Raw genomic sequence first — 1153433 nt, forward strand, 5'->3', positions numbered from 1 at the left:
TGGCTAGTGAACACAGATATTCCTGATATGGAGCTGTGATGGACAAGGACAGCCCAGCTCCTTTCTTTATGAATTGTGTGTGTTGGCATTGTGATTTGATTCTAGGAACTGTTTCATGACAACATTCATGTTTATGTTTTTTCCCCTTTCAGCTTCAAGATCAAGGTGGAGAAAGGAATAGCTATTCTTCCAAATTCATCTGCTTCAGCTGTTATTCTTACTGGGAATGGACAATGGAATGTTCTCTAGCTTTATCATGATCAAAAACCTCCTTCTCTTTTGTATTTCCATGAACTTAGCCAGTCACTTTGGGTAAGTTATCATCTATGCTTTGATTTTACAATTTTCAGGGCGCATGTACCTTTTAGAAACTTTGCTGAGCAGTATATCAGCAAACCCTCATTGGCCACCTTTGCAGTCCCACAGACTTATCAGAGTCCTTGCCTTCCCCTACGCTTAATTCCGAGCAAGGCTGCTCCAAGTGTAAGGTCTCTGAAGTCAGTCAAAGAAAAGAGGCAGATTATGTTTTCAGAAGTGGAAGCCGAAGATGGTTTCAGAGTAAGCTGTGTTCCCTCCCACTCAAGTTAAAGCAGGACTCAAAAGCTGACCTGCATGAAGGACATTTATTGCTTGTTGGACAAAGCAGTGAGCAACATTCTTTGTCGTCTTTAGTTCCAAGCAAACTAAGGATTGTCGTCCTTAGTTCTGACAAGGACTTGCCATGGTCCTGACTTGAGCCAAAGGCCTGGAACTGTGGCCATCGGAATGCAAACGCAGATACCAGAAACTGCAGGTGTCTGATGATCTGCAGGACCCCAGGGCGTTTGGTGTTACCAGTGCCTTTAAGCTCTTTCATCTTGGCCTTTAGTATCAGTGTACTGATTCTAATAGTTTTTCATCAAACTAGTGATAACCCAGGGTCCTGACAAACTTCTTATGAGGTGCTGACTCTGTCCTCTTCTTCCCAAAATTGCTCTGGCTAATCCCAAGGACTGTAACTTGAAGTTGGTGGTGTGTTTATTCGCTAAGTCATATCCGACTCTTTGCAACCCCTTGGACTATAGCCCGTGAGGCTCCTCTGTCCATGGGATTCTCCAGGCAAGAATACTGGAGTGGGTTGCAATTTCCTTCTCCAGTGGATCTTTCCCACCCAGGGATTGAACCTGTGTCTCCTGTCTTGGCAGGCGGGCTTGTTACCCCTGAGCCAGCAGGGAGACCCCAACTTAAAGTTGGTGGAGTGTAATTAAGAAGTTAAATTTTAGGACAAAAGTCGCCAAACACCCCTTATGTGAAAATCGGTGGTGACGGTTGCCCTTGTGTGAATCATGGAGGCATCTACAGGGCACAGTGGCTCTGCAGTACATCCCCACGAGTCAGCAGGAAGGAGGCCCCTCCAAAGTCCATGACCCTCTCTCTTTGTTCTCAGGACATTTTCTGTACTTCTGACATTCCCAGGTCTGTACAGACGAGAAAGCAGAGAGAGAGAGGTCTGTGACCATCCTCAGGTGTGTGGCTGGTACATGACGGCATGGGGCTGTGTTCCAGCTCCATCAGAGACTTGGTCTGGCCCTCAGCACCGTGAAGGGGACAGAGTGTGCGTGCAACCCATGCCCTAGCCTCCTAGCCAGTCAGGGCGTTCCCTTGGGACAGAGTGTCGGTTGTTATTCTTACCTTGCTGCTTGTCTTGAAGGGGTACTTCCCTACTTGTGCCTTTGGTTTCCTCATCTGTTCAGTGAATATCTTCCCTTCCAAGGGCTCTCCCTGCTGTTAAATCTTCTAGGATTTAACCACAGTGTTCCCACATACATCCTGCATACATCCTGCATACATCCCTCCTGCATGAGAAGTGTGTTTAGAAGTGAAATCAGACACAATATTTTAAATTTCCAAGTTAATACATTAGGTAAGTAGTTTGCTTACTGATATATTGCATACATTTATCAATAGTTCAGATGTAAGAAGGAAACATGTATTTTTTCCCTAAGATTTTAGTCGAATATAATTCTGTGAATCTGCATATTCTATAGTCAAGAAGGTATTATGCTTACCTGGTGGATGAAAGTCTGAAGTATGAAAAAATTTGTATATGGAGTTTGGCCATTAGAAGCAACTGTACTTGATTTCTTACTCAATTTGATGACTTTCTGAGGTCATCTTCAAAATAGAGAGAGAACTGTTAGTTTCTAGAAGCTAATACAGAACAAGTAGTGGAATACTCCTTAATCTCCTTAGACAGTTAGTTTGTTGGAGAAGTTTTGATCCTGTCAGATATAAGTTTAATAGTCCATCCTAAAATGACACCTACTAACTGCAGAAATTAATGAGACCCAGAATAGTATGTGAAAAAGAAAAATATCCTTAATTCCACCACACAGATACAATCATCCTTCCCATTCTGGTGTGTTTCTTCCCCTTGCTTCTATGCCTAGCTTTATACAGTTGGGATCATACTGTGTTTTCAGTTCTGTAATTTTTGTGCTTTCTTCACACCAATACTTTGTTACCACAAAGTCTTAAAATGTATGATGTAAAATGGGCAAGTGTATTGCAGTGCATAAATGCTTTGTCATGGGCTACTTCCCTAATTAGGGGCGTTTGCATTGTTTCAGATTGTGTTGTTTTCCTACATATCTGTGAACATATCCGTCCTACAGTTGCTTTAAGTATTTGAGTTCATTTCTATTAGAAGATGTGTCTGTAAGTGGAATTTTACTCAGCTCCCCTGAGTGCTTTTAGCTCTTGGTTTTGGGCATCCAGTTGCTTCTGGGGACTAAGATCTGTAGCAAAGTGGGAAGTCAAGTAGGGTATGGTTTTCAGCAGAAGGCATCTTGACGTCTAGGGGCACAAGGCCCTATCGATTTCCCTTTCTATACAAGGCTCTTCTCACTTGGTTATTACTGTAAATGAGCTTAATAATTTTGTCAGATTGCAAAGAAAGTTTCAGAACACTTATTTGATTTAAAATCTTGACAAAATAATATCTATTGCAATATGAAGTGACTATTGTTACGTTGTCTGTTTTAGAGGACACTTAGGAGCTGAACATCGTTAGCCCTGGCTTACAGTCAGGGAGATGGGAGGAAAAGATGGCTACTGGTGGGTTTACCATGCTGATTGTGCTGGGGTTCTATCCTCAGCCCTCCTCAGAGGGAACCTGCTGGGTGGTCCTGGGGTTCTCGTCTTGACTTCACATGGTTTGCATGGAAGGTCATAGTCAGACTGACCTATAGAGGAAGGGGACATAATTTTGAAAGGAATTCTCTGCATCAGGGTAGAGAGAATTTTCCGTTCTGAGATTACAGAAAAAAAGAGCTTGGTAAGCTCTGTTATCTTCCTCCAAAGGAAGAGTTTATGTGATTTTGTTCTAAAGAAAGGTGAACAGGGAAGCATGAAAGGCTGTAATTTGCACATTGTGGGACAGAAGAAATGTGGATACCTGTAAATACATAAAGAAAATCAGACAATTGGTGAAGGGTAAAGAGAGTGATAGGAAACTGCTTTCAGTCAGAGAGCAGAGGAAAGAGGCAGGACGCTTGTGCTTCTGTGCAATACAAAATCATACACTGTTTGCAAAAAACATGTGGATCTGGCAATCAGGAAATTTATATGTGATGAGTAAAATGTATTTGGTGATTACATAAGATGGGGTGAAATTGCTTTGAAAATATGAGTCTCATGTCTTCTCCCTTTTATTTTCTAAATTTGATCAGAGCCACCAGTAGCTCATTTTCAGTAGCCTTTGTAATTCTTCTGTTAGTTTTAAGTTATATAACAGAGCATGAGTCAAGTGTATAACAGAGCAGAGACATATCTGACTGTCGGCCTTGTGTGATGTCACATTCAGAGGCATGGCATAATTGGAGGCGTTATAGTTATTTTAACCAGTAATCACACATACATGGTATAAAGACGCCAGCACAGAAACGATGTTTGCATCAATGTAAGGTCAAAACATAATTTAATCTGAAGTTACTTTATCATCATCTGAAAAATCATACTTTTCAGACTTGATCAGATCAGTGATAATTGCAAGATAAATTTGAGGATTATCAACTCAATAATATGGTTAAATCTGATTCCATTCATTTAGTAATATTAAACACTGTTTAGAGGTTTATCTATTAGAAAGTAAAAAATGCATTAGAATTTTATCACATGGGAGCTATAATTCAAATAGCCTTTGGAAAACACTGTTCTATAATTGGCAATTATAGGCAGGTTCTTGTAGAAGTAGCTTAAGAAAAGGAACAGATAAGGTTCTTTATCTGTCTACACAAGCATGCTAACTGGGACTGTTGGTTTCATGAAGAGCGCCTGTTCATACACGTTCTCAAGGACAGTTCTCTTCTCTTAACTAGAGCAGAGAGTGCACTCTCTCTGAGTCACTCACGTACTCACAATGTCTTTTTAAATGGCAAGAGGGAAATTCCCATATGGAAAGTTCTTCCTGCTTGTTACTGTAGAGTCACAAGACCAGGACTGATGGTCATCATGACAATTATAAAACCACAGAGAAGTGCTGTGAAGCAGATAGGACACTCACAGGTGAGGAGGCACTTATGTGGAGGCTGCAGGGATAGCCAGAGACCTTGCATATAGTAAACCTTTCGGGTGACTAAGACCCTGTGCTGTGCTATGCTTAGTCACTCAGTTGTGTCCAGCTCTTTGCGACCGCATGGACTGTAACCCACCAGGCTCCTCTGTCCATAGGGATTTTCCAAGCAAGAATATTGGAGTGGGTGGCCATTTCCTCCTCCAGGGGATCTTCCCTTCGACCCAGGGGTCAAACCCAAGTGTCCCGCATTGCAGGTGGATTCTTTACCATCTGAGCCACCAGGGAAGCCCAAGAATAGTGGAAAGGGTAGCCTATCCCTTCTCCAGCGGATCTTCCTGACCCAGAATTGAACTGGGGTCTTCTACCAGTCAGAGTCCATTCCAGGAAAGCCTGACTAAGACCCTGCTACAGAGTAAGGCCAACATTTTCTTAAGGCACCAAAACAAAATACTTCCAGATTACCTGCTTAGAAACTTTAAACTGCTAAGCAAAGCTTAGATGGACAGTCAGCCAAAGTCGACCCAGCCAGCCCTGCTCTGGCCATCAGCTCCAAGATGAGTAACTGGCTTGGTTCAAGGGGCGAAGGAGAATGTAGGTGTTTGGATTTTTTTTTTTTTTTTCACAAAGGTTCAATTGCATAACATGCATATTTTAATTGGTGTGAAATTTCAAAGGAAAATATTAGAATCAAAAGTAGAATTCTAGTGGCAGCAACAATGCTTATAAGTGCTTACATGAGTACATCTTCATTTCCAGAATGCATTTTCAAGAGAAATGTACTGTTTAATTTTCACAGAATCCTCTCTCTGTAGGTGAAAAGAGTGAAGGTGATAGAATATAGAGAAACATGTCTAAGTTTCATCATTGAAAAGTGGGAAAGTCAGAGTCCATCTCCAGGGCCTGAGCCTGCACCATCAATGCAGGACCTTCTCCAGAATGTCTGGATATTTAAGCTGCAACAAAAAGGGATAGAATGGGGGAAAATCTGTACATTGGAATCTTCTAACCTAGAACTCAAATAGCACTGCTCTAAAGATAGTCTTTCATAGCCTGAATAAAATCAAATGCAAAATATATACTATGAAATATGATGTAATAGAGAGGGAACCATGTTATAGGAAAATTAAGATATACAATGAAACAGACTTTAGCAGTTCATTGAAAATTCTGTTTTATTTGTATTTATTTAACAATTTATCTCAAGATCAAAAGGCAAACCTAAAAATAAATGAAACCCAGGAGCAGTTCATTTTCACTTTTAACCACAGGAAGAAATTGGGCCATCACTCCATAATCAATTTAGTTCCTACTTCAGGGATGTAGGTATCATTTTGACAGAGGACAGTGAAGCTGTTCTTTGTGGCAGCAGTTACTAAGCCTGCCTGCAACTCAAGTTTCCTAATCTCCAAGTGAAAGTAATAACAGATCCTATGCCACAGGGTTGATGTGAAGGGTAAATGCATGTGTGCTAAATGCTGAAACACGGCCAGGTAAGAAGGGAGTGCTAAGTCCAGGCTAGCACTGTCTTTCTGGGTATTGTGACCAAGAAGCGCCAAGGTTTGCTAGACTCATGGGCTGGGCACAGCAAAGTCCACAAGCTTAGTCCCACTGGCAGAGTCTCCCTTCTGTATAAGGGTGCACATTCACAGTTATAGGTTCTGGATCGGGGTTTGGGCATTCTGCAGGATGGTGCCCTGCAGCTACGTCAGGGTCTCTTGAGTCCTTCCTACATGCCAGGCACTGTCCTAGGTGCTGAGATCCTGTGATGGGCAGAGCAAAGCCTACCTTCCAGGAGGGCTCCTTCTGGTGCAGTTAGTAAACATGTACTTATCAGTTGGGTCACAAGGATTGCAGTGAAGAGTAATTCAGAGTAGGAGGTAGTCAGTGTGCTGGGAGATGAACTCACGCAGATGTCTGAAGAATGAGCCTGTCTTTGTAGCAATGATCGGACAGTTGAGAGGAGCAGCAGAGGCAGGGTGACTGAAGAGGCCAGCTTGAGGACGGAGAAGGTTGGTGGGAGGCAGGGCCAGAGGCAGCGTGGGTGGGGGATAGTCAGATCGTCTGTAGGCCATGCGGGGTAGCATTGGGATAAGCAGTTGGCCGTTGAAGAGTGAAATCTGATCCCACTGAGACTTGACAGTAGAATGACAAACAGTAAAGCTGACTCTGGCTGTAAGTGGAGAGTAAACTCAGAGTCTGGGTGGGGAGGCTTAGTAAAGGAGGGGCCAGGAAAGGCAGTCAAGAGGCAAAGGCAGTGCCCCAGGGGAGGGGTGTTTTGGGCAGCGGGATCGGTTGATGGGCTGCCATGGACATGAACGAACACCTGAAAAGGTGGTGGGTTCAATAGGCTGTTGTTGAGCTGGAAGAGACAGAGGGGAGGAGGCCGCTGAGAATTATCAGTGCAGTTCTGGACCTGTGCGAGCTTTGTTAGATATCCAAGTGGCCAGGCAGGCCATTGGGCATACAGGTCTGGACTCAGAGAGAGAGAGAGAGTTTGGGACTGGAGACATGAACTTGAGAGAGATTTAAAGCCATTAGATTGAATGGGATCAATTAGAGATTGAATTTAGACTGAAGGAGTGTCTCTAGACAGCCCTGGGAAATGCCAGGTTTAAGGAGAAGAGGCGGGGGAAGATAAGAAGCAGCTGTGTCTTGCACTGTAAGAAGGGGATGGGCTCAGCTGAGGGCTGAGACTGGACCCACAGTTTTGGCACTGGGAGGAGCAGCCGCAGAGGATTTCACTGGGATCCTGGGTGAGGCGGGGGCAAGAGCAGGGCAGAGTGACAGCAGAGGCCTTTGAGGAGATAGATCTTCAGTGAAAGGGCCTCTCTTCAGACGAGAGGCTGAGGATGGAGCAATACCTGAAATGGAATATAGGGTGAGTGAGAGACTTTTCAAAGACCTGATGTAATTACTGATAGGAATGGTTAGGGAGGAAGGGAGACCCATGTGTAATAAGCACTGGGATGATTCATGTGCTTTATAACCACATTTGTGGAGCAGCCAGTGTGGCTGGGGGAAAGGAAGGGGATGAGACTCCGGAAGTCTGGGGTCAGATGACGGGGGTGTTGCCTGTAAGGCAGGCACCTGGGTCCTACCTTGCAGGTTGTAGGATTCTGAACCAGGCTGCAGTCGTGGGGACAAGAGTGGAACATCTACATGAAGGTGGTGTCCAAGGGTGGGGTGGACTTGAGCTCTGTCTAGAGAGGTGATGGGCAGGACCAGGGGCACTTTTGACATGGAAGCCACCTAAGAGTTCTGGCATAAAGCTTTATGGGCACAACTTTATCCACATAAAGCACACGTGCCTATCAGTCCATATTTTCCATCATAAGAGGAAACAATTTAATTGGAAACTCGAGTTTTATTTTCATGTCTGGTTATATCCACCATGATATTTTAAAAATTTTACATATTTTAGCATGGTTAACTAAAGTGATGTGTAATGGAAATTTGAGGAAAACATCATAAAACAGTGCCATTTAGAGGTACTTATTTAGTGAGCTTAAAGTAATGAACGAATAAACTGAAGATACTTTTCTCAGAAGTAACTATATACTGGAGAAAGAATGCAGAAAGAAATGCAGTTCAAGAAGACAGATAAGTTGCTGCTTAAAAGCAATTCTGTTCAAGTCCCAAAGTAAGTTCACATTAAAGCTGGTCTGCAGATGCAATTATCTATACCATTTTATGGCAATCGAAAATGACTGTCAGCATAAGCAGAGATCACAAGAAATGCATCACATATTGCCATCAATAGCACCATTTGTGGTACGAGACTCAAAAGATTTTTCTTCCCCAGAAGTGATGACGTAACTGTTCACCTTGAACCATTTAAAATCCTGAAATAAGGAGGCATCATCAAGCATCACTTGGTAAAGTGAAACACCTTTAAAGATGGACTCTACTGCGTAGTGTTATTATTACTGGTAGAGACATTCATACTGACAGAAAAGTTACGTTGGAGTAAAGTTTCCTCAGAAACAAAAAGACTCTTAGATTTGACGACTAATACAACTCTCCTCTTTCAGAGTAATGCATGGATTCTACTGCAGGTTTCACCCACCCTGATACCTAGTTTTGGAGAAAGCTTTCTTGGGATCCTTGTCCTGTTGCATTCAGATTGCTCCCTCCGCATTCCTCCCCAGCTCGCGTCAGAAACCCTGCTAATGGCCTGTCCATCCCGCCTGTACAGCCCTGCGTGGCCTGGGCACTGGCCCTCTCCACCTCCAGTCTTACCTCTGATAAGCTCATCATCCCCCAGGTGCCTGGGGCCACACGGAAAGACAATGAGCCTGTTGAGGTGCTTTGCCTTTCCCACCACTTTCAGACCAGATCCTGCAGGTGGAGCTTGTCACATGAATATGAACCCCCATACAGGGCTCTTCTCACTAGGGTTCTTACATGCCCACTGCAAATGTCAATATTTTTCTTTTTTTTAAAATTTTTATTGGAGTATAGTCGATTGGTGTCAGACTTTATTTTTTGGGGCTCCAAAATCCCTGCAGATGGTGACTGCAGCCATGAAATTAAAAGACGCTTACTCCTTGGAAGAAAAGTTATGACCAACCTAGATAGCATATTCAAAAGCAGAGACATTACTTTGCCGACTAAGGTCCATCTAGTCAAGGCTATGGTTTTTCCTGTGATCATGTATGGATGTGAGAGTTGGACTGTGAAGAAGGCTGAGTGCCGAAGAATTGATGCTTTTGAACTGTGGTGTTGGAGAAGACTCTTGAGAGTCCCTTGGACTGCAAGGAGATCCAACCAGTCCATTCTGAAGGAGATCAGCCCTGGGGTTTCTTTGGAAGGAATGATGCTAAAGCTGAAACTCCAGTCCTTTGGCCACCGCATGCGAAGAGTTGACTCATTGGAAAAGACTCTGATGCTGGGAGGGATTGGGGGCAGGAGGAGAAGGGGATGACAGAGGATGAGATGGCTGGATGGCATCACGGACTCGATGGACGTGAGTCTGAGTGAACTCCGGGAGTTGGTGATGGACAGGGAAGCCTGGCGTGCTGCGATTCATGGGGTCGCCAAGAGTCGGACACGACTGAGCGACTGAACTGCACTGAACTGAGCTAAACTGGTAGCCGACTTACAATCTTGTGTCAGTTTCTGCTGTACAGCAAAGTGAGTCAATCCTACATATATCTGCTCTTTTATAGATTTCTTCTCTCATATGGGTCATCACAGAATATCGAACAGCGTTTCCCTTGCTTTACAGTCGGTCCTTATTAGTTATCTGTTTTATACATAATAATGTGTATACATCAATCCCAATCTACCAGCGTTTTTTCTTAGTGCCTCTACTCGCAGACCCCTTCCTTTGGCTTGAGGCCTGATCTTCATGCTCGAAGGCTCAGGTCTGCTCTCCTTTCTTCTGGCCTCATACATAGCTTGATCCCTCTACTTCCAGGTCCTAGGACACCCTGCATTTAAGACTCCTGAAGCAGTCATGTTCTTCAGGAATCCTCTGGGAGCATGGCCCATTCTTTTAGATCCAAAGGTTAGGGGTGCCACCTTTGTCATCATCACAGTTCCCACCACAATGCCAGGCACATGGCAGACACCCACAGTGCCTTTGCTGGGCTGAGCTGCTGGGATAGTGAACGTCTGTGAAGACGTGATGAGAGAGCTGCTCTCTGGGGTCATTTGGAGTCACTCTGGCAGCTGGTTCACAAAGCAGCCTGTTTCCGACTTAGCTCTCTAGTCTTAAAACAGTCCCTCGCCCCTCTGACTTCACATGAAGATCACTTGGGGACCTTAAAAAATACCAGTGCCCATTCCTCCTAAGGCCGAGTCTCTAGGGTCTAGAAATCAGAAGAAGCTAATGCAAAAGTCACAGATTCAAATGCCCTGAAGACACCAGAGGTAAGACCACAGGGACAGGTGGGAAATTTGCACAGTTACTAGAGTTGAGGCTTTCTAAAGTCATGCATATTTTTTGTTCTGAGAACTCTGTGTGAAATAAACCCATTAGTGCACCACATTTTATGGCTGCCTATTCCCTACTCCACCTCGTCAGAAGTCCCTGAAAGACCCAGACCTTTAGACCTGGCGGGGGCCATTCACGGCATCTGAGGAAGTCCTTCCACCACCTGAGCATCGAGTCCCATTTGTGTCCCTGCCCATGTCCCAGCCATCACCTTCCCTCCTCAGCCTGGAACATGGGGCTCAGTGTCCAAGCTTAGGGATCGAGTCCTTGTGCCTTTTGTATAGAAGATGTAAAAAATGAGGATGTTTTAACATGAGTGGTTGGATCTATATTTCCTTTATTGTCCCTTTTCTGGAACATCAGTAATATGAATATGTTGCAGCTGTTTCATGGACATTATTTATAGAAAACATGTACTAACTATAAGAAAATGGTTCAAATTTTCAGACAACCTAGTTTATTAATCCTGATACTGAAGGGAAAATTGCCACATTTTTCAAGGATTTCTATTTTATATAAAATTGTTCTCAAAAATAATGCATCTAGTCTTGGTTCACAGAATCTGTTCCCCTCAAGAACAGAGCCTTCAGCTTGCCTTAGAAGTGGCCGTGTACTCACAGCTGACCTGAGAGCCGGCAGAGCTCTTTGGTTTTACTCAGAAGACGCAAGCTGAAGCCTGCTCCTTGTACCCCAGAGGGCTGAGGGTATCTTGTGTTTCCACCTGGAGGCCTTGTGGATTTGCTTACTGCATGGAATTGCTCACTGAAGGCACAGCTCGTATTTGTGTGTTGTTTTGTTTTCCTAGCCCAAATGGAACAAAGCAAGCTGAAGTCACTCTGTATGTTAGAAGCAGTCTGTAAAAGTTATACAACTTGATATGCATAAGAAAGTTCACCAGGCCATGCTGAGAATCTCCTGTAAACTGGCACACCATTTGCTTTCAGTAGTAAGGAGAGGCCTTCCTCTCCATAGCTGTGAAGACAGTGCATTTTGTAACCACCACTTACAAAGGAATGGTTTCTGAGAAGGATCTATGGACTGAGGAGGACTTTCCAGTTGTTCACGAGAGGAACCTCACCTGCCCTGACAGGCATTTTTCAGGACTTCTAAAGAAACTATTTGCGATGCCCTAGGGCCTACCTTCAGTAAATACAGAGAAGAAATCATGGCAAATCCCCAGCCTGGCATCTATTTTTTTTTTAAGACCACAGATAAATGCAAGAAACAGTTATAGCAAAAGAGGACAAATGCTGAAATTCCTGCAAGGGTGTCTAGGAGGCAGTACTCCCGGAGACATGATGGGACTAAGTGGTCTGTGAACATCTCCATGGTCTCTATCTCCTGACAGTCAAGGCTATTCAGAGCAAATATAAGTTAAGAATATTTTCACAACAGATAATGTAATAGTTTTTAAAATGTACTTGAAACATTAAGGTATGCTTTTTCTTTTCTTTTTTCTTTTTGATTGTGACTTTTATATTTTTTATTAAGATAGAATTAATATGTAACATTGTGTAAATTTGGGGTATGTAGAATGTTGATTTGATACATTTATATATTGCAATGTGATTACCACCTTAGCATTAGCTGACACCTCTGTCATGTCACCTAATTATTAAGTCATTTCGCTTTTGTGATGGAAACAAGATCTTGCCTGTTATTAACTTTGAAGTTTATAACATAGTATTGTTAACTAGAATTACTTCATTGTGCATCAGATTCCCCCAAATTATTTTTTTTCTAGTTATAGGTTTGTAACCTTAAACAACATCTCCCAAATTCCATCACCCCAGCCCCTGGATGCTCTCTGTTTCTATCAGTTGGCTATTTTAGATTTCACATACAGGTGATGGCTTTTTTCTCCTAGTTTGCCTGCTCTCATCTCTCTTCTGTTAAAGAGCCAACCGGGACCTTCCAAAAATTGGACACTTGGACAAAACCTAGAATTGAGTAACCAAAGTGGTGATCATTGTGAGCTTCACGTGAAGTGGATGTTGAGGCCAGACTTAGTCTGAGCAATAGTTGCTCTGTTGTTGCTCAGCTGGGCCCGTGCACAGACTTTCTTTCATAAATTTGGAGGACAGTGTTAAGGCCCTTCATCCTGACATTAGGTTTTCAAGGCTGAATGCTTTGTCTTCCTGTGTGAAACTACAATGGATGTCAGAGAAAAGGGAATTCAGTATTTTTAAATACTAAGTCACAGAGTAAAGAAAAAAAAAAAGTGTCTGTGGGCTCCAAAGGTACATAATTCAGTCTTTAACAGGACTGAATTTTAGGTTGTTAGAGCTTCAACTATATGCATTTTAATGGTGATGAGAAAATTAGATCCAAAGAACATTATAGTCGTTCATTCAAAAGGGAGACACTTTAGGCCATTAGAGGATTGATCTGTTTAGATGCAGTTGGTGAAAATGACCAATTTTCAAGAAGCGGGTAGGGCAGGCATACATCTGTGCTGCCCCGAGAACTGCCTGCTGATGGCAAGGTTCAGTTTTCACTCCAGCTACTCTGTGAGCAGAGCGGGGCCCACAGTGACACTTCAGAGGAGCTCCAGGAGCCCCCTTTCTCCTCCCAAGTACCAGGGGTGCTGACTTGTTGGGACCACAGCCAACTCTCAGCTGGATGAGTTCCCCTTGAAGCCGAGCCAGATGGCAGGTCAGGTTCTTGGTAATAACACACATCTTGCTATTTGCACGTCTGAACAGGTAGCAATGGATGGACATCTGAGGTGGAGCCCATGATGTTCAGCTGTGTCAGTCATCTAGACTGTGGCTTTCTTTCCCTGCTGATAACTTCAGCTTTTCCCAGATCTGCTCAGGGCCGATTCTCATTTCCACCCACTCCATTGGCATGCACTTTTTTTTGACATAGACTTTTGAGGCCTCAGTTTGTTGCTGGATTGTACAAATTAGACCATTCTTCCTGTGAACCTCCTGCAAGGGTCCACCTGCTCTACTCAGCGCTTTATTGTAAGTTGACATGTTGGTCACAGAACACTCTGTTCCCCGAGTCTCTGCTCTGGGGCAGCACATAAAGTTGAGGTTTTCAGTCTGGGCTTCACAACTCCTGCTCAGCCGGCCTGTGCTCTGACTGAGGGGAGCGTGCCGGCAGAGCTGACGGTGCGGAAGCCCACTGCCATCCCTCACCAGCGATCCGTCCTGGCATAATGCTCACAGCACAAGTGCTCCCAGTCAAGAATGCAGGAAAATGTGGGCACACCAATCTTACTTTCAAATTAGATAGAAGCTCTAATGTCCCCTGGGACCCCAGAGTCCATTGCAGTGGAGTAACTAACGAAATGAAGGCTCAGTCTCCGTATTTGAACCAAACTGCTGAAATGCCCCACAAGTGGGTGAGGCTCTGCCAGTCCATGTGCAGTGACTAACATGTCTTAAAAATGGCTACACTATCAACACAAATAGTTCTTCAGAGTCCGGGAGACATGGAGTTTGATTTGATGGGTGACCAGCCCAGAGCCAGCATTCTCAGACTGGCTGTTCAAGAATTAGGGCTATTTAAATATTCAAGAATAAGGATTATGTAAGCAAAACAGCTTGGATAGTACAGGAGATCATTCTTAGATATCCTGCCTCTAAGACAAGTCAACATATCATTCCCTGTTTCTATACTTTGAGAAAAAAATAGTAAGAAACAATTAAGAAAGTCTGAACTCCTTCTTTTGTTTCTCTGTTAAAAAGCTTTTCACAAATGCCAACCAGCTCTGTAAAAGCTGAGACCGATGACAACATCACGATATTCACCAGGATTCTGGATGGGCTGCTGGATGGTTACGACAACAGACTGAGGCCCGGGCTCGGAGGTGGGTGTGGGCCCCGGCTCAGGCCCTCGGGCCCAAGGCACGTTTCTGCTTACACCCAGTCTCGAGCTCACGTTTGCTGTGATTCAAACAGTTCCTCAAAGGGCTTCCCTGCTAGGAGTGTGACTTGGTGGTGTTGCAAGGCTGCTGCATGTTGTCATTGTCCAGATGCAAGAAGCCAGGGGAAGTGATCTCCCTGAAAACTCCTTTTTCTCTCCAGATAATGGTAACATCCATTCTGGTCCACTTAAGGAGAAACCGCTTCTTAGGTGATACTGAAGCTGAAGTTACCTTGTGTTAGGAAATACTTTATCATCAACCTCATACCCTCCTGTCTCTGCAAGTCCTTTTCAGAAATCCGCTATTTAGTGCAAGTGTTCTTTACACGTTGCCTATTACAGGTTTAACTTTTCACTAGAGCCATAATTAGTTTTTACTTTGACCCTATAAAGCTGATGAAACTAAATGAGTAGTAAAATATGCTTTCAGGGTACAGCTGGCTTGATTTTGTGCTGGGAGTCCCCTGCGTTTCAGGCATGTGGGGGGCCCTTGGCTCCGCCAGGTTTGCATGTGTACATTTGAATCTGCTCCGTTAGGTGAGGAGGGACCCCCTAGCAAATCCATCCCCAGAGGAAAATGTTTAGTCCTTCATTATTTGCATTTTTTATCAGGGGTATTTGCTTAAACCATGGGTTGACCCTCTCTGCCTCTTTGACAAGAACAGTCCGCGTAGGCTCCCTGACCCCGTTTTACTGTGCCCTCCCTGAGTTATGTCCCTCTGAACTGTGAGCAGAGGCCCTGGCGAGGAACCTGTGTCTGTGTTTCAGAGCGTATCACGCAGGTGAGAACGGACATCTACGTCACCAGCTTCGGCCCCGTGTCCGACACGGAGATGGTGAGTGTGCTTGCGGCCCCGCCCGGACCACTCTAAGCCCTGACGGCACCGGCCCAGGGCTGCCCTGCCGAGCCGTCACTTGGTTGCCTCCGTTTTGTGTTAGGAATACACCATCGACGTGTTTTTCCGACAAAGCTGGAAAGACGAAAGGCTTCGATTTAAAGGGCCCATGCAGCGCCTTCCTCTCAACAATCTCCTCGCCAGCAAAATCTGGACTCCAGATACATTCTTCCACAACGGGAAGAAGTCCATCGCCCACAACATGACCACGCCCAACAAGCTGCTGCGTCTGGAGGACGACGGCACGCTGCTCTACACCATGCGGTGGGTGCCGCCGGCTGGCGCTGCCGTGCCGAAGCTGGCTAGTTTGCGGGGTTGTCATATCTGTGTGTGTGTGTGTGTGTGTGTGTGTGTGTGTGTGTGTGTGTGTGTCTGTGTCTGTGTGTCTGTGTGTGTGTGTGTGTGTGTCTGTGTGTGTGTGTCTGTGTGTGTGTCTGTGTGTGTCTGTGTGAGATGGGTGCTTTTCACCTTCTGACTTGCGGGGTTGTCATATCTGTGTGTGTGTGTGTGTGTGTCTGTGTGTCTGTGTCTGTGTGTCTGTGTGTGTGTGTCTGTGTGAGATGGGTGCTTTTCCCCTTCTGACTTGCCCATACTGATGTCCATGTAGATTATTTCTTTGGGCTACTATGAGTTCATAGTATTTATCTATACTTGTTTATTTGATTCAAGATCAAGGGCATCTTTAGAAGAGTGGTAGTGTAAGCTAGGGAAAATTTAACAGATTTTATTTTAAAAAGTCTAAGCAGACTCCTTTTTTGTTGCGATTGTGCAGTATTTTGAAGTTTTAAAAGTCTGTTTGTTGTGTGGTTTGATAACATTTCCAGCACTGAGGTTAAATTTTAGCACTTGTCATTTAAAATGATCATTAGTCATTTTTTGAAGATTCTGAATTATGCATTGCATCTGAGTAAATCAATACACTGACCAGTGAGAAAGACTTCTTTATAGCTTTTCAGCTTCCATGGTGGGTCTAAGTAGACTTTAGAAGATATTTTTAAATTAATGAAAAAGAGAAAAGGAAAGAAAAAAGCACGAAAGCCAAGTTGTTTAAAAGGTACATTATTTAGGTAGCTGTTATAGATATTTTCTATCTTAGTTATAATTATTCACAATAAACTTTATATTTAAAAGGGTAATTGTAGTGGAAAATAATGTGAATACAGTCATCTTCAAAGACTGCATGTCCTAATGTAATTCTGAGGAATGCGTTGGCCTATTGTGTCCCAAACCTGCTTGACAGCTGGCCATGATTTGTCTTATACCAGCCCAGTAAGGATTCTGATCAGTGATCTGCACACACACCTTGATGTTTTGTTCCAGTCTTTACTCTTCCTTTTCCCTACATTGATCTGGAAGGTGTTTCACCCGTAGATGGAGATAGGAGTTGTGAGCATCACATCAATGCCTTACCCATGCAGAACGCATGTGGAAAGCTGAGGAATATCTCGAGGGCTGACGTTTGGTCCTCTGTCATCGTGCTGTGGGAAGGAAGGCTGGGGAATATCTCGAGGGCTGACGTTCGGCCCTCGGTCGTCATGCTGTGGGAAGGAAAGCTGAGGAATATCTCGAGGGCTGACGTTCAGTCTTCGGTCATCGTGCTGTGGGAAGGAAGGCTGGGCAGTGAGACAGGGCACTGCGCTCAGCCTGTGAGCAGGGAGTAGTGTGGAGACGAGCCCCGCATCCTGGCCGGTGCTGGGGTCCTCTGTCATCGTGCTGTGGGAAGGAAGGCTGGGCAGTGAGACAGGGCACTGCGCTCAGCCTGTGAGCAGGAAGTAGTGTGGAGACGAGCCCTGCATCCTGGCCAGTGCTGGGGTCCCCTGCAGAGGAGGCCCTGGGTAGGCCTGCTGTGCACCTGTGCTCTGTTCCCAGTCTGCATAGATTCTTGTCCTTGATTCACACCTGGCTCCCGTCCTGCAGGGGTCAGTTTGGTCCATTGCCTAATACGATGGGATGCCTTTGTCCTGGGCAGAGTTGCATGGACAGGATATAAGATAAGCCTCTTGTCCAGAAGGGGAGGAGGCAGCAGAGGGGCCTCTTACCAAGTGTCTGTATATCAAAAAAGTCCCCAATACACACAGCCCTTCAGCCCTCAGACCGCCCAGCCAGGGGACAGCATTTCCACTAACCAACAAATAGGCAGAGGCCAGAAATGTTTGGTAATCAGCCCAAGGTCACAACTATGAAGGGGGTGGTGGCAGCAGGAATCTGAGTTCTGGTATGAGCAATTTCCTTGTTTAATCTACCACATTTGGAAATTGGAGGGATGCAGCATTATTAGACATGCAATGGCCTTCTTACCTTTGGGAAAATGTCATGCCCAGAAGGAAGTGGTGAGAAACCAGAGAAACTTAGCAGGGATTTGTCCTTATTTGTGCAGAGGAAGCCTGCTGCTAATGAGTTGCAAAGTTGATAACCAGTTTTCTTTTCCAGTCTTATTCAACATGTGGAAAGGAGAACTAGCTACAGTTGAAAGCATTAGGAATTATAGTATGATTGGACCTATAGCTATAATTTGATAGCATTTTAGTCTACAGATTTAGCAGAGATGGTGAGATGGCAATCATAATTAACTGGACAGGGCACAGAGCCCCATCCAGGCCTCACCCTGTCACTGGGCCTTTAGAAGTACAGCCTTTCTATCTAGCTCTTTGGTCACTCCCACCAAATCTTATAAAAGCAGTGATATACTTTGACCCAGTAATTTCTATGTAATGTCTGTCTTAAGGAAATAACTAGGAGTAAGGACTAAGCTTTATGCACAAAGGTTTCTACTATCATGTTACTTATGACAGCAAACAAAGGGAAAAATATAAAAATTCTGCACATTTTTTCAACTAAAATTGTATTTAAAAATTTTTATTCAGACTTTGGATCTAATACAAAAGATGAAACATGAAGAAGAAATTAGGGTTCACATCCTACACTTTTAATCTGAGATACATACTGAGAAATATTTGAAAAGTACTGTTACCAACTTCTGAAAAGTAACTCTATGGGAGGGATTCATTTATATAACATCCCCACCATGCTCCAGAAATCATTTAAGGTAATACTAAAAGACACACACAATTCAGATGGATGAAATTCCTTAGGTGATTTCAAAGAAGCTAAGGGAACATAAGCTATTGATGCCATTTGCTCCCAAAATGTCTTCTAAAAAGCCTTTGGTGCTTGCCTAGAGCTGATCTACAATTTCAGTTCCGAAGAACTTTCTACCACCTGTGCATAATCTATTTATAGAATCTGATGATAAAAAGGTAAGTCCAAAGAGAGCCATAGACATTTCCTGTTAGACCATCAAAGAGAGGACCCTTAAAATGCTCTGCAGTTACCTTCAGAACGACCTTGTAGCAAATAAAAGTGATAAGTTTTACAGAGCCATACCCAGAGGTGTACTGTGGACACCAGACCAGTGGCCCGGCATCTTTAAGGGGAGCCCCAGCGCAGCAGTTTCCCTGGGTTGTCGTTGCCAGAGCTGGGGAGAGAAGAGGCACAGAATCCAGAGCACGACTTCTGTCCACCCAAGGACTGAATTACTGCCCTTCTGGCTGGCCTCACTAATTGCCTGAGGTTTTTCCCTGGGTGGAGCTTTAGGTCATCATTGAATAGTAGTGAGTTTTTATTTCCCTCCCCTGCAAGCTCAGACATGACCACCGGAGGGCATGTGCCAAACCTCATGACACATGTTCTTTGTAACAGGTGAGCTGGGAGATAGTGACCACCAGCTCTTACCTCTGTTTCCTGCATGCCTTCTGAAGGTGCAGACTTGTGAGGACCACACAGGGCTTAGTGTCCTGGTCTTTGGGTCCCTGACGGAAGAGCCAGTCTCTCTAGTCTGTGGTGTAGGAAACTGCAACAAGCAAGAAAGTGCTGACAGGGAAGCGGGCTCTGGTAGTATCACATGGTGTCAGAGAACCTGGCTGCTGCTGCACCTCGGGTCACTGTGTCCAGCCCGTGGGCAGGTATCCGAGAGTGCCAGTGACTGCCGTCCTGGTCATGGAATGCCCTGCACTGGGGAAAAGAGCCCTGGGCAGACCGGAATCACTCTGGCACACTATGTATTTCTCTGTGCTATTTTTATTTTGAGAAAGGCATATTTTTATGATTGTTTACACCCCGTTTGGATTTTCATTATTAGTAGACATCACTGCTTTGAAAGGAGCATGGATTTTGGAGTTAGGCTCACTTAAGTTCAGATCTTGACCTTATCATTTAGTGGTCATGAATACTTGGCCGTTTTACTTTAATCTCTTAGAACCATTGTTTGTTATTGTTTATTTCTTTCTTTCAGTATGGTGTACCTGCAGGCTCTGAGAATGTCAGTTTGAGAACATATACAGCTATTCCTTAAATGGCCACTGGGAGGCAACACAGTCACATTTTTGCATAGTGATTGGCAGCCACCATTTAGTCTAAGCAACTTACTTGAAGGAGATTATATACACGTTACATATGTTTGATTTGTGGGTAATACATTTGAAGGAGATCATACATATATAATTATAGGTTTGTAACTAAGCACTGGTGTGTGTTTAAGAGTGTCTACATCCCTACATGTAAACCAGTGTCCTTCATGACACCAGTAGATGTATTGGCCAGATCTTGACATTTTTAAGCTAATATTGATTTTAACGATTAGAATCAATGTATTATTTAAATATTTGTGAAACAAGGAAAATCACCAAATATGGAATACAGTTATGACGCCGAGACCAAAGACAATCAGTGTTAACGGTTTGGTCTGTATGGCATATACGTGTCTGCCTGTGTGGGCGCACGTGTGTATATGTGCGTGTGTCCACACATCCTCTCCTATAGATTTCGAGTGGTCTCATTCTCTGAAAATTGTTTGGTAAATAGCTTTATGATCTAAAGTATATTGAGCACCTTTTCCCCTCATTAAACATTGTTCTCAAGTTTGTGATCCATTACATCCATCAGGTCAGTATCCTGTCATATTTCTCTAAAGAAATGCATGTCATTTTAATTTTTTTTTTTTACTTTATGATAAACATTGTAATCAGTTCAGTTCAGTTCAGTGGCTCAGTTGTGTCCGACTCTTTGTGACCTCATGAACTACAGCACGCCAGGCCTCCTTGTCCATCACCAACTCCCGGAGTCCACCCAAACCCATGTCCATTGAGTAGGTGATGCCATCCAACCATCTCATCCTCTGTCATCCCCTTCTCTTCCTGCCTTCAATCTTTCCTAGCATCAGGGTCTTTTCAAATGAGTCAGCTCTTCGCATCAGGTGGCCAAAGTATTGGACTTTCAGCTTCAACTCCAGTCCTTCCAATGAACACCCAGAACTGATCTCCTTTAGGATGGACTGGTTGGATCTCCTTGCTGCAAGCACATAATTCTATCCATTGCATAAATTCCAGGTATTGGTCAAAAGATAAGCCTTTCAGTACATATTTCCATTTTACTCTAAAAACTCTACCAAACTCCCTCCCTCCAGCAGGGGAGGAGGGGTGGTCCCTGTTACTTCCTCGCTGACATTTTACCCGTGGAACTGAAAACAGAGCAGCAGCCCATTGTGCTACCTGAGATGCAACCAGCAATAGAAAGGTCCATGTGTCCCGGTGAGTCTGAGATTTATACTCACACCAGCCTTCTTTCCCTTTGGGAAACGCGTCTCGCAGAGCAGCTTGTGAACTGACTTGACCGAAGATGGCCTTTCCCCCTGAATGAGGGCCTGGGCACCTGGCTGTACAGTTCCATGCCCACCTCCATCTTCCTGTCAGTGTGCACCTTCAACCTCCCTTGTTTTCCTCCAGCACTGGGCCCCAGACTTCCCCAGATGACACCCCGGAGCCTCCTACTCTCCAGCTCACTGGCCTCGGCTTTCTCAGAGTCCCCCGCTCACAGCCCCTGAGTAATCTTGCCTGGAGCATTTGCCACCTGCATCTGACATCCCTGCTGAACTTCAGAGCATCTTTGGGGAAGGGCCTATGTCTTGATCATGCATGATTCTCTGTGATTTCTTACAGTCTAGAAGCCTGGCTCCTGGCCCTCAAGAGGAGTTTATGTTTGTGAAGAGTAAACCATAATGACTGGAGAAGGAAATGGCAACCCACTCCAGTATTTTTCCCTGGAGAATCCCATAGACAGAGGAGCCTGATGGGCCACAGTCCATGAGATCACAAAGAATCGGACACGACTGAGTGACTGACACACACACACACAAACCATAATGAACAAAACACCTTCCTTAATCTCGCCTACACCACTGCTCAGCCCTTAGTTTGACAGATTTAGAAGGGAGACCTAGAAAATTTCCACAGACGTGCTCAGTGCTTGGGTGTCTGCCAGTTTTATACAGATTCAAGTTTATGTTTGGCTAACAAATTGTACTTTGGGGCCACATGAGGCCATCTTACTACAGGTTCCTTGGCTACTTGGTTTGAAAATGTGTCTGGAATTATCCTGGGTCAGTTCACTGCAGTTAGTGTCGATTTTTAAACCATTAGATTGGATTACTTCATCCTTTGCAGATGGACAACTCCAGCACATTTTTGTCTTCTTAGGTTCTGAACCAACAAAGGCTGTCAGACACTCACTTCTAGGCTCCTTCCACTGTGGTCTTGTGGGCTGGAGTCTCGAGCTTCCCTGTCCAGGCAGGGTCTTTAAGCTCAGGGCCGCAGCTCCCACAGTCTTGAGGAATCTCTATGGCCTCTCTTTGGAGGCAGTGGGTGGGAGGCGGTGTGCGGCAAGTCCCAGGCAGCTGCTGGTTAGTGACTTGGTCCTAGACCCCATCCCCAGCCTCACAAAGGTAAGGCCCAGGCCCTAAGTAATGTTGAATGGAGAACACCTCTTGACCTGGGCTGCTAATTGCTTTTCAAAAAAAGTATGTAGCCTTTTTTATGTGCCAGATACTTTAGAAATATAAATTCATCTAATCCTCAAATCACCCTAACAGCTTGGTACCATCATTATCCCTGTTCATAGATGAGGCAAATGAAGCAGATGAAAATGAATACACAGGAAATAGTCAAGGCTGTATATTGTCACCCTGCTTATTTAACTTATATGCAGAGTACATCATGAGAAACGCTGGCCTGGAAGAAACACAAGCTGGAATCAAGATTGCCAGGAGAAACATCAAAATCCCCAGATACACAGATGACACCACCCTTATGGCAGAAAGTGAAGAGCAACTAAAGAGCCTCTTGATGAAAGTGAAAGAGGAGAGTGAAAAAGTTGGCCTAAAGCTCAACATTCAGAAAACGAAGATCATGGCATCCAGTCCCATCACTTCATGGGAAATAGATGGGGAAACAGTGTCCGACTTTATTTTTTTGGGCTCCAGAATCACTGCAGATGGTGATTGCAGCCATGAAATTAAAAGACACTTACTCCTTGGAAGAAAAGTTATGACCAACCTAGATAGCATATTCAAAAGCAGAGACATTACTTTGCCGACTAAGGTCCATCTAGTCAAGGCTATGGTTTTTCCAGTGGTCATGTATGGATGTGAGAGTTGGACTGTGAAGAAGGCTGAGTGCCGAAGAATTGATGCTTTTGAACTGTGGTGTTGGAGAAGACTCTTGAGAGTCCCTTGGACTGCAAGGAGATCCAACCAGTCCATTCTGAAGGAGATCAGCCCTGGGATTTCTTTGGAAGGACTGATGCTAAAGCTGAAACGCCAGTACTTTGGCCACCTCATGCAAAGAGTCGACTCATTGGAAAAGACTTTGATGCTGGGAGGGATTGGGGGCAGGAGGAGAAGGGGACGACTGAGGATGAGATGGCTGGATGGCATCACGGACTCGATGGACATGAGTTTGAGTGAACTCCGGGAGTTGGTGATGGACAGGGAGGCCTGGCGTGCTGTGATTCATGGGGTCGCGAAGAGTCAGACACGACTGAGCGACTGAACTGAACTGAACTGATAGAGTCCAAATGCCCAACTCACCTACCTATACCTACTTTAACACGGTGTCTAAGAAACACACAGCAGTAGGGTATGCACGCTATTCTGCCAACCTGCATGAAAAGTCTCCACCAGGTGGCGCCCTATCCACTTGCATTTCAGGGGAATGGGCTCAGGAGTGCCTTGTGTGAGACCCAAGGGAAGCTCTGGTCTCCCTGAAACTCATTCAGGGAGAGTAAACTGCTGCATCTCTGAGCAGTGTTGCTGTGAGAGGCGCTTGGTGTGTCTGCGACTGGCCTGAGGTTTCTCAGAGTCAGGAAGCCCGTCCTAGCACCACACCCTCACTGGCACACAACTGGCCTGTACCTCCTGCCATGCCATTGGGACGCCAGGGTGCTGACTCTAGAGCTGAAGGGCTCCTGAAAAAGTGCTTCCGTCTCCTCACCTGGGGAAACATGAAGGGTCCTTCTAGGACGCTGAAATTGGTGGTCTCATCTCAGACGTAACCTGTGCATAATCTCATCTCACGCATAACCTGTCAGATGGCAAAGAATCCGCCTGCAATGCAGGAGACCAGGGTTGGATCCCTGGGTCGAGAAGATCCCCTGGAGAAGGAAATGGCAACTCACTCTGGTATTCTTACCTGGAGAATCCCATGGACAGAGGAGCCTGGCGGGCTACAGTCCATGGGGTCACAGAGTCAGACACAACCTAGCGACTAACACTGCCACTTTTCACTTCATAAATGTCAGACAAGTACCTTGTGAATCACATAAATCAGAGAGGTCTTTTAGGTATGCTGATAATGCCCTGAGGGTTTCTGTGTTAACCCTGAAAAAGATTATGCACGTGTCTGATGTTTATGGAGGAAAATGAAGATGTGGAGTCCTCGCTGCTGAAAATGTTTCCCAAGGGGCGTGGGATCATGAGTTTTGGGTTTTGTTTTTCCTGTAATTGTACTTTCTCATACAGTAGCCACTGCATCTTGTTGTTAATTTTAAGGTTAAATAAAATGGAAAATTCAGCTTCTACGTCGTACTGACCATATTTTAAGTGGTCAATAGCTAGCGTGAAAGAGGGCTTCAGTATCAGACAGCACAAATATAGGCCATTCATATCATCACAGAAAGTTCAGGTGGAAACCCAGCCTAATCCAACAGAGCTGAAATGTTTCCCAGGGGTTGTATTTTGCCATTGGCCCTGACAATTGCACACAGCACTGTGGCCAGCAGTAGCCAACTTTCTGCTATAACACATACAAAGAAGGGATGACAGAGGACGCCGAGAATCCTCGGACTTAAGTAAAAATTTAGAATAGCTTTGAAAAAGTTTAAGCATTTATGATACAATATTTTTATAACTGTGTTTTTATATAGACAAATATATATATATTTTCTAGTTTTAACAGAATAATTGACATATAATGCTGTGTAAGGTTAAGGCATACAGCATGTTGACTTGATGCCTTGTGCATTGCAACATGATGACTACCACCATGTTAGTAACACCTCTGTTGTATCACATAATTACCATATCTTTTTTTTGTGGTGAGAACATTTTAGGTCTGCTCTCCTGGCAACTTTCAAATATGTCATGCAGTATTACAACTATGGAGAAGGAAATGGCAACCCACTCCAGTATTCTTGCCTGGAGAATCCCATGGATGGAGGAGCTTGGTGGGCTACAGTGCATGGGTTGCAAAGAGTCGGACATGACTGAGTGACTTCACTTTCATTACAACTATAATAACCATCCTTCCACTCTGGATACCTAGAACTGATTCACTCTTAACTAGAAGTTTGTACCGTTATACAAGTATCTCCCCAATTCATCCACCCTCCAGCCCTGGTCACCACCAGTCTACTCTCATTTCTGGACGTTTGGAGTTTTAAATTTATACAACATTTGCCTTTTTCTGTCTGACATAATGCCTTCAAGGTTCATCCAAGTTGTTGCAAATAGGAGAATTGTCTTCCTTCTCATGACTGAATAATATTCTCTTGGATGTGCAAATATGAGTATATATCACCTTCTCTCATCCAGAGATGAATACTTAGGTTGTTTTTATAACTTATCTTTTTTTTAATAACAGGATTTGTGAAAAATCCTGCAATAAGGATTACAGGTAGTGCAAGTATCTCTTGTAGTTAGTTTCCATTGGAAATATTCCCCAAAGTTAGATTGCTGGATCATATGGTAGTTCAATTTTTAATTTTCTGAGGAACTTATATTCTTTTTCTGTAGTGGCTACACCACGTTACATACCTGCTATCAGTATAGGAGGACTCCCTTTTTTCCATGCCTTCTCCAAACTTTTTATCTCTTATCTTTTTCATGATATCCATTTTGACAGATGTAAGGTGGTGTCTCGTTGTTTTGATTTGCGTTTCTGTGGCAACTAGTTGTTGAGCGTCTTTTCCTGTACCTGTTGCCATCTGTTTGTCTTCTTTGGGAGAATGTCTTTTCAGTTCCTCTGCTCATTTTAAAAGTTGGATTTTTTTTTTTTTTTTTTTTTGGCTATTGAGTTGTATGAGTTCTTTATGTTTTTTGGAAAGTAAACTCTTACCAGATATATGATTTGCAAATATGTTCTCCCATTTTGTAGGCTGTGCTTTCACTTTGATGATTATTTCTTTGAATGTGCAGAAGCATTTTAATTTGTTTGTCTGTTTCTTTGTTTGCTTTTGTTGTTATATCCAAAAAATGGTTGCCAAGGCCAATGTCAAGGCATTTTTCCCCTACGCTTTTTTCTAGCAGTTTTTTCTTTTCAAGTTTTGTGTTCAAGTCATTGATCTGTTTTGAGTTAATTTTTGCTTGTGATTTTTGTGTCTTGCAACTTTATTGAATTCATTGATTAGTTCCAATAAGTTTTTGATGGGAGTTTTTAAGTCTCTATATATAAGATCATATCATCTGCACACAAACACAATTTTCATTCTTTCCAATGTGGTGCCTTTTATTTCTTTTTCTTGCCAGATTGTTCTGTATAGGATGTGCAGTAACTATGTCAAATTACAGTGGTGAGAGAGAGTACTCTTGTCTTATCTCTAATATTAGAGGAAAAGCCTTTTAGTCTCTCTCTGTTGAGTATGAGGCTAGCAGTGGTCTTGTCACATATGTGTGCTAAGTCACTTCAGTTGTGTCTGATTCTTTGCAACCCTATGGTCCTCTGTCTATGGGATTCTCCAGGCAAGGATACTGGAGTGGGCTGCCATGCCCTCATCCGGGGGATCTTTCTGACCCAGGGATCAAACCCACGCCTCTTATGTCTCAAGTGCTGGCAAGCAGGTTCTTTACCATTAGCGCCATCTGCCAAGCCCCAGTCTTGTCATATATTCCCTTTATTACATTGAGATGTACTGTATACTGAAATTGTTAAATGTTTTTATTGTGGTAGAATCTTATTTTTATCATGAAAGGATGAATTCATTTTCAGTGAATCCTTCTATTGAGTTAATTGCAAGATCCTTATCTTTTATTCTGTTTATGTGATTGTTGTTGTTGTTCAGTCACTCAGTCATGTCCAACTCTTTGCAACCCTGTGGATTTCAGCACACCAGGCTTCCTTGTCCTTCAGTATCTCCCAGAGTTTCTCAAACTCATGTCCATTGAATCAGTGATGCCATCCAACTGTCTCATCCTCTGTCATCCTCTTCTCCTCCTCCTGCCCTCAGTCTTTCCCAGAATCAGTGTCTTTTCCAATGAGTTGGCTCTTTGCATCAGGTGGTTAAAGTGTTTATGTGATGTATCGTATTTATTAATTCCTTGCATCTCTGGAGTAAATCCCACTTGATTATAATGTATGCTCCTTTTAATATGCTGTTGAATTTGGTTTGCTAATATTTTGTTATGAATTTTTGCATCTAGATTAATCCAGGACATTGTCTGTAGTTTTCACAATAGTATCCTTGTCTGGCTTTGGTATCAAGGTGATGCTGACCTTGTGAAATGAATTTGGGAGTGTTCTTTCCTCTTCAATTTTGGAAGACTTTGAGAAAGATTGTTTTCATTGTTCTTTTACTGTTTGGTAGCATCCATCAGTGAAACCGTCTGGTCTTAACACTTTTCTTTGTTGGAAGATTTTCGATAATGATTAAATTTTCTTGCTAATTTTTCATCTGTTCATACTTTTTTCTTTTCCTATAACAGTCTAGGAGGGTTGTATGTTTCTGAGAATTTATACAGCTCTTCTAAGTTATTCAAATTTTGGCATATATTTGTTTATAGTAGTTTTATGCTTCTTTGTATTTTGTGATATTAGTTGTAAAATTTTCTCTTTCATCTCTGGTTTTATTTATTTGAGTCTTTTCTATTTTATTCTTAGACTAGCTGAAGTTTTGTCAATTTTGCTCCCATTTAAAAATAAAACCCATTAGGTTTGTTAATCTTTGTTATTTCCTGGTCTGTCTTTTTAATATTTTTGCTCTGATCTTTGTTATTTCATTCTTCTGCAAACTTTGGGCCTAGTTTGTTCTTTATCTAGTTCCTTGAGGTATAGAGTTAGAGTATTTATTTGAGATCTTTCTTTCTTTTTTCTAGTTGAGGCATTTGTATGCTTTCCTCTTCGCATTGCTTTTGCAGCATCCCAGAGGATTTTTAAAAATTTATTTTTAATTGGAGGATAACTGCTTTACAAAATTGTGTTGGTCTCTGCCATGCTAAGTCACTTCAGTTGGGTCCGACTCTGTGACCCCATAGACGGCAGCCTACCAGGCTTCCCCGTCCCTGAGATTCTCCAGGCAAGAACACTGGAGTGGGTTGTCATTTCCTTCTCCAATGCATGTAAGTGAAAAGTGAAAGTGAAGTAGCTCATTCGTATCCTACTGTTAGTGACCCCATGGACTGCAGCGTACCAGGCTCCTCCATCCATGGGATTTTCCAGGCAAGAGTACTGGAGTGGGGTGCCATTGCCTTCTCCGATGATGGTCTCTGCCATACATCAGCATGAATCAGTGATAGATATACATATGTGCCTCTCCTCTTGAACCTCCCTTCCACCTCCCGCCCCACCCCACCTCTCAGTCATCACAGAGCAGCAGCTTGAGCTCTCTGTGTCATATAGCAAAGCTTGTGGACCGTCTTTTTTCCCTATGGAAGTAGGAAAAGGAGTACGTCAAGGCTGTATATTGTCACCCTGCTTATTTAACTTATATGCAGAGTACATCATGAGAAACGCTGGACTGGAAGAAACACAAGCTGGAATCAAAATTGCCGGGAGAAATATCAGTCACCTCAGATATGCAGATGACACCTCCCTTATGGCAGAAAGTGAAGAGGAACTAAAAAGCCTCTTGATGAAAGTGAAAGTGGAGAGTGAAAAAGTTGGCCTAAAGCTCAACATGCAGAAAATGAAGATCATGGCATCCAGTCCCATCACTTCATGGGAAATAGATGGGGAAACAGTGGAAAACAGTGTCAGACTTTATTTTTCCGGGCTCCAAAATCACTGCAGATGGTGACTGCAGCCATGAAATTAAAAGATGCTTACTCCTTGGAAGAAAAGTTATGACCAACCTAGATAGTATATTCAAAAGCAGAAACATTACTTTGCCAACTAAGGTCCGTCTAGTCAAGGCTCTGGTTTTTCCAGTAGTCATGTATGGATGTGAGAGTTGGACTGTGAAGAAGGCTGACCGCCGAAGAATTGATGCATTTGAACTGTGATGTTGGAGAAGACTCTTGAGAGTCCCTTGGACTGCAAGGAGATCCAACCAGTCCATTCTGAAGGAGATCAGCCCTGGGATTTCTTTGGAAGGAATGATGCCAAAGCTGAAACTCCAGTCCTTTGGCCACCTCATGTGAAGAGTTGTCTCATTGGAAAAGACTCTGATGCTGGGAGGGATTGGGGGCAGGAGGAGAAGGGGACGACAGAGGATGCGATGGCTGGATGGCATCACTAACTCGATGGACGTGAGTCTGAGTGAACTCTGGGAGTTGATGATGGACAGGGAGGCCTGGCGTGCTGTGATTCATGGGGTCGCAAAGAGTTGGACACGACTGAGCGACTGAACTGAACTGAACTGAATGTGTGTGTTTCAGCGCTACTCTCTGTCGGTCCCGCCCTCTCCTTCCCCTGCTGTGTGCACAGGTCTGCTCTATGCCTGTGTCTCCTCTGCTGCTCTGCACACAGGCTCATCCGTACCATCTTTATAGATTCCGTATAGATTATACATAGATTAGATATAGATTCCATGTGTGTGTGTGTGTGTGTGTGTATATATATATATATATGCATAGATTATATAGATTCCATATATATATATGCATTAACGTATGGTACGTGTTTCTTTCTGGCTTACTTCACTCTGTAAAATAGGATCTAGGTTTATCCGCTTCATTAGAACTGAGTCAAATGTGTTCCTTTTTATAGCTCAGTAATAATCCATTGTATGCAGGCAATCCACACCTTCTTTATCCATTCATATGTCAGTGGATATCTAGGTTGCTTCCATGTCCTAGCTATTATAAATAGTGCCGTGATGAACATTGGGGTATATGTGTCTTTTTCAGTTATGGTTTCCTCAAGGCATATGCTCATTCATGAGATTTTTGGGTCGTCTGGTAGTTTTATTCCTAGTTTTCTAAGAAATCTCCTTACTGTTCTCTCCAGTCAGTGGCAGTATCAGTTTATATTACCACCAGTAGTATGAGAGTTCCCTTTTCTCCAAACCCTCTCCAGCATTTATTATTTGTGGATTTTTTGATGGTGGCCATTCTGACCAGTGTGAGGTATGATACCTCATTGTACTTTTGGTTTGCATTTCTCTAATAATTAGCAATATTGAACATCTTTTCATGTGTTTATTAGTGATCTGCATGTCTTCTTTGGAGAAATGTCTGTTTAGGTCTTCTGCCCACGTTTTGATTGTTGTTGCCTTTTTTTTTTTCCTGGTGTTGAGTTGCATTTGCTGCTTACATATTTTGGAGATTAATCCTTTGTCAGTTGTTCCATTTGCTATTATTTTCTCCCATTCCAAGGGTTGTCTTTTTCACCCTGTTTATAATTTGCTTCACTGTGCAAAAGCTTTTAAGTTTAATTAGGTCCCATTTGTTTATTTTTTGTTTTATTTCTGTTACTCTAGGAGGTGGGTCAGAGATCATCTGTGCTTTATTTCAAAGGGTGTTTTGACTATATTTTCCTCTAAGAGTTTTATAGTTTTAATATAAATATAGTTTAATATAGTTTTATAGGTCTTTAATCCATTTTGAGTTTATTTTTATATATGGTATTAGGAAGTGTTCTAATTTCAGTCCTTTACAAGTAGCTGTCCAGTTTTCCCAGTACCACTTATTGAAGAGACTGTCTTTTGGCCATTGTATAGTCTTGCCTCGTTTGTCAAATATCATTTGCCTATAGGTGCATGGGTTTATCTCTGAGCTTTTCCATATAGTAAGGTCTTAGGATTTGATAGTAATACACAGAAGTCCATTGCATTCTTATACACTAACACTAAAAAATCAGGAAGGAAGAGAAGTTCCAGAAACAATCCCATTCACCATTGCAACAAAAAGATTAAAGTACCTAGGAGGAGCTGGTAAAGAATCTGCATGAAATACAGGAGACCTGGGTTTGATCCTTGGCTTGAGAAGATCCCCTGGAGAAGGGAATGGCTACTGACTCCAGTATTCTTGCTTGGAGAATCCCATGGATAGAGGAAACTGGCATACTCAGTCCATGGGGGTCACAAAGAATCAGACACGAATGAGCAACTAACACTTTCACTTTAAAACCTATTTAAAGAGACAAAAGACCTGTATGCAAAAAAAAAAAAAAAATACTATAAAATACTGATGAAAGAAATCAAAGACAACACACACAGATGGAGAGATATAACATGTTCTTGTGTTGAAAAAATCAATATTGTGAAAATGACTCTACTACCTAAAGGAGTGTATAAATTCAATGCAATACCTGTCAAACTACTAAGGGTATTTTTCACAGAACTAGAACAAACGATTTCGCAACTTGTGTGGAAACACAAAAGACCCCTAACATCCAAAGCAATTTTGTAAAAGAAGAATGGAGGTGGATGTATCAGCTTTCCTGCCTTCAGACTATACTACAAAGCTATAGTCATCCAGACAGTATGGTACTGGCACAAAAACAGAAATACAAACCAATGAAACCAGTTAGAAAGCCTATAGGATTTTGTGTGTTATATTTCCATTTTCATTTGCTTCAAGGTATTTTTGACCCTCCTTTTGATATCTTTTTTGACCTTTTGGTCATTGAAGAGAATGTTATTTAATTTCTATATACTCATGAGTCTCCCAGTTTTCTTCCTGTTGTTGATCTCTAGTTTCATACCATCATGATCAGAAAGACACTGGGCATGATTTCAGTCTTCTCAAGTGTGCTAAGACTTTCCGTGTCCTGTCCTGGAGAGTGTTCCATGTGCATCATGGAGAGAGTGTGTCCTGCTGCTCTTGGGCACTATGTTCTGTATGTGGCTGTCAGGTCCCTTGGTCTAAAGTATATTCTAGTCCAGCTTTCGTTATTCATTTCCCGTCTGGATAGCGAAAGTTGAAGCAATGGGGTTGTTCCAAGTGGGGTATTGAAGTTCCTTACTATTATTGTACTGTCTGTTTCTCCCTTCAGATCTATGAGTATTTGGTCAGTATATTTAGGTATTCTGATATTGGGTGCATATATTTTCAGGATTGGTATATCATGTTGATGGATTGAACTGTTATCGTTATATAATGACCTTGTTTGTTTCTTCTTACAGTTTTGGTTTAAAGTCTGTTTTTTCTCGTATAAGTACAGTTATCTCTGCTTCCTTTCAGCTTCCATTTTCATGGAATATCTTTTTCTGTGCCTTCACGTTGAGCCAGTTTGTGTCCTTAAAGTTAATGTCTCTTATAGGCCACTTATCAATGGGTCACGTTTCTCTGTCCATCCACGTATTTTGTACCTTTTGATTGGAAAATTCAATCTGTTTACATTTACATCAAGTGATTGTTGTTGGATAAGGACTTAACAGTTATGGTGGTTGCCAGAGCTGGTGGTATGCACACACTCACCTGCAGGGGCCAGCTGCAGACACGTATGTAATGATGGAGGGGCAAGGCCAACCACGGGGGTCCTGAATGTCCGTGTGCACTAGTGATTGCTGGATCATGCCATGGGTGTGGCATGATGGTGGCACACAGCGGGAAAGAAGGGGCCAGCTGCAGGGGAGTGCAGTGGCATAGGTCAGCGGCAGAAGACAGGACCCACTCTGGGCCCACCAGCTGTGGTGGGGCCCCTGGCTCTGGTGTGCTCCCCTGTGCCCTCCCTGTAGTGGAGGCTCACAGCGTTTATAGGCCTGCTGGGTGTGCTGGCCTCAGTGTGCACATGGTGGTGGCCTTCAGTGGCGATGTCTCGGCGGGAACTCATGCAGACGCAGAGGCCTGGGCTGGCTGCTGGTGTGGTGCCCAGGCTCTGGCGGGGACACAGGAGAGGGACTGGGGAAAGACTCAGATGGCTGGTGTCAGTGAGATGCCTCTGAGGTGAAAGCTGGAGAGGTCTGCAGGGTTTTGACGGTGGCTGCGCTGCCTTTGCTTTCCTCACTGGCGACTGCCGATTTTGTCTACAGAGTGGGTCACTGTGAGACACGGTCATTCTGCTATGTGGCTGCTCCTAGTAGCCCCTGCTTTTCTTCCTGTTTCTAGCCATGTCGTACATCGGTTTGGCCAGTCTTCGTTGTGTGTAAGTGAAATAGGACCTTTGCAAAGTGTTGAAAATACCTGTAGAACCTGATCGCTCACCCAGATCTTCATCTCCTAAGAAGTGGAGAGTGGGCTCCAGATCTCTCAGAGCTGTTTTTGTTCATGAAGAGCAATGCAGTTTTTGACCATTGGGAGGGAAAGGGACTGGGCCTTCAATGTGATGATGTCACTCCTCTTTTAATAAACTAACTTTATTTTTATTTATTTTTTTTTTTACAGAGAAGATCAAGGTTTTTTTTGTTGTTCTTTTTCTTTTCTCTTTTATTTTTTTTACTTTACAATACTGTATTGGTTTTGCCATACATTGACATGAATCCACTAACTAACTTTAAAAAAGCATTTAAACATATGAAAAATCAAATAGATTCTAAATATTTTTAAAGGCATCCAACAAAAAATAATAAACATTGCAAATCTGGTTTTTATTTTTGAACCTATTTTTTTCAGCTGAATCCAATTTCTTCCCCACAGTGCTTCAGACAGTACTAATAAGGTCAGTAATGTGTATATGCTTAGTTGTGTCTGACTCTTTGTGACCCCATGGACTGTAGCCTGCCAGGTTGCCCTGTCCATGGGATTCTCCAGGCAAGAATACTGGAATGGATTGCCATGCCCTCCTCCAGGGCATCTTCCCAGACCAAGGGACTTGACCCGTGTGTCCTGTGTCTCCTGCAACGCAGGTGGATTCTTGACCACTGAGCCACCCAGGAAGCTCACACCTTTAAATATAAACCTAGAAAATGTTATTTTCTGTCAGTATTAAAACAGAGAAGAAAAAGAACATGGGAGAGAATAACAGGAAAGGCCCTTTATATCGGGGGTGGGCCCAGGAAAGGCTTCTCTAAGTCACTTTGCAATTGTGGCCAGAAGGACAAGGTGGCACTGTCTTGGTGTCCTGAACCAGCATTTTAAGGAGCGGAGGAAAGGCTGAGGCAGGGAGTGAAGTGCAGAGGTTTAAGCTTAGGTATCTGCTGTCTTGCAAACACAACAGGGCTTGGAGGAATCAGACTTCCGAGTGGAATCACACAGTGCTCTTAGGGGGTTTGCCACATCAGGCATGAGATGAGGACAGATCTTTGGGAGACAAAACCAAAGAAATGAGGTGAAACAGTCATTTTAGAGGAGAACTGACAGGACTTGCTGGTGGAATTGAAACGGAGAGATATGTGCATGACAAGTGTCGACAATGATTCCCAGATTTGTCTTGCAAAGCAGCACTGTTCCAAGCTCACAGTTTGAAGGAATGTGTGCATGAGGACAGCTGAAGGGCACCAGGATTTCCTGAAAAGGTCAGAGGAAGGCTGACTTCCATTTTCATTACACTCAGACCATGTGGCTCTGAGGCTGCACACAAAGATGCTATCGCTCGACATTTTGGTTTGACTTTCAACAGGTTGTTAAACCCTTTCCCTGGGCGCTGATCAGCAGAGGCCACGCCCTGAGCAGCAGGTCTGAAGGGCCAGCAGACGACAGAGCTGTCCCAGCGGGGTTCTGCTAGCCTCCCCACCCCTGCAAGTAGAGTGATCCCTCCCTGCCAAGCGCACAAGCTGTACTCACACCCCGGCTGGAAAATGGACAGTTGTACAGACATCTGGAGGTCATTCCCCTTCTCCTCCCCTGCTCTCTGTTTTCCTGGTGTGAGCCTGAGCTTGTGGAAGGACGTTATAGAGGCTGTCAGTGCCAGAGTCAGAGCAGCGTGTGAGCTTGTGTGGGTGTGTGGAAGGCGGCGAGGGGATGAGCCTTAATCTTCCAGCTGAAAGTGTATTATTAAACTATTAAACAGGAGGAGGAGGCGAGATGAAGGTCGGTTTCACTCATCTCCCTGTGTATTAATTTAAATAAGCAGCGATCACTGGAGCTGACCTGTACGCCAGTCTGTCTCCTGCCCTTCACCCTGTGAGCTCTTCACTGAACCATCCTTTTCTCCTCTTTTTCTCTTAGCTGATGAAGGGATGGAGCAAGAGGAGAAAAAAAGATGGTTCAGAGAAGAGCTCACAGGGTGGAGGTCAGGAGACAGACTAACAGACAGGCCAGCTCCAGTTTAGATGGTGCATAAATACCATCCGTAGACCCTGGATGTCATGGAGATGGAGGCAGGCATATTTGGGAACAGGTCCATGGGGACCTGCTTTGGGCTGGTGGGCAGGAGGCAGGGTTAACAGAGGGAGTGATGGAAGACTGAGCTGAGTTGTGGGGGCACATGGCTGTGTGGGTTGAGGGGGAGATTTGCAAGTGTGCTCTAGACATAGGGACAAAAAAATGTGCGAAAATATGGAACTAGGAGTCAAAGTGAAATAGTATTAAAAATGCGTGATGATATCTCAGAAGAATAAAAGGCAGACAAGGACTGGTTGGATCTCCTTGCAGGCCAAGGGGCTCTCAAGAGTCTGCTCCAACACCACAGTTCAAAAGCATCAATTCTTTGGTGCTCAGCTTTCTTCACAGACCAACTCTCACATCCATACATGACTACAGGAAAAACCATAGCCTTGACTAGATGGACCTTTGTTGGCAAAGTAATGTCTCTGCTTTTCAATACGCTATCTAGGTTGGTCATAACTTTCCTTCCAAGGAGTAAGCGTCTTTTAATTTCATGGCTGCAGTCACCATCTGCAGTGATTTTGGAGCCCCCAAAAATAAAGTCTGACACTGTTTCCACTGTTTCCCCATCTATTTCCCATGAAGTGATGGGGCTGGATGCTGTGATCTTCGTTTTCTGAGTGTTGAGCTTTAAGCCAACTTTTTCACTCTCCTCTTTCACTTTCATCAAGAGGCTCTTTAGTTCTTCTTCACTTTCTGCCATAAGGGTGGTGTCATCTGCGTATCTGAGGTGATTGAGATTTCTCCCGGCAATCTTGATTCCAGCTTGTGCTTCTTCCAGCCCAGTGTTTCTCATGATGTACTCTGCATATAAGTTAAATAAGCAGAGCGACAATATACAGCCTTAACGTACTCCTTTTCCTGTTTGGAACCAGTCTGTCGTTCCATGTCCAGTTCTAACTGTTGCTTCCTGACCTGCATATGGACTGGATCCAACTGGTCCATTCTAAAGGAGATCAGCCCTGAGTGTTCTTTGGAAGGAATGATGCTAAAGCTGAAACTCCAGTACTTTGGCCACCTCATGCGAAGAGTTGACTCATTGGAAAAGACTCTGATGCTGGGAGGGATTGAGGGCAGGAGGAAAAGGGGACAACAGAGGATGAGATGGCTGGATGGCATCACCGACTTGATGGATGTGAGTTTGAGTGAACTCTGGGAGTTGGTGATGGACAGGGAGGCCTGCTGTGCTGCGATTCACGGGGTCGCAAAGAATCGGACGTGACTGAGCAACTGAACTGAACTGAACTGAAGGACCGATTCTCTGTATACAAGGCAGGTTCCTTCTGCTCTGGGCCCCCGGGAATTCTGGGGCAAGGAGCAGAACTCTCCTGGCCCCTCGACTGGCCAGCCTTCTCCTCCCTTCTCAGATGCCTTAGAGTAGGGACCGCTGCTCTCTGCAGCAGATCAGCAGCATGCCAAGAGCGCGGCTCTAGGCTGTTGCCCTCTGTCTGTCACGTGTTTATAAAAGCCGGTCCCTGATTATTGAGGATGAACCCAGTGAGACCTGCTTCCCCTCATTGGCCTTCATCTTAATCCCTTGCCCTCTGGACGCTGGGGTGTGATCCCCTCTGCAGGCATTCACTATCATACCCTGTATAAACCTGTGCTTCCCTGGGCTCTGTGCTCACCAGACTCTTCCTTTCCTCCCACACTTAGAAGATGCTAATACCTGTTATTTTAGCCATTCGAGGTACGTATGCTCTCCTTTAGAGATGTTAGGTGTATATTCTCCCCTTTTCTGTAGAGCTCAACTGAGACTTGGTACCTTTTAAAGCCACACAGACCCAGAGACAGCCTGGCCAGCAGAGCATCAGGCCCTTGGGTACTTCGTCTTCTTATTCCCAGGTTTCCTTGCTGAAAATTCTTCTGTTTCCATGGCCCAGCCTGTCTGTTTGCTGATGTTCTGTAAAACGCAAGCATTGATTTCATCTTGTGTGGTCCCACGTTGACCACACAATGATGATCTGTAGGACACCCCCTCAGGCTCATCTGTCAAGGTCTGAAATGTGGCCTAGAATTCTTCGCTAATAGCAAGTGCCTCCCTAGTGTTTTTTTGGGTTTTTTTTTCAGCCCTGGCTACCAGGGCCTGCCTATTCTTCCTGCCCTGCCCTGCCTGCTCGGCCACGTGGGCCTGTCACCTCCACTGGAAAGCTGCCTTGGCACTTGGTTGGCTCCTGGCTCTCAGGGAGTCCTTCTGAATACAGAAGCCAAGACAATTTGAAGCACTGAGTGTCTCTTGTTAGGGATACAGAGCTTGTTAACTAACTTGCAAATTCCTGACCTGACGCCAACTTGTGTGCAGACTCTGGAACTATTCCACTTGGGTTGGAATCCTAACTGTGCCACTAATTGTGCGACATGGGAGAGATTTTGTAACTTTTTCATTTGTAAGATGGGTATAAAAATAGTACCCGTGTTCTAGGGTTTTTGTAAACACAAGTGAAAAAAGCTTTTTCACAGCATTTCAAAAGCTTTTTTTTTACTGGCCAGAGGAGAAACTCATTTAGTTGTCAGCCAGGCTGGTCAGGGTCTCCGTGAAAGCCAAGCAAACCCTGCTCAGGCATTCCTATGAAGGGATGGAGGGGCCCCCAACCACCTCCCTTTCATTACACGTTTTTCCTCCAGAGTTATCCATTTACATCCTTCCCACCCTTGGCCATTCCTCAATCTTGAATTTGCTCAGAACCCAGCACTTCTGGGGTCTCCTTCCCTTGAGTCACACAAGAGTAGAAAGGCTATTTGGAATAGATTGCCTTTATATATATATATATATATATATATATATATATAAGGGCTCTGAGGTGTCTCTGGGTATGTGCATTAATGTTGGCCCCAAATGAACCAAAAATTTCTTGGTGTCTCTGCAAAGCAGCCGTAAAACAACTGTTCAGAAGATCTCATAAAAGGCATGTGAAATGAAACATAATGTCTCACAAGTTCCAAATCTTCACCCCCTTTGTAAAGTCACTTTTCAACTATCCAAATTCACAGATTCAGGTAGATTTCCTTATTGTTTTAGTCTGTATGCCATAATTTTTGTTAAGTCAGAAAGGTGGGGGAGAGTGTTGCAGGTAAGAAGCAAGTGATTTCATTATTGTTGTGGGACAAATTGTGTCCTTCCCACCAAGTTTATGTGTTAAAGCCGTAAGCCCCGATTCGTCAGAATGTGGTTGGGTTTGGAGATAAGTCCTTTAAAGAGGTAACTAAGTTAAACAGAGGTCTTTGGAATGGATCCTGGCCCACTGTGACTGGTGTCTTTATAAGACGAGACGGGGACACAGGTAGGCGCAGAGGCTGTGAGGACACGGGGGAAGAAGGCATCTGTGAGCCGAGGAGAGACCTCAGTAGACACCAGGCCAGCTTTGGTCTCACACTTCCAGCCTCCAGATCTATGAGAAAATTTATTACTGTGGTTTTTGCCCTTGAATCTGTGACACTTTGCTTTGGCTCTCTTAGCAAACACACCCAGACATCAATGAAAAGCTACAGCGCCATACAAACCATCCCAACCCACTGTGCACGGCTTCCTCACCACATTCTCAATTCCTTACAGACCTAGAAAAGTGCAAGTTCCTCACTGGTAAAATCTAGAGTTTCAGAATGCATACATCTTTTATGATAAGTCTGCTAATGATAGGCAGAACCTCTTGTCACTTTTCCTATTTTATGCTCAGCTTTTGTGCTACAAGTATCTCATTCTCTGCTTTACAAACTTGCATCATGAAGACCAGTCAGCATTACTTATAGGCTATTCGCTGTGTGCTAGGGATAAAAGCTAATCCAGAAAGGGACTTTCTGGGCACATTTTATCACACTGTTTTCTAAAAGTAATGCACTTTCCCTAAGGTAGGCTTGAGCTCAGAAATTTAAATGATAGAAAAACCTGAAACTCTTCCTGATTCACAGAAACTCCACGCAGTTTCAAAATATTTGTCTGGCCACTTACTGGAAATGATAGAGTGTCACAAAATGAGTTGCCAGAATAGACAGTAGAGCATTCTGAAATGTGAAGTGAAAAGAAGAGCGTGATGGCCAAACCACAGTCATGGAAATTGAGAGGAATGATACTGATGGGCAGTCCTGATAGGCAGGAAGTTAGCAGAGAGCAAGGAGAGGCGGCCCCTTCAGCTAACCGTCCGTCGCCGCCTAATCCCACCAAGTAATTTACCAGCCCCACCCCCAATGCAGTACTCCAAAGATAGTCAAGGGGCTGGAAGAATCCCTGTGGCCAACTGGCAGGACTTTTCCTACTCTAGCACATGTGCAGGCCTCACACTGTCCTGACTAAAGTAACCTTTGGCAGCCGTTGGAGTTATTAACTGCTCATAAATATGCCATGAATAAATGCATCTAATTATAACAGACTGAATTATTGGAAGTGCATGTACAGGAGAGCATCCTGTTGTATAACATGCAGCTGTCAATCAGGGACCCCCGTGGACTATGCAAATAACCCTGCGTTAACAGCTCTGCACCCCAGCTCTGCAGGGCCATTTGCCCCCCTTGGCCTGGCGCAGTTCACTCTTGAGGTGTTTTCCCTCTTCTTTCTCTGTGTGTGCTTAGTCACTCAGTTGTGTTGGACTCTGTGACCTGCTCTTTCTTTCCTTTTTGTTAATAAGCTTTCCTGCATCAGGTAAAGGCCTTAGATTCTTCTTTGTGTTCTAAGCGAAAAACAAAGTCCCCAGGAAGAAGGGTCTCCAGAGTCTCTTTCCATGAACAATCTAGGAAGAAAATCACTGAGTCTCTAAGTCTGGACAAAGAAATCCCCACTGTTCAGTGAGGCAAACAGAAAATCTAACCCAATCCTCACTTTAAGGAGGCTGCAGCCACCACTCAGATGGCACTCAGCTGTCAAGCACCTCCTGGTTTAGCACATGTCTCTCCTTACCCACGTGCTCCAACACCACCCTTTCTGTCAGCTCCCCAAAGAAGGATGTGGTCATCATCTGAAAGATTCTGGGTTGTTAAAATATGTTAGATAACATAATAAATCCTGCTCTAATGTCCATTATTCACAGAATTTAGAATTCTGGAAGAAGAGATTCAGGCATGGAAAACTACAGCATCTGTGGTGGGGAAGACTGGCGCTGTGGGCCTGAGTCAACTGCGCAGAGCACCCTTTGGCTTCTCTGTGAGAAAAGCTGAGACTTTTGTATTTTCTATTTCACTTAGCCAGTTTTTATTATTTCCTTTCTTCAGTTAGCTTTGGGTCTAGTTAGGTCTTCTTTTTCTAGTTCTTTAATATGTAAAATCGGGTTATTGATTTGAAATCTTTCTCTTTTTTAAATGCAGACTATTTGCAGATCTGAATTTCACTCTGAGCACTCTTTTTAATGCATCCCATAAGTTTTCAAGTGCTGTGTTTTTGTTTCCATTCATCTCAAAGTTTTATCTCATTTCTCTTGTGATTTGTTCTTTGATCCATTTGTCATTTAGGACTGTATTATTTAATTTTCACATGTTTGAGAAATTTTCCATTTTTCTTCAGTTACTGATTCCTAGTTTCATTCCATTGCTGTCAGGGGAAAGGCTCTGTATGATTTCAGTAGTTTGGAATTTTTTGAGACTTGTTTTGTGGCTGTTCGTGTGGTCTATGTGCCTTTGAAAAGATGGCTATTGTGGATGAAGTTCTCTGTATACATTTGGTAGGTCTGCTAGGGTTATAGTATAGTTTAAACCTTCTACTTCTGTCATCATTCTCTCTGTTTTTTCTAACATTACTGAAAGTGGGATATTGAGATCTCCAAGTATTATTGTAAAACTGTCTATTTTTCCTGAATTTTGTCAATTTGTGCCTTATGTATTTTTGAGATTCATTTTTGCTTATAATTTCTATATATTCTTAACTGATTGAGTTTTTTTTTGTCATTATATAGGGTCCTTCTTTGTCTCTTGTAAAAATTTTTATGTTGAGCTCTCTTTTGGCTGTTTTTTTTTCCCCCCCATCCATTCACTTTTAACTAGTGTTAACATTTTGGGAACTAAAGTGAATCCCTTGTGGACAGTATATAGTTAGTTCATATTTCTTTATTGATTCTACTCATCTCTTGCTTTTAATTGAAGTGTTTGTTTCCATTTAGATTTAATATAATTACTGACAAGGAAGGACTCAAAGTAATGTAGTAAGGGATGTTGTCACAGGCTGAACTGTGTCCTTCCAAATTCATATGTTGAAATCCTAAATCTTCAGTACCTCAGCATGTGACTGTATTTGGAGATAGGGTCTTTAAAGAAGTGATTAAGTTTATTTGCTTTCTTTATGCCTTAATTTTTGTTTAGTTCCTCAGCTCTTCCATTATTGCTTCCTTTGGTATTTAGTTATTTTTCTATAATGCACTATTTCAATTCTATCTCACTTCTCTTACTGTTTATTTTTTAGTTATTTTCTTAAAGTTTACTCTGGGGATTTACATTAGCTTCTACATCTATCACAATCTAGTTCAAATTGATACTGACTTAGTTTCAACAGTATATAAAAGTTTGATCCTATAGTTCTGTCCTCCTCTTATGTTGTTATCATCACAAGTTGCATCTTTAAATAGAGAGTACCCAGTAACATGGATCTATAATTACCATTTTATGCATTGCCTTTAAAATCATAAAACAGGGAGGTCTATGAAGCAAAAATAAAAATAATCCTGGCTTTTATGTTTTGTTTACCTGTGTCTGTATTAGCACTGGTGTCCCTCATTTCTTCACGTGACTCACAGTTTCTCCTAGTGCTTTTGTTGTCACTTGAAGGACTACCTTTAGTGTTTACAATAGAACAGATCTATCAACAATGAATGCCCTCAACTTCTGTTTATCTGGGATATCTTAATATCTCCTTCAGTTTTGAAGGAAACTTAGTTTCTTACAGCACTTTGAACATGCCCCTTCACTGCCTCTGACTTCCATAGTTTCTGATGGAAATCAATTTTTAACCTTATTTAGGATATCCGGAGCAAGATGAGTTACTTCGACTTTGCTGCTTTCAAAATTCTCTCTTCACCTTTGGCTTTCAGCAGTTAGATTATAAGGTGTCTTAGTGTGGATCTCTTTAAGTTTATCCTATATGGAGTTTTTTTAACTTTGATGTTGATATTTCTGATTAAATGAAGACATTTTTGGCCATTATTTCTTCAGATACTCTTTCTGCCCCTTTCTCATTTTGCACTTGTTCTGGGACTCTTATTGTGTACCCTTTGGTATTCTTTTTAAAAATGTAATCAGTTTATTTGTTTGAGTGCCAAGTCTTGGTCGTGTTAGTGGGGTCTTTGATCTCCACTGTGGTATACAGGACCTTAGCTGCAGCGTGAGGACTCTTAGTTGTGGTGTGTGCGGTTTAATTCTCAGACCAGGGATTGCACCCAGACCTCCTGCACTGGGAGTGCAGAGACCTAGCCTCTGGACCAGCAGGGAAGTCCCCATTTTGATATTTTTGATGGTTTCTCAGAGGTCTCTTGGGCTTTATCATTTTCATTCAATCTTTTTCTCTCTTTTCTTGAACTGGATAATTTTACTTGACTTATCTTCGAATTTGCCGATTCTTCCATCTCAGATCTGCTATTGAAACCCTCTTGTGAATTTTTCCTTTCAATTATTGATATTTTTTGACCTGAAGAATTTCTGTTTGATTCTTATTATATCTTCTCTGTATATATTGATATTTTCTCTTTGTTGAGCTGTTGTTCTCTAGGTTTGCTTAATTTCTCTGTCCATTATTTTCTTTAGCTCCTTGACATTTAAGGCAATTGATTTAAAGGGATTTTTGGTAAATACAGTATCTTTGCTTCCTCAGGGACTGCATCTGTTCTTTTCTTCTTTCCCTTGTGAATGGGATATCAATTTTTGTGGGATCTGTTTTTATGCCTCTTAATTTTTTGTTGAAATTGGGTGTTTTGATTATCTTAATATAGTGACTCAGGAAATCAGATCCTGCTCCATCAATAGAGTTTCCTGTTTTGCTTTCTGTGGTATTGTTTAGTGAGTTTTCTCAATAACTTTTAAAGTCTGTATTCTTTGTCATGTGTGGTAACTCATTAGATTAATGGCCAGCAAGTGGTTTGATAGATTCCTTAATAACCTGGAGCAAAAAACAGAAAAACTCAGTCTTTGTGGATCGCCTCATGTGTATGTTGGAGTGCTTTTTCACACTTAGCCTTTTAAAACTTTGCCTTAGTTTTCACTTCCTGCATGTTCAGAGCCTGAGGGTCAGCTGGAGATGAGAACTCAGGGTCTTCTTGGGTCTCTTCTGAGCGTGTATTCACTCCTGAGCATGCACATGGCCTTCTAGATTCTCTGGAATATGTGGGCACTTTTCACCCCCTCTTTCCCCAAGTATCTCCTTCCTCAGCTTCTCCTTCCTAGGCTTTCAGTCTGTTTCTTGCTTGCCCCATCTATATCCATTGCCCTTTGACCATGCTGAATACATTTACCTGCAGATGTTTTCAACCCAAATACCCTAGGAAGACATCTCTGAGTCAGTTGAAACAAATGCAAGCCTTTGAGCCAGTCCTTCAGGACCCACAAGACAGATCAAAACAAGCAACTAACATTCTGTGAGAATAAGGTCCATATCATTCCAGCAACCTGCACCAGGAATATGAGTTCCTATTTTCAAGACCACTGCAAAGCTGGAGAGTGGGGGCTGGTACCAGGGTAAATTAAAATGCTACAGAACTTGCTTACTGGTTTTCAGGCTTTGTTTTTTTTTCTTTACAAAATATTCTCTGGCTATTTTTTATTTTATAAATGCCAGAGTTCCGTAAAAAGTTGATCCTGACCATTTTTGCAGCTTATTCACTGTGTTTGTTCCCTAGTCCCTCACTTCTACTGATGTTACCTTTACTTCTCCAGAATTTTCAAAGCATTTACTGTGTGTCAGGCTTTGTACAACACATCTGTATTGGTATTTGGTATGTTGGGACTTAACACTATACGATAAGCTTTATATCAATATAATCCCCTTTATAGGGAAATGGTACATGGAGACTGAGCTGAGCTGAGCTTTGGAGTTGGGTCTGTTTCATTTTACTATCTACTCTCTCCCCCATGACACTGTTGATTGCATTATGCCGCATGATTAGAGATGTACTTGAATTTCACTTTGAGAAAGGAATGTCTTTGCATATTTGTGCTGTTTCTTTTTTGCAGCATTCTTTTTATTGCTCAGGCTTGTGTTTATTTTCCTACATTTGATTTATTAAGATGGTTTATTGCTGGGTGTGTGGATACACATACAAAATTAACCAAAATTTTCCATTCTCACATCAGTCATAGTGTCTTCCTGAGAAACACAAGCATTAAAAAAGAAAGAGCTGTGTTAATCAAAATAGATCAATAAAGCTTATATCCCTTTTTGCTAAGCAGTATGACTATTTGTAAAATTGTCACTTATCTACTAGTTTTCCCAAAAGATAGAAGAATTTCTGGCATCTTCCTTCCAACAGCTGAAGGGGAATCATAGTCCTAATAACAGTGCAAGTTCAGAGAGGATTTTTAGCAGAATAATTTTGATGGTTGGTCCCTTGTACATTCCTATTACATTGAAGAGTACGAAATGAATCAGTTAGCTTTAGGATGACATGAAATGTGTAACTCAAACTGGAAGTAAGTTGTAGAATTTGATTTCATTGCTAAAAGGAAGAGTTTCATTATGTTATTTCAATAACAGGTATTTTTGAAGTGTGGAACATTACAGTTGTAGGAAAAAAAACACGGATCATTTTAGTATAGTATTATTGGAACTTTCAGATAATGCCCTGAGTTTTGCTTTCTACAAGGCTGTCCTTCACTGAATTTAAATTCTATTACCTTTAAACAAGCCATTGCACCCTTTGTTCACTGACCGCTCCCCACCTCTTCCTGGACTGTATCTGCTAAACTTGGTATCTCTTCTCATCTTTATCACAGACCAAACCCCTTCTTTAGATTTGGTTAGGCCAGGGTAAGTGCTAAGGCCAAGATTCCTCAAGAGGGCAACTAACCAGGACAGGCAGCATGGCCAGACTCTGAATAAAACTAGGCTTGCACTTCTGATTTGGATCAAACACAATTTCAGTAGGTCTACAACGGTCACCGAAGGGACCAGTTTGCACAGGTTAGTTAGTAAAAGGACAGGGTGGGGACGGCTGCACCTGGCAGTGACCTTTGGGTTCCAACATACATTGCTCCCAATGTGTCAGTGTTTAGATTTTAAAAGTTCTGTTTTTATAGAACTGAGCTTCTGTTATATATATATGAGCTTCAGAGTGTGTTTTCCTCAAAACATTATTATGAATCATAGTTAGTTTTTGGGAAAACCAGCAATGCCTAAGTGACAGATAGGGAAAATGGTATATCACTATTTATCACGACACACACTATTTATCACCTAGAACAGTGATTGTTTATCAGAAGAGAAATGCATTCATGTATTCTTTTATTTACTGAAGAAGCTTGCAGTTCTTCTAAGCATAGGAGTATAAGGGAGAAAGCTCCAATAAATAAGATTTTGACTTTAAGCAGGGTTCATGGGGAAATTTCTGAAGGAGAAGTAGGGCTATCTGTACCTAGCACCAGTGACTTAATAAATACATAACGTGTGGACATGTAAATAAGCACATATTATACTAATAAAAAGATGAACTGTTTATAATACCTGAGTAAACCTCTGTTATTTGCCAATCTAGAGGTAAGTCAAATATAAGGAAAAGAAGCATATAATCCTCAGAGCTAGGCTTCTTTCAGAAACCTCCCCCGTCTCTGCCCAGCACAAAATGTGTCCCTCATGCAGATATGAATCTGCAGCTTTCTGTCTGAGGATGAGAATGAGGTGCAGAGCACGGAAGAGTCTCCGGAGTGTTGAAGGGGCCCTGCACAGCCCCACCAAGACAGGAATAACCAGAGCAGCACAGGGAGGCCATGGAACAATGATGGTGCTGCATGCAGTAAAGCCAGTTGGCAGTGCCAGACCTCCGCCACCTCCAGACCCAGCAGTGCTTCAGATGGGTGCAGCCACAGTCCATAGAAAGTTGTGTACATTAAGCATTTCTGTCTTCCTTCCAAGGGGCTTCTCAGTTGGCACTAGTGGTAAAGAGTCCGCCTGCTAGTACAGAGATGGGGATTTGATCCCTGGGTTGGGAAGATCCCCTGGAGGAGGGCATGGCAGCCCACTCCAGTATTTTTGCCTGGAGTATCTTATGGACTGAGGAGCCTGGTGGGCTAAAGTCCATGGGGTCGCAGAGTTGAACAGAAATGAAGTGACTTAACACACACATGTATGTCCCTTCCGAAAGCTCACTTGGAAACCTATCACAGGCAGATTAAGCCTCGCCTCTTCCCCATAATGCCAATCAGTAAGTACTGTGTGAGTACTGAATTTCAAGAGTCCTCAAATAAATCCCATATATTGCCTGAGAGTCACTGCAGCCTCGTGATAGGCTTAGTGACCAGTGGAGGCATATTACTCACCTGTAAAAAAGAATTAAATAATATTATTTGCAGGAACACGGATGGACCTAGAGATTGTCATACCGAGTGAAGTAAGTCAGAGAAAGACAGATACATACGACACCACTTAAGTGTGAAATCTAAAATATGGCACAAATTATATCTAATGAACAAAATACACTTAGTGATTTAGAGACCAGACTTGTGGCTGCCAAGGAGGAGGAGGAGGGAAGGGGTAAAAATGGTGGAGGTGCAGCCTGGAGCTTAGTCACGGATCAAGCCAGGGTACTTTGCATGAGGCATCCAGTCCATTTCATTAGCCGGGCTGTGATTTTCTTGGTAGTGAACACTTTGTGCCAAGGGAACATTTCATGCAAAGATGGGCTCATTAAAGGACAGAAACGGTATGGACTTAACAGAAGCAGAAGATATTAAGTAGTGGTAGCAAGAGTATAGAGAAGAACTATACAAAATAGATATTCATGACCCAGATAACCACAATGGTGTGACCACTCACCTAGAGCCAGATATCCTGGAGTGTGAAGTCAAGCGGGCCTTAGGAAACATCGCTATTAACAAAGCTAGTGGAAGTGATGAAATTCCACCTGAGGTATTTCAAATCCTAAAAGATGATGCTATGAAAGTACTACACTCAATATGCCAACAAATTTGGAAAACTCAGCAGTGGCCACAGGACTGGAAAATGTCATTTTCATTCCAAACCTAAAGAATGTTCAAACTACCACACAATTATACTCATCTCACACGCTAGCAAAGTAATGCTCAAAATTCTCCAAGCTAGGCTTCAAAAGAGCATGGACCAAGAACTTGTGGATGTTCAAGCTGGATTTAGAAAAGGCAGAGGAACCAGAGATCAAATTGCCTACATCTGTTGGGTCATAAAAAAGCAAGAGAATTCCAGAAAAACATCTCCTTCTGCTTCTTTGACTACACTAAAGCCTTTGACTATGTGGATCACAACAAACTGTGGAAAATTCTTAAAGGGATGGGAATTCTAGACTACCTTACTTGCCTCCAGAGAAATCTGTATGCAAGTCAAGAAATACAGTTAGAACCTGACATGGAGAAGGGACTGGTTCCAAACTGGGAAAGGAGTATGTCAAGGCTGTATATTGTCACTCTGCTTACTTAACTTATATGCAGAGTATATCATGCAAAATTCTGGGCTGGATGAAGCACAAGCTGGAATCAAGATTGCCAGGAGAAATATCAATAACCTCAGATATGCAGATGACACCACCTTTATGGCAGAAAGCGAAGAGGAACTGAAGAGCCTCTTGATGAAAGTCAAAGAAGAGAGTGAAAAAGCGGGCTTAAAACTCAACATTTAGAAAACTAAGATCATGGCATCCAATCTCATCACTCAGGACAAATAGATGGGGAAACAGTGCGAGATTTATTTTCTTCTGTTCCAAAATCACTGCAGATGATGACTGCAGCCATGAAATTAAAAGATGCTTGCTTCCTGGAAGAACAGCTATGACCAACCTAGATAGCATTAAAAAGCAGAGACGTTACTTTGCAACAAAGGTCCATCTAGTCAAAGCAATGGTTTTTTCAGTAGTCGTGTCTGAATGTGAGAGTTGGGCCATAAAGAAAGCTGACTGACGAACAGTTGATGCTTTTGAATTGTGGTGCTGGAGAAGACTATTGAGAGTCCCTTGGATGCAAGGAGATCAAACCAGTCCATCCTAAAGGAAATCAGTCCTGAATAGTCATTGGAATGACTGATGCTGAAGCTGAATCTCTGATACTTGGACCACATGATGCGAAGAAATGACTTATTGGAAAAGACCCTGATGCTGGGTAAGATTGATGGTAGGAGGAGAAAGGGGTCAACAGAGGGTGAGATGGTCCGATGGTATCACCGACTCGATGGACATGAGTGTGAGCGAGCTCTGGGAGTTGGTGATGGACGGGGAAGCCTGGTGTGTTGCAGTCCATGGGGTCACACAGAGTCAGACACGACTGAGTGACTGAACTGAACTGAACACTTTGTGAACTATTTATAAGCTGACAAAATCAAATTTCTTGTTCAACTTTGTGAAGATTCTTTGACGACTGGTTATTGGATTAGTAATATTATTATTATTTTATTTTATTAAAACTAATCTGTTAGTTTCCTGTTGCTGTTGTAACAAATTACCACAAACTTAGTGGCTTAAAACTGTACAAATTTATTATCTCACTGTTTTGGAGACCAGAAGTCTGAAACATGTCTCACATTGGGAGGTTTGTGTCTCTTCCAGATTCTCTAGAGGAAAGTTATTTCCTTACCTTCCCCAACTTCTGGAGGCTGCCTGCATCCCTTGATTCATGGTCCTTCATCACTCCTTCCACCATCAGTGCTTCCAGCATCACATTTCCCCCTCCAACCCAGACACTCCTGTCTCCTTATAAGTAGCTTTTGTGCCTACATTGGGCCCACCCAGATAATCAGGGTAATCTCCCCACCCCCAAATCGTTAATTTAATCTCATCTGAAAAGTCCCTTTGGCCATGGTAGGTTTTATGTTCATAAGTAGGAAGAGGAAGGATTAGGACATGAACATCTTTGGCAAAATCATTGTTTTGCCTACCTCAGTCTATGTTCTGCACCCAAATTCATGTCTGTCACACATGGAAAAAATATTAATCTCCTTCCAGTATCCCCCAAAGTCTTAAATTATTACAGAAGCAAATTAAAGTCCATAATCTCAACTAAATCTTATCAGCTCCAAAGTTCCAAGTCTGAATCATCTAAATCAGCTATATAATCTTCCCCGAGGCACAGTTCTTCTTATCTGTGAATTTATGGAGCTCAGGAAACAAATGTGTTGTTGTTCATTGTCCTCAGTTGCTAAATCATGTCTGATTCTTTGTGACCACATGGGCTGCAGTACGCCAGGCTCCCCTGTCCTTCATTATCTCCCAGAGTTTGCTCAGGTTCATGTCCACTGAGTTGGTGATGCTATCTAATATCTAACCATCTCATGCTCTGTCACCCCCTTCTCCTGCCTTCAACCGTTCCGAGCATCAGGGTCTTTTCCAATGAGTTGACTCTACCGCATCAGGTGGACAAAGTATTGGAGCTTCAGCTTCAGCCCGCAAGTATTACCGACAGAATACAATGGTGGGACAAGCATAGGATAACAGTTAAAGATATTGCCATTTGAAAGCAAAGAAACTAATAGGACAAAAGGAAGCAGTGTTCCACCCAAATTTCTAAATCCAGTTAGGCAAACAGCAGTAGATTTCAAGGCCTGGGCCTAATCACCCGTGACTAAAGCTCTACCCGTGGTGTCATCCTTTCTTTTTCATGAAGGATATCGCATGTTTCCAGTTGAGTAGTTTTTTTCCTACCTATTTCCTGCATGTAGAATGTTGGGGTTCTGACAACCTTCTTTCATTTTGGCTTCTGTCTGTCCTTTTCAGTCTAAACTGTGTTTTGAAGAATCACGTAGGTCTCCTGCATATGTCTCAAGAATTTACACCACTAGACCTCCTCCATACGTCTTTCATGAATAATTCATTCCTTATTCCTGGCTTTTGGTAACACGGCTGAGACAATCCATGAATCACACACCTAATTTCCTCAAAGAGTCTGAAGCAGTAGCAGAAGGTTGTCCAACCACACCCTTGGCTTCCTCTTAAGCATTTGTTTTCCTCACAATGAATCGCCCAAGTATAGCGTCTTTTGTAACCTGGATAAACTGACAGTTTTCCCAAATCAAGTCCTGGTCCCTTTTTCATTGACAGTTCTTACCTTAATCTATTTCTTCTCGCATTTTGCTATAAGCAATAAGAAGAGGCCACAACTTTAACACTTTGCTTGCACTCTCCTCATATAAGGGTCTAATTTCATTATTGTATCAGTTTCTTATAGCTACTATAAAAAAATTTACCACACACTTGACGACTTAACACACATTTATTCTGTTAGATTTCTGGAGACCATGAGTCTGAAATCTGTGGCACTGGGACAAAGTCAAGGTTTTAGCAGGGCCCCAGATGCTCTAGGCCAGAGTCTGTTTACTTGCCTTTTCCAGTCTCCAGAGCTGCATACCTGCATTCCTTGCCTCAGGACACCTTCCTGCATCTTCAAAGCCAGCAGCACAGCATCTTCAAATAGCCATGCTTTCATCCCATCACATTTCTTTTGTCTACGTATGGTCTCCTTTGCCTTTCCCTTATAAGTGTCTCTATGATGCATTTAGTGCCCGTCTTGTCAGGCTCCCCATCTCAAGACCCTTACCTTAATCACATCTGCAAAGACCCTTTTCCCATATAAGGTAATGTTTGCAACTTCCCAGAATTAGGACCTGATATCTTTAAGGGGCATTGTTTAGCTTGCTATAACCTTTTATAAGTTCTGCTTCCCACATAAGCCTTCTGTCACTGTACAGCAAGAGTCTCCTGTCCTCCAGGTTCCAGTTTCCTAATTTCTTTCTGAGCCCTCATCATTAGCCTTTAATGTCCATATTGCTAGGAAACAGTGTGTTTATTAATGTAGGTCTTAGCTACCTTGCTTCTCACTACAAGTTCTCATTACACAATCATCAACATTCATATTTCAAGTACTAGTCTGTTCAGTGTAGCCTAGGTGTTTTCTGTGATGACGCTCAGAATGCTTACAGCTTCTTCCCATTGTCCGGTTCCAAATCGTTTCCACATTTTTTAGGTATTTGTTACAGTAGCATCCCACTTCCAGGTAGCAGATTTTGTATTATTTTCCTATTGATGTTGTAACAAATTATCACAAATTTATTGGCTAAAACACAATTTATCTTACAGTTCTTTCGATCAAAAGTCCAAAAAGAGGCTAAAAAAGGTCTTATGAGGCTGAAATCAAGTTGCAGGCAGCAAGACTGTGTTCCTTCTGGATTCTCTAGGGGAGAAGCCTTTCCTTGCCTCTTCCAGCTTCAAGAAACCACCTGCATCCCTAGGGTTCCTGACGGCAGTCCCATTAAATTCTGCTTTTGTCATTCATCACTGCTTTTGGAGGGGAGCAAGTTTCGAGTTGTTTGTTAGGAATTAACCTTTGAAGAAAGCGAGGAGCAGGTTTGAGCACAAGAAGTCAAACTGCAACGTGGGCCTGATAGGGAGTCAGCCAGCCTCATGAACATTCAGAGTGGCCCACGTTAAGCCCAGATGGCCTGGCCTCTCTCTGTCCACTCCGCTGCTTCGTCACAGACACAGACTTCCTTGGGAAGAGTATGGCCTTGAGGAAGTTGGCTCCCTGCAGCTCAAGGGCGTCCTCCAAGAGCTGACAGCGGGGGCTGTCTGCTGACTGTACCCCTGCAGTGGGGCAGAAGGCCTTCCTTGAGAGGGATCTGGACAACACAGATCTGCACACACCACACAGTCTCTGAGTTCATACTATACAGTCATCATCTACTGTTTTGTTTTGTTTTTTTCTACTTCAAAAAATAAAAGTTCTGTGTACAGAGCTGAGCCTGACCTAGCAGAAATCAAAAGCCAGTGTTTGTGAGCAGAGGGAAACTAGCTGGGCTTAGTCGAGTAGGCCTGGATTCTGATGAGTCTTGGAGTAGAAGGAAAGTTTGGATTGGTTATCTGGTGCAATACTTTTCTTTTGCTGTAATATAATAACAAATGACCACGCGCTTAGTGGCCTCAAACAGCACAACTTTACTGTCTCATGGTTCTGTAGGTCAGACATCTAGTTCCTCTGTTTTGGGTCTCCCAGAGCTGAAATCAAGATGCTTGATGATCGGGCCTGTTAGCCAGAGACTGTGGGGGAGGATCTGTTCCCAGACTCACTTGGGTTTGTGGGGAGAGAGCAAATTGGCCAGGATGCCGTGTTCAGCTTTCTCACACCACGTTTTGTAAATGATGACTAGTTAACAGTGAGATCATTTGTAGCACCACGCATGCACGTCACGAGGTACTCTCTTGCTCACGAGCTACTTTTTGCGGTTGGCACATGTGAGCTCCACCTAGAAAACAGCGGCATTACTGCTGCAACACGCCGTGTCTGTGGCATCAGTCACGAGAAGAACGACTATAGCGTGTCTACTGCTGTGGCTGCTGCGCCAGCCAGGTGAGAATAAATGCCTCTGCAGTTCCTATGGCTCCTCGAGTTTCCTTCCAGCCTCTTAGATGGCGCCTTGTCTACCTGCCTTCAGCGAACAGTGTAAACAGCAAGACAGTGGGCATCACGAACAGGATCAGCAGTGTGAGGTTGTTGGCAGAATTCAGCTTCTTGTGGTCGCAGTGCTCAGGATGTGTTCTTGCTGTCAGCTGGATTCCTCTCTTAGCTCCTTCAGGTCACTTACATTCCTCATCGTGTTTCCCTTTATCTTTGAACCAGCAATGATGACGTTGTCTTATGTTTCGAATCGCTCTGACTTTCCCTTCTGCTACTGTTTTCTTCTTAAAACAAAAAAAAAATCTTTTTATTTTGTATTGGAGTGTAACAGATTAACGATGTTGTTACAGTTTCAGATGAACACCAAAGGGATTCAACCATCCATATAAATGTGTCCATTCTCCCCCAAATTCCTCACCCTTCCAGGATGCCACATAACATTGAACAGAGTACAGTAAGTACACTCTGCTGTACAGTAAGTAGGTCCTTGTTGATTATTCATTTTAAATGCAGCAGAGTGTACCTGTGCATCCAAACTCCCCAACTTTCCCTTCCCCCCAGCCTTTCTCCCTGGCAACCATAAGTTCGTTCTCTAAATGTGTGAGTCTGTTTTATAAATAAGTTAATTTCTATCATGTCTTTTTAGATTCCACATCCAAGGGATGTCATATGATGTTTCTCCTTTGTCTTCTTTCACCAAGTATGCAATCTCTGCGTCCATCCATGTTGCTGCAAATGACATTATTTCATTCTTTTCTGATGGCTGAGTAATGTTAAGTAATATTACATTGTATATATGTATCATGTCTTCTTTATCCGTTCCTCTGATGATGGATGTTTAGGTCCCTTTTAGGTCTTGGCTATTGTAAACAGTGCTGCAGTAAATACTGTGGTGCATGTATCCTTTCAGACCAGTGTTTTTCCTCTGGATATATGCCCAAGAGTGAGACTTCAGGGTCATATGATAGCTCTACTTTTAGTTTTTTAAAGAACTTCCATATTCTCCATAGTGTCTGTACCAGCTTGCATTCCCACTAACAATGTAGGAGGGTTCCCTTCCCTCCACACCCTCTCCAGCATTTATTGGCTGTGGATTTTTTGATGATAGCCCTTTTGACTGGTGTGAGTTGATATCTCATTGTAGTTTTGATTTGCATTTCTCTAATTGTTAGTAATGTTGAACACTTTTTCATGTGCCTCTTGGCCATCTGTATGTCTTCTTTGGAAAAAGATCTTTTTAGATCTTCTGACCATTTTTTGATTGGCTTGCTTCATGAGCTGTTTGTAGATTTTGGAGACTAATCCCTTGTCAGTCACATTATCTGTAAATCTTTTTACTCAGTCTGTGGTTGTCTTTTTGTTTTGGTTGTTGTTTTCTTTGTTGTGCAAAAGCTTTTGAGGTTAAGTCGGTCCCATTTATGTTTGTTTTAATTTCTGTTATTATGGGAGACATTTATAAAGATATTGCTGTGATTTCTTCCTATGTTTCCCTCTAGGAGTTTTAGAGTGTCTGGTTTTACATTTAGGTCTTTTCGGTCTTTAAACATTTTGAGCTTACTTTTGTGTGTGGTTTTAGAGAAGGATATGATTTTGTGTTTTACAGACAGCTGTCCAGTTTTCACAGCACCATTTGATGAAGAGACAGTCATTCCAACATTGTGTAGTCTTGCCTCCTTTTCAGAGATTAATTGACCATAATGCATGGCTTTATTTCTGGGCTTTCCACCCTGTTCTCTTGATGTATATTTCTATTTCTGCACCAGTACTATACTGTTTGGATAACTGTATCTTTGTGGTATAATCTGAAGTCAGAGAGCCATTCTGATTCTGCCACTTCTGTTTTTCTTTTTCAAGATTGCTTTGGATACTCAGGTCTATTGTCTCTCCATACAATTTTCTTTTTTTTCTAATTCTGTTGAAAAAAATTGCCATTGGTAATTTGATAAGGATTGCATTGAATATGTAGATTGCTTAGGGTAGTATAGTCATTTTGACAATATTGATTCTTCCATTCCAAGTACACAGTATATCTTTCCATCCGTTTGAGTCTTCCTCAATTTCTTACAGTTTTCAGAGGACAGGTCTTTTGTCTCCTTAGGTAGGTTTATTCCTACTATTTTATTCTTTCCTATGTGATGGTAAATGTAATTGTTTCTTGAATTTCTCTTTCTGGTCTTTTCTTGTTAGTGTGTAGAAATGCAACAGATTTCTGTGTGTTAATTCTGTAACTTGGAATTTACCATATGCATTGATGAGCTCTGGTAGTTTTCTCAGAGCATCTTTAGGATCTTCTGTGTATGGTGTCATGTGTGCTATGTTGCTCCTGTCATGTCTTTTTGAGACCCCATGGACTATAGCCTGCCAGGCTCCTCTGTCCATAGGATTCTCTAGGCAAGAATACTGGAGTGGGTTGCCATTTCCTCCTGCCAATGCAGGGATTGAACCCATGTCTCATTATGTTTTCTGCATTGGCAGGTGGGTTCTTTACCACTGGCGCCACCTGGGAAGCTTGTATAGTATCATATCATCTGCAGACAATGACAGTTTAACTTCTTTTCCAATTTGGACTCCCTTTACTTCTTTTTCTTCTCTGATTCCGGTGCTAGGACTTCCAAAACTATGTTGAATAAAAGTGGCGAGAATGGACTTCCTTGTCTTGTTCCTAATCTTAGAGGGAATGCTTTCAGCTTTTCACCAGTGAGTATGATGTTAGCTGTAGGTTTGTATGGCCTTTGTGTGTTGAGGTATGTTCCCTTTATGTTCTTTTAATGTATTGTTAGATTTGTATTGCTAGTATTTTATTGACGATTTTTGCATCTATGTTCATCAGTGATATTGGCCTATAATGTTTTAGGTGTCTTTGTTTTTGGTGGGAATGAGTTTGGGAATATTCCTTCCTCTGCAGTTTTTTAATATTTTTATCTTTGTCTTTAATTTTTGTCAGTTTGGTTATTGTGTGTCTCAGCATGTCCCCCCTGGGTTTATCCTGCCTGGGATTCTGTACTTCCTGGACCTGGCTGGCTGTTGCCTTTTCCATTTTAAACAAGGTTTCAGCTATTATCTCATCAAATATTTTATCATGTCCTTTTTCTCTTCTCCTTCTGGGACTCCCTGTAATGCAAATGTTGGTTTATTTCATATTCTTCCAGAGGCCTGTTAGGCTGTCTTCATTTCTTTTCATTCTTCTTTGTTCATTCTCTTCTGTGGCAGTGATTTCCACCACTCTGTCTTCCCGGTCACCTATCCATTCTTCTGCCTCAGTTATTCTGCTTTTGATTCCTTCTTGTGCGTTTTTCATTTCAGGTATTATATTGTATTTTTCATCTCTGTTTATTCCTTAGTTCTTCCAGGTCTTTGGTAAACATTTCTTGCATCTTTTTGATCTTTGCCTCCATTGCCTCCATTCTTTTTCTGAGATCCTGGATTATTTGCACTATTCTTATTCTGAATTCTTTTTCTGGAAAGTTGCCTACCTCTGCTTCATTTAGTTCATTTAGTTGAAGTGTTCTCTTGTTCCTTCATCTGGGCCATAATCCTCTGCCTTGTCATTTTGATTAACTTTCTGTGATTGTGGTTTTCATTCTGGAGGTTCTAGTAATTTGGCCTTGATTCTGCTGTCTGCCCTCTGGTGAATGAAGCTCTTGATGGGACAGACTGACCATGGATAGCACTGGTTCTAGTTCTGGGGGGCAGGACTTTGCTTAGTAAAATTTATTTTAGTTGTTTGCTGATGGATGGGTTTGAATTGATCTGAGGCAACCCAGCGCTGGACTCAACAGGCTTTACTGTAGGGGCAATGGCAACAACTTCCACGAGGGCTCATGCCTACAGGTACATCTGGACCTGCTGCTGCCAGTGCCCTTGTCCCTTAGGGGGGCTCTGCCAACTGTGCCTCTTCAAGGGATGCTCCAGCACTAGCAGGCAGGTTTGGTTCCATCTCCTGTGGGCTCACTGCTCCTATCCCCTGGGTCCTGGTACACACAAGGTTTTGTGTGTGTCCTCCAAGAGTGGAATATGTTTCCCCCAGCCCTGTGGAAATCTGCAAGCAAATCCTGCTGGCCTTTAAAGTCAGATTCCCTGGGGATTCCTAATCCTTTTGCCAGATCCCCAAGCTGGGAGTCAGACCTGAGGCTCAGTACCTTCACAACAGGGGGAGAACCTCTGTGGTATAATTGTCCTCCAGTCTGTGGGCCGCCCACCCAGCGATTATGGAATTGGATTTTGTTATGGTTACGCACCTCCTACTCTCTTGTTGCGGCTTTGTCTTTGGACATGGGGTATCTCTTTCGGCGGGTTCCAGCACCCCCTATCAATGAGTGTTCAGTGGTTAGTGGTGATTTCAGTGCTCTCACGGGAGGAGGTGAGCACGCACCCTTCTCCTCTGCTGGCTTGAACCAGTCTCCCGCCGCATGGCTTCTGACTGACACTCCTGCCTGTGTGATTCTGCTGGGCCCATCTGGATAATCCAAGATAATCTCCCATCTCCCAGAGGCCTTCACTTAATCACATTCTCAAAGCCCTTCTGCTATTTAAGGTAACATGTTTACAAGTCATGAGGTTTGCGAGATTAGCACGTGGACATTTTTGGAGGACCATTATTCTGTCTGCCATTACACCTATTGTATCCATGTAGTATTTTCATGTAAATGAAGGCTTGGCTCTGAAGAGCATATTGGGTAGAAATCTCTATGCACGCCTATTAACTTTTCTTTTTTTTCCCCAGAGAATAAAGCAGCTGTTACTATTTTCTTTTCCATTTGGATAAGCTGGATCAGAGAGGTTAGGCAGTTTACAAAGGTCTCACAGTTCCTCAATGGCAAAGCTACTCTAGAGTTTGGCTGTTTTAACATCTTAAAGCATGCTGCACTGTGGACTGCCCCTGCGCAAACAAAGGGCTCTCTAGGAAGTTTACATCCAAGTTGAAGCAAACAGCTTAAGTCACAAAATGCCCTTTTCCCAGCTCTAAAATTAAGATATTAAAAATGGACCTTATGTTCCAATAAGTTAATGCTTGACTGTCTTTAGAAATTGGAAGTAAAACAGAAATATAACCTTTGGGGAAGAAAACCGTATGCTTGGATCTACCAGTAATTCACTGAAGTTTTTCCATAAACACATTCATTAGCCTTTTGAGAAAAGTGTTTCTATGAGGTGCCCTGGCTGGCTCCTTTGCTATGACAGTCTATATTCCATGGAGTGCTTTGATCTCAATTTTGTGTGAAGGAGGTTGATTATACGTTAAGGGACACTACATTTTAAGGATCCTGTGAATGGAACGGTCTCTCTTATCTACAGACATTGTTTGAATAATATAAAAGCCTTTAAAAAAAATGTTCAAAGGCATCAAAACTTTAAATGTTCTCTTACTAAGGTTGAAGGTTGAAACATTTGCTATTGGGAAATTTATCTGAATAATACATTGATTCCTTAGAGGAGAGATGCTACCATAAATGAAGTATATTTTTTTGATGTTTGGAATTCTAATTCTAAGGAAGTCTATTAAATTGGGGAAACAATCTATGAGGCACTAATGTACAAAAAAAAAATCTTCACGACCAAGATAATCACGATGGTGTGATTACTCATCTAGAGCCAGACATCGTGGAATGTGAAGTCAAGTGGGCCTTAGAAAGCATCACTATGAACAAAGCTAGTGGAGGTGATGGAATTCCACTTGAGCTATTCAAATCCTCAAAGATGATGCTGTGAAAGTGCTGCACTCAATATGCCAGCTAATTTGGAGAACTCAGCAGTGGCCACAGGACTGGAAAAGGTCAGTTTTCATTCCAATCCCAAAGAAAGGCAATGCCAAAGAACGCTCAAACAACCGCACAATTGCACTCATCTCAGACACTAGTAAAGTAATGCTCAAAATTCTCCAAGCCAGGCTTCAGCAATACGTGAACTGTGAACATCCAGATGTTCAAGCTGGTTTTAGAAAAGGCAGAGGAACCAGAGATCAAATTGCCAACATCCACTGGATCATCGAAAAAGCAAAAGAGTTCCAATAAAACATCTCTTTCTGCTTTATTGACTATGCCAAAGCCTTTGACTGTGTGGATCACAATAAACTGCAGAAAATTGTGAAAGAGATGGGAATACCAGACCACCTGACCTGCCTCTTGAGAAACCTATATGCAGGTCAGGAAGCAACAGTTACAACTGGACATGGAACAACAGACTGGTTCCAAATAGGAAAAGGAGTACGTCAAGGCTGTATATTGTCACCCTGCTTATTTAACTTCTATGCAGAGTACATCATGAGAAACACTGGGCTGGAAGAAGCACGAGCTGGAATCAAGATTGCCGGGAGAAATCTCAATCACCTCAGATATGCAGATGACACCACCCTTATGGCAGAAAGTGAAGAAGAACTAAAGAGCCTCTTGATGAAAGTGAAAGAGGAGAGTGAAAAATTTGGCTTAAAACTCAACATTCAGAAAACGAAGATCACGGCATCCGGTCCCATCACTTCATGGGAAATAGATGGGGAAACAGTGGAAACAGTGTAAGAGTTTATTTTGGGGGGCTCCAAAATCACTGCAGATGGTGACTGCAGCCATGAAATTAAAAGACGCTTACTCCTTGGAAGAAAAGCTATCAGCAACCTAGATAGTATATTCAAAAGCAGAGACATTACTTTGCCAACTAAGGTCCATCTAGTCAAGGCTATGGCTTTTCCAGTGGTCATGTATGGATGTGAGAGTTGGACTGTGAAGAAAGCTGAGCGCAAAGAAATTGATGCTTTTGAACTGTGGTGTTGGAGAAGACTCTTGAGAGCCCCTTGGACTGCAAGGAGATCCAATCAGTCCATTCTGAAGGAGATCAGCCCTGGGATTTCTTTGGAGGAATGATGCTAAAGCTGAAACTCCAATACTTTGGGCACCTCATGTGAAGAGTTGACTCATTGGAAAAGACTCTGATGCTGGGAGGGATTGGGGGCAGTAGGAGAAGAGGACGACAGAGGGTGAGATGGCTGGATGGCATCACTGACTCGATGGACGTGAGTCTGAGTGAACTCCGGGAGTTGGTGATGGACAGGAAGGCCTGGCGTCCTGCAATTCATGGGGTCGCAGAGAGTCGGACACGAGTGAGCGACTGAACTGAACTGAACTGAATGATAGCGTTCATCAAGATGGTAATTGTAGAATCTTTTTTATGCTTTTACTTTTTTTTAATGTTTTACTATGTTTTATGTTTTTTCTTCAAATGAGTTTTCTTTTTAGGTCCACTTAAATTCTTTCTACCTGTCTCTACCCAGCCTCTCTCCTGCTGTATGCTAAAAGCAGACTCCTTGGCATACATTCCTTGCCATTGTAAAATGTCAGTGCAGTAGCCTTGGCCTAGATCTCAGGGCCAAACGGCCAGGATAAAGCAAGACATGTGATGCTAAGCCCACAGTTACAGAAAGGATGGCTCCTCACCTCTCTTATAGACACACAGTGTTAGCCAAGAAAAAGGAGTATGTGAAGAAATGGAGAAAAATTCAGGAGTGGGCAGAGTGACAAAGGTGGGAGGCCAAGTCTCCCTGCGGGGGTCTTCTCTGACAAATAAGGGCAAACAGCAGGAATGTAGGTGCCCCCTGTGGCCATGGATACTGAAGCAGAGAACCAGCTCCAAGCAAGGGGCAGAGGAGTTAACCATGACTCACCACATTGTCAAGAAACCGGCCAACAGATCTGGCTCCAGGGCAGCCTCCAGACCCAGTGGGCCAAGGGGTGTTTTCCAAGGGACAGAAGCCCAGTTGTGTGAGCTCCAGCCATGCCTGTGTCTCAAGAGGAGATTCCGCCATGGAAGGACCCTCTCTATATTACTCTGTGGTAGGAGTGCAGCCAGTAGTTGTTGAGCTGGGTGGGGGCAACTTGACGTCTGCAGCACTGGGTTTGCTGGTTGGGGTCTGTGTGCCCTGCAGGCAGAGCTAGGCCAGTCGATTCCACCTGAAGCACCCCTCTCACTGCCCCGCAGCATTTGCACGGGCTGAGCCCAGCATCTTCCTTACACCAGGGCCATCAGCTGTTGGAGTGGAGGCTGCATGTGAGACAGACTTTCCTAATCATTAGCATTCTCTGTGCTTCCATATCACCATTCCTTCATGTGCTTATTTTCAGTTATTGCTTTGCACATGGCACTGTAGCTTTGTATATGCTTTCTATTTCCCTACTGTAAATTTATTTCTCAAGAAAATTCTAGATTTACTGGGTCATTGTGATTTTATTCTCTAGAACATATTTGACATACTTAAGTTTTCCTGTCCCACTATAGCTTTTAACAAATGGCTAAAGTTTACTAACAACCGAATAGAGTAACACTATTTTCTTTTATGTTGGCTGAGTGTCTTCCTCAGGCCGTGGTTTTTAAGTCCTGTTTTCTTAGTTATACTAAATAAATATTCCTTTACCTTACTTATTTCATAGTCTCTAATAATAATCTGTTTTATATAGTTTATGCTTGAAGATGTCCACACATGTACAGATATATCCATATCCTACACATGCTTACATATTTGCATGCTACGATTAAATATTGCACCTTTAAAAGTTAGGATTCTGTAGAGATTTTAATGATTTGGGGAATACCTCTACTCTAATGTTGGGTAACCAAAAGACTGAATTTTAGAAACCAAGAAGAATGAAATGAGAACGTGTGTATCTGTGAAAAAATCTGGACAAAATGTATGAGGTGAAATTATAAGTGAAATGATATATATTTGTAACTTTCTTACTTATAATTTATCTGTATTGTCCATATTTTTCTATGAACATAGGTGGCATATAATTTTAAATATCATCTCCCTGCCTGAATGTGAAACTTTTAGTATATTCTCATCCACGTGCACTCACATCCTTAGAACTGACCCCATTTTGGGGAGAGTGGTCCCCCCAGACCACCGGAAAATTTCTTCTCTGTGATGGACACACACCTTCCTTCCACTGACACATGTTTTAGCTCCATTCAGAGAATACATGCATTGACCACTCCATCTGGAATTGTCAAACATGAATTATGTGCCCAATTAAAGAGCAAAAGGTTAATCTCTTGAAAGAAGGAAGCAGTAAAGACAAAAATGATTGTATATTTTGATTCTCATCCCAGGCACATAGGCAAGATCCAGACTTAATATAACAGAATTGTAACATCCATTTTAAAGTTGAAAATTGTGTAACTTGATTTCATTTTATATGATTATTTTTCATTTTAAATAATAGAATTAAACATTGAGAAACAGAAGATTAACTCCTAAAGAAATTTAGATTTACTACCTAATTAGCAGCTCTATAAAGAAATAAAAGCACCACAGATCACTTTTCTAACACCATACACAAAAATAAACTCAAAATGGATTAAAGATCTAAACATAAGACCAGAAACTATAAAATTCCTAGAGGAGAACATAGGCAAATCACTCTCTGACATAAATCACAGCAGGATCCTCTATGACCCACCTCCCAGAATACTGTAAATAAAAGCAAAAATAAACAAATGGGACCTAATTAAAATTAAAAGCTTCTGCACAACAAAGGAAACTATAAGCAAGGTGAAAAGACAGCCTTTGGAATGGGAGAAAATAATAGAAAATGAAGCAACCTACAAACAACTAATCTCAAAAATATACAAGCAATTCCTGCAGCTCAATTCCAGAAAAATAAACAACCCAATCAAAAAATGGACCAAAGAACTAAATAGACATTTCTCTAAAGAAGACACATGGATGGCTAACAAACACATGAAAAGATGCTCAACCTCACTCATTATCAGAGAAATGCAAATCAAAACCACAGTGAGGTTCCATTTCATGCCAGTCAGAATGGCTGCGATCCAAAAGTCTACAAGCAGTAAATGCTGGAGAGGGTGTGGAGAAAAGGGAACCCTCTTACACTGTTGGCGGGAATGCAAACTAGTACAGCCACTATGGAGAACAGTGTGGAGATTCCTTAAAAAACTGGAACTAGAACTGCCTTATGACCCAGCAGTCCCACTGCTGGGCATACACACCAAGGAAACCAGAATTGAAAGAGACACGTGTATCCCAGTGTTCATTGCAGCACTGTTTATAATAGCCAGGACATGGAAGCAACCTAGATGTCCATCAGCAAAAGAATGGATAAGAAAGCTGTGGTACATATACATGATGGAGTATTACTCAGCCATCAAAAAGAATACATTTGAATCAGTTCTAATGAGGTGGATGAAACTGGAGCCGATTATACAGAGTGAAGTAAGCCAGAAAGAAAAACACCAATACAGTATACTAACGCATATATATGGAATTTAGAAAGATGGTAATGATAACCCTCTATGTGAGACAGCAAAAGAGACACAGAGGTGTAGAACAGTCTTTTGGACTCTGGGAGAGGGCAAGGGTGGGATGATTTGGGAGAATGGCATTGAAACATGTATAATATCATATAAGAAATGAATCGCCATCTAGGTTCGATGCAGGGTGCAGGATACTTGGGGCCAGTGCACTGGGATGACCTGGAGGGATGGTGTGGGAGGGGGGTTCAGGGCTGGGAACACGTGTACACCCATGGTGGATTCATGTTAATGTATGGCAAAACCAATACAATATTGTAAAGTAAAAAAATCCATAAAAAAACAAAAACAAACAACAAAAAAAATGAGAGTCCTCATCACACACCCACACGCACACGCACACGCACACACACACACACATGCACACGCACCACAGGGACAGCTCTGCAAATACAGCCAGCCTCAGGTCACAGAGCCTGTGGGAGGACTTGTCGTTAAGTCTGTGCGTTCTTGTCTGGATCCCTTAATATCTGTGTCTGACTTTCTTACCTTGAGACTGGGATGAAAACAGCAATAAATCATGCTGTTCTAATTAGATGTGTTAATATAGGTGAAGCACTTAACACAGTGCCTGGCACAGACCAGCAGCTCTTATGACCAGTGCTGTTTTAGTCATTAGTGACAGTGGTAGTGCATGGTATTATTATCTGGAAGACCGGACTTGGATTAAAAACAGTAAGAAAGTTGCTGTTTCACTTACTCTGAAGTTTCATGGTAGCAGCCCTGTACCTGATAATCATAGCCAGCTTCTGGTTACAGCAGGTTGCTGTTGTTCAGTCACTCAGTGGGTCCGACTCTTTGCAACCCCATGGACTGCAGCACGCTAGACTTCCCTGTCTCACTATTTCTTGAAGTTTGCTCAAACTCATATTCATTGAGTCGATGATGCCATCCAACCATCTCATCCTCTGCCACCTGCTCCTCCTCATGCACTCAATCTTTCCCAGCATCAGAGTTTTTTCCAATGAGTTGACTCTTCTCATCAGGTGGCCAAAGTATTGGAGCTTCAGCTTCAGCATCAATCCTTCCAATGAATATTCAGGGGTCAAAATATGGACTGTGCATTTATTCCACATTTATATTTTTGAGCTTATAAATTATTTCAGAAAAAAAAATATTTTCAGCCTGGTCAAGGGAAGTTTTTTAGATTACTCTTGGTAAGTGATATGAGAAATAAAAGAATAAATTATTTTTAAAGGCATCTCAAATTGCTTTACAAGTGGTAATGTATGTACAGACACATCAAGCCACAGAACTCCTGAGTAGATTTGATTTAAACCTTATTTCTAAATGATATTCACCTACAATGTAATCCTATGTAATTTAATGCAACATTTTAGAAAATTTCATAGAAGACTTTAATTAAAATAATGAGTGGAGTACTTAATATGCCTTTCTGGAACATGGTGTCCAATAAATGGGGCTGACGAGTCATTGAAAGGTCCCCATCTCTTGTTTTTCAGCTTGACCATCTCTGCAGAGTGCCCAATGCAACTTGAAGACTTTCCAATGGATGCCCATGCCTGCCCTCTGAAATTTGGCAGCTGTAAGTTATTTTCACAAGTAAGAACCATGGATATACTTTGGGGTTATTTCCACATTCATTTAGAAGCATTTAGATACTATATGTAAATAAACTCAAGATGAGCTTCAGTCTGCTTGGGAAAGCTGGAGAGTCAGTAAGGCACACACACTGGTCCTCTCAGAATGATTTCCCTGCCTGTAACTGAGAGAATGCAAGTGGAGGCTTTTGCCCTGTAGGATATGCTCCTGGGGAAACAATTCCTTACCCCAGACCTGCTTGGAGAAGGCAATGGCACCCCACTCCAGTACTCTTGCCTGGAAAATCCCATCGATGGAAGAGCCTGGTGTGCTGCAGTCCATGGGGTCGCTAAGAGTCGAACACAACTGAGCGACTTCACTTTCACTTTTCACTTTCATGCATTGGAGAAGGAAATGGCAAGCCACTCCAGTGTTCTTGCCTGGAGAATCCCAGGGATGGGGGAGCCTGGTGGGCTGCCGTCTATGGGGTCGCACAGAGTCGGACACAACTGAAGCGACTTAGCAGCCGCAGACCTGAACTGCCCTGCAGACCTGCACCAGGCAGTTCTTTCTTGTTTTCACTTCTCAGATTCCAGGTCACCTTCTCCAGGGGCCCTTAATGACCCAATTTCCATTACCCACCTCAGAACTCCTTATTGCATGTTAGTCATTGCTATGTTGAGTCACTTCTTCTCAGATGTTCCATATGAACATTTTATTATTTATATGTGGTTATTTAATTTTCAAACAGTTTGGGATTTTCCTGTTATCGTTCTGCTATTGATTTCTAATTTAACTCCATTATAATCAGAGGATACCTTCTACATGATTTCACCTTTCTTACATTTATGGGAGTTTATTTCATGACCCAGAGGATTCATCTTGATATTTGTTCTTTGAACACTTGAAAATCATATATATTTTGCAGTTACTTGGAATGCTCTACAAATATTAATTAGATCCTGTTGACTATGCTGTTTTGAGTTCTATACTGTTTGCTGATTTTCTGTCTACATCAGTTGTTGAGCAAGAGGTGTTGAAGTCTCCAACTAACTGTGCAGTTAACTATTCCTGCTTTCAATTCAGTACTTTTTTGTTCCATGTATTTCTCACTTTTTCTTTGGTGCACACACATTCAGGATTATAGTTTCTTCTGGGTGAATCAGCCCTTTGTGATTGCATAATATTCCTCCCTGTCTGTGGTAATTTTCTTTGTTTTAAAGTCTACTTTACCTGAAATCTATATGGCCGCTCCTTCTTTCTTTTGATTATATTTGAATTATATATATATATATATATATATATATTTCCATTTGCTTAATCATCACGTTAAAATGAATTTCTTTTAACATGATGATTAAGTCGGTGTATGTTTGGGTCATAGTTTTAAATTCACTTTGCCAGTCTTTATCTTTTAATTGGTGTATTCTCATAATTTACACTTTCTGGAAGGCTTGTCTGCCACTTTATTTGATTTTTTTGGTTTTCTGGTCTCTGTGTTTTCTGTTTCTTTATTTTCCTTTTCCTAACTCCACGTGGGTTAGCTAAACATTTATTATGGTTCTGTTTTTTTTTTTTTATACTGTTTAGTTTCTATCTTCTTATACGCCTTTTTAGTTATTGCTGTAGATATTACTTTATACATACATGACTTATTACAGTTTACTGTTGTTCTTATTTTACCAGTTCATATGAAAGCTATGTTCCTTTATCCTAAGATGGTGAAAATATAGTTCTCTTAAACATTTTGTCTGTATTCATCTAGAATCACGTCAGAGAGTATTGTGGTGTTTATTTGAACCATCAAACTTAATTTTGAAATCTCAAGATAAAAAGGATATTTTTTTCTCTATTTTTACTTATGGTGTTCTTTTATTGTACTCCCAGTGTCCCAAGATTTCTTCTTTTATAATTAAAAATTATTTTACCATAAAAATAAAACATTTTGAAATAAATGTTATATTAAAACTGGGCTTCCCTGGTGGCTCAGATGGTTAAGAATCTGCCTTTGATGCGGGAGACCTGAGTTCTATCCCTGGGTTGGGAAGATCCCCTGGAGGCGGGCTTAGCAACCCACTCCATTGTTTTTGCCTGGAGAATCCCCGTGGACAGAGCAGCCTGGAGGGCTGCGGCCTCCTTTATAACTGCTTAGCATACTTCCTTTAACCATTCTTTAGGATAGACTTCTGGCAATAAATTCTCTTAGTTTTTCTTCATCTGAAAATGTCTTGATTCCTCTCTTCACACCTGAAGAACATTTGTAATGAATATAAGATTCTGTTCGGACCGTTCTGTGGCATTTGAAAAAGGCTACTTTATTCTTGCCTCCATGGTTTCTGATGAGAAATCTGCTGTAATTCAAATCATATTTTCCACATAGGTGAGATATCTTTTCTCTTTGTTGCTTTCAAGCTTCTTTTTTTTGTCTTTAGAGAAGTTTGACTGTGATGTGTTTTAGTGTGGATTTCTTTGGGTTTATCTGATTTGAGATTTGCTCTACTTCTTGAATCTATAGGCTTTGGTCGAATTTAGGAAGTTTGAGCAGTTATTACTTTGAATACTTTTTCTGCCCCATCCTCTTTCTCTTCTTTCCTGATTCCAATGACGTGAATATTAAATCTTTTGTTGTATTCCCCCAGGTTCTGAGGCTCTTTGCGTTTTTTCCTATTGCATCTGTGTATGGTCAGGCTCCTCAAGATGGCTGTTCTCTTGTTCTCTGTATATCCCCTGCCTGACCAGTGGATATACACCTACACCCTACTCACACGACTGACTTAGATACATGTCCCAGGCCCCAGCTAACGACTGTTCTAGCTTTAGGTCAGAACTTAACTCTCCTCTCCTCTTATCAAACGGTTGGTGAGGACTGGTGGTCTCCCTAGAAACTGATGAGCCAACTTGGTACCATTTCCCCGTGTAACTGGCAATCTCCCCTTCCCTCTGAGCAAAGGGGGTTACCATGTCCTGCCAGCCACCCAGTACACATGGTGGTGTGCTGCCCCAGGACCTTGCTTCAGACGTGTGAGCTCCCTCATCCTTTAAACCACTGACACCTCTGTCACTGCCTGTTTCTTCAGTCCAGAGGATGGCCTCCTAGGCCTAAGAGGTGCAGTCCAATGCTCTATTTTTCAGATAAACTTAATTTTTATTGTTGTATATTTAATTTTACTGATACTTTCTTTTGTTCCCTCCATCTTGCTGATAAACCCATTTAGTGAGCTTCTTATTATGGTTATTAGTTATTATTTTCTTTAATTTTATGTGTCCATTTGACTGGGCCGCTGGATGCCTAGATACTTATTAAACATTATTCTGGGTGTGCATGTGAGGATATTTTTTAATAAGATTAACATTTAGATTGGTTGACTGAATAAAGCAGATTGCCCTCCCTAATGTGGGTAGACCTTGTTCAATCAGTTGAAGACCTGAAATAGAACAGAAGGGCTGACTTTCCCATGGGTAAGAAACCCCTCCTACCTGACTGCCCTGTGCAGAAATGTTGGTCTTCTCCTGCCTTTGGATGAAAACTGAAACAGCTCTTTTTAGGTCTCCAGCCTGACAGTTCTCAAACTGGAACTGCACCATCAGCTCTCCTGGGTCTTCAGCTTACTGACTGCAGATCTTGGGACTTCAAGCTACTATTACTTCATGAGGCAACACCTTATAATAAATCATATACATAAATGTGTGTATCTTATAATTAGTCATATATATGTATGTATATATATGTCTATATAGAGATGATATACACATACATATCCTATTGTTTCTCTGGAGAACCCTGACTAATACAGATTTTGGTTATGAGAAGTAGGTGCTACTCTGGCAAATGCCTGAAAATGTCAATGTGGCTTTAGAACTGGGTAAAGGATAGAGGCTGGAGAGTTTTGTAGTGAATGTTTAAAAAAGCTGAGGTTGCTATGAAAGGACTGTTGTTGGCTGAAATGAGGATGTTGAAGATACTTTTTTTCCAAAAGGAAAAAAAAAAGCACTAGAGAGAAAATTTTCATATTCTTAGAGAATACCCAAATAATCATGGTAGAATGCTGCTTGAAACTTGGATGTTAAAGGTTTTCTGGTGAGGTCTCAGAAAGAAATGTGAAACATGTTTTTGGAAAATGGTGGAAAGATGCTCCTTGTTATGAATCAGCAAAGCACTTGACTGACTTGTATTCTAGTGGTTTGTAGAAGGTAAACCTTGTGAGTAATGAAATTGGGTATTTAGTTGAGGAAATTTCTAAAGTGCTGGAGGAGTTGTTTGGTTCCTCTTGAGAGGCAACAGATGAATTACAGAAGGAATTGTTGAGCCAAAACAAAGAAATGAAAACAAATTCCAGAACTTAAAGATTTGGGAAATTCTTATACTCATATTGCAAAAATGAGGAAGTTTGTTGATGATGGAACACCAAAAAAACAAAAAAGTTTACCATGGTGTTATAAGCCATCTCAGCTGAAGCAGGAAGAATGAGCCCCACAGTGATTCAGAGGTGCCAGTCCTGGCCAAGGTGCAGCATGCACGGGCCAGGGGGTGAGGCCGCCTCTCCTCTGCCACCAGCAGAACCCTGAGTGATGCTCCCTGCAAGGCAGTGGGTGTGAGGCTGCTCCCTGAACGCTGAACCAGAGAGGGTTATGTTCGAGCTTTAAGATCTAGTGAAACTTGCCTTGCTAGGTTTTGGACTTGTTTGAGACTTATCAGCCCTTCTTCTCCTTTTGAAAGGGGAATGTCTATCCTATACCCATCCCACCATTATATTTTAGAACAGAATAACTTGTTTCACAAGTTCACAGCTAGAGACAAATTTTGCCTCCGGATGAATTGAATCTAACCGATATCTAATTTAGATACTGTTTAGATGAGACTTTGGACTTCAGACATTAGAATTGATGCTTGGAAAGATTTAAGACTTTGGGGCTTACTAGGATGGAATGAATATAGTTTGCATGTGAGAAGGACATGAATTGTGTTGGGTCCTGTGGTAGAATGATATGAACTGAATTATGCCTCCCAAATTCATATTTTGAAACCCTAATCCTCAGTGTTACTACATTTGAGCATAGAGCCTTTGTAACTAAAGTTAATGGAGGTCATAAACGTACAACCCTCATCTGATAGGATCAGTGCCTTTATAAGCAAAGGAAGAGAGAGATCTCTCTGTCTCCACATGCATGCAACAAGGAGAGGGCATGTGAGTACACAGGGAGAAGGCAGCCCTCTGTAAATCAGGACAAGTCCTCACCAGAATCTGCTAACACTTTCATCTTGGATTTGCCAGCCTCCAGAACTGTGAGAAAATAAATTTTGATTAAGTCAACCAGTCTATAGTACTTTGTTATGGTAGCCCAAGCAGACAAACACAAATACTAAAACTTACGCTTGAGTTTTGTTTCTCTCTTTTATTTCGTTGCTGAGACTTTCTTTTTTTTTATTTGTTTTAAGCATGTTTGTAATTGATCATTGTGGCATTTTACAGTGGCTGCTTAAAAAACTTTGTCAAGTAATTCTAACATCTCTGTCATATCTTCCTTGACATCTATTGATTTTTCAAAAGATCCAGTTTGATCTTCCTGGTTATGATCAGGACACATGTGTTTTTATTGGAACCTGGACATTTCATGTATTATATTATAACACTAGATTTACTGAAAGTTTCTGTTTTAGCTAGACTTAAAATCACTGCTCTGCAGGGAAAGGTGTAGCACAGCCTTCTTACTGCCGGGTAGGCTTCCCCTCTGATGCTGGGAAAGACTGAAGGCAGGAGGAGAAGGGGACGACAGAGGATGAGATGGCTGGATGGCATCACCAACTCGATGGACAGGAGTCTGAGTAGACTCCAGGAGTTGGTGATGGACAGGGAGGCCTGGCGTGCTGTGGTTCATGGAGTCACGAGGAGTTGGACACGACTGAGTGACTAAACTGAACTGAGGCTTCCCCCCAGCTTCCGTTGACAGAGGGGGGCCTGGGTTCTGGCTGCTGCTGGTAGATACAGGACCTCGAGCTCCATACCAGTGTCCCCTGACACCGTGTGGGTCGGCTAGCCTCGGGGTGGTAGGAGTCTGAGCTTCCACTGGGCCTCCTGTGACACAGCCCCAGCAAATGTCAGGAGGACTACTCCTGCTCGTCAGTGGGGGTCCAGGCTCCCCTCGCCCTCTCACCCCTGCAGAGAGTGGGTGTCAGTGCTGCCCACCGACAGAAGGCCCTGCCCTCAGGCTAGACCTCTCCTCATAGCTGCTGAGGGGAAGGCCTAGCTCCGCACTCTCTTTGTGGGCCTTGGCTGGGACAAGGGAGCATCTTTTCTGTGGTATGTGACTGGAGTCAAGTGATTATTTTCTGTCTTTTTCTTTATCTCTTTTAAAGAGAAGCCACTCCCTGCATCCAAGTGCCAGCTCCTCTCTGGGGCCCACCTGCCCTTGTTCACTCTCCATTTCCTTCAAGGAGTTATTTTTCATATGGTGTCCAAAGTTAATAGTTATTACCTACTAATAGCCACTCTGCCATTACTGGCAGGGAACTTCCTTAATTCTGAGGGTTTCCTTTAAAATTAATTTCCTTCTTTAATTCCAAAGGGATTTGGGGGATTAGAAGTATGTGTGATGAACCAAAATTAAGTTAATTTATGGGAATAAATAAATTTTTTTCAAATTATGATCTTCAAATGCCATGTAGAGATAACACATACATTTACTTGGGGAAAGTAGTATAATAGAAAGGGACTCTCACTAAAATTTATTTAAACTCCTACTGCCGTTGGTGGCTGAGCACATCAGTAGTTGGGACAAACCCTTCAAAAGGTCCCTGGGGCACCTCATTTACGAAACTCTGAGTCATTATGGCACTTAAAATTATGCCACTCTTTGCACCTGATAACTATGCTCTTCATTTGATCAAAGGTAGGACACTAAAAGTCAAAGATTGTTATTTTTCATCATTATCTAAATAAATTCAAGTCAATGTGATGTTCAGATTTAATGGCAGTGGTGTGCAGGGCAGGCAGCACAAAGCGATTTTGGGGGAAATAAAGTATGTGAGCTTTTAAACATTCTTTATATCATCTCATATTCAGTGACGCCCCAACTATGGTTATATAATTTATAATATTCAAAGCTAAAATATGTATCTAATAGGACCTCTTCATTTCTACATTCAACCAAACAACATCAATTTATATATATATATAATATAAAAATTTGTGTATACACAAATGTACGCATTTCTTGAACTTCCTAGAGAGACAAAACCAATATAAACATTTCTTAACTCATACCAAATTTATTTTTATCTGCCTGATATTTTAAGATTGGTTTGAAATTGATGTGATCACTTATTTATATTTGCTGTTACTATCATTATTATGATATGCAAGGCAGCTTAGAAGATTTTCCTCATATATCATGTTTGAATTGACCAAAAGCTAGAAAACTTCATAGACTTCACTTTTCCTCAACTCCTATGGTTTCAACTCAGAACTAAATAGCTTTAGGAGGAGAAATACTATTCAGTGAAGTGTTTTTCTTACTTGTGTTTTATCTTTTGGATTTACTAAAAATAGCTGCTTGGTCAAATAGCTCACTTCTACCCTTGGCATCCAAGGCTACAGAGGCTAAATGTGATAATATGATGAGTTTCAAATTACCCAGTCCAACAACTCTCTGTTGCTAGGAGACAAAGCAATGCAGATTGTCGTCATTATTCTGATGAGCCACGTGCTCTGGCTTCTCTAACGCAGAACTGAATTAACATACATTTCTCTTACTGTTATATCTACTCTCAAGAATTCAAACAGTTATTGAAATTAGCCCTGGCTTCTAGAGCTGTGTTTTCCAGTCTGTAAGGAAATTCCTTAAAAATAATTCAGTTCAGTTCAGTCACTCAGTCATGTCCGACTCTTTGCAACCCCATGGACTGCAGCATGCCAGGCCTCCCTGTCCATCACCAACTCCCGGAATTTACTCAAACTCATGTTCATTGAGTCGGTGATACCATCCAGCCATCTCATCTTCTGTCATCCCCTGCTCCTCCTGCCTTCAGTCTTTCCCAGCATCAGGGTCTAATGGCATGGCTTAAATTTGGAAGTGAGTGCTTAAACAAATCAAGACTATTTAGAGAAGGAAATAGTCCTTTTCTTGTTGTTCATTTTATTTGTGAAGTTATGCCTTAAGTAGTAGACCAAGTTTCATGAGAAATCATCTGAATTGATGAGAACATACTCTAAATTCGACGTGGACACTATTTTGGTGGCTCTCCAGTAGACACAGTTTCAGGCCATAAGTGTCATGTGGTTGAGCTGTTAGAGTGTTCAAACATGTGAGAAAACAGCTCTGCCACTGCTTTGGTCATGCCAGTATGGAGCAACTCTGCTGGTCTATGGGTGTCTAGAGTGCAGGTTTCAGAGAGCCTGGTGTGAGGTCGTGGAGACACGCTGGAGCTTTATCTGTGTTGTGCGTTGGTTGACCTTGATTACTGTCTGGCAGCTGTGTCAGGGGTGCTCTGCTCTTAGCACCCTGCGAGGTATAGTGGGAAACAGGCATGGCCAGGGTTCCAGGAGCGAATGCTGAGCAGATGAAATAATTCAGTGAAAACCCTTGTGAAACTGAGGGCTGTTTGGGGAAGCTCATGGGGGTCATATTCTGAACTGAGCCTGGAGGATTTGGATGGAAGAAGGCATAATGGATAAAGGATAAAATACATTTGGCAGGTGATGAGTTTGTGGAGGCACTGACTTCCCCCTTTGGGGAAGAGAAGGGCAGTGTCACAATTCAGATGTTGGTATTGTTCAGTCGCTCAGTCATGTCTCCCTGTGACCTCGTGCTGCTGCTGTTGTTGTTATATGTTGCTGTTGTTTAGTCACTAAGTCAGTCTCCATGGACTGCAGCACGCTAGGCTCCTTTGTCCTCCACTGTGGCCCAGGGTTTGCTGAAATTCGTGTTCATTGAGTCAGTGATGCTATCTAACATCTAATTCTCTGCTCCCAGATAGGAAGGGCCTTAAATTCCAAAATGTAGAGACAGACAGAAAAGTGATGTGGAATAAGGGGAGGGTGTGCTGAAGTCATTGTTTTGGAAGTGAAAACAAGTGCTTGGAATGTCACGAAGCAGTGGAGGTGATGAGAGCTGAGAGCAGGGTGGTGGCCAGTGTGACAAGTAGATTATGAGATGGGCTCTGGGCCCATGTATGAGTCAAAGACGGCATCGTGATTTAAGACCAGGTGACTTGCAAAATGCTATTGTCTATGAGAAATTGGGAAGTGATTGGAAGGAGCTACTGGTGTGAATGTGTAAAAAGCTAATTGGATTATGAAAGGGACAGGAAAGTATATGGAGGGGTTTGATCCTCCTATTCCTGGCCTTTGACTTGCTTCTCATTCTTCTTCACAAAGGAAGCAGCCCTTCTACTGGGAGGGTGACAGTTGTTTGTCTTCTTCCCTGATTTCATTCCACTTAAGTCTGTAGACACAGAGAGCATGGTCTCTCAACTCTGCCTCAGACCAGCGGGTAGTCAGTGACCCCATGTAATTTTACAGAGACCCAACTGTGGGGGTGGTGATGGGCCATCTGACTAGCAAATCTCAGTCTTCTACTATTGCTTTCTCGGTAACAGAGCAGCAATGTTATCTGTTCATCTCCATCTGCAGAGAGCTGCACTCACTTCTCAGCTGATTCTGGACAGGCAAAGCCCCAGTGATCTCATTGGTACCTGCTTGATTGAAAGCAGGGATGTGGAGTGTAGACATTTATATTTTACAAAGTTTCTAGTTTAGATTATGGAATTGATGGGTCGGGTGTTGACTTGGTTTTCAGTTCAGGAGACTGACGGGGCAGTTGAAGGCAGGTGGGTCACACAGGTGATGGTTGGTGAGGTCACCTGGGACAGGTACTCTGCCGATTCCTACCTCAGTTTTAGAAGAAGGAGGAAGACTGAGGACATGGGCATCAGAGAACTAAAATCCTATACAGTTTGCCAATCATCAGAATTCTGATCACCTCCTAACCTGCATTGCTTCTAACATAGGCAGTGAATGCACAGAGTAGAAGAGGCTTCCTCGCTGTCGTAAGACGGTGGTTCCCACACACTCGGTTTGCTTTTGACAATTAGAAAATGAGTTCATGTACAAAGATCTTCTCATGAGACTGGATTTGACACCAAACAAAACTTCTGTCCAGCCTATGGCTGTTCCTCGGTCGCTGTTTACTGTGGGTCTACTGCGTATCAGGCACATGGTGAATACTTGGTTGTCATGGGTTCATGTTGCCCTGAGCACCTCCAGGCTGTTCCCCTCAATCTGCAGATGACAAAGCGGAGCTTAGAGCAGAACAGTGACGGTCGGGATCATGCCAAAATCTTTCATCGTTAGACAAAAACTCGCAGCTTCTAAAAGGCCTTGTAAACAAGGGGTTGATGTGCCATTGTGGCCATTCATTCAGGATTTGCAGTGCCAGAAGAGGACAGATAGGAAGTGTCAACCCGGGGACAGAGCTGCTCGGAAAGCAGTGATGAATTGCCAAGTTGGCTGTGGGTGAAAATGTTTCGAACCTTCTTGCCTAGCTCCACTGATGTATAGTTGGAGGAAGGCAAGCGTTATGTTTTTGGAGCTCTAAATCATGACAGAGGACGGTGGCATGGCAAACTTAATGGCCTCATTTATGGTTGTCCCAGCTAAGAGATTGTTTGCCACGCATCTCACACAGAGCAGAATTTAGTGCTGCTAAATGTCATTGATATCAATAGGCCATTTAATACTAGCAATTTGAAAAACAAGACGATATGAGTTATTAGTGTGCATTGTAGTTGACATTCATACATTTCTCTGTGATTTCAATTAATTTTTATCTAGTTACAATTCTGATTTTCTGAGGTCCTTATTGTTGGATTATGGTGGTCCATAATCTACCCCACCCCATCCCCATCAGCAGTGGAGAAAGAGGCTTGGGGGCCGGTGAGCCTGCAGGTAACAGAGGCAGCCTCTCCTCAGCCTCTGATCCTTGAAGCACAGACAGGCTTTCCTGGTCTGCATGCCCCTTGGCCACAAAGCTCAAGGAAAGCCACACCCAGTCCCATAGAAAGAGTCAGGACCACATGCCCAGCCACACCCAGTCCCATAGGGAGAGTCAGGACCACGTGCCCAGCCACACCCAGTCCCATAGAGAGAGTCAGGACCATGTACCCAGCCATACCCAGTCCCGCGGGGAGAGTCAGGACCACGTGCCCAGCCACACCCAGTCCCACGGGAAGAGTCAGGACCACGTGCCCAGCCACACCCAGTCCCATAGAGAGAGTCAGGACCATGTACCCAGCCATACCCAGTCCCGCGGGGAGAGTCAGGACCACATGCCCAGCCATACCCAGTCCCACGGGAAGAGTCAGGACCACGTGCCCAGCCACACCCAGTCCCACGGGGAGAGTCAGGACCACGTGCCCAGCCACACCCAGTCCCACGGGGAGAGTCAGGACCACATGCTCAGCCACACACAGACCCATGGGGAGAGTCAGGACCGTGTGCCCAGCGGTCCAGTCTATACCCTGCCACGTCTGCACCCCCACCACCCCAGAGCTCCCACCTGCATGCCCACGTCCTGGATGGCTTCTCTCCAGGCCACCTAGGCGGGCTCCCACGCCCTCCTGAAAGCTTCATTTGTCCCAAAGGCCCCCCTCTTCCCTGGGTCCCCTGCTCTTCGCCCTCTTCCCATCTTCCTTGAGGACACTGGCATTGAGTGGGTCGCTCCGCAGTTGGGGGAGGAGGGAAGGTGCTCTCTGCTCTCCCGCATGTCTCTGCACCCAGTCATCCTTGGCTCTCAGAACCGCCTGGGGCACTGAGACCTATTGCCCCAAGGTTTGTGCTCCTTTCTAAGCTTTGCGATTCACAGTTCTTGGCCGGCTCACATCTTCCAGGGGTTGTGGGGGCTTCCGTACTTCTTTGGGGCAGGGGACAGACTCACAGCCCAGAGTGTGTGGATTGGGACAGGAATGAGGGGGTGCTGGTGGGACGTGGGCAGCCCTTGTCCCTGTGAACATGGCCGGGCTGGGGCCAGCCTCACAGAGCAGCAGCCTGGCCTGCCCTGGGGCACAGCAGCTGGGGAAAGGACAGGGGCACAATAGAGCAGGAAGCGAGATGCCTGCGCCAGTCTGGGGACAGCGGGGAGCCTCATCACCGTCCACCACCCACTCCACACTCAGCCCTGGCCAGAACCCAGCGTGCTACTCTGCTCCAGTCCATGTCTCAGCACCACGGCCCTGCAGCCTTCAGGATGCTGTGCCGTGTGAATGATAGAAAGAAGGAAATCTCACCTTGTTTATGGGGAACTCAGGGAGCTGTCAGCACAAGCCTGACTGTGTCTGTGACCAGACACTTGGAAAGCAGCTTGCCAGTCGAGCGCGTCGTCAGCCCCCCACGCCACCCCGGCCACGTCTCCCACAACAGAGAAGGGAACTTACGGCAGAACGCACTTGCGCTGGAGGGCTCCAATGCAGCCCATGTGAAAAGACGCTTCTGCATTACCTGAGACTTGGAAGGTCATGCTAATTTAAAAACACATGACAAGAACACTCAGCCTCCACTTGTGGTGTAATTCAAGTGTAGCATCCATAGTATCCCATTAACTGGTGAGCACGTCTGCTCTATTTACATCATTCTGTTTGATATCTTACTCATACACAGATGGCACTGGAATCGTGTCACTAATTCTCAGGGTTCTAATGACCCCCTCACCAAGGAGCCTCCTGAGAAGTAGGGTTCCCAACTCTGGGAGCTGTGGCTTTGCTCAGAGACAGGACGCACTGAGGGGGGAACACCCAGTGAAAGAGGAAAGTGATACAACCTCACTGAGAGATGTGTCCACCTAGAGCACTGTGTTGCCCTCAGGTCATCATTAGCCGTCAGACACACACTGACTAGGAATGCTTGGGGTGCCCACCGGGGCCCATATGAGCCATGGCAGCCCGCTCACATTCTCTGACGGGAGCCAGTGCTGAGGCTGGGCGGGCCTCTGTGGTTCCTGTTAGGACCTCGTGACATACTCAGCAGCAACCGCCCGGAAAAGGGAGCTTTGAAAAAACCAGGTTTATCACTCAGAGATCTCAGCGGGCACACAGCACACCCAGGGCCACGCAGCACAGTCATGGGTGAGGGAAAGAGGAAGAACATAGATGTGGGGCCCTGCCTTCATTGGGGTCCAGGGTGGGGTGCGTTGGGTTTCACCAGTCAATTTTTATTGGCAAATTCAAAACATAAGAACGGAAATTAGGTGTTCTACCTAGCGAGAATTATCAGTTATCTAGGTCACCTTGGGTTTTCTTGAAGAAGAACTGCGTGGGTGGGTTGGTCCTTTATCTAGTGGAGTCTCTGGGAACATGCTCATATGAGGTGAATGCCTTTTAAACAGGTGCCTTGGCAATCAGCAATTGAAAGCTTGATGCCAGGCACTTAACACTACAATTTTAAAAAGTTTATTATCAGTCACTTGCACTCCAGAGACCTACATTCACATCATGTCCCTGGTAAAAAGATTCGATACCTAAGATGTAATGTCACCCAATCTAAATCTGTAGATCGGATTCAGGTCCAAGATAAATCTCATCAGAGTATTTCGGGGAAAGCCTGATTCTAACATGTGTGTGGGTGAAGATGAAAAGGGGACACCTTGTTCTTCCAGCTGCTGGTGTCTAGAGTTCTGCACTCTGTGTGGTTAAGACAAGGGGCTTGAAATCGCAATAGAAAAAGGAAGCAGAACAGACAATTCCACAGAGAGAGCCTGTGGCCGAAGGAGACCTTACTTGTCAGAACAGGCCCTGCAAGGATGTGGGAGGGAGGAACGGCTTAATGATTCCGGTGGCAGCACAGAAAATCTCATGGAGAGGGTGCAGTTGGATACTTATATAGGAAAATATGTACAGAAGTCAGCGTTGTCAAGGCCCTAATGCTTAAAGATGGAGCATTCCAGCTTTGATCAGGAGGGCCTCCGAAATAAGAGGCAGAGATTCAAAGGTTGATAAATTTAACTCACTTAGGCTACCATTTATAAAAAAATATTTTCTAAGTGAGCAAAGTGATATAGGCACAACTTGAAGAAGATGTTTACAACACATGGATCAAAAAAATTATGTATATCAGAATATATAAAGAAAACATGATTCAAATGGGTAAAAAACACAATCAGATTTTATGAAGAAAACATAGCAAAAAATAAATAAAACCTTTGTTTAGTGATGTCTGTAAAACTACAGAGCAAACGATGCAGTGATTATGTGATTATTGTCAAGTTTGGAATAGAACCTGTTGGGGGGAAAGTGAGTTCACAGAGGGCCTGGAAGTTTCCTCTGTGTTAACTCAGTGTTTGCTCCATACTTGTTTGTTTTATTATTTTTCAAATATTAGGAATGCTCTTTTGCACGTAAATTAAGAATAAGGGTAGTGATGTGCGCTAGCAGAGAAACTCACACACTTATTAGGAAGGAGTACTCATCACTGGCATGACCCTTCTCCTGGCTCCTTCTGTGGAGGCCTGTGGCCACACATGCACTCCTGCCCATCTGCCCAAAAGTGGCTGCACCGGGCCCATGAGCCGTGCACCAGGCCCTGCCTGGTGGAGTCCCGGAACCTGCCACCCTGCCCAGGGACGCCTTCCCTGCCAGCCCGCCTGTCTCCTGAGACACCTGCAGAGGCCTCCCTGTGAGGGCACACAGCTCTTTGCATTGGGGGTTGATGTCAGGCGGGGAGCCCAGCGTACAAGCTTGTGCAGAAGGCGCTGGGGTCTGGGTGTGGCAGCCGTGCAGATGCTCTAGGTGTGTGGGTTCACTGTCGGGGGCCTTGAGAGACACGAGGAGCGCTCGAGCATGCGGGTTCCTTCACTCCAGCCGCTCCCTGGAGCCACTCTTGCAGAGGCGACCCCAGCTGTCCCCCCAAGCCTGTGACCCAGGCCCCCGGAAGTGTGCTCCTCGCCCTCCCAGTGCAGCGGCCGCTGCGCCAGTGCCTCTGCTGCCTCCTCAGCTCTCAGCATCTGGGCCCTGCAGGCCCCTCCCCTCCACCGACACACACCCCAGCCGCTGCTTCCCATGACGTCTGTGTGCTGACGCCCCGCAATCTCACCTCCCCAGACTACTCCACTGAAAGCTGCACGTCTCCCCTCGGCAGAGCGTGTGTCTCCCTGTAGCACTCAACTACCACCTCACATATAACATGTTCATGTATATTTGTCTCCCTCCCCTGGGAGACGGTCTTCTGTTTATTTTCCATCCACCTGTTCTAGTGTTCTGCTGCCATGACATGTTATCACAAACTTGGCAATTTAATTGAAACAATGTATTTATTAAGTAGCCTTATTGTAGTCATCATTTTATAATACCAGTTCAGTTCAGTTCAGTCGCTCAGTCGTGTCCGACTCTTTCCGACCCCATGAATCACAGCACGCCAGGCCTCCCTGTCCATCACCAACTCCCAGAGTTCACTCAGATTCATGTCCATTGAGTCAGTGATGCCATCCAGCCATCTCATCCTCTGTCGTCCCCTTCTCCTCCTGCCCCCAATCCCTCCCAGCATCAGAGTCTTTTCCAATGAGTCAACTCTTCACATATATACATATATAAAATCATGACATTGTACACCTTAAACTTATACAATGATATGTGTCCATTGTATCTCAATAGTTAAAACATTAAAAAATAGAACAACACTTGTATTATCTTCTAGTTCTACAGGTCAGACAGTGAATTTGCCTGGTGTCCCAGCTCTGGGTTTCCCATGGCCAGAATCGTGGTGTCAGCAGGGCTGCCCTCCCTTCTGGAAGCTCTGGGGGCGAGTCCACATCCAGCCCCTCAGGCTGCGGGCAGGATTCAATTCCACGATCTGCAGGTTGAAGTCTCTGTTTCTTGCTGGCTGTCACCAGGAGTCATTCTTGCCCATAGAAGGGCTGACTCCATACCTTGGGTCATGGCCCCTTCCTACACCTCTAAAACCAGCAATGGAAGTTGAGTCCTTTCTTTCTGCTTCGATTCTGTCTGAGCTGGGTCTCTCTGACTGGCCTCAGCTCGAGGAAGTTCTCTGTTTTTAAGGACTAACGTGGTTATATTGGGTCCACTGGGATCATCTAGGAAATCCCCTGATTTTAAGGCCCATAGCTTTCATTCCATTTGCACGGTGCCTTTTGCCGTGTAAGGTAACAGTCACAGACGTGACGCTGGGGTTAAAGTTCCTGCTGCCTGCATCACCTGCCTGCCAGGACAGTGCAGACAACCGGACAAGTGCCTTCTGCAAAGCGAAACCTTTATAGGAGCTGATGTAGTCAGATGCTGCTGCAAGTTGTTAGAATCACAAAGAAATGGAGACCAGACATGAAAACTCACTGAGCAGACAACCAGGTTCGTCCTACAAATGAAGCTTAATTTAGCTTATTTTCTAAGGCTAACTTGACCTGGGTCATTTGCCTCTAAGAATTAGAAATAAAACTTAAACTGTTTCCCGGGGTTGATATGAGGTAACTACTGACCAATTCCGTATCACTTAAGAAAATTCTAATATTGTAACCAACCACTTTGAATAATAAACCATCAACTCTTTCCTGCTATACAAGCTGCCTTATAACAGTGTACCCCTGAGCCTCAATCCGTGCTTTGGTTTGAGAGCTCTCGGTTTGCAAACTCTCTTTTTGGTGTGTGCACAGTGAACTTACTCATTGCTTCTTGAGTGATTCATTGTGTTTACTTTGACTCTTAATGAACCGTTGACACCCTGATGGAGCTCTCATCAGCTCCATTGTAACAGTGGCCGGCAGACATTGTCACAGTCCCATTCTCAGATAGAAGCACTGAGCACAGAACAGGAGCCTTGCCCCAGAGCATGGAGCTGGCAGAGCCCCAGGCCTTGTGGTCTTAGCCCGTGCAACGGTGCACCCAGAAGAGAAGACAGTCCGTGGGAAGCACTGGGCCTGACTTCTGAGCGCTCTGCCCTGTGGAAATGAGAAGGGCTTCGACTGTGGAGCTATCTGCCCTGGTCTGACTGCCTGTGCTTTCTATAGGTCGTTTGACTCTTCAGTCATCCCTCTCACTACTCTTATAAACATGTGTGGTGGTACCAGGCTGCAAACGGTCCCAGGCTTACACTGCTTTCTGTCCCTTGCCATGCAGACGCATATCCTAATTCTGAAGTTGTCTATGTCTGGACCAACGGCACCGCCAAGTCAGTGGTGGTGGCAGAAGATGGCTCCAGGCTGAACCAGTACCACCTCATGGGGCAGACCGTGGGCACGGAGAACATCAGCACCAGCACAGGTAGCCCTCCTCTCCCACACCCACCACGGGCACACACCCGGGGGGAGCCCCAGCTCTCCTGAGCCACAAGAAGCTGCCACGTCCAGCCCCACCTCCGGCCGCGTACGGAGGTGCAGCTGTGGCGTCCCGGCATTAAGGGTCACGAGGGACGTTAATCCGAGGTGCGTTTGCCCCCATGTGAGCATCAGTGACCACGGGCCCTGCTTATGTAACAGTCCTGCCAAACACCGAGATGCCAGCAGCAGCCTCTGCAGCAAAGGCAGAGAGCTTCCTGCACATTTTCCCATTTACCTGCTCTGCTGTTTCCGTTTTACCATTTCAGGGATTCCCCTGCGGTTGAATTTTGGCAAGCACAGCGAGCCACGTAGAAATCGCCACAGCCTTCGAGGGTGCAGTTAACTCTGTCAGGCACAGGGCTGGCTTGAGCCCTCTGGCAGCACAGGCCTGGCGTCACCTGATGCCAAGTGAGCAAGGTCTCCAAAGGAACACAGTGCATTCCTGGCCTACAGCAACACGGGCTGTTCTCAGACCCCAGCCCCAGTGGTCATGATCACCAGCTTGGCTGTGAGCAGGGGAGGGTCCTCCAGGGCACCAGATGGCAGGAGAAATGTGGGAGAAGGGTGGAGTGAGTCCTGCTCGCAGCATGAGTTCTAAGCCCCAGATGGTCCCCCGGTCAGCATCACCACCCCTGGGAACTGGCCAGAAGCAAGGAACGCACATTGCAGCCTTCCACTCAGTGCCCGTCCACTGGAGAGGGCTGGTGTCCTCGGAAAGAGCCTGGCAGGCCTGGGAAGAGGCTGCTGCAACATACTGTTGCTGCATTCAAGGGGAAGGAAGAGGCAGCAGGCCGGGTTTTATGGGACGTGGGAAGGTGGCATGGCAGATACTTGGGGTTAAGGAGTGCAACGCTAATGAAGAGTGCTACTGCTTCATGTCATTCTGTAAACATTTTAAAATGAGATTCTGCCCCTATTTGCATTTAAAAAATGACCTTTTTTGATTGTTATCTTATACTGCTATCCTCGACTCAAAAATAAAACAGAATGAAAAGAACCGTAACAGCAAAAGAATTTATAAGTTGGAAAGTAACTTCAAATCTGAATGCAAAGAAACAGAATGGCGTTTTCCCTCTTCTCAAGCATTGAGAGGCAAAATCAGATCATGGCAAAGCATACCTCCCCCCTTCTCTGTGTCCCTGTCTCCTTCTGTGGGACGGAGCCCAGTCCCTCCTCTCTCCTGCCTGGGGCTGTGGGGAGGGTGTGGTGGCTCTCGGCCCTGCGGGAATTCTGGTCTCCTCTGTAGGGAGCAGGTTTTGCCACACGCGATCTTAATTCATGCTGTGAGGAAAGGCACCTAGGGACACATCCACAGCTGACCTTACTGAGCGCTGGGCTTTGATTCCAACAGCAAGCGTCCACACTTCAACCAGTCTCAAACGCCTCAACACTGAGCCCATGCTGCAGTCTGACCACCCTCAAACAGATGGCCCCATCTGGGGTCCGCCTCAGCAGAGGCCCCCCGACCCTCCACCTGCATCCACAGTTCTGCCAGACTCACTGGCCACACCGTCTGATTCTCCAATCAGTCAATGGACTCTTGTCCTCAGATCAACTCAGCTCTGCCTTCACATCTGGAGGCATCCTTCCCGTCTCCGCAGGGAGAGGCAGACTCACGCAGCAAAGGAGCCCGTCTCACCCCGCTCCCCTGTAGCCGCCTTGGCTGCTTACCAGTTCACCGTCAGTGCAGCGTCATTCTCCGCAATGAGGGGGAGGTCGGCGCTCACCTCCCACACCACCAGCCAGATCCAGAGAAGGCACTGGGGCATCGCCAAGGAGATGCCCCCGCTGTCCCTGGGAGGCACGGTCAGAACCCGCCACCTCCTGGGTCTGCTGCTTCTCACCCCCCTAGCGAGGGGCGGGGCACTGAGCCTGTGGGGCCCTGGAAGCCCACCACCCCTGCCAGCCCTCTGTGGCTGGGAAATGAGGAAAAACCCTCCACCCGCGACAGCGCTCTGTGATGTCCTGAGTTATATGTAGAGAGGCTAAATCCTGAAATCCTGAGGGCAGTAGCAGTGAGGGGGGCAGGTGGAGGGTGGCACAGATTGTAACCAGGGATTAGGAAAACACACAAATCTGATTTTCCCCAGAAAAGCATCCCCTCGCAGAGGCTCTTCAGAGGCCGGGGGTCAGGAGACTTACAAAACAACCAGCCTCTCCTTCACCCAAACAAGACGATTTGTGCAGAGGGAAGGTGGGGAGAAGGGAGCTCCCGAGGAGACTGTGACCAGGGGCAGGAAGCACAGGGCGGGACTGCAGGGCTTCCTTTAGGTGGCTGACTGCACTGATTTGCTTATTTGCAGGTGAATACACAATCATGACAGCTCATTTCCATCTGAAGAGGAAGATTGGCTACTTTGTCATCCAGACCTACCTCCCCTGCATCATGACCGTGATCTTGTCACAAGTGTCCTTTTGGCTGAACCGAGAATCAGTTCCCGCCAGGACAGTGTTTGGTGAGTGTGCCTAACCCAGGCCTGCAGGCTGTGTTCTGCCTAGTCTAACATCCCAGAAAACAACAGCCTAGAGCTGCCTGTCTATTCTGTGACCTTGAAAACAAATTCAGTCTTAAAAGACTAGATTTAGGGCTGCTTTCTGAACCAGGGTTCAGAGCAATTTGATCATCCTTTCCCTCCTGAAAAGCCTTTCACCAGTAGCCTGGTTGTTTTTTTCTGTTTTTTTTTTTTTGAGGCAGGGTTGGCGGCGGGGGCAGGACAGTGTGTTTCAAATCTCCAGCAATCTGTCTTAGATGAGATTTTGCTACAGTATTTTCACAAGTCTCATGAAGTACTATTTTCTATGTTATCAGGCAGTTTTCTTTGAAATGTGCATGCCACTTCAAAATTAACTCCCAAGCTGCACTCAATATGTTGCATGTGATATGATAGTAATAGGTTATATATATAAAATAGAATATGATAGTAATAGATCATATATATATATAATATAATACATATTACCGTGTGTTTGTGTTAGTTGATCAGTCGTGTCCAACTCTTTGCGACCAGGGGACCTTCCCGAACCAGGTTCTTTACCGCTAAACCACCAGAGAAACGCTACATATTACCATATATATATGTATAAATATGAGCTTCCCAGGTGGTGCTAGTAATGAAGAATCCATCTGCCAATGCAGGAAATGTAAGAAATGTGGGTTCGATCCCTGGGTCCTGAAGATCCCCTGGAGAATGAAGTGACAACCCACTCCAGTATTCTTGCCTGGAAAATTCAATGGACAAAAGAGCCTGGCAGGCTAAAGTCCATGGGACCACGGAAATTCGGAAACAACTGAGCAACTGAACAAGAATAACAAATGTATAAATAAACACATATATGAGATATATGCATGTATGATATGTGTATATATGTATACATAAGTATAAGAATCTAGAATAAATAAATATTTTAAACCTTAAAAAAAAAAAAGAATCTAGAATATTATCTGACATCCCTGAGACATAAATCAAATTTAGCCACGTCTAGCTAGCTAGCACCTTGACACAGCAGACGTGATCCAATGTTTAGCTCTTACTTGGGAGCTCATTTCATCAAATTCAACATTAAAAGTAATTTTATGGGTCAGCTGTAATGGATATTTATATCTTTCTAAACTGTAAAGTACTGTTCCCACCTCAGCTCTTCCTATTTTACTTTTTCTTCCAAAGAAGCAAAGGTGCCCTGCATTTCCTGCCAAAACTCCTGTAGGTGGAAGAAGCCGGAGATCCTGGAGATTTCCAGGAAGGGCTCAGGACTGCTTCTGTGCAACCAGCTCTCTGCCTCCAAGCACGTGCTTCATCTGCCCCCTCTGATTTAGCATCAGGAAGGTGTGGGGGTTGGCTTGTGGCTAGACAGTGTTCCCCCTGCTCTTTAGGAGAACATTAGTAGATGGGCAAGGAAAAAATTTTAGTTTGGAGGATGCCTTATGTTCCAGTCTGCTTCCTCATAGAGATTTTCAACTAGTGTTAGGATGTTAAAAGACTCAAGGAGACACAAGAAGCCTGTTTAAGGTCACACACAGAGCACTGCTATCTGGCACAATGATGAGCTGGATTTCTAAGAAAAATCAAAGGTGACCACTGATTTCTCATTAAGCGTCAATTCCATGCACAGTGCTGTGTTCGCTGAGGGTATGTAAATATCTCTGAAGGATGACACTGAATGAACACTAAGCTGCTATGACCACCAGCAACATTACACTCTTTTGATGCTGTTTTCTGGGGCTGCCCTAGTGCAGTTCCTCCCACTGAGGGCTTAGGCAATAGAAGTTAACTGCCTGGAGTTAACTGTTCTGGAAGCTACAAGTCCCAAATCAGCAGAGTTGGTTTTCTCTGAATGAAGGCTCTGTGTCTGGCCTCTCTCCTAGTTTCTGGTAGTTTCTTGGCATGTGGCAGCATAATTCTGGGTTTCACATGGGGTTTTCCCTGTGTGTGTGTGTGTGTGTGTGTGAGAGAGAGAGAGAGAGAGAGAGAGAGAAAGATACCAGTCATATTGGATTAAGGCCTACCCTAATAACCTCATTGTAACTTCATTACTTCTGTAAACACCATGTTTCTAAGTAAGAGCTGGAAAGTAATTCTGAGTTCCAGAGACTAGGACTCCAGCCTCTGCATTTGGGGAGGATGGCGCACGGTTCCACTGGAACAGCTGCACTGCACTCACACCCCGTGCATAGACGTGTACGCTTATGCAGGGAAACCTGGGCTACAAGGAAAGAGAGCTTGTGGAAACTACACGGGCTGTAAGTGTTCCGCAGACCTGGGTCTAGTATTGGCTCTCATTGGCCCGCTGGTGAATTTGAGTGCATTACTATTTTTAACTCTTTCAGCTCTTCACCTGCCAAATGTGAATATTGACACCCATCCAGAATGTAGCTTAGATCAGGGGCTGGCCCCTAGCAGACGCCCAGTAGAGGCTCAACAGCTCCCTCTGAGGATCTAGACTTTCTGTATGCTCACTGCAGATTTCCCTAGAAGACAAGCAGATGGCTACAGGCATGTTACACAGCAGCCTCAAGGTGACCCAGTTCTTTCTTAAAGGGAGTGCCAAGACCCAGATTCAGATGTGGTACTTCTGTTGCACTTGGGTCCTCGGAGTCTGCAGGCTCCAGTAGGTCCATGTGAAAGCGAGTCTGCTTTACGAGTTTTCTGGATCCCACAGTTTGTCAGGAGCACAGTGAGTCTTTGTGAAGCGCTTCCCCAGAGCCGTGGGGACATCCCTGCCCATCTCAGCTCTACTTTTCTGAGGAACACAAAGATGCCCCGGTCTTCTAACTTATCCGTGTTGGGCATCCGCTCTCTGCAGGGCTCAGGTCAGGACAACAGGGACGCAGTTAGGGTGTGTGTACAAATCAGACCCAATCCCTGCCCGCCTCGATCCATGTTCCGGCAAAGGAGACAACGGACGAGATAAGGACACTGGCAGTGTTTAAAGGAGCGTGTTGTGCTATGAGACTCGTAGAGAGACCTGGGCTGAGACAGGTTCTTTCTGTCTGTGTCTCATGCAGGGGTGTTATGCTGGGGTCCGGTGCTAGAGCTGACCCTTGTTCCACTGTCCTCCCCTTATCTTGACCAGGGGTGACCACGGTGCTGACCATGACGACCCTCAGCATCAGCGCCCGGAACTCGCTGCCCAAAGTGGCCTACGCAACAGCCATGGACTGGTTCATAGCCGTGTGTTACGCTTTTGTGTTCTCTGCGCTGATCGAGTTTGCCACCGTCAACTATTTCACAAAGAGAGGCTGGGCCTGGGATGGGAAAAAAGCCTTGGAAGCAGCCAAGATCAAGGTACTGACTTCATTTCCCTCCTTACTCCAGAGGAAACAGGCCTGATTTTATGTCCAACTCTAAGGCCAAGTGTTTCTCTTCCCTACGCCCCTCCCCCTGAAAAATGATTCTTTCCCTTATATTCACGGGCCTTACAAAGTCTTATAACAGATCCTGTTTTAACTTTATTTTCAATCACCAGCTTCATTCAAGGGAAAGATCTGATTTCATGGTGATGGTTTGGGCTTGTTTATCCTCAGGCCTATTACTTTTGATGAAGTACCTTCTGTCTGTTCAGGGACTACTTACCCAGTTTTGAATTGTACAGTCAATGGTTCTGCTCATTCTTTTGCTACTTCACCATGCAGTGTCTTCTGCAAGGTGGCTGAAGGTCATGAAGGGAGCATTTGAATTGTTGAAAGCAACACAACAGCAAACACACCTGATTCTACTCATGAGATGATCTGGCTTGCTTAAACGAGGCAAGAGTTATCATGGGAAGCATTTTTCTGTACAGAGCAATTAAGTGCTGAGTATATAGAAAGAGATTGGTGCCTGAGTCTAAAAAATATTTGAAGAAAAAGGTTGTGCAACATTCCAACTTGAACCAGGTCCTTGGGGAAAAGAAAATAACATACATGGAAGAGAAAAGAAATAGCACATGGTAAAGTGCTCATTATACCATACATAAAACAAACGAGCAAGTGAGAGATGAGAGATGAGCAGGCCAGAGTTGCCAGAACAGGCTTGAACGTGAAACTCCACCTGTCCTTTGGAAATCATCACAAGAGCAGTCCTGGGGCCTTCCTGGAGACTGGACCCCAGACCCACGATGGCGCCTGGATACTCTGCTGCTGCTGAGGGCACTCAGGGGTGCACACCCACAGCTGCACAGCTGTTTTTTCATTCAACTTTTCTTACGAAAAGTCCAAAGTTCTGACTTGACCTGGCCCATCAGATTCTTCCTACTTCCAAGCACTGTGAGTCCACTCCCACACTGAGGTTTTAGTCATGCAAGAAAGACCTGCTTCCAGGCCCAGTTCACCTGTATGGAGATGGAGGAAGGCCTAGTGGGGCCATATCAGGCCCCTGAGGGCAGGAGGGGTGAGGAGAGGTGCCGGGGTGTCGGGGCGGGGGGGGCTTGACAGGCATGACTCTCCCAGACAGGTGTGTCTGGGGGAGGTGACGGGGGCAGGAGCCAGCTGAGCAGAGGAGGTGGTTGGCAGAGAGCTGGGAGAACACTGCAGAGGCAGAGGACTGTCGGACTGGGGGCTCTTGACTGAAGGGTCCCAACAGGCAGAGCCACAGGGGTGTTTGTACCCCAACAAACATGAAGTCTGGGGAGAGGGGCTTCCCAGCACCGTGTTGCAGGGAAGTAAACATTTGCTATGGGGCTGGTGACGGTGGACTGGAGGTGGCCCTCTTGAGTGGGGCAGCCAGCTGGGAGGTGCGGCAGGAACTGAGGCCGTCAGGCTTGTGTCTGTGAGCCTAGGAGGAAGGCGCAATGGCCCTGAATGTTAACCGAGTGAGCCATCATCATCGTCAGCCACCTCATTTTCCTGCACGCGGCCTCCCTGTCCTTCCCACTCATCACAGGTCTGAACACAGACCAGAAGGGAGAGGAGGGCTTGCAGGTAAAGTAGCTTGTCTCACTCCAGACTAGCACTGATCTCCTGGAAGACCGCGTGTTGCCCCCAAAGGTTGTGGAGTGGGGGGCCTCATGCCCTCGGCCAGTGGAGGCATCAGGGTATCTGCAGGCATCCCTGCCAGCAAGCCCTGCTTTAGACATGGCGGTGAGCACGAATAAGGAAGTGTATCGTTACTCTTTTTGCGTGAACTGGCTTTTACGTACAGGCGGAGAAAACTTGAACACCAAACTGCTTACCATCATTACCTGTTGGGATGTTCAGAGTTGGGGGTGCCAGGCAGTTTTTAGGGGTGAACACCTGTGAAAGGGTAGAGGAAAAAGTTCAGGTTGACCGTGAAGGGAGCGGTCTGCTGGCCTCTGCGCCCTGCGCTGGGCAGCAAGTCTTCCCGGAAGGAGCACCAGGGCCCCTCTCCGACCGCCGTGGTGGTCCTCAGGCTTGTGCGCCACCTCCCTCGAGCAGGACACCCGCGTCTGAGACCACTCTGCTGTCCTCCAGTGTGTGCCCTGCCCTGCTTACCCCAGGACGTGAAGGCTGCACAAGACGCTGACGGAGCTGGTGTGTCAGGCTGGAGGCAGCCCCGCACGGGTGCGCGCCGAGCCACAGGGTCTGCAGAGAGCCCTCCTGCACAGTTGCTCACAGGCCTGCTCTGCTCTGAGGCTCACAGTCGTCCTCGCCACGGGCCCGGGTTCTCATGCTCCCTGGGTCTGTGCGCACATGTACTCAACCTCGCTTTCCACCGCTGCTTCCTGCTCCCTCTCCATGCCCTTCCTCTCTGCTTTTTACCTTTCACATATGTTTAATAGTTAATATATTTTCTTTTCTTTTTTAAAACTATAGTCACCAGGCTGTGCACTACATTTCCCAATCTTATTTATTTTAAAACTGGAAGTTTGCACCTTTTGACCACCTTCATCCACTTTGCTCCCCACCCCACCCTGACCTCTGCTGACCCCTAATCTGCTCTCTGTATCTATGAGTTCAGCTTTTTGTTTATTTGGGTCCTACATATAAGTGAAGTCATATGGTATTTGTCTTTGTCTGATTTATTTCACTTAGCACAGTGCTTTCAAGGTCCATCCCTGCTGTAAATGACAGGATTTTCTTCATTTGGCTGAATAGTATTTTCCATTGTGTGTGTGTATATGTGTATAGTATATAGTATGAGGCTTCCCTGGTGGCTCAGCAGTAAAGAATCCACCTACAATGCAGGAGACACAGGATCGATCCCTTGGTTGGGAAGATCCCCTGGAGGAGGAAATGGCAACCCACTCCAGTATTCCTGCCTGGGAAATCCCATGGACAGGGGAGCCTGGTGGGCTACAGTCCATGGGGCCGCAAAAGAGTGGGACACAACTTAGCAACCAAACAGCATTCATATATATATAAATATGTATGTATATTCATGGTCAGTCGCTTCAGCTGTGTGTATATGCATATATATATACATATATGTGCATTTTGTTTAACTGTTCATCTATTGATGAATACTTGTTGTTACCAGTCTTTGCTATTGTGAGTAATACTGTCTTGGATGTGAAATTCTAGAACAGGCAAAATCGTTTATGGCATAAAAACTGAGAATAGTGGTTCCTTTTGCTGGGATGAGGATGGAAATGGGCTGGGAAGGGGCATGGTGATCTTCTGGAGTGCTGATGGTGTTCTGTCTTGGTCACCGAGATGGTGATATATTATCTTTAACGTATTCCTGTGTTTTTCTAAACTTAATTCAATGAGTCTATGTTAACTTGGTAAAAGAACAGAATTTTCCCCAACATTCTATCATGCGAATTTGCAAACATGTGGAAATGTTGAAAAATTACACAATGAAAACCTGTACTGTTAACGTTTTACTATGCTTCTGTCATCGCCACCTATCTGTCATTTATGTAACCTAGCATCTATCTATCCATTCACCCATCCAGCCATCCTCAATCCATCAATGCTTCTTAACTCTTGATGGATTCAAAGTAAATAATGCATTTCCCACTAAATAATTCAGCAAGCATATCACTAATTAGAGTTCAATATTCATTTACTGTTTGATTCTTTTGAAGCAAAAACTTATAGTATGACGTGCACAAACACTAAGTGTACTCTTGAGAAGGTTTGACGAACATGGTCAACTGTATAACCCAAATCCCTATGATGACAGAGCATGTTGTCACACTCCAGAAGGCCACTGTCCCCCTTCCCAGTCCATTCCTGTCCTCGCCGAACCAAAGGGAACCATTTCCTAACTTTTCTACCGTAAACTATTCTGCCTGTTCTAGAATTTCACGTTCAAGACTGGCCACACGGGGTTCTAAGCCTAGAAGTCTGTGGAAGGCTGTCCTCCGCCAGAGATAAGCTGATCCCCCTGTCTGTCTCTATCTCTTTTGAGAATTGATGCTGCTAAGTCACTTCAGTCGTGTCCAACTCTGTGCGACCCCAGAGACGGCAGCCTACCAGGTCCCCCGTCCCTGGGATTCTCCAGGCAAGAACGTTAGAGTGGGTTGCCATTTCTTTCTCCAGTGCATGACGGTGAAAAGTGAAAGTGAAGTCGCTCAGTCGTGTCCAACTCTTAGCGACCCCATGGACTAGAGCCTACCAGGCTCCTCCGTCCATGGGATTTTCCAGGCAAGAGTACTGGAGTGGGGTGCCATTGCCTTCTCCGTGAGAACTGATAGTTGCTTGCAAACATCATGCCCTTACATTCTTCTTGTATTTTGCAGAAAAAGGAGCGAGAGCTTACAATAAATAAGTCAACTAATGCTTATACTACTGGGAAGATGACCCACCCCCCAAACATCCCAAAGGAGCAGACCCCCGCAGGGACCACAAATGCCTCTTCAGCCTCAGCAAAACCTGAAGATAAGACTTCTGAAAACAAAAAGACTTACAACAGCATCAGCAAGATTGACAAAATGTCCCGAATTATATTCCCACTTCTGTTTGGCACTTTCAACCTAGTCTACTGGGCAACATATTTGAATAGGGAGCCAGTGATTAAAGGGGCTACCTCTCCAAAATGACCTTTTGTGCTCCCAAACTGCAAGAGAGCCATATGTCAGTGATGGGCACCAAGGAGAGGTTGAACTTGGGGGGCCTTCCTTATTTGGGCACTATCTTTCAGGAAATTTTTGCATGTTTAATTATATGTACAAATAATATTGCCTTGATGTTTCTAAATATAATGTCAGATGTTTCAGAGATGACACATTGATAAATAAATCAAGCCACTTTCTAGAAAAACAGGAGACATGGCACTGACACTCAGATGCTCAGCACCTTACACTGATAGTTTACAAACAAGCATATTTTTAACTGTTCCAAGTGTTACCTAACACTGTTTTTTATACTTCAGATGTCATTTCATACAAATTTTCCCAGCAAATAAATATTTTAGGAAATGCTCCATGATTATTACTTGACCAACTCTCACAAGAAACAGATATCACAAAGAGCACATTTTGCATTGAAAATTCAACTATGGGCATTTATGTACAAAACTAATTGCCTTTGATAATTCTTTGAAATTAAAGAATTTAATTGCTCTGAAATTAAAACTACTGCATGATCTTATGTTAAATAAAATAAATACTTATGCAGACATTTAATAATAGAAGTATATAGTATGTTAGATTAACAGATAACATATTTCCCCAAGGAAAAATTTAACTGCTTAAAAAATTTTTTTTGGTGGAGTGGGAGTGAAACTTACTTCTATCCCTCTGACCACCTACCCCCCTACCGACTAACTGAACAATGACCAAGAAAGAAAAGATCTTAAAACAAAAAGTAGTGTGATGACAGTCTTGGCATCTGACCTGAGCATACACTGTCTGAAACACTGACCACAATTCACTGCAGCCACAGTATAGTGCTTCAGTGGTGAGAAATTGTAAATGAGTTATTTTCCGTTTTATTTCCCTGTATGTTATTTCATGATTGACTTATTGCTCTGTTAGCTTTTGTATATGAACCCTAAATGTTCATTAAAAAATAAAAAGGAGACTGATCTTGTGGAAAATATGTCATTTTCTGAAAATATTTCAAATTTTGGTGGGTGTACTGATTCATTTTCTAAAGATGATATAAAGGAAACCCATCATGAAGGTGCTTGGGGAAAAAGCCTCTTACTTAGCTGTTCATCTCTGTTCCAGTCTGATTCTTCTGGGTAGCATGTAAAGAGAAAGCTGACTTCAACCACAATGGGGTGAATAGGTAGAACCAGAAGTTCTTTCCATCACATACATATCCATGATACAGTTCTCCACCGGTCTCTGCTCAATAGAGTCCTCCCTGAAGGTAAGCTTACTGTTCAGTCGCCACACCTTTCCTTTTGCTGTTTGTGAAGAGTGATAAAAAGAACTGCATGCAGACCATCTACTTACTGTTAGAGGGATAACATGTATGAAAGGAACAGTTTCTTTTTCCTCTCATAAAAGGGATTTTATGACTATTAGCAAATGGTATCAAAGTTCAGTTCAGTTGTGTCCAACTCTTTGCGACCCCATGGACTGCAGCACACCAGGTATCCTTGTCCATCACCAACTCCCAGAGTTTGCCCAAACTCATGTCCATTGAGTCAGTGATGCCATCCAACCATCTCATCCTCTGTTGTCTCCTTCTCCCCCTGCCCTCAATCTTTCCCAGCATCAGGGTCTTTTCAATTGAGTCAGCTCTTTGCATCAGGTGGTCAAAGTATTGGGGTTTCAGCTTCAACATCCTTCCAATGAACACCCAGGACTGATCTCCTTTAGGATGGACTGGTTGGATCTCCTTGCAGTCCAAGGGACTCTCAAGAGTCTTCTCCAGCACCACAGTTCAAAAGCATCAATTCTTTGGCACTCAGCTTTCTTTCTAGTCCAACTCTCACATCCATACATGACTACTGAAAAAACCATAGCCTAGACCAGACGGACATTTGTTTACAAAGTTATGTCTCTGCTTTTTAATATGCTGTCTAGGTTGGTCTTAACTTTCCTTCCAAGGAGTAAGCGTCTTTTAATTTCATGGCTGCAATCACCATTTGCAGTGATTTTGGAGCCCGAAAAAATAGTCAGCCACTGTTTCCATTGTTTCCCCATCAATCTGCCATGAAGTGGTGGGATTGGGATGCCATGATCTTCGTTTTCTGAATGTTGAGCTTTAAGCCAACTTTTTCACTCTCCTCTTGCACTTTCTTCAAGAAGCTCTTTAGTTCTTCTTCACTTTCTGCCATAAGGGTGATGTCATCTGCATGTCTGAGGTTATTGATATTTCTTCTGGCAATCTTGATTACAGCTTGTGCTTCTTCCAGCCCAGCATTTCTCATATTGTACTCTGCATAGAAATTAAATAAGCAGGGTGACAATATACAGCCTTGACGTACTCTTTTTCCTATTTGGAACCAGTCTGTTGTTCCACGTCCAGTTCTAACTGTTGCTTCCTGACCTGCATACAGGTTTCTCAAGAAGTAGGTCAGGTGATCTGGTATTCCCATCTCTTTCAGAATTTTCCACAGTTTATTGTGATCCACACAGTCAAAGGCTTTGGCATAGTCAAAAAAGCAGAAATAGATGTTTTTCTGGAACTCTTGCTTTTTTGATGATCCAGCGGATGTTGGCAATTTGATCTCTGGTTCCTCTGCATTTTCTGAAACCAGCTTGAACATCTAGAATTTCACGGTTCACATATCAAAGTTATCCCCGCCTAAACTGACTACTTCATGGAACTTAATTCTTAAAAACTCATATACCTCAGCATGTTTGATGGACACAGATATGGTCATGGCCATGGACACACGTATAAGCACATATTCAGAAGTCTTTTATCTTGAATAACTATATAAATGCCTATAGCATCTACTCACTGAAAACTCCCAAGTACTTATTCTGAGAAATCTTTCCACAGGATTCAATATCAAGTATTATATTTTCCTGTATAGATGTGAAAGTTGGACCATAAAGCTGAGCACCGAAGAATTGATTCTTTTGAACTGTGGTGTTGGAGAAGACTCTTGAGAGTCCCTTGGACTGCAAGGAGATAAAACCAGTCCATCCTAAAGAAGATCAGTCCTGAACATCCATTGGAGGGACTGATGCTAAAGCTGAAACTCCAGCTTTGGCCACCTGATGCAAAGAACTGACTCATTGGAAAAGACCCTGATGCTGGGAAAGATTCAAGGCAGGAAGAGACGGGGACAACAGAGGATAAGATGGTTGAATGGCATCACCGACTCAATGGACATGAGTTTGAGCAAGCTCTGGGTGTTGGTGATGGACATGGAGGCCTGGCATGCTGCAGTTCATGGGGTCGCAAAGAGTCAGACATGACTGAGAGACTGAACTGAACTGATTATATTTTATCACAGTAGTGTGAGAGATGCACAGAACTACTACATTCTTCAAAAAGACTGGTGCCCATTTATGGCATCCCTGGTTCATTAAATATATAGAGGTTCCATTGCCCCTTCTCTGCCTTGTTTCAGGATATCATAATAGAAAAGTAAAGGTCAACAAAAAGGATGCTCTTAAAACTTCACGCAAGAAGCAGTTCTGTTTTGCAAATGGTGGTATATTTGTAGAATTATGTGTGCTTTCCTTTATACCCTGATAGCTCAGTTGCTAAAGAATCCGCCTGCAATGCAGAAGACCTGGTTCGATTCCTGGGTTGAGAAGATCCACTGGAGAAGGGACAGTCTACCCACTGCAGTATCCTTGGGCTTCCCTTGGGGCTCAGCTAATAAAGAATCTGAGTGCAGTGCAGGAGACCGGGGTTTGATCTCTGGGTTGGGAAGATCTCCTGGAGAAGGGAAAGGCTACCCCCTTCAGTATTCTGGCCTAGAGAATTCCATGGACTATATAGTCCATGGGGTCACAAAGAATCAGACACGACTGAGAGACTTTCATTTTCACTTTCCATTATACCACAGCATAACATCAGCCAAAACCAAAGGCAAATCTGATGCCGACTGTGCAGCTTCTGTTTTTATTTACTGTTTGTTTATATTTGTTTATGTAGTCTTCACATTTTAGCTTTGCCTTGTAGTTTGGAGAAACATATAGGTTGGATCTAAAAGGCTACACACACTCACTCACTTTAAACATCTCAATCCTAATGGGAAATGTTATCTTCCATACGAGGTTGCATAATTTTCTTGACAAATTCGAGCCTTTGTTACAGGAAACCCTCAGAGCCCTGCTAGTGGAATTCCAGTTTGGGGATACTGCTGCATTTATATGCTGCTCAGCCTTAAATCTGAGCAAAATTTAGTGAAAACGATCACATTAGTCTTCTGTTAATTTTGTATTATAGATATTTCAGTGTTTGTTATTTTTAATGAGGATATAATGAAGAATAACCTTGGGAAAAATGATAAGGTAGGGGATAAAAATTTTGAAAATAATTATAAATTTCACTGCCCTACTTTTAGAACCAGAGTATTTAACATATCTCTTTTGACATCACCACAAATAGGAAGAATAGCCTAATAAGTCAGCAATCAGTATTACTTCCGGAGAAGGCAATGGCAACCCACTCCAGTACTCTTGCCTGGAAAACCCCATGGACGGACAGAGGAGCCTGGTAGGCTGCAGTCCATGGGGTCGCTAAGAGTCAGACACGACTGAGCGACTTTACTTTCACTTTTCATTTTCATGAATTGGAGAAGGAAATGGCAACCCACTCTAGTATTCTTGCCTGGAGAATCCCAGGTACCGGCGAGCCTGGTGGGCTGCCGTCTATGGGGTCGCACAGAGTCGGATACGACTGAAGTGATTTAGCAGCAGCAGCAGCAGTATTCTCTGTTTCTCAGGAAGAGATGGGTCCATTTAGGGCAGGCTGTGGTGAAAGTTGACCTAAATGCTTATATACAACAATTTGGTTCAGATATTTCTAGAGTAACTATCCAAATTAAAGTGGTACAGCAACACCTTGCATTGAATATTGGCAAGGATTATGTAAATCTAATATATTTGTTATGTTGATGCTTTAGGAATAAGGCTCTGTGTCTCCTTTGGGATAAGTTAGGGGAAATAGGTAAGGTAAACGAGAAATCTCTATTTTACAAATAAGGATCAGTTCAGTTAAGTCTCTCAGCCATGTCCGACTCTTTGCAACCCCGTGAACTGCAGCACTCCAGGCTTCCCTGTCCATCACCAACTCCTGAAGCTTGCTCAAACTCATGTCCATCAAGTCACTAAGGATATTGGAACCCAAAGAGGCTAATCCACTGGCTCAAATCTTATCACATATTAGGAGAAAATGTATTTCAATTCTCATAGTTTCTAAATTTGACTTCACAACACCATGCAATTGCTTCCAGATGGAAGCTGATTTAGAACAAAAATGTAACCTAAATTGGAAAATCTTGCTTTAAGCACTGGTTGAATGATTATCTGATTATCTATTAAGAATGCTCTGGAGAATATTTTTTTATGCTGAAAATGTGACCTTTACGTCTGTTCCTTCTTATATAAGATTTCTGTGCTTCTGTGATCTTAGAAACTCCTCTTGACAGAATAGGCCTGTAGCACTCTCCTCACCTGACAGAGAGAGAGAGGAAGGAGCAAGGCTGCAGGGAGCAAAGAGAGAAGCACTGACTGACTAGAACCCAGTGTCTGGATGTGATTGCTCCTTGCTGAGCACCCGTGCAAATGATTAAGGTGACTGGAGTAGGGGGCAGGGTCTACTCAAGGAGAAAGCAGAACTATGATGACACACAGCCTCCAGGCAATACAGCTCTGCTGTAAGAACTAGCTTCAAATCACAAAAGAACTTTATTTTTTTTAATTGGAAATGCTATAGGTCTCTCAGTGAAAACAGTATTTTAAATATTAAAAAATTATTCCTAATGTCTCTTCTACAATACTAGCACATCTGGGACTATCAACACTATAAACAAACATGGTGAATTTGAATATGAATTACTCTGATCATTGCAATTACTTGCCAGGTTTGCAGTGATGTAAGGTAATGCTTTTGAAGTATGCAAAAAGGTTCATTTCATCAAAGATTTACATGATTATCTGTTGATGCCATTTTCAATAGATATCTCAACTCCAATCTCAGTGGCTCTGTAGCTTATTTAAAATGAGTGTGGGTTCTTTATGGAAACTCATGATTGAAAAATATTTACTGCTTAGAATTTCCCTAATATAAAAGTCTGAAGAAATGGTTTTCCTTAATTTTTCTGAAGTCAAGTTGAAAGACAAGTGAAGGAGAAAGAGATGGTTGGATGGCATCACTGACTCAATGGACATGAGTCTGAGCAAGCTCTGGGAGATGGTGAAGGTCAGAGAAGACTGGCATGCTGCAGTCCGTGGGGTCACAGAGTTGGACATGACTAAGCTTCTGCACAACAACAAAAAGCCAAATATCAGATACCACATTTTACAGTGAACAGCCTTAAAAGGAAAATCTGTGCTCTGTGACAACCTAGATGGGATGGGAAGGAAGATGGGAAGGAGGTTCAGGAGGGAGGGGACACATGTATAGCTATGGCTGATTCATGTTGATGTATGGCAGAAACCATCACAATATTGTAAAGCAGTTATCCTCCAATTGAAAATAAAATTTTTAAAAAAGGAAAATTTGAAATTAGTTTTAATTGACTCAATATAGTAATTTAAGTCTAATTTATTCTATATTCTTTGTGTTGTCTCCCTAGCAGTGAACACTATTCCAGGCCAGTGACAGGTGCTCAGTGACAGTAAATTGATGAAAGGAGAGAATACTGGAAAGTGGGTGGACTGGATGTGATGAAACCTCTTTGGGTAAGGGTTTTGTATCCCACCTAAGGAAAATATGTCTGTAAGAGTTTATAAAATAAGACTTTTGAGATTTTTGCTGCTGCTGCTGCCGCTGCTGCTGCTAAGTCACGTCAGTCGTGTCCGACTCTGTGCGACCCCATAGATGGCAGCCCAACAGGCTCCCCTGTCCCTGGGATTCTCCAGGCAAGAACACTGGAGTGGGTTGCCATTTCCTTCTCCAATGCATGAAAGTGAAAAGTGAAAGTGAAGTCGCACAGTCGTGTCCGACTCTTAGCGACCCCATGGACTATAGCCTACCAGGCTCCTCCGTCCATAACCTATTCATATTCCACATAACAACACTGGGAACACCACCCCCCAACCCCTCCACCCCCGCCCCAAACAGCAACAATTGGCTTGGCCTGAGTAGCAGGAAGACCATTTAGGTAAATAACCATATAATTTACTATGCAGAGGTGAAACTTCCAGATGGTGAAGCAAGCACCTCAGTAAATCATCTCTCCTCAAAACGCAGTGACAACCCTGGCAAGATTATTAAAGCAACCATTTCAGAACTCTGGATATTTAGCTAAAGGCACACAACAAATTAAAAGTGTTTGTTGAAGAAACCTACTGACCCTCAATGAGAGCAGTGGAGTCTATGACACTTCAACTCGGGGATACTCCCCTCTCCTTGCCAGCTACTTGTGTGGTCCTGTGGAGACCAGCAGCCAATTTTGACCTGACTTGCAGCTCCACAGAGAAGCTTTATTCCCAGGGTGGTGCTGACAACAATAAAAATCAGTAGCAGTTAGGGAAAGTAAATTGTGCACGTTCCAAGGGCTGTGATGTAAGCTGGGGCTAAAAAGAATCCAGCCAAAAATTTAAAAAGATAATGTAGGGATTCACATGTCCATCAGTTCAGTTCAGTCGCTCAGTCGTGTCTGACTCTTTGCTACCCCATGAATTGCAGCACGCCAGGCCTCCCTGTCCATCACCAACTCCCAGAGTTTACTCAGACTCATGTCCATCGACTCAGTGATGCCATCCAGCCATCTCATCCTCTGTCATCCCTTTCTCCTCCCGCCCCCAGTCCCTCCCAGCTTCAGAGTCTTTTCCAATGACTGAAAACCTCTTACATATTGCTAGATCTGGAAATCCAAGTGCATGTTCAGGGCTGTGTGAACAGTAAAGAAAGAGCACAGAGAGCTATGCTTATCCAGGAATGACACCTACAAAGCCAAAACTAAAAATTAAACAAAATTAAAGTTCATATTACAGGAACTACAAACACTGGTCAAGGAAAATTACTACACAAGAGCAAAAAAAAAAAAAATCTAATTTTCAATAATAAAAAATACAACAACAACCAGCAGAGCAGAAGGGAGGGATGACTGGATTTCAAAGTTACTAAAATAATTTAGTATGCCCAGTTTTCAGCAAATACTATGAGATATACAAAGAAGCAGGGAAGTATAGCCTATGTATAGGAAACAAAACAATCTAAAGAAACTAACCTTGGGATACTCAGATGTTCAGCATAGTAGGCAGCCTTTAAATCAGCTTTTATATGTATGTTCAAAGAACTAAAGGACACCAAGGTCATGTATGCACTGTTACACTTAAAAATGGAAAACCAACAAAAACCTATTGTATAGCACATGGAACTCTGCTCAATGTTATGTGCCAGCCTGGATGGGAGCAGGGTTTGGGGAAGAATGGATACATGAATATGTATGGCTGAGTCCCTTCACTGTTAACCTGAAACTATCACAACATTGTTAATTGGCTATATCCCAACACAAAATGTTTTTGGTGTTAAAATTAAAAATAAAATAAAATAAAAACTCTAAAGAAAAGTAGGACAACAACGTCTCACAAAATAGATAACAGCAATAAAGAGAAATAACTTTTAAAAAGAACCAACTAGAAACTCTGTAGTTTAAAAGTACAGTAACTGAAATATTCAGTGTTTTGGTTTAGCTGCTAAGTCGTGTAAAACTCTTTGCAACCCCATGGACCGTAGCCCACCAGGCTCCTCTGTCCATGGGATTCCCCAGGCAAGAATACTGAAGAGGGCTGCCATTTCCTTCTCCAGGGGATCTTCCCGACCCAGGGATCAAACCCACATCTCTTGTGTCTCCTGCATTGGCAGGCAGATTCTTTACCACTGTGCACCTGGGGATTTGCAAGATATGTGTAAAACATTATCAAATAGATCAATGTGTGTGAAATATTAATGAGTCCTAGAAGGAGAAAGGAGAAGGCACTGGCACCCCACTCCAGTATTGTTGCCTGGAAAATCCCATGGACCGAGGAGCCTGTGGGCTGCAGTCCATGGGGTCGCAAAGAGTCAGACACGACTGAGCGACTTCACTTTCACTTTCACTTTCATGCATTGGAGATGGAAACGGCAACCCCACTCCAGTGTTCTTGCCTGGAGAATCCCAGGGACAGAGGAGCCTGGTAGGCTACTGTCTATGGGGTCACACAGAGTCGAACACGACTGAAGTGACTTAGCGGCAGCAGCAGCAGGAGAAAAGAGATGAAGAAAAATACTGAAGAATAATAGCCAAAGCTTCTAGCGACTTCCCCGGTGGTCCAGTGAGTAAGAAACAAGCAGGGGACACAGGTTCCATCCCTGATGGGAACAAAGATCCCACATGCCATAGAGCAACTAAGCCCGTTCCCTGCAGCTACTGAGCCCGCACACCACAACTCGAGAGCCTTCCACGACTGCCTGCATGCAGCAACTACAGGGCCCACGTGCTCTGGAGTTTGAATGCCAAGGAAGAGCCCTCACACCACAACTAAGGCCTGACACAGTCAAAAATAAACAAATATTTAAAAATGTCTATATCAAGCAAAATTATCCTTCCAAAAGGCAACTGAAGTAAAGGCATTCCTGGGTAAATAAAAATGGAGTAATTAATCTACAACAGACCTACTCAACAAGAAATATGACAGGAAGTATTTCAGGAGGAAAATAAATGATCGATGGTACTTGAATCTATACAAAGAAAGAAAACCAGTAAAAGTAATTACATAAGAAAATATAATAGAAAATATGAATATATTTCTAAATAGTTCTTCTCAGCTCATTTTAAAAGGTAGTTATTTGAAATAATAATTATAAAACTGTATTGTTGAGCTTATAAGCAAAAATTTGTAAGGTAATAATATCATGATGGGTGAAGGACAGAGCCCTATATTGGAACAAAATTTATGTATACTTTTGAAACTAAATTAATAATAATCTGAACTATGTTGTTTTTAGGTAGGATGCATGTTTAATTCCCATGCTATAAGAAAACAAGTAAAATCAAAAAAAGAGTAAAGAATCCAACAAAGAAATTTAAGTGGTGCCCTAGAAGATAGCAGAAAAGGAATAACACAGGAACAAAGAAGACATAAGAAAACAAAAAGCAAAACAGGAGATGTAATTCAATCATATCAATGACTATGTTAAAATTGCAGTTGGTAGTCCAATCAAAAGGTAGAGAGAGTCAGACTAAATTTTACAAAATGATTCCCCTATAGGCTGTCAATAAGAGACAGATTTCAGATTTAAAGGCACAAATAGGTTGAAAGTAAAAAGATGAAAAAGATACACCATGCATGCATACAGAAACCAAGACTGCTGGAATGATTATACTGATATCAAAAAACACACAACTTTAATATAAGTGACTAGAGACAAAAAGGACATTTTATAGCAATAAAACCATCAGTTCATCAGGAACATCTAAAAATTCAAAGCAGATCCACACCTAAGGACACAGTCCCAAAATATATGAAGCAAAAAATGACAGAACTGAAAGGAGAAATAGGCATTTCAACAATAATAGTTGAAAACATTAATGCTCCTCCACTCTCAATAACTGATAGGGCAATTGGACAGAAATTCAGCATGGAGCCAGGAGACAAGAAGAGTACTACTGACCAATCTGACTTCCCTGCTATTAATAGAACATTCCACCCAGCAACAGCAGAACATACACACCTTCTTTACAAGTGCGCCTGTGCTATTCTCCAGGATAGAGCACTTTTTGAGCCATGAAAGAAATCTAAATACACTTTAAAAGATTAAAATCATATCAAGTACATTCTCAAAACATAACGAGAGTAAATTAGGAATTCATTGTTCAAACTAGGACACTTATAAGAGGACTCAAAACTGATAATTACACTATGAAAACAGGCATAAATCACAACTGACCGAAGCAAATTCGACTTGTGTTCATTCTCCCTTGGGCTGGGAATCCACTATTGAGTTCCTACAGTTCCCAATTCCTCTGCTAACCCTAACCCTACAGACTTTGTCTGCAGCACCTTTTTTAGACGAGTTTGAACTGGGGCATTTCAGAAAACATGCACCTTACTTTCAAATGAGTTAATTTTAAATTCCACTATGCCCCATTGCTATTTTAAGCCATTTAAAAAACCTAGTTTGAATCAGAATTTTTTATTTTTTTTCTTGACTCCACATGACAGAAGGTGAGAGGGTGGGCTATGGGAACTCTTTAAGAAAAGCTTGGCTATTTTCTTTTGTTGCATATAGCTACTGACCGTGTCTTGGCCTTGAGAATACCTCACATTTAAAATGGTTAATTTCTAATTTTAATTTCTTCCTGGAAGTTCCATGCTTTACTAGAAACTATACCAAATCTTCAACATCCTAAAATTTTCACATGGTAAAAAAAGAGAAGGGAAAGGAAATAGTTCCCACTTTTCCCACCTGTTGTTTTTGCTTACAGGAGTGAGTCAGTAGATCCTGATTGTATGGAGGGGTTTTCTTAGCAAAGTATTCTAACTGAAGTATCTGGGCATGAAAGAGGCAAAGGTAAGGCGAATTCTGGTCATTGGAAACCACTCTTCTGAACTCCTGAGCACCGTCTGTTAGAGGAAGTAGTTTGAATATTTTTGTGACCCCTTTGACAGGATTTTATATTCTTCAGCAATAAACTAGAGGAGAAAAACTATAAGAGATACAGACATAGATTTATAAATATATAGATATATGTGACTGACATACATCAGTATTGCTCACACACTGCAGGACCTGGCTAGGCAAGTTCAAAGTCTGCAGAGCAGGCCGTTAGGAAGCGACCGTCAGGAGCAGGCTGGGACTCCAGGGAGGATGTTGCCCACAGGTGGGAATCTTTTCTCTTTCTCGGTTTCTCTCTCTCTCTCCAGAAAGTCTTAATCCAGTTTTCAAGGCTTTACACCTGATTAGGTGTAAGGCCCACTGAGGAAAATGTCCTTAACTTGAAGTCAGTTGATTAGGGATTTTAATTATACCTACAAATTCCTTTACAACAGCACCTTGATTTATGCCTGTCTGATTAAATAATCGGGGGCAGTAGCCTAACCAAGCTGACAAATCAAAATGCCACTTACAGTCTTCCCCTCATCAACTTGGCACCCATGTACATCTCTTATACCATATTTAATCTCCAAATAAAGACAGTAACAAAGTTGTATTTCTGCCTAAAATGATGCAACTAACCTACCTACATTTTAGTAACTTTGTTACTGTCTTTATTTGGAGATTAAGTAAGTATGGTTTAAAGAGATGTGTATGATACAACTAACCTACCTACAGAGGCTTCCCAGGTGGCACAGGAGTAAAGCATCCACCTGCAATGCAAGAGGCTCAGGTTCGGTCCCTGCATCAGGAAGATCCCCTGGAGGAGGAAAGGACAACCCACTCTGGAATTCTTGCCTAGAGAATCTCATGAACAGAGGAGCCTGGCAGGCTTCAGTCCATGGGGTCACAAAGAGACAGACACGACTGAGGACACACGTATGTAACATACCTACAACCCAAAACATGCTAACACTTTCTCCAGAAGAGAACATGAAGTCTTTTGAGTACTGTTCACTTATCCTTTGGTATCTTATAACCTAAATAATGAGACATAAAATTAACTATTATTGACATTGTTTATATTAGATAAGGGGGTAATAGAGGGAAGAAAACAACAATATTTTTTATATACACAGAAGCATATTTATACCAAAATAAAGAAGAAATATTCATAACTGTTAGGCCAATTTTTTTAAACTGGTCACATTATAACTAGTATTTACAAATGCCACCTTCCACTAATCATTTCATATTCACTTTACCCTCAGCAAACATTTCCGTTGGTGATGGTGTTTTGCCTGACAGGCTGACCCAGATGCATTCTGGTGAGTTTCTGCTGAATTGTTGAAGTTCTTTATCACAGAACATGAAAATACTAAAAGCCTCCTTAAGAGATCTCCTACATTGCAGACATACTCTTCCTAACCTCTGTTGTGGAGCAGCACTCCAATTTCCCTGTGGTTGTCAGGGTTAATCACCAAGCCAGCAGAGTCGATTTCTTGTTTGGCCTGTAGATTCAGAGGCCTGAGCTCCAAATGGATGGCCAGTCTTATTCTGTTTTCAGTGGAATCCTTGTCATGCCCCCAGGTGGAAGCACTCCCCTCTTTGGAACTGAGACCTCTAGACCAGCAGAGTATAAGATCAAGGAGATAGGAACCAGAATTTTTCTAGGCATTGCCCCTTGGCTGGTGTCATAGTTGAGTTTTCAAACGATGCTGTAACTAATTACCATAGAGTGGGTGGTTGAAACAACAAACATTCCTTTCACAAAATTCTGGAGGATGGCAGGTCCAAGGTCAAGGTAGACCCCGTGTCTGACAAGGGCCCGGTTTCCAGTCTTCAAATGGTGGTCTTCCTGTTTTATCCTCACACGGGAGAGAGCAGAGACAGAGAAAGCAAGCTCTCAGGAGTCTCTTCCTGAGGGCACTAACCCTATCGTGAGGGCTCCACACTCATGACTCATTTCACATTCATGTGTCACACTCATGGCACAAAAGCCCGGTTTCCCAATACCATCACAGGGGGACCTTGGCATGTCAACATATACCTTTGGGAGAAACACAGATATTCAGCTGAGAACACTAGTCCTCTGTTCTATCAAGAAGCCAGCTGCAGGATAAGGGAAAACATAGTAAGACCAATGAAGTCCATGAGTTGGGCCCATTGTCACACTTTATTTGTTATAAAATGAGTTCCTTGATCAGAGCAGTGGTGTGTGGTGTATGGAATAACACTGGGGTGGAAAAGAAATTCTCTAAGTCCATAGGAAGTGGTTTTGGCAAAAGAGTAACTGCATATCCAGAGTAAGCATCTCTTCCAGTAAGAGTGAAGTCGCACCCCTTTCGTGATGGAAGCACTCAAGTTTAACCGTCTGCCCACCAGGTAGCTGGCTGCTCACCATGAGGAACCATGCCATTCTGGGGCCTCAGCACTGCTCTCTGCAGCTGGCAGACTGGGCCCTCAGCAGGGGCCGTAGCCAGGCCAGCCAACCTTAGGGAAGTCAGCATTGCTAGGCCGAGGCAAAAACTCAGTCCCTGCTCCAATGGCACTTTGCTCATGAGGCCCACTGGGCTATGACAGGGTGGATAAAGAGGCTGACTAGCATGGGCCAAACTGTCTAGTTAACTATTAAACCTCCTCTCTGCTGAAGTCATTTGTTGGGGAGCATTCATAAAGGACACATCTTCCTTCTGTGCACACAGAAAGGCCTCTCCACATATTCCTTCCTCAGGCTGCCCTTTCACCATCATTCCAACTGTGCTCTCTTCAAACCTTTGACCATCCAGCCACACCACTGGCCAAAGCCCATGACAAAGAATAGACTCATACTTCTAGACCTCTTTCCTTCTAGGCGAAATGGACGAGACATATTGTTTGAAGTTCTGTCGAGTCAAAGGATGCCCCTTCTCCTTGTGCTTCACGGGTGTCCCAGAGAGTGGTTATAGTGCTTCTCTCTGCTTTCAGGTGCTGCCTGCATAGTGTGCAGAATCACCTGGAAACCAGGCTGGGGTCATTTTCCTTCACCCAACAGTTTGCAGGAATCGCCCAGGAGGCCACAGCTGTGGCAGAGAGGCAAAATGTAAGAGCAGACCCATGGCATTTGAGTCACCCCCTCTTCTGGAAGGGAAAGGTGATCAAGGTTTCTGCGGTGTAAATCATGACACAAGACTGAAGAGTGGATATCCCAGGGCGGGGGGGAGGGGCGGGGGGGTGGTGGGAGCACGTGGGTGTGGCTATAAAAGGGCAACATGACAGACCTTAGTGGTGATAGAACTGTACAGTGTCTTGATATATCAGTGCCAATATCTTGCTTATGATATTGTACCACAGTTTTTTAAGTTGTTACTTTTGGAGGAAATTTAGGAAAAGTTATGTGGGATTTTTCTGCATCATTTTTACAAGTTCGTGTTGAATCTACAATTCTTTAATTTTTAAAAAAAGTTTAATTAAAAGTTACAGTGATTTTCAAAGAAATGCAGAGGGAAGAAAGACCAAAATAAAGTTAAACTGATACCTTCTCCATAGCATATGAAAGACCAGAGAACAATGACAGCTAAGAGAAAATAACTTTCAAATTGAATTTTATACCCAGAATAACTATATTTTAAGAAGGAAAACACAGTGGTGACCTTTTTAGGTTTAAAAAATCTGAGGATGCCAAATGATCCTCATTAAAAGAAATTCTAGGCAGTGGAAGGAGATCCTAGAAAGAATCTTTGATACAAAAGAAAGAAATGTGAGCAAAAATGTTGCAAACATGCTGATAAACCCAAACTCACACTGAACACACAAAGCAATTAAAAATCGCCTAGTGTGCATGAAGAAAATAAAAGATAAACATGAATTCCTGCATATACCAGAAAGCAGCTGCCTGATTAGAGTTAACATATTCTTGTGTGTTATGTTATACATGTAATATAAAATCGTATGTTATATAATACTTATTTTTGATGGAGTAAAGCATTTGTAACTTAATCCTGGCAAGCCTCTGGGAACCTTTAATGTTTAATTGTGCATCCAAAATGAAAAGGCCGGAACGAGGACAGAAGTATAGGGCACAATCTTGAATGCTGTGACGGAGCACAAAGAATTATGCTGGTGAGCAGAGGAAGGAGAAAATGAAGGGAAAGGGGAAAATAGGGAAGAAGTGGAGAAAGGGGGAAATGAAGCTAGTCCATTGACTGCTGTAGAGACAGCAGGTAAAAGTCAGCGTAGGGCATTCAAAACAGACAAACTGCTGAAAGGTTAGACAAGAAAAAGGATTACAAGCACCAGAACAAAACCACAAAACTTGCTGTGTTCCCAAACTGAAATCCAAAAACAGCAAAGAAGATATATAGAGAAAGATGAGACCTGGTACCAAATGAAGTTTTATCATAAAAGTGAAGAACTTATTCTTCTATCGAAAGGAAAATATTTTTAAATAGGTTCATAAAGCAGAACTCAACTCTGCGATACAGAAAAACACACACAGAACCCAGTGATCAAAAAAGGCTAAAGAGACTATCATCAGCAAAGATATACCGGCCAAATGAAAACTAGAAGAAAGCAGAGCTTGAAATCCTAACATCAGACATGGTGACATTCAGTTATAAAGAGATTTAACACAACAAAACACATTTAAAAGCAAAGATACAACAGTTAGAACACCTAGAAATACACCAAAAAGTATGGCCATCGCCCATACAAAGTAGAAATAATAGAAGATGAAAGGAGACCAATATATATACATACATATATACAATATATATACATGCATATATATGTATAAAGACTTTAATATTAGGATAAAATAAGGCAAGAGAAGAAAAAGTAAGTAAAGATACAAAAAAATTAAACAACATAATGATACCAGCCTTATGATTATTTTGACATTACATCTCATAATTAAGAATAGACTTCCTTTTCAAATTCACAAGGACCAGTCACAAAATTAATCTCATATTAGTTTATTTAGTAATATTAACAAATATCAGTATATTTATAAAGTAGATATTTCATAAATAAATATTTGATGATAACTCTCTGATGATAAAACTAGAAAATAAAAATAAAATTTTAAAAATCTCTTCCAACAGGAAATTAAAAATTTTTTCTATTAAATAACACAAGGTTGAAGGGAGATGCAAAAATTGTCAAAATTTCTAAAACTCAAAATTAATATGTAAAATTACACAGAAAAATCTATGGTGTACATTTAAGGTACACCAAAAGAAAATTCATATTCTTAAACATTTCTATCAATACAAATGAAAATTTAAAAAGAATTAAATTCCCGCTCACAAATCTAGAAGTAGAACAATGAAACAAACCAAAAGAAAATGCAAGGTAAGTAAAATAAAGATAAAAGGCTAAATTTAATTGTATAGCACATATAAAAACAGTGGAAACAACTAATGAATCAAAAGTCTGGGGATTAACAAAATGAAATTTATAAGCCACTGAAGAAAAAAGGGGGTGACACACACAATATAAGAAACAAATCACATAAAACCGAGAAAAGCAAGCAGCTGTCATAAAAGACTACTTAGCACACCTTTGTTCAGTAACGTCGAAACACAGATGAAATGGACAGTTTCTTGGAGGAAATACAGTTTACTGAAATTGACCCCATCACAGATATAAAGTTAAGGAGGTCAAATTGCCATGGAAGAAAAAAAGAGAACTTTATCAAAGGAACTTCACACACACACACACACACACACACACACACGTACACACAAAGGGCCCAGATGTCTTCATAGGGGAATTTCACTAACCTTTTGGAGACCTTTGAACTTCAATTTAAATAAATTGTTTAAGAACATGGAAAATGAAGAACAACTTCTCAGTTTATTTTCAATTGTGGAAGAATTATTCAATATTAGGAAATTTAACAATTTAATTCCATTATTAATCATCTATGGGAAACATCATTTGATTAACTCCACTGATGCTACATATATGACAAATTTCAATATTAATTTCTGATTTGTTTAAAAAAACACTCAATAATAATTATTTACAGGCATGTCTTCTTTCTCCTTCTATCTGTTTGTCTCTCTCTCTGTCTTATTAAGAGACCGTAGAGACTTTTTCACTGTGATTTGAAATAAGAAATTTCATCCACTACTTCCTCTATTCTTTATCATCAAACTTAAATTATTAGCTCCTGGAATTAGACAAAAATGAAATACTGAAAGCATAAAATTGGATGACATTGAAGTAAATCTACATCTATTTGTAGATACTGTGATAAAAAACTGGAGAACACTAGAGAATCAGTGATCAATTAACTCAGACATCAGGAGAATTCAGAGGCAAGTAGGCTATAAAAGTAATATAAAATAACAGAAACATTTATATGCATGAATAATAACTAATTTCTATAATATATATAGACAGTTAGTATATGATGAAGTATTTAAAAATAGTAGGGTGAAGTTGAAATTTTGACTTCCCAGGTGGCTCAGTGGTAAAGAATCCATCTGCCAATGCAGGATATGCAGGAGACTTGAGGTCAGTCCCTGGGTCAGGAAGATCCCCTGGAGGAGGAAATGGCAACCCACTCCAGTATTCTTGCCCAGGAAATTCCACGGACAATCGAGCCTGGCGGGCTAGAGTCCATCGGGTTGCTAAGAGTGGGGCATGACTGAGCAACTGAGCACAAAGTTAAACTTTTGAATAAGTAGTGTGTGGAGATCTGGATAACCAGCTGGAAAATGTCAAAATAGCAACACACCTCACATAATACATCAGAATGTGCTCCAAATGGATTGGAGATATAACTATATAAGTGATCAGAGTAAATCATGAGTGAATGTTTTTATAACTTGAGTGTGTGGGGAAGGTTTCCATCTATTATTTATTTATGTATTTAAATAGAGATGCAATAAAATACTGATAAATTTGACTACAGGAGAATATTTTAAAATTGCAGGATGAGAAAAATACAAACAAATCAAATGAAAAACGACAAATGGGAAGAAATTACTTTCAACATGTACTACAGAAATCAGAAAAGCTCAAAATTTGAGGACAACATATGAAGAAATCTTACACAAAAAAGTGCAAGGGCATGAAAAGATAATTTCCTAAAATGGAAATTAGCCACAAATATTTTAAAATGTTCAAAACTACTCATAACAAGAAAAATGAAAATTAGAACTATGTTGAGCTATTTCTCACCTCTAAGTTCAAAACAATGATATTTTAAAACAATTAGATCTTGTTTTCTTCTTGTTTTCTAAATATTGTTGTTGTTGTTGTTCAGTTGTTAAGTCTTGTCCAACTCTTTTTGTGATCTTATGTACTGCAGCATTCCAGCTTCCCTGTCCTCCACTATCTCCTGTAGTTTGCTGAAGTTCATGTCTATTGAGTCAATGATGCTATCTAACCATCTTATCCACTGCCACACTCTTCTTTTGCCTAAAATTTTATAAATATTGTTTTTAATTAAAAGAAACCAGGGAGAAAGTGTGACTTAAGGGCTGAGAAAAGGAAATTATGAGTCAGCCTGGAAAAACCCCTTGTACAAGAAAGTAAGGATATGCTCAAAAATAGATACCATCAGAAAATTACTGGAGCTAATCAGTGAATTTAGCAAAATTTCAGGATACAAAATCAATGAATAGAAATCACTTGCATTCCTATATACTATCAATGAAAAATCAAAAAAGAGAATAAAGGAAGCAATCCTATTCACAATTGTAAAAAAAATAAAGTATAAAATATCTAGGAATAAACCTACCTAAGGAAACAAATTCTTCAAGAGATGGGAATACCACACCACCTTACCTGCCTCCTGAAAAATCTGTATGCAGGTCAAGAAGCAACAGTTAGAAAAGGACATGGAACAACAGACTGGTTCCATCATGGGAAAGGAGTATGTCAAGGCTGTATATAGTCATTCTGCTTATTTATCTTATATGTAAAGTACATCATGCAAAATGCTGGGCTGGATGAAGCATAAGCTGGAATCAAGATTGCCAGGAGAAATATCAATAACCTCAGATATGCAAATGACACCACCCTTCTGGCAGAAAGAGAAGAGGAACTAAAGAGTCTCTTGATGAAGGCAAAAGAGGAGAGTGAAAAAGCTGGCTTAAAACTCAACATTCAAAAAACTAACATCATGGCATCTGGTCCCATCAGTTCAATACAAATAGATGGGGAAACAATGGAAACAGTGACAGACTTTGTTTTCTTTGGCTCCAAAATCACTGCAGATGGTGACTGCAGCTGTGAAATTAAAAGATGCTTGCTCCCTGGAAGAAAAGCTATGACCAACCTAGACAGCATATTAAAAAGCAGAGACATTACTTTGCCAACAAAGGTCCGTCTAGTCAAAGCTATGATTTTTCCAGTAGTCATGTATGGATGTGAGAGTTGGACTATAAAGGAAGCTAAGGGCTGAAGAATTGATGCTTTTGAACTGTGGTGTTGGAGAAGACTCTTGAGAGTCCCTTGGATTGCAACGAGATCCAGACAGTCCCTCCTAAAGGAAATCAGTCCTGAATATTCATTGGAAGGACTGATGCTGAAGCTGAAGCTCCAATAGTTTGGCCACCTAATGTGAAGAACTGACTCATTGGAAAAGACCCTGATGCTGGGAAAGACTGAAGGCAGGAGGAGAAGGGGGTGACAGAGGATGAGATGGTTGGATGACAACACTGACTCTGTGGACATGAGTTTGAGCAAGCTCTGGGAGTTGCTGATGGACAGGGAGGACTGGTGTGCTGTAGTCCATGGGGTCGCAAAGAATCAGACATGACTGAGCAACTGATTTGAACTGAAGGAGACAAAAGAACCATATACAGAAAATTATAAGACACTGATGAAAGAAACCAAAGACAATATAAACAGATGGAGAGATATTTCATGTTCCTGGGTAGGAAAAATCAATATTAAGAAAATGATTATTCTACCAAATGCAATCTATAGATTCAATGTGATCCCTATCAAATTACCAATGGCATTTTTCACAGAACTAGAACAAAAATTTTCACAATTCATATGGAAACACAAAAGGTCCTGAATAGCCAAAGCGATCTTGAGAAGGAGGAATGGAGCTAGAGAAATCAACCATCCTGACTTCAGACTATACTACAAAGTTGCAGTCATCAAGACAGTATGGTACTGGCACAAAAACTGAAACATAGACCAATGGAATAAATGAGAAAGCCCAGAGATAAACCCACACACTTAAGAGGAACTTGAAGGCAAGAACATACAATGGAGAAAAGACAGACTAATCAATAAGAGGTGCTGGGAAAACTGAAGAGTCACATATGAAAGAATGAAATGAAAACACTTCCTAACGCCATACACCATCCCCAAGACAAAGAAATACAAAAAGGCAAAATGGCTGTCTGACAAGGCCTTACAAATAGCTGAGAAAAGAAGACAAGCTAAAGGCAAAGAGAAAAGAAAAGATGTACCCATTTGAATGCAGAGTTCTAAAGAATAGCAAGGAGAAATAAGAAAGCCTTCTTCAGTGAACAATGAAAAGAAATGGAGGAAAACAACAGAATGGGAAAGATTAGAGATCTCTTCAAGAAAATCAGAGATACCAAGGGAATATTTCATGCAAAGATGAGCACAATAAAGGACAGAAATGGTATGGACCTAACAAGCACAAGATATTAAAAAAAAAAGGTGGCCATAATACACAGAGGAACTGTATGACAAAGATCTTCACGACCCAGATAATCATGATGGTGTGATCACTCATCCAGAGCCAGACATCCTGGAATGCAAAGTCAAGTGGGCCTTAGGAAGCATCACTACAAACAAAGCTAGTGGAAGTGATGGGAATTCCAGTTGAGCTATTTCAAATACTAAAAGATGATGCTGTCAAAGTGCTGCACTCAACATGCCAGCAAATTTGGAAAACCCAGCAGTGGCCACAGGACTGGAAAAGGTCAGTTTTTATGAAATTTTAAAAAAGACTCTGGATCCTTGGGAAAAAGGCTATGACCAACCTAGAAAGCATTTTAAAAAGAGACATTACGTTACCTAGACAAAGGTCCGTCTAGTTAAAGCTATGGTTTTTCCAGTAGTCATGTATGTGAGAGTTGGACTATAAAGAAAGCTGAGCCCTGAAGGATTGATGCTTTTGAACTGTGGTGTTGGAGAAGACTCTTGAGGGTCCCTTGGACTGCAAGAATACCCAACCAGTCCATCCTAAAGGAAATGAATCCTTAATATTCATTGGAAGGACTGATGCTGAAGCTGAAACTCCAAAACTTTGGCCACCTGATGCAAAAGAACTGACTCACTGGAAAAAACCCTGATGCTGGGAAAGATTGAAGGCAGGAGGAGAACGGGATGACAGAGAATGAGATGTTTGGATGGCATCACTGACACAGCAGATATGAGTTTGCGAAGGCTGTGGGAGTGGGTGATGGACCTGGAAGGCTGGTGTGTTGCAGTCCATAAGGTCACAAAGAGTCAGACATGACTGAGCAACTGAACTGATAACACCATACACAATGATAAACTCAAAATGGATTAAAGACCTGAACGTAAGATCAGGAACTATAAAACTCTTAGAAGAAAACATAGGCAGAACACTCGATGACATAAATCAAAGGAAGATCCTCTATGACCCATGTTCTAGAATAATGGAAATAAAAACAAAAATAAACAAATGAGACCTAATTAAACTTGAAAGCTTTTGCACAGCAAAGATACTATAAACAAGGTGAAAAGACAACCCTCACAATGGGAGAAAATAAAAACAAATGAAACAACTGATAATGGATTAATTTCCAAAATATACAAGGAGCTCATATAACTCAATACCAGAAAAACAATCAACACAATAAAAAACTGGGGAAAAGTCCTAAACAGACATTTCTTCAAAGAAGACATACAGATGACCAATAAGCACATGAAAAAGTGCTCGATGTCACTCATTATTAAAGAAATGCTGATCAAAACTATGATGAAACATCACCTTACACCAGTCAGAATGGCCATCTTCAAAAAGTCTACAAATGATAAATGCTGGAGAGGTTGTGGTTAAAAGGGAACCATCTTGCAGTATTGGTGGGAATGTAAATTGATACAGCCTTATAGAGAACAGTATGGAGAGTCCTTTAATTAACTAGGAATAAAACCACCCACCATATGACCCTCTGCTGCTGCTGCTGCTAAGTCACTTCAGTCGTGTCCGACTCTGTGTGACCCCATAGACGGCAGCCCACCAGGCTCCCCCGTCTCTGGGATTCTCCAGGCAAGAACACTGGAGTGGGTTGCCATTTTCTTCTCCAATGCATGAAAGTGAAAAGTGAAAGGGAAGTCGCTCAATCGTGTCCGACCCTCAGCGACCCCATGGACTGCAGCCTTCCAGGCTCCTCTGTCCATGGGATTTTCCAGGCAGGAGTACTGGAGTGGGGTGCCATTGCCTTCTAGGAAACCAAAATTGAAAAAGACACATGTATCCCATTAGAGCACTATTTACAGTAGTTAGAACTTGAAAGTAACCAGCATAGAGTCCATTGACAGATAAATGGATAAAGAAGCTGTGGTACATATATACAATGGAATATTACTCAGTCATGCAAAGGAACACATTTGAGTCAGTTCCAATGAGGTGGATGAGCCTAGAGTGAAGTAAGTTAGAAAGAGAAAGATAAGTATCGTATACTAATGCATGTATATGGAATCTAGAAGGGTAGTACTGATGAAATTTTCTGCAAGGCAGCAATGCAGTCACAGACATAGAGAACAAACTTATGGATGTTGCGAAAGGAGTTGGTAAGCTGTATGGAGAGAGTAACATGGAAACTTACATTACCATGTGTAAAATAGATAGTGAATGGGAATTTTCTATATGACTCAGGGAACTCAAACAGGAAGTCTGTAACAACCTAGAATGGTGGGATGGGAAGGGAGATGGGAGGGAGTTCAAGGGGGAGGGGACATATGTATACCTATGACTGATTCGTGCTGATGTTTGGCAGAAACCAACAAAATTCTGGAAAGCAATTATCTTCAACTAAAAAATAAATAAATTAAAACAAATACGCTGGAGACATGCTAAAAGCAGCCAGGTGTCAGGTTAAAGAGGCCCCTGCTTTTTCAACCTTGGATACCTTGAGAATAACAATAAATAAAAACAGTGACAGAGTAAAATGCATTGAGTAACACAAGTCATGAGCTCATATCAAAACTAGTAATAGAGGAAGCAGGGAAGTGCTTCCTCACCACAAAATACCAATTCATAAATGCAGAAGAAACAATTGAGTTAGTAGTTCTCCATTTTACAGCTAGCAGATAAGAATCATCAATGAAAGCTAAAACTAAAATGCTTAAATATTTTTAAAGAATCCCTTCCAAAGAATATTTAACAATATAAGAAGGAAAAAGCAACTTCACAGAGGAGAAGGCTGGCAGATACTAATTTAACCAAGGGATTAACATGACCCGCAGTAGGACAAACCAGCGTTACTTGCCCATGTTATGGTGCTCTGAGAAAAGCAACATTACTTATATCGTATCTCTGCCCAAAATACATAACCTGAATCTGATCATGAGGAAACAGCAGACAGACTCAAACTGAGATGCATTCTATAAAATCACTTGTCTCTATGGAAACTGTCATGATGCTACAAAAGGCCAAGCAATTGCCCTAGATTAAAAGCAGACTAAAAGGCATGATAACTGACAATAATTATGTTATCCTGTATAGGATTTTGGACCAGTTGGGGGAAAATGATATTGAAGATATAACTGGAACAATTAACAAAATTAGACTGTGGACTGTAGATTATAATATATGGAAATTTTCATATGATTCTTACACATTTCTTTTTAAACTTGTGAATATTTCATATTAAGTAGTCTTTTAAGATTTTGGGAAACTTTACAAGCTGACATTCAGAAATGCAGAACCAAGAAGAGCCAAAAGGATAAATTCGAGTACTAAAAAGTAGATATTAAGATCAATTTTTAAAGTTATACTCATGTATACTATCATGTAAGAATTGAATCGCTAGTCTATGTCTGACGCAGGATACAGCATGCTTGGGGCTGTTGCATGGGGATGACCCACAGAGATGTTATGGGGAGGGAGGTGGGAGGGGGGTTCATGTTTGGGAACACATGTAAGAATTAAAGATTTTAAAATTAAAAAAATAAAAAACTATTAAAAAAATAAAGTTATACTAATAAAAAAGTGGCAGTGATGCACGTATAGACAAATAGATCAAGAGAACAGCTCATAAAAATACATTCATGTATGGTCACATGATTTATACAAACTGAGTGGTAAAAAGATAGCATTTTAAATAAGTCACGTTAAATCAATTGGTTATCAGTATGGAAGTAAATAAAATATTGACTCATAAATTAAACCATATATTAAAATTGATTTGAAATGAAGCCTAGACCTAAAAGGAACTTTCTTCTAAAGCTTCTAGAAGAAAACACAGCAGACTATCTTTATAACCTCTGGATAGGCAATGATTTGCTAACCAGCATGCAAGGCAATACGGTTATTAAAAGACTCTATTTGCAGAGAGTAAAGGCAAACCATCAACCGAGAGAAGATATTCATCACACACATTAAAAGACTCATATCAAAAATGCCAGAATCTTCTACAAACAAAAAGAAGACAAACAGCCTAGCTTAAAAATGGGGAAGAGACTTGGATGATACTTTCTAAAAGAAGATATTAAAGAATCCACCTGCAATTCAGGAGACCCTGGTTTGATTCCTGGGTCAGGAAGGTCCATTGCAGAAGGGATAGGCTACACATTCCAGGGTTCTTGGGCTTCCCTCGTGGCTCAGCTGGTAAAGAATCCGCCTGCAATGTGGGAGACCTGGGTTCGATCCCTAGGTTGGGAAGATCCCCTGGAGAACGGAAAGGCTATCCACTCCAGTATTCTGGCCTGGAGAATTCCATGGACTGTATAGTCCATGGGATCACAAAGAGTCGGACACAACTGAGCAACTTTCACGACTTTGAAAGGAGCTCAATGAAATTAAAACCAGAATGAAATATCAGAATGGCTATAACCAAACAAAACTGATCTCAGAGAGACAGCAGTGAGCATTCCTGAAGGGAGGCCTTAGTTTCCTGCCCAGGAATTGAACCTGGGTAACCTGGATAAAAACCAGGTATTTTAGCCACAAGACCACCAGCAGTCAGAAGGTAGAAGCAAATTTCCCTGGCTCTTTCCTCCATCTGAAAGCAAGAATGTCTCAAGGGGGTAAAAATATAAAAACAGGTACAAAGTTTATGATTAGAGGCACAGTGCAATGTATGGGAGAGTACACAGAGAAACTATTTAAGACACAAGCAAGGCAGAAATACACACCCACTGAGGAATGCAGGCATCCTGAATGGGGAGGAAGATAACCAGAGAGGAGTGTGGGTGTCCTCAATGAGGAAGGCACTAAAAACTCGATTTAAATAACTCATATTGGACAGTCCTTCTGGGTCTTGTTTACCTTTGGCCGATTATCTTGTTTTTTTCTTCACATCTCACTAGTCCTAGGACCCTCCCCAAGATGCTTGCACAACTTTTTTCTAAGATGGATTTCAATGTAGAGACCTGTGGGTACATGTACACACTTATTACAGGGTGGGCCCTCTCCCTTTTTGACCCTCAAGAAGCTTTCCTGCACATGTGCAGATAGGGAAGTCTTCCTGGACCTCAGGAGTCGGCACCTTATCTCTTTACTTTAGCAGGACTCAACTTTTGCCACTAGCTTTGTCCTTGAAGTGCCTGGGTGAGAACAAAGGCTCGGTTTTACTCCACTCGAACAAACACCAGGTGCCCAGCTCAGGCGCACATCTATCTCCTACCTCAGAATGAGGAGGTCACATTTTACAGCTACATACAAAGCTCATTGATGCTTTTCAACTGTGGTATTTGAATTGATGTTTCAGTTGATGCTTTTGAACTATGGTGTTGGAGAAGACTCTTGAGAGTCCCTTGGACAGCAAGGAGATCCAACCAGTCCACCCTAAAGGAGATCAGTCCTGAGTGTTATTGGAAGGAATGATGCTGAAGCTGAAACTCCAATACTTTGGCCCCCTGATGCAAAGAGCTTGATGCTGGGAAGGATTGAAGGCTGGAGGAGAAGGGGATGACAGAAGATGAGATGGTTGAATGGCATCACCGTCTCAATGGACATGAGTTTAAGTAAACTCTGGGAGTTGGTGATGGACAGGGAGTCCTGGCGTGCTGCAGTTCATGGGGTTGCAAAGAGTTGGACATGACTGAGCGACTGAACTGATCTGATCTGATGGAGCTCATACACAGACAATGGGTGGTAATGGATACCACTACTTTGGAAATCTCTAGTAATGTTTATTATGACTAAACAAGAACGCCCTCCCTATGATCTAAAAAGTCCATTTTCAGTCAGATAGCCAAGAGAAATCAGCACATATGCCAAACCAAAAGACAGGCACGAGTATGTTCATGTCAGCTAAATACTGTGTGCCATACTGAATACCACAGTGAAATACCACATGCAGAATAAGAAGTAATGGGTGCTTGCTACCTGTGACGTTGTGGATACATCTAGAACACATTATGTTGGACGAGAAAGCCAGAGGTAATTTAGGACACACTACACAATTCCATGTGAGATTCAAGAGCAGGCAAAACCAGTCCATTGCGATGGAACATGGAATAGTGATTGCCAGAGTTGGTGTTGGCCCCAAAGCTAGCTCAGCACCCAGGAGAGGGCTTTGGGAAAATGTTTTTTATCTTAATCTGGGTGATAAACACATGCTATTCTTATACATATGGTATATACATGTGTAAAAATACATTGACTCATACATTTAAGGTGAGTGCATTTTGTTGTATGTGAATTGTTGCTGTTTTTCATTCACTCAATCATGTACGACTCCTTGAGACCTCACGGACTGCAGCATGCCAGTCTTCCCTGTCCTTCACTATCTCCCAGAATTTGCTCAAATTCATGAGTCAGTGATGCTACCCAACTGTCTCATCCTGGTTGCCCTCTTCAATAAAACCAACCTAGAGGGGTGGGGTGGGGAGGGAGGTGGGAGGTAGGGGACATAGGTATTCCTATGGCTGATTCAGGCCGATGTTTGGCAGAAACCAACACACTACTGTAAAGCAATTATCCTTCAATTAAAAATAAATTAACAAAATTATTTAAAAGTTGAGCAAGAAAGTTGTTTTTTTTTTTTTTTAAACCATGAAACATCGTAATACAATTCAGAAGTATACTTCGGAGAGTGCGAGAGATTTTATTCAAAGAGAAAACCCAGAAGCATAAAGAATAAGACCAGCTGAGGCAGCAGTTCAATTATATTCCGCACCATAGCTGGCCACCTTCTTCGCACTTGTAGGAGGGATTCTGAAGTATTTGTTGGAGAAGCTACAAGAGGGTCTCAAGTACAGGTAATCCAGTTTCGCCGCCATCTAGGGCTCTTCTTTCCAGGCTCCAGCCAGACGCAGCGGCCAGCCCAGGTCTTCCGCAGAAGCCTTGAATCTGGATCAGATGCCAACACTTGAAACAAACTGCACGCATCACTGGAGAGTGTTCCATACTCTCAGAAGTGCAGGTGCTCCAATCCTCACCTCTCAGGTTACTTTTCATTTCCCCTTTCCTGCTAACTAGGGGAATGGAATGCAAATGCCGCTCGCCCAAGTGGAACCGAATGATCAGCTTCTTTAGAGCTGAGGACGGAGAGGGCTGAGGCAATAAAATCTCCACAAAAAACCGGAGAGTGAGCACTGCGCATGCTCCGTAAAGCATCTTCGCCTCCCCCACCACCCCGCGCCCCCGCCCCCCCACACCTTCCTCCTTCTCTCACTATCTGCCCCTCCCTTCCCCGCCTGCCCCGCCACACCGTCCCCCGTCTCCACGCTGGTTAAGCTGGGCAAAGCAGGAAAATCAAAGCCAGAAAGATTTTCCTTTGAAGGGTGTAGACGCTTGACCTTGAATTTTGCTTTCACACTTCTGCCCAGGAAGCTTGCTTTGAATTTGCCTTTCTTCAACTCATTTAGCTTAAAAAAAAAAAATCTTTTTTTCAGACAGCACCACGGAAGGGAGTGTTTTCTATGGTAAAATATTCAAACCTGACAAGCTGACCGGCTAAGTGTAATAAATGGAGTCAAGAGCTGGAAGAGATTATGATAACAGATTGAAAATATGCAGAAAGGAAAAGAATAAACAATAAAGAGATCACATTTTCTTTTCCACTGTTTGTATTGTAAAAACTTCCCTGGACACTTGCCATTATACTGAAATTTTGCAAATACATTCAAGTATCCGTCTGTTTCTATTACAAACAACTTGAAAGCATCTGTAGTCATGTTCAAATTATAAAGAATACAGCAAGGAGTCTGAAACATTGGTCGAAGAACCAAGCAACAAATGTTTACTGAGCTCCTATTCATCTGAGAAGCAGTATGGCATAGTGATTAAGAAATGTTGGCACCTGCTGCCGGGGTGTTAACTCCCAGTCCTCAACTTCTTAGCTGTGGAATGGCAATTTCTCTGTGTGTTTCATCCTTCTTTGAATGGGTATAGTGTTGTGAGAGTTAAAATTAGTTCATTTATCAATGTCTGATAGTTATTTTACTCAAGTTCCTATCACTGTGTTTAAAACTGAGGCATAGATGAACTGTTTCTTTTTGCATGCAGTTTTCTCATAGCACACATAAGTATTTGGAGACAACATATTTCAAAAGCAATTAACAAATAGATGATCATCTAACTGATTTCTGAAACACTCAACTTCATTGTTGGATAGAGAAAATGAAATATTAGAGCTGCTGCTGCTGCTGCTAAGTCACTTCAGTCATATCTGACTCTGCGCGACCCCATATAGGGCAGCCCACCAGGGTCCCCCATCCCTGGGATTCTCCAGGCAAGAACACTGGAGTGGGTTGCCATTTCCTTCTCCAATGCATAAAAGTGAAAAGTGAAAGTGAAGTCGCTCAGTTGTGTCCGACTCCTAGCAACCCCATAGACTGTAGCCCACCACGCTCCTCCCTCCATGGGGTTTTCCAGGCAAGAGTACTGGAGTGGGCTGCCATTGCCTTCTCTATAAATATTAGAGTACAGTATGATAAATGTTCATATTCCCTTGAACCTGGAAGAAGTGTTGACGCTGTTGAAAGTGGCAGAATGTAGGAAGATTGGGAGTCTTCTTAGCGTCATGACCTGAGTGAGAAAGATGTGGAAGGCAGTGGGGAATGTCGTAAGGACCCCAGGAAAGGATGAGCTGGAGCAAGCTCAAGGCACAGAGACAGAGACAGAGATAGGAAGATGACAAAGCAAAGAAGGCCAAGGGCTTGACTGGTAAAGTGTATCTGTATACACACTTTATGCCCAGGGAGTGAACGGTCTCTTGCATCTCCTTCATTGGCAGGTGGGTTCTTTACCACTGCTGCTGCTAAGTCGCTTCAGTCGTGTCCGACTCTATGCGACCCCATAGACGGCAGGCCACCAGGCTCGCCCGTCCCTGGGATTCTAGCTCCACTTGAGAAACCCCCTATATATACATACATCTATCTGTCTGTCTATCTATCTATGTGTGTGTGGTAAGTTGCTTCAGTCATGTCCAGCTCTTTGCTACCCCATGGACTGTAGCCCACTAGGCTCCTCTGTCCAGATTCTCCAGGCAAAAATCCTGGAGTGGGTTGCCATGCCCTCTTCCAGGGGATCTTCCTGACCCAGGAATTGAACCTGGGAATTGAATTGAATTGAATGTTAGGTTTCCTGCACTGGTAGGTGGGTTCTTTATTACTATCACCACCCAGGAAGTCCCTATCTATTTATTATATATCTATATATCCTTATCATCAACAACTTTACTCTGTAACCACGTTCATGCTGGTGAACCCAGAAATAAAGAGGAAAAAAACAGACAATTTCCTACTTACCCTTGCATATATCCTGAGAACACAGCTGTTTGACAATATACTAAAGAAACATCACATCCTTATAATTCTATGAACAGTAGTTCAGAATTAAAAAAAAAAAATACTTTCTAAGACCTATTTTTTCCCCCAATATAAAAGCCCACTTCTTACTGAATGTAGTCTAAGGTATGCTGATTTGTAATGATTATAAGCGAAAGAATAACATTCTGAATGGTTATTACTAATGAAAACAAATGTAATTTTCAGTCTGAGTCTGAAAATGTGTTCACTGAGCTGCGTGTCATACTTCAACCACATGTCTTTTGCTTTTACCTAGGTAGAGGTCTTGGTCTCCAACCTTCAACATTCTCTTTCACTACTGCTGCCCATTGGTATGTATTAGTCTTTCTCTGTGTGAAAGGTACACTCCGGGGTTGCTTTTTTCAAAGTACTGCCCAGCAAGCCACTTTTGCATGCACAATCTCAGCAGTGCCCTGAAGGGGTTCAGTCGATTTAGCACGACGTGTGCGAAGGACTGGCTGCTCAGCAGACCATCTCGCGCCTTCGCCAGGGCGCCTAGGTGGGGACGTTCTCGGAGGTCTGGGAGCGCAGAGAACCACAATGCGGTGTTGAAAGCCTGGAAGAGCGCATCCTTTCGGGACTTCTAAACCAAGGGGTCTTTCTAGACCAAGGGGTGCCAATTCTACGACCCTCTCTTAGGCTCCCGGCGGGAACCCAGAGCCTCCCCGCCCCTTTCCCGGCCTCACGCTCCGGGTCCATTGAAACCTCTCTTGGCCTCGCGCATTGTCGACCGTGTAATTGGGGGAACTCCTCCCCTCCCAGGCCGCCTCGGAGGCGCTGCCCGCCGGAGGAGCGGCCGCCTCCCCGCCCCACCCCCGGGCGCGGCGGCCGCGCGGCGGGCGTAGAGCCCACCGCCCGGCATCTGCGCGCGGCGCGGCTCTCGCTTCTGGCGCGGTGGGCGGCGCGGGGCCGCGGGTATCCGGGCCGCGAACCGCCCGCACCCGCCAGCCCGCTGCGCAGACCCGGCGCCGGGGCGCGGGCGGGGCCGGCGTCCCGCGTGGGCCCCGCGGAGGCGCGCGCAGACCCGCCGGCCGTCGGGGGCGCGGCCGCTGCCCGAGTCCGCACTTGTCCCGCCGCAGAGGCCCGGCGCCGTCGGAGGCAGCGAGGGCCAGGAGAAGCCGCGGAGCGGAGGCCCGCGCCCCGCAGGGAGCGTCGCTCGGCCTGGGGCCGCCGACCCCGCGCCCCCTTCCGCGGCGGCATGGCCCCGAAGCTGCTGCTGCTCCTCTGCGTGCTCTCCGGCTTGCACGCGCGGTGAGTGGCGCCCGGGGTGCGGAGCCTGGCGGGCGGGCGGCGGCGCGCTCTCCGTCGGTCCCCAGTGCCAGGCGCGCCCGGGCATCGTCGTCTGGGCTGCGGCGTCTCCCGCCGGGGCCGAGCGCGCAGGAGACGGGGAGTCGCAGGCGCTTTACCTGTCCCGTCTCCCTCGGCCACGGCCGTCTGCCTCTCCGGGCTAGGCGACCGCAGCCTTCTCTGCAGCCTGAAGCGCGGGGACTCCGAGACTAACGGGCTCTCCTCCTGAACCTTGTAAGGTCTGGTGGGTTTAAGGGATTTCGAGGCCCAGCATCGCTGGGGGAAGCCGGTGTACCTCTTCATCTCGCTCCTCCCCCTCCCCCAAGTGTTTCAGGGTTCCGCGCGCGCCCCCGGGCGCGCGAATACACACACACAGATACATGCCAACATTTTGTATGTCACACACACACACACATCAACGTTCTGTATCGTTTCCCTGCTTGAAATCTCCCGGGACCCTGGCGTCAGGTTTCCGAGCGGCCCAGTTTAAACCGGTGTTTATGAGGAGTAGCAGGGCTGGAGACAGACGGAGGAGGATGGGGCATGCTGGGCAGCCAGGAGCTCTGCTTCTCGGAAAGGATTCCCCTCCCAGGTTCTGTGAACACATGCACGCTACACGTAAGCACCCCTTCCGTATGAGCCGTTTTCACATGCATCAGCATGCATAAACCTCCCCGTGTGAAGCAAGCATACTGAAGTTGATAATGAGGTTTCTACCTAATACCTGTGGGAAATTACCTTACCATAGACACCCTTACCCTTCCTCCCAGCACACCAAGCAGCTGATGGGAGCTTAAAAGTAATTCAGGAGGAGATGAAGATGGCTCATGAGGATGTAAGGACAATGGGACCAGAAGGGTTAAACCCTGTTGCTGTAAATATAAATGGATATTCTGGGTTTGGTTCCTTTAATTCTGTCTCGGATTTGATCTCTGGTTAAGAGCCTAGAGACTGCCCTGTGCTTTAAAAATTAGAGCAGCTCCCTTCCTTCTGCTCCCCTCAGGACCCCAAGAATCTCCAAGCACCTTGACTCCCCAAACACTTGATACCCTCTTCGTTTCCTAGGTCGGGGAGCTTGAGAGCCTTCCGGTGGGTCATAAGCTCTGCAGGTGTCAGCGTGCAGTGCTGGGAGGTCTTGCGTGTTCATTCAAATTGGTGGAGTACTGAGGAACTTGTTCAGTCGTGCCTGACTTTTATGACTCCATGGACTGTAGCCCACTGGGCTCTGTCTGTCCATGGGGTTTCCTAGGCAGGTATATTAAAGTGGGTTGCCATTTCCTTCTCCACGGGATCTCCCAGAACCAAGGATTGAACCTGCATCTCTTTCATTGGCAGGCGGGTTCGTCACCACTGAGCCACTGAGGGAAGCCCCCTGAGGAACTAGGAAGGCACATTAACAAATCCTACAAGATGTGAATTTGGAAGGGTCATAGTTCTCCCTTCCTCCCTTTGACAGACTGTGAGGAAGAGAGTCCTGTTCCTGCCTGCCACAAACCGCTGGTCTTTGCAAAGAGTTGAAAGTAAGAAAGGTGGATTGTATGTGCTGGGGAAGGCAGACTCACTGGAAACTCCCCCAGCCAGGCAGCACACTCCTTGGTCCTTCAACTGAAGTTGCTTCCTGTCTAAGGAATGAGCTGGGAAGGAAATGGAAGTGTGCTCTCTGAGGCTGACCCTGCTTGGATGTATCTCTGTTTAGAAATAAACAACACCAGGCATAATGTAGATGTCCCAGGTCATATCTCAGTCTGAGGTTATGTCTAATTGAATTTCCTACTGCTACTGACTGGATGAAGTGACCTGCAGTTGAGGGTTAGAAAATCAACTGTTTGGATCTATAGATAGTTAACATGTTAGAAGGAAATCTGCTTATTGTTCTCATTACCTTATGTGCTTAGTAGGACGGTACCTGGGTGTATGACATGAAGCACTCAGGTGTCTAGGGGTTCCTAAAGACACATACAGTCTCTGGGTATTCTCATTCTTCCATTTTGCCAAAGCAGATGTGACAACTTTAATATATTCTTTGTCTGGGTTGATTCCATGGCCTTGGTAATAGAAGTTGCATATCAGTTGAAAATACTCCAAGTTTTAAACTAATGTTATTGCTATATGCCTCTTCTTTGAAAGTATCTTTGCTCTTTGAATGGGTTACAGACATGTGAAGTAATCCAGTGATCAGCATCACCTTTCAAGTGTTAGTCACTCAGTCGTGTCTGACTCTTTGTGACCCCTTGGACTGAAGCCCACCAGGCTCCTCTTCTCTATGGAATTCTCTAGGCAAGAATACTGGAGTGGGTTGCCATTCCCTTCTCCAGGGGATCTCTCTGACCCACAGATCGAACATGTGTCTCCCGCATTGCAGGCAGATTCTTTACCATCTGAGCCACCAGGGAAGTCCTCACTGTTCAAAACTGTTATTAATTCTGAGAGTTCTCATTTGTGCTCTGGCCTGCCTTCCTGGTGTTTAAAAGCCCCAGAGAAGGTTCTGATAGTTGTGCTGTGTGGTGATAGGTTGGCAGCTCTGTGGAGAGCAATGCACCCCATTCTGACACCCTTAGGAGAGCTTATTCTACATTAAAAACACTAAGTCACACCTGGGGCTTAGTGACACCTTAAGTGAATCCCTAAGTGTATGAAGTTTAGGAGCTCCTTTTTATGTTTACGGATACATCCAGCTTTGTCTCTGCCCTTGCAGTTGAAGAGAAGGTGTAAGACATGAAAATACCATCTGAGGGCTGATCTGTAAGTTTATCGCCAATTTGTTTTTAAGAAAAAGCTAATGATGGCATTTAGGATCCAACAATCCTGATAACAGAACATTCATTAATATTATATATAACTGACTTGGAATTTAGAAAAACAGAACATTTTTGTTTTATTCATATTCTGATGAGTCCTTGAGATGAGACTGGGTTCTCTACAAAGGGAAGCTTTTCTGTAGGGCTGGTGGTCTGGCCCTAGTGCTGAGAATCTTTGATTTCCTTTTCTGAAGTCCTGCACAAACTGCTGAGGCTTCAGGGTTGGGAGGAGTCCAGTGATGGCCCAGAGCATCTCAGCCTGTGCCTACCTGCTCTCCCCACAACCCAGCCACAGAACTGCAGGTGCCCCATTCCACCTTCTGAAGGGGAAGGTGCTGAAGAAGATGTTGCTGTTGTCCTTTTCTTTGTCTTCCCCTTCACCTACCCTGAACCAGAAATCTTACGCAATTTCAGGAAAACACCCATCACCACTTCACCGCTAGAGGGAGAATTAGTCACATTATAATACCTGTTATTGAAGTAGCTCAAAGTATTTTTCAGAAACTAATGCTGTGTATACAGAGAACTGATGAAGAGTTAGTGTGCTTCTGTGTACATATGAGTGTTGGGGCAAGAGAAGGTACAGAGCATGGAAAGCATGGTCCGGTCTGTACTAGTAAGCTGTCTCTGAGGGAGGGCAGGAGGGGAAAGACAGAGAGACTCCAGAGGGGCAGAGGGCTGCACTGTGGGTGAGTTGGAAGGAGTCCTGAGGGTGCTGCACGTGATCCTGCCCAGGTGAGCCGTCTCTCTGCCCACAGTGTCCCGAGTGCCTTTGCTGTGGACTGAGCTGCCGGGCCTGTGGGCGGTGGTTGGCTCCCAGCAATCCATGTCCTTCTTCAACCCACTTCTTTTAAAGATGATAAAATTAATATTCTTGATAAATAAAATATTATTCTGTAACATTTTAGATTTGATAATGTTATTTGTAAAAGTAAAAAGTCTTACCAGTAATTAAATGAAGCATATCACTTCTTGAATATCAGTCCCAAGTTTTTTAAGTTCCTATTGCTGGTGAATATTCAGGGCAAAAAATCCATGGCAATTTATAGTTCCTGTGGAATATATATATATTCTAAGCTTTCTGTCAAGGAATAGGATTATAGTTTAATATTGTTGTTAGCATTTAGTCACTGAGTTGTGTCCAACTCTTTGTGACCACATGAACTTTAACCTACCAGGCTCCTCTGTGGGATTTTTCCAGGCAACAGTACTGGCATGGGTTGTCATTTCCTTCTCCAGGGGATCTTAGCCAAGGGAAAAGTTAAATGAATTCAATCTTCAAGATACATGCCATGTACTATTATCAAAACTTCATGTATGTGTATATATTCATACAGAACTAGGCTGATATTGTTCTGATCTATGTTAAAGCTAGTTAACACTCATTAAAAGACTCATGTACATACCATATGACATATACATAAGATTTTACAGATGTTATATATTATAGTTCTGTTATAATATTATGTTATGTTGTTGTTGTTTAGTTGCTAAGTTGTGTCCAACTTGGGCTTCCCTCGTGGCTCAGAGGTTAAAGCATCTGCCTCCAATGCGGGAGACCCGGGTTCAGTCCCTGGGTCGGGAAGATCCCCTGGAGAAGGAAATGGCAATCCACTCCAGTATTCTTGCCTGGAGAATCCCATGAATGGAGAAGCCTAGTAGGTTACAGTCCATGGTGTCGCAAAGAGTCGGACACGACTGAGCGACTTCACCTTACCTTACCTTACCTTTTGCAACCCCATGGACTGTAGTCCGCCAGGCTGTTCTGTGCATGGGATTCCCCAGGCAAGAATACTGGAATGAGTTGCCATTTCCATCTCCAGGGGATCTTCTCAACCCAGGGATCCAACCCGTGTCTTCTGCATTAGAAGGAAGGTTCTTTACCACTAAGCTACCAGGGAAACCTACAGATAATTTAGACTATACTAAAAATTTACATCCAGACATCCTGGAATGTAAAGTCAAGAGGGCCTTAGGAAACATTACTATGAACAAAGCTAGTGGAGGTGATGGAATTCCAGCTAAACTATTTCAAATCCTAAAAGGTGATACTGTTAAAGTGCTGCTCAATATGCCAACAAATTTGGAAAACTTAACAGTGGCCACAGGACTGGAAAAGGTCAGTTTTCATTCCAATCCCAAAGAAGGGCAATACCAAATGATGTTCAAACTACTGCGCAATTGTCCTCATTTCACATGCTAGTAAGGTAATGTTCAAAATCCTTCAAGCTAGGCTTCAACAGTACAAGAACCAAGAACAGATACACAAGCTGAATTTAGAAAAGGCAGAGGAAGCAGAGATCACATTGTGAACATCTGTTGGATCATAAAAAAAGCAAGAGAATTCCAGAAAAACATCTGCTTCATTGACTATGCTAAAGCCTTCTGACTGTGGATCACAACAAACTATGGAAAATTCTTAAAGTGATGGGAATACCATACCACCTTACTTGTCCCCTGAGAAACCTGTATGCAGGTCAAGAAGCAATAGTCAGAACCGGATATGGAAAAACAGACTGGTCAAAACTGGGAACGGAGTACACTCAAGGCTGTACATTGTCACCCTGCTTATTTAACTTATATACAGAGTGTGTGTGTTAGTTGCTCAGTCGTGTCCGACTCTTTGTGACCCCTTGGACTGCAGCCCATCAGGCTCCTCTGCCCATAGAATTCTCCAGGCAAGAATACTGGAGTGCGTTGCCATTTCCTCCTCCAATAAGCAGATTTCATCATGTGAAATGCCAAGCTGGATGAATCTCAAGCTGGTATCAAGATTGCTGGGAGAAATATCAGTAAATTCAGATATGTAGATGATACCACCCAAATGGCAGAAAGTGAAAAGGAACTAAAGAGCCTTTTGATGAAGGTGAAAGCAGAGAATGTAAAACCTGGCTTAAAAATCAATGTGCAAAAAACAAGGATCATGGAATCCAGTCCCATCACTTCATGGCAGATAGATGGGGAGAAAAGGAAACAATGACAAATTTTATTTTCTTGGGCTTCAGAATCACTGCAGACAGTGACTGCAGCCATGAAATTAAAAGATGCTTGCTTCTTGGAATAAAAGCTATGAACAACCTATACAGCATATTAAAAACCAGAGATGTCACTTTACTGATGAAGGTTTGTATAGTCAAAAATATGGTTTCTCAAGTAGTCATGTATGGATTGGAGAGCTGAACTATAAAGAAGGCTGAGAGCTGAAGAATTGATGCTTTTGAATTGTGGTGGATAAGACTGTTGAGAGTCCCATGGCCAGCAAGGAGCTCAAACCAGTCAATCCTAAAGGAAATCAACCCCGAATGTTCATTGGAGACTTTGGCCATCTGATGAGAAGAGCCAATTCTTTGGAGAAGACCCCAATGTTGGGAAAGATTGTGGGCAGGAGAAGGGGGCAACAGTGGATGAGGTAGTTGGATGGAATCATCAACTCAATGGACATGAGCTTGAACAAACTCCAGGAGACAGTGAAGGACAGGGAAGCCTGGTATGGTGTAGTCCATGGGATCACAGAGAGTTGGACACGACTGAGTGAGTGAACAATGACAAAAATTAACATAAAAATATATGTCCCAGAAGACAACTGCCTTGTGAGGTTGTTGCCTTTTTGGGTCCCATCTGGAAAGCTAAACAGAAACGAGCTTATACTTAATCAGGACAAATAAACCTCAATGCAATTTTCTGTTTTCTATTTTGTTATCTTTTATGAAGGAAGATATGTCATTATGGTGCACATACTGACAAGCCATGAAGGAAGAAGTTTGCTTGTTTTTTTTTTGTGTGTGTGACAGGCTTTTTTGCATTGGTAAATGGCAGGCCTCCTGGAAGTGCTGCTTTGCAGAGGAGACTCTCCTCTTTTCAGGCCCAAATTGCTGTGCTGCTGAGATGGCCTCATTCACTAAAGAAACTACCTTGTCATTTTGAAGCCTTTCCATTCAAGTACACCCGGGAGAGGTGGCTGTCAGGCTCAGCCCTTCTTGGGACAGATTCTGATGCTCAGCATTCATTTGGATTCATATATTAAAGGGCCAAATGCTAAAGACATGTTAGAAAGATTTTAATTTTTGTAATACCAGACCACCTTACCTGCCTTCTGAGAAACCTGTATGTAGGTCAAGAAGCAACAGTAAGAAAAGGGCATGGAACTCTGGACTGGTTGAAAATTGAGAAAGGAATACATCAAGGCTGTATATTGTCAACCTACTTATTTAATTTCTATGCAGAGTACATCATGAGAAACGCTGGGCTGGATGAAGCATAATCTGGAATCAAGATTGCCAGGAGAAATATCAATAGCCTCAGATGTGCAGATGACACCATCCTTATGGCAGAAAGAGAAAAGGAACTAAAGAGCTCTTGATGAAGACTAAAGAGGAGAGTGAAAAAGCTGGCTTAAAACTCAACATTCAAAAAGACGAAGATCATGGCATCACTCCATGGCAAATAGATGAGGAGAGAATGGAAACAGTGAGAGACTTTATTTTCCTGGGCCCTGAAGTCACCGCAGGTGATGACTGCAGCCATGAAATTGAAAGAGACTTGCTCCTTGGAAGAAAAGCTGTGACCAACCTAGACAGCATATTAAAAAGCAGAGACATTACTTTGCCAACAAAGGTCCGTATAGTCAAAGCCATGGTTTTCCCAGTAGTCATGTATAGGTGTGAGAATTGGACCATGAAGAAGGCTGAGTGCCAATGAATTGATGCTTTTGAACTGTAGTGTTAGAGAAGACTCTTGAGATTCCTTTGGACTGCAAGGAGATCCAACCAATCCATCCTAAAGGAAATCAATCCTGAATATGATGCTGAAGTTGAAGCTCCAGTACTTTGGCCACCTGATGTGAAGAGCTGACTCATTAGAAAAGACCCTGATGCTGGGAAAGATTGAAGGCAGGAGGAGAAGAGGATGACAGAGGATGAGATGGTTGGATGGCATGAGTTTCAGTAAGCTTTGGGAGATGGTGAAGGACAGGGAAGCCTGGTGGGCTGCAGTCCACAGGGTCGCAAAGAGTCAGACACAACTGCGTGACTAAACAGTAACAACAAGCCTACTCTGTACGAGGTGAATCAGTTTGTGTGGTAGGAGGTATGTGAAATCACCAGAGAGTATTTACCAACCAATATCTCTTCCTTGGCACCCCACATGGGTGCTGGCTGAGGATATCACCTCCTTATGTCCCTGTGTCTGCCTAGACCAAAGGTGCTCCATGAGAAGCACAGAGTCAGACTCAATGAGTGCATTCTGCAGAAGCTGTTCACCTTAAGCTAAAATGAGGTCTTGGCAATGAGAAGTGGAAGCTGCCAGTTGTTTTTGCCTTGACCTTCAGAAGATCTCAGGGTTGATATAAGGAAGGCTGACTCTCTGCTTGTTGGCCTTCATGTATTGGATTACTTATTATGATGTCTATGATTTAACATGGACTTGGAATTTTTTATGACATTTAATGAAAGGATCATGTTATGTTAATAGCACTGGCATTCTTCTTATTGGATTCCTTTTTGTGTGTTTTGTTTTACTTTTAAGATTTTAGAGGTAATTTTTTGAATGGACTGAATGTACTGGGGATTTTCTACCTATTTCAGTGGTGCTTGGGTGGGCCACAGCTTAAGACAATTACTGGAATCATTGCTACAACTTACATGTCACACTTTGTGCTGAAATTACAGGACCAGGAAGGTGGAAGAAGATGAATATGAAGATTCATCATCAAACCAAAAGTGGGTCTTGGCTCCGAAATCCCAAGACACAGATGTGACTCTTATTCTCAACAAGTTGCTAAGAGAATATGATAAGAAGCTGAGGCCAGATATTGGAAGTGAGTGATGTTTGCTATTTTAGTAGGAAACATAGTGTGATATATTTTTAAAGTTTTAATTTTAAATAATTATGAATTTTCAGGGAGTTGCAAAGGTAGTACAGAGTCACGCAATTCAGGGGTGTTGAACTAAGAGTTGACATTGGCAGAGTGTGTGTACATGGCTCCACATTGTCTTGTCACATGTGGGTCTGTGTAATGATACTATAATTGAGATGCAGAACGGTTTCATCACCATGAAGTTTCCCTTCCTGCTATTGCTTTAGAGTCTCATCTGTTTCGCTCCTCCAAAATTTCCAACCTGTTAACCAGTAATTTAGTCTTATTTCTATGATTTTGTCATTTTGAGAACGGAGCCTATGTGCAGTCATTTAGTACATGACTTTTTGAGGTTGGCTTTTCTTTCCTCAGCAAAGTGATTTTGGGATCCATTCAAGTTGTTGCATGTATCAATAGTTTGTTTTACTTATTGCTAAGTAATCTTCCATGCTATGGATGGACCATAGTTTGTTTAATGTTTATTGAGGAACATATTGGTTAGTCCCAGTTTTTGTCTATTACAAATAAAATGACTGTGTGCATTAGTAAGCATACAGGTTTTTTTATCCCAATCTATATATTACTTTTTCACTTCTAATGTATATTTTGAAGTATAAACTCTATAAATTTTAATATAGTTGAACATAATGATCATTTCTTTAAAATATTATCTGTACTGATAACATGAAAATATTTTCTTATGATTCAGAAGCTTTACTGTTTATTTTTTATTTATTTTATTTGGAGGCTAATTACTTTACAATATTGTAGTGGTTTTGCCATACATTACACTAATCAGCCATGAGTGTACATGTGTTCCTCATCCTGAACCCCCCTCCCACCTCCCTCCCCATCCAATCCCTCAGGGTCATCCCAGTGCACCAGCCCTGAGCACCCTGTCTCATGCATTGAAACTGGACTGGTGATCTATTTCACATATGATAATATGCATGTTTCAATGCTATTCTCTCAAATCATCCCACCCTCACCTTCTCCCACAGAGTCCAAAAGACTGTGCTATACATCTGTGTCTCTTTTACTGTCTCGCATACAGGGTTATCGTTACCATCTTTCTAAATTCCATATATATGCGTTAGTATACTGTATTGGTGTTTTTCTTTCTGACTTACTTCGCTCTGTATAATAGTCTCCAGTTTCATCCACCTCATTAGAACTGATCCAAATGCATTCTTTTTAATAGCTGAGTAATATTCCATTGTGTATATGTACCACAGCTTTCTTATCCGCTCTTCTGCTGATGGACATCTAGGTTGCTTCCATGTCCTGGCTATTATAAACAGTGCTGCGATGAACATTGGGGTACATGTGTCTCTTTCGATTCTGGTTTCCTCGGTGTGTATGCCCAGCAGTGGGATTGCTGGGTCATAAGGCAGTTCTAGTTCCAGTTTTTTAAGGAATCTCCACACTGTTCTCCATAGTGGCTGTACTAGTAGTTTGCATTCCCACCAACAGTGTAAGAGGGTTCCCTTTTCTCCACACCCTCTCCAGCATTTACTGCTTGTAGACTTTTGGATCGCAGCCATTCTGACTGGCGTGAAATGATACCTAATTGTGGTTGTGATTTGCATTTCTCTGATAATGAGTGCTGTTGAGCATCTTTTCATGTGTTTGTTAGCCATCTGTATGTCTTCTTTGGAGAAATGTCTGTTTAGTTCTTTGGCCCATTTTTTGATTGGGTTGTTTATTTTTCTGGAATTGAGCTGCAGGAGTTGCTTGTATATTTTGAGATTAATTCTTTGTCAGTTGCTTCATTTGCTATTATTTTCTTCCATTCTGAAGGCAGTCTTTTCACCTTGCTTATAATTTCCTTTGTTGTGCAAAAGCTTTTAAGTTTAATTACGTACCATTTGTTTATGTTTGCTTTTATTTCCATTACTCTGGGAGGTAGGTCACACATCCTGCTGTGATTTATGTCACAGAGTGATTTGCCTATGTTTTCCTCTAGGAGTTTAATAGTTTCTGGTCTTACGTTTAGATGTTTAATCCATTTTGAGTTTCTATTTCTGCTTTATTGACTATGCCAAAGCCTTTGACTGTGTGGATCACAATAAACTGTGGAAAATTCTTCAAGAAATGGGAATACCAGACCACCAGACCTGCCTCTTGAGAAATTTGTATGCAGGTCAGGAAGCAACAGTTAGAACTGGACATGGAACAACAGACTGGTTCCAAATAGGAAAAGGAATACATCAAGGCTGTATATTGTTACCCTACTTATTTAACTTCTATGCAGAGTACATCATGAGAAACACTGGGCTGGAGGAAGCACAAGCTGGAATCAAGATTGCTGGGAGAAATATCAATAACCACAGATATGCAGATGATACCACTCTTATGGCAGAAAGTGAAGAAGAACTAAAGAACTTCTTGATGAAAGTGAAAGAGGAGAGTGAAAAAGTAGGCTTAAAGCTCAACATTCAGAAAACAAAGATCATGACATCTGGTCCCATCACTTCATGGCAAATAGATGGGGAAACAGTAGAAACAGTGTCAGACTTTATTTTTCTGGGCTCCCAAATCACTGTAGATGGTGATTGCAGCCATGAAATTAAAAGACGTTACTCCTTGCAAGGAAAGTTATGATCAACCTAGATACCATATTCAAAAGCAGAGACATTACTATGCCGACTAAGGCCCGTCTAGTCAAGGCTATGGTTTTTCCTGTAGTCATGTATGGATGTGAGAGTTGGGACTGTGAAGAAAGCTGAGCACCAAAGAATTGATGCTTTTGAACTGTGGTGTTGGAGAAGACTCTTGAGAGTCCCTTGGACTGCAAGGAGATCCAACCAGTTCATCCTAAAGGAGATCAGTCCTGGGTGTTCATTGGTAGGACTGATGTTAAAGCTGAAACTCCAATACTGTGGCCACCTGATGTGAAGATGTGACTCATTTGAAAAGACCCTCATGCTGGGAAAGATTGAGGGCAGGAGGAGAAGGGGACAACAGAGGATGAGATGGTCGATGGCATCACCTACTGAATGGACATGAGTCTGGGTAGACTCCAGGAGTTTGTGATAGACAGGGAGGCCTGCCGTGCTGCAGTTAATAGGGTCGTAAAGAGTCGGACATGACTGAGTGACTGAACTGAACTGAACTGATGGTGTTAGAAAGTGTTCTCATTTCATTCTTTTACAAGTCATTGACCAATTTTCCCAGTACCAGTTGTTAAAGAGATTGTCTTTTCTCCATTGTATATTCTTGCCTCCTTTGTCAAAGATAAGGTGTCCATAAGTGTGTGGAATTATCTCTGGGCTTTCTATTTTGTTCTATTGATATATATATCTGTCTTTCTCCCAGTACCATACTGTCTTGATGACTGTAGCTTTGTAGTATAGCCTGAAGTCAGGCAGGTTGATTCCTCCAGTTCCATTCTTTTTTCTCAAGATTGCTTTGGCTATTCTAGTTTTTTTGTATTTCCATACAAATTGTGAAATTATTTGTTCTAGTTCAGTAAAAAATACCATTGGTAGGTTGATAGGGATTGCATTGAATCTATAGATTGCTCTGGGTAGTATACTCATTTTCACTGTATTGATTTTTTCCAATCTCTGAACATGATGTATTTCTCCATCTATTTGTATCCTCTCTGATTTCTTTCATCAGTATTTTATAGTTTTCTATATATAGGTCTTTTATTTCTCTAGGTAGATATATTCCTAAGTATTTTATTCTTTTCATTGCAATGGTGAATGGAATTGTTTCCTTAATTTCTCTTTCTGTTTTCTCATTGTTAGTGTATAGGAATGCAAGGGATTTCTGTGCGTTAAGTTTATATCCTGCAACTTTACTATATTCATTGATTAGCTCTAGTAATTTTCTGGTGGAGTGTTTAGGATTTTGTATGTAGAGGATCTAGTCATCTGCAAACAGAGTTTTATTTCTTCTTTTCCAATCTGGACTCCTTTTACTTCTTTTTCTGCTCTGATTGCTGTTTCCAAGACTTCCAAAACTATGTTGAATAGTAGTGGTGAGAGTGGGCACTCTTGTCTTGTTCCTGACTTTAGGGGAAATACTTTCAGTTTTTCACCATTGAGGATATTTGCTGTGGATTTGTCACGTATAGCTTTTATTATGTTGAGGTATGTTGCTTCTATTCCTGGTATCTGTGTGGATGTAAGGTTTTATTCTCTGGGATAAATGCCCAGGAATGTGATTGCCAGGTCGTGTGATAAATATTGGTTTATTTTTTAAGTGAGTGAGTAAATGAGTGAAGTCGCTCAGTCGTGTCCGACTCTATGCAACCCCATGGACTGTAGCCTGTCAGGCTTCTCTGTCCATGGGATTTTGCAGGCAAGATTACTGGAGTGGATTGCCATTTCCTTCTCCAGGGGATCTTCCTGACTCAGGAATTGAACCCGGGTCTCCCGCACTGCAGGCAGACTCTACCATCTGAGCCACCAGGGAGAAGCTGTCAAACTCTTTTCCAAAGTTTATGTACCATTTTCTATCCCACTGTCAAGGTGTAAGAGATCTAGTTTCTCTATATCTTCACCAGCAGGTGATACTGTCACAGGTTTTTCTTTTAGCTACTGTACTGTGTGTATGTTCAATAGTTTGATACTGCCTTGTTGTCTTGATTTACATTTTCCTGATTGTTAGTGCTATTGAATTCTCTTTATGCACTTATTTACCAATAGTATATCTTCTTCATCAAAATGTTTCCTCATATTAGTTGCTGCATTAAAAGTTGGAGTATTTTGCTGTATTTATTTTTTTCTCCTGCCTTGTTAAGTGTTCTTCCTATAGTCTAGATATGATTCCTTTGCCAGATGAAGTGTTCAGATTTTTTTCCCTCTTTGTATGGCTTTTTTCCCCCCATCCTTTTAGTAGGGTCTTTCAAAGAAGAAAAGTTTTTAATATTGAGGAAGTCCAATTTATTGATTTTCTTTTTACTTTTTATGGAATATACTTTTTTGTGTGTGTGGCAAGCATTTTTTGGTTTACTTTTAATTGGAGGGTAATTGCTTTACCATATTGTGTTGGTCTCTGCCGTACATCAGCATGAATCAGCCATAGGTGTACATATGTGCTCTCCCCCTTGAAGCCTCCTCCCACCACCCACCCCATCCCATACTCTAGGCTGTCACAAATAGTGCTGCAATGAACATGGGGATATATATATCTTTTTCAGTTATGGGTTTCTCAGGGTACATACCATGTAGTGGGATTTTGGGTCATATGGTAATTTTAATCCTAGTTTTTGAAAGAATTTCCATACTGTTCTCCATAGTAGCTACATCAGTTTACATTCCTGCCAACAGTGGGAATGTATACTTTTAGAGTAATGTCTAAGAGCTCTTCATAAATCCCTAGCTCCTAAAGATTTTTTCCTATTTTCTTCTAAAAGTTTTAATATGTGTTTTACATTTAATTCATTTTCAGCTTTGAATTAATTGTTATAGAAAATCAATGTGTGAGGTTTATAGCTAAGTTTGTTTCTTTTCCTTTTGCTTATGAATCTTTAGTTACTTTATTATCACTTGTTGAAAAAGTGATAATATCCTATCCTTCCTCTTTGACTTATGTTTGCACATTTATCAGAAGTCAGTTGGCTCAACTTCTGTGGGCTGTTTCTGATTTCTCTAATTTCTTCCATTTATCTGTGTGTCTATCATTGTGTCAACCTGCAGTCTTGATTATTGCAGCTATGTATGATAAGTCTTGGAATTGGGTGGAATTAATTCAGTCACTTTATTTTTAAAAATTATTTTAGTACATATTTTCTATATTAATTTTAGAGCTATCTTATCTATAAGTGCAAAAAAAAATATCTCATGTTAAGCCTTTATATCAGTTTGGGAAGAATTGACATCTTTATTGTGTTGAGTATTTTAATCCATAAACATGGTATATCTTTCCGTTTATTTAGATCTTGTTTATTTTCTTACATTCAATGTTTTGCAGTTTTTAGTTTACAAATTCTAAAAATATTTTGTTAGATTTTCACCTAGCTGTTTCACAGTGTTGGAGTGCTTGTAAATAATACTATATTTTAATATTTATTTTTCCCTGTGTTCATTGCTAGTATACAGAAATATGGTTACCTTATATAAGTTAATGTTGTGTCCTCTGACTTGCCGAACTCACTTACTAATGTTAGGAAATTTTTTTTGATAGGTTCCTTCAGAATTTCTGTGTACATCATCATATCATCTGCAAATGAGACCTATTTCTTGCTTTCCAATCTGCATGCCTCTTATTACTGGTCTTCTTGCCTTATTTCACTGGCTAGCACTTCCAATACTACAGGAATAGTGATAGTGTAAGTGGACATCTTGCTTTGTTCCAGATATTAGAGGAAAAGTATTCAGTCTTCACTATTAAGTGTGATGTTAGCTAGATATATTTTATGTATATTCTTCACTAAGTTGAGAAAGTTCCTTCTATTTCTAATTTTCTGAAATAATTTTTTTTTAATCAGGAATGGGTGTTGAACTTTGCCAAATACATTTTCTGCATTAATTGATATTCAGTGTGCTTTTTTTTTTTTAAGGCAGCTAATACAGCAAGTCCCGTACCTATGAACAAGTTTCATTCTGAGAGTGTGTTCGTAAGCCCAGTTTGTTCATAAGTACAGCAGTGTTAGTCTAGGTTCCCAACTAACACAATTGGCTATATAGTGCTGTACTGCAATAGATTTATAATACTTTTCACACAAATAATACATAAAAAACAAACACACACACAAATAAAACAATTTTAATCTTACAGTACAGTACCTTGAAAAGCACAATAGTTCAGTACAACAGGTGGCATACAGGGTGTGACATTGAGTGAACAGGCAAGAAAACATTACTGACTGGAGGAGTGTGAGAAGTGGGGAGACCGTAGAACTGAAAGATCGTAGCAACAGAAGACAGAGGGCAAGCTGCAACTTCACATATGCCTAATGTTGATGGAACACACACTTGCATTTTTGAAAGTTTGCAATTTGAAGGTTTATATGTAGGAGACCTGCTGTATGGTGAATTACATTGGTTGGTTTTCACATATTGAACCAGCCTTGCATCCCTAGGATAAACCCCACCTAGTTATCATGTTTAAGAATAAATATTTTTAAAAAACTCTTTTTATATGTTGCTGTGTTCTATTTGCTAGTCCTTTATAATCCTTTTAATATCAGTGGGGCCAACAATAATGTTCCTTGCTTCATTCCTGGTACTGGTAATTTGTGTTGTCAGTTTTTTCTTTGTCATCTTGCTGGAGGTTGGTTCCACTGACCTTTTTGAAGAACCAACTTTTGTTTCATTATTTTTCTATTTTCAGTTTTATTACATTTTGCTTTTACTCTTTATTATTTTTACTTTCTTCTTCTTTCTTGGATTTATTTTGCTCTTCTTTGAGGTAGCATTTAGAGTCTCAACTTGAGACTTCTGATGTAAGCATTTAGTGCTCTAAGTTGCCTGCTCTGTACTATTTTAGCTGTATCTCACAGATTTTGATGTTTGTGTTTTCATTTTCATTCAGTTCAATGTATTTTTGACTACCCCTGAGATTTTTTTCCCCTTTAGTTCATGTACTATTTAGAAGTATATTTTTTATTTCCAAATGTCTAGAAGTTTTTCTGTTATCTATCACTAATTTTTAGCTTAATTCCATTGTGGTTACAGAACATGCTCTTTATAAGTTCAAAAATTTTTACAGTTTGTTGCTATTTAATTTATGACCTGGGATATGTTTTTTTTTTTTTTTGTGACTGTTCCATGGGTGCTTGTAAAGAATTTGTATTCTTCTGTTACTGGAGGAATTGAATCTTGTTGTTTAATGGTTTTGTTGAGTTTTATATCTTTGCCAATTTTCTGTCTAGTTTTTCTATCATTTTTTTTTTTGATTTAACAATTGATAGATTAAAAAAGACCAAGACAAGAACAGTGTTCTTGGCCAGGAGAGAGATGCATGCCTGTTAATGGTGATGGTCAGAACGCTGAGGTTGTTGTGAACACGTTTTTCGTAGAGTGCAGCTGGACTATGGCCTGTTTCCCTCTTCTCCTTGGAGCTCAGTTTTACTTAGAGCCCTGCAGCTTGCCAGCCCTCATACTACCCTAGCTGCTGTCCCTGTGTTTTTCCAGATTTGAGGCTTCCTCTCCAGTTTATCTGTATCAGGACGTAGAATTATACCAGTCCCACTCAGTAAGCATAGAATTTCAAAATCCTGATGTTGTAATGTGCAGGGGTCTTGGAGATGCATGTCCTGTGCAGTCCGGGAGCTGTGATACTACCTTCCTGTGTCTCAGTTGCCTTTTCCATATGATGAAGCAGGGGAACGAAATTCTCTTAAACTTGCTTCTTGTTTTAAGGTATTTATTTAGTGAGCAGTACATCAGATTACTATTGCATGGGTTCATAAATTCAGTTGTGACCACAATTTTCCCATCATAATTACATAAAAGGCCTACCCAGTATGGAAAGTGTGCAGCAATTATGCATTTATATGGAAAGGGAAGACTGAGAAAATGTTACTCATTTCCTCATTAATTTTCAAACTGTGCTTGACCTTAGCACAAAGATAAATAAGACTCACCATTTGCCCTTCCGGGTCAGTTTAGTCCAATTGGTCCTTTGCTTATCTTGTGCTAGAACTTAGCAAAGGGCCTTCCATACATGGTGTTATTCATTACCACATTCATCATCTGAGAGGGAAAGTTGGACACGGGTAGAAAGTGGGTGAGTTTGGCATCCAACCCAGATCTCTCTGACTGTAGTTATATCACTGCTGTATTTATAGAAAATGCAAGGCAAGCCCATTCAAAATTGGATTCCCCATTACACACTCATATGACAATACTTTGAAGGGAATATACTAAGACTCTGTCATGTGCAGCAAGCAAGCAGAAATCTCAATTAAAAGATTTCATTTTTCCTTTATTACATAAGGAATCATGAATTTTCCAAATGAAACAGCATAATGAAAAGAACGGATATTTCTTTTTTAGAAGGCAGCTCTTCTAAAGCCTCATGTCACTTGGTCCTTGGAAGTCATCTTCATATATGGGAAGAGCTCTGTGGTTTTTGCATGAAAAAGGTTTAAAAAACAACTAAATATAAAACTATGTAGCAGATGCTCTTCTTTGGTTTCATGGCTTGGAAGTTCACCATGCACGCTGTCATGGCCCTGGGGCAGCAGAGTGACCTGAGGATCTCTGGGTTCCTTAGGACTCCTCTTCCTGTCTCACGTAAATAAATGCTAGATAACCTCTGAATGGCAGAATCCAGCAACTTGCTGATACTCAGTAACTGCCCAGGGACACAATTCCCCTGTAACTCTTCAGTATCTAAAAGAAACCAAATTAGACACCATTTTAATTCATGGTTTAGAAGGGCTTTAAGGGATAATTTACTGCAAATATATGAATTTCTTTTCTTTTCATATGATTTTTATTCACATGTAGAATATTTTATTTGTTGTAGCCATTGTGTCTCCTTATCAAGGTGTAGTCAGTTTAATCTGTGCAGTTTTGTGCATGGATTTATCAGTTGTTTGTTGTAATTACCAGTTTATTTGCTCCCCTTCCTTATCAGTCCTGTCGCCCTCAGCCAGCCAGCCTACATTTTCTGGGCATCCACTCTGCACATAGCCCTGGCTTGTGGACAGCTGGGGAACTGCCCTGACACTGCCTTCACTCAGGTTCTTCTGAGTGGGAGGGGGAGAAGACGGGTTCTCAGGTAGCATCTAGGATTGGTAATGTTGTTCCCACTTTGGAGTAAAGCAGGCCTGTTAAGGCTCTCCCTGGCTTAAGCTCCTTGAAAACACCACTTGTTTGTAGAATAAAGTCTAAGCACCTTCAGATGACAGAGGTAAGCCTCTCTCTGGCCCTTGCCTCCACTTTGATGTGTCATACCTAGCCTCCCGTCTTCTTCATCTGCGTTCTCGCTCCAGCCTGTGATCCCCTTACCTGCTCTCCTGTTTCCTGTGTGGGGCACATTCCCGCCTCCCTTCCAGCCTTCATGTTTTCATCCATGGCCTGCACCCCCTCACCTCCCTGCCAGGCTGGACCAAGTGTTTCTCCTTTGATTTCTTTTAGCATCAATTTTTCATCTTTTACATGGATTATTAAATTTTGAAGGACTGTCCTGAGAATGGCATAATGTGGTATAACTGTGAAACACTTTCTGTAACATTTTTGTGTGCTTTTCACAAGTCTGCAGCTGAGAACTGTTCCCTAGGACACAGTTCCTAATTCCTAACTTTAGATGCGTTGGTTTATCTTGCCATCTCCCATCATACATAGTCCAACTGCATCAGCAAAGATATAACATCAGGAAAAATAAATGGCTCAACAGTAAATAGAATCACAGAGGCTCATTTATGTTACATCGAAGTAACATGTCCATGTTACTGTAATTAGTTTTCATAATGCAAATACAATAGTTTTCATAATACAAATTGTGATCCTTGTGTTTTAAAAATACTGTTTTCCCAACTATTGTCTTTCCTCACTTCTTTAAATTATGGATGTATCTGTTTTAGTTCCACATCTTTAACTATCCATCACTCTAAGTAATACTTCAGCTGTGTCCTTTGCTAGTTCAGGGCTATGCAGGGTGTCATTTATCTTGGCAACAAATCTTGTCGTGTGGGCTCAATAAGGCTGGAGGAAGATAAACCTTTTAATAAGACAGTTGTGAAAAAGAAGGTTTAACGATCTGAGTAAAACTTTCCCCCTTCAGGGTTTCAAGAAATTTGAGGCACTCTCCTGAAAATAGATTATTATAGTGTCTTGCTGCTCACACTGGTCGCTGAACCCAGGGTGGATAAGGTGCAACCGAGGAAGCTGGAAGAAGACTCAAGGAGCTGTAGGGACTGCAGACATGTTCATTCTCTCTGGGCAGCAGCAGCCAGGAGTCTCCAAAGACTACTTAAATAATAAGGTGGACGAAAGTGGCCCATGGCCAAGTGGGCACACAGGCACAGTGCTACTAAGGTCAGCAGTGTCATTGTTTACAAGACGTAAGGTATGAGGGCGTGACAGAGTGGGGCAGGAGAGCCTGACTGAGGCAGTGTTGTCAGTTAATTTCTCCACATATAGAATACAAATTCCCTCCCTGTCCATAATCTGTCAGTCTATGCAAAATGCAGTCAGTGTTGGGAAAAATAGAATTGCCTTTGAAAGGTGAATGAACACAATGAAGGCTCATTTCATTCAGGCAGAACATTTGAAAATTCTCCTCTTAGCTGTGTCTATAGCCAGAGGGATTTATTTTTGTCCCTCTTCTTCAGGTGTTTGCACATCTGGATTTCTTTTTCAGGCTTTCCTAAAGCTTATTTTCTGAGTTTAATGAGAACTTCTTCTAAATGTGGATTGAGGAGCATCTAGTGTGAGAGGAAGCTGATGACATGGGTGAGGACATGCCTCCCTGGGGGAAGACAGGCCCCCAGCTGCTCCTGGTCAGGGGTGCCCATGAGCCCCAGTGGAGTCAGAGCCAGAGAGCAGATACCACTGGCCTTTCTTTCCTTCAGGCTTGTGGAGTGGGTGTGGCAGCCTGGCACTGACTCAGGCACTGCCATGACCCAGGCAGACTGCGTGGAGCCCTGTACGAGGAGCTGCTACCCTCGCTGGGGTCATGTACTCAGTAATGTAGGAAGAAGGGAAATTACTAAATGATGGGGATATGATCCCCCATGGGACAGCTGTTGGTTCTATTGCAGAGTATCTGTGTTAAAAAACAAAAATAAATCATAAGTGGACTTTAAAGTATAATTTTTAAAGCAAACCTTATAATGGTGTTCTTTAATCATCTTTCAGTGAAAAATTATGAGCATAACTGTGTTACCGTAGAAATATGAATTGAATACTTAGAGACCATTGGTCACACACGTGTGTGATATCTCTGAGACAGGCCTGGCTCAGCCCACGGAAAGCCAGAGGAAGTTCCCATCTCTTCCTCCCCTGGTTCCTGGGTTGTATAAATGCGACAACTCCTGCCAAGCCCTGCCAAGGATTTGAGATTGATCACTGAATTTCAGAGAATTTTTAAATGTGTGAGTTCGGTTCAGTTGCTCAGTTGTGTCCGACTGTTTGCGACCCCATGGACTGCAGCACGCCAGGCCTCCCTGTCCATCACCAACTCCTGGAGTCTGCCCAAACCCATGCCCATTGTGTCAGTGATGCCATTCAACCATCTCATCCTCTGTCATCCCCTTCTGCTCCTGCCCTCAATCCTTCCCAGCATTAGGGTCTTTTCCAATGAGTCAGCTCTTCGCATCAGGTGGCCAAAGTATTGGAATTTCAGCTTCAACATCAGTCCTTCCAATGAATATTCAGGACTGATTTCCTTTAGGATGCACTGGTTGGATCTCCTTGCAATCCAAGGGACCCTCAAGAGTCTTCTCCAGCACCACCACAGTTCAAAAGCATCAATTCTTCGGCACTCAGCTTTCTTTACAGGCCAACTCTCACATCCATACCTGACCACTGGAAAAACCATAGCCTTGACTAGACAGACCTTTGTCGGCAAAATAATGTCTCTTGCTTTTTATTATGGTGTCTAGATTGGTCATAACTTTCCTTCCAAGGAGTAAGTGTCTTTTAATTTCATGGCTGCAATCACCATCTGCAATGATTTTGGAGCCCCCCAAAATAAAGTCTGACACTGTTTCCACTGCTTCCCCATCTGTTTCCCATGAAGTGATAAATTCAGCCACTGTTTCTGCTGTTTCCCCTTTGCCCATCTATTTGCCATGAAGTAATGGTCCCATCACTTCATGGGAAATAGATGGGGAAACAGTGGAAACAGTGTCAGACTTTATTTTTTTGGACTCCAAAATCACCGCAGATGGTGGTTGCAGCCATGAAATTAAAAGACGCTTACTCCTTGGAAGAAAAGTTATGATCAACCTAGATAGCATATTGAAAAGCAGAGACATTGCTTTGCCAACAAAGGTCCATCTAGTCAAGGCTATGGCTTTTCAAGCGGTCATGTATGGATGTGAGAGTTGGACTATGAAGAAAGCTGAGCGCCGAAGAATTGATGCTTTTGAACTGTGGTGTTGGAGAAGACTCTTGAGAGTCCCTTGGACTGCAAGGAGATCCAACCAGTCTATTCTGAAGGAGATCAACCCTGGGATTTCTTTGGAAGGAATAATGCTAAAGCTGAAACTCCAGTACTTTTGCCACCTCATGCGAAGAGTTGACTCATTGGAAAAGACTCTGATGCTGGGAGGGATTGGGGGCAGGAGGAGAAGGGGACGACAGAGGATGAGATGGCTGGATGGCATCACTGACTCAATGGACGTGAGTCTGAGTGAACTCCAGGAGTTGGTGATGGACAGGGAGGCCTGGCGTGCTGCGATTCATGGGGGTCACATAGAGTCAGACATGACTGAGCGACTGAACTGAACTGAACTGAATGAGACCAGATGCCATGATCTTCGTTTTCTGAATGTTGAGCTTTAAGCCAACTTTTTCACTCTCCTCTTTCACTTTCATCAAGAGGCTCTTTAGTTCTTCTTCACTTTCTGCCATAAGGGTGGTGTCATCTGCATATCTGAGGTTACTGATATTTTTCCGGGCAATCTTGATTCCAGCTTGTGCTTCTTCCAGTCCAGCATTTCTCATGATGTATTCTGCATATAAGTTAAATAAGTAGGGTGACAATATACAGCCTTGACGTACTCCTTTTCCTATTTGGAACCAGTCTGTTGTTCCATGTCCAGTTCTAAGTATTGCTTCCTGACCTGCATACAGATTTCTCAAGAGGCAGGTCTGGTGGTCTGGTATTCCCGGCTCTTGAAGAATTTTCCACAGTTTATTGTGATCCACACAGTCAAAGGCTTTGACATAGTCAAATGTGTGAAGAAAATGTGTGAAGGGCCATACAAAATTAAATATTTAGCAGTTATGATTTATATTGTTTCTATAGAATTGTCCCTCATCCTGATGGGTTTTATATTTTAAGAAATTCAGAGGAATGAAGTATGAAGGTTGATGGGCAGGTGCTTGTAGAGGCAGAGGGAGTTGGAGGTGGGGTGGGGAATACTTTGAGGTCCCTGAAGCGTAGCACACTGGTAGGTCACTGTCTAACTGCCTCGCCAGGGCACTGATTTTTGGATGACTGCTCTGACTAACTCAAGCCAAACTGTCTTTTTCCTTTCTTGCGGCACAGCAGATGACTGTCTCAACTGAACGTTTAGGTTAGCCTGGGTATTCCTCACCTAAAAAAGCACAGCATACTCTACAGACTGGCGAGTTGTCATTTCCGAGCAATTACTGTATATCCAGAAAATAATTCGAGTGTATTCACTTCCCTCTCAGCACAGATGTGGGAGGAGAGGAAGCAGGCACTCTTAATTGCTGTGCTTGAAGCAAGAGCTATTACTGTAGCCTTAGCCAACTCTCGCTCACAGAGTTAATTCAAATGCACAAGGGAGGTGGAGAACAAGGTTTCTGGAGAAATTATACCTGTCATCACCTTGAGAGACTGTTTAGGCATCAGGAGGATGCTGAGTGAAGGGCCATTACCTCAGCCCAATGCATTCTGGTAGGCGACCCTTCCCTGTGTATTCCCCCGCCTTCACACGCATAACTCACCCCCGTGGCACGGTTACCTAAGGCTTCATTCTATGTAAGACAAGACTGTATGCATGCCGTTTGGTAAAAATGCTTTAACTAGGCTGTTTTTTTTTTTTCTTATAGAGAACATATAATGAGGTTTCAATGTATAAGTATTTCATTTTTTCTCATGTGTAATTTGGTAAATAACTCAGGTCACGTGTCCCTAGGAATAATCTAGTGATTGCACTTGATTTGAATATGCAGTTCAGCTTATAGACTAACAAATTATTTATTTCTTATGTTTATTCGTTACTACTGCAGGAGTTGAGCAGATTAGCTTCCGGTAGATTAGAGAGTATTTGAGTGAGAAAAAATCTGAATTCAATGGGTTCTTCTACCAGTTACCAGCAGCTTCCCTAACCTCACTGATAGAGCTTTCCATCTCTAAATGGAATAATTAAAATGACATCCGAGTCCTGTTGTAAGAGTTGTAGCCTGTAAGTCCTGGCCAGTAGAGAGAATAGAAAGTAACTGGTGCCTTGTGTCCCTAAACCCACATGCTGTCACGACTGCAGTTTCAGCTTGGTTTGTGAGCTCCACTGTCGTGACAGTCTATCTTAGACTGAGACTTCTGTTGAGTATCAGCATTGCCTCATTCTGTAACTAGTATCCCGATCCCAAAGATTTCACAGACACGCTTATAATGTATTATTGAGCAATGCCAATGAGGTCATTAACCTACTAATTCACATTTGAGAGCAGATGCAGGTGTAGTAGTCACAGTTTTCAGGTTGATCCCCTTTGCCCATCTCACTCTCTGCTTGCCCTGCCCCTTTCACTCTGGCAACCACTGCTCTGTTCTCTGTCTCCATGTGTGTGTATTTGTGTTGTTTTGTCTGAGAATTTATTTTTTCTTTTTTATTATGGTTTATTACTGGATGTTGAATATAGTTCCCTATTCTATACAGTAGGAGCTTCTTGTTTATTTTATATACAGTACTATTTATCTGCGAATCTCGAACTCCAGGTTTACTCCTCTTCCACCCCCTTTTGCCTTTGGTGACAGTAAGTTTTGTTTTCTGTGTCTGTGAGTCTGTTCATGTTTTATCAATAAGTTCGTTTGTGTTGTATTTTAGATTGCATGTGTATGTGGTATCCTGTGACAGTTGCCTTTCTGTCTGACTTGCTTCACTTGGTATGATAACATCCAGGCCCATCGGTGTTGTTGCAGATGGCATCATTGCATGATTTTTGTGGTTGAGTAATATTCTTTAGTGTATGTGTGCCACATATTTGTCCATTCATCTGGCAGTGGACATTTAGGTTGTTTCAGTGCCTTGGCTGTTTGTAAATAGTGCTGCTGTGAGCACTAGGCTGCATGTGTCTTTTTGAATTAGAGTTTTCTTCAGATATATGCCCAGAGTTAGGATTTCTGGATTTTATAGCAACTCTAGTTTTTTAAGGTATCTGCATATTGTTTTTCATAGTGGTTGCACCAATTTACATTCTAACCAATGGTGTAAGAGGATTCTCTTTTCTCCACACTCTCCAGGATTTATTATTTGTAGACTTTATGTTGATGGCCATTCTGATAGATATAAGGGGATACCTCATTCTAATTTTGATTTGGATTTCTCTAATAAGTAGCCATGTTGAGCATCTTTTCATGGGCCTGTTGGTCATCTTTGTATCTTCTTTGGAGAAATATCTATTTAGGTGTTCTGCCCATTTTTTCATTGTTTTTTTTTTTATGTTATTTATTGTGTGAACTGTTTGTATATTTTAGAAATTAATCCTTTGTTGGTCACAGTGTTTGCAAATATTTTTTTCCCATTCTGGTTACCTAATTTTTTTTTTTTTATAGTTTCCTTTGCTGTGCAAAAGATTAAAAGTTTTATCAGATCTCATTTGCTTATTTTTGCTTTTTTTAAAATTGCCTGAGAAGCTGATCTAAGAAAGCATTGCTGCAACTTAGAGAATGTTCTGTGTGTGTTCTCTTCTAGAAGTTTAATGATGTCAAATCTTATATTTATATAAACTTTTGAGCCATTTTGAGTTTATTTTTGCATATGTATGAAGTGTTCTAACTTCGCTGATTTATATGTGGCTTTCAAGCTTTCCTGACACCACTTACTGAAGAGACTGTCTTTTCTCCATTGTATATTCTTGCCTTCTTTGTTGAAGATTGACTGTAGGTGTGAATTTATTTCTGGCGTTTGTTTTAAAAATTACAATAATGAGTGAAATCATACAGCATTTGTCTTTCTGTCTGACTTATTTCACTATGCAGAATACCCTCAAGGCCCATCCATGGTATCACACATGGAAAGATTTCATCTGTTATTTTGGCTATACCCTGCAGCTTGTGGGATTTCAGTTATCTGACCAGGGATTGAACTTGGGTCTGCAGCAGTGAGAGCTCATTGTCCTAACCACTGGGCTGCCAGAGAATTCCCAGGTTTCATCATTTTTTAAGGCTGAATAGTACTCCATTGTGTATATGTATATATGTATGTATCCACCTGTAGGCACATGCTATATCTTCTTTATCCACCTGTCTGTTGATGAACACTTGTTTCCATATCTTGTCTACTGTAAATAATGCTGCAGTGAACATAGTACATACATTTTTGAATGAGTGCTTTTTCTATTCTTTGGATACATACTTAAGAATGGGATATCTTGATCATATGGTAGTTCTATTTTTAGATTTTTTGAGGAATTTCCATACTGTTTTCCATAGTGGCTACACCAGTTTACATCCCCACCACTTTTCTCCATATCCTTGCAAACATTTGTTATTTCTTGCCTAATGATAATGGTCAGTCTAACCATCTAACCTGCATGAGGTGATGTCTTCTTGTGGTTTTGATTTGTATTTCCCTATTAATTCATGATGTTGAAAATCATGTTGGCCACCTGTATGTCTTCTTTGGAGAAAATGTTTTTTCAGTTCCTCTGCTCATATTTTAATCAAGCTGTTTTTGAATTGTACGAGTTCTTTATATATTTTAGATATTAACACCTTATTCGATATATGATTTGGAAATATCTTCCTATTCCCTTGTCTTTTTGTTTTGTTGATTATTCCCTGTGCTGTGCTTGTTTAGTTTGATGTAGTTCCATTTGTTTATTTTTGCTTTTGTTTCCCTTGCCTGAGGAGGGATATCTTGAAATATATTACTGAGAATGATGTCAAAGAACATACTGCCTGTGCTTTCTTCTAGTTTTATTATTTCAGGTCTTCCTTTCAATTCTTTAATTCATTTTGAGTTGATCTCTGTGTGTGGTGTGAGATAGTGGTCTCAGTCCTTTTTTTTTTTTTTTTTTTGCATGTAGCGCTCTAGTTTTCCCAACACTATTTATTGAAGAGATTATCTTTTTCCATTGTATGTTGTTTGCTACTTTGTTGTAAATTAGTTATCCCTATATGCCTGGGTTATTTCTGGGCTCTCAGTTCTGTCCTATAGATTGTTTATCTGTTTTCCTGCCAATACCATGCTATTTAGATTATGATAACTTTGTAATATAGTTGGAAAGCAGGGAGTGTGATAGCTCCAGCTATATTCTTTTTTCTCAGAATTTCTTTGTTTCTTCAGAATTTCTTGTATTTCCATGCAATTTTAGAATTATTTATTCTAACTTTGTGAAAAATGCCATTGATATTTTGATAGGACTTGCATTAGGTCTGCAGATTACTTTAGACGTATAGACATTTTAGTTATGTTAATTCTTCAAATCCATGGGCATGAAAAATCTCTCCATTTATTTGTGATGTTTCAGTTTCATTAAACAGTGTCTTAGTTTTCAGTGTGTAGGTCTTTCCATTTTTTTTGTTAAATTTCTTTGTATTTTATTCTGTCATGATTGTAAATGGTATTGTTTTCTTAATTTCTCCTTCTCATTGTTAGCATATAGAAATAAGACAGATTTTTATATATTGATCTTGTGCCCTGCAACTTTACTGTATTTGTTATCTCAGTTTTTTTGGTGGAGTCTTTGAGATTTCCTATACATAAAATCATGTCATCTACAAATAGTGAGTTTTGCTCTTCCTTTAGAATTTGGATGCCTTTTTTTCTTTTTCTTGCCTAATTTCTCTGACTGAGTTACTACATTACATTGAGTAAGAGTGGCAAGAGTGGACATCCTTGTCCTTTTTCTGATTTTAAAGGGATAGCTCTCAGTTTTTCACCATTGAGGGTGATGTTAGCTGTGGTTTGTCATTGTATGGCTTTTACTATCTTGAAGCTCATTCATTTTATACCCATGTTATTGAGGATTTTTATCATAAATGGATGTTGAATTTTGCCAGACACTTTTCCTGTATCTACTGAGATGATCATCACGTTTTTAGCCTTCATTTTTTTTCGTATAGTGTATCACACTAGTATATGGATATTGAACCATCTTTGCATTCCTGAGTAAATTTCACCTCATTATAGTGTATGATGATTTTACTGCATTGTTGTATTTTATCTGTTAATATTCTATTGAGGATTTTTGCATCTGTGTTCATCAGAGATACTGGCTTGTAATTTCCTTTTTTAGTTGTTGTCTGTGTCTGGTTTTGGTATCAGGGTAATATTGGCTTTGTAAAATGAGTTAGCATGTATTCCCTGTTCTTCAATTTTGGGGAAGAATTGGAGAACCATAGGTATCTAATCTTCCTTGATATCCTGGTGGCTCAGAGGTTAAAGCATCTGCCTGCAATGCGGGAGACCTGGGTTCGATCTTTGGGTTGGGAAGATCCCCTGGAGAAGGAAATGGCAACCCACTCCAGTATCCTTGCCTGGAGAATCCCATGGGTGGAGAAGCCTGGAAAGTGCTGCACTCAATATGCCAGCAGGTTTGGAAAACTCAGCAGTGGCCACAGGACTGGAAAAGGTCAGTTTTCATTCCAATTCCAAAGAAAGGCAATGCAAAACAATGCTCAAACTACCACACAATTGCACTCATCTCACATGCTAGTAAAGTAATGCTCAAAATTCTCCAAGCCAGGCTTCAGCAATACGTGAACCATGAACTTCCTGATGTTCAAGCTGGTTTTAGAAAAGGCAGAGGAACCAGAGATCAAATTGCCAACATCCTCTGGATCATGGAAAAAGCAAGAGAGTTCCAGAAAAACATCTATTTCTGCTTTTTTGACTCTGCCAAAGCCTTTGACTGTGTGGATCACAATAAACAGTGGAAAATTCTTCAAGAGATGGGAATACCAGACCACCTGACCTGCCTCTTGAGAAATCTGTATGCAGGTCAGGAAGCAACAGTTAGAACTGGACATGGAACAATAGACTGGTTCCAAATAGGAAAAGGAGTATGTCAAGGCTGTATATTGTCACCCTGCTTATTTAACTTCTATGCAGAGTACATCATGAGAAACGCTGGACTGGAAGAAGCACAAGCTGGAATGAAGATTGCCGGGAGAAATATCAATAACCTCATATATGCAGATGACACCACCCTTATGGCAGAAAGTGAAGAGGAGCTAAAAAGCCTCTTGATGAAAGTGAAAGAGGAGAGTGAAAAAGTTGGCTTAAAGCTCAACATTCAGAAAACAAAGATCATGGCATCTGGTCCCATCACTTCATGGGAAATAGATGGGGAAACAGTGGAAACAGTGTCAGATTTCATTTTGGGGGGCTCCATCACTGCAGATGGTGACTGCAGCCATGAAATTAAAAGACGCTTACTCCTTGGAAGAAAAGTTATGACCAACCTAGATAGCATATTCAAAAGCAGAGATATTACTTTGCCAACTAAGGTCCGTCTAGTCAAGGCTATGGTTTTTCCTGTGGTCATGTGTGGATGTGAGCGTTGGACTGTGAAGAAGGCTCAGCGCCGAAGAATTGATGCTTTTGAACTGTGGTGTTGGAGAAGACTCATGAGAGTCCCTTGGACTGCAAGGAGATCCAACCAGTCCATTCTGAAGGAGATCAACCCTGGGATTTCTTTGGAGGGAATGATGCTAAAGCTGAAACTCCAGTACTTTGGCCACCTCACGAAGAGTTGACTCATTGGAAAAGACTCTGATGCTGGGAGGCATTAGGGGCAGAAGGAGAAGGGGACGACCGAGGATGAGATGACTGGATGGCATCAGTGACTCGATGGATGTGAGTCTGAGTGAACTCCGGGAGATGGTGATGGACAGGGAGGCCTGGCGTCCTGCAATTCATGGGGTCACAAAGAGTCAGACACGACTGAGCAACTGAACTGAACTGAATCTTCCTTGAATGTTTTTCAGAATTCACCTGTGGATCTTATGGTCCTGAACTTTTGTTTTTGGAGGAGGTTTTTGATAACTATTTCAGAGTCTTTGCTAGTGATCAGACTATTCAGATTTTCTATTTCTTCATGATTCTGTCTTAGAAGGTTGTGCCATTCTAAGAATTTGTCCATTTCTCCTAGGTTGTTTAATTTATTGGCATATAGCTGTTCATAATATTCTTTTATATTTTTCTGTATTTCTGTGATATCTATTGTTTCTTTTCTTTCATTTCTGGTTTTATTAGAGCCTTGCCTCCTTTTTTGTCACTGAGTCTAGCTAAAGGTTTGTCAGTTTTGTTTACCATTTCATAGAATTAACTAGCTTTTAGTTTCATAGATCTTGTCTGTTGTCTTTTTAGATTGTGTTTCATTTATTTCTGCTCTGATCTTTATTAATTTTCTTCCTTCTGCTCACTCTGGGCTTCCATTCATTCTTATTTTTCTTGCTCCTTTAGGTGAAAGGGTAAATTGTTTATTTGAGGTTTTTCTTGCTACTTGAGATAGGTCTGACTGCTATAAACCTGATTCTTAACACTCTTTTGTTGCATCAAGTGTTGCATCATTTGTCTTCAAGTATTTTAAATTTCTCCTTTGATTTTTTCATTGATCCAGTAGTTGTTCAGTAGTATGTTGTTCATTCTCCACATATTTGTGACTTTTCCAGCTTTCTTCTTATATTTGATTTCTAGTTTTATACCATTGCAATTAGAAAGATGTATGAAATGATTTTATTCTCCTTACATTTATTGAGACTTGTTTGATGTCTTAACATATCTATTTTTGAGGAAGTTCCATGTGAACTTGAGAAGAATGTGTACTCTTTTGCTTTTGGATGGAATGTTTTGTGCAAATCTGTCAAATTCATCTGGCCTAATGTTTCTTGTCAGGCCACTGCTTCCTTGTTGATTTTCTGTCTGGATGATCTACCCATTGGTGGGGGTGTTAAAGTTGTGTTGCAGTCAGCTTTCCCCCTTTGTGTCTGTTAGTAAGTGCTTTATATATTTTGGTGCTCTTATGTTAGTTGCATTTATATTAATAGGTATTAAGTCTTCTTGATGAATTGTCCTCTTTATAATTATATACCGTACATCTTTGTCTCTTGTTAGCTTTTTTTGGCTTAAAGTCTATTTTGTCTAATTTGAGTATGGCTGCCCTGCTTGCTTTTGGCTGCAATTTACTTGGAGTATCATTTTTACATGCCTTTATTTTTAACCTGCTGGATAAGGGGTCTCCTAAGTCACAGGCTTGTTGGGGTGGGAGATGGGGGATGGGAGGAGCTGGGTCTAGCTTGCCTCTGCCATGTCTGGTGTTGTCAGGTTTATGGGTGCCCCCATTGCACTGGTGTGGCCTGGTGTGTTTGCAGAAGTACCTTTATTGAATTGTGAGTGTCTTTCTGGTTGTAGATTGAAGAAGAGAGACAAAGAGGACATCTCATTACATATACCATGATGCTGATGTAACTCCCAATTTGCTCTATCTTTAGTTTCTTCAAACAGAAGTTGACATCATTGCTTTAATATCCTCTTTCCAAATTTTAGTGTTTAGTGCTATAAATTTCCTCCTAATTACTACTATAGCAGCATCTCAGGGATTTCAGTATTTTTATTTCATTTGTAAAAAAAAAACAACCTATTAATTCCCATTTGATTTTTCCTGTGGAAAATGGTGAAGAAAAGGAAGCCTGGCATGCTGCAGTCCATGGCGTTGCAAAGAGTTGGACATGACTGAGTGACTGAACAACAACAACGTTTTCCTTTGACCCATATGTGGTGTTCATTTAGATGTGTGGTATTCATTTTTCAAACACTTTAGATTATTCCAGATACCTTTAAGATATTGATTTATAATTTATTATCACTGTGGTCACTGAACATATTTTGTATAACTTGAATTCATTTATATTTGAGACTTGTTTTACAGCTCAGAGTATGATCTATATTGATGTACACTTGGAAAGAATGTATATTCTGCTGTTGTCAGATGGAGTGTTCTTTAATTCAGTTAAGTGAATGAAGTTGGTTGAGACTTTTGTAAAATCCTGCTTGCTGATTTTTCAAAACTATTTTTATCAATACTGAGAGTAGGTGATCAAAGTCTCTGGAAGTACTGTGGATTTGTTGATTTTGTTTTTTAGTCTGGAAGTGTCTGAATCATTCATTTTGAAATACTGGTATTAGGGGGTAAGAGCATTTAGGATATTTATGTCTTCTTGATAAAATAACAATTTATCTTAAAAAATTTTTTAAATTTATTTATTAAATTGGGGTGTAATTACTATATGATTTTGAAGATGAATAATCTTATACTTAGCAATATTGTTTGCTGTGAAATCTACTTTGATGTTAAAGTAGACATTCAGCTTTCTTTTGAGCAGTGTTAGCATGGCATATGTCTTTCTGTCATTTTACTTTTAACCTATATTTGTCTTTGGGTTAAAAGTGTGCTTCTTGTAGGCACCATGTAGGTGGGTCTTGCTTTTTTAATCCAATCTAATAATATTTCCTTTTTATTAAACTTCTAATTTGACATTGGAGTATAACAGAAAGTGAAGAGGAACTAAAAAGCCTCTTGGTGAAAGTGAAAAAGGAGAGTGAAAATTTTGACTTAAAGCTCAACATTCAGAGAACGAAGATCATGGCATCTGGTCCCATCACTTCTTGGAAATAGATGGGGAAACACTGTCAGACTTTATTTTTTTGGACTCCAAAATCACTGCAGATGATAATTGCAGCCATGAAATTAAAAGACACTTACTCCTTGGAAGGGAAAGTTATGACCAACCTAGATAGCACATTGAAAAGCAGAGACATTACTTTGCCAACAAAGGTCAGTCTAGTCAAGGCTATGGTTTTTCCTGTGGTCATCTATGGATGTGAGAGTTGGGACTGTGAAGAAAGCTGAGCACTGAAGAATTGATGCTATGGTGTTGGAGAAGGACTCTTGAGAGTCCCTCGGACTGCAAGGAGATCCAACCAGTCCATTCTGAAGGAGATCAGCCTGGGATTTCTTTGAGGGAATGATGCTGAAGCTGAACTCCAGTACTTTGGCCACCTCATGAGAAGAGTTGACACATTGGAAAAGACTCTGATGCTGGGAGGGATTGGGGGCAGGAGGAGAAGGGGATAACAGAGGATGAGATGGCTGAATGGCATCACTGACTTGATGGCGTTAGTCTGAGTGAACTCTGGGAGTAAATGGACAGGGAGGCCTGGTGTGCTGCGATTCATAGGGTCGCAGAGAGTCGGACACTAGTGAGCGACTGAACTGAACTGAACTGATAGCTGATTAGGGCTGATTAACAATGCTGTGATAATTTCAGAGCCACTCAGCCACCGTTTAAATGTATCCTTTCTCCTCCAAACTCCCCTGACATCCAGTGTCACATAACAATGAGCACAGTTGCCTGTGCTATGCAGTAGGCCCTTGTTGATAATCTGTTTTAAATAGAGTAATGTATACATGTCAATTGCAAACTCCGTATCTATCTCTTCTCCCTTGGTAACCAAAAGTTCATGCTCTATGTTTATTTCTGTTTTGTAAATAAGTTCATTTGTATTATTTCCTTTTGAAAGTGAAAATGAAAGTCTCTCAGTTGTGTCCAACTCTTTGCGACCCCATGGACTTTATAGCCCATGAAATTTTCCAGGCCAGAATACTGGGTAGTCTTTCCCTTCTCCAGGAGATCTTCCAAACTCAGGGATTGAACCCAGGTCTCCTGCATTGCAGGTGGATTCTTTACCAGCTGAGCCATCAGGGAAGCCCAAGAATACTGGAGTGGGTAGCCTATTCCTTCTCCAGTGGATCTTCCTGACGCAGGAATTGAACTGGGGTTTCCTGCATTGCTGGTGGATTCTTTACCAACTGAGCTATGAGGGAAGCGCTATTTCATTTTAGATTCCCCATGTAAGGAATATCATATGATATTTTTCTTTCTCTGACTTCACTCAGTACGACAATCTCTGCTGCTGCTGCTAAGTCGTTTCAGTTGTGTCTGACTCTGTGCGACCCCATGGATGGCAGTCCACCAGGCTCCTCCGTCCATGCGGTTTTCCAGGCAAGAGTACTGGAGTGGGGTGCCATTGCCTTCTCTGATGACAATCTCTAGGTCCATCCATGTTGCTGCAAATGGCATTATTTCATTCTTTTATGACTGAGTAATATTCCATTATATGTGTGTACCATATCTTCTTTATCCATTCTTCTGTCAATGGACATTTACCTTACTTCCATGTTTTGGCTATTGTAAACAGTGTTACAGTGAACACTGGGGTGCATGTATTCTTTCAGACCACCATATTTTTCTCTGTATACATGCCCAGGAGTGGGATTGCAGGATCAAATGGTAGCTCTCTTTTTAATTTTTTAAAGAACTTCCAGAATATTGGAAATAAAAGCAAAAATAAACAAATGGGACCTAATTAAACTTAAAAGCTTCTGCACAACAAAGGAAACTATAAGCAAGGTGAAAAGACAGCCTTCAGAACGGGAGAAAATAATAGCAAATGAAGCAACTGACAAACAACTAATCTCAAAAATATACAAGCAACTCCTGCAGCTCAATTCCAGAAAAATAAACGACCCAATCAAAAAATGGGCCAAAGAACTAAACAGACACTTCTCCAAAGAAGACATACGGATGGCTAACAAACACATGAAAAGATGCTCAACAACACTCATTATCAGAGAAATGCAAATCACAACCACAATTAGGTACCATTTCACGCCAGTCAGAATGGCTGCAATCCAAAAGTCTACAAGCAATAAATGCTGGAGAGGGTGTGGAGAAAAGGGAACCCTCTTACACTGTTGGTGGGAATGCAAACTACTAGTACAGCCACTATGGAGAACAGTGTGGAGATTCCTTAAAAAACTGGAACTAGAACTGCCTTATGACCCAGCAATCCCACTGCTGGGCATACACACCGAGGAAACCAGAATTGAAAGAGACACATGTATCCCAATGTTCATTGCAGCACTGTTTGTAATAGCCAGGACATGGAAGCAGCCTAGATGTCCATCAGCAGACGAATGGATAAGAAAGCTGTGGTACATATACATGATGGAGTATTACTCAGCCATTAAAAAGAATACATTTGAATCAGTTCTAATGAGGTGGATGAAACTGGAGCCTATTATACAGAGTGAAGTAAGCCAGAAAGAAAAACACCAATACAGTATACTAACACATATATATGGAATTTAGAAAGACGGTAACAATAACCCTGTATGTGAGACAGCAAAAGAGACACAGATGTATAGAACAGTCTTTTGGATTCTGTGGGAGAGGGAGAGGGTGGGATGATTTGGGAGAACGGCATTGAAACATGTATAATACCTTATATGAAACGAATTGCCAGTCTAGGTTTGATGCATGATACTGGATGCTTGGGGCTGGTGCACTGGGACGACCCAGAGGGATGGTACGGGGAGGGAGGAGGGAGGAGGTCCAGGATGGGGAACACGTGTATACCTGTGGCAGATTCATGTTGATGTATGGCAATATCAATAACCTGAGATATGCAGATGACACCACCCTCATGGCAAAAAGTGAAGAGGAACTAAAAAGCCTCTTGATGAAAGCATGGAGAGTGAAAAAGTTGGCTTAAAGCTCAACATTCAGAAAACTAAGATCATGGCATCTGGTCCCATCACTTCATGGCAAGTAGATGAGGAAACAGTGGAAACAGTGTCAGATTTCATTTTTGGGGGCTCGAAAATCACGGCAAATGGTGATTGCAGCCATGAAATTAAAAGACACTTACTCCTTGGAAGAAAAGTTATGACCAACCTAGACAGTATATTGAAAAGCAGAGATATTACTTTGCCGACTAAGGTCCGTCTAGTCAAGGCTATGGTTTTTCCTGTGGTCATGTATGGATGTGAGAGTTGGACTGTGAAGAAGGCTCAGCGCCGAAGAATTGATGCTTTTGAACTGTGGTGTTGGAGAAGACTCTTGAGAGTCCCTTGGACTGCAAGGAGATCGAACCAGTCCATTCTGAAGGAGATCAACCCTGGGATTTCTTTGGAGGGAATGATGCTGAAGCTGAAACTCCAGTACTTTGGCCACCTCACGAAGAGTTGACTCATTGGAAAAGACTCTGATGCTGGGAGGCATTAGGGGCAGAAGGAGAAGGGGATGACCGAGGATGAGATAACTGGATGGCATCAGTGACTCGATGGATGTGAGTCTGAGTGAACTCCGGGAGATGGTGATGGACAGGGAGGCCTGGTGTCCTGCAATTCATGGGGTCGCAAAGAGTCAGACACGACTGAGCAACTGAACTGAACTGAACGTGGATTTATTTCTGTGCTTTCTAACCTGTTCCATTGATCTGTATTTCCGTGTTTGTGCCAGGGCTATCTTATTTTGATGATTGTACTTTGTAGTATAGTCTGGATTCACAGAACCTGATTCCTCCAGCTCCATGTTTCTTTCTCAAGATTACTCTGGCTATTTGAGTCTTTGGTGTCTCCATAAAAATTTTGGAGTCTCCATAAAAATTTTAAGTGTTTTCGCTCTAGTTCTGTGAAAAATGCCATTGGTAATTTGAAAAGGATTGAAATGAATTATAGTTTATTATTTAGCCTGCATGGGTTTGTGTTTTCATATAGGTTTTTTTTTCCTTGTAGTTTATTCCTAATCTTATAGCATTGTGATTAGAAAATGGGCTTGATATGATTTCAGCTTTCTTAAATTTACCAAGGCTCATTCTGATGCCCAGAATGTTGACAATTCTGAAGAATGTTCTGTGTGCACTTTAGAAGAATGTGTATGTTGCTGCTTTTGGATGGAATGTTCTATAATGTCAAGTCCATCTGGTCTAATGGGTCATTTAAAGCCTGTTTCCTTATTGATTTTTTCTCCCTGGATGATCTGTCCATTGATGAATCAGGGCATTAAAGTCCCTCACTGTTATTGTGTAGTAACACAAGCTGATTCCTCCTTCCTTTATGGCTTTTAATATTTGTTTATATATTGAGGTGCTTCTGTGTTAGTTGCATATGTAATTACAGTTGTTATATCTTCTTGGATTGATCCCTTGAGCGTTATGTACTGTTCTTTTTTGTCTCTCGTAAAAGTCTGTTTTAAAGTCTATTTTTTTTTCCTGACATGAGTATTTCTACTTCGGCTTTCCTTTTATTTCCATTTATGTGGAATACCTTCTTCCATCCCTTCACTTTAAGTCTGTTCGTGTCCATTAAGTCGAAGATGGGTTTCTTAAAGACAGCATGTATATGCATCTTCTTTTTGTATCCACTCAACCAGTCTTTTTTGGTTGGCCTGTTTAATCCATTTACATTTAAGGTATTTATCAATATATCCCAATATGTGTATTCCCTTTGCTATTTAAAAAATTGATTTGGGTTTGTTTTTGTATGTCTTTTATTCCTCTTACTCTTTTGTTCTTCTCTCTTGTGTTTTGATGACCGTCTTTAGTGTGTCTTTGGTTTCCCTTTTCTTTTGTGTGTGTATGTATTGTAGTTTTGAGGTTTGCTATTTTCATGAGGTTTTGATATAGTAGTCTATATATATTAAAGATATTTTTAAAGTTACTAGTCTCTTTCCAGCCTAGAGGAGTTCTTTAGCATTTCTTGCAAAGCTGGTCTGGTGTTGCTGAATTCTCTTAATCTTTGCTTGTCTATAAGGTTTTCTCTGTAAAATCTGAATGAGAGCCTTGCTGGGTAGAATATTTTTGGTTGTATGTCCTTACGACTGAGTGACTGAACTGAACTGAACCTTTCATCACTTTAAATATATTGTGCCACTCCTTTGTGAATGTGGCTCAGCTGGTAATCCCCCTGCAATGTGGGAGACCTGGGTTTGATCCTGGGGTTGGGAAGATCCCCTGGAGAAGGGAAAAGCTACCCACTCCAATATCCTGGTCTGGAAAATTCCATGGACTACAGAATTCCATGGATCTCTGCAAGGAGATCCAACTAGTCCATCCTAAAGGAAATCAGTCCTGAATGTTCATTGGAAGGACTGATGTTGAAGCTGAAACTCCAATATTTTGGCCATCTGATGCAAAGAACTGACTCACTAGAAAAGACTCTGATGCTGGGAAAGATTAAAAGTGGGAGGAGAAGGGGACGTCAGAGGATGAAATGGTTGGGTGGCATCACCGACTCAATGGACATGAGTTTGAGTAAACCCTGGGAGTTGGTGAGGGACAGGGAGGCGTGGTGTGCTGCAGTCACTGGGATTGCAAAGAGTTGGACATGACTGAGCAAGTGAACTGAACTGACAGTCCATGGGTGGCAAAGAGTTGGACACGACTGAGTGACTTTCACTTTCACTTTCTTTGTGAATTTTCTGCTGAGAGATTTGCTCATAAGCTTATGGCAGTTCCCTTGTATGTTATTTGTCATTTTCTCCTTGTTGCTTTTAATGTTTTTAAATTTTTGTCTAGTTAATAACTATGTATCTAGGTATGTTCCTCCTTGGGTTTATCCTGCCTGAAACACTCTGTGCTTCCTGAATTTGATTGACTGTTTCCTGTGTTAGGGAAGTTTTCAGTTATTATTTCTTAAATTATTTTCTCAGGTTCTCTCTTCTTTTTCTGGCACCGTGATATTGTGAATGTTGATGCATTTAGTGTTGTCCCAGAGGTCTCTTAGGCTGTTTACATTTCTCTTTTCTTCTTTATTCTGTTCCATGTTAGTGATTTCCACCATTCTGCCTTCTAGGTCACTTATTTGTTCTTCTGGCTTAGTTATTCTGCCATTGATTTCTTCTTTTGTATTTTTCATTTCAGTTATTTTATTGTTCATTTCTGTTTGCTCGTTCTTTAGTTCTTCTCAGTTCAGTTCAGTCGCTCAGTCATGTCTGACTCTTTGTGACCCCATGGATTGCAGCACGCCAGGCTTCCCTGTCCATTGCCAACTCCCGAAGTTTACTCAAACTCATTTCCATCGAGTTGGTGATGCCATCCAACCATCTCATCCTCTCTTGTCCCCTTCTCCTCGTGCCTTCAATCTTTCACAGCATCAGGGTCTTTTCCAATGAGTTGGTTCTTCACATCAGGTGACCAGAATATTGGTGTTTCAGCTTCAACATCAGTCCTTCCAATGAATATTCACAGCTGATTTCCTTTAGGATGGACTGGTTGGATCTCCTTGCAGTCCAAGGGACTCTCAAGAGTCTTCTCCAACACCACAGTTCAAAAGCATCAGTTCTTCAGTGCTCAGCTTTCTTTATGGTCCAACTCTCATATCCATACGTGACTACTGGAAAAACCAGAGCTTTGACTAGATGGACCTTTGTCGCCAATACCTCTGCTTTTTAATATGCTAAGTTGGTCATAGCTTTTCTTCCAAGGAGCAAGTGTCTTTTAATTTCATGGCTGCAATCACCATCTGCAATGATTTTGAAGCTCAAAAAAATAAAGTCTGTTATTATTTCTAGTGTTTCCCCATCTATTTGCCATGAAGTGATGGGACCAGATGCCATGCATGATCTTAGTTTTTTGAAGGTCTTTGTTAAACATTTCTTGCATCTTCTCAATCTTTACCTCCATTTTCCCACCACCCAAAATCCTGGATTATCTTCTCTATCATTATTCTGAATTATTTTTCTGGAAGGTTGCCAGTATCCACTTCGTTTAGTTGTTTTACTCAGATTTTATCTTGTTCATTTATCTGGAACATAATCCTCGGCCTATTCATTTTGTCTCACTTTCTGTGATTATGCTTTTCATTCTGCAGACTACAGGACTGTAGTTCTTCTTGATTCTGCTCTCTGCCTCTGGTGCATGAGGCTAAGAGGGTTGTGCAAGCTTTCTGATGGGAGGGACTTGTGGTGGGTGGAACTGGACCTCACTCTGGTGACTAGGGCTGTGTTTAGTAAAAGTTTAATCCACTTTTCTGCTGATCATTAGAGCTGTGTTCCCTCCTTGTTCACTGTTTTGCCTGAGGTGAGCCAGGACTGGAGTATACAGGCTGTATGGTGGGGCTAATAGAGGCCTCTGAGAGGACTCACACCAATTAATGTTTCCCAGAACTGTTTCTGCCTTAACCCTTGTCCTCTGGATGAACCACAGCAGCCCCCGTCCCCTGCAGGACACCCTACAGTGGTCTAGCAGACAGGTGTGGTTCAGGTTCCTGTGGCATCACTACTGCTGGCGAGCACAAGATTTTGTGCGTAGCCTCCAAGAGTGGAGTCTTTGTTTTCCCCAGTTCTGTGAAAGTCCTGTGATCAAAGCCACTGGCCTTCAAAGTCAGGTTCTCTGGGGATTCCTGCTTCCATTGCTGGATCCTTAGGATGGGAAGCCTGACATGGGTCTCAGAAACTTTGCTCCAGTGGGAGAACTTCTGTGGTATAATTATTCTCCATTTTTGTGGTTTGTCCACCTGGCAGTTACAGGATTTGATTTTATTATGATTGTGTCCCTTTTACTGTCTCATTGTGGATTCTTCTTATTCTCTGGATGTGGGGATTCATTTTCGGTGCATTACAGAGTCTTCCTGTAGTTCAGCAATTAGCTGTGATTTCAGCGCTCTTCACAAGAAAAGGTGAACGCATGTCCTTCTATTTTGCCATCTTGAACCAATCCATTCCAATATTTGCATTTTAATTGGAGTCTTTAGACCATTTGCATTTAATGTGATTATTGATGTGGTTAGATTTGTCTGTCATATTTTTATTGATTTGCTGTAGATCCTGTCCCTTGTTGCTTTTCCCCTCTTTTTATGTTTCCATCTTATTTGCTTTGTTATTAGCTATAAACTTTTATTTTACTTTTTTAGTGCTTGTGTTAAAGATTTCTAGTATACATCTTTAACTTAATCATAGTCTACCTTCAGGTAATATTAAACTATTTCACACATAGTATAAAAATATTACAGTTATATATTTCTGTCTCTTTCCTAATAGACTTTATGGAGTTGTGGTCATTATTTCACTTATATGTAATGAATGCTACAATATATTGTTGTTATTTTTACATAAACAGACATTTATCTCTTAATTAGATTAAGTGAGTGAGTGATAGTTGCTCAATTGTGTCTGACTCTGAGACCCTATGGACTGTAGCTTGCCAGGCTCCTCTGTCCATGGAATTCTCCAAGCAAGAATCCTGGCATAGGTTGCCATTTCCTTCTCCAATAAATAGATTCAATTATATATTAATTACACACTCATATCATACTTATTTTTAGTGCTTTCCTTTTTGTGTGTAAATAAATATTTTTGTCTTTTATAATTTTCCTTCTACTTAAGGGACTTTCTTTAGCTATTCTGTCAATATGAATGTGGTAATGATTTCTTTCGGTATTTGTTTGTCTGAAAATGTTTTAGTCTTTGTTCTTACTGGTATATAATCCTTACAGCACAAAATCCATCCAATTAAAGTGTATATATAATTCACTGGTTTTTAGATGTTCACAGAGATATGTAGCCATGATTTTTTTAGAACATTGTAATCACCCCTAAAGGGAAACAAGTACCTATCAGCAGTCACTCCCCATTGTTCCCACCTCCCCTTCTTGAGCCTGGGCAACCATCAGCCTGTATATCTGTATGGATTATATCTGTTTGGATTTGTCCTTTCTGGAACTTGCATGAAACTCATAAAATATGTGGACTTTTGTTTCTGACTTCTCTTACTTAGCATGATAAAAAACTTATGCTAAAATCTATTTATGATAGACTATATCAGCATTTCATTTTGTATTGCTGAGTAATATTCTATTGTATGGCTATGCTATATTTTGTTCATCCCTTCATTAATTTATAATAATAAAGTTTAGTAAAGAATTTTGATTATTTTCACTTTTGGCTAGTCTGAATAATGTTGATATGAATATTTGTGTATTTTGTGTGGACAAATATTTTGATTTCTCACAAATGTACATACAGGATTGGAATTGCCATTGTTTATTTAGTAGTGAATATTTATCAAGATTTTTTTGTTATTTCTGATCTCTTTCCATTATGATTGGAGCGAGCATCCTTGAATAACTTCAGTTCTTCTACATTTGTCAAGGTTTGTTTTATGGTCTAGCTCATACACTATCATTTAGAATGCTCTTTATGCACTTAAAAATATGTATTCTGCTGCTGTTCTACAGAAGTCTGCTACATCTTGTGACTTTATAGTGTTATTCAAGTGTTCTGTTTCCCTATAGATCTTCTGTGTAGTACTCTTGTTGAATGAAGAGACTTGAAGTCCTCGAGTATATGTTGAATTCTCTGTAACTTCTTTCATTTCCTTCTCTTTCTCTTTTAAATTATCTTTAATTTGATAGTAACATTGATATTTGTGGTTTCAGCCATCATCCCTATGTATTAACATTTCTTTTCCAAAACCTATTACTTTGACCCAGACCACTACTTAGATATATATTTGCAGTTTCAGTTCAGTTCAGTTCAGTTCAGTCGCTCAGTCGTGTCTGACTCTTTGCGACCCCATGAATCGCAGCACGCCAGGCCTCCCTGTCCATCATCAACTCCCAGAGTTCACTCAGAGTCACGTCCATCGAGTCAGTGATGCCATCCAGCCATCTCATCCTCTGTCGTCCCCTTTTCCTCCTGCCCCCAATCCCTCCCAGCATCAAAGTCTTCTCCAATGAGTCAACTCTTCACATGAGGTGGCCAAAGTACTGGAGTTTCAGCTTTAGCATCATTCCTTCCAAAGAAATCCCAGGGTTGATCTCCTTTAAATATACAGAGTGAAGTAAGCCAGAAAGAAAAACACCAATACAGTATACTAACACATATATATGGAATTTAGAAAGATGGCAATGATGACCCTGTATGCAAGACAGCAAAAAAGACACAGATGTGTGTAGCGGACTTTTGGACTCAGAGGGAGAGGGAAAGGGTGGGATAATTTGGGAGAATGGCATTGAAACATGTATACTATCATGTAAGAATTGAATCGCCAGTGTATGTCCGATGCAGGATATAGCATGCTTGGGGCTGGTGCATGGGGATGACCCAGAGGGATGTTGTGGGGAGGGAGGTGGGAGGGGGGTTCATGTTTGGGATCGCAGGTACACCTGTGGTGGATTCATGTCAGTGTATGGCAAAACCAATACAGTATTGTAAAGTAAAATAAAGTAAAAATAAAAATTAAAAAAAAAATAACCTGGGGTAAACCATAATGGAAAGGATACAAAAAATAAAAAAAAATAAAAAATAAAAAGGACTGGTTGGATCTCCTTGCAGTCCAAGGGACTCTCAAGAGTCTTCTCCAACACCGCAGTTCAAAAGCATCAATTCTTCGGCACTCAGCCTTCTTCACGGTCCAACTCTCACATCCATACGTGACTACTGGAAAAACCATAGCCTTGACTAGATGGACCTTAGTCGGCAAAGTAATGTCTCTGCTTTTGAATAATACTATCTAGGTTGGTCATAACTTTTCTTCCAAGGAGTAAGCGTCTTTTAATTTCATGGCTGCAGTCACCATCTGCAGTAATTTTGGAGCCCCCCAAAATAAAGTCTGACACTGTTTCCACTATTTCCCCATCTATATTTGAGGTGCTCCACTGTCAGACTCTAAGTTCACATGGACAGCTTTTAAAATCAGTTCCAACTGGCCTGCTAATTACATATCTGACCCTTATAGCATTTCCATTATAGCCAGAACCATCTGGAGAAAATCCATAGTGATGCAGAGCCTTTCCTTGTTTCCTTTGTTAAAAATTCTTAAACGTGAAAGTTTAACTTCTTATTCAGAGAAACATTTATAATAATTTTTATAGTAAACCTTTCTTCCAACATATTTGCCCTTCTTTCTTTCATGTGTGTAATATTCTACCAGTTAAGGATAAGGACCATGCTAATGGCCCCACTACGTATTTAGTGATTTCTCTACCGCTGTTCCTGCTATTTGTCTGCCTGGGATACTTGTTTCTGTTAGTGCAGCCTCACTTCAAAAGATCATGCTGTACATTGAGCTTTCTCTGCAGACCACAGTATAAATCTACAATACACATGTAATGTTAATAGAATATATTACTTTCAACTTTGTTCTCTTCTCAGACCTATATATCTTATTTTCTTTACTTCATTGTAAGAGTTTCAAAGGCACTTCATCTAACTTGTCCTTATGCTCCCCCTCCCCCTGATATAACATTTTGTCATAGTCAGACCATAGTAGGTTTGGATTGAACTAAATTGTCTAGTAATGACTTTACCAGTTTTGTTCTGGTGTCCCTCATTCCTTCTTTCTGATGTTAAAATTTAATTAATTTTATGAGGAATTTCTTCTAATTTTTTTATAGTGCAGATCTACAGTGAATAAATTATCCCAGGTTTTGTCTGGCTGAAGATATATTTCAGTTGAGTTTGGTTCAGTTACTCAGTTGTGTCCCACTCTTTGCGACCCCATGGACTGCAACATGCCAGCTTCCCTGTCCATCACCCAACTCCCAGAGTTTGTTCACAGTCATGTCCATCGAATCTGTGATGCCATCCAACCATCTCATGCTCTGTCATCCCCTTCTCTTCCTGCCTTCAATCTTTCCCAACATCAGTGTCTTTTCTAATGAGTCGGTTCTTCACATCAGGTGGCCAAAGTATTGGAGCTTCAGCTTCAGCGTCTATCTTCCAATGAATATTCAGTACTGACTTCCTTTAGGATTGTTGGTTTGATCTTCTTGCAGTCCAAGGGACTCAGGAGTCTTCTCCAGCACCATAGTTCAAAAGCACCAATTCTTTGGCACTCAACTTTCTTTATGGTCCAACTTTCACACCCATACATGACTGTTGGAAAAACCATACCTTTGACTAGATGCACCATTGTTGGTAAAGTACTGTCTCTGCTTTTTAATATGCTGTCTGGGTTTGTCATAGCTTTTCTTCTAAGGAGCAAGTGCCTTTTAATTTCATGGCTGCAGTCACCATCTGCAGTGATTTTGGAGTCCAAGAAAATAAATGTCTGCCACTATTTCCATTTTTACCATCTATTTGCCACAAAGTGATTGGGACCAGATGCCATGATCTTCATTTTTTGAGTGCTGAGTTTTAAGCCAGGTTTTTCACTCTCCTCTTTCACTTTCATCAAGAGGCTCTTCAGTTCTTCTTCGCTTACTACCATAAGAGTGGTGTCTCTGCATATCTGAGGTTATTGATATTTCTCCCGGCAATCTTGCTTCCAGCTTGTAGTTCTTCCAGCCTGCGTTCTTGCAGCCTGGAGTTCTTCCAGCGTTTGCATGATGTACTCTGCGTATAAGTTTAATAAGCAGGGTGACGGTATACAGTCTGGACGTAATCCTGTCCCAGTTTGGAACCAGTCCATTGTTCCATGTCCGATTCTAGCTGTTGCTTCTTGACCTGCATACAGATTTCTCAGGAGGCCGGTAAGGTGGTGTTGTATTCTCATCTCTTTAAGAAGTTTCCACAGTTTACTGTGATCCACACAGTCAAAGGCTTTGGCATAGTCAATATACAGAAGTAGATGTTTTTCTGAAATTCTCTTGCTTTTTCTATGATCCAATGGATGTTGACAGTTTGAAACATCCTCTGAGCAAAAGTCTGTTGGACTCTGACCCTGGCTTTGTCCTCAGCTTCTGCTACAGCTGCTTTGGGCATCTACAGAAGCTCCTCAGACACACACTGGGTTGATGTGGCCTCTTCTAGGCACATAAAAGAATCCCAGTTATACAGCTTGGGTATTGATAGCAGTCCATAAAGAACAATCCATCAGTATTGAAATTGAGTGGGTTGGTCTTTGGAATCTAGTTACTTTTCTTCTCAGTTTTGTCCTGTGAAATACCAAGCTGGTTGTGAAAATTAGAAGGTGCTAATCCTACCACCATATTTGAGTTTTATTGAGTAATATAGTTAGATGAAAGGACTATTAGGTGCCAGTAAATAAGTACATACATACACACATCTGATACTTTAGTTCCCCTTTATTTTGGAAGAACATTTTTTGTATATAGAATTATAGGTTAACATTTTTTTTCTTTTAATGCTTTAAAAATCGTATACCATTGTTTTCTGTCCTCCATTATTTCTTAAGATGTAACAGCCATACTTTTCCTTCTGTATATAATTTACCTTTCATTGGCTGCTCTTAAGGTTTTTTTTTTTTTCTTTAATGCCTACTCAGCAGTTTGCTACTGACATGTTTAGGTAATAGTTTTCTTTATATTTAAGATTCCTGGGTTTTGATGAATTACTTAAATCTATGCTATGAAGTCTTTCTTCAGTTTTGGAAATTTTGTGACTAAAATATCTTCCCAGTCTCTCTTTCTGGAACTCTAAATGTTTATAACTCATTGGATGTAATTGGGTTGTATGCTTATCTGAAACCAATTCCAGCCAAGGGTGTGTGGCCCTGTGTAGGGTGTAGTGAATCTGGGGGAGTGAGCCACTGCAACTAAGGTGGGCTTATCCCTAGGATAGTGTGTATATGGCAATACTGCTTTCTCAATTTAGCCCACCCTCACCTTCAGCTGCTGTGCTCACAAGTCTGTTCTCTACTAGGTTTATCAGTACCATTTTTCTAAATTCCATATATATGTGTTAATATATGATACTTGTTTTTCTCCTTCTGACTTATTTCACTTTCTATAAGAGGCTCTAGGTTCACCTACCTCACTACAGCTGACTGAAATTCGTTCCTTTTATGGCTGAGTTAATGTTTGTATGAGTGTACCACAGCTTCTTTATCCATTCATCTGTAGATGGACATCTACACACTTCCATGTGTGTTTGTGTTTGTGTGCGTGCGGTCAGTCGTGTCTGACTCTTTGCTCCTCTGTCCATGGAATTTTCCAGGTAAAAATACTGGAGGGGGTTGTCATTTCCTACTCTAGAGGATCTTCCCAACCCAGGGATCAAACCCTTCTCTCTTGCATCTCCTGCATTGCAGGCAGATTCCTTACTGTGCCACCTGTTCCTGTTGTAAATATTGCTACAATGAACACTGGGGTACATGTGTCTTTTTTAGAGTTTGGTTTTCTCGAGGTATATGCCCAGTAGTCGGATTGCTGGGTCATATGGTAGATTTAGTCCTAATTTTTAAAGGAATCTCCATACTGTCTTCCATAATGGCTCTGTCAGTTTTTATTCCCACCAACAGTGCAGGAGGGTTCCATTTTACCACATCTTCTCCAGCATTTATTGTTTGTAGATTTTAACAATGGCCATTCTGACTGGTGTGAGGAGACATGTCATTGTAGTTGTGATTTGCATTTCTCTAATAATGAGCAATGTTGAGCATCTTTTAATGTGTTTATTAGCCATCTGTGTATCTTCTTTGGAGAATGTCTGTTTAAGTTTTCTGTCCATTTTTATAAGTGAGTTCTTATATCAGTTTTTCTGATATTTAGTTGCATGAGCTGCTTATATATTTTGAAGATTAACCCTTTGTCAGTTGCTTCATTTGCAGTTATTTTCTCCTGTTCTGAGGCTTGTATTTTCATCTTGTTTATAGTTTCCTTTGCTGTACAAAAGCTTTAAAGTTTTATTAGGTCCTGTTTATTTATTTTTGTTTTCATTTTCATTAATTTAAGAGGTGGGTCAGAGATTATCTTGCCTGCAATTTATGTCAAAGAATGTACTTCTCTGTTTTCCTCTAAGAGTTTTATAGTTTCTGGCCTTACATGTAAGGCTTTAATCCATTTTGGGTTTATTTCGGTGTATGGTGTTAGGAAGTGTTCCAGTTTCGTCCATGTACATGTAGCTGTCCAGTTCTCCCAGCACCATTTATTGGAGAGGCTGGTGGTCTTTTCTGCATTGTATATTCTTGCCTCCTTTCTCAAAGATAAGGTGCTCATAGGTGTGGGGGTTTATCTCTGGGTTTTACATCTGTTTCTATTAGTCTATATTTCTGTTTTTGTGCCAGTCCCATACTTCCTTCATGACTGTAGCTTCATGGTAAAATTTGAAGTTAGGGAGGTTGATTCCTCCAGCTCCGTTTTTCTTTATTTTTTCTCTCTCAGTAATACTTTGGCTATTCAGGGTCTTTTGTGTTCCATACAAACTGAAATTTTTTGTTCTAGTTCTGTGAAAAATGCCATTGGTAATTTGATACAGATTGCATTGAATCTTTAGATTGTTTTGGATAGTATAGTCATTTCAACAATATTGATTTTTCCAATCCAAGGACAGGGTATATCTCCCCATCTGTTTGCGCCATCTGTGATTTCTCTCTTTAGTGTCTTATAGTTTTCTGCACATAGATCTTTTGTCTCCTTAGGTAGGCTTATTCCTAGATATTTTGTTCTTTTTGTTGCAGTGGTGAATGAGGTTGTTTCTTTCATTTCTTTCTGATGTTTTCATTGTCAGTGTATAGGAATACAAGAGATTTCTGTGCATTAATTTTATATCCTACAACATTACTACTCATTAATTAGTTCTAGTAGTTGTTGGTAGCTTCTTTTAGGGTTTTCTATGTGTGGGCTTCCCTGGTGGCTCAGCTGGTAAAGAATCTGCCTGCAATGTGGGAGACCTGGGTTTGATCCCTGGGTTGGGAAGATCCCTGGAGAAGGAAAGGGCTACCCACTCCAGTATTCTGGCCTGGAGAATCCCACGGACAGAGAAGCCTGGTGGACTACAGTCCATGGGGTCACAGAAAGTTGGACACGACTGAGTTTCTTCCTAATTTTTTCATTGTCAGTGTATAGGAATACAAGAGATTTCTGTGCATTAATTTTATATCCTACAACTTTACTACATTCATTAATTAGCTCTAGTAGTTGTTGGTAGCTTCTTTTAGGGTTTTCTATGTGTAGTATCATGTCATCTGCAAACAGTGAGAGTTTTACTGTTTGCAGTAAAGGAACAAGGCACCCTTGTCTTGTTCCTAATCTTAGAGGAAATGCTTTCAGTTCTTCACCACTGAGAATAATGTTTGCTATGGGCTTGTTGTATATGGCCCTTATTATGTTGAGGTTGGTTGCTTCTGTGCCAATTTTCTGGAGAGGTTTTTATCATAAATGGGCATTGAATTTTGTTGAAAGCCTTCTCTGCATCTATTGAGATGATCACATGGTTTTTGTCATTCAATTTGTTAATGTACTGTAGCACATTGATTGTAGTATCTTTGTCTCTTTTTGGTATCAGGGTGATGATGGCCTCATAAAATGAGTTTGGGAGTACTCCCTCCTCTGCAGTTTTTTTTTAACAGTTTGAGCAGGATAGCTATTAGCTCTTCTCTGAACTTTTGATAGACTTTGCACATGAAGCCATCTGACCATGGGCTTTTGTTTGTTAGAAGGTTTTTTTAATCACAGTTTCAATTTTTAGTGCTTGTCGCTGTTCTGTTCTTGTTTTCTACTTCTTCCTGGTTCAGTGTTGGAAGAGTGTACCTTTCTAAGAGTTTGTCCGTTTCTTCCAGGTTGTTCCTTTTTTTTGGCATACAGTTGCTCATAGTAGTCTCTTATGATCCTTTGTATATCTACATTGTCTGTTGTAACTTCTTTTTCATTTCTAATTTTATTGATTTGAATATTCTTTTTTTCTTGATAAGTCTGGCTAATGGCTTGTCAATTTTGTATATCATGTCAAAGAACCAGCTTTTAGTTTTATTGATCTTTGCTATTATATCCTTCATTTCTTTTTTATCTTTTTGTGCTCTGAGCTTTGTGATTTCTTTCTCCTAACTTGGGATTTTTTTTGTTATTGTTTTTCTAGTTGGGTGTAATGTTAGGTTATTTGATGTTTCTCTTGTTTCTGCAAGAGGTAGGCTTGCATTGCTGTAAACTTCCCTCTTAGCACTGCCTTACTCCATCACATAGGTTTTGAGTTGTGTGTCTGGCTCATTTCATTTAACATAATGTCATCAAGGTTCATCCATGCTATAGCATATGACAAAATTTCCTTCTCTTCTAAGACTGAAAAATACTCCATTGTTTGTATATACCATACTTACTTTATTCAGTCTTGGTACGTAAATAAAGATCTAATGCATATCTAATGTCAATAAGTTGATGGATGTTTAGGTAACTTGATTATTGTGGTTTTTTTTTTTTTTAAGTTTGATGTAATCCCATTTATCTATCTTTGTTGCTATCTCATCCAAGAAATTATTGCCAAATCCAGTGTCATGAATCTTTTCCCACATTGTTTTAAATCTAGCCATCTTAAAGTTTTGTCTTTCATTAAGATGACCCAGAGGGATGGTACGGGGAGGGAGGAGGGAGGGGGGTTCAGGATGGGGAGCATGTGTATACCTGTGGCGGATTCATGTTGATGTATGGCAAAACCAATATAATATTGTAAAGTAATTAACCTCCAATTAAAAAAATATATTAAAAAAAGATCTTTGATGCATTTTGAGTTAATTTCTCTAAATGAGGTTAGGTAAGAGTCTACCTTCATTCTTTTGCATGTAGATATCTATTTTTCCTCAAATTATTTGTTGAAGAGACTGTCCTTCCCCATTGGAATGATACTGATGGTAGTCTTGACACTGTTGTCAAAAATTATCTAGCCATGTACACCAGGGCTTATTTCTGAGTTCTTTATTCTGTTCCATTGTTTTAATATCTATCTTTATGCTGGTACCATGCTGTCTTGGTTATTGTTGCTTTGTAGTTGTTTCAAGTTGAGAAGTGTGAGACAGCTACCTCTTTTTTTTTTTTTTCCAGAAAATATAATTACTCCTCAGAGTTCCTCAAGTTGCCATATAAACTTCAGGAGGGGTTTTAATGTTTCTACCAAAAATGTCATTAGTATTTTGATAGAGATTAGATTGAATCTTAGAACACTTTGGGTAATAATGACATCTTTAAAATATTAGGTCTTTCCCTCCATCAACCCAAGATGTCTTTTCATTTATTGGTGTCTTCTTTAATTTCAGTCAGCAATAGTTTGTAGTATTTTCAGCCTGCAAGTCATTTGCCCCCCCTTAGCTGAATAATTCAATAAGTATCTTATTTTTTCTCTGCTCTCATAAATGAAACTTTTTATTTAATTTCTTTTGCAAATTGTTCATTGTTAATATATGGAGACACAGCAAATTTTTATTGATTCTACACCCCACTCCAGTACTCTTGCCTGGAAAATCCCATGGATGGAGGAGCCTGGTAGGCTGCAGTCCATGGGGTTGCTAAGAGTCGGACATGACTGAGCGACTTCCCTTTCACTTTTCACTTTCATGCATTGGAGAAGGAAATGGCAACCCACTCCAGTGTTCTTGCCTGGAGAATCTCAGGGATGGGGGAGCTTGGTGGTCTGCCATCTATGGGGTCGCACAGAGTCAGACACAACTGAAGTGACTTAGCACATATCCCAAAATTTTGACAAATTTTAAAACTAGTGATATAACACTGTGTGTGTGTGTATGTGTGTGTGTGTGTGTGTGTGTAGAATCTTTAGAATTTTCAGTTTATAAGATAATGTTTCTGTAAATAATGCATTTTCCTGTAAACTGATAATTTACAATATAGATGCTTTTTATTTCTTTTCAGGTTAGCTATGAGCTCTTCTTTTATGGACTTTAATATAATGAGGTAGTTTCCCTCTGTTGCTGGTTTGTTGAATGTTTTTCCTTATGAAATTGAAATTCTATCATGTTTCTTTTTTGAATCAATTGAGATAATCATGGCTTTTTCTTAATTCTGTTACTGTTATTATTGTATTAATTGTTTTTAATATATAGAACCATCTTGCTTTTTCAAGAGTAAATCCTTTTTGGTCATGATGTATAATACTTTTAATTTGCTGTTGAATTCTGTTTACTTCCATTTTGTTGAGGATTTTTCATGAGAATTCATCAGAGATATTGGGTCTGTACTTTGCTTGTCATGTTTTTGCCTAGTGTTAGTATGAGAATCATGATGCTCACCTTATAGAATGAGTTTAGAAATTTTAAAAAATTTATTTACTTTTTAATTGAAGAATAATTGCTTTACAGAATTTTGTTGTTTTTGATATCAGTTTTAATATCCCTGTTTCATTTACAATATTTTTGAATCTTATATATTTTTCTCCAGTACAACTAGGAGAAATTTTTTTTCAACAAAATTTCAATTTTGTTGAAAATATTAAAGAATCAACTCTTGTTTTTTTTTTTAATTGAAGTACAGTTGATTAACAATGTTGTGATATTTTCAGGTGCATAGTGAAGGGATTCAGCCATACACATTCATGCATTCTCCCTCTGTCTGTCGTAGTTCACTCAGTTTGAAAGTCTCTTGATCCATCCATGTAGCTGTAAATGGCATTATTTCATTCTTTTTAATGGCTGAGTAATGTTCCATTGTATGTATGTACCACAGCTTCTTTATCCATTCATCTGTCAGTGGACATCTAGGATGCTTCCATGTACTAGCTATTGTAAATAATGCTCCAATGAACTTTGGGGTACATGTGTCTTTTTCAATTTTGGTGTCCTCACAGTACATGACTAGGAGGGTAATATGGTAGTTTTATTCCTAGCTTTTTAAGGATTCTCCATAACTTTTCCATAGTGGCTGTATCACTTTACATTTCCACCAGCAATGCAAGAGGGTTCCCTTTACTCCACACCCTCTCCAGCATTTATTGTTTGTAGACTTTTTGATGATGGCCATTTGGACTGGAGTGAGGTAGTATCTCACTGTAGTTTTGATTTGCATTTCTCTAATAATGGATGGAGGAAAACAATAGAATGGGAAAGACTAGAAATCTCTTCAAGAAAATTAGAGATACCAAGGGAACATTTCATGCAAAGATGGGCTCAATAAAGGACAGAAATGATATGGACCTAACAGAAGCAGAAGATATTAAGAAGAGGTGGCAAGAATACACTGAAGAACTGTACAAAAAAGATCTTCATGACCCAGTTAATCATGATGGTGTGATCACTCATCTACAGCTAGACATCCTGGAAAGTGAAGTCAAGTGGGCCTTAGGAAGCATCACTACAAATAAAGCTAGTGGAGGTGATGGCATTCCAGTGGAGCTATTTCAAATCCTAAAAGGTGATTCTGTGAAAGTGCTGCACTCTATATGTCAGCAAATTTGGAGAACTCAGCAGTGGCCACAGAACTGGAAATGGTCAGTTTTCATTCCAGTCCCAAAGAAAGGCAATGCCAAAGAATGATCAAACTACCACACAGTTGCTCTCATCTCAGACACTAGTAAAGTAATGCTCAAGATTTTCCAAGCCAGGCTTCAGCAATATGTGAACCATGAACTTCCAGATGTTCAAGCTGGTTTTAGAAAAGGCAGAGGAACCAGAGATCAAATTGCTAACATCTGCTGGATCATGGAAAAAGCAAGAGAATTCCAGAAAAACATCTATTTCTGCTTTATTGACTATACCAAAGCCTTTGACTGTGTGGATCACAATAAACTGTGGAAAATTCTTCAAGAGATGGGAATACCAGACCACCTGACCTGCCTCTTGAGAAACCTATATGCAGGTCAGGAAGCAACAATTAGAACTGGACATGGAACAACAGACTGGTTCCAAATAGGAAAAGGAGTACATCAAGGCTGTATATTGTCATCCTGCTTATTTAACTTCTATGCAGAGTACATCATGAGAAACACTGGACTGGAAGAAACACAAGCTGTAATCAAGATTGCCGGGAGAAATCTCAATAACCTCAGATATGCAGGTGACACCACCCTTATGGCAGAAAGTGAAGAAGAACTAAAGAGCCTCTTGATGAAAGTGAAAGAGGAGAGTGAAAAAGTTGGCTTAAAGCTCAACATTCATAGAACGAAGATCATGGCATCCAGTCCCATCACTTCATGGGAAATAGATGGGGAAACAGTGGAAACAGTGTCAGACTTTATTTTTCTGGGCTCCAGAATCACTGCAGATGGTGACTGAAGACATGAAATTAAAAGATGCTTGCTCCTTGGAAGGAAAGTTATGACCAACCTAGAGAGCATATTCAAAAGCAGAGACATTACTTTGCAACTAAGGTCCATCTAGTCAAGGCTATGGTTTTTCCAGCGGTCATGTATGGATGTGAGAGTTGGACTATAAAGAAAGCTGAGCACCAAAGAATTGGTACTTTTGAACTGTTGTGTTGGAGAAGACTCTTGAGAGTCCTTGGACTTCAAGGAGATCCAACCAATCCATCCTAAAGGAGATCAGTCCTGCGTGTTCATTGGAAGGACTGATGTTGAAGCTGAAACTCCAATACTTTGGCCACCTGATGCAAAGAGCTGACTCATTTGAAAAGACCCTGATACTGGAAAAGATTGAGGGCAGGAGGAGAAGGGGATGACAGAGGATGAGACGGTTGGATGGCTTCACCGACTCAATGGACATGAGTTTGGGTAAGCTCCGGGAGTTGGTGTTGTACAGCTCATGGGGTCGCAAATAGTTGGACACAACTGAGCGACTGAACTGAACTGAATAATGGATGGTGTTGAGCATCTTTTCATGTGCTTGTTGGCCATATGTATATATTCTTTGGAGAAATATCTCTTCTGGTCCCTTTCCCACTTTTTGATTGGGTTGTTTGCTTTTCTGGTATTGAGTTGTATGAGCTGCTTGTATATGTTGGAAATTAATTCTTTCTCAGTTGTTTCCTTTGCTTTTATATTCTCCCATTCTGAGGGTTGGTTGTCTTTTCACAGCGTTTGTAGCTTCCTTTGCTATACAAAAGCTTTTAAGGTTAATTAGGTCCCGCTTATTTGTTTTTGTTTTTATTTCCATTGCTGTAGGAGGTGGGTTGTAGAAGATCTTGCTTTGATTTATGTCATTGAGTGTTGTACCTATGAGTTCCTCTAAGAGTTTTATAGTTTCTGGTCTTACATTTACGTCTTTAATCCATTTTGAGTTTATCTTTGTGTGTGGTATTAGGTAGTGTTCTAATTTCATTCTTTTGCATTTAGCTTTCCAGTTTTCCCAGCGCTACTAACTGAAGAGGCTGTCTTTGCCCCATTGTATATTCTTACCTCCTTTGTCAAAAATAAGGTATCCGTAGGTGTGTGGGTTTATCTCTGATTCTCTATCTTTTCCCATTGGTCTATATTTCTGTTTTTGTGCCAGTACCATACTGTCTTGATGACTGTAGGTTTGTAGTATAGTTTTAAGTCACGAAGGTTGATTTCTCCAGCTCCATTCTTCTTTCTCAAGACTGCTTTGGCTATTTGGGGTCATTTGTGTTTCCATGTGAATTGTGAAATTTTTTTTAGTCCTGTGAAAAATGCCATTGGTAATTTGATAGGGATCGCATTGAATCTGTAGATTGCATTTGGTAGTATAGTCATTTTCACAATGTTGATTTTTCCTACCCACAAACATGGAATATCTCCCCATGTTTATGTTGTCTTTTATTTCTTTCATCAGTGTTTTATACTTTTCCATGTATAAGTTTCTTTGTCTCCTTAGGTAGGATTATTCCTAGATATTTTATTCTTTTTGTTGCAGTGGTATATAGGATTGATTCCTTAATTTCTCTTTCTGACTTTTCATTGTTTTTATATAGGTATGCAAGCGATTTCTGTGTACTGACCTTGTATGCCACAGCTTTGCTGAATTCACTGTTAAGTTCTAGAAATTTTCTGATAGTTTCTTTCGGGTTTTCTATGTATAGTATTATGTCATCTGCAAACAGTGAGAGTTTTGCTTCTTCCTTGCCAATCTGGATTACTTTTATTTTTCATCTCTGATTGCTGTAGCTAGGACTTCCAAAACTTTGTTGAATAATAGGGTGAGAGTGTACACCCTTGTCCTGATTTTAGAGGGAATTCTTTTAGTTTTTGACCATTGAGAATAATGTTTGGTGTGGGCTTTGCATATATGGCCTTAACTATGTTGAGGTAGGTTCCCTCTATGCCCACTTTTTGAAGCTTTTTTTTTTTTTAAATCATAAATGGAAGCTGAATTTAGTCAAAAGCTTTGTCTGCATCTATTGAGATGATCATATGTTTTTTATCTTTCAATTTGTAAGTATGGTGTATCACATTGATTGATTTGCATATATTGATGAATGCTTGCATGTCCTGGGTAAATCCAACTTGTTCATGGCATATGAGCTTTTTCATGTGTTGTTGAATTCTGTTTGCTAGAATTTTGTTGAGGATTTTTGCATCTATGTTTATCAGTGATATTGGCCTGCAATTTTCTTTTTTCATGTTGTCTTTGCTTGGCTTCGGTATCAGGGTGATTGTGGCCTTGTAAAATGAGTTTGGAAGCATCCCTTCCTCTGCAGTTTTTGGGAAGGTTTTCAGAAAAATAGGCATTAGCTCTTCCGTAAATGTTTAATAGAATTCCCCTGTGAAGCCATGTGGACCTGCATTTTCATTTTTGGGGATTTTTGATCACTGATTTCAGTGTTTGTAATTGGGTTGTTCATAATTTCTATTTCTTCCTGGTTCAGTCTTGGGAGGTGGACCTTTCCTAAGAATCTGTCCATTTCCTCTAGGCTGTCCATTTTTTTAGCATATAGTTGCTCACAATATTCTGTTATAATCCTTTGTATTTCTGTTTTGTCTGTTGTAAACTCTCCTTTTTCATTTCTAATTTTGTTGATTTCATTTTTTCTCCCTATTTGTTGATGAGTCTGGCTAGTGGTTTGTCAATTTTGTTTATCTTCTCAAAGTACTAGCTTTTCATTTTATTAATCTTTGCTGTTGTTTCCTTCAGGCTTCCCTTGTGGCTCAGCTGGTAAAGAATCCACCTGCAATGCGGGAGCCCTAGGTTTGATCTCTGTGTTGGGAAGATCCCCTGGAGAAGGAAAAGGCTGCCCACTCCAGCATTCTGGCCTGGAGAATTCCTCGGACTGTATAGTCCATGGGGTCGCAAGAAGTAGGACACGACTGAGCAACCTGCACTTTCATAGTGTCTCCTTCATTTCTTTTTCATTTATTTCTGCTCTGATCTTTATGATTTCTTTCCTTCTGCTGACTTTGGGGATTTTTGGTTCTTTTTCCAGCTGATTTAGATGTAGAGTTAGGTTGTCTATTCGATGCTTTTCTTATTTCTTGAGATATGATTGTATTGCTATAATCTTCCCCCTTAGAGCTGCTTTTGCTGAATCTTATAGGTTTGGGGTCATTGTGTTTTCATTGTCATTTGTTTCTAGGAATCTTTTGATTTCCTTTCTTATTTATTTAGTAACCTCTTCATTATTTAGTACTGCACTGTTTAATCTCCATGAATTTGCTTTATTTGCAGTTTTTTTCCCCCTTTATTTGATATCTAGTCTCATAGCATTGTGGTCAGAAAAGATACTTGATACATTTATGCAAGTTCAATTTTCTTAAATTTACTGAGGTTTGGTTTGTGGCCCAAAATGTGTTCTATCCTGGAGAATGGTCCATGTGCACTTGGGAGGAAAATATATTCTGCATTTGGATGGAAAGTCCTGAAGATATCAATTAGGTTCATTTGGTCTATTGTTTCATCTAAGGTTTGTGTTTCCTTATTGATTCTCTCTTTTGATTACCTGCCCATTGGTGTAAGTGGGGTGTTAAAGTCCCTTACTATTACTGTGTTTCTATTACCCCTCTTACGCCTGTTAGTATTTGCTTTATGTATTGAGGTGCTAATATGTTGGCTCCATAAATATTGGCAATTTTTATGTCTTCTTCTTCAATTAATCCATTGATCATTATGTAGTGTCCTTCTTTGTCTCTTAGAATATTCTTTATTTTAAAGTCTATTTTGTCTGAAATAAGGATTGCCACTCTGGCTTTATTTTTTAGTTTCCATTCACATGGAATATCTTTTCCCATCCTTTTGCTTTCAGTCTGCATGTGTTTCTAGGTCTGAAGTGGGTCTCCTGTAGGCAGCATATATATGGGTCTTGGTTTTGTATCCATTCAGTCAGTCTGTATCTTTTGGTTGGTGCATTTAATCTGTTTACATTTAAGGTAATTATTGATACATAATTGTTCAATACATACTTAATGCCAATTGTTCCTATTGGCATTCTCTTGATTGTTTTGGGTTTGCTTTTGTGGGTCTTTGCTTTCTCTTGTGTTTACTGGCTATGTAAGCCCCTTCAGTATTTGTTGCAAGGCTGGTTTGGTGGTGCCGAATTCTCTCAACTTCTGCTTGTCTGTAAAGCATTTGATTTTCCATAAATTGAATGAGATCTTTGCCAGATATAGTAATCTTGGTTGTAGATTTTTGTCTTTGAGTACTTTAAAGATATCCTGCCATTCCCTTCTGGCCTGCAGTTTCTGTTGGAAGATCTGCTGGTAATTGTATGGGTTTTCCCTTGTATGTTACTTTTTGCTTTTCCCTTGCTGCTTTTAATATTCTTCATTTATAGTTAATCTGTTAGCTTAATTAATATATGTCCCTATGTGTTTCTCCTTGGGTTTATCCTGTAAGGGACTCTCTGTGCTTCTTGGACTTGACTGACTCTTTCCTTCCCCATGTTGAGGAAGTTTGCAACTATAATTGCTTCAGAAATTTTCTCAGTGCCTTTCTTATTTTTTTTTTTTTTCACCTGGGACCCCCTATAACATGAATGTTGGTGCATTCAATATTGTCCCAAAGGTCTCTGAGCATATCCTCAATTCTTTTCATTCCTTTTCCCTTATTTTGCTCTTCAGTAGTTATTTCCACCATTCTATCTGCCAGTTCACTTATCTGTTCCTCTCCTCAGTTATTCTGGTTTTGGTTCCTTCTAGAGTATTTCTAATTTCAGTAATTATGTTATTCATCTGTTTACTTATTTTTTATTTCTGCTATATCCTTGGTAATTGTATTAACTGTGTTAAATGTTTCTTGGATTTTCTCCATTCTGATTTCAAGTCTTTGGAGCAATGATAGTCTTTACTATCATTATTCTGAACTATTTTGCAGGAAGATTGTTTATTTCCTCTTTATTTCATCCTGAGAGTTTTCATCATTTTTTCTCTAACTTTCTCCACTTGAGGTCTCATTTTCCCAGGCTTTAGGGTTGTGTTCCTTCTTCCTTTTGGTTTTTTACTTTGGGAGGAAATTTGGTTGGATGATTTGTGTTGATTTCTTGCTGGAGGGTGACTTGTGCCTGTGTTCTAATGGGAGGAGATCAAGCAGATCAGGCAGGTAATTGCAGAGATAATGGGACATATACACACACTTCCACACATACAATTATAACCAAAGTGTTACAAAGAAAAGAGTACAGGAGATTGACTTGGTGAAGATGGTAAACCAAAAGTGATCTTCAACCAAGAGCTAACTAAAGCTCAATCTGGAAAACAGCAGAGGGCCAACTGGGGAACATAGTAAAGAGAGCCCAGCAGTTCAGCTTCCTTAGGGAATAAAAGAAAGAGTGAAGGGGAAAAGGGAGAAGGAAAAAGAGATAGGAAAAGAGGAGAGGGTTAAAAAAGAGAGAACAGTAAAACTAGAAAAGCAAAGATGAATAGATATATATGGAAAAGATTTACATATATTCAGGGATAGCCACAGCTGGTAAAGAACTATAGGAAAACCAGTGGAATATATAAAAAAACAAACAAAACTCATTTTTAAAAAGGGTACAAAAGAGAAAAAAGAAAAAACATCTTAAAATGAATTTTTTTTTTTGACAAGAAACACAAGGTGGAAAACTCACAGTATCACAAAAGGTTAATGTGACTGTAGAAATACGTAGGGGCAATGGACAGTGTGATTTATAAGAAAAAAAGAAAAAAAATCTTAAAATGAATTTAAAAAAAAATCAGTTAAGTCCAAGAGGAAAACTCCACAGCACTGAAAAGGGCTAATGTGAAGGTGGAAATATGTAGGAGGAATAAACATTGTGATTTATAAGAAAAAAAGAAAAAAAATGGTTCTCAAGGTCATATTTCTTCTTGATTGTGGGGTCTGGCCCCATGCCTGGGGTTCGGTTAGTGTCCTGTGATGTATCCTGGTTGGGGGAGCTCGTGCCTGTGTTCTGGTCGATGGAGCTGAATCTCGTCTCTCTGAAGGGCAGTGCAGTGTCCAGTAGTAAGTTTTTGAATGTCCATGGGTTCAGTATGCCATCTGGCTTTGGCAGTGTTAAACACGTCTATCTCTGCAGCCGCCTCAAAGTGGCCCTCTCCTCCTATCTTCACTGCCGCCAGCCCCCGACTTGTGCCTGGGATCCTGGCCCGTGCTTCTCCGCCCTGCGCCGCTGGCTGAAGCTTGCTGGGTGGGGGCGTGTGTGGATCTCTTCCTGCCCTCTGCATGGCGGAGACTTGTGTCGGCTCCCCTCCACCCCTGAGCTCCTCTCTGTGTCACGGGGCTTCTGGGGCCTGCCCTCTGCGTCTTGGGGCTTGTGTGCACTTGTTTCAGCTCCCCAGGCCTGGCCTCTGTGTCCTGCGTCTAGGGTGGACTTGTTTGGGCTCCCTCTGCCCGCCCTCTGCATCGTGAGGTTTGTGTGCATTTGTTTCCTCTCACCGCCTGCCCTCTTTTCTTGTGGAGCTTATGTGTTCCACACTTCTTTCAGCTGTGCTGCAAGGGTTGTGTGCGCTGGCTAGGTTCGTATGCCTCCTCACTCTCAGTTACCCCAGCCTACCGTCTGATTGGGCCCACAGTCCATGAGCTCTTAACAGGCTGAGGAGTGTAGCTTTCTCTGTTTTCTGCCAAGTCTCTGCTTTGCCTGGTTTTCTGAGATTTTACAGCTCCCCCTTGGGCCTGCCTGTGAGGGAGCTTCCCTGTGCTTGGGATCTCCTGTTTTTTCAGAACCCCCTCCCTCCCTTGGGGTACAAGCTCCTGCCCAGTTCTCTTTTCTCTTTTTATGTCTCCATACTCTCTCCTACCTCATTTCATGGAGCTTAGCCTGTCCTCTTGGAGGCCTGGGGACTGCTGCTGTAGCCTAGAGGTTGGTCTGTAGGAGTTGTTCCATATCTTGATAAGTTTTTAATGTATATGTGGGGAGGCTGGCAATCTCCCCATCTTACTCGAATCTCCCTAGGCTTTTATATATATATATATATATATATATATATATATATATATATATATATATATACACACATACATATACATACACATATATTATAATATATATATTTAATTGAAGGATGGTTGCTTTACAATATTTGTTTGATTTCCACTATACATCAACATGAATTAGCCATAGGTATACATATGTCCCCTCCCTTTTGAACCTCTCTCCCACTCTTACCCACCCCTGCAGGTTGTTACAAAGCCCAAGTTTGAGTTCCCTCAATCATACAGCAAGTTTTTGTTGCTTATCTATTTTACATATTGTAGTGTATATGCTTCCATGGTACTCTCTCCATTCATCTCACCCTCTCCTTCCTCCTGCCCCCTGCCCTGTCCATAAGTCTGTTATCTATGTCTCCATCTCCATTGCTGCCTTGCAAATAGGTTCATCAGACCATCTTTCCAGATTGCATATATATCTGTTAATATGTGATACTGTTTTTCTGACTTCACTCTGTATAATAGGCTCTAGGTTCATCTACCTCATTAGAACTGACTTAAATATGTTCCTCTCTGTGGCTGAGTAGTATGCCATTGTATATATGTACCACAGCTTCTTTATCCATTCATCTGTTGATGGAAATCTAGGTTGCTTCCATGTTTTAGCTATTGTACATGGTGTTGCCATGAACATTGAAGTACATGTATCTTTTCCACTTCTGGTTTCCTCAGGGCATATGCTTAGAAATGGTATTGCTGGGTCGTATGGTGGTTTTATTTCTAGTTTTTAAGGAGTCTATGTATACTGTCTTCCATAGTGTTGTATCAGTTTACATTCCCACCAGAAGTGCAAGAGGGTTCTTTTCTCCCCATCCTCTGCAGCACTTGTTGTTTGTGGATTTTTTTGATGATGGCCATTCTTACTGGTGTGATGTCTCATTGTGGTTTTGATTTGCATTTCTCTAATAATGAGTGATGTTGTTTCTTAGCCATTTGCATTTTCTTAGCCATTTGCATTTCTCTAATAATGAGTGATGTGTTTCTTAGCCATTTCTATGTCTTCTTTGGGCTTTCCTGGTGGCTTAGAGGGTAAAGCATCTGCCCGCAATGTGGGAGACCTGGGTTTCATCCCCAGGTTGGGAAGATCCCCTGGAGAAGGAAATAGCAACCCACTCCAGTACTCTTGCCTGGAAGATTCCATGGACAGAGGAGCCTGGTAGACTTACAATTCATGGGATCACAAGGAGTCGCATACGACCGAGCATCCTCACTTCTTGTGAGTCATGAGATATGTCTGTTTAGGTCTTTGGCCACTTTTTGATTGGGTTGTTTGTTTTTCTTGTATTGAATTGTATGAGCTGCTTGTATATTTTGGAGATAATCCTTTGTCAGTTGTTTATTTTGCTATTATTTTCTCCCATTCTGAGGGTTGTCTTTTCACCTTGTTTATAGTTTCCTTTGCTGTGAAAAAACTTTTAAGCTTAATTAGGTCCCACTTGTTTATTTTATTTCCATTATTCTAGGAGGTGGGTTATAGAGGATCTTGCTGAAATTTATGTCGTACAGTGTTCTGCCTATGTTTTCTTCTAAGAGTTTTATAGTTTCGGGTCTTATGTTTAGATCTTTTATCAATTTTGAGTTTATTTTTGTGTATGGTGTTAGGAAGTGTTCTAATTTCATTCTTTTACATGTAGTTGTCCAGATTTTCCAGCAGCAATTATTGAAGAGACTATCTTTTTCCCATTGTATATTCTTGCCTCCTTTGTCAAAAATAAAGTCATTATAGGTACATGGGTTTATCTCTGGGCTTTCTTTCTTGTTCCATTGGTCTTTATTACTGTTTTATGTCAGTCCCAAACTTCCTTGATGACTGTATGTAGTTCTGTAATATAGTCTTAAATTAGGTAAGTTGATTCCTCCAACTCCATTCTTCTTTCTCATGATTGCTTTGGTTATTTTGGGTCTTTTGTGTTTCCATATGAATCGTGAAATTTCTTGTTTTAGTTGTCTAAAGAATGGCATTGAAAATGGAAAGATTGTTAGAAAAGTTCAACCTTCCAAGACTGAAACTCTTCCAAAAAATTGCAGAGAAAGGAACCCTTCCAAACTCATTCTGTGAGGCCACCATCACCCTGATACTAAAACCAAAGGCATCACAAAAAAAGAAAATTATAGGTCAATATCACTGATGAGCAAAGATCCAAAAATCCTCAACAAAATTTTAGCAAACAGTATTCAACAACACATTAAAAAGATCATATACCATGATCAACGTGGTTTTATCCCAGAGATGCAAGTATTCTTCAATATATGCAAATCAATCAATGTGCTACATCATATTATGAAACTGAAAGATAAAAAACATGATAATTTCAATAGATGCAGAAAAAGCTTTTGACAAGATTCTGTGCACAATGGGCATAGAAGGAACCTACCTTAACATAACAGAGGCCATATACAGCAAACCAACAGCAAACATTAGTCTCAGTGGTGAGAACCTGAAATCATTCCCTCTATGATCAGGAACAAGACAAGAGTGCCTGCTCTCACCAAAGTGCCTACTCTCTCAAAGATAGTGGCTGTGTGCCCCAGAAACTGCCCAAACCTGCAAAACCAATAGGAGCCTCAGTGGTGGAATTAGACTCGACTGTAGTTTACTATCCAGAGAGGTAAGCATAAGCCACTAGCCACTGCCAAAGCCGAGGAGAGTGCCTGAGGTAGCAGACAAAATGCCACCACTGTGGTCCTGACCCCAGAGGTGGCAGTTGCCACCAGGCTGTGAACAGGTACAGGTTACCGCCCACGCCTTGATGGAAGCCTAACCAGCTTGGTCTTCCTAGAGATGCACGACCTGGGGCCATTTCCTCTGGAAGAGTGCACGACTTGCCGCAGTCTGTAACAACATCTGTGAAGCCTCTACTGCCATGAGCATGCCCTGGTACACCCCACCTGTGGATGCCATGCCCCTGTCTCCCCCACCTGAGTGTGCACATGAGCTCTAATAAGCCTTGGTGTTTGCCCCTCATGTCTGGGAAGGTAACAGAAATCCAAGGCTGGCCTATAGGAAGAGGCAGGCTCTAAACCAAAGGAGCTGTGTGATGGAAGAAGAGAAGGAGAATTAGCTCCTGAAGCTGCAGGTGCAGCAGATTTAACTCCCACAGTTAGCCTGAGACTGTGGACTTTGGGGACAGCTGTGGACTTTGGGAGTGCACCTAATACTCCAAGTACTGGGTGGAGTAAGGCCAGATCTGAGATTGAGCTGACTCCACACTGCCCACAACAGGCTCAGAGAACTTTCCAGAAATATCAGAGGACTTTGGTGTGAGTTTCTTTGAGTGTTCTGGGATGTTGAGCATTGTTTTCACCAATTGTCTTAGGGTTTTGTCTTCTGTGCTTTGTGACCTGTGAAGTTTTGGTGCTACAGTAAGGGATCAGGCCTGAACCCATGAGATGGGAAACCTGATCCAGGACATTGAACCACCAGAGAAATCCCAACCCCATGGATCATTAGTTGATGGGAGCTCTCCCAAAGGCCTCCATCTCAACACTAAGACCAAACCCCACTGAAAGGGCAGCAAGTTCCAGTGATGGGTTCCACACACCCATCTTTCAGCAAAATAGGAGCACAGCTCTGAACATTAGAAGACAGCTTGCCTAAAGACATGCCAAACCCATAGACACCCCCAAACACACCAGGGGATATAGGACTGCCCCTCAGAGACACAAAATCCAGTTCTATCCACCAGAACACAGGCACAAGTCCCCCCAGCCAGGAAACCTTCACAAGGCACTGGTCCAGCCCGCCCATGGCGGGCAGATTCCACAATTAGGAGGAACTGTGGCCCTCCAGACTGCAGAAAGGAGACTCCAAACACAGTGAATTAAATAAAGGAAAAGACAGAGAAATATGCAGCAGATGAAGGAACTTGGTAAAAACCCACAAGATTAAACAAATGAAGAGGAAATAGACAGTCTACCTGAAAAATGATTCAGAGATAGTAAAGGTGATCCAAAATCTTGAAAACAAAATGGAGGCACAGATAAATAGACTGGAGGTGCAGATTAAATAGACTGGAGGCATGGATCAAGATATATAAGAAATCTTTAACAAGGACCTAGAAGAACTAAAGAATAGGCAATCTGCAATGAACAACACAATAATTGAGATTAAAAATACACTAGAGGGAACCACTAGCAGAATAACTGAGGCAGAAGAGCAGGCAAGTGAGCTGGAATATAGAATGGTGGAAATAAATGAAGCAGAGCAGAAAAAAAAGAATCAAAAGAAATGAGAACAGTCTCAGAGACCTCTGGGACAACATTAAATACAGCATTTGAATCATAGGGGTCTGAGAAGAAGAAGACAAAAGCAAAGGGTATGAGAAGATATTTGAAGAGATTATAGTCAAAAACTTCCCTAAAATGGGAAAGGAATTGGCCACCCAGTTCAAGAAAACCAAGAGAGTCTCATACAGGATAAACCTGGGGAGAAACATGCCAAGACATATATTAATCTAACTAACAACAACTAAATACAAAGAACAAATTTTAAAAGCAGCAAGTTTCATACAAGTGGATCTCATAAGTCTGATAGCTTAGACTTCAACAGAAATTCTTCAGGCCAAAAGGGAGTGGCAGGATATACCTAAAGTTATGAAAGGGGCGGGCGGGGGGGGGAACCCTACAACCAAAATTATTCTATCCAGAAAGGATCTCATTCAGATTCAAAGGAGAAATCAAAAGCTTTACTGAGAAGCAAAAGTTAAGAGACTCCATTGAAACATCTATACTATCATGTAAGAAACGAAGTGCCAGTCTATGTTTGATACAGGATACAGGATGCTTGGGGCTGGTGCATGGGGATGATCCAGAGTGATGATATGGGGTGGGAGGTGGGAGGGGGATTCAGGATTGGGAGCTGGTATACACCCATGGTGGATTCATGTCAATGTATGGCAAAACCAATACAGTATTGTAAAGTAAAATAAAGTAAAAAAGAAAAAAAAAAAAAGAGAGACTCCAGGACCACCAAACCAGCTTTAAAACAAATGCTAAAGGAACTTCTCTAGACGGGAAACAAAATAGAGAGAAAAGGTCTATGAAAACAAACCCAGAACAATTAAGTTAATGGTAATAGGATCATACATGTCAATAGTTACCTTAAATGTAAATGGACTAAATGCTCTAGCCGAAAGACACGTATTGGCTGATGTACTCCTTGTATATGCTGTCTGCATGAGACCCACCTCAGACCTAAGGCCACATACAGACTGAAAATGAGAGGCTGGAAAAAGATATTCTATGCAAGCTGAAATCAAGAGAAAGCAGGAGTAACTATTCCCACGTCAGATAAAATAGACTTTAAAAGTAAGACCGTTATAGTAGACAAGGAAGGACACTACATAATGATCAAGGGATCAATCCAAGAAGAAGATACAAGAGTTATAAATATAGTGCACCCAACATAGGAACATCTCAATACATTAGACAAATACAAATACAAAGGGGATATCCATGGTAACACAGTATTAGTGGGAGACTTTAACTCCCCACTCAAAATAATAGATCATCCAAACAGAAAATTAATAAGGAAATACAAGCTTTAAATGATTTGTTGGACCAATTGGACCTAATTAATATCTACAGGATATTTCATCCAAAAATAGTAGGTTTGCCTTTTTTCTCAAGTGCACGTGGAACATTCTCCAGGATAGACCACATCTTGAAAGAGACACACGTACCTCAGTGTTCATTGCAGCATGACTTACAATAGCTAGGACACAGAAGCAACTTAGATGTTCATCAACAGATGAATGGATAAAAAATTGTGTTACATATATACAATAGAATATTGCTCAGCTATAAAAGGGAATGCATTTGAATCAGTTCTAATGAGGTAGATGAACCTAGAGCCTGTTATACAGTGTGAAATAAGTCAGAAATGGAAAAACAAATATTGTATATTAACATGTGTATGGGAATCTAGAAAGATGATACTGATGAATGTATTTGCAGGATAGCATTGGAGATGCAGACATAGAGAACAGACTTGTGGACCCAATGGTGGAAGGAGAGGGAAGGACGTATTGAAAGAGTAACATTGAAAGATATGTATTACCATATGGAAAATAAACAGCCAGTGGGAACTTGTGGTATGATACAGGGAGCTCAAACCTGGTGCCTGTGATGACCTAGAGGAATGAGATGTGGTGGGAGGTGGGAGGGAGAGGACATACGTATACCCATGATTGATTCATGTTGATGTATAGCAGAAACTAGCACAGTACTGTAAAGCAATTATCCTCCAATTAAAAATAAAAAATAAAATGACATCAAAAAAGATAAAATACCTGTGTATAAACCTAACCAAGGAGATTAAAGACTTATATGATAAACTGTCGTTGTTCAGTCGCCCAGTCAACTCCATGGACTGCAGCATGCCAGGCCTCCCTGTCCCCCACCATCTCCTGGCATTTGCCCAAGTTCATGTCCATTGTATCAGTGATAACATCCAGCCATCTCATCCTCTGATGCCATCTTCTCCTTCTGCCCTCAGTCTTTCCCAGCATCAGGGTCTTTTCCAATGAGTTGGCTGTTTGCATCAGATGACCAAAATATTGGAGCTTCAGCTTCAGTATTAGTCATTCCAATGAGTATTCAAGGTTGATTTCCTCTAAGATTGACTGGTTCGATTTCTTTACTGTCCAAGAAACTCTCAAGAGTCTTCTCTAGCACCACAGTTTGAAGGCTTTGATTCTTTGGCTGTCTGCCTTCTTTATGGTCCAGCTCTCACAACCCCATGTGACCTCTGGAAAGACCATAGCCTTGACTATATGGACGTTTGTCCACAAAGTGATATCTCTGATTTTTAACACACTGTCCAGGTTTGTCATAGCTTTCCTTCCAAGAAGCAATCACCTTCTGATTTCATGCCTGCAGTCAACATCAAAGTGATTTTAGAGCCCGAGAAGAGGAGAGGAATACTGTCACTGCTTCCACCTTTTCCCCTTCTACTTGTCATGAAGGGCGGATGCCATCATCTTAGTTTTTTAAATATTTAGTTATAAGCTGGCTTTTTCACTCTCCTCCTTCACCCTAATCAAGAGGCTCTTTAGTTCCTCTTTGGTTTCTGCCATTAGAATTGTATCATCCACATATCTGAGGTTGTTGATGTTTCTCCCACCAATCTAGATTCCAGTTTGTAACTCATCCAGCCCGGCATTTCTCGTGATGTGCTCAGTATATGAGTAAAATAAACAGGGTAACAACAAACAGCCTTGTTGTACTCCTTTCCCAATCCTGATCTGTGAGTTGTTCCATACAAGATTCTAATTGTTGCTTCTTGACCCACATACAGATTTCTCAGGAGACAGGTAGATGATCTGGTATTCCCATCTCTTTAAGAGTTTTCCACAGTTTGTTATGATCGACACTCGAATGCTGAAATCAGGTTGATCATATTTTTGCAGCCAAAGATGGAGAAGCTCTATACAGTCAGCAAAAACAAGACCAGGAGCTGACTGTGGCTCAGATCATGAACTCCTTATCACCAAGTTCAGACTTAAATAGAAGAAAGTAGAGAAAACCACTAGACCATTCAGCTATGACCTGAATAAAATCCTTTACAATTACACAGTGGAAGGGACCAATAGATTCAAGGGATTAGATATGATAGAGTGCCTGAAGAACTATGGATGGAGGTTCATGACATTGTGCAGGAGGCAATGATCAAGACTGTCTTCAAGAAAAAGAAATACAGAAAGGCAAAATGGTTGTCTGAGGAGGCCTTAAAAATATCAGAAAAGAAGAGAAGCTAAAGACAAGGGAGAAAAGGAAAGATGTACCCATCTGAATGCAGAGCTCCAAAGAATAGCAAGGAGAGGTAAGAAAGCCTTCCTCAGTGACCAATGCAAAGAAATAGAGGAAAACAATAGAATGGGAAAGACCAGAGATCTCTTCAAGAAAATTAGAGATACCAAGGGAACATGCAGAGATGGGCACAATAAAGGACAGAAATGGTATGGACCTAACAGAAGCAGAAGATATACAGAAGAGGTGGCAAGAATACACAAAGAACTATACAAAATAGATCTTCATGACCTAGATAGCCAGGATGGTGTGATCACTCACCTAGAGCCGGACATCCTGGAACGCAGAGTCAAGTGGGCCTTAGGAAGCATCACTACAAACAAAGCTAGTGGAGGAGATGGAATTCCAGTTAAGCTATTTCAAATCCTAAAAATGATGCTTTGAAAGTGCTACACTCAATATGCCAGCAAATTTGGAAAACTCAGCAGTAACCACAGGACTGGAAAAGGTCAGTTTTCATTCCAAACCCAAAGGCAATGCCAAAGAATGTTAAAAGTACCACACAATTGCACTCATCTCACATGCTAGCAAAGTAATGGTCAAAATCCTCCAAGCCAGGCTTCAACAGTATGTGAACCATGAACTTCCAGGTGTTCAAGTTGGACTTAGAAAAGACAGAGAAGCACAGATCAAGTTGCCAACTTCCACTGAATCATCAAAAAAGGAAGAGAATTCTAGAAAAACATCTATTTCTGCTTTATTGACTATGCCAAAGTCTTTGACTGTGTGGATCAAAATAAACTGTTGAAAATTCTTGAAGACATGGGAATACCAGACCACCTTACCTGCCTCCTGAGAAACCTATATACCGGTCAGGAAGCAACAGTTAGAACTGGATGTGGAACAATACACTGGTTCCAAATGGGGAAAGTGTACATCAAGGCTGTATATTATCACTCTGCTTATTTAACCTATATGCAGTGTACATCATGGGGAATGCCAGGCTGGATGAAGCACAAGCTGGAATCATGCTTGCCAGGAGAAATATCAGTAACCTCAGATATGCAGATGACAACACCCTTATGGCATAAAGTGAAGAGGAACTGAAGAGCCTCTTGATAAAAGTGAAAAAGGAGAGTGAAAAATCTGGCTTAAAACTCAACATTCAAAAATCTAAGGCATCTGGTTCCATCACTCCATGGGAAATAGATGGGGAAACAATGGAAACAGTGAGAGACTTTATTTTTTTGGGCTTCAAAATCACTGCAGATGGTGGCTGCAGCCATGAAATGAAAAGACACTTGCTGCTTGGAAGAAAAGTATGACACACATAGACAGTATATTAAAAAGCAGAGACATTACTTTACTGACAACGGTCCATCTAGTCAAAGATGTGGTTTTTCTAGTAGTCATGTATGGTTGTGAGAGCTGGAGTATAAAGAAAGGTGAGTGCTGAAGAATCGATGCTTTTGAACTGTGGTGTTGGAGAAGACTCTTGAGAGTCTCTTAGACTGCAAGGAGATCCAACCATTCAATCCTAAAGCAGATCAGTCCCTGAATATTCATTGGAAGGACTGATGCTGAAGCTGAAACTGCAATACTTTGGCAACCTGATGTGAAGAACTGACTCACTGGAAAAGACCCTGTTGCTGGGAAAGATTGAAGGCAGAAGTAGAAGGGGATGACAGAGGATAAGATGGCTGGATGACATCACTGACTTGATGAACTTGAATTTGAGTAAGCCCCAGGAGTTGGCGATGGACAGCGAAGCCTGGTTTGCTGTAGTCCACAGGGTCACAAAGAGTTGGACATGACTGAGCGACTAAACTGAAACTGAACTGAACACAGTCAAAGGTGTTAATGCAGTCAATGAAGCAGAGGTAGATGTTTTTCTGGAATTTTCCTGCTTTCTCTATGATGCGACGAATGTTGACAATTTGATCTCTGGCTCCTCTGCCTTTTCTAAAGCCAGTTTCACATGGCAAGCATGTGGGGTTGGTTTGCCACTCTCCCTCCTGTGGACCATGTTTTGCAGAAGTCTCTACTAGGACCCATCCATCTTAGACGACCGTGGATGGCATGGCTTATGGCTTCATTCAGTTATGCAAGCTCCTTTTCCATGATGAGGCAGTGATCCATGAAGGGGTTGGTGAGCTATAGAACGTTGATGAAATCTGCGTCAAGGAAATGGAAAGATATTTCATTATCTTGGGATAGAAGACTTAGTGTGATGATTGAGCTTAAGCTGATGATATGAGCCACAGTCAGCTCCAGTTTTTTTTTTTTTTTTTTTTTTTTTTTGCTGACTGTGTAGAGCTATTCCATCTTTGCCTGCAAAGAATATGCTCAGTCTGATTTTGATATTGATCATCTGTTAATGTCCATGTGTAGAGTTGTTTCTTGTGTTGCTGGAGAAGGGTGTTTGCTATCACCAATGCATTTTCTTGGGAAAATTTCTGTTAGCCTTTGTGTACTCTGAGGCCAAACTTGCCTGTTACTCCAGGTATCTCCTGACTTCCTACTTTTGCATTCCAGTCCCCTGTGATGAAAAGGACATCTTTTTTAGTGTTAGTCTAGAAAGTTTTCATAGAACCATTCAACTTCATCTTCTTTGGCATCAGTGCTTTGGGAATATACGTGGATTACTGTGATGTTGAATGTTTTGCCTTGGAAACAAACAGATCATTCTGTTGTTTTTGAGACTGCATCTAAGTACTGTATTTGAACTCTTGTTAACTATGAGGGCTACTGCATTTCTTTTAAGGGATTCTTGCCCACAGTAGTAGATATAATGGTCATCTGAGTTAAATTCATCCATTCCTGTCCATTTTAGTTCACTGACTCATATCATGTCAATATGTCAGGAAATTTGGAAAACTCTGCAGTGGCCACAGGACTGGAAATGGTCAGTTTTCATTCCAATCCCGAAGAAAGGCAGGGTCAAAGAATGTTTGAAATACCAGACAATTGTACTCATTTTACATGCTTGTAAGATTATGTTCAAAATCCTTCAAGGTAGGCTTCAACAGTACGTGAACCAAGAACTTCAGGTATAGAAACTGGATTTAGAAAAGGCAGAGGAACCAGAGATCAAATTGCCAACTTTCTCTGAATCATACTGAAAACAAGGGACTTCCACAAAAGCATCTACTTCTGCTTCATTGACTAGGCAAAAGTCTTTGACTGTGGATCACAACAAACTGTGGAAAACTTTTTTAAAGAGACGGGAATACTAGACCACCTTACCTGTCTCCTGAGAAACTTGTATGAAGGTTAAGAAGCAACAGTTAGAACCTTACATAGAACAACTGACTGGTTCCAAATTGGGAAAGGAGTACAACAAGCCTGTATATTGTCAACCTGTTTATTTAACTTATATGCAGTCTGCAGTCCATGGGGTTGCCAAGAGTTGGACACAGCTGAGCGACTTCACTTTCACTTCATTTTCATGCATTAGAGAAGGAAATGGCAACCCACTCCAGTGTTCTTGCCTAGAGAATCCCAGACAGGCGGAGCCTGATGGGCTGCCATCTGTGGGGTTGAACAGAGTCAGACACGACTGAAGTGATTTACCAGCAGCAGCAACAGCAGCGTACATCATATGAAATGCTGGGTTGGGTGAAGCACAAGCTGGAATCAAGATTCCTGGGGAAATATCAGTAATCTCAGATATGCAGATGATACCACTCTAATGGCAGAAAGTGAAAAGGAACTGAAGAGCCTCTTGATGAAGGTGAAAGAGAAGCGTGAAAAAGGTGGCTTAAAACTAAACATTCAATAAACAAATATCATAGCATCTGGTCCCATTGTTTCATGGCAAATAGAAATGGAAAAATTGGAAGTAGTGACAGATTTTGTTTTCTTGGGCTCCAAAGTCACTGCAGGTGGTGACTGCAGCCATGAAATTAAGACGCTTGCTCCTTGGAAGGAAAGCTATATAAAACAAACCTAGACAGCAGAGGCATCACTTTGCAGACAAAAGTTCTTTTTCTGTTAGCTATGGTTTTTCTTTTAGCCATGTACTGATGTGAGAGTTGAGCACTGAAGAATTGATGCTTTTGAATGTGGTGCTCTAGTCTTGAATGTGAAGACTCTTGAGAGTCCCTTGGACAGCAAGGAAATCCAACCAGTCAATCCTAAAGATATCAACCCTGAATATTTACTGGAAAGACTGATGCTGAAGTTGAAGCTCCAGTACTTTGGCCACCTGGTGCAAAGAGCTAACTCAGTGACAAGAACCTGATGCTGGGAAAGATTGAAGGCAAAAGGAGAAGGGAGTGGCAGAGGACGAGATGATTAGATATTATCACCAACTCGATGGACATGAATTTGAGCAAACTCCAGAAGATAGGCAAGGACTAGGGAGCCTGGCATGCTGCAGTCTGTGGTATCACAAAGAATTGGAAACAACTTTGCAGTTGAACAACGCTATGTTATATGTGGTTTTGATTGCGTAGCCCCAAAAAGATTGACATCAAGATTTTTTTCACTAAAATATAATGTCAATAATGTTTTTCATTAAAATATAATTTATTGACATTTTAGCATGATGAGTTTGTGTGTGTGTGTGTGTGTGTGTGTGTGTGTGTGTCCGCAATAAGTAAGACAAAGAGTCTGTTCGCCTCCAGGCTCTAAGTGGCAATCTGGAGAAAGAGGTCAGTCTTGTGTCTCTGGACTCGTCAGCAGACAGTCCTGCCACTGTGACAAGGGGCACTGTGACAGAAGCCATTTCCTGTCTTGGTGTCTGGGTCATTTTCTCAGCTCATGATTGATAATTTTAGGATGAGAAGGTTCAGGATGGGGCAAAGAACAGCAACCAAACAAAAATTTGCTTTGGTATTGTGTCAGAGGCAAGTAGAAAGTATAGTCCATGTAATTCCTCTTTGGGTGCCGTCAGTCTTTTGAGGAAACAAATGTGGTTGACTCTTAGTAAAACTTACCCAGGCAGCTTTGCAGTGTTCATTTATATTGCACAGTTTATGAATATGATTCTTCTCAAATATACCAATTCTGAATCTTTAGGAAATGGTGATTTCCAAATAGAATTGCTTGATAGAATTTCCAAATAGATTTCCAAGATAGAATGAAATGAAAACTTGGAAGTGAATTCCTTTTTGAACTAAATGCAGAGGACTCAATTCCATCAGTCCTATTTTATGCTCTTCTTCAATAAAATCTGTTCTTTTTCACTCAGAAAATTGCCATCCCTTCTCCCCTCATTCCTGACTTTCTTGCATCTGTGTAACCCTTCATCCTTCTCCCAACTACCCAGAGCTTAATCCTTTTTAAAAATTTCTGGTAAAATTCACATAACATAAAACTTGCTATTTTAACCACTTTCAAGTATGCAGCTCAGTGGTATTTAGTACATTCAGATTATTGTGCAACCATGACCACCATCCATCCCCAGAGCTCTTCATTTTGTGTAACTGAACCTGTAGCCTTTAAGCACTAACTTTGCATTGTCTCTGCCTTCTGCCTCTTAGCAGCCACCGTTCTACGTTCTATCTCTGCAAGTTTGACTACTCTGGGTGCTTCATATAAGTGGAAGCACAGTGTGTCTGTGATTGTCTAATTTCGCTCAGTGTAATGTGCCCAAGCTTCATCCATGTTGTAACATGTGTCAATGTATTGTATATACATACATATACATATATATATTTAAATCTTTCTGTGTATTATTATGTTTTGATATCTTAAAAATGCTTCCTGATTGGGCAGCTACTGCCCCTTCCAGGGTTAGCCAGTTCTTCGTGATGGCAAGGGGCCAGCTTGGAGCAGGTCTTTGAGCATACAGTCTGTCCAATCCAGAGTCATATCTCCTCTATGTGATGGCTTTTACATCACAGGAGACAATACTCTGGTGTTTTAATTATCCCAAGACCTGGTACCAGGCCGCTGGAGACCACGTGTATAGCTGCAAGCCCACAGGAGTTATTCAAGCTAGCCAAACTAGCTGATCTGAGTTGTTTATCCTGCCTTTCCCCCCCAGAGACCTCTTTTCAGATCATGACCTCAGCATCCCCTCCTTTGCCCTGTCTTCTGCCTCCCGACCACCCTTATGTCTTTCCCATGTAGTCCTGCAAAGCATGCCGTACCACCCATCTCTAGGACCTGGGAGTGAATTAACTTTGTTTTCCTGAGCCTGTCCTGAGGTGTACCTGACTGACCATCATGTGAACAAGCACAGAAAGGCTAAGTGATATTCCAAGTGTGTATGCTGCATTTGGTTTACCCATTTATCCCTCTGAGGACAAATGACTTGATCCCACCTTTTGGCTGCTGTGAACATAGATGTGCTCATATGTTTGAGTCTCTGATTTTAATTCCTTTGGGTATATAACCAGAAGTGGAATTGCTGGGTCACAGGGTAGTTCTGTTTTTAGTATTTTTGAGGAGCCACCATACTGTTTTCCATAGTGCCTGCATCATTTTGTATTCCCACCAGCAGTGCACAAGGTTTTCGTTTTCTCCATGTTGTTGCCAGCATTTGTTTATGCTTTTTTTAAAATTTAAATAGCAGTCGTCATAATGGATATGAAGCTGTTTTCATTTGCCTTTCCCTAGTGACTAATAATGTTAAGTATCTTTTCATGTGCCTATTGGTCATTGTTTGTCTCTTTTGCCTTAAGTCCTTTACCCATTTTTAAATCAGGTTCTTTTGCATATTTGTTGTTGAGTTTTTGGAGTTCTTTTTATTTTTTTGATATCAAACTTACAACATACATGATTTGCAGATGTTTTCTCCCATTATACGGGTTGCCTATCCACCGTGTTGGGCTTCCTAGGTGGCTCAGTGGTAAAGAATCTGCCTGCCAATGCAGGAAATGAGGTTTTGATCCCTGGGTCGGGAAGGTCTCCTGGAGAGGGAAATGGCAAACCACTCTAGTATTCTTGCCTGGGAAATCTCGTGAATAAAGGAGCTTGGCAGACTATAATCCATGGATCATAGAACAGTCAGACATGACTTAGCAACCAAACAACAACAACAACAACAACAACAACAACAACAATCCACTATGTTAATTGTGTCCTTTGATGCAACAAAAATATAAACTGGACTTTTTAATCTTGATGTAGTCCAGTTTATTTTTTTCTTTTATTGCCTGTGCTTTTGGTGTCATATATAAGAAATCATTACCAAATTCAATGTCATTAAGCTTTTCTCCTGTGTTTTCTTCAAAGAGTTTTGTAGTTTCAAACCGTCCTTTTGGTTTCTCATCCATTTTGAGTTAATTTTTCTATATTGTGTAAAGGTTCAACTTCATTTTTTTGCTTGTGGATATCCAGTTTACATAACACCATTTGTTGTAAATACTTTTCCCCCACTGAATGGTCTTGACATGCTGTTGAAAATCATTTGTTATGGCTTAATCTCTGGTCCTTGAGTTGTAAATCTTGAGCCTCCTGTGGCCACACTGTTTCCTGAGTACCACTGTCAGGGCCACTTTCCTAAAGATTCTTTTTACTTTAGCATGACACTGCTTAAAGGAGAAGTTGCTTAAAACAGCTTCTCTCCCAGGTTGTGTGTGTGTGTGTGTGTGTGTGTGTGTGTTTTCCAAACTCTTCTCTTAAAACCTTTATTATACTATTGCACTTAATACTTATTTGATACTTCCCGCTTCAAGTTGTTAAGGCTTTACATCTGTAGATCCTTTTTAGTTAATAAGATTAAAAGCTCTAGACACCTAAAGTCTGGTAAATACCATGAAACAACCAGAAAAAAATCTCTTGCAAAAAGTGGGTCCTCAACTGACTGACTTAACATAGCCTTTGTATAACATTAATAAGGTTATGCAGCATTTGGAGACAGACTATTTGCTGAATCCAGTTAAGTTGAAGAAAGATGCTACTTGCTGTTCAAAGTATTTAGCAAAGCTCAGTTTAAAATGCTGAATAGTTCTTTAATAAAATTTAAACACTATGTACATAGTTCATGGAATCATATTGGGGTGTTTTCCAAAATGCCAACAGCTCTGAAGCTAACATGACTAGGTTGTGCTGACAGAATAGTTAACTCAAGGTCATTATCATCATTTTTATTTTCATGAAGATCTGGACAACATGGCTGCAGACTGCTGGGTATGCAATTGAACAACAGACTTGAGCTTACAGGTGCCACTCATCAATGATTACTTATTTAGCAAAACTGGAGGAAGCTTGTTGTAATAATTGCTGATACAAAAACTCTTGTTTCCATAGAAATACCTTGTTTATATGCAGAGGTTCAGGAGTCTTATTTATGTTCCTCCAGGCCAGAAATGGAGAAGGCAATGGCAACCCACTCCAGTACTCTTGCCTGGAAAATCCCATGGACGGAGGAGCCTGGTAGGCTGCAGTCCATGGAGTTGTGAAGAGTCAGACATGACTGAGCGTCTTCACTTTCACTTTTCACTTTCGTGCATTGGAGAAGGAAATGGCAACCCACTCCAGTGTTCTTGCCTGGAGAATCCCAGGGATGGGGGAGCCTGGTGGTCTGCCATCTCTGGGGTCGCACAGAGTCGGACCCAACTGAAGCGACTTCATAGCAGCAGCAGCAACAGGGCAGAAATACTCTGAAACTGCTGTTCTTCTCCCCTGTACCAATCAGTTGCTGAGTGCCGGGGAAAGGAAGCCACCTCCTTTCCAGTGGCACAGACGCCTGACTTGGAGTTTGTTTTGGGAATCTCATTATTGGTCTTTCAAGTTCCATTTCTGCCAAGGAGAGGGTAACTGATTTTCTTTAAGGTTAAATGAGCTAATTTTACCTCTGATGCACAGTTAGATATTATAGTTTTTTGTTGTATGAATTTTACTCCCTCATAGTTGGAAGTCAGTCCTTAACTGACTGAAGTGTTATTCTTTTCTGAGTTGCAGAATTTGAAATCTGTGATATGCGTGTGTGTCTTTACATAATAATGATAACAATGAATGTTTCTTAATCTCCTTTGGTATATGTATTGTCCAGATCTTTGCTTTGAGTTGCACCAAAGTAATGGGTAAATAACTTGAATTATCCCTGATATTACTCATCGGGTGGGTGTGTGTTAGTCGCTCAGTCGTGTCTGACTCTTTGTGACTCCATGGACTGTAGCCCACCAGGCTTCTCTGTCCATGGAATTCTCCAGGCAAGAATATTGGAGTCAGTTCCCATTTCCTCCTCCAATATTACTCATTACTTAGGTTTGATTTCATAGCATAACTTTGATATTTCTTATGTGATGTCTTATATTTAACCTTTTTATGTTTTCTCTGTCATATAATCAGCTAAACAAAGACTAAAGAGTATCACAGTCATCTATCACTGGCAACTTGCAGTGTATAAATATCCTGTTTTTTTACAATTAAATTTACTAACTATAAGAATCCTTCATCATTTAAGAATTGTAACTGCCATGCAGGTCCCAGAGAAAAATCCACCACTTTTCCGTATGCTGTTGAGCTGTCAATGTGTGACTCAGAGGAAGTTGAGGAGCGCTTTCTGGCACATTGTATTAACTAATATACATGTGTTTTCTCCACAGTAAAACCCACTGTAATTGATGTTGACATCTATGTTAACAGCATTGGTCCTGTGTCATCAATAAACATGGTAAGAAGCTTCTTTTCTGATCTGATGGTCTTTGTATCAGTTCTTGCTTACCTTCTTATTGTGGATTTCTGTTCAAGATTTATCATGCAAGTTTAAGCTCACAATTAGCTTCTTAAATATGTAGCATTTATTGAAAGTTTAAACACTGAAAGTGGTAAAACTCAAGGAATAGAGATGGTGATTAAAAAGTATCTCATCCCATGTTTTTCTCTGGATATATGCCCAGGAATGGAACTGCAGGGTCTTATGATAGCTCTATGTTTAGTTTTTTAAGGAACTTCAATACTGTTCTCCATAACGGCTGTACCAGTTTACACTCTCATCAACAGTGGAGGACGAGTCTCTTCTCTCCACACCCTCTCCAGCATTTACTGTTTGTGGATTTTCTAATGATGGCCATTCTGGCTGGTATGAGGTCATACCTCATTGTGGTTTTGATTTGCATTTCTCTAATAATTAATGATGTTGAACATCTTTTCATGTGCCTGTTGGCCATCTGTATGTCTTCTCTGGAGAAATGTCTATTTAGATCTTCTGCCCATTTTTTGAGTGGGTTGTTTGTTTTGATGCTGTTAAGTGTCATGAGCTGTTTGTAAATTTTGGAAACTGATCCCTTATTAGTAACATCATTCGCAAATATTTTCTCCCAATTTGTGGGTTGTCTTTTGGTTTTGTTTATTGTTTCCTTTGCTGTGCAAATCTTTTGAGTTTAAGTAGGTCCCATTTAAAATTTCTGTTTGTATTTCCATTATTCTGGGAGATGGATCAAAAAAATATGTTGCTGTGATTTATGTCACGGAGTGTTCTGCCTGTGTTCTCCTCTAACAGTTGTATGGAGTCCAGTCTCACATTTGGGTCTTTAATCCACTGGAGCTTATTTTTGTGTATGGAGTTAAAAAATGATCTATTTTCATTTTTTTTCACGTGTGGCTGTCCAGTTTTCCCAGCACCATTTGTTAAAGAGACTGTCTTTTCACCATTGTGTAGTCTTGCCTCCTTTGTCATAGGTTAATTGACTGTTAGTGCATGGTGTTAGTTTAGGGTTTTCTATCCTATTCCATTGATATGTGTTTCCATTTTTGTACTAGAACCGTAGTGTCCATCCCCATCTTGTCCATGCGTTGTTTACTGTATGTAGATTTCCATGTGACGTTATGTGCAGTTGTGTAGTCATTGGCTGTGTCTGACCTCATTAAAACTAGGGATGAATATAAATGACGTTTTTTAAATTTTAGTTCATTTTTTCAAGGTCCAAAAGGCCTGCCTTTCAGTGTTTCTCAGGAAAGAATCTGAGAATACTCAGCTTATGCTTCTGTTTTCCTGGGGGTAAATATACTACTGCCTGGTTTTAAAAGAAAATATGGGGTCAAGTACGTGTGTGATTTCTCTGAATAAAAACTTAGTATATTTTCACATACTTAGAAGCAAAAAGTCTCCAGAAGTAGCTGTTTCCAGTGTAGATGTCCTTTCCTGTATGAGCGCTTGGCTCTTAGGAAGGTGCTGGGATGTTGGAATCCACTAGTGTCAGGGTCCCCTCATAGGCACTGTAGGCCAGAGTGGGCCTCCCTGACCAGAGTGTGCAGATTCTAGGAGCAGGCCCTTGCCTGTGGGCCAGGGACCTAACACTGGGCTCGTCCTTGTGCTTCCCTGCTGCACAGTGGCTCCTGGATTCAGCAGATGCATGAGGCTGAAGGGGGATTGCACAATGCCAGCTTAAGAAGCCTTCCTTTCATTGCAGAGTTCTGTGGATGGAAATAATCCTTCCAAAAGTAATAGCAAAATTATTTCTTTTCATTGCCTGGTATTAAAAGTGCTCATCTTTTCTCTGATGATAGAAAGGTTCCATGTGGGGCTGAAATTCTATTTATGGGTCACTCACTTTAAAAAAAATCCCGTGTCATCCATGCAGTGGAGATGGACCACTAGCAAAGAGGGGTCATGAATAAAAGAAGATTCGCTCTACACAGACTATTGGCTGCAGATCGTGAAAGGCAAACTGTGACTGTAAACTGTGCTTTTCTCTGATTCAGTAATCAGTTTCTCAGTGTTTCCTGTTCTGGAATTTTATTTACTTGTATTAGTTCTGTAATGCTTTATTCGGACACTGCTTTATGTGTAACACGAAAACAGAAGTGCCTCCAAAGATACATAGTCATAAAACTGTTTTAGGAACAGTTGCTTGTATTTGCATATCTAGGGATGTTCATGAACTCCTGTGACCTTGAGATCTACTTTGTGCCCAGAATCAGTCTTTGCTACTGGAATTGATAGACTTTTCTGTGTGAAAATCATAGGCTGCAGAGGAGGCTAAAAATAAGCGACAATCCCCACAGGGTGATAAGGGCTCTGCTAACAGCCAGCACCCCCTTGGAAGGCCCACGGCAGTTAGGATAGATTTCTCTGATGAGGTCTTTTCAGCCTGAGGTGAGGCTGCTAGGCAGGGCTCGGACAGGTGGGACAAGTGGGAAGTCGGCAGGAAAAAGCAGGACGACAGATACGTGACACAACTGGGGACCAACTGACTTGATGTTTGAAGCCATGGGGTGCGTGGCCTGGGGAACTGGGGGGACTGAGACTCGGAGGCCGCATGTGCTGAGAGTTTGGCTTTCCCTCAGCTCTGCCCTGGACAGACCCTGCACTGGGGAGCGTGTGGACACTCCCGTCTGAGTAAGTGCAAGTCTGACTTCACGAGAGATTAGCTCAAATCCAGATTCGTGAACAAGCCATCCTAATGCTGAGGGGGTCAGAGCAAAGACAGATTCACTTTCCTGAAGGAGGGAATGTGCAAAACCCCTGAGGGAGGTTTCAGAGGCCTCGGGAGGCAAGGGCTTCCTTTTTTTTAAATTTAAATTTTTAGTTGTGAAAAAACATTTTTAGGTTCACATCAAAGTTGAGAAGAAGGTGCAGAGATTCCCTATATTCCTCCCTGCCTCCACTCATGCATGGCCTCCCCAACTGTGAAAACATTTGTTACAATCAGTAAACCCATGCTGACAGGTCATCATCACCCAGAGCCCATGGTTTACATTAGGAGTCCCTCCTGATGTTGTACATCTGTGAGTTTGGACCAATCTGTAACGACATGTTTCAACCATCATAGTATCATGCAGAGTAGTCCCACTGCCCTAAACATTCTCTCTGCATCTGCTTCCTGAAGGATGAGTACTTCCAGTCTTTGTGTTCCTAGCTGTTTGCTTAGAAGTCAGAATGATAGAGGGCTTCTTCTCACATTGCCAGGTACATTACATTTACCCACTGTATCCATGAAAGCAAATGATACACTTTCAAAAAGTATTGTAAAGTGCTTTAATGTGGACCTCATGAAAAAGGAAAGCAATTTAAAAGTAGAGAACTGACTATTGAAGTGGGAATTGGGGAGTCAGCAATAATAATATAAAAAAGAATATGAGAGAGACCAAAACAAATTAAAAAACACATTGTGGGAGAAAGGCATAATTTAGAGATGTGTACAGGATTTAATGATGTAAATTTTAATTGCAGTTTTGACCGTAGCTAAAGCCTGATAAATTTATGACTTCCTCTAACTATTCATTTAACAAGGAAAGAGAGAAAACGATGTCTTCCTCTTCTTCCTCTTTTCCTTCCTGCTTTTCTGCTTCTATTATTGATATTATTCATACTGGAGTTTCAGTCTCAGACATTTTCCTCCCTGCTAAATAAAATGAAGTTGCATTCAGTTACTTCCTTAACAGAGTGTTTTCCATTGTCTTGTCTCTCCTGGAGTTGTTTATGCTTTTTCTAGTTACAGAGAGATTAGAAACGATTCAGATGGGTTGAAGAGAACCTTTTTCTATTTTTCTGTAAGCTTCAATCACATCCTCTGTCTTTGTCATTGTGGGAGTTTTAACATATCTAAATGTGCACAGTTCCTCATAGAATTACCCATAATTTGTTTTAAGCCTTGTATGGAAGCAGCATATAAGGGAGCTTGAGAGTTTTTTTGAGAATATTTACCATAAGAGACCTTACTGGAATGGAACAATGTAAACTGATGTTTTGATGCCTCCTCCGTACTATCAGCCTGTCTTGTATGATCTTCTATGAGTTCACGGTAGAGAAGATACTGCCTTTCACACGTATTTGTGAGGAGGAGCTGGATGGAGCTGATCGGATGGAGACCCTGGAGCAGTGTTTCTGTCTCCAGCCCGCTGTGTCTGTGGTTATCAGAACGTGCAGCAGCAACACCTATAGAGCTACAGCTCGGGCTTGAAACTTGAGATGGAAAGGGCTCGAGGGCGAGTCTGATGTTGGGATAATTTTCCTGTTATTAAAAATACTAATAGATTTGTTTATAGAGCAGTTTAAAATTTTTCCCAACTCATTGAGATATAGTTGATGTATAACATTATATAAGTTTAAGGTGATTGTATATATATATATGTATTGCATTATATAAGTTTAAGGTGATTATGTATATATATATATGTATTGCATTATATAAGTTTAAGGTGATTGTATGTATATATATGTATTGCATTATATAAGTTTAAGGTGATTGTATATATATATATGTATTGCAGAATAATTTAAACAGTAACATTAGTTCGTACTTTCCGTGCCACACATGATCATTGTTTTTGGTGTGGGTGATAAAAATTTTAAGATCTACTCATTTAGACACTATCAAGTATATAATAACCATATTGTTAACTGTAGTCACTGTGCTATATATTCTATCCCTGGGACTTACTTATCTTAATACTGGAAATTTGTACACTTCAACCAACATTTACCCACAAGTACCCTCTGCCATCCCTGGAAACAATGGATCTGCTCTGTTCTTATGATTTCTGGTTTATAAGATTCTACATATAAGTATGATCATAGAGTATTTGTCTTACTCTGACTTATTTCATGTAGCATAATTTTAAATGAGATGGTTGGATGACATCACCAACTCAAGGGACATGGGTTTGGGTGGACTCTGGGAGTTGGTGATGGACAGGGAGGCCTGGCGTGCTGCGGTTCGTGGGGTCACAGAGTCGGACACGGCTGAGCTACTGAACTGAACTGAACTGAATTTTAAATTTACTAAACACCTAGTGGGAATCACAGAGAGTTTGCATATACTTCTACATGCACACACACACTGTTCCTCATATTATTAACATCTTGCCATTATTGTGGTGCATTTTGTTATGAGTGATGAATGGATGCTGTCACATTATTAGGTGAAGCTCATAGTTTACATGAGGGTTCACCTTTGGTGGTGTTCCTTCTATGGAGTTTCACAAATGTATGATGAGATGTGTAATGTACTCACCATAACTGAATACAATAGTGTAGAGTATTTTCACTGCCCTGAAAATCCTCTGTTCATCACTACTCTCCATTTCTTTAAATATTGCTTCAGTAACCTTCTATTTCTCTCTTTTCATGTTCTAGGCCTCCAGTCCTATGACTATTAAGGATTTCTCCCAAGTCCCATTTGTCCCTTATGCTTATGGTTTTATTTCCATCCCTTTGATCTCCATGTTTCAATCAATGGACACCTTTCAATCTACCTTCAGTTCACGTCAGTCTCAGTCATGTCCAACTCTTTGTAACCCCATGAACTGCAGCACGCCAGCCTTCCCTATCCATCACCAACTCCTGGAGCTTACTCAAACTCATGTTAATAGAGTCGGTGATGCCATCCAACCATCTCATCCTCTGTCGTCCCCTTCTCCTCCTGCTGACTTCAGTCTTTCCCAGCATCAGGGTCTTTTCAAATGAGTCAGTCTTCGCATCAGGTGGCCAAAGTATTGGAGTTTCAGCTTCAACATCAGTCCTTCCAATGAACATGCAGGAATGATCTCCTTTAGGATGGACTGGTTGGATCTCCTTGCTGTCCAAGGGACTCTCAAGAGTCTTTTCTAACACCACAGTTCAAAAGCATCAGTTCTTTGGTGCTTAGCTTTCTTTGTACTCCAAATCTCACATCCATACACGAATACTGGAAAAACCGTAGCTTTGACATGATGGACCTTTGTTGACAAAGTAATGTCTCTGCTTTTTAATATGCTGTCCAGCTTGGTCATAGCTTTTCTTACAAGGAGCAAGTGTCTTTTAATTTCATAGCTGCAGTCATCATCTGCAGTGATTTTGGAGCCCCCCAAAATAAAGTCTCTGTTTCCATTATTTCCCCATCTATTTGCCATGGAGTGATGGGACCAGATGCCATGATCTTCGTTTTCTGAATGTTGAGTTTTAAGCCAACTTTTTCATTCTCCTCTTTCACTTTCATCAAGAGGCTATTTAGTTCTTCTTGCTTCCTGCCATAAAGGTGGTGTCATCTGCATATCTGAGGTTATTGATATTTCTCCTGGCAATCTTGATTCCAACTTGTGTTTCTTCCAGCCCAGCGTTTCTCATGATATACCCTGCATGTAAGTTAAATAAGCAGGGTGACAATATACAGCCTTGTCGTACTCCTTTCCCAATTTGGAACCAGTCTGTTGTTCCATGTCCAGTTCTAACTGTTGCTTCTTGACCTGCATACAGATTTCTCAGGAGGCAGGTAAGGTGGTCTGGTATTCCCATCTCTTGAAGAATTTTTCACAGTTTATTGTGATCCACACAGTCAAAGGCTTTGGTGTAGTCAATAAAGCAGAAGTAGATGTTTTTCTGGAACTCACTTGCTTTTTTGATGATCCAATGGATGTTAGCAATTTGATCTCTGGTTCTAATTTGACCAGAGATCAAAAGGAACCAGAAGAACCAGAAGAGATCAATCTACCTTGCAGCTTCGTAAGTCACTCCTTATGTGTCCCTTATCTGTTCAAGACATCTATTGAGTTTTTTATGTCTTAAAATTTTATTTTATAAATTAATATAGAGTTATTTAATTTTTTTCAGTATATAGTTTTATGTCTTTTAAAATATGTATAAATTTATGTACCTGCAATAGTCAAGATAGAGAACATTTCAACTACCCCAAAAGCTCCCTCACACTTTCTGTTAACAGTCACAACTGACCCTCACCCAAATACTTGGGAACCACTGATTTGTTTTCTAACAGTTCAGTTTTGTTTTTGAGAATTCTATGTAAATAGAATCACATAATTAGTGATATTGGTTCCTTTGAAACTGGTTCCTTTCACTCAGCATAGTGGATTTAAGATTCATCCTCTCTTAATGCTTTTAGCAGTATTTTTTATATTATTACTGAGATACTGAGTACTTATGTAATTATATTAGTCAGGGTTCTCCAGAGAAATAAAATCAATAGGATATATACATATATATATATGCACACATATATAATCATATCACGTCATATTCTAATCCCTCAAGGGAAAGGCAACATGTTTTACTGAGTCCACCAACCCAAATGTTAATATTTTATCTGAAAACAGTTTCACAGATTCACCTAAGAATAATGTTTAGCTAAATATCTGGGTATCTGATGACACAGTCAGGTTGACACATAAAATTGACCACCAAAGTATTTTTCGTTTCTGAAGTTTTAGTCTGACAATTTCTTGTAGGTGTGTGGTCTCTGGTGAATTTCTTCATCTTACAGTCTTTTTTTGGGACAGGCTAATCATTAAATTCACAGCTGATGGCTGCAGTATCTGGCCATCTGCGGTGCCATTTCTGTTGTCTCTTTGGTTGCTTGGCCCCGTGTTTTTGTTTCTCCTTGATTATGTGCAAAAGTTGTAGAGACTTCAGTCAGCGTTCCCTCTGTGTCTGGAGGTCACTACTGTTGTGGGGGCTATTTTGCTGTCCAGCTGAGGCTCAGCTGGGCTCTGGTTCCAGTCTACCCTGCCCCCAGTCTTGGGGATAGCTCTGTAGGAGTCCCAACTGACGGCTTGGGTTGCCTCCCAAGGCAGCTCCAAAGTGCTCCAAAATTCTGATTTTTATATTTCTGACAGCATAAAATGGCTGAAAATTCTGCTTTTCTTTTTAAGCCATTTTATAACTGCTTTATCATCTCTTACCGTGTAGCTTAGTCTGTGAGCATGTTGAGGGAAACCCCAGGCCGTTGGGCCCATTTCTTTGCCAACCCCCCTTTCTGAAGGCTTGCCCCTCCTGGTCGGGCTGCTTGAGTGCCCCAGACTCGGCTTTTGCCCCAGCTCTGCCAGGTCCCGCACTCCTCGCTGCCATTCCACTGGCTCCTGCTGCCGATAGGAGGCAAGTTCTAGCGAGAGGGGCTAAGTGCTGGCCCTGCTGCCCCTGCCGTCTTGGTGTTGGACCTCTTCAGATCAGTTTATAAATCTGTATTTTATCCAGCTTTTCTGTTTTTGCTTTGTGGGAGTATTGGTCTAGAACAAGCTTTCCCATCATAGCCACACACCTTTGATTTAAAATTTTCTTTAGGTGGAATAAGGTTTGATTTCTAGTAGTTGGAAAGGAAATAATTTGGAGCCATGAGTTAAGCCCTAAGAAAGTTTTCATTTTCATGAAGAATTTCATTGAACTACATATTCCCCGTTTTGTTCCACTACCTTCTGCCATTTTCAGGCAACTTCATGATTCCATCTTCTCAAAACTTTTAATCTTCTTGAGTGAAGAACTGTTCCACGTACCTTTTACAGTCTTCCAGGGGATTGGAAATTTTTTCATTAAGATAATTTGTAAAGACTGAAATAAATGGAAATCTGAAGATGTGATGTCTGGTGAATATGGTGGGTGAATCAGAACTTCCCAGCCAAGCTGAAACAGTTGTTGCCTGGTCATCAGAGAAACATGCAGTCTTGCATTATTCCTATGAACGTCTGTGTTTTCTGTTGACTAATTCTGGGCGTCTTTCATCAAGTGCTGCTTAAAGTTGGTCTACTTGCGTGCAGTGCTTGTTGGAATGAACCATTTGATTTTCCAGAAGGAACTCGTAACAGAGGACTCTCTTCCAGTCTTACCATATACCTTCTTTGGATGATGACTGGCCTTTGGTGTAGTTGGTGGTAGTTCATTTCGCTTGCCCCACAGTCTTCCATTCCACATTATTGTACAGTATCCTCTTTTCATTGCCTGTCACAATTTGTTTTAAAAACAGAACATTTTTCTTACACTTAAGTAGAGAGTTGCATGCAGAAATACAATCAAGATTTTTTTCACTTAACATATGTGGAACCCAAACATCAAAGCAATTATAGACTCTGCTACTGCTACTGCTAAGTCACTTCAGTCGTGTCCGACTCTGTGTGACCCCATAGATGGCAGCCCACCAGGCTCCCCCGTCTCTGGTATTCCCCAGGCAAGAACACTGGAGTGGGTTGCCATTTCCTTCTCCAATGCATGAAAGTGAAATTGAAAGAGAAGTCGCTCAGTCGTATCCGACTCTTAGTGACCTCACGGACTGCAGCTTACCAGGCTCCTTCGTTCATAGGATTTTCCAGGCAAGAGTACTGGAGTGGGGTGTCATTGCCTTCTCCATAGACTCAAGCAGGTACAAATGAATTTCAGCAGTTGATTTGGATATTCTGAGTTGTGTCAGCTATCTGCTGCATGGTATAATGTTAACTGTTCTCAATTAATATCTAGATTTGATCGCTGTCAATTTCAATGGGTCTACCAGGTTGTGGAGCATTGTCCAACAAGAAATCTCTAGCACGAAACTTTGCAAACCACTTCTGTCAGTCAGTCAACAGCACCTTTTCTATACACTGCACAAATCTATTTTTTGCATTTCAGTTCCATTTTTCCCTTTCTTGAAATAATAAAGCATAATATACCAAAAATGTTTCCTTTTTCTTCCCTGTTCAGTATTAAAATGGCTACATAAAAATTCACTAATTTTGATAAGTTTTTTAAGTGCATGCTGATAAGACAGCTGTCACAATAGTCTAACAAAATTGTTTCAAATGAAGTTAAACACAACTAAGCACTATAGAGCCATCTTATGGGAAAACCAAGCTAACTTTTTGACTAACCCCAAATTTATATATATTTATAAAGTGTGTGATTTTGAGATTTGGTTCATCACTAGATGTAAAGCCCTTTTCCAGTGCAACAGCAGTAGAAATAATAGTGTGTATCTAAAATATACACATTATTAAATAAACCAATAGAATATGTTGAGAGAGCCACACAGTGTAAGTGGGAAAGATTTCTGAAACTTAAAAAAATTTTTCAAGAATGAGAAGGAAGATGGTATTTAAAGGCTTTAAAAACTAGTAAAGGCTTTTTTAAACCAGCGATCTTGTGAACCCCAGTCTGTAGCAGGTTCCTATTTTACTGTGAGCCCTTGAAGGCCAACACCTACAGCTCTTTTTGGCCCCCTGGGACTCAGTTGAAAGGCCCTGATGAGTGTCTGTCAAATGAATGAATGAATAAAAATCATCTTCCCTTCTGCCTGTCTACATATGTACCCACTGTGCATCCTTGAGTGTTAGTGTGCACATCCTGCATACCCATATGCTTCCCATGTCTTAGGTTACATTTTCATTAATGAATAGGTCTTGCTATAATCATATTAGTTAACAGGTTTTCAGTGCTTCCACTGCTGCAAGAGTTTACTCCTGACAATAAACCTGTGGAGGCTGTTGATATCATCAGCCAAGTTTATGGCTAATAGACCTTAAGGTGTAGGACCCTTAGGTCCTATCTCAAAGACTGTGTATCTGGAAAGATGATAGAACAGACACCCATACTTAAAAGGAAATCAGTGGGAGCTATGCTAATGGGCATGTGCACATGAGAGAGAGTGTGTGTGCTCAGTCATGTACCAGTCTTTGGAACCTCATGGACTGAAGCCCACCAGGCTCCTCTGTCCAGGAAGTTTTCCAGGCAAGAATACTGAAGTGGGTTGTCGCTTCCTAGTCCAGGGGATCTTCCTGACACAGGAATCAAACTTGCATGTCTTGTATCTCCTGCATTAGTAGGTGGATTCTTGACCATGGGCCACCTGGGAAGCCCATGCTAATGGGCTTGTCCGTGTAAAACCAATGCATTTTAAACAGGCTGTTTTTCCTCTTTTGTTTATCCTCCCGTGTCTTGGAACTTTTCACTGCTTTATACAAAATGTCTTAAAATGCCTTGTTGTGTGGAGCAGTCATGCCCCTTTGTGATGTCTCAACAACTGTCATATATAAGTTACAGCAATGTTAGTTATATTAATCATGTTGTACATTACATCTCAAATATTTACTTAGCTTATAACTGGAGGTTTGCAATTTTGATCCAATTCCCTTTTCCGCACCCACCCCATCTCTGGTAACCAGAGATCTGATCTTTTCTGAGTTTATTTCTGAAGTGTATTTGACCTACAATACTATGTTAGTTTCTGCTATGCAACCTAGTGAGCTGATATTTCTATACACTACCAAATAATCACCACAATAAGTCTAATTCGTGTCATCATATGTAAATATTAAATTAGTACTGGGTGTATTCGCTACTCTCTACGTTTCATCCCTGTGGTTCGCTTATCTTGTAATTGGAAATTTGTGCCTCTTAATCTCCCTCACCTATTTCCCTCATCCCCAAGCCCCCTGCTCTCTGGTAACAACCTTTTTGATTTCTGTCTATAACTCTGTTTTTGTTTTGTTATGTTTGTTCGTTTCTTTCACTTTTTGAACTCCACATATAAGTGAAATCATACTTGTCTTTCTCTCTTTGACTTATTGCATTTAGCATAATACCATATAGGTCCATGTTTTGTGGGCTGGTATATGATCTATTCTGTAGAATGTTCCATGTATGCTTGAAAAGAATGTATATTTTTCTATTTTGGATAAAATGCTCTATTTATAGCTATTAAATCTATCTGTATAGTTTAAGGCCAATGTTTCCATATTGGTTTTTTTTTGTCTGGGTGATCTGCCTATTAATGTTCAGTTCAGTTCAGTTCAGTTGCTCAGTCGTGTCCGACTCTTTGTGACCCCATGAATTGCAGCATGCCAGGCCTCCCTGTCCATCACCAACTCCCGGAGTTCACTCAGACTCACGTCCATTGAGTCAGTGATGCCATCCAGCCATATCATCCTCTGTCGTCCCCTTCTCCTCCTGCCCCCAATCCCTCCCAGCATCAGAGTCTTTTCCAATAATCAACTCTTCGCATAAGGTGGCCAAAGCACTGGAGTTTCAGCTTTAGCATCATTCCTTCCAAAGAACACCCAGGACTGATTATTGGAGTGTTAAATTCCTCTACTACTGTGTTACTGTGAATTTCTTCCTTTGTGTCTGTTAAGATTTGCCTTTTGTATTTAGGTGTTCCTATGTTGGGTGTGTATGTGTGTGTATACACACACACATATGTATACACAGTTTTTATATCTTCTTGTTGGATCAATCAATCCTTTTTTTCATTATGTAATGACTTTCCTTGTCTCTTGTGATGGTCTCTATTTTAAGGTCTATTTGGTCTGATATGTCTGGTTTAAAGTCTATGTGGTCTGATATAGCCAGCCCAGCATTATTTTCATTTCCGTTTGCATGGAATAATTTTTTCTATCTTTTCACTGTCAGCCTATGTGAGTCTTTACATCTGAGGTGAGTCTCTTATTGGCAGCATATATATGGGTCTTGTATTTTTCATCAGTTCAGCCTGTCTGTGATTTTATTTGGAAGAGTTAGTCCATTAACATTTCAACTGATTTTTAATAAATATTTACTTATTGCCATTTTGTGAAATTTTTTCAAGTTGTTTGTATTTCTTTTTTGTTTCTTTTGATCTTTTCCCTGTGATTTGATGGCTATCTTTAGTGTTATATTTAGATTCCCTTTTCTTTTGTATCTGTAAGTATCTATTATAAATTTTTGGTTTGTGGTTAGCATGAAGTTCATATATGACAATTATATATATATTCTCATTTCAACCTGATGATCCCTTACACTCAAATGCATTCTAACAGGCCTGCATTTTTACTGCCCCTCACACATTTAGTGTATTTTACATCATATTTTTACATCTTTTTGTTTTGTGTAACCCCTACCTACTTATTGTAGATATATATGATTTTACTACGAGTGTTTCTTATCCTTCCTAGTAGCTATGTAAGTGGTTGATTTACTACCTTTACTGTATATTTGTCTTTACCAATAGATTTTTCCTTCGTAAGTTTAATATTTCTGGTGTTTCCTCTTTTTTTTCCACTTAGAGAATTCCCTTTAAATTTTCTTATAAAGTTGGTTTGGTGATGCTGCAATCTGTTAACTGTTGCTTGTCTGTAAAATTCTTTACCTCTCCTTCAGATATGAATGATAGTTTTACCAGATAGAGTATTTTTGGTTGTAGGTTTTTTCCCCTTTCATCACTTTACACATACTGTGGCACTATCTTCTGGCCTGTAGAATTTCTGCTGAAAAGTCAGCTATAGTCTTATGGGAGTTCTCTGTTGCTTCTCCCTTGCTGCTTTTCGTTTTTTCTCCTTAATTTTTGCTGTTTTAATTTCTGTGTGTCTTGGTGTGTTCCTCTTTGGGTTAATCCTGTATGGGACTCTGCACTTCCTGGACTTGGGTGACTTTCCTTTCCCATATTAGGGAAGTTTTCAGCTATTTTGTCTTCAAATATGTTCTCTTCCTCTTTCTCCCTCTTCTCCTATAATGTAGTGTTAGTGCAGTTGATGTTGTCCCAGAGGTTTCTTAAATTGTCCTCAGTTTATAAATCTGTTTTTCTTTGTTCAGCATTAGTGATTTCTGCTCCTCTGTCTTCTAGCTAGTCGATCTGTTCCTCTGTGTCATCCAAGGTATTCTTGATTCCTTCTGGTGTATTTTTATTTCAGTTACTGTATTCTTCCACTCTGTTTGTTTCTTTTTCTATTTTTCTAACTCTTTGTTATAGTGTCTCACTCCGTTTATCCATTCTTCTCCTGAATTTATTGATGATCTTTATGAGTATTACCTTGAAGTCTTTGTCAGGTGGATTGCTTATCTCTACTTCAATTAGTTCTGGGGTTTTATCTTGTTCCTTTGTTTTGAACATACTCCTTTGTTGCCTCATTTTGCCTAAGTCTCTGTGTGCATTAGGTATGTCGGTTACACTTACCAATCTGGTACTAGTGGCCTCATGGAGGAGATGTCCTACAGGGCCCAGCAGCACACTCTCCTCTGGTCTCCAGAGCTGTGTTACCTAGGGATGCCCTCTGGGGCTGTGCGGACCCTCCTCTGTGGCAGGGCCGACTTCTGGGGCTGTGTGGACCCTCCTCTGTGGCAGGGCCGACCACTGTGGCTGTGGCTGTGCCATGGCTGCTGAGCTGGTTGGCTGCTAGGCCCTGCCGTCTGTGCAGTCTAACAGCCACTGACCAGGCTGGGTGTCGGCATTGCTGGCTGTGGGGCCTTGGGCTCCAGGGGTGGGTGTCAGCCTGCTGGGGGTTGGGGCTGGGTCCTGAGGATCTGCTGCTGGACGGGTTCAGATCCCATCAGTCCCTGGGTGGGCGGCCCTTGGTCCCTGTACAGCTGACTGCTTGACTTGTGGGGGGGGGGGGGGTGTCTCAGGACTGGTGCCAACCTGCTGTTGGGAGGGTAAGGACTCCAAAGTGGTATTTGCCAGCACCAGTGTCCTCATGGTAGAAAGAGCACCCCCAAGTGGCTGTGCCCGCGTCTGTGCTCAGGGTGAGCTCCAGCTGCCTCCTGCCACTCCAGGAGATTCTCCAAGATCAGCAGGTGAGTCTGACCCAGGCTCCTTGGAAATGACTGCTTCTGCCCTTGGGTCCTGGAGCATGTGAGACTTTGCATGTGTGCTGTAAGAGTGAGTCTTTATTTCCCACAGCCCTTCCGAAATTAAGCCCTGTGGGTTTTCAAAGCCAAACATTCTAGAGGTTCGTCTTCCTGGTACAGGATCCTTGGGCTGGGGAGCTTAATGTGGGTCTTGGGCCCCTGGCTCACTGGAGAAAACTCTGCCATGTAATTATTTCCCTGTGTGTGGTTGCCCACCCAGGGTGTGGATCTTGACTGTACCATGTCTCTGCCTCTCCTAGCTGTCTTATTGTGGTTCCTTCTTTACATCTTTACTTCTGGAAAATCTTTTCTGCTAGTCTTCAGGTCATTCTCACAGATAGTTGCTCTGTAAATAGTTGTAGTTTGGTGTGCCTGTGGGAGGGATGTGAGCCCAGGGTCCCACCTACTCCTCTATCCAGACTACTCCAGTCTGTGCTAGCTCTTTTTAACCGGGTAGATGTACGTGTGCTTTGCCTCACTGAACAAGTTAGAAGGGGTAAATCAACAGCATGCATAATATGGAAGAGGATGAAAAGAAATGTATTAATCTGTAGTTCTGTCCAGATGCTGTTTAGTCAGTACGTACTGCAGGAGTGGTTTGGGTTTTTGGAAAAGATATAGCAATTGGGCTTCCCTGGTAGCTCAGCTGGTAAAGAATCCACCTGCAATGCAGGAGACCCCAAGCTGGGGTCTCCTGGGTTGGGGAGATCCAGTTTGGGGGTCTCCTGGGTTGGGAAAATCCCCTGGAGAAGGGAAAGGCTACCCCAGTGTTCTGGTCTGGAGAGTTCCATGGACTGTATAGTCCATGGGGTCACAAACAGTTGGACATGACGGAGCGAGTTTCACAGCAATTCAAAAGTGAAATCATGTTCCTGACACCTGTTTTAAAGTAATTATCAGACCTCGCGGGCATGAAGGATTGCTGACCTTCACACATCTCTCGGGCCACCGCTGATGACGTGTGGTGGTCCAGTGATGCTGCTGCCAAGGCTCAGGCCAGCCCTGAAGTCCTCTCTTGCGGTTCCCTTGCACTTCTTACTTAGCCACGTACCCACAAGATTCTGCTTCTTGTCTTACACCCCTGGGACATCCGTCCTCACTGGACATTTCCCTCCCTGCTTTTCTGCATCCTCACTTTGTTCAGCTTGGTTCTCCTTTGCTTGTGTCCCGCCCTCGCCCTGGCCTTGATGGGCCAGCTGCCCCATTCACGTCCCTGTGCCTATGTTGTCCCATTGTTTACAACAGCTCAGCAGGGGTGGGTGTGTGTCCTGATGGGTTTAGAGTCCCGCTGCTCTGCAGCGGTCTGCTGAGTGCACTCCTCAGGCTGCTCCGCATCCAGGCTGGGAGGATCCTGAGACACGCTCGAGTCTGCACAAAGCATGCTGCCTGCTGCTTTGTCCCCTGAAGAGCGTGTGAAGTTCTGTAAGGGGACAGAACTGGAATAAAACAAATGGCCGGGCCTTGCAGGCAGGCAAGTTTTACCTTTCCCGTAGTGCAAAGCCACCTGTTCCCAGGTTATGGAGCTGCCCCGTGGACACCGAGCTGCTGGGCACATGGATATTCTTGTACACTGGGTCCTCTCTGGTCTCTTTCAGACCAAATGTCCTATGATTTTAGGACACAGCAGGGAAATTTGATTTTATAAAACTGAAGAAACTTGAAAATTTAATTTCCAATAAAAAATTACTTTTGCCAATGATTTTCAAGATTTGCAATCACTCCCCTTTTGTTTCTAGACTCTCTAATCTGCCCATCCTTCTCTTCCATAATACTGAAGTCTAAAAATACTTGTCCTTGAGCTATGCAAAGAATAAAAATGAGCTGGAGTTATGGAAGAAAGCCGTAAAATAGTGTTTTCCTTTATTTTTTTGGCTTCAGAGTTATGTTAGATATTTCGAGAAAGACATTTAAATTAAAAAAAGAAGCAATTAAGTTTTAGGCATCTGAAAGGAATTTACATGAGATAAAAAAATCTGATGCTGTGAATTCAGTTCTCTTTTCTTCTCAAATTGTTCAGCCTTCTTTGAGGCACTCTGTTCTGTTGAGATTGACCAGTCAAGACCTCTTCTCTGTGAGGAGCTGGCCTTTCTGTAAGGTGCCCTGGTGTGTGAAAGCTCTTCCAGTATGCAGCATTCAAGCAGCATTTGTAGACTATTTACTGAAAATCTCTCTCTCTCCCTTGCCCTCAGCAGGGTTGGACAGGCTAAACACCACTGAAGAGAGAACTTTAGATGTTTATAAGCACGATACATCATGTTCCTTTTTTGAAAATTTTATAATTGGAGTCTCTTCTGTTTTTTTTTTTTTTTTTAACCCTAAGCTGCAGACATGATTTCTGATGTCTTTCTAGATCTTGTGTAGGCTATCCAGTTACTATTCCTCAGTCAACTAATTCCTAACTGAACATTCTATCTTGGCCATCCAACTTCCCCTTCTTGGTTGTCATAAAGTTAGCAGCATATTCACTGATGAGTCATCCAATCAAAAACAACCCTGCAGAGAGTCGGAATCATCTTAGATCTGTGTCTTTTGCTTTCTCAGTCTGTCTTGTGCCGAGGCGCGCCCAGTGACTCTAGCATAGCAGGGTAGTGGAGTTTGAACCAGCACCTGCAGAGGGACATGGCAGCAGGCGCAATGCTGCTTGTCTCAGGACTTGCCCTGCGCAGTCCCCCGGGTAGACTGTCCTGCATCCCGACCTAGTATAGGAGCTCTTCCTGTAGGTCTTCATATCCATGCAGGAAGGATGGCCCACGAGGCAGGTCTCCCGTTGTGGGTCTAAATTGGTGGTGTTTGATTTCTTTAGAGAAAACTGAGGTAGAGCAGCATCGGTGACCTCAGTGAGTGCGGGTCCCAAAGACCAGATCTGTTTATGGAGACACAACATCCTGATGGCCTCACTTGATGCAAAAGACAGCTCTTCTGGGTCTCCTCTGTAGCCACACTCTCATCTGTTAATGGAAGAGCTCCTCCTTCACTGATTTTCTCACCTGGGTAAAGTGAGTCAGCCTATCTTCTGGCTGGAAAAAAAATGTTTCCGTCTGAATTTATTTCTGTTTTGAAAATAAATTCATTTGTGTGTGTGTTTTTTTTTTAGATTACACATATAAGTGATGTCATATAATATTTTTCTTTCTCTGTCTGACTTAACTTAGTGTGATAGTCTATAGGTCCAGGCATGCTGCTGCAAATGACATTATTTCATTCTTTTTATGACTGAAAGAAGATATATATATTCTTCTTTATCCATTCCTCCTGTTGAAGTTTATTCCATGCTTGGCTATTGTAAATAGTACTGGTGTGAACACTGAGGTACATTTATCTTTTCAAATTACTTTTCTCTTTTTCAGATATATGCCTAGGAGTGGGATTGCTGGATCATATGGTAGCTGTATTTTTAGTTTTTAAGATTCCTCCATACTGTTTTCAATAGTGACTGTACCAATTTACATTCCCACCAGCAGTGTAGGAGGGTTCCCTTTCCTCCACACCCTCTTCACCATTTATTATTTGTAGACTTTTTGATGATTAGCATTCTGAGTCGTGTGAGGTGATACCTCATTGTAGTTTTGATTTGCATTTCTTCTGATAATTAGTGATGTTCATATTTTCTTTGTTTTCCTGATTTAGTCTTGGGAACATTGTACATTTCTGGAAATTTACCCATTTTTTACTAAGTTGACCATTCTATTGGCATGTAATTGTAGTAATTTTTTGTGATCCTTTGTATTTCTAATGGTGTACATTGTAACTTCTCCTTTTTTATTCCCAATTTTGTTGATTTGGATCCTCATTTTTTTCTTTATGAGTCTAGCTAAAGGCTTATCAGTTTTGTTTATCTTTTAAAAATCAACTCTTAATTTCATTGGTCTTTATTATTGTTTTTAAATCTCTATTTCACTTATTTCTACTTTGATCATTGTGATTTCTTGCCTTTTATTAACTTTGGGGTTTCTTTGTTTTTCTTTTTTCTAGTTCCTTTGGGTATAAGTGATACCTCATTGTAGGTTTGATTTGCATTTCTCTGATAATTAGTGATGTTGAACATCTTTTCACTTGCTTTTGGGCATCTATAAGGTAGCACAAGTGGTCAGGAATCCACCTGCCAATGCAGGAGATATGGGAGCCTTGGGTTTTATCCTTGGGTTGGGAAAGATCCCCTGGAGAAGGAAACTGCAATCTACTCCAGTATTCTTGCCTGGGAAATCCCATGGACAGAGGAGCCTGATGGACTATAGGCCATGAATGGGATTGCAAAGAGTTGTGCACACACACACACACACACACACACACACACACACACATCTTCTTTGGAGAAATATTTCTTAGGTCTTCTGCCCATTTCTTGATGGGGAGATATGTGAGCTGTTTGTATGTTTTGGAGATTAATTGCATTGTTTGTAAATTATTTTCTCCCAGTTCATGGGTTATATTTTTCTTTATGGTTTCTTTTTGTGTGTGTGTTAAAACCTTTCAAGCTTACTTAGGTCTCATTTGCTTATTTTTGCTTTTGTTTCTGTTACTCTAGGAAATGAATCCCAAAATTATTTTTGCAATTTATATGAAAGTATCCTGTCTGTATATTCAATATATGGTCTTGCATTTAGGTTTTTAATCCACTTTGAGTTTATATTTATATATGGTCTTAGAGAATGTTCTTAACTTCAATTGTTTTACATATTTACATCTTTTACATGCCCAGTTTTCTCAAGAGACTGTTTTTGTTTTTCTTTCCATTTTATATTCTTGCTGCTTTTGTTGTAGATTAATTAACCACAGGTGTTGGCCTTTGTATCCTGTCCCGTTGATCTGTAAGACTGTCTTTGTCTCAGTACCATACTGTTTTGATTACTGTAGCTCTATAGTATTGTCTAAAGTCAGGGAGTGTGATTTCTCCAGCTCCATTCCTTTTCTCAAGATTCACGATCTTTTATATTTCCATACAAATTAATTTTTTTTTGTTTCAGTTCTATGAAAAATGCCTTGGTAATTTGATAGAAACTTCATTGAATGTGTAGGTTACCTTGGGTAGTATGGTCACTTTACTAATATTGATTCTTCCAATCCAAGAACATGATATATATTTCCATCTGTTTCTGTTGTCTTCTATTTCTTTTATCAGCATTTTACAGCTTTTGGAGTATAGGTCTTTTGCCTCCCTAGCGTTAGGTTTGTTACTAGGTATTTTTATTCTGTTCAGTTCAGTTCAGTTCAGTCGCTCAGTCACGTCTGACTCTTTGCAACCCCATGAATCGCAGCACGCCAGGCCTCCCTGTCCATCACCATCTCCCGGAGTTCACTCAGACTCACGTCCATTGAGTCTGTGATGCCATCCAGCCATCTCATCCTCGGTTGTCCCTTTCTCCTCCTGCCCCCAATCCCTCCCAACACCAGAGTCTTTTCCAATGAGTCAACTCTTCGCATGAGGTGGCCAAAGTACTGGAGCTTCAGCTTTAGCATCATTCCTTCCAAAGAAATCCCAGGGCTGATCTCCTTCAGAATGGACTGGTTGGATCTCCTTGCAGTCCAAGGGACTCTCAAGAGTCTTCTCCAACACACAGTTCAAAAGCATCAATGCTTCGGTGGCTCAGCCTTCTTCACAGTCCAACTCTCACATCCATACATGACCACTGGAAAAAACCATAGCCTTGACTAGACGGACATTTTATTCTGTTATGTGATGGTAAATAGGACTGCTTGCTTAATTTCACTTTCTGAAATCTCATTGTTAGTGTATGGAAATGCAACAGATTTCTGTTGTGTGAATTTTGATCCTAAGACTTTCCCAAATTCATTGATGAGCTCTAGTAGTTTTCTGGGTATCTTTAGGATTTTCTTAGTATCATGTTATTTGCAAACAGTGATGGTTTTACTTCTTCCATCCCAACTTGGATTCCTTTTGTTTTCCTTCTTTGCTTTCTGTGGCTAGAACTTCAAAACTATGCTGAATAAGAGTGGTGAGATTGGGCATCCTTGTCTTGTTCCTGACCTTAAAGGGAATGCTTTCAGCTTTTCAACATTGAGTATGGTGTTAGCTGTGAGTTTGTTATATATGGCTTTTTTTAATGTTCCCTCTATGCCTATTTTCTGTAGCTTTTTTTTTTTTCATAAATGGATGTTGAATTTTGTCAGAAGTGTTTTCTTCATCTCTTTAGATGATTACAGGAATAACAACCTTATTCTTCAGTTTGTTGATGTATCATATTGATTGATTTGTGAATATTAAAGTCTTTATATTCCTGGAATAAATCCCACTTGATTATGATGTATAATGCTTTTAATGTGTTGCATTCAGTTTGCTAGAATTTTGTTGAGGATTTTGGGGTCTATTTTCCTCTCAGATATTGGCCTGTAATTTTCTTTGTGGTGTCTTTGTCTGGTTTGGTATCAGGATGATGGTGGCCTCGTGGAATGAATTTGGAAGTATTTCTTCCTTTCATTATGGAATACTTTTGGAAGAATAGGTTTTGAACATCTTTTGAGGATGATTCTTTGCCCCCTTCATGTGGCTGTGTGATTGTGGCAGCTCCCCTTCCTTGTCATTGTCCCTGCCCCTCCCTCCCCTTCCTCCAGGCCCAGTGCATCATCACGTAACACTGGCATGGTGCTTTGGGAGGTTCCTTGGCCTGGTTGCTCCTTGCGCCTCCTCCTGGTCACCTGTTCACATCCCCTCAACATTTCTTACAGTTTCTGTGCTCAAATCCAGGTTTCTTGCCATGGACGTCAAGCTGTCCACAAGGTATTTGGGACTTTGTCCCTTGGGTCGTGCCATTGACTCTGAAGGGAATGCTCAGCTCCTTTTGTCCATGTAACTTTTACTATTTCCACTATTTTATACATAGTTGTGTGTGTCTGTTAATCCCTGGGACGTTTCCTGCCCTTACTCCAGACTTGGCAGAGGCCGTTTCCTGCTGTGTTAGACACTTATCAGACGCCATTGCTGATTTTCTCTCTGTGCGTCTGCGTGTGGGTTTCGCTCACAGCCTCCAGGGTGGGGTCCTGATTTGTGCCTAGCCGTAGCACATGCTCAGTAACTGTCTTGTGCTCCATGCATATCTGACTAGCTTCCGCATGTGAGCCCACCCTAAGGGTGGATTTTCTGTCTGTGTGTCTGTGTGTGGGTCTCGCTCACAGCCGTCCAGGGTGGGGTCCTGATTTGTGCCTGACCCGTAGCACATGCTTAGTAACTGTCTCGTGCTCCATCCATATTTGACTAGCTTCTGCATGCGAGCCCAACACTAAGGGTGGATATTCTGTCTTTCCACCCCAACCTTCACATCTACTGGCTTTTCAGTAAATCTTTCTGTAACAAACCCAGGAAGAATTGTTGACTGAACTGAATTTGGTGAATTTCTTTTTCTGCAACTCAAAAAAAAAAAAAAAAACAAAAAAAAAACCACCCCATCTTTTTTCCTGTTGCTTGGATGTAAATATGTGTTTCTCCCTTTGGTCCCAACTATGCAGTGAAGTTATTTGTTATCCCAGCACTCAAGGGCTTAAAGTGACAGATTTTTTTAAAATATGTGGACCAACAAGGAAGTCCCCTCATTTTCTTTTTAAACAAATTTCGCTGTATTTTTAACCATTAAAAATTGATGTATAGTCAATTTACAATGTAGTGTTAGTTTCAGGTATACAGCACCGCGATTCAGTTATGCCTATACATATATTATATATATATTTGTTTATATATTTATGCATAGTCTTTTCCAGATTCTTTTCCATTATAGGTTATTACAGAATATTGAATAGTTCCCTGTACTATCCAGTAAATTCTTGTTTTTTATTTTATACACAGTAGTGTGTCTCTGTTAATCCCAAACTCCTAGTTAACCATTCCTCCTACTCATTTCCCCTTTAGTAAGCATAAGATTGCTTTCTATGTCTGTGAGTCTATTTCTGTTTTGTAAATAAGTTCGTTTTTATCATTTTTTAGATTCTGCTTACAAGTGCACAGTAATGCATTTCTTATTCACAGTTCACCTGGTTATATGGGTGTGACTGACCTGGCACCCCTGCTCCAGTGCCTCTCACAGGCTGCAGATGAGGCTGGGGCTGCAGTCATCTCACAGCTTCACTAGGGGAGAGTCCGCTTCCAGGATCCTCAGGTGGCATCTGCAGGACTCAGTTCCTCGCTGGTTGTTGGGCTGGATATCTCAGTTCTTTGATGGCCTTTGTCTGGCGCTTCCTAGATTCTGCTACACAGGTGTCTCCAGAGGGCAGCTGGTTGTATTAGAGAGAGACTAGAGACAGCCAGCCAGCCAGAGGGAGAGGGGAGAAGAGGGAGAGGAGGGGAGGCCTCATGGGCAAGTTTTTATAGTCTAATCTAGAAGGAGTGGCCGGCCTGTCACTTCTGTGTTCTCCTCATCAGGAGCACATCGCTGGTTCCAACCCACAGAAAGCATCTCCTCAAGGGCTGGTGTGTCGGGCAGGGGAGATATTTGGGAACCATTTTAGACGTTGACAACCACGTGCTTTTTTATGCCAAACTAGATGTAGTTTCTGAGATCAAAATGATTAGCTTGGAAGATCAAATTGTCATTAATTCATATAACCACTAAAATATATTACTACACAAGTTGAGATAAATTATTTGAAGAAATGGAATGAGCAGCTTTGGAGTGATGTCATGATGGAGTTTGGCCTGGATCAGAGATCATAGGAGGATTTCTTGGGGGACTTGTGAAGCGAAGGGGATGAGTTGAGTCTAACCCAGCAGCAGGTGGCAGAAGACTGATGTGTGGCATTGGGGCATCCTGAATAAGAGGGAAAAATAGGTGCAAAGACCTTGTGCTGAGTGCTACTACGTAGCACATCCCATATATGCAGAAGAGGGCAAATACCCCACCAGCTCCAGCCAGAAAATAAACTTTAGAAGGTCAGTGCCTTATTCTCCATCCTGTTTGATTAGCACACAGGCTCTTCTGTTTCTTTCTGGATGTACCTAATGCAGGATAAACTATCTAGAATGAATGAAATGATACATGATTTGACAGCAATCAATTTAAGCAGATTTTAGCTACAGCATAAAACCACAAATCTACCAGAATTGCTGGGTATCAAGGAACATTAGCAATGGTACTGCTTTGCTCTATCAAAAGGATATGTGCATTCAGTGAAGGAGAAAGAAAGAGGAATTAGCTTCTGCTGAGTTCCCAGGACTTACCAAAGAATTTATGCGCATTATCTCATATAGTCCTTACAGAACAGTATGAAGTCAGTATTCTCAGTGTGTTTACAGAGAACTAAGTGCAATTAGATGTGGCCTGAAGCACCTTGTGCTCTACAGGTGGGGTCGTCTTCACTTTGTAGCAAAACCAAATTCCTACCAACTGGCCAATTAGTTCCAGTTGCACAGAGAAATCCTGGCTGACTTTGGAGCAGAGTTTTAGTCTCTCCATCTGCAAATGGTGGTGCTAATTATGTGTGCTGTGTCAGAGCAGGTGGCAGATGTCAACTTGACTTGAGAACTGCAGAGAGTTCCCAGATCAGAGTAATGAGAAGGAGCATTCATGCTCTTACATGCGTCTTAAAATCATTTCTTCTTCCTCCGTGGCTCTCTGGTGCATTCCGGTGTTCTCCAGCAGCATGAAAATCACTGTGTTTTGGATCGCCGCAGACTGTGCTCCTACATCCTTATGCATGCCCTGGTTCCCTTTCAGTCTTTGATTTGCAGCTCTGTGTTACAGGAGGAACTGGTTCTTTATACTTCTTTTGCTCTTTAAAATCATCATGTAAGAATTGAATCGCTAGTCTATGTCTGACACAGGATACAGCATGCTTGGGGCTGGTGCATGGGGATGACCCACAGAGATGTTATGGGGAGGGAGGTGGGAGGGGGGTTCATGTTTGGGAACACATGTAAGAATTAAAGATTTTAAAATTAAAAAAAATAAAAAAAATAATTAAATAAAAAAAAAAACAACAAAAAAAAAACAAAACAAAAAACAAAAAAAAAAAAATAAATAAAATCATAATAGGAAGTTCTTTGAACTCCAGTTTCGAAGTTACCTCATGTTCATGTTTCATTGCTCTTGCATATGGGAGGCGTGTGTTTTGGAGGTCTTAAACCAGGCACATGCTTTTAAAATATTAAAGAGTGGAAGAGAACACTCAATACAGTTTTGCCTTACAGCTTTTGTCATTTTGGATTTAGAATATAATCTGGCACATCTGCAACTCACAGACACTTAGCATAATTTGACATCTTGGGGCAAAACTGTGGCCAAATGCAACTGCTATCGTGGCTACATCAAAAGGTCTTGTCTTTCTTGTTTTACATATGTTGCTATTTATTTTAAATGTCCTGTTAGTATCTCTTCCCTTTGATACTCTGTGGTGGTGAGAGATGACGTAAGATATGTCTGCAGTGGGACATATGGTGTCAGTTGCTTACTCAGCTAGTTGTTGCACAGTTCTTCATGCTTGCTTCCTTTCCAGAGATAAATCACCATATGTTCCTTTAAAATCCAACAAGTTGGGCATCGTTAGGTGGTTGTGTTATGAAGGAACACTCTGTCAAGTTGTCTTGTCCTCAGCGGTACCTTCCAGTCTTGTGGTTCTTACATCACTGGCATTACTGAGGAGTAAAAAGCCCAGGAGTGCACGTTATCCTGAGTTGGGTAAGGGATCCATACCTCTCATGGGTCATTAGTTTTATAAGAGACTCACTGAAGAACTGTGGGACCCAGTACCTCTGACTCTGTAAGACTTAGGCACAACTATCACACCTATTGCCTGGCCTAGAGGGAGCCCTAAAAAGACAATCATGATTAACTATACAAACCAGATGTTGTTACTGAGCCACATTAGAGTCTTCTCACCTGTGTACAGTAAAGCCAGTCTACTGAGACCAGGTTTGTGGTGAAGCAAAGCACAGCTTTTAGTGTAGGGCTCCCAAGACCCAGATGCCGCCGTGGCTTTCAGAGAAGGGGTTTTAAAGGCAATGTGAGTGAGGGGAGTTGTGGAGTGTGTGATCAGTTTGTGCTCAGTTGTTGAATGGCTGGCATCAGGGTGAAGTTTTAATCGTCATCAACCTGGTTTCTACCGGTCTGGGATCTCTGTGCTTGCAGTCAGCAGTTTTCATCTGGTGGGGGTCTTCTTCCTGTAAAAACAATTTAGGAATGTGTATTAGGCCTTCATCTGTATCTTTCAGGAACTGGGAGTTGAGTGATTCTGCTAGGTGTGATCTGAATTGTTACCAGATTCCAGTCCAACAGCTATTCTTTGTTTCTGAATCTGCACATTTCCTTATCATTAACTCTTGAACCAGTCTTCACAGGGGCTGGTATGCATTTCAAAATGTGTTCATGATTCTCAGTTCTCATATACCTGTTGCATATGAAAAAAGTTTAGCTAAAAGACAAGGTTAGTTCCATTTGTATAGATGTTCCATTTACTGAATAAGGAAAAGGGAATTTTCAGTACTTGAAATGCATTTGGCAATGAAAGTGTTAGTCACTCCGTTGTGTCCGACTCTTGTGACCTTGTGGACTGTAGCCCTCCAGGCTCCTCTGTCTGTGGACTTTTCCTGGCAAGAATACTGGAGTGGGTAGCCATTCCCTTCTCCAGTGGATCTTCCCGACCCAGGGGTCAAACCTGGGTCTACTGCATTGCAGGCAGATTCTTCACCATCTGAACCACCAAAGAAGCTCAATATTTGGCAATGGACTCTTAAATTTTTTTATTTTGCAGGCATCCTTATTCTTAGCTTCTGAGAATCATGGTCAGACTCTGTTTTAAAAGAAACAAATTGGAAATAATATTATATGTGCTATCAAGCTGCTATCAACTTTGGTGGTCCAGGAGAGGCAGCATGAATTTGTTTGGGGGCTACAAATGGAGGCAAGATGGATGGACTTAATCTAGGAGATGATGTTTGTATACTTTATCTTTATTTGGGTCTCCTAGGTTTTAGGTTTTTATCTTTCTTTAGGCTTCCCTGGTGGCTCAGACGGTAAAGAATCTGCCTGCAATGCAGGAAACCTGGGTTAGTTCCCTGGGTTGGGAAGACCCCCTGGAGAAGGGAATGGCAACACACTCCAGTATTCTTGCCTGGAGAATTCCATGGACAGAGGAGAGTGGTGGGCTACAGTCCATGGGGTTGCAAAGAAAGAGTCAGACATGACTGAGTTACTGACACTTATACTTTTCACTAGGTTTTAATCAAGGTCATTTTGCTAAATGTTTTGAACACAAATAATTTAATTTGTGAAACAACTGAATTACAGAAAAAAGGAGAATCAGATGAACAGAAGTTTAAGCAAAGGGATTGAGAATAGCTTATTTGCGAAGTTGACAAGTTGACACCTTGGAAGGGCCTCTGTGCCTTGGGGAGGGGATGGACAGAGGTCTGCATCTGGGAACAAGGGTCTTCTTCCAGCCTGGGAGGAGGCTCTGGCAAGGGGCATGTGGGTCATGGGACAGAAGGGCCCACTCCCCCTTCTCATGTGCTCATTGCTCTGCTGAAGGCCTGGAGGCTCAGTTTCCTCTCTGTTCCTATGGAAGGCCATCAGCACTGTTTCTGGGCCAGCCCACTCTCTGATCCAGAGCTTTTGGACATAGACCAGGTAAGTGTCAAAATCTCCAGGGAAACTCATATAAATTCCAGGTGCCAAGCCTATAGCTGATATTGTAAGCAGTCACTAGACAGAGGGGTGTTTAGAAAAACCACAGGGAGTTGATCTGGCCCTTGGCATCTGGGCCCTGGGAATGTGCGCAAGAGAGTGAAGAGTGTAGCCCCTCTGCGGGGCATAGCAGGCAGGGTGACGGGGCCCTGCTTATGTCTGCCCCTGTGCCCTATCACAGTGGGAGTAACACCTGGATTTTTGATGGTTGAGAAAAACATGCAGATTTTTGTCCTGGGATTGCCATTTATGCTATCAATGTAAAATCATAGCCTCAGTCAGTTCCCTGAGAACTGGCATCATAATTCTCCTTTAAAAACAAAGATGCCTTCCTCTTAAACAACTGCTTGAAAAATTACCTTTGGAAAGCTTTCCCTGGAGATGTGTGAGGGATTAAATACTGTCACTGTGATATGGCTTATGTGTTCAGCCACTTGTGGTTCCTCTGGGCTCAGAGACCTCCAGCCAGGCAGCCAGGCTTAGGATCAGCCCAGGTTGATCAGCCAGGCTTAGGATCAGCCCAGAGTGCTGCTTCTGCCCCCCAGTGCCTGTCTTCACTGAGTGTAACATCCTCCCACCAGCACCTCTGCTCTACCACAGCCAGACACCTCAAGACTGGCTCCCGTCCTTTGCCTGAATTGCACAGTGCTTCTGTCATAACCTTCTGAAGATGTTTGCTGAAGTGGCCCCTTATTGAGGACTTCCCTGACCTTCATCTCTGTCTCTGTTGTGCTCTGAGACACTTGAGTTGGTTAGAGTGCAGTCAGTCCCTGACCCTCCTACAGGAGCGCCTGGGCTGCCTGTCCCCACTCTATACCACTGCCTGGGCTCCTCAGAACACATGACCTGGCGGAGGAAGTCTACACGCAGACACCAGAGAAAGGGAGCAGCTCTGAGGTCAGAGACTGATGAGGAAATTCCCAGCCAGCTTCAGCAGGGTGGCTGCAAAGGCAGGTGTTCAGGCAGTGATGTGGGGGTCTGCAATCCCAAGACTCCCACCCCCATGGGTTTAAAGCTCTGGTGGTGGTGTTTTGTTTTTTCATTCTTAACTTGTTTCAGAAAATCTAGCAGTATGTAGACAGGCTTTGGTGAATCTAGGGAGTCTTTGTTATTGTTGTCTAGTTGCAAAGTCATGTCCGACTCTTTGCAACCCCATGTACTGCAGCATGCCAGGCATTCCTGTCCTTAACTATCTCCTGGAATTTGGTCAAACTCATGTCCATTGAGTCAATGATGACATCCAACCATCTCATTATCTGTTGCTCCCTTCTCCTCCTACCCTCAATCCCTCCCAGAATCAGAGTCTTTTCCAGTGAGTTGCTCTTCACATCAGGTGGCCAAAGTATTGGAGCTTCAGCTTCAGCATCAGTCCTCCCAATGAAGATTCAGGGTTGATTTCCTTGATATCCTCAGTTTTCTTGAAGAGATCTCTAGTCTTTCCCATTCTATTGTTTTCTTCTATTTCTTTGCATTGTTCACTTAAGAAGACTTTCTTATCTCTCCTTACTGTTCTCTGGAACTCTGCATTTAGTTGGTTATATATTTCCTTTTCTCCTTCGCCTTTCACTTCTCTTCTCAGCTATTTGTAAGGTCTCCTCAGACAATCACTTTGCCTGCCTGAATTTCTTTTAGGGATGGTTTTGGTCACCACCTCCTGTACAGTTACAAACCTCCATCCATAGTTCTTCAGGCACCCTGTGAACCAGATCTAATCCCTAGAATCTATTTGTCACTTCCACAGTATATTCATAAGCAATTTAATTTAGGTTGTATCTGAATGACCTAGTGGTTTTCTGTGCTTTGTTCAACTTAGGCCTGAATATGGCAATAAGGAACTGATGATCTGAGCTCCAGGTTTTGTTTTTGCTTACTGTATAGAGCTTCTCCATCTTTAACCACAAAGAATATACTCAGTCTGATTTCCATATTGACCATCTGGTGACGTCCATGTGTAGAGTCATCTCTTGTGTTGTTGAAAGAGGGTGTTTGCTGTGACCAATGTGATAAATTGGTAATTAATGAGCTCAAAAAGTCACATTTTATGATTCTATACTCCAGAAGAACATGATGAAGAAATATTTATAAATGTTTAAGAATGTGTATTTTAAACAGTTTGCTTTTACTGTGTTCTTCAAAGGATGTTAAGATGTGGTATTTTTATTGACATACAATTGATGTAATATCAGTTTCAGACAAACAACATGAGTTGATGTTTCTATATATTTTGAAATGCTCACTCCAGTTACATCTAGTTAACATTCATCTTCATACAGAGTTAAAATTTTTATGATTAAAGCTTTCAAGACCTATTCTCTTAGCAACTTTCAAATTTGCAATACACTATTACTAACTATAGCCATAAATCTATGCATTACATCCCCAGGACATTTATCTTATATCTAGAAGTTGCACCTTTTAACTACCTTTACTCATTTCTACTGGGGTCCGTGGCTTGATTTTTTTTTTTTTTTTTTTGCATTTCCTTCTAGTGTCTCCATATTGGGTAATCCAAAAAGTTTGTTCAGTTTTAATAGCAAAAACACAGTTTTCATTTTCACCAAGAACTTTATTGAACAATGTATTCACTAACTGAATGAACTTTTTGGTCCATCCAATATTTTATTTTTAATTGAAGTATAATCAACCTATAACACTACATTGGTTCCAAGTGCACAACATGGTGATTTGATATTTCTGCACATTCCAAAGTGATCAACATGATGTGTCTCATTAGCATCTGTCACCATACAAAGACACTGCAGTATAAATAACTGTATTCCACATGCTGCGCGTTTCATCCCCGACTCGTTTACTTTGTAACTGGAAGCCTGTACCTCTCAATCTCTCTTACCTATCATGCTAATTTCCTTGTTCCCTGACCCTCTGACAACCACTGATTTATTCTCCGTATCCATGAGTCTGTTTCCATTTTGTTACATTTGTTCATTTATTTTTTAGATTCCGTATGTGAGTGAAATTACATGGTGTTGTCTTTCTCTTGTTTGACTTATCTCACTTGGCCAAATACCCTCCATGTACATCCTTGTCACAAATGGCAAGAATGAATGCCTGAGTAATGCCTGTATAACTGTGTACATATCTGCTTTACGCATTCATCTGTTGATGAACGCTTGTTGCTTCCAGATGTTGCCTGTTGTAAATAGTGCTGCAGTGACTATAAGTTCATGTAAGTGCTCACTATTTCTGGGCATTTCTTCTGTTCCTGAGATCTATGCATCTGTCTGTGTGCTAGTACCATACTCTTTTGATGACTGCAGCTTTGTGTATAGAAATTTGACAGATTTTTGTATATTAACTTGCGTATTGCAACTTTATTGAATTCATTGATGAGTTCTAATAGTATTTTGGTAATGTGTTTAGAAATTTTCTATATATAGTATCATCCATAAATAGGGACAGTTCGAATTCTTTCTTTCCTATTTGGATTCCTTTTTTTCTTGTCTAATTGCTGTGGCTAGGACTTCCAGCGCTATGTTGAGTAAAAGTGGCAAGAGTGGACATCCTTGTTTTCTTCCTGATCTTAGAGGAAACACTTTCACTGTTGAGTATGATATGAGCTGTGGGATTGTCATATATAACCTTTATTAAATTGAGATATGTATTCCCTCCCAACCAACTTTGATGAGAGCTTTTTTTTATCATGAATAGATGTTGAATTTTGTCTAATACTTTTCCTTCATTTATTGAGATAACTATATGATTTTTATTCTTCAGTTTGTTAATGTAGTTTATCACATTGATTGATTTGCAGATACTGAATCATCCTTGCAATCAGTTCAGTTCAGTTCAGTCACTCAGTTGTGTCTGACTCTTTGTGAACCCATGAACCATAGCACGCCAGGCCTCCCTGTCCATCACCAACTCCTGAAGTTCATTCAAACTCATGTCCATCGAGTCAGTGATGCCATCCAGCCATCTCCTGTCGTCCCCTTCTCCTCCTGCCCCCAATCCCTTCCAGCATCAAGGTCTTTTCCAATGAGTCAACTCTTCACATGATGTGGCCAAAGTATTGGAGTTTCAGCTTTAGCATCAGTCCTTCCAATGAACACTCAGGACTGATCTCCTTTGGAATGGACTGGTTGGATCTCCTTGTAGTCCAAGGGACTCTCAAGAGTCTTCTCCAACACCACAGTTCAAAAGCATCAGTTCTTCAGTGCTCAGCTTTCTTCACAGTCCAACTCTCACATCCATACATGACCACTGGAAAAACCATAGCCTTGACTAGACGGACATTTGTTGGCAAAATAATATCTCTGATTTTCAATATACTATCTAGGTTGGTCATAACTTTACTTCCAAGGAGTAAGCATCTTTTAATTGCATGGCTGCGATCACCATCTGCAGTGATTTTGGAGCCCCCAAAAATAAAGTCTGACACTGTTTCCACTTTTTCCCCATCTATTTCCCATGACGTGATGGGACCAGATGCCATGATCTTCATTTTCTGAATGTTGAGCTTTAAGCCAATTTCTTTTTTAAAAAATATAAATTTATTTATTTTAATTGGAGGCTAATTATTTTACATTATTGTAGTGGTTTTGCCATACATCAACATGAATCTGCCACGGGTGTACATGTGTTCCCCATCCTGAACCCCCCTTCCACTTCCCTCATCATACTATCCTTCTGGGTTATCCCAGTACACCAGCCTCGAGCATCTCTTTGACTTTCATCAAGAGGCTTTTTAGTTCTTCTTCACTTTCTGCCATAAGGGTGGTGTCATCTGCATATCTGAGGTTATTGATATTTCTCCCGGCAATCTTAATTCCAGCTCTTGCTTCTTCCAGCCCAGTGTTTCTCATGATGTACTCTGCATATAAGTTAAATAAGCAGGGTGATAATATACAGCCTTGACATACTCCTTTTCCTATTTGGAACCAGTCTGTTGTTCCATGTCCAGGTCTAACTGTTGCTTCCTTGCAATACTGGGATAAATTCCACTGGATCATGGTGTTGTTCATTGTTGTTCAGTTGCTCAGTTGTGTCCAAATCTTTGCAACCCATGGACTGCAGCATGCTAGGCTTCCTTGTCCTTCAATATCTCCTGGTGTTTGTTCCAACTCACATCCATTGAATCAATGATGTCATTTAACTATCTCATCCTCTGTCATCCCCTTCTCCTCCTGCCTTCAATCTTTCCCAGCATCGAGGTTTTTTCCAGTGAGTTGGATCTTCACATCAGGTGGCTAAAGTATTGGAGGTTCAGTTTTAGTATCAGTCCTCCCAATGACGATTCAGGGTTGATTTCACTTAGGAATGACTGGTTTGATCTCCTTGCTGTCCAAGGGACTCTCAAGAGTCTTCTCCAACACCACAGTTCAAAAGTATCAATTCTTCAATGCTCAGCCTTCTTTATGGTCCAACTCTCACATCTATACATGAGTAATGTGAAAACCATAGCTATGACTATACAGACCTTTATCCGCAAAGTGATGTCTCTGCTGTTTAATACATTGTTTAGGTTTGTCATAGCTTTTCTTCCAAGGAACAAGCAACTGTCTTACTTCCATGGCTGCAGTCACTATCCACAGTGATTTTGAAGCCCAAGAATATAAAGTCTGTCACTGTTTCCATTGTTTCCTCATTTATTTGCCATGAAGTGATTGGATTCGATGCCATGATCTTAGTGTTTTGAGTGTTGAGTTTTAAACCATCTTTGTCAACATCCTCTTTCACCTTCAGCAAAAGACTTTTTATTTCCTCTTCACTTTCTGCCATTAGGATGGTGTCATATGCACATCTGAGATTATTGATATTTCTCCTGGCAATTTTGATTCCAGTTTGTGCTTCATCCAGCCCAGCATTTCGCATAATGTACTCTGCACATAAGTTAAATAAGCAGGGTGACAATATACAGCCTTGATGTACTCCTTTCCTAATTTTGAACCAGTTCATTATTCCATGTCCAGTTCTAGCTGTTGCTTCTTGATCTGCATACAGGTTTCTCAGGAGGCAAGTAAGGTGGTCTTTAAGAATTTTCCACAGCTTCTTGCGATCCACACAGTCAAAGGCTTTAGCATAGTCAATGAAGGAGAAGTAGATGTTTTTCTGGAATTCTCTTGCTTTTTCTGTAATCTGACAGATGTTGGAAATTTGATCTCTGATTCCTCTGCCTTTTCTAAATCTGGCTTGTACATTTGGAAGTTCTCAGTTCACATTATGTTGAAGCATTGCTTGAAGGATTTTAAGCACGACCTTGCTAGCATGTGGAATGAGTGTTATTGTGCTGTAGTTTGAACATTCTTTGGCATTTCCTTCTTAGGGATTAGAATGAAAACTGACCTTTTCCAGTCCTGTGGCCACTGCTGAGTTTTCCAAATTTGCTGGCATATTGAGTGCAGGACTTTAACATCACAATATTTCAAGTTTTGAAATAGCTCAGCTAGAATTCCATCACCTCCAGTAACTTTGTTTGTAGAAATGCTTCCTAAGGCCCACTTGACTTCACACTCCAGGATATCTGGCTCTAGGTGAGTGATCACACAATCGTAGTTGTCTAGGTTATTAAGACCTGTTTTGCATAGTTCTCTGTATTCCTCCCACCTTTTAAAAATACCTTCTGGTTCTATTAGGTCCATAATGTTTGTGTCCTTTATTGTGCCAATCTTTGCATGAAATGTTCCTTTGCTATCTCTACTTTTCTTGAAGAGATCTCTAGTCTTTCCTATTTTACTGTTTTGCTCTATGTCGTTGCCTTGTTCACGTAGAAAGCTTTCTTATGTTTCCTTGCTCTTCTTTGAAACTCTTTATTCAGATGGGTATATCTTACCTCTTCTCCTTTGCCTTTTACTTCTCTTCTTTTCTCAGCTATATGTAAGGCCTCCTCAGACAATTGTTTTGCCTTTTTGCATTTCCTTTTCTTGAGGATGGATTTGATCATGCCCTCCTGAACACTGTTACAAACCTCTGTCCATAGTTCTTTGGCCCTCTGTCTATCAGATCTAATCCCTTGAATCTATTTGTCATTTCCACTGTATGGAACTTCCACTGTAAGGAATTTGTTTTAGGCCATACCTGAATTGTCTAGTGGTTTTCTCTACTTTCTTCAATATAAGTCTGAATTTTGCAATAAGGAGTTCATGATCTGAGCCACAGTCAGCTCCTGGTCTCATTTTTGCTCAGTGTATAGAGCTTCTCCATATTAAACTGCAAACTGGTCAGTTTCATTACTGACTGCTGGAGTCCAGCTCCAGTAGCCAGGGAATCAGCCTGAAGAGATGAGTGTTGTCGGTGGAGAATGATGCAGCCTCTGGCTCAAGGTGTGGGACTGCATGTTTATTTCAAGCTTCAGGTTTTCTTTTACACTTTGACAAAAGCTTCAGGTCAGAGGTTTGACATTTTTAGTTCCCCCTCACCCAGATTTATCGTCTCCAGAAATCATTGTTGCCTTTCATACAGAGTTCCTGCTTCAGCGATTCTCTCAGAATCAGGTTTACTATCTATTACCTACTTTCTCTTATGTGTTTTATACTTAACTTGTGATTACATTGTAACTCATGCTTATGTCTGGGCTGCATACCACATTCCTCAGTTTATTTCTTATCTTTCTAAATCCTGTTTGCCCCTAGTATCTTAAGCTCACTATCTCCTAAAAAGGCTTCTAGCTATTAATATGTCTAAAATTCCTCATCTCTATAAGCTATAGGAAAATATGCAAACATTACAGCATTCTTTAAATTTTTAGCTTCTAACTATTCTTAATTATTCCTAAACCCTAAATTCAGCAAACTTCTTTTGCCATAAACATTTCCCTCACAAACAGGTCTCAGATAACAATCCTTCCCGTGGCCTCAAGCTGTGGCCTATGTGCTCATCCTGGAACATGCTTTGTAAAGGTCCGTGAACAAATGTCAATGGTTAACTTTATGGATTATTCTCTGGGCACAACTGCAGAAGGCTTTGTGCCTTCTCATGCTCCTCTCAAGAACAATAAGCACCTTAACATTCTTTCCAGCCAACTCAACCGAAGAAAGGAAAAAACAAGTCAGAATCACAAGACCTAACTCCTTCATCCCGGGACCATGCCTGTGGGATGAGGAGAGGGGGTTGGGGCCATGCCTTCATTTTGTCAGTAGTGCCTAACACAGCTCCAGACAACTGACAATTAGTCTGTTCCTGTTTTCTATTTCTTCCTGATTCAGTCTTGGGAGGTTGTACATTTCTAGTTCATCTGTCTCTTCTAGGTTTCTTCTCCCATCTTATTGGTGTATAATAGTTTATGGTAATGTCTTAATGATCCATTGTATTTTCGTGGACATTCTTAATTTTTTTTGGTCAGGCGTCCTGTACTTCTATTCTTATGTAGGACCCAACAAATTACATAGGCAGCCTGGCTTCTGGTGAATCTGAACCTTCCAACTGTACATTGTTTTCACTTGGTGTGTTTATACAGGCTATAATCCCACAAATGAGAGTGTCACTCATACAAACTATAACACATTTCAAGACACTTTCATAGTGCTTTTGATTTACATTTCCCTCATGATTAATGATGTTGAGCATCTTTTCATGTGTCTGTTGGCCATCTGTATGTCTTTTGAAACGTTTACTCAGGATCTCTGCCTGTGCTTTTTAATCAGATGGTATGTTTTTGATGTAGAGTTGTGTGCGTCCTTCATATATTTTGGGTATCAACCCCTCAGAGACATTATTTGTAAGTGTCTTTTCTCATTCAGTAAGTGACCTGTTTTGTTTTGTTGATAATTTTTTTCACCATACAGAAGATTTTTAACTTGATTTAGTCCCATTTTGTATATTTTTGCTGTTGTTTCCCTTCCCTGGGGAAACATAACCAAAAAAATAATGCTGAGACCAATGTAAAAGTTTATCCTGCCTATGTTTTCTTCTAGGAGTTTTATGGCTTCTGGTGCTAAACTTAAGTCTTTAATCTGTTTTTAGTTTGTTACATGGTGTGAAGGGGTTTCCCTGGTGGCTCAGTGGTAAAGAAGCTGCCTGCAATGCAGGAGACCCGAGTTTCATCCCTGGGTCCAGAATATCCCCTGAAGGAGGGCATGGCAACCCAGTCCAGTACTCTTGCCTAGAGAATCCCATGGACAGAGGAGCTTGGCGGGTTGCAGTCCAAAGGAATGCACAGAGTCGGACAGGACTGAAGTAACTGAGCAGCAGCAACAGCAGCAAGCAGCATGGTGTGAAGAGTCGTCCAGTTAGATTCTTTTGTATCTTATGTTACTATACCTGGCAGCTTGTACACCTTCATCTCCTACCCCTATTTTGTTCCTACCCCTCCATCTCCCTGCTGATAACCACTGATTTGTTCTCTGTATCTGGGAGTCTGTTTCTGTTTTGTTATATATGTTTGTTTAATTTTTTATATTCCACATATAAGTGGAAACATACAGTATCTTTCTTTGACTCATTTCACAGAGTAGAGTACCCTCTAAGTTCATCTGTATTGTTGCAAATGGCAGTATTTCATTCTGTTTTATGGCTGAGTAGTATTCCACTGTGTATGTATACACACCACATGTTCTTTATCCATTCAACTGTTAATGGACACTTATGTTGCTTCACTATTTTGGCTATTGTAAACAGTGCTGGCGTGAGCATTGGGGTGCATGTATCCTCTGAAATCAATGCTTTGCTTGCTTCAGATGATATATATATATATATCATCTGAATATATATGATATATATATATATATCCAGGAGTGGAATTGCTGGATCATATGATACTTCTTCCTTTAGTTTTTTGAAGAGCCTCCATATTGTTTTCAATAGTGGCTGCACAAGGTTAAATTTCCATCAAAAGTGCATGAGTGTCCCTTTCTCCAAATCCTCAGCAATGTTTGTCTTTTATGCTCTTTTTGATGGTAGCCTTTCTGACAAGTATCTCTTTGTAGTTTTGATAATTAGCCATGTTGAGTATCTTTTCATGTGTCTGTTTACCATCTGCATGTCCTCTTTGGAAAAAAATGTATTTTTAGGTCTTCTGCCCATTTTTTGATTGAGTTCAATATTTTTTGATATTGAAGTATATGAACTATTTATAACTCCTTATATGTCATATCATTTACAAATATTTCCTCCAACTCCATAGTAATAGAACTGTCTTTTCATTTTGTGATAGGTTCCCTTTGCTGTGCAAAACTTTTGTTTAATTAGACCCTATTTTTTTTATTTTTGCTTTTATTTCTTTTACCTTAGGGAATAGATCCAGAAACATATTTCCAAGATTTATGTCAAAGAGTGTTTTGTGTTTTCTTCTTGAAGTTTTATGGTTTCTATTCTTACATGTAGGTTATTAATACACTTAAAGTTCATTTTGTAGATATTGTGAGGTGTTTTATTATTTTACATCTAGCTGTCCAGGTTTCCAAGTGCCACTTATTGAAGAGACTGTTTTTTTTCTCCATTGTGTATTCTTGTCTCTTTGTTGTAAGCTGATTGACTATAAGTGCCTGGGCTTATTTTGGGGGAGAGCCCATTGAGCTCAGTGTCTGTTTTTGTGACAATAGCATACTGTTTTGATTTCTGTAGCTTTGCAGTGTGGTTTGAAGTCTGAGAATATGATACCTTTAGCTCTGTTCTCTTTTCTCAAGGTTGCTTTTTCTATTCAGGGTCATTTGGTTTGATATAAATTTTAGGTTTGTTTATTCTAGTTCTGTGAAAAATGTCATTGGCATTTTGATAGGGATCACATTAAGTCTAAATTGCTTTGGGCAGTATTAACAATATTCATTCTTCTAATTCATGAATGCAGGATATCGTTCTATTTCTTTGTGTCATCTTCAGTTTCCTTCACCAGTGTTTTATCATTTTTAGGACATAGGTCTTTCACCACCTTGGCTGTTTATTCCTGATACATTATTCTTTGAATGCAATTTCAAATGGGATTGTTTTACTTGCTTTCTCTTTTTGATAGTTCATTGTTCATATGTAGAAATGCCACCAATTTCTGTGTATTATTCTTATATCTTACAACTTTACTAAATTCATTTATCAGTTCTGCTTTTATTTTGGTGGAAACTTTACTGTTCTCTCTATATGCTGCTGCTGCTGCTACTAAGTCACTTCAGTTGTGTCCGACTCTGTGCAACCCCATAGATGGAACCCATCAGATTCCCCTGTCCCTGGGATTCTCCAGGCAAGAACACTGGAGTGGGTTGCCATTTCCTTCTCCAATGCATGAAAGTGAAAAGTGAAAGTGAAGTCGCTCAGTCGTGTCTGACTCTTCGAGACCCCATGGACTGCAGCCTACCAGGCTCTGCCGTCCATGGAATTTTCCAGGCAAGAGTAGTGGAGTGGGGTGCCATTGCCTTCTCCATCTCTCTATATAATGTTATGTTATTTGCCAATAGTGAGTTCCTTTACGATATGAATGACCTGTATTTCTTTTTCTTGGCATATTGTTGTGAATAGGACTTCTAGTACTGTATTAAATACATGTGTACAGAGTGAGTAACTCTTTTTCATGATTTTAGAGGATACGTTTTCTACTTTTATGCACTGAATATGTTAGCTATCAGTTTTCATAAATGGCCTTTATCATGTAAGGATTTGTTTCTTCTTACCAGTTTTGATGGGCTTACCAATTTTGGGGCTTCCCAGGTGGCACTAGTGGTGAAGACCCTGTCTGCCAATGCAGGAGACATAATTCTGAGATGCAGTTTCGATCCCTGGGTCCGGAAGATCCACTGGAGGAGGAAATGACAACCTACTTCAGTATTTTTGCCTGGAGAATCACATGCACAGAGGAGCCTAACTGTAGTCCATAGGGTCACGAATAGTTGGACAAACTGAAGCAATTTAGCACCAGTTTTGATGAGACTTTTTTTTTAAATCATAATCATTGTTCAATTTTGACAAATGCTTTTTATGCATATATTGAGCTGAAAATGTGGTTTTTATAGTTCCTTTTGTTACTGTCATATATCCCACTGATTGATTTGCATCCCTTGTATAAGTCCCACTTGATGTATGATCTTTTTAATATATTTTTGGATTCATTTTGCTAATATTTTGGTGCCAGTTTTTGAATATATATTCATCATAGTTATTTGCCTGTAATTTTGTTTTTTAAATGTCTTTATCTAGTTTTACTATCAGGGTAATGGTGGTTGTAAAATGAATCTGGGAATGTTTCCTCTTCCTCAGTGTTTTGGAATAGTTTGAGAAGGATAGGTATTAGCTCTTACTTATGTATTTGTTAGAATACCTCTGTGAAGTTATCTGTTCATGGACTTTGATTTACTAGGATTTTTTTTGTTTGTTTGTTTTTACGAATTCAATTTCCATGATACTGATTAGTCTATTCAGATTGTTTATTTCTTCCTAATCCAGTGGAAAATGGATTATATATTTCTGGAAATTTATCCATTTCTTTTAAGTTGTCCAGTTTGTTGTTCATTGTCTTATGACTTTTTGTATTTCTGTTGTATCTATTGCTATTGCTCCTCTTTCATTTCTTATTTTGTTTATTTGGGTCCTCTCCCTTTTCTTGTTGGTAAGCTTGGTTACAAGCTTATCAATTTTGTTTGTTTATTTTTCCAAAAGCGAGCTCTTAGCTTCATTGATCTTTTCTGTTTGTTTGTTTGTTTGTCTTTTTCTGGGGGGTCAATTTTATTTTTCTCTGTGATATTTATGATTTTCTCCTACTGACTTTAAGCTTTGTTTTTCCTTTTATATTTTGCTTAAATGATAGGTTGGGTTGGTTATTTGAGATTTTCGTTTGTTTATTTGTTTCTTAAACTAATCATGTATCAATATAATCCTTCCTCTTAGAACTGCTTCTGCTGCATCCAAGGAATTTAGAAAGTTGTGTTTTTATTTTCATTTGTCTTGAGATATTTTCTGAATTCATTTTTGATGTCTTCAATGACACATTTTTGTTTTTTAGTACTGTGTTGTTTAGTTTCCATGTGTTTTGGGTTTTTAAAAATTTGTTAATTTTTAATTGAAGGATAATTGCTTTACAGAATTTTGTTGGTTTCTGCCAAATATCAACATCAATCAGCCATAGATATACATGTGTCCCCTCCCTCTTGAACTTCCATCCCATATTCCTCCACATTTACCCTTCTAGGTTGTTACAGAGCCCCTGTTTGTGTTTGCTGAGTGATATAGTAAATTACCATTAGCTATCTATTTTACATATGGTAATAAGTTTCCATGTTACTCTCTCCATATATCTTACATCTCATTCTTCCCCCCACCCCATGGCTATAAGTCTGTACTCTATGTCTGTGTCTCCATTGCTTCCCTGCAAATAATTTCATCAGTACTATCTTTCAGGATTCCATATATATGCATTCAGTCAGTTCAGTCGCTCAGTGGTGTCTGACTCTTTGCAACCCCATGAATCGCAGCACGCCAGGTCTCCTTGTCCATCACCAACTCCCGGAGTTTACTCAAACTCATGTCCATCAAGTCAGTGATGCCATCTAGCCATCTCATCCTCTGTTGTCCCCTTCTCCTCCTGCCCCTAATCCCTCCTAGCATCAAGGTCTTTTCCAATGAGTCAGCTCTTCTCATGAGGTGGCCAAAGTATTGGAGTTTCAGTTTTAGCATCAGTCCTTCCAATGAACACCCAGGACTCATCTTTAGAATGGACTGGTTGGATCTCCTTGCAGTCCGAGGGACTCTCAAGAGTCTTCTCCAACACCATAGTTCAAAAGCATCAATTCTTTGGCACTCAGCTTTCTTCACAGTCCAACTCTCACATCCATACATGACCGCTGGAAAAACCATAGCCTTGACTAGATGGACCTTTGTTGGCAAAGTAATGTCTCTGCTTTTGAATATACTATCTAGGTTGGTCATAACTTTCCTTCCAAGGAGTAAGCGTCTTTTAATTTCATGGCTGCAGTCACTATCTGCAGTGATTTTGGAGCCCCCCAAAATAAAGTCTGACACTGTTTCCACTGTTTTCCCATCTATTTGCCATGAAGTGATTAGTATATGATATTTGTCCTTCTCTTTCTGACTTACTTCACTCTGTATAATAGGCCCTAGGTTCATCCACTTCATTTGAACTGACTCAAATGTGTTCCTTTTTTATGGCTGAGTAATATTCCATTCTGTATGTATAACACAGCTTCTTTATCCATTCATTTGTTGATGGACATTTAGGCTATTTCCATGTCTGAGGTACTGTAAATAATGCTGCAGTGAACACTGGGGTACATGTGTCTTTTTCAGTTTTGATTTCCTCAGAGTATATGCCTAGTAGTGGGATTGTTGGACTTTATTCGTAGTTTTTTAAGGAATCACCACACTGTTCTCCATAGTGGCTGTATCAATTTACATTCCCACCAACAGTGCAAGAGGGTTCCCTTTTCTCCACACCCTCTCCAGCATTTATTGTAGATTTTTTGATTATGGCCATTCTGACTGGTATGTGGTGATATCTCATTGCAGTTTTGATTTGCATTTCTCTTGGAAGGAAAATTATGACCAACCTAGACAGCATATTAAAAAGCAGAAACATTACTTTGCCAACAAAGTTCCGTCTAGTCAAGGCTATGGTTTTTTCAGTAGTCATGTATGAATGTGAGAGTTGGACTGTAAAGAAAGCTGAGCGCTGAAGAATTGATGCTTTTGAACTGTGGTGTTGAAGACTCTTGAGAGTCCCTTGGACTGCAAGGAGATCCAACCAGTCCATCCTAAAGGAAATCAGTCCTGGGTGTTCATTGGAAGGACTGATGTTGAAACTGAAACTCCAATACTTTGGCCACCTGATGCAAAGAGCTGGCTCATTGGAAAAGACCCTGATGCTGGGAAAGATTGAGGACAGGAGGAGAAGGGGACACCAGAAGATGAGATGTTTGGATGGCATCACTGACTCAATGGACATGAGTTTGGGTAAACTCCAGGATTTGATGATGGACAGGGAGCCCTAGAATGCTGCAGTCCATGGGGTTGTGGAGTCGGACTGAGCAACTGGACTGAACTGAACTGAATAATGAGTGATGTTGAGCATCTTTTCATGTGTTTGTTAGTCATGTGTATGTCTTCTCTGGCAAAATGTCTGTTTAGGTCTTTTCCCCACTTTTTGATTGGAGAAGGCAATCGCATTCCACTCTAGTACTCTTGCCTGGAAAATCCCACGGATGGAGGAGCCTGGTGGGCTGCCATCTATGGGGTCGCACAGAGTTGGACATGACTGAAGCGACTTAGCAGCAGCAGCAGCCACTTTTTGATAGAGATGTTTGTTTTTCTAGTATTGAGTTGTATGAGCTGCTTGTATATTTTGGAAGTTAATCCTTTGCCTGTTGTTTCACTTTCTATTATTTTCTCCCATCTGAGGATTGTGTTTTCACCTTGTTTATAGTTTCTTTTGCTGTACAAAAGGTTTTAAGATTAATTAGGTCCCACTTGTATATTTTTGTTTTTATCTCCATTACTCTAATGGAGCAGTCATAGAGGATCTTGCTTTGATTTATGTCATTGAGTGTTCTGCCTGTGTTTTCCTCTAAGAGTTTAATGGTTTTTACATTTAGGCCTTTATCCATTTTGAGTTTAATCTTTGTGTATGGTGTTAGGAAGTGTTCTAATTTTGTTCTTTTACACATAGCTGTCCATTTTTCCCAGCACCACTTACTGAAGAGGCTATCTATGCCCCATTTTATATTCTTGCCTCCTTTGTCAAAAATAAGGTCCCCATAAGTGTGTGGATATATCTCTGGGCTTTCTATACTGTTCCATTGCTCTATATTTCGATTTTTGTGCCAGTACCACACTGTCTTGTAGTATAACTTTGTAGTATAGTTTGAAGTCACAAAGGTTGATTCCTCCTGCTCCATTCTTCTTTCTCATGGTTGCTTTGATTATTCAGAGTCTTTTGTGTTTCCATATGAAATGTGAAACTTTTGGTTCTAGTTCTGTAAAAAGTGCCATTGGTATCTGATAGGGATTGCATCGAATCTGTAGATTACATTTGATAGTATGGTCATTTTCACAATATTGATTCTTCCAACCCAGGAACATGGAATATCTCTCTATCTGTTCATGTCACCTTTGATTTCTCACAATTTTCTATATACAGTTCTTTTGTCTCCTTTGGTAGGTTTATTCCTAGATATTTTATTCTTTTGTTGCAATGGTGAATGGGACTGATTCCTTAATTTCCTTTTCTGAATTTTCATTGTTAGTATATAGGGATACAAGTGATTTCTGTGTACTGATTTTGTATCCTGTGTTTTTTAAAAATTTCTCTTTTTGTGATTGATTTCTAATTTCATATCATTTTTGGTGGGGGGGCAGGGGGTGGAAATGAGATATAATTTTTATCCTCTTAAATTTTTTGAGACTTTTTTGTGGCCTAAGGTGATCTACATGGAGGGCATTCCACATGCACTTGAATAGGATGCTATTTTATTTGGGTACAGTGTCCTGTAGTTATGTAATTCCAGCTGTCCAGTTGTATCATTTAAGATCACTGTTTTCTTACTGACTTTCTGTCTGGAGAATCTATCTATTGATTTAAGTTCAGGTATCAAAGTCCCCTATGGTGGTCATATTGTCAGTTTCTCACTTCATATCTACCAATGCTTGTATATACAGTTCAGTGGCATTCTGAAAGATGAACATTTTTATTCTCCTCCCTCACATTTTGTGTTTCAGGAGTCATACTTTATATCCTTATGTTTATCCCTTCATCATTTGTCATAGCTAAAATTGATTTTACAGTTGTTATCTTTTAATTTTCGTAATAGCTTATTTGAGTGATTGATCCTCCTTTACTACCAGAATTTTCCTTTCCTATACTTTCCATTTTCTTATGGTAGCTCTTTCTTTTCCACCTAAAGAGGACTGTTTATCATTTCTTTTAGTGTCCATTTAGTATTGATGAACCCTTTCAGTTTGCTTACCTGAGAAGCTCTTTATCTGTCCTTCAATTCTAAATGACAGTCTTGCTGTGTATTCTCGGTTGTAGGTTTTCCCCTTTCACAGCTTTACATAAACCATGCCACTTTCTTCAGATCTGCAAAGTTTCTGCACAAATATCAGCTGATAGACTTATGGGAGAGTTTCCTTGTATGTGACTCTTTGCTTTTCTCTCTTTGCTTTTATAGTTATCTCTGTTTCTTTAATTTTTGCTGTTTTAATTATGGTTTGGCTTGGCATGTGTCTTATTTAGTTCATTTTTGTTTGGAATCCTGTGTGTATCATGGTCTGAATATCTGTTTTGTTCTTTAGGTTTGGGACGTTTTCAGCCATAAGTTTATCAAATACATTTTCAGCTGTTTTCTCTTTGACTTCTCCTTGTGGAACCTCTGTAATGCAAATGCTAGTACACTTTGTATTGTCCAAAAAATCCCTTAAACTGTTCTCATTGTTAAAATTTTGTTTTCCTTTTTGTGTTTCTCATTGTGTGGTTTCCATTATTCTATCTTCCGGGTCACTTATGTGTTCTTCCATTTGACTGCTATTAATTCCTTCCAGTGTGTTGTTCATCTCAGTTATTATATATTTTTTTACTCTGACTGGACTTCTTATATTTTTTAGTTCCTTGTTAAACTTCTCACTGTGTTCATCTATTTCTTTCTCAAGTTCAGTTAGTGTTCTTATTGCTAATGCCTTGAACTCCTTTTTGTGTTTTCGTACTGTTCATGGGGTTCTCATGGAAGAACCCTGCTTGCTCCTTGGAAGAAAAGCTATGACAAACATAGACAGCATATTAAAAAGCAGAAATATTACTTTGCTGACAAAGGTCCATTTTGTCAAAGCTATGGTTTTCCTAGTAGTTGTGTATGGATGTGAGAGTTGAACTGTGAAGAAAGCTGAACACTGAAGAAATGATGCTTTTGAACTGTGGTGTTGGAGAAGACTCTTTAGAGTCCCTTGGACTGCAAGGAGATCCAACCAGTCCATCCTAAAGGAGATCAGTCCTGGGTGTTCATTGGAAGGACCGATGTTGAAGTTGAAACTCCAATACTTTGGCCACCTGATGCAAAGAGCTGGCTCATTAGAAAAGACCCTGATGCTGGGAAAGATTGAGGACAGGAGAAGAAGGGGACAACAGAAGATGAGATGGTTGGATGGCATCACTGACTCGATGAACATGAGTTTGAGTGAACTCCGGGAGTTGGTGACAGACAGGGAGGACTGGTGTGGTGCAGACCTTGGGATTGCAGAGTCGGACACGACTGAGTGACTGAACTGACTGACTGACTGAACTCTATGTTGTAAATTATCTCTGTTTCCTTTGTTGTTTTCTTTTTCAGGTTTCTTTCCTCCTTGTTTTTTCATTTGTAACTAATTCCTCTGTCTTATTTTGATTAGCTTTCTCTATGAAATTAGGTGAAATGGTCACCCGCTTTGGTCTTGAGGGAGTGTCTTTCTGTGGGAATAGCCCTGTGCAGTTTGTGTGTGTCCATTGGCTTTTGTGGGAGAGCTGGATCTGACAGGACCATGGGGTGATACCTTCCCTGAGTATGCTAGCAGCTATCATCTTGGTGAGAAGTGGGGCTGGAAGTGGAGGGGCCAGGGCCAAGTATGAGCTTAGCTTTTCATTTGCTCAGTGGCTGTCACTGCTCCCTGAGGGGTCGTTCACGTCCCACGATGCTGGAGCAGAAGCACTGAGTGTTGGGTCTGAGCTTACTCCATTCCTTATGTGTGCTCCATCCTCTCCCAGCAATGGTGCATAAACCCAGAGAGGAAGAGCACTGGGAGTAAGAGAGTCTGGACTGTGTACTTGGTATGGGCCAGAGTGCACACTGCATGGTCCTGGCACCAGTCAGAACTCAATTCAGTTGCTCAGTCATGTCCGACTCTTTGCGACCCCATGAACCGCAGCACACCAGGCCTCCCTGTCCATCGGCAACTCCCAGAGTTTACTCAGACTTATGTCCATCGAGTCGGTGATGCCATCCAACCATCTCAAACTCCGTCGTCCCCTTCTCCTCCCACCTTCAATCTTTCTCAGCATCAGAGTCTTTTCCAATGAGTCAGTTCTTCGCATCAGGTGACCAAAGTATTGGAGTTTCAGCTTCAGCATCAGTCCTTCCAATGAATATTCAGGACTGATTTCCTTTAGGATTGACTGGCTGGGTCTCCTTGCAGTCCAAGGAACTCTCAGGAGTCTTCAACACCACAGTTCAAAAGCATCAAGTCTTTGATGCTCAGCTTTCTTTAGGTCTCTATAAATACCAGTGATAACTGCCCTCACCCCATTCAGATGCAGTGCTGGGCCCCATCCCAGTCCTTCCCTCCAGCCGTTCACCTTCCTTGGCAGTGGCAGCCTCTATCCTAGTGTGGAGCCAGGTGCACAGCCTGGGCCAGGGTGTACTGGGGGTGGTCACAGGAAACTGGAGAGAGTCCCAGACAGTTTCAGTCTACTTCCTCTGCCTTGTTTTGAGAGTAAGAAATCATCTGTGCACTCCCCACGAGTGGAGTCTAGGTTTTTATAACCTTCCTGTTAGTTCCACTGGTTTTCAAACCAACACCTGGGCATGAAACTAATCGAAGTTCAGTAATTTACAGCTCAGGGGCCAGATGGGGCCAAGACTAATTTTTTAAAATTGCTAGTTAGCTAAGAAAAATCTGTATGTTTTAAAAAATATTGTAAAAGAGACAGCAGCAACAGCAAATTTCAAGAAACAAAACAGTAATATGTGAGTCTCTATTCCATAAAGCCTGAAATATTTTCTCCCCAGCTCTCTATAGAAAAAAGTTTGCCAAGACCCTAGCTTTTTGTCTTTACAGGCACACCACAGAGGTACTGAATGTTCAATTTCAGACCACCAAAATAAAACAGATATCACAATAAAATAAGCCACATTTTTGTTCTGTGTATGGATAGTTATTTTTACATTATACAGCAGTCTCTGATGTGTGCAGTTGCACTGTGTCTGGAAAAACAATATGTTTACCTTACTTAAGAAATAATTTATTGCTATAAAATACTCATCGTCATTGAGACTTCAGTGAGTTGCAGTGACAACATAAAAGATCACTGATCACAGATCACTTTAACAAATGTAAGAATGATGAAAAAGTATGAAGTACCATGAAAGTTGCCAAAATGTGACACAGAGATGCAAAGAGAGCAGATTCTGTTGGAAAAATGATACCAATAGACTTGCTCAATGCAGGGTTGCCACAAACCTTCAGTGTGCAAAGCACAGGAAAGCAAAGTGCAGTAAAACAATATAGCCATGGACAGGTTTTTGAATAAGATCAACCAGTACTAAGAGTCCCATTGACACGATGTGGCATAACTTGGAGCTATTAGCTCTAAAATTGTTTGCTAATGCTATGATTATATATTTAGAAGACTGAAAAGAGATGAAACATTAGAACATGATAGAGATTCCTAAAGGTTTGAGAGTAAAGATAAAACTATTCTCAAAAATGAATAAGAAAAAAATCCATCATTATCCCAGAAGTACTGGAAAATATATTTTTGTAAAATGCACAACACAAAAATTAAAAAAAAAAAAATTCTTCATTTAAAATGAAGAATCACAAATACAAAATAATGATACAGGGACTTACCTGGTGGTCCAGTGGTTAAGACTCCATGCTTCCACTGCAGGAGTCATGGGTTTGTTCCCCAGACAGAGAATTAAGTTCCCATATGCTGTGTGTCACGGCCAAAAAAAAAAAGAGAGAGAGAAGAGAAAATAATTTAAAAAGGAAAATAATGATACAAAACAATTTTTGAATCAGTAATCAAAGAAAGTCACTCATTTAATAAATATCCACGAGCTTCTTCTCTGGGTCTGGCATTGTTTTAGGTTCTGAAATAAAATTTAACACCAAAAATTCACTCTGGGAATTGGCAGAGACCTTCTGACAGTGCTGGAAAGGCTGTGGGAAGAGGTCAGAGCATCGTCCAGTGTTGGTGAGAGAATGAACCTGGGGTTTGTAGAGAGCAGCTTTGAGAAGGCCTGTCTAGAAGCCTGTCATGTCATGTTTACTAAGTCCGCCTCACATAACTGGATGGGAACCCTGAGGCCCCACCACAGTGGCATCCACTGCAAACAAAACCAGCACATGTGCCAGATGGCAAATGAGGTGTTTTTAATTATATTTGTCATATTTATTCTATAATAAATGAAACTCAGTTTTCAAGGATTCTTGCACATTCCTCTCCATTCCTGCACTGATTCTTCTCAAGACTCAAGACTTTGATCAGGAAAAAACTGCAAATTAGCTGGTGTACAAATGCTGGAACCTTCATCGAAGAAGCACATCATAAAATCACTGTTTATTTCTCCCTTTTACTAGACTCTGTACTCTTTCTTATTTCAAAGGATTGAGGATCCAAAGACAGAGTCTGGAGTACACAGTTCTTCTGTATCCATTGTCCAGATGGTGGCCAGGAGACCATAACCCTGGCCCTGCTTTGAAACATTAAGTACTTGAACCCCAGTTTTCTGGCCTCCAGATTTTGAGCTTCTGATAATCCCAGGGACACTTTCTCCTCCTTCTGTGAGAGCACATGGATGTGAGCTGTTATGCAACATACCCTTCAGCTTTCCATACCCCAAAGTAACTGAGAACTTCAATAAAGACATTTTCTAATTGGATTCTTTGCACAAGCTGGATCAGGACAAGTCATCAGATACACAGTTTTTATGGGATTAAACCATTTTTGCTTTTGTAGTTCCAGTAGAGAATGTTTTTTGAATCTAATTAAGCAACTTGGATTTAACATCTATGGTCATTTATACTTTTGGTTTTTAGGAGGCTTTAACATCTATGGTCATTTATACTTTTGGTTTTTAGGAGGCTTTAACGTCTATGGTCATTTATGCTTTTGGTTTTTAGGAGAAAATGGCAAGTGACAAATAACTAGAGTGTCTGAGATTTATCAAAACCAAAGGATTCCAGAGGATGTATCTTATTGGGCTATTGAGTTTTGTCTGGGCCTTACCCATCCGTGGCACTGCACAGTCCTGGAGGATGCCTCTATGCTGCCTGGACAGATCGGGCGGTAGAGGGCGCTGGTCACGGGGAAAGTCTTAATCACTTAGGGCTCCCACTGCATGCCCTGCATGAGTGCCATGTGTAAAATGTGACGTTGTTTTAAAGGGATTATCCTATGTATTTATTCTTTGGAAAATTACCATCCTGATTGGTAAGGTGTAAAACAACATAGTTTAAAATGTTTTCCATTTAGTCTAAAAACAGACCAAACTTGCCTAAATGAAGTCCGGGGGACAAGTAAATAAAAAAGGAGTGACTGTGTCCATCCGGAGAGTTTCTACATATATCCAGATAGAAGATTATTACCTCCAGCTTCCGTTGCAGTACCAGGAGGGCCTTTGCCCTGCGCTGTGCAACCAGACTTGCTGCATGACATGAGAGTGTGTGGGTTCAACTGGAAGATGCTTGTTCACTCATGTCATGGTGAACCTTTGGAAGATTTACATGCAGAGTTTTACAAACAGTTGCATGGAGAGGCTATGGACTTTCACTGAAGTATGATAATCTGCTCTATCTGCAAAGACAGCCTTTGAATATAAAGTCCTACCTTACTGAATTCCCATGGTGACCCACAATGATAAGACATCAGAGCACACAGGTCTTAAATATGCCAGAATAAAATGAGAGAACTGTTGACTTCCCCCAGAAGTCCAGGGGTTCATGTTTACTGTGCATCTGAGAATGGAGCAGTTGGAGATAACAGTTTATCTAGCTCCCTCAAGATAGTTGTCCTCAGTTTGGTATAATTAATAAGTGGCAGATAAGGGTAACAATTTTTTATACTTTTCATTTTAAGATTTTTTAAAACTTTTTTCATTGGGGTCTAGCCAATTAACAATGTCATGATAGTTTCAAGTGAACAGCAAACTGGCTCAGCCATACATATACATGTATCCATTTTCCCCTAGACTCTACTCCCATAACATTGACAGAGTTTCCGGGGCTATACAGTGGACCTTTCTGGTTATCCATTTTAAATAGAGCAGTATATACATAGCCATCCCAAACTCCCTTACTGTTTCCTCTACCACTGGCACCCATACAGTGGCAACCCACCACTGCCAACCAGCTCCAACTCTCTGAGCCTCTTTCTGTTTTGTAAGTTCATCTGTATCATTTCTTTTAGATTCTGCATATAAGGGTGTCATATGATATTTATTCTTCTCTGTCTGACTGACTTCACTCACGATCACAATCTTTAGGCTCATCCATGGTGCTACAAATAGCATTATTTCATTCTTTTTAATGTAATATTCCACTGTATATATGTACGACATTTTCTTTATCCATTCCTCTGTCCATGGACATTTAGGTGGCTTCTACGTGATGGCTCTTGTAAACAGTGCTGCAGTGAACACTGGAGTGCATATATTCTTTCAGATCATGTTTTTCTTTAGATACATGCTCAAGAGTGGGATTGCACAGTCATATGGTAGCTCTATTTTTGGTTTTCTAAGGAACTTCCATACTGTTCTCCATAGTTGCTGTACCAATTTACATTCCTATCAACAGTGTAGGAGACTTCTCTCCACACCCTCTCTGGCATTGTTTGTGGATGTTTTGGCGATAGCCATTCTGGCTGGTGTGAGGTCGTATCTCATTGTAGTTTTGATTTGCATTTCTCTAATGATTAGTAATGCTGAACATCTTTTCATGTGCCTCTTGGCCATCTGAATGTCTTCTTTGGAGAAATGTCTAGGTCTTCTCCCATTTGTTGAGTGGGTTGCTTCTTTTGATGCTGTTAAGCATCATGAGCTGTTTGTAAATTGTGGAGACTAATCCCTTGTCAGTCTCATAATTTACAAATATTTTCTCTCAGTTTCTGGGTTGCCTTTTCATTTTATTTATTGTTTCCTTTGTTGTGCAAAAGCTTATGAGTTTAAGGAGGTCCCATTTGTTTATTTTTGTTTCCATTATTCTGGGAGACAGATTGAAAAAATGTTGCTATGATTTATGTCAGAGAGTGTTCTGCCTATGTTTTCCTCTGGAAGTTTTGTAGTGTCTAGTCTCATATTTAGGTGTTTAATCCATTTTGGACTTGTTTTTGTGTATGGTGTTAAAGAATGAGCAAATTTCACTTTTTTTACATGTAGTTATCCAGTTTTCCCAGTACCATTTGGTGAAGAGACTGTCTTTCCAGCATTGTGTAGTCTTGGCTCCTTTGTGATAGATTAATTGACCATAGGTGCATGAACGTATTTCTGGGTTTTCTATCTGGTTGCATTGATCTATATTTCTATTTTTGTGCCAGTACCATACTGTTTTGATGACTGTAGTTTGTAGTATAGCCAAAAGTCAGGAAGCCTGATTCCTTTAGCTCTGTTTTTCTTTCTCAAGATTACTTTAGCTATTTGGGATCTTCTTTGTCTCCATACAAATTCTGGGACTTTTTTTCTTCTAGTTCTGTGAAAAATGCCTTGGGTAGTTTGATACAGATTGCATTGAATCTATAGATTGCCTTGGGCAGTATAGTCATTTCAACAACGTTGATTCTTCCAGTCCATGAACACGGCATATCCTTTCCATCTGTTTGTGTCTTCTTCAGTTTCTTTCATCAGCATCTTATAGTTTGGGGGTTCTGGTTTTTGTCTCTTTAGGTAGGGTTATCATCAGGCACTTAATTCTTTTTGATGTGATGGTAAATGGAGTTATTTCTTGAATTTCTCTTTCTAATCTTTTGTTGTTACCTTATAGAAATACAACAGATTTCTGTGTGTTAATTTTGTAACCTACAACTTTACCAAATTTATTGATGAGTTCTAATAGCTTTCTGGTAGCATCTGGGGTGTTCTATGCATAGTGTGATGTCATCTGAAAACAGTGACAGTTTAACTTCTTCATTTCCAATTTGAATTTCCTTGACTTCTTCTGCTTCACCGATAACTGTAACTAGGACTTCTAAAACTATGTTGAATAACAGTGGTGAGTGTGGACATCCTTCTCTTGTTTCTGATCTTAGAGGAAGTGCTTTCAGCTTTTCACAATAGTGTATGATGTTAGTTGTAGGTTTGTCTTATATAGTCTTTATTTTGTTGAGGTAAGTTCCCTCTCTGCCCACTTTCTGGGAGTTTTTATCATAAATGGATGCTGAATTTTCAAAAGCTATTTTAAAATCTATTGAGATGATCATGTGGTTTTATTCTTCAATTTGTTGATCCAATGTATCACGTTTATTGATTTGTGGATATTGGAGAATCCTTGCATCCCTGGGATAAATCCCACTTGATCATGGTGTATGATCTTTTTAATACAGATTTTGTTGAGGATTTTTGCATCTATGTTCATCAATGATATTGGCCTGTAATTTTCTTTTTTTCTAGTATCATTGTCTGGTTTTGGTATGGGGTGCTTGTGGCCTCATAGAATGAGTTGGAAAGTTTTCCTTTCTCTGCAATTTTTGGGAAGAGTTTCAGAAGGATACATGTTAACTATTTTCTAAATGTTTGATAGAATTAACCTGTGAAGCCATCAGGTCCTGGACTTTTGTTTGTTGGGAGTTTTCAAATTATAATTTCAATTTCAGTGCTTGAGATTGGTCTGTTCATATTTTCTATTTCTTCCTGGTTCAATCTTGGGAGACTATAACTTTCTAAAAACTTGTCCATTTCTTCCCAGTTGTCTGTTTTATTAGCATCCAGTTGCTCATAGTAGTCTCTTATGATCCTTTGTATTTGTGTGGCGTCAGTTGTAACATTTCCTTTTTCATTTCTAATTTTATTGATTTGAGTCCTCTCTTTTTTTTTTTTCTTGGTGAGTCTGGCTGAAGGTTTATCAGTGTTAACTGTCAGCAAGGTCTGAATCATTTGACTTCTCAATTTGACTAAGTTTTGAGAAACTTACTAAACAGTAAGTTTTATGTGATGCTTACCCAAAAGTCACAGTATCCTTAAATTTGGAAATTAACATATGTATTTTAAACTTTGTGGCTACACATCTAGTTTCTAGGTTATTGTTTTTGATCTGTTGCTATTTGTCAAAGTACTTAAAAATCAAATTGCTATAATGGAAACTAAGAGCTACCATTTCATAAATAATCAGAGTAACTGTACAGATGACTGTCTGAATGCATCCTTGTATCCTTGTGGTGCTAAAGCCTAATTTATTTAGCCCATTAGATTTCAGTAAATTCCTTGAATTGTTCAGAATTGATAAGTACTAAGTCTGAAACTATGCCATAAAATTGCTGTTAACTGCTGTTGTATTGCAAGAAAGTATGTATTTTCTTTGCTTTTCCAGCTTTATTGAGATATAATTGACAAAACCATGTTCAATTTAAGGTTTTTGGTGGGTTGGTCTGATACATTTATAAACTGCAAAATGGTTCCAATACATCACACAGATACCATTAAAATTTTTTTTTAAAGCTCTTAGGCTAAATGCAGTCATTGTCACTAATAAAAAGCACTGGTGAAGTCTACACACAAATGAATTTTGGATCCCATAGACACTGTTAAAATAATTTCAGACCTCCATTTGTTGGTTGGGAACACCAAACTGCTGTAAGAAGAAACTCAAGTAAGTCAATGATTTGAAGAGTATAGACATTTCTTACCAGGGATTCTGAAATGAACATTTTGTGCTGGTAGGCTCCTCTGCCCCTGGGGCATTCAGGGAGGCAGGCTGACAATGAGTGCTCTGCCGTTTCCAGCATGTGACTGCAAAGCCTGGAGGTACGTCTTACTGTTCACATGTCCCTTTGCGAGCTCCACTCTGCCAAGCTCGTTGGTTGCTTTGTGCATTTGGAGCCCCAGAGCTTCCTCCTCTCTGTGAAGGGATTGTGATCTTAGGTCTGATGCTTCTATTTCTCTCTTTACAGACTTGAAGTTCTGACTCTAGTTCCATTCGCTTCATCTGTGTAGTCCTGGTAGGACTTTCGTTTCTAAAGAAGGTGCTGCTGCTGCTGTTCAGTTGCTCACTCATGCCCAACTTTGTGACCTCACTGCTCATGGGATTTCCCAGACAAGAATACTGGAGTACCTTGCTATTTTCTTCTCCAGGGGATCTTCCTGACGCAGGAATCGAACCTGCATCTCCTGCATTGGTAGTCAGATTCTTAACCACTGAGCCACTTGGGAAGCCCATGGAAGGCACTGCTGCTGCTGCTGCTGCTAAGTCGCTTCAGTCGTGTCCGACTCTGTGCGACCCCATAGATGGCAGCCCACCAGGCTCTGTCATCCCTGGAAGGCTCTAAATGCTGTTAAATATTCTGTAGTTTATACTCAGCAGCAATGCCTCGATACAGTTCAAAAGATTGAAGCCATAGATAAAACATTTTGAGTTTAATAGAGGGGAAGGTCATGATGCAAAGTAGGAATATTATTAGCAATGAGGTAACTTGCTGTTGTTCTGGTGGGTTTAGTGTTTTGTTTTTTTTTTTTTCCCATTAAAGGTAAATAACTTACAGACAAGTATGTCCATGCTGGCAGGAAATGAAAGGCTACATTATGGAGATGTTATTTTGTACTTTTAATGATGGTGGGAGCTTTCACCAAACGTATGTTCTTATATTTCTGGTGCAGTAAACTCCCTAATTTCATTGGTCCCTCAAGGAAGCCCGTGTGTGGCAACATCACACACTCTGGTCTCATACCCTATACTGTGCTGGGTGGATTCTAAAGAGTCATTATGCAGCTGAAAGTTTTTTATGCGATGTTTTCCAGTTAAATGATAAAATCTGATTAATTTTAACAACAGCAACTCTTTAGATATAATCTCATCTCTCCCAAGTTTAAATGATGTGCTTATTAGTTATATCCTTATGTGCCAGTCGGATGCAGCTAAAGATTTAACGTCAGTTCCAAAGAAAATGTTAGGCTTGATTTATGGAGCCAGACTTCCCATCTTCTATTTGTCTGCCTTCACCTCCACACCAAAAAATGAAAAAAAAAAAAAAAAAAAAAGGAAAAGATAGCTGTTTCTCCTTGAAACTAAAACTCCAGCTCTGACCTCAGGTTAGCTGATAACTTCAAGTAACTTGGTTCCCAACAGCAAGCCCATCTTAAGAAGGTAACTGGAACTTGGTGGGAGTGGGGAATCAATTCTCCCTGGGCACAGAATATCAGAGGACCCACCTACTGCCTGCTTTTGCATTTTCACTGGAAGACACTTAGATTTTTGAACAATCCTAATTATGGAAAAGTTCCTCTCATGCAACTATGATATGCCTCTTTTACTTCTGTCCTCTAATTCTGTATTTGCTTTCTGGAGTCTTACAGAACAAGTCTGACCCATCACGCACGGCTGCTTTTCAGACAGTTAAGTCAGTCGCTGTGCTCATCTGCCCTGCCCCCGCCCCCAAGTGCTGGGGTTTCCCTGCCCCTGAGCACACACCTATTGTCTCTGAACGTCTGTGCACTTGTCTTCACAGGGGTGCGGGGGTGGTGTGCATCATTGAACCTGGCTGTTTTTAAAATACTGGGAATATTTCAGTCTTTAGCTTGAGACTGGGAATACATATTTTTGACTGGATTTGGATAAATAGTTTAATTAGGTATTTTATACTTGGTAGGCCCCATAAGGACCAAATATGTTGGTAATATTTACTAATGTTTAATTAATGTTTACTGAACTCAAAAAGGACCTTTTAAAGAAACAATAAACACTAAAAGATAAATTTAACAATTAGTCTCTCATTTGTACATTTAAGTGGGTTCTCCTGAAGTATAGCTACAATCTCTTTAAACTCTAATATTGCTGATGATTTACCTATAAAAGGAACTGATATATTACAGTTTGGTCTCATGAGGAGTTGTATTTTGCACTGCATAATGTAAACAGCAGGTGGGGTGTTACTTTTCTCCCCCATGTGGGACAGACTCAAGGGGTGTAGTCTATACTGTGCTGTAATTACTGACTTGCCCACGCCTGGCTAAACTGTTGCAAGGCAAAGGCAAAGTTGGAATCATGGCAAAATGAGAACTTAAAACAAGTTTCATATTTAGATGTTGTTGATGTTTCTATCACAGCAATGATAGGATGTTAATATGCTAGGAATTGAACTCATTGAAAACTTGCTTTTAGACATATATTTGTACTTCTAAGAGTTTGAAATGATATCAAGGTGTTTCACTACAGTAGGAAGATATTGGAGGGACAGTGTCAGGAATATACAAGTTTTCCTCTGGTGGGTCAGTGGTGTTTATTAGTGGTAAAAACACAGGGCCAACTTCCCTCTTTCCTGTAGATCCCCTGAAAGATCCTCTGTGGAACAGGTGGATCTCTGTTCCTCTTATTTGTGATGTCCCATGGGTTTGGATCAGCAGGTTAATGTGGATTTGAGAATCAAATCACCTTTTGGTGCTCTTTGTTGCTTTGATGTGTAGTAGAAGATCTTTTCTAGGGAAGTAATGAGAGAAGAAAAGAGGACAAAACAGAACTTAGCTGTCTGCTGAGTAATGATCAGGCTATTGCTGAGGCCAAAATACAGCATGATAGATCTCAGCAGTTAATGTGGTTTTTTTGAGAAACAGTAGAAAAGGAACCTGAGTGTATTTGAAGCTTTTATCTCCACTGCAATCCTCTGTGGGGAATTTAACTAGACAGCTACAGTATCGTTTGGACTTCTCCTTTCACACAAATGAAATCCTGGTCAATTTAGGCAAGTCAGCTTGGATTTAGACTTTTAAAGGGGAAAGCATTCTCTTTGGGAAGGTGGCTTTTCCTTGCTACATATTAATACTTTCCAAAGTATTAAAAATACTTTGTATTAGTATTAGAAAATAACTAATTTTGCATGATCACATTTCTATGATGTTTCTCCATAATAGCTGAAATAAATGAACTAAAGTGATATGGCTGTTTGCAATAACTAAAGATTACTTTTCTAGAAAAATCCTTTGGATTTTTAGATTTTAGATTTCCATAATGCCTGATAGAGCTAGCAGTTCTTACTGTAATATACATGTGTTCACAGGAATCTTGCTTAATACTAACCATGTATCTTTTGAACATCAAATATATAATCTGTTTCATTTATTCCATCCTTTTCTAAATATTCCTGAAATCATGGTGCTGCCCTTTTATTCTGTATCTCTGGTTTTTGGACATATAGTGGTGCTTAAACCTTGCTGCTAAGTGCTCTGGAAGACCATGGGCTCAAACTTTAGGCAAGAAAAAGCATCTCACTAACCTTTTGAAACAATTGGGACTGCTTTTAATGAAATGCTGATGTGTGTTTTCAGCTATGGTTCAAATATTCCTGGCAGAAAAAGGATGCCACCAGAATGGACGCTTTTTAAAACTGGAATCAGGCCACTTGAAGGACTTTCAGGAAGGACTAGTGCTGTCCACCCTTGCAAGGAAAGCTTCAATTTCTTGGAAAATCTTAAAATAGTTTTCAGTCTGAAGATCACTCAACTTGAAACTCTTTAAGTCTCCCTTAAATAGCCCTTGTTAATAACTATGCCATGTGTTTCCCCAAAACAATCTAAAGAAAAAAGTTTATGATTTTTCATTAGTTGAAAGGATATCTTTTCCTTTCCTGCTAGTCTCTTTTTCCTACCAGAATTCACTAATCTTGAATGTCTGTAAAATTGAATTTCAAATGCAGAGTACTTATTTAAATTTTGTTACTGATTTAATTATAGATTGTTTTTGTAAAGACTTTTTTTCCCCATCAAAAAAAGTCTTATTTCTATCTGTGTGGAAAACACAGTAAAACAAATCCTTGTTGGGAAACAAAAGACCCTTTAACCTCGGAGCAGGTATAGAAGGTGTCAGAGATGGAGGCGCAGCTGCAGCTGCAGGGGCAGGGAGAAGGAGGGCCAGCTCATGACTCAGGAGGCTGCACCTGGGTCACTTTTTCTGGACTCCCATTCCCCTTCATCTTGGGAAATAGCACCATTTTCATGCGTGTGCTTTGAAAATAATCCCTTTTCTGATTTTATCTTGTTAATTCTACTCTGATTTTATCCTGTTAATTCTGTACTTCGAGTGAAGAGACTGGTAACATTTATTTAAAATACTGCATAGCTAAACTCAGAGTACATGTTGAAATGTTGCGAAGCAGCATGTCAAGGGCAAGTGAGACAAATGGAATCAGAAACAAACAATGAAGAAACACACAGACCTCTTCCATGTGAGTATGACTTTGGGGAGGATAGGAACTATTTAACTACTAGCATCTTCCAAGCAAAATGAAGCAATTGACATATACATGAATATTGCTAGATTTAAAAATTTCCCAAACACATCAAACATCTTACAAGCCCCATGGCCTTCCTCTCTTCTGCACTTCTTTCCCAGTGAAGGAGGCATATGATTTGCTCTGCTGCAGTCCTCCCAAGCCAGGGGGTCTGCAGCTTAGTGAGACAGGACATGTTTTGGAATCACATGGAATTGGGAGGATTCATTCAGATGAAAGCAGCAAACAAGGCTTGGAAGTGCTTCAGCTGTTTGCATTTTCCTGCTGTCTCACTCCTATGTTTCATCTTAAAGCTGCTGTGGCAAGATTGTTGTGAAGTCTGTCCCCATTCAGAAGGTAATTCCCTGTGTCTGTTTGAGGCTGCCATTTCTTTCCTTACTTCTCTTATGATGTCTTGGAAGATGCTGCTGTTGTGTTGCCAACTTAGCAGCTTTCCAGAGAACATCCCTTGGCTGAATGGAGCCACCCTGCCTGGAGGACGGCTTGCCAGTGACAGGTAGTGCAAGAGCCTGGCCCTTTTGCCTAGTGGAATAATTCTGTCGTTGTGTTTGGGCTCCAGAGTGCCCCCATGGGGTCAGTCTGCCTCCAGCTAAGACCCTGTTTGGCTCTCCCTCCTGCCCTCCCTTGCTTCCCTGCCTCTCCTACTCCTGGGCATGTCCTACATTTGTTGCTTGCCCGCAGCATCTTCCAGGTTCAGCTTTAGGGAGGCTGACCCCGTCAGGCCCTTCTCATCAGCTTTGGCTCCTAGAACCCTCTATCTGCCAAGGTCTATCTCCTTCCCAAGCCTGGCCTCCACCCCTTCTCTTCATTCTGTGAACTGCTGCACATCCTGCACTGAATCCTCTACTGTTCTCAGTTGAGTCAGTATATACTGTCTGCAGCCACAGAACTTTGACAGCTTGATGCCTGCGTCTGTCAGGTCAGCTCAGGAGAAAGAAGCTACAGGGTAGTTTGAGGGGGAAAGTGTATGTGCTGGAAGCTTTATTTAACTTTTGTTTCAGATTCAAAGGATTTCTTAACAAAAGAAACCATTCATTATACACAAATAAATAATTTTAATATTTAATAGGGAATGATCTATCATACTTGCAATAAGCAATCATTAAAGGAAAGAGAAAGAGAATAGTAAAGGATAATAACAGTACATGTATCATCAGATTGGGTTTTGACTGACATCCAAGCAGCATCCCAGACTCAGACAGCAAACAGCAATCTGGAGTCCCATTCGGGAAAAGGTCCCAGGCAGCGCCTCGGCTCCACTATTGAGACTTCAAAATTGCACTTTGGGGGTTCCTGCTTATAATCCCAGGCTGCAAACAAATTGCAGCTCTGGTTTTATGTTAGTTTTTTTTTCTTTTTGAACAATGTTATTTGTTTTGTCTTGCAAATCTTGAAAAGTTGTTAAGTCCCAGGGCGGCTGGCCAGATCCCGTGTAGGGGATCACCAATCCCAGCCCACTCCCTCTCTCATCTGCGGGGCTGCTTATTTTGCACTCACGGCAGACACATTTTCAGGTGTGCCTGGTCAGGCAGGTCAGAAGCGAGGTCAGAGGCCTGCTCTGCTTTCTTGTCTCTGAAGCCTGAACAGGATGACTTCCATGTGATTTTCTAACAGTGTAGTATAAAGAATTGCTCTAACTATAACAGAGCTGATGTAAAGGGGATGGGCTAGTAAGAAGTACAGACAACACTCATAAATGAAGTCATAGCATGTAAAAGGAGGATAGCTACCTCAGGAAGGGACCCTGGACTGAGATGCAGACATTGTCAAAGGGTCTGTGCCCATGGCTCGCTGGACAACAAAGGAGTCACTGTGGTCCTGTACCAGTGGAACTTGCCAGAAATCCACCTTCCAATTTGCTGGGGAAATCCATTTACCCAAGGGGTCTGTCTAGTACAAAACCACCCAGGAAGGGTGCTGTAAAGCTGCTGGCCACTGGGTGCCACTGAATACTGTACACTGTGGAGCTAGGTGCTGCAGGAGCTGGGCACAGGGGGCGGGGGCTGTTCCTCTGGAGTCTGGAGCTTGAAGAGCCCATGCACCGAAGCAGCTGGGCCCTGGAGATGTGGCTGTGCTGTAGCAGCCAGCTCAGGGAGCATTCCGGAGCCCAGAAGCAGAACCTCCTCAGTGTCTCTCCAGCATCCCCGATGACAAAACTTACTGTCAGTTGGCCAAGGAATCATTCATAGGACCCAGATCCACTTTCATGGATTAGGCAATGGAGAAATTCAGCGCTGAGAGGCAGTATGTGGATAACTGGCACAGTGCCGTATTTCCTCATCTGATGCATTAGCAGAAGCTTAATTGGTCACAGATAGGATAGGGCATATGTGATATGCACTTATGATAAATATGCAGTGGAACTGCAAAATGGCAGGACTCTGAACAGGCTGATTTTAATGCTTTCAAAAAGGAAAGTGAAAAACATTTCCTCAGAGCTGTAGTGAAGACTTCAATCTAATCAGTTCATTCAATTGCTCAGTTGTGTCCAACTCTGCAACCCCATGAACCGCAGCACGCCAGGCCTCCCTGTTCATCACCAACTTCCAGAGTCCACCCAAACCCATGTCCATTGAGTCGGCAATGCCATCCAGCCATCTCACCCTCTGTCGTCCCCTTCTCCTCCTGCCCTCAATCTTTCCCAGCATCAGGGTCTTTTCAAATGAGTCAGTTCTTTGTTATCAGGTGGCCAAAGTATTGGAGTTTCAGCTTCAAGATCAATCCTTCCAGTGAACACCCAGGACTGATCTCCTTTAGGATGGACTAGTTGAATCTCCTTGCGGTCCAAGGGACTCTCTAGAGGCTTCTCCAACACCACAGTTCAAATCTAATCAGGGCCCCTAATCTCTCACTCTTCCAGACTTTCTGAATCTTCTGAAGTGTCCAGCACTTGGGGGTTTGCCTGCCATGTTGTTACTGAGTCCAACCTTGTACTGCTAACACTGTGACAGGCCAGTAATCAAGAGCCAAGTTGTTGAGGCAAGGAATAACTTTATTTGGAAGACCAGCAAACTGAGAAGACGGTGGGCTCATGCCCCATAGGACCATCTTATCAGAGTTAGAATTCAGGCTCTTCTTACACTAAAAGGGGAGGGAATAAAGTGAGACACTTGCTGGTTCCCATCGGCCTCTGGAGGGGAGGTGATAATTTCTTCCTCCCTGTAGCCATTCCACAGGTGGGCCTGGTCACGATGTCTTCTGTGAGCTGAACGGTGTTTTAGCTTAAGGCTTATAACCTGCAAAACAGAGTTCCCAGAGATGGGCCATTGTGTGAAATTTAAGCCTATAGGCAATATCCTTTAAGTAATTAGCTTATAATAGATTACAAAATGTTCTTCTCTACAACTCCCTACTATCAACATCCATTCCACCATCTTGTAGGGAAAGAAAGGAAGACCATTCTGTTGAATGGGGATCATGAATATTCCTTAGGACCTTTAGTCAATCCTTTGTGTTTCATAACTATTTGAACCCAGTGGGACGGCTTAGCATTTTATTTATTCAATTTAATTGAACTTAGAGTTTTGGTTCCAGTTCCCCAAAGGTATTCTAAATTCCTGTGCTATTTATTTGGACAAAATTAAAGAACTATGGATAGAGGTTTGTGACATTGTACCGGAGGCAGTGATCAAGGCCATCCCAAAGAAAAAGAAATGCAAAAAGGCAAGTAATATTTGCCTGAGGAGGCCTTATAAATAGAGGAGAAAAAAAGAGAAGCTAAAGGTAAAGGAGAAAAAGTAAGATATACTCATTTGAATGCAGAGTTCCAAACAATAGCAAGGAGAGATAAGAAAGCCTTCCTCAGTGATCAATGCAAAGAAATCGAGGAAAAAAATAGAATGGGAAAGACTAGAGATCTCTTCAAGAAAATTAGAAATACCAAGGGAACATTTCATGCAAAGATGGTCTCAACAAAGGACAGAAATGATATGGACCTAACAGAAGCAGAAGATATTAAGAAGAGGTGGCAAGAATACACAGAAGAACTATACGAAAAAGCTCTTCATGACCCAGATAACCAGGATGGTGTGATTACTCACCTAGAGCCAGACATCCTGGAATGCAAAGTCAGGTGGGCCTTAGGAAGCATCACTACAAACAAAGCTAGTGGAGAAGATGGAATTCCACTGGAGCTATTTCAAATCCTAAAAGATGATGCTGTGAAAGTGCTGTACTCAATATGCCAGCAAACTTGGAAAACTCAGCAGTGGCCACAGGACTGAAAAAGGTCAGTTTTCATTCCAATCCCAAAGAAAGGCAATACCAAAGAATGTTCAAACTATCTCACAATTGAACGCATCTCACATGCTAGCAAACTAATGCTCAAAATCCTCAAAGCCAGGTATCAACAGTATGTGAACTGTGACTTTCCGGATGTTCAAGCTGGATTTAGAAAAGGCAGAGAAAACAGAGATCAAATTGCCAACATCTGTTGGATCATAGAAAAGGCAAGACAGTTCCAGAAAAACATCTGCTTCTGCTTTATTGACTATGCAAAAGCCTTTGACTGTATGGATTACAACAAACTGTGGAAAATTCTTCAAGAGGTGGGAATACCAGACCACCTGACCTGCCTCTTAAGAAATCTGTATGCAGGTCAATAAGCAACAGTTAAACCTGGACTTGGAACAACAGACTGGTTCCAAATAGGGAAAGGAGTATGTCAAGGCTGTATACTGTCACCTTGCTTATTTAAATTATAGGCAGAGTACATCATGAGAAACGCTGGGTTGGATGAAGCAAGGCAGAGTACATCATGAGAAACGCTGGGTTGGATGAAGCACAAGTTGGAATCAAGATTGCCAGGAGAAATATAAATAACCTCAGATATGCAGATAACACTACCCTTACGGTAGAAAGCGAAGGACTAAAGAGCCTCTTGATGAAAGTGAAAGAAGAGAGTCACAAAGTTGGCTTAAAATTCAACATTCAGGAAACTAAGATCATGGCATCTGGTCCCATCACTTCATGGGAAATAGATGGGGAAACAGTAGAAACAGTGTCAGACTTTATTTTTGGGGGCTCCAAAATCACTGCAGATGGTGACTGCAGCCATGAAATTAAAAGATGCTTGCTCCTTGGAAGAAAAGCTATGACCAACCTAGACATTACTTAGCCAACTGCGTTCCATCTAGTCAAAGCTATGTTTTTTTCCAGTAGTCATGTATGGATGTGAGAGTTGGACCATAAAGAAAGCTGAGCGCTGAAGTATTGATGCTTTTAAACTGGTGTTGGAGAAGACTCTTGAGAGTCCCTTGGACTGCAAGGATATCCAAGCAGTCCATCCTAAAGGAGATCAGTCCTGAATATTCATTGGAAGGACTGATGTTGAAGCTGAAGCTCCAATCTTTGGCCACCTGATGCAAAGAACTAACTCATTTGAAACGACTTTGCTGGTGGGAAAGATTTAAGGCGAGAGGAGAAGGGGATGACAGAGGATGAGGTGGTTGGATGACATCACCGACTCAATGGACATGAGTTTGAGTAAGCTCTGGGAGTTGGTGATGGACTGGGGAGCCTGGCGTGCTGCAGTCCATGGAGTCTCAAATAGTTGGACATGACTGAGTGACTGAACTGAACTGAAACAAATTGGTTACCATTTCTCCGGTTGTAATGGAATTATCTACTTCAGTTGGATGACAGACCTGTTGGAGGCAAACTCATGAATAGTATAGTGCCCAAAAGTTTTAATATAACTGGCAACCTCTAGGTCTTTTAGCATTGATTCTTCTATATGGGTAAAAAATGGAAACATTGACAGCCTTTATTTTTTGGGGCTCCAAAATCACTGCAGGTGGTGACTGCAGCTGTGAAATTAAAGGACACTTGCTCCTTGGAAGAAAAGCTCTGACAAACCTAGACAGCATATTAAAAAGCAGAGACATTACTTTGCCAACAAAGGTCCATGTAGTCAAAGCTATGGTCTTTCCAGTAGTCATGTATGGATGTGTGAGTTGGACTATAAAGTAGGCTGAGCACCAAAGAATTGAACTGTGGTGCTTAAGAAGACTCTTGAGAGTCCCTTGGACTACAGAAGATCACACCAGTCAGTCCTAACGGAAATTAGCCCTGAATATTCATTGAAAGGACTGATGCTGAAGCCCCAATATTTTGGCCACTTGATGCAAAGAGCCAACTTATTGGAAAAGACCCTGATGCTTGGAAAGATTGAAGGCAGGAGGAGAAGGGGACAACAGAGGATGAGATGGTTGGATGGCATCATCAATTCAATGGACATGAATTTGAACAAACTCCAGGAGAAAGTGAAGGGCAGGGAAGCCAAGCGTGCTACAGTCCATGGGTCACAAAGACTTGAACACGATAGAGCAACTGAACAAGTACCTGGGCAGATACCCAGAATATAGTATTTTACAGGGGCTTAATTTAAGCCCGCTTCTGATCTGTAGTGGGCAGTTGGCAAGGTCTTATCCCAAGTTAAATGATTCTTGACATTTTAGTGACATTTCTTTTTAATATATGATTCATATTCTTGGCTTTTAATATATGATTCATTTTCTCGGCTTTTAATATATGATTTGTCTTCCTGTTGATTGTGGTCTGTAGGATGAATGTTGTGTTAATACCTCAATCCAAAGCTGGATAATTTCTCTAAGTGGAACCACTTCAGAGATTTTACATCCATGTGGTTCATGCTTCCATCCATCCTGAAAATGTGTCCACACAAACACTAGCAGGTTAACTACAATTTTTGCAGTTTGGGCATTTCAGTTAAGTCTATATTTCAGTCCTTTGGTGGACTCTGATTCAAAGTTTTCTGGTGAATAACTTCAGGGTGAGGTCTATCAGAAAAGTAATCAGCCCATTCCCCAATGTCAGTTTTACCTGAGGCTTCTGTGGGGAATTAGGTCCCTCAGATCCGAGGGAGCCCCCTGGCCTCTTCATTCAGAGTGTTCCTCTCTCTGCCATACATGAGGTTCATTCATTGTTCTTCTGCTTTAGTCTAGGGAATCTGTTTTCCAGTGTCCCTCCTCCTTATATTAGACACATTGTTCTGTCACCAGTAGAACATTACTTCAAGTTACTTGCCTTTTGGGAATCCAATTCCACTGCCAAAAAAAGTGATGTTTGGTCTCGCATCTTCTTTCTTCTATTGCTATCCTCTGTTGAATACTTTAATAACAACATCTACTGGTTGAGAAGGGTTCATTCCAAATGTACCATCTAAGTTTTGCAACTTTCTCCTGAGGCATTTTGCCTTCAAAGATCAAATCTACCATTCTAATATTTTTAGGGGCCTCAGGACCTGATGTCTGTAGGTCTCATAAAATGCTTTCCAAAAATTCAGAGAGGTCTTCATTTGGTTTGCTGAATTTCTTGAATTTTGTTGAACCACTTTTGCTTGGTTTTCCTTTTCAAGGCCTTGCCACCACGGAAGCCCAACTGCTAAAAGAATGTCTTTTTGTTTTGGCATCAACCAAGTGGGATTGCACTGCATGTCAACAGAAATTTGACTACTGCTGTGACAATAGGCTTCCCTTGTGGCTCAGCTGGGAAGCATCCACCTGCAATGCAGGAGACCCTGATTCGATTCCTGGGTCAGGAAGATCTGCTGGAGAAGAGATAGGCTACCCACCCCAGTATTCTTGGGCTTCCCTTGTGGCTCAGCTGGTAAAGAATCCGCCTGCAACGTGGGAGACCTGGGTTTGATCCCCTGGAGAAGGGAAAGGCTACCCACTTTGGTAATCGGGCCTGAAGAGTTCCATGGACTATCCATGGGGTTGCAAAGAGTCTGACACGACTGAGCGACTTTTACTTCACTGTAAATTATGACTGATCATTTACCAGAATATACCAGAATTTTAGGAATCCCATACAATTTCTAGAATATGTATATTCAGTTCAGTTCAGTTCAGTTCAGCTCGGTTGCTCAGTCGTGTCCGACTCTTTGCGACCCCGTAAATCGCAGCACACCAGGCCTCCCTGTCCATCACCAACTCCCAGGATTCACTCAGACTCATGTCCATTGAGTCAGTGATGCCATCCAGCCATCTCATCCTCGGTCATCCCCTTCTCCTCCTGCCCACAATCCCTCCCAGCATCAGAGTCTTTTCCAATGAGTCAACTCTTCGCATGAGGTGGCCAAAATACTGGAGCTTCAGCTTTAGCATCTTTCCTTCCAGGGAAATCCCAGGGTAGATCTCCTTCAGAATGGACTGGTTGGATCTCCTTGCAGTCCAAGGGACTCTCAAGAGTCTTCTCCAACACCACAGTTCAAAAGCATCAGTTCTTCGGTGCTCAGCCTTCTTCACAGTCCATCTCTCACATCCATACATGACTATAGGAAAAACCATAGCCTTGACTAGAAGGACCTTAGTCTGCAAAGTAATGTCTCTGCTTTTGAATATACTATCTAGGTTGGTCATAACTTTTCTTCCAAGGAGTAAGTGTCTTTTAATTTCATGGCTGCAGTCACCATCTGCAGTGATTTTGGAGCCGAAAAAAATAAAGTCTGACACTGTTTCCCAATCTATTTCCCATGAAGTGATGGGACCGGATGCCATGATCTTCGTTTTCTGAATGTTGAGCTTTAAGCCAACTTTTTTGCTCTCCTCTTTCACTTTCATCGAGAGGCTTTTTAGTTCCTCTTCACTTTCTGCCATAAGGGTGGTGTCATCTGCATATCTGAGATTATTGATATTTCTCCCGGCAATCTTGATTCCAACTTGTGTTTCTTCCAGCCCAGCGTTTCTCATGATGTACTCTGCATAGAAGTTAAATAAGGAGGGTGACAATATACATCCTTGACGTACTCCTTTTCGTATTTGGAACCAGTCTTTGACAGCATCATCTTTCAGGATTTGAAACAGCTCAACTGGAATTCCATCACCTCCACTAGCTTTGTTCGTAGTGATGCTTTCTAAGGCCCACTTGACTTCACATTCCAAGATGTCTGGCTCTAGATTAGTGATCACATCATCATGATTATTTGGGTCGTGAAGATCTTTTTTGTACAGTTCTTCCGTGTATTCTTGCCTCCTCTTCTTAATATCTTCTGCTTCTGTTAGGTCCATGCCATTTCTGTCCTTTATTGAGCCCATCTTTGCATGAAATGTTCCCTTGGTATCTCTAATTTTCTTGAAGAGATCTCTAGTCTTTCCCATTCTGTTCTTTTCCTCTATTTCTTTGCACTGATTGCTGAAGAAGGCTTTCTTATCTCTTCTTGCTATTCTTTGGAACTCTGCATTCAGATGCTTATATCTTTGCTTTTCTCCTTTGCTTTTCACCTCTCTTCTTTTCACAGCTATTTGTAAGGCCTCCCCAGACAGCCATGTTGCTTTTTTGCATTTCTTTTCCATGGGGATGGTCTTGATTCCTGTCTCCTGTACAGTGTCACGAACCTCATTCCGTAGTTCATCAGGCACTCTGTCTATCAGATCTAGACTCTTAAATCTATTTCTCACTTCCACTGTATAATCATAAGGGATTTGATTTAGGTCATACCTGAATGGTCTAGTGGTTTTCCCTACTTTCTTCAATTTGAGTCGGAATTTGGCAATAAGGAGTTCATGATCTAAGCCACAGTTAGCTCCTGGTCTTGGTTTTGTTGACTGTGTAGAGCTTCTCTATCTTTGGCTGCAAAGAATATAATCAATCTGATTTTGGTGTTGACCATCTGGTGATGTCCATGTGTAGAGTCTTCTCTTGTGTTGTTGGAAGTAGGTGTTTGGTATGACCAGTGCATTTTCTTGGCAAAACTCTATTAGTCTTTGCCCTGCTTCATTCTGCATTCCTAGGCCAAATTTGCCCGTTACTCCAGGTGTTTCTTGACTTCCTACTTTTGCATTTCAGTCCCCTATAATGAAAAGGACATCTTTTTTGGGTGCTAGTTCTAAAAGATCTTGTAGGTCTTCATAAAACTGTTCAACTTCAGTTTCTTCAGCGTTACTGGTTGGGGCATAGACTTGGATAACTGTGGTATTGAATGGTTTGCCTTGGAGATGAACAGAGATCATTCTGTCATTTTTGAGATTGCATCCAAGTACTGCATTTCGAACTCTTTTTTTGATCATGATGGCTACTCCATTTCTTCTGAGGCATTCTTGCCCGCAGTAGTACATGTAATGGTCATCTGAGTTAAATTCACCCATTCTAGTCCATTTTAGTTCACTGATTCCTAAAATGTTGACGTTCACCCTCGACATCTCCTGTTTGACTGCTTCCAATTTGCCTTGATTCATGGACCTGACATTCCAGGTTCCTATGCAATATTGCTCTTTACAGCATTGGATCTTGCTTCTATCACCAGTTACATCCACAGCTGGGTATTGTTTTTGCTTTGGCTCCATCCCTTCATTCCTTCTGGAGTTATTTCTCCACTGATCTCCAGTAGCATATTGGGTACCTCATGACCTGGGAGTTCCTCTTTTGGTATCCTATCATTTTGCCTTTTCCTACTGTTCCTGGGGTTCTCAAGGCAAGAATACTGAAGTGGTTTGCCATTCTCTTCTCCAGTGGACCACATTCTGTCAGGCCTCTCCACCATGACCTGCCTGTCTTAGGTTGCCCTGTAGGCATGGCTTGGGTTCATTGAGTTAGACAAGGCTGTGGTCCTAGTGTGATTAGATTGACTAGTTTTCTGTGAGTATGGTTTCAGTGTGTCTGCCCTCTGATGCCCTCTTGCAACACTTACCATCTTACTTGGGTTTCTCTTACGTTAGCGTGGGGTATCTCTTCACAGCTGCTCCAGCAAAGCATAGCCGCTGCTCCTTACCTTGGATGAGGGGTATCTCCTTACCACCACCGTTCCTGACCTTCAATGTGGAATAGCTCCTCTAGGCCCTCCTGTGCCGTGCAGCCACCACTCCTTAGGTTGCTCCTCCGGGCCGCCAGCCCTGGCCTCGGGCGTGGGTGGCTCCACAAGGTCACTGCCCCTGGCCTCCGGTGCGAGGTGGCTTCTCCTGGCTGCCCCTGATCTTGGATGCGGGGTGTCTCCTCCTGGCCGCCACTGACCTCGGATGTGGGGTAGCTCTTCTGGGCCGCTGCCCCTGACCTCGGACTTGGGGTGTCTCCTTCCGGCCCCCGCCCCTAACCTTGGACGCGGGGTAGCTCCTCCCAGCCGCCGCCACTGACCTCCACTGACGCCACTGATGCTCCTCTCGCCTGCCGCCCCTATAATACATATATTAATAATGTTTACCCATATAATACAGTCTAACAAAGTTTTATCACTCATTTGATGATACCTCCCATGCAATTCAACACACCAAACAAGCTCAATTAGTTTAATGTTCCTGAGATGGAAAGAAAACAAATAATTTCAGGTATTGTAAGGGCATTCTGGAAAACCTCAAAGTTAGCCAGAGGTCAAATGAACCCCATTTAGAACTGGATAAATTTGTCAAAAATATCAAAAAAATTTAACCAGGGATAATAAAAGATCTCAATGGTCACTACAGATCACTTAAACAAACTCATAATCTATTACCAAAAGCAGTTCAATATTTTAAGAAAACTTTGTCCTCTTAGAGAACCAAATTCAGGTTTTATTATCACTATATCTTTAAGATTTATTTTCTTAATTAATTTCGATCTTATTTTAGAACTTAGTTTAGCTTCAAGTTTTGAAAATCTGGAGAGGCTGTTCTAGATAATCATTCCCAAAGTATTATCCCTATAGAGTTTACCCCAAAACTCTTTGCTTCATTCATCTTTATTTTACTTACTTAAAAACTTTCTCACATGGTTATTTTCCTGTGGACACACTTTGTATCAGGAATAGGGTATTATTTGGTTTCTAGTAAATGTAGATACATTGGAAGTATTATACTTAATGTTGATGACTCTAAAGACATCTATATCAAACTGACCAGCTTCAGCTATCTTTAGCAACAGATATTAATTCAATATTGAGTATTTTGTAGATCATGTGGACCTGAAACTCATTCTGGCCAGTTTCCTTTATATTTGTGTATTTATAAAAGCAATTTTCTTTAAGCCAATTAAATAGAGCTCTTTTACAAATTAATTTTGGCAGTGCCACACATCTGTAACACATATACACACAAACACAGGGAACTCATAGTTGCCATTCCAAAAGTTAGCTGTCAATTATGTACAACAATATAAAACCTATCAGTTATAAAACACATTGGATTCACACTGGGCTTTGGGTAATGGCATGAATCAAGGTCATCTGTCTGCATAGCTAAATCCTTATACTTGTATTTATGGAAAAGACACTTCTGTTTCTACTTGTATGTTTTGGTGATTTTAGGAATGAAGTGGAACCTCTTTCTCTTGTTCCTTGGACTGTCCCACTTCTGGGCAAGAACAGACTTTTTTTTTTTCCTATTACCTTCCTCCATCTGATGTCATTAAAAGTTTGAAGTATCACAGAACTGATTTGGCTGTGAATGGAGAAATAATACCACATGAAATGAAAAAAAAAAAAAAAGCCAAAGAACAAATAGAAAATTCTAAATAAACCCTCAGGTTTGGTCTTGGGGATTTAAATATACCAATAGAACAGGAGACCGTGAATGGTGTAATTAACACAGCAAGAACAGCAGCTCGTGGTGCATGGGGTCCCAAGATAACCCTTCCTGAACCCCTGTGGGGATCTTCACAGGCACTGTGGCCACATATTGTTATGGTAAGGTATCCTCTTCCTCTCACCTGTGAGTTCAGAGCTATAATCAGGTCCCTTATCCAAAATGTGCCACAGAGGACTTTCTTTAGGTGATAGTTGAAGCATTCCACCGCTTCAAGACAAAACATGAACATATGCTAGCTTCCAAAGAAACAAGGTCAACAGAATGGGTACAAGTCCAGCAACTCTTTCCTCTCTCCAACGGGCTACCCCACTCAAAAACAAAACAAATTGGCTTTTTTTTTCCATAGAAAAAGCAATAAATGAAGAGGAAATAGAGTTCCTGGCTGTACACACCAGAGTGACTTACCCTACGGTAAGGAGCCCATTGGCTCCCAAATGATGATTCCTTGTTCTAGCTGCCAAGCGCTGGAACAGCCAATGCTGTGTTAGGGAATTTTGGAGGGCAGATCCTCAGGAAAAGTGGTCCTGGTAGCTGCTAGGACCTTACCTGAAAATTTTCCAACTGGGGCAGGCTGGCCACAAGCAGCAAGGCTCCTGGCTAGCTCCCCCAAATTTGTTACTGAGTCTAAATTCATACTGCTTGCTGCAAGACAGGGCAATAACCAAGAGATGAGTTGTTGGGGCAAGGAATAATGACTTTATTCAGAAAGTCAGCCAACTGAGAAGATGGTAGGCTTATACCCCTAAAAACTAAATTGCCTGAGTTAAATGGGAGGGAGTAAAGTCAAACACTTCCTGGTTCCCTTCAGCCTCAGGAGGGCAGGTGTTAATATTTTCCTCTCTGCAGTCATTCACAGGTGGGCTTGTCAGGATGTTTCCCTTGAGCTGAACAAAGGTATTTCTTTTGTGTGTGTGTGTGGTTTTTCTTTTTTGCTTAATGCTCTTTACCTAGAAGGGAGGGTTCCCAGAGATGGGCCATTATGTATAATTTAAGCTTATGGGAAATGTCCCTTTAGTGATTAACTTGTAATGGATTACAAAAGGTTTTTCCCTATTACAATATCCTACTCTTAAAGCAAGGACACAATTCAGGCATCTTTCAGAAGCTCCCCACTTTTAAAAATAGGTTGTTTTTCCCCTGGCAAATGGGATTCCCAATCCCAAGGGAAAGTGGTGTCTGAGAGGAGGCCTGGATCAAATTACTTAGCAAGCTTGCAGTCCTGTATCTTTGCTGTCACAGAAACAGCTGGATGGATACAGTGTTCCTTTGAGCCTTGGGTCTGCTCATAGAACCCCTAAGCAGCTCCAGGCTTTTTAGCAGTGTGTCATACTGGTGGATTTTTGTTTGTGATATTCCCAAGGTCTAGTGTCAAGTTGCAAGGAGACACTTCTCCTTAACTTTCAGGGCCCAGTGGAGAGATCATTGCGCTCAGAGGCAGACTGCTTCCCTCCAGGGGTAGCTGGGTCATTGTGAAAATCCTCTCCCAAGCACCTGTCTCAATTGTTGCATCCATCCAATGAATGAGTTACCTCAAAAAGTTCTTAATACCATGTAGTCTATAGTTCTTCTGTGTATCAAAGATGTGTATTCAGAGAATACACAGACTGTGTACACATCTATGCCTTCCCTTTCACTTCTCTCTGTGCATATATGTGTGTCTGAGTATATTATATGTAAATAGTGAGGGAAAGACTGACACGGTATAGACTAAAAGGTTCACTATAGTTATCCCAGGATTATGGGTGATTTAAATTTCCTTCAGGATGCTTTACCAAGGCCTCATTCAAAATGTTGCACAGTCGGAATGCATCACACTTATAATTGGAAGAAATAAATCTTATTAGAAGTAATACTCACCTCATCATTTTGTAGATTACATATACCAGTGTTACACACGTGCAAAAATGGAGTGCCTCTGCAGGGCACACTCCCTGAAGAAATGAGCACACAGAGCTTGCATTCTGTGGGTCTGTGCTTTCTTGCAATGCTCTTCTGTCTGCTGGACAGAAGCCTGTTTTCAAACATCCTCAATGGTCTCTGAGCATGGTGATTATTCTCTTACTCAAAGATGATTCAAGCTGCCATTTCCAGAAAAAGAAGAGCAGGTTAGAAGAGGAAGAGTTTTCCAAGTGTGTTGGGGAAGCAAGAAGGCCAGGAGGCAGAGGTTGGAAATGCAGACCCCTGGGCGGAAATCATCCCCATTTGAGGAGGGGGCATCCTGTTTACACTTATGCCACCTTCTCTGCAAAACAAAAGTTTCCAACATCCTGAGTGCAGTTTAAATCTTGCTTTGTGTCTTTAGTGCCAATATAAAAAGAGGCAAAAAATCAATTTGGGGTATTGCTTCCCGTTGGTAACTCATCACTGCCTTTGATGTGGCACAGGGGTATTCTGGGACAGTATCGAGTAGCTATGGCCATCTGTCGAATAGTCAATATCTATTTTTCATTATTGAGAGTGACTGTGGCCCCATGACACCTGTTACTATGTCATCATTTCCTTTTCTGTTCCGTTAGACTGCATCCTTCTTAATGAGTAAAGTCGATTTTAAAAGAAAAGTCTTGAAAATGTAAGTTTCACATCCACAAAATGTCCTGTATCTTTGGGAATGGAATTGTGCTTACCAACAGTCTGAAAATTTGTGGTCAGTTCACATCCTTGTTTTTTCTTGTCTTAGAGATTGAGATTTGATGAAGTTTTAAGGCTCATGATAGTTGGTATAAAGGAAGAAGATGAAACCTGTTCCTGGTTGGCCCTAAACCATCTGGCCCTAAAGTCACCCTCGGAAGCCAGCAATGAAGTGAGCTGGTAGCATATATTTATTTAGTATTAATAAATAGAAAATTTTGAATTAAGAAAGTGAAGTAAATGTCTCAGAGATAAGTGGTTATATTTTATGCTGAGTTTAGAAAAAGAGAACTACCCAATTAATGTTTGTGTTCAGATAGTTGCTCAATCTCCTACTGTCTGGCTGAAACTGCTTTACTTTGCAAATGCAAATGAATTATGCAAGGCCCTTTCCCACCTCAGGAAGTCCTGAAGTACTGGAGAATCCCCTTGGATATTGCATTCTAATTTTTCTCCACCTGACTAATTTGAAAGGTGTCTGATCTTGATTCAGTGTCGGTGTTGTTTTTCTAAATCCAGGCTCCCTTGCATCCTAGGCAAGCATTTACAGCACAGGTAATCCAAAGTGGGAGGCTACTTGTGTGTTCCTGTCATAATCCCTACTCCAGACTAGTAACAATGACTTTGGTATTGGCGTTTTGACTCTTTAGATCAGAGCTGGTGATAGCCAGTGGCATTTGGTGGTGCTGCATCGCGCATACAGGCCAAGGAAGGAACACATCTATCCTTTCACCACCTGCAGCTTTCCTGCCCTCTTTTCTCTTAGTTCCGTCTGCTCAGGTGGTTTTGTGCAGAAGCAAGGAACAAGGAGGGATAGTGCTGATTATACAGTTACTAATACACAGCCCGGTCGCTGCTTTCTGTCCTTACTGCTGCATGCACTGATGACTGCAAACTTGAGTGTTCTTAGTTAGGGAAAGCCTGTTTATCAGTCATGACTTGGTGCTGTAGCTTGATACATCTCTGACTTTTAACCCCATGTCCAGAAAAACAGTCTCTGTCCATTTACTGGGCAATGTGCAAACTGTGGGAATGCCAAGACAAACATATTACATGGCACTGGAGTCTCTCCCTTCTGGGGATAGTGTGGCAGGAATGGGTTCTTCCTCTCAGCAGTCAGGCAGCACCCGCTCTAAATATGCTGAAGACTTGTTTCCTGGAAATGCGGAAATTATGTCTACAGTCAAATATGGATAGTTACTCTGAATTTTGGTTTTAAGGTGTAACTGGCTTAATGTCTACCTTAGACCTGAACAGTCTTTTCAGGAGCTCTAGAATAAGTTTTCTGATGAATAACAATTACTTTTCTCCTTCACAGTTGTGGGAATACAGAAAAATGATCTTGACACTTCCTCTCAGGCTGTACCAATTCATGTAAATAAAAAGTCACAGAGTTTTCTCTGCCTGTTGGCCAGCCTCAGGGCACAGACAAGAAATCAGGGTCACAGCTAATAAATCAGGACAATAGCTAAGCCATGTGCAAAGCTGGATCTCAGTTAATACTACCTTGCTTTTCTCATCCTACCCTTAGAGATGAGAGCCTCCTGTTACAGCACCTCATCCCCAGTGTTGCTGTTTGTGATGTCAGTCTCTTCTTGTCTATGTCCCTGAAGGCTAGATACTTTCCTTGAAAGCCTTTTTATGATCTGAAGAATCTTATCGGTAAGAAAAGAAATTATTTGCTTTAAATTTTATAAATGAGATTCCTGTCCCCAATCTATTTTCTAATACTGTGAAATAGATTAAGTTTGTCTCAGCATCTTACCACCTTATCTTAAAGCACCCTTCTTATTCTAGAAAACTCATTCATAGCCAGCCAGGAATTCATCTTATTTTAGGATTCTACAAGGCAGTCAAAATAGAGTGCTCATCAATCCCAGGGACATTTTTACTCTGTGGAGTGGAAACTGTGGACTTCTGGTGGATGGTTAACTATTTCTGCAACAATCCACACCTCTCGTCACCAGACGATTTTTGAAATGTAGAACAAGCACATCACTGCTGTCCTAAGCAAGCAACTATATCCCTGTCAAGCACTGCTTCTGGCTTAATGTGCAAAGTGTTTGGCTCGTTTGGCTAGTCTGAGGCGACTCCTTGGATCCAGAGATTTATGAGCCCTGCAGTGTCTGTGCACAAAGACGTTCATACATGGTGGAGAAGCAGAGCCAGAACCATTGCATAGAAACCTGCTTCAGGAGAAGAGAAGAAAGGGTGCACACAACCCCTAGAACCTACCCTCAAGAGGTCGCACTGGCAGAGGAAGCATCTCTGCCCTGAAGAGGAGGAGCTGTGGCATCTGTTCTGCCTCTGGAGGTTCCGCCTTGTCCGCGGTCCACCAAGGCCTCATGCCAGGTGGGTATCAGCAGGGTGCCTTCCTTGAGCGCAGCGTGTGCTCCTGCTACATGGTGGCTACACTGACCACGTGAAACAAACCTTGGTTGTTAAGCTTGTTTTAAAGACAGCAGTGTCACCTGATCATCTATGAAGTCCTGAGTCCCCGTGTTTGAGAATTATTCTTATTATTTTTAAAAGGAAAAAGGAGTGAAAAGATTTTATTTATTCATTGAATTTTTTTCTTCTAATTTTATTGAGATGTAATTGACATACTTTCCTGGTGGCTCAGCAGGAAAGAATCTGCGTGCAGTGCAGGTGATGTGGAAAGATCCCCTGGAGAAGGAAATGGCAACTCACTCCAGTGTTCTTACCTGGAAAATCCCATGGACAGAGGGTTCTGGTGAAATACAGTCTATGGGGTCTCAAAAGGTTTGACATGATTCAGCAACTAAACAATAACAACAGCAAATTGAAATACGGTACTTCTTAAGTTTAAAGTGTACAGCATAATGATTTGACTTACATATGTCATGAATGATTATCACAGTAGGGTTAGCGAACATCCATCATCTCATTGAGATCCAAAATAAGCAGAAAAAACTTTTTCCTTGTGTTGAGAACTCTCTTAGAAAGCTTCGTATATAAACATACAGCAGTGCTAGTTTTATTTGTTATGTTGCTTACTACATCACTAGCACTTAATTTATCTCATAACTGGAAGTTTATATCTTTTGAGCACCTTCATCCAGTTCCCCACGCCACACCCTGCATCTGGTAACTGCTAGTCTGATTTTTTTCCAATGAGTTTGTTTGTTTGCTTCTTTGTTTCTTTGGAATATAATTGACCTGCACTATTATGTTAGTCTCTGTTACACAACATAGTCATTTGATATTTCTGTGCATTTAATAATGCTCATCATGATGTCTAGTTATGTGTCACCATACAAAGATATTACATAGTTGTTGATTATATTCCCCACACTATACATAGCAATCTATGTATATGTGATTATTTTAAGTTGCCGGTCGGTGTATTCCAATGCATTTGAACAAATGTACATTTTTACTCCCTTCCTATGTTTACTCTTTTGTTATCATATTTTGTATCTTCTGTGTTTCCCTTAACTGCTTATTGTAGACACAGATGATTTTGCTGCTTTTCTCTTTTAACCTTCCTGCTGCTGCTGCTAAGTCGCTTCAGTCGTGTCCGTCCGATTCTGTGCGACCCCATAGATGGCAGCCCATCAGGCTCCCCCGTCCCTGGGATTCTCCAGGCAAGAACACTGGAGTGGGTTCCCATTTCCTTCTCCAATGCATGAAAGTGAAAAGTGAAAGGGAAGTCACTCAGTCGTGTCCGACTCTTCACGACCCCATGGACTGCAGCCCACCAGGCTCCTCCGTCCGTGGGATTTGCCAGGCCAGAGTACTGGAGTGGGGTGCCATTGCCTTCTCCTTAGCCTTCCTACTAGCTTTATATATTGCAGATTTACTACCTTTACTGTTTATTTGCTTTTAGCAATGAGCTTCTTACTTCTGTAGTTTTCATATTTCTTGTTACAGCCTTTTCTTTTTTACATAGAGAAGTCTTTTCTCATAAAGCTGGTTAGGTGGTGCTGAACTCTTTAAGCTTTTGTTTGTCTGTAAAACTCTTTTGATTTCTCCATCAAATCTGAATGAAAGCCTTGCCAGGTAGAGTATTCTTGGGTGTAGGTATTTCCCTTTCATCACTTTAAATATAGCATGCCACTGAAAGGTTGTTGATGAATTACGACGCCGGGATTCTTGGCCCCCGGAGGAGAAGAATTCAGTCCGGGGCCAGAGACGAGGCTTGATCGCTCAGAGCTTTTGTGTAACAAAGTTTTATCAAAGTATAAAGGAGATAGAAAAGCTTCTGACATAGGCATCAGAAGGGGGCAGAAAGAGTACCCCCCTGCTAGTCTTTAGCTGGATGTTATATAGTCACTAGCAGTCTGTTAATGAAAGAAAGGAATGTCTCAAAACTTAGAATGGCACCAGGCCTCTCACCCATAAGATGTATTTTGGGATAATTTTGGCTCCAAATGGTTCATCTTGGGCCATAAAAGGATTAACTTGAATCTTGAAGAAGGGCAGAGCACCATACAAATAGTTTCATTTACATAGAATAAAGGAACAATATCTGAGTATAACATACTGGTTTATCAAGTAGGTTCTGAGCCCAAAAGGCAGAACCGACTTGAAGATAGAGTTTGGGGTAAACGCATAGTACATTAGCATAGCTTAAGATAAACATTTCCATAAGAAAAAGGCATTGGTTAACTTCAGGTGAAACCAGGTGCCATGGCAACACAGAATTTTAAGAGAAACCTTCTTTTAAATTTGTATAGAGAAGGAAAAAAATATCGATAGTTTGTTTCTTCCTGCCGCTTAAGGGAGATTAAAATGTCTGACACTTGCAGGCTATTTCCTCCATTTGGAGACCCCTGGCCTTCCTGCCTGTTACCCACCACCCCCTTCTGGTCAGCATTTCTGCTGAAAAATCAGTTTATACCCTTATGGGAGTTCCCTTGTATATAATTTCCCTTGTTGCTTTTAATATTCTCTCTTTATCTTTAATTTCTGTCATTTTATTTCACTGTATGTCTTGATGTGGTCCTCTTTGGGTTGCTCCTGTTTGTGACTCTCAGTTTTTGTGACATTTCAGAAAACCTAGATGGCTGTTTCCTTTACCAGTGGAGGAAAGAGTTCAGCAGTTATATCTTCGAACGCTTTATGCCCCTTTGCCGCCCTCTCTTCCTCTTCTGAGACCCCTATAATGTGAATGATAGCACACTTGATGTTGTTCTGGGGGCTTCATATAGTGTCCTCCTTTGTTTGTATTCCCTTCTCCTCTTTATGTTCTGCTTGAGTGATTTTCACTTCTCTTATATTCCAGCTCACTGATTCATTCCTTTGTATTATTTAGTCTATTATTGATTTATTCTAGTATATTTCTCATTTTAGTTATTGTATTTTTCACCTCTGTTTAGTTCTTCTTTATATTTTCTGCTGCTGCTGCTGCTGCTGCTGCTGCTGCTAAGTCGCTTCAGTCGTGTCTGACTCTGTGCGACCCCATAGACGGCAGCCCACCAGGCTCCTCTGTGACTCTTCACCCTGTTCATCCATTCTTCTCCCAAGTTCTTAGATCCTGTTTATAGCCATTACATTGAACCCTTTCTTGGATAGATCTCCACTTCACTTGGTTTTTCTGCTTTTTTTTTCTTTTCTTCTCTTTTCTTATTTCTTTATTTAAAGAACATCCCTAGTCTGCTGCTGGGTGCTACTGAATCCCAGTGTGGTGACTGAGAGGCCTGTGGAGTCTTAGAGCTCGTGTTGGCCTGCTGTTGGGTGGGGCCAGGGCCCAGCACCCAGGAGGTCCCAGGGCTGGTGCTGGCTTCCTGTTGTGTAAGACTAGTCCTGGGGCTTGTGCTGAAGCCCTAGTGTGCAGGGCCAGGTCCTGAGGGAGCTCGTGGGCTCAGGGGGTCTTAGGGCGGCAGGCCTGCTAATGGATAGGGCTGTGTCTGCCCTGCTGATTTCTTGGTTGAGGCATCCCAGTACTTGTGCTCACAGGCTGGCCGGCGGTGCTGGCTACTGGGACTAATAAACTAGAGGGAAGGTTCCAAAATGGCACTTGCAAACACCAGTGTCGATGTGGTAGAAAGAGCTCCCCAAATAGCTGCCACCAGTGTCTGTGCCCCCAGGATAAGCTCCAGTTTCCGCCTTCCTCTCTAGGAGGTTCTCCAGGATGAGCAGGTGGGTCTGACCCAGGCTCCTTTCAAATCACTGCTCTACCCGAGGTCCTAGAGCAGGTGGGACTTGGTGTGCATCCTTTAAGAGTGAATCTTTATTTCCCACAGTCTTCTGGCTCTTCTGAAATTAAGTCCCTCTGGTCTTCAAAGCATGACTTAGCTGGGCTATCTGCAGGGCTGAGATCAAGGTGTCAGCCAGCGTTGTGTTCTCATCTTGTGGCTTAACTGAGGAAGGCTCAGCTCCCAAGATTTTGTGGTTATTGTTCATATGCAGTTAAACTGAGGGCCTCAGTTTGTTACTGTGGCCAGAGACTGCCGTCACCTTTGCTGTAAGGAAGGACCCATCCTGTGTAGCTGTTTGCTCTGTCAGAGCCAGCCAAGGGAAGAGTCCTAGCAAGATGAAGACATTACAGGAGTAGCATCTGGTCACTTTTCTGTATGTTCTTTGTTAGAAGCAAGTCACTGCTCATGCCTACACTCTGGGAAATTCGATTATATAAGGGCTTGGGGACTAGGAGGTGAGAAAAATTCAAGCTGTCATAGAGCCTTTATTGAGGATCTTCTGTATGTGAATGTGGCACTTACTGTGTACAACAAAGTTCAATGCATCTGTTGAGGTTTAGATCAGTTAGTAGCCTGATACTACATGGTACAGCAAGAGATCATATTTAGTATGTAGTGTAGCACCGTGTGTGTGTGTGTGTGTGTGTGTGTATGTGTGTGTGTGTGTGTGTTGTGTGTGTGTGTCTTTGGGGGGTGGTTGGGCAGGTAAATGCAAGGAACAGGTAGAAAGTGGAAGAGACTAGAAGGTGGAGCTTGAAAGACAGGCTGGGGATAGTTTGTAAAGGAAATGAATGTCACACTGAGGCTTCATCCTGAAGTTCCAGGAGTAACCATTGGGTTCAAAAGGCTGAGACACTATTTACACCCTTTAAGTAGTTTTCCGAGAAGGCAATGGCAACCCACTCCAGTACTCTTGCCTGGAAAACCCCATGGGCAGAGGAGCCTGGTAGGCTGCAGTTCATGGGGTCGCGAAGAGTCGGACACGACTGAGCGACTTCATTTTCACTTTTCACTTTCCTGCATTGGAGAAGGAAATGGCAACCCACTCCAGTGTTCTTGCCTGGAGAATCCCAGGGACAGGGGAGCCTGGTGGGCTGCCATCTATGTGGTCGCACAGAGTTGGACACGACTGAAGCGGCTTAGCAGCAGCAGCAGTGAGTAGTTTTCAGTAATCATCATAGTCATGCTGCTGCTGCTGCTGCTAAGTCGCTTCAGTCGTGTCCGACTCTGTGCGACCCCATAGATGGCAGCCCACCAGGCTCCCCCCTCCCTGGGATTCTCCAGGCAAGAACACTGGAGTGGGTTGCCATTTCCTTCTCTAATGCATGAAAGTGAAAAGTGAAAGATTGTGCTCAATGTTGACATTTGGAAAAGATGTCTTTGCTATATCAGTGTGTGAATCTTAAATGATCAACTTCAAGTTAAATCAAGCATAATTTTTATTAATAAAATAATTTTTAAAACCTAGGTTGGCTATTTTGATTATCATTTCTTCTCATTTGTTTAGAGTAATAACACTTGCTACTAATAGCACTTGAGGTTATGTGAAAAATTATTTACCAGAAAGACTGCCTTCTTTTGCTGAGCAAAATATCTTAGAATTATTTAGTAGGATAAATTTATGTTACTTTTAAGGTATATTCAACTTTATTTTTTTTTATTTTTACTTTATTTTACTTTACAATACTGTTCAAGGCAGAACCTATTGACTTCAAAGTTGAAAACGCCTGTATGCGAGACAGCAAAAGGCGTATTCAACTTTGAAGTCAATAGGTTCTGCCTTGACTGAGCTGCATCATGGATTCCTGAGGAAAGAAACCGAATCGTGCTTGCTTTGGCAGCCCAGCCACGAGCATTGTGCCAACTAGAGAGTGGGAGCTCAGTGTGGATCTTTAGAAAAAGTGAGTTATATAATTCATTCTCAACCAAGTGCATAAATGAAGGCAGCTCCCAGAAGATGACACCTTTAGGCAGCCAGTGGAGAGTTTTTACTATGGTGTTTGTACAAGAAATCCCTCTACCCTCTGAATAATTCACTGAAGATGAAAGTCAAACCTTTTAAAACATGCAAGATGAACTGCAAGCAATGTTCAAAGTTACTTAGTTAGAATAATTTTTAGAAGTCACAGGACAGGAAAGTGTGATCTTTGCTGTCCAAGGAATTTACAAATCATTTTGTTGAGCTTAATTTTCTATGAGAAAGACAGGTTGGCTTCCTGATGGAGGTGATGTTTGTGCTGAAAAAAGTCCCTTGTCTGTCAGACGATTCCAGTCTAGAGAAATCATAATGTGAAGGTCTGGATGCAGGTGATTGCTGCCAGATACATGTCTGTATTGTCTGCCATCTACCAGTCCCTCCAAGAATGCAATGAAACTCGGAGCTTCAGCATTGAATTCTGTGGGCATTTTATTTTCAAGTGCTTCTTCCCAGTCCTCATCTTGCTGGTCTTAGACCTTGGGTGTCCTTCTTGCCAGCCCTGCACGCGTTCCTTTCTGTCTTGGTTTCACAAGGATGTTGGGACCACAGTGCTTGTATTTACTGGTTCAAAGTGTGAGCATTGGCTATGTCTTATAGATGATCTCACCTTGCACTTCTGTGGAAGAATGAAGAATAGCTCAATAAGAGATATCCATGTTCAGTCCCTGGGTTTTGTGAACGATGCCTTATTTGTAAAAGGACTTGTGACTACGGGATTAATTTATCAATCCTGAGATGATGTCATCTTGGATTATCTGGGGATCTTCTAAATCCAGTGAGAAGCAGGGAGGTTTGAGACAGACAGAGGGAGGAAGAAAGCAGAGACTAGAGTGTAGTGCCACAAGCCATGGAATGAGACAGCTACCCAAAGCTGGAAGAAGCAAAGAAGGTCGTTCCTAGAGCCTCTGGGGAGAGTGAGTCCCTGCCAAAGTCCGAATTTCAGACTTCCGATCTCTAGAACTGTGAGAGGAAAAAATTCTGTCGATTTAAGCCACCAAATTTGTGATACTCTGTTAAGTCAGCCCAGGAAGCTTCCATTGATATATGACAGGATTGATTTGGGAGTATCTAGATGGTCTGCCCTCCACAGGCCTCCCTCTGGGTAGCTCTTTGAGTTTAGATGCTGAAATTCCACCAGGTTTTATACTTGAGGTACTTGTCTTCCTCTGCCACTTTCCAGAACAGACCATCCCGTGAGCCTGGGCACTGGGCAGTCTTAGCCAGATGGTGGCTGGATGTTGGCAAAGCAGCCTCACTGGAGGGATGTGGCTTCTCAAATGTGCTCTGCACTCCCCGCCTCCCTGGACAGTCACTGTGTTGCTGCTGTGTTTGCGGTGTACGTTTTATCAGCCATACGGTTCCAGTCGTGTGAGCATTGTGCTGTTTCTAACAGGAATTAGGACGAAAAGACCCACATGTCCCCAAGGGCTCATACAGCCACATGCCAGCTCATTAGGCTGCTTCAAGCCCCCCTGCATTTTCCAGGGCAGCTGCTCACTCATTCTCTCATTTCTCCTCTATTCTGTTCTATTCTGGGGCGCACTAATTTTAGAAATACCAAGACAAATAGGGACTTATTTGCATATGCCCCGCTTGACTTAATGGGTTGTCTCCTGGGCTGACCCTCATGGGCAGGGGCACCCGGAGGACCATGAGCATAGTCCTTGCCATCTCTGCGAGCCCTCCTCCCCGTTGCCCTATCAGCTTCCTGAGTGTTTTTAGGATACTGGGTAAAGATGAAAGAAATGGCTCCCTGAGACGGCCGGTGATTTTTCAGGCTCTGTTGTGATCAGCTAATCTTTTCTTTTACTGAGCTGAAGGTAGCTCTGAAAACCAAAGGTTTTCTACATTTGTTTCTCTCTAGTCCTACACAGTGTTTAGGACTGAGGCCCGTGGGTCAGAGGGAGGGCAAGTTTTAAGGTTGTACCTTCTCTGTAGTGCAACTTTGATCACCACCAGAGCCCAGCACACACTTGTGTTGTGCCCTGGCTCACAAAGCAGGGGTTTCCGGTTGGGTCACATCAAGGGCTTAAACATAATCCATGTTATTATTTACCCAGGCTTTCAGAGATGCTGAGCACATAGAATGTGGGTTTCCTTTGGTGGCGGTTTAGTTGCTAAGTCATGTCCGACTTTTGCAACCTCATGGACTGTAGCCCTCCAGGCTCCTCTGTCCATACGATTTTCCAGCCAAGAATACTGGAGTGGGTTGCCATTTTATTCTCCAGGGGATCTTCCCAACCCAGGGATTGAACCTGGGTCTCCTGCACTATAGGCAGATCCTTTACTGACTGAGTTTGGGTGATGGTTAATTTTATGTATCAGCTTGAGTGAGCCAGAGAGTGCACAGACATTTGGTAAAACTTTATTCTAGATGTGTCTGTGAGGGTGTTTTTGGATGAGATTAACATTTAAATGAGTGGACAAAGTAAAAGTAGACTGTCCTTCCTAATGTGGGTGACCTTCATCCAATCACTTGAAGGCCTGAGTCAAGCAAAAAGGCTGACCTTCTCTGAGTCAGAGAGACTGTCGTACCTGGTCACCTTCAAACTGGAACATTGAGTTTTTTCTTTTTTATTCAAACTGAAACACAAAATCTCGATGCCTTGAGTTTGCAGCCTTCAAATAAGAATGCCATCATTGATTCTCTTTACTGTAGCCTCTGAGACATGGACTGGAGCTGCCTACCAGCCCTCCTGGGTCTCCACCTTGTCCATTCATTGGTTCTCTTTACACTTGGGCCCTGAGACATGGACTGGAGCTGCCCACCGGCCCTCCTGGGTCTGCTCGTTGCCCATTCATCTTCCAGATCTTGTGACTTGCTCATTATTCTATGAGCCAATTCCTTTTAACAAATCTCACTGTATATGTCCTATTGGTTTTCTTTCTTTGAAGAACTCCAACTAATACACCTTGTTTCATCTTATCATTTGATATTTTGACCATTTACTCAGTTCTTCTCACAGTATTTCTACGTTTGGAAAACCAAGTTCTTAGCTCTTGTCTGTGCCATGGGAAAAAAAAAAAAAAAAAACAACCCATATTTAGAAAAGGAAAAATAAGCTCTGATTATAACACATTATGAAATCTGTAGAAGTAAAATAAAACTACCGTAGTGAAAGTGGAACACATGCCACGTGTGGAATACTGAAGCGACAAAAGGAAGAATACTCCTTCTAGAGGATGTGACTTAGCACCAGCATCACTGGGTCATTGTCCAGGTTCTCCTCATTTGGAGCTAAGAATAATCTCCAGATCAGGTGAAATGTGAGGCAGTGTGTCACATTTCAAAGGAGTCACATCTGTTTGGAAGAAAGTAATCTCTCTAGGAAAGACATGTCTTCTTTGAGTCATCCCAGGCCCTCAAAAGCTGCTGGGCTCCTTCTTAATACAGAGATGGTCCAGGGGTAGTCATAGTCTCTCCCTGCGACTGCTTTTGTCAGGATGAAATGTCTTTTTGCATGATGACCTTACTATCAGTTCAATGAATAACAGCTGATCTAATAAACAGGCCTTTATTGTTGAATAGTGTCTCCCCAAAATGTCTCCTTCCTAGAACCTCACAATGTGACCTTATTTTGAAATAGTATTGTTGTAGCTAGTTAAGATAGGGTCATAGTGTAGTTGATATGCTAATGACACCATCCTTATGGCAGAAAGCAAAGAGGAACTAAAAACCTCTTGATCAAAGTGAAAGAGGAGAGTGAAAAATCTGGCTTAAAACTCAACATTCAAAAAGCTAAGATCATGGCATATAGTCCCATCACTTCATGGCAAATAGATGGAGAAACAATGGAAACCATGACAGACTGTATTTTCTTGGCTCCAGAATCATTGCAGGCGGTGACTATAGCCATGAAATTAAGGACACTTGCTCCTTGGAAGAGAAGTTATGACGAACCTAGAGAGCATATTAAAAACCAGAGACATTACTTTGCCAACAAAGTTGCATCTAGTCAAAGTTATGGTTTTTCCAGTAGTCATGTATGGATGTGAGAGTTGGACCACAAAGAAACCTGAGCACCGAAAAATTGATGCTTTTGAACTGTGGTGTTGGAGAAGACTCTCGAGAGTCCCTTGGACTGCAAGGAGATCCAGCCTGTCAACCACAAAGGAAATCATTCCTGAATATTCTTTGGAAGGACTGATGCTGAAGCTGAAGCTCCAATCTTTGGCCACCTGATGTGAAGAGCTGACTCATTTGAAAAGACCCTGATGCTGGGAAAGATTGAAGGCAGGAAAAGAAGGGGACGACAGAGGATGAGATGGTTGGATGGCATCACTGACTGGATGGACACGAGTTTGAGCAAGCTGTGGGAGTTGGTGATAGACAGGGAAGCCTAAGATGCTGTAGTAGGTGGGATTACAAAGAGACATGGCTGAGCAACTGAACTGAACTGATGGTGTAGTAGAGTGGGTCCTACTTCAATATGACTGTCATAGCAAGAGGAGAGACAGGCGTATAGAGGCATAAAGGCAGAGGGCCCAGCGGTGATGGAGGCAGAGGTTGGAGTGATGAGTGTATAAGATAAGGAACACCAAAGGTTGTTGGCAACACCAGAAGCTGGGAAAGTCATGGATAGATTCTCCTCTAGGGTTCTGAGAAAGAGCATAGGCCAACCAGAACCTTGATCTTGGGCCATTGGCAAGATCAGGCATGAATATAACCATAGCACCTTTGAGAATGGTGTGGTGAACAGTGAAGACAGTCGTTAATATTTCCAAAGCACTGGCAATTGCTGAAAGAAAATGCAAAGGCAAAGGGTAGAGAGGCAACAGAAGAGTACTAAAATAGGCACATAGAAAACCCTGTTCCTTTACAGGATGAAGAACTATTAGGAATTACAATGATACTTTAAAAAATTAAGTTCTATTTAAAGTTGAATGGGAGCAGGGGAGATGTTTAGAGAAACAGGTCTTCATGATGATTTAAGTAAAAAAGCTAGAAATAAATTCAGAAAATAGGGTACCTATATTGCGAATGGGTAAAATTTCACTGGAAGCTGAATTTAAATCTTGGCAAGGGCTAACAGTCTGTGGAGTGGCTGGAATAAAAGGGGACAAAATGGTAGTACGGCAGTCTCATGAAAGAGGCCTTGTGGGAGTTGGTCAGCAAACTTGTTTTCTTAGCCTGTGGTACCTGTCCCAGGCATAAACATTATTTTAAAAATAACAAACACTTCCATAACCTTGCTTGAAAGTAAGGTAAATTGAACATATAGCCTCCAACACAATCCCTGAACAGCTCTGAGAACTGGTTCATGCCGGCCCCAGACATGGCATCATCTGGACCTTTAATGGCAAAGGATAGGTTGGTGGAGAATTAAATAAAAAAAGACTCTCACTTTCTCAGACCTACTTTTCTTTTGGTTATATTCCTAGCAGAATCGTGTCCTCCTCAAATAATTCCCAGTTCACGTTTTGCATGCAGAAGTTGATATTTTAGGGGCTGGCTTTTAGTGACGATAATCTCTAGGTAACCCACTGGGGAACAAGTGATACATGATACTGTTTTAAAGTTCAGTGGACATCTTGAATGCTTGCCTACAAGCAGTGGTTCTAGTTACGCCCCTCTCTGTGTCCACATCCCTCTGCATCTGCAGTGTGACATTTTAATCTGTGCCATTCAGAGGAGTCTCTTTCTCTATCCTTTGTATCAGGCTTAGACTCACTTTGTTTTTTTGTTTTGTTTTTTTTTTTTTTTAGATTTAAACATTTTTTATGTTTATTTGAAATTCAAAGTCATTGGGGGTTTCCATATTTTATTTATCAACCGGACTTGATAAATACACCATGGAGACTCATAGAGCTGCTTTTGTTTTGTTAGTTTAACATTTTATCTTCATCCACATTACACACCCACAAAGTGCAGGAAGTCAAACAGTTCGCTGTGACTTGCTATAAAAACATGGTTCTTTTACTCTTCTCTTTCTTCATTTCTTGCAGATCCAGAAACAACTATTTTCAGTTCCTCTACCTGATTTTTTTCTGGCAAGTGAGGTATAGCTTCATTTCTCTAACCTCCATGCTGTACTGCTATATCTTGATTTCTCAGTTTCAGACATTATCTATTGACTTCCTTCTAAGGAAGAAGAGAATTTAAGCTTTCACCACCTTCTCCAAGCCAACTGTCCTTCTTCACAATCTCCCAGTGTAGTTATATGGTCATTTTGATCCAATCAATAGTCAGGATTTACATTATTATGACCAGGTAAACCCTATTCACAGCTGAGCCTTTGTGGCATAAATTTTGGAATCTATTTTTGGTGGTGGTAGTGGGTTAATAATAGTCTCTGCTGAGTTTTTTTTTTTTTTAAATCTTTAATTCTTACATGTGTTCCCAAACATGAACCCCCCTCCCACCTCCCTCTAGACTCACTTTGAACAATAGAAAGAGATAGAAGTTACCTCTCATTTCCAAGCCTGGGAGGCAAGAGGCCTTGTTGTTCTCACTTATTTGCTTGAGACCCTTCCCATCCACCAGGGAAACCAGGTGTGTTGGCCAGGGATGCCAGGTTGCATGGAGTAGGGATGGGCCATTCCAGCTGATGCTGTCCCAGGTGAGACATCTCCTCATGGCACCCACCAGTGAGCTCAGCCTGAACGAGTCAAGCTTGACCCAGCTAACCAGGACCACCCAGTTGACATACAGACTCACGAGAAATAATTAACGATTGTTGTTTTAAGCCACTAAGTGTCGGCTATGGTGAAAGCTAACACTTATAGGCACTAACCTTGACAAACATTTAGTTTGCAAATTAGAAAACTGAGGTCCTGGGGGGCGGTCCTAAGATGGCGGAGGAATAGGACGTGAAGACCACTTTCTCCCTCACAAATTCCTCAAAAGAACATTTCAACACTGAGCAAACTCCACAAAACAACTTCTGTAGGCTGGCAGAGGACATCAGGCAACCAGAAAAACAGACCATTGTCTTCAAAAACAGTGAACTTCTCTGGGTGTCCCTCAATGTGGAGAAACTTTTCATCTTTAACCTAGATGTTTTATCATCGGTGCTATATAGATGGAGAAGTCTAGAGGCTACTGTAAAAATAAAACTGAAAACCAGAAGCAGGAGGCTTAAGTCCAAAGCCTGAAAACATCAGAGAACTCCTGAATTCAGGGAACATTAAGCAATAGGAGCTCATCAAATGCCTCCATACCTACAGTGAAACCAAGCTCCACCCAAGGACCAAGAAAATCCCACTGCTGGGCATACACACCGAGGAAACCAGAATTGAAAGAGACACATGTACCCCAATGTTCATCGCAGCACTGTTTATAATAGCCAGGACATGGAAACAACCTAGATGTCCATCAGCAGATGAATGGATAAGAAAGCTGTGGTACATATACACAATGGAGTATTACTCAGCTGTTAAAACGAATACGTTTGAATCAGTTCTAATGAGATGGATGAAACTGGAGCCGATTATACAGAGTGAAGTAAGCCAGAAAGAAAAACACCAATACAGTATACTAACACATATATATGGAATTTAGAAAGATGGCAATGACGACCCTGTATGCAAGACAGCAAAAAAGACATAGCTGTGTATAATGGACTTTTGGACTCAGAGGGAGAGGGAGAGGGTGGGATGATTTGGGAGAATGGCATTGAAACATGTATACTATCATGTAAGAATCGAATCGCCAGTCTATGTCTCACGCAGGACACAGCATGCTTGGGGCTGGTGCACGGTGATGACCCAGAGAGATGTTATGGGGAGGGAGGTGGGTGGGGGGTTCATGTTTGGGAACGCATGTACACCCATGGTTGATTCATGTCAATGTATGGCAAAACCAATACAATATTGTAAATTAAAAAAAAAGAAGAAAGAAAGAAAGAAAGAAAACTTAGGTCCTGAAGAGTGATGGATTCACAGTGACAGAACCAGGGTCTGCTTATTCTGATGTTAGGTTGAGGGCTTTTCCTATTTCATCAGGCTGTTTGGGTTGGGAAATTTTGGACTTGATCTGAATTGTAACAAACATTCTGGTGCAGTTGTTGTTGTTGTTTTTAACTACTGCCCTTTTCTAAAAAAAATTCATGTAAAATTAATTAAATATTCACTGATTTACTGATTCTAAATTAAAGATAAAAGTATAATCAATAATCAAGAAATGTACTTACTAGCATTCTTCACCTCCACAGTCATGCCTTGTGTGTGTGGAACAGAGGGGGCTAGGCCCCAGACAGGGGTTGGAATACATTGTGTGCAGTGTTCCTTGGCTCTGTGAGCAGGGAGGGAAGGGACAGGCTGTGAACGCTGAGTGGCTGGGCAGAACTGAAGCCCTCCCATCCTGTTAAGCTACGAGTAGCTCATCTTCTCACAGTCAGAGTCTAATAGCCTGTAAGTGAGCCTATCTGCTTATGGCTGACCCCACTCACTGGGGGTGACATACTTTGAATGTTCATGGCTTGACCATATGAGTATCAAATAGATTTTTAATATTAAAAAAAAGGCTTTGGGAGCTGTACTGGCGGTATGGCAGATCCCTCCAGTGGCTATTTACTGGGCACTTTTGCTTGAATTGAGTTTTAATCCTCAGTGAGACTTCTCTTTGGAACCCAGAATTTGCATAAGTTATAGCCTTTATCTGAACACATTCTGGTAAATTTTTAGTTTTGAGGCAAGGCAAATAGTCATACAAAATTACAGATAAAATACCTAGCTGTCATCATGAGAAGCATTTTTTTCCCTCTCATTATGAGGGTTCTCTGTATGGCTGAATCTGGATATGATCCTAATACCTGCTGCCATATTGTTTGCCAGAATGACAGAAGCAATCTACTCCGTTTCTATGGTGGGTGGTATCAGGCATGAGAAGACTTCTGAAAAGTAAGTTATGGGACATTTGGCTTCTGATCTGGCAGCCTGCACAGTTCTCTGAAGAGGTCTAAGCCACTATTCTGGTTTAGACAAAGGAAATAAAGACACAGGCATAGGGAAGAATGAATTCAGACACCTTCAATGTATAATCTTTTATTTATTTGGTGAAATACATGAGCTTACATGACACTCATCAGATTCTTAATTGAATTTTCAAAATATTAGAACAGAAAACTGTCGGTAGGGTTTCAGATCAGAAATGTTTTTGGAGGAATCCAGATGATTAGGTGCACTGCATTTGGTGTAACCTGATTCAGAACCACTAACGCAAGGGCTGGGCCTGCTTCTCATTCCTGTAACTGAGGAAGGATGTCACAGAGAATTTAAGATGGCAGGAAACCCATGGCATCATTAGATGGTTGGAAGAACATGTGACTTGTGTGGAAAGGATCAAGAAAGCTTATTTAGCTTGCTACCAGAAGGATGAGAGATGACTCTCAGAAACTATGAGATGCCTTTTAACGTTCTCTGCAGTAAGGCTGCTGTAGACCCCTGGCTTGGTGAATGAAGACCCTTAGGGACTGTGGTGAGCTAGGGAGAGCCTGCCCCAGCAGCACCGGCTCACAGCACACCCTGCCTCGTCAGCCAAAGTCCCAGCCAGTGCCCTGACCTCTGTGCATCCTGCAGGGTTCTCAGTGCTGCAGGTTTTCCCCAAAAACCCTTTTCTGTGTTTAAGAAAGCCTTTGTGTGAATCTATAGTGTAATTTCGGAGAAGGCAATGGCACCCCACTCCAGTACTCTTGCCTGGAAAATCCCATGGACGGAGGAGCCTGGAAAGCTGCAGTCCATGGAGTCCCTGAGGGTCGGGCATGACTGAGCGACTTCACTATCACGCACTGGAGAAGGAAATGGCAACCCACTCCAGTGTTCTTGCCTGGAGAATCCCAGGGACGGGGGAGCCTGGTGGGCTGCCATATATGGGGTTGCAGAGTTGGACATGACTGAAGTGACTTAGCAGCAGCAGCATAGTGTAATTTAGTTTTCATCATGATATTTTATAAGGAAGTGGTCAAATGAATTTAAATTATATAAGGTATATCTTTCATGGCTTTTTAAATTAATTTTTTTATTGAAGGATAATTGGTTTACAGAATTTTGTTGTTTTCTGTTAAACCTCAACATGAATCAGCCATGGGTATACATATATCCCCTCCCTTTGAACCTCCCTCCCGTCTCTCTCCCCATCCCACCCCTCTAGGTTGGTACAGGGCCCCTGTTTGATTTTCCTGAGCCATACAGCAAATTCCCGTTGGCTGTCTATTTTACACATGGTAATGTAAGTTTCCATGTTACTCTCTCCATGAATCTCACCCTCTCCTCCCCTCTCCCCATGTCCATAAGTTTATTGTCTCTCTGTTTCTCCACTGTTGCCCTGTAAATAAATTTTTCAGTACCATTTTTCTAGATTCCGTATATAAGTGTTAGAATATGGTATTTATCTTTCCCTTTCTGACTCACTTCACTCTATATAATAGGTTTTAGGTTCATCCACCTCATTAGAACTGACTCAAATTTGTTCCTTTTTATGGCTGAGTAATCTTTCATGTTTTTAATGGGAACTTACAAGCTTGCTTAGCATAACATAAATGAGGCAGGGAAAAATAAAAGACAGTTTTCATTACTAAAATAGCACTTGTAGGCAAGCAAGCTAACCCCCATCAACAAAGGCCAAGATCATTTTTTTTTTTTACTTTTATTCACAACAGAAGCTACGTAAAAATTTTAGTCATCTGAGCTGATTGATGGCAAAATTTGATTACTGAAGAAAAGACCTATTGATTATTTTTGAAAGAAAGTTTTGACACTTCCAAATGCTTTCAGTTAAATGCAAAAGGAGACAAGCATGGCCTCAGCAAGGGTGAGTCTCCCCAAAACACATATCAGAGTCTAGCTACGGATGCTTTCCAAATGGCATCACAAGTCTCAGGCTCTGCGTGCAGTGTCATTTCACTGTGTATGTGGAACAAGGGTGCTTTAAAGCTCTGAAAATGTTTTTTTCTAGAGTTTCTACGTTGTATTTATACAACAAGCCTTGCTTTTAAAAACATGGTGTGAAAATGAACTGCTAACCTTTTTCTGTCTATACCATCACGAATCTACTTAATGATTTGTACATTACACTGTCCACAGGCAAAGAGGATGTGAGATTTCTGAGTCAAGGCTGACTTGGTTTCTGAGCTAGGGGGGCAGTGGACAGATTAATTAAGCTTCTGTACCTAACTGCATGAGGACTCTGGATCCCAGTAGGACCATGTTTTGTCTAGCCCACCCTGTCTTGCCTCAGCCACTCTGTTGACGCTCCCCTGAAAACCCATGCAAGTATGCCAGTCTCCTGAAAATGCTCATTCTTTCGTGCAAATCCACATGCTGCCCTGTCTTTAAGCCTGTCTGCATCACCCTCAATGTCTCTGGATTCATGCAGTCTTTTGTGTCTCTCTTAGACCTTTCCTTGCAACTTCTAGTTTTTTTTTAGTTTCCCATGCCTGTTTCTCATTCGCTGTCTCTAGGTAACACAAAATACAGGGAATAACCCTGAATGTCTATGTCTCCAATGCATTGTCAGATGCCTTCTACATCCTTTCAGAACGGGAATCTATGTCTGTTCTGCCCTGGCACTGCCATATGACATTGGAGTATAATAGAGACTATCTCCATCTTTAACCCAAGGAGGTTTTGTAGTGAGAAAAGTCAGGAGACACTTAGAAGACAGGGCCCTAGTACAACAGTAAATGTGAAAGCCCTTTAGATTAGCCTGGGCCTGGGGGTGCCAGAGTCCGGGAGTCTTGAGAAGTTTAAGGTATACCGATAATTGCTTATCAGTTAGTCAGGTCATTGTGTCTGTTTTAGATCATGGAAATCAATAATTAGTTAACAAATTGTATACACATGGGCAAAAAAGCTTTGGCTTTATGGAACAGACACTAAACTAATTACAGCTGAACTAAATAATCAGCTCTGTCCATCACTGGTGAAGTCACAAAGCCTGAGCCACTTCAAGGGGAGGGCCTTACTCTGAAGAGCTCATTCCTTTGCTTCCTAAGCAAACAGGGTTACCATAGAATTTGATTCTTGTTTTGATGTTGGTGTTTTCTAATTGTCTGTTTGACTACGCAGCACTTGGGTCTCTTTCACAGCAAAGGGGCTCTCTGAGCAATTCGCAGATGTGCTGCATGTTGAGAACTACTTCAAAGTTATTGCGTACTTCTTAGGTGCAGGACTGAATGAGAGCAGGACACGCTGTATGAGAAGGCAAGTAAATACTTTATTTCCAGGCTGATTTGATGGTCAGTATCACATGATTCTGAGAATCCTGAAGGAGAAGTTGGAGGTGAGTGGGATGCTGCATCTCTCAGTGGTAATTTTGTTTTCTGTAATTTTTTTTTTGCACCAAATGATTTTTAAACCTCATTTGGTTGTAATAATAATAGATCAATATTAACATAATGTTAATAGATGGGCTCCACTCTATTTAATTGGTGAAAAATATTCCTCATTGTGGCTCCATGGCCTACTTTTTAACCAGTATGCTCTTGATGGTGTCTCTAGTTTTTCCCTAAACAAATTAGTCGAAAAGAAGTTGCTTTTCTCTAGGTCTATGCACTTTAATTTGTGTGTGTGCATCCAAGCGTGCACGTGCGCTAAGTTGCTTTAGTCATGTCCGACTCTTTGTGATCCTATAGACTGTAACCCACCAGGCTCCTCTGTCCATGAGATTCTCTAGGCAAGAATATTGGAGTGGGTTGCCATGCCCTCCTCCAGGGGATCTTCAATCAACTCAGGGATTGAACCCGCACTTCCTGCATTGGCAGGTGGGTTGTTTACTGCTAGAGAACCCTTAGAAGGGTTAGAACCCTTTGAAATCTGGGAAGCCCTTAATTTGCATAGTCATTGCCAAAGTTCACTTGAAAAGAAGCTTAAAATCTTGTCCCAAATTACTACCATCAATACAAGGTTGCTTTCTTCCCCACTTGCAAGCAGTGGATACTATCCATTTAACTTAAAATCTGCTAATGTAATGATTAATGACAGTTTTTAAAAATTATGTACGATAGGGAGAGATAGAGTGAGGGAGCATTTATGTGTATATATTTGTAAGAGTAGCACCAAGCCTCAGTTAATTTTAAAATATTAATTTGAATATATAATAGAAATTCTTTGGTTTATTTTTGTGTCTGGCATATTATTTTAACAGTGAAAGGCCTTCCTATCATGTGTAAACTTTACAACTTACTCTCCTCTTATAAATCTAAAGTTAAAAATTATACTCTTTGAATATATGATGCTTTTGAGATGGAAGATAGTGACTCATGCACTGTAGTCACCAACAATAAACATTTTATGGAAGAGCTTAAAACTAACTCTAAATGGTTATTGTTGTTGTTGTTCAGCCACTAAACTGTGCCCAATTCTTTTGATCCCGTGGACTGTAGCTTGCCAGACTCCTCTGTCCTCCGCTATCCCCTGGAGTTTGTTCAAAGTCATATTCATTGAGTCAGTGATGCTATCTAACCATCTCATCCTCCACCACCCCTTCTCCTCCTGCCCTCAATCTTTCCCAGCATGAGGGTCTTTCCCAATGTGTTGATTCTTCACATCAGGTGGCCAGAGTACTGGAGCTTCAGCTTTAGCATCAGTCCTTCCAGTGAATATTCAGGGTCAATTTCCTTTAGGATTGACTAGTTTGATCTCCTTGCAGTCCAAAATAGCATCATTCAAACTAACGGCTGATTGTTCTCTCAGTTTTTTCATCCTCTAATTCTTTTAAAATTTTCTTTTACTGTGATCAGAACACTTGACATGAGTATAACTTCTTAACAAAATTTTAAGGATGCAATGCAGTTACTGAAAGTTTTGGAATTTTGACAGTTCCCTTTTTTTCCATAAAGATCATGGGAGTGGGGAGTCAGATAGATGAATGTTTGTGGACCTGTTGATGTGGCCACTCTAGGCCACACTTTATGAAATGCTTCCTGTTGGGGAGTGGAGAGAGCGTGTCCCCTGTGGTGGGAGGACCCCCCTCCAAAGTGCAGTGGGCTCCTGTTGGGGGTGGGGCAGGGCAGAGCTCCACAGGGCTGGTCAGAAGTCGGCACAGACTGAGGCCTGGACAGGCATCATAAACGAACTGAGCTCAAGGCCCTGCTTCTTTCTCTGAGAACGTGGGCAGTAATGATGACCCTGTCAGTCTCACCTGGATTTACTGAAATCAGGAATAATCTGTGTAAAAGCATGTTTCATATTGGAAAGTCCTATACAATGGAAAGGTATTGAAAATGTAGTACATTTTAACTTGAAAAGTGATTTAACAAACATTATACTATTATATTAACAGCTTTTTCATATATGCATTCAAGTTTGTGGGCAGATAAATACCTTCTCAATGAACAGTTTATTTAAATCTCTACTTCCTAAGTAAAGCATGAAAAAAAAATACTGAGGTTTATCTGGATTTGCTGACTTATTTTTTACATATTTAGCATGCAACCTTTGCACAGGGTTCTTGCTGCTGAGTTGGGACTCTGGTGGCCCCCAGGTCTGTGCTGGGTTCTCAGGGCTGTTCGACCGACATGCTTGTTTCCACACCATCCCTGCAGATTTCTGTCCAGACCCAGGTATCCAGGACAGATGGAGGCCCTCGGGACCTTCCACCCCTTCAGGAAGCCAGAGCCTCCATTCCCAGAGAGTCCACAGGCCCAGGGAAGCTAGCAGGTGACTAAGACATTGCCGTGGATGTGCGGCCCAACAGGAGCACCGGGCCCTCCAGGTGCTCCCATGGCAGCTCCAGGCTGTTTGTGGCGGACACAGCTTAGGTGACCTTAGACACCTCTCACCCCGAGTGACACAGCTGGAGCCAAACACATCTACACTTGACCCCAGGTGAAGCTGCAGTTCAGTGGAGCAGAATGGACATCAGGCATGAGACCTTGCTATGGTGAGAGCTGGACTCTGCAGACTGAGGTCAAGGATACCTGGTCACATCCCAGCCTCAGCACTTCCTGACCTGGGCCAGAATTCTTTTATTCTGAGCTCTATGATGTTTATTTACTCAGTATATATTTACTGGAGACCTAGTTGTACTAAACACCTCCCAGGGGTACTTGGAACATAGCAGTGAGTAAACAATCTTGTGCTCTGGGATCTTACATTCCAAGGTGTGGGATGAGGCAGTTACAAAGAAAAACAAACATATAATCTGACAAATGGTGATAAATTCTATGCAGAAAAGTAAAGCAGGGAAGGGGAATAAGGAGGGCCTGCTGTGTCTCTGTATGTGATTGTGTTTGTGCAAGTGTGCTTATGTGTGTGCTTGTGAGTGTATGTGTGTGTCTGTGTCTATGAGGGGGGTGTGTGTGTGTGTGTGTGTGTGTGTGTGTGTGTGTGAGTGGAGAGACCTGTAGTGGCTGAGGGGCAGCTGTGTGACTCTGAAAAAAATGGCATTCCAGTGGGGAACAGTTTTCAGAGGCAGAAGAACTCTGTGAAGTTCTATAACAGCAAGGAGACCCATGCAAGTTGGGGAAAGGGAAAGAGAGCAGGACAGATGTGGTTAGAGGATCCACCCCCATTCTGGGGCCTCCAGGGCCCGGGCAAAGACCTGAGAGAAGAGACAGTGTGCCCCATCCAGGAGGAAAGATGTCCCATGGGCAGGTGGGTGGTGGAGTCTGCTGAGGGAAGAGATTTTCCCCTGGCCACGTGGGGTGCAGTGTGCAGGACAGGAGAGGAGCAGACGCTGTATCCTGCAATACAGCATGGAGAGAGAGAGCGGGGCATGTGGTTAAACAGGACTCAGTGGAGAGAGGCCCTGAATTCCACTTCAGAGGGGGGAAAATGATGTCCAAGTGGGGTCTGAGGCAGTGAAAGCTGATGAACAGACTGAAGGGCTTGTGAGGTTGGTGGGGGGCGGGGGGGGGGGGTGGTGTTGGGAAGGACACAGGCTAATTTACTGTCCTTTTTCCACTTATCTTAAAAAATAATTTGCCAGTATATTTGTTGTTGTTCAATTGCTTAGTCATGTCCAACTCTATGTGACCCCATGGACTGCAGCACACCAGGCTTCCCTGTCCTTTGCTATCTCCCTGAATTTGCTCTAACTCATGTCCATTGAATCGATGATGCCATCCAACCATCTCACCCTTTATTGCTCCCTTCCTCTCCTGCCCTCAGTTTTTCTCAGTATCAGGGTCTTTTCCAATAAGTCAACTCTTCACATCAGTTGGCCAAAGTATTGGAGCTTCAGCTTCAGTATCAGTCCTTTCAATGAATATTCAAGGTTGATTTCCTTTAAGATTGACTGTTTGGTTTTCTTACTGTTCAGGGGACCCTCAAGAGTCTTCTCCAACACCATGTTTTGAAAGCATCAGTTCTTCAGTGCTCACCTTTCTTCATGGGCCAACTCTCATGTCCATACATGACTACTGGAAAAACAAAAGCTTTGACTAGATGGAGCTTTGTCAACAAAGTGATATCTCTGCTTTTTAATACACGGTCTAGTTTTGCCATAGCTTTTCATCCAAGGAACAAGCATCTACTAATTTCATGGCTGCCGTCACTGTCCACTTGATTTTGGAGCCCAAGAAAATAAAGTCTGTCACTGTTTCCACTGTTTCCCCATCTATTTGCCATGAAGTGATGGGACCAGATGCCATGATCTTCGTTTTTGGAATGATAAATTTTAAGCTGACTTTTTCATTCCTCTTTCACCTTCATCAAGAGTCTCTTTAGTTCCTCTTTGCTTTCTGCCATAAGGGTTTTATTGATATTTCTCCTGACAATCTTGATTCCAGCTTGTGCTTCATCCAGCCCAGCATTTCTCATGATGTATTCTGCATATAAGTTAAATAAGCAGGGTGACAATATACAGCCTTGATGTACTCCTTTCCCAATTTTGAACCAGTCCATTGTTCCATGTCCAGTTCTAATAGTTTCTTCTTGACCTGCATACAGGTTTCTTAGGAGGCAGGTAAGGTGGTCTAGTATTCCCAACTCTTTAAGAAATTTTCAGTTTGTTGTAATCCACACAATCAAAGGATTTAGTGTAGTCAATGAAGCAGAAGTAGGTAATTTTCTGGAATTCTCTTGCTTTTTCTGTGATCCACCGGATGTTGGCAATCTGATCTCTGGTTCCTCTGGATTTTCTAAATTCAGCTTGTATATCTGGAAATTCTTGGTTCATGTACTGTTAAAGCCTAGCTAGGATGATTTTGAGCATTACCTTGCTAGCATGTAAAATGAGTGCAATTGTGCTGTAGTTTTGAACATTCTTTCTCATTGCCCTTCTTTGGGATTGGAATGAAAACCAACCTTTTCCAGTCCTGTGGTCACTGCTGAGTTTTCCTAATTCACTGGCATATTGAGAGCAGCACTTTCACAGCATTGTCTTTTAGGATTTGAAATAGCTCAGCTGGAGTCCCATCACCTCTGCTAGCTTTGTTCATAGTAATGGCTTCCTAAGGTCCACTTGACTTCACACCCCAGGTTTTCTGGCTCTAGGTGAGTGAGCACACCAATGTGGTCATCTGGATCACTAAGACCTTTTTTTGTGTAGCTCTGTGTGCTCTTAGCATCTCTCCTTAATATCTTCTGCTTCTGTTAGATGCACACTGTTTCTGTCCTTTATTATGCCCATCTTTGCATGAAATGTTCCCTTGGTATCTCTAATTTTCTTGAAGAGACCTCTAGTATTTCCTATTCTATTGTTTTCCTCTATTTCTTTTCCATTGTTCAGCTAAGAAGGCTTTTTTAAAATCTCTCCTTGCTATACTTTGGGACATTGCCTTAAGATGGGTATATCTTTCCTTTTCCCATTTGCTTTTTGCCTCTCTTCTTTTCTCAGCTATTTGTTAGACCTCCTCGAACAACCATGTTGCCTTTTCACATTTCCTTTTCTTGGGAATGGTTTTGATCACCACCGTCTGTACAGTGTTATGAACATCCATCTATAGTTCTTCAGGTACTGTGTCTATCAAATCTAATCCCTTGTATCTATTTGTCTTTTTACATTGTAAAATGTGGTTATGTTATACTTCATTTTAATGAACATTTGTCACTTTATTTTTTTTTCTAATGAATTATTACTTGCTGTTTAATTTATATTTATTTTAGGCTATAGAAATGATGTTAGACAAAGGGCAAATACAAGCTATTTTTTAATTCAAGTTCAAACTTGGTTGTAAATAGGGAGACAACTCGCAATGTCAGTAACATATTTGCTCCAGGAACTACTAACAAACGTACAGTTCAGTGTGGTTCAAGAAGTTTTGCAAAGGAGAAGAGAGCCTTGAAGATGAGGAGCATAGTGGCTGGCCATTAGAAGTTGACAACAACAGTTGAGAGCCATCATCAAAGCTGATCCTCACTACACAAGATGCTGCCAAAGAACTCATTGTCAACCGTTCTACAGTCATTTGGATGTAAAACAAATTAAAACGATGCAAAAGCTCAATAAAACCTTTAAAAATCATTGTTTTGAAGCGCTATCTTCTCTTATTCTGCACAACACCAAACCATTTCTCAATCAAATTGTGAAATCTGACAAAAAAGTGGATTTTATATGACAACCAGCAGTGACTAGATCAGTTGTTGGACTGAGAAGAAGCTCCAAAGCACTTCCCAAAGCCAAACTTGCACCAGAAAAAAGTCATGGTTGCTGTTTTGTGGTCTGCTGCCAGTCTGATCCACTACAGATTTCTGAATCCCAGCGAGACCATTGTATAAGAAGTATGCTCAGCAAATCGATGAGATGCACTAAAAAGTGCAACGCCTGCAGCCAGCATTGGTCAACAGCATGGGCCCAGTTTTTCTCCATGGCAGTGCCCAACCACACATTACACAACCAACACTTCAAAAGTTGAATGAATTGGGCTCCAAAGTTTTGTCTCATCTGCCATATTCACCCGATCTCTCGCCAGTGGACTACCACTCCCTTCAAGCATCTCAACATCTTTTTGCAGGGAAAACATTTCCACAACCAGCAGGAGGCAGAAAATGCTTTCCAAGAGTTCATCAAATCCCCAAGCATGGATTTATACACTATAGGAATAAATTAACTTATTTTTCATTGGCAAAAATGTGTTGATTGTAATGGTTCCTAATTTAATTAATACAGTGTTACAGCCTAGTTATAATGATTTAAAATTCAGAGTCCAAAACCACAGTTACATTTGCACCAAGCTGATAGTTTTTTTCTGAGAAAAAAAGTAGAGGCCAGTGGGAAGGGAACTTTGAGGGATCAGAGGATAGGGGAGGGGAGGAGCTCACCTAGCATGTCCTCCACCCACTCAGGCCCAGGGAGCTCACTGAGGCCTGGACCTAATCCTACATTCTCCAAGGAGGCCAGAGAAACTCTGGGGCCCCTCAGCCCATGTTGACTCTAAGCCCCAGGCCCCCAACCTTCCAGGCCCTTTTCTGGATGCCTGTGTCCTGAGCATAGGCCTAAACCCCCCTCCACCTAAGCCACACCCTCAAGTCTTCTCTGGCTTTTTAAAATCACCATTGTGTTTCTGTTTTACCTCTCAGTTGTTTCCTCTACCTCTTTATTTTTTCTAATATATCTGTTACTGTTCTGATTTAAAAAAAAATTTTGTTCTGTTATTGTTCTGCTCCTTTTTTTTCGGAGGTGGGGGGAGTGCTACAAGGATCATGTTTTACATTTTCTGCCCTTCCATTTAGGTTTTTAATCCATTTTGAATTTATTTTTCGATATGGTGTTAGAAAGTGTTCTGGTTTTATCCTTTCATGCATAGTTGATGTTTCTCAACAAAACTCGTTGAGGAGACTTTTTCTCCATTGTCTGTTTCTTGCCTTCTTTGTCAAAGAAAATGTATCCAGCAGTGCATGGATTTATTTCTGGCCTTTCTGTTTTGTTCCCTTGATCTATATTTCTGTTTTTGTGCCAGTACCATACTGTCTTGATGACTATGGCTTTGTAGTATAGTCTGAAGTCAGGAAGATTAATTCCTCCAGTTCCATTCTTCTTTCTCAAGATTACTTTGCTTGTTTGGGGTCTTTTGTGTTTCTATACAAATTGTGAAATTATTTGTTCTAGTTCTGTGAAAAATACCTTTGGTAGTTTGATAGGGATTGTGTTGAATATATAGATTGCTTAGGGTAGTATAGTTATTTTCACAATATTGATTCTTCCCATCCAGGAATATGATAGATCACTCCATCTATCTGTGTCATGTTTGATTTCTTTCATTAGTGTTTTATAGTTTTCTGTGTACAGATATTTTATTGCTTTAGCTAAATTTATTCCTAAATGTTTTATTCTTTTTGTTGCAATGGAGAATGCAATTGTTTCCTTCATTTCTTTCTGTTTTTTCATTGTTAGTTTATAGGAATGCGAGGAATTTCTGTGTATTAATTTTATATCACAACTTTACTGTATTCATTTATTAGCTCTAGTAATTTTCTGGTGACATCTTTAGGGTTTCCTATGTAGAGAATCATGTCATCTGCAAACAGTGAGAGCTTTATTTCTTCTTTTCTACTCTGGCTTCCTTTTATTTCTTTTTCTTCTCTGATTACTATGGCTAGGACTTCCAAAACTATGTTGAATAGTAGCAGTTAGAGTGAATACCTTTCATGCGTTGGAGAAGGAAATGGCAACCCACTCCAGTGTTCTTGCCTGGGGAATCCCAGAGACGGGGGAGTCTGGTGGGCTGCCATCTATGGGTCACACAGAATCAGACACAGCTGAAGCGACTTAGCAGCAGCAGCAGAGTGAGCACCCTTGTCCTATTTCTGATATTAGAGGAAATGCATTCATTGTTTTGCCATTGATGATGATGTTTACTCTGGTTCTGTCATATATGACTTTTATTTTGTTGAGGTATGTTCCTTCTATGCCTAGTTTCTGGAGAGTTTTTAATCATAAATGGGTGTTAAATTTTGGTAAATGCTTTCTCTGCATCTGTTGAAATAATCATATTCTTTTTATCTTTCAGTTTGTTAATATGGTGTATCTCATTGATTGATTTACGTATACTGAGGAATTCTTGCATCCCAGTGTGAAAGCTCACTTGACAATAATGTATGATGTTTTTAATATGTTGATGGATTCTGTTTGCTAGAATTTTGTTCAGGATTTTGCATCCATGTTCATCAGTGACATTGGCCTGTAATTTTCTTTTTTTGTGGCATCGTTGTTTTTGGGACCAAGTTGATGGTAGCCTTGTAATGAGTTTGGGAATTTGCCTTCATCTGCAGTTTTTTTGAAAGAGTTTGAGCAGGATAGGTTTTAGCTGGTTAGAGTAATCTTGGTTATAGGCTCTTCCCTTCTATCACTTTATATCCTGCCATTCCCTCTGGCCTTCAGAGTTAGTGCTGAAAGATCAGCTGTTATCCTTATGGTGAATCCTCTTGTATGTTATTTGTTGCTTTTCCCTTGCTGCTTTCCATATTTGTTCTTTGTGTTTAATTTTTATTAGTTTGATTAATATGTGTCTTGGTGTGTTTCTCCTTGGGTTTATCCCGTATCGGATTCTCTGTGGTTCTTGGGTGGCTATTTCCTTCCCATCTTAGGGAAAATTTTAACTACTATCTCTTCAGATATTTTCTCGTGTTGTTTCCTTTTGTCTTCTCCCTCTGGGATGCCTCTGATTCGAATGTTGGCCACTTAACATTGCCCAGTGGTCTCTCTTAGGCTGTCATCATTTCTTCTTCTTATTTTTTCTTTATTCCAGTTCTGAGTCATTTATTTCCACTATTACCTCTCTGGAGAGCAGAGCAGTGTCCATTAGTGAGTTTTGGAGTGTCTGTGGGTTTGGTATGACTTTGGGCAGCTTCTTTACTAATGTGCAGGTTGCCTGTTTTGCTAAAGAATTGATGTGGACTGTCTTGCATTGCTTGCTGGCTCTTGGGAGGAGCTTGGTCTCAGTGTAGGTATGGAGGCTTTGAGGTGGGCTGTCATCTATTAATGTTCCCTGGGATCAAGAATTTTCTGATAGTCCAAAATCTGGATTTGAGCCGCCTGCCTCTAGATTTCAGTCCTGACCTCTTACAGTAGCATCAAGACTTCTCTGCTCACACAGTACAGAAGGCAAATCCCCTAGGTTAATTGTGAAACAACTCTCCTCAGCCAGAAACGCCCAAAAAGATTCACAGAGTTGTATAGAGAAGAGAAGAAGGAAGAAGGAGAAAGAGATGACAGGAGGGGAAAAAGGAGAATCAAGAGAGAAGAGAGCAATCAATTCAATAATCACATCCCTAAGTAAAATAGATACTAAAAATCAGAGTTTCAAAGATACAAAATGAACAACAAAAGATCAAAAAGCAAAAACCTGGAATAAAAATTAGACTCTCAAAATTACAATATTAAAAAAAAAAGAAACAAAAATATGATATTTATTTTAAAAAAAAGGTTTTTTTTAAAGGTAAGAGTAGGCAGCAAGATGAAAAATTAAAGGAGTAATAAAGAACTATGCTAGTACAGTATGAAGGAATAAAGAAAAACAAAAGGGAAGATAGGAAAAAAAATTAATAAATTTAAATTAAAAAGTAATAATATAAAATTTAAAAAATAATAAAGAGAACTTTTATAGGAGGCAGGAAGTATACATATATGGTCGTAGTGTGATGAATGTTCATGTGATTCCTCCATTTTCCTGCTTCAGTCGAGTTGCATACTCAGAAGGTCCTCCAGTATATCTAGGAAGGTGTCTGGATCTGTTATGTGCAGTGTGGAGTTAGTTCAGTTACAGATATTCTCTTGCTCTGGCTTGCTGCTACTGCTGCTAAGTCACAGCAGTCGTGTCCAACAGAGCACTTCTTCTCAAAGTCTACAGTTGTTCCTAAATGCACAATCTCAGTTGAACGGAAGGATTTTATTCTGTTGCACCTGCCACTTCCAGAGAAGCTCCCCCTTCATTGCTCTGCTCACCTGGCCCACCTCCACTTCCAAGCTTTTCTTCAGTGTCTGATCTCTGCCCTGACATGAGAGAAGCGAGAGTGGCCTCTCATTTGTGCTCACTTGCTCAATTGTGTTGTAGAGAGAGAGGGACGTTGCAGGTGCTGCTGGCATGTGTGGGGTGCCCTCAGTGGCTGGACCACACATGGTTGCTGCAGCCCAAGGCGGGTGTGCATCCCCCAGGGCCAAGCTGCTCGGGCTCCTGGTGAGCTGTGAAGGCAGAGTCCCAGGTGGGCATGCATCTCCCCAGGGTAGCTGGACTCAGGCTGTGACTCTCCTGGCAGAGCTGGGCTGTCCATGATCCCAGGAAGACGTGGGTGAGACTGTGGGCCATCCACTCAGATTGCAGATGCTGTCTCTGGGGCTGGGACTGCAGTGGCCCCTTGCTTTCCATCTTTGGCTGTTGCGTGCCTGCTTCTCTGCCTCTGGGACCAGAGGTGGCAGCCAGCTTGACCCTCTTTGATATTTGTTAGGTCGTGATTTTTTGTTCTGTGAGCGTGCCTGGGCTCAGAGTGCAGCGTTCGAATCTTCCTGCAGGAATGTTCCGTTGTTTCTCTGGTGATTCCATGGTTTTCCCCATTATGTCTGTGCTGTGTTGCATAGCCACCTCAGAATGTTCTGGCATTCTACCCCGGTCCTTTCCCTGAGGGCCCATGATGCAGCCAGAGCCAGCATACCCAGCTCCCACTCACTGCGGGCAGACCCCAGCATGTGAGCCACTTCCCACTAGTAACTGCCATTCGGCATGATCTCAGTGGTGAATTTTCTCGGTTGTGCTTCCCTCAGAGCTTCCTAAGCTTCACACTGACCCTGCTTGTGAGAGGAGTTCCTATTGTGTGGAAACTTCTCCTTCACGACTCCCTTCACAGGACAGGTCCCCATCCCCAAATCCTATGTCTCTCTTTTTTGTCTTTATTCTTTGCCCTATCTCATTCCTAGGAGATTGGTTTGCCTTTCTGGACATCTGGGGTCCTCCGCCAGCATTCAGAATTTGTTCTGTGGGATTTGCTCCACGTGCAGATGATATTTTAATGTATATTTGGGAGGGAGAAAGCGGTCTCCCCATCCTGTTCCTCTGCCATCTGGGGATTGTCCCCTTCTCCACTGGTTGTTTTAAAGTGCGTTATTTAATTTTTACAATTTTGTGAATTTTTTCATTTTTTTTTCTGTTACTGATTTGAAATTTCATTCCACTGTGCTTGGAGATGCTATTATGTATGATAGTTATCTTTTTTAAATCTACTGATACTTGGTTTATGGTCTAACATCAAGTTTATCCTTGCAAATGTCTTGTGTGTCCTTGAGAAGAATGTGTACACTACTGTTGTCATCACGTCGAGTGTTCTGTGTATCTCTGTTAGATGTAGGTGGGTTAATGTGTTTTTTAAGTCTTCAATTCTGCTTTCTTTCTTACCTTCTCTCTAATTATTCTATCCATTATTGTGAGTGGATTTGAAGTGCCCAACTATTATTCTAAAACTCTGCTTCTCTCTTTAGTTCTATTAGTTTTTGTTTCCTGTATTTTCATGGTCTGTTATTAGGTGCATAAATGGCTATATCACCTTTCTTTATTAAAATTTTTATTAATGTATTATGTCCTTCCTTGCCTCTTATAATCTGTTTTGACTTAATGTTTGGTCTGATGTTAGTGTAGCCACCCCTACTCACTTTTGTTTATGTTTTGTATATAATACTTTTTCCATCTTTTCACTTTCAATCTACTTGTGTCTTTGTACAAGTGCATCTCTTATAGATAGCTTATAGTTGAGTCAGGTGTTTACTCATTTTGTCAGTCTCTGTCTCATTGAGTTTAAAGTAACTACTGATTTGCATTTAAAGTAACTACTGATAAGGAGGAATTTACTTCTGTCACTTTGCTACTTGTTTCCTGTATAGCTCTTTTGACCCTCATTTTCTTCATTCCTGTTTTTCTTCGTGTTTTTAGTTTATTTTTTTTCTACTGAAATGTTTAAATTACTTTCTCATCTCTTTTTGTGTATATTCTATAGCTATTTTGTTTTTGGTTATCTTGATGATTACAGGTAACATCCTAAAGTTATAATACTCTAATTTGAATTTATATCTGCTTATTGTCAGAATACAAAAATTTACTCCTTTACACTTTATTCCCACCCTTTTTATTCTTTATATAACAATTGCCCATTTATTTGCCTTTGTTGAGATTTGTATGTATACAACTTCAAGTTACTGTGTACTGTCTTTTCATTTTACCTTTCGGGACTCCTGTGAGCATTTCCTATAGCCGGGTCTAAAGGTACCAAACTCCCTCAACTTGTGTTTATTTGGGAAAGTTTTAATTTTTGCCTCATGTTTTCTCCTCAGTTTATTGACATATAATTGACATACTACTACTGTATTAGTTTTAAGTGCATTCTTGATCACTTTTGAGAGACAGGTTTACCAGATATAGAATTCTTTCTTAACAGTTATTTTCTTCTAGCACTCTGACTGTATTAACACACTGCTTCTGGCCTCCAAAGTTTCCGGTAAGAAATGTGATAATCTCATTGAGGATGCTTTATGTGTGATGATAGCACGTTTGTCTTGCTTTTTTTAAAATAATTTTTTACTAGTGTATAGTTGTTTTACATTGTTGTGTTAATTTCTACTTAACAGCAAAATGAATCAGCCATGTATACATTTCTCCACTCTTTTCTGTAGTTCCTTCCCATTTAGGTCACCACGGAGCATTGAGTAGAATTCCCTGTGCTATACAGTAGATTCTTATTAGTTATCTTTTTTATATATAGTATCAATAGTTTATGTATGTTTACCCCAGTCTCCCAATTCATCCCACCATTCCCTTTATCCGCCTTGGTTTCCATACGTTTGTTCTCTATGTGTTTGTCTCTATTTCTGCCCTGTAGGTAAGATCATCTCCACCATTTTTTTTTTTCAGATTCCACATATTTATCAATATACAATATTTGTTTTTTCTAACTTGCTTCATTCTCTATGACAGTTTCTAGGTCCATCTATGTCTCTACAAATGATCCAATTTTGTTCCTTTTATGACTGAGTAATATCCCATATTAAGATCAGATTGACTATGTTCTTTGTAGCCAAAGATGGAGAAGTTCTATACAGTCAGCAAAATAAAAACCTGGAACTGACTGTGGTTCAGATCATGAGCTCCTTATTATAAAATTCAGTCTTAAATTGAACAAAGTAAAGAAAACCATTAGGCCATGAAGATATGACATCAGTCAAACAGCTTATGATTACACAGTGGAAGTGATGAACAGATTCATGATATTAGATCTGTTAGGCAGAGTGCATGAAGAACTATAGATGGAGGTTTGTAACATTGTATGGGAGGCAGTGACCAAAACCATCCCAAAGAAAAAGAAATTCAAGAAGGCAAAGTAGTTGTCTGAGGAGGCTTTACATGTAACAGGAAAGAAGATAAGGGAAAGGCAAGGAAGAAAGGGAAAGACATACTCAACTGAAGGGAGAGCTCCAGAGATCAACAGGGAAAGATAAGAAAGCCTTCTTAAGTGAACAGTGCCGAAAAATAGAGGAGAACAATAGAATGGGAAACACTAGATGTCTCTTCAAGAAAGTTGAAGAAAACAAGGGAACATTTCATGAAAGGATAGGCACAATAAAGGACAAAAATGGTAAGGACCTAACATAAGCAGAAGAAATTAAAAAGAGGTGGCAAGAATACACAGTATAACTCTCCAAAAAAGGTCTTAATGAACCAGATAACCATGATGTTGTAATCACTTATGTGGAGCCAGACACCCTGGAGTGTGAAATCAAGTGGACTTTACAAAGCATCACTACAAACAAAGCTAGTGGAAGTGATGGAATTCCAGTTGAGCTATTTAAAATTCTAAAAGATGATGCTGTTACAGTGTTGCAGTCAATATGTCAGCAAATTTGGAAATCTCAACAGTGGCCACAGGACTGGAAAAAGCTTTCATTCCAATCCCAAAGAATGATCAAAATACCATATAATTGCACTGATTTGAAATGCTAGTCAAGTTATGCTCAAAATCCTTCATTATAGACCCACTAATACATGAACCAAGAACTCCCAGATGTACAAGCTGCATTTAGAAAAGGCAGAGGAACCAGAGATCAAATTGCCAGCATTCCTTGGATCATGGAAAAAGCAAAGGAGTTTCAGAAACAACATCTACTTCTGCTTCTCTGTCTATACTAAAGCCTTTGACTGTGTAGATCACAAAAAACTGTGAAAAACTCTTAAATAGATGGAAGTATCAGACCACCTTACCTGTCTCCTCAGAAAGCTGTATGCTCATTAACAAGCAACAGTTAAAACTGGACATGAAACAACTGACTGGTTCAAAATTGGGAAAGGAGTGTGTCAAGACTTGTATATTGTCACCCTGCTTATTTAACATACATGCAGAATACATCATGCGAAATTTTGGGCTAGATGAACTGGAAGCTGAAATCAAGATTACTGGGAGAAATATCAACAGCCTCAGATATGTAGATGCTACCACTCTAATGGCAGAAGTGAAGAGGAACTAAAGAGCCTCTTGATGAGGGCTCAACGTTACAAAAATGAAAATCATGGCATCTGGGCCCATCACTTCATCACAAATAGAAGGGAAAAATGTGGAAGCAGTTATAGACTGTATTTTCTTGGGCTCCAAAATCTGTGGATGGTGACTGCAGCCATGAAATTAAAAGATGCTAGCTCTTTGGAAGGAAATATATGACAAACCTAAACAGTGTATTAAAAAGCAGAGACATCATTTTGCTGACAAAGGTCCATATACTCAAAGCTAGTTTTTCCAATAGTCATGAATGGATGTGAGAGTTGGACCCTAAAGAAAGCTGAACGCTGAAGAATTGATTCTTTCAAATTGTGGTGTTGGAGAAGACTCTTGAGAGTCCCTTGGACTGCACAGAGATCAAACCAGTCAGTTCTAAAGTAAATCAACCCTGAATATTCAGTGAAAAGTCTATTGCTGAAGCCGAAGCTCCAGTACTTTGGCGACCTGACATGAAGAGCCGACTCACTGGAAGAGACCCTGTTCTATGAAAGACTGAAGGCAAAAGAAGGAGGCAGCTGAGGATGAGACGGTTAGATGACATCACCAACTCAATGGACATGAATTTGAGAAAGCTCCATTAGACAGTGAAGGACAGGGAAGCCTGTCATAGTGCTGTCCATGGAGTTGCAGAGTCGGACATGACTTAGCAACTGAACGCCAGCAACAAAATATTCCATTTTGCATATGCGTTTTGCATACCGCATCTTATTTTTCCATTCCTCTCTTGATGGATATTTAGGATTGGTTCCATGTCTTGGCTATTGTAAATATTGCTGCAGTGAACACTGGGGTACATGTGTCTTTTTGAATTATGATTTTCTCTGGGTATTTCCTCAGTAGTGGGATTGCTGGGTCACATGCTAGTTCTATGTTGAGTATTTTAAGGAACCTCCATACTGTTCTCCATAGTGTCTGTATCAATTTACGTTCCCACGAACAGTGTGAGAGGGTTCCCTTTTCTCCGCACCCTCGCCAGCATTTATTGTTTGTAGATTTTATGAAGATGTTCAGTCATGCACATGGCCAGCAAACACATGAAAAGATGTTCAACATCACTAATTATTAAAGAAATGCAAATCTTGCTGCTTTCAATATTTTCTCTCTTTCTGGTGTCTCTTTTTCTGGTGTCAGTGTGGGTCTCTTTGAGTTCATCTTACCTGGAATTCACTGAGTTTCTTGGAAATGTAGACTCATGATTTTCATAAGATTTGGAAATTTTGAACCATTATTTCTTCATATATACCCTCTGTTCCTTCCCCCATTTCTTCTAGGATGTATTTGTATTTTCTTAATGATTAATGATATTGAGTATCTTTTCATGTGCTTTCTCTCTATTTATATATCTTCTTTAGAGAAATATCTATTCAAATTCTGTGATAATTTTTTAAATTAGGTTGTCTTTTTAATGTTGCATTGTAAGAGCTTTTTAATATATATATTCTGGATACTAGAACTTTATCAATCATGATTGGAAAATATTTTCTCTTACCTTTGTCTTATCTTTTATCTCTCTTGTTAAATGTTCTTTGATGCACAAGTTTTTCATTTTGATAAAGCCAGATTTACATATTTTTCTTTTGTTGCTTGTGCTTTCAATATTATTTAAGAAACTATTGGTGAATCAGAGGTTGTGAAAATATGCCTCTATATTTTCTTCTAAAAGTTTGGTAGTTATGGACCTTAAATTCAAGATCTGGTTCACTTTCAGTTACATTTTGCATGTGGAGTAAGACAAGGGTAAGATTTCTTTCTTTCTAGCTATCGACCTTAAATCCAAGGTCTGGTTCACTTTGACTTGCATTTTGCATGTGGTGTAAGATAAGGGTAAGATTTTTTTCTTTCACATGTGTATTCAGTTGTCCCAGCATGATTTGTTGAAGACTGTTCTTTCCCCATCGAATGGTCTTGGAACACTTGTTTAAAACCAATTGTCCATAGATATATGTGTTTTGGAGAAGGAAATGGCAACCCACTCCAGTATTCTTGCCTGGAAAATTCCATGGACAGAAGAGCCTGGTGGGTTGTGGTCCATGGGGTTGCAAAGAGTTGTTCATGACTGAGCACGCATACCATGTGGGTTTATTTCTGGACTCCCAGTTCTATTCTGTTGATCTGTATGTCTGTCCTTATGCCAGTTCTTTCAATTACTGTACTTTTTAGTAAGTTTTCAAATCAGGAAGTTTGAGACCTCCACATTTGTTCTTTTACAAGATTGTTTTGGCTGTTTGGGGTCCCTTGAAATTCCATATGTATTTCCAGGCCACATTTTGTATTTTTGCCAAAAAAATCTCTTGGGATTTTGGTAAAGACTGCATTGAACCTGTAGATTGTTTTGGATAATATTGCCATCTTATCAATATTAAGTGTTATACATGCATATAGGATACACCTTGTACATCCTGTATGTACACACCCTATACATGCATATAGATGCCTTTTCAATTCTTGTCTTTATTTCAGCAATGTTTTGTAGTCTTTAGTACAAAAGACTTCCATCTACTTGGTGGAATTTATTCCTGAGTATTTTATTTTATACTATCAAGTGGAATTTTCTTTTTAATTCCCTGTTCAGGTTATTTATTACTTGTGTAGAGAAATACACTAATTTTTCATAAGTTGGTCTTATATCCTGCAACACTGATTTTGAAATGGCTTATTCACTCTAACATTGTGTGTGTGTGTATTCTTTAGAGTTTTCTACATGCAAAATCAGGTCATCTGTAAATAGAGATAGTTTTACTTATTTCTTTCTGATTTGAATGCATTTTACTTATTTTGTTGCTTTCTTGCTCTAGCTATAACTTCCAGTACAATGTTGACTGAAGTGGCAGAGTTGGGCTTCCCTTATCTTAATGGGTTCATGATTTTAGGGCAAAAGCTTTCAGTGTTTTGTCATTCAGTTTGATGTTAGATGGGCTTCCCTGGTGGCTCAGCTGGTAAAGAATCTGCCTGCAATGAGGGAGACCTGGGTTCAGTTTCTGGGTTGGGAAGATCGCCTGGAGAAGGGAAAGGCTACCCACTCCAGTATTCTGGCCTGGAGAACTCCATGGACTAAGTCCATGGGCTTGCAAAGAGTTGGCAACGACTGAGAGACTTTCACTTTCACTTGATATTAAATGTGGAGTTTTCATATATGCCTTTTATAATTTTGAGGATAGCCTCTTCTGTTTCTAGTTTATTGAGTGGTTTTATTATTAAAAGCTACTGCATATTGGCAATCGCTTTTGCTGGATCAGTTGAGTTGCTTGTGTAGATTATTTTCTTTATTTCCTTAATCTGGTGTATTATCTTAAGTTTTATATGTTAAACTTTCTTTACATTCCTGAGATAAATCCCACTTGGTCATGAGATATAATCCCTTTAATATGCTGCTGCAATCAGTCTACTAGTATTTTTTTAAGGACTTTTGCTTATAAATGGGATATTGTGCTATAGTTTTCTTTTCCTGTGATAGCTTTAGCTGACTTTGTAATGATGACCTTGTAGGAATTAGGAAATATTCCCTCCTCGTTTATTTTTGGGAAAGTTTGAGAAAGAGTGATTTTAATTCTTTAAATATTTGGTGGAAACCATCTCTCCTGGGCTTTTCTTTGCTGGAAGGTTTTGACTGTTGGTTCAATCTCTTTAGTTGTTATGAGTTTATTCAGATTTTCTACTTTGTGAATAGATCCCTTGTATTAGCCCCTGACAGGTCAAAACCAACAAACACAATTTTGTGGGAGTAAGGTCTGCTCTGCTGTCCCTAGCACCAGGTGCTCACAGGGGAACATTGGCTGCTGTCTCAAGACTGATGCTGCTCTGGGTGGGAGGATTGGCCTAGATAAGTTAAAATGCCACAGAACTCTCCAGGCCTGTTTTTGTGGACTTTCTCTTGGCTCACTTGGTTCCTGCAAACCTTTCACTACCTTTGAGAATTTCAATCAGGTTGATTCTGATAATTTTTGCCAAGTTTTTCTAGGAAAGGATGGTCCAATGGTCTGTACTCTGCTATTTTTTAAGATGCTAATACTGTCAAATACATTTTAATACATAATCACGTTGTCCTCATACATTAACTTTTTTTTTTAATAAGGTGTTTTTATTTATTTATTTTTAAATTTTTATTTTTACTTTATTTTACTTTACAATACTGTATTGGTTTTGCCATACATTGACATGAATCCACCATGGGTGTACATGCGTTCCCAAACATGAACCCCCCTCCCACCTCTCACCCCATATCATCTCTCTGGGTCATCCCCATGCACCAGCCCCAAGCATCCTGTATCCTGCATCAGACATAGACTGACGATTCGTTTCTTACATGATAGTATACATGTTTCAATGCCATTCTCCCAAATCATCCCACCCTCTCCCTCTCCCTCAGAGTCCAAAAGTTCACTCTACACATCTGTGTCTCTTTTGCTGTCTCGCATAGAGGGTCATCATTGCCATCTTTCTAAATTCCATATATATGTGTTAGTATACTGTATTGGTGTTTTTCTTTCTGGCTTACTTCACTCTGTATAATCGGCTCCAGTTTCATCCATCTCATTAGAACTGATTCAAATGTATTCTTTTTAATGGCTGAGTAATACTCCATTGTGTATATGTACCACAGCTCTCTTATCCATTCATCTGCTGATGGACATCTAGGTTGTTTCCATGTCCTGGCTATTATAAACAGTGCTGTGATGAACATTGGGGTACATGTGTCTCTTTCAATTCTGGTTTCCTCGGTGTGTATGCCCAGCAGTGGGATTGCTGGGTCATAAGGCGTTAACTTTTTAATCTGAAATTTTAAACGTTCTCGTCATTTTTCTGTCTTATATAAAGAAAGTAAAAAGTGAAAGTTAAGTTGCTCAGACTCTTTGCTGTCCCATGGACTGTAGCCTACCAGGCTTGTCCATTCATGGGATTTTCCAGGCAAGAGTCCTGGAGTGGGTTTCCATTTCCTTCTCCAGGGTATCTTCCCCACCCAGGGATTGAACCTGGGTCTCCCGCATTGCAGGCAGATGCTTTACCCTCTGAACCACCAGGTCATCCCTATGTAAAGCCCTCTATTACAATCATTAACCCATGGCTTCTGTCTGGGTCATATTATACCAGCTGTTAAACCAGTCATTGTAACCTTCACGGCTTGGTTTACCAGCTTTTCCCTTCTTTTATGACAGAAATGGGGACCCTTTACTTTAGGGAACTCTGTTGTTCATATTTAAACCTTATTAAGAATGTTTTATGATTGGAAGTTTTTAGTATATGTGCAGGTGTGGCACAGAGATCCTTTTTACTTGATTTCCCTTATCTTATTTTCACAAGATCCTGGAGCGTGCAGGTACAGTTTTCTGCTTTTCCCTTCCATTTTTTGAGATGTCATTCTACCTCGACATGCCTGCTTTTGTCAGCTGCTACTAACCAATAGCCACTATGTAAGGGCCCATGACACTCTCAGTGGTTTTCCTTGTCTCACCAGAAACCAGTATTCTAGAGGCTCAGAATAGTGAACCCCAGGCCACGTGGGCTGGTTATACTCAGTCTCTCAAGATTTAACTCTGGCAAAAACAACAGATAGGCTTGCCATCAAAGAGAGATGTGCTTACTAAATATTTGTTTCCCTTGCCTGCAAGTTGAATTACAGAATTTTCAGAACAGAAAGGGACCTTTGATATGATCTATTCAGTATCCTCATTTTACAGATTAGGGAAAGAATTCGCAAAAGTTTGTCATCTAACAGAACCCTCCTCTCCAGAATGTACCCCATGCTGTATGTACCACACAATTGTTTGTGTCTGTATCTAGAAGTTCTTCTCCATGAGGCCTCTCTGGTAACCAGAATTTCAGATTCCTGTGTATTACAATTCAAAGGCAACTGAGAAAGTACCTCCTTTCCTAGTATGTTTCCTTGAATCTTTTCCTAGTCCTGGAAATGCTGCTGCTATCCATTCCTTTAGACCTGTAGTGGTCAGTGCGAATGAGGGCACGTCGTCAGGAGGGATGGGTGATATAGTGCGTCAGTGCCTGAGGACAAAGCTCTATTGCTGAGGCTGAGGCAGGAGAGGAAGGGACTGTGCAAGCAAAGAAGGACAAACCCAAGTCAAGTGTAGCTGGGCTGCTGAGCCAGAGGTGGGAGAGCAGCGATTGTGTGGGAGGGCTGGCCAAGTGGATTGAGTTACACTGTGGCTTTGCCGTTACTATTGTGTGTCGTTGGGCAGAACACCCAAACATGTTGTAACTCAGTTTCCCCATCGGTACAATGGGAATAGCAAGTGATAGGCAGTGTTGGTGAGAAAAAGTATGAAGCACCTCGGATGGTACTTTAAGTAGCTTGAATGTGAACTGGGATCTTCATAATTGCTGTGCGTGGCATGCATTGGGCGATGCAGCTCCCTGGTAAGTTTAGGGAGTCTGCTTTTCACTGTGCACATGTTCCACCCTGGGCGCCTTCTCTTTAGCTCTACTGTGGACTCTTCTATTGGATGTACAGAAAGACTACGTATGCTGATACCCAGGATGTTTTTGTGAGAAGAAACTTCTTTATAACTTCCAATTTTTTTAATTAAAAAAGATACTGTGTTGGAGAATTTTGGCAACAGTGCCTGAGCACTCAATCTCAAAACCCAGTTTTCCATATAATAGAGGAAATGTCAGAGTAGGAAGAGCCCTAACAAGGAACTCGAAATGATATTGACACTACTGTACCTTTTGAATGTGGGCCCCTCAGCATGTTAATGAGTTTGTTAATCTCTTGCTTTATGTGAGATGACAGAACATAGTGGCTCAAATTGGGTCATATTACCTGATTTCAAGGCTAACTCCATGGAGTCATGAGCAAGTGTGTGGTCTTGCTCATTTAAAAAGTGCCTCATTTACAAAGTGAACATAATAATACATTCTCCCCCCAAATATTCTGACAGGTACAGCGGATTTCATGGATGCAAATCACATAACAAAGTACCTGGCATATAGCAGACATACACAGTTAGCACTGGTGACGGCGGCAGACATCTACCGAGTACAGTCCTCAGGCCTTTGTTAAGCGGGCTGTTTTCATTTGCCCTACCAGGGGGCTCTGAGCCAAGCATTAGGCACTGGCCTTTCCCATTTCAACTGAATCATCAATTATACAGGGGCTGCATTGTTTACTGCTATTTACTTGGTATTGTTTTGGAAGCCAGGTCTCAGAGAAACTAAGAATACTGCTCAAAGCATGTAGGAGAACTGAGGATTCCAAATAAGAGCTGTCAGACTCCAGAGCTTTTCATATCACCACATTGTCTTACTGAAAAGTTGTCTGCCCTGGTGTTTGTAACTTGCCTAGTCCAGAAAGCAGTGTCTCCCAATCTGAACCAGAGAAAACAGAGATTAGATTGCAGTCATATGTGATTGCCCTTTCTGGGTTCTAAGAAAAGTCTTTGGCCATGGGACGAGAGTGCCCAGATTCTAGGTACCCAGAGCATGTAGGTAGATGACAACAGTTCTGCAGCTTGCAGTGAATGGCAGGCGTCTTATCTTGATGCAGTAGGGCCTAAGAACATTTCTATTCCTTGTGATTATTGTACACTCCAAAGATAGTTTGAAAAAACCTACCTAGAAGATTTTTCTCTGATCACAAAAGTATTAGATATTTACTGTTGAGATTCAAAAATATAGAAAAGCACAGAGAAAGAAAAATTCTAAATATCACCATTTACATTTTAGAATATAATTTCCCAATATATACATGGTGACAACATATATGTGGACAGTTTATGATGAAAATAGCATTTTACAAACTGCTTTTTACATGAACACATCATAAATACCTGTGTTATTAACATCTACATCATGGTTTCTTTTTAAAAAAACAGTTTAGTTTAGCTCATATTGCTACTTCAAAGCTTTCTCCAGAGCATGATACCTTTTAAAAACTGTTTTATCTATTTATTTAGGACTGTGCTGGGTCTTTGTTTCTGTGTGCAGACTTTCTCTAGTTGTGAAGAGCCAGGCCCACTCTCTAGTTGCGTTGTGCGGGCTTTTCATTGCAGTGGCTTCTCTTGCGGAGAATGGGCTCTAGGGCATGCAGGCTTTGGTAGACACGACTGAGCGACTGAACTGAACTGAACTGAACTGCACGTAGGCTCTGTAGTTGTGGCTTGCAGGCCTCAGAGCACTGGCTCAGTAGTTGTGGCACATAGGCCTATTTGCCCCATAGCCCATGGGGTCCTCTGGACCAGGGATTGAACCGGTGTCCCTTGCATTGTGAGACAGATTTTTCAACCACTGGGCTACCAAGGAAGCCCTGCATCATGGTTTCTTATAGTCATAAGTTAAATTTTTTATCTCTGTATAGGAACTTAACTCAGTCTCAACTGAGAGGCAGAGATCTCTGCACACAAGTAATAAAAGTCACATTGATGTCTCTCATTATAAATTAAAAAGTAAAATAAAAAAGAAATGTCAGTTAACAAATTCACCACTTGTTAGCCTGTCTTTTGATCATCTTTTCAAGAGTATCTAGCTCATATGTCTCTGTAGCTGGCTGTCACAACTCTATTGAATGAAGGCATCAATACAGTTGTCTTGACTGATGGGCATGGATTTTATTGAATTTCGTAGGACAGATATGCAGACACGATGCACACACCTTCTATAACGGCAAGGGAGAGTTCTTGGGATGAAGACTCAGCCCATAACTACATCTGCAGGCTCTGTCTTAGCTTCTCTCCTGTCACTTGATGTGAGGGATATAAGCTTTCTCATTGGACATTATCTTCTTTGTCTAGACCTCTGTCTCCCTTTAGATATTTGGTGATGTGCTGGAGTGTGGTGATATCTGACAGTGGAATCCCTTCCTTCTGATATCACATGTAGGTGCTTCCCATTACAGTTCACAAAACTTCCCCAGACTTCTCACAAATAAGTTTATACTAATCTCTTGCCAGCAGAGAATGATGCCAAAGCTGGAGAAGGGAGACAAATGTCACCTGCCTCCCATCTTTCATTAAATTTATATGTTTCCCTTGGGATGCTTTGCTCTGTGGAACAAGTGTTTGGCAATTTAGCCTCTTCAAAGAGAAGCCTCTAGAGCCTACCATGAAGACAGAGCCCAAACCCTTGTGTCTTTCCACCCTCTGAAGTGAGAGGGGCGTTCAGCCCCCCTGCTCTCTCTGCCCTCTGGCTTCCCTCTTCACACAACTCTAGTCTTTGGACAGAGGCGCCCTATCAGTGTCTTCCCGACTCTGAGTCTGAGTTCCTCCTGATGGCAGAACTTCCCAGGGGGTCTGCCTTCCCCTTTTATGTGCTCTTAACAGCTCTTAAGTTTCCAGTAGTTGCGCTTGACCTGGATTATCACATCTGATAAACAAACACCATATGGTCAGCCTGGAAGGCTGCAGATTATTACATTCAGAAGTGCTCCAATTCACTAGGTATTGGTCTCAGCAAAATATTGACAGTCAGCTTGTACTAAGTCTTGAAAAGTTGCTCTTCCATGGATTCACAATAGAGGCTATCACACAAAGCAGGGTTCTAGTTTACTTGTGTTTTTTCATCAGGTTTGTCATTCAATTTAACAAATACTTATTGAGAACGACTGTATAGAGGCCCTAGACTTGGCGCTGCTGAGGAAACAGGTTGGTCAGAGAAAGTCTTGCCCTTAGGGAGTATCTAGTGTGATGAGTGACTAAAATGTGCATATATGAAACGTGAATAATTGGGGAAGCTTCACTGGGAAAGCCTGGAATGATGACACAAAGTGATTTAAAGGAAGGGGTATGTGCTAGTGTGAATCTTGGATATATGAGGCTTTAGGACATATTTACCTGGGGCATAAGGACATAAGTGGAAACAGGAAGAAAGAGCATCTCTCCTGTAGACACAGCTTGTCTCATTCACCATTTTTCCGAAGGCATGGAGATTTTTTTTTTCCAGTTAGTTTTATCTTTTCTTCCTTTCCTTTCCCCCTCATTCCCTCCCTCCCCCCTCTTTCCATCTCCTTGTCTCAAATGTTTCTTCTTTTAGTGCTTAAGCTTTAATATGATATTCTTTAAACTATCAGTTCAGTTTAGTCTCTCAGTCATGTCCAACTCTTTGTGACCCCATGAACCACAGCACGCCAGGCTTCCCTGTCCATCACCAACTCCTGGAGCTTACTCAAACTCATGTCCATTGAGACGGTGATGCCATCCAACCAGCTCATCCTCTGTTGTCTCCTTCTCTACCTGCCTTCAATCTTTCCCAGCATCAGGGTCTTTTCCAATAAGTCTGTTCTTCACCTCAGGTGGCCAAAGTATTAGAGTTTCAGCTTCATGATCAATCCTTCCCATGAACACCCAGGACTGATCTCCTTTAGGATGGATGGGTTGGATCTCCTTGCAGTCCAAAGGACTGTCAAGAGTCTTCTCCAACACCACAGTTAAAAAAACATCAATTCTTTAGTGCTCAGCTTTCTTTATGGTCCACCTCTCACATCCATACATGACTACTGGAAAGACCAAAGCTTTAACTAGACAGATCTTTGTTGGCAAAGTAATGTCTGCTTTTTAATATGCTATCTAGGTTTGTCATAACTTTTCTTCCAAGGAGCAAGTGTCTGTTAATTGCATGGCTGCATTCACCATCTACAGTGATTTTGGAGCCCCAAAACAAAAAAGTTTCTCACTGTTTCCATTGTTCCCATTTGCCATGAAGTGATGGGACCAGATGCCATGATCTTAGTTTTCTGAATATTGAGCTTCAAGCCAACTTATTGACTCTCCTCTTTCACTTTTATCAAGAGCATCTTTAGTTCTTCACTTTCTGCCATTAGGGTGGTATCATCTGCATATATGAGGTTATTGATATTTCTACTGGTTAACTTAATTCCAGCTTGTGCTTCATCCATTCCAGCATTTCTCATTACGTACTCTGCATATAAGTTAAATAAGCAGGGTGACAACACACAGGCTTAATGTACTCCTTTTGCAATTTGGAACCAATCTGTTGTCCATGTCCAGTTCTAACTGTTACTTCTTGACCTGAATAAAGATTTCCCAGGAGTCAGAACAGGCGGTCTGGTATTCCCATCTCTTTCAGAATTTTCCACAGTTTGTTGTGATCCACACAGTCAAAGGCTTTGGTGTAGTCAATAAAGCACAAATAGATGTTTTTCTGGAACTCTCACACTTTTTTGATGATCCATTGGATGTTGGCAATTTAATTTCTGGTTCCTCTGCCTTTTCTAAAACCAGCAGAAACATCTGGAGGTTCACAGGTCACATACTGTTGAAGCTTGGCTTGGAGAATTTTGAGCATTACTTTGCTAGCGTATGAGATGAGTGCAATTGTGCAGTAGTTTGAGCATTCTTTGGCATTGCCTTTCTTTGGGACTGCAATAAAAACTCATCTTTTTCAGTCCTGTAGCTAATGCTCATGAAGATCTTTTTTGTATAGTTTTTCTGTGTATTCTTGCCATCTCCTCCTAATATCTTCTGCATCGGTTAGGTCCATACCATTTCTGTCCTTTATTGTGACCATCTTTGCATGAAATGTTCCCTTGGTATCTCTAATTTTGAAGAGATCTTTAGTCTTTTCTAGTCTATTGTTTTCCTCTATTTCTTTGCATTGATCACTGAGGAAGGCTTTCTTATCTCTCCTTGCTATTCTTTGGAACTCTGTATTCAGATGGGTATATCTTTCCTTTTCTCATTTGCCTTTCACTTCTCTTTTCTCAGCTATTTGTAAGGCCTATCAAACAACCATTTTGCCCTTTGAAATTTCTTTTTCTTGGGGATGGTCTTGATCACTGCCTCTTGTACAATGTCAAAAACTTCTGTCCATAGTTCATCAGGCACTCTGTCTATCAGACCTATTTCCTTGAATATATTTGTCACTTCTATTGTATAATCATAAGAAGTTTGATTTAGGTCATACCTGAATGGTCTAGTGGTTTTCCCTACTTTCTTGGATTTAAGTCTGAATTTGGCAATAAGGAATTCATGATCTGTGCCACAGTCAGCCCCCAGTCTTGTTTTTGCTAACTGTATAGAGCTTCTCCATATTTGGCTGCAAAGAATATAATCAGTCTGATTTTGGTATTGACCATCTGGTGATGTCCATGTGTAGAGTCTTCTCTTATGTTATTGGAAGAGGGTGTTTGCTATGACCAGTGCGTTCTCTTGACCGAACTCTGTTAGCCTTTGCCCTGCTTCATTCTGTACTCCAAGGCCAAATGCCTGTTATTCCAAGTATTCCTTGACTTCTTACTTTTGCATTCCAGTCCCCTATAATGAAAAGGACATCTTTTTGGGGTGTTAGTTCTAGAAAGTCTTGTAGGTCTTCATAGAACCATTCAACTTCTTCAGCATTACTGGTCCAGGCATAGAATTGGATTACTGTGGCATTGAATGGTTTGCCTTGGAAATCAACAAAGATCATTCTGTCATTTTTGAGATTGCATCCAAGTACTGTATTTTGGACTCTTTTGTTGACTATTATGGCTACTCCATTTCTTTCAAGGGATTCTTGCCCACAAGTATCTGAATTATATAATGATCATCTGAATTAAATTCACCCATTACAGTCCATTTTTGTTCACTGATTCCTGAAATGTCGATGTTCACTCTCACCATCTCCTATTTGACCACTTCCAATTTGCCTTGATTCATAGACCTAACATTCCAGATTCCTATGCAGTATTGTTCTTTACAGCATTGGACTTTACTTCCATCACCAGTCACATCCACAACTGGGTTTTGTTTTTTCTTTGGCTTTGTCTCTCCATTCTTTCTGAAGTTATTTCTCCACTGATCTCCAGTAGCATATTGGGCAGCTTACCAACCTGAGTAGTTCATCTTTCAGTGTCCTTTTTGAGTTTTCATATTGTTCTAAATTATCTGTTCACCCTAAAACAGTTATAATCAACCAGGGTAATTTTTCAACCCCTATCCCAACATATACACACCAGCAACAGTGTCAAAGTTGGAAGATGGTTTTGTTGGTGCAGACTGTAAGAGCTGTGCTTTTTGCATTCGGTGGGTAGAGGCCAGGCAGAACTTAAATATCCTACAGTGAACAGGAATGTCCCCCAGCTTAATAAAGAATTATCTCACCCCAAAGTCAATAGTGTAAAAAAAAATTGAGCATCTCTGCCCTCGGTTTAGTTCATTCAGTCACTCAGTCGTGTTCGACTTTTTGCGACCCCATGAATTGCAGCACACCAGGCCTCCCTGTCCATCACCAACTCCCGGAGTTCACCCAAACACACGTCCATCGAGTCAGTGATGCCATCCAGCCATCTCATCCTTGGTCATCCCCTTTTCCTCCTGCCCCCAGTCGCTCCCAGCATCAGAGTCTTTTCCAATGAGTCAACTCTTCGCATGAGGTGGCCAAAGTACTGGAGTTTCAGCTTCAGCATCAGTCCTTCCAAAGAACACCCAGGGCTGATCTCCTTTAGAATGGACTGGTTGGATCTCCTTGCAGTCCAAGGGACTCTCAAGAGTCTTCTCCAACACCACAGTTCAAAAGCATCAATTCTTCAGTGCTCAGCTTTCTTCACAGTACAACTCTCACCTCCATACACGACTACTGGAAAAACCATAGCCTTGACTAGATGGACCTTTGTTGGTAAAGTAATGTCCTTGCTTTTGAATATGCTATCTAGGTTGGTTATAACTTTTCTTCCAAGGAGTAAGCATCTTTTACTTTCATGGCTGCAATCACCATGTGCAGTGATTTTGGAGCCCCCCAAAATAAAGTCTGATGCTGTTTCCACTGTTTCCCCATCTATTTGCTAAAACTCTGCCCTAGAGAATCAGAATATCTAGGATAAGGACATCATGATTATACTCCAAAGCTATTATCATTATTAGCTAATATTTCTTTTCATCTTAACTCTATTTTTCTTTTCTATCAGAGATGTTGCAAGGAGATGTAGTGGAATTAAAAGTAACAAAAACATTGAATTCGTGGATGACACAGAGATAGTGTCAGGACTCAATTCTTTGGAATTGTCACAATTTTAGTATGTTGAATTTTTGTAAATATGCCCTGAGAATACATGAAGAGAAGATTTGAGCCCTTAGAATTAATGAATGTTAATATCATGGGGCCTAACTTAGAAAATACTCACCTTTTATTATTATTTTTTTTAAGCAGCCTGACTTGTACATTAGGGAGAGAAAGTACTTTGTTAGTTTTTTTTTTTTTTAAATCTGATATAGTTTTCATTAAGATTATTCTTTAAATAGTGTAAGTCTTTCCCATGTCTGTTTCCAAGATTTAGAGCTAGAAATCTCCCAAGTCCAATAGACAAGCAGAGTCTCTTCTCATTAAAGTAAATCAGAAAATCTTATAAAATTCAGATAGGGCAAATTTCCATATGGAAAATGATAAAAAGAAATGATCAAAAAGATAGAAACACTCATTGCATCAGACAGAATGTTTAAAAATGATGAAGTTACCATCAAGGGGGAGCAACATCATTGTTCTCGCATCCTTCCTTTGAGGACTAAAAGTCGCTGGACATAACGCAGCAATCCAGCATAGGAATACTGCAAGATGATAAGAAAAAGGCAAACTGCCTAGGGCCTTTAGAACAAGGAATAATACAGCAGTGAGTTAGCCCCAATGCCATAAGATGATTTCCTAGCTGCCACAGATACAACCAAAACTCATTCCTCATACAATGAAACAGTAAAATCAAATAGGATTGAGAAAATAAACTGATGCCAACATCAAGATAAATAAGAATGTAGTATGGAGAGGGGATACTTTAGACAATCATGTTTTAAAAGTAGAGAAAGTAGGGCTTTCCTGGTGGCTCAGTGGTGAAGGATCTGCCTGCCAATGCAAGAGACATGGGTTCGATCCCTGGTCTGGGAAGGTCCTACATGCCGCAGAGCAGCTAAGCCCATGTGCCACAGCCATCAAGTCTGTGCTCTACAGTTTGGGAGCTGCAACTGCTGAGGCCATCTGCTTCAACCTCGGAAGCACACAAGCCCTAGAGCCTATGCTCTACAGCAAGAGAGGCCACCATAGTGAGAAGTCTGTGCACTGCACCCAGAGAGTGTCCCCAGCTCACCACATCTAGAGAGAAGTCTGTGCAGCAATGGAGACCTAGCACAGCCATAAACAAATAATAGAAATTATTGGTTTAAAAAAGGTGGGGAAGGTAAAAGGACCTAAATAGAAGAGTTCTTTCTGCCTCTGACAAAGTGATACCATGTCAGTACCAGGAGACTGTGGCATAGTACTGCATCAGTGTGCTAGGACTACCATAACAAAGTTCCACAGGTTGGGTGGCTTAAACAAGAGCTTTCTTTTCTTTCAGTTCTGGAGGCTAGAAGACCAAGATCAAGGTATATGCAGGCTTGATTTCTCCTGAGGTCTCTCTCTGTGGCTTGTGGATGGCTTTCTTTTCTCTGTCTTCATGAACCCTTCCTTCTGTGCGTGTGTGTGTCCCACCCACCTTCTTTCAGACACTAGTCATGGATTAGGGCAAACTCAAATGACCTCCTTTTATTACTTAATTACCTCTTTAAAGACCGTATCTCTAACCATAGTCATATTCTGAGGTTACGACTTCAATATATGAATTTTAGGTGGGACAAAATTTAGCACATTACAGTTGCCTATGCATGTTATAGTATAAATAGAGGGAAAAAAATCGAATGGGAAAGACTGTAGGTCTCAAGAAAATTAGAGATACCAAGGGATATTTCAGGCAAACATGGGCACAGTAAAGGACAGAAACAGTATGAATCTAAGAGAAGCAGAAGAGATTAAGAAGAGGTGACAGTAATACACAGAAGAACTATACAACAAAGATCTTAATGACCCAGACAACCGTGATTGTGTGATCACTCACCTAGAGCCAGACATCCTGGAGCATGAAGTCAAGTGGGCCTTAGGAAGCATTACTACAAACAAAACTAGTGGAGGTGATGGAATTCCAGCTGAGCTGTCTCAAGTCCTAAAAGATAATGCTCTGAAAATGCTGCACTCAATATGCCAACAAATTAGTGGCCACAGGACTGGAAAATGTCAGTTTTCATCCCAACCCCACAGAAGGGCAATGCCAAGGAATGTTGATATTGCTACACTATTGCATTCATTTCATAGTCTAGCAAGGTAATGCTCAAAATCCTCCAAACTAGGCTTCAGTAGTACCTGAACCAAGAACTTCCAGATGTTCAAGCTGGATTTAGAAAAGGCAGAGGAACCAGACATCAAATTGCCAACATTTGTTGGATCACAGAACACGGCAGGTGAATTTTTAAAAAATCTACTTTTCCCAAACATGAACCCCCCTCCCACCTCCCTTCCCATAACATCTCTGTGGGTCATCCCCATGCACCAGCCCCAAGCATGCTGTATCCTGCGTCAGACATAGACTGGTGATTCAATTCTTACATGATAGTATACATGACAGAATGCCATTCTCCCAAATCATCCCACCCTCTCCCTCTCCCTCTGAGTCCAAAAGTCTGTTATACACAGCTGTGTCTTTTTTGCTGTCTTGCATACAGGGTCGTCATTGCCATCTTTCTAAATTCCATATATATGTGTTAGTATACTGTATTGGTGTTTTTCTTTCTGGCTTACTTCACTCTGTATAATCGGCTCCAGTTTCATCCATCTCATCAGAACTGATTCAAATGAATTCTTTTTAACGGCTGAGTAATATTCCATTGTGTATATGTACCACAGCTTTCTTATCCATTCATCTGCTGATGGACATCTAGGTTGTTTCCATGTCCTGGCTATTATAAACAGTGCTGCGATGAACACTGGGGTACATGTGTCTCTTTCAATACTGGTTTCCTCGGTGTGTATGCCCAGCAGTGGGATTGCTGGGTCATAAGGGAGTTCTATTTGCAATTTTTTAAGGAATCTCCACACTGTTCTCCATAGGGGCTGTACTAGTTTGCATTCCCACCAACAGTGTAGGAGGGTTCCCTTTTCTCCACACCCTCTCCAGCATTTATTGCTTGCAGATTTTTGGATCGCAGCCATTCTGACTGGTGTGAAGTGGTACCTCATTGTGGTTTTGATTTGCATTTCTCTGATAATGAGTGATGTTGAGCATCTTTTCATGTGTTTGTTAGCCATCCGTATGTCTTCTTTAGAGAAATGTCTATTTAGTTCTTTGGCCCATTTTTTGATTGGGTCGTTTATTTTTCTGGAATTGAGCTGCATAAGTTGCTTGTATATTTTTGAGATTAGTTGTTTGTCAGTTGCTTCATTTGCTATTATTTTCTCCCATTCAGAAGGCTGTCTTTTCACCTTGCTGATATTTTCCTTTGTTGTGCAGAAGCTTTTAATTTTAATTAGATCCCATTTGTTTATGTTTGGGAACACATGTAAGAATTAAAGATTTTAAAATTAAAAAAAAAAAATAAAAAAAATAAAAAATAAAAAAAATAAAATTACACTCAAAAAATAAATAAATAAAAAATCTACTTTTGCTTAATTGACTATGCTAAAGCCTTGACTGTGTGGATCAAACCAAACTGTAAAAATTCTTAAAGCGATGGGAATACCAGACCATCTAACCTGTCTCCTGAGAAACCTGCATGCAGTTCAAAAAGCAGCAGTTAGAACCAGACATGCAAAAATGGACTGGTTCCAAATTGAGAAAGGAGCCTGTTAAAGCTGTATATTGTCATCCTGCTTATTTAACTTATATGCAGAGTACATCATGAGAAACGCTGGGCGGGAGGAAGCGCAAGCTGGAATCAAGATTGCTGGGAGAAATATCAATAACCTCAGATATGCAGATTACACCAACCATTTGGCAGAAAGCAAACAGGAACTAAAGAGCCTCTTGATGAAGGTGAAAGAGGAGAGTGAAGAAGCTGACTTAAAACTCAATATTCAAAAAACAAAAATCATGGCTCCTGGTCCCATCACTTCATAGCAAATAGATGGGGAAAAATGGAAACCAACAGACTTTATTTTCTTGAACTCCAAATCATAGTGGATGGTGACTGCAGCCGTGAAATTAAAAGATTCTTGCTCTTTGGGAGAAAAGCTATGAAAAATTTAGATAGCATGTAAAAAACAGAAATATCACTTTGCTGATAGAGGTCCATGTTCAAAGCTATGATTTTTCCAGTAGTCATGTCCGGATGTGGGATTTGGACCATAAGTAAGGCTTTTTTGCTGAAGAATTGATGCTTTTGAATTGTTTTGCTGGAGAGGATTCTTGATATTCCCTTGGACAGCAAGGAGATCAAACCAGTCAATCCTAAAGGGAATCTACTCTGAATATTCATTGAAAAAGACTGATGCTGAAGCTGAAGCTTCAGCTCCAATACTTTAGCTTCCTGATACAAAGAGCCAACTCATTGGAAAAGACTCCGATGCTGGGAAAGACTGAAGGCAGGAGTAGAAGAGGGCAACAGAGGATGAGATATTTGATGGCATCACTGACTCAATGGACATGAGTTTGACCAGGCTCTGGGAGATAGTGAAGGACAGAGAAGCTTATTTTGCTGCAGTCCAGGTGGTCATAAAGAGTCAGACACAACTGAGTGATTGAACTCTGCTCTGTACTGTATTGTACACTAACAGACACAAAAGCACAACCGCTTATGGAGGATTCACACACGTAGCACTCTAAGCCAGTCACATGAACTAATTACATGATTTGACAAGGGAACAAACGTTCACATCTTTGAAAGTTTGCAACTTGAAAGATTGTGTGTAGAGGACTCACTGTATTAACAGAAATTTCACACAGTCTCTTCCAGAAAATAGAAACACAGGGAACACCCTTCTGGTGTTTTTATGAAGCTAATGTTATCTGATAGCAAAACCTGATAAAGGCAGTGTACTAAACTGTAGTTTAGATTCTCTCATGAACTTAAATGCAAAGAACTTCAACAAATATTAGCAAATAGAATCCAGAAAAGGAAAGGAACTATACACTGTGACCAAGTCAGATTTATATCAGATATGTAAGGCTGGTTCAACTTGATTTCAAAATCAACCAATGCAACCCACTAAAGCAATGAACTAAAGAAAAAAATCATACGATCATATTGTTTGATGTATGAAATGTATTTGATAAAACCAATACTTGCTGCTGCTGCTGCTGCTAAGTCGCTTCAGTCGTGTCTGACTCTGTGCGACCCCATAGACGGCAGCCCACCAGGCTCCCCCGTCCCTGGGATTCTCCAGGCAAGAACACTGGTGTGGGTTGCCATTTCCTTCTCCAAACCTATTTATGGTTAAAAGCTCTCAGCAAACTAGGAATAAGGAGATGCTTCTTTAAATTGATATAGGAAGCATTTAAAATATTCAAACAAATAAAACCTGCAGCTAACATTAGACTTACTGGTGAAAGACTGAGAATCAGAAACAAGGCGAGGGTGTATGCTTTCACAGCTCACGTTCAACACAGTGGTTCAAGCTGCTGCAATATAGCCAAAATAAAAAAAAGCATTGTATTGGAAAGAATAAAAGCCTGTCAATTTACAGGTAACCTGATTGTCTTGTAAAAATCATAAGGAATCTGTAAAAGACACTTAGAATTAATGAATTTAGCAAGGTCTCAGGATTAAAGATCATCACACAAATTTAGTTATATTTGCATATAATAATAAAGAATATATTGAATCAAAAACATAGCATTTGTGATTGCTCAAAAAAAAATGAAATTCTTAGGTATATATCTAACAAAATATGTATGAATTCTCTATGATAAAAATTATACGATGCTGGTGAAAGAAATTAGAGAAACCCTAAATAAATACAGAAATATTTTGTTCCTGCATTGGAAGACTCAATAAAGATGTCAGTTTTCTCCTATATAGTATATTTATTTTTTTATTTTTTGTTGTCAAGGTAATTTTTATTAAAAAAAATTTTTTTTTTCACTTTACAATATTGTATTGGTTTTGCCATACATCAACATGAATCTGCCATGCGTATACATGTGTTCCCCATCCTGAACCCCCCTCCCACCCCCCTCCCCGTACCATCCATCTGGTATGGGTCATCCCTCTGGGTCATCCCAGTGCACCAGCCCCAAGCATCCTGTATCCTGCATTGAACCTGGACTGGCGATTAGTTTTATATACAATATTATACATGTTTCAATGCCATTCTCCCAAATCATCCCACCTTCTCCCTCTCCCACAGAGTCCAAAAGACTGTTCTATACATCTGTGTCTCTTTTGCTGTCTCGCATACATGGTTATCGTTACCATCTTTCTAAATTCCATATATATGCGTTAATTCCTATCAAAATAGCACAAGGTTTTGTTGGATATAAGACAAACTTATTTAAAATTTATATGGAGTTTCATAAGACCTAAAATAGCTGGAACAATTTTGAAAAAGGAGCATAAAGTTGGGGGAATTAGCCTTCCTGATTTTAGGGCTTTTTATATAGCAACACTAATAATAAAGTGTAATCTGGCCAAGGAATAAACAGATAATTCCGTGAACCAGAATGGAGAATCCAGAAATAGACCCACACAGTTATGCTCAGTCGATTTTTGACACAGGCAAACAAACAAGCAAAAAACCCACAAAAATTTCAACATTCACTTCACATTTTATGTGAAAAACTGACTCAAAATGAAATATAAAACTATCAGCTCTTTATTTTTAAAATGGAGAAGTTCCTAGGATCTAAGTCTAGTAAAAATAAGTTTTAGACTTGACCAAGATTCATAAAGATCAACAACTACGAAACGGTCAGCTGGTCTCATCACAATTAAGACCCTGCCAAAGACCTTTTACAGAGGATGAAATTACATATTGAGAGAAAATGTCTCCAAACCACATACCCAACAATACACTAAGGTCTAGAACTTAAAAAGGAATCTCCAACCTAAATGTAAAAAACTGGACCACCAAACCATGCAGTTACAATATGGGCAGAAAGCATGAAGTGACATTTCACCAAAAGAAGGTAAACAAGTGAGAATAAAAGTTGTTTAACACTGTTAGCCATTCAGTTCAGTTCAGTTCAGTCGCTCAGTCGTGTCCGATTCCTTGCAACCCCATGAAGTGCAGCACGCCAGGCCTCCCTGTCCATCACCAACTCCCGGAGTTCACTCAGACTCACGTCCATTGAGTCAGTGATGCCATCCAGCCGTCTCATCCTCGGTCGTCCCCTTCTCCTCCTGCCCCCAATCCCTCCCAGCATCAGAGTCTTTTCCAATGAGTCAACTCTTCGCATGAGGTGGCCAAAGTACTGGAGTTTCAGCTTTAGCATCATTCCTTCCAAAGAAATCCCAGGGCTGATCTCCTTCAGAATGGACTGGTTGGATCTCCTTGCAGTCCAAGGGACTCTCAAGAGTCTTCTCCAACACCACAGTTCAAACGCATCAATTCTTCAGTGCTCTGCGTTCTTCACAGTCCAACTCTCACATCCATACATGACCACTGGAAAAACCAAAGCCTGGACTAGACTGACCTTAGTCGGCAAAGTAATGTCTCTGCTTTTGAATATGCTATCTAGGGCCAATAGAAAAATAAAAATGAAAACCACAGAAAGATATGAGTGCAGACCTATCAGAATGACTAAAACAAAAAAATAGTGATAATGCCAAATGCTGACATTTGGAGCTAGAATGTTGAGAATTCAGAATACTTATATATGTCTGGTAAGAATGTAAAGTAGAACAGTTGCCGTGGAAAGTAGTTTGGCATTTTCTTACAAAGCTTTGCCTGTGTTTATTATCTAGCCCATTTCATCCTTGGGCATTTGTCACTAAGAAATGAAAACTTATGTCTACATAAGAGCATGTACAAACCTGTTCATAACAGGTTTATGTATAATTCCAAATCTGGAAAGAGCCAAATCTTTTTCAGTTGACAAGAATGGTTAAACAACCTGTGATACATTCTACCGTGGAATACTCCACAACTTTGAAAAGGAATTAACTATTGACATACAGAACAATTTGAATGGTTCTCAAGGGAATCAAGCTGAATAAAGAAAACCTACTCAGAAGATTATATACTGTATGATTGCCTTTATGTAATATTGAGATGATGAAATTATAGCAACAAAGACTGATTTAGTGGCTGCCAGATGTTGGGGGATAAGTGGGGAGGCAAAAGAAGGATAATTATGGATCAGGAAGAGTTGCATGAGAGATCCTTGTAATGGAGCAGCTCTGAATTTACTGTGATGCAGGTGATATGAGTCTATACGTTATAAAATAGCATAGAACTAAGTTCACTCACATATACATTATCCACAAACACAATACACTATTCATCAACTTTATTTGGACTGTGCAGGCAAACTGGTGCAATCTGAATAAAGTTAGTGGATCCTGCTTGTTAACTTGTTATATAGTTTTGCAAGATGTTGTCACTGGGGAAAACTAGGTGAAGGGCGTGGGTAGTGTTTGCATCATTTCTTAAAACTGAATGTGAACCTTAATGATCTCAAGAAGAAAGTTAAAACACATGTTTTTTGCATGTATCTGGATGTGTTAAGAAAGATTTGGACATTATTGTATTCAATGAAGACTTCTGGTCTGAGTGAGGCTCTTCACAGCAGGCGCCACTGAGTGTGTAATTTGTGTTTCGAGAACCCACACAGCCTTGCTGCTAGCAGGCCACTCAAGTGTAAACAAGGCCTCCTTCTGTCAGAGCTCTTCAAAACTAGGTCTTCCTCTTGGGCTTGGCTTAGCAAGGGCCACGTGTGCAGTTAAATACGTTGGCTGCTATCAATGTTAGATGCTTTTGAAGCCACTTAAGTCATTTTCATCTTAAAAATGTAAGATCCTGAAAACTGCCACTGTCCATACAGTTTTGGAAATGAAAGTTTTTGGTTTTTGTTATGACTTGCTTCTTTATTCCTAGTGGTCTGATTATTTGAGGCATTTGGAATAATTAATCAGAGGAGTTAGAAACACAAATTTGGCTCTAAAAATGATTTGAAGGCATATTTCTTTCCCTAGCGGGCTATCAGATACATGGCCTGGCTTAATAATAATAATAATAGGTTTTCTAGGAGATGGGGATTTCACATGGTGGGAGACTATTATTAAGAAAGTATTTGCATCAGTTTAGAGACTATTTGGGCTTCCCTGGTGGCTCAGACAGTAAGGAGTTTGCCTGCAATGCAGCAGACTCGGGGGTTTGATCCCTGGGTTAGGAAGATCGTCTAGAGGAGGAAATGGCAACCCACTCGAGTATTCTTGCCTGGGAAATCCCATGGACAGAGGAAATGATGCTATGAATTAAATCACAGAATTGCCCCCACACTAACTAATGAGCTCAGTTCTCCCAGGAAAAGTGTCAACAGGGAATAATTTTAGTATTTAAATTTAGTGTGTGTGTTTGCTAGTATCCGATCTCTCAATGTAAATATGTGATCTGGGTGTGTTTTGTGATCTGGGCGTGTTTGTATTTTTTCTTCCACAGCCCAGGGGTACTACCCTTATTAAAAATCAACCATGTGTCAAATGTTGGAAATCCTGGGATAAACAAAACTGCCACTGATAGAAATAAGGCAGCATAATTTCTAGCTAATATCTTCACAGTGTTTTTCTTTAAAAAGTTAAAAATACTGATTGTGCCAAGCATTCAGATTGGTGAACTATGAAATAAGTAATAGTCGTTGTACAAGAAAAACACTTCTCTGTTTCTCTTTTACTCTCCCATGCTCACACATTTCTGACAGCGGATGTGAGACTTTTTCCACACTAAACAATTCTGTGACACCAGCTCAGTGTCCTGCAGTTTAACTCATTTCTGACTCTATCTACCTGGAGAGAGCTTCAGATTCCACACTGAAGGACTCAGTCCTGTAAGAAAATCTCTACCTCAGATGCTAATCACAAGTCAGAGGTTGTCACTTATACTTCTGACCAATCAGCTATAAATCAAGGTACCCTTCCTTGGGTTGGATGATTTGCTAGGCTGACTGACTCACAGAACTCAGGGATATACTTATGTTTACTAGCTCATTGTATCAATATAATAAAGGCCACCATAGAGGATACAGATGAACAGCCAGATGAAGAGATACATAGCATAAGGTTTGGGAGGGTCCCAACCATAGGAACTTCTGTCCCCATGGAGTTGGGGTGTATTACCCTTTTGGCACAGGGATATGTTTCTTAACCTGGAAGCTAGTGGGATTTTTATGGGGGCTTCATCATATAAGCCTAATCAATGATTAACTTCAGTCCCACCCTTCTCCCCTTCCTGAAGTGTGGGGTGGGAGCTGTGCCTGAAAATTGTAATATTCTACTCTTGACCTCACCTTTCTGGGGGCCAGCCCCCATCCTGAATCTCTCAGGTGCCTACCAAGAGTTGTCTTAATATTACAAAAAAACTTTTTATCACCTAGGAAATTCCAAGGGATTTAGGAGCTCTGTGTCTGAAGTTGGGTCAAAGGTCAAATATTAGAACAAAAGATATTAATGCTCTTATCACTTAGGAAATTTCAAGGTTTTAGAAGCTCTGTTCCAGGAACCAGGGACAGAAACCAATATAGAATATTATTTTATAGTCATATTCATAATCTTTCTCACCTTAAATGAATGTGGAAAATTTAATAGTTGTTTGTGCCCTGTCTTCATCACACAGTAATAACCCTCAGTGACACCTCGCAACTAGCCTCGGGAGGTTCCCGGCTTCCTGGAGTCCTTGTCTGTTCCTTGGAACCAACCCCCTTTGCTTCAAGTGTTAGTGAAGCCACGTTAGCTCTTGTTTAATGCTTAAAGTTAATTCCTCTGGTGTCAAAGGTCCCCACTCAGGCATACGTGGGAGCCGCTGTCCCCCCGGGGGGCTCAAAGCAGGGCCTGTTGGGATGAAACAGGGATGCCCTGCGGGGGAGGGAATCAGAAGCAACAGGACCAGTGTTTCCACCAAAGGATGGTCAGGCAGCTCCCAAGAGGAGAAGGGTGTAAAGGAATTGCTTTCCCTTTAAGTCTTTATTCATTAGCTCTTACAAGTACAGAAGTTTTACTTATCTATTATAGTGAGCATACAACACAACAACTGTTAAAAGCAGTTAACTCCCCTTTCTGTTCTCTGTTTTCTTCCCACCTGCTTGAGGTGACAGAACATCAATAGCTCAGGATACATATGCCCGCAGGTTTCTCTGGCTCTTTTAAAAGTGCTCAGATACAGAATACATGCCTTTTAAATGATCCTTTGACATAGCTGCTTTTCATGGTTAGAACTTTCTTTGATGATTAGTGAGGAAAAAATTAAGCCCTGGTTTTAACGAACAAAAGGCAACCTCAGCCAGAACCTTGTGGAACTGTGGAGCTCAGTATGTGTAAATTACCACGTTGAAACAGTTTCACTGCAATATACATGCACACAGTAGTCACAGAAAATGAACATCCCTTGCTTTATTGTGTTTGGGGAAGGAAAAAAACCTACTTCAATGAAATGTGAAGTCACATGAAAAATAACCATTTTTAGCTCTTATTTGTAGAAGGTTCAGCTATATTTTCTATTTCAAAACAAAGATTTTAGTAATTTTCTATGATATCTTTTCTAACTTTTTGCCCATGGCACTTGACTGCATCATATCTGTAACCAAGGTTAGACTAATTCATCCTGACAGAGTCCTCCTGCCTCCAGAGGCTTTTGTAGGGTCACAGGCATGGCCCGCTAAAAGCCAAGATGTCCTGGCTTTTGAGTATGAATGTGGGTGCTGCTCATTCAGGGAGCTGTGAATTTTGAGTGCACTTTAATGTTTGCCAGCTGGTTTGTAGTTTTGTTTATAGATTGCATTAAATCTTTTCTGTCACTTATTTATCCTCTGAGGAAACATTGAAGGCTGCCTAGACCTTTGGCATAAGGGTCTAGGTGGTGCTGTTTTAAAAACGGCTCATGCTGTTTTATGCATTTGTTATACAGGCATTACTTGTGTTTCCTGTGAGATGTTAAACTGCATTAAATGGGCATTTCAACATAGATTTTTTCTTATAACTGGGTCAGTCTGGGTAAGAACAAAAGCCTAGTTGCCCTCTATCTCCTTGTTTGAACAGTATATGAAAAATGCAATACACTGAAATACAAGTAAATGAAATCACAAAGAGAAAGTCGTTATAACAAATTGCATTATTTCTTGCCAATGCTATCTATGTGTAGCTATAAGTTTTTTTTAGAATTGAAAAGTATAATTAAGGGAGCCAGAGAAAACAAATAGTGATATTTAATATTAAATGACAGGCTTATGCTCTAATATATCAATCGTTGTTGTTCAGTTCCTAAGTCATGTCCAGCTCTTTGTGACCCCGTGGACTATAGCACAACAGGCTTTCCTGCCCTTCACCATCTCCCAGGTTTGCTCAAACTCATGTCCATTGAGTCAGTGATGCCATCCAACCATCTCATCCTCTGTTGACCCCTTGTACTCCTGCCTTCAGTCTTTCCCAGCATCAAGGTCTTTTCCAATGAGGTGGCTCTTCACATCAGGTGGACAAAGTATTGGAGCTCAGCTTCAGCATCAGTCCTTCCAATGAGTATTCAGCATGGATTTCCTTTAGGATTGACTGTTTTGATCTCCTTGCTGTCCAAGGGACTCTCAAGAGTCTTCTCCACCACACATCAAAAATTATATTAAAATGTAAATGGCCAAAATACACCAATTAAAAGATAGGGACTTCCTGTTGTTCCAGTGGCCAAGACTCTATGCTCGCAATGCAGGGGGCCTGGGTTTGATCCTAATCAGAGAACTATTTCCCACATGCTGCAACTAGGAGTTCCCATGATGCAGCTAGAAAGATTCCACATGTTGCAACCAAGTAAGACCAAGCACACCCAAATAAATCAATATTTTTTAAAAGATAGAGATATGCAGAGTAGATTAAGAATTTAAAAATAAATTTAAATAATTCAACTATATGCTGTTTATTTTTTTCTCTTTTTGGAGACTTAGAAAATACAGAACAGGTTACATATAGTTTTACTATGTATTACAATTATTTTTTAAGTAGATAAATTAAGATTTTCAGTTGAAGTTTCAATATCCAACTCTCAAAAATAAATTGAATGAATATACAAAAAAGTAGAAGGCTATAGTAGACTTGAAAAGCACTATGAACCAATTCAACATAATTAAGCTTTATACAGTTTTCACACAACAGTAGGATACAGATTCTATTCAAGTCCCATAGACTATAAACTGGGAGACATTGGAACATAAAGCATATCCAGGGACATAAAAAAGGTGCAAAAATTTCGTTGTGTAAAGGTATTGAAATCATACAGAATCTATTCCCTTATCATTGTGGAATTATGTTAAAAATCAGTATCAAAAGATATTTGAAAATAACCCACATATTTTCAAGTGCAATGTAACATTTACCAACAGAGATTTTTGACTTAGCCAATGAATGCCTCACTAAAATTAGAAGACTGAAAAAACACAGAGAGTGATTGTAGAGAAGAAAGCATTTAAGTGAGTAATTAATATAAAAATGGGCTTCCCTGGTAGCTCATCTGATAAAGAATCAGCCTGCAACACAGTAGACACTGGTTTGATCCCTGGGTAAGGAAGGTCCCCTGGAGAAGGGATAGGCTACCTACTCCAGTATTCTTGGGCTTCCCTGGTGGCTTAGATATTAAAGAATCCACCTGCAATGGAAGGAGACATGGATTGGGAAGATGCCCTGGAGAAGGGAATGGCTACCTACTCCAGTATGTGGGTAGAACACTGTGTTTCTCCGGAAAAACACAGAGTGATTGCAGAGATGAAAGCATTTAAGTGGGAAATTAATATAAAAATGGGAAGTTAATATTAAAGATACTTTAAAAACCTGATGTATTTGGAAATTAAATGTCTACTTTTAAATAATAGGTATACCTAAGAAGGGGCTTCCGTTGTGACTCAGCTGGTAAAGAATCCACCAGCAATGCGGGAGACCTGGGTTCTATCCCTAGGTTAGGAAGATCTCCTGGAGAAGCGAAAGGCTACACACTCCAATATTCTAGCCTGGAGAATTCCATGGACTGTATAGTCTATGGGGTCACAAAGAATTGGACATGACTGAGTGACTTAAGAAAAGGAAAGACATGCCCATCTGAATGCAGAGTTCCAAAGAATATCAAGGAGAGATAACAAAGACTTCCCCAGTGATCAATCAAAAAAAAAAAAAAAAATAGAGGAAAACAATAGAATGGGAAAGACTAGAGATTTCATCAAGAAAATCAGAGATACCAAAGGAACATTTCATGTAAAGATGGGCACAATAAAGGACAGAAATGGTATGGACCTAACAGAAGCAGAAGATATTAAGAAGAGGTGGCAAGAATACACAGAACTATACAAAAGAGATCTTCGTGACCCAGATAATCATGATGCTGTGATCACTCACCTAGAGCCAGACATCCTGGAATGCAAAGTCAAGTGGGCCTTAGCAAGCATCACTACGAACCAAGCTATTGGGGGTGATGGAATGCCAGTTGAGCTATTTCAAATCCTTAAAGATGATGCTGTGAAAGTGCTGCACTCAATATGCCAGCAAATTTGGAAAACTCAGCAGTGGCCACAAGACTGGAAAAGGTCAGTTTTCATTCCAATTCCAAAGAAAGGCAATGTCAAAGAATGCTCAAACTACTGCACAATTGCACTCATCTTACACACTAGCAAAATAATGCTCAAAACTCCAAGCCAGGCTTCAACAGTATGTGAACTATGAACTTGCAGATGTTCAAGCTGGATTTAGAAAAGGAGAAGAACCAGAGATCAAATTGCCAACATCCACTGGATCATCGAAAAAGCAAGAGAGTTCCAGAAAAAGATCTATTTCTGCTTTATTGATTATGCCAAAGCCTTTGACTGTGTGGATCACAACAAACTGTGGAAAATTCTTCAAGAGATGGAATACCAGATCACCTTACGTGTCTGCTAAGAAATCTGTATGCAGATCAAGAAGGAACAGTTAGAATCAGACATGGAAAAACGAACTGGTTCCAAATTGGGAAAGGAGTATGTCAAGGTTGTGTATTGTCACCCTGCTTAATTAACCTCTATGCAGAATACATCATGAGAAATGCTGGACTGGAATCAAGATTGCTGGGATAAATATGAATAACCTCAGATACACAGATGACACCACCCGTATGGCAGAAAGTGAACAAGAACTAAAGAGCCTCTCCTCTCTCACAGAGGAGAATGAAAAAGCTGGCTTAAAACTCAACATTCAGAAAACTAAGATCTTGACAACAGTCCTGTCACTTCATGGCAAATAGATGGGAAAACAATGGAAACAGTGAGAGATGTTATTTTGGGGGCTCCAAAATCACTGAAGAGGGTGACTGCAACCAAGAAATTAAAAGATGCTTGCTTCTTGGAAGAAAGGCTATGACCAACCTATACAGCATATTAAAAAGCAGAGACATTACTTTGCCGATAAGGTCCATCTAGTCAAATCTATGGTTTTCCCAGTAGTCGTGTATGGATGTGAGTGTTGGACTATAAAGAAAGCTGAGTGGTGAAGAATTGATCCTTTTGAACTGTGGTGTTGGAGAAGAGTCTTGAGAATCCCTTGGACTATAAGGAGCTCATACCAGTCAATCCTAAAGGAAATTAATCCTGAATATTCATTGGAAGGACTAATGCTGAAGCTGAAGCTCCAGTAGTTTGGCCACCTGATGTGAAGAGCTGACTCATTGGAAAAGACCCTGATGCTGGGAAAGATTGAAGGCAGGAGGAGAAGGGGACGACAGAGGATGAGGTGGTTGGATGGCATCACCAACTCGATGGACATGAGTCTGAGCAAGTTCTGGGAGTTGGTGATGGATAGGGAAGCCTGGCATGCTGCAATCCATGAGGTTGCAATGAGTCAGACATGACTGAGGAACTGAGCTGAACTGAAGTAGACATAGGAAGGAAAATTAGAAAATATGTGTAACAGAATAAAAATGAAAAGAATTTATCAGAATTTGTTTCATGAGGCTGAAGCTGCTCAATCCAACTAAATACAATGTGGATTCTTGAATAAGATATGAAACAAATAATGGATAGTAGCATATAATTTTGTGAAATTTGAAGAAAATCTAGTTTGGTTAATAGTACTGTATCACATGTTAATTTCCTTTTTAAATTTTTTTTACAGCATACTCTTTCTTTATATTCTCAGTTAGAAGTTTCAAGCCTCATTCAATTTTTTAAAAATCATGTAAATAATAAATTTTCTAGATTTTCAGCAGTAATACTAGATGCCAAAATATATGGAATTATATCAAAGTTTTAAGTGAATATAAATTAGAAATCTAGCATTCTATTTATAGTAAGTCAAACAAGTGGAATCAAAATGTCATAAATTTTCAGCTAGGCAAACATTCATAGATTTTCTAATATATATATATATATATATATATATATATATTACATACACTACTTGTGTATACCAAAGCTACTACTATGTGTGTACCAAAGCTTTTCTACTATGCTTGATAAAGTCTTGAGAAAGAAGAGCAACAATAACAAAGTAAGAGCTGGAGAAATTAGAACACATAAACTACATGAAATGGCAGCACTGAATGTGAAACAGGAAAAGTAAAACAAGCTAGAAAAAGGCAAAATATCATCATATAATCCAGTTGTGTTTCAACATGGCTGCTCATTAGAAGCACATCTAGAGTTCTGGAGGAAAAGACCAATACCTAGGCATTTATACTTTTCAAAAATTCAAAGATAATTCTGATTCACATCTGGATTTTAAAAAGTGATGGTAAGTTTTTCTGTTAAATGGTAGTTTTAGTGATATAGAATTCTATTGTTTTCTGTTGATGATACAGTAGTATTAAGTTAATAATAGTTACATAACCACAATAGGAAAAGATGTTTCTCAGTATTCACAATCAGTAGCCAGACAAAAAATAAAAGATAACTACGATTGTAAGCCATACTAGAAACATGATTAACCTAACAATATAAAATAATTGGATACAACTTAGGGGGTTAAGTAGAGTGATCTGATACAGCAGACATGAGTTTGATGCCTGCATTGGGAAGATCACTTGGAGGAGGGCTTGTCAACCAACTCCAGTCTTCTTGCCTGGAGAAGCCAATGGATAGAGGAACCTGGTGGGATACAATTCATAGGGTCACAAAGAGTCAGACACACTGAAGGGATTGAGCACACATGCACGTGTGGTCCTATTACCATTTTCTTAATTGTTTTGGGTTTGTTTTGTGTAGGTCTTTTCCTTTTCTTGTGTTTCCAGCCTAGAGAAGTTCCTTTAACGTTTGTCATGAAGATGGTTTGGTGGTGCTGAATTCTCTTAACTTTGCTTGTCTGGAAAGCTTTTGATTTCTCCATCAGCTCTGAATGAGAATCTTGCTGGGTAGAGCATTCTCAACTGTAGGTTCTTCCCTTTCATTACTTTAAATATATTGTGTGTTCCCTTCTGGCTTGTAGAATTTCTGTTGAGAAATCAGCTGGTAACCTGGTGGGAGTTCCCATATATGCTATTTGTAGTTTTTCCCTTGATGCTTTTAATATTTTATCTTTGTCTTTAATTTTCATCATTTTGTTTACTGTGTGTCCTGGTGTGTTCCTCCTTGGGTTTATCCAGCCTGGAACTCTCTGTACTTCTTGGACTTTGTTGACTGTTTTCTTTACCATGTTAGGGAAGTTTTCAGCTATTATCTCCTCAGATATTTTCTCAGATCCTTTCTGTCTCTCTTCTCCTTCTGGGATACTAATACTGTAAATGTTAATGTGTTTAATGTTGTCCCGAAGGTCTCTTAGGTGGTCTTCATTTTTTTGTTCATTTTTTTTTCTATATTCTGTTTTGCAGTAGTGATTTCCACCTCTCCATCTTCCAGGTGACTTGTCCATTCTTCTGCTTCAGTTATTCTGCTATTGATTCCTTCCAGTGTGTTGTTCAGCAATGTGTTCTTTACTTCTTCTAGGTCTTTGGTAAATATTTCTTTCCCAGATCCTGAATCATGCTCACTGTCATTATTCTGAATTCTTTTCCTGGAAGGTTGCATATCTCTACTTCATTTAGTTGTTTTTCTGGGATTTTGTCTTATTCCTTCATCTGGACATACCCCCCTGCTTTTTCATTCTGATGGTCATTCTGTAATGTGGTTTTCATTCTGGCTGCTGTGGTGATCACAGCTCTCTTGCTGCTTCTGGCTGACTGGTAAATGAGGCTAAGAGGCTTGTGTAAGCCTCCTGATTGAGGGCCTTGTAGCAGGAAAAGCAGGGTCTTGCCTGGTGGGCTGGGCTGTGCTCAGTAAAACTTTAATCCAGTTATCTCCTGATGTGAAGGGTTGTGCTCCCTCCCCGTTTGTTGTTTCATCTGAGGCAACCTAGCCCTGAAGTCTATGGGCCCTATGCTGCTGCTGCTAAGTCGCTTCAGTCGTATCCGACTCTGTGCGACCCTGTAGACGGCAGCCCACCAGGCTCCCCCGTCCCTGGGATTCTCCAGGCAAGAACACTGGAGTGGGTTGCCATTTCCTTCTCCAGTGGGCCCTATGGTAGGGTCAATTGTAACCTCTAAGAGGAATTTTTCCAGGGGGCACCTTCCAGAACTGCTCCAGTCAGTGTTGCTGCCCCTGTGGTGAGCCACTGCCTACCCACGCCTCTGCAGGAGGCCCTCCAACACTAGCAGGTAGGTCTGGCCCAGTCTCCTGTGGGGTCACTGCTTTTCCCTGGGTCTTGGTGCAAGCCAGAATTTGTGTCCTGCTCCCACCCTCCAAGAGTGGAGTCTCTGTTTCCCCCAGTCCTGTGGAAGTCCTGGAATAAACTCCCACTGGCCTACAAAGTCAGATTCCCTCGGAATTCCTAGTCCCTTTCTCAGATTGCCAGGCTGGGAGCCTGACATGAGGCTCAGAACCTTCACAACTGAGGAAGAATTTCTTTGGTATTATTTTTCTCCAGTTTGTGGGTCACCTACCTTGTGGGTATGGGATTTGATTTTATCATGTCTGTGCCCCTTCTACAAGCTTGTTGGAGCTTCTTTGTTTTTGGACAGGGAGTATCTTTTTTTGGTGGGTTCCAGTGTCCTGCTGTCTATGGTTGTTCAACAGCTACTTGCGATTTTCATGCTCTCACAGGAGGAGATGAGTGTATGTCCTTATATTCCACCAACCTGAACTGGAAAGCTCAACTGTATGTTGTTTAAAAGAAGTTCATTTCATATTCAACAATATAGGTAGATTGAAAGTAGAAAAATGGAAAATGTATGCTATGAAAATAGTAAATTAAAATTTTAAAAGCAGGAATATGTTAATATCTGATGAAATAGAATTTAGTGCAAAGAAAACTACCAGAGATAAAGAGGGCCTTTACATAATGTTAAAAAGGTCAATCCACCAGAAATACATAATGATCTTAAATGTGTGCATAAACCAATAGAACCTCAAAATACGTGAAGCAAAAACATACAAAGCTGAAATATATGAATTCAAAATTATACTTGGGATAAGTTAGATCAGCAAAATCAAGCAACAGGATCTGGTTTACATGCATTGAACACTCTACCAACAGCAGAATACACATTTTATTCAAGTGTTCATAGAACATTTACCAAGAGGGATGATTTACTTACTCACAAAGCAAACCTCAACAAATTTAAGAGAATTTAAGTCATACAGAGTTTGTGGTGTGATCATAAGGCAAACTAGAAATGAGTACCAGAAAACACAAGAAAATCTCTAAGCTAATGGAAATGAACACATTTCTAAATAATCCATACACCAAAATATTTGAGAACTTTCAAATAAATAATATACAAACTGAGTAAAAATGAAGATATATCAAAATATGTGTAAGAAAGTGGAAGTCATTCAGTCGTGTCTGACTCTTTCCAACCCCATGGACTGTAGACTGCCAAGCTTCTCTGTCCATGGAATTCTCCAGGCCAGAATTCTGGACTGGTTAGCCATTCCCTTCTCCAGGGGATCTTCCCAGGTAGGTCTCCTGCATTGCAGACAGATTCTTTACTGTCTGAGCCAACAGGGAAGCCCAAGAATACTAGAGTGGGTAGCCTATCCCTTCTGCAGGGGATCTTCCCGACCCAGGGTTAGAACTGGTGTCTCATGCATTGCGGGTGGATTCTTTACCAGCTGAGATATGGGAAGCCCTAAAATATGTGGGGATAAAGTTAAAGCAGTGTTGAAAGGGAAATTCATAGAAGGAAATACATTAGAAATGAGGGAAGATTTCAAGTCAATAATTTTAAAAAATATTTTATTGAAGTATGGTTGATTTACACTTGTGTTTAAGTTCTGCTGTACAGCAAAGTGACTTGGTTACACATACGTAAATAGTTTTCATATGTTTTTCTGTTATGGTTTATCACAGAATATTGAATATTGTTCTTTGTGCTATACAGTAGGACCTTGTTGTTTATCTCAAATAAGTAATTTAAACTCCTACCACAAGAAATAAGAAAAGTAAAAGCAAAATAAACCCAAAGAAAACAGAAGGAAGACAAGACAATGAAGACAATGATGAGACCAGAGATCATTTCAAGGTGATCTTGGAAAACAATGGAATAAATCAGTAAAACAAAAGATTTTTTTCAAAAATATTAATAACATTGATAAGCAAAACTGATAAAAAGAGATGATGCAAATCACTTTATAAGGAATGAAATAGAGATAGCACCAAAAATGTTACAGCTATTCAATAGGTAGTAAGGAAGTATTATGGGCTTTCCAAGTGGCACTAGTGGTAAAGAACCTGCCTGCCAATGCAGGAAACATGAGACAAGGGTTCAATCCCTGGATCGGGGAGATCCCCTGGAGGAGGGCATGGGAACCTACTCCAGTACTATTGCCTGCAGAATCCCAGACAGAGGAGTCTGATGGGCTATAGTCCATAGAGTTGCAAAGAGCTGGACTGGACTGAAGCGACTTAGCATGCAAGGAAATATTAAGAACAACTTCAGCCTCATAATTTCAACAACTCTAAGAAATGGACCAATTCCTTGAAAACTGCAAACTACCAAAGCTCAACCAGGATTAAATTGGCAATCTGAATATCCCTACAGCTACTGCAGAAATTGAATTACTAATTATAAATTTCTCCAAAAAGAAATCTCCTTGCACAGATGGTTTCTTTGGACAAATTTATACAGTATCTTCAACTTTATATAATATCTACTATAAAATAGTAATAGGGTCATATTATAGCTAATAGTTATGCCATTTAAAAGAAATAAATTCTTAATTTTAGAATAGTTTCAGATGTATAGAAAAGTCACGAAGATAGTACAGTGAGTTCCTGTATATCCCACACCTAGTTTCCACTTTTGTTAACATCTTACATCAATGTGGTACATTTGCTACAAGTGATGAGCAAGTATTGATACACACTAATAGCTGATACCCATACTTTATATTGCCAAAGAGAATATATAAAACAGTGAGTTCTATGTCATTTTTCTGTTCCAGGATCCCATATAGGATATCATATAAAATTTAGTTGTCATATGTCTATTGTGGATTTTTTTGGTAATTTTTTTGTTTGCTTGTTTGTTTACTTTTTGTTATTTCTTACTTTCTGAACTATAAAAATCTCCCTGATCATCTCATACTATTCCCTCCCTAGTCCTAGAATCAGTTGTCATTCAGAGTCTCTGTCTTGTAGCCATTTAAGCTACAACCCACTGTTACACAGCAGCTGCCTTGGTATGGTGGGTGTATATGAAGTGGCAGGGCTATTCAGTACTTTTCTAATATAGTCTCATTCTTTTAGTGGACCTGTGTTTCAGGGCTCTGCGTTTCTTAAATGTTGCTGTCTGTATTTCCATGGTTAGAGATTCTTTCCCAGATGGTAAAGTTTCTTCCTCAGATGGAAACAAGGTTCAGAATTTTGCTCTTGCAAAGTCGTTTCCCCTGGAGAGTAGGCCTTTGTTATTGAGAAGGCTTTGTGAACATTACACGATATGGTTTCCCTCCTTCTCCCGCCAGAGCCATGAGAGAATCTATTTAGGATCTTCATCATGAGAATATAAGGATTCTGAGTATCAGTTCCTGTGTGTGTGTGTGTGTGTGTGTGTGTGTGTGTGTGTGGTTACATACCAAGAATCAATTTTATCACACTATGTGTCCTGTAATTCAACTCGATTCTGACATTGTCTACCTGAAGATAGCATCAGATGCCATAGGATAAGGGTTCATTCCCACAGGTATGCCTCACCCCCAACTATAGACATCAGTTGAAAGTCCTATTTGTAACCTGTGCTTCTGACCAACTAGGTATAGATCATGGATTCCAATGACCCTCTTTTTGGATTTGATTGATTAGCTTGAGGGGCTCACAGGAACTCAGGGAGATATTTTACTAGATTGCTAGTTTATTATTAAAGATATAACTCAGGAAGAGCCACATGGTATTTGTCTTTTTCTTTCTGATTTACTTTGCTTAGTATGATAATCTGTAGGTTCATCCATGTAGCTGCAAATGACATTATTTCATGCAGATGATACCGCTCTAATGGCAGAAAGTGGGGAGAGAGAGTAAAGCCTCTTCATGAGGGTGAGAGAGGAAAATGAAAAAATGGCTTAAAACTCAATATTCAAAAAGCTGAGATCATGGCAACTGGTCCCATCACTTGATAGCAAATACAAGGGGAAAATGTGGAAGCAATGGTAGATTTTATTTTCTTCAGCTTGAGAGTCACTGTGGATGGTGACTGCAGCCATGAAAAGACACTTGCTCCTTGGAAGGGAAGCTATGAGAAACCTAGACAGTGTATTAAAAAGCAGAGACATCCCTTTGCTGACAAAGGTTCACATAGTCATAGCTATGATCCTTCCAGTAGTCATATAGAATTGTGAGAGTTGGACCATAAAGAAGGCTGAGCGCCAAATAACTGAGGCTTTTGAGAGTCCCTTAGACTGCAAAGAAATCAGGTCAGTCAATTCTACAGGAAATCAACCCTGAGTACTCATGGGAAGAATTGCTGTAGAAGCTGAAGCTCCAATATTTTGGCCACCTTATGCAAAGAGCCGACTCACTAGAAAAGCGCCTGATGCTAGGAAAGGCTGAAGGCTAAAAAGGAGCATGGGGCAGCACAGGGTGAGATGATCAGATAGCATCACTGACTCAATGGACATGAACTGAGCAAACTCTGGGAGACAGTGGAGGACAGGGGACCCTGATGTGCTATAGTCCATGGGGTTGGCAACTGAACAACAAGAACAACAACAAATATTCCATTGTGTATGTGTACCACATCTTCTTTACTCATTCAACTGTTGATGGACATTTAGGTTCTGCCATGTTTTGGCTATTGTAAATAGTGCTGCTGTGAACATTGGGATGCATGTATCTTTTTGAATTAGAGTTTTGTCCAGATAAATTCCCAGAAGTGGGATTGCTGGATCATATGGAAACACTATTTTTAGATTTTTGAGTAACCTTCTTACTGTTTTCCATAGTGGCTGCACCAATTTGCATTCCCGCCAACAGAGTAGAGTAGGAGAGTTCCTTTTCTCCACATCAGTCCAGCATTTTTTTATTTGTAGACTTTTAAGTTATGGTTATTCTGACCGGTGTGTGATTTTGATTTGCATTTCTTCAACAATTAGCAATGTTGAGCATCTTTTCATGTCTTTATTGACCATCTATATGTCTTCCTTTCATAAACGTCTAATTAGGGCTTCTGCCTATTTATTGATTGGGTTTTTTTTTGTTTTTTGTTATTGAATTTTGTGAGCTGTTTGTGTATTTTGGAAGGTAATCCCTTCTTGGTCATATCATTTGCAAATATTTCTCCAGTCATTAGACTGTCTTCTCCAGGCATGCCGCTTGTCTGGCATCTCCACCTGGAAGCTCTCCAAACAGCCTTTGGGGTTTCTCTGGAAGTTACTTTACTTAGTCATGATTGATTAAATTACTGGCCATTAGCCATTGATTCACCCTCCAGCTCTTCTCATTTCTTAGGAGATCTGAGGTCAGGGAATATGGCACTGAATGTTTGAAACTTCTAGTCACATGGGTGTTTCTCCTTGCAGCCAGGCTCCATGTTTCCATGTGGTCCAAAAGTCAGCTCATTCACATAACAAAAGACTACTTAGTTGCTCTCCAACAGATGTTCCAACAGTTTTAGGAGATCTGCACCTGAAAAGGGGATGAAATCAAAATATGCTTTCTTATTATAAATCACAATATCATAGAATCTGGAAGGGGGTTCCTGAGAGAAAATTCAAGGAAGCTTGGGGTATCACTCATGGCAGGCCCATGGGGCTTTCTTGCTGTCATGCTAGTCTTCACTCAGGCTCCAGTGAATCAGCATGTGATTCTTCCCAGGGATCATCCCAGTTCTCCTGCCCTGCAGATGGATTATTTACCGTCTGAGTCACTAGGGAAGCCCATGGCAGAGGAATCAGAGATCAAATTGCCAACATCTGTTGGATCATAAAAAAAGCTAGAGAGTTCCAGAAAAACATCTACCATCTACTTCTGCTTCATTGACTATGCTAAAGCCTTTGACTGTGTGGATCACAACAAACTATGGAAAATTCTTAAAGACATGGGACGACCACACCACCTTAACTGTCTCCTGAGAAACCTGTACGCAGGTCAAGAAGCAACAGTTAGAACCAGACATGGAACAATGGACTGGTTCCAAATTGGGAAAGGAGTATGTCAAGGCTGTATATTACTACCTTGTTTATTTAACTTATATACAGAGTACATCATGAGAAATGCTCGGCTGGATGACTCACAAGCTGGAATCAAGATTGTCAGGAGAAACATCAACAACCTCAGATATGCAGATGATACCACTCTAATGGCAGAAAATGAAAAGGAACTAAAGAGCCTCTTTGTTACGGTCTTTTACATACTGGGACCTGGGGACTGGAGTTGATGAAAAGAAAGAGAAAAAGAGAGAGAAAAAACAATATCCCTCAGGTTACATGGAAAGCCAATAAAGCCCATACATAGGTCTTGTACAACTCACGAAGGCACAGGGCATCCTCTCAAGGAGGTCTTGAAAGCCTGGGTGAGAAAGTGAGCTTGGCAGGCCTCCATGCTCTGAAGAACTTGCTGGAGACAAAAGAAGGATATAAGGGACCAAAGTCTCTAGTTGAACAAGGGTATTTTATTAGCAGAAATGCATGCTTATATATCTTCAGTAAAATAATTACTCATCCATTAAAAAGAATGAAATTCCACCAGTTGCAACAAAATGGATAGTCTATTAAGTACAAGGTCGCTGAAGAGAGTCACTGAAGGGAGTCACTGAAGGGAATCCAAGCAGGTGCTCGTTCCCATGATCTCAGTCCTGAGAACTGCGTGCAGCTCTACTGGTTCCTGTATCCCAGGAACTGATAAGGAACAGAGAGTCCTTGAGAAACAGCATACAAAGGAAGAAAATGCAACATATTGGATCCCTTAAAGTTGAACGTCCCCTGACAATTCCCCCTTTTTTAGTTTTTCATTATTGGGGGTGACTATAGATACTTTTGTGAAAAAGGCCCTGACCAAATGAGTTTGTTTAGTTTGAACAATTTTAGTTAAAAAGCATCGGTATACTACAAATATAATCATCAGGATAATTATCAGTATTATAGCTCCAGATCCAGTACCATGTGTAATACTTTGAAACCATCCTTGAGGGTCTGTCTAGCCCAGATAATTGATTAGCTAGCTGTTCAGCTAAGGTTTCCAGATTGTTGGAAGAGGGTAGACTCTTAGAGAAGGTTTCAAAGATTTCCTTTTGTAATAATTGTACATTTAAGGAAGCATTATCATGTAAGTCTTCCAAATGAAATTTGATTTGTTCCTAGTTGTAGGCAAAATAGTTGAACCGAACAGGGGTAGTACAAAATTGAGTAGAATTCCAGTCACATTTTAGTATAACTTGTTTTTGCAAATCTATTAATTTGTCTCTGACCCATTGGATGGCTATTTTAATTTCCTGTATTTCATCTTGAACTTCCTTGTTTATCTGAGCCTGAGTGGTCCACATAGTATAAGCATCTTTGGTCCAATTTTTAATAAAGTTGTGTGTTAGAATTGAGGTTTGTAAAGCAATGTCTGTGACAGTGGCAGTAGTGCAAATGGCTATTAATCCCAAAATGCCAAGAATTAACCATCCGGTGAATCGTTTAGATTGCCGAAGTAATTTAGTAAGTAGCCGGGAGGCAAGCCCTGCCATGGGACCCTCCTCCCAGGGTTGTTGGAGATCTACTGGCAACCACAGATTATGTCAAGATTGAAGAATCAAAAGGGACTCATTTTCCAAAGAAACAGAGAAATTAAGACAAGTGCACAATTCACAATCTCTCCAAGTCACAGAATGTCAAGATTTATTAAACTGCAAGTTCCCTATAGCTATAACAAAAGGAAGGGGAACACAAGCTTGTATGAAATATGAATGATTATAACAAAAGGAATAGTTACTATGACTATGACTGGTCCCCATAAAATATCCAGTTCAAGTTCCAAGTTCTTTGGTGCTCGCGGCAAGTTTCCAGATGTCCCATTGTTCAGGCCCAATCTGCTTATCGAGGACGATTCGAGGGTGAGGGGGTGCCATTCCACCGTGAAGCCAGACAAGAAATCCTTCGTCATGGTAATGTTCCATCATAGTATTAGTAACCTTCTATGCTACTTGAGTAGCATAATCACATACAGTGCTGTTAATATCATCTGAGTAGTTAGATAACCACATACCATGAGGTCCCCAATCAACAATGGTGTGATTGGCCACAAACATTAATTTCCCTGATTTAGCTTGACATCTGTCCCAATAACAGTAGTTCTTATATGTAAACCCTTTGCATAATAATTTTTGTCCTTTTCCTAGAGTTTCAGTAGTGTTGACATGGTTCTCATAGAAAGAAAGGGCAGTAAACAGTCTAAGCAAGGTCCAAAAGTTCTTCTTTGTAGGTAGAATGAAAGCCCATATTTGTCGGCTAACGTTAATGCATAATTCTGTTGGACCCATGCATAGAGGAAGGACTTCATACCCTAGAGAAATATTAATTAGTCTCCCTTCTTCCTCAGGGTGAAAGGGCCCCTCTGAGTTCCAAGGAGGAGGCGTATGTACTGAGTTATTAGTGGATATGATCGGTCCTATATCTGTACATTTTACAACCTGCAGTAAAGGGGGTTAGGTATATAAGCCCAATAAGTGTGATTAATCAAGTCAGCCTGAGCGGGGGGAAGGAAAAGCAAGCAAAGCAAGCATAGTGACAAAAATATTTTCAGGATTCTGAGCCATTCCCTGTTGAAAAACCAGATTTTCAGCTTTATTACTAAGGGTTTTTATCTGTTCGGTGACATCGAGTGCAGCTTTTCTTGGAAATTTTTAAAGCCGCCATGGCTTGTACTGGAATCTCCTCCTCCTGGGCATTTCACTGTTTCTTCTCTATCTTGAATGCTAGTGGCTCCCCTGGGGTGGATATTCCAAAGAGGGAGCCAACTGATTTCGTTGAATCCATCTGGAGGAATACAAGCATACCTCTTTCTCTGTAATATTAATTTTCCAGATTTCCATTGTTTAGTCAACCCATCTTGATACCAAATGGGCAGAGGAAGAGAGGTATCCTTCAATGACTTGAAATGTTTTTCTGCTTTTGTCGAAATATCTCCTTGTGGTAAGTTTAAAAAATTTAAAACAAATAAAGCTCTATTAACTATAGTTATAGGATTAAAGAATATATTGCGTTGGAATCTAGTAAAGTCAGCTCTGAATAAGGAAGATAGAAGTGTTCCTGTGTATTCCCCCTTGAAAATTTTTTTATTTGTAGTATCAGTGTGTGATGTGTTTGTATATGGGTCATGTAAATGGGGAAGGTGCAGTTCCTAATAAGAGATTGTAGTTCGAGAAAAAGTTGAATTATAGGTTGATTGGAGTTTATAGTGGAGGTTTCTATATTTTTTAATATAAAAACTGAATATAAGGAGTCAGAAATTATATAATGGGGTAAGGAGATAGGTGAATAATTTGAATAAGAGTATTTAATTCGCTTTATTGAGTAGAATGAAATTTAGTATAAAAGATTTTATATTCTTTGAGAGAGCATGATGAGGCTTTGGAGTTTAGTCCCATCTATATAGAAAATATCAGTTTGAGGTATAGGTTGTGAGCTGATAATGTGAGAAATAATAAACTCAGTATTTTTAAAGAGATTCCAGAGTTTGTTGGAAGGATAATGAAATGAAATTTCTTTAAAATATTCCAGAAAGGCTATTTGGAAATCGGTAGAAGTTTGTAGTGCATTCTGGAATTGAGATTTATTTTATGAGGATCAGAGCCAATTAGAGTCTCAGTTTTATTTCTCCCATTGATAATTATTAGAGCGATCAAATCAAGATAGGGCGTAAGTGACCTTGTCCTTCTAAAATGGGTATAGATCCATTCTATTGGGTGTTCTTCTTGGGCAAGAAGTCCTGTCGGGAAATGGGGAGGGGGAGTATAAATAACTCTAGAGGTAAATCAAGTATAATATGAGTAAGAAACTATTTTTGCAATTTATTTTGTATTAAACAGAGTTCCTCTTATGCCTCTTGTGAAAGTGAAAGAGGGCTATTTAAATCAGGATCTCTTTTTAAAGTGTTAAATAGATTAGTCAGTTGATAATTTGCAATGCCTAAAGAGGGTCTAATCCAGTTTATATCACCTAAAAGTTTTTGAAAATCATTCAAGGTTGTTGATTTATCGGTACGAATCTGTGTTAGCTGGGGAGTAATATGTTGTCTATTAACAACAAATTTTAAGTAACGGTAAGGTGTAGAGGTTTGAAACTTTTTAGGGGCTATGATTAATCCAGAGTCTTTTAAGAATTGTTGAGCTATGTCAAACATTTGTTGAGTTTCTAAAACAGATGGAGCAGAAAACAAAATATTGTCCATATAATGAATAACAAGGAAGTTAGGAAATTGTATTCTTACAGGTTTAAGGGCTTTGGTTACATAGTATTGGCACATGGTGGGAGAATTCATCATTCTTTGAGGTAGTACAGTCCATTGGTACCATTTATGAGGCCTGGTGTGATTAGATAAGGAAGAGAGAAAGCAAATCTCTCTCGGTTTAGAGGGTGTAAAGGTATCGTAAAAAAGCAGTCTTGTAAATCTATAATAATGATATGTCAGTTTTGAGGAATAGTGGTTGGTGATGGAGTTCCTGGTTGCAATGCATTTATAGGTTTCATAGATGCATTAACTTTTTTAAGGTCTGTTAAGAGATGCTGTTAGTTAGATTTCTTTCTTATAACAAAAATTGGAGAGTTCCAAGGGGAATAAGACTCCTCAATATGTTTTAATTCCAATTGTGTTGTTATGAGTTCCTTAGTAGCCTCTAATTTCTCTTTTGTAAGGGGCTATTGCTGTGTCCAAATAGGCTCATCATTCTTTCAAGTTATTTTAATAATTGCATTGTTTGTCAAATGAGCAGTGGCCCCTAGGAAAAAATGTGGAATATATATTTGAGTTTGCCATTGCAGTAAGTAAATCTCTTCGTATTAGATTAAGGGGTGCATCTATCACATAAGGTTGTAATGTTGTAGGCTGGCCTTCTGGTCCCTCATAAGGATAAATTTGAATATTTCAATAGATTTCTTGTATTTTGGTTTGATAAATTCCTGTAATTTGGCAAGAAATTCTCTGTATAGTCCCAAGATTTGGGCCATAAATGTTTGGAAATAATAGTAATATTGGATCCAGTATTGAGGAGACCAGAAAATCTTTTGCCATTAATTTTGATATATATATATATATATATATTTCGTTGTGCATATTCAGATATTTGGATGTCCATAAGGATTGTTTTTGATCTGTATTGCTAAATCCATCTGTCCGTATGTCATTAGAGGAGTTAATAGAAATGTAAGGTAAAAGAAGTAATTGGGCAATTTTGTCCCCTTTTTTGAATTGCCATAGTATCTGAGATGACCTCATAATTTTATTTTCTCCCTTATAATCTGAATCAATTATTCCAGGGTGAACAGTAATTCCCCAAGAAGTCAAGTTGAATTGGCCAAGTAAAAGGCCGAAGGTTTGTGGAGGAAGGGGTCCAAAAAGTCCAGTAGGTATTCTAGAAGGAATTGCTTGAGGGAAAAGAAGAAAATCATTTAGGGCTGGTATATCGAAGGCAGCACTGCCGGATGTTGGGGGTTTGAGGGAAAAGATGGAGTTTGTGTCTGGGTTTTGTTGATGGGGACCCAGGGAGTTTCCCAGCTTGGAGCTTCCTGAAATAGGCTTCCCTTCAACATCATATTTAGATCGACATTCCCTGGCCCAATGTATCCCTTTATGGCAACACGAAGGCAGATTCCTGGAGGTTTTTTTAAACAATTTTATTCTTTTTCTGTGTGCCTTTTAGGCAAATCCCTTTGTAAATGCATCTTGTCCCCACATGTAAAATATCCTTCATTTCCTTTTTAAAAGCAGCAGTCATTGTTTTAGCTAATATTTGCATTTTCTGAGTTTCTGATCCTAAGTTGTGATAAGCCTTCAAATAATCAATAACAGTCCCAGTCTCATGAACTGGAGCGATAGCTCTTTGATAGTCCTGATTTGCATTTTCATAAGCAAGTAGTTTTCCTAGTTGCATTATGGCCTCTTCTCCGATAACACTATGGGAAATAGCAACTTCCAATCTAGCTAAAAAATCAGCATAGGCTTCATTAGGCCCTTGGGATATCTTTCTATAGCTGCCTTTAGGCTCCCCTTGAGGAGTAATTCGATCCCAAGCTTCAAGGGCAACTTCTTTGAATTGCTCGATGAGCCCCCAAGATGATAGTTTATGGTGAATGATTCAGCCAGATTAGTGGTCTCTGAAGGAGTTAACTCTGGGACCAAAGATAGGTCTCAGTCATTCGGAGCTTTGTGTGCAAAATTTTATTTAAAGTGACAGAACAGAGAAAGCGTCTGAAATAGACATCAGAAGTGGGTAGAAAGAGTATCCACCTCACTAGTTTATGTGGGACCTTACATATTTCTCAACTAGCTGCTGAGAATAGATAAAAAGAATACCTCAACATTGTAAGAGTTCCATTAGACCCTTTCCCAAGACATACATCCTGAGATAACTTTGGCACAAGATTAGCCAGGGAGAACAAGTTCCAGACAACGTCTCTGGGCAAGATATACTCTTGCTATGTAATCAGGGGTACAAGTCTTGAGATACAGGTTCCCAGGCAAGATTTGTTATAATCATTAACAAAGAGCCTAAGAAAAGCATTTCCATGAGTAAGACATTGTGCTGTGTAATCATTAGTTCCTGACCTAAAGAAAGGTCTGTTCTCTGGCAAGATAAATTGTTGCACAAGGCTTAAGGAAAGCATGAGTGAGAAAGTTTGCTTCCTCTTTATAGGGCACTGGATTGTCTGCCTAAGCTTTAACTCTTTCATTTTCTCCTGCTTTTAGGAGAATATGGCTGCCAGGGAAACGGGTGGATAGTATTTTCTCAAAAGTATGAGTATATGCCAAAGGCTTATCATTGTCATCAAGAAAAGTATTGTCAGTCTTAGTGTCAAAAAGAGCCTCAGAAGAATCATCTTCTGGGTCATCTTGTTCTTGGATCGAGGGGACTTTCGGTTTTGTGCCTCTTGCAAGAGGAGGAGGAGGAGCACTTGGGGCAGGGCTGGTGGGAAAATTTTGAAATATTTTATGTTGTTCTAATTGAGCCTTTTGTAAAGTTTCATCATCTAAGTCGTATTCATGTAACAAGTGTTCCGCCTGTTGTCAAATATCAGGGGGGGCTAGAATTACCTTGAAATGGCAGAATCACAACTTTAACAAAATGGATAGTCTATTAAGTACAAGGTCACTGAAGAGAGTCACTGAAGGGAGTCACTGAAGGGAATCCAAGCAAGTGCTTCTCCCATGATCTCAGTCCTGAGAACTGCGTGCAGCTCTGCTTGTTCCTGTATTCCAGGAACTGATAAGGAACAGAGAGTCCTTGAGAAACGGCACACAAAGGAAGAAAATGAAACATACTGGATCCCTTAAAACTGAGTGTCCTGGAGACCTCTTGATGAGGATGAGAGGGGAGAATGAAAAATCTGGCTTAAAACTCAACATTCAAAAAGTGAAGATCATGGCATCTGGTCCCATTTCCTCATGGCAAACAGATGAGGAAAAAGTGGAAACAGTGACATATTTTATTTTTTGGGTTCCAAAATCTCTGCAGATGGTGACTGTAGCAAAAAAATTAAAAGACGCTTGCTCCTTGAGGGGAAGACTATAACAATCCTAGGCAGCATACTAAAAAGCAGAGACATCACTTTGCCAACAAATGTCCGTATAGTCAAAGCTATGTTTTTTCCAGTAGTCAAGTATGGATGTGAGAGTTGGACCATAAAAAAGGCTCAGCACTGAAGAACTAATGCTTTTCAATTGTACTGGAGAAGATACTTGAGAGTCTTTTGGAGAGCAAGGAGATCAAACCAGTTGATAATCCTAGTTAACCAGGGAAATCAACCCTGACTATTCACTGGAAGGATTGCTCTTGAAGCTGAAGCTCCAATACTTTGGTGACCTGATGTGAAGAGCTGACTCTTTGGAAAAGATCCTGATGCTGGGAAAGATTGAAGGTGGAAGGAGAAGGGGATAACAGAGGATGAGATGGTTGGATGGTATTACCGACTCAATGGACATGAATTTGAGCAAACTCAGGGAGGTAGTGAAGGACAGTGGACCCTGGTGTGCTGCAGTGTATGATTAAACCCAAGTGCTTTGTTTCCTAGCTTAATCTCTTTCCACAATACAACATTACCTGTCTATATTAAGGCATTATAGAATGCTCCCCTGCATAAGCCATTTTTTAAATTTTTTTTAAAGTGGTTGCTTCTTGAATCCATAGTTAATGTTTTTTTTTTTACTTATCTCAGGTTTGCTTTAGTATTTATTTTATTTTTCAGTGAAAGTGCCTATAACCATTGACCTCTGTCTTCACTTCAAAGACACAGTTTTTCTTGTCTAGATTGATTACCTCCTTATCCTCTTTCCCCCATACATTTGTACCATCTACAAATTGCTGTGGATGCTTCTTGCAGAGGTTTCAAAAATATCTGAAGATGTGATTCATAGAAATGTGAGGATAGCTGCCGATTCAATATTAAATAGAAAAACTATACTAAACACTTAATCTTTTTTTTTGATGATTCAAAAAGTAGAGCCACTCTGAATGTGGAAATGTGCTTGGTTTTTGCGTGCTTTGAGATGACAGTCTCAGGTACCTTAGAAATATTTAGACAGACATTGGGAATCATAGGGCCATACCAGCACAGTCACAGAAGGTGGGGAGTGTCCAGAAATCAGACATTGGTCTAGGTAAGAATAGTCTGTTTATAACCTGGAACCATGACACCACTTGGATGGGAATAGAATTCCCTCAGGCAGCTCCAGCTGATAGGAAAAGACTTCCCCATTCAGGAAGGCTCAAGCAGGGAAGTTGTTATTTTAAAGTCTAAAAGCAGCTTGCCTTCTTCTTGCTTACTTCTACACTCAATATAAAGGCCTGACCCCTTCTTTTGGATGACTCATGTGATAGCTTGTTTTTTAAGGACCAAATACAAGAAGGGAAAGGGTCCCAGTGGAAATGTGGCCAGATGAGCACCTGTGCCTCTGGACCAAGGGGAGAATAAGATGTCAACCAAGAGCATTCAGACTTAAAGCTAAGGAAGACTTTCCAAATGGTGAATGGCAAGTTTTGGAAATTTTCAGTGGTCAAGGGGAGAGACTTCCCTTCTTGTGAGCTTTCCACATGGATCAGGTTCTCTTGTCTGGAATATTAGTATAACCAAGATGACTTTAGAATTTTTTCTTTAATTTTGACTTTAAGAGATCCAAAGATTGCAGAATTAATTCTTTTATAGGGTGATATCCCCAATACTGCTGTTTTGTTGTGTTGTAGTATCATTTCTACTTTAGAGAAGAATGATACATATTTATTGTAAAAACTTCAAACAAGACAGAAAAGTATGAAAGCAGGAATAGCTCCTAAAATGTCACCATCCAGAGCTAACCTTTGTATTCTTTTCTAGATAACTCAAACGAGCCTAGAGGAACTTTTTGGCTTAAGTAACTGATAAGTCCAAGGATATCCCTTGCTTCTGGTATGACTAAGTGTCAGTGTTCAGATTATGCTCTCCTCTGTCTGAGCTTCTTTCTCAGGCAGGCTCTCTCTTCCTGGACCAAACGTGGCCCCCGACAGGACCTAGTCTCCATGGGCTCCACCACCTGCTATCTCAGGAGGTTAAACTGCCTTTCTTGACAGTTTCAGCAAAAGCCCTGACGTCAAGTGTACTTGGAGAGGAATGTAAGGTGCCGACAACTGCAAATGAACCATATGAATTGATGAAGGGAAAATTTTTTTGTTTTGATTTCTGTGTTTTTATATTAATTAAATTAATTATTTTCAAGTTGCAGTTTAACTGATTTACAGTATTGTATTAATTTTGGGTGTGCAACCTAGTAATTCATATTTTAAAGATTGTACTCCATTTAAAGTTGTTATAAAGTAATAGCTAAATCCTCTCTTCAATGTATCCTTTTAGCTTATTTATTTCCTAGGTGGTAGTTTGTATCTCTTTATTCCCTACCCCTGTTTTACCATTCCTCCCTTCTGTCTCCCCACTAGTAATCACTAGTTTGTTCTTTGTATCTATGACTCTGATTTTATTGTTATATATTCATTTTTTTCTTATATCTTATATTTCACATATGAGTGATGCCATACAGTACTTGTCTTTCTCTGACTTTTTTTGCTAAACGTAATACCCTCTAAGTCCACCCATGTTGTGGCAAAATTTCATTCTTTTGTATGGCTGAGTAATGTTGCATTATATTATATATAAACACACACGTATGTAAATCACACACATATGTAAATTGCACATATGCATATAAACACATGTATGCAAATATATGCATGTAAATATATACATATGTAAATTGCACATACACATGTAAATTACACATAATTTTGTGTTATATGCATAAAATTATATATAGTTTTGCATTATCTACATACATAGTATATATACATATACATATATACACATGACCACATCTTTTTGATTGAAGTATAGTTAATTTACAGTATTGTGTTAGTTTCAAGTATATAGCAAAATGATGGTTATATATATATTTTTTTCTTTTTCAGAGTCTTTTGCATTTATCAGTTCAGTTCAGTTGCTCAGTCGTGTCCGACTCTCTGCGACCCCATGAACCATAGCACGCCAGGCCTCCCTGTCCATCACCAACTCCCGGAGTTCACTCAGACTCATGTCCATCGAGTCAGTGATGCCATCCAGCCATCTCATCCTAGGTCGTCCCCTTCTCCTCCTGCCCCCAATCCCTCCCAGCATCAGAGTCTTTTCCAATGAGTCAACTCTTCACATGAGGTGGCCAAAGTACTGGAGTTTCAGCTTTAGCATCATTCCTTCCAAAGAAATCCCAGGGTTGATCTCCTTCAGAATGGACTGGTTGGATCTCCTTGGAGTCCAAGGGACTCTCAAGAGTCTTCTCCAACACCAGTTCAAAAGCATCAATTCTTCAGCGCTCAGCCTTCTTCACAGTCCAACTCTCACATCCATATATGACCACAGGAAAAACCATAGCCTTGACTAGATGGACCTTAGTCGGCAAAGTAATGTCTCTACTTTTGAATATGCTATCTAGGTTGGTCATAATTTTTCTTCCAAGGAGTAAGCGTCTTTTAATTTCATGGCTGCAATCACCATCTGCAGTGATTTTGGAGCCCCCAAAAATAAAGTCTGACACTATTTCCACTGTTTCTCCATCTGTTTCCCATGGAGTGATGGGACCGGATGCCATTATCTTCGTTCTACGAATGTTGAGGTTTAGGCCAGCTTTTTCACTCTCCTCTTTTACTTTCATCAAGAGGCTTTTTAGTTCCTCTTCACTTTCTGCCATACGGATGGTGTCATTTGCATATCTGAGGTTATTGCTATTTCTCCCTGCAATCTTGATTCCAGCTGTGTTTCTTCCAGCCCAGCGTTTCTCATGATGTACTCTGCATAGAAGTTAAATAAGCAGGGTGACAATATACAGCCTTGACATACTCCTTTTTCTATTTGGAACCAGTCTATTGTTCCATGTCCAGTTCTAACTGTTGCTTCCTGACCTGTATACAGATTTCTCAAGAGGCAGGTTAGGTGGTCTGGTATTCCCATCACTCTCAGAATTTTCCACAGTTTATTGTGATCCACACAGTCAAAGGCTTTGGCATAGTCAATAAAGCAGAAATAGATGTTTTTCTGGAACTCTTTTGCCTTTTCCATGATCCAGCAGATGTTGGCAATTTAATCTCTGGTTCCTCTGCCTTTTCTAAAACCAGCTTGAACATCAGGAAGTTCACGGTTCACGTATTGCTGAAGCCTGGCTTGGAGAATTTTGTGTGACTGAGTGCAATTGTGCGGTAGTTTGAGCATTCTTTGGCATTGCCTTTCTTTGGCATTGGAATGAAAACTGACCTTTTCCAGTCCTGTGGCCACTGCTGAGTTTTCCAAATTTGCTGGCATATTGAGTGCAGCACTTTCACAGCATCCTCTTTCAGGATTTGAAAGAGCTCTACTGGAATTCCATCACCTCCACTAGCTTTGTTCGTAGTGATGCTTTCTAAGGCCCACTTGACTTCACATTCCAGGATGTCTGGCTCTAGATGAGTGATCACACCATCGTGATTATCCGGGTCGTGAAGATCTTTTTTGTCCAGTTCTTCTGTGTATTCTTGCCATCTCTTCTTAATATCTTCTGCTTCTGTTAGGTCCATACCATTTCTGTCCTTTATTGAGCCCATCTTTGCATGAAATGTTCCCTTGGTATCTCTAATTTTCTTGAAGAGATCTCTAGTCTTTCCCATTCTGTTCTTTTCCTCTATTTCTTTGCACTGATCACTGAGGAAGGCTTTCTTATCTCTTCTTGCTATTCTTTGGAACTCTGCATTCAGATGCTTATATCTTTCCTTTTCTCCTTGGCTTTTCACCTCTCTTCTTTTCAGAGCTATTTGTAAGGCTTCCCCAGACAGCCATTTTGCTTTTTTGCATTTATAGGTTATTGCAAAACATTGAATATAGTTGCCTGTGCTTTTTAGTAGGTCCCTGTTGTTTATCTGTTTTATGTACAGTGATGTGTGTTTGTTAAACACAGATTTCTAATTTATTCATGACCCTATTTTCCCTTTGATAACTGTCAAGTTTGTTTTCTATGTCTGTGAGTTGCTTCCATTTTGTAAATAAGTTCATTTGTATCATTTCTTTAGATTTCACAAATAAGTGATATCATATAGTATTTGTCTTTGTCTGACTCACTTGGTTTAGTGTAATACTCTGTAGCTCCATCCATGTGCTGCAAATTGCATTATTTCATTCTTTTATGGCTGAGGAATATTCCATTGTGTATACACATATATACCACATCTTTATGTCTCAGTGAACACATACTTTGTTTTCATGTCTTGGCTATTGTAAGCAGTGCTGTTGTGAACATTGTGGTATATGTATCTTTCAGAATTCGAGTTTTCTCAAGATATATGTGCAAGAGTGGGACTGCAGGATTGGGTTGTTGGTTTTTTTTTTTTTAAATATTACGCTGTATAAGCTGTTTGTCTATTTTGCAAATTACGTCTTTGTCAGTTGCATCATTTGCAAAGATTTACTCCAGTTCCTTAGGTGGTTTTGTCTGTTGTTTTGCTGTGCAAAAGCTTTTGAGTTTACTTAGGTTCTATTTATTTTAGTTTTATTTCTCTAGGAGACAGATCCAAAAATGTATTGCTGTGATTTTTGTCAGACTGTTCTGCCTGTCTTTTCCTCTAGGAATTTTATGGTATCTAGTCTTAAATTTACATCTTTAATCTATTTTGAGTTTATTTTTGTAAATGTGAGGATACATTCTACTTTCTTCTTTTACATGTAGTTGTCAAGTTTTCCTAGTGCTATTTATTGAAGAGATTGTCTTTTCTCCCTTGTTTGTTTTTGTCTCCTTTTTTGTAGATTAAATTATCATGAGTGCATGGGTTTTTTCTGGGCTCTCTCTCATATTCTGTAGATCTGTGTCTGTTTTTGTGACAGTATCACATTCTTGATACTGTAGCCTTGTAGTATAGTCTGAAGTCAGAGAGCATGATTCTGCCAGCTCTATAATTTTTTTTCCAAGATTAGTTTTTGGCTATTCAGAGTCTTTTCTATATCTCTACTAATTAAAAAAAAATTGTCCCAGTTCTGAAAAATGACATCGGTAATTTAATAGGGACTGTCTTGGGGGGTAGTATGATCTCTTTAACAATGTATTGATTCTTCTATTCTAATAACATGATATATATTTCCATCTGTCTGTGTCATCTTCAGTTTCTTGCATTAGCATCTTAAAATTTTCACAGTACAGATTATTTTTGCCTCCTCTGATAGGTTTATTCCTAGGTATTTTATTCTGTTTGATGTCATGGTAAATGAGATTGTTCCCTTAGTTTCTATTTCTGATGTTTTGTTGTTACTGTAGAGAGAGAAAACAAGTTTCTGTATTAATTTTGTATCCAGGAATTTGCTAAATTCATTGGTGTACTCTAGTAGTTTTCAGTAGTGTTTTGAGGATTTTCTATGTATCGTATCATGTCATTTATAAACAGTGACACTTTTCCTTCTTCCATTGCAATTTGGATTTCTTTTATTTATTTTTATTCTCTAATTTCTGTGACTACGACTTGCAAAACTATGTTGAATAAAAGTGGTGATAGTTGGCATCCTTGTCTTGTTCCTGATCATAGAAGAAATGCTTTAAGCATTTCACCTATGAATCATACTGATTCATTTGCAGACATTTTTACCTATTAATCTATTCATGGGCCCTTAAGTTACTTTCATATATGACAATGTAAATAACAATACTATAAACCTTCAAGTATATGTATTTTTTCCAGTTAAGTGTTTCATTTTCTTCTGATATACTCTAGGAGTAGAAATGGTGGATCATATGACACACCTGGTTTTAGGTTTTGAGGAAACTCTATACTGTTTTTCATTGTGGTTACACCAAGGACTAGAGATCTCTTCAATAAAATTAAAGATACCAAGGGAATATTTCATGCAAAGGTAGACTCAATAAAGGACAGAAATAGTATGGACCTAACAGAAGCAGAAAGGAAGAAGTGGCAAGAATACACAGAACTGTACCAAAAAGATCTTCACGACCCAGATAATCACGATGGTGTGATCACTCACTTAGAGCCAGATATCCTGGAATGCAAAGTCAAGTGGGCCTTAGGAAGCATCACTATGAACAAAGCTAGTGGAAATAATGGAATTCCAGTTGAGCTCTTTCAAATCCTAAAAGATGATGCTGTGAAAGTGCTGCACTCAATATGCTAGCAAATTGGGAAAACTCAGCAGTGGCCACAGACTGGAAAAGGTCAGTTTTCATTCCAAACACAAAGAAAGGCAATAATAATGCTTAAATTACCACACAATTGCACTCATCTCACACGCTAGTAGAGTAATGCTCAAAATTCTCCAAGCCAGGCTTCAGCAATACGTGAACTGTGAACTTCCAGATATTCAAGCTGGTTTTCGAAAAGGCAGAGGAACCAGAGATCAAATTGCCAACATCTGCTGGATCATGGAAAAAGCAAGAGAGTTCCAGAAAAACATCTATTTCTGCTTTATTGACTATGCCAAAGCCTTTGTGTGAATCACAACAAGCTGTGGAAAATTCTGAAAGAGATGGGAATACCAGACCACCTGACCTGCCTCTTGAGAAATCTGTATGTAGGTCAGGAAGCAACAGTTAGAACTGGACATGGAACAACAGACTGGTTCCAGATAGGAAAAGGAGTATGTCAAGGCTGTATATTGTCACCTTGCTTATTTAACTTATACGCAGAGTACATCGTGAGAAATGCTGGACTGAATGAAGCACAAGCTGGAATCAAGATTGCCAGGAGAAATATCAATAACTTTAGATATGCAGATTACACCACCCTTATGGCAGAAAGCAAAGAAGAACTAAAGAGCCTGTTGAAGATGAAGTGAAAAAAATCAATCCTGAATATTCATTGGAAGGACTGGTGCTTAAGCTGAAGCTCCAATCCTTTGGCAATCTGATGCAAAGAGATGACTCATTGGTGACCCTGATGGTGGGAATGACTGAGGGCAGGAGGAGGAGATATCAGAGCATGAGATGGTTGGATGACATCACCGTTTCGATGGACATGCGTTTGAGCAGGTTCTGGGGGATTGTGAAGGACAGGGAAGTCTCGTATGCTGCAGTCCATGGGGTTGCAAATAGCTGGACAAGACTAAGCTTCTGAACAACAATCATGTTATCTACAAATAGTGACAGTCTCATTTTTCCGTTCTAGTTTGGATGATGTTTGTTTCTTTTCTTGTTTGATTACAGTGTCTCAGATCTCCACTACAATGTTTCATTCTTTTATAAGTAGTTGTTCTGTTTTTCTAGCAACACTTACTGAAGAGAATGTCTTTCACCTTTGTATATTCTTGCCCCCTTTGTTGTGGGGTAATTGACCATAAGTCATGCATTTTTTTCTGAGATCTTTATTTCATTTTTCTGATTTATTGATCTGTGTGTCTTTTTTTTTTTTTTTTTGACCAATACCATACTTTTTTGATCACTGCAACTTTGTAGTGCAGTCTGATGTTTCAGAAGGTGACACCTGCAACTTTCTCTTTTCTCTTACTGTTACTTTGACTATTTGGGGCCATTTCTGCTTCACTATAAATCTTAGAATTATTTTCTTTAGTTCTGTGAAAAATATAGGTATTTTGATAGGGACTACATTCAATCTGTAGATTGTTTTGGTTAGTATGTAAGAACAATATTAATTCTTACAATGCATGAACATGGTATTTTTTCCATTTTCTGTATCAACTTTAATTTCCTTCATCAATGTCTTACAGTTTTCTTATATTTTCATCTCAAAGGTTAATTTTTTACTAGGTATTTTATTCTTTTTGGTGCAGTTTTGATTGGGACATTTTTCTTGCATTCTCTTCCTGATAGTTCATTATTAGCATATAGACATGCAATAGGTTTCTATGTGTGCGTGTATATATATACAGATCTTGTATGCTACAACTTAAGTTATTTATTTAATAGTTCTAAAGTGTTTTGGTGGTGTCTTTAGGGTTTTCTCTATGTAGTATCATGTCATCTGCAAATAGTAATAGTCTTACTTTTTCCCTTCTAGTTTGGATGATGTTTATTTTATTTTTTTTCCTTGTTTGATTGTAATGTCTCAGACCTCCAATGCAATATGGAATAAATGTGGAAGTAGTCAATATTCTTTATTTCTTTGTTCCTGATTTTAGAGGAAAATCTATTAGTTTTTCACCATTGACTGTGATGTTAGCTGTGGTTTTGGCATATATGGCCTTATTATGTTGATATATGTCTCCCCATACCAACTTTAATGAATATTTTTATCACGAATGGATGCTGAATTTTGTCAAGTACTTTTTCTGCATCTGTTGATATGATCATGATTTTGATCCTTCCTTTTTAAAATATGCTGTATTACATTATATAATTTGTGGATATTGAACCATCTTTGCATCCCTAAAATAACTCCCACTTGATCATGGTATTTGATCTTTTTGTGTATTGTTGAATTTGGTTTGCTGGTGTTAATATTTTCTTGGATTTTTGCACCTTATTGAACAGTGATTCAATTAATTTTTTTTATAGTGTCTTTGTCTGTTTGGTTTTAATGGTGATGGTACCCTGGTAGAATGACTTTGGAATGCTCCATCCTCCTCAAATTTTTGGAATAGTTTGACAAGGTTTGGTATTATCACTTCTTTGTCTGTTTTGTAGAATTCTCCCATAAAGTCATCTAGTCCTGGACAGATTTTTGCTGGCAGTTTTTTTTATTACTTATTTAATTTCAGTGGAAATGATTGTTCTGTTCTGTTTTGATCATTTATTTCTTCCTGATTCAGTTTTGTAAGAGTTTGTGTTTCTAGAAATTTTTCCAGGGCTTCTAGGTTTTCCAGATTGTTGACATATAACTGCTCTTGGTATGCTGTTATGATTTTTCATTTATCTGTGATATTGGTTGTAATTTTTTCTCTTTCATTTCTTATTTTGTTTGTTTTGGTTTTCTCTATTTTTTAATTTTTTGGTAAGCCAGGCTAAAGGTTTGTAAGTTTCGTTTTTATTTTTGAAAATTAAGCTATTGGTTTTACTAATGTATTTTATTTTTTGGTCTTTATTTTATTTATTTCTTCTTTGAGTTTTAGTATTTCTTTACTTCTATTTTCTTTGGGCTTTGTTGCTCTTTCTTTTTGTAGTTCCTTTAAATGATAGGCTAGCTATTTATTTGAGATTGTTTTTTTGTCTTTGAAGTACGATAGCATCATTATAACTTTCCCTCTAGAACTGTTTATGCTCAATGCTATACATTTTGGAAAGTTGTGTTTCCATTTTTCTGTGACATGACATATTCTCTGATTTCTTTCTTGAAAGAACTGTTTTATTTTCCTTTTAGTAGCTTATTATTTTGTCTCCACATGTTTGTGTTTTTTGCTGTTATCTTCCAGTAGTCGATTCCTAGTTTCATACCATTGTGGTCAGAAGTAAGTGCTTGATATATTTCTATCCTCTTAAAAATGTTAGGAATTACTTTGTGTCCTGTAACATGTGATCCACCTGTAGAACATTCCATGTGAATTTGAAAGGAATGTATATTCTGTTGATTTTAGATTGAACACCTCTATTATCTGTTAAGCCTGTCTTGTCTAATGTGTCATTTAAGACCATTGTTGCCTTATTTTCTGTCTGGATGTTCTATCCATTGATTTAACTGGATGTAAAAGTCCCTTACTATGCATTTTGTATTATTCCTTATATGTCTATTAATGTTTGTTTTATAATATTTCAGTCAGTTCAGTTCAGTTGCTCAGTCAAGTCCGACTCTTTGTGACCCCATGAACTGCAGCATGCCAGGCCTCCCTGTCCATCATCATCTCCCGGAGTTCACTCAGACTCACATCCATCGAGTCTGTGATGCCATCCAGCCATCTCATACTGGGTCGTCCCCTTCTCCTCCTGCCCCCAATCCCTCCCAGCATCAGAGTCTTTTCCAATGAGTCAACTCTTCGCATGAGGTGGCCAAAGTACTGGAGTTTCAGCTTTAGCATCAGCCCTTCCAAAGAAATCCCAGGGCTGATCTCCTTCAGAATGGACTGGTTGGATCTCCTTGCAGTCCCAGGGACTCTCAAGAGTCTTTTCCAACACCACAGTTCAAAAGCATCAATTGTTTGGCACTCAGCCTTCTTCACAGTCCAACTCTCACATCCATACATGACCACAGGAAAAACCATAGCCTTGGCTAGATGGACCTTAGTCAGCAAAGTAATATCTCTGCTTTTGAATATGCTATCTAGGTTGGTCATAAGTTTTCTTCCAAGGAGTAAGCATCTTTTAATTTCATGGCTGCAATAATCATCTGCAGTGATTTTGGAGCCCAGAAAAATCAAGTCTGACACTGTTTCCACTGTTTCCCCGTCTATTTCCCATGAAGTGATGGGACCGGATGCCATGATCTTCGTTTTCTGAATGTTGAGCTTTAAGCCAACTTTTTTGCTCTCCTCTTTCACTTTCATCGAGAGGCTTTTTAGTTTCTCTTCACTTTCTGCCATAAGGGTGGTGTCATGTGCATATCTGAGGTTATTGCTATTTCTCCCTGCAATCTTAATTCCAGCCTGTGTTTCTTCCAGCCCAGCGTTTCTCATGATGTACTCTGCATGGAAGTTAAATAAACAGGGTGACAATATACAGCCTTGACGTACTCCTTTTTCTATTTGGAACTAGTCTGTTGTTCCATGTCCAGTTCTAACTGTTGCTTCCTGACCTGCATTCAGATTTCTCAAGAGGCAGGTCAGGTGGTCTGGTATTCCCATCACTCTCAGAATTTTCCACAGTTTATTGTGATCCACACAGTCAAAGGCTTTGGCATAGTCAATAAAGCAGAAATAGATGTTTTTCTGGAACTCTCTTGCTTTTTTCCATGATCCAGTGGATGTTGGCAATTTGATCTCTGGTTCCTCTGTCTTTTCCAAAACCAACTCGAACATCAGGAAGTTCACGGTTCACGTATTGCTGAAGCCTGGCTTGGAGAATTTAGAGCATTACTTTACTAGCATGTGAGATGAGTGCAATTGTGCGATAGTCTGAGCATTCTTTGGCATTGCCTTTCTTTGGAATTGGAATGAAAACTAACCTTTTCCAGTCCTGTGGCCACTGCTGAGTTTTCCAAATTTGCTGGCATATTGAGTGCAGCACTTTCACAGCATCTTCTTTCAGGATTTGAAAGAGCTCAACTGGAATTCCATTATCTCCACTAGCTTTGTTCGTAGTGATGCTTCCTAAGGCCCACTTGACTTCACATTCCAGGATGTCTGGCTCTAGATGAGTGATCACACCATCGTGATTATCCGGGTTGTGAAGACATTTTTTGTCCAGTTCTTCTGTGTATTCTTGCCATCTCTTCTTAATATCTTCTGCTTCTGTTAGGTCCAGACCATTTCTGTCCTTTATTGAGCCCATCTTTGCATGAAATATTCCCTTGGTATCTCTAATATTCTTGAAGAGGTCTCAGGCTTTCCCATTCTGTTCTTTTCCTCTATTTCTTTGCACTGATCGCTGAAGAAGGCTTTCTTATCTCTCCTTGCTATTCTTTGGAATTCTGCATTCAGATGCTTATATCTTTCCTTTTCTCCTTTGCTTTTCACTTCTCTTCTTTTCACAGCTATTTGTAAGGCCTCCCCAGACAGCCATGTTGCTTTTTTGCATTTCTTTTCCATGGGGATGGTCTTGATCCCTGTCTCCTGTACAATGTCACGAACCTCAGTCCATAGTTCATCAGGCACTCTATCTATCAGATCTAGACCCTTAAATCTATTTCTCACTTCTACTGTATAATCATAAGGGATTTTATCTAGGTCATACCTGAATGGTCTAGTGGTTTTCCCTACTTTCTTCAATTTGAGTCTGAATTTGGTAATAAGGAGGTCATGATCTGAGCCACAGTCATCTCCTGGTTTTGTTTTTGTTGACTGTATAGAGTTTCTCCATCTCTGGCTGCAAAGAATATAATCAGTCTGATTTCAGTGTTGACCATCTGGTGATGTCCATGTGTAGAGTCTTCTCTTGTGTTGTTGGAAGAGGGTGTTTGCTATGACCAGTGAATTTTCTTGGCAAAACTCTATTAGTCTTTGCCCTTCTTCATTCTGCATTCCAAGGCCAAATTTGCCTGTTACTCCAGGTGTTTCGTGACTTCCTACTTTTGCACTCAAGTCCCCTATAAGGAAAAGGATGTCTTTTTTGGGTGTTAGTTCTAAAAAGTCTTGTAGGTCTTCATAGAACCGTTCAACTTCAGCTTCTTCAGCATTACTGGTTGGGGCATAGACTTGGATAACTGTGATATTGAATGGTTTGCCTTGGAAACGAACAGAGATCATTCTGTCGTTTTTGAGATTGCATCCAAGTACTGCATTTCAGACTCTTTTGTTGACCACGATGGCTACTCCATTTCTTCTGAGGGATTCCTGCCCTCAGTCATAGATATAATGGTCATCTGAGTTAAATTCACCCATTCCAGTCCACTTTAGTTTGCTGACTCCTATAATGTCTATGTTTACTCTTGCCATCTCTTGTTTGACCATTTCCAATTGGCCTTGATTCATGGATCTGACATTCCAGGTTCCTATGCAATATTGCTCTTTACAGCATCAGACCTTGCTTCTATCACCAGTCACATCCACAGCTGGGTATTTTTTTTGCTTTGGCTCCATCCCTTCATTCTTTCTGAAGTTATTTCTCCACTGATCTCCAGTAGCGTGTTGGGCACCTACTGACCTGGGGAGTTCCTTGTTCAGTATCCTATCATTTTGCCTTTTCATACTGTTCATGGGGTTCTCAAGGCAAGAATACTGAAGTGGTTTGCCATTCCCTTGTCCAGTGGACCACATTCTGTCAGACCTCTCCACCAAGACCCACCCATTTTGGGTTTCCCCATGGGCATGGCTTAGTTTCATTGAGTTAGACAAGGCTGTGGTCCTAGTGTGATTAGATAAACTAGTTTTCTGTGAGTATGGTTTCAGTGTGTCTGCCCTCTGATGCCCTCTTGCAACACCTACAATCTTACTTGGGTTTCTCTTACCTTGGGCGTGGGGTATCTTCATGGCTGCTCCAGCAAAGTGCAGCTGCTGCTCCTTACCTTGAATGAGGGATATCTCCTCACCGCCACCCTTCCTGACCTTCCACGTGGGATATTCCTTTTTGATATTTGCTGGAACTCTGCATTCAGATGCTTATATCTTTCCTTTTCTCCTTTGCTTTTCGCCTCTTTCCTTTTCACAGCTATTTGTAAGGCCTCCCCAGACAGCCATTTTGCTTTTTTGCATTTCTTTTCAAGCTGGAATCAAGATTGCCGGGAGAAATATCAATAACCTCAGATATGCAGATGACTCCACCCTTATGGCAGAAAGTGAAGAGGAACTAAAAAGCCTCTTGATCAAAGTGAAAATGAAGAGTGAAAAAGCTGACTTAAAGCTCAACATTCAGAAAACTAAGATCATGGCATCTGGTCCCATCACTTCATGGGAAATAGATGGGGAACCAGTGGAAACTGTGTCAGACTTGATCTTTTTGGGCTCCAAAGTCACTGCAGATGGTGATTGCAGCCATGAAATTAAAAGACGCTTACTCCTTGGAAGAAAAGTTATGACCAACCTAGATAGCATATTCAAAAGCAGAGACATTACTTTGCCGACTAAGGTCCATCTAGTCAAGGCTATGTTTTTTTCCTGTGGTCATGTATGGATGTGAGAGTTGGACTGTGAAGAAGGCTGAGCACCGAAGCATTGATGTTTTTGAACTGTGGTGTTGGAGAAGACTCGAGAGTCCCTTGGACTGAAAGGAGAGTCCCTTGCACTGCAAGAAGATCCAAGCAGTCCATTCTGAAGGAGATCAGCCCTGGGATTTCTTTGGAAGGAATGATGCTAAAACTGAAGCTCCAGTACTTTGGCCACCTCATGTGAAGAGTTGACTCATTGGAAAAGACTCTGATGCTGGGAGGGATTGGGGGCAGGAGGAGAAGGGGACGACCTAGGATGAGATGGCTGGATGGCATCACTGACTCGATGGATGCAAGTCTGAGTGATCTCCGGGAGTTGGTGATGGACATGGAGGCCTGGCGTGCTGCAATTCATGGGTTCCCAAAGAGTCAGACACGACTGAGTGACTGAACTGAGCTGAGCTGAAAACAAGATATCCTGTGTTTATCTTATATATTTAAACCCAGGATGACCAATTCTTCAAGGAATTCTCATTCCCTGTACTGCTAACTAGTTTTTAGAGGCTAATATTTGGAATCTAGGGTACTCATTGATACCGCATTTGATATGGTTTCTAGGCTTTCAGTGGAGCAATTTAGGAAATTTTTTTTTCAGCTAAGATCCAGCCTGAGTTCAAACTGATATATTTAATTCAAATTTAGGACTACATGATTTAGTTTAACTTCATCAGTCATATAATTGTATGAGTTTCAACCATTTCTCTGATGGTTGAGAATCTCCATTTCCTGACTTAATTCCCCATTTGCTTTACTCTGCTAAGTACACATAGCATTCCCAGAATAATACCAATGCTGCAATGTAGCGCTTTTTTATGGATCCTTTGCTGTACTCTCTTCAAAAAAGCAACTTTTGATTTAAAAAATGTGTCATGAAAATAGCTAAGTAAGCATACATAAACATTCTGCTACTAGTTTCCAGGATAGTTTAGTTGATGAATGAAAATAATGATTTAAAATGGAAAGTAGGGGAAAAAGTTAATATATTAGATAATATAAAGTACAGATTTATTGAGAGAATAAGGGAATCTTTACCCAAAAGGGTTATTCTATTTACCTGTGGACATATACTAACACACTGCTAATCACAGGTGTAATTAGCATTTTCAGGCTTTATCGCAAAGAAATTTATTATCTTTATTAGATAAAGATTTATTATCTTTGTTAGATGCAATGATATTAGATGGAGTTAGAAGCAGATGTTATCAATCCTTTGAATTCTGGAAATATATATTTTAGATAAATATTGATATCTTTCTTAAGTTAAAATGTATCCTTAGTTTTATTTCATATTATCACAAACTTAAGAAATGAATTAAATATAAATAGTGATTTACCTGCACACAATTTAACTTGGTTATACTAATTTACTATTGGTGGCATTTATTAATAGACAGAATTTAACTGCTAAGAAACCCCACAGGACCCACAAGGGTGATGCGTATAAAGTGAAAATGAAAATTACTTAGTCATTCCAACTCTTTGTGACAGCGTGGACTATAGAGTCCAAGGAATTCTCCAGGCCAGAATACTAGATTGGGTAGCCGTTCCCTTCTCCAGGGGATCATCCCAACCCAGGAATTGAACTGTGGTCTCCTGCACTGCAGGTGGATTCTTTACAAGCTGAGATACCAGGGAAGCCAAAGAATACTGGAGTGGGTAGCCTTTCCCTTCTCCAGTGCTTCTTTCTGACTCAGGAATCGAACTGGGGTCACCTGCATTGCAGGTGAATTCTTTACCAGCTGAGCTACCAAGGAAGCCTATAAAGCTAGAGTTTCTTTATTTTTTGCAGGAAAAGGATTCAGTATAGCAGAAATGTTGAAGAAAGGAGACATGGCAATCAGAGGCTCCCTCACAGGTCTGGAGAGACTAGGCACCATATGGAAACACTCATTCTTTCAGACCAGGAGTCACTGATATATGCACCAGATACCATGGGTTGAAATACCTCAAACTGAGTCTTGCTCAGGATATTTTTGGATTTCCTGGTTGGCTCAGATGATAAAGAATCCCCCTGCAATGCAGGAGATCCAGGTAAAATCCCTGCTTGGGGAAGATCCCTTTGGAGAAGAGAATGGCAACACACTGCAGTATTTTTTACCTGGAAAATTCCATGGACAGAGGAGCCTGGTGGGTTACAGTACATGAGAATGCAAAGAGTTCAGCATGACTGAGCAGCTAGCACTGTCTTTTCAATTCAGGATATGTTATTTTCTGCTGGTTGGGTGCACCACCATTCCCACTACAGCTATCTTGAAGGTTGTTACCTTTATTATATGTGATTCATCAGTCTCACTGATATTAATAAACAATGATGAAAAGTTGGTGGATTCCCTGGTACTGAACCATAAAGAATCTGCCTGCAATGCAGGAGGCCCCAGTTTAATCCCTGGATCAGGAAGATCATCTGGAGAAGGGATAGGTTACCCACTCCAATATTCTTGGGCTTCCCTGGTGGCTCAGGCAGTAAAGAATCTGCCTTCAATGCAGGAGACCTGGGTTCAGTCCCTGGTTTAGAAGATCCCCTGGAGAAGGGATAGGCTACTTACCCCAGTATTCTTTCTTGGAGAATTCCAGGAACAGAGGAGATGCAAAGATTCGGACATGACTGTGTGACTATCACTTTCAGCATCCCCCAAACTCCTCAAATTTGTGCTTACATCAGCATTGTCAGTTACTATGTTTCATGCCTGGACAGTGTGTCAGTTGACTACAAGTAAGGTTCTTGTCTCAGTGCAACCACTCCTGTGGGAAGCAATCCTCACAGCATGCCTTTGAATTTAACAATCAGTTCAGCTCAGTTCAGTCACTCAGTGAGTCTGACTCATTGTGATCCATGGACTGAAGCAGACCAGGCATCCCTGTCCATCATCACTCAAGGAGCTTGCTGAAAATCATGTCCATTAAGTCTGTGATGTCATCCAACCATCTCATCCTCTGTTGTCACCTTCTTCTCCTGCCTTCAATCTTTCCCAGCATCAGGGTCTTTTCAAATGAGTCAGCACTTCGCATCAGGTGCCTAAAGTATTGGAGTTTCAGCTTCGGCATCAGTCCTTCCAGTGAATATTCAGGACTGATTTCCATTAGGATTTGCTGGTTTGATCTTCATCAGGATTCTTCTCCAACACCACAGTTCAAAAGCATCAATTCTTTGGTGCTCAGCTTTCTTCATGGTACAACTCTCACATCCATACATGAGTCCTGGAAAAAAACATAGTTTTGACTAGATGAATCTTTGTCAGCAAAGTAATGTCTCTGCTTTTTAATATGCTCTCTAGTAAAGTAGTGATCAAAATTCTCCAAGCCAGGCTTCAGCAATATGTGAACCGTGAACTTCCTGATGTTCAAGCTGGTGTTAGAAAAGGCAGAGGAACCAGAGATCAAATTGCCGACATCTGCTGGATCATGGAAAAAGCAAGAGAGTTCCAGAAAAATATCTATTTCTACTTTATTGACTGCCAAAGGCTTTGACTGTGTGGATCATAATAAACTGTGGAAAATTCTGAAAGAGATTGGAATCACAGATCACCTGACCTGCCTCTTGAGAAACCTATATGCAGGTCAGGAAGCAACAGTTAGAACTGGACATGGAACAACAGACTGGTTCCAAATAGGAAAAGGAGTACATCAAAGCTGTATATTGTCACCCTGCTTATTTAACTTCTATGCAGAGTACATTATGAGAAATGCTGGGCTGGAAGAAGCACAAGCTGGAATCAAGATTGCCAGGAGAAATATCAATAATCTCAGATATGCAGATGATACCACCCTTATGGCAGAATGTGAAGAGGAACTAAAAAGCCTCTTGATGAAAGTGAAAGAGGAGAGTGAAAAGTTGGCTTAAACCTCGACATTCAGAAAACTAAGATCATGGCATCTGGTCCCATCACTTCATGGGAAATAGACGGGGAAACAGTGGAAACAGTGTCAGACTTGATTTTTTGGGCTCCAGAATCACTGCAGATGGTGATTGCAGCCATGACATTAAAAGACCCTTGGTCCTTGGAAGAAAAGTAATGACCAACCTAGATCGCATATTAAAAAGCAGAGACATTACTTTGCCAACAAAAGTCTGTCTAGTCAAGGCTATGGTTTTTCCAGTAGTCATGTATGGATGTGAGAACTGGACTATGAGGAAAGCTGAGTGCTGAAGAATTGATGCTTTTGAACTGTGGTGTTGGAGGACTCTTGAGAGTCCCTTGGACTGCAAGGAGATCCAACGAGTCCATCCTAAAGGAGACCAGTCCTGGGTGTTCATTGAAAGGACTGATGTTGAAGCTGAAACTCCAATACTTTGGACATCTCATGCAAAGAGTTGACTCATTGGAAAAGACCCTTATTCTGGGAGGGATTGGGGGCAGGAGGAGAAGGGGACGACAGAGGATAAGATGGCTGGATGACATCACTGACTCGATGGACATGAGTTTGGATGAACTCTGGGTGTTGGTGATGGACAGGGAGGCCTGAAGTGCTGCGATTCATGGGGTCGCATAGAGTCATACACAACTGAGTGACTGAACTGAACTGAGGTTGATCATAACTTTTCTTCCAGGGAGCAAGAGTTTTTTAATTTCTTGGCTGCAGTCACCACCTGCAGTGATTTTGATGCCCACAAAATAAACTCTGTCATGGTTTCCATTGTTTCCCTTTTGTTTGTCATTAGGTGATGGGACTGGATGCCATGATTTTTGTTTTTTGAATGCTGAGTTTTAAGCCAACTTTTTCACTCTCCTGTTTTACTTTCATCAAGAGGCTCTTTAGTTCCTAATTGCTTTCTGCAATAAGGGGGGTGTCATCTAAATAGCTGAGGTTATTGATATTTCTTCCAGCAATTTTGAATCCAGTTTGTGCTTCATCCAGCCTGGCATTTATGTGATGTAGTTTGCATGAAAGTTAAATAAGCAGGGTGACAATATACAGACTTGACGTACTCCTTTCCCTATTTGGAACAGTCTGCTGTTCCATGTCCGGTTCTAATTGTTGCTTCTTCACCTGCATACAGATTTCTAAGGAGGCAGGTGAGATTGTCTGGTATTCCCCTGTCTTGAACAGTTTTCCTCAGTTTGTTGTGATCCACGCAGTCAAAGGCTTTGGGATAATTAATAAAGCAGAATTAGTTGTTTTTCTGGAACTCTCTAGCTTTTTAAATAATCCAATGGATGTTGGCAACTTGATCTCTGGTTCCTCTGCCTTTTCTAAATCCAGCTCGAATATCTGGAGTTCTCAGTTCACATACGGTTGAAGCCTCGCTTGGAGAATTGTGAGATGACTTCCACTGTGTGGTAGTTTGAGCATTCTTTGGCATTGCCTTTCTTTGGGACTGGAATGAAAACTGACCTTTTCCAGTCCAGTGGCCACTGCTGAGTTTTCCAAATTTGCTGGCATATTGAGTGCAGCACTTTCAAAGCATCATCTCTTACGACTTGAAATAATTCAGCTGGAATTCCATCAGCTCTATTAGCTTTGTTCATAGTAATGCTTCCTAAGGCCCACTTTACTTCACATTTCAGGTTGTCTGACTCTAGGTGAATGGTCACACCATCATGGCTATCTGAGTCATGAAAATCTTTTTTGTATAATTCTTCTGTGTACCTTGCCACCCTCTTTTAAATATCTTCTCCTTCTGTAGGTCCTTAGTGTTTCTGACCTTTATTGTGCCCATGTTTGCATGAAATGGCAACCCACTCCAGTACTCCTTCCAGGAAAATTCCATGAATGGAGGAGCCTGGTAGGATGCAGTCCATGGGGTCGCAAAGAGTCGGACATGACTGAGCGACTTCACTTTCCTTTTTCTTTCTTTTGCATGCAATGTTCCCTTGGTATCTCTAGTTTTCTTGAAGAGATCTCTAGTCTTTTCCATTAGATCCCTTTTCTCTATTTCTTTGCATTGATCACTAGGAAGGCTTTCTTATCTCTCCTACTATTCTTTGGAAAACTGCATTCAGATGAGTATTTCTTTCCTTTTCTCCTTTGCCTTTCACTTCTCTTCTTTTCTCAGCCATTGGTAAGGCCTCCTTAGAGAACCATTTTGCATTTTTGCATTTCTTTTTCTTGAGGTTGGTCTTGTTCACTGCTTCCTGTATAACCTCTGTCCATCGTTCTTCAGGCACTGTCTATCAGATCCTTTAAATCTTTTTGCACTTCCACTGTTTAATCGTAAGGGACTTGATGTAGGTTAGAAATGAGTGGTCTAGTGGTTTTCCCTACTTTTGTAAATTTACGTCTGAATTTTGCAGTAAGGAGTTCATGATCTGAGACCCAGTCAGCTCCCACTCTTGATTTTGTTGACTGTATAGAGCTTTTTCATCTTTGCCTACAAAGAATATAATCAGTCTGATTTTGGTATTGACCATCTGGTGATGTCCATGTGTATAGTCAGCTCTTGTGTTGTTGAAAGAGGGGGTAGTGCATTCTCTTGGCAAAACTGTTAGCCTTTGCACTGCTTCATTTTTTACTCCAAGACCAAACTTGCCTGTCACTCTGGGTATCTTTCGACTTTCTTCTTTTATATTCCAGCCTTCTGTGATGAAAAGAACATCTTTTTTTGGTGTTAGTTCTAGAAGGTCTTGTAGGTCCTCATAGATCCATTCAAGTTCATTTTCTTCAGCATTAGTGATTGAAGCATAGACTTGCATTACTGTGATATTGAATGGTTTACCTTAGAAATGAATAGAGATTGTTCTGTTCTTTTTAAGATTGCACCCAAGTACTGCATTTTGGACTGTTTTGTTTATTATAAGGGCTACTCCATTTCTTCTATGGGATTCTTGCACACAGTAGTGGATATAATGGTCATCGGAATTAAATTTGCCCATTCCTGTCCATTTTAGTTCACTGATTCCTAAAATGTCGATGTTCACTCTTATCATCTCCTGTTTGGCCACTCCAGTTTACCTTGATTCACGGACCTAACATTCCAGGTTCTTGTGCAATATTGCTTTTTTTACTTCTATCCCCAGTCCCATCCACAACTGGGCATTGTTTTTGCTTTGGCTCCATCTCTCCATTCTTTCTGGAGTTATTTCTCTATTTTTCTCCAATAGCATATTGGGTACCTACCATCCTGGGGAGTTCACCTTTCAGTGTCCTATCTTTGTGCCTTTTCATACTGTTCTTGGAGTTCTCAAGGCAAGAATGCTGAAGTGGTTTGCCATTCCCTTCTCCAGTGGATCACATTTAGTCAGTACTCTCCACCATGACCCATCCATCTTGGGTGGCCCTATGTGGCATGGCTCATAGTTTCATGGAGTTAGACAAGGCTGTGATCCATGTGATCAATTTGGTTAGTTTTCTGTGACTGTGGTTTTCATTCTGTCTGCTATCTGATGAATATGGTTAAGCTGCTTATGGAAGCTTCCTGATGGGAGAGACTGACTGTGGGGGAAACTTATCTTGTTCTGATGGGTGAATCATGCCCAGTAAATCTTTTTAAAAAATTAATTTATTTATTTTAATTGGAGGCTAATTGCTTTATAATAATGTATGGTTATCTTCGCCATACGTTGGCATGAATTAGACATGGATGTACATGTGTTCCCTGTCCTGAACTCCCCTCCCACCTCCCTTCCCTTCCCATCCCTCTGGGTTATCCCAGTGCACTGGCTTTGAGTGCCCGTTTCATGCATTGAACTTGGACTGGTCATCTGTTTCAAACATGGTAATATATATGCTTCAATGCTATTCTCTCGAATCATCCCTCCCTCGCCTTCTAGCACAGAGTCTGAAAGTCTGTTCTTTATATCTGTGTCTCTACTACTGTGTCAAATAAGGGTCATCATTACCATCTTTCTAAATTCCATATATATGTTTTAATATAATATATTGTTATTTTTCTTTCTGATTTACTTCACTCTGTTATAATATGCTCCAGTTTCATCCACCTCATTAGAACTGACTCAGATGCATTCTTTTTAATAGCTGAGTAATATTCCATTGTTTATATGTATCACAACTTTCTTATCCATTCATTTGCTGATGGACATCTAGGTTACTTATATGTCCTAGCTATTGTAAACACAGCTGCAATGAACATTGGGACACACATTTCTCTTTCAATTCTGATTTCCTTGGTGTGTATGCTCAGCAGTGGGATTGCTGGGTCATATGGCAGTTCTATTTCCAGTTTTTTAAGGAATCTCCACACTGTTCTCCATAGTGGCTGTACTAGTTTGCATTCCCACCAACAGTGTAAGAGGGTTGCCTTTTCTCCACACCCTCTCCAGCATTTACTGTTTGTAGACTTTCTGACTGGCATGAGATGATAGCTCATTGTGGTTTTGATTTGCATTTCTCTAATAATGAGTGACGTTGCGCATCTTTTCATGTGTTTCTTAGCCATCTGTATGCCTTCTTTGGAGAAATGTCTGTTGAGTTCTAGCTTAGAATCTAACTATGAAGCTAATTGTGTTATTACTTAGGCCACAATGGATCAGTAAAAATGATCAAAACTCTGTGTGATAGCAAAATTCAGGGTTATGTTTCAATCATCCTCTTGATTGACTATTGAGGAAAATCCAGTAGAAAAAACTCAGCTTGCATGTAGTATGTTGACACTTAGGGCTTTGAACTCTCAGCCTAGATAGTCTTATAATTCTGGCAAATATTGATGCCAGGTTTAATGGAATACACCAGATGCTATTAGCTGTTCATGGGGAATTATGTTCTTTAGATGTGATTTGTTCCTTTTGCATTGTGAATTTATTAGTTACATACTGTTATATAACAAATGAGTACAAACTAGTGACTTAAAATGCATACATTTATTATTTCTTAATCTTTATGGGTCATGAGTCTAGATGTGGCTTAACTGGGTCCTTTCTTAGGGTCTAAGAAGTCTGCGATCTAAGTGTCCTCTGAAGGTGTTCTCATCTGGAGGCTCAGCTGGGTAAGAATTTGCTTCCATGATTACTCAGGTTGTTTATAGAGGCCACCCTAAGTTCTGGAGTCCACTCTTGGGAAAGCCTCAGATCCCTGGCATAGCGGCTCTCCCTGCTTGTCTGCTCACTTCATCCGTCCACAACAAGGGTCTCTAGACCCTTATACAATGTCACGGAATCATTGGAATGATGTCCTGTTACCTCTCTGTGTTTTCTTTGATAGAAGCAAGATGTAGTTTCTGCTCACGCTGAAGAAATAGAGATTAAACAAAAATATGAACACCAGGGGTTGGAGATCGTGGAGGACCACCTTCAAGTCTGTTTGTGACACATGATGTTTAAACAGTTAAATCCATTACTACTGTTTAAATGTTAGGAAATTGTATGTTAAAAAACAGGTATTTCCAGATTTCAAAAAGCCTAATACACTAGGTATGTTTTTACATGGCAAGTTTGCTATGAACTGAGGAGTAGCTGCTCCCTTTCAACAGGTCGATTGCTCCTTCTCTTGCCCCTGTCCCCACTTCTCTTTATTACATGTTACCCTTCATCGTCATGCACATATAGTTCTTTTTCTTACATCTAACCTAGCTGACCTCCACTGGCATTTTTATAATGAGCTTTTTCTTTTGTATTGGGATGTAGCCAGTTGACACAGTCGTGATAGTTTCAGGTGAACAGCAAAGAGAGACTCAGCCATACATATACATGTATCCGTTCTCCCACAAACCCCTCTCCAGTCAAGGCTGCCACATGACACTTAGCACAGTTCCATGTGTTACACGGTAGTCCTGGTTTGTTATCCATTTTATATACAGCAGCGTGCACATGAAAATCCCAGACTTCCTACTGTGCCCTCCCCCTGGCAACCATAAGTTAGTTTACTAAGTCTGTGAGTCTCTTTCTGTTTTGTAAGTTCATTTGTGTCATTTATTTTGAGATTGCACATATAAGGCATTTCATATGACATTTCCCCTTCACTGGCTAACTTCACTCAGTATGACACACTCTAGGTTCACCCACATTGCTGCAAATGGCATTGTTTCATTCTTTTTAATAGCCGAGTGATATTCCATTGTATATATGCACTGCATCTTCTTCATCCATTCCTCTGTCAGTGAAGGTTTATGTTACTTCTCTGTCTGGGCTATTGTAAACAGTGCTTCACTGAATGTTGGGGTGCTTGGATACTTTCAGATCATGTTTTTCTCCAGAAATATGCCCAGGAATGGGATTGCACAGTCACATGTAGCTCTTTTTCAGTTTTTTAAGGAACCTCCATACTGTTCTACATAGTGGCTGTACTAATTTACATTTCCACCAAAAATGTAGGAGGATTCTCTTCTCTCTAAACCCTCTCCAGCATTTACAGTTTGTGGACTTTTTGATAATGGCCATTCTGGCTGATGTGAGGTGGTATCTCCTTGTAGTTTTGGTTAGCATGTCTCTAATAATTGGTGATGTTGAACATCTTTTCGTGTGCCTGTTGGCCATCTGTATGTCTTCTTTGGAGAGAAGTCTATTTAGGTCTTTTGCCCATTTTTTTTGAGTGGGTAGTTTGTTTTGATGCTGTTAAGCATTGTGAGTTATTTGTATATTTTTGGAATTAATCCCTATCAGTCACATTATTTGCAAATATTTTCCCCAGTCTGTGGTTTGTCTTTTTGTTTTGTTTATTGTTTCCTTTTCTGTGCAAAATCTTCTGTGTTTCAGTCAGTCTCATTTGTTTATTTTTGCTTTTATTTCCAGTATTCCAGGAAATGCATCAAAAAGATGTTACTGTGACTTATGTCAGACAGTATCTTGCTTATGTTTTCCTCTAGGAGTTTTATAGTGTCCGGGCTCACATTTTGGTCTTTAATCCATTTTGGGCCTATTTTTTGGGTATGCTGTAAAAATATGAGCTAATTTCATTTTTCTACATGTAGCTGTCCAGTTTTCCCAGCACCTTTTGTTGAAGAGACTGTCTGTCAGACACTGTATTGTTTTGGCTGCTTTGTCATACGTTGATTGATCATAAGTGCATGGTGTTATTTCAGTGTTTTCTGTGCTGTTCCATTGATCTATATTTCTATGTTTGTGCCAGTACCATGCTTTTTGATGACTATAACTTTGTAGTATAGTCTGAAGTCAGGAAGCCTGATTCTTCCAGCTCTCCTTTTCTTTCTCAAGACTGCTCTGGCTATTTGGGGTCTTTTGTGTCTCCATACACATTTTGAGATTATTTGTTCTAGTTTTGTGAAAAAACAAAAACAAAAACAAAAAACACAAGGGTTTCCCTTGTGGCTCAACTGGTAAAGGATCCTCCTGCAATACAGGAGACCTGAGTTCGATCCTTGGGTTGGGAAGATCCCCATACACTGCAAGTGTATTCTTTACCAACTGGGCCACAAGTTAAACCCAAGAATACTGGAGTGGGTAGCCTGTCCCTTCTCCAGCAGATCTTCCTGACCCAGGGATCAAACCGGGGTCTCCTGCATTGCAGGTGGATTCTTTACCAACTGAGTAATGAGGGATGATATAGATACAAATGTTTATGAGCCAGACACTGTACTAAGTGTTTCATATACAGTATTCCATTTGAATTTTAGAACCGCATTGTGAAATATATTGTCATTGTTTTCTTCTTTCTTGTATAAAGAAACCGAGGCATGGAAAGGTGATGTAACTTGTTCAAATTCCCACAGCGAGAAGTGGATTCAAACCCAATGCAGATATTAGGAATTATTATTCAGCATGTAGAGGAATTTACTTATGTGTGTGGCCCTGCTCTGAATCTGGTAAAACAGCACAAAGGAAAACAAATTGAAGAGAAAGCCAAAGCAGCATCATTTCAGAGTAACTTTTTGCTACCATCTGCAGCTACAGACAACCTGTGCTTTGGAGAAGGTACCACTGCACATACTGCTGGCCTGGTTCCCCAATCTTACATCAGTCCTTAGGCCTGGGTGCTAGGAGGTGACTGTTCAGCGAGATATCCACCATTAAACAAAGTAGATAATAAGCTGATGATTATGCTTGAAGCTCGGTAAAGCAGTATACCTTCTGCACCTAAGTAGTTTAATTCATACCCTCTCCCCACCACTCATTTTGGTATTTGGAAGACTATGTTTACCATTTCAGGAAAGCTGGGGAATTGTTTCAGTAACATCAGTATGGTCCCAAATGTCAGTCTAGCCCACTTCTAATAAGATGTTGGGCACAAATGGGCCTGGCTCACAGCAATGACTTGGAGTTCCTTTCTCTCTACTTTCCAAACTTCTAAGAACCATGTTAACCCCACATGTTGATTTTGCCTAATAGGGCATCTACAAAATCTTTTTTCTTTACATGTGAGTAAAGTGTTTGTTGAGAGTTGTAACATGCTAATGAATAAAGTAGGTATAGTAATGTGTTCATAAAAAAGGTAGTTTTCATCCTTTTAGATGTCAAATATCTTTTGTCTGATTGAACATCTTGGCACATTTTCTTTGCCATTGTCTACAGTGAGGCAACAGATATTTATTAAGCACCATCCATGTGCAATCAGAGAAATAAAGATAACTTATACCCAACCTCTGCTCTCAAACAACTTGGCGTCTTGTTGAGGAGAAATATATCTACAAAATAGATACTTACAGTTTGAACAGGACCCCAAAGACTGAATGTACACAGAAGAGTACAGCATGGTCACTTGGAGTGACTGTGATCATTGAAGGGGTATGATCCATCCATTCATCCATTTGTTTAACCTGCCTATCCATCTATCCACATACATTTGCCAAACACCCACTTCTTTAGATTCTTTTCTGCTGACATAGACCTGCCTGGGAAGCTTAGATTTTAGTGGGTGAATTCAAATCCAGATTGAATTAAAATTTGTATGGTATGAGTTATTTAGAGGTCAGGAGAGAGGAGGCCAACCTTTGGAGCAGTTTGACTCTCATAAAATCATGGTGGAATGGCCTGTGTTCATATCCTTTTAGGATTTGGGAATAATTTGCCAAGTCTATTATAATTTCTACTGAGATAGTTATATACAGTTTTGTATGTTGTAAAACTAAGGTTTACCCACTAAATACAACTAGTAGAATGGGATTGTTGAAACAACTGTGGGAAAAAAAAAAGTATGTAGACACGTACTTATCCCATTTGTGTCTAGTTTACTGGCACTTTATCTCCTGTTCTCATGGCAGCCCTGTGAGTTTTTGTCCACTTAACAGGTAAGGAAATGGAGCTTTGAGGGTAGATTGGACTGAACCAAACCAAAAGCCCAGTGGCCTGGACTGAACATAGTCCAAGCTATTCTGTCTCCATCATGTTTCTATATAGACCAGACAGATGGTCTTGCTCTATGATGTGATGGGTGAGTGGATGGAGAAATGCGCATGCCAGAGCCTCGACTGTGGTCATCACTGAAGTCCTGTCATCCTTGATTAATGTCCATGGGCTTTGTTGGTTTTGTCTCTCATTAAAGGGAAATCATTCCCAGAAATGTGGCCGTGTGAGTATCACATTTCCATACTTCAGTGTGTGAATAAACACCTCATTTTGGATAACAGCTCTCAAAGGGGAGGAGAAGAATAGAAAGAGATACAGTTAACTCTCTGGTGGGAGCAGCTGTGAGTCTCTGAGTAAACTCTGCCCAGCACACATGCCAGTGCCTTGCCTTGAAGAAGCTCCAGCTTCTCTCTACACTTGCAGAATCCTGGAAGAGCTGTTCTGATTCTGTTGGGGAAAAAGGTACATATTGAAAGCTTACCCTGCTTTTGCTTTTTCTGTTTCAGAAATGTTGATAAAATTCCTTCTCTTTCAGAAATAGGTCTTTGATGCCTCATAAGTACATTTTTGCTTTAACTATAGCTACTGCTTTCTAGAAAACTCAGTCCCTTCCAATATGATTCTAAGTGCTTGCTTATTAGTCATTGTGGGCTTGTTGTTCCTCAAATGTTCATCAGATATTGGCTTTTAATGACAACAGTTAGTTGCATTTCCAAAACATCTTCATTTAATTATACTACCTTTTTTTTATCCCAAAGAGTTTCAGTGTGACCATATGCCAAAGGACTTTTTATTTTTTTCTTTTTTGAGGGGAAAAAGAAAGCTAAAATCTTTCACTGATGGATAGATTCAGCAACCACTGCTGTGCAATAAAAGATAATTCAAAAGTATGTAAAGAAATAGCTTTGCTAGCTAGAGTGCTGTGTTCCAGAGAGGGAGATGGGCTGTCAAAATTAAACATGGTGCCAAACAACCAACCTGCATTCCCCGCAGGGTTGGGTTTTGTGGATTGTGTGACAGTATCCCAAAGCCTACTTCAGATTGTCAACAATAAAAGCAACATCAGATCTAATGTTGTGTTGAATGCCCATTAATGGAATTCAAGGCAAATAAAAATAAGATGTAGGGGCTTTCCAGGTGGCTCAGTGGTAAAGAACCCACATGCCAATGCAAGAGATGTGGGTTTTACCTGGATCAGGAAGATCCTCTGGAGTAGGAAATGGCAACTCATTCCAGTACTCTTGCCTGGGAAATCCCATGGATAGAGGCACCTTGTGGGCTAGTTGATGGGTTGCAACAGTCAGACATGACTGAGTGCACACCCACACACACAACACACGATAATAAGGTGTATTGCTGCTGCTGCTAAGTCGCTTCAGTCGTGTCTGAATCTGTTCGACCCCATAGGCAGCCCACCAGGCTCCCCTGTCCCTGGGATTCTCCAGGCAAGAACAGTGGAGTGGGTTGCCATTTCCTTCTCCAATGCATGAAAGTGAAATCATTCAGTCGTGTTCAACTCTTCGCAACCCCATGGACTGCAGCCTACCAAGCTCCTTCGTCCATGGGATTTTCCAGGGAAGAGTACTGGATTGGGGTTCCATTGCCTTCTCCAAATAAGGTGTATTAGGTGCTTTAAAATGCATGGTACAGTAAAAAGAGAAGGCCATCCTAAGTGACACAGCAGATGTGATTATAGATGGTTGTCACTGATGACAGTGGAAAGAAAGGTGCCTCTTCTTAGGCCAAATCTGCTGGGAGAAGTAAGACTTCACACTGCTGTAGCAGCCAGGGGCACAACAGAAGACCAGTGGGCAGCAAGTTGAGAAAGGACAGGGTAGGACGGGGTTTTCATTTTACCCACTCTTCACACACATTATCCTATTGAAGCCTCACAGATATCCTAGAGGTAGATATTGTTACAGTTTACAGATGAGAAGATTGGGGAGTCTAAGGGACTTGGTAGTGGGTAGGGTCATGAATTTTCGGCAGAAGCAATGGGTGTCAATCTTAGACCTGAGCATTGAAAGACGAGTACAAGAAGACCCTTCTGAGCTCTCTCGGCCCTCCACTATGTGTGAGTCAGACCCTTAATGAAGCAAATCCAGCATGAAGATGAGACAGCGCTATGCCCACCAACCTGCTATGGACACTGCAAAGCAAGAGAGTAGAAATTTGTTGCTCCGGGCCACCAAAACTGTGGGGTTGTTTTTTTATGATAGTGTAGTATAGCCTGTCATGATGGAATCAGAAATTAGTATCAGGAATGGATGACATAATAACCAAAAGCATAAAATATGCAGCACTGACTTTGGGGCTCAGTGGGTAGCAGGGAAGCTGTGTCTGGGGCTGACAGCACCTTGATCTGTGTTAGGCAGTGATATAGCATTTGGTTTTGATAGGTAGCAACTTAGAAGGAAGATAAGGTCCTACTGGTCTAGTGACTAGGAGACAGATTGGAAAAAAATTTTCAAAAGTACATGTTCAAGATGTTGTATATCTTTTTATCTGTTTGTTGGTCATCTGCATGTCTTCTTTGGATAAATGTCTTTTTAGGTCTTCTGACCACTTTTTGACTGGGTTGTTTGTTTTTCTGCTACTGAGCTGCATGAACCACTTGTATTTTGGAGATTAATCCTTTGTTGGACTAATCCTTTGTTTCAGTTGCAATTATTTTTTTCCATTCTGAGGGTTGTCTTTTCATCTTATTTACATGAAACAAAGGAAAATTTGATTATGTCCCACATATTAATTTTTGTTTTCATTTCCATTATTCTGGGAGGTGGGTCAAAGAGGATTTTGCTGTGATTTATGTCAAAGAGTGGTTTGCCTGTGCTTTCCTCTGAGTTTTATAGTTTCAGGCACTACATTGTGGTCTTTAATCTGGTTTGTTTTGTGTGTGTGTGCGGTGTTAGGAAGTATTCTAATTTCATTCTTTTGCATATAGCTGTTCAGTTTCCCCACAATTTACTGAAGAGGCTGTCTTTTCTCCTTTGTATAGCCTTGCCTTCTTTGTTAAAAATAAGATGCCCATACATGTGTGAGTTTATCTCAGGACTTTCTTTTTCTATTGATCTGTATATATATATTTTTTGTTCCAGTTCTGTACTATTTTGATAACTGTAGCTTTATAGTATAGTCTGAAACCAGAAAGTTTGATTCCTCCAGCTCCATTTTTGTTTCTCAAGATTTTTTGAATATTTGGCATCTTTTGAGTTTCTACTGGACTGCAACGAGATCCAACCAGTCCATTCTAAACGAGATCAGTCCTGGGTGTTCTTTGGAAGGAATGATGCTAAAGCTGAAACTCCAGTACTCTGGCCACCTCATGCGAAGAGTTGACTCAGTGGAAAAGACTCTGATGCTGGGAGGGATTGGGGGCAGGAGGAGAAGGGGACGACAGAGGATGAGATGGCTGGATGGCATCACCGACTCAATGGACGTGAGTTTGAGTGAACTCCGGGAGTTGGTGATGGACAGGGAGACCTGGCGTGCTGTGATTCATGGGGTCACAAAGAGTCGGACGTGACTGAGTGACTGAACTGAACAATTTTTGAAATGCTTTGTTCTACCTCTGTGAAAAATTCCATTGGTAATTTGATAGAGAGTGCATTGAATCTGTAGGTTGCTTTGTGAAGTATAGTCATTTTCACAGTATTGATTCTTCCATCCAAGAGCATGTTGTATCTCTCCATCTGTTTGTCATTAATTTCTTTCATCAGTGTCTTATAGTTTTGTGTATGCATGTCTTTTGTTTCCATGGGTATTAAGTTAGTACAAACATAATTGCAGTTTTGGACCCTGAATTTTAAATCATTATAACTAGGCTCAAGCACATCTTTTCTTGATCAAAATAGGAATCATTGCAGTCAACACATTTTTGCCAATAAGAAATAAGCTTGTTATTCATAAAAATCATGCATGGGGATTCAGTGAACTCTTGGAAAGCATTTTCTGCCTTCTCCTAGTTGTGGAAGCATTTTCCCTGCAAAAAGTATGCCTGAAGAAGTGGTAGTCTGTTGGTAAGAGGTCAGGTGAATATGAAAGATGAGGCAAAATTTTGCAGCCCAATTCATTCAACTTTTGAAGTGTTGGTTGTACAACATGCATTTGGGCACTGTCATGAAGAACTGGTTGCTTTCTGTTGACCAATGTCAGCTGCAGGTGTTGCAGATTTCAGTACATCTCTGAGTATACTTATCAGATATAATTGGTTCACTGGGATTCAGAAACCTGTAGTGGAGCAGACTGGCAGCAGACCACCAAACAGTGACTATGACCTTTTTTTGGTGCAAGTTAGGCTTTGGGAAGTGCTTTGGAATTTCTCCTCCATCCAACTACTGAGCTGGTCATCACTGGTTGTCATATAAAATCCACTTTTTATTGCATTTCACAATTCGATCAAGAAATGGTTCAATGTTGTTGTGTCAAATAAGAGAAGAGAATACAACATTTAAAAACAATCATTTAAAAAAATTTTGGTTAGTTCATGAGTCACATACTTATCAAGCTTCTTCACCTTTCCAATTTGCTTCAAATGCTGTAAAACGGTCAATGTTGAGTTCCTTGCCAGCTTCTTATGTAGTGCTAAGAGGGTCAGCTTTGATGATCATCTCATTGGGTCATTGTCACTTCCAATGGTCAGCCACTGTGCTACTCATCTTGAAGGCTCTCATCCCCTTTGCAAAACTTCTTGAACCACCACTGCACTGTATGTTTGTTAGCAGTTCCTGGGCCAAATGCATTGTTGATGCTTCAAGTTGTCTCTATTGCTTTATAACCCATTTGGACTCAAATATGAAAATCACTCATATTTACTTTTTTTTGTCTAACATTATTTCCCTAGTGTAAAGCAAATATAAAATAAACAGCAAGTAATGTCATTAGCAAAAAAGCAAAAAGCAAGAAATGTGCATTAAAATTATGTAAAACATAACTGCACTTATTTAAGAATGTATCCCAATATCAGACAGCAATATTCAAGTATGCAAAACTGCAGTTACTTTTGCACCAACCTTATAGGTTTAATCCTAGGTATTTTTTTTTTTTTCTCTTTGTTTCAATGTTGAATGCAGTTGTTTCCCAATTTATCTTTCTGATTTTTCTTTACTGGTGTATAGGAATGCCAGGGATTTCTGTGTGTTAATTTTGTATCCTACAGCTATACTAAATTCATTGTTAAGCTTTAGTAGTTTTCTGCTGGCATTTTTAGGTTTGCCATATATAGTATCATGTTGGCTTTAAAAGTGAGAGCTTTACTTTTTTTCCAATCCGGATTTCCTTAATTTCTTTTTCTTCTCTAATAGCTGTGGCTACGGCTTCCAAAACTATGTTGAATAATAGTGATGAGAGTGGATATGCTTGTCTTGTTCCCGATCTGAGAGAAAATGCTTTCACTTTTTCAGAATTGAGAATAATGTTTACTATGGGTTTGTTGAATATGGCCTTTATTATATTGTTAGGTTTCTTCTGTACCCATTTTCAGGAGAATTTTTATCATAAATGGGTGTTGAATTTTGTCAAGATCTTTTTCTGCATCTACTGAAGTGATCTTATGGGTTTTATGTTTCAATTTGTTTTCATGGTGTATCATATTGATTTATTTCTGTATATTGAAGAATCCTTGTATCCCTGAGCTAAACCTCACTTCATCATGGTGTATGATCTTTTTAATTTGTTGTTGGATTTTGATTACTAATATTTTATTCTGTGTTTGTGCATTTATGTTCATCAGTGATATTTTCCTTTTTTAAAAATATCTTTGTTTGGCTTGTTTGGGAGTGTTCCTCCCTCTGTAATTTTTTGGAAGAGTTTGAGGAGAACAGGTGTTAGTTCTCTAAACTTTGGATAGAATTCACCTGTGAAGCCATCTGGCACTGGAATTTTGCTTGATGGAAGATTTTTTTTTATCAAAGTTTTGATTTTTGGTACTTGTGATTGGTCTGACATGATTTCTGTTTCTTTCTGGTTCCATTTTGGAAGGTTGTACATTTTTATGAACTTGTCCATTTCTTCTAGGTTGTCCATTTTATTGGCATAGATGCTCATGGTGGTCTCTTCTGATCTTTTGTATTTCTGCACTTTCTATTGTAACTACTCCTTTTCATTACTAATTTTATGGATTTGAGTCTTCTCCCTTTTTTTCTGATGAATCTGGCTAATGGTTTGTCAATTTGGTTTGTTAATTTTCTCAAAAGTAGCTTTTAGTTTTATTGATCTTTGCTATTGTCTCCTTCATTTCTTTTTCACTTATTTCTGCTCTTATTTTTATGATTTCTTTCCTTTTTCTAACGTTTTGTTTTTATTTTTGTCCTTCTTTTTCTTGTTGCTCTAGGTGTAAAAGATTAGGTTGTTTATTTGATGGTTTTCTCCTTTCTTTAGGTAGGCTCGTATTACTGTAAACTTCCATTTTAGAACTGCTTTTGCTGCATCCCATAGGTTTTTGCTTATCATATTTTCATTGTTAGTTGTTTCTAGGTACTTTTTGATTTCCATTTTGATGTCTTCAGTGACCTGCTGGTTATTTAGAGGCATATTTTTTGGCCTCCTTTTGTTCGTGTTTTCTTAACTGTTTTTTTTTTTTTTTTTTTCTCATGTGATTGTTATCTACTCTCATATCACGGTCAGAAAAAAATTCTTGACATTATTTCAGTTTTCTTAATTTTACCAAGGTGTGGTTTCTGACCTAAGATGTTATCTATTCTGGAGAATGTTCATATGTAATTGAGAAAAATGTGTATTCTACTGTTATGGGATGGAATGTACTGAAGATATCAGTTAGGTCCATCTGGTCTAACATATTTTTTAAAACTTCTGTTTCCTTATTAATTTTCTCTGTGGGTGATCTATCCATCAGTGTAAGTGGGGTGTTAAAGTCCGCTAATATTATTTTGTTACTGTGGATTTCCTTTTTTAGGGATGAAAGCCTGGAAAATCCCATGGATAGAGGAGCCTGGTAAGCTGCAGTCCATGGGGTCGTGAAGAGTCGGACACGACTGAGCAACTTCACTTTCACTTTTCACTTTCATGCATTGGAGAAGGAAATGGCAACCCATTCTAGTGTTCTTGCCTAGAGAATCCCAGGGATGGGAGAGCCTGGTGGGCTGCTGTCTATGGGGTCACACAGAGTTGAGCACGACTGAAGCAACTTAGCAACTTAGCAGCAGCAGCCATTTGCCTTATGTACTGAGATGCTCCTGTGTTGGGCACATAAATATTTATAATTGTTAAATCCTCTTGGATTGTTCTCTCAGTCATTATATAGTGTCTTTCCTTATCTCTTGTAACAGTTTCTCACCATCAAACTCTGAATGAGATCCTTGCTGGGTAGAGTAATTTAGCTTTCCTCTTTCATTACTTTAAATATATCTTGCCACTCTCTTCTGGTCTGCAGCATTTCTGTTGAAAAATTAGCTGTTAGCCCAATGGGAGTCTCTTTATGTTATTTTTTGCTCTTCCCTTGCTGTTTTTAATATTTTATCTTTGTGTTCAATTTTTGTTATTTTGATTAATATGTGTCTTTTGACTAATATGTATTAGCTTGATTAATATGTGATCAATATTGCCCCAGAGGTCTCTGAGACATTCCTCAATTATTTTCATTATTTTTTTTATCCTGATCTTCAGCAGTTATTTATCTAATTCTATCTTGCAACTTATCCATTCTTCTGCCTCAGTTCTGCTATTGGTTCCTCGTATATTATTTTGTAATTTCAATCCCTGTTTGTTTATTCTTTATTTCTTCTAGGTGTTTGTTAAATGCGTTAAATATTTCTTATATTTTCTCCATTCTATTTTCAATATTTTGAAACTTTGTTACTATTATTGCTCTCAATTCCTGCTGAAATAGGTTGCCTATTTCTTCTTCATTTATTTGGCCTTTCAGCTTTTTACCTTGTTCCTTCATCTGTAACATATTTTGTTGTTGTTTTTCCTTTTTTTTTTTTTTTTTTTTTTTTTAATAAGTGCAACTGTGTTCCTTTTTTGGTAGTTGTTTGGCCTGAGGTTTCCAGCAGTGGAGTTTGCAGGCAGTTGGGTAGAGTCATATTTGGAGTTGAGATGTTGGACCTTGGGGATATCTCACTCTGATTAATACTCTCTCAGGCCTAACCTTCTCTGTTATTCCATCAGTTCAGACTCAGCACTCCTGCCTCAGGACCGCAGGCCCAATCTGTGTCCTGTGAACCTGGATCCCACAAGTCATGGGTTGTGGGGGGAAAAAAAAAGAAAAAAAAAAGCATAACAATAACAAAGATTAAAAAATAACAACCCCCTGGAGAATAAACCTGGATTCCAGTAGCAAAGAAAGAGAAGGAAAAATATGTGTGTATGTGTGTGTATAATAAAAATGAGGGAGCAGAATAATAATTAAGAGTAAAAAAATAAAACAAGTTTAGAAAACTAAGAGAAATAGTAGAAAAAATAAGAATGTGTATGAAACAACCACTGGAGGGTATAACTGAACTCCACTGGCAAATAGCACAAAAATAAAACCAAGCCCCAAGAAACCAAAAGCAGAACAACAAAACAAAAGTAAACAAAACAAAACAAAGACAAAAAAGATACCTTTGCTGTGAACGACAGGGCTTAGGTGGAGAAGGGCTTACGTGGAGAAGGGCTTAGGTGGTAGTGGTTTTTAAGTGGAGGTGAGATTTAGGCGGGGCTGGGCTCCTGATTCAGGACTGATGCCTCCACAAAAGGCCCTGGGTGGGTATGGAGGGTAACCTGGGCTCCTCCCAGCCATGGGAGCCCCTGTAGTGCCTCTGACTTCCAAGTGCAGAGGATCAGGCCCAGGTCCCCAGGAGGATCCCCAGGGCCAAGTGGGTTTGGAAGCACCAGCTGGGTCCTCCAATACTCCACACCCAGAGGAATACTCCCCATCGAGCCTGCTCTGTCCCCTCCATCCAGCACCCACAGGACCTACATGGTCAGTGAGTGTCCGTAGAGGGAGCCCTGGAGAACAGGTGGGGCCCTGGAGTGCACAGGTATGTCACCTGAAGGCAGACATCTCAGCCTGGATGGTGGAGGGGGGCCCAGAGAAAGAAGGGTGGCCCTGAGGGTTGAGGGAGGGGAGTCCTGAAAGGAGGAGAGATAGAAGGATGGAGGGAGATCCTGGAGGACTGAGGGCCCAGCTCAGAGGACAAGACAGGGGCCCTGGGGAGGGGAGGAAACTGGGAAGCAGAGTGGAACTTGGAGGGTCCAGTGGGGCCCCCATAGATGGTGGAGTGCTCAGTCTGGTGGGTGGAGGGGCCCTTGCAGGAAGGACAGAGTCCTGGAGGGCAAAGAGGGGCCCTGGAGGGGATTTCTTTGAACTACTTGCATTTTAAGTATTTAGTTACAGAAAATCAATATTCCTTTACTCATGAACCAATGGAATTCTGACATTATTTGCTCTGACTCTTAGGTCCTCTCTAAAATTAAATGCTTTACTTTTTACCTCCCATCATCTAAGGAAAACCAGTAGCACGTATCTGAGCTTATCCACAGGCATCAACAAAATTGTCTTACATATTATAAATGTACATATAAATTAGAGTGGGTGTTACATGCTAAATATAGATTTCTCCTAGAGATGCCGTAGTTCTTGTCATTGAGGTATGTCAGTTTGCTGCCATCCCCTCCCTTCACTGTATTCTAAAGGGATCCCCTCTGCAACTTTCTGTGATGGGATTCCCTAAAGACTAAGCACCAGTCTTAGTTGCTGCTGCTGCTGCTAAGTCGCTTCAGTCGCGTCCAACTCTGTGTGACCCCAGCGACGGCAGCCCACCAGGCTCCCCTGTCCCTGGGATTCTCCAGGCAAGAACTGGAGTGGGTTGCCATTTCCTTCTCCAATGCATGAAAGTGAAAATTGAAAGTGAAGTTGCTCGGTCGTGTCTAACTCCTAGCGACCCCATGGACTGTGGCCTACCAGTCTCCTCTGTCCATGGGATTTGTCAGGCAAGAGTACTGGAGTGGGTTGCAGTCTTAGTTGGTGCTACCCTTTTTCAGAAGACCACCAGAACAGTGATCAGTCTGTTCACTGTCCACTCCATATTCTGAAGCTCCTGTGCTTACCACACTAGTTTCTGGTTTTCCCACTCCTGGCTAGTCCCTTCAACCCCTCCCCTTTCCACCTGTGAATTGTCTTCTTCAGAATAACCACAGGTACAAATAATCCTAGTTCCAGAGCCTTCTTTCAAACCCCTTTTCCAGGAAACATTCCTGGACTTCTGCTCATGTTGGTTTCATTCTCCACAGTGATCCTACTGCACTCATAGTCAGCACTGTTTAACACTTTCTCCAAAGTAGATGCCAATGGGAAAACAATTTTCTTTATAAGAAACTCAAGACTTTTTTTGAAGATAGAGATAATTTCTTAAGTGTCTATGTTTTATTTCAAAACCTCATAGGTCTGGTCCTCAATGAAAAAAGGATACAAATTTCCAGAGATTCACTAATGGTGTTCCCCAAATTAGAGTTGATTTTTCAAACTAGGATGAGAACAGTTAACACTGTGAGTGATAAAATGGGACTTTCATACATCAGACAAAGCAAGATCAGTAATTTTCTCTAAAATTTGTATTAAAAAATCTGATTGTACTGATTAATAAGTGTTTATATTCAACTGGTGACAAATAATCAGTGGCTATGTAGGCAGAATGCTTCTTTTTTATCCTGATAAATTCCAATAGTTTATATAAATGTGATTGAGATTTATGTGTGTGTGTGTTCCTATACAAATAAACAATAAACTAACAACCTATCTTAATTAGGGAAAACATCAAATAACTTTGAAAGTAAGAATGTATGCCCAGGTAGAGCTTTTTTGAATGAATGGATAAAGACTATTTTCCTAAGTGACTGTTCTTATGTACTTGAAGAGAGTCTGTTCTTGTAAGCAGCAAGAGAAGCTCTGTACACCATCCTAATTTGTTTAGAAGCTACTTCCAAGTATCACCAGCAGTCCAGTACTTTTCTGAGACACTCAAGAAGGATCTTTCTTTCTGACTGACCAAGCAAATCATGTCTGGAGTACGCTGTGTGGCCCAGGGCAAGTTGTATGTCTTCAGCATTGACATTGAATCTCTTGCGCATCTAAAGGAGAGACAGGAGAAAAAGTGCAGTGTTGTACCCTGAGCTGATGCTCAGTAAGCCTGTTCCTTTCTTCCTGCTAAGTGGGAGTTGTGAAGAGCTGACTGCACCATACGGAATGGATATTGTAGCATCCACAGCCACACAATGTCCTGAAGCTAAAGAAATGGCTGGCCCATATTTTAAGCTCGAGCCATGACACATATGTCAAGAACGTGTTGTGTTCATTAAATATGAATTAAGCATTTTATCCTTTTAATGTCTCCCCAAAAGCAGAGACATTACTTTGTCAACAAAGGTCCATGTAGTCAAGGCTATGGTTTTTCCAGTAGTTATGTATGGATGTGAGAGTTGGACTACAAAGAAAGCTGAGCTCTGAAGAATTGATACTTTTGAACTCTGGTGTTGGAGAAGACTCTCCCTTGGACTGTAAGGAGATGCAACCAGTCCATCCTAAAGGAGATCAGTCCTGGGTGTTCATTGGAAGGACTGATGTTGAAGCTGAAACTCCAATACTTTGGCCACCTGATATGAAGAGCTGACTCGTTTGAAAAGACCCTGATGCTGGGAAAAATTGAGGGCAGGAGGAGAAGGGGACGACAGAGGATGAGATGGTTGGATGGCATCACTGACTCAGTGGACATGAGTTTGGGTAAACTTCAGGAGTTGGTGATGGACAGGGAGGCCTGGCATACTGCGGTTCATGGGGTCGCAAAGAGTCAGACACGACTGAGCGACTGAACTGAACTGAAAGGAATATTTGACAAAATGACTTCTGCATTAGGGAATCACTTAGAAAGATCTTCAAAGTGTAAAAATTTGGATTGAATTTTATAATGGCTGATACAGAATGTGAAAGTGACATATAAAAGCTTTGAGAAAGTGATTTTCAGGAAATAAAAATTTTGACTCTGTTCTAATGCTTCTAAATTATATCTAAAATAATTGAAAATGATTTCAGTTAAAGTGTAGATTTTAATTTTAGGGGTTAGAATGTGACTGTACAATTCCATGTCTTTCCTTGTGTTTTACCAGGAGGTGATAAAGTTAAATTATCATGTATAATAGACATAATAGTCACATATAATAGACATAATTTCTCAGTTAAATGATCTCTTGTAATATGATCATGGTTTAGCTGCCTCATGTTCTTAGTATGTGGAAATGAATATAAGTTCTTTAAAACTTTTAAATGGCATTTTCATTTGTATTTTCTTAGATACAATATTCTAAATATTGTAGAATACTCTGTATTGATATACAATATTTTAAAATGTATTCTCCAGTCTAGAAAATATGAAATAATCTTAGGTTCCCCACACCATATAACTTAGTTAATAGTGACAATTACACCACTTGAATTCTGTCAAGTACAGACCACGCTCCCCATATCCCCTCTGTTTAGGCCTTTTTTTTTGAATGACTGCTGATGGGACTGCCTCCAGACTTCTCTTCTTCCAGATCACTCCTCGGATTAGAGAACTATTGTGATTCCCACTTGCCACTCATCGTGGAATTCCCACGATTTCCACTCTATGAGAAAGGCCTGATGATGCCTCATGGGACGTGCAAGATGCTATATAGTCTGAATCCAGCCTCGGTTCTCCCACTTTCCTCTCACCATTGCTCATGGCAGCAGACTCAAGACTGCTGTAAAGGGTCTCTGTCTTAACACCTTGGAACTTCATCTGTTTTGCCTTCTTGCCTGTGGCTTCCCAGATTCAGCCAACACTCCAAGAAGACTCTTTTGAGCTCTGGCCCCACACCCTGGAGGTTAAGCCTTTCATCTCATATATTAATCTGTCTTGCAATGGCTATCTTTGCCCCATCCTGCAGTACACCGTGACCCTACAGATTCGTTCTTATAGCCAATGGCATGTTGCCTAGCACAGAGTGGGCTAAGTAAAGGTTCATGGATAAGTGAATAATCCCTTCTCAGAGAGCTTGAGGAAATTTGTGAGAGAATTGCAAGGAAGCAAAACAATTGATATAAAAGTCCCCAAGTAAAGACCAAGACCAAAATTTTCAAATTAGGAAGAAGCATGTGGAGTGAAGTGGCTAGGGAAGAGGAGCAGACAGATCACTGCAGTGTAGATGAGAAGAATGCCAAGGGCCCTGGCCTGGAAAAGTTCCCCTTCCTGAGCTAAAGTATGCCAGGGAGCAAGCATAGTTTGGAATGTTAAAGCTCAGTTTATTCAACTAACTCCAAATCAAATTATGGATGGTTTAAAGGGAGATGAATATAAGATTGAAGGTTAAAGTCAAAACCATAATTCAGTAACATTATACTCTATTGCTTTTGCTTGTGATTCCCTAGTCCTAAAAAAGAAATAAGGCTGAAGAAATATATTCAGTTCAGTTCAGTCACTCAGTCGTGTCCACCCATCTGCGGATACTAAACATATTACATGCCTGCAAAGAAACATCTTACATGTCTGCAAAGAAACATATTACACTGTCATAAATTTTGAAGCCTTAACTAATATAAGAGCAGATAATGTTTTTTTCTTTTTTTCTTTTGATGTAGTAACAATAGCAATGTGCATTTAATATTAGGTGTTCTAAACACTCTCTGCACATCCTTTCTGGACAAACAGGCCTAGTGGACAATAGACTAGGGCCAACACAGATGAGACATCTGTGACTATTTGGTAATATAAACTCCCTATTTTTCTCTTTTCTTCAGTTTATAGGAGTTTATCATCTCTGTTTGGAGGACTTTGTGTCTACTGCCGGGGAATATTTGTTTTCTCTTTCACAAAACCATAGGCATTCTCTGAAAAATGAACCTATATTCAGTTACTTTTTCATCTTTTCTTTTTTGGGGGGCGGGGTGGGGTAGGGATGGGGAGGGTTACTTTTGCATTTGTTAACAATAAATAAAATTTTTGCTTTCTTCTTCTAGGTCTACAGCTCTGGAGTATATGACAAAGTTCTTTATCAGGATTTAACATAGTAACTTGTTGTTCAGTCATTCATTCGTGTCTGACTCTTTGCCACCCCATTGACTGTAGCATGCCAGGCCTCCCTGTCCTTCACCATCTCCCAGAGCTTGCTCAAATTCATGTCCATCGAGTTGGTGATGTCATCCAACCATCTCATTCTCTGTCATCCCATTCTCCTCCTGCCTGCAATCTTACACAGCATCAGGGTCTTTTTCAATGGGTTGTCTCTTCTCTGAGGTGGCCGAAGTATTGGAGTTTCAGCTTTAGCATCAGTCCTTCCAATGAATATTCAGGACTTATTTCCTTTAGGCTGATTGGTTTGATCTTCTTGCAATCCAAGCAACTCTCAAGAGTCTTCTCCAACACCATGGTGCAAAAGCATCAATTCTTTGGCATTCAGCTTTCTTTATGGTCCAACTCTCATATCAGTGCATGACTACAGGAAAACTATAGGTTTGACTAAACTGACCTTTGTTGGCAAAGTAATGTCTCTGCTTTTTAATATGCAGTCTAGGTTGATCATAGCTTTTCTTCCAAGGAACAATCATCTTAACTTCATGACTGCAGTCACCATCTACAGTGATTTTGGAGTCCAATAAAATAAAGTCTGTTGATGTTTCCATTCCCTCCCATCAATTTCCAGTGAAGTGATGGGACCCTAAGCCATGATCGTCATTTTTTGAATGTTGAGTTTTAAGCCATCTTTTTCACTTTCCTCTTTCACCTTCATCAAGATCTTCTTTAGTTCCTCTTTGGTTTCTGCCATAACGGTGGTGTCACCTGAATATCTGAGGTTATTGATATTTCTCCCAGTGAACTTGATTCCAGCTTATGCTTCATCCAGCCTGGCAATTCTCATGATGTGCTCTGCATGTAAGTTAAATAAGAAGGGTAACAATATATAGCTTGATATAGTCCTTTCCCAATTTTGAACCAGTATGTTGTTCCATGTCCAGTTCTAACTGTTGCTTCTTGACCTGCATACAGGTTTCTCAGGAGGCAGGTGAGGAGGTCTGGTATTCCCATCTCTTTAAGAATTTTCCAGAGTTTCTTTAGATCTACATAGTCAAAGGCTTTAGCAGGGTCAATGAAGCAGAAGTATATAATTTTCTGGAATTCTCTTGCTTCTTCTATGATCCAACAAATGTTGGCCATTTGCTCTCTGTTTCCTTGGCCTTTTCTAAATCCAGGTTGAACATCTGGAAATTCTTGGTTCATGTACTGTTGAAGCCTAGATTCAAGAATTTGGGGCATTACATTGCAAGCATGTGAAATGAGTGGAATGGTGTGGTAATTTGAACATTCTTTGGCACTGCCTTTCTTTGTGATTGAAATAAAAACTGTCCTTTTCTAGTCCTGTGGCCACTGCTGAGTTTTCCAAATTTGCTGGCCTATTGAGTGAAGCACTCTATGAGCGTCATCATTTATGATTTGAAATAGCTCAGCTGGAATTCTATCACCTCCACTAACTTTGTTTGTAGTGGTACTTCCTGAGGACCACTTGACTTCACGTTCCAGGATATCTGGCTCTAGGTGAAGGATCACACCATCGTGGTTATCTGGGTCATGAAGATCTTTTTTGTATAGTTCTGTGTATTGTTGCCACCTCTTAATATCATCTGCTTCTGTTAGGTCCATACCATTTCTGTCCTTTCTTGAGCCCATCTTTGCATGAAATGTTCCTTTGGCATCTCTAATTTTCTTGAAAAGATCTCTGGTCTTTCCCATTCTATTGTTTTCCTCTATTTCTTCGCATTGTTCTCTTACGAGAGCATCCTGTCTCTCCTTGCTATTCTTTGGAACTTTGCATTCAGATGAATATATCTTTTCTCCTTTGCCTTTAACTTCTCTCTCTCTCTCTCTCTTTTTTCCAGCTGTATGTAAGGTCTCCTCAGACAGCCATTTTTCCTTTTTGCATTTCTTTTTCTTGGGAACGGCCTCCTGTACAATGTCACGAACCTCTGTCCACAGTTCTTCAGGCACTCTATCATATCTAATCCTTTGAATCTATTTGTCACTTCCACTGTATCATTGTAAGGGGTTTGTTTTAAGTCATACCTGAATGATCTGGTAGTTTTTCCTACTTTCTTCAATTTAAGTCTGAATTTTACAATAAGGAGTTCATGATCTGAGCCACAGTTAACTCCTTGACTTGTTTTTGCTGACTGTATAGAGCTTCTCCATCTTTGGCTGCAAAGAATATCAATTCAGTCGCTCAGTCGTGTCCAACTCTTTGTGACCCCATGAACTGCAGCACGCCAGGCCTCCCTGTCCATCACCAACTCCCGAAGTTTGCCCAGACTCATGTCCATTGAGTTAGTGATGCCATCCAACCATCTCATCCTCTGTCATCCTCTTCTGCTCCTGCCCTCAATCTTTCCCAGCATCAGGGTCTTTTCAAATGAGTCAGCTCTTCACATCAGGTGGCCAAATTATTGGAGTTTCAGCTTCAACCTCTTTCTGACTTGCAGATAGCACCTTTTTGTCTTCTCACTATGACCTCACATGGCTTTTCGAGATTGTGCACTTGGGGACAGGTGTAGGGAAAGAGAGAGAGAGAAGCAAGCATGTTCCTGTATCTCTTCCTCTCCTTATGGTAACACCAGTCCTATAGGATTAAGGCCCCATCCTAGTGACCTCATATAACCTTAATTACACTCTTGAAAGACCTATCTCTAAATATGGTCACATTGGGGATTAGGAGTTCAACATATGGATTGAGTTCATAGCAATTAGTGTACAGAATTTTTGTGGTCATAAATTTGCATTTCTAGGAGTTTAATTACAGAGTTGTATGTGAGAGCATGTTTAGTTTTATGAGAAAGTGCCAAAACTGCTTTCCAGAGTGGCTGTATCTTTGTAGACTCTCACAGCAATCTATGACAGATGCAGTTTCTCCACAAGCTCACAGAATTTATCACTATTTTTACTTTAGCCATTCTGATTGGTGTGTAATTTTGGTCTAAATTTGCATTTCCCTAATGATCTGTGATGCTGAACATCTTTTTTACACACTCATTTGCTATCCAAATATCTTCTGTGGAAAATCTCTCTCTCTTTTTTTTTTTTTTAACCAATGATTGCTCAGCTAGTAAAAAATCTGCCTGCAATGCAGGAGACCTGGGTTCAATCCCTGGGTTGGGAAGATCACCTGGAGAAGGGAAACACTACCCCTCCAGTATTCTGGCCTGGAGGATTCCATGGACTGTATAGTCCACAGGGTTGCAAAGAGTTGGACACGACTGAGTGACTTTCAGTGATCTGTGATGCTGAACATCTTTTTTACATCCTTATTTGCCATACAAATATCTTCTGTGGAAAAATCTCATTTTTTAAAACCAACTTTCTAACAGGAATGCTTTAAATGTGATCCTGGATCTTAGAAATGCCTGTTTGGCTTTTTGAAATAGTGAAAACATTCAAGCATTTCTCTTTATATTATCCCTTCAGAAGGGGGCCAGCCTTCCTTGATGACAGGAATAGATATAGTGCTGGGTAGAGGGATAAAGGACTTTGTTTCCATTCTCAGAATGTCTTTCTCTCCATAAATTAAAGGGGTATAAAAATGTATGTTTTTCAGGGTAGTTTCACAGATGTTTTTCTGGGGTTCCTCACATATGATCCTGAAACTGAAAAAGAGGCAATGAAGTGACTTGATGGGAACCAGAAGTCGAAAGTCAATACAGGAACCAAGATTCACAAGCTTTTCTGAGACTTACGGGGGAACACCAACATGTTATATTATTTCTTCCTGTTTATGAGTAAGCTGTGAGTCATTATCTTTGGAAGAGAAATGGACCAGAAGCTCTTCAGTGGTTCCCTTGCTACTTGGAAAGTCAGTCTTCATCCTCAGTTACAGACATGATATGTTACCAAGCCTAAGCTCATTCTACTTGATGCATGACAGGTCAGTAAATTGGGAGATGAGTTGTTGAAACAAGGAATAACAATTTTCATTGAGAAGTTCCTGACTGAAAAGATGGTAAACTAGGATCTCAAAAAAAAAACATGTTATGTCAGTCCAAGTTTTGGCTCCTTTTATATACAACAGAGGGAGGGGGAGGCTCCTCTCTGGCTAAGTGAGACCACTAACAGCCATTCAGAGGAGGTGGTTGATGCACCCTTTACTGGGATCTCTGTCTGAGGTGTGGGTGCCATAGACTCAGCCCGCCACTGGCTCCTCTCCAGCTGAGGAGACTATTACAGTGGCAGCAGTGGTACTTCAGAAGGAACTCGCATCAATCAACATGGGAATTTTTAATGGGCATTTTAAAAAACTATGCTATGTTGCTTCATATACTTTTGTGAAATACTGCTTAAAAAACTGAGTTCAATAATTGCTATTATATATTTTTATACTGTCTGGCATCTTTTGTTTCTTTCCTTCCATTAGTGTACCAGTTATTTTTTTTGTTCTTTCAAAAAATTATATCTTTTAAACAGACATAAAATTACCAGTTAGCTAGAGGCATCTTTTGTCCTAGAAGTGTGGAAACTGATTTTCTCCCCTGCACTATCTTGAGAACAGATGCTCTGTGTATTTTACACTATCTCTGTTACCTAGAACAAGGCTTCATTCATAGATGAGGGGTTCACTGACAACTGTGAGAATATTCTAAATCCTTGTTTTCTACAGAACTAATAGATCCATCAATTACAAAAGGGAAGATAAGAGATGACTAAAAAGAAGTACAGATGATGAAGGACAAATTAATAGAATAAGATGGGAGAAATAGTTCTAAGCATAAAAATGTTTAAAATAGAAATATATAAAATTCTCCAAGTAGAAGAAAACAGTTTGGAAAAACCAGATACAAATATTTGCTGTTTACCTCTGACACATGAAAAAAGCATTAGGGAACGCAGAAAACTGAAAACAAAAGGATGAAAAAAATATAGCAAGACAAGTCCCAACTAAAGAAAGCTAGAGACTCTGTGTTAATTTCACTAATTAAATGGACTTTAAAGAGTAAATTAAGGCAAAATTTTTCAAGTTTTTGCATCCTTTGGTCTCCCATTCCTATCATGTAGATGTTACCCATGCTTTACTTATGGTGTATTATAGATACATTTCTCTTTTTAACCCAACAAACTATTGAGGCTTTTTTGGTCATGCATCTTACATGGAAACTCCTTGATTGTCTTTCCACCTTTTCTAAGTACTTATCTAAGTAGGTACTTTACCTAAACACAGTTATCAATGTGGATCTTCCTATGGCACATCTTCCCAGGAAGAATACTGGAGTGGGTTGCCATTTCCTTCTCCAAGGAATCTTCCTGACCTAGAGACTGAACCCATGTCTCCTGCATTGGCAGGCAGATTCTTTATCACGGAACCACCAGGGAAGCCCAAACTCTGTTACTTTGAGGGATGGGATGGGGAGGGGTGTGGGAGGGGGCTTCCAAATGGAGAACACATGTACACCCATGGCTGATTCACGTCAATGTATGGCAAAAACCACTACAATATTGTAGCATAATTAACCTCCAATTAAAAAAAGTAAATTTAAAAAATATTGAAAATACTACCCAAATATCTTTTTGTAGCCAATGTAATGTCATTTTGATTCATTTCCTTCGTATGTGCTCTGGCATTTTTCTGTTTCAGAAAATTCAGTGTTCCTTTTGTGTTTCTCCTTTACTCTCACAAGTTATTGGGAGGTTATTTACATGTCAAGCAATCCCTCATCACCAGCTGGGTGTCTTACAGTCTAACTCAGTTCTGACGGTGTTACCTGGAGATAGTGTCAGATTCCACAGGTTAAGGGCTCAGTCCCACAAGACTGCCCACCTCCAACTTCAGTGCCAACTGCAAGTAGTAGGTCCCCAGGTTGGGTTTCCCACTAGTGGGCACTAGTGGTAAAGAACCCTCCTGCCAATGCAGAAAGTCTAAGAGATGTGAGTTCAATCCCAGGTTCAGGAACATCCCCTGGAAGAGGCCACTGCAACCCATTCCAGTATTCTTGCCTGGAGAATCCCATGAACAGAGGAGTCTGTTGGGCTACAGTCCATGGGGTCGCAAAGAGTCGGACACAACTGAAGCAATTTAGACCACACACATGCAGGTCCCTAGGTTACCAGAATTTCTGTTTGATTTGGCTACAATTAGAGGTTCCCAAGACTCCTTCCCCTTGGGATTCAGTTATTTTTGCTTCCCTGTAGCTCAGCTGGTAAAGAATCCACCTGCAATACAGGAGACCCCCGTTCAATTCCTGAGTCAGGAATATCCCCTTGAGAAGGGATAGGCTACCCACTCCAGTATACTTGGGCTTCCCTCGTGGCTCGGTAAAGAATCTGCCTGCAATGCGGGATTCCTGGGTTTTATCACTGGGTTGTGAAGATCCCCTGGAGCAGGGCATGCAACCCACTCCAGTATTCTTGCCTGGAGAATCCCCATGGAAAAAGGGTTAGAAGCATGCTACAGTCCAAGGGGTCACAAAGAGTCAGACATAACTGAGCAACTAAGCACAGCATAGCACACATGACTTCATCCCCTTGGGATTCAATCACTTTTGCTAGAATAGCTCACAGAACTCAGAGACACACTTTCCTCTGCTAGTTTATAAAAGGATATGGATAAACAGCCAGATGGAGAGACAGAGACACTTTATCAGAAATCTGGGAAGGTCCCATGTACAGGAGCTTCTGTCCCTGTGGAGTTGGGGTATATCATACGCTGGTATGTGGATGTGTTCACCAACCTGGAAACTTCCTGAATCCCATACAATTGGGATTTTTATAGAGTCCTCATCATATAAGGGTGGTTAGTAACTCTGTTGCCGGACCTTCTCCATTTCTAGAGAATAAGAGGTGGGGCTGAAAGTTCTAAGCTTTGATAATGGCTTGATCTTCCTGGTGACCAGTCACCCTCCAGGTGCCCATCCAGTCAACTCATTAGAGCAAAGACTCTCCTATTACCCAGGGAGTTTCAAGGGATTTAGGAGCTCTGCATCAGGAACCAGGATTAAAGACCAAGTATTAGTATGAAAGATTCCTAGTGCTTTTACTACTTAGGGATTTTCAAGGGTTTCACAAGCTTTGTGCTGAGAACTGGGGTCAAAGACTAAGTATTATTACAAAAGTTTTTCTTACCACCTCTATTTACAAGAGATTCAGAAGCCTTATTTCGGGAACTGGGGGCAAACACCTGAAATATCTTTGATTCTCCATAGGTCATTTCAGTAGAAAGTTTTTCTTGAATTTTTAAAATTCTTTAAATTCCCTCTTTCTTTACCTATTTCTCACAACCTGCTTTCATGTTTGTCTCTTTCTAGGACTTCTGTTATCTGGATGATGGCACTTCAGCCTGTGTCTTGAATCTGTCTTAACTTTCCATTTATCTTTCATATGACTTTGTGTTTTCTTATCCAGTGGCATTTACTCAATCTAGTCTTTGAATTTTAAGTTGATCCTCAGCTATATCTATTCAGTTAGTCATCCTGATTAGTATATTATTTTAATGTTTATATCAAATATTACTAATATAGTTCATTAATTTTTAGTGTTTATGAGGCCAATATAAAGTTTTAAATTAATTTATTCTCATATCTTTTTTTATAGAATCAGCCATCTAATATGTTATTCTTTTTTAGCCTGTTAGGTAATACTCCTTTTTTAAATTAAGAAAAAAATTACTTTTTTAATGTACAAAAGGACTTACTAGTTGAGTATGTCATCTCAATTCAGTTCAGTTCAGTCACTCAGTCGTGTCCGACTCTTTGCAACCCCATGAATCACAGCACGCCAGGCCTTCCTGTCCATCACCAACTCCTGGAATTCACTCAGACTCATGTCCATCAAGTCCGTGATGCCATCCAGCCATCTCATCCTCTGTCATCCCCTTCTCCTCCTGCCCCCAAACCCTCCCAGCATCAGAGTCTTTTCCAATGAGTCAACTCTTTGTATGAGGTGGCCAAAGTACTGGAGTTTCAGCTTCAGCATCATTCCTTCCAAAGAAATCCCCGGGCTGATCTCCTTCAGAATGGACTGGTTGGATCTCCTTGCAGTCCAAGGGACTCTCAAGAGTCTTCTCCAACACCACAGTTCAAAAGCATCAATTCTTCAGCATTCAGCTTTCTTCACAGTCCAACTCTCACATCCATACATGAGCACTGGAAAAACCATAGCCTTGACTAGACGGACCTTTGTTTGAAAAATGCAAAATGTCTCTGCGTTTGAATATGCTATCTAGGTTGGTCGTAACTTTTCTTCCAAGGAGTAAGCGTCTTTTAATTTCATGGCTGCAGTCACCATCTGAAAAATAAAGTCTGACACTGTTTCCACTGTTTCCCCATCTATTTCCCATGAAGTGATGGGACCAGATGCCATCATCTTAGTTTTCTGAATGTTGAACTTTAAGCCAACTTTTTCACTCTCTTCTTTCACGTTCAAGAGGCTTTTTAGTTCCTCTTCACTTTCTGCCATAAGGGTGGTGTCATCTACATATCTGAGGTTATTGATATTTCTCCCAGAAATCTTGATTCCAGCTTGTGCTTCTTCCAGTCCAGCATTTCTCATGATGTACTCTGCATATAAGTCCACATCCAAGGGCAAAGGGGAAGTCCTAACAAGATAGGAAGGGGCAAAATCGCATTTAGAACCATACCTGCCAGAGATGCTTGGAGGGCTCAGACAAAATCTTGTGTGTACCGGGAACCAGATACACGACAGAGACTGAACCAAACCGCCTTTGAGTGTTTGAGTGTCTTCTGCAGAAGCACGGGTCAGCAGTGACCTGCCATGGGGACAAGGGCTCTGGTTGCAGCAGACCTGGGAGGCACAGTGTGCAGCATAAGTCCTCATGGAGAAGGTCACCATTAGCCCAACCGTAGCGCCACTGAGCAGACAACCCACAAACTGGAGAACAATTATACCAATGAAGTCCTCGAACTTAAGTTCTGGGACCCACAACAGATTTCCCAACCTAGGGATCTGGCCAAGGGACTGAGAATCCCCAGGGAATTTCACTTTGGAGCCCAATAGGATTTGGTTACAGAATTTCCGCAGAACTGGGGACATGAACCCTTGGAGTGCCCCAGGACATTGTGTGCAACAGGACCCAGGAGAAAGGAGCAGTGACCCCATAAGAGACTGGGCCAGATGTGCCTGTGAGTGTCCAAGAGTCTCCGGCAGAAGCATTAGTTGACAGTGTCCTGCTGTGGAGTCAGGGGCACTGAAAATAACAGGGCTGGCATGAGTCCTTTTGAAGGAGGTCACCATTACCACCTTTACCACTACCATAGTTTGGTCTCAGGCCAAAAAACAGGGAGGGAACATATCCCCACCCATCAACAAAAAATTTGATTAAAGATTTACTATCATGGCCCCACCCATCAGAATAAGACTCAGATTCCCCTACAGCCAGACCCTTCCATCAGGAAGCTTCCACAAGCCTCTTAACTTTATCCATCAGAGGGCAGAGAGAATGAAAATCACAGTCACAGAAAACTAACCAAACTGATCACATGGATCCCAGCCTTGTCTAACTCAATGAAACTGTGAGCCATGCCACGTAGGGCCACCCAAGAAGGACGAGTCATGGTGCAGAATTCTGACAAAATGTGGTTCACTGGGGAAGGGAATGGCAAACCATTTCTTGCTTTGCCACTTCTTGCCTTGAGAACCCCATGAAAAGACAAAAAGATATGACACTGAAAGATGAACTCCCCAGTTGGTAGGTGCCCAATATGCTACTGAGAAGGGTGGAGCAACAAGTCCAGGAAGAGTGAAGAGAAAGAGCCAAAGTGAAAACAATGCCCAGTTGTGGATGTGAATGGTGATGGAAGTAAAGTTTAGTGCTGTAAAGAACAATATTGCATAGGATTCTAGAGGTCCATGAATCCAGGTAAATTAGAAGTGGTCAAACAAGAGATGGCAAGAGTGAACACAACAATTCAAGAATCAGTGAACTAAAATAAACCAGAATGGGAGAATTAAATTCAGTACATCTACTACTGTGGGCAAGTAATCTCTTAGAAAAAAATGGAGTAGCCCTCATAGTCAATAGAAGAGTCTGAAATGCAGTACTGGGGTGCAGTCTCAAAAATTACAGAATGATCTCTATTTGCTTCCAAGGCAGACCATTCAATATCACAGTAATCCACGGCTATGCCCCAACCACTAATGCTGAAGAAGCTGAAGTTTTGCGGTTCTATGATGACTTAAAAGACCTTCTAGAACTAATACCTAAAAAAGATGTCCTTTTTATCATAGGGGACAGGAATGCAAATATAGGAAATCAAGAGATACCTGGAGTAACAGGCATTTTGGTCATGAAATGCAAAATGGAGCAGGACAAAGGCTCTGATAGACAGACTGCCTGAAGAACTATGGGTGGAGTTTCGTAGCATTGTACAGGAGGAGGTAATCAAAACATACTCAAGAAAAAGAAATGCAAAAAGGCAAAATGATTGTCTGAGGAGGTCTTACAAATAGCTGAGTAAAGAAGACAAGCGAGAGGCAAAGGAGATAAGGAAGGATATAGCCATCTGAATTCAGAATTCCAAAGAATAGCAAGAAGAGAGAAGAAAGCCTTCCTAAGTGAGCAATGCAAAGAAATAGAGGAAAACAATAGAATGGGAAAGACTAGAGATCTCCTCAAGAAAATTAAAGATACCGAGGGAATATTTTATGCAAAGATGGGTACAATAAAGGACATAAATGGCAGTAATACACAGAAGAACTATACAAAAAAGATATTCATGACCCAGATAACCACAGTGGTGTGATCACTCACCTGGAGCCAGACATCCTGGAATGCGAAGTCAAGGGGCATTAGGAAGCATCACACAAACAAAGCTAGTGAAGGTGATGGAATTACAGCTGAGCTATTCTAAACCTTAAAAGATGATGCAGTGAAAATGCTGTGCTCAATATGCCAGCAAATTTGGAAAACTCTGCAGTGGCCACAGGACTGGAAAAGGTTAGTTTTCATTCCAGTCCCAAAGAAAGGCAATGCCAAAGAATGTTCAAACTACCACACAATTGCACCCATCTCACATGCTAGCAAAACAATGCTCAAAATTCTCCAAGCCAGGCTTCAGCAATACATGAACCGTGAACTTCCAGATGTTCAAGCTGGTTTTAGAAAAGACAGAGGAACCAGAGATCAAATTGCCAACATCTGCTGAATCATCGAAAAAGCAAGAGAGTTACAGAAAAATATCTGCTTTATTTACTATGGCAAAGCCTTTGACTGTGTGGATCACAACAAATTGTGGAAAATTCTTAAAGATATGGGAATACGAGACCACCTTACCTGCCTCCTGAGAAACCTGTGTACAGATCAGGAAGCAGCAGTTAGAGCTGGACATGGAACAATGAACTGGTTGCAAATTGGTAAAGGAGTATGTCAAGGCTGTATATTGTCACCCTGCTTATTTAACTTATAAGTAGAATACACCATGTGAAATGCCAGGCTGGATGAATCACAAGCTGAAATCAAGATTCTCTGGAGAATTATCAATAACCTCAGATATACAGATGACACCACCCTTATGGCAGAAAGCAAAGAGGAGCTAAAGAGTCTCTTGATGAAAGTGAAAGAGGAGAGTGAAAAAGCTGACGTAAAACTCAACATTTAAAAAATGAAGATCATGGCATCTGGTCCCATCACTTCATGGCAAATAGATGTGGAAACAATCAAAACACTGAGAGGTTTTATTTTCTTGAGCTCCAAAATCACTACAGAAGGTGACTGCAGCCATGAAATTAAAAGATGCTTGCTCTTTGAAAGAAAAGTTATGACAAACCTAGACTGCATATTAAAAAGCAGAGACATTACTTTACTGGCAAAGTCTGTATAGTGAAAGCTATGGTTTTTCCAGTATGTCATGTATAGATGTGAAAGTTGTACCATAAAGAAAGCTGAGCACTGAAAAATTGATGGTCTTGAATTGTGGTGTTGGAGAAAACTCTTGAGAGGCTCTTGGACTGCAGGGAGATCAAACCAGTCAATCCTATAGGAAATCAACCTTGAATATTCATTGGAAGGACTGATGCTGAAGCTGAAGCTCCAGTACTTTGGCCACCTGATGTGAAAAACTGACTCATCAGAAAAGACCCTGGTACTGGGAAAGATTGAATGCAGAAGGAGGAGGGGATGACAGAGAATGAGATGTTTGGATGGCATCACCAACTCACTGGACATGAGTTTGAGCAAACTCCAGGAGTTGTTGATGTACATTGAAGCCTGGTGTGCTGCAGTCCATGTGGTCACAAAGAGTTGGACATGACTAATAAACTGAACTGAACTGAACTGGTCAACACTGAATAGGAAAATTCAGTGATGGTCTCTCAGAGTCCCAAGAATCAACCCCTTCACAAACCTACCCCTGCCAAAAACACCATGCTTCTCACCACTGTCTGCAAAATGAACAGGAGGACGGAGGAATGAGAGATCAGAAAAACAGCAGGACTGCATATTGCAGTTTGGGTTCATTTATTGGGCACCTGTGAGGAACTTGGACAAAGATAGCCAGCAAGCCCTTCCATTTTCCAAGGGAAATTGGGTGGACAATGCATTGACAGTCGGTAAAGATGTAGTCACGTTTCCTCTTCCACTGGAAGACCTCCAGGGTGGCCTGAGGCTGGGCCCCAGTATGCTCACTTTACCCAGGAGTATACTCACTTCATCGCAACTCAGCTCTCTTGGTCCATCCCCAACCCCCAGCAGCTCCAAAATGCTTAGAAATTATATATATATATATATATATATTTTTTTTTTTCCAGAAAGGGCTGCATTCTACATGCATTAACACTATAAACATGGTCTGGAGAGACTATGGCAGCTTCTGGGCTTTCCCTGGGTATTATAATAAAGTTTTAAATTAATTTATGTGTCTGGTTCTTACAGAATCTGTCATCTTTTTCTTTTTGGCCTATTAGGTAATAATCCTTTATGTGTGTGCATGAGTTTGCCAAAGGATGTCTGTGTGGAGGCCAAGTCCCATTATATGACAGCCCCAAAGTGTGAACATAGGTAGCTTGGGGTCTGTAAGATAAACTTTAGGACAGAGCTCCAGGCTTCAGAAAGCTACCAGTTGTTCCTCAAGAGGAAAACAATGCAGACCTTATCTTTTCCTCCTTTGGGCAGAGACCATAGGATTGTAATTCATTTGCCCATCTTGTTTTATTTTGGTTTGGAGTGGGGAAAATGCCTTGTTAGTTAGTCCCCATCTGGTTTTCTCAGTTCTGGTGAGGCCAATGTCCATGTTGCCTCAGGTGTGGTCAACACAGTGTCTCAGTCAGAGATGAGACACAAAAAAAAAAACAGCTGAACTCATTTTACCCTTCCATCACTAAATTGGTCTGTCTTCCTCAAACCCAAACCACCATACACACAACTCAATTAAATCTCAGACTTTCTTATAATTATCAGGGCCATTTTGCTACCTTTACTGTCTTCTTTCTCAGAAAAGGAGGCAGTCATAGTTCTGGTTCTCTGCCTTGGTAGGACTAAACCACATTAATCCCTACAACTTGTAGTTTTGAAAGATCTGTGCTGATTTCCTGTTTTGGCAATGCGGAAGTTAAGTGTCATGCTGACCTTCTCACCATTAAATAAGTATGTAATTGGATGAAATACATGAAATGATTGTTTTAGGTGTTGGGCAGGAGGAAGCACAGAACCATCTTCTTGGAGAGCAGGGAAACTTGAGAGGTGAGCCTCATTGTCATCTGACTTTTTACTTAGAAAGAAAGTGAAGTTGCTCAGTAGTGTCCAACTCTTTGCAACCCCATGGACTAGAGCCTACCAGGCTCCCCCGTTCATGGGATTTTCCAGGCAAGAATACTGGAGTGGGTTGCCATATCCTTCTCCAAGAGATCTTCCTGACCCAGGGATTGAACCCAGGTCTCCCGCATTGTAGGCAGATGCTTTACCATCTGAGCCACCAGGGAAGCCCTTCTGCTTAGAAGTGCTCTCCAGTCCTGGAGCAAGGAGATAGAGCCCAGGCAGAGTGTGTTAGCCTCACTCAGCTGAGGAGATGGGGATGAGAGTTCTGTGATGGTGATGTGGCTGGAGATACAGGAAGAATATCAGAGAAGAGGGAACTATGGTTCAGAAAGAACAGCTTCAGAAATCTGACCAAAATAATAAGCTATGAGGAAGTGTTCACCAAATCTGGAAGGGAACAATTATTGGGAAGCTTCAAGTTGAATGGTAGTTTGGAAATTTTACAGAGCGTATAGACATTAGAATTCTGACCTGCCAAAGACAGACATTAAGCATTTATTTGAAACTAAGTGAAGCTAATGCTTTAGAAACAGGGCTCAGTTCAGTTCAGTTCAGTCATGTCCGACTCTTTGCAACCCCATGAATCGCAGCACGCCAGGCCTCCCTGTCCATCAGCGACTCCCGGAGTTCACTCAGACTCACGTCCATCGAGTCTGTGATGCCATCCAGCCATCTCATCCTCTGTCGTCCCCTTCTCCTCCTGTCCCCAATCCCTCCCAGCATCAGAGTCTTTTCCAATGAGTCAACTCTTTGTATGAGGTGGCCAAAGTACTGGAGTTTCAGCTTTAGCATCATTCCTTCCAAAGAAATCCCCGGGCTGATCTCCTTCAGAATGGACTGGTTGGATCTCCTTGCAGTCCCAGGGACTCTCAAGAGTCTTCTCCAACACCACAGTTCAAAAGCATCAATTCTTCGGCGCTCAGCCTTCTTCACAGTCCAACTCTCACATCCATACATGACCACTGGAAAAACCATAGCCTTGACTAGACGGACCTTAGTCGGCAAAGTAATGTCTCTGCTTTTGAATATGCTGTCTAGGTTGGTCATAACTTTTCTTCCAAGGAGTAAGCATCTTTTAATTTCATGGCTGCAGTCACCATCTGCAGTGCTTTTGGAGCCCCAAAAAATGAAGTCTGACACTGTTTCCACTGTTTCCCCATCTATTTACCATGAAGTGATGAGACCAGATGCCATGATCTTCATTTTCTGAATGTTGAGCTTTAAGCCAACTTTTTCACTCTCCTCTTTCACTTTCATCAAGAGGCTTTTTAGTTCCTCTTCACTTTCTGCCATACGGGTGGTGTCATGTGCATATCTGAGGTTATTGAGATTTCTCCCGGCAATCTTGATTCCAGCTTGTGTTTCTTCCAGTCCAGCATTTCTCATGATGTACTCTGCATGTAAGTTAAATAAGCAGGGTGATAATATACAGCCTTGACGTATTCTTTTTCCTATTTGGAACCAGTCTCTATTGTTCCATGTCCAGTTCTAACTGTTGCTTCCTGACCTGCATACAGATTTCTCAAGAGGCAGGTCAGGTGGTCTGGTATTCCCATCTCTTTCAGAATTTTTCACAGTTTATTGTGATCCACACAATCAAAGGCTTTGGCATAGTCAATAAAGCAGAAATAGATGTTTTTCTGCAACTCTCTTCCTTTTTGGATGATCCAGTGGATGTTGGCAATTTGATCTCTGGTTCCTCTGCCTTTTCTAAAACCAGCTCGAACATCAGGAAGTTCACGGTTTATGTATTGCTGAAGCCTGGCTTGGAGAATTTTGAGCATTACTTTACTAGCATGTGAGATGAGTGCAATTGTGTGGTAGTTTGAGTATTCTTTGGCATTACCTTTCTTTGGGATTGGAATGAAAACTGACCTTTTCCAGTCCTGTGGTGCTGACCCAAAAGTAAGAAATTCTAGACCTACTCAAAAAATATTAAAAAGAAGCTTCAAAAGGAATAAGCTGAATTAACTAATTACTGGAACAAAATTCAATGTACTTGAAAGAAGACAACAAAATCTAGACACTAATCTCTTGCATCCAGTGTTATAATGCAGTTAAAAATTATTAGATATGCAAAGAAATAAGAAAATATGGCAATAGTCAAGAGAAAATCTAATCTTCACAGAAAAGACTCAGAAGTGATACTAATGGTAGAAATAATAGACAAGGGCATTAGAGAGCTATTACAAATATTCTTAAAGATTTGAAGGGAAATAGGACGATAATGAAAGAAGACAGGAGAAATCTCAGTAGAGCATGAAAACTATGAATAAAATCAAATGAAAATTCTAGACCTAAAAAAAGAAAAACTGTCTAAAATTTAAAAAAATTATATGTGGCCTTAACAGGAAATTTAATATTGGATATATTGCAGAAGAAAAGATCAGTGAACTTGAAGACTATGTCTTCACTAGAAAACATTTAAGCTGAAATACTGGAGGAAAATTGCTGAAAGAATGATCAGATCCTGAGTGATCTCTGAGAAAATGTTAAGTTGTCAAGTGGTCTCAAGTATGTATAATAGCAGCCCCAGAAGGAGAGAGGAATTGGGAGAAGATAGTTAGAGAAATAATGGCTGAATGTTTCCCAAGTTCACCTGAGAAATAAAAAAGTCTTTAGGACAAAGAAACTTAACTAATCCTAGGCAGAAAATTCATACCCAGGAAAATTATAATTAAATTGCTGCAACAAAAAGGAAAAGAAAAAATTAAGCAACCAGAGGGAGAAGCAGCACATTACACAGATGGTTGATTAAAATATGCTAACTTTGCATATGAAATAATGCAAACTAAAAATAACAATGGAAAAAAGGAGAAGAATCAAGTCAACAAAATTAGAAATGAAAAAGGAGAGTTATAACAGACAGTGCAAAAATGTAGAGGATCATAAGCGTATTACAAACAACTATATGCCAATAAAATGGAAAACCTGGAAGAAATCAACAGATTTTTAGAAAAGTTCAATCTACAAGACTGAACCAAGATGAAATAGAAATTATGAACAATCCAATTACAAGCACTGAAATTGAAGCTGTGGAAAAAAAAAAAAAAAAAACCTCCCAAAAAACAAAAGCCCAGCACCAGATGACTTCACAGTGGAATTATATCAAACATTTAGAGAAGAACTAATCCTTACCTTTCTAAAACTCTTCCAAAAAATTGCTGAGGAAGGAACACTAACAACTCCTATGAGGCCACCATCACCCTGATATCAAAACCAGACTAAGACAACACACAAAAAGAAAATTACAAGTCAGTATCACTGATGAACATAGATGCAAAAATCCTTAACAAAATTCTAGCAAACAGAATTCAACAGTGCATTAAAAAGATCATGTACCATGAGCAAGTTGAGTTTATCCCAGGGATGCAAGGATTCTTCAGAGTATGCAAATCAATCAATGTGATACAACATATTAACAAATTGAAAAATAAAAACAATTTGATAGCCTCAATAGATGCAGAAAAAGCTTTCAACAAAATACACCAATTATATATATATATATATATATATATATATAAACCTCTTCAGAAAATGGGCATAGAAGGAACCTAGCTCAGTATAATAAAGGCCATATATGATAAACACACAGATAACATTATTCTTACAAAGCATTCCCTCTAAAATCAGAAACAAGACAAGTTTGCTCACTCTAACCACTATTATTCAACATATTTTTGGAAGTGCTAGCTATAACAATCAAAGAAGAAAAAGAAGCAAAAGGAATCTAGATTGTAAAACAAGAAGTAAAACTCTCATTGTTTGCAGATGACATGATATTAGATATAGAAATCCCTAAAAAGAGGCAGTCCTAAGATGGTCAAGGAATGTGACAGGGAGACCACTCTCTCCCCTACAAATTCATCAAAAGGTCATTTGAATGTGCGGCAACTTCCACAAAATGACTTCTGAATGCTGGCAAAGGACACCAGACACCCAGAAGACAACCCAATCCCTTCAAAAGGAGGTAGGACAAAATATAAAAGACAAAAACAGAGACACAGGATTTAGGAATGGAGACATGTCCTGGGGAAAGAGTCATGAAGGAGAAGAAGTTTCCACATACTAGGAAACCCTATCGTAGGTGGGTCAGTGGGGAACTTTGGAATCTCAGAGGGGAACATAACCAGAAAAGAAGAAAAAGAAAAAAACAGAATATATGCCTAACAGCAATTACCAGCAGAGAAATGGCTCAGACACTCACTTCCAGCAGCAGTGAGTGGGGGCTGAGGAAGGAGGTGCAGGCTGTATCGTATGTAAGTTCTTAGGGGAAGGACCAGGCTTGAATGCCCTGAGGACAATCTGAAGGGGCTAATGTGACCTAGCAAATAGCAATCCAGACCATGGGATCACCAGAGAGACCACCCCCCAAAAAAGAGAGAGAGAGAGAATAATAGGACCTTTCCTGCCAGAAGGCTCTAACATTGCATGGTGATCCTGGCATAGCTCACAGCACAAAGGAGTGTGCCCTAGCAAATACAAAAGGAGAGCAATCCAGCTGCCATTTAGGGTCTTCCCTCCTCAGAGGCAAAGAGGCAGATGTGCAACACCTAAAGGCAGAAGGCCAGAGGCCACTGCAATCTCACCCTAGAGACCACAACACCCACTGAACTGTGAGCAGGCTGCAGGTTGCCGATCACATCATCCTGGGATCCTGGATGGTTCACATCAGCCAGGAGTGTCACAGCCTGAGATCAGTTCCCCAGAGGAGACATACCTGGGACTGTGCCCCTGCAGTTCACTGGGGAAATTGAGCACCCAGGACCAGGGAGTTGCATAAGACTCATGGTCCACCTGGGACAGTGCACTAGTCAAGCACCTAGTTGCCTGAGTAGCTTGGACACAGGAAGTGCAAAACCACACAGCCAATCTGGGTCTGGGCCCTTGCGGAGTACCCGAGAGCCTGAGAAGCTTAGACCAGGGAAGTGTACGAAATGCAGGGCCCACTTGAGATGGTGCCCTTGCAGAGCACCCTAGAGCCTGAGCAGTGTGGACCAGGGAGTACACACCGCCTTAGGCTGTGGCAAACCCAGTGTGGTCCCTTTACTGCGAGCACTCCCCACACATGCCAGTGGTATTTCTTTGCAATGTCTCTCTGTTTCCACAGCACAACTGAACAAGTGAGCATGAATAAGCACCCACCTTCACCCTCTCATCTCAGGTTAGAATTTAGACCCTGAAGAGACTTGCAAACAGAGGGATCCAAAATAAACAAAGAAGGGGAACCACCCCAGAAGTGAAACGTGCAACAGATTGGAAAGCTGCAGTTAATGCTGAGACTGCATTGGAGGGACAATATAGACGTTGAGAACAAGTAGAAGCCAGAATAAGGGATGATCTGACACTGAACTGACCCCACACTGCCCACAACAGCTCCAGAGAAATTCCTATATATATTCTTATTATTATTACTTTTTAATTAAAAAATATTTTTATTACTCCTTTAACTTTTATTTTTATAGCCTACTATTACTTTTCTTAATAAAAGCTATTTTTCCAAAACAAATTCCCTATGTATATATTTAATTTTTGTAATTGATTTTGTTTTGTACTTTTTAGATTGTATTTTTGAGAAAACTATTCTAGGTTTCTAATCATTGCTTTTTGATATTTGTTATCAATTTTTTACCTTTAAAATCTACTTTTCACTTAGGGATTTGACTACTGGCTTGATTGCTCTTGATTCCCTGTTAGCTCAGTTGGTAAAAATCCACCTACCATGCAGGAGACCCCAGTTCAATTCCTGGGTCAGGGAGATCCACTGAAGAAGGGATAGGCTATCTACTCCAGTATTCTTGGGCTTCCCTTGTGGCTCAGCTAGTAAAGAATCCGCTTGCAATGCAGGAGACCTGGGTTTGATCTCTGGGCTGAGAAGATCCTCTGGAGAAGGGAGAGGCAACACACACCAGAATTCTGGCCTAGAGAATTCCATGGACAGTCTATGGGGTAACAAAGAGTCAGACACGACTGAGTGACTTTCACTTGATTGCTCTCTCCCCTTTTGACTCTCCCTTTTCTTCTCCTGGTCAGTTCTATCTCTCTCCTCCCTCTTCTCTTCTGTATATAACTCTGTAAATTTCTCTGGGTGTTCCTGGCTGTGGAGAGTTGTTTCACCATTAACCTAGGGGTTTTATCTTCTGTTCTATATGGATGGAGAAGTCTTGAGGCTACTGTAATAGGGGGACTGAAACCAAGAGGAAGGAGGCTCAACTCCAGTACTTTATAACATCAGAGAACTCCTGAGCTCAGGTAACAGTAATAGACAAATTCCCACCCAAAAGTCCGTATGTACACTGAAGCCAAGGTCCACCAAAGAACCAACAAGTTCTGGTGCAAGACACACCACACTAAACAGCAAACACTTCTCCAGCAAAACAGGAACATAACCCTGAACATTAAAATGTGGGATGCCTAAAGCCATACTAAATCCACAGACACCCCAAAACTCACTACTGTACACTTAATTCCAATCCAGAGAGAAGAGATCCAGCTCCACCCACCAGAACACAGACATAAGTTCCCCCAACCAAGCCACTTGTCCATTTCCCCCCACAGGGAGAAGACTCCACAATTATGAGGAACCAACGACCTTCCATCCTGAAGAAATGGCACCCAAAACACAGCAACTCAAAAAAAAAAAAAAAAGAAAAAGAAAAAAAAGAAAAGGCACATAAATGTCCAGCAAGTTAAGGAACATGATGAAAAAAAAAAAAAAAAAAGGCAAAAAGCACCAAACCAAACAAAGAGGAGTAAACAGGGCATCTACCTGAAAAAGTATTGAGAATAATAATAGTAAAGATGATTCAATATCTTGATAACAAAATGGAGATACAGATAAATAGACTAGAGACACGGATTGAGAAGATAGAAGAAATGTTTAACAAGGGCCTAGAAGAAATAAAAAAATTTAATCAATAATGAAGAATGTAATAACTGAGATTAAAAACACTCTGAAGGAACAAACAGTAGAATAACTGATGTAGAAGAAAGGATAAGTGAGGTGGAAGATATAATCGTGGAAATAAATGAAGGAGAGAGGGAAAAGGCAGAAGAAATGAGGGTAACCTCAGAGACCTCTGGGCCAACGTTAAATGCCCCACCATTCAAATCTTCTGTCCCAGAATAAGACAGAAAAGATAGGGCATGAGAAAATATTTGAGGAGATAATAGTAGAAAACTTCCCTCAACTGGAGAAGGAAATAGCCATCGAAGTCCAAGAAACCCAAAGGGTCCCAAACAGGATAAACCCAAGGTGAAACACACAAGAGACATATTAATCAATCTAACAAAAATTAAACATAGAAAAAATATTAAAAATAGCAAGGGAAAAGCAACGAATAGCACACAAGGGGATCCCCATAAGGATTACAGCAGATTTTTCAATAGAAACTCTTCAGGCCAGAAGGAAATGGCAGGACAGACTTAAAGTGATGAAAGAGAAAAACCTCCAACCAACATTACTCTACCCAGTAAGCATCTCATTCAGATATGAAGGAGAAATCAAAAGCTTTACAGACAAGCAAAAGCTAAGAGAATTCAGCTCTCCAACAGATGCTAAAGGATCTTCTCTAGACAAGAAAAACAGAAAAAGTTTATAAAAACAAACCCCAAACAACAAAGTAAATGGTAACAGATCCATACTTATCAATAATTACATTAAATGTAAATGAGTTAAATGCTCCAACCGAAAGACAAAGACTGGCCAAATGGATACAAAAACGAAACCAATATATATATATATGCTGTCTACAAGAGACCCACCTTAAACCTAGGGACACATACAGACTGAAAGTGAGGGGCTAAAAAATCATTTCATGCAAATGGAGACCAAAAGAATGTGGAAGTAGCAATACTCATATCAGATAAAATAGATTTTGAAATAAAGACCGTGATAAGAGACAAAGAAGGACACTGCATAATGATCAAGGGATCAATCCAAGAAGATATAACAATTGTTAGTATATACGCACTCAATGTAGAAGCACCTCAATGTATAAGCTAAATGCTAACAATTATGAAAGGGAAAATTAACTAACACAATAATAGTGGGGAGCTTTAATACCCTACTCATGCCAATGGATAGATTAACCAAACAGAAAATTAACAAGGAAACCCAAGTTTTAAATGATACAAAGTATGAAATAGACATCTACAGGGCATTTCACCCAAAGCATTTCACCTTTTCTTCAAATGCACATGGAACATTCTCCAGGATAGATCACATCATGGGCCACTAATCTCAGTTCAGTTCAGTTCAGTCGCTCAGTCGTGTCCGTCTCTTTGCAACCCCGTGAATCGCAGCACGCCAGGCCTCCCTGTCCATCACTGACTCCCGGAGTTCACTCAGACTCACGTCCATCGAGTCAGTGATGCCATCCAGCCATCTCATCCTCTGTCGTCCCCTTCTCCTCCTGCCCCCAATCCCTCCCAGCACCAGAGTCTTTTCCAATGATTCAACTCTTTGCGTGAGGTGGCCAAAGTACTGGAGTTTCAGCTTTAGCATCATTCCTTCCAAAAGAAATCCCAGGGCTGATCTCCTTCAGAATGGACTGGTTGGATCTCCTTGCAGTCCAAGGGACTCTCAAGAGTCTTCTCCAACACCACAGTTCAAAAGCATCAATTCCTTGGCGCTCAGCCTTCTTCACAGTCCAACTCTCACATCCATACACGACCACAGGAAAAACCATAGCCTTGACTAGACGGACCTTAGTCTGCAAAGTAATGTCTCTGCTTTTGAATATACTATCTAGGTTGGTCATAACTTTTCTTCCAAGGAGTAAGCGTCTTTTAATTTCATGGCTGCAGTCACCATCTGCAGTGATTTTGGAGCCTACCTTTGTAAATTCAAAAAAGTTGAAATCATTTCAAGCATCTTTTCTGATCAGAATATGGCAAGATTAGCTATCAACTACAGAAAAAAAATAAAATAAAAAATAACAAACATATGGAGGCTAAACAGCATGCTTCTGAACACCCAGCAAATCATGGAAGAAATCAAAAAAGGCATAGAAACATATGATAATGGAAACATGACAACCCCAAACCCATGGGATTCGGTAAAAGCAGTGCTAAGATGGAAATACAAGCCTACCTCAAGAAACTAGAGAAACATTGAATAAACAATGTAACTTTATACCTAAAGCAAACAGAAAAAGGAGAAAAAACCCCAGAGTTAGTAGAAGGAAATAAATCATAAAAATCAGATCAGAAATAAATGAAAAAGAAACAAAGGATACTAGCAAAAATCAATAACACTAAAAGCTGGTTCTTTGAGAAGATAAACAATATAGAAAAACTGTTAAAAATGAAAATGGAGAAATCACAGTAGACAACAGAGAAACACAAAAATTCTAAGAGATTACTATGAGCAACTGTATGCCAATAAAATGGACAGCTTGGAAGAAGTGGACAAATTATTAGAAAAGTATCACCTTCCAAAACTGAACCAGGAAGAAATAGAAAATATGAACAGACCAATCACAAGCACAGAAATTAGAACTGTAATAAAAAATTTTCCAAGAAACAAGAGCCTGGGAGGAGATGAATTCACACGTGAATTGTACCAAAAGTTTAGAGGAGAGCTAACACAAACTCTTCCAGAAATTTGCAGAGAAAGGCAAACTCCCAAAATGATTCTATGAGGCCACCGTCACCCTGATACCAAACCAGACAAAGATGCCAGAAAAAAATAAAACTACAGGCCAATATCATTGATAAACATCGATGCAAAATTCCTCAACAAAATTATAGCAAACAGAATAAAAAAACATATTTATAATATTATACATCCTGACCAAATGGGCTTTATTCCAGGGATGCAAGAATTCTTCAGTATTTGAAAATCAATCAATGTGATACACCATATTAACAAACTGAAATATAAAACCCATATGATTATCTCAATAGATGAAGAGAAAGCCTTTGACAGAATTCAACACACTTGTATGATAAAAACTCCAGAAATCAGGCATAGAAGGAACATACTTCAGCACAATAAAAAGCATATATGGCAAACCCACAGCAGACATTATTCTCAATGCCAAAAAATTGAAAGCATTTCTTCTAAAGTCCAGAATACGACAAGGGTGCCCACTCTCACCACTACTATTCAACATAGTTTTGGAAGTCCTAGCAATAAGTCCACAGCAATAAGAGAAGAAAAAGAAATAAAAGGAATCCAGATTGGAAAAGAAGAAGTAAAACTCTCACTATTTGTGGAGGACATGATCTTCTACATGGAAAACCCTAAAGATACCACCAGAAAATTACTAGCACTAATCAATGAATAAAAAAAGTTGCAGGATATAGAGTCAATACACAGAAATTCTTTGCATGCCTATACACTAGCAATGAAAACACAGAAGGAGGAATTAAGGAAAGAATCCCATTCACAATTGCAAAGAAAAGAATAAGTAGTAATAAATCTACCTAAAGAAAAAAAAAACCCCTATATATAGAAAACTATAAAACAATGATGAAAGAAATCAAAGATGACACAAATAGATGGGAAAATATACCATGTTCATGGATAGGAAGAATCAATATAGTGAAAATGGTATACTACCCAAAGCAATCTATAGATTCAAAGTAATCCCTATCAAGCTATCAGCAGTGTTTTTCACAGAACTAGAACAAATAATTTCACAATTTGTATGGAAACACAAACACACACACACACACACACACACACACACACACAGAAAAAAACCTCAAATAGATAAAGCAATCTTGAGAAACAAAATTGGAACTGGAGGAATCAACCTTCCTTACTTCAGACTGTACTACAAAGCTGCAGTCATCAAGGCAGTATGGTAATTGCACAGAGACAGAAATATAGTTCAGTGGAACAAAATAGTTCAGTGGAACAACATATACAAGCAGCTCAAGCAGCTTAACATGAGAAAAATAAACAACCCCATCAAAAAGTGGGCAAAAGACCTAAACAGACATTTCCCCAAAGAAGACATGCAGATGCTAATAAACATCTGAAAAGATGCTCAACATCACTCATTATTATAGAAATGCAAATCTAAATCACAAGGAGGTATCATCTCATGTCAGTCAGAACGGTCGTCATCAAAAAGTCTATACACAATAAATACTGCAGGGGGTTTGTAAAAAGGGAACACTCTTACACTGTTTTGGGGAATGCAAACTGGTGTCACCACTATGGAAAACAGTGTGGAGATTCCTTAAAAAAACTGGGAATAGAACTGCCATATGACCCAGCAATCCCACTGCTGGGCATACACACTAAGGATACCAGAATTTAAGGAGACACATCTACCACAGTATTCATTGCAGCACTGTTTGCAATAGCTAGGACATGGAACCAACCACTGCCTACATATGTATATGTACATATGTATAACCACACACAAACACACACACACGCGCGCACACAAACACAATGGAAGTTGTAGTATATATATATATATACAATGAAATGTTACTCAACTATAAAAAGTAACACATTTGAGTCAGTTCTACTGAGGTGGATGAAACTGGAGCCTATTACACAAATTGAAGTAAGTCAGAAATAGAAACACAAATGCTGTATATTAAAGCATATATATGGAATTTAGAAAGATGGCAATGATGATCCTATATTCCAAGCAGCAAAAGAAACACAGATATAAAGAATAGACCTTTGAACTCTGTAGGAGAAGGCAAAGGTGGGATGACTTGAGAGAATAGCATTGAAACTTGTATATTACCATATGTAAAATAGATGGCCAGTGCAAGTTCAATGTATGAAGCACAGCACTCATAGCCTTCTCTCTGGGTCAACCCAGAGAGACGGGATGAGGAGGGAATGGAGTTCAGGAAGGTGGACAAATGTGCACCTGTGGCTTATTCATGTCAATGTATGGCAAAAAACCCTCACAATAGTGTAAAGTTATTATCCTCTGATTAAAATAAATTAATTAATTAAAACAGAAAACCCTAAGTATACCATCAGAAAATTGCCACAGGTACTCCGTGATTTTAGCAAAGTGGTAGGACACAAAATCAATACAGAAAAGACATATTCCTATACACTAACAGTGAAATATCAGAGAAATGAAGGAATCAATCCCATTTACCACTGCAACAAAAAGAATAAAATACCTAGGAATAAACCTACCTAAGGAGACAAAAGAGCTGTATACAGAAAAGTATGACACTGATGAAAGAAATCAAAGACAACATAAACAGATGGAGAGATATCCCATGTTCCTGGGTTGGAAAGAATCAATATTGTGAAAATGACTATACTACCAAATGTAATCTACACATTCAATGCAATCCTTATCAAATTACCATAGAATTTTTCACAGAACTAGAGTAAAAAAAACTCACAATTCATAGGGAAACATAGATGACCCTGGATAGCCAGAGCAATCTTGAGAAGGAAGAATGGAGCTGGAGGAATCCACCTTCCAGACTTCAGACTATAGTACAATGCTATAGTCATCAAAACAGTTTGGTACTAACACAGAAAACAGAAATACAGACCAATGGAACAAGATAGAAAGCCCAGAGATAACCCTAGACACCTAGGTATAACTTATTTTTGACAGAGGAACAAGAATATACAATGGGGACAAGTAAAGCCTCTTCAATAAGTGATGTTGGGAAAACTGGACAGCTATGGTGAAAAGAATGAAATTAGAACATTTCCTAACACCATACACAAAAATAAACTCAAAATGGATTAAAGATAAGAAACTATAAAACTCTTAGAGGAAAACATAGGCAGAACACTCTATGTCATAAATCACAGCAAGATCCTTTGTGACCCATCTCCTACAGTACTAAAAATAAAAACAAAAATAAACAAGTAGGACCTAATTAAACTTAGGTTTCCAGGTAAGAATACCGGAGTGGGTTGTCTTTCCCTTTTCCAGGGGATCTTCTCAACTCAGGGATCAAACCTGAGTTTCCCACATTGCAGGGAGATTCTTTACCATCTGAGCTACCAGGGAATACCCTAATCAAACTTAAAGGCTTTTGCACAGCAAAGGAATCTGTAACAAGGTGAAAAGATAGCCCTCAGAATGGGAAAAGATAACAGCTACTGAAACAAATGACAAAGATTAATTTCAAAAATATACAAGCAGCTTATAGAAGTCAGCTGGAGATGAAATGGCAACCCACTCTTGCCTGAAGAATTCCGTGGACAGAGGAGCCTGGTAGGCTGTTTCCATGGGGTCACACAGAGTTGGACACAACTGAAGTGACTTAGCATGCATGCATGCATTGGAGAAGGAAATGGCAACCCACTCCAGTATTCTTGCCTAGAGAATCCCAGGGACAGAGGAGCCCAGTGTGCTGCCATCTATGGGATTGCAGAGAGTCGGACATGACTGAAGTGACTTAGCAGCAGCATAGAAGTCAGTACCAGAAAAACATACAACCCAATCAAAAAATGGAAAAAAGACCTAAACAGACATTTCTCCAAGGAAAACATACAGATGTCTGATAAACACATGAAAATATGCTCAACATCACTCATTATTAGAGAAACGCAAATCAAAACTACAATGAGATATCACCACACACTGGTCAGAATGACCATCATCAAAAAAATCTGCAACCAATAAATGCTGGAGAGAGTGTGGAGAAAATGGAACCCTCTTACTCTATGGCTGGGAATGCATATTGACACAGCCACTATGGAGAACAGTATTGAGATTCCTTTAAAAACTAGTAATAAAAACCACCATATGACCCAGAAGTCCCACTACTAGGCACATACCCTGAGGAAACCAAAATTGAAAAAGACACATGTAACCCACTGTTTATTGCAGCTGTATTTACAATAGCTAGGACATGGAAGTGACCTAGATGTTCAACAGATGAATGGATAAAGAAGCTATGGTATATATATATATATATGTATATATATATACATACATACATACATACATACATACACAATGGAATATTACTCAGTCATACAAAGGAACACATTTGAGTCTGTTGTAATATGGTGGATGAACCTAAAGTCTTTATACAGAGTGAAGTAAGTCAAAAAGAGAAAAGCAGTTATCGTATACTAATGCATGTATATATATATGGAATCTATACAGATGGTACCGATGAGCCTATTTGCAGAGCAGCAATGGAGACACAGGCATAGGGAACAGAACTATCACCATGGGGGCAGGGAGAGGAAGGAGAAGGTGAGATGTATGGAGAGAGTAACATGGAAACTTACATTACTGTCTGTAAAATAGATAGCCAATGGGAATTTGCTGTTTTACTCAGGGAACTCAAACCATGACTCAGTAACAACACAGAGGGGTGGAATGGGGAGAGAGGTGGTAGGGATGTTCAGGTGGGAAGAGACTGGGGTAAACCTATAGCTGATTCATGTTGATGTTTGGTAGACGCCAGTGCAATACTGTAAAGCAATTATCCTTCCATTAATAAATTACAAAAAAAAAAATAACAGTGGATTAACATCTTCAAAGGAGAGGGAGAGAGAGAGAGAAAGATCGAGTAAAAATTTATATTTCCAAGGGAAGTATCCTTTAAAATGTGTATTGAAAAAAATGGTTAATGAGTGAGAGAAAATCCATCACCATCAGAAGAGTGCTACCTGATACATTAAAAATGTTTCTTCAGGCTGAAGGAAAATTACACCAAATGGAAATTTGGGTGTATTGAAGGATTGAAGAGCTCAGATAAGTGGAAATATATAAGCAAATTTAAAAGACTTTCTCATTTCTTAATTTCTTCAAAAGACAACCATTTAAAGCAAAAATAATCCAACATGTGGGCAAATTTATATGTGGAAGGAACATTAGACAATACTAGCACAAAGGAGGGGAGAGAGGAGTTGAATGTAGACAGCTGTAAGTATCTTATATGATAGGTAAATAATAAAATGTTATAGTAGACATTGATAAATTAAAATACATATATTATAAACTATAGAGCCACCATTAAAAATAACACAAAGTATCACTTAAAGGAACTATAGTAGAATACTAAAACACATTTTAGTTTATCAAAAAGAATACAGAAAAGAAAAATACAGAGAACAAAGAATATTGTGACAAGTAAAAAAATGCAAGATAGAAAGCAAACAAAAACATATCAATAAAATCCCCTTGTATATAATTAAATACTCCATTAATAGCCCAATATATCATTTTTTCAATCACTTTATTAGTGTTCTTAATAATTTTGAAATCATGACAGTGGAATCATATGAAGAATGGAGCAAATAAGATGTGTCAAGAAATAAGATTTCATTTTTTATTTCATTGGCATTTTGTTGCTAGTTTTCCCAAATGAGTGTTTAAAAGAGGAAGGTTGATGTGCCAGTTATCAGTGTATCATTATTCATTCCCCAAATAGATTTTGAATCTCTCAACTCAAGCAATTTTAAATTGAAAATATATAATTACTACTTTCAAGACTGTCCCTTTTAGATTGTGCTTTTAGCTCTCGCTCTGCAGATGACTCAGACTGTTCATTAGGCAGCGGCAAAAACGCTGGAACTGATTTGGTGCTAGGTGAGGAGGAAGCGGGTGGACAGAGGGCCAACATCTCGGAGTGCGGATCATGGGTTATGTTGCTTGCACCTGGCTAGACGAGTTTGATGTTAGAGCCAAATCATCAAACATTTCTCCTAAAAATACAGAACACAGTCTGTTAGAATCCATGCTCAAAAATTAAGAAGTAAATTAGAGCTTTGAGAATCTGCAATATCTTAAATCATGAAACCCCTTCACTTAACTATGTCTTTTAATATTAAATAAAATTATTATTCTTTCCCTTGGGCTACCAACATAAAAGCTAGAAATAAAGGAATATTGGGTACAGAGATGTTCTCCTCAAATCATTACCCCTAGTGGGAGTGCCCAAAGGTTCTAGCCATGCCTTTTGCTCTTCATCCCAAATTGTATGTGTGTGTGTGTGTGCATGTATTTAGTATATGAAGAGAGAGAGAAGTATTATACAGATAATAAGAAAATCATAATAAATAGAAATAAAATTATTCTCTCCCTAGCAACCTAGAATAGAAGTTTTGTCTGTTTCTGTCTAGTGTTTGTGCACATTCTGTGGCGTGTTACAGAGGTTCTAGGTCAACCAAAACTCATGCTTGCATCGAACATTGCTGTTCTAGGTGCAGTGAAGGGATGCAAATAAGGGTGATCTTAGCTTCCAAGGTGCCCAAAGGAGAACTGTGTAAGCAGAACAAAAATTATAGTGTGACAGGGATAGAGCATCATGGCCAGGTGTGTGGGAGGAACTGTTGGCCCTGAGAAGTGAAGCTTCCCTGGAATCCATGGAGTTGTGCCTGGAAAGTCATGGGAGACTCTTTAGTCCTCAGCATGGTGGTTCCCTAGACTGTAGAGTTTTTCTGGGTATCATTAGGGTTGGGCTCTCCACTAAGTCTCACCCTCACTCTGCTTTTCTCCTTTGAATTCTGTAGCTTGGCATCGTGGGTTTCTAAGACTTAGATTATTTATTCCCAAGTTACCATCCTGCACTTCGGTATGTTGAACTCTGACACTCTCCGTATCATTTACCCAGGATTGCTTCTGTCTTTCTCCATCCCTGAGGTTCAGAAGGAAAGCCAGACCTGAGTATTGACCTCTTGCAGGATCGCCTAATCTAGTGAATGCATGCAGCACATGTGCAACTGCAGCCTCAGACTTCCATGAGCCAGAAATGTTCTTTGAATCTTTTTTGCCAAGTTAAGTATGACTGCAAGTGCCATCACCCATTTAAAATTAATCCAAATCATTACTGGGCTGGAACCTTCCTCCCCCTTGAGGGATCCTTGGATTCCCATAGTATTCTGACCTCAGAGAAGGGTTTCCATTACCCAGACAGCCTTAAAAGTCCAAGTCTCTGCACCTGGAAAAACTGTGGCCTCAGGATTAGCTAGTGAGTCTGAGAGCTAAGCAAAGCATCCAGATGCCCTGCACCATGCAGATAATGGTTCCGTCAGGATGCTAGCAGCAGTTTGTAGTCCATTGTCATTAAAGTGGCCTGAATCCCACTCATCCATCTGTGAATACACCTAGGAATTGCTCCTTCTGCTTTCAAGCCACACTGAGACTAGCAGAGCAACACGCCATCAACGGCTGGCCTCATCTCTTGTGACAGAAGTGTATAGTGCTTCGTTCTGAAAGCCTATAATCATTTTCTGGCTCTAAAGTTGAAATGCCAGGGCTTTCTTCTTGTTGCATTTTAACTACCTACTTCATTTGGAAATGTTCTGGATGTGGGCCTCTTTATTGATGTAGGGAATTGCAGTTTGCAGTTAAGGTCCCATTAGCAGTTCAGCAGGGAGCTGGCTGCTCTGGCAGTGCTGGGAAGATAACCTTCATACATGCCCATTAGTCTGTTCCTTCAGTTGGCAGTTCCAAGCCATCTGGACACAGGTTGGTGTGTTTTTATGAGCGAGAAGGAGGGAGAATGGGGGAGGGAGGGGCTGGGCTAAGAGGGATGGGGAGAGATGGGGAGGAACCTAGAGGGAAGATTCTGAATAGAATTTCCTGCTTCAGATACTTTATCTTTTACTAGTAGTTAATTATAAATATGTATATTTAGGTGCCTTTTCCCTCACAATATTTGTAGGAAAATTTTTTGTGTGACATGTTTAAACACATACCAAACAAGAGACTAGTTTACCCTGTATGCTCATCTGATTCAATAATTATCAAGATATCCCCAAATTTTTGTTATGTTTGATGGTGAAATATTTAAATTCAAACTCAGACCTTTCATCATTTCCTGCTAAATACTTGAGAATTCTTTGCTAAAAGACATGGACTTCTAAAACCGAACAACAGTACTATTATACTGCCAACAAAATCCCCAGTGCTTCCCTGGCATCCTATAATGTGCAAACCACACCCAGTCATATTTGTGTGGCTGCCTTGTTAAAGCAGCTTCAGGCTATCCACACCTACATTTGGTCTGTCCACGTGTCTGATGGTGTCCTTTCTTCTTCAGCAGAACATCCATGTGCGTACTTTTCTATTCATTGATGTGTGAAGAGATTGGCTGCTTTCTTTCTTCTGGAGCTATTTATTCTCTACCCACAGTTCCTGCATTTCATATGTTGTATCACATTAGGCACTGTTTCTTCCACTTTAATAGAATCCTTCAGTACAAAACCACTGTCCCTCATCAATTAAGAGCTATTTGGTTACTTAGGTACATTACACACAGGAGAGGGAGGATTAATGCTGAAATCTGTCCCTTTAATTGCCAGTTGACAGAGTGAATGGTACTGTAGGCATCCCAGTGCTGACCAGTGACTGTTATCTCTCCTCTTCTCCCCCTTCCTCCTGCCTCCCCTCCCATTTCTTCCCTTTCCCTCTCCTCCCTCACTCACATTTTAAATGTGAGCTTTATTAAATGTTGTTATAAGCCCATACACCCTTATATATTCAATATATTTTTATTTTAAATATAGTTGGTTTACTATATTTTCAGGTATACAGTATTTCAGGTATACAGTAAAGTGTTTCAGGTATACAGTAAAGTGACTCAGTTATGTATACATATATACATATATTTTTCAGATTCGTTTACACTATAGGTTATTGTAAGATATCAAGAATAGTTCCCTATACTATACAGTAGGTTCTTATTGCTTGCCTATTTTATGTAGAGTAATGTATGTGGTTAATCCCAAACTCCAAATTTATTCCTTCCATATACCCTTTGGTAATCATGCTGGTTTTCTATGTCTGTAAGTCTATTTCTTTTTGTTAAAAGGTTCATTTGTATCATTTTTTTAGGTTCTACGTATGAGTAATATCCTATATTTGTCTTTCTCTGTCTGACTTCATTTAGTATGATAATCTTTAGGTCCATCTATCGTTGCTGCAAATAGCATTATTTCATTCATTTTTATGTCTGAGTAGTATTCCACTGTATATGTGTACCACATAGCCTTTATCCTCTTATCTGTTGATGGACATTTAGGTTGCTTCCATGTTCTGGAATTGTAAATAGTGCTGCTGTGAACACTGGGGTGTATGTATCTTTTATAGTAGTTACTTTTCTGATTCTCACATTTTCCTGTCTTTGGTGAATGGAAACCCTTTCAGATTGCCTTCTGTGACATTTGACATGATGCTCCTCAGGTGTCACATGATGTCCCAGAATCTCTTTGTATGCTTCTTTCCAAAGTTATGGAATTAATTTCTATGGGGCTCTGTCCCCACTCAGTGGAGAATGGTATTTCAAAAATGCTATCTGTCTTCCCTCATAACTCATTTGGTAAAGAATCTGCCTGCAATGCAGGAGACCCAGGTTCTATTCCTGGGTCAGGAAGATCCCATGGAGAAGGAAATGGCAACTCATTCCAGTATTCTCGCCTGGAGAGTCCCATGGACAGAGGAGCCTGGCAGGCTACAGTCCATGGGATTGCAAGAGTTGGACACAACTTAGCAACTAAACCACCACCACCACCATCTGGCACTTAGGGATGGATGTTGCTATCGGTTTGTCACAGTTCCTAGAAATGTCCATCATTCAGAGCTAGGAAGCATATAGTATTTAAAGAAACCATCAGGACCAAGGACCAGCCGCATGTTCACTGGCCTTCCAGTGGGCCTTCCTCTGGGGATGGTGGGCTTTTGTCTCTCTGTCTCTCTGCAATCTGGTTTGCTGCAACCCCCAACCTAGGAGTCTTTCTATCTATCCTGCCCAGGGTTCCTGCTCTGCACGGGTCAGGGTCTACTCCTGTAGCTTCCTCAGTGTTTGTGACCAGCATGAACTCCCCGGTGCCCGGTGACCGTCAGTCTCTCTGCTCCACAAACCTGCTGCTTAGGGCCTACAAGGGCTTCTCAGTTTTGCATAGTCTGCTGACCCATTGCCCTGGTTGCTTCTACTTGGGGCCAGCTCCTCTTTTTGGGGGGATCAGCCAAGAGGCTTCAAGTGCCCTCTTCCTTACATCATCTGCCACCCCAGCACCCTGATGCTAACCCTACCTACCAGTTTAACCACCCACTAGTGTAACCACCTACCAGTATTTTGGGTTTCAAGGTTATTCCCTGACCCTTGTTTGTTTTAAAGATACGGATTTTCCATGTTATCCTCATCTTCAATGATCTGTCTGACTTGCATTGGGGAATTTGGGGAAATTTAGAAACTATGCAGCCATCCTGATTCCACTGCCCAATAATGTTTTAAATTAAAAGTCAATTTATGATTAGATAAGACCTAGACAAATACCTCTTATGGAGACATTATGGGCATGTTCCCAGGAAGAGGATAAATGCTAGAAAGCATGACAGATGGCCCTTGGGTGGGTCAGACTTCCTTCAGGATCATCCTAAAGAGAGGAAGCCTTTATTCTCTTTTCCTCACAATGCATCCTGACCTTTTTGCTAAGAATAATTCCGTTTTTCAACAGTTTCACCTCTAACTGCTGGTTACAAGGAAAGAAAGGAGCCATTGTCCCTTCCCCTGAGCACACCTGCAGAGTCCCCTCAGCAGAGTGGCCTGGGGGAAGTCTTGCAGCATAAAAGGCTTAGAGACTCAGCTCTTAGCAACCTTATATTAAAAGGGCATGGAACAAAAGATGATATTGGGAAATTTCTTCTGGCTTACATAAAAAGGTATGTCAAAAAAGTAACAAACAAAAAAAAATACTTTCTGTAGCTCCAATTTGACTGCTAAGTAAAATTAAACATTTTCCTTTTTTAAATTTAAGAGATCAACACAGTCTTCAGCATGCTGATGTGCATACATTTCTCAGAGAGAGAGCTAACAGTAAGCATTTCCCAAGTATATATGACTGCCCAGCCCTTTTATTCCTATAATCTAACAGTTAAATTCTCTTTCTAAATCTGTGTTCCCAGGGAACACAGCTATTGAACACATTACAGGGGCTAAAATGCTTAATAGCACCAAAAAACTACTGTGGGCTTAGAAAAGGTAATGATACTCATTCTTTAATCACTTGTTTATGAACCAATGTTTATAGAATAGCTTGGTGTTACTCTTGGTTATGCTAGTTATGCCAAAGGACCTACACTTACCTTCCTGCTGTCAAGGAGGAAAGAGGATTAATAAATCATTCTAACAAGATGTGTCTAGTTCAGCAGTTGTGGAGTTTGAGGAGCTGTTAAGTAGAGGAGCAAGTAATTTCTGTACTAAGACGAGTTCAGTTGTTACTTTAAGCATTTCTAGTGTTAAAAGATAAACTGAAACGTTAAAATTTTTAAGAGTTTATTTGAGCAACATCAATTAGAGTTGGATTGGACATGGAACAAGAGACTGGTTCCAAATAGGAAAAGGGGTACGTCAAGGCTGTATATTGTCACCCTGCTTATTTAACTTATATGCAGAGTACATCATGAGAAACGCTGGACTGGAAGAAACCCAAGTTGGAATCAAGATTGCCAGGAGAAATCTCAATAACCTCAGACATGCAGATGACACCACCCTTATGGCATAAAGTAAAGAGAAACTAAAAAGCCTCTTGATGAAAGTGAAAGAGGAGAGTGAAAAAGTTGCTTAAAGCTCAACATTCAGAAAACAAAGATCATGGTATCCGGTTCCATCACTTCATGGGAAATAGATGGGGAAACAGTGGAAACAGTGTCAGTCTTTACTTTGGGGGGCTCCAAAATCACTACAGATGGTGATTGCAGCCATGAAATTAAAAGACGCTTACTCCTTGGAAGAAAAGTTATGACCAACCTAGATAGTATATTCAAAAGCAGAGACATTACTTTGCTGACTAAGGTCCGTCTAGTCAAGGCTATGGTTTTTCCTGTGGTCATGTATGGATGTGAGAGTTGGACTGTGAAGAAGGCTGAGCACTGAAGAATTGATGCTTTTGAACTGTGGTGTTGGAGAAGACTCTTGAGAGTCCCTTGGACTGCAAGGAGATCCAACCAGTCCATTCTGAAGGAGATCAGCCCTGGGATTTCTTTGGAAGGAATGATGCTAAAGCTGAAACTCCAGTATTTTGGCCACCTCATGTGAAGAGTTGACTCATTGGAAAAGACTCTGATGCTGGGAGGGATTGGTGGCAGGAGGAGAAGGGGACGACAGAGGATGAGATGGCTGGATGGCATCACTGACTTGATGGATGTGAGTCTGAGTGAACTCCAGGAGTTGGTGATGGACAGGGAGACCTGGTGTGCTGCAATTCATGGGGTCGCAAAGAGTCGGACACACTGAGTGACTGAACTGAACGGAACTGAGTACCAAGCCAAAAATGGTTAGGAGCACTCTACCAACAGGAGCTTGGGGTACGACTTTTATAGAGCAGAGTGTGTGCATGTGTGCTCATTTGCTTCTGTTGTATCTGACTGTTTGGATCCCATGGACCATAGCCCTCCAGGCTCCTCTGTTCATGGGGTTTTCCTGGCAAAAAATACTGGAGTGAGTTGCCATGCTCTCCTTCAAGAGATCTTTTGGACCTGGGGTTCGAACCTGTGTCTCCTGCATCTCCTGCATTGTGAATGGATTGTTTTTTTTTACCACTGAGTCACTGAGGAAGCCCTTTTTTGAACAGTGTAAGAGCCAAGTCACTTCAGTCATGTCCAGCTCTTTGCTACCCTATGGACTGTAGCCCACCAATCTCCTCTGTCTATGGGATTCTCCAGGTAAGAATACTGAAGTGGGTTACCATGCCCTCCTTCAGGGGATCTTTCCGACCTAGGGATTGAACCCACGTCTCTTATGTCTCCTGAACTGTAGGTGAATTCTTTACCACTGAGCCACTGAGAAAGCCCTTTTTTGAGCAGATGGGGAAGCAAAGCAAGATATTTATTTGATTAATTACAGATTAAGCAGTTTTCTTACTCGGGAAAGCCTAGGTGGTTATTTATGATGGGTTGTTTTTAAACTTCATTTTCTGGGATATCATTGCATTTACAGGAATTGACTTTGGTTTAGGTTTAGGTTTGCTTATGCAGGCAGTTACCAGGGTTTTAGAGCAACTTTGGACTAATGGCCTCCTTAACTAGTTATTTTAACACTAGAGGTTGACTCTGCTCTTAAAAGTCAGGCACGCTTCCCAGAAGAGGGTTCAAATCCAAGAACTTGCATGGTGGAGTGCTGAAAGAGTTGGAAATTTTCAGACTTGTTGTGTAAAGTTCCCATTGTGTCCTCTTCTACTGGAAGGAGAGCTTGGAAAATGCCAGAGATGCGATGCTGGACTCACTGCCTGATTATAAAGAGGTAGTGAAGAGCATCAGTAACAGTGCCCAAATTATGACTCTCTGATTAATGGGGAAAGAATTAGTGGTTTGGCTTGTGTGCATCACACCTACCTGGATGTCTCATGTCTGTGGTTAATAGCAGGGGAATGCCCTGAACTACTCCAACATGCATTTCAATTTTTTAAAAACTTTGCAGGGATGCCCAGGGTACTACCCAGCTTTTCATAGATGCTTCAAGTATTGATGAGTATTACTGATTCATTCAATATGTGCTTTTAGTTAAAAACAAAACTCACACAAGCCTGAAAGTCAGAAATTGTGAAAATTCCTTTTCAGGAATTCAGATCAATGTCAGAATCAGAAATATGACTTATTTTAAAGTGAAAATAATAGCATCATTGAAGTACCATGATTTACCATTTCAAAACATGTCCAGTTTAACCATCTAGTGATACAGTATTGTCAGCCTTCCTTCCAAGGATGTGTTGCAAAGCAAAGCCCCATGCACTGTCCCCTGTCCCATACAATGTCACTTTGTATGCATTTTATCAAGATAATAGTGCATTAGGTACATCCAAAATAAGATCCTTTGTGCATTTTCTACTTTTATTGATAATGGTGGCTCTAGTTTTGTAATTGCTTGTTTTCAGTCTATAATTTCTTAGTATAACAATTTCCTTTGATTTAGATGGATAAAAATCTGATAGCTTTATGCTTAGTCTGACTCTATAATATTTACCATGTTTCCCTGTGCTATAATATGAAAACTTTAAGCAGGAACTACCTAAGTGAGCAGTTTCCAGTTTCATAATATTTAGAATTCATACGTTCCTAGAATACAAAGAAAAAGAACATCCTAGGATTCTATTACCTGTCAGGGACCTTGAGTTTTCAGAACTTAAGTTTGATTCCTGATTTCTTGTCATCTGTTATTTATTTTTTCATAGTATTAATTTCACAACCTACAGTAAATGGAGGCCAGAAGAAGCACTGAGTGTTTGGAAAAGGAAACAGTTATCTGAGGTGAGAAAGGGCAAAATCACTGTGAGAAAGGGGAGAATCACCTCTTCAGCCTTGTATGCCTTCAGACTGTGCCTCTTTCCTCCCTGTTGCCAAACCTTATTGGTTCACAGTAAGTTTATTCCCTCTTAGATGTGACTGAAGTCAGCTCCGAGGAGTCTGAGCAGTGCTGTCTCATGGTGTATCTTGCATGCCACTCATCTGCATGGATTGCAGACTTCTTGATGAACAGTCAAGGGTCTTCAGCTTTCCCAGGAAATGCTGGGATCAGGCATTTGTTTTCCTCATTACAGTGCTCATAGAGGTGTTGGTTAGCACTTGGGGCAGGAGAGAGAAATTGGGCATGTCCTCCATGAACAAATGCTGTTTCTGAAGAACCTTATTACCACTGTCTAAGTATGTAAAGGCTTGAGAACCATTGGTTGAGAATATTGAATAGATTCCCTGCTGGGTCAGATAGTAAATAATCTGCCTGCAACTCAGGATACCCAGGTTCAATCCCTGGGTTGGGAAGATCCCCTGGAGAAAGGAATGGTAATGCACTCCAGTATTCTTGCCTAGAGAACTCTATGGACAGAGGAGCCAGATGAGTCCTTGAGGTCATGAAGAGCTGGATACAACTGAGCTACTAACACACACCACATACATATCTTTCAACAGCAACTCTGAATAGATGGGCAAATGGCTTGAGTGAAAGGAAAAAAAAAATGACCCTCAACAAAACAGCATCTGTAAAATTCTTCCAGATCACTTATTTTCAGTCAATTTTGGTGGTGTGTTTCCATCCACAAATGGCTCAGTGTCTCCCTGATAGTTCAGTAGACACTCCTTGTTTGCATAGCCTGCATTTACCTTCCATGGTTCACCATCACCCCACTGCCCTGAGCCAGGTTCCACTCCTCTTTTACTCTCTGCTTCCTGCAGGGCTGCAACCATGAAGCACTTACACGGTTAACAGTACTCTGACCTGGATCCCTTTTCTAAAATCTATACAGTGTGTGTGTGTGTGTATGTATGTGTGTTTAGCCAGGGTCAGTTCCAGGGATAACTGAAACACACCATGACCACCAGCACTGTTTTCTTTTATTGTTCTTTTATTTTCTCTTTGGTCCTTTCTGGGCCCAAACCAACTGGTGAGTGCTCTTCACCATTCACATTTTGTCACTGTTAGCATATGCACTCATCATCGCCACTGGAAATTGTCTAGCTTATACCTAGTTAGGACTCAAGATTTGGACTCACCAACCTAATATGCAAAATTGTTTTGGCTTAGTATTTTAGGGTTTGTTTTAGTCTGTTCTAACAGAATATGTAGACTGGTTGATTTAAAAAACAGAAATTTACATCTCAGTTTTGGATGCCACAAGTGTAAGATTGATCTGGTGACTGGTAAGAATCTGCTTCCTGGCTTGCAGGTGGGACCTCCTTTGTGTACATAGTGAACACTAATCATATAAAGACAGTAATTTTAACAGGGTTGTCTATGACTTCATTTAGCCTTAATTACTTCTGTAAAGGCCTAATCTCCAAATGTAATCACATTGGGAGTTAGGGCCTCAACATACGAATTTGGAGGGACCTAATTCAGTTCATAGCAGTGTTGGAAATTCCTCTCTCACATCAGCTGCTATTATAGACTGTACCATCTCTACTTACAAGAGCCCCAGTTTCAGTCTTCATGACATGGAGCATTTCAGTAAGGATCTAAGGAACTGAAGGGCTAAAATTAAATAAATATCTCACCACCATCAAATCTACCTGTCTCTCAACATTTCAGGGTGGAGAATTGCGAGCATGCACCTGGCAGGAGAATTTTTATTAAGAGCAGCCTCTGTTCAGGGTCTTGGGGGAAGGGCCACTAAGAGCTGCCCATACCACGTGGGCATTTAGAGGGTGTTATCATTAGGGAATCTCAAGTCAGCACACCTGTCCTACTGATAGCTCATGGTGAATGGTGTCGGATTCCTGATCTCCAAAGAAGAGAATTTAGCCTTGGGACCAGAGACGAGGCTTGATCGCTCAGAGATTTTGTGCAGAAGAGTTTTATAAAAGTGTAAAAGGGACAGAGAAAGCATCTGACACAGACATCAGAAGGGGGCAGAGAGTGCCCCACTTGCTAGTTATCAAGGCCTTATATACTTTTTCAGTTGGTTACTAACAATAGAAAGGTCTTACCAGACCCACTCCCATAACATGTATCTTAAGATAAAAGGATTAGAACAATAGAAAGGTCTTACCAGAAAAGGATTAGTCAGAAGGTTCTTGTTAAGAATGAGAAATATGTCCTTTAGCAAGATATATTGTTGTTATATAATCATTAGTACAGAGTTTAAGGAAACACATACCCTTGAGCAAGATGAGTTGTTTTGTTGTGCAATTATTTGCTCTGGGATTAAAGAAATTTGAGTTTTAAATTATTTAAATTTAAGTCTTGAAGAAAGTTAGTCTTAGATTGTTGTCATAAGAACTCAGAGTTTAAGAAAAAAATGTCTTATGTCACTAAGATGAAGGAGTGTAGAAAAAAAAAGGTTTAGCCCTTTCTCCTCCTCAAGAGCCTGGGACTCCTTATCAACCTGCCCAAGAAAACTCTCTCACTACCCCCAGAGTTCTTCATTTTAGATTTTATCCACCAGGAAGGGAAAAACAGAAGACAGGCCTCTTTACCACTCACACCCTTGGTTAATACTACAAGTCTTATCTAAACTGCTATCTTAGGCCAGATTTGTGTGACAAGCGTATTGTAATGCAAGAACCTGGGGATGCAACAAATGAGGCAAACTGTGCTACAGATGTGTGACCACTCAGAGCATCCACTGAAAGGATCAGGCCGAGGTTAGGGCCAGAAACAGATTCCATGATTTCTGTCTGAATGAATTTCTAGTTCTGTCTCTTCTATGCTGATGACTATCATGTGTATACCATCTGACCACACATGTGCATCCCCACCACATCTTTGTGGAGGCCATTTTCCCTTTTTCTGTTACATGATACACCAATAGTAAATGATTATTCATTCACTTACACATGCATACTGAGCATCATACTTCTGTAAACACTCCTTGAAGTATAAAGTGAAAGTTAAAGTGTTAGTTGCTGAGTCATGTCTGACTCTTGTAATCCCATGGACTGTAGCTCACCAGGCTCTTCTGTCCTTAAGATTCTCCAGGCAAGAATACTGGAGTGGGTTGCTGTTCCCTTCTCCAGGGGATCTTCCTGACCCAGGGATCAAACACAGCATCTCCTGCATTGCAGGCAAATCCTTTCCATCTGAGCCACCAGGGAAGCCATAGGTAAGCAGCAGTAAACCAAAGACTGCAGCACTCAAAAGTGGCTCTCTCTGGTTATATTCAGATCCTAAGGTCCTAGTTAAGATATTACTTGACTTTTTTTTCTACCAGACTATACTAGATACTTAGTTAGATACTATACTAGATACTGTGTTAGACTCAGGATTCAGAAAGACTGTGTTCTGTATCTGGATTCATATAAGAATTGAAGGACCTGGTGCCTGGAATGGGCTTCCACTCCACAATGGAGGTAACAGTTCCTGCTCACTGAGAGTTGAAAGAGATGACTTGAGGAGGGCATTTAGCTGAGAGGTTAGAATAAAGAGCTTCCCACACAGCTACCAGCCAGACACATTTGTGCTAAAGTCTAGTGGTCACATTGAATATCCAGCTGTTCCTGTGAATCTGCAGCTGCTGGGAATCAGAAGGGCCCTGCTGAGAGACACAGCAGTGTGCATGCTTACCAGCCTCATTAACAGGATGCCCACTTGACAAAAATGAGCCGCTGCTGGTTCAGGCTGATGGGCAGCTGATGCTTACAGAAATCCTAACATGACATGCCCTGATAACCAAGGATGCTCTCTTAGGGTGATGTTAAGCTAAATAGAGGAAAAACAGCAAAAAAATAAAACTTGTGCTTTTACGATTTATTTTTAGTTTTCAATGAGGAATGATCAGTTCATCTAAGAAGAGCCTTAGGTGGTGGATTTTTTTAAATCCTTGATTTCCACTTTGGGAAATATTATTTTACAGATGACAAATGTTTGTCTCTTTTCTTTTACTTTTTTTTTTTTTTTTTTAAGATGAGCCATGAAATGATCAGCTGGGGTTTTAAGTGTATGGCAAACATGTATCTGATCATGTGGCCATAAGCCTGAATGATAAGGCATAAATAACCTATCTTAGTCTCCCCTGGGACAATAGAAAGACTAGAAAGGAGAAAAAATTGACTTTGCACCACTCTTTTAGCTCCTGTGGTGAGATGGTGATGATGAGAACCCAATGATGAAGCAGGTGCCCAGGCTGCACCACCAAGGAGAGAGGAGAGCTGGATACAAAGCCAGTACTTTGGCTCCCAACTCCTTGATGTTATCCAGCACACTGCACATTTAATTACCAGAAGTGCTATTTTGAAGGAGTTGAAGAAGTGATTGAAATGGCTCTGGGCCTTGAAAAACTGTCAAAGTATGGCTTTTCCCCCAACTTAATCTAGATATAGTTGACATATAAATTGTATTAGTTTCAGGTGTACAGTATGGTGAGTTGATATATACATATATTTCTTCAAAATAATTACTGCAGTAAGAATAGTTAACGTCTATCACCTCATGTGGTTACAATGATTTTCCTTATGACAACTTTTAAGACCTACTTTCTTACGATCCATATTGTTAATTGTTAATGTAAAATCATGCTATATATTATGTACTCGGATCTTATTGATAGCTGGAAATGTTTCCCTTTTGGCCACCTTTACCCATTTTCCCACTTCCACAGCCCCCACCTTTGGCAACCCCAAGCTATTCTCTGAATTTATGATTTGAGAGTCTGCATATAAGTGCGATCATGCAGTACATCTCTCTGTCTGATTTAATCTCACTTAGCACAGAGCCCTTAGAGTTCATATATGTCGTGTAAATGGCAGGGTGTCCTTTGGCTAAACAACATTCCATTGTCTATATACACCACATTTTCTTTACCCATTTATTCATCAATTGACACAGGTTAACTCTGTGTTTTGACTATTGTGAATAATGCTAATGATATAGTGGATATTGGGCTGCAGATAACTCTTTTAGACAGTGATTTTATTTCTTTGAGATATATAGCCAGGAATGGGGGCTGTTGGATAATATTTTCAATTTTTTTAAGGAGTCAACATACTGTTTTCTACAGTGACTGTGTCAATGTACCTTCCCACCAAAAAGTGTTCTGTTTCCTTCTTAAAAAACTGCTTAAATATATTTTATTTAAACACTAAAACTTGCATTATTTTCTTCCTTGGTTTATTGCTCTTTCCAAGAGCAATGCATGAACATATGCTCTGAATGAAAAATAATTGTATAGATTAGAGAAATATATTGTGTAAAAAGGAGTTATCCAACCATTTGCCACATAATCCTGCTCCTGTCCCTAGGGGTAAACACAGTCAATAATTTGAATTTATATCAATCAGGTGACTTTAATATATGTATTTTATATGAACACGTATGCAGCCATTGGGCTTCCCAGGTGGCTCAGTAGTAAAGAATCTATCTCCTAATGAAGAAGATCTGTGTTTTATCTCTGGAGAAGGAAATGGCAACCCACTTCAGTATTCTTGCTTGAGAAATTCCAGGGACAGAGGAGCCTGGCAGGCTACAATCCATGGGGTCACAAAGAGTCAGACATGACTTAGTGACAAAACAACAATAACAACACCTATTACTCTACAGTATTCTCTGAGGGGTTTTCCTCTGCATGGTTATTGTTTCACCTCACTATTTGCTAATCACTTACTCTATCCCAGGAGCTTTGCTTGTTACTAAAAATATAAATCTTCATGACCCAGAAAATCATGATGGTGTGACCACTCACCTAGAGCTAGACATCCTGGAATGTGAAGTCAAGTGGGGCTTAGGAAGCATCACTACAAACAAAGCCAGTGGAGGTGATGGAATTTCAGTAGAGCTATTTTAAATCCTCAAAGATGATGCTATGAAAGTGCTGCAGTCAATATGCCAGCAAATTTAGAAAACTCAGCAGTGGCCACAGGACTGGAAAAGGTCAGTTTTCATTCCAATGCCAAAGACTTCTCAGATTACTGCAAATTGCACTCATCTCACATGTAGTAAAGTAATGCTCAGAATTCTCCAAGCCAGGCTTCAGCAATACATGAACAGTGAATTTCCAGATGTAGAAGCTGGATTTAGAAAAAGTAGAGGAACCTGAGATCAAATTGCCAACATCCACTGGATCATCGAAAAAGAAAGAGAGTTCCAGAAAAGCATCTATTTCTACTTTATTGACTATGCCAAAGACTTTGACTGTGTGGATGACAATAAACTGTGGAAAATTCTGAAAGAGATGGGAACACCTGACCACCTGACCTGCCTCTTGAGAAATCTGTATGCAGGTCAGGAAGCAACAGTTAGAACTGGACATGGAACAACAGACTGGTTCCAAATAGGAAAAGGAGTATGTCAAGGCTCTATGTTGTCACCCTGCTTATTTAACTTCTATGCAGAGTACATCATGAGAAACATTGGGCTGAATGAAGCACAAGCTGGAATCAAGACTGCCAGGAAAAATATCAATAACCTCAGATATGCAGATGACACCACCCTTATGGCAGAAAGTGAAGAGGAACTAAAAAGCCTCTTGATGAAAGTGAAAGAGGAGAGTGAAAAAGTTGCTTAAAACTCAACATTCAGAAAACTAAGATCATGGCATCTGGTCCCATCACTTCATGGGAAATAGATGGGGAAACAGTGGAAACAATGGCAGACTTTATTTTTGGGGGGCTCCAGAATCACTACAGATGGTGATTGCAGCCATGAAATTAAAAGACACTTACTCCTTGGAAGGAAAGTTATGACCAACCTAGACAGCATATTAAAAAGCAGAGACATTACTTTGCCAACAAAGGTCCATCTAGTCAAGGCTATGGTTTTTCCAGTAGTCATGTATGGATGTGAGTTGGATGTAAAGAAAGCTGAGCACCGAAGAATTGATGCTTTTGAACTGTGGTGTTGGAGAAGACTCTTGAGAGTCCCTTGGACTGCAAGGAGATCCATCCAGTCCATCGTAAAGGAGATCAGTCCTGGGTGTTCATTGGAAGGACTGATGTTGAAGCTGAAACTCCGATACTTTGGCCACCTGATGTGAAAAACTGACTCATTTGAAAAGACTGTGATGGTGGGAAAGATTGAAGGTGGGAGGTGAGGGGGATGACAGAGGATGAGATGGTTGTATGGCATGACCAACTCAGTGGGTATGGATTTGGGTGAACTCCAGGAATTGGTGATGGACAGGGAGGCCTGGCGTGCTGCAGTTCATGGGGTTGCAAAGAGCCAGACAGAACTGACTGAAAAATATAAGCATGATCATTGCTTTCAGGAAGCTTATACTCCACACATATTATGGAAATTCTCCAATGAAACCATCTGAGTCTGAAGATTTATTTGGCGGGCTCTGTTAAATTATAAATATAATTTATTAAAAGGTAAAAGACAATTCAGGTTGTCTATTTGATCTAAGTTGAATTTTGACAGGTTGTAGATTTTGAGAAATTCTTCCATCTTTTCCTAATTATCAAATTTGAGTGTAATGTTGTTGATAGTATCTACCATTTCTTCTCAATGGCTGGAAAGTCTGTAGGAATATCCTCTGTCTCAGTCCTGATATTGGTGATTTGTGCCTTTTCTCTACTTTTCCTTCTTGTTAGAGATTTATCACTTTTATTGACTTGAAAATCAGTTTTTTTTTCTTTGTTTTTTTATCTATTGTTTTCCTATTTTCAATGCCTTTAATTTCTGCTCTTATGTTTATTATTTCATTTCTTTCACTGGCTTTGGGTTTATTTTGCCTTTTTTTTTTTAGTTAATAATTTAGATTTCTGAATTTTGATCTTTCTTCTAATGTAAAACATTCAGTGCTATAAATTTCCCTTGAAGCACTGCTTTAGCTTCATTCCACATATTTTGTATTTTCACTTTTATTCAGTTTCATGCATTTAAAAATTTTTCTTTGATATATAAACTACACCTATATGTTGTGATTTTCTTGTTGTTCTCTCCTTTTTTATCTCTATTTTTATTTCCTTTTAATAAGAGAACAAATTCTGGATGTTTGCAATTACTTTAAATTTCTTGAACTTTATTGCATGGCCTAGGGTGTGGTCTATCTTGATAAATGCTTCAAAGGTATTGGGTTAAAAACGTGTTTTCTTCTGTTTTAGGTTGGAGTTTTTCTACGTGTGTGAATTATTTTACAGGTTCAGTTTGTAAACTGATTTGTTCAGTTCTTCTGTGTCCTTGATGATCTGTCTAATAGTTCTATCAATGGTTTGAGTGGGGTTTTAAATCTCCAATCATAGTTGTGAATTTTTTGTATCTATAGATCTATCAATTTTTGCTTTATACTTTGATGTTCATAGCATATTGCTGTTATATTTTCTTGAAGAGATGATCTTTCTATCACTATGTAATGTCTTTGTGTCATTAGTAATTTTCTTTCTCTGAAGTCTGTTTCATGATATATTAATAGAGCTATTCCTCCATTTGCTTAAAATTAATATTTTATGGTATGTCTTTCTCCATTAAAAATATTTTTAGTTGGAATAATTGCTTTATGATATTTTTTAAAATTTGAATTTATTTATTTTAATTGGAGGCTAATTACTTTACAATATTGTATTGGTTCTGCCACACATCAACATGAATATGCCACGGGCATACACAGGTTCCCCATCCTGAACCCCCCTCGCACATCCCTCCCCCTGCCATCCCTCCAGGTCATCCCAGTGCACCAGCCCCAAGCATCCTGTATTGAACCTGGACTGGCGATGCATTTCTTATATAATATTATACATGTTTCCATACCATTCCCCCAAAACATCCCACCCTCTCCCTCTCCGACAGAGTCCAAAAGACTGTTCTATACATCTGTGTCTCTTTTGCTGTCTTGCATACAGGGTTATCATTACCATCTTTCTAAATTCCATATATATGCATTAGTATACTGTATTGTTGTGTTTTTTTCTTGCTTACTTCACTTTGTATATAGGCTCCAGTTTCATCCACCTCATTAGAACTGATTCAAATGTATGAGTAATTCAGATTCAAATTAATGGCTGAGTAATACTCCGTTGTGTATATGTACCACAGCTTTCTTATCCATTCATCTGCTGATGGACATCTAGGTTGCTTCCATGTCCTGGCTATTATAAACAGTGCTGCGATGAACATTGGGGTACACATATCTCTTTCAATTCTGGTTTCCTCAGTGTGTATCCCCAGCAATGGGATTGCTGGGTCATAAGGCAGTTCTATTTCCAGTTTTTTAAGGAATCTCCACATTCTTCTCCCTAGTGGCTGTACTAGTTTGCATTCCCACCAACAGTGTAAGAGGATTCCCTTTTCTCCACACCCTCTCCAGCATTTATTGCTTGAGACTTTTGGATAGCAGCCATTCTGACTGGCGTGAAATGGTACCTCATTGTGGTCTTGATTTGCATTTCTCTGATAATGAGTCACGTTGAGCATCTTTTCATGTGTTTGTTAGCCATCTGTATGTCTTTTTTGGAGAAATGTCTGTTTAGTTCCTTGCCCAATTTTTTGATTGGGTTGCTTATTTTTCTAGAATTGAGCTGCAGGAATTGCTTGTATATTTTTGAGATTAGTTGTTTGTCAGTTGCTTCATTTGCTATTATTTTCTCCCATTCTGAAGGCTGTCTTTTCACCTTACTTATAGTTTCCTTTGTTGTGCAGAAGCTTTTAAGTTTAATTAGATCCCATTTGTTTATTTTTGCTTTTATTTCCAATATTCTGGGAGGTGAGTAATAGAGGATCCTGCTGTGATTTATGTTGGAGAGTGTTTTGCCTATGTTCTCCTCTAAGAGTTTTATAGTTTCTGATCTTATGTTTAGATCTTTAATCCATTTTGAGTTTATTTTTGTGTAAGGTGTTAGAAAGTGTTCTAGTTTCATTGTTTTATAAGTGGTTGACCAGTTTTCCCAGCACCACTTGTTAAAGAGATGGTCTTTTCTCCATTGTATATTCTTGCCTCCTTTGTCAAAGATAAGGTGTCCATAGGTGTGTGGATTCATCTCAGGGCTTTCTGTTTTGTTCCATTGATCTATATGTCTGTCTTTGTGCCAGTACTATACTGTTTTGATGACTGTGGCTTTGTAGTAGAGCCTGAAGTCAGGCAGGTTGATTCTTCCAGTTCCAGTCTTCTTTCTCAAGATTGCTTTGGCTATTTGAGGTTTTTTTGTATTTCCATACAAATTGTGAAATTATTTGTTCTATCTCTGTGATAAATACCGTTTTTACCTTGATAGGGATTTCATTGAATCTATAGATTGCTTTGGGTAATATGCTCATTTTCACTATATTGATTCTTCTGATCCATGAACATGCTATATTTCTCCATCTATTAGTGTCCTCTTTGATTTCTTTCACCAGTGTTTTATAGTTTTCTATATATAGGTCTTTAGTTTCTTTAGGTAGATATATTCCTAAGTATCTTATTCTTTTTGTTGCAATGGTGAATGGAATTTTTTCCTTAATTTCTCTTTTTATTTTCTCATTATTAGTGTATAGGAATGCAAGGGATTTCTGTGTGTTGATTTTATATCCTGCAACTTTACTATATTCATTGATTAGCTCTATCAATTTTCTGGTGGAGTCTTTAGGGTTTTCTATGTAGAGGATCATGTCATCTGCAAACAGTGAGAATTTTACTTCTTCTTTTCCAATTTGGATTCCTTTTATTTCTTTTTCTGCTCTGATTGCTGTGGCCAAAACTTCCAAAACTATGTTGAATAGTAGTGGTGAAATTGGACTACCTTGTCTTGTTCCTGACTTTAGGGGAAATGCTTTCAATTTTTCACCATTGAGGATAATGTTTGCTGTGGGTTTGTCATATATAGCTTTTATTATGTTGAGGTATATTCCTTGTATTCCTGCTTTCTGGAGAGTTTTTATCATAAATGGATGTTGAATGTTGTCAAAGGCTTTCTCTGCATCTATTGAGATAATCATATGGCTTTTATTTTTCAGTTTGTTTATGTGGTGTATTACACTGATTAGTTTGTGGATATTGAAGACTCCTTGCTTCCCTGGGATAAAGCCCACTTGGTCATGGTGTATGATCTTTTTAATGTGTTGTTGGATTCTGATTGTTAGAATTTTGTTAAGGATTTTTGCATCTATGTTCATCAGTGATATTGGCCTGTAGTTTTCTTTTTTGTGTGGCATCTTTGGTTTTGGTATTAGGGTGATGGTGGCTTCATAGAATGAGTTTGGAAGTTTACCTTCCTCTGGAATTTTCTGGAAGATTTTGAGTAGGATAGGTGTTAGCTCTTCTCTAAACTTTTGGTATAATTCAGCTGTGAAGCCATCTGGACCTGGGCCTTTGTTTGTTGGAAGATTTCTGATTACAGTTTCAATTTCTGTGCTTGTGATGGGTCTGTTAAGATTTTCTGTTTCTTCCTTGTTCAGTTTTGGAAAGTTATACTTTTCTAAGAATTTGTCCATTTCTTCCATGTTGTCCATTTTATTGGCATATAATTGCTGATAGTAGTCTCTTATGATCCTTTGTATTTCTGTGTTGTCTGTTGTGATCTCTCCATTTTCATTTCTAATTTTATTGATTTGCTTTTTCTCCCTTTGTATCTTGATGAGTCTGGCTAATGGTTTGCCAATTTTATTTATCCTCTCAAAGAACCAGCTTTTGGCTTTGTAGATTTTTGCTATGGTCTCTTTTGTTTCTTTTGCATTTATTTCTGCCCTAATTTTTAAGATTTCTTTCCTTCTACTAACCCTGGGGTTCTTCATTTCTTCCTTTTCTAGTTGCTTTAGGTGTAGAGTGAGGTTATTTATTTGACTTTTTTCTTGTTTCTCGAGGTATGCCTGTATTGCTATGAACTTTCCCCTTAGCACTGCTTGCACAGTATCCCACAGATTTTGGGTTGTTATGTTTTCATTTTCATTCATTTCTATGCATATTTTGATTTCTTCTGTGATTTGTTGGTTATTCAGCAGCGTGTTTTTCAGCCTCCATATGTTGCAACTTTTAATAGTTTTTCTCCTGGAATTGAGATCTAATCTTACTGCATTGTGGTCAGAAAGATGCTTGGAATGATTTCAATTTTTTTGAATTTATCAAGGCTAGATTTATGGCCCCGGATGTGATCTATCCTGGAGAAGGTTCTGTGTGCACTTGAGAAAAAGGTGAAATTCATTGTTTGGGGGTGAAAGGTCCTATAGATATCAATTAGGTCTAGCTGGTCTATTGTATCATTTAAAGTTTGTGTTTCCTTGTTAATTTTCTGTTTAGTTTATCTATCCATAGTTGTGAGTGGGGTATTACAGTCTCCCATTATTATTGTGTTATTGTTATTTCCCCTTTCATACTTGTTAGCATTTGTCTTACATATTGTGGTGCTCCTATGTTGTGTGCAAATATATTTATAATTGTATATCTTCTTGGATTGACCCTTTGATCATTATGTAGTGGCCTTCTTTGTCTCTTTTCACAGCCTTTGTTTTAAAGTCTATTTTATCTGATATGAGTATTGCTACTCCTGCTTTCTTTTGGTCTCTATTTGCATGGAATATCTTTTTCCAGCCCTTCACTTCTAGTCTGTATGTGTCCCTTGTTTCGAGGTGGGTCTCTTGTAGACAACATATATAGGGGTCTTGTTTTTGTATCCATTCAGCCAGTCTTTGTCTTTTGGTTGGGGCATTCAACCCATTTACGTTTAAGGTAATTATCGATAAGTATGATCCCGTTACCATTTACTTTATTGTTTTCAGTTCAAGTTTATACACCCTTTTTGTGTTTCCTGTCTAAAGAAGATCCTTTAGCATCTGTTGGAGAGCTGGTTTGGTGGTGCTGAATTCTCTCAGCTTTTGCTTGTCTGTAAAGCTTTAGATTTCTCCTTCATTTTTGAATGAGATCCGTGCTGGGTACAGTAATCTGGGCTGTAGGTTATTTTCTTTCATCACTCTAAGTATGTCCTGCCATTCCCTCCTGGCCTGAAGAATTTCTATTGAAAGATCAGCTGTTATCCTTATGGGAATCCCCTTGTGTGTTATTTGTTGTTTTCCCCTTGCTGCTTTTAATATTTGTTCTTTGTGTTTGATCTTTGTTAATTTGATTAATATGTGTCTTGGGGTGTTTCACCTTGGTTTTATCCTTTTTGGGACTCTCTGGGTTTCTTGGACTTGGATGATTCTTTCCTTCCCCATTTTAGGGAAGTTTTCAACTATTATCTCCTCACGTATTTTCTCATGGTCTTTCTTTTTGTCTTCTTCTTCTGGGACTCCTCTGATTCAAATGTTGGGGTGTTTAATATTGTCCTGGAGGTCTCTGAGATTGTCCTCACTTCTTTTAATTCATTTTTCTTATTTCATCTCTGCTTTTATTTCTACCATTCTATCTTCTACTTCACTAATCCTATCTTCTGCCTCCGTTATTCTACTATTTGTTGCCTCCAGAGTGTTTTTGATCTCACTTATTGCATTATTCATTATATTTTGACTCCTTTTTATTTCTTCTAGGTCCTTGTTAAACCTTTCTTGCATCTTCTCAATCCTTGTCTCCAGGCTATTTATCTGTGATTCCATTTTGCTTTCAAAATTTTTGATCATTTTCAGTATCATTATTTGGAATTCTTTATCAGGTAGATTCTCTATCTCTTCCTCTTTTGTTTGGTTTGGTGGGCATTTATCCTGTTCCTTTATCTGCTGGGTATTTGTCTCTTCATCTTGCTTATATTGTTGTGTTTGGGGTGGCCTTTGTGTATCCTGGCCATTTGTGGAATTCTCTTTATTGTGGAGTTTCTACGCTGTGGGTGGGGTTGTATGGGTGGCTTGTCAAGGTTTCCTGGCTAGCAAAGTTGTGTCGGTGTTCTGGTGGGTGGAGCTGAATTTCTTCTCTCTGGAGTGCACTGAAGTGTCCAGTAATGTGTTATGAGATGTCAGTGGGTTTGGAGTGACTTTGGGCAGCCTGTATATTGAAGCTTAGGGCTGTGTTCCTGTGTTGCTGGAGAATTTGTGTGGTATGTCATGCTCTGGAACTTGGTGACCCTTGGATGGTGCTTGATTTCAGTGTAGGGATGGAGGTGTTTGATGAGCTCCTGTTGATTAATCTTCCCTGGAGTCAGGAGTTCTCTGGTGTTCTCAGGATTTGGACTTAAGCCACCTGCTTCTGGTTTTGAGTATTATTTTTACAGTAGTCTCAAGACTTCTACATTTCCTTCTGAAGACATTGGGCTGCTTTTCTGGGTGCCTGATGTCCTCTGCCAGCATTCCAAAGTTTTTTTTGGAATTTACTTAGTGTTTAAAAGTTCTTTTGATGAATTTGTGGGAGAGAAAGTGGTCTCCCCATCCTATTCCTCCTCCATCTTAGGACTGCCCCTGCTTTACAATATTGTGTTGGTTTCAGCCATACATCAACATGAGTCAACCATATGTATGCACTTCTCCCCTCCCTCTTGAAGCTCTCTCCAATCTCTCACCCATTCTCACCTCTCTAGGTTGTTACCAAGTCCTAGTTTGGGTTTCCTGAGTCGTAAAGCAAATTCCCACCGGCTATCTGTTTTACATATGGTAGTGTATATGCTTCCATGCTGCTCTCTCCATTCGTCCTGCCCTGTCCTTCCTCCCCACTGCCCATGTCCATAAGTCTGTTCTCTATATCTGCATCTCCACTGCTGCTTTGCAAATAGGTTCATCACTACCATCTTTTTAAATTCCATATATATGTATTAATATATAATAGTTGTTTTTCTCTTTCTGACTTACTTCACACTGTAGTAGGCTCTAGGTTCATCCTAGTCAGTCATTAGAACTGACTCAAATATATTCCTTTTTATGGCTGAGTAATATTCCATTGTTTATTTGTACCACAACTTCTTTATCCATGTATCTGTCAATGGACATCTGGCTTGCTTCCCTGTCCTATCTATTGTGAACAGTGTTGCAATGAACACTGGGGTACACATGTCTTTTTAAATTATGGTTTTGTCGTGGTACATGCCTAGTAGTAGAATTGCTGGTAGTTTTATTCCTAGTTTTTAAGGAATCTCCATACTGTCTTCCATAGTGGCTGTATCAAATTACATTCCAACTAACAGTGCAAGAGGGTTCCCTTTCCTCCACACTCTTTCCAGCATTCATTGTTTGTGGAGTTTTTGATGATGGCCATTCTGACTGGTGTGAGGTGGTATCTCATTGTGGTTTTGATTTGCATTTCTCTGATAATAAGTGATGTTGAGCATCTTTTCATGTGTTTGTTAGCCATCAGTATGTGTTCTTTGGAGAAATGTATGTTTAGATATTTTGGCCACTTTTTGTTTGGGTTGTTTGTTTTTCTGGTATTGAGTTGTATGAGCTGCTTATATATTTTGAAAATTAATCCGCTGTCAGTTGTTCCATTTGGTATTGTTTCCTGCCATTCTGAGGGTTGGCTTGTAATTTCCTTTGCTGTGCAAAAGCTTTTAAGTTTAATTTGGTCCCACTTATTTATTTTTGTTTTTATTTCCATTACTCTAGGAGGTGAGTCCTAGAGGATCTTGCTGTGATTTATGTCATACTGTGTTCTGCCTATGTTTTATAGTTTTATAGTTTCTGGTCTTGTATCGAGGTCTTTAAACAATTTTGAGTTTATCTTTGTGTATAATGTTAGGAAGTGTTCTAATCTCATTCTTTCACATGTTACCTTTTTCCATATTTTTACTTCCATTCCACCTATGTTGTTGAGTTTCAAGTGAATTTCTTATAGACAGCATTTGGTTGGAGCATGTTTTTTTAATCAACTGTCAATTTCTATATTTTAATTGTTGTGTCCAATCCATTTACATTTAAGATAACTATTGACATAAGATATTAACATTTAAATCTGCCACTGTCATATTTGTTTTCCCTTTGTTTAATTTTTAAAATCATTTCTCTGTTTCTCTTTAGTTATCTTCATTTGGGTTACTTGAACATTTTTACTATTCTACTCTGATTTAGCTATAATGTTCTTGAAGATATTGCTTTATATGTTTTTCTTCATGGCCACTCTTAGAATCATAACATACCTTATTGATTTATAATGGTTTCATTGTTTTATGACATTGAGTGAAGTGTAGTTTCCTAGGCCCACTTTACTTTTTAGATATAATTGTCTTGGAGGTTTTCTACACATACATTGAACACCATATTAGTGTTAAATTTAGACATCAAATATTATTTAAGAAATTCATCAGAAGAATTGTCTATTGTGTTTTATCCCTGCTCTTACTCATCTTCAAGCTCTTTTTTCCATTCTGAAGTTCCAAGATTTCTTCATTGTCATTTTCTTTCAGTTTAGAGAACTTCCTTTAGTCATTCTTTAAGGGAGATTTACTAATGACAGATTTGCTGAATTCTTCTTTGAGAATGTGTTTTCTGTCCTCATCATATGGAAAGTGAAAGTGAAATCGCTCAGTCATGTCTGACTCTTTGCAACCCTATGGACTGTAGCCTACCAAGCTTCTCCACCCATGTGATTTTCCAGGCAAGAATACTCTGGTGGGTTGCCATTTCCTTCTCCAGGAGATCTTCCCAACCCAGGGATTGAACCTGGGTCTTCCACATTGTAGGCAGATGCTTTACCACCTGAGCCAGGGCATATGGATGGGGAAGTATTTTCACTGGCTGAGTAGAACAGTCACAGTGATAGTTATTTTCTTTTAGCAGTTGAAGTGTTGTGTGTCATGTTCCAGCATCTGTGGTTTCAGATGAAAAGTGTATTGGTGTTTGCATTGACATCTGCCCATATATAGTATGTTATTTCTCTTTAGCGCCTTTCCGATTTAGCGCCTTTAGCGATTTTCTCTTCATCTTATTTTCATTAATTTTATATTGATGTATTTAAACATGGATTATTTGGATTTGCTTTAATTGGGGTTTGCTCACTCTATTGAACCTGGAAGCTCATGTCTTGTAGAAGCTTTCAGCCACTATTTCTTCTAAGACTTTATCAGTCTACTCTTTTCTTTTGCAACTTTGATGATATGAGTAGTAACTGATTTGTAATTCACATATAGTTCCCTAAGACTCTTTTGTTTTGTTTATTTATTTATTTTTTGCACTTTACAGTCTATTTTCTCTGTTATTTAAATCAAATAAATTTTTCTCATCTGTTACCACTCATATAGACTTTATCTTCCGGTGTGTTCTTTCTGCTATTGAGACTACTCAGTTAATTTTAAAGTTTTATTTGTAGGGGAAAAGTAGGGTGGAGGGATAAAATGGGAGACTGGGGTTGACACATACACACTCCTATATACAACATAGATAACTAATAAGGGCCTACTTTGCAGCACAGGGAACTCTACTCAATACTCTGTAATGACCTATATGGAAAAATAATCCAAAAAGAATATATATATATATATATAAGCTATATATTATATATATAGATATGTTCTATTAATATATTCTATTAATGTATATTATATATCATATTTTATATATTATATAATATATTGTTATCATTATATTATTGATATTATATATGATATATTGATATAATATTAGTATATATAATATATTCTTTTTGTATAATATATAAATGTAATATATATACATGATATATGTACATACAAAATATATATGTATTACATATATATTATGTATTTATATATATATATATATATATATATATATGTATATATATATATGACACACACTTTATTGTTGGGCATCCCTGATAGCTCAGTTAGTAAAAGAATCCACATGCAAGGCAGGAGACCCTAGTTTGATTCCTGGGTTGGGAAGACCCCCTGGAGAAGGGATAGGCTACCTACTCCAGTATGCTTGGGCTTCCCTTGTGGCTCAGCTGGTAAAGAATCTGCCTGCAATGCAAGAGTACTGGGTTCGATCCCTGAATTGGGAGAAGGGATAGGCTAATCCACTCCAGTATTCTGGCCTGAAATCCATGAATTACAGTCCATGGGGTCGCAAAGAGCTGGACACAACTGAGTGACTTTCACTTTCTTTCACTTTATCATACAGCTGAAACTAACACAACTTTGTAAATCAATTACACTCCAATAAAAGTTTTTAATTGTTTTTACTGAATTTACCATAATTTTTGTTTGAATTTTTGCTGACTTTTTTTTTTTTTTAACAACAGCAAAGAAAAACAGCTAATGGCCACACTGTTCCAGGCTCTGTTTTGTCCTAAAATGCATTATCTCATTTAGTCCTCATAATATTCCAATGAGGCAAGCAGCATGCAGAGATGAAGTCTCCCTTAATCCTGAGGAGGAAGTCCTGAGTGCAAATTCCAGCTTAGTCCTACTACATAAGGTCGTTGGCCATTTGGGTCGTAGCTTTTCATGCATGAATATGGGCAGTGCTGTCTGGGTTGCTGAGCAGTTAAAGAAGGAAATGCCTGAGGTGCTCCCTGCATACGATGCTGAGTATGCTAAGTGTTCAGTAAGTGTCACAGCTGTCACTGTTGCTGGATATAGTGTCACTGCCATTCTACAAAGTGAGGTCCAGTGAGGTACCAAGAGCACAGTTCCTCAGCAGGAGTGGAGGGTGTCCTACCAACTCTAAAAGCACAAAGAAGAGGGGTGGGTGGAATCATCCTTGTGGTTTTCTACCAGGTGTCTACTTTTATGAAACTTTACAAAACTGGAAAATCATAGCCTTCCATTCTGATCAGCTTTCACAATGAAACTTGTACTTTGCTCCATTGTGTGAGACAGAAGTTGATCTTTATAGGCAGAGAATACCATTGCTACCCTGAGTAGCAAAATAGGCATATTCCTATTTTCTTCACTTGTTACATTTTTAACTGAATATTTACCTGATCTTCATGGGAGGAGGAGGCAGCTGCTTGTGTCCTGGAGAGTAACCATCAAAAGTGATACCATCAGGAAACAGAGCAGCCAAGTTCATGGAGTTCACAGTTGCACTTGGGGCTTGTATCCAGTGGAGTATACAGGAGTAACAATCAAGTATGCATTCTATGGAAGCTGTCTCAGAAGAAATGATCAAGGATTGATGGAGCCAAAGCTTACTGGAATTGAAGAACCGCAAGTTGACAGACTGCTTTGGTTTTCGATTGTGTGGTTAGAATAACAGCTGATATTTTAGTCTGATCCTAAAGGTGATACACTTGTTTTAAAGTGGATCTGTTTCTTATTGCAACAAAGGAAAAATTTCCAGAATTTATCTTAATGCCAAGATTAACTTGATTTCCATTTGCTACCGCTAGTGTGAGTGTGTCCCCCATTAGGATTGTGGGGTCTGTGCTCCAAGTGAAGTACCCACAGCTTCAGCTTCCCAACTGAACTGTCCTTATTTTTCCTCTTCTATTTCTATTCTTTTCCTTCCTTCTATCCTTCATTCTTTTCTTTTCTCTCTCCTCTTTTTTCTCTTTCTCTCTTCCTTTTCTTTCTTTCTTTTTCTAAGATATTGCTTCTACCTCTTTTGAACAAAGAACAACACCACGGGCAAAGTAGAATGAATGTTTACACCTAGTCTGTGACCGTATTCAACAAAGAAGTTGAATTCTATGAGCCATACTTGAAATACTGCTTACTCTTAAAATATATGCTCACTTCTGGCAATTTTGCATGAGATAAAATGAGAACGTCACATATATGTTTCCAGAGAGCAGCATGTTAATCAGTGTTTAGGGTGTTCCTGCCCATGTCAGGTGCTGACATACTGGTATCACTTGCCTGGCTCAAAATGCATCACTGAACAGAGCAGATGCAGACCTTCCTTCAAAGAGCTTACCTTCTGGCATGAGAAAGTAAAGAAGTGTCCCTTTTTACTCCTTACAGGAGGAGATCAGAAAAGTATTCCTGTAAAGGGCCAGGTAGTAAATGCATCAGGCTTTGTGAAACTTGGGCCTCTTTTCCTGTGTCCTTGTAGTGAATGCAGCTGTGGACCATATGTGAATGGTGGACATGGATATGTCCCAGTGAAACTTTATGTACAGAAATAACTCTCAGGGTGTATTTGACCCAAGAGACCTAATGTCACTCTTGGACTATATTTATCACTCCCTACCATAAATCTTTAATGTAGGCCCTTGAAATTTACTTCATTTAAAGTTTTTTTTACTGATGTTGACTACAGTTTCAACTCTTTAACTCCAGCTTTCTAGCTCATCCATGCTTTAAGAAACACCAAAAACAACATCTCTCAGATTCTGTAGATACCCAGCCATCTCTACACACTTCCTCTGTAATAATTCCCATGAATCCAAACAAATGTAAAGTGGACAGGAGAAGAAGAGCAGAATGTATGTCTGAAGTCCCTGTGTACTACTTGGCTAACTGCATCTGACTTGAATTCTAGAGAAGGGATTAAAAAGAAATTGGTTTCAGCTGAGTACCTAATGATGTGTTGTGTCCTTTGGATACTCAGCTATAAGGTGTGGCTTCTATCCCCTAACTGTGGACAGGTCAGGAGGAGGGTCAGACAGCAGATACTCCACAGAGTGGTGCGCCATGAGGTCAGCCCACAGAGCTCAGACAGAGTATCACTTCAGGACCAGAACAGCATCTAACCCACCCTGGAGTGTGTGTGTTTGTGTATGGAAGGAGGGTGGGGAGAGAGGGAGGAGAGAATAGGGAGGGGAGAGAGAAAGATACCAGGGAGAAGGAAGAAGGGAGAGAGGAATCTAGGCCAAGGAAAAGAACAGCTGTTCTGAGCAATAAGCAGGTGGCCGCATGCCCTAGGGTGCTTCCAAACACCCTGTTGGCTCACAGTGTTTATAAATACTGGGAACAGATTTGGTCCACAAATCTGTTATGGTCTCCACAGTTTTGGTCCATAAGACTAGCCTAGAATCCTTAGGGCCTGGGGTCATGTGTCATAGCTAACATTTGCATGTGTACATAGTCACTAAGTCAAATCCAACTCTTTGTGACTCCATGGACTGTACCCTGCCAGGCTCGTCTGTCCATGGGAGAGAATACTGGAGAACAGAATACTGGAGTGGGTTGTCAAGCAAGAATACTGGAGTGGGTTGCCATTTCCTCCTCCAGGGGATCTTCCCAACCCGGGAGATCGAACCCACATCTCCTGCGTTGCCAGATCGATCCCACATCTCCTGCTTTGCCAGATCGATTCTTTACCACTGGGTGTAGGATGGGAAGAAGGCCTAGCATGTATTCATGGGCTCCATCAGAAGCTAGGTTCCTCTCTGGCTCAAGCATCATGCCTGTATGTCTGAGGACAGGCCAGCTCTGCACAGAAGACCCCTTGTTGAAGACCACTGGGGCGAGACTATGAGCCCAGGAAGGGGGCAGAGTTGAGGACAGGATCCCTTCCTCCCTCCTCAACCTTCAAAAACACCTGTAATTCTCCCTGAATTTGCCTCTCCCCATTGCAGACCACATAGATTGTCTCTCACTTATGAAAACTATTAAAAAAGTGAATGTAAGAAGAAGAGTATCCATATTCACTTTTCCCCCCGTGGGGGAGATGTTCAACTTTCTGGGTCCCATCGTACAGTGGTGTGGCCCTCTGTCCCTCTCCTACCCTTCCCAGCCAGGGCCTCCAAGCTGTGGTCTTCTTGACACATCTACATCCTTCCTCTGCCCCATCTGTGCACACACAAACATAGGAACATGCATGCAACACCCTCCACTCAACCTCTAACCTGCTGGAGAGAACTGCCAGCTATGAGCCGACACTCTTATGTTTCCTCTGGTGATGTCTAAGTGCGATGGAGAATATTCCAAACACTTAGTGCTTGAGAACACTAGGGAATATGGTGGCAGCAAATTGTGGTTTGAACATTCAAATATTGCCATTTTAGAAGTTGATTGCTAGCAGAGTAGGAGGAGAAGCACTCCTGTCTCCAGAACCCAGCAGATCCTACAGACGCCACTAGGGGCACAGAGGGGAGCAAAGTGGGAACAGCTCTGGCCTGAGAGCCTTGCTGGAGGAGGGTCTTCATCTGAGCAGGCAGAGGCTATGTTCCTGGGAACATGCTCCTCACTGTCTCACACTAGTCTCTCCAGATCCCTAGGAGATCCCTGATCAAGGTGTCTTCTTAACAACCATTTTCTTATCAGAAGGTAGAAATAAAAGAAAGTTTACAGAAATACCACAGGCCATCTTTGAGTCCCAGGGAATACATTTTTATTACTTTCTGAGCCAGAGGGAAAAGACGCTGAAGGGTGTGAGCCCATGAGGGAATACCAGGACACAGGCTTTCAGTCACACAAGCCTGCATGTGAGCTGAGCAGGCCCAGCTGTGGTGTCCCAGTGCCTCCCCTGCTGACTGGCCGCTGCCTGCAGGCAGGGCTTCTGGGGACAGCAGCATCTTGCCTGCCTGCCTTCTTCTCTTTGTGACCAGGAGCCTTGAATACAGGAACCCAGCAAACACTCCCTGTGTCCAGAGTTACAAGGAACCAGTCAGCACATGTAAATACACATTATCCCCAAGCCATATTGACAGGTTTAATCACCTTTTGGTAGCACTATTTCTAAAACATATTTTGCAATTCTGCCATCTCAAAGACAGTTAATTGACTATAAACTGCTCTGTGGTCCTTGACTCGAGGGCTTGCTGGGGCTTAGTGGTGACCCTTGGTGCCCAGAAAGCCCTCCAGTGGCTGTGGTGCTGGCCACGGAAAAGTTATTTACTGTGTGATAAACAAGACTTTTGATGTAAGAGAGAAATGTTGCAAAGAAAACAATATGTGAAACATGGAGATGTCCTGTCTTAAAAACCAACGCACTCCAGAGAGTTTATATTCTCTGAAACTAGAATCCAGTTTTTAAAATGTATTATTTTATAGTGTAGTCATGTTCAGTTAAGTCTGAAAGTTCAGAAGTGTTCAGTTGCTCATTTTTGTCTGACTCGTCTTAAAAACCAACACACTCCAGAGAGTTTATATTCTCTGAAACTAGAATCCAGTTTTTAAAATGTATTATTTTATAGTGTAGTCATGTTCAGTTAAGTCTGAAAGTTCAGAAGTGTTCAGTTGCTCATTTGTGTCTGACTCTTTGGGACCCCATGGACTGCAGAACATCAGGCTTCCCTGTCCATCACCAACTCCCAGAGCTTGCTCAAACTCATGGCCATCGAGTCAGTGATGCCATCCAACCGTCTCATTCTCTATCATCCCTTGTCCTCATGCCTTCCATCTTTCCCAGCATCAGAGTCTTTTCTAAAGAGTCAGTTCTTGGCATCAGATGGCCAAAGTATCTGAGCTTCAGCTCCAGCATCAGTCTTTCAAATGAATATTCAGGACTGATTTTCTTTAGGATGGACTGATTGGATCTCCTTGCAGTCCAAGGGACTCTCAAGAGTCTTATCCAATACCACAGTTCAAAAGCATCTGTTCTTTTGCACTCAGCTTCCTTCATGTTGCAACTCTCACATACGTACATGACTACTGGAAAAACCATAGCTTTGAGTAGATGGATCTTCTTTGGCAAGTAATGTCTCCGCTTTTTAATATGCTGTCTAGCTTTGTCATAGCTTTTCTTCCAAGAGCAAGCATCTTTAATTTCATGGCTGCAGTCACCATCTGCAGCGATTTTGCAGCCCAAGAAAATAAAGTCTCTGTTTCCATTGTTTCCCCATCTATTTGCCATGAAGTGATGGGACCGGATGCCATGATCTTAGTTTTTTGAATGTTGAGTTTTAAGCCATTTTTTTTTCACTCTCCTCTTTCACTTTCATCAAGAGGCTCTTTAATTCCTCTTCACTTTCTGCTATAAGGGTGGTGTCATCTTCATATCTGAGGTTATTAATATTTCTCCCATCAATCTAGATTTCAGCTTGTGATTCATCCTGCCCAGCATTTTGCATGGTGTATTCTGCATATAAGTTAAATAAACAGGGTGACAATATGCAGCCTTGACATACTTCTTTCCCAATTTGGAACCATTTCCTTGTTCCATGTCCGATTCTAACTGTTGCTTCTTGACCTGCATACAGATTTCTCAGGAGGCAAGTAAGGTGGTCTGGTATTCCCATCTCTTTAAGAATTTTCTGCAGTTTGTTGTGATCCACACAGTCAAAGGCTTTAGCATAGTCAAGAAAGCAGAAGTAGATACTTTTGCGCAACTCTCTGCCTTTTTCTATGATCCAATTTTATCAGCAACTTGATCTCTGATATCTCTGCCGTTTCTGAATCCAGCTCATACATGTGGAAGTTCTCCATTTACATACTAATGAAGCCTAGCTTGGAGAATTTTGAGCATTACTTTGCTAGCATGAGAGATGAGTGCGATTGTGCAGGAGTTTGAACATTCTTTGGCATTGCCTTTCTTTGAGATTGGAATGAAAACTGACTTTTTCCAGTCCTGTGGCCACTGCTGAGTTTTCTCAGTTTTCTGGCATAGTGAGTACAGCACTTTGACAGCATCATCTTTTAGGATTTGGAATAACTCAGCTGAAATTCCATCACCTCCACTAATTTTGTTCATAGTGATGCTTCCTAAGGCTCAGTTGATTTTGCACTCCAGGATGTCTGGCTGTAGGTGAGTGATCACACCATCATGGTTATCTGGGGTATTATGATATTTTTGTATAGTTCTTCTGTGTATTATTGCCATCTCTTCCTAATCTCTTCTGCTTCTGGTAGGTCCATACCACTTCTGTCTTTTATTGTGCCCATCTATGCATGAAATGTTCCCTTGGTATCTCGAATTTTCTTGAAGAGAGCTCTAGTTTTTCCCATTCTATTGCTTTTCTCTATTTCTTTGCATTGATCACCGAGGAAGGCTTTCTTATCTCTCCTTGCTATTCTTTGGAACTCTGCATTCAAACGGGTATACTTTCCTTTTCCCCTTTGCCTTTTGCTTCTCTTCTTTTCTTAGCTATTTGTAAGGCCTCCTCAGACAACCATTTTGCCTTTTTGCATTTCTTTTTCTTGGGGATGATTTTGATTACTGCCTCCTATACAATGTCATGAACCTACATCCATAGTTCTTCAGGCACTCTTATCAGAAGTAATCCCTTGAATCTATTTGTCACTTCTACTGTATAATTATAAGGGATTTGATTTAGGTCTTACCCTAATGGTCTAGTGATTTTCTCTACTTTCTTCAATTTAAGTCTGAGTTTTGCAATAGGGAGGCTTCTCTTGTGGCTCAGCTGATAAAGGATCCACCTGCAATGTGAGAGACCTGGGTTCGATCCCTGGGTCAGGAAGATTCCCTGGGAGAAGGGAAAGGCTACCCACTCCAGTATTCTGGTCTGGAGAATTCCATGAACTGTATGGTTCATGGGGTCACAAAGAGTCAGACACAACTGAGCGACCTTCACTTTCACTTTGCAATAAGGAGTTCATGATCTGAGCCACAGTGAGCCCTGACCTTGTTTTTGCTAGCTGTATAGAGCTTCTCCACCTTGACTGCAAAGAATATAATCAATCTGATTTCGGTATTGACCATCTGGTGATGTCCATGTGTAGAGTCATCACTTGTGTTGTTGGAAGAGGGTGTGATCTATGACCAGTACGTTTTCTTGGCAAAATTCTGTTAGCCTTTGCCCTGCTTCATTTTGTATTCCAAGGCCAAACTTGCCTGTTACTGCCGATATCTCTTGACTTCCTACTTTTGCATTCCAGTCTCCTATGATGAAAAGGACATCTTTTTTGGTGTTAGTTCAAGAAGGTCTTTTAGGTATCATAGAAACATTCAACTTCAGCTTTTTCAGCATTAGTGGTTGGGGCATAGACTTGGATTACTGTGATATTGAATTGTTTGCCTTGGAAATGAACAGAAATCATCCTGTCATTTTTGAGACTGCACCCAAGTACTGCATTTTGGACTCTTTTGTTAAGTATGAGGGCTACTCCATTTCTTCTAAGTAATTCTTGCCCACAGTAGTAAATATAATGGCCATCTGAATTAAATTCACCCATCATGACCATTTTAGTTCACTGATTCCTAAAATGTTGATGTTTACTCTTTCCATCTTTTTTTGGGCCATTTCCAGTTTACCTTGATTCATGAACCTAACGTTCCAGATTCCTATGAAATATTTTTCTTCACAGCATGGGACTTTCTTTACTTCCATCACCAGTCACATCCACAACTGGGTATTGTTTTCGATTTGGCTCTGTCTTTTCATTTTTTCTGGAGTTATTTCTACACTATTCTGCAGGTAGCATACTGGGCATCTACTGACCTGGTTAGTTCATCTTTTAGTTTCATATATTTTTGCCTTTTCATTCTGTTCAGTGTTTGTGTGCATGCGTGCTCGTGTCCTTCCATTGTGCTCAACTCTTTGTGACCTATGGACTGTGGTCTGTCATGCTCCTCTGTCCATGGGATTCTCCAGGCAAAAATACTGGAGTGGGTTGCCATGCCCTCCTCCAGGGGATCTTCCAGACCCAGGGATTGAACCCAGTTTTCCTTCGTCTCCTGCATTGCAGGTGGATTCTTTACCACTGAGCCTTGGGAATCCTGGTCTACAGTACATGCTGTGGCAAAGAATCAGACATGTCTGAGCACAACAGAAAAATAAAATCTTCATTAAAATTAAAAACTTGTGCTCTAGGAAAGATTTCAAGAGAATGAGAAGATTAGAAACAACTGGAAGAAAATATTTGTAAAAGACACATATGATAAAGGACTTTTTCCAAAATATAATATATAAAAAACTCTTAAAATTCATCAGTAAGGAAAACAGCTTGACTGAAAATAGGTCAGAGACCTTTAAAAATACCTCACCAGTGAAGATGGTGGGTAAGCATATGTAGATGCTCCACTTCATGTGAGATCATGGAAATGCAAGCTAAAACAGTGAGGTACTACTTACTACACACTTATTAAAACATCCAAAATTTAGAGCACTGACAATACCAAATGCCGTTGATGATGTGGAGAAATGGGAACACTTATTCACTGTTGTGAGAATGCAAAATGTAGAGCCACTTGTCAAGACACCTGGGCAGTTTCTTACCAAACAAAATATACTCTTACGATATGGTTCAGCATCTGTGCTCCTTGGCATTTATCCAAAGGATCTGAACGCTTCAGTTCAGTTCAGTTCAGGGGCTCAGTCGTGTCCGACTCTGCTACCCCATGAATCGCAGCACGCCAGGCCTCCCTGTCCATCACCAACACCCAGAGTTCACTCAGACTCACGTCCATCGAGGCAGTGATGCCATCCAGCCATCTCATTCTCTGTCATCCCCTTCTCCTCCTGCCCCCAATCCCTCCCAGCATCAGGGTCTTTTCCAATGAGTCAACTCTTCGTGTGAGGTGGCCAAAGTACTGGAGTTTCAGCTTCAGCATCATTCCTTCCAAAGAAATCTCAGGGCTGATCTCCTTCAGAATGGACTGGTTGGATCTCCTTGCAGTCCAAGGGACTCTCAAGAGTCTTCTCCAACACCACAGTTCAAAAGCATCAATTCTTCAGCGCTCTGCCTTCTTCACAGTCCAACTCTCACATGCATACATGACCACAGGAAAAACCACAGCCTTGACTAGATGGACCTTAGTCGGCAAAGTAATGTCTCTGCTTTTGAATATGCTATCTAGATTGCTCATAACTTTTCTTCCAAGGAGTAAGCATCTTTTAATTTCATGGCTGCAATCACCATCTGCAGTGATTTTGGAGCCCAAAAAAATGAAGTCTGACACTGTTTCCACTATTTCCCCATCTATTTCCCATGAAGTGATGGGACCAGATGCCATGATCTTCATTTTCTGAATGTTGAGCTTTAAGCCAACTTTTTCACTCTCCTCTTTCACTTTCATCAAGAGGCTTTTTAGTTCCTCTTCACTTTCTGCCATAAGGGTGGTGTCATCTGCATATCTGAGGTTATTGATATTTCTCCCAGCAATCTTGATTCCAGCTTGTGTTTCTTCCAGTCCAGAATTTCTCATGATGTACTCTGCATATAAGTTAAATAAGCAGGGTGACAATATACAGCCTTGACATACTCCTTTTCTATTTGGAACCACTCTGTTGTTCCATGTCCAGTTCTGGGTTGCTTCCTGACCTGCATACAGATTTCTCAAGAGGCAGGTCAGGTGGTCTGGTATTCCCATCTCTTTCAGAATTTTCCACAGTTTATTGTGATCCACACAGTCAAAGGCTTTGGCATAGTCAATAAAGCAGAAATAGATGTTTTTCTGGAATTCTCTTGCTTTTTCCATGATCCAGCGGATGTTGGCAATTTGATCTCTGGTTCCTCTGCCTTTTCTAAAACCAGCTTGAACATCAGGAAGTTCATGGTTCACGTATTGCTGAAGCCTGGCTTGGAGAATTTTGAGCATTACATTACTAGCATGTGAGATGAGTGCAATTGTGCGGTAGTTTGAGCATTCTTTGGCATTGCCTTTTTTGGAATTGAAATGAAAACTGACCCTTTCCAGTCCTATGGCCACTGCTGAGTTTTATGTCTACATAATAACCTGCACACAGATATTCATAGCACTTCTATTCAAAATTGCCTAAACTTATAAGCAATCAAGATGTCCTTCAGTAGGTCAATGGATAAATAAAGTTTGGATTATCTAGACAATGAAATACTACTTAGCACTAAAAAGAAAAGACAAACCATAAAAATGCATATTATCAAGTGAAATGAGTCAATCAGAAGAGGCTATCTGCTTCTGATTCCAACTAAATATTCTGGGAAAGACAAAACTATGGAGACAGCAGAAGGATCAGTGGTTGCCAGGGTTTAGGGGAGCATAGAGGGTAATAAGGGTTTCCCATGTGGTACTAGTAATAAAGAACCTGCCTGCCATCGCAGGAGATGTAAGAGACGTGGGTTCAGTCCTAAAGTCAGGAAGATCCCCTGGAGAAGCAAATGATAACCCACTCCACTGTTTTTGCCTGGAGAATCCCATGAACAGAGGAGATTGGCAGGCTACAGTATATAGGGTCATGAAGAGTTGGACACTAAAGTGACATAGCATGCATGCAGGGAGAAATGAACAGACAGAGGATTTTTAGAATACTGAAACTATTCTGTGTAATATATATGGTAAATACCTATCATATATTTGTTCAAATCCATAGACTATACAGGGCTTCCCTGGTGGCTCTTTGGTAAAGAATCCACCTGCCAGGGAAATGGAAACCCACCCTAATATTCTTGCCTGGGAAATCCCATGGACTGTGGAGGCTGGGGGGCTATAGTCCATTGGATTGCAAAGAGTCATACAGGGCTAAGCACACACACACACACAACATGCAATAATAAGGTGTATTAGGAGCTTTAAAATGGCATGGTACAGTAAAAAGAAAGGACCTTCCTAAGTGACACAGCAGACATAAGTAGAGATGGTTGTCACTGACCACAGTGGAATGAAAGATGCCTCTTATTAGGCCAAATCCACTCTGAGAAGTAGAACCTCACACTGCTGTAGCAGCCAGGGGCACAACAGGAGACCAGTGGGCAACAAGTTGAGAGAGGACAGGATAGTGACTGAACAGCAACAACAGCATAAACTATCCAATACCAAGAGTAAATCCTTGTGTAAACGACAGACTTTGGATGATGATAGTGATGCCCACTGAGGTTCATCAACCTCTGTAGGTTCATCAGCTGTAACAAGTGCACCATTTTGTGTGCCATTTGCTCAGTCATGTCTGACTTTTGGGGACCCCATGGACTGTAGCCCGCCAAGCTCCTCTGTCCACGGGATTTCCCAGGCAATAATATTGGAGGGGATTGCCATTTCTTTCTCCAGGGGATCTTCCAACCCAGGAATTGAACCTGGATCTCCTGAATTGCATGCAGATTCTTTATCATTTGAGCCACCAGGGAAGCCCTACACCACTTTGGTCGAGGTATTGGTAGTGAAATTAAAAGACGTTTGCTCCTTGGAAGGAAATCTATGTCAAACCTAGACAGAGTATTAAAAACTAGAGACATCACTTTGCCTACAAATGTCTGTATCGTCAAAGGTATGGGTTTTTCAAGTCATGTACAGATGTGAGAGTTGGATCACAAGGAAGGCTAAGCGCCTAAGAATTGATGTTTTTGAATTGTTGTGCTGGAGAAGACTCTTGAGCATCTGTTGGACTGCAAGGAGATCAAACCAACCAATCCTAAATGAAATCAATCCTGAATATTCATTGGAAGGACTGATGCTGAAGCTGAAGCTACAGTACTTTGACTACTTGATGTGAAAGACAGCTCATTGGGAAGACCCTGATGCTCAGAAAGAATTGAGAGCAGGAGGAAAAGGGGGCAGCAGAGGATGAGAAGGTTAAACAGATGATGCTCACTGAGCACTACCAGCTCAGTGGACATGAATCTGAGCAAATTCCAGCAGAGAGTGGAGGACAGGGAACCTGGCATGCTGTAGTCCTCAGGGTCGCTGGGTAGGACTTAGCGACCTAACAATAACCACAGCTGGTAGTGGAGGAGGCTGTGCATATGTGAGGCAAGTGGTGTGTGGGAACCTGTGCATACGTGGGGCAAGGGGTGTGGGGGAACTTCTCTGCCTTCCTGGCAGTTTTTCTGGGAACCTTAAACTGCTCAAAAAACATTAATTAAAAAAGGAATATTGCTTACTTTCTAGGTAAATTAATCAGAAGATGAAACTCAGGCTCTTCTGCCTTTAAATGAGCTTCATTTATTCCACAATTTCCCAAAAAGATTTAACATTGACTCCAACTGAAACATTCCCACCCAGAAAACACTTGCCTTATTTCATCAAATAGCTTTTGAAAACCCTGGTCATTGGTATGCATGCCCCCACCTTCCTTCTGAGGAAGCAGGAGTAGGCAATTAGAGAGCTTCAGGGGGAACGAAGTACCCTTTCTGCCTGCTACCTTGTATGAAAAGAAAGCAAATGTCCAAATGCTGTGTTCAGATAATAGAATGAATTGTATTTAACTGAAGCTATATTCATTATGTCATTAATGTCTGAAAATACATGCATTGGTGGGAGGCAGATCTCGGATTTAGGTTTTGCATTTCTTCTCACTTGTTTCATTTTTCTGTCCTAGATATTCTGCCAGACTTCTCCTTGCTAACACTTAGGCTATGTTATATGTAGTTGATACCGATATTCCTTTAAAAAGAAGTAGCCAGCATTTTAAGGCAACTCCTTGCAGGGAGAGTTTGGGAATCTAGGAGGAAAAGGGGTCAGCATAGCTGCTTGGCAGCTGGCTTGGGACCCTGTAGGCTCAAGGTGGCCTCTGAGCTCCCCAGCCTCTCTTTCTCTAGCTCCTTTCTGAGTCCTCTCTATGACTTTGCTGTTCATGAAAAGTCACCCTAAACAAGGCCTGATGCAACTCAGCATGTTGGGAATGTGAGATGTGCCCCGCCCAGTGTTGGATTCCAGAAAGCACTGTGGGGAGGGCTGTACACAGCCTGGGCAGAAGGATCACGGATGTGCCTCTGTCTGCCTTCCTTACTCTTTCTTTCCCTCCTGCCTGGCCTTCTAAAGCTAAGTCCTTCTCATGCACCTTGCATCCTAAGGGCCATGATTAGAAGGAGGCATGTGTCCCTCCTGGCTGCACCTCATTCTTCCCATCTAACATTTCCTGTGCTTCCCTGTAGTTCAGCATTCTGCAAGCTTTGACCCCATTGAGGTCCTAAGTCCAATCTTAATAGATTCTTCTAATATCCTCCCATACTTGGCAAGGATCTTAGAAACCTTATTTTTATAAACTGGTAAAAGCTCAGTTTGCCTCTTCTTATGTGATCCTCTGTTATTAAACACAAATGCAAAACTTTCGTGAGAGAATTGGTATCAAATTTCAGGCGTGAATCACAGGCAAAGATGCTCATGTTCTGAGTCACTTGGGTCAGGTGTGTGGATATATAATGATTGGTCTATGACGGATGATTGCAGGCAGTGACCTTCTGTGAAGCCGTGTGTCATATAGCTTTTCTGGTCCTAGGGATGTTTCTTCTGGGTCACAGTCTCAATTTTCTAGGCACTGTACTTGGTTACCTAGGATTATGGGTGCAAATTAAAAATGATTTTTAAGTGTGTTTTCCTGCACTGACCTTCCTGACCTCAGAAGAGATGGAGACTTATCCTTGGTCATGTTACATACAGCTTGATGCCCTGAGGACTCGGTGAAGATAAACCTGCACTACACTGAGGAAATTATCTGCAGATCTCTGCTTTACAGTTGTCCTCACATGGCGTTCGCTCATTCACAGCATGTTAGGAATAAGACAGGCAGAGCCTGGCTGTTTGGTGGCTGCAAGAACTAGGGAAGGCAGAGGCTGCCTCCAGGGCACTGCAGACCATTCTTGGACTCAGACCCTGCACGGCAGTGGACAGGGGGTGGGGGGACAGATGAGCTCTGGAATTGGTGACAATTAGATTTACAAAGATTAAATTTACCTAGGCTAGAAAGGGGAGACAGAAGGGTCTGCAACAAGCAGAAACCTTTGGAGATAGTGAAAATTAGAGAGAGGGCACCAGCTCAGTCCTGCCACCTGGGGTCACAGGGTGGCTTCTTGAAGCAGTCAGAGCTGCATGGCAACTGCACTTGGTACCATCTTGGGGGCAGAAGCTTCTTCATGACTCCAGATCACCTACTCTGACCTCCATCGTGTTTCCAAGGAGACTCCACCACATAATTGTCCAAACCTGCTCCTGGGATTGAATTGTTAGGCACCAGTGCTCAGCAGGACCTCGAGTGGGGCTCATGCTGTGACTGTTTCTATAGGGGTGATCGCCCCAGGTTTAAACTGGCCATTGTGTTTGATCAATTCTTTTCAGTTGAGAGATGTTTGAGTATCTGCTGTGGCTATAGTAATGCTCTCAGTTGACTGGAAGTGAGTGCCCAGCTGCAACAGCTCTATGCCATGAACAGAGCTCCATGTCTCTGAGCTCCTCATTATTCACAGGTGTTGGTCTGAGATACGATCACAGAGCTGAGCAATGCCACTGTCCTGAAGACCTCGCAGCCCCATCCTGGGACCTTTGGAATGGCCTTCCTGGTTCTGCCCCAGGCTCCAGAAATGAAAAACTCTGCCTCTACTATCAGGAATCTCCAGGACCCACACTGGCTGTTAAAAGTCTGCATCTTACCCCTGCCTGTAGCACCCGGAGCATGTGCACTCCATAGCCAAAGTGGCATACTTTGGATTGGCATGCCTGCTTCCCTCACTCAGCAGTGATGAATGCTTCATTCGGGGCTCCACTCCCTGCGTTTCAGACTCCTCCACATCCCCACCCAGCCCCTGCCTGTCTGACTTGGTCAAGCATGGCAGGCCTGCTTGAATGTCTCCTCTTTCAACTCTAAGACCAAGTGCTGAGGATGATTTTCATGTGTCAATCTTACCTTCAGTGCAAATCTTATCAGTTCAGTTCAGTCACTCAGTTGTATCCGACTCTTTGTGACCCCATGGACTGCAGCACGCCAGGCTTCCTTGTCCATCACCAACTCTCAGAGTTTACTCAAACTCATGTCCATCAACTTGGTGATGCCATCCAACCATCTCATCCTCTGTTGTCCCCTTCTCTCCTCCTACCTTCAGTCTTTCCCAGCATCAGGGTATTTTCCAATGAGTCTGTTCTTCGCATCAGGTGGCCAAAGTACTGGAGCTTCACCTTCAGCGTCAGTCCTTCCAATGAATATTCAGAACTGATTTCCTTTAGGATGGACTGGCTGAATCACCTTGCAGTCCAAAGGACTCTCAAGTCTTCTCCAAAGCAACATTTCAAAAGTATCAATCTTATGGCCTATGTGTTCCACAGAAGAAAGCAGGGTTTAAAACAGGACTCAGAAGTGAGCACTACTGAATCACTGGGATTGATGCTAACAGGAAGGTGACCTTGGCCAGGTCACCTTCAGTGAGTCTCTATTTCTCTACCTGCAGAGTAAGATAAAGATTCTGTGTGCATCCACTTCACACAGAGAAAGGCAGCTATGGTTATTCTGATTCTTGGAGTGATGAGTAATGTATAAAAACCCTACAGAGGACCTGACCACTCTTTCAGTTTACCCATGCCCTGCTCTGCTCTGGAGCTTCTTTTGACTACAGATCAGTGCTAACTCCCTCCCTTGAGATTCTGGAATCCTTACTGTAGCTTCCCCTTCATTGGTTTTTAATTACCTTTTCTTTCCTAAATTTTAAGCTGCTTGGGTGGCTCAGATGGTAAAGAATATGCCTGCCATGCAGGAGACCTGGATTTGATCCCTGGGTTGGGAAGATCTCCTGGAGGGGGGCATGACAACCCACTACTCTATTCTTGCCTGGAGAATCCCCCTGGACAGAGGAGCCTGGCAGGCTACAGTGCGTGGGGTCATGAAGAGTCGGAAATGATGGAGCAACTAAGCACAGGGACTGTAAGGGCCCGAGGGTACCATGTGCCATATTTTTCCATGTTTCCTATAGGTCGTATTGCTCTGCATATGGGCACAGACACCAGTTTTGTCTGTGCATCACTCCTGGCCATGTAGTGAGCATGGGTTTCAGTTTGGGACAATGGCTGGTTCTCCTCCAGGTCCTCTAGTATTGTCTCAAGTTGTAGGAAAGAGTCCAATTTGGGTGAAACTCCTTCCCCAGTATTAGGCACATAGGATCTAAGAGAAGTTCTGTCCTGAATTCTAAAGCCGACAGCAACTTCCATGGTTCTGCCCCCACCCACAGCAGGTGACAGGAGACCACAAGATAAAGCCAGGTGATGGATGTGCTCTTGTCTATGGGTTTCATTGCCTGGGGGCTTGAATGTGGACCCCTGCCACTCCACTTTCCATCCTTCTGGCCTCTGTCCTGCAGCTGTGTGCCAACAACCAAAAGCACCCACCTGCAGATTGCATCCCCCAGGGTCGTGCTGACCACACACTGCTGTGCTTGGCTCCAGAGCTAGAAAGCCAAAGGGCACAGCCTCAGTGAAACTTGATTCCTGCTTCCTCTTTTCTTTAAAATAAAACCTGCTCTTTAATTAATACAATTTACTTGAAACAGATTTTCAGAATTATAAACATTGGGTCAAAGTCTATTTTTACCATAACTGATACAAGTTTTTCCAACAAATTTCCCAATTACCTGCTCACTAGCATTAACAGTAAGTAGTAGTTTTACTATTTTCTTCTTTTCATTATCTATGATCAATCATAGATCAGGAATTCATTTCAGTCTTTGAAGTTGACAATAATTTATACACAAAGTATTATTTAACCTTTCAGTTGGTTGAATTTGGACCTATTTATTTTTTCTTTTCTTTTTCCTGTCACTCAACAAACAGTGAGGTACATGTCCTAAGTTACATTCAGTGAAGAGAACTGCTCTGGGTGACATAGAATAATTAAAGGGAATTAGTGCATGATACGGAGAAGGCAATGGCACCCCACTCCAGTACTCTTGCTTGGAAAATCCCATGGACAGAGGAGCCTGGTAGGCTGCAGTCCATGGGGTCGCGAAGAGTCGGACACGACTGAGCGACTTTACTTTCACTTTTCACTTTCATGAATTGGAGAAGGAAATGGCAACCCACTGGAGAATCCCAGGGACAGGGGAGCCTGGTGGGCTGCCATCCATTGGGTCGTACAGAGTCAGACACGACTGAAGTGACTTAGCAGCAGCAGCAGCAGCCTTAGCAGCAGCAGCAGTGCATGATAAGTAGATGACCACCTTACCAAACCACCTTACCTGCCTCCTGAGAAATCTCTCTGCAAGTCAAGAAGCAACAGTTAGGAACCAGACATGGAACAATGGACTGTTTTAAAATTGGGAAAGGAGTACGTCAAGATTCTATATTGTCACCCTGCTTATTTAACTTACACGCAGAGCACATCATGTGAAATGTTGGGCTGGATGAAGCACAAGCTGGAATCAAGATTGCCAGGAGAAATATCAATAACCTCAGATATGCAGATGATACCATTTTAATGGCAGAAAATGCAGAGGAACTAAAGAGCCCCTTGTTGAAGGTGAAAGAGGAGAATGAAAAAGCTAGCTTAAACTCAACATTCAAAAAATGAAGATCATGACATCTGGTCTGATCACTTAATGGTAAATAGATGGGAAACAATGGAAACAGTGACAGACTATTCTCTTGGGCTCCAAAATCACTGCAGATGGTGACTGCAGCCATGAAATTAAAAGACACTTGCTCCTTGGAAGAAAAGCTATGACAAACTAGACTAGGGATGGTATAGGGAGGGAGGTGGGAGGGGGGTTCAGGATTGGGAACACGTGTACACCCGTGGCGGATTCATGTTGATATATGGCAAAACCAATACAATATTGTAAAGTAAAAAAAAATAATAATAATAATAAAATAAAATAAAAAAGAAAGGAACATAACCAGCTTGCAGTTACCCCAACTAGAGGGTGAAAGAGTTAGGACAAACTTCCCAACAGTACTGCTCCAGACTGGCAGGGTGGGCTTTGAAAGAGAGACCTTGGGAGTGCAGAAACCAGTGTGCTTCAGCTTAGGTGGGCTTGTGGGGGCAGCGGGGAGAATGAGGAAAAAAAAAATAAAAAGCAGATATATTATTTTACCAACAAAGATCAACCTAGTCAAAGCTATGGTTTTCCAGTGCTCATGTATAGATGTCACAGTTGCACCATAAAAAGCCTGAACGCTAAAGAATTGATGCTTTTGAACTGTGGTGTTGGGGAAGACCCTTGAGAGTCCCTTGGACTGCAAGGAAATCGAACCAATGTGTCCTAAAGGTAAACAGTCCTGAATATTCATTGGAAGGACTGATGCTGAAGCAAAAACTCCATTACTTTGGCCACCTGATGTGAAGAGCTGACTCATTGGAAAAGACCCTGATGCTGGAAAAGATTGAGGGCAGAAGAAGAAGGGCATGACAGGATGAGATGTTTGGATGGCATCATCGACTCAATGGACATGAGTTTGAGCAAGCTCAGGGAGATGGTGAAGGACAGGGAGGCCTGGCGTGCTGCAGGCCATGGGATCGCAGAGTTGGACATGAGTGAGTGACTGAACGACAACAACAATACATAGATGAAACCTTTTATTAAACAGACGGTTAAAATCGTATAAGACATTTAAGGGAGTTTTGTCTGCTGATGGATACAGCGATGTGATTTTTCTCCTTCTTTCACTGACCTGTGTTTTTGGATGTTTGCTCTGCTTCCAATGCAAGCTGTAAGAAGCCTTCTTCTCTTCGTATTTACTTGAAGAAGAGTCTGAAGACCATTGGTATAAATCCCGAAATAATATTAGTTTATGTTATAGTACTTTACATCCTTAAATTAGAAATCAATGACTACAAGGGTTGAGGCATTATAAAATAAAAATAAGCAGAAACAAACAAAACCAAGATTAAGGCAGAGTGACTGAGTGGATGCTAATTTTTTAAGTACTCATAAAAAGAGTCTTATGTAAGTGACATTGTTTTGGGGGTGCCATTTTAGAAGGCTCTTTGGAACCTAGAGAATCTCTTGTGTGTACACAGGTTGCAGGGGACCCTGCAGGATAACATCACAACTTTGACTTAAATTACATTTCCAGATGATTCTATAATTTTTTGCCTTCTTACAACCAAGAAGATGTTTTCAAGAATGTCTAAATGGCCCTTAATTTCTTCTGTGTGTGTCCTCTGGGTAAATGTAACTTGTTCTAGTTTCATAAATTGTTGCTTCCCTCTGTTTCTCAGCTAATCAAAATTTGAGGTCAGCAAACTGACCTTCCCTGTCTGGATGGCAAATAAAAATGATGTAGATGTTGTTTTATCTCTTATTGATTTATTTAAGAAAAGCACTAGTTATCTTTATGATTGCCCAGTTAGGTTACATGATTGAAATACACTTAGCTTGAAGACAGCAGGTACTTTGGTTTTCTTGAGCTGGCTCATAATCGTTTTTAAAAAACTCTTTGTAATGTAATCTTTCTGCATTCCAGTAAAGATTTCCCTATAGTTTTGGACTCAAATCTTTTCCCTTCTCATTCTCTTCCTGGGGAACCTCAGTGAATCCTAGGGCTCCAGCACATTCTTTAGCAGAAGGTACCGTGCTTTGTGAGTACTGCCCTCCAGTCGGAATCATATTCCTTCAATACTGAGAGTTACAGCAGGAGAGGGCCAGCTAGGGATGGAAGGTTTGGGTATGGGCTCCCTAGTTTTCTGGCAATGTCCCTTCAAGGTAGGGTGCCTCCACATGTGAAATGAGGGCCATAGAAGAGGCTCAGTTCAGTTGAGTTGCTCAGTCGTGTCTGACTCTTTGTGACCCCATAAATCACAGCATGCCAGGCCTCCCTGTCCATCACCAACTCCTGGAGTTCACTCAGACTCACGTCCATCGAGGCAGTGATGCCATCCAGCCATCTCATCCTCTGTCGTCCCCTTCTCCTCTGGCCCCCGATCCCTCCCAGCATCAGAATCTTTTCCAATGAGTCAACTCTTTGCATGAGGTGGCCAAAGTACTGGAGTTTCAGCTTCAGCATCATTCCCTCCAAAGAAATCCCAGGGCTGATCTCCTTCAGAATGGACTGGTTGGATCTCCTTGCAGTCCAAGGGACTCTCAAGAGTCTTCTCCAACACCACAGTTCAAAAGCATCAATTCTTCCGCTCACAGCTTTCTTCACAGTCCAACTCTCACATCCATACATGACCACTGGAAAAACCATAGCCTTGACTAGACAGACCTTTGTTGGCAAAGTAATGTCTCTGCTTTTGAATATGCTATCTAGGTTGGTCATAACTTTCCTTCCAAGGAGTAAGCATCTTTTAATTTCGTGGCTGCAATCACCATCTGCAGTAATTTTGGAGCCCCCCAAAATGAAGTCTGACACTGTTTCCACTGTTTCCCCATCTATTTCCCATGAAGTGACGGGACCAGATGCCATGACCTTCCTTTTCTGAATGTTGAGCTTTAAGCCAACTTTTTCACTCTCCTCTTTCACTTTCATCAAGAGTCTTTTTAGTTCCTCTTCACTTTCTGCCATAAGGGTGGTGTCATCTGCATATCTGAGGTTATTGAGATTTCTCCCGGCAATCTTGATTCCAGCTTGTGCTTCTTCCAGCCCAGCATTTCTCATGATGTACTCTGCATATAAGTTAAATAAGCAGGGTGACAATATACAGCCTTGTCGTACTCCTTTCCCAATTTGGAACCAGTCTGTTGTTCCATGTCCAGTTCTAACTGTTGCTTCCTGACCTGCATATAGGTTTCTCAAGTGGCAGGTCAGGTGGTCTAGTATTCCCATCTCTTTCAGAATTTTCCACAGTTTATTGTGATCCTACTTCAGGGATATTAGGGGATCTCCTGAAAAATGCATGGGAGAGTGCCTGAGGGAAAATTCATGCCAAAGAAGTCTCCACTGTAGTTGTTACTGATGTGCTTCCTGTCCTACCTACTTCTTCCCTTGAGTTTCTTGCTGCAACGTCCAAGCGTAAGATCTGAAAAGCAAAGTCCTAATTTCCTAAGGTGATTTGGTGGAGGGCGTGAATTTTGGGGTCCTGAAGTACTTGAATACAATGTAAGTGCACATGGCAGGAACACAAGAGTTACTCAGTGTAACCTGAGGTCTAAGAATTAAAGGTGTCAGGTGACAGAACCCTGCCCCACAAGGCAGGAGCTCCCCAGCCCCGAATGTGTTTAAGGCCTTAAGGCCCATAAGAGCTGTTTGCAGTGAATTCTGGTATTCAGCTGAACGCACTCCATGATCCCGTCAGAATCTTGACAGTGGCTAGGCCCTGCTAAGTGAGTGGGGGCCTCTCTTTCAGTCTCACTTAAGACTCCCTGATGCCCTTGGGCACCCAGAGCCTGGAGCAGAGTTAAAAGCAGTCCTGCCAACCCGAAGAGCTCGTCACACCTTCCTCCATTTGTCTGCCTCTTCTGGTTGGTTCTTTCTTACTTCCTTGAGGGGTAGATTTGAAACAATTAAAATTTGTGACTTATTCTTTATAAAAGCACAAAACGGGGACTATAAATAATTTAAAGATGTAACATCCATTTTTATCTTTATAGCATTTCTTTTCAATCCAACATTGATGTGAGGTGCCCTGAAGAAATTATTTTATAAACAACTAAAACATATGAGACATTACTTTGCCAACAAAGGTCCGTCTAGTGAAGGCTATGGTTTTTCCAGTGGTCATGTATGGATGTGAGAGTTGGACTGTGAAGAAGCTGAGCACCAAAGAATTGATGCTTTTGAACTGTGGTGTTGAAGAAGACTCTTGAGAGTCCCTTGGACTGCAAGGAGATCCAACCAGTCCATTCTGAAGGAGATCAGCCCTGGGATTTCTTTGGAGGGAATGATGCTGAAGCTGAAACTCCAGTACTTTGGCCACCTCATGCAAAGAGTTGACTCATTGGAAAAGATTCTGATGCTGGGAGGGATTGGGGGCCGGAGGAGAAGGGGACGACAGAGGATGAGATGGCTGGATGGCATCACCGCCTCGATGGACGTGAGTCTGAGTGAACTCCAGGAGTTGGTGATGGACAGGGAGGCCTGGCATGCTGTGATTCATGGGGTCACAAAGAGTTGGACATGACTGAGCTACTGAACTGAACTGAAAACTTATGTATTTTTATTGTGCTGAAATTTGAGAGCAACTTATAATTAAATGATTGTTTTCTTACGAAAGTAATAGAAATGCATTTCAAAACATTGAAATAGGAAGAAAAAATTTTAAATATCCACCTTTAGTATTTTGGTAGGTTTTTTCAAATATTCAAAATACTAGATAGATAGATAGAAATGGATGTTGTATGAAGTGAAGTGTATGTATGTGTGAAGTGAAGTGAAGTTGCTCAGTCATGTCTGACTCTTTGCGACCCTGTGGACTGTAGCCCACCAGGCTCCTCCATCCATGGGATTCTCCAGGCAAGAATACTGGAGTGGGTTGCCATTTCCTTCTCCATTTGTGTGTGACCATATATATATATATATATATATATATGGATAACATGTTACCATATTACTACCATTATAGTACTTAATACTACCATATTTAGAGGTAACTAAGTAGATGGACAGGGAAGCCTGGCATGCTGCAATCCATTGGGTCGCAAAGAGTCGGACACAACTGAGCGACTGAACTGAGATAGATGTAAAGGATATCGCACGTTTGTCCACCACCAGATGCTGCCGTCAGGAGTCCTGCTCCACTGGATGACGCTCAGTCACGTCCAGGTAGTGACTGTGCCCACGTCTGCCACCTACTTCTTCATTGCAGGACACACTGGTTGCCCTCCTTTTCCTGTGACAGTACACTCCTATATACAATCTCTTCTGTGTTTAGAACCATTTCTTTTAGATATATTTCTAGAATCTACCAGGGTTTAAGATTGGATATTTCTTAAAACTTTAATCTGCTTCATCTTTATTACCTTATTCTCTGCTGGGGTTGGGCATCAAGCCTGGAGTTCACAGAGCTCAGAATATTCCCTGCGCTCCCACTGCTGATCCCCCATCTCCCGTAGTGTTAGTGTTAGTTGCTCAGTCGTGTCTGACTCTGCAACCCCATGGACTGTAGCCCTCCACGCTCCCCTGTCCTTGGAATTCTCCAGACAAGAATGCTGGAGTGGGTCGCCAGTACTCTTCTCCAGGGGATCTTCCCAACCCAGGGATCAAACCCAGGTCTCCTGCATTGCAGGCAGATTCTTTACTGTCTGAGCCACCAGGGAAGCATGGTGAATAGTTAAGTGCATCTTGTGGAGGAAAGGGACTCAGTAGTGTCCCATGTTTGCATCCCCACTTTGCTGTCACTGAGAGAAATAAAACACAGAAAAAAATATAGTTTCAGCAAAGCTGTTAAATTCAAACCTGGATTTTAGTGTCTCTATGTACAGAATCATTTTCTTAGAAACCTTGAAATATTGAGCTGTGTTAACCCACTTAACCAACTGCTTAGGAAGTAGTTTTTCTTTCTTTTTGATGACAACCATTTTTAAAGTCTTTATTGAATTTGTCACAATATTATTTCTATTTTATATTTTTTTTTTTTTGGCTGCAAGCCAGGTGGGAGCTTAGCTCCCTGACCAGGGATCAAACCCACACCACCTGCATTGGAACACAGAGTCCTAATCACAAACTCACACCCACTGCACTGGAAGGTGAGGTCTTAACCGCTGGTGCACCACAGAAGTCCCAGAAGTAGTTTTTTGAGAACCTCAATAAGACATAATTTTACCCAACCTCACCCTCCCTGGGAAGTAGGTAATCATTGGGACCTGACATTTTTCTGGCCCATACTGACAGTGCTGGCCCATGAGGCAGCATCCAGTTCAGTTCAGTTCATTCGCTCAGTCGTGTTCGAGTCATAACCCCGTGAATCCCAACAAGCCAGGCCTTCCTGTCCATCACCAACTCCCAGAGTTCACCCAAACTCATGTTCATCAAGTCGGTGATGCCATCCAGCCATCTCATCCTCTGTCATCCCCTTCTCCTCCTGCCCCCAATCTCTCCCAGCATCAGGGTCTTTTCCAATGAGTCAACTCTTCGCATGAGGTGGCCAAAGTATTGGAGTTTCAGCTTTAGCATCAGTCCTTTCAATGAACACCCAGGACTGGTCTCCTATAGGATGGACTGGTTGGATCTCCTTGCAGTCCAAGGGACTCTCAATAGTCTTCTGCAACACCACAGTTCGAAAGCATCAATTCTTTGGTGCTTGGCCTTCTTCACAGTCCAACTCTCACATCCATACATGACCACTGGAAAAACCATAGCCTTGACTGGACAGACCTTTGTTGGCAAAGTAATGTCGCTGCTTTTCAATATGCTCTCTAGGTTGGTCATAACTTTCCTCCCAAGGAGTAAGCGTCTTTTAACTTCATGGCTGCAGTCACCATCTGCAGTGATTTTGGAGCCCCCTAAAAATAAAGTCTGACACTGTTTCCACTGTTTTCCCATCTATTTCCCATCAAGTGATGGGACCAGATGCCATGATCTTCCTTTTCTGAATGTTGAGCTTTAAGCAAACTTTTCCACTCTCCTCTTTCACTGTCATCAAGAGGCTCTTTAGTTCCTCTTCACTTTCTGCCATAAGGGTGGTGTCATCTGCATATCTGAGGTTATTGATATTTCTCCCTGCAATCTTGATTCCAGCTTGTGCTTCTTCCAGCCCAGCATTTCTCATGATGTACTCTGCATATAAGTTAAATAAGCAGGGTGACAATATACAGCCTTGACGTACTCCTTTTCCTATTTGGAATCAGTCTGTTATTCCTTGTCCAGTTCTAACTGTTGCTTCCTGACCTGCATATAGGTTTCTCAAGAGGCAAGTCAGGTCTGGCATTCCCATCTCTTTCAGAATTTTCCACAGTTTATTGTGATCCACACAGTCAAAGGCTTTGGCATAGTTAATAAAGCAGAAATAGATGTTTTTCTGGAACTCTCTTGCTTTTTCCATGATCCACCAGATGTTGGCAATTTCATCTCTAGTGCCTCTGCCTTTCCTAAAACTGGCTTGAACATCTGGAAGTTCACGTTTCACGTATTGCTGAAGCCTAGCTTGGAGAATTTTGAGCATTACACTACTAGCATGTGAGATGAGTGCAATTGTGCGGTAGTTTGAGCATTCTTTGGCATTGCCTTTCTTTGGCATTGGAATGAAAACTGACCTTTTCCAGTCCTGTGACCACTGCTGAGTTTTCCAAGTTTGCTGGCATATTGAGCGCAGCATTTTCAAAGCATCATCTTTCAGGATTTGAAAGACCTCAACTGGAATTCCATCACCTCCACTAGCTTTGTTGGTAGTGATCCTTTCTAACCCCACTCGACGTCACATTCTCGGATGTCTGGCTCTAGGTGAGTGATCACACCATCGTGATTATCCAGGTCGTGAAGATCTTTTTTGTGCAGTTCTTCTGTGTATTCTTGCCATCTCTTCTTGATATCTCCTGCTTCTGTTAAGTCCATACCATTTCTGTCCTTTATCCAGCCCATCTTTGCATGAAATATTCCCTTGGTATCTCTAATTTTCTTGAAGAGATCTCTAGTCTTCCCATTCTATTCTTTTCCTCTATTTCTTTGCAGTGATCGTGGAGGAAGGCTTTCTTATCTCTGCTTACTGTTCTTTGGATCTCTGCACTCAAATGGAAATATCTTTCCTTTTCTCCTTTGCTTTTCACTTCCCTTCTTTTCACAGCTATTTGTAAGGCCGCCTCAGACAGCCATTTTGCTTTTTTGCATTTCTTTTCCATGGGGATGGTCTTGATCCCTGTCTCCTGTACAGTGTCACAAACCTCTGTCCATAGTTCATCAGGCACTCTGTCCCTTAAACCTATTTCTCACTTCCACTGTATAATCATAAGGGATTTGATTTAGGTCATACCTGAATGGTCTACTGGTTTTCTCCATTTTCTTCATTTTCAGTCTGAATTTGGTAGTAAGGAGTTCATGATCTTCGCCACGGTCAGCTCTTGGTCTTGTTTTTGCTGACTGTACAGAGCTTCTCCATCTTTGGCTGCAAAGAATATAATCAATCTGATTTCAGTGTTGACCATCTGGTGATGTCCATGTGTAGAGTCTTCTCTTGTGTTGTTGGAAAAGGGTGTTTGCTATGACCAGTGTGTTCTCTTGGCAAAACTCTATTAGCCTTTGCCCTGCTTCATTCCATATTCCAAGGCCAGTTTTGCCTGTTACTCCAGGTGTTTCTTGACTTCCTACTTTTGCATTCCAGTCCCCTAAAATGAAAAGGATGTCTTTTTTGGGTGTTAGTTCTAAATGGTCTTGTAGGTCTTCATAGAACCGTTCAACTTCAGCTTCTTCAGCATTACTGGTTGGGGCATAGGCTTGGATCACCATGAAAGTGAATGGTTTGCCTTGGAAACGAACAGAGATCATTCTGTTGTTTTTGAGATTGCATCCATGTACTGCATTTCGGACTCTTTTGTTGACCATGATGGCTACTCCATTTCTTCTAAGGGATTCTTGCCCACAGCAGTAGGTATAATGGTCATCTGAGTTAAATTCACCCATTTCAGTCCATTTTTTTAATTTTTATTTTTTGGGGGTTTCCCCTCAAAGTACAATTTATTATTATTATTATTTATTATTATTTTTTTTATTTTTAGTTTACAATATTGTATTGGTTTTGCCACACATCAACATGAGTCTGCCATGGGTGTACATGTGTTCTCAATCCCAAACCCCCCTCCCACCTCCCCCACCACACCATCCCTCCAGGTCATCCCTGTGCACCAGCCCCAAGCATCCTGCAATACATACAGTATACTAACGCATATATATGGAATTTAGAAAGATGGTAATGATAACCCTGTATGTGAGACAGAAAAGGAGACACAGATGTATAAAACAGTCTTTTGGACTCTGTGGGAGAGGGAGAGGGTGGGATGATTTGGGAGAATGGCATTGAAACACGTACAATATCATTTCAGTCCATTTTAGTTCTCTGATTTCTAGAATGTTGATGTTCACTCTTGCCATCTCTTATTTGACCACTTCCAATTTGCCTTGATTCATGGACCTGACATTCCAGGTTCCTATGCAATATTGTTCTTTATAGCATCGGACCTTGTTTCTATCACCAGTCTCTTCCACAGCTGGGTATTGTTTTTGCTTTGGCTCCTTCCCTTCATTCTTTCTGGAGTTATTTCTCCACTGATCTCCAGTAGCATATTGGACACCTACCGAACTGGGGAGTTCCTCTTTCAGTATCCTATCATTTTGCCTTTTCATACTGTTCATGGGGTTCTCAAGGCAAGAATATTGAAGTGGTTTGCCATTCCCTTCTCCAGTGGACCACATTCTGTCAGACCTCTCCACCATGACCCATCCGTCTTGGGTGGCCCCACACAGCATGGCTTAGTTTTATTTGGTTAGACAAGGCTGTGGTCCGTGTGATCAGATTGGCTAGTTTTCTCTGATTATGATTTCAGTGTGTCTGCCCTCTGGCAACACGTACCATCTTACTTGGGTTACTCTTACCTTGGACGTGGGGTATCTCTTCACGGCTACTCCAGCAAAGTGCAGCCGCTGCTCCTTACTTTGGACAAGGTCACCCCTCCTGACCTTGAATGTGAAGTAGCTCCTCTCAGCCCTCCTGCACCCCGCAGCTGCTGCTCCTTGGACGTGGGGTCCAAGTAGTTTCTGTTAAAGCCTAGGGTAACCCAGCTAGGACCTACCTCCCTGTGTGCCTCAGTTTCCTCACCTGAATGGGAGTTGACTAGACATCAGTAGTTACTGGAATGCCTTTCTGCGACCTCACAAAGAATCTCTACAAGATGTTTATGATGAGAATGCATTTTTTCACAGCTTTATAGATAAAAATGATATAACTGTGTAATTTAAAGTGTACAATGTGTTGATTTGATCTATGTTACAAAATGATCACAATTAAAGTGGTAGACAACACCTTCATCTCATCACATATTTACCATTTCTTTTTTGTGGTGAGAACAATTAAGATCTGTTCTTTTAGCAATATTCAACTATATAATACAATATTCCTTAGTATAGTCACCATGCCCTATGTTAGATACCTACAACTTATTCATCATGAACCTGTGGACTCTCTTCCATTTCTGCCAACCCCCAGCCCCTGACAACAACTACTTTACTCTCTGTTGTGATCAGAATGAACTCCATTTCCAAGGTATTTAAGATAGTGGAAAGAAAAGGCTAAGAAGTAACAGATGAGATTATTCCTAAATCCCTACAAGTATAACATTTGCTCGTGCTGTGGATTTAGGAGTAATTTTAGTAGATTCCATACATTACTTTAGCAGTGCTATTCATAAGCTTAATGCAGCTCCTTTTCCATTCAGAAAGCACAGCTTTTCATAGCCATCTCTGGAGGAAGCATTATTCAATACGATGACACATTTCCTTTATAAAGGAAAAGAAATTCTCCTGTGGGCTCTGTGATTCTATAACCTGCAGGGCAGTGTCTTTCAGAATTGGAAATGGCCATCCAGCCACAGCATTAACTCCTTATGTGGGGACCAGGGCAGCCATTCTCCCACCCCTGGGAGCCCTCACCCCACTCCTTTCTTGAAAGAAAGATCAATAACACTTTTTCTTTCATCCTCCAGGGTATGCTCACCAGCACATACTCAGAATCAAATGTTTTACTCTTATTTCTTTCATCTTAATTCCACTGTTTTAATCATGTCTTAGCTTACAGGCTAATATAAAAATATTTTGAATTAGAAACAATAGCTATATCTGAAATCCCCTCCTGTCTTTCCTATGATAGTGTTCATGTCTTACAGCATGGGGGCCCTGGTTTCTGGGACACTGCCCTATAGGTTGTAGAATGTCCCTATAGGTTGTAGAATCACAGTTCCCGCCAGGAGAATTTGGCCTTGTAGGAGTCCCGCCTTTACCCACCACCCAATGCTTCATTCTAAGACTTTACTTAGATACATTGTAAAATTTGTTTTTCATTCCTGCCTGAGGAAGAATAATCTAAAGCCAGTGCTGGACTTGTGAGTTGTGAAGATTCTCTCCATTTTTGCAACCATTTGTGTCCTGTTCAGAGGGATGAAGATTAAAACATGGTAACCTTCAAGCTTCCGACTAATACCACTTCTTGGAGGACTGCCAAGTTCCAAGAATAACACCTCAGAAACAGCATGATGAATTTTACAGCCTGTCTGGTAAAATGTACCTGGAATTGCCCTTGCACTTTAACTAGCTTGCTTTCCTGCTCTGGGTGTTAAAGAAGCCCTCCATCTGAATGTGGCTGGAAGAGGCTTCTGGGAGCCACAGGATACTTGTGGAGTACTATGAGTGCAGAAGGGGTCTGGAGCAAGAGCACTGGAGCTTCTAGGAGACAGAGCAGAGCCCGGAGGAAAGGGCCGAGGCAGAGCCTGTGCCTAAGGCTGTTAGCTGATTTACTGCTCCGTTTCGTGCTTATGAGCACTTCTGAGCGTTTATTTTCTTTAGAAGAGGCCAGCAGACAGGCACAGGCACAGAGATGGCAGTGTGGATGCATTCAGTCCTGGGAATGTGCTGATGGGTGTGAGTCCTGGAAAACCCAGCAGGAGGGGTGAAAACTCTGGCGGAGGGGGGCTGAAAGAGACAGCCGCCGTGGCCTGAGTTGATGGGGGGCGGGGAAGACGGGGGGCCAGAGAAGAGGACTCTGCCCCAGGGCTTGGAGACATGGGCCCTCAGGACGTAGCTGGAGGTGTGTGTCAGGGAGTGAGCTGCGTGTGTGAGCTGCCTCAGGGATTTGACGAACAGGTTTGGGGATGCCACGGGTCAAGGTGGATGCGCTCTCAGGGACTAAGCACGCCAGGGAAGGATAACATGAGCCTTGCACTTAGTTGCAGCCACTGCCAGACCTTGCTGCTCGGGGCAGGAGGTGGGAGCTCCCCAGGTTCATGGCCGGCCTGACTGGCAGTGCCACCCATGTTGACGCAAGAGTGCTGGCAGGACTTGTGCATAAGGAGAGGCTTGGTGAGTGTCCAGCTCTTGTCCCAGCGTGTGCCACCCTGCATGGCAGGCTAATAGGCTGCCATCTGGGCACTCAGAGCTCCAGTTGGTGAATTTCCCTGCATAGGAGTGTTGTACAGGGGAGTTTGCTTCCATTTTTAGCTAATGTACTCTACCAGGGAAACCTTTCAAGTGCAAGGAGCGCCAAGTCTGCAATTTCTCTTTTGACCTGCAATCATGTTCCCTCTACTGTTGGGAAAATGAGGACAGAAGCATGCTCACCCAATTTGTCCTGGGCACCTTGCCCATTTATTCATAGTCAGCATCTTCCCTTACACTCTTGCTTTATCACCTGGCAAAATGGGGTCCCATGGGCGCTCAAAGGGTGGGTACACAGCCCCTCACTGTCAGAAAAGAAAGGAAAATCAAGGCCTGTGCCTCCCCAAGGAAATTCTTATCCTTATTTAGTCTATGTACGATGCAGGATACAGCATGCTTGGGGCTAGTGCACGAGGATGACCCAGAGAGATGTTTTGGGGAGGGAGGTGGGAAGGGGATTCATGTTTGGGAATGCATGTACACCCGTGGTGGATTCATGTCAATGTATGGCAAAACCAATACAGTATTGTAAAGTAAAATAAAGTAAAAATAAAAATTTAAAAAATAAAAAGACATCAATTACAGAAAAATAAAGTAAAATAAAAGAAAGCAAAGGGAAGGAAGGAAGGAAAAGATAAAATAAAAGAATGTTCCACATAAGTTGCAAACACATCCAAAGACCCATGAGGCAAAGATTCTAAGGGTCCCTAAGTATTAACTGAATTAAAAACTTATTGAATTAACAATAAGCTATCAAGTTTATTAACAAAAATAAGAAAATATGGTAACCTCACAGTTATTGAAGAGATAAAGGCAACCACGGAAATGTCTTTTACAAAAGGAGAAAAATCAACTACTACTTTCAATAATGAAGTAAGGAAATTTTATCAAGTATTTATTAAAGAAGACTTTTAGTGTATCTGTGCTTGAAAAGTAATCTAGATGTTGAGGCAATTGTTTTATAATTCCAGTCTACCAGATAAATTTTTCTTTGTGATCTCGATATGCCATATGTAACTTTTATGTATAAAAGTATGATTAAGAACAAATACTTTTAATTCTGCATTTAAGTATTTAATTAACCATTTAATTCAATTTATTTTATTTAATTATGTAAAAGTATTTAATTAATAAATAGTTTTAATACATACTTTTATAGTTTTAAATGCTCAAATAGATTAACTGCAATATTTACTGTCTTTTTACAAATAAATAAAACATTTTAGCACCAATTAAAATATATTGTAATACAGAATTCTGAACTTACTATACATCAATTCTATAGAATAAATCTGAGATGCATTATGATGATAATCATTGAACAAGAAGTACAGCTCAAATGAACTAGTTTTTATACTGTATAGTTATTTCTACATATATTTATTGTCCTCCACCTGTTAGAATGTCATTCTACATCTGAAAAGAATGTATGTGCACAAGCCTGTACTGGATGGTTATCCATAGTCATTATCCTCACTTTGTTCTAGATGTTACTCCTGTCATTATGAACTGTTTTTAATTGTAGATTTTTTCCCCTAGAAATACTTGTTCCACGTGAAAAATGAAGCAAAGGCTCTTATAATTTCTGGTGTTTGTATAGTTTGCCGGTGTTTTCTTGAAGCTATTTACTATTGTTTTTCTTTGTTTTGTTTTTGTTTGACTATTGCTACTGACATTTTGTGTGTGTGTATATGGATGTGTGTGAATAGATATCCTCTTCCTCATTTCATTCTTTTTTCTTTTTTACATTTTTACTTACACGTATTTATTAACTAATTTGATCTGGACAGCTTTAATACCTTGAATGGGTCTAGGAACGCAAACCTAGCATTAGTTCTCTCTCTCCCTCTATTGATGAGCTTTGTCTCTTCTTTAATTTGATATTTATCTTATTACTCCTAGTACATACAGATTTTCTTCCAATCATTTATTTATATAGAGGAAAATTGATTTTCAATACTGTGTTGGTTTCTGCCATACAGCAGCACAAATCAGTCATAATTACACACACACACACACACACACACACATATATATATATATATATTTCTCCTCCCTCTTAAGCCTTCCTCCCCTCCCCCACCCCCCACCTTCTAGGTCATCACAGAGCACAAAGCTGAGCTCCTGGTGTTATATAGCAGCTTCCCACTAGCTATCTATTTTACACATGATAGTGTATATATATCCATGCTACTTTCTCAGTTCTTCCCACCCTCTCCTTCCCCTGCTGTGTCCATAAGTCCATTCTCTATGTCTGTGTCTCCATTCCTTCCCTGCATATAGGTTCACCAGTACTATTTTTCTAGTTTCCATATATATGCATTAATGTATGATACTTGTTTTTCTCTTTCTGACTTAGTACACTGTGTATAGCAGGCTCTAGGTTCATCCACCTCACTACAACTGACGCAAATCTCTTCCTTTTATGACTAATATTCCGTTGTATATGTGTACCAGTTCTTCTTTAGCCATTCATCTGTCAGTGGACATCTAAGTTTCTTCTAAGTCCTGGCTATTATAAATATTGATGCAGTGAACACTGGGGCACATGTGTCTTTTTGAATTGTGGTTTTCCAAGGGTAATGTCCAGTAGTGGGATTGTTGGGTAATATAGTAGTTTTATTCCTAGTTTTTTAAGGAATCTCCATACTGTTTTCCACTATGGCTGCATCAGTTTACATTCCCATCAACAGTGCAGGAGGGTTCCCATTTCTCCACATCCTCTCCAGCATTCATTGTCTGTAGATCTTTTGATGATGACCATTCTGACTGTTGTGAGGTAATGCCTCATTGTATCATAGTTTTGATTTGCTTTTCTCTAATAATGAGCAATGTTGAGCATCTTTTCGTGTGTTTGTTGGCCATCTGGGAGTCTTTGGAGAAATGTCTGTTTAGGCTTGCTGCCCATTTTTTGAGTGGGTTGTTTATTTTCTGAGCTGTATGAGCTGCTTATATATTTTGGAGACTAAACCTTTGTCAGTTGCTTCATTTGCAATTATTTTCTCCCATTCTGAGTGATATCTCTTCTCTATCTTTTCATTGCTGTGCAAAAGCTTTTAAGTTTAATTAGGAACCATATATTTATTATCATTCTTACTTCTGTTACTGTAGGAGGTTAAGGATCTTGCTACAGTTTATTTTGAAGAGTGTATTGCCTATATTTTCCTCTAAGAGCTTTATAATTTCTCACCTCACATTTAATTCTTTAATCAATTTTGAGTTTATTTTGTGTATGGTGTTAGAAAGTGTTCTAATTTCATTCCTTTAAATGTATCTCTCCAGTTTTCCGGGCACCACTTATTGAAGAGGCAGTCTTTTCTCCATTGTATATTCTTGCCTTTTCTCCATTGCATATAAGAAGTCCAAAAGCACATGAGTTTATCTCTTGGCTTTCTGTCTTATTCCATTGATCTATATTTCAATTTTTATGCAAGTACCAGACTCAATTGATGATTGAAGCTTTGCAGTATATTCTGAAGTCTGGTTGTCTGAGGCCTTTCAAATAGCTGAGAAAAGAAGTGAAGTGAAAGGCAAAGGAGAAAACAAAAGATAAACCCATTTGAATGCAGAGTTCCAAAGAATAGCACAGACAGATAAAAAAAGCCTTCCTCAGTGATCAGTGCAAAGAAATAGAGGAAAACAATAGAATGGGAAAGACTAGAGATCTTCTTCAAACAATTAGTGAACACTTCATGCAAAGATGGGTACAATAAAGGACAGAAATGGTATGGACCTAACAAAAGCAGAAGATATTAAGACGAGGTGGCAAAAATACACAGAAGAACTATACAAAAAGATCTTCATGACCCAGGTAACCATGATGGTGTGATCACTCACCTACAGCCAGACATCCTGGGATGTGAAGTCAAGTGGGCCTTAGGAAGCATCACTGCAAACAAAGCTAGTGGAGGTGATGGAATTCCAGATGAGCTATTTCAAATCCTAAAAGATGATGTGGTGAAAGTGCTACACTCAATGTGTCAGCAAATTTGGAAAACTCAGCAGCAGCCACAGGACTGGAAAACGTCACTTTTCATTCCAATCCCAAAGAAAGGCAATGCCAGAAATGTTCAAACTACCACACAATTGCATTCATCTCAACCCTAGTAAATTAACACTCAAAATTCTCCAAGCCAACCTTCAGCAGGACATGAACTGTGAACTTGCAGGTGTTCAAGCTGGATTTAGAAAAGACAGAGGAACCAGAGATCAAATTGCCAAAATCCACTGGATCATTGAAAAAGCAAGAGAGTTCCAGAAAAACATCTACTTCTCTACTGACTATGCCAAAGCCTTTGATTGTGTGGTTCACCACAAACTGTGGAAAATTCTTAGAGAGATGGGAATACCAGACCACTTGACCTGCCTCCTGAGAAATCTGTATGCAGGTCAAAGAGCAACAGTTAGAACTGGACATGGGACAACAGACTGGTTCCAAATCGGGAAAGGAATATGTGAAGGTTGTAGATTGTTACCTTGCTTACTTAACTTATATGCAGAGTATATCATGCAAAATGCAGGGCTCAATGAAGCATAAGCTGGAATCAAGATTGCCAGGACAAATATCAATAACCTCAGATAGACAGATGACACCACCCTTATGGCAGAAAGCAAAGAAGAACTAAAGAACCTCCTGATGAAAGTGAAAGAGGAGAGTGAAAAAGTTGGCTTAAACTCAACATTCAGAAAACTAAGATCATGGCATCTGGTCCCATCACTTCATGGGAAATAGATGGGGAAACAATGAAAACAGTGAGAGACTTTATTTTACAGGCTCCAAAATCACTGCAGATAGTGACTGCACCCATGAAATTAAAGGATGCTTGTTGCTTGGAAGAAAAGCTATGACAATGCTAGACAGCATATTAAAAAGCAGAGATGTCACTTTGCCACCAAAAGTCCATCTAGTCAAAACTATGGTTTTTCCAGTAGTCATGTATGGATGTGAGAGTTGAACTATAAAAAAAGCTTAGCACTGAAAAATTGATGCTTTTGAACTGTTGTGTTGTAGAAAACTCTTGAGAGCCCCTTGGACTGCAAGGAGATCCAACCAGTCAATCCTAGAAGAAATCAGTGCTGAATATTCATTGGAAGGACTAATGCTGAAGGATGCAAAGAAGTGATTTGGAAACTTCCCTGATGCTGGGAAAGATTGAAGGCAGGAGAAGAAGAGTACAACAGAGCATGAGATGGTTGGACGGCATCACCAACTCAATGGACATGAGTTTGAGCAAACTTCTGGAGTTGGTGATGGACAGAGAAGCCTGTTATGCTCCAGTCCATGGAATCGCAAAGAGTCAAACACGATTGAGTGACTGAACTTAACTGAACTGAACTGAAGTCAGGAAGATTGATTTCTCCAGCTCCATTTTTCTTTCTCAAATTTGCTTTGGCTATTTGATGTCTTTTGTGTTTCCATACAAATTATAAAATTCTTTGTTCTAGTTCTGTGAAAAATGTCATTGATAATTTGATAAGGATTGCATTGTATCTGTAGACTGCTTTGAGTAGATTAGTCATTTTCACAATATTTATTTTTATAATCCAAGAACATGGTGTTTCTCTCCATGTGTTTGTGTCATCTTTGGTTTCTTTTATCAGTGATTTCTTTCTTTCTTTCTTTTACAGTTTTCTGAATACAACCTTTTGTCTCTTTAGGCAGGTTTTTATTCCTAGCTATTTTACTCTTTCTGTTGTGAATGGGATTGTTTCTTTTATTTCTCTTTCAGATTTTTCATTGTTAGTGTATAGGAATGCAAGGTATTTCTTTATATTGATTTTGTATCCTGCTACTTTATTAAATTTATTGATTAGTTCTAGTTATTTTCTGATGGAATTTTTAGGATTTTCTATTTTTGTATCATGTCATCTGCAAACAGGGAGAGCTTTACTTCTTCTTTTCCAATCTGAACTCCTTTTATTTCTTTTTCTTCCTAGATTGACGTGGCTGGGACTTCTAAAGCTCTATTGAATCTTAGTGATGAGAGTGGACACACTTGTCTGGTTCTTGATCTTAGAGGAAACACTTTCACTTTTTCACAGTTGAGAATAATGTTTGCTATGGGTTTCTTCTATATGGCCTTTATTATAGTGAGAAAGATTATTTCAATGCCGATTAACTGGAGAATTTTTATCATAATGGGTGTTGAATTTTGTTGAAAGCATTCTCTGCATCTGTTGAGATGATTGTATGGTTTTTGTCTTTCAGTTTGTTAATGTGGTGTATCACATTGATTGATTTGTGTATATTGAAGAATCCTTGGATCCCTGGAATAAACCCCACTTGATCATGGTGTATAATTCTTTTAATGTGATGTTGGATTTTGTTTTCTAGAATTTTGTTGAGGATTTTTTTGCATCTATATTCCTCAGAGATACTGCCTATAACTTTTCTGTCTGATATCTTTGTCTGGTTTTGGTATCAGGGTGATGGTGGCCTCATAGAACAAGTTTGAGAGGCTTCCTCCCTCTGTAATTTCTGGAAGAATCTGAGCAGAATAAGTGTTAACTTTTCTCCAAATATTTGATATAATGTGCCTTTGAAGCAATCTGGCCACAGGCTTTGGGTTATTGGGGGAAAAAATTTTATCATAGCTTCAATTTCAGTGCTTGTAATTGGTCTGTTCATATTTTCTGTTTATTCCTGATTCAGTATTGGAGGGTTTTACTTTTCTAAGAATTTGTCCTTTTCTTCCAGTTTGTCCATTTTGGCAGGGCATATACTTGCTTGTACTAGAATTCTTCTGTGGCCCAGATGCTAACAAATCTGCCTGTAATGCAGGAGACCCAGGATCAATCTCTGCCTCAAGATGATCCCTTAGAGAAGAGAATGGCTCCTCTCTAGTATTCTTGCCTGGAGAATTCTATGGACAGACATGCCTGCTGGACTACAGTCACAAAGAGTCAAACACGACTGAGTGACAAACACTGCTTGTTATAGTGTCTCATGATCCTTTGTATTTCTGCATCATATGTTATAATTTCTTTTCCATTTCCAATTATATTGATTTGAGTCTTCCCCCTTTTTTCTTTGATGAGTGTAGCTAATGGTTTGTCAGTTTTGTTTACCTTCTCAAAGAACCAGCTTGTAGTTTTGTTGATCTTTGCTATTGTCTCCTTCATTTCTTTTTCATTTATTTCTGCTCTGATTTTTGTGATTTCTTTGCTTCTACTAACTTTAGATTTTTTTCTTCTTCTTTTTCTAGTTGCTTTATGTATATGATGATTTTACTTCCTAGTTTTCTCATTGAGGTAGACTTGTATTGCTGTAAATGTCCCTCTTAGCAGTGCCTTTGCTGCATCCTACAGGCTTTGAGTTCTCATATTTTCATTGTCATTTGTTTCTAGTTACTTTTTTATTTCTCTTTGATTTCTTCAGTGACCTCTTGGTTATTTAGAGATGTATTATTTAGCCTCCATGTGTTTGTGTTTTTTACAGTTCTTTTCCTGTAAGTGATTTCCAATCTACAATATTGTGGTCAGAAAAAAATGCTTGATAATATTTCAATTTCTTAAATTCAACAAGGTTTGATTTGTCATGTGAAATATGGTTTATCTTGGAAATTGTTCCATGTACACATGAAAAAAAATGTCTAATGTTTTTGAATGAATATCCTGTAGATATCAATTAAGTTCATCTGGTCACATGTGTCATTTATGGATGCATGTGTTTCTGTGTTAATTTTCTATCTGGATGATCTGTCCATTGGTGTCAGTGGGGTGTTAAAGTCCCTGAATGTTATGGTGTTATATATGATTTCCCCTTTTATAGTTGTTAGCATTTGCCTTATTTATTGAAGTGCTCCTTTTTTTTTTTTTTTTGGTAAATATATAATCATTACATCTTTTTCATGGATAGATCCCTTGATCATTATATGGTATCTTTCCTTGTTTCTTGTAATGATCTTTATTTTAAAGTCTATTTTATCTGATATGAGTATTGCTGCTCCCACTTTCTTTTGACTCCATTTGCATGGAATATCTTTTCCAGCATCTTACTTTCCGTCCGTATGTGTCTCTAGGTCTGAAGTGGTTCTCTTGTAGAAAGCATATGTAAGGGTATTGTGTTTGTGCCCATTCAGCCAGTCTGTATCTTTTGGTTGGAGCATTTAATCCATTTACATTGAAGGTAATTATTGATATGTTAGGAAGATCCCCTGGAGAAGGAAATGGCAACCCATTCCAGTATTCTTGCCTGGAGAATCCCATGGATGGAGGAGCCTGGTGGGCTACAGTCCACAGGATTGCAAAGAGTCAGACACGACTGAGCGACTTCACTTTCACTTTCATTTTCTATGGTCCTATTACTGTTTACTTTATTGCTTTGGGATTTTTTTTGTACCCCTTTTGTTTCACTTTTTTTTTTCTTATTTAGAAAATTCCCTTTAGAATTTGTTGTAAAACTATTTTGGTGCTTCTGAACTCACTTAACTTTTGCTTATCTATGGAGTTTTTTATTTCTCTGTCTAATATGAATGATATCCTTGCTATGTAGAGAAATTTTGATTATAGGTTTTTTTCTTTTTTCTGTTTTTTTCCTTTTATTGCTATACGTATATCCTGTCACTCCTTTCTGGCCTGCAGAGTTTCTGCTGAAACATCAGGTGTTAACCTTAAGGGAATTTACTTATGTTATTTGTTACTCTTCTCTTACTGCTTTTAATATTTGTTCTTTGTGTTTAATTTTTATTAGTTTGATTAATGTGTCTTGGCATGTTTCTCTTTGGGTTTATCATATATGGGACTCTCTGGGCTTCCTGGTTTTGGATGACTATTTCCTTTCTGATATTAGGGAAGTTTTCAATGATTCTCCTCCAATATTTTCTCAAACACTTTCCTTTCCTCTTCTTCTGGGAAGCCTATAATTCAGATATTAGAATGGTAATTGGTGTTCCACAAGTCTCTGAGCCTGTCATTTTTTTCTTTTCATTCTTTTTTCTTTATTCTGCTCTGCTTTACTTATGTCCACCATTCTATCTTCCAGGTCATTTACCATTCTTCTGCCCCAGTTATTCTGCTACCAGTTCCCTATAGTGTGTTTTTTATTTCACTTATTGTGTTGTCCATTACTAATCATCTGTTCTTTGTTTCTTTTGTTGTTCAGTCACTGAGTCACATCTGACTGTTTGTGACCCCGTTGACTGAAGCACTCCAGGCTTCCCTGTCTTTCAGTATCTCCCAGAGTTTGCTCAAATTCATGTCCATTGAGTGAGTGACGCTATCTAATCATTACCTCTTCTGCCACCCTCTTCTTTTGCCTTCAGGCTTTCCAAGCATCAGGGTGTTTTCCACTGAGTCAGCTCTTTACATCATATGGCCAAAGTATTGGAGCTTCAGCTTCAGAAAAAGTTCTTCACCTGAATATTCAGAGTTGATTTCATTTAAGATTGATTGTTTTGATCTCTTTGCACTCCAACGGACTCTAAAGAGACTCTTCCAGCCCCCAAATTTGAAAGCACCAATTCTTTGGTGCTTAGCATTCTTTATGGCCCAACTCTTGCATCTGTACATGACTACGGGTAAAACCATAACTTTGACTATGTGGACCTTTGTTAGCAAGTTTATCTCTGCTTTTGAGTATGCTGTTTAAGTTTGTCATAGCTTTCCTTCCAAGGAGCAAGCGTCTTTTAATCTCAGGCTTCAGTAACCATCCACAGTGGGTTTGGAGCCAAAGAAACTGAAATCTGTCACTGTTTCCAATTTCCCCCCCATCTATTTGCCACGAAAGGATGGTGCTGGATGGCATGATCTTAGTGTTTGAATGCTAAGTTTTAAGCCAGAGAGTTTTCACTCTCTTTCACCCTCCTCATGAAGTTCTTTAGTTCCTCTTCACCTCCTACCATTAGCGTTGTATCATCTGCATATCTAAGATTTTTGATATTTCTCCTGGCAATCTTGATTCCAACTTGTGATTCATCCAGCTCTGTATAATGCATGATGGACTCTGCATATGAGTTAAATAAGTAGGGTGACAATATACAGCCTTGTCATACTCTTTTCCCTATTTTGAACCAGTCCTTTGTTCCATGCTGCTGCTGCTGCTAAGTCACTTCAGTCGTGTCTGACCATGATTGGTTCTAATTGTTGCTTTTGACCTGCATACAGGTTTCTTAGGAGAGAGGTAAGGTGGTCTGGTATTCCCATCTCTTTAATCATATTCCACAGTTTGTTGTGATCTACACAGTCGAAGGCTTTCGCATAGGCAATGAAGCAGAAATGGATTTTTGTTTTTGAATTCTTTTCCTTTCTCTATGATCCAACAAATGTTGCCAATTTGATCTCTGGTTCTTCTGTCTTTTCTAAACCTAGCTTATACATTGGAAAATCTCAGCTCACATACTGCTGAAGCCTAGCTTGAAGGACTTTGAGCAAAATCTTGTAGCATGTGAAATGAGAACAATGGTACTGTAGTTTGAACATCCTTGGCATTGTCCTTCTTTGGATTTGGATTGAAAACTGACATTTTCCAGTCCTGGGGCCACTGCTGTGGTTTCCAAATTTGCTGGTATATTGAGTGCAGCACCTTTACAGCATCATCTTTTAGGATTTGAAATAGCTCAGCTGGAATTCCCTCACCTCCACTAGCTTTGTTCATAGTGATGCTTCTGAAGGCCCCCTTGACTTCACACTCAAGGATGTCTGGCTCTCAGTGACTGATCACATCATTGTGGTTATCCAGGTCATTAACATTTTTTTTTTTCAATAGTTCTTCTGTGTGTTCTTGCCACCTCTTCTTAATCTCTTTTCTTTCTATTATGTCCATTTCTGTCCTTTGATATCTCCAGTTTTCTTGAGGAGATTTCTAGTTTTCCCATTCTGTTGTTTTCCTTTATTTCTTTGCATTGTTTGTATTAAGAAGGCCTACTTATCTCACCTTCCTATTCTCTAACTCTTCATTCAGTTGGGCATATCATCTTTCCCTTCTTCCTTGCCTTTCCTCCTCTTCTTCTCTCAGCTGTTTGTAAAGCCTCCTCAGACAATCATTTCGACTTCTAGCATTTCTTTTTCTTTGATATGGTTTTTGTCACTGCCTACTGAACAATTATGAACCTCCATCCATAGTTCTTCAGGCATTCTGTCTACCAAATCTGATCCCTTGAATCTATTTATCACCTCCATTGTATAATTACATGGGATTTGATTTAAGTCATACCCGAATGTCCTAGTGGTTTTCCCTACTTTCTTCAATGTATACCTGAATTTTACAATATGTAGCTGATGATCTGGGCCACAGTTAGCTCCAGGTCTTATTTTTGCTATGTTCAGATTCTCCATTTTCAGCTGCAAAGAATATAATCAGTCCGATTTTGGTATTGAGCATCTAGTGACATCCATGCGTAGACTCATCTCTTGTGTTCTTGGAAGTGGGTGTTTGCTATGACCAGTGCATTCTCTTGGCAACACTGTTAGCCTTTGCCTTGCTTAATTTTGTACTGCAAGGCCAAACTTGCCTATTACTCCAGGTATCTCCTGACTTCCTACTTTTGCCTTCCAATCCCCTTTGATGAAAATCACCCATTCCTGTTAATTTCAGTTCAGTGCTTTCTAAGGTATTTTTTTGTGGTGTTAGTTCTTGAAAGTCTTGTAGGTCTTCATAGAACTGGTCAACTTCAGCTTCTTCATCATAAGTGCTTGGTGCATAGACTTGAATTACTCTGATGTTGAATAGCTTGCCTTGGAAATGAACTGAGATCATTCTGTCATTTTTGAGATTGCACCCAAATACTGCATTTCAGACTCTTGTTGATTATGAGGGCTACTCTGTTTTTTCTTAGGGATTCTTGCCCACAATGGTAGATATAATGGTCATCTGAATTCCTGTCCTAAAATGGAATGTTCATGAAAACTAAAATGTTCACTGATTTCTCAGATGTTGATGTTCAATTTTGCCATCTCCCACTTGACCATGTCCAATTTACCTTGATTCATGGACCTAACATTCCAAGTTCCTATGCAACATTGTTCTTTACATCATCAGAATTTACTTTCATTGCCAGACACATCCACAACTGAGTATTATTTTCACTTTGGCCCTGTTGCTTCATTCTTTCTGGTGCTATTAGTAATTAATTGCTCTCTGTTCTTCCCTTATTGGACACCTTCCACTCTGCGGAGCTCTTCTTCCAGGGTCATAAATTATCGCCTTTGCATACTGTTCATGGGGTTCTCCTAGCAAGAATACTGGAGTCGTTTGCCATTCTCTCCTCCAGTGGACCATGTTTTGTCAGAACTCTCTACTATGACCCATCTGTTTTGGGTGGCCCTGTATGGCATGGCTCAGAGCTTCATTGAGTTACACAGGCCCCCTTCACCATGACAAGGCTGATTCATGAAGAGGTTATTTCTTTTGGGTCTCTGTTAAACTTTTTTTTTTTTTTTTTTTTAACGTTCTCAACCGGTGACTCCATTCTATTTATCTGTCGCTCTTATTTTATTTCCAAGATTTTGGATCATCTTTACTATCATTCCTCTGAATTCTCTTTCAGGTAGAGTGCCTATATTTTCTTAACTTGTTTGGTCTTGTGAGTTTTTACCATGCTCCTTCATCTGCTCTGTGTTTCTCTTATCATTTTGTTTAATTTACTATGTTTGCAGTCTCCTTTCTACAGGCTGCAATATTTCTTTTCCTCTTTCTTGTGGAGTCTGTGCTTGTGTAAGTTTGGACCAGTTCCTTGTGAAGGTTTCCTGGTGGGAGGGACTGGTACAGGTGTTGTAGTGGGTGTTACTGAATCTTATCTCTCTGAAGGGCAGTATCTCACCCAGTGGTGTGTTTTGGGGTGTCTGTGAGCTTGCTGTGGCTTCAAGCAGTCTGCTAATGGGTAGATCTGTTTTCCTCTTTTGCTAGCTGTTTGCAGTGACGTGTCTGGCAGTGTAGTTTGCTGGCCTTTGGGTGTGACCAGATTTTAAGATTGAAATGGAGGCCTTAGGCAGAGATCTTCAGATTAATATTCAGTATTGGGAGTTGTCTGGTGATCCAATGCCCTTAATTCAGTTCTCCCATCTTGGGAGTTCAGTTCCAACCCCTTACTCTAGCACCAAGACTCCACAAGCCACACAGCACAGGAGAGAAAAAGAAAGAAAGTGATAGAAAAAAATCAAGCAATATACAAACAAAAACAGAATGGATAGACAAAATGTAAATAGACAAAAGCTCTTGTACCCAAGACAAATGGTAAAAGCACCATTAAGCAGATAGGAACACACAAAGAAACTCACATACTCACACTCACAAAAAGGAAAGAGAAGAAAGAAAAGAAAGAATAAAAAGAGGAGTCCAAAAAAGGGAGCAATGATACCAATAAACAAACCCATAAATGAAAATAAACTAAAAACTAGACAAGCAAATATACAAACTGAAATCATGGTTTAAAAAAAAATCTACTGTATAAATAGGAAAACAATAAAATAGGATAAATTTATTTTAAAATAAAAGTGTTAAAAATAAGTAAAAAATAAAAATTAAAGGAGCAATTTAAAAAGAACAAAAATAAAGCAGAATGAAAAAGAAAAACAAAATATATAGATAGATAAAGAGAGAGTGGTAACAAGAAGAATATTTTTCTATGACCTTAGTTGTCATGTCCTCACTATGCAGTGAGCTCCAGCCAATCTGCCTACTCAGGAAGTCCTCCATATTTCTGGGAAGATCTCTGGATCTGCTGTGGACACTGTGGGGTCTGGTCAGACTCAGATTTGGCCTTACCCCAGCTTTTACTTGCTTCCAAAGTCCAAAATGACCCCCAAAGCCCACAACCTCGTGCCAACTTCAGGGATTTAATCCACTACTCAAATCTTCTTCCTCTTTTTGGTGACACAGCTTTGGTGCTCAGTTTTGGTTTTGGCCCAAGGTCTGTTTGTAGGCTGCCCTCCAGAGTCTGTTCTTCACCCAGACAAGAGGGGTCTAAAGCAGAGCCTGAGTAGGGCTTACTTGTTTAGTCAGGTTAGGGAGAGGAAAGTATATGGCAGACACAATTCCTATATGCAGGGAGTTCCTGTGGTGGCATAGGCCTGTGGGAAATTGATGCCGCCTGAAATGGTCTAGTACTCTCCTGGGGGAATTGGCCCCAGGTCGTGGGTCACTTGGCAGTGCCAGGTTGCACAGGCTCCCAGGAAGGTCTGGGCAGTGACTTGTTCCTGCTCATAGCTTGGCCAGTGGCTCCAACAGCCATTGCACCCATTTCTGGGTTCAGAGACTGCAGCCACAACCTGCCCCACCTCTGGCACTCAAACAAGCAGAGGCTGTAGCCAGCATGAGCACCTCTGGGGTTGTTAACTGCACCTGCATCTCTTCCCACCTATGACGGCACTCATGAAGGTGGTGTCCTGCTGTCTGTGATCTCACAGAGTTAGCAGACCCCGCAAAAAGCATCTCTTGCCTCTGTGGCACGTCCAGGCTCTTCCATGGACTCCCTCAGCTGTGCAGTACTAGACCCCTCAGACTATCTTTATGGCAGTCAACCCAAGTTCTCTCTGGGTCTGACCTCTGAAGCCTGAGCCTCAGCACTCAGCCCCCAGTCCCGTGGCAGGCATGCAGACAAGCGTCACAGGATGTGAAGTACTGGTCATCACTGATCTCTGTTCTGAATTCTCTCAGGGGTTTGCCTCCATGCACCTGTTGCTTTGCTCTCTCTGGGTTTCCATAACTTCCCCCTGTGCCTGTCCATGAGATGATTTCTGAGTGTGCAAAAAGTTTTCCTCCTTCACAGCTCTCTTCCAGAGGTGCAGGTCCTATCCCGATTCCTTTGTCTCTTTTTTCTTATTTCATTTGCCTTACTCTGTTATGTGGCAGTTGTAGGGAACAAGGTATAAAGAAGGTTGAGAAGTGCTTGCAAACGAGACTCTCAACCAGGGCTGAACATTCTTGCAAACGAGATGTTCTGCCCAGTGTAGGGAACTAGGTTTAAGGAAGGTTGAGAAGTGCTTGCAAACGAGACTCTCAACCAGAACTGAACATCCTTGCAAACGAGATGTTCAGCTAAGAATCCTGTTTGTTCCTGTGGGAAAAGAACATTTATTGCACACAAGGATGCTTCTCTGATTCCACAAAAGGAACAGACCCAGGGACAAAACGGATTCTAAGTTGATAAGGAAGTTCCTCAAAACAAAGTCTTAGCTGCAGTAAATAAGTTAAGGTAAAGGTTATCTCGCCCTGCACCTGCGCACTGTATAGTCGCTGAATTATGGCGTTTGGCAACTTGCCCTGTAGATTGTTGTGCAAAAGATATAAAGTAAAGCAGCTGTAAGAAGCAAAGAGTTAAAGTAAAAAGATTCAAACCACTCTGCAGTGTTGGTGTTTCATTCTGTCGCTAGCAGGCAATTACCTTGCCTTTTTGGAAGTTTGAGGTCTCCTGCTAGTGTTCAGTAGGTGTTCTGTATGAGTTGTTCCACATTCAGATGTAATTTGGATGCATTTGTGGGGTAGAGAATGATCTGCACATCTTACTCCTCTGGCATCCTGGAAGTCCCCTTTCATTCTTTAATAATGAAGAAAATAATCATCCCAGCTCTCTTTGGAAATTGCCATTTGAAAATAAGAAAGACTTGTGTTGTGGACTTATTTAATTTTACTTTTGGTATTAAGCTATTAAATGACTTAGTACTGTATTTTGTGTGTATCATAAAAATGAATTTTACAAATTGCAGGCCTGAACCCACCATGCTGTTGTATTTGTCTTTAACAATGGCAAAGTGCTGTAAAGGAGGCATTAAAGCTCAATTCTAGATCATTGTTTTAGTCCTTTGCATAGTGAATGTGGTTTTAAAACAGTATTTTCAGTGATTGGACCAAATTTAAAATGTTAAAATATCAGTGTGAGTGTGTATTTGTGTGCTTTCTTCTTAATATTAAACAGAATTCAAGAAAATACAGAAGCTCTTAATGCACCTAAATATTCTGCATGAAATGTCAAGTATCCAAGTCTCATAGCCGTGTTCCCACATTATGTGCACAACAGCACTACATGTATTTGCATAAATAAACCAAGAACTTCAAAGCACCTTTATATTTTAAATATTTTTCCAAGCATCTAAATTTTTAAAAGTCCTGTGTGAAAAAAAGAATCATGTATGTTCAATACTATAAACTCAAGAGAACAGTATTATAGTTAAAGTAATAATAATAGTAATAAAATTATAGTTAAAGTAATAATAATAGTAATAATAATAAAATAACTAGACTCCAAAAAAAGGACTTAAAATCATATGGAGTTATGAGGCCATACCCTTTCTTGATAACTTTGGAGACTACTTGAGCAGTATACAGTTGTCCCTCGGTCCATGGGAGATGAGTTCCAGGACCCTCCCCTCCTATGGATCCTCACATCTGAGGATGCACAAGTCTTTATATAAAATGATTTTTATAGAATTTGCACCTAACCTACACATATAGAATTACACATGTATAATTTGCACCTAACTTACACATATCCTGCCATTTACTTTAAATAGTCTCTGGAGTATTTAGTATGCCTAAATGCAATATAATGTAATTCCCTGTAAATAGTTACAAATACAATGTACTTATTATGTGAATAGTTGCCAGCATGGGGCAAATTTGAGTTTTGCTCTTGAAAGCTTTCTGGATTTTTTTTCTAATATTTGCTGTCTGTTGGATGGTTGAATCTGTATGTGGAAACCTGTGGATATGGAGAGCTGACTATATTTTCCTTTAAGAACACTTTATGAAGTTCACCTGCTGAAGGTATTATGAAATGGGATCTTTAGAGGCAGAAGAGGTGGGCACGGACCTATTCCAAGGAGATGTTCGACTTTAATGAAATCAACTGTGAATTTCTAAATGCCATTGCTGTATTTCATGAATGTGAGCTTGAAATCTCAATTTTGGTGATTTAAATCTTTTGGCCAAAAAAGGCAGGGGCTGGTCAAGGTTGCCATCCTAGAATAGAACCCTCCTTAATATCCTGGATGCGGACATGAAAATAAGAGTTTCGAACTTATTGTCATTTTCTTTTAAAATAATTCATTTGCTTGATATGATAACACTTTCATGTTTTCCTTGATAGGCAGAGAATATCTAAATTGTATTGACTCTTCCACAGTTATATGAAGGAAATAATAATCCAATTATCTAAACTGTGCAAAACATATTAAAATTTTTTAATCTTTGCAAAGATTCTTTCTACTCCATTAACTGATCTAAATATTAGATAGGAAAACTTTAATACCACTCTTGTTTACCTGAAGTTCACAATAATTTCTCTGAACAAAAATTTAATTTTTATGCTAATAAATAATAAAGCTGACTACACAATAAGTTGTAGTGGATCTCTTACAATTGAGGTAAAAATAAATTTAAAGTGAAAATGAACTATAAAAAGTGAAACAATTTTAGATTGATTTGTCTCAGGGAAAATGGAAGCACGGTTTATGATAATAATTGTTGCTGTGTTAAATGAAGTTAAAATCCAATTTTGTTACAGGAAACCACGTATGTCATAATTCAGTCTAACTGAGCTTGGAAATGGTGTTCAGCCACATGAAATATGAATTGAGGGCAGCTTCTTCAAACTTAAAATGATTCTCTAAAATAATAGAGAATAAATCTGACTTATGCTAAAAATTCAACGGACTTGAATAATCTATTCGTTTCATGCCTCTGGCCTGAAATGCAGTGGAGTGTGGTCCGAACAGCTGTCATTTCATCTGGATCTACCTAGAGGCTCCTTTCTGCCTTATTCAAAAGCTGAAATATTCTTGTACACATGGCCACTTACCTGACAGGATTACAATCCTTCTGGACTATGGTTGGAGAGTAAAAGGACAACTGGGCAATGCAGTGGACCAAGGATGAGACCCAGAGTACACCAGTGGTGACTCTGGCTTTGATATGAATTGTGACAGCTGTTTTGTAAGCTCATGTTCTAAGTGCTGAGACTACAGAGAATATCTGAAAATTCTGCTTATGACCATTCAACCTTGACTTGGAGGCAGGAGGCAAGGAGGTATAGATGAAAGGGAAAGGCCATTCTCTTTCATTCAATGAATGTATTTTGACACACATTATGAGTCTGAATTATTCTTTACAAAGAAACATTTTCAGTGGAAAAATGATGCAATGTATTAATTATTCCTTCCTGAAAAAACTGGACTAGTTATGTCCATGGTGGTTAAGCTCACTCTCTCTCCCTACACCCTAGAAGTAGTGAGTTGATGAGAAGTCTGTGTTCTCCCTTCTGAGGCACTGGCTGTGGAGGAGAGTGCTGTCGGTCAGCAGGACTGCAGAGAAAACACAGCAGGAAGCAGACAGCCCTCTGTGAACATCCGTTCACGTGAGTGATGCCTAGCCCTGCAGCAGCTCCTCTCGCCCCTGGAGTGGGGGCAGTGGAGCCTGAGCTGAGGAGGAGCAGTGAGGTGTGCTGGCTTGCCTGGAAGCATGAGAGCCTTTCTCTCTGGCTGTGGTGAAGACTGGGGGCTTCTGGCTAAGGGTGAGATAGGCTTCCATTAAAAAAAAATCCTTGCTGTTTTATTTAGCTGATCCTTGAGAGCAAGCATGGAGAAGTGGAATAGGGTATATATTTCAGTCAGCTTGGGTTGCTGTAACAGGATATCATAGGCTTTCACAACCAACATTTATTTCTCGCAGTTCTGTAGGCTGGAAGTACGATGTATGAAATCAGGGTGCCAGCATAGTCAAGTTCTAATAAGGGCTCTTTTCCTGGTTAGATGACTGCCTTCTCACTGCGCTCACATAGTAGAGAGACATCTCATGTCTCTTTTTCTTTATATAATGGCACTACTCTTATCTTGGAGACATCACCCTCATGACCTCATGTAATATCTCAAAGGCCCCACCTTCAAATACCATCATATTGGGAATTAGAGTTGCAACATATGACTTTGGGAAGAATGATCATTTAGTGTACAGAGGTACACATCCATCAATGCACCCACACCATGAACATGTTTCTGCAGAATTCACCAGACACATTTACAATCACCACAGTGCCTGACTCAGGATGCTGAAAGACAGTGGGCTTAAACATTGCCCCCATTCAGACTTTTATGTTTCATAAAATCATGAAGCTGTTAGACAAAATGTGAAAATACACATTCTATATGAAGTGTCATTTTGTATATCCAGTTAAATGAGTAAAATTTTTTCAATTTATAATATCTATATTGTACAACATGAGGACTATAGCCAATATTTTATAATAACTATAAGTGGAATATAATCTTTAAAAATTATAATAACATAATATTGTGCATCAGTTGTACTTCAATAATTTTTTAAAATTTACAATATCATTTTCCCCCTTCTTTATATATTATGAGCCAAGCATTTGTAATTCAGAGAAACCCCTCCAGACCACAGAACTTTACAGAGGAATATCCTAATATCTTTCATTTTCTCTCCACTAGTCTGATAAGATAAAAAATAAGGAATAAAAATTTATAAGTATGCCAAAAAAGAAACTAAAGTTTATTTAGAATCAGCTACTCCTAATTCCATTCTATTCTATTGTGTCTAGTCTTGTGATATTTGGCTGATGCAGTACTGTACTGAGAAAGCGTTAATTATATAACAAACAAAAACAGTCTTCCTAGGCTTCACAGAAACCCATGCCACTTTCTCTCTGAGCCCAGCCTCAGGCTGTAGCACAATAAGGATGTGGTCCAGGGCCACCATCTGAGACCTGCCATAGCCTTATCGTGTGACCTCTGCAGATGTCTTAGCTTCTCTGGGGCTCAGTTTTCTTATTCGTCAAATGGAAATGCCTTCTCCCCAAGGTTGTTATGAGGAGTAGATGTGTTAGTGCCTTTAAGGCCTAGCTTCTACTTGCTCAGTAACATGCACGCCTTGTTGGTGTGCCTGTGTCCTCCTCTTCCTGGAATATTAACCTGAGGAAGGCAAGGTTGTGTCCTTGGGTCTAGAACCATTATTCTCTGAGTCAGTGATGCTGGGAGGATATGCTGTGGAGTAATCAGCTTCTAGTTACTAAGTTGGTGTTTCACTTTCAGAGAATTTTCCACTTGGTCAATGTGAAGTCTTTACTTGAGACTTTTCAGCTTATGTCATTGATGAATAAAAATTCGGACCCATGTATACAGCAGAGCTTCCTTGTGAGTAATGTAACCACTAGGTAAATGACCCATTCCAAACAATGCTTGTATCATTAATGCCTGCTTCCAGGACCCTGAGGGAGGTGACCTGAGCTCCAGCCACTGGAATCTCAACTCCTTTTTGAGACAAGCCATAAATCCAGCCTTTGGGCATAATCCAATCAGGAAGTACCAAGATTTTTGTTTTATCTTAGAAATTTATCAAAATTTTAAAATCTAACTTAAATTGCTTCTACATTTGTTGAAAGAAATAAATGTCCCCAAAGTCTTTGCAAGATTGAGATTCCAGAAACAGGTCTAGTTATGTGTACAAGTCCCGGCACAGCTGATGGGATTTGTCTTTGAGAGAAAGCCCACACCTCACTGCCCATCAGTTCTGTGCGTCCCCTTAGATGCTTGGGGCTGATTCTCAGGTTATCTTTCAGTAACTCTAGAATTTATTCCACATAAGTTGGTGTATTTCTGAGATTGGGTATTTATCCTTAAAAGTAATAAATTCAATTTAAGCATTTCATTAAATTGGCATGTGTAAAGCTGAAGTGGGGGTGGGACTTTTTTCTTCCTAGACTGGAAGACTTAGAAAAAAATATAAAAACAATTTTGTCTTTCTTATGCAGGTGTAGTAAATGAATTCTGTATGGCAAAAGCATCAGGCAGAATGGAGACATTTGTCATTTCTATGTTAATTCAGATTAACACAAAAAGTCAAAGACAAGCCCTTTGTTTCTTACATAGGGATAGTACTTGCTGTTTGTATACATGATTCCTTGAAACATAATTTCTACAGGCAATTCCCTCTTCTTACATAATCTAATGGTGTTGTATCTCTAATGAGGTAAGACCTCCTCCTGGAATTATGTGAAAAATACAGTGCCAGTCACATACTACCATAGTGCTTCTTTGCATTACCATGTGATGTTTTTCCTTTCATCTCTCACTCTGGGTTTAGGTTTGTTGTGAATCACTTTCAACTTCCTCTGAACTATAAAGACATTACCTTGATCCAGGGTGAGATACAGGTTGTGTCAGGCATGCAATTTATTAAATTTTCTTCCACTTTAGGACAGATTCCACTCTAAGATTTTATGAGGTACATACCATGCAGGCACACTGGTGTGATTCTTCAGGCTGTAGGAGGTGCCCAGTGGGAATGAGAGATTCCTGCTCATGCCACACAGGTCAATGCCCACTGCTTAGACTTCAGAAGGGCTCATTCCACAATCACTGCTGGCCCATTCTCTAATCTCCAGTGTGGTCACATGTGTCTTGCCTGGTAGTGAGGAGTTGAAACCAAGATTAAGCTGCAGGTGCCACTAGTGGCACATTCTTGTCTGTGAAAACCCTATAAATACAAGTCTTGTAGCCATTTGTAATTACTGTATTTTTTTTTAGCTTTGCTTTTCTGTCAACTATGCTTTATGTTGACATAGCACTTCTCATATCACCTTTAAAGTTTCAACCCTTTACAGAGTTGACACTATAGGTTGCAAGTCAAACAGTGGTGAAAGAAAAGCTCTGAAACAGGAGGATCCTAGACCCAAATCACTCAGTGAGTCTATGCTGATCTGTTATGAATCCAGAATATCTTTCTACCAGTGGAAGAGCCTCTGATCTCCTTACAGGGGTTGCCTGAACTCTGATGTTGGTTTCTACTAGGAGACAGCTTGAAATATCCACTCTGTCCTCAGAGTGTCCTCAGAGCACTCTGTATGCATTTGCTGCGGTTGTTTCATCAATAGCTCTTAAGAGTCCATAGTTGAACAACCCCTTCTGCATTGATGCTGGACTTGATTGTGTGGTCACTTTGTATGGAACCAAACTTAAGTACCCTCACATGCACAGTTTAGCCATCTACTGACGCTGAATCATGGTGAAGAAAGTGTGAAAATTTTAATGAAAGACACCAGACAAGGAATCCAGGGTAGCTAATGCTGAAAAAACCCTGAACTCTCTCCAGTTATTTTCTGAGAACAATTTTTATTGTCAGAATTTGTGAAGAGGTGTGTGGGGTATGGTTTCCCAGGTGGCACTAGTGGTAAAGAACCCTCCTGCCAATGCAGGAGATATGAGACTTGGTTTCAATCCCTGGGTAGGGAAGATCCCCTGGAGAAGGGCATGGAAACCCATTCCAGTATTCTTGCCTGGAGAATCCTATGGCCAGAAAGAGTCAGACACTACTGAAGCAACTTAGCACATCTGTGCGCACAGTATGTGACTTTCCTCTGGCTCGTTGTGGAGGAGGTAACAGCAATATCAGCCTTCTGGTTCCAGCGAGTCAGGAGTCTATGTGCTTGGCTCAGCCTGAAGTTACTATCTTCCGCCTGGTGGGGTCCCTAGTTCCTGTAGAGTAATTGAAAGATTTGTATCAGCTTGATATGTATGCCCCTTGAGGGGTAACCAGGACACTGCCAGATGATGAACTGTTGTTTCCTGACTTCCTTTCCTTCCTCTCTGCATTCCCTCACTCTTCTAATTAGTGACTGTTTGAATCTACCCTTTGGAACTCCAGGAAGGTCTAGGAAGCTGAAACCTTTCTCCTACAAAAAAGAAATGGGGGTTATAGAAGGGCTTTGGTATCAGGAAGATTCTGATGGGTTTCAACTTTGGTCGCTGGATCCTAAGCAAATCTGACATGGGCAGATCCTTGATATCTGCTGGTGTGTGGAACACTGCCACCATGCTAATAATCTCATCTAAACTTCTTGAGACTTAAAACTCCATAGAGGAAATTGTCCAGCTCCCTCAGCCTGCAGCCCAGCTCATGAAAGTGAGCTCACAAAAGAGCAACAGGACCTATTCTCTTTCAACCCATGGAATCAATAAAACTAGTACCTAGTTGTTTCTGTAAGCCTAAATTTTGAGGTGTTTTATTACACAGTAGATGTTTGACACACTTTTGGAAAGCATATTCCACTGTCCATTCAACAGAGAGACAATATTTATGCTTAAGAGTTAGAAAACATTTTATATCAGTTCTTAATTCAACTAATGCAGTTCTTCTCTACAATTATTAGTGTAACTCTAATGAAGCTATTTTTATAAACTCTGAATTATATTAAACATAAGCTTTACAACTGTAATGAAAGTTCATAGATTGGTTGCACTTTTATGTAAGTGGGTTATATTTACTTTTTAGTATGCAAAATTTCATTATCTAAAAATGATTTGTGTTTTCCATTCCAATACTAATACTTCATAGTTTTCTTTCTTGCTCTGGCCAAGGCATCTGGTATAATTCTGAGGATTATTGTTAGTAGACATTGCTATCTTTTCTCTCTTCAAAAAGAAAGCTTTCATTATTTCATCATTCATTATGATTTCTGCTACAGTTTTTTTTTCAATTACTTGTGTCTAAAAAGATTCCTTATATTCTTTGTTAAGAACTTTTGTTATGAATTTTTCCTATCAATTGCTATCATCTTATGATTACTTTCTTCTAATTTTCTAATATGATATAGATGGAAGCATGAAGCTCAGGCTTCATGGGTACAAACGATGTTAATAAGAAACGAATTTATTTCTATGCATGTAAGAAATGGCAAAGGGAATTATATACAAGATACCATTTGAGAGTGCAGCAGGACTGCATTGTATAATTCTCTATGTTAGTGTCTGTCGTGTCTTCTTTAGATTTGCTCAAAGGTAGCTAATATGCTTTTGATACACTTTTAAATGATATATATAATTTCCTTTGCCATTTCTCACATGCATATGGAAATAAATTAGTTTTGCATTAACACCATTTGTACCCATGTCAAGTAGACACTGACTCTAAATCTTACATGGATTTAGTGTAACAATTTTGTGGAATTATTCTGCTAAAGACCAAAAATAGTCAAAACTCTGATGAAGAAAATAAAAATCACTGCATGCCCTTGGCCTGATATTTATCAAGACTTGTTATCAAGCTTTAGTAATTATGGTATATAAAATTGGTGTGGAAATACACAGGGAAATCAAAGGAACAGAAACAGACCTATGTATAGATACTTGCATACATGATCTTAGAAATACATCAAAGGTAGGAGTTTAGATTCATGGTTGAACAGACTTTTGGAGCTGGTTTTTGGACATGAGTTAACCATCTCCTCAGGTTGCCAGCCTTCTGAATAAAGCAACTACTCCATTTCTTATCAGTACTTGTCTCTGGAGTATTAGCTTTTGAAATGTGAGCAGCTAAATCAGAGTTTGGTTAGCAATCAGGCACTTATTGAAGTCTTTTCAGTAATAACAACAAAAACTTTATTCATGTTTTATTCAAGATGAAATCGAGCAGGACCCTGTGGGGTTGCTGGGCATGAAAGCCTTTCCATGACCCCCATTTCTGTCATAGGAAGCAGACTCCAATTTTCATGACCTTGCCTGAGTTCTAAAGGGCAGATTCTAACAGTTGCTGCTGAGAGGTAGGAAGGCATGCAGAGACAAGTGAGGATCAGCCAAGAAATAATAGTGCAGTCTTGGGGCAGGGTCCTGATTCTGCCTCAAGGGAGCATTGTTCAGTCCTGTCTGACTCTGCGACCCCATGGACTACAGCATGCTAGGCTTCCCTGTCCTTCACTGTCTTCTGGAGCTTGCTCAAACTCATGTCCATTGAGTCAGTGATGCCATCCAACCATCTCATCCTCTGTCATCCCCTTCTCCTTCCGTCCTCAATCTTTCCCAGCATCAGGGTCTTTTCTAATGTAATGAATCAACTCTTTGCATCAGGTGGCCAAAGTATTGGAGCTTCAGCATCAGTCCTTCCAATACATATTCAGGACTGATTTCCTTTAGGATGGACTGGTTTGATCTCCTCTCAGTCCAAGGGACTCTCAAGAGTCTTCTCCAATACGACAGTTCAAAAGCATCAATTCTTCAGTGCTCAGCCTTTTTTATGGTCCAACTCTCACTTCCATACATGACTACTAGAAAAACCATAGCTTTGACTAGATGGACCTTTGTTGGCAAAGTGGTGTTTCTGCTTTTCAATATGCCCTCTAGGGTTGTCATAGCTTTTCTTCCGAGGAGCAAGTGTCTTTTAATTTCATGGCTGCAGTCACCATCTGCAGTGATTTTGGAGCCCAAGAAAATAAAGTTTCTCACTGTTTACACTGTTTCTTCATCTATTCACCATGAAGTGATGGGACCAGATGCTGTGATCCTAGTTTTTCAAATGCTGAGATTTATCCCTCAAGGAATACACACAACAATATCTGTAAGCTCTTTACAGAACTAAAGGCCCGAACGAATGGAGGACGTTAGCATTTTTTATTTCAGATTAAAGGAACTAGAGAAACTTAAGAAACTCTCTGAGGCCATATTAAAGGAACCACAGGAACTCATCAGATTACCTGAGACTAGATGAAAGAAGTGCAGGCTTTGCATATACCATGATCCCGATCATCAACCCCACCCTTGAAAGCTTCTCACCAAGTCCTGGGACACATACTTTTGACAGACCTGTTGTATCTCCCTTTGTCTGGCAAAGCAACAGAGCTATTCTCTTATTTTTCATCCAAAACTCTTTCTCTGAGATTTGATTCAACAGCAGTGCACAGAGGCCAAGTTTTCAGCACCAAACACTGTTGCAAATAGGGGAGAGAGACTGGACTTAAATTCCAGTACAGCGTGAATTTATAGATAGTGGGGAGAGTAACAAGGTCAGTTTTTGGAAACTTACTAAGAGAAATTGGTTAGATATCAAGGGTGGAGGGATCCTTGCTGTTGGCAAGTCAGGAGTTCTACATCAGACATGGGGATGAGGATCTTGAACAGATATTAAGATAGGTAGGGTGCAGAAGTGGGGTCGATTTTTGAATAACTGACGTAGAATTCTTGCTAGTGGAGACTGGGATTCAGAGTGTTACCAACAGTACAAGCTCACTCTGCTCACTGAATGATAGGCCGATAAATCCAGTAGATGAGGTGTTGAGGCAAGGAATATGACCTTATTCCTAGAGCTGACTTACCAAAAAGATGGCAGACTAACATCTCAAAATAACCATCTTGTTGGAGCTGGATGTCAGGTTCTTTTAGTGACCAGACATTGGGGGAGTTGAGGAAACAAAAAGACCATTTAATTCTTGCAAATATCTCCTAGAATGGCAAGCCTCAGGCAGGCAGATGTGCTAGTTTCACTTCCTCACAGTCATTTCACAGTTGGTGTGAAATGGAATATGTTGATTCCCATGTCCCCAAATGTGAATTTCTGAGCCATGCTGGCAAGCATCAGACAATGCCATTTCCCACACAAGGAACTCGAGAATGCCACAGTCCTTCACAGCTGTGCAGGGTCACGTTATCTCCCTGTGAGCTAAACAAAGGCACTTTAGTTTAAGGATCAGGCAGAGGGGAGCAGGTTTCCCTGAGGCAGACCATTATGTATGCTATAATAACAAAAGAAGCGAAAAACAGGATTTAACAGTCACAGAAAACAGATCCGATATGGGATCAAAATTAATTCTACTTAGTTATAAGAAGAGCCTGGTTAAAGTTGGTTGAGGAGGGACTCTCTGTCACTTGTACTAACCTAAGGTGTCATAGGTTTGTGATGTTTCCACCAAAGAGTCTATAAACATTTTGAAGGATCGTACTACAGGTTTCCCTAGGGCTTCTCAGGTGGCACTATTGGTAAAGAACTAGTAGTAAAGAACTCTGCTTCCAATGCAGGAGACATAAGAAATGCATGTTTGATCCTTGGGTCAGGAAGAAACCCTGGAGGAGGGCATGGCAACCCACTCCAGTATTCTCCCCTGGACAATCCCTTGGATAGAGGAGCCTAGCGGGCTACAGTCCATGGGGTTGCAAAGAGTCTGACATGACTGAGCAACTGTGCACACACACACGCAAACATGTGTGGGCTGGTGATTCCTGTACCACACTGCAGAGTAGTAAGTGACTGAATGCAAGGAAAAAGAGGATGCTTGTTAGTGATTTATTTATTTTAAGCTCTATTTTGTTTTAAAATTCTATTGCACTTTTGTTTTTTTAAAAAGGGTGGAGGTATTCAGACAGAGGCCTGATGAATACTGTTTAAGATTTTTGCTGGAAAAAAAAAAAATTCTGCTATCCATTGCTGAGCAACTAATGCTTAAAGTAAACTTTTTATGTAAGGGAGGGTTAATCTCATTCCCAGCCCTCTTTGTCTCCCCCCCAACACCTCTTACATTTGTTTTTTTCTTCCCAGTTACTGGTGGCTCAGATGGTAAAGCGTATGCCTACAATGTGGGAGACCTGGGTTCAATCCCTGAGTTGGGAAGATCTCCTGGAGAAGGAAATGGCAACCTACTCCAGTATTCTTGCCTGGAAAGCTCCATGGATGGAGGAACCTGGTAGGCTACAGTCCATGGGGTTGCAAGGAGTCAGACAGGACTGAGCGACTTCACTTTCACTTTCCCAGTTACTGTGTATGTGACTTTCAAAATTGCTGCAGTTGACCAAATGCTCCCCAAGGTGAAGGACATTTGAAAGGTGATCCCATTTTATGTGTATTTCAGGATGTTCATTAAAACCAGTAGGGAGCACTGGAAACTGAGCAGGACCCTGTGGGACCCTCCAGGTATAGGTCTTTTCCATGTCCCCTATTTCTTGTTGTAGGAAATAGGCTTCATTCATCTTCCTTGAACTTCCCTCAGTTCCAAAGTGCAGATTTAAACAGCTTCTCATCAGGGAAAGGAAGGGATCTGGAAATAAGGAAGGAAAAGGAGAAAGGAATGGCACCCCACTCCAGTGCTCTTGCCTGGAAAATCCCATGGACGGAGGAGCCTGGTGGGCTGCAGTCCATGGGGTCAGGAAGAGTTGGACATGACTGAGCGACTTCACTTTCATTTTTCACTTTCACGCATTGGAGAAGGAAATGGCAACCCACTCTAGTGTTCTTGCCTGGAGAATCCCAGGGATGGTGGAGCCTGGTGGGCTGCTGTCTATGGGGTCACACAGAGTAGGACACGACTGAAGTGACTTAGCAGCAGCAGCAGCAGTCAAGAAACAGTGCAGCCTTGAGATAGGGTTCCCTTTTAAGAAACATACATAGCTGTATCTCTGAGTTCTTCTGAAGGGACTAAGGGCCTCACCCAGGTGAAGGTGGTAACTTCAGGCTGAGCATAAGTTTGCTGGAGCACTGCCCTGTTACCTTACCACTAACCAATCAGAAGAAAATTGCATACCCTGCAGCCCTTATCCCAGATTTTCCTGAAAAACTTTTCCCTCAAAGCCATCAGAGAGTTTGGGGTCATTGAGCACAGGCTATCCATCCTCCCTGCTGGTCCTACAATAAACCATTCTCTGCTCCAAACTCCAGCACTGAGGCTTGTTTGGCCTCACTGTGCCTTGGGCACATGAACTTGCATTTGGTAACATGCTCACATTCTGAACATGTCTTCTCCGTTCTTTTGAACACAGGGACATTCTCATGCTTGCTAAGAGTGCAGGCACCTCTTCAACTGTTTAGAAAAAGACTAGATTAATTTAAAAATCAGTTACTGTGCCCTCTCTACCTAGGCTCTTTCAGAGTGCCTGGAGCTGTACCTTCTTTTCAAAGGAGAACTCAGAGGTCAGGAATTAGGGCTCTGGCTTTTGGCAAATTAGTCCTATTACAGGCAAATGGTTGATAAGAGGCAGAGGATGTGAAAGGCCATTGTGAAGAGAAGATATTTAAGAGGAGGCTGCGTTTAGGGGCTGAATGTTTGTATTATAATGGGTCTGAAATCCATCTGGCACCAGCTTCTTTCCTTGGCTACAGTTCAATCTTAAAACAAAAATGCTAGGATTTAATGTTTTGGATTGTTGGAATTTATAGCTTGAAATTATATGTTATTTTGTATTTTTTTACTAAAACAATTCAAAAAACTGAATTCTTTTACAACCAGGTACTGTTCTACTTTAGTGTCCAGTCGACCCTCCAGTGTTGACCACTGTTCTGTTATTTCTACATGCTCTGCATTTGGAATGGTCTCCCTGTGAAGTGATCAGAGTCACACCATATTAAACTAAAAATTTTTATATAATCATTGAGTCCCAGTGACTGTACCCATATATTTCTGTTGGAGAAAGTCAGCCAGGCCTTTGAAGTATTCTAATTCTGATATCCATAAGGAAATGTATAGAATCCTCTCCCCCTACTTCATTATGTAATCATAATATTTATAAAAGAAGATAGTTTAAAATCAAATAATTATTTCAGAATTTCCTAAAAAAAAAAAAAAGTCACCGATTCTGTAACTCACTGCTTCTGGGGTCTGCTGGGACCCTCAGAGACTGTCGCTTAACCCTCACACTGTTTTGTCCCAATCAGGAGTGCACTGTGCACTGATCTATCCTACCCCTCTTCCCTTGCAGGTCATTGTTACCAAAGGAGAATGAAAGAAGCTCCTCTTTGCAAAGAGTACCTATTTTTGTTACCGAATGCCAGTTCATATGCCCAACACACAGGGAGGCCAAACAAACTGAAATGGTGATGTTTTGAGTGGAGAAAGATTTATTGCAGGGCCAAGCAAGCAGAATGAGTGGCTTAGTTCAAAGATCCCAAACTCTCTCATGGCTTTTTGGGGAAAAAAAATTTTATAGGCATAATTTGAGGTGAATGCTGTAGGGTGAATGACTTTCTTCCAGTTGGTTGGTGGTGAGGTAACGGAGTGGTACTCCAGGAATCTTGCTCAGCCTAAAGTTACCATCCTTCACCTGGATGGGGGCTTTAGTTCTTACAAAAGAACTCAGAAGTTCTCTTAAGGAAGAACCAGGACCCTGCCCCATGGCTGAATTACTGTTTCTTGACTGCTCCTCCCTTATCTTTGCATCCTCTCCCTTCCCTCATTAGCAGCTATTTGAACCTTTTCTTTGGAATTCTGGGAAGATCAAGGAGGCTTAAGAAGCCTATTTCCTACAAACGAGAAACAGGGGGCAAGGAAAGGTTTTGTACCTGAGACGGCTCCTCAGAGTTTTGCTGTTTCATGCTTACTGATTTTTCCTATCGTGTCTTCCTATTAAAATTATAAACCCAGTGGGAGCTGAACATTTGATCAAATATTTGTGTTGTTTATCTAACAGATTTTAGCACAACTAGCTTCTAAGCATACCAAAGGTACTTGAAAAATGCATATTAAGATGATTGCTGAATTAAATGATTTTTCTAGGCTATTGAAAAAGTTAGAAACTGACATAATTCATAAAAGTTAATGATACACTCCGATGAAATTGAATCTATGGAACTAATGGGAAGTATGTTCTGAAAGAGATGGGAATACCAGACCACCTGACCTGCCTGTTGAGAAACCTATATGCAGGTCAGGAAGCAACACTTAGAACTGGACATGAAACAGACTGGTTCCAAATAGAAAAAGGAATACATTAAGGCTATATATTTTCACCCTGCTTATTTAACTTATATGCAGAGTACCTCATGAGAAACGCTGGGCTGGAAGAAGCACAAGCTGGAATCAAGATTGCTGGGAGAAATATAAATAACCTCAGATATGCAGATGACACCACCTTTATGGCAGAAAGTGAAGAGGAACTAAAAAGTCTCCTGATGAAAGTGAAAGAGGAGAGGGAGAAAGTTGGCTCAAAGATCAACATTCAGAAAACCAAGATCATGGCATCTGGTCCCATCACTTCATGGGAAATAGGTGGGGAAACAGTGGAAACAGTGTCAGACTTTATTTTTGGGGGCTGCAAAATCACTGCAGATGGTGATTGCAGCCATGAAATTAAAAGACACTTACTCCTTGAAAGAAAAGTTGTGACTAACCTAGATAGAATATTCAAAAGCAGAGTCATTATTTTGCCAACAAAGTCCATCCAGTCAAGGCTATGGTTTTTCCAGTGGTCATGTATGGATGTGAGAGTTGGACTGTGAAGAAAGCTGAGTGCCAAAGAATTGATGCTTTTGAACTGTGGTGTTGCAGAAGACTCTTGAAAGTCCCTTGGACTGCAAGGAGATGCAACCAATCCATCCTAAAGATCAGTCCTGGGTGTTCATTGGAAGGACTGATGCTAAAGCTGATACTCCAATACTTTGGCCACTTTATGCAAAGAATTGATACATTGGAAAAGACTCTGATGCTGGGAGGGATTGGGGGCAGGAGGAGACGGGGACAACAGAGGATGAGATGGCTGGATGCATCACTGACTTGATGGACATGAGTTTGAGTGAACTCCGGGAGTTGTTGATGGACAGGGAGGCCTGGCATGCTGCGATTCATGGGGTCATGAGGAGTCAGACATGACTGAGCGACTGAACTGAACTGAACTGAACTGAATGGGAAGTATATAGTGGCAGTGAAGAGGAAAAATTACAATTTTACATAACCTCCTGCTCATTCTGCCTCTGTAACTCAGCTTACTCCTTGGAAAGTCTGGATCACATAGGTCGCATAGTCTCGGAAAGTGGGGACTTTCCAACTTTCTAGGAACTAGAGCTTATTTCACTCACCCTTGTCCTGCTCTTTGCAATTGCCCAGCCCCTGCAAAACTGCTTAATCATGCCTGTCTGTGTAAAGGTCAGGCACCCCCCTCCCTGTCCTGACTGCTGTTTCCGTGTTCATGAAACCCCATAGTTTGAACAAACATATTAGCGGCTAGTGTTGTCCACTATAGTCTGTCTACAAAAGCTCTGTAACCCCTTTGTTTGGGGATCTGAATTGGAGTGGTAACTCCTCTGGGCCCGTCGGCATAATAAACCTGAGTTCTCCAACCCTCCAAGTGTGGTGCTTGGTTTCTCGATTACTGGTTTCTGCAATAGTAGGACCAGTGCTGGCGACTTTCTAATCACAGAGCTGAGTATCAAGAGGCAGCTTTCAGATGAATACCACCCTTTCCCTGTGCTGAATCATGATGATTTGATCACCTGAAGAGTGGCATTGTAGAGTGCTTTATGAAGATCCTGGTGAATGAGAAAGGGGAGTCTACAACCCAGAAAGAGGGTTCTCACCAGAACCTGACCAGCCTGGCATCTGATCTCAGACCTCCAGCCTCCAGAGCTGGAAAAATAAATGTCAGTTGTTTGCAAGCCACCCAGCCTCTGATATTTTGTTATAGCAGCCTGAATGGAAAGATGCTGTGGCCCATTCAAGTAAATTTTCAACCAGCTATGTAGATTCATCTGTAAAATGAAGATATTGCAGCAAATTTAAAGGGTCTCTGTGAGGTCTAGGTGAATTATGTAACTCTGTGTGTGTTTAATTTTATTTCTACTTGTTGTGCATAGACTGTGAACACTGGGACCTTGTAATTACATCTGGAGGGAGAGGGAGGGGGAGAAGTGTTAACTCAGACACTGTATCAGTTCTACACTTGTTCCTGCACTGGACATAATATGGTAGAATCATTCTGGGACTCCACAGCCCAGTTACAGTGGGTTTAACCACTTCTTTTTTTCTTTTCTTGGTTCCTTATTAGTTTTGTGATGAATGAGACTGTGGGAACCTCAGAATGTATGCTTCATGAAGAAGCAGTAGCTGAACTTATATTTGTTTAATATGTTTGAGTTAGTGAAATCTGAGAGAGACAGTGTTTTGTGGCACTGGTTTTCAGGATGCCCACCGGCAGGAAGAGTGAAGCTTCTGCCTGTTTGCCATCCCCTCACCCCGTCTCTCCAGTGCTGCCTGAGAGTTCGTGCAGGAGCATACTTCATCAATCTCATGTACGCTGGGCGACAACATGGGAAGACACGAAAGGCATTGTGACATTATGGAGATCTGGATGAGAATTTTTTAAAATTGTTTTGCTTCCCATAAGGACAAGTAAAATCCTCTAGCATTAAGAGGTGATCAATAAATATGGATTTAATTCACTTGAAGTCTGAAAGAACAGACAGCATCTCTTCTGTACTATTAATACTAACCTAGAGGGTATCCTGCCTGCAATGTGGGAAAACTGGGTTTGATCCCTGGATTGGGAAGATCCCCTGGAGAAGGCTACCCATTCCAGTATTCTTGCCTGGAGCATCCCATGGACAGAGGAGCCTGGCAGGCTACAGTTCATAACATCGCAGAGTTGGACACAACTGAGTGACTTTCACAGAGGGATTAGAATCACTTCAAATGCTTCCAAATCTGTCATGATTGTTAGAATCCCAGTAGTCAAACAACAAAAATGAAACTTCAGAATTTTACAATAATATTTGTTAAATATTGATTATTTCAAAAGCAGCAAAAGCTGTTAGAAATAAAGTTTATGATTGCCTTCTCATTTTCTAGACTTGTATATCTACACATTTATATAGTTTTAAATAAAAGTATGTGCTTGAATTTTATATGCTAATTTAAAATATTTATTTAAACTTGAAACACTTGTGTAATCAATAAATACATATTAAAAGTTTATAAGATTGTTCAGAAATCATGTGTCTTATCAATGAAAAATTTGCCTAGGTTGAACAATCTCCCCAGCTGATAAATATATTGATTGTTTTCTATAAGTTGTTTAAAACAATTTTCTCAAATATCTTCAAAACTATATGGCAGTTTTTAGTCATTCATAACCTATTCTCATATAAGAATTTTCATTGCCCCAAGCATTCACAGCTACTTTTAAGATTTCTTAATATAAGGTAGTAGTAATTGGATGCCTAGACATTTAGGTTCTTTTCATGTAAATAGTGCTGCAGTGAATATGGGGGTGGTCCATGTGTCATTTTGAATTATGGTTTTATCAGGGTATATGCCTAGTAGTGGGATTGCTAGGTCCTATGGTGCTTTTATTTCTAGTTAATTGGTGGCTCAGCAGTAAGAATCTGCCTGCAATGCAGGTGACGTGGGTTCAATCCCTGGATTGGGAAGATCCCCTGGAGGAGGAAGTGGCAACCGACTCCAGATTCTTGCTTGGAAAATTTCATGGACAGAGAAGCCTGACAGGCTACAGTCTGTGGGATCACAAAGAGTTGAACACGACTGAGCACTCACTCAGTTGCTTAAGGAGTCTTCATGCTGTTCTTCAGAGTGGTTGTATCAATTTACATTCCCCCTAAGAGTGCCAAAGAGTTCTCTTTTCTCCACGTCCCCTCCAGAACTTATTGTTTGTAGATTTTTTTTGATGATGGCTATTCTGACCAGTGTGATGTGATTGATACCTCATTGTGGCTTTTACTTGTATTTTTTTATAATGAGCATTGTGAGCATTTTTTCATGTGCTCATTGGCCATCTGTATGTCTTCCTTGGAGAACTGGCTGTTTAGGTTTTCCCCTCATTTTTTGAGTGCTGTTTTTTTTTTTTTTTTTATTGAGCTGCACGAGCTGCTTGTATATTTCCAAGATTAAACCTTTGTCAGTTCCTTCCTTTGCAAATATTTCCTTCGATTCTGAGGGTTGCATTTTGTCATGTTTTGCTTTATTGTGCAAAAGTTTTAAGTTTAATTAGGTCCCATTTGTTAATTTTTGTTTTTATTTTCATTATTCTAGCAGGTGGATCCAAAATGATCCTGATGCTATTTATGTTAAATAGTGTTCTGCCAGTGTTTTCTTCCAAGAATTTTATACTTGGTTTTTAATACATTTTGAGTTTATTTTTGTGTACATTGTTAGCAAGTATTTTAATTTCATTCTTTAACATGTGACTGTCCAGTTTTCCCAGCACCACCTATTGAAGAGGCTATCTTTTCTGCCTTGTAAATTTCTGCTCCCTTTGTTAAAGATAAGGTGACCATAGGTGTGTGGCTTTATTTCTGGGCTTTCTGTCTTGTCCCATTGATCTATATTTCAGTTTTTGTACCAGTATCATACTGTCTTGATAACTGTAGTGTTGTAATATAGTCTGAAATCAGGGAGCTTGATTCCTTCAGCTCCATTTTTCCTGACTCAGGATTGTTTTGGCTATACAGAGCCAAATTTGTAATTCCACACAAATTAAAAATTTTTTGTTCTAGTTATATGAAAAATGCCACTGGTAATTTGATGGGGATTGCATTGAATCTGTAGATTGCTTTTGATGGTATAGTCATTTTCACAATATTAATCCTTCCAGTCCAGGAACATTGTAATATCTGTTTGTATCATCTTTGATTTCATTCTTCAGTGTCTTATACTTATCTGTGTACAAGACACTAGTGTCTGGAGACACTAGTCTCCATTGCAGGTTTAGTCCTAGGTATCTTATTCTTTTGTTGCAGTGGTGAATGGGATTGTTTCCTTAATTTCTCCTGATTTTCCACTTGTAGTGCATAGGAATGCCAAGAATTTCTTTTTTTTAAACTTCATATTCATTTGTAGGTTCAATGTAATCCCAATCAAAATATATTTTGCACTACTGAAAGAAAGTTGTAGACAGGATGCTCCATTAGCACAAAATATTTTTTCTAAATATATATATTTTATTGAACTATAGTTGACTTAAAGTCTTTCAGGCACACAGCAAGGTGTTTCAGTTATATATATATACACATATATTATTTTCAAAATTATTTTCCATTATAGATTACCATAAGATATTCCCTGTACTATGCTGTAAACTTTTGTTGCTTGTTGCATATCTAATTTTTTTTAAAAATTAGAAGTCTAACATTCTATCCATACTAGATCAAGCAAGTGGAATAAAAATGCCATAAATGTTTTAGTTAGGCAAAAATTCATAAGTTTTCTAAAATATAATATACATACTATTTATATATATATAGAAAAGCTTTTCGACTATGCTTGATAAAGGCTTAAGAAAGAACATTAAAAAGGAGGAAGGAAAAAGAAGAGATGGAGAAATTGGAAAACCAACTAATTGAAATGGGAGGACTGAATATGAAATAGAAAAAGTGAAGCAAATTAGGTAAAAGTAAAGCATTATCATGTAGCCCAGATGTTTTTAAACATGGTAGCTCATTGGAAACATATCTGGAGCTTTAGAGAAAAAAAGCAATATGTTGGCATTTGTATTTTTCAAGATAATTCTGATATGCATCTGGATTTTAGAAACTGATTACAGAATTTTCTATTAAATTATAGTTTTGGTGATAAGAGAATTTTATTATTTTTCTTTGGCCAATCATGATACAATGGTACTAAGTGAGTAATAGTTACATAATCACAATAGTAAAAGATATTTATCAGTTTTTACAATCAATAGCTACACAAAAACTAAAAGATAATTACCATTGTAAGCCATGATTAATCTAATAATATAAAATAATTGCATAAGCAGGGTGATGTGGTAAGTGGAATTACATACTTGCAGAAGTTTTCATCTGCCCAGCCAGTCTATTTCTTTTGGTTGGCACATTTAACCCATTTACATTAAGGTAATTATTGCTAAAGCTGAAACTCCAGTACTTTGGCCACCTCATGCGAAGAGTTGACTCATTGGAAAAGACTCTGATGCTGGGAGGGATTGGGGGCAGGAGAAGGGGACGACAGAGGATGAGATGGCTGGATGGCATCACCAACTCGATGGACATGAGTTTGAGTGAACTGCGGGAGTTGGTGATGGATAGGGAGGCCTGGAGTGCTGCGATTCATGGGGTCGCAAAGAGTCGGACATGACTGAGCGACTGAACTGAACTGACCTGAATTATCAATATGCCTGATCCTATTACTGTTTTCTTAATTGTTCAGGGTTTATTTTCTGTAGGTCTTTGCCTTCTCTTGTGTTTCCTGCCTAGGGAAGTTTCTTTAGCATTTGTTGTAAAGATGGTTTGGTGGCGCTAAATTCTCTCAACTTTTGCTTGTCAGGAAAGCTTTTGATTTCTCCATCAAATCTGAATGAGTCTTGCTAGATAGAGTATTCTTGGTTGTAGGCTCTTCCTTTTCATCACTTTAAATATATCATGCCATTCCTGTCCAGCTTCTAGAGTTTCTTTGAGAAGTCAGCTGATAACCTGATGGTAGTTCCCTTTTATGTTATCTGTCATTTTTCCCTTGCTGCTTCTAATGTTTTATCTTTGTCTTTAATTTTTGTCAATTTGATTACTATGTGTCTTGATGTATTTCTCCTTGGATTTATCCTGCCTGGAACCCTCTGTGCTTCCTGGACTTGGTTGACTATTTCCTTTCCCATGTTGGGGAAGTTTTCAGCTCTTATCTCTTCAAATATTTTCTCAGGTCCTTATTCTCTTTGTTCTCCTTCTGGGACCACAATAATGTGAATCTTGATGCATTTGATGTTGTCCCAGAGGTCTCTTAGTCTGTCTTCATTTTTTTTTCTCATTCTCTTTTCTATGTTCTGTGGTAGTGATTTCCACCATTCTGTCCTCCAGGTCACTCATCTATTTTCTGTCATTTATCTATTATTATGCTATTGATTCCTTTTAGTGTCTTTTCATCTCTGTTTGTTTGTTGTTTAGTTCTTCTAGGTCTTTGGTAAACATTTCTTGCATCTTCCCCATTGTTTTCCTAAGATTCAGGATCATCTTCACTACCATTATTCTGAATTCTTTTTCTGGAGGGTTAATCTGTCTCCACTTCGTTTAGTTGTTTTGCTGGAATTTTATCATGTCCCTCCATCTGGGACATAACTTTCTTCTTTTTCATCCTCATTAACTTCCTGTGATGTGGTTTTGGTTGTAGCCACTGTGGGATTGTGATTCTTCTTGCTTCTTCTGTCTTCCTTCTGAAGGAGGAGGCTGAGGCTTGTGTAATTTTCCTGATGAGAGGGCTGGCAGTGGAAAAAACTGGGTCTTACTCTGATGGTCAGGATGTTGCTCAGTAAAGTTTTAATCCAATTATCTGCTGATGGGTGGAGTTGTGGTCCCTCCCTGGTAGTTGTTTGTTCTGAGGCGACCCAGCCTGGGGTCTGTGGGTTCTATGGTAGGGTTAATGGAGAACTCCGAGAGGGCTTACACCAAGAGCAACATTCCTGGCCTACTGCTGTCCTCACCCTGTCCCTGTGGTGAGCCCCTGACAATTCACACCTCCAAAGGAGTCTATCCAACACTAGCAGGTGGTTTTGGTTCAGTCTCCTGTGAGGTCACTACTTCTTTCCTCTGGGTCTTGGTGTTTGTGCTCTGCAAGACTGGAGTCTCTGTTTCCCCCAGGCCTGTGGAAATCCTACAGTAAAATCCTGCTGGTCTTCAAGCTCAGATTCCCCTGGGGATTCCGAGTCCTTTTACTGGATCCTCAGGCTGGGAAGCCTGATGTGGGGTCATGACCTTCACAACAGTTGGAGAAATTCCTTGGTATTGTTCTCCAGTTTTTGAGTCATGGACCTGGAGTGTATGGGATTTGATTTTTTCATGATTGTGCCTCTCCTACCATCTCGTTGGAGCTTTGTCTATATATTTGAATGTGGGGTATCTTTTTTGTGGGTTCCAGCATTCTCTTGTGATGGTTGTTGTGCAATTTCTGGATGTGCTTTTGGTGCCTTTGCAGGAGGAGATAAGCACATGTCCTTTTACTTTGCCATCTTGAACCTGAAGCCGATTTATGTATTTTTATTTTGGGTTGTGTTGCATCTTCATTGCTGTGTAGGATTTTGTCCAGTTGCAGCAAATGGGGGCTATTCTCTAGTTGTGCTGTGCAGGCCTCTTACTGCAGTGATTTCTGTTGAGCAGAGCATGGGCGCTAGGGCACATAGGCTTCAGTAGTTGTGACATATGAACTCAGTAGTTGCAATTCCGGTTCCTGGGCTCTAAAGCACAGGCTCAGTAGTTGCAGTGCAGGAGTTCAGTTTCTCTGCAACATGTGAGATCTTCCCCCATGTCTCCTTCATTGGTAGGTAGCTTCCTTATCACTGAGCCATCAGGGAAGCCAAGAAGCCATTAACATAATGAAATATTATTAATAAACATTTTATTTTAAGGAAACTAATAAGACTTTCTGAACTTTTTATTTTATGTATTTTTAAAAATTAATTTATTCTAATTGTAGGCTAATTACTTTACAATATTATAGTGGTTTTTGCCATACATTGACATGAATCACCCATGGGTGTACATGTGTCCCCCATCCTGAACCCCCCTGCCACCTCCCTTCCCATCCATCCATCAGGGTCATCCCAGTGAACTGGCCCTGAGCACCCTGTCTCATGCATTGAACCTGGACTGGCAATCTATTAAAAATATGATAATATGCATGTTTCAATGCTATTCTCTCAAATCATCACACCCTTGCCTTCTTCCACAGAGTCCAAAAGTCTGTTCTTTATGTCTCTTTTACTGTCTCCCATATAGGGTCATCATTACCACCTTTCTAAATTCCATATATATGCATTAATATACTTTATTGGTGTTTTACTTTCTGACTTACTTCACTCTGTATAAAAGGTTCCAGTTTCATCCATCTCATTAGAACTGATTCAAATGCATTCTTTTTAATAGCTGAGTAATATTCCATTGTGTACATGTACCACAGCTTTTTTATCCATTCATCTGCTTATGGACATCTAGGTTGCTTCCATGTCCTGGCTAGTGCTTTGCTGGAGCAGCCGTGAAGAGATACCCCATGCCCAAGGTAAGAGATATTCAAGTAAGATGGTAGGTGTTGCAAGAGGGCATCAGAAGGCAGACACGCTGAAACCATACTCACAGAAATCTAGTCAATCTAATCACACTAGGACCACAGCCTTGTCTAACTCGATGAAACTAACCCATACCTGTGGGGCAACCCAAGATGGGTGGTCATGGTGGAGAGGTCTGACAGATTGTGGTCCACTGGAGAAGGGAATGGCAAACCACTTCAGTATTCTTGCCTTGAGAACCCCATGAACAGTATGAAAAGGCAAAATGATAGGATACTGAAAGAGGTACTCCCCAGGTCAGTAGGTGCCCAATATGCTACTGGAGGTCAGTGGAGAAATAACTCCAGAAAGAATGAAGAGTTGAAGCCAAAGCAAAAACAATACCCAGCTGTGGATGCGACTGGTGGTAGAAGCGAGGTCCGATGCTGTAAAGAGCAATATTGCATAGGAACCTGGAATGTCAGGTCCACGAATCAAGGCAAATTGGTAGTGGTCAAACTGGAGATGGCAAGGGTGAACGTCGACATTCTAGGAATCACTGAACTAAAGCGGACTGGAATGGGTGAATTTAACTCAGATGACCATTATATCTACTACTGCGGGCAGGAACCCCTTAGAAGAAATGTAGTAGCCATCACGGTCAACAGAAGAGTCTGAAATATAGTACTTGGATGCAATCTCCAAAACGACAGAATGATCTCTATTCATTTCTAAGGCAAACCATTCAATATCACAGTTATCCAAGTCTATGCCCCAAGCAGTAATGCTAAAGAAGCTGAAGTTGAATGGTTCTATGAAGACCTATAAGACCTTTAAGAATTAACACCCCCAAAAGATGTCCTTTTCATTATAGGGGACTTGAGTGCAAAAGTAGGAAGTCAAGAAACACCTGGAGTAACAGGCAAATTTGGCCTTGGAATGCAGAATGAAGAAGGGCAAAGACTAATAGAGTTTTGCCAAGAAAATGCACTGGTCATAGCAAACACCCTCTTTCAACAACACAAGAGAAAACTCTACACATGGACATCACCAGATGGTCAACACTGAAATCAGATTGATTATATTCTTTGCAGCCAAAGATGGAGAAGCTCTATACAGTCAACAAAAACAAGACCAGGAGCTGACTGTGGCTCAGATCATGAACTCCTTATTACCAAATTCAGACTGAAATGGAAGAAAACAGGGAAAACCGCTAGACCATTTAGGTATGACCTATATCAAATCCCTTATGATTATACAGTGGAAGTGAGAAATAGATTTAAGGGCCTAGATCTGATAGATAGAGTGCCTGATGAACTATGGAATGAGGTTCATGACATTGTACAGGAGACAGGGATCAAGACCATCCCCATGGAAAAGAAATGCAAAAAAGCAAAATAGCTGTCTCAGGAAGCCTTACAAATAGCTGTGAAAAGAAGAGAAGTGAAAAGAAAGGAGAAAAGGAAAGATATAAGCATCTGAATGGAGGGTTCCAAAGAATAGCAAGAAGAGATAACAAAGCTTTCTTCAGTGATCAATGCAAAGAAATAGAGGAAAAGAACAGAATGGAAAGACTAGAGATCTCTTCAGGAAAATTAGAGATACCAAGGGAACATTTCATGCAAAGATGGGCTCAATAAAGGACAGAAATGGTCTGGACCTAAAAGAAGCAGAAGATATTAAGAAGAGGTGGCAAGAATACACAGAAGAACTATACAAAAAGAACCTTTATGACCCAGATAATCATGAGAGTGTGATCACTCAACTAGAGCCAGACATCCTGGAATCAGAAGTCAAGTGGGCCTTAGAAAGTGTCACTGCAAACAAAAATAGTGGAGGTGATGGAATTCCAGTTGAGCTATTTCAAATCCTGAAAGATGCTGCTGTGAAAGTGCTGCACTCAATACACCAGCAAATTTGGAAAACTCAGCAGTGGCCACAGGACTGGAAAAGGTCTGTTTTCATTCCAATCCCAAAGAAGGGGAATGCCAAAGAATGCTCTAACTACTGCACATTGCACTCATCTCACACGCTAGTAAAGTAATGCTCAAAATTCTCCAAGCCAGGCTTCAGCAATACATTAAACATGAACTTCCTGATGTTCAATCTGGTTTTAGAAAAGGCAGAGGAACCAGAGATCTAATTGCCAACTTCCGCTGGATCATGGAAAAAGCAAGAGAGTTCCAGAAACACATCTATTTCTGCTTTATTGACTATGCCAAAGCCTTTGACTGTGTGGATCACAATAAACTGTGCAAAATTCTGAAAGAGATGGGAGTACCTGACCACCCGACCTGCTTCTTGAGAAATCTGTATGCAGGCCAGGAAGCAACAGTTAGAACTGGACATGGAACAATAGACTGGTTCCAAATAGGAAAAGGAATACGTCAGGCTGTATATTGTCACCCTGCTTATTTAACTTCTATGCAGAGTACATCATAAGACATGCTGGACTGGAAGAAACACAAGCTGGAATCAAGATTGCTGGGAGAAATATCAATCACCTCAGATATTCAGATGACACTACCCTTATGGCAGAAGGTGAAGAGGAACTCAAAAGCCTCTTGATGAAAGTGAAAGAGGAGAGTGAAAAAGTTGGCTTAAAGCTCAACATTCAGAAAACAAAGATCATGGCATCTGGTCCCATCACTTCATGGGAAATAGATGGGGAAACAGTGGAAACAGTGTCAGACTTCTTTTTTTGGGGCTCCAAAATCACTGCAGATTGTGATTGCAGCCATGAAATTAAAAGACGCTTACTCCTTGGAAGAAAATTTATGACCAACCTTGATAGCATATTCAAAAGCAAAGACATTACTTTGCTGACTAAGGTCCCTCTAGTGAAGGCTATGGTTTTTCCAATAGTCATGTATGGATGTGAGAGTTGGACTGTGGAGAAGGCTGAGCAGCGAAGAATTGATCCTTTTGAACTGTGGTGTTGGAGAAGACTCTTGAGAGTCCCTTAGACTGCAAGGAGATCCAGCCAGTCCATTCTAAAGGAGATCAGCCCTGGGATTTCTTTGGAAGGAATGATGCTAAAGCTGAAACTCCAGTACTTTTGCCACCTCATGCGAAGAGTTGATTCATTGGGAAAGACTCTGATGCTGGGAGGGATTGGGGGCAGGAGGAGAAGGGGACGACAGATGATGAGGTATCTGGATGGCATCACTGACTCGATGGACGTGAGTCTGAGTGAACTCCGGGAGTTGGTGATGGACAGGGAGGCCTGGCATGCTGCAATTCATGGGTTTGCAAAGATTTGGACGCGACTGAGTGACTGAACTGAACCGAACTGATTTCTCTTTCAATTCTGGTTTCCTTGTTGTGTATGCCCAGCAGTGGGATTGCTGGGTCATAAGGCAATTCTATTTCCAATTTTTAAAGGAATCTCCACATTGTTCTCCATAGTGGCTGTACTAGTTTGCATTCCCACCAACAATTTAAAAGGGTGCTCTTTTCTCTGCACCCTCTCCAGCATTTATTGTTTGTAGATTTTTGATAGCAGTCATTCTGAATGATATGAGACACTACCTCATTGTGATTTTGATTTGCATTTCTCTGATAATGAGTGAAGTTGAGCAACTTTTCATGTGTTTGTTAGTGATCTGTATGTCTTCTTTGGAGAAATGTATGTTATTTCTTTGGCCCATTTTTTGATTGGGTCATTTATTTTTCTGGAATTAAGCTGCATGAGGTGCTTGTATATTTTTGAGATTAATTCTTTGTCAGTTGCTTCATTTGCTATTATTTTCTCCCATTCTGAAGGCTGTCTTTTCACCTTGCTTATAGTTTCTCCTTCATGGTGCAAAAGCTTTTAATTTTAATTAGGTCCCATTTGTTTATTTTTGTTTTTATTTCCATTACTCTGGGAGGTGGGTCATAGAGGATCCTGCTGTGGTTTATACCAGAGAGGGTTTTGCCTATGTTTTCTTGTAGGGGTTTTATAGTTTCTGGTCCTACATTTAGATCTTTAATCCATTTTGAATTTATTTGTGTGTGTGGTGTTAGAAAGTGTTCTAGCTTCATTCTTTTATAAATGGTTGACCAGTTTTTCAGTAGCACTTGTTAAAAAGGTTGTCTTTTCTCCATTGTATATTCTTGCCTCCTTTGTCAAGATATGGTGTCGTTACATCCCTGGATTTATCTCTAGGCTTTATATTTTGTTTCATTGATCTATGTTTCTGTCTTTGTGCCAGTACCATACTGTCTTGATGACTGTAGCTTTGCACTATAGCCTGAAGTCAGGCAGGTTGATTCCTCCAGTTCCATTCTTTTTCTCAAGATTGCTTTGTCTATTTGAGGTTTTTTGTATTTCCATACAAATTGTTAAATTAGTTGTTCTAGTTCTTTGAAAAATACTGTTGATAACTTGATTGCATTGAATGTATAGATTGCATTGAATGTATAAATTGCTTTGGGTTGTATACTTATTTTCACTATATTGATTCTTCTGATCCATGAACATGATATATTTCTCCATCTATTTGTGTCAACTTTGATTTCTTTCACCAGTGTTTTATGGTTTCCTATATATAGGTCTTTTTTTGTTTAGGTAGATTTATTCCTAAGTATTTATTTCTTTTCGTTGCAATGGCGAATGGGATTGTTTCCTTAATATCTCTTTCTATTTACTCATTGTTAGCGTATAGGAATGCAAGGGATTTCTGTGTGTTGATGTTATATACTGCAACTTTACTATATTCATTGATTAGCTCTAGTAATTTTCTGGTGGAATCTTTACGATTTTCTATGTAGAGGATCATGCCATCTGCAAACAGTGAGAGTTTTACTTCTTCTTTTCCAATACGGATTCCTTTTATTTCTGTTTCTTCCCTGATTGCTGTTGGTAAAACTTCCAAAACTATGTCGAATAGTAGTGGTGCGAGTGGGTACCCTTGTCTTGTTCCTCACTTTAGAGGAACTGCTTTCAAATTTTCACCATTGAGGATAATGTTTACTGTGGGTTTATCATATATGGCTTTTATTGTGTCGAGGTATGTTCCTTCTATTCCTGTTTTCTGGAAAGTTTTTTTTAAATCATAAATGGATGTTGAATTCTGTCACAGGCTTTCTCTGCATCTATTGAGATAATCACATGTTTTTTATCTTTTAATTTGTTAATGTGGTGCATCACATTGATTGATTTGTGAATATTGAAGAATCCTTGCGTTCCTGGCATAAAGCCCACTTGGTCATGATATATGATCTTTTTAATATGTTGTTGGATTCTGTTTGCTAGAATTTTGTTAAGGATTTTTGCATTTATGTTCATCAGTGATATTGGCCTGTAGTTGTTTGTGTGTGGGGGGGGGGGCATCTTTGTCTGGTTTGGGTATTAGGGTGATGGTGAGCTCACAGAATGACTTTGGAAGTTTACCTTCCTATGCAATTTTCTGGAAGAGTTTGAGTAGGATAGGTGTTAGCTCTTCTCTAAATTTTTGGTATAACTCACCTGTGAAGCTGTCTGGTTCTGGGCTTTTGATTGTTGGAAGAGTTTTTATTACAGTTTTGATTTCCATGCTTGTGATGGATCTGTTCAGATTTTCTATTTCTTCCTGGTTCAGTTTTGGAAATTTATATTTTTCTGAGAATTTTTCCATTTCTTCCAAGTTGTCCATTTTATTGGCATATACTTGCTGATAGTAGTAGTCTTTTATGATCCTTTCCATTTCTGTGTTGTCTGTTGTGATTTCTCCATTATCATTTCTAATTTTGTTGATTTGATTCCTCTCCCTTTGTTTCTTGATGACTCTGGCTAATGGTTTGTGTATTTTATTTATCTTCTCAGAGAGCCATCTTTTAGTTTTGTTAATTTTTGCTATAGTCTCCTTTGTTTCTTTTGGATTTATTTCTGTTCTAATTTTATGATTTCCTTCCTTCTACTAACTCTGAGACTCTTCATTTCTTCTTTTTCTAGATACTTTAGGTGTAGAGTAAGGTTATTTATTTGTTTTTTCTCTTATTTCTTGAGGTAAGCTTGTATTGCTATGAACCTTCACCTTCAGTTCTGTTCAGTCGCTCAGTTGTGTCTGATTCTTTGCAACCCCATGAATTGCAGCACGCCAGGCCTCCCTGTCCATCACCAACTCCCAGAGTTCACTCAGACTCACATCCATCGAGTCAGTGATGCCATCAAGCCATCTCATCCACTGTCGTCCCCTTCTCCTCCTGCCCCCAATCCCTCCCAGCATCAGAGTCTTTTCCAATGAGTCAACTCTTCGCATGAGGTTGCCAAAGTACTGGAGTTTCAGATTCAGCATCATTCCCTCCAAAGAAATCCCAGGGCTGATCTCCTTCAGAATGGACTGGCTGGATCTCCTTGCAGTCCAAGGGACTCTCAAGAGTCTTCTCCAACCCCACAGTTCAAAAGCATCAATTCTTTGGCGCTCAGCCTTCTTCACAGTCCAACTCTCACACCCATACATCACCACAGGAAAAACCATAGCCTTGACTAGACGGACCTTTGTTGGCAAAGTAATGTCTCTGCTTTTGAATGTGCTATCTAGGTTGGTCATAACTTTTCTTCCAAGGAGTAAGTGTCTTAATTTCATGGCTGCAGTCACCATATGCAGTGATTTTGGAGCCCAAAAAGATCAAGTCTGACATTGTTTCCACTGTTTTCCCATCTATTTCCCATGAAGTGATGGGACCAGATGCCATGATCTTTGTTTTCTGAATGTTGAGCTTTAAGCCAACTTTTTCACTCTCCTCTTTCACTTTCATCAAGAGGCTTTTGAGTTCCTCTTCACCTTCTGCCATAAGGGTGGTGTCATCTGCATATCTGAGGTTATTGATATTTCTCCTGGCAATCTTGATTCCAGCCTGTGCTTCTTCTAGCCGAGCTTTTCTCATGATGTACTCTGCATAGAAGTTAAATAAGCAGGGTGACAATATACAGCCTTGACGTACTCCTTTTCCTATTTGGAACCAGTCTGTTGTTCCATGTCCAGCTCTAACTGTTGCTTCCTGGCCTGCATACAGCTTTCTCAAGAGGCAGGTCAGGTGGTCTGGTATCCCATCTCTTTCAGAATTTTACACAGTTTATTGTGATCCACATAGTCAAAGGCTTTGGCATAGTCAATAAAGCAGAAATAGATGTTTTTCTGGAACTCTTTTGCTTTTTCCATGATCCAGTGGATGTTGGCAATTAGATCTCTGGTTCCTCTGCCTTTTCTAAAACCAGATTGAACATCTGGACATTCACGGTTCACGTATTGCTGAAGCCTGGCTTGGAAATTTTTGAGCATTACTTCACTAGCATGTGAGATGAGTGCAATTGTGCGGTAGTTTGAGCGTTCTTTGCCATTGCCTTTCTTTGCGATTGGAATGAAAACTGACCTTTTTCAGTCCTGTGGACTCTGCTGAGTTTTCCGAATTTGCTGGCATATTGAGTGCAGCACTTTCACAGCATTAGAACTGCTTTTACTGGATCCTGGTTTTGGGTTGTTGTGTTTTCATTTTCATTCATGCTATGCATAGTTTTATTTCTTTTTTGATTTTTCTGTGATGTGTTGGTTATGCAGAATCATGTTGTTTAATTTCCATGTTTGTATTTTTACCATTTTTTCCCCCTCTAGTTGACATCTAGTCTTACTGCATTGTGATAAGAAAAGATAATTGAAATGATTTCTATTTTTTTTAATTTACCAAGGCTATATTTAGACCCAGGATGTGATCTGTCCTGGAGAAGGTTCTGTGTGCACTTTAGAAAAAGCTGAAACTCATTATTTTGGAGTGAACTGTCCTATAGATATCAATTAGGCCTAACTGGTCCATTGTATCATTTAGGGTTTGTATTTCCTTGCTAATTTTCGGTTTATTTGATCTATCCATCGGTGTGAGTGGGGCATTAAAATCTCCCACCATTTCTGTATTACTATTAATTTCTCCTTACATACTTGTTAGCATTTTCCTTACATATTGCAGTGCTCCTATGTTGGGTGCATATATATTTATAATCGTTACATCTTCTTGAATTGATCCTTTGCTTATTTTGTAGTGTCCTTCTCTGTCTGTTTTCACAGCCTTTATTTCAAAGTCTATTTTATCTGATATGCATATTGCTACTCCTGCTTTCTTTTGGTCTCCATTTGTGTGAAATATCTTTTTCCAGCCCTTCAATTTCAGTCTGTATGTGTCCCTTATTTTTGAGGTGGGTCTCTTGTAGACAGCATATATAAGGGTCTTGTTTTTGTATCCATTCAGCCAGTCCTTGTTTTTTGGTTGGGGCATTCAACCCATTTTCATTTAAAGTAATTATTGATAATTATGATCCCATTGCCGTTTACTTTGTTGTTTTAGGTTTGAGTTTATAAACCTTTTCTGTTTTTCCTGTCTAGAGAAGATCCTTCAGCATTTGGTAAAGAGCTGGTTTGGTTGTGCTGAATTCTCTGAGCTTTTGCTTGTCTGTAAAGCTTTTGATTTCTCCTTCATATTTGAATGAGATCCTTGCTGGGTATAGTAATCTCGGTTGTAGGTTTTTCTTTTTCATCACTTTAAGTATGTCCTGCCATTCCCTTCTGGCCTGAAGGGTTTCTTTTGAAAGATCACCTGTTACCCTGACGGGAATCCCTTTGTGTGTTATTTGTTGCTTTTCCTTTGCTGCTTTTAATATTTGTTTTTTGTATTTGATCTTCATTAATTTGATTAATATGTGTCTTGAAGTGTTTCACCTTGGATTTATCCTGTATGGGACTCTCCAGATTTCTTGGACTTGAGTGGCTATTTCCTACCCCATTTTAGGGAAGCTTTCAACTATTATCTCCCCTAGTATTTTCTCATGGCATTTCTTTTTCTCGTCTTCTTCTGGGAGACCTATGGTTTGAATGTTGGGGCATTTAACATTGTCAGAGCTCTCTGAGGTTGTCCTCATTTCTTTTCATTCTTTTTTCTCTTTTCCTCTCTGCTTCATTTATTTCCACCATTCTATCTTCCACCTCACTTATCCTATCTTCTACCTCAATTATTCTGTTATTGGTTCCCTCTAGAGTGCTTTTGATCTCAGTTATTGCATTATTCATTATTGATTGACTCTTTTTTATTTCTTCTCGGCCCTTGTTAAACATTTCTGGCATCTTCTCAATCCTTGTCTCCAGGGTATTTATCTGTGACTCCATTTTGTTTTTAAAAATTTGAATCATCTTTACTATCATTGTTCTGAATTCTTTTTCAGGTAGACTCCCTATCTCCTCCTCTTGTTTTTGGTTTGGGGGGCATTTATCATGTTCCTTTATCTGCTGAATATTTCTCTGCCTTTTCATTTTGTTTAGATTGCTGTTTGGGGAGGGCCTTTCTGCATGCTGGAAATTTATGTTTCCTCTTTATTTTGGAGGTTCCTCCTTGTGGGTGTGGTTGGACAAGTGGCTTGTCAAGGTTTCCTGATTAGAGAAGCGTGCATCTGTGTTCTGGTGGGTGGAGCTGGAACTTTTCTCTCTGGAGTACAATGAAGTGTCCAGTAGTGTTTGAGGTGTCTGTGGGTTTGCTGTGACTTTTGGCCACCTGTATTTTAATGCTCAGGGTTATGTTCCTGCGTTGTTGGAGAATTAGCTTGGTATGTTTGCTCTGAAACTTGTTGGCTCTTGGGCGGAGCTTGGTTTCAGTGTAGGTATGGAGGCTTTTGGATGAGCTTTTGTTGATTGATGTTCACTGGAGTCAGGAGGTTTTGGTGTCCTCAAGTTTTGGATTTAAGCCTGCTGCCTCTGGCTTTCAGTCTTATTCTTATAGTAGCCTCCAGACTTCTCCATCCATACAGCACCAATGACAAAACATATAGGTTAATGGTAAAAAGATTCTGCAGAGTGAGGGATGCCCAGGGGTTCACAGAGTTACAAGGAGAAGAGAAGAGAAGAGGGTTACAAGGAGAAGAGAAGAGGGAGGAGGGAGGTAGAGGTGACCAGGAGAAGAGGCGGAATCTAAGGCAAGAGAGCAATCTAGCCAGTAATCAATTCCCTATGTGCTGTCCAGAGTCTGGAACACTTTGAGAGGTCCACAGAGTTATATAGTGAAGAGAAGAGGGAGAAGGGAGGTGGAGATGACCAGGAGAAGAAAAGGGGGAGTCAAAAGTGAGAGACCAGTCTATCCAGTGATCAGTTACCTAAGTGTTCTCCACAGCCTGGAACACCCATGGAGATTCACAGAGTTGGGTAGAGAAGAGAAGGGGGAGGCAGGAGATAGAGGTGATCTGGGGGAGAAAAAGGAGAGTCAAAAGAGGAGAGAGCAATCAAGCCAGTAATCACACCCATAAGTAAAAATGGGTACTGATGATTAGATTTTTAAAGGTACAACTTGATAACAAATACCAAAACGCAAAGATTAAAAATCTAGAGTAAAAAATAAATAAATAAATAAAAATAAAAATCTAGAGTAGACATTAGACTCTCAAAAATACAATATTAAAAAAATAAAACAAAATCACAAAAATTATTAAATATATATATGAAATTTACTTTAAAAATAGGGTATTTTTTGGCAAGGTAATAGTAGGTTATAAAAATGAAAATTAAAGGAGTAATAAAGAACTTAAAATTTTAAAAATGATAGTAGTAAAATATATCTAGGAATTTCCCTGGAGCTGTTGAGGGTAGCGTGGGGTAAGTTCAATTTCAAATAATTCCTTGTTCCAGCTTATTCCTCTTCTCAAGGTTTTATAGGCCCCTCCCAATGCTTGCTGCTGCTGCTAAGTTGCTTCAGTCGTGTCTGACTCTGTGCGACCCCATGGACGGCAGCCCACCAGGCTCCCCCATCCTTGGGATTCTCCAGGCAAGAACACTGGAGTGGATTGCCAGTTCCTTCTCCAATGCATGAAAGTGAGAAGTGAAAGTGAAGTCGCTCAGTCATGTCCAACTCTTCGTGACCCCATGGACTGCAGCCTACGAGGCTCCTCTGTCCATGGGATTTTCCAGACAAGAGTACTGGAGTGGGGTGCCATTGCCTTCTCCATTCCAATGCTTAGTCAATGTTAACTACAGAGTTTTAATCTGTTGCAAGTGGTTCCCCCTTCTTTGTTTATTTTGACTTCCTCTGTTTCCAAGTCTCTTCAGTGTCTAATTTATGCCTTGATGCAAGGGAGCGAAAGTGGTCACTTATTTAGGCTCACTTGTTCAGTTGTGCTGTGGGGAGGGAGGAACACTGCAAATATCACTGGCATGTGTGGGGAGTGCTCACAGGGTGTGGACCACACTGGGTTTCCCACAGCTCATGGCATGTGGACTTTCCTGGTCTACACTGTTCAGGCTCCAGGTTGCTGTGCTGGGGAACTGTCCAATGTGGGCTCTGGGTTGCATACACCTCCCAGATCTAAGCCACTCAGGTTCAGGTTTTCCGGTACTCCACAAAGGTACAAACTCGGTTGGGCCTGCATTTTGTGCACTTCCAGGTCCAAGCAGCTCAGGCGACCGGGTGCTTGGTGAGTGTACTCTCCCCAGGTGGGTTCAGGGGGGTCCATCTTATCTCCTCCCTGTCCCAGCTGCTAGGTTTCCTGGGTGCGCAGCGGGAGCGCTGTCTCACGTGTGCCGTGTGTCTCCTCTCTGGAGCTGTCTCTGTCTGTGACCCTCCTGGCAGATGTCAACTGTCCAAGATACCAGAAAGACTTGGTTAAAACTGGGAGCCTGCTTGCAGTTTGGTAGGGGATGCCGTCTCTGGGGCCATGCTTGCCCTTCGCCTTCTGGCTCTGGCTGCCACCCGCCTGCCTCTCTGCCTCTGGTGGGGGGTGGGCCTGTCTACAACAGGCTAACTCTCCTCTGGTATTCGCTCAATCCTTTGTTCTGTGAGCAGGCCCAGCAGTGCCTTAGGTTAGAGCTTTTTGCTGCAAAGTTCTCTCTCTCTCTTTTTTTTTCTCTCTCCCTCTGTCTATCCCACAGTTTTGGTTGCTATCTCATATTAGCTTCCTCAGATTGTCCTTAGGGCATTCAGGCCCGGTCCTTACCCTAAGCATGCAACTGCGCCTCTCTGTTCAGCCCCCACTTGCTGGTGGCAAACGTGAGCATCTGGGCTGCTTCTCCGCTGGGAGTTGCAGTTAGGCACGTATTCTATGGTGTTTCCCCGCACCTCACCACACCCCCCACCCCCACCCGTGCCCTCCCGGTTATGTTGCCCTCTGAGATTCCAAAACTCCCCTCAGGCCTGCCAGTGAGAGGGTTTCCTGGTGTTTGGAAACTTCTCCTCTTTCATGACTCCCTCCCTGGGGGTGGGTCTCCGTCCCTAACTCTTGTCTCTCTTTTTGTCTTTTATATTTTGTCCTAGCTCCTTTCAAAGAGAATGGGCTGCCTTGCCGGGTGCCTGGTGTTCTCCACCAGCATTCAGAAGTTGTTTTGTGGAAGTTGCTCTGCATATAAATGATCTTTTGATGAATTTTTTTGGGGAAAAAGTACTCTCCCCTTTCTATTCCTCTGCCATCTTAGGACCTCCCCTCTGAATTTTTTATTTTTAAATTGACTGTAGTAATATTAAATTTGGACAAATTCTCTAATTAAGGCCCAAGTCTCAAAGCAGTAGGATGCTGAATCTAGCATCTTTAGTTGCCTTGAATTAATATAATGACAGACCTAATTAGATAAATGTTGTGGTTTTCATGGTCTGATATTTTAGCAGCAATTTGCAAAGACCTACCATGAAAGAACATTTCTTTTGGCTTTATTAATATTGAATAAAATGTTTTTGTATTTTATTCAGTATTCAGTCAGTTCAGCCACTCAGTCATGTCTGACTCTTTGCAACCCCATGGACTGCAGCATGCCAGGCCTCCCTGTCCATCACTAACTCCCAGAACTTGCTAAAACTCATATCCATTGAGTCAGGGATGCCATCCAACCATCTCATCCTCTGTCATCCCCTCCTCCTCCTGTCATTCTCTTCACCAATATTAGTAAAAGATTAAGAGATATTTTGAGAGATATTTTTGTATCTCTCAAACACAGTGTGACCTGATTGAGAAATATTTTTGTATCTCTCAGAAACAATGTAACCTAAATATAAGATGATGTTAAGCAGCATTGCGATTTACAGATATTTCTTTTGTTTGATTATATTTTTTGTGTGCATGCTTCTATGCAAATAAATGTACACACATACATAATCCTGTATTTTAAATGATCTCATGTTTGCTAATCTCCTCATGAGCCCTTTTCTCCTTGAATTCTCAGTCCTACTGTCCCCATCACTTCCTTCAGCTGACACATGCCCTCTGCAGACTTACTTCCCTGAACATGCAGGCTACTAATATTGATTGCATTTTTCACTCAGAACCTCCATGAAGATGATTTTCACCTGATGTGGACTTCCCATCAGAGCCTTACCATCCTCTGTAAGGATGCCTTCTGATCTGATACTGATGCCTTCTGATACTGAAAACCTCTGACTTTGATTCCTGTGCTGAAGTTTAAACATAGTACCCCATCCCTGACATGAAAGAAAAAAATTAAGAGAAAAGAACATACCCCCCACTACAAACTGTTATGTGGTTACATGGAAGCAGATAATTACAAAACAAAGCCTGAAACACACAGAGAACGTAGACAAGAGTTATTCCAGTGTCCTTTGTATGCTTTTATTTTTCCTCCCACTAACTTCATGTATGTGGAAAACCTGTTTCTGCCTTCCTGTTCTCTGACTGTCATCATTTTTGAAGGCCTTCAGACAGGTGTCCTGTCCATCCAGTCTTGCCACATCAAGCAGCAGGCAAAGCCCCTGCTCCAAATTCTCTTTTAGTCTCACTGCTTTTAAAACATTCTGTCCACCCAGGAATGGGTCCCATGGCTGCCTTGGTGGGCTCCTGCTGTGAATCACCAGTTAGTCTGCTGTGATCTCTGGGGAAATGGGCCAACAGCCTGCTCTTCCTACTTAGTATTATCTTACTACAGAGTCAGAGGTAAGTCCACACTGTGCAGTGAATGGGCTATTACTCATCCTACTGATATAGAAGATCATGGAATCCATTCCCATCTCCTCATGGCAAATAGATGGGGAAAATGTGGAAACAGTGTCAGAGTTCATCTTCTTGGGCTCCAAAATCAATGCAGACAGTGACCATAGCCACAAAATTAAAAGATGCTTGCTCCTTAGAAGAAAAGGTATGATAAACCTGGAGAGTATACTTAAAAACAGAGACACCACTTTGCCTACGAAGGTCTGTATAGTCAAAGCTGTGGTTTTTCCAGTAGTCATGTACAGATGTGAGAACTAGACGATAAAGAAGGCTGAGTGCTGAAGAACTGATGCTTTCAAACTGTGATGTTGAAGAGACTCTTAAGAGTCCCTTGGCCAGCAAGGAGATCAGACCAGTCAATCCTAAAGGAAATCAACCCTGAATGAATATTCATTGGAAGGACTAATGCTGAAGCTGAAGCTCCAATACTTGGGCCACCTGATGTGAAGAGCTGACTCATTGGAAAAGATCCTGATGCTGGGAAAGATTGAGGGCAGGAGGAGAAGGGGACGACAGAGGATGGGATGGTTGGATGGCATCACTAACTCAATGGATAGGAGTTTGAACAAACTCTGGGAGATAGTGAAGGACCAGGGAAGCCTGGCATGCTGCAGTTCCTAGTATTGCAAAGAGTCGCTGAACAACAACTGATAACAAAGGGCAAGGCAAAGAACTGAACTATAATTCCAGAAAAGAGCATAAAATCCAACAAAGAAAACAGGAGTATTACTCAGCATCTGACATTAGTACACAATTAATCCTACCTCAGTGTCTGTGTCTAAGCTGTACTGCCACATACAAGTGTGGCAGGTGGGTCCATTGGCAATGTTGGCACTAAGAACAGGTTCAAGGTCATCTGTATTCAGATTAGTGATCAGTAAAGTGTTTTAATGATCCCAGTCATGACACATGGAAAAGGAAATGGCAACCCACTCCAGTATTCTTGTCTGGAAAGTACCATGGACAGAGGAGTCTGGCAGGCTACATTCCGTGTGGCTACAAGGAAGCAGACATGACTGAGCAACTGAGCACAGAATATTATGTCACATAAAATTGAAAGAGTTTTAAGAGTGAAGGAAGATACAAGGGAGAATGGCTTCTGTAGTTCTAGTAAAAAAGGACTGTTGGAACCTCAGGGCCCCTGTGTTTCTACCATCAAAGATCATGTCACTGAAACAGTGAACCATTGCAACTTTGAATATGGACAGATAGTCTACAGCCTGGGTGGTATATCAGTTGAGAGACATGTGGGCTTGCCTTCAAGGAGTGACAACATAGGATGGAATTAGAGAGTTGAAATAACTAGAAAGAACACAAAAGGAAGAATACTTGGGACATGTGATGGATGTGAGATGGGTTGTGAAACTCTGACCACCAACGTCTCCAGGTAGACACATTTGGGGAGAAGCTCAGGTGAGATGCTTGAAATGTCTTAAAAGATGCTTGACACTTTCATGAAATCTTAAGGTAAGTCCAGTTTCAGTACCAAACTCACAGAGCACAGGGAAGACTTTTGCTTTGACTGTAATCTAGGGTTGAACTGGGAGGTGCGCAGCCCCACATCTCAGAGCATCAGGCTCTCTGGGAGCAGCACACACTTGGATGCCTGCAAGTTGGTAAGCTTTCTGCCAGGTGCCTGCTGAAAGGTGCTCACAGCCTCCAAAGGGCACTTTGTTAATGTCCTTCGTGTTGCAGATATGAAACAGGTGCCTGACCTGCCCCACCTCGGCCTCAGGGCCTGTTGACCATCTCTGAATCCCTCTTTCCTTTCTGTGGCTCTGCTGAAGTGTCCCCTCATCAGAGAGGCCTTCCCTGTTCACCCCTCTGAGGCATTGTCCAGCTTGATTTGCTACAAGTCACCCTACAACCTTCCTTGCTGTCCATGTCCCTAGTAGAAATAAGCAGAGACTGTTGTGGCCCCAACATCTTCAACCATGTGGCAGTGTGAGTTCAGCCACAAGGTTAGATGAGTGGTGAAGTGAAAGTCGCTCATTTGTGTCTGACTCTTTGCAACCCCATGGACAATACAGTTCATGGAATTCGCTGGGCCAGAATACTGGAGTGAGTAGCATTTCCCTTCTCCAGGGGATCTTCCCAACCCAGGGATCGAACCCAGGTCTCCCACATTGCAGGTGGATTCTTCACCAACTGAGACACAAGGGAAGCCCAAGAATACTGGAGTGGGTAGCCTATCTCTTTTCTAGTGGATCTTTCTGACCCAGGAATCAAACTGGGATTTCCCGCATTGCAGGAGGATTCTTTACCGACTGAGCTATCAGAGAAGCATGCATTGATTAAATAATGTGACCTTAAAGGATATTACATGATTATTCATTCCAACTCTTTCAAACAAAGCTGGAAAACTTTTTTACCAGACACTGTGAGGGAGGAGTGGCGAAAAGGAAAATGGTGCTTCACTTAGTAAGCCATTCAGAAAGAAGTTTCTGCATAATTCTATTTGATGCATTACATTATGACATTTTTCATAATCTGTAGAAGCTGAGCCGATTGAGTGTTGAAGGACAAGGTGGGCTGGGAGCCTCAGATCTGATCTTGAGTCCAAGGCAGTGATGATGCTTGCTGCCAGGTGGGAGTGGATGGCAGCTGAAGTAGGTATTTAGTTTCCTCCCTTTATATCCTTCTCTGCATCCTCCTCTGCTCCTTCTATACTGTCCAACCTTCCCTTCTAACCCTACCACATCTGCATCACCTCTGCTGGGCTGACCTGATTGGCTACTCTGAGCTTAAGAAGAGGGATGTCTGTGTCACTGGCCACAGAGTGTCTATCAGGCATCCAGCCACGTTCCCCCAACTTACCTCATGGAGGAGCCTATTTCTGTTTTACTCCTGGAAGGACGTCTGCTCAGACGTCTATGTTTCTACCATCAAGGATCATGTCACTGAAACAGTGAACCATCACAACTTTAAAGATGGACAGATAGTCTACAGTCTGGGTTGTATATCAGTTGAAGTCTCCTCCCTGCCTTGCAGCAGAAGCTCTAACTACCTGCAGACCCCTGCTGCCCAGTACTATTGCCAGTGGTCTCAGGAAGCTGTTGACATTTAGATTAGTGAAAAATAAATAAAGTTAAACTTTGCTTCCTCAGTGGCACTAGCCACATTTTAAGTGCTGAATTATCACACTTTTATATAGGAATGCTTTTACCATTGCAGAAAGTTGTACTTTTTTTTTTTTAAACTTTATTAACTTTACAATACTGTATTGGTTTTGGCATACATTGACATGAATCCGCCACAGGTGTACATGAGCTCCCAAACATGAACCCCCCCTCCCACCTCCCACCCCACATCATCTCTCTGGATCATCCCCGTTCACCAGCCCCAAGCATCCTGCATCCTGCATCGAACATAGACTGGTGATTCATTTCTTACATGATAGTATACATGTTTCAATGCCATTCTCCCAAATCATCCCACCCTCTCCCTCTCCCACAGAGTCCAAAAGTCTGCTCTACACATCTGTGTCTCTGTTGCTGTCTCGCATACAGGGTCATCATTATCGTCTTTCTAAATTCCATATATATGTGTTAGTATACTGTATTGGTGTTTTTCTTTCTGGCTTACTTCACTCTGTATAATCGGCTCCGGTTTCATCTACCTCATTAGAACTGATTCAAATGTATTCTTTTTAATGGCTGAGTAATACTCCATTGTGTATATGTACCACAGCTTTCTTATCCATTCATCTGCTGATGGACATCTAGGTTGCTTCCATGTCCTGGCTATTATAAACAGTGCTGCGATGAACATTGGGGTACATGTGTATCTTTCAATTCTGGTTTCCTCAGTGTGTATGCCCAGCAGTGGGATTGCTGGGTCATAAGGCAGTTCTATTTGCAGTTTTTGAAGGAATCTCCACACTGTTCTCCATAGTGGCTGTACTAGTTTGCATTCCCACCAACAGTGTAAGAGGGTTCCCTTTTCTCCACACCCTCTCCAGCATTTATTGCTTGCAGACTTTTAGATAGCAGCCATTCTAACTGGTGTGAAGTGGTACCTCATTGTGGTCTTGATTTGCATTTCTCTGATAATGAGTCACGTTGAGCATCTTTTCATGTGTTTGTTAACCATCTGTATGTCTTCTTTGGAGAAATGTCTATTTAGTTCTTTGGCCCATTTTTTGATTGGGTCGTTTATTTTTCTGGAATTGAGCTGCATAAGTTGCTTGTATATTTTTGAGATTAGTTGCTTGTCAGTTGCTTCATTTGCTATTATTTTCTCCCATTCAGAAGGCTGTCTTTTCACCTTGCTTTTATTTTCCTTTGTTGTGCAGAAGCTTTTAATTTTAATTAGATCCCATTTGTTTATTTTTGCTTTTATTTCCAGTATTCTGGGTGGTGGAGACAGTGTCCATGACAAGAGCTATGCATTTCATCACATTTTCTAGTCCAATAGTAAGTTTATAGGTGGGAAGAGTACAAATGTCAGGCTGCTCAGAGTTCCTCTCAGCAGTCCCCATAGCCAGGGCCTGGGAATTCCAGGCCTTCTCTGGCCATTATTTCTGATTTTCTTGTCTTGCCTTCAGAAGGCCTGAGGAGAAATGAGTCTTCAGGCACAATTCACAAACCAGAGACCACAGCCTCACAGTGTAGTTCACTCCTGCAGGGGAAGAGTTCTGATGTGGTCAACAAGCCTTTCCTATTTTTCCCTCACATATTCTGTCACCAGTAGGCTAGTTATTAGAAAAATAAACTCTATCCTATAGCTATTTTCAAGTGCTGATTCATCACGTGTTTCTGTGCTTTGCATTACAAAATTATGCTCTGAGCAGTTTGTATTTCTGATCGCCGAGGTGAGAAGCAGTGAGGGTTCCCCAGGACAAATAAAAGAAGGGAGGTGTTCCTTCAAAGACAGTGCCACCCCCCGCCCCCATCCTCTACCCCACTACAAGCAAAGAGAATAAGGGAAATTTGGAAAAGTTGGAATATTTGGAAAGTAAAAAATTTTGTGCATCTGCTTGTATTTTTGTCTTTTATTGGCCGCTTATTTTGAAAAATGCTATTCTGAATAAATATAAGTTATAACACTTTTTTGTGCCCTATATTCTTGTAGTGATCTCAGCAAGGTAACAGTGAGCAGTGTCATGAAGAGAGATCTTAATTCCCTGCCCAAGCCTTGAACCTGGGTAGCCGAGATGAAAACCAGAAATCTTAGTCACCAAATGAGAAAGGGCTAGAGGCAAGAAGCTAATTTTCCCTGGATCTTTGCCCCCAGTGAAAAATGCACTTGTCACAGAGGTAGAAACTATAAATGCAGGTACGAAGTTTATTATTAGAGACACAGCAAAAGAACACAGGGAGAGCACAGAGAGAAACAGTTTGTTTAGTTGAGACAGAAGCAAGGCAGAGAAGCACGCCTGGAGAGAAAGAGTATGCTCATCCTCCCTAGTGAGGAGGAGCCCAGGAAAGAGGCGCTTGAGAGATTTATAAGCCAGTTCTCCCAGGTCTTTGTCTTCCTTCAGGCTAGTTATCTAGTTTCTTTTTCCACACCTGAACTCCCCTGGGACCTTCCCCTGGGGTGCATACGCACCCCTCAGCCAAGATGGATCTCGAAGTGAAGGCTTTTGGGAGGAGCCAGACTCATGACGAGCTGGAGTTGTCCCGACTTTTGACGCCAAGGAGCCTTTCTGTGCGTGTGTCATGTCTTCCTTGTCCTTTACTTAGAAGGGACTTTGCCTCTCTTTGTGTTTGCCTCTCTCAGTTATTCCCTTGAGGTGTAAACAAGAGACAAAGACTGGCTATTTACCCTGTTTCTATTGTTACTTCTATTTCTGAGAGCAAAGGGGGATCTCATTGTCAATTCCTCAACTGGACCCCACCTATCTCTTATCTCAGGAAATGCAAAGAGAAAACTGGCCGATTGTAAATGTCCAACCTGAAGCCCATCTATCTCCTACCTCAGAAGATACTCTGAGATATGAGGTTGAATTATTAAGTATGAATGCATCTAAGTCACTTCCTCCTTCCTGGGATTAGAAGAGTGTCACCAAGCTCTTCTTGGAGTTCTAAAATTCCAGTTCAGTTCAGTTCAGTTGCTCAGTCGTGTCCGACTCTTTGCGACCCCATGGACTGCAGCACACCAGACCTGCTTGTCCATCACCATCTCCCAGAATTTACTCAAACTCATGTCCATTGAGTCAGTGATGCCATTCAACCATCTCATCCTCTGTCGTCCCCTTCTCCTCCTGTCCTCAAACTTTTCCAGCATCAGGGTCTTTTCCAAAGAGTCAGTTCTTCGAATCATGTAGCCAAAGTATTAGAGCTTCGGCTTCAGCATCAGTCCTTCCAATGAATATTCGGGACTGATTTTCTTTAAGATTGACTGGTTTGATCTCCTTGGAGTCCAAGTGATTCTCAAGAGTCTTCTCCAACACCACAATTTAAAAGCATCAGTTCTATTTCCAGTTTTTAAAGGAATCTCCTTGGGGCTGGTGCACTGGGATGACCCAGAGGGATGGTATGGAGAGGGAGGTGGGAGGGGGGTTCAAGATGGGGAACGCGTGTACACCCGTGGCGGATTCATGTTGATGTGTGGCAGGACCAATACAATATTGTAAAGTAATTAGCCTCCAAAAAAATAAATAAATAAAAATAAAAATGAAGTGAAAAAAAAATAAAAGCATCAGTTCTTTGGCGCTCAGCTTTCTTATGGTCCAGTTTCACATCCATACATAACTACTGGAAAAATCATAGCCTTGACTAGACGGACCTCTGTTGCAAAGTAATGTTTCTGTTTCTTAATATGCTGTCTAGGTTGATCATAACTTTTCTTCCAAGGAGCAAGTGTCTTTTGATTTCATGACTGCAATCACCATCTGCAGTGGTTTTGGAGTCCAAAAAAACAAAGTCTGTCACTGTTTCCACATTTTCCCCATCTATTTGCCATGAAGTGATGGGACTGGATGCCATGATCTTTGTTTTCTGAATGTGTCATTTTAAGCCAGTTTTTTCACACTCCTCATTCAGTTTCATCAAGAGGCTCTTTACTTCCTCTTCACTTTCTGCCGTAAGGGTGGTGTCATCTGCATATCTGAGGTTATTGAGATTTCTCCTGGCAATCTTGATTCCAGCTTGTGCTTCATCCAGCCCAGTGTTTCTCATGATGTACTCTGCATAAAAGTTAAATAAGGAAAGTGACAATATACAGCCTTGTCATACTCCTTTCCCAATTTGGAACCAGTCCATTGTTCCATGTCTGGTTCTGATTGTTGCTTCTTGACCTTCATGCAGATTTCTCAGGATGCAGATAAGGTGTTCTGGTATTCTCATCTTTAAGAATTTTCCACAATTTGTTGTGATCTACACAGTCAAATGCTTTAGTATAGTCAATAAACTAGAAGTAGATGTTTTTCTGGATCTCTCTTGCTTTTTCTATGATCCAGCATATGTTGGCAATTTGATCTCTGGTTCCTCTCCTTTTCTGAATCCAGCTTGAACATCTGGAAGTTCTCGGTTCACATACTGTTGAAGCTTAGCTTGGAGAACTTTGAGCATTACTTTGCTAATGTGTGAAATGAGAGCAGTTTTGCAGTAGTTTGAACATTCTTTTGCATTGCCTTTCTTTGAGATTGGAACGAATACTGACCTTTTTCAGTCCTGTGGCCACTGCTGAGATTTCCAAATTTGTTGGCATTTTGAGTGCAGCACTTTCTTTTTTGAGTGTAGAGTTTTGAGTTTATCTTTTAGGATTTGAAATAGCTCCACTGGAATTCCATCACCTCCACTAGCTTTGTTCGTAGTGATCCTTCCTAAGGCCCACTTGACTTCACACTCCAGGATGTCTGGCTTTAGGTCAGTGATCACACCATTGTGGTTCTCTGGATCATGAAGATCTTTTTTGTATAGTTCTGTGTATTTTTGCCACCTCTTCTTAATATCTTCTGCTTCTGTTAGGTCCATATCATTTCTGTCCTTTATTGTGCCCATCTTTGCATGAAATATTCCCTTGGTGTCTCTTAATTTCCAAGTCACCCCTTCATTTCCATCCCTCCTACTCTCTCTCAACGCCCTCTTTCTCTACCTGTTGGCAAAGGTCTTCCTTGATCCATCCATACTTGACAGTTCAGTGGGGTTCTACTATTCTACCTTGTCCATGCTGTACTGCCATTTTGGGAGCCTCATCACTGGGGAGAATGGGGATAGTAAGGATATAAGTGGGATGGGAAGCATTGAGGAAGGTTCGTAGTATAAGCAGAAGTGCATTTTAGGGAAGTGGCAAGGTTCCCTAGGAGAAGGAGTTCCAGCCTTGTCTGGTGGATGAGAAAGCTTATTCATTTTTCACTGAACAGTATTTAAAAATAAAAAGTATTTTCACAATACAGTATTTATCAAAGTATCCAAATGACAAAAAGGTAGTAACATTTTGATTTAAAACCTAGCCATATATTAGTTTTTTAAATAAATCTAGTAAAGTATGAAATATGAAGAATTTAATATCAATATTTAAAAATCAGATATTGTTTAGGATTATTAAATGGGTTTTTTTTTTTCATAACTTGAGCATTTGTGTGAAGTTCTGATTGATTCTTAGAAGGTAACTGAAGATTCCCTTTCTCTAGTTCACAAATAGAGGTGATTCTCCAGCAAGGAGTCCAGATAAAAAGCAAAGCTGGCAGGGGCAAAATTGGCTGCAGGCTTCTCTTTGACATGTCCCACTACCCCCACCCTTGCCATCGATATCCTACTGGCCTGGAGTCTGGGTCTGTGAAGCCAATTGTGGCTTCCCATGAAAGGCCAGTCAGTGTAGGACCTGAGAACTTAGGGGCCCTCTACCTACCAGAGCTCTGCAAGTTGAAATGACTCCTGCAAACCCAGTATGGATGAGCCTCCTTGAAAAAGATGTGTACTGAGGAAATGTGAATGCCAAAGTGATCCTTGCCATCTCCCTCCCCACCTCCAACCCCTCTACCCTTACCCCAGGCCACCCCCACTTTCCTAGTGCCTCCATCACTAATCATCTGATGTGGATGATGTGGCTGTTTGTTCAGCCAGTGGATGGGAGAGGGCTGGTGAGAAGTCAAAGAGTGGCTATGGAGACAGAATTCCTCCTCACTCTCCTCTGCCTGTCTCTCCTCCTTGCCTTGGGTTTTGCGTTGTTCTGAGCAGGTGGCTCTAGGATCCCTCAGAACTGCATTCCTCAGCCCAGGCCTGGCTCCCCTGGGTCCTCGCCAGCCCCAGACCTTGGGCTGGGCAGGCACTCTGTGTCAATACGAGACTACTTTCCTGGCTCCCAATGGAGACATCCTATCCCGTGTGTGAACCCCAGGAGAGGAGACTTGTTTATAGGCACTGAATGCTCAACACAAATGTGATTGCCCCTAGTCAGCCAGAACTAAGCTGCCTCCATCCCTCCCTTTGCCAGGGGAAACTGGGGCCGTATGTTTCTTAGGCAAGCCTATAAGACCTTCTTCAACCTGAGACTTTGTGCAGTAGTGTAGCTGGGAAGGGTTAGTTTTAAATTTACACTGGATCTGCCTCTGTGACTAACCCTTTTTAGTTATTATAAACATATATAATGCCCTGCCTCAGGGAGATAACCTGCGCTGCCCACCTGTGAAGGACTGTAAGGAAGTTACACTAACACCTTCCCCTGCCTGAGACCTGCCATTCTAGGGGACATTTGCAAGGACTGAATAGTCTTTTTACTTTGTTTCCTCCCCTTCCTCCCCTTCCTTCCCACCCCATCTCTGACCCATAAAAGAACCTGGCAACCAGGCCCTGACAAGATGGTTATTTTGAGGCTCTAGCCTTCCATCTTCATGGTCAGCTGGCTCCCAAATAAGGTCTCTTCCTGATCCCAACACCTTGTCTCGGGTTCATTGACCAGTCTTGAGGCAAGCAGAGTGAGCTTGGACTCGGTAACAGCAGTGGAAATTAAAGACACTAGCAGGAAAGTGTGGGGCAGGATCTTTGGGAGAATTCGACTCCCCGAGAGAGGACACCTCCCCACCGATCCCTGCAAACCTGACACCAGGCGAGGCAGACAATATTACATCCAGAAGAGTTTTCTGAAGTAATCCAACCATATTACCATGCAAATAAAAATCTCAGAATCTAAAGTGTCCATGTTCAGAGGATTTTGTTATAAATAATAGCACAACATTCTGTCTAGCAGTTTAAATTTTTAATCTGAAATTTTTTGTCTTTGACACCTACTCTGTATTAACCTGGTCATGCGTTTTCCCAAGGGTTTCCTGCCTCTGTGTGTACTGATTCCTTTTACTGTTAGAAAAAAGAAATTTTAAAGAGAGGAAGTTCTCTCTGGTGTAAGTTTCTTCTAGAAAGACCATGAAGGGCCCTGGTGTCCATGCTCAGAGCCTCAGGGGACACAGCAGGACAGTGAGTCCACAAGCTTATCTCTGGCAAGAAAAGCATCAACTCACTGATCTTGCTGCACTCAGGACTTAATCTGCCCTGTGCTATTGGGGTTTTGTTTTGTAATATAATCAAATGGGAAGGATAATTCCCATTCTACCTTGAGCTGAGTTTTCGTTCTTTTATTTTTAGCTTCTCTAAGTAACTCAATTTTTCTTTGGGGAGAGGAGTAAGTGACTGGCTAGTGAAAATTTAAATCTCCTGCTTTAAACAGGGTTGTTCATAAAGGTTGTGTCATTCTCTAATGTACCTTATTTTCTCCTCTCTAATGAGAGAACTGATTTAACCTAACACTTGAAGTTAATTTTCCAGATTCCTGACCATAATCACCTTGCTTTGAAGAATCTTCAGGTTTCCCTGGAGAATTTGTTTTTCTTCAGTTTTCCAGTTCTTCTAATAACTGCAGAGACCCTGCCCCAGAGCTCACAGGGGACCATGCAATTCCCTGGCTGCTCAGCACACTAACCAGAACCAATGGAAATTGTGAGTCAGGTGGGGATAAAGACTGGGAAAGGGAAGACCAGGGTGAGGGGGTGTGAGTGAGTGAGACAGGGTGACATTGGGAAGGGTCTCTCTGAGAGGCTGCCTTCAGGCAGAGACTACATGTGAGAGGGGTTGCACAGAGCTGGAGGGCAGAGAAGGGCCAGGGACCCAGAGCAGGAAGGAGTTCAGGGCATGAGGGACTCTCAAAGAGGCAGGGCATCAGAGCACAGTGGAGGCACCCTCTAAGATGAAGCAATTACATAAGAGGGTTCTTGAATGTTATTCTAGGTTTCTGTTATTTTAACCAAGGAAATTTCACTGTCTGGTTTAAATTTGAAGGTCTTTTTTGTGGCCACACCATATCCTCAGAGTCAGCCCTGCTCTGGTCCCACCTGGCCAAACACCACCGAGGGCCACTCCAGGCCTCCAAACCACCACCCCTCCCACAACCTGCTTCTCTCATATTTGACTGTTTGCCCAGGCCCAGCCTGAACAGGGACCAGCTCTGGGCAGGCTGCAGTGGCTCCCAGCAGCAAAAGTCCGTAGCTCCCATGTCCTGCTTGGCTTTTTGAATGATGCTGATCTGCACAGGTGTATCTTGCCCCATGACTGATCCTCTGCACAGGCAGGAGCAAAGGCTTATACCTCATACCTTAGGGACTGGGATTCCTCCTTGGAAATGTTTTGTGAAACCAAGAGCAAAGAGCTCCAGACGCCAGCTTCAGCTGGCAGTCTGCATGGGAACATATCTCTCTTGTCCTTCTTAACTTAAAAAAATATGTACAATGTGAGAGTTTTTTCTGGGGCAAAATGAGGATGATAGCCTGGGAAACAGTATGTCAGATAGCTCTGGGAAACTGCTCCAAAGAAGTAACAGGGAAGGTCAGCATATACGTGATTTTGATGAAGGGGGAGTACAAAGCAATCAAGCACATATTTTCTTTGCAGAAAGTTTCTGCTAGTCACAAGGAACAAATGTCATCATGAAAGATTTCAGGGCTTTTCTAGATATGAGGAGATACAAGAACTGAGCTCATAAAATTGGTTCCTGAAAATATCCAACTATCTTAAGACTGTTCTGCCAGTTTTTCCCAGAGCACAGGGTGCCTCATTTCTGCTCTCCACCTTGAACTTCTTTCAGGGAGTGTTGAGAGTCAGCATATACAGCAGCACATGATTTAAATCTTCTAGGGGTAGATGGCAAGTGCCAAAGGCAGGTGCCAGTTTGTAGTTGACACATCTCAGGTTACTTCCTCCAGTAGAGAGACAATAGCCTGTGGAACCTTTGCAGTGTGATGCTTTGAGGAAGTCAGACCATGGGTAATGATCAGCTCAGAATCATCCAACTTGTTTTGATTGTCAAAATCCAGAAATAGCAACATGACCCGATAATAAAACAGTAGTTAATAAGAGTTAACATAAAAATGTAAAAACAGTTTGTGAACTGGGAGGTTTCAGCTCCAAAGCTGGTATGAAGCTCAGAGGTGTGAAGTTGTAGGGTGGCTTATCAAGAGACCTTGAGAGTGGGATGGTGCCTGAGCCAGCAGTCACCTAAAGGGCTCCCTCCTAAGGGGCAGAGCCAGGCTGAGATCCAGGTCTGGAGTTTTCAAGTTGAAGAGGTTCCGGTCTGCCTAGCATCCTTTCTTCTAAGTTGGCTCTGAAGATGCCAAAATTCCCCAGAAAATAACAAGGATTTGGTTACATTTTATAGGTTGTTAGTGAATGTGGAAGGCAGAGTAATGGGCCCCCTCCTTCCACCAAAGATGTCCATATCCTAATGCCTATAACCTATGAATTTATTATGTTACATGGCAGAAAGGACTATGCAGCTGTAATACATGAGGGACCTTGAGGTGCAAGGTATATTAGATTATCCAGGTGGACCCCAGGTAATCACAAGGCTTCTTCATATAAGATGGAGGCAGGAAGGTTGGAAAAGATGTGAGGGTGGAAACAGGTGGGAGAGGTACAGCCCACAGGCCAAGGAATGAAGTTTCCTTTTAGAAGCCTGGAAAGGCTGGGAACAGATTCTCTGCTGGATCCTCCTGAAGGAAGGAAGAGCTGCAGACCCATTTGAAACCTCTGACCTTCAGATAAAAATTTGTGTTGTTTTCAGCCAAATTTGGCATAATCTGTTAAAGCAGCAATAAGAAGTGAATACAATAAGCCAGGTTTTTTTTTTTTTTTTTTAGATTGGCTTTTTATACAAAATCACATTTCAATTGGCCAGATTGTGTTGTTTTCAAGTGGGTTTTTTTTTGTTGTTTTTTTTTAACTGCTGATGAACATTTAGAATAGTATGTGAAACACTAGGGTATCCATCCATCTTTCTCTTTATCTATAGGCAATTTGACCCAAAACACTGAGGGCTTTTTAAATTCAGTAAATAAAGTAAAAAGATCTTACAGTTCAAAAGGGAAAATGCTAATTATATTTTGAAACAAGTTATTGTTAACGGTTTAAATAACAGGAGTCCTACTGTGTGCTCCATAGCAGGTTTTCAAATGCCCTTTTGTCCTTGGCTCAGTGGAAGCATGGACCTTGGGCAGCCAGTTTCTCAGAACAGAGATTGTCTGTGAAGGAACACAAGGAAAAAGTTGAATTTCTTAGAGTTTTCACAGTGCTGGGGTGACTTAGGAGATGTGTATTGGGCTTTAAGTAAATGTTGTTGTTCAGTCACTAATTGTATCTTACTCTTTGCGACCCTGTGGACAGGGTCAGGCTCCCCTGTCCTTTACAGTCTCCCAGAGTTTGTTCAAATTCATGTTCATTGAGTCGGTAATACTGTCTAACCATCTCATCCTCTGCCTCCCCCATTCTCTTTTTGCCTTCAATCTTTCCCAGCATCAGGGTCTTTTCCAAAGAATCAGCTCCTCATATCAAGTGGCCAAAGTGTTGGAGCAACAGCTACAGCATCAGTCCTTCCAATGAATAATCAGGGTTGATTTCTGTTAAGATTGATTGGCTTGACCTCCTTTCAGTCCAAGAGAATCTCAAGAGTCTTCTCTAGCATCATAATTCAAAAACATCAATTTTTCAGCACTCAGCCTTCCTTATGGTCCAACTCTCACATCCATACATGACTACTGGAAAAACCATAGCTTTGACTATACAGACCTTTGTCGGCAAAGTGATGTCTTTTCTTTTTCAGTATACTGTCTAGGTTTGACATAACTTTCCTTTCAGGGAGCAAATGTCTTTTAATTTCATGGCTGCAGTTACCATCCAAAGTTATTTTGGAGACCAAGAAAATAAAATCTGTCACTGCTTCCACTTTTTCCCCTCCTGTTAGCCAGGAAGTTATGGGACCAGATGCCTTGATCTTAGTTTTTTAAACGTTGAGTTTTAAACCAGCTTTCTCACTTTCGTCATTCACCATCATCAAGAACTCTTTAGTTCCTTTTCACTTTCTACCACTAGAGTGGTATCATCTGCTTATCTGAGGTTGTTGATATTTCTCCTGGAAATCTTGATTACAGCTTGTGATTCATTCAGCCTGACATTTCACATGATGAACTCTGCATATAATTTAAATGAGCAGGATGACAATATACACCCTTGTCAAACTCCCTTCCCAATTCTGAAGCAGCCTGTTGTTCCATGTTCAGCTCTACCTGTTGCTTCTTGACCTACATATAGGTTTCTCAGAAGACAGGTAAGGTGATATGGTACCCCCATCTCTTTAACAATTTTCCAGTTTGTTGTGATCCATACACCAAAGGCTTTAGTATAGTCAATGAAGCACAAGTAGATGTTTTTCTGGAAATCCCTTGTTTTTTTCTATGATCCAACAAATATTGGTAATTTGATCTCTGGTTCTGCTGGGTTTTCTAAACCCAGCTTCTACGTCTGGAAGTTCTCAGTTCATGTACTACTGAAGCCTAGTTGAAGGATTTTGATCAGAACCCTACTAGCATGTGAAATGAACATAATTGTACAGTAGTTTGAACATTCCTTGGATTGGAATGAAAACTGACCTTTCCCAGTCTTATGGCCACTGCTGAGTTTTCCAAATTTGCTGATATATTGATTGCATCATTTGAATAGCATCATTTTTTTGTTGTTGTTTTTTGATAGCCTGTGGTGAACAATGTTGGGTTTGTGATCTCCAAAGAAGAAGATTTAGCTTCAGCATCAAGGACCAGGTTTGATCACTCAGAGCTTTTATGTGGCAGAAGTTTTATTACAGTGAAAAAGGACAGAGAAATCTTCTGACACAGATATCAGAAGGGGGCATAGAGTGCATAGAGTCTCATCAAGGCCTTATATACTTTTTACCAGACCCACTCCCACAACATTTGTCTTAATGTAAGAGGATTAATCAGAAGGTTCTTGTTAAGGAGAAACATGTCCTTGGGTAAGATAGTTATTATATAATCATTAGTACAGAGTTTAAGGAAAAACATACCCTTGAGCAAGATGAGTTGTTTTGTTGTGTAATCATTAGCTCTGGGATTAAAGAAAGTTAGTCTTAAAAACCGTTGTCATAACAATTCAGAGTTTAAGAAAAATCGTCTTATGTGAGGAAGACAAAGCAATATAGAAAAGAAAAATTTGTCCTTTTCTCCTCCTTGAGAACCCCAGACTCCTTTCTCCTCCTCAAGGGCCCTGAACCCCTTCCTCCTTGAGGGCCCAGACTCTATCAATTTACCTAAGAATTAGTTTTCTCATTTGGAATAACTCAGCTGGAATTCCATCACCACCACCAACCACCTTTGTTCATAGCAATGCTTTGTAAGCGCCACTTGACATCACAATCCACTGTCTGACTCTAGGTGAGTGATCACATCAGGTGGTTATCCAGATCATTATGACCTTTACTCTATACTTCTTTTGTGTATTCTTGCCACTTCTTCTTAATCTCTTCTGCTTCTGTTAGGTCCATACTCCCTGTCCTTCATCATACCCATCCTTGGATGAAATGTTCCTCGAAATCTCCAGTTTTCTTGAAGAGATCTCTAGTCTTTCCCTTTATGTTGTTTTCCTCTATTTCTTTGCATTGTTCATTGAAGAAGGCCTTCTTTACTCTCCTTGCTATTCTCTAGAACTCTGAATTCAGTTGGGTATATCTTTCCCTTTTCCCTATGCCTTTCACTTGTCTTCTTTCCTCAGCTATTTGTAAAGCCTCCTCAGATAACTATATTGATTCTTGCTTCTTTTGCTTTGAGATGGTTCTAGTCACCACCTCCTATACAATATTACAAACCTCTGTCCATAGTTCTTCAGACATTCTGTCTACCAGTCCTAGTCCTTTGAATCTATACATTACCTACATTGTATAATCATAAGAGATTTGATTTAGGTCATACCTGAGTGGCCTATTGGTTTTCCCTACTTTCTTCCATTTAAGCCTGAGTTTTACAATAAGGAGCTCATGATCTAAGCCACAGTCAGCTTCAGGTCTTTTTTTGCTGACTATAGACAGCTTCTACATCTTCATCTGCAAAGAATATAATCAATCTGATTTTGGTATTGACCATTTGGGGACATGCATGTGTATAATCGTCTCTTGCATTGTTGGGAAACACTGTTTGCTATGACCAGTGTGTTCTCTTTATAAAACTGTTAGCCTTTGCCCTGCTTCATTTTTACTCCAAGTCCAAACCTGCCTGTTACTCCAGGTATCTCTTGACTTTCTACTTTTCATTCCAATCCCCTGTGATGAAAAGGGCATCTTTTTTGGTGCTATTTCTAGAAGATCTTCTAAGTCTTCATAGAATGAGTCAACTTCAGTTTCTTCAGTATAAGTAGTTGGGGCATAGACTTGGATTACTGTGATGTTGAATGGTTTGCCTTGGAAACAAACTGAGATCATTCTGTCATTTTTGAGATTGCACCCAAGTGCTGCATTTTAGACTCTTGTTAACTATGAGGGCTACTCCATTTCTTCTAAGGGGTTTTTGCCTACAGTAGTTAGTATAATAGTCACCTGAATTAAATTTGCCCAGTCCCACCCATTTTAGTTTATGGATTCCTAAGATGTTGATGTTCACTTTTGTCTCCTTCTTGACCACTTGTAAATAGGATTAGACATAAAAATATATGCCTTATCTCAGTATCATAACACTTGTAATGCCCAATGCAAAATTTAAAAATGAACACATGGTCTTTTTATTGAGATACAATTGACATATAACACTGTAAGTGTAGGGTGTGCAGCATGCTTATTTCATACATGTATATATTGCAGTACCATTACCACTGTAGCATTAGCCAACACTTCTATCACTTCATGTAACAATTATTTCTTTTGTGTGGTGAAAGCAATTAAGATCTAGCCTCTTAGCGACTTTGAAGTTTATAGCCCAGTACTGTTGACTGTAATTACTCTGCTGTGCATTAGGTCCCCAGAATCTCTTCATTTTCTAGTTGTAGGTTTGTACCCTTTAACCACCATCTCCTGAATTCCCTCACTCCCCATCACCTGGTAATCACCATTCTACTCTTATACTATGAGTTGGCTTTTTTAGATTTTGTGATATTATTCAGTATTTGTCTTTCTTTGACTTACTTAGCAAATCAGGCTCAAGGTCCACCTGCACTGCCTCAAGTGGCCAGATTTCCTTCTTTTTCACGGCTGAATTGACATTCTCTTTACCCACTCATCCCTTGGACCAAAGGAAATGAAAACAGGTTACAAAAGCGGTATCTGCACTCCCACATTTATTAAAGCAGTGCTAACAATAGTCAAGGTATGGAAGCCACTTAAATGTCCATCGAATTTTGACATTTAAAACACTGTCTTTCCAGTCTCCTAGATCACTATGTCGACAGGCTGAGAGCTGTTTCCTTTATAGCTCCAAACTGTGAGTGACCACTCTGCACACTAGACAGTGTTCTGGAGACCCCAAACACTGGGAGAGGCTGGAAACCTCCTGCTGGCTATCTATAGGGAGGGTTGCCATGTTCCAGCACACAGGTTGGCTGGCACCTAGTCAGAAGGATACCCCTTTCTTTTTAAATTTTCTGACCATCTCAGTCCTCTAGCAGGTTTTGCCTTCCTCATACTTCCCACCTCCCACTCTGCTACCAAATTCCTGGTGCATCTTTACTGTTTCTTCCTTCTCTCTCTTTCTCCCCACTTCCGCCTACTGCCTGACACTTCTTTTTCTCTATTCCAAGATATCCTTGGATATCCTGAATGAAGCAGACAGCTTTCTGCAAAGCCTTGTTTTTTATATTTATTATAGTTGGTAGTTGGCTTCCCTGGTGGCTCAGCAGGTAAAGAACTCACCTGAAATGTAGGAGATGTGGGTTTGATCCCTGGGTCAGGAAGATCCCCTGGAGGAGGGCATGGCAACCTACTCCTGTATTTTTGCTGGGAAAATCCCATGGACAGAGGTTCCTAGTGAGCTATGGTCCATGGGGTCAGAAAGGGTTGGACATGACTAAAGTGACTGAGCACATGTAGTTGGTAGTTACCTTTCTAACATCTCCTAATGTTCCAAGGCCTTGGGAATACATCTACCTACTGGACATGGAACAACAGACTGGTTCCAAATAGGAAAAGGAGTACATCAAGGCTGTATATTGTCACCCTGCTTATTTAACTTATACGCAGAGAATATCATGAGAAACGCTGGGCTGGAGGAAGCACAAACTGGAATCAAGATCAAGGAGAAATATCAATAACCTCAGATATGCAGATGACACCACCCTGATGGCAGAAGGTGAAGAAGAACTAAAGAGTGTCTTGATGAAAGTGAAAGAGGAGAGTGAAAAAGTTGGCTTAAAGCTCAAGATTCAGAAAACTAAGATCATGGCATCTGGTCCCATCACTTCATGGTAAATAGATGGGAAAACAGTGGAAACTGGCTGACTTTGTTTTTCTGGGCTCCAAAATCACTGTGGATGATGACTGCAGCCATGAAGTTAAAAGACGCTTACTCCTTGGAAGGAAAGTTATGACCTACCTAGACAACATATTAAAAAGCAGAGACATTACTTTGCCAACAATGGTCCGTGTAGTCAAGGCTATGGATTTTCCAGTGGTCATGTATGGATGTGAGAGTTGGACTATAAAGAAAGCTAAGCGCTGAAGAACTGATGCTTTTGAACTGTGGTGTTGGAGATGATTCTTGAGAGTCCCTTGGACTGCAAGGAGATCCAACCAGTCCATCCTAAAGATTAGTCATGAATGTTCATTGGAGGGACTGATGTTGAAACTGAAACTCCAATACTTTCAACACCTGATGTGAAGAGCTGCCAAATTTGAAAAGACCCTGAGGCTGGGAAAGATTGAGGGTAGGAGGAGAAGGGGATGACAGAGGATGAGATGGTTGGATGGCATCACCAACACAATGGACATGGGTTTGGGTGAACTCCGGGAGTTGTGATGGACAGGGAGGCCTGGCATGCTGAGGTTCATGAGGTCACAAAGAGTCAGACACGACTAAGCGACTGAACTGAACTGAACTGACACCATGAAGACTCCTGTCTTTACTCTCCTGAGTTCTATCTAAGACAGTGTAGTACACTCTCCCCAAGCCTCCAGCTCTTCAAAGGCACAAATTCAGACACTCCCGTTTGCCTTCTGGGGCAACTCATCAGCAGTCTCTTCCCTGGGACAGGTTGGGAAGTGCACATTCATTCCCTGCCCCCGTTTCCATGGTAGTGAGAAAGTGAACAGCACTCAGTATCTACAGTGAGGACCAGAGAAGGCAGATCATCATTGTGAGTAATGAGGGATGTCTCACGGAGAGTGGGGAACTGGAGGTGGGGAAGCCACTCAGAGATCGCTGGGTCTTTCAGCACAAGAAGAGGCCCAAGTCTGGAGATGTGGGCTGGGAAACAATAGCCTCACAGATAGAGGATGACTTTCCCTGTCCTGAGGATCACACTGCAGGTCATGTGTGCCCCAGAAAATCCCCGAAAGTTGTTCTCCAGGAGAGTTGAACAGGCAGGGAGTTGGGGGGAGGGGGTCCCTGAGATACTCCTGAGTCCACCCTCCTTGTCTGTAGCCTTGCATCTACTTAAGAAGCAGCTTTTCTATATCTAAGACCTAATATAAATGGATAACCATGATCATCACAAAGTGAAAGGAAACCTGAGATGTAAATAGGAAACATCTTGATTAAAAAAAAAAAAAAAAAAAAGATTAGCTAATAGTCCAGAGGAGAAAATTTAAGATACAGACAACTTCAAACAAAACATTCTGATAAGCATATCTGGAGTGAGATTTTAAGCATGGCAACTGTTAAATATAACAAAACAAGATATTATGATGGGTTAAGAACTGGGGAATAATAATAAAGGTTCTTTATATTAAGGAAATATAAAATTTGGTTTAAAAATGAGAGATAAAGCACAAGAAATTTCTTTTTAAAATAAAACTTCTTTGGTTTTCTCCTTATGACTTAATTCATTCTGTATAACAGGCTCTAGGTTCATCCACCTCAGTTCAACTGACTGAAATTTGTTTCTTTATATGGTTGAGTAATATTGCATTGTGTATATCCAGCTTCTTTATCCATTCATCTGCTGATGAACATCTAAGTTTCTTCCATGTCCTAGCTATCATAAATAGTGCTGCAGTGAACACTGGGGTACATGTATCTTTTAAAATTGTGGTTTTCTTAGGATATATGCCCAGTAGTGAGGTTGATGGGTCATATTGTAGCTTTATTCCTAGTTTTTTAAGGAATCTCCATATTGTTCTACATAGTGGCTGTGTCAATTTACATTTTTATCAACAGTGAGCAAGGAGGTTCCCTTTTCTCCACATCCTCTCCAGCATTAAAAGTTTGTTGATTTTTTGATGATGGCCATTCTGACTGATATGAGGTGATACCTCATTGTGGTTTGGTGATTTGCATTTCTGTAATAGAGAGCAATGTTGGGCAACTTTTCAAATGTTCATGGTCCATCTGTATGTCTTCTTTGGAGAAATGTTTGTTTAGGTCTTCTGCCCATTTTGTGATTGTTATTTGTTTTTCTGATATTGAGCTGCAATTGCATATTAACACATATATATGGAATCTAGAAAAATGGCGCTGGTGAACCTATTTGTAGGGCAGCTGAATCAGCTGTAAGTATACATATATCTCCTCCCTCTTGAGCCTCCCTGTCCCCCTCCCCCATCTCACCCCTCTTGGTCATCACAGAGCACTAGGCTGAGCTTCCTTTGTTTTATGCAACTTCCTACTATATATACTTACAGCTGATTCATGGAGAAGGCAATGGCAACCCACTCCAGTACTCTTGCCTGGAAAATCCCATGGGTGGAGGAGCCTGGTAGGCTGCAGTCCATGGGGTTTGCTAAGAGTCGGACACGACTGAGCGACTTCACTTTCACTTTTATGCATTAGAGAAGGAAATGGCAACCCACTCCAGTGTTCTTGCCTGGAGAATCCCAGGGACGGGGGAGCCTGGTGGGCTGTCGTCTATGGGGTCGCACAGAGTCGGACATGACTGAAGCGACTCAGCAGCAGCAGCAGCACAGCTGATTCATAGTGTTGTCAGACAAAAACCAACACAAAACTGTAAAGCAATTATCCTCCAATTAAAAATACAAATTAAAAATGTAGAACATGAAAGGATAGTAAATATGAGTGTAAAGAAAAGAAAGTATTTATTAAAAAAAAAAAAAAAATCTAGAATCCAGCCTAATAGAAGATTTAGAGAGTGAGTGGAGTTAAGGAAACTATGAAATAAATAACTTAAAAATTCCTTAGTGGAAAATAAGTATTTATTTTGGAAAGGAAATCAAATGCCAAGTACCATGACTAGAAAAATAAGAGATTTTTCTCTTCAATGCCTATCTGTAAAATTTTGGAATACCAGGAAAAGAGGTCAGCTGTGAATAGAAAGAAAATTATGATGGTTTCAGAATCTCATCAATGACACTGGATGCTGAAACACAAAGGAGCTTTGAGAGGAAGTGTTCAAACTTCCTGTGGAAAATAGTTTTGTGTCTTAATTCCCATACCCAGCACTCAAATATATGTGATATGCTATATTAGTCAGCTAGGGCTTCCATAACCAAATAGCGCAGATTGCATGGCTCAAGCCACAGAAATTTATCTTCTCACAGTTCTGGAGGCTGGGAGTCTGAGCTCAAAATGTTGGCATGGTTGGTTCCTCATAAAGCCTCTCTTCTTGATGTGCAAACGACTGTGTTCTCACTGTGTCCTACGCAGACTTTTCTCTGAGCATACCTCCCTGACATCTCTCCCTCTTCGTACAAGGCGAGAGTCTTACTGAATCAGGATCCCAATCTGACCTCATTTAACTTTAATTATACCTCTTTAAAGGCCCTATCTCCAAACAGTCACATTGGAGGAATTTTGGAGAAATATTAGTCTATAACATGTGTGATACTAAAATAAAGACATTAATATATATCAAGGGCTAAGACAGTTTGGCTCCTTCAAGAAAAAAAAAGGTATATAAACCAAATGTGAAGAAAGATACTAGATCCAAGAGACAGGGAACCCAATGTAGGAGATAGATGAAGGAGTTCCAGGGCAATGCTCTGTAACACCAGCTGAAATGGACTGAATTGGTCGAGGGTCAGGAGGAAGAGCACGGGACAAAGCAAGTATGCATTGGATGATGTAACATGGGCCAATAACACACGGAGAAAAGAAAGATGCCTGCATGCTCAGTTGCTCAGTCATGCCAGACTCTTTGCAACCGTGTGGACTGTAGGCAGCTCCTCTGTCCATGAGATTCGTCAGGTAAGAATATTGGAGTGGGTTGCCATTTCCTCCTCCAGGAGATCTTCCTGACCCAGGGATCAAACCCACAGCTCCTATATCTCCTGAATTATCAAGCAGATTCTTGACCACTGAGCCACTAGAGAAGCCCAAGAGAAAGACAATCATGAGGAAAAAAAAGTAAGACATGCATAAATAAAACGGCACAATGCTACTCTACCTATCTCTGTGGTAACAATGATACTTTAAATTTTTCAGCTTCTAGAAACTTTAGACATGAAAACTTTAATTCTTTGTAGAAGAAATTAGAAACAGGGAAATGGGACATAAAGTCAACTTATTGTGTGACACTGTGAATCAAGATTTATCTCCAGAAGAAGGAAGCAGTTGGAAGCTGACAATTTAAAGTTACAAAGGTAACCAATATGCGAACCAGTCTTAGAGCCATATTGAGAGAGTTGGTTTTCATATCAGTTCAGTTCAGTCACTCAGCCGTGTCCGACTCTTTGCGACCCCATGAATCGCAGCACACCAGGCTTCCCTGTCCATCACCAACTCCCAGAGTTCACTCAGACTCATGTCCATCGAGTCAATGATGCCATCCAGCCATCTCATCCTCTGTTGTCCCCTTCTCCTCCTGCCCCCAATCCCTCCCAGCATCAGAGTCTTTTCCAATGAGTCAACTCTTCACATGAGGTGGCCAAAGTACTGGAGTTTCAGCTACTGGAGTTTAAAATTGGAAAATTAATACGTGTTCCAGTGGCAAAGCATTATCTAGAGAGCTGACATTAAACATCAGAGTGAGAATCAGTGGAAAGAACTGACTTTCCCCACCACTTGCCTCTGCTCAGGATAGAGGGATTTGGGTTGGTAAGATGGATGAGGAGATGTCACTCTGCATCACATACCCTCCTGGTACTAGTCTATCTTTTCTCATATATGTGTTTAATTACAGAAGTATATCAAATACATGTAATTATATATAACATGGTGCTTATCACACTGACATTTAAGTTGACAGAGAATTATAAGTAGAAACTACCTCTTCCTTCCTTTCCCCTTTATATAAACTTTCCCTAGTGCATATTTCTATCTTCAGGGAGTAACTTTCTAACTTGCAAAATTATTGAAAAACTTATTTCACTTCAAGTCATGCTATTGAATTTCCACATTTCTTTCTTTTAAAAAAGCCTCCATTCTATGAGTTCACTTTTTTCATTCTTCAAATTTATGTATTAAGAATTGAGGCCAATAATATGATTTATTTCCTTATTTTTCCTTGTAAATCAGTATATCCCACCTCTGCTACCCAACAGCTCTTTATAAAATGTATTTGCTCTTTATTGTCACTTTCTTCTTTCTTTCCAACAGGTCTCTGAGCAGAGTCCAACTTGCTATTCTGACTATATGACAAATCAGAGCTCATTTTCAAGACTGCCCATTCTCTCTCAAATTCTTTTCTTTCTGAACATATTATATTAGAATAGAAGACAATAATCCATATTTGTACATCTTATTTGGGCAGGAGCAAGAGACCTGAGTGTCTTTTGAGGGAGGGAAAATACACTGTATGCCTTGTGAGAGAACAGAACATCTCGGAGTTTAGAAGGGCACTTTTGTATTTCCTTTCATGAGTTATCATCTGTTTTTCCTTTTGTGGTCAAAGCTGGAGGTAGTTGGTGGACTTTACTTTCCGGTCATGCTGGGTACCTTGAACCAGAGTCATCTCCATAATGCTTTCTTGTAGGAATACTCTTTTCAAAGTAGGGATGCAAAGAGATAGGTTCATCTGTAATGAGTCTTAGTGGTTCTTTTCTAGAGCTCCACATCTCCTGTTAGATGGATGATTTCTTTTTGGGATCCAGTTTTACCTTACCAAAGAGGTGACATCTTAATCCCTTCCTCCCTCTGCCCTGTCTTCCACACTGGATAACCACTGGAATTTTGAGGATGTTTGTAAGGTTTTTGTTTTTTCTTTTTTATGTTTTTAAGTTTTACTAACATATTTTTCATTCTTAATTATTTGTGGTGAGACAAATATCCTTACCTGATTAAGTACTGCCTTCAACAATTTGAGAACTTTCTAGGGATGCTTATGTAGAAACAAAAGACTTAAATGACTTATCAATAAGTCATTTAAGCTTTTCTTTTAATTAACAAATAATTTTGAGAAAATAGAGTCCACTGAACTATAGGCTTTTTCTCCCTTCACTATGCCTAGTGCTATTTTCTACCCGAAACAAACACACGTTTCCTTCACTGATTATTGTATCAGTTTGGCACAAGTGAGAGCCATTAGTTTTGAATCACCTGGGCTCTCATTTCCATCACAGCCAAAGATAACTGTTAAATGAATTCCTCTTTAGAAATGGAGTCATCAGAGCCCGCTTGCATCAAACCCAGGGGCCAGATAGCACAGAATGCCAGAATTGCATCCAGATGATAGAGAACATAAACTTCCCTGAAAGAGTATCTGCTTACTACTAGGATTTATAGTGGAGAGATTAGAAATAACTTAAATTCAACAGTGAAATGCACTATCATAGCCACAATTTCTTTTTTAAGAGTTTAGTGATACATCAATCTCAACCCCAGCGGTCAGTCATCTGTAAACTGTACTGAGTCCCGAGAAAATTCACCTAAAATGTGTGATGCTATTTTGCTTAAGTCACCAGATCCTGATTTCTGTAACCATTCATTCGGTAACAGAAATGATGGTGTGACTGATATTTGGATATTTCCCCATATTAAGAGACTTGAACTTGTCACTTTTTCAAACGAGCAAATGAATCCTATTAATAGCTGCTTTTAGGAGCAGATGGGACTATTTGATGCACAGATGGAAACCAAAATATTTAAAACATTCATTTTCTTTCCATCTATCTGTGGGAATAATTTTTGTTTTAAACTTATCAACCAAAAATTCTGTGCCTAGAATTTATTGTGCCAAGTCAACTGTGTTCAGTTGTGATTGTTCAAACAAATATTTGTAAATACTTTTATTTGTTGGGCAATGCCTCTTACTGAGACAATGGGCATTGTCCTCATGTTGAGTAGATGAACATTAAGCTGACCACTACTTTTAAAGCCACAGTGGTAACACATACTAAGAAAGAGAAGCACAGAATTCTGGGAGAATCCATGCCCACATCTCCTGGAGGGCTAAGAAGGGAATCTTGAGGGGCATGATGTTTGAGCTGACACTTGAGAGGTGAGCAAGGCACTATTCAGCAAGGAAGGGGCACAGAAATGAGAAAGTATCCTATTTGGAGGTAATATCAGGGGGAGGACCTAGTGGTGTAGAGAAACAGACACAGTTGCCTCTGGAGGAACTGAGGAAGGCCAGCAAGCTTAAAGCTCTCATACCTGAGAAACAGCAGGAGAAACTTGCTAGGGATGACTGAGGCCCTCAGGAGTCTGGGGTAGTGTTGGAGGCTCTAGGCAGGGATGTTATGTGAATGGACATGCATTTAAAAGAGCCATTCTAGCCAATATTAGGAGAAAAAATTTCAGAGAGCAAAAGTGAGTACTTCCGTTTCATGTGCATGCCCTTTATCAAATACGTGCATTGCAAGTGCTTTTTCCTAGTCTACACTTGTCATTCATTTTCTTAACTGTGACTTTTGAAGAACAGATATTTTCAATTTGGATGAAATCCAGTTTATCAGTTTTTTTCCCATGGGTCATGCTTTTGTAGTTTTATGTAAAATTTATCAGCAAATCTAAGATTTTCTATGTTTTCTTCTAAAAGTTTCTAAGGTTTAAGTTTTATATTTAGATCAACAACCCATTTTGAGGTAATAATTGTATGCAGTGTAAAATATGGATCAAAAAATTTTTTTCATGTGGATAGATAATCTTTACACACTATTTGTTGAAAGGATCATTCTGTGTTGTCTTCTTATATTTGTCAAAAATCAGTTATCCCTATGTATGTCAATCCATATCTGGACTCAGTCCTAACCATTGATCCACTTATTTGTCTTTATCACACTGTCTGGATTTACTGCATCTCTAAACTAAACCTTGAAATTGGATCTGTAGTTCTGCACCTTTGGTCTTCTCTTTCAAAATTTTACTGGCTACTATGGGTGCTTTGCAGTCCCATATTTTAGAAATAGTTTAGTTTGTCAATGACTAAAATAAAATCCAACTATATTTATATTGGTGTTATTGTCTAGTCAGTAAGTCATGTCTGACTCTTTTGCAACCCCATTAACTGTAGCCTGCCAGGCTCCTCTGTCCATAGCATTTCCCAGGCAACAATACTGGAGTGGGTTGCCATTTCCATATCCAGGGAACATTGCCAACCCAGGCATCAAACCTCTGTCTCCTGATTTGGCAGGCAGATTCTTTACCACTGAGCCACCAGGGAAGCCTGTAGTTTTATTAAGAATACATAAATAGGGCTCACTTCAGCAGCACATATACTAAAATTGGAATGATACAGAGAAGATTAGCATGGCCCCTGGGCAGGGATGACATGCAAATTTGTGAAGCATTCAATATTTGTAATGGATCAGTGAGCTGGAAGATAAAATCGTGGAAATAACAGCTGAAGAGAAGAATAAAGTAAAAAGAATGAAAAGGACTGAGGATAGTCTAAGAGACCTCTGGGACAATATTAAACTCACCAATATTTGAATTATAGGGGTCCCAGAAGAAGAAGAGAAAAAGAAAAGGTATGAGAAAAATTTTGAAGAAATTATAGTTGATAAGTTATCCAATATGGCAAGGGAAATAGTCATTCAAGTCCAAAAGGCACAAAGAGTCCCATACAGGATCAACTCAAGGAGAAACTCTCCAAGACACATACTAATCAGACAAAGATTAAACACAGAGACTATTAAAAGTAGCAAGGGGAAAGCAAGAAGTAACATACGAGGCAAGCCCCATATGTCTAACAGCTAATCTTGCAGAAGAAACTCTGCAAGCCAGAAAGGAATGGCAGGATATATTTAAAGTACTGAAAGGGAAAAATCTACAACCAAGACTACTCTAGATCTGGCAAGGATCTCATTCAAAATTGATTGAGAAATAAAAAGCTTTCCAGACCAGCAAACGTTAAGAGAATTTGTTACCAGCAAACGAACTTTACAATAAATGTTGAAGGGACTTGTATAGTCAGGAAATACAAGAGAAGAAAAAGATCTACAAAAACAAACCCCAAGTAATTAAGAAAATGGCAATAGGGACATATGTAACAATAATTACTTTCAGTCAGTTCAGTTTAGTCGTTCAGTCATGTCTGACTCTTTGCCACCGCATGAATCGCAGCATGCCAGGCCTCCCTGTCCATCACCAACTCCCAGAGTTCACTCAGATTCACGTCCATCGAGTCGGTGATGCCATTCAGCCATCTCATCCTCTGTCGTCCTCTTTTCCTCCTGCCCCCAATCCCTCCCAGCATCAGAATCTTTTCCAATGAGTCAACTCTTCACATGAGGTGGCCAAAGTATTGGAGTTTCAGCTTTAGCATCATTCCTTCCTAAGTACACCCACGGCTGATCTCCTTTAGAATGGACTGGTTGGATCTCCTTTCAGTCCAAGGGACTCTCAAGAGTCTTCTCCAACACCACAGTTCAAAAGCATCAGTTCTTTGGTGCTCAGCCTTCTTCACAGTCCAACTCTCACATCCATACATGACCACTGGAAAAACCATCGCCTTGACTAGATGGACCTTAATCGGCAAAGTAATGTCTCTGCTTTTGAATGTGCTATCTAGGTTGGTCATAACTTTTCTTCCAAGGAGTAAGTGTCTTTTAATTTCAAAGCTGCAGTCACCATCTGCAGTGATTTTGAAGCCCCGCAAAATAAAGTCTGACACTGTTTCCACTATTTCCTCATCTATTTCCAATGATGTGATGGGACTGGTTGCCATGACCTTCGTTTTCTGAATGGTGAGCTTTAAGCCAACTTTTTCACTCTCCTCTTTCACTTTGATCAAGAGGCTTTTTAGTTCCTCTTCACTTTCTGCCATAAGGGTGGTGTCATCTGCATATCTGAGGTTATTGATATTTCTCCCGGCAATCTTGATTCCAGCTTGTGCTTGTTCCAGCCCAATGTTTCTCATGATGTACTCTGCATAGAAGTTAAATAAGCAGGGTGACAATATACAGCCTTGACGCACTCCTTTTCCTATTTGGAACCAGTCTGTTGTTCCATGTCCAGTTCTAACTGTTGCTTCCTGACCTGCATATAGGTTTCTCAAGAGGCAGGTCAGGTGGTCTGGTATTCCCATCTCTTTAAGAATTTTCCACAGTTTATTGTGATCCAGACAGTCAAAGGCTTTGGCATAGTCAATAAAGCAGAAATAGATGTTTTTCTGGAACTCTCTTGCCTTTTTAATGAAATGCTCCAACCAAAAGACAAAGACTGGCTGAATGGATACTAAAACAATACCCATATATATGCTGTCTATAAGAAACCCACTTCAGACCTAAATATTGAAAGTGAGAGGGTGGAAAAATATATTCCATGCAAATGGGTAGCAAAAGAAAGCTGGAATAGCAATACTCATATCAGACAAAATAGACTTTAAAATAAAGAAGATTACAAGAGATAAGGAAGGACACTACATGATGATCAAGAGATCAATCCAAGAGGAAGACATAACATTGTAAATATGCACCCAACACAGGAACTGCTGCTGCTAAGTCACTTCAGTCATGTCCGACTCTGTGTGACCCCAGAGACTGCAGCCCACCAGGCTCCCCCGTCCCTGGGATTCTCCAGGCAAGAACACTGGAGTGGCTTGCCATTTCCTTCTCCACTGCATGAAAGTGAAAAGTGAAAGTGAAGTCGCTCAGTCGTGTCCGACTCTTAGCAACCCCATGGACTGCAGCCTACCAGGCTCCTCCACCCATGGGATTTTCCAGGAAAGAGTACTGGAGTGGGTTGCCATTGCCTTCTCCACAACACAGGAGCACCTAAATACATAAGACAAACACTAACAGACATAAAAGGAGAAATTGACAGTGAACAATAACAGTAGTAGATTTAACACCCCACTTACAGCAATGCAAAGATAATCAAAACAGAAAATTAAGAAGGAAACACATCTTGAATGATACATTAGATGAGATGGACCTCATTGATATCTTCAGGACATTCCATCCAAATGCAGAAGAATACAACTTCTCAAGTGCACATGAAACATTCTCCAGGAGAGACCACATCTTGGGTCACAAATCAAACCTCAGTAAATTTAAGAAAATTGAAATCATATCAAGCAACATTTCCAACAACAATGCTATGAGGCTAGATATCAATTACAAGGAAAACACTGTAAGAAATCACAAACACATAGGGATTAAACAATACATTTCTAAATAATGAACAGGTTAATAAGAAATCAAATGGGGAATCAAAATCCTAGAAACAAATGATAATGAAAACATGCCAACTCAATACCTATGGGATGCAGCAAAAGAAATTCTAAGAGGGAAGTTTATAGCAATAAAACCCTACCTCAATAAACAAGAAAAACATCAAATGGATAACATAACTTTACACCTAAAACAGCTGGGAAAACAAGAACAAAAAACCCCCAAAGTCAGCATAAGGAAAGAAATCATGAAGATCAGAGCAGAAATAAGTGAAAAAGAAATGAAAGAAACAACAGTAAAGAGTCATAAAACTAAAAGCTGGTTCTTTGAGACGAGAATAAAATTGACATACCTTTTCCAGACTCAGGAAAAAAGAGAGAAGAATCAAATCAACAAAATTAGAAATGAAAAAGAAGAGGTTGCAAGAGGCAAGGCAGAAAAACAAAGTATTATAAGAGACTTTTAGGAAAAAAATATAGCAATAAAGTGGATAACCTGGAAGAAAAGGACAGATTCTTATAAAAGTTTAATCTTCCAAGACTGGACCCAGATGCAATATAAATTATGAGCAACCCAGTTATAAGCACTGAAATCAAAACTTTGATCAACAATCTCCCAAAAAACCAAAAGCCCAGGACCAGATGGCTTCACAGGTGAATTCTATCAAACATTTAGAGAGGATCTAATGCCTATCCTTCTAAAACTATTTCAAAAATTTCAGAGGAAGTAACAATTCCAAACTCATTCTACAAGGCCACTGTCACTCTGATACTAAAACCAGGCAAAGACAACACAAAATTAGAAAAGTACAGACCAATATCACTGATGAACATAGATGCAAAAACACTCGACAAACTTTTAGCTAACAGAATTCAACAACACATTAAAAAGCTAATACACCATGGTCAAGTTGGGGTTATTCCAGGAATGAAAGGATTCTTCAGTTCAGTTCAATAGTTCTGTCCCCATGGACTATAGCACGCCAGGCTTCCCTGTCCATTACCAACTCCCAGAGCTTACTCACACTCATGTCCATTGAGTCGGTGATGCCATCCAACCATCTCATCCTTTGTCACCCCCTTCTCCTCCCACCTTCAATCTTTCCCAACATCAGAATCTTTTCCAATGGTTCAATATACACAAATCAATCAATGCAAAGTACCATATTAATAAATTGAAAGATAAAAACCTATGATAATCTCAATAGATGCAGAAAAAGCCTTTGACAAAATTCAGCACCCATTTATGTTAATAACTCTTCAAAAAATTGGCATAGAAGAAAACTATCTCAACATAGTAAAGACCATATATGATAAGCATGCAGCAAACATTATTCTAGGTGGTGAAAAACTGAAAACATTCCCTCTAAGATCAGGAACAAGACAAGGGTGTCTACTGTTACCACTATTATTCAACATAGTTTTGGATGTCCTAGCTACAGCAATCAGAGAAAAAAAGAAATAAAAGGAATCAAGATAGGAATAGAAGAAGTAAAGCTCTCACTGTTTGCAGGTGACATGAAAATATACATAAAAACCCTAAAGATATTATACAAAATTACTAGAGCTAATCAGTGAATTTAGCAAAGTCACATAATACAAAATCAATACACAGAAATCACTTGCATTCCTTTATACTAACAATGAAAATCAGAAAGGGAAATTAAAGAATCAATACCATATCCCACTGCAACAAAAAGTATAAAAAATCTAGGAATAAACTTACCTAAGGAGACAAAAGACCTATATACAGAAAATTATAAGACACTGATATAAGAAATCAAAGACAACATAAACAGATGGAGAGATATTCTATGTTCCTGGGTAGGAAGAATCAATATTGTGAAAATGACTATGCTACCAAATACATTCTACAGACTCAATGCAATCCCTATCAAATTACCAATGTCATTTTTTTACAGAACTAGAACAAAAAGTTTCACAGTTCATGTGGAAACACAAAAGATCCTGAATAACCAAAGCAGTCTTGAGAAAGAAGAATGGAGCTGGAAAAATCAACCTTCCTGACTTCAGATTATAATAAAAAGCTACAGTCATCAAGACAATATGGTGCTGGCACAAAAACAGAACTATAGACCAATGGAACAAGATAGAAAGCCCAGAAATAAACATGCACCTGTGGATACCTTATTTTTGACAAAAGAGGCAAGAATATACAATGGAGTAAAGACAACCTCTTCAATAAGTGATGCTGGGAAAACTGGACATCTACATTTAAAAAACTGAAATTAGAACACTTCCTAACACCATACACAGTGATAAACTCAAAATGGATTAAAGACATAAATGTAAGATCATAAACTATAAATCTCTTAGAGGAAAACATAGACAGAACCCTTGTTGATACAAATCAAAGAAAGATCCTCTATGAATCGCCTCCTAGAGTAATAGAAATAAAACAAAATTAAACAAGTGGGACCTGATGAAGTGTAAAAGATTTTGCACAGCAAAGGAAACTATATATAAAGTGGAAAGACAACCCTTGGAATGGGAGAAAATAACAGCAAATGAAACAACTGACAAAGGATTAATTTCCAAAATATACAATCAGTTCCGATATACCACTCAATACCAGAGAAAACAAACAACCCAATAAAAAAGTGGGAAAAAGACCTAAACAGCTATTTCTCCAAAGAAGACATACATAAGGCTAACAAACACGTGAAAAGATGCTCACATCACTCATTATTAGAGAAATGCTAACCAAAACTACAGTGAGATATCATCTCACATCAGTCAGAGTGGCCATCATCAAAAAGTCTACATACAACAAATGCTGGAAAGGGTGTGGAGAAGAGGGAATATTCTTGCACTGTTGGTGGGAATATAAATTGATACAGGTACTATGGAAGATGATATGGGGAATCCTTAAAAAACCAGGAATAAAACCACCATATGACCCAGCAATCCAACTCCTAACATATACCCTGAGCAAACCAAAATTGAAAAAGTCATATGTACCCCAATGTTCATTGCAACACTATTTACAATAGTTAGAACATGGAAGCAACCTAGATTTCCACTGACAGATGAATGTATCAAGAAGTTGTGGTATATATATATACAATGGAATATTCAGTTCAGTTCAGTCGCTCAGGCATGTCCAACTCTTTGCGACCCCATGAACTGCAGCACACCAAGCCTCCCTCTCCATCACGAACTCCCAGAGCTTACCCAAACCCATGTCCATTGTGTTGGTGATGCATCCAACCATCTCATCCTCTGTCTTCCCTTTCTCCTCCTTCCCTCAATCTTTCCCAGCATCAGGGTCTTTTCCAATGAGTCAGGTCTTCGCATCAGGTGGCCAAGTATTGGAGTTTCAGCTTCAACATCAGTCCCTCCAATGAATACCCAGGACTGATCTCCTTTAGGATGGACTGGTTGGATCTCCTTGCAGCCCAAGGGACTCTCAAGAGTCTTCTCCAACACCACAGTTCAAAAGCATCAATTCTTCGCCACTCACCTTTCTTTATAGTCCAACTCTCACATCCATACATGACCACTGGAAAAACCATAGCCTTAACTAGACGGATCTTTGTTGGCAAAGTGATATCTCTACTTTTGAATATGCTATCTAGGTTGGTCATAACTTTCCTTCCAAGGAGCAAGCATCTTTTAATTTCATGACTGCAGTCACCATCTGCAGTGATTTTGGAGCCCAGAAAGATAAAGTCAGCCACTATTTCCACTGTTTCCCCATCTATTTCCCATGAAGTGATGGGACTAGATGCCATGATCTTCATTTTCTGAATGTTGAGCTTTAAGCCTTTTTCACTCTCCTCTTTTACTTTCATCAAGAGGCTTTTTAGTTCCTCTTCACTTTCTGCCATAAGGGTGGTGTCACCTGCGTATCTGAGGTTATTGATATTTCTCCCGGCAATCTAGATTCCAGCTTGTGCTTCTTCCAGCCCAGCGTTTGTCATGACGTAATCTGCTGCTGCTGCTGCTGCTGCTAGGTCACTTCAATTGTGTCCGACTCTGTGTGACCCCAGAGACTGCAGCCCACCAGGCTCCCCCGTCCCTGGGATTCTCCAGGCAAGAACACTGGAGTGGCTTGCCATTTCCTTCTCCACTGCATGAAAGTGAAAAGTGAAAGTGAAAGTGAAGTCGTGTCCGACTCTTAGCGACCCCATGGACTGCAGCCTACCAAACTCTTCCCATAGGGATTTTCCAGGCAAGAGTACTGGAGTGGGTTGCCATTGCCTTCTCCAAAACACAGGAGCACCTCAATACATAAGACAAACACTAACAGACATAAAAGGAGAAATTGACAGTGAACAATAACAGTAATAGATTTAACACCCCACTTACAGCAATGCAAAGATAATCAAAACAGAAAATTAATAAGGAAACATGTCTTAAATGATACATTAGATGAGATGGACCTCATTGATATCTTCAGGACATCCCATCCGGATGCAGAAGAATACGACTTCTTAAGTGCACATGAAACATTCTCCAGGAGAGACCACATCTTGGGTCACAAATCAAACCTCAGTAAATTTAAGAAAATTGAAATCATATCAAGCAACATTTCCAACAACAATGCTATGAGTCTGGATATCAATTACAAGAAAAACACTGTGAAAAATCACAGACACATAGGGATTAAACAATACATTTCTAAATAATGAACAGGTTACTAAAGAAATCAAATGGGTGGTATCATCTGCATATCTGAGGTTATTGGTATTTCTCCTGGCAATCTTCATTCCAGCTTGTGCTTCCTCCAGCCCAGCGTTTTTCACGATGTACTCTGCATTTAAGTTAAATAAGCACGGTGACAATATACAGCCTTGACATACTCCTTTTCCTATTTGCAACCAGTCTGTTGTTCCATGTCCAGTTCTAACTGTTGCTTCTTGACCTGTATATAGGTTTCTCAAGAGGCAGGTCAGGTGGTCTGGTATTCCCATCTCTTCCAGAATTTTCCACAGTTTATTGTGATCCACACAGTCAAAGGCTTTGGCATAGTCAATAAAGCAGAAATAGATGTGTTTCTGGAACTCTCTTGCTTTTTCCATTATCCAGCGGATGTTGGCAATTTGATCTCTGGTTCCTCTGCCTTTTCTAAAACCAGCTTGAATATCTGGAAGTTCACGGTTCATGTATTGCTGAAGCCTGGCTTGGAGAATTTTGAGCAATACTTTACTTGCATGTGAGATGAGTGCAACTGTGCAGTAGTTTGAGCATTCTTTGGCATTGCCTTTCTTTGGGATTGGAATGAAAACTGACCTTTTCCAGTCCTGTTGCCATTGCTGAGTTTTACAATTTGCTGACTTATTGAGTGCAGCACTTTCACAGCATCATCTTTCAGGATTTGAAATAGCTCAACTGGAATTCCATCACCTCCACTAGCTTTGTTTGTAGTGATGCTTCCTAAGGCCCACTTGACTTCACATTCCAGGATGTCTGGCTCTAGATGAGTGATCACACCATCATGATTATCTGGATCATGAAGCTCTTTTTTGTACAGTTCTTCTGTGTATTCTTGCCACCTCTTCTTAATATCTTATGCTTCTGTTAGCTATAATCCTAAATGCAGTGGGAAATTGTTTTGAAGCATCTAATACTTACTCTTTTATAGTAGGAAATTCTTACTAACAAAATTCATAGAAATTCAAAAGAAATTACCTGGACACTATAAACAGAAAAGAATGATGAATATTCCAAGTAGGATCCAAAATAGAAATGATACAGAGCAATATAAGGTCTTTCCAGGTGGTGGTGGTGGTGGTGGTGGTGGTTTAGTCACTAAGTTGTGTTCGACTCTTGAGACCCCAAAGACTAGCCTGCAAGGCTCCTTTGTCCATGGGATTCTCTATGCAAGAATACTGGAGTGGGTTACCAATCCCTTCTCCACATGTGGTGCTAGTGATAAAGAAGCCATCTGCCAATGCAGGAGACATAAGAGATGCAGGTTCAATACCTGGGTCAAGAAGATCCCCTGGAGGAGGGCATGGCAACCCACTCCAGTATTCTTGCCCAAAGGATCCCATGCACAGAGGAGCCTGGCTATGGTCACAAAGAATTGGACATGAATGAAACAAGTTAGCACACACACAAAGCAATATAAAAAAGAATGAAAATTGAAAAACCAAAAACCACTCTTAGAAAAGTGGACCAGGGAATTCCTGGTCCAGTGGTTAGCATTCAGTGCTTTCACTGTTGTGGGCCTGGGTTTAATACCTGGTCCTGAAAGATCCTGAAAGCCATGTGTCATGGCCAAATAAATAAATAAATAATCTGAGGAAGGTAGAAATTAAAAGGAATAAAAATGAGTCAAATTTCTCTCTGCTAATATAATGAATGGTCTGTGTTTGCAGTTTAAGTCTAGAAATGTCTCACTTACATGAGGGAAAGCCCACAAAGAGAAGGTATGCAAATGCCTAGCAGTTGAATTTTCTCTTCTGCCTTTAAGGCACAAAACTCAGGTGCAGGAGTATAGTTTGGCCACCCCAGTTTTGTTTGGCACAGTCTGTTGGCACCTGGTTATGCAGGCCTGCTTGTTCAATACAGAAATCATAGCCAAGTATATTTAAAGGGAAAATATCATTTATAAATGGTACATCTTAAATTCACAATCCAATACCAAAACATTTGAGGAGAATTGTTTAACTCAGCTAATCTTTGACAGTGATGGAAGCCAAGAGCTGTTCCAGAGAGAATTGGCAGGGGAAGTTAAAGGGGTGAATTCAGGGTCCTGGGTGATGAGGATCGTTATTTGTTGTTATTTTATTATAATTCTACATGCTGTGAATACGGAGATTGAGCCTGAGAAGAAACAGGAAGCACTGAACCTTCAGGAATTTAGCCTTGTCCCTCCTTTAGTGTTGCAAGTCTTCCAGATATCAGGGCTGGATGGGAAGACAGAAAAGGCTCCTCCACACAGCTAGAGCTTTCTTGCTTGCCCTTCCCCCTGGGCTTTATTGTCCTTAATTCTCTTACATCTTACATCTGAGCTTTATGTCCTTACATCTCCAGGCCAATTGTACAAGCTTTGGAGATATGCTTGTCTCCTGCAGCAGAAATGCCTGAATGTGTGTGTTTCTCTCTGCCATTACTCAGGCTCCCAGCCACTTGCTGTTGGCCTGGGTCATGCCATGTTCCAGGCATTGGATGTGGACGTAAAGAAGGCCCAGGCCTCTCCATCAGAGTGGCCACCTCCAGGATGGTTGGGAGGAGGTGGGAAGAATGTCGCTGTTGTGTTATGTATCAGTCACAATAGTGGTAAGAAAATACACACACTCTGTGTTCATCTGCTAGAAACTATGTGTCAGAGTGTGACTGTGTAGGTGGCTAGGGAATCCACCAGAGTGAAACCAGGTCCTGCATCTTAGGGGATCAAGAGGAAAGAGAGAGAGGACCTATATGTACAGGCTTCAGGGACATCTTAGGAAATGTGTGCATGAAAAATTTGTCAGTAAAGCCTACCTTTTCCTCATAGTAACTGGGTTTGAAGTTTCTATAAACCTTCACAGGTATATTTCAATTTACATAAGGATTCCCTCAGCATGTTTTCAAAAACCTTGGAAAAAAGATTCATTTATGATTGTGCCTGCTCTGAACTCTTCAAAATAATCTTTTATTTGAATCAGGGAGGAATCATGCACCCAAGGATGGAGGAAACCTGCTAGAGCAGCTGTGGGCCATGGTGCAACATTTAGCCGCCTCTCTGTCTGTAACTGAGTACACAAGGGGGCATACTTCAGGAGGAAGGGTGCATACCAAAAAGGGAGTACAATAAGGATATTGCTGCCATTTATGTCAGAGAATGTTCCGCCTTTGTTTTCCATTAAGGGTTTTATAATATCCAGGCTTACATTTAGATATTTAATCAATTTTGAGTTTATATTGTTTTATAGTGTTACGGGGTGTTCTAATTTCATTTACTTACATGTAGCTTTCTGGTTTTCCCAGGCCACTTCTTGATGGAACTGTCTTTTTCCTGTTGTGTATTCTTGCATCTTTGGTCATAGATTAGTTGACCATAGTTGTGTGAGTTTATCTCTGGACTTCCTATCCTGTTCCATAGATTTTTTTTTTTTTTACTTTACAATATTGTACTGGTTTTGCCACACATCAACATGAATCTGCCACGGGTGTACATGTGTTCCCAATCCTGAATCCCCCTCCCACCTCCCCCCCACACCATCCCTCCAGGTCATCCCAGTACACCAGCCCCAAGCATCCTGCACCCTGCATCGAACCTAGACTGGCAATTCGTTTCTTATATGATATTATACATGTTTCAATGTTCCATAGATTTATATTTCTCTTTTTGTGGTGGTGCCATAGTGCTTTGAATACTGTAGCTTTGTAGTATACTTTGAAGTCAGGAAGCCTGATTCCTCCAATTCCGTTGTTTTTCTTTCTCAAGATTGCCATAGCAATCTTGCCAAAGATTTATTTGGGGTCTTTCCTGTTCCCATACAGTTTATAAAATGTGTTGTTCTAATTCTGTGAAAAATGCCTTTGGTAATTTGATAGGGATTGTATTTAATCTGTAGATTGCTTTGGGTAGTGTAGTTATTTTGACAATATTGATTCTTCTAATCTAAGAGGATGGTATATCTCACCATCTGTTTATACCATCTTTGATATCTTTCATCAGTATTTTATAGTTTTCTGAGTACAGGTTTTCTGGTTCATCTCTGCACCCTGCATTGAACAAAAACAAAAATAAACTAATAAGACATAATTAAATTTAAATGCTTTTGTACAGCAAAGGAACCCATAAACAAAATGAAAAGAAAACTCACAGAATGGGAGAAAATATTTGCAAACAGAGCGACTGGCAAAGGGTCCAAAATATGCAAATAGCTAATGCAACCCAATATCAGAAAAAAAAACCCAATCATAAAATGAGCTGAAAATATAAATAAATATCTCTCCAAAGAAGGCGTATGGATAGCCAAAATAGACATGAAAAGATGCTCAACATCACTAATTTTTAGAGAAATGGAAATTATAGTGTAATATCACTTCACACCAGGCAGAATGGCCATCATTCACCTGCACTGTTGATAGGAGTATAAATTGGTACAGCCACTGTGGAGAACAGTATGGAGGTTCCTTAAAAACCTAAAATTAGAATTATCATATAATCCAGCAATCCCACTTCTGGGCATATATCTAGAGATAACCATAAGTCAAAAGGACATATGTACTATATACATATACAATACTATATATACATATATATATATACTATACATATATATATATATACTATATATACAGTACTATATACAATAATCAGAATATGGAAGCAATCTAAACGCCCACTGACAAGTTAATGGTATTACTCAGCCATTAAAAAGAACTAAATAATGCTGTTTTCAGCAACATGGATGGACGTAGAAGTTTCATACTGAGTGAATTAAGTCAGATATCGAAAGAAAACCATTATATGATATTTGTTATGTTGTTGTTTATTCACTAAGTTGTGTCTGACTCTTTTGCTACGCTATGGACTGTAGCTTGCCAGGCCTTTCTGTCCATGGGATTTCCCAGGCAAGAATACTGGAGTGTGTTGCCATTTCCTTCTCCAGGGGATCTTCCTGATGCAGGGATCTGGCCAGCATCTCCCTCATTAGCAGGCAGATTCTTTACCACTGAGCTGCCTGGAAAGCCCAAGATATTGCTTATATTCAAATCTAAAAGAAAAAAAAAGAGTACAAATGAACTTATTTATAAACAGAAATAGACTCACAGACATAGAAAACAAACTGATGGTCACCAAAGGCAAAAGGGGAGGGGGAAGGATAAATTAAGAGATTGGGATTAACATATACACACACTACTATCTCTCTCCCTCTCTCTCTCTCTGTGTATGTGTGTGTGTGTGTGTGTGTGTGTGTGTGTGTGTATATAAAACTAATTAAGACCTACTGTGTAGCACAAGGAACTCTACTCAATATTCATAATAACATATATGGAGAAGAATCTAAAAAGGGGTGGATATATGTATACACATATATACTTTCACTTTCACTTTAGGGTACACCTGAAAATAACATAACATTGTAAATCAGTTGTACTCAGAAAAAAAAAAAAGGCTGTATGTTTTCTTTTTCCCTCTGTTTCCCTTTTTCTTCTGTAAAATAACAGCAGAAACTCAGTTCTTGGGGATCTGAATTAGAATCAGGGCAAGTGAATTTTTAGAAACTGTGGTTTTTAATAATGAGGCAGTAGTAAAGAGTGTTTGACAGAGTATTCAATTGAAACACGTCCCCTATAGCAACAGTTTCCAACCTTTTTGGAAGCAGGGACCAGTTTCATGGAAGAAATTTTTCCACAGAAGAGAGCTGGGATATTGGTTTTGGGCAGATTCAAGCACATTACATTTATTGTTCACTTCATTTTGTATTATCACATTGTGATATACAGTGAAATGATTACACAACACAACATAATGCAGAATTATTGGGAACTCTGAGCTTGTTTTCCTACAACTAGACAATCCCATCTGAGCGTGATGGGAGACAGTGACACCTGAAACATGTAGCTTATGTCCAAGTCTCCTCCAATATCTTGTTTTGGTTGCTATTACTGCAAACAAACCTGCTTCAAAAAGATAGATAGAATCTTGGTAATGGAAACAGGCGTTTGAGTGCTTTTGTGGCAACATCACGATATTTCTCCTTGACTATAATTAAGAACATATGGAGATTTGAAGTTGTCTTAAGCGTTTTAAAAATTAATTTTTTTCCTTCTGTGAATTATATTTTTACATTTTAATATAAGCTGAATGAGATCTTTATTCAAAAGGAAATTTGATTATTTGTCTGTCACATTTGATTGCAAGTATTTTTCCTAGTTGTACATTTATTTTATTTTCATATAATTAAAATATTTTTATAATTGAAAGATAATTGCTCTGCAATATTGTATTGGTTTCTGCCAAACATCAACATGAATCAGCCGTAAGTATACTTATGTGCCCTCCTTTTAAACCTCCCTCCTATCTCCCTCCCAGTCTCACTCCTCTAAGGTGTTACAGAGGAAATTCCCATTGACTATCAATTTTACATATGGTAATGTATATGATTCCTTGTTACTCTCGCCACATATCCCACCCTCTCCTTGCTCCCCTCCCCTGTCCATATCTATTCTTGATGTCTGTGTATCTATTGTGTGCTAAGTCACTTCAGTTGTGTCTGGCTCTTTGCAACCCTATGGATGTAGCCTACCAAGCTCCTCTGTCTGTGGGATTATCCAGGCAAGAATACTGGAAGGGGTTACCATGCCCTCCCTGCAGAGGATCTTCCCAACCTAGGGCTTGAACTGGCATCTCTTGATCTTCCTGACCCAGGGATCAAACCCATGTCTTCTACGTCTCCTGCATTGGTAGGCAGGTTCTTTATCAGTAGTTCCATGTAGGAAGCACACGTTGCCCTGCAAATAGATTCATCAATATGATCATTATAGATTCCGTGCATATGAAATAATATATGATATCTGTTTTTCTTTTTCTGACTTCCTTCACTCTGCAAAATAGGCTCTAGGTTCATCCACCTCATTAGAACTGACTCAAATGCACTCCGTTTTGGCTATTATGGGCTCCTATTATGGCTGAGTAATGTTCCATTGCATATATGTACCATAACTTCTTTACTCATTCATCTGATGATGGACATCTAGGATGCTTCCATGTCCTGGTGGTGGTTTAGTCACTAAGTCGTGTCTGGCTCTTTGTGACCCCAAGGACTGTAGTCTGCCAACTCCTCTGTCCATGGGACTCTGCAGGCAAGAATACTGTCATTTCCTTCTCCAGGGGATCTTCTCAACCCAGGAATTGAACCCAGGTCTCCTGCATTGCAGGCAGATTCTTTTTACCAACTGAGCTACAAGAGAAGCTCAGTCCTATCTATTGTAAATACTGCTGTATCAATTTACATTCCATCCAGCAGTGGAAGAGGTTTCCCTATTCTCCACACCCTGTGGAGTATTTATTTGTGGATTTCTTGGTGATAGCCATTCTGACTGGTGTAAGATGATATCTCATGTGGCTTTGATGTTGAGCATCTTTTCATGTGTTTATTAGCCATCTGTATGTCTTTGGATAAATGTCTGTTTAGGTATTTTGCCTATTTTTTGATTGGCTGTTTGTTTTATGGGTAATAAGTTGTATGAACTGCTTGTATGTGTTGGAAATTAATGCTTTGTCAGTTGTTTTATTTGCTATTATTTTTTCCCATTATGAAGGCTGTCTTTTCACCATATTTATACTTTCCTTTGCTGTGCAAAAGCTTTCAGTTTAATTAGGTCCCACTTGTTTGTTTTCATTTTTATTTCCATTGGAGGTGGATCATGGGGGATCTTGCTGTGATTTATATCATAGAGTGTTATGCCTATGTTTTCCTCTAAGAACTTTATAGTTTCTGGTCTTATCAGAACTAGCTTAAGTCTTTAACCCATTTTATGTTTAATTTTGGGTATTGTATTAGGAAGTACTCCAATTTCATTTTTTTTTACATGTAGTTGTCCAGTTTCCAAGCAGCATTTATTGAAGAGGATATCATTGCCTCATAGTATGTTATTCCTTTGTAAAACTAAGTTGCCCCTTGGTGGTTAGGTTTTTCTCAAGATTGCTTTGGTTATTCAGGTCTTTTGTGCTTCCATATGAATTGTGACATTTTGGTCATATTTCTGTGTGAAGAGTGCCACTGGTAATTAGATAAGGATAGCATTGAATCTATAAATTCCATTTTGTAGTATAACCATTTTGGCAATATTGAGTCTTCCAACCTAGGGACGTGGAATATCTCTCCATTTCTTTATGTCATCCTTGATTTCTTTCATCAGTGTCTTATAGTTTTCTGGATACAGCTCTTTTGTCTCCTTGTTGTTGTTTAATCACTAACATGTGCTCAACTCTTTGCAACCCCATGAACTCAAATACCTCAGGTTTCTCTGTCCTTCACTATTTCCTTGAGCTGGCTCAAACTCATGTCTGTTGAGTCAATGATGCTATCCAACCATCTCAACCTCTGTCGCTTCCTTTTCTTGTCCTCAATCTTTCCCAGAATCAGAGTCTTTCCCAACGAGTTGGCTCTTCACATCAGGTAGCCAAAGTATTGGAGCTTCAGCTGGAGCACCAGTCCTTCCAATGAATATTCAGGGTTGATTTCCTTTAGGATTCACTGGTTTGATTTCCTAGGGACTTTCAAGAGCCTTCTCCAGCACCACATTTCAAAAGTATCAATTCTTCAGCATTCAACCTTCTTTATACTTCAAGTCTCACATCCCTACTTGACTACTGGAAAAACCATAGCTTTGACTTTACATAGTTTTGACTCCTGAGAAATCTGTATACAGGTCAGGAAGTAACAGAACTGGACATGAAACAACAGACTGGTTCCAAAAAAGGAAAAGGAGTACCTCAAGGCTGTATATTGTCACCCTGCGTATTTAACTTATATGCAGAGTACATCATGAGAAACGTTGGGCTGGAAGAAGCACAAGCTGGAATCAAGATTGCCAGGAGAATTATCAATAACCTCAGATATGCAGATGACACCACCCTTATGGCAGAAAGCAAAGAACTAAAGAGCCTCTTGATGAAATTGAAAGAGGAGAGTGAAAAAGTTGGCTTAAAGCTCAACATTCAGAAAATTAAGATCATGGCATCTGGTCCCATCAGTTCATGGGAAACAGTGGAAAGAGTGTCAGACTTTATTTTTTGGGCTCCAAAATCACTGCAAATGGTGATTGCAGCCATGAAATTAAAAGACACTTTCTCCTTAGAAGGAAAGTTACGACTAATTTAGACAGTGTATTCAAAAGCAGAGACATTTCTTTGCCAACAAAGATCCATCTAGTCAAGGCTATGGGTTTTCCAGTGGTCATGTATGGATATGAGAGTTGGATTATAAAGAAAGTTTAGCACCGAAGAATTGATGCTTTTGAACTGTGGTGTTAGAGAAGACTCTTGAGAGTCCCTTGGACTGCAAGGAGATCCAGCAAGTCCATCTTAAAAGAGATCAGTCCTGAGTGTTCATTGGAAGGACTGATGTTGAAGCTGAGACTCCAATACTTTGGCCACTTGATGTCTTCTTGTCTGGAGAATCCCAGGGACAGGGGAGCCTAGTGGGCTGCCATCTCTGGGGTCGCACAGAGTCAGACATGACTGAAGCGACTTAGCAGCAGTAGTAGATGTGAATAACTTACTCATTTGAAAAGACCCTGATGCTGGGAAAGATTGAAGGCAGGAGGAGAAGGGGACCTCAGAAGATGAGATGGTTGGGTGGTATCAACTCAGTGGACAGGAGTTTGGGTAAGCTCTGGGAGTTAGTGATGGACAGGGAGGCCTGGCTAAGAGTCGGACATGACTGAGCGACTGAACTGAACTGACTATACAGACCTTTGTCAGCAAACTAATGTTTCTACTTTGTAATACACTGTCTAGTTTTATCATAGCTTTTCTTCCAAGGAGCATGTGTCTTTTAATTTCATGACTATAGTCACTGTCCACATTGATTTTGGAGCTCGAGAAAATGAAGTCTGACACGGTTTTAACTTTCACCCCATCTATTTGCTATGAAGTTTTGGGACCCGTTGCCATGATCTTCGCTTTTTGAACATTGAGTTTTAAGTCACATTTTACATTCCCCTGTTTTACCTTCATCAAGAGACTCTTTAGTTCCTCTTCACTTTCTGCCATTAAAATGATATTGTCTGCATATCTGAGGTTGTTGACATTTTTCCTGGCAATCTTGATTCCAGCTTGTGAGTCATCCAGCCCAACATTTCGTATGATGTACTCTGTATAAAACTTCAATAAGCCAGAGTGACAATATGAAGCCTTGACATACTCCTTTCCCAATTTTGAGCCAATCCATTGTTCCATGTCCGGTTCTAACTGTTGCTTCTTGACTTGTACGCAGGTTTCTCAGGAGGCAGGTGATCTGGTTTTCCCATCTCTTCAAGAATATTCCACAGTTTGTTGTGATCCACAGTCAACAGCTTTAGCATAGTCAATGAAGCAAAACTAGATGTTGTTTTGGAGTTCCTTTGCTTTTTCTTTGTTTCAGCAAATGATGACAATTTGATCTCTGGTTCCTCTGCCTTTTCTAAATCCAGATTGTACATCTGGAAGTTTTCATTTCATGTACTGCTGAAGCCTAGTTTGAAGGATTTTGACCACTACTTTGCCAGCATGTGAAATAATTGCAATTGTGTGAATATTTGAACATTCTTTGGCATTGCCTTTCTTTGGGATTGGAGTGAAAACTGGTGTTTTCCAGTCCTGTGGTCACTACTTAGTTTTCCAAATTTGCTGGCATATTGACAGCAGTGCTTTAATAGCATCATCTTTTAGGATTTGAAATAGCTCAGATGGAATTCCATCACCTCCACTAGCTTGTTCGTAGCAATACAAAGAATTCTTAGGTAGGTTTAGTCGTAGGTATCTTTTTCTTTTTGTTGAGATGGTAAATAGGTTGATTCCTTAATTTGTCTTTCTGATTTTTCACTGTTAGTGTATAAGAATGCAAGTGATTTCTGTGTGTTGATTTTGTATCCTGTGACTTTGCTAAATTCACTGATCATCTCTAGTAATTTTCTGATAGCATCTTTAGAGTTTTCTACATAGTGTCACGTCATAGGCAGACAGAGAGAGTTTTACTTCTTTTCCAATCTGGATTCATTTTATTTCTTTTTCTTCTCTGATTGCCATAGCTAGGACTTCCAGAACTATGTTGGGCAATAGTTATGAGAGTTGGCACGCTTGTCTTGTTCCTGATCTTAGGGGGAATGCTTTCAGTTTTTGACCATTGAGAATAACATTCACTGTGAGTTTTTTATATGTGGCCTTTCTTGTATTGAGGTAGATTCCCTCTATGACTGATTTTTGAAGAGTTATTATTATAAATGAGTGCTGAATTTTGTCAAAGGTTTTCCCACTATCTATTGAGATTATCGTATGCTTTTAGCTTTGAATTTTTAATATGGTGTAGCACATTAATTGATTTTAGTATATTGAAGAATCCTTGCATCCCTATGACAAACCCTTGGAAGAAAAGTTATGACTGACCTAGGCAACATATTAAAAAGACATTACTTTGCCAACAAAGGTCCATCTAGTCAAGGCTATGGTTTTTCCAGTGGTCATGTGTGGATGTGAGAGTTGGACTATAAAGAAAGTTGAGCGGTGAAGAATTGATGCTTTTGAACTGTGGTGTTGGAGAAGACTCTTGAGAGTCCCTTGGACTGCAAGGAGATCCAACCAGTCCATCTTAAAGGAGATCAGCCCTAAGCATTCATTGGAAGGACTGATGTTGAAGCTGAAACTCCAGTACTTTGGCCACCTGATGCGAAGAACTGCCTCACTGGAAAAGACCCTGATGCTGGGAAAGATTGAAGGTGGGAGGAGAAGGGGACGACAGAGGATGAGATGGTTGGATGGCATCACCGGGTCAATGGACATGAATTTGAGTAAACTCTGGGAGTTGGTGATGGACAGGGAAGCCTGGCATGCTGCCGTCCATGGGGTCGCAAAGAGCTGAACACCACTGAGTAACTGAGCTGAACTGAACTGAACTGATGACAGTGTGTGATCTTTTTAATGTACTGTTGAATTCTGTTTGCTAGGAGTTTGTTGAGGATCTCACATCTATGTTCATCAGTGATATTGGCTTGTACTTTTCTTTTCCTGTGTGCTGTCTTTGTCTGGTTTTGGTATCAGCATGATGGTGGCCTCGTAGAATGAGTTTGGAAGTGCTCCTTGCTCTACAATTTTTTGAAAGAGTTTGGGGTTTTGTTGTTAGAAGCATTTTGATCACAGTTTCTATGTCAGTGATTTCAATGCTTGTATCTGGCTTGTTCATAATTTCTATTTCACCCTGATTCAGTCTTGGAAGGTCAAACTTTTCAAGAAATCAGTCCATTTCTTTTAGGTTACCCAATTTATTGGCATATATTGCTTTTCTCTGGAGAAGGCAATGGCACCCCACTCCAGTGCTCTTGCCTGGAAAATCCCATGGGTGGAGGAGCCTGGTGGGCTTCAGTCCGTGGGGTCGCTAAGAGTCAGACACGACTGAGCGACTTCACTTTCACTTTTCACTTTCATGCATTGGAGAAGGAAACGGCAACCCACTCCAGTGTTCTTGCCTGGAGAATCCCAGGGATGGGGGAGCCTGGTGGGCTGCCGTCTCTGGGGTCACACAGAGTCAGACACGACTGAAGTGACTTAGCAGTAGCATTGCTTTTCTCTCGTGCCCTCTAGTTTTTTCATTTCTAATTTTGCTGATTTGATTGTTCTCAATTTTTTTCTTGGTAAATCTAGCTAATGATTTGTCAATTTTGTTTGTCTTCTCAGAGAACCAGCTTTTAGCTTTAGTTTTTACTACTGTTTCCTTCATTTCTTCTTCATTTATTTCTGCTCTGATTTTTATGATTTCTTTCCTACTAACTTTAGGGTTTTCTTGCTCTTCTTTTTCCAGTTGTTTTAGGTGTAAATTCAGGCTGCCTATTTGATATTTTTCTTGTGTCTTAACATAGGGTTGTATTGCTATAAAGTTCCTTTAGAAATGCTTCCATTGCATCCCATAGATTTTGAGTTGCTGTGTTTTCATTGTCATTTATTTCTAGGAAATTTTTTTCCCTTTTGATTTCTTCAGTAACCTGTTCATTATTTAGAAATGTATTGTTATTCTCCATGTTTTTTTTTTAACATATTTCCCCCCCATAATTGATACCTAGTCTCATAGCGTTATAGTCAGAAAAGATGCTTGATCACAATTTCAGTTTTCTTAAACTTACTGAGGTTAGATTTATGACCCAAGGTGTGATCTATCCTGGAAAATATTCCATGTGCACTTGAGAAGAAAGTGTATTCTTCTGCATTTGGATGGAATGTTCTAAAGATATCAATTAGTTCCATCTGGCCCAATATATCATTGAAAGCTTGTGTTTCCTTATTAATTTTCTGTTTTGATGATCCACTATCCACTGGTGTTAAGTGGGTTTTAAGTTACCCTACTATTATTGTGTTACTGTCAATTTCTCATTTATGTCTGTTAGTGTCTGTCTAATGTAGTGAGGTGCTTCTATGTTGGGTACATAAATATTTGCAATTGTTACATCTTCCTCTGGGATTGATCCCTTGATCATTATGCAATATCCTTCCTTATCTCTTGTAATATTCTTTATTTTAAGGTCTATTTTGTTTGATATGAGAATTGCTACTCTGGCTTTCTTTCTATTTCCATTTGTGTGGAATTTCTTTTTCTATCCTGCCACTTTCAGTGTGTATGTGTCTCTAGGTCCAAAGTGGGTCTCTTGTAGACCAAATATATATGGGTCTTGTTTTATATCCATCCAGTTATTCTGTGTCTTTTAGGTAGAGGATTTAATCCATTTCCTTTAAAAGTAATTGTTTATATATATTCCTATTGCAATTTTCTTAATAGTTTGTAGTTTGTTTTTGGAGCTCTTTTCCTTCTCTTGTGTTCTTTATCTATTTAAGTACCTTTAACATGTGTTGTAAAGCTGCTTTGGTGGTACTAAATGCCCTTAAATTTTGCTTCTCTGTAAAGCTTATTATTTCTTCATAAATTTTGCTGGGTAGAGTAATCTGGTTGTAAATTTTCCCCTTTCAGTACTGTAAATATATCCTGCCATTCCCTTTTGGATTGCGGAATTTCTGCTGAAAGATCAGCTATTAATCAATATGATTTCCTTTGTAAGTTACTTGCTACTTTTCCTTTGCTGCTTTTAATAGTCTTTGTATTTAATCTTTGTTAGTTGATTAGTATATATCTCAGCATGATCCTCTTTGGATTTATCCTCTACCAGAATTTCCTATGTTGGGGAACTTTTTGACTGTAATCGCTTCAAAACATTTTTCACACCATTTCTTTTTCTCTTCTTCTTCTGGGACCTCTATAATTCAAATATTGATGCATTTAATTTTGTTCCAGAGGTCTCTGAGACTATCCTCAGTTCTTTTTATTCCTTTTCCTTTATTCTGCTCTTTGACAGTTATTTGCACCATTCTGTCTTCCAGCTCACTTATGAGTTCTTCTGTCTCAGATATTCTGCTATTGATTCCTTCTACAGTATTTTTGATTTCAGTAATTGTGTTATTTGTCTCTGTTTATTCTTTATTTCTTCTAGGTCCTTGTTAAATGTGTTAATTGATTCTTGTATTTTATCCATTCTATTTCCAAGGTTTTGGATCGTCTTTGCTATCATTACTCTGAATCTTTTTCAGGCAGTTTGCTTGTTTCCTTTTTGTTTGTTTGGTCTTATGTGCTTTTGGCTTGTTCCTTCATTTGCATGATATTTCTCTGCCTTTTCCTTTTTTTCTTTTTGTGTTTGAGGTATCCTTTTCCCAGCCTTCAAGGTCAGATGTCTTCTTCCCTTTGGTTTCTGCCTTTGGTGAGTGAGGTTGGTCCAGTGGTTTGTGTAGGCTTTGTGTTGGATGTGACTTGTGCTTGCATTCTGGTGGGAAGAGGTGGCACTTTTCTTCTCCCTCTGGTGGGCAGGGCTGTGTGAGGTGGTAATCCTGCTTCTGTTGCTTGGATTTGTGCTTCTGTTTTGTTTGTTGCTTGGGTGAGGTGTCCTACACTGAGTACTGCCAACAATTGGGTGATGCCAAGTCTTGTATACAGGTGGAGGCCTCTGTGAGAGTTCTCAGTAATTAATACTCTCTGAGGTTAGGCGTTTTCTGGCAGCCTTGGGTCTTGAAGTCAGCACTCCCACTCCAAAGGCTCAGGGGCTGATCTATGGCTAGGGAACTGAGATTCCACAGGTGGTTTGTTATGGCATTAAAGGGGATTAAAACAAACACACAAAACCAAAAAACAAAACAAGAAACAAAAGACAAACTCCAGACAAATGGCAAATACAAAATCAGGCAAATAATAACAAAAATAATGGAATATACACAAATATATGCACACATAAACAAAACCAAAAGAGTCCAAAAAAGAAAGTACGAGAGATAGACCACCAAAAATGATATCAACCAGTTCAAAAACAACAACAAAATAAACTAACTAAAGTGCAAACTGGAAAACAAAGCCAAAGCATAGTGCCAACTGGGGAATAAAGCAACAAAAGTGAATCCAACTAACAAACATGGTGAGAACAAGAAAAGGAAGGAAAGAAAGAAAGAATAGAAAAGCAAAGTTAAATAGAAATAGATAAAAAGATTTATGTATATTAAAAATAACTACAAGAAAAGCAAACAAAATAATAAATATTAAGAAAGTAATGAATTAAAAAAATAAAAAATAAGCAAACCCCCCACAGAACCACATAAGACCAATGTAGAGGCAGAGTATATAAAGGAAATCAAACAAAAGTGAAAGTGAAAGTCATGTCTGACTCTTTGCGACCCCTTGGTCTATACAGTCCATGGGATTCTCCAGGCCAGAATGCTGGAGTGGGTAGCCATTCTCTTCTCCAGGGGATCTTCCCAACCCAAGGATCAAACCCAGGTCTCCCACATTTCAGGCAGATTCTTTACCAGCTGAGCCGCCAGAAAACCCCAAAAATACTGGAATGGGTAACCTATCCTTTTTCCATCAGATCTTCCCAACCCAGGAATTGAACCAGGGTCTTCTGCATTGCAGGTGGATTCTTTACTAGCTGAGCTACCAGGGAAGCACAAGGAAATTAAAAAGTTAAAATTGCGATATAAAAAAAATCTCAAAATCTATAGATTTAATAGTTCTACTAAATCAACAACTACAGAAATAGAGGGGGAAAAAAGAGAAGTAAAAAATCGATAAGCAACTAAAGAACAACTCAAAAGAGAATAATTATAAAGATTTTTCTTGGTTCTCAGCTGTCAGATTCCTTTCCCTTTCTGTGGGTCACAGGCTATTTCACATCTGTAGGCTGCCCTTCAATACTGAGCTGATCTCTGGACCTGCTGTGGGTGCAGCTCAGACTCTAATCTGGTCCTACTCCTGCATTTTCTTTCCTCCAGTGTCTACAGCTGCCAGAGCTAGTGCATTTTCTTTTATGGGAATTCTCATTGACCTTTTATATATTCCATAAGCACAGAGTCTGCCTAGTTGATCATATGAATTTAATCTATAGTTTGTACAGCTGGTGGGAAGGTTTGGGTCCTCTTCTTTAGCCACATGGCCCCTGGGTTTCTGTTGTGTTTTTTATCTCCACTTCTGCATGTGAGTCGTCCACACAGGTTTGGTCATGAGGCTGCTCTGGAGACTTGGGTCTGCCCCAATGAGGACTAGGTATGAGGGTGGTGCAACTGCTTGGATCGCAGAGACCCTGGCAGAACCAGGTACTTAGGGGCGCTGTTGGCTAGGGAAGCATGAAACAATGTGTTCTTGAGGCTTTCTCTAGCCTCTGGTAGCTCTGTCCCAGTGGGGATCAAGCGTGGATGTGGCATGGTTGCTTGGATCATGGAGACCCTGGCAATGCCAGGTACACAGGGGTGAGAGCAGCTACTGTCACAGGAGATATGGTGATATTAGGAATTTTTCTAGACTCTGGCAGCTCTGCCCCAATGAGAATTGAGCATTGAGGTGATGCAGCTGCTTGGATCACTGGGACCCTGGTGAAGCCAAGTGTGCGGGGATACTGATTACCTCAGCCACAGGAGCTATGACCCTATTCAAGTATTTTCTAACCTCTGGCAACTGGAAATCAGAAGGCCTCTTTGGCTGGTGCCTCTCTGTTGCTTGGCCCATTCAGGCACTCAAAGGGCTCTCCTGACTGGGGCCCTTCTCTATTGCTCAGCATGTCAGGCACTTAAATGGCCACCCTGGGAGGGTCCTTCTCTCCTGCTCCAAACAATAGAGACCAGCCTTTCTGTGGTCTTTCTCTGTTTTTCAGCTGCCAGTGATGGCATGTGGGGAGAGGCTACAGTGATGGCTCCACCCTCTGTGTGTGACTCAGCAACATAGTCTTGCCTCCTTGGCTGCCTGGTTTTCCTCCATAGGCATTTCTCACCACAATCTCCTCCCTCACATTCTCTTGGGCCATCTCCCCATAATTAACAGAAGACCTCACCCTGGGATTGTTCCCAGCTGCTGCACTTTCTAGAGGACTTGTGTCCCTGTCCATGGTCTGTGTGATTCTCATTCTATTCAGACTGTCACAAATCAGCTGCTTCCCTCTCCAACAGCCTCAAATGCTTCTCATTTGTCCTAAACCATTGCCCTGATGTGGGGATCTCACCCCTGCTTCAGTTCCCCTACCCCCCAGGTGCAGGTCTAATCCGTCTCACTCTCCTCTTTCTCTCCACCCTTCCGTCACACTACTGAGTTTTACTTGGTTCTATATACTCTTTTCCAGTAGTCAGGTACTGCTGCACACTCTTAGTTGGTATTTTGCAAGATCTTCTTTGTCTGAACATATATTCCCGATGTATCCATGGAGAGAGATGTACTCCATGTCCACCTACTCCTCCGTCATCTTGTTCTTCTAAATTTATTTATTTTTGATTAGAGGATAATTGCTTTACAATATTGTGTTGTTCTCTGTCATATATCAACATGATATATGACATAGGTATACATATGTCCCATCCCTCCTGAACCTCCACACCATTTTCCATTCCATCTCACCCTCTAGGTTGTCACAGAGCACCAGATTTGAGCTCCCTGTATCATACAACAAATTTCCCCTGGCTATGGATTTTACATATGGCAATGTATGTTTCCATGTTACTCTCTCATTTCGTCCTACCCTTTCCTTCCCCCACTGTGTCTCTAATACTGTTTTCTATGTCTGCATCTCCATTGATGCCCTGCAAATAGCTTCATCAGTACCATCTTTCTAGGCTCCATATGTATGCATTAATATCCGATATTTGTTTTTCTCTTTTTGACTTACTTCATTCTGTATAACAGGCTCTAGATTCATCCACCTCATTAGGACTGACTCAAATATGTTCTTTTTATGGCTGAGTAATATTCCACTGTGTATATGTACCACAACTTTTTTTATCCATTTATCTGTTGATGGACATCTAGGTTGTTTCCATGTCCAAGGCATTGTAAATAGTGCTGCAACAAACATTGGGGTACATGCATCTCTTTCAATTATGGTTTCCGTAGGATATATGCCCAGTTGTGGGATTGTTGGGTCATATAATAGCTCCTATTTTTAGTGTTTCAAGGAACCTCCATAGTGGCTGTATCAATTTACATTCCCACCAACAGTACAAGAGGGTTCCCTTTTCTCCACAAGTTCTGCAGCATCTATTGTTTGTGGATTTTTTGATGATGGCCACTCTGACTGATGTGAGGTGGTACCTCACTGTAGTTTTGATTTGCATTTCTCTAGTAATGAGCAATGTTGAGCATCTTTTCATGTGTTTATTAGCCATCTGTTTTTTTTGTTTTTTTTTTTTTTTGAGAAATGTCTGCTTAGATCCTCTGACCATTACTTGATCGGGCTATCAAGCATACTTTTAAGGCCACCATCATTTACTACCTCAAGCAGTTGATTTTCCTATAGCATGGGCAAAGTTGATTCACCTGACTTATTCACAAGTGGATTGCAGATCCATTCCTTCCTAGTTCAGGGGACTTTTGTTGTTGGAATGTAATGCTCAATGTGAGAGTTGGACTATAAAGAAAACTGAGTGCCAAAGAATTGATGCTTTTGAACTCTGGTGTTGGAGAAGACTCTTGAGAGTCCCTCGGACTGCAAGGAGATCCAACCAGTCCATTCTAAAGGAAATCAGTCCTGAATATTCATTGGAAGGACTGATGCTGAAGCTGAAACTCCAATACTCTGGCCACCTGATATGAAGAACTGACTCATTTGAAAAGACCCTGATACTGGGAAAGTTTGAAGGCAGGAGGAGAAGGGGACAGCAGCGGATGAAATGGTTGGATGGCATCACTAACTCAATGCACATTAGTTTGAGTAACCCTGGGAGTTGGTGATGGACTGGAAGGCCTGGTGTGCTGCAGTCCATGGGGTCACAAAGAGTCAGACATGACTGAACAACTGAACTGAACTGAATGGTCAAACTCTTTTGAAAGCTGAGTTAGTTGATCATGCACCTGAATGAAGAAAGAGGGTGCTAGCTCAGTCTCTCAAAATCTCTGCTAATGTTTGAAACATGTCAAAAATCCCAATGTTCATCTATCAATTTTCTACTTCCAGTTTGGATTTGAATGCAGCCACTTTTTCTGCTGACTTGAACACAATTGTTTTTCTGCCCTGAAGTGACAGATTGAGCTTGTTGAACAGGTTGAGTATGTCACATAAGTAGGCAAGTTGTGCAGCCCATTCTGTGTCACTGAAGTATGCTGCCAGTGGTGACTTTTTTTCTAAAAGAAATCTCTGGAGCAGCTCTCATAACTCCAAAATTCTGACCAGTAACCTACCTTTCAAAGTCATCTCACTTTGTATCTCACATCTCACAGAAAATGTGTGTACTGTGTCCATCTCCTCAGATAGCTATGCTAATAGACATCAGTTAAGGATATGTAGTTTTATGTGGTTGATAATTTTAATCACATCCTGAAAATGCTGTTAAGTTTAGGTGACATTTTTCTGTTAGCCAAGATTTCTCTATGGATGACACAGTGTGTAGATTCACATTCAGAAGCAACCTCTTTGACCTGAGTAGTAAAACCAGAAATCTATCCGGTCATGGCAGCCACTCAGTGCATATACTGACCACAAATGACCCACCCAGTTTTCCTCATATGTAATCATTCAGACACTTGAGTAGTTCTGCAGCTGTGATGTTGGTTGGCAACAAAAGTGCACATAACATATTCTCATGCACACCATCCTGAACATTTATGGCACAAGAACAAGCATTATTGCCTTGTTGTCAACATCAGTAAATTCGTCAGTCTGGTTTGTATAACATGACGACTCATTAATTCTAACAACTGTGACTCAGTATCTTCTGCTTTCTCATTAATTCGTTTAGTTATGGTGCTAGATGAAAGAGCAATGCGTGCCAGTTTTTAAACTGCAGCCTTTCCTAAAAGTTCAAACAGATGTCTTCAGCAGCAGGCAGGATCAACTGTTCATCAATACTAAAGGTCTTCTTAGCTTTAGCAATGCAGTTAGCCAGTGAATACGTTGCCCTCAGTGCAGACACATTTGATGAAGTGATAGCCTTCGGTAATTACTTCTGTTCTTCGTGTTCACATTAAAAACAAAAACGAAAACAAACAAACAAACAAAAAAAACTCCAAAGGCTTATTGTTTAATACAGGGTGCTTGGTTGGTCTGGCAAAGCAGTTTTGAAGGTTTCATGCTTAGTTGGATAGCCAGTCATCACATATTACACACAGCAGGCTTAGAGAATATGAATCACCTGTTGCAATAAACCCATAATTTAAGTAGGATTCTTAATATTTTCTTTTAAATACATTCTTTTTGTTGTCAGTCTTCTGTTATCTCATCATTGAGTCTTTCCCCCTTTTCAATGATGCTCTCCAGTTACCTTAATTTTTACTCACTTTGGCTCGGGTTAGCTTGTGAGCATTCCAAAACTGTGACTAATACAAGTATCCATTGAGGGAAAGAGGCATGGATGGAAGTGGTAAATAAAATAATGGGAAGGCCATCAGTTTAATTATCACTTGGCGCTCACTGATGGGGTTTTGATATGAGTCTCCAAGCATTTATTATGGTCTCTGTGCAGCCAAACTTCTCTGCTAATAATTTGTGTTTACAGCTACTCCTCATGCTAGCATCAGCACCTCAGTTCCACCTCAGATCATCAGGCATTAGATTCTCATCAGGAGCTCACAGCCTAGATCCCTTACATGCACAGTTCTCAGTAGCGTTTGAGCTCCCATGAGAATCTTAATTCCACAGCTGATCTGTCAAGAGGTGGAGTTCAGGCGGTGATGTTAGCCATGGGGTTGGGGAGAAGCTATAATACAGATGAAGCTTTGCTCTGTACTAGTATATGGCTCAGGGGTTGAGGACTGCTGCTCTAGAGCAAGGGTTGAAAAGCTTTTTGTGTAAAGCACCAGATAGTAAATATTTTGGGCCAGTGAGTCAGATGATGTGTTGCAACCATTCACTTCTGAAGTTGCAGTTTCAAAAGCAGCCACAGACTGCTTGTAACTAGATGAGTGTGGTTGTGCCCCAATAACACTTTATTTATAGAATCAGGTGGTGTTTGCTGACCCTTAAGACTTGGTCTACAATGATAAAAAATAGAAAAAGAGCAAGCAAAGGAGAATAATGAAAAGTTGCTGCTGCAAGCCATGTGCTACTCCAGGATTCATGACCTCTAGAGGAGAATATTTTGATCTGGGGCCAGAGACCAGGCTTGACCACTGGAGCTTTTTGTGTAACAGAATTTCATTAAATTGTAAGAGAGATAGAGAAAGCTTCTGACATAGACATCAGAAGAGGGCAGAAAGAATGACCCCTTGCTAGTTTTTGGCAAGGTGATTTATGTCTGTTAGCAAGCTATTAATCAGATAAGAGACACACCTCAAGGCTGAAGGAGTTACACCAGGACCCTCTCCCACAATATGCATTTCTGAGGTTGAATGGCATGCGATGTGTCATCCCTGGTGATAAAAATTGTTTTGTTGAGCCTTTATCAGCCCAGAAGAAAAGATAGTCTTAGGTAGAACCATTTTGAAGATAGGCAGATTCCAAAGCAAATACATAGTTTCATTAACATAGCTTAAGAAAACCGTTTCCATAAGAAAAACACATTGGTTAGCTCAAAGTGGAGAAGGCAATGGCAACCAACTCCAGTACTCTCGCCTGGAAACTGCCATGGATGGAGGAGCCTGGCGGGCTGCAGTCCATGCGGTCACTAAGAGTCGGACATAACTGAGCGACTTCACTTTCACTTTTCCTTTCATGCACTGGAGAAGGAAATGGCAACCCACTCTAGTGTTCTTGCTAGAGAATCCCAGGGACAGAGGAGCCTGGTGGGCTGCCGTCTATGGGGTCGCACAGAGTCGGACAAGACTGAAGCAACTTAGTAGCAGCAGCAGCAGCAGGTCAAGGCAGAACCAGGTGTTGTCAACACAGAATTAAAAGAAGTCTTTTAAAATTTTTTGTAGAGAAGGATAATCATGATGTTATGATCAGTCACTGAGAGCCAGACATCCTGGAACGTGAAGTCCAGTAGGACTTAGGAAGCATCACTAAGAACAAAGCTAGTGGAGGTGATGGAATTCCAGTTGAGCTCTTTCAAATCCTGAAAGATGATGCTGTGAAAGTGCTGCACTCAATATGTCGGCAAATTGGGAAAACTCAGCAGTGGCCACAGGACTAGAAAAGGTCAGTTTTCATTCCAATCCCAAAGAAAGGCAATGCCAAAGAATGCTCAAACTACTGCACAATTGCACTCATCTCACACGCTAGTAAAGTAATGCTCAAAATTCTCCAAGACAGGCTTCAACAGTACATGAACACTGAACTTCCAGATGTTCAAGGTGGTTTTAGAAAAGGCAGAGGAACCAGAGATCAAATTGCCAACATTCATTGGATTATCAAAAAATCAAGAGAGTTCCAGAAAAACATCTATTTCTGCTTTATTGACTATGCCAAAGCCTTTGACTGTGTGGATCACAACAAAGTGTGGAAAATTCCTAAAGAGATGGGAGTATCAGGACACCTTACCTTCCTCCTGAGAAATCTGTATGCATTTCAAGAATCGACAGTTAGAACTGGACATGGAACAACAGACTGGTTCCAAATAGGGAAAGGAGTATGTCAAGGCAGTATATTGTCACCCTGCTTATTTAACTTATCTGCAGTGTACATCATGGTAAATGCTGGGCTAGATGAAGGACAAGCTGGAATCAAGATTGCCAGGAGAAATATCAATCACCTCAGATATGCAGATGACACCACCCTAATGGCAGAAAGTGAAGAAGAACTAAAGAGCCACTTGATGAAATTGAAAGAGGAGAGTGAAAAAGTTGGCTTAAAGCTCAGCATTCAGAAAATGAAGATCATGGCATCTGGTCCCATCACTTCATGACAAATAGATGAGGGAACAGTGGAAACAGTGACAGACTTTTTTTTTGGGGGGGGGGGGGCTCAAAAATCACTGCAGATGGTGACTGCAGCCATGAAATTAAAAGACGCTTAATCCTTGGAAGAAAAGCTATGACCAACCTAGACAACATATTAGAAAACAGAGACATTACTTTGCCAACAAAGGTCTGTCTAGTCAGGGCTATGGTTTTTCCAGTAGTCCTGTATGGATGTGAGCACTGAAGAATTCATACTTTTGAACTCCAGTGTTGGAGAAGACTCTTGAGAGACTCTTGGACTCCAAGGAGATCCAATCAGTCTATCCTAAAGGAAATCAGTCCTGAGTGTTCATTGGAAGGATGGATGTTGAAGCTGAAACTCCAACACTTTGGCCACCTGATACGAATAACTGACTCATTTGAAAAGACCCTGATGCTGGGAAAGATTGCAGGTAGGAGGAGAAGGGGACGACAGAGAATGAGATGGTTGGATGGCATCACCGAGTCAAAGGACATGAGTTTGAGTAAACTCCAGGAATTGGTAATGGACAGGTTGGCCTGACATGCTGCAGTTCATGGGATCACAAAGAGCAGGACACCACTGTGTGACTGAACTGAACTGAACTCATAGAAGGGGGAAAAAAAAAAGTTGCCACTTGCAGTTTATTTCCCACTTCCCTGGTGGCTCAGACGGTAAAGTGTCTGTCTACAATGCAGCAGACCAGGGTTCAATCCCTGGTTTGGGAAGATCCCCTGGAGAAGGAAATGGCAGTCCACTCCAGTACTATTGCCTGGAAAATCCCATGGACAAAGGAGCCTGGTAGGGTGCAGTCCATGGGGTCGCAAAGAGTCAGACATGACTGAGCGACTTCACTTCCCCCTGTTGCTGGGGGACCTCTGGCCTTCCTATCTGTTATCCTCTCAGTAACAGGAAGAGAAATGTTTCTCCTAAATCCCAAAATAGAATTATTTCTGTTGTTGCTTGATACTTAATCAATACTTCCTTTCTTTTTTTGGAGTAACTATGGTCAGAGGAGCCTGGCAGGCTATAGTCGATAGGATTGCAAAGAGTTGAACACAACTGAAGCCACTTAGCACACACATGAATATTTTAGGTCAACTATGTAATTAATACTCTATTCTTTGTTATTATAAATTGCATGAATAAGATCCAGTCTATACTACCATAACAAAGAAAAATAAAAGTCAAGAGTTTAAAAAATGGAAGTTTATTTTTATTCCCCCTTCATGTGATGCCTGTTTTGAACCATCAGGTCAATGGCGTGACCCTGCCCTGTGTAATCACTCAGGGAGCCAGGTTCCTTCCATATTTTGATTCATCATATCCATGGGTGATATTGTTTTACAGTGATAGGCCACAATCTATTTACATTTCAGGTAGCAAGGAAAAAGGTAGCAAGGAAAAAGGGATTATAGAGGAGGGAGCTAATGGTCCTAGACACAGAAGTTGCATGAGCTGCTTACAGTCCATTGGTGAGAAGTCAATACCACTTCCACACTGTGTTGCACAGGTTACTGGAAAGTGATATCGTTGGGGGATCAGCTTCAAGTAAAGTTACTGTAGACATGAGAGAGTCTAAAGGAAAAATAATGGACAGTTGAATATTCAAGGTAGAGGAACAGACTGCATGTTTAATTCAGTTTTGTATCTCAGTGTCCAGTTCATAATATTCAGTTCAGTTCAGTCGTTCAGTCGTGTCTGACTCTTTGTGACCCCATAGACTGCAGCATGCCAGGCTTCCGTGTCCATCACCAACTCCCAGAGTTTGCTCAAACTCATGTCCATTGAGCCGGTGATGCCATCCAACCATCTCATCTTCTGTCGTCCCCTTCTCCTCCTGCCTTCAATCTTTCCCAGGATCAGGGTCTTTTCCAATAAGTCAGTTCTTCATATCAGGTGGCCGAAGTATTGGAGCTTTAGCTTCACCATCAGTCCTTCTAATGAATATTCAAGACTGCTTTCCTTTAGGATTGACTGGTTGGATCTCCTTCTAGTCCAAGGGACTCTCAAGAGTCTTCTCTGACAGTGCAGTCCAACAGAATCAATTCTTCAATGTTCAGGTCCAACTCTCACATCCATACATGACTACTAGAAAAACCACAGCTTTGACTAATGGACCTCTGTTGGCAAAGTAATATTAGTATAATTCATATGTTTGATTGAATGAATGAGGGTGTCCCTATGGTAAAACCCAAAGTGATATATTCCCAGAGTTTCTTAATTATCAAATTACCTATTGCTACATAACCAATTGCCTCCAAACTTAGCAACTTAAAAAAACCCAACATTTAATATCTCACCACTTCTGAGGATCAAGAGTCTATGAGGGGCTGAGCTTGGTTATTCTGGCTCAAGGTTATTCTCTCCAGAATTTGCAGCCAAGCAATATTCTGAAGGCCCCACTGAAGGAGGATCATCTAAGTCACTCATGTGACTGTTGGAATGAGGCCTCAGCTCCTCACAGAATGGACAGTTCATAGGCTCCCAGACCTTCTTCCAAACATGGCAGCCAGCTAGCCCCAGGGCAAGAGTCCCTAGAAAAAGCAGTCCAAGATGGGAGCCACAGCCGTTCGTAGTAAATACAGCACTTCTGCCATATTCAGTTGGTCACACAGGCCAGCTCTGATAGAATACAGAAAGGGACTAGAAAAGGCTGTAAATAAACAAAATCAGGACTCAATGGGTCATGCTAATGCACCAGCCCCAAGCATCCTGTATCATGCATCAAACCTGGACTGACAGTTCATTTCGTATATGATATTATATATGTTTCAATGCCATTCTCCCAAATCATCCTGCCCTCTCCCTCTCCCACAGAGTCCAAAAGAATGTTCTATACATCTGTAGGATGGTACAGGGACGGAGGTGGGAAGGGGGTTCAGGATGGGGAACACGTGTACACCCGTGACAGATTCATGTTGATGTCTGGCAAAACCAATACAATATTGCAAAGTAAGTAGCCTCTAATTAAAATAAATAAATTTATTTTGAAAAAAAACTCAATAGGGGCCTACTTACTGCTTCTAGTCCTGTGTCATATAGCTCCACACATCACAGATTGGCGTCAAGTGTAGAAGATCTGAATTAAACTTGTGGCTGATGAGAAGACTTTGCATGTGGAAATATTTGTCAAACACCAGTACTCTGGCCACCTCATGCGAAGAGTTGACTCATTGGAAAAGACGCTGATGCTGGGGGGGATTGGAGGCAGGAGGGGAAGGGGACGACAGAGGATGAGATGGCTGGATGGCATCACTGAGTCGATGGACGTGAGTCTGAGTGAACTCCGGGAGTTGGTGATGGACAGGGAGGCCTGGCATGCTGCGATTCATGGGGTCGCAAAGAGTCGGACATGACTGAGCGACTGAACTGAACTGAACTGAACTGAAAATAAACAAAGTTGAACTTTTTATTTGCTTTGTAATCTCAGGAATTCTCAGAGCCTTAGATAAAGTTCCTTATGAATCTCAGCAGGATTGCAGCATAAAGTTATTATCACACCATTTTCATGGAACCTCTGTTAACATTTAATAGAAATTATTTCAGTGGATGCTTCAGAGAAACACTGCTTGCTGAAAGAGACAAAAACTCTTTGGGAGGACAGAGCCCCCACTGTATATAAGATTAAGGACACAATAATCCTCTGAAGTGAGAATTCATTTGCTTTACATGGTACATCTACTTGTCATTCTGGTTAGCTACACAAAAATATGTGTGCCAACTCTTAAATACTCACCTACTCTTCCAGTAGACCATTTCCATCCTCATCTTATTTACCATTCTTCCTTCTACCTCCATTTTTCTTCTTCCTTCTTACCGTTTTTCTTTCTAAAACATGAATCTTAGATATGCATAGTACTTTGTTTATAAGCCATCCTACTTGAAACAACACAGCTATTTATCAGGAAGCATTTTCATTAAATAATAAATTAGTCTTCAAGGTCTCATCCTTTTATAAAAATATTGTATTTGCCCACAAGTCCTTGAATTATTTTATACTTATGGTGGGTGTGAAGTCAAAAATCATAGAAATCCCTAGTATTTTGAATTGAAGTTTAACAAGAGAAAGAGGACCAAGTTATTGTTCAGTCGCATAGTTGTGTCCAACTCTTTGTGATCCCATGGGCTGCAGCATACCAGGCTTCTCTGTCCTTCACTGTCTTCTGGAGTTTGCTCAAATTCATGTGCATTGAGTTAGTGATACCATCCAACCATCTCATCCTCTGTTGTCCCCTTTTCCTCTTTCCCTCAATCTTTCCCAGCATCAGGGTCTTTTCCAATGAGTTGGCTCTTCTCATCAAGTGGCCAAAGAACTAGAGCTTCAGCATCAGTCCTTCCAATAAATATTCAGGGTTGATTTCCTTTAGGATTGATTGGTTTGATCTCCTTACTGTCCAAGGGACTCTCAACACCACAGTTCAAAAGCATCAATTCTTTGGCCCTCAGCCTTATTTATGGTCCAACTCTCACATCCATACATAAATACTGGGAAAATCATAGCTTTGACTATAAGGACCTTTGTATTATTTTAAGGATCCTAAAATAATAAGATTTTTAATATTTTTAGTATCTTAAGCAATGTGTTGAGATGAAGCTTTATAATTGGTCCTATTAAATCAGAGGACCTTTATGAATTGCATTGAAGAAATTGTGTTTTATGATCAATAATCAAGAAAGCCCATTCCTCCTGTTGGGATACCTGCCTCATGCTATACCAGCTGGAACAGCCAAGTCTGTTTCCTCTGTGATAGTGTTATCTGACAATTCTCAATGCTTACTATTCCTCTTCTGCCTCTTGAAACATAAAAGAAAATGTACCTTCTAACTGGCTCTACCAGGCAAAACATCAATTGTCCTCATTGTATGCACAAGTAGTGGTATCACTTTTCTTATGACAAGTAGAAAAACCCTGAAATTTTAAATTAGGTTGTCAATAGAAGTGCAATTTTTAGTCATTAATTTCTGTGATTGCAAGGCTGATAAAGAAGCTCAAGGTACCCTTTAATAATAAAAGCAGATAAATATGAGCACAGAGATGACAGAGGAAATAAGAGGTCTGAGACTGAGTGATAGTGACATTAAACTGGCATACTAATAATCACACTTGTGTTCACCCTAGGTCACACTCTTTACGTTTGCAAATCATGCAGATGATCTTGCTGGATTTTAGGACTTGTGAAAACAAACAGGACCACTCAGAGGCTATTTATTCAGAGCTTACTATATCAAGGGAGTCAGCCAGCATTACTTATATGGCAGAGACTCAAAAGCAGGCAGAAGGATGTGAAAGCTTTATAGCAGAATAAATGGATGGCTCCAGGTGTACTATGATTGTAGGTTGTTTACAAATGAAAGTTGGAGTATCTTATGTGGTTGGTTAAGAGTGCATATTTGACCTTCTGTGGTAGGCCCTGAGTTTGAAGTGGGAGTGAAATTTAGGGAAGCTGTCAATCATCCATCAAGTCCTGACCATCAAGTCTATTCTTAGCTGATGGTTGTAGAAATTATGGTTTAGAACCTTGGGTTATTGGCTTCAGAGGTTGTGACAAAAAATTTCATTGTTGTATGTGGTCTAGTCATTGTACATCTGTATATTCAGCCTTTCAGAGTGGGTATGGCATGAATTAAATGAGATGCTGCTAAGTACCTGGCACAGGACTTCATGCGTGGTCAAATTTCAATGAACTACATTATAATTTTTAACTATAAAGAAATAAGCCTGGGCTTAATTACCAGGAGATCTGAGTATAGAAATGATGAGTTTTATTTTAGAAATTTTGTTATGCAGTATGATGCAGAGTTGAGTAAAGGGTGTAAGAATGACTTGATGCAGGCCTGCATTGCCATCTTGATTATAGCATCTCAGAACAGAAATTGCCTGTTCCACAAAATGCGTTAAAGTATTAAAAAAAAAAAAAAAAAAAAACAACGACCCTTTGACAAAGCAAAGATGAAGCAGGCTTTGAATTCAGATCAGGAAACACATATTTTATACATCACCCCGCAGCTGTCATTCCATGTTATTAGAATTGCATGTTTTACTGGGATTGTACTTAAGTTTACTATACCATTTCCCCCCCTAGCTAAAATAGAAACAAAAGTTTGTTTGATTGACTGGCTATCTTGGAAAAGTTTGCACTTTGTTACATAAAAGAGAAGGGAGGGAAAAGTCAGGTTTTGGCAACTAGTAAGACACTCAAGGCAATGACACCCCACTCCAGTGCTCTTGCCTGGAGAATCCCATGGACGGAGGTGCTGGTGGGCTGCAGTCCATGGGGTCGCTAAGAGTCGGACACGATTGAGCAATTTCACTTTCACGAATTGGAGAAGGAAATGGCAACCCACTCCAGTGTTCTTGCCTGGAGAATCCCAGGGATGGGGGAGCCTGGTGGGCTGCCATCAAGAGGTTACACAGAGTCGAACATGACTGAAGTGACTTAGCAGCAGCAGCAGCAGCAGCAAGACACTCAAGAAAGGAAAGCCAGGGTGAGGCAAAACTCTTGAGGCCAAGGACTTAGCTCACCATCTGTCCCAGGGAAGGAGGTGTCTTCTCTTGTTGGGGAAGATAGAGGGTCCAGGTTCACACCAGCAAGAAAGCGGAAATGCACTGCATGTTTGTTTGTTTGTTTGTTTTTTGGTGGTGAAGTCCATAAAGGCAGTTCTCCAAGGAACATAGTAAAGGAAATGCTTACAGGAGAGGATACTGTGAGTTGTTTATGGAAAGTATGATGAATGGCTGGCTACCCGTTATTTTAAAACCTTCTTATACTTATCCACATTATGCATTGTTTTAATTTTTTTCTTTTCACCACACAATATTACAGAGTATGGATATCTGAGTATGTACTAGTTCATGCTATATAATTATTGAGACAGAGATTAAAATTAATCACCATAAATTCCTTGAAGGTTTCTGAGAATCAGTCCAGGTGCCTAACGAGAGGAGATTGATAGCATAATTAGAGTGATCAGTACAAAAATATTCCTTGACTTTCATTGTTTAAGTACATAGGAACTCATATAATCATATATTGGTAACTTGATACAGTTTCTCTATTGCATTTAGCCCTTTTCTCTGCTTTTTCCCCTCATTTTTGCTTTACAACACTAGTAATAAAGGTTATCAAAGCCTTTCATCTTAACTAGTATAAATCAGTATAATTGAAATCTAAATTTACTACTGTTTAACAGTAAAAAGAAGAAATTTAGAATCACTGGAGCCATTATTTTAATTTTTTAAACTTTTTATTTTGAGACTATGATACATTAAGAAGAAATCACAAAAATCCTACAGAAAGAACTAAGTACCCTTTACCCTGTTTCCCCAAGAGTTTACATCTTACAGAACTGTATGACAACAGAAAAAACACTAACATTGGTGCAATCCACAGACCTTATTCAGATTTCACTACTTTGACACTCACTCATTTGTGTGCCTCTTTATGGCTCCATACACTTTTATTCCATGTGTAGGTGCCTGTAATTACCAACACTGGGGAGACAGGACTGTTCCCATCTGGGAAAGATCTCAGAAGGATATGTCCTGCATTCTTCCTTGGTAGGCATACACATCCCCTACCCATCTATAACTTCTGGAAACCACTAATCTGTCCTCCAAGGAAGTTTTATGCATTGAATAAACATGCAATCTTTGCTGCCTTTCCTTTTTTCACTCAGCATAATTGTCTTGAGACTGGTCCAACTTCATCAATAGTTTGTTTCTTTTTATTCCTGACCAGTATTTCATTGTGTGAAGGTATCACAGTTAGTTAAGTCAGTCACTCATTGAAGGATATTTGAATTATTTCCAGTTTTTTAACATAAAAAAGAAAGCTACTATGATCACTTTTTTGCAGATTTTAATGTGAGCCTAAATTTTCATTCCTCTCAGAGAAAAGGCCAGGGTTGCTATTTGCACATAACATAGTAAGGGTATATTTAGTTTAAAAAAAGCTTTTTAAACAAAACCACAAAACTATTTCCCAGAGTAGTTGTACCACTCACATTCCCATCATCAGTGTAAAAGAAATCTACTTTCTCTGCCTCCACTGCAGCCCTCGTGTTGTTACTTAAAAAAAAAAAAAAAAAAGCTATTTTATTAAGGTATTAATATCTCATCATGGCCTTAATTTGCCTTTCCCTAGTGGATAATGATGTTGAACATCTTTTCATGTGCTTATTTGCCATCTATATCTCCTCTGTAGTAAAATGTCTGTTAGTATCTTTTGCCCATTTTCTAGTTAGATTGTTCTGTATTCTTGTTTTGATACTTCATATATTCAGATAGGAATCTTTTGTGAGATATATAGCTTACAAATATTTTCCCTTTTCTAAGTCTATAAATCATTATTCTAGTTTCCTAAAATGTCTTAAATTTTGGCAATGTACAATTTATTTTTTTAATTTTATTGATTGTGCTTTTGGTGTCATCTGTAAGACTCCTTATCTCGCTTTAAGTTTTGAAGATTCTTAGTTTTTCTTCTGTTTTGTAGCTTTATATTTTCTTTTAAATTCATGATCAGTTTCTAATTAATTTTTGTATAAAGTCTGAGATTTTGCTTTAGTCTCATTCCCCCCCCCCACCCCCGCCCCACCTATGGATATCTTTTGCTCCAGCACCATGAACTGAAAGTTACCTTTTCTCAAATGCATTGTCTTTGCATTTTTGTACAAAGTCAATTGGTCATGCATTTGGGGGTTTATGTATAGCTTCTCTAGTCTTTTCCCTTGATCTGTATTTCTATTCTTCTGCCAGTACCACTTTGTCTTGAGTACTGTCAGTGTATAGTAAGTCTTTAAATCAGGTAAAATAATTTCTTCAATTATTCTTTAATTTTAAAAATGCTTTAAATGTTCCTATTTATTTGCCTTTTCATATAAATTTAGAAGGGGCTTCCCAGATGGTGCTTTTTAACCTGCCTGCCAATGCAGGTAGATGTAAGAGGTTTGATCCCTAGGTTGGGAAGATCCCCTAGAAGAAAGCACGGCAACCCACTCCAGTACTCTTTCCTAGAGAATCCCATAGCCAGAAAAGCGTTGCAGGCTGCAGTCCATAGGATTGCAGAGTCAGACATGGCTGAAGCTACTTAGTATGCATGCATACACATTTAGAATTAACTTTTCTATACCTGTAGGATTTTCATAAATATTATATTAAACTTATAAATCAATTTGAAGAGAATTGGCATCTGAAAATACTGAAACTTTAATTCATGAATGCAGTGTGGCTTCCTTTTATTTGGAGTTTTGATTTCTTTAATCAGTGTATTGCAGTTTTAAGTGTATAAGTGCTGTGTCGATTTTAATAGATTTGTACCTATGTATTTCATTTTTAGTGATTATAAATTGCAATGTCCTTTTAGTTTACACTGCATTTCTGAAATATAATTTTCTTGGTTTTAGTGTGTAATTATTTTTATACATTGCTGAATTTGATTTGCTAGTATTTTGTTGAAGATTATTATATTTATGATCATGAAGGATATTGGTATTTTTTCCTTTTTTGCACTGTCTGGTTTTGGTATTAGGTAATACATGACTTGGAAAGCATTCTACACTCTTCTGTCATCTGGAAGAGATTGGGTAGAATTAATCTTAATTTTCTGAATATTTTTAAAATTTCCTACTGCAGCCGCATAGACTTAGAGACATTTTTCCCTTACAAGTCTTTAAACCATAAATTTAATTCCTTTAATAGTTGTAAGGCTATATACGTCATCTATTTAATGTTAGTTGATTTTTGGTATTTTGTGCTTTTTGAGGAAATGGTCCATTTTATTTAAGTTGTTGATGTGTGTAGAGTTCTAAGTGTGTTCTCTATGTCTGTGTTTCCATTGCTACCCTGTAAATACTTTCATCAGTACCATTTTTCTAGATTCCATATATATGTATTAGTATACAATATTTGTTTTTCTCTTTCTGACTTACTTCACTCTGTATAATAGGCTCTAGGTTCATCCACCTCATTAGAACTGACTTAAACGTGTTCCTTTTTATGGCTGAGTAATATTCCACTGTGTATATCCCACAGATTCTTTATCCATTCACTTGTCAATAGTCATCTAGGTTGTTTCCATGTTCTAGCTATTGTAAATAATATTGCAATGAACATTGGGATACATGTGTCTTCCTCAATTTTGGTTTCCTCAGGGTATATGCCTAGTAGTGGGTTGGCTGGATCATATAGTGGTTTTATTTCTAGATTTTTTAAGGAATCTCCACACTGTCTTCCACAGTGGCTGTATCAATTTCATTCCCACCAACAATGCAAGAGGGTTCCCTTTTCTTCACACCCTCTCCAGGATCTATCGTTTGTATGGATGATGGCCATTCTGACTGGTGTGAGGTGGTGTCTCATTGTAGTTTTGATTTGCATTTCTCCAATAATAAGTGATGTTGAGCATCATTTCATATGTTTGTTAGCCATCTGTATGTCTTCTTTGGAGAAATTTCTGTTTAGGTCTTCTGTCTATTTTTTGATTGGGTTGTTTGTTTTTCTGGTATTGAGTTGTATGAGCTGCTTCAATATTTTGGAAATTAATCTTTTGTCAGTTGTTTCATTTGCTATTATTTTCTCCCATTCCAAGGGTTGTCTTTTCATCTTGTTTATAGTTTGCTTTGCTGTGCAAAAGTTTTTAAGTTTAATTAGGTCCCACGTGTTTATTTTTGTTTTTATTTCCATTAATCCAGGAGGCGGGTCATGGAGGATTTTGCTGTAATTAATGTCATAGAGTGTTCTGCCTATGTTTTCATCTAATAGATTTATAGTTTCTGGTCTAAGTGGTAAAGAATCCACCTACCAATGCAAGAGGCATGGGTTTGCTCCGGGGTGGGGAAGATCCCCTGGAGCAGGAAATGACATCCTACTCCAGAATTCTTGCCTGGAAAATTCCATATATAGAGTAACCTGAAGGGCTGTAGTCCATGGGGTCACAAAGAGTCCCAGAAGACTGAGTACACACACACACACACACACACACACACATATATATTCATTCAGTTGAATGTATTTTTGATTTCTCTTGTGACTTCTCTGAGCCACAGACTACACACACACACACACACACACACACACACACACACACACACACATCATGGAAAGACACAGAAGGAGATCAGATCTCTAAGTCTGTTCCATCTTATCCAAAATTAGGAGTTCTAAGTCAAGTCAAGGAAAGTGCAATGACCTTTGCTTTAAAGTTTCATTTATTTGTCAAGTATTTCCTAAAATCTTCCATTGAATCAACCTGATATGCATGCAATATCTCTCTTATATGTTGGGTAGTATTATTCTTTCTCTAGATTATAGAAAATCAAGTGAAATAGTCATTCCTCTCAAGCATGAAACTGGTGATGTTTCAGCCTTGTTGAAGCTCCTGATGTTTGGACCATTTTCTTTCTCTGCTGCTGGCTAGTTTGTCTCACTACTTTTCATTTGTAAAACTCCAAACAGCTTCATTGTCTTCTGACAAGGGTTGTTATAGGGAGATGCTCCTTGAGGATATGCCTTGAGGTAGGGATGGAGACAATGGTAAGTCTACTAAGTATGAGGTGAAAACAGTGATAGAAGAGACGGTAACTGTTTTCAGGAAAGAATCTGGTAGAAATGACTTCAGATGGAAATGGTGAGGTCTGTATTTTCAGTGTTTGAAAAAATAAAAAAACAAACTTTAATAATTCAAGGAGTCCAGAGAGCTCAAGTGCTTATAGGAAATAACTTCCTAAGTGACCACTCATAAATATGAAACCCCACATCAAGTAAAGAAATACAGAATTTCCTTGGTAAAGAACAAAAATGATGTGATGTGTTTTAATCTGTGGATCAAGTATTTATTTATGTAAGAGAGTCCTTCCTTTGGAAGCTGATCCTCACTCCAATGTCCACCTCTCATGTTTCCCATAGATAGGTAGCTACTGGCCTGAAAGCTGTTGTGCTACCTCCCATTGGATCATTCCTCATAGTCATTCTAAAACTAAGCATGTATATGCCACTAAATGAGCAATAGCTCCATGAAACAGGACTCAGCTACATTGTATTCTGAAGTTGTTGGGAGGAGTGGCTTATAAAAGCCAGTTACATCTTGTTCACTGATGTTATTGTTCAGTTATTCTATATCTTCATCATTTTTCTGCCTTGTAGATCTTTGAATTTTTGAAAGTGGGATGGTGAAGTCCCCAACTTACTCTACTTATTTTTCTAACTCTTTTAGTTGTGTATATTTTGCAGTTCTTTTGTTTGTTGCATGTAAGAATCACTGTCTTTTGGTGGCTTGATCATTTTTAAATCATTGCATAAAATCTTTCTTTGTTTCTGATAATTATTTTTTCTCTTAAGTTTCATTTTATCCATTATTAAAGAATAATTCTCTCTAAATCTCTCTGGTTTGCTGGAATAAAGCAGCTCCATTTGTGCATCCTTCAGAAAAGTGCAGTGGCTCTGTCCTGCACTCAGGGAAGCCTCTGTAGTTAGTGTTTGACCAAAGGGAAGAGAGAGGAAGAAGAGAAAGCTGGTGTCACAGAATGACTGACAGTGCCTGCTGTTTTAACCTGCAAGATTCCTTTACCCAAGAAAGAGATGGTAGAGGGAGGGCATCTTGCAGAGAGCTGGAAATCTTGCAGGAGTTGGACAAGTGAGAGAGAAACATAAGAGAGATTTTTCTTAGTGTGGCCTGAGGAAATATGGACTGAGTGAGGAAATGAAATAATTCATAGATTGCTTTTTTCTTTCTTTCGTTTACACACAGTCGTCTCCTTGGAGACTCTGATATCTCTGGTAGTAATATTTTCCAAAAAAATCTAAAAGCTTTGATGTAAAACTATGGGGAAAAAAGTTGCATCAGTTTGACCAATAAGTAACAAACAGATCTCTTATAATATAAATCAGGAGTTCAAGCTTCACTTTTAGATATGAAAGTTTAATTTAATAAATTGCATATTTTCTTCAATTTAGTAATTGCATTTTTTGTTTTTGTATCAATGCTTTCAAGAAAAATTCATTCAGTATTTAATGGAGTAAAAATTAGTGAGTTTGCACTGCCTGCAGGAAATCAAGATAAATTAATCATCAGCTGTATTCTGTATTGTATATCATTACTACTGAAAGTAATAAAGTGAGTTAGCCTCACATCATAAATAATTATGTTGGGATAATCAATTAGAGAATGAAACTGGTAGGTCTGGAATTAATCTTTAAAGCTGACTTGTTCAGCCCTTAGTTTTATAGAAGTGGAGCCTATGCCCAAGGAGGGGAACTGACTTAGAAGGGACAGATGGGGCAGGGCATCTTAACCCTGAAAAATTCCTCCTAGGAAAAATATAAGGAGAATCTTAATTTCCTTTTATTTTTGCTTCTCTTTAAAGTAATATTTTTAATAAAGTGATGAATTTTACCATTCTGCAGACTAGAAAGCTTTGATAGATAATTTGATACAAAAGAATAGAATGAACTAAATTCTAAAAGAGTATATTGAGAAAAGTTACTAAAAGGATAAAAAACAAGTTTTATTTCTCTCCTATGCAAAACTCTTAAAAATACCACCACCAAAGAAGACAAATAGAGGGGAAAAAATGAATGAGCAAAATGACCTTTTAAAATAGCATTGATAAGAACTTTGTGGTAAATAGTTTGACTTTTAATCATGAAACTAAATTTTTTATGAAGGTTAATAGATTAGGTTGCACACTATCTATCAATAAACAGCTTTTAATTTGTTCAAGTAACTGAACACAGAGACGGTTCCTATAAGTCAGTTCAGTTCAGTTCAGTCCCTTAGTCGGGTCTGACTCTTAGCAACCCCATGAATCGCAGCACGTCAAGCCTCCCTGTCCGCCACCAACTCCCAGAGTTCATTCAGACTCACGTCCATCGAGTCCGTGATGCCATCCAGCCACCTCATCCTCAGTCATCCCCTTCTCCTCCTGCCCCCAATCCCTCCCAGCATCAGAGTCTTTTCCAATGAGTCAACTCTTCGCATGAGGTGGCCAAAGTACAGGAGCTTCAGCTTCAGCATCATTCCTTCCAAAGAAATCCCAGGGTTGATCTCCTTCAGAATGGACTGGTTGGATCTCCTTGCAGTCCAAGGGACTCTCAAAAATCTTCTCCAACACCACAGTTCAAAAGCATCAATTCTTCGGCACTCAGCCTTCTTCACAGTCCAACTCTCACATCCATGCATGACCACAGGAAAAACCATAGCCTTGACTAGACGGACCTTAGTCGGCAAAGTAATGTCTCTGCTTTTGAATATACTGTCTAGGTTGGTCATAACTTTTCTTCCAAGGAGTAAGCGTCTTTTAATTTCATGGCTGCAGTCACCATCTGCAGTGATTTTGGAGCCCCCAAAAAATAAAGTCTGACACTGTTTCCACTGTATTCCCATCTATTTCCAATGAAGTGATGGGACCGGATGCCATGATCTTGATTTTCTGAATGTTGAGCTTTAAGCTAACTTTTTCACTCTCCTCTTTTACTTTCATCAAGAGGCTTTTTAGCTCCTCTTCACTTTCTGCCATAAGGGTGGTGTCATCTGCATATCTGAGGTTATTGATATTTCTCCTGGCAATCTTGATTCCAGCTGGTGTTTCTTCCAGTCCAGCGTTTCTCATGATGTACTCTGCATAGAAGTTAAATAAGCAGGGCGACAATATACAGCCTTGACATACTCCTTTTCCTATTTGTAACCAGTCTGTTGTTCCATGTCCAGTTCTAACTGTTGCTTCCTGGCCTGCATACAGCTTTCTCAAGAGGCAGGTCAGGTGGTCTGGTATTCCCATCTCTTCCAGAATTTTCCACAGTTTGCTGTGATCCACACAGTCAAAGGCTTTGGCATAGTCAATAAAGCAGAAATAGATGTTTCTCTGGAATTCTCTTGCTTTTTCCATGATCCAGCAGATGTTGGCAATTTGATCTCTGGTTCCTCTGCCTTTTCTAAAACCAGCTTGAACATCAGGGAGTTCATGGTTCACATATTGCTGAAGCCTGGCTTGGAGAATCTTGAGCATTACTTTACTAGCATGTGAGATGAGTGCAATTGTGCAGTAGTTTGAGCATTCTTTGGCATTGCCTTTCTTTGGAATTGGAATGAAAACTGACCTTTTCCAGTCCTGTGGCCACTGCTGAGTTTATTTACTGAATAGATCTCTTGAATTTGAGAATTCAAGTAACTTCTTTCTGCAAGCAACAGGAAGTATTTTAATTCTACCTCTCGAACATACAGAACTGTACAAAAAAGACTCTTAATGACCCAGATAACCATGATAATGTGATTACTCACCTAGAGCCAGACACCCTTGAATGTGAAGTCAAGTGGTCCTAAGGAAGCATCACTATAAACAAAGCTAGTGAAAGTGATGGAATTTCAGGTGAGCTATTTTAAATCTCAAAAGATGAAGGTGTTAAAGTGCAGCAATCAAGGAAAACTCAGCAGTGGCCACAGGACTGGAAAAGGTCACTTTTCATGCAATCCCCAAAGAAGGGCAGTGTCAAAGAATGTTCAGACTACCACACAATTGCACTCATTTCACACACTAGCAAAATAATGCTCAAAATCCTTCAAGGAAGGCTTCAACAGTAAGTGAACTGAGAACTTCTGGATGCACAAGCTGGATTTAGAAAAGACAGGGGAACTAGAGATCAAATTGCCAACTGTTGGAACATAGAAAAAGCAAGAGAATTCTAGAAAAACATCTACTTCTGCTTCATTGACTATGCTAAAGCCTTTGACTGTGTGGATCACAACAAACTGTGGAAAATACTTAAAGAGATGAGAATACTAGACCACCTTACCTGCCTCAAGAAAAAAACCTTTATGCAGGTCAAGAAGCAGCAGTTAGAACCAGACATGGAACAACACTGGTTCAAAATTTGGAAAGGAGTACATCAAAGCTATTTATTTTCATCCTGCTTATTTAAATTATATAGAGTACATCATACAAAATGACAGGCTGGATGAATCACAAGCTGGAATCAAGATTGCTGGGAAACATATCAACAACCTCAGATATTCAGATGATGCCACTCTAATGGCAGAAAGTGAAGAGGAACTAAAGGGCCTCTTGATGATGGTGAAAGAGGAAAGTGAAAAAGCTGGCTTAAAACTCAACATTCAAAAACTAAGATCATGGCATCTGGTTCCATCACTTCATGGCAAATTGATGCAGAAAAAGTGGAAATGGTGGCAGGTTTTATTTTCTAGGGGCTCCAAAATTACTGTGGATGGTAACTGCAGCCATGAAATTAAAAGACACTTGCTCCTTGGAAGAAAAATTATGGCAATCCTAGACAACATACTAAAAAGCAGAGACATCACTTTGATGACAAAGGTCTGTAGGGTCAACACTATGGCTTTTCCAGAAATCATGTTTGGATGTGAGAGCTGGACCATAAGGAAAGCTGAGCACCAAAGAATTGATGCTTTGGAACTGTGGTGTTGGAGAAGACTCTTGAGAGTCCCTTGGACTGCAAGGAGATTCAACTGTCAATCTAAAGGAAATCAGTTCTGAATAGTCACTGGAAGGACTGATGCTGAAGCTCCAGTGCTTTGGCCACCTGATGGGAAGAAAGATTAGAAAAGGCCCTGAAGCTAGGAAAGATTGAAGGCAAGAGGAGAAGGGGGGGGCACAGGATAAGATGGTTGGATGGCATCACTGACTTGATGGACATGAGTTTGAGCAAGCCCTGGGAATTGGTGGTGTACAGGGAAGCCTGGTGTGCTGCAGTCCATGGGGTCACAAAGAGTCAGACATAAATGAGCAACTGAACTGAACTGAAAATATATAGCTTAAAACTTGGGTAAATAGAATAGCCTTGTTTAGCTTTTAATTTGGGGGGCCAGTAGAGGGTCCCTCTTGTCTCATTAATAGGTGAAAGTGGAAGTGTTAGTCACTCAGTCGTGTCTGACTCTTTGTGACTCCATGGACTGTGGCCTGTCAGGCTCACTGCCAGGCTCTTGCCTTGGAATTCTCCAGCAGGAAATCTGATATCCATTGCCATTTCCTTCTTTGGGGATGTTTCGGAACCCAAGGATCAAACCTGAGTCTCCTGCATTGGGAGGCAGATTCCTTATAATCTGAGCCACCAGGAAAGCCAACTTTAGGTAGTGTAGCAATATCAAAGCTTGTTTTAATCACCTCAATGTCTATTTTGTTTATCCCATTCTAAATAATCATCCAAAGAATTTTTTTTAATTCATTTGTGGTAATTTCTTTTATAGTAGAAAAAAATTTTACCTCATTGAAATAATAGCTAGACCTTTTTTTTGCCTTTTTCCAAGTTTTTTGTTAATATTCTTAACTTCTCTTATTAGCATCTATAGTGCCCATTGAGAAGGCCTCAGTGAAGCTTCCTAAACTGGTTTTTCTCCTTCAAAAAAGTTGTTAGGTTAATTCAACTTTGTTTTACAGCAACCAACAAAACAATTGTTTATAATGACAGCACTCTAGATTAATAATTTGTTAGTTTCTTTAATTTTAAAAGGATCCATCATTTGGCCATCAATTAAGAAAGCAAAAAGACCTCTTGTAGGCCTAATATAAACAAACACACAACGGAACAACTATAAACACAAAACAGAACAAAAATACACACACATAAAAAACACACACACACACACACAAAATAGAACAATAAAAGATCAGATAGGACATTTACCTCTCAAAGACACAGAGAAAGCTGAGCTTTCACCTAGAAGGTTTGCTTAAGATTTTACCAAACCAGTTCTTAATTTTTAACTGCATTAAAGAGCCCCCTCAATATTTAGGATGAGATTTAATTTCTCCAGTTAACTACATACTTGCAAGTATGAGCTCCTTCCTTATGCCTTTGTACAATGGACCCACCTTGGTGTCTTTCAGTGGAACCCTGAATATTTCTGTCTGAAAATGGAGGCTGCCCCGACCTGTGCCTTTCCACTGATAGGTATTTTCTCAGAATGTTTCAGCTGAGCCCTGGGTGTCCTTAATCGAATCCCTCCCTCTCCCAGTGTCTTTCAACTGGGTGGAAATTCTCTAGGTATCTTCCAACCGAGCCCTACCCAGTATCTAGACCCTGGGTAGGTATTTTCCGGTGTCTTTTCACTGCCCAACTCCACCCACGACCTTACTGAGAGGGAGCAGGTACCTGGTATGCCCCATGAAATAAAAATCCTGGATCTCAATCAGTATGGGAGATCTGAGGGCCAGGAGAGACTTATTCAAATCTGTCTGGAACTCCTGAGGAAGCAGATGCATAAGGGGCCTATGTTGGTTCCATGGTGCTGGTTTCTCATAGAGTTCAAGCGGAGGAGAGACATCTGCTCCATGTCCCTTCATGCTGGTCACCAAAACTTTCGACAAAAAAATATAATCAGAACCTTAAAGTAGAGAGTTATTTTATTTGGTGGGAATGTTTAGGATTCTGAGCCCAGGAGACCGCATCTCAGTAGCTCTGAGAAAGCATTTCCAAGGAGGCAGGGTGGAAGTCAGGCTATATAAGTTTGCAACAAAGGGAAGAGGCAGTCTGAACATCAAAGATCAGGTATCAAGTTAAGGAATTCAGCCTTCTATGTATGGGAAGATGCAAGCCTCTGGGCTTACTGAACTCATTCCTTTCATATGCACTTCAGTATCTTTGGCCAATCCTGTTTCCTTACTCACCTTGCTTTTTGCATTTCCCCAGCTCCTCAGCAGTCACCATGGGGGGTGGCAGCACCCTCTGGATCATAGTTTTGGGAGCCCTCATTCATACTTGGAGACAAGAAATCGGTGATGGCTGTGGCATTTCTTGTTGATTAATATGGCAGGAGATAGTGTCATTTCACATCTGTGTATCTCAAGTTCTTGGTATTTCTCCCAGCAATCTTGATTCCAGCTTGTAACTCATATAGCCTGGCACTTTGCATGATACGCTCTGTTCAGTTCAGTTAGTCGTGTCTGACTCTTTGCAACCCCATGAACTGCAGCATGCCAAGCTCCCTGCCCATCACTAACTCCTAGAGCTTGCTCAAATTTATGTCATCCAAACATCTCATCTTCTGTCGTCCACTTCTCCTCCTGCCTTCAATCTTTCCCAGCAACGGGGTCTTTTCCGATGAGTCAGTTCTATGCATCAGGTGGCCAAAGTATTGGAGTTTCATCTTCAACATCAGTCCTTCCAATGAATATTCGGGACTGATTTCCGTTAGAATTGACTGGTTAGATCTCCTTGCAGTCCAAGGGACTCTCAAAAGTCTTCTCCAACACTACAGTTCAAAAGCATCAATTCTTCAGTACTCAGTTTTCTTTATAGTCCAATTCTCACATCCATACATGACTACTGGAAAAACCACAGTGTTGACTAGACAGACTTTGGTCAGCAAAGTAAAAGATATAACACTGAAAGACGAATTCCCCAGGTCGGTAGGTGCCCAATATGCTACTGGAGAAGACTGGAGAAATAACTCCAGAAACAATGAAGAGATGGAGCCAAAGTGAAAACAATGCCCAGTTGTGAATGTGGAAGTAAAGTCCAATGTTGTAAAGAACAATATTGCATATTGCATGGAAACCTGGAATGTTAGGTCCATGAATCAGGGTAAACTGGAAGTGGTCAAAAAACAGATGGCAAGAGTGAATATCAACATTTTAGCAGTCAGTGAACTAAAATAGACTGGAATGGATGAATGTAATTCAGATGACCATTATATCTACTACTGTGGGCAAGAATCCCTTAGAAGAAAAGGAGTAGCCATCATAGTCAATAAAAGAATCTGAAATGCAGTACTTGGATGCAATTTCAAAAATGATAGAATGATCTCTGTTCATTTCCAAGGCAAACCATTCAATATCATCATAATCCAAGTCTATGCCCCAACCACTAATGCTGAAGAAGCTTAAGTTGAATGGTTCCATGAAGACCTATAAGACCTAGAACTAACACCCACAAAAGATGTCCTTTTCATCATAGGGGACTGTAATGCAAAAGTAGGAAGTAAAGGGATACCTGGAGTAACTGGCAAGTTTGGACTTGGAATACAAAATGAAGCAGGGCAAAGGCTAGCAGGGTTTTGCTAAGAGAATGCACTGGTCATAGCAAACATCCTCTTCCAACAACACAAGAGAAGACTCTACACATGGACATCACCAGATGGTCAATACCAAAATCATATTGATATGCCTGTAGTACAAGTTAAATAAACAGGATGACAATAAACAGCCTTGTCCTCCTTTCTCAATCCTGAACCAGTCAGTTGTTCCATACAGTGTTCTGCATACAGCTTTCTCAGGGGACAGGTAAGATGGTCTGGTATTCCCATCTCTTTAAGAGTTTTCCACAGTTTGTTATGATCCACATGTTGTAGGAAGGGGGACCTGTTTCAGCACTGTAGTGTGGACTCTTTTCTAACACTCAGAAATGAACTGTCTGCAGAGACACATGTGCTGACAAAGCAAGAGGTTTTATTGGGAAGAGGCACCCAGGTGGAGAGCAGGAGGGTAAGGGAACCCAGGAGAACTGCTCTGCCATGAGGCTCACAGTCTCAGGTTTTATGGTGATGGGATTAGTAGCTGGGTTGTCTTTGGCCAGTCATCCTGACTCAGCGTCCTTCCTTGTGGTGCATGCATTGCTCAGCCAAGATGGATGCTAGCAAGAAGGCTTCTGGGAGGTGGTTGAACACGTGGTGTCTTCTTTTGACCTTTCCTGAACTCTTCCAGTTGGTGGTGGCTTATTAGTTCCATGTTTCTTACTAGGGCCTCCTATCATAAAACAGCTCATGCAAATGTTACTAAGGTGCCTGCCCAGGGTGGGCAGTTTCAATCAGTGTGTCTCCCATAACACACATAGTCAAAGGCTTTAGCATAGTCAGTGAAACAGAAGTATATTTCTTCTGGAATTCCCTTCCTTTCTTTATGATCCAGTGAATGTTGGCAATTTGGTTCCTCTGCCTTTTCCAAACCCAGCTTGAACATCTGAAAGTTCATAGTTCTCATAATACTGTAGCCTAGCTTGGAGGATTTTGAGCATAACCTTACTAGCATGGGAGATGAGTGCAATTGTCCAGTGGTTTGAACATTCTTTAGTACACCCTTCTTGGGAATTGGGATAAGGATTGATCTTTTTCAGTACTGGAACTGCTACTGTGTTTTCCAAATTTGCTGACTTATTAAGTACAGCACTTTATAACAGCATTTTCTTTTTGGATTTTAAATAGATCTCTTGGAATTCCATCACCTCCACTATCTTTACAGGCAGCCATGCTTCCTAAGGCCCCTTTGACTTCACACTCCAGAATATCTGGCTCTGAGTGAGAGACTACACCATTGTGATTATCCGGGTCATTAAGATCTTCTTTGTACAGTTCTTCTATGTATTCTTTCCATCTCTTCTTGATCTCTTCTGCTTCTAATAGGTCTTTACCATTTCTGTCTTTTATTGTGCCCATCTTTGGATGAAATTTTCCTTTGATATTTCCAATTTTCTTGAAGAGAATTCTAGTCTTACCCTTTCTGTTGTTTTCCTCTATTTCTTTGCATTGCTCATGGAAGAAGGTCTTGGCTTATCTCTCCTGAATTTTCTCTGGAACTCTGCATTTAGTTGGGTGTACCTTTCCCTTTCTCCCTTGCTTTTCACTGCTCTTCCTTCCTCAGCTATTTGTACTGCCTTCTCAGACAACCACTTTGCCTTCTTGCATCTTTTTTCCTTTGGGATGGTTTTCTGCATTGTCTCCTGTACGTTGTGGACCTCTGTCCATAGTTCTTCAGACACTCTGTTCACTAGATCTAATCCCTTGAATCTATTTGTCACCTCCACTGTATATTCATAGGGGATTTGATTTAAGTCATACTTGACTGGCCTAGTGATTCTCCCTGCTGTCTTTAGTTTAAGCCTGAATTTTGCTATGAGTAGCTGATGATCTGAGCCACAGTCAGCTCCATGTCTTGTTTTTGCTGACTTTTTACAGCTTTTCCATCTTCAGCAACAAAGAATGTAATCAATCTGGTTTCCATATTGACCATTTTGTGATGACCATGTGTAAGTCATTTCTTGTGTTGTTGAAAAAAAGGTGTTTGCTATTGCCAGTGTATTCTCTAGGCAGAATTCTGTTAGCCTTTGCCCTGCTTTGTTTTGTGCTCCAAAGCCTAACTTGTCTGTTACTCCAGGTATCTCTTGACTTCCTACTTTTGCATTCCAGTCCTTTAGAATAATAGAACATCTCTTCTTTTGGTGTTAGTTCTAGGAGGTCTTCTAGGTCTTCATAGAATTGATCAATGTTAGCTTCTTGTACATTGGTGTACAACAGAACCAAGATCATTCTGTTGTTTTAAAGGTTGCACTGCATTTCAGACTCTTGTTGATTTTGAGGGCTTCTCCATGTCTTCTAAGAGAATCTTGCCCACAGTAGTAGAAATAATGGTCACCTGAATGAAATTCACCCATTCCCATTCATTTTAGTTTACTGATTCCTAAAATGTTGATGTTTACTCCTGCCATCTCCTGCTGGACCACATCCAATTTATCTTGATTCATGGACCTAACATTCCAGGTTCCTATTAATACTGTTCTTTATAGCATTGGATTTTACTTTCATCACCAGACACATCCACAACTGAGTGTCATTTCCACTTTGGCCCAGCTGCTTTCTTACTGGAGCTATTAGTAGTTGTTCTCTGCCCTTCCCTGTAGCATATTGGATCCCTTCCAACCTGGAGGGCTCATCTTTCAGTGTCATATCTTTTTGCCTTTGAATACAGTTCATGAGGTTCTCAAAGCTAGTATATTCGAGTGGTTTGCCATTCCCTCCTCCAGTGGATCATGTTTTGTCAGAACTCTCCACCATGACACATCCATCTTGGGTGGCCCTACACAGCATGGCTCATAGTTTCATTGAGTTACACAAGCCCCTTTGCCAGGACAAAGCAGTGATCCATGAAGGGGTCCTTTGATAACGCATCTCAGGTTTCTGGGGCCAGTATCCTATTTTCACATCCGGAGTTCCTAATGGCCCACCATAGGGAGTGGCTGTAGTCTAATGGCTGCTCGATGGCAGACATTTGCCCCTTCCTGAGTTCACTAGGGTTCACTGGCTCACACTGGAGGGCTACAATGGATGATGATTGTGACATCCTTGTTTACTCATATGGCAGGAAATAGTCTATTCCTCACCTTCTAATTTCTACCATGTAATCAAATCCTAGTGAAATCAATCAACATGGCAGCAATTGGGTTCATTTTAGTTTTTATTTAACTACAAGATCAAACATTTGGTTTTTTTTTGTTTGTTTTTTTTTTATTTTTATTTATTTATTTATTTATTTTTATTTTTTTAATTTTAAAATCTTTAATTCTTACATGTGTTCCCAAACATGAACCCCCCTCCCACCTCCCTTCCCATAACATCTCTGTGGGTCATCCCCATGCACTAGCCCCAAGCGTGCTGTATCCTGCGTCAGACATAGACTGGCGATTCAATTCTTACATGATAATTTTAGTTAACTAAAGATTTTTAGTTAATGAAAACATTCTAGAGAAAATGATTATTGTGTCCTTTTGGAATATCCCGAATTTTGTCAAAATCATTGAATTCCTTCCAGGTGAATTGTATGCCTGGAGTTGAAATTGTGATCTCAATTCATTCTGCTATGTACAAATGGATCTATGCACTGAGGGGCAGCCTTCCATTAGAAAAATCCACATTCTTCCTTTTTCATTGTCCTCCTTGTTTGTGTGTGTGAGTGAGAAAAAGATGGATGCAGTGGTGTTTTCCTAGGGTAAATGGCATCTCAGAAGTCTTTGAGGAGTATTTGTAGAACAGGTTATCTGACCCTAATTATTTCCTAGATAATAATTCATGTCAATTAGCTGAATTAAGGACTGTGTCCCGGTGTGCAGAGATTGGAGAAAAGCAACAATGTGAAAATCAACTTTCTGCAACTGTTACTATAGTTACCAGGATTTCTATAACAGCAGGAAACAGAAGTGCTTTCAGAAAACGGAGAAAGGAAAAAGAAATTGGAGCTATTTCCATAGCAACAGAGATTTACTGATGTGGATAGATTATAATTTTTCTACCTGATAATATTGATATTGGTCATAAATAATTTTATGGGAGTAGAAATATAGAAAACTCTGATTTTGAACTGAGGATTTAAAGTGCAAGACATCAAAACTGCTTTCACTGAAAACATCACTAAAGTTCAGGAATGATGCTGTGAATTGGATGACTGACACTTTGTGAAGCAAAGGGATTACTGACTGCTACTAATGTTGCCATTTTTGTTGCAAAATTCAGATAAAATTCCTTTAATCTATTTGTACTAAAGACTGTGTGTGGGATGGGTGCAAGATATAGAATAAGTAGACATTAGAGAAGCAATGTAAATGGAATTAGATTTAGAATGTATGAAGGGAATCTGAAAAGATTTGCAACACTACATAGCAAAGATAAAAAACAGAAAAATACAACTGATGCAGAATCAAAATGTGCTCACTGTAAGTAAATGCTGGAGGGAAAGGAGAAAGATTGGAGTGCTGGAAGTTGCTTTAGGGTTATACATTGCCAGTTTGCAAATAAAATGTTAAAAGGCATTCATTCCTATGTTTATTTATTGAGTCTTTACTATGTCAGATACTATTTTTGCATAAGTACATGAGTGGTTTAAACAGACAAAAATCCCTGTTTCTGTGGAACTAGATTCTCAATGGAAAACAGACAATATAAAGATGATAAATAAGAAAATTTTGTGTGTGTGTGTGTGTGTGTGTGTGTGTGTGTGTGTGACAGTGCTATAAAATAAAGAAACATGAGCAGGATGCAGCTGTGGAGGTAATGTTGCAATTCAAGATAAAGTGTCAAGGTTGGCCTCATTGTAAAGGCAATATGTGAGAGAGTTAGCCAAGCTAATATCTGTGAAATGGAGTAACTCCTGCCATGTCAGTAAAGACTGTCACAGTCATCAGCGATTTCAGGCCTCCAAATGTGAATTTCTGAGCCTGGAGGTCTCCCCTACCACCGAAGGGAGAACAATGCCTGTGATGCAGTAACTGTCAGATGCCCCTTGCTCCCCCACAGTGAGCACTGAGAAACTGGGAGCAGGGTGATGTGAGAAATCAAGAAGCAGGGTGCTGGTTCCGGATAGCTGAGATGCATGTGAAAGAAATGATTTCACTGAGCCCAGACACTTGCAACTTCCTGTACATAGAAGAGTACAAAATTCTTTGAGATATCTGATTTTCCTTAACTAACAATAATCTTTGATTTTCAGACTGCCTACTCCCCTTGTGACAAACTTCAAAATCACCTGACTCCTTTCCCTGCCTCCTTGAAGCAGTTTCTCAGGGCTACCTGAGATGCTGCCTCCTGAGCTTCAAGTTCTAAAAATTTCACACTGAATAAAACACTCTTTACTTTCAGGTGTAGCTTTTTTTTTTTGATCGATGTATCTTAAATAAGAGCATCCTAGTAAGAAAGACGAGCATGGTCTTGGCACGATCACATACCCAGATAATGGCAGATGAGGACCAGAATCCAGGGCTCTGTACTCTGTATCTTATTGTCTTTTCTATACCTCAACTTTAAACAGTTCTCAACAATATAATTTTCTGTTCAATTGTTCTAATGAAGAGGCTCTCAAGGGGTTGTCCTCTGGACCAGCAGCTTCAGCATCAACTGGAAATGGTCAGAAATGGAAATTTTTCAGGTCCCACTCAAACACTTACTGAATTGAACACTCTGGATGTGGGGCTTTGTGTTCCTAACATGCCTCCAGCTAATTCTGACAGCTGCTCCTCTAAATACCTTCACATTGTCTTCAGTGCCCACCTTCACTTCTGACTCTGGGTTCTGTAAAATCTTTTCTTAATACATCCCAATTTGTCAACCACTATTCTAGTCCCCCAACATCCTAGTATTTTTTTAAGAAGAAAATATTCAACAGTGATTGTTTCAGAATGGAGAAGAGATACTTACAGTGTAGCCAGTGAGGACAGAGTGGGTGCTCAGAGATGAAGGCCTAGCTAGGTGCTGTCCTAAAAAGGATGAACACAGGGATAGTTAGTCAGGAGATACCAGCTCACCCAATTTTAAGGAAATTATGGGTGAAAGAATCTACTCATGGAGACACTTAAGGATTTTCTAGAATCAGTCTGAAAGCAATGTGGCCCTGAAGAGAGAGATCTATCAGAAAAGTCTTTTGGGGTCAATTTTCACCAAAATGTGGGACAGCATGTGTTCTACATTTAATTTTATTATCTTCCTTGCTAATTATACTCCAAGTTGAGGTGGATAGGTACAAGGATGCCTTATATCCTGCTACTTCTCTGACTTCAGCTTATTAGTAGCCATTAGGTTTTGAACTGTGTTGGACCTCAAGTCTATTTTCTATAACCATTTCAAAAGCAAGGGCTGGACTTCTGCTTCTAATAATCAGAACAACTCACCCACTAAAAATTACCATAAGAGCTGGTCAAAATATGAAAATCCTGTTTAAAGTGTCAGAAATATAGCGTCATGGCAGGAAAACCTTTTGGAACAAAGATTCAAGTGATAAAGGAAATTGGCAGTGAGTAGTCAGACAGTTACTTTAAGGAACATCTGCATTTTGGAACAGGCTGTTGACAGAGACTAAGCAGAAATTCTAGTCAGCCTTGCTAGCTTGGGGACAAATTTGGAGTCTTGTGCCCTCCAAGAGAAGGTCTGGTGTAATAGGAAAACTTTGGGTTACAAATCCCAACATTACAAATCCCACAGGTAAAGAGTAAAAGTGGAAAAAAATAGACCCACTCTGAATCCAACTCCTTTAATGGGGAAAATGTAAGGAGCAAATGCAACTGTGTTTATTTGCAGATAATTAGAGATACAGACCAGAGAAGGCAATGGCTCCCCACTCCAGTACTCTGCCTGGAAAATCCCATGGATGGAGGAGGCTGGTAGGCTGCAGTCCATGGGGTCGCTAAGAGTCAGACACGACTCAGCGACTTCACTTTCAATTTTCACTTTCCACTTTCATGCATTGGAGAAGGAAATGGCAACCCACTCCAGTGTTCTTGCTTGGAGAATCCCAGGGACGAGGGAGACTGGTGGGCTGCCGTCTGTGGGGCTGCACAGAGTCGGACACGATTGAAGCAACTTAGCAGCAGCAGCAGAGATGCAGACTTGTCTTATGGAATGACAAGCTCAGCAGCTCTTCTCCTGACAAAACAACTGCAGAAAATTATAAACACACAAACACACACCGCATAATCATTAAAGTCTCTACAGCTCATCCTGAGTGCATGCATTCAAGAAATCTACTAAATCTCAGTAAGCACAACTATGTTGCTCAACCAGACTTGGCTCTGCTCACTGGCACACAGTAAAGCCAGTTTACTGATACTTGGTTGTTTTGAAAGAAATTGCAGCGTTTATTGCAGGTGCAAACAAGAACTCTGGGGCAGGTAATGCTCAAAAGACCCAAACTCCCCAGTGGATTTCAGGGAAACATTTTTAAAGGCAAGGTGAAGGAAGGAAGTATAGGGGTATGTGATCAGCTTGTGCACTATTCTCTGATTGGTTGATGGTGAGGTCACAGGGTAATGTCACAGAGTTAATATTATCTGTTGTCAGGCTCCAATAGGCCTGGGGACTACACACTCATTTTCATCAAGTATTTCACATCTTCCATTTGGTGAGGGTTTTAGCATCTGTAAAATAACCCAGGACTGAATTGAGAACTTCCAAATGTAAAATGAACCAGAGAACAAATTGCCAACATTTGTTGGATCATAGAGAAAGCAGGGGAATTCCAAAAATAAAAACAAAAACATCTACTTCTGCTTCACTGATTATGCTAACGCTGTTGACTCTGTGGATCACAAAAACTGTGAAAAATTCTTGAAGAGGTAGGAGTACAGGAGCACCCTACCCCTCCTGAGAAATCTGTATGCTGGTCAAAAAGTAGTAGTTAGAACTGGACATGAAACAACAGACTGGTTCAAAATTGGGAATGGAGTATCACAAGGTTGTACATTGTCACTCTGCTTGTTTAATTTATATGCAGAGTACATTATGTGAATTGTGAGGCTGGATGAGTTACAAGCTGGAATCAAAATTGCTGGGAGAAATATCAACAACCTCAGATATACAGATGATAACACTCTAATGGCAGAAAATGAAGAAGAATTAAAGAGCCTCTTGATAAAGGTGAAAGACGAGAGTGAAAAAGCTGGCGTAAAACTCAATATTCAAAAAAAATGAAGATCATGGCATCTGGTCCCATCATTTCATGGCAAATTGGGAAAAATGGGAAAGAGGGACAGCTTTTATTTTCTTGGGCTCCAAAATTACTGTGGATGATGACTGCAGGCATTACATTAAAAGACGTTTGCTCCTTGGATAGAAAGACATGACAAACTAAACAGCATATTAAAAAGCAGAGACATCATTTTGCAAAACAAAGGTTCATATAGTTAGAAGCTGTAGTTAAAGCTACAGTTTTTACAGTAGTCATGTATGGATGTAAGAGTTGGACCATAAAGAAAGCTGAGTGCCAAAAAATTGATGCTTTTGGACTGTTATGCTGGAGAAGACTCTTGAGAGTCCCTTGGACAGCAAGAAGTCAAACCATTCGATCCTGAAGAAAATCAAACCTAAATATTCATTGGAAGTATACTGGTGCTGTAGCTGAAGCTCCAATATGTTGGCCACCTGATGTGAAGAACCAACTCATGGTAAATGACCCTGATGCTGGGAAAGATTGAGGGCAAGAGGAGAAGAGGGAGAGAGAGGATGATGTTTGGATGGCATCACCGACTCAGTGGACATGAGTCTGAGCTAACTCCAGGAGGTAGTGAAGGATAGGGAAGCCTGGTGTGCTGCAGTTCATGGGGTCACAAAGAGTTGGACACGACTTAACGACTGAACAACAACTGGGAGAGAGTGAAGGACAGGGAACCCTGTCGTGCTTCAGCCCATGTGGCTGCAAAGAGTTGAACACTACTTACTGACTGAACCGCAAATGCATCAGACACTGTTATCTATGTCCTTTAAGAAGGAACTAAAGATTCTGTGACTGCTATATGGCTGATTTATTGTTTATATTCTTACCAGATCTCCTGCCCTAAACTGCTGCTTTTATTCACTTTCTTTTAATTGTTGATTCTTGAGCCAAGATTTTGTGACTTAGAGGGCGACCTGGGAGATTTTCTACAAATAAGAGACAGTCAGAGGACACAGGAGGCTGGATCTGTCCTCAGGAGACCCCTTAGGGTCCTGTTCAATTACAACAGGAGTCGATGGCTTTTGCTCCCATGCCACCCCCAATTCTAGCTTCATTTTATGGAAGCTCTTATGCAGGCCCTGTATTCTAGACAGGCACAGCACAAAATAGGGCTCCCTTTCTCCCTAGATCCCATTGTTATTTAAATCACATCTGGCTACTTACCGCTTGAAAATCAGTACCCCCAAAAGAGGCAGGTCTTGGTACAACAGAAAATTGCTTTTAATCAGAATGCTGGAAATCTACAGAGATGTGGACTCAGTGTCCCCAAACCATCTCCCAAGATTCTGCTCAGCCGTGAATCATTTTAAAGGGAAAAAGGGAAGTAATCTTAGTCAATCATTGAGATGGGGATCAGAGTCACCACCATGCCCCCCTGGAGGCTTGCCAACTTCTCCTAATAGTTCTTTAGATGCTATCTTGTCCACAGTTTGTTCATGAGAGTACTGTAGGGCTTCCCTGATAGCTCTGTTGGCAAAGAACCTGCCTGCAGTGCAGGAGACCCCGGTTCCATTCATGGGTCAGGAAGATCCCCTGGAGAAGGGAAAGACTACCCACTCCAGTATTCTGGCCTAGAAAATTCCATGAACTTTATAGTCCATGGGGTTGTAAAGAGTCGGACACAACTGACAGACTTTCACACTGAAGGGGAAGCTAGGAAAGAGATCTGGTCATCTGTTAATCACTTATTCTTCATTTCTACTTCTTTCATCAATGGAAAGAACCAACAAATTAGGGAAGTTATTGTGTGATCAAAAGAATTGAAAGGTGTGGTTGGGCTGGATATGACTAGAGCACAGGCACGACTTATTCAAGTTTGGCGACAATATAGCTCTGCTAAAGTAACAAGAAAAAGGGTCTTTCTGCTGGGAACGACCTTCCCAGTTCTCCCCAAAAGTGTGTCTTCATCTGGCTGTTCATCCATGTCCTTTTATAAACTAGCAGAGGTAAGTGTGTCTCTGAGTTCTGTGAGCTATTCTAGCAAAAATAACTGAATCCCAGGGGAAGGAGTCATGTGTGCAGTGCTGTGCTTAGTTTCTAAGTCGTGTCCGACTCTTTGTGACCCCATGAACTGTAGCCTAACAGGCACCTCTGTCCATGGGGATGCTTCAGGCAAGAATACTAGAGTAGGTTGCATGGCCTCCTCCAGGGGATTTTCCCAACCCAGTGATAAAACCCAGATCTCCTGCATCGCGGGCAGATTCTTTACCAGCTGAGCTACCAGGGAAGCTTGTGTTTGCTAAGTCGTTTCAGTCATGTCCAACTCTTTGCTACCCTATGGGCTGTAGCCTACCAGGCTCCTTTGTCCACGGGATTCTCCAGACAAGAATACTGCAGTGGGTTGCTACGCCCTGCTACAGAGGATCTTCCTGACCCAGGGATCAAACCCATCTCTCTTATGTCTCTTGCATTTGCAGGCAGGTTCTTTGCCACCAGCCCCCTCTGGGAAGCCCAAGCAGCCATAATTACTGGAACTGAAATGTTATATTAGAAAATGTGTGCTCAATACAAAAGAAGTAAACAAAGAGGAAAAGAATAAAAAGATATAAACAATACAAAACAAAAAGAAAACCATAGATGTAAATCCAAACATACCAATAATATTAAACATGAATGGATTAAACAATTAAAGGCAGAAATTGTCAGATTGGATAAAAAGAAAAATATATGCTGTTTACATAAGACTTTATGAGATTCTTTATCGATTTGAAACCAAAAGGATGAAAAAATATTTGGGAGAATGGCATTGAAACATGTATAATATCATATGTGAAACAAATCTCCAGTCCAGGTTCGATGCATGATACAGGATGCTCGGGGCTGGTGCACTGGGATGACCCAGAGGGATGGTATGGGGAGGGAAATGGGAGAGGGGTTCAGGATGGGGAACACGTGTACACCCATGGCAGATTCATGTTGATGTATGGCAAAACCAGTACAATATTGCAAAATAATTAGCCTCTAATTAAAATAAATAAATTTATATAAAAAACATATCATGCAAATATCTGACACTAGATTGCTGTAAAGACTATCAGTTCAGTTCAGTTCAGTCACTCAAAAGTCTGACTCTTTGCAACCCCATGGACTGCAGCAAGCCAGAATTATCTGTCTATCACCATCTCCCAGAGCATGTTCAAACTCATGTCCATTGAGTCAGTGATGCCATTCAACCACCTCATCCTCTGTCATCCCCTTCTCCTCCTGCGTTTAGCCTTTCCCAGCATCAGGGTCTTTTCCAGTGAGTCAGATCTTTGAATCAGGTGACCAAAATATTGGATCTTCAGCTTCAGTGTCAGTCTTTCCAGAGAATATTCAGGACTGATTTCCTTTAGGACTGACTAGTTGGATCTTGCAGTCCAAGGGACTCTCAAGAGTCTTCTCCAACACCACAGTTCAAAAGCATCAATTCTTTGGCACTCAGCTTTATGGTCCAAATCTACATCCATACATGACTATTGGAAAAACCATGGATTTGACTATACAGACCTTTGTCTGCAAAAAGGAGTCTCTCCTCTTAATATGCTAAGTTTGTCAAAGCTTTTCATCCAAGGAGCAAGTGTCTTTTAATTTCATGGCTGGAATCATCATTAACAGTAATTTTGGAACCCAAGGAAACAAAGTCTGTCACTTTTTCAATTGTTTCCCCATCTATTTGCCATGAAGTGATGGGACTGGATGCCATGGCCTTTGTTTGTTGAATTTTGAGTTTAAAGCCAACTTTTTCACTCTCATCAAGAGGCTCTTTAGTTCCTCTTCCCTTTCTGCCATAAGGGTGGTGTCATCTGCATATCTGAGGCTATTGATATTTTTCCCAGCAATTTTGATTCCAGCTTGTGCTTCATCTACCCCAGTATTTCATATGATGTATTTTTCATAGAAGTTAAAAAAGCAGGGTGACAGTATACAGCCATGAAGTACTCCTTTCCCAATTTGGAACTAGTCTGTCGTTCCATGTCCAGGTCTAACTGTTGCTTCTTGACCTGCATACAGATTTCTCAGGAGGCAGGTAAGGTAGTTTGCCATTCCCACATCTTTAAGAATTTTCCACAGTTTGTTGTGATCCGCACAGCCAAAGGCTTTAGTGTAGTCAATGAAGCAGAAGTAGGTGTTTGTGTGGAATTCTCTTGCTTTTTCTATGATCCAATGAATATTGGCAATTCTATCTTTGCTTCCTCTGCCTTTTCTAAATCCAGCTTGAGCTCCTGGAAGTTCTCAGTTCATGTACTGTTGAAGCCTCAGTTGGAGAATTTTAAGCATTACTTTGCTAGCATGTGAGATGAGTGCAATTGTGTGGTAGCATTGCCTTTCTTTGGGACTGGAATGAAAAACGACATTTTCCAGTCCTGTGGCCACTGCTGAATTTTCCAAATTCTGTCATATTGAATGCAGCACTTTGTCAGCATCATCTTTTAGCATTTGACATAGCTCAGCTGGAATCCCATTACCTCCACTAGATTGTTCATTGAGATGCTTCCTAAGGTCCACCTGACCTCCCACTCCAGGATGTCCAGCTCCAAGTGAGTGATCGCACCATCATGGCTATCTGGGTCATTAAGATCTTTTTTGTATAGTTTTTCTGTGTATTCTTGCCATCTCTTCTTAATATCTTCTGCTTCTGTTAGGTCCATACCATTTCTGTCCATTTTTTGTGCCCATCTTTGCATGAAATGTTTCCTTGATCTCTCCAATTTTCTTGAAGAGATCTCCAGTCTTTCCCATTCTGTTGTTTTCCTCTGTTTCTTTGCACTGTACACTTAAGAAGTCTTTCTTATCTCTCCTTAACATTCTCAAGAACTCTGCATTCAGTTGGATATATCTTTCTTTCTCCTTTGCCTTTTGCTTCTCTTCTTTTCTCAGATATTTGTAAGGCCTTCTCAGACAACCATTTTGCCTTTTTGCATTTCTTTTTCTTGGTAGTGACTATACTAATATCAAATGTAAAAATGACTTTAAGAAAAACTAATGTTGCTAGAGAAAACAAGGGTATTACATAATGAGGAATGAGTCAACCTATCAGGATGGTATAAACATATATGAACCTAACAACAGAGTACCCAAATATATTAAGCAAATGCTGAGAGAACTGATAGGAAAAGAATACAATTCAACAATCATATCTGGAGACTTCAGTTCCACTTTCAATCCGGGTAGAACAAATAGAAACCTTCAGGGAAATAGAAGTCTTGAACACTTCTTGAACACTGCGGCTGCTGCTGCTGCTGCTAAGTCGCTTCAGTCGTGTCTGACTCTGTGTGATCCCAGAGACGGCAGCACACCAGGCTCCCCCCTCCCTGGGATTCTCCAGGCAAGAACACTGGAGTGGGTTGCCATTTCCTTCTCCAATACATGAAAGTGAAAAGTGAAAGTGAAGTCGCTCAGTCGTGTGCGACTCTTAGCGACCCCATGGACTGCAGCCTACCAGGCTCCTCCATCCATGGGATTCTCCAGGCAAGAGTACTGGAGTGGGGTGCCATTGCTATAAACCAGGTAAACCTAATAATCCTCTCTACAGCACTCATCTAACAAGAGCAAAATGCACATTTTTCTCATATGCACATGGAACATTCTCCAGGAAAGACAACATACTTAGTCATTAAAGAAGCCGTAATAAATTTAACAGAATTGAAATCATGCAATGCGTAGTGTCCACAATAGAATTAAATTAGAAACCAAAATTGTGTCAGTTTTTCATGGCTCTTCACCATGAGGTCAATATTTCAAAATCAACTATTTTTATATACCAGCAAAAAAACCAGAAAATTAAACTTTCATAAAGATACAACTTGTAAGTTTCTGTGTGTGATAAGATCAAGATGATTCACTCTTTACCAACTCATCAAAGCATAAAACATGATCAGAATGGCTGGAACAAATATTTGAAGACACAGAAAATTAAATAATAGTAAATGGATTGGGAAAGAACACCGGCATTTGAAGTACCACCAAATGGTCAAGGAATTTCCCCTTGATTTTCCTCCAGAGTCTCTTGGCTTGAATTTAACACTGCTTGAAATCTGGAAGTCAGCCCTGTTTTTCAGAAAGTGAGGTTCTAGAATAAACCCTCTTATCTCGCTTGATGTGTTGGGAAAAAACTCCTGATTCTTAGGTAGAAATATCATTTTGGTAATAATTATGGCAACTTTTAGAACCCAGAAGTTTCAAAACTCTAAGAAAGAGAGGGAGACTTCCTCTTTATTTGGTGGGGCTGCATTCCTAGAGCTATTAATACCTCACTTTTTTCCTCTCCCTGTCCTATCTACAGAAAAAGTACAGAATTGTCTAACATCATGTGGTTATGATTCTGCTAAACATAAGACTAAATTAAAAGCAAACCAGTGATTTGATGTCCAAAATCCTGTTCAAACTTTAGCAAGAAATGTTAAACGTAATAAAAAGTAAACTCTATGGTTTAAAAAAAGGAAAGATAGAAGGAAAAAGTACAGGATAGATTGCAGAAAGGGAAGTGGTCAAGAAAATGATCTCAAAATATTGTTTATATGTTCCAGGACTTATCTTGGACATGGATGGATGGATCGTAGGCATGGATCTAATCATAATTAGTATATCAAAGATTTTTGGGAATGGACTAATTGCTAGTCCATTACTTAGATTCCAGACACATGTGGAATATATCCGAAGAGAACTACAGATATATAGTTCTGATATATACACATATATATATATTAGTATATACAGTATATATATATACAGTAGTATATATACAGATAAATATATATTGTAGTATATATCTGAGAGTTCTAACATATAGATACACTTAGAACTCTCGCATACAACTGATAGTGGAGCCGCAAAACACAGAAAACAGCTTGTAACTTGCAGCCTAAACCAGGTCAATTGTCTGATCAAAGTATCAACTTTTTCTATGGAATTTAAGGCTTGGAGTCTAACAAAGTAAAATTTAAAATATGAAGACTATGATCAAAAAATCCCATGGCAAGTAAAGAGCCATTTTAAAGCTTACTATAATACTAATCAATGCAGTGTGGCAGTGGCAAAGGGCCAACTAAATGGTTCAAAAGAATAGCATTGAAACTATACAAATGTGGCCAAAAGGTTTTTTCCAAATCTGCCAAAGAAATTTGATGGAGGAAGGAGAGTGGTATTGGAACAAAGACATATTCATAAGGAAAAAATGAACCTTGACATAAATACCTTAAACATAAATAAAATAACTCTAAGTGGGTCATAGATCGTCATGTGAAACAAAAACTACAAAACTTTTTAAAGAAACTGCAGGAGAAAACCTACAAAGTCTAGAGTTTGGGGTGAGTTGTTAAACACGGTTCCCAAAATGTGGAACATAGAACAAAAGAGAAAACAACACCAATGACAACAACCTACAGTATGGTAGAGAGTATTTACAGATCACCCAGCTGACAAGGAATGTGGAATTGCTCCACATTCCTTGCTATTGTCAGCCTTTTAAAAAATTTACCATTCTATAGTCAGAATAGTTTAAATAGGTTTATAGTATTATCTTATCAACTTAAGGATATTGAACATCTTTTAATGTATCTGTTTGTTCTCTTTATATCCTCTTTGGTGAAGTGTCAGTTCACATATTTAACCTATTAAAAATATTTTTTTCTTAGTCTTGAGTTTCAAGAATTTCTTTACAAACAGTGGGTACTAGTCTTTTGTCAGTTGTTCAGTTCAGTTCAGTTGCTCAGTCATGTCTGATTGTTTGCGACCCCATGGACTGCAGCACACCAGACTTCCCTGTCCATCACCAACTCCTGGAGCTTGCTGAAATTCATGCCATCCAAACATCTCATCCTCTGTCACCCAATTCCCCTGCCTTCAGGCTTTCCAAACATCAGGGTCTTTTCCAATGAGTCAGTTCTTGCATCAGGTGGCCAAAGTATTGGAGCTTCAGCTTCAAGATCAGTGCTTCCAATGAATATTCAGGACTGATTTCCTTTAGGATTGGCTGGTTTGATCTCCTTGCAGTCCAAGGAACTCAAGAGTCTTCTCCAACACCACAGTTAAAAAGCACCGATTCTTCAGTGTCCAACTCTCACATACATATATGACTACTGGGAAAACCATAGCTTTGACTAGTGGATCTTTGTCGGCAAAGTAATGTCTCTGATTTTTAATATGCTGTCTAGGTTGGTCATAACTTTTCTTCCAAGGAGCAAGCGTCTTTTAATTTCACGGCTGCTGTCACCATCTGCAGTGATTTTGAAAGTTTCTCACTGTTTCCATGTTTCCACTTCTATTTGCATGAAGTAATGGGACTGGATGCCATAAAGTTTTTCTGAATGTTGAGTTTTAAGCCAGCTTTCTCTCTCTCCTCTTTCTTCTTAAATTTTTAATTGAAAGATTATTGCTTTACAGAATTTTTCAGTTTTCTGTTATACATAAATATGAATCAGCCATATGTACATCCATGTCCCCTCCCTTCCAAACCTCCCTCCCATCTCCCTCCCCATCCCACCCTCAGCCAGTCACAGAGTGCCTGTTTGAGTTCCCTGTGTCATAGAGCAAATTCCCATTGGCTATCTATTTTAAATATGGTATTGTAAATTTCCATGTTACTCTCTCCATACATCCCCCTTCTCCCTTCTCCCTTCTCTTCATGTCCATAGGTCTGTTCTCTATATCTGTTTCTCCATTGCTGCCCTGAAAATAAATTCATCAGTGCCATCTTTTCAGATTCCATGTATATGTGTCTCTATATGATATTATGTTTCTCTTTCTGACTTACTTCACTCTGTATAGTAGTCTCTAGGTTTGTCCACCTCATTAGAACTGACTCAAATCTGTTCCTTTATATAGCTGAGTAGTATTCCATTGTGTATATGTACCACAACTTCTTTATCCATTCATCTGTTGAAGGACATCTAGGTTGCTTCCATGTTCTAGCTATTGTAAATAGCAATGAACATTGCAATGAACATTGGGGTACATGTGTTTTTTTCAATTTTGATTTCCTCAGGGTATATGCCTAGGAGTGGGATTGCTGAATCATAAGGTGATTTTATCCCTACCTTTTTAAAGAATCTCCATACCATCTTCCATAATGGCTGTATCAGTTTACATTGCCACCAGCAATGCAAGAGTGTTCCCATTTCCCTATACCCTTTCCAGCATTTATTGTTTGTTGGTTTTTTGATGATGGCCATTCTGCCTGGTGTGAGGTAGTAATCTCGCTGTAGTTTTGATTTGCATTTCTCTGATTTACATAAGTGATGTTGAGCATCTTTTCATGTCCTTGTTAGCCATCTGTATGTCTTCTTTGGAGAAATGTTTTTTCAGGTCCCTTTCAGAATTCTTGATTGGGTTGTTTACTTTTCTGGTATTGAGTTGTATGACTTGCTTGTATATTTTGGAAATTAATTATTTGTCAATTGTTTCCTTTGCTATAATTTTCTCCCATTCTGAACGTTTTTTTTTCCCCCACCTTGTTTGTAGTATCTTTCACTGTGCAATTAGATTACACTTGTTTATTTCTGTTTTTATTTCCATTACTCTAAGTTGTGGGTCATAGAATATCTTGCTTTGATTTATCTCATCGAGTGTTCTACCTATGCTTTCCTCTAAGAGTTTTATAGTTTATGGTCTTACATTTAGGTCTTTAATCCTTTTTGAGTCTATCTTTCTGTAGTGTTATAATTTCATTTTTTTGCATGCATATGTCCAGTTTTCCTAGAACCATTTATTGAAGAGGCTATCTTTGCCCCATTGTATATTCTTGCCTTCTTAAAAAAAAAAAAAAAATAGATCTTCCCTGGAGGCTCAGATGGTAAAGATTCTGCCTGCAGTGCAGGGGACTCAGCTTTGAGCCCTAGGTCAGCAAGTTCCCCTGGAGAAGGAAATGGCAACCCACTACATTATTCTTGCCTGGAAAATCCCACGGACAGAGGAGCCTGGCAGGCTACAGTCCACGGAGTCACGAAGAGTTCGATACAACTGAGCGAATTCACTTTGCCAAAAATAAGGTACCCATAGGTGCGTGGGTTTATCTCTTGGTTCTCTGTCTTGTTCCATTGGTCTATATTTCTGTTTTTGTGCCAGTACCATTCTGTCTTAATGAGTATAGCTTTATAGTATAGTCTGACATCAGGAAAATTGATTCCTTCAGCTCCATTCTTCTTCCTCAAGATTGCTTTAGCTCTTCAAGGTCTTCTGTGTTTCCATATACATTGTGAAATTTTTTGTTCTAGTTCTGTGAAAAATGCCATTGGTAATTTGGTATGGATCACATTGAATCTGTAGATTGCATTTGGTAGTATAGCCATTTTCACAATGTTGATTCTTCCTACCCAGAAACATGGAATATCTCCCCATCTGTTTATGTTATCTTGGTTTCTTTCATCAGCATCTTATAATTTTCTGTATACAGATCTTTTGTCTCCTTCAGTTCAGTTCAGTCACACAGTCGTGTCCGACTCTTTGCGACCCCATGAATCACAGCACGCCAGGCCTCCCTGTCCATCACCATCTCCCGGAGTTCACACAGACTCACGTCCGTCGAGTCTGTGATGCCATCCAGCCATCTCATTCTCTGTCGTCCCCTTCTCCTCCTGCCCCCAATCCCTCCCAGCATCAGAGTCTTTTCCAATGAGTCAACTCTTCGCATGAGGTGGCCAAAGTACTGGAGTTTCAGCTTCAGCATCATTCCCTCCAAAGAAATCCCAGGGATGATCTCCTTCAGAATGGACCAGTTGGATCTCCTTGCAGTCCAAGGGACTCTCAAGAGTCTTCTCCAACCCCACAGTTCAAAAGCATCAATTCTTCGGTGCTCAGCTTTCTTCACAGTCCAACTCTCACATCCATGCATGACCACTGGAAAAACCATAGCTTGACTTAGGTAGGTTTATTCCCAGTTGTTTTATTCTTTTTGTTACAATGGTGAATGAGATTGATTCCTTAATTTCTCTTTCTGATTTTTCATAATTTTTTACATATTGGAAGGCAAGTGATTTCTGTGTATTGACCTTATATCCTGTGACTTTGCTGAATTCACTGATTAGCTCTAGTAATTTTCTGATAATTTCTTTTGGATTTTCTATGTATAGAATCAAGTCATCTGCAAACAGTGAGAGTTTTGCTTCTTCTTTCCCTATCTGGATTCCTTTTATTACTTTTTCTTCTCTAATTGCCATAGCTAGGACTTCCAAAACTATGTTGAATAATAGTGGTGAGAGTGGACACCCATGTCTTGTTCCTGATCTTAGAGGAAATGCTTTTAATTTTTCACCATTGAGAATAATGTTCACTGTGGGCTTTTCATACATGACCTTTACTATGTTGTGGCAGGTTCCTTCTATGCTAATTTTCTGAAGCGTTTTTTTATCATAAATGGATGCTGAATTTTGTCAAAGTTTTTTTTCTGCATCTATTGAGATGATCGTATGGTTTTTATCTTTCAGTGTGTTAATGTGGTGTATTGTGCTGATTGATTTGCATATTTTGAAGAATCCTTGCATCCCTGGAATAAACCTGACTTGATCATGGCATATGAGATTTTTAATGTTGTTGAATTCTGTTTGCTAGAATTTTATTGAGAATTTTTTCATCTATGTTTATCAGTGATATGGACCTGTAGATTTCTTGTGTTGTCTTTGCCTGGTTTTGGTATCAGAGTGATTGTAGCCTCTAAGAATGAGTTTAGAAGTGTTCCTTCCTTTGCAATTTTTTGGAAGAGTTTCAGAAAAGTAGACATTAGATATTCTCTAAATGTTTCAAGGAATTCTCTTGTGAGAATTCTCTTGTGAGAATCTGGCTCTGGGCTTTTGTTTTTTGGGAGATTTTAGATCACTCTTTTGATTTCAGTGTTTGCAGTTGGGTTGTTCATAATTTCTATTTCTTCCTGGTTCAGTCTTGGGTGGTTGAACTTCTCTAACAATCTGTCCATTTCCTCTAGGTTGTCCATTTTATTAGCATATAGCTACTAATAATATTCTTTTATGATCCTTTGTAGTTCTGTGTCGTCTTTTGTAACCTCTCCTTGTTCATTTCTAATTTTGTTGATTTGATTTTTCTCCCTTTTTTCTTGATGAATCCGGCTAGTATTTATCAATTTTATTTTTCTCTCAAAGAACCAGCTTTTAGTTTTATTAATCTTCGCTATTGTTGCCTTCATTTCTTTTTCAATTATTTCTGCTCTGATTTTTATGATTTCTTTCCTTCTGTTGACTTTGGTGTTTGTTTTTTTTTTCTTCTTCTTTATCATTCTGTTTTAGATGTAGGCTTACATTGTCTATTTAGTTCTTTTCTTGTTTCTTGAGGTTTGATTGTATAGCTATAAACTTCCCTCTTAGAACTTCTTTTGCTGAATCCCTTAGGCTTTGAGTCATCGTGTTTTCATTGTCATTTGTTTCCAGGAATCTTTTGATTTCCTTTCTTATTTCCTCAATAACCTCTTTCTTATTTAGTAATGTATTGATTAATCTCCACGAGTTTGCAGTTTTTTGCAGTTCCCCCGCCCCCTTTAGTTGATATTTAGTCTCATAACATTGTGGTGAGAGAAGATACTTGATACAATTTCAATTTTCTTAAATTTCCTGAGGCTTGTTTTGTGGCCCAAGATGTGGTCTCTCTCGGAGAATGTGCCATGTGCACTTGAGAAGAAAGTGTATTCTTCTGCATTTGGGTGGAAAGTCCTGAAGATCTCAATTAGGTCCATTTGGTCTAATGTTTCATTTAAGGTTTGTGTTTCCTTATTGATTCTCTTTTTTGATGATCTTGCTGTCTATTTCCTCTCTTATGCCTATTAGTATTTGGCTTATGTATTGAGATGCTTCTATGTTGGATGCATAAATATTTACAATTGTTATTTCTTCTTCTTAGATTGATCCCTTGATCATTATGTAGTGTCCTTCTTTGTTTCTTATAATATCCTTTCTTTTAAAGCCTATTTTGTCTGAAATAAGGATTGCCACTCTGGCTTTCTTTTGTTTTCCATTCACACGGAATATCTTTTTCCATCCTTTTACCTTCAGTCTCTGTGTGTCTAGGTGTGAAGTGGGTCTCCTGGAGGCAGCATATATATATGGGTCTTGTTTTTGTATCCATTCACTCATTCTGTATCTTTTGGTTGGTGCATTTAATCTGTTCACATTTAAGGTAATTATTGATACATATGTTCCTATTGGCATTTTCTTGATTGTTTTGGGTTTGGTTTTGTAGGTCTTTCCTTTCTCTTGTGTTTCCTGGCTATGTAAGTCCCTTTATTATTTGTTACAAGGCTGGTTTGGTGGTGCTGAACTCTCAACTTCTGCTTGACTGTGAAGATATGATTTCTCCACCAATTTTGAATGAGATCTTTGTTGAGATCTAGTAATCTAGTAATGAGATCTAGATTGCAGATTTTTCACTTCCTGTACTTTAAATATATCCCTCTGGCCTGCATAGTTTCTGTTGAAAGATCCACTGTTAATCATATGGGCCTTCCCTTGTATGTTACTTATTGCTTTTCCCTTGCTGATTTTAACATTCTTTCTTTGTGCTTAATCTCTGTTGGCTTGATTAATATGTGTCTTGATGTGTTTCTCCTTGGGTTTATCCTGTAAGGGACTCTCTGCGCTTCTTGCTTGACTATTTCTTCTCCCATTTGGAGGGAGTTTTCAACTATAATCTCTTCAAAAATTTTCTCAGTGCCTTTTTTTCTTTTTCCTCTGGGACCCCTATAATTTATGTTTGTGTGTTTAATATTGTCCCAAAGGTCTCTGAGGATATCCTCAATTCCTTTCATTCCTCTCCCTTTTTTTTTTTTTCTCTTTTTGCTTTTCAACAGTTATTTCCACCATTGTATCCTCCAACTCTCTTATCCATTCCTCTGCCTCAGTTATTCTCCTACTGGTTCCTTATAGAGTATTTTTAGTTTCAGTAATTGTGTTATTCACCTCTGTTTGCTTATTCTTTATTTCTTCTATGTCCTTGATGAGTGTATTAACTGTGTTCAATATTTCTTGCATTTTTCCATTCTGTTTTCAAGACTTTGAAGCACCTTTACTATCATTAGTCTGAATTCTCTTTCAGGGAATCTGTTTATTTCCTCTTCATTTATTCAATCTTGTGAGTTTCTATCTTGCTCTTTCATTTGTGCTGTATTTCTGTCTTTTCATCATTCTTTTCCCTAACTTGCTCCACTTGAGGTCTCCTTTTCTCAGGCTTTAGGATTGTATTCCTTCTTCCTTTTGGTTTTTGCCTTCAGAGGGAAATATTGGTTGGGTGGTTTGTGTTGATTTCTTGTTAGGGATGACTTGTACCTGTGTTCTAGTGGGAGGAGATCCAGCAGATCTAGCAGGTAATTACAGAGACATATACACACACTTCCACACACACAGTTATAACCAAAGTGTTATACAGAAAAGAGTACAGGAAATTGACTTGGCGAACAAGGCAAACAAAAAGTGATATCAAGCAATTAAAAGCAGAACTAGCTCATGCTCAGTCTGGAAAACTGCATGAGCAAAGGACCAACTGGGGAATATAGAAAAGAGAGCTCAGCAGTTCAAGTTGCTTGGGGAAAAAAGAGAGTGAATCTAACAAGGGAGGAAAAAAAAAAAGAGATATTAAAAAACGAAGAGAAGGAAGGGAAAGAGAAAAGGAGGAGGTGGAAAAGAGGTTAAAAGAGGGAGAGAACAGAAATTTGGCCTTGGAATGTGGAATGAAGCAGGGCAAAGACTAATAGAGTTTTGCCAAGAAAATGCACTGGTCATAGCAAACACCCTCTTCCAACAACACAAGAGAAGACTCTACACGTGGACATCACCAGATGGTCAACACCAAAATCAGATTGATTATATTCTTTGCAGCCAAAGATGGAGAAGCTCTATACAGAAAACAAAAACAAGACCAGGAGCTGACTGTGGCTCAGATCATGACTCCTTATTACCAAATTCAGACTCAAATTGAAGAAAGTAGGGAAAACCACCAGACCATTCAGGTATGACTTAAATCAAATCCCTTATGATTATACAGTGGAAGTGAGAAATAGATTTAAGGGCCTAGATCTGATAGATAGAGTGCCTGATGAACTATGGAATGAGATTTGTGACATTGTACAGGAGACAGGGATCAAGACCATCCCCATGGAAAAGAAATGCAAAAAAGCAACATGGCTGTCTGGGGAGGCCTTACAAATAGCTGTGAAAAGAAGAGAGGCAAAAAGCCAAGGAGAAAAGAAAAGATATAAGCATCTGAATGCAGAGTTCCAAAGAATAGCAAGGAGAGATAGGAAACCCTTCCTCAGCAATCAACGCAAAGAAATAGAGGAAAAGAACAGAACGGGAAAGACTAGAGATCTCTTCAAGAAAATTAGAGATACCAAGGGAATATTTCATGCAAAGATGGGCTCGATAAAGGACAGAAATGGTATGGACTTAATAGAAGCAGAAGATATTAAGAAGAGGTGGCAAGAATACATGGAAGAACTCTGCAAAAACGATCTTCATGACCCAAATAATCATGATACTGTGATCACTAATCTAGAGCCAGACATCTTGGAATGTGAAGTCAAGTGGGCCTTAGAAAGCATCACTACGAACAAAGCTAGTGGAGGTGATGGAATTCCAGTAGAGCTATTTCAAATCCTGAAAGATGATACTGTGAAAGTGCTGCACTCAATATGCCAGCAAATTTGGAAAACTCAGCAGTGGCCACGGAACTGGAAAAGGTCAGTTTTCATTCCAATCCCAAAGAAAGGCAATGCGAAAGAATGTTCAAACTACCACACAATTGCACTCATCTCACATGCTAGTAAAGTAGTGCTGAAAATTCTCCAAGCCAGGCTTCAGCAATACATGAATGTGAACTCCCTGATGTTCAAGCTGGTTTTAGAAAAGGCAGAGGAACCAGAGATCAAATTGCCAACATCTGCTGGATCATGGAAAAAGCAAGAGAATTCCAGAAAAACATCTATTTCTGCTTGATTGACTATGCCAAAGCCTTTGACTGTGTGGATCACAATGAACTGTGGAAAATTCTGAAAGAGATGGGAATACCAGACCACCTGACCTGCCTCTTGAGAAATCTGTGTGCAGGTCAGGAAGCAACAGTTAGAACTGGACATGGAACAACAGACTGGTACCAAATAGGAAAAGGAGTCCATCAAGGCTGTATATTGTCACCCTGCTTATTTAACTTCTATGCAGAGTACATCATGAGAAACGCTGGACTGGAAGAAACACAGGCTGGAATCAAGATTGCCAGGAGAAATATCAATAACCCCAGATATGCAGATGACACCCCCCGTATGGCAGAAAGTGAAGAGGAACTAAAAAGCCTCCTGATGAAAGTGAAAGAGGAGAGCGAAAAAGTTGACTTAAAGCTCAATATTCAGAAAACGAAGATCATGGCATCCGGTCCCATCACTTCATGGGAAATAGATGGGGAAACACTAGAAACAGTGTCAGACTTTATTTTTATCGGCTCCAAAATCACTGCAGATGTGATTGTAGCCAGGAAATTCAAAGATGCTTACTCCTTGGAAGAAAATTTATGACCAACCTAGATAGTATATTCAAAAGCAGAGACATTACTTTGCTGACTAAGGTCTGTCTAGTCAAAGCTATGGTTTTTCCTGTGGTCATGTATGGATGTGAGAGTTGGACTGTGAAGAAGGCTGAGCTTTGAAGAATTGATGCTTTTGAACTGTGGTGTTGGAGAAGACTCTTTAGAGTCCCTTGGACTGCAAGGAGATCCAACCAGTCCATTCTGAAGGAGATCAGCCCTGGGATTTCTTTGGAGGGAATGATGCTGAAGCTGAAGCTCCAGTACTTTGGCCACCTCATGGGAAGAGTTGACTCATTGGAAAAGACTCTGATAGTGGGAGGGATTGGGGGCAGGAGGAGAAGGGGACGACAGAGGATGAGATGGCTGGATGGCATCACGGACTCTATGGACACAAGTCTGAGTGAACTCCGGGAGATGGTGATGGACAGGGAGGCCTGGTGTGCTGGGATTCATGGGGTCACAAAGAGTCGGACACGACTGAGCTACTGAACTGAAGTGATGGGTTCAGAATGCCTTCTGGCTTTGGCAGTGTTAAACACGTCTATCTCCGCAGCCACCTCAAAGTGGCCCTCTCCTCCTATTTTCACTGCCACCAGCCCCCGACTTGTGCCTGGGATCCTGGCCCGTGCTTCTCCGCCCTGCGCCGCTGGCTGAAGCTTGCCGGGTGTGGGCGTGTGTGGATCCCTTCCTGCCCTCTGCGTGGTGGAGACTTGTGTGGGCTGCCCCTCCTCTCTGTGTCTTGGGGCTTGTGGCGCTTGTCTCGGCTTCTGGGCACCCCCCCCCCCACCCCCCGCGTCTCGGGGCTTGTGTATACTTGTTTCAGCTCCCCAGGCCTGGCCTCTGCGTCCGGCGTCTAGGGTGGGCTTTTTTGGGCTCCCTCTGCCCGCCCTCTGCATCCTGAGGTTTTTGTGCACTTGTTTCCTCTCACCGCCTGCCCTCTCTTGTGGAGCTTATGTGTTCCACACTTCCTTCAGCTGTGCTGCGAGGGTTGTGTGTGCTGCCCAAGTTTGTGTGCCTCCCTTGTCTTGGCACCCCGGACCTGCCCTTTGTACAAGAGTTGTGCGGGCTCCTGGGTTTTGTGTGCTGCACCTCACTCAGCTACCTGTGCCCGCCCTCTGTGTTGAAGGGGTTGTGTGTGTTGGCTAGAGTTGTATGCCTCCCGAGGCATACTCTCAATCCCCGAGCCCACTGTCTGGTTGGGGCCACAGTCCTGGAGCTGTTAACAGGCTGAGAAGTGCAACTTTGTTTTCTGCCCTCTTAAGTCCCTGCTTTGCCCATTTTCCTATACTCTGCAGCTCCCCCTTGCGCCCATCTGTGGTGAAGCACCCCTGTGCCTGGGAAGGCTTCCTGTTTCAGGACCCACTCCCTTCCTCAGCACACAAGTTCCTGCCCAAGAAGTTCTCCATCTTTTCACCCTTTACGTCTCCGTCCTCTCTCCTACCTCATTTCAGGGAGTTTTCCCTGAAGTCTGGGGTCTGCTGCTGTCGCCTAGAGGTTTCTTTATAGGAGTTGATCTTATTTGTACAGTTTTTTTGTATCTTCTTGCCATCTCTTCTTAATACCTTCTGTTTCTGTTAGGTCCCTACCATTTCTGTCCTTTATTGTGCCGATCTTTGCATGAAATGTCCTCTTGGTATCTCTAAATTTCTTGAAGACATCTCTAGTCTTTCCCATTCTATTGTTTTCTCTATTTCTTTGCAGTGATCACTTAGGAAGGCTTTCTTAACTCTCCTTGCTATTCTTTGGAACCCTGCACTCAGATGGGTATATCTTTCCTTTCCTCCTTTGCCTTTTGCTTCTCTTCTCTTCTCAGCTATTTGTAAGGTCTCCTCAGACAACCATTTGGCCTTTTTGCATTTCTTTTTCTTGGTGATGGTTTTGGTCACCATTTCCTGAACAATGTCATAAACCTCCATCCATAGTTCTTTAGGCACTCTGTCTATCAGATCTAATCCTTTTATTCTATTTGTCACTTTCATTGTATACACGTGTAAGTGTATATGGGGCTTGAATAGGTCATACCTGAATGGTCTAGTGGTTTTCCCTTCTTTCTTCAATTTACGTCTGAATTTTGCAATAAGGAGTTCATGATCTGAGCCACAGTCAGCTCCCAATCTTGCTTTAGCTGACTGTATAGAGCTTCTCTATGTTTGGCTGCATAGAATATAATCAATCTGATTTCGATTTTGACCTTCTGGTGATGTGCATTTGTAGAGTCGTCTCTTGTATTGAAAGGGCATGTTTACTCTGATCAGTGCATTCTCTTGGCAAAATATTTAAAAAGGAATTCTTCATTCTGAGGATTAAATGTGATTTGACTATGAACTTGGATCAGGAATGGTCACTAACCATTGATCATATGGCAAAACTTAAACCATTTTCTCATGGAAAGATCAAACATTTTTGAGCTCCAAACAAAACAAAGCCCCATTGAAAAGACTCATTAAATAGTGGATAGTGCATCTTTTTCCTGATTTAGAGACTGAGGCAAGACAGGAATTAAATATTTTTACTACAAAATAAAATGGTTATTATGTGAAGGAATGAGGACCTCAGCTGATGCAATGGTGGTAATCATTTACAGTATATAGATATAACAAATCAACACATTGTACACCCTGAAATTATACAATGTTATATGTCAATTGTATTTCAATAAATCTGAAGGGAAATGGAACATCACCCTGCATTTTACTCAAACAATTTAGGTGATCACTGTTAACATATCTTGTAATACCCACCATGTAATACCCATGTAATGATACCCACTTCTAACACCCACCATGTTAAAAACAAAAACACTGTCAAATTTAGAATCCTGATTTTTAAAGTTTCTGATAGGTTAAAGAGCCCAAGCCAGTTCTTCAAGGGTAAAAACCAAGTAACACAAAATAAAACTTATGCTTACTTAAGCACCTGATACACCTTCCACTACAAAGTATTACTAACTCATTTTACATTCTGACATTCTCATGATTCCCTTTTGGTTGGTGACAAGTACTTCAGAACAGTGCCTAAAGGGAAAGTAATTTATTATTCTGAGAGAAAACTCAAAGCAGATATCTTGGACACCCATCTTTTAAAATACTTAGTTTTAAATGTAACTCAGTACAGAATTACAAGAGTTTTCTTCAGGCACAGGGAAGTTACATTTTTCAGCCTCCACTGTTAGCTTTATAGGGCCTCTTGTAAATAAATGTCCCCAAAGGGAGATTTACTTCTTTTAATTCATTTTTAATGCTGAAGATCCCCTAGGGTAACAGATGTACTCTGCTGGAAAAGGGAGGGAAAATACTATGAAGTCCCACTTCCTTCTTAGGCAGCTATCTGGAACATTATGTGAATTCTCTAAATCCCTGGTGAGGTCCCAAGAGCTAAAAAGGCTTCTCATTCAAGTCAGCAATTCCCATCAGTCCCTTACCATGGTGATGCCTGAGGAATGCTGCAGAATACCTTGTCAAATTGTGATTCAGTTCATTTAATGTTACTCTGGATTTCCCTGGTGGGTGAGACGGTAAAGAATCAGCCTGAGATGTGAGACACCTTTGTTCAATCCCTGGGTTGGGAAGATCCCTTGGAGGAGGGCCTGGCAACACACTCCAGTATTCTTGCCTGGAGAATCCCAAGGACAGAGGAGGCTGGTGGGCTACAGTCCATGGTGTTGCAAAATGTTGGACATGACTGAGTGACTAAGCACAGCAGAGCACAATGTTACTTTGCCTGAAGGAACTTCAGATCTGTGGAATGTATCCTTCTCCTCATAAATTTAGTTTTACCTGTTGGAAGACAACTTACTGGAATGGGGGCTGGCACCAAAAGTGTATGTCCCACTTCCAGCCTCTTGACTGAGGTTCTGGGGAGCTGAGGGGAGCCCCTCACTATTGTTGAGCACAGTTGTGAAAAAGACATTTAAAAACAACATGAGCCTCAGCAAAGCTCCGTCACTGATTGGGTGGATGACTCCCCGATCCTTTAGTTCCTGTCTTAAAATGGGACATTGATATGTTGTGAAATTTCAGCAAAGTGAGGGCATGTTGATCATGACCATTTAGATCATGGATAGAGGCATAGCAGTTTGTAACCAGTGCCACTCACTTTCTTTAGACATAGGCATTGTGGTGATGACGTGTCATCACTGTGGCAGAGACCTTGGAGATCACCTTATTTATTGGCAAAGACACTGGGCAAACATGGGCTGAGGTGCTCAGAGCCATACCCAGAGCTCAGGCCTCTCTTCCTGTCTCCTTTTCAAGATGTTATACTATGCCAAGCCTCCCAGTGGAAGCTCGCTAGCTATTTAAAAATTTAACTTAGGGAATGGATTATTTCTGAAGGGTATGGTGCCCTGCCCATGTCCTGGGCTTGCTGGGCATCATCCTCCAGATCCCTTGCATACATTAGGTCTGTCCTGGCATCAGTGAATGCTGACTCAACTTTCTGCACTGGAAAATTATCCCTGTGTAGATGATACGGCGCTTGGAAGAAACCCTTCCAGAGGAATGTTCCTGAATCTTTGGGGAATAAGTGTTGTCCAGTATTCAAACTAGAGAGAAGAAAAGGGAAGTATCATTTGCTACTGACGTTTAACTTCCTAAAACTCATATTTTATTACATATAATAACACAAAAAACAGGTTCTATCTGGAAAGAAAATATACTAGGAAAGTGATGGACAGATGTTCTAGAAGAAACTCATGTTAACAAAGTCATTTAATTTTTTTTTTAATTGGAGCATAATTGGTCTACAGTGTTGGGTTAGTTTCAGGTATACAGCAAAGTTATTCAATTATACATATACATATATTCATTCTTTTTTAGTGGTTTTTTTCCCCCCCATATAGGTAGTTGTTGTTGTTCAGTTGCACAGTTGTGTCCAACTCTTTGTGACCTCATGGACTGAAGTACACCAGGCTTCCCTGTCCTTCACTGTCTTCAAGAGTTTGCTCAAACTCATGTCTATTGAATTGGGGGTGCCATCCAATCATCTCATCCTCTGTCATCCCTTCTCCTCCTGCCTTCAATTTTTCCCAACACCAGGGACTTTTCTAATGACAGAATACTGAACAAAGTCATCTTAAGTTAAATAAAAGAAAGTTGTATGAAGAGCCTTCTTATTGGTGTGAAACCAGTACACTGAAGGTGTAAATCTTTCCAAACTTTGATATTTAAACAATAAGCAAAGCCATTGTTGGCCTTCTCTGCCTCTCCTGAAAGTTGAGGCAGGTCCAAGAGACTGTGAGTTCATTCCTGAAAGGTTCTCCCTCCGGTCTTACAGGCACTAACATTGAAGGGTGGAGAATGTAGATTAGATATTTGCAGACATCTAATGTAGGGGCTTTTCAGGCCACCCCAGAACCCGGGCCCAGCATCCAGCCACCTGCATTCACCCTGGTATTCTTTACACTTCTCTCTGTAAAGGGTACTATTGAATTAAAAAAAAATACACAGCCTGAGAGTTGCAAGTTAGGTTTTATTTGGAGCAAACTAAAAACTATAGCCCAGGAGATAGCACCACAGAAAACTGCTCCAAAGAGGCAGGATGTGAGATCAGTATATATGTGATTTTGGTGAAGGGGGAGTACTTGTAATCAAGCAGATTTTTTTTTTCCTTTGGCAGAAGGTTTCTGCTAGTCATGAGGAGCAGTCATCAGCACGAAAGATTTTAGTGCTTTTCTAAATATGAGGGAATACAAGAATTGGACTCATAAAATTATCCCCTAAAAACACCTAGCAATCTGAAAAACTGTTCTTCCAGTCCCCTTCTCCCTACCTAGTGCAGAGTACTCTTTTCTTCTCTCCACCTTGAACTCCTTTCAGGGCGTGTTGAAAATCAGCAGCTGTAGCAACACATGATTTAATCTTCATAGAGGTAGATGGCAAGTGCCAATGGCAGGTGTCAAATTGTAGTTGACAGTACCTTATACTCTTGCCTGGAGAATCCCATGGAGGGAGGAGCCTGGTAGGCTACAGTCCATGGGGTCGCAAAGAGTCAGACAGGACTGAGCGACTTCACTTTCACTTTCGCTTATGACAAGAAAGGACATCATTTGCATTGCTTTTCAAAATGGACAGTAAAACTTGCCTTGCTAAATTGCACAGCATTAATGAATTAGAACTAGCTCTCAGAACTGTGACTACTTCCCCCCTCAATATTCTCTATATTTGCAAGAGTTTTTATGAGACTTTGCTGATGTTCAGTGATATGTGTATGTGAAAGTGAGAGCCATGTTAACATGGTATTTGTAAAAGGTGATATTACTTCATGTTCTCACTCTAGCCATGGCCAGGCATGCCTTTTCATAAGTTAGTATACAGATATAATTCTATACTATGTTTAATAGTTACGTGTATTTAATATGCATTTGCTTAATACATATATATACATAAATATATATGTAAGTATTGTTGACTTTAAAAAATAGTCACAAATTAGAAACTGAGAGTTATGTTTCATTGGGTAGAAATTTTAGGATTCAGGCCCTGGAGACAGCATCTCAAGTGACCCTGAGAAAACTGTTCTGAGGAGGCAGTGGGAGGAGTCAGATTATATAGAAGTTTGTAAGTAGGGGCAGGTAGTCTGAACATCAAAAGATATTGTTAATTAAGGAAAACCAGATATCTCAAGTTAATGAAATTAGAGCTTTTCTATGCATGGGAAGATGCAAGAGTGAGGGCTTACTGAAACCATCCCTTTCATATCCATCTCAGCTGTCTGGGGTCAGTGCTTATCAGAGGAGCTCCTAGTGGGGTCAGTGCTCTTGGGGTGGGGGATGCCTGGTGGGGTCAGTGCTCATGGCGGGGGAGCGCCTAGTGGGGTCAGTGCTCATGGAGGGGAGCGTTTAGTGGGGTCAGTGCTCATGGGGGAGCACCTAGTGGGGTCAGTACTCATGAGGGAGCACCTAGTGGGATCAGTACTCATGGGGGAGCACCTAGTGGGATCAGTGCTCATAGGGGGAGCACCCAGTGTGGTCAGTGCTCATCGAGGGAGCACCTAGTGGGGTCAGTGCCATAGGGGGAGTGCCTAGTGGGGTCAGTGCTCAAGGGGGAGTGTGCCTAGTGGGGTCAGTGCTCAAGGGAGGGGGGTGTGCCTAGTGGGGTTAGTGCCCATTGGGGTGTGCCTAGTGTTGTCAGTCCTCATGAGGGGAGTGCCTAGTGGGGTCAGCGCTCATGGAGGGGGCTAGCGTCTAGTGGAGTTAGTGCTCATGGAGGAGGAGCAGCTAGTGGTGTTAGTGCTCCTGGGTGGGGGGGGGGGTCGGCTAGTGGAGTCAGTGCTCATTGGGGGAGTGCCTAGTGGGATCAATGCTCATGGTGGGGAGTGCCTAGTGAGGTCAGTGCTCATGGGAGGGGACCGCCTAGTGGGACCAGTGCTCATGGGGGTAAAGCACCTAATGGGTTAGTGCTCATGGGTGGGGGGAGCTCCTAGTGGGATCAGTGCTCATGGAGGGGGGAGCATCTAGTGGGGTCAGTGCTCATGGAAGTGCACCTATTGGGGAGAGTGCTCATGAGGGGAGCGCCTAGTGGGGTCAGTGCTCATGGGTGGAGTGCCTAGTGGGGTCAGTGTTCATGATGGGTAAGCACCTAGTGGGTTCAGTGCTCATGAGGGAAGTGCCTAGTGGGGCCAGTGCTCATGGGGGTGTAGCGCCTAGTGGGGTCAGTGCTCATGGAGGGAGCGCCTACTGAGGTCAGTGCTCATGGGTGGAGCGCCTAGTGGGGCCAGTGCTCATGGCAGGGGGGAGCTTCTAGTGGCTGCTGCCTGTGTTTTTCACATTCGCCTTCCCCACCTCCCACTCCTCAACACTAGCCATGGGAAGTGGGAGTGGTTGATGGCTGCCGTAAAGCAGGCCGATTCTTCCTGGACTCAGAAGTTCACATTTGGTTGGCCAGAAGCTTTGATGGCTGTCACATCCTTGTTTATTAATACGGCAGGAAATACTCCTTTTCACAGTATACATACCCATGTAATAATTCCTCAAGTTCTTTAAATTAGGACTATTTGAAGATAACTAAATAATTTATTAAGGATGAAAAGTGGAAATGATTAGTCAATCAGTCGTGTCTGACTGTCTACAACCCCATGGACTGTAACTTGCCAGGCTCCTCTGTTCGTGGAATTCTCCATGCAGACTAGTGGAATGGGTTACATCTTCCCCACCCAGGGATTGAACCTGGGTCTCCTGCATTGCAGGCATAGTCTTTATCATATGAGCCACCAGGGAAGACTTTCTTAAGTATAAATGGCCCCATATTCTTGATATATATATTTCACAATGCAATTAACAGTGATATATGAATAATTATTTTCTTTTGTATTAAAACTTGCACAAGTTTCTGGTTCCAAGGTATGCATCTCTCAGGACATACTGGGATTAGAAGTGGAAGGAAAAACAAGTGCAGTGGCCTTTCTTTGCAACTCTAACTTTAGGAGCAAGTCTCATATGGAAGATGAGATCTGGGCCAGGATATCTCCTGGTTCCTGGCATTCCTAATCATGAAGTTGCTTCAGTTCAGTTCCATTCGGTCGCTCAGTCGTGTCCGACTCTTTGTGACCCCATGAATAGCAGCACACCAGGCCTCCCTGTCTATCACTAACTCCCAGAGTTTACCCAAACTCATGTCCATCAAGTCGGTGATGCCATCCAGCCATCTCATCCTCTGTTTTCCCCTTCTCCTCCTGCCCCCAATCCCTCCCAGCATCATGGTCTTTTCCAATGAGTCTACTCTTCTCATGAGGTGGCCTAAGAATTGGAGTTTCAGCTTCAGCATCAGTCCTTCCAATGAATATCCAGGACTGATCTCCTTTAGGATGGACTGGTTGGATCTCCTTGCAGTCCAAGGGATTCTCAAGAGTCTTCTCCAACACCACAGTTCAAAAGCATCAGTTCTTCAGTGCTCAGCTTTCTTCACAGTCCAACTCTCACATCCATACATGATCACAGGAAAAACCATAGCCTTGACTAGACAGACTTTTGTTGGTAAAGTTGCTTGGGATGCCCCAAAACTTTGAGAAACCTGGATATGGACAGGAAAGCAGTTTTGAAAGACACCTCCACTTTCAAATTGTGCCGTGTCTCCAGGTTCAGAAAGATCTTGGAAGAATGCCCAGTGCTTGCATTGAGAAGGCATTCAATACTCCTTTTGAGGACTAGAGTCACAAAACTATGACAGTTAATAGAGCACGTTTCCTGTATTATCTATAAAATAAATAAATAAAATTTATAAAGCATGTTTAATGCCTCAGAGATAAGAGTTGTTGATAGGTTCTAGTTATAAAAAAATGGTAAATGGAAACTATATCTGTAACATTAACTTTTATTTAAGATGTGCAAGCCTCTGATATTCATTTTATGGGATCTCTGTGTTTTATGTTAGTGAAGATACGTTTATGCTTTTCTCTTGTGACTGGGGTTCTCTTAGCCCCGTTTTCACCATATCACCAACTTCCACCATGAATCCTACTACAATGGCATTTTCGTCATCTGAATATAATAATATCTTCCTGGATAAAATGAATAGCAATTTTTGGATAATGGAATCCTATATTCCATTTTCAAATGGGAATAATTATTGATCGTTTTTCAGTCCAGACAAAAATTCCAAACAAGTTCCCCAAATACCAAGAAAATACTCTTAAACACCTATATAACAATCCAACAAGGGTATCTGAGTACTATAATGGTTACATATTATTATTTACTTTACTGGTTATACCATTACTATACTGGTTATGTTTAAAAGAATTAAAAATGATACCATCTAAAATTGGACCCAAGTTTGCAATAGATTTGGTAGGTGTGAGAAGTAAAATTCACAACCCTGTGGGGTTAAACCCTCCAGGAAAAGGAAGTGAAGATGATAATTATGCCACACTAATATAACATCTAACATAAGAACCTACCAGTCAGCTTGCTGTGTAACAAACCATCTCAAATCTAGTGCTTTTTTCATAGAGGTGTACGTGAGAGATACTATTGGTTCAGTTCCAGACCACTGCAGTGAAGTGAATATTGCAATAAAGTCAGCCACATGAATTTTTTTTTGTTTTGTTTTCTAGTGCAGGTTTATACTACATTGCAATCTAGTAAGCTTACAACAGCATTATGTCTTTAAAAAATCAACGAACAAAACTTGATTAAAAGTTCTTTATTGCTTAAAAATGTTAATCATTATCTGACAATGCAGGGATGCCACATATGTGCAGTTTGTAAAAGCACAGTCAAGCAAAGGGCTCTGAAAGCAGGTCTGTCTGTATTCCTCAGACTGGTAGGCTGGTGCTGGCAAGGTGAGGATATTGTCCCTTACCTGTGTGGGTGTTGCCGTGAAGTGATCTGGGGCTATGAGCCTGGCATTTAATTTCCAGCAGGCTGGCCTGGTCTTATCCATTTGTCGGTGATTGAGGGTTCTCAAAAAGCAGCAAAACAGGCTAGCTTCTGCATGCAAGCTTTTTCCAAGTCTATGCTTCTTTCAGATCTGCTATAAAACATATGATCATGTCCAGAAGCAGTGTGGGAGGAGCTGGCCATGGCCATGGACAAAATAAAAGGAGTTCTTATGCTGTTTTTGCAAATAACTCACCATAACCACCTACTTTCACCCAGAATCACCTACACTTAAAAGTTCTTCTGATGGGCACATAGAGATTCAAGGCTTCCCAGGTGGCACTACTGGTAAAGAATTCACCTGCCAATGCAGGACTCATAAGAGATGCAGGTACAATTCCTGGGCCAGGAAGATCCCCTGGAGGAGAGTATGGCAACCTACTCCATTATTCTTGCCTGGAGAATCCCATGGACAGAGAAGCCTGGTGGGCTACAGTCCATAGGGTTGCCAAAAGTTGGACATGACTGAAGTGACTTAGCATGCATGCACACACATACAGATTCAAGATACAGCAAGTCTCCAACATATGAACCTTCAAGTTTCCAACGTCAGAGGTGCAAATGTGCATTTGCATGTCCATATATGTAAGTTAGTTTCTGTGTCTGACATACATTATCATGTGTATGCATCCTTTATAAGTGGTTGTTTTGGGGTACTTCACTATACCCCAAACTCTCCTATATAGAGGACAGTAGTACAGCATCTTTCTTTCAAGCCCAGAAGGTCTGGAAGCAAGCATAAAAGCAGTAGTGATATAGCTGGTACTGCTAAGACGAGAGTCACAACACAGGGAAGGCAAAGGGATTTTCCTATTTGAGGAGGCACTGTTAGTTTTGAGGTACAGGATCTGAATGTAGGACAGCACACAAAAGCCGTGGCAGCCGTTCAGGATGCAACCCAGTACTGCCTTGTCGTCTATGATGAAGACAAAAGAGATACTACCCAGACATCACTGGATCATTTTTCCAAGGGGGTAGATAGTATTGAATTCAGCAAGGAACCAGAACCAGTGCCATCAGTGTCAGGCATGAATGAGATCACAGCGTGCCCTCCGTCTCCCGTTGCTGACGATCGTTCAGCTCTGCCATCTCCCACTTCCTCTCCCCCCTGCAGTCAGTAACTCTTCTTGTCTGTTCGCTCAGTGCCAGCCCCTGTATGCCAGCTGTTGTGCTGTACTACTGTACTTCTCAAGGTACTGAACTGTAAGAGTAAAAATGTTTTCTTTATCTTTTTTGTTCTTTTTTTTTAATTATAAATTTATTTATTTTAATTGGAGGTTAATTACTTTACAATATTGTATTGGTTTTGCCATACATCAACATGAATCTGCCACAGGTGTACACGTGTTCCCCATCCTGAACGCCCCTCCCTCCTCCCTCCCCATACCATCCCTCTGGGTCATCCCAGTGCATCAGCCCCAAGCATCCTGTATCATGCATCGAACCTGGACTGGCGATTTGTTTCATATATACTATTATACATGTTTCAATGCCATTCTCCCAAATCATCCCACCCTCGCCCTCTCCCACAGAGTCCAAAAGCCTGTTCTATACATCTGTGTCTCTTTTGCTGTCTCGCATACAGGGTTATCGTTACCATCTTTCTAAATTCCATATATATGCGTTAGTATACTGTATTGGTGTTTTTCTTTCTGGCTTACTTCACTCTGTATAATAGGCTCCAGTTTCATCCACCTCATTAGAACTGATTCAAATGAATCCTTTTTAATGGCTGAGTAATACTCCATTGTGTATATGTACCACAGCTTTCTTATCCATTCATCTGCTTATGGACATCTAGATTGCTTCCATGTCCTGGCTATTATAAACAGTGCTGCGATGAACATTGGGGTACATGTGTCTCTTTCAATTCTGGTTTCCTCAGTGTGTATGCCCAGCAGTGGGATTGCTGAACAACACACAATTTGTGTTTGGTGTTTATGCATTATTTTTGTGAAAAGTATTATGAATCTATTACAGTGCAGTACTGTGTAGCCAATTTTGTTAGTTGGGTACTTATGCTAACTTTGTTGGACTTAAAAACAAATGGACATATGAATGTTCTCAGTATGGAACTTGTTTGTATGTAGGGAACTTACTGTAGAAAATTTTCCACTTGAAGTAAACTTGGATAAAAATGTTTGTGAACTATTAAAGTGAGTATTCAGACAGAGAAAGTTTGAATGTAAAGGATAGGTGTATTTATAAGTGAAAACCTTGAAAGTGGCAGCAACTGTGTTTAAGAACAAATGTTATGAACATCTTTGGGTAACTTTCCTTTGGGTATTTTCCTTTTAACACTTGCAACTCCTCTAAGGCATTTTATGTCAAAGTGTGCAATCCCATGGACTATACAGTCCACGGAATTCTCCAGGCCAGAATACTGGAGTAAGTAGCCTGTCCCTTCTCCAGGGGATCTTCCCAACCCAGGGACTGAACCCAAGTCTTCCACATTGCAGGCAGATTCTTTACCAGCTGAGCCACAAGGTAAGCCCAAGAATGCTGCAGTGGATAGCCTATTCCTTCTCCAGCAGATCTTCCTGACCCAGGAATCAAACTGGGATCTCCTGCATTGCAGGCAGATTCTTTACCAACTGAGCTATGAGGGAAGCCCATAATGATTTTATTTAGTCTTAATTTTCCCTCTATATTAGTTTGCTAGGGCTATCACAAGAAAGTACCACAGACAGACCCAGTGGCTTAAAGAACAGAAATGTATTTTCTCCTTGTCTGGGGGCTAGAGATCCGAGATCCAGGTATTGCCAGAGTTGGTTTCTCCTGAGGCCTCTCTTCTTGGCTGGCAGATGGCCACTTTATCCGTGTGTATCTTGCTTTTGTGTATGTCTCTCTTCTCAAAAAGACACCAGTCAGAACTGGATTAGGGCCCACCCATCTGACTTATTTTAATTTAATCATCTTTGAGAATCCTGTCTCCAAGTAGTCACATTCTGAGGCACCAGGCATTAGGACTTCAGTATGTGAGTTTGAGGGGAACATGCAACTCAGCTCAGAAGCATCTCCTTGAGCTTTCTGTAGCCACCTCTGCACACACCTCTGTGATGAGCTCCTACCAGGTTGAAAAGGAAACAGGACAATGGATTTTCCCCTTAGAATGAGAAAGCAGCTGACTCAAGGGGGAGCCAGCCCCTTTCATGGGCTTGTGGCCACTTATTATAGTCTCAGGACAAAGAAAACTCCTATGGAGAGAGGTCGTGTTAGTCACTGATCAGGATTCTATATAGTGCATATGTTACTTAATATGGAGATAGCAGCTGGTTGTTTGGGAACAAGATGGCTCATGACAATAGTTGCCATGGAGCCTGGCTAATTCTGGTGATGTTTTCTTATGACCTCAGTGCAGGGCTCAACAGGTGTGACCTGGTCTGCTTGGTGGAGATGCTCAGCAGGTGCCCTGGGGCACACTGACCAAGCAGTGCTTTGTGACCACTCTGGAGAGGGGAGGAAGTGCGGGTCCTTTCTGTATTTGGGGCCCCCTTGGGTTCTCTTGCATGGGCACACACTGAAAGGGCACAGGCATTTGGAGGTTGAGCCCCCAGACACAAGTCACCACCTCATACTTAAAAGTATATGGTAGGCGAGCAGCAAGCCATCCATGGGGTAAGTGGCACTAGCTAGCAGCCAAGACCACAGAACTGCAGTTATGGTTTAACAGGTAGCTTTATAATTAAGGCCTCAGATCTTTGCTAATTGGTGGGACTCTGTAGTAGTCAAGAAAGTGCTCTTAAATGATGCTGCTTTCTTGGTGGGGTGAGGAAGTGTTAGTGCCATAGACAGGGATCAAGGGACCATGTGACAGTGTTACATGCTCAGCTTGAAAACAGTTGTGAGCTATTCCAGGGAAAAACACAAGGCATTCACATCAGGAGAAGAAAGTGATGAGTGATACTATAAAGAAGGGCTGGCTGCAGTCAAACATTTGAAGCTAAGGAGCCATACCTCAGGGGACTGGGAGATGATAGGACTGAGGAGATGACATGAGGGCCTCTAGGGTTGGGGACAGCACTGATGGGACAGGAAGGATGTGGGTGAGTGCGGAGTGTCATGTCACATCGGGGAGCAGATTGTGGTGGTAAGTGGTGTGTTTACAGGCAAGCAGATGGTCAACTTGGGTTATAAAGCAAAGAATCCTGAGCATCATGCATGCATACATACTGAGTCGCTTCAGTCATGTCCAACTCTGTGTGACCCCATGGAAAGCAGCCCACCAGGCTCCTCTGTCCACAGGATTCTCCAGGCAAGAACACTGGAGTGGGTTTCCATTTCCTTCTCCAGAGTGTCTTGCAAAGGAGTTTAAACTCAATTCTTAGACTTTGAGTAGCCACTGTATGCTTTTGGGTAGCAGTAATCATTGGAGAATATAACATCCAATGGAATGCTTTAATCTGAAAGACAAATGACATGAAAGCAGTTAATGAGTAGCTAAAATTCAGAGGAAGGACAGCCATTCGAGGAAGGGAATATAAAAAAGGCAAGCAGGGGAATGAGGAAAATGTTCACAGGGTGTAACTGGGGAGCCAGCTTACTGATGGGTGCTCTTCCCACCCTCCCATGCTGCTGATTCTCTACCCGTTTCCCATCCTCCCCTGCACTGCTCCCCATCATATGGGCTGACCCCACAGCCTGCCTTTCCAGGCCTGGTCATCTGGCCTCCTGCTGGATTCCACCAGTCTGAGGCACTTGGGAGATAAGGACAGTAGGGAGGGAGATTTCCCTCCTATTCTCTTGACTGCAAGCATCATCCCTAGCAACAGCTGTGTTTCCTCCAGACCCTTGCTTATCCTGAATTGGGTCTACCTGACGTCCACAAGCAAATCCTGGTCCAGATGCATGAACACCACTTGATCCTTCACTCTTCCCAATTTACATGATGCTTGCAAAGTTTAAGCCTCAGAGCTCCCCTCTCGCAGAAACTCCTCCCAGGCCCCTGGGAAGGTCCTAGCAGCGTGTGAAATTTCCAGCTGCAGGGCATTTAAAATAATCCTGCTATCTTTTCTTCTCTGATTCCTCCATTACAAGTTCCTCTTGTTGGGAGCACATACGTGTAGACCTTAAGAGGAGGTGGGGCTGGGAAGCTTTCAGGCTGTGGTTAATGGGATGGGGTTCCCTGCCACCTCAGTATATGATGATCTTCATGGCATGAGCCACTCTCCGGCTCTATCCCAGTGTGGTTGTTTCTCAAGGTCCAGTTACCCTGAAGTGTAAGTGGCTTGGAGGAAAATCTTAGAATCCAAAGTTCACGTGCAGAAGCCCCAAACTTTATATAAAAGAAGCTTGAGGTTTTCCCCAGTATAGTAGTATCCCAAACATGCACATATATCAGATAACAAACAGTTAGTTAAATAAATTTTTCTTTTAAAAAACTATTTATAATAAAATATTTTGTTTCACTATACCAGAGGAAATAATCATTTTTATCCTCTCCCTGTAAATAACTAGCATCATAAGACATTGCCATAGTGACCAAAGAGCAAGCAGGCAAAACATAGAGGATGTGTGAGTATGGTGAAGGTAAGCCAGTTAGCAAATAAAAACAAAGTCTGCTTTTCCTGAATTTCATGGCATTTGAAACTTTTAAGTATTTATGTTTTTCCTCATTCAAAGTAAGTGGTGTTGTTGTGCAGCCTCCCAGTTGTGTCTGACTCTTTGCGACCCCATGGACTGCAGCACGCCAGGCCTCCCTGTCCCTCACCATCTCCTGGAGTTTGCCCAAGTTCACATTCATTGAACTGTTCATGTTCAAGTTCATGCCATACAGCTATCTCATCCTCTTTTCCTTCTGCCCTCGATCTTTCCCAGCATCAGGGACTTTTCCAACGAGCTGTCTGTTCACATCAGATGACCAACATACTGGACCTTCATCTTTAGCATCAGTCCTTCCAGTGAATATTCAGGATTGATCTCCCTTAAGATTGACTGGTTGGATCTCCTTGCTCTCTAAGGGACTTTCAGGAGTCTTCAACACCATAGTTTGAAGGCATCAATTCTTCAGTGGTCTGCTTTCTTTACAGTCCAGCTCTCACAACCATACATTACCACTGGGAAGACAATAGCCTTAACTACTTGGACATTTGTTAGCTAAGTAATGTCTCTGCTTTTCAACATACTGTATATGTTTGTCATCGCTTTCCTGCCAAGAAGCAATCATCTTCTGATTTCATGGCTGCAAAAATCATCTGCAATGATTTTGTAGCCCAAGGAGAGGAAATCTGTTCCTGCTTCCATCTTTCCCCTTTGTATTTGCCATGAAGTAATGGAGCCGGATGCCATGATCTTAGTTTTCTAATATTTAGTCTTAAGTCAGCCCTTTCACTCTCTTCCTTCACCCTCATCAAGAGACTCTCTAGTTTCTCTTCGCTTTCTGCCATTAGGGTGGCGTCATCCTCATATCTGAGGTTATTGATATTTCTCCTGCCTGTCTTGATTTTGGTTTGTAGATCATCCAGCCTGGCATTTCTCATGATGTGCTCTGCATATAGATTGAACAGGGTGACAACAGACAGCCTGTTGCCACCTTTCTGTCAGCCTGACATACTCGTTTCTCAATCTTGAACCAGTTGATCTTGAATCGGTTGTTCCATACCGGGTTTGAACTATTGCTTCTTGACCCACATACAGGTTTCTCAGGAGACAGGTAAGATGGTCTGGTATTCTCATCTCTCTAAGAACTTTCCACAGTTTGTTATGATCCATACAGTCAAAGGCTTTAGCACAGTTGATGAAACAGAGATAGATGGTTTTTTTTTTTTTTTTTTTTCTGAAATTCCCTTGCTTTCTCTATAATCCAGTGAATGTTGCACTTTGATTTCTAGTTCCTCCTCCTTTTCTAAACCCACCTTGGATATCTGGAAGTTCTTGGTTCATATAATGTTGAAGCCTTGCATGGAAGATTTTAAGCATGTCCTTACCAGCACAGGAAATGCAATTGTTGGATAGTTAGCACGTTCTTTGGTACTACCCTTCTTGAGAATTGAGATAAGGATTGACCCTTTCCAGTCCTGTGGCCACTGCTGTGTCTTCCAGACTTGCTGACATAATGAATGCAAAATCTTGTATTCATTAAGTGTACTGTTGACTAAAAAAAGATGCACAATATGAGAGTTGTAAATTAAGTTTTATTGGGGGCAAAATGAAGACTAGAGCCCAGGAGACAGCACCTTAGACAGCTCTGAGAGATTGCCCCAAAGAGGCAGTGGGGGAAGGTCAATGTATAAGATTTTTGTGAAGGGAGAGTTCAATGCAATCAAGTGCTTACTTTACAAAAGGTTTTCTGGTTTACAAAAAGTGCAAGGAGCTGATGACACCGTGAAGGGATTTAGTGATCTTCTAGATATGAAGAGATGCAAGGATTGGGATCATGAAATCAGTTTCTGAAAATATCTGTCTATCTATCTAAAGACCACACAAAAATTAAAAGATGCTTGCTCCTTGGAAGAAAAGCTACGACCAGCTTTGTTCAGTCACTGGCAAATACTCTTGGCAAGTACCAATTTATAGTTGACAAGCAAGTGCCAATTTGTAGTTGAAAGTATATTTTTTATTTAATATTTTATTTATATTTTTATATCCTTTCCTTAAAGGGGGCCTTAGTATCAGGTGACAAGTCCTGGACCTGCTTAGAAAGGCTGCATATTCCCCTGTTGCATCTTGAGGTCACCTGGTTTTCAAATGCTCCTATGAGGCACCCTTGTAGCAAACACTTTTCACAACCCACCATACCTGAAGCAGTCTCACTCCTCTCAGCTCTGTTAGAGCCCTCCCTGACTGATACACCCATCAACTGTCTACTTTCTGTCCAGTAGTTCTAGGATCTGATGGGAGGCATGGTCCATGAAGAGCTCCCTGCACTGCCCAGGTCGGTCTCTTTGGCTTCCTGGAGGCTGCATCTATCTTTATATAAACCTAGCCTCATGCTCAGCACAGAGTAGGGCTTACATGGTGGAGTTTGTCAGTGGGTTCCAAAGACTGGAGGAGCTTTGGGTAGGTGGAGAGAATTTTCAGGGGGCTCAGGAGTCTGAGCAAGGCAGGTGTGGCCCCTGGAGGCTGCACAGCTGGAGGCAGGGCTGGGGCAGGTCTCTGGGGGAGAGATGGAGGCAAGCTGCAAAGCCTCATTTCCTAGGAAAGTTTGAAGAAGCAATACTAAAAATATATGTTATGCTCCCATACCTGATAAGGAAAAAATAAAAATGATTTCATTCTAATTGTCACTACATATTATACATTTTTAGATGAGGCATTTAAACAAACTCTAATTGGCATGTACCTGTGATTTCTTTATATTATAAAGAAAACTACCAGTAACTTCTGAGAAATGGAATATTTCCTGCCAATATTTATCAGTAAACAAAGATATCAAAGTCACCAGTGACTGCAGCCATCACGGATGGTGAGGGAACTCAGGAAGGAAAGAATACCTGCCATCTAGCAGCCATCCAATTGCAGCCACTCCCTATGGTGAGCCCTCAGCATGTGAAAACACAGGATACTGGCCCCAGATAGCTAGGATGCATATCAAAGGAATGATTTCAGGAAGCCCTGACTCTTGTTTCTTCCCATACATAGAAAATTTCTAAATTCTTTAACTTGGATTATCTTGTTTTCTTTAATTAACAATAATCTTTTGATGTTCAGGCTACCTGCCCTTTGTTGCAAAACTTCCATATAACCTGATTCCTCCCCCTCACCTCCTTAGAACAGTTTTCTCAAGGTTACTTGAGATGCTGTCTCCTGGGCCTGAAATCCTAAAAATTCCCATAAAACATAATTCTCAACTATTCAGTTCAGTTCAGTCAGTCAGTCGTGTCCGACTCTTTGCAACCCCATGAATTGCAGCACGCCAGGCCTCCCTGTCCATCACCAACTCCCGGAGTTCACTCAGACTCATGTCCATCGAGTCGGTGATGCCATCCAGCCATCTCATTCTTGGTTGTCCCCTTCTCCTCCTGGCCCCAATCCCTCCCAGCATCAGAGTCTTTTCCAATGAGTCAACTCTTCGCATGAGGTGGCCAAAGTACTGGAGTTTCAGCTTTAGCATCATTCCTTCCAAAGAAATCCCAGGGCTGATCTCCTTGCAGTCCAAGGGACTCTCAAGAGTCTTCTCCAACACCACAGTTCAAAAGCATCAATTCTTCGGCACTCAGCCTTCTTCATAGTCCAACTCTCACATCCATACATGACTACTGGAAAAACAATAGCCTTGACTAGACGGACGTTTGTTGGCAAAGTAATGTCTCTGCTTTTGAATATGTTATCTAGGTTGGTCATAACTTTTCTTCCAAGGAGTAAGTGTCTTTTAATTTCATGGCTGCAATCACCATCTGCAGTGATTTTGGAGCCCCCCAAAATAAAGTTGGACACTGTTTCCACAGTTTCTTCATCTATTTCCCATGAAGTGATGGGACCAGATGCCATGATCTGAACTATTAGGTTATGAATATTGTTAAGTTGACATTTCTAACATTTAAAGATTTGTCCAGCACATTCCAGGTGAGGTCCTGACATGCTGGAAGCAAGGAAGTGCCTGTGCCTGGGAGTGTGTTTCCTGAAACCCAAGCCCTATCCTTAATTAATCTATCATCTTTCCATGTGGCCCTCTTCTTTGGTAAAGGGAAGGAGAAAAGCATTACAGAATAACGTTCTAGTATTTTAGAAGCTACAGAGAGAGAACATGAAGAATTATAACCTTTCTTCTGTTCTGTTAATATACTCCAAGTGCTGCTGGCCTTGGAGGAATCATTAAGCCACCTTCCGATTATTAAAATAAATTATCAGCACAGGCTCTCTACAAGCATGAAGGTTTAAATTGGAGATGCTGTACATTTGTCAGCTGTTACATTAATTAGTATTTCAGACACATTAATTCCATAACTATGTGTGCTTCATCGCTCAGTTGTGTCCGACTCTTTGATCCCATGGGTTACAGCCCACCAGGCTTGTCTGTCTTTGGGGATTCTCCTGCAAGAACATTGGAGTGGCTTGCAATGCCCTCCTCTAGGGGGTCTTCCCAACCCAGGGATCAAACCCAGGTCTCCTGCATTGCAGGTGGACTCTTTACCTACCGAGCCACCAGGGAAGCCCAATTTCATAGCTATTTATGAAAGATATAAAATGTTTTAGATAGACCTTGTAAAAGTGACTTTTTTCCCTTAATGCGGTTACAAAGAAACTTTATGAGAGACATAATGTTACTTTGTGGGTGGGGAATGTTTCTCCAACATTATGTTAAAAGTGCTTACAATAAAACATCAACATCGGGCACCACACACACCATCCACACCCCACTCTCTTGAGTTGGAGTTTGTGCCAAGGCTTCAGAATACAAAGAGGACACTCTCGAAACTTGCAGCCCTCTCCCTAGAGTATCATGGTGTGATCCCTTTTCTTATAGGGAAATGGTACACCCTACAGAACAATTGCTGTCACCACTGTAAGGTTAACTCCATGTTTTCAGAAATACAAAATGTTAAAGGTGGAAGGTTCTTATGTTTAATCTAACTGAACTCTCCCATTTTAGAGAGAAAGAATCACAGGCCAAGGAACGTGAATAATTTCACAGTTTGCAAACAGGGCAAAACTGGAGTGGACGCCTGCACTGGGGTTCTGTCTTCACCACTCGGTGGTGGTTCCCACATCCAGCATCTAGACTGCAGCTGCTACCACTGCTCACACTCAGATTCAGTGAAGCAGAGTTTAAAAAAAGGTTTTTTTGATATGTAGTTAATTTACAATGTTGTCTTAGTTTCAGGTGTAGAACAAAGTAATTCAGATATACATATATATAGATATATACTTTTTTTTTGCATTCTCTTCTATTATAGGTTATTAGAAGACATTGAGTATAGTTCCCCATGCTATACAGTAGGTTCTTATGGTTTCTCTGTTTTATATATTCGCTTATATATGCTAATCCCAACCTCCTAATTTATCCCCCCCAACAACTTTTGTAATCATAAGTTTGTTTTCTATGTCTGTGAGTCTATTTCTGTTTTGTAAATAAGTTCATTTGTATAATTTTTTAGATTCCACATATAAGTGATATCATATGATATTTGTCTTTCTCTATCTGGTTTACTTCATTTGGTATGAAAATATCCAGGTTCATTCATGTTGCTACAAATGGGATTATTTCATTCTTTTTTATGGCTGAGTGATATTCCATTGTATATTCATACATATATATATACACATGTATAAAACATGGTTCAGTTCAGTCACTCAGTCATGTCCAACTCTCTGCGACCCCATGAATCGCAGCATGCCAGGCCTACCTGTCTATCACCAACTCCCGGACTTCACTCAAACTCACGTCCATCGAGTCGGTGATGCCATCCAGCCATCTCATCCTCTGTCGTCCCCTTCTCCTCCTGCCCCCAATCCCTTCCAGCATCAGAGTCTTTTCCAATGAGTCAACTCTTCGCATGAGGTGGCCAAAGTATTGGAGTTTCAGCTTTAGCATCATTCCTTCCAAAGAAATCCCAGGGCTCATCTCCTTTAGAATGGACTGGTTGGATCTCCTTGCAGTCCAAAGGACTCTCAAGAGTCTTCTCCAACACCACAGTTCAAAAGCATCAATTCTTCGGTGCTCAGATTTCTTCACAGTCCAACTCTCACATCCATACGTGACCACTGGAAAAACCATAGCTTTGACTAGATGGACCTTTGTTGGCAAAGTAATGTCTTTGCTTTTCAATATGCTATCTAGGTTGGTCATAAATTTTCTTCCAAGGAGTAAGCATCTTTTAATCTCATGGCTGCAGTCACCATCTGCAGTGATTTTGGACCCCCCCAAAAATAAAGTCTGACACAGTTTCCACTGTTTCCCCATCTATTTGCCATGAAGTGATGGGACCGGATGCCATGATCTTCGTTTTCTGCATGTTGAGCTTAAAGCCAACTTTTTCACTCTCCTCTTTCACTTTCATCAAGAGGCTTTTTAGTTCCTCTTCACTTTCTGCCATACGGGGGGGTGTCATCTGCATATCTGAGGTTATTGATATTTCTCCCGGCAATCTTGATTCCAGCTTGTTTTTCTTCCAGTTCAGTGTTTCTCATGATGTACTCTGCATAGAAGTTAAATAAGCAAGGTGACAATATACAGCCTTGACATACTCCTTTTCCTATTTGGAACCAGTCTGTTGTTCCATGTCCAGTTCTAACTGTTGCTTCCTGACCTGCATATAGGTTTCTCAAGAGGCAGGTCAGGTGGTCTGGTATTCCCATCTCTTTCAGAATTTTCCACAGTTTATTGTGATCCACACCGTCAAAGGCTTTGGCATAGTCAATAAAGCAGAAATAGATGTTTTTCTGGAACTCTCTTGCTTTTTCCATGATCCAGCGGATGTTGGCAATTTGATCTCTGTTTCCTCTGCCTTTCTAAAACCAGCTTGAACATCTGGAAGTTCACAGTTCATGTAATGCTGAAGACTGGCTTGGAGAATTTTGAGCATTACTTTACTAGCATGTGAGATGAATGCAATTGTGCAGTAGTTTGAGCATTCTTTGGCATTGCCATTTTTGGGGATTTGAATGAAAACTGACCTTTTCCAGGCTGTGGCCATTGCTGGGTTTTCCAAGTTTGCTGGTGTGTATATATATACCATGTCTTCTTTATCCATTAATCTGTCAATGGATGCTTTTCTATGTACTGGCTATTGTAAATAATACTGCAGTGAACACTGGGGTGCATGTATCCTTTTGTCCTTTTTTTTTTAAAGAAACTTTTAATTTTGTATTGGGGTATAACCAATTAATAATGTTGTGATAGTTTCAGGTGAACAGCTAAGGCACTCAGTCATCCATATACACATTTCTATTCTCCTCCAAACTCCTCTCCCATCCAGGTTGCCACATAACATTAACAGAGTTCCATTTCCTATACAGTAGATCCTTTGTTCATTATCCATTTTAAATATAGCATTGTGTACAGGTCCATCCTAAACTCCCTCACTAGCTCTTCCCCCATCCTTCACCCTGGCAACTGTAAGTGTGTTCTCTAAGTCTGTGAGTGTTAAAGGAAATTAAATGGAGACAGTTTTGTTTGGGCTTCAGAGACAAGAAAGCCGAGCAGGCCTCTGACCTCCCTTCAGATCTGCCTGGACACTGCCCTGACTTCATGGCTGCTGGCGAGTGCACCTGTTGCCATCAGTAAGCTGAGCAGCACCATAGGTGAGATACAGAGTGAGCCTCGGAATTTTACTGAGCCCTTTGGATCCAGCCAATCCCAAGGGATATGGGGAAACCCATCACTCACAAGATAAAACAAACAGCATTGTAGAAAGATTAATGTGAAACCAGAGCCGCAGTTTGCTTGCCAACTGATGATGGTATCAGTTTGCAGCCTAGCATTATAAACAGGAACCCCCAAAACTGCAATTCAAAGTCTCACCAGTGGAGTGGATGCACTGCCTGGGATCCTTTCTCAGCTGGGACTCCAGACTGCTGTTACATGGGCCTTCCCAGTACTGAGTCTGGGTGTTAGTTGGTCCAACTGAGTGACATATGTGCTGTTTCTCTCCTCTACTGTTTATATTTCTCTTTTCTTTTAATGATTATATATTGAAAGTAAGTTCAATAAATCTCTATTAGATATTGAATTTGCATATTTCTGTACAATGAGTGGTTTCTTTTGTTAATAAATCCTTTGAACCTGATGGGGTTTCCCTGATAGCTCAGTTAGTAAAGAATCTGCCTGCAATGCAGGAGACCCCAATTCAATTCCTGGGTCTGGAAGATCTGCTGTTGAAGGGATGGACTACCCACTCCAGTATTCTTGGGTTTCCCTTTTGGCTCAGCTGGTAAAGAATCTGCCTGAAATGTGGGACATTTGGGTTTGATCCCTGGGTTGGGAAGGCCTGGAGAATTCCATGGACTGTATAGTCCATGGGGTCTCAAAGAGTTGGACATGACTGAGCGACTTTCACTTGGAACCTGAAGCAAAAGTTAAAACTTTCACCAAAACATTAAGTGAGTCTGTTTCTATTTTGTAAGTAATTTCATTTGTATCATTTATTTTTAGATTCCACATGTAAGGTATATTTCTCCTTCTCTGTCTGACTTACTTCACTCAATATGGCAATCTCTAGATCCATCTATGTTGCTGCAAATGGCATTGCTTCATTCTTTTTCATGGTTAAGTAATATTCTATTGTTGCTCAGTTTGTGGAATTCTTTAGGCAAGAATACTGGAGTGGGCAGCCATTTCCTTCTCCAGAGAATCTTTCTGACCCAGGGATTGAACTTGGGAGGGGTTTTTCTGGTGGCCTTAGATGGTAAAGAATCTGCCTACAATGTGGGAGGCTGGGGTTCGATCCCTGAGTCAGGAAGATCCCCTGGAGAAGGGAATGGCAACTCACTCCAGTATTATTATCTGGATAGTTCCATGGACAGAGGAGCCTGGTGGGGTACAGTCCATGAGGTTACACAGAGTTGGACATGACTGAGCAGCTAACACACTTAATATTCTATTGCATATACATCTCATATCTTGTTTATCCATTCGTCGATGGACATTTAGGTCACTTCTATGTCCTAACTATTGTAAATAGTGCGGCAGTGAACACTGAGATAAGTGTGTCTTTTTAAATTATGGTTTTCTTCGGACATAGGCCCAGGAGGAGGATTGCTGGTCATATGTAGCTTTACTTTTAGTTTTTAAAGGGATCTCCATATTGCTCTCCATAGTGGCTGTTGTTCAGTCACTCAGCTGTGTCAACTATTAGCGACCCCATGGACTGCAGAACACCAGGCATGCCTGTCCTTCATCAGAATGTGCTCAAACTCATGGCCATTGAGTCATTCATGCCATCCAACCAGCTCAACTTCTGTCACCCCCTTCTCCTCCTGGTCTCAATCTTTTCCAGCATAAGGGTCTTTTCCAATTGAGTCAGCTATTTTCATCACGTGGCCAAAGTATTGGAGCTTCAGCTTCAGCAACAATCCTTCCAAAGACTATTCAGGGTTGATTTCCTTTAGGATTGACTGGTTTGATCTTCTTGCTGTCCACTGGACTCTCAACAATTTTTTCCAGCGCCACAGTTTGAAAGCATCAATTATTTGGTGCTCAGCTTTCTTTATGGTCCAACTCTCACATCTGTGTGTGACGATTGGAGAAACCATAGCTTTGACTATATGTACCTCTGTCAGCAAAGTGATTTTGCTGCTCTTTAATATGCTTTCTAGGTTCATCATAGGTTTTCTTCCAAGAAGCAAGCATCTTTTAATGGCTGTACCAATTTACATTCCCATTGACAGTGTAGGAGGGTTACCTTTTATTCTGGGAAGCAGACTTTGACTTGGTGAAAGTTCGTTAACCTCTCAGGCCTTGGTTTAACCTCTAAGAGAAAATCGTTATTGTCTCTATTTCAGTAATCAGTGAATGGTGGGTACAGAAGCATGGGAGTGCCTCATGGGAGTGACTTTAGGTGATGCTGCCTAGCTTGCTATTTACGCATCTCAGATCTGCATTTTAAAATGTATTGTGAAGGGACATAAATGGGGATGGAAAGCAGAGATGATAAGGAGAGAAAAGACCTAAAGAGGAGGTCTATTTGGTTGGCAGGAGACTTTTTGTTTTTCCATTAAAAAAAAAAATCAATTTACTTTTTATTAAAGGATAATTGCATTTGTATATAGTATAAAAACCCACTTGGAAATTTTCACTTGGAATCCTTGGCAACTTTGGTAAAATTCTTGAAGTTTTCCCTGTTTCAATATCCCTGACTAATACTGGAATTCAAAGTATCTGAATAGTTTTAGATTATTTCCAAAATACACTCAGGGCCTTTATTGGCTACAGAAAATCAGTCCTGAATATTCATTGGAAGGACTGATGTTGAAGCTGAAGCTCCAATACTTTGGCCTCCTAGTGCGAAGAACTGACTCATTAGAAAAGACCCTGATTCTGGGAAAGATTGAAGGTAGGAGGAGAAGGGGAACACAGAGGATGAGATGGTTGGATGGCATCACTGGCTTGATGGACATGTGTTTAAGCAAGCTCAGAGAGTTGGTGATGAACAGGGAAGCCTGTCATGCTGCAGTCCATGGGGTCACAAAGAGTGGGACATGACTGAGTGACTGAACTGAACTGAACTGTCCACATGAACTTTGTCTATTTAGGGAGAGCATCTTCATCCTCTCCTCATTTCTTTACCCAATAAACTGGTGTTAAAGGGAAGAAGGAATTAATTAATATGGGTAGCTATATGTGCCATACTGGCCATTCTCACACCCTGAATTTTATTTAAAGTTTTGAGTGTGTTCTCATGTTCTCTGTGCAAATGTAGGCTATTTCATAGTCAACAATCATCCTTGTTAGGCTAAAATTCTGCCATCAAGTAAGTAAGGGGCCTGTTTCCTGGCCCCACTGGGCTGATTCTGTATACTACATTGTTCCCGCTTCTCAGGAATGTCTTTGACCTTCCTGCTTTCTGTGTTCAGGGCCCCTGCAAGGGAGCCATCTCTCTGCCAAGCTCACTCTGCACCTCACTGAGGTCTTGGTTCTAAGTCACCTTCTCCATGAGGACTGCAGCCCCCACCCCTGCCTCCCACTCTCCCTTCTACCTTTTGCACCTACAATATGTATCTGGTGTGAATCAGGTGGACTCTGCTTCACACAGTCTCTCAGGGCCTGAAAGGGGAGTGTGTGACTCTACCACATGCCTGCAAGTAGGAATGCTGTGATACTTGGTGAATTGCACCAGTGCCCACCATGATCTGTCTCTAGCTGCCAGATGTTTTGTCTGTCTCTCCCTCTTTAGGACAGACACACTCTTCCTTTCTTCAATTGAGGCAACCCGAAAGATCCATCTAGTCCCATCCCCAACATTGGGGCTGCCTGTATATACCACATCAAAATGTACATGGCTTTCCTTGATCCACTGACCTCTAAACTGAAGAGAGAGCTATCTAAACCACAGCCATGTGTAGAGTATAGCTACAAAGATGGAGAAAAGCCAGGATGATCACAATCAGCACTGATTTATAGCAATTCTGAAACTCCAATGGGCAGATCGTGAGTGGACTCTTATTCCCTGTGAGGAGAATATCTTTGATATTCTAGAGTTAAGTCTGGATTAACTCTACTCCCAGAGTTGGGCTCCTAAAGACTCTTCTCATTGGATCTTGACCCCATTGTCTGGGAATTTCCTTTTTCCATTAACTGTCCCAGCTGTGGGAATATTGGCATTGAAGAATAAGCCTCCTTTTGGAGCAGATTTTCCCGGCTACAATTTATCATTACAGAAAGAAAAGCAACAGTAAATCTAAGTCTCAAATAGTCACAGACTCTTTTCCTGACTTGAGGTTCCGAATCTAAAAGGTGGTACTGACGAATTTATTTTCAGGGCAGAAATGGGGAAACAGACATACAGAAGAGACCTCTGGACACGGGAGGGATGGGAGGAAGGGGAGGATGAGCTGCATGGAGAGAGTAACATGGAAACTTACAATTCCACATGTAAAATAGATAACCAATGGGGATTTGCTATATGACTCAGGGAACTCAAACAGGGGCTCTGTAACAATCTAGAAGGGTGGGATGGGGAGTTGGATGGGAGGGAGGGGACATGGGCATACCCATGGCTGATTCTTGTTGATATATGACTGAAAAATGACAAAATAATGTAAAGCAGTTATCCTTCAATTAAAACAAAACAAAACAAAACCTAGCCAGTCTCTTACTTATAGACCAATTTCACGTGTGCATAGATCTTGTGTCAACATGATTCCAGGATCAGTGCTATGCCTTTGCTTCAAATGCCACTGCGTCTACCCAACCCTTTGCTTTCACTTTCACTTTACTCTTTCTCTTTAATTGTGGCTTCCCTGGTGGCTCAGATGGTAAAGCATCTGCCTGCAATGCAGGAGACTCGGGTTCGATTCCTGGGTTGGGAAGATCCCCTGGAGAAGGAAATGGCCATCCACTCCAACACTCTTGCCTGGAAAATCCCATGGACGGAGAAGCCTGATAGGCTACAGTCCATGGGGTCGCAAACAAATGCCACTGCCTCTACCCAACCCTTTGTTTTCACTTTCACTTTACTCTTTCTCTTTAATTAAGCACAGATACCTTGGCCCTATCAGCCTTCAGTGGAAAAGTCATATGTTAGTCTCTTGTCCTTGGGGCCATATATGCACAGTTAAAAAATTTGCACAGTGACACCTATTTAGAGATTTTTAGCAATGGGTCTGAATTATTTCTGCAAAGCTGAGTTTCAATAGGCTTTTAATGCTCTAAGCATTTCTTGATCCTATGATTCACTGATGGGGATGAGAAGCATTTTTTTCTTCCATTCCAACAAGAATCAGTATTTGTTTTATCTTTCTTTTCTCTTTTGTCAACTAAAGAAAAACACACAACCTAAAAGTTGCAACTTAAGTATTATTTGGGGATCTTACTGAGGACTTAGGCTCAGTGCTAAAGAATCTACCTGACAATGCAGGTAGTTGAGTTTGACCCCTGGGTTGAGAAGATTCCCTGGAGAAGGAAAGCCTGGTGGGCTATAGCAAAAACAGCTGAGAACTTAGGCCTAGGATGCAGTCTCTCAGCTCTAAGGAACTGCTCTGAAGAGTTACTGCTGCTAAGTCGCTTCAGTCATGTCTGACTCTATGCGACCCCACAGACTCTGCCGTCCCTGGGATTCTCCAGGCAAGAACACTGGAGTGGGTTGCCATTTCCTTCTCCAATGCATGAAAGTGGAAAGTGAAAATTGAAAGTGAAGTCGCTCAGTCGTGTCCGACTTTTCGCGACCCCATGGACTGAGCCCACCAGGCTCCTCCATCCACGGGATTTTCCAGGCAAGAGTACTGGAGTGGGGTGCCATTGCCTTCTCTGGCTCTGAAGAGTTAAGGATATAGTTTTTGCTGGGAAAAAAATGTAGTCAAACATCAAAAGATCACTGATAATTACAAAGAAGAGGTATCTCAAGTTAATGATTTTGGTGCTTTTCTATGTATGAGAAGAAGTAAGAATCAAGGTTCGTTGAAATTGTCCCTTAGGTATTTATCTTAAATATCTAGGGCCAGTTTCCAAACCACAAAATGCTTCCCCCCCCTTTTTTCCCCCCATCCTGAATTCCCCTCAGGGCATGCCGCTGGGGGTGTGTGGAGGGGGCCACTGCAGTGGCTGATGGCTTGTTCCTTGTAGAACTGGAAATTTGGGCAAAATTCTCTGTTTACTGGAATGGCAGGCAACAGTCCCTGTTCATACTTCCATAGCTGCTTTCAAACTGGCCATTTATCCTCTGAGGTAATGCGTTTCTTGTGTTAACTTACCAAGCATAGTCAATAGCAGTGATGTCATGCTTTTTTCACCTTAATTGTCTAAGGCCTGTCTTCCCTGATTGGAATATAAGCCCCATGGAGGCAGAGACTTTTCCTGTTCGCACAGTTCTGGGCCTTCAGTGGTTTGCAGGGCCTGACATAGTGCAACAAAGACAGTGAATGAGGGAATTAGTTAATGAAAGGTTGGATTGGTCTGTTGAATAACCTCTCGGAAAGGTTCTTTAACCAGAAACTCAATGAAAAGTATAAATATGAGATTTGTTGAGAATTACTGAACTCTGTAAAAACAATTCTTTTATAATATCTAATATGGAAGAAAACTATGAAAGATATTAAGATCACTAATCATCTAGATCCTCTTTATTGTGGACCTAAAGATAATCCTTTAAACTGTGACTGGGGGAAGAGCCCCAGAGGTGGTCCAGACTTGAGACATTTCTCTGGGTCTCATAGTAACATCAATCCCATCCTGTATCTAATGTACTGTGCATACTGGGGTTGCTTCCAGTTACAGAAAAAATTTGCCCCTTCAGTCCTCTACTGGAATCGACATTTGACTTGGGTGGCTGTCAGCCCTATTTTTTTGTTGTTGTTGTTGCTGCTTGTTTTTTGCTTTTCTGTTTGATTTGGGTTGATTTGTGATTTGGATGAAAATGATCATTTTTATTAGTATATAAGCTAATACTCTCTGGATATTTTGTGTTGTGCCAGGCACTAGAGCTTTTTATTTAATCATTTCCTTCCATATAACTCCTTTAAGAAGTAGGTTGACCCTACTATTCTATTCATTTTATACTCTACAGTTGGGTACTGCTGAGTGACTGAACTGAGAGAATGCTAGATTTTGTTACCTGCCAGAACTTGGACTTAGGAATACAGGAAGGTCTGCATCAATGTTCTGAATCACTTTCTACTACCTCTTGGCCTCTCACTACACTTTATGTATTTATTACAATTTACTATTTACAGAGTTTTTTCACGTGTTATCTCACAGTTGACTAATGATATTGGTTACCTTTGTTAAGTGTCTGTCGTGTTGATCCAGGCATGATGTTAAGTGCTAACAGGTGAGGATGAAACCATGAGCAGAACCAAACTCCTGAGAAAGAAAGCAAAACCTGCAGAAAATCCACTAATAGAAATGTCTTTCCCCTCCTTTTGCTCTGTTTCAGGAATATCAAATTGATATATTTTTTGCTCAGACCTGGACTGACAGTCGCCTTAGGTTCAACAGCACAATGAAAATACTTACTCTGAACAGCAACATGGTGGGGTTAATATGGATTCCAGATACGATCTTCCGAAATTCCAAAACTGCAGAGGCTCACTGGATCACTACCCCCAATCAACTCCTCAGAATTTGGAATGATGGGAAAATCCTTTATACTTTAAGGTGAGATGCTAGTGAATATTTAATCCCACTAGTGGTCTGACACTGGGGACTTAAGATCACTGTAGGAATGGGACCCTATTTTCATTGCTAAGTTCTATCACTTCTCATGTTCAGCATGCTACTGGGTCTTGAAGAAGTTTTTCCTAATCCCGCATGTGCAAAACTAACATGATACAAATAATCTTTAATAAATATAAACTCATTCCTTCATTAGCATCCATTTCTGCTAGAAATGGGCTGTGGAAATTACCTTTAATATATTTAATGCACAGGTCCATTCAATTAAGAAATAAAGATGTCTTGGTGAACAAATTGATAAATCTAATTATAGCCAAATTTGAGACCACAAGGAACAAAAGAGCACAGAGGGTGTTCTCTAATGCATCCTTAATGGAATTGACAGCTACCTTGTAATGAGTCCTCCTGGGGGCCAGGCTGTCCTCACAGAAACCCAGTAAGGTAATAGTCGCTGGATTTGAAAGAACGTGAGCTCACTTGCCTGCCCAAAGTCTCCATTGGGAACTAATATTACCTGGGTTTGAACCTGGGTCTGTATCTCTCAAGAGTCTCTCCTGTAGAGTGACCTGAGTCTAACTGAACGCATGACTGAAACATGCCCCAGAATGTATGATAGGCAGCTACGCCAGTCTTTCCTGCTCATCCAGCCCTGGGATCAAGGAGGCTGCCCTCCCAGTCTCTGAGGCCTCTCTAGAGCACTGGCCTGACCGCCTTGTGCTGATGGTCGCTTTCTCACTGGCTTTGCTGCTCCACGGCTGCTTCCTGCACCTCCTGTCCTGCTCCTGACATGGCATCTCCTCATTCTGCTGCTCCTGCCTTAGGACTTTACCCAATTTCCACTTTCCTGCTGACTTAGCTCATCCATTCCTAAGGCTTCCATATCCCATGTGTTATTTCCAATCTCTAATGTCCTTTCTGGGCACCAGATTCTTGGAGCTACCTGCCCATGTGATATTTCCTCATGAAATCCCAAAAGGCATTTGATTCAGCATGCTACTGGGGAAGGTGGTTGCTCTAATACCTCTGACCATGTCCCTCTCTCCCCCTGCTTGGTGAATACCACTGCCAAGCCCTGAGCACACCTTCCTCCCCCTATATCCAATATGAGGAGCTTTTAGTTGCAAGTGATTTGTGGTCATAAGGAAAAATCTGTAACTCATATAGTAAATAAGTATTTGCCACATAGATAAAGGCACATATTGGCATCTAAATAAGCAGAAGAGTAAAGAATTTTAAAGTTTCAGGGAAATTATAATGTTGGCAGACTGGGAACAGCAACAACAACAAAAAAATGCCACAGGAAATTCTACTGATGAGTTACATTTGGAAAACAGGACTTTTTAATAGCTCTTTCCTCATCAGTTCTTAAAAGAATCTAAATGAGACTCTGAAATGAATGTGAGCTTAAGCAAATCATAATAGAGACATGGCCAGTCCTGGGATCCTTTACAAAAACTCAAACCCCAGGAATGTCTGCTTTGGAAAGATGCCATACATGCATTTAGTGCAGTCACCGCCTGCCTATTCAAGTGGGGAGGCTGGCCAAATATGAAATCTTCCCTGCAAGTGGATGAACTTGGCATTATACCTAACTAGGCAAATAAATCAGTTTCAAAATGGAGGAAGGATTTAATTCAGTCAAGCAAATTAAAAATAAAGATATGTGACAGCAAGGAGACATTGTTTCAATTTGTTTCCTCTCTTACTTGGCTTGTGTTTCTAGACACAAGGAGTTTACTAATGGACATTTCCTTTGATTCTGATAGTTAAAAGTAAAACAAAGTGACAAAACACACAAAAACCAAATGGTATACTGAATGGATAGTGGCCTTGCCAAGACTGAATTCCATGCGGCCACCCCAGCCCCCTGCCCAGTGTTGTCGTAATGTGACCGCCCCTGACCTTGCTTAAGGCCTTTGCTGGTTTGCTCCTGGCTGACCTCAAGAGTGACCCTTGGCTCCCCCACAGGCTCACCATAAATGCAGAATGCCAGCTGCAGCTGCACAACTTCCCCATGGATGAGCACTCCTGCCCACTGATATTCTCCAGCTGTGAGTACTGACTTGGGGTATGACTGCTGTGGAAATGACTGTCTAGCCTATGCTGATTTCTAGTAAAGTCATATGACTGATTATAGCATCACTGTACTACCAGAGAAAACAGGTAACAGTTTTGGTCTGGACCACCTGAGGATATTCACTCTAGACTTTGTTACATAGAACCTGTGTTACAAAATATGTAGCTTTGATAAATCCTTGAGCAACTTAAACCATTTGTCCTAATAGTAAAGGACTCAGAAATTGATGAACTGTTGACTTACCAAAGACCCTTCTGCTAATAAACTGTGTGTACTATTTGAATGTATACAGAATTCCTTTGCAATAATTTAACATTTAATATCTTCAGTCAGGTGGTTTCTCTTCAAAATAAAAAGATAGAGTTTTGCTTAAATATGTTTGTATTTGTCTCGTTATGCTATAGATGGATGTAATTTTTCATAGTATTTTATTTAGTCCAGTTTTTACATAGGATTGATGCTAAAGCTAACAAGTACTCATTTACTAATTCTTAAAGACCGTGTCTAATGCTAAGTACAGCAATACAAGTAAAAGGAAATATCAAATTTATTTGATTATGAAGTTTCAGAGTAAAGGCCAATATGGAAATAAACGTTCAGAATTTATGATGGCTCATTTAAAACATATTGACCACAATACTTAAGTATGACTCATAAGAATTCAGCTAAGTTTATTGACTATCTTTAAAATTGCATATGGGATATAACATGCAAATGTGATGAATTCTCAGGCAGAAGGTTTTGTGGCTTTCTTCACTAGACATTTTAGTGAAAAGACAAAGTGAAATAATGGATAAACACATTGTACAGTTCATTTTAAATTCAGAAAAAGATAAGATAGACAGCAAGATTTCCCCTAGGGATAGATGTAACCAAGGAGGCCAAAACCATCTTGAGAAAGAAGAACAAAGCTGAAAATGCCACAGTCACTGATTTCAAACTATACTACAAAGCTATAGTTACCAAAACGTATGACACTCACATAAAAACAGACATATAGCTCAGTGTAATAGAGTAGAGAGCCCAGAAATAAACTCACATGTATGTGGTCACTAATATATGACAAAGGAGATAATATATACAATGAAGAAAGGACAATCCCTTCAATAAATGGTGTTGGAAAAACAGGTCATCTACATGCAAGAGAATTCAGTTCAACCACTGTCTTACACTATACACAATAATTAACTCAAATTATATTAAAAATTGAACATAAGACTTGAAACCATAAAACTCCTACAAGAAAAATAAGTAAGCTCCTTATCATAGGTCTTGGTGATGATTTGTTTAATCTGACATCAAAAGCAAAAACAAAACCAGTCCCAAGCATCCAGTACCATGCATCGTTGATGTGTAGCAAAACCAATACAATATTGTAAAGTAATTAACCTCCAATTAAAATAAATAAATTTATATTAATAAAAAACAAAAATAAACAAATGGAACTACATATCATACTGAATATCTTCTGTACAACAAAGAAAACCATCAACAGAATGGGAAGGCTGCCTACTTAATGGATAAAATATTTGTAAATTATAAGAGAGTAATATCCAAAATATGTAAAGAACTCATTCACCTCAACAGCAAATAAAATTTTTATTAAAAATGGGCAGACAAGTTAAGCAAACATTTTTTCTGAAGAAGACATACAGATGGCCAATAGGTATATGGAAAGATGTTCAGCCTCACTAATAATCAGGGAAATGCAAATCAAAACCACAATGAGATATCATTTCACACCTATCAAAATGGCTATCATCAAAAGCACAACAAATGCTGGTGAGGGTCTGGAGAAAAGGAAAGCCTTCTGCACTGATGGTGTGAATTAAATTGGTGCAGCCATTGTGGAAAATGGTAGGGATATTCCTCAAAAAATGTAAAATAGGACTACCATTTGATCCAGCAAGGAGAGATAAGAAAGCCTTCTTCAAAGCTTCTTAACAAAGCTAATGGAGGTGGTGGAAATCCAGCTGAGCTATTTCAAATGCTAAAAGATGATTATGTTAAAGTGTTGTACTCAATATGTCAGCAAATTTGGAAACCTCAGCAATGCCCACAAGACTGGAAAAGGTCAGTTTTCATTCTAATCAAAAAAAAAAAAAATGTAATGTCAAAGAATGTTCAAACTACCATACACTTGCGCTCAATTTACCTGCTAGCAAGGTAATGCACAAAATACTCCAAGCTAGGCTCCCACACTATGTGAACTGAGAACTTTCAGATGTACAAGCTGGATTTTAAAAAGGCAGAAGATCCAAAAATCAAATTGCCAACATTTGCTGGATAATAGAAAAAGCAAGAGAATAAAAAAAATAAAAATAAAAAACCCAGACATCTACTTGCGCTTTATTGATGATGCTAAAGCTGACTGTTAGGATCACAACAAACTGGAAAATTCTGAAGGAGATGGGAATACCAGACCACCTTACCTGCCTCCTGAGAAGCCTGTATGCTGGTCAAGAAGCAACAGTTAGAACTGGACATGGAACAACGCACTGGTTCCAAACTGGGAAAGGAGTACATCAAGGCTGTATATTGTCACCCTGCTTATTTAACTTCTTTGCAGAGTACATCATGCTAAATGCCGTGCTGATGAAGCTCAACCTAGAATCAAGATTGCCAGGAGAAATAACAGCAACCTCAGATATGAAGATGATACAACTTAAATGGTAGAAAGTGAAGAGGAACTAAAGAGCCTCTTGATAAAACTGAAAGAGGAGAGTGAAAACACTGGCTTAAAACTCAGCTTTTAATAAATGAAGATCATGACATGCAGTCCCATTACTTTATGGCCAAATGGATGGGGGAAAAAAAGTGGAAATGGTGACAGATTTTATTTTCTTGGGCTCCAAAATCACTGCAGACAGTGATTGTAGCCATGATATTAAAAGAGGCTTGCTCCTTGGAAGAAAAGCTATGACAAACCTAGACAGCATATTAAAAAGCAGAGACATCGCTTTGTTGATGAAGGTCCATCTTCGTAACCGGTGTATGTCTTAAACAGAGACAAAGTTGTCCATTCCCTGCCTGCTGTCCCGGGGCATTAACTGAGTTATGCAGTTAATTATGCAGTTATGCAGTTATTCCTCTTCAAGGTGAAATGTCCTGGCAAACAGGACTTTTGCTTGGCAGGAAAGGAACCACGTAGCTCCTTGAAAGTCCTTTATCTCTTGGATGAGAGAGAAATAGCAGATGCTGTGAAATGGCAGCAGCGGCCCTGTGTTCTGTGAAGCAAATGCTCAGATACAAAATTTCCGAAAGGAAGCCTGTCTTCCAAGAAGACAGCAATTGTTCACTTGGCTGGTCTCAGAGATACCCAGATAGTTGGTAAAACAGTGTTTCTGAGTGTGTCTGTGAAGCTGCCGACTGGAGTCATTAGAGTAGTACAGTAGTCAGAGTTTGAGTCAGTAGATGGGAAAGAAGATAGCCCTCACCAGTGTGGATGGGATGGATGGGAGTTACCCAGTCCTCTGAGAACCAAATGCAGGCATGCTTCCTCTTACTGCATTTCACTTTACTGTGCTTCACAGAGAGTGCATTTCGTTTTACAAATTGAAATTTATGGCACCTTTCTTAAACAGCCTTGTTTTTTCATTAAGGTATTAACCTTTTCTTTTTTTAATGTGTAATGCTATTGCATACTTTTTCTTAATACAGTTCATGTTGTTCTTACAGCAAGAATACTGGAGTGGGTTTGTCTTTCAGGGAGGCCTTGGTGTGCTACAGTCCATGGGGTCGCAAAGAATCACACACAACTTGGTGACTGAACAACAGCAAGAACTTTGCATACTTAATAGACAATTGCATAAAGTAAACAAAATTTATATGCTCTGGGAAATTCTGCGTGACTTGCTTTGTTGCCATGTTTCTTTACTGTGATGACCTGGAACTGAACACACAATATCGCCAAGGTCTGTCTGCAGAAGAAGCAGGTGAATGACAGTGGCATTTGCTCTTTGCTTGAGCTGGGACATGCATTTTCAGTTCTCAGATAACAGGTGGCTCCTGGTTCCCAGGCCTCAGACTTGGATCAGGACTTAAAACCTCAGTCTCCTAATTCCCAGGCCTTTCAACTCAGACAGAAGTACACCACCAGCTTTCCTGAGTCTTCAGTTTTCAGAGGATAGACTGTAGAATTTCTCAGCTTCCATATTGTATGAACCAGTTCCTGTAATGCATGATCTCTTATGTCTTTCTCTCTATCTGTCTCTGCATCTATATTTACCTTATTGGTTCCGTTTCTCTGGAGAACACTTACTGATACAGGAAAGGAAGTTCTCACCCTTCCATCCTATAAAATATGTGGACTCCAAGGTCCCCAAAATATTCTTGTGTTCACTTGAGCTCACCTGCTTTGGATGTTGCCAAAGGGTGTTTTTTGGTATCTCTGAGAAAGGGTAGAGTCCTGTAGCCTGGAGCTGAGAATGAGAATCAAGGCATTGCCCTGGGAAGCAGGTTTCGCATCAGGGACTACACCAGGCAGACAAGTGTGGAGGGTGAGGGGCATTTTGCCAGCTTGTCTCTTTGCCTGACCCATACTCCTTGAGATGCTCACCTTTCACCGGATGGCTAGGTCATCTTCCCACATGCTGGCCAAGTCATCTTCCTATATGTTTCTGGATCACTGGCCTCCCCAGCTCTTCCCTGACCAAGCTACCTCACTGATGAGGACACTCACACCTTGGGGAGCGGGGTGCGGAGGGGGGGGGGGGGGGGGCGGGAGGGTGCTGTCAATGAGGACAGTGATGCCTGTAGCAGAAGGGATGGAGCTTTAAGGTCTCCTCCCATGAACTGTTATGGTAGAAACCACTGCTACTTATGATTGCACTGGCTCTGCTGTCCAGTCTTGAAGGCAGGTTCCTTTTCTTCTGGTGCTGAATGAAATAAGTTGTTGAAAGAGGTTAGGGGCCAGGTCATGGCAGAGGAAGAATGCCTGACTGTAGCCTACCAGGGTCCTCTGTTCATGTTATTCTTGATTCAAGAATACTAGAGTAGTTTGCCATTCCCTTCTCTAGAGGATCTTTGCAACCTAAGGATCGAACCCAGGGGTCCTGTGCTTGCAGGCAGATTCTTTATTGTCTGAGCAACAGGGAAGTCATGGACTTTGGGCCATTATGATGCATCAATGCAGGTTTATCAAATATCCACTTTTGATAATGGGGGAGGCTATGCGTGCCAGGGGGATGATATGTAAAAATCTTTTCATTTTGCTGTGAACCTAAACTGCTCCAAAAGTAGTCTTAAAATTTGAAATCATAACAATAAAAGTCTTTCTCCTTGCAGTCCAAGGGACTCTCAAAAGTCTTCTCCAGCAATGCATTTCAAAAACATTAAGTCTTTGTTGCTCAGCTTTCTTTATAGTCCAACTCTCACATTCATATGTGACTACTGGAAAAACCATAGCTTTGACTAGACAGACATCGTTGGCAAAGTTATGTCTCTGCTTTTTAATATGCTGTCTAGGTTGGTCATAGCTTTTCTTCCAAGAAGGAAGCATCTTTTAATTTCATGGCTGAGGTCACCATCTGCAGTGATTTTGGAGCCCAAGAAAATAAAATCTCTCACTGTTTCTATTTTTCCCCCATCTATTTGCCATGAAGTGATGGGACTGGATCTTTGCTGTTTGAATGTCAAGTTTTAAGCCAGATTTTTCACTCTTCTCTTTCACGTTCATCAAGAAATCCCTTAGTTTCTTTTCACCTTCTGCCATAAGAGTGGTGTCATCTGCATATCTGAGGTTATTGATATTTCTCCCAGCAATCTTGATTCCAGCTTTCCAGGAATCAAGCCCAGCATTTTGTATGATGTACTCTGCATATAAGTTAAATAAGCAGGGTGACAATATAGCCTTGATGTACTCCTTTCTCAATTCGGAAGCAGTCCAGTCTTTCATGACCTGTTCTAACTGTTGCTTCTTGACTTGCATACAGATTTTTCAAGAGGCAGATAAGGTAGTCTGTTGTTCCCATCTCCTTAAGAATTTTCCACAGTTTGTTGTGATCCTCACAGTCAAAGGCTTTGGCACAGTCAATAAAGCAGAAGTAGATGTATTTTGGAACTCTCCTGCTTTTTCTATGATCCAACGGATGTTGGCAATTTGATCTGTGGTTCCTCTACCTCTTCTAAATCCAACTTGAACATCTGGAAGTTCTTGGTTCATGTACTACTGAAGCCTGGCTTGGAGGATCTTGAACATTACTTTGATAGTGTGTGAGATGAGTACAATTGTGTCATATTTTGAACATTCTTTCATAGCCTTTTTTTGGGATTGGAATAAAAACGGACTTTTCCAGTCCTGTGGTCACTACTGAGTTTTCCAAATTTACTGGCATACTGAGTGCAGCACTTTCACAGCATCTTCTTTTAGGATTTGAAATAGCTCAGTTGGAATCCCATCACCTCCACTAGCTTTGTTTGTAGTGATGCTTCTTAAGGCCCACTTGACTTCGTACTCCAGGATGTCTGGTGCTAGGTGAGTGATCACACCATCTTGGTAATCTGGGTCTTTCAGAACTTTTTGTACAGTTACTCTGTGTATTCTTGCTATCTCTTAATATTTTCTACTCTGTTAGTTCCATGCCATTTCTGTCCTTTATTGAGCCCAGCTTTGCCTGAAATGTTCCCTTGGTATCTCTAATTTTCTGTATGAGATCTCTAGTCTTTCCCTTTCTATTGTTTTCCTCTATTTCTTTGCATTGATGACTGAGAAAGGCTTTCTTATCTCTCCTTGCTATTCTTTGGAACTCTGCATTCAAATGGGTACATCTTTCCTTTTCTCCTTTGCCTTTTGCTTCTTTTCTTTTCTCAGCTATCTGTAAGGTGTCCTCAGACAGCCGTTTTGCCTTTTGTGTTTCTCTTCCTTGGGGGTGGTCTTGCTCCCTCCCTCATGCACAGTGTTCACTTAGCATAGTGCCTTCAATATTTTACTACTTGTGTGCTCAGTTTTTTCATTCATGTCTGACTCTTTCATCATGCAGAACTTATGGACTATAGCCCACCGGGTTCCATGAGATTCTCCAGGCAGGAACACTGGAGTGAAATATTACTCAGCCTCAAAAAGAAAACGCTGCCATTTGCAACAACACGAATGGATCTTGAAAGCACTGTGCTAAGTGAACACTGGTGCATGACACTGTGCTGGAGGGAGGGAGCAAGACCACCACCAAGGAAGAGAAATGCAAAAGGCAAAACTGCTGTCTGAGGATGCCTTACAGATAGCTAAGAAAAGAAGCAAAAGGCAAAAGGGAAAAGGAGAGATACACCCATTTGAATGCAGAGTTCCAAAGAATAGCAACATATATATATATATAAAATAATAGCAACATATATATATATATATATATATATATATATATATATATATATATAATGTAATGTATGTACACATACATTTGGAAAAGGAAATGGCAACCCACTCCAGTATTCTTGCCTGGAGAATCCCATGGACAGAGGAGCTTGGCAGGTACAGTCTGTGGGGCTGCAAAGAGTCGGACACAACTGAGCAACTAACAAACACTATACGTATATATGTATATATACATATAGTATCTATGAATTTTTATTTGGTGGGGTATAGCTGGTGCCTGCCGCCTCTTGGTAAGGTACTGGGGATGGATGGGGGAAGACACCAGGGTCTAGATATTGGGTGTGGCTCGGTTGGAAGATACTGAGAGAATTCTCACCTGGTTGAAAGACACTGGGAGGTGGAGGGAGTTGATTAAGTACATCCAGGGCTCAGTTGAAACACAGTGAGAAAATATCTACCCATGGAAGGCACGGGTGGTGGCAGACTCAGTTTTTACCGAGAAATAGCCGGGGCTCAGTTTAAAGACACTGAGGTGGCTCTAAGACGTAGGAATGGAGCTCATACTTGCAAGTACCTGGTTAACTGGGGAAATTAAATCTCACCCTAAATTTTGGAGGATCTCATAAATGCATATGCACTTAAAAATTAAGAGCTGGCTTGGTAAATCTTAAGCAAGGCCTTCTAAGGGGAAGCTCAGATTTGTCTGTGTCTTTGAGATGTAAATATGCTATCTGATCTTACTAAGTTTTGTATTGTAAGTTTGTTTGTTTATATTAGACCTATAAGAGGTCTTTTTGTGTTCTTAATAGGCGGCCAAATGATAGATCCTTTTAAAATTAGAGAAAATTACAAATTATTAAATCTAGAGCACTCTGATTGTAAGCAACTGTTTTGTTGGTATTCATAAGACACCAGGGCTTTCCTGGTGGCTCAGATTTAAAGAATCTCCTGCAATGCAGGGGGCCAGAGTTGGATCCCTGGGTCAAGAAGATCCCCTGGAGAAGGAGCTGGAAAACCATTCCAGTATTCTTGCCTGAAGAATCCCATGGACAGAGGAGCCTGGCAGGCTACAGTACATGGGATCACAATTGGTCACAACTGAGTAATTACACTACTATTACAAAGAGTGAATTTACACACATATATATACATCACCACCATCCAATCACCTGTGGATGAATACTTGGTTTATTTCCTTGTCTTGGCTGTTGTAAATAATGCCGATGTAAGCACTGGATGCAGATGGAGATTTTGTTTCCTTTGGATTCGTATCCAGATGTGGAATGCTGGACCACATGGCAGTTCTGCTTTTACTTTTTCCTCTACACTGTCTTCCGTAACCGCTATACCAATTTATATTCCCACCAACAGTGTACTTGGGTTCCCTTTTCTCCACAGTCTCACCAACAATGTGATCTCTTGTCATTTTGATGAAGCCATTGTGATAATGAGGGGTGATATTTCACTGTGTTCCTGACTTGTATTTTCCTGATGATTGAGCACCTTTTCATGTACTTGTTGGCAATCTGTATGTCTTTTTCAGAAAAGTGCCTGTTCAGGTCCTTTACCATATTTTAATCGGGTTATTTGTTGTTTTCTATTGAGTTGTATGATTTCTTTATATACTTTGGATATTAGTCCCTTGTCAAATATATGATTTGCAAATTCTGTTGCAAATTTTCTCTCATTCTGTACATTGCTTTGTGGTTGTGGTGGTGGCTAAGTTACTCAGTCGTGTCCGACTCTTACATTTTGTTCTTTCCTTTTTTGTGCAGAAGCTTTTTGTTTGGTGACGTCCCTCTGTAGCCAGATGACCTGGGTGAATCGCTGGAGGTTTTGTGCCCCTTTCTTAGCAGTAGATGGAAGGAGGTAGGATGGTGCAGTGGCAGGAAGGTTGCGGAGGTGCTGGAGAAGGTGACCTTTCAGTGTCTCAGATCTTCTCACATGGGGGCACCACCTCTTCCCTTGGCAGACAATGGTTTTGTAGGTGCCAGGTCACCTGGAGAAGAGTGTGCACTGGAGGGTGCACAGATGACATTCACGCCTCCCGAACACCAAGTGCCTGAGAACCAGCACAAAGGAAGTGCTGGGAGTCAAACAAGAGTGAGAGCTCATCCCTATGTCTGCACCTCTCACAGCCTAGGTATTTGCAGATTGTTTAAATTCTCTGAGACTTAGCTTTCTCTTAGTATGCACCTCATCTGTCCCTGTGAAGATTCAGTTAAATAATGGAATGTGCATGTGAGGGGAAACTCCTGCTCAGGGCTCCCTCTTTGATCAGAAGGAGTCATCTGATTGTCATCACCGTGGATACCCTTGTGACTGCAGAGAGTGTTGCTGGGGGCAGGGGAAGCCTGAGAGGGAAGGACCAAGGCTGTGAAGTAAGGCTTCCTGGGCTGGAATCCCAGGTGCCTGCTTGCTTCACCACAGAATATTGGGGAACTTTCTTCACCTCTGTAAATCCCACTGGGTCTTCTTTCTCCCATCTGTAAAGTGGGAATGGCAGCAAGCTGGAAAATGATGGAAAGGATTAGAAGCATACCCTTTATAGATTCCTAGTTTATTTAGCCAAAGAAGTGGGACTTGAGGGAAGCTTGGTGACAGGAGTAAGTATGAGGGATGTTTGCACATTTTGTCTCTTACTGTTAGGTTCCCCAAGGATGCACAGCTGTGCTGGACATACTCTGCACATGGAAAGCTTCTGGGGGAGAGAAAATATTCAAACCCTCATTAGTCATTAGCCATGCTAGGCTTAATTTCATCAGTTTGAAAGAATCTATCGAACTATGGAAACACTTCTGTATAAAGGTAGCCTGCAGACACTGGGCTCTGCAACTGTGTTAAAATAAAGCCAAGGTAAGCTGGCCACTCTCCTTTCCCTAGACCATATAAATGGCATGCTCACTACATCGGTTTTTGCCAGTGCAGTGATTTTTAAGGGTTTAGAGAAATCAGGGTTTCCACCTGAGAACACAGAGAAGAGTGCATTTTTGGCAACTGATGGGAAATTCTATCCATCAAGTGCTAGTTCAGCTCTCTGTGTTCCAGTGCGAGCAGCAAGCACTTCTGAGGATTAAGATGGAACCTCACTGAACTGTCCTGGAGAAGGCAATGGCACCCCACTCCAGTACCCTTGCCTGGAAAATCCCATGGACAGAGGAGCCTGGTGGGCTGTCTATGTGGTTGCACAGATTTGGACACGACTAACGCGACTTAGCAGCAGCAGCAGCAGAACTGTCCTACTTGGGGAAAGCATCAACCTGCTGATTGTGCTGCCAACCAGGACATTCACTCCATCGCTGGCTGTCACGTCCACATGAGCACGGAGACCAGAGACAGCCAGTGTGAGCACCAGAGCAAGAGTGTGCAGCTGATCCTGCCGAGGTTCAAAGCCATAACACAAATAGATTTGATGGGGAAACTAATGGATGCTTCATGCATTAAAGGCAAATTTTGTGAAAATAACAAGTTTGGAAAGACTTCATGTTCCTCACATCTTGCAAAAATTGAAGTCACTGAAGATGAAACCAAAATTTCATCAGCAACAACTGGGAATCTAATCACAAGGTCATTGCCTCCTTGGTTTACGGTAAGAGACCTTTTCCACCATTCATCCAACACAATCCCACAAGTGCTGTCTTACTTATGGGGCAGATGAGCCAACCCTGAAGAGTGTACAAAATAAATATTTCAAAGAAAAGTCTACTTGGCTATGAAGAAAAGACTCCATCCCTACATTTTTCAGAGTTCTGTTACATATCTTTGTGCATTAGTTCTGTTTTGAAAATTAGTTCACAGGAATAGAGACTGAGATATAAGCATTTCTGCTCTGGGATGTGTTTTGGAGGGAAAGAAGGGCAGGATGACTGTAGCACATTGAGGAAGGGAGAGAAAGGCTTCAAAATGCCTAAACAATTACCTAAGCAGCTGAGTGGTTACCTAGGTTAACAATTCTATCGAGCACTTACTGTTCAGATTAGAGTCTTTGTTTTGTTTTTTATGTGTGGCTTTTCCAGAGGAAATTTAATTGCAGTAATAGAGTGGGGATCAGGGGAGACAAATAACAGTTACTTTCACTATTTTATGAAAAAAAAATCTTTGCCTTTAAAATGTTTCCTTCATTCAAAGATTTGAGCAGTTCAGTTCAGTCGCTTAGTCGTGTCCAGCTCTTTGCGACCCCATGAATCGCAGCACGCCAGGCCTCCCTGTCCATCACCAACTCCCGGAGTTCACTCAGACTCATGTCCATCGAGTCAGTGATGCCATCCAGCCATCTAATCCTCTGTCGTCCCCTTCTCCTCCTGCCCTCAATCCCTCCCAGCATCAGAGTCTTTTCCAATGAGTCAACTCTTCTCATGAGGTGGCCAAAGTACTGGAGTTTCAGATTTCACATCATTCCTTCCAAACAAATCCCAGAGCTCATCTCCTTTAGAATGGATGGGTTGGATCTCCTTGCAGTCCAAGGGACTCTCAAGAGTCTTCTCCAACACCACAGTTCAAAAGCATCAATTCTTCAGGGCTCAGCCTTCTTCACAGTCCAACTCTCACATCCATACATGACCACAGGAAAAACCATAGCCTTGACTAGATGGATCTTAGTCGGCAAAGTAACATCTCTGCTTTTGAATATGCTATCTAGGTTGATCATAATTTTTCTTCCAAGGAGTAAGTGTCTTTTAATTTCATGGCTGCAATCACCATCTGCAGTGATTTTGGAGCCCCCAAAAATAAAGTCTGACACTGTTTCCACTGTTTCCCCATCCACTTCCCATGAAGTGATGGGACCAGATGCCATGATCTTCGTTTTCTGAATGTTGAGCTTTAAGCCAACTTTTTCACTCTCCTCTTTCACTTTCATCAGGAGGCTTTTGAGTTCCTCTTCACTTTCTGCCATAAGGGTGGTGTCATCTGCATATCTGAGGTTATTGAGATTTCTCCCAGCAATCTTGATTCCAGCTTGTTTTTCTTCCAGCCCAGTGTTTCTGATGATGTACTCTGCATATAAGTTCAATAAGCAGGGTGACAATATACAGCCTTGACGGACTCCTTTTCCTGTTTGGAACCAGTCTGTTGTTCCATGTCCAGTTCTAACTGTTGCTTCCTGACCTGCATACAGATTTCTCAAGAGGCAGGTCAGGTGGTCAAGTATTCCCATCTCTTGAAGAATTTTCCACAGTTTATTGTGATCCACACAGTCAAAGGCTGTGGCATAGTCAATAAAGCAGAAATAGATGTTTTTCTGGAACTCTCTTTCTTTTTCCATGATCCAGCAGATGTTGGCAATTTGATCTCTGGTTCCTCTGCCTTTTCTAAAACCAGCTTGAACATCAGGAAGTTCACGGTTCACATATTGCTGAAGCCTGGCTTGGAGAATCTTGAGCATTACATTCTAGTGTGTGAGATGAGTGCAATTGTGTGGTAGTTTGAGCATTCTTAAACATTATTTGGGAGAGTAGAAATAGTGAAATCTCTAGCTTCTTTGTGTGTTTCTATTGTTTTATATAATGTATGTATTCACTGAAATAAAGTTTAGAAAGCTTTCTGAAACATGACAAAGTGTGAACCTTATTGAGCATCAAGAAGGCTCTGGACTGGCCCCTTGCCTGCTTGGAAAGCCACTTGCAGGCCATTGTGTCCACACAGTGACCCTGAGGAGCCCTGTTTCCCTCCATGTCTTCAACAGCCAAGGTCATGCAGTGTGGGGTAGGGAGGTCCTCTGCCCGCATTACCCTGGAGAGTGAGGGCAGCTGGGTTTAAACAAAACGGAATGTCTGTTGAGTCTACACTCTCGATTATTATTACAACTGTTGCTTTTGTTCTTATTACAAGAGGACTGTGGAGGAGAATTAGACACTCGGGCCTCAAGGTGTGAAATGTATGAGATGTATTTTGTTGCGGCAGTGCTTCTCCCCTCTAAATCATTCACCGTGAAAAAACCAACACAGCAAGTACTTTTATGCACTTTATCTTTGACACCTATGCCAGCTGTAACTGTACTCTATCTTGAGAAATTATCAAGGAAATGTCATTGCTGTTATGATGATACTGACGATGTCTGAGAAAGTTGGCTGATATTCAGAGTTTTAAAAGGCAATGCTACTTTTTCCCAAAATAATTAATTTGGAGGTAGAGTAAATGCCAGGTAGCAAATCTCTATGTCAGCAGATGTGGGTGCTGCCACTGCATGGTTACAATAGTCCCAAGCGCATGTCTGATTTTCTCTCTGGCTGGCACCAGGTGTGGCCAGAGAATAGTGACGATCTCTCATCTATGTGTATGTTTCCTGCCAGAGTGCAGGGCAGCACATTCAGCCCTCCATTCCCACCGCCATCCCCCCTTCACAGATGACAAAACTGAGTCATAGAGAAAGAATGCAGTGTGGGATCATACAACTGGTGCATGGTACAGCAATAGTGTGAATTTGGCTCTTGCTTCCCCAAATCCAGGTTCTTCTCTCCATCCCAGTCTTTATTGTTTTTGTTTTTAGCTAAAGAGACCCAGTGTCAAGGCAAAAGAACCCGTGTATGGCCTTCTAGAAATCTGCTTTTTCTGTCACTTCCATCTGTACTCTGACCATTGCCTCCTCATTCAGTGATCAGAAAACATGGGCCTGCATGCAAGACATGACAGAGCTACTGCTTCCTTCCTCCCAAATGAAGAAGCAAATGAAAATTGTCATGGGATTCCTAAGGAAGGCATGCATCTTTCAGGGAAGAAACTGGCGTATTCTTCATCAAAGCATGCAGACCTGTTCATAGCCAGCTTGATAAAGTATACTAGGAATTTTGGAGCATCTCCCCTTTTGCCTTTTCCACTAAATGAACCAAGCAGGAGAGGGGAGCCTGCCTCCTGGATCCTGATTCCGAGGCTTCTGCCTGAGCCAGGTGAGCCCTGGACACAGAACAACTCTCCTGATTCCCCTGTTTCTGGGCTGTGGTCTGGGCTCTTAGGAAGCTTTGCATTGTTCCCCACTCTGTTGGGAAACAACAGGAAGGTGGAAGAAGAGCACACCCAACCAGGAAGAAGTCTGAGCCTTTCTGTTTCTTTCCTATGACAATGCTTAACGTTGTGCTAGTTGAAATGTGAAGTGCTGAAAACATCCAGCTATGTTATCAGAGAGCAGGTGAAAAAGAGTGAAATGGAACCTGAGAGGCAATATATTCATAATGTATATAACTGCCAAATGCATATTATTTTAAGCATATCTTGGATTTATGTATTAATTCCTTTCCTTCTCTCATTGTCATTCTTTAAACTTCCATCACTACCCAGATTTAAAATCTACTCTCCACTGACTCAACTAAATGACCTACCTAAGCAGGAATTCTGAATCACTCTTCTTAAAAGTCTTCAAAGCTTGCTCATTTATTGTGTTCATTCACAAATAAATTCCAAACTTTTTATCCAGAAAGAAAAAAAAAAAAAAGGAAGGGAAAGAGGGAAGAAAGAAAAGAAGGAAGAAGGAAAGTTGTGGCTCATTCTTAATTGGTTCATTATCTGGGAGTAGAGCTGGAACAATCCAGTTATTCTTTGTGGGATCATGAAGGCAGACTTGGTAATGTTTAAATGTTGCAGGGGACTTGCATTTCTCACTTTTAGACACATTTCCTCTCTTTGGATGACTAAGAGCTGGAGAAAATAGATAACTGTGTATTTTCATCCATTTTATTGGAGCCATGCCAGTTATGTGGAGGTGATGGCTTTGAGGATGATGCATATCCTTTGAACGTGAATTAGGAAAATAGTTGTGGTGAATGGGAGCCACCTCATGTCAGGATTCTTTATTTGATGTAGAGCTTACATCAAGTGGCATATTTCCTCTGCACTTAGTGTGCTGGGGTCTTAGGTTGTCACCTGTGAATGAATGATCTGTTCTGAGGGCACTGGGAGTGAGGAGCGTCACTCTGCTTGGTCGTTCTGATGTAATGTGGGACTCCAGGGGAGTTTAGGGGAGTTTGGGGAGTTTAGGGGAGTTTGGGGAGTTTAGGGACTCCAGGCCTGGTTTAGATGAAGGGTTTCCTTAGTATTCTTAATACCTAAGCAATGGGAGGTAATGATTTGTTTTTATTCTTATAGGTCTGATGCAGACCTCAGACATCAATACAGATGTGCTTTGCTATTTAGTATGTCTCTTAAAGCTCTCATTCCATTTCTAGTTTTTCTGAAGAAATTTCATAAAAGGAGCCCTGTAATGAAAAGTTAATATTGGACAGAATTGAGTATTTGAAACAATTTCTCAGTTTAGCTGAATTAAATGCTGTTGACCTTTGAAAGACTGTATCATTTTATGATATAATTACTTTGAACATTATATCAAATTTTATGAACATTTATTTAGAAATTTAAAGCCAAAATTGGTGCTTTCTTTGATCATAGATTTATTGATAAATTGGGAAACTACCAACTGATAAAACATTGGGTTATTTTTAGATTTTGAGTCTTATTTTTGCCATTTAGTAGCTAAGTAACTTTCTGTATTTACTGAGAGACGGTGGGGGGTGCTTCCCAGGTGGCTCCGTGGTAAGAATCAGCCTGCAGGAGACTCAGGAGATGCAGGTTTGATCTCTAGGTCAAGATACCCTGTGAAAGGAAATCGCAACACGCTCCAGTAGTCTTGCCAGGAAAATCCCATGGAGAGAGGAATCTGGCGGGCAACAGTCCATGGGGACACAAAGAGTCCAACATGATTGAGCAACTGAGCACACACACTGAGAGATGGGTGCTGAGATCTCTAACTGCAATGTTGTTGCTCAGGCACCCAGTCATGTTGAACTCTTTGTGACCCCATGGACTACAGCATGACAGGTCTCCCTGTCCCTCACCTGAAGTTCTCCCAAGTTCACATTCATTGCATTGGTGATGCCATCCAGCCTTCTCATCCTCGGATGCCCTCTTCTCTTTCTGCCCTCAATCTTTCCCAGCATCAGGGACTTGTCAAATGAGTCAGCTGTTTGCATCAGATGACCAAAATACTGGACCTTCAGCATCAGTCCTTCTAACTAGTATTCAGTGTTGATTTCCCTTAAGATTGACGGCTTGGATCACCTTGCTGTCCAAGGGACTCTCAGGAGTCTTCTCCAACACCACAGTTTGACAGCATCTGTTCTTTGGCACTCTGCCTTCTTTACAGTCCAGCTCTCACGACCATACGTGACCACTGGAAAGATCGTAGGTTGACTATATGGACCTTTGTCAGCAGAGTAATGTCTCTGCTTTTCAGCACACTGTCTAGATTTCTCATGGCCTTTCTGCCAAGAAGCAATCATCTTCTGATTTCATGGCTGCAATCACCATCTGCAATGATTTTAGAGCCAAAGAAGAGGAAATCTGTCACTACTTTCACCTTTTCCCCTAACCATAATAGTGGATTTATTTTTCAGTTATCTCAGTCTTTCCTCATATATTTTGATGTTGACTTATCAGGTGCATACACATCTAAGATTTCTTTATCTTCTTGGGAAATTACCGCCTCTACATTGTCAGCATGGATTTTTAAAAAAGACCCCTATGTCATCTATGAGAAACCCACTTTAAACGTAAAGACGTATATAAGTTACTATCAAAGGCATGAAGAAAGATATACTAACACTAACCAAAGGAAAGAATAACTAATTAATTTCAGACAAAGCTGGCCCAAGAATGCAGATGTTAATCAGTGGCATTTTTTCCATTACAACCAAGAACATATTAATGGAAGTCATTTAAAAGTGCTTGTCTGATAATTCCAACACCTGTGGCATCTGTGAGTATGGTTTTTGTGACGTCTTTGCCTCTCCAGATGGCTTTGTGTTTGTTTGTTTGTTGTCTTTTGACATGCCTTATCCTTTTTTTTGGTTGAAATCCAGACTAGTTATCTTGGTTAATGTAGTAGTAGTGTCACATGTGCACTAAGTCATGTCCGACTCCGTGCAACCCTATAGACTGTAGCCCGCCAGGCTCTTCTGTCCATTGGATTTCATAGGCAAGAATACTGGAGTGTGTTGTCATTTCCTTCTCCAGGGGATCTTCCCAACCCAGGGATCAAACCCATGTCTCCTGCTTGGCAGGCGGATTACTTACCAGCTGAGCCACAAAGGAAGCCCAAGAATGTTGGAGTGGGTAGCCTATCCCTTCTCCAGTGGGTCTTCCCACCCCAGGAATTCGACCAAGGCCTCCTGCATTGCAGACTGATTCTTTACCAACTGAACTCTCAGGGAAGCCCACATTGGTTAATATGTTCTTGTAAATACAGCTTTAGAGTTAAACTTTATATTAATCTGGCTTGGAGTTGGGCTGTGCATCATGTTTGCTGCAAATATAGGTTCTAGAGGCTAAAAATTCCTCCAGTGCCCTAGAGTTTGTTTCTCTTTTTGATTTGGGCTTCCTGAGTGTGCCTCCTTGGAGAGGGTCTAGGTCTTGTAGCTCTTTTGGCGTAATCCACTGTTCGTATACTGGAGTCCTGTTAATTTGGAGTGAAATGTTGGAGATGGGGAGCTTTCTGTAATCTTATGATTATACTCCAGTCTTTTTGTGGGTCTGTGTTTCTGGGCTGTGACCTTCACAAGTATTTCTCCAGTAGAATAGGTTTCCCTCTAACTCTTACTACCTTGCCCAGCTTCTGCATTCCCAATCTATTTCCTTGAATCTGTAGTCCTTTTTTACTTTGTTCTACCCCTCAATGTGGGACAAGAAGACTAGAGAGGGGTAGAGTGCAAGGATGCCTTTCTCTCATATGGGATAAGGCCCTGGGAAAGTCTCTTCCCTTCTAGAGTAGGTCTTCATTATGGCAAATGCTAGGGTGTATTTTACAATGTTAAGTCTACCCCTGTCAGAGGAAGAAAAGGGATTTTTCTTGGACCTTCACATTAAGAACTCATGGAGGTAAAACCCATGAAAATTTTCAGGGCCCCCTGAGGTTGTTGACCCCCAAGTTTTTTGGTCTCGTATTAGCTCACACAGCCTCCAGCAAACACCAAATTTATTACCTAAGTGTTTCTGCCAGTTTGGGACTTCAGTGACTTCTCCTCCACATAAATAGACTCCAAATTGACTCTCCATGTTTCCTTGTTTCTGCAGATTTCTGGGTGTTGATTGCTCTACAGACCTCAGTTCTCTGATGGGTCCAAGACTAGTCAGTGTCTTTCAGTTAGTCCAGCCTTTTCTCATGGTAAAGATGGATGTGAAGACCTCCAAGCTCTGTTCATGTTGCAGCTGGACCTGGAAATCCCTTCATATGGCATTTCAGTTCCAGTCAATAGCTAAGAGGAATTTTCAAAGGTAGATACTCTTGAAATTTGAAATGAAAGATTGCAGAGCTAAATAAATGTCACATGCTGCTGCTATTATTGGAACGAGTGAGAACCTCAATGCTGGTGCCGTGAAACACTTGGTATGCTTGATCCTTGTCTTCCAGGAGGTTGACACAGTCGTACATCTAACCAAGAGGCATAAATACTTATATGTGCACACGCACTAAGTTGCTTCAGTCGTGTCCGACTCTTTGTGACCCCATGGACTGTAGCCACAGGACAGGCTTCTCTGTCCATGGGATTCTCCAGGCAAGAATACTGGAGTGGGTTACCATTTCTTCTTCCAGGGGATCATCCCGACCCAGGGATCAAACCCATGTCTCTTACATCTCCTGCACTGGCAGGCAGGTTCTTTATCACTAGTACCATCTAGGAAGCACACATATTTATATATTTAGAGGTATAAAAACCTGTACTTTTTTTTTTTTACTAAATTTTAGATTTATTAAACAAGTATTAAATTAAATAAATTAAAAGGTATATTTATAGGTATAATGGTATAAATAACCAGCAGCTATAGCATTTACTGAGCACCTACTCTGTATGAAATGCTGCTTTGACTGCTATATTCATATATTAATTAATTAATTAAACTCTTAAGAAAACGTAGTGTGATACACACAATGTTCTCTTCATTTTTTTTTGTATAAAGACACTGATGATCAAGCTGTTTAAGTAGCTTGCTCAAGGTCACATGACTCAAAATTCTGAAACAAGTGCCAGACCTCATGCTCTTAACCACTGTGCTTTGCCTCTCTCTAATTATTATATGCAGATAATACATTGATACTAATTCATAATAATTCAGGGAAGCGAAGTAAAATGTCTTCTGACATTTCATGGTTGTGGGGGTGGGGAGGTTATTCCTGTCATGGAAATCAGGGAAGATTGTCATTTTAGTTATTAAAGTTAGGGTCTAACAAGCAGTTGTGTTAGGAGCAGTTTGGGGAACAGAGAAAAGGGTGGGAAGGCCTGGAAACTCATAAACAATGTGCCTTGAAAAATAAGACAGATGCCTAGAAGGGAACATCAGACTGGGAGAGCTGAACTGATTTCTGAATGTTTAGAACTTTTGAATTAAACAAATGACAGGGTCACCAGTGTGTCTGAGAAAGATTGATGTAGCAGAATGTAGGGAGAGTTGCAGAGAGAGATGAGGTACAGAGTTGTGAGGTGGGCAGGGCAGAATGTGCCAGGATTGATGATGATGCCTGAGACTCAGGTATGCAGGCAGGGAGGGGGAAGAATCAGAAATGACTCCAGCACTTAACATTTGTGGGCCTGGACCTTGATGCCTTAGGTTGCTAAAAGCCAGATAATATATATATACACATATATGTACACACAGGGGTTTACCAGGTAGCTCTGTGATAAGGCCGGAGACACCAGTTCAACCCCTGGGTTTGGAAGAGCCCTTGAAGAAGGAAATGGCAACCCACTCCAGTATTCTTTCCTGGAAAATCCCATGGACAGAGGAGACTGGCAGGGGTCGCAAAAGACTTGGACACAATCTAGCAACTAGACTATACAGACATGTGTATGTAGCCTTGGGAAGGCATGGACACCCGTGGTGGATTCATGTCAATGTATGGCAAGACCAATACAGTATTGTAAAGTAAAATAAAGTAAAAATAAATAAATAAATAAATGAGGCTGGAGCCATTAGTGGAGCACTCCTCGAAGGCTCTAGCTCCCTGGGTTGTTATCACTGGCTGGGCTTAAACGTAACTTGCAGGGTGACTTTTCCAGTGGCAGAAGAACAAAGGGGAGTCATGTCTGCAGTAACTTCCTCAGAAAACGGCTGTCATTTCTTCGGAGGAGACACACTTCTACTAAGTTTTACCTATAAAGAGAATGTATTTACCTCAAAGGGAACAGTAGGAATGACAAAGGATGATGTCCTTAGCTTCCACTTCCACTAGCACCTTACAGACTTCTCAAGGTTAACCTTTGAAATCGTCCAGTTTTGGAATATGTCAACCAAACACTGGGTTTGTTTTTCTCTCTTTGCAGCCCTTCTAAGGGTGTTTCTTAACCATCTGATTGGAATAACAAAACCTTGCCTGCTTTCTAACTTTTGTGAAGAGTTTTCCACAGTTTATCAGGTTATTATAGGAGAGAACAGAGATACCTTAAAACTTTGTGCTTTAGAATAACAAGTTTTTTGATGGGAAGGATGAGCTGCATTCTTTCTTCTAGAAATGTAGTTTTGGGGCTCCCTATAGATTCGCAGACCATGTTTATTCTTCTGAGCATATCTGACTGCATACTTAACTGCCCTATTTTTTTCCTTTAGTGACAGTAATAAAAACCATTTCCCTTCAGTGCTTATTTTTGACAATTTAAGCAGCAACTTAAACAAAACCAGAGGGTTACAATTTTTTCCTTTGTACACACAATATACTATTTGGAGAAACCATTCTTGTCACAGGCTTTTTCTTCTCTCCAAATCACTTTCCAGTGATTAGCCTTCAGGATTTCTCTCCATATACATCAGAGACACTCAGTAGTTTCCAGCTTGCAGATGTCTTACAGATAATCTCATGTGTGACTTTCATTCCACTCATGAAGAGCCAGGGCCCAGAGAGATTATCTGTGCTTCTGTCAAGCATGCAGTTGGCCTATGATACATGCAAGATGTACATATATGCAAGATGATACACACATCCAAGTTTCCCTGGTGGCTCAGAGGGTAGAGCATGTGCCTGCAAGGCAGGAGACCTGGGTTCAATCCCTGAGTCAGGAAGATCCCCAGAAAAGGAAATGGCAACCCACTCCGGTACTCTTGCCTGGAAAATCCCATGGACGGAGGAGCCTGGTGCAGGCTACAGTCTATGGGGTTGCAAAGAGCTGGACATAACTAAGTGACTTCACTTTCACTTTCACTTTTACAGACAAGATGAGAAACCATGTCTTCTGACTTTTGGTCTAGTGGTCTCACTACTCAAAGATGGAAGGAATTATAGGAGGTAAAGTCCAAAATCAATTCAATAACCTTCAGCTGTCTTTTTTTTTTTTTTTGGAAATTGACTAGTGATCAGTAAATTAAAATAGCAATGCTAGACATAGATTGATATAAACATTTATAAAGCATGATCCTGTCTTGAGCAGTTTGAAGTGTAGTTGTAGATAGGGTAGATAAGAATTAGAAAGTGATTCAGAGAAAATTATGTGAATTGTGGTAGCAGTTTGCCTCACCAGGGACTTCCCTCATAGCTCAGTTGGTAAAAAATCTGCCTGCAATGCAGGAGACCTGGGTTCAAGCCCTGGGTTGGGAAGATCCCCTGGAGAAGGACACGGCAACCCACTCCAGTATTCTTGCCTAGATAATCTCATGGACAGAGGAGGCTGGCAGGCTTCAGTCGATGGGGTTGTCAAAGTCGGACACAACTTTGCAACTAAACCACCACCACCATGCCTCACCATAGGATCTACTTTAAAATTTTCACATTTAGTTAAGGTTCACTGCAGAATTTCATTACATAGGTGACACATGAAGTTAAAGCATGATTCTGTTATTTTGCATGTGCCCTCAGTTGCTCAGTTATGTCCTCAGTCATGGCTCTTTGCAATGCTGTGGACTGTAGCCTACCAGGCTCCTCTGCATATGGGATTTTCCCAGCAAGAACACTGTAGTGGGTTGCCATTTCCTCCTCCAGGGAATTCTTCCTGACCCAGGTATCAAACCCGAGTCTGCTGTGTATCCTGCATTAGCAGGTAGATTCTTTGAGTCTGGGTAGCCCAGGATGAGCAACAGGGAAGCCCAGTTCCTTGTTGGGCTAAGCCACCTGGGTAGCCCAATTTCATTATTACTCAGCTACTGAAAAGAATGAAATAATTCTGTTTGCAACAATGTGTGTGGATCTAGAGAGCATTATGCTTAGTGAAGTAAGTCAGAGAAAGACAAACACTCTATGTTATTTATATGTGGAATCTAACAAAAAAAAAAAACAAAAAACTAAGGATGAACACAACAGAAGCAGACTCACAGCTACAGAGAACAAATTAGTGGTTACCAGTAGGGAGAGGGAAGTGGGGTGGGGCAATATTGGGGAAAGAGAGTAAGAGGGACAAACTACTGTGCGTGAAATAGGTAATCAGCAAGATTGTTCTCCATGGTGTTGCACAAGGAAATATAACTACTATTTTGTAACAACTTTAAATGGAGTACAGTCTATAAAATACTGAATTACCTAAGTATTAAGCATGATTCCATTCCCCAAATCTCAATATCTAACATGGGTTTATGGAAGACTTTCACTGACAAGGTAAAAACTCCCAGAGGTCAGTGACTGCACCTGCTATTTTCAGTACTACATGTCTTACGTGCAGCTTGAGTGAGGTGCAACACTATTACTGAGTTTTTACAGACTTTTTTTATGATTTCAAAATTTAAGACTACTTTTAGAGCAGTTTAAGGTTCATAGCAAAATGAAAGATTTTTCCATATTATCCCCCTGGCACGCGTATCCTCTCCCATTATCAACAATGGCCACAAGAGTGGGATAGTTGATAAACCTGCATTGATGCATCATAATGGCCCAAAGTCCGTGACTTTCCCCTTGCTCAGACGGTAAAGAATCGGCCTGCAACACAGGAGACCAGGGTTTGATCCCTGGGTTGGGAAGATCCTCTGGAGAAGGGAATGGCAAACGAGTATTCTTGCCTCAAGAATAACATGGACAGAGGACCCTGGTACACTACAGTCCATGGGGTCACAAAGAGTCCGACATGACTAAGGGACTAACACTGCTACTACTAATGGCCCAAAGCCCATAGTGGTATTGTTTCTTTTTGGGGGTTTGAACAAATGTGTAATATATAGTCATCATAATAGTATGCATAGTATTTTCACTCCCCACCACCACCTATTCATTCCTCCTCACCCTTGGCAACCACTAATCTCTTTACTGTCTATAGTTTTACCTTTTCCAGAATGTCATGGAGTTGATATCATGTGGAATTTAGTCTTTATGATTGATTTCCTTCACTTAATAATATGCAATTAAGTTGTTGTTCAGTAGTTCAGTGGTGTCTGGTTATTTGTGACCCCATGGACTACAGCACACCAGGCTTCCTGGTCCCTCACTATTTGCTCAAACTCATGTTAACTGAATCAGTGATGCCATGCAACCATCTCATCCTCTCTCACCCCATTCTCCTCTTGCCCTCAATCTTTCCTAGCATCAGAGTCTTTTCCAATGAGTCAGCTCTTCTCATCAGGTGGACCAAGTATTGGAGGTTCAGCTGCAACATTGGTCCTTCCAATGAACATTGAAGTTTGATTTCCTTCAGGCTTGACAGGTTTGATCTCCTTGCTGTCCAAGGGACCATCAATAGTCTTCTCTAGCACCACACTTCGAAAGCATCAGTTCCTTGGTACTCAGCCTTCTTTATGGTCCAATTCTTACATCTATACATGACTGCTGGAAAAAACATAGCTTCAACTAATGTGGACGTTTGTCAACAAAGTGATGTCTCTGCTTTTTCTTCCAAGGAGCAAGTGTCTTTTAATCTCATGGCTGCAGTCACTGTTGGCAGTGGTAATGAAGCCCAAAAAAATAAACTCTGTCAATGTTTCCATTTTATCCCCATGTATTTGCCATGATGTTATGGGACCAGATGCCATGATCTTCATTTTTTGAATGTTAAGCTTTAAGCCAGCTTTTGCACTCTCCTGTTTCACCTTCATCAAGAGGCTCATTAGTTCCTCTTCCTTTCTGCCATAAGGGTGGTATCATCTGCATATCTGAGGTTATTGATATTTCTTCTGGCAATCTTGATTCCAGCTTTGCTTCATCCAGCCCAGCATTCGGCATAATGTTCTCTGGATATAAATTAAATAACCAGGGTGACAATATACAGCCTTAACATACTCTTTTTCCAATTTTGAACCAGTCTATTTTTCCATGTCCAGTTCTAACTGTTACTTCTTAACCTTTATACAGGTTTCTCAGGAGGCAAGTAAGGGAGCTTGGTATGCCCCATCTCTTTAAGAATTTTCCACAGTTTGTTGTGATCCACACAGTCAGAGACTTTGCAATAGTCAATGAAACAGAAGTAGAAGTTTTTCTGGAACTCCTTTGCTTTTTCTATGATCCAATGGATGTTGGCAATTTGATATCTGGTTCCTCTGCCTTTTCTAAATCCACTTTGTACATCTGAACTTTCTCAGCTCACATACTCTTGAAGCGTAGCTTGCAGGATTTTGAGTGTTACTTTGCTCGCATGTGAAATGAGTACAATTTTCTGGTAGTTTGAACATTTTTTGGCAGTTCCCTTCTTTGGGATTGGGATGAAAACTGACCTTTTCCAGTTTTGTGGCCACTGTTAAGTTTTCCAAATTTGCTGGCATATTGAGTGCAGCAGTTTAATAGCATCATCTTTTAGGATTTGAAATAGCTCTACTGGAATTTAAATTATAAGTTTCCTTTATGTATTTTCATGACTTAATAAGGAAAGGTTGCTGCTACAAGCCATGAATGATGCTGAGATTCATGGCCTCAGGAAGAGAGGAATTCAATCCAGGGCTACTGACTTGGCTTGATCACTCAGAGCTTTTTGTGTAGCAAAGTTTTTTTTAATGTATAAAAGAGATAATGAAAGCTTCTTGCATAGCCATCAGAAGAGGAAACAAAGTGCCCCCTTGCTAGTTTTTAGCAAGGGGCTTCCCTGGTGGCTCAGAGGTTAAAGCGTCTGCCTGGAATGTGGGAGACTCGGGTTCGATCCCTGGGTTGGGAAGATCCCCTGGAGAAGGAAATGGCAACCCACTCCAGTAGTCTTGCCTGGAGAATCCCATGGAAGGAGGAGCCTGGTAGGCTACAATCCATGGGGTCACAAAGAGTCGGACACGACTGAGCGACTTCACTTCACTTCACTTCACTTTATATGGATATTAGCAAGCTACTAATTAGCGAAAGGAAACACCTCAAAACTGGGAGAGTAACACCAGGCCTCTCACCCACAACATGCATTTTGAGATAGCACTGGCACAAGGTGATTCATCCCTGGTCATAAAACAATTGACGTGAATCTTGATGAAATACAGATTTCCCATCAAATGCATAGTTCATTAACATAGCTTAAGATCTCTTCAAAAAAATTAGAGATACCAAGGGAATATTTCATGCAAAGATGGGCACAATAAATGACAGAAACGGTATGGACCTAACAGAAGCAGAAGATATTAAGAAGAGGTGGCAAGAATACACAGAAGAACTGTACAAAAAAGATCTTAATGACCCAGATAACCACGATGGTGTGGTCACTCACCTAGAGCCAGACATCCTGGAATACGAAGTCAAGTGGGCCTTAGGAAGCATCACTAAGAACAAAGCTAATGGAGATGATGGGATTCCAGTTGAGCTATTTTAAATCCTAAAAGATGATGCTGTGAAAGTGCTTCACTCAATATGCCAGCAAATTTGGAAAGCTCAGCAGTGGCCACAGGACTAAAAAATTAATGTATAATTTTATACATTAATAAATGGAATATCAGTTTTTATTCCAATCCCAAAGAAAGGCAATGACAAAGAATGTTCAAAATACTGCATAATTGCACTCATCTTACACACTAGCAAAGTAATGCTCAAAATTCTCCAAGTGAGGCTTCAGCAGTACATGAGCCATGAACTTCCAGATGTTCAAGCTGTGCAAAAACTTCTAGATGTTCAAGAAAGGGCAGAGGAACCACAGATCAAATTGCCCCACATCAGTTGGATCATCAAAAAAGCAAGAGAGTTCCAGTAAAACATCTACTTCTGCTTTACTATGTCAAAGCGTTTGATTGTGTGGATCACAAAAAACTGTGGAAAATTCTTAAAGAGATGGGCACACAAAACCACCTTGCCTGCCTCCTGAGAAATCTGTATGTGGGTCAAGAAGCAACAGTTACAACTGGACATGGAACAATAGACAGGTTCCAGATTGGGAAAGGAGTATGTCAAGGCTATATATGTCATCCTGCTTATTTAACCTCTGTGAAGACTACATTATGCAAAATGCCAGGCTGGATGAAGCCAAGCTGGAATCAAGATTGCCAGAAGAGATATCAATAACCTCAGATATGCTGATGATACCACCCTTATGGCAGAAAGCAAAGAAGAACTAAAGAGCCTATTGATGAAATTGAAAGAAGAGAGTGAAAAAATTGGCTTAAAAGTCAACATTCAGAAAACTAAGATCATAACATCTGGTTCCATCTTTTCATGGCAAATAGATGGGGAAAAAATGGAAACAGTGAGAGACTTTATTTTCTTGGGCTCCAAAGTCACTGCAGATGGTGACTGCAGCCATGAAATGAAATGATGCTTGCTCCTTGGAAGAAAAGCTATGACCAATCTAGATAGTGTAGTAAAAAGCAGAGAATTACTTTGCTGACAAAGGTCCATCTAATCAAATTTATGGTTTTTCCAGTAGTTGCATATGGATGTGAGTTTCACCATGAAGAAAGGTGAGCGCCAAAGAACTGATACTTTTGAACTGTGGTGTTGGAGAAGACTCTTGAGAGTTCCTTGGACTGCAAGGAGATCAAACTAGTCAATCCTCAAGGAAATTAGCTCTGAATATTCATTGGAAGGACTGATGCTGAATCTGAAACTCCAATACTTTGGCCACCTGATGCAAAGACCTGACTCATTAGAAAAGATCCTGATGCTAGGAAAGATTGAAGGCAGGAGGAGAAGGGCTTGATGGAGGATGAGATGGTTAGATGCATCACCGACTCGATGGACATGAGTTTGAGCAAGCTCTGACAGACGGTGATGGACTGGTGCAAAGAGTCAGACACAACTCAGTGACTCAACTGAACTGAAAGAAAATATTTCCATAAGAAAAACTCATTGGTTAGTTCAAGGTTTGAGATAAAGTAAAGTTCAGTGATAACCAGATGTCACCATGACAGCACAGAATTAGAAGAGAAAATTTAAAAGAAAGTCTGCCACTTGCAGTTTATTTTCTTCTGCCATTTGGGGACCTCTGACCTCCCTACCAAGGCTGTTAACACTCTCACCCCCCTTTTCATTCTAGCGAATTATGTTGCCAAGGGAAAGGGGTGGCTTTCTCATTCTATAACTGCTTCTGTGCTGGTAAGCGGTGTCGTCCCTAAATTGTTGATTCAACATATTTTTCTAACTCTCATATTGATTGTCTCTGATCCAGATGTCCCAAGTAATACTTGGAGGAGGCTATGTCACTTGTAGGAGTCTGAACAACCATTTGTAACTAAAAAGCCTTCATGAGGCTAGAAACAAATCCAGCTAAAGAGTTACACATGTAAGGAGCAAACAACAAAACCAGAACAATCAGCAAAGTTAAAAGTCACATTGTGTCCATGTTAAGGTACAAAGTGTTGCATTAGTCCATTTTAGGATTGTTAGGTGTCATCAGATTAAGAAGAGGCATCGCAAGTGATTTTTGTTTGTGATGGTAGTTGGAGACTTAGAGAAGTCCTTTCCTTGAAGTGGAGGCACCCACCATGGGAAGCCGTCCACTGATGAGGATGGGAGTCCTCCACAGACTCATTAATTAGACTGATTGTGGAATGTGGCATAGGAATGAGGCCAGGACAGGAAGATGTTGTCTTGAGAGTCAAACAGCAGACTCAGGAATTTTGGAGTCAGCAGAAGCAGACCCTCATAGATTATCCGGCCTATCTCAAAAGTTAAAAAGTAAAAGCATAGAGAATAAAGACATAAAATGACATCACTTAGTTTGGGCCAGGGTGCACCCATGAATCAATTGCTCATGCCTTGACAGCTGTGGGAGAAGGAAGAATAATCTGGTAAGGGCCTCCCCAGAGGGGCTCGAGAGGTTGCCCCCAAGGTCCCAATGTCTTTATCAGGACCTCAGTTCCTGGGTCAAACAGTGGCTTGTTTGACTCAAAGGCTGGGCCAGGAGTCACCTCCTGGAGTTCCTGCAATGTCTGCTGAAAAGTTGAAAGTTGAGTTACATAGTTAGTTAATTCCAAGGCTTTAGGAAAATCTGGTGCAAGCCTTTAAGAATTTTTCACTGAGAATTTTCAGGAATTATTGTCTGTCCTTAGACTGTAACCATCCTTTATCAGTATTCTTTGCTCCTCTTTTCCATATCTTTTTAATTCTTCCTCAGTATATTGTGGTTTTTCCTGTTCAAGAGAACCTGTCCAGGCCATTGGCATCTGTAATGAAAGGGGTTCCTAAAGTGCCCCTTTTCTCGGTTGGCAGTCAGCCAGCTGATAACCCTAGGCTTCTTTACTCCTGTTCCTTCTGTGCCCTCTGTGATGTATAACAGCTACTTTTTTAGGGCAATACGTAGCCATCAAAGTCTTTCAATCTCTTTGAAATGCTTAATAGTTTCTCCTGTTGCTGTTTTAAACTGTCTTTCTTTTCATATTGCAGCATGAGCATGTAATCTCAAGTAAGTCTATTTAGAATCAGTGTAGATATTTACTCGCTGCCCTTTGCTTAACTCTGAAGCTTGGGTCAGAGCAACAAGCTCCACTAGCTGAACACTCATTCCTGGGGAGAGTGACTTTACTTTTAAAACCTGTTCAGCCATCACCACCTGGTAACCCGTTTTCCACTTCCCATCCCAAACAAAAGAACTGTCATACATAAATATTTCCATGTCAGAATTGTCTAATGGAGTATCCATTAAATCTTTATGAGCTGTATAATTTAAGGTTAAGGTTAGAAATTGGGAACAATCATGATGGGGTGTTTCATTTTTCTTCTCAGGAAGGAAAATGGCAGTATTTAAGTCTCCACAAACTTTAAGTTTAGCTATTGGTCCTTCTAACAACAATGACTGATATTTAAGAAACTGACAATCTGTCATCCAAATATTAACTTTAGAGTTTAAGATTTCACTGACATTATGAGAAGTCAGTACAGTAATATTTTGTCCATTCGTGAACTTAAGAGCTTTAGGCATTAGCAAAACAATAGCAGCAATTACCCTTAAGAAATATAGCCATAGGATTTTTTTTTTTTTTTTCCAGTAACAAACTAAACTCTGATCCTGTGGGCAGGCTTAAAGTGGAAACCTGCAGGAGAGCAGTTTGAACAGCCTTAAAAGCCTCTTAAGTCTCTGAAGCCCAAACCAGCTTGTCTGTTTGGGCTTGTTGATTTTCAGTTATAAGTTTATATAAAGGCTGAGCAAGTTCCCCATAACCTGGAATCCAAATGTGGCAATAGGTTTGGATGCTCAAAAATCCTCTCAATTGTCTTAAAGTCATAGGTAGGGGATGGTTTAGCATAAGCATAATTTTCTCAGGGCCTATGGCCCTCATCCCTTAAAGAAAAGAAAAGCAATGACTAAAAAATACTTGACTTGTTCAGAAATTTCAGACAATAGAGTATAAAGATTAGGCACCATGGGATGCAAAGAACCACAGTCTCATTTATTATTCATAAATCTTGAACTAGTCTCAATTTATCATTTAACATTTTTTAATAGAATAGAAGTGTTGCATGGACTGTTACAGGGAATTAATAGCCCCTAAGTAAAGTAAGTAAAGTCACTCAGTCGTGTCCGACTCTTTGTGACCCCGTGGACTGCAGACCACCAGGCTGTTCAGTCCATGGGATTCTCCAGGCAAGAATACTGGAGTGGGTTGCCATTTCCTTCTCCAGGGGATCTTCCCGACCCAGAGATCAAACCCGGGTCTCCCGCGTTGGAGGCAGACGCTTTAACCTCTGAGCCACCAGGGAATAGCCCCTGGTCCTTTAAATTCCCAATGGTGGATTTTAACCCTTTCTTAACTTTGGGTTTCAGTGGATACTGCTTTTGATGTGAAAATATGTGAGAGTCTTTGAGTGTGACAATGACAGAAATAGCATTCTGTGCTCAACCCACAGTTTTTCCATCAGGCCACATTGTAGGATTTACATTTTGTTCAATTAATGGGAGAGAAAGGGAGGGCTCCATATTCATGAAAACAGAGACATGGACCTTGCTGAGTATATCGCTTCCCAAAAGGGTGAGGGAGACTCTGGACAATCAGAAACTTGTGAAAATAGCACAGAGTCTCAGTTCCAGCTTAGAAGACAACTGAAATAATAACATTTGGCTCATCCAGACAGTCCCATTATGGAAGTGGATAGAGGAGAAAGTCGACCAGGGGCTTCAGTGAGCACAGAGTAAGTTGACTCAGTGTCTAAAAGGAAATCAACTGATTGGTCCCCACAGTTATCAATACTCAGAGTTCCTCAGGTGTAAATAGGATGGGAGCTTGTGTGGGGACCCCTGGGCACCTTCAGTCCTGATTAACTTGAGAGTTGGTTTCCCTGGGGCCTACACCTCTGAGGACAGTCTCTTCTCAAGTGTGGTCCTTTTCAGACCAGACATGGAGCTGGGGGTGGCTTAGATGTCTGACAGCAATTCTGCTTGAGGTGTCCCCCCTTTCCACAGTAACAGCGTCTGTCCCTTTTCACCTGGGTCCCTCTGGGCATTTTTTCCCCGGACTGTTTCAGAGCAGATCTGAAAACCATCACTGGGACTTCAGTCTTTCCTGGTCTTTTTCTGCCCCTTGTCTTCTTCCTCCCTGCCATAATAAACTGTCTGAGCCAGTTGCAACAGGTTATCTAAGACTAATTTGGTCCATATGCCTGTTTTAGTAGCTTATGGTGGATATTTGGAGCTGATTGAGTGAGAAATCTATTGTTTAAGATCATTCCTCCCTCCACACTTTTGGGATCAGGCTCAGTGAATCTGCGAAGGGCCTCCTGTAGTCTGTCTAGGAATTTACCAGGAGCTTCCTTCTATTCCTGTTTTATGTTTGCCAGTTTGGCATAGTAAAAGTCTTAGTGTGCACCTGCTAGAGTCCTGACAGAGTGACTCTAATCCTATCTTCCTTAAGCCGTGATAGTCCAAGTCTGACTCTGTTGTGGGAACTGTCTCATTCCCAGTAGGGAAGGAGGCTATCTCACCCTTCCACTTTTTGCTAATTCATCACCAAGCCATTTCATCTCCATAGGCAACAGCTTTTCCCCAAACTCAAGTTTTTGAGTCAGAAGTTAGCATCTGTTCCAGGATATATTATATCTCTAAGTAAAGTTAAGCTCTGGGGATTGAATTTATCCCAATTTCTCAAAATACATTTTAAAGAGGTGGTTCTGGAACTGCCAGCCCCCATCTGTAAGAGAAAAAAGCAGTACCCAGTGCTCTTTTCTACTGGAGGCGTCCTTCCCTGCTCTAGATGGGGGTGAAGACAGACTTTCCACCAAAGATTTCCCTTCCTGGTCAGACTTATCTGTCCATTACTGATGCAGGCAGCTTGCTTGTCACTCTAGGTTCTACCACCAAGGCAGGGTGGAGATGCACCAGGGGTAGACCTGATGGCATCCCAGATTGATGTTCAGCTCCTTACCATTAAAACCAGTGTCTGATTTCCACTCCTCCTCTGATGCCACCCAGAGTGCAGCAAAGTAGCCTCCTGGGATGCCTCCCAAGCTAAGAAGACCAATAGGGGAAAAGTGAAAGTGAAGTCGCTCAGTCCTGTCCGACTCTTTGCGACCCCAGAGATGGCAGTCCACCAAGCTCCTCTGTCCATGGGATTTTCCAGGCAATAGTACTGGAGTGGATTGCCATTTCCTTCTCCAGGGGATCTTCCCAATGCAGGGATCAAACCCTGGTCTCCTGCATTGTAGACAGATGCTTTACTGTCTGAGTCACTATGGAAGTCTCTAGGGGAAAGACCTCTAGAGGAAGAACCATCCATCTTCCATGTGCCTTTGCACATTCCTGAGTACAGTCCTGACAACAGCAGAAGTGGTGGGTCATAGAGGGGTGAACATAAAACCCGAGATGTTCCTTCTAAGTGTCACTGCACCAGTATATGTGATAGTAAAAAAGGTGATGAAGGGCTGACCAGCAAGGGAAAAGGGATTTTTGTCCTTGAGCTATTAGGGGCAATCCTTCCAGTTCATTCCCACAGATTTCACAGAAAGAAGATCTAAGCAGTTGAGACAGAAGCCACTGGAGAGCTCCTCTGGTCCAATAAGAGCTAGCATTACCAGAGGAAGAAGCCCATTGCACTTGCAGTCTGACGAGATCCTGGGATTCCTGATCTGTGTCGTTACAAACCTCATGATCACCAGCAGCGCTTCTATCCACATAGATCAGATGTGCTTTCAGGTCGCTGCCCTCAGAGGCAGGCCGCCAAGAGGCAGGCAGCGACCTCTAGCCTGAGAGACATTCCTGGAGCTAGAACCTGACCTCGGTCCTGAATGTGCTCTTGAAACTTTCTGCTCCTAGCAAGGCTGCTGCTGCTGCCGCCAAGTTGCTTCAGTTGTGTCTGACTCTGTGCGACCCCAGAGATGGCAGCCCACCAGGCTCCACCATCCCTGGGATTCTCCAGGCAAGTACACTGGAATGGGTTGCTATTTCCTTCTCCAATGCATGAAAGTGAAAAGTGAAAGTGAAGTCGCTCAGTCGTGTCTGACTCTTCAGGACCCCATGCACTGCAGCCTACCAGGCTCCTCCATCCATGGGGTTTTCCAGGCAAGAGTACTGGAGTGGGGTGCCATTGCCTTCTCATTGCTAGGCTCTTCCAAACTTGAGGTATAAGTAAAAGTACATAGTAACAGCATGGGTTGCAAATCCCTTGAAAACCTATGATCCAACAGATTAGGTTAGTGGTTTCAACTACCAAGCAGTTACAAAATGGTCAAGGAGACCAGGAAAAGTTTAACTGGGAAAGGAGAGTTCGGTCCACATGCTTCATCCATCTCTGGCTGCTCCCCCCAGAGGAGATATCTGGTGCCTCTTGACTTTAGCAGGCCAGTATAATCACCTGAAAGGGTTTCTGCCATAATATGAGGTCATCATGGAACTGCAGATTAGGACACAGCTATTGCTTCTCACTTTTATGCTTCTCACATTTTCAGTCAATCACACACACAGGCACACTGTAGAGTTAGTAAAGTAAAACAGAAAACATGTTTAATAAGAAAACAAAGAACTAGAGCTCCGAGTGTCCTTACCGTGTCCTGAAGACTCCTGGGCAAGCCCCTAAAATGAAAGGTTGCTGCTACGAGTCCTGAGTGATGCCAGGATTCGTGGCCTCCAGAAGAGAAGAATTTAATCCAGGGCCAGTGACAAGGTTTAATCAAACAGAGCTTTTTTTGTAGCAAAATAAGTATAAAAGAGATAGTGAAAGCTTGTCACATAGACATCAGAAGGGGACAGAAAGTGACAGAGTTATATACCTATTAGCAAGCTGCTAGAGAAAGGAAACACCTCAAAACTGAGAGAGTTGCACCAGGCCCCTCACTCACAACATGCATTTTGAGATAGCATTGGTGCAAGGTGTCATCCTGTCAAACAATTGACATGAATCTTGAAGAAAGATTTCCCATCAAATACATAGTTTATTAACATAGCTTACAAAAACATTTCCAGAAGAAAAACACATTAATTTTCAAGGTTTGAGATGGTTAAGTTCAGGGGAAACAAGGTGTCACCATGACAACACAGGGTTAGAAGAGAAAAGAAAAAAATGTCTGCCACTTGCAGTTTATTTCCTCCTGCCACTTGGGGACCTCTGGCCTCCCTACCAAGGCTATTAACACTCTCAATAGCCTATTGCTCTTTAGAACTGAATAGCAGTCTGTTTTCTAACTATACCATAGCTTCTTTATTCAGTACCCTAATGAAAGACATCTTGATTGCTTCCAAATTTTGGTGTTTATAAATAAAGTTGTCATAAATAACTGTGTACAGACATTTAGGTGAACCCAAGTATTCAACTCTTTTGAGTAATACCAAGGATCATGGTTGCTGGATCATATGGTAAGAAAAATTTTAATTTTGTGGTCAACTGTCAAACTGTCTTTGAAAGTGGCTGTACTCTTCTGCATTCTAAACAACAATGAATGAGTGTTCCTGTTGTTTCACATCCTTACAGCATTTGGTGTTGCCAGTGTTCCAGATTTTGGCCATTTTAGTAGATGTGTGTTTCATAGTCTTAATTTCTACTTCTGTGATGACATATGAATATCTTTTCATATGCTTATTTTTAAAATTTATTTTTAATTGGATGATCATTTCTTTGCAATATTGTGTTGGTTTCTGCTATACAACAATGTAATCAGCCATAGTATACATTTATCCCCTCCCTCTTGAACCTCCCTCCCCACTCATCCTAATCCTGTAGGTTGTCAAGAGCACCTGATTGAGTTCCATTTTACACAACAACTTTCCACTAGCTATCTATTTTACATATGGTAATGTATATGTTTCAATGCTACTGTCTCAATTCATCCCACCCTCTCCTTCCCACACTGTGTCCACATCTGCTTTCTACATCTGTGTCCCTATTCCTGCCTTGCAAATAAGTTCATCAGTACAATTTTTCTAGATTCCATATATAGGCATTAATATATGCATTTGTTTTCCTCCTTCTGACTTACTTCACTCTGTATAATAGGCTCTAGGTTCATCCACCTCAGTTCAACTGACTCATGTTCATTCCTTGTTTATGGCTGAGTAATATTCCATTGTATATATGTACCACTTCTTCTTTATCCATTTATCTGTTGGTGCACATCTAGATTGCTTCCATGCCCTGGCTATTGAAAATAGTGCTTCAGTGAACATTAAAGTACATGTGTCTTTTTCAATTATGGTTTTCTCAGGGTATATGCCCAATATTGGGATTGCTGGGTCATATGGTAGTTTTATTCCTAGATCTTAAGGATTCTCTATACTGTTCTCCATAGTGGCTGTATCAGTTTACATTCTCCCTAACCTAACAGTGTAAGAGGATTCACTTTTCTCCATATCCTCTCCAGTATACATTCTTTGTAGATTTCTTGATGATGGCCAATCTTACCACTGTGTGGTGATACCTCATGGTAGTTTTGATTTGCATTTCTCTAACAATGTGTGATGTTGAGCATCTTTTCATATGTTTATTGGCCATCTCTATGTCTTCTTTGAAGAAATGTCTATTTAGGTCTTCTTCCCATTCTTGGATTGTTTATTTTTCTTATATTGAGCTATATGAGCTGTTTGTATACTTTGGAGATTAATCCTTTGTCAGCAACTTCACTTGCAGTTGGAGAAGGAAATGGCAATCCCCTCCAATATTCTTGCCTGGGAAATCCCATGGGTGGAGGAGCCTGGTGGACTGTAGTCCATGGGGTCACATAGAGTAGGACATGACTGAGTGAATAACACTTCAATTGCAATTGGGCTTCCCTGGTGGCTCAGACAGTAAAGAATCTGCCTACAGTGCAGGAGACGTGGGTTCAATCCCCAGATTGGGAATATCCCCTGGAGAAGGGAATGTCTACCCACTCCAGTATTCTTGCCTGGAGAATTCCATGGACAGAGGAGCTTAGCAGGCTACAGTCCATAGGGTCGAAAAACATCAGACACAATTTAGTGAATATCACTCTTCACTTTCACTTGGGATTATTTTCTCCCATTCTAAAAGGGTTCTCTTTCCATCCTGTTTATAGTTTCCTTTGCTGTTGAAAAGTTTTTACGTTTAATTAGGTCCCAATTGTTTTCTTTTATTTCCATTACTGTAGGAGATGAGTCAAAGAGGATCTTTCTGTGATTTATGTCAAAGTTCTGCCTATGTTTTCCTATAGGAGTTTTATAGTTTCTGACCTTACATTTAAGTCTTTAATCTTTTTGAGCTTATTTTTGTGTATCCTGTTAGAAATTCTTCTAATTTCATTCTTTTATAAGTAGCTCTCCTGTTATCCCAGCACCAATTATTGAAGAGGTTATCTTTTCTCCATAGTATATTCAGTCCTCCTTTATCAAAGATGAGGTGTCCATAGGTACATGGATTTATCTCTGGGCTTTCTGTCTTGTTCCCTTGAAGTATATTTCTGTTTTTGTGCCAGTACCATTCTAACTTAATTACTGTAGCTTTATAGTATAGTTTACAGTCAGGACAGTTGATTTCTCATTACTGAATTTTTTAAATGAGCTTTTGATGATTAGTAGCTCTTGCATGTTATGTGATCTGTTCTAATGAGAAAAGTTTTGAGAGGGAAAGAGCACTATTTATAATTATGAGAGAAAAACAGAACTAAATTGTACTGTGCCAGGAAAACTCAGGGTGTTCAGGGTTTCATATTCAATAGGGAAAGGTCTGTCTCCATTAGTGTTTGTTGTGAGTTGTAATATATTTATCTTCTACAAATAGGAGTCTGCTGTGTCTCAAAATCTGATACCAGCTGGGAGTTACTTAGTGAACCTCAATCTGTAATCTGTTCTCCTGTGTGTAAAGGAAAGAGATCATGAGAATAGGAGCCTGTATATGTACAACTGAACAATAAAAAGACAAAAAGGTCAATTAAAGATGGTCAAAGGATCATAATAGACATTACTCCAGAGAAGATATACAAATACCCAATCAGTACAGGAAAGCATACTTAATATCATCAGGACACTACAAATCAAAGCCATGATGAGATACTATCTTGCTCCCACCAGAATGGATACATCACACACACACACACAAACACACACAAAAAAACATCATAACAATTGTTGGCTATGATATGGAAGATTTAGAACCCTTGTACATTGCTGGTGGAAAGGTAAAATGGTGCATCTACTTTGCAAAACAGTTTGGCAGTCCCTCAAATAGCTGAACATTCAGTCAACATTGATTCATCATTTCCATACCCAAGAAAAATGAAAATATACATTCATGCAAAACCTTTCACATGAATACTCATAGCAGCATTGCCCATTATATACAAAAAAAAATGGGGAAACCCCCCCCACCAAATGTCCACAAACTGATGAATACATATAGAACAGATGTGGTATATCTATACAGTGGAATATTATTCAGCAATAAAAAGATATGGACTATTGGATGTACACTACAATATGGATAAAACTTGGAAGCACTTTACTAATTGAAAGAAACTAGAAACGAAAGGACAAATATTTGTATGATTTCACTTATATGATAAACTCATAGAGACAAAAATATATTAGTGGATGCCACAGGCTGGGAATAGGAAAGAATGAGTCGTGATAGCTATAAAATGCATAGAGAGGGTTTCTTGGAGTGAAAAAAATGTTCTGAAATTAGATATTGATAACCAGTGCATCGATAATCAATTTTTGAATATATTAAAAACCACCACTGACTTGTTTGCTCTTAAAGGGTGATTTTTATGGCATGTGACTTATAGTTTGATACAGCTGTTTTTTTTTTTTTAAAGAACTCCAGTGATTTATAAACAGTATTAATCATAATGAATTTGACAATTACATAATAAAAGATATATTTCACTTTTGATTTCTGTGAGAATTTGAAAAAGGTATCCCTAACTGGAGAGTGGGGAGTGAGGAAAGAGCAGGGGGAGGAAGGAAGTCTCAGTGTGCAACTAAACTTGACCTCTCCACAACTCTATCTGTGATTTTCATTCTTCCAGTCAGAGCCTCCAGAAACAAATCTGCTCCCACTGTGCTTCATCATTTAGTTATTCATTTCTTCACTATTTATTGAGGACTTACTGTTAGGCAGGATATCTGAAAGGAATGAATTGCTCCCTTAATCCTTCTTGTCCTCAAACTAAATTTACATTTTCTTCAACATCTGTGTATAGACTTAACTTGCAAAAAAGAATAAGTTTAAAAAATTGCCACAATACACACCAGAAACACTGGAATGTTCATTTACTGAAAAATATTAATTGTTGGACTTTATCTTAAGGAAATAAAGGATCATTGTTATAAAAATCCATGTCCACTTCACGTTTTCTCACATATGAGTTTAATCAATGCCAATATTCCATAATCTGAGATATGTTAAATAAATTCTGGTATGTCTATATAAGAAGAACATGTGGCACAGTTGGGTCTTTTTTTTAAGCTTTATGTTCTTTTTTTTTTTTTTTGGAATATAATTGCTTTACAAAGTTGTGTTAGTTTGTGCTGTATAACATCGTGAATCAGGCATATGTTTAAAATATCCCTTCCTCCTTGAGCCTCCCTCCCACTTTACCATTCCACTCCTCTAGGTCATCACAGGGCACTGAAGCTGATTTCCCTGTGCTATACAGCAGCTTCCCATTAAGTATTTCTTTTACACATGGTAGTGTAGACATGTCAATGCTACTCTCTCAATTCAGTCTCCCCTACTGTGTCAACAAGCCTGTGCTCTGTGTCTGCACCTCTAATCATGCCCTGGAAATAGGTTCATCAGTACCATTTTTTATCTTAATATACAATATTTGTTTTTCTCTTTCTGACCTACTTCATTCTGTATAACATGCTCTATGTTAGTCTGCATCACTTCAACTGACTCAATTTCATTCCTTTTTATAGCTGATAAATATTCCATTGCATATATGTATCATATCTTCTTTATCCATTCATCTATTAATGAATATCTAGGTTCCTTGTCCTGACTACTATAAATAGTGCTGCGATTAATATTGGGGTGCATATTTCTCTTCAATAATGTTTTCTTAGGGAATGTGCCCAGTAGTGGAATTGCTGAGTCATATGATACTTCTTTTTATTGCGTTCATGGATTTCTCAAGGCAAGAATACCAAAGTGGTTTTCCATCCCCTTCTCCAATGGACCACGTTTTGCCAAGCCCTGACTAGTAGGAACATGCCCTTCAGCTGTTCCAGGTAGCCAAACAACATATCTGGCACCCTGGTTGTCCCATTTCTGTAGGCTTCAGCAGTATATGAACTTAGTACTTCCAGATGTACAAGTTGGACTTAGAAAAGGCAGAGGATCCAGGGGTCAAATTCTCAGCACTCACTGGATCACAGAAAAAGCAAGGGGATTCCAAAACAAAATCTAATTCCACTTTATTGACAACGCTAAAGCCTTTGGCTGTGTCAATCACAACAAACTGTGGAAAATTATTAAAGAGATGGGAATACCATACCACCTTACCCGTCACCTGAAAAACCTGTATGCAGGAGAAAAAGCAACAGTTAGAACCAAACATGGAACAATGGACTGGCTCAAAATTGGGAAAATAACATGTCAAGACTGTATATTGTCACTTTGCTTATTTGACTTATATGCAGAATACATAATGTGAAATGCCGGGCTGGGTGAGTTACAAGCTGGAATAAAGACTGTTGGGAGAAACATCAACAACATCAGATGCAGATGACACCACTTAATGGCAGAAAGTAAAGAGGAACTAAAGAGCCTCTTGATGAAGTCGAAAGAGGTGCATGAAAAAGCTGGCTTAACATTCAACATTCAGAAAATGAAGATCATGGTATTTGGTACCAAGACTGAATGGCAAATGGATGGGGGGAAAGTGGAAACAGTGAGAGACTTTATTTTGGGGGGCTTCAAAAATCACTGCAGACAGTGACTGCTGCCATGAAAGTAAAAGACGTTTGCTCCTTGGAAGAAAAACTGTGACAAGCCTATCAGCTCAGTTCGGTTCAGTCACTCAGTCATGTCTGACTCTTTGCTGAATCACAGCATGCCAGGTCTCCCTGTCCATCACCAACTCCCAGAGTTCACTCAAACTCATATCCATCGAGTTGGTGATGCCATCCAGCCATCTCATCCTCTGTCATCCCCTTCTCCTCCTGCCCTCAATCCCTCCCAGCATCAGGGTCTTTTCAATTGAGTCAACTCTTTGCATGAGGTGGAGTTTCAGCTTCAGCATCAGTCCTTCCAATGAACACCCAGGACTGATCTCCTTCAGAATGGACTGGTTGGATCTCCTTGTAGTCCAAGGGACTCTCAAGAGTCTTCTCCAACACCACAGTTCAAAAACATCAATTCTTCAGTGCTCAGCTTTCTTCACAGCCCAACTCTCACATCCATACATGACCACTGGAAAACCATATCCTTGACTAGACAGATATTTGTTGGCAAAGTAATATCTTTGCTTTTCAACATGCTATCTAGGTTGTTCATAACTTTCCTTCCAAGGAGTAAGCATCTTTTAATTTCGTGGCTGCAAACCTATACAGTGTACTAAAAAGCAGAGACATTCCTTTGTCAGCAAAGGTCTGTATAGTCAAAGCTATGGTTTCTCCAGTAGTCATATATGGATTTGAGAGTTGGACCTTAAAGAAAGCTGAGTAGAGAAGAATTGATGCTTTTGAACTGTGGTGCTGGAGAAGACTCTTGAGAGTCCCTTGGACAGCAAGGAGATCCAACCAGTCAATCCTAAAGGAAATCAGTCCTTAATATTCATTGGAATGACTGAAGCTGAAGCTCCAGTACTTTGGCCACGTGATGCAAAGAGCTGACTCATTTGAAGAGACCCTGATGCTGGGAAAGATTGAGGGCAAGAGGAGAAGGGGGCAAGAGAGGATGAAATGGTTGGATGGCATCACTGACTCAATGGACATGACTTTGAGCAAGCTCCAGGAGATGGTGAAGGACAGGGGAGCCTGGCATGCTGCAGTCTATGGGGTCATAAAGAGTTGGACACAACTTACCGACTGAACAACAACAAAATCATTCAAAACTCAAGGATTTCGTGAGAATTTAGTGACACCACTTTACATTTTTACAGATCTTTATAATGTCTGACTTAATAAAAGGCAAATGATTTTAATATCTGCTTCTGCATTCAATATTTTGTAGTATGTAAATATAGTTGAAGAAAATCAAGCCTGAGTCAGATCTGTAGTTCAAAAATGGGTAAATATTTTATTAGACTTTCAGATAATCATGGATATTCTCCTTTGACATCACATAAAGTTTAACAAGTAGTAATTTCTTAGAATTTAGATATAATGTGGAAACTGATATGGTATCAATGAACTATTCATACTCTGCTACCTGTTACTTCATTGGTCTGTATGGTACTTGGAATATACCCTTTACCCATGCTTGATTTTGAACATGATGCATTCATTGGTCCTTTGGAAAATATTGGTTCACAGTTATGCAGATCATCCAAATGTTGATATGATATCATGGTAGCAAAGCAAACAATAAGTCCTGAGGATGAGATAAGAAGAGACGGACCCTCAATGTCCCTCAAGTGGGAAGGTGAACCCTGAACTATTCTGAGGCATAAAAATCCAGAGAAGAGGTGTTGGAGCACAGGATTTGTGACAAATACGATGGTGAGTGAATGAGTGAGTGAAGTCGCTCAGTCGTGTCCGACTCTTTGCAACCCCATGAACTGTAGCCCACCAGGCTCCTCCATCCATGGGATTTTCCAGGCAAGAATACTGGAGTGGTTTGCCATTTCCTTCTCCAGGAGATCTTCGTAACCCAGGGATTGAACCCAGGTCTCCCACATTGTAGGCAGATGCTTTACCGTTTGAGCCACCAGGGAAGTCCAAATAAGATGGTGGGTGAACATTTAAAGAATGCAAATAAAAAGTACTGCATAAATATGATTTATTCTATATTCAAACTCATTTATCAAGAGCCTATTATGGATGAAATATGCAATTTTTTAAAAAGGTTTTTTGAAATATTTTATTTTTCTCTTGAAGTACACAGAAATGTAGGTGATTCTGGTTGCAGCAATGTCTGGGAGCTTATGCGTTTACAGTTATGCTGTGCGGAAGACCACTTCTCAGGGGGCCTGGTCAGAAGGTCTTGCACTGGAGCTACTCCTTGGGAGGGCACAAACTTTCTTAGATCCAAGAGCTGCAGTTACAGCTTCTAGTGGATGAGATGCACTGCATGCTTTTTGTGACAACAGATGTTTGGGGAGGAAGCAGCAGAGAGGTACACTGGGTAGAGGAGTGGACACAAGGTCCCTCCCTTCCAGGACAGCTCAGGCCAAGCAGCAGCTCACACAGTGCCCCAGATACATGGGCAGGTACGTGCCTAGTCACCCAAAGAGAGCCAGCCCTTGCAGTCAGAGCTGCTGTGTCTAAAATGTTGTGAAATTGTAAATAAAATGTCTTCCTTTTCATTGTTATAACTCCCTCTCAGTCATTTTTTTGCAGTATGTTCAATTTTAATCAATTTTTAATATTTTCCACAGAGGCCTATAGTTAAATTTTGACTTAATGAGAAGAGAATTATTTATTTAGTTCTTTATTTTTGTATTTTGTATTTGAAATCAAAACAAAGCTAGGGTAAACAAAGCACCAATATATTAGCCAGAATACTATAAATTTTCCTTTGAAGCTGAGGAAACAAACATTTGTGGCCTATCCCATCCCCATGGTTAAAAACATAGTATTACAGTACAATATAAAATAAAAGGCTATCTTTATGGCTAGATATACTACATGCAAGCATTCCCAACTAAATGTTTTGTAAACTTTTCTGTATAGGAAAATGATATGTTGCATTTTTTGAACATTTATTAAATGATTTCTGCTATTATTATCCATATTTATATTAAACCGCCATCTAGGCTTTTTTTTTTTTTTTTTTTTCCAGTAAGATTCAAAGCAGAGGCTAATGTAAACCAGGAAGGTTATACTAAGATTATCTGAATATCTTTCTAAAACCTTCAGGCTCTCTGATTTAGTTCTAATACAAATGTTCTCCTATGTGTTTTTCTCCTGCTTTTTAGGTTAAGGTGTTGTAGCTTATTTACTTTGTTCCTCGGTTTACCAGTTTTTCAGTGCCACTCTGTTCTAGGGTCTGAGGGTAGGGGAACCTGACACTCTGCCTGAGGCAGTGGGACCTGGGCATGCCCTGACTACAGTGCACTGTGTCAGAAGTGGTACCCAAGGGGAGCAGATACTCGGGGGCTCATCAAACACTGCTGACCTTGGAGAGGAGGTGACAAGAGGCAGTGCTGAGATAGCTGTGGCAGTACAGGCACATCTCTCTGATGACTATGGGCATGAATACAGACTAGACTTGAACCTGTTGCTTTGCCTCAGGCAGCCTGGGGAGTGCAATTCCAAAAAGAAATAGCAGGGAGAATCTGCAGAAACTGTTTCTGATGAAACACGATCTGAGCTTGTGTCAGAGCCCCAGGGCAGAAAAGATGTAGCATTCCTTTGCATTGATGTGAAAGGTAACCTCGATGCATCTAGAGGATGCTTTGTGGCCAGCTGGGCAACCCTGGAGTCCAGCTTTTGTACTGAGGGCTAAGCTCCACCTCTCCTTAGCAGCATGAGCTTGTAATACTGGTTCTGGGACTGACTCAACTGCGGGGAAAGATGTTATTTATGATCTCAATGGGACCTGGCCAGGGTGAAATAGTTAGCTTAGTAAATGCTGTAGCACCAGTGCCAAGCAAACAGCAAGTCAATACCTGTGTTCCATTATGACTGTGGCCTCTCCCAGACCATGCCAGAGAGCAAGGTCTTCTCATTGACTAGGGCTCCAGGGCTCTGAAGCAAGTATGTTATGTAACATGTTGAGCTAGCAGGTTCAGCAGAATGCCTGGAATTGTAGCATCATCTAACAGGGCACTTGAAGAGAGCTTCCCCAGGGATCCTTACCTCCTCTGGGGACAGCCCATTTCTGGGTCTTGGGTGCTGATGTCCGTTCACCTAAGTGGTGCCCTATAGGCAGGAAAGGGCCAACGCAATGTGTTAGTTTTCTGAATTAACTTCTCAGGATGATGCTAATGCACTGAAACTGGGGACTGGGGAGGTGCTCTCCCCAAACACCTTCCTATTCTGGAGGAAAAGACAGAGGGAAGAGCATTATTTGCCCAGGTCAACATCTAAGAAATTGAATTTAGCAACCACCAGAAAACTGAGCTGTGTGGTCTGCTTTTACCCCCACAAACTCTCATGCAAGAGAAGACAAGCGGACCTCTTCTCCCAGTGGAGAGACTAGCCTTTTATGAGCATGAAGGGCCAACAGACTGCATGGATGCAAGTGAGGGCAGCTCTTCTGGGCTAATCTATTCTTACATAAATGCTATTTGCTTTATGTCATATTTCTGAAACTAGCTATCAGCTAATAGAAGATGATGTGTCAATTAAGTCGAATTATAAAATTTCACATTCAATCTGTTATGTCAACATTCCCAAGATGGCTGTTATCCTGCATCTTAAATATTAGGATTTATTTAGCTGATGTTCAGTAGCCCCTTTGAAGGTATTCCAACCCCCATTTTATTTACTTTTGAGAAAATGTCAGGTTAAAAAATTAACATACACATGTGTATTTTACACACACACACACACACACAGATATTCTCTTAGCTTTGGAGTCTTTCTAGTTAATGATGATTACTACAATTGTTAATCACAAAAAAATTATTTACCTTTTTGCTCACATGTATTTAGTATTAGATTGGATGCTCCTCCATGCTATTGACTGTCTTTTGAGAGTTCAGATTGGCTCAATTAAATGTACATATGGAATGTTAAGAAGCACAGGAGCAAAAGTGGCAAAACATCTTTTACCATCACCTTCTGTCTTGTTCTTTATCAGGAACACCCAAAAGTTAGTTTCACTTCAATGGCAAAATTATGTTAAAATGTAGAATCTAGATAGTAAGTTCCATCAAGAGAGAATTTTTGCACACAAGTGGTGTCCCAACGGTAGTCAACCATGACATTCAGACATTAATTTAAACATTGACCTGGAGAATTTCATGGACTGTGTAGTCCGTGGGGTCACAAAGAGTCGGACACGACTGAGCAACTTTCACTTTCAAAGATGATGTTTAAGTTTGAATCAGTTTGTGGAGGTATTCTCTGGAAGAAGTCAAGAATCAATATTTTAAAATGTAATCTTATAATTCTGTAAAAGGTGCCAGGAAAGCTCTGTAAAAGTAGAGGTTTTCAAAGGACTGGTTTCTAGCAAAGAAAGTAGTAAAAACTGGTTAATGCCTATTTTAATCATTAACATCTTTTTTTGTGGTTTTATTTTTCAGTGTACATTAAGAGCTCCTTGAGGTAGTATTTTATATCTGCTATTTTAAAGTATGAAAAGCAGACACATGGTGAACATGTTTCCGTTTGTATGATTTCACCATGTGATAGGAAATGGAAGTTTTACCAAAAAGGTATTGCTCTGTATGCCTTGACATTCAGCTAGATGCATTTTATTTGATTCCAACATCCATGTTCTGCTCCAGGTTATTGTTGCTGCTTCCAATTAGCTTGGGCTAACCATTGTATCTAAGACTTGAGAGCAGATATTGGTATTTTGGGGCCAGAGGGTGCCAGTGGTAAAGACAAAATGGTAAAAATGCAGGAGTCTTAAGAGATGCGGGTTTGATCCCTGGGTCAGAAAGATCCCCAGAGGAGAGCATGGCAACCCCTTCCAATATTCTTGCCTGGGGAGAAACCCATGGACAGAGGAGCCTGGTGGGCTACAGTCCACAGAGTCACAAAGAGTCGGACATGACTTAGCAGGCATGCATTGATACTTCTAACAAGCATCTCTCCAAAATAATTATGTGTCAGAAGTTGTTAAACTGCCAAACATAATACTCTCCCATGTTTCCAGGGACTAGAAAGTACATAAGAGTAAAGCAATAAATTATTTTTGGGGGGCTTCCCAGGTGATGCTAGTGGTAAAGAACCCACCTGCCAATACAGGAGACATTGGTTTGATCCCTGGGTTAAAAAGATACCCTGGAGGAAGGCATGCAACCCACTCCACTATTCTTGCCTGGAGAATACTCTGGACAGAGGAGTCTGGCGGGCTACAGTCCATAGAGTCACAAAGAGTTGGACATGACTGAAGCAATTTAGCAAGCAAGCACAAACTTCAGCTTATGAAAATAATATGAAATTGTATATTGCTACAGATATAGAAACATTGGCAACAACTCCAGCTTTAAGGACTTATAAACTGGTACATAATTCATTAAATTTTTTGTTCTCCTCAGTTTTTTTTTTGTTTTGTTTTGTTTTTTAAACCTTTCTGACCACCATCAAAGGCTGTCTCCACTAATGGAAGTAGACTACATTTCCACATTTCAGACTTCCTTCACATTTCCATCTAGCATGAAGGAATCTTCTCTTCTTATAAGAAGAAATTAGCAGGAGTGCATTTCATTTCTCCTGGTATATAGTTTGATAAGATTTCTGTATATTTAGGGGTGAAAATGTGGAGGAAGTGTGGTCCCTTCCACCAGGAAGTCCTATCCAGGATTCCAGGTCCAGCCAAGCACAAGATATCACCCAAAGCTTAAAACTAGGATACAGGACAAATAAAGAGAACTTATCAGGATCAAATATCGAAGCAAAAAGACGGTATAGCTAAAGGGACAGAGAGTTGAGTTACATAGAGTTCCCTGAAAATAGGCAGAGCTGGGGAGTTCCAAGCAGAATGCAAATGAGAAGTCCTCTCAGCAGTTAGCCCTTAAAGAATTGAGAAAGGATTTGTAAAGAGAAAACCTGACTCATACTGTGTTTGCTAGTGGGAGCTCTGGACCTGGGACAGCCCTTCAGGAGTGTTCCAAGTTGCAGCAACAGAGCCAAAGCTTTGTATCTCCATATCAGTACAGACTGATATGGAGGTCGTTGGCTATGGGGTCCCCAAGGAGGTGACATAACTAAGGCAAGCCACCCCCTGCAACTGCGGGTAATTCTCAGTGCAAGATGCAGCCATGAACTGACATTCTCAGCAGCTGGGCATCCTGTGCATCCATTCTGAAGGGCTCTGGGATGTAGCAGCAGCGTGTCTACTGTGCTGAGAGACTGTGAAAGACTCACACTCACTTAGCACACAAGTGTTAAGTGCTAGCTATTCATCTATCCCTAGTAAGATGAAAAAAGGCAAAATAGTTGCATGGGGAGGCTTTCCAAATAGCTGAGAAAAGAAGAGAAGCAAAAGGCAAAGGAGAAAAGGAAAAATACACCCATCTAAATTCAGGGTTCAAAAGAACAGCAAGGAGAGATAAGAAAGACTTCCTCAGTGATCAGTGTTAAGAAATAGAGGAAAACAATAGAATGGGAAAGACTAGAGATCTCTTCAAGAAAATTAGAGATACCAAGGGAACATTTCATGCAAGTTCAATTGCTCTATCAGGTCCAACTCTGCAATCCCATGGACTGTAGCACACCAGGCTTCCCTGTCCATCACTAACTCCTGGAGATTGCTCAAACTCATGTGCATCGAGTCAGTGATGCCATCCAACTATCTCATCCTCTGTTGTCCTCTTCTCCTCCAGCCTTCTATCTTTCCCAGGATCAGTCTTTTCCAATAAGTTGGTTCTTCACATCAGGTGGCCAAAGTACTAGAGCTTCAGCTTCAGCATCAGTCCTTCCAATGAATATTTGGGACTGATTTCCTTTAGGATTTACTGGTTTGATCTCCTTGCCATCCAAGGGGCTCTCAAGAGTCTACTTCAACACCACAGTTCAAAAACATCAATTCTTCCATGCTCAGCCCTCTTATGGTCCAACTCTCACATCCATACTTCACTACTGGAAAAACCATAGCTTTGACTAGATGGACCTTTGATGGCAAAGTAATGTCTTTGCTTTTTAATATGCTATCTGGGTTAGTCACAGTTTTTCTTCCAAGGAGCAAGCGTCTTTTAATTCTATGGCTACAGTCACCATTTGCAGTGGTTTTGGAGCCCCCAGAAATAAAGCCTTTGACTGTGTGTATCACAAAAAAACTGTGGAAAATCCTTCGAGAGATGGGAAAACAAACCACTTTACCTGCCTCTTAAGAAACCTGTATCCAGGTCAAGAAGCAACAGTTAGACCCAGACATGGAACAATGGACTGGTTCCAAACTGGAAAAGGAGTATGTCAAGGCTGTAGTGGCATCCTGCATATTTAACTTATATGCAGAGTACATCATGCAAAAATGCAGCCCTGGATGAATTTGAGAGGTGGACCACAAAGAAGGCTAAGAGCTGAAGAATTGATTCTTTAGAACTGTGGAGTTGGAAAAGACTCTTGAGAGTCCCCTGGACTGCAATGAGATGTAACCAGTCAATCTTCAAGGAAATCAGTCCTGAATATTCATTGGAAGAACTGATGCTGAAGCTGAAGCTCCAATAATTTGGCCAGCTTGTGCAAAGAACTGACTGACTGGAATTGACCCTGATGCTGGGAAAGACTGAAAGTAGGAGAAGAGGATGACAGAGGATGAGATGGCTGGATGACATCACTGACTCGATAGTCATGAATTTGAGCAAGCTCAGGGAAGCCTGGCATTCTGCAGTCCATGGGGTCACAAAGAGTCAGACACGACTGAGCAACTGAATTGAATGAACTGATGCTTCTATCAAGGTTCTCAACAAGGGGTGAACTGAGCTGAATGTGGCTGACACAGAACTGGATCTCACCATCACAGCCTTCCAGGAAGGGGTGACAGACTGCCAGAAATGAGACAAAGGAAGAAGAAAACTGATTTAGAAAAATTAAAATTTTAGGAAAAGATAGATACTCTGGAGATTATTAGGTAAGGCCTTGTGGGAGTATACAATGCTTGGTGGTCAGGGGAGCCCTTTTTGAGCGGTGACAAGTGAACTGATGTGGGAGTTAGGGAAGTAAGACCTCTGTGAAGACTTGGGGATGAGTGCTCCAGGTACAGGGCTGAGTGAGATGGGGTAAATTTTCAGGTCACTGGCTAGAGGACCTTTCACCTATCATGTAGTGAATTTATGGATTAAGAAAGCCAGTTCTGTCTAACAAAAAAGACTAGTTTAGTTCTTGTTCAGTCACTCAGTCGTGTCCAACTCTTTGCGACCCATGAATCGCAGCACGCCAGGCCTCCCTGTCCATCACCAACACCCGGAGTTCACTCAAACTAACATTGATCAAGTCAGTGATGCCATCCAGCCATCTCATCCTGGGTCGTCCCCTTCTCCTCCTGCCCCCAATCTCTCCCAGCATCAGAGTCTTTCCCAATGAGTCAACTCTTCCCATGAGGTGGCCAAAGTACTGGAGTTTCAGCTTCAGCATCATTCCCTCCAAAGAAATCCCAGGGCTGATCTCCTTCAAAATGGACTGGTTGGATCTCCTTGCAGTCCAAGGGACTCTCAAGAGTCTTCTCCAACACCACAGTTCAAAGCATCAGTTCTTCGGCTCTCAGCCTTCTTCACAGTCCAACTCTCACATCCATACATGACCGCTGGAAACACCATTACCAGTATAGTTAAATTGGGATAATGTTCTATAAACTAATGGACCTAGATTCTTTTTTTTCCCCTCATATTATATTTTTATTTTATTTATTGTTACTATAAATTTATTTCTTTTAATTGGAGACTAATTACTTTACAATATTGTATTGGTTTTGCCATACATCAACATGAATCCTCCATGGGTGTACACGTGTTCCCCATCCTGAACCCCCCTCTCACCTCCCTTTCCATACCATCCCTCTGGGTCATCCTAGTGCACCAGCCCCAAGCATCCTGTATCATGCATCGAACCTGGACTGGCAATTCGTTTCACATATGATATTATACATGTTTCAATGCCATTCTCCCAAATCATCCCACCCTCTCCCTCTCCCACAGAGTCCATAAGACTGTTCTGTACATCTGTGTCTCTTTTGCTGTCTCACATACAGAGTCATCGTTACCGTCTTTCTAAATCCCATATATATGCATTAGTATACTGTATTGGTGTTTTCCTTTCTGCCTTACTTCACTCTGTATAATAGGTTCCAGTTTCATCCACCTCATTAGAACTGATTCAAATGTATTCTTTTTAATGGCTGAGTAATACTCTATTGTGTATATGTACCACAGCTTTCTTATCCATTCATCTGCTGATGGACATCTAGGTTGCTTCCATGTCCTGGCTATTAGAAACAGTGCTGCAATGAACATTGGGGTACACGTGTCTCTTTCAGTTCTGGTTTCCTCAGTGTGTATGCCCAGCAGTGGGATTGCTGGGTCATATGGCAGTTCTATTTCCAGTTTTTTAAGGAATCTCCACACTGTTTTCCATAGTGGCTATACTAGTTTGCATTCCCACCAACAGTGTAAGAGTGTTCCCTTTTCTCCACACCCTCTCCAGCATTTATTGCTTGTAGACTTTTGGATCACAGCCATTCTGACTTGCATGAAATGGTACCTCATTGTGGTTTTGACTTGCAGTTCTCTGATAATGAGTGATGTTGAGCATCTTTTCATGTGTTAGCCATCTCTATGTCTTCTTTGGAGAAATGTCTGTTTAGTTCTTTGGCCCATTTTTTGATTGGGTCTCTTATTTTTCTGGAATTGAGCTGCAGGAGTTGCTTGTATATTTTTGAAATTAATTCTTTGTCCACTGATTTGTTTGCTGTTATTTTCTCCGATTTTGAAGGCTGTCTTTTCACCTTGCTTATAGTTTCCTTTGTTGTGCAGAAGCTTTTAATTTTAATTAGATCCCATTTGTTTATTTTTGGTTTTATTTCCAATATTCTGGGAGGTGGGTCACAGAGGATCCTGCTGTGATTTATGTTGGAGAGTGTTTTGCCTATGTTCTCTTCTAGGAGTTTTATAGTTTTGGGTCTTACGTTTAGATCTTTAATCCATTTTCAGTTTATTTTTCTGTATGGTGTTAGAAAGTATTCTAGTTTCATTCTTTTACAAGTGGTTGACCAGTTTTCCCAGCACCACTTGTTAAAGAGATTGTCTCTTCTCCATTGTGTATTCTTGCCTCCTTTGTCAAACATAAGGTGTCCATACGTGTGTAGATTTATCTCTGGGCTTCTATTTTGTTCCATTGATCTATATTTCTGCTTTGTGCCAGTACCACACTGTCTTGATCACTGTGGCTTCGTAGTAGAACCTGAAGTCAGGCAGGTTGATTCCTCCAGTTCCATTCTTCTTTCTCAAGATTGCTTTGGCTGTTCGAGGTTTTTTGTATTTCCATACATATTGTGAAATTATTTGTTCTAGCTCTGTGAAAAATACCATTTGTAGCTTGATAGGGATTGCATTGAATATATAGATTGCTTTGGGTAGTATACTCATTTTCACTATATTGATTCTTCTGATCCATGAACATGGTATATTTCTCCATCTACTGGTGTCTTCTTTGATTTCTTTCACCAGTGTTTTATAGTTTTCTATATATAACTCTTTTCTTTCTTTAGGTAGATATATTCCTAAGTATTTTATTCTTTTCCTTGCGATGGTGAATGAAATTGTTTCCTTAATTTCTTTTTCTATTTTCTCATTATTAGTGTCTAGGAATGCAAGGGATTTCTATGTGTTTATTTTATATCCGGTAACTTTACTATATTCATTGATTAGCTCTAGTAATTTTCTGGTGGAGTCTTTAGGGTTTTCTATGTAGAGGATCATGTCATCTGCAAACATTGAGAGTTTTCTTCTTCTTTTCCAATTTGGGTTCCTTTTAACACTTTTTCTGTTCTGATTGCTGTGCCAAATCTTCCAAAACTATGTTGAATAGTAGTGGTGAAAGTGGGCACCCTTGTCTTGTTCCTGACTTTAGGGGAAATGTTTTCAATTTCTCACCATTGAGGATAATGCTTGCTGTGGGTTTGTCATATATATGTTTTATTATGTTGAGGTATGTTCCTTGTATTCCTGCTTTCTGGAGAGTTTATCATAAATGGATGTTGAATTTTTTCAAAGGTTTTTCTGCATCTACTGAGATAACCATATGGCTTTTGTTTTTCAGTGTTAATGTGGTGTATTACATTAATTGATTTGCAGATATTGAAGAATCCTTGCTTCCCTGGGATGAAGCCCACTTGGTCATGATGTATGATCATTTTAATGTGTGTTGGATTCTGATCACTAGAATTTTGTTAAGGATTTTTGCATCTATGTTCATCAGTGATATTGGCCTGTAGTTTTCTTTCTTTCTTTCTTTTTTTTTTCTTTGTGGCATCTTTGTCAGGGTGATGGGGGCCTCATAGAATGAGATTGGAAGTTTACCTTCCTCTGCAATTTTCTGGAAGAGTTTGAGTAGGATAGGTGTTAGCTCTTATCTAAACTTTTGGTAGAATTTAGCTGTGAAGCTGTCTGGACCTGGGCTTTTGTTTGCTGGAAGATTCTGATTACAGTTTCAATTTTTGTGCTTGTGATGGGTCTGTTAAGATTTTCTATTTCTTCCTGGTTCAGTTTTGGAAAGTTGTACTTTTCTAAGAATTTGTCCATTTCTTCCACGTTGTCTCTTTTATTGGCATATAATTGCTGATAGTAGTCTTTTTATGATCCTTTGTATTTCTGTGTTGTCTGTTGTGACCTCTCCATTTTCATTTCTAATTTTATTGATTTGATTTTTCTTCTTTTGTTTCTTGCTGAGTCTGGCTAATGGTTTGTCAATTTTATTTATCCTCTCAAAGAACCAGCTTTTGGCATTGTTGATTTTTGCTATAGTCTCTTTTGTTTCTTTTGCATTTATTTCTGCCCTAACTTTAAAGATTTATTTCCTTCTGCTAACCCTGGGGTTCTTAATTTCTTCCTTTTCTAGTTGCTTTAGGTGTAGAGTAAGGTTATTTATTTGACTTTTTTCTTATTTCTTGAGGTATGCCTATATGGCTATGAACCTTCCCCTTAGAACTACTTTTACAGTGTCCCACAGGTTGTGGGTTGTTGTGTTTTCATTTTCATTCGTTTCTGTGCATATTTTTATTTCCTTTTTGATTTGTTCTGTGATTTGTTGGTTATTCAGCAGCGTGTTGTTCAGCCTCCTTATGTTGGAATTTTAATAGTTTTTCTCGTGTAATTGAGATCTAGTCTTACTACATTGTGGTCAGAAAAGATGCGTGGAATGATTTCAATTTTTTTGAATTTACCAAGGCTAGATTTATGGCCCAGGATGTGATCTATCCTGGAGAAGGTTCCGTGTGTGCTTGAGAAAAAGGTGAAATTCATTGTTTTGGGGTGAAATGTCCTATAGATATCATTTAGGTCTAACTGGTCTATTGTATCATTTAAAGTTTGTGTTTCCTTGATAGTTTTCTGTTTAGTTGATCTATCCATAGATGTGAGTGGGGCATTAAAGTCTCCCACTATTATTGTGTTATTGCTAATTTCCCCTTTCATACTTATTAGCATTTGTCTTACATATTGTGGTGCTCCTATGTTGGGCACATATATATTTATAATTGTTATATCTTCTTCTTGGATTGATCCTTTTATTATTATGTAGTGTCTTTCTTTGTCTCTTTTCACAGCCTTTGTTTTAAAGTCTATTTTATCTGATATGAGTATTGCTACTCCTGCTTTCTTTTGGTCTCTATTTGCATGGAATATCTTTTCCCAGCCCTTCACTTTCAGTCTGTATGTGTCCCTTGTTTTGAGGTGGGTCTCTTGTAGACAACATATATTGGGGTCTTGTTTTTGCATCCATTCAGCCAATCTTTGTCTTTTAGTTGGGGCATTCAACCCATTTACATTTAAGGTAATTGTTGATATGTATAATCCCGTTGCCATTTACTATATTGTTTTGGATTCGAGTTTATACACCGTTTCTATGTTTCCTGTCTAGAGAAGATCCTTTAGCATTTGTTGGAGAGCTGGTTTGGTGGTGCTGAATTCTCTCAGCTTTTGCTTGTCTGTAAAGCTTTTGATTTCTCCTTCATATTTGAATGAGATCCTTGCTGGGTACAGTAATCTGGGCTGTAGGTTATTTTCTTTCATCACTTTAAGTATGTCCTGCCATTCCTTCCTGGCCTGAAGAGTTTCTATTGAAAGATCAGCTGTTATCCTTATGGAGAACCTCTTGTGTATTATTTGTTGTTTTTCCCTTGCTGCTTTTAATATTTGTTCTTTGTGTTTGATTTTTGTTAATTTGATTAATATGTGTCTTGGGGTGTTTCACCTTGGGTTTATCCTGTTTGGGACTCTCTGAATTTCTTGGACTTGGGTGATAATTTCCTTCCCCATTTTAGGGAAGTTTTCAACTAGTATCTCCTCAAGTATTTTCTCATGGTCCTTCTTTTGGTCTTCTTTTTCTGGGACTCCTATGATTCGAATGCTGGGACGTTTAACATTGTCGCAGAGGTCTCTGAGGTTGTGCTCATTTCTTTTCATTCGTTTTTCTTTTTTCATCTCCAATTCATTTATTTCTACCATTCTATCTTCTACCTCACTAATCTTGTCTTCTGCCTCCGTTATTCTACTGTTTGTTCCCTCCAGAGTGTTTTTGATCTCATTTATTGCATTATGACACCACCCTTAGGGCAGAAAGTGAAGAGGAACTAAAAAGCCTCTTGATGAAAGTGAAAGAGGAGAGTGAAAATGTTGGCTTAAAGCTCAACATTCAGAAAACTAAATCCATGGCATTTAGTCCCATCACTTCATGGCAAATAGCTGAGGAAACAGTGGAAACAGTGTCAGACTTTATTTTTCTGGGCTCCAAAACCTCTGCAGATGGTGATTGCAGCCATGAAATTAAAAGACGCTTACTCCTTGGAAGGAAAGTTATGACCAACCTAGATAGCATATTGAAAAGCAGAGACATTACTTTGCCAACAAAGGTCCATCTAGTCAAGGCGATGGTTTTTCCAGTAGTCATGTATGGATGTGAGAGTTGGACTATGAAGAAAGCTGAGCATCAAAGAATTGATGCTTTTGAACTGTGGTGTTGGAGAAGACTCTTGATAGTCCCTTGGACTGCAAGGAGATCCAACCAGTCCATTCTGAAGGAGATCAGTCCTGGGTGTTCTTTGGAAGGAATGATGCTGAAGCTGAAACTCCAGTACTTTGGCCACCTCATGTGAAGATTTGACTCATTGGAAAAGACTCTGATGCTGGGAGGGATTGGGGGCAGAAGGAAAAGGGGACAACAGAGGATGAGATGGCTGGATGGCATCACCAACTCGATGGATGTGAGTTTGAGTGAACTCCAGGAGTTGGTGATGGGCAGGGAGGCCTGATGTGCTGTGATTCATGGGGCTGCAAAGAGTCGGACACGACTGAGTGACTGATCTGAACTGATTGCATTATTCAGTATATATTGACTCTTTTTTATTTCTTCTAGGTCCTTGTTAAACCTTTCTTGCATCTTCCTAATCCTTGTCTCCAGGCTATTTATCTGTGATTCCATTTTGTTTTCAAGATTTTGGATTATTTTCACTGTCATTATTTTAAATTCTTTATCAGGTAGATTCCCTATCTCTTCCTCTTTTGTTTGGTTTGGTGGGAATTTATCCTGTTCCTTTACCTGCTGGGTATTCATCTGTCTCTTCATCTTGTTTATATTGCCATGTTTGAGGTGGCCTTTCTGTATTTGGGCAGTTTGTGGAGTTCTCTTTATTGTGGAGTTTCCTTGCTCTGGGTGGGGTTGTATGGGTGGCTTATCAAGTTTTGCTGTTTAGGGAAGCTTGTGTTGGTGTTCTGGTGGGTGGGGCTAGACGTCTTCTCTCTGGAGTGCAATAAGTGTCCAGTAATGAGTTATTTGATGTCAATGGGTTTGGAGTGACTTTGGATAGCCTGTATATTGAAGCTCAGAGCTATGTTCCTGTGTTGCTGGAGAATTTGCATGGTATTTCTTGCTCTGGAACTTGTTGGCTTTGGGTCGTGCTTGGTTTCAGTGTAGGTATGGAGGCATTTGATGAGCTCCTGTCGATTAATGTTCCCTGAAGTCAGAAGTTCTCTGGTGTTCTCAGGATTTGGACTTAAGCCTCCTGCTTCTGGTTTTCAATCTTATTTTTACAGTAGCCTCAGGACTTCTCCATCTATACAGCACCATTGATAAAACATCTAGATTAAAGATGAAAAGTTTCTCCACAGTGAGGGACACCCAGAGAGGTTCACCGAGTTACACAGAGAAGAGAAGAGGGAGGAGAGAGGAGGGACATAGAGGCCACCAGGATGAGATGAGGTGGAATCAAAAGAGGAGAGAGCAAACTAGCCAGTAATCACTTCCCTATGTGCTCTCCACAGTCTGGATCCCTCAGAGATGTTCACGGAGTTATACAGAGAAGAAAGAGGGAGGAGGGAGACAGAGGTGGCCAGGATGATAAAGGGGGGAATCAAAAGAAGAGAGACAGATCCAGCCATTAATCGGTTCCCTAAGTGTTCTCCACTGTCTGGAACACACAAAGAGATTCACAGAGTTAGGTAGAAAAGAAAAGAGGGAGGGAGGAGATAGAGACGACCTGGTGGAGAAAAAGGAGAGTCCAAAGGGGGAGAGAGCAGTCAAGCCAGTAATCTCCCTCCCAAGTAAAAGTGGATACTGAAGATTGGGTTCTTAAAGGTACAAAATTGATAATAAATACCATAAAGCAACGATTAAAAATCTAGAGTAGAGGTTGGATTTTAAAAAATACAATATTAAAGAAAAAGAGGAAAAAAGTCACAAAATTATTATATATATATATATATATATATATATATATACACACACACATATGAAGCTTACTTTAAAAAATAGGGTCTCTCTCTCTCTCTCTCTTTTTTTTTTACAAAGTAGTAGTAGGTTATAAAAATGAGAATTAAAGGAGTAATAGAGGACTTAAAAATAAAAAAAATTAAAGAATGATAGTAAAATTACTAAAAATATATCCAAGACTTTCTCTAGTGTTGTTGTGGGGAGTGTGAGGTCAGTTCATTTTTGGATAGTTTCTTGATCTGGTTTATATTTCTCAAGATCTATAGGCCCCTTCCTGTGTAGTCAGTACTATCTATAGGGTTTTAATCCATTGCACCTGTCACTTCCAAGTAGGGTCCCCCTGTTTTAGCTTCTTCTGTTTGCTGGTCTCTTCAGTGTCTAATTTCTGCCCTGGCACAAGGGGGCGGTGGTGGACACTTTTTTAGGCTCACTTTTTCAGTCTTGCCATGGGGAGGGAGGGACACTGCAAACAAATGACAGGCGTGTGCTCGCAGTGTCTCAGCCACACTGGGTTTGCTCCCGCTTACGGTGTGTGTGCTTTCCCTGTCTACACTGCTTAGGCTCTAGGTTGCTCTGCCGGGAACTGTCTAAGGTCGGCCCTGGGTTTTATGCACTTCCTAGGTCTAAGCCACTCAGGTTCAGGTATTCAGGTAGTCCTTAGAGGTGCAGACTCGGTTGGGCCTGCGTTTTGTGCCCTTCCCAGATCTGAGCTTCTCAGGTGACCACGTGTTTGGTGAGCACAGTGGCTGTGACTTATCGCCTCCCCCATCCCTGCCGCTCGGTTTTCTGGGTGTACAAACAGCACACTTTCTCAGGCGGATATTGACCATCCAGAATCCCAAGAAGTCTTGGTTAGCAATGAAGCCTGCTTGCAGTTTGGTAGATAATGCCCCTCTGGGGCCGCCATTGCCCCCTTCCAGCTCTGGCTGCCCTCGCCTGCATGTCTCTGGAGGGGGATGGGCTGGCCTGCAGCCTGCTAGCTCTGCTCAGTTCTTTGTTCTGTGAGCAGGCCTGACAGTGTCTTAGGTAAGAGCTTTTGGCGTAGCACATTACTTTGCCTACTAAGGTCCGTCTAGTCAAGGCTATGGTTTTTCCTGTGGTCATGTATGGATGTGAGAGTTAGACTGTGAAGAAGGCTGAGCACCGAAGAATTGATGCTTTGGGACTGTGGTGTTGGAGAAGACCCTTCAGAGTCACTTGGACTGGAAGGAGATCCAACCAGTCCACTCTGAAGGAGATCAGCCCTGGGATTTCCTTGGAAGGAATGATGCTAAAGCTGAAACTCCAGTACTTTGGCCACCTCATGCGAAGAGTAGACTCACTGGAAAAGAGTCTGATGCTGGGAGGGATTGAGGGCAGGAGGAGAAGGGGACGACAGAGGATGAGATGGCTGGATGGCATTACTGCCTCGATGGACGTGAGTCTGAGTGAACTCCAGGAGTTGGTGATGGACAGGGAGGCCTGGTGTGCTGCAATTCATGGGGTCTCAAAGAGTCGGACATGACTGAGCAACTGAACTGAACTGAACTGAGTCAGTCCTTTGTTCTGTGAGCGGGCCTGGCAGTGTCTTAGGTTAGGGCTTTTTGAGTGGTAGTTATCCCACAATCTGGTTTGCTATCCCAAGTTAGTTCCCTCAGCTTGCCCTCGGGGCATTCAGGCCCAGTCCTTACTCTAAGCAATGCAGCCCGCGCCTCCCTACCCAGCCCCTGCTTGCTAGTGGTGAATGCAGGCGTCTGCACTGCTTCTCCTCTGGGAGAGTTACCTTTGGGCACGTAATCTGTGGGTTTTAATTATTTATTTATTTTTCCTCCCAGTTATGTTGCCCTCTGTGGTTACAAGGTTCCCCCAGACTCGACAGTGAGAGTGTTTCCTGGTGTTTGGAAACTTCTCTTTTTTTGAAGACTCCCTTCCGGGGATGAAGCTCCATGCCTACCTCTTTTGTCTCTCTTTTTGTCTTTTATATTTTTTCCTACCACCTTTTGAAGACAATGGGCTGCTTTTCTGGGTGCCTGATGTCCTCTGCCTGCATTCAGAAGTTGTTTTGTGGAATTTTTTCAGTGTTCTAATGTTCTTTTGATGAATTTGTTGGGGAGAAAGTGGTCTCCACATCGTATTCCTCTGCCATCTTCCAGAGCTTTTCTGTACCTAGATTCTTATTCTGAGGATCACTGCCTAGCTTTCTTTATTTTAGGCAGGTCTGTGAGGTAGGGATGGCCACTCACAGATCCTACTCATCCTTTTCTCTTAAGGCCTATGACTATTTGTCTATATCAGCTGATCCAAAAACCAGTGCCTGGTATGGGGCCTGGGAAGGACCATTTTCCTTGTGGATACTGGCTCTGAGGGAGAAGATGTTCCAGTCAGGGGAGGAAACTGGGTCAGACAAAGATGGCCGAAGGCAGCCAGGATTGTAATTTTATTCACAGAAGGGCCCCACGGAGGCAGTCTCCTTCTAGAGGTTTTGGAAGCCTCTAATAAACTGTGGAAAATTCTTCAAGAGATGGGAATACCAGACCACCTGACCTGCCTCTTGAGAAATCTGTATGCAGGTCAGGAAGCAACAGTTAGAACTGGACATGGAACAACAGACTGGTTTCAAATAGGAAAAGGAGTATGTCAAGGCTGTATATTGTCACCCTGCTTATTTAACTTCTATGCAGAGTACATCATGATAAACGCTGGACTGGAAGAAACACAAGCTGGAATCAAGATTGCTGGGAGAAATATCAATAACCACAGATATGCAGATGACACCACCCTTATGCAGAAAGTGAAGAGGAACTAAAAAGCCTCTTGATGAAAGTGAAAGAGGAGAGTGAAAATGTTGGCTTAAAGCCCAACATTCAGAAAACGAAGGTCATGGCATCCGGTCCCATCACTTCATGGGAAATAGATGGGGAAACAGTAGAAACAGTGTCAGACTTTATTTTGGGGGTCTCCAAAATCACTGCAGATGGTGACTGCAGCCATGAAATTCAAAGACGCTTACCCCTTGAAAGAAAAGTTATGACCAACCTAGATAGTATATTCAGAAGCAGAGACATTATTTTGCCAACAAAGGTCTGTCTGGTCAAGGCTATGGTTTTTCCAGGGGTCATGTATGGATGTGAGAGTTGGACTGTGAAGAAGGCTGAGCGCCGAAGAATTGATGCTTTTGAACTGTGGTGTTGGAGAAGACTCTTGAGAGTCCCTTGGACTGCAAGGACATCCAACCAGTCCATTTTAAAGGAGATCAGCCCTGGGATTTCTTTGGAAGGAATGATGCTAAAGCTGAAACTCCAGTCCTTTGGCTACCTCATGCAAAGTGTTGACTCATTGGAAAAGACTTTGATGATGGGAGGGATTGGGGGCAGGAGAAGGGGACGACAGAGGATGAGATGGCTAGATGGCATCACTGACTCGATGGACGTGAGTCTGAGTGAATTCCAGGAGTTGGTGATGGACAGGGAGGCCTGGCGTGCTGCGATTCATGGGGTCACAGAGTCGGACACGACTGAGCCACTGAACTGAACTGAACTGAAGATACAGGTGAGAATGGTGCTTTGAAGAAGCTGTAGAATAAAAGCAGAGATACCCAAGCTAGGAAAGGAATAGGTTATGGGACTTAGTCTAGAAACAAAGGGACAAAAAAGCAAGCTGTGTTTGCAAACCTGAAGTAGGTCATTAGAGTAAGGAAGAAGGGTTGGAAACTTGGGGTGGTGCTAATGTGTACTTTTTTAGTCAATGAGGGCTCCTGTAACAGTGCTGTGAGCACAGGATGGAGTGAGGATTGAATCCAAAGGGAAGCCTTTGGTAAGGGAGCCAAAATGACATTTCATGAAAGCCTAGAAAGGGGCAGTGCTCTGCACATCAGAAGTAAGGTCATTTTTACACCACTTTCTCACCCTCCAGGATTTGGCTTTGATTCTAAACAGTCTGAAGACTTGAGTCAGTTCTGGCAGAGGTCCCAGTCAGTGTCTGTCATCCATTAGAGGGCAGCCACCTCCTCTGTGCCATGGTGAGGACATCATACACCTGCCTCTACCTGTGGCAGCAGAATGCCTCTTTTTGCTGGACACATCAGTTAGAGCCTGGCCACACAGAAGGGACTGTATCTTTTGAGGACAAGCGCATGGTCAGTGGCAACCTCCCTCTCTGTCTGACGTAACCCCACAATTGATCAGTGAAGCATTATATTTTCCCTGTCTCCACAGATTTCCCATATTGAAGGGACATTTACTGTACCCCTCTTTGCCGTTTATAGACCTACCCAACAACCAAACCAATTACAATATGTGAGCTATCTTTAGTTCTTTTAAGGCACGTAAGCTATTAAAGCTCTGACCTAGGGTTAAATGGAAGGAGTTGAACAACCTGTGAGGTTTCAGATGAAAGAAAATGGAGAGGGGGGCAGTAAGGCTGCCGTGATGACAGAACACCTCTCAGGAAGACTGACCGCATGACCCAGCCTAATGTTCAGCCTGTCCTCTGGAGCCTTTCTGTTTGGGCATGCAGCTGTGGGATCAAATGAGTTACATGTATTGGATTTAAATGACCAAAGCAACCTTCCTTTAGAAGAGCAAGTAACTAATGTCTGTACCAAAAAGAGAGGGGTAGTGGCAGAATGGTCACCACCTAAGCACAGGCACCTTGGTGTGGCCATATATTGTGCATGCAAACCATGCTAAGGGGAACCTCAGGAAACATTGAAAAACCTGGGTTTCTGTTATTCATTAAGTTTTCATTATTAAAAGCCTTTTGCGGTTTTATACATTCCAAGAGAAAAATGAAATAGACTGCCTCCAATAAAAGGCATGGGTTGTTGTCTCTAGATAATTCAACTTGTATGGCAGACAGCTCAATTATATGCAGGTACTTTGTGGATATGCCCTTTTGGGTATTTGTATGATCTCCTAGGGCAAATTGTACTTTGTGTGTCCTGAGGATGCCAAAGTTTGCATATTGATGTTGCCTGGACAAGAGGTTGTCTGGGAGGAAGAAATGTTCCTCTGTCCTTCCAGCTTCTTCTGGTTCATCTAAGAATTCAAATGAAAGATTATCAGGAGAAAATTTAACAAAGTTTAATAACATGTATCCATGGATGAGATGCAGGAAAACTGAGGAACTCCCAAAATGGTTAAAATCTTCACCTTAATTCAGCTAAAGACAAAAGAGGATGTTGGGTAGAGGTTCACGGCTTTGAAAGGAAAGGAGGCAATTCAGATACAGATGAAAAAGCAAATGTTTGGTAAATAAATGTTCGCTGTGTCAGCAGAGACAATGGGACACAGAGTGGACTCTGAGGGGCGAAGCTCCTAGATTCTTCCCGAATGTTTCAAGACTTGATTGCATTCGGTTTAAAATAACCCAAATGGCACAGACATCTTAGGGTGGCAACATTTGCACCCCTACAAAGTGCTCCAGTCATGAGGGAAAAATGTGCTTGGAGGAACTGACAGGTGTGGCATCTCATGATGTGGTTGTCCACGGAGATCCTGTCCAAGTACCATTGAAGAGGCCTGGAGAGGCTTAGCTAAGAGAAAGGTACACACGCATCCCTGTTGTGAGTAGATGAGTATACAGTTCTATACTGACCCTAAGAATGGTCTCTTTAGATGTTCCCAGACAGCAATGGCAATGGCAACCCACTCCAGTACTCTTGCCTGGCAAATCCCATAGACAGAGGAGCCTGGTAGGCTGCAGTCCATGGGGTCACTAGGAGTCGGACACGATTGAGCGACTTCACTTTCACTTTTCACTTTCATGCATTGGAGAAGGAAATGGCAACCAACTCCAGTATTCTTGTCTGGAGGATCCCAGAGATGAGGGGAGCCTGGTGGGCTGCCATCTCTGGGGTCACACAGAGTCGGACACGACTGAAGTGACTTAGCAGCAGCAGCAGCAGTAGCAGACAGCAATGGAGGGGAGGAGAGTGTAGCCATTCCCAGAACTAATTTTTGCCAGATTCCTTGAAGTATGATTTGCTTAGAATGGATTGTAGAGAAAAAGACCTTCTTTATAACTTTATAACTTGGCTACACCATGATCATGTAGCCCATTTCCAGACTGTTTACCAACCTACTGGAGGGTAACCACAACAAAGTAATGTAAGTAGCATGAAATATGGTATGTAGTATTGCTACACTGCCAAATTGAAATTTTTCATATGCTTTATCATATTTTTGCCTTTTTATTTTGAAATAATTTCAGGATTACAGGAAAGTTTCAAGGATAGAAAAAAAAAATTTTATATACCCTTCACTCACATTCCCCAAATTTTGAAGTTTTACCACATTTACTTAATTATTATCTCTTTCTACAACCACACAGTTTTGTTTTGTTTTGCTGATCCATTTGAGATCTAGTTACGATATATTGCCTTTTACTCCTAAATAAATTAACATGTATTTCCTAAAAACTGAGATATACTTTTATGTAATCAGAGTAAATTTATAATAAGGGCATTGCAATGATACATTACTACTATCTAATCTAAAAGCCTTACTTAAATTTCATCAATTGTCCAGAATGACATTTACAGCTAAAGAACACACATACATAAACACACTGACCCTTCCTCCTCCTAGTCCAAGACCCAGTCTAAAACAACAAGCCATGCTTTAGGTTTCTGTCATTGTAGTCTCCTTTAATCTGGGCTGGTTCTTCAGCCTTCTTAAGATAGTGGCATTGCTGTAAAGGGTACACCAGCAATTTTACAGAACCTCCCTCCACTGGGATCTGTGTGCTATTTATTTGTGGTTAGCGTTGTGTCACACATTTGGGCAGGAGCACTGCAATCAGCTGTGCCTCATATGGGGGCACATGGTACCCCTGTCACTAGGTAATGAGGTTCACTTTGATTACTTGTTAAGACAGGTCACCAGATTTCTTTACTATATAGCTATTTTTCTCTCTGTAATTTGTTATTCCTAAGAAGGCTGTCTACAAAACGTTTTGTAAGAATGGAATTCTTACTCTCATTAAAAATAAAAACTCAGAGTCTCAGAAACTGCCTAACTTGTGCAAGTCACATATTCTGTTGGGGGTGCAGAGCCAGGTCACATGACAAAGTATACTCTGCTATGAAAGAAAGCATAAAATAAAGGAAAATATTCCATTTGTATACTGATTTGCTAATAACCAGACTTGAGTTGTGTAGGCCTAAATGGAAGAAGTCTCCTCTTGAAGGCAGTTTTGGTAGAATAGGAAGAAAAAAGGGAAACAGGAGCACGTAATGACATCCTTTCCCTCTGCCAGTCCTGGGAAATCAGGACTTAAAACTCCTTTCAGGTTTAGGTATCAGAGCCCAATGACAACCATAGAAACATTTCAGTTCAGTTTAGTCACTCAGTCGTGTCTGACTCTTTGTGACCCCATGAATTGCAGCACGCCAGGCCTCCCTGTCCAGCATCAACTCCTGGAGTTTACCCAAAATCATGTCCAATGAGTCGGTGATGCCATCCAACCATCTCATCCTCTGTTGTCCCCTTCTCCTCCTGCCCTCAATCTTTCCCAGCATTACGGTCTTTTCAAATGAGTCAGCTCTTCGCATCAGGTGGCCACAGTATTGGAGTTTTAGCTTCAACATCAGTCCTTCCAAAGAACACCCAGGACTGATCTCCTCCAGGATGGACTGGTTGGATCTCCTTGCAGTCCAAGGGACTCTCAAGAGTCTTTTCCAACACTACAGTTCAAAAGCATCAATTCTTCAGTGCTCAGCTTTCTTTATAGTCCAACTCTCACATCTATACATGACCACTGGAAAAACCATAGCCTTAATTAGACAGACCTTTGTTAGCAAAGTAATATCTCTGTTTTTTAATATGCTGTCTAGGTTGGTCATAACTTTCCTTCCAAGGAGTAAGCGTCTTTTCATTTCATGGCTGCAATCACCATCTGCAGTGATTTTGTAACCCAAAAATATAGTCAGCCACTGTTTGCCCATTTATTTGCCATGAAGTGATGGGACTGGATGCCATGATCTTCATTTTCTGAATGTTGAGCTTTAAGCCAACTTTTTCACTCTCCACTTTCACTTTCATCAAGAAGCTCTTTAGTTCTTCTTCACTTTCTTCCATAAGGGTGGTGTCATCGGCATATCTGAGGTTATTGGTATTTCTCCCAGCAATCTTGATTCCAACATGTGCTTCCTCCAGCCCAGCATTTCTCATGATGTACTCTGAATATAAGTTAAATAAGCAGGATGACAGTATACAGCCTTGACATACTCCTTTTCCTATTTGGAACCAGTCTGTTGTTCCATGTCCAGTTCTAACTGTTGCTTTCTGACCTGCATACAGGCTTCTCAAGAGGCAGGTCAGGTGGTCTGGCATTCCCATCTCTTTCAGAATTTTCCGCAGTTTATTGTGATCCACACAGTCAAAGGCTTTGGCATAGTCAATAAAGCAGAAATAGATGTTTTTCTGGAACTCTCTTGCTTTTTTGATGATCCAGCAGACGTTGGCAATTTGATGCCTGGTTCCTCTGCCTTTTCTAAAACCAGCTTGAACATCTGGAACTTCATCGTTTACATATTGGTGAAGCCTGGCTTGGAGAATTTTACTAGCAAGTGAGATAAGTGCAATTGTGCAGTAGTTTGAGCATTCTTTGGCATTGCCTTTCTTTGGGATTGGAATGAAAACTGACCTTTTCCAGTCCTGTGGCCACTGCTGAGGTTTCCAAATTTGCTGGCATATTAAGTGCAGCACTTTCACAGCATCATCTTTCAGGATTTGAAATAGCTCAACTGGAATTCCATCACCTCCACTAGCTTTGTCCGTAGTGATGCTTCCTAAGACCCACTTGACTTCACATTCCAGGATGTCTGGCTTTAGGTAAGTGTGAGTGATCACACCCTCATGATTATTTGGGTCGTGAAGATCTTTTTTCTATAGTTCTTCTGTGTATTCTTGCCACCTCTTCTTAATATCTCTGCTTCTGTTAGGTCCATAACATTTCTGTAATGTAGAAACATTACAATGAGATATAAATTATTTTTACAGCTAAAATAAAGGGTATGCAGTCCTTTAAAATTAGGGGATAACAGAGGAGGAAGAGCCATTGGCTGTAGAAGAGGCAATGGCTGTGGATACAGGGTTATATGATAGGTTCATGTAGTCAGCTGAGCTATAGCTGCAACAGGAGTCTATGATTTCGAATTTCCAACCCCATACCATTTTCCTGCATAATATGTAGAAAAATCTTGAGAGCAAGATAAAAATGTATCGCCTAAAATTCCAGCATGTTTTGTAGGAGTAAATTCTTCATATGGCATCAGTCTCATTGATTTCCATGTATTGGGGACAGGTCTTGTAAATTTATGCCACCTGTGTTATAGAGCCATCTTATTCTGCTTTAACTGTCTGCCTTGGGAAAAAGGCTCAGTCTTTCCAGGTCTTTCTCCCAGCCCTGTTCTCAGGGTGAAGGTGTGTCTGGGCATATCCTGATCATCACACAGCTCCTAGGGCATGAGTTCTTTGCTCATCTCTGCAGCAATAATCTTTTCTTCACCTTATCACAAGACTTCTCTTGCATCTGTTTATTACCTGCATGGCTGCTAAACCCTGTAATCTGCCAGAAAGAACCTTGTACCCATGTCCTTACTAAGCTGACCCTTGCTGTGTCTATGCATCACCCATCTCTGCAAATCTATACCTGCAGCTGCCACTCATGCATGAAGAGGATGCAGAGAGAGAGATAAAGAGAGAGAGAAATAAGCTGGTCAGGAGAGAGTGTACAGAATGAAGGGAGGGAGGGAGAGACAAGCAGAAAGAGAAACAGAGAGAGAGAGAGAGAACTGGGAAGAAGCTGTACTTTCAAAAACACCTTTCAGTTCAGTTCAGTTCAGTCACTCAGTCGTGTCTGACTCTTTGCGACCCCATGAATCACAGCACGCCAGGCCTCCCTGTCCATCACCATCTTCCAGAGTTCACTCAAACTCACGTCCATCAAGTCAGTGATGCCATCCAGCCATCTCATCCTCTGTCATCCCCTTTCCCTCCTGCCCCCAGTCCCTCCCAGCATCAGTCTTTTCCAATTAAAATACTTCAAATATGGGGCAAGTGTTTGTAAATATTACAGCAAAATCATTTCAAACACAACATATGTGACAACCTTTCTGAACTGTATGTGACTTTATTATTTAATGCATTAATTGCAGTACCTACTCCATGCCATGCTGTCCTCACTGGTTAACCTTCATGGGTTGCCCTTGTCTTCTGTGGTAAACAGATTCCAGATGTAGGAAAAGAGAATCAGATCCATTGTAGTAAGGAAAGTTTTCATAGAAGAAATGGAAAGAGATCAGGAAAACTGTGGGTCCTGCTCTTAGATGTCTCTGTGTATCCATTTTCTGAGCATGCTGTCCTTTCTCCCCTCCCTTCCTTGCATCCAGGTACTTCTAGATGGGGACCATTACCACATCGTGAGGCCCTGGCCAGAGATGGGCCATTCACCTTTCGGTCTTAGAAAGAAGTACTTCCTTTTCTTCATTTAACTCTTTCATTGTGAAATAAGACCAAAAGTCAATGACTATCTCATGATTTTCAAGGGATGGAGACCAGGACAAACAGTTTGGTGTAGGTTGCAAACTCATTCCTGAGGCTTACTACTAGAAAGCCTGATGGCAGTATGAGGGCCAAAGTGCCTGGACACACACACACCACACACACACTACACACACAACATGCTAGGGTGGCTGGTCAAAAATGTTGCCATGTGAAGAATAAGAAAAGAGACGTGGCAGTGACCTCATAGTACCTACTGTCTCTCTCAGAAAACAGTTACATGTCGATAACAGTAGCGGTACTCTTGGGCGCAGTGTCACTGACACTGCCCTCGTGCTGTACCATTGTCTCATTTGCCACTCACGGCACACATGGATCCATTCTGTGACCATCACCTCCAGTTTTATAGGATACCAAAGCACAGGAATGTAGAATTACTCACCCCACATCATAGGGGGTCAAACTCGGGCATGCTCTAAAGCTGGCACTTACCCCTCAGTTACTTAAAATGAGGAACAGAAACACTGGAGAAGGAACGTACATGTCTGCTTAGGAGTCTGGGAGACTGAGTGGTAAACGCTGAGTAAATGGAGACTTGAAGGGTATGGGAGATGTGGACGAAAAGTGTCACCTATCACTTCAATAAACACAGGGTGTAGCAGCCATCAAGCCAGTAGCTCCAGCGATATACCCTAAGGGGATTCAGGATGAAGAAAAACAAGATAGGAGAAATGTGAGAAATGGAAAATATGTGAGAAATGCAATATTTCTTGCCATATCAGCAAACAAGGATGTCACAGTCATCAGCAACTGCAGTCACCACAGTGTGAGCTGATGAACCTTGAGAGAACTCAGGAAGAAAGAATACGTGCCAGCTAGCAGCCATTAGACTCCAGCCACTCCCTAAGGTGAGCCCTGAAAAAAGGAAACTCTGAATCTGAAAATGGGATACTGGACCCAGACAGCTGAGGTGCATATCAAAGGAACCATTTCAGTGAGCCCAGACTCTTGCCTCTTCCCACACTTAGAAAAGCATTAAATTTCTCAGTTTGGGTTATCTGGTTTTCTTTAATTAACAAATAACCTTTTGATGGTCAGACTACTTGCCCTTTGTTACAAAATCTCTGTCTAACCTGGCTTCTCTCCTCACCTTCACCTCCTCAGAGCACATCTCTCAGGGTTGCTTGAGATGCTGTCTCCCAGGCTTAAAACCCTAAAAATTCCCACTGAATGAAACAGAACTCTCAACATTTAGGTTGTGGATACTTTTTAAGTCCACAGTTACATATCAAAGGAATTATTTCAGTAAGTCCAGACTGTTGCATCTTCCCATGCATAGAAAAATGCTAAAGTCATTAACTTGAATGTCCAATTTTTCTTTAATTAACATTAATCTTTGGTTGTTCTGACTGCTTGTTTTTTGTTTTTTTGGTTTTTTTTTTTTTTTTTTTTTTGCAAAACTCCTCTATAATCTTGACTCTTCCTTTACCTCTTTGGAGCAGTCCCTCAGTGATATCTGAGAAGCTGCCTCCCAGGTTTAAGTCCTCAGTTTGTCTACTGAATAAAATATTATTCTAAACTTTTAGGTTGTGCATTTTTCCCAGGCAACAGAGGAAAGGCAGTAAGGGAATAGAAGGAAGGAGGGATACTGACAAAGCCATCATGAAGGGAAAACTTAGTATTTGGTGACCTAAGGCCTCTACTGATGAAATTCAAAGTTGAAGGAGCCCAGCATCTTGAAATTATCTTGAATATGTATGCAAGGGTCAAATAATAAATTATTTACATTTTCTAAGACTTGACTTTTAACATGCATACAGAAGCATGTCCTAGGAATCATTAACTTGTTGAACTCGCTGGGCAGGATGTGGGTCTCATTCCACACTGTTTTTTTGTTTGGGGGCTTGTCTTATACTGCTATTGCATGCATGGTCAGTTAGTTGTTCAGTCATGTCCGACTCTTTGCAAACCCATGGACTGTGTAGCCCACCAGGCTCCTCTTTCCATGGTATTTTCCAGGCAAGAATAGTGGACTGGGTTGCCATTTCCTGCTCTAGGGGATCTTCCCGACCCAGGGATCAAACCCACATCTCTTGCATCTCCTGCACTGGCATGCGGATTCTTTACCACTGAGCCACCTGGGAAGCCCTCCTTTGGTTACTTGCTTTCAGTGCTGCTACCAGAAGAGCTGCTTTCCCTTTCACATTTCCTTGCTTCTGTCATTGTTCCCTGCTATTGAATACTTCCTACTGTTGAACATCTACTAATAGAGAAGGATTCATTTCAAATACACCATTTGATTTCTATAATTGTTTAATATCTGGGGCACTTTGCCTGATGGAGGTCATATTTATCATCCTTACATTCTCAGGACCTCAAAATCTGAATCTGTGTTGTGCCTATAAGCTTGATAAATCCTTTCTATAAACTCTGATGGATACTCAGTTGGTTTTTGTTTTATCTCCTGAATTTCGTTTAAGCTCTTTTGTCTAGGTAGCCAGTTGGGTTTTCTGTCAGACCATGCACCAAAAGGTGGTAGTCCTCTGATTCCTTTTACTCTTGAAGCATAAATGCTTCTACATATGGAATCTCATCTCTTTTCCCTGCTCTGTTGCAAACATCTAACTGTGAGATTGCATAATAGTTGAATGAGCCATTCAGGGGCCATTGCTCTTCTGTTCCTAACATATATTGGGTGCACACCCTATTACAATAGCATTGTCATAGGCTCACAACTGTATTTTGCCTATTTGCATGGTTTTGTTGCTATGCTAGCCTGCTTGGTTTCATGGGTAAGCAAACCTGCTTTCTTGAGTGATCACTGACTTACAGGAGTTTCCCATACTTTTCCCTTTAACTATGATCCCCTAGTGGGATTACCTATTTAACCACCTACTTTGTCCTTCTTTTCTGTCCCTATGAAAAGAATACAAAAAGAGATACCCCAGCTGAGGTGTCATTTATAGGACCTTTCAGTCAATGGACATTAGAAGCATAACTGGGAAAATTGCCTGACCTCTAAGCTCTGTTGGGAATGATGGTGGAACAAATATGTAGACACTGCTAGTATACAGCTGCCTCAACACAAAATAATTCAGCTATTCAATTGCATGAGATTCTAGGAATATCTCAGTACTCGAATACAGATCCTCCTGCTATGAAGTAATGGTATAAAAGAAAATCTTTCAGCTGTGGGTATTGACAAAGTCTCCCCAGTCCTGTTCTTTAGTCACATGGAGGTCAATGGTGGGGTGTTCCTTCTGCCTTCTTACTCTTAAGATATGCATGTGAGGCCCATCATGGAAAACTAATAATATCTGTTATATGCTGATTGCATACTACTTCAGCACATCCCAACTAACTAAACCTTGTTATTAAAAACAAAGCCATTCTTTTAAAAGAAGCCTTTAATGGAAGTCAGTGGCCACTTATTACTTCAGTTCAGTTCAGTTGCTCAGTCGTGTCCAACTCTTTACGACCCCATGAATCTCAGCACGCCAGGCCTCCCTGTCCATCACCAGAGTTCACTCAGACTCACGTCCATCAAGTCAGTGATGCCATCCAGCCATCTCATCCTCTGTCGTCCCCTTCTCCTCCTGCCCCCAATCCCTCCCAGCATCAGAGTCTTTTCCAATGAGTCAACTCTTTGCGTGAGGTGGCCAAAGTACTGGAGTTTCAGCTTTAGCATCATTCCTTCCAAAGAAATCCCAGGGCTGATCTCCTTCAGAATGGACTGGTTGGATCTCCTTGCAGTCCAAGGGACTCTCAAGAGTCTTCTCCAACACCACAGTTCAAAAGCATCAATTCTTCAGTGCTCGGCCTTCTTCACAGTCCAACTCTCACATCCATACATGACCACAGGAAAAATCACAGCCTTGACTAGATGGACCTTAGTCAGCAAAGTAATGTCTCTGCTTTTGAATATACTATCTAGGTTGGTCATAACTTTTCTTCCAAGGAGTAAGCATCTTTTAATTTCATGGCAGCAGTCACCATCTGCAGTGATTTTGGAGCCCCCCCAAAATAAAGTCTGACACTGTTTCCACTGTTTCCCCATCTATTTCCCATGAAGTAATGGAACCAGATCCCTTAAGTGGAACTAAACAGTGAAATAGTCACTTATCATTCAAGGTCCTCAGTTCTCATCTGTTAGCTAAAGTATTTGCCTGGGTGATATTGCATCATCTTTCCACTCTGAGAACCATAAGAACTGCATTGGACACTAGCTGAATATAGAGAAACATAAAGAGAACAATGCAATGTATACATCTCCAGGAAAAATTTGCTAACCAGATGGCCAGCTAACCACTTATGCTGCTCAAACAATAGCCTGGAGAAAGCAGTTTGAACCTTTTTCTTGCTTTATTTTGCAGTCAGTATCAGATGATCTATAGCGGCCAATATCCTACATGTTTGTCTCCAAATTGCTTTGCAAAGTGTTTCTGCCACTTCACGTGAGATCTTAGTTGCCAAGTCTGGGACCACTCATGTTGCTTGGTCCAGCAGACTTCAGGCATTATGACATGGACCGGTTTTTCACCCTTGAAATCTCAGAAGGCCACCTCAGAGGAGGACCAGACATCTCCTGCTTTATTAGCTGCTTGTTTAAAGCAGTTGAATGATCTTTACCTCATCAGCTGCACTTCAATGACACAAAGCCACACTGAATTTTAATTGTGTGGAAGGTAAATAAGAATGGCAAAATGAAGCAACCACTCTGGCACATTACTTTCCTGCTGTATTTAATATAGCAAACATTGGTTTCTCTTGTGTGGAAGTGTTACCAGTGGCCACTGGAAAAATATTAATTGCTTTTCTAACAGCCAAAAAATGGGTGCAAATCCATGAATCTTATCAACACTGACAATTTGCCAGTGGTTCTGCACAACACAGCTGTGACACTCATGCTCTCCTGAAGTTCTTTCTCAATCAGGAAGTCAAGGTAATGAAAAAGAAAAAACAAACCAGCACAGTTGTTTCTGCTGTTGAGCTTTGAAGTGATGCATGCGCTTTCATTTGTCTGCATAGTTCGTGATTGCCCCATATTAACTAGCTGTTATGGCCAGTGCACCAAGTTCCACTTTCTAAAACTGCTAATAGAGAATATTTTGTCAGAAAAGATATTCTCATCAGACCATATATTTGTGGCAATGATGTTGGTGATACCTACTTAATAATCCAAATCACAACACAAGAATACCACAGTTAAATGATTTTCAATGATTAGGTGCTGGAGGCAAGCTGCAAATGCAAATTAATGTGTCCCTTTAAAATATATTCTTCATGTTTCTTTATTTTGTTATTTATTCTTTCATTTCAGATGGGATGACCAAGGCTTCTTGTATTCTTTGGATTTCATAAATAACAATTAAATTATTTTTGTCAAAAGAGTTCAACCTGATGTTTCCCAGAATTTTATATTAATATATTTCCTTTTGAAATTTAAGTATCCATCTCATATTTTGCTTATTTTCAAGTTTGCTTCTTTTATTCATAAACAAATACTTTACCCATACGCCTTGGTTGTATGTCTGTGGACTTCCATTGTCTCAAGGTGGGTTAGTTGTTGTTCAGTTGCTAAGTTGTATCCAACTCTTTGTGATTCCATGGGCTGCAGCATGCCAGGCTCCCCTATCCTTCATTATCTCCTGGAATTTTCTCAAACTCATGTCCATTGAGTTGGTGATACTATCTAACCATCTCATCCTCTCCTGCCCCTTCTATTTTTGCCTTCAATCTTTCCCTGCATCAGGGTATTTTCCAATGAGTTGGATCTTTGCATCAGGTGGCCAAAGTATTAGAGCTTCAACTTCAGCATCAGTCCTTCCAATAAATATTCAGGGTTGATTTCCTTTAGGATTCACTAGTTTGATCTCCTTGCTGCCCAAGGGGCTCTCAAAAGTCTCCTCCAGCAACACAATTGAATAGCATCAATTCTGCAGAGCTCATGGCTCAAACAGTAAGGAATCTGCCTGCAATACAGAAGACCCTGGTTCGATACCTGGGTCAGGAATATCCCGTGATAAAGATAATGGATACCTACTTCAGTACCCTTGTTTGGAGAATTCTATGGACAGAGGAGCCAGGTGGGATACAGATCATGGTGTTGCAAAGAGTCGGACACAACTGAGCAACTAACATTTTCACTTTTTCACTTCACTCACATCTGTACATGACTACTGGAAAAACCATAGTTTTGACTATATGGACCTTTGTCCACAAACTGATATCTCTCCTTTTAAAATATACAGCCTAGGTTTGTCATAGCTTTCCTTCCAAGGAGCAATTGTCTTTTTATTTCAAGGCTGCAGTCCATAGTGATTTAAGAGCTTAAGAAAATAAAATCTGTCACTGCTTCCTTTTTTCCCACTTCTATTTGCAATGAAGTGATGGTACTGGATGCCATGATACTAGTTACTTTTTAAATGTTGAGTTTCAAGCTAGCTTTTTCACTCTCCTCTTTCAGATGGGTTTGCTCAGCAGCAAAGCCTGTAACAAATGGTACATTAAAGGATTTGGAGAGAGACGTCATGAAATATTGGCAGGGGTACAGAAGTCAGGCAGCCAATCAAAGTTGTATGTAGAGCCACTGTGGTGCCTAGGGTGTAACACACCTCATGTTGTCTTGACTGGAAATAAGGAAACTAGGAGTTTATCCTTCACCTCCTTCCATCACTGGCTAAGATCCTGTCACTTGCAGTTGGAGGAAGGCTTGTAGGAGGTGCTGTGGGACGCAGACTGGAGCTGTGAGTGCCAAATGACCAACACCGTCCATGTGGCACATCACTGACGGTGCCTCAGATGCACATAGCTCTTTGTAACCAACGGAATTTTTGAAATAATATCTAGTACTGGTTTTGTATGTCTCATTTAGACAGATTTTAGTTGGCCTGTATTCAAAATACCTTTCGGAGATGTTTGTACTAGAACAAGATGTGGAGAATTTCAACATCAATTAATTTAAACATTCCTGACAGATGTAAGTAATTAGGAAGGGGCTTTGGAAACCATTTAGTGTATCCTTTAACTTTACAGATGATTGAGTAAATTGTCCCCAAATAGATGCTAAGTGGTAAACTCTTATGGCATGCATGATATCACTCCTTAAAAAAAAAAAAGACTGTTATATCTATGATATTAGCATAAGCCTCAGGAAAAAGTTATGTGGTAGGAAAATTAGCTGGTATTCTACTTCATTTCACACAACTGATGATCTACTGCTTCCTAGCCTTCCCCAAAGCTTCCGATATTCTCCTTAGTTCCTCCTCCGGGCTACAGGACGCCCAAATGCAGTGTGGTTGGATTTCACTAGTTTTCCTAGATCCTCTTTTAGATAACGAGGACTTTAATATCTTTTAGAAGTGACCAATGGAAATTAATTTATAGTTGGGTCTTCAGCAATCACAAAGCAACCCAGTGAGAGAACTTCTTGCTAGTGAAGTAAACCTTACCTTGGATAAATGAGAACATTTTTATTACAAGTGTATGAGTCAGGTGTGGATCTTGAAACTTCATAGTCTTGCAGTTAGGTAAGTTACCTAATATGTAGTGCATGTTTAAAGCTTTGCTGCTGCTGCTGTCGCTTCAGTCATGTCTGACTCTGTGTGACTCCATAGACGGCAGCCCACCAGTGGGATTTTTCAGGCAAGAACACTGGAGTGGGTTGCCATTGCCTTCTCCAATGCATGAAAGTGAAAAATGAAAGTGAAGTCTCTCAGTCGTGTCCGACTCTTTGCGACCCCATAGACTGCAGCCTACCAGGCTCCTCCATCCATGGAATTTTCCAGGCAAGAGTACTGGAGTGGGTTGCCATAGCCTTCTCAGTTTAAAGTTCAAGTGTAGTTATTTCTTACCCATGTTCTGAGCCTGTAGTTTACTTGTCTGATGACTTGACTATTGATATATTTAAATCATTATAAATGATCAGAGTACTAACATTTAAGCTATGGCAGCAATTCAACTTATTTTAGAAAAAGAGTTTATCTCATTGGAAAAAACATAATCCGATCCTTTATTTTCTGGAGTTGATGTGTAAAGAAAGCTAAGTTAATCGTGAACAGATTGGAGAGTGGATTATGGGCTGAAAAGAAAGGAATTGAATGAAGTAGGCCTTCTCTGAATGCCTTCTGCAGAAAGAGCAAACCATTGTGTTTGTATTAGGAGAAGTGTTCTGCTTTGTGTCCCTATGCATGAATATGTTTATGTGCATGTGTGTGCTCCTTATGTTTCTAAATAGTCCCATTCATCCAGTTCTAAAATGTATAGAATCTGAAGAACTAAATCAAATGGGCCATAGGATGCATCACTATGAACAAAAGCTAGTGGAGGTGATGGAATTCCAGTTGAGCTGTTTCAAATACTAAAAGATCATGCTGTTAAAGTGATGCACTCACTATGCCAGCAAATTGGGAAAACTCAGCAATGGCCACAGGACTGGAAAAGGCAGCCTTCATTCTAATCCCAAAGAATGACAATGCCAAAGAATGTTCAGAATACTGCACAATTGCACTCATCTCACATGCTAGCAAAGTAATGCTCAAAATTCTCCAAGCCAGGCTTCAATTGTACGTGAACTTAGAACTTCCAGATGTTCAAGCTGGATTTACAGAAGGCAGAGGAAGAAGAGATCAAATTGCCAACATCTAATGGATAATAGAAAAAGTAAGAGAGTTCCAGAAAAACATCTACTTTTGCTTTATTGTCTATGCCAAAGCCTTTGATGTATGGATCACAACAAACTGTGGAAAATTCTTCGAGATGGGAATACCAGAACACCTTACCTGCCTCCTAAGAAATCTGTATGCAGGTCAAGAAACAACAGTTAGAACTGGACATGGAAGAAAATGTTGGTTCCAAATTGGGAAAGGAGTACATCAAGGCTGTGTATTGCCACCCTGTTTATTTAACTTAAATGCAGGATACATCATGCAATATGCCAGGCTGGATGAAGCACAAGCTGGAATCAAGATTGGTGGGAGAAATATCAATAAACTCAGATAAGCAGATGACACCGCCCTTATGGCAGAAAGCAACGATGAACTAAAGAGCCTCTTGATGCAAGTGAAAGAGGAGAGTTAAAAAGTTGGTTTAAAACTCAACATTCAAAAACTAAGATCATGACATCCAGTCCCATCATTTCATGGCAAATAGATGGGGAAACATTGGAAACAGTGACAGACTATTTTTTGGGGCAGCCATGAAATCAAAAGACGCTTGCTCCTTGAAAGAAAGGCTTTGACCAACCTAGACAATGTATTAAAAAGCAGAGACATTATTTTGCCAACAAAGGTCCGTCTAGTCAAAGCTATGGTTTTTCCAGTAATTAATTGTGGATGTGAGAGTTGGAATATAAAGAAAGCTGAGTACTGAAGAATTGATGCTTTAGAACTGTGGTGTTGGATAAGAGTCTTGAGAGTCCCTTGGACTGCAAGAGGATCCAACCAGTCAATCCTAAAGGGAATCAGTCCTGAATTTTCATTGGAAAGACTGATGCTGAATGAAGAACTGACTGATTGGAAAAGACCCTGATGGATAGATGAAAGTCAGGAGGAGAAGAGGATAACAGAGAATGAGATGGTTGGATAGCATCACCGACTCAACAGACATGAGTTTTGGCTAGCTCTGTGAGTTGGTGATGGACAGGGAGGACCGGCCTGCTGCAGTCCATGGGGTCGCAAAGAGTCGCACATGACTGAGCGACTAACTGAACTGAGTTAAAGTTAAATTGCTTACTCCGTTTCATCCATTCCTTTCTATGAAAGACACAATAAAGACTCTTGCTCACAGATTCCCCCCTTTTCTTCTGCTTTCTGACTAACTCTGGTGCTTCTGTGTGGCCCCCTGTGGTATGGCATAACCCCTCTTCTTGGGAACTGTCTTTTCAAGGTCAATTGATTTTTCTTCTGTTAGTATCATCAATCTGAATAATAAAGCTTGCATTTTAAAACAATTTTACATTCAAATTCCTCACAACACTAAAGCAATAGCCTTATGATTTCTGTCACTAAAAATTACTGTTGTCTTTGAGTTTTAAGAATTTTACTATCATGTTTGTGGATATGGATCTCTTTGTGTTTACTCTACTTGGAGTTTGTTGAGCTTATTGGACATGCAGATTGTATGCATCAAAATTGAAAGTTTTCGCAATTATTTTTCCAAATAGATTTCCTATTCCTTTATCTCTCCTCTCTCCTGACACTATGAGTACATGTATGTTGGAGTGCTAAATGATGTCCCACAAGTCTGTTAGGATCTTATTTTTCTTCATTATTTTTTTCTAGTGTTTCTAGAGGAAACAGTGTTTATTGATCTTTCTTTAAGTTCACTAGTTCTTTCCTCTGTCAATTCAAATCTGCTACAAAGTCCCTCTAAAGAATTTTTTTCGTTTATTGTCATTTCAAATATTAAAAGCTCATTATGTATTCGTTGTCTCTGGTTACTTATTACTATACTTTGATTACTTAAACAATTTTCCATTAGTTCTTTGAACAGGTTTATAATATCATCTTTGTAGCCTTTGTCTGCTGGTTAAACATCTGTACCCCCTCAATGAGAATTTCTATTGATGATCTTTCCTTTTTATGAGTCCTATTTTCCTGTTTCTTCTAATGTCTCATAATTTTTGTTGAAACTGGACATTTACATATTATAGCAAATCTGTATTCTCATACAACAATACTCATTGTTGCAGATTTTTGTTTATTGATTTACCTGGACTAATTCTGTAGCATCTGTTAGCCTCACAGAAAAGGTGTCTGATGTTTTCCTTTAAAAAAAAAATATTATGTCTGACTCCAAAATGTTTTCAATGGATCAGTAACTAAGTGGAGACAGTTGATTACCTAGAGGTATGTTTAAAACGCTTGAGTGAATTATATTTCCACACTTTGCTGTCAAATTTTTAAAACTGAGAAACCTAACAAGTTTGATCTATGTTCAGTCAGATGCTTTTGGGTCCAGAAAGTGTTAGTGGCTCAGTCATGTCTGATTCTTTGGGACCCCATGGACTGTAGCCCACCAGGCTTCTCTGTTTATGGAATTCTCTGTGCATGAATACTGGAGTGGGTAGCCATTCTCTTCTCCAGGGGATCCTCATAACCCAGGAATCGAATCTGGGTCTCTTGCATTGAAGGCAGATTTTTTACCATCTGAGCCACAGAGGACCTCAGCAATCTCTTCTGAATGCATGCAGGATATGGGAAATCTTAGCAAGGCCTTCTTTGGATGGATCTATGTGTTTGATTTCTGGTTAGTTGGTAACTTTCCTCAACTGATATCACTAATTAATATTAACAACTAAATCATTGTTAGCCTTTTTTTGCTACTAAAATTTCTATTGTTTTGCCAATGCCCCTCAATATTTTCCATGGGATTTTGGTATCTTAATGGGATTCTTCCATGCTATGCACCAAATAAAATAGCCCTGTGTGGTTGTGCAATGGAACTGCCAGTATACATGAAACACCCTACCCTTCCAAGCATGGATCCAATGCATGGATCTGGGTGGGGCTGGGGTGCTGAAACAGTACCTGGCTAAAATGACACAGGCTGATATTATTTACATCTAGCCCAATAGCTTTTATTAAATAAACTATTCTCATTGTTTTGTGTCCTTCAGCAAAGTAATTTCTCTGCTTTTTGATATTCTACGTAAGTTTGTCGTAGATTTTCCTCCAATGAGTAAGCGTCTTTCAATTTCGTGGCTACAGTCATCATCTGCAGTGATTTTGGAGCCCAAAAATATAGTCTCTCACTGTTGCCATTATCTATTTGCCATGAAGTGCTGGACCTGGATGCCACGATCTTAGTTTTCCTACTGTTGAGTTTTAAGCCAACTTGTTCACTCTCCTCTTTTACTTTCATCAAGAGTCTCTTTAGTTCTTCTTTGCTTTCTGCCGTAAGGGTGGTGTCATCTGCATATCCGAGGTCATTGATATTTCTCCCTTCAATCTTGATTCCAGCTTGTGTTTCATCCAGCCTGGCATTTCACATAATGTACACTGCATATAAGTTAAATAAGTAGGTTGTCAATATCCACCCTTGATATACTCGTTTTCCCAATTTGGAACCAGTCAGTTGTTCCCTGTCCAGTTCTAACTGTTGATTCTTGACATGCATACAGATTTCTCAGGAGTCAGGTAAGGTGTCCTGGTACTCCCATCGCTTTAAGAATTTTCCACACTTTGTTGTGATCCACACAGTCAAGGGCTTTGGCATAGTCAATAAAAAGCATAAGTAGATGTTTTCTGAAACTCTCTTGCTTTTTTGATGATCCAAAGGATGTTGGCAATTTGATCTCTGGTTCCTCTGCCTTTTCTAACTCCAGCGAAGACATCTGATAATTCACAGTTCATGTACTGTTGAAGCCTGGCTTGGAGAATTTTGAACATTACTTTGATAGCATGTGAGATGAGTGCAATTTTGTGGTATTTTGAACATTCTTTCATTGCCTTTCTTTGGGATTGGAATTAAAGCTGACTTTTCCAGTCCTTTGGCCACTGCTCAGTTTTCCAAATTTGCTGGCATATTGAGTGCAGCACTTTCACAGCATTATCTTTTAGGACTTGACATAGCTTAGCTGGAATCCCTACTAGCTTCGTTCGTAGTGATGCTTTCTAAAGTCCACTTGACTTCACCCTCCAGGATCTGGCTGTACGTGAGTGATCATACCCTCCTGGTTATCTGGGTCATTCAGACCTTTTTGTGCAGTTCTGTGTATTTTTCCACCTCTTTTTAATATCTTCTGCTTCTGTTAGGTCCATACCATTTCTGTCTTTTTTTTTTTTTTTTTTTTTGGCCCATCTTTGCATGAAAATTTACCTTGGTATCTCTAATTTTCTTGAAGAGATCTCTAGTCTTTCCCATTCTATTGTTTTCCTCTATTTCTGTGCATTGATCACTGAGGAAGCCTTTCTTATCTCTCCTTGCTATTCTTTGAAACTCTGCATTCAGATGGGTGTATCTTTCCTTTTCTCCTTTGCCTTTAGCTTGTCTTCTTTTCTCAGTTATTTGTAAGTCCTCCTCAGACAACCATTTTGCCTTTTTGCATTTGTGTTTGTGGGAATCGTCTTGATCATGATCTTTACAATATCATGAAACCTCTGTCCACAGTTCTGCAGCGACTCTATCTGATCTAATCCCTGGAATCTATTTGTCACTTCCACTGTATAATTTTAAGGGATTTGATTTAGGTCATACCTGAATGGTCTAGTAGTTTTTCCTACTTTCTTCAGTTTAAGCCTGAATTTTTCAATAAGGAGTTCATGATCTGAGCCACAGTCAGCTCCCAGTCTTGTTTTTGCTGACTGTATAGAACTTCTTCATCTTTGGCTGCAAAGAATATAATCACTCTGATTTCGGTATTGACCATCTGGTGATGTCCATGTGTAAAGTCTTCTCTTGTGTTGTTGGAAGAGGGTGTTTGCTATGACCAATATCTTCTCTTGGCAAAACTCTATTAACCTTTGCCCTGCTTCATTTTGTACTCCAAGGCCAAACTTGCATGTTAATCCAAGCAAGCTAATTTCCTCTACTTGCATAACAGTCTCCTATGCCCCCTATGATGAAAAGGGCACTTTTTTTGTGTTATTTCTAGAAAATCTTTTAGGTCATCTAGAATCGTTCAACTTCAGCTTCTTAGGCCTTAGTGGTGGAGGCATAGACTTGGATCGCTGTGATATTGAATAGTTTGCCTTGGAAATAAACAGAGATCATTCCATCATTTTTGAGATTGCACCCAACTACTGAATTTTGTACTTTTGTTGACTATGAGGGCTTCTTCATTTTTCTAAGGATTCTTGCCCACAGTAGTAGATATAATGGTCATCTGAATTAAATTCAACCATTTCAGTCCATTTTACTCCACTGATTCTTAAAATAGCGATATTCACTCTCGCCATCTCCTGTTTGACAATTTCCAATTTACCTTGATTCATGGACCTAACCTTCCAAGTTCCTATGCAATATTGTTCTTTATAGCATTGGCCTTTGCTTCCACACCAGTCACATCCACAACTGGGCATTGTTTTCACTTTGGCTCCATCTCTTCATTCTTGTTTCTCCGTTGTTCTCCAGTAATGTAATGGGCACCAGCATTTAAAAATTTTTAGTCATTCTGCTTTAACTTGAATTTGCCTATTGACTAATAATGTTGAAGATATTTTCAGTGCTTTTCACCACTTGTGTAGCTTCTTTGGTGAACTGTTTGCTCATTTTCTAATTTTCTGTTTTTGTTTTACTATTGAATTTTGAAAAGTCTTTGCATATTTTTTATAGATGTTTAATTTCTTAAATATGTCATTTGTAAATATTTTCTCCCAGTATGTTTCTTACATTGTTCTTCTGTTAAGTGCTTTTCACTGAGCTGAACATTTTTAGTTTAATGAAATTCATTTTACCAACTTTTTCTTTAATGGATCTTGATTTTGTGTCAAATCTTAGATCTCTCCTAGATCAGTTAAGTTTTTCAGATGCTATTTTCTAAAATTATTACATTTGTGTTTTGCATTTTCATCTATGATTCATTTGATTTTATATTTGCATTCTATATGGTGTAAGGTTCAATTTGGCCTGTTTTAACATGGTGAGCTGAAGTAACTGTCAATTCTCTTTTGAATTATTTTTGCATGTTTGCCAAAAATTAGTTGGCTAAACTTGTCTGAATCTATTTCTGCCCTTTCTATTTTGTTTAACTGATCTGTGTTTATCTTTATGATAATTCCACACTATACTTATCATTATATCCATAAATATTCATTATATCTTTAAATTAGGTAATATGGATTCCTCTAACTTTATTATTCTCTTTCAAAATTGTCTTCTCTAATGTAGTTCATTCCCTGTATGTGTAAGATTTTTAAATATCTCTTTTTTAATTTTCATTTTTACTTTATTTTGCTTTACAGTACTGTATAGGTTTTGCCATACATTGACATGAATCTGCCATGGGTGTACATGAGTTCCCAATCTTGAACACCCCTCCCACCTCCCACCCCATATCATCTCTCTGGATCATCCCTGTGCACCAGCCCCAAGCATCTTGTATCCTGCATCGAATATAGACTGGCGATTCGTTTCTTACATTATTTATACATGTTTCAATGCCATTCTTCCAAATCATCCCACCCTCGCCCTCTCCCACAGAGTCCAAAAGTCCATTATAAACATCTGTGTCTCTTTTGCTGTCTCGCATACAGGGTTATCATTGCCATCTTTCTAAATTCCATATATATGTGTTAGTATACTGTATTGGTGTTTTTCTTTCTGGCTTACTTCACTCTGTATAATCGGCTCCAGTTTCATCCACCTCATTAGAACTGACTCAAATATATTCTTTTTAATGGCCGAGTAATACTCCATTGTATATATGTACCACAGCTTTCTTATCCATTCATTTGCTGATGGACATCTAGGTTGTTTCTATGTCCTGGCTATTATAAACAGTGCTGCAATCAACATTGGGGTACACGTGTCTCTTTCAAGTCTGGTTTCCTTGGTGTGTATGCCCAGCAGTGGGATTGCTGGGTCATAAGGCAGTTCTATTTGAAATTTTTAAAGGAATCTCCACACTGTTCTCCATAGTGGTTGTACTAGTTTGCATTCCCACCAACAGTGTAAGAGGGTTCCCTTTTCTCCACACCCTCTCCAGCATTTATTGCTTGTAGACTTTTGGATTGCAGCCATTCTGACTGGCATGAAATGGTACCTCATTGTGGTTTTGACTTGCATTTCTCTGATAATGAGTGATGTTGAGCATCTTTTCATGTGTCTGTTAGCCATCTGTATGTCTTCTTTGGAGAAATGTCTGTATAGTTCTTTGGCCCATTTTTTGATTGGGTCGTTTATTTTTCTGGAATTGAGCTGAAGGAGTTGCTTGTATATTTTTGAGATTAGTTGTTTGTCAGTTGCTTCATTTGCTATTATTTTCTCCCATTCTGAAGGCTGTCTTTTCACCTTGCTTATAGTTTCCTTTGTTGTGCAGAAGCTTTTAATTTTAATAAGATCCAATTTGTTTATTTTTGCTTTTATTTCCAATATTCTGGGAGGTGGATCATAGAGGATCCTGCTGTGATTTATGTCGGAGAGTGTTTTGCCTATGTTCTCCTCTAGGAGTTTTATAGTTTCTGGTCTTACGTTTAGATCTTTAATCCATTTTGAGTTTATTTTTGTGTATGGTGTTAGAAAGTGCTCTAGTTTCATTCTTTTACAAGTGGTTGACCAGTTTTCCCAGCACCACTTGTTAAAGAGTTTGTCTTTAATCCATTATATATTCTTGCCTCCTTTGTCGAAGATAAGGTGTCCATAGGTGTGTGGATTTATCTCTGGGCTTTCTATTTTGTTCCATTGATCTATATTTCTGTCTTTGTGCCAGTACCAAACTGTCTTGGCTTTGTAGTAGAGCCTGAAGTCAGGTAGATTGATTCCTCCAGTTCCATCCTTCTTTCTCAAGATTGCTTTGGCTATTCGAGGTTTTCTTGTATTTCCATACAAATTGTGAAATTATTAGTTCTAGCTTTGTGAAAAATACTGCTGGTAGCTTGATAGGGATTGCATTGAATCTGTAGATTGCTTCGGGTAGTATACTCATTTTCACTATATTGATTCTTCCAATCCATGAACATGGTATATTTCTCCATCTATTAGTGTCCTCTTTGATTTCTTTCATCAGTGTTTTACAGTTTTCTATATATATATAAGTCTTTAGTTTCGTTAGGTAGATATATTCCTAAGCATTTTATTCTTTTCATTGCAACGGTGAATGGAATTATTTCCTTAATTTCTTTTTCTACTTTCTCATTATTAGTGTCTAGGAATGCAAGGGATTTCTCTGTGTTGATTTTATATCTGGTAACTTTACTATATTCATTGATGAGCTCTAGTAATTTTCTGGTGGAGTCTTTAGGGTTTTCTATGTAGAGGATCATGTCATCTGCAAACAGTGAGAGTTTTACTTCTTCTTTTCCAATTTGGATTCCTTTTATTTCTTTTTCTGTTCTGATTGCTATGGCCAAAACTTCGAGAACTATGTTGAATAGAAACAGTGAAAGTGGGCACCCTTGTCTTGTTCCTGACTTTAGGGGAAATGCTTTCAATTTTTCACCATTGAGGATAATGTTTGCTATGGGTTTGTCATATATAGCTTTTATTATGTTGAGGTATGTTCCTTCTATTCCTGCTTTCTGGAGAGTTTTTATCATAAATGGATGTTGAATTTTGTCAAAGGCCTTCTCTGCATCTATTGAGATAATCATATGGTTTTTATTTTTCAATTTGTTAATGTGGTGAATTACATTGATTGATTTGCGGATATTGAAGAATCCTTGCATCCCTGGGATAAAGCCCACTTGGTCATGGTGTATGATCTTTTTAATGTGTTGTTGGATTCTGATTGCTAGAATTTTGTTGAGGATTTTTGCATCTATGTTCATCAGTGATATTGGCCTGTAGTTTTCTTTTTTGTGGTTCTTTGTCAGGTTTTGGTATTAGGGTGATGGTGGCCTCATAGAATGAGTTTGGAAGTTTACCTTCCTCTGCAATTTTCTGGAAGAGTTTGAGTAGGATAGGTGTTAGCTCTTCTCTAAGTTTTTGGTAGAATTCAGCTGTGAAGCCGTCTGGACCTGGGCTTTTGTTTGCTGGAAGATTTCTGATTACAGTTTCAATTTCCGTGCTTGTGATGGGTCTGTTAAGATTTTCTATTTCTTCCTGGTTCAGTTTTGGAAAATTGTACTTTTCTAAGAATTTGTCCATTTCTTCCACGTTGTCCATTTTATTGGCATATAATTGCTGATAGTAGTCTCTTATGATCCTTTGTATTTCTGTGTTGTCTGTTGTGATCTCTCCATTTTCATTTCTAATTTTATTGATTTGATTTTTCTCTCTTTGCTTCTTGATGCATCTGGCTAGTGGTTTGTCAATCTTATTTATCCTTTCAAAGAACCAGCTTTTGGCTTTGTTGATTTTTGCTATGGTCTCTTTTGTTTCTTTTGCATTTATTTCTGCCCTAATTTTTAAGATTTCTTTCCTTCTACTAACTCTGGGGTTCTCCAATTCTTCCTTTTCTAGTTGCTTTAGTTGTAGAGTTAGGTTATTTATTTGACTTTTTTCTTGTTTCTTGAGGTATGCCTGTATTGCTATGAACTTTCCTCTTAGCACTGTCCCACAGGTTTTGGGTTGTTGTGTTTTCATTTTCATTAGTTTCTATGCATATTTTGATTTCTTTTTTGATTTCTTCTGTGATTTGTTGGTTATTCAGAAGTGTGTTGTTCAACCTCCATATGTTGGAATTTTTAGTAGTTTTTCTCCTGTAATTTAGATCTAATCTTAATGCATTATGGTCAGAAAAGATGCTTGGAATGATTTCGATTTTTTTGAATTTATCAAGTTTAGATTTATGGCCCAGGATGTGATCTATCCTGGAGAAGGTTCCATGAGCACTTGAAAAAAAGGTGAAATTCATTGTTTTGGGGTGAAATGTCCTATAGATATCAATTAGGTCTAATTGATCTAATGTATCATTTAAAGTTTGCGTTTCTTTGTTGATTTTCTGTTTAGTTGATCTGTCCATAGGTGTGAGTGGGGTATTAAAGTCTCCCACTATTATTGTGTTATTGTTAATTTCACCTTTCATACTTGTTAGCATTTGTCTTACATATTGTGGTGCTCCTATGTTGGGTGCATATATATTTATAATTGTTATATCTTCTTCTTGGATTGATCCTTTGATCATTATGTAGTGGCCTTCTTTGTCTCTTTTCACAGCCTTTGTTTTAAAGTCTATTTTATCGGATATGAGTATTGCCACTCCTGCTTTCTTTTGGTCTCTATTTGCGTGGTATATCTTTTTCCAGCCCTTCACTTTCAGTCTGCATGTGTCCCTTGTTTTGAGGTGGGTCTCTTGTAAGCAGCATATAGAGGGGTCTTGTTTTTGTATCCATTCGGCCAGTCTTTGCCTTTTGGTTGGGGCGTTCAACCCATTTACGCTTAAGGTAATTATTGATAAGTATGATCCCGTTACCATTTACTTTATTGTTTTGGGTTTGGGTTTATACACCCTTTTCATGTTTCCTGTCTAGAGAATATCCTTTAGAATTTGTTGGAGAGCTGGTTTGGTGGTGCTGAATTCTCTCAGCTTTTGCTTGTCTGTAAAGCTTTTGATTTCTCCTTCGTATTTGAATGAGATCCTTGCTGGGTACAGTAATCTGGGCTGTAGGTTAATGTCTTTCATCACTTTAAGTATGTCCTGCCATTCCTTCCTGGCCTGAAGAGTTTCTATTGAAAGATCAGCTGTTATCCTTATGGGAATCCCCTTGTGTGTTATTTGTTGTTTTTCCCTTGCTGCTTTTAATATTTGTTCTTTGTGTTTGATCTTTGTTAATTTGATTAATATGTGTCTTGGGGTGTTTTGTCTTGGGTTTATCCTATTTGGAACTCTCTGTGTTTCTTGGACTTGGGTGATTATTTCCTTCCCCATTTTAGGGAAGTTCTCAACTATTATCTCCTCAAGGATTTTCTCATGATCTTTCTTTCTGTCTTCTTCTTCTGGAACTCCTATAATTCGAATGTTGGAGCATTTCATATTGTCCTGGAGGTCTCTGAGATTGTCCTCATTTCTTTTAATTCGTTTTTCTTGTTTCCTCTCTGATTCATTTATTTCTACCATTCTATCTTCTATTTCACTAATCCTATCTTCTGCCTCCGTTATTCTACTATTTGTTGCCTCCAGATTGTTTCTGATCTCATTTATTGCATTATTCATTATATTTTGACTCTTTTTTATTTCTTCTAGGTCCTTGTTAAACTTTTCTTGCATCTTCTCAATCCTTGTCTCTAGGCTGTTTATCTGTGATTCCATTTTGATTTCAAGATTTTGTATAATTTTCACTATCAATATTCGGAATTCCTTCTCAGGTAGATTCCCTACTTCTTCCTCTTTTGTTTGGTTTGGTGGGCATTTCTCCTGTTCCTTTACCTGCTGAGTATTCCTCTGTCTCTTCATCTTGGTTATATTGCTGCGTTTGGGGTGGCCTTTTTATATTCTGGTAATTTGTGGAGTTCTCTTTATTATGGAGCTTCCTCACTGTGGGTGGGGTTCTATCAGTGGCTTGTCAAGGTTTCCTGGTTAGAGAGGCTTGTGTTGGAGTTCTGGTGGGTGGAGTTGGGTTTCTTCTCTCTGGAGTGCAGTGGAGTGACCAGTAATGTGTTATGAGACATCAAAGGTTTTGGAATAATTTTGAGCTGCCTGTATATTGAAGCTCAGGGGAGTGTTCCTGTGTTGCTGGAGAATTTGAGTGGTATGTCTTGTTTTGGAACTTGTTGGCCCTTGGGTGGAGCTTAGTTTCAGTGTAGTTATGAAGGCATTTGATGAGCTCCTATTGCTTAATGTTCCCTGAATTCAAGAGTTCGCTAATGTTTTCAGGCTTTGGATTTAAGCCTCCTGCTTCTGGTTTTCAGTTTTATTTTTACAGTAGCCTCTAGACTTCTCCATCTATACAGCACCGATGATAAAACATCTAGGTTAAAGATGAAAAGTTTCTCCACATTGAGGGACACTCAGAGAGGTTCACTGAGTTACAAGGAGAAGAGAAGATGGAGGGGGTAGTTAGAGGTAACTGGAATGAGATGCGGTGAGATCAAAAGAGGAGAGAGCAAGCTAGCCAGTAGTCACTTCCTTATGTGCGCTCTATAGTCTGGACCGCTCAGAGGTATTTACGGAGATATACGGGGAAGAGGAGAGGGAGGAAGTAGACAGAGGTGACCAGGAGGATAAGAGAGAGGAATGAGAAGGAGAGAGACAAATCCTGCCAGTAACCAGTTCCCTAGGTGTTCTCCACCGTCTGGAACACACAGAGATTCACAGAGTTGGATAGAGAAGAGATGTGGGAGAAAAGAGACAGAGGCCACCTGCTGGAGAAAAAGGAGAGTCCAAAGGAGGAGAGAGTGGTCAAGCCAGTAATCTCGCTCTCAGGTAAACTTGGGTAGTGAAGTTTGGGTTTTTAAATGTACAAAATTGACAACAAAAACCTAAGAGCAAAGATTAAAAATCTAGAGTAGAGGTTGGATTTTCAAAAATACAATATTAAAGAAAAGAAGCAGAAGGAAAAAGGAAGAAAGAAAAAAAATAAGAATTATTAAAAAAACAAACAAACAAAACAAAACAAAAGAAAGAAAACAAAAAACCACCAACAACCATCCAAAGGCTATATATGGTGTTTGCCTTAAAAAAAAAAAAAAAAAAAAAGTCTTTTTTTTTTTTTTAAATAGTAATAGTAGGTTATAGAAATAAAATTTAGAGGAGAAATAGAAGACTTAACAATTTAAAAAAAAGTTAGAAAAAAAAGAAAAAAAAAAGGAATGATTTTAAAAATAGTAAAAATATATCTGGACCTTCTCTGATGTTTTGGGCCGTGTGGGATCACTTCCAAGGTTGTTCCCTCCGTTTAACTTCTTCTGTTTGCTGGTTTTTTAGGCTCACTAGTTCAGTCACGCTGTGGGGAGGGGGGATGCTGCAAACAAATAGCACTGTCGTGTGCACAGCGTCTCAGCCCCGCTTGACCTGTCCCTTCTCGCGGTGCACAAACCGCTCGGGCTCTACGATGCTCAGCCGGGAACCGTCTGGGGCCGGCCCTAGGCTGCGTGCACTTCCCCGGTCCAAGCTGCTCAGGTTCGGCGCTCAGGCAGCCCTCAGAGGCACAGATTCGGCTGGGACTGCGCTTTGTGCCCTTCCCAGGTCCGAGTAGCTCAGGAGTTTGGCGAGCGTGATCGCCGCGGCTTGTCACCTTTTCTGCTGCTGCTGCTCAGCTTTCTGGGTGGACCGCTAGCGTCCCCCGTGAGGCAGATGGTGACTGTCCAGCACCCCCAGAAGTCTTAGCAAAGAAGCCTGCTTGCAGTTAGGTAAGTAAAGTCTCTCCGGGTCTGCAATTGCCCCTTTCCAGTCCTTACGGCTCTGGCTGCCTGTCCCCGGCGGGGGATGGTCTGCAGCCGGCTTTTTCCGTTCCGTCCTTTGTTCTGTGATCGGTCCTGGCAGTGTCTTATGTTCGAGCTTTTCGTGCGGTAGCTATCCCACAGTCTGGTTTGCTAGTGCAAGTTAGATCGTTCTGGTTGCTCGTGGGGCGTTCCTGCCCGATTCTTACAAAGCACTGCAGCCTGCGCCTCCCGCGCGTCCCTGCCCTGCCCCCACTTCCCAATGGGTGATGCAGGCGTCTGTGCTGCTTTTCCACTGGGGGAGTTACTGTTGGGCTTGTAATCTCTTGGTTTTAATTATTTCTTTATTTTTCCTTCCTGTTATGTTGCCCTCTGTGTTTCCAAGACTCGCCACAGACTCGGCAGGGAGAGTGTTTCCTGATGTTTGGAAACCTCTCTTCTTAAAATTCCCTTCCCGGGACGGGCTTCCCTTCCCAGGACGGAGCTCCCTCCCCACCTCCTTTGTCTCCTTTTCGTCTTTTATATTTTTTCCTACCTGTTTTTGAAGACAATGGTCTGCTTTTCTGGTTGCCTGATGACCTCTGCCAGCCTACAGAAGTTGTTTTGTGGAGTTTGCTCGGCGTTGAAATGTTCTTTTGAGGAATTTGTGAGGGAGAAAGTGGTCTTCCCGTCCTATTCCTCTGCCATCTTTATGCTGTCCATCTTAGCACTGCTTTTATAGTGTCCCACAGGTTTTGGGTTCTTGTGTTTTCATTTTCATTAGTTTCTGTGCATATTTTTATTTCTTTTTTGATTTCTTTTGTGATTTGTTGGTTATTCAGAAGCGTGTTGTTCAGCCTCCATATGTTGGAATTTTTAATAGTTTTTCTCCTGTAATTGAGATCTAATCTTAATGCATTATGGTCAGAAAAGATGCTTGGAATGATTTCAATTTTTTTGAATATATCAAAGTTAGATTTATGGCCCAGGATGTGATCTATCCTGGAGAAGTTTCCGTGAGCACTTGAAGAAAAGGTGAAATTCATTGTTTTGGGGTGAAATGTCCTATCAATTAAGTCTAACTGGTCTGTTGTATCATTTAAAGTTTGCATTTCTTTGTTAATTTTCTGTTTAGTTGATCTGTCCATAGATGTGAGTTGGGTATTAAAGTCTCCCACTATTATTGTGTTATTGTTAATTTCACCTTTCATACTTGTTAGCATTTGTCTTACATATTGTGGTGCTCCTATGTTGGGTGCATATATATTTATAATTGTTATATCTTCTTCTTGGATTGATCCTTTAATCATTATGTACTGGCCTTCTTTGTCTCTTTTCACAGCCTTTGTTTTAAAGTCTATTTTATCGGATATGAGTATTGGTACTCCTGCTTTCTTTTGGTCTCTATTTGCATGGAATATCTTTTCCCAGCCCTTCACTTTCAGTCTGTATGTGTCCCTTGTTTTGAGGTGGGTCTCTTGTAGGCAGCATATATAGGGGTCTTGTTTTTGTATCCATTCATCCAGTCTTTGTCTTTTGGTTGTGGCATTCAACCCATTTAAGTTTAAGGTAATTATTGATACATAAGATCCCATTGCCATTTACTTTATTGTTTTGGGTTCGGGTTTATACTTCCTTTTTGTGTTTCCTGTCTAGAGAATATCCTTTAGCATTTGTTGGAGAGCTGGTTTGGTGGTGCTGAATTCTCTCAGCTTTTGCTTGTCTGTAAAGCTTTTGATTTCTCCTTCATATTTGAATGAGATCCTTGCTGGGTACAGTAATCTGGGCTGTAGGTTATTTTCTTTCATCACTTTAAGTATGTCTTGCCATTCCCTCCTAGCCTGAAGCCTTTTTATTGAAAGATCTGCAGTTATCCTTATGGGAATCCTCTTGTGTGTTATTTGTTGTTTTTCCCTTGCTGCTTTTAATATTTGTTCTTTGTGTTTGATCTTTGTTAATTTGATTAATATGTGTCTTGGGGTGTTTCACCTTGGGTTTATCCTGTTTGGGACTCTCTGGGTTCCCTGGACTTGGGTGATTATTTCCTTCCCCATTTTAGGGAAGTTTTCAACTATTATCTCCTCAAGTATTTTCTCATGGTCTTTTTTTTTTGTCTTCTTCTGAGATTCCTATAATTCGAATGTTGGAGCATTTCATATTGTCCTGGAGGTCTCTGAGATTGTCCTCATTTCTTTTAATTCATTTTTCTTTTTTCCTCTCTGATTCATTTACTTCTACCATTCTATCTTCTATTTCACTAATCCTATCTTCTGCCTCCGATATTCTACTATTTGTTGCCTCCGGAGTGTTTCTGATCTCATTTATTGCATTATTCATTATATATTGACTCTTTTTTTTTTCTTCTAGGTCCTTGTTAAACCTTTCTTGCATCTTCTCAATCCTTGTCTCCAGGCTATTTATCTGTGATTCCATTTTTATTTCAAGATTTTACATCATTTTCACTATCGTTATTTGGAATTCTTTCTCAGATAGATCCCCTATCTCTTCCTCTTTTGTTTGGTTTGGTGGGCATTTCTCCTGTTCCTTTACCTGCTGAGTATTCCTCTGTCTCTTCATCTTGGTTATATTGCTGCGTTTGGGGTGGCCTTTCTGTAGTCTGGGAATTTGTGGAGTTCTCTTTATTATGAAGTTTCCTCGCTCTGGGTGGGGTTCTATCAGTGGCTTGTCAAGGTTTCTTGGTTAGGGAAGCTTGTGTCAGAGTTCTGGTGGGTGGAGGTGGATTTCTTCTCTCTGGAGTGCAATGAAGTGTCCACTAATGCGTTATGAGATGCCAATGGTTTTGGAGTAACTTTGAGCTGCCTGTATATTGAAGCTCAGGGCTGTGTTCCTGTGTTGCTGGAGAATTTGTGTGGTATGTCTTGCTCTGGAACTTGTTGGCCCTTGGGTGGTTCTTTGTTTCATGTAGGTATGGAGGCGTTTGATGAGCTCCTGTTGATTAATGTTCTCTGGATTCAAGGGTTCTCCGATGTTCTCAGGATTTGGACTTAAGCCTCCTGCTTCTGGTTTTCAGTTTTATTTTTACAGTAGTCTCAAGTCTTCTCCATCTATACAGCACCGATGATAAAACATCTAGGTTAAAGATGAAAAGTTTCTCCACATTGAGGGACACCCAGAGAGGTTCACTGAGTTACATGGAGAAGACAAGAGGGAGGGGGTAGTTAGAAGTGACTGGAATGAGATGAGGTGGGATCAAAAGAGGAGAGAGCAAGCTAGTCAGTAATCACTTCCTTATGTGAGCTCCACAATCTGGACCGCTCAGAGATGTTCACAGAGTTATACACGGAAGAGGAGAGGGAGGAAGTAGACAGAGGTGGCCAGGAGAATAAAAGAGGGAAATGAAAAGGAGAGAGACAGATCCAGCCAGTAACCAGTTCCCTGAGTGTTCTCCACCATCTGGAACACACAGAGATTCACATATTTGGGTAGAGAAGAGAAGGGGAAGGGAGGAGGCAGAGATAACCTGGTGGAAAAAAGGAGAGTCCAAAGGAGGAGAGAGTGGTCAAGCCAGTAATCGCACTCTGAGGTAAAATTGGGGACTGAAGATTGGGTTTTTAAATGTACAAAATTGACAACAAATACCGAAAAGGAAAGATTAAAAATCTAGAGTCGAGGTTGGATTTTCAAAAATACAATATTAAAGAAAAGAAGAAGAAGAAAAACAAAGTCACGAGAATTATTAAAAAACAACAACAGCAACCACAAATATATATATATACAGCGTTTACTTTAAAAATAGGGTCTTTTTTTTTGAAAAGTAACAGCAGGTTATAAAAATTAAAATTAAAGGAGAAATAGAGGACTTAAAAATTTTAAAAAGTTTAAAAAAAAAGAATAAGAAAAAGAAAAGAAGAGAAAACAATCAAACAACATCAACCAAAAAAAAAGAAGAAGGAGAATGGTCGTAAAAATAGTAAAGATATTTCTGTGACTTTCTCTGGTGTTGTGGGCAGTGTGGGGTCACTTCCAAGGCGGTTCCCTCTGTTTAGCTTCTTCTGTTTGCTGGTCTATTCAGTCTCTGATTTCCACCCTGACACAAAGGGGACGGTGGTGGACACATTTTTTTTTTTTTTTTTTTTTTGGTAGGCTCACTTGTTCAGTCTCGCTGTGGGGAGGGAGGGATGCTGCAAACAAATAACACTGGCGTGTGCTCGCAGTGTCTCAGCCACACTGGCCATGCCCCTGCACACGGTGCACACCGCTCAGGCTCTACGTTGCTCCGCCAGGAACCGTCTGAGGCCGGCCCTAGGCTGCATGCACCTCCCCAGTCTAAGCTGCTCAGGCTCGGTGCTCAGGTAGCCCTCAGAGGTGCAGATTCAGTTGGGCCTGCATTTTGTGCCCTTCCCAGGACCGAGTAGCTCAGGTTTTGGGCGAGCGCAGTCACTGCGACTTATCGCCTTTCCTGTCCCTGCTGCTCAGTTTTCTGGGTGTACCTCTGGTGCCCCTTGTGAGGCAGATGGTGACTGCCCAGGACCCCAAGAAGTCTTAGCAAAGAAGCCTGCTTGCAGTTTGGTAGGTAAAGTCTCTCCAGGGCTGTGATTTCCCCCTTCCAGCCCTTATGGCTCTAGCTGCCTGTCACCGGAGGGGGATGGTCTGCAGCTGGCTATTTCTGTTCCATCCTTTGTTCTGTGCGTGGTCCTGGCAGTGTCTTATGTTAGAGCTTTTTGCATGGTAGCTATCTCACAGTCTGGTATGCTAGCCCAAGTTAGTTCGCTCTGGTTACACTCTCAGCATTCCGGGCTGATTCTTAAAAAGCACTGCAGCCTGTGCCTCCCTGCCCAGCCCCCACTTGCTAGTGGAAGATGCAGGCATCTGCTCTGCTTCTCCGCTGGGGGAGTTACCGTTGGGCTTGTAATCTGTTGGTTTTAATTATTTATTTTTCTTCCCTGTTATGTTGCCCTCTGTGCTTCCAAGGCTTGCCACAGACTCAGCAGTGAGAGTGTTTCCTGGTGTTTGGAAATTTCTCTCTTTTTAAGACTCCCTTCCTGGGCCAGGACTCCCTTCCCGGGATGGAGCTCCCCCCACTACCTCCTTTGTCTTTTTTTTCATCTTTTATATTTTTCCTACCTGATTTTGAAGACAATGATCTGCTTTTCTGGGTGCCTGATGTCCTCTGCCAGCATTCAGAAGTTGTTTTGTAGAATTTACTCAGTGTTGAAATGTTCTTTTGATAAATTTGTGGGGGAGAAAGTGGTCTCCCCATCCTATTCCTCCGCCATCTTAGGACTTCCCCTAAATATCTCTTTTTATCTAAAGAAAAAACATTCTTGGGATCCTGATCAGAATTGTATAGTGTTAGTGAATGTTCTGGGAATTATAGTCTACATATTTAACTTATAGTTCACCAGTGTTAACATTTTACTACGTGAATGGTAGAACCCTTACAAGTTCAAGTTCTTAATTCCTTTATTTACACCTCTCCCTTTTATGATATAATTGTTTTACATCATTCATATCTACTCTAAGCATTGAAATCTACATTAGAAGAGTTATTTTTTATGCAACCATCAAAATAAAATTTTAAACTTCAGAGAAAAATAGTATGTTATAATAAATCATGATTTTCCATGTTTCCTTCTGTTATTATTTCCTTCTGTTTAAATAAGTTCCTTTAGCAATTCTTTTTTTAAAAGAAATTTCTCAAAAATATATAAGCAACTCCTGCAGCTTAATTCCAGAAAAATAAACGACCCAATCAAAAAATGGGCCAAAGAACTAAATAGACATTTCTCCAGAGAAGACATACAGATGGCTAACAGACACATGAAAAGATGCTCAACATCACTCATTATCAGAGAAATGCAAGTCAAAACCACAATGAGGTACCATTTCACGCCAGTCAGAATGGCTGCTATCCAAATGTCTACAAGCAATAAATGCTGGAGAGGGTGTGAAGAAAGGGAACCTTCTTACACTGTTGGTGGGAATGCAAACTAGTACAGCCACTAGGGATAACAGTATGGAGATTCCTTAAAAAACTGGAAATAGAACTGCCATATGACCCAGCAATCCCACTGCTGGGCATACACACTGAGGAAACCAGAATTGAAATAGACACGTGTACCCCAGTGTTCATCACAGCACTGTTTCTAATAGCCAGGACATGGAAGCAACCTAGATGTCCATCAGCGGATGAATGGATAAGAAAGCTGTGGTACATATACACAATGGAGTATTACTCGGCCATTAAAAAGAATATATTTGAGTCAGTTCTAATGAGGTGGATGAAACTGGAGCCGATTATACAGAGTGAAGTAAGGCAGAAAGAAAAACACCAATATAGTATACTAACGCATATATATGGAATTTAGAAAGATGGTAACGATAACCCTGTATGCAAGACAGCAAAAGAGACACAGATGTATAGAACAGTCATTTGGACTCTGGGAGAGGGAGAGGGTGGGATGATTTGGGAGAATGGCATTGAAACATGTATAATATCATATATGAAACGAATCACCAGTCCAGGTTTGATGCATGATACAAGATGCTTGGGGCTGGTGCACTGGGATGACCCAGAGGGATGGTATAGGGAGGGAGGAAGGAGGGATTCAGGATGGGGAACACGTATATACCTGTGGTAGATTCATGTTGATGTATGGCAAAACCAATACAGTATTGTAAAGTAATTAGCGTCCAATTAAAAAAAATTATAAAATAGAAAGAATGAATTTCACTTTGAAACATTTTCAAATTCAGGAAGATATTTATGTTCCAATACAATAAGGTTCTGTATTGTTGATTTTGTAATTTTTAGCTCTTCAAGCTAAAAAAGTTTACACCCTGCATAAATACTTTTTTCATTGATTTAGACATAAATAAAAGTACATTATGTTTCTTTACTTTGAAAAAAATAAATAAATAAATTTCCAACTTTTATTTTATTTATTTTTTAAAACCTTTTTATTTTGTATTTGAGTATAACCAATTAGCAATATGTGAGAATTTCAGGTGAACAGCAAAGGGACTCAGTCATACATATATATATATATATATATATATATATATATATATATATACACATATATACACATATATACATATATATACATATATCCATTCTCCTCCAGTGGTCATGTATGGATGTGAGAGTTGGACCATAAGGAGCTGAGCACTGAACAATTGATGCTTTTGAACTGTGGTGTTGGAGAACACTCTTGGTAATCTCTTGAACTGCAAGAAAATCAGACCAGTCAATCCTAAAGGATATCAGTCTTGAATATTCATTGAAAGGACTGATGCTGAAGCCAAAGCTCCAATACTTTGGCCACCTGATGTGAAGAACTGACTCATTGGAAAAGACCCTGATGCCTGGAGAGATTGAGGGCAGGAGGAGAAGGGGGCATACATAGGATGAGATGGTTGGATGGCAGCACCAACTTGATGCACACGAGTTTGAGCAAGCTCTGAAAGTTGGTGATGGACAGGGAGGCCTGGTGTGCTGCAGTCCATGGGGTCGCAAACAGTCAGACACGACTGAGTGACTGCATGGACTGATTCTCCTCCAAACTCCCCTCCCATCCAGGCTGCCATGTAACACTGAGCAGAGGTCCATGTGCTGTATATTATATCCTTGTTGGTTATCCATTTTAGATATAGCAGTGTGTACATGTTCATCCCAAAGTCCCTAAATATTCCTCCCCTCCCACCCTGGGCAACCATACGCTCTTCTTTTAGAGTGTATCTGATAGCAACCAGTCTTCCTAGTTTTTTCTTCGTCCAAGAATGTCTTTCTTGTTTTGATTCCTGAGCAATATATTTTGTAAATATAGAATTCTGGGTTGACAGTCTTCTTTCATCATGTGGCAAATTTTGTGCCATTTCCTTTTGACTTCCATGATTTCTGATGAAAAATCTGTTGCTATCTGAATAGTTTTTCCTCTGTAGCAGTGCTCCATGTCTTTTTGACTGCTCTTGAGGTTTTTTGTTTTTTTTTTTAATGTCTTTGTTCTATTTTTTAAAAATCTCAGAAATTTGATCATGATGTGTTTGCATATGGATTTCATTAGTCGCTCAGTCATGTCTGACTCTTTGCGACCACATAGCCTGTAGCCTGCCAGCCTCCTCTTTCCATGGAATTCTCCAGGTGAGAATACTGGAATGGGTAGCCATTCCCTCCTTCAGGGAATCTTCCTGATCTGGGGATCAAACCTGGGCCTCCTGCATCAGAGGCAGATTCTTTACTGTCTAAGCTACGAAGGAAGGCCATGTGGATTTAGGGGAGGGGAAGGTGTATATTTTGGGAGGATTTCTTAGTTTCTTAGGTCTGGAAGTTTACATTTTCACCAATATTGGGAATTTTTCATCCATTATGTTTTCAAAACTTTTTGCCACACCACACTTTATTTCTCCCATTCTGGAACTTCTATAATATAAATATTAGCTCTCTTTTTATATCTTACAGGTCTCTGAGGGTCTGTTCTTATTTTTACAATTGATTTAATTCGTTTTTTTTCAGATTTGAAATTTTCTATTCTTCTATCTTCAAATCCACTTATTTTTTTCTTCTGTCATCTATATTTCATTCTTGAGCCCATTGATTAAATGTTTTATTCTAATTACTGCAGCTTTTATTTCTAAAATTTTCATTTATTTCTTTTATATTGTTTATTTACCAAGACTTCCTATTTTCCCATATGTTTAAAAAGCATTTTAAATCCCTGCTTTAAAATCTTTGTTAAAGAAATTCACCCCATATGTTTTCTTGGTATTTATATCTTTTGATTGTCTTTTCTCATTTGAATTGTGACTTCACTGTTTTTGATATAATTAGTATTTTCAGATTGTATTCTAGACAGTTTGAGTATGAAATTATAAGATTTCTGTACTTATTTAAATCTATTGTTTCAGCAAAAACAAATAAATCAGTTCATTTCCAGATACCCATTCTAGCTCACATTTGTGGGATGTAATTTGAATGTTGATTTTATTTTCAAATTGTATTCAGCACTATTCTAGCTTGTCCTACTTTGTACTACCCAAGGACATTTATAATTACATTTTCCATATTCTAGTTTACTCTTGAAACTTTCTCTGTTAATTCTGGTTGTTTTCATTATGCACCATCTCGGTTGTGTGCCTGGGACTTAATACATAGATGTAATATATTTTTTACTTTATCTTCTCTTTAGGTGGAAGAGTTGGAAAGCCAACATTTTGTGTTATTTACTTCATGCATGGTGGGAATGAATGACAGGTCTTTATCTCTCAGTCTCTACAGACTCAAGTGAGGAGTGGAAAGAACACTGCTTGTGCTCACGATGGCAAAGAGTTGATGAATTTTACAGTGCTTTACCCCACAATCCCTACAGCACCTAGTGGGGAAGATGAGGACCACAGTTTCTTTTATGCTGTTCATCTGGAGTAGGGATGGTGTAGCCCAAAGTGGCTATCCTCTTCTTTATTTCAAGTAGGGACCATATGTTGTGTGTGTGTGTGTCCCCATGCACATGTGAACATGGACACATGTGTGCACATGTGTTTATTTGTGTCACTGGCGTTTTCAAGTTGCAGGCTGCTCAATTTTCCAGGCCAGCACATATAAGAAATATAAATTCAAAATACCTGAAACTCACTATCTAGTCATCTCTTGAAGTATTAAAGTTCTTAGCCATTCTAACCTCTTTCTCCAGGTGTTAGTCTTTTGAGAGTTGGTTTATACTTTTTTTCTAGGGGTTTTAGTTATGATTAGCAATTGGACTATGGTGGAATATACTTATTCCATCTTATCTGAATTTTTTTCATGAGTATTACAGTGTTGCATGAATAATACCACAAAGAAAAACCAAATTTTATTTTCCTTTCTCATAAATGTGCATTTGGGTTGTTTTTCATTTTATTTTTATTGTTATTAAAAGGTTATTATAAACATTCTTGTGTAATCTTTCAAGCCTGTATTTCATTTCTCTTAGATAAATTGATCATAAGGAATATATGTTTTTAACTTGAGTCAGAACAGTCAAGGAATGCTGAATAATAAGGGATCTTCCTTGCATTTTTGGAGATTCAGACCTAGGTTAGAGAAAGTAGATCCCCTGGAGAATGGAAAGGCTACCCACTCCAGTATACTGTCCTGGAGAATTCCACAGACTGTATAGTCCATGGGATCACAAAGAGTCGGACACAACTGAATAACTTTCACTTTTTTAAAAAATAAACATTCTTGTGTAATCTGTCAAGCCTATATTTCATTTCTCTTAGATAAATTGATCATAAGAAATATATATTTTTAACTTGAGTCAGAACAGTCAAGGGATGATGAATAATAAGGGATTTTCCTTCCATTTTTGGAGATTCAGACCGAGGTTAGAGAAAATATCAATAGTTTGAATAAAATAATGATATTTTTAATACAAAATGACTGACGGGGGATAGCATTTACTTCTCTTCTATTCCATAATCCCACCAGCATTACAAAAACATAAAAGAATAAGTTCATAATATCACAGAAAATCCATGAAGTGTTTCTTTTTAATTTTTTTTTTATTTTATACTGGAGTATAGCTGACTATCAATGTTGTGTGATTTTCAGGTGTACACCAAAGTGATTCTGTTATAAACATACATGTATCACTGGGATTACATTGAATTTGTAGATTTCCTTGAGTAGTAAGTCATTTTGACAATATTCATTCTACCAACTAAAGAACATGGTGTAACTTTTCATCTGCTTGTGTTGTCTTAATTTTATTTTATCAGTGTCTTAAATTTTTCAGAGTGCATGTCTTTTGTCTCTTTAGATAGGTTTATCCCTAGGTATTTATTCTTTTTGGTGCTATGTAAATGGAATTTTTTCTTTAAATTTCTCTTTCTGATCTTTCATTGTTAGCATATAGAAGTGCAAGATTTCAATGTATTGATTTTGTATCCTGCAACTTTGCCAGATTCATTAATGAGCTCTAGTAGTTTTCTAGTAGCATGGTACCACAGTTGAACACTATGAAAATAAGGATCTGCAGTGAAGTGTGCTGAATAACAGTGGAGTCCTAGCAAAGTCTGGAAAGCACACCAACTGGATATCATGCACTCCATGAGAACAGAGTTGGGGCACAAGGTAGAAAAACCTTAGAAAATTAATAATTAGATCATTAACCTCAGAGAAACTCAAGTACCTGATACGTCCCTAAAGAAATAGAAGATAATATATATAGTAACTCTGTAGAGTCAAATATTTGAATGCTAAAATTTCAAGAATTAAAATTCATTAAATGGATAGACTAGGGCTTCCCTGATAGCTCAGCTGGTAAAGAATCCACCTACAATGCAGGAGACCCCAGTACAGTTTCTGGGTTGAGAAGATCAGCTGGAGAAGAGATAGGTCCCCTGGAAAGATCCCCTGGAGAAGGGAAAGGCTAGCAATTAGATAACAAATAGATAGACTAGTAATTAGACAACACTGTGATCTGATAAATGAAATTGGAAAAACTTACAGAATATGGAGAAAAAAGCAATACTAATGAAAGAGAGAATTAGCATCAGAAAATAAAAACTGAAGTCACAGAGAGAGTGATAGATACAGAGAGAAGAGAAGAATAATGGAAAGGGAAGAGACCGTAGAGTTTGTAGGGAAATAAAATTTTAAAATAAACAATTAGAAGAAATTTTCTTTGAGTAGATGATCTCTATAAATGTCTTCAGTGTTCCTCTAGGGCTATCTATTTGGGCCCTTCTGCAAACCCCAACTCTACAATAATATACAGTCATAACATTTATAGAATCCAAGAATGAAATAAATTTTTTCACACTTCACAGGAAAATAAGTGGACAAAAGGATGTTCCTTATTGATGTAAACCTTGATACTTTCAAGATTCTCCCTCTGTATTTGGATTTCAACAGTTTGAGTATGTGTCTCCACGTGGGTATCCATGATTTATCCTACTTCATTGCTTGTCTGCTACTTTTATACCCATGTCTGCTCAAATTTGAGAAGTTTTCATCCCTTGTTTCTTTAAATAACTACTCTAATCTTTTCTTTTATACCCTTATCCTTCTGAGATTCTCTAAATGCTTGCATTGATTGATTTCATAGTTTTCCATAGGTTCCTGACATACTCTGCCCACTTTAACTTACTTTTTTCCTGCTCCTTAGACTCCATAATTTCAAATGACATGTCTTCATATTTACTGATATTTTTGCCTGATAGAATCTGCTCTAGTGAATTTTTCAAATAGTTACTATAGTTTTTAACTCCAGATTGCCTTTGGTTCTATTTTACAATTTCTCTCTCTAGATTCTCATTTTGTTCATATACAACTTCCATGATTTTTTAGTTCTTTGTTCATTTTTTTCTTTAATTCTTTGAGAATACTTAAAACAGGTTTTCACGTCTTTATTTAGTAAGAACAATGTGTGTACTTCCTTCAGTGACTGTTTCTGAATATTTGTTTTGTTCCTTTAAATGTGCTGTGTTTCTCTGGTTCTTTGTATGTCATGATCTTTTGTTGAAAGTTGGGCATTTAAAAAACAGAGCCACATTCTCCATCTTTGCATATTGTTGTGAAAGATCTTTGCCAATTAATAGGCTCCTGACCCTTGAGATTGGTCTAGGGTGAAGGTTTAAATTCATCTCAAATGTTTTATAGCTTTGTGTTCCCTCTGGGCCTTTGCATGTGTGTTTATCCCCAATTTACACTGACCACTTTTGAGTGCCATAAATTATACCCCCAATATCCCAGTTTCTTCTAGGGATTTTAGGCATTCCTGTCTCTATAATCTCTTGCTTACAGGCATATGTAGATATACAGTTTCCATCCCCCCTACCCTTATGTCTATGTCTGCCACTGCCTTTTGTGACTTTCAGCCTGAAATACAAATTATGCTACTATTTCTGTCTGACCTCGAAGTCAGGTGAGAATAACCTGAGTAACCCATAGTCAGGGTAGCCCATAGTCAGGTCAAAACATTTCAAGCAATTTCCACTCTGCTTTTTCTGGTCCAAGTGAGGGAACTAGAAATTTGGGCTCCTTCTCAAGCAGACCACAGCAGTGAAGGGTGGGATAAAGGTGATAACAGTGCCATGAAATTAATTGATTCTTGATGCTTATGCATTTTTGAATACCTGGATCATTCTTTTTTGTAAGTCAGGTCTGCCTCTGATTTTATCAATTACACAGTCCAATAAATTAATTTTATTGGTTAAATTAATTTGCATTTGATTTTTTGATTTTCAACTGAAAGAATACTGACATATAGTATCCCCCTAAACAGACCAATTCCACAAATAAATACCAAAAACATAAATAAAATCTATAATACAACAGGAAGATTTGCATGTGATGCAGAAAGGAAATTCACCCAAATAAAATTGCAAATAGAAATTTAACACAAAAATGAGCGCCATTTTACTAAAACAGAAAATATTAATAAAAACACTGAATTGCCAAACTTAGAGATTAGCAAAAATTAAACTGCTTGAAAGTGTCCAATGATGAGTGTGTGAAAAGAGGCATTTTTAAAATAACATAAATCGATACTATCATCTTAAAAGTAATTTGGCACTCAGTGCAAATTTTTTTAAAGCCTGCAATCTCACTTCTAGGTGAGAAAATACTCCCTGTACCACAGAGAACAGAACAGATGCTCATGTATGTTAAAAGCTCATTCAGCTAAATATTGTGTGGTGAAAACACTGTTATCTGAGGTCAAATGGATTCAAGTAACTTGGATTATTTTGATAGATAATATGCAATATTGGCTTATGTGTATGCCTCAGAACAATAATTTTCACTGCCTGTAGTCCAGCCCACCATCTAACTCTGATTGGTAAAATACATATATATAAGGGCACCCTACAGAAAAATTGCCAGTCACACCTACTCAGAGCAAGTTATTCAAATGACTTCTCAAACTAAAAAATAAAATTTATTTTGGTAAAATACTTAGCAAATAATCAAATATTTAATTTACTCTTTTCCTTTAGCAAACATTTGAAAAAGTTCAAAAAACATGTTATATATCTTCCTGCTAGGGTGTAAAAATGGTCATGAAGTTAAGGAAATAGACAAGTATTTATTCACAAACAAATAATGTAACCTATAGTACCTCTTATACTAAGTGTTTGTTGGAAATCTACTAAAGAATACATTAAAAAGTAAATGGCAGCGTTAAAAGTATAAAGATCAGATGATGTTCCAACTGAAGTGCTTGCTATTTTTTACTGCCTTAGCTTTTTTGAAAAAATATAAATGTATTTATTTTAATTGGAGCCTAATTACTTTACAATATTGTATTTGTTTTGCCATACATCAACATGAATCCACCACAGGCATACACGTGTTCCCCATCCTGAACCCCTCTCCCACCTCCTTCCCTGTACCATCCCTCTGGGTTGTCTCAGTGCCTTAGCTTTTAAAAATTAAATATACTTTGTAGTAAAACCAGATAGAAAAAAATTTAGCAATGAATTATTTAATGGTTAATGGTTTTTGCTTTAATGGTTAAATTGTTTTTGCTTCTTTGATAAGTTACCCCACTGAAACTGGGAAAACCAACCACTCTGTGTATTGTTAACATTACTTGCTCTGTAGAAATTAGACTGGACTTCAACAGAAATAGATTATAAACTGTGAATAGCTTGTAATTTTTAATATACAAGTTAAGAATGAATAAATCAAAAAATGAAGTTGGATAGTTTTTCTCCTTTGAAAGATTAAACTGCAAACTGTTGACATGATTTTACTTGTTTTGATGAATTTACCAGGTTAGCATTTACATGTTACACACTAGGGTGTCCAATAAATGCACAAGGTCCAAAATACAAATAAAGTTCATGGACCTGCTAAGGGAAGGAGCCTCCTCCTCATGGTCTTTGTGCTGGCCTCAGTGAGCCCTGGTGATCCAGGGGCACTTGTGTCTGTCCTTTCCTGCTCACTCTTGCTGGTGTCCCAGAGTGACTAGAGGTCCATTCTAGCTAAGCCAAGAAGAAGAGTAGTAGTTAGAATGCCAGCTTCCAGTTGCTTAATCCCCCATTCATCTGCTTAAATATTCAATCCCAGTGCACGTGCATAGTGCTCTCAGGGTTGAAAACCCATACTCACATGGAAACAACTAGAGTTTCTAGTTTATCAACCAGAGTATAGTACTTAAGTTGTTGTTATTGTCAGTCATGAAGTCATGTCCAAATCTTTGTGACCCCACGCACTGCAGCAGGTAAAATTTCCCTCTCCATCACTGTCTCCTGGAGTTTTCTCAAACTCAGGTCCATTGATTAGATGATGTCATCCAACCATCTCATTCTCTGTCTCCCCCTTATCCTCCTACTTTCAGTCTTTACCAGGATCAGGGTCTATTCCAGTCAGTCAGTTCTTTGCATGAGGTGGCCAAAGTATAGGAGCTTCACCTTCAGCATCAGTTCTTCCAATGAATATTCAGGACTGATATCCTTTAGGATTGACTGCTTTGATCTCCTTGCAGCCCAAGGGACTCTCAAAGAGTTGTCCCCACCACCACAGTTCAAAAGCATCAAGACTATGGCTCTCAGCTTTCTTTATGGTCCAACTCTTGCATCCATACATGACTCCTGGAAAAACCACAGCTTTGAATAGATGGACCTTTGTCAGCAATGTAGTGTTGCTGATTTTTAATATGCTGTCTAGGTTGGTCATAGCTTTTCTTCCAAAGAGCAAATGTCTTAATTTCATGGCTGCAGTCCCCATCAACAGTGATTTTGGAGCCCAAGAAAATAAAAGTCTCTCACTGTTTCCATTCTTTCCCCATCTATTTGCCATGAAGTGATGGGACCTGATCTTCATTTCTTGAATGCTGGGTTTTAAGTCAACTTTTTCATTCACCTCTTTCAATTTCATCAAGAGGCTCCTTAGTTCCTCTTCACCATCTGCCATGAGGGTGGTATCATCCAAATATCTGAGTTTATTGATATTTCTCCTGGCAATCTTAATTCTAGCTTGTGCTTCATCCAGCCTGGCATTTCACATGATGTACTTTGAATAAAATTTAAATAAACAGGGTCAAAATATATAGCCTTAATGTACTCCTTTCCCAATTTCAAAGCAGTCTGTTGTTCCATGTCTGGTTCTAACTGATGCTTGTGACCTGAATACAGATTTCTCAGGAGGCAGGTAAGGTGGTCTGATTTCCCATCTCTTTAAGAATTTTCCACAGTTTGTTGTGATCCACACAGCCAAAGTCTTTGGCATAGTCAATTAAGCAGAAGTAGATGGTATTTCTGGAACTCTCTTGCTTTTTCTATGATCCAAAAGATGTTGGCAATTTGATCTCGGGTCCCTCTGCCTTTCTACATCATGTTTCAGTTCAGTTCAGTTCGGTCGCTGAGTCGTGTCCGACTCTTTGTGACCCCATGAATCGCAGCACACCAGGCCTCCCTGTCCATCACCAACTCCTGGAGTTCACTCAGACTCACGTCCATCCAGTCAGTGATGCCATCCAGCCATCTCATCCTCGGTCATCCCCTTCTTGTCCTGCCCCCAATCCCTCCCAGCATCAGAGTCTTTCCCAGTGAGTCAACACTTTGCATGAGGTGGCCAAAGTGCTGGAGTTTCAGCTTTAGCATCAGTCCTTCCAAAGAAATCTCAGGGTTGATCTCCTTCAGAATGGACTGGTTGGATCTCCTGGCAGTCCAAGGGACTCTCAAGAGTCTTTTCCAACCCCGCAGTTCAAAAACATCAATTCTTCAGCGTTCAGCTTTCTTCACAGTCCAACTCTCACATCCATACGTGACCACTGGAAAAACCAAAGCCTTGACTAGACGGACGTTAGTCGGCAAAGTAATGTCTCTGCTTTTGAATGTACTATCTAGGTTGGTCATAACTTTTCTTCCAAGGAGTAAGCGTCTTTTAATTTCATGGCTGCAATCACCATCTTCAGTAATTTTGGAGCCCAAAGAAATCATGTCTTACACTGTTTCCCCTGTTTCCCCATCTATTTCCCACGAAGTGATGGGACCAGATGCCATGATCTTCATTTTCTGAATGTTGAGCTTTAAGCCTACTTTTCCACTCTCCACTTTCACTTTAATCAAGAGGCTTTTTAGTTCCTCATCACTTTCTGCCATAAGGGTGGTGTCATCTGCAAATCTGAGGTTATTGATATTTATCCTGGCAATCTTGATTCCAGCTTGTACTTCTTCCAGCCCAGCGTTTCTCATGATGTACTCTGCATAGAAGTTAAATAAGCAGGGTGACAATATACAGCCTTGATGTACTCCTTTTCCTATTTGGAACCAGTCTGTTGTTCCATGTCCAGTTCTAACTGTTGCTTCCTGACCTGCATACATCATGTTTAGGATATTCATATCTTACTGGAGAATTCATCTCTTTATCATTATGTAATGCCTCTCTTTATTGCTGGTAATCTCTTCTGAACTCTGAGTTTTCTAATATTAACGAATGTATCCCAAGTTTTTTGGTTACTCTTTTTTAATTAGTTTATTTTAATTGGAGGATACTTACTTTACAATATTGTGATTGTTTTTGCCATACATCAACATGAATTGACCATAGGTACACATGCCCCCCTCCCCCATCTTGAATCCCTCTCCCACCTCCTGTTCCACCCTATCTCTCTTAAGTTGTCCCAGAGGACCAGCTTTGGGTACCCTGCTTCATGCATCAAACTCTCATTGGTCATCTTATTTTACATATGGTAATGGCTATGTTGGAAGAGGGTATTTGCTATGACCAGTGTGTTCTCTTGGCAAAACTGTATTAGCCTTTGCCCTGCTTCATTCCGTATTCCAAGGCCAAATTTGCCTGTTACTCCAGGTGTTTCTTGACTTCCTACTTTTGCATTCCAGTCCCCTATAATGAAAAGGACATCTTTTTTGGGTGTTCGTTCTAAAAGGTCTTGTAGGTCTTCATGGAATCGTTCAATTTCAGCTTCTTCAAGTGGGAAATAGATGGGGAAACAGTGTCAGACTTGATTTTGGGGGCTCCAAAATCACTGCAGATGGTGACTGCAGCCATGAAATTAAAAGACGCTTACTCCTTGGAAGAAAAGTTATGACCAACCTAGACAGCATATTCAAAAGCAGAGACATTACTTTGCCAACAAATGTCCTTCTAGTCAAGGCTTTGGTTTTTCCAGTGGTCACGTATGGATGTGAGAGTTGGACTGTGAAGAAAGCTGAATGCTGAAGAATTGATGTTTTTGAACTGCGGGGTTGGAGAAGACTCTTGAGAGTCCCTTGGACTGCCAGGAGATCCAACCAGTCCATTCTGAAGGAGATCAACCCTGAGATTTCTTTGGAAGGACTGATGCTAAAGCTGAAACTCCAGCACTTTGGCCACCTCATGCAAAGTGTTGACTCACTGGGAAAGACTCTGATGCTGGGAGGGATTGGGGGCAGGACAAGAAGGGGATGACCGAGGATGAGATGGCTGGATGGCATCACTGACTGGATGGACGTGAGTCTGAGTGAACTCCGGGAGTTGGTGATGGACAGGGAGGCCTGGTGTGCTGCGATTCATGGGGTCACAAAGAGTCGGACACGACTGAGCGACTGAACTGAACTGAATGTATATGTTTCAGGGCTATTCTCTAAAATAATCCCACCCTTGCCTTCTCCCAGAGTTCAAAAGTCTGTTCTTTACATCTATGTCTCCTTTGCTGCCCCACAGGTAGGTTTATCGGTACCATCTTTCTATATTCTATATATATATATATGTGTGTGTGTGTTAATATGGAGTATTTGTCTCTTTCTGACTTACTTCCCTCTGTATAAAAGGCTCCAGGTTCCCCCACCTCATTAGAACTGATTCAAATACATTCATTTTTGTAGTTGAATAATATTCCCTTGTATATATGTACCACAGTTCCTTATCCATTTATCTGTTGATGGACATTTAGGTTGCTTCCATGTCCTGGCTATTGTAAATAGTGTTGCAGTGAACATGGGGGTACATGTGTCTCTTTCAATTCTGGTTTCCTGGGGGTATATGCCCAGCAGTGGGATTGCTGTGTCATATGACAGTTCTATTCCCAGAGTTTTGAGGAATCTCCACACTGTTCTCAATAGTTGACTAACCAGTTTGCATTACCACCAAAGGTGAGAGGGTTCCTTTTTCTCCACACTCTCTCCAGCATTTACTGTTTGTAGACTTTTTGATGATGGCCATTCTGACCAGTGTGACACGGTATCTCATTGAGTTTTGCTATGCATTTCTCTAATAATGAGCAATGTCGAGCATCTTTTCCTGTGTTTATTAGCCATCTGTATATTTTCTTTGAAGAAAATTCTGTTCAGGTCTTTTGCCCACTCGTTGATGGCGTTGTTTGTTTTTCTGATATTCAGCTGCATGAACTGCTTGTGTATTTTGGAGATTAGTTTTTTGTCAATTGTTTCATTTACTATTATTTTCTCCCATTCTGAGAACAGTCTATTCCTCTTGCTTATAGTTTCCTTCATTGTGAAGATGATTTTAAGTTTAATTAGTTCCATTTGTTTATTTTTTTTTTGTATTTCCATTACTCTGGGAGGTGAGTTATAAAGGATCTTGCTCTGATTTATGTCAGTGAGTGTTCTGCCTATGCTTTCCTGTAAGAGTTTTATAGTTTCTGGTCTTACATTTAGATTTTTAATAGATTTTGAGACTATTTTTATGTATGGTATTAGAACGTGCTCTGTTTTCATTCTTTTACATGTAGTTGACAAGGTTTTCCAGTAGCACATGTTGAAGAGACTGTTCTTTCTACACTGCATATTTTTGCCTCCTTTGTCAAAGATGTACCCATAGGTGTGCGGATTTATCTCCAGACTTTCTATTTAGTTCCATTGATCTATATTTCTGTCTTTGTACTAGTACCATACTGTCTTCATGACTGTAGCTGTGTAGTACAGTCTGAAGTGAAGTTTGATTCCTCCACTTCCATTCTTCTTTCTTAAGATTGCTTTGGATATTCAGGGTCTTTTGTGTTTTCATACAAATTGTAAAATTATTTGTTCTAGTTGTGTGAAAAATACCATTGGTAGTTTGATAGGGATTGCATTTAATCTGTAAATTTCTATATAATCTATAAATTTCTTTGAGAAGTATAGCCTTTTTCACAATATTGATTCTTCTTATCCAAGAACATGGTATATGTCACCATCTGTTTGTGTCATTTTTTTCTTTCATCGGTGTCTTATAGTTTTCTGCATACTGGCCTTTTGTCTCTTAGGTAGATTTATTCCTAAGTATTTTATTCATTTTGTTGCAATGGTGAATGGGATTGTTTCCTTAATTTCTCCTTCTGATTTTTCATTGTTAACATATAGGAATGTAAGGGATTTCTGTGTATTAATTTTATATCCTGCAACTTTACTATATTCATTGATTAACTCTAGTAATTTTCTGGTGATATCTTTAGGGTTTTCTATGTAGACCTCTCACATGCTAGCAAAGTAATGCTCAAAATTCTCCAAGCCAGGCTTCAACAATACGTGAACCATGAACTTCCAGATGTTCAAGCTGGTTTTAGAAAAGGCAATGGAACCAGAGATCAAATTGCCAACATCTGCTGGATCATGGGAAAAGCAAGAGAGTTCCAGAAAAACATTTATTTATGCTTTATTGACTATGCCAAAGCCTTTGACTGTATGGATCACAATAAACTGTGGAAAATTCTGAAAGAGATGGGAATACCAGACCATCTGACCTGCCTCTTGAGAAACCTATATGAAGGTCAGCAAACAATAGTTAGAACTTGACGTGGAACAACAGACTGGTTCCAAATAAGACAAGGAGTATGTCAAGGCTGTATATTGTCACCCTGCTTATTTAACTTCTATGCAGAGTATCTCATGAGAAACGCTGGACTGGAAGAAGCACAAGCTGGAATCAAGATTGCCAGGATAAATATCAATAACCTCAGATTTGCAGATGACACCACCCTTATGGCAGAAAGTGATGAGGAACTAAAAAGCCTCCTGATGAAAGTGAAAGAGGAGAGTAAAAAAGTTGGCTCAAAGCTCAACATTCAGAAAACCAAGATCATGGCATCTGGTCCCATCACTTCATGGCAAGTAGATGGGGAAACAGTGGAAACAGTGTCAGGCATGATTTTTTTGGGCTCCAAAATCACTGCAGATGGTGATTGCAGACATGAAATTAAAAGACGCTTACTTCTTGGAAGGAAAGTTATGACCAACCTAGATAGCATATTCAAAAGCAGAGACATTACTTTGCCAACAAAGGTCCATCTAGTTAAGGCTATGGTTTTCCCACTGGTCATGTATGGATGTGAGAGTTGGACTGTGAAGAAAGCTGAGTGCCGAAGAATTGGTGCTTTTGAACTGTGGTGTTGGAGAAGACTCTTGAGAGTCCCTTGGACTGCAAGGAAATCCAACCAGTCCATCCTAAAGGAGACCAGTCCTGGGTTTTCATTGGAAACACTGATGCTAAAGCTGAAACTCCAGTACTTTGGCCACCTCATGCAAAGAGTTGACTCATTGGAAAAGACTCTGATGATGGGAGGGATTGAGGGCAGGAGAAGGGGACGGCAGAGGATGAGATGGCTGGATGGCATCACCAACTCGATAGACATGAGTTTGAGTGAACTACAGGAGCTGGTGATGGACAGGGAGGCCTGGCATGCTGCGATTCATGGGATCACAAAGAGTTGGACAGAACTGAGCGACTGAACTGAACTGAACTTATGTAGACAATCATATCATCTGCAAAAAGTGTGAGTTTTACTTCTTTTCCAAGCTACTGCTGTGGCTGCTAAGTCGCTTCATTTGTGTCCAATTCTGTGCAACCCCATAGATGGCAGCCGACCAGGCTCCCCCGTGGAGCGGGTTGCCATTTCCTTCTCCAATGCAGGAAAGTGAAAAGAGAAAGTGAAGTTGCTCAGTCGAGTCTTTGCGACCCTATGGACTGCAGCCTACCAGGCTCCTCCATCCATGGGATTTTCCAGGCAAGAGTACTGGAGTGGGTTGCTATTGCCTTCTCCGTTTCCAAGCTGGATTCCATTTATTTCTTTTTCTTCTCTGATTGCTGTCGCTAAGATTTCCAAAACTGTGTTGGAATAGTAGTGGTGAGAGTGGGCACCCTTGTCTTGTTTTGATTTTAGAGAAAATGCTTTCAATTTTTCACCAATAAGGATGTTTGTTGTGAGTTTGTCACATACAGTTCTTATTATATTGACATATGTTCCTTCTATGTCTACTTTCTGGAAGGTTTTTGTTATTATAAGTGGGTGTTAGATTTTGTCAAATGCTTTCTCTGCATCTATTGAAATAATCATAACAATCATATGATTTTTATCTTTCCCTTTGTTAATATGGTGTATCACATTCACTGATTTGCCAATATTAAAGAATCCTTGCTTCCCTGGAGTAAATCCACTGATCATGATGTATGATCTTTTTAATATGTTGTTGGAGTCTGCTTGCTAGACTTTTGCTCAGGATTTTGGCATCTGTGTTCATAAGTGATATTGGCCTATAATTTTCTTTTTGGCGGGTATCTTTGTCTGGTTTTGGTATCAGAGTGATGGTAGCCTTGTAGGATGTGATTGGGAGTTATCCTTCCTCTGAAATTTTCTGGAAGAATTTGAGTATGATAGGTGTTAGCTCTTCACTAAATTTTTGGTAGAATTCACTTGTGATGCCATCTGCTCCTGGGATTTTGTTCATTGGAAGATTTTTTTTATTATAGTTTTGATTTCTTTGCTTGTGATTAGTCTTTTCAATTTGACTATTTCTTCCTGATTCAGTTTTGGAAGGTGATATTTTTCTAAGAATTTGTCCATTTCTTACTCATTGTTCATTTTATTGGCATATAGTTCCTCATTGTTGTTGTTGCTCAGTTGCTCAGTCATGTCTGACTCTTTGCAACCCCATGGACTGTAACATCTTCCTTGTCCTTCGCCATCTCCTGGAGCTTGCATAAATTCATGTCCATTGAGTCAGTGATCCTATCCAACCATCTCACCCTCTGTCATCTCCTTCTCCTCCTGCCTTCGGTCTTTCCCAGTATCAGGGTCCTTTCTAATGTGTTGACTCTTTGCATCAGGTGGCCAAAGTATTGGAGCTTCAGCCTCACCATCAGCCATTACAATAAATATTCAGGGTTGATTTCCTTTAGGATTGACTGAAGTGGTCTTCTTGCTGTCCAAGGGACTCTAAAGAGTCTTCTCCAAGACCACAATTCAAAAGCATCAATTCTTTGGCACTCAGTCTTCTTTATAGTCCAATTCTCACACCCATACATGACTACTGGAAAAACTATAGCTTTGACTATACAGACCTATGTTGACAAAGTAATGTTTCTGCTTTTTAATATGCTTTCTAGATTTGTCATAGCTTTTCTTCCAAGGAGGAAGTGTCTTTTAATTTCATGGTGAGCCACCATTTACAGTGATATTGGAGACTAAGAAAATAAAGTATCTTGTTGTTTTCATTGTTTCCTCACCTACTTTCCATGAAGTGATGTGAACAGATGCCATGATCTTCATTTTTTGAATATCTTTGTGTTTTGAAGTTTAAGTTTTAAACCAGTTTTTTTCACTATCTTCTTTCACCTCCATCAAGAATCTCTTTAGGCCATAAGGATGGTACCATCTGCACCCTGCATAGTTGCTTATAGTAGTCTCTTATGATCATTTGTGTTTCTGTGTTGTCTGTTATAATATCTCCATTTTCATTTTAATTTTACTGATTTGAGGGTTCTCCCTTTTTTTCTTCATGTGTCTGGCTAACAGTTTTTGTATTGTTTATCTTCTCAAAAACTAGCTTTTAGTTTTATTGATATTTGCTATAGTCTTCTTCATTTCTTTTTTATTAATTTCCGCCCTAATTTTTATACTTTTCTTTCACTTACTCTGGGTTTTTTGTTGTTGTTTTTCCATTTATAGTGGCTTTAGGTGTAAAGTTAGGTTGTTTATTTAATGATTCTCTTATTTTTTCAGGTACGCTTGTATTGTATGAACTTTGCTCTTAGCACTGCTTTTACTGAATCCTACACGTTTTAGATTGTTGTGTTTTCATTATCACTTGTTTCTATGCACATTTTTATTTCCTTTTTTTATTTCATCAATGATCTGTCGGTTATTCAGCAGTGCATTGTTTAGACTCCATATATCTGTGTTTTCTATAGTTTTTTTTTTCCCCTGTAGTTGATATCTAATCTTATAGCACTGTGATCACAAAAGATGCTTGATATGGGAGAATGGCATTCTATCATGTATACTATCATGTAAGAATTGAATCGCTAGTCTATGTCTGACGCAGGATACAGCATGCTTGGGGCTGGTGCATGGGGATGACCCACAGAGATGTTATGGGGAGGGAGGTGGGAGGGGGGTTCATGTTTGGGAACACATGTAAGAATTAAAGATTTTAAAATTAAAAAAAAAATAATAATAATAAAAAAAAAATAAAATAAAAGAACCCAATCTCCAGACTCAAAAAAAAAAAAAAAAAAAAAAAGAAATGATTTCAATTTTTAAAAATTTACCAATGTTTGATTTGTGGCCCAAAATGTGATCGATCCTGGAGAATGTTCCATATGCACTTGAGAAAAAGTTGAACTCCACTTTTTATGGGTGAAATGCCTGGTATATATCAGTTAGGTCTAACTGGTCTAATATATTATTTATAGATTATGTTTTCTTGTTAATTTTTTGTCTGGATGATCTGTCCATTCATATGAGTGTGGTAGTAAAATCCCTAACTATTATTGTGTTACTATCTGTTTCCCCTTTAGTTTTTGTTAGCAATTGCCTTAGGTAGTGAGGTGCTCCTATGTTGGGTGTGTATGCATTTATAACTGTTATATCTTCTTTTTGGATTGATCCCTTGATCATTATGTAGTGTCTTTCTTTATCTCTTACAACACTTTATTTTAAAGTCTATTTTATCTGATATGGGTATTGCTACTCCTGCTTTCTTTTGGTCTCCATGTTCATGAAATATCTTTTTCCAGCCCCTCACTTTCAGGCTGTATGTGTCCTTGGGTTTGAGATGGGTCTCTTGTAGACAGCATATATATGGGTCTTGTTTTTGCATCCATTTGGCCAATCTCTGTCTTTTGGTTGGAGCATTTAACCCATTTACGTTTAAGGCAATTAATGCTAAGCATGATCCCATTACCGATTACTTTATTGCTTTATGTTCATTGTTATAAACCTTTTCTATGTTTCCTGTTTAAAGAAGATCTTTTAGTGTTTATTGAAAAACTGGTTTGGTGGTGCTGAATTCTCTTAGTTTTTACCTGTCCGTAATGCTTTTGATTTCTTCTTCGAATCTGAATGAGATCCTTGCTGGGCAGAGCAATCTTGGTTGTAGGCTTTACCTTTTCACCACTTTAAGTATATCCTGCCATTTCCTTCTTGTCTGCAGAGTTTCTGTTGAAAGAGCAGCTTTTACCCTTATGGGGATCCACTTGTATGTTATTTGCTTTGTTTGTTGTTGTTGTTGTTTTTGTTGTTTTTTTCCCTTGCTGCTTTTAATATTTTCTCTTTGTGTTTAATTTTTGTTAGTTTGATTAATATGTGTCTTGGCGTGTTTCTCCTTGTGTTTGTCCTATATGGAACTGTCTGGGTTTCTTAAACTTGGATGGCTATATCCTTCACCATTTTAGGGGAATTTTTGGCTATTATCTCCTCAAATATTTTCTCTTGCCTTTTCTTTTTGTCTTCTTCTTCTGGGATACCTATTATTTGAATGTTGGGGTACTTAATCTTTTCTCAGACATCTCTAATGCTGTCCTCATTTCTTTTTATTCTTTTTTTCTGCTCTGCTTCATTTATTTCCACCTTTCTATCTTCCAGCCTACTTATCCTCTCTTCTGCCTGTTATTCTACTGTTAGTGCCCTCCAGAGTACTTTGATCTCAATTATTGCATTCGTCATTGCTGATCAACTATTCTTTATTTCTTCTAGGTCCTTATTAAACATTTCTTTCATCATCTCAATCCGTGTTTCTAGTCTATTTTTCTGTATCTCCGATTTGCTTTCAAGATTTTGTATCATCTTTACTATCACTATTCTGAGTTCTTTTTCAGGTGGACTCCCTATCTCCTCTTTGGCTTGGTTTGGTGGATGTTTATCATGTTCCTTCGTCTGCTGGATATTTCTCTTCCTTTTCATTTTGTTTAGTTCACTATGCTTGAGGTCCTTTCTACAGGCTGGTGGGTCATAATTCCTCTTAACTGTGGAGTCTACTCCCTGTGGGTCACATTGGATCAGTGTCTTGTGAAGGGTCCCCAGCTGGGGGAGCTTCTGCCTGTGTTCTGGTGAATGGAGCTGGGTCTTGTCTCTCTGGAGGGTAGTAAAATGTCAGTAGTGAGTTTTGGGCTGTCTGTTGGTTTGGTATGTTATTAGGCAGTCTTTTAATGTTCAGGGTTGTGTTCCTGATTTGCTGGAGGATAAGCCTGGGGTGTCTTGCCCTGGAGCTTGCTGGCTGTTAGGTGGAGCTTGGTCTCAGTGTACGTATGGAGGCTCTTGGGCAGTTGGGGGCAGGGGGTCTTATCTATCAATGTTCCCTGGGGTCAAGAGTTTTATGCTGACCCAAACTTCTGAAGTTGAGCCTCCTGCCCCTGGATTTCAGTCCTGACCTTTTAAAAACATCAAGACTTCTCTGTCTGCACAGCATAGAAGACAAAACCCCTAGGTTAATGGTGAACAACTCTCCACACCCAGGAACAGCAAAAGAGATTAACAGAGTTATATAGAGGAGAGACAAGGGGGGAAGGAGATAGAGGTGACTAGAAGTAGAAAAGGGAGAGTCAAAAGGGAAGAGAGCTATTAAGCCAGTAATCAATCCCTAAATGAAAATGGATTCTAAAAATCAACTCTTAAAGGTGCAAAATTAATAACAAAAGATCAAAAAGCAAAAACTAAAAACCTAGAATAAAAATTAGACAATCAAAAGTACAATATAGCAAACAAAATTGAACACAAAATTTTAAACTACTGAATTTATTTTAAAAATATTTTTTTAAAAAACAGAGGCTATAAAAAATTAAAGTTAAAGGAGTAATAAAGAACCATATTAGGACACTATGAGGGAATAAAAAAAAGAGGAGGGAAAGAAAGGGATGAAAAAGAGGAAAAAAAGAAAAATAAGAGTAAAAACTTAAAATAAGTTAAAAAATAATAATTTTTTTTTAAAAATTAAGAAATAATAAAAAAGAGAAATATATCTAGGAATACCCCCAGAGCTGTTGTGGACAGTGTGGAGTCAGTTCAGTGTCAGATATTCCCTTGTTCCAGTTTGTACTTATTCTCAAAGTCTATAGACTTCCCTCAAATGCATAGTTTCAGCTTCACTGCAGGATTTTAATCTGTTAGACTTCCAATTCTGGGGCAGTTCTCCCTTCTTTTCTTTACTTTGGTTGGCCTCCTCGGTCTGAAAGTCTCTCTTCACTGTCTGATCTCTACCCTGACACGGGGGAGAAAATGGCCACTTATTCAGTCTCACTTGCTCAGTTGTGCCATGAAGAGGGAGGAACACTGCAAATGAATAACACTGGTGTGTGTGGGGAGCAGTCCCAATGGGTGGACCACACAGGGATTGTCACAGCCCAAGGCAGCAAGCACTTCCCAGGTCCACTGCGAGGACACAGTCCTAGGTTGGTCATGTGTCTCCTCAGGGGAGCTGGTCTCAGGAGCTGTGACACGCCTGGCAGAAATGAACCATACAGGATCCCAGGTAGATGTGGGCAGCCTGTTCACAGCTTGGCAGGAGATGCAGTCTCTGGGGCTGAGATTGCAGCCACCCTTTGCTTTCAGCCCCTGGCTGTTGTGCACCCGCCTCTCTGACTTCAGTGCATGGTCAGTCACTTCAGTCATGTCTGGGGAGGGCCCTAAATGGAAACCAGCTGACTCTTCTTTGGTATTTGCTAGGGCATGATCCTTTGTTCTGTAAGCACACCAGCGGTGACAGTTCAGTGTTAGAGCCTTCCCATGGGGAAAGGTCTTTTGTTTTTCTTTGTTTCTCTGGTGTTCCCATGGTTTGGGTTTACCCTGTTCTGTCTGTGCTATGTCACATTAGTCCCCTCAGAGTGTCTTCGTGGCTTTCAACCCTGGTATGTTCTCTCAGGACCAGTGATGCAGCCTGCACCTCCACATACAGTCCTACTCTCTGTGGGTGGATGCAAGTGTGTGAGCCACTTCTCTCCTGGTAATTGCTGTTTGGCATGATTTCTGAAGTGATTACTTTCGGTTATGCTGCCTTCAAGGTTCCAAAGCTCCCCACTGACCCACCTGTGAGAGGGTTTCCTATTGTGTTAAAACTTCTCCTTCATGACTCCCTCCCCAGGATGTTTCTCTGTCCCAAAATTTTTTGTCTCCTTTTCATCTTAATCCTTTGTCCTACATCATTCCAAAGAGACTGGTTTGCTTTTCTGGGTATCTGAGGTCCTCTGCTAGTATTAAGAATTTGTTTTTCTGGAAGTTGCTCCACATGCTGATGATCTTTTGATGTATTTGTGGGGGAGAACGTGGTCTCTCTGTCCTATTCCTCTGCCATCTTGGGACTGCCCCCTTTGGTTATTCTTAACATGTTACATATTTTTCCATCCCTTTGCTTTTAACCTGGGTTTCTAAATGCATATCACGTTTCTCATCCTACTCTGACAATCTCTGTTTTGATGCATTTAAACCACTCATTGTTAAATTGATTGTTGATATAGTTGGATAAATATTTAACGTATTGTAACTGTTCTCTTTTCAGGGTCAGATGGTCCCTTGTTCGGGCTTGTACTTGTTCTCAAGGTCTATAGGTTCCCCTCAAATACACAGTCTCAGTATTAAATGCAGCGTTCTAATCTGTTGCACCTGTCACTTCCAGTGTGGTTCCCTCTTCTTTGTTTATTTTGGCTTCCTCTATTTGCAAGTCTCTTCAGTGTCCAATTTCCACGCTGATGTAAGGGGGTGAAGGTGGTCTCTTATTTAGGGTCACTTGTTCAGCTGTGTTGTTGGGAGAGACACTGTAAACAAATATGGCTGGCGTGTGTGGGTAGTTCTCACAGGGAATGGACCACACTGGGTTTCCCACAGCCCAAGGTGGCATGTACTTCCTGAGTCCACACTGCTCAGGCTCCAGGGTGCTCTGCAAGTGCACTATCCTAAGTGGGCCCTGGGTTTCATGCATTTCCCAGATCTAAGCTGCTAGGTTCTCGGGTGCTCTGCAGGGGCACAGACCCAGATGGGCTGTGCATTTTGTACCCTTCCCAGGTCCTAGCAGCTCAGGTGACCAGGTGCTTCGCGAGCACACTCTCGCAGGTGGGCTGTACATCTTATTCACCTCCCCGGTCCCAGCCACACAGTTTCCCAGGTGTGCAGCAAGAGCTCAATCCCAGATGTGCCATGTGTCTCCTCTGGGGAGCTGATCTCAGGCTGGGACACTCCTGGCAGATGTGAACCATCCAGGATCCCAGGAAGATGTGATTAGCAACTGGGAACCTGCTCACAGTTTGGCGGAAGATGCAGTCTCTTGGCCGAGATTGCAGCAGCCCCTTGCCTTCTGGCTCTAATGTCAGATGCCTGTCTCTCTGCCTCCAAGGAGGGATGGCCCTATATGTGAGCTGGTTTGCTCTCCTTTGCTGTTCACTTAATCCTTTGTTCTGTGATCACACCAAGGTGTCACCGTGCCATGTGGCCTTAGAGCCTTTCATGGGAAAGGTCGTTTATTTATTTATTTATTTATTTATTTATTTATTTATTTATTTTGTCTCTCTGGTGATCCTACAGTTTGGGTTGCTGTCTCACATTAGCTCCCTCAGATTGTCCTCAGTGCATTCAGGCCCGGTTCTTACCCCAAGGACCGATGATGCGGCCCATGCCTCCCTGCCCAGCCCCAAGTTGCTGGCGGTGGGTGCATGCATTAGTGCCACTTCTCCATCTTTGCTTGTAGTTGTGGTTAGGTATGTATTCTGTGGGTTTGTTTGTTTGTTTTTTCTCCTGGTTATGTTGCTCTCTGAGATTCCAAAACTCCCCACAGACCCGCCTGTAAGGGGGTTTCCTGCTGGGTGGAGACTTCTCCTTCACATCTCCCTCCCTAGAAAAGGTCTGTCCCTAAATCTTTTGTCTCTGTTTTTTGTCTTTTATGTTTTGTCCTACCTCCTTTCAAAGAGATCGGGCTGCCTTTCTCATGCCTGGTGTCCGCTGTCAGTGTTCAGAAGTTTTTTGTGGAAGTTGCTCAACATTCAAATGATCTTTAATGAATGTGTGAGGGAGAACATGGTCTTCCCATCCAATTCCTCCACCATCCTGGGACTACCTTCCTTCTCTCAATTTTTACTGGTGTCTTTCAGAGAACAGAAGTTAGTAACCTAGGGAAGGCTAATTTGTAAAAAAAAAAAAAAAAAAGGAGATTAGTAATTTTTGTCTTTTGTGATAAGTAATCTTGATCTAACTAAAGGAGATAAAAATTTTCCCCTAGGTTTTCTTCTTGGATATTTATGCCACTAACTTTTACATTCAAACATCTATTAAATTACATTAAATAATTTCTAGTTAATTTTTGTATGGTGTATTAAAGATTGAATTTCACTTTTGTTGAAATCACAATTTTAGCTACTGATTATCTCCTCCATTTTTGGTAAAAATCAACTGAGTAAATATGTATGGGTCTGTTTTTAGACTCTATTCTGTACCACTAATCAATTTTTGTATCATTATTCCAATACCACACTGTCTTGATTAATGGTATTGACTGGTTTATGGTAAATTTTAAATTTCAGAATTGATCTTTTTTAAAAATTATCTTGGCTATTCTAGGTCCAGTAAATTTCCATATGATTTTGGAATTAGCCTGTCAATTTCTAATAACATGCCTGCTAGAATTTTTATTACAATGGCTTTAAACATATAGATCAGTTTGCAAAGAATTGTTTGAATCAATGAGTCATCAATCCATTAAGTTGCTATATCTCTTCATTTAGTTATATTTTCTTTAATTTTTCTGAGTAATACTTGTACCACGTGTTTTGTTAAAATTATTTCTAAGGATTTCATTTTAATGCAGTTATGTGGTATTATGCTTTAAATTTCATTTAATCGTTTATTACTAATTCAGAAGTGTAATATATTTGTGTTGTTGACCTTGTACACATGAGTTTGCTAAATTGACATAAAGCTTATGTAATTTTTGTAGATTCATTATGGTTTCTTACACACATGTAGAAAAACATCATGTTCTCTTTCTTCTTTTCCAAATTGCATGCGTTTTGTTTCTTCTGTTTGATTGCCCCTAGTAAAATGTCCAGTACAACACTGAGTAAGAGTGGCAAGAGATGGTCTTCCCTTGTTACAGATATAAAGGGAAAATTGTTAGATTTTCACCGATAAGTATGATATTAACTGTAAATGTTTGTGGATTTCTCATAATCAAGTTAAAGAAATTTCATCTATTCAAAATTTCTGGAAGGTTTTTCATTCATTTATGATATATATATTCATCCATCATCAATTCATTGAATTTGCTAAATGCCTACTTCATCTATTGAAATAATCATACTATTTTGTCTTTTATGCTGATAATTGCAAATTGCATTAATTAATTTTCAAATGTTAAAACAATTTTGTATTGTAGAATAAATTCCACTTGATCATGACACTTTATCCTTTCTATATATTGCTGCTGCTAAGTCACTTCAGTCGTGTCCGACTCTGTGCGACCCCATAGACGGCAGCCCACCAGGCTCCCCTGTCCCTGGGATTCTCCAGGCAAGAACACTGGAGTGGGTTGCCATTTCCTTCTCCAATGCATGAGAGTGAAAAGTGAAAGTGAAGTCGCTCAGTTGTGTCGAACCCTCAGCGACCCCATGGACTGCAGTCTTCCAGACTCCTCCGTCCATGGGATTTTCCAGGCAAGAGTACTGGAGTGGAGTGCCATTGCCTTCTCCACTATATATTGCTAGATTCAAATAAATATTTGTTGAAGAGTTCATGTCAAATACTTTCCTTGAAATATTTTAGTTTGGTGTCAGCTTTTCAAAACAAGTAAGGATTCATAAAATGAGTTGAGAACAACTGATTTTTTTATATTGACAATATGAAACAATTTACTATTCTTTGTCTAAATTCTTAAGGGGTTAGATGAACTTTGTCAATCAAGTTCTTCAAATTTTCTTCCCTACTTAGTCAATTTTTTTTTTTTTGCTTACTTATTCACTTATTAGTCATGATTTTCCAGAGGAAAAACATAAAACATCAAAAAGTACATTAAAATATTCCAAAAGGATTGCAAGTTTTTCTTTTTCTATATCTGGTTATGTCCACTGAGTCTTCGAACATTTTAAGACTGAAAACCTGTATGCAGATCAAGAAGCAACAGTTAGAACCAGACATAGAACAACATACTGGTTCAAAGTTTGGAAAGGAGGATGTCAAGGCTGTATATTGTCACTATGCTTATCTAACTTCTATGCAAGTACATCATGAGAAATGCCAGGGTGGTTGAAGCACCAGGAGAAATATCAATAACCTCAAATATGCAGATGAAACCGCCCTTATGGCAGAAAGTGAAAAGGAACTAAAGATCCTCTTGAAGGTGAAGCTGGCTTAAAACTCAGCATTCAAAAAAGAAGATCATAGCATCTAGTCCCATTACTTCATGGGAAATAGATGGGAAAACAATGGAAACAGTGAGAGACTTTATTTCCTTGGGATCCAAAATCACTGCGGATAGTGACTGTACTCACGAAATTAAAAGATGCTTGCTCTTTGGAAAAAACACTATGACAAATATTAAAAAGTAGACAGCATATTAAAAATACACATTATTTTGCTGACAAAGATTCATCTACCCAAAGCTATGGTTTTTCCAGTAGTTATGTATGGATGTGAGAGTTGGACCATAAAGAAAGCTGAGCACTGAAGAACTGAGGCTTTTGAACTCTGGTGCTGGAGAAGACTCTTGAGAGTCTGTTGGACTACAAGGAGATCAAACCAGTCAGTCCTAAAGGAAATCAATCCTGAATATTCACTGGAAGGTCTGATGGTGAAGCTGAAGCTCCAATACTTTGTCCACCTGATGCAAAGAGCCAACTCCTTAGCAAAAGCTCTCATGCTTGGAAAGATTGAAGGCAGGAGGAGAAGGGGACAACAGAGGATGAGATCGTTGGGTGGCATCACTGATTCAATGGACATGAGTTTGTAAAAGCTCAAGGAGATGGTAAAGGACAGGGAGTCCTGGCATGCTGCAGTCCAGGGGGTGCCAAAGAGTCGGACTCAACTAAGTGACTGAACAACAACAAAGACTACATTATTATATTTCTGCAAATTTAGAATTCTTATAGATTCCCCAAATGGAAATGTTTACCATGATTAAATATTCCTTATTTTATCTTAAAATCTACACATTCTAATGACTATATGCTTTACTTTCCTTAATTTTTTTTAATCACTTCACTTCCAATTTTCTGTCTCTTTCTTTTAGATATGTTTCTTGAAGATAATATATAGTTGTTTTACGTAAAGTAAAACCTGATGAATATTGTCTTTTAATTATAGCTATTAGCTGTTTTATTATATAATTAGTGATATATGCTTGGGTTTAAATATTCCTCTTACTATTTAGTTTTTAATTAGCTTGCTTTGCTATTTATTCTTTCCTTCTTACCTTTTTTTATAGATTATATTTCATTATTGTACTTCCTCCTTCTTTGTCTTGGTAGTATACATTATTTTTTTAGAAGATACTTATGAAATACAAGTCTCACTGGCTGATAAGAACTGACTATGATACCTAAAGGACAAGCAACAAAATTTTTCTTTAAAGTGCGACTACATCCAACTAAAAAGTTTCTTTGCAGTAGCAGAAGTAGCCAACAAAGTGAAAAGACAATCTATGGAATGGGAAAATATTTTCAAGCCATATATATATATATATATATATATCATATCATATCATATGTATATATGATAGGGGTTTAATATCCAAAATATATTTAGAAACTCATAGGTCAAAAGCTCATATAACCCATAAACTCCTATTACATAGGAAAAATAATAATAATTCCATTAAACTTGACAGAAGACCTGAGTAGACTTTTTTGCTCAGAGAATACATACCAATGGCCAACAGGTACTTGAAAAGATGTTCAACATCACTAACATCAGGAAAATGCAAATCAAATCCCCAAAGAGATGTAACCACATGCCTGTTAGAATGTCCATCATCCGATAAACCAAGAGATAACCAATGTTGGAAAGTATGTGGGGAAAAGAGAACCCCTGTGCTCTGCCAGTGGAATTGTGTATTGGTACAGCCACTAAGGGCGTGTCCCATGAGGCACTGGTGATAAAGAACCCACCTGCCAATGCAGGAGATGTGAGGCATGTGGGTAAAATCGTGGGTTGGGAAGATTGTCTGGAGGAGGGCATGGCAACCCTGTCCAGCATTCTTGTTTGGAGAATCCCATGGACAGAGGAAACTGGCAGCTACAGTCCATAGGGCTGCAAAGAGTCAGACATGACTGAAGCAACTTAGCATGCATGCACACATGCACAGCTTCTATGGAGTATGGAGGGTTCTCAAAAAATTAAAAATATAACTACAATCTGATTCAGCAACTCTACTTTGGAAAATATTTACAAAGGAAATGAAAACAATAACTCAAAAAGGTATCTACACCACTATGTTCATAGAAGAAGTATTTATAATAGCCAAGTCATGAAAACAATTCAAGTGCCCATCAGTGGATGAGTGGATAAAGAATTTGTAGTATATATACACAATGGAATGTTCAGTTCAGTTCAGTTCAGTCATTCAGTTGTGTCCGACTCTTTGCGACCCCATGAATCACAGCATGCGAGGCCTCCCTGTCCATCATCAACTACCAGAGTTCACTCAAACTCAAGTCCATCAAGTCGGTGATGCCATCCAGCCATCTCATCCTCTGTCATCCCCTTCTCCTCCTGCCCCCAATCCCTCCCAGCATCAGACTCTTTTCCAAGGAGTTAACCCTTTGCATGAGGTGACCAAAGTATTGGATTTCAGCTTTAGCATCATTCCTTCCAAAGAAGTCCCAGGGCTGATCTCCTTCAGAATGGACTGGTTGGATCTCCTTGCAGTCCAAGGGACTCTCAAGAGTCTTCTCCAACACCACAGTTCAAAAGCATCAATTCTTTGGCACTCAGCTTTCTTCACAGTCCAACTCTCACATCCATACATGACCACTGGAAGAACCATAGCCTTGACTAGATGGACCTTTTTGGCAAAGTAATATCTCTGCTTTTTAATGTTACTCAGCCATAAAAAAAGAGGTAATCCTACCATTGGTGACAACATGGATGGACTCTGATGGCATTATGCTAAGTGAAAGAAAACAGAAAAATGCTGTGTGATCTCACTCATGTGGAATCTAAAACCAAACAAAAAACCAACTCATAGAAAAAATGTCAGATTTGTGGTTACCTAAAGTGAGCATGGAGGATTAAAGGAGGGTAGTCATAATGTACAAACTTCCAGTTATAAGTACTAAGTATATAATATACAACATAATTGTAGTTAACTTTGCTGTGATATATGCATACGGTGGTGGTTTAGTCGCTAAGTCATGTCCGATTCTTGCAACTTATTGGACTGTAGCCTGCTAGGCTCCTCTGTCCATGGGATTCTGCAAGCAAGAATACTGGAGTGGGTTGCCATTTCCTTCACCAGGGGATCTTCCCGACCCAGGAATCAAACCCAGGTCTCTGACTGAGCTATGAGGGAAGCCCCTATACTATCTTATTACACTCTTAACAAATATATATATATATAATATATATATATTATATATATATATAATATATATATATATATATATATACATAATTTGTTGAGTGTAATACTGAGAGTGCTTACCACAAAGAGGAAGACACAATTGATAACATTTGGTGTGCTTTCATTATTTCCAGATAACAGAAATGACTTCAGAACACTTTAACCTCATTTATTCTTCTTCACTTTACATGGTATTGTGTTTGCACACTTTAATTCTGTACACATTTCAATTACCATAGTGCATTGTTATTATGTCAGTGTTACCAACATATTAACCCTTTTTCCTGATTTCATTTCTCACTGCATTTTAATGTGTCCCTCTAAGATAATTTCAGTCTAGCCAGCAATATTTTAGTTCAGATACACTGATGATAAATTTTCTTGTTTTTTTTTGTCTGAAAGTATTTCTACTTCATTTTTTGTAGGATACTTTGCCTGCCATAGAGTTCTAAGTTTAAAGATAATTTCTTTCATCTCTTTGAAGATTTTATACAACTGTATTTTTATTTCATTTTTCTGTTAAGAAGTCAGTTGCCAATCTAGTTGCTGCTGCTTTGAAAGAATCATTTTCTCTAACTGATTTTGGGACTTTCTCTTTGTCATTTGTTTTCAACAGCTGTGTTATGATATATCTATATGTGACTTTCATATTTATCTATCAATATTACTTTTATAACTTCTTTAATCTATGGTTTTGAACATTTCAATAGTGTTAGAAAATTCTTAACCTTCATATTTCAAGAATTGCTTCTTTCCCATACTTGTGTTTTCTTTCTTGAATCCCAAATACATGCATGTTAGATTCAGTGTTGCTCCCATTACTTTGTTAGTCCCATCACCGTTTGGTTCTCAATGATTGATTCTGCAAACTTTTTCTGAGCTATGGTCTAGTTCAGTATTGCATTATTCAACCATATTCAATCGTCTATTGAACCTATCCACTGAGTTGTTCATTTTGAATTTATGTTTCTTAGTTCTATCTTTTTTCTTTTTATATGACTTCCAGCACTTTACCAAAACTGTTACTCTTATTATCTGTCTTCTTAAATGTATTAAAGATAAGATAAGCTTTAATTTGTGGCTGATAGTTTCATTATTTAGGATTGATCTTTCCCTGTCTTCTGCTGTATCTTTTAGTTTCAATTACATTTTCCCACATGTATCTTATAATTTATTTATACTAGTTTTATTTAAATATAATTTGTGTGCCATATGACTCACTCTTTTAACATGAGTAATTCAATAATGCTTATCATCGTCACAGAACTATGCAACTATCACCTCAATCAGTTTCAGAAATATTTAATCACCCCCAAACCCCAGTTTATTAGCAGTTACTCTCCAATACCCCCAGTCCCTTAACTTTTGAAACAAATATTAATACAAGACAAGTACTATTTATGTCTCTATAAATTTTCCTCTTCTGGACATTTCACATGAAAGAATTTACTTGATATATGGTATTGTTGTGATTGGCTTCTTTTACTTAGTGTGTTTTCAGGATTTGTCCGTGTGTATTTCATTTCTGCAGTTCATTCCATTGCTAAATTATGTTCCATTGTACAGATATAACACATTTTTAAAATCCATTTATCAGCTGATGTACATTTCCCACACATTTTTTATCCTATCATAAATAAGGCTGCTATAAGAATTTATATACAAAATTTTGTATAGACATGTTTTCACTTCACTTTTGTATATAGCCAAGATTGAAATTGTTGGGTCATATAGTCTGTCTGTTAAACCTGTTGAGGAACTGCCAGAGTGTTTTCCATTGCAATTAATATGGATGAATTATTTGCAATCCCATTATATTATTATAAAATTCACATTATACTTGCTAAAGCTGTGCTATGGTCTGGATATTTGTGTCCCACTAAACTCATATGGTGAAACCCTAATTCATAAAAGTAATGGTATTAGTAGGAGGCTTCCCTGGTGGCTCAGTGGCAAAGATCTGCCTACTAGTGCAGGAGATGCAGGAGACTTGGGTTGGATTCCTGGATCTGGAAAATCCCCTGGAGGAAGAAATGGCAACCCACTCCAGTATTCTTGCCTGGATAATCCAATGGACAGATCCAACCTCTCGCTGAGTCACTAAATTGCTGATGACCTCTTTGGACTCCTCTTCTACCTTCTCAGATCCATGAAAATCATGAATGGGAAAAAGTTCTCCCAAACGCCATTCATGGTGATGGCTGAAACCTCATACCAAGCAAAGGCAATGTCTTTTGCGGCCTTCTACTGTTTGCTTTGTCTCTATTTCATTTATTTCTTCTTTGATCATTATGAATTCCTTATTTCTGCTAACTTTGGGTTTCATTTATTCTTCTTTCTCTAGTTGCTTTAGGTATAAATTTAGGTTGTTTATTTGGGATTTTTCTTGTTTACTGAGGTAAGATTGATTGCTATAAACTTCCATCTTACAGCTGCCTTTGCTGCATCCCATAGATTTGGATCACCATAGTTTCATTTTCATGTATCTAAGTATTTTTTGACCTCCTCTCCCATATCACTTTATTTTTTAAATTTAAGTTTAATTGGCGGATATTTGCTTTACAGTGTTGTGCTAGTTTTTGCACTAACAACATGGTTCATCAATAATTATATCTATATGCCCTCCCTCTTGAGCCCACCCTCCCCATCTCATCCTCTAGGTCATCACAGAGCACAGGGCTGAGTTCCCTGTGTTTTACAGCAAAATCCCACTAGCCATCTGTTTTACACATGATAGTGTATATATGTGTTAGTCGTTCAGTCATGTCTGACTTGTTGTGGCCCTATGGACTGTAGATACTCTCTCAATTTGTCCAATCCCCTCCTTCCTACACTGTGTTCACAAGTCCATTTTCTACACGTATGCCTCTATTGCTACATACCAATAGGTTCATCAGTACCATATTTCTAGATTCTATATATATATGTGTGTGTGTGTGTTAATATACAATATTTGTTTTGCATTTCTGACTTACTTCAGTCTGTGTAACAGATTCTAGGTTCACCCACCTCAGTTCAACTGATTTACATTCATTCCACTTTATGGCTGAGTAATATTCTACTGTATATATGCGTGACACTTCTTTAATTTTGTTTTAAATTTATTTTTTAACTAGAGGAAAATTGCTTTACAATGTTATGCTGGTTTCTGCCATACAAAACACAAATCAGACATAGTTATACATATATCACCACTCTCTTGAGCATTCCTCCCCTCTTCCCATCCCACCCATCTACTTCATCTCAGAGTACCAGGCTGGGCTCCCTGTGTACAGCAACTTCCCACTGGCTATTTTACACTTAGTAGTGTATATATGTCCCGGCTACTGTCTTGGTTCATCTCACTCTTTCCTTCCAAGGAGCAAGTGTCTTTTATTTCATGGCTGCAGTCACTGTCTGGAGTGATTTAGGAGCCCAAGAAAATAAAATTTGTCACTGTTTCCGTTGTTTCCCCATCTATTTGCCATGAAGTGATGGGACTGGATGCCATGATCTTAGTTTTTTGAATGTTGAGTTTTAAGCCACCTTTTTCATGCCCCTCTTTCACCTTCATCAATAGACTCTTTAGTTCCTCTTCACTCTCTGCCATTAGGGTAGTGTCATCTGCATATCAGAGGTTAACAATATTTCTCTTGGCAGTCTTGATTCCAGCTTGAGATTCATCCAGCCTGACATTTTGTATGATGTACTCTTCCTGACCCAGGGATAAAGCCTGGGTCTCCCACATTTCAGGCAGATCCTTTACCATCTGAGCAACCAGAGAAGCTATATATATATATATATGTAAATACACATATACACATATATATATGTACACACACATATATGCCATATATATATATGTGTGTGTGTAAATATACTATATTTATTTGCCTCTTTCTCACTTAACTTACTTCACTGTGCATAACAAGCTCTAGGATCACCCACCTCATTAGAACTGATTCAAAGCATTCCTTTTCATGGCTAGGTAATATTCCATTGTTTATAAGTACCATGACTTCTTTATCCATTCATCTATTGATGGGCATCTATGAACAGGTTGCTTCCATGTTGTACCTACTGATAATAGTGCTGCTATGAACATTGTGATATGTGTATTTTTTTGGAGTATATGCCTGGTAGTGGGTTCACTTATCTTCTTTTCTCAGCTATTTGTAAGGATCCTCAGAAAACCAGCAAAAGGCAAAGAAGAAAAAGAATGCTATACTCAGCTGAATGCAGAGTTCTAGAGAAAAGCAAGGAGAGATAGGTGGACAATGCAGAAAAACAGAGGAAAACAATAGAATGGGAAAGACTAGAGATCTCTTCAAGAAAACTGTAGATACCAAGGCAATATTTCATGCAAAGATAGGCACAAAAAGAACAGAAACAGCAAGGAACTAACAGAAGCAGATGAAATTAAGAAGAGGTGGCAAGAATACACAGAAGAATTGGGGGAAAAAAAAAAACAAACAAACAGGTCTTAATGACCCAGATAACCAAGAAGAGATTTCCCTGGTCGCTCAGATGGTGAAGCGTCTGCCTACAATGCATGAGACCTGGGTTCAATCCCTGGTTGGGAAGATCCCCCTGGAGAAGGAAATGGCAACCCACTCCAGTACTCTTGCCTAGAAAATCCCATGGATGGAGAACCCTGGTAGGCTACAGTCCATGGGGTCACAAAGAGTCAGACACGATTGAACAACTTCGCTTTCTTTCTTTCTTTCACCAAGATGGTGTGGCCACCCACTTGGAGTCAGACATCCTGGAGTGTGAAATCAAGTGGGCCTTTGGAAGCATTACTACAAACAAAGTTAGTGGAGGTGATGAAATTCCAGTTAAGCGATTTCAAATCCTAAAAGATGATGCTGTTAATGTGCTGCACTCAATAGTCAACAAATTTGGAAAACAGAGCAGTGGCCACGGAAATGGAAAAGGTCAGTTTTCATTCCAATCCCAAAGAAAGGGAATGCCAAAGAATGTTCACACTACCACACAGTTGCACTCATTTCACATGCTTGCAAGTTTAAGCTCAAAATCCTTCAAGCTAGGCTTCAGCACTATTAAACTCAAACTTCCAGATGTACAAGCTGGATTTACAGAAAAGCAGAGGAACCAGATTTCAAATTGCCAACATTTGTTGGATCTTAGAAAAATCAAGGGAATTTCAGAAAAACATCTACCTGTGCTTCTTTGACTATGCCAAAGCTGTTGAGAGTTGGATCATAACAAACTGTGGAAAATTCTTTAAGAGACGTGAGTACAAGACCACCTTACCTGCCTCCTAAGAAACCTCTCTGTGGGTGAAGAAGCAAAAGTTAGAATGAGACATGGAACAATGTACTGGTTCAAAATTGTGAAAGGAGTATGTCAAGGTTGTATAAGTCAACCTGCTTATTTAACTTATATGCAGAGTTCAGTTCAGTATACTTCAGTCACTCAGTCATGTCCAACTCATTGTGATACCATGGACTGCAGCACACCAGGCTTCTTTGCCCATAACTACTAAAATCCTGAAAGATGATGTTGTGAAAGTGTTACACTCAATATGCCAGCAAATTTGGAAAACTGAGCAGTGGCCACAGGACTGAAAAAGGTCAGCTTTCATTCCAATCCCAAAGAAAGGCAATGCCAAAGAATGCTCAAACTACCGCACAATTGCACTCATCTCACACACTAGTAAAGTAATGCTCAAAATTCTCCAAGCCAGACTTTAGCAATATGTGAACCATGAACTTCCAGATGTTCAAGCTTGTTTTAGAAAAGGCAGAGGAACCAGAAATCAAATTGCCAACATCTGTTGGATCATCAAAAAAAGCAAGAGAGTTCCAGAAAAAACATCTATTTCTGCTTTATTGACTATGCCAAAGCCTTTGACTGTGTGGATCACAATAAACTGTGGAAGATTCTGAAAGAAATGGGAATACCAGACTACCTGACCTGCCTCTTGAGAAACCTATATGCAGGTCAGGAAGCAACAGTTAGAACTGGACATGGAACAACAGACTGGTTCCAAATAGGAAAAGGAGGCTGTATATTGTCACCCTGCTTATTTAACTTATATACATCATGAGAAATGCTGGGCTGGAAGAAGCACAGACTGGAATCAAGCATGCCGGGAGAAATATCAATAACCTCAGATATGCAGATGACACTACTCTTATGGCAGAAAGTGAAGAGGAACTAAAAAGCCTCTTGACGAGAGTGAAAAAGTTGGCTTAAAGCTCAACATTCAGAAAACTAAGATCATGGCCTCTGGTCCCATCACTTCATGGAAAATATATGGGGAAACAGAAACAGTGGTTTCTGGGCTCCAAAATCACTACAGATGGTGGCTGCAGCCATGAAATTAAAAGGCACTTATTCCTTGGAAGAAAAGTTATGACCAACCTAGATAGCATATTGAAAAGCAGAGACATTACTTTGCCAACAAAGTTCCATCTAGTCAAGGCTTTGGTTTTTCCAGTGAGAGTTGGATGGTCATGTATGGATGTGAGAGTTGGACTGTGAAGAAGGCTGAGTGTTGAAGAATTGATGCTTTTGAAGTGTGGTGTTGGAGAAGACTCTTGAGAGTCCCTTGGACTGCAAGGAGATCCAACCAGTCCATTCTAAAGAAGATCAGTCCTGGGTGTTCATTGGAAGGACTGATGCTAAAGCTGAAACTCCAATACTTTGGCCACCTCATGCGAAGAGTTGACTCCTTGGAAAAGTGTCTGATGCTGGGAGGAGAAGGGGACGGCAGAGAATGAGATGGCTGGATGGCATCACCAACTCAATGGACATGAGTTTGAGTGAACTCTGGTAGTTGGTGATGGACAGGGAGGCCTGGCGTGCTGCAATTCATGGAGTCACAAAGACTCAGACATGACTGAGCGACTGAACTTAACTGACTAACTCCTGGAGTTTGCTCAAACTCATGTGCATTGAGTCAGTGATAACATCCAACTATCTCATCCTCTGTCATCCCCTTCTCCTCCTGCCTTCAATCTTTCCCAGCATCAGAGTCTTCCCAATGAGTCAGTTCCTCACATTAGGTTGTCAAAGTACATCAATATATATACATTTACTTTGTATATGCAGAGTACATGAAGTGAAATGTCAGGTTGGATGAATCACAAGCTGGAATCAAGATTGCCAGGAGAAATATCCACAATGTGAGATATGCAGATTATACCATTCTAATGGCAGAAAGAGAAGAGGAACTGAAGAGCCTCTTGATGAAGATGAAAGAGAGAAAGCTGACGTAAAACCCAACATTCAATAAACTAAGATCATGGCAACAGGTCCCATCACTTCATGGCAAATAGATGGGAATAAAGTGGAAGAAGTGAGGGATTTTTATTTTCTTGGGCTCAAAAAATCACTGCAGACCATGACTGCAGCCATGAAATGAAAAGATGCTTACTCCTTGTAAGGAAAGGTATGACAAATAGACCATGTTTTAAAAAGCAGAGTCATCAGTTTGCCAACAAATGTCCATATAGTCAAAGCTATCATTTTTCCAGTAATCATGTATGGATGTGGGAATTGTAACCTAAAGAAGACTGAGCACTGAAGAATTGATGCTTTCAGATTGTGGTGCTAGAGAAGACTCTGAGAGTCCCTTGGGCTGCCAGGAGGACAAACTAATCAATCCTAAAGGAAATCAACCCTGAATATTCATTGGAAGGACTGATGCTGAAGCTGAAGCTTCAATACTTTGGCCACCTGATGCGAAGAGCTGACTCATTGGTAAAGCCCTTGATACTGGGAAAGATTAAGGGCAGGAGGAGAAGGGGGCAACAGAGAATGAGATAGTTGGACGGCATCATTGACTCAATGGACATGAGTTTGAGCAAACTCCAGGAGATAGTGAATGACAGTGAAGCCTGGTGTGCTGCAGTCCATGCAGTCTCAAAGAGTTGGATACAACTGAACAAGAACAACTTAGGTTGTGAGCAGGAGGACAAGGGGCGACAGGAGGATAAGATGGTTGAATGGCATCATCGATCAATGGACATGAGTTTGGGCAAACTCTGGGAGATACTGAAGGACAGAGAAGGCTGGGAAGCTATAGTCCATGCACTCTCAAAGAGCAGTACATGAATGAGCCACTGAACAGCAACTGAAATACTGTAAAGTTACTAATACTTTAATACTGTGATATAAAGTTAGTATATCTTGTTATCTTTTAGAGAATAAGAGAAGGAAATATATTTGCTACAGAAACATACTCATAACAAAATAAGGAAGAATACTCAAACAATTACAGCCCTCTTTACTGTAATAGTATTCATTGCTGATATTTATAATGACCTTCTTCTATTACATATTCCCTTTGACTTTAGCAAATATCTAAGATACTTATCATTCTTTAGTTGGAGGAGTGACCCAAAGCTTCTGTCACAAAGTACTGAGCCATTAGTAGCCCTGCTAGGGTTGGATTGTTTTTCGTCAACCTCAACCAAACAGCATGGTAATACTGAGACGTCTGAGGGGATCCAGCATACTTCCTTAACTCCACTGTGGAGTGATGTCATACAGTTTCCCCTGAGCAGTCAGAATCAATTACACCAGCCAGTAATTTCTTTCCTTGCCTGATGATTCAGAAGTATGGAAACCCAAAGTGGCTGGATGGCCATCTAAACCTCCAATTCAATGGAATCTTAGGTCTCTCCTGTGGAAGATAAGATCTCTAGGCCTGCAGAATATAAGTCACGAGAACTTGAAGCAAAAATTTCACTGGTGGATCACTAAGGATAATAATGATAGGACCATTCCCATCTCCATCTCTTGATTTTTGAAGCTGTGAACTCTTACCATCAGAGAAATACTACCGTCCACTGGATGATGATTCAAACTATGTGCAACCTCCTGGAGAACCTTGCATTTATCCTGAAAAGTATTGCCACCTACCTGGCACTGCACCTGCGTTTTCAAAAAGTCATTTTCACCATCCATCAAGCCAATGGAACATTGGAAGACCAATGAATTCCAAGAGCATGGGTATTTTATTACAGTTCTTTGCTGATACATGTTGAACACTGGCCTGAGGCACTCAAAGTGTCTGCCCAACCCAGGTGTCATTCTCAGGGCAAACAAATGCAGGTTGTGACCCATCCACTGGAAGGCAATTTTTAGGAGAAACATCTCTCTTATTCATCAAGTGCAACTAAATGGCTCATAATTTGATCATGCCTCATGTTTCTGAATCACATTGACATTCATGCTGTTTGTCTTTACTACAATTTGTAGGAAAGCACCACAAGACCATTTAATAATAGTATTTTTGACAGTCACATACATTTTTCTAACCAATTCTCTCTGTGATTGAAATGGAAGTAGTTTAATTTAATACAGCGTTGGTTGTTGGGAATGCAATCCTTTCCGCCTGAGATTGTATCCCCATTCACGTGCTTATTCTTTTGAGCAGTGTTCCACAGTTGTCTCTTGATTCGAGAAAATGCAAACTCCATCTCATTATCTTGCTGAGAAGCAATCAACATCAGAGATTCTGTGGCAATGTAATGTGCCTCTCGTGGGAGTCAGCATGAACTGAACAGGATTCACTCTCTTATGCCTCTTACCCGCCGCCCTCCCCCCCCAAATCACCAAAAGAAAAATAATCCAAGCTTATCTATTGGAAGTTGTTATTATTATTATTTGCCTTTTGACTCCCTTCACCTATTTCTCTCAGCCTCTGTCCTCTGCCTCTGGCAGCCACCAATCTTTCCTTTGTATCTATGACCTTGCTTTGTTTTGTATTGTTTTTCAGGTTCAACATATAAGAGTGATCATAGGGTAATTGTTTTTTTCAGAGATTATTTCTATGTGAGCTAAACTGATGCAAATTGTTACAGGAAAACTACAGCAGAGGATGCACTGATGAGCATTTAGACTGCACACATTCTTTTAGAGGATCTCTTGATTCATGTGGCTCTCAGGCACTGGAGAGTGAATCAAAAGGAGGGAGCAGCTAGTGTTGCCTCCCCAGGACCTCAGTTCTCTTTGACTCTCCTATCTCTACAATATTTCTGCCCCTCCCTTCTCGTCCCAGTGCCCACAACATCCTCCTCATACTCTCTCCATCATGTCTTCTCTTATAAGACTTTTTCCTTCTGGCCAATCATACCCCTGCCCCCAGCACACATCCATGAATCTCAAAAGCTCTTGTTCGTTACTCTGTGTCTCAAGAATTTTTAGGTGTAATATGGGATGACCAGTGGAAATGTATCAATATAAAAATATGAAAGGGGACTATTTTCTTTCAGAAAATGCCATTCTCCCAGTGAGACAAAGATGCTTTCAGAGCCAGCCACCATACAGTAGTGGCTGCTCTTCTTTTGACCCAGTCTCACATCCTCGTATCTGCTGTGAGTCCCTGGAACATCAATGTGAGCACATGTGAGCTGTGAGACAAGGACAGATTATGTCATGTGACACAGGTGACAACGTGGGAGCTTTCCAAAAGGAAGGTAAAACCCCTTCAAAAAGTATTGTCAAATGAAAGATGTCATCCTCCAGAAGGAAACTAGAAAACAAATTACAGTTAGGATAGTAAAGTTTGAAAAGTCATGGTGATAATTTGCATGGAAAGTCCTTTGCAATTTCATGGTTATTTTTGAGTTTTTTCCCCCAGAGTTTTTCTAATCGGCTGTTTCTAATTTATGGGCAGTGAGAGAAATGTAATTATGACTGGCTGAACTACAGGAATTCGAAAATCACTGAATGTAGGCTCATTCTGTGGAATTAGACCATGTGCTATTATTATGATTACCCAGTGACCATACCTCTGGAGTTGCAGCTATATCCAAGAATATTTGAACTTACTAACTGAACTAACATTTGGGCAAATTTAGGTATTATAATAGTATTGAATAAGTGTGAGTATTTTAATACTATTAATACTATTGGATAAATTTGGGTATTATAATATTATCATAACTTTAAAAATTAAAAAAATATTGCCATTGATAATAATTTGCCCACAATTTCCTCAAATGCACTGTTTCATTTGACTTATTTTTAGTTTCTACTTTTCCATATTAGCAAACACAAACAAAAACAGTATTTGGGGGCCACTTTTTGGTGATAAGTTGCATGCTTCAATAATTTTTAAACTGTCTCGAGTAAAGGAAAAGCATTACAACATTCCTCATGCCATCCAGAACCTTGCTTAATGCTGAGCTGTGGGAAGTACACATTGTACTTGTCCCACACATTTATGTTTGCTCAGGAAAACATAAATACATACATATGCACATGCACAGGTTGTGAGTTTTTTTGCTCAGACAAATCCATACTCAACATACCATCCTGGATCTTGCATTTTATAAAGTGCTGCAGGCGTCCTTCCAATGGAATACACTTTATGCTACTTCTTTTTAATGACTCTGAAATAATCAAGAATTTGATTGGAACATAATAGCTTCCACCATTCAAGTTGTTTAAAAATAGCATGACAATAAATGTGTGTGTCCATTTTGATTTTATTCTATTAGTATCATTATTATTTTTTGCTTGTACTATATTTCTGTCAAATAAATTCATAAGTCAAAATTTATGAACACTTATTACTTCAACAAATAGTGCCACATTTTATGCCATAATTTGATATGAATTGATAGTGTAAAAGTGTCTATTTTTCACCACTTTTGTCACTCTGAATGTTATGATACCTGTTATAATGAGTTTATATATACATATATGTATATATACATATATTTTCAAGCTACTATGATACTAGAAATCAACTATAAGGAACAAAACCTGAAACAAACACAAAGATATACAAAGATGTGGAGTCTGAACAATATGGTACCAAGCAACCAGTGGATCATGGAATATATTTAAAAAAACACCAAAGCAAACAAAAAAGAAAACCCCACAGCTACCAAAAACTTATGGGATGCAGCAAAAGCAATTCTAAGAGGGGATTTTATAGTGATACAAGCTTACCTGGGGGGGTGGAGGAGAAAAATCTCAAATAAACAACCTAAGCTAACATGTAAAGGAACTAGAAAAAGAAGAACAAGCAAAACCCAAGTCAGTGAAAGTATGAAATCATAAAAATTAAAAAATAGAAACTACAAAAATAGAAAAGATTAATGAAACTACATGTTGGCTCTTTAAAAAGACTGAGGGAAAAAAACGTTTAGCCAGACTCATCAAGAGAAAAAAGGGCCAAGATCAATAAAATCGTAAATGAAAAAGAAGTTACAACCAACATCACAGAAGTACCAAAGATCATAAGAGACTATTCCAAACAACTATGCTCTAACCTAGAACAAATTAACGAATTCTTAGCAATCTACAATCTCTGAAGAAAGAACCAACAAGAAATAAAAAGTGTAAACAGACTAGTCAATGAGATTGATTCAGTAATTTAAAAACTCCCAACAAACAAAAGTCCAGGACCACATGGATTTCCAGGTCAATATTATCAAATATTTAGAGAAGAATTAACACATATCCTTCTGAAACTTACAAGAATTTGCAGAGGAAGGACAGCTCACAAACTTAACGTATGAGGCCAGTATCACCCTGAAATCCAAAGCAGACAATGATACCAAAAAAAAAAAAAAAGATTATAGGTCATTATCACTGATGAACGTAGGTGTGAAAATCCTCAATAATAGCAAACTAAATCCAGCAATACATTTAAAGGACCCTACACTATGATCAAATGAGATTTATCCCAGGGATGCAATGATGGTTCATTATCAACAAATCAATTAATGTGATACACCACATTAACAAGTGATCATCTCAATAAATGCAGGAAAACTTTTGACAAAATTCAACATTAATTTATGATTTAAAAGGTATGGAGGAAATGTACCTCAACATATAAAAACCATATATGATAGCCCCACAGCTAAAATATGATATTCAACAGTGAAAAGCTGAACGCATTTTCTCTAAGATCAGGAAGAAGATAAAGAGTCTTACTCTCACCACTTTTATACAATATGCGGTTGGAAGTTCTAGCCATAGCAATCAGACAAGCAAAAGAAATAAAAGGCACAAAAATGCAAAAGAAAGAAGTAAAACTATCACTGTTTGCAGAAACTATCACTGTTTGAAGAAACATGATATTATACATAGAAACACTAAATACAGCCCCAAAGCACTACTACTATCACTGAGTTTGGTTAAGGTGCAGGATAAAAAATTAATAGGCAGAAATCTGTTGTATTTCTATACATTAACAATGAACTCTCAGAAAGAGAAGTCTGAAAAGAAATCCCATTGACAGTTGCACCAGAAAGATTAAAATACCTAGGAATTGACCTAACTAAAGAAGTAAATGATCCTCACTCTAAAAATTTGGCTTCCCAGGTGGCTCAGTGGATAAAGAATCTGTCTGCAATGCAGGAGACATGGGTTTGATCTCTGTATAGGGAAGATCCTCTGGAGTAGGGAATGGCAACCCACTCCAGTATTCTTACCTGGAGAATCCCATGGACAGAGGAGCCTGGCAGACTATGGTCCAGAGGGTCACAAAAAGCTGGACATGACTGAAGTGACTGAGCACACACACACTCCAAAAATTATGAGACATTAGTAAAAAAAAAAAAAAAAAAAAAAAGAAGATAACATAAAAAGATGGAAAATGAACTCTGTTGATGAATAAAAGAATTAATATTTGATATGACCATACTATCCAAGGTAATCTACAGATTAAATGCAATCCCTATCAAAATACCAATGGCATTTTTCACAGAACTGGAACAAATCATTTTGAAAATTGTATGAAAATGCAAAAGATCTTGGATAGCCAAAGCGTTCTTGAGAAATTAGAATTGAGCTGGAAGTATCACGGACCCTGACTTCAGACTATCTTATGAAGCTGCAGTAATCAAACCAGCATGGTATTGGCACAAAAACTGATACAGAGATTAATAGAAGAGAATAAAGAGCCCAGAAATACATGCATGCACTTATGATCAATTAATCAATAACAAAAGAAGCAATAGTATATTTTGGAAAAGATAGTCTCTTCAATAAATACTGCTGGGAGACCAGGAAAGCTACATGGAAAAAATGAAGTTAGAATATTATCTCATACCGCATACAAAAATAAACTCAAACTGGAATAAAGATGCAAATGCAAGATGGGAAATCATAAAACTCCTAGGAGAAAACACAGGCATGATACTTTTTGACAAAAATTGCAGCAATATTTTAAAAATCTATCCCCTAAGGCAAATAAAGCAAAAGCAAAAAATAAACAAGTTGAAACTAATAAAACTATAAAGATTTTTACAGCAAAGGAAACTATTAACAAAATGAAAAGACAGTCTACTGAATGGGAGAACTTAGTTTTAAGTGATATGACTTGGGAGATAAGGGATTAATATCCATAAATATAAATAGCTCATACAATGTAAAAAACATACAGTGTGATTTTTTAAAAGGGCAGTAGACATAAATAAGCATTTTTCCAAAGAAGCTATACAGATGCTATATAGAGATGCTAAAGAAGCTATATAGAGATGGCAACAGTCTCATGAGAAGATGTTCAACATAGTTAATCATCAGAGACATGCAAATCAAAACTGCAGTAAGAAACCTCATACACATCAGGATGACTATCATTAAATAGAAGACACATATCAAATGTTGGCTAGTGTGGGGAGAAAATCCCTTGTACACTGTTTGTGAGAATATTAATTGGTATACCCACTTAAAGAAGATTATGATGTTTACTCAAAAGCTAAAAAATTGTTTCCTATGATCCAGCTCTTCCACTCCTGGGCCTATATTCAAAGATAATGAAAACTCTAATTCAAAAATACACATGAATCCTAATATTTGTGACAGCTTTATTCACAATAGCCAAAATATGAAAGTAAACTAAGTTTTCATGAACAAATGAATGGAGAAGGAGAATTTTATATATATATATATATACACAGACACATATATGTATACATACACACTCACAATGGAATTTTAGTCATACAAAAGAATGAAATTTTGCAAGTTGCAACAATATGCTTAGTGAAATATGTCAGAGAAAGACAAACATGGTATGTTATAAGTTACATGTAGAATCTAAAAAATAAAGCAAATGAACTTATAAAACAAACAAAAATTAGACTCATAGATATTGAGAACTAAGTAGTAGTTACCAATGGGGAGGGGGGAAGGAGGGACAAGATAGGTATATGGGATTAAGAGAAACTGACTATTATATATAAAATAAATAAGGTTCTAGGCTATATTGTACTGCACAGAGAACATACCCATTATTATACAATAACTTTAAGTATAATCTATAAAAATTTTGAGTCACAATGTTGTACACCTGAAATTAATACAATATTGTAAGTCAACTATATATAACTCAATAAAAAACAAGTGAAGGGAAAATTTAATAACATAAATATCTCTGGAAAGTTTTCAAATATTTTCAAATGAAATAATACACTTTTAAAAGCACTTATGAATTGGAGACTTTTGTTTCTGGGAAGATAGAGTTGATATCTTTACCTTATTTCTCCTACTAAATACAAAACTCCTGAAAATTATGTGAAACACGTATTTTAAAATTTGAAAGGATGATGAAAAGATGAAGCAGCTGTGGAAAGAAGATAAGTTATTTTACATTAATTCTAGCTCAACAAAAAATCAATAAAAAGAAAAGGAAAAGGGGAAAAAAGGTTGACATCATGTAGTATACATTAATCGGAGAAGGCAATGGCAACCCACTCCAGTACTCTTGCCTGGAAAATCCCATGGATGGAGGAGCCTGGTAGGCTGCAGTCCATGGGGTCACGAAGTCGGGCACAACTGAGCGACTTAACTTTCACTTTTCCCTTTCATGCATTGGAGAAGGAAATGGCAACCCACGCCAGTGTTCTTGCCTGGAGAATCCCAGGGACGGGGGAGCCTGTTGGGCTGCCGTCTATGGGGTCACACAGAGTTGGACACGACTGAAGCGACTTAGCAGCAGCAGCAGCAGCAGTATACATTAACATCACACACTCATGCACACACACACACACACACACACACACACACACACTGATTGCATAGAAACTTGACAATCAAGTAGAAAACCCTTGACCAAAATAATTTCAAAATGACTGTTAATTGAAATATATAATAAAACTATAAAATAATTATAGTTAAAATTGGAAAGTATTTATCTGGGTATACTTTAAGGAATGATTAAACATAAATACAAAATAAATATGGAAGTGACTAATGGGATTAATACTATAAAATTTTCAATTTCAGTATGTCAAATATATAAGAAAAATGCCAACAGAGAGGAAACAATTGGGAATGGGAGGCTTTCTCTAGTCATTCAGTATTACTCAAAAACAGTTACAGTGCCCTTCAAGGATTTTAGAAGAACGTCTATGTGTAGTTCTCCATGATACCAACTACAGTGTAGTGCAATAAGTGAGCAGATAGAGAGCCTAAAGTCAGAAAATCTAAGTTTTTATTCTGGCTTTGTCATAGGTACATGACTCAGAATCTCTGTGCTTCAACTTTCTTATCTGTAAGACAGAGACAGCAATACCTATGCCACTAGGATTGTTGCGAGGCTTACCACATTGAAAGTCTTGAAATATTGCCTGGTGCCTCATTACAGATAGCAATATGATGATGATGGTGGTGGTGATGATGATATTAATGGTGGTGGTAATAGTGATAGTGATTATTACTATGGTAAAGAAGAAGATAGTGAAAGTGGTGGCAGTTGTAATCAACAGGAAGAAGACGCATAGGAAGAGGACTCAATGGCTAAGAAAATTATTGAAATTTTCCTCCCAAATTCACATGCCCTCTGAAACTCCGACTACTTTTGTTCTTTCAAGTTAATGCATGCATCTTCAGAAGAGTATGGTTAATTTCAATATAAATAATTAAAAATGTTTATAGAAAATATTTGTTGTTGTTCAGTCACCAACTTGTGTCTGACTATTTGTGACCCGTGGACTTCAGCACATCAGTCTTCCTTGTCCCACACCATCTCCCAGAGTTTGCCCAAATTAATGCCCATTGAATCAGTGATGCCATCCAATCATCTCATCCTCTTTTTCCCTTTTTTCCTTCTGCCTTCAATCTTTCCCAGCATAAAGGTCTTTTGCAATGAGTTGGGTGTTTGCATCAGGTAGCCAAATTACCAGAGTTTCAGCTTTGACATCAGTACTTCCAATGAATATTCAAGGTTGATTTCCTTTAAGAGTGTCTGGTTTGATCTTCTTGCTGTCCAAGGGAATCTCAAGAGTTTTCTCCAGCGCCAGAGTTTGAAAGCATCAGTTCTTTGGTACTCTGCCTTCTTTATGGTCCAGCTCTCACATTTATACATGACTACTGGAAAGATCATAGCCTTGACAATATGCAACTTTGTTGGCAAAGTGATGTCTTTGCTTTTTAACACACTGTCTATGTTTGTCATAGCTTTCTAGCCAAGAAGCAATCATCTAATTTCAAGGCTGCTGTCACCACCCACATTGATTTTAGAACCCAAGAAGAGGAAATCAGTCAATGTTTCCACATTTCCCCCCATGTACTTGCTGAAGTGATGGGACTGGATGCCATAATCTTAGTGGTTTTTTTTTTTAATATCAAGTTTTAAGCCGGCTTATTAACTGTTCTCCGTTACCCTCATCATGAGGTTCTTTAGTTCCTCTTCATGTTCTGTCATTGTATCATCTGCATATCTGAGGTTGGTGATATTTCCCCAGGCAAACTTAATTCCAGTTTGTAACTCATTCAGCCTGGCATTTCTCAAGATGCCCTCTGTGTATAAGTTAAATAAACAGGGTGACAAAAAACAGCCTTGTACTCCTTCGTATGCATTTTCATAAGAGGATTTTCAGCAGTATTTTACAGAATTGATTCAGTATTCAACCCTGATTTTGGAAAATATTTTTAAAAGCTGTTAGGAAAGCTTTAAATATGTACATATATATATATATGTATATGGCCATGAACATTTCTGGGATAGTAAGGCTCAAATACAAAATTACTCAACCAAACTTTTAGAGTAGAGAGAAATGAATATTTCAGAGGTATCAATATGGCAGGCGTGTAGAGTGTAAAGTTCTAGACATACCTATTCGGATTTGGGGGATATGCTCTTTTTATAATTAGTTTGACATTTCACAAGCTCATATTACAAAATTCTTTCCTAAAGTTTGTATAAGTTAACTGAATATTTTGAAATTTGGCATGATAAAGATAGTAGCTATATGTAGTCAAAGTCACACAATGCTAAAGAGTGTAGAGTAAGGTAACAAAGTTAACTTTGCCACAAACCAAGCCTGTATCTTGGAATTGTCTTTTAGATTATATCTTCTTTTCCAAACTGACAGTTTATATATGATGGATTTGAAATTCCAAAAGAAATCAATAAAATATTCTTCTGAAAGATTTTTAAAACTCTTAAACAAAAATGTCATTTCATATTAAACTATAACCTTTATAAATAACTTAGCAAAAATAGCCTCTTAATTATTAAATGTAGTTAAAATCGGAGTTTTTTTTTTTCTTTTTGCATTTTGGTCAACATCAGTTTAGTATAAGACATTGATTCTAGATGATAAAAGATGAAATGAGAGCTATATTGAGAAATATCTGGTAAGACGAAAGTTAGTGGGCCATGTTTCCCTGTCCATGACCTAAAAATACAGTTGAATTTCTTTTGAGATCATAATTTAGGTGCTATAAAATGCAAACATTTTCACATTTGTAACATACATATAACCATCACCAAAAACAAGATAGAGAATCTGTGTTTTCCCCATCTCAGTGAGTTCATTCATGTCTCTTTCTGTTCTCCAGGCCCACATTAGAGTGATTAGTTTTTAAAATGAGTAATTTGTTCATACGTTGTTCTCTGAACTGTTGAAAATGAAGCAGTTTAGCATAGTAACAACTGTCGTATTTTCCAAATTTCTCTTTACAGCTCTAACATAAGATACAGATTACTTTCATATTTTACATGAGCATGTGAAACTTAAATTTTGTAGGTGGTACTCAAAAGGGACTGAAAACTCCTTTGGCCAGGGGGATCTGATTACAGAACTTCCACAGAACTGGTGAAACAGACTCTTGGAGGGCACAACCAAAACCTTGTGTGCACTGGGAGCCAGAAGAAAGGAACAGTGTCTCCACAGAGACTGAGCCAGACTTGCCGATGAGTGTCCAGGAGTCTCCGGTGGAGGCATGGATAGAGAGTGGCCTGCTGCAGGGTCAAAGGCACTGAATACAAGGGTGCCTGAACAAGTCCTTATGAAGGAGGTCACCATTAGCTTCGGTATCCCTACCATAGTTTGGCTTCAGGCCAAAAAAAGGGGAGGGAACACAAAATTGGATTAAAGATTTACTGATCATGGCCACACCCATCAAAACAAGACCCAGTTGGTCCCAAAATCAGTCTCTCCCATCAGGAAGCTTCCATAAGCCTCTTATCCTTATCCATCAGAGGGCAGACAGAATGAAAACCACAATCACAGAAAACTAATCAAACTGATCACATGGACCACAGCCTTGTCTAACTCAAAGAAACTATAAGCCATGCCACGTAGGGCCACCCAAGATGGATGGGTCAAAGTGGAGAGTTTTGACAAAACGTGGTCCACTGGAAAAGGGAATGGCAAACCACTTCAGCATTCTTGCTCTCAGAGCACCATGAACAGTGTGAAAAGGCAAAAAAAGTATGAAACTGAAAGATGAACTCACTAGGTTGGTAGGTGCCCAATATGTTACTGGAGAAGAGTGGAGAAATAACTTCAAAAAGAATGAAGAGATGGAGTCAAAGCCAAAACAGCGCCCAGCTGTGGATGTGACTGGTGATGGAAGTAAATTCCGATGCTGTAAAGAACAATATTGCATAGAAACCAGGAATTTTAGGTCCATGAATTAAGGTAAATTGGAAGTGATAAAACAGGAGATGACAAGCATGAACACTGACTATTTAGGAATCAGTGAACTAAAAAGGACTGGAACAGGCAAATTTAATTCAGATGACCATTCTATCTACTTCTGTAGACAAGAATCCTTTAGAAGAAATGGAATAACCTTCACAGTCAACAAAAGAGTCCAAAATTCAGTACTTGGGTGCACTGACCAAAGTGACAGAATGATCTCTGTTCATTTCCAAGACAAACCATTCATTATCAGAGTTATCCAAGTCTATGCATCAAACAATAATGCCAAAGAAGCTGAAGTTGAATGGTTCCATGAAAACCTATAAGACCTTCTAGAACTAATACCCCCAAAAGATGTTCTTTTCATCATAGGGGACTGGAATGCAAAAGTAGGAAGTCAAGAGATATCTGGAGTAATAGGCAAGTTTGGCCATGGAGTACAAAACGAAGCAGGGCAAAGGCCAACAGTGTTTTGCCAACACTCTGGTCATAGCAAACATCCTCTTCCAACAACACAAAAGATGACTCTACACATGGCATCACCAGATGGATAATACCAAAATCAGATTGATTAGATTATTTGCAGCTGAAGATGGAGAAGTTCTACACAGTCAGCAAAAAGAAGAACAGGAACTAACTGTGGCTCAGATCACGAACTCCTTATTACCAAATTCAGACTTACACTGAAGAAAGTAGGGAAAACCACTAGACCATTCAGGTATGAGCTAAGTCAAATCCCTAACGATTATACACTGGAAGTGACAAATAGATTCCAGGGATTAGATCTAATATAGTGCCTGAAGAGCTATGGACAGAGATGTGTGACATTGTACAGAAGGCAGTGATTAAGACTATCCCCAAGGAAAAAATGCAAAAGGGCAAAATGGTTGCCTGAGGAGGCCTTACAAATAGCTGAGATAACAGGAGTGAAAAGCAAAAGAGAAAAGGAAAGGTATACCTATTTGAATGCAGAGTTCCAAAGAATAGCAAGGAGAGATAAGAAAGCCTTCCTCAGTGATCAACAGAAAGAAATAGAGGAAAACAGTAGAGTGGGAAAGACTAGAGATCTCTTCAAGAAAATTAGAGATACCAAGGGAACGTTTCATGCAAAGACAGGCACAAAAAAGGACAGAAATGGTATGGACCTAACAGAAGCAGAAGATATTCAGAAGAGGTGGCAAGAGTAAACAGAATTCTACAAAAAAGATTTTTCTTTTCAGTCCATGGGGTCGCAAAGAGTCAGACACAACTGAGTGACTGAAGTCTGTATGTTATTATCCTGCTTATTTAACTTATATGCAGAGTACATTATGCAAAATGCCAGGCTGGATGAATCACAAACTGGAATCAAGATTGCTGGGAGAAATATCAATAACCTCAGATATGCAGGTGACACCACCTTTATGGCAGAAAGGGAACAGAAACTTAAGAGCCTCCTGATTAAAGTGAAAGAAGAGAGTGAAAAAGGTGGCTTAAAACTCAACATTTAAAAAATCTAGGATCATGGCATCCATTCCCATCATTTTATGGCAAATAGATGGGGAACCAATGGAAACAGTGACAGACTATTTTATTGGGATCCAAAATCACGGCAGATGGGGACTGTAGCCACTAAATTAAAAGATGCATGCTCCTTGGAATAAAAGCTATGACCAGTCTAGACAGGATAATAAAAAGCAGAGACAGTACTTTGTGACAAATGTCTATCTAGTCAAAGCTATGGTTTTTCCAGTAGTCATGTATGGATGTGAGAGTTGAACCATAAAGAAAGCTGAGCACTGAAGAACTGATTCTTTTGAACTGTGGTGGTGTTGGAGAAGACTCTTCAGTGTTCCTTGGACTGCAAGGAGATCAAACTTGTCAATACTAAAGGAAATCAGTTCTGAATATTCATTGGAAGGACTGATGCTGAAGCTGGAGCTCCAATACTTTTGCGACCTCATGTAAATAACTGACTCATTGGAAAAGACCCTGATGCTGGGGAAGATTGAAGGAAGAAGGAGAAGGGGATGACAGAGGATGAGATGCTTCGATGGCATCACCAGCTCGATGGACATGAGTTTGAGTATGCGTCAGGAGTTGGTGATGGACAGGGAAGCCTGGCATGTTGCAGCCCATGGGGTTGCAAAGAGTCAGACATGACTGAGCAACTGAACTCAGCAAGTTAATCACAAGCACAGAAATCAGAGCTGTAATAAAAAAAATCTTGCAACAAACAAAAGCCCAGTGCTAGCTAACGTCACAGGCGAATTCTTCTAAAAGTTAGAGATGAGTTAACACCTATCCTGCTCAAACTCTTCCAGAAAATTGCAGAAGATGGGAAACTCTCAATCCCATCCTATGAGGCTACCATTACCCTGATACCAAAACCAGATAAAGATATCACAATAAAGAAAATTGCAGGCCAATATCACTCATAAACATAGATGCAGACATACTCAACAAAATTCTACCAAACAGAATCCAACAATACATTAGAAGGATCATACATCAAGATCAAATGGGTGTTATCCCAGTGATGCAAGAACTCTTCAGTATATGGAAATCAACCAATGTGACAGACCATATTAACAAGTTGAAAGACAAAAAAAAAAAAAAAAAAGTATGATCTTCTCAACAGATGCAGAGAAAGCTTTTAACAAAATTCAACACTGGTTAATGATAAAGACTCTCCAGAAAGTAGGCATAGAAGGAACATACCTCAACATAATAAAGGCCATATACAACAAATCCATGGCAAGCATTATTCTTAACAGTGAGAAAATTAATGCGTTTGGTGCAAGAGGAGCAAAAGCAAGGTCACTGCAGCCACGAAATTAAAAGACGCTTGCTCCTTGGAAGAAAAGCTATGACCAACCAAGACAGCATATTAAAAAGCAGAGACATTACTTAGCCAACAAAGGTCTATCTAGTCAGAGCTATGGTTTTTCCAGTAGTCATGTATCAATGTGAGAGTTGGACTCTAAAGATAGCTGAGTGCCAAAGAATTGATGCTTTTGAACTGTGGTGTTGGAGAAGACTCTTCAGAGTCCCTTGGACTGCAAGGAGATCCAACCAGTCCATCCTAAAGGAGATCAGTCCTGAATATTCATTGGAAGGACTGATGCTGAAGCTGAAACTCCAATAATTTGTCCACCTGATGTGAAGAACTGGCTCCTTGGAAAAGACCCTGATGCTGGGAAAGATTGAAAGCAGGAGGAGAAAGGTTTGACAGAGGATGAAATGGTTGAATGGCATCACCGACTTGATGGATATGAGTTTGAGCAAGCTCTGGGAGTTGGTGATGGACAGGGAAGCTTGGCATGCTGCAGTCCATGGGGTCGCAAACAGTTGGACACGACTTGGCCCCTGAACAACAGCAACAAATTACAGAATATTGTACATCAACTACTCTTCAATAATAATAATAAATATAAATATGTAAATAATAAAAGCTATATATATAATAAAGTTTATAATAAAAAAGTAAATTTGTCTTTCCTGAGATCTGGACAGACTCAGCTCTGGAAAAGTTTAGAAGGTCTGGTGAGAGTGAGCCAGGCAGTTAGATCAGGTCTATAATTTGAATGTCAACTACAACCAAGCCCTCCACATTGAGAGATATATTCTATATTCACACAGAAATGGGTTGTGGCTGTTCACCTTTTGTTGATTGTGAAGATCTGCAGCAAAAATCTTCTGGGTTAAGTAGCCATTTCCCATTCATTTTTGGAGTTTCTATGCATATGAGGAAAAGTTAATGATTAAATATGGACTAAAATGTCAAATTCCTATTAACTGATCAGAATTATAATTTTTACTTTAATGTGTTACAATCCTATGTCTTCAAGCGTTAATATTTGTTTTGCATTTTTAGATGGCTACCCCAAAGAAGAAATGATTTACAGATGGAGAAAAAACTCGGTTGAGGCAGCTGATCAGAAATCCTGGCGGCTTTATCAGTTTGACTTCATGGGCCTCAGAAACACCACGGAAATTGTGCAAACATCAGCAGGTAAGAGATAACTTAAAGAAGTGTAATTCTCAACAAAAAAAAAAAACCAACCCTCTGACTTTTTCCTTGATGCCTAAGGCATATCTTTCATGTAGAATTCCTTCCTATGTGTGTTTTAGCTAATTATACTCAGGCAGCCATGATTCCTAAGTAATATTTGAGGCAAGACAACTGATTTAAAGTCAAAAATGTTCAGTGTTTTAATTGTGATGGGGAAAGGGTGATTAGAATTACCTGACACTTAATTGAGACCATGTTGGCATTAGGTCTATAAATCCTCTCATCACTGCATTATGTCTATAAATCCTCTCATTACTGACCAGATTTATATAAGCCAATTTCGCTAATGGTAAGAGTTCTACAACTTTCCACATACATGACAAACATGAGATACTATATATAATACACAAAATAAAAAGCTGATGTGAAATGTCCTTTGAGTTTCAGTTTCTAGCTTCTTCCTTTCCTTTGAACTTTGTCTCTTTTTCAATATATTGAGCCCAACAATTATCCACCAATTTGGCTTTAAGTGAACATTATATTCATATTATAACATGTATTTAGATGAAAGAGATGCTTCACCTATTAATGTCTTTAAATACACTTTTTTGTTTTATGGATGTTTTTTGTTTGTTATCTGGTAATTCCCAAATAAGAATCTATGGTTCACTATTTTGCAATTCATTTTTTTTCTAACAGGATTTGGGGAATAGATTGGTTTCAAGTCAGTTTTTCTTCTGATCTAGTTATTTGCTAATATAAATAATTTATTGGCTTTTAAAACTCCATAATAATTTGTTTCATATGACTAGATTAAGGTGTAAATTTTAATAAATAGTAAATATCTCTAGTTCATCAGGCACTCTATCAGATCTAGTCCTTTAAATCTATTTTTTGCTTCCACTGTATAATCATAAGGGATTTGATTTAGGTCATACCTGAATGGTCTAGTAGTTTTCCCTACTTTCTTCAATTTAAGTCTGAATTTGGCAATAAGGAGTTCATGATCTGAGCCACAGTCAGCTCCTGGTCTTATTTTTGCTGACTGTACAGAGCTTCTCCATCTTTGGCTGCAAAAAATGTAATCAATCTGATTTCGGTGTTGACCATCTGGTGATGTCCATGTGTAGAGTCTTCTCTTGTGTTGTTGGAAGAGGGTGTTTGCTATGACCAGTGCATTTTCTTGGCAAAATTCTATTAGCCTTTGCCCTGCTTCATTCCGTATTCCAAGGCCAAATTTGCCTGTTACTCCAGGTGTTTCCTGACTTCCTACTTTTGCATTCCAGTCCCCTATAATGAAAAGGACATCTCTTTTGGGTGTTAGTTCTAAAAGGTCTTGTAGGTCTTCATAGAACTGTTCAACTTCAGTTTCTTCAGTGTTACTGGTTGGGGCATAGGCTTGGATTACCGTGATATTGAATGGTTTGCCTTGAAAACGAACAGAGATCATTCTGTCATTTTTGAGATTGCATCCAAGTACTGCATTTTGGGCTCTTTTGTTGGCCATAATGGCTACTCCATTTCTTCTAAGGAATTCCTGCCCGCAGGAGTAGATATAATGGTCATCTGAGTTAAATTCACCCATTCCAGTCCATTTTAGTTCTCTGATTCCTAGAATGTCAATGTTCACTCTTGCCATCTCCTGTTTGACCACTTCCAATTTGCCTTGATTCATGGACCTAAAATTCCAGGTTCCTATGCAATATTGCTCTTTATAGCATCGGACCTTTCTTCTATCACCAGTCACATCCACAACTGGGTATTGTTTTTGCTTTGGCTCCATCCCTTCATTATTTCTGGAGTTATTTCTCCACTGATCTCCAGTAGCAAATTGGGCACTACCAAGCTGGAGAGTTCCTCTTTCAGTATCCTAACATTTTCCCTGTTCCTATTGCTCATGGGGTTCTCAAGGCAAAAATACTGAAGTGGTTTGCCATTCCCTTCTCCCATGGACCACATTCTGTCAGTCCTCTCCACCATGACCCGTCTGTCTTGGGTGGCCCCACATGGCATGGCTTAGTTTAATTGAGTTAGACAAGGCTGTGGTCAATGTGATCAGATTGGCTAGTTTTCTGTGATTATGGTTTCAGTGTGTCTGCCCTCTAATGCCTTCTTGCAACACTTATGAATGTGAGAGTTGGACTGTGAAAAAAGCTGAGTGCCAAAGAATTGATGCTTTTGAACTGTAGTGTTGGAGAAGACTCTTGAGAGTCCCTTGGCTGCAAGGAGATCCAACCAGTCCTTTCTAAAGGAGATCAGCCCTGGGTGTTCTTTGGAAGGAATGATGCTAAAGTTAAACCTGCAGTAGTTTGGCCACCTCATGTGAAGAGTTGACTCATTGGAAAAGACTCTTGATGCTGGGAGGGATTGGGGGCAGGAGGAGAAGAGGACGACAAAGGATGAGATGGCGGATGGCATCACTGACTCGATAGATGTGAGTTTGAGTGAACTCCGGGAGATAGTGATCAACAGGGAGGCCTGGCATGCTGCAGTTCATGGGGTCGCAAAGAGTCGGACACGACTGAGCGACTGAACGGAACTGAACTGTGGGTAAAAAAAAAAACGTATGAAAAACACTCATGACAGATAGGAGCTTTCAGTTTTACTAGAAAAACATGCTAGACATGACAGGTTAATGAGTAAATTAGGAATTTATGTATCAACATTACAAATAGACATATTGAACTCAATTGCTTGGAAGATGGAAGAAATTAGTACTTTTTTAGGAAGAGAAAATTAGTATCTCCCCAAAATTCTTTTACTCACTCATGGCAAACAGAGTCTTCCCATAAAGTCAATAAATGTATTGGCATGATAGAAGAATGTTCTCCATCTGTTCTTCTTAGTTATCATCCCTGTTTATATATGAAGCTTCATGTCATGTTAAATATTTTCACTGTGTATCCTTTAGAAAATAAGCAAAAAGTGTATTATAAATAAGTAAATTTACATTAAAAAATCAAACTCACTTTTCTTCAACAAATCAGAAGCTGTTTGAAGATAAGAGTGAGTGGGCTCCAGAGAGGCACCACTTCCTCCCATGCCTGTCTGCAATAGCTCAGAATGTCCTAAGTCTTATTTCCTGCTGGAAGGTCCTTCATCAGTCATTTATGGTCCCTCTTTTGCACAGTCTTTCAGTTCTCTTTCCCCTTTCTCTTGCATGAAACACAACCCTAGTTAAATCCAGCCCTCTGCCCATTCTACACTTGGGCCCAAACAGCATTATAGGGCAAAAAATAAATACATATTATCTCAATTTAAGTCCTTGGCCATGAATTTCAAGTGAGCCTTAAGGTAATCATATTGTATTTTGCTAGTCCAAAGTTTTTCAAACTTTACTCATTATACTTTATTCATTGTATATTTTTAAATATTTTTTCATTATTATGTCCCTTGGACTATTAATACTACAGATATTCTGACTTAGCTTTTCATGTTCCATGGCCTTTTGGAGGGCTGCTGCTGCTACTACTGCTAAGTTGCTTCAGCCGTGTCTGACTCTGTGAGACCCCATAGATGGCAGCCCATCAGGCTCCCCCGTCCCTGGGATTCTCCAGGCAAGAACACTGGAGTGGGTTGCCATTTCCTTCTCCAACGCATGAAAGTGAAAAGTGAAAGTGAAGTCGCTCAGTCGTGTCCAACTCTTCGCGACCCCATGGACTGCAGCCCACCAGGCTCTTCCGTCCATGGGATTTTCCATGCAAGAGTACTAGAGTGGGTTGCCATTGCCTTCTCCTACATATGGTAATATCCAAGATTTTTCATCTCCCACCGAAAGCAAAATTTTCCTTTAGGGTTAATATCACTTCAATTAAAATGCAAACGCTAGTCTATTTATTCTCCTGCACTCCTAGATGGCTAGTTCCTATTTTGCTCTTGGTTTCAACCTCTGACATCTCTACCTTCCTCCTGATTTTCCACTGGTGATCTTGCCACTAATTCTCGCTAAAATGCTAAAGCGATCAGAGAACATCCAACATATTTGCTTACCTGTTCATGCAGAGTATTGCAGATGAACACCCATTGCTTATCCATATGTGCACTAGGTCCTGCTCCTTCTACCTTATACAAGGGATTGCTGCAATATATCTCCCTCTCTCTTCTGCCACATTTTTACTCTCTACAGTGTCATTATCTCTAAAACTTAAAAACAAGCTGTTGTTTCACAAAAAGTGAAAAAAAAAAAAAAGTTTATTCTGGTTAGGTCTCCAGTAGGCAACAAAGGACACACACAAAGTGGGTAACTAGGAAGAATTTAATAAAAGGAAGGAGCTATTTGCTGCTGGCAGATCTTAGCATATGTTTCAATAAGACATTATGGCAGGCAGACTAATGGCTTCCAAAGAGATCTATGTTTAATCCCACAAACCTGTGAGTACATCGTGTTACATGGTAAATGGCATTAAGGTTGCAGATGGAATTAAGGTTGCTTTCCAGCTGACTTTCAGATGGAGATGCATCCTGGATTAGGGCCCAGTGTGACAAAGCTGGCAGAAGAGAGTCAGACAGAGAAACAACTCCTGAAGAAAAGCACAGAGTTACAAAGCTGCTGGCTTTGAAGTTGGGGTTATCAGGGAACCAGCCAAGTAATGTAGGTGGCTTTAGACGATGTAAAGAGCAAGAAAATGAATTCTAGAGCTTCTGGAAAGGAACAAAGCCCTACTGATTTTAGCCAAGCAAACTACATGCCAGACTTCTGAAGATCTATAAATGCAATAATTTTTGCTGCTTTAAACCACTAAGTGGTTATTTGTTAAACAACAGCAATAGGAATATACAGGCATATTGCTGTAATCTTGAATTAGTGATACTGAGGAGCAGTTACCACTTCAGGGCTGAAGAAACAAGAACAGAGAGTGGTTACTGGAATTTTCCATGAAAGGATTTCAGCATTAGTTGCTTTGCCAGAATATCCATCCAGCCTGCAGTCTTGAGGCAGGTAAGCTAAGAATAAATGCCACAACCTGTCTCTCCTCACAATATCTGTTCCTTCCCTGCAGTTGTCAAGCTCAACCAGAAGCTGAAGTTTGAAAAACATCTAGTGTGGTCCAGCAAGCTAGGGATAAAGCTGGTAGAAATAGTAGAAGGAAGATTTCAAGGGGCAATAGATGCCCAACGCAATGTTATTCCCATTCTGCTTCCTCTACATGCTACTGTCCTATTTGTTCCCTTTGAAGCAAATCCTTCTAAAGAATTGTGTAGTCTCACTGATCCCAGGGCTTCTACCTCAGTGGGCTTTCATTCTAAACTTCTTAACCAGCACTGTTCTCAGCACCTGCCAGAGACCTATACAATGCTTCTCTCACCGTTATTCATCTTTCTCTCTTTTTCCTCTTCTCTTGTCTCCTAGGACTCCTCTCTTGAATATTCTCCCACTGCTGTCTCTCTGCATTTTTATGTTGTACCTTTGCTTTCTCCACATTATAGTCCTTTAAATTGCCCCAGGTCTCTGTTTTCTATCTATACTCACTTCCCCCCTGAGTCTCATCCATACTTCCACGGTGTTAACTTACAAAATTACATATGCAGCCCCAGATCAAATATCTCAGAAATTCCAGCCTTGTGGATCCAATTGCTTGTTCTTTACATGTCCCAAATCAATGCCAATAAGCACTTCCCATGTAGTCTTCCCCTGTCAGATGGTGGCTCCCCCATCATTGGCATGGTTAATCCAAAACCCTCAAGGTCATCATCAACTCTTTTCTTTTTCTTACATTTCATAACTAATGTATCAGAAAATGCTGTTGACTGTACTTTATATATAGGATTTTCTCCCAGTTTTACTGATCTGAGTCACCATAATCTCTTACCTCAATTATAACATTAATCCCCTAATTTGTCCCTTTGGTTCTAGCTTTGACCACCTACAGTCCATCAAAAGATGATTCTTCGTCACTGAGGTTGACATTTCTCTGCTCAGAACCTTCCATGACCCCCTCCCCCTGCTTCTTCTTAGGGCAAATGCCAGAGTCTTTACAATGCACTATACAGCTCTGCATGATCTAGCCTATGATGGTTCCCCACATGTCACCCACCACCTTCTCTCTGACTCTGCTTCAGCCTTACCAACCATGGTCTCACTGTATGGTTTTGGACAAGCTATTTTCTGTCTATGCAATAGACCCCTTCCTCAGGGTTTCTGACTGACAAACTGCATCATGCTTTTTAAGAAATCTAGTCTCAGGAAATATCGTCTCATTGCATCCTATACTGACTACCTTATTAGCACTCTCAACATTCACAAGCTGATCTTATCTACCAAATAACTGTATGCATTTATTGTTTTTATGTTTTGATCTTATTCCATGTAGGGGACGTTGTCCATGTCATTAACTGATTTATATGAAGTATATATATGGGGCTTGACTCCTACTGATATACTCCTAAATGAACTGGAGACAAAAGTATTTGAGTCAAGGAGCTCATTTAGGAGGGATGATACAAGAAATCATGAGATTTGAGTCAGAAAGAGGCAATGGGAAGAGAAAGGAAGTAATATATTTAAAACACTTTCTGTCAGTCAAATGAACAAGTCTTGTAAGTGGTGTGTTATATGGGTTAAACAGATTCCAAAAGCAAAAAGAGAAAGAACTAAGGCCTTTGGAACAATATGTGAGCAGATAAGTAATATAACGTTGGGCACAAGTTGGAGAGAATCATAGGATTTGTTCCAGATTCTGGAGGAAAATTCTTATCTAGGTTGTTGTTGTTCAGTCTCTGAGTCATGTCTGACTCTTTGCAACCCCATGGACTGCAGCTCACCAGGCTCCTTTGTCCACCACTATCTCCGAGACTTTACTAAAATTTATATCCATTGAGTAGGTGATGCTATCTATCCATCTTTTCCTCTGCCACTTCCCTTTCAATCTTTCCCAGTGTAACGGTCTTTTCCAATGAGTTGGCTCTTTTCATCAAGTGGCCAAAGTACTGGAACTTCAACTTCATAAACAGCCCTTCTAATGAATATTCAGGGTTGATTTCCTTTAGGATTGACTTATCTGATCTCCTTGCGGCCCAAGGAAGCCTCAAGAGTCTTCTCTAGCACCACAATTTGAAAGCATCAATTCTTTGGCACTCAGCCTTCTTTATGGTCCAACTATCACATCCATACATAACTACTGAATAAAATCATGTGTCTGTTAGTTGCTCAGTCATGTCCAGCTCTTTGGGACCCTATGGACTGTAGCCTGCCAGCCTTCTCTGTCCATGGAGTTATCCAGGCAAGAATACTGGAGTGGGTTGCCATTCCCTTCTCCAGGGGATCTTCTGAGCCAGGAATCAAACCCAGGTCTCCTGCATTGCAGGCAGAACCTTTACAACTGGAGCCACCAGGGAACCCTGTGGGAGAAACCATAGCTTTGACTATATGTACCTTTGTCTACAAGGTGATGTCTCTGCTTTTTAATATGGTGTCTAGGTTGGTCATAACTTTCCTTCCAAGGAGCAAGCATCTTTTAATTTCATGGCTGCAGTACTATTCCCAGTTATTTTGGAGCCCAAGAAAAGAATATGTCACTGCTTACGCTTTTTCCCCTTCTATTTGCCATGAAGTGAGAGGACTGGATACCATGATCTTAGTTTTTGAATGCTGAGTTTTAAGCCAGTTTTTCTACTCTCCTCTTTTACCATCATTAAGAGGCTCTTCAGTTCCTCTTCAGTTTTGGCCATTAAAGTGGCACATCTGAGGCTTTTGATATTTCTCCTTTGCAATCTTGATTCCAGCTTGTGATTCATCCAGCCTGGCATTTCACATGACATACTCTGCATATAAGGCAGATAAGCAGTGTGAGAATATACAGCCTTGTTGTACTCTTTTCCCAGTTTTGCATCAGTCAATTGTTCCATGTCAGGTTCTAACTTCTGGTTCTTGGCACAGATATACATTTCTCAGGAGACAGGTAAGGTGGTCTGCTATTCCCATCTCTTTAAGAATTTTCCAGTTTGTTGGGATCAAAATAATCCTACTCTTTAGCATAGTCAATGAAGCCAAAGTAGATGTTTTTTGGGGGGACTCCCTTGCTTTCTCCATGATCCAATTAATTTTGGCAATTTGATCTCTGGGTTTTCTTTCTCTTCCAAACCCAGTTTGTACTTCTTAAAGTTCTCTGTTCATGTACTACTGAAGTCTAGCTTGAAGGATTTTGAGCATGATCTTGCTAGCATGTGTAATGAGCACAACTGTACAGTAGTTTGAGTATTCTTTGACATTGCCCTTCTTTGAGATTGGAATGAAAACTGACATTTTCCAATCCTGTGGCCACTGCTGAGTTTTTGAAATTGGCTAACACAATTTGTGCCCCACTTAACAACATCATTTTTTAGGATTTTAAATAACTTAGCTGGAATTCCATCACCTCAACTAGTTTTGTTCGTTGTAATGTTTCCTAAGGCCCATGTGACTTTGCACTCCAGGATATTCAGCTCTAGGTGAGTGATTACACAGTCATGGTTATCTGGGTCATTAAGACCTTTCTTGCATAGATCTGTGTATTCTTGCCACCTCTTGTTAATCTCTTCTGCTTCAGTTAGTTCCCTACTGTTACTGTCCTTTATCATGCCCAAGCTTGTGTAAAATGTTCCCTTGATATCTCCAGTTTCTTTGAAAAGGTCTCTAGTCTTCCCATTCTATTGTTTTCCTCTATTTCTGTGCATTGTTTATTTAAGAAGGCCTTCTTATTTCTCCTTACTATTCTCTGGAAGTCTTCATTCAGTTGAGTATATCTTTCCCTTTCTCCCTTGCCTTTCACTTGTCTTCTTTCCTCAGCTATTTGTAAAGCCTCATGAGACGACCACTTTGCCATCTTGCATTTCTTCTTCTTTGGAATGGTTTTGGCCACTGGCTCCCCTATATTGTTATGAAACTCAGTTTATAGTTCTTTAGGCACTCTGTCTATCAGATCTAATCTTGAGTCTGTTCATCATCTCCACTGTATAGTTATGAGGGTTTTGATTTAGGTCATACCTGCATGGCCTAATGGTTTACCATAGTTTATTCAACTTAAGCCTGAATTTTACAATAAGTAGCTAGTGATCTAAGCCACTGTCAGCTCCACATCTTGATGTTACTGACTGTATAGAGCTTCTCCATCTTTGGCTGCAAAGAACATAATCAACCTGATTTTGATATATTGAGCATCTGAAGATACCCATGTGTAGATTCATCTCTTGGGTTGTTGGAAAAGGATGTTTACTATGACCAGTGTGTTGTCTTGCCAAAACTGTTCACTTTTGCCCTGCTTCATTTTGTACTCCAAGGACAAACTTGCCTGTTATTCCAGGTATCTTTTGACTTCCTACTTTCACATTCCAATCCTCTATGATGAAAAGGACATATTTTTTGTTGTTACTTATATAAGGTGTCAGAGAAGGCAATGGCACCCCACTCCAGTACTCTTGCCTGGAAAATCCCATGGATGGAGGAGCCTGGTAGGCTGCAGTCCATGGGCTCACTGAGGGTCCGACACGACTGAGCGAGTTCACTTTCACTTTTCACTTTCATGCATTGGAGAAGGAAATGGCAACCCACTCCAGTGTTCTTGCCTGGAGAATCCCAGGGACGGGGGAGCCTGGTGGGCTGCCATCTATGGGGTCGCACAGAGTCAGACATGACTGAAGCGACTTAACAGCATATAAGGTGTTGTAGGTCTACATAGAACTGATTAACCTCAGCTTCTTCTGCATCAATGTTTTGGGCATAGACTTATCATAGATTACTGTGATATGGAATGGTTGGCCTTGGAAATGATTAAGATCATACTATCATTTTTGAGGTTGCCCCCAAGTATTGCATTTCAGACTCTTTTGTTGATTATGAGGGCTACTCCATTTCTGCTAAGGGTTTCTTGCCTGCTGTAGTAGGTATAACAGTCATCTGAGTTAAATTCACCCAGGCCCATCCGTTTAAGTTCACTGATTCCTAAGATGTCAATGTAGTCCTGTCATGTTCTGCTTGACCACATCGAATTTACTTTGATTCATGGAACTAACATTTCAGGTTCCTATACAATACTGTTCTTTCATCATTGGACATTAATTTCACCACCAGATATATCCAAATTGAGTGTCGTTTTCACTTTGGCCCAGACACTTCATTCTTTTTGATGCTATTATTAATAGTAATTGCCCTCTACTCAGGAGAAGGCACTGGCAACCCACTCCAGTACTCTTGCCTGGAAAATCCCGTGGACGGAGGAGCCTGGTAGGCTACAGTCCATGAGGTCGTGAAGAGTCAGACCCGACTGAGTGACTTCACTTTCACTTTCACTTTCATGCACTGGAGAAGGAAATGGCAACCCACTCCAGTGTTCTTGCCTGGAGAATCCCAGGCACGGCGGAGCCTGGTGGGCTGCCATCTATGGGGTCGCACAGTGTCAGACACAACTGAAGCTACAGCAGCAGCCCTCTCTCTTTCCCAGTAGCATATTGGACACCTTCCAACCTGGGAGGCTCATCTTCCAATGTCATATATTTTTGCCTTTTCATACTGTACATAGGGCTCTCCAAACAAGAAGACTGGAGTTGGTTGCCATTTCCTCCTCCAGTGGACCATATTTTGTCAGTAATCTTTACTATGACCCGTTCTTCTTAGGTGATCTTGCATGTCATGGCTCATCGTTTCATTTAGTTATGCAACCCATTCATCACAGCAAGGCTCTGACTCATGAAAAGGTTGCAAAATGGTAAATACGACTACAAGTCTAGTAGGTTCTTGCCCTGCTCTGTTAACTTATATGCAGAATACCTCATGAGAAATGCTGGGCTGGATGAAGCACAAGCTGGAATCAAGATTGTTAGGACAAATATCAGCAACTTCAGATATGCAGATGACACCACACCACCCTTATGGCAGAAAGTGAAGAGCAATTAAAGAGCCTCCTGATGAAGGTGAAAGAGGAAAGTTTAAAAGGTGGCTTAAAATTTCATTTAAAAAAAACTAAGATCATGGCATCCAGTCCCATCACTTCATGGCCAATAGATGGGGAAGCAATGGAAACAGTGACAGATTTTATTCTCTTGGCCTCCAAAATCACTGCAGATGGTGACAGCAGTCATGAAATTAAAAGATGCTTGCTCCTTGGGAAAAAAACTATGGCAAACCTAGATGGCATGTTAAAAAGCAGAGATATTACTTTGCCAACAAAGGTCCATATAGTCAAAGCTGTGGTTTTTCCATTAGTCATGTATGAATGTGAGAGTTGGTCCAAAAAGAAGGCTAAGCACCAAAGAATTTATGTTTTTGAACTGTGGTGTTGGAGAAGACTCTTGAGAGTCCCTTGGCTGGAAAGAGATCAAACCAATAAATCTAAAGGAAATCAATCCCGAATAATCCCTGGAAGACTGATGCTGAAGCTGAAGCTCCAACACTTTAGCCACCTGATGCAAAGAGCTGACTCATTAGAAAAGACCCTGATGTTGGGAAAGATTAAAGGCGGGAGGAGAAGGGGATGACAGAAGATGAGAGTGTTGGACGGCATCACTGACTTGATGGACATGAGTTTGAACAAGCTCCAGGAGATGGTGAAGGACAGGGAAAACTGGCATGCTGCAGTGCATGAGGTCGCAAAAAGCTGGACATGACTGAACGACTGAACAACAATTGGTAGGTTCATCAACCATCTCCAAAATGGGGCTGAACAAGTTGACATCATTAGTCTGTGGTAGAATCATGCTAACAGGGTCCTTAAAGCCGCACACACCCAGAGAATGAGACCTGTCAGAACAGACCTAGATAAAGCAGGTTTTAGAATAATGCCTGCCCAAAACTAGATCCCTCCATTCATCGTTCCAAGCCTGTGAATATTTTTTTGCCTTAAGGAAATACAGGTAATAGACTGCACCTGCATTTCCAGAGAGATTCCTGGAATCTTTTAGGACATGAGTTCGAGTAAACTCTGGGAGTTAGTTGGTGATGGACAGGGAGGCCTGGCGTGCTGCAGTCCATGGGGTCGCAAAGAGTCAGACACGACTGAGTGACTGAACTGAACTGATTCTTAGATTCAATTATCTATTAATTCATTTAGTTGCAAAAAATGTTTCATGGAAAAGTTAGAATGTGTTGGACACTTCTTGACCCTGGAGAGCTTCCAGCCTACAACACAGAAGACAAGGAATTAGAATTTACTGAGAGATATGTCAATATAAATGTGTCCCAACAATTGCTGCAGAACTACAGAAAGGAGGAGGGCTCAGTTCTGGCACCCTATGGAAGAAATCACAATGATCAGGATTCTTAGCATCTCTCTACTTCTGCAGGTCACAGTATCCTAATGAGGTACCAAAGTTGGTTATAGCAGAACTGTCTCCTAATCACAGCAATCAATAGGAAACATGCATATTGCACATTCCTGAAGATGTCCACTGTCCCTAAACACAAGGAAAAATTGTGTTGAATAAATCTGTGTTTAAAGCAGCACTCCTCAAATTCCTTTTACCAGAAAATACTTATTTTGTGGAATATCAACAATGGCATTATTAGTCTATAAAATATCACTCTGAGCATTTCATTTATGAATAATAATACTGTTTTATGGATTGAGAAGACATATTGAGTATTTCAGTCATAGCTAAGGATAAAATGCAAAAAAAAAAATAGCCTCACAAAATTAGCATACTAGTCAATAATTAAGTCTATATTTGATTTAAGTAGAATATTTACACATAAATCCCACATGTATCCTTATAGAGGAAAAGAATTCCATTCTGCCACAGAGAATTTTTCAGATTTATTTTTCATAATACATTTTATTATGCAAAATATTTTTTTCAAATGAGTTGATTTATTTTTACCAATACTATGGCCCATAAAAAAATAAAAATTAAAAGACTCTTGTTACTTGAGAAAAAAGCCATGACAAACCTAAACAATATATTAAAAGGCAGAGAAATCATTTTGCCAACAAAGGTCCATATAATCAAAGCTATGTTTTTTCCAGTAGTCATGTACGGATGTGAGAGTTGGACCATAAAGAAGGCTGAGCACCAAAGAATTGATGCTTTTGAACTCTGGTGCTGGAAGAGTCTTGAGAGTCCCTTGGGATGCAAGGAGAGCAAACCAGTCAATCCTGAAGAAAATCACCCTGAATATTCATTAGAAAGACTGATGCTGAAGCTGTAGCTCCAGTTCTTTGGCCACCTGATTTGAAGATATGACTCATTGGAAAAGACCCTGATACTGGGAAGGATTGAAGGCAGGAAGAGAAGGTGGTGACAGAGGAAAAGATGGTGGGATGGCATCACTGACACAATGGACATGAATTTGAGCAAACTCCAGGTTATAGTGAAGGACAGGGAAGCCTGGAATGCTGCAGTCTATAGGGTCGTGAAGAGTTGGACATGACTTAGTGACTGAACAACAACAACAACGATTTTTAAAAGCTTTACAACCATAGTCAATCTTTGTATTACTGCATTTGTAAAGAAAATATCCTTTTGGATGATTAAAAAGTCCAATTTATATGCTTACAAATTAATAGATGTTACATTCACTGTCAGCCATTGATGGGCATTAACTACAACACAATTCTCACAAGCAGGTAGTTGTTGATTATTGACATAATCTGGATTATGTTAATCAAGGAATGGTTTTATTAGTAGAATGTGTTTCTACAAAATAAATAACATAAAAATAAACTCTTTTTGAGATTTCTTTATTTGGTGGTCACTTTTTATGTTTTAATATCTCCAAGTATGAAAACAAAACAAGTCCCTATTCTTACACGAGTTCATCTACTGATAAAAAATATTTGGCTTTTATACTCTTTAAGATCAACATAATTCAAATGGGTTTCACATCGTTCAATATGTTTCCTCACATAATTCTTAGCCTCTATCTATGTAAAATCTTTAGAGTGGCCTCACAAATATCATTTCAGTTTTGGGAGATCTGATCTGATAGCCCACTTAGGGAATTCCAAGTTATCATATGCTTCTTTCTGTAGAAACTCAAAGTTAATAGGATTCATGTCCAGAACTAATGGATCTGAAAAAGAGGTTCTATAATCCCCTTAAAATACTAAAGTAACATCATGACAAATGTTTAACTTTTCCTTGTTGATGAGCTTCTTCATAATTCTTTTTAAGTAAACAAAGAATTTTTATTATAGCCATTCATTTAGCCAAAACCAATTTTGCAGAGAAAACTTAGCCTCTAGTGACAATTAAGGCTTTCAGGAAGGTGCATCAGGAATGAATGAGATTATTTCTAATATATAGAAATTGAGTCCATTGCTGTGGACTCAAGACAGAGTGAAATGGGAGAGTGGGACTGGAGCCCACAAAGAGCTCAAAGTGGTAACATGCCTACACACACGGCTATATGTTATTCTATATGTGTTTTTGTTGTTGTTGTTGTTGTTGTTTGGTCATATCCAGGATGAATTTGGAGAAGGCAATGGCAACCCACTCCAGTGTTCTTGTCTGGAGAATCCCAGCAACGTGGGGTGGAGGCTGGTGGGCACAGCCACCGTCTATGGGGTCACACAGAGTCGGACATGACTGGAGAGACTAAGCAGCAACAGAAGCAGCAGCATGAATTAGGTGTCAACATTTAAGACCACTTGATAAGTATTCATAAAACACAACTGTGCTTTATGGCATTTCACAATGTGAAAGCACCCACAGTGTTCTAATGGCATTTAAGACGATCCTTGTTAAATAACTTTCTTTTTATAAACAAGTGTTAATCCTTGTTTTCAATTTCTTAACTTAATCTGCTGCTGCTGCTAAGTCGCTGCAGTCTATCCGACTCTGTGCGACCCCATAGAGGGCAGCCTACCAGACTCCTCCTCCATCTGGTGATGTCCATGTGTAGAGTCTTCTCTTGTGTTGTTGGAAGAGGGTGTTTGCTATGACCAGTGCATTTTCTTGGCAATATTCTATTAGTCTTTGCCCTGCTTCATTCCGTATTCCAAGGCCAAATTTGCCTGTTACTCCAGGTGTTTCCTGACTACCTACTTTTGCATTCCAGTCCCCTATAATGTAAAGGACATCTCTTTTGGGTGTTGGTTCTAAAACGTCTTGTAGGTCTTCATAGAACCGTTCAACTTCAGCTTCTTTAGCATTACTGATTGGGGCATAAGCTTGGATTACCATGATATTGAATGGCTTACCTTGGAAACGAGCAGAGATCATTCTGTCGTTTTTGAGATTGCATGCAAGTACTGCATTTCGGACTCTTTTGTTGACCATAATGGCTACTCCATTTCTTCTAAGGGATTCCTGCCCGCAGTAGTAGATATAATGGTCATCTGAGTTAAATTCACCCATTCCAGTCCCTTTTAGTTCGGTGATCCCTAAAATGTCGACGTTCACTCTTGCCATCTCTTGTTTGACCACTTCCAATTGGCCTTGATTCATAGACCTAACATTCCAGGTTCCTATCAATAGCAAGAGTTCCAAAGAATAGCAAAAAGAGATAAGAAAGCCATCCTCAGAGATCAACGCAAAGAAATAGAGGAAAATAACAGATTGGGAAAGACTAGAGATCTCTTCAAGAAAATTAGAGATACCAAGGGAACATTTCATGCAAACATGGGCTCGATAAAGGACAGGAATGGTATGGACCTAACAGAAGCAGAAGATATTAAGATATTAAGAAGAGGGGGCAAGAATACACAGAAGAACTGTACAAAAAAGATCTTCACGACCAAGATAATCACAATGCTGTGATCACTCACCTAGAGCCAAACATCCTGGAATGTGAAGTGAAGTGGGCCTTAGAAAGAATCACTATAAACAAAGCTAGCGGAGGTGATGGAATTCCAGTGGAGCTATTTCAAATCCTGAAAGATGGTGCTGTGAAAGTGCGGCACTCAATATGCCATCAAATTTGGAGAACTCAGCAGAGGCCACAGGACTGGAAAAGGTCAGTTTTCATTCCAATCTCAAAGAAAGGCAATGCCAAAGAATGCTCAAACTACTGCACAATTGCACTCATCTCACATGCTAGTAAAGTAATGCTCAAAATTCTCCAAGCCAGGCTTCAGCAATACATGAACCGTGAACTTCCAGATCTTCAAGCTGGTTTTAGAAAAGGCAGAGGAACCAGAGATCAAATTGCCAACATCTGCTGGATCATGGAAAAAGCAAGAGAGTTCCAGAAAAATATCTATTTCTGCTTTATTGACTATGCCAAAGCTTTGATTGTGTGGATCACAATAAACTGTGGAAGATTCTGAAAGAAATGGGAATACCAGACCACCTGACCTGCCTCTTGAGAAACCTATATGCAGGTCAGGAAGCAACAGTTAGAACTGGACATGGAACAGACTGGTTCCAAATAGGAAAAGGAGTCCGTCAAGTCTGTATATTGTCACCCTGCTTATTTACCTTCTATGCAGAGTACATCATGAGAAAAGCTGGGCTGGAAGAAGCACAGGCTGGAATCAAGATTGCCAGGAGAAATATCAATAACCTCAGATATGCAGATGACACCACCCTTATGGCAGAAAGTGAAGAGGCACTAAAAAGCCTCTTGATGAAAGTAAAAGAGGAGAGTGAAAAAGTTGGCTTAAAGCTCAACATTTAGAAAACGAAGATCATGGCATCTGGTCCCATCACTTCATGGGAAATAGATGGGGAAACAGTGGAAACAGTGTCAAACTTCATTTTTTGGACTCCAAAATCACTGCAGATGGTGATTGCAGCCATGAAATTAAATAACACTCCTTGTAAGAAAAGTTATGACCAACCTAGATAGCATATTCAAAAGCAGAGACATTACTTTGCCGACTAAGGTCCGTCTAGTCAAGGCTAGTTTTTTTCCAGTGGTCATGTGTGGATGTGAGAGTTGGACTGTGAAGAAAGCTGAGCACCAAAGAATTGATTCTTTTGAACTGTGGTGTTGGAGAAGACTCTTGAGAGTCCCTTGGACTGCAAGGAGATCCAACCAGTCCATTCTGAAGATCAGTTCTGGGATTTCTTTGGAAGGAATGATGCTAAGGCTGAAACTCCAGTACTCTGGCCACCTCATGAGAAGAGTTGACTCATTGGAAAAGATGGATGCTGGGAGGGATTTGGGGGCAGGAGCAAAAGGGGACGACAGAGGAATAGATGGCTGGATGGCATCACCGACTTGATGGACGTGAGTCTGAGTGAATTCCAGGAGTTGGTGATGGACAGGGAGGCCTGGCGTGCTGTGATTCATGGGGTCGCAAAGAGTTGGACACGACTGAGTGACTGAACTGAACTGAACTGAGGCCTCCCTGTTCATCACCAACTCCCAAAGTTCACCCATACTCATGTGCATCGAGTTGGTGATGCCATCCAGCCATCTCAGTGTAGTATCCTGATTGCAATCCTGAAACAGGAAAGAATATTATGAAAAAATTGTGGAAATCTGAATAAAATATGGTCTTTATTTCAGTATTCTGTAACAAATGGACCGTATTAATGTAATATGTTTCTAATGGATACCAGATTTAGGGAATATAGGAACTTATGAAATATCTTCACAGTTTTTCTATAAATCTAATACTGTTGTAAATTGAAAGTTTATCTTTTTTAATGGTAAATTTAAAAAGTGAAGTTCTGCTTCCAATGGTTATTGAGTGGCTTGCAGCACACCAAATCTCTCCCTGATTTAAAATGAAAAAATGAATAGGGTAATATAAAAATCTGTTTTGAGACAGGTGTTGAAACAACCATAACTTCAGGGGACAAATTCCTGGAGAAGTGGACATCACACAGAGAGGTGAACCCACATTCTATTATTGTTTTATCTTTTGGAACATTTTCTGAGCATCTAGAAATAGAATATGAATCAAACAATATAGGTAGAGCCTGGGGAAGGGGATGGGAAGTGCTATGAACCACCAGCACCGTGTGTTGGAGTATCAATAAGATTCAGTAATTAGAGGCCCTATGGTCAGACAGTTAGACTGAGGAATCCCTTTACATAAAAAATTAAGATGAAAGAAACTTTGGATGGCAAGGTGATAAAGCAGTGGCACCACAGCAAGCCCTTCTGGATGAAATTAAAGAAGAACCTGACAGTGTTCAAGTGATTCAGTGGTAAAACACTCCACCTGCCAGAGCAGGAGACCACAGAGATGTGGCTTCAATCCCTGAGTCGGGAAGATCCCCTGGAGGAGAAAATAGCAACACACGCCAGTATTCTTGCCTGGAAAATTCCACGGACAGAGGAGACTGCTGGGCTACAGCCTATAGGGTTGCGAAGAGTTGGACATGACTGAGTGACTGAGCACACACACACACTTTGAATTGAATGAGCTTAGATTCATCCATTTAACAACTATTTATTCAATGTTATGATTATGAGAATAATAATGAGCTAGCATTTTGTTCATAAGTCATGTTTAACTTTTGGCTAACTGTAAGGCATCATGCTATGGAATTTATTTGTATTAAATCATTTTCCCCATAAATTTAGTCCAGTGGGTTAGGTAATACTCTTTTTAGATAAGGAAATTGAACTTGAGAAAAATAACTTGTTCTTAAAAGCTAGGATTGCTAGCATTCTGTCATTCCTGCAGTAGACCCTGTTCCTTGTCTTCATTTCTTACAGACTGGGTGTTGTGGTCGGTGTCTTGTATTATAGTTGGTTGCTTGAGTGGCCTGGCAGGGGAGGGGGCCAGGAGCATGTGGAGGGCCCTGTGGACTGGAGAGAGGCACACAGCATGGCCAAAAACTGAATCAGTTGGTGTGGTCGAGGCTGAGCCCAACCCAGTGGAATACACCCTGCAGAAGTGGCTTCCTCATGGCAGACCTGGAGGCCCAGAGACATTTATATCTACAAGAAGACCAGCCTGCTGCCAGAAACTGCTGGGTGGAGGGGCAAAGGGTCAGAATGCCTGCACTGAGATCTACATCCACCACTTGGGCCTACCTATCAACTGTGCCATCCACATTGCCCTACAGCTGCAGGCTGGCAGCTTCAAGTCTTTGTACATGGTAGCCAGTACCTCCACCATGGAGCTTGTGGGTGAGCGGGAACCAGGGACAGATACAGCAGAGCCACTGACCCAGATCCACAAACTCAGTAATCCACATCTGTGTCTTCAGGATCACACTCAAGTAATTGAAATGAGGCTGGCCCACCTTAACCACCCACCCACCAAAAACGAGGTTCATATGTGGCTCTTCTTGTACTGATTACTGCCATGGACCTTCTACCAGAAAAAGCCTGTCCCCTCACAGCCCAGAGAACTCTGAAATAGTGTCTTTTGTTGGGTCCAACCAGTGGGTCTTCCTGAATCTCTGGGGTCTGTAACCATTGTCCGATACAATAAAAGGGTTTAAGAAAGCAAGGAAAAAGTCTCTGAGGAGCAGAATGGAGCGTTAACATCCTTCAGTTTGGGGAAAAAAAAAATTATCATTGAGAGATACCAGAAGAAGGGAATAGTGAACACCCCAAGGTCTCAGAATTCCTAAAGGGTTATCTCTAGAACAAATGTGAAATAGCCAAGAAACAAGCATGTCAATTACAACTCAGCCTTGAGTTACACTAATCCATGATCATATTGAAGTGATTAGCCCCAAACTTGTTGATCAAAAAGAATGAATTATCTTTGAAATATGATTTTTAAAAAACACTATTTTCATTACAAAGTATGTGCCATTGTTAAATAAGCAAAACCCATAAAAAAAAAAAATAGGGTATAGACACAGTTCCACAGGTCATTAAGACACTGGAGTTAACCATCAAAGACTTTAGTATGGAAATAACTAATATTTTTAAGAGAAGAGAAAAATAATAGATGAAAATATAGATAATGTTACCAGAAAACAACTTTAAAAAAACATTCAAAGGATTTTTTAATATCAAAACAAAATTTTTTTTTGCTTGAAATACCTCACATTTATTATCTTTGTTTTTCATTTCTTTTTTATTGAAGGATAATTGCTTTACAGAATTTTGCTCTTTTCTGTCAAACCTCAACATGAATCAGCCATAGGTATACATATATCCCCTCCTGTTTTAAACGCTTTCCCATCTCCCTCCCCAACCACCTTTTAGGTTGATATAGAGACCCTGTTTGAGTTTCCTGAGCCATATAGCATATTCCTGTCGGCTATCTATTTTACATATGGTAACACAAATTTCCACATTACTCTTTCCATAAGGCTCACCCTCTCTCCTCCCTTTCCCCTTGTCCATAAGTCTATTCTCTATGTCTGTTTCTCCGTTGCTGCCCTGTAAATAAGTACTTCAGTACCATTCTTTTAGATTCCGTATATATGTATTGAGTTCCATTCAGTCGCTCAGTCCTGCCCGACTCTTTGCAACCCCATGAATCACAGCATGCCAGGCCTCCCTGTCCATCACCAACTCCCGGAGTTCATTCAGACTCACGTCCATCAAGTCCGTGATGCCATCCAGCCATCTCATCCTCCGTCGTCCCCTTCTCTTCCTGCCCCCAGTCCCTCCCATAATCAGACCCTTTTGCAATGAGTCAACTCTTCTCATGAGGTGGCCAAAGTACTGGAGTTTGAGCTTTAGCATCATTCCTTCCAAAGAAATCCCAGGGCTGATCTCCTTCAGAACGGACTGGTTGGATCTCCTTGCAGTCCAAGGGACTCTCAAGAGTGTTCTCCAACACCACAGTTCAAACACATCAATTCCTCTGCACTCAGCCTTCTTCACAGTCCAACTCTCACATCCATACATGCCTACTGGAAAAACCATAGCCTTGACTAGATGGACCTTAGTCAGCAAAGTAATGTCTCTGCTTTTGAATATGCTATCTAGGTGGATCATAACTTCTCTTCCAAGGAGTAAGCGTCTTTTAATTTCATGGCTGCAGTCACCATCTGCAGTGATTTTGGAGCCCCCAAAAATAAAGTCTGACACTGTTTCCACTGTTTCCTCATCTATTTCCCATAAAGTGATGGGACCAGATGCCATGATCTTCGTTTTCTGAATGTTGAGCTTTAAGCCAACTTTTTCACTCTCCTCTTTCACTTTCATCAAGAGGCTTTTTAGTTCCTCTTCACTTTCTGCCATAAGGGTGTCACCTGCATATCTGAGGTTATTGATATTTTGCCTGGCAAACTTGATTCCAGCTTGTGCTTCTTCCAGTCCAGCATTTCTCATGATGTACTCTGCATAGAAGGTAAATAAGCAGGGTGACAATAAACAGCCTTGATGTACTCCTTTTCCTGTTTGAAACCAGTCTGTTGTTCCGTGTCTGGTTCTAACTGTTGCTTCCTGACCTGCATATAGGTTTCTCAAGAGGCAGGTCAGGTGGTCTGGTATTCCCATTTCTTTCAGAATTTTCCACAGTTTATTGTGATCCACACAGTCAAAAGCTTTGGCATAGTCAATAAAGCAGAAATAGATGTTTTTCTGGAACTCTCTTGCTTTTTCCATGATCCAGTGGATGTTGGCAATTTGATCTCTGGTTCCTCTGCCTTTTCTAAACCCAGCTTGAACATCAGGGAGTTCACGGTTCACGTATTGCTGAAGCCTGGCTTGGAGAATTTTGAGCATTACTTTACTAGCATGTGAGATGAGTGCAATTGTGTGGTAGTTTGAGCATTCTTTGGCATTGCCTTTCTTTGGGATTGGAATGAAAACTGACCTTTTCCAGTCCTGTGGCCACTGCTGAGGTTTCCAAATTTGCTGGCATATTGAGTGCAGCACTTTGATAGCATCATCTTTTAGGATTTGAAATAGCTCAACTGGAATTCCATCACCTCCACTACCTTTGTTCATAGTGATTCTTTCTAAGGCCCACTTGACTTCACATTCCAGGATGTCTGACTCTAGGTGAGTGATCACATCATCATGATTATCTGGGTCATGAAGATCTTTTGTACAGTTCTTCTGTGTATTCTTGCCTCCTCTTCTTAATATCTTCTGCTTCTGTTAGGTCCATACCATTTCTGTCCTTTATCGAGCCCATGTTTGCATGAAATGTTCCCTTGGTATCTCTAATTTTCTTGAAGAGATGTCTAGTCTTTCCCATTCTGTTCTTTTCCTCTTTTTCTTTGCATTGATCACTGAAGAAAGCTTTCTTATCTCTTCTTGCTAATGTTTGGAACTCTGCATTCAGATGCTTATATCTTTCCTTGTCTCCTTTGCTTTTCGCCTCTCTCCTTTTCACAGCTATTTGTAAGGCCTCCCCAGACAGCCATTTTGCTTTTTTGCATTTCTTTTCCATAGGGATGGTCTTGATTCCTGTCTCCTGTACAATGTCAGGAACCTCCGTCCATAGTTCATCAGGCACTCTATCTATCAGATCTAGGCCCTTAAATCTAGTTCTCACTTCCACTGTATAATCATAAGGGATCTGATTTAGGTCATACCTGAATGGTCTAGCAGTTTTTCCTAGTTTCTTCAATTTGAGTCTGAATTTGGTAATAAGGAGTTTATGATCTGAGCCACAGTCAGCTCCCGGTCTTGTTTTTGTTGACTGTATAGAGCTTCTCCATCTTTGGCTGCAAAGAATAGAATCAATCTGATTTCAGTGTTGACCATCTGATGATGTCCATGTGTAGAGACTTCTCTTGTGTTTTGGAAGAGGATGTTTGCTATGACCAGTGCATTTTCTTGGCAAAACTCTATTAGTCTTTGCCCTGCTTCATTCCGCATTCCAAGGCTAAATTTGCCTGTTACTCCAGGTGTTTCTTGACTTCCTACTTTTGCATTCCAGTCCCCTATAATGTAAAGGACATCTTTTTGGGTGTTAGTTCTAAAAAGTCTTGTAGGTCTTCATAGAACCGTTCAACTTCAGCTTCTTTAGCATTACTGGTTGGGGCATAGACTTGGATACCTGTGATACTGAATGGTTTGCCTTGGAGATGAACAGAGATCATTCTGTCATTGTTGAGATTGCATCCAAGTACTGCATTTTGGACTCTTTTGTTGACCATGATGGCTAACACAGAAGACCCAGGTTCAATTCCTGGATTGGGAAGATCCCCTGGAGAAGGTAATGGCAACCCACTCCAGTATTCTTACCTGGAGAATCCCAAGGACAGAGAACCCTGGCCATGGGGTCGCAAGAGTCAGACACAACTTAGCAACTACATCACCACCCGCACCATACCATCTTCAGGAATTTAAATTACAAATACAAAAGATAGGGGAGTTCCAAGAAGGTTGAGGAGTAGGTGAATGTGGCTCCATGGCTGCATCAGAAATGCATCTCTACTTGCAACAATACTCACAGAACACTGCTGAACACTCCCAGGAGACCTGATCACCAGAAAGGACCATCTAGATACACATGTAACTGAGTAGGAAGGAGGAGAGAAAGCAGCACCTGATTTGCACCCTGGAGTGAGGAAGGGAAGCACTTGAGGCTGTCAAAAGAGAATGAAGCAGCTGATCTGTGAGTCTGGATAAAGTGAGAATCACACAATCCATGTACATGCCCAATGTACCCTGGACTGGGATGCATGCTCATTGTTGGGTATGGGCCTGGGAGATGGAGCCTATGAATTGGAAAACAATCCCAAAATGAGCACTGCTACCAGCTGTGGGAAAACAGCCTGAGGGAAGAGGAGGGAGGAAATATGCAAGATGGAAAACAAGACTGCCATGGAACCAGGGCACTACTGTTGAGTCACATGCAGGGAGTGGAGCCACCCTGTAGCCTCTCTCTCCTGACATGCCATCAGCTGCCATCGGAAGGACTGGTCAGCACTGCACATTGAGTGCCTGTCACTGGAAACAAGAAAAGGATCCCAGTAGGGCAATATCTCTTGCACCCATGGCCATTGACGTCCCTGCTCACCTGGCCCCATAGATGTTCCCCAGATTTAAGCAGTTATGCCATCTCCACACCCTGTCCCCACTGGAGCAGACCCAAGTCCTCCAGGGCAGCCTCAGAAGCAGACTCTTGTGAGTAGCCCACATGCAGAGGTGAACTGGTTTTCATGTGAAACAGACAATAACTGTAAATGTAAGTAACTGGCTTTTTATAATTTTAATGTGCACACATTGTTAGATACACAAATGCACACTTTAACCAGCTGCAGCCTGGCTATGATTATGACTTTACCTGTTGTCAGTGCTTTGTAACCTAGATACATTGACAGAAAATAAAAACTGCCCAAGGTTCCAAAACACACAAAAAATACAATGTGTGTCCCCACAAAAGAAAACTCTCTACTTCTGATACCTATGGACATTGAGGGTAGCAAATGAGGAAGCAGGACCAGATGCCCTCACAGAGCCTACAGCAGGTCCAGAACCCAGCCCCCACCCAGCACTGAATGGCCTCCAAGCAGGCATAGGTAGACTGTGGCTCATGGTGGGAACAAGGACACTAAGAGCTGAGACCCTGGGAAAACATTTATTATTCTTCTTATGCTTTGATTCATTATGCTTTTGGTTCTGTTTTCTGTTTTGGTTTTCTTATTTCTTTATTCTCTGTCGTTACGGTTGTTGTTTTGTTATTATTATTTAATCTTTTGGGGTACTTTTAGTCACAGGTCCTATTTTTCATATACTTCTGCTTTTAATGGGTTTTCTGTTGTTCTGGGCTTTTTGTTTGTTTGTTTGTTTTCTTTCATTCCTTTTTCACTTTTTTCTTTGCTTGTAAAATATATATCAGTTCAGTTCAGTCTCACAGTCATGTCTGACTCTTTGCGACCCCATGGACTGCAGCACATCAGGCATCCCTATTCATCACCAACTTCTGGAGCTTGCTCAATCTCATGTTCATAGAGTTGGTGATGCCATCCAACCATCTCATTCTCTGTCGTCCCCTTCTCCTCCTGCCTTCAGTCTTTCCCAGCATCAGAGTCTTTTCCAGTGAGTCAGTTCTTTGCATCAGGTGGCCAAAGTATTGGAGTTTCAGCTTCAGCATCAGTCCTTCCAATGAATATTCAGAACTGATTTCCTTTCGGATTGACTGATTTGATCTCCTTGCAGTCCAAGGAACTCTCAGAAGTCTTTTCCAGCACCATTACAGTTCAAAAGCATCAATTCTTCAGCGCTCAACTTTCTTTATAATTCAATTCTCACATCCATAATTGACTACTGGAAAAACTGTATCTTTGACTAGGAGGACAATTGTTGGTAAAGTAATGTCTTGGCTTTTAATATACTCTCTGGGTTGGTCATAGCTTTTCTTCCAAGGAGGCAGAGTCTTTTAATTTCATGGCTGCAGTCACCATCTGCAGTGATTTTGGAGCCCCCAAAATAAAGTCTGTCACTATTTCCATTGTTTCCCCATCTATTTTCCATGAAGTGATGGGACCAGATGCCATGGTCTTACTTTTCTGAATGTTGAGTTTTAACCCAACTTTTTCACTCTCTTCTTTCACTTTCAATAAGAGGCTCTTTAGTTCTTCACCACTTTCTGCTATAAGGGTGATGTCATCTGCATATCTGAGGTTATTGGTATTTCTTCTGGCAATCTTGACTTCAGCTTGCCCCTCATCTAGCCCAGAATTTCACAGGATGTACTCTGCATATAGATTAAATAAGCAGGGTGACAATACACAACCTTGATGTAGTCCTTTCCCAATTTGGAACCAGTCTGTTCTTGCACGTCCAGTTCTAACTGTTGCTTCTTGACTTGGATACAGACATCTAAGGAGGCAAGGAAGGTGATCTGGTGTTCTCATCTCTTGAAGAATTTTCCACAATTTGTTGTGAGGCATATACTCAAAGGCTTTGGCATAGTCAACAAAACAGAAATAGGTGTTTTTCTGGAACTCTCTTGCTTTTTTCAATGATCAACAGATGTTGGCAATTTGACCTTTGGTTCCTCTATCTTTTCTAAATCCAGCTTGGACATTTGCATGTTCACAGAGCACATACTGTTGAACCCTGGCTTGGAGAATTTTGAGCATTACTTTGCTAGCATGTGAGATGAATGCAATTGTGCAGTAGTTTGAACATTCCTTACCATTGCCTTTCTTTGAGATCAGAATGAAAACTGATCTTTTACAGTCCTGAGGACACTGCTTTTCTTTTTACAGTCCTGTGGACACTGAGTTTTCCAAATTTGCCAGCATAGTGAGTGCAACACTTTAATAGAATCATCATTTAGGATTTGAAATAGCTCCACTGGAATTCCATCACCACCACTAGCTTTGTTCATCATAATGCTTCCTAAGGCCCACTTGATTTCACATTCCAGGATGTCTGGCTCTAGGTGAGTGATCACACCAGAGTGGTTATCTGGGTCATGAAAACCTTTTTTTTTTTTTTTTTTTTTTTTTAATATAGCACTTCTGTGTATTTTGGGGTGTTAGTTCTAAAAGGTCTTGTAAGTCTTCATAGAACCGTTCAACTTCAGCTTCTTCAGCATTACTGGTTGGGGATAAACTTGGATTACTGTGATATTGAATGGTTCGCCTTGGAAATGAACAGAGATCATTCTGTCATTTTTGAGATTGCATCCAAGTACTGCATTTCAGACTCTTGTTGACCATGATGGCTAATCCATTTCTTCTAAGGGATTCCTGCCCACAGTAGTAGATATAATGGTCATCTGAGTTAAATTCACCCATTCCAGTCCATTTTAGTTTGCTGACTCCTAGAATGTCGATGTTTGCTCTTGCCATCTCCTGTTTGACCACTTCCAATTTGCCTTGATTCATGGACCTGACATTCCAGGTTCCTATGCAATATTGCTCTTTACAGCATCAGACCTTGCTTCTATCACCAGTCACATCCGCAACTTGGTATTGTTTTTGCTTTGGCTCCATCCCTTCATTCTTTTTGGAGTTATTTCTCCACTGATCTGCAGTAGCATATTGGGCACCTACCGACCTGGGGAGTTCCTCTTTCAGTATCCTATCATTTTGCCTTTCCATACTGTTCACAGGTTCTCAACGCAAGAACAATGAAGTGGCTTGCCATTCCCTTCTCCAGTGGACCACATTCTGTCAGACCTCTCCACCATGACCTGTCCGTCTTGGGTGACCCCACATGGCATGGCTTAGTTTCATTGAGTTAGACAAGGCTGTGGTCTGTGTGATTAGACTGACTAGTTTTGTGTGATTATGGTTTCAGTGTGTCTGCCCTCTGATGCCCTCTCGCAACACCTACCATCTTACTTGGGTTTTTCTTACCTTGGACGTGGGGTATCTCTTCATGGCTGCTCCAGCAAAGCGCAGCCACTGCTCCTTACCTTGAATGAGGGATATCTCCTCACCGCCGCCCCTCCTGACCTTGAACGTGGAGTAGCACCTCTCAGCCCTCCTGTGCCAGCGCAGCCACCTCTCCTTGGACATGGGGTTGCTCCTCTTGGCTGCTGCCCCTGGCCTCGGATGTAGGGTAGCTCCTCCCAGCCGCCGCCCTGACCTCAGACATGGGGTAGCTCCTTTCAGCCTCTCCTGCACCGTCCCAGCCTGGCACTCTTGGATTGCCACCTCTTCTTAATATCTTCTGCTTCTGTTAGTTCCATACCATTTCTGTCCTTTATTGTTCCCATTTTTGCATGAAATGTTCCCTTGGTGTGTCTAATTTTCTTGAAGCGATCTCTAGTTTTTTCCATTCTATTGCTTTCCTCTGTTTCTTTGCATTCATCACCAAGGAAGGCTTCCTTATCTCTCCTTGCTATTCTTTGAAACTCTGCATTCAAATGAGTATATCCTCCCTTTTCTCCTTTGCCTTTCACTTCTCTTCTTTTCTCAGCTGTTTGTAAGGCCTCCTCAGGCAACCATTTTGCACTTTTGCATTTCTTTTTCTTGGGGATGGTCTTGACCACTGCCTCCTATACCTCTGTCCATAGTTCTTCAGGCACTCTGTCTATCACATCGAATCCCTTAAATCTGTCACTTCCACTGTATAATCATAAGGGATTTGATTTAGGTCATACCTGAATGTTCTGGTGGTTTTCCCTACTTTCTTCAATTTAAGTCTGAATTTGGCAACGAGGAGTTCATGAGGAGTTCATGATCTGAGCCACAGTCAGTTTCTGTTCTTGTTTTTGCCCACTGTCAGACTTTTGAAAGTCCCTTTGACTGCAAGGAGATCCAATCAGTCCATCGTAAAAGAGTGTTCATTGGAAGAACTGATGTCAAAGCTGAAACTCCAGTACTTTGGCCACGTGGTGCAAAGAACTGACTCATTGGAAAAGACCCTGATGCTGGGAAAGATTAAAGGCAGGAGGAAAAGGGAACGACAGAGGATGAGATGGTTGGATGACATCACCGACTCGATGGACATGAGTTTGGGTAAACTCTGGGAGTTGGTGATGGACAGGGAGGCCTGGCGTCCTGCAGTCCATTGGGTCACAAAGAGTTGGACATGACTGAGTGACTGAACTGAAGCTGAGCTGAACTGAGTGTCAGAGCTTCTCCATCTTTGACTGCAAAGAGTGTGATCAATCTGATTTTGGTATTGAACATCTGGTAATGTCCAGATGTAGAGTCTTCTCTTGTGTCATTGGAATAGGGTGTTTGCTATCACTAGTGCATTCTGTTGGTAAAACTCTGTTAGCCTTTGCCCTGCTTCACTTTATATTCCAAGGCCAATTTTGCCTGTTATTCCAGGTATCTCTTGACTTCCTACTTTTGCATTCCAGTCCCCTATGATGAAAAAGACATCTTTTGGGGGTGTTAGTTCTAGAAGATCTTGTAGGTCTTCATAGAACCATTCAGCTTCAGCTTCTTCAGTGTTACTGATTGGGGTATAGACTTGGATTACTGTAATACTGAATTGTTTGCCTTGGAAACAAACAGAGATCATTCTGTCATTTTTGAGATTGCACCCAAGAACTGCATTTTGGATTCTTCTGTTGACTATGACTAAAATGTATATAGATCTTTTAAATATAGTTTTAACTTTGATTCTCTGTTGTTATTTTTTCTTCTTACCATTTTCATATTTTCATTTTCTTCGCTTTATTTCTCAGTTGGCACTCTGCTTCAGGTTTTTTTTTTTTTTCCTGTTTAATTATTCTTTTTTTGTTTTTAATTTGTGGATTTCTTTTTTTTATTTCCTTTGTTTGTTTGGTTGCTGTCTTATACTTTGCTTTCTTTGCTTCCTTTGCTTCTGTTTTGACTTCTTATGTGTGTGTATTCCTTTGTTCTTGTTTCTTTTTGTTTGATTTTACTTTTATCATTTGTCTTTTTAAGTCTTTTTTTCTTCTGTTGTTGTTTTGTTTTCCTTTTTTAAAACAATTCCTTTTTATTGCTGTGGTGAATGATTTGTGGTGTCTTGGTTCCCAGACCAAAGGTCAGGCCTGAGACTCTGGGGTGAGAACAAGTCCAAGACAGGGGACAGTCAGATAAGTCTTGGCCCCTGGGAATATTAATTGGTGACAGCTCCCATTACACCATCAAAATCAATGTCTTGACTCCGCCCAACTGCCTGGAGCACACAGTGCCAGACTCCTATGCCAAACCACAAGCAAGACAGGTACACAAACTCTACCATTAGCACACAGGCCTAATAAAGTCATACTATGCCAATACATACCGCAAAGTACACCTCTGACATGTCCCTGCCCATCAGTGGGGAAAAAATTCAGGTCCACCCACCAGAACACAGGAACAATCCCTCCCCCCAAGAAGCTTTCACAAGAAACTAGGCCAACCTCACTCACTGAGGGCAGAGACCAGAAACAAGATAAAAAACTCTGCAGCCTGAGAAAAAGAGAGACCTCAAACACAGTAAGCTAGACAAAATCAAAAGAGAAATATCATTAGGATGACACGAAGTGTTAGTTGCTCATTCACATCCAACTCTTTTTGCAATCCCATAGACTATAGCCTTCCAGGCTCCTGTGTCCATGGAATTCTTCAGGCAAGAATACTGGAGTAGGTTGCCTTTCCCTTCTGCACGGGAACTTCTCAACCCAGGGACTGAAAAAGTGTCTCCAGCATTGCAGGCAGATTCTTTACCATCTGAGCCTCCAGGGAAGCCCCCATTATGATGAAGAAGCAGGACAAAAACCCACAAGACCAAATAAATAAAGGGTAAATAGGCAATATATCTGAAAATGAATTCAGAGTAATGATAATAAAAATGATCCATAATCTTGAAAATAGAATGGAAAAAATGAAAGAAACATTTAATAATTGTCTAGAAGAATTATAGAATAAGCAAACAATGATGATTCACACAATAACTGAAATTGAAACTACTCTAGGAAGAATCAATAGAATAATACACTGGGGAAGAAGAACAGTTAAGTGAGCTAGAAGACAGAATGATGGAAATAACTGCTAAGGGGCAGAATAAAGAAAAATGAACGAAAAGAATTGGGGCCAGTCTCAGAGACCTCTAGGGCAATATCAAATGCATCAACGTTTGAATTACAGGGATCCCAGAAGAAGAAACTGAGAAGAGTCTGAGGAAAATATTCGAAGGGATTATAGTTGAAAGGTTTCCTAACATGGGAATGAAAATAACCAAATTCAGGAAATACAGAATCTCATACAGGAGAAACTCAAGAGAAATATTAAACACAAAGAAACAAATATTAAAAGCAGCAAGGGAAAAGCAACAGATAACATACAAGAGGATCTGCATAATGCTGACAGCTGATCTTTTAGCAGAAACTCTGCATGTCAGAAAAAAAAAGGTAAATATTCAAAGTAATGAAAGAGGAAAAAACCTACAACCAAGATTACCAAAAAAAGGATCCCATTCAGATTCAACAGAGAAATCAAGAGCTTTAAAGATGTTTCAAGAGAATTTATGGGAATTGAGCACCACCAAACCAGCTATACAACAAATCCTAAAGGAAATTCTCTAGGCAGGTAAAACAAGAAAATAAAAAGACTCACAAAAACAAACCAAAAACAATTAAGAAAATGATTATAGGAACATATATATATATAATCATCTTAAATGTAAATGGATATCATGCTCCAACCAAAAGTCCAAGACTGGCTAAATGTGGTCTCTAATAGACCCACTTCAGACCTCAATTCAGTTCAGTCACTCAGTGGTGTCCGACTCTTTGCGACTCCATGAATCGCAGCACGCCAAGCCTCCCTGTCCGTCACCAACTCCCGGAGTTCACTCAGACTCACATCCATCAAGTCAGTGATGCCATCCAGCCATCTCATCCTCGGTCGTCCCCTTCTCTTCCTGCCCCCAATCTCTCCCAGCATCAGAGTCTTTTCCTATGAGTCAACTCTTCGCATGAGGTGGCCAAAGTACTGGAGTTTCAGCTTTAGCATCATTCCTTCCAAAGAAATCCCAGGGTTGATCTCCTTCAGAATGGACTGGTTGGATCTCCTTGCAGTCCAAGGGACTCTCAAGAGTCTTCTCCAACACCACAGTTCAAAAGCATCAATTCTTCGGTGCTCATCTTTCTTCACAGTCCAACTCTCACATCCATACATGACCACAGGAAAAACCATAGCCTTGACTAGACGGACCTTTGTTGGCAAAGTAATATCTCTGCTTTTGAATATGCCATCAAGGTTGGTCATAACTCTTCTTCCAAGGAGTAGGCGTCTTTTAATTTCATGGTTGCGTCACCATCTGCAGTGATTTTGGAGCCCAAAAGAATAAAGTCTGACACTGTTTCCACTGTTTCCCCATCTATTTCCCATGAAGTGATGGGACTGGATGCCATGATCTTCGTTTTCTGAATGTTGAGCTTTAAGCCAACTTTTCACTCTCCACTTTCACTTTCATCCAAAGGCTTTTTAATTCCTCTTCACTTTCTGCTATAAGGGTATTGTCATCTGCATATCTGAGGTTATTGATATTTCTCCCAGCAATCTTGATTCCAGCTTGTGTTTCTTCCAGTCCAGCGTTTCTCATGATGTACTCTGCATAGAAGTTAAATAACCAGGGTGACAATATACAGCCTTGACGTACTCCTTTTCCTGTTTGGAACCAGTCTGTTGTAGGGAGACATAGAAACTGAAAGTGAAGGGATAGAAGACCATATCCCATGCAAATTGAAATCAAAAGAAAACTGAGGTAGCAATACTCTTATTAGATCAAATAGAATTTAAAATAAAGAATATTAAGAGAGACAAGGATGGACACCATATAATGATCAAGAGATCAATCCAAGAAAAAGACATAACAATTGTAAATATTATGCAAGCAACAAAGGAGCACGTCAGTAATTAAAACAAACGCTAATAGCCACAAAAGGGGAAATTGACAGCAACACAATAAGAGTGGGGGACACTAACATTTCACTTAATCAATGGACAGATTACTCAAACAGAAAAGTATATGATGAAAAGACAGTCTCCTCAATAAGTAGACTGCTGCATTTAAAAGAATGGAATTAGAACACTTTCTAACACCATACACAAAAATAGTCAAAACAGATTAAAGACGTAAATGTAAGGCCATCTATGGACTTCACTTGTGACTCAGTTGGTAAAGAATACACCTGCAATACGGGAGACCTGAGTTCCATCCTTGGGTTGAGAAGATCCCCTGGAGAAGGGAAAGGCTACCCACTCCAGTATTCTGACCTGGAGAATTCCATGGACTCTATAGTTCTGGAGTGGATTGCCATTTCCTTCTCCAGGGGATTTTCCCAACCCAGGAATCGAACCCAGGTTTTCCACATTGCAGGCAGACGCTTTACCATCTGAGCCACCAGGGAAGCCCCTAATACATTTCTAATATAAATGTAATTGATAAAGATAAAATTGAAATAGAAATCCCCAAAATGTAGACCATAGAGATGCAATATCTGAATAAATAATGTCTTAAAATTACACTAAATAACTGAAAACATGAAATCACACACTTAAGAATACTTGTGAACTCGAAAGAAAACCTTTGAACTTCTAAAGACTGAAGGCAAAAAGTATGTCTTTTAACATCTTGAGAAAAAAAGACACATTGCTTTCATAGAAACAAAATTAACACAGACATCTGACTCCTCACCAGAAATCATAGAAACCAAAAGACAATGGAGAAAATTGAGAAGAGAGAAAGAGAGATAATTTTCTGATCACTGTAACAAGTTTCTTCTGTCTCTTGTATAAAACCTCTAAAAAATTTGCATGGTAGTCCATTTCTTTGCCATACCAAAGCTACCCATGTGGTCCATTTGAACCTTGGTCCAATTGTCTAAAATTACTTGGGTAAGGCACACAGCATTTTTTTATCCTAAGAATGAAGACATCTATTGCAAGCTTTGTGAAATTGAGCTAAGTACATGAAATATGCTCTGAAATGGACATACTTAGGAGAAGCTTAGGGTATGCTTAGAGCATACTTAGAAGTGGTTCTGTAGTATAGGCAGTTCTAGCAGAAGTCTCCTGACTTGAAGAGATCATTGGTAGCCTAGATCCATAATTAACCTAACTAGAAGCTTTTCCTTGGTGCCTCTTTTCTTTTATTTGTATTTTTTAAAGAGATAAAACTAATTTCAATGAGATACTGAATTCACTTATATATAAAAAGTAGTATTTCAACACCCAATGAACATAAAAATTATTAATGAGATATTTTACATTTTTTATTCATACTATACTAAGTCTTTGAAAGCAGGTGTGTTAGTGACACAGCATATCCCACTTTAGACCCACCCTACTTTGAGCCAGTACCTATTTTATTACAAAGCCCCAAACAACCCCTCAGAGAATAAATTTGTTATAACTGAAGTGACCATGGGAAAGAGCTGTTTTTCCATGACTATGGCAAAAGCCACACAGCTTGATGTGAATATCTAACACTTTTAAAGTTTGTTTAAGCTTTAAGTTTAGCAAGTTCTGTAAGTAATTCTCTAAACTACAAGCAAAGTATTCTGTATATGACGTTTTATATATGGTCTGTGTTCATAAGTTATTCATGTTCCACGTGATTTAAAAAGTGTGTTCTCCAGCAGTGCTCATGGTGAAGAGTGAGTAGAGATTAAGAGCGCTAGAGTCACACCATCTAGGTCTTCCTGCTTTGGCACCACTCGCCTGCTATCTGTCCTCGATCAACTTCTGTAATCCACCCATGAAGGACATTACCTTCTCCTTTATATGGCTGTTGTGAATTTAAGTGAATGAACACATAAAGCACATAATTGCCAATGAAATATATATATGTGTGTGTATATATATATATATACAATATCTATTATTATTGCCTTTATATGCTCCTTGTGAGGGAGAACTGTGAAATTTACATATTGGCTTTTATTTAATAAATGATCCATTAAGTTGGCTGTTAGAATTTTATTCAATGAGATGTGCTTCTACAGAGTAAAATTTGTGAGATTTATATCTTGAATGCAAAAATGTATATATTTAAAATAGCCCCCAAAGAGGAAACTCTTAAAATGAGTTCTTCTTGACTTTTTGTCATATTTGTCCAAGTGAAATGTGAATAATAAATCCATCTGACTTTTAGAATCAGAACTTTAAAAATAGTGACAGTGTCACTGTCTACAAGATTGAATGAAAAGTCTTTCAAGCTGATTATAAGGCACCCTCCTCTAATTCAGAGAGGAAATGTGGAAAAGCCACTGCTTGGTTGAATGAACTGCTCATCTGCTAAGAAAATTGAAACCATATGATACAAATCACATCTGACTTTCTTTTATTATATATCAGATTTAACTAACAACTCTTTCAAAGTCAAGAGTTTTGCTGTCTTTCATGAGATCTGTCTTTCCATGAGACCTCAACAAATTCTAGTATTTAGTATATGGTGACAGTGGTACTTTTACATATCCTACGTTAAGTATAGTTTTTCATCTGCTCCTCGTCTTGCACTTTAAGGAAGGTAGGGTGTGTGCCACTACCTCTATTATCCAACAATGGACACAATCAGAAGAACCACAGCAGCATACACAATATGTACTGCAGCTGACTTTAGACCCTCCCACTGTGAGACCAGTGGCTCTTCCATTTACTTTTGTGGCTAACTTTTAGTTTTCAGAACATTTTACTTTATCTAATCCAGTGTTAAGTTATGTTTCATTTTTTTGGTATATTCCCTTGCATGGATGATATTATATATTCTCTTTTTTTTTTCCACTATGGAGTTACATTATTTCTTTTAATCATTTGATCAGAAGAAAAATCTTAAATTTGTACACTGGCATAAGAGCGTATGATCATTTTAAACTATATTATATTCTATAAGAATAATTATGTTATTATTGAAATTTAGAGCTCTGGCAAGGAATGCTATAGTATATTTCCATGTTTCAAATGCTAGTTAACTTTTATTGTTTTATATGCTTCTTTGATACTACTATATCATCTACCTTTTAAAATAGTTATGCTCAAATGCAGTTCCAAGATGGCAGAATTCCTCAAAAATCATTTGAATGTTGAACAACTTCCACAGAACAACTTCTGAATGCTGGCAAAAGACACCAGGTACCCAGAAAGGCAGCCCTTTCTCTTCAAAAGGAAGTAGAACAAAATGCAAAAGACAAGGAGAGAGACAAAAGATTTAGGGATGGAGACCTGTTCTGGAGAGGGAGTCGTGAAGGAGGAGAAGTTTCCACACAGTAGGAACCCCTCTCACAGGTGGATCTGTGGGGAGTTTTGGAATCTCAGAGGGCAACATAACTGGGAAGGGAAAAAAAAAAAAAAAAAAACAGAATACATGCCTAATCACAATTGCCAGCAGAGAATTAGCCCAGAAGCTCACAACTGCTACCAGCAAGTGGGGGCTGGGCAGGCACAGGCTGCATCATCAGACTTTAGGGTAAGGCCCAGGCTTGAATGCCCTGAGAACAATCTGAGGGAGCTAACATGAGACAGTAACCCAAACCTTGGGATTTCCAAAGAGAGAGGAACGGGATGAAAAAAAAACAAAGACCTTTCCCATGAAAGGCTCTAACATGCAGCCTGGTGCACTCACAGAACAAAGGATTGAGGAATATCAAAGGAGAGCCAGCTGCATAAAGACCCCTCCCTGCTGGAGGCAAACAGACAGGCATGTGACAGCCAGAGCTGGAAGGCAAGTCAGTCGGTCAGTCAGTTCAGTCGCTCAGTCATGTCCGACTCTTTGCGACCCCATGAATCGCAGCACACCAGGCCTCCCTGTCCATCACCAACTCCGGAGTTCACACAGACTCATGTCCATCGAGTCAGTGATGCCATCCAGCCATCACATTCTCTGTCATCCCCTTCTCCTCCTGCCCCCAATCCCTCCCAGCATCAAAGTCTTTTCCAATGAGTCAACTCTTCACATGAGGTGGCCAAAGTACTGGAGTTTCAGCTTCAGCATCATTCCTTCCAAAGAAATCCCAGGGCTGATCTCCTTCAGAATGGACTGGTTGGATCTCCTTGCAGTCCAAGGGACTCTCAAGAGTCTTCTCCAACACCCCAGTTCAAAAGCATCAATTCTTCGGTGCTCATCTTTCTTCACAGTCCAACTCTCACATCCATACATGACCACTGGAAAAACCATAGCCTTGGCTAGATGGACCTTTGTTGGCAAAGTAATGTCTCTGCTTTTCAATATGCTATCTATGTTGGTCATAACTTCTCTTCCAAGGAGTAAGCGTCTTTTAATTTCATGGCTGCAGTCACCATCTGCAGTGATTTTGGAGTCCAAAAAAATAAAGTCTGACACTGTTTCCACTGTTTCCCCATCTATTTCCCATGAAGTGAGGCTGCTGCAGTCTCAGCCCCAGAGCTGGCATCTTCCACCAAACTGTGAACAGGCTCCGAGTTGCTAATCACATCTTTCTGGGGTCCTGGACAGTTGACACTGCCAGTAGGGTCGCAACCTGAGATCAGCTCCCCAGAGGAGACACACGGCACACCTAAGACAGTGCTCATGTTGAACACCTGGGAAACTGAGCAGCCAGGACCAGGGAGATGAATAAGATGCACGGCCCACCTGGGACAATGCACTCGCCAAGCACCTGGTTGCCTGTGCTGCTCGGGCCTGGTAAGGGCACAAAACACATGCCCAGCTGCGTCTGTACCTGTGTGGAGCACCCGAAAACCTGAGCGGCCTAGACCTGGGAAGTGCATGAAACCCAGGGCCCACATGGGACAGTGCCCTTGCAGAGCACCCTGGAGCCTGAACAGTGTGGCTCCAGGAAGCACATGCCCCCTTGGGCTGTGGAAAACCCCTTGTGGTACATACACTTTGAGCACTCCCCAGTGCCAAAGTGATATTTGTTTGCAGTGTGATATTCTATAAAAATAATTATGTTATTATTGAAATTTAGAGCTCTGGCAAGGAATGCTATAGTATATTTCCATGTTTCAAATGCTAGTTAACTTTTATTTGTTTGCAGTGTCCCTCCCTCTACACAGCACAACTGAACAAGTGAGCCTAAATTAGTGACCACCTTTGTCCTCCCATGTCAGGGAGGAAATTAGACTTGCAAAAAGAGGAAGCCAAAATAAAGAAGAGGGAACTGCTCTGAAAGTGACAGGTGCAACAGATAAAAACCCAGCAGTTAATATTGACTAAGCATTGGAGGGGGCCTATAGACCTTGAGAACAAGTACAAGCTGGAATAAGGAACTATCTGAAATTGAACTGACCCCACACTGCCCACAACAGCTCCAGAGAAATTCATATATATATATATATATATATATATATATATATATATATGTATATTTTTTACTGTTATCACTTTTTAATTTTTTTAACTTTTATGTTATTACTGCTTTAATTTTCATTTTTATACCCTACTATTACCTTGCAATAAAGACCCTATTTTTAAAGCAAATTTCATATATATATATTTTTAATTTTTGTGATTGATTTTGGTTTGGATTTTTTATAGTCTAACTTCTATTCTAGATTTTTAATCTCTGCTTTTTGGTATTTGTTATCAATTCTGTACCTTCAAGAATCTAGTCTTCAGTATCCTTTTCACTTAGGGATGTGATTACTGGCTTGATTGCTCTCTCCCCTTTTGACTCCCCTCTTCTCCTCCTCTCTCTGGGTGTTCCAGGCTATGGAGAGCACTTAGGGAATTGATTACTGGTTAGACTGGTCTCTCCCCTGTTGACTCCCCCTCTTCTCCTTCTGGTCACCTCTATTTCCCTCCTCCCTCTTCTCTTTTCTATGTAACTCTGTTAATCTCTCTGGGTGTCCCTCGCTGTGGAGAATTGTCTCACCATTAACCTAGATGTTTTATCATCTGTGCTGTATGGATGGAGAAGTCTTGAGGATACTGAAAGAGAAGGACTGAAAGTCAGAGGCAGGAGACTTAACTCTAAAACTTGAGAACACCAGAGAACTCCTGACTCCAGGGAACATTAATAGACAAGAGCTCACCCCAAAGTCTCCATATCTACACTGAAACCAAGCTCCACCCAAGAGCCAACAAATGCCAGTCAAGACATACCACACTAGTTCTCCAGAAAAGCAGAAACACAACTCTTAGCACTAAATGAAAGGCTGCTGAAAGCCATGGCAAACCCATAGACACCCCAAAACTCACTACTGGACACACCAGGGAGAAAGATCCAGCTCCAACCACAAGAACACAGGCACAATCACCCCCAACCAGGAAACCTTGACAAGCCACTAGTCCAATCCCACCCACAGAGAGCAGGCTCCATAATAAAGAGAAAACAAACTTCCAGCCTACAGAAAGGACACCTCAAACACAGCAATACAAACAAAATGAAAAGGCAGGGAAATATTCAGCAGGTAAAGGAATATGATAAATATCCACCAAACCAAACTAAAGAGGAGGAGATAGGGAGTCTTCCTAAAAAAGAATTCAGAATAATAATAGTAATGATGATCCAAAAATTGAAAACAAAATGCACTTGCAGATAGATAGACTAGAGAGAAGGATTGAGAAGATGCAAGAAATGTTTAACAAGGACCTAGAAGAAATAAAAAAGAATCAATCAATAGTGAATAATGCAATAACTGAGATCAAAAGCACTCTGGAGGGGACCAAGAGTAGAATAAGAGGCAGAAGAGAGGATAAGGGAGGTGGAAGAAAGAATGTTGGAAATAAATGAAGCAAAGAGGAAAAAATAAAAAAGAATTAAAAGAAATGAGGACTACCTCAGAGACCTCTGGGACAATGTTAAATGCCCGAACATTCAAATCATAGGTGTCCCAGAAGAAGACAAAAAGAAAGGGCATGAGAAAATACTTGAGGAGATAATAGTTGAAAGCTTCCCTAAAATGGGGAAGGAAATAGCCACCCAAGTCCAAGAAATCCAGAGAGTCCCAAACAGGATAAACCAAAGGCCAAACACCCCAAGGCATATATTAATCAAACTATCAAAGATCAAACACAAACAGCAAATATTAAAAGCAGCTAGGGAAAAGCAATAAATAACACGCAAGGGGATCCCCATAAGGATAACAGCTGATCTTTCAATAGAAACTCTTCAGGCCAGAAGAGAATGGTAGGACATACTTAAAGTGATGAAAGAGAAAAACCCACAACCAAGATTACCGTACCCAGCAAGGATCTCATTCAGATATGAGGGAGAAATCAAACGCTTTATAGATAAGCAAAAGCTGAGAGAATTCAGCACCACCAAACCAACTCTTAAACAAATGCAAAAGGATCAACTCTAGATAGGAAACATAAAAAAGGTTTATAGCATTGAAACATGTATATTACCATATGTGAAATAGATCACCAGTCCAAGTTCAATGCATGAAAAAGGGTACTCAAAGCCAGTGCACTGGGACAACGCTGAGGGATGGGATGGGGAGGGGGTTCAGGATGGGGGACACATGTACACCCATGGCTGATTCATGTCAATGTATGGCAAAAACCACCACAACATTGTAAAATAATTTAACCTCTAATTAAAATAAATAAATTATTTTTAAAAAATCAAATTCCAAACAACAAAGTAAATGGCAATGGGATCACACTTATCAATAATTAACTTAAATGTAAATGGGTTGAATGCCCCAACCAAAAGACAAAGAAAGGCTGAATGGATACAAAAGCAAGACCCTTATATATGCTGTCTACAACAGACCCACCTCAAACCAAAGGACACATACAGGCTGAAGGTGAAGGACTGGAAAAAGATATTTCATGCAAATGGAGGCCAAAAGAAAGCAGGAGTAGAAATACTCACATCAGATAAAATAGACTTTGAAATAAAGACCATGAAAAGAGACAAAGAAAGACACTATATAATGATCAAAGGATCAATCCAAGAAGAAGATACAACAGTTAATAATATATATGCACCCAACATAGAAGCACCTCAATACATAAGGCAAATGCTAACAAGCATGAAAGGGGAAATTAACAGTAACACAATAATAGTGGGAGACTTTAATATCCCACTCACATCTATGTATATCAACCAAACAGATAATTAGCAAGGAAACCCAATCTTTAAATGATACAATAGACCAGTTGGACCTAATTGATATCTATAGGACATTTCACCCCAAAACAATGAATTTCACTTTTTTCTCAAGTGCACAAGGAACCTTCTTCAGGATAGATCACATCCTAGGCCATAAATCTAGCCTTGGTAAAATTTTTTTTAAAAAATTGAAATCATTTCAAGCATCTTTTCTGATCACAATGCAGTAAGATTAGCTGTCAACTACAGGGGGGAGAAAAAACTATTAAAAATACAAACATATGGAAGCTAAATAACACAATTCTGAATAACCAACGGATCATGGAAAAAATCAAAAAGGAAAGCAAAATATGCATAGAAACAAATGAAAATGAAAACACGACAACCCCAAACCTAGAGGACTCAGTAAAAGCAGTGCTAAGGGGAAGGTTCATAGCAATACAAGCCTACCTCAAGAAACAAGAGAAACATTGAATAAACAACCTAACTCTACACCTAAAGCAACTAGAAAAAGAAGAAGTGAAGAACCCCAAAGTTAGTAGAAGGAAAGAAATCATAAAAATCAGAGAAGAAATACATGAAAAAGAAACAAAAGCAACTATAGCATAAGTCAACGAAACTAAAAGTTGGCTCTTTGAAAAGATAAATAAAATAGACAAACCACTAGCCAGACTCATCAAGAAAAAAAGGCAGAAGAATCAAGTCAACAAAATTAGAAATGAAAATGGAGAAATCACAACAGACAACACAGAAACACAAAGGATCATAGAGACTACTATCAGCAACTATATGCTAATAAAATGGATAACTTGGAAGAAATAGATGAATTCTTAGAAAAGTATAACTTTCCAAATCTGGACCAGGAAGAAATATAAAATCTTAACAGACCCATCACAAGCACAGAAATTGAAACTGTAATAAAAAAGTCTTCCAACAAACAAAAGCCCAGGACCAGATGGATTCACAGGTGAATTCTACCAAAAATTTAGAGAAGAGCTAACACCTATCCTACTCAAACTCTTCCAGAAAATTGCAGAGAAAGGTAAACTCCAAAACTCATTCTATGAGACCTCTATTACAAAATCAAAGATGCCACACACTCATAAAAACAAAACTACAGGCCAATATCACAATATGAACATAGATTCAAAAATCTTCAACAAAATTCTAGCAAACAATCCAACAACATAGTAAAAAGATTGTACATCATGATCAAGTGGGCTTTACTCCAAGGATGCAAGGATTCTTCAGTATTCACGAATCAATCAATGTGATATACCACATTAACAAATTGAAAGATAAAAACTATATGATTATGTAAATAGATGCAGAGAAAGCCTTTGACAAAATTCAATACCCACTTATGATTAAAACTCTCCAGAAAGCAGGTTTGGAAAGAACATACCTCAGCATAATAAAAGCCATATATGATAAACCCACAGCAAACATTATCCTCAATGGCGAAAAATTGAAAGCATTTTCCTCTAAAGTCAGGAATAAGACAAGGGTACCCACTCTGACCACTATTCAACATAGTTTTGGACATTTTAGCCACAGCAATCAGAGAAGGAAAAGAAAGAAAAGGAATCCAGATTGGAAAAGAAGAAGTAAAACTCTCACTGTTTGCAGATGACATGATCCTCTACATAGAAAACCTTAAAGACACCACCAGAAAATCACTACAGTTTATCAATGAATATAGTAAAGTTGCAGGATATAAAATTAATACACAGAAATCTCTTGTATTCCTATACACACAATGACAAAACAGAAAGAAAAATTAAGGAAACAATCCCATTCACCACTGCAACAAAAAGAATAAAGTACTTAGGAATAAATTTACCTAAAGAAACAAATGACCTATATATAGAAAACTATAAAATAGTGATGCAAGAAATCAAAGATGACACAAACAGATGGAGAAATATACCATGTTCATGGATTGGAAGATTCAATACAGTGAAAATGAATATACTACCCAAAGCAATCTATAGATTCAGCTCAATCCCTATCAAGCTACCAATGGTATTTTTCACAGAACTGGAACAAATAATTTCATAATTTGTATGGAAGCACAAAAAACCTCAAATAGCCAAAGAAATCTTGAGAGAGAAGAATGGAACTGGAGGAATCAATCTGCCTGACTGCAGACGATACTACCGAAATACAGATCAATGGAACAAAATAGAAAGTTCAGATATAAAATTCACATTCCTATGGACACCTTATCTTTGACAAAGGAGGGGAAAATATACAATGGAGAAAAGATAATCTCCTCAACAAGTGGTGCTGGGGAAAACGGTCAACCATGTGTAAAAGAATGACACTAGAACATTTTCTAACACCATACCCAAAAATAAACTTAAAATGGATTAAAGATCTAAATATAAGACCAGAAACTATAAAACTCTTAGAGGAAAATGTATGCAGAACACTCTCTGACATAAATCACAGCAATATCCTCTATGACCCTTCTCCCAGAGTAATGGAAATAAAAGCAAAAATAAACAAATGGGGCCTAATTAAACTTAAAAGCTTTTGCACAGTGAAGGAAACTATAAGTAACATGAAAAGACACCCTTCAGAATGGGAGAAAATAATAGCAAATGAAGCAACTAATAGCAGATTAATTCTTTGTTTTAATTAATTAATTAATCTCAAAAAATACAAGCAGCTCACGCAGCTCAATACCAGAAAGATAAATGACCCAATCAAAAAATGGGCCAAAGATGGTAACAATGACCTTATATACAAGACAGAAAAAAAGGCACAGATATAAAAAACAGACTTTTGGAATCTGTGGGAGAAGGCAAGGGTGGGATGATTTGAGAGAACAGCACTGAAGCATGTATATTACCATATGTGAGATAGATGACCAGTCCAAGTTTGATGCATGAAATGGCACTCAAAGATGATGCACTGGGACAACCCAGAGGGAGGTGACAGGGGTTTGTGGACAGGGGGACACATGTACAGCTGCAGCTGATTCATGTCAATGTATGGCACAAAACAACACAATACTGTTAAGTAAATAGCCTGCAATCAAAATAAATTAATTAATTAACAAAATATAATAGTTATGCTCTTATTCCCATTATACAGATGGCAAAGCTGAGTCTTAAAAATATCCTTATTTACAAAAATCAATGGCAAGACATCCTGGGATAGCCTCGACATCTTTCAGCCAGGAACCATATTTCACTTTCTCAAAGACTAGATTAAGTAAGGCAGCCATCTACTTCTATCATGCCCTAACCTTGTCCCAGGGTAGCATTTATCACATTGCATTGTATGCTGATTATAATCAAAGAAGAAATATGACCCACAACTGAGAACAGAACTTTGCAGCCATTCTGTCCAGGTTTAAATTCCAAGCCTAAACTTACAAATTGTGTTTTTTTCTTGGACAGTGATCTTACTTTTCTGAGACTCAATGTTCTCGTCTATAAAATGGGAAGACAATATGAATACCTACCTCACAGATAAGAATCTTCTGAGGATTAAATAATCTTGAAAGAAGCCAGTAATTATTATCTAGCACTAATATTATGTGTGCTCCCCTATGGATTGACCTATTTGTTTCCCAGGGATCTAGCAAATTAATTGGTTCAAAGAAAGCATTTGATAGTTATACCAATGTTTGGAAAAGAAAACAACCATTAATTTGATTAGCAAACAAGTCAAAAACATAATATTTTACTTTGCTAACATTTAGGTGTTATGTTAGAAATACTAGCAAGAGAATATTAAGGTGATATCATAGTAAGGGGGGCTTCCCTGGTACCTCAGCTGGTAAAGAATTTGCCTGCAATGCAGGACACCCCGGTTCAATTCCTGGGTTGGGAAGATCCCCTGGAGAAGAGGTAGGCTACCCACTCCAGTATTCTTGGGCTTTCCTGGTGGCTCAGATGGTAAAGAATCCTCCTGTAATGTGGACTGGGAAGGTCTCCTGGAGAAGGGCGTGTGGCAACCCACTCCAGTATTCTTGCCTGGAGAATTTCATGAACAGAGAAGCTTGGCAGGCTATAGTCCATGGTGTCACAAAGAGTCCATTCAGAAGATAAAACATCCAACTCACTTGAAGATTTTGGTTTAACTTCTATTTTCTGGCTTAAGATAGAATCTGGGAAATTCAGGCCTATTTCTCTAAATAACTAAATTGTTGCCTGTCACTGCCAATCTTCTTTTATAATGTGGTGAGATGTTATTAGCCCAGTAAGCCATCAGTTAGACAACCTGGGCAACATTTCCATTCATCCAATGATATAGATTGGTTCTATTTCTCCTGGTTTTCACAGAAGACCCTTTAGTGCAAGAAGTTTCTTATAGATACCAATGTTCTCTAGACAGAAGCCTTGTTCTTTGGATGTTTCTTCCACTTCCACTCTCCTCTCCACAATTCATTGAGAGAGGAGAATGAGAGTGCTTGCTGTAGTGCCACTTCCAGCTCTTCACCTATCCCCCTTCCCTCTCATCTCTTCATAGTGCCCTTGCCTCTTCATTATACTTGTCTTAGTTGCCATTGAAGAGATCTGAGGTCAGAGTCAGGCCTCTTTAAGCTTAGTTCTTTCTCTTCTCCTTTTGATTTGCTTTTAAACAAGAGGACACTTATTCAACTTAATCAAAACATTATACAGTTACTACAGCAGGAGTGCTCTTGGCAGTACCCTCTTTGCTGTACTCCTTTGTCCAAATGATCTACTTGGAATATCCATGTGACCTCAGGTCTACTCTGCTCTGAATGACACGAACTTCTCACTGTAGCCCGTGTGACTGACTCCTTGTTGACCTGGCACCAATCTTCTTAAAATGCATACCAATTATTACTTGGTCAACCTGATTACTCTTTCTAAGGAGGGAAACATAATTTAATAAGGCAAACAGTCTGAGGAAAAGCTTGCTCCTGCTGCTAAGTCACTTCAGTCATGTCCGACTCTGTGCAACCCCATAGACAGCAGCCCACCAGGCTCCCCCATCCCTGGGATACTCCAGGCAAGAACACTGGAGTGGGTTGCCATTTCCTTCTCCAATGCATGAAAGTGAAAAGTGAAAGGGAAGTCACTCAGTCATGTCCGACTCTTAGCAACCCCATGGACTGCAGCCTACCAGGCTCCTCCGTCCATGGGATTCTCCAGGCAAGGGTAGTGGAGTAGGTTGCCATTGCCTTCTCCAGAGGAAAATCTTACTCTGAGGTAATAATGACAATGCCACTTAGAAGTTATGGGCTTCCCTGGTGGCTCAGATAGTAAAGAAGCTGGCTGCCAATGCAGGAGATATAAAAGATGCAGGATTGATCCCTGGATTGGGAAGATCCCCTGTAGAAGGGAATGGCAACCCACTTCAGTATTCTGCCTGGAGAATCCCATGTGGGCAGATGAGTCTGACGGGCTGCAGTCCATGGGATTGCAAAGAGTCAGACGCAGCTGAGCAACTGACAGAAGTTACTGTTTTATTTCCTGTCCTCTTATTTCAAAAGCATGGCTTCCCTGGTGGCCCAGATGGTAAAGAATCCAGCTACAATGCTGGAGACCCAGGTTCTATCCCTGGGTCTGGAAGATCCCCTGGAGATGGGACTGGCTACACACACCAGTATTTATGCCTGGAGAATTCCATGGACAAAGGAGCCTGGCAGGCGGTGGTCCACTGAGTCACAGAATCAGACACAACTGAGCAACTAACACTTTCTATTTCAGGCACATGTCAGTATTGCAAATTTGCATACTTTACATTTTGCTTCTCCATTATCCCTAGATACCAATGCTATCATATTTCCTTCTTTATGATTTTTTTAAGCAATATCTCTTATGACTTGTGCAATTTTGTTACTGAGTCCAAGCTTGTACTGCACACTATAGGATAGACCAATAAATCAGGTAATGAGGTACTGGGGCAAGGAAGAGTGACTTTAGCTAAAAAGCCAGAAAACCAAGCAGATGGCAGACTGTTAAAGGACCATCATGCTGGAGGTCTGTGTTCTAGTTTCTTTTATAAAAGAAGGAGATGGAAGGTGAAGAAGTAAAATAAAGAGGTCATAAATTGTTGCAAATATTTCCTGTTTTCAGCCAGACCCCAGAGAGAATGTGTTAATTCCTTCTTTCTCACAGTCATTGGTAGGTGGGCTAGATTAGGATGTTCCCTGTGAGCTCAACAAAGGTATTTTATCTTAACATTCAGGCAAGGCAGGCAGGGTTCCCAGTGGTGGGCCATTATGCATACTTTAAGCTTATGGGCAGCATCCCTTTAGCAATTAATTTGTAGCCAAGACAGTAGAATGCAAAGATTAAGTAAAGAAACACATAGTATGGAATAAGACTTATTCCTCCCTATTACAATTCTGTTCATCAAACTTTGTTATCGAAACATGTTGGAATAATTTACTGATCCTTTGTAACAAAAGCCTTTGTTTTATCAATAAATAGCTTTAAAGGTTTGGATCTTAGAATTGTAATGTCATGACTTTCTCATTTGTCAAGACTGATTATGCTGAAATTTAAAAAAAAAAAAAAAAAAAAAGCTAGTATCAGGGAAGGGGAAATTTCACCTTCCACCTCCCATGAGTTCTAATGGCTGAACTAATAATAAAATTGACCCCCTCAAAAAAAAATTTTAATTCATGCTCATGGAGGTCTCATAGAAATGGAACTTAAAAAGTAACTATAGTAGGCAGTTTTTATATTTTTTAGACAAAGAAATTGTAAATTTTTGAGTAATTAATCAGACAAAGAAACAGGTTTTGAGTGCTTAATTGGTAAGGTATCTAAATAGAGTTTGGGGCTTGGGCAAATGAAAAAAATAACAAGGTTAATTTATTTAGGCTTTTCAGCTAGAATTTCCTATCTTTGGTGGTAAAGGTTTCTTTCTGTTCCCAATTCAGGGCGGGCAACTTTCATGTCAGAGATTGGTTTGCTGCTTTCACTGAGACAGAAAGGAGGGTTAGAGTGTCCTTTTGTGCTGACCATTTCTTATTTTAATTCAAAGTAATCAATTGAGGCACATCTGGGGGAGGTCCCCCTTGTGCCCCAAAACTATCAAGCCCAGTTTGGGGAATCAAATAGACAAACTTGGCTAAGAATTCACCATAGCTCCCCATCCTTACTGTCTAAAGTAAAATGATAGTATACATTTCAAGAGCTTTTTATTTCTTCTGTAATAAAACTACAGATAAAAGGAGTAAAAACCATGCTTTGGTTTTGTTTTAAATCTCCCTTCAAAACACTCTGAGGATGGTGTGAATTTAGTGCTGCTGATTCTTAGAATATCATTGGGTGGTTAATTTTATGGTGCAAGTTGGATCTCTGCACTGACTGACAGTTTGGGGCTATTTGATGAGGGAAGGTGAGACTGGAGTAGACAGAACTGCTGTACTAAGATGCCCCTCCCACTCCCTTCCTGGTACAGAGTTTCCTTTTCTTCTTTCCATTTTCATTATACTGAAGGCCAGGATGTTTTCTAGGGGATGAATCTTCAAAGTAATACCTGGATTCAGTGGACTGATATCATTTGTTTTATAAAGACATTTGTCTGACTGAAGGGGAACAGCCATTTATTTAAGACTGATGCTTATATCATTCTTTGTATAAGTGAAAGAACCACTGGCAAAAATACATCTGTGCTTTTACTTTTCCATATAAAGGGTGGCCTTTGGCAGTGCATCTGCTATTTGAAGTGCCATTATCAATCTGTGCCTTCAATTCACAAATCATTCAATGGTTTAAAGAAGAGGGGTGATTTGTAATGAATAGGAAGACTGCAAAAGAATTAGTTATTTTTAACAAGGAAAATGCTTAGAATAGAATGTTTGGGAAAAGAATTGTATTAAATCTGATACGACCTTTGATGTGCTTGTTGGGATGTAATTGTGAAGTGGAATCAAATTTAACAAAATCATAATGATGGTTTTGCTTTCATCCCTGAAAAGTTTTTCTTTTCATTCTAAATTATTTGTGCATATTCCATATATTTTAAAATATTGCTATTTTTGAAAACTTTAGCAGGAAAAACATATAGAAGAATAAATCTTCCTCCATCAAATGTTAATATCGTGCTAAATGTGTTTTTAAAGTTTTTTTAACATAAGACATATTCTTTTTCATGTAACAGATCTGCTGTTGTATTGAAAACACCCTCAAAAGTAGGCAAAAGTACAAAGGACCACCACAGCCAGCCACATGAGAATCCAGTCCACTTACCAGCACGCCAGCACCAGCAGTGTGACACCGTGAGCCCCTCAGCCAGCTGTGTCAGAAACTGGCCCCACACCCCAGTGTGCCAACACCAGCTCTAGGACCATAGGCGCTTTGTAACCAGGGTTTTCAGGATCTAGCTCTGCCCACTAGTGGGCCAGCACTAGCCCCAGGCTCTGAAGATCCAGACTTACAGAGTCTAGGACCACCAGAAGGCTAACAACAGCTCTGAGACACCTTGGATTCCTTAGTCAGCTGCCCCATGAGTCATCCCCACTCACCACAAGGCAGAAACAAGTTTTGGTATAAGCTGGAACCCACAGCCAGCTGTTTCATGAACTAGTCCTGCCCAGCAATAGACTGACATTTAATTTGGGACCTCTGGGATCACACTACATACACAATATACGGCTCTACTCATCAGTGGGACACTACTAGCCCTGGGACCCCACAGAGCTACACAGCTAGTGGCCTTGTGACCCAGCCCCACTCACCAGTGACTGGCAGTCCCTGCACAAGGCAAGTCCTAGCAACCAAACAGACAAGAGGTCAACCATACCTACCAGACCAAGATAAAATACCAAAAGTAGAATTAAGTAAATTAGAACTAGGCAATCTACCCAATAAAGAGTTCAAAGTAATAACTGTAAAGATCCTCAAAGTAATCAAGAGAACACTTGATTTAAAAAGTGAGAATTTTGAGGTTTTTAACAAAGATAAACTATAAAGAATCAAACAGAGGTGAAGAACACTGTAGCTGAAAACTTAAAAAACACACAATAAGAAATCAACAGTAGATTATATGGTGCAGAGAAACAGGTCAGGGAGCTGAAAGTCAGAATAGTAGTGGCTCAGTCGTGCTCGCCCATGGATTATACAGTCCGTGGAATTCTCCAGGCCAGAATACTGGAGTGGGCAACCTTTCCCTTCTCCAGGGGATCTTCCCAACCCAGGGACTGAACCCAGGTCTCCCGCTTTGCAGGCAGTTCTTTACCAGCTGAACCACAAGGGAAGCCCATAGTGGGAATCACTGAAGCCAAATAGGAAAAAAAAAAAAAAGAGAGAGAGAGAGAGAGAGAGAGATCAGACAGTTTAAGATAACTGGCTCAACATTCAGAAAACGAAGATCATGGCATCCGGTCCCATCACTCCATGGAAAATAAATGGAGAAACAGTGGAAACAGTGTCAGACTTTATTTGGGGGGGCTCCAAAATCACTGCAGATGGTGACTGCAGCCATGAAATTAAAAGAAGCTTCCTCCTTGGAAGAAAAGTTATGACCAACCTAGATAGCATATTCAAAAGCAGAGACATTACTTTGCCGACTAAGGTCCGTCTAGTCAAGGCTATGGTTTTTCCAGTAGTCATGTACGGATGTGAGAGTTGGACTGTGAAGAAGGCTGAGTGCGGAGGAATTGATGCGTTTAAACTGTGGTGTTGGAGAAGACTCTTGAGAGTCCCTTGGACTGCAAGGAGATCCAACCAGTCCGTTCTGAAGGAGATCAGCCCTGGGATTTCTTTGGAAGGAATGATGCTAAAGCTGAAACTCCAGTACTTTGGCCACCTCATACGAAGAGTTGACTCGTTAGAAAAGACTCTGATGCTGGGAGGGATTGGGGGCAGGAGGAGAAGGGGACAACAGAGGATGAGATGGCTGGATGGCATCACTGACTCAATGGACGCGAGTCTGAGTGAACTCCAGGAGTTGGTGATGGACAGGGAGGCCTGGCGTGCTGCAATTCATGGGGTAGCAAAGAGTCGGACACGACTGAGTGACTGAACTGAATTGTACTTAGAAATGTAAGATACTGATGCTGAAACCTGGCCTTCATACACTGGTGGTGGATTAAATCTTGGAAACAGAATTTTGGGTGAGGTGGTAACAAATAACTTTATTACTTTGTCAGACAAAGGGGTCCTCAGCAGGCCAATGCTGTCAAAAGTGTGTCTTCCAACCTGGAGGATGTAGTGAGGAGTTTTATAGTAATAGTTCAGAGTGTAGGCATGATTAGCTTGTGCATATACTTTCTATGCACTTTGGGCAGCAAACAGTTAGTTTATTCCATCTGGTGGTAGTTTCCATATCTATAAACCATCTCAAAGGACATGGCTCAGAATATTATCTCTAGTCCTCAAGGAAGAATTAAAGTCCTTAACTTTGTTTAATGGATAAAGTAGTATTATTTTGTCTTGTTTCACTGTTTTCCTTTCTTTCTGCATTTTTTCACTCTTCTGATTAAGTTTCTTATTAATTCAAGGTTTTGTTTTTTTTTCTACAGACAAAAGGCAAGTGGAGAATATGGCTGAGAGTTTATTCTTGGAAGGACTCATAGGGGCCTGCTCTGTAACAATACTGGTGAAAGAAATTCAAGATGGAGCAGATAGCAAAATAGAATGTACTCGTAGAGTGAAAGGTTTAATGTTGTTAGAAATACCGTATCACCCAAGGAGATCTACAGATTCAGTGAAATCCCTATCAAAATACCCATACTCGAACAAATACTTCTAACACTTATATGGAAACATAAGGACCCTATTTCTCACTTCCACTGTATAATCATAAGGGATTTGATTTAGGTCTTACCTAAAAGGTCTAGCGGTTTTCCCTACTTTCTTCAATTTAAGTCTGAATTTGGCAATAAGGAGTTCATGATCGGAGCCACAGTCAGCTCCCGGTCTTGTTTCTGCTGACTGTATAGAGCTTCTCCATCTTTGGCTGCAAAGAATATAATCAGTCTGATTTCAGTGTTGACCATCTGGTGATGTCCATGTGTAGAGTCTTCTCTTGTGTTGTTGGAAGAGGGTGTTTGCTATGACCAGTGCATTTTCTTGGCAAAACTCTATTAGTCTTTGCCCTTCTTCATTCTGTATTTCAAGGCCAAATTTGCCTGTTACTCCAGGTGTTTCTTGACTTCCTACTTTTGCATTTCAGTCCCCTATAATGTAAAGGACATCTTTTTGGGGTGTTCTAAAAGGTCTTGGAAGTCTTCATAGAACTGTTCAACTTCAGCTTCTTCAGCGTTACTGCTTGGGGCATAGACTTGGATTACGGTGATACTGAATGGTTTACCTTGGAGATGAACAGAGATCATTCTGTCGTTTTTGAGATTGCATCCAAGTACTGAATTTCAGACTCTTTTGCTGACCATGATGGCCACTCCATTTCTTCTGAGGGATTCCTGCCCGCAGTAGTAGATGTAATGGTCATCTGAGTTAAATTCACCCATTCCAGTCCATTTTAGTTCTCTGATTCCTAGAATGTCAATGTTCACTCTTGCCATCTCTTGTTTGACCACTTCCAATTTGCCTTGATTCATGGACCTGACATTCCAGGTTCCTATGCAATATTGCTCTTTATAGCATCAGACCTTGCTTCTATCACCAGTCACATCCACAGCTGGGTATTTGTTTTTGCTTTGGCTCCATCCCTTCTTTCTTTCTGGAGTTATTTCTCCACAGATCTCCAGTAGCATATTGGACACCTACTGACCTGGGGAGTTCCTCATTCAGTATCCTATTATTTTGCCTTTTCATACTGTTCAGGGAAAACTGCTAGACCATTTAGGTATGACCTAAATCAAATCCCTTATGATTATACAGTGGAAGTGAGAAATAGATTTAAGGGCCTAGATCTGATAGATAGAGTGCCTGATGAACTATGGAATGAGGTTCGTGACACTGTACAGGAGACAGGGACCAAGACCATCCCCATGGAAAAGAAATGCAAAGAAGCAAAATGGCTGCCTGGGAGGCCTTACAAATAGCTGTGAAAAGAAGAGAGGCGGAAAGCAAAGGAGAAAAGGAAAGATACAAGCATCTGAATGCAGAGTTCCAAAGAATAGCAAGAAGAGATAAGAAAGCCTTCTTCAGCAATCAGTGCAAAGAAATAGAGGAAAACAACAGAATGGGAAAGACTAGAGATCTCTTCAAGAAAATTAGAGATACCAAGGGAACATTTCATGCAAAGATGGGATCGATAAAGGACAGAAATGGTATGGACCTAACAGAAGCAGAAGATATTAAGAAGAGATAGCAAGAATACATAGAACTGTACAAAAAATAGCTTTATGACCTGGATAATCATGATGGTGTGATCACTAATCTAGAGCCAGACATCCTGGAATGTGAAGTCAAGTGGGCCTTAGAAAGCATCACTATGAACAAAGCTAGTGGAGGTGATGGAATTCAAGTGGAGCTATTTCAAATCCTGGAAGATGATGCTGCGAAAGTGCTGCACTCAATATGCCATCAAATTTGGAAAACTCAGCAGTGGCCATAGGACTGGAGAAGATCAGTTTTCATTCCAATCCCGAAGAAAGGCAATGCCAAAGAATGCTCAAACTACCGAACAACTGCCCTCCTCTCACACGCTAGTAAAGTAATGCTCAAAATTCTCCAAGCCAGGCTTCAGCAATACATGAACTGAGAACTTCCTGATGTTCAAGCTCGTTTTAGAAAAAGCAGAGGAACCAGAGATCAAATTGCCAACATCCGCTGGATCATGGAAAAAGCAAGAGAGTTCCAGAAAAACATCTCTTTCTGCCTTATTGACTTTGCCAAAGCCTTTGACTATGTGGATCACAGTAAACTGTGGAAAATTCTGAAAGAGATAGGAATACCAGACCACCTGACCTGCCTCTTGAGAAATCTGTATGCAGGTCAGGAGGCAACAATTAGAATGGGACATGGAACAACAGCCTGGTTCCAAATAGGAAAAGTAGTGCGTCAAGGCTGTATATTGTCACCCTGCTTATTTAACTTACATGCAGAGTACATCATGAGAAACGCTGGACTGGAAGAAACACAAGCTGGAATCAAGATTGCCAGGAGAAATCTCAGTCCCCTCAGATATGCAGATGACACCACCCTTATGGCAGAAAGTGAAGAGGAACTCAAAAGCCTCTTGATGAAAGTGAAAGAGGAGAGTGAAAAAGTTGGCTTAAAGCTCAACATTCAGAAAACAAAGATCATGATATCCGGTCCCATCACTTCATGGGAAATAGATGGGGAAACAGTGGAAACAGTGTCAGACTTTATTTTTGGGGGCTCCAGAATCACTGCAGAAGGTGACTGCAGCCATGAAATTAAAAGAAGCTTACCCCTTGGAAGAAAAGTTATGACCAATCTAGATAGCATATTCAAAAGCAGAGACATTACTTTGCCGACTAAGGTCCGTCTAGTCAAGGCTATGGTTTTTCCAGTGGTCACGTATGGATGTTAGAGTTGGACTGTGAAGAAGGCTGAGCGCTGAAGAATTGATGTGTTTAAACTGTGGTGTTGGAGAAGACTCTTGAGAGTCCCTTGGACTGCAAGGAGATCCAACCAGTCCATTCAAAAGGAGATCAGCCCTGGGATTTCTTTGGAAGGAATGATGCTGAAGCTGAAACTCCAGTACTTTGGCCACCTCATACGAAGAGTTGACTCATTGGAAAAGACTCTGATGCTGGGAGGGATTGGGGGCTGGAGGAGAAGGGGGCGACAGAGGATGAGATGGCTTGATGGCATCACTGACTTGTTGGATATGAATCTGAGTGTACTCTGGGAGTTGGTGATGGACATGGAGGCCTGGCATGCTGTGATTCATGGGGTCGGAAAGAGTCGGACACAACTGAGCGACTGAACTGAACTAAACTGACAAGGACTCTAAAGAACTAAAACAGTCCCGAGGAAGAAGAACAAAGCTGGAGGTATTGAACTACCAATTTCAAAGTATTCTACAAAGCAACCATCATCAAAACAGTATGGTTCTGGCACAGAAACAGTCACATAGATCAGTGAAACAGATAAGAGAGCCCAGAAATTAACTGCCATTTATATGACAATTAACCCATGATAAAGAACACAAGAATATACATTATGGAAAAGACAGTATCTTCAACAAATGATGTTAGAAAAATTGGACAACTGAACACAAAAGATTCTAACTGGACCACTCTCTGACACTATTCACAAAAATAAACTCAATATTGTTTAAATAGTTAAATATAAAACTATAAACATAAATATAGAACCCCACTCACAGTGCAACAGGGTTCCCTTTTCTCCACACTTTCTCTAGCATTTATTGTTTGCAGATTTTTTAATGATTGCCATCCTGACCAGAGTCAGGTGATACTTCATTGTAGTTTTGATTTGCATTTCTCTAATAATCAGTGATGTTTAGCATCTTTCCTTGTGCTTCTTAGCCATCTGTATGTCTTCATTGGAGAAGTGTCTGTTTAGGTCTTCTGCCCATTTTATGATTGGGTGTTTGTTTTTCTTACAATGAGCTGCATAAGCTGCTTGAAGCAAGCTAGATGCTCATCTTCAGGGGAATAGATACAGAAGTTGTGGAATGAAATATTAGTCATAGAAAAGAATGAAATTGAGTAAGTTCTAGTGAGGTGGATGAACCTAGAATCTGTAATACAGAGCAAAGTAAGTCAGAAAGGCTAAAGCAAATACCATATAATTAACACACATATATAGAATCTAGAGAAATGGTACTGATGAACCTATTTGCAGGGCAGGAATAGAGGCACAGACATAGAGAATAGACTTGTGGACAAAGCAGGAGAAGAAGAGATTTGGATGAATTGAGAGAGTATTGACATGTATACACTACCATGTGAAGCTACTGTGTAAAACAGGGAGCTCAGTTAGGTGCTCTGTGATGACTTAGAAGGATGGGATGGGAGAGTGAGGGGAGGCTTAAGAGAGAGAGTTTATATGTATACTTATAGCTGATTCACGTTGTACAGCAGAAATTAACACAGCATTATAAAGCTATTATCCAATTTAAAAAAGTTAATTTCAATTATTTAAAATTTGTCTGGGTCAAAGGGTGCAGATTTATGTTTGTAAGATGAATAGTGATGGGGATCTAATGTACAGCGTGGTGATTATAGTTAACACTATATTATAAACCTGAAACAGTAGATCTTAAAAAGAAAAAAGAAATGGCATTATGTTACATGATGATACTTTTGGCTCAAGCTAAAGTGATAATCATTTTATAATGTATACATATATCAATCAACACATGTACAGCTTCAACTTACAATGTCCTATGTCAATCATATTTCAATAAAGCTGGAATTTTTTGTCAAAAAGCACTGGGACGACCCAGAGGGATGGTATGGAGAGGGAGGAGGGAGGGGGGGCTCAGGATTGGGAACACGTGTATACTAGTGGCAGATTCATGTTGATGTATGGCAAAACCAATACAATATTGTAAAGTAATTAGCCTCCAATTAAAATAAATAAATTTAAATTTTTTAAAAAAGAGCAGAGGGTCTGCATAGACATTTTTCCAAAAAAAGACTTACAGATACCCAACAAGTATGTGAAACTATGCCTCATCATCACTAATCATCAGAGAAACGCAAGTCAAAACCTCACATCCATCAGAATGACTATTAACAAGAAGACAATAAATAATAGGTGTTGGTGAGGATGTAGAGAAAATGTAGAAATGTACATGTGTTTTATAACAATTTTATATTATCAATGCTATTTTCAAAGTTAATAAGTGTATTTATGTTCTTAGATTCTAAGAGAATAAAGGAAATTAAAGAGAAAACAGAGAAATAACAACTTCAAAAAGATGTTTTTCCTTTAACAAATATGTAACTTCCTAAAGTTTCCCCTGAAGTTAAGAAAACCTTTATAGATTTCACAGTTAGAATAATTATTTGCCATATGGTCCAATTTTAGATAGAATCAAAAGTCTTGACACTATAAATGAATTGGTGGCCTTATCCTCCAGCTGGAGATAGTCAGAGATGCACCAACAGCTGAACAAGTTGGGATTATTACTTGTTGCAGTGAGGGAGAACACACACTGTGAGAACCATGGAGCATCTTAGTACAGGGAGATCAAGGAACAGAACTTGGGAGTAGAGCGTGGCTCTGATTTTGGTTGCTGCCACATGCCTATCTGTCAGTGTCAGGAGAATATCCAGCAGTAAAGAGCTTTGGCCAGTAGTGCTAGGCCTGGTCCCAGACGTGAGAGATGGTTTCTCTTTCTCAGAGACAGTATTATTTGAATATATTCTCTCATTGATATTATACATGGCTACTTATTACATACATTGTGATTTTTTTACACTGTTAGATTCTGTAAATTTTAGTGTATATACTTGTATGGTATTTTCCAAAGTTGTTTTGCATTTGTTCTATGTTGAAGCAGTTTCAATGGTCTCCAACCTTTCAGGTAATATTTTCTTTTCCTTGAGCTCTTAATTTGAGCCAATACTTAATTGGGTGGATTTTATTTTAAGATTATTTCTTTCATGAAAGATTGATGAGTGTTGTATTCCCTGATTTTTTTTTCATGTTTCAGAATGTCTACTAATGCCTTTATTCTTTAATTATATCTTACCTGAGTCACAGTTTCTTTCCTTCAGAAATTTGTAGACATAGTTCTATTGTCTTCCAGCATTGACTGCTGTTTTAGAGAAACTAAGGCCAATATAATGCTTTCACCTTGGAAGCATATGTCATATCTGAAAGAAGAAAGCTTTACAATTTTCATTTTCCATTTTCACATGACTTGCCTACTGATTAATATTATAAGCACCATTTTTTGATTTAAAAAATTTGATAAAAAATAAATTTCATTATATAGTCCAGTGTTATTACCACAAAATTCACCCTTTTCTTTTTTAAAAAATTGTGTTGAACTATAGCTGATTCACAATATCATCAGTTCCTGTTGTACAGTAAAGTGATCCTGTTATAAGTATACATACTCTTTAAAATTCACCCTTTTAGAGTATACAATTCAGTGGGTCGTTTTATGTTTTTTGTATATTCACAAAGTTGTGTAACCATTATCATGTAAAATTCTAGAATATTTCCATCACCCCCAAAAGAAGTTCTGTAACCATTAGTAGCTACACACATTCCCCCCTCCATCCACTCTCTGTAACCCACTAACCTACCTCTGTCTCCATGAGTTGCTTATTCTAGACATCAAACGTAAATGGACTCATACAATCTGTGGTCTATTGTGTCTGACTTCTTTCTCTTAGCACAAAGTTTTCAAGGTTCATCCATGTTGTGGCATGGTCAACAATATTTCATTCATGTTTATGGTTATGTTGTTGATTTATATTCCACAGTATGAATATACAGTATTTTCTTTATTTATCAGTTGAGAGGTATTTGGGTTGTTTCCAGTTTGGAGCTATGATAAAAAAAATGCTACTATGAACATTCATGCACAAGCTTTTCATGGACATCTTTTAATTCCCTTGAGCATATGGCTGGGTGTGGAATTGCAGGGTCACATGATAACACTATGCCTAACTTTTATCCTATTTTTCCAAAGTGGCAGTAGCATTTTACATTCCCAGTAGCTATGTGTGAAAGTGAGGGGTCTCCATATCCTTGCTAACACATTTTGGTTTTTGTTTGTTTTGATTACAGCCATCCTAGTCAGTGAGAAGTATTATCTCATTATAATTTTAATTTGCATTTGGCTGATGCCTGGTGATGTTGAACATCTTCTCACCTGCTTATTGGTCAGTTGATATCATCTTTGAAAAATTGTCTATCAGTTCTTTGCCCAGTTTTTAAAATGCTATTTATGTTGTATTGTTGTAGTGTAAATATTTTTTATGTATTCTGAATACATGCTGTTTTTAAACATTGCTTCTCATTAGAAACACATCTGGAGATTTGGAAAAAAAACAACAATACCTGGGCATTTATATTTTTCAAAAAATTTAAAGGTAATTCCAAAATTCATCTGGATTTTTTTACAGATTTTTCTATTAATTGTTAGTTTTAGTAATATAAAATTTCATTATTTTTTGTTGACCAATCATGATACAATGGTATTAAGTGAATAATAGTTACATAATCACAATAGTAAAAGATGTTTATCAGTTTTTACAATCAAAAGCCAGAAAAAAAAGAAATGATAAACACAACTGTAAGCCATAATAGAAATATGATTAACCTAATAATATGAAATACTTACATAAAGTTTGGAGGGTTAAGTAGAGTAATGTGGTAAGTGGAATTACATACATGCACATGTTTTCATCTGTCCATCAAGTCTGTGTCTTCCATTTAATCCATTTACATTTAAGGTAATTATTAACATGTGTGATCCTGGACCATTTTCTTCTGTTTATTTTGTTTAGGTCTTTTCCTTCTCTTTTGTTTTCTTCCTAGGGAAATTCCTTTAGCATTTATTATAAAGCTGGTTTGGTGGTGTTGAATTCTCTTAATTTTTGCCTATCTTGAAAGCTTTTGATTTACCATCAAATCTGAATGAGATTCTTGTTGGGTATAGTATTCTTGGTTTCAGGTTCTTCCCTTTTCACCACTTTAAATATATCACCCCATTCCTTCTGGCTTGTGGAGCTTCTGCTGAGAAATCAGCTGATAACCTTCTGGGAGTTACCTTGCATGTTATTTGTCCTTTTCTCCTTGTCACTTTTAGTATCTTATCTTTGTCTTCAGTTTTCTGTGGTTTGATTACCGTGCGTCTGCTTATGCTTCTCCTTGGGATTTTCCTGCCTGGGACTCTCAGTGCTTTCTGGACATGGTTGAGTATTTCCTTTCCCCTTTAGGGAAGTTTTCATCCATTATCTCTTCAAATATTTTCTCAGGTCCTTTCTCTCTCTCTTCTCCTTCTGGGGCCCATATAATGAAAATTTTAGTGTGTTTATTGTTGTCTCAGAGGTCTCTTAGGCTGTCTTCACTTTTTTCATTCTTTTTTTCTATATTCTGTTTTGCAGCAGTAATTTCCACCATTCTGTCTTCCAGACTACTTATTCATTTTTCTGCCTCAGTTGTTCTGCTATTGATTCCTTCTTGTGTTTATTCATCTTTGTTTGTCTGTTCTTTAGTTCTTCTAGGTCTTTGGTAAATATTTCTTGCATCTTCTCCATTCTTCTTCCAAGATCCTGGTCCTGAACCATCTTCGCTATCATCATTCTGAATTCTTTTTATGGAAGGTTGACTATCTCCACTTTAATTAGCTGATTTTCTGATGTTTATCTTATCCCTTCATCTGGGACATAATTCTTTGCTTTATACTTCTGATTAACTTTCTGTGATATGGTTTTCAGTTTAGTCACTGAAGGATCTTCTTGCTTCTTCTGTCAGCCCCTCTGATGAAGGAGGCTAAGAGGCTTGTATAACTTTCCTAATGGGAGGGACTGATAGTGGGGAAAATGAGTCTTGCTCTAGTGAGCAGGGCTGTGGTCAGTAAAACTTTAATCCAATTGTCTGCTGGTGGGCGGGATTACACTCCCTCCCTCTTAGTTGTTTGAGGTGAGGTGAAGTCACTCAGTCGTGTCCCACTCTTTGTGACCCATAGATTGTAGCCTACCAGGCTCCTCCATCCATGGGATTTTCCAGGCAAGAGTACTGGAGTGGATTGCCATTTCCTTCTCCAGAGGATATTCCCAACCCAGAGATAGAACCTGGGTCTCCCACATTGTAGGCAGACACTTTACCGTCTGAGCCACCAGGGACGCCTAATACAGGAGTGGGTTGTCATTTCCTTCTTCAGGGGATCTTCCCGACCCAGGGATCGAACCTGGATCTCCAGCATTTCGGGCAGATTCTTTACCACTGAGCCACCAGGGAAGCCTGATGCAACTTAGCCCTGGGGTCTACGGGCTCTATGGTAGGGTTAATAGTGACTTCCAAGAGGGCTTATGCCAAGGCAAATGCAGAATTCTGCTACTAGTGCCCCTACCCTCATGGTGAACATCTGCAGACACATGTCTCCACGGGAGAGCCTCCAACACTAGCAGGAAGATCTGATTCAGTCTCCTATGAGGTCAATTATTTCCCCTGGGTCTCCGTGCATACAAGATTTTGTTTGTGTCCTCCAAGAGTGGAGTCTCTGTTTCCCGAAGTCTTGCAGAATTCTTGTAATCAAATCCCATTGGCCTTCAAAATCAGATTTCCAGAGAATCCCCAATCCCTATGCCAGATCCCTAGGCTGGGAAGCCAGACATGGCACTCCGAACTTTCACAATAATAGGAGAACTTCTTTGGTATTATTGTATGGGTTGTGGGTCACCCAACCAGCAGAAATTGGATTTGATTTTATCGTTACTGCACTTCCTACCATCTCACGTGGCTTTTTCCTTGTATTTGGATGTGGGTTATCTTTTTTTGGTGGGTTCCAATGCCCTCCTATCAATGGTTGTTCACCAGCTAGTTGCAATTTTGGTACTCTGATGGGAGGAGATGAGTACACATTTTTCTACTCTGCCATCTTGAACCCCAGACTTTAAAACACAGCTGACATGTGCTGAGAGCCTCCTTCTGCTAGCCCTTGTTCTGAGGGATTTACATTTATTAACTTAGTTAATCCTATTGCCATTATTGTTGGCAATGTTTCACAGATGAGGAAGATGAGCACCAAAAAATGAGCCACCCAGGCTGAAATCCAGACAGTACAGTTTCTATAGCTGTGCTTTTAAATACTGCACTATACTCCTTCTGTACAAAATAGGAATTCTAATGATGGATGAGAAAATATGCTTATCAGTCGTTCTGATAAGCACAGGGAATAACACTATTGTATTTGAGCCTATAAAGCTCATCAGAAAGTTGGCAGGTGCTTAAAATATGACCCAAAGAGACAGCTCACTGAAATCCCTTCCTTTGCAATATTTTGCTTAACATACTAGTCCATTTGGCTTTAGTTTAAAGCAGCAACTGGATTTTTATTCTTTTATTGGCTGGTGTATCTTGTAATATCTACTATGACTAATGTCTTTTGCTAAGTATTGGGAATTAAATAGTGAGTGACAGAAGCACAAATCCAGCTCTCATGGAGTTTATAGTCTTGTAGGAAAGATAGCTATTAATCAGCAGTGTCACAGAGAAGTATGAAATCACAACTGCAATGAATAGAGATCAAATGGTCACAATTCTCTGTAAACAGACAGGAACAGGAGAGCATGACCTAGACCCAGTGGTCAGGAAGGCAAACTTGAAACTGAGAACTGAAAGACAATGTGGTACTCAACAGGCAAAGGGCTGCATTTGATGAGGAGAAGGTGACTTTAAGCTGGCAGGCTGTTGAATGGAACAGTGTGTCTCTACCACTGAAAGAGGGTCCAGTGTCTGGAAAACACAGTGCAAATACTCACAGAAGATATAAACTTAGAGAAGCAAGCATACTTCTCCCTGTATGAGAAATATGCCTTAAATATCACCTGACTTGAACTTGTCAAATAGTAAATACAAAAACAAAAGATGGGAGTAAATTCACGGAATTGGTGAGACGATTGAAGGACAAAGAAGATAAATTTGGGATAGTGAAACAACCCAGAGATGGGTAAGGATGGAAGACACTATACCCCCAGGTTAGTGGGACTAAGAAGGGAGTTTGTGAGTAGTTTCTTGAAAGCCCAATTCAGAGCAGCCTCATAGAAGCTAGTGGGTTCTATGCCCCTGGGAAACAGACCAAAATAGACAAGAAGAGGGGGAAATACCTTAGTTTCTTCCATTCTCTGCTCTGCTAGATACCTTTCCCATTAACAACAGTTTATCCACTCACCGAGGAGCTGGTGACATAGCCACAGCTGTTAGCATTCATGAGGCACAGAGCAAGGCAGGGAAGGGACAGGGATAGACTTACGGACAGAAATTCAGGGCCAGCACAGACATAACATAGTGTGCGTTGAATAAAGGAGCTCTTAAAATTTCTACTCCCTAAAACCTGCCTTTTCTGGACATGTCTTCTCTGTTAAGTCTCATCTTTCAACTTGAAATCCTAAAAATCTACTTTGCTCCATGATCTCACTTATTTTTATTTCACATATACTCACTCTCATATCAAATTAGGGTTTTATTGTTGTTCAGTCACTAAGTCTTTTGTTTGACTCTTTGTGACCGCATGAACTGCAGCATGCCAGGGTTCCATGTCCTTCACTATCTCCCGGAGTTTGCTCAAACACATGCTATTGATTCAGCGATGCCATCCAATCATCTTGTCCTCTGTCATCCCCTTCTCCTTCTTACCCCCAATCTTGCCCAGCATCAGTGCTTTTCCAATAAGTCAGTTCTTCTCATCATGTGGACAAAGTATTGGAGTTTCATCTTAAGCATCAGTCCATCCAAAGAATATTCAGGGTTGATTTCCATTAAGATTGACTGGTTTGATCTCTTTGCTGTCCAAGGGACTCTCAAAGGTCTTCTCCTTTTGTCTCTCAAAGCACTCTCAAAGGTGCTCCTCTTCTTTTGTCAGCACATTTTGAAAACATTAATTTGGCCCTCAGCCTTCTTTGTGGTCCAGCTCTCACATCCATACATGACTACTGGAAAGCCCATAGCTTTGACTATAGAGATTTTGTCAACAAAGTGATGTCTCTGCTTTTTAATACAACGTCTAGGTTTTCCACAGCTTTTCTTCCAAAGAGCAAGCATTTTTTTATTCTGTGACTGCAGTCACTGCAGCGATTTTGGAGGCCAAGAAAGTGAAATCTGACACTGTTTGCACTTTCCCCCATCTATTTGCCATGAAGTGATGGGAATGGATGCCATGATCTTCGTTTCTTGAATGTTCAGTTTTAACATTCACTTTTTCACTCTCCTCTTTCACATTCATCAGAAACTCTTTAGTTCCTCTTCACTTTCTGCCATTAGAGTGGTATAATATGCATATCTGAGGTTGTTGATATTTCTCCCGGCAGTCTTGATTCCAGCTTATGAGTCATCCAGTCCAGCATTTCATGTGATATACTCTGCATATAATTTAAACGAGCAGGATGACAATATACAGTCTTGATGTACTCCTTTCCCAATTTTGAACCAGCCCATTGCTCCATGCCCAGTTCTAACTATTGCTTAACTTGTCCTGCATACAGGTTTCTCATGAGGCAAGTAAGGTGGTCTTGTATTTCCACTTCTTCAAGAATATTCCAGTTTGTTGTGATACACACAGTCAAAGGATTTAGCATAGCCAATGAAGCAGAAGATGTTTTCTTGGAACTCTCTTGCTTTTTCTATGATCCATCAGGTATTGGTAATTTGATCTCTGGTTCCTCTGCCTTTTCTAAATCAAGTTTGTGCATCAGGAATTTCTCAGTTTGTGTACTACTGAAGTCAAGCTTGAAGGATTTTGAGCATAATTTTGCTAGCATTTGAAATGATTGCCACTGAATGGTAGTTTGAACATTCTTTGCTATTGCATTTCTTTGGGATTGGAACGAAAACTGACCATTTCCAGTCCTGTGGCCACTGCTGAGTTTTCCAAATTTACTAGCATATTGAGTATAGCACTTTATTTTTTTTTTTTAATTTTAAAGTCTTTAATTCTTACATGTGTTCCCAAACATGAGTATAGCACTTTAACAGCATCATCTTTTGAATGTGAAGTAGCTCAGCTGGAATTCCATCACCTCCACTAGTTTTGTTCATAGCAATGCTTCCTAAGGCCCACTTGACTTCACACTCCAGGATGTCTGGCTCTAGGTGAGTGACCACACCATCGTGGTTATCTGGGTCACTAAGACCTTTTTGTACAGTTCTTCTGTGTATTCTTGCCACCTCTTAATCTCTTCTGCTCCCGTTAGGTCCTTGCCATTTTTGTCCTTTATTGTGTCCATCTTTCATGAAATGTTCCATTGGTATGTCCAATTTTCTTAAAGAGATCTCTAGTCTTTCTCATTCTATTGTTTTCCTCTGTTTCATTGCATTGTACACTTAAGAAGGCTTTCTTATCTCTCTTTGCTCTTCTCTGAAGCTCTGCACTCAGTAGGGTATATCTTTCCCTTTCTCCTTTGCCTTTTGCTTCTCTTCTTTTGTCAGTTATTTGTAAGGTCTCCTCAGACAACCACTCCAACTTCCTGCATTTCTTTTCCTTGGAGATGGTTTTGATCACAACCTCCTGTACAATGTCACAATCCTCCATCCATGTTCTTCAGGCACTCTCTCTACCAGATCTAGTTCTTTGAATCTATTTGTCACTTCCACTGTATAATCAAAAGGGATTTGATTTGAGTCATACCTAAATGACCTAGTGGTTTCCCCTGTACTTTACTGTGCTTAGTCGTTCAGTCATGTCTGACTCTTTGTGACCCCAAGCACTGTAGCCCACCAGACTCCTCTGTCCATGGGGGATTCTCCAGGCAAGAGTACTGGAGTGGCTTGCCATGCCCTCTTCCAGGGGATCTTCCCAACCCAGGGATCAAACCCAGGTCTCTTGCATTGCAGGTGGATTCTTTACCATCAGACCACCAGGAAAGCCCAGTAGTAGCCCAATTTCCCTAATTTCTTCAGTTTGAGCCTGAATTTTGCAAGAAAGAGCTGATGATTTGAACCACAGTCTTGTTTTTGCTGACTGTATAGAGCTTCTCCACCTTCAGCTGCAAAGACTATAATAAGATTTCAGTATTAGCCATCTAGTGATGCCCATGTGTAGAGTCATCTCTTGTGTTGGAACAGGATGTTTTATATGACAGATTTGTTCTCTTGGCAAAGTTCTGTTAGCCTTTGCCCTCACTTTGTACTTCAAGGTCAAACTTGCCTTTTTCTCCAGGTATCTCTTGACTTCCTACTTTTGCATTCCAGACCCTTATGATGAAAAAAAGTTTTTTTGTTTTGTTTTGCTTTGTTTTGGATTGGTTCTAGGAGATCTTGTAGGTCTTCACAGAATCATTCAACTTCATTTTCTTCAGCATTAGTGGTTGGGGCGTAGACTTGGATTACTGTGATGTTGAATGATTTGCCTTGGAAATGAACTGAGATCATTCTGTCATTTTGAGATTGCAACTAAGTACTGCATTTTGGATTCTTTTGTTGACAATGAGAGCTCCATTCCTTCTAAGGGATTCTTGCCACAGAATCTAAGTTAAATTCACCCATTTCTGTCCATTTTAGTTCATTGATTGCTAAAATTTCAATGTTCACTCTTGCCATCTCCTGTTTGATCACATGCAATTTATCTTTATTCATGGACTTCATGTTCCAGGTTCCTATCCACTATTGTTCCTTACAACATTGAACTTCACCACAAGACACACCCACAACTGGGCATCATTTCTACTTTGGGTCAGCTGCTTCATTCTTTCTGTAGCTGTTTCTATGCACTTCCCTAGTAATATATTGGACATCTACTGACCTGCAGAGCTTATTTTTCATTGTTATATCTTTTTGCCTTTTCACTGGAGAAGAGAATGGCAAACCACTTCAGTCTTCTTGCCTTGAAAACCCCGTGAACAATATGAAAAGGCAAGTTAGGGAAGTGGACTGCAAAATCTACAGTACCACATGTGATATGATAATCTTTCTTAAAAATATCACCAAATGTCTATTATTTTTCATAATTTTCAAGCATCCTCTGTTATTATCAGAAAATTTTAGTAAAAAATTAATATATGAATCTTATAATAAGAGAGAATGAATGAGACTATGACTGGGAGAATAAGGGAAAATGAAAATGTGAAATATGACCTTAGATTTAGCCTGGAGACTATCTGATCAAAAAAGAACTTATTCCATTTCTAAATTTGACATGAGTGATAGAAGCAGATAGGTAGGCTTGTTCCTAGAGAACAGACATTAATCACAATATTGTGCTGGGAGCAGAGATTCTCTCTGTCAAAGCATGCCTCAGAAACCTTCCTGAAATTTTCCTTGCAGAGATTTAGCAACAGAGAGGCTACTCCTCTGGTTAAAAAAATTTAGTTTTTATTAGAGTACAGTTGATTAACAATGTTGTATTAGTTTCAGGTGTACAATAAAGTGATTCAGTTATACATGTGCATATATCAATCCTTTTTCAAATTCTTTTCCAGTTTAGGTTATTACAGAAAATTGTGCAGAACTCCCTGTGCTATACAGTAGGTTCTTGCTGGTTGTCTATTTTATTTTTAATTTTTTATTTTACCTTACAATACTGTATTAGTTTTGCCATACATCAACATGAGTCCACCACGGGTGTACTGAGTTCCCAATCCTGAACACCCCTCCCACCTCCCTCCCCATACCATCTCTCTGGGTCATCCCAGTGCACCAGCCCCAAGCATCCTGTATCCTGCATTGAACCTAGATTGGTAATTCGTTTCTTACATGATATTATACATGTTTCAATGCCATTCTCCCAAATCATCCCACCCTCTCCCTCTTCCACAGAGTCCAAAAGACTGTTCTATACATTTGTGTCTCTTCTGCTGTCTTGCATACAGGGCTATCATACCATCTTTCTAAATTCCATATATATATATATGTTAGTATACTGTATTGGTGTTTTTCTTTCAGGCTTACTTTACTCTGTATAATCGGCTACAGTTTCATCCACCTCATTAGAACTGATTCAAATATATTCTTTTTAATGGCTGAGTAATACTCCATTGTGTATATGTACCACAGCTTTCTTATCCATTCATCTGCTGATGGACATTTAGGTTGCTTCCATGTCCTGGCTATTAAAAACAGTACTGCGATGAATATTGGGGTACACGTGTCTCTTTCAATCCTGATTTCCTCGGTGTGTATGCCCAGCAGTGGGATTGCTGGGTCATAAGGCAGTTCTATTTCCAGTTTTTTAAGGAATCTCCACACTGTTCTCCATAGTGGCGGTACTAGTTTGCATTCCCACCAACAGTGTAGGGGGGTTCCCTTTTCTCCACACCCTCTCCAGCATTTATTGCTCATAGACATTTGGATAGCAGCCATTCTGACTGGTGTGAAATGGTACCTCATTGTGGTCTTGATTTGCATTTCTCTGATAACGAGTGATGTTGAGCATCTTTTCATGTGTCTGTTAGCCATCTGTATGTCTTCTTTGGAGAAATGTCTATTTAGTTCTTTGGCCCATTTTTTGATTGGGTCATTTATTTTTCTGGAATTGAGCTGAAGGAGTTGCTTGTATATTTTTGAGATTAGTCCTTTGTCAGTTACTTCATTTGCTATTATTTTCTCCCATTCTGAAGGCTGTTTTTTCACCTTGCTTATAGTTTCCTTTGTTGTGCAGAAGCTTTTAATTTTAATTAGATTCCATTTGTTTATTTTTGCTTTTATTTCCAGTATCCTGGGAGGTGGGTCATAGAGGATCCTGCTGTGATGTATGTTGGAGACTGTTTAGCCTATGTTCTCCTCTAGGAGTTTTATAGTTTCTGGTCTTATGTTTAGACCTTAATCCATTTTGAGTTTATTTTTGTGTATGGTGTTAGAAAGTGTTCTAGTTTCATTCTTTCACAAGTGGATGACCAGTTTTCCCAGCACCACTTGTTAAAGAGATTGTCTTTAATCCATTGTATATTCTTACCTCCTTTGTCAAAGAAGATAAGGTATCCATAGGTGTGTGGATTTATCTCTGGGCATTCTATTTTGTTCCATTGATCTATATTTCTGTCTTTGTGCTAGTACCATACTGTCTTGATGACTGTGGCTTTGTAGTAGAGCCTGAAGTCAGGCAGATTGATTCCTCCAGTTCCATTCTTCTTTCTCAAGATTGCTTTGGCTATTCGAGGTGTTTCATATTTCCATACAAAATGTGAAACTATTTGTTCTAGCTCTGTGAAAAATACCGCTGGTAGCTTGATAGGGATTGCATTGAATCTGTATATTGTGTTGGGTAGTATACTCATTTTCACTATATTGATTCTTCCAATCCATGAACATGGTATATTTCTCCATCTATTAGTGTCCTCTTTGATTTCTTTCAACAGTGTTTTATAGTTTTCTATATATAGGTCTTTATTTTCTTTCAGTTCAGTTCAGTTCAGTTCAGTTGCTCAGTCGTGTCCGACTCTTTGCAACTCCATGAATCGCAGCACGCCAAGCCTCCCTGTGCATCACCAACTCCTGGAGTTCACTCAGACTCGTGTCCATAGAGTCAGTGATGCCATCCAGCCATCTCATCCTCGGTCGTCCCCTTCTTCTCCTGCCACCAATCCTTCCCAGCATCAAAGTCTTTTCCAATGAGTCAACTCTTCACATGAGGTGGCCAAAGTACTGGAGTTTCAGCTTTAGCATCATTCCTTCCAAAGAAATCCCAGGGCTGATCTCCTTCAAAATGGACTGGTTGGATCTCCTTGCAGTCCAAGGGACTCTCAAGAGTCTTATTCCTAAGTATTTTATTATTTTCGTTGCAATGGTGAATGGAATTGTTTCCTTAATTTCTTTTCCTACTTTCTCATTATTAGTGTATAGGAGTGCATGGGATTTCTGTGTGTTGACTTTATATCCTGCAACTTTACTATATTCATTGATTAGCTCTAGTAATTTTCTGATGGAGTCTTTAGGGTTTTCTATGTAGAGGATCATGTCATCTGCAAACAGTGAGAGTTTTACTTCTTCTTTTCCAATTTGGATTCCTTTTGTTTCTTTTTCTGCTCTGATTGCTGTGGCCAAAACTTCCAGAACTATGTTGAATAGTAGTGGTGAAAGTGGGCACCCTTGTCTTGTTCCTGACTTTAGGGGAAATGCTTTCAATTTCTCACCATTGAGGATAATGTTTGCTGTGGGTTTGTCATATACAGCTTTTATTATGTTGAGGAATGTTCCTTCTATTCCTGCTTTCTGGAGAGTTTTTATCACAAGTGGATGTTGAATTTTGTCAAAGGCCTTCTCTGCATCTATTGAGATAATCATATGGCTTTTATTTTTCAGTTTGTTAATGTGGTGAATTACATTGATTGTTTTGCGGATATTGAAGAATCCTTGCATGCCTGGGATAAAGCCCACTTGGTCATGGGATATGATCTTTTTAATGTGTTGTTGGATTCTGATTGCTAGGATTTTGTTAAGGATTTTTGCATCTATGTTCATCAGTGACATTGGCCTGTAGTTTTCTTTTTTTGTGGCAACTTTGTCAAGTTTTGGTATTAGGGTGATGGTGGCCTCATAGAATGAGTTTGGAAGTTTACCTTCCTCTGCAATTTTCTGGAAGAGTTTGAGTAGGATAGGTGTTAGCTCTTCTCTAAATCTTTGGTAGAATTCAGCTGTGAAGCCACCTGGACCTGGGCTTTTGTTTGCTGGAAGATTCTGATTACAGTTTCAATTTCTGTGTTTGTGATGTCTCTGTTAAGATTTTCTATTTCTTCCTGGTTCAGTTTTGGAAAGTTGTACTTTTCTAAGAATTTGTCCATTTCTTCCAAGTTGTCCATTTTATTGGCATATAATTGCTGATAGTAGTCTCTTATGATCCTTTGTATTTCTGTGTTGTCTGTTGTGATCTCTCCATTATTGATTTGATTTTTCTCCCTTTTTTTCTTGATGAGTCTGGCTAATGGTTTGTCAATTTTATTTATCCTTTCAAAGAACCAGCTTTTGGCTTTGTTTATTTTTGCTATGGTCTCTTTTGTTTCTTTTGCATTTATTTCTACCCTAATTTTTAAGATTTCTTTCCTTCTACAAACCCTGGGATTCTCCATTTCTTCCTTTCCTAGTTGCTTTAGGTGTAGAGTTAGGTTATTTATTTGACTTTTTTCTTGTTTCTTGAGGTATGCCTGCATTGCTATGAACTTTCCCCTTAGCACTGCTTTTATAGTGTCCCACAGGTTTTGGGTTGTTGTGTTTTCATTTTCATTCGTTTCTATGCATATTTTGATTTTTTTTTTTTATTTCTTCTGTGATTTGTTGGTTATTCAGCAGCATGTTGTTCAGCCTCCATTTGTTGGAATTTTTAATAGTTTTTCTCCTGTAATTGAGATCTAATCTTAATGCATTATGGTCAGAAAAGATGCTTGGAATGATTTCAGTTTTTTTGAATTTACCAAGGCTAGACTTATGGCCCAAGATGTGATCTATCCTGGAGAAGTTTCCGTGAGCACTTGAGAAAAAGGTGAAATTCATTGTTTTGGGGTGAAATGTCCTATAGATATCATTAGGTCTAACTGGTCTATTGTATCATTTAAAGTTTGTGTTTCTTTGTTGATTTTCTGTTTAGTTGATCTATCCATAGATGTGAGTGGGGTATTAAAGTCTCCCACTATTATTGTGTTATTGTTAATTTCCCCTTTCATACTTGTTAGCTTTTGTCTTACATATTGTGGCGCTCCTATGTTGGGTGCATATATATTTATAATTGTTATATCTTCTTCTTGGATTGATCCTTTGATCATTATGTAGTGGCCTTCTTTGTCTCTTTTCACAGCCTTTGTTTTAAAGTTTATTTTATCTGATATGAGTATTGCTACTCCTGCTTTCTTTTGGTTTCTATTTGTGTGGAATATCTTTTCCCAGCCCTTCACTTTCAGTCTGTATGTGTCCCTTGTTTTGAGGTGGTTCTCTTGTAGACATCATATATTGGGGTCTTGTTTTTGTATCCATTCAGCCAGTCTTTGTCTTTTGGTTGGGCATTCAACACACTTACATTTAAGGTAATTATTGATAAGTATGATCCCGTTGCCATTTACTTTATTGTTTTGGGTTCAAGTTTATACACCATTTTTGTGTTTCCTGTCTAGAGAATATCCTTTAGCATTTGTTGGAGAGCTGGTTTGGTGGTGCTGAATTCTCTCAGCTTTTGCTTGTCTGTAAAGCTTTTGATTTCTCCTTCATATTTGAATGAGATCCTTGCTGGGTACAGTAATCTGGGCTGTAGGTTATTTTCTTTCATCACTTGAAGTATGTCTTGCCATTCCCTCCTGGCCTGAAGAGTTTCTGTTGAAAGATCAGCTGTTATCCTGATAGGAATCCCCTTGTGTGTTATTTGTTGTTTTTCCCTTGTTGCTTTTAATATTTGTTCTTTGTGTTTGATCTTTGTTCATTTGATTAATATGTGTCTTGGGGTATTTCACCTTGGGTTTATCCTCTTTGGGACTCTCTGGGTTTCTTGGACTTGGGTGATTATTTCCTTCCTCATTTTAGGGAGGTTTTCAACTATTATCTCCTCAAGTATTTTCTCATGGTCTTACTTTTTGTCTTCTTCTTCTGGGACTCCTATAATTTGAATGTTGGAGTGTTACATATTGTTCTGGAGGTCTCTGAGATTGTCCTCATTTCTTTTAATTTGCTTTTCTTTTTTCCTCTATGATTCATTTATTTCTACCATTCTATCTTCTATTTCACTAATCCTATCTTCTGCCTCTTTTATTCTACTATTTGTTGCCTCCAGAGTGTTTCTGATCTCATGTATTTCATTATTCATTATATATTGACTCTTTTTTATTTACTCTAGGTCCTTGTTAAACCTTTCTTGGATCTTCTCAATCCTTGTCTCCAGGCTATTTATCTGTGATTCCATTTTTATTTCAAGATTTGGGATCATTTTCACTATCATTATTTGGAATTCTTTATCAGATAGATTCCCTACCTCTTCCTCTTTTGTTTGGTTTGGTGGGAATTTATCCTGTTCCTTTACCTGCTGGGTATTTCTCTGTCTCTTCATCTTGTTTATATTGCTGCATTTGGGGTGGCCTTTCTGTATTTTGGCAGTTTGTGGAGTTCTCTTTATTGTGGAGTTTCCTTGCTGTGGGTGGGGTTGTACGGGTGGCTTGTCAAGGTTTCCTGGTTAGAGAAGCTTGTGTCAGTGTTCTGGTGGGTGGAACTGGATTTCTTCTGTCTGGATTGCACTGAAGTGTCCAGTAAAGAGTTATGAGATGTCAGTGGGTTTGGAGTGACCTTTACCAGCCTGTATGTTGAAGCTCAGGGCTGTGTTCCTGTGTTGCTGGAGAAATTTGCATGATATGTCTTGCTCTGGAACTTGTTGGCCCTTGGGTGGTGCTTGGTTTCAGTGTAGGTATGGAGGTGTTTGATGAGCTCCTGTCAATTAATGTTCCCTGTAATCAGGGCTTCTCTGGTGTTCTCAGGATTTGGACTTATGCCTCCTGCTTCTGGTTTTCAGTCTTATTTTTACAGTAGCCTCAAGTCTTCTCCATCCATACAGCACTATTGATAAAACATCTAAGTTAATGAAAAGTTTCTCCACAGTGAGGGACACCGAGAGAGATTCACAGAGTTACATGGAGAAGAGAAGAGGGAGGAGGGAGATAGACATGACCTGGATGAGATGAGGTAGAATCAAAAGAGGAGGGAGCAAGTCAGCCAGTAATCATTTCCTTATGTGTGTTCCACAGTCTGGACCACTCTGAGATGTTCACGGAGTTACACAGAGAAGAGAAGAGGAAGGAAGGAGACAGAGGTGGCCAGGAGGATAAAGGGGGGGAATCAAAAGGAGAGAGACAGATCCAGCCAGTAATCAGTTTCCTAATTTTTCTCCACCATCTGGAACAGACAAAGAGATTCACAGAGTTGGGTAGAGAAGAGAAGGTGGAGAGAGGAGATAGAGGCAATCTGGTGGAGAAAAAAGAGAGTCCAAAGGGGGAGAGGGCAGTCAAGCCAGTAATCTTGTTCCCAAGTAAAAATGGGTACTGAAGATTGGGTTCTTAAAGGTACAAAATTGGTAACAAATACCAAAAATGAAAGATTAAAAATTTAGAGTAGAGGTTGGATTTTCAAAAATACAATATTAAAGAAGAAAAAAAAACAAAGTCACAAAAATTATAAAATATATATATATGAAGTTCGCTTTAAAAAAATAGGTTCTCTCTCTTCTTTTTTTGCAAAGTAATAGTAGGTTATAAAAATGAAAATTAAAGGAGTAATATAAGACAATTTTTTAATTAAAAAATAAAGAATGATAGTAAAAATATATCTAGGACTTTCTCTGGTGTTGTTGTGGGCAGTGTGAGGTCAGTTCAGTTTCGGATAGTTCCTTGATCTGGCTTATATTTCTCAAGATCTATACGCCCCTTCCTATGTAGTCAGTACTAACTACAGTGTTTTAATCTATTGCACCTGTCACGTCCAAGGAGGTTCCCTCTGTTTTTGCTTCTTCTGTTTGCTGGTCTCTTCAGTGTCTAATTTCCACCCTGACACTGGGGCGGTTGTGGACACGTTTTTAGGCTCACTTGTTCAGTCGTGCTATGGGGAGTGTGGGACACTCCCAACAGATAACACTGGTGTGTGCTCACAGTGACTTGGCCACACTGGGTTTGCCCTCGGTCACGGCATGTGTGCTTTCCCTGTCTACACTGCTTAGGCTCTATGTTGCTCTGCCGGGAACTGTCTGAGGCCGGCCCTGGGTTGTGTGCACTTCCCAGGTCCAAGCCGCTCAGGTTCAGGTACTCGGGTAGTCCTTGGAGGTGCAGACTCGGTTGGATCTGTGTTTTGTGCCCTTCCCAGGTCCAAGCAGCTCAGGTGACCAGGTGTTTGGCGAGCATGGTTGCTGTGACTTATCGCCTCCCCCATCCCTGCTGCTTGGTTTTCTGGGTGTACAACTGGCACACCTTCTCAGGCAGATGTTGACCGTCCAGAATCCCAAGAAGTCTTAGTTAGCAATGAAGCCTGCTTGCACTTTGGTAGATAATGCCTCTCTGGGGCCGTGATTGCCCCCTTCTGGCTCTGGCTGCCTGTCACCAGAGGGGGATGGTCTGCAGCCACCTAGCTCTGCTCAGTCCTTTGTTCTATGAGCAGGCCTGGCAGTGTCTTAGGTTAGGGCTTTTCGCGTGGTAGCTATCCCACAGTCTAGTTTGCTAGGCCAAGTTAGTCCCCTCAGATTGCCCTCAGGGCATTCAGGCTCGGTCCTTACTCTAAGCAATGCAGCCCGCACCTCCCTGCCCAACCCCCTCTTGCTAGTGGCAAATGCAGGCGTCTGTGCTGCTTCTCTGCTGGGGGAGTTACCGTTGGGCATGTAATCTGTGGGTTTTAATTATTTACTTATTATTCCTCCCGGTTATGTTGCCCTCTGTGGTTCCAAGGATCACCACAGACTCGGCTGGTGTTTGGAAACCTCTTTCTTTGTTAAGACTCCCTTCCAGGGATGGAGCTCCGTCCCTACCTCATTTGTCTCTCTTTTTGTCTTTTATATTTTTTCCTACCTCCTTTTGAAAACAATGGGCTTTTTTTCTGGGTGCCTGATGTCCTCTGCTGGCATTCAGAAGTTGTTTTGTGGAATTAACTCAGCGTTCAAATGTTCTTTCGATGAATTTGTGGGGGAGAAAGTGGTCTCCCCGTCCTATTCCTACACCATTTTAGGACCGCCTCCTATTTGCATTTTCTTAATTGCTTTAGGTTTGTTTTTGTGGTTCTTTCCTCCTCTTGTATTTCTTGCCTATAGAAGTCCCTTTGATATTTGTTTTAAAGCTGGTTTGGTGGTGCTAAATCCTCTTAATTTTTGTTTGTAAAGCTTTTTATTTCTGCATCTAATTTGAATCAGATCCTTGCCAAGTAGAGTATTTGGTTGTAGATTTTCTTTCTTTCAGTACTTTAAATATATTCTGCCATTCCTTTCTAGCCTGCAGTTTCTGCTGAAAGATCAGCTGTTATTGTATGGGGTTTCCTGTATGTTACTTGTTGCTTTTAATATTCTTTCTTTGTGTTTAATCTTTGTTAGTCTGATTGTATGTGTCTTGCTGTGTTTTCCTTGGTTTAACATGTATGGGACTCTCTATGCTTCTTGCACTTGATTAACCATTTCCTTTCCCATATTAAGGAATTTTTTGGCTATAATCTCTTCAAAAATTTTCTCAGACTTTTTCTTTTATTCTTCTCCTTCTGGGACCCATAAAATCCAAAAGTTGGTGCATTTAATATTGTCCCAGAAGTCTCTGAGACTATCCTCAATTTTTTGCTTTTTTTTTTCGTTTATTCTGCTACCCTTATGTGTTACTGTTACTGTCTTCCTTTATGTCTATTAAAATTTACATCATGTATTTAGGTTAGCCTATGAGGAGGAAATGGCAACCCACTCCAGTATTCTTACCTGAAACATCCCATGGACACAGGAGCCTGACAGGCTACAGTCCAATTGGTCACAAAAAGTTGGATATGACTGAGTGATTGAGCACATGTTAAGTGAATATATACTTAAAATTGTTACGTCTTCTTCTTGGATTGATCCCTTGTGTTGACCTCAATGCTCTTCTTTGTCTCTTGTGACAGTCTTTGTTTTAATGTATACTTTGTGTAATAAAAGTGTTGCTACTCCAACTTTGTTTAATTTGCATTTACATGGAGTGTTTCTTCCATCCCTTCACTTTGTTTCTTTATTAATAAATCTGCAGTGATTTTCTTGTAGGCAGCACATATAAAGGTTTTACATTTGTATTTGTTCAGTTATTCTATATCTTTTGATTGGAGTATTTAATGTTTACACTTTAAGTAATTATTGGTAGGTGTATATTTATTGCCATTTTTTCAGTTGTTTGGGGATTTGGGGGTACTTTTTACACTCTTTTATTCTTCTTTGGCTCTGGTCCCTTTAGTGTCTTTAGCGTTATATTTGAATTTTTCCTCTCTTTTCTCTGTGAATCTGTTATAGATTTCTGATTTGTGATTACTATGAGGCTTATATACAGCAATCTGTATATAAGCATGATTATTTTAAGATGTTCATATCTTAAAGAAGTTTGAATGAATTGTAACAATGTTGAATTTTTATTCTACTCCCCGTTACTTTTTATCATAATATTTTACATATTAATTGTGAGTATAAAGGATTTTACTATGCTTGTCATATATGGGTGATTTAACTATTTTATATTTGCCTTCGTATTTCTCACTGTTTGTTTTTTGCTTATAGAATGCCCTGTAACATTTCTTATAAAGCTGTTTTGGTGGTGCTGAATTCTTAGCTTTTTATTCTCTGTAATATTTACCATCTCTCCATCAAATTTGAATGAAAGCCTTACTCAGTGGAGCATAATTCTTTTGTAGCTTTGTAGTTTTCTCCTTTCATTACTTAAATTTTAACATGCTTCCCCTTTTTGGTGAACAATTGTGCTTAAAAGTCAGTTAATAGTCTTATAAGAGTTCCCTTTTACATAACTTGTTGCCTTTCCTCTATTCCTTTTAATTTTCTCCATCACTCACTTTTGCCATTTCAATTACAGTGTGTCTTGGCATGGTCCTCTTTGAGTTGATCCTATTTGGGACTCACTATGCTACTGGTCCTAGATGTCTGTTTCCTGTCCTGGGTTATGGAAATTTTCAGCTATTATGTCTTCAAATATGATCTCTCTCTCTCTTCTCCTTCTGGGACCCCTATGATGTGAATGTTCGTACTCAATGTCATCTCAGAGGTCTCTTAAACTATCCTCATTTCTTTTCATTTTTTTTCTTTTTTTCTGTTCAGCTTACATTATTTATACTACTCTATCTTCCATCTCCCTGACTTGTTCCTCAGCATCATCTAATCTATTGTTAATTCTTTCTAGAGTGTTTTCATTTCATTTATTATTATATTCATCTCTGGTTATTCTTTATATTTTCTAACTCTTTCTAAAAATATCTAACTTCTTACTATGTTCATTCAATATTCTCTTGATTTATTTGAGAATGCTTATGATTATTACTTTGAACTCTTTCTTTTTACTGGGTAGATTGCCCATCTCCACTTCACTTAATTCTTCTAGTTTTTTATCTTATTCCTTCATTTGGAACATATATATTTGTCACTTACTTTTTCCCAATTTGCTGTTTTTATTTCCTTATATGTGGTAGGTTAGTCATATTTTCTGACCTTTGAGTAGTGGTCTTTTATGGGAGAGGTCCCCTCTGGTCACCTGAAGTATGTCATCTAGGGGTTATTATATATGTTGGCTATGTGCATCCATTTGTTTTATTGTGCTGACTACTGTGGGTAGATTGGTAGGCCTAGCTGACCCCTGCTTGGTTTGATTACCAGGCCCTATCTTGTACAGAAACAGCTGTCCACTGTTTGTCAGGGCCATGTCATGAGGCTGCTGGCTTCAAAAACTGGAAAGTCTTGGAGTTAGTGCTGGCTCACTAGTCAAAGGCAGATTATACAGTGTGTGGTTTGGGATTCCCAGATCTAGTGTCCACCTGCCTGTGGATGTGGCCAGTCCTTGACATGGCTGGCTATGGGTTCCCAAAGCTGGTTCTGGCCTGCCAGTGCATGGGGCCATATCCCGGAGTGGCTAGCCTATGAGCCCAAGGAGTCTCAGACCTGGTACTGCTTATTGGTGGGGCCAGGACCCAGTGTGTCCCATGGATGGAAAAAGCTGATGGTAGCTGGAAATGATGGTAGGTGCAGAATGTCTATCTGCAAGGCTCTGGAATTTCTATTTCTAGTGCCAACACAGTTTTGTTGGGAAAGTTCCTAGGCTATGTGGGCTCAGGGGGTCCTAAGGCCACCAGCCTACTGGTGGGTGGGCCTATGTCCGTGTCAAGCTATTCATTGGCCTGAGGCATCCCAGTAGTACTGCCAACAGGCTGGTGGGCAGGAGTGAGGCTGGGTACTGAGGCTAATGACCTAGAGGGAAGATCCAGCATCAGTGTCTGTATGGTAGAATAAGCTCCAGAATGGCTGTCATCAGTGTCTATGTCCCCAGAGTGGGCTTCAGTTGCATTCTCACATTACCAGGAGGTTTTCCAAGATGAGCAAGTGGGCCTGACCCAGACATCTTTCAAAGAACTACTTCTTTCCTGGGTCTTTGGGAGGTTTTGTGTGTGCCCTTTAAGAGTGGAGACTATTTCTCACTACTATCTTTGTCTCCCCAAAATAAGACCTGTTGACTATCGACTCCAATCATTCCAAGGCCTCTTTTGTCCTCGATGAGGAAACCTTGGACTTGGGAACCTAATGTGTCCAAACTCCTGATTTCTTGGGGAGAACCTCTGCAATTATAATTATCTCCTGTTCAAGGATCATTCATATGGCATGTAAATCTTAACTATACACCTATATCCACCCTTCCTATCTGTCTCATTGTGGTTCCTTCTGTAGGTTTTTAGTTGTTAGGAGATTTTCCTGGTAGGTTCCGGTCTTTCTCACTAATGCTCTGTAAATAGGTGTAAATTTGGTGTGTCTGTGAAAGATGAAGTCAGTGTCTCTCTACTCTGCCATTTTGGCCAAAATCTCTCTGTTACTGACATTTAATTTCATTTCATTTGAAAATAGAACATACCTTTTATGACTTGAACTCATTTAAATTTATTAAAACTCACCATATGTATGTGTGTGAAAGTTGTTGTGTCCAACTCTTTGCGACCCCGTGGACTATACAGTCCGTGGAATTCTCCAGGCCTTGTGGAGTGGGCAGCCATTCCTTTCTCCAGGGGATCTCCCCAGCCCAGGGATCGAACCAATATCTCTCACATTTCAGATGGATTCTTTACCGTCTAAGCCACCAGAGAAGCCCAAGAATACTGGAGTGGATAGCCTATCCCTTCACCAGTGGATCTTCTCTACCAAGGAGTAGAACTGGGGTCTCCTACATTGCAGGTGGATTCTTTACCAGCTGAGCTACCAGGGAAGCCCCCAAACTCACCTCAGTGTTCATAATATAATCCATTTTGGCAAATGGCTTATGTATATTTGGAAAGTATGTATATTCTATTGACATAGAGAAGAGTGTTATATAAATGTGAATTAGGTCACACTGGTTGGTAGTACTGTTCAGATCTTTTATACCTACTTATTTTCTGACTGCATGTACAAGCATTTATTGAGAGAGGAGTATTGAAATCCCTGATCATAATTATAGATTTGGCCATTTCTCCTAGCAAAAATCTGTTTGTTTAAACTTTCTATATTTCAAAGCTCTTTTATTAGGCCCATATACATTTAATATGACTGCCTCTTTTTGGAACTGACATGTTATTTCTTATGAAATAAGCCTATTTATTTCTAGTAATATGTTTTAGTTTTAAAATCTACTTTGTCTGATATTATATAGTCACTTGATCTTTCTTTGCTCAGTACCAGCATAGTATACATTTTTCTTTTACTTTTAACCTATTTTTCTTTATATTTAGTGTTTTTCTTGTAGGCAGCCTATAATTAGGTCTTGCTTATTTATCCAAGCTGACAAATTGGTGTGATTGTTGACATGTTTCATTTTAAATTTATCATCCTACTCTTTTTTGTTGTGTTTGTCAAATATATTTTTTCATTTTTTTTCTTATTTTATCTGCTCCTTGAATATATTTTGTGATTCCATTTTATCTTCACTGCTAAGTTTTTAGATAAAATGTTTTTATTTGTTTTAGCAGTTCCCTTTATATTTTATAGTATATATCTTGAAATTATCACAGACTACTGCTAGCAAGAGTTTGCTTAAAATCTTTCAAACTAGTCTTCAGTACATGAACAAAGAAATTCCAGATGTACAAGCTGGGTTTATAAAAGGCAGAGAAATCAGAGATCAATTGTCAACATTCATTATATCATGGAGAAAGCAAAGGAGTTTCAGAAAAACACCTACTTTGGCTTCATTGAGTAGGCTAATGCCTTTGACTGTGGGGATCACAACAAATTGTGGAAAACTCTTAAAGAAATGGGGGTACCAGACCACTTTACCTGTCTCCTGAGAAATCTGTATGCAGGTCAATATGCAACAGTTAGAACCGGACATGGAATAACTCACTGGTTTAAAATTGGGAAAGGAATACAGCAAGGCTATAAATTAAACTTAAATGCAGAGCACATCATGCAAAATGCATGATGAATCACAAATTAGAATCACAAGCTTGAATCTATCACAAGCTGGATGAATCACAAGCTGGAATCAAGATGGTTGGGAGAAATAACAACTTTGGATATGTAGATGATACCACTCTAATGGCAGAAAATGAAGAGGAACTAAAGAGCCTCTTGATAAGGGTGAAACAGTAGAGTGAAAGAACTGCCCTGAAACTCAATATTTAAAAAAAAACTAAGACCATGGAATTCAGTCCCACCACTTCATGACAAGTAGAAGGGGAAAAAAGTGAAACAGGGACAAATTTTATTTTCTTGGGCTCCAAAATCACTGAGGACAGTGACTGCAGCCATGAAATTAAAAGCTGCTTATTCCTTGGAAGAAAAGCTATGGCAAACCTATACAGCATATTTCAAAACAGAGCTATCACTTTGCCACAAATGTCCATTATAGTCAAAGCTTTGATTTTCCAGTAGTTATGTATGGGTAGAGAGCTGGTCCATAAAGAAGTGTGAGTGCCAAAGAACTGATGCTTTCAAATTGTGGTGTTGGAGAAGAGTCTTGAGAGTCACTTGGACTGCACAGAAATCAAACCAGTCAATCTTCTAGGAAATCAACCCTGAATATTCATTGAAAGGACTAATGTGAAGCTTTAATACTTTGGCTACCTGATTCAAAGAGCCAACTCACTGGAAAAGATTCTGATGCTGGGAAAGATGGAAGGCAAATGAAGAAGAGGATGACAGAGGATGAGATGGTTAGATATTGTCACTAATTCAATGGATATGAATTTGAGCAAACTTTGGAAGATAATGAGGAACAGAGGAGTGTGGTGTGCTATAGTCAATGGTGTTGCAAAGAGTTGGACATGATTTAGTGACTGAACAACAAGAGCAATAACCTTTAAATGACATTTTACCACTTTATGTACAGTATAAGAATCTAGAAAGAGTATACTTCTATTTCTCCTCTCCCAAACTAGTGCTATTGTTGTCATATATTTTACTTTTACATCTGTTATAATATATACTACAGTATTATTATTTTTGTTTAATGAAATTTAAATACTAAGAAAATAAGTTTTTTATTATCCTATGTGTTTAACATTTCCAGGGCTGGCCAGTCATTTGTGTAGACTCATATTTACATTTTTTTGCCACTTTATTTTTTAAATGGAAGGATATTTGCTTTACAGAATTTTGCAGTTTTCTGTCATACATCAAGAATCAGCCACAGGTACACCCATGTCCCCTCCCTTCCATCTCCCTCCCCATTCCACCCTTCTAGATTGTCACAGAGCCCCTGTTTGAGTTCCCTGAGTCATATAAAAAATTCCCATTGGCTATCTATCCATTTGTATGTGCTTGTGTAAAAGATCCCGTCTAACATTTATTGTGATGTGGATCTGTGAATCATTTCCATTTTTACATGTTTGGAAAAGTTTTTATTTTGCCTTGACTGTTGGAGAATGTTTTTGGTAATATAGACTTATAAGTTGACAGAAGTGTTTTCTTTTCTAAAAATTTTTTTAGATTCAGAATTGTAAAGATAAAACAGAAACTTCTCATTTACATTTTTTTCACTCTCCCCTTAGTTAACATTTTACATATCCATGTCAAGGTTATCAAAACTAAGAAATTTATATAGGCATAGCTCTTACTAATTAACCACAGCCTTTATCAAGACTTCACCAGTTGTTTCATTAATATCCTTTGCTGTTCTAGGATACAATCCTGGACACTACATCACATTTAGATTTCATTTTCCCTTAGTCTCTCTTAATCAATAACACTATGCTTTATGAAATATTGGTCTTGGAAATTTTTTACACTGGTGAGATATTCTGTAGATTGTGTTCACCTTAAGATTTTCTGATGTTTTCTCATTTTACGTACTTTTCATTATATAACGTTAAGGATCATATGTTATCAACATAACTTATTACAGGTGATATTAACATTGACCACTTGGTTAAGCCATTGCCTGCCAGATTTCTCTACTTTAATGTTAGAGTTTTATTCTTTTCAATATTTTGCTCTTTAGAACTGAGTCAGTTGTTGCTGCTAAGTTGCTTCAGTCGTGTCCTACTCTGTGCGACCCCATAGACTGCAGCCCACCAGGCTCCCCCATCCCTGGGATTCTCCAGGCAAGAATGCTGGAGTGGGTTTCCATTTTCTTCTCCAATGCATGAAAGTGAAAAGTGAAAGTGAAGTCGCTCAGTCATGTCTGACTCTTAGCAACCTACCAGGCTCCTCTCTCCATGGGATTTTCTAGGAAAGAGTACTGGATTGGGTTGCCATTGCCTTCTCCACTGAGTCAGTTATTCTCGTTAAATAGAAGTCTAAAGTGAAGTCACTCGGTCATGTCCGACTCTTTGGGACCCCCATGGACTGTAGCCTACCAGGCTCCTCTGTCCATTGGGGTTTTCCAATCAAGAGTACTGGAGTGGGTTGCCATTTCCTTCTCCAGGAGATCTTCCCAACCCAGGGATTGAACCCAGGTCTCCTGCATTGTAGGCAGATGCTTTACCATCTGAGCCACCGGGGAAGTCCTAAATATAAGTCTAGGCTATATTTAACTAGAGAAAATTATGTAGCTGAGTTAACAGATAAATGAACTTCTCTTCTCTCCCTAGTTTTCTGATTTTTGTTATTGGTAAATCTGATCTCATATAATGATTTGAGAAAGTTTACTTTTGTTCTATTTTCTAGTAATGACTGTGTAGAATTGGTGCTAGTTCAACTCTGATTTCAATAAACTTAGCTTGATTATTTACATAACAGTAACAAGAAGAGCCGGAGAAGTCAATGGCACCCCATGCCAGTACTCTCGCCTGGAAAATCCCATGGACGGAGAAGCCTGATAGGCTGCAGTCTATGGAGTCACTAAGAGTCGGACACGACTGAACCACTTCACTTTCACTTTTCACTTTCATGCATTGGAGAAGGAAATGGCAACCCACTCCAGTGTTCTTGCCTGGAGAATCCCAGGGATGAGGGAGCCTGGTGGGCTGCCGTCTATGGGGTCGCGCAGAGTTGAACACGAGTGAAGTGACTTAGCAGTTGCAGCAGCAACAAGAAGAGCAATTGATAGTTTCTTTTAAGTTGGCAAACCTGGAACTTTTCATAAAGAATCTCAGATAGAATATTTAAAAGACCACTCAAGGCCTCTCAGTGCCAAGGACTTATGATCAGATTTTCCTTGCAATACCTTCAGATTTGGGTGACTCCTTCTTTTCTTGAGGTCCTCAAAATATTGTGAGGTTCTTGCATCTGCCAGGAAATGGCTTTCCTTACTCACATAGTAAGGCTGTTGGAAACCCTGTAAGCAGGAATCAGGGCATTTTTCCGAAGGGATTTTTGGCACCGTATTGTCCACCTTGGTTCTTTAAATTTGCCTAGTCATATGTGAGTCTATGGATGTTTCTTTCATATATGTGCTTACAGTCAAAACCTTAATAATATAACCAATGTTCCCAATTTTGTCCTTTTTATAGGAAGAATAAATAATAATATTTCCATAAAAACAAGAATATTCACTAAGAGTTTCCAAATTCTGGAGGTGGAGTGGAAAAGATAAATGTTTTCTCTTTGTTTACAAAGTTGTGCTTTGTCAAATTGCTGCACGTGATAGCTGGCTTAAAGGGAAAGGTTTTCTCACATGTGAAAAACAAGATTCAAAAGCCAGTAATATTTTGTACAAAAAAAAAGTATGAATATGTTGAACCATATTCATCAATTCACTAAATCCTATGTAACTAATTCTTGTTGAAATTTATCTTTTATTAGCAGTTCATAAAACCAAGAAGTTTTCCACTAGAGTTCTGTAATTTCTTATCAAGCCCAGAGGTGTAATCTAAAAGTTATCAGGAACCTATATTTGTCAAAAAATAATTTTGTGAGACTTCAAAGATATTCATTTTTGTAAAAGCTGCAGAATAAAATAATAACTCTCTATAAATGATAAAAACCTAAAATTGAATGGTTAAAGATCTGATAACAATAAAATTAACAAAGAAATTTCATTATTTCTGCAACATACAAGAATTGGAATAATAACATTATATCAGGATATATCCAGATTTTAGGGACTTCAAATAATTTTTAGAACATTTATAATAATAACATTTACCATGCAACATAGCCTGAGAATACTTATCATCACTCATTTGATAATGCTTCCCATGTAATTTAACATACCAAATAACCTAATCAGTTTAATATGTCCCTTTGAGATGTTTCAGGAGTCCTCTGAAGCACCCTGAAGTTAGTTAAAAGTCAAAAGAACTTCGTTTAGAGTCTGACTTGGAGCAGTTTGAAAATTTTAGACCTTGGTCAAATAAGATCAAGGTCACTGCGAAAAAATACTTTTCACTTAACCAAAGTGATAGTAAAAGATTTCAAAGGCAAATACACAAATTTACAACAGGTTACCTAAAAGGTAAAGAACTTTACAATCTATTATCAGAAACAGATCAAAATCCTAAGAAAATTTTGTTCTCTTAAGGGTGAGAGAAGACCAAACTCTAGTTTTGCATCAGCTAACTTTTATTATGCCAAAGAATGCTCAAACTACCGCACAATTGCACTCATCTCACATGCTAGTAAAGTAATGCTCAAAATTCTCCAAGCCAGGCTTCAGCAATACATGAACTGTGAACTTCCTGATGTTCAAGCTCGTTTTAGAAAAGGCAGAGGAACCAGATATCAAATTGCCAACGTCTGCTGGATCATGGAAAAAGCAAGAGAGTTCCAAAAAAACATCTATTTCTGCTTTACTGACTATGCCAAAGCCTTTGACTCTGTGGATCACAATAAACTGTGGAAAATTCTGAAAGAGATGGGAATACCAGACCACCTGATCTGCCTCTTGAGAAATCTGTAAGCAGGTCAGGGAGCAACAGTTAGAACTGGATATGGAACAACAGACTGGTTTCAAATAGGAAAAGGAGTACATCAAGGCTGTATATTGTCATCCTGCTTATTTAACTTATATGCAGAGTACATCATGAGAAACGCTGGACTGGAAGAAACACAAGCTGAAATCAAGATTGCCAGGAGAAATATCAATAACCTCAGATATGCAGATGACACCACCCTTATGGCAGAAAGTGAAGAGGAACTAAAAAGCCTCTTGATGAAAGTGAAAGAGGAGAGTGAAAAAGTTGGCTTAAAGCTCAGCATTCAGAAAACAAAGATCATGATATCTGGTCCCATCACTTCATGGGAAATAGATGGGGAAACAGTGGAAACAGTGTCAGACTTTATTCTTTTGGGCTCCAAAATCACTGCAGATGGTGATTGCAGCCATGAAATTAAAAGACGCTTACTCCTTGGAAGAAGAGTTATGACCAACCTAGATACCATATTCAAAACCAGAGACAGTACTTTGCCGACTAAGGTCCATCTAGTCAAGGCTATGGTTTTTCCAGCAGTCATGTATGGATGTGAGAGTTGGATTGTGAAGAAAGCTGAGCGCCGAAGAATTGATGCTTTTGAATTGTAGTGTTGGAGAAGACTCTTGATAGTCCCTTGGACTGCAAGGAGATCCAACCAATCCATTCTGAAGGAGATCAGCCCTGGGATTTCTTTGGAAGGAATGATGCTAAAGTTGAAACTCCAGTATACTGGCCACCTCATGTGAAGAGTTGACTCATTGGAAAAGACTCTGATGCTGGGAGGCATTGGGGGCAGGAGGAGAAGGGGATGACAGAGGATGAGATGGCTGGATGGCATCACTGACTCGATGGACGTGAGTCTGAGTGAACTCCGGGAGTTGGTGACGGACAGGGAGGCCTGACGTGCTGCAATTCATGGGGTCGCAAAGAGTCGGACACGACTGAGCGACTGAACTGAACTGAACTTTTATTACTAAAATTCATTTACTTAATTAAATATACTCTAAATTCAGCCAATTCTGACCATGCTTAAAATTCTTTTTTTCAGGTTGCTTTTTCATAAACCTTTAATGCCTTTCTTATTTTAACTTCAGATTTTGTCTAATGTTCCCACCCCTCCACCCCCGTCTTTTTCTTAATATCTCTTTAGGACAAAATTACTTTGTTTTAGCAAAATGCATTACCATTTCTTAGATCTCTCTCTCTCTCTCTCTCTCTCTCTCTGCATCCTAAGATGTGTTCCTTATTACTTTATTTTATTTATTTTTATTTTTATTACTTTTAGTAGTTTTAATTACAAAAATTTGATTTCTTATTCTTTGAAAACCTTACTTTCTTGTGAAAGCTACAAAGTAAGCAATTATGAACTGCTTTTACACTAACATTTTGTAGATTGGCAAACATATTATTGTTGTTGTTCAGTTGCTAAGTCATATCCAACTCTTTATGACCCCATGAACTGCTGCACACCAGCTTCCCTATTCTTCACCATCTCCTGGAGTTTGCTCAAATTCATGTCCATTGAGTCAGTGATGCCATCTAACTATCTCATCTTCTGTTGCCTCTTCCTCTTGCCCTCAATATTCCCCAGCATCAGGGTCTTTTCCAGTGAATCAGCTTTTCACATCAAGTGGCCAAATTATTGGAACTTCAGCATCAGGCAAACATATAGATACTATTTATAATTTCTAAACACATGTACATTTTTATAGAAAATTTCTCAGTGTGACATCAAACATTTTATTAATAGTTCAAAATATCTTTATTTTCTCTCCACAAGGAAGCCTGTGTTCGGTAATTAATGTTTCAATATTTTATCTTTTTTGGAAATGAGCTAGATATTCAATATATTTTTCTGTTTAACTTTAGCAAAACTCTAAAGTTTCAAGTTACAAAAGAGTTTGGAGCAGATAATTTTAAGTTGACATATCATAAATCATAATATTCTTAAATGATTCACCTAAAAACTTTACCTCATTTGCATTTAATTTACCTATCAAATATCATCATACCAAATACTTCTTGCTGAAAGTTTTTATAACAAAGATAATGAGATCTTATTTGAATAGGAACAATAAAAGTGTTATATGTAGTGCAAATTACTCTAAAGATATATATATACTAGTTAAACCAACAAACTTCAATTTACTTTAACATCAATTTTTTTTTAATTATGAAAGTTTGATAACACACTTACAGTAGACTTGGAAAATACAGGACAAAGTTACATATTGCTCCACTATATAATACAATTATTTTTACGTAGATAAATAAAGACTTTTTTATTTGAAGTTTCAATATCATTCTCTTAAAATTTAATAGAATGAATAAACAGAAAACTAGAAGGATAGAATAGACTTGAAAAACACTATGAACAAATTTGACCTAGTTAAGATTCAGATAATTTTCACACAAAAGTGGGATACAATTTCTATTGAAGTTTTCATAGACTATAAATCTGGAGGTATTGGAACATATCCAGGGACATAAAACAATGCTCAAAAATTTCATGGTCTAAAGGTATTGAAATCATACAGAGTCTAATCTCTTATCACTGTGGAATTATGTTAGAAATCAATATGAAATGATATTTGAAAATAACCCACTTATTTCCAAGTGCAAAGTGACAATTTCTGACTAAGCTATTGAAATCCTCAATAAAGCTAAAAGACTGAAAAGGCACAGAGGGTGATTGCAAATAAGAAAAAATTTGAATGAGAAATCAATATCAAAGTGAGAAATTAATGTCAAAGATTCTTTGGAGGAAAAAACAATACCTGGGCATTTAGATATTTCAAAATTTTCCAAGATAATTATAATGTGCTTCTGGATTTTAAAAAGTGTTTACAAGTTTTTCTCTATTAAATGGTAGGTTTAGTGATATAAAATTTCATTATTTTCTGATGACCAATCATGATCAATTTACTTCAGTCACTAGGTCGTTTCTGTCTTTTTGCGACCCCATGAACAGCAGCATGCTAGGCTTCCCTATCCTTCACTAAGTCCCAGAGTTTGCTCAAACTCATGTTCATTGAATTAGTGGTGACATCCAACCATCTCATCCTCTGTTGTCCCCCTCTACTCTTGCTTCCAATCTTCCCCAGAATCAGGGTCTTTTCCAATGAGCTGGCTTATCAGGTCCACAAAATATTGGAGGGCTTTCCTGAGAGCTCAGTTGGTAAAGAATCTACCTGCAATGCAGGAGACTCCGGTTCCATCCCTGGGTTGGGAAGATCGACTGGAGAAGGGAAAGGCTACCCACTCCAATATTCTGGCCTGGAGAATTCCATGGACTGTGTAATCCATGGGATCAGAGAGTCAGACACAACTGAGCAAACTGTCACTTTCACTTTCAAGTATTGGAGTTTCAGCTTCAGCATCAGTCCTTCTGATGACTATTCTGGGTTGATTTCCTTCAGAACTGACTGGTTTGATCTCCTTGCTCTCCAAGGGAATCTCAAGAGTCTTCTCTAGCCACCACAGTTGGAAAGCATCAACCCTTCAGTGCTCAGCATTCTTTCTGGTCAAACTCTCACATTTGTAAGAGATTAATAGTTACTTAATCACAATAGTAAAACATATTTATCAGTTTTCACAATCAATAGCCAGACAAAAATCAAAAGATAATTACAGGTGCAAGCCATAATGGAAATATGATTAACCTAATAATATAAAATAATTACATACAGTTAAGTAGAGTGATGGGGTAAGTAGATATGCATGCACATACATGTTTTCATCTGCCCAGCCAGTCTATGTCTTGTGGTTGGTGCACTTAATCCACTTACATTTAAGGTAATTATCAATACCTTAAATATATAATCCTATTACTATTTTCTTAATTGTTTTGGGTTGTTTTGTGTAGGTCTTTTCCTTTTCTTGTCTTTCCTGTCTAGAGAAGTTCCTTTAGCAAATGTTATAGAACTGGTTTAGTGATGCTGAATTATCTTAACTTTTGCTTGTCTGTAAAGCTTTTGATTTCATCATAAATCTGAACAAGAGTCCTACTGGGTTGTAGGTTCTTCCCTTTCATCACTTTAAATATATCGTGCCATTCCCTTCTGGCTTGTTGAGTTTCTTTGAGAAATCAGCTGATAACCTTATGGGAGTTCCCTTGCATATTATTGCTTTTTTTTCCCCCTTGTTACTTTTAACATTTTATCTCTTCTTCAATTTTTGTCAGTTTGATTACTATGTGTCTCACTATGTTCTTCCTTGGGTTTATCCTGTCTGGGACTCTCTGCACTTCCTGGATGTGGTTGACTATTTCCCATTTTAGGGAAGTTTCCAGCCTACTATCCTTTCAAATGTTTTCTCAGGTACTTTCACTCTCTCTTCTCCTTCTGAGACTCCTATAATGAGAATGTTGATGCATTTAATGTTGTCCCAGAGGTCTCTTACTTCACTTTTTCCATTCTTTTTTTCTATATTCTCTCTTGCAGCAGTGATTTCTACCATTCTGTCTTCCAGGTCCCTTATTCATGCTTCTGCCTCAGTTTTTCTACTATTCTTTCTTTCTAGTGTATTGCTCATCTCTTTCTGTTTGTTCTTTAGTTCTTCTAGGTCTTTGGTAAACCTGTCTTGCATCTTCTCTATTCTTTTTCTGAGATCCTGGATCACCTTCACTATCATTATTCTATATTCTTTTTCTGGAAGGTTGACTATCTCCACTTCATTTAGTTATCTTTGTCCCTTTGTCTTGGACATAACCCTCTGCTGTTTCCTATTGATTAAACTCCTGTGATGTGGCTTCCATTCTAGAAGCTATGGCAATGTAGTTCTTGCTTTTTCTATCTGCCCTCTAAGATGGGAGTAACTGGTGGTGGGAAATCTTGGGTCTTACTCTAGTAGGCATATTCATGCTCAGTAAAATTTTGATCCAATTCACTGCTAATGGGTGGGGCTGAGCTCCCTCTGTATTACCTCTTTGGCCTGAGGTGACCCAGCCCTGGAGTCTACAGGCTTTATGGTAGGGCTAGTTGTGATCTTCAAGAGATCTCATGCCAAGAAGTGCTTCTCAAGACTGCTGCTGCCAAAGCCCCCTTCCCTGAGACAAGCCACTGATGACCCATGCCTCCTCAGGAGACCATCCAACACTAGCAGTTTGGTCTGGTTCGGTCTCTTCTGGGGTCACTGCTCCTTCCTCTGGTTCTTGGTGCAAGGAAGATTTTTTGTGTGTCATTCAAGAGTGGAGTCTCTATTTCTCCCAGTCCTTTTGAAGTCCTGCAATCAAATCCCTCTGGCCTGCAAAGTCAGATTCCCTGGGGATTCCCAGTCCCTAAGCTGGATTTCCAAGCTGGGAAAAACATGGGGCTCAGAACCTTCACAACAAGGGGAGAACTTATTTGGTATTAGTATTCTCCAGTTTTGTGGTCACCCACTCAGAGAGTATGGGATTTGATTTTATAATTATTGCACCCCTCCTACCATCTGGTTGTGGCTTCTCCTTTGGATATGGGGTATCTGTTTTGGTAGTTCTAGTGTCTTCCTGTTGATGATTGTTCAACAGCTAGTTGCTATTTTTCTGTTCTCACAGTAGGAGATGAACACAAATACTTCTACCCCTCCATCTTGTACCAACCTCCCAAATAATAGTTTAATAATGCATTTTTCCTAGAACTCATGAACATGAAATTTGTTTGGGTTAGTATTTTATATTTCAGAGAATTTATATAAGTTCTTAATTTCTTTAGGCCAATTAAATAGAACATATTTATAAATTACTTTTGTTCATGCCATTTAGAGATAGAAATATATGATGTTTATCAAATACATACCTAGATATACACACATCCGTATGAACACAGACATAAATCTCTTAATTTTCATTTTAAAATGTAACATTTGATCTATATGTCTATTTTTGTGACAGTACTATGCAGTTTTCATTACTGTAGATGCATATAATAGCCCAAAGTCAGGAAAATGTATTCCATTAGGTCTGTTCTTTCTCAAGATTGTTTTGGCTATTCAGGGTCTTTTGTGTTTCCATATAATTTTTTCTTCTTCTTTTATTTTTTCTAAATTACTTATTTTTTATTGAAGGATAATTTCTTTACAGAGTTTTGTTGTTTTCTGTCAAACCTCACATGAATCAGCCATCAGTTCAGTTCAGTTCAGTCGTTCAGTCGTGTCCGACTCTTTGTGACCCCATGAATCACAGCACGCCAGGCTTCCCTGTCCATCACCAACTCCCAGAGTTCACTCATATTCATGTCCATCGAGTCAGTGATGCCATCCAGCCATCTCATCCTCTGTCATCCCCTTCTCCTCCTGCCCCCAATCCCTCCGAGCATCAAAGTCTCTTCAAATGAGTCAACTCTTCGCATGAGGTGGCCAAAGTACTGGAGTTTCAGCTTTAGCATCATTCCCTCCAAAGAAATCCCAGGGCTGATCTCCTTCAGAATGGACTGGTTGGATCTCCTTGCAGTCCAAGGGACTCTCAGGAGTCTTCTCCAACACCACAGTTCAAAAGCATCAATTCTTTGGTGCTCAGCTTTCTTCACAGTCCAACTCTCACATCCATGCATGACCACAGGAAAAACCATAGCCTTGACTAGACGGACCTTAGTCAGCAAAGTAATGTCTCTATCTAGGTTGATCATCACTTTTTTTCCAAGGAATAAGCGTCTTTTAATTTCATGGCTGCAATCACCATCTGCAGTGATTTTGGAGCCCAAAAAAATAAAGTCTGACACTGTTTCCACTGTTTCCCCATCTATTTCCCATGAAGCAATGGGACTGGATGCCATAGGTTTACATATATCCCCATTCTTTTGAACCTCTCTCCCATCTCCCTCCCCACCCCACCCCTCTAGGTTGATACAGAGACCCTGTTTGAGTTTCCTGAGCCATACAGCAAATTCCCATTGGCTATCTGTTTTACCTATGGTAATGTAAGTTTCCATGTTACTCTTTCCACCCATCTCACCCAATCCTCCCCACCCTCTATGTCCATAAGTCTATTCTCTATGTCTGTTTCTCCACTACTTCCCTGTAAATAAGTTCTTCAGTACCATTCTTCTAGATTCCATATATATGTGTCAGAATACGGTATTTATTTTTCCCTTTCTGACTCACTTCACTGTGTATAATAGGTTTTAGGTTCATCCACCTTATCAGAACTGACTCAAATGCCTTACTTTTTATGGCTGAGTAATATTCCATTGATGCTTTTGAACTATGGTGTTGGAAAAGACTCTTGAGAGTCCCTTAGACTGCAAGGTGATCCGACCAGTCTATCCTAAAGGAAATCAGTCCTGATATTCATTGGGAGGACTGATGTTGAAGCTGAAACTCCAATACTTTGGCCACCTGATGCAAAAACTGACTCATTGGAAAAGACCCCGATGCTTGGAAAGATTGAAGGCAGGAGGAGAAGGGGATGACATAGAATGAGGTGACTGGATGGCATCAGTGACTCAGTGGACATGAGTTTGGGTAAACTCTGGGAGTTGGTGATGGAGAGGGAGGCCTGGCATGCTCCAGTCCATGGGGTCACAAAGAGTCAGACATGACTGATTGACTGAACTGAACTGAACTGAAAAACATGCTCAACATCCCTAGTCATCAGGGAAATGTAAATCAAAACCACAGTGAGAGATATCACCTCACACCTGTCAGAAAGGCCATTATCCAAAAAAAAAAAAAACCCAAAGACACACCCACAGCAAACATTATCCTCAATGGTGAAAAACTGAAAGCATTTCCCCTAAAGTCAGGAACAAGACAAGGGTGCCCACTTTCACCGCTACTATTCAACATAGTTCTGGAAGTTTTGGCCACAGCAATCAGAGCAGAAAAAGAAATAAAAGGCATCCAAATTGGAAAAGAAAAAGTAAAACTCTCATTGTTTGCAGATGACATGATCCTCTACACAGAAAACCCTAAAGACTCCACCAGAAAATTACTAGAGCTAATCAATGAATATAGTAGAGTTACAGGATATAAAATCAACACACAGAAATCCCTTGCATTCCTATACACTAATAATGAGAAAGTAGAAAAAGAAATTAAGGAAACAATTCCATTCACCATTGCAAAGAAAAGAATAAAATGCTTAGGAATATATCTACCTAAAGAAACTGAAGACCTATATATAGAAAACTATAAAATAGTGGTGAAGGAAATCAAAGAGGACACTAATAGATGGAGAAATATACCATGCTCATGGATTGGAAGAATCAAAATAGTGAAAATGAGTATACTACCCAAAGCAATCTACAGGTTCAATGCAATCCCTATCAAGCTACCAGCGGTATTTTTCACAGAGCTAGAACAAATAATTTCGCACTTTGTATGGAAATACAAAAAACCTCGGATAGCCAAAGCTATCTTGAGAAAGAAAAATGGAACTGGAGGAATCAACCTGCTTGACTTCAGGCTCTACTACAAAGCCACAGTCATCAAGACAGTATGGTACTGGCACAAAGACAGAAATATAGATCAATGGAACAAAATAGAAAGCCCAGAGATAAATCCACACACCTATGGACACCTTATCTTTGACAAAGGAGGCAAGAATATACAATGGATTAAAGACAACCTTTTTAACAAGTGGTGCTGGGAAAACTGGTCATCTACTTGTAAAAGAATGAAACTAGAACATTTTCTAACACCATACACAAAAATAAACTCAAAATGGATTAAAGACCTAAACATAAGACCAGAAACTATAAAACTCCTAGAGGAGAACATAGGCAAAACACTCTTCAACATAAATCACAGCAGGCTCCGCTATGATCCACCTCCCAGGATACTGGAAATAAAAGCAAAAATAAACAAATGGGATCTAATTAAATTGAAAGCTTCTGCACAACAAAGGAAACTATAAGCAAGGTGAAAAGACAAACCTTCAGAATGGGAGAAAATAATAGCAAATGAGGCAACTGACAAAGAATTAATATCAAAAATATACAAGCAACTCCTGCAGCTCAATTCCAGAAAAATAAACGACCAATCAAAAAAATGGGCCAAAGAACTAAATAGACATTTCTCCAAAGAAGACATACAGATGGCTAACAAACACATGAAAAGATGCTCAATATCACTCATTATCAGAGAAATGCAAATCAAAACCACAATGAGGTACCATTTCACACCAGTCAGAATGGCTGTGATCCAAAAGTCTACAAACAATAAATGCTGGAGAGGGTGTGGAGAAAAGGCAACCCTCTTACACTGTTGGTGGGAATGCAAACTAGTACCGCCACTATGGAAAACAGTGTGGAGATTCCTTAAAAAACTGGAACTAGAACTGCCTTATGACCCAGCAATCCCACTGCTGGGCATACACACCGAGGAAACCAGAATTGAAAGAGATACGTGTACCCCAATGTTCATTGCAGCACTGTTTCTAATAGCCAGGACATGGAAGCAACCAAGATGTCCATCAGCAGATGAATGGATAAGAAAGCTGTGGTACATATACACAATGGAGTATTGCTAAGTCGCTTCAGTCATGTCCAACTCTGTGCGACCCCATATATGGCAGCCCACCAGGCTCCCTCGTCCCTGAGATTCTCCAGGTAAGAACACTGGAGTGGGTTGCCATTTCCTTCTCCAATGCATGAAAGTAAAAAGTGAAAGCGAAGTTGCTCAGTTATGTCTGACTCTTAGGAGTCCACCAGGCTCCTCCATCCATGGGATTTTCCAATCAAGAGTACTGGAGTGGGTTGCCATTGCCTTCTCCTAGTGGAGTATTACTCAGCCATTAAAAAGAATACATTTGAATCAGTTCTAATGAGGTGGATGAAACTGGAGCCGATTATACAGAGTGAAGTAAGCCAGAAAGAAAAACACCAATACAGTATACTAACACATATATATGGAATTTAGAAAGATGGTAACGATAGCCCTGTATGTGAGACAGCAAAAGAGACACAGATGTATAGAACAGACTTTTGGACTCTGTGGGAGAGGGAGAGGGTGGGATGATTTGGGAGAATAGCATTGAAACATGTATAATATAATGTAAGAAACGAATCACCAGTCTAGGTTCGATCCAGGATACAGGACGCTTGGGGCTGGTGCACTGGGATGACCCGAGATGGTATGGGGAGGGAGGTGGGAGGGGTGTTCAGGATTGGGAACACGTGTACACCCGTGGTGGATTCGTGTTGATGTATGGCAAAACCAATAGAGTATTGTAAAGTAAAATTAAAATATATATATTAATTAAATAAAATAAAATTTAAAACAAAAAGAACAAACGTTGGCAAGGATGTAAAGAAAAGGGAACATGGTATGCTGTTTTGGAGAATGTAAATGGGTACAACGAGTGTGGAAAATGGTATGGAGTTTTCTCAAAAAAGTTAAAACTGGAACTACCATATGACCCAGCTAATTCCACTCCTGAGTATATACCCCCAAAACCCTGAACACGCTAATTTGAAATATACATGCATCCCAGTGCTTATAGCAGCATTATTTACAGTTGCCAAGATATGTATGCAACCTAGGTGTCCATCAAAAGATATATTGATAAAAAAGTATACATATCTCACCATATATATACATACATACACACACAGAGAGACACATGCACAGAATGGTATACTACTCAGCAATTAAAAAGGATGAAAATTTGCCACTAGCTGCAACATGGATGCACTTGGAGGGCATAATGCTAAGTGAAATGAATCTGACAGTGAAATAAAAATACTGTATTACTTATATGTGGAAAAATATTGTATCACTTATATGTGGAATCTAAAAACTACATATCCTAGTGAATATAACAGAAAAGAAGCAGACTCCTAGATACAGAGAACAAACTGCTGGTTACCAATAGGGAGAGGGAAGCTGGAAGGAGCAATTAAAAGTAGGAGGAAAGAGTTACAAACTATTAGGTATAGGGATATATTGTACAATACAGAGTATTTCGCCAATATCTTATTTATAACATTTTAAAAAATCTTTAAAAATTGTGAACCATTAAACTGTTACCTGCAACATATAATACTGTGCATAAAACATACTTCAATTAAAAAAAGAAACAGGGGAAAACCAGAAAATACTGGGGTCCAGGATGGGGAACACGTGTACACCCATGGCGGATTCATGTTGATGTATGGCAAAACCAATACAATATTGTAAAGTAATTAGCCTCCAATTAAAATAAATAAATTTATATATTTTTTAATTGTTTGAAAAATGAGTTTGAAAAGAATGTTTGTGGTTTCTCTCAGGCCCTGCATTTGAGCCAGCTTTCTGCAATGTGTCCACTAGCCATCTACTAAAGCCTGCTCTTGCCACTGTTGGGAGCATACACAGGGAGCTAGCTCCAGGTTGCAGGAGGATATCACATGTAGAGTCCTGGAAGTGCCTATAGGCCATTCGGGGAAATCCACAGGTGAGGCGCCCTCAGTAACTTGTGGGCACACCTTCTGATTGAATCCCTGAAGCACTTAGTAGAATCTTTGTCCTTTGTTCAGGTCCATTACAAGCTCTAAGCGCTCACCACCCCTCAGGTTGCCACTCAGGATTCAGTGCTCTGGGTGAGGGAAGAGAGAAGTGGGTCTCATTAGCAGCATCTCTCACACTAGGAAAGCAGGCATTCACTTATGTGCTTTCAGTTTCTTCTGTGGGAGAAATCACAGGTGAAGAAAATCTCTTGGCTCAGAGCTGCACTGCCTTCAGGGAAGAGATGATGTGGGTAAAGTCTAATCTTGATTTGTTTGCTCTAGTAGTGCAACTTTTCCACTAGACTCCTGGATTCCGACAAAATCTCTCTCATCTGTAGGTGATTGTTTAAATCAGTGTTTTCAGGAGCTCCCTGACCACAGCTAAGAGGGGCAGGAGCTGATTCATGGGCCATTTCATGGCCCACAGCTGGGACCAAATTCTGTACTAGCCAACATACAGTAGGTATGACTCCTTGTGGGTCCCTAGGCATATGGTGTTGCTGACAGAACCAAAGTCAAACAGGACTGTAGCTGAATTCTAACACAATCAGAGTTGTTTCTAGGTCTGTAGCTGTGACTGCAGTCAATGAGTCAGTCATCTGGGTATAAATCTGTTTTCTCATTGGGTCTCTATTCTTCTACAGCACCATTTTTTCAGTCTCCTAGCTGAATACCACATCTCCCACAAAGGCAATTTTATCCATGGATAAATGAAAAAGATGGGAATACCAAACCACCTGACCTGCCTCTTGAGAAATCTGTATGCAGGTCAGGAAGCAACAGTTAGAACTGGACATGGAACAGACTGGTTCCAAATAGGAAAAGAAGTACATCAAGGCTTTATACTGTCACCCCGCTAATTTAACTTATATGCAGGGTACCTCATGAGAAACGCTGGGCTGAATGAAGCACAAGCTGGAATCAAGATTGCTGGGAGAAACATCAATAACCTCAGATATGCAGATGACACCACCCTTAGGGCAGAAAGTGAAGAGGAACTAAAAAGCCTCTTGATAAAAGTGAAAGAGGAGAGTGAAAAATTTGGCTTCAAGCTCAACATTCAGAAAACTAAGATCATGGCATCAGGTCCCATCACTTCATGGAAAATAGATGGAGAAACAATGGAAACAGTGGCTGACTTTATTTTTCTGGGCTCCAAAATCACTGCAGATGGTGACTGCAGCCATGAAATTAAAAGACACTTACTCCTTGGAAGGAAAGTTATGACCAACCTAGACAGTATATTAAAAAGCAGAGACACTACTTTGTCAACAAAGACCCATCTAGTCAAAGCTATGTTTTTTCCGGTGGCCACGTACGGATGTGAGAGTTGGACTGTCAAGAAAGCTAAGCAACAAAGAATTGATGCTTTTGAACTGTGGTGTTGGAGAAGACTCTTGAGAGTCCCTTGGACTGCAAGGAGATCCAACCAGTCCATCCTAAGGGAGATCAGTCCTGGTTGTTCACTGGAAGGACTGATGTTGAGGCTGAAACTCCAATACTTCGGCCACCTGATGCAAAGAGCTGATTCATTTGAAAAGTCCCTGATGCTGGGAAAGATTGAGGGCAAGAGGAGAAGGGACGACAGAGGATGAGATGGTTGGATGGCATCACCGACTTAATGAACATGAGTTTAGGTAAACTCTGGAAGTTGGTGATGGACAGGGAGGCCTGGCATGCTGCAGTCAATGGGGTTGCAAAGAGTTAGACATGACTGAGCAACTGAACTGAACTGAACTGAACTGAAGGGAGCAATTTGTTTGAGGGACCTTTGGTTTGGCCACTGTGCTGATGTCATTCTCCTTTATTTTTCCATTTCTTTGTAACAAATTACCAGCAATTTTGTGGCTTACAACAAAATAGACATAATTCAACAGTTTCTGTAAAGAGTATGGGTGTGGCTTACCTGAGTCCTTTGTCTAGGCGCTCATAAGGCTGTGTTTGAGCCTGAGCTTAATTTTCATCTGCAGTCTTGACTGGGGAAAAATTTACTTCTAAACTCATTAGACTGTTGGCAGAATTCATTGTTTGTAACTGCAGAGCTAATGACAGCTCACTTCTTCAAGACCAGAAGAATTTTTCATCATGAAAGACTCAGTTCTTTTAAGGATTTTCTTCTGATTAAGTCAGGCCCACCCACAATAATCTTTCTTTGGATCAAACTTGAAATTAACAGATCTACAAACTCCATGCTAAAACCAAATCACATGTTCTGCCCAGGTTCTCAAGAGGAGAGAGTTATACATATGTGTGACTAATTAAAAGTCATTTTAGGGTATGTCTGCCAGGTATGTCTTTGGTGTCTGAGAAGAGATAAAGAAATGAGGATATCCAAGACACTGAGTAAATAATGATTTATAATAGTATTCTCTGGAACAGTGAAAATTATGGAAGATATAGCTACTGTTTAACCTTCAGGGAACATTCTGTATGCTGTTAATCTTTATATTTCATGGAACACAGTACTAGCTTAACAAATTTTTATTTCATAAGTAATATCAACAGGCTGTTCTATGCTGTTGTCCTAAAAAGTAATAATTCACCTGCTCTCCCAAAAAGTCTTCAGTATAGCTTTTCCTTACCTTGGTTCAGGAAAAAAAAAAATCACAAAAATGAGCAACTAGCAAAAAGTAAATTCTTCTTACAATTCCACGGACCCAAGATGACTTGTCTATCTTGATAAATCAAATCAGAGAAACTTCTCACTCCATCTCCAACTTTTTCCATTCCATCTTCCCCTGGGAAATGGGTATCAGACACATTGCATGGCAGACTCTGGTGACCTCTAAGGATTCTATAATCACTGAACCCTGTTATCTGTCATAAGAGTTAATTGGAAACTCAAGTGTCTGATCACAATAAAACAAAATCTCTTCAATTTAGTTCATGAATTGCATATCGAAGGCTGCACATTTATCAGAGTAAACAGCTAAAACACCTCAGAGAAGGAATTAAGGCCTCTAAAAAGCATGTACTTGGAGAGGAGACTTCATACTCAAGTTGGAGCTTGCCAGGTCCCTGAGTATGTGTCTGTGTGTTCCTAACGTGCATGTGTGCTGGTATGTGTACACTTGCAGAGGGGAAGCACATAGAAGAAACATTTCTTTTTCAGTCACCAGTCCTAGAATGAATGACAAATATAACTAAGAATACAGCTGACCTTATCTGAGAAACTGCACGTGTAGTGTTCAATCACACAGTCGTGTCTGACTTTTTGCAACCCTATGCACTTAGCCCACTATGCTCCTCTGCCCATGGGATTCTTCAGGTGAGAATACTGGAGTGGGTTGCCATTTTCTCATCCAGGGGATCTTCCCAACCTAGGGACTGAGCCCATATCTCCTGTGTCTCTTGCACTGGCAGGTGAATTCATTACAACTGAGCTACCTGGGAATCCCTGAGGAACTTTATAGGCACACGTTTTCAGAAATAAGGAAATGGTTTTGCCTTCTATGAAGATATGTTTTAACTTAAGCCTAGACAAGTAAATTATGTACAGAAATGTGATGTTTCTGAAAATGAGAGCCCTATGCCCTCTTCCTTCCTATTTGGGATGACTGGCACATTGGCTTTGTATTGGTGTTCCTGTCTGAGACAGTGAAGCTGGAACCTACAATTCCTCCTGCTACTGCTTCTCCAGATATTCATTCCCCATGGAAGCTGGAAACAGAGCCAGGGGTTCTCTGGAACCACTTTTTATATTGTGTCCCAGAACCTTACCAAGAGCCAACTGAGTTATAGAACCAAGCCTCAGAATGTGGCCCTGACAACCCCTTCTCACTTTCACATCTGACAGTGGGACATGCAGGCAGACCCATGAGTTAGGCAAAGGGGTATTCTGAACACAGAATATGCGGAACCTGTTCACCTCAGGTTGGTGCAAAGCAGATGAATTTGTTAAAATGAATCTGCTCTGGAGTTGTCCCTCTGTTTTTCTCACTGAGGGAATTACAATGGTGGTTGAAGAAATTATTCAACTTGTGGAATATTCCATTGAGATTGTGTTCATAACTGTTAGGGTGTTTTATTATGTTTTGCTTTTCTATTTTCTGCTCAGTTTTTATTGAAATTTTATGTAAATATTGATAGACCTTTAAATATCACACATAAATAATAATATTTCCTCAGGAAATGATATAACTTGACCTTTATATTACTTAGAAAAATATGTTTGTGTTTTTTATTGCTTCAGGTTAATCATTCTGCTTTCTTTGTACTGAAATAATAATTTGCTAAAAATTTTTAATGTTTCTTGGGAAATAATCTCCAAGTTGGTATTTCTACTGGCCATCCTGAATATTGCTACAACAGAACACCATATTTTGCAAAAAATATTCTAATTTGTTGAAAGGCATAATTTTATATGAGCTTCATATAGTCTGCTTGTGAATATTTTAAGTAAAAATGGGACTTTGGGACATTTTTCATAGAAGAAACATTTCTTTTTCAGTCACCAGTCCTAGAACTAATGACAAATAAAACTAGGAATGGATCTGGCCTTATCTGAGAAACTGCACGTGTGGTGTTCAGTCGCTCAGTCATGTCCAACTCTTTGCAACCATGAAAGTCTTCTTTTTTTAAACAGATGCCAGCTGATTGCTTATCAAGTAACATTGATAAACAAGGCATATATTCTAAAACTCAACTAGTTTATTGGTTTTGAGTCTAGTATTTTATTAGAATTATAGAAATAAATTAATCATAGTTAGAAACAATTAGAGAGTGCTCCTGGTGGACTAAATGATTTCTAAGCTGAGCTTCAAAGTTGAGTGTGAACTATTTGGATGCAGGTAAAAGGAAGCACATTCTACACAGAAAAGAAGATATGCAGCAACCATTGGGGAAGGATCTTGGCAAATCTGAGGACCTGGGGAAGTGCAAAGAATACAGGGACAAGGGGGCGTTTCATTCAGAATGATGCAGACTATTGGAGTGAGGGAAATTCCCCCCACCCTCCACCCCTCTTTAGTTCTTATGGCTGGACTAATATTAATGATAAAGTTGACATGATACAGATTAACAAGAGAAATAGAAGCAAAATTTGATTCATACACAAGGAGGTCTCATAGAAATGGGACCTAAGAAGTGCCCCAAAATGTAGCTTTTATACTTTTTAGACCAAAAAGAACAGTACATCTGTGAGGAATTAATAGGATAAAGAACTTGGGTTTTGAGTGCTTAATTAGTGAGAAATCAATTAAAGAAGGGAAAAGGTTTGTTTATACAGGCTGCCTAGACATGGGAAGTACACCTTTCACATGAGAGATTGTTTTCCTACTTCTGGAGACAAATAGGAGGGTCAGAGTATATATCTCTTGCATTGGTCATTTCTTAAGTAACTTTAATTCAAAAAAATCACTATGCTATTGAGACATATTTTGGGGTAGCTTACCCTGGGCCCCAGAAAGACCATAATAAAGTGTTTTTCCCTTTTAAAAATTTTTCTTTATTTATTTTTTTAATCAAAAGATAATTGCTTAACAGAATTTTGTTGTTTTCTACCAAATATCAACATAAATCAGTCATAGGTATACATATGTCCCCTCCTTCTTAAGCCTCCCTCCCAACTCCCTCCCATCTAGGGAGGGTTGTTACTTCCTCTGTAACAACCACTCTAGGTTGTTGCAGAGCCCCATTTTGAGTTCCCTGAGTCATACAGCAAATTTCCATTGGCTATCTATTTTACTTATGGTAATGTAAGTTTCTATGTTACTCTCTCCATGTATCTACCCTCTCCTTCCTCCCCGTGCCCCATGTCCATAAGTCTGTTCTCTACGTCTGTTTCTCCATTGCTGCCCTGCAAATAAATGCACTGGTACAATCTTTCTAGTTTCCAAATATATGTGTTAATACATGATATTTATCTTTCTCTTTCTGACTTACTTCACTGCGTATAATAGGCTATCCATTCATCCACCTCATTAGAATGTAGACTCAAATGCATCCCTTTTTATGGCTGAGTAATATTTCATTGTATATATGTACCACAGCTTCTTTATCCATTCACCTGCCGATGGACATCCAGGTGGCTTCCATGTTCTAACTATTGCAAATTGTGCTGCAATGAACATTGGGGGTCATGTATCTTTTTCAATTTATATTTCCTCAGGTATATGCCTAGTAGTAGGATTGTTGGGTCATACGGTGGTTTTATTCCTAGTTTTTTAAGGAATCTCCATACTGTCTTCCATAGTGTCTGTATCAATTTACATTCTAACGAACACTCCAAGAGGGTTTGCTTTCCCCACACCCTCTCCAGCATTTATTGTTTGTAGACTTTTTAATGTTGGCCATTCTGTTTGGTGTGGGGTGATATCTTGCTATAGTTTTGATTTGTATTTTTCTAATAATGAACTATGTTGAGCATCTTTTCATGTGTTTGTTAGCCATCTGTATGTCTTCTTTGGCGAAGTGTCTGTTTAGTTCTTTGATCCACTTATTGATTCAGTTGTTAACCGATATTGAGCTACATGAGTTGCTTCTATATTTTGGAGATTAATTCTTTGTCAGTTGTTTCATTTGCTATTATTTCCTCCCATTCTGAAGGCTGCCTTTTCACCTTGCTTAGTTTCCTTCATTGTGCAAAAGCTTTTAAGTTTAATTAGGTTCCATTTGTTTATTTTCATTTTTATTTCCATTTCTCTGGGAGGTGGGTCATAGAGGACCTGGCTGTGATTTATGTCAGAGAATGTTCCACCTATGTCTTCCTCTAGAGTTTTATAGTTTTGGGTCTTATATTTAGGTCTGTAATCTATTCTGAGTTTATCTTTGTATATGGTGTTAGGAACTGTTCTAATTTAATTCTTTTGCATGCAGCTGTCTAGTTTTACCAGCACCACATATTGAAGAGGCTATCTTTGCCCTATTGTATATTCCTGATTCCTTTGTGAAAAATAAGGTACCCATAGGTGCATGGGTTTATTTTTGGGATTTTAATCTTGTTCCATTGGTCTATATTTCTGTTTTTGTGCCAGTACCATTCTGTCTTGATGACTATAGCTTTGTAGTATTATCTGAAGTCAGGAAGCTTGATTCCTCCAGCTCCACTCTTCTTTCCCAAGACTGCTTTGGTTATTCAGAGTCTTTTGTGTTTCTATATGAATTGAGAAATGTTTTGTTCTAGTTCTGTGAAAAATACCATTAGTAATTTGATGGGCATTGCATTGAATCTGCAGATTGCATTTGGTAGTATAGTCATTTTCACATATGGATCCTTCCTACATAGGAACATGAAATATCTCTCCATCTGTTTATGTCATCTTTTATTTCTTTCATCAGTGTCTTATAATTTTCTACATACCATTCTTTTGTCTCCTTATGTAGGTTTATCCCTAGGTATTTTATTCTTTTTGTTGCAATGATGAATGGGATTGCTTCCTTAATTTCTCTTCCTGATTTTTCACTGTTAGTATATGGGTATGCAAATGATTTCTGTGTATTGGTTTTGTATTCTGTGACTGCTAAATTCACTGACTGGCTCTAGTAATTTTCTGATAGTATCTTTAGGGTTTTCTATGTATAGTATCATGTCATCTGCTAACAGTGACTACTTTACTTCTTTTCTAATCTGGATTCCTTGTATTTCTTTTTCTTCTCTGATTGCTGTAGCTAGGACTTCCAAAACTACATTGAATAATAGTGGTGAGAGTGGACACCCTTGTCTTGTTCCTGCTGGGGAATGATTTCAGTTTTTCACCATTGAGAATAATGTTTACTGTGGGTTTATCATATATGGCCTTTACTATTTTGAGGTAGGTTCTTTCTAGGCCCTTTTTTTTTTTTTAATTTTAATCATAAGTATGTGCTGAGTTTTGTCAAAGGCTTTTTCTGCATCTATTGAGATTGCATTATGGTTTTCATCTTTTAATTTGTTAATATGGTGTATCACACTGATTGATTTGCATATATTGAAGAATCTTTTCATCCATGGAATAAACCCAATTTGATCATGGTGTATGAGCTTTTCAGTGTTTGTTGAATTCTGTTTGCTAGAACTTTGTTGAGGATTTTTGTACCTATGTTCATCAGTGATATTGGCTTGTAATTTTCATTTATTGTGTTGTCTTTGCCTGGTTTTGGTATCAGGGTGATCGTGGCCTCTTAGAATGAGTTTGGAAGTGTTTATTCCCCTGTAATGTTTTGAAAGAGTTTTAGAAGGATAGGCATTAGGTTTTCTCTAAATATTTGAGAGAATTCACCTGTGAAGCCATCTGGCCCTGGGCTTTTGTTTTGGGGAAGAATTTTGATCACAGTTTCAATTTCAGTGCTTGAAATTGGGTTGTCCATAATTTCTATTTCTTCTTGGTTCAGTCTTAAAAAATTGAACTTTTCTAGGAATCTGTCCATTTCTTTCAGGTTGTCCATTTTATTTCCATATAGTTGCTTATGATAGTCTTTTATAATCCTTTATATTTCTTCACTGTCTGTGGTAACCTCTCCTTTTTCATTTCTAATTTTGTTGGTTTGGTTCTTCTCTCTTTTTTTTTCCTGATGAGTCTGGTTAAAGGTTTGTCAATTTTGTTTATCTTCTCAAAGAACCAGCTTTTAGTTTATTAATCTTTACTATTGTTTCCTTCATTTCATTTTCATTTATTTCTGTTCTGATCCTTATGATATCTTTCCTTCTACTGACCTTGGGGTTTTTGTTCTTCTTCTTTTTCTAGTTGTTTTAGTTTAAAGTTAGATTTTCTATTCAATGATTTTCTTGTTTCTTTAGTTAAGATTGCATTGCTATAAACTTCCCTCTTAGAACAGCTTTTGCTACATCCCATAGGTTTTGAATTGTTGCATTTTCATTGTCATTTGTTTCTAGGAATTTTTTTTATTTCCCTTCTGATTTCTTCAGTAACCTGCTCATTATATAGAAACATATTGTTTATCTCTATGTGTCTGCGTTTTTTATAGTTATTTTCTTGTAATTGATGTCTAGTTTCATAGTGTTGTGGTCAGAAAAGATGCTTGATATGAGTTCAATTTTCTTAAATTTACTGAGGTTTGATTTATGACCCAAGATGTGGTCTATCCTGGAGAATGTTCCATGTGCACTTGAAAAGAAAGTGCATTTTTCTGCATTTGAATGGAATGCCCCGAAGACATCAATGAGCTCCATCTGGTCTAACGTGTCATTTAAGATTGTGTTTCCCTTTTAATTTTCTTTTTGATAATCTGACCATTGGTGTAAGTGGGATGTTAAAGTCTCCAACTATTATTGTGTTACTGTCAGTTTCTCCTCTTTTGTCTGTCAATGTTTGTCTTATGTATTGAAGTGCTCCTATGTTGGGTGCATCAACTGACCGACTTCACTTTCACTTTTCACTTTCATGCATTGGAGAAGGAAATGGCAACCCACTCCAGTGTTCTTGCCTGGAGAATCCCAGGGACGGGGGAGCCTGGTGAGCTGCCGTCCATGGGGTCACACAGAGTCGGACACGACTGAAGTGACTTAGCAGCAGCAGCAGCAGCAGCAGCATGTTGCATGCATAGATATTTACAACATCTATTGCTATGTCTTCCTCTTGGATTGATCCCTTGATCATTATATAGTATCCTTCCTTATCTCTTGTAATGTATTTTATTAAGATCTATTTTTTATGATATGAGGATTACTGCTCCAGCATTCTTTTGATTTCCATTTGAGTGGAATATATTTTTCCATCCACTCATTTGCAGTCTATATGTGTCTTTAGGTCTGAAGTGAGTTTCTTATAGACAGTATACATGTGGGTTTTCTTTTTGTATCCATTCAACCAGTCTGTATCTTTTGACCTTTATCCATTTACATTTAAAGTAATTATTGATATATATGTTCCTATTGCCATTTTCTTAATTGTTTGGGGTTCATTTTTGTAGATCTTTTTCTTCGCTTGTATTTTCTGACTATATAAGTCCCTTGAACATTTGTTGTAAAGCTCATTTTGTGGTACTAAATTCCCTTAACTTTTGCTTGTCTGTAAAGCTTTTGATTTCTTCATCAATTTTGAATGAGCTTCTTACCAGGTAGAATAATCTTGGTTACAGATTTTTTTTCCCATTCAGTACTTTAAATATATCCTGACATTCCCTTCTGGCCTGAAGAGTTTCTGCCAACAGATCAGCTGTTAAATGTATGGGGTTTCCTATGTATGTTACTTGTTATTTTTCTCTTGTTGCTTTTAGTATTCTTTGTGTTTAATTTTTGTTAGTTTTATTAGTATATGTCTTGGTGTGTTTCTCTTTGGGTTTATCCTGTATGGAATACTTTATGCTCCTTGGGCTTGATTGACTATTTCCTTTCCCAATTTGGGGAAATTTTCAACTATAATCTCTTCAAAAATTTTCTCATACCCTTTCTTTTTCTCTTCTTCTACTGGGATCCCTATAATTTGATTGTTGATGCATTTAATATTGTCCCAGAGGTCTCTGAGACTATCCTCAGTTCTTTTCATTCTTTTTACTTTATTCTGCTCTTCAGCGGTTATTTTCACCATTCTATCATCCAGCTCACTTTTCTATTCTTCTGCCTCAGGTATTCTGCTAGTTATTCCTTCAAGAGTATTTTTTATTTCAGTAATTGTGCTGTTTGTCTCCGTATGTTTATTCTTTAATTTAATAGGTCTTTGTTAATTGATACTTGCATTTTCTCCATTTTATTTTTTGAGGTTTTGGATCATCTTTACTATGATTATTCTGAATTCTTTTTCAGGTAGTCTGCCTATTTCCTCTTTATTTATTTGAACTTGCATGTTCCTAGATTGTTCCTTCATTTGCACATTATTTCTCTACTCTTTCATTATTTATTTATTTATTTTTAACTTATTGTGTTTGAGGCCTCCTTTTCCCAGGCTTTGATGTTGAATTCTTTCTTCCTTTTGGTTTCTGCCCTCATCAGGTTGGTCCAGTGGTTTGTGTAAGTTTCAGGTAGGCTGTGACTTGTGCTTGTGTTCCTGTTGGAGGAGGTGAGTTTTTTCCCCTCTGATGGGCATGACTGAGTGAGGCGATAATCCTGTCTGCTAATGATTGGGTTTGTATTTTTGTCTTGTTTGTTGTTTGAATGAGGCATCCTGCGCAGGGTGCTACTGGCAATTGGGTGGTGCCAGGTCTTGCACACAGATGGTTGCCTTTGTGGGTGTTCTCACTATTTGATATTCCCTAGGGTTAGGAGTTCTCTGGTAATCTAGGGACTTGGAGTCAGCACACCCACTCCAAGGTCTCAGGGCCTCGGCTCTGGCCAGGAACAGAGATTCCACAGGTGGTTTGTTAGGGCATTAAATGGTATTAAAACAAACACCCAAAAGTGAGAAACAGAAGATGCATCCCAGATAAATGGCAATTACAAAATCAGGTAACTAATAACTAAAATAATGGAATATACACACATATATGTATACACACCCATAAGCAAAACCAAAAGTCCAAAATGATAAATAAATATAGTGGATTGACCTTGCAAACAAAGGAAATCAAAAGTGATATCCACCAATTAAGAATAAAACTAACTAAAGTGCAAACTGGAAAACAGAACTAAAGCAAGGTGCCAACTGGGGAATAAAACAATACAAACAAAATGAACTGACAAATATGGTGAGAAAAAGAAACAAAAATATAAATGCAGAGTTAAGCAGAAGTAGATAAAGAAGATTTATATACAGTAAAGATTAACTACAATGGGGGGAAAAACAGTAGGAAAAGCAAACAAAGGAATAAATGTAGAAAAAACTAACAATAAATTTTTAAATTTTTTAAAAAGAGAGAACAAAAACTAAAAAAAAAAAAGGAAAACCCCACAGAACTGCAAAAGGCCAATGCAGAGGCAGTATATAACAGAAATAAAAACTGTGATTTTAAAAAATTCTCTAAAGTTTAAATAGATTTAATAGTACTAGTAAAAAACCATCAACTACAACAAAAGAGTGAAAAGCGGGTGGGGGAACATCCAGAAGCAACTACAGAACAAGTCAAAATATAAGAAATGTTTTTCTTGAGTCTCTGCTGTCAGCATCCATTCCCTCACTGGGAGTCACCGTCCACCTCACCTCCCTAGGATGCCCTTCAATACTGGGCTGGTGTCTGGACCTGCTGTGAGATCTGCTCAGACTCTAATCTGGTATTATTCCTGTGTGTTCTTGCCTTCATTGACCACAGGTGTCAGAACTAGTGCATTTTCTTTTGTGAGAACTCTCATTGTCCTTTTACATATTCCATAAACACAGTCTTCCTAGTTGATTGTGTGGATCTAATCTACTTTGTACAGTGGGTGGGAAGGTTTGGGTCTTCTTCCTCAGCCACACTGCCCCTGGGTTTCAACTGTAGCTTTATCTCTACCTTTGGATGTGGGTCATCAAGAAGGGTTTGCTCCTGAGGCTGCCCTGGAGTGCTTGGTTCTGCGCCAGTGAGGGCCAGCTGTGGAGGTGGCACAGCTGCTTAGTTCACAGGGGCCCTGGCAGCACCAGGTACTCAAAGGACCTGGTAGCAGGAAATATCGTGCTCTAGAAGGGTATGGCAACCCACTCCAGTATTCCTGCCAGGAGAATCTCCTGGGCAGAAAAGCCTGCAGACCGCAGTCCACGGGGTCTTAAAGAGTTGGACGCGAGCAAAGTGACCCCATTTGCATAGATGCAGGACTCTTTCTAGCTTCTGGCAGTTCTTTCCCAGTAGGGATCATGCATGGAGGTGGCGCGGTTGCTTGGATCACAGGGACCCTGGCAATGCTGGCTATGCAGGAGCACTGATGTCTATTGTCACAGGAGACATGGTGTTATTAGGGCTTTTTCTAGTCTGTGGCAGCTCTGCCCCAGAGAGGACTGAGCATGAAGATGGCACAGCAGCGCCAAGTGTGCAGGGACACAGATGGCTTCAACTACAGGAGCTATGGCCCTATCAGAGTCTTCTTCTAGCCTCTGGTAGCTGGTGATCTTCAGCTAGTCCTCCTCCATTGCCCCACCCATTCAGGCCTTTAGAGGGCTCCCCTGACTTGGGTCCTTCTCTGTTGCTCAGCGCTGTCAGGTGCTCGAAGGGCCAGTCTCTCTGTTGTTCAGCTGCCGGTGCTGGCCTGTGGGAGAGAGGGGCTAAAGTGATGGCCCCACTCCTACAGACTCAGCCTTGCCTCCAAGGCGGCCTGGCTTTCCTCCACAGGCATTTCCTGCCACAATCTCTTCCCGCATGTCCCCTCCACCCATCTCCCCACCATCAACAGCAGACCTCACCCTGGATTCCTCCACAATCCCTGCACTCCACCTCCCAGCTGCTATGCCTTCTAAGGGACCCACGTCCTCGACTGGGGTATATATGGCTGTGGCAAGGATTGTCTGTGTGATTCTCACTCCATTTAGACTGTCGCAGATCAGCTGCTTCACTCTCAGCCTCAACTATCTCTCCTCTGTCCCAAACAATTGCCCCAGTGTGGAGGTCGAACCCCTGCTCAGTTCCCCCACCTGCCAGGGGCAGGTCCAGTGCTACTAACGCTTCTCTTTTTCTCCCTACTTCCTTCATTCTACTGAGTTTTATGTGGCTCTATATATTATTTTCCAATGGTCAGGAGCTCCTGCCCACTCTCAACTGGTGTTCTGCAAGCACTTCTGTGTCTGAAGGTGTATTCCTAATGTATCCATGAAGAGAGATGCACTCCATGTCCCCCTACTCCTCCACCATCTTATTCTCTCCATTACAAAGTTTTGACAGTTGTACAGGAGAAACAAGATGCTGTGTTCTGGAAAGATCCTTTTGGTGACAGGATGATCCAGAGTACTGAAGGTTGTTATGAGACAAGCCAAGGGCTTTGGTAAATAGTACATGGGCCAGATAGGAAGAGGAATTGGGGAAAATATAGAAGTTGAAGAAGGGAAAATGAATCAGAAATGGTTGTCTAGGTTCCCACCTTGAATAAATGAAAGGAGGACCTAAACTAAGAGAAGGTATTGGTGTGATAGCGATAACAGCTTATTTCTAGTCATCGTGAATTTCAGGTGCCAGAAGATTGAATCCAGCAGGTTGAAGGATGGAGGTCAAACGGGAGGAAGGGGAGAGACACAGTTCTGCAGAAGATCACCTAGAAAAGACATGGGTAGAGGTGACTTTGGAATAAAATAAACAATGTATTAGGCATGCACACCCTCACAGTCCCTCATGGACTCTTATGAGATTTCCAGTAACATCTCTATTAATCCCAACTCTTCTATGTGTGGCTTTGCATTAGTAAAGAGGAAGTAGTGTCCATAAAATGATTGCTTCTGTTTGTTTTCTGAGTAATTATGAAAGGATAAGATAAATATTAAAATATTATGTAAAACATTATAGTAAGTGATTGATAAGCTTAAATTCATACTACAAAAATGTAAATATAAATTTGTTGCCGAAGTTTAGATATAAAAGTTTATGTATAGGTCTATTACTATTGAAAAAGCAAACTGAGGATGGAGTTACTTGAGGGATGAGTTTTTTCTTATCCTTGGTTTTAAACATGTAACATACAGCTAGACAGAAGTGATAATAGCTCATTGAGTAATGGCCTGAATAAATGGTGTAGAATAATGGCATAGAATAAATGTGCATGTCTATCCACATATCAAGTAATATGTATCTTTTTGTGTCTTTTACAGTAAAATACTTCACACAGCCATGGATATAATAAAAATTAAATTTCAGAGCACCAGAATTCTGACTCTTTCCCCAATTTGATAAATGTTGTACTTGAATACTTTTATCAAGTCATTCATTTAACAAAATAAGTTATAAATTATTTACTTGAATTATTTTAACACAAGAAATTTGAGTTAATTTTGGCAATACTTCATTACAGGTGACTATGTTGTCATGACTATATATTTTGAATTGAGTAGAAGAATGGGATACTTCACTATTCAAACATATATTCCTTGTATACTGACTGTGGTTTTATCCTGGGTATCATTCTGGATCAAAAAAGACGCTACACCAGCAAGAACAGCATTAGGTGAGTTTCAAAAAAAGTCTCCTACCATTTTGTGTAATTTTAAAATATAACTATATTCATAAAAATACTTTTAATGAAAAAGACTCAGTTCAAATGTAACTGATCTAATTTGAGGGCTACTTGATAATTGTATTTATTTTTAAGTAGATGAGTTAGATTTTTCTTCCTGACAATAGAATTCCCTGTGTACCACTTAAGTTGAGGTTAGGTACTCAGAATAAATCAATTGCATCATTCTGTACTGTGCTCTACAGATGATGTCATTAAAAATGTAGTCATGTTCTGAAACCTGCCACACTCAAAAGTCTCATTATGTCAGTGAATGGAAATAGAACAGTGTATGGAAATAGAACCTTTGAGGATTGATGACCAAATAAGTAAAACAATCTTTCAATAAAAGAAGTGCTGCTTATTTAGAGCAAATTTACCAGCAAGCAAGAAAATGATTATTCTTTTCAGCTATAATTTACACATTAAAGCTCAAAGTCTTTTCATAAATTTTTCTCTGGTACCCAAAGTTCTCTTAATAAAACATTAAATTTCAGTGGTTTTAGAACTGTAGTGCATGTTTTATATCAGTTTTTCTTTATGGTAGGAATTTGCCTAACTTTCTATATTTTTACTTGTTAATAATGTATGATATATAGTTCTTTCCACCAGCATTCTCACAATTTCTTTGGAAATCAAGCTACCTCAATATTTAAAAACTGCAAAATTTTGTATATTACATTGCACCGCTTCTGTTGGTTTTTTAATTCTTGTTTGTTTAACAGAACAGTAATTTTTGAATAAGGTAAATTAGTCTTTAATATCCTCTGTCCTGTGGAAAATTCTTAAAGAGATGAGACTACCAGACCACCTTACCTGCCTCCTGAGAAATCTGTATGCAGTTCAAGAAAAAACAGTTAGAACCAGACATGGAACAAAGGACTGATTGCAAATTGGGAAAAGAGTATGTCAAGGCTGTATATTGTCACCTTGCTTATTTAACTTCTATGCAGAGTACATCATGAGAAATGCCAGGCTGGATGAAGCACAAGCTGGGATCAAGACTGCGAGGAGAAACGTCAATAGCCTCAGATATGCAGATAACACCACCCTTATGACAGAAAGCAAAGAGGAACTAAAGAGCCTCTTGATGAAAGTGAAAGAGGAGAGTGGAAAAGTTGGCTTAAAATGCAACATTCAAAAAAAGAATATCATGGCACTGGGTCCCATCACTTCATTGCAAATAGATGGGGAAACAATGGAAACGGTGATAGACTTTCTTTTCTTGGGCTCCAAAAGTACTACAGATGGTAACTGCAGCCATGAAATTAAAAGATACTTTATCCTTGGAAGAAAAGCTATGACCAACTGAGACAGCATATTAAAAAGCAGAGACATTACTTAGCCAACAAAAGTCCGTCTAGTCAAAGCTATAGTTTTTCCAGAAGTCATGTATGGACGTGAGAGTTGAACTAAAAAGAAAGTTGAGCTCCAAGAAATTTATGCTTTTGAGCTGTGGTGTTGGAGAAGACTCTTGAGAGTCCCTTGGGCTGCAAGACCAAACCGGTCAATCCTAAAGGAAATCAGTCCTGAATATTCATTGGAAGGATTGATGCTGAAGCTGAAGCTCCTACTTTGGCCACCTGATGCAAAGAGCTGACTCACTGGAAAAGACCCTGATGCTGGGAAAGATTGAAGGCAGGAGGAGAAGGGGATGACAGAGGATGAGATGGATGGATGGCATCACCAACTCAATGGGCATGAGTTTGAGAAAGATCTGGAAATTGGTGATGGACAAGGAGGCCTGGCGTGCTGCAGTCCATGGGGCTGTAAAGAGTTGGACACTACTGAGTGAACTGAACTGAACTGACCCTCTGAGCAATATTGGCTTTGCATTCTTATAGAAAATATATGATAAATCAGCTGACAGACGCATAATATAAATTTAGCAACTATTCTTGAGGTTATGACCTCAAATGATAAATTCAGAGGTCATAGTGAGTATAACTTTAAAGATCAGCTTCAAAACAGAGTGATATTTCTGCACAACTTGAAACTATGCAAGTCCTATCAAAAAGTAGCCATCATGGTGTTGAGGACAGAGATACTAGAAATATACCATTCTTTCAGATAATAGATTTGCTGACCAGAAGAGTGGAGAAATCTCAACACTGGAAAATTTAATTGAGACATCTGAAGGGCTCTGCTTAATAAAGGAATACTCTAGACTTCCTTTAAATGAAACAAATCATGCCATGACAAATCAAGCAAAACCACCAGTAAATCAACTATTTATTATAGGGAAGAATTCAATGTTCTTTTAAAAAAATTACATAGTCCATCATGTATCATCTACAATATTGTATATACAGTAAAAAATTACTAGATTTTCTAAGAAGCAGATAATTGTGATCCATGATCAAGAAAAAAACTCAACATTAAAATGCAACTCCGATGTTGTATCAGCAGATATGGGTTTTAAAGCAGCTATTATAAGAGTGTTCAAGGATTAAAAAGAAAATACAATGTTAGTGAATGACAAGATGGATAATATCAACAAATACATTTCTTAAAAATGAAGCTCTAGAATAAAATGTGAGTGAGTGAAGTCACTCAGTCATGTCCGACTCTTTGCGACCCCATGGATTGTAGCCTACCAAGCTCCTCTGTCCATGGGATTTTCCAGGCAATAGTACTGGAGTGGATTGCCATTTCCTTCTCCAAGGGATCTTCCCAACCCAGGGATCAAACCCGGACCTCCCGCATTGTAGACAGACGCTTTACTGTCTGAGCCACCAGGGAATAAAATGTACAGTAGTCAAATTGAAAATAATCACTAAATGAGCTTAAGAGCAGATTGAAGATGCTGGGGATGGGAGAGATCATGTACAATTGATCATTACATAAAGTTTATCTAATTAGAAGAAGATATGAATTTAAAAATGATTTAAAAGAATCAACAAGCAGAAAACTAAGATGATGGCATCCGGTCCCTTCATTTCATGGCAAATAGATGGGGAAACAGTGGAAACAGTGGCTGACTTTATTTTTCTGGGCTCCAAAATCACTGCAGATGGTGATTGCAGCCATGAAATTAAAAAACATTTATTCCTTGGAAGGAAAGTTATGACCAAACTCGATAGCATATTAAAAAGCAGAGACATTACTTTGTCAACAAAGGTCCATCTAGTCAAAGCTATGATTTTTCCAGTGGTCATGTGTGGATGTGAGAGTTGGACTATAAAGAAAGCTGAGCCCTGAAGAACTGATGCTGTTGAACTATGGTGTTGGAGAGGACTCTTGAGAGTCCCTTGGACTGCAAGGAGATCCAACCAGTTCATCCTAAAGGAGATCATTCCTGGGTATTCATTGGAAGGACTGATGCTGAAGCTGAAACTCCAATACTTTGGCCACCTGATGCAAAGAGCTGACTCATTTGAAAAGACCCTGATGTCGGGAAAGACTGAGGGCAGGAGGAGAAGGGAATGACAAAGGATGAGATGGTTAGATGGCATCACCTACTCGATAGACATGGGTTTGAGTGAACTCCAGGAGTTGGTGGTGGACAGAGAGGCCTGGCGTTCATGGGGTTGCAAAGAGTCGGACACGACTGTGACTGAACTGAAGTGAACTAAACTGAACAGAGCCTCAGTGATCTGTGGGACAATATAGAGATGTATAACACAACTTCAACTGTTACTCCAAAATGAAAAGAGAAAAAGAATCAACTTTAAAATTTTTTGAAGAAATTTAGTAAAAATATGCAATTTTCTTGAAAATGAAAGTGAAAGTAAAGTTGCTCAGTTGCGTCCGACTGTTGTGACCCCGTGGACTGTAGACTACCAGTGTCCTCTGTTCGTGGGGTTTTCCAGGCAAGAATACTGGAGTGGGCTGCTGTTTCCTTTTCCAGGAGATCTTCCCAACCCAGGGATCAAACCCGGGTCTCCCACATTGCGGGCAGACACCTTACCATCTGAGCCACCTACAAATTCTTCAGACATAGCATGGTCACCACATTTTTGAAAATGTTAAATTGAACATTTATTACAAAATCTATATTTTTCATAAAAATTTACCCATCAGTGTACACTTTTCAAATTTACAATGCATTTTTACAAAATGTATCACAACTTTCCCACCTACAATAAAGAGAGCCTGACATTCTGTTTTCACTGTATTGATTAAAGAAACTGATTCAAAGAGAGTAAGTGGCTTTATCTGACCAAATATTGAGAAAGCCCAGAGCAAGGCTGAAGGCTTTGACTTCTAGTTCAATATCCTGTACACCTGACCACGCTGTTCATGCTGTTCTATTTGATTTATTCTACAATTTCTTGCTGATTGACAGACCAGGGAGGCACTAAACAGGAACTGTGATGCTTGTGCAAAGATGGGAACTAATGTGCATTCATCTGTCATGTCTACCTGATCTTTCTATCACATATACATCTCTTAAATTTGCTCCACAGTCTTTGATTAAATCTTTAGTGTTGGCCAACATATATGAAATAAATTCAGATTAATACTGTGATTAGTTAACTAATTAACCAATGAATCAATGCACTCACAAAAAGCATTTATTGAAATAGTTGTAATGCTAGACATGGTGCTATGTAATGGGCAATAAAGGATGAGCAAGATACTGTTTTGCTTTTAAAGATTGCACATTCTATGCAGGGAGACAGACCACAAAGACATAAGCAATTCTCTGTGATCACGCAAAAAATGAGGCACATAGAATGTATAGGAATAGTGAAGATGTGTGTATCATCAGCTCTGCCTGGAGTACTATAAAGTGATTTGCCTCAGAAAAAGTGGTGTTTCTGCTGAGTCTTCAAAAAAAAGTGAGTTTACAAATTGCATACAGAAGAAGTGGAGACAGGAAATAGTTTACGTGGGCAGAAGAGAAGTGTGAGACGAGGAGCAGACAAAGTATGGAGGACTGCAAATCTCGCTTTCATTAAAAATGTATTTAAAAGACAAAATGTCAAACAATACAAAAATTACTGAATAAATGGGATGATATCAACTTAATTCATATATTTTAATGTTATTGTGAAGACTATAATAAAACATCTTATGGAAATGTTGCTTATAATATTATATATACATTACAATTAAAAGTATTATTACATTTACACAACGTCAAGGAGGATTCGCATAAAAATAAACCACCGTGTGGAATGGAGGGATTCTGTTCGGCTTCTCTGACAACTTGGTATGTGTCCCCTGTGCAGGCATCACCACGGTGCTGACCATGACCACGCTCAGCACCATAGCCAGGAAGTCCTTGCCCCGAGTTTCCTACGTGACTGCCATGGACCTTTTCGTGACTGTGTGCTTTTTATTTGTCTTTGCTGCTCTGATGGAGTACGCTACCCTCAACTACTATTCAAGTTGTAGAAAACCACCTACCACTAAGAAAAAAACATCGGTGAGTTCCGGTAGCAAAGATTTTCTCAGAAGGTAGTAGAAGAATATTTTTAGATAAATGGTTCTTATTCATAAGGATTTTATACATGATATACATAGTTAATTTAATAAGACTTTTAAAAAACAAGATAGGTATGCAGAAGATATGAATGTGACTGTCAAGCAGTCTTCAGCCTCACCTACCAGTGTCATGGATTGATGTAATCACACCTTAAAGATTATTCTTTATCGGAGTGTTCTGTAATACAGATTCCATGGCAGTTTTCAATGGCTTTTTCTGCTTTTCTTGTAGTTATTACATGCAGATTCCTCGAGATGGATTCATGAAAGGATAAGCCTACAAGCCCCGTCTGTACGTATAACATTGCAAGTGTAAATATTTCTGAGAACTTTGTGTGAACTACAATTGAAAAATATTATTGTTTACAGATGCATCTATTGAAGACCAAAGAGTAATGCATGTATTCCCTAAAAAATGTCTTTACAAAGAAATGTTCAACTTAGAAAATTTGGAAAATAAAGGGAAAAATATCACTTCTACTTCAGGGATTAGTGTATAGCATACATATTTCCATAATTCAGAATTATGTTCTGAATACACTTCGTGGTCAAAATATTAATTTGTAGGATCATTTTGATGATTATATCATATGTTCATGACCGATGCATGCACAGATGATCTTGGCTGGACACTGGGCTAATCCATAACTTTTCACTTTTAAACATATTTTTGTCACTACCATTTTGTACATACTTGTGACTATTTTCTTAGTATTAATTCCTAGAAGCAGAATGCCTGGGCCAAAGAATTGCATGTTTGTTTTTTTTTCCAAATCACATTTCACCAGTTTTGTTAGCAGTGTGAGTCACTCATTGCTCTCCCTGCATTTAGTTGGATAGTTGAATATACAAACAACTACAAACTATTCCTATTGGTATTGCTTTGATTATTGATAAAGCTTAATATATTTTTTACTTGTTTTTGATATTCACATATTCCTGTGAATTGCTTTTTCTGTCAGTTAATTTTTATAAAAGTTTTTGTACAATTTTGATAACATTTTTATCCTTTAAGTTTTTTAAAGTACCATGCTATCTGCCAGTTATATTTATTGCATTTATACAATGTAAAATTTATATAATCACATATAGAATATATTAGGGATATTAATCTGGTTTTGTATGTAGTTTTTATTCCAGATTTCATTAGTAATGCTTTCACTGCAATTTCTTGTGCTTTTTTCCACGTGCAGTGTCTTCAGTCTCCTATTGTCAAATCTATCAGCATTTCCTTTTGTGGTATCTGCCTCTTGTGTCCTTCTTGGAAGTCCTTTCCTATCTTCAGAATGACATAGCTCTCCCTGATTTTGTTTTGAGTGCTAACTCTGTTTGACAACATATTCTAAGTAGTTTCATGTATCAACTCATTCTATCTTCACAAAAACCCACTCTACTGACAAGGACACTGAGATGTGGAAAAGTAAAGTCCTATAAGTATTGACCGAACCTTCACAATTTAAAAAGTTGTTATATTTAATTATTAGTGTTACCTGAATTTTTAGTATATAGCTTAATGTAAGACTCTAGTGAAAAACTGAAAAACATGTCTTTAAATCACTGATCGTGAACTGCCACTTTTACCATATGACAACTTTTACTTTAATTATTTTTATTCCTTTGTACATAAGAAGTCACAAATTGCACTGAATGTTTTATGCCCACCCGTACATGATAGATGGTTTTCTAGCTCCTAATCAGCATCTTATGTCCAGTTCATTTCCATCAGTTTCATCAGGAGCTTGTATAATTATCTATACTCTGCAAGTGTGTATCATTATAGTTCTGACAGAAGTGAAGCCATTTTTCTAGCTGTGGGAAACTATAGTGGACATAGATTTTGCCAGCAAATGCTGGCAAATAGAAACAGACTGAAAGGTAATGGGAAGGGGTGGAAGTAGGGGATGCTAAATAACAGAGACAAGTCAGAACAAATAGTCTGAGGCCCAGAAAATACATTATCACACACAACCAGGGGGCTAAGAGTGGAGGAAGAAATATTGACATCTTTGGTATAGAAATGATACAGTCAAAAGTAATAAAGAATGTTTTAACATAGAGAAAAAAAAATAGCCACAAAATTAGAAATTCTTAAGCTGGAAAATGTAATGACCCTAAAGAAAGTACATACAAAAACAATTCACAGAAAGGGCTCCAGGCCAGCTAGCAAGACATCATCAGAAAGTCTTCAACAGGAGTTCAGAAGACCAAAAAAAAAAAAAACCCAAAAAAACTGGAGTTTTTCAACTGTTAGATGATAATGTCTTCAGTTCTATTGTGTATGTATTCAGTTCTATATCTAGTGTTAGGTTAGTTAAGGGGCCACTCTCCTCAAAAAGGAAAAGCAGAGATGAACAGCCTCTCAGTAACCAGAGGCAGGAGCTGGCCTCCTGAGGGTCATATGTTGCTTTGGGGCAAGTTGTCCAAACTGTTCTGTGCCTCAGTTACCTAACCCATAAAATGCAAGGCTAGTCCACTCTGAGTATGCAGTAGTACTTGCTGCCCAGGAAGCGCAGTGGTTCTGAGGAAGTCAAGGAACTGCATTTACAAAGAAGCAAAACAGGAGTGAGTCAGGCAGGGACTAGCTGGGCTGAAGATGACCCTGGAGATTCATTAATTAAAATCTCTATTTGGGGCATAGTTGAAACTATCTTAACAAATGGCGGGACTGAATTTAAAGAAGTACTTAATTTAACATATGGCTATTTACAGTTCTTAACATTATAAGTTTTATTTCAATATTATAATATGTCATTTTACAACAGTGAGCTATAAAGATATAACTAGAGATCTCTTATTATTTGTTTCAGTGATCATGGATTTTAGTTCTCTAAATGAAGAAGTGAGGTATATAGTTCTCTTGTCCCAGAAATCATATGCTTGTTAGCCTGTTACCTCATTGGGCATCCTTTTAATCTCTAGTGAGCTGTCTCCATCCCTGCAGAGACTTCTGATGCCCATTTTGAGACAGCTCTTCATGTTGGTCCTGCCTGCTTGATATGGCTGGACATCTTTGTGTGACACTATACAGGTAAAAAAGGTTGAAGAAATAAAAGGATGAAAATCTGGCTGAACACTGTCAAAACGCATGTACAATTATTGTTTAATAAAAGCAGATTTTTCTAATTGGAGATTATAAAAAAAAAAATTCCCCAAATGCACCAGAGTTGAGTCAGAAATTTGCTTTTCTCAGCAAACTTCCAGGTAAAATCTACACCCACTCCGGTTTAAGAACAATTAACCTGGAGAACATGCACCTACACTAGAGCCAGAGGGACACCAAGGTATTCATTTCTTCCGATTGCCTAGAAGTGCGGAAGAAAGTAGGCAGCTGCGTCATGGCTCCCGGCTGGCTATTGGCCCAGAGCATCTTGGCTTCGTTTAGCCTCACACAGACATTCCCCAGTTAAAGGGTGCCCCAGAGGCTACCAGTAGTGACGCTGAATGCTGGACCACAGAGCCAGAGAAATATCCAATCAATGTGATATCCAGAGTAGAAGGGAAAAGCTGCCATGTTTCCTTGTATTTATGGGGTTTGGTTTTATATAAATATATACAAGAATATATAATATCTATTAATTAATATAAATAAGTAAATATAAATAAAATATATAATAATACATATTATATAATTAATATATAATAATATCATATATTATATAATTATACATATTATATATTTTATATAATAGATTATATATATTATCTATATTATCTGATACAGATTATATCATATATATTATATACAGTATTATATATATTATACATATATACATATATACATGTATATATATTGTTTTCATATATATGTGTATATATATTGTATACATATGTACATGTATATATGTATACACAATAAATATATTATTATATATTATATAATATAATTATATATAATAATATATAATTATATGCATATAGTATATATTATAATATAATATATATCATATAATATAATTATATAATATGATATATTTATTATTTCTGGTCATTATATTTTGTATTATATATTATATTATATTATATTATTAACACTGTATTTATAATACTATAATATATTATATATGTATGTTATATATTGATATATATTGATATATTATATATCATATATCATGTATTATATTATATATAATTATATTATATGTATTATATACATATACAATAGTGTATATTACAATAATGTATACAATAATATATTATACAATAATATATTACAATATACCAATAATATTACAATATTGCAATAATATCACAATATTACAATATTGTAATTAATAAATTAATTCTAATTAATTGTTGTATATTATATAATATACCTATAGACAGTATAGTATACAATATAATATATTGTATATTATATTGATAATTATAATTAATATGTTACACTATTATATATTGTCTATACAATATACAATATTGTATATGTATATATACACAATATATATGATATTATTTTATGTATATTACATAATATGTGTATTAATAAAATATATGTAATAATAATATATAATATATATATCATATTCATGATGAATTCTGAAAGGCCTCTCTTCCAGCATTACGCAAAGGGCTTATGTGCCTCCCTCTCCCTTAATTTCAGCCTCCACTGACATATACTGTTTCTTTTCACACCTCAGATCCTCAGTTCCTGCAGCATAAGTAAAATTAGAAGAGAAAGACAACTATGGTTTTTAGTTTTCATACATTATTCAGTCAAACTTAGAAATTTGTCCTCTCTAAATGGACAGGGAAGCCTGGTGTGCTGCAGTCCATGGGGCTGCAAGAGGCAGATATGACTGAGTGATTGAATGACTGAACTGAACTGAACTGATCCTCTCTAAAAACTTCAATTTAGTACACAGTTCTAGTTGTATAGGAGAGTTCTTCAACTGCCTGAAGAATTGACAAGTCTATTTGAAGCCATTACTCAAGGTTAAGAATGATTCCTCTCATTTATGAGTGACTATAAGTCATCCCCTCGCCTCATCTGCCCAAATATTGACTTCCCCACATCAGGAAGAGAGCTTGTGAAGTAGAAAACGAAACATTCCAATTGTATACAATTTTTGACTGTTAAGAGATGACAAGCAATGTCTGGTGTTCACGCACTGAAAGCTCATTTTTTAATCTGAATTACATGGAACAAGAAGATTCTCTCTTATCGTTCCTACACACCATAGCTTTTTTACTGTTTGCTGATTAGAAAGAAAAGAAATGTATTTCTCCACAAGTTGATAAGTATTGTTTAACATTTGAAGAATTGTATATAATGTGTGTGCATATATACTCCAAATCAGCAGAGAAGTGGGCAGAACAGAGACTTGAAATGTCTAGTACACATTTGAAAAAATCCTGAATCTCCCTTATCAGTAATCTGAGAAACACAAATTTGGAAAACTGAACTCTAGTTTTTTGTTTTTCCATTAGATTTGCAAAGATTGAACTCTCCATAGCAGGGATCGGGGAGCAGGCATGGGGCATAGTATTGTCACCATTATTTGTGGACAGCCATAATCTATGCTTATAGCTTGATTCATCTCGAGCTGTCGTTGATGCATTTCATGATGATTTTTGTGTGGTTCTTGTTGTCTGCAGAACTATTCTCTCCTTGACATGAGGCCACCACCACCTGTAACAGTTACTCTAAACAATTCCGTGTACTGGCAGGAATTAGAAGATACCTGTGTCTATGAGTGTTTGGATGGCAAAGACTGTCAGAGTTTCTTCTGCTGCTATGAAGAATGCAAATCAGGATCTTGGAGAAAAGGACATATTCACATAGACATCTTGGAACTGGACTCATATTCACGGGTCTTTTTCCCTACATCATTCCTGCTCTTCAACTTGGTTTATTGGGTGGGATACCTCTATCTCTAACTCTTCTTCCAGGTGATAAGTGAAGCGCGTTAGGTTCCCCTCTACACTTTCACCGTCCCCAGACCAGTAGTGACTGACTGGAGTAGCAAGGAAAGACACTGCTCAGTTTATCTGAAATACATTACTTTTGAGCAGTGTAGGAGTATGTGGCAAATATTTCTATTACGTATTTCAAACCCACAGATACATGCGTGTGCACACACAAGTTAACTGAGTGTTAAAGTGATCTTCTTGCTAATCCGTTGCTGAATCTGTAGCTTGGTGATATTTATAAATGTGTTTTGGATATTGGAAGCAGTTCCCAATTTTCTTTTGTGAAGAAATCTGTGAAACGTACAAGCAAATATCTGAGAAGCTCTCTCAGACTCCACCCTTTCTGTGTTTTTACTTGGGCCCTTCGCGGCACTGGCACCCAGTTGCGCAGGGTCGCTGCTGACTGACACTCATGCCACTGGTAGTCTGAGTTCAAGAGTGAACTGCAATGAGTTACCACCCAGTTTCCTCTCTCTGTGGCCTCTTTGCTCTGTCACCACCTTCATTGGTGGGTATGCTTTTATCTAATAACCTCACCCTAAGTTTGGAAAGGTTATATCTGTTTCATCCATAAGTTTTCAGTTGAGGCAACAGTCTGATTTTCAGAATTCTCATGTTGCTGAATTCAAAGATGTTTACTATCTCTGAACATCATAAGTTCAACATTTTATCCTAAGAATTGTGTTTTACTAGACCAAGAGGCAACCCCAGAGTATACTCTATTATAGGTTCAATGATTCTCTTTACCTTGCAAAGAAAGGTACATAGCATTCACAAGCTTTGGTTTTGAAATTGTTTTCCAGAGTGTGAAAGAAATATAGATAGAATTTGTACAAATTTTTCTTAGTGAATATTAACTTTCAAGTCAAATCAATTTTAGATGCAAAACAATGGGTCATGGTTATCATCAATGATATATTTTGATGAAAAAATTATTTTATATTTTGGAATAAGGGTAGGTAGCAAGATTCTAAAGGAAAAGAAACCTTGAAATTATTACTGTTTTGATATTTTTATAACACAAAGCAAACTTGCTTATTGATGTTAGTTCTTTGTTACAACTGGATGCTAGTATGTACTTCACAAGACTCTTCAGAAGCTTTCCACCATAGATAGGGGGAAAAAAAGTCCTACCATTAATTTAACAGATGCTTTGCCATTATTAAATTTTTGGTACTAACTCTGCTTCTCACCTTTATCACATAGAAAATTGAATTTGTTTTATGGAAACCATATAATTTTATTTTAATTATGTATTGTGCATACTATTATTATTCAGGAAAAAAAGTAAAATATTATGCAGGAAAAGTATATAAAAGTGCTTTTTCATATAATTTAATGAATGCAGACCAGATGCAGAAGACATGGGAGTGGAAAAGACCAGAAGAGTTGAAATTAGATGAGTCAATTTTTATGAGCATCAAGTGAATGCAAATATGTTGATCTTTATCACCCAATTTTCAAGGAAAAGTCTATATAATGTGAGACATTGAGTTACTTCCTGTCAACTCCTTCCATGCCTTTTGATTTGATACTTACTACATAGGCCACAAACCAATTGGTTTTTATTTTGGAAGTCCAATTTAAAACACAAAAAACAGTAAGTATTTGTGGAGAAACAGGTTGAATCTATTAGCTCAACAGAAATTTCTGTGCTATTGGAGACTTGTGCCTACTAGCAGTCTCATCCTATCTCTCAGGCATCAACCTCCCACTCACTCAACAACAGGGAGGGGTTCTGGAGGTGCCCTGACTGCATCCCACCAGAGGAACTAAACACCCAGGGAGAGAATCCCAAGGTTCTTCTTCAAACACAATTCTCAACTTTGTAGCAATATGAAAATTTCAATTCATTATTTCTTTTTTAAAAAAGCTCTGGAAGGAGCTGAATTTTTCAGCAAAATTCTTGGGAGGAAAACAGCCTAAAAGCATTTTTATCACATATATTAAGTCCAACTTTACCTTTTAATTTTTTTACTGAGGCCTCTTGTTTCAAGGCCATTCAATAATTGAGCATCATTGGCAACTCTTATGAAATTATAAGTATAGGATCATCTGTGTTTTCTGAATCCAACCAATCTCTCCCTCCCAGTATCAGTCATTCTGCTGGTCTAAACACACTAGTTTATGGTTCCTTTTTCATGAAGCAGAACATTCATCTCAAGACAGTGTAACAGATCACAGAGCCTAAACTGGATTTCTGCACATCTATCCACTACGGGATCTTACTAAGAAGAACGAAAGCATTCCCTGAGAACACACCAACGCCTGCTTCTCTGCAGCTTGCCCATTTAAGTTCTCCATATTGATCCCAGCTCTGCAGATAAACCATTTCAGTCAGCAATAAGGGAAATTGGCATGTACCTCACACAGGTGCAGAGCTCAGGGCCATGCTTTTAAGTAGGTATGAGTTTACTTTATGGAAGAAGGAAGAGGATGGGCACTGGGATAGTGTGAGGGGGATGTATCACTCTTTAACTGAAGGACTCTCTTTCACCGGTATGCTTGGTTAGTAGCGTATGATGGTGAGCATTGTACAAGACTGTTCACAGATACTACATCCTTACAGCTCCACCCAGATTGCTTTGCATGTAGAATGGAGAGTGATATTTGGTGGCTAGATGGCAGCTGTAGGGAAGTTGAGTGACATGCATTCCAAAAGTGCTACTGTGTTCCTCACTTTTAGAACCACTAAATTAAGGAGATGACTGTTCCGCATTTTGACAAAAATTTCTAATTTCTGACCACCATAGCTCATACTGACAACTGTGATTGTCTCTAATAAGCTGCATCTAGGCTGGCCAGAGAAAAGAGAAATTACACATCAATGGAATTAGAGCAAAATGCATCTTCAGATCTTAGAAAGTTTCAGTTTCTGCAAAGTCTGAATACCACAGGCCAGAACAGAGACTGTCATATACATGACTGAGTAGGACAATATAGCTATAACTTACTCTGGACCCAGTCAATACTGTCCCTAATTTACCCAGCATATGCCTTAAAGTAACACATAAATCTTAAATTACATATGTCATTTAGATTTTTCATTTCCTGCCAGATTTTACTTATCATTTATGAATGGTGAAGACAAGATTTCTTTATGTGACCAACAGTTTTATCCTTAATTGTATTATCAGATCAGTTAAAAACTCAATTTTTGTGGACTCTTTAATTGAAGAAATGTCTGTCCTTTATGACAAAGCATTTTCAGGCTACATATGAGAAATCAGGGCCAATCTAAAAGTCAGTGACATTAGTGCTTGTGATAGGATGTGAGTGTTCACTTAGAACCTTCACACCAAGTCTTTTTACCTGGTCACACCTTGCTGTAGTAAAAATGTGTAGACAGATTTTTTTGTTCCTCCACAAAATATCACAGTCTGGAAGCAAGAGTGGTAATTGATAACCCTATTTTGCATTGGTGGATACTTGCCACAACAGGGCATTCTTTACTAAAAGGGCTAAGACTCAAAACAAATACAAACCTCATTTTTATCACTTTTATCTTGGCTGCCAATAACTGAAAACATTCTGTGATTTCCTTTGAAGACTTGAAGGACTCTAACTAGTCTCCATGCCATTATACTTGCTATACCAAATCAGTGCTCTCAAAATACAAACATTTTTAATTCTCTCCATGATCTTGCTACTGTCTGAAGTGTTCTGAAATTTATATATATATGAAATTTAATCCTCAATTTCTGTAAAGAAGACAAAATGTGAATGATGAGATAAGGATAATCTGATGCAAATGCACACTGAAATATTTACTATTAGACTTCAGAACACCATCACATTTTAAAATATTCAGAAAGATGTCTGTAAATAAGAAAGAAAGAATCAGATGGTAAACACACTGTAATACAAAACTCAAAATTTTCTGTTGAAGTCCCCTTTGAATTTCCCAAAACTAAGGTAGTGTGTAATCTGTACATTTTCCCCCTCAAATCTGCCTGTAGAAAACCTTCAGATTCACGCAACTTAACAGTACTGCCACAGTCTATAATCATATCCAAAGAACCAAAAATAAAAGTTCAGGCTAAATCACCCCTTCTCAAATTCTTTGTTAACTTACCTTTTACTGTAAAAACATATTTCTATCATTATGGGGATAAAACACCATAAAAGACAGAGATAAGAGTTGAGATAATAGGTAAACAACTTGGCCAGTCATATCTATGGAAAATAAAACTTTGGCTTTTAAAATAAAATATCTGGTAATCTTTGAAGAGCAGCCATTAGACATTCCCACTCCTTCTTTTACAATTTATTCTGATTAAAATTTAGCAACTCCAGGATATAAACCTAGTCTAGTTCTATTTAGATCAAAAGAGAATGTTTCCTACTTTCTTTTCAAAATGTCTAGTTAAATGATGCTTTGGTTTTTAATGTTGTCAATGAAACATCCTAAATCTCATTGCTCTGCTCACAGAAAAACCAAAGTTTAGACTGGTTTATATCAGTCCCAGAAAGTAGTACATTTACTAACAAGTCTTCAATGTTTTGAGTTAACTAAGCCAGTTTTTAAAATTGTATTATACAGGAACATGAGCTAGAAAATAATTAGGTAGGTAAAACACAGGAGCATGCTCCTGATGCACATGTACACTCACACACAGAGCAATAGATTTGAATGTACCATTCAGGTAATGAGAGAAAAGTGTAAAGTTGTTTTGCTTGAGTTATTCAGATCATCACTTACCTCTACCACCTTGGGTTTTTGGTTTGTTTTTATTTATTTATTATTTTTTTTTTTGCATTTATAAGCACAACACAACATTTTCTCAGCCCAGTGGACTGTTCTACAATGTGAGGATGATAGTGGTTTCTGCAGGGAAGGATGGTCTTCTCTAACTGCTGAACAGTTTAAACTGTGCAGGTTGGAAAGTACAGTGAAGATTGATTGCCAATAATGAAATCCCCCAGACTGAGAAGGTGGCTGTTGTATTTTCTGCTTTTCTAGTTCTTTGAGATTCTTTATTTTTCCCAATAACCACTTTTCCACAAAAAGTATTAAAGCTCCTATTTTCCATTAAAAAGCAGAAGAACTCAATGCCAGACTGATTTTCAGGAGCAAATGATGAGCACTTTAATTTGGTTCTTGTTTATTACAGCAGATTTTGTTTTAATTGGCTATTTGTTTACAAAAGGAAGGATTTGGGGTGTCAGCTTTGTCAACTGACAGGTGAAAGCCACTCAATACGCAGAGCAGCACTTCAGTCACTTTGTTGAGATTAGAATACCTCATCACCCTAACTAGCTGTGGCAGTGCCAGTCAATGCATCCACCAATCAGCTAACCTGCCCCATTCCCTGATTTCATGCACTGGTTAGGGCAGGGTGACCCTAGAAGCTACAGAGAGTTTAAAGAAAAAAGAAAAACTTCATTCTGAAGTGACTTTCAATGTAATTAAATGATATATATTGACAGAAAGCTCATTTAACTTGCTGACCAAATTTTTAAGTTGGCAGCTGAATATGATAGGATTTTAGAAGAAGTAAATTATGCTGCATTGTCATTATCATCATCATCACCACTATTATCATAACCATCATCACCACCACCTCCACCACCACCACCACCATCATCATCATTATCATCATCATCTACGTATCCTTTTCCAGGTTCCACGCTAGTGCTGGCTTCTGAGGTGGTGCTTGTGGTAAGGAACCTGCCAGCCAATGCAGGAGATGTAAGAGATATGAGTTTGACCCTGGGGTCAGGAAGATCCTCTCAAGAAGGAAATAGCAACTCACTCCAGTATTCTTGCCTGGAAATTTCCATGGACAGAGGAACCTGGTGGGGTACAGTTCATGAGTCACAAAGAGTCAAACATGACTGAACACACACACACGCGCACACACACACACACACACACATACACTTACTAGTCCTTTGGGGCTTCCTGGGTTTCTCAGTTGTAAAGAATCTGCCTGTCCGTGCAGGAGACACAAGAGACACAGGTTTGATCTCTGAATCAGGAAGATCCCCTTGGAATAGGAAATGTCAACCCACTCCAGTATTCTTGCCTGGAGAATTCCATGGACAGAGGAGCCTGGCCTATAGTCCATGGGTCACAAAGAGTCGGACACTGCTGAGCATACATGCATGCATCCTAGTGCTTAACTATTCATACAGCATGAAAGTTTAATGTCTTTTCCAAACTAAAACAAAATTAGAACTTAAAAAGAGAAAATAAAAGTTTTATTTCAGTTTAAATATTATATACACAGTTCAAATATTTGCTTTCCTAAAAACATTTCCAGAACTGTATTTTGCCACAGAGGTCCTGTTTGTCTACCCCGTCTCAATCAGAATTTGAAATTATTCCTTAGGAGAATATTCCACCTAATTGTTTTTTGGTGGCTTGTGGGTTTGTGTTTTTGTTTCTTATATTGTCTTGGTTTGGTTTTGTTGTTTTTATGGTGCTTGACGTTTTTTATTCCTTTTCATGAAAGTTAACATTTAAATTGGCTAAGAACTATCTATCATTTTTCCCTAAAATGAATGCTTCTGTATACACTTCAGATTTTTGTTAGCCCCAACGGACAATTAATATGCTTCTTATTATATAATTTGAGTCTAACCTTTGACTCTTTCTAATATATCTTGAGATTTTTACTTTTGGATAGAAATAGACACATGTAAAACATATTAGTGAAATTTACAGTATTTATTATTATATTAGCTGTTTAGACTTATTCTATGAAAACATTTAAAACGAAACTTTCGATCATTCTTGACCTTCAAAATGACTAATTTTGTGCTAGTGAACAATGTTTACAAGCATATGTTTGTGCAACTACATGACATGTTTTCCCTTATAAGCAGCTCCTGAAATAAGTGAGAGATTCATTCCTCATGAATGAATTCTCTGTGGAAAGTTCTTAAAGAGCAACAGTTTTCAGGGATTAGACCTGGATTGTTTTGTGAGGCGTAAGGGGCCATCTTGTGTTTACATGCAGTGATGTGTGTATTTATATCCTTAAGTACAGTGGTAAAACTGGTACAACTTATTAGCGTGTGTATTACTCTACCTACCACCCTAAACATAGCTGAAACAAATCGAAAGGAGGCTTCTCAAGCTTTCTCTTTTTATGGAAAAAAAGAAAGAAACAGATAGGAGAACTATCTTTTTATTTCCTGAAAATGTGGGGCCACATTTTTTTCTTTAAAAAGAAAATCAAGCTTAAATAACTGATCAGAAATGGTTTTGAAGTCCAAATGAGGCTGCCTTCTACTGAGAGCAGACCATCACATTTTCACTAGGGCACACTTAAGTTATTTCTTGGTCTCTTGTGCATACTGGTCTATTTTAACTGATAAGCCAAAAGTAGTTCTTCAAGATATAGGTGGCAAATAGCCTCTGTAACACTTGTTTAGGCACAGATTTCATGTATATTGTAAGAAAGTACCAGGTTTAGTGTGAACTGTGCAACATGTAAGAGTTAACCATAATGTGTAGTCGTCTCTTTTTGAAACATGTGTGTAAAGGAAAACCGTCAGGTGCCCTAGGAGATACTCCAGGCAGAAAGGCAGAGAAGATTTGCATATCTGCTCTCTGCCTGGAGGGAATCCTTCCTGCCTGTGAATTCATCTCCTCCAAGTGGGAGAGAGGAGAAGGATTTCAGAATCTGAGGGTTTCTTGGAATCTGCATTGAGCACTCAGTGTAGAGGCTCAGTGTGGAGACCTGGTCGTGAGAGGTGACCTGCCCTGGCCAAATGTGTGCTCTGGTCCCTTTCCAGGCAAGTGAGTTGAGGGCCAAACCAGGGTCCCTGCCTTCATCAAGTGGCACCAACAGCCCCTGCTCTACTGTCATCCCATGAGGGCCTGAAGGCTCTGGCTCTGGGTCTGAGGTTCTGCCATCCTCCTCCTCTCTGTCAAGGATGTGACTCCCTGCTAGTTGTGTGGCTCGTGATTTCCTAGAGAAAAGTGGGCACAGTTGTGTCCAACGTGCCTTGGCAACACGGGCAGCACTGAGACATGGGAGGCACTATACCTTGCTTCGCCAGTCTGGTCCCACTGTGCCCTGCTCGGGGTGGGCTAGGCTGCCCTCTGTATTTGTATTTGGATTCCTATGTTTGTACTTCTAATACAAATAAATGCACATGTTGTCAGAAATATTTGAGCCAAGAGTAGGTATCTTTCTTGTTTTGAATGGCCAAACAGGAGGCTGGGAAAAGGCATGGGCTTTCAGGTCCACATGGGTGGGGGGCCTTCCCACCGGCTGGAGTATAACATCAACTGCCCTTCTTGGAGGCTCACCCTTCTGCTAACCCTACCCAGAGGCAGATTCTGCAAATGTTAAGAAAGAGGGGGGAGGTTATAATGACCTGTGACCTATGATCAAAGTATGTGCCATTTTCCACTCTTAATGAAGCCCAGAAGCAGAGACTCCCCTGCAAGCCCAAACAACACACCCACCCCTGCCCATGGAGAGCTTGAAATCCCAGTCTAGCCAAACAAGGAGGCAAGTGCCAGTCTCCAGGGCCTCACCTACAGTTCAGGTGTGCTTAAATAGTATGAGCAGGGTTCTGGGTTTCTGTCCCTCCACTATCCATGAACGTGAAAGGGAGAACTGATTACTCTTAAAGTCTGAATAGCCTCTCTGTGAGAAAGCGCTGCAGCCCCAAACCTAGCTTAGCAAACATAATCACAAACCAATGGCCACCACTGAGGATGCACAGGCTTTACACTCCACTTTGGTCAATTTGAACTGAGCACATTTTACTGAAAACAAGCATCAGGTCTCCTAGCTCACCTATTATGACTTCAGTAAGACAGCCCAGCTTGCTCCTAGATGGATACTCCACTGGAAGAATGGAGTGAGGGAAGTTATGAGACATTTTCTTCTGCCTCTGCCAGTTTCCACTTCTTCTCCAAGACTTAGCACAGGCTTCTGAACCTGACATTAGGTTTTCAGATGTCAGCTGGATGGGTCAGAAGTATCTAGTTTGGTATTTCCAGCAATTACTTTTGGATTACTTCAATCTATGTTTGAATGATGGTGAACATTTCATTTTCATTAATCCCTCCCTCTTACCAGAATTGTCAAGTTGTCCCTGGTCTGTGACCAGTTCTACAGGCCTCTTCATAGATAGATTACAATCACAGCTGTCTTTTATGCAGGACTGTGTGCTAAGAACTTTACATATGATGAATCATTCAGTCCTTCTAGTACCCTGTGAAGGAGGTACTGTTGTTATCACCTTTATACTGACAAGAAAGCTGAGGCTTTCCCAATGTTAAAGACCTAGGAAAATGCAGAAAAAGAGTTCAAGTGCTGGAAATATGACTTTAAGTACTTCAGAACTTCTGTGCTTAAATGTTACACTCTGCAGCTAGTGTCTTGAAAACTTGGACATTATGGAGTGAATTTCTGAGAACTTTTGTTTACTAAGGCCAAAATTTACTTTTTAATTAATTTAAACATGTTTTTGTTTGGAAAGGAATTTTTTTTTCAAAAGGGCACAGGGAATGTAAATTGGTACAATCACTCTGGAGAACAGTATGTAGGTTCCTTGAGAAAATAAAATAGTTTCACGTGATCTGGCAATCACACTCCTGGACAAATATCTGTAGAAAAACATGGGTCAAAAGGATACAAAAAAATAAAAGGATACATGCACTCCAATGTTCACTGTAGCACTGTTTGCAATAACCAAGAGATGGCAGCAACCTAAATGCTCATTAACAGGTGAATGGATAAAGATGTGGTGCATATATGCAACAGAATATTAGTCAACCATTAAAAAGAAAAAACTAATGCCATTTGCAGCAATATGGATGGACCTAGAGATTATCATGGGCTTTCCTGATGGCTCAGTGGTAAAGAATTCACCTACAATGCAGAAGATAGTGGATTCAGTTCCTGAGTTGGGAAGATCCTGTGGAGATGGAAATAGCAACCTACTCCAGTACACTTGCCTGAAAAATCCCATGGAGAGAGGAGCCTGGCAGGCTACAATCCAAGGGGGTCATGAAAAAGTTGGACACAATTTAGCGACTACACAACATCAACAAAGAGTAGTAAGCCAACTAATTAAGTAAGCCAGACAAAGACAAATAATCATGTGTTATCACTTATATGTGGAATCTAAAACAAATAAGTGAACTTATTTATAAAGCAAAGACTCATGGAGAATGAACTTATGATTAGCAGGGAAAAGGGTGGACTGAAGGGAAAGAGTGGGAGTTTGGAATTGACATGTACACAGTACTATATTTAAAATTGATAGCCAATAAGAACCTGCTGTATAGCACAAGGAACTCTGCACAATATTCTGTAATAACTTAAACAGGAAAAGAATTTGAAAGATAATAGATTCATATATATGTAAAAATACTAATAATTTTTAAATAAAATTTAAGAAAAATAAAAGGGCATCTAAAGAATGTGCTAAAATGGTACAATGAGGTCAGAAGTATTTAGTAGGGATCCACAGAAATCAATCACAGTTGTTCTCAGCTGAAAAGTGATATACACAATGTCCTCTCACTTGATTACTTGACTTGTTAAGTAAGAACAGATTTTATTACCAGACACTGTACTGGTTGCAGAGTGGGAATTATAGGAAAGTGAGAGAGTCAATTCCTAGGTAGGTTGATAAGGAGTCCAGAACCCTCAAGGAGGAGGAGGAGGAGGAAGGGACAAATATTTTTTTCTACATGGCTTTGCCTTAGTCACATAAGATGTTTTTTCTTAAACTCTGAGTTGCCATGGCAACAATCTATTTTGCCTAAGACTAACTAGAATGGGTGAATTTAACTCAGATGACCATTATATCTACTACTGCGGGCAGGAATCCCTTAAAAGAAATAGAGTAGCCATCATGGTTAACAAAAGAGTCTGAAATGCAGTACTTGGATGCAATCTCAAAAATGACGGAATGATCTCTGTTCATTTCCAAGGCAAACCATTCAATATCACAGTAATCCAAGTCTATGCCCCAACCAGTAACGCTGAAGAAGCTAAAGTTGAATGGTTCTATGAAGACCTACAAGACCTTTTAGAACTAACACCCAAAAAGGATGTCTTTTTCATTATAGGGAACTGGAATGCAAAAGTAGGAAGTCAAGAAATACCTGGAGTAACAGGCAAATTTGGCCTTGGGATGCGGAATGAAGCAGGGCAAAGGCTAATAGAGTTTTGCCAAGGAAACGCATGGGTCTTAGCAAACACCCTGTTCCAACAACACAAGAGAAGACCCTACACACAGACATCACCAGATGGTCCACATCAAAATCAGATTGATTAAATTCTTTGCAACCCAAGATGGAGAAGCTCTATACAGTCAGCAAAAACAAGACTAGGAGCTGACTGTGGCTCAGATCATGAACTCCTTATTGCCAAATTCAGACGTAAATTGAAGAAAGAGGGGAAAACCACTAGACCATTCAAGTATGACTTAAATCAAATCTCTTATGATTATACAGTGGAATGGTAACTAAATTTAAGGGGCTAGATCTGATAGATAGAGTGCCTGATGAGCTATGGAATGAGGTTCGTGACATTGTACAGGAGACAGGAATCAAGACCATCGCCATGGAAAAGAAATGCCAAAAGCAAAACGGCTGTCTGGGGAGGCCTTACAAATAGCTGTGAAAAGAAGAGAAGTGAAAATCAAAAGAGAAAAGCAAAGATATAAGCATCTGAATGCAGAATTCCAAAGAATAGCAAGAAGAGATAAGAAAGCCTTCCTCAGCAATCAATGCAAAGAAATAGAGGAAAACAAGAGAATGGGAAAGACTAGAGATCTCTTCAAGAAAATTAGAGATGCCAAGGGAACATTTCATACAAAGATGGGCTCAATAAAGGACAGAAATGGTATGGACTTAACAGAAGCAGAAGATATTAAGAAGAGGGGGCAAGAATACACAGAAGAACTGTACAAAAAAGAGCTTCATGACCAAGATAATCATGATAGTGTGATCACTCACCTAGAGCCAGACACCCTGGAATGTGAAGTGAAGTGGGCCTTAGAAAGCATCACTACGAACAAAGCTAGTGGAGGTGATGGAATTCCAGTTGAGCTATTTCAAATCCTGAAAGATGATGCTGTGAAAGTGCTATTCTCAATATGCCAGCAAATTTGGAAACCTCAGAAGTGGCCACAGGACTGGAAAATATCAGTTTTCATTCCAATCCCAAAGAAAGGCAATGCCAAAGAATGCTCAAATTACCACAAAATCGCACTCATCTCACATGCTAGCAAATCAATGCTCAAAATTCTCCAAGCCAGGCTTCAGCAATACGTGAACCGTGAACTTCCAGATGTGCAAGCTGGTTTTAGAAAAGGCAGAAGAATCAGAGATCAAATTACCAACATCCGCTGGATCATAGAAAAAGCAAGAGAGTTCCAGAAAAACATCTATTTCTGCTTTATTGATTATGCCAAAGCCTTTGTGTGGATCACGATAAACTGTGGGAAGTTCTGAAAGAGATGGGAATACCAGATCACCTGACCTGCCTCTTGAGAAATCTGTATGCAGGTCAGGAAGCAACAGTTAGAACTGGACATGGAGCAACAGACTGGTTCCAAATAGGAAAAGGAGTACTTCAAGGCTGTATATTGTCACCCTGCTTATTTAACTTCTATGCAGAGTACATCATGAGAAACGCTGGGCTGGAAGAAGCACAAGCTGGAATCAAGATTGCCGGGAGAAATATCAATAACCTCAGATATGCAGATGACACCATCTTTGTGGCAGAAAGTGAAGAGGAACTAAAAAGTCTCTTGATGAAAGTGAAAGAGGAGAGTGAAGAAGTTGGCTTAAAGCTCACCATTCAGAAAACTAAGATCATAGCATTTGGTCCCATCACTTTATGGGAAATAGATGGGGAAACAGGGGAAACAGTGTCAGACTTGATTTTTGGGGGGCTGCAGATGGTGATTGCAGCCATGAAATTAAAAGACGCTTACTCCTTGGAAGAAAAGTTATGACCAACCTAGATGGCATATTCAAAAGCAGAGACATTATTTTGCCAACAAAGTTCCGTCTAGTCAAGGCTATGGTTTTTCCAGTAGTCATGTATGGATGTGAGAGTTGGACTATGAAGAAAGCTGAGCACCAAAGAATTGATGATGCTTTTGAACTGTCATGTTGGAGAAGACTCCTGAGAGTCCCTTGGACTGCAAGGAGATCCAACCAGTCCATTCTAAAGGAGATCAGCCCTGGGATTTCTTTGGAAGGAATGATGCTAAAGCTGAAGCTCCAGTCCTTTGGCCACCTCATGCGAAGAGTTGACTCATTGGAAAAGAGTCTGATGCTGGGAGGGATTGGGGGCAGAAGGAGAAGGGGACGACAGAGGATGAGGTGGCTGGATGGCATCACTGACTCAATGGACTTAGTTTGAGTGAACCCCGGGAGTTGGTGATGGACAGGGTGGCCTGGCATGCTGCGATTCATGGGGTCGCAAAGAGTCAGATACAACTGAGCGACTGAACTGACTGAATTGTCTTGAAGCCTAGAGCTAATGATTATATAACAAAATAATGCATCTTGTTCAAGGGTATGTTTCTCCTTAAGCTCTGTGCTAATAATTATATAACAACAATGGATCTTGCTTGAGGACGTGTCTCCTTAACAGGAACACATTCCTTCCCACTAACCTTGTTATCTTATGATATATGTTGAGGGAGTCTGTCTGGAAAGACCTTTACAACTTTAGACATTCTTTTGATCTATTGTTAGTAACCAATTGAAAAAGTATATAAGACAAGTGAAAGGGGTACTCTTTCTGCCCCCTACTGTCTTCTCTGCCCCTTCTCACTTTAATAAAACTTAGGCCTTACGAAGCTCTGAGTGACTAAAGCTGCATCTTTGATTCTGAAGCAAAATTTTCTCCCTTGGAGATCATGAATCTGACACTATTTATTGTTAGCTATCAAAAGGAAATCCTTCACATTGTCATTATTTGGGACCCTGAAATTTGGAGTGGCATGTTTGAATATGTTTCCCCACACCAGATTAGCTTTTGTTTTCTAAAAGCTGTTCAATGGCTCCTCCTGGGTCAGTTGAGTCTCAAGGGATGCTCTTTTCATTGTTTCAGGCCCAAAACAAAGTGACATCCAAGCACAGCCCAGAAGGAGAACCTCAAGTTCTATTACCCAGGGGGATTGCAGACACACTTGAGTGACCACAGCATCTTGAATATTTGTAGTTGGCAGGAGTCTGTGAAGTTGCCTGTGAGTTATGTTAAGGATATTAGAACCAGAAAGGACCAGTTGTAACACTGGACTGACTGTGTTTATAAATGAGGGGATTAAACAGTACCAACAATCCATTTAAAGCTTAACAGTGAAACTATTTCAGTAAAATGACTTGAAATCTGGATTCACACTGGCCTTCAGCCAAAGACGTTGAAATGCTGGCGCTTCCTTAATACACTATAAAGGAAAAAGCTCAAGTTTTTAAGAGGTGGAAATGTTGGAGGAGATTCATCATGTGCAATTAATACACTCATAATCCAGCCATAAGTAGGAATACTCAGGGATAACTCCCTGACCTAGATACTTAGAAAGGCACCAGGGAAACAGTTCCAGCATTCATGGAATTCACAGTAAATGATGGTGGAAGATACCACCATGAACTCTTGGAATAGCAGGATCAGATGGCATGACTTAACCTACAGAGACAGTGGATTCAATGACCATGATAAGCCCTAGTCAGTTCAGTATCAGTTCAGTTGCTCAGTCGTGTCTGACTCCTTGCAACCCCACGAAGCACAGCACGTCAGGCCTCCCTGTCCATCACAACTCCCAGAATCTACCCAAACCCACGTCCATCAAGTCAGTGATGCCATCCACCCATCTCATCTTTTGTTGTCCCCTTCTCCTCCTGCCTCCAATCCTTCCCAGCATCAGGGTCCCTTGCAATGAGTGAAATCTTCGCATGAGTTGGCCAAAGTATTAGAGTTTCAGCTTCAGCATCAATCCTTCCAATGAACACCCAAGACTGACCTTTAGGATGGACTGATTGTATCTCCTTGCAATCCAAGGGACTCTCAAGAGTCTTCTCCAACACCACAGTTCAAAAGCATCAATTCTTCAGTGCTCAGCTTTCTTCACCGTCCATCCCTCACATCCATACACGACTACTGGAAAAACCATAGCCTTGACTAGACGGACCTTTGTTTGCAAAGCAATGTCTCTGCTTTTAAATATGCTGTCTAGGTTGGTCATAACTTTCCTTCCAAGGAGTAAGCGTCTTTTAATTTCATCACCACAGTCACCATCTGCAGTGATTTTGGAACACAAAAAAATCAAGTCTGACACTGTTTCCCCTGTTTCCCCATCTATTTCCCATGAAATGATGGGACCAGATGCCATGATCTTAGTTTTCTGAATGGTGAGCTTTAAGCCAACCTCTTCACTCTCCTCTTTCACTTTCATCAAGAGACTTTTTAGTTCCTCTTCACTTTTTGCCATAAGGGTAGTGTCATCTGCATACCTGAGGTGATTGATATTTCTCCTGGCAATCTTGATTCCAGCTTGTGCTTCTTCCAGCCCAACGTTCCTCATGATGTTCTCTGCATAGAAGTTAAATAAGCAGGGTGACAATATACAGCTTTGACGTACTCCTTTTCCTATTTGGAACCAGCCTGTTGTTTCATGTCCAGTTCTAACTGTTGCTTCCTGACCTGCATACAGATTTCTCAAGAGGCAGGTCAGGTGATCTGGTATTCCCATCTCTTTCAGAATTTTCCACAGTTTGTTGTGATCCACACAGTCAAAGGCTTTGGTATAGTCAGTACAGCGGAAATAGATGTTTTTCTGGAACGCTCTTGCTTTTTCTATGATCCAGCAGATGTTGGCAATTTGATCTCTGGTTCCTCTGCCTTTTCTAAAACCAGGTTGAACAGCTGGTTTTACCAGCTCTAAGCCCTAGTAATGGTAGGTAAATCAAAGCAATTTGATGCACAGCATCTGAGACAATGAACAATTGATCCCGAGTTCTGTAGTAATGACACAGATACAAAATCTGTGAAGGCTGTGCTTGGTATATATAATTTGGGAAGGACTAGGGAGTAGTGGCACATGTAAGCATAAAGGACTCTTTTAAACTAGATTCAGCGTACCTTTGTTAATCAGACCTCATTGAAAGGAACTCTGCATTATGGCTACCAGTCTATACTGCGATTCTTCCTCCAAGTCTTTCCCAGAGAAAAGGAGCTATTCACCAGACTGACTGTGTCCAGAGGAAAGGAAAATAATCAAAATTTCTAGAGTTATTCAGTTCTGGCTAGAATTTTAAAAATTCCCTGGGACATAAAATGACATTAGGATCTAAAATCAGAAGGGGATATGGAAGTCAGGGAATAAGCAGTCTTGTTTACCTTGTTCATCTTCTAGGAGCCCAGAAAAATGATTGGATTTCACCTGTAAGGAAGGGTCAATAAAACCTTTTGGTTCATCCCTAAACTTGGTAAACTGTGCATTCTGTCATAACATTAATATACCCTGCCTAAGGGGATTTTTAAAATAAGTTTATTTCTTTTTAATTGAAGGATAATTGCTTAAAATATTATTTCATTTCTGCCATACATCAACATGAATGAACCATAGATATACATCTGTCCCTTCTCTTTTGAACCTCACTCCCACTTCCCACCTTTTCTCATCCTTCTAAGTTTTACACAGCCACAATTTGAGTTCCTGAATCATACAGCAAATATCCATTGGCTAACTATTTTACATATGGTAACATATATGCTTCCATACAACTCTCTGCATTTGTCTCACCCTCTCCTTGCCCCTTCCCATATCCAAAATTCTGTTCTCTATGTCTGTATCTCCACTGTTGCCCTCAAATAGATTCATCAGTACCAGGTTTCTACATTATTCATATGTTCATTAATATATAACATTTTTTTTTTCTTTCTGACTTAGTTCACTCTGTATAATAGGCTCTGGGTTCATCTATCTCTTTAAAACTGACTCCAATGCATTCCTTTTTATGACTGAGTAGTATTAGATTTATATATGTACCACAACTTCTTTTTCCATTTATCTATCAATGGATCTAGGTTGCTTCCATGTCCTAGCTATTGTAAATAGTGCTTCAATGAACAATGTGGTACACATGTCTTTTTTCAATTTTGGTTTTCTAGGGTTGTATGACTAGAAGTAGTATTGTGGGTCATATGGTGGTATTTCCGCTGTATTGACTATACCAAAGCCTTTGACTGTGTGGATCACAACAAACTGTGGAAAATTCTGAAAGAGATGGGAATACCAGATCACCTGACCTGCCTCTTGAGAAATCTGTATGCAGGTCAGGAAGCAACAGTTAGAACTGGACATGAAACAACAGGCTGGTTCCAAATAGGAAAAGGAGTACGTCAAAGCTGTATATTGTCACCCTGCTTATTTAACTTCTATGCAGAGAACATCATGAGGAACGCTGGGCTGGAAGAAGCTGGAATCAAGATTGCCAGGAGAAATATCAATCACCTCAGGTATGCAGATGACACCACCTTATGCAGAAAGTGAAGAGGAACTAAAAAGTCTCTTGATGAAAGTGAAAGAGGAGAGTGAAGAGGTTGGCTTAAAGCTCACCATTCAGAAAACTAAGATCATGGCATCTGGTCCCATCATTTCATGGGAATAGATGGGGAAACAGGGGAAACAGTGTCAGACTGATTTTTTTGTGTTCCAAAATCACTGCAGATGGTGACTATGGCGATGAAATTAAAAGATGCTTACTCCTTGGAAGGAAAGTTATGACCAACCTAGACAGCATATTTAAAAGCAGAGACATTGCTTTGCAAACAAAGGTCCGTCTAGTCAAGGCTATGGTTTTCCAGTAGTCGTGTATGGATGTGAGGGATGGACGGTGAAGAAAGCCGAGCACTGAAGAATTGATGCTTTTGAACTGTGGTGTTGGAGAAGACTCTTGAGAGTCCCTTGGATTGCAAGGAGATACAATCAGTCCATCCTGAAGGAGGTCAGTCTTGGGTGTTCATTGGAAGACTGATGCTGAAGCTGAAACTCCCAATACTTTGGCCTTCTGATGTGAAGAACTGACTCATTGGAAAAGACCCTGATGCTGGGAAAGATTGAAGGCAGGAAGAGAAGGGGATAACAGAGGATGAGATGGTTGGATGGCATCACTGACTCAAAGGACATGGGTCTGGGTGGACTCCAGGAGTTGGTGATGAACAGGGAGGCCTGGCATGCTGCTGTCCATGGGGTCTCAAAGATCAGACACAACTGAGCAACTGAACTGAACTGATGGTGGTTTTATTCCTAGTTTTTTAAGGAATTTCCATTGTGTCTTCCATAATGGCTGCATCAGTTTACATTCCCATGAGCAGTGCAAAGGATTTCCCTTTTCTCCACACTTTCTCCAGCACTTGTTGTTTGTGGATTTTTTGAGGATGACCATTCTGACCAATGTGAGATGATATCTCATTGTAGTTTTGAGTTGCATTTCTCTTATAATGAGCAATGTTGAGCATCTTTTCATGTGTTCATTAGGCATCTTTATGTCTTCTTTGGAGAAATATCTGTTTAGGTCTATTGCTCATTTTTTGATTGAGTTGTTTGATTTGGACATTAAACCTTTGTCAGTTGTTTCATTTTCTATTATTTCCTCCCATTCTGAGAGCTTTCTTTTCACCTTGGTTATAGTCTCTTTTTCTGTGCAAAGCTTTTAAGTTTAATTAGGTCCCACTTGTTTATTTTTGTATTTATTTCCATTATTCAAGGAGATGGGTCATAGAGGATCTTGCTTTGATTTATGTCATCAAGTGTTCTATGTTTTCCTCTAAGAGTTTTATAGTTTCTGGTCTTATATTTCGGTCTTAAATCCATTTTGAGTTTATCTTTGTGTATGGTGTTAGGAAGTGTCCTAATTTCATTCTTTTACACATAGTTGTAGTTCTCCCAACATGATTACTGAAGATACTGTCTTTGCCCTATTGTATATTCTTGCCTCCTTTGTCAAAGATAAGTCGCCTGTAGGTATGTGGGTTTATCTCTGGGCTTTCTAACTTGTTCCATTGGTTTATAGTTCTTTGTGCCACTTCTGTAGTATGGTCTGAACATATGAAGATTGATTCCTACTCTAGCTCCATTCTTCTTTCTCTAGATTGTTTTGGCTATTCGGAGTCTTTTGTGTTTCCATACAAATTGTGAAATGTATTGCTCTAGTTCTGAGAAAAAATGCCATTGATAATTTGATAGGGATTACATTGAGTCTGTAGATTGCATTTGGTAGTATAGCCATTTTCACAATATTGATTCTTCAAACCCAGGAGCATGGAATATCTCTCCATATGTTTATGTCATCTTTGGTTTATTTCATCACTGTCTTGTAGTTTTCTGTATACAGCTCTTTTGTGTCCATAGGTTTATTCCTAGGTATTTTATTCTTTTTATTTCAATGGAAAGTGGGATCGATTCTTAAATTTCTCTTTTGATGTTTCCTTGTTAGTGTATAGAAATATAAGTGATTTCTGTGCATTTATTTTGTATCCTGCAAAAATATGAAATTCACTGCTTAAGTCTAGTAATTTTCTGATAGTATCATTAGGGTTTTGCATATACTGTATCATGTTATCTGCAAATAGCGAAAGCTTTAGTTCTTCCTTTCCAATCTGGATTCCTTTAATATCTTTGTCTCTTCTGATTTCTGTAGTTAAAACTTCCAAGACCGTGTTGAATAATAGAAGCAAGAGTGGGTACCCTTGTCTTGTTCCTATTCTTAGAGGAAATGCTTTCAGATTTTCACCATTGAGAATAATGTGAGCTGTCAATTTCTTGTATATAGCCATTATTTTCTCAGGAAAAAAATGCAGCTGTTTGACCAAGGAGGTTGTGGCTATGACTAGCAGGAAAGGAATCCAATTGTTTCTCCAGGCAACTTTCTGCCTGTCATGCTTTTGCATTCATATGGCAAAAACACTGCAATTTGCCAAAAGGATCAAATTTCCAGCTTCACTTCAAGCTGTTTTATCTGCCTTTTCCAAGAAGTTGAAGAACACACACAGAGCTCACTGCACCTTTTCATGGAAAACTTGTTTGGGGAGAGTGCTCTGGGAGTACTGAGTACCCTGTGATTAGGTTACCCTGACTAGGCAAATATGTACTGCATGCTGAGCTCCTAGGCAAGTAGGTACCACCAGCAAGTCTCTCTCAGGAAATGCAGTTGTTTGACCAAATATGTTGCAGAAAAAGCATAAAGAAATCTAATGGTGTTTCAGGCAGCTTTGTGCTGCCATCCCTTCACATTCTGAGTGCACATACAGTTCAAGTAGCAAAAAAAAAAAAAAACACCCTAGAGCACACTGAAGATGCACCAGAAATATACCAGAAAACTTATTTCATGGGAGTGCTTTGGTGGTACTGATACATGATGGTTGGTTTTTCCTGAATAGGTGGAACTGTGCTGTGAGCTGAGCTCCTAGGCAAGCAGGTTCCACCAGCCAGTATCTTTCAGAAAACTAGGTGGTTTGACCACAGATGTTGCAGCAATGGATAGCAGAAAAGAAATTCAATGCTTTTTCCAGGTGGATTTCGGGTTGCACTACATCAGCATTCCAAGTGAGAACACACTGCAATTCATGATAAGAACCAACTTTCCAGGCTCACACCTAGCAGGTTTCCCTGCCCCTTTCAGGCAGTTGTATAACACACACTTAGAAGCACACTGCAACCTTTCACTAGAGAACTTGTTTGAAAATATGATCCTTATGGCAAAAGCAATATTTTTCCCATATGAATGCTAATTAGTTGCAACCTCTAAGATGCCTGAAAAACACTCTGATTGCTTTGTTATATGCACTGCAGTGTATCTATTGTAGGTCAAGTGAGTTTTTAGAAACATCTCCTAGAGAACATTTAGGCCCAACACTAACTACTATCTCAGTTATGTATTCACTGCATGTGGAATATTTTCTGCACGTTTTCTTCATGGACAGGCTCTGTGTTTCCCAGGTGTGTGTTTTTCCTGGTATAAAGAACCAGAGAGATCCTGTTTGTCACTTGGAAACTGGACTTTGAGAGATATTTTTCCTCTAAAAAGGCTACATTAGCTGCACTCTCTAAGCTGTCTGAAAAAAACTTTGGTTGCTTGTGTTCAATTCACTGCATCAATAACTTTTCATGGACAAGTGAGTTTTTAAATAGAAACTCCTTGCTAGTAGCCCTCTGAAAGAACACTTAGGTCTAACTCAGTGCTATATCAGATACGCACACATCTCATGCAGAATATTCCATGTGTACAGTTTTCTTCATGGAAGGGTTCAGTGTGTCTTAGGTTTGTGTTTTACTTGTTGGAATTTGCAAGGAAAGATGCTGTTTGTCTCCTTGGCAATTGGGGCCAATTGGTGAAAGCAATATTTTCCCCTCTGGTATACAGTTGTGGCCTCTAAGTTGCCTGAGAAACACACTGGTTGCCTTTGTTCTATTCACTACAGCAATTTCTGTCTGTGGACAAGTGAGTTTTCAGAATAAACAGTGTATTTGCAATACCTTGCTAGTAACTCTCTAAGAGAAACACCTATGCCTTATTAGACACTAGCTTAGTATGCATTTGCCATATGCAAAACCCTTGGTGAACACAAGTTTTTTCATGGAAGGATTCACTGTGCGTCAGGTGTTTGTTTTTACTTGTTGGAAATGGCAGGGAAAGATGCTGCCCTATGAAAGATAGGTAATTGTGGCCCCTGCGCTGTCTGAAATACTCTCTGGCTGTTTGTGTCTTATTCACTGTAGTAATGTCTCTCATTGAATAAGTGAGTTTTTAGAAAGAAAACTGGATGCTTGCTATTCTTTGCATGCAGGTCTCTAAGAGAACACCTAGACCTTACTAGGTGCATCAGGTATGCATTCAAGTAATGCTTCCAGGTATGCATTCACAGAAAGGATATTGTGTATCAAATACTTCATAATTGAAACCTGCTGTCAAAAGCAATGTTTTTCCATTGTGAAAGCTAGAAATTTGTGGCCTCTAAGTTGCCTGAAAAACACTTTGATTGCTTGTGTTCATTCATTGCAGCAATGTCTGTTTCAGCAAGTGAGTTTTTAGAAGGAAATATGGGCTTCTCTGGTGGCTCAGATGGTAAAGCATCTGCCTACCATGTGGGAGACCTGGGTTCGATCCCTGGGTTGGGAAGATCCCCTGGAGAAGGAAATGGCAACCCACTCCAGTATTCTTGCCTGGAAAATTCCATGGACAGAGGACCCTGGTAGGCTACAATCCTGGGTCGTAAAGAGTCGGACACAACTGAGAAACTTCACTTTCACTTTCATGGTGTTTATAGTTCCTTGTTTGGAGCCCTCACATAGAACAACTAGGCCTACCAAGGTAATAACCTATGTATTCATCACACACAGAGCATTCTGCACACTCAAGATTTTTAATGGAAAGGTTCAGTTTTCACTGGTTTGAAACTGCAAGGAAAGATTCTGGGTTTTTTACCTTTTAAACTGGAGCCTGCTGGTACAAGGAATATTTCCTTCTGTGAAATCTATGTAGTTGCAGCATCAAAGCAACTCTGGTTGCTTGTGTTATATTCACTACAACAGTGTTTCATTAAACAAGTGAGTCCTTTTTTTTTAATTTTTATTTTTACTTTATTTTACTTTACAATACTGTATTGGTTTAGCCATACATTGACATGAATCTGCCACAGGTGTACAGGAGTTCCCAATCCTGAACCCCTCTCCCACCTCCCACCCCATATCATCTCTCTGGATCATCCCCGTGCACCAGCCCCAAGCATCCTGTATCCTGTATCGAACATAGACTGGCAATTCATTTCTTACATGATAGTATACATGTTTCAATGCTATTCTCCCAAATCATCCCACCCTCTCCCTCTCCCACAGAGTCCAAAAGTCCGTTATACACATCTGTGTCTCTTTTGCTGTCTCGCATACAGGATTATCATTACCATCTTTCTAAATTCCATATATATGTGTTAGTATACTGTATTGGTGTTTTTCTTTCTGGCTTACTTCACTCTGTATCATAGGCTCCAGTTTCATCCACCTCATTAGAACTGATTCAAATGTATTCTTTTTAATGGCTGAGTAATACTCCATTGCGTATATGTACCACAGCTTTCTTATCCATTCAGCTGCTGATGGACATCTTGGTTGCTTCCATGTCCTGGCTATTAAAAACAGTGCTGCGATGAACATTGGGGTACCTGTGTCTCTTTCAATTCTGGTTTCCTTGGTGTGTATGCCCAGCAGTGGGATTGCTGGGTAATAAGGCAGTTCTATTTCCAGTTTTTAAAGGAATCTCCACAGTGTTTTCCATAGTGGCTGTACTAGTTTACATTCCCACCAATAGTGTAAGAGGGTTCCCTTTTCTCCACACCCTCTCCAGCATTTATTGCTTGTAGACTTTTCGATCGCAGCCATTCTGACTGGTGTGAGATGGTACTTCATTGTGGTTTTGATTTGCATTTCTCTGATAGTGAGTGATGTTGAGCATCTTTTCATGTGTTTGTTAGCCATCCATATGTCTTCCTTGGAGAAATGTCTATTTAGTTCTTTGGCCCATTTGGAATATATCTACCTAAAGAAACTAAAGACCTATATATAGAAAACTATAAAACACTGTTGAGAGAAATCAAAGAGGACACTAATAGATGGAGAAATATATCATGTTCATGGGTCAGAAGAATCAATATAGTGAATATGAGTATACTACCCAAAGCAATCTACAGATTCAATGCAATCCTTATCAAGCTACCAGCGGTATTTTTCGCAGAGCTAGAACAAATAATTTCACAATTTGTGTGGAAATATAAAAAACCTTGAATAGCCAAAGCAATCTTGAGAAAGAAGTATGGAACTGGAGGAATCAACCTGCCTGACTTCAGGCTCTACTACAAAGCCAAAGTCATCAAGACAGTATGGTACTGGCACAAAGACAGAAATATAGATCAATGGAACAAAACAAGTGAGTCTTTAGAAGGGTGTTTGCAATTCCTTGCTGGTAGTTCTTTAAGAGAATACCAAGGCACAGAAGGTACTAACTCTGGTATGCATTCACCACATGAAAAACACTCTGTGTATACAAGTTTCTTCATGAAAGTGTTCAATGTATCTTACATATGTGTTTTTGCTAGTTAGAAACTGCAGGAAAGATGCTGTTTGTCACCTGGGAAATTGGGGCCTACAGGCATAGCAGTATTTTACCCTGATGAAAGCTAGATAGTTGCAGGCTCAAAGCTGCAGGAAAACACTTGGGCTGCTTGTGTTCTATTCAGCAGCATGGTCTCTCATTGGACAAGTAAGTTTTTAGAAATAAACAAGGTTCTTACAATTCCTCGCAATTAAGAGAACACCTTGGCCTACTGGGTACTAACCCTGGTATGCATTCACCACATGCAGAACACTGTGTACACATAAGTTTATTCATGGAATCGATCAGTGTGTCTCAGGTGTGTGTTCTTGCTTCTCAGAAACTGCTTTTCCCCTTTTTGAAGTTATACAGTTGGGGCTTAAAAGCTGTCTGAAAACCACTCTGGTTTATTGTGTTCTATTCTCTTCAGCTATCTTTTTGGACAAGTAATTTTTAGTTTAGAAAGAAACTGAGTTCTTGCAACTCTGTGTTAAGAAGCTCTCTGAAAGAACAGCTAAGACTAACAGGTAATAACACATATGCATTCATCAGATGCAGAACACTAGGCACATACAAGATTCTTCCTTAAAGATCAGTGTGGATAAGGCAAGTGTTTAGCTGGTTGGAAGCTGCAGAGTATGTGCTGTTTGTCACCTTAGAAACTGGGGCCTGGTGGCAAAAGCAGTATTTTCTTCCTGTGAAAGCTAGGTATGTGAAGTTACAAAGCTGCTTGAAAAACCCTGTTTGCACGTTTTCTATCACTGCAGCAATATCATTCTATGACAGGTGAGAAGGAAACATATTGCCAGCAACTCTTTGCTAATACCTTTCAAAGAGAACTCTCAGTCTTAACAAGGTACTAATTATGTATATTCACTACACGAAGAACACTGCCTACACAAATTTCTTCATGCAATGATTCAGTGTGTCTCTGGTGTGTGTTTATTTTATATCCTATAACTTTACTGCTTTCATTGATTAGCTCTTATAGCCTTTGGTGGTGTTGTAGCGTTTTCTAAAGCTAAAGACAAAGAAGAAAAGGAAAGATATACCTATCTGAATGCAGAGTTCCAAAGAAGAGCAAGGAGAGATAAGAAAGACTTCTTCAGTGATCAACGCAAAGAAACAGGAGAAAACAATAGAATGGAAAAGACTAGAGAACTCTTCAAGAAAATTAGATATACCAAGGGAACATTTCATGCAAAGAGGTGCACAATAAAACAGAAACACTATGGACCTAATGGAAGCGGAAGACATTAAGAAGAGGTGGTAAGAATACACAAAAAAATCTATTCAAAAAAGATATTCATGACCCAGATAACCGTGATGGTGTGATCACTCACCTAGAGCCAGACATCCTGAAATGTGAAGTCAAGTGGGCCTTAGAAAGCATCACTACAAACAAAGCTAGCAGAGGTGATGGAATTTCAGTGGAGCTATTTCAAATCCTGAAAGATGATGCTGTGAAAGTGCTGCACTCAATATGCCAGCAAATTTGGAAAACTCAGCAGTGGCCACAAGACTGGAAAAGGTTAGTTTTTATTCCAATCCCAAAGAAAGGCAATGGCAAGGAATGCTCAAACTACTGCACAATTGCACTCACCTCACACGCTAGCAAAGTAATGCTCAAAATTCTCCAAGCAAGGCTTCAACAGTATGTGAACCAAGAACTTCCAGATGTTCAAGCTGGATTTAGAAAAGGAAGAGGAACTAGAGATTAAATTGCCAACATCTGATGGATCACAGAAAAAGGAAGAATGGTCCAAAGGAACATCTACTTCTGCGTTATTGACTATGCCAAATCCTTCACCTGTGTGGGTCACAGCTGCGGGGGTCCAGCCCCGGTGGATCCAGGGAATTCGAAGGTGGGACGGCGTCAGCGTCCTTAGAAATAACTTATTTAATTACAGATAGAGAGGGATTAGAAAATTAGCAGAGAAAAAGAGGCTGAATAACTTGGTTCACATGGAATACCAATCACCACCTACGTAGGCCGCAGGCGTCTTCCCATTCTCCCGAAGGAGAGGAGGCACTGAGGCCCCCTGGTCCGATCTTAGAAGCCCAGGAAAAATTAATAGGCTTGGTGGGTACCCATGCACCAGATGGAAAATTCGGCCAGAAAATAGTAGGAGAGAAAAAGAGGCTGAATAACTTGGTTTACATGGGATACCAATAAAATTCCAAGACAAGGAACTTGCACCATCTACATTGGGCCAACGGTGCCACTTGAATATCGGAAGGTGCCCCTCCTTGGGCTCCTTCTCACGTGGGCTTGAAAACCGGGGCAAGTAAGTAGACATGGCGAGCACCCACGCTCCAGATGGGAATTCAGCCAGAAAAACAGGGAGCCGAAATGAACGACATGAGGGAATCAGTCTTTCCGGAAACTGATCCAATTTCTTTATTTTGGGTTTGCTTATACACCTTTTGTTACACATAGGGATAAATACAGAGTCACGAGGGGGTCAGCAGTCCTGACCTTTATCAAAATCAGGTGCTTCACATAAAAAGGTCTTAGGGATTTTACATCATCTTCTGGCCATGAGACCTGCTGACATTTTATGATCCTTTCTTTCTGATAACCAAAAAACTTATTTTTTCCAAGGGTGTTTTTTCTTAAACCAGGCACCACCCTCCAAATAAAGTTTCATTCCTATAGGATGAGGGTGTAGTGAGTTACTATCAAGAAAGGAATTTATTTAACCCAAGGTTAACATGATTAATCTTAAAGGTTAATACTTATTTCTCCTATATGCTAGTTATATTCATTATAAGGGCAGGGAACATGGAGATTTAGCAGCAAACATCAGCCCAACAAATGAAAATCTTTTCACCAATGTTCCACTTAAGATCTATTTAGTCTTAAGATAGAGATAAAGTTACATTTTTACATAGCAAGGACATAGTGATTTATAACAAAGTACAGTGATCTATTACAAAAGAGAAAATTCATTAACTCAAAAAGTCTAGTATTGCTAACCTTAAAACTACTATATTTCCTCTTCTATATTCCAAATACATTGATTAATATATTCCCTGGTGCCTAAGGATATGGAGGCCTGGCGGCGATCATTTACTCAACAATGAGAAAAGCCCTATGCTAATTAAGACTTTCAAAATACTCCAAAACTCTCTGTGCTGTTTATGGTTGAGAGGTAGTAAACAATCATGTGTGTAGTGGCAGGAGTATGGATAATCCTGTCACACAAGCTAGTCTGTCAGCAGAGAGGTCTGACCAAAGACACCCTTGTCCCACCCAGGGCAGGGAATTAGCAGCAATTCTTGGCAAAACAAATGAAAAACCCTTCACCAATATAATTCCTAACCAACCCACTATACTAATAATTTCCAACTCCCCAAAAGAATTTGCTTTTAGTAAGTCTAAAACATCTCGTGCCTCTCAGATTGGGAGACTGTAAACAATCACATGTGGCTGAACGAACCTATACAGGCAGGCTAGGTAAACTTCAGAGGAGTCCGTAAGCTGAAACACTCTTGTCACGCCCAGGAATTTTTATTGACTTGGAACTGCACGTTTACTCCTTCTCCGAGAGAAACAGTTATGGGGGAGAGCCCCCCGTAAAGTCAGAGGTGTAGGTGAGAGCGTAAAACAGACTCTGGTTTTGGGGTAGATGCTCGGGAACAGGGGGTTTCCTGAGGCTTGATCACACCTTTGCATATGCCAACCCTCCTTCCTCATGACCTTTGCCATGGGCGGCGTTCCTCATGCTCGCTCCTGGCACACAGCAAACTGTGGAAAATTCTTAAAGGGATGGGAATACCAGAGTGCCTTACCTAACTTCCTCCTGGGGAATCTGTATGCAGGTAAAGAAGCAACAGTTAGAACGGGACTTGGAACAATGAACTGGTTCCAAATTGGGAAAGGCGTAACTCAAAGCTGTATATTGTCACCCTGCCTATTTAATTTATACGCAGAGTTCACTTCGGTTCAGTTCAGTCACTCAGTCGTGTCTGACTCGTTGTGATCCTATGAATTGCAGCATGCCAGGCCTCCCTGTCCATCACCAACTCCTGGAGTTCACTCAAACTCACATCCATCGAGTCAGTGATGCCACCCAGCCATCTCATCCTCTGTCGTCCCCTTTTCCGTCTGCCCCCAAACCCTCCCAGCATCAGAGTCTTTTCCAGTGAGTCAACTCTTCTCATGAGGTGGCCAAAGTACTGGAGTTTCAGCTTTAGCATCATTCCTTCCAAAGAACGCCCAAGTCTGATCTCCTTTAGAATGGACTAGTTGGATTTCCTTGCAGTCCAAGGGACTCTCAAGTGTCTTCTCCAACACCACAGTTCAAAAGCATCAATTCTTCGGTGCTAAGCTATCTTCACAGTCCAACTCTCACATCCATACATGACCACAGGAAAAACCATAGCCTTTACTAGACGGACCTTTGTTGGCAAAGTAGTGTCTCTGCTTTTGAATATGCTATCTAGGTTGGTCATAACTTTTCTTCCAAGGAGTAAGCGTCTTTTAATTAAATGGCTGCAGTCACCATACGCAATGATTTTGGAGCCCCCCAAAATCAAGTCTGACACTGTTCCTACTGTTTCCCCATCTATTTCCCATAAAGTGATGGGACCAGATGCCATGATCTTCGTTTTCTGAATGTTGAGCTTTAAGCCAACTTTTTCACTCTCCACTTTCACTTTCATCAAGAGGCTTTTTAGATCCTCTTCACTTTCTTCCATAAGGGTGGTATCACCTGCATATCTGAGGTTATTGATATTTCTCCCGGCAATCTTGATTCCAGCTTGTGCTTCTTCCAGCCCAGCATTTCTCATGATGTACACTGCATAGAAGTTAAATAAGCAGGGTGACAATATACAGCTTTGACGTACTCTTTTTCCTATTTGGAACCAGTCTGTTGTTCCATGTCCAGTTCTAACTGTTGCTTCCTGACCTGCATACAGATTTCTCAAGAGGTAGGTCAGGTGGTCTGGTATGCCCATCTCTTTCAGAATTTTCCACAGTTTATTATGATCCACACAGTCAAAGGCTTTGGCGTAGTCAATAAAGCAGAAAGAGATGTTTTTCTGGAACTCTCCTGCTTTTTTGATGATCCAGCAGATGTTGGCAATTTGATCTCTGGTTCTTCTGCCTTTTCTAAAACCAGCTTGCACATCAGGAAGTTCACGGTTCACGTATTGTTGAAGCCAGGCTTGGAGAATTTTGAGCATTACTTAACTAGCATGTGAGATGAGTGCAATTGTGCAGTAGTTTGAGCATTCTTTTGCATTGCCTTTCTTTGGGATTGGAATGAAAACTGACCTTTTCCAGTCCTGTGGCCACTGCTGAGTTTTCCAAATTTGCTGGCATATTGAGTATAGCACTTTCACAGCATCATCATATGCAGAGTTGCTGCTGCTGCTGCTAAGTTCCTTCAGTCGTGTCCGACTCTGTCCGACCCCAGAGACGGCAGCCTACCAGGCTCCCCTGTCCCTGGGATTCTCCAGGCAAGAACACTGGAGTGGGTTGCCATTTCCTTCTCCAATGCGTGAAAGTGAAAAGTGAAAGTGAAGTCGCTCAGTCGTGTCCAACTCTTAGCAACCCCATGGACTGCAGCCTACCAGGCTCCTCCATCCATGGGATTTTCTGGGCAAGAGTACTGGAGTGGGGTGCTATTGCCTTCTACATTCTGCCAAATGCCAGGCTGGATGAAGCACAGCTGGAAGCAAGATTTCTGGGAGAAATATCAATAACCTCCAATATGCAGATGATGCCACCTTTATGGCAGAAAGGGAAGAGGAACTAAGGAGCCTCTTGATGAAAGTTAAAGAGGAGAGCGAAAAAGCTGGCTTAATACTCAATATTCAGAAAACTAATATCATGGCATCCAGTCCCATTACTTCATGGCAAATAGATGGGGAAACAATGGAAACAGTGAGAGATTTTATTTTGGGGGACTCCAAAATCACTGCAGATGGTGACTGCAATCATGAAATTAAAAGATGCTTACTCCTTGGAACATAAGCTATGACTAACCTAGACAGCATATTAAAAAGCAGAGACATTACTTTGCTGACAAAGGTCCATCTAGTCAAGGCTATGGTTTTTCCAGTAGCCATGTATAGATGTGAGAGTTGGACCATAAATAAGACTGAGAATTGAAGAACTGATCCTTTTGAACTGTGGTGTTGCAGAAGACTTTTGAGAGTCTTTTGGACTGCAAAGAGATCAAGTCAGTCAATCCTAAAGGTAATCAGTCCTGAATATTCATTGGAAGGACTGATCCTGAAGCTAAAGCTCCAATACTTTGGCCACCTGATGCAAAGCACTGACTCATTGAAAAAGACCCTGAAGCTGGGAAAGACTGAAGACAGGAGGAGAAGGGGCAACAGAGGATGAGATGGTTGGATGGCATCACTGACTCAATGGATATGAGCTTGAGCAAGCTCCAGTAGTTGGTGATGAACAAGGAAGCCTGACGTGCTGCAGTCCATGAGGTCACAAAAAGTCACACACGACTGAGCAACTGAACTGAACTGAACCTATAGTATCATGTTATCTGCAAACAATGAATATTTTACTTATTCTCCAATCTGAATTCCTTTTATTTCCTTTTCTTCTCTGAATCCCATAGCTAGGATTTCCAGAACTTTGTCGAATAATACTTATGAGAGTGGAAACTATTGTCTTGTTTCTGATCTTACAGGAAATACCTTCAGCTTTTCACCATTGAAAATGAAGTTGGCTGTCAGTTTGTCATATATGGCCTTTATTATGTTGAGGTAGGTTCCGTCTATGCCAATCTTCTGGAAAAGTTTATCATAAATGAGGTTTGAATTCTGTCAAAAGTTTTCTCTACATCTATTGAGATGATCATGTTTTTCTCTTTCAATTTGCTAACATGATATATCATATTGATTTGCATATATTGAAGAATCCTTAAATCAGTGGGATAAACCCCTCCTGATGATGTATATAATTCTTTTAATGTGTTGTTCGATTCTGTTTGCTAGAACTTTGTTGAGGATTTTTGCCTCTACACTCATCAATCAGTGACATTAACCTAAAATTTTTTTTGTGTGATATCTTTGTCTAGTTTTGATATCAGGGTGATGGCATCAGAGAAAGAGTTTGAGTGTTTTCCTCCCTCTCTAAATTTTAAGAACAGTTTGAGCAGGATAGTGCTAACTATTCTCTGAACTTTTGATAATCTCCTATGAAGACATCTCGTCCTAGGCTTTTGTTTGTTGGAAGATTTTTTATCACAGTGTCAATTGCAGCATTTGTGATTCAGTTTAGTTTAGTTCAGTCAGTCATATCTGACTTTTTGCGACCCCATGAACTGCAGCACGCCAGGCCTCCCTGTCCAGCACCAACTCCCAGAGTTTACCCAAAGTCATGTCCATTGAGTAGCTTCTGCCATTCAACCATCTCATCCTCTGTCATCCCCTTCTCCTGCCCTCAATCTTTCCCAGCATCAGGGTCTTTTCAAATGAGCAGCTCTTTGCATAAGGTAGCCAAAGTACTGGAGTTTCAGCTTCAACATTAGTCCTTCCAGTGAACACCCAGGACTGATCTTTAGGATGGACTGGCTGGATCTCCTTGCAGCCCAAGGGACTCTCAAGGGTCTTCTCCAACACCACAGTTCAAAAGCATCAATTCTTCGGAGCTTAGCTTTCTTTATAGTCCAACTCTCACAGTTTGTTCATATTTTCTACTTCTTCTTTCAGTCTTAGAAGGTTGTACTTTACAGAGAATTTATCCATTTTTTTCCAGGTTGTCTATTTTATTGTCATATAAGTGCTCATAGTAGTCTCTTATGATAATTTGCATTTCTGCATTGTCCTTCTTTTTTGTTTCTAATTTTATTGATTTGTCTCTTCTCCTTTCTTTTGATGAATCTGGCTAATGGTATGTCAATTTTATTTTCTCAAAGAACCAACTTTTAGTTTTATTGATATTTGCTATTGTTTCCCTCATTTCTTTTTCATTTATTTCTGTCCTGATCTATATGATTTCTTTCCTTCTACTAATGTTTAGGTTTTCTTGTTGTTTTTCTAGTTGCTTTAAGTGTAATGTTGGTTAGGTTTGTAATGTTGATCGGTTTAATGTTGGTTGATTTTTAATTTGGTGCTTTTGTCATTACTTGAGGTAAGCTTGTATTGTTATAAACTTTCCTCTTAGCACTGCTTCTAACTGCATCCCATAGGTTTTGAGTTGTCATATTTTCATTGTCATTTGTTTCTAGATATTTTTTAAATTTCCTCTTCAATTTATTCAGTGTCCTCTTTGCTATTTAGAAGTGTATTGTTTACCCTACACGTGTTTCTATTTTTTACAGATGTTTTTCCTGTAATTGATATCTAATGTTATAGCTTTGTAGTCAGAAAAAAAGTCTGATACAATTTCAATTTTTTAAAATCTACCAAGACTTGATTTGTTACCCACAGTGTGATCTATCCTGGAGACTGTTCCATGTGTGCTTGGGGAAAAGGTGTATTATTTTCATTTTGTATGTGCTCCTAAGTCTGAAGTGAGTGTCTTATAGACAGCATAAACAGGGATCCTTTTGTACCTACTCAGGCATACTTTTTCTTCTAGTTGGAGCATTTAAGCTATTTACGTTTAAAAGTAATTATTGGTATGTATGATCCAATTACCATTTACTTTATTGATTTGGGTTTGTTTTGGTAAGCCTTTTCTTTCTCTTGTGCTTCTTATCTAGAGAAGTTCCTTTAGCATTGGTTGTAGAGCTGGTTTTGTGGTGCTCAGTTCTCTTAACTGTTGATTATCTGTAAAGTTTTTGATTTCTCCATCACTGTGAATGAGATCCTCGCTGGGTAGAGAAAGCTTGGTTGTAGGGTTGGGTTTTTTTTGTTTGTTTGTTTGTTTTTACCTTGTTTCATCCTTTTACGTATATCCTGACATTCCCTTCTAGTCTTCAGAGTTTCTGCTGGAAGATCAGTTGTTTATGGCCATTCCCTTATGAGGATGATACTTATTCTTTTTCTCTTGCTGCTTTTAATGTTTATTTTTTGTGTTTAATTTTCATTAGTTTGATTAATATGTGTCTTGGTGTGTTTGTTTTTGGATTTATCCTACACAGGATTTTCTGGGCTTCCTGGACTCAGGTGGCTATTTCCTTTCTCATATTATGGAATTTTTTGAATACAATCTCCTCAAGTATTTTCTCATACCCTTTCTTTTTCTCTCTTTTTTTTTCTGAGACCCCTGTAATATAAATGTTGATGTGCTTATTGTTGTCCCAGAGGTCTCTGAAACTGTCCTAATTTCTTTTCATTCTTTTTTCTTTATTCTGCTTTGCTTTAGTAATTTACAGCATTCTACCTTCCAGCTCATTTATCCATTCTTCTGCCTCAGTTATTCTGTTATTGATTCCCTCTATTGTATTTTTTCTCTAGTAGCTCAGTCGTTAAAAATCTCTCTGCAGTTCAGGAGACCAGGGTTCAATCCCTGGGTCAAGAAGATCCCCTGGAGGAGGAAATGGCAACCCACTCCAGTATTCTTGCCTGGAAAATTCCATGGGCAGAGAAGCCTGGCAGACTACAGCCCATGGGGTCACAAGAGTTGGACACAACTTAGCAACTAAACCACCATCACTTTATTTTTTATTTCAATTATATTGTTCATTAGTAATTTTTTTTACTTCCTCTGTGTATATGTGCTAAGTCTTTTCAGTCATGTCTGACTCTCTGTGACCCTATGGACAGTAGCTTGCCAGTCTCCTCTGTCCATGGGGATTCTCCAGGCAAGAATACTGAAGTGGGTTTCCATTTTCTCCTCCAGGGGATCTTCATGACCCAGGGGTTGAACCCACATCCCTCATGTCTCCTGTATTGGCAGGAGTGTTCTTTAACACCAGCACCACCTGGGAAGGCCACAGATGCTTCCCTGGTGGCTCACACGGTAAGGAATCTGCCTGCAGTGTGGGACACCTGAGTTTTACCCCTAGATTGAGAATGTTCCCCTGGAGAAAAGAATGGCTACCCACTCCAGTATTTTTGCCTGGAAATTTTCATGGACAGAGGAACCTGGCAGGCTACAGCCCATGTGGTCACAAAGAGTCAAACATGACTGTGTGACTAACACTTATTTCCTCTGCTGCTGCTGCTGCTGCTGCTAAGTCTCTTCAGTTGTGTCCGACTGTGTGTGACTCCTTAGATGGCAGCCCACCAGGCTCCCTCATCCCTGGGATTCTCCAGGCAACAACACTGGAGTGGGTTACCATTTCCTTCTCCAATGCATGAAAGTAAAAAGTGAAAGTGAAGTCGCTCAGTCGTGTCTGACTCTAGCCCTTATTAAATGTTTCTTGTAACTTCTCAATCTGTACCTCCATTATATTCATCTGTTCCTCCATTTTTTTCTTTGCAGTTTTGAATCATCTTTATTATCATTACTCTGAATTCATCTTCAGGTGGTGGTGGTGGTTTATTCTCTCAATCATGCTGACTCTTGTGACCCCATGGACCATAGCCCACCAGGCTCCTCTATCCATGCTGCTGCTGTTACTAAGTCACCTCAGTCATGTCCAACTCTGTGCAACCCCATAGATGGCAGCCCACCAGGCTCCCCCGTCCCTGGGATTCTCCAAGCAAGAATACTGGAGTGGGTTGCCATTTCCTTCTCCAATGCATGTAAGTGAAAGTGAAGTCACTCAGTCGTGTCCAACTTCTAGAAATCTCATGCACTAGAGCCTACCAGGCTCCTCCATCCATGGGATTTTCCAGGCAAGAGTACTGGAGTGGGTTGCCATTGCCTTCTCCGTCCTCTGTCCATAGCATTTTCCAAAACTTAAGACTAATGGTAAAAGCAACTTTAATCTGATGGGAACCTAAAAAGAAACTCACAAACTAACACTCACAAAAAGAAAAAAAAAGAAAGGATAATGAGAAGAATCAAAAAAGAAGAGAGCAATCAAGCCAGGAAACAAACCCATAAATGAAAACAAATACTAAAAACTAGAGTAGAAAAAATACAAAACCAAAGACATGAAGAAAGTAGGATACAATGAAAGGATGTTGTAGCAATAGGGGGAAGTGAATTTATTTAAAATTAAAAGCGTTAAAAAAGGAAAAAGTAAGTAAAAGTAAAAATTAAGGATTAGTAAAAAGGAACAATAGAACAAAATGAAAGAAAACATTTTTATATTAAAGAAAAATATGCTTTTTCATTTTGTTCATATATATATATATGGTGGTATTAAGAAGAATATGGACTTCCCTGGTAGCTCAGATAGTAAAGAATCCCTCTGCAATGCCAGAGATGCAGGAGACCCAGGTTCCATTCCTGGGTTGGGAAGATCCTCTGGAGAATGGAATGGCTATCCATTCCAGTATTCTTGCCTGGAGAATTCCATGGACAGAGGAACCTGATGGGCTCCAGGGTCACAAAGAGTCAGACATGACTGAGCAACTAACACTTTTTACTTTAAGAGGAATATTATCCTGTAGTGTCAGTTCTTCTCACTACACAGTGAGCTCAAGTCAATCTGCCTACCCAGAAAGACCTCTAATATTTCTAGAAAGATCTCTGGGCCTGCTGTGAGCACTGTAGGGTCTACTCCTACTCAGATCTGACCTTACTGCAGCTTGTCCTTGTTTCCAAAGTCCACAATTGCCCCAAAGTCCAGTTTCAAGTTAATTGCGGGGATTTAATCCACTGCACCTTTCCTCTTCTTTGGTCACACAGCCCCTGGCACTCCGCTTTAGTTTTGGCCCCACCTTTGCTTGTAGACCACCCTTTGGCATCTGATACCTGCCCAGACAAGACGATGATCTCTTGCTTCCCTGGCAGGCTGAGACTTTCCCCTGAACTCCTCAGATGTATAGGATTAGGTATATTAGAGTATCTTCACAGCAGTCAACCATAGTCATCTCCCTGGGAAACCTGAGACTTGGCACCCAGCCTTCTTCCTGTCGCTGTGGAAGGCAGGTAAACAAGTGTTTCCAGCTGGGAAGTGCTGGTAAGCAAACATCTCTGTGGTGAATTCTGTTTTGTCTTCTTAGTATCTGCTGCTGTATTTCCCTCTGAGGTTCCAAAACTTCCCCCATCTCTGCCTATGAGGAGGTTTCCAAGTGTGTGGAAACTTTTCCTCCTTCATAGCTCCCTCCCCAAGGTGCAGTTTCTTGTCCCAGTTCCTTTGTCTCCTTTTTTGCTTATATCTTTTGCCCTACTTAATTCTGTGGAGATTAGCTTGCCTTTTTGGAAGTCTGAGCCCTTCTGCCAGTGTTCAGAAGGTGTTCTGTAGGAGTTGTTCCACATGCAGGTGTGTTTTTGATGTATGTGTTGTGAGGAAGGTAATCTCCACGTCTTACTCCACCATCTTTAAAGTCTCCCCCAGTACATGTATTTTTAATCTAAACACCCTTGCCTTCCACCTAGTTTTTATTAGCCCTCGATGCTTTATAAAATGGATTCTTGGGATATTTAGGCACCCAGGAAGTAAAATAAATATATAATAGATGGGATTATAAGCTTAAACTTTACGGTTAATTTCAGAAAAAGATAACCTCTTTGGTGTCTGCAATTCAGGTTCTATCTATCCCCTCACCAAGTTTCCCTTTGAGATTAGGATTTTTCTACATGAGCATAAATCAGAACTGAAGGACTAGGGGTGGGGACGTCTTAGGATCTAATTCTTCCTGAGCTAGATTAGAATTTAGCTCCCACATCTTTCATGACATGTGCTAGTAAGGATGCCTTTTCTACCTCCATACAGCCTTCCTGGTAATGCAAGTTCACCTGTTGTTTCTACTTCTCATAGGACATTGAAAATGATTCTGGCATTTTTTTCTACATTTAAGATCCAGAGACACTCTGTCTACCATTTTCAAGAGGCTTCCTACTCCCATCCTTTGTGAGCCACCTCACTGAGTGGAACTCCAGAGCTCTGATCAACAGCCTCATAAATAACAAGTTGATTGCAGTTAACTTTTTTCTGATCATGTTCCTTACCTCAAAAGAGTACCTTCCTTTGGGTTCTGGATTTGGCTGTTGTGCAGCACTTAACAATAACATGAGACTTCAGTGTCATTTCCTGATTTAATGTGGGCTGAATAGGATTGCTTTGGCATCAAACAATTTAATGACACAGGCTTGATAATTTAAGGGCTAGTGAGAAAAAAGAGTTAAAAAAAGAAACTTGTAACGTTATTTATACTCTTGTCCCAAGTGAAAATTTTGCAAAAATTTGATGAGAGGAAAGTGAGGGCTTCTATGCTCAGAGCTCAACCTCCATTTGTGTGTCTTGGGACCAGAAAAATTAACTCTACTTGAATCCATTGTTTTCCCAGAAGTCCAATATTTTCAGTGTGCAATTTTTCAGAACATGAGGTTCGCTCAGGATAACTTGTATCATGTTATAGCAGGAAATTTTATACCAGTGACACAGTCATGCAACACTTGAAAGAACTTTGCTTCTGTGGAACTAGATTAAAATGTTTATTTGAATATGTATGTATTTGTATGTAATCAGTAAATGCCCTGTTCTGAGGGTGTAAGAATATGAATTTAAGAGATATATATCTATTTGTCTTGTTGTTCAGTCACCCGGTCATGTCCGACTCTTTGCAACCCCATAGAAAGCAGCACTCCAGGCCTTCCTGTCCCTCACCATCTCTTGAAGTTTGCCCAAGTTCAAGGCCCTTACATCAGTGATGCCATCCAACCATCTCAACGTTTAACAACCTCAGTCTTCTCCTTCTGCCCTCAATCTTTCCAAGCATCAGGGACTTTTCTGATGAGTTGGCTGTTTGTAGTAGATGACCAAATTACTGGAGTTTCATCTTCAGCATCAGTCCTTCAAATGAGTATTCAGCGTTGATTTCCCTTAAGATTGACTGGTTTGATCTCCTTGCTGTCCAAGGGACTTTCAGGAATCTTCTTCAGAGTCACTGTTCAAACACATCAGTTCATTGGCATTCTGCCTTCTTTAGAGTCTAGCTCTCACAACCGTAGGTGACCACTGGGAAGACCATAGCCTTGACTGTATGGACCTTTGTCAGCAGAGTAATGTCTCTGCCTTCCCAAACACTGTCTAGGTTTGTCATGGCTTCGTTTTCTTCTTCTTCAAGACATGCCTTCTCTTCAGGAAAATTGGAAATACCAAGAGAACATTTCACCCAAAGATGGGCACAATAAAGAACAGAAATGGCAGAGACCTAGTAGATGCTGAAGAGATCAAGAAGAGGTGGAAAGAATACACTGAAGAACTATACAAAACATATCTTAATAAACTGGATTACTCAAGTTAGTCACACTGCTATTAATAAAGCTTGTGGATGCAATGGAATCCCAACAGAGCTATTCAAAACTCTAAAGGACGATGCCATCAAAGTGTTGTTTTTGATATGTCAGCAAATCTTGAAGACCCAGCACTGGCCACAGGACTGGAAAAGGTCAATTTTCATCCCACCTCCCAAGAAGGATATGACTAAAGAATGTGCTAACCACCAGACAATTGCACTCATATCTAGTTTTACCCATGTGTATGTTTAACATATTTTAAAGGCAACACCTGGGGGTCTACAAGAATGTCATTCCAAGAGAGGTCTTTGTATTATTCAGTCTGAGAAACACTATTGTTTGATTGCCATCTCTGCAATCTCCTTAGCTACCAAGTCCTCAGCCCTGTTTTGCTGCATACACTTTTGTGAAAAGCTGAGATTTCACAATTTATCACTTAACTACTGCCACAATAATCTTCATAGTACCACTATTTACAACAGCCAAAACATGGAAACAACCTAAATGTCCATCAACAGATGAATGGATATGTGGTATGTATATACAATGGAATACTACTCAGCCATAAAGGAGAATGAAATAATGCTATTTGCAGCAACATGGATGGATCTAGAGATTATCATATTAATTGAAGTAAGTCATGAAGAGAAATACAAAAACCATATGATGTCACTTAGATGTGCAATCTAAAATATGACACAAATGAACTTGTCTATGAAACACAAACAGACTGACAGATATAGAGAACAAAATTGTGGTAAACAAGAGGGTAGGGGTTGAAGAGGGGTTGTATTGGGAGCTTGAAATTAGCAGGTGCAAACTATTATACAGAGAGTGGATAAACAACAAGGTCCTACACAGGAAACCATATTCTATATCTTGTAATAAATCATATGGAAAAGAACTATATATATATATATATATATATATATATATATATATATATATATATATATATATATGGTCCTATCACTTCATGGCAAATAGATGGGGAAACAATGGGAATAGTTACAGACTTTATTTTTATTTTAAACATATATATAGTCAGTCAGTGCTCAGTTTAGTCACTCAGTCATGTCGAACTCTTTGCGACCCCATGGACTGCAGCATGCCAGGCTTCCCTGCATGCCAGTCCATCCCCAACTCCTGGAGTTTACTCAAACTCATGTCCATTGAGTCGGTGATGCCATCCAACCATCCCATCCTCTATCATCCCCTTCTCCCACCTTCAGTCTTTCCCAGCATCAGGGTCTTTTCAAATGAGTCAGTTCTTCACATCAGGTGGCCAAAGTATTGGAGTATCAGCTTCAGCATCAGTCCTTCCAACGAATATTCAGGACTGATTTGCTTTAGGATGGACTGGTTGGATCTCCTTGCAGTCCAAGGGACTCTCAAGAGTCTTCTTCAACACCACAGTTCAAAAGCATCAATTATTTGGTGCTCAGCTTTCTTCATAGTCCAACTCTAACACCCATATATGACCACTTTAAAAACCATAGCTTTGACTAGGTGGACCTTTATTGGCAAAGTAATCTCTCTGCTTCTTAATATTCTGTCTAGGTTGGTCATAACTTTTCTTCCAAGGAGCAAGCATCTTTTAATTTCATGGTTGCAGTCACCATCTGCGGTGATTTTGGAGGCCAAAAAAAAGAAAAAATAAAGTCTGCAACTATTTCCATTGTTTCCCCATCTATTTGACATGAAGTGATAGGACCAGATGCCATATATATATATAATACATGCTGTGTTGTTTTTAGTTGCTCAGTCATGTCTGAATCTTTGCAACCCCATGAACTGTAGTCCTCTGGTCTCCTCTGTCCATGGGGATTCTCCAGGCAAGAATACTGGAGTGGGTTGCCATGCACTCCTCCAGGGCATCTTCCAAACCCAGGGATCGAACCCAGGTCTCCCACATTGCAGGTGGATTCTTTACCATCTGAGCCACCAGGGAAGCCCAAGAATACTGGAGTGGATAGCCTATCCCTTCTCCAAGGGATCTTCCCAATCCAGGAATCAAACTGGGATCTCCCACATTACAGGCAGATTCTTTACCAGCTGAGCTACCAGGGAAGCCTATATATATGCCTATATATATTATATATCTATATATAAAGTGATTTCAATGTACAGTAGAAATTAACACATTATTATAAATCAATTATACTCTAATAATTTTTTTAATGCTGCATAACAAACCACCCCAAAACTTATTTTAAACAACAGTGACCATTTTCTCTTACAGCTGGCTCTGTTTTTCACTTCACATCTATGGCTTAACTATTGTGGTTCAGCTTTACATATTTTTCTCTTTTTCCCTGGACAACCAGGCAAAGGCACAAAAAGGAAAGAGTAGAGGCTTCTTAAGACCTACACTCAAAACTGACACGTTATTACTTTTGCCTACTTGCCATTAACCAAAACAAGTAGTCTGACCAAGTTCAAAGTCAAAGGATGGGGAAATACATTCCTCCCACCTTGAGACTATGGCAAGAGTATTGTTGCAAGGAGTGATGGATTAGGGCCAATCATTTAGTCTACCATTGTCAGTGACCGGTTGGGAATCCTGGATACTACCTTTGTTCTGTTTTTGTTAATAACACCTGAGCAGTTATATTGAGCAAAATGTTTGCTGAAATAACTTTATGGTTCTGGACAAGCTAGGTGAGATGAAACACTGATTAACAGGACAAAGGTAACATATATGCCTAGCCAAGAAGAATGAGTAACTTCTATCAGTGAGACCATAAGAATAGCAACATATTAGGAACTGAAAACAGATCATCCATGCTCTGAAATCAGTTTCTTAAATTTCTGTTGAATATACTCTTTATCATTATACATGTATACATATGTATGTATACATACAAATACACTGAAGTTCACAATAGTATACAGAAGTATATAGAAGTTCACAATAGTTCAAAATCATTTACAAGACACTTTGTTCTTGTAAATGTTTAATTGTACATTATTTTCATGACTCTTGTGCTCATTTCTATTCTATGTCACAAAGTCTTGAATGACAAGAATTGTTCACTATTTTTTTTTATATAATAGAAACTAAATGTTACAAATGTATTCCATCTATGATTACAAACATTACAGAGCAAGGTGGGTAAACAAGGCTAATAAAGCAGTCTCTTTTCTGCTATCTAACCAGACGCAACATTTTGACACTTTTATGATATGCAAGATGTCTTAATTCGTTGACGACTCATTGACTTATTATGAAAGCCAGCAACAGCAAATCTTTGCAATGTGGGCTCTTTCTCCATACCTACTCCAAGTATCTTAATTCCTGCACTATACCATGAACTCAGAAATGATATTCACTGAAACATTCTTGAAGCTTTCACATCTTTATCTGACACCACTTACTAAGGCAGGGAACTGTCTGATAAAGACGGTTTTCCTTTAATTTAATTTATTAATTTTTGGCTGTGTTGGATCTTTCCTGCTGCATGGGCTTTTCTCTAGTTGTGGCAAGCCAGGCCTGCTCTCTAGTTAGAGCACAGGCTTTCGGGCTAGCAGGCTTCTGCAGTGGCAGCTCCCAAATTCCAGAGCACAGGCTTAATAGTTGCGGTGCATGGGTTTAGCTGCTCTGAAGCATGTGAGATCCTCCTGGATGAGGGATCAAACACTTGTCTCCTGCATTGGTGGGTAGATTCCTCACCACTGAGCAACCAGGGAAGCCCAAGACTGTCTGCTTAGCTAACCCAAGCCACCAGTAATCTTAACCATTAAGTTAATATATAAAAATAAACTGCTCTTGATAAATGTAATATTGCCTGCCATATTAGTAAACAGTGTCACAATCATCAGTGGTTGCAGCCAAGCAGCCACCACCAAAGGTGTGCTAGTGAGCTGGTGAATCATCTGGGAACTCAGGAAGGAAGCAAAGAATACCTGCCTTCTAGCAGCCGTCAGACTGCACCCACTCCCTAAGGTCAGCCCTGAGTTTCCTCAGGATGTGAAAACACACAATATTGGCCCCACACAGTTGAGGTGCCTATCAAAGGAAGGCTTTCAGTGAGCCCAGGCTCTTGCATCTTCCCGTATATAGAAAGGCACTAAATTCCTTAACTTGGGATATCTGGTTTTGTTTAATTAACCAGAATTGTTTGTTGTCCTGCCCTTTGTCACAAACTCCTATATCCTATGCATTCTAGATTCCTCTTCATCTCCTCAGAGCAGTTCTCTCAGGGACACTTGAGATGCTGCCTCATGGGCTTGATGTTCTAAAAATTCCCAAAACATAATTCTCAACTTTCAGGTTATGAATAAATTTTTAGTGGGCACTCCCAAACATTGACCGAAGCTGTTGTGCCAGATCAATTTTCAGTACACTAATTCCCTGAAAGAGAAATCATAACCAGCTGCTTCCATGAACAGTGACTCCCCGCCAATACAGTGTACCTAGTGTCCAGAGTATAACCAAAAACTTCAGCTAGCCCTAGTCATCCTGAGTGGTTCATTGGCATTTACATATAAGTATATGTTGAGCCAAGTATTGCATCTGTAATCCCAAGAAGTCATTCAATTTTAACACATTGATTTCCTGCAAGACATCAGAGCAAGTGAGAATTCACCTCAAAGCAAAGAGTTCATCCTCTTTTACAAATAATAACATTGGATTCACAAAGCAGTAGCTTGTAGTAAGCAGCAGCTGAAAGTGAGAACTTAGTTCCCTGACTGGGAATCAAAACTGGGAATCAAACTTAGTTCCCTAACTGGTTGCCTGGGTGGAAACCAAGAATCCTAACCACTAGAACACAGGGGTCAGTGTGTAGAATCTAAGTCCCTAGTCTTTGCCTAGGGACTTTGTTTCCTTGTAAGAAAAAAAATCAGACAAGGAGTCAGAAGCTGTAGAGCAAAGAAAGTATTAGAAAAGCACAGTACGTGTGGAAAGACGCATGGGCAAGCAATTGCTAGAGCTGTATGTTTGGGAATTTTAAATTCTTTGTAAGAGGACAGTCTTTTGGGTCTTTGTCTTCTTGGCCGGTCATCTTACTTTGACCCCCAGTGGTTAATTTATCTTAGGGCCATCCCCTGGGTGGGGATGCACCCCTTAGTCGAGGTGGATTTTATGTGTGGGGGATAGCAAGATTTATTATGGTTTGGCATCCCCTGCCTCTGTACTTGTTGCAGGGAAGGGCCAATTTTGACTCCATTATGAATCTATATGACCATAACCTTTGCTTTTTATTGCTTTTGTTATGTGAGTGTGTTAGTCGCTTATTTGTGTCCAACTCTTTGCTACCCCATGAACTCTATAGCCCACCAGCCTCCTCTGTCCATGTAATTCTCCAGGCAAAAATACAGGAGAGGGTTGCCATTCCCTTCTCCAGGGGATCTTCCTGACCCAGTGATCAAACCCCATGCGTGCACGCTTGCTAAGTCGCTTCAGTCATGTCAGACTCCGTGCGAGCCTATGGACAGCAGCTCCCAGGCTCCTCTGTCCACAGGATTCTCTAGGCAAGAATACAGAAGTGGGTTGCCATTTCCTTCTCCAGTCTCCTGCACTGCAGGCAGATTCTCTACCATCTGAGCCACAGGGAAGCCCACTTTTGTTATTATAATCATACATAATGACCTGCCTCAGGGAACTCTGCCCCTCTACCTGAAGACATAAACACTTAGGCAGGCAGTACAAGGCCCTTTAAGGAGGAGGCGAACATTCTCCCTCAAGCTTTCCTTAAGCCTTGTGCAACAATGTATCTTGCCCAAGAACTGGCCTTTCTTTCTTTTTTTTTTTTTTTCAAAGAAATAAAACGTGTTTAATCTGAAAGTATAGTATCTCGAAAAGCACAGTAGTACAGGACAACAGGGACTGGCATCAAGTGAACAGGCAAGAAGAGTTACTGACTGGAGAGGGAGGGAGGGAGGGTGGGAGATGGTAGAGCTGAAGGGTCATCAGCAACAAGAGACAGAGGGCAAGCTGCGATTTCATACCTGCAATTGATGGCACAGGGTCTGGTTCCTTACTGGATTCAATTCTGTTTACCTTCTTGAAAGAACAGTTCAGAAATGTCTGAGTGGTAGCTCTTTTCTTCTCATCATAGATGCCACAGTAGCCCTGGATTACATTCTGAATGGCTGTTGCAACCTTCATGTACCATCCTACATTTGGGTCCTGTGCCTCAAACCCTAAAAGTGCCTCCTCAAACAGAGCTAACTTATATGATTGGAGGGGAAAACACACGTTTACGTCTTTGAACGTTCACAGCTTGAAGGTTCATATATAGAGATTTACAGTAGAATGAACTGAACAAGTACAGTAATATAGACTAGAGGAGAACAAAGGTATATTTCAGATCCTTGAAATATGACAGGAACGATCTGAAACAGCATTAGAAAGCAGAGCTCATGCTCAACATTGGCAGGCAGAAGGTGTAAGAAACGCCGCGGGAAGAAGGAACCACCCCTATGGACCGTTGAACAGGGCCTTTTATTGGGCGGTCGCTCTCAGGCAGAACTCCCAGGGGCAGGTAAGCAGGGGAGCGATGGGGGTCTGCAAAGCAAAGGGAGTCTGCGGGGTAAAGGGAGTCTGTGGAGCCTGCGAGGTGGGAGGGGTGGGGAAGGGGTTTTATAGCCCACGCCTGGGCTCCCATATAAGGAAGAAAACGCGGGCTCAGCAGTGATTGGTGTTCAAGGGCTCCGTGTCGGTTCCTGACTGGACGGCGAGGGCTTCGTGTCGGCTCCTGATTGGTCAGCTTGGTTGCCAGCCCGTCTCCAGGGTGTGTCTGCAGCGCCCTCTGCTGGGGCATGTCCCGACATGCCCGGGCATGCCCAGGCATGCCTGACCTTGCCCTGACCTTCATCCTGACCTCGCCCTGACCTTTCAGAAGGAATAGGACAAAAATAAATGTGAAGCTGTCACAGAAAAGCCAGCTTTCTACTAAGTTAGGTATTGTGGGAGACTGTTAAGTGACATATTAGCAGTCTCATCAATAATGTGACCACGTCTGCGATCAGAATTTTCAACAATAAAATTATTTACATATGTATGCTGCTGCTGCTGCTGCTAAGTCGCTTCAGTCGTGTCCGACTCTGTGCGACCCCAGAGACGGCAGCCCACCAGGCTCCCCTGTCTCTGGGATTCTCCAGGCAAGAACACTGGAGTGGGTTGCCATTTCCTTCTCCAATGCATCAAAGTGAAAAGTGAAAGTGAAGTCGCTCAGTCATACCCGACTCTTAGCGACCCCATGGATTGCAGCCCACCAGGCTCCTCCATCCATGGGATTTTCCAGGCAAGAGTACTGGAGTGGGGTGCCATTGCTTTCTCCACATGTGTATAATATAGTACAAATATTTTTCTAACCTTTAATTTCCCAAGCATGTTCATTCACATCTGACTGACTGATAGTACATAATATTCTTTGGCAATAGGTCAGTCAGGACATCTGTGTTATCCCAGTTATACAAAAACAGATACAAAATGGTGTTGGGACTTCCTTGCCTGAAATTACTAAGCATGTGTGCATATATTTTTAAAATCTCTTTCTTTCCATTCTGTCTCTTTGGCTGAATTTTATTAATACAATATCTACCCTTCTCTCATATCCCCCTCTCCTGTGGAAGGCATCACTATCCAGTCACCCAAGCCAAATCTCCTTTCGGTCATCTCCTGACCAATAGTCATCAATGTTAACAAGACATCTTCCTAAATTTCTGGGATTGATTTCTTCCCCATCAGAGTTCCTTTTTGCAAGTCCATTTCTTCCTAATAAGTCTGACATGTGAGCTCTTAATTGCTCTGCCACAGTTTTCTTTTCTTCAGTCAGTGGTAACAGCTCCAGGTCTGTTTCCTTCTGCACTTCTTTATCAAGGTCATAGTCTTATTGAAAGTAGCACAAATGCGGCTCTTAGTCTCTTTCTGCTCCACAGCAATTGGTTTAAAGCAAACATGCAAAGTTTGATATCGAGACTTTATTGCTGACAATTCCTTTAAAAGTGTAACTGGATTTTTCTTGCCTGCTGAATCAGGATAATTAGTCTTGATTTCATATTCCAGCCTGTACTGAATGTAGTCCAGATCAGAGTCAGCTTTCTGGAACATAAGTTCCAGCTTACCAACCTCCGCCTCCATGTTGAATAGTTCAGAACTGGCCTTTCTTTCGGAGCAAATGAATACACAGAACCAAGCCTACTCATGGAAATGCTTTTCTTAGACTCTATGTTAATGGTTATAATTGTAACAAATCTTGCCTGTGAATCTGTTTCTTAAAACAATGTATCTTATGCAGAAAAGCATTGTCTGGAACATTTCCTTCTGGTTTCCTTCTGGTTAATCTTGTACTGAAGCCATCTCAGGATATATGCCTTGGGAAAGGGTCCAGTGGAACTCTTACAACCTCGAGGTATTCTTATCTATCCTCAGCAGCCATTGAAAAGTATATAATGCTCTGCATGAAACAGTGAGGTGGGTACTCTTTTACTCCTCTCTGATATCTATGTCAGAAGCTTTCTCTGTCCTGTCACTTTAAATAAAACTTTGTTACACAAAGCTCTGATTGACTGAGATCTTGTCTTTTGGTCCCAGAGTAAAATTTTCTTCTTCAGAGACCGTGGATACCTGCACCATTCACAGTAAGTTATCAACAACCCATCCCTAATGGCCTGCCTCAGGGATCCCTGTCCCTCTGCCTATTTTTGTTCAGTTGCTCAGTCACCTATGACTCTTTGTGAACCCATGGACTGCAGCATGCCAAGTTTCCCTGTCCTTCTCAATCTCCTGAGGCTTGCTCAAACTCATGTCCATTGAGTCAGTGAGCATCCAACCTTTTAATCCAATGTCATCCCCTTCTCCTCATGCCTTCAGTCTTTCCCAGCATCAGGGTTTTTCTTCCAATGAGTCAGCTATTTTCATCATGTGGTCAAAGTATTGGACCTTCAGTATCAGCCCTTCCAATGAATATTCAGGGTTGATTTCCTTTAGGATTGACTGGCTTGATCTCCTTGCAGTCCAAGGGACTCTCAAGAGTCTATCCAGCCCCACAGTTAGAAAGAATCAATTCTTAAGCACCCAGTCTTCTTTATGGTTTAAGACTTACGTCTGTACAAGACTACTGGAAAAACCATAGCTTTGACTATATGGAATTTTTTCAACAAAGTGATGTCTCTGCTTTTTAATACACTATCTACATTGTCATAGCTTTTCCTCCAAGGAAGCAAGCATCGTTTAATTTCATGGCTGCAGTTACCATTCACAGTGATTTTGGAGCCCAAGAAAATAAAGTCTGTCACTGTTTCCATTGTTCCCATATCTATTGGCCATGATGGGACTGGATGACATGATTAGCTTTTTTGAATATTGAGTTTTAAGTTAGTTCTTTCACTCAACTCTTTCACTTTCATCAAGAGGCTCTTTATTCCCTTTTCACTTTCTGCCATAAGGGTGGTGACATCTGCATAACTGAGGTTATTGATATTTCTTCCAGAAATCTTGACTCCAGCTTGTGATTCATCCAGCCTGGCATTTCACATGATGTGCTCTTCATATAAATAAACAGGGTGATAATATACAGCCTTGATGTCTCTTTTCCTAGTTTGGAACAAGTCCATTGTTCCATGTCCAGTTCTGTTTCTTCTTGACCTGCATTCAGCTTTCTCAGGAGGCAGGTAAGGTGGTCTGGTATTCCCATTTCTTTAAAAGTTTTCCACAGTTTGTTATGATCTACACAGTCAAAGGTTTTATCATAGTCAATGAAGCAGAAGTTTTTCTGTAATTCTCTAGCTTTTTCTATGATCCAGTGGATGTTGGCAATTTGATCTCTGGTTCCCCTGCCTTTTCTAAATCCAGCTTGAACATCTGGAAGTTCTCAGTTCACACACTATTAAAGCCTAGCTTGAAGTATTTTGAGTTATTACCTTGCTAGCATGTGAAATGAGTGCAGTTGTGTGGTAGTTTGAACGTTCTTTGGCATTCCCTTTCTTTGGGACTGGAATGAAAACTGACCTTTTCCAATCCTGTTGCCACTGCTGAGTCTTCCAAATTTGCTGGCATATTGAGTGCAGCACTTTCACAGCATCATCTTTTAGGATTTGATATAGCTCCACTGCAATTCCATCATCTCCACTAGCTTTGTTCATAGTGATGTTCCTAAGGCCCACTTGACCTCACTCCAAGATGTCTAACTCCAGGTGAAAGATCACACCATCGTGGTTATCCAGGTCATCTTTTGGGTATAGTTCTTCTGTGTATTCTTGCCACCTCTTCTTAGTATCTTCTGCTTCTCTTAGATCCATACTGTTTTTGTCCTTTATTGTGCCCATCTTTGCATGAAATGGTCCCCTGGTATCTCTGATTTTCTTGAAGCGATCTCTGGTCTTCCCCATTTTATTATTTTCCTCTGTTTCCTTGCATTGTTCACTTAGGAAGGCTTTTTTATCTCTCCTTGCTATTCTTTGGAACTCTGCATTCCAATGGGTAAATCTTTCCTTTTCCCTTTGCCTTTGGCTTCTTCTCTTTTCTCAGCTATCTGTTAGGCCTTTTCAGACAACCATTTTGCCTTTTGGCATTTCTTTTTCTTGGGGATGGTTTAGATCACCGCCTCCTGTACAGTGTCACTCACCTCTGTCCATAGTTCTTCAGGTACTCTGTCTATCAAATCTAATCCCTTGAATCTTTCTCACTTCCACTGTATAATCATAAGGAATTTGATTTAGGTCATACCTGAATGGTCTAGTGGTTTTCCCTACTTTCTTCAATTTAAGTCTGAATTTTGGATTAAGGAGTTCATGATCTGTGCCACAGTTAGTTCCCAGTCTTGTTTTTGCTGACTGTATAGAGCTTTTCCATCTTTGTCTGTAAAGAATATAATCAACTTGATTTAGATAATGACCATCTGGTGGTGTCTCTGTGCTGAGCCATTTCTTGTGTTGTTGTCATTTCTTGTTGTGTTTGCTGTGACCAGTGTGTTCTTTTGCCAAAGCTCTGTTAGCCTTTGCCCTGCTTCATATTGTACTCCAAGGCCAAACTTTCCTGTTACACCAGCTATCTCTTAACTTCCTACTTTTGCATTCCAGTACTCTATGATGAAAAGGACATCTTTTCTTTTCTTTTTTTTTTTTTTTTTTGGTGTTAGTTTAGAAATTCTTGTAGGTCTTCACAGAACCATTCAACTTCAGCTTCTTTGGCATTCATGACTGAGGCATAGACTTGGATTACTTTGATATTGACTGATTTGCCTTGGAAATGAAATGAGATCATTCTGTTGTTTTTGAAATTGCACCCAAGTAACTGCATCTCAGACTCTGGTTGACATTGACGGCTACTCCATTTCTTATAAGGTATTCTTGCTCACAGTAATAGATATAATGGTTATCTCAATTAAATTCACCTATTCTGGTCCATTTTAGTTCACTGATTCCTAAACTGTCAATGTTCACTTTTGCCATCTCTTGTTTGACCACTTCCAATTTACCCTGATTCATGGACCTAACATTTCAGGATCCTATGCAATATTTTTCTTTACAGCATTGGACTTTACTTTCACCACCAGACACCTTCACATCTGGGCACTGTTTCCACTTTTGCTCAGCCTCTTCATTTCTTCTGGAGCTGTTTCTCCACTCTTCTCCAGTAGCATATAGGGCACCTACTGACCTGGGGAGTTCATCTTTCAGTGTTATATCTTTTTGTCATTTCATACTGTTTATGGGGTTCTCAAAGCAAGAATGCTGAAGTGGTTTGCCATTCCCTTCTCAGGTGGACCACGTTTTGTCAGAACTCTCTACCATGACCCATCTGTCTACATGGCTGTCCCACATGGCCCAGCTCACAGTTTCATTGAGTTACACAAGGTTGTGATCTATGTGATCAACTTGGCTAGTTTTCATTCATTGTGGTTTTCTATGCCTGTAAGAGATTAAAACTTTCCCTCCCTAAGGTTGGCCATTTCAGGAGATATTTGCAAGATAAAGTCTTTACTTCCTCAACTTCCCCTCTCTGTTCTATAAAAGAACTTAGTATCCAGACCCCCAACCCTCCCATGATGGTTATTCTTCTAGGTAAGGTGAAAGTATGAACAGGGGGCCAGTTGTAAATGTCAAGCTTGAAGACCATCTATCTCCTGCTTCAATAAGAGGAGAAACAGCAAGGACGGGGGGAATAAAATTCCTTCTTCTTTTGTATTAAGGGAGACCCCCTCCAGGGCCCCAAAAGTGGGCCCTTGTCTCACCAGATGAGAATTGTCTGAGGAGACATGTGCTGATAGAAGGAAGAGACTTTTTTGGAATTGGCACCCGGGTGGAGAGCAGCAAGATAAGGGAACCCAGGAGAACTACTCTGCCATGTGGCTTGCAGTTTTGGGTTTATGGTGATGGGATGCATCTCCAGGTTGCCTTTGGCCAATCATCCTGACTCAAGAGTTCTTCCTGGTGGCACGCACATTGCTCAGCCAAGATGGATGCCAGCAACAAAGATTCTGGGAAGTGGTCAGACATGTGGTGTCTCCTTTTGACTTTTCCCCAACTCCTCCAGTTGGTGGTGGCTTATCAGTTCCATGTTCCTTACCAGGACCTCCTGTCAAAAAACAATCCATGCAAGTGGTTACTATGGTACCTGGCCAGGGTGGGCGGTTTCAGTCAGTGTGTTTCCCCTAACAACTCCCCCCTGAGAGACTTCAGACTCAAGATACTTCTTGGGAATTGGGGCAGAGGTCTCTTCTGTAACTTTTTCCTGCTGTGCATGGGCATAGACCTGCCTAGCAGAGCAGAAGTCTCTCTCTACCTGATCTAAGTTGAGGTGTTCTGTATCTGAAACCCTTGTAGTAACATCAGTTTGGTTTGGAACTGTTGGAACCTGTTGTAGATAAACTTTGTAAGGAGTTGGAGTATACAGGGGCCCAATAGGACTCCTAAAAAGATAGTTATCACTGGATCCAGAAATGGCAGGAGCCAAGAAGGGAAAGAAGGAGAACTCCATATACCTATTGAGCTCATATCCAAGATCTCTGTGGCCTGTTCCAAAAGCCCCTTGATATCTTCTTGGACCTGCCCAGACTGATTATAATAACAACCGCATTCTTCCCTTAGATAGAGACAAGTGCTGCTCTGCCCTGCAGTCAGTAAATCTAGAGTCCAACGATTTTGTAGGACCACTGTGGCTAGGGACTCTAACCAGGACTGTAGATGTTGGAGGGTCCTTGCAGCTTTTTCTGTGGACACAGAAGTGTTGGTAGAAAGCTGCTGAAATTTATATAAAGAAGTTCCCTCAGTGGGAGCTCCTGTCAAACCAGAAGTCAGCCCTAATGCCAGGAAAAGGGGCTAAGTACCACTGCATGACATAACCTCTAGTGGGTAATACTGATGGAGGCAAGGAGGTATTACTCCAGGCCAGATCTATGTATAGCATGACACACCCTAGAGAGCAAGTTCCTGTCCAAAAAGGTGGCAGGGATAAACAAGCTTTATCCCCACATATGAAGTAGACACTATGACTGGGTTCAAGCTAGGCAACAAAACAAACTTCCCAAAAGGGGACAGGATTTCCATCTGCCTTAAAACTGGAACAGGGCAGTTCTGTAGCAGCTGGGAGGAGATCATCACCCCACTTGCTGCAAAACCACAGCAGTGAGGGCATTTGGGAAGGGATTCAAGTGTTGTGAGGCATCCTGGGATCTATCCTCAAGGTAGAGAGTATTTTGTTTAGATTCCCAGCATAGGGTTATGTTTTCAGTGGTGGGGACCCCTACAAGGGAACAACAGGGGTCAGAGTTGCCTGTCTGATTTAGAAATTAGGATGATCAGGTGTGATTTTTGGTCGTCCAGAACAAAACATGGATTTTTGAGACTAGTTAACGGCAACTGAGGAGAGCCTCATGCTCAGGGATGGGTATAGCATTTCAGTTCTGCCAGAACTTCTAATCCCCAGGCTTTGGGCTAAATCATAATACCCTAGAGCAATTCCTAGATCCCGGTTTTCTCCATCAGTTCTGACACTGAAGGTTACCCCACATTGTGAGTTGTCCAGATTTCCCACAGACACCCCTGTTGAGGAGTCACTTTTGAGACAGATAGGGAAGGTCACTTGGGGAATGTTAGTCAACAGAGAAAATAAGGGCCTGAGTGGGATTGCAGATGCTATCATGGGAGTAAATAAAGACAGCTGTTGCTGATACTAAGGCATGAAGTTTTTCTCCCCTTTTACCCAAAAGGCCATGCCATGACCAGATGGGGCACACTGGGTGATAGCATGTAGCTGGGCTGGAAGGGTGGACCATTGATACCCTGGGATAGGTTGGACATATCCCCAACTTTTGCTGCTAATGCAGATTCAGCAAGGGGCAGTTACACTGAGTCAAGAAGCAGTGTGGTTTTCAAGCATATATGCATCATTAAGGGAGAAGTTAATAGCTGTGCAGGAAGCCATGATAAGGAAGAGGAGAAACATCGTAAGATGCATTGACTTACCTGAGGGAGATTTGATGGTGTTTCACCTGAACAACAGTCTTCAACAGGTTCACAGGAATAGTTGTCCTCTGCTTTTGGAGTCTCAGTCCCCATCTCCCCGTCTTGTAAGGCCATAGGGTTTTATTCTAGAATTGTGGACCCAGGCTGATAGACTCTTCACTTTTACAGCAGTTGAGGTTACTAGGACAACTTGATATGGCCCTGTCCAATTCTCAGACATCTGGCTTGGACTCCCTTTCTCTTGCTAGGTCTTTACTAATACTTGGTCCCCCAGCTCTACTTGGGTTTTTTTAAGTCCTCCTGTGGTCTAGGAAGACCTTTCTCCATATCGCAGTTCTTGTTGAAACCGTCCCAGGTCAATTGTGTTTTAGGAGTTCATTGGTGTCCTCATTTAAAAAAAAAATCAGAAGGTAAGAATGGACGTCTATACGTCATTTCATAAGGGCTTAATAGTAGCTATTTGGGGGCTGCCTGTACCCTCTTGAGGGCTATGGGTAGCATATGGATCCATTTATTATGTGTTTCTTGACACAGGGCAGCCATAGTCCTTTTAAGAGTCTGGTTGGCTCTCTTCCCCTTCCCAGAGAGGAGGGCATGGCAACCCACTCCAGTATTCTTGCCTGGAGAATCCCTATGGACAGAGGAGCCTGATGGACTACAGTCCATGAGTCGCAAAGAGTTGGACATGACTGAGTGACTAAGCACAGCATACTTTCCCTGAGGCTTGAGGCTGCCATGATGTGTGGAGGTGATATTTGATTCCTAAACATATGGCCAGGTTCTGGGATATCGTGGCTGTAAATGAGGGCCCATTGTCCCTCTGAAGTGATCAAGGCACCCCAAAGGTAGGCACTATCTCCTTTAGCAGAGCTTTACAGACTTCTGTAGCTCTCTCTGTCCTGGTAGGGAATGCTTCAATCCATCCTGTGAATGTGTCATCAAAGACTAGCAAATAAGAGAACTTATGACCTAAATTATACCCCTTAAGATAATACAGAGGAAATGACAAATAGATTCAAGGGATTCGATCTGATAGAGTGCCAGAAGAACTATGGATGGAGGTTAGTGACATTGTAGAGGAGGCAGTGATCAAGACCATCCCCAAGAAAAAGAAATGCAAAAAAGGCAAAATGGTGGTCTGAGGAGGCCTTATAAATAGCTGAGAAAAGAAGAGAAGCGAAAGGCAAAGGAGAAAGGGAAAGATATACCCATTGGAATGCAGAGTTCCAAAGAACAGCAAGGAGAGATATGAAATCCTTCCTAAGTGATCAGTGCAAAGAAATAGAGAAAAACAATAGAATGGGAAAGACTAGAGATCTCTTCAAGAAAAGTAGAGATACCGAGGGAACATATCATGCAAAGACGGGCACAATAAAGGACAGAAATTGTATGGATCTAACAGAAGCAGAAGATACTAAGAAGACATGGCAAGAATTATATAAGAAAACTATACAAAAAGAGATCTTCAAGACCCAGATAATCATGATGGTGTGATCACTCACCTAGAGCCAGACATCCTGGAATGTGAAGTCAAGTGGACCTTTGGAAGGAAGCATCACTATGAACAAAGCTAGTGGAGGTGATGGAATTCCAGCTGAGCTATTTCAAATCCTAAAAATGATGTTGTGAAACTGCTGTACTCAATATGCCAGCAAATTTGGAAAACTCAGAAGTGGCCACAAGACTGGAAAAGGTCAGTTTTCATTTCAATCCCAAAGAAAGGCAATGCCAAAGAATGCTCAAACTACTGCACAATTGCACTCATCTCACATGCTAGCAAAGTAATGCTCAAAATCCTCCAAACCAGGCTTCAACAGTACATGAACCGTGAACTTCTAGATGCTCAAGCTGGATTAGAAAAGTTCCTCTGCCAACATCCTTTGGATCATTGAAAAAGCAAGAGTTCCAGAAAAACATCTACTTCTGCTTTATTGACTATGCCAAAGACTTTGATTGTGTGGATCACAACAAACTATGGAAAATTCTTCAAGAGATGGGAATCCCAGACTGCCTGACCTGGCTCCTGAGAAATCAGTATGCAGGTTAAGAAGCAACAGTTAGAACTGGCCATGGAACAACAGACTGGTTCCAAATCGGGAAAGGACTATGTCAAGGCTGCATGTTGTCACCCTGCTTATTTAACTTATATGTAGGGTATATCATGTGAAATGTTGGGCTGGATGAAGCACAAGCTGGAATCAAGATCTCCAGAAGAAACATTAACAACCTCAGATATGCAGATGACACCACACTTAAGGCAGAAAGCAACAAAGAACTAAAGAGCCTCTTGAAAATAAAAGAGGAGAGTGAACAAATTGGCTTAAAACTCAACATTCAGAAAACGAAGATCATGGCATCCAATCCCATCGCTTCACAGCAAATAGATGGGGAAACAGTGGAAACAGTGACAGACTTTATTTTCGGGGGCTCCAAAATCACTACAGATGGTGACTGCTGCCGTGAAATTAAAAGACGTTTGCTTCTTGGAATTAAAGTTATGACCAACCTAGACAGCGTATTAAAAAGCAGAGACAATACTTTGCCAACAAAGATCTGTCTAGTCAAAGCTATGGTTTTTCCAGTAGTCATGTATGGATGTGAGAGTTGGACTATAAATAAAGCTGAGCGCAGAAGAACTGAGGCTTTTGAACTGTGGTGTTGAAGAAGACTCTTGAGAGTCACTTGGACAGCAAGGAGATCCAACCAGTCCATCCTAAAGCAAATCAGTCCTGAATATTCATTAGAATGACTGATGCTGAAGCTGACACTCCAATACTTGGCCACCTGATGTGAAGAACTTAGTTGTTTGAAAAGACCCTGATGCTGGGAAAGATTGAAGGTGGGAGCAGAAGGGGACGACAGAGGATGAGATGGTTGTATGGCATCACCTACTCTATGGACATGAGTTTGAGTAAACCCCAGGAATTGGTGATAGACAGGGAGGCCTGGTGTGCTGCAATCCATGGGGTCACAAAGAGTCAGAAATGCCTGAGTGACTGAACTGAACTGAACAGGCAGATGGGATTCCTTTCCAGGTTGTCTTTGGCCAATCCTTCTGATTCAGAGTCCTTCCTGGTGGCACATGCATGGCTGAGCCAAGATGGATGGCAGCGACAAGGATTCTGGAAGGTGGTCATACACATAGTGTCTCCTTTTGACGTTTCCAAACTCTTCCCGTTGGTGGTGACTTCTTAGTTCCATGTTCTTTACCAGGATCTCCCGTCATAAAACAACTCATGAAAATGGTTGCTATGGTGCCTGGCCAGGGTTGGCAGTTTCAGTCAGTGTGCTTCCCCAACACTTCTAAAGGCAAATCAATGGGTCTTCACAGTCTTAATTGATAAAACCCAGAGTCCTCAATTTCCCAATTTTCTCCAGAAGCCCATTTCTCCTCTTCTCCTGTTTTCTGACACATGCCTGAAAATGTCATTCTGTGGGTCTAGGTTCAAGTCCTTTGAGAAACTGCTGGGGAAACCAGCGGTGGAATCCCCCAAAGATACCCCAGGCTCATGTCTGTGCTCGCCAAGGTGGCAGAGCACTCTGCATCAGTCATTATCTGCTCATTATTTTCTCTTCCTAATCCTCAACCCTTCTTTTGAGACACAGAGGAGTATTTTCACTTTAAATCCTCCTCCAAAATACGCTCAAGGTCAAATTCCATAGAGGGTGGTTAAGGTAGGGCTCCAAGAGAGGAGTGGGTGTGGAGGAGGGCATGACAGGCAGAGAAAAGACAAAACATTATTATAAATAATTGTAACGTCTTATAATACTTAGTAATTACTGATTCAAGGCGTGTTGGAGCCATTGTTAATGCTAATTCATTCCCAAGAGGTTTTGATTCTGGCAGAGACAATGGCGGGGGTGAGGGGGGGGGGGGCCGGGGGGTGAGCGGGGACTTCCCCAACTGTGAAAGGTAACAGAGGCAGCGGAAGGGGAACGCTGGAACCCGCAACAGCAGGGAGTTGCCAATCTGCGAAGTCCCAGTTGCTTAAGGTGCCAGGGAGCACGGGCGTGGACGGAAATCCTGATTGCCCAAGGCAACGTCTTGAGACCTCGGCGTCCAGTCAGTACGAGAGTAAACATCCGACGCGGCGCAGGGTGCAGGTGCCCCTCAGGGTCCCCGTACCGCCCGGGAGGGCTCAGCTCGCCTCGGCCACGCCCTCGCGGCGATCTCGGGCGTCGGAGCCGGTTCGCCACCCGATTGGCTGGGAGGCCGGAAACCCGGCCCCGGGCGCCACGTGTACTAGGGGCCCGCCGGAAGGCGAAGGCTGGCGCTGGCTCGCCGGGTGTGTGCGGCGCGGGGCTGGCCGGAGCTGCGTCGCCATGGAGCGGGACGGGGATCAGCTGTCCGCGCGGCCCGCCCTCGAGACCGAGGGGCTGCGTTTCCTTCACGTCACAGGTAAGTGGGCGCGCGCCGCGGGCCGCGGGGCCGCGCCACCACCGCCGAGTCGCCGCCATGTTCAGTGAGTAGTCCTCCACGGCGCTGTGGGCCGGGCCGGCCAGAGGCCGGACGCGGCAGGTACCCACAGGCCTGGGCGGTGGGCCGAAAGCGCGCGCGGAGGCTCGCCCGGAGCCCGGCTTCCCTGGGCTTTGCTGTCGGCCCTTGTTTGCCCGAGTCCTTTATCTCGCGTGACACAGGCGGTACAAAGCCCTTCCAGGCCGCGGTTACTGGGCTCACTGGGTCCTTGGCGTTGGCTGCCAAGCCGCGCTCCCCCCACCACCGCGCCCTTGCGCACGCCCCCAAACTCTGCCCTGTGCCGGCCCCCCGCTGCTACCCCTTTCCGTACGTTGCCTGGATCCTTAAAGCCCTTCTCTTCCTGATGCAGACACACGCCATCATCCTTCAAAACCCGGCTGACGTGCCCCGCCTGCCCCGGGCTTGCCCCTCCGATTCCCCAGACGGCTGAGAAGCACCTTCTCAGGGATCCCTGGATTGTACTTCTCGCTGTTTCAACTGCCTTCTTAGGAAGTCCTCCGCTAGGAAAGTCCGGTGGTAGTGTCTTTTGTAGTTTCTTGAAAACTGTGAGTGTTTTATTCTTTTCAGTGGGCTCCCTGCTGGCCACTTACGGCTGGTACATCGTCTTCAGCTGCATCCTTCTCTACGTGGTGTTTCAGAAGCTTTCCACCCGGTTGAGGGCCTTGAGGCAGAGGCACTTAGATCAGGCTGCCGCTGCTCTGGGTTAGTATGTGTGTGTATGTGCGCGTGTACGCTCAGTCGAGTGTTTGGGGCCCATGGACTGTAGCCTGCCAAGCTCCTCTGTCCGTGGAATTTTCCAGGGAAGAGGATTGAAGACGTGGCTTTACCCGTACTTACTGTAGTATTTATAAGTTAGTCTTTTGTTAGGAGTAAGAGGTATCAGTCTGATCTGTGTGGGAGGAAAACTATTTTACACTTCTGAAGTTGAATTTGGTGAATTGCAGTAGTGTGTTTTTTTTTAATTTCAGAGTTTTTGATGGGTGAAAAACCTGCTTAATGATGTGTAGAACACCCTCTGCTTGCATCATTCTTCATTTACAGGAGAGATTAAAATGAAAGCGTCACAGCTTCTGCATACTTATCGGTGTGCCTACTGACTCTGTTATCTCTAGAACCCTTATGAGTGACAGGAAACTCAGCCTTAGTTCCTCACATCCACCGCATTTTGTTTTTCATAACTTACTCATCAGACCTGATGGCATATTTACACATGGCTGTTTCAAAAACTCATTCCCTCTAAAACAGTCACCTTTTAACTTGTTAGAAGTTACAGTTTCTGAGAACATATTCAAAAGAAATGTTCAGTATTTTGATAATAGTAGTATAATTAAATAAACGCTAAACGTCAGTGATCTGAATCACCAGAGTTATAAAGCTGGGAAAGAAACAAAACATCATAACATAAAAGTAGTCATTAGCAGAAGGACCTAAAAAATTCCTTCACTCTCCTCTCGAATGAAACCCTGTGGTCCTGCCATTATCTCAGTACTTTTGGTTGTTGGCTGTATATCCCCCAAAACAAAATACAATTGTAAATCTTGCTTAAGTTGCAGGATAATGTGACGTGGATGAGGTTAGAGAACAGCTTGTTCTGTCACCTGGTTACAGCCTTTGCTGGCACTGTGACCTGCTAACAGCTGAGGAGTGGATTTATAACATAATGGGATGGGCATCTCAGAAGAGGAGTTTGTTTTAAGGAAGCAATGCACAAAGTAAATGTGCAGTGAAAGGAGTACTTTGTGTTGTACAATTTTGTTAGGAAAATTAGGTTTAAAAAATCCACACATAATTTCTTTTTTTCTAAGAATAAAACAGCAATTTCAAATGTTGCTACAATTCACATTTCTATAAAGTAGAACTATAGACTAACTAGGTGATAGCTAATGATCAGAAAACTTTCTTTCCCGTGGTTATCTTCTAGAATTCTGGTCAGCCTAGAGGCTGGGTGTTAGGAGGTATCCAGGATGTGAAATAAAATTTCGCTGTGGCTGCCTCACCACTTATATTTTAGTTGTAGGGCCCATGCCAGATTCTCTGAATTGGGATTGCTCAGGGAGCCCAGAAATCTGTTGTGAACAGAGATTTGTGATGCTGTAAGTATTTAACAAGGACTCTGAGCTGAGGCTTTGTGATAGTCTCCTTCCCCTTTAGGCAGTGATTAAATATATACAGAAGGATAGACTTACTCATGTTAAAAAAGATTTTTGTATTGTTTGATTTCTGTACACTTCTAATAATATAGACCTCAAGAGTTTCCATTTTATATTTTACAAGGTGCTTTATACCAATTTTTTTCTGCCTTTTCAGAACCTGATATTGTTGTTAAACGACAGGAGGCTTTAGCAGCTGCTCGTTTGAAAATGCAAGAAGAGTTAAATGCACAAGTTGAAAAACATAAAGAAAAATTAAGACAGGTATGTACTGGTTTTAGTTCAAATACATGATATTTGAGGTTTAGTTGGTAAAAGTGTGTCTGTGTGTGTGCATGCATTCACATTATGGTGGGTACAGGAAACAGTTTTAGGCTGAATCATTTCCAGTTAGCTAAGTATTGCTCAGCATGTTTTACTTGTGTAATTTCTTAATGTTTAGGAGTCAAATCTCTTAAATAATTACTCTTAAGTACTCTTGTATTTATGTTTTTACTTTTAAGTGGTTCCCTTATAGCAGAATTTTGCCCATAAAACAGTGTGCTGTGTGCAGGAGCCGTATCACCAGACACAGAACACACATTCAGCATCTTGCTTCAGTTTCAGGCTTTGCATCTCACAGGACCTGACTTGGTGGGGCCACTCTTTAGTGGATTAAAGAGCCAGGGTGGCAGTGGACTCCACCTAGAGTCAAGATGGAGAGCAGGAGATGGAGTGCTGAAAGACTTTTGTTAGACACATGGTTTGGTTGTGGGAGTGATGGGCAGTTTTGGAGGTGATGGCGAGGAAGAACCAGGGGCTACTGTTGAAGTGACCTGAGCAGCCAGGTGGGTTGTGCTGCTCTTCAGAGGCGTGAAGTCACACTTGCTGTGTTGGCCCCAGTCTGTGTAACTGAGGCAACTAAGTGTAGGCCCCACTTTCTGGTTTTATTACAGATGTTTCTGGGCCCCTCTTTATCCCCTTAGAAGGAAACCAGAGAAGTTGGTCTTCCTGCTGGTCTTACATGTGTCTCTGATATTTCCAGAAAGGAATGCCTTTGTGCCACCGCTGGTGGCTTTTGTTTTCTGCATGGTCACTTAGTACATGGCTGGTATCCACATCGTGGCTGGAGCCCAGAGTGAAAGGACAGAGCAAAGTTTTTTAGGTATTTTTCCAGGAATATTTTATCCATAGATAAGTGCATGCTTATATCATTTTTCCATGGAAATGGTAGCATAATACACATAGATGCTATTTTTAAGCAGTTTTATTTTTTGTTTCTTTCTAAAAAATACTTTAGAAAGTGTTTTAAAGTTTTTGAGAAATATTTAATTGTTTTGTTTCTAGAGCCCAAGAGTAAGTTAATTTCCTGCTACGTGTCAAAATTAATGATTTGAGGGTCTGATTTTTTTGCGTTAGAAAAACAGCCTGATCATTTACCCAGTTTGCTGATGTAGCTGGGGGAAAAAGCTTTGAAAAGATTGTTTTTAAAAACTGTAACATGAGCTTCCTAAAATTGGAGAAAGGATAGAAGCCTGTGTTGAGTTTTAAACAACTAAAGTTGTTCTAGTTGTTCTATATTGTTCGTTCAGTCTCTCACTCGTGTGTCTGGCTCTTTACGGCCCCATGGACTGCAGCACGCCAGGCTGCCCTGACCTTCACCATCTCTGGGAGTTTGCTCAAACTCACGTCCGTTGAGTTGGTGATGCCATCCAACCATTTCATCTTCTGTCACCCCCGTTTCCTCCTGCCTTCAATCTTTCCCAGCATCGGGGTCTTTTCCAGTGAGTTAGTTCTTCACATCAGGTGGCCAAATTATTGGAGCTTCAGCTTCAGCATCAGCCCTTCCAATGAATATTCAGGACTGATTACCTTTAGGATTGACTGGTTTGTTCTCCTTGCTGTCCACGGGACTCAGAAGAGTCTTCTCCAGCACCACAGTTTGAAAGCATCTATTCTTTTCTGCCCAGCCATTTTTATTGTCTAACTCTCACATCCATACATGACTGCTGGGAAAAGCATAGCTTTGATTATGGACTATTGTTGGCAAAGGAATGTCTCTGCTTTGAAATACACTAGGTAGGTTGGTCAAAGCTTTTCTTCCAGGGAGCAAGCATCTTTTCATTTCATGGCTACAGTCACCATCCACGGTGATTTTGGAGCCCACGAAAATACAGTCTGTTACTGTTTCCATTGTTTTCCCATCTGTTTGCCATGAAGTAATGGGACTGGATGCCATGATCTTTGTTTTTCAATGTTTTAAGTTTTAAGCCAGCTTTTTCACTGTCCTCTTTCACCTTCATCAAGAGGCTCTTGATGCTTTCTGCCATTAGTGTGGTGGTATCTGCATATCTGAGATTATTGATATTTCTCCTGGCAATCTTGATTCCAGCTTGTGCTTATTCAGCTTAGCATTTCCCATGATGTACTTTGCATAGAAGTTAAATAAGCGGGGTGACGTATAGCCTTGATGTACTCCTTTCCCAGTTTTGGACCAGACGATTGTTTATGTCTGATTCTATCTTTTTCTTCTTTACCTGCATACAGGTTTTGCAGGAGGCAGGTAAGGTGGTCTGGTATTCCCGTCTCTTTAAGAATTTTCCACAGTTTGTGATCTGCACAGTCAGAGACTTTAGTGTAGTCAACGTGGTTCTGTATACTTAAGTAACAGTCTTCCTATCCCACAGTTTAGTCAGCTCTCTTGTATGTGGTCTCAGAATTTGTCACTGATGTACCATTCTGGTGTTTTCCATGTTGGCTATAAACATAAAACAGCTTTCAGATCAAGAAGCAGGTTCTTCTTTAACCTCCTATACTTGCAGACAGTGAAGGCATGAAGAGACAGGCATTTGGGTTTAGCAGTGATGGACCCTGAACCACTGAGAAATTTCTGGATATGTGCTTCCTAAGGCATCCTCTTGCATATCTTCGTGGCGTCGCAGTTTAATTGGAACCAGAATGAATTGAAGCTTGGGTTTGGATTGCATCAGGAACTGAGAGAGTTAGTGACCTTTGTGCGCACGTGAGTTGCAGTACCCAGTTGTTGTTCAAGGAGTGGGAAGCAGAGATGAAGACCTCGGGTGCTGTATTTCCCTCCTGTTCACTGCTCAAGCTTTCCCAGGTGCTCACTGTTGGACATAGTTTTCTACTGAGATTAGTTTTGTCTTATATTCCCACAGTACCTTACTTTCAGAGAATTCTCAAATTTGTTCTCATTGGCTCCTCACAGCCTTCCATGTTGAAGGGTTAAGTGACTTTCCTCAGGTGACACAACCAAATAGCAGCAAAGCATGCCTGCCTGACACACTGACCCTTTTCAAGTCAGGGTTCTTCAACATGACCAGAAATGCCTAGTTTAAAAGAAGAATCGGTATTCTTTCTTCTGTGACACTTTTTGCTTTCTTTAATAGTATGGAAAAGCAAAGGATTCTGTATTTGAATTAAACTCACACACCACTAGATAACAGCTACTTTATTAACTGAAGAAAGTGCAGGTGAAAGTTTGAAGAACATTTAAATTACAGATTATCAAAAGCGCATTTTCTTTGAGAAAGATGACAGCTTATAAATTCATTTTGTATCATTTGTGATTCTTCCTCAGCTTGAAGAAGAAAAAAGGAGACAGAAGATTGAAATGTGGGATAGCATGCAAGAAGGAAAAAGTTATAAAGGAAATACAAGAAAGCCTCAGGTGATGTAGCCTTGAACCTAGTGGACTTTTTTCAAGTAGGTGAAGATTCCTGGAGTAGAATGTCTTAACTAGGTTCTTAAGCCTGTATATGTTCAAGCAGGAAGAAGACAGTCCTGGGCCTTCTACTTCATCAGTCATCCCGAAACGAAAATCTGACAGAAAGCCTTTGCGAGGAGGAGGTAAGTATCAAACATTAAAGCATTCTGAACAATGACTGGCTAAATTTATCTGAGACAGGGTTCTCTTTTCTTGATTCATAGTCTGTAAACTGAGACTAATTCCTAAGTATAGGTTATGAAGATTCAATAAAAGAAACAGATATAAAACAGCCTTCAGCGGCTAGAAATGACCAACCTACCGAACCCTACTGTTGCCCCTGGGCCTCCAGCAAGGGCGTGGGTGCATGTCCTGTTTCCAGGAGGCCGCTGACCTCCTTGGCCTCACAAAAGTTAGCATTTGATAAGCAAAGAAAAGGAGGTCACTCGAGGCGCTCAGGAAATAATTGGGATGGTTGCAGTTGTATTTTAGTGTTTTTCACTTCATCCCACAGTCCTGTAAGGGGTAAGTTAAGTGAGGCAAGGAGTAGTTTGCCTGTTTTACATATAAGTGGGTCAAGGGGCCTAGGACGCAAGTTTTGGCCTTTCCAGCCAGAGCTGCCTTGTTTCTTACAAATAACTCCCTCAAGGAGGCATGAACAGATAGATATCCATTAAGAGACCTTTTGTGTGCAGTACCCTGAAGCACTGTAGGTGGTACCATAGCAGTGTGTACCATCCCATCCTTGAGGACTTTCATGTACTTTTGGGAAGATGGGACTCCCACACAGTTGAAAATAAGTAATCCTTTGTGATCTGCCAGGAGTTCCTCCTCCATCTGGAGAGAGGGGAGGGCAAAAGCATTAGAATGCTTTGGCAAGGAACCAGTTCTAGGCTGAAGATACTTTCTTCTGTCTGGGAAGAGGGGTTTTCTCTGGGCAGGTGCCACAGAGGCAGAGGTGTGGAAGCCTGGCCAACCTCTTAGAGGACTGAGGGGAGTCTGTGAAGCCTGTGGGCTGCCCTTAAAGGCTGGGTTCTAATCCCTTCCTTTGTGTTAGGAACTCAGAGCAGGCTTGTATAGGAGAGTGGTATGTCTGAAAAGAAAATGCTTTTTTAAGTCTTTTTCTTGCTCCAGCAAGAAATAATCTTCTAAGACCATTTTGCAGAGCAAAGAGTGGTAGTATTCAGGAGACGATTGTAGAAAATGGAATGTATGGTGTGCTGTGTGCATGCCTCTAGCATTGCCAGTAATCCAGAGCTGGGGGCTTTGAATGGCCTGTCTTTATAGGCCTTAAAGAAACTGAGGCACAGGGAGTTGGTGACCAAAGATTCTACAGTAAGGAACAAAACCACCTCATTTAAGGTCTTGCTAAGTCTAGAGCCTGAGCAGAATGGTCGCCTAATGTCTATTAACTTTAGTAAGTTAATGAGTGGGCAAGGATGAGTGTGGGGACTGGGGCATGTGGATTTCCCAGTTCTGACTGGTGAAAGCAACAGCAAGTTCCATTCTGTTTTGATTTTTATAATTTATTTTCTGTAGCTTGAGCAGTTCTTACTTGAATGTATTCATTTTATTAAGGACTACAGTTAGAAACCTTTATATACTTAAATTTAGCCATCTTGAGAGGCTTTGGGGGCAAATTTTTTGTGTATTTGGGGGGGGGGGTTTCATGTTTTGATAGTTACAACAGAAGCTGAATGGCTTGTTTTATTTAAGTCAGTTCAGACTGCGATCACATTATAGAAAGTAAGATCAGTATATACAATGCAATAGAATGCAGTCACATTGTAAAGTTTTTTTTGTCACGTGGTAGCTTAAAGTTTTCTGAAAATGTTTATGAGAGTAGGATCATATCTTTGCAGTGATTTGCATATAAGGCTTACAGTCCTCTGTTTGATGCAAAATGTTTCTAGCACTGTTTTGCTTCCTTTCTCTCGTCACAGGTTACAATCCTTTGTCTGGTGAAGGTGGTGGAACCTGTTCCTGGAGACCTGGACGCAGAGGACCCTCATCTGGTGGATGAGGCTAAGAATCTTGTTAGTGTCACTTTTGACATTAGCAAGATGAATCCTTAACCCTCAACTCAATGGTCTTACGCACGCTTTTCACAGTCATTAGCCAGGGGGAGGGGCTTTCTTTCTGTTCTTAACTACACTGATGACTTCAAGGATTGAAGGCAGCATAGGGTGTGGACATGGCCACTAGGCAGTAATTGCAGTTAGTCACACTGCACTGAAGCCAGTGACTGTTCATTGATTTTACAGGTCTTTGTTAGTTGGTAGCTAAGGGCTTCCAGGTGATTGGTGATCTTGATAAAAGAGACCTGGCAATGATCCTTCAAGTTAAGAGCTCCTGGCTGGTAGGACAGCTTCTGTGACAGCTTGCGTTGAATGATGTCTTCCTTGTAAATGGTGAGCCCACCAGCAAGGATTACTGATGCAGACAGCTGATGGGGTTGTTCTGTAAATTTATATGTACAGAACTGTTTTAGAAAAAAAGAGACTGTAAATATTTAAAAAAAAATGCAGAGAACATTTTCAGTATCTTTATTAAATTTAAGGAAATTTCTTTGTGCACTTGAATTTGTCTAACATAATACAGCTTTTTATCATTCATAACCTCCCATTAATAAGATTTGCTTTCTCGTCTCATTATTGCTCACCTCAGTGAGCATGAAAAGTGGGACAGCTGCAGTGGTTTTCAGAGCTGGAGGGCTCCTGGGGGTTTATCCACAAAACCAGGCACTTGGAGTTGAGTTTCTGCATTAATAGGGCAAAGAAACATCTTGCGTGTAAGTACCTCAGGGGTTATTGGGGTTTTGGGAAGCCCTGTGAGTCTCGCACTCATTTCTTATGTCCTTATCGAGAGTCTCTGTGAAGTATGTTATAAAGGGCCAGGTAGTAAAGATTTTAGGCTTTTAGGCACAGTCTATATTTTTAAAATTTTTAAAGAATTTTTAAATACATTTAAAAATATTTAGCTTACGGGCTAGATTTGTCCTGCTGCCTGTAGTTTGCTGATCCCTGCTTCATGTCAAGATCATGAGAAAGAATAATGGAAAGTTTTAGACTTGGGTTAAAATATTTCATCTAGGTCTGTTATTTACGTCCAGAGAGATTGATTCCCTGTAGGATATAAACGAACTTTCTTCCTTTAAAATATTTTCTATAGTTGAACATACATAGTTAAGCAGCTATTAACTATTCATTTTAGAAATAGAAGGCATGTTTCAGTATACTATTAGCTGTGACTTTTCCCTCAAACCTCCTTTTTTTCCCCCATAAATTAAGGAATTATCAGGTGTAAACACATAGGAAGAAATGCTGAGTTGTGTGTACCCACCTTGCATCTGGCAGTATGACTGGTGGTGGAGGGGTGGTGCCATGTGACTAACTGATCGGCAGATAATAGAGGAGGGAAGGAAACTAATTAGTGTAACAGCGTTTGAAGAGCACTTGCTGTGTGCCAGGCACATACATTTATAGTTAATCCTCACTACAGTCCTGTGAGGTAGGTACTTCTAATTAACCTTGGTTTTTAGAAACTGTAGCTTAGAGGGTCAACTGGTGCAAGACCCTGATCACTGTAGTCGGTTTGTTCTTGTGTTCTTGATAGCCAAAGACCGTACAGCCAAGGGTCATAGAAAACCAAGCTTGATGTATCTAATGAAACAGCTACCATGTGGAATAGTGAATACTTATGAAGTATTATGTGCTACAAGTCAAGAGCAGTAAATATTTCAGAAGGGTGGACTGAAGTTGCCAGAGGAGGTGGGTCCTGTGCTACTGTTGAAAGAAGTGGTGCCAGAATCTGAGGCCCATGGGGAAGAAGGGATGGGTCAGAACATAGCTGAACCAGGCAGAACACTGCCTCATGCTGCAGTGGGAGGGCTGCAACTTGGAACTGATAGCAGGAGTCGTGTATTTAAATGATGCATAACCCAGTCCATCCTGATCGTGGAGTAACATTAGTAAGTGGGCAAAAGACACACAGACCTGCAGTTGAAACTTTCTGGTGCCTAGAGTTGTGGCCTTGGCCAATTGCAACTGCTTCTGTTGGAAAGAGGAACTACACCCCTCTCCTCGAGGACCGCTCTTACCTATCTTCTGTTCTCCCCTATGTCGTTTCTGTTAGCTACTCCTTAAAAATGTCAAGTCTTTATCATAAGCATAAAGCCACATCACATTCACGAAACCCTGATTCCTGCTGGTGCTCTTTGCTATGGATCAAGCTTTGAGTTGTCTTCATTCATCTGTTTCTGCCTACCCTCTGCTTAATGCTGCAGGCGCTCTTCCTGGATCATCCCGTTTCACACTCCAGTGGAGTTTTTGGTTTCATCTTATTTGACCTGACAGCAGTTGGCCCTTGTAGTTTTTCCTTCTCTTGCCTTCTGAAACACCACACTCTGGGTCATTACTCCCAAAACAGCTCATACTTCTCTCCTGTGCCAACCCTGCCCAGCACTTCTAGTCTTATTGAATAAGTTCCTATACTCTTTCCTGTTTCTCTTCCTCCATTTGCTGTTATATTTGGTTCACTAAAGCTCTTCTTAAGGTGACATGTATCTGATGGATCATTCTTGGCTTTCATCATTTGCAGTAATTGTACACTCCTCGAAAAACTGTTCTCAAATTCTGGGGCTCTGCACTTGTCTGGTTTTTTCCTATCTTTCTTGTCAATCTTCTACTTTTCCTCAACTTTCTGAGCTCTAAATGCTGATATTGAAGTTACAAAAGGCAAAAGGTAATCAGTGTGAGTGGTCACTGCAGAAACCACTAGTGTCTGATGGAATGATTAGGCAAATTGGTGTTTGTAGCTTGAAACAAAATGTCAGCATAGCATACCCCAATTCAAATACTGTGTATCAAAAGAACTTGGAAAATGATGTGCTCTGTCTGGAAAACTAAAGTCTCATAGTCATACCAGTCTGGCACTAAAGAAGATATGATAAACAGCACAGAAATATGCCCTGCCCTCATGGGCCGTTCTATCTGTTGGAGGGAGATGAACATCACACAGTTCTTAATACAAAAATAAATGACTGAAGACAGCAAAGGAGGGTGGAGTGGAAGGACAAGAGTTCATCCCTTCTTACAAAAAAAACAAACTAGCAACTAACTGCTGAACAGCCATGAACAACAAAAATGCTGCAACCTACCGAAAAAGATAACCTACATGCAAAGACAAGCCACAAGATGATATGAGGGGCGCAGTTGCAATAAATCCCATACCCAAAGGGTGGGTAACCCACAACTGGAAAACAGTTGTACCACAGAAGTTCTCCCACTAGAGTGAAAGGTCTAAATCTCGCATCAGGATTCTCAGCCTGGGGGTGTGGCAATGGAAGGAGGAGCCTCCAGAGAATCTGACTTTGAAGGTCAGCATGCTGTGTCTCAGGAATTCCACAGGTCTGAGAGAAACAGAAATTCTACTCTTGGAGGGCACCAAGAGTCTAGTGTGCACCAGAACTTAGGGGAAAAGGAGTGACCGCATAAGAGGCTGGGCCAAGATCTCCAGTCTGCTAGTTTTGGAGGGTCTGGAGCAGAGACAGAGGACAGCTAGGAACAAGAAACAAGTGGAAAGGCTCACTGCTCAGTTCAGTTCAGTCATGTCTGACTCCTTGTGACTCCATGGACTGCAACACGCCAGGCTTCCCTATCCATTGCCAACTCCCGGCACTTGATCAAACTCATGTCCATTGAGTCAGTGAAAGCATCCAACCATTTCATCCTTTGTTGTCCCCTTCTGTCTTCAGTCTTTCCCAGCATTAGGATATTTTCCAATGAGTCAGCTCTTCATATTACATGGCCAAAGTATTGGAGATTCAGCTTAAGCATCAGTCCTTTCAATGAATATTCAGGACTGATTTCCTTTAGGATTGACAGGTTTGATCTCCTTGTAGTCCAAGGGACTCTCGAGTCTTCAACAGTTCAAAACAGTTTCCAACACCACAGTTCAAAAGCATCAACTCTTCAGCGCTCAGCTTTCTTTATACTTCAACTTTCACATCTGTACATGACTACTAGAGAAACGATAGCCTTGACTAGACGGACCTTTGTTGGTAAAGTAATACCTCTTGCTTTTTAATGTGCTGTCTAGGTTGGTCATGGCTTTTCTTCCAAGGAATAGGTGTCTTTTAATTTCAGGGCTGCAGTCACCATCTGCAGTGATTTTGGAGCCCAAGAAAAGAAAGTCTGTCACTGTTTCCCCATCTATTTGCCACGAAGTGATGAAACTGGATGCCATGATCTTTGTTTTTTGAATGTTGAGTTTTAAGCCAGCTTTTTCACTCTCCTCTTTGACTTTCATCAAGAGGCTCTTTAGTCCCATTTTGCTTTCTGCCATAAGGGTGGTTGATCTGCGTATCTGATGTTATTAATATTTATCCCCTCAATCTTGATTCCAACTTGTGCTTCATCCATCCTGGAATTTCAGATAATGTACTCTGCATATAAGTTAAATCAGCAGGGTGACCATATACAGCCTTGACATATTCCTTTCCCAGTTTGGACCAGTTCCATGTTTAGTTCTAACTATTGCCTCTTGACCTGCATTCAAGTTTCTCAGAAGGCAGTTAAGGTGGTCTGGTGTTCCCATCTCTAAGAATTTTCCACAGTTCATTGTGATCCACACAATCAAAGGCTTTAGCGTAGTCAATAAAAGAGAAGTTTTTCTGGAACTCTCTTGCTTTTTTTATGACCAAACAGATGTTGGCAATTTGATCTCTGGCTCCTGTGCCTCTTCTAAATCCAGCTGACCATCTGGAGGTTCTTGGTTCATGTACTGTTAAAACCTTGCTTGGAGAAATTTGAGCATTACTTTGCTAGTGTGTGAGATGAGTACAATTGTGTGGTAGTTTGAACATTCTTTGGGATTGGAATGAAAACTGACCTTTTCCAGTCCTGTGGCCACTACTGAGTTTTCCAAATTTACTGGCATACTGAGCACAGCACTTAAACAGCATCATCTTTTAGGATTTGAAATAGCTCAGCTGGAATTCCATCACCTCCACTAGCTTTATTCGTGGTGATGCTTTTTAAGGCCCACTTGACTTCACATTCCAGGATGTCTGGCTCTAGGTGAGTGATCACATCATCATGGTTCCTGTCACATTGCTGCTGCTGCTGCTAAGTCGCATCAGCCGTGTCCGATTCTGTGCCACCCCATAGATGGCAGCCCACCTGGCTCCTCCGTCCCTGGGATTCTCCAGGCAAGAACACTGGAGTGGGTCACCATTTCCTTCTCCAGTGTATGAAAGTGAAAAGTGAAAGTGAAGTCACTCAGTCGTTTCTGACTCTTAGTGACCCTATGGAATGCAGTCTACCAGGCTCCTCTGTCCTTGGGACTTTGCAGGCAAAAGTACTGGAGTGGGATGCCATCGCTTTCTCCCCCTCACACTGCTAGTTTTGATACTTGTATGAGATGAGTTCCTTTATGTTTGCCCTCACCAGTGATCACACCAGATAACCATGATGGTGTGATCACTGGTGAGAGCAAACATAGAGGTAGGGAATCATCTCATACAGATATCAAAACTAGCAGTGTGAGGAGAGCACAAATACAGGATACTGGAAAACATTGGAAATTAAACAACCAGCAACTTAAAACAGTCTTATTTACATATAGTCTGCTATACCAAATCCTCATGGTCACTGCAAATCAAAAGTCTGTTACATACAGAAAAATGAATTCAAACACAACACTAAATCATCAAATCACAGGAGAACAGAGTAAAACAGGAAGGGAAAAGGAAAGACCTACAAAAAAAAATCCAACATAATAAATGACAATAGGAACACACATTGGAAATTACCTTAAATGTAAGTGAATTAAAGGCTCCAACCAAAAGACATAGACTGGCTGCATGGATACAAAAACAAGACCTGCATATATGCTATCTACAGGAGACTGACTTTAGATCTAGGGACAGATACAGACTAAAAGTGAGGGAAGGAAAAAGGCATTCCATGCAAGTGGATATCCCAAGAAAGCTGGAATAGCAATACTCAGATAAAATAGACTGGAATAAAGATGTTATAAGAGATAAACAAAAACACTATATAATGATCAAGAAGTCAATCCAAGAAGATGTATCAATATATGCACCCAACATAAAAGCACCCCAAAATGTAAGGCAAATACTAAGCCATAAAAGGAGAAATCAACAGTAAGACAATAAAAATGGGAACTTTAACATCGTACTTTTGTCAATGGACAGACCATCTAGACAGAAAATCAATAAGGAAGTGCAAGCTTTAAATGGCACATTGTTCTACCACGTTCTGTGTTGGGTATGGGTCTGTAGTCTCCCAAGGAAAGAATTCACTCTGGAACCAAAGGAACAGTCGCTCAGGTCTTTGCAGGAGTGTAAAGCTTTAGTAAAAGGAAGTATAGGGACAGCTTCTAGCCCAGTCACCAGAAGGAGTAGGAAGAGACCCACATACAGTTTTTAAGACAGGAGAAAAGGAAAGATAAGCATCTGAATGCAGACTTCTAAAGAATAGCAAGAAGAGATAAGAAAGCCTTCCTCAGCGATCAATGCAAAGAAATAGAGGCAAACAACAGAATGGGAAAGACTAGAGATCTCTTCAAGAAAATTAGAGATACCAAGGGAACATTTCATGCAAAGACAAGCACAAAAAAGGACAAGACTGTGTGGACCTAACAGAAGCAGAAGATATTAAGAAGAGGTGGCAAGAACACAGGAGAACTGTACAAAAAAGATCTTCACTACCAAGATAATCATCTTCATGACCAAGATAATCACGATGGTGTGATCTTTCACCTAGAGCCAGACATCCTGGAATGTGAAGTCAAGGGGCATTAGGAAACATCACTATGAACAAAGCTAGTGGAGGTGATGGAATTCCAGTTGAGCTATTTCAAATCCTGAAAGATGATGCTGTCAAAGTGCTGCACTCAATATGCCAGCAAGTTTGGAAAACTCGGCAGTGACCACAGGACTGGAAAAGGTCAGTTTTCATTCCAATCCCAAAGAAAGGCAATGCCAAAGAATGCTCAAACTACCACATAATTGCACTCATCTCACATGCTAGTAAAGTAATGTTCAAAATTCTCCAAGCCAGGCTTCAACAATATGTGAACCGTGAACTTGCAGATGTTCAAGCTGGTTTTAGAAAAGGCAGAGGAACCAGAAATCAAATTGCCAGCATCTGCTGGATCATGGAAAAAGCAAGAGAGTTCCAGAAAAATATCTGCTTTATTGACTATACCAAAGCCTTTGACTGTGTGGATCACAATAAACTGTGGAAAATTCTAAAAGAGATGGGAATACCAGACCACCTGACCTGCCTCTTGAGAAACCTATATGCAGGTCAGGAAGCAACAGTTAGAACTGGACATGGAACAACAGACTGGTTCCAAATAGGAAAAGGAGTACGTCAAGGCTGTATATTGTCACCCTGCTTATTTAACTTCTGTGCAGAGTACATCGTGAGAAATGCTGGGCTGAAAGAAGCACAAGCTGGAATCAGATTGCCGGGAGAAATATCAATAACCTCAGATATGCAGATGACACCACCCTTATGGCAGAAAGTGAAGAGGAACTAAAAAGCCTCTTGATGAAAGTGAAAGTGGAGAGTGAAAATGTTGGCTTAAAGCTCAACATTCAAAAAATGAGGATCATGTCATCTGGTCGTATCACTTTATGGGAAATAGATGGGGAAACGGTGGAAACAGTGTCAGACTTTATTTTGGGGGGGCTCCAAAATCACTGCAGATGATGATTGCAGCCATGAAATTAAAAGACACTTACTCGGAAGAAAAGTTATGACCAACCTAGATAGCATATTCAAAAGCAGAGACATTACTTTGCCAACAAAGGTCCATCTAGTTAAGGCTATGGTTTTTCCAGTGGTCATGTATGGATGTGAGAGTTGGACTGTGAAGAAGGCTGAGTGCCGAAGATGCTTTTGAACTGGGGTGTTGAAGACTCTTGAGAGTTCCTTGGACTGCAAGGAGATCCAACCAATCCATTCTGAAGGAGATCAGCCCTGGGATTTCTTTGGAAGGAATGATGCTAAAGCTGAAACTCCAGTACTTTGGCCACCTCATGTGAAGAGTTGACTCATTGGAAAAGACTGATGGTGAGAGGGATTGGGGGCCGAAGGAGAAGGGGACGACTGAGGATGAGATGGCTGGATGGCATCACTGACTCGATGGATGTGAGTTTGAGTGAATTCCGGGAGTTGGTGATGGACAAGAAGGCCTGGCGTGCTGCGATTCATGGGGTTGCAAAGAGTCAGACACGACTGAGTGACTGAACTGATACACGTTTTGACCTATTATACTAAAAATAGTTTTGGCATAAGATTCATTAGGTCAGTTTGTCTCCCTTAGATCTTGTGACAAAGGCCGGTCAGCTGAAAACATCAAGGAACCTTTTCCTATGGCTCCAATGTTACAAATTAACCAGCTCCCTAGCTCCCATTTCTGATGCGGGTGAATGGCCATAAATTCCAAACAGCCATAAATTCTAGGACATGTATGACTACATGACTGGGCCCATGGACTCCTTATCCACCTGCCTAAGAAATTCTATCAAGATTAGACTAGATAAACTGATATTTATAAAGCATTCCATCTAAAAGCAACAGAAAGTGCATACTTCTCATGTGCACATAGAACATTCTCCAGAATTGACCACATGCTGAGCACAAAGCTAGAGTCAGTAAATTTAACAAAATTGAAATCTTACCAAGCAACTTTTCCAACCACAACACAAGAATAGACTACAAGAAAGAAACAAAAACACAAACATGAAGGCTAAACAATATGATTAAACAACCAATAAGTCAAAGAAAGGAAATAAAAAATACCTAGAGACAAACGAAAATAAAAGTATAATGATCCAGGCTTATGGGACGTGGCAAAAACAGTTCTAAGAGGAAAGTTTATAGCAATATAATCTTAACTCTGGAACCAAGAAAAATCACAAACAACCTAATCTTACACTTCAAGCAACTGCAACTAGAAAGATGAATAAACAAAACTCTAGCAGAAGAAAGCATTAAGATCAGAGCAAAAATAAATAGAAATGACAAAAAAAACTAGAAAAGATCAATGAAAGTAAAACCAAGTTATTTGAAAAGATAAAATTGATAAACATTTAGGAAGACTCAGCAAGAAAATAAAGGGAGTGGGCTCAAATCAACATAATTAGAAATTAAAAGAAGTTACAATTGACACCACAGAAATGAAAATGATCATAAGAGATCACTACAGGCAAATATGCCAATAAAAGGACAACCTTGAAGATACAGGAAAATTCTTAGAAAGGTACAGTCTCTCAAGACTGAAGAAATAGAAAATATGTACAGACCACAAATACTGAAATTGAAACTGTGATTAAAAACCCCCAGTAAAAGTTCAAGACTAGATGGCTTCAGAGGTGAATTCTAACAAACATTTGTTATTGTAACTCAGTGTGTCCAAGTCTTTGGCTTCCCTGTTTTTCACTATCTCCTGGAATTTGCTAAAACTCATGTCCATTGAATTGATGATGCCATCCGACCATCTCATCCTCTGTTGTCTCCTTTTCCTACTGCTATATATCTTTCCCAGCATCAGGGTCTTTTCCCAGGAGTCGGCTCTTCACATCAGGTGGCCAAAGTATTGGAGCTTCAGCTTCAGCATCAGTCCTTCCTATGAATATTCAGGGTTGATTTCCTTTAGGATTGACTGCTTTGATCTCCTTGCTGTCCAAGGGACTCTAAATAGAGTCTTCTCCAGCACCACAGTTTGAAAGCCTCAATTCTTTGGTGCTTAACCTTCTTTATGGTCCAACTGTCAACATCCATACATGACTACTGAAAAAGCATAGCTTTGACTATATGGAGCTTTTGTCAGCAGACTAATGCTTCTGTTTTTAGTATGCTGTCTATGTTGATCATAGCTTTTATTCCAAGGAGCAAGTATCTTTTAAGTTCATGGCTGCAGTCACCATCCACAATGATTTTGGAGCCCAAGTAAATAAAGTCTGTCACTGTTTCCATTGTTTCCCCATCTATTTGCCATGAAATGTTGGGACCAGATACCATGATCTTTGTTTTTTGAATGCTGAGTTTTAAGCCAGCTTTTTCACTCCTCTATCACCTTCATTAAGAGGCTCTTTAGTTCCTCTTTCCTTTCTGCAGTTAGGGTGGTATTATCTACGTATCTGAGGTTATTGATATTTCTCCCAGAAATCTTGATTCCAGCTTGATCATCATCCAGCCTGGCATTTTGCATGATGTACTTTGCATATAAGTTAAATAAGCAGGGTAATATTATAGAGCCTTGATGTCCTCCTTTCCCAATTTGGAACCAGTCTGTTGTCCTGTGTCCACTTCTAACTGTTGCTTCTTGACCTGCATACAGGTTTCTCAGGAGGTATATAAGGTGGTCTGACATTCCTATCTCTTTAAGAATTTTCCAGTTTCTTGTGATGTACACAGTCAAAGGATTTAGCATAGTCAATGAAGCAGAAGTAGATTTTTTTTTTCTGGAATTCTCTTACTTTTTTGATGATCCAATGGATGTTGGATATTTGATCTCTCATTCCTCTGCCTTTTCTAAATCCAGCTTGAACATCTGGAAGTTCACGGTTGACATACTGGTAAAGCCTCACTTGGAGAATTTTGAGCATTACTTTGCTAGCATCTGATATGAGTGCAATTGTGTGGAAGTTTGAACATTCTTTGGCATTGCCCTTCTTTGGGACTGAAATAAAAACTGACCTTTTTCAGTCCTGTGGCCACTTCTGAGTCTTCCAAGTTTGCTGGCATACTGAGTGCAGCATTTTAACAGCATCATCTTTTAGGATTTTGAAATAGCTCAGCTGGAATTCCATCATCTCCAGTAGCTTTGTTTGTAGTGATGCTTCCTAAGGCCCACTTGACCTCACTCCAAGATGTCTAACTCAAGGTGAAATATTACACCATTGTGGTTATCCAGGTCATTAAGATCTTTGGGGTATAGTTCTTCTGTGTATTCTTACCACCTCTTCTTAGTATCTTCTGCTTCTCTTAGATCCATACTGTTTTTGTCCTTTATTGTGCCTGTCTTTGCATGAAAATGTTCCTTTGGTGTCTCTAATTTTCTTGAAGAGATCTCTAGTCTTATCCATTCTATTGTTTTCCTCTTTTACTTTGCATTGTCATTTAAAAGGAAGACTTTCTTATCTCTCCTTGCTATTCATTGAAACTCTGCGTTCAGATGGGTATATCTATCTCTTTCTCCTTTGCCTTTCACTTCTCTTCTCTTCTTAGCTATTGGTAAGGCCTCCTCAGATGACCATTTTGCCTGTTGGCATTTCTTTTCCTTGGAGATAATTTTAATCACTGCCTTTTGTACAGTGTCATGACCCTTAGTCCATAGTTCTTCAGGCACTCTATCAGACCTAATCCCTTGAATCTATTTCTCACTTCCACTGTATAATCTTAAGGGATTTGATTTAGGTCATGACTGAATGGACTAGTGGTTTTCCCTACTTTCTTCAATTTAAGACTGAATTTTTCAGTAAGGAGCTGATGATCTGAGCCACAGTCAGCTCCCAGTCTTGTTTTTTTTTGACTTCTCCATCTTTGGCTCAAAGAATATTATCAGTCTGATTTCAGCATTGATCATCTGATGATGTCCGTGTATAGAGTCTTCTCTTGTGTTGGGAGGTGTTTGCTATGACCATGCATTCTCTTGGCAAAACTCTGTTAGCCTTTGCCCTGCTTCACTTTGTACTCCAAGGCCAAACTTGCCTGTTACTCCAGGTATCTCTTGACTACCTACTTGTACATTCCAGTCCCCTATGACATCTTTTTTTTTTTTTATGGTTTTAGTTCTAGAAAGTCTTGTAGATCTTCATAGAACCATTTAAACTTCAGCTTCTTTGGCCTTTGTGGTTGAGGCATAGACTTGGATTACTATGATGTTTAGTGGATTTGCCTTGGAAATGAGCTGAAATCATTGTTGTTTTTAAGAGTGCACCCAAGTATTCCATTTTGAACTCTTTTGTTAACTATGAGGGCTGCTCCATTTCTTCTAAGGGATCCACAGTAGTAGATAAAATGGTCATCTGAATTAAATTCACCCATTCTGGTCTATTTTAGTTCACTGATGCCTAAAAGTTGGAGAAGATTCTTGAGAGTCCCTTGGACTTTAAGGAGATCCAACCAGTCCATCCTAAAGGAGATCAGCTTCATTGAAAGGACTGATGTTGAAGCTGAAACTCCAGTACTTTGGCCACCTGATGCAAAGAGCTGACTAACTTGAAAAGACCCTGATGCTGGGAAAGATTGAGGGCAGGAGGAGAAGGGGATGACAGAGGATGAGATGGTTGGATGGCATCACCAACTTGATAGATATGGGTTTGGGTAGACTCTGGGAATTGGTGATGGACGGGGAGGCCTGGTGTGCTGTGGTTCATGGGATCGCAAAGAGTCGGACACGACTGAGCAACTGAACTGAACTGATGCCTAAAATGCCAGTGTTCACTGTTGCCGTGTCCTGTTTGACCACTTCCAATTTACCTTGATTCATGGATCTAACATTCCAGTTTCCTATGCAATATTTTTCTTTTTTTTTTCACAATAGTAAAAGATGTTTGTCAGTTTCACAATCAATAACCAGACAAAAAATAAAAAGTAATTACAATGGTAAGCCATAATGGGAACATGATTAACTTAACCATATAAAATAACTACATACAATTTGGGAGAGTCAAGCAGAGTGGTGTGGTAAGTAGAAGTGCATATGTGCATGTTTTCATCCACCCAGCCAGTCTGTGTCTTTGGTTGGTGCATTTAACCCATTTACACTCAAGGTAATGATTGGTATGTGTGATCCTGTTCAGTTCAGTTCAGTTCAGTTCAGTCGTTCAGTCGTGTCCGACTCTTTGCCACCCCATGAATTGCAGCACCCCAGGCCTCCGTGTCCATCACCAACTCCCGGAGTTCACTCAGACTCACGTCCATTGAGTCCGTGATGCCATCCAGCCATCTCATCCTTGGTCGTCCCCTTCTCCTCCTGCCCCCAATCCCTCCCATCATCAGAGTCTTTTCCAATGAGTCAGCTCTTCTCATGAGGTGGCCAAAGTACTGGAGCTTCAGCTTTAGCACCATTCCTTCCAAAGAAATCCCAGGGCTGATCTCCTTCAGAATGGACTGGTTGGATCTCCTTGCAGTCCAAGGGACTCTCAAGAGTCTTCTCCAACACCACAGTTCAAACGCATCAATTCATCGACGTTCAGCCTTCTTCACAGTCCAACACTCACATCCATACATGACCACAGGAAAAACCATAGCCCTGACTAGACAGACCTTAGTTGGCAAAGTAATGTCTCTGCTTTTGAATATGCTATCTAGGTTGGTCATAACTTTTCTTCCAAGGAGTAAGTGTCTTTTAATTTCATGGCAAAATCATCTGCAGTGATTTTGGAGCCCCCAAAAATAAAGTCTGACACTGTTTCCCCTGTTTCCCCATCTATTTCCCATGAAGTGATGGGACCAGATATCATGATCTTCGTTTCTGAATGTTGAGCTTTAAGCCAACTTTTTCACTCTACTCTTTCACTTTCATCAAGAGGCTTTTTAGCTCCTCTTCACTTTCTGCCATAAGGGTGGTGTCATCTGCATATATGAGGTTATTGATATTTATCCTGGCAATCTTGATTCCAGCTTGTGTTTCTTCCAACCCAGCATTTCTCATGATGTACTCTGAATAGAAGTTAAATAAGCAGGGTGACAATATACAGCCTTGAAGTACTCCTTTTCCTATTTGGAACCAGTCTGTTGTTCCATGTCCAGTACTAACTGTTGCTTCCTGACCTGCATACAGATTTCTCAAGAGGCAGGTCAGGTGGTCTGGTATTCCCATCTCTTTCTGAATTGTCCACAGTTTATTGTGATCCACGCAGTCAAAGGCTTTGACGTAGTCGATAAAGCAGAAATAGATGTTTTTCTGGAACTCTCTTGCTTTTTCCATGATCCAGCGGATGTTGGCAATTTGATCTCTGGTTCCTCTGCCTTTTCTAAAACCAGCTTGAACATCAGGGAGTTCTCAGTTCATGTATTGCTGAAGCCTGGCTTGGAGAATTTTGAGCATTACTTTACTAGCATGTGAGATGAGTGCAATTGTGCGGTAGTTTGAGCATTCTTTAGCATTGCCTTTCTTTGGAATTGGAATGAAAACTGACCTTTTCCAGTCCTGTGGCCACTGCTGAGTTTTCCAAATCTGCTGGCATATTGAGAATAGCACTTTGACAGCATCATCTTTCAGGATTTGAAATAGCTCAACTGGAATGCCATCACCTCCACTAGCTTTGTTCATAGTGATGCTTTCTAAGGCCCACTTGACTTCACATTCCAAGATAACTGGCTCTAGTTTAGTGATCACATCATCATCATTATCTGGGTCATAAAGATCTTTTTTGTACAGTTCTTCCGTGTATTCTTGCCACCTCTTCTTAATATCTTCTGCTTCTGTTAGGTCCATACCATTTCTGTCCTTTATCAAGCCCATCTTTGCATGAAATGTTCCCTTGGTGTCTAGTTTTCTTGAAGAGATCTCTAGTCTTTCCCATTCTGTTGTTTTCCTCTATTTCTTTGCATTGGTTGCTGAAGAAGGCTTTCTTATCTCTTCTTGCTATTCTTTGGAACTCTGCATTCAGATGCTTTTAACTTTCCTTTTCGCCTCTCTTCTTTTCACAGCTATTTGTAAGGCCTCCCCAGACAGCCATTTTGCTTTTTTGCATTTCTTTTCCATGGGGATGGTCTTAATCCCTGTGTCCTGTACAATGTCACGAACCTCATTCCATAGTTCATCAGGCACTCCTTCTATCAGATCTAGGCCCTTAAATCTATTTCTCACTTCCACTGTATAATCATAATGGATTTGATTTAGGTCATACCTGAATGGTCTAGCGGTTTTCCCTACTTTCTTCAATTTGAGTCTGAGTTTGGTAATAAGGAGTTCATGATCTGAGCCACAGTCAGCTCCTGGTCTTGTTTTTGTTGACTGTGTAGAGCTTCTCCATCTTTGGCTGCAAAGAATAGAATCAATCTGATTTCGGTGTTGACCATCTGGTGATGTCCATGTGTAGAGTCTTCTCATGTGTTGTTGGAAGAGGGTGTTTGCTATGACCAGTGCATTTTCTTGGCAAAACTTTATTAGTCTTTGCCCTGCTTCATTCTGCATTCCAAGGCCAAATTTGCCTGTTACTCCAGGTGTTTCTTGACTTCCTACTTTTGCATTCCAGTCCCCTGTAATGAGAAGGACATCTTTTTTGGGTGTTAGTTCTAAAAGGTCTTGTAGGTCTCCATAAAACCATTCAACTTCAGTTTATTCAGCGTTACTGGTTGGGGCACAGACTTGGATAACTGTGATATTGAATGGTTTGCCTTGGAGACGAACAGAGATCATTGTGTTGTTTTTGAGATTGCATCCAAGTACTGCATTTCAGACTCTTTTGTTGACCATGATGGCTACTCCATTTCTTCTGAGGGATTCCTGCCCACAGTAGTAGATAGGCACACTAAGCATGGCCGAGATGAGCTACCCCATGTCCAAGGTCAGGGGCAGCGGCCTAGAGTGCCAGGCTGCAACGGCGCAGGAACGGTCAAGAGGAGCTACCCCGCGTCCTAGGTCAGTGGCGGCCAGGAGGAGACACCCCGCGTCCAAGGTCAGGGTGGCGGCCGGGAGGAGCTACCCCGCGTCCGAGGTCAGGGGCAGCTGGGAGAAGCCACCTCGTGCCCGAGGCCAGGAGTGGTGACCCTGAGGAGCCACCTCAAGCCCAAGGCCAGGGGCGGCAGCTGGGAGGAGCAACCCGAGGAGTGGTGGCTGCGCAGGCACAGGAGGGCCTAGAGGAGCTATCCCACGTTGAAGGTCAGGAACGGTGGCAGTAAGGAGATAACCCTCATCCAAGGTAAGTAGCAGCGGCTGTGCTTTGCTGGAGCAGCCATGAAGAGATACCCCACGCCCAAGGTAAGAGAAAACCAAGTAAGATGGTAGGTGTTGCAAGAGGGCATCAGAGGGCAGATACACTGAAACCATACTCACAGAAAACTAGTCAATCTAATCACACTAGGACCACAGCCTTGTCTAACTCAATGAAACCAAGCCATGCCTGTGGGGCAACCCAAGATGGGCAGGTCATGGTGGAGAGGTCTGACAGAATGTGGTCCACTGGAGAAGGGAATGGCAAACCACTTCAGCATTCTTGCCTTGAGAACCCCATGAACAGTATGAAAAGGCAAAATGATAGGATACCAAAAGAGGAACTCCCCAGGTCATTAGGTGCCCAATATGCTCCTGGAGATCAGTGGAGAAATAACTCCAGAAAGAATGAAGGGATGGAGCCAAAGCAAAAACAATATCCAGTTGTGGATGTGATGGTGATAGAAACAAGATCCAATGCTGTAAAGAGCAATATTGCATAGGAACCTGGGATGTCAGTTCCGTGAATCAAGGCAAATTGGAAGTGGTGAAATGAGATGGCAAGGGTGAATGTCGACATTCTAGGAATCAGGGAACTAAAATGGTCTGGAATGGGTGAATTTAACTCAGGTGATCCTATTAGTGTATTCTTTATTGTTTTGTGTTTATTTTCTATAGGTCTTTTTCTTCTCCTCTGTTTCCTACTTAAAGAAGTTCCTTTAGCACTTGTTGTAAAGCTGGTTTGATGGTGCTGAATTCTCTTAACTTTTGCTTGTCTGGAAAGCTTTTGATTTCTCCATCAAATCTGAACAAGAGTCTTGCTTGATAGAGTATTCTATCATGCGATTCCCTTCTGGCTTGTAGAGTTTTCTGTTGAGAAATGAGCTGATAGCCTGATGGGAGTTCCCTTGTATGTTGTTTGTCATTTTTCCCTTGCTGCTTTTAATATTTTATCTTTGTCTTCAATTTTTGTCAGTTTGATTACTGTGTGTCTCAGTGTGCTCCTCTGTGGGTTTATCCTTCCTGGAACTCTCTATGCTTCTTGGACTTGGTTGCCTATATCCTTTCCCATGTTTGGGAAGTTTTCAGCTATTATCTCTTCAGATATTTTCTCAGGTCCTTTCTCTGTCTCTTCTCCTTCTGGGAACCCTATAATGCCAATGTTGGTGCATTTAATATCCCAGAGGTCTCTTAGGCTGTTTTCAGTTCTTTTTTCTATATTCTGTTCTGCAGCAGTGATATCCACCATTCTGTCCTCCAGGTCATTTATCTGTACTCTTGCCTCTGTTATTCTCCTACTGATTCCTTCTAGTATATTATTCATCTCTGTTTGTTTGTTCCTTAGTTCTTGTAGATCTTTGGTAAACATTCCTTGCATCTTCTCAATTTTTGCCTCCATTCTTTTCCTGAGACCCTGGATCATCTTCACTATCACTTTTGTAAATTCTTCTTCTGGAAAGTTGCCTATCTCTACTTCATTTTGTTGTTTTTCTGGGATTTTATCTTGTCCCTTCATCTGGGACATAACTTTCTGCTTTTTCATTGTGATTAACTTTCTGTAATGTGTTTTTTTGTTTTAGGCACTGTGGGATTGTGCTACCCTCTTGCTACTTCTGTCTGCCCTCTGATGGCTGAGGCTGAGGCTTGTGTGAGCTTCTTGATGGGAGGGACTGGCAACAGGAAATATGGGTCTTGCTCTGGTGGGCATGGCCTTGCTGATAAAAGCTTTAATCCAATCATATGCTGATGGGTGAGTTTACACTCCCTCCAGTAGTTGTTTGGCCTGAAGTGACCCAGCCCTGGGGTCTGTGGGCTTTATGATAGGGTTACTGGCAAACTCCAGGAGGATTTCCACCAGGAGGATTTCCACCAAGAGGGACCTTCCAGTGCCCCTATCCCTGTGGTGAGCCTCTGCCAACCCATGCTTCCACAGGAGGCACACTAGCAGGTAGTTTTGGTTCAGTCTTCTGTAGGGTCAGTGCTCCTCTCCTCTGGGTCTTATGCATGCAGAATTTTGTTTGTGCCCTCCAAGACTGGAGCCTGTTTCCCCCAGTCCTCTGGGGGACTCCTTTCTCCTGGGTCCTGGTGCACACAAGGTTTTGTTTGTGTCCTCCAGGTGTCTCTATTTCTCCAGTCCTGAGGAAGTTCTGAGATAAAATCCAGTTGAACTTCATATTCAAATTCCCTAGGGGTTCCTAGTCCCTTTGTCAGATCCCCAGACTGGGAAGCCTGACAGGAAGTTCAGAATGTTCACAACAGTGCGAGAACTTCTTTGGTATTATTCTCCAGTCTGTGTCACCCACCTGGTGGGTATAGGATTTGATTCTATCATGATTGGACCCATCCTGTTGTCTCACTGCTGCTGCTTCTTTGTCTTTTGATGTGGGGTAGCTTTTTGTGGTGGGTTCCAGCATCCTCCTGCCGATGGTTGTGCAAAAGCTAGTTGCAATTTCGGTGCTCTTGCAGGAGGAGATGAGTACACACCCTTCTACTCTGCCATCTTGAACCAAATGCAATATTGTTTTTTATAGCATCAGACTTTACTTTCACCACCATACATCCACAACTGGGTGTTGTTTCTGAGGCTTTGGCTCAGCCTCTTCCTCCCTTCTGAAGCTATTTCTCCACTCTTCTCTAATAGCATATTTGACACCTACCTACATGGGGAGTTCATCTTTCAGTGTCATATCTTTTTGCCTTTTCATGCTATTATGGGCTTCTCAGGGCAAGAATGCTGAAGTAGTTTGCCATTCCCTTCTCTAGTGGATCATGTTTTGTCAGAACTCTCAACCATGACCCATCCATCTTGAGTGGCCCTACAGGGCATGGCTCATAGTTTCATTGAGTTAGACAAGGCTGTGACCCATGTAATCAGTTTGGTTAGTTTTCTGTGACTGTGGTTTTTATTCTGTCTGCTTTCTGATAGATAAGGATGAGAGGCTTGTGGAAGCTTCCTGATGGGAGGGATTGGCTGTGGGGAAATCTGGTTCTTCCTCTGATAGGCAAAATCAGGCTCAGTAAGTCTTTAATCCAATTTTCTGCTGATGGGTTGGGCTGTGTTCTCTCCCTGTAGTTTGGTCTAAGACCAAACTATGGTAGGGGTAGTGGCGGTAATGGTGACCTCTTCCAAAGGACTTATGTCACATGCTGTACCTTCCAGGACTGGTGCTGGTAGGGCCCCTGTCCCCATGGCTGACCCACGCCTCCACAGGAGACAGTCACAGGCAGGTCTGGCTCAGTCTCTTGTGGGGGTCACTGCTCCTTTCCCTGGGTCCTGCTGTGCACAAGGTTTTATTTGCACCCTCTGAGCATCTCTGGTGGGTCTGAGGTTTGATTTTAAATGTGATTGCACCCCTCCTACCATCTTCTTCTGGCTTCTCCTTTGCCCTTGAATGTGAATATCTTTTTTTTTTTTTTTGCTTTTTGGTGGATTCCAACATTCTCTTGTCAATGGTGTTCAGCAGCTAGTTGGGATTTTTGTGTTCTCACAGAAGATGAGCACATGTCCTTCTACTCTGCCATCTTACTGAGTGTAAGTAAGTATGAGCCTAGCTCTTTCTGTGTATTCTTGCCACCTCTTCTTAATATCTTCTGCTTCTGTTAGGTCCATACGATTTCTCTCCTTTATTGTGCCCATCTTTGCATGAAATGTTTCCTTGATCTCTCCAATTTTCTTGAAGAGATCTCCAGCCTTTCCCATTCTGTTGTTTTCCTCTATTTCTTTGCACTGTTCACTTAAGAAGTCTTTCTTATTTCTCCTTAATATTCTTAAGAACTCTGTATTCAGTTGGATATATCTTTTCCTTTCTCCTTTGCCTTTTGTTTCTCTTCTTTTCTCAGCTATGTGTAAGGTCTCCTTAGGCAACCACTTTGCATTTTTGCATTTCTTCTTCTTTGGGATGGTTTTGGTTACCACCTCCTGTACAGTGTTATGAACTTCCGTCCATAGTCCTTCAGGCACTCTGTCTAGCAAGATCTAATCCCTTGAATCTATTCATCACCTCCACTGTATAATCATAAGGGATTTTATTTAAGTCATACCTGAATGGCCTAGTGCTTATCTCTACTTTGTTTAATTTAAACCTAAATTTTGCAATAAGGAGCTAATGATCAGGGCCACAGTCAGCTCCAGGTCTTGTATTTTCTGACTCTATAGAGCTCCTCCATCTTTATCTGCAATGAGTATAATCAATCTGATTTCAGTATTGACCATCTGGTAAGGTCCATGTGTAGAGTCGTCTCTTGTGTTGTTGGAAGAGCATGTTTGCTGGACCAGTGTGTTCTCCTGGCAAAACTCTGTGAGCCTTTGCCCTGCTTCACTTTGTACTCCAAAACCAAACTTGCCTGTTACTCCAAGTATTGAGTAACTCTTGACTTGCTACTTTTGCATTCCAGTCCCCTGTGGTGAAAAGGTGTTGGTTCTAGAAGGTGTTATGGATCTTCATAGAACCATTCAACTTCTGCTTCTTTAGCATCAGTGGTTGGGGCATAGACTTGGATCACTGTGATGTTGAATGGTTTGCCTTGGAAATGAACTGAGATCATTCTCTTGTTTTTGAGGCTGTGCCCAAGTACTGCATTTCAGACTCTTGACTATGATGACTACTTCATTTCTTCTGAGCCTTTCTTGCCCACAATAGTAGACATAATGATCATCTGAATTAAATTCACCCATTTTTGTCCATTTTAGTTAACTGATTGCTAAAATGTTAATGTTCATGCTTGCCATCTCCTGCTTGACCAAGTTCAACTTACCTTGATTCGTGGACCTAACATTAGATCTCTATGAAATGTTGTTCTTCACTGCATCAGACTTTACTTTCACCACCAGACACATCCACAATTGAGTGTCATTCCTGCCTTGGCCCACCCTCTTCATTCTTTCTGAAACTGTTTCTCTGCTCTGCCCCAGTAGCATATTGGACACCTACCAACCTGGGGGGTTCATCTTCTGGTGTCATATCTTTTTGCTCTTTCATATTGTTTCATAGAGTTCTAGAAGTAAGAATACTGGAGTGGTTTGCCATTCCCTTCTCCAGTGGACCACATTTTGTCAGAACTGTCCACCATGACCGTCCATCTTGGGTGGCCCTGCACAGCCATGGCTCATAGCTTCATTGAGTTAGTCAAGGCTGTGATCCATGTGATCATTTGGCTAGCTTTCTGTGATTGTGGTTTTCATTCTAGAGACTGTGGGATTGTAGTTCTTACTTCTTCTGTCTGCCCTCTGATGGCTGAGGATAAGAAGCCTATGCAGACTTCCCAATGAGAAGGACTGGCTGTGGGGAAAATTGGGTCTTACTCTAGTGGGAAGTCTAGTGGACTTCCCTGGTGGCTCAGATGGTAAAGCGTCTGTCTACAATGTGGGAGACCTGGGTTTGAGCCCTGAGTTGGGAAGATCCCCTGGAGAAAGAAATGGCAACCCACTCTAGTACTATTGCCTGGAAAATCCCATGGACAGAGGAGCCTGGTAGGCTACAGTTTATGGAGTCGCAAAGAGTCGGAAACAACTGAGCGACTTCACTTTCACTTCATAGGTGGGTAGGGGCCATGCTCAGTAAATCTCTAACCCAATTGTCTGCCAATTGCCAGGGCTCTGCCCCTTCCCTGTTGGTTGTTTGGCCTGAGGCCTTCCAGCCCTAGAGTCTACAGGCTCTATGGTAGGGCGCTAGTGAACCCTCCAGAGGAGTTGCGCCAGCACACACCTCCCAGGACTGCTGCTGCCAGTGCCCCTGTCCCAGAGGCTGGCCGCTGCTGACCCAGGCTTCTGCAGGAGACTCTCAGACACTCACAGGCAGGCCTGGCTCAGTCTCTGTGGTGCCACTGCTCCTCTCCCCTGGTTCCTGGTGCACACAAAGTTTGTGCCCTCCAAGAATCTCTGTTTCCCTCAGCCCTGTGGAAGTTCTGTAATCAAATCCCTATGGCCTTCAAGATCAGTTTCCCTGGGGACTCAATTTCCTCTTGCCAGACTGCCAGGCTGTGGGGCCTGGAACCTTCACAGCCTTCCTTCAGTAACTGATGGAAAAAGTAGACTCAGCAAGGATGTTTTAGATCAACTTGATCCAACTGACATTTACAGAACACTCCTCCCCAACTCAGCAGAACATACATTCTTTTTTCAAGTGTTCATAGAACATTTCCAAAGGTAGATAATATTCTAGCCATAAAGTAAATGTTGAAAAGTGTTTAAAGATTCAAGTCATACAACATGTTTTTGTTTTTTATTTTTCTGGCTGTCATGGAATTAAATTAGAAATCAATAACAGAAAGATATCTGGAAAAGTCCATTTCTTAAATATTTGGAAACATCTAATCCATGAGTCAAAAAATAAAGGGAAAATTAGCATTTTTAACTAAATATGAAACTACAACACTCAAAATTTGTGGGATGCTGGTAACATAGTACTTGGGGGAACATTTATAGTATTAAACACCTATATCACAAAAGAAAAAGGTCTCAAATCAGTTACCACCTCTCCTATTTCAAAAAACAAGAAAAATAAGAGCAGATTAATCCCAAAGTAACTAGAACAAAGGAAATAATGATCAGAGCAGGAATCATTGAAAAAGGAAACAACAGAGAAAATCAATAAAGCCAAAAGCTGGTTCTTTGATTAAAAAAATCAATAAAATTGAAAAATCTGTAACCAAACTAATCTGGTGGGGGGAAGAAAAGATATGAATTACCAATATTAGAATTGAGGAAGATAATATCACTATAGAATCTGTAGATATTAAAATGATAAGGGGGAAATACTACAAACTTTATGCCAATAAATTTGATAATTTAGAGGGAAAAGATAAATTTCTTGGAAGATACAAACTACCAAAGATTATTTGGGAAAAATAGAAAACCCAGGTGGTGCAGTAGTAAAGAATCTGCCTGCCAGTGAAGGAGACACAAGAGACATGGGTTCAATCCTTGGGTTGGAAAGATCCCCTGGAAAGGAAATGGCAACCCACTCCAGTGTTCTTGCCTGGGAAATCCCATGCACAGAGGAGCCTGGTGATCTACAATCTATGGTGTTGCAAAGAGCTGGACATGATTGAGCATGTATGCACACACAGATAATCTAAATAGTCCTAGATCTATTAATGAAATTGAATCTATAGTTTAAAAGTTTTCCACAAGGAAAACTCCAGGCTCAGACGGCTCCCCTGGTACATTGCACCAAACATGTAAGAAATATATAATACAAATTCTATACAAACTCTTGCAGAAAATCAAAGAGGAGAGAACTTTCCGACTCATTCTATGAGGATACCATTACCTCAATATGAAAATCATGCAAACACCTTACCAAAAAAAGGAACTATAATTTAACATTTCCCAAGACATCTCCCATGAACATAAATGCATAAATTCTAAATCAAAATTGATAAAGTCCTATAATTTATAAAAAGAACAATGAAGTCATGACATAATGATGAAGTGTGGGTTGTTTTAACATTGAAAACCAGTCAGTATAATTCAATGTATTAAAAAACTAAGAAACACCATATGATCTCAATAGGCACAGAAAAACATTTAACAAAACTTAACACCAATTCCTAATAAAACTCAGTGATCTAGGACTAGAAAGTAACATCCTCAACTTGATAAAGGGCATCTACCAAAAACAACCAGTTGTATACATAGTGGAAAGGAAAGTAAAACTGTCATTTTGTGCAGATGATCTGACTATCTATGTAGAAAATCTGATAGAATTTACAAAATGTTATCTGAACCTTTGAATTTAGCATGGTTGTGTGATTGGTCAGTATGCAGATTTCAATTGCATTTCTGTATGCTGCTGCTAAGTTGCTTCAGTCATGTCTGACTCTGTGCGACCCCATAGACGGCAGCCCACCAGGCTCCCCCATCCCTGGGATTCTCCAGCAAGAACACTGGAGTGGGTTGCCATTTCCTTCTCCAATGCATAACAGTGAAAGTGAAGTCACTCAGTCATGTCCGACTCTTAGCGACCCCATGTACTGCAGCCCACCAGGCCCTCCATCCATGGGATTTTCTAGGCAAGAGTACTGGAGTGGGGTGCCATTGCCTTCTCTGAATATAAACAAGAGGAAACTGAAACCTTAAAATGATATTCTCATTATCACCAAAAACAAGAAATACTTAAATCTGAAAAATATGTAAAAGATCTGTGTATTGAAAACTATAAATCTTTGCTGAGGGAAGTTAAAGAAACATAAATAAATAGATTGTATTTTAAAAAGATATATAAACAATATACCTATTTATTTATGAGTTGCAAGATTTCATATTGTTTAGACAATATTTTTCCCCAGATTGATCTTAAGATTCTATGCAGTATCAATCAGAATTTCAGCAGGAATTTTCATAGAAATTGACAAGGCAATTCTAAAATTCACAAAGGATGTAAAGTATTCAAAATATCAGGATAGTCAACATCAAAAAAGAAGTAAGTTGGAGGTCTCATGTTACCTGATTTCAAGACTTGCAAAGCTACAGTAACCAAGACATTGTATAGGAGGCAGTGATCAAGACCATCCCCAAGAAAAAGATGCCAAAAGGCAACATGGTTGTCTGAGGAGGGTTTACAAATAGCTGAGAAAAGAAGAGAAGCAAAAGGCAAAGGAGAAAAGAAAAGTTATACCCATTTGAATGCAGAGCTCTAAAGAATAGCAAGGAGAGATAACAAAGCCTTCCTCAGTGATCAATGCAAAGAAATAGAAGAAAACAATAAAATGGGAAAAACCAGAGTTCTCTTCAAGAAAATGAGAGATACCAAGGGAACATTTCATGCAAAGATGGGCTCAATAAAGGACAGAAATGGTATGAACCTAACAGAAGCAGAAGATATTAAGAAGAGGTGGCAAGAATACACAGAAGAACTAAACAAAAAAGATCTTCATGACCCAGATAACCACGATGGTGTGATCACTCACCTAGAGCCAGACATCCTGGAATGTGAAGTCAAATGGACCTTAGGAAGGATCACTAGGAACAAAGGAGGTGGAGATGATAGAATTCCAGTTGAGCTATTTCAAATCCTAAAAGACGATGCTGAGAAAGTGCTGCACTCAATATGCCAGCAAATTTGGAAAACTCAGCAGTGGCCACAGGACTGGAAAAGGTCAGTTTTCATTCCAATCCCAAAGAAAGGGAATGCCAAAGAATGCTCAAAGTACCACACAATTGCACTCATTTTACACATTAACAAAGTAATGCTCAAAATTCTCCAAACCAGGCTTGAACAGTACATGAACTATGAACTTCCAGATGTTCAAGCTGGATTTAACAAAGGCAGAGCAACCACAGATCAGATTGCCAGCATCTACTGGATCATTGAAAAGACAAGAGAGTTCCAGAAAAACATCTACTTCTGCTTTATTGACTATGCCAAAATTTTTGACTGTGTGGATCACAACAAACTGGAAAATTCTTAAAGAGATGGGAATACCAGACCACCTGCCCTGCCTTCTGAGAAATCCCCATGCAGGTCAAGAAGAATAGTTAGAACCGGACATGGAACAACAGACTGGTTCCAAATTGGGAAAGGCATATGTCAAGGCTGTATATGGTCACCCTATTTATTTAACTTCTGTGCAGAGTACATCATGCAAAATACTGGGCTGGATGAAGCACAAGCTGGAATCAAGATTGCCGGAAGAAATATCAATAACCTCAGATATGCAGATGCCACCACCCTTATGGCAGAAAGCGAAGAACTAAAGAGCCTCTTGATGAAAGTGAAAGAGGAGAGTGAAAAAGTTGACTTAAAACTCATACAGAAAACTGAAAAGATCATGGCATCCAGTCCCATCACTTCATGGCAAATAGATGGGGAAACAATGGGAACAGTGAGAGATTTTATTTTCTGGGCTCCAAAATCACTGCAGATGGTGACTGCCGTCATGAAATTAAAAGACGCTTACTCTTTGGAAGAAAAACTATGACCAACCTAGACAGCATATTAAAAAACAGAGACATTACTTTGTCAACAAAGGTCCATCTAGTCAAAGCTATGGTTTTTCCATTAGTCATGTATGGATGTGAGAGTTGGACTATAAAGAAAGCTGAGCACGGAAGAACTGATGCTTTTGAACTGTGGTGTTGGAGAAGACTTTTTTTTTTTTTGGCAGTCTTTCTTACATATATTATCAAGTTCTTACACATTATCATAGTTATTTTTAACATAGTTCCCTAGGCTCACCTTTAATCAATGTGCACAAACAATCAAAGTGAAATTGATTTATGCCCTGGTCATATACCCAGGCTCATTAGAATTTAAGATCCAGGAGAGAAGACTCTTGAGAGTCCCTTGGACTGCAAGGAGATCCAACCAGTCTATCCTAAAGGAGATCAGCCCTGGGTGCTCATTGGAAGGACTGATGCTGAAGCTGAAGCTCCAATGCTTTGGCCACATGATGTGAAGAACTTTCTCACTGGGAAAGACTGAAGGCAGGAGGAGAAGGGAATGACAGGGGATGAGATGGTTGGATGGCATCAGCGACTCAATGGACATGAGTTTGAGTAAACTCCGCGAGTTGGTGATGGACATGGAGGCCTGATATGCTGCAGTCCATGGGGTTGCAAAGAGTTGGACATGATTGAGTGACTGAACTGTTTTTAAGTGTGCAGTTCAGCAGCGTTAAGAATATTGACATTTTTATACAGCATCTCTCTAGGTTCACCTTTCAAAATAGAAACCTTACAGATTAAACGACTATTCCGTCTTCCTCTCTGCCACCTCTGGCACCCAGCAGTCTACTTTCAGTCTCTTTGAATTTGACTGCTTTAACCTCTTATAAGTAGAATCACACAGTTTTTGTCCTTTTGTGATTGACTCATTTCACTTCGCATAATGCCCTCAAGGTTCATGAGTGTTGCAGCAGGATGATCCATGTGTGACAGGATTTCCTACCTTTTTTGAAAAAATTGAAGTATAGTTGATTTACAATTATGTGGCAGTTTCTGCTGTACTGCAAACTAACTCATATATATATATATACACACACACACACACATATAAATTCTTTTCTATTTTTTTTAAAGTGAACAAAAGCATTGAACAGACAGATCACCAAAATAACATACAGATAGGTATTCATGAGAAGGTACTCAGCATCATTAGTCATTAGGAAAAAGCAGTTAAAACCACTATGAGGTTCTACTACATACTTATTTAAAAGGTTATTAAAAATGACTCAGTATTCCAAGTGTTGATGAAGATGTGAAAGAGCTGAAATTCACTGCTAGAAGAAAAAAAAAAAAATGAGAAAACATTTGGCAGTTCCTAAGTTGAAGGCTTCCCTGGTGGCTCAGATGGTGAAGAATCTGCCAGTAATGCATGAGACCTGGAAGGGAATGGCTACCCACTCCAGTATTCTTGCCTGGAGAATTCCATGGACAGAGGAGCCTGTCAGGCTACAGTCCATGGGGTCACAAAGAGTCGAACATGACTGAGCAATTTTCACTTTCAAAAGTTAAATCACACTGCTCTACAATCCAGTCATTCCTCTTCTAAGTATTTGCCTAATGGGAATGGAAGCATGTGTTCCTATGAAGACTTCCACATGAATATTCATAGAAGCTTTGCATTTAACAGCCTAAGTCAAAATCAGTACAAATGTCCATCAGTAGGTGAATGCTGGTATGTTCATAGAATTCAGTGCTACTCAGCAGTAAAGTGGAATGAACTCTTGATACATGCAACAACATGAATGGACTACAAAATAATGTACATGAAAGAAGCCAGATTTTTAAAAGTAGGTACTCTGTAATTCCATTTATGCGAAACTATAGAAAATGCACACAGGTCTATAGTGATCAGTGTCTCCGAGATGGAGGCTGGGGCAGGGAAGGAGTAACTTTTCGGAATGACAGATGAGTTCACTTTATTGGTCATGGTTGTCTTAGTCTGTTCAAGCTGATGTAACAAAATACAACAGACTAGGTGGTGTATAAACAACAGAAACGTATTTCTCACAGTTCTGAAATCTGGCAGCCTGAGATGAGGGTGTCAGCACAGTTGGATGAGGGTCCCCTTCCAGGTTTCAGACTTCTTGCGTCCTCACGTGGTAGGAAGGGCTAGAGAACTGTATGGGTCCCTTTATAAAGAAGCTAGCCTCATTCATGAGGGGTCTCCATCCCAAGGGCCCTACTTCCTGATGCCTTCACCTCAGAGGGTAGGGTTTCAGCATAAGAACTGGGAGGGGGGCACAAACATTCAGCTTATAGCAGTGGCGGTATTTTCACAGATGCATACTTGTATAAAAAATTAACAAACTGTACATTTGAAATATGTGCAGTTTATTGTAAATCAATTAGATCTCAATAAAACTTAAAATCTTTCTGTTCAAATGACTGGCAAGGTTTCTATCCTCTGACTAGACTCTGATGGCACAGGTGGTAGTGATGGGGGATCAGAGCTCTCTGTGGGATCTGTGAGTCTCTGCCAGTTTTGCTCTCTTGACGGCACAAAATCTGACCAAGGAGTAAAGCAGAGGTGGTTTGGGCCTGGCATATGTTCCAGGTGTCATCATGCACAGTCCCCATGTCTGAGCCGAAGTACAAACATCCTTCTGATGTTCACTCACTTGTAACTTGGCTTCATTACTATGAAATATTTAGAAATAAAGAATGTTTTGCAGTGACATAAATGCTCATTTCTCACTAAGCCAAATAAAACAGTGATTGGAAAATGTTATAAAACCCAGAATATATAGAGCAGAAACCAATTATACTAGTTTAGTTAATTTCCTTCTGTTCACTTCAACATCACTGAAATGTTCGGCATCAGGGCCAACTGTGTCGAGGGCCACTTTTAGTTTGTGATAATGAAAGCATGCTAGTGATGAGGTTTTTCTTGTGTTTGCTAGGCAGGAGGGCACATGTACAGGGCACCGTCTGAATTTAGGTGTGGGTCGAAACTGGTCCCCTCCTTGTGGGGAGCAAAACCAAAGCAAATGCTGTGTGCAGTTGACCACACCACCAACAGTTTAATCAGAAGGATTAAAGGTGGCTTTTTGAGAAGAATCTCAAAGAAGACATTTGGAGTTCTGGGGCCTGCAGACAACCTCTCCAGTGTGAACCCCTTTGCAGCTGTGAATCTGAGCAGTTGCAGGAGGAATCTGCTCCCATATACAATCAATTTACACTCGCTGACACTTTTCATATATTGAGGAAATCAGCCAATTTTCCACAAGAAAGCAGATATCCATGGCTCTCAAAACTATTTGGGTATCAGAGTCAAGAAGGGGAAGTGAGTGCTAAAACTCCTCCAGAGTGTCTCACTCAATTTCAAAATATAAGGAAGGGGTAGGTTCTAGCTGACTGTTTAGCTCAATTCCTCTCATTTTTACAGTATCATCAGCTAGTTAGTCACAAATCCAAGACCAGGATATCACTTTGGCAAATGCTGGTAAAGTGGAACCATAAAATAAAATACCCAACATTATTATTCTCTTTTGAGTCCAAGAGTACAGGCCTTCTGGTGACAGAAATAACTACACACCACAAGAGGGCGCCATTGTCCCAAAGTTCTAGCACTGCTCCAGGCTTTCTTGTGTGTAGTGCTCCAAGAGTCCAAGAGTTTTGAAAGATGGATTTTTCTTTTAAGTGGGAGGAAAAGATGTGGCCAGAGCTCCTAAAATTATGGGAGATCCAAAAATTAAGTCCAATGAGGAGCCAGTACAAAACAAATGGAGAAAGAGATTCTGAAATGAGTGCTGCTGCTGCTGCAAAGTTGCTTCAGTCGTGTCCGACTCTGTGCGATACCATAGACGGCAGCCCACCAGGCTCCCCCGTCCCTGGGATCCTCCAGGCAAGAACACTGGAGTGGGTTGCCATTTCCTTCTCCATGAAATGAGTACAGGCATGTCCATTTTGATGGTTTGAGAAGGCTCTTAACATTTCCACAGCTGGAAGAACACTTAAAATGATATGCTAAGGAAACTGGAAAGTAAAAGTAATTAGACCTCAGAAATTAGATCTCATTTTAACCAGTTCTTAAGGGGCAAGAGACAAAGCTTGAAAGAAGATATTTGGGGGATTCTTGCTTACAGTCTGCAGCCGGCAGACTGGCTGGTTTGGTGGCAGCTCTCACCATGTGGCTAACTGGTGCCAGTTTCCACTTCTATTAAACAAGAGCAGTGGAAGCAGATAAGTTGTCAGGGAGAATGTATGGTCTTAATGGTCAATGCTCTGCTAATAGCATTTTAGGGCTTCAACCTGTAGGAAATGGGTACTTTTTTTGGAGAGGTGGATAGATAATACAGTCACACACTAAAAAATCAGAAGGGTATTTGAAAGTACCCATTGGGAACTCCTGGCTTAGGTCTCTCCTTTCAACCAGCCCCACCACCCACCCCAGGTTTCATTTCATTTTGTGTGTATTCTTCTAGTGTTTTGTTGTAAAGACCTGAGCAAAATTCTTATTCTCTCTGCTTTTTGTCCTGACGGAATGGCAGTCTCTTAGTCTAAGAAGGAAGTTTCCTTGCCCTGTTTTACATCTGCAGAATATCTCATTCTCTGATGGATACAGAGTTGTTTACTTCCTCACTCCCCTCTAAATGGACACAGGTCTAATCGTTTACTATCACACACAGGTGACAGAGAATAATCCAGTACAAGTGTCCATCTGTACTGGTATGTATGACTGGAAGAAAAATTCTCAGAAGTGAGGGTGCTGAGTCAAAAGTAAATTCGTTAGTAATTTGCAACTGTGATGAAACTGCCGTCCAAACGGGTTGCAGGACTTGGCTCTCCCAGCCCGTTTCAGAGCCTCTTTCTCCAGACTGCCCTGCAGAATGTCTCATCCCACTGTGTTTATTTTAAACTCCGGTAGAGGCCTTACTACCATGGTTGATCACAATGTGATCACCCATCACTGGGTGATAGAAGTTTTTATGACCCTAGCCTGAGCGGAGCATGATAGCATGACAACAAGGTGTACAAATGAATGATCAATGCAGTGAGGTCACTTATTGAGTTTTACGGTGTTAAAGTTTTCTTATCCTGGCCTTGCCCGTTATGTGTTTGTGGATCTGAATCTCTGCTGCCCCAGTTTGAAGCTTAAACCTTCTTCTGCAGCTTGAATTCCACTCCACCACCCCAGGCAATTTTATGCTTCATTAGGCCTCGAGTAAAGCAAAGAGAGTTTGAGTTGCACTTCTGGAACATTTCCACGAGACTCCCAGGCCTGACCACCACTGTGTGCGGCCCTCAGGTGGCAAGGCAGCAGGCCAGCTGACCAGTGTCTGGGGGTGGGGAGGTACTCCTTCCCTCTTGAGAAATGGAAGCTTTGTCTTTGTGCAAACTCTCCAGCTGTGGAAACTCCAGCACGGCTTTAAAGATTAATGGCATTACTTGGCGATGAATGGGAAAGGCAAACTGCTCTGCTACACAAGGATTAAGTCCTAGACTAGGAGCAAACTGTCGCCAGCCTCTGCAGTGAGGTTATCTCCCGGAGAACATTCCGGCAGTTTCCTGGTGCTGGCAGTTGCCAGCGTTTTCTAGTTAGTGAGATTACATCCCCTCTGGACAGCACACAGAGTGGCGCTCAGTTCCTCGTCTCTCTCCCATACACACGAACACTTGCACTTGTGTGAGAAACACACACACGCTGACTCAGTGTCTGACAGAAGAATGGACAGAGCTGATAAGCAGAACAAGGAAGCATGAAGTACATTCTAGCACAACCAGTGTCGCAGCCATTAGGGTGTGGAAGCCAGAACGTAAGGCATATCGGTTGCCCTTTCCTGCATCTGGCTGGAAATGCTGCAAATACAAGGGAAACGGAGCAAAATTCATTAGCTAATGAGGACCTTAAATGTCAGTTAAATAGCAGCATTAATAATAAAGCAAAGTTTTATTGGGTTAATAGAGGTTAAGTGGTAATATTAGTAAAATGGTCATGATAGATTTTCTTCTTTGCAGGCAATGAACAGAGCCTTCTGAAAGCACAGATTATAACTCCCTCCTCTGCATTTGCTGTTTCTTAAAAGAGGCATTGCTAAAGGTTTTAAAAATTATGACCACTTTTTGCAGTGCCCCCTGTTTGAGGCAGGAGTCTAGTAGCTGTGTCTTTAAAGAAGCCCTTACAGGGAACTCTGTCAGTTGTTCAAGGCTTGCTGCCAACAAACAATTGAGGTATTTACCAAGGGTTTCCAAGAAATTGCTGCAAATTATATGAAATATTATACCTGTAACAGGCATTCAATGTATTAGGAACAGGAAAAAAATGTAACATGTGTGGGAACAGTGTTGCAATTTGTGAGAAAGTGTTCAGTAATGTAGGTAGAGATGAATCACACTAATGAAAACAGAAAGGAAGTTGGCTGATGTGGCACTTTTGAACAAATTTTTCATCATCTGTCTAGAATCACTGAGGAGAAACTTCTAACATGAACTAGTGGAAAGGCTCACAAGGAAACTAAGACACTGAGGAGTCTGCAGATGCTTGTCTGGGGGGATACCCTCCACGCAGAAGGAAACGGAGACCCCCACACTCGATGCGAGGCCCTCATTCAGCCCAGGCCACCTCATGGGTGGGGTGTGCCTTTAGGAGTCTTCCTCACTGAATACCTCTATCTGATTATGGTTAACACCATTCCTTTTTTAAATGAGAAAGACAGTTAATGACTTCAGCTTAACAGAGAGGGCTCCTAGTACAGCTCCTTGGAGGAAAGTTTTTTCCTCAGTTTCCTGAGGTGAAACGCCTAGGAACTCTGATGAACCGTCTTCCTCACCTTTGCAAATAAATAAAGGAAAAGAAGACACAGGGAGTGAGCACCCGCCCTGACCTTGAGGGAGTTCCGGGGAGGGGGCATGTGTGTGCCGGGCAGGGGTCTCAGAGCGTGCCTCCAGCTGTGAAATCCTACCAGACGGGAGAGTTCTGCCTCCTGATGCAGACCTCTGAGGAGGCCCTTGTGTCCTCACTTCTGGGTCCCTCCCCAGAACTGCCTTAGCCAGACCGTCCAGCTGTGTAGGAGCTTCCTCTCCACTTCCCCAGGCTGCACTTGGGAAGCTGTCCCACCCCCAACCTGCAGGCTCTTGGAGACCCTGGCCGGCACGTACATGACCCAGCCCTCCCTAGTCTCCTGCCTGCTTCTAGCCTAGCATCACCCCACACTTGTCCGGAGGACTTGACCTGTGTAGTATTTCCTTTGACCCAGGTGCTCTAAACCTTCAGGCCCAATCTTTATTGAAAATAGGTTATTTTATCTACATTAAGAAACACACACTCCCATTGAGTCTACAGGTATGCAGCCAAGGCTGCTGACCTAGGAAATGACAGGGACCTAGGAGCCAGGAAATGGAGGGGGACAAAACATAATTCAAAAAACTAAAATCATGGCATCCAGTCCCATCACTTCATGGCAAACAGTTGGGGAAAAAATGGAAACAGTGACAGACTTTATTTTCTTGGGCTCCAAAATCACCGTGGATAGTGACTGTAGCCATGAAATTAAAAGATGCTTGCTCCTTGGAAGAAAAGCTATGACAAACTTTGATGGCTTATTAAAAAGCAGAGACATCACTTTGCCAACAAAAGTCCTTTCAGTCAAAGCTATGGTTTTTCCGATAGTCACGTATGGGTGTTAGAATTGGACCATAAAGAAAGCTGAACGCCGAAGAATTTATGCTTTCGAATTGTGGTGCTGGGGAAGAAGACGCTTGAGAAGCTGGTTCTCAAAACGTGTCTTAAGAAATCCATGGCACTTTTGTGTATGTGAAGACCCGACTCATTGGAAAAGACCCCGATGCTGGGAAAGTTTGAAGGTAGGAGGAAGAGGGGATGGCAGAGGATGAGATCGTTGGATGGCATCATTGACTCAATGGATGAGTCTGAGCAAGCTCCAGGAGCTAGTGAAGGACAAGGAAGCCTGGCATGCTGCAGTCCACAGGGTCGCAAAGAGCTGAACATGACCGAGTGACTGAACAACAACACACCATTTATGTGCTTTTTAAATCAGATTTTAGTCTAGATGAGGAAACAGAGAAGTTTAAAGCAAGTTAGAAAATATTGAAATCATTATGTCAAAAAATTGAACATCTGTACCTAGCTAGATTTGTGCTTTATGGACATCATTGTGAATTATGAGGCTGTTGCTGAATTTGGGGAACTTGGCATTTGTGGCTTATGGTCTAATTGGAAACCCCTTTGGCTGATTTTTGAGTCTCTAATTCATGGTTCTGCATTTTTCTCAAGACCACTGTTGGAATCCTGTGTTCACTGTATAATGAGTATTTTATTTTTAGATGTGGATCACCTACCCAGGGAGCCTGTGGGAAGGTGGGTAATGAACTATATCTGGCATAATTCACAAGTACCAAAGAAAGTGCTGATATCCAAAGAATACCAAGAGTGACCACTATTTAGCTGCAGAGATGATATCTCTCCTGTAAGATGGTACTTTAAATTGTGTATATTTCTTCATTTGGTCATCTTAGCAATGAAGAAAGATCCAAGGTTTGCCCAAGCATGCTTATTTTCTGTCCCTAATTCTTGGGTTCATTTGTTTAAATGACGGGAACCTGTCAGGCCGAGGGAACTACTGTGCTCTCTGGCAGTTTCATTAAAAAAAAAAAAAAAAAAAAAAACTCCGACACACTGGCGACTAAATAATAATAATTTACACAAATATTTGTTGTGTGGTCATTTCATCAGCTTTTTGTTACCTTAGCTGTTTTAAGAAGAAGTGCATAAAATTCAAAATCCATCATAGAGAAGCTGGTTCTCAAAAACTGTCTTTAGAAACCCAGGACACTTCTATGGATGGATGATGTTAAAACACAAAGACTCAGATTAGAGATACTAACTGATGGGTTTCTACAGAGAATGTAAAGAAAAAGCGTATTAGCACCATCTACCATTTCTTCAACATCCTTTAAATGCTGCTAGTGTTAGAAGGTTGGACACTGAGTATAGCTTTCTTTTTTTTTTTCTGTTTTTAGCTTAGAAACTAGTAGCAGAGAACAAGGTAGCTGAATTCACGGTTCATTCTGCAGTCATGCACGTTTCAAACGGTTCCTGAGCTGTTTATGCTACACACGCTCGCTCGTACCCACAGAGCTGCGGGAACAAAGATACAGTGTGAATCGGGAGGACGCAGGGAAGGTGGCCGGAGAGGTCCGCCCGGCTGAAGGGCTGGGCGTGGGGAGGCGGGTGTGTCTGAGGACAGTGTGTGCAGGAGGAACGCGCGGCTCGTCCTCCACGAGTGCGGTGTTCGAGGACCAAGAAGCCCCTTCCTAGAAATCCCTGATGAGATCCACGCTGGCGCAGCGTCTCGCGGCAGCCGGAGGCCGGGCGGAACGGCCTCGAGCCAGCGCCGCGCGCCGCGGCAGGGATGCCCCGGGCGGGGCGGGTAACGGGCGGCCGGGCGCCTCGCTCCCGGCCCCAGGCGGCGCCGCGCCCGACCCACGCCCCCTCCGCCCGGGGCCGCCGCAGACCGCGCGGGCGGGGCTCCGAGCTGGGCTTTCTTTTTCGGGCAAACTTTCGCCACGTGAACCGCCCCCCATTCACTGCTGCGCCAATCGCGCGGCGCGGACGGATCGCGAGCGGGGCCACGGCGCGCCGCCCCCTGCGCGCCGCCCCCTGCGCGCCGCCCCCTGCGCGCCGCCCCCTGCGCGCCGCCCCCTGCGCGCCGCCCCCTGCGCGCCGCCCCCTGCGCGCCGCCCCCTGCGCGCCGCCCCCTGCGCGCCGTGCGTGACGTGCGGCGCCCCCGCGGCGATGGCGCGCGGAGCCGGACGATGAGCAGCGGCCGCGCCGGCGCCGGCCACGGACATCAGCGTGCGGCGCGCAGCGCCAGCGGAGCCGAGCGCGCGGGCGGCGCCGCGCGGGGAGCCGAGCCGGCCGGGGGGCGCGGGGCGCGGGGCGCGGGCGGGGGGCCGCGGCCGGCGCGCGCTGGGCATGCTGCGCCCCTGAAGGCGGGGGCGCGCGAGCGGGACCGAGCGCCGGCGCGGGGCCTGCGGGCGGCCCGCGCTCCGCGATGGGCACGGCGGGCCCGCCGCAGCCGCGGCGCTGCCCGGGCGGGGCCGCGTAGGGCGGGCTGGCCTCGGCGGGCGGGCTGAGGGCGCGCGGAGCGGCGGCGGCGGCGGCCCGGCGGGCGGAGCGGCGCGGGCATGGCCGTGCGCGGCCGGCGCGCCTGGCTCAGCGTGCTGCTCGGGCTCGTGCTGGGTTTCGTGCTGGCCTCGCGGCTCGTGCTGCCCCGCGCCTCCGAGTTGAAGCGGGCGGGCCCGCGGCGCCGCGCCAGCCCCGAGGCTTGCCGGCCCGGGCAGGCGGCCGCGGTGCCCCTGGCCGGCGGGGCGCGCGGGGATGCGCGCGGGCAGCGGCTCTGGCCCCACAGCGAGGCCCAGGATGGCGTCCCGCGCGACAGGAACTTTCTCTTCGTGGGAGTCATGACCGCCCAGAAGTACCTGCAGACCCGCGCGGTGGCGGCCTTCAGGTGAGTCCCCGCTCCCGGGCGGCGTCCAGCATCCGAGCGCGCTGCCCCGCGGCCCGCGTGCGGCGCGCGCCTTTGCCTGCCTCCCAGACCCGGCGCTCGCTGGGTTTCCGTGGGGCCGCTGTGCCCCGTGGGGCGTGCCGGGCGTTGGCAGCGGGCTCAGGGGCGGTATAGCGAGCGCAGCGCTCAAAAGCAGGGGCTTTGGGGTCCAGCGGACCAGCGTGGCCCCTCTGGGTGTAGTCTTCACGCGGACTTTCTGCTCCGCGCTTCATCTTTTCTTGTCCTCGTCCTTTCCTTTGTTGAATGAGCACCACCGAACATTTCCAAACACCCATAAGAGTGTTTGGAAAACTCAGCACAATACTGGTGATTGTGGTGGCAGCGGGGGTTATTATTCGAGGCTCTGAAACCTGCACTTTTAGCCTTGCAGAACTAGAGCCTGTGTAAGTTGACTTGGTCAGAGGCCTTCCACTTTTAGTTTTCACTGTTGGAACCATTCTGGTAAATGGAAGGGGTACAGGCTGCACACTCAACCCCACCAGACTGTTTTGTAATTGGAAAGAGAACCTTTGGGAAAGCAGTTCTTGGCTCGTGGTAGATTTGTTGTTAACTAGCCCAGTTTAGTGACGTGTGTGTTATCCGGTATCTGGGTCCTAGTTGGCCATATGAGTCAGAAAAGTGGCTGGAATCATGTTCAGGATTAACAAAAGGATTAGCCAAAGTAATCTTTAGAAGAGTGAAAGAGAGATGATATTGGAATGAATTTGAGGTAGAAGAAGGATGTATTAATAGATTCAGTAAAGAGATTTAATGGAAACCTTATATGTGTGAAGTACAGAAATGCTTACTCTACAGATAACATTTGGTATTCATCCAACCACAGAGCAAACCAACCTGAGAGGTCTGCTGGGAATGGACTCTTAGAGCAGTCATTACTGAGAGAGGCCAAGCTGGTTGTTGTTCTTAATTTATAACCATCACCTTTATAACTTCAGCTTTTAACTGTAGTCCTGGTCTAAATTTTCAGGCATTAGATGTTGTGAAGAGAGAAGCATATTTGGGTCTCTGTTCCTCTAAAGGAGGAGGTAAAGGGTTGAAAAGGAAGGTAGAGAGCAGTAGAGAATGTCTGCCTTTTCAGTGCATTGATTCCCCATTCCTGTGTTTCCACTGGATCTTGTTTAAGTCCATGACCTAGGTTCTGCCAGAAGGGGACTGAGTGCCTGAAAAGGTTAGAAAAGGTAGCATAAATTTGACTAAGATCATGACTTGGAAGCAAACATGCAGATCATGGTTTTCTCCCAGATCTATTGAATTAGGTGGAGTTGTGCTTTTTGTTGTTTCGTGGTTTGTTTGTTTTTTTTTTGCCTTTGAAGTATAGTTGATTTACAGTGTTTTAGGTGTACATCAAAAACACATCTGATTTTTGAAAAAAGGAATATCTAATCAGAAATTGAGGATGAGCTATATACATTGTTTACAACATGGTTTTTAAAGTAAATCTATATGACTCCAATTTGATGACAAGTTCTTTGAAATCAAGTTTGGGACAGTTACCAAAGTGGTTTGTTCAAATATGGACATGTAACTCCCTGCCCCCCCCAAGCAAATACTTTTTCGTAGATAACAAAATCACAAACTAGAAGGGGTCCTGGTAACACCAGCAATACTCAGAAAATGATTTGCACACTGGATACTATTTAACACTTGGAAATGATCTTTCCCCAAACCCATGCTTGAGGCTCTATGCTTGGCCTCCTTTCCAAATCTCCTACCTCATCTTTTTTGGATGTAGGATTTTATCTCATTGTTTATTTTCTTTAAGGCAGCTAGGGAAAAGTAGAAACATAATTTGTCCTCTGGCCCTTCTTTGTGGAAGTTCTGCCTTTTTGATAAAACCCTTACTGGGAAATGGTATATTCTATACAGTCGTTCCGTCAGCTTTCCAGCATGCTTCTTCTGGTATCTCTCTGATCTTAAGTAGTCACATTAGTTGGAGCCTAGGGGTGGACCTGCCTTTCTAGTTAAGGTCCTCTCCTTCTCAGCTTGTCCACATTGTGATTAGACTGGCTGTAGGAGAGGACACAAGACGATTTTAGCCTTAAGGAACTTCTGGGGAAAGCCAAAATTGGGATGGAGGTTATAGGATGTAACTTATAATTATGGCTTTGCTGTGCTTTGCATCCTGGGCCAAAAGTCCGCACTCAGCTTTTAAACTGGAAATTTCATGCAGTATAAAAGTTGGCTTGACTCTTCTAGCACAGGGTAGAACTCTAGTTTGGCACTGAGTTCTACATTTCCGCTGAAAGGTGAATGTGTTCTTTACCGTAGGAAAAAAAGTCAATGTTTTTATTTTTGTTTATTAAAGTAAAAAATTTTGTTCGGCTTATAGGTTAAAGGAGATGGCAGTGTTTTTAGAAAGATGACACTATGATGTACTTTTATGCTAGGACATTGACAGTGTCAGAATTCAGATTTAGGGACTACTAACCGTCTGAGATTCAGAAAGGAGCTATAAAAGCCTTTGAAAAATTCAAGGAGATACACTTGTCTGCACTAAAGTTGGTACACTTAAGTGGTGGGAGAGCACCATCATTACCGACTTTTCAGTTCTGCCATATGCTTCCAGTGAGGAGAGGGAGCACCAATAGATGTTAGCAGTGCAGCTGAAAGCGGGCGAAGCAAAACAGTGTAACCTTCAGACAGGGCAGCAGTAGCGCTCCTTCATAGGCGCCGAGCAGATACTGTGGCTCTTACGTTCATGGGAGTGATCTTGGCTCATCAAATGATCCCATACACTTAGGATTCATCCCTTCGTTCAGCAGTATGTGCATGGTGCCTTGGGCCTGGACTCTGAATGTTTGGGAACACAAACGTGAAGATGCCTGTCCTCATGGAGCTTCTGCTCTAGTGAGAGGGACAGATACTTAAAAAGAGGGTTTCAGCTAGTGATGGTACTGTGGAACAAATAGAGCAGGGTGATGGCATGTCCTCTCCGTTAGATGTCTGGGGAACACCTCCGAGAATGTGGTGTTTGGGCTAAGATCTGGGAACGTCACGGATGAGTGTGCTTGGCAGAGGGAAGAGCTGGTAAATTATAAGACAGGAATCAGTTTGAAACTTGAAGAAGATCAATAAAAGAAAGAAGATGCGTGTCTGGTGTCATGGAATTTTACTCTAAGTGAATTAGAAAGCCTTTGGAGGTTTTGGGCTTCCCTGATAGCTCCGTTGGTAGGGAATCTGCCTGCAGTGCAGGAGACCCTGGTTCGATACCTGGGTCAGAAAGATCTGCTGGAGAAGGGATAGGGTACCCCCTCCAGAGTTCTTGGGCATCCCTTGCGGCTCAGCTGGTAAAGAATCTGCCTGCAGTGCGAGAGACGTGGGTTCAATTCCTGGGTTGGGAAGATCCCCTGGAGGAGGGAAAGGCTACCCACTCCAGTATTCTGACCTAGAGAATTCCACGGACTCTGTGGTCCGTGGGGTTCCAAAGAGAAGGACACAACTGAGCAACTTTCACTTGGACGGTTTAGATGGGAAAGGGAGGGGCTTGCATTATATTCTGAAAAGTTAATTCATGCTATTGTGTGAATAGGTTGTGGGGCAGCAAGGAGCTGTTAGGAGGTGGTCTAGGTGAAGATGGTTGGGATGGAGAGAGGATCATTTCCCCATGAAATATGTAGGAGCCAGAGTTTGGGACATGTTGACAAAATGCTTCAGAGGCCGTGAAGCAGAGAGGAATTCAGGATAATTTGTAGGATTTCGCCTTGAAAGAAAGGGTGGGTGGAGGTGTCATTTATTGAGATGGGGAAAACTAGAGGAGGAATGAATTTAGGGGGAAGGAGGTAAGTCAGCAGAAATCTGGTTTTGTACAGGAGCAGGTGGATGTGTCCTTAGTTTTATAAACATAATGAATTTTAAAAGGAATTGAGAACAGATTTATATCTGAAGTGATTACAGTGTTGGAACTCTGAAGCTGTCTTAAACTAAAATTCCCTTAGGGTTCTGGATAGGGTGGTGTTCTACAAGTCAATATGTAAGATTTTTTTTTTTTTTTCCACTCATCTGTAAAATATTTGTATTCTAGGTAATTTCACTTTAAAATGGTTCTGTGATTCTTCTAAAGTAATTTAGTGTGCTGGTTAGTGATAGTTCATTAGAGTCTCCGGCTGGGTTCATTATATCTTACTGTTACTAGCTGCAATTTTTTTTTTTCATGTTTTTCTTAGTTACATAATCTGATATACAGAAGTTAGACGTTCATGTAATTCAGTCTCTTCCTTTCAGGAAGCGCAGAAAGTTTATTGCCCTGGAGAGATTTTTTTTTTTTTTGACTGTGCTTCTCAGCTTGTGGGATCTTAGTTCCCCAACCAGAGATCATGGCTATTTGCCCTGCACTGGAAGTGTGCAGTCTTAACTGGTGGACAACCAGTGAAGTCCCAAGATTTTTTTAAGGAGCATTATTCTCAATTTAGAAGGGGTACAAATCATCTCATCATCATTTTCACCCCAAATGATACATTGTCTCAGCACCACCTGGTAAATAAGCTCCCATTTCCCTACCAGTTTGAAATGCCATCTTCATCATACTCAAGATTCTTGGGTATCTTTTTGGACTTCCTGTTTTGATTCATTGATCTTTCTGTCTGTTCTTGTTCCAGTACCACCCACTGAAATTATTGAAGATTGAAAAATATTTTAATATCCGGTAGACAAGTCCCCTTTGTTACTCTTATGTTTCAAACATTACTTGGCTACACTTACCTGTTCTTGCTGAGAGAGTTTTGGTGCTATTTGGATTTTTTTTTTTTTAATTAATGGTTTGATTTTTTAAAATTTGTATTTAGATTTCAGTCCGTTTTTATGCCCTGAACACTAAACTAATACAGCGCTATCTATTTATCTTGACTCTTGCTTCCCCTGGGCTGAAGATGGGGAGCTGATTTGTTCTTTTTCTCAGAATAGAGAGGTGGATGGTTTCCCTTCTTTGCCCCAGGAGTGATAAAGGGTGCTCTTAAACATTAGCATCCGTTTATAGGGAATTATGGGAAGAAAGTTCGAGAAACACTAGGTTTAGATACAGGAATCTTATTGCAAGATGTTTTATCAATTAATGGCCTCTTCTGATGTTTTAAATGAAGGCAAACTGTTCCTTTTCCCAGTCTCCATGAGCAGATCTGAGAGTTCCTTCTTTTTTGAATGCTGTAAACCATGTTTATCTTGAAACAGTTTAGAGCAGTGCTTGCTTTCTTAGAATTCAGTTTGGCAAAAAATTACTGAAAGCCTTCTATAGTCAAAATAATTAACATGTAAGTGAACTTTTGGGGGCACAACCCATTTCACATTATAAATTACCTGTATAAGAAAACTGATGAAAATTATGGTCCTGAAAATGAGTTTAATGTTATGTATCATGGCTCCAGATCTGGATGTCTCCAAACAGAATATTCCAAGGATAGTTTGGTTGTCAATAGAAGATAAACACGATTGTGTTTTTGTTGCATTGGCAATTTCATTTTTTTTTCCCATTCATTAGTTAAGCTGCAGTTTTTGAAAGTAGATTAATAATTCCATTCTTGTGGAATTAATTGTCTAGGGAAGGAAGCAAATGATACTGTTGAATGAAAGGGATCGCAAGGTGCCTGGACTTGTTACTGTGTGGATGCAGAAGAGAGAGGTCTGCACTGACTTACGAAGGGGATTGAAGAAGGTCTCCCTCACAGTCTTACCCCTCTTCCCTTGCATAGTCTTGAAGGATGAGCTGGAGTTTCTGAGGCAGACACAACAGGTTTCTGGAAATGTGAAATAGCAGGAGTTAGTGAAGGGATGATGAGAAAGAACAGTTCATTGGGACTGGGACCTGAGATCTAGCAATTCCACTAGAAATGTTTCCAAAGGAATTTAGAAATGTGCTCAAACATGTATTCTGTGAAGTGGGAATTGCAAGAAGCTTTGGTGTCCTGCATTAGGAACGCCACACCATGATTGGTTTCTCCAGTTTCTCCATTTTGTGATGTGCTTCTCTAATCTTAAAAAATAGTGTGGCTGAATATGTTGATCGGAATGAAGAAAAGTTCATAATATATCTAAATGAGAGTGGGTTTTAAAACTGTATGCCAAGTATGAGACCATTTTTAAAATCAAATGAAATGTTTCTTTTTCTGTGATACAGAAAAGAAAGTGTAAAAGATATACATACCATGATACTGAATGATTTTTCATATTCTGGGCCCTTTTTGTATTTTTGAGTTTTTCTGCAGTGAGAAGTTATTTTATTATAAAGCTACATGACTATAGTTTTTTTTTAAAGCAGAGAGGTGACAGCTCTTGGGAGGAAGTATGAATGCAGTTTTGAGCGTGTTAATTGCAGGTATCTGCCGGACTGCTGGGCACAGGCGGTGTGTTGGCCCTGGGTTCCCTGGGGTTTGAGGTCAGGGCCATTCTTGTTTCAGTAAATGACAGTTATTCCTGCCCCAAAATGTAGGGATAACACATTTATGTGGTGTTACTATAACTGTATTTCATCAGTTACTGTATCTGTACACTTCCAGAGGATACTGAGGAGAATCAGGTGACAGCGTTTTTAATGTGAGGGCTTCTGTGTATTCATAGTATTCTCTGCCTGCATCTTCTGTCAATGTCTTTTTGGCTTCTGGTTCTGGATGAAATTGGAGGAATGAGAAACTTAGTTACAATGTAAAAGAAGCGAAACTAGGGCTTGGCTGGTGGTCCAGTGGTAAAGAATCCACCTTACAATGCAGGGGACACCTGCTGGATCCCTGTTCTGGGAATATCCTCCGTCCGGAGGAGCATCTGAGCCCGGAGGAGCATCTGAGCCCGTCTGGCACAGCAGCTGAGCCAAGCCACGGCGGTGAGAAGCCTGTGCCCCGCGACAGAGAGCCGCCCCTGCTCGCCACAGCTGGAGAAAGCCTGTGTGTGGCAACAAAGACCCTCCATGGCCAAAAGATAAACAAATCTTTTTAGAACAAGGTAGCGAAACTGTTCATCTCACCTTAATTGTGTCATGAACTGAAGTGTTCATGGCTACTATATTTGTTCTGTAGTTAAGTACATTTTTCTGTGGATGATTAAAAATGAGGTGGTCTGCTCTGATTTGATGTCAACTCTGGGCTTGCAAAGCCTGAGGATGATTGAAAATGTAGCTGTTCATGCCATTAAAATGATTGCTTTGTAAACTGAACCTAGATGCAACCTAATACCAGAAAATAATTGGGCAGGATTCGGAGTGACAAAGGGACCCAAAGACAGAATGAAAGTTTCAGGAAATTAGTTTTGAATGAAGTCTTCTGGCCTTTGAAATCTGCCCAAACTGTGAAGGTATCCTTCGATGGGCAGGTCTTAGCCAGGCAGACAGATGACATGGGAGGCAGTGACTGAAACGGGTATAAGGCTGTCTCCTTATCTGTGATGCCTGTTTTCTCAGCTGGGGTTTCCCTGGTGGCTCAGATGGCAAAGAATCCGCCTGCAATGCTGGAGACCTGGGTTCAGTCCCTGGGTTGGGAAGATCCGCTGGAGAAGGACATGGCAACCCTCTCTAGTATTCTTGCCTGGAGAATCCCCATGGGCAGAGGAGCCTGGCGGACTGCAGTGCCTGGGGTTGCAAAGAGTCTGCACGACTGAGGGACTCGGCACAAACACGGAGCAGCGGAGGAGGGACTGCAGAAGGGATGTGGGTAATAACCTGGGAGAGCAGTGTGACGTGTGCAAGCCAGTGGACGTGTTAGAGTCAGACCTCACTGGTGGCCTGGCTTCCACGTTTTTAGCTGTGTGATCTTGGGCAAGTTACTTACCTGGCTCTGAGCCTCAGTCTCCTTCTCTGTAAAAGGTGGGTCTCGGTACCTCTCACATCTCGTGGCGTTGTCGTAAGTGTGAGTGTCTGATGCCCTCAGCGTGCACTGCCCCTTACGCCGTAACTGTTACGTTGTTGATGATTGTGAAGCAGGCTTGATGCCAGGAAGCACTCCAGCAGAAGACGACGACTGGCTTCACAGGAGTTGGCTGTGGGTTCAGGGTGGTTTCAAACAACGCTGATTTTTTTTTTCTTAAAATTACATTTGAAAACTTAATTTTGTTTATGCATGGTTAAGAATTAGTTGTGTGTTTACACTTTTTAAGTGTAAGCAGCAAAATATAAACTTATAGCTTTCTAAAAGTAGCTAAGACTTGAAGCTTGGAAATGGACCACAGGGTCAGAATTTATCTTCTGCTATTAACACTCCGAAGTTTAACTATTGTGTTTCATGGATGGCGTATTTGTGGTCTCTGTTGATAAGTGTTTCTGTTGTTTGCTGTGAATCTAGGCCCAAAGATGTTGCCTCCTGGGCTTGTGCCCAGGCCATTGTTGAGGTGGGAAGCTGTCATCCACCCTCCAGCAGCTTTATTGGGTGGGGGAGCTCTTTAATGTTTGATTTTAGCTTAAGTCTAGTTTTCAGGATTAATGGTAAGTGGTCTAATATGATTTTCCCTTTAAAAAATTTTCCCAACATTTGTGATCCCTGTTATATACTTCCCCACCCGCTTCCGAAAGACTTTGAGATTGCTCATGTCATACGGTCATAGCAGCGAGGCAGTTAAACATTTAAAAAGAGGAAGCCACATACCGGAAACCACATGCATAGAAGAGGGTAGCTGCAGCTCAGTACTCTGACTGCAGTGCTCCTGGAGGTAATGGGCTGAATAAGGCTTGTGGTCTCCTGCCAGGGACATTCCTTCAGTTCCGGGAGAGGCTGTGAGTCCTCACTGGGTAGCCTGCCTGGGAAGCCCTCCTTGTTCTCCAGGCCTGTGGCTGCTCTGACTGGCAGTCTAGAACTGTCCTTCATGGGCTTTTTTGGGAGGTTGAGCTAAGACTGCTGCTCCATCGCATTGTGCCTCCTGTAAGGGTGCTCCAGACCTTTGCTCCATTTCTTTGTCGTAGACGCAGGGGAGAAACTTCCTTGAGGTCTTAGTATCTAGAATCATTATCCCACTTGACCCTGAACAGTGGAGCTCAGTCTTGTGACTCCTCTCGGTTGCCTGCTGAAAGACTTACAACTAAATTTGGTGCCGTGTTAGCGGACGTAGAGGACGTGTGACAACTGATGAGGTCTCGCCCCTTGAGCTCACTGGGTAATCACGGTCATGGGTACTGAGGTGGGCAGGCAGCCCCTACCCTGAGTTTGTCCTCTCTGGTGCAGGTACCACCTTCATGCCTTGCTCCAACTTTCCGACTTTTGTTTTTCTTTTGCCTAATTGTTTGATTATTCTTTTCATCTTGTATGCATTTTGGTTAAGTTGTCTTAATCCTTTCTGTAATAGGGAAGAATATAAATGTGTACATTTAATTACACAAGCATAATTACAGGAGCCAAACATCCTGGAGTGTGAAGTCAAGTGGGCCTTAGGAAGCATCACTGCAAACAAAAAACTAGTGGAGATGATGAAATTTCAGCTGAACTATTTCAAATCCTGAAAAATGATGTGGTTAAAGTGCTGTACTCAGTATGCCAGCAAATTTGGGAAACTCAGCAGGGCCCATAGTACTGGAAAAGGTCAGTTTTCATTCTAGTTTCAAAAAAGGGCAATGCCAGAGAATGTTCAAACTACTTCACAGTTGTACTTACTTCACGTGCTAGCAAGGTAATGCTCAAAAATCCTTTAAGCCAGAGTTCAGCAGTACATGAACTGAGAACTTTCAGATGTTCAAGCTGGATTTAGAAAAGGCAGAGGAACCAGAGATCAAATTGCCAACATCTGTTGGGTCACGGAAAAAGCAAGGGAATTCCAGAAAAACATCTGCTACTGCTTCCTCAATTAAAATACCTTACCTGCCTCCTGCGAAACCTGTATGCAGATCAAGAAGCAACAGTTAGAACCAGGCATGGAATAACAAGCTGCTTCAAAATCGTGAAAGGAGTATGTCAAGGCTGTATATTGTCAGCCTGCTTATTTAACTTCTATGCAGAGTGCATCATGCAAAATGCCAAGCTAGATGAATCACAAGCTGGAATCAAGATTGCTGGGAGAAATATCAATAACTTCAGATATGCAGATGACACCACCCTTATGGCAGAAAGTGAAGAGAAATTGAAGAGCCTCTTGAAGAAAGTTAAAGAGGAGAGTGAAAAAGCTAGCTTAAAACTCGACATTCAAAAAACTAAAATCATGGCATCTGGTCCCATCACTTCATGTCAAATAGATGGGGAAATGATGGAAACAGTGACAGACTTTATTTTCTTGGGCTCCAAAATCACCGTGGATGGTGACTGCAGCCATGAAATTAAAAGACGCTTGCTCCTTGGAAGACAAGCCATGACCAGCATAGACAAACAGCATTACAAAGCAGAGGCATCACTTTGCCAACAAAGGTCCACCTAGTCAGAGCTATGGATTTTCCAGTAATCATGTATGGATGTTGAGAGTTGGACCATAAAGAAGGCCGAGTGCTGAAGAACTGATGCTTTTGAACTGTGGTGTTGGAGAAGACTCTTGAGAGTCCCTTGAACTGCAAAGAGATCCAACCAGTCCATCCTAAAGGAAATCAGTCCTGAATATTCATTGGAAGGACTGATGCTGAAGCTCCAATACTTTGGCCACCTAATGCAAAAAGCCAGCTCATTGGAGAAGACTTTGATGCTAGGAAAGATTGAGGGCAGGAGGAGAAGGGGACTACAGAGGGTGAGATGGTTGGATGGCGTTACTGACTCAGTGAACATGAGTTTGAGCAAAGTCAGGAAAATAGGGAAAGACAGGGAAGCCTGGCCATGGGGTTGCAAAGAATTGGACGTGACTGAGGGACTGAACAAACAAACAAACCTATCAATTCGTAGGGGAAAACTATATTCTCCCTTCCTTCCTTGACTAGAAATTGCAAAGTGATTTGATCATGAGTCCTTTCAAACTTACACTGTAACCATCAGACCACATATGTAATAGTGATTTGGGGCAACTCACAGAAAATCTCCCCTTATTTATAAAACTTAATATCAACTTTTAAAGCTTAGAAAATGTGAAAGAAAAGTACTCAATCTGACGCCATTTTTCTCTTAGTTTTTTCCCCATTGAATAGAGCAAAAAGTATTACACAAGTATATTATCTCTTGTCAAATTCTGTTTCTTTGGATGCTTTTTAGTTTGAAGCTTTCCCTTGGACTTAATTTTTTTTGTTTTTTCTGTATTTGTTGTAGAAAACATGAAGAAAAGTAAATCCCTTCTGATCCTCTATCCAAAAACAACTACAGTAAACACTTTGGGGTAGAGTTGTACATTATTTCACTTTCTGTGTGTACTTCTGTTCCTCTATTAATCCATATCACAGGTATTCTATTGCTTGCTTTTAAAAATTAGCCACATGAATGTATACCCAGGACAGTACTCATACTGTAGATGTGGTTTTGTACAGAAATGTATTTTGTGCAGTTTTTCTTAAAGTGACATAAATAGAGATGGAGACTTTTATTAAATCCCAATTCAGCAAAGGCATTCCTCGGCGAAGCTAACGTTGTCCAGCCGTGTGACTTCACTGTGACTTAACTCGGTATAGGGGCAGGGTTTAGAAGCCTGGAGGAAAGGAAGATTATTGACTTGGCATTCACAGACTTCAGTTATCTTGTCTGCTTTAGCAAGAGTTGGTTATCAGCTCATTGAAAAGTGAGCTTTCTGGCAGGGACCCATTCAAATGTTCTGTGGTTTCAATTAAGTAGGAGCTCTTTCCCCCCAGTTACAAATGTGTTGATGGCAAAGTTGATGTTTGCTTATGAAAATTAAGGTTGCTAACCTGTTTCTGTCTCAGAAAGGGGAGGGCAGTTTGCTTCTTCAGTAGCATTTTCTTCATTTCTTTGGAATTATCGATGCCCTCACCTTGGTTCCCCTAGGGTGATGAATCATGATTTGTGTTCCAGAACTCTTTAACTTTTTGGAGCTAGTTAAGCTAAAGGTATCCTAAGTTAAAAGATAGTAATTTATCGAGATTAAAGGATTTACAACAACTTCATATTGAGAGATTTCCCTCAAATCACCAGCCATCTAAGCAAAAGGACAGCATGAGATTTTTCCATGGGTCACCTGAGGAAAAGATAGTAATGGTTGGTGTTATCTTAAAGCTGCAGAGAGGCTTTCAAAGATGGTTTAAAGTTAGATTGTCTGTTTTTAAAATTAATTGCTTGCTCTTCCTGGACACATTAACGCCATTCAGGTTACAGTTCAAGCATCAATCATGTCACTGATGGTTGTGCCGCTAAGGCTTCCGTCTCTGTATTCTCTGTGGGGCAGCCATGGGAAGCAGAGCCAGACCAAATGGGTTTTATCCTCAATTTAGTATGAAGGACTGCGGAGTTTTAAGCGAGAGCGCTTTTACAGTTTAAAGTCTTTTTAGACTTGCACCCTGATGTTCTCTTGAGGTTCATGATATGCTAGAACTTGTCATGTAGCTTCAGTGTCAGGTTTTTAGCCAGAAATAAGAGGAGCAGCATTTATCTCTGTGCTTTCACTTCGGGGTGTAATCTTGAGGCCGACTGTCCAAGTTCAGCCCACAGTTTCCTCTCTCTCTCATTTTTATTTCAGTACCTTATTTTATTTGCAAACTCTTGTCTTCCCTAATGAGTCACACCTGTAGACTTGCTTATCTCACGCCAGGCTGGCGTTTTTAGCTATAATAATCCACTTAACCCTCACCCCAACCCTACAAAGCAGATATTTTTTATTATCCCCGGTTCACAGATAAGGATAGTGAGGCACAGAATATTTTGCCCAAAGTGAGGGCAGGATTCTCATCCCAACAGCCTGATTCCTGAGTCCGTGCTTTTAGCCATCACACATCATATTGTGTCTTGAGAGCAGGTTTTTCCTGTGGAGGTAGACGTTGTCTTACAGCCCCTGTATTCCAGACAATCCCATGATGCTTTAGTATTTTAATGGCTTCTGGGACTGACTACTTTAGTACTACTTTGAACTTGGTCTGTGTTGTTAATCACAGAAGCAGTTGGATGGAAGCTAAAGCTAAATTGATTTTATTCATTACCCTTTTAAAATCAGTTGTGAGATACTACAGACTATTTAGCTTCAAATTGCATTTCAAAAGTAGCATGAATGGTAGTATATTTCAACTCAAGTATGCCTGTGGATTTTACCTCTTAATAATTGCATTCTAGTTGTGTTCTGATAAAATTGGTTTCTTTGTGCACATAGGAATATTAATGTGGCTCTCTTGGAAAGTTTTTAAAGATAAGAAACAAGTGGTTTCTTCCCTTTAGCATGCCCACACATGTACAAAGGTATTTTTCAGTCACTTACTTCACACGGGTGACCAGTGTTTACTGAACACTGTTACATGCCAGGGACTGATGTATGAGTTATATTTTGTGTAGGTTGGGGCTGATTGCCATTTTAAAATGGACTTTCTCTTTATGGGAGGGGTTGATTTCTCTTTACATTAATTGCCTCATTCCTGCTATGTTTGCATACTTCTTTTCAGGAGCACATCATTTGTGAAAATGTAGTACCCTGGTATATTTTCTGTAGTCCAGTCAGGTTTCATTTATGCCAGATTCTTTGTTAAGGGTTCTATAACTGGCATAAGACCTGTAGGTCCATTTTAAATCCATAGGCGTTAAGGGAAAAACATTACCAGGTGGCACTATTGGTAGTGAAAAGGCCAGTGCAGGAGACAGAAGAGGTGCAAGTTCGAGCCCTGGGTTGGAAGGATCCCCGGGAGGAGGGCATGGCAACCCACTCCAATATTCTTTCCCGGAGAATCCCATGGACAGGAGCCTGGTGGGCAACAGTCCATAGGGTTGCAAAGAGTTGGACACAGCTGACGCGACTTAGCACTCATTACAACACAACTGCTGTACTGTATACATTCTAAGATGGGCATTGTTTTCACATTTTAGCATCTCTGAAGTGAAGGTGCATTTTACGGTTGCTGGCATTATGTGATTACAACTGGCAGTATAGGCATATCTCATAGTTACACTGAAAATTTGTAGCTGCTGCAGAAAAACAAGTATCACAAGAATGCAAGTCACACAGTTTGTTTTGACTTCCCACTGCACAGAAAAGTTACATTTATGCTATACTGTGGTCTTTTAGGTGTGCAGTGTCACCATGTTTAGAAACCAATGTACATACGCTGATTCAAAAATATCGCTGAAAATGCTCACCGTCATCTGAGCCTACAGAGAGCAGGAGTCTGTTTTCCGTTGACTTTCAGTTGTTTTTCACTATAATAAATACAGTTGTAACAGTCACCTACAATAAGACTATATTGGAAAGAACATCATTTGGAAACTATGCTTTTTGACTGTATTAAGGCTAAATGTATGGTTTCATTTATTCTCTATGATATGTTTTTCCTAGAAGTCGTTTGTATATAAATGTATTTTTGTAGCTAGACTACTTCAACTCTTTATGTAGCATAAAGAAAGCATAAGGAAAAATGTAATCTGATGGCCTTAAATCTGTTGTTTGGCAGCAGAATTTGTCACTGTTTTCTCTTAATTGACCCCTAATGTTTCCTCTGGCAGTGGGATGAGCAGTTTCCTATGAAAGGCATATGTTCCAGAGCTCAGGGCCCTTCACCTTGACGCCAGCGGCTTCCTGCTGTTTTAAAGCAGAAAGGCCCCATCGCTGGGGGGCTGTCATGCCCTGCAGTTTTCCCCTGCTCTGCCCCCAAGACTGCCCCTGCGCTCTGGGCCTGCTGCACCCTTGAGGTTCCCCCACCGCAGGGAAGCAGTCCCTCCTCCGCTCTGGTTCGCATCGTTTCTGTGCTCGCCTTTCCCTTGGAGAGAGATGTGTATCTGCCCTCCTGTTGACTGCGCTTCAGCTGGAGGATCTGTGATTTGCTAACCACTGCATCCCTGTGGCCCAGCACATACTTGGCACTTGATGAGCGTTCCAAGAAAATGTGTTGAATGAACAATTTTATTTTATTTTTTAATCTTTTGTTTTATAGAGCAGAGGGTTTTATAGGTAGGGAGTCGGTAGTATCAGAAACTTAACCTGAATATGTAGACTTCGACTTTCCAGCCTTAGCCAAAACATAGCTATCTGGGAAATATTTTAATATTAGTCATTCTGTTTTGTTGGGATTCCTTTGAAAACAAGTTAGAACTTTGCAATACCCGGTGGTGTGGGCTTCTGTTAAGGAGAAGCAAGCATATCGAGTAGCTTTTTGTCATCCTTTTGAATGTACAGTGATTCACCGTGAGTCGATATGGGAATTTATAGAAATGGGAAGCTTGGAATGAGCTGTTCCCTCACTGATGTTTATTTTAATTCCAGGACGTGGTCCAAGACAATTCCTGGGAAAGTTGAATTCTTCTCCAGTGAGGGTTCAGACACATCGATCTCAATTCCAGTAGTGCCGCTACGGGGCGTGGACGACTCCTACCCGCCCCAGAAGAAGTCTTTCATGATGCTCAAGTACATGCACGACCACTACTTGGACAAATACGAATGGTTTATGAGAGCAGATGATGATGTTTACATCAAAGGAGACCGTCTGGAGAGTTTTCTGAGGAGTTTGAATAGTAGTGAACCCCTCTTTCTTGGGCAGACGGGACTGGGCACCACGGAAGAAATGGGGAAGCTTGCTCTGGAACCTGGCGAGAACTTCTGTATGGGGGGGCCTGGTGTGATCATGAGCCGGGAAGTTCTCCGGAGAATGGTCCCACACATCGGCAAGTGCCTCCGGGAAATGTATACGACCCACGAGGACGTTGAGGTGGGAAGGTGCGTCCGAAGGTTTGCAGGGGTGCAGTGCGTCTGGTCTTACGAGGTAAGAACAAGAAGAAAATCTGTTGATTTTGTCATTAGTTCTGGACCAGTCATAGGAAACTCTGATAATGTCCTCCTTAACACTTAACATTTGGTACTAAGTTATATATTTTTACCTTAGTTCTTTTGAGTTCTCTCTTATTACCTTTTCTCTTAGCTTTTAAATTTACCTTCTGTACTTTGGTCCTAAAATTTTAGTTAATGATGGCATTTGGGACCCAAAGAAAAGGGTTAATACAGGTCACGGTGATACTTTCATGATTTTCCTGAAGACTCGTTTATTCTGACCTCTGATTCTGCAGACGTGATTTGTGAGAGTGTCCTTTTTTCTTCCAAAGGCCTGACGCCTCTCATCTGGTCCTGCTGACCGCATAGTTTAGAGACTTACATGTTTTGAATTCATAAAATGAGTAATAATGTAAAACAACCAACAGTATTTGGGTTTGCATTTATTTTAAACCTTGACTTTTTTACAGTTACTAAGATCTGGAAGTTTGTAATATAGTTTTCCTTTCAACATAGGCAGTTTATGAGTTATATTATGATACATAAGTGCGATTTTAGAAAGAAATCTACTTGGAGATGTTTTCTTTTTAATAGTTCTGGAGAATATGAGTTAGCTTTTGACTTTCTTGTGTTTATTGGCAGATGTTCACCTCTTGCCTGCAGTTGCAGGATATGATATTAGTCAGAATGGAAAAAATTATTTAGGTTGTGTTGTGTTTAGATGGATAAACTACTGATAGTTGTGAGGCACAGAGGGAATTGCTAGACCTTTGCCCAAGAAAAAGAAACGCAGCTTCAGATGTAAACTGTTAGCCTGTCTTCAGAGTTAATTTTCTGAAGTGCTTATGTGAAGAAATGGTGTTCTTGCCTGTACTTGTCTTTCCCCCGGACTCCTTTTGAAATGTCTCCTAATCATACTGTTTCTTTCGGTTAAACTTTCAGGGAAGTGGACACTTCCAAGGACACAGGAGGTAGTCTTCCTACAGTCTCCAATGATAAAAGTTGCCCTTTAAGTCAGAATGTCATCCGAGTGAACGCTGTCATCTCTGCTTCTTCCCCTGCCTCCCCATCCACCAGCTGTTGCTCCCGGAATCGAAGGGGGATTCAGTTTTCACGGATTTTTGCTGCTAGGAAAGCTATTTGGGAATTCTGTGGAGTTTTAAACAAAATACAGCTGATGATATTCTTGCATTTTCCTCATCCTTAATTAAGTAGTTTTAACTTTAACATGTTTCATTATGCTTAAAATGTGTAATGCCCTCTATATTGTGGAGTGGTTTATACTGCCCCTGAACTCTGAGGAGCTAGCCTTCTTGCTAGAGATGTAGAGGATAGGCCTGCCTTTGAGGTGTGCCACGTGCGTGCCAAGTCGCTTCCGTCCTGTGTACCTCTTTGCGACCCTACGGACTGTAGCGCGCCAGGCTCCTGTCTTCATGAGGTTCTCCAGGCAAGAGTGCTGGAGTGGGCTGCCGTGCCCTCCTCCAGGGGATCTTCCCAGTGCAGGCATGGAACCCGTGTCTCTCCTATCGCCTGCACTGGTGGGCGGGTTCTTTACCGCTGACACCGCCTGCCAAGCGCGTCTGTCTCAGTGTTGCCACACTGTTAGACCTTATAGGCTGCTGGTAGGCACCAACGCTCAGTGCACTGAGTTATCAAGAACTCAGACTTAACATTAATGCCGAGATGGAGGGAGAAAGTATTATCCTGAGGTTGTAGGGGTTGGGAGCCAGTTTGAGGGGCTATTTCTCTTTTTACCATGTGATTGCCAAAGTTTTGTAAGGCCTGAAGTGAGGGTGCTGGAATCATCCCATCTGTATACTTGGAACTGCTGGTTAGACTTGATGGGTCTGGTAAATGACCTTATTAAAAAAGGGCCTGGTGGGGGAGGAAGCTCCCTTCACTGCTTGTGTGACCGTCACTGCTTGTCCCTGCCCAGGAGCTCCTGAGTCACCTTGGATGCAGGCCCCACTCCTCTGCATTTCTCTGAAGCCTGAAGACAGTTTTTTTCTAGATACTGCTGGGTTGGCCTCCACAAGGCTTATACCCGATGACTCTCCTTTTGTGGGAGAATGTCTTTCACCTGGGCCTTCCCCGGTGGCTCAGAGGTAGGGAATCTACCTGCCAGTGCAGGAGACTCGAGTTAGATCCCTGGGTTGGAAAGATCCCCTGGAGGAGGAGGCGGCAACGCGCTCCAGTATCCTTGCCTGGGAAATCCCACGGACAGAGGAGCCTGGCAAGCTACAGTCCATGGGGTCCAAAGAGTTGGACCTGACTGAGCAGCTGAACAACAGCAGCAATCTTTTACTGGAGTGTAGCTTGTCTTTTCACTTTAAATATGGTATTTTTAATATATGCAAGTTACGAATTTAAGTGTGTCTAATTCATCATTCTTTCCCGGTATGGTTTGTGCATTTTATGTCTTAAGAAATTCTTCCCTTCCTTGGGTCACAGGAACTTTATATATATTTTTCTGTAAATTTAATTTTCACATAGAGTTTATCACCATCATTTTTAAGAATTCTGTTGAGGCATTTACCCCTTTATTAGACTTTTGATTTCTTTTCCCTTTCCCTTTATGGAGGGCTTTAAGCAGTTCTAACCTGAAAAGTCGTTAGAATTTATTGTTGTGTTCACCATAATCCCCTCATGTGGATGAGGAACTTTTATTAAACTTTCTGTAAAATCTAGATTCTCTGTTAAGGCTCACATTATGAGAAATTATTGAGGTGGAGTCTTACATTAAAGACAGTTATGTTAAGCTTTGGATCTTGGAAGGTACTGTTATAAACATAGCCAGAAGGTGTAATTTTTTTGTTTTTTCCTTTTTGCAAGTCCCAAATAATACCTTGGGATTACACTTACGTAATTAAAGTGGCTCCTCAGGAGCAGCTGTCATAATCAAAATTCAGATTCATTTCTACACTTGTTTTGACTTTTTTTTTTTTTTGGCCATGCCACACAGCACATGGGGATCTTAGTTCCCTGACCGTAGATCCAACTTGTGACCGCCTGCATTTGAAGCGTGAAGTCTTAACCACTGTACCACCAGAGAAGTCCCTGTTTTGTCTATTAATAGTGGCTGAGTCTTAATACATGACTTTAAAAACTTTATTTGGCAATCATTTTAATTTTATAGGAACATTACAGGAATTTTAAAAAAAAATGCAAGCCTACACTCAGAGTAACCTGTTAATGTTTTATCCATTTGTGCCATCGTTTGCTTGTATTCCCACTTGACCCCCTTTCCTTCCAGTACAGAGACATAGACATACTCAGCCACCATTTAAGGTTAGCTTTCTTTGTGGCCCTTTACTTTAAACAGTGTCAGTGTATTTTGACTACAAATATAGAAATTCTCTTATACCACCACAGTACAGCTTAAGTAAATTAAACATAATGTCTGTAGACTCAGTAAAGTCCCAGCAACATCTCGTCCTGCTCCATTACACCCTCCATCCTGGGGTCAGGCATTACATTTGGTTGTCATGTCTCTTTAATCTGGGATGTTTGCACAGCCTCTTTCTTTGTTTTTCATGACCTTGGCATTTTCAAAACATGATTTTCATATTGAAAAAATGTGACTTAAATATAGTAAACCATTAGGTGGTTTTTGGCAGTGCTCTTCAAGGTTTGTTACCTCGCAGCACAGTGTGGGCCTTGAGACTGTTACTGTTGGTCGGAAAGAGTCAGGAGCAGCTCACAAGCCTGGTTGTCCCTTGTTACATAAGGTCAGCATCACTACCTCACATTCTTTTCTTAAGAAAATTATTGAACAGTTTGAAACAGTAATTTATTTAGGAATACATGACATATTATACCACATACCACTCTTTTAATAGGAGGGACAAAACAGAAGTTGAGCCAAGTAACCCATTCATCTTCATTTCTATTGAAGTGTATGTTATGCCTCTGGAAAAGTACACAGATCATAACTAAGTGCAGAGCTCAGTGGGTTTTGGCAAACTGGACACAGCTGGGTAACCAGCATCCAGATCTTTCTTGTATGATTTTAACTCAATGTTGGACTAGTATTGAATGTGTTTGGGGTAGAAAATGATCATTACCAGTGAAAGTCAGTAACAGGAATAGATAGACATGGCAACTTACAGTGAAAGTTGCTCAGTCGTGTCCCACTCTTTGCGACCCCATGGACTATACAGTCCCTGGAATTCTCCAGGCCAGAATACTGGAGTGGGTAGCCTTTCCCTTCACCAGGGGATCTTCCCGACCCAAGGATCAAACCCAGGTCTCCTGCATTGCAGGCAGATTCTTTACCAGCTGAGCCACAAGGGAAGCCCATTTTTAGCAACTTAAAGGTCTTTTTAATAGTTAATGCCATTACGTGGTTCAGAATTCGTACGTGCAAAGGGCTAACAAAGATAAGTCCTCCCACCTTTATCTCCAACCACTGGGTCCCCCAAAGTCAGTCCCCACAGTGCGCCTTTATGGTTGCGCGCTATATGTGGTTTCTTGTTATTCAGGCCCTAAGGCATTCCTGGCTCTGCGACCCCATGGACTGCAGCATGCCAGGCCCCTCTGTCCTGTGCATAGGCAGCCACGCTTGTGTGTCTCCCCTCTTTATGCAGATGGTAGCGTGCTCTACGTACTGTGCACATCCTGCTACACTGCACTTACATGTCTTGGAAGACTTTCAATTTGGTCCAAAAAGAGTGTTACCTTTTTCGTGGCATTCAGGCTGTTTCTAGTGTTTTTCCAGCAGTGTTCCTAACCAGTGATGTATCCTAATGTTTCCCAGTCTTTTTTACATCATGGCACTCGTACTGAGGAAGCTGCCTCCAGAGGGCTCCTGCTACCCCAACCCCTAACGCTCCACCCGCCCCCTCCAGACCCAAGGGGTTGTTATTTGGCACATCCTGAACGGTCTGGGGAATACATCAGTATACCAAGACCATCGGTTGTGAGGTCTGAGTTAACTGGTGAGTGTTTGTTAAGGGAAATTGGTAGGAAATTGCCAAAGAAGGACGAAAGAAAAATGGCCTTTTTCTCTCTCAGAGACTTTAGTTAAGGAGATAAAAATATATATGTTCATGAAATAGTTGAAAAAAACTTAGAAGTGTAAAACTTTGTGATACTAATTTTAAAAATATAAAACAGGGAAAGATAAGATCTATTCAGTTCAGCCGCTCATTCGTGTCCAACCCTTTGCGACCCCATGAACCGCAGCATGCCAGGCCTCCCTGTCCATCACCAACTCCCAGAGTCCACCCAAACCCATGTCCATCGAGTCGGTGATGCCATCCAGCCATCTCATCCTCTGTCGTCCCCTTCTCCTCCTGCTCTCAATCTTTCCTCAATCTTTCAGGGTCTTTTCAAATGAGTCAGCTCTTCACATCAGGTGGCCAAAGTATTGGAGCTTCAGCTTCAACATCAGTCTTTCCAATGAACACCCAGGACTGATCTCCTTTAGGATGGACTGGTTGGAGTCTTCTCCAACACCACAGTTCAGAAGCATCAATTCTTCTGCGCTCAGCTTTCTTTATAGTCCAACTCTCACATCCATATATGACCACTGGAAAAACCATAGCTTTGACGGTAAGATCTATGACGTTCTTTTTTTAGACCAAGGGAGCTTGGAGTTTAGAGCAAAATATAAAGAGAAGTTTTTCTGTGTTAGTCTGACTGGTTTTTAAAGGAATATTGAACATCGTTACATCAGAAGCCTCAGTTTTTTTCCTTTCATCACAGAAGAAATAATATTTCTTAATGCTAACTGTCACAGAGCTGGTTTGTGTTATATTGGGATGCCTTCTTCGTTCCTTTAGGCTGCCCCTTAACCTTTCCTGCCCAAGAACCAGGCAGGCTTCCACATGGCTAGATGGCGCAAATCCTGAGCACTCGTGCTGCCTGCTTCTTCGAGGCAGAGCCCCTGTGGACTTACACTGAGCCGCCGTCTTTTGTTCCGGCAGTTTGGTGGCTCAGTTTACAAGCCCTAATAGATCACCTTCTAATCTGTTAGCACCCCCAGGAGAGGGCTGCTGTATAAGCACTGTGTCAGTTGTGAGTGGGAAGGGCGTGAAGGGCAGTGAAAAATAAGAGAACGTGCAGCTGTGGCCTGCACAGTGGTCTTGAGACCTAATACTATGTTAGTGATCCCTTTCTAGTTTCATTCAGTATGCTTGGAAAAGTACTTTGTATTTCCGGTTTAAAAAAATTGCTAAATCTTTTTTATGGTATCACATGTGGTATGCCCTGGAGAATGTTCCACATGGACTGAAGCAAAATGTGTCTTCTGCTCTTGTTGTGTGGGCTGTTGTCTGTTAAATCTAGTTGGTTTTTGTGTTGATCAAGTCTATTTCTGTCTTTGTCTGGCTAGTTTTTCTGTCCATAACTGAAAGTCAGATACTGAAATCTCCAATATTGTTGTTGAATTGTCTGCATTTCTCCGTTTTATTATGTCAGTTTTTGCCTAATACCTTTTGGGCCTCTCTTGTTATGTGCATTTATGTTTATAACGCTTATATTTTCATGATGGATGACTCCTTTTATCATTATAAAATTTCTTCTTTTATCTTTAGTAACAATTTTTGTCTTAGTTCTCACTCGGTTGGTTCCAACTCTTTCTGACCCCATGGACTGCAGCAGGTGAGGCTTCCCTGTCCATCAGCAACTCCCGGAGTTTGCTCAAACTCAGGTCCATCGAGTCAGTCATGTCATCCAACCATCTCATCATTTGTTCTTCCCTTCTCCTCCCACATTCAATCTTTCCCAGCATCAGGGTCTTTTCAAATGAGTCAGGTCTTCATATCACATGGCCAAAGTTTTGGAGCTTCACCATCAGTCCTTCCGATGAATATTCAGGGCTGATTTCCTTTAGGATTGACTGGTTTGATCTTCCAGTCTAGCACCACAGTTCAAAAGCATCAATTCTTTGGTGCTCAGCTTTCTTTATAGTTCAGCTCTCACATCCATACATGATCACTGGAAAAACCATAGCTTTTTGGTTTGACTAGACGGACCTCCGTCGGCAAAGTAATGCCTCTGCTTTTTAATATGCTATCTAGGTTGGTCATAACTTTGCTTCCAAGGAGTAAGCGTCTTTTAATTTCATGGCTGCAGTTACCATCTGCAGTGATTTTGGAGCCCAAAAAAATAAAATCTGTCACCGTTTCCATTGTTTCCCCATCTGTTTGCCATGAAGTGATGGGACCAGATGCCATGAGCTTAGTTTTCTGAATGTTGAGTTTTAAGCCAACTTTTTCACTCTCCTCTTTCACTTTCATCAAGAGGCTCTTTGGTTCTTCTTCGCTTTCTGCCATAAGGGTGGTGTCATCTGTGTGTCAGAGGTTATTGATATTTTTCCCGGCAATCCTGATTCCAGCGTGTGCTTCATCCAGCCCGGCATTTTGCATTATGAACTCTGCATATAAGTTAAATAAGCAAAGTGACCATATGCAGCCTTGTACTCCTTTCCCAATTTGAAACGAGTCATGTTCCATGTCCGGTTCTAACTGTTGCTTCTTGACCTGCATGCAGATGTCTCAGGAGGCAAGTAAGGTGGTCTAGTATTCCTGTCTTTTGAAGAATTTTCCACAGTTTGTTGTGATCCACAGTAAAGAAGCAGGTGTGTTCCTGGAACTCTCTTGCTTTTTCAGTGATACAGCGGATGTTGGCAATTTGATCTCTCATTCTTCTGCCTTTTCTAAGTCCAGCTTGAACATTTGGAAGTTCATGGTTCACGTACTGTTGAAGCCTGGGTTGTAGAATTTTGAGCATTATTTTGCTAGCATGTAAAATGAGTGCAATTGTGCAGTAGTTTGAGCATTCTTTGGCACTGCCTTTCTTTGGGATTGGAATGAAAACTGACCTTTTCCAGTCCTGTGGCTACTGCATAGTTCTTCAGTTCAAATTTGCTGGCATATTGAGTGCAGCACTTGAACAGCATCATTTTTATCATTTGAGAAAGCTCAACTGGAATTCTATCACTGCCACTAGCTTTGTTTGTAGTGATGCTGCCTAAGGCCCACTTGACTTCACATTCCAGGATGTCTAGCTCTAGGTGAGTGATCACACCATTGTGGTTATCCAGGTCATGATGACCTTTTTTGTATAGTTCTTCTGTGTGTTGTTGCCACCTCTTCTTAATATCTTCTGCTTCTGTTAGGTACATACCATTTCTGTCCTTTATTGTGCCCATCTTTGCATGAAATGTTCCCTTGGTATCTCTAATTTTCTTGAAGAGATCTCTGGTCTTCCCCATTCTATTGTTTTCCTCTATTTCTTTGCATTGGTCACTAAGGAAGGCTTATTATCTCTCCTTGCTATTCTTTGGAACTCTGTATTCAAATGGGTGTATCTTTCCTTTTCTCCTTTGCCTTTCACTTCTCTTCTTTGCTCAGCTATCTGTACGGCCTCCTCAGACAACCATTCTGCCTTTTGGCATTTCTTTTTCTTGGGGATGGTCTTGATCACTGCCTCGTGTACAATGTCACAAACCTCCATCCATAGTTCTTCAGGCACTCTATCAGATCTAATCACGTGAATCTGTTTCTCATTTCCACTGTATAATCACAAGGGATTTGATTTAGGTCATACCTTTATGGTCTAGTGGTTTTCCCTACTTTCTTAAACTTAAGTCTGAATTTGGCAATGGGGAGTTCATGATCTGAGCCACAGTCAGCTTCTGGTCTTGTTTTTGCTGACTTTATAGAGCTTCTTCATCTTTGGCTGCAAAAAACGTATCAGTCTGATTTCAGTATTGACCATCTGGTGAAGTCCATGTGTAGAGTCTTCTCTTGTGTTGTTGGAAGAGGGTGTTTGCTATGACCACTGCGTTCTCTTGGCAAAACTGTTAGCCTTTGCCCTGCTTCATTTTGTACTCTAAGGTCAGATTTGCCTGTTACTCCAGGTATCTTTTGATTTCCTACTTTTGGATTACAGTCTCTTATGATGAAAAGGACATCTTTTTTGGATGTTAGTTGTAGTTCTTCATATAACCGTTCAACTTCAGCTTCATCAGCATTGCTGGTTGGGGCATAGACTTGGACTACTGTGATATTGAATGGTTTGCCTTGGAAACGAACAGAGATCATTTTGTCGTTTTTGAAGTTGCATCCAGGTACTGCATTTTGGACTCTTTTGTTGACTTGGAGGGCTGCTCCATTTATTCTAAGGGTTCCTTGCCCACAATAGTAGATATAATGGTCATCTGAATTAAATTCACCCATTCCAGCTTTTACTTCACTGATTCCTAAAATGTCGATGTTCACTCTTGCCATCTCCTCTTTGACCACTTCCAATTTACCTTGATTCATGAACCTGACATTGCAGGTTCCTAAGCCGTGTTGCTCTGCACAGCATCAGACTTGACTTCCATCACCAGTCACACCCGCAGCTGGGCGTTGTTTTTGCTCTCGCTCTGCCTCTTCATTCTTCCTAGAGTTATTTCTCCACCTACCAACCTGGGGAGTTCATTTTTCAGAGTCATATCTTTTTGCCTTTTCATACTGTTCATGCGGTTCTCAAGGCAAGAATACTGAAGTGGTTTACTATTCCTTCTCCTGTGGACTACGTTTTGTCAGAACTGTCCACCATGACCCATCGGTCTTGGGTGGCCCTACAAGGCATGGCTCGTAGTTACACTGAGTTAGACAGTGCTGTCGTCCATGTGATCTGTTTGTTTAGTTTTCTGTTTTTGGTTTTCATTCTGTCTGCCCTCTGACGGGGAACGATTAGAGGCTTATGGGAGAGACTGACTGAGGGGGATCTGGTCTTGTTCTGATGGGCAGGGCCATGCTCAGTAGGTCTTTAATCCAATTTTCTGTTGATGGGCTGTGTTCCCTCCCTGTTGTTTGACCTGAGACCAAACTATGGTGGAGATGATGAAGATAAGGGCAGCCTCCTTCCAAAGGTCCCATGGAGGCGCTGCTGCACTCAGTGCCCCCAGCCTGCAGCAGGCCCCCGCCGATCCAGGCCTCCGCCAGAGACTCCTGGACGCTGACGCGCAAGTCTCTTATGGGCTCACTGCTCCTTTCTCCTGGGTCCTGGTGTGTACAAGGTTTTGTTTGTGCCCTCCAAGAGTCTACTTCCCCAGTCCTGGGAAGTTCTGTAATCAAAACCCATTGGCCTCCAAGTCAAATTCCCTGGTGGTTCTCAGTCCTTTTGCCAGATCCCCAGGTTGGGATATCTGTTGTGTGCCCTAGAATTTACTTGGTATAATTGTTCTACAGTTTGTGGGTTGTCTGCTCGGTAGCTCTGTGGTCGTGTTAGTGGCGACCTCCTCCGAAAGGGCTTATGCCACACGCTGTGACCCAGGTCTCCTGCACCCAGAGCCCCTGCCCCTGCTGCAGGCCACTGCTGACCTATAACTCTGCAGGAGACACCCCAACACTCAAAGGCAGGTCTGGCTCAGTCTCTGTGGGGTCTCTGGGTCCTGGTGTGCACAAGGTTTTATTTGAGTCCTCCGAGCGTCTCTGGTGGGTCTGGGGTTTGATTCTAAATGCGATTTTGCCCTTCCTGCCATCTTGCAGGGGCTTCTCCATTGCCCTTGGATGTGGGGTATCTTATTTTGGTGAGATCCAACCTTCTCCTGTCAAAGATTGTTAAGCAGCGAGTTGTAATTTTGGAGTTCTCACAGGAGATGAGTGCAGGTCCTTCTACTCCACCATCTAAAAATCTGTTTTATCTGATATTAGTATAACCACTCCATCTCTTTTACATGGTACCTTTTGTTCCATCCTTGCTCTTCCATCCTGTTTGAGTCTTTGACTCTAAAGTATATCTCCTTTATGGTTGGCCAATGGAAGGATAGGGGGAAGGGGTGGTTAGGGAGTTTGGGATTGACATGGACAGACTGCTATATTTAAAATGGATAACTGACAGGGACTACTGGATAACACACAGAACTCTGCTCAGTGTTACGTTGCAGCCTGGATGGAAGGGGAGTTTTCCAGAAGGATGGATACTTATGTATGGCTGAGTCCCTTTGCTGTACGCCTGGAACTATCACAACACTGTTAATTGGCTAGACCCCAATACAAAATAAAAGTTTAAAAAAACAGAGTGTATCTATTAGAAACCATATAGTTGGATCATTTTTTAACCCATTTTGCCATTCTTCTTTTTAATTGAAGTGTTTAACCTATTTATATTTAATATTACTGATACAGTGAACTACTGCACAATTGCACTCATCTCACACACTATCAGAGTAATGCTCAAAATTCTCCAAGCCAGACTTAACAGTACGTGAACTGTGAACTTCCAGATGTTCAAACCGGATTTAGAAAAGGCAGAGGAACCAGAAATCAGATTGTCAACATCCGTTGGATCATCGAAAAAGCAAGAGAGTTCAGAAAAACATCTACTTCTGCTTTATTGACTACGACAAAGCTTTTGACTGTGTGAATCACAACAAACTGTGGAAAATTCTTAAAGAGATGGGGATACCAGACTATCTGACCTGCCTCCTGAGAAATCTATATGCAGGTCAAGAAGCAACAGTTAAAACTGGACATGGAACAACAGACTGGTTCAAAATTGGGAAAGGAGTGCGTCAAGGCTGTAAATGGTCATTCTGCTTATTTAACTTCTATGCAGAGTACATCATGAGAAACGCTGGGCTAGATGAGTCACAAGCTGGAATCAAGATTGTCAGGAGAAATATCAATAACCTTAGAGATACAGATGACACCACCCTTATGGCAGAAAATGAAAAAGAATAAAGAACCTTTTGATGAAAGTGAAAGAGGAGAGTGAAAAAGTTGGCTTAAAACTCAACATTCAGAAAACTAAGATCGTGGCATCTGGTCCCATCACTTCATGGGAAATAGATGGGGAAACAACAGAAACAGTGACACTTTATTTTTCTGGGCTCCAAAATCACTGCGTATGGTGACTGCAGCCATGAAATTAAAAGATGCTTGCTCCTTGGGAGAAAAGTTGTGACCAACCTAGATAGCATATTAAAAAGCAGAGACATTACTTTGCCAACAAAGGTCCATCTAGTCAAGGCTATGGTTTTTCCAGTGATCATGTATGGATGTGAGAGTTGGAATATAAAGAAAGCTGAGCCCTGAAGAACTGATGCTTTTGAACTGTAATGTTGGAGATGACTCTTCAGAGTCCCTTGAACTGCAAAGAGATCCAACCAGTCCATCCTAAAGGAAATCAGTCCTGAATATTCATTGGAAGGACTGATGCTGAAGCTGAAACTCCAATACTTTGGCCACCTGATGCAAAGAGCTGACTCATTTGAAAAGACCTTGATGCTGGGAAAGATTGAAGGCAGGAGGAGAAGGGGACAGCAGAGGATGAGATGGTTGGATGGCATCAGCAACTCGATGGACCTGAGTTTGAGTAAACTCCGGGAGTTGGAGATGGACAGGGAGGCCTGGCATGCTGCAGTCCATGGGGTTGCAAAGAGTCAGACACGACTGAGTGACTGAACTGAGGATTTATGTCTCTCATTTTGCTATGTGTTTTATATGTCGTGTCTTTTTTTGTTTCTCCATGTCACTTTCATGTTAAATGCACATTTTCTCTACATTTTCACTCTTGTCATTTCTTTTTTTTATTTTTTCAATTTTCTTAGAAGTCACTCTGAGTGTTACAGTTAACATATTAACTGATAAAAACCTTGGTCAAATTAATTCCAGCTTAATAGTAATATACAAAACCTTTGCTTCTATATACCTAATTCTCCCCTCAGTCTTTCATGCTGTTATTATAAGGAAATTATTATCTCTGTATAATTATGTATGCCCATTGAGGTACATTTATAATTATTGCTTTATGCAATGGTCTTTTAAATCAAGATAGAGAAAAACAGACTTAGAATTTTTTAAAATGCATTTATAGTATCTTTTGTATTTACCTATGTAGTTACTCTTAATGGACTTCTTATTCCTGTGTATTTGTGTTACTGCCCAGTGTCTCTTCATTTCCGTTTGAAAGACTTCAGTATTCCCTGGGGTGGGGAGGGTGAGGACGCGGTGCCAGGCGCCGCCGCAGTGGGAGGCCCGCGCACCACCGTGAAGAGTAGGCCTGCTCGGTGCAGCTGGAGAGAGCCCGCACCCAGCACAACCAAAAAATAAAAAAGATGTTCTTCCAAGTGCGGTCTCCTCGGGCACTGGACAGGTCTGGTGATGACGGTTCTCTGGGGACGGGGCTATGAAGGACGTGCAGCCCCATCCTGCCTCCTTCTGTGGCTGCCAGGCTGCTGGTTTTCACCATGATGGTGAGCTAGTGATTTTCAAATTTAACACATTGCTAGGAATGTGGGAAGGGAAATAGGGCAAGTTGTAATGTCACAAGACCCACTCTTACCAAAATTTCAGTTATTCTTGTAGAAATGCTTCCTGAATTACTGCAGACCTTTGATTAATATTCAGAGTCCTGAAGAGAGTGTCTGAAAACATTTGGTGGGGGGGCGTATGTCTTTGTTTCTGTGAGGGCTTCCCAGGTGGCATGAGTGGTGAAGAGCCTGCCTGCCAGTGCAGGCGTCATGAGAGATGCAGGTTCAGTCCTTGAGCCCGGAAGATCCTCTGGAGGAGGGCCTGGCAGCCCACTCCAGTATTCTTGCCGGGGAAATCCCATGGACAGAGGGGCCTGGCGGGCTATGGTCCATGGTGTAGCAGAGTCGACATGACTGAAGCGACTCAGCATGCGTGTACCCAGGTGGCTCAGTGGTAAAGAGTCTGCCTGCACATGCAGGAGATGCGGGTTCAGGAGATCCCAGATCAGGAAGATCCTCTGGAAGAGAAAATGGCAGCCCACTCCAGTATCCTTGCCAGGAAAATCCCACGGAGAGGCGTCTTGTGGGCTGTGGCTGATGGGGTCACAAAGAGTCGGACACGACTAAACGACTAACACTTTGTCTTTGTAATAACAGTGTTTTCTTGGAGTCTTTGTGTTCTTTTACAATTTTGAGAATGCTGTTCTGATGGAACAAATCACAGTTCACCTGAAATGAAGAAGTCCATTGCTTTGGACCTGTGATTATCTTCGTGGCAAGGTGAAACCTCCTATAGGTACTTTAACACCTCTGCAGTGTCTCAGTGTTTAATATAGCAGAGTCTTGTGGTTGTAAGGTGTGTATCTAAGGCAAACAGATACATCTTCATGACGTTCATGTTTGGTAGGAGTGTGTTAAAGGTATTCTAGGCTTTATATATTAACCACCTTTCTTACTGGAAACTCCTAACAAGGCATATTTAACTTAATGTTCAGTTGACAGGAAAGGGCTCCTAGCAACATTATCAGGAGATGGGCTCCGTGTATCCTTTTCTTTATCTTACAGTACAGCAGAAGAGCATTTCCTGTATAGTTGAAAAGATTGAGATCATAAAGGTCATCACCCCAATTCTTGTAATAAACTGACAGTCTATCTTCTAAATTATATCTCAGTATTCAAAGTGCTTTACAAGCCATTGTAAAATGAGCTCTGAAACTTACTATGTGAAAATGGACTAATCTATGCAAAAAATGCCTCATTACCTAATGCTAATAATAATAAGCCAACAGTAAACCAGGGCAAATAGTGTAAAGCACACAGGAAAGTGTGGCGGGCCTGTGGAACAGTTAGGATGAGGCAAGATGACTTGGGGGATGGTGTGGAGGGGGCTTGCCCTGTCTGGGCCACCATGTTCTCTGAAGATGGCTGGGTCTCGGACTGTCGGGAGCAGTTAGGAAGCTGTCTTGTCACGTCCGGGGGAGGTCTCCGGATGGCAACGGCAAAGGCTTCTCAAGCTGTTAACTCCGGGACTCTCCCCAGTCACCCCACCCCCGTTGCCCCTGCCCCCACCACTTTCTCGAGCTCGTTCTCCGCGTCTGTGCTTCTGTTCTTGCCACCATAGTGGGTTCCTCTGGGCCACTCTGGGGGCTTCCCTGGTGGCTCCGACAGTAAAGAATCCGCCTGCAGTGCAGGGGACCTGGGTTCTTTCCTGGATCAGGAAGATCCCCTGGAGGGGGGAACGGCTACCCACTCCAGGATTCTTGCCTGGAGAATCCGGATGGACAGAGGAGGCTGGTGAGCTGTAGTTCGTGGGGTCACAAAGAGGCCCACATACATGTGTTAATATATGATATTTGGGGGTTTTTTTCTGACTTAATTCACTCTGTATGATAGATTCTAGGTCCATCAAATCTCCACAGATGACCCAATTTCATTTATTTTTCTGGTTGAATAATGTTCCCGTGAACATTGGGTTGCACGTGTCTTTTTGAATTATGGTTTTCTCAGCATATATTCCCAGTAGGAGGATTGCTGGATCACATGGTAGTTCTATTTTTAGTTTTTTAAGAAACATTCATTCTGTTTTCCACAGTGGCTGTATCAATTCACATTCCCGCCAGCAGTCCAAGAGGGTTCTTTTCTCTCCACACCCTCTCCAGCATTTGTTGTTTGTGGTTTTTTTGATGATGGCCATTCTGGTTGGTGTGAGGTGTTAACTTCATGGTGGTTTTGATCTGCATTTCTCCAATAATGACCGATGCTGAGCATCTTTTCCATGTGCCTCTTGGCCATCTGTATGTCTTCTTCAGTGAGATGTATACTTAGGTCTTCTGCTCACTTTTTGATTGGGCTGTTTGGTTTTCTTTGATATTAAACTGCATGAGCTGTTTGTATATTTTGGAAAGTAATCCTTTGTCCACTGCTTTGTTTGAAAATATTTTCTCCCATTCGGTGGGTTATTATTTCCTCATATGGTTATGGTTTCCTCTGCTATGCAAAAACTTTTGAGTTTAATTAGATTCCATTGCTTATTTCTGTTTTTATTTTCATTAACCTAGGAGATGGGTCGTAAAAGACCTTGCTGTGATTTATGTCAAAGAGTGTTTTTCCTATGTGTTCCTCTAAAAGTTTCATAGTGTCCAGTCTTCCCTTTAGGTCTTTAATCTGTCTTGAGCTTATTTTTGTGTATGGAGTTAGGTAGTGCTCTAGTTCCATCCTTTTACATGTAGCACTCCAGTACTCTTGCCTGGAAAACCCCATGGACGGAGGAGCCTGGAAGGCTGCAGTCCATGGGGTCGCGAAGAGTCAGACACAACTGAGCGACTTCACTTTCACTTTTCACCTTCATGCTTTGGAGAAGGAAATGGCAACCCACTCCAGTGTTCTTGCCTGGAGAATCCCAGGGACGGGGGAGCCTGGTGGGCTGTCGTCTATGGGACGGCACAGAGTCGGACACGACTGAAGCGACTTAGCAGCAGCAGTCCAGTTTTCTCATCTCCCTGTATTGAAGAGGTTGTCTTTTCTTCGTTATATATTCTTGCCTCCTTTGTCATAGATTAAGTGACTGTTGGTGTGTGGGTTTATCTCTGGCTTTCTAACCTGTGCTATCTTCTGTATTTCTGATTTTCTGCCAGTACCAAACTGTTGATTTCTGTAGCTTGGTGGTATAATCTGAAGCCAGGGAGCCTGGTTCCTCCAGCTTTGTTTTTCTTTCTCAAGATTGCTTTGGTTATTCAGTGTCTTTTGTGTTTCCATACAAATTTTAAGATTTTTTGTTCTTATTCTGTGAAAACTGGTGTTGATTTATAGGAATTGCACTGAACCTGTAGATTGCTTTGGATTGCTTTCGAATCCAGGAGCATGGCATATCTCTCCATCTGCTTGTGGCCTCTTTGATTTCTTTCACTGTTTTATAGTTTTCTGAGTACAGGTCTCTTGCCTCATTAGGTAGATATAGTCCTAGGTATTTTACTCATTTTGTTGCAGGGGTAAATGGTAATTACATTGCTTGTCTGTAAACCTTGTGATTTCTCTTTCAGGTCTTAGTAGGATCAGTGAATCTTGGTGGTAGGTTTTTCCCTTTCATCACTTAAAATGTATCCTGCCACTCCTTTCTGGCCTGCCGAGTTTCTACTGAAAGATCAGCTGATAACCTTACTGGGATTCCTTTATATATTATTTGTTGCTTTTCTCTTGCTGCTTATAATATTTTCCTTTGAGTTTAATTTTTGTTAGTTTGATTAAACTGTGTCTTGATGTGTTTCTCCTAGAGTTTATCCTGTATGGGACTCTCTGCACTTCCTGAAAGTAAGTAGCTATTTCCTTTCTGATGTTAGGGAAATTTTCAACTATAATCTCTTAAAATATTTCCTTAAAGCCATTTTTTTTGTTTTGCTTTTTGTTTTATTCTTGTAGCACCCCTATAATTTGAATACTGATACATTTAATGTTGTCCCAGAGATCTCTGAGAGTGTCCTCAGTTCTTTCTGTCTCTTCATTCTGCCCCTTGGTAGTTATTGCCACGATTCTGTCTTCCAGCTCACTTGTTTGCTCTTCTGCATCAGGTATTCTGCTGTTGATTCCTTCTAGCGTGTTTCTCATTTCAGGTGTGATGTTGTTCATCTCTCTTTGTTCTTTAGTTCTTCAAGATCTTTGTTAAACATTTCTTGTGTTTTCTCAATTCTTGCCTCCATTCTGCTCTGAGATTTTGTATCATTTTTACTGTCATTACTCTGAACTCTGTTTGAGGTCGGTTGCCTGTTTCCTCTTCATTCATTTGGTCTTGTTGGTTTTTACCTTGCTCCTTCGTCTGTAGCACACTTTCTGGTTGTCTCTCTTTTTTGATGGGTAGGGTTGTTTGTCATGACGTTTCTAACACTGGAGTTTGCAGCCAGTTTGGTACAGCCAGGACTCGGTACCTAGATGGGACCTCACTGATTAATATTCCAGGGGGTTTGAGATTCTCTGTTAGTTCAGTGGTTTGGGCTTGGCACCCTCACCAGAGAAGCTCAGGCCTGACCCCCAACCTGGGGACCAAGATCCTACCAGCTGCATGATGTGGCAAAAGAAAAGAAAGGACGGTACAATAACCAAAGAATAGAAAACAAAATAAAGTTGTAAAAATTAAAAATATATTAGGAAAAGTAAAAATGTAACGGAAGCAACTACAGCAAGGTAAAACAGAGGAACAGCAGGAAAAAGAAAAAGGGGGCAGGGGAAAACAAGCCAAAAGTAACATAGCAGTAACAGGTGAGAAGTAAAAGTGAAAAAAATTATTAGAAATAAAAATATAAGTGAAACAACAAGGTAAAACAACCACAACCCAAAAAGGAAGGCCAGAAAAGACCTTTGCTGTAGGGGGCCTTACAAGTAGCTGAGAAAAGAAGAGAAATGAAACGCAAAGCAGAAAAGGAAATGTATACTCATCTGAATGCAGAGTTCCAAAGAAGAGTAAGGAGAAATAAGAAAGCCTTCTTAAGTGAACAATGCAAAGAAATAGAGGAAAGCAATAGAACAGGAAAGACTAGAGATCTCCTCAAGAAAATTAGAGATACCAAGGGAACATTTCATGCAAAGATGAGTACAATAAGGACAGAAATGGTATGGACCTAACAGAAGCAGAAGATACCAAGATGAGATGGCAAAAATACACAGAAGAACTATACAAAAAAGGTATAATGACCTGGATAATCATGATGGTGTGGTCATTCTCCTAGAGCCAGACATCCTGGAATGTGAACTCAACTGGGCTTTAAGAATCATTACTAAGAACAAAGCTAGTGGAGGTGATGGAATTCCAGTTGAGCTATTTCAAATTCTTAAAAAATTATGTTGTTAAAGTGTTGGACTCAATATGCCAGCAAATTTAGAAAACTCAGCAGTGGCCACAGGACTGGAAAAACTCAGTTTTCATTCTAATCTGAAAGAAGGACAATTGCAAAGAGTATTCAAAATACCTTACAACTGTGTTCATTTCACATGCTAGCAAGGTAATGTTCAAAATCCTCCAAGCTAGGCTTCAATAATATGTGAATCATGAACCTCCAGATGTTCAAGCTGGATTTAGAAAAGGCAGAGGAACCAGAGATCAAATTGCCAGCATCCATTGGTTCAAAAAAAGCAAGAGAATTCCAGAAAAACCATCTACTCTTGCTTCATTGACTATGCTAAATCCTTTGACTGTGTGGATTACAACAAACTGGAAAATTCATAAAGCGATGGGTATACCAGACCACTTTACCTGCCTCCTGAGAAACCTGCATGCAGGTCAGGAAGCAACAGTTAGAACCAAACATGGAACAATTCACTGGACTGGTACAAAATTGGGAAAGGGGTACATCAAGGGTGTATATTGTCACCCTGCTTATTTAACTTATATGAAGAGTACATCATGTGAAATGCCAGGCTGGGTGAAGCACAAGCTGGAGTCAAGATTGCTGGGAAAAATAGCAATAACCTCAGATATGCAGATGACACCACCCTAATGGCAGAAAGCAAAGAGGAACTAAAGAGCCTTTTGATGAAAGTGAAGGAGGAGAGTGAAAAAAAAAAAAAAAAAGCGCCAGCTTAAGACTCAACATTCAAAAAATGAAGATCGTGGTGTCTGGTCCCATCACTTCATGGCAAATAGATGGGGAAACAGACTTTATTTTCTTGGGCTCCAAAGTCACTGCAGATGGTGACTGCAGCCATGAAATTAAAAGACGCTTACTCTTTGGAAGAAAGCTATGAAGAACCTAGACAGCATATTTTAAAGCCGAGACATCACTTTGCCAACATATAGTCAAAACTATGGTTTTTCCATTAGTCATGTATGGATGTGAAAGGTGGGCCATAAAGAAGGCTGACCACCGAAAAATCAATGCTTTCAAACTGTGGTGCTAGACTCTTCTTGGTCCCTTGGACAGCAAGGAGATCAAACCAGTCAGTCATCTAGGAAATCAACCCTGAATATTCATTAGAAGGACTGGTGCTGAAGCTGAAGCTCCAGTACTTTGGCCACCTGATACAAAGAGCTGACTCATTGGAAAGACCTTGATGCTGGGAAAGATCGAAGGCAGGAGAAGAGGACAACAGAGGATGAGATGGTTGGATGGCATCACCGACTCAATAGACATGAGTTTGAGTAAGCTCTGGGAGTTGATGAGTTTGAGTAAGCTCAGGGAGGCCTGGCGTGCTGCAGTCCATGGGGTCGCAAAGAGTCAGACACGACTGAGAGACTGAACTGACTAGATGGTGGAGGTTAGGCAACTCGGGACTTAGGTACAGGCAGGAATTAGGATGTGTTTGGGGCCTAGACTCAGGACCCACAGGGCCAGAGAGGGCCTCAAAGGGTGAAGATTAGGTTCGAGACCTCAGCAGGCTCCCCGGGACCCATGTGGGAAGAGGAGACACTGACCAAGTTCCCCTGCTATCTTCTGCCCTCCCAAGGGTCTTCCCTCACCACTGATACCCTCTGTACTGGTGGGCCCCTCTTGGGATGGACACCCCTCCCCAGCTGCCCCTCAAGGGCACAGGTCCCCTCCCTGGCCTGTGCGTTTCCTCCCGTCTTCCCCCCCACCCACGTCCCACCTGGTGGCTCTGGGGTTGCCCCATCCCGTTAGGTGTCGGAGGTTCACAGCCAGTGCCTGGGAGGCGCCCGAGCCGTGCAGAGATGGGAAGTCTGCATCCTCCTCGTCTCCCACCATCTTCTGTTAACTGTTCTCCTTTTCCATGTGTAAGAACTATCAATGCCGTTTATTTGCCCTTAAAACATTTCTCCTGATCCAGTATGTTTTGAAATTGAGTAGAGACCATAGTTGTTTTGGTTAATTGGCATCATCTCCTTTAACCCCTGTGGAGGGCTTTGCGCTGGGTAGTGGAGAGCACGGAAAAGGAGTTTAAGACTTTTGCCTTCCCAGGAAGGAACTCACAGTCCAGTTGGTAGGGAAGCCAAACTTGGCACACAGTATCCTCTGGTCATTTATGTTTGGCAGGCTAATGCTTTATATATATATTTTTTTTTTTCCTTTCTCTTCTTTCCTAAGCCATGTTAATTGCAATCTGGCAGATAAAGTCAGTGATGATGAGTCCTGGTCAACAGTAAATCCTGAGTAAATGCATCTCTGTTAGATGCAGTGATGAAAATAAAGAACTTTTGGGCAGAGATTAAATGGACAAACACTTTAAAGCTAAAACTCAGTGATATTTTAAAATACTGTTATTTGTCCCTGCAATTTTTGATTTCTCAAATATCTATGTGTTCTGGTTATAAATCTTTCTCAAGGCTCAAGCTCTCTTCTTTTTTTTTTTTCTATTTTAAGCCTCAGCCTTTGTTAGTTGCTGTGAACCATAACTTGAACTTTGTTTATCAAACAAATTTCAGTTTTAAAAAGTAGTTACAAAGTATTTATTCATCACTATGGTGGTTTTGGGCTTCGCAGGTGTTGCTAGTGGTAAAGAACCCTCGTGTGCCATACAGGAGACTCAGGTTCGACCTCTGTGTTAGAAAGATCACCTGGAGGAGGGCATGGCAACCCACTCCAGTATTCTTGCCTGGAGAATCCAATGAACAGAAGAGTCTGACGGGCTGTAATCTATAGGGTTGCCAAGAGTCAGACATGACTGAAGCAATTTAGCACGCAGGCACGGTGGTTTTAACAGTCACGGATTATTTGATAACCTTCCCTCCTGGAGGTGGAACTTACTTTCCCTCCCCTTGCATGTGGAGTGAACTTGGTGACTCATGTTTAAATGAATGGAGTAGGGAATAGAAAAAATAGTAACTTTATAGTAGAAACCCGTGGCACACCAGGGGGTGGGATGGGATGAGAAAGCTCTTCAGGTCTGCCTTAGTCCTCCGTCAGCTACGAGAAAGCATCAGACAGATGGAGCTGAGGAATACTGTGAAATACCTGGCCACGGTGATGAAAAGTGAGGAGAGACTGAGGCACTGTCCCAGAATGGAAGGGACAGAGGAGACACAGCAGCTGAATGAAGAGAAAAGGGACATTGGTGGGAAAACTAGTGAAATCTGAACAATGCCTCTAGTTTAGATAATAGTGTATTAATGTTACTTTCTTAGTTCTGATATGTGTTGAATAGTTACATAAGATGCTAACACTAGAGGAAGCAGGGTGAAGAGATGGGAACTCTCTCCACTGCCTTTATAACTGTGCTGTAATTCTGGAATTACTTCTAAATAAAAAGCAGTAAGAACCCATTGATGATTTATTTGGACACAGAAGTGAGGTTGCCGTCTCTGCCACTGTGTCACATTGACTGCCCAGTGCCTTGGGGAACCGGGTAAAGTCATAGAAGACCTTCTGTGAGTCTTAAGTATCAGGCAGGATGTGATTTTTAGCTTATTGACTTCTAGGAAATCCAAGACAGAAAGGCCTTTGTTTGAGAGGACTGCAGACTTTTAACCCTCATAAAGAGCTTATCATTGGAGCAAGCTTATAATGCACTGTGTTATTACTGTAAGAAATTTGTAATGGTACTGTTACAGCAGAACTTCTCCCTGGCTTAAAGGAATCTTTGAGCATTCACTCAACAATTTAACACTAGCACCCTTACCAATGTCATCATGTTTAACCCTATAATGTTCTGCTTCTGTGTTTCTGTTTGTGGGCCTTTGCAGGGATTAAATCAGTACAAAATTACTGTCTTTGATGTCTGTCATCATTATTTTCAAAGGTTTGTTTTTTTTTTAATTCTTTCAAAACAGTTTTTTCTTTTGATAAATACTGTAGGTACTACTTTTCATTTCATATATGTTAACATCTATGCATTTTCTTCAACAGGAACACTCATTTAAAGACATGAGGCTTATTTTTATTTACAACAATGTGGTTTATTTCAGGCAGAAAGATGAGTCCATTCTTAATTCTTTCTTAGCACCCAAAGAACACTTCTGTTTACTTTTTAGATTTCTGTAAGTTGTTTCTGTAATCATTTAGAATTCTGGTTGTTTTATTAGGATCAGGTGGGTATGAGATCCCAGATGATGCAAGCACACTTAAATTTTTCTTAGTGGTTAATTCATTAGAAAACTACCTGCGTGCCCGTGGTGTGGCGGGCCCTGTTCTAGACGCTGGGGCTGCAGCAGGGAGCACAGCAGAGCACTCGTGACACGTTTACTCCCCTGTGGGATCATCAGAGGATAAGGAGAAAATGCATAGCGTCAGGTGGTGCTAAGCCCTCTGAAAAAATACAGGCATGGAAAGGGGATAGAGTGATGGAGCGGTGGGGGAATGCTAGTCCCGCTGAAAGAGTAGGAAGCACGCCTTGTTATATATGGGGTGGGTCATTTCCAGCAGAGGGAATGGGGTGTGCAAAGCCCTGGGGCAAAGGATGTTGCGTGGTTAGGTCTTGTGGCTGGAGTGCATGCTTGAGAGGCCAGGTGCTATAAGGCCTGCCCACGGTTAGGGCTCTGGGTTCCATGCTGAGTTATCTGGGAGGGCCCTGTGGGTTGTGGGGAGAGGAGTGCAGCTTGTCAGTATTTCAAAAGGATTCCTCTGGTTTGTGGACGAAGAAACTGCAGGGGAGCAAGTGTGGAGCAGGGAGATCTGTGAGCCAGACAGGCAACCCCAGAAGGGGGAAGGGCCCAGGGAGGGAGCAGTGAGAGTGGGGAGAAGTGGTTAGACTGTGGGTGGATTTCAGACGTGTCGCTAGTAGGGTTTGTTGAGGGATGAGATGTGGGGAGAGGAAAGTTGCTTGAGCAGGTAGAGAGGGTTAAGGTGGTGGGAGAGACTGGAGAAATTCTGTGAATCGTCTGCATCTAGACATTTTTTAAAGCCAGAGGACAAATAACATCTCCTAGGGAGTTAGTGGAGATAGAAAAAGGACTGTAAGGCTGAGTCCTGGGGTTGCCAGGGGTTAGAAGTTAGAGATGGAAAGGATCCAGCAAGGGAGACAGGGCAGGGGAGGCTGGTGAAATAAGAGGAAGATCTTACCTTTGATTGATGTTTGCTTAGTTTTAACTTGCAATGTTTGAATACCCGCCATTGAGGTACTTGTTATAGCTGATTTAAAAGATAATAATATGGGAGGTTTCTTTTTAATTTATCAGAAGTGATCATTTTCTTCTTTAAAATGAATTTCCTGATATGGGTAGGCAGGGTGGGAGGTGTGCTGGCATAATGTTGAGGAGCTTTTTTTAATCAGCTAATGACTAGTGTATGGGAATATTTTCATTGTTTAGTTGCTGAGTTGTGTTCTGCTCTTTTGCACCCCTATGGACCGTAGCCCTCCAGGCTTCTCTGTCCATAAGATTTCCCAGGCAAGAATACTGGAGTGGGTTGCCATTTCCTTCTGCAGGGGATCTTTCCAACCCAGGGATTGAACTTACGTCTCCTGCATTGACAGGCGGATGCTTTGCTGCTGAGCTCCCAGGGAAGTCTGTGAGAACTGCTTGAAACTGATAAACCTCAGGGCAACGTGAAGACCAGTGGACCACAGATGGCTGGTGGTCAGCACCCGAACAGAAGCCACAACATTGTTTGCTTGGAGTAGTAAGCGCTGAGGCTTGTGCACCTGCGTTATAGATGTTTTACTTATCATGAAATTTAACACTTACTTGTAGTGATTTTTGAATGACATGGTTTTGCTTATTTTTAAAAAGATAAGCCACTCATAGTATTGCATGCATTGATCATGGAATCACTGCACAACCTTTACCAATTGATAGAGAAATGGAGTAGGGGCTCAGCCTTTCTGTTACAATTTTTTTGCTTATAAAACTCTTGCTAATCAGTGGAAAGCCCGTTTATCATCAAGTGATCTAAGTTGTTTTGTAATAGTTATGGTAGATCGTAGTGTTTCCCCGTGGGCATTTAACTTAGAAGGCAGAAATCACTATTAATTTCAGGAGAGAGCTTTAATTGAGCATTATTCAGTTAAGCCATTGTAACAGATAGTTTGTTTTTGGAGAGGGGTGAGGTTTAAAGGACATTTTATGCTTTAACCTCTGGTCTCCAAGTCTGTTTCCTCTTCTGTGAATACAGGGTTACTTAACTCATCCAGAGTTGTACAAAAGGTTAAGTGCTTAATTCCAAATTTGAATCCAGGCAGTCTAACTGCAGATCCTGCAGTTCTAACTCGGATGAAATGACCTTTTCTTTTTCTTTATAATGCACTGCAGTCTGCCTTTTTGCTGTAAATATTGCCAGTATTCATTTGAAAAGAACCAATAAAGTTCAGTTGTTAGGAATCTGAAAAGAGGGGAAGATTTTTGTGGTCCTTACATTTCTTTATTTGGTAGAATATTTTTAGTATGCTCATGTAGTACTAAGATAATGTTTAATGGATAGCAGTTAGACGTAATAGTACTCTCTCAGTTTTCTTTGAGACTCCTGCCAAGCCAGTGTAAATGACTTGTTTAAAGCAGTGATGTAATGGGTTTAAAGTGGTGGACCTCAACCTAAGAACAAACAAAGGGGAGTTTGATTTTCAATCCCTAGATTTATTCTTAGGAAATTTTCATTGTAAAAGCAGCAGAGCAAACATTCCTAGATCAGTTTCTTGAGAAATTTTTAAGCTAGTCCTAAAAATTTCCCAGAAGTCTTTAAAGATCAGGATCTTCTTAAACAAGTTCTTTGAATTCTCCAGCCTTGTAGAAGGTGTTTATTAACTGTAAGTTGAATTTTTGATAGTTTAAAAGACGGCAGTATTTCACATTTGTAGTTGATTTTGTATGGTATTGTGTGGTCATGCCTATAGAAAGAAAAAAGCTGACAGATCCTTGATTAGAAGTCTTCATTCTCTGCTATAATTTTATAGGAGAAATCCATTAGATTAGCATCCTGACTTACAATATGTGTAGTACGTTGAATAATCGCCACCCAAAGGCATCAAGTCCCCATCCCTCAAATTGGTAAATGTTACCTTATTTGGAAAATGGGTCTTTGCACATGTATTTAAGCTAAGGATTTTTAGATAAGGAGATTCCAGTTGGGTCCTAAATGCCATCCTAAGTGTTTTTGTAGGAGAGAAACAGGGAGTTAACACGGACACACAGAGGAGACAGGCAGAGATTGGAACCATGTGGCCAGGAGCCGGAGAAGCTGGGAGAAGGCAGGGTGGCGCCTTCTCCTTGGGGTGCTAGCTCTCCCCTGATGGATTTCAAACTTCCGGCCTCCAGAGCTGCTCCTGTTGTGTTAAGCCACCCGGTCTGGGGTCATTTGTTATAGCTGGCCAGGAGATGAATACACTGTGTTGCCCAGAAATGCTGCCCCAGGAGAGGGCAGGACAAAGGTTCCGCAGTCCCATTGGTGATTATTCGGCCAAGAAGGAGCACTGTCGCGCTCTGCGGTGGGTGTGGTGAAACCTTTCTCACAGGTGTGTTGCAGTAAGTACCTGCAAGCACCCAGTAACAGCCGCTCTTATTGCTTGGTTTTTGTAAATCAGAGATTTTCAGAAGTGTGCTCCCAGACCCGCAGCCTGAGCATCTTCTGGTTCTCAGGTCCTGCTCACTTTTGGTATCAAATCAGAGCCCCCAGGCAGACTTGAGCATGTCTCATAGTCACCTGAGGGGCTTTTTTAAAAACACAATTGCTGAGCCCCATCCCCTGAATGGAATCAGCAGACGTAGTGTGGGCCTGAAAATTCACTTTTCTCACAAGTTTCCAGGGGATTCTGATGCTGGTCCAGGGACTGCAGTTTGACAACCATTGGTGTCAGGTTTGATTGTGAGTAGAAGGAGATTTTGGTTTGTTTCATTGTGTTTTAAAATAAATTTTTGACTTTAGAACAGTTTTGGGTTTACAGAAAAATTACAAAGAAAATGCCATGCTTTATTCAGACGTCCATAGTTTTTACCAGCGTCTTTTTTCTGTCGTCACCTCTCCTTATGCGCCTCTGCTCTTTAAGTTTCTTAAACCTTCTTTGTTTTTGATGACCTTGACAGGTTGGGTCAGGCATTTTGAAAGTGTCCCTCTACTAAGATTTATCGTTTATCTCATGCTTTGGCGGAGTTGGAGTTGCTTAGAGGAGGACCACAAAGCTAAAGTGTCATTCCTGTCACGTGTCGCCACACGACTCATCACCATTGCAGCTGACCTTGATTACCTGGCTGAGGGACTGTCAGGTTTCTCCACTGTAAAAATTCTCCTCTCTCATTTCCACACTGTGCTATTTGGAAGGAAATCCCTATGCACAGCCCCACCCATAAGGAGTGAGGGCTTATGCTCCCCTGGTCTTAAGCTTGAAGTATCTGCATATATCACAAAGCAGTTGGACATGGCTTAGCGTCAAAACAACAACAGCAGCAATCTGCATATATTACTTAGAATTCTGCATGGATTTGTCTCTTCTCTCCCATTTAATTGCTCAATTTTTTTTAATATCACTTTATGGATTCATGGATATTTTATTTGGGGTTATACACTACTTGATTTGGTTGCTAGAATTGTTCCAGGTTTGGCCACTGGGGCGTCTTTCAGTTGGATTCCCTGCCCATCTTCCGAATAGTCCCTGGCACTAGAATAAGCTGCAGGCTCGTCTTATAAATTTTCTGCCCCTGTCTTAGAGTCAACCGTTTCTTCAGGAAGGCCAGCCAGGCTCCTTCTCTTGGAGGAGAGTGTTAGAAACCAAGATCTGGGTGCTGGGTGTGCTCGTTGCTGTTGGGGTATCGTTTGCTCCTAGGTGCCCCCTTCATACTAACATCTGTGTGTGTATACTGACCTGTGTACATAAACATGTCCATAAAATATCTCTATAGGTAATCACCTGTATGTCAAACTACATCTGTATGAAACTAAATATGAGCTCGCTTTGGTGTCTCTCAACTGGAATCAGTACCACGTGAACCACTCTAGCCTTCTCTTTTTGCTTAACTATAACCTTTCCACTACGCAGTGAAAAACAGGGCTCTCGCCATCCACCGTCCCTTGGCTTTACTGCTCAGGTCCTTTGCCTTTCCTCTCAAATGACTTCATTTCTTATTTTTAATTTTTTGGGTGGGCTGCACTGCATGGCATGTGGGAATCTGCGTTCCCTGGCTGGGGATCAAACTTGTACCCCTGCAGTGGACATGCAGAGTCTTAACCACTGGACCACCAGTCCCTTCAGTGACTTTAAATGACTTTAAATGCTGTGAAGCTCCATGGGTTTTGACAAATACGTGCATAGTGTTTTACGTCCGTATTACAGTTTCATATTACATAGAATAGTTTCACTATCCTCAAAAATCCTAGTGGATGGACATGAGTTTGAGCAAACTCTGGGAGTTGATGATGGGTAGGGAAGCCTGGCTGCAGTCCATGGGGTCACAGAGAGGTGGACAAGACTGAGCAACTGGACTGACTGACTTCAGAGATCCCTGTGCTTCACCCGTCCACTGCTCGTCCCTCCTCCATTACCCTCTGAGCCCTCGGCAATCACTCCTCTTTTTACCAGCTGTATAGTTTTACTTTTTCCAGAATGTCATAGGGTTGGAATCATGCACTGTGTAGCTTTTTCTGACTGGCTTCTTCACTTAGGAAGAAATGGTCGATTTAAGATTCATCCAGGTCTCTTGTGGCTTGGTAGCTTATTTCTCTGTATTCAGTTCAGTTCAGTTCATTTCAGTTCAGTTGCTCAGTGGTGTCTGACTCTTTGCAACCCCATGAATCACAGCACACCAGGCCTCCCTGTCCATCACCAACTCCTGGAGTTCACTCAGACTCACGTCCATCGAGTCCGTGATGCCATCCAGCCATCTCATCCTCGGTCGTCCCCTTCTCCTCCTGCCCCCAATCCCTCCCAGCATCAGAGTCTTTTCCAATGAGTCAACTCTTCGCATGAGGGGGCCAAAGTACTGGACTGATAGATAAATGGATGGTCTGTTTGTACCATAGTTAATCTGTTCATCTGTTGAAGGACAGTTTGATTGTTTTTAGTTTGGGTGATTATGAACAAAGTGGCTGTAAAAGTTTTGTCTGCGTGACTTTGTGTAGATATAAGTTCTTAAATCAGTTGGGTAAATTCTGGAAGTGTGATTGCTGGATGATATAAGACTGTGTTGAGCTCTGTAAGAAGCTGCCAAGCTGTCTTCCACAGTGGCTGGCCCAGTTTGCATCCCCACCAGCAATGAGGGAGGTTTTTGTTGCTCTCATCTCTCCAGCAGTTGGATTTGTCAGTGATTTGGATTTTAGCTGTTCTAATAGGTGTCTCCTAATGTCTTACTGTTGTTTTCAGAGATTTTTAGTACCCTGTTTATGGTCAGTCCCAGCCGGTGTGCCTATTTTTGGTTCTGTATTTTTGTTTGTAATTTGGGCTAGGTTCAGGTGGGGAGGGGCAAGCAAGGTGGCAGGTTGAGGGTAGTCACGTGATAGTCTGGGAATGTACAGCCATCAACTCTCTTTTGATGTTTTCCCCCAGCAGAGATGAATTTTATGCCTTATATCCCATCCTTTTCCCCTCAAAGGCAAATAAAATGCCAGTGATAATAACTGAAGGCACATCTTGCAGACACTGGATTTTTTTAGATGACATTTTTATCATCTGATAGAAGCAGTACAGACTGATAGAAGGATTGTCCCGCTTTTAAGCAGGCGGAGGATCAAAGATGAGTAAGACGAGACCCAACTGTCAAGGAGCCTGTGGTCCTGCAGGGGAGAGAGTATGTAAACTCACATCTCAGTGGGAAGTGCTGGCAGAGCCAGGAACAGGGTGTTCTGGGAAACCAGACAGACTGGGTGGAGGAGTGGGGTGGGAGGGAGAAGCCTGTGTTGGAGGACAGGGACCCAGAGCCTTGCTGTATGGTCCCAACCTCATAGGGGTGAGGCAGCAGTAAGTCCCATGAATATGGGATAGTCTGATCTGCTGTGAAAAAAGCTGAGCACTGAAGAATTGATGCTTTTGAACTCTGGTGTTGGATAAGACTCTTGAGAGTCCCTTGGACTGCAAGGAGATCCAACCAGTCCATCCTAAAGGAAATCAGTCCTCAATATTCATTGGAAGGACTGATTTGAAGCTGAAACTCCAATACTTTGGCCACCTGATGTGAAGAACTGACTCATTGGAAAAGACCCTGATGCTGGGAAAGATTGAAGGCAGGAGGAAAAGGGGACGACAGATGATGAGATGGTTGAATGGCATGACCGACTGGATGGATGTGAGTTTGGGCAAGCTCCAGGAGTTGGTGATGGACAGGGAAGCCTGGCGTGCTGCAGTCCATGGGTCGCAAAGAGTCGGACACGACTGAGCAACTGAACTGAACCGATATGCTGTGAAAACTACATGTGTCTTAGTATAATGGGTTGGTAGGAAATTAGACTGTAAAGATGGATGAACCAAGTGGTTAGATTAGATTTTATTTTAGGGGATAAGGGTATCCAACAAGCACCCTATTCTTTGCATACTGCCTTGATGTTTCAACGAAAGACTTTTTCCTGATTAGATAACAAACAAGTAAACTAACAGACCATTGTATAGAAAAGCTCAACTTTGTGTAACTGATAAAGTAATTACAATGAAGAGATTAAAGATTTCCACAGTTTGTTCAGAGGGAGTTGAATATACCCAGCTTACTTTGCCTGATTCCTCCAAGGGAACTTATGGGAATCAGAATTATCCCATGTTGTGACAAGGGAAAGACTCTAAAGTTTCCCCAGATCCTGATTACAAAACTGCATGGGACAAATCAGGGTGGAATAAAATGTGTTTTTGTGTGGCTGTGTTGTAGTCGTTCTGAAGATGTTCACTGAGCTTCTTATGTTCTAAGACAGGAAGACCATAGATTCTACCTCTTCACCTTAACTTCCTGTGGCCAAGTGTGTGAAAAATCTGACCGATTTTAAGGTAATGTATAATCTCAAACTATGTAATGGGTAATTACTATCAAATCTTGTATCAAGGTTAATAAGAGATCTTTTGAGCTTACCTTTCCATCCTTTTTACTTAAAGCATTTGGTAAGTTTTACCAGGGTGAGTAGGTGGTAAGATAGATGCTGGACTGAAGGCCGGAGACAGGGACTTTGAGAAACTTGATCAGTATCTTAACAGTGCTGGCTCCAGAGTGTTCTTAAAAGGGCTAAAGTACAAAGTTGGAGGCACTTTTTACACATTCTGTATTGAACCTGCTATTTAAATTACCCTTTACTGTAGGTCAGTCCCATACCGGTAGACTTTACCATATGGTCATAGCCATTCCCTTCCAGTAAACTGACACGTGTGTAAGCAGATACCTCTGTGGGCGCAGTTTCTGGCTTGACTGTGTATCCTGTCCTGGAAGTTTAACATAGAAAATAGAGAAAGGTTCATTTTTGCTGCCTTTTCGTTGTTTACTCCTTTGTTGACTTCATGCGAACATATCTCATTGTTGCTGCATAGCAACTGACTTTGTAGTTTTATTTAGCAGCTTTTTTAAAATATGGAGCTTTGAGTTTGTATAACAGTTTCCAGTCTCTCAAATATCAGTGATCAAAGTTTTTACTTAGCCCCTTTCTCTTAAAACAGAAAAGGCTTCATGGCATACAGGTGTGCTTCTCTTTGTCATTTTTCCATAAATCTGTGTAAATTGAAATTTTATTAGAATAGGTAGCATTTTAAGTGCTCTGAGTGTTGTGTCTTTTCTTGAGTTTTAGACCTTGATGCTTTTGGAGAGCATAGACTGGTGAAGTGTTCATCAGTTTGGACTTGCTTATTGTTTCCTCCCAATTAAATTAAAGTTATGCCTTTGGGGCAGGAATATGACAGAAATAATGCTATATTCTTATATTTTTAAGTGAATGGTTTTGATTTGTTCTGTTACTGGTGGTATTAACACTGATCACGTGATCAAGGTGGTGTTGTCCACTATAAAGTTACTTGCTCTTTTTTTTTTTTAATTAAAAAAATGTTATTGAAACATAGTTACTTTACAATATTGTGTTAGTTTCAGGTGCACAGCAAAATGATTCAGTTATATAGAGGGTTTTTTTCATATTCTTTTCCATTATAGGTTATTATAAGGCATTGAATATAATTACCTGTGCTTTACAGTAAATCCTTGTTTATTTTATATATAGTAGTATGTATCTTGGAGAAGGCAGTGGCACCCCACTCCAGTACTCTTGCCTGGAAAATCCCATGGACGGAGGAGCCTGGTGGACTGCAGTCCATGGGGTCGCTAAGAGTCAGACATAACTGAGCGTCTTCACTTTCACTTTTCACTTTCATGCATTGGAGAAGGAAATGGCAACCCACTCCCGTGTTCTTGCCTGGAGAATCCCAGGGACCGGGGAGCCTGGTGGGCTGCTGTCTATGGGGTCTCACAGAGTCGGACATGACTGAAGCGACTTAGCAGCAGCAGCAGTATGTATCCATTACTTCCAAACTCATAATTTGTCTAGCCTCACCCCTTTCCCCTTAAGTAACCATAAGTTTTTTTTCTATGTCTATGAATGTGTTTCTGTTTTGTGAACAAGTTTGTTTGTATTGCTTTTTAGATTTCACATATAAGTGATGTCATATGGTATTTATCTTTTCATGTCTGACTTGCTTCACTCAGTATCAAAATCTCTGGCTCCATCAATGTTTTTACAAGTGTCACTGTGTAATTTATTATGGCTGAGTAATATTCTGTGTGTGTGTGTGTATTTGTGTGTTTGTCTTTATTTATATATACATCTTTACCATTTATCTGTCAATGGACACATAGGTTTCTTCCATGTCTTGGTTACTGTAAATAGTGTCACTGTGAAAACTGGGGTGCTTGACTTTTTTTTGTAATTAGAGCCATTATGGACAGGAACTTTCAGGCTCTGTAAATTCCTCATCAAACTCATACCCACTAGTTTTAACAGCCATCAACAATTTTTAGCTGAATAAGTTATTACAAATGATTGCCAAATGATGCTTTTCTAGTTACAGTCATTGTTTCTACTTTCGTTAGTTGAAACTAGATAGAGCTTACTCTTCGGTCTGTTTATTCATGTATATGTCTATATGAGGAAGGATCTTCTACTGGGTGATAATCTTTTACTATTATATTTTTCTGTGTTTAAATATTCCCCGATTTGTCCAGTGGCTGTCTTTTATTGTTGGCTTCTGGGTCTTTTTGACTTGTATCTGTCTGTATTTTGAGTAGTTTCTTGCTTTCTGGCACAATAAGATCTTCCAAGCTCTTATTTTTTTCCCTGCTATTTCTCTCCAGTCTGCCGTATCTCAGACCGTGGATCATTTTAATGGGAAATATTTAGAAGCCAAGAAAGTGGAAAAGTGAAAGTGTTAGTCACTCAGTTGTGTCTGACTCTTTGCAGCCCCGTGGACAGTAGCCTGCTAGGCTCCTCTGTCCATGGAATTCTCCAGGCAAGAATATTGGAGTGGATAGCCATTCCCTTCTCCAGGGTATCTTGCCGACCCAGAGGTCAAACCCGGGTCTCCTGCATTGTAGGCAAATTCTTTACCAGCTGAGTCACTAGGAAGGAGACCTCGGCTCTAAATGTGCCCATTGCTATTGGGGTATTGCCACTCTCAGGCCTGTTCAGTGAACTGAACCACAAAGTTAATGTGTGTGTGTGTGTGTGTGTGTGTGTATCCATGAGTTTACATTGGGGTATTGCCGCTCTCAGGCCTGTTCAGTGCACTGAACCACAAAGTGTGTGTGTGTATGTGTCTGTATCTGTATCCATGAGTTTACATTGGTACCCAGGGTCCCATTTCAACACTTAAGGATTCATTGTAATTTTCTCCTTTTCCATGTTTGTGTCTTTCTTTGACAGTTGAAGAATCTAGCTCCCGCTACCCTCAGAAATACGTACTCGCTGGGTAAATTCCACTGTATGTGGTTAATGGGACACCCTTGTATAGCTTGTTCAGGCTCTTGTACTGTTCAGGCTCTGATACTCCACCCTTAGTGCTACCTGCCTCCCGCTAGGGACCTTGCCCTGCCTGGTGTCATTGGTGGCTTTACTTCAGGAAAAGGGTGCAGAACGAGCAGGAAGCCTAAACCATTTTTTTTTCCCTTTTCATAATATTTATATTTTGTGGAAGTACACCTGCACAGCAAGGTGATTCAGTTATACATATATGCATATATTATTTTTGAGATTTTTTTCCATTATAGGTTATTATAAGATATTGACTATAGTTCCCTGTGCTATATACAGTAAATCTGTGTTACTTGTTGCACATTTTAATTTTTTTTAGTTAGAAATATAGCATTCTAGTCATACTAAGTCAAACAAGTAGAGTTTAGTTAGGCAAAAATTAATAAATTTTCTAAGATATATATTATGCATACTATTTACATATATGTATACAAAAGCTTTTCTACTATGCTTGATAAAGGCTTGAGAAAGAACATCAGAAAAAAAAGAGATGGAGAAATTGGGAAACATAAACTAAAAAATGAAATGGGAGCACAAAATAGAAAAAGTGAAACAAGCTGGAAGAAAGAAAAAAATCTTCATATAGTTCAGTTGTTTTTAAATATGGTTGCTCATTAGAAACATCTGGAGCTCTGGAGGACAAAAGCAATAACTGGGCATTTGTATTTTTCAAAAACTTCCAAGATAATTCTGATATGCATCTGGATTTTTCAAAAGTGATTACAGGTTTTTCCTATTAAATGGTAGTTTTGGTGATACAGAATTCTATTATTCTTCTTTTGACCAGTCATGATACAATGATAATTGAGTAATAGTTACATAATCACAAAAGATGTTTATCAGTTTTCACAATCAATAGCCAGACAAAAAGTAAAAGAGAATTACAATTATAAGCTTTAATGGAAAGATGGGTAACGATGTAAAATGATTGTGAACAGTTTGGGAGGGCCAGAGTGGTGTGGTGAGTGGCAGTGCATACATGCTGCACGTGTTTCCATCGGCCCGGCTAGCCCGTGTTTTTTGTTTGGTGCGTTTAAGCCATTAACATTTAAGGTAATGATTGATATGTATGCTCCTGTTACCTGCTTCTCAGTCGTTTGGGGTTTATTTTCTGTAGATCTTTTCCTTCTGCTATGCTTCCTGCCTGGAGAAGTTCCTTTAGCATTTGTTGTAAAGCTGGTTTGATGATGCTGAGTTCTTTTAACTTTTGCTTGTCTGGAAAGCTTTGATTTCTCCATCAAATCTGAAGGAGAGGCTTGCTGGGTAGAGTATTCTTGGTTGTAAGTTCTCCTCTTTCATCATTTTAAATACGTCATGCCATTCCCGTCTGGCCTGTAGAGTTTTCTGTTGAGAATGAGCCGATAGCCGGATGCAAGTTCCCTTGTATGTTACTTGTCATTTTCCCCTTGTTGCTTTTAATATTTTATCTGTCTTTAATTTTTGTCAGTTTCATTACTATGTGTCTTGGTGTGTTCCTCCTTGGGTTTATCCTGCCTGAGGGTCCCTGTACTTCCTGGACTTGGTTGACAATTTCCTTTCCCAAGTTTGGGAAGTTTTCATCTGTTATCTCTTCAAGTATTTTCTCAGGTCCTCTCTGTCTCTTTTCTCCTTCTTGGACCCCTATAATGTGCATATTGGTGTGTTTAGGCCTCTTAGGCTGTCTTCATTTTTTTTTCTTTCTTTTTCCAATATTCTGTTCTGTGGCAGTGCTTCCCACCATTCTGTCTTCCAGGTCACTTATCTGTTCTTCTGCCTCAGTTATCCTGCTGTGGATTCCATCTCTGTTTGTCCTCTAGTTCTTACAGGTCTTTGGTACACGTTCCTTGCATCTTTCCCTTTGTTTTCCCGAGATCCTGGATTACCTTGACTATCATTATTCTAAATTCATTTTCTGGAAGGTTGACGGTCTCTACTTCATTTAGTTGTTTTTTTGGTGTTTTATCTTGTCGTCTGGGACAAGGTAGCTTCATCTGGGACGTGACTTTCTGCTTTTTCATCCTGATTAACTTTCTCTAATGTGGTTTTATTCTAGCTGTGGAACTGTGGTTCTTCTTGCTTCTTCTGTCTGTCCTCTGATTGAGGAGGCTATGAGGCTTATATAAGCTTCCTGATGGGAGGGACTGGCAGTGGGAAAAACTGGGTCTTGCTCTGCAAAGCTTTAATCCAATTATCTGCTGATGGGTGGGGTTGGCTTGAGGCAGCCCAGCCCTGGGATCTGAGGGGTTGATGGTAGGTTAATGGCGACCTCAGAGAGGGCTTACGCAGTGGGGGGCCTTCCAGGGTTGCTGCCGCCAGTGCCCCGTCCCTGTGGGGAGCCCTGCTGACCCTCGCCTCCGCAGGAGACCCTCCAGCACCAGCAAGTAGGTCTGCTTCAGCCTCCGGGGGGATCACTGCTCCTCTCCTCTGGGGCGTGATGTGTGCGGTGTTCTCTGTGCTCCCCAGGACTGGAGTCTGTTTCCCCAGTCCTGTGGAAGTCCTGTAGTCAAGTCCCGCTGGCCATCAAGGTCAGGTTCCCTGGGGATTCCCAGTGCCTTTATCGGACCCGCAGGCTGGGAAGCCTCACGTGGGGCTCAGAACCTTCGTAAGAGTGGGAGGGCTGCGTTGGTGTTGCTGCCCCCAGTTTGTGGGTCGCCCCCCGGCAGCTGCAGGCTGTGACTGCATCGTGGCGGTGCCTCTGCTGCCGTCTCGTGGGGGCTGCTTCTCGGTCTTTGGACGTGGGCCTCTTTTTCTGGTGTGTTCCTGCGTCCTCCTGTCAGTGGCTGTTCAGCAGCTCCTTGTGGTTTCGGTGCTCTCACAGGAGATGAGCCCGCGTCCTGCTCCATCGTCTTGAACCAGAGCCCTTAGATCCATCTTCATACAGGCTTTTGTAGTTTTAGTTACCTGAGTCTAGGTAATACCTGATTGTGTCACATAGCAACGTAGCCCTCCTCTTAGGATCCTATTGATAAATTTACCAAAACAGTATTTGTTTTGATAGTATGTTCTCTTGAAGATCTGCTTTCTCTCGGTGGGTGTGACTTTGAATCAAATTTTCAATTTTGTTTCTTTCCTGGTAAATTGGGTCTTAACCATTTCTGTATTCCTCTTAGAGGCCTAACATATTAGGCACTTTATGTGTTTGATAAATTAGTGTTTATAGGTAATATGATAAAGTTACCTTGAGATTTTTTTTTAAAATGATCTGTTAAAATTGAAATAAAATATTATGTAAAGTATTAGACTATATAGCTATTAGCCAGCCAGCAAAGTGAATTGTGTTGTAAAAACCAGAATGAATAATTTCTAAAATACCATTATTACTTGGCAAAGTCGAGAAGTACTTGGTGATACTAATTCTTCCCATTCTGAAGTTCTATATGGGTGTAACTCTTTCCTCTTCTTTTAGCCAAAGTTTTTTGTTTGTTTGTTTGTTTCAAGAAATGAGGTGTTGAAGAAAGCCTTTCTCATTTTAGGTAGTGAGTTTTCTGTTTTTGGCTGACTGTGCTCTGTTAATATAGAAAATATTTATCGTGAGTGGGCTTTTTTCCTGACTAGACAAGATGTGTTTCAGACATCCCACTAAAATTTCCCCGCATTGTTTTATTTCTTTGCTGTTGGTTTTTTTTTCTTTCGTCTGGTCTTATTTCTTTTAAATAAAATTCTAGTTTTAGAACCAAGCTTCTCCAAAAGGGTTCCCAAGTGTGTGCTGCTAGGTTGGGGGAAAATGAGTAGCCGGAGGATAACCATGGAAGCTTGGGCTCCCCTGGTGGCTCAGAGCTGAAGAGTCTGCCTGCCAGTGCCGGAGATGTAGGTTTGTCCCTGGGTCAGGAAGGAGTTTTAAGATTGAAAGTGGGAAAAGAAATTTAATATTTATTGGAGGACTGCTTTAGACTATGCCCTCCAAATTGCAAGAGAACTCATCTATTCTTCTCCGCCATTAAGGTACTTCTGTGTGCAAAAAAAAAAGAAAAAATAAATGCATTTATGCCAGTACAGCAACTAAGACCCAGAACAGCAAAAAAATAAATAAATAAAACTACTTTTTTTTTAATGCATTTGTTTTCTCACAGGCTAGATCGTCTCTTTTACCCTGTTCTTTTCTGTAACAAATTTATTGATGTTGTGTAATGCTCCTCTCTTTTCTGACTTCCCTAGTTTACTTATATAACACCATATTCTTTCAGTGAATGATAATTTGTTATCTGTTCATTTATTTTCTAAAGTGTTACTTGTATGAAATGAATGTATATAAATCTGCTCTGAGCCACTTGCACAGGAAACAGGTCTCAGTTGTGACCATAGCACTTAGCATTCTGCGGTCTTCAGAGCCCCGTGAACCCCTAAGCCAGCTGCTCCTCCCTGTCCTGCACCCTGTCTCAGAGGCTTAGCTGCTCCACTAAGTTGTGTGCAGCTCTTGGCGACCCCACGGGCTGCACGGTCCCCTGCCCTTCGCTATCTGTCGGACTTCCTCAGTGGATCATTATGACTCTTTAAAAACAAACACGTGGGAATTGGTTCTTCTGCTGCTTTGTCTAACCTCACACCTGGCACAAGAGCCGGATCTGCCCTTATGGCCTCAGTCCATTTCCTAGACCCTACCTGTTTGCTCAGACTGCCCCGGTAGGGAGAGAAAGGAATGTAGGCTTGTGTTTGGGTTTGAAATTAAACTTCACATTGGGTCATACACTGTGTAATATTCATCAAAAATCAAAGACCCTTAGTTAGTTTAAGGATGGAATGTTTCCTTACCTATATGCACTTGAAATATTAGGTTGGTGCAAACATAATTGCAGTTTGGGACTGTGAATTTTCAGTCATTATAACTAGGCTCAAACACATCTTTATTAATCTACATAGAAACCATTGCAATCAACACACTTTAGCCAACAAGAAGTACGTTTATTTGGTAGTGTAAAAATCGGTGCATTGGGATTCTGCAAACTCTTGGAAAGCACTTTCTGCTTCCTTCTGATCTTGGAAGTGTTTTCCCTGCAAAAAAATTGCTGAGATGCTTGAAGGAAGTGGTAGTCAGTTGGTGAGAAGTCAGATGAATATGGTGGATGAGGCAAAACTTTGTAACCCAATTCGTTCAACTTTTGAAGCATTGATTGTGTGACATACATTTGGACGTTGTTGTGGAGAACAGTTTAGCCCTTCTGTTGACCAATACTTGGTGCAGGCATTGCAGTGTTCAGTGCATCTCATCAGCTTGCTGAGCGTACTTCTCAGATGTAATGGCTTCACCAGGATTCAGAAAGCAGACCACCAGACAGTGCCCATGACCTTTTTTTTGGTGCTAGCTTGGCTTTGAAAAGTGCTTTGAGCTGCTTCTCGTTCCAGACATTGAACTGGTCATCACTGGTTGTCATATAAAATCTACTTTTCATCACATGTCACAGTCCAATTGAGAAACGGTTCATTGGTGGTTCACAGAATAAGAGAAGACAACACTTCAAAATGACCAGTTTTAAAATACTCAGTCAGTTCACCCAGCTTTCTTCACCTTTCCTGTTTGCTGCTAATGCTGAGTGACTGTGGAACTGTTAACGCTGAGTTCTTCGGCAGCTTCTCGTGTAGTTGTAAGAGGAACAGCGTCAATGACTGCCCTCAGTCGTTGTCAGCTTCTGATGGCTGGCCACTGCATTCTTCATCTTCAAGGCTCTCGTCTCCTTTGCAAGACTTCTTGAACCTCCACTGCTTTACAACTCATTTTGAACTTGAATAAGAAAATTGATTGAATTTGGGTTTTGTCTGACATCATTTCCCTAGTCTAAAATAAATAATAAACAATAAGTCATTAACAAAAAAAATGCAAAGCAAAGAAATGTGCATCAAAATGACGTGTAACATAACCACATTTATTTAAGAATGTTTTCAAGTATCAAATGGCAAATTTCAAAAATCCAAAACTGCAATTACTTTTGCACCAACCTGATAGAAATCAGTACCATACCGACAGCATGGGAGATAGAGCAGATTGTTAAATCATCTTCAAAATTAACGTTTTCCACTTTGAGCAGTTTAAGAGTGTATGGGTTTGTGTGTCCCAGAGTCAGAATGGCTAGTGCAGATAGTCGTCAGTTGAAAGGTCAAATTCATAAGAGTTTTATAATACCATTTAGGTCTTCGTTATGTGTCTTTCAGCAAGTGGCTGTAAAGATCTGGTAGAGCTGTATATTTTCTTTGATTATCAGAAAGCTTTATAGAACATATACAGATTAATGACTACTTTTTTTATGTTAAGGGGACTACAATGACTTAAGCTTTTTCCTGACTGATGAGTATACTGGTTCTAGTAGTACACACTAAGTCCCCCCCCCACCCCCCGCCACCCCGCCATGAATCATCCGTGTGCATGGTGGTAATTTAATAACTAGGAGGCACTGTAAATTATTGGGTATAATAAATTGATGTCATGCCCACAGCACAGCAGGCAAAAAGGATGAATTAGAGACAAGAATAGTAACAAGTTTTTGTCCAGGAAACCTCAAAGAATATAATGAGGCATTGCCATGTTGATTTTAAAAAAAAGTGGAAAATAGATCCAAAAGATGAAATAATGAAACTTTAGGTTTAATAAAAACAGTTACAGATCAAAAGCATCTTGCTTTATACTTGTGAAAACATCTTTGAACAGCTGAAGAACCTTTTAGAGATAAATACTGTCATTCATGATTTCTTTGTGGGTGAATGGACTATTATAGAAAAAGACCGTGGTCAATTTTAACCTCTCTTTTTTTTTTTTTTTTTTTCATTTTGAAATAACTTCAGACAGGATAATTTTGAGAATAGTGCAAAGAACTCCTATTTCCTTCATCCAGATTTCCCGGTTGTTAATGGTTACCACATTTGCCTTATCATTTTTCTCTCTATGTATGTATATTTTTTCTGACCCATTTGAGAATAAGTTGCAAACATTACACGCTTTTTTCTCCCTGCATGTATTTTCTAAGAATAAGGACGTAATAGGAACACGCGATGTCAGTGTGACCCCCCAACGGGCAGGAGCAACTCTGACTGCTTGCTGAGTCTCCACCATGAAGTTACTATTTTCCCCTTTGTAATTAATAGATACTTATTTTATAGGGAGATATTTTGAGACCATGAGCTATCCTCTACTGCCATCTACTAATTTTAGCATCCATTCATGATTCTTGCCTGAATCAATTACTCTGATGTTTGTCAAATGGTGATATTCTTTACCAGATGCTAGTTTATATGTCTGGCAACTTTATAGTGGAGCTTTTTGGTGATTGTTTACTTTCCTAGAAATAGTTTGAGTGACTGAATATGCTAAGTGTTTGTGTTGAGGTTAAACAGTGTCGCCCTTGTCCACTCTCACCTTGTTCTCTCGGGTGTTAGCCTTGACCTGTGCAGTGAGTGGCCCGAGGGGAGGAGGTGTGTGGCCTGTGGGGATTTTGGACAGGGCCTACTGAATGCTCTCTGGGGGCCTGGGCTGTCTTATAGTCTTCATTCCCCTTTCCGAGGCTGTGGCTTCTGGAACTCAGCATATTCCATCTTAAAGCTTGGTTTTAGGTCTAAACAGTTCTTAATAAAAATTGATATGTGGTGGTCTTGTTTCATTTTGGAGAAGGCAATGGCAACCCTCTCCAGTATTCTTGCCTGGAGAATCCCGTGGACAGAGGAGCCTGGTGGGCTACAGTCCGTGGGATCACAGAGTCGGACTGAGTGACTAACACTGTTTCATTTAGTTGGAGATAGCTGTTACTGAATCTTGTTATCACAGTTTTAAAAAATTATATGTTAACTGGTGGTATTAATGTTTTCTTCTAGAAACAAGTGACCTTTTTATAGCAGGTCAAAATGGATTTGGGAAGAAAAAGAAATCTTGGTCTATGTATAAGCCCAAAGATACTGACATTTCCCCTCAAATTATAGCTGGTTCAGGCTGGTAGAGAGAAAGCCTAAAACACACAATTTATCTCACCAATTTTGGGGGGTTTTTTTTCTTTGTGTGTTTTCCATTAAATAGATCTCTTTTATTATTGGTTCTCATTTTATGATTTTTATCCTTCAGTCTTAACTACCTTTCCAAAATTTCTAAACATGCAAACTACTATTTATAAGTCAGCCTTTTTAAAGGTGAAAAAAGGAAGAAAAAGCCCACCACCCTAAGTTGGGGTTGCTTCGTCCCAACAGTGAGTGCTTCCAGCAGTCCCACACGCCTTGGTCCCCCACTGACCCTCTTTCCAGAGCCCAGGCCCTCTTCCAGGCCTGCCCCTCCCCTGCCTCCCTGGCAGGCTGGCTAGGATGAGAGCTTGTCTCAGCAGCCTCTGAAGCTGCTAAACAGCACTCAGTACATGCAGTCTGACCCATCACGTTAGCTCAGATTGAAAGCTCTGGTGCAGTCGGAGAGTTGAGGGTTGTCTCTATCTGGCAATGGCCTTGGCTCAAGTGCTGCTGACCTCAGATCACTTCTCACCCCGCCGGTCACTTCTCGGCACAAAGGCAGTGTCCAGTGCTCGCTCGGTCTCAGTTCAGGAAAGATGGAAGGCGACAGTCTTCCTTTCCCTCCTTTGCATCTGGCTAGCCTGGTCTCCCTGAGAAAGGGAGACCTCAGAAGGACGTGAGCGGCCCTCCCTGTCGCGGGGCCCCAGAGCTGCCAGGGAGCCTGCCTGCGCTTCTTCCCTGCCACCACTCTTCTGCCCGCCTGTCCTCTCCCCACCTGGTGGCTCACAGCCGCACTTCTCAGTGAACTGATTTGGCCCCTGTGACTCGGTCCCCTCTGTTTGCTCGCCCAGCATCCTGCTGGACGAAGAGCCACTACTCTACACGTTAAACGCAGCAGATTAGCCCCATGAAGACACGGAGTGAGCTGGGGATTGCTAACCAATCTGCTACCCGTTTTTTGGCATCTTTCTTATGAAGTCTTTTCTGGCTTATCCATTTGTCCCGCACCTTTGTGCCACAGGATTTGAGAGATGATCCTTCCTGCCAGAGCGCCTTCATGTTGATACTCACGGGCAGGGCACATGTGGGGTAATAGGCACCGGTTCTTGAGGTCCCCTTTCTCTGACTCCAGCCTCATCAGATTCTTTATATCTGCACGGGGCATGAATCTCAGTTGATTCTGCCATGTTCTCCTCATGGAGAATCACTGCTCTATAAGAGTTTATCTTCTGTCTGGGCTCAAACTACCCTACCCACCCCCGCCCCAGTCACCCACACACCTTTGAGTACACCCCAGGACATCCTGGGAGGCAGGGCTCAGAATTAGGCAGCGGGAGATCATGTGGCAGAAAGTCCCCAGGTTCCTGGACCCACAGATTTCGGCTCAGGAAAAGACTGAGTCCCAGGGGGACAGGGCGATTGGTACGCACAGAATGGGATGGCTGCCAGCCCCAGAGGGGCCGCGGAATTAGGCCTGGTGGAGATGGCTAGAATGCGAGGAAACCTCGGGGTTACATAGAGCAGCTCTTTTGGGTGGATCTGATTACTCCCAGCAAGCAAGAAGCATGATGTATTTGAAAGGTCACCCTGACAGGTTTAGAGGAGGGTGAGGCTTGGGGGCAGGGAAGACAGAAGAGATTTCTGCAGCAGCCAGGTGAGACACGATGAGGGTCGGTGATAACCAGGACCCTCACAAGCAGGCTGCGGAGGAGTGGCGTGTCAGCAGCACCTGGGCTGCACTGCTGATTTCAGGGGTGCAGGTCGGAGGCAGGGGATAACCAGGCATCCTTGTCAGTGCCTGTTTGTGTTGTCTTGGAGAACAGTGTTTGAATGGGCCCCCTTATCTTGTTCATACTATTAATTTACCCTGAATTAAAACCCTGGAAGGGACTTTCATTATTTCCCAATTGCTTTATTTCACAATTAAGCTGAGACTTGTTTGAGAACACATAGCCTGTAGGAGCTAAACAGGCTCTGGGATCTCAGCCTCCTCTTCACAGCACATGTACCAGTCACATAGATCAGACCTTCATAAGCTTCACAGCTAGCAGTTTGTGGCGGGAGAAGTCAAAACTCCCCACCCCCCCCCCCCCCCGCACCGCTTTTTTTTTTAACCTCGAAACACGTAAGAATGAAAATTTTAAAATCTAGAAGTAATCAGCTCATTAAATGACTGCAGATGGTGATTGTGTTTTGTCTTAATCTATTTTGTCACGTAGATGATGAGTACTTGAAGAATACTTAGCTCATGCTTTAGAATGCTGGGTGACTGTACACCTCTGCCTGATACATAGTAGGTGTTGAAAAAATATTTGTTGTGAAAAACAAACATTTCCATTTGTTGTGAAATGAATTGTGTAGATGAAGTCATTTTTCTCATACCTTGAGACTGACGCTTCTGGGAGCTTTTGTGACTCATTCATATCCAGTTGCTCTTGCAACTCCAGTGCTGGTTAGAAACAGGGATAAAATGAACAGAAGTCTGCTGTTCGTGGTCTTTGAGGGTTCTATTTCAGGGAGTGTTATGTCATGGTTTTGTGTCTTGAAACGGCCTTTATGGACAAAACCAAAGCAAAATGAATATATACCACAAAGTATAGAGTATGCAGAATTTGATGCATTGCCTCTTCTGCTTCTGGTGTTACTGTTTTCAGATTTTTAATTTCCCTTGAATCAAGTATTTATTTTAAGCAACTTACGTAAAGTTCTTAATTTTGAAATTGCTTTTTTTTTTAAGCTGTATAGATAGCGTCGAGATGGTCGGAAGCCAGAGATGTGACTTCCGTGGGTGTAATGGAGCGCCTTGTGTGAGGGAGATGCAGCCCGGCTCTGGTCAGGAGTGGTGGGTTTGGGGGCAGGGAGGTGGGCCCTGGGGGGGCCACTGCACCAGGCGCAGTCTCTGCGTGCCTGGCTTGGCCCTGCTGAGCAGAGGCACGGGGACAGCGTGTGGCTCTGGATCAGGGGTCAGTGGACTTTTCCTCCCAAGGGCCAGACAGTAAATCCTCCAGGCTTTGTGGGCCGTAAGGTCTCTATCCCAACAAAAGCAGCCATAGACAGTAGTTAGACAAACGAGCATGAGAAGCAGGACTTGCCGTGAACGTGCTGGCCTCTGCTCCAGTTACGACACAGGCGTTCAGATGCCAGCTCTGCCGTTACGCGCTCGTCTCCTTGTCGGCTCAGCTGGTTTCCTGAAGCTCTTTGTCTTCTGTTAAATGGGAATGATCCCCAGAACTGGCATGAGATCACGTGAACTATGTAAAATCCTGCTCAGAAAATAGTTGCTACATAATTTTTGAGAGATGTCATCCTACAGAGTTACATATGACTTAGAAGAGGGCTGAACACAGTCACAGCCACCTGAGAAATGCAGTGGAGATGGACGTTAATTTCTCTCTGGGTAGGCGTGTATTCCAGGACGGAAGCGCCTCTGCTCCTCACAGTCATTTAGGGACCTGAATGGGTCTGTATGTAGCTTCATTTCTCCGTGTTGTCTGGTGGCTCATTCTCAGCTGCACGGTTATGGTGCTCTGGGTACATGCACAGGAGGAGACCAGGGCCTGGGGAGATAGTCAGGCTTGAAAAGATAGCCGGCAGGGGCACATTTGGAAATCATGGCAGTGTACCAGGGTCAGATGTTTAAGAATTACAGTTGCACAGTGCCATTTAATTGACTTTTAGGTTAAAAAGCTAATATGAGATCTGAATGGGAAATAGCTTTCTATCAAGCATTTCCATTGGCAAGAATCAATGACTGTTAGGAACTGGTCATCAATACACTGTAGTTCTGTTACAAGATCAAACCAGTCCATCCTAAAGGAAATCAACTCTGAATATTCATTGGAAGGACTGATGTTGAAGCTGAAACTCCAATATTTTGGCCACCTGATGAGAAGAACTGACTCATTGGAAAAGATCCTGATGCTGGGAAAGATTGAAGGTGGGAGGAGAAGGGGACGACAGAGGATGAGCTGGTTGGATGGCATCACTGACTCAATGGACATGAGTTTTAGTGAGCTCCGGGAGTTGGTGATGGACAGGGAAGCCTGGCCTGCCGTAGTCCATGGGGTCGCAAAGAGTCCGACGCAACTGAGGGACTGAGCTGAACTACTGGAACAAGCTTGAGTTCATCAGCAGCAGAGCCAGTCAGTCTGCTGACAGCAGGCTATGGTGAGGAAAAGTGCAGCGTTTATTTTCAGGCACCATTCACAGGGCTTCCCTGGGGGCTCAGGCAGTAAAGAATCTGCCAGCAATGCAGGAGCCCTGGGTTCGATCCCTGGGTTGGGAAGACCCCCTAGAGGAGGGCGTGGCAACCTACTCCCGTGTTCTTGCCTGGAGAATCCCGATGGACAGAGGAGCCTGGCGGGCTGCTGTCCATGGGGTCGTAAAGAGTCGGACACGACTGAGCCTGTAAACACAAACAAGTACAAAGCATGGAGAACAGGCAGCTCATACTCAATAGACCAATGGCTTTCAGGGAGGGGCTTTTAGAGGCAGCATTTGGGGTGAGGGGTGCAGGGCAAGGGTTTCTTCTGACAGGTTGGCAGCGTGGTGTTTTGGGAATCTTAATCATGAACCTTCTGGTGCCGAGCCATGTGGGGTCTGCCATCTGTCGTCACCATCCTCCACCTGGGTGAGGGTCTTAGTTTCTGTAGAACAGCTCGAAGATTTGCGTGAGATTGTTGAGCTCTCATGACTTTTCTTGCCTGACTGCGGTTCCTTTGTTTCGGCAGTCTCTCACTTTCCTAATTAGTTACTAATTGAGTCTGCTTTCTGTTAACTCAGGGAAGGCCTTTGGAGACTGAAGACTTTTTCCTACAGACAAGAAACAGGGGACATGGAGGGGGCTTTTGTACCAGGGCGGGCTTGGCAGGGTCCCACTGGGTTTCAGTATTATCCTGTTTACTTTGATAGCCTCAGTCCCGAGGGGAACAGAAAAGGGACTTGAAAGGAAATACTGGTTCAGATAGAAAGGTTAATGATAAGCTTGCAGGGAAACTCAGTGCTATGGGGGGCTCCCTTTCGTTCGTAGTTTCGGTTTTATTATATGTAGTATGGTTTTTTGGTCTTAATTTACTTTATATAAGCGCCATAATTCAGGGTGCCCTTAGATACTTCCCCTGAGTTTTCCTCTCATGGAAAAACATGGTGGCTGTAATAGTAGAATATAATGTAAGGACTTAGGAATATTCTCAAGTTATGGTGTGAAACTAGCAAATCAGTCCAGCTGGGAGTTTCCCTTGGAGTATCTCCTTTTAAATTTATTTTATGTGTCTTTTAACTTTACCCCTACTGTAGCACTGAGACTGGGAATGCATTTGTGATTAGAGTTCCATTTGGGGAGCATGGAAATGCTTTATTACTATTATCAGAGCTTAAAGAAAATATAATTAATGAGTTTGTCGACTGAAAAAAGATGCACAATGTGAGGGTTGTGAGTTAAGTTTTATTTCGGTCAAAATGAGGACTGCAGCTCAGGAGTCAGCACCTCAGATAGCTCTGAGACTATTCTGAAGAGGCAAGGGGGAACAGTGAAGAGGGAATGTTTAGTCAAGCACGTATCTTTCCAGAAGGTTTCTGCTAGTCTTGTGGAGCTTTGCTAGTTGTAAGGAACAGTCGTCACTGTGATGGATTTTAGTGCTTTTCTAGCTATGGGGAGATACCAGACTTGGGCTCATAAAATGAGCTCCTGAAACTAACTGCTTTCCAGCCCCCCACACCCCCCAGCACAGAGCACCTCATGTCTGCCCTCCACCCTGAACTCCTTTCAGCAGGGATGGAGGATCAGCAGCTGCAGCAGCATGATCTAATTGTAGATGGCAGGGGCCAATTTGTGATTGTCAGGTTTGCAGTCAAATTTACCAATAATGTGAGGGAAAATAGATTAATACCACCTTTTTTCTGGAGGAGGAAATGGCAACCCACTCCAGTATTCTTGCCTAGAGAATCCCTTGAACAGAGGAGCCTCGTGGGCTGCCGTCCACGGGGTCACAAAGAGTCAGACATGACTGAGCACACACAGCACCACCTTCTTTGGGAAGAAATAAAGCAAAATCTGATTCTTAAGAATTTGCATTGTACTTGCTTGCATGCATGCTAAGTTGCTTTAGTCCTGTTTGACTCTTGGTGCCCCTGTGGACTGTAGCCCGCCAGGCCGCTCTGTCCATGGCGTTCTCCAGGCAAGAACACTGGAGTAGATTGCCGTGCCCTCCTCCAGGGGATCTTCCTGAACCAAGCATTGAACCTGCATCTCTTAAATCTCCTGCATTGGCAAGCACACTCTTCACCACTGGCGCCAACCCTTACGTTGATTGTACTTGAAAGTAATGTACAACAAAGACTAAAGTAATTGAAACTAAATATATATTGCTCCTTTGTATTCTAGGAATGTGTCTGTAGTTCGTGGTGAATTACTTCGCAACTTTAAACCCCTTGAGGGAAAACCTGTTTTTATTCATAAGCCATTGCCCCATCAGTACTTGCTGAATAAATGAACATCATTTCTCACATCACACAAATGAGGACAGAAAGATTAATCACTTAACAGTAAGTGGCTCCAGACAATATTTAAACATAACAAGGAAAAAGCAGCAGCAGCTTAAAATCATTGGAAGGACTGATGCTAAAGCTGAAGCTCCAATATTCTGGCCACCTGATAACGAAGAACTAACTCATTAGAAAACATCCTGATGCTGGGGAAGATTGAAGACAGGAGGAGAAGGGGACAACAGAGGATCAGATGATTGGATCACATCACCAACTCAGTGGACATGAGTTTGAGCGAGCTCTGGGGGTTGCTAATGGACAGGGACGCCTGGTGTGCTACAGTCCATGGGGTCGCAATGAGTCGGACACGATTGAGCGACTGAACTGAACTTAATATGTAACATAATATGGGTTGACATAATATGTAACTTGAATTCGATTCTAAATCTTTATGAAATTCTCTTCCATTGGTACTCTTCCCCCACCAAAGTTTTTTTTAATGAAAGAAGTTTGCACTTCTAGCCTTTGGTTGATGTATGCCTTATTCCTTTACTTTTAACCTTTCAGCTTTCTTGCTTCTATGAAATTTTTGCTTTCCTCATGGCTTATAATTTTAGTGACTCTTTTTCTTTGCGTAAAGTCCTGATAGCTTGATTTTATTTAGCAGTCACTGTTGTTTGAAGAAACAACAACACTGTTTCAGGAAAATAAGATGGTCAAAAGTAGAATTATTACTTGAGTGTGGTGTGTTTATAAAATAAGTATATACACACCACCTTATTTACCAAGTATAATTTGGTTTTGTTGCTGAAGCCTAATCTGGCCTCTGTACCCAACTCCAAATTAAATCTGGGAAAAAGTTTTGAGTGAAGTAGAAAAGAAGAGCATTGTTGCTTTGCTAGGCCAGGCTACAGCAGGTTTGTGCCCCCAAAGCTGTGTGTCCCCTGTTGGAGAGAGTAATGAGAAGTTTTATAGTAATGGGTTAAAGAGGGTGTTATCAGGTCATAGATGTTCTTCTGATTGGTTGGTGGTGAGGTAAAGTGGGAATCAGCATCATCAGCCTTCTGGTTCCCATCAGTCTGGGGTCTTCATGCTTGTGGGTAGGATGAAAGTGAAGGTCACTCAGTCCTGTTAGACTCTTTGTGACCCCTTGGACTATACAGTCCATGGAATTCTCCAGGCCAGAATACTGGAGTGGGCAGCCTTTCCCTTCTCCAGGGGATCTTCCCCACCCAGGGATTGAACCCGGGTCTCCCGCACTGCAGGCAGACAGTCTCTTTACCACTAGTGCCACCTGGCAAGCCCTGTTTGTGTACAGACACACACTTATTCAGAAAGTTTGGGATAGCCATTTCCTGCTTTTAAACCTTTGATAAGATTATGCTGTTAAAATTCTATCCATCTCCCTCCCCTCCCCACCTTCTCTTCACAGAAGTACGCACACACGTGCACACGCACATACGTGCACACGCACATACAAACACACTCTCTGTTATGTAACTAACATCATTGGCCCCACAGCCGCATGAACATCCCTTGCTGTGAGCCAGCCTGGAGGGACTGTAGTAGCACCTGTGGGCTGGAAGAAAAACGGCCCCTTGGGCCACGGAGCTCAGGGGAGCCCGCTACGGTCTGCTTCTGGCAGGGTGGGTGAGCATGGAGTGGGTGGACACCAGCCCTCGGGAGCGCATCATCTTCTCATGTCTGACCTGCTGCGTCCTCTGCAGCACTTCCCTTCCCAGTTGCTTCTGACCGGGCTTGGCTCTGATACCCCCTGCCTGAGTGCCTTCCCTGCCCGAGTCTGCAGAGCTCGCCTCTGTCCAGTCTCTCACCTTCTGGTCCTCAGCCTCCTGTGTCAGCTGGTCTTCGTACACTGCCTGTTCTGGCCCTGGAGGGTGAACCCCCCCACCGCCGAGCAGGGCCCACCCCGCCCCTGGGGACCCTGGGTAGCTGCTGATGGCCTGCACCACCCCCCAAACCCCCCCGCCGCCCTGCTGTGTGTGAGATGGCGGGGCAGCAGGACCCCCACGGCCTCACATGTGAGCCTGTGCCGAGTGCTGCACAGACCCTCCCAGAGGCGCTGCTTACTAATGCCTGCCTGCCTTTATGGGTTGAAGGTGAGAAGCCTTTGTTACAAAGTCCAGTGCCCCTGAAGAATCCTTTGGAGGAAAAGATCTGCGTTCTCACGTGTAACTTCAATAACAGAGTCCCGTTGAATGGTTGTATGAGGGAGATAGGTTGTCTTGGAATTTATTCTATTAAAATATAGTTGATTTCACAGTGTAGTCTTAGTTTTTGGCATAGAGTGGAGTCATTCAGTTGTGTGTGTATATACATAGTATATGTGTGTGTGTGTGTGTGTATACATTGTGTGTGTATATACAGTGTGTGTGTGTATACATAGTATGTGTGTGTATATACATTGTGTGTGTAGATACATAGTATGTGTGTGTGTATGTGTGTGTATATACGTGTGTGTGTATATACATTGTGTACATAGTATGTGTGTGTGTATATACATTGTGTGTGTATGTTTGTATGTATGAGGTGATCAGTTCAGTTCAGTTGCTCAGTCGTGTCCGACTCTTTGCGACCCCATGGACTGCAGCATGCCAGGCCTCCCTGTCCATCAACAACTCCCGAAGCTTGCTCAAACTCATGTCCATCAAGTCAGTGATGCCATCCAACCATCTCATCCTCGGCCATCTCCTTCTCCTCCCACCTTCAATCTTTCCCAGCATCAGGCTCTTTTCCAGTGAGTCAGTTCTTCACATCAGGTGGCCAAAGTATTGGAGCTTCAGCATCAGTCCTTCCAATGATTTCTAAATTGCTGCTGCTTTTTCCTTGTTATGGTTAAATATTGTCTGGAGCCACTTACTGTTAAGTGATTAATCTTTCTGTCCTCATTTGTGTGATGTGAGAAATGATGTTCCTTTTTTCAGCAAGTACTGATGGGGCAATGGCTTATGAATAAAACTAGGTTTTCTCTCAAGGGATTTAAAGTTGTGAAGAATGTGTGCATTTGTGGAGAGAATCAAAGGGAGGGAAGCATGATGTCTCATAGTAGATGGTCAGACGCCCAAACTATTTCTTCTCTTTCTGTAAGGCTTTTTAGTTTGGATTACTGTCTTAAAGGACAAAAGATTGTACTCATTGTGATAGTTAATCACTTGCATTTTTATTTTCACTTACCTCTTTCCACAAAGGATCTGAAGTTTAAAGTATTTTACATATTTATCTAAATGGTTTGTTTTGTCTAGAGCAGTGAGTGGATGGATGAACAAAGGAAAGGATGAAAGAATTGATCATAAATAAGAATCCAGAGAAAAAAGATTTACTATTTTCCCCTAGAATCTGTCTTAATTAACATAAATATTTTGTGGACTTTTTTCCCTAGTGGGTGGCCTGTATTTTTTGTTTGTTTGTTCTAAGTAATAAGCTCCATTTTTTGTAGTTTTAGTTTCGAAGCAAAATGTACCAAGTTCCCCTATACCCCAGCGCACAAAGCCACGCCCGTTATCAACATCCCTCACAAAGTGGTACATTTATTATAATCTGTGAACCTGCATCATAATTATCCAGAGTCCATAGTTCACCTTAGGTTCCGTCTTGGTGTTGAACACTCCCTGGGTTCTGACAAGTGCATGATGCCACGTGGCCCCCATTGTAGTATCATGCAGATTCGTTTCCCCGCCCTAAAAATCCCCTGTGCCTCACCTGGCCATCCCTCTCTCCTTCCGGCTGACAACACTGGTCTTAGTGCTCCTAGCTGTGCCTTTTCCAGAATGTGGTACAGTTGATACTACAGTAGGATGTAGCCTTTCCAGGTTGGCTTCCTTCACTTAATAATACACACTTACAGTTCTCCTATGTTTTTTCACGGCTTTCTAACCCTTTCTTTTTAGTTCCGAATAGTATTCCATTTTCTGGATGCATCACAGTTTATCCATTCACCTACTGAAGGACACTGGAGAAGAGAATAGCAACCCACTCCAGTATTCTTGGGTTTCCCTTGTGGCCCAGGTAGTAAAAGAATCCACCTGCCATGTGGGAGACCTGGGTTCGATCCCTGAATTGGGAAGATCCCCTGGAGAAAGGAAAGACTACCCACTCCAGTATTCTGGCCTGGAGAATTCCCTGGGCTGTATGGTCCATGGGGTCGCAAAGTATCGGACACGACTGAGCGACTTTCCCTTTCACTTTCCAGTATTCTTGCCTGGAGAAATCTATGGACAGAGGAGCCTGGAGGGCTACAGTCCGTGGGGTCACAAAGAGTCGGACATGACTGAGCAGCTAACACACTCTGAAGGACATCTTGGCTGATTGCAGGATTTGGCACTTATGATCATCCATGTGCACGTTTTTTTGTGGATACAAGTTTTCAGTTCAGTTTGGTAAATGCCAAGAAGTGCAATTGTTAGATCATACAGTAAGAATACATTTAGTTTTATAAGAAATTGCCAAAATGTCTTCCAACAAAGTTTTTCTTATAATCTTTTGTGAAAGAAAACTTTAAGAATTCAAGGGTTTGTGTGATAGTTGTATATTGAGAATCCCTTCTTAGACTTAACACAGGTTGTTTTAACCCCACAGGGTTCATTAAACCTGAGCATTCCAAGCCCACTCTTGATCCACTAATTCAGCTGCATATTCCTCAGCACTGTGTACTTGGCTGAAATACTGACTTGAATGTGTGAAACAACTCTGTAATACACACCGTTGGTTCTGAAGTGGTGGCTGTGCTCCATGAGGCGTGCAGGGTCTCATAAATGCAGGGTAATTGCGCTGTGCTTTCCCCACCACCCCCTCCCCCAGTTCGCTCACTGCCTTCACCTGATGGCCTTGTCTCGTGACTGCAGCTCTCGCCGTTCATTAGTCCTTCATAGTTTAGAGGCCGCTTGAATCTTTAGGGGGTGGGCTTTGGTGAGATACTACTTGGTAAACGTGGAAAGTTAAATGGCACAGGGACTTAGCTGGCAGTCCAGTAGTTAATAAGACTTTGCCTTCCAACACAGCAGGTGCAAGTTCGATCCCTCTTCAGAGAGCTAAGACTCCAGGTGTCTTGTGTCCAAAAGTGATACTGTAACAAATTCAGCTTTAAAATAAAATATTTTAAAATATAATATTAATGGTACAAAATATCTTTAGACAGAATGAGATTCCATAACAAATCAGTAATAGACTTTAAAAATCCTAGAAGGAGATGAACTTATAGGCCATATTTGACCCACAGACTTATTTTGGCCTGTGTTTCTTTTTCTAGTTTGAAATGGTTGCTGAAATTTAAAAGGTAGAAGATTCTACACAAAACAGCCAGATTTCTAGCTTCTCTATAGAAATCTGGCCTCACAGGGCTATATTCCTATATATCCTGCTCTCCTGACTCCCTCTTGTGTAGTTTTATTTTTGTTCTGCTTTGTTTTTTGGTGATCTAGACCACGGCTTAACTCAGTTTGTCACAAAGACTTTCGGTCAAGTGTGAGAGCTAGTGTGTCGCTTGTTGACTGGAGCTAGTTGCCGGTTCTGTGAGTGATGGATCAGCAGGCGCCAGTGAGGGCTGGACCCAAGTACCTGCTGTGAGTCGAGTTTCAGAGGGAGCCCCTCACTGGTGTCCTGTGTCAGGTTATTCAGTGCTGGGCTCTGTTACATATGAGAGAGAGAGAGAGAGTGTGTGTGTGTGTGTGGGTGTGTGTGTGTGTAGATATGCTTACGTACCCTTTCTTTATATGTGGCCTTGTGAATTTTCCTTGCATGGTACAATGCCTTTAATGTGAATCTTTAGTCAAGTATTTGGTGCTGTATTTGCGTAAGACTTTGGTCATTTAAAGATAGTTCTGCATGTACTTTTATTGACTGATATAGAAGTCCTGTATTACTACCAACAGTTTTCATTTACTTTGCCAAGATTAATTCTCAATTATTTTGAAATGTGTCAGGCTTTTTTAAAAGGTTGTTTTTAGATTTCAAAATTTAACACTAACCATTCAAGACATGCATATAGTTCTTTTTTTTTTTTTACCATGAAAGACCCAGCTTAATTCCCATGGAAAACTTACTTTCTTGAATAGTCTTTAAAACACTAAGCACCTAATCCTTGAACTTAATTGGATGAAAATTGGCAAAGCCTACACAAAAGTAATTAGAAGAGACCTAATAGGGACATGTAGAGGAACCATATGTGTTGAGAGCTGGGAACAGGCCCAGTTTATACCAGTAGTCTTGACCTGATTATCAACAGATTTCCTCTTTCATCTCAGAAGATCCTGCTTCAGGCAATAAATTTTCTGGAAACCCTACCTGCAGGTTTATGACATTGTTAATATAAGTATTTAAGACTTGTGAATATAGTTATTTTGAAACTACCACTAGTTATGGTCTCCTGACATTTACACAATCCATATTTTCTTTAAATCAGTTCTCAGGACAAAAGGGTAAGAAAAATTCTGTGCAGTGAATTAAAACACTGCATAAATCACAGTTAGAAATAGCTGTCCATCTGGAGCAGTGATAATCTGTTGATATGGCTGAAATATGTACTTAATGCTGACATTAGTGTAAACAGTTAATGGGAAGAGTCTTGACTTAATTAGAATGTTGATGTTCATTACAGAGGACAGGAAGGACATTTGCTAATGAAGACCATTGAAGTATTTGTTAACTAAAGATTCGACGTGGGTAGTTGATAGTTATTCGCAGCTGGCTAGAAGTTCTGGGAATAGAGTGACCTTGCTATTTATTAACCCCTTTCAGATTTACAATGGAATGACTCAGAGTCTTGAAACATCTCCCAGAAAAGAGAGAGATTTTCTGGAATCCAAGATTATGAGGCTACTTTTTAGATCAAAGATTAAGGGCTGTTATATGGACACTGGAAATTAACTTCAAACCTTCAGTGGTACTCCATCGTAAAAAGCCTTTAGAGTGTTTTCAACAAGGTATTCCTTGTGATTATTAGATAACCTATATGCATTGATTTGTGTTTTTTTCTGCAGTGCTTTTCAGCTTTGCGTTTTATAATATTTTTCCAAAGAATGTGCCAAGTAATAGATCATTGAAATACTTATTAATAATAAATCACCTCAGATATGCAGATGACACCACCCTTATGGCAGAAAGTGAAGAGGAACTAAAAATCCTCTTGATGAAAGTGAAAGTGGAGAGTGAAAAAGTTGGCTTTAAGCTCAACATTTAGAAAACGAAGATCGTGGCATCTGGTCCCATCACTTCATGGGAAATAGATGGGGAAACAGTGGAAACAGTGTCAGACTTTATTTTGGGGGGCTCCAGAATCACTGCAGATGGTGACTGCAGCCATGAAATTAAAAGACACTCCTTGGAAGGAAAGTTATGACCAACCTAGATAGCATATTCAAAAGCAGAGACATTACTTTGCCGACTAAGGTCCATCTAGTCAAGGCTATGGTTTTTCCTGTGGTCATGTATGGATGTGAGAGTTGGACTGTGAAGAAAGCTGAGCGCCGAAGAATTGATGCTTTTGAACTGTGGTGTTGGAGAAGACTCTTGAGAGTCCCTTGGACTGCAAGGAGATCCAACCAGTCCATTCTAAAGGAGATCAGCCCTGTATTTCTTTGGAAGGAATGATGCTAAAGCTGAAACTCCAGTACTTTGGCCACCTCATGTGAAGAGTTGACTCATTGGAAAAGACTCTGATGCTGGGAGGGATTGGGGGCAGGAGGAGAAGGGGACGACAGAGGATGAGATGGCTGGATGGCATCACTGACTCAATGGACGTGAGTTTGAACTCTGGGAGTTGGTGATGGACAGGGAGGCCTGGCGTGCTGCGATTCACGAGGTCGCAGTCGGACACGACTGAGCGACTGAACTGAGCTGAACTGAATACTGCCATTACTACCCTTATGCGGAGGCGCCCGTGCTCACCTCTTTCATTGTGTCTACTTCGCTGTAAAGTACTTGCACCTGCATTTGCCCTTTTGGAACATTTATTTAGACTTTTCTTAAGATCCTTGCAGGTATGTCACTTCATCCTGTGTGCCAAGTGAGTGGCTTCTTTGTCTAAAACGTTTATCTTGTATCAGTGTTAGTGGACTAAGTCAGTCGCTGGGAGTGAATTGAGGAGAGGAGGCGCTAGCTAGTCTAGGTATAGACTTGACCTTCTTTGGAATAAAATAAGTGCTTCCCACACTAAACACACACACACACAAATGTGCATACACACTTCTGTCTTGCAACAGATTTCTTCTCAGTAAAAGAAAAAAAGAATATAATACAACATTTCTCTCAGCCAAACTTTAGCCAGAAGGTGCTTACAGCAGCTTTACTATAGCTTAAAATTCTGTCTGCAACAGTTCCAGGGGATCCGAAGCCTGCTAGTCAAACATGTTCTCTTCTGTGTATTTATTCCTTCAGCACGCTGAAACTCTGTGTTTCAGGTAAAGCTGGCCTCTGCTTCAGTCACTATGAAAGTAATGGTCATGGACCGCTTCTAAAACATGCTGAGAAAAGTTTCCCTGAAAGTGTTTAGAAACGTGATGTCATATTGAGTCTGTAAGAATTCTCAGTCACGCGTGGAGACCTGCTTTCACAGAGGACTCCTGATGGACCTCGCTCTCCTCATGTAGGGTTTTGATAGCCAAGAATAAAACACACAGTTGTATACTGGTGTCTGGGGAGTGAAAACCAAAGGACAGCTATATCCTTCGGGGTATGTATTCTCTTTCAAAACACGCTGCTGATTTTTATGTTTTAGAGTGTATCTTGGTCAGTGGAACACAGCTATATTGTGTTGTGTCTAGCCACATCAGCTGTGTTCGTTCATTTCTTGATACTTGCTATGCTTCAGGACCACTGTTAATCATTAATTCAAGTCGAGTATCTTGCAGTGTGTCAAGCACTGAGCTGGACTCTGGAGATGCAAGCAGAGAACCATCTGTGCCGTTTTCCGTGTGCACTGGTACCCTCGCTTGCTGCAGAGCTCTTTGTCTAGTCTGTTGCAGCTGCTAGAACAGAAATACTGTAGACTGAGTGGCTTAAACAGCAGCAGTTTCTCACAGTTTTGGAGGCTGGAAGTCCAGGATCCGAGTGTCAGCCTTGTAGGTTCAGGAGGACTGTCTGGGGGTTTGCACACAGCTGCCCTCCTGCTGTGTCCTCTCCTGGTACTCCATCCCCTTGTGAGTGAGGTCCACTGTCTCACGGTGGGCCCTACTCTCACGGCCTGTCTAAGCTCAGGCACCTTCCAGAGGCCCTCCCTCCTGACACACAAGTCTGGGGGGACACAAACCTGCAGTCCGCAGCACTGTTCTGGGAGGACTTCCCGGCACTGTCCTTCTGGGCTCTCTTTTCTTCCTTCTGTGTTTTCCCCTTGTTGCCTGGATCCTGTGTCATCTTAACCCTCGTTCTGGGTGGGCACATTCTCTAACAGCTTCCTGGGAAAGAATGGATGCAAGGTGAAATGTGGGTCGTTGAATACCTGAAACTCTTTCTTCCCTCTTCCTTGATGGATAGTTTGGTTGGGAAAACAATTCTATATGAAGAAATAAGTTTTAGTCTTCCTACTTTTGAAGGCATTATTCTTTAGTTGTGTTTATGTTTAGTGCCACTCCAGTTTCTGAATTATTTTTATGCCGCCTTTTTTCTCCTCTAATAGTTTTACCTGTAGCATTCCCAATCTGTACTCTGTTCTGGGCACTGAGGATTCAATCCAGGCATCTGAACACTTTCATTTTAGACCCTTTTTTGGTATTTTCTTCCCCATGTGCTTTCTCTTTCCAGAATGAATATGTTTCTCTCCTGTGTGCTGTTTTTGTTTTTCTGTTTTCTGGTGTATTCAGTTTTATCTTTGAACTCTATTCTTTTTGTTTTGCTATTTTAATTTCAAGAGCTTATTTGTTTTCTGATTGTTCTTTTTTATAGTATTCTATTTCTGTTGCACAGAGACAGTAGCTTCTCTTTGAATACCTGGTGGTTTTTGTTTTGGTTCTAGAGTTTTTTTCCTCCTCCTTTCACTGTTTGCATTTCCACCAAGCTTTTTGTTTCTTTGTGTTGTTTCCATCTTTCTCATTGGAACCCTCTTTCAATTGTCTGATGGTCTTTGCTGTTGATTGTCACTTGAGACTGAAGCATTGAAAAACTAAGTGGAATCTCTGTAGGCAAGATTTTTTTTAAACTAGTATCTTTGCTGTCTCCCTGGTTCAGACGGTAAAGAATCTGCCTGCAATGTAAGAGACCTGGGTTCGATCCCTGGGTTGGAAAGATCCCCTGGAGAAGGAAACGGGTACCCACTCCAGTATTCTTCCCTAGAAAATTCCATGGACAGAGGACCCTGGCAGACTACAGTCCATGGGGTCCCAAAGAGTTGAACACGACAGCAACTTTCACTTCACTTCCCCCCTGTTGTCAGCTTTGAACTCATCTCTACGCAGGTGTTCACATTTCATTTTTGGAGAGATTGAACTTAAGGCTGATGTGCTTATCAGTGAAGTAACCCCAGCAGAATAAAGAAAGATAACCTGTAGACAGGGACATTCAGGAATAACTACTGTAAATTATTTATGCATTAAGAAACCGCCAGTATTTGCTACTCACAGTGCTAGTTTAGTTGCAACAATCGATAGGCAACTCTACGTGAATTCTGGCAAAAGACCCATCATCTAAATGGCAGAATGGCTGGGAGCGTGTTTCTCAAGATGTTGGGCGTCTCCTTCCAGTGGCCTCCCTGCGCTCCCGAGATGCTCTGTGGGAGGAGCCGTGGGGCTTGCCCTGCCCCTTACTCCCAGCTCCTCCACTCTCCCTGTGTTCAGCCCTGCAGCTCCCCCACCCCCTAGCTTTTGCAACACCAGTATCTTTTCCCAGGGTTCTCAGGATTAAATAAATTGGCTTACTCTTCAGAGCAGTCTGTTTGGTTTCAACTTCCTTCATGCTCCATTTTCTCAGAATTTGGGGACATTTCCTGCCTACTGTGTCTGTGTTTGTGACCCCATTCTCTTGGTCCTTATGAGTTTATTCCTTTTGCATTTCTTTACTCTCTTCTAAGAGCATTTGGGAAGGAGACTCTTGTGGGTTCTACCACTCATATTTTAGCCTGAAGCCTCTGATTTATATTTTAAGAAGACTGGTTTTGGTACTGTGCAGGATTGAGGAAAGAACAGAATTCTGCGAGGAGATCCATTGGGAGACCGAGATATCAGCCAGCAGGGCGGGAGCAGAGCAGAGTTGAGACGCCTGTGCAGATGGGGTTGGCAGCGCAGGGCGAGGAAGGAGCCCGCCTGCTTCAGAGCATCCTCAGAGTTGGAAAGCAGTGTTTACGGCCAGGCTGATGGCTCACTGTGTCTGTATTCTTGAAGATGTAAAAGGGACCTTTCCAGAACAGTCGTGGTTCTTCGTGCTCGTTTTCAAAACTTTGAAAGTTATAAGCAGACAAATGGAAATAATTTGTAATTATAACAAATATTTAAACTCTCTGCCAAAATCGTTAGGAAACCTTCCATCATATAGCTTACAGTGGTGAGTGTACTTTTCCCTGACCTCAGAGCATTGGGTTTTGCTGAGTTCTTTGCTGTGATGAGGATGTTGCTGACCTTTGAGTGACTCTTCTCACACGGTGGAGTCCTCAGGAGGAGGAAGCGGGGTCAGGTGGCTCACCTAGCTAATTTGATGGATGTTGTAAAGGCTGACTGACTTTATTAAAACTGGAAGAATGACCTCAAGTTGTTGGGGCATATAGGGGTTAGGGTCAAAGAAGGAAATGACAGTATTGAAGGTATTTGTTTCATATGTTCAGCATCTGCAAAGGGTTTTCCCCAGTGTTTCTTCATGGTTTTGAATCTTCAGAGGACACTCACTTGTCACCTTGGAGCCAGGTACTTCTTGAAGTCAGCCCAGCTAGAAAATGAATGGTAAAAATACTTTCAATAGGAATTTCGTTAAAGGTCTTCTGTTGTGGCCTGTCTAAAGAGTGAAATTAACAGAAGGGTAAATTCCTGGGGTCCTTATGATGATCATCCAAACCTTGCCACTCTTCTTGTTCATCATTCTGCGGCCTGTCTGTCCGGGGCTGGAGGAGTTCAAGCATCAGTTACTGAAAGCCCTCTCAGCAAATCAGGTCATTTGCTAAGTCGGGTGTTTTCAGTAACTAAGTGCTATTTGTGCTAAGAGGAACAGTGAGTGGGCACTTGGACACGTGGGTGAGCACCCCGCATGCCTGCTGCTCAGGAGAGAAGGGTGTGCTCTCTCCAGCGTTAGAGACACTCTCTCTGCTTCCTTTTCTTTCTTTTTTTTGCCTGACTACCTGTTCCACTTAACTGTAACATTTGGAAATTATTTCAGTGGATAATTCCATGTGCACACGTACCTTGTATGTTGATTGTAGATGATTTGGAGAGCGAAGTCAGAAATGATGAGTTCCAGGCTGGCTTGCTCTTCCAAGGACAGGACGTAGGTGGTCAGCGTTCAGCAGACTTGCGGCTCCAGGGAATTGGGCCAGTGGGTGTGCGCACAGTCCCTGCTCAGCACGGGTAGCATTACCTGTGCACCTTTTTATTTTTCCACTTAAGCCATTTTTTGGAAGCATTTCTCTTCTTTTTGCTCTTACTGGCTTCATTTATTGGTAGCCTATGGTAATTGTATAGAAAAAGAAAATGTGGTGTAAAAATATTAATCTGTATTTTTTATTATTACAACTTTAGTGGCTCAAGGAAAAAAGTCAAAAATATGACTGTCCAGAGGCAAATAAACTACTTGATCCAAATACATGTACCCTTATCAAGAGTTTGTTTTTAGTAACATGTTCAGAAAGACAAAGTTGAGCCACAAATCAAACAAAGGCTAGGTTATCAGATACCAGCTGCAAATGTCATTTTTACTAAAACATTTTTTGCAAAATTTTAAATTCTTCGTTCTAAAAGGCTTTGTAGAGGTCATCATTTTGTTGTGTGAATGTACTAGATAATTAAGTATATTCTCTATCTAGCTTGAGGCAACAGACCCTGTTTTTGGCTGAAGGACCTCAAACTTTTGTTTCCCAAACCAGTGTCCTAAGACAGAGGGAGAGTGGATGGGATAATGAGCCCCCTTGCTTTGCCTGCCCTTCAGCTCTGCACTGCTCCTTGAGATCTGGTGGCTAGCAAGCAGGCCCTCTCCTGCCTGCCTAGGAACACACAGATGGTTAAGGGACTCTCAGAGTGTGGTCCTGGCAACCTTGCTGACCCTTGACTTTACCTACAGCATGCCCTGCCAAGTGGCAGGCCTCTTTCTGCGTGTGGCTGGATGGTTCTGCTCAGCAACCTGGAAGCAGCATTTGTCTGTGCTCGGCTCATCCTCCTGGAGTTCTCCTTTTCACCCCACTGATAACGGTTTATTCCTGTTTAGATGGCAGCTCCTTGTGGGTGCCAGTCTTCAGGGAGGGGACCTTGGCTCTCCAGTCCCCTTCCCAGGTTTGTTGGGAGCTAAAGGTGGCATTCTCTTCCAGGTATGCTGAATTGGTGCACTGTGAGCTCAAGATTATACTTTTACTTTATGGGAAAACTTTTTTTCATAGTTCTGTTTGCCTACAGAATTGTATTGGCCAAGTTGGTTATTGATGAAGTCTTGTTTCTATAAGCAGTTTACAATTGTTCTACTATCACTGGACTGCTGTTTTTTGAGTTTTACTTAGAACCTTAGGTATGTTCTGACTCATTTAGAAAGGTTTATAATACAGAGTATGCAGATATGTAAGGAAGTACAAGAAGGGGGACACTCAGCCACATATTAATAATAGAAACCTTATTTATTTCTTCACAGATGCAGCAGCTTTTTTATGAGAACTATGAACAGAACAAGAAGGGGTACATTAGGGATCTCCATAACAGTAAAATTCATCGCGCCATCACTCTGCACCCGAACAAAAACCCGCCCTACCAGTACAGGCTTCACAGCTACATGCTCAGCCGCAAAATTGCTGAGCTTCGCCACCGCACCATCCAGCTGCACCGCGAGATTGTCCTGATGAGCAAATACAGCAACACCGAGATTCATAAAGAAGACCTCCAGCTGGGAATCCCTCCTTCCTTCATGAGGTTCCAGCCCCGCCAACGAGAGGAGATTCTGGAATGGGAATTTCTGACTGGGAAATACTTGTATTCAGCCGCTGACAGCCAGCCCCCTCGAAGAGGGATGGACTCCGCGCAGCGCGAGGCCTTGGATGACATTGTCATGCAGGTCATGGAGATGATCAACGCCAACGCCAAGACCAGAGGACGCATAATCGATTTTAAGGAGATACAGTATGGCTATCGCCGAGTGAACCCCATGTATGGGGCTGAGTACATTCTGGACTTGCTGCTTCTGTACAAAAAGCACAAAGGGAAGAAGATGACGGTCCCTGTGCGGAGGCACGCATATTTACAGCAGACCTTCAGCAAGATCCAGTTTGTGGAGCACGAGGAGCTGGACGCAAAGGAATTGGCCAGCAAAATCAATCAAGAATCCGGATCCTTGTCCTTTCTCTCAAATTCCCTGAAGAGGCTTGTTCCCTTTCAGCTTCCTGGGTCCAAGAATGAGCACAAAGAACCCAAAGAAAAAAAGATCAATATATTGATTCCTTTGTCTGGACGGTTTGACATGTTTGTGAGATTTATGGGGAACTTTGAGAAGACATGCCTCATTCCGAATCAGAACGTCAAGCTCGTTGTTCTGCTTTTCAATTCTGACTCCAACCCTGACAAGGCCAAGCAAGTTGAACTCATGAGAGACTACCGCATTAAGTACCCTAAAGCCGACATGCAGATTTTGCCCGTGTCTGGAGAATTTTCAAGAGCTCTGGCCCTAGAAGTGGGATCGTCTCAGTTTAATAATGAATCTTTGCTCTTCTTTTGTGACGTTGACCTTGTATTTACTGCAGAATTTCTCCAGCGATGTCGAGCAAATACAGTTCTGGGCCAACAAATATATTTTCCAATCATCTTTAGCCAGTATGATCCAAAGATTGTTTATAGTGGAAAGGTCCCCAGTGACAACCATTTTGCCTTTACTCAAAAAACTGGCTTCTGGAGAAACTATGGGTTTGGCATCACTTGTATTTATAAGGGAGATCTCGTCCGAGTAGGCGGCTTTGATGTTTCTATCCAAGGCTGGGGGCTTGAGGATGTTGACCTTTTCAACAAGGTTGTCCAGGCAGGTTTGAAGACATTTAGGAGCCAAGAAGTAGGAGTAGTCCATGTCCACCATCCTGTCTTTTGCGATCCCAACCTTGATCCCAAACAGTACAAAATGTGCTTGGGGTCCAAAGCGTCAACATATGGGTCCACACAGCAGTTGGCTGAAATGTGGTTAGAGAAAAATGACCCAAATTATAGTAAAAGCAGCAATAATAATGGCTCAGTGAGGACAGCCTAATGTCCAGCTTTGCTGGAAAGGACATTTTTAATTAATCTAATTTATTTTTCAAAAATTTTTTTGTACGATCAGTTTTTGAAGTCCATACAAGGGGATATATTTTACACATGGTTTTCTTACAAAGGACTCCTTGAAGATTGAGCTTTTTGAACAAAAATGTGATCATGTTTGCCTTTTGAACACATTTTCTTGCTAAACATTATGTAGCAGACGTGCTTAATTATGACTTGAAATGTACCTGAGGAGCAAAACTTTTTTTTAATATTTCTTTTTCAGACCTCTTTGCTATAGTCCTATGGCAGAAAACATGAACGTTACTGCAAAGTATTATTGTAACAAAACACTGTAACTCTGATAAATGTTTTGTTTTGACTGTTAACTTTGCACAGATTCTACCTTTTGTCTTTTTTACAACAGTTTTTTTAAGCCATTTCATGTTCCAGTTGTCAAATAAGGAAATGTGATAGTAGCTATGTCATCGTCCTCAAGAGCTTTCCAAAAGTGATTGTTTCCCCAAAACTTGTCTCATTTTTCAAAACAAGGGGAGCAGGAAAGCATAGTAAGATAGATGGCTGTTCTTATTGGGATTAGTGTGGCCTGATGGACCCGGCATTAGATTTCAAGAAGAGTCTGACACTTTCTCCTCTCCAGACCCTTCTTTTTAAAAGATAAAATATTAATATTTAGAATGGCAAAGAAGAATTATTGCCATAAATGTAATGTATGCAAGGTTAAACAAAATAAACAAAACCTAACCCTAATGAAAGCATTGGGGGAAAATGTATCCGATTTTGTTCACTTCATCCTATCTGTGTTATGTTGACAGAGATGGGTGTCTCATTTTTAATTACTGTTTTGTTCTATCCTTTGTATCTGAAATACCTTTAATTTATTTAATATCCATTGTTTAGAGCGCTACCATTTCCCAAGTTTCTGTTAGTTATTAGTATTTATGTGTATAAGGAGTGTTTAGTATATTTTATTTGCAGTAAACTGATCTCCAAAGATTTCTTTTTGAAAACTCTTCCCTCTCCTCAATTTTTACATTCCTTACTGTTTTACTAAATATTGAGTGTTCTTTGATAATCCTGGTGCTCATGTGTTTTGGGGACAAAAGTGAAATGAATCTGTCATTACACCAGAAAGTTTGTTTTAGACTCACAGAACAAATGTGCCTTAATAAATTTTTTTTTCATTTAGATTTCAAACAGTAATAGTTTTGTCATTTTAATATACATCATTGGAGATCTGCTTATTTGTAAATAGCCTATTGCTCATTTGGAAAAATAAACCAGTGGACAATATTTTTCTATTGTACTTTTCCAAACCATTTTGTCTCATTACTCCTGTTTTAGCTGAAGAATTTTATTACATTTGGAGAGTAAAGATCTTAAATACTGATTCATAAGGTTTTTCAAGTTATTTGAGGGGAATATTTATGTGCACTGCAATTGGAAATGAAATGAAACTTTCAAGTGCCTCTTTCCTCTTTTTTTTTTGCTGGAATGAATGCGTCATCTTATGTTTGTTCTTCTTAAAGAGCTTGCTGAATCTGTGTTTTATAGAACAAAGGTCTTCAAACCAGATCCAAGCCCCCCTCTGCCTTCTTGATACAAGTGTATCTTTCAGGGCCCCTTAGTGAACCTGCTAGGCCCCTTAGAATCTGCATTTTAACAAGTGTCCACTTGCTGGTACTGTGTGCCTAAATGTGCTCAGGATTTTAGGGTGGATCTAGCTATAGAATAAATTGCCCACAGTTGCCATATAATCTAAGAATCAAACAAAGTAAGATCTTTGACGCCAAAGCAGCAAGCTTTGTGGATGTGAATTACACTCCCAGGACAGGTATTTACCATGTAATGACAGTGAAGATCCAGGATAATGACATTGTGCTCACAGTAGGAATTGCTGTCCTTCAGCCTAATTGCCATTTACTTTGTGGGAGTAGTTAGTTTTTCCTTGGAAAAAAGCACAGACGTTTTTATTCTTCAGTAAGGAAGAGCGTAGTATACATCCTGATGACAAAGTCAGTTAAGTTCTCTCCTGTTTATCGTAATAGGGAACCATAGGACAGAGTATGAGCAATTGCTTTGTTGAGCCTCAGTGCCCATCAGGTGTCCCAGTGATCCTTTAACACTGGCCACTTCCTTCCCTAATCTCATTCTTGCCGCATCTGCTCCTCTTCCTGACGTCAGTGTTGATGATGGAAGTGCTGCCCTCTCTTCATCAAGACTCTGGCTCTAGAGATGCTGTTGGAGCGCTTCACTCCCCTGGCATTGCCATGCCTGAACTCAGTACCCCTGGCCTGTGGGCTCATGCTCCAATTGGACACTCCCTCTTCCTAAAACACCCCTCCAAATCAGTAGCTCTGGTTCCCCCTGCCGTCCAGGAAGAAGACTCTGTAGGACCCACAGGGTGCCACCTCCAGCCAAACAGTCTCTTTGTTCATGAGGACGTCAAGTCTCTCTCCGCCTGTGCTTTCCCTCTGCCTGGAGCGCTCTCCCTGCCTCGCCTCTGGCTCATCTTCCAGGAGACCCTGAAACTCCCCCACGTCCACCCTGGTGTCATTTCAGGCCCTCCCAGCATGGATATGACAGGTGGAGAGTCTCCCTGGACCGTGGTCCTGGGTCTCTTCTAGGCAATGACCGCGCGCGCTGGGCCCGCGTCTGCAGAAGCCTGCAGTGCCCCACAGTGCCCGGCCCTCCATCCGTGCTCCGGTCCTCACCCTGCGTGCCTCCCCACAGATTATGTCCCGTCCTGCCTGCCCACTGCATGGCTTCCCACACTCATGACCTACAGATGAGTCCTTCTTCCCGTAAACTTGGAACGCTTTCTAGTTAGAACTCTGTTTCACTTGTTACTTCAGACTTTCTCTTAGCTTGTGTAACTTTTTTTTTTAATTTTTATTTTTACTTTATTTTGCTTTACAGTACAGTATTGGTTTTGTCATACGACATGAATCCGCCACGGGTGTACATGAGTTCCCAATCCTGAACCCCCCTCCCACCTCCCAATCTTTAACAAGTGGTGCTGGGAAAACTGGTCAACCACTTGTAAAAGAATGAAACTAGATCACTTTCTAACACCATACGCAAAAATAAACTCAAAATGGATTAAAGATCTAAACGTAAGACCAGAAACTATAAAACTCCTAGAGGAGAACATAGGCAAAACACTCTCCAACATAAATCACAGCAGGATCCTCTATGATCCACCTCCCAGAATAGTGGAAATAAAAGCAAAAATAAACAAAAGGGATCTAATTAAAATTAAAAGCTTCTGTAACTTTATTTTAAATACAGAGAAGAATTCAACTGAAATGGCCCATAAGCCACAAACCAGATAATTCCTGTTAAAAACTGAGGATAATATGTGAAAGTGGTGAAAGGGGGCAATCGCAATGCACAGACATGCACGGACCCCTCCTTCCTCCAGCCAGCCTTCAGGCCCTTCCCACCAAGAACCACCAGGTGTGTGGGGTTCTGGTACAGAAGGCAGGATGAATTGTGTAATAGGCTGACTTGGTAGCATTTTAAACTTCACTGAAACGGATAAGGGAGGGCACATGCTTGCTTGGACCTGTGCCAGCCTCTTGCCACGAGCAGACTCACGCACTTGTGTTTTGGAGGAAATCAGGCTGGGTGGGCTGCCTGTGTGGGAGGTCTGCCCGAGTGGAGGCTGGAGAGGCTGTCTCAGGTCAGATGGTGCAGCTCGTTAACTTTCGGAGGGCCACATCGCTTTCCCAGCACTGTTCCTGTTCCTCTGAGCCAGTGTGAGAACGTGCACGACAGATCTTAGCACGCAGGACTTTGGCTGGAGACAGGCTGCGTGTCGCATAATGTAGGCCATATGGCAGCTCTCTTGGCACAAAGGAGGTGCCATCACGCTCAGAGTCTCGGAGCAGAAGGGCTGGGTGGTGCTCCCCTCCAGGGCCCTTTCTGAGCCCAGACACAGAAGGAGCCACGATCCTCGGGAGCTGGTCTGTGTCCCACTGCCTCAGACACCATCAATCCAGTGGTCAAGTTCCTGAGAGCCGCAGGCAAGTCTGCCCTCCCCTCCCTTCTGCCCAGCGCTCTGACCTCATCCTGTTTCACAAGGCCAACCGCATCCTGACGCGACTGCAGCAGAGCAAAACACGCGGCGCAGACAGCAGACTGCGGGCCTTGGCTAGCACCTCCCAGCACAACCTTCGTCACGGTGCGCGACCAAGCTAAGTGGCAAGTCATGTTTCGCCTCGGTTCTCAGCACTTGAAATGTCACCTAGAGGCTCTGGTGTCTGCAGCCACCTTCATGTGTTACTCACTGTTTCCACGGGGTACCAGTGAGATGTGGGCTCCACACCACCTCCCAAGGATAGTGGTCAGGTTCAGAAAACAGTGGGTTTACAGAAGCTTTTCTCACCTTGCAAGTCCTTCCTCCAGGAAGATGACACTTTGGGGATTGCCTACCCACTGGATGGCTTGCCGGTGGCTGAGGGGCTCTACCCGGTCCCAGACTTCCAAAATCTCTCCTTATGCTTCTTGTCATGGGAGGAAGCAGGTGCCAGCCCTCCCTGAGGGGTTTCAACTGCATTGCTACATGTGACCTGCTGTAATCTCAGCTGCAAAGGAGCTTATTGCCACAGTGACTGGAGGCCAGCAAGGGATCTGTCTTGTGAAGTGGCTCTACACAGCTGCCTCGAGGGGTCCCACTGTTCTTACCCAGTGTTCAAAAAATGTTCCTGTTCCACCTGAAGGAAAAGGCCAGTTCGCCCCAAATATGCTTAGCTTTGTTATAAATACAACGAAACTGTAAATGTTACGATGCAGAGGATCAAATTAAAGCAACTCATTTTGTGTGACTTTATGTAGAAGTGTTGCTATGTTTCAGAGTTTCGTTTTTTTTACAGAGATGTATGTGGAGGTTGGTGTTTAGTTGGTAAGTCGTATCCAACTCTTTTGTGACCCAATAGACTCTAGCCCACCAGGCTCCTCTGTCCATGGAATTTCCCAGGCAATATGGAGTGCGTTGCCATTTCCTTCTCCTTGGGATCTTTCCGACCCAAGAATTGAACCTGTATCTCCTGCATTGCCAGGCAGATGCTTATTTAACTTACATGCAGAGTACATCATGTGAAAAGCTGGACTGGATGAAGCTCAAGCTGGAATCAAGATTGCTGGGAGAAATATCAATAACCTCAAAAATGCAGATGACACCACCCTAATGGCAGAAAGTGAAGAGGGACTAAAAAGCCTCTTGATAAAGGTGAAAGAGGAGAGCGAAAAAGCCAGTTTTAAACTCAACATTAAAAAAACAGATCATGGCATCCAGTCCTGGGCCTCCCTTGTGGCTCAGCTTGTAAAGAATCCTCCTGCAATGTGGGAGACCTGGGTTTGATCCCTGGGTTCGGAAGATCCCCTGGAGAAGGGAAAGGCTACCCACTCCAATATTCTAGCCTAGAGAATTCCATGGACTGTATAGTCCATGGGGTCGCAAAGAGTTGGACACAACTGAGCGACTTTCACTTTCATCCAGTCCCATCACTTCATGGTAAATAGATGGGGAAACAGTGACAGACTTTATTTTGGGGGGCTCCAAAATCACTGTGAATGGTGACTGCAACCATGGAATTAAAAGATGCTTGCTCCCTGGAAGAAAAGCTATAACCAACCTAGACAGCATATTAAAAAGCAGAGACATCACTTTGCTGACAAAGGTACATATAGTCAAAGCTATGGTTTTTCCAGTAGTCATGTATGGATGTGAGAGTTGGGCTGTAAAGAAAGCTGAGCAGTGAAGAACTGATGCTTTTGAAACATGGTGCCTCTTGAGAGTCCCTTGGAAAGCAAAGAGATCAAACCAGTCAATCCTCAAGGAAATCAACCCTGAATATTCACTGGAAGGACTAATGCTGAAGTTGAAGCTCCAATATTTTGACCACCTGATAGGAAGAGCTGACCCACTGGGAAAGACCCTGATGCTGGGAAAGATTGAAGGCAGGAGGAGAAGGGGCAACAGAGGATGAAATGATTGGATGGCATCACTGATTCGATGGACATGAGTTTGAGCAAGCTCTGGTAGATAGTGAAGGACAGGGGAGCCCGGTGTGCTACAGTCCATGGGGTTACAAAGAGTCTAACACAACCGAGCAACTGAACAATGACAACCACGTGGAGGAGGAGATGGGAGTAAAACGTTCACTGAAAACCACAGGACCAACCAGATTTGAGGTTGGCTTGTCATCAGTGCAGTTAAGCCACTTAAGTGCCTGTTGTCAGATTTTTTTTTTTAATATATTCAGTTTACCATTCATTATATTCCAGTTATGAGGGTTGTCTTTTCTTACTAATGTAAACGAAAACAAAGTTTTTTTTCTTTAAGAATATCCTAGCTACATTTCCTTTAAAATAGTAACAGCTATCCATTGATTTCTAATGAAAAAACTTAATAAATTGATTAAATTATTTAATGGTGCAAATTAGGCCAGATCTGGAATCTGCTTAGACAAAGCTGATGCATCTGTAATGAATTTCTCTCTGTTAAGTAGCCCATCACAGTTCAATCGGTGACACCTCTGAGCTGCCACTTCCTCTTTCCTTTTGCTGATTTAGCCCAACCCATCGCCCTGTGTCAAACTCCAGCCCCACACACGCCTAGCTCAGTGCTATAGACCTGCTCCCATTTGCAGAAAAGAGAGCATTTCTAGCCAAACCTCAAAATGACCTTCAAATTTATTAATTCCAAATTAAGTTAAGGTCTTTCTTTAGGAAAACACTTCCTGTAACATAACTAAAGGGGAAATCTCATTCATGTGCTCAGAATGCCCTCTGCAAACTAGAAATGTGAAACTAAAACTGCACATTCAAATGATCCAAACTCAGTTTGGAGTTTTAGATGAAGACTGTCTCCTCCACTGTAAATGACAGTGTCTTCACAATGCAAATATAGATTTACTGGGAAGTAGAGAAGGAAAAGGAATGGCCTTTAGTACCTTCCTTTTGCACCATCCTATTCCATTTTGGTAAATTTCTTTAGGGTTTTTCTTTATAGTTTAATGCATGCATACATACTGTTTGGCATCTTGCTCTCCCTCTCCCACTTAAAACACTGTCTCTACAATTGTCTTTAAAGGCCCTCATGTATCTTATTAGAGTTGAGAATTTCCCTGCTGTTGGCCACCTCGAGCATCCTGTTCCATCTTGGATAACACTATATTTGAAGCCTTTTGCACAAAGCCCTTTTCATACTTTAGATCATCAGATTGGTTTCCAGTAGTAGGTCATCCACTTCTAGGGACCTTAGTATTTGGCCACTTCTGACATTAAGTCATTTGGTATTTCACTTGGGCAACACTGGCATTTTGTGCCTACTAGTCATTTAATAAAACCTTTTAAAAATAAACCTGAACAACTAAATGGCCTTCAAGAAATACTGTGGGAATATTGCACCCTGTGTCTTGGTTACATCATCCCGTGGAAACAGAAATTCAACAAACCTAATTTTGTTGCTGCAAAACTTGAGTCATTGCAAAGAGAGAAAAAAGGCAGGAAGATTTACTGATGACTCGGGGGTGAGGAGAAGCAAGATGCAGGTAGATGGGCTGTTTGGGAACGAGTTGTATATCTCCAATCCCAGGTCGCAGATATTTGTCCCATGAGATCAAAGCACAAAGCAAGATACAAGAATGGCAGCTCAAGGTAAGGGGCTCCTCCAAGACTTAGAGGAGAGTGGGCGTAGACATGCCCAGAGACACTAGGATCCATGTAACCAGAAGCAAGGGCATTTTTCCAGAGAGAAAAGTGTACATTTGAACACAAATGGCAATTAATTTCAGTCTTACCACTGACCCCTTGCCTATGTTGTAGGGAGGTTTTGAGGGTCTATACAAATAAAAATATATATTTTAGGTAATATATAAAATATGGGCTTCCCAGTTGATTGAATGGTAAAGAATTTGCCTGCCAATACAGGAGACACAGGATATGTGGGTTCAATCCCTGGCTGGAAGATCCCCTGGAGAAGGAAATGGCAACCCACTCCAGTATTCTTGCCTGAAGAATCTAATGGTCAGAGGAGCCAGGTCTATAGTCCATGGGGTCACAGAAGAGTTGGACACAACTGAGTGACTAAACAATGTATAAAATACACGTTGACTTTAAAAAAAAAATTCACAACCTAAAAATTGAGAGTTATGTTTTAATCCGTGGGAATTATTAGGACTTCAAGCCTGGGAGACAGGATCTCAAGCGACCTTGAGAGAATGGCTCTGAGGAGGTGACGGGAGGAGCCAGTTTATACAGAAGTTCTGCAACAAAGGGCAGGTAGTCTAAACATCAAGAGATTATTGTTAATTAAAGAAAACCAGATATCCCAAGTTAAGGAGTTTTGTGCTTTTCTATGTATTGTAAGATGCAAGAATCTGGGTTCACTGAAATCAGTCCTTTAATAAGCATCTCAGCTCTCCTGGGCTGGTATCCGGTGTTTCTTCACGTCCTGAGCTCCCTTGGGGCTCACCGTCAAGAGTGGCTGCAGTCTGAATACCAGTATTCTTCTTCCTAAGTGCCGTTAGGGCCCTTCAACTCACACTGGAGGGCTGGAATCACCAATGACTGTGATATCCTTGTTTACTGATATGGCAGGAAATATTTCATTTCATTTCTCAATAAAACAATTTATTGTTACTTGGCTTCTGTACTCCCTGGAAGCTAAAGCCCATGACTGAATTTCAAGGCCGAGGCCAGGGGCTTCCGTGAGCAATCCTTTGTTAGTAGAAGCAGCGATGAAGGGAAGATAAGGGCACCTCATGATAGACAAAGGCACCTTGAGACCCCTGTTGGGCCTGGGTGAGGCTGGAGGTCTCTGAGAGGCTCTTAGGATCAGGGGAAACCGCAGTTAACACGTGCCTTCCCAACTTCCCCTTGGCTGGAGCTGAAGGTCCAAGTCAGTCACCAGGCAGTCCCTGGGTAATGAGCAGTTTGGGTTATGATTCACAGGCCTTCTTTAAAATTAGATTTGGGGACAAGCCTTTCCTTCTCCCAAAAGGGTGTGCCTGCCAGCAAAAGCTCACCAGGGCCAGTTTCTCTGAGGCAGATTGTGAGCACAGCCTGCCATGAGCCATGTCCCCAGAAGGATGTGAGGCATATGCTGTGCAGCTCAGCAAGGCAGGAAGCCCCATTCCAGCCCCAGCCAGGGGCCTGAGGTTCAGGGAGTCACGGGGCAGCCTGGCCTCCGTGCCTGCCCACTGCCCAGGGCTTGGCTGCTAGGTGTCCCCCAGCTGGGAGAACGCACGACTTCTGTTTCACCCCCTGGTGACTTCCTGTTAGATGGGTCCCTGCAGTGCCAGCCACCATCATGCCTCCCAGCTGAGGGCCTAACACTGCCCTTCCCCCAGAGTGGCTTCTGCAGTAGTAATGCTGCCCCAAGTTGCTTTGGAGATGAGTTCGTCACAGAGTTGCTTGGTTTCACCTAAATCCTCATGCCCTCGTCACCCACAGAAGGGCACGGTCCACGGGGTTCCTCTTGCCCTAATTCCTTGCTTGATGTGTTTGCCTTTCTTCGGCCTCTACAGCAGTCAGTTCCAAGTTAGAAGGAAAATGCTTACAAAAAACAAGATGGTGGAGGACCTGTGACACATGGATGTTCGTAGGGTCAGTGCTAAAATACTGCAGATTGTCTGAATGTGAATTGTCTGTAAGTTGTAGCTTGGACAACTCTGAAGACAGCTGCTGTGAGTATTGAATCCACTTCCAGATTGTGGCACTAGTAACACCATCCCTACTTGGGACAGGAAACCTCTGTGTTGGGTTCTGAATGATGAGCAGATATCCAGTCCTTCTGATCCAGGACAGCTGCCAAGTGTGGTTCCTCTGAGTCCTCCAGACACACAATGTGTGCTGGCTGGAGTGCTTCCTCTGCAGATTCAGCAGAAAGGCCCTGAAATACAGCTCCAAGGAATTCACTGCCCTGAAATCTCAGGAAAGGGGCCCTGGGCACAGATGGGGAAGTGTGACTTTTCTCACTAATTTGTATTTCACTGTAACCCACTTGCTATACCAATCTGTGGAGAGAGAAATCCTGGAGAGGTTGGGGTGAAGGCCAGTGACTGAAAATGCAAGAAAGTGGGGAAATTGTGAGGTGTTTGGTTTGTCACTGTGAAGGAAGAAGGGGCCCTGGTACCAGCCAAACCTGGGTCAGTGTCAGGGATGAGCTGGCGAGTACCCACTCACCCACTCGTGACAATGACTTGCACACAGCCCTTCCCAACTCCATGTTCAGTGACATCTTGCTGGTGGTCTGAAATTGGCCTAGGTTGGAGGACTATTTACAACTCAGGAAATGGCAAATGCTTCAAGTCAGGCTTTTTTATTTGAATTGGAATTTCCAGAATAAGCTCTGGTTTACACTGGTTCCAATCAACTCCACAGACATGGGCCAGGCCCTGCGCCAGGCCACCTGCTGCTTTGTGATCTCAGGTGAGTTGCCCACGGCAGAGACTGGCTTCCTCCTCTGAAGGGGTCACAATTATGATTACCTACGAGACTGAGAGAATTCACAGGACCTGGGGCACCTCCTATCTCTGCTTCAGTTAATGTATCACCCCTACATCACTGCCCCACCTAGAAATCTCAGTTGCTCAAGACTTCTTCCAGACACACTTCCGGTGAGTCATCAACTTCCAGACGCAGTTCCGGTGAGTCATCAAAGTCCTCCAGCCCCTCCTGGACGCAGTCACCGGATGGCGCCTCCTCCCACCCCAGTGCCTCCCCGAGAGCTGGTGTACAGAGCACCTCCTGACCAATTCCTGCTCCTTCAGGCCAGCCTCCTCTGGGTCTACGCACTCTTCCTCCTAAAGAAGCAAACTTTATCTGGACTCTTCTGCTTAGACAGGACATCGGTTCGAGCCCAGAAGTGATGGCCTGACCGCCTTAAGGCCCTGATTGACCCTGCCTCCTCCCACCTTTCCGGACTCTGAGTTCTAACCCCTGCCCCCGTCACCACACCTCCCCACGAAGGGACAAGACACCTCTCTTAGAGCTCCGAGCTTTGGCCCACATAGCATCCTGCGGCTGGAAAGCCTGCCTCCTCTCTTCTTGAGGAAATACGGAGATTCTGTGGCAAGATCAGTCGAGCCTTCCTGGGCACTTTGACGGAGTTCTGTCACGCCTCCTCACCCCATCCAGGCGCCTTTCCACTAATCCCGGTAGATTTCAGCTCCTTACTGGGGGTTTCTTGCCTTCACCTGTGGGTCCCTGGCTGCTACACCAGACTGGCCCTAACCAAGGCTCACTCACCTTCATCACCCACCGTGGCCTGCTAGGTCGGTGGGCAGCCAGTACTAGTTTCTCTTTACTTCTATTCTAGGCTCTTTGTGCGGTTATTTGCCACCAAATAGCATTTGCCATCAAATGACTGTGTCTCAGATTTGTCCTAAAATCAATGGCAAAATCCAAACAGACTTCCCTTAATAAGTGTAAAAGACAAATCTCCACCAAATTGAGATGTTCAGACAGGAATTTAACAGGAATTTCACAAAAATCAACACTCTTCAGGAGAAGATAACAGAATCCAGGGGTTATTTGCCAAGGGGAAATAACAACTAAGATAAAATATTTTTGCACAAACAGCTTGGGATATCCAGTTTTTAGCTTATAACAATCAAAGAGTTTTCGGTAAAATAATGAGTCTTACTTCAGAGAAATGGAATGTTTCCCTTGTGAATCATGAAATTAACATTTATAGAAGAGTTACAAAGTCCTGGGCACTTTATATAAGTTACTCCATTTACTTAACCTCTATGAGATCAGTATTCTTGACTTCAGTTTACAGAGGAGGAAAGGAAGTTCAGAGAGCTCACGTAATAAATGGCAGATCCAAAATTCACACTAGATCGGCCTTTTTCCAAAATTCAAGTTGGGGCTGGGATGGGGTGTGGAGGAGACATGAAGCAGTGTGTCTACTTGTCAGGGAGATTTCAGCACTCAATTTAAAGAGCTCACAAATTATCAGGAAATGGAAACCCACTGAATGGTATGTTTTCGGTACTATAGGAGAATGACAGAACTCATGTATACTTTATTATTTAAAGTATCATTATCATTTTTCTAAGTACTTTATCATTTTTGTGCCTTTTTAAAAAGCTAAATACTTTTTAAGATTCCAAAACATGCAATTCAATACAGATGCAATAATACTTTTTTAAAAATACATGGTACTGAGAAGAGTTTTTGTTTTAGTAACGGGGGAGTAGGGAATAGCAATCCACTCCAGTATTCTTGCCTGGGAAATCCCATGCACAGAGGAGGTTGGTGGGCTACAGTCCAGGGGGGTCACAAAAGAGTCAGACAGAACTGAGTGACTAAACAATAGGAATAACTGTGTATTGTGTATCAGATTAACCCTCCCATAGATAGCAAAATAAACTATGGACAAAGTAGCAATACATAAATAAATAAAAACACAGAAAAGGAAAGTAGAAAAAAATGATTTGAAGCACTGGAGTGTGGCCAAAATCAGGCAAATGCTAAAGGAGATTTGACTCTTGAAAGAAGAGAACTACATATTGTTATAATCATGCGTATTATTTATCCAGCTTTTTCCTGGAGGACACTCTCCAGGCCACAGAGCACTGGGGGATTAAAACTAAGAAAGCTCCATTATTATTGGCTTGAGGCATCGGAGGGTGGGGTTTGAACTGACAGTTCATCCGAAAGGGAAAAAGATAAAGCAAAGGAAGCAGGAGACATGGAGAGGAGAACTTCAAAATCTGCCTATCAGCTCCCTTACTAAGTCAGTTACTCCTGGAATTGCTGCATGGGGGCAACTGGACAGAACATAGTGGAAAGAATTAACTGAAAAAGCTAGTAAAAAAATATTCAGCTGCTTCCCATTGCAGGAAAGTCAGAGTTCAGAATTCCACTAGGTTAGAGGAGCTTCCCAAACACCTTGAAATGTCCATTGAAACTCCTTTGGGCTGTATATCAGGAGACAAGACTATATCTCAGATTTATCCTAAAACCAATGGCAAAACCCAAACAGAATTTCCCTAACAAGTGTGAGAAAAAAACCTCCACAAAATTGAGATATTTGGCAAGAAATTTAACAGACAGGAACTTCACAAAAATTAACATTCTTCAAAGGAAGTGAAGTGAAAGTAGCTCAGTCATATCCTACTCTTTGGGACCCCATGGACTGTAGCCCGCCAGGCTCCTCTGTCCATGAAATTCTCCAGGCCAGAACACTGGAATGGGTAGCCGTTTCCTTCTCCTGGGGATCTTTCCAACCCAGGGATTGAACCCAGGTCTCCAGCATTTCGGGTGGATTCTGCACCACCTGAGCCACCAGGGAAGCCCTGTAGTTGTGGCAGGCAGGCCCTTTGAGTGTGCAGGCGTTAGTAGTTGTGCGCACAGGCTTTGTTGCTCCACAACTTAGCTGCTCTTCAAAGGAAGATATCGAGAATTTCCTCCTCAATCAAGCCTTTCTTAGTACCTTGGGCAGAGTTTTACTCAGGGCTCCCCACTCTGATTCTGAACCCATTTTGCACTGTGCCCTGTTAAATTCTGCTTACACAGGATCTTCTTGTCAAGATCTGTGGTTGTGTGGCTGCCATGAAAGTGAAAGTGAAGTCGCTCAGTCGTGTCCGACTCTTTGCGACCCCATGGGCTATAACCTATCAGGCTCCTCTGTCCATGGGATTTTCCAGGCAATAGCACTGGAGTGGATTGCCATTTCCTTCTCCAGTGGATCTTCCCGACCCAGGGATCGAACCCAGGTCTCCTACATTGTAGACAGACGCTTTACCGTCTGAGCCACCAGGGAAGTGATGTGGCTGCCATAGTGATTAATAACTTTTGCTTAGGGGACATGTATATGGGGAAATGGAACCTATAATCAAGAGAAGATCAAGCAAGAGAAACATAATTTCAGACAAGGTCTCTGAGATAGCTATTATAAAATAGCCAAGGACTTCCTTGGTGGCGCAGTGGATAGGAGTCTGTCTGCCAATGCAGGGCACACAGGTTTGACCCCTGGCCAGGAGGACTCCACGTGCTGCAAAGTCGCTAAGCCCATGCATCACAGCTACTGAGCCCGTCCTCTCTGTAGAACCCACATGGCAAAACCACTGAAGCCCCTGTGCTCTGCAACAGTAGACTCCGCAGCAATGAGAGGCCCAACCCGCACACTGCAAGGAAGACTACCCCTACTCACCACATCCACATGCAGCAATGAAAACCCGACATAATGAAATACATAAATAATATCATTTTTAAAAAAAAAATTTTAATGGGACTTCTTTGGTGGTACAGAGGATAAGAGGACATGAGTTCAAGCCCTGGCCTGGGAAGATTCCACATGCCACAGAGTAACTAAGCCCGTGCACACAACTACTGAAGCCTGCACACTCTAGAGCCTGTGTGCCGCAACTGCTGAAGGCCAGACACCTAGAGCCCGCACTCTGCAACACGAGAAACCACCTCAATGAGAAGCATGTGCACCCCAGCCAGAGGGCAGCCCCGACTCACCTTCACCAGAGAGAGTCTGCATGTTGAGATGAAGACCCAGTGGAACCAAAATCAATCAATCAATCAATTAATAAAAAATAGTCAAGAGGTGACTATATGGGGAATCTTAATGAGAAATAAAAACTAGAAAAAATGGACTTCATTGGCTATTCAGAAAAATGCATTACCTGAAATGAAGAATGCACTAGATAAACTTGACAAAAAATTAGCAAAGCTCTACAAAGACTGATCAAGGGGGAGAAAAAGACTAAACGCAAATTACCAATATACAATTGAAAAGAGGTTATCACTACAGATCTTGAAGCTATTTAAAGAGTAATAAGAGATAACTTAGTACTTAAAGAGTATAAAGAGATAACTTTGGAGAAGGAAATGGCAACCCACTCCAGTACTCTTGCCTGGAAAGTCCCATGGACGGAGGAGCCTGGTAGGCTGTAGCCTGGTAGGCTGTAGTCTATGGGGTTGCTAAGAGTCGGGCATGACTAAGTGACTTAACTCACTCAAGAGATAACTTTATGTCAATTAATTCAGTAACAAAGATGAATGGGCATGTTTAAAAATATGACTTAATAAAATTGACACAAGGTGAAATATATAATCTGAATAACCTTATATAAAATAAAAAATTAAATTTGTAAAGAAAAACCTGGCCAGAGGGAAAAATCTCCAAGACCAAATGGCTTCACTGGTTAATTGTACCAATATTTAATTAAGAAATGATACCAATTTCATAGAAATTCTGTTATGAAATAGAGGAGGAGGGAGTACCTCTGAATGTCATTTTTAAGACCAACATAAAACCCCAATACAAAATCTGACACAGATATCACAGGAAAAGACTGATATATCTTACCAACATAGACACAAAGATCCTTTAGAAAATGTTTATTAGCAAACCAAGTCTAGCACATGTGGTGGTTGTGCAGGGAATGTAGGACAATTACAGAATTCAGAGATCACTCACTAGAATTATAGAACAGAGTCGAAAATCATATAATCAGCTCATGTATGCAGAAAAAGTACTTGATAAAATTCAACACTCATCCATGGTATCAACTCAGCAAACTAGAAATAGAGGGAGCTTCTTCAAGCTGAGAAAGGTTGTTTACAAAATAACTGGAGTGCTGACATTACGCTTAATGAGAAGCATGGAGCACTTTACCCCATCGCTAGAGACAGGCTTCACTGCTCCATTCAGCCCTGTGCTGGAGCTCGGCATGCAGAGGGGAGTGTCAGCCCAAGTGCCCCAGCTCTCGGACTCTGTCCACAGGCCGTGCGGGCCATGCTCACACCCTCCCGCTCCATCACAGGGCCTCTTTACAGGGGCACTCTCTCAGTCGCAGTTGTGCCCCCGGGTATTCAGGAAACATCTGTCACCTTCTGGGCCTCTGCTGCTCCCCATCTCTAACACTGCCAGGCACAGGGGCAAGGCTGGGGTTTTGCTAATGTCCCCCGTCCTACTCAGGTCGGGGGCATCTGTTCCTTCTGCTCTTATGTTTCCAACAACCTGAGGCCTCGGGGACGGGGACAGCAACCCACTCCAGTATTCTTGCCTGGGGACGCCCATGGACAGAGGGGCCTGGCAGTCTACAGGCACGGGGTCGCAAAGGTTGGACATGACTTAGTGGCTGAAGACAGAGAGAGAGGCATCAAGAGAGATGATCCAGAGACAGGAAGCCTGCTTCAAGCTCTCTCTGTCCCTTGCATCTCCTTTCCTCATCTAAGTGATCTTTATCTCATCTTATGGGTGTGAAATACTAGCTCTGACTTATCTGTATCTTTTTGAAATTCAAGTGTCAAGAACCTGACTATTTATCATATATGTTCTGCTACAACAATCATTCCTGGAGAAATGGAAATAGGATACAGGCCAGGTGGGTGAATGAGGGGATAACATGGAAGTTGTAGGGTTGTGGCAATATGTGTTTTCAGAAGGTGATTCAGCCACACAGTTCTGTATTAAGGGACTCGGATAAAGCCTGAGGCAGGCAGAGAAACAGACCCACGGGATAGAGTAGAGAGCTCAAAAACAGGTCTGTACATATGTGGATACCGAATGTTATAGATCTGTGGGAGAGGATGGATTGGTTTTTCAATGATGATACTGGCAGGGAGCTCAGGTGGGTGCTCTGTGATAACCTAGAGGGATGGGTTGGGGGGTGCTGAGAAGGAGGCTCAAAAAGGAGGGCATATGTGTGCATATAGCTGATTCACATTATTGTACAGCAGAAACCAAGACAATGTTGTGAAGCAGTTATACTCCAATAAAAAAAAATAAATAAACAATGGCATTGGGACAATTGTGGAGAATTAGAGCACTACCTTTTACCAATAAATAAATAAACCAAAAAAACACAAATAACAGATGGCTTAAAGACCTGAATGTGAAAGACAAGGCAATACAACTTTTAGAAAGGAACCTGGTAGAATATCTTCCTGATCCTGGGATTAAGAAGAGTTTCTTAAAGAAGAACTCAAAATGTGCTAATTTAAAAGGCAAAGAGTAATAAATACATGCACATCAAAATATATAAAGGAAACCAAAAGACAAGCCATAGATCAGAAGAAAATATTTGCAACAGATACAGCTGACAAAGCCCTTGTATTTAAAATGTATAAAGCATTCCTATAAGATAATAAGAACAAGATAGACATCCCACAGGAAAGGCTCATCTCTCTTGGCAAAAGGCAAAATATCTCAACAAGAATTCCACAATGAAGGAAGTCCAAATGGCCAGTCAACATGAAAGGATACTCAATTTTATTAGTCATCAGGAGCATGAAAATTACAACCACAATAAAATACTCTCACATTATCACTTGACTAGTAAAAATGTTAAAATCTGATGGCCCCTAGTGTTGGTGATGCATGGGTGCTGAGTTGTGTCCAACCCTTTGTGACCCCATGGACTAGCCTGCTAGGCTCCTCTGTCTGTGGAATTTTCCGGTTAAGAATACTTGAGTGGGTTGCCATTTCCTCCTCCAGGGGATGTTCCCAATCCAGAGATCAAACCTGCATCTCTTGCCTCTTGCATTGGAAGGTGTGTTCTTTACCACTGCTCCACCTGGGAAGCCCGGTGTTGGTGAGGATGTGGAGAAGTGAGAACTCACCACTGTTGACAAGAGTGTGCACTGAGACAGACACACTGAGAACAAGTTTGGCATTTCCTAATCAAGCTGATGACGTAGGCTTTGTCTTAGAAGCGACTCCACTCATGAGTGTTTCAGTCCAGTTCAGTTCAGTTGCTCAGTTATGTCTGACTCTTTGTGACCCCGTGAATCTCAGCACACCAAGCCTCCCTGTCCATCACCAACTCCCAGAGTTTACCCAAACCCATATCCATCGAGTCGGTGATGCTATCCAGCCATCTCATCCCCTGTCGTCCCCTTCTCCTCCTGCCCCCAATCCCTCCCAGCATCAGAGTCTTTTCAAATGAGTCAGCTCTTCGCATGAGGAGGCCAAAGTATTGGAGTTTCAGCTTCAACATCAGTCCTTCCATTGAACACCCAGGACTGATCTCCTTTAGAATGGACTGGTTGGATCTCCTTGCAGTCCAAGGGACTCTCAAGAGTCTTCTCCAACACCACAGTTCAAAAGCACCAATCCTTCTGCACTCAGCTTTCTTCACAGTCCAACTCTCACATCCATACATGACCACTGGAAAAACCATAGCCTTGACTAGACGGACATTTTTTTGGCAAAGTAATGTCTCTGCTTTTGAATATGCTATCTAGGTTGGTCATAACTTTTCTTCCAAGGAGTAAGCATCTTTTAATTTCATGGCTGCAGTCACCATCTGCAGTGATTTTGGAGCCCAGAAAAATAAAGTCTGACACTGTTTCCACTGTTTCCCCATCTATTTCCCATGAAGTGATGGGACCAGATGCCATGATCTTCATTTTCTGAATGTTGAGCTTTAAGCCAGCTTTTTCACTCTCCTCTTTCACTTTCATCAGGAGGCTTTTTAGTTCCTCTTCACTTTCTGCCATAAGGGTGGTGTCATCTGCATATCTGAGGTTATTGATATTTCTCCCAGCAATCTTGATTCCAGCTTGTGTTTCTTCCAGTCCAGCATTTCTCATGATGTACTCTGCATAGAAGTTAAATAAGCAGGGTGACAATATACAGCCTTGACGTACTCCTTTTCCTGCTTGAAACCAGTCTGTTGTTCCATGTCCAGTTCTAACTGTTGCTTCCTGACCTGCATACAGCTTTCTCAAGAGGCAGTTCAGGTGGTCTGGTATTCCCATCTCTTTCAGCATTTTCCACAGTTTATTGTGATCCACACAGTCAAAGGCTTTGGCATAGTCAATAAAGCAGAAAGAGATGTTTTTCTGGAATTCTCTTGCTTTTTCCATGATCCAGCAGATGTTGGCAATTTGATCTCTGGTTCCTCTGCCTTTTCTAAAACCAGCTTGAACATCAGGAAGTTCATGATTCACATATTGCTGAAGCCTGGCTTGGAGAATTTTGAGCATTACTCTACTAACGTGTGAGATGAGTGCAATTGTGAGGTAGTTTGGGCATTCTTTGGCATTGCCTTTCTTTGAGATTGGAATGAAACCTGACCTTTTCCAGTCCTGTGGCCCCTGCTGAGTTTTCCAAATTTGCTGGCATATTGAGTGCAGCACTTTGACAGCATCATCTTTCAGGATTTGAAACAGCTCAACTGGAATTCCATCACCTCCACTAGCTTTGTTCATAGTGATGCTTTCTAAGGCCCACTTGACTTCACATTCCAGAATGTCTGGCTCTAGGTGAGTGATCACACCATCGTGATTGTCTGGGTCATGAAGCTCTTTTTTGTACAGTTCTTCTGTGTATTCTTGCCACCTCGTCTTAATATCTTCTGCTTCTGTTAGGTCCATGCCATTTCTGTCCTTTATCAAGCCCATCTTTAGGGCAGAGTAAATGTTCTGTTTCCCTATCTGTGTGGTCATTTTATAATTATTATTTAAACTGTAAATGTTAATGACCTCTTATATTTAGTAGTTATCTCACAAGAGAAGTGAGTTAAAACCAAAAAAAAAAAGTCCCTATAAGTGAGTTAAAACATAAAAATGTCATCTATATCTAAAGATGATTTAAAACTCATCTTTCTGATGATAGCTGTAAAACATGCGGAATTATTTACATATTAATAAGAATAGAAAAGCCGGTTACAAAACCATATACATGTTATGAACCCAGCTTAGAGGGGAACATATTCACAGAGAAAAGAGTGGAAAAACTTCAAAAGTGTTAGAAAGGATTCTTTTCTCTTTTCTCTTGTATACAAGTAATTCCAAAGTTTTAATGAAGAGATATTAATTTTCCAGCATTAATTAGGAAATCAATAATGTTATAAAATTCTTGGCAGAAGAGTCTGAAGTAAGATCTATGCAATTATTTCTGTCAGGATCCATTGTGGGAAATGGGAGACTCTCAAGGCATTTCCAGGAAAGGCATTTAACAGCGCGGACTAGGTACCTGCCGTGCTATTGGAAGGCTAGGGGAGCCAGGGGTGATTTGCGGGAGGGCCCCCCCATGTGGCCTTACCCCAGAGGTCATTGCTGCCCCCACTGCCGTACACACCTCCTACACCCATGAAACATCTCGAGACGCTGCCAGATGTTTACATGCCAGTGCGGGTAGCAGTCAGAGGCTGGCCTCTCCCTCAGTCCCACCTTCCAAATCACAGGAGAATGCCCCTTGGTGGTAAACTAACTCATGTGCAGAAACCATGTGTACACAAGTCTGGTGAAAGGAGTTCGGAGTGCTGTGGCCTCAGCATACCACCCTGGAGGAAGATCAGAAGGAAGGCACCTGAGGGAGTCAGCTTTCCCTTCATACTTGATACCCTTCTATATTTAATGCTAGGGTTGCCGTACCAAAATGCTATAAGCCGGGTAGCTTAAACAATGGAAATACATAGTTTCACAACTCTGGAGGCAAGATCAAGGCATCGGAAGGGCTGGTTCCTTCTGAGGGCTGGACGGGAAGGATTAGTTCCAGGCCTCTCTCCTTGGTATGGAGGTGGCTTTCCCCTTTGTCTTCATGCGGTCTTCCTTTTGTGTGTGTGTCTGTGTCCAAATTCCCCCTTTTATAAGAACATGAGTCCTACTGGATTAGCGGCCTCTCCACTCCAGTATGAGCTCATCCTGACTTATACCGGCAATGGCTCATTTCCAAATACTGTCACTGTCTGAAGTACTGGGGGTTAGGACTCCATCAGATGAATTTGGAGGGGTGATACTATTCAACCCTGGAGGAGGAAATGGCAGCCCACTCCAGTATTCTTGCCTGGAGAATTCTAAGGACAGAGGAGCCTGATGGGTTACAGTCCATGGGGGTCACAAAGAGTTGGACACGACTGAGCGACTTCTCGCTGTTCAACCCATACAGGATCGTTCAAGTTTCCACATACCAAAAAACGTGTAACTGGGGAAGGGGGCATAACGTGGAAGGAAATCCGAGTTTCTCTGCAGATAAATCGTAGAACCTTGGACGATGTGCCGTGCTGGGAAAGGCCTTGTGGAGGCTGTGACTCGGGAACACGTCTGAGGTCAAAGGTCAAAACCAAGGGCAGGGACGGTGGCCTGAAAATATTATTCCAAGTGATCACTTTGTTAGCAGCAGGATCCAAGAACTAACGTAAGAGCCGTTTGTCCCTTGCCCCGCCAAAAGCTCTTCTTTTGTGGAGCAGAGGAGACCCCTACCTGGTCTCCCTCCCATTTAGCTGTTCTATGGTGAAATCCCACTGCTACCTGGCTGGACTGTCCCCTTGGAGGCAAAGGAAGGAGCAAATGCCGGGGGCTCCAGGCTCGAACACCTCTGTATTATTCTGAGTAGAGCGGGGTTTGAGCCTTGGAAGCTGCTGGGAGGACAGAAAGAGGCCCCGTGAGAAGTGATCTCACCTGGCCGAGACCCTGTCACAGAGCCGAACACAGCCACTCTCCCCAGCTGCTGCAGGATCTCCAAACCAGAGGGCCTCTCGGCTCCAGTGGCCGCAGAAACAGCCAGTGTGACACTGGCCTCGGGATCGCCTCCCTGCTGGGACCGTCCCTTCAAATGATGAATGTGCGTCTGTGGCCTGAGCTTCGAGTTGGAGCTGAGCCTTGGGACTCCCAGGGAGGGTTTCTTATTTCTCTCCAGTGGGTGTTGGCTGGGACAGCACAGAGCCCTGTGTCCCTGCTGGTCACTCCCAAGCTTGGACTCTGTCCCTGGAGAAGCCCTAGAGAGGCCAGATGCTGGCCGGTTTCCTCCAGTGGAAGAAGATGCTCTTTTGGGGTCTGCAGATGGTCCCCTTGTGAGCCACCTTGGTCAGGAGCTCTGGGAGAGAGGTCTGCAGGGAGTGGAAGTTCCCCTTCCTTTGAGAGGGGCTGCTGGACAGGCTGGAAATAGCCCTGTGGTCAGCGGTTTCTGTTCAGTACTTTGGAGATAATTCACCATGTTCTGGAGGTTATTCATCTTGTCTCCTCGTGGCTTTGCTCCCCCCTCTCCTCTCCTGTTCCCCCTTTAGCCATAAGGACAGGTTGGCTTTGTAACTTCTCCCTGCACGCCACCACCTAACCTTCCACTTGCATCCTGCACAACCCTGCTCCGAAAACTTTCATGGCTCCCTACTGCCTGGAGTGGTGCTTCCCAAACTGTGATGTGGGCCTCCGATATGCCTGTAGCTCTTGAAAGGTCAGTGCCTCCTGAGTCCCACCATAGCCCCAGCAATCAGATCACCCCATGCTGGTGCCCAAGGACCAGAGTCTTCAACTCACCACACAGGTGATTTTTTTTTTTACTTGTATAATAACAGTATTGTAAAGTAGAATAAAGTAAAAATAAAAATTTTTTTAAAGTTAAAAAAAGGAAAAAATATATATATTGTTTTAAAATATATATATCATAAAATTTATGATTTTAACAATTTTTAAATATACAGTTCAATGGCACTAAGTACTATCGTGGACTAAATGTGTCCCCCCACGTAAGCTCATATGTTGAAGCTGCAGTCTCTATTTTGATGGTATACAGTGGTGGGATCTTAGGCAGGTGATCAAGTTTAGATGAGATCACGAGGGCGGGGATCTAGTGATGGAATCTGTGCCCTTTAACAAGAGGAAGAGAGATCCCTCTGTCTCTCCATGCACATCCTGAGAAAAGGATATATAAGTGCACAGCAAGGAACAGGATCCTCATTAGGATCTTCCCAGCCTGACACCACGAGCTTGAGCTTCTAGCCTTCAGAACTGTGAGAAAATAAATGCCTGTTGTTTAAGCCACCAAGCGTGTGGCATTGTTTTAGGAGTCTGAGCCAACGATGAGAGGCACTCGCGCTGCCGTGCCGTCATCACTACCATTCATCCACGGAGCTCTTCGTCTTCTCGAACTCAAACTCTGCACCCATCAAACACTAACCCCCCAGCCCCCTCTCCCTGGAAAATACCTTTCTACGTTCTGTCTCTGTGAATTTGACTACTCTAGGTATGTCATACGGGCTTCTTAGGTATTTAAGTGGTAAAGAATCTACCTGCCACTGCAGGTGACCCAGAGACGCAAGTTTGATCCCTGGGTTGGGAAGGTCCCCTGGAGAAGGGAATGGCATACCACTCCAATATTCTTGCCTGGAGAATTCCACGGACAGAGGAGCCTGGCAAGCTTCAGTCTAAGGAGTCGCAAAGAGTCAGACATGACTGAGTAACTAAGCACACACACGTGTGTCATATAAGAGCAATCATATTTGTCCTTTCCTTTCTGGCTTATTTCAGTCAACATGTCCTTGAGTTTCATCCTTATTGTAGCATGTGTCAGAATGTTCTTCTTTTTTAAGGCTGAATAATATTCCATTGTACATGTTTAGGCCACATTTTGTTTATCCATTCATCTTTCAAAGGACACTTGGATTGCTTCTATATTTTGGTTATTGTGAATCATGCTACTATGAACTTGGATGTACAGATATCTCTTCTAGCCCTTGCTGCAGTTCATTTGGGTTTATACTCAGAAAGGGAATTGCTGGATCATTTGGTCATTCTATTTTTAATTTTTTAGGAACTGCTATAGTGTTTTCCACAGTGGCTGTGCCATTATACATTCCTACCAACAGAGCACAAGAGTTCCACTTCCTCCATATCCTCACCAACAATTGTTACTTTCTTTTTTTAAAAAAATAGTAGCCGGAGGGTGACTACAGGCATGAAATTTAAAGATGCTTTCTTCTTGGAAGGAAAGCAATGACAAACCTACACAGTGTATCAAAAAGCGGAGATATCACTTTGCCAACAAAAGGACCAGCTAGTCAAAGCTATCGCTTTTCCAGGAGTCATGTACTGATGTGAGAGTTGGACCATAAAGAAGGCTGAGTGCTGAAAAATTGATGTGAATACATTGTGGTGCTGGAGAAGACTCTTGAGGGGCCCCTGGACAGCAAGGAAATCAAACCAGTCCATCCTAAAGGAAATCAGTCCTGAATATTCATTGGAAGGACTGATGCTGAAGCTCCAACACTTTGATCACCTGATGTGAAAAGCTGACTTATTGGAAAAGACCCTGATGTTGGGAAAGATTGCAGGCAAAAGAAGAAGGGGGAGGCAGAGGATGAGATAGTTAGATAGTATCACCAATTCAATGAACATAAATTTGAACGAATTCCGGGAGATAGTGGACAACAGAGGAGCCTGGCATGCTTCAGCCCATGCATTTGCAAAGAGTCAGACACAGCTTAGCAATTGAACAAAAACAATCCTAATGGGTGTGAGGGAATTAAAGCATTGTGGTTTTGATTTGTATTTCTCTAATGAATGGTTGCAGCCATGAAATTAAAAGATGCTTACTCCTTGGAAGGAAAGTTATGACCAACCTAGATAGTATATTCAAAAGCAGAGACATTACTTTGCCGACTAAGGTCTGTCTAATCAAGGCTATGGTTTTTCCAGTAGTCATGTATGGACGTGACAGTTGGACTGTGAAGAAAACTGAGTACAGAGGATTGATGTTTTTGAACTGTGGTGTTGGAGAAGACTCTTGAGAGTCCCTTGGACTGCAAGGAGATCCAACCAATCCATTCTAAAGGAGATCACCCCTGGGATTTCTTTGGAAGGAATGATGCTAAAGCTGGAACTCCAGTACTTTGGCCACCTCATGCGAAGAGTTGACTCATTGGAAAAGACTCTGATGCTGGGAGGGATTGGGGGCAGGAGGAGAAAGGGACGACAGAGGATGAGATGGCTGGATGGCATCACCGATTCGATGGACTTGAGTTTGAGTGAACTCCAGGAGTTGGTGATGGACAGGGAGGCCTGGCGTGCTGCAATTCATGGGGTCGCAAAGAGTCGGACATGACTGAGCGACTGAACTGAACTGAACTGAACTGAATGAATGATGCTGAGCATCTTTTTATGTGTTAATTGGCCATTCATATATCTTCTGTGAATGTCTATTCAGATTCTTTGCTTGTTTTTAAATTGTGTTGGGTTTTTTTGTTTTGTATCTACAGGTGGTTTTGATAGAAGGTGGACTGAAAGTGGATTGAGAAGATGAGTCCTGCATGGGGTGTCAAGGACCCTCTGTGAGAGGACCGTGATCCACCTTCCATCTCATTTTCTGTTTTTCCCAGAAAGACTATTTTGTTCTAGCTGTATGTTCCCATCTTCTAGCTTTTGTTTATACCCTTCCAAACACTTGGACAACTGTAGCAGAAATTTTCTTGTCTGCAGAAGAACCACCCTCTACCATCTCCTATCAAAATAGTTCTGGTAGGACTGTGGGTCATAGTGTTCCTCCCCATCCTGACATTGACAGCACACAACCCGGGCTTGGCCCACCCTAATGCTCCCATCACCATGGTACCAGGGATTGGCTCAAGGGTGGACATGGGCTCCAAGCCAATCCATGAGGCTGTTAGAGAAATGTCTCTTATGGCTGGCTTGCCCAGCTAAGATGGTATAAGCTTGGGCTACTGGCTTCTTCCTTGATAGCATGGTCCATCTGCAGGCAGAAAGAAGAGGTCAACACACAAATGTAAGATGAGTCAAGGTGAGGAAAGTGAAGAGAAAATAACATTATAAGAGTCCCTGGATCCGTGCCTGATAGTAGTGCCCCGTCACTGGATACTTCAGGTATATAAGCCAATAGATTCCTTTTTGCCTAAGCTGGCCTGCATTCAGTTTCTGTCCCCGGTAACAGAAGTTTCTGGCAGTGCCCAAGGCTTCCTTCCCAGCTCCTCTGTCTGTCCTCCATGCATTCACCCGCCCACTCTTCTGCCTTTTATGCCTGTGGCCTGAAGGGCTGTTCCCTTTAGGGTCTCCAGTAATCAGGGAGTGGGAACACAGCTCTCCAAGTGTTTTGATTTCCAACCCCCCTGCCTGCCCTGTCCCTTAAGACCTTCTGGGTATACAGTCACTGTCTGTGGCTTGTGTAACAGGGTGAGTCTTTACGAGAAAAGTAATTCTTGTGGTGGCTGGTGTGGGCTTGTGAAGGAAACATCCAGCATGGCCACCTCGCCCTCCCACTCCACAGGGCAGCCTTGGGCGGAGGCTCAGCCCAGAGGAACACAGGGTCTGCAGGGACTTAGAGAGGGAGGGTGCGAAAGGTGAGTAATCGCTGAAAACATGACCTTGTGTCTCCTCGTTGTGGGTTTTGAGTGTGTGGCTTTTTCTTTTTGCAGCTCCTTAGAGAGTTTCCCGCCCCCGGCCCAGGAAGGGGAAGCTGCCCCCGGGTGTTGCAAAGGGCTGCGCCTCCCCAGGGAGCCTCTGGTCTTTGTGGTTCAGTCCTGGGAGCGGGGTGGGTGGTGGCGGGGCAGAGCTGGACCTTGAAGGCTCTGCATAGAGGCTGTGCCTGGTGCTGGGCTTACACTTTGGGAACGTGTTCTGGGATGACTTGCTCAAAGACAGCATTTTTATTTGTTTTGAGATTTTTATTTGAAAAAGTAAAGAAGTGTTTCTTGACCCCAGTTATTGTGGAACAAGTTTTGTGCTACACACTGCTATGTCCATGGATCACATGTGCTTTGCACTGGTTTTGCTAGTGCTGTTTGGAAGGCTTGTTTTATGTTCACACCATGTCCATTTCCCCCAGTTGTACTGTGAGAGTCCAGCTTCTGCTCACAGTCAGTGAGAAATGCTCAAAAGGTGCGAAGCTGATGATAGGGATAATAATAGTTAACAGTTACTGAGGGCTTGGTATGTCAGACAGTTGTTGTTCAGTCACTCAGTTGTGTCTGACTCTTTGTGACCCCATGGACTGCAGCACACCAGGCCTCCCTGTCCTTCACCATCTCCCAAGGTTTTTTCAAACTCATGTCCACTATATTGGTGATGCCATCCAACCATCTCATCCTCTGTTGCCCCCTTCTCCTCCTGCCTTCAATCTTTCCCAGCATCAGGGTCTTTTCCAGTGAGTCAGCTCTTCGCATCAGGTGGCCATAGTATTGGAGTTTCAGCTTCAGCATCAGTCCTTCCAATGAATATCCAGGACTGATCTCCTTTAGGATGGACTGGTTGGATCTCCTTGCAGTCCAAGGGACTCTCAAGAGTTTTCTCCAACACCACAGTTCAAAAGCATCAATTTTTCGGTGCTCAGCTTTCTTTATGGTCCAACTCTCACATCCATACATGACAACTGGAAAAACCATAGCTTTGACTATACGGAACTTTGTGAGTAAAGTGATATATATATTCCATATATAAAGCTTTATATATGGAATGTCTAGGTTTGTCATAACTGTCTTCCAAGGAACAGGCATATTTTAATTTCCTGGCTGCAGTCACCATTCACAGTGATTTTGGAGCCAAAGAAAATGAAGTGTTCTGTCAGTGTTTCCACTTTTCTCCCATCATTTGCCATGAAGTGATGGGACCAGATGCCGTGGTCTTAGCTTTTTGAATGCGGAGTTTTAAAGCAGTTTTTTCACTTTCCTTTTTCACCATCATCAAGCGGTGGTTCTTTAATTCCTCTTTGCTTTCTGCCGTTAAAGTGGTATCATCTGCATATCTGAGGTTGTTGATAGTTCTCCCGGCAATCTTGATTCCAGCTTGTGATTCATATAGCCTGGCATTTTGCATGATGTACTTTGCATATAAGTTAAATAAGCAGGGTGACAATATACAGCCTTGATGTACTCTTTCTCAATTTTGAACCAGTCTGTTGTTTCATGTCTGGTTCTAACTGTTGCTTATTGACCTGCATACAGGTGTCTCAAGAGACAGGTAAGGTGGTCTGATATTCCCATCTCTTTCAGAATTTTCCACAGTTTGTTGTGATCCACACACTCAAAGGCTTTAGCGTAGTCAGTGAAGCAGAAGTAGATTTCTGGAATTCCTTTGCTTTTTCTATGATCCAGCAGATATTGGCAATTTGATCTCAGGTTCCTCTGCCTTTTCTAAATCCAGCTTGAACATCATTGGCTATGCTAAAGCCTTTGACTATGATTGTACTCATTCTACTCAATTGCGTACTTGAAAATGGTAGTGTGTGTGTGTGCTAAGTTGCTTCAGTCATGTCCAACTCTGTGTGACCCCACAGATGGCAGCCCACCAGGTTCCTCTGTCCATGGAATTCTCCAGGCAAGAATACTGGAGTGGATTGCCATTCCCATCTCCAGGGGATCTTCCCAAACCAGAGACTGAACTGGCATCTCTTATGTCTAACCTGCATTGGCAGGCAGATTCTTTACCACTAGGGCCACCTGGGAAGGTTAGATGGTAAATTTTGTGTATGTATAGCTTCACACACACACACACACACACACACACACACACACAGATACACACACACAGACACACACCCATACCTTGAGCTGGGCCTTGCCCCTCAGTGCTTCACCTCACCAAGAAGCTCTGAGGGTATTTCTGGTGAATGTGACTGGGACATAATGTTCTTCCTTGAGCCTTAATATGTTTTCCCAGTGCCTTATAAAGAACACTTACTACTTTAAGGTCCCTGGTGGTCAGGAAGATGCCCTGGAGGAGGAAATGACAACCCCCTCCAATAATCTTGCCTAGGAAATCCCATGGACAGAGGAACCTGGTTGGCTACAGCCCATAGGGACGCGAACGCGTTGTACATGACTTAGCAACTAAACAGCAACAGGGAATTAATTGCCCAGAGTCCTCCCAGGGCTTGGGTGCCGTCCAGGTGGGTGGAGGTGAGGAGCAGCTGTGCTCTTAGGGACCAGGTCAGACCCTTTGTCCTGCCCCTGAGAGGTTTGCCAAGATTCTCTGTAGAGCTAAGTAAGCCTGGGTTCCTGTTGGAGGTGCCACCAGGAGAGTAGGGCCTTTTCGCCCAGAAAATGGTGAGGCAACACCTGTGGTGGTGGGACAGTCAGCATTCAGCCCTAACAATGGTCTCAATTTAACAATTAGTAAATCGATAAATTTACTTCCGGATCCCCTGGAGAAGGGCAC

The 1153433-nt window shown here is 40.8% G+C and overlaps 5 protein-coding genes and 1 non-coding gene across 6 annotated transcripts; 5 read left to right on the top strand and 1 right to left on the bottom strand.

The window, feature by feature from the left end:
- The first annotated feature begins 226 nt into the window (after positions 1-226).
- On the top strand, positions 227-92060 carry GABRA5 (gamma-aminobutyric acid type A receptor subunit alpha5). Its single transcript, XM_052659593.1, has 9 exons — positions 227-312; positions 14192-14313; positions 15138-15205; positions 15309-15529; positions 64250-64332; positions 81439-81582; positions 83942-84094; positions 87210-87421; positions 91761-92060. The coding sequence occupies exons 1-9, from the start codon at positions 227-229 to the stop codon at positions 92058-92060; spliced, it is 1389 nt and encodes a 462-aa protein (XP_052515553.1).
- A 31700-nt stretch (positions 92061-123760) lies between these two features.
- On the top strand, positions 123761-944166 carry GABRG3 (gamma-aminobutyric acid type A receptor subunit gamma3). The gene is made up of 10 exons (XM_052659706.1): positions 123761-123813; positions 132314-132462; positions 201295-201362; positions 671047-671267; positions 673254-673336; positions 821814-821951; positions 932659-932811; positions 938037-938233; positions 938525-938584; positions 943885-944166. The coding sequence occupies exons 1-10, from the start codon at positions 123761-123763 to the stop codon at positions 944164-944166; spliced, it is 1404 nt and encodes a 467-aa protein (XP_052515666.1).
- On the top strand, positions 564623-564729 carry LOC128067162 (U6 spliceosomal RNA). Its single transcript, XR_008201363.1, has one exon. It is a non-coding gene; the product is annotated as a U6 spliceosomal RNA (small nuclear RNA).
- A 45943-nt stretch (positions 944167-990109) lies between the features above and the next one.
- On the bottom strand, positions 990110-990603 carry LOC128066966 (spindle and kinetochore-associated protein 2-like). The gene is given in 2 exon segments (XM_052660097.1): positions 990110-990330; positions 990333-990603. Coding segments are annotated over 2 exon segments (492 nt in total).
- A 10585-nt stretch (positions 990604-1001188) lies between these two features.
- On the top strand, positions 1001189-1009824 carry SELENOS (selenoprotein S). The gene is made up of 6 exons (XM_052659851.1): positions 1001189-1001328; positions 1001974-1002108; positions 1003714-1003820; positions 1007137-1007226; positions 1007327-1007405; positions 1009206-1009824. The coding sequence occupies exons 1-6, from the start codon at positions 1001253-1001255 to the stop codon at positions 1009283-1009285; spliced, it is 567 nt and encodes a 188-aa protein (XP_052515811.1). The 5' UTR covers positions 1001189-1001252; the 3' UTR covers positions 1009286-1009824.
- Positions 1009825-1045279: 35455 nt separating this feature from the next.
- Positions 1045280-1125796, top strand: CHSY1 (chondroitin sulfate synthase 1). Its single transcript, XM_052659812.1, has 3 exons — positions 1045280-1045602; positions 1060870-1061365; positions 1122967-1125796. Exons 1-3 carry the CDS (start codon positions 1045280-1045282, stop codon positions 1124557-1124559), a joined length of 2412 nt encoding a protein of 803 aa, XP_052515772.1. The 3' UTR covers positions 1124560-1125796.
- The last annotated feature ends 27637 nt before the right edge of the window (positions 1125797-1153433 follow it).

This window comes from Budorcas taxicolor, chromosome 21 (genome assembly GCF_023091745.1).
Source record: "Budorcas taxicolor isolate Tak-1 chromosome 21, Takin1.1, whole genome shotgun sequence".
NCBI classification, from domain to species: Eukaryota; Metazoa; Chordata; class Mammalia; order Artiodactyla; family Bovidae; genus Budorcas; species Budorcas taxicolor.

Coding starts and splice junctions, on each gene's coding strand:
- GABRA5 (XM_052659593.1), top strand. CDS start 227: ATGGACAATGGAATGTTCTCTAGCTTTATCATGATCAAAAACCTCCTT. Junction 313..14,191: donor AACTTAGCCAGTCACTTTGG/GTAAGTTATCAT, acceptor TCTGTTAAAAAG/CTTTTCACAAATGCCAACCA. Junction 87,422..91,760: donor TGGAAGCAGCCAAGATCAAG/GTACTGACTTCA, acceptor TGTATTTTGCAG/AAAAAGGAGCGAGAGCTTAC.
- GABRG3 (XM_052659706.1), top strand. CDS start 123,761: ATGGCCCCGAAGCTGCTGCTGCTCCTCTGCGTGCTCTCCGGCTTGCAC. Junction 123,814..132,313: donor CTCTCCGGCTTGCACGCGCG/GTGAGTGGCGCC, acceptor CTGAAATTACAG/GACCAGGAAGGTGGAAGAAG. Junction 821,952..932,658: donor AATTGTGCAAACATCAGCAG/GTAAGAGATAAC, acceptor ACTTCATTACAG/GTGACTATGTTGTCATGACT.
- SELENOS (XM_052659851.1), top strand. CDS start 1,001,253: ATGGAGCGGGACGGGGATCAGCTGTCCGCGCGGCCCGCCCTCGAGACC. Junction 1,007,227..1,007,326: donor GAAATACAAGAAAGCCTCAG/GTGATGTAGCCT, acceptor ATGTTCAAGCAG/GAAGAAGACAGTCCTGGGCC. Junction 1,007,406..1,009,205: donor AAAGCCTTTGCGAGGAGGAG/GTAAGTATCAAA, acceptor CTCTCGTCACAG/GTTACAATCCTTTGTCTGGT.
- CHSY1 (XM_052659812.1), top strand. CDS start 1,045,280: ATGGCCGTGCGCGGCCGGCGCGCCTGGCTCAGCGTGCTGCTCGGGCTC. Junction 1,045,603..1,060,869: donor CGCGCGGTGGCGGCCTTCAG/GTGAGTCCCCGC, acceptor TTTTAATTCCAG/GACGTGGTCCAAGACAATTC. Junction 1,061,366..1,122,966: donor AGTGCGTCTGGTCTTACGAG/GTAAGAACAAGA, acceptor ATTTCTTCACAG/ATGCAGCAGCTTTTTTATGA.